General features: G+C 40.2%; 4 protein-coding genes and 1 long non-coding RNA gene across 13 annotated transcripts; 3 read left to right on the top strand and 2 right to left on the bottom strand.

Annotated features, from left to right (window-relative positions):
- Positions 1–92842: 92842 nt before the first annotated feature.
- On the bottom strand, positions 92843–95579 carry foxi1 (forkhead box i1). The gene is made up of 2 exons (XM_048551296.2): positions 94926–95579; positions 92843–93959 (listed from the first exon to the last, which is right to left on the bottom strand). The coding sequence occupies exons 1-2, from the start codon at positions 95539–95541 to the stop codon at positions 93412–93414; spliced, it is 1164 nt and encodes a 387-aa protein (XP_048407253.1). The 5' UTR covers positions 95542–95579; the 3' UTR covers positions 92843–93411.
- Positions 95139–166268, top strand: LOC132210770 (uncharacterized). Its single transcript, XR_009446956.1, has 3 exons — positions 95139–95277; positions 132354–132421; positions 166224–166268. It is a non-coding gene; the product is annotated as an uncharacterized LOC132210770 (long non-coding RNA).
- A 148115-nt stretch (positions 166269–314383) lies between these two features.
- dock1 (dedicator of cytokinesis 1) lies at positions 314384–876866 on the bottom strand. 2 transcript variants are annotated; one of them, XM_048551079.2, is made up of 52 exons: positions 876442–876866; positions 852467–852550; positions 834209–834249; positions 831161–831216; positions 817630–817726; positions 810919–811067; positions 803304–803439; positions 786933–787090; positions 776547–776628; positions 773955–774090; positions 770280–770352; positions 767291–767433; positions 749613–749738; positions 748067–748191; positions 747651–747749; positions 747475–747547; positions 736820–736923; positions 736515–736698; positions 727246–727343; positions 708439–708528; positions 706815–706915; positions 701217–701351; positions 692268–692376; positions 686182–686252; positions 684154–684260; positions 670018–670145; positions 653922–654017; positions 529758–529859; positions 526590–526684; positions 487601–487679; positions 476560–476660; positions 456739–456797; positions 447505–447653; positions 430172–430257; positions 429819–429975; positions 424159–424199; positions 423125–423215; positions 411933–412052; positions 406909–406998; positions 406721–406825; positions 394098–394239; positions 391598–391679; positions 381966–382050; positions 380827–380913; positions 363072–363248; positions 362570–362653; positions 347455–347592; positions 335196–335341; positions 329269–329467; positions 326970–327105; positions 317125–317264; positions 314384–315889 (listed from the first exon to the last, which is right to left on the bottom strand). In XM_048551079.2, the coding sequence occupies exons 1-52, from the start codon at positions 876482–876484 to the stop codon at positions 315794–315796; spliced, it is 5631 nt and encodes a 1876-aa protein (XP_048407036.1). In that variant the 5' UTR covers positions 876485–876866; the 3' UTR covers positions 314384–315793. The 2 variants fall into 2 exon arrangements, with proteins under 2 accessions (XP_048407036.1, XP_048407037.1); XM_048551080.2 differs by having other exon boundaries at positions 767291–767370.
- On the top strand, positions 576209–693794 carry LOC125461825 (inhibitory synaptic factor 2A). Of its 3 annotated transcripts, XM_059653094.1 has the most exons (5): positions 576209–576650; positions 583437–584630; positions 598286–598357; positions 693464–693497; positions 693596–693794. In XM_059653094.1, the coding sequence occupies exons 2-5, from the start codon at positions 583444–583446 to the stop codon at positions 693626–693628; spliced, it is 1326 nt and encodes a 441-aa protein (XP_059509077.1). In that variant the 5' UTR covers positions 576209–576650; positions 583437–583443; the 3' UTR covers positions 693629–693794. The 3 variants fall into 3 exon arrangements, with proteins under 3 accessions (XP_059509077.1, XP_059509076.1, XP_048407045.1); XM_059653093.1 differs by having other exon boundaries at positions 693464–693607; XM_048551088.2 differs by lacking the exons at positions 693464–693497; positions 693596–693794 and adding an exon at positions 626369–627674.
- On the top strand, positions 762350–1140326 carry c20h10orf90 (chromosome 20 C10orf90 homolog). Of its 6 annotated transcripts, XM_059653091.1 has the most exons (11): positions 955916–956136; positions 962333–962435; positions 968993–969777; positions 974612–974705; positions 1067540–1067619; positions 1075831–1076962; positions 1095108–1095316; positions 1118664–1118868; positions 1129610–1129673; positions 1137742–1137841; positions 1137921–1140326. In XM_059653091.1, exons 3-11 carry the CDS (start codon positions 969160–969162, stop codon positions 1137975–1137977), a joined length of 2559 nt encoding a protein of 852 aa, XP_059509074.1. In that variant the 5' UTR covers positions 955916–956136; positions 962333–962435; positions 968993–969159; the 3' UTR covers positions 1137978–1140326. The 6 variants fall into 6 exon arrangements, with proteins under 6 accessions (XP_059509075.1, XP_048407043.1, XP_059509074.1 ...); XM_059653092.1 differs by lacking the exons at positions 955916–956136; positions 962333–962435 and adding an exon at positions 762350–762374; XM_048551086.2 differs by lacking the exons at positions 955916–956136; positions 962333–962435 and adding an exon at positions 848777–848848.
- The last annotated feature ends 13107 nt before the right edge of the window (positions 1140327–1153433 follow it).

Below are 1153433 nucleotides of genomic sequence, written 5' to 3'. Positions count from 1 at the left end.
CTCTATCCTCAACTCCATAAAACAATGATTTCCATGGCTTGCCACTTTTTGCCCTTGTGCCTATTTTCATCCCAAACTGAGATGGAGCTTCCTATTCCATGGGCTTTAATTTTTACTCAGCTGTTCATGTGGAGGACAGCTGCACTCACAGGGAAGGGGTCAAAAGAAAGGCCTCCAGCAATATATCATATCCACTCAGCATCTTCCCTTTACTCAACCTCAGCAAGGGACAATGTTTGCTTTATTACCAGGCCACAAAGAGGGTGCTCACTGAAATCAGCCCACTACAGCAGGCAGATCTCTGCAGCCACAGAATATGAGTGCTGCCTTGCCAGCATCATAGAGTTATAGAGCCATACAGTACGGACACAGACCCTTTGGCCCAACTCATCCTATGCCAACAAAGTTTCCTAAACTAAACTAATCCCATTTGCCTGCATTTGGCCCATGCACCTATCCAAATGTCTTTTAAAAGTTGTAACTGTACTCATCTATACCACTTCCTCTGACAGCTCATTCCTTACATGCACCACCCTCTTTTCCAAAACGTTTCTCCTCAGGTCCCTTTTAGATTTTTCCTCTCTCACCTTAACCCCATGCTGTCTAGTTTTGGACTCCCTTTTGCAGGGGAAAAGGCCTTGGCCATTCACGTAATCAATGCCCCTCATGATTTTATAAACCTTTCTAATATCACCCTTCAGCCTTCTATGGTCCAGGGAAAAATAGTCCCAGCCTATTCAACCTCTCCTTTTAACCCAAATTCTCCAGTCTCAGAAACATCCTTGTCGATCTTTATTCCACCCTTTCCAGTTTAATAGCATCCTTGTTATAGCAGGGCGATCAGAATTGTACACAGTACTCCAAATTAGTTTTTCCATTGTCTTGTACAGCCATTACATGATGTCCTCACTCTCGTACTTAATGCTCTGACCAATGAAGATGTCTTCATGTCTTCTTTGCTACTTTCAAGAAACTATGCACCTGCACCCGTAGATCTCTCTGTTTGACAATAATCCCCAGGGCCCTATCATTAACTGTATAAGACCTGCCCTGGTTTGTCTTACCAAAATGCAACACCTTGCATTTATCTGAATTAAACTCCATCTGCCATGCCTCGGACACTGTCCCAGTTGATAAAGATCCTGTTGTACTCTTAGATAACTTTCTTCATTGTCTACTATACAATCAATTTTGGTGCCATCTGCAAACTTACTAACTATGCCTCCTACATTCTCATCCAAATTGTTTACTTAAATGACAACAATAGAACTAATACTAATTCTTGCAGAATACTGCTAGTTACAAGCCTCCAAGTCTGAACAACAACTCTCTATCATCATCTTCTGTCTCCCATTGTCAAGCCAATTTCACATCCAATTGCATCCACATGGTTGTGATGATGGCTTTGGAGATGAGTATCTTTTCATCAGGCACTTTCCAGATGAGAGTAAGCAACAATCTTACATCTCATTGTCTGGAGTCCACTGTTGAACAAATTGCAACTCACATACAAAATATAAAGATAGGGCAAAACATTGAACACTATTACCTTCAAATCTCCTTTCGATCTTGTATTCTTGGTTGTGTTTATGGCATTTGCCCTATTAAAGCAGTCATGCTTTACATAATTCTTAGTTTCTTCAGGCTGGATATGGTGTTGTGTATGCCAATTGTGTAACTGACATTATTATTTAATCTTAAGTTATGTCATAAAATCTAATACTTATCAATTAGATTCACAGAGTCATGGAGATACATACCATGGGAACAGACCCTTCGGTCCAACTCATCCTTGCTGACTAGATATCCTGTATAAATCTAGTTCCATTTGCCAGTGTTTGGCCCATATCCCTTTAAACCCTTTCTATTCATATACCAATCCAGATGCCTTTTAAATGTTGTAATTGTACCAGCCTCCACCACTTCCTCTGGCAGCTCATTCCATATATGTACACCATCTGCAAGAAAAAGTTGCCCCTTAGGTCTCTTATATATCATTCCCCTCTCACCTAAAACCGATGCTCTCTAGTTTTGACTCCCCCCACCCTGGGGAAAAGACCTTGCCTATTTACCCTATCCACGCCCCTCATGATAATTTAAAGGTCTATAAGGAAAATAGACCCAGTTTATTCAGCCTCTTCTTGTAGCACAAACACACCAACCCTGGCATCATCCTTCTAAATCTTTTCTGAACCCCTTCAAGTTTCACAACATCCTTCTCACAGGATGGAGACCAGAATTTCACTCACTATTTCAAAAGTGGCTGAACCAATGTTCTGTACAGCCTCCACATGACGTCCCAACTTCTATATTCAATGCACTGACAAAAAAAAGGCAAGTGTACCAAGCACGTTCTTCACTATCCTATCTACCTGTGACTCCACTTTCAAGGAACCACAAACCTGCACCCCAAGGTCTCTTTGTTCAATAGTATTATGACAGGAGTTATATGACAGAGACTCTGCTCAATGGTTGAACTGGAACTGCTCCAGCCAGATCGGCTAGATCATCATATTTACAATGTGCACAAATACTTTTTGAAGAAATGCCTTGAGATCTTCCCTGAGTTCACATCAATAGATGAAGCAATGTTAAAACATGCTGGAGACACCGTGCTGGTAATGATGCTTTCCTCAGCAGAACGAAAAGGCAAACGCTCGCAGCAGAAATCCTGAGAAGGCTTTCCAAGTATTTCAAGTTGAAAACTTATCTTAATTGAGGAATGTGACTATATGTATGCCTGCTAAGCAATCTCTACACATGTTCCACAGCCTTTTGATGCCTTCAAAAAACCAACATTGATGGGAATTGCAGGAGATGCATATGCACATGAAGGGTCTAGGCCCGAAACATCAGCTTTTGTGCTCCTAAGATGCTGCTTGGCCTGCTGTGTTCATCCAGCTCCACACTTTGTTATCTTGCACAGGTATAGCGCTGCTCTGACCTCCATGAGAAATAACAATTGCTTCAGACCTGTCCTTCCTTATACACAGTCGGCCCCATTGTGGAAGATGTCCTTATCAGATAGTGTTAAAGAAATCTTATCAGATTTTCAGTCAGTTTTAACAACAGTTACTACTGTTTTAGCCCTAAGACAAACCTCATTATTGAGCATGTTTGCTCTAACCAGTTTTTCCAGGAGCTGAGGGAATTGGAAAACGTTCACCTTAATGACTTATACCGATTGGTTAGTTCACACAATTACAGCACACTAGAGAATAATTTTATTTAAGATGGTCCTTGAGGAAAAACATTCTGAATATTTCTTCTAGTCTGAAGAACACTTAGTTTCAGAGCATATAAGACAAGATGAGCAAAGAATGCAAAGCTGGGATGTGATTCAGTACATCTCTGAGGCTCAGTCCAAGCACATCAGTTGATTAGGTCCAACATTGTCTGCTCCACCCAATAAGAAGCCATCTGACCTCGGGGAAAAGGAAGTAAGTCTCAGTGTTTGAAATACTAATGTTATGGTGTGAGATTGAAATGCAGGTAACAAAACTATCCAGCAGGAGGTGTGCCAACTTTTAAATCCAGATTCTTACGGAATTCAAACTTTAACATCTGCCATGATGGGATCCAAACCCATATGTCCAGAGCTTTAGCCTCATTTTCTGGACCACTAGTCCAGTGATGTTACTACTAGGCCGCAGCCATATTAAGAATGTCTCTACATTCTTATCTTTAAGGTCAGCATTTGTTGCCCATCCCTAATTTCCCTTGAACTGTTTGGTTGTCTAAGCCATTTCACAAGGCAGTTAGGAGTCAACCACATCACCGTGGTTGTGGAATCATGTACAGGCCAAATCTGTTAATAGACTTCCTTCCCTAAAGGCCATTAATGAACGAGATATGTTCTTATGATAACTGACAATAGTTACGTGGTCAATATTTAACTAACTTTTGATTTCAGATTCTGTTGAATTTACCATGTTCGGATTTGATCCCTTGAACCAGAGCATTAGCTTGAGTCTCTGGATTACATTCCAGTGACATTACCACTATGCTGCTGAATATATTTGCAAATGATGAGCACATGACTGTGTGAGTGGGGCACCATGGATACATGGCTTATGCATAATTAGGTAAGAAGGGGAGAATTACATTAAATAGCTAGCTAGGGCTCACAAAGAGAAATCCTGCATGCAACTCCCTGAAATTGACACTTTGACAATTTTTGGTAAAATCCAGCCCTATGTTTATTTAAGCACAAGAAGTCCATGACTGCAAAATCTGGTAAGGTTTAAATGCAGATGAGGGGATACTGTGTGATTAACTTTTACTTGTTCATTTCCAATGTAGGCAACATGCAAATTTCATACCACCTGCTGATTCACATGATTGCATTGTCTGCACGACTAGCACAAGTTCAAAAGTAGCCTGTGTTACTTTAAGTTAGCTGCACCTCTTAAAGCAAAGACACATTTTTACTGGAGCAGTTGCTGGAAGTCATTCCAGATGTAAACCTGACCTGGAAAGACACAGGAAAGACATAGCATAGCAAAGAGCAGGCTTCCAGGTCTTCTACTGAAGGCCTCAGAGCTTCAAGTGTACAGGAATAGAGGGAGTCAGGAGTCCCTTCAGACAGATGCTGCAAAGACATTGGAGATGATAGTTATTGTGATCAAGCCCAGGAGTATAGCCCCAAGAACTCGGATGCAGTTGTAAAGAGTATACCTTTTTAATTTTCCATGTATGTTTGATTGTGGATTGAAATCAGAAAGCAACTGTTTTAAAACCAATGATTTCTCTAGGGTAGCTGCTTGTTTTGAGACTGAGTTACCTGGCGCTCATTGTACGAACCATTTGCACAACTGATTGTATGTCTGAGCAGTGGTTAAAATGTGGTTCCAGAAGAGCTGGAGCCAAGATTGTGTACAGATAGAGCTTTGATTGGCACAAGTAACTGGTCTACAGAATAGTGACTGGTTATCAATGATAAAGGCCATCTGCTTACCAACAGCCAAATATTGGTTCTCAGGTAACTGAATAGTTGGGGCTGTGAACAAATAAAGAGAAATCTTCAGACCACACCAATGAAAAGAATGCCATCTCACCTGTAGCTACCAGCTTAGACAACAATATTGAGCATATTTTAGAGAGTAGCATTGAGGTGAGATCTGCAGTTAGTAAAACATCAAGCTGGTGGCCTGCAGAAAGGACAGTTGGACAAGAGGGTAGTAAAAATATCACAGGAGGTTCAGGCGCTGCACTAAATTTGCTTCAGAGGACTCAGATGTGCACTCGATGGGGGCAGTGTTTAGATGCTGATAGGAACGTACAACGACTTGCTTCTTTATTTGGGAAACCTGGTGAGAAATCTGTAGTTAATGTCAGGAAACTATTTAAGTTTCATGTTTGATTATAAAACTTCTGTTGTGTAATTATTCAGTGTATTCAATTAACAGTGTATTCAATTAACAATGGCAGAATGGCCTATTCCTGCTCCTAACTCATATACTCATATGTGAGAATTAGCCACTATCCAGTGTGCTAAAATTTTGCTACTTTTTGAGGCTAAAGAAGATCATGTGAGGGTAAAGCCCTGTATCATAAACCTTAAATATCTTGTTGAGTAAGTGGAAAAATAATAGATTAAAATGTTGTTCTAAGCCACTATATGGACAGTAATGTATCAGCAGAAATTTTTCACAATGAATTTTTGGGAAAACTGAAGCCACTATTTTCAATGCTTGCTCCAAACTCCATTCCCTCACTGTAGATCCCATCTCTCTCCTTGGCAACATTCTGCAATTACTTCAATCTGTTTGTAAATGTGATGTCACAGTGATCCACGATGAACGGCAAACTATATATTTGTGATTCATTAACACCACCTACTTCCACCTCCGTAAAATTACCTGAACTCACCCTGTTTCTGCTCATCTGCTCTGAAACTCTCATCCATGCCTCTGTTGTCCATAATCTACTATTCCTACATAATCCTGCCAGGTGTCCCATATTCTATTCTCTGTAGATTTGAGGTCATTCAAAATTCTGTCGATGCGTTAACTTGCATCAAGTCCCATTCATACACCACACTTGTGCTAGCTGACCTACTTTGGCTCCTGGTCTAGCAACATTTGGATTTTAAAATGGCTTCAATCCATGGCCTCGATCCTTTTCCTTTTTCTCTCTCTATAAAATCCACCATTGGTTCTATAACTCTGTGAGATATCTGCACCCAGCCAATTTTGGTCCCTGGAGCATCCATAATTCTAATTACTCACTGGTGGCAGTGCTTTCAATTGCCAGAACCCAACCTCTGAAATTCCCTGCCTACATCTCTCCACCTGCCTGCTTCACTTTCCTCTTTTCAGACAATCCTTAAAGCCTAGTTGTTTGACCAACTCTTTGATCATCTGATCTAATATCTCCATATATGGCTCAGCATTATACTTTGATTTATAACATTGCTATAAACCACATTTCCTGCATGAAAGATGCTGGGTGAGTTACTGTAGTGATAGATCTTTACTGCCAGAATCGTCTGAGACTGTTGAAAGCGAGAAATTATTGAGTCTAAACAACTTGATGGAAAATTCCGACATTGCATTGTAAAAGAACAGAAGGTAAGAACACACTAATAAAGAAAATAGCTTCTACCACAATTAATACTTTTGGATCTGAGATATATTGATTTTTACTATTTAACTGATTGAAAGAACACGGTCCAAGGCGGATTAATGGAGTTATGGTCGGCCATGATCACACTGAATGACAGTATACTAAGTTCAAACAGCTGAATAGACTCTTCTCTTTCTATATTGTTATCCCATATACTGACATCCAATGGTACCTGATGGTTGATGATTCTGAATTTGACAGTCTTTGTAAAAAGATAATGAATTAAAATGCAGGCACGCAGCTAACTTGGCCTTAGTGGACTGTAAAGGGAGAAAAGACAGACATAAAAAAATTATAACTAGAAAGGAAAGGGGTGAATACAACATGTCATGAAAAAATGGTGCCAAAAATCTATAAGTATTCATATAGTAATTGTGAGCAAATGGTGCAATATATGACAAAAAGTTAGTTATTTTTAATTAACAAAGCAACCTTATATTTGCATTTCAAGCAGTGCATTTGAAATAAGGAAAAATAAGTCTATTATGCAATGTAATTAAGAACAAAAACATCATTCAGCATATTACCCACAAGAAATCTATGTCCATTCTGGCTTAGAATGTATTATAAGGGTGAAGTAACATGAACATGTTCTATCTGGGAATCTAGTTTCAAAAATGTACAGTACAGCAATAAATGAATAAATGACTGCTAAGGTAATTTGATACATTGAGTAAATTCAAGATTACTTAAAAAACATTTTAACAGCTGCTAAACATTCATAAGAAAATGGTGGTCAGATCCAATGAAAACTAAATTTTTAAAATACAATAAATGTAAGAAGATATCATTTAACTCAGTTTTCCTCTCACATTAAAATTCTTTTCCCAGGTTTATTAACCTCCCAAATCTGCCTTAAACTGTCCTGGCACAGGTTTGTGAGTTATGAGTTATTTGCAACCATATTTAAATTCTATCTTTTACAACACTGACACAAACCTTCATTTTGCATTTAAAACTGGACTTACGGAAATTTATAGTACTTTCCAATAACATATGGGGCTTAATGTTAACTTTACACAAGTGGATAGATTTTGAATAAATCACAATATCAGCCACTGTATTTGCATGAACTTTGGAACTCACTGGTTCCAAAATTAACCACAAGGGTATATTTGGATTAAAGAAATGTTTGATTTGTGGGCATGTCCAATTCTCACGTTGATGTTAAATACCTGAAATCCAGAAAAAAAATACGTATAAAAACATTACAAAATGGTCAAAGTATATAACATACCAGCAGTTAAACTGCATGCATTTTTTCAGATTGAAAAATGATTAAGTACATAGCAATCAGTTACTTCATAGAACTGCTATTTATTTGTTCATAGGTTGTGGGCATCTTTGATTAGGCCAGCATTTGTTGCTCATCTCCATTTGTCTTGGAGAAAATGGTGATGAGCTGCTTCTTGCATCACAGCAGTTGCTGGGTTGTAAGGACACCCACAGTGCTAATGGGAAGGGAGTTCAAGATTTTGACCCAGTGACAGTGAAGGGATGGTGACATTCTATACCAAGTCAAGGTTGTGTGGGACTTCAAGAGAAGTACACATGTGAGCACAAGTTAAAGTAGCCTGTACTATTTAAATTTGGCTTTTGAAGGGATGGTACACAGTGATTGAAGACAGCATTTGAAATCATTTTAAAAGAGATTTTAAAACTGCAATCACCATATTCTACACATGAATGTTCATTAAACAGAGTGTGATTCATCAGTAGAATAGATGGAACTAATAATAACAAGAAAATTAACCCCTTCAGAATGATCATCTCATACAATCTCATATTGGCATGTGGGTTATAAATTTCAGGTGTCTTCTGAAGAAAACATTTAGAAGTAAAGAAAATTTGCAGCAAACAAATATAACAATATTAGTAATGTGGCATCAAGTATTTCGAGCATTATCTCTGGCACACCATCACATCAAATCATCATGTTGAATAATATGGTTATCTGTCAGGATGTCATGGATCTTTAAAAGCTGTATTGAAATCTGAAGGGCTGTGCAAGGGACATTATTGCCTTGTAAATTGTCTTCTAAAGACAATTTTATTTTCAAAGGACTGGACAGTTAATTTGACTGAAGGTTTCAGATCTATTACTGGTTCTGAAGTTCAATCAGGCATTCACATACCTTCAATGATCTTGTCTGAAGTACTTTCTTTCAGTGTAATCCACTGATGTGGATCTTTTGAACAATTGATAAGTCCTTTGCTGAAACAGCATTAAGTACTGAAATAATGAAAATATTGAATTAAGTTACAGAGGCAATAGGTAGTCTGGTCAGAGCTGTTCAAATCCACCAGAGCCAATTTTTAATGGAAATCCAGTCTAAGGGCAGTTAGAATGAATTCAGTTACTCCTTTCTGACACCAACTGGCTGTAGATGGCAAGAACTCCCTGTCCAAATCAATGCAGTCTTATGTTACATCTGTCATCTCAATTTGTTTTACAGAAAGAATGATTTACATTTCTATATTACCTTTCACATTCCAAAGCACTTTACAGCCCACAAGATATTATTGAAGTACCAAGCCTATTTTAAAGTTGGAAATGCAGAAGCAAGAATATATGTACCAATTTCCCATGAACACTAATCTGCTTTAGTGATACTGCCTGTGGGATAAGCATTGTACCAAGATTATACAACTACTTCTCTTTAAAACTAAAAAGTTCTCCTTCTGACCGAGTGGAGCATGTGCCAAGCTAGATTATTACTTGATTTTCCACTGGGTGTTTTCTGACTCTGAAAACCTGCTGAGCTGTTCCAGCAACTTTGTTTTTGTTCCAGGAGAAACTGCCCTGGAAATTGGGATTTCTGTTCAGGATAGCCAGGGAATTGGGCTGAGCATTCCCAGAATGGGTGCCGAGGCAGCTAGCTGAAGGTGGGCTAGGCAAATGGCTCTGGCGATGAGTCAATGCTAAAAGAAATGGTAAAACAGTCCTCCTGTCCTTGCCCCCTCAATCCACCTGTAATGCCCATACTTATACCACCTCTTGGTCCCTATCGCTATGGCTCTTCATACCCTCCCTGCCAACATTTATCTCTCCACCACTACACCACGGCCTGTCATACTTTACATACCAAGGCAAGGCCGCCACCACTGAATGGTCCCTTATAGTTCCTAATCCAATCCATGCCACCACTAACCACCTTTTGCAGTTATACTTACTATGTTAACTTAACCAGTGATCACATGGGCATACCTCTGGACCCATGCTGAGTTGAGATGAAATAATTAAATATTTTTGGAGATTTAATTTAAAAATAGACACTCTTTTTTGTTAATGTTCATTTATGTCCCTTCAATTACATATTTCACATTAAAAAGAAATATTTCATTCCAATGTGAACAGAATGGTGGAAACGGAGTTTAGAGTTGTTGAGCATAGAAGTAGTTAGTGAAGATGAAGGACATGTAAACAGACATATACAACATGCATACCTGAACACTAGTCACCTGAATCAAATAGAAATAAGAACAGAAAAAAAACACTTCATTGAAATCAGGAGAAAAAGAAACACCTCAAATGCTGCCTGATTTATCTTCACTAGTCACTTTCCTTTCCCTGAATTAAATGAGAAGCTATAAGGATACAAAAAAATCATCAGTCATTATCAGTTCCAATCATATATAATAATGTTACTCTATGTACCATTATAGCTTGTTTTATCCAACTGAGGAGCTCTAGGAGCCTCAAAATTGACAATGTAATAGCTAAGTCTCAGGGTCTAATTAGCAGTAATTACAGTGAAGTCAGTTTATCTAATAAGCAACTATGCATTAGCTTTATCTGGCGAAGGTAAATTGAGGAAAATGCCAGTACTTAGCACAAAGAACAGAAAAAAAACTTAATTGAAGTCAGGAGAAAAAGAAACACCTCAAATACTGTCAGATTTAACTTCACTAGTCACCTTCATTTACACAATAAGTTAAACATAACCAATTTTATACAATAAGTTAAACATAACCAATTTACACTTGGGAAGTGTGAAATAGAAGGGGAAGTGAGCAGTTCTCAAGGAAACCTTCTATTATTTGAGAGATAGTAGGAACCGCAATTGCTGGAGAATCTGAGATAACAAGCTGTAGAGCTGGATGAACAAAGCAGGCCAAGCGGCATCAGAGGAGCAGGAAAATTGACGTTTCAGGTTTCTGAAGAAGGATCTAGGCCCGAAATGTCAGCTTCCCTGCTCCTCTGATGCTGCTTGGCCTGCTATGTTCATGAAGCTCTACACTTTCTATTATTTGACTAGCCACTGCATAAGTACTGGGTCAGTTTAACACAATGTTCTCATGTTTAGAGGAAGGACAATAGGAAGATCAAGTATAGCTAAGAAGGATATGGAAATTCACACAAATATGTGTGGATATATCACGTTAGCTAGGTATGATGTGGACATAGGAGGTTCAGTACCAACAAAACAACATCCTTATTGATTGACCCCAGGGAAAAAATCTCAAGTTGAAATAAATCTAACGCGTGCTGGAAAATCACTTGATTGAACCTAAGCAAGGCAGTGGAGATTAACTTGTACTGCTGGTTCCAAAGTTGGATGGATCAATTAGATTCTGCATGTACAGAAAAGTGTAATCAAGGAGCAGATTCATAACCAATCCCTTGATCAGAAGATTGTATCCATTGGGTTGGGAGTGCATCATTCTTTTCTAAGAGTTATCTTTAAAGGGGGACTGAAAAGTGAAAAAAAGGGCTGAAAAAAATCTGCTCTTGTTGCACCAAATGTGTTAAGCCAACATCGCCGTATGGGTGCCAGGTCCTGGGGGAATGGGTTGTTCGGTCTGCCAGTAGGAAATGGTGGGGGTGGTGTCAGATCTTGTTTTGGGTAGGGTGCGTGTTGGGTCTGGTTTCAGGGTGACGTTGTTCATCTGGCAATGGAAAATGTGGTGGTGGGTCTCAGCATGGATATTTGGCTCAGCAGTGGTAGTTGGGGGTATTTGGTTGTCAGATCCTGGGAAAACAAGGTCTGTCCAGTTCTGGGTTGAGAGGGAATTCTTGGGTCCCAAGGGAAGATGGGGATGTAAGGTCCAGGGGCATGGTGGGATGGAGTATCAGATAAAACTCTGGAAGATTTAACTGTCTCGGGGAGGTGTAGCTGGGAGAGGATGTGATAAATTGGGAAGTGGGTCAGTTTAAAAATTACTCAGGATTTAGATTAGGTGTTTAGTTTTCTAACTTTTCCAAACTGGCAGCTTACTCATCTGTGGTGGAAGCCTGAATTCTCCATTTCAAATGGGTACTTTCAGAAAGTTTCAAGCATTGGGAAATCACCCATCAGAATCTTCAGTTTCCTGGCCAATTCCCTCAGAGTCTGCTACATTTGCAATTCCACCCAGTCCTAATGTACAACTTCCAACTGCCCTACACAGGGCAGACTACCTGGCTGTTGGAACATTAGGGCCTTAGTTCATATTCATTGTGTGTGTTCATTTCCAGTACCCTAACGTTGAATGCCAGGGTTAGAGTTTGTGGTAGTATCCTTCTCTCTGTATCCAAGTAATTTCCTAGCTCCACAAATCTTACATAGCAGTGCAGTTTGTAAAAGAAGTTGTGAACATTAAATATCCAAGATTCCCAATTAACAGCTTGGTTACAGAATAATGAATGCTTTTCAGAGCATTATAACAAAACTTCAGACTGTGTCTAATAGGTTTAACAATTTTTAGCACGAGAGGTTGTGTTTCATTTCTAAAATAGGGCAGAAAAGAAGCATCTTTTTAAAGCTTTATGTTAATTAAATACAGGGAACTGTTTGTGTTCAATCTAAACACTGGGTTGGCAGAAATGAATTCTGGTACATGTAACAATCTTATGAAGTAAGGGTTAATACATTGGTGCTTTGAGCAAGCAGGCACACTCAAAGGAAGCATGACTTGGAGGTCAGCCTATCACATCATAGTTCTACCTTCCTACCCCATTCCCTGTTAATGAAACTGGGGAATAAAAGTGTCACGTGCATTGTGTATTCAATGGTTTAACAGAGCCCTAATCAGAGTCTACTGTTGGAAATATAGAGCTCTTTCTTGATGATTGAAGGAATGGAGTAGCAATCTGAGTGTGAGTTACATTTAGGAAAGAGAATTCAATATTATAAACCTTCCCCATAAACATCTTCTGTATTGTTCCTGCCTCAAGCTTTAAACAGCTTAACACACACTAGAGGTATACAATTGGTTTCAGAACATCAAAAAGGTTTTGTTTATGAAATAAAAGAAACAGCATTCCAAAGAGTGCATCAAACCCATTTTGTATTTACAATTATTACTAGCTCTGCCCCTGCTACATAGGTCCTAGGGGTAATTATCGCTGAGTCTGAATTTACCAGTAAATATTGGGCAGCCTGTGGCTGTATTTTACATAACAGTTTTGTGGAAGGGAAAATGGTGCTGAAGGTGGGGCTACTAGCTCCTTCTGGGATGATGCAATTCACCTGTTACAAAGAATCTACATGTTTTTGCTTTCAGCATGTATTTTTCCTTTCGTAATATAATAATTCACTACAGTTGTGCATGAGGTATAGTGTTGACATGTAAATAAAAAGCACCCTTTTAGAGGCTTTTTGCATGGTGCTAGTAAAACAGCAATCTGCTGTAATAGATTACCAGAGTTCACATTCAACTAAGTGGTATATTAATATTTGCCTAACCGACCTGCTGTGATCTTTTCAAAACTGAAGCTGCAGTATATATGTTGGGCAAAATCATGAATGATCAATGGAGACACAAGATCATCGGCAAAAGTGTTTTCTATTAACCAAGCACCTAGTTAACAATCTTTTATTTTGCTTCTCTTACTTTGCTTCTTTCAAACACTTGTATTTTTAATTTTGTTGACTTGCTTTCAGCCATATTGCAAATTGTGTCCTTGTCCTTTAAAAGTACAATTCTTAACATATTGCTTCTAGTTAGAGTTCCACCAAACCTCCCCACAGGCAATAATGGGTTTTTAAGGCCGTAACCCCAAAGACAAAACAATACAACTGAGGCTTGTATGACAAAGCGGTTACTTCTATCTTTATTAGTATTCGAACTGGGTTCAAAGAGGATATCATTCTTCATCTTACAAAAAGGAGTTGAAGGTGAGACTCTTAGCCCAATTTTAACTTGGAGCAAGGGAACCTTTGAAGGCTGTTGCAGGGAGGGACTTAGTGAATGCCAACCACCCTCCCCCATTCAAGTTTGGCAATGCAAGAACTGGGAGATTTTAACTAGGAAGCATTGTATACCAGTACTAGCCAGCTGCACATCAAAAACTGGTAGGACATGGCAGCTGAGCAGCAACTAGGAGGGAATGGTGATCAGTCAGGGAGCAATCAATCAGGACCTGACTGCAAAAATCGTAACCTGCACTTAGGTTTCTCGTGAGCAAGGATTTTCAGAATGGACTTGCTGTCAAGAAAAAGAAGGAGCCTGGTGTAGAGGTGTCTAAATTGTGGGGCCAGGAAAATAAATATGTGGAGATAAACTGACTTTGTTAGGCCTCTTCTGTGTAAAGTTTCTCATTCTGCAAGAGTCAACTTCCACTCCCACTTCCTACAGACAAAGGGGGTGGCCATGGGCACCCGCATGGGCCCCAGCTATGCCTGCCTCTTTGTAGGTTACGTGGAACAGTCCCTCTTCCGCACCTACACAGGCCCTAAACCCAACCTCTTCCTCCGTTACATTGATGACTGTATCGGCGCCGCCTCTTGCTCCCCCGAGGAGCTCGAACAGTTCATCCACTTCACCAACACCTTCCACCCCAACCTTCAGTTCACCTGGGCCATCTCCAGCATATCCCTCACCTTCCTGGACCTCTCAGTCTCCATCTCAGGCAACCAGCTTGTAACTGATGTCCATTTCAAGCCCACCGACTCCCACAGCTACCTAGAATACACCTCCTCCCACCACCCTCCTGCAAAAATTCCATCCCCTATTCCCAATTCCTCCGCCTCTGCTGCATCTGCTCCCATGATGAGGCATTCCACTCCCGCACATCCCAGATGTCCAAGTTCTTCAAGGACTGCAACTTTCCCCCCACAGTGATCGAGAACGCCCTTGACTGCATCTCCCGCATTTCCCGCAACACATCCCTCACACCCCGCCCCCGCCACAACCGCCCAAAGATGATCCCCCTCGTTCTCACACACCACCCCACCAATCCCCGGATACAACGCATCATCCTCCGACACTTCCGTCACCTACAATCCAACCCCACCACCCAAGACATTTTTCCATCCCCACCCCTGTCTGCTTTCCGGAGAGACCACTCTCTCCGTGACTCCCTTGTTCGCTCCACACTGCCCTCCAACCCCACCACACCCGGCACCTTCCCCTGCAACCGCAGGAAATGCTACACTTACCCCCACACCTCCTCCCTCACCCCTATCCCAGGCCCCAAGATGACATTCCACATTAAGCAGAGGTTCACCTGCACACCTGCCAATGTGGTATACTGCATCCACTGTACTCGGTGTGGCTCCCTCTACATTGGGGAAACCAAGCGGAGGCTTGGGGACCGCTTTGCAGAACACCTCCGCTCGGTTCGCAACAAACAACTGCACCTCCCAGTCACAAACCATTTCCACTCCCCCTCCCATTCTTTAGATGACATGTCCATCATGGGCCTCCTGCAGTGCCACAATGATGCCACCCGAAGGTTGCAGGAACAGCAACTCATATTCCGCTTGGGGACCCTGCAGCCTAATGGTATCAATGTGGACTTCACCAGCTTCAAAATCTCCCCTTCCCCCACCGCATCCCTAAGCCAGCCCAGCTCATCCCCTCCCCCCACTGCATCCCAAAACCAGTACAACCTGTCTCTGCCTCCCTAACCTGTTCTTCCTCTCACCCATCCCTTCCTCCCACCCCAAGCCGCACCTCCATCTCCTACCTACTAACCTCATTCCACCTCCTTGACCTGTCTGTCTTCCATGGACTGACCTATCCCCTCCCTACCTCCCCACCTATACTCTCTCCACCCGTCTTCTTTTCTCTCCATCTTCGGTCCGCCTCCCCCTCTCTCCCTATTTATTCCAGAACCCTCACCCCATCCCCCTCTCTGATGAAGGGTCTAGGCCCGAAACGTCAGCTTTTGTGCTCCTGAGATGCTGCTGGGCTTGCTGTGTTCATCCAGCTTCACATTTTATTATCTTGTTTGAAAACCGAAATGGCTTCCCCTTTCAGGCCCCTGGTTAAACTAGCACCTGGTCCTGAAGATATCCATTATAGGCCCAATTTTACAAATGCTAAAACAATTATTTTGCTATGGTGTTAGTAGGTTGAACGATCTGCTCCAAGAAAGTCATTGTTGTGGCTTGGAAGGAAATATAAATGTTGAACATCTGTCTATCACATTTTTTTTTCAGTTTTCTTTATCTGTGTTGTTGTAACGTGAGAGCTCTACTCTTGTGAGTGACCGAGAACAGACTAGATTGAATATAACTTTACACTGAGGAGGGTTGAGCCATGTTCCTCTTACTTGAGCCCACCAACTCCAATTAATGTGTTCTGATATTATGATGACAAACTGCTTTTGCACATAGTCAATAGCTATACCCACAGTAAAGGCGTAACTGCCACTACATAATGGCATAGTTTTCCTGCCTAAAAGTCTTGTGGAAGCAGAATGGTTAACAAACTTCTTAAAAAGATGACACTTTAAAGTGAATAGAACATATTGGGAAAGTACTGCAGATATATTTAATGAAGCATACCCCTAGACCAACAAGCGTCAAGGATATATGCTTTCCGAAAACTGGCATAAATGCAATGAGTCAAAGTGCTTCTGTTCATGCAGTAAAATTTCATGAATCTATGAGATGGACTGGTGAAAACTGTGTCAGAAAATCTTTATTTCCATATTACCAGAAATCTTGGGTAGAATTTAATGATTTGCTGTGAAATGAGTTTGGAGGTGGAAGAGCATTTAATTAAATGGGAGGGCGTCAGACAGGAACCTTACTGCCCTCTTCCCTGGTTAAGCCCAGGTTGGAAAGGCTCATGATTTGTCTTACCCAACTGCTAATTGGATCCATTAAGTGAACAATCAAATGGTGCACTTAAAGACCATTTTGCTCCACTTCTGGCTGAGAGGCACTATTTACCCTTGCTGCTGGCCACTCTGATTCCTGCAAATCCCTTCCCACCCTGGTCTCACCTGTAATGTATCTCCATCAGCAATGTTAGGTCTCTCTCTCTGTCAGCGCACAGTCTGCAACTATCATCACTCCCTAAAAGCCTCTTTTGTGCTGATGGACATCAGTCCTTTCTATATTGGATGCAAAGGTGTCTGATTATTAATGATAAAGGGTGAATCATGGTTGCGTCTTAAGAAGAGAGTGGAATTTATTGTAATCTTTACTCCCCGAAAGTAATTGGTACAAGTAACATTGGGTAGTTAGTCTTAATTATGAAGTATGTCATGAGCAAGGAATTACACATCTGAGCCCTTTGGGGCTAAGCTGGACTCTTTATTCTCTGCCTAACACTACATGAAATCATCAGATTGGGTGGAACATTAAGCACTTTCCAACGTAAGCCCTTGCAGAACCATTCCCTCATATAAGGAACAGCACAGAACAGCACAACTGACAGTAAAACAACCAAGATTCCCTTTTTAACAATATGTGGCACGATGGTCGGAATCAGTTGGGGCCTTTTGCTAGATACATACTTTGTTTCCCTTATTTTGAAATAAGAGGGCAGGGAGTGTGACTGAGGTTGAGGTAGCACTATTTTAAAAAGTGGAATATATTAGCTGCTGATATCTATGTGTAAATCATATAAATATGTAAGTGGCACTTGATTTCAAGAAACAGTTGGAGGCACTGGATATGGCACAAGGCTATAGCCTGTGAAAATATTTTGGCATTAGTATTAATGACTTGTGCTCCAGAACTTGTCACTCCCCTAGCCAAGCTGTTCTCGTATCTACTCGACAATGTAGAAGGTTGCCCTGTTATGTCTTGTGCCCAAAAATCAAGATAAATCCAATGCTGCCAATTACTGCCCTATCAGACTACTCTTGATAATCACTAAGGTGATGGAAGGTGTTATCAACAATAATTCCCAGTTAACAATTTATTAGAACAAATGAACTTGTATGAATAAATTTGGATCAATCATTCAAACACAAAGACTTTGTGATTTACATGAGTTTATTAATTGTGTTTGATTACAGCGTGCTCCAAATTCATTGAGATTGCACTGTGTGATGAAAGCAACTTACTAAATTTATTAACAAACCCACGTGTTTCAGCCTTTCAATCTTACCTGCTTTGAACAATTTATTTTCAAATATAGTTTGCAGCATTTCAATGATGTAACTGGGAATGTAAGGCCTAAGCTGTTAAACTATTTTATCATCATTTTCTAAAGGAGTCGGAGGATAATGATTGGGCCATGAGTTTAGTTATCTCAGTCCAAGCCTTTTCCAATGTTTCTCCTCATCCAGCTGCCTAATGGCATGTGACAAGGAGTGGTAACATCCCTCTCTCTCTCTCTCTCTCTCTCTCACACACACACACACACACACACACACACACACCCACACAGGCAATCATTGCCCACTGTAAAAAAATTTCTGGCATCTGCCCAGCACCTCCCAAAAGTTAACACAGTGAAGATCAGAGCACAATAATGTGGGTGGGATTGAACATATATCTCTCCAGTATTTTGTGCATTGGTGGTCTAACATGCTGCAGCATTAAATATTGTTCTGTCATGTTCAATTTAAATTGCAGCACAAACCTTTTAGAAACAATAGTAATATACCTCCATTTATAGTGGGCAACATTTTTTCAGTGTTGAAATACATTTGTCTGATAGAAAATACATTAATAAATGTTCAATCATGGTGAGATCCAATTGCTAATATTTCTTTGGTACCCGAATAATTTGGATGAAAGAAACAATCAATGGAGATTCGTGATCCCAGTTATTAAGGAGTTAACGGTCCACTTTTTATATGTGTATTTTTACAGTGATAAGTACACAGAGTAGCAAACTGTGCATTTCACAGTTTGTTGATGGACTGATCTCATTTGGTATTTCAAACTTAGCTTTAAATAATTAAAAGCATAACCAACAGATCAAATCTACACCATCCTGCCACATCCAGTCATGAGTAATGGTGGACAATTATAAAAATAACAAGAGGAGGAGGGTCCACAAATATCCTCATATTCAATAATGGAGGAGACCAATACATTAGTGCAAAAGACAAGACAGAAGCATTTTCATCCATGTTCGGTCAAAAGTGCGAGTGAATGGCCCATCTTGTTCTTCTCCTGAGGTCCAAACATCACAGATATCATTCTTCAGCCAATTTGATTTGTTTTATATGCTATCAAGAAATGGTTGAAAGCACTGGATAGTACAAAAGCAATTGGCCCTGACAATTAGAACTGAAGACTGGTGCTCCAGAACCAACTAAGCCCCAAAAGCCAAGCTGTATCAACATAACTAGAACACAGGCAATTACCTGGCATGGAAGATTGCCCAGGTATGGCCTGTGCACAAAAGACATCACCCATCCAACCCAGTGAGTTACCATCCAATCAACCTACTCTCAAACATCAGTAAAATGATGGAAGGCGTCATTATCAATGCTCTCAAGCAGCAATTGAAAAGGAATAACCTGCTTACTGATACTCAGATTGGGTTCTTCCAGGGTCACTTATGTCCATACTTCATTACAATCTTGGTCCAAATATAGACAAAAGACAGATGTGAGGCTAATGTGACTACCATATCAAAGCCACATTAGATCTAGTATGAAATCAAAGAGTCCAAGCAAAACTACAGCCAATGGGAATCAAGTGGAAAACGCTCTGCAGGTTGGAGTCGTATCTAGCACAAAAAGATGGTTATAATTGTTGGAAATCAATCACCTCATTCATAGGATACCATTGCAAGAGTTCATCCATTTCTGTCCTCAGCCCAACCACCTTCAGCTTCTCTAATGATGACGTTCCTCATTCATGAGGATCACAGCAGGGGAGGCTGCTGATGATTACCCAATGTTCAGCACCATTCATGACTTCATAGACATTGAAACAGTCCATGTCCAAATGCAATAATTCCCAGGCACCACTCAAGTGTCAGTCAATGATTATCTCCAACAAGAGAGATTCTAACCATCATCCTTTGGCATTCAATGGTATTCCCAACACTGAATTCTCAACTACTTGAGTGTTTACCATTGGCTAGATATTGAACCGGACTATCCATTTAAATAGTATGGTTAAAAGTGCAGATCAGATGCCAGGAATTCTGTGGTCAGCAACTCGTCTACTATCTCCCCAATGCCTATCATCTACGAGGCACAGGCTTGGTTGAATGTTATTCACTTGCTTGTGTGGATGCACCTGTAGCAACATTCTAGAAGCTTGACACTATCCAGGACAAAGCATCCCACGTAATTGGTGCCCTTCCCACCAAGTTCAACATTCACTTACTTCACTATTGACATACAATGGGAGCAGGGCGAACCATTTACAAGATACACTGCAGTAACTCACCAAGCTTCCTTCGACAGCACCTTTGAATACCATGTGCATGACAATCTAAAAGAACAAAGGGAGCAGATACAAGGGGACACCATCACCTGCAATCTCCCATCAAAGCTACACAGGTTCCTGACTTGGAACTATATTGACATTCCTTCGTGATCGCTGAGTCAAAATCCTGAAACTCCCCTCTTAAAAACGCTTTGACTACCTGGACAGTTAGGAAGACAGATCACTATCACTTTCTCCAAGACAATTGTAACAACAGAAACTGGCTATGCCAGTGATATTTATGTCCCATGAGTAAATTGAAAGAAACACTGTTGTTGCACTATCCCAAACTTTCATATACTCCAATGTCATATCTTATATCATACACAATCAGACTCAAACAGGACGTACATTCAAACTACAATTTAAAAAGGAATACTTTGCTACACGCTTATCTTCAAAGAGGTTTAACACAACAATTTGCAAAGTTTTTGCAAAAGGTAGCAAAAAACTTGCAAGTGTGATATAAGGCTATTTACATACTGGTACATAGAATGTGCTACTGGATCTGATTGTTACCAATGATTCTTCCACTTTGGGAAAATAAAACATTCTGCAGTTATGTCATGAAACTGTTGCTGTATATATGGGACAGTCATTTAACATGTGTATAGTAATACACTGGCCAATACTGCAATAGTTCTTACGCAAGACAGGAAGAAGGACGGAGGTGAGGAAGAGGTGATCGGTAGTGCCATACCAATAGTATTTTTTTTTAATTTCAAAAATATACTTCATTCATAATACTCTTTGGATGTATACATTGACACAAAAGCAATTCGGTTCTGTGCAGTGGCATATCAAGAAAAGAAAACTTTGAACTTTGACTCTATCCTAAATAAACCAAAAACCTTTCTTATACAAAACTAATATTTACATATATTCGCGGCGGTAGGGGGATCCATTTACGGACACCCATTAATTTTCAGCAGAAAGACCTCAGGCGGCGGTCTTTACCCAATGTGTCTTGGCGGCTGCTGCCTCAAGCTTTAGTGCATCCCTCAGCACATAGTCCTGGAACTTGTAATGTGCCAGTCTGCAACACTTGGTTTGGTCAACTCATTGCTCTGGAAGACTAACGAGATTCAGGCAGACCCAAACAGTGTCTTTCACTGAGTTGATGATCTTCCAGGTGCAGTCGATTTTTGTCACCTTGTGCATCCTGGGGAGCAGACCGTACAGCACAGAAACCCACATCATGGAGCTGCTCAGGATGAACCTCAACAAAAACCATTGCATCTTCCTCCAGACTTCCTTAGCAAAGGCAAATTCCCAAAGGAGATGTGTGGCAGTATCATCTCCCCCATAGCCATTTTGAGGGCAGCTTGCATACATAAAGGATCTCACAGGTGGTGCCCTTCTCACCACCAGCCAAATGATGTCACGGTGCTTGTTGAAAAGTTCTGGTGATGAAGCATTCTGCCAAATGACTTTGACAGTCTGCTCATGGAACCATTTCTGAAGAAGGGTCCTGATCCAAAACATCAATTTTCCTGCTCTTCCAATGCTGCCTGGCCTGCTGTGTTCCTCCAGCTCAACAATGTATTGACTTTGACTCCAACATCTGCAATTCATGCTATTTCCAACAGGATCCACCCTCTCCTTTTCCTTCAGTGTCACACCAACGTAATCATTTACAGATGTCCTTTCAGCTGTTGATATAAATCCTCTTGTATCTCTGCTGGCCTCCCAGTTTCTCAGACACACATGGCACTCAGATTTGCTTGTCTCTTGCCAAACAGGGGTCCCTTTCTGCTTCCCATTGACTAAGTTCATTTAAGATGGGAAGAATGGTATATGAGAGTAAACTTAAGTGGAACATAAAACAGACTTCTTTTTCTAAGAGCTTTTATTGGTATGTAAATTAGTGAAGACAAGTGTAGGGCCTTTACATAGAACAGGAGAACTGATTATGCAGAACAAGGAAATGGCAAGTGTCTATTGGGAAGGGGGAACAGAAGGAAATTAGCAGTAATGAGAAAAAGAGATATTAATAGGATTAAAAACTAGTAAATCCATGATGGCCTGATAATCGACATCCAGAGTACTAAAGGAGGTGGCCAATGGGATAGTGGATGCATTAATTGTCATTTTCAAAAATTCTATTCATTTTCAAACAGTCCTGGTCGTCTGAAAGATGGCAAATGTAGCCTCACTAATTTAAAAAAGGAGAGCATGACGCAAAAGATTGGTTACAGACTGGTTATCTGAACATCAGTAGTAAGGAAAATGCTGGCATCTGTTATAAAGCTTGTGATGACAGGACATTTGGAAATTACCAACAGTAATACACAAAGTCAACACTGACTTATTAAAAGTCAACATAGACTTATCATGTCTGACAAATCTACTAGGGTTTTTTTGAGAATGTAGTTTTAGAATGGATGAGAAAGAACAAGAGGATGTGATGTATTTAGATTCCCAGAAAGTTGTTGATAAAATCTCATACACGAAATTATTGTGCAAAATTAAATTATATGCAGTTGAGGTACCAAATCGGTGTGGATTTTGAATAGTTTAGCAAACAGAAAGAAAGTTTGAATGAGTGGGTCATTTCAGAGTTAAAGATGGTGACTAATGAAGTATTGCAGTGCTGGGCCCCTGCTAATTATATCTTATCTCAATGAATTGGATGAGGAAATAAAATGCAACAATCCAAAGTTTGCTGATGCCACAATACTAAATGGGCTTGTGAGTGACAACCGTGTTTTGGATGGCATTGGATGACATTACCAGTGCTACCAATAACATCAGCACTATGAAGTTAAATTGTGCAAACATTATGTGCTATTAAAAGAATTTTTTCGGCAAAATGCCAATTTTTTTTATAATGCCTGGTATTAAAACTTGTGCTAAGCATGAAAACTAATGACATAGCATATGAAGACCATAAAAATGTAATTTTCCTTCAGTGTCTAATATTTTGCAAAGTATTATTCCAACAAGTGGTTTTCTTTTCTGATTTAGTTTTTTCCTTCCATCTGCTTCTGAATTACCTGGCTGGCAGATATAGGTAGTATAAAATCATGATGGTCCAACCCTATTAAGTGCGGGTCAGGCTTGATGAAACAAGCCTTTTGCAACACACTATTTTGTACTCAGAAGGGCAGCAAGCTCAGTTGAAATCTTTTAAGTGGTTGATGCTGCCCTTTTGCAAGTCACTTGGTTCTAGGTAGGGGTCCCATATTGAGGGTTGTGAGCCATGACTAACTGTGGAACCGACAATTTTTAGTGGCAAAGAATTGCAAAAACATCAAAGGACAATGTACCCTTCCAGGTGGAAGATCCTTCAGGAAGAGGATGGCAATGAAAAAACACCTTATATTTTCTTTTCCATGTTCATATTACTCAGTGCTCATTGAAATTGAAAATGAGTGAATTTTACTGTTTTGTCGCAAGGTTAGTGCCCAGTTCCATGAGTTTTGATTCATGACTGAAAAGAAAGCAAGGTGGTTTCAGGCTTGGGCTTCTTTACAACATTGATTATTACAAACTATTCCATGGACTCTACCACCTAATGCTAATCATTCTACTCAACATCATTCTCCGCACATTTATTTCAGATCCATATAGATAACTTCAGCCCTTCACCTAACTCTTCTGTGTGTTTTTCTCTTTTTATTTCTTAACTCCACCCACAGTGTGCTATTTATGTCCAGTGAGGAGCAGCTCCTGGATATCATCAAAGTTGATTCGGGGTCCTAAAGTCCTTATACAATATCCCCCACCAAGTCTTTTCTCCAACCATACACATTAATTAACATTTATAAACATTGCCAAATTATTTCCCTGGATTATTTCTTTTTCGATACTAACTATACCCTTTTTCCTTACATCTCCCACCCTCCCCAAGTGTTTGACTTGATTTACTTGTGTCAGTAAGTGGGTCAGAAATGTCTACGACAAGATAAAGAGACATTTTCTGGCTCTGTTGACCAACACTAGATCAGCAGGTGCTTGTTGAAGGGTCTTGTGCTAATAAAATTGCAGGACTATATGGGAAGTTGTTTCTTTTTCTCTATCATTACCATCTAGATCAGATGATGGTGTTAATTCTTTGAGAAAAGAGTGATGTTGTTTGTCCATAGGAAGTTATCCTCCCTTTGAAGAAAGATGTTACATTGTAGTATTGACCTGGCCTTTAAGGTTTTGGTCCAAGATCTGAATATATGTATTTGGTTTTATGCTTGGTATTTTCTTTAAACTGTAGCAAATCTTTGAAAAGTGACCTCTTTTCCTAAAATTGATTACAATGTTGGTGTAAGACTAGACAGTTTTGCCTTCACTGAAATGGTGTTTTAGAACCACAACTGTGACAAGGTACTTCAGTATTAGATTACCTGGAATCTGTTTTGATCTTTTGAAATACAGTATACTTTCAGATGACGGATCTGTCACCTTTCATTGAATACTTTATTGTGCCTTAAGTAGCCAATACTAAGTGGAATGTTTTGCATTAAGTGGAACTTTTACTACATCAAGTTTCTTGAACAATTTCCACTGCTGTTTGGACTCCTCCGTTTAGATTCAGATCCTCTTTTGATTGGAGAAATTTATCTGGAAGACCGACGGCAATTCTGTTGCAAATGAGGTTCTGTGCATGTATCCGTATTTGCATGGTTCAAATACTATATGCAAGTTGTTAATTAAGCAATCTATAGACTCTTCTGGCAGTTGGTATCGGCTCTTGATGCATAATCTCATTAGTGTCCTATTTGTTCTTGAAGTGAAATATTTATCAAAAGCTGATAGGATAAATTGTCTCTCATCACTCTGTTGTCTATGTAACACATATAGATCTTCCCATATAGTAGTAAAAGATGTTAATCTATTCTGCATTTGATTTGGTGTCTAATCCTAAAGTTGTTGGAAATCCTAGGAATTAGTGCTTTCCTCATTCACCAACTTGTTGGCCTATCATGTGAATCTGATAGCTTAATTTTTTTTGGTGGAACAATCAATACAAGTGAATTTGTTCCATTGTATGATTGCCAAAAAAGCTTGAAGTTATGATTATTTTCATGATTTGAATGATCATTGTGAGGATTATATTATTTGGTTGCCTTGTTATATTCTTAGCTCATTAAAATTGTTGTTGTTACAAATACTGTTGTTATTGTATTAAATGTGAAAGCTGTTACAGTTTCAGCTGTTCAAAATGATATCTGCAGTGGAATGTTTGGGTTTCCTTTACCAATATGGCATCTTCCTCAAGATGAATGAAGATGTTCATTTTCCAATATGGCTGAAAGATTCCTAAAGATCCATGCGAAGAAACTGGCTCAAAAAGGTATTGATCAATAAGATCCAATGATTATTTGACTGGACCACACATGTCTGTCATGACATTGTTTGCACCAAATTTATTTTATTAAAGAATTCAACACCATGTGATTAGATTTGCATTCTCTTGTTTGTTGCTTTAAAGTAATTAAGATTGGTAATATTTAGTTGCTGAATAAAACTTGCATTTCTTGCTCAAAGACCAGTGAAATAATAAAGATATTACTAACTTCGATATTAAGATCACTGCTATGCATGGACATCAGCGGCCCATGCAGAATCAAAAAAATTCAGGGGAATCCTACTTTAAATATATGGTAATCAGCATCTTTATACTCAATCCAGATTTATTCATTCAGCTAATTGTGGGCATTTATTGATTTCACTGTGTTTACTTTTAGCAAAAGTCTTGTTTCTAGCTGTAAAAAGCTTTTATTCAGACTTAATTCTTTTTAGTAGTTTCTCTGAAGGAGTTTTCTGTTCAAATAGTGCTGCCTAGCCTGTTGTGTTTATCCAGTTCTACACCTTATTATCTAACTTTGATGAAGTGTTTTATTTTGAGTTCACTACTCCAAATTATTTCAGACCTATTTCCAGATCTCCATTGCTAACATAATTGGCTGCATTTGCTAAATCATGGAGCATCCATGCGATACCCTACAAATATATACTTTAATGGATATGGCCATGACCAGGAAAGGGGTTGAGCAAGGGATCAGGAAGGAGGGAGAGATTGGGCCATGGGGGTGGTGGGCAGAGATGGGGAGAATTTGGGTGGAGGGTGTGTAATGTGCCAAGGAAAATTGGACTTGTTGAGGAAAGAAATTAGTCAAGGGGATGGACCCTGTCCATTCTCTCTCCTCCCCAGCCAGCTGCATCCATTCTCTCCTCCACTCCTCCAGCCCCATCTTATGTCTCCTCTCTCCAGCCCAGTGTGTTCCCTGTCCCAGTCTTTGCCACTGTCCTGATCTCTTCCCTTGGGCCTCTCTGTAACCCCAGCCCATTCTCTTACCCCAGACCAATCTCTCTCCAGCCCCCCTGACCCCAGCCCCATCCAAATCCACTTTCAATGTCATGCTTCGTCTAAGCACATGCACGGAACAGATTTTGCACATGACAACAACAACAAACAGGGCATGGAGCGACGCACATGCATTTTTCTGAGTGAGCTAAATAGTTTTCTAGGTAGTGGATCAAATCACTGCCATCATCTTTTTTTGCGTGTGTTTTTTTGAAATGTCCCTAATTTTGGATTCAAGATGGCATGCTGCAGGCAAAGGCAAGGTGTCTTCAGCCTGGGCTTCTTTATAACACAGTTTATTGCGCATTGAGACTGAATACTACAATATGTGGTATTCGGAGATAAACCAGGCCTGAAGCTTACTGTTATGCAATTGACAGACTATTCCATGAACTCTGTTGCCCAGTGGTAATTGATTTACTCCACATGGTTCTCTGCACAGGTTTCTAACATTTACATGACTAAACTTCAGGCACCTTTCTACCTCTCCATGTGTTTCTCTATTTTCGCTTGTCTTCACCCATGCTATGTAATTTATAGCCTGTGGGAAGCAGCTCAAGGACAGTCTCCCAAAATTGTACCAGGGATCCAAAAGTTCTCAACCAACACCTATAAGCAACTAAGGGGGATTGTGGACCAGCTCATGATGCATGGAGAAATAAGCAGAGAACTTGTCCCTTGGCTAATTACTACTCTCATTTATTGAGACTTACAAAAAGCTTCATTACAGATAAATGAAGGCATCACCTGTGCCATCCTAACTGGAGAGAAAATTGCTCTGGGTTTCACGTAAATGCAAAGTAACATTTAATTGAAGCTACAAATTATTTTCGGTGAGTCCACTTTAATCCATTTTAATGAAGGATCGGGTTATGTGAATGTGACCCAGATTTTCCGTCCTACTATGTCTATTCTGCCACGTATGGTCCCAAACAGAGCAACCTGAAATACTCTGTGCAATTTTTGAATCTCTTGATTTAAGCTTGTGAAATATTGATTCCACTTCCTGGACTGCAAGTAGTCAGTTTCAGGAACATAAGAGTAAATGTCATTTTGCAACTGGCTTCAATCAGAAACAGCTGGTCACCCAATACAAAAGTCATTGCAGAAAATTATCACTGAAAGGTGGTCTGACATGATAAAAGAGATAATAGACATTCTCAGAGCCTTTTGACTGTATAGAATTGAGCTCACTACCTTGAGAGGAATTGTCTTCAAAGGAAAACAAGTGTTGTGCCTGAAACTACCAGGATGTCTTGTCAAAATTATATCGAGGACATTTAGGAGACAGAATGATGAGCAGGTGATGTGGTCTATTGGCAAGGAATTCACAATGACATTGAGAAGTTAGTGAGGATAAGCATGGCATGCTGAGCCACCAGCCACAGCAACTCAGCTTCCCAATCACAAGAGATTCCATCAGTCCCTTGGTTCAAATTTGCCATTGATAAAATCATGGCGAATGGGGATAACTTCATTCAAGTCACTGGTTGTTTTTCCAAATTACCAATGTTCAGACAGGTAACAAAGACTTCAGCAGAATCTGTGACAGACAAACTTGAGTGCCATATTCAGCCTAGATAATAAAATGTGAGGCTGGATGAACACAGCAGGCCCAGCAGCATCTCAGGAGCACAAAAGCTGACGTTTCGGGCCTAGACCCTTCATCAGAGAGGGGGATGGGGTGAGGGTTCTGGAATAAATAGGGAGAGAGGGGGAGGCGGACCGAAGATGGAGAGAAATGAAGATAGGTGGGGAGGAGAGTAGAGGTGGGGAGGTAGGGAGGGGATAGGTCAGTCCAGGGAAGACGGACAGGTCAAGGAGGTGGGATGAGGTTAGTAGGTAGGAGATGGAGGTGCGGCTTGGGGTGAGGAAGGGATGGGTGAGAGGAAGAACAGGTTAGGGAGGCAGAAACAGGTTGGACTGGTTTTGGGATGCAGTGGGTGAAGGGGAAGAGCTGGGCTGGTTGTGTGGTGCAGTGGGGGGAGAGGACGAACTGGGCTGGTTTTGGGATATTCAGCCTGTTTGCATTTAAAGAAATAACTTCTCACAATGGGCCTGAGTTTGCAGTCAGATCTTTCAGTGATATGTGTGGTAAGTCGAATGTGAACTATATGACATCCTCACCACAATACCCCAGATCAAATGGCCTCACCGCTTGAATGTTGTGCATAATTAAGTTGCTTATTCTACAGTGTAGGACAATGAAAGAATATTTTTTATTTTTCCACATTACACCTCGGAGTTACATGTATGATTATAGGGTTAGCATCATCAGCAGAAATCATATTTGGAAAGCAAGAGTGAATGATCTTGCTCAGATAGCAACTATTCAATAAATCAAAGCAAAATTCTGCAGGTGCTGGAAATCTGAAATAAAAGCAGAAACTTAGCAGGTCTAGTAGCATCTGTGGATAAGAGTTTTGTTTTGAGTCCACTTCCCTTCCAGATACACCCACCTTGAAGTTCTGTTCTTCTCTTGGATGGAATTTATCTTTTAATCTTTTGATTTGTTCACCTTCATTGTTTTCTTTTCCCTGCCTACCATTTGATAAAGTGTTTGTGAAACACACTTTACAGTCATATCTCCTTCCTCATTGATTGTTCTGGCTCCACCTACCCCACACAGATTCCAACTGAAATTCCAGCCTTCATGCTTCGAACCCAGCCAGGATGACAGGTATGTCTGAGACATGCAATGTTCCTCAGACAGCTGCTCCTGCTGCATCTTAGATTCACACGCAGGGCTACATGCTGCCACGTGCACAGCCTCAACCTTTCTCTCCTTCAGCATCACCTCACTCTGTCTTAAAAATATCCCAGTCCCAAGTTCTGACTCATTCTTCATCTCAATCAACACTTTAAGATGAAACTTTCTCTCTTCCTTTCAGGTATTAAGGAATGGAAACAAAAAATCTGAGGTACCGACCCCTGCTGGATGCTTCCTCTCTGACTAAGTCCCTTCTTCTAATCCCAACCTTTGCTACGTATTGACTATACTCTCTAACCTGCCCCTGCCTGATGCTGAACAATCTGTGCTCAGCAGAAGACTTAGCTTTATGCCCTCACCTCAACAAATTTTGGGCACAATATAACATCAAACTCTTCTTCTGTCACCTTCACCTCCGTGCCCAAGGGGTCTAACCCTGACTTTGTTATCAATCTTGGTGGTGAGCGTGGTGCTGTTGTCATGTGGAGTGCCAACCTCCACCTTGCAGAGGCTGAGCATCAACTCCCAGACACTTCCTGCTATCTACACTAGATTATGACCTCACCAATGAACACCAAGCTGTAATTTCCAGAATTGACATTGACCTCATCTCCTCTGGAGGTCTCCCCACCTCAGTGACCCATCTCATCATCATTCAAACCCACAGAGCCCACTTCTACACCCTTCTCAAAATCCACAAACTGTACAGACCTGGCAGACCCACCATTTCAGCCTGTTCCTGAACCTATTTCTTGCTACCTTCACAATACTTTCACCTGTTGCTCAGTATCTTCCCACTTAATTCATGATTCTTCTGACACTTTCCACCGATTCCACAGTTTCCAGTTCCCTGGCCCTAAATGCTTCCTCCTCACCATTGATAATAATTTCCTCTGCACAAAGATCACCATTAGAACAGTCTGAATGACTCCTAATTTCTTCCTTCGAAAATGCCCAAACAGCCTCCAACCACAAATGTCCTTCATCTGGCTGAGCTTATTCTCACTTAGAACAACTTGTCCTTTGATTCATTTCACCTTCTCAAAGACAAAGGTGTGTCTATGGTTTTATACAAGGATCCCAGCTATATCTATCTATTTGTTGAGTAAATAGAATATTCCTTGTTTCAGTCTTATTTGATACCCCATCCATAACTCTTTCACTGATACATCAGTGCTGCAATCAGTTTTAATTCCTGCTCTCATTTGGAATTAGAAAAATTAAACAGCTTTTCTTCACATCCCCATCCTTCTCTCACCTTCATCTGTTCCATCTCTGACTTATCTCCTTTCTTCCTTGGCTTCAGCATTTCCATTTATGAGGATAGGCTGACCACCAGTGTCTACTATAAATCCACCAACTCACACAGTTACCTCAGCTACAAGCTGTGAAGCCATATTCATGCAAGTAATCAATGTGTCCAGGAGAGGAGAGTAAAGAAGTGAAAACTGTTCAGTTGAAAAACCTGTTGTGTTTTATTAAAGTCTTCTTTGTGTTTTCCAGTTTCCATAAGTTGATAGGGTATGTGTAAAATTAGGAAATTGATTTCACTCTAACAACAAACATTAAGGTAGGCTTCTGTCTTTTGCAAATTCCATCATATTTCATAGAAAAAAATTCAGTATTCAAAATACCAAAGGATATCAATCAGTAGAGCACTCTTCTATTATCCTGGCATTGGTTTGTTCCATTGAACAAGCCAATGACTTATGCCACTCTACTTAGAGTTCAATGAGTATTTATGGATTAGTCAAGTCCCGACTTTTCCCTGCGCCACACATTTTGCATCAACATATTGCTATTACTGTTCTGCTGTTTGATCTGAATTGCGATCCTCTTCCTAATCTTTAACTGAAGCATTGGAGTTACAATTAAGAGGCTGTTGCTCATCTAGATACATGTTTAAATGGCATACAAGATTCTCATGAGCATTTTATTAAAGCTACGTTCCAGATTGCAATGAAGATGTATTCAAACAAGCTCTTCTTATGGCTTTAATAAATCCATCTGATTCATCAGATTTAGTACCCTGACCACTAGGACAAATTGTTTCCCTATAAATCACAAACTATTCCAACCAGGAGGAAGCATGATTACAATATTTCGTACTTTGGCTCATCCTGCTCAAATGATAGTGTGTGCCATCCATTGATTTTCCTTCTGTCCTGTCACTGAGCACATGACTTGTGCTCAGCAACACCCACCTCAGCCACAATTGCAAATTTATCATTAAGGAATGTTCGCAAATCTATGTGCACTTACTCTGTGGATTTGTGTGAAAAACTCTATAATTTAAAACATCTATTTTATTCTGTTAGAAATTGATTGCATTCCTTAATTTCTGGATATCAGAAGTGGCATAATTCATACAGTATTTTTAAAATAACTCTACATTACAAACTATGATTCTTGTTAAATGAGTGGTAAGGAAAGATTTTTTTCTTTCCCCCTCTCAGAAGATCATTAGAACTTTCTATTCCTACTGTGCCAATATCAACAATCAACTTGCTACTAACACAAGCTCAGGATTAGGATCTGTCAGACTCCAAACATTGTTGTAAACTCTTAAACAGATGCTAAGCAATTTGGAACTAAGTTACATATCAGATCAAATATATATCTTGCTTCTCATATTATTAAAGTTCCAAGAACCCCACCGCTGCAGAAAAGAAGCAAATGATTACATTTGTTAATAACTGAATTACTAACATAATGATTTTCTGTTTATAATTAAGACTTTAGTTGCCGAAGCAAAGCTCTAACAGTGCATTGGTGAAACACATGATCAGTCTTGATAAATGCATTTGGAATGCATTTCCTTTCTTTGGAAGTTGTTTTAGATCTGCTATTATCTCAGTGGGGACCTACAGTAAGCCATCTTTTGAAATTTCTTGATAATATGCTCGAGTTTGCAGCTGGGATGGCTTAACTGAGAAGGGCAGGTTGCAGCTCATCTCTTAAATGGCTCATTAATTGGTCGACCAACATTTCAACCACAACGCTGCAACAGCTTACCACACTGCCACTGGTCTTGGGTTTCATTGGCATGGAATCCAAGGCATTTTTGTTGTTACTTCATGACATGTTCATGTGTAAGGAGCGTTGAGCTCCATCTAGTTGTAATATCATGTATCATACAATGTTTTGGCCCTTTGTGTTCATCACAAAGCAATGTACCCACTGAGTGTTTTTAACGAGACAATGAAAATGTTCTCAGGCTGTGCATGGAATGGTGGTGAAACTACTAATTTCTAATTATCCAAAGTATTTTGTGTCAGCAAAGTATCGCCATAATGTTGATTTGGGAAAGTGTTGTAACATGATACACATTTCTCAGAAGCATCTAGGATATTAAGGTTGCTTATTATTTAAACAGCTGTGTGCAATATGTATTTTTTCAGAGTTTTTTTTCTGTAGGATTATAAATGGCCTCAGAAATCAATAAATATGATTATAAGGAATACTTTCTAAAACACGTACTTCCCAGTTAATGTATTTTGTGTAGCTATCACAATCCAAGAGACCCTTTGCACCAATTAATTAAAGTTTAGTTTTGTTTGTGAAAGCTGGGGAGGGAGAGCAAGGTTTGAACTTTATAGATTCAGGCTGCCACCCAACACAACTCTGGGGAAAAGCCAAAAATTGTAGGTAACATCATCACTAGACTTGACATCGAAATCCAAGAGAATACCACACACAATTAGACCAATACATGAGTAATTTCTTTTCAAAAATCACAGCCAACACACAAAGTGAAATTCATTAAACACAGTTCAATTATTTTTGTGTCATACTTAACAATTGTGTAATGAATTGACCTGATTTCATTGAATTAAAGTGCTCTTCTGATCCCATTAAAGTGCAATATATCAAGTCAGAAGAAACACAAGTGTTCTAACTCCAGCCTACATTGAAACTGCGTGACAGAAGAGGATACTCAGTAGCTAGTCATGTGTTTTGCACAGAGCATAACTTCATTCTGGTGTGAAATCATGGGCTTGGAAATTCCTCCAAGTTGTTCCCCCTTTATCACCAGTATTTCACTGATTATCCTTGTTTATGCACTTAGCAGAATCATGTTCAACTTTTACAAAATCACCCCTCAGTTTAGTTAAATTTGTCTTACTACAACTTAGAACTCTAACTCCTGTTCATTCTTTATCCTTTTCCATAATTATGTCAAAAATTGTTGAATTATTATCAGAAGCACCACAATGCTCTCCCACTGCCACTTGTTGTACGCACTTCGCTTCACACCCTAAAACTAAGTCCAGAGTGCCCCCTATCTTGATGGACTTGCTGTGAACTTGCTAAAAATGTTCTTCTAAATTCACATAAAAGATGAATGCTCCCTCAGTTGCCTTTGCAATACTGCAGTTTAGGTGGTCTCCCTTAGCACATAGTTTTATATCAGCATGTCGAACTTTCTCCAGTCTCAACCATTGTCCCAGGTGACAATGTCAGTCCAGGTTGGCACAGTGTTATGTCCTCCTCTACCAGTCCTGGAGGAAGAGAACTTCCTTCCTCTGCACTAGCCAATCCATCAGACTTCCACGTCCCTGTCAGCAAAATGTAACCCCAAATTCTCATAGTCTGCTATGAACTGAATTTGGAATCATAGTGTCAGAAAACTCACTCCGCCTTGTGGAAACAAAAATCCAAGAAACATGACATCAATGACATTTAACTGATTTATTTTCCCCTCTCCTCGCTGATTCAGTTTAAACTCTCACTGAGTATCCCAAAAGAAACTCAGTCCCAATCTGAAAGCCTCCAGCCTGTACACAACCTATCACCCCCACAGCTGGTGCCAATGTCCCAAGAATCTCTAACTCCCACTCCTGCATCAAATTTCCAACCACAATTTGATCTGTCTTAATCTCCTGTTCCTGCACTCACTTGTGTGCAGCACTGCAAGTGATCTGGAGATTATTGATTACAGGACCTCATCCCTGTCTATGCCATTGGCGCCCTTGTATACTATGACTGCTGGTTGTTTACCGTCCCTCAAGATACTCTGCAGCTGTTCCACAACATCCTTGACTTGGCACCAGGGAAGCAACACATAAATCCGGAATCATCTGTGCAGTAGCAGAAATACCTGTATGTTACACTACTGAACCAGTGAATCACTTACCACTATGGCCCTTCCAGTCCTGCTATCATGCTCACCACCAAACTCTACACAAGCAACTCAATGCAGCGAGAACACACTAATGGGCCAAGGCAAACTTAAATAATATTCTGACAGATTGTTGGACCTCTGAAAAGCTTTCAAAATTCAATTAATGGTAAATCAGTTCCATGTTATGGGAGAATCAATGTTGCTAGTCATTCTTCAGTAGTAAAAATAGCAATTACCTGAGCAATGTTTTTCCACATGTGTTCAATGCTTAGGTCAGTAACATGCAGCAAGATACAGGTGACAAGAGTAATTCTAGTCAGGTGGTTGTACATAACTATATAAAAATTCCTACCTAGCTGTGACTAGAAACTTCAATTCTCTAAAGAAAGTTTTGCACCCAGTTTACTTAATTGTTATGTGTTGTGTGATGGCTAATATTTGCATAATGTTGCAAATGCAAGTTACTAATAATAATGGTGTGATGTAGTTTATATTCTTATAGTTTGTTGTCATAATTAAATTTACTGCTTTCAGCCTGAGTAACATTTAGGATTAGGGCAAATGCACAAGTAGCATAAAAATGTGAATTACAAGGGTTCACAAATAAAATGACAACAGCAAACTGACAATGCTGTTTAATCAAGGAGGCAGCACTGCAGATAATTCCGCTGGCAAGAAAAAAGTATTCATTACTTATATGGAATCTTTTCTCCTCACATTTTAATTTTTGTGAAGATTTTACAGAGGTCAAATTTAAATTTTGCATTTCTTAAATTTCCTACCTGGTTCATTTTTCTCTCTCCCATTGTTCATTCCCCCTCTTTATTTATTTAACTGTACCAGATTTAACTGACCCTTTTTCTTAATTTATTTGATCATGCTTAAACCTCTTTAACAACAACAAATATAAAAATAGAAATTGCTGGAAAAGCTCAGCAGGTCTGGCAGCATCTATGGAGAGAAATCAGACTTAACATGTTGCCTCCAGTGACCTTTCCTCACTGGATCGGACATGTTAAGTCTGATTTTTCTCCACAGATGCTGCCAGACCTTCTGAGCTTTTCCAGCAATTTCTGTTTTTAAATCTGATTTCCAGCATCCACTATCCTTTTGGTTTTTGCTCAAATCTCTTTAGTTGCCCTGTTTACTTTGGTGTCAGATACCCTGCTTTCCTTTCTGAACCATCGTCAGCATGTACTTTCAGCAATTTGGTGGGCAGGTGTATTTTGAGCTGATAGGTGCAAATTCAATGAGCAGCAGACAGCATTTGTTGCCCTGCTACAGCAAATTGTGGCCCCAAGTATAGTTGGAAATGACCAATTGACAGTTAGCAAGTTGCAAAGATTAATCCAACCACCACAAGATTTTCAATATCCTTTATGAACATTCATTTAAGTACTCAACATATATATATGAATATCGAACCTAACTGTCAACAGATATAAAGTTTTGAAATTGGTGCATGTCTAATATAGCTGTAGGTTTGGTAAACAGTTGAAAACATCTGAAATGTGTGCAATATGTCCATAGGGTGTGATGCACACTGGCTGGTGTAAATGTCACAGTCACTGAAAAGCAGCCAATTTAAAAATAAACTTTAAAACTCACAAACTCAAGCAATGGACCATTATTGCTTCAGTGACACTTCAGTTAACTGTCTCAACTGAGGAGCAGAACTTCTAATAATTCAATTTTATCCTCGTTAATGCCTCTAAATCATGGAATGGTGTTTGAACCTCAATATTCTGATTCAGAGGTAACGGAACCTCCGAGTGACCATTGTTTTAGGGTAGCAGATTAATGAGGATGAGGGGAAATTTCATCTCTCAAAGGGCTGTGAATCTGTGGAATTAGCTGCTCTAGAGTGCTGTGGATGCTACGGCATTGACTTAATTTAAGGAGCAATGAACGGGTTATGGATAACAGGCACGGAAATGGAGTTGAAGTTGAAACCAGCCGTGATTGCATCAAATGGCAAAGCAGGCTTGAGGGGTTGAATTGCGTACTCCTAGCCTTAGTTCTTATGTTCTAACAAACAAGTTAACAAAATCATTATGCATGTCATTTCATGCATTTCTCCCTCACATCTGTGGTTGCAACCGCAGCAACAGAGGCAGAGGCATTTACTTTTTCAATGAATTTGGCAAATGATAAATGGCAATCTACTGCACAAATGCCTGTGTTGTTCAGGTTAATTGAAAAACGACAACTGCATGGATTCAATCCTTGTGCCTGCTCTGATAGTGCAAGGCGAGTTTCTCCCTAATTTACCCTATGCTTGATGTGAAGTGGTGCCCCTGTATTTTTATATCCAATCATTTCTTTCTAATGGGGAGGGCTCTCTATGATCCTTTTGTTGAAAATGGCTAATTACCCTATCTTATCTCGTCTACCATGGGGTAGTGTACAAACTCTGTGCAACAAGCAGAGTGGTTGGTGAGAGTGGGTTTGGTGTGAACCTGCTGGGAAACACAAGATTTTAATCCGTGGCTTTTTCATAAGCGTTGGTATATATTTTGGACTACACTTTTATACTGTTTGATACAGAATGGAATATGTTGTGTAAACATTTAGTAAATTGAGTCCAGTTTGAATTAATGCCATTTAAATTGAATTTGACCTGCCATCTAAGTACAATATGTTGAGGGATGCTGAATTTTAGATTGAAAACTCATAGGTCTCCAAAAACAGAGTTTGACTCTGTATTTATCAATTGATCAATTCATTTTATTACATACTTTGCTTATAGGTCATGTCACCTATTGCCTCACTTCATACAACAATGGAGAGGATTATCATGAGTAGTGAGTTGACCAGAGCCTTGTATCCACTGTTCTGATGCCAAAATGGCACCAGGCCATTTCCTTTGGTCACGACCAATTAGATACTTATACTGGATTTCAAATACTGCGCATGTTTGGGAACCCACTGTTGTGGAGGAGAGGGATGTTGTGCTAACACTTGATTCCGCTGGGTCGACAGAACACTGGCCTATATGAATGCTGGTGGCTTTCTAAGTGAGACCACTTCCCAGATGGGGGTGGAAGACCCTCTTTGAAGCAATGAAGGTTTCCTCCGTTGTAATATTGCTGCTACACGGCCATGTGGTTAGGCTGGTCTGGTGTGTCAGATGCGATGTTACGAATTTGGGACTCAATAAAATCCAGCCCCAGATCTCTGACAAAGAAGCACTATAGCTTAATCTGACACTCAAAGCTATCAGTTTAAATACTGACACTAGAAGATGATAACCAGCAATCTGTCCTGGACCTCCCATGTAGATGCGACAGTCCAAAAAGCACAACAATGCTCTTCTTCCTCAGGTGGCTTAAGAAATTCAGAACATCCTTAAGAATCCTCACTAACTTCTACAGATGCACCATAGAAAGCATTCTATCTGGGTGCACAATGCCTTAGAATGGCAACTGTTCTGCCCAGGACCATAACATACTGCAAAAAGTTGTGTGCACAGCCCAGACGATCATGGAAGCCAACTTCCCATGCATGGATTCTGTTTACACTTCTCATAGCCATGAAAGGCTTCCAACATCATCAAAGACCCCTTTACCCTGTAATGCTCTCTTCCAACCACTTCCATCAGGCAGAAGATACAGAAGTTTGAACATACACACCAACAAGTTCAAGAACAGCTTCCTCCCCATTGTTATTAGACTGATGAATAGACTTCTCCAACCTCAAATAATGTTGATCTTGCTTTGTGTACCTCCTGTGTAGTTGTAACCTTGCATGCCTCGCTCTTCCTCAGCACCCTATGATATGTATAGCCTTGTTTGTTATGATCTGCCTGTACTGCTCCCAAAACAAAGCTTATCACTGTACTTGGGTACATATGACTGCAATAAATAAAGCCAAATAAATCAAACCAAAGTCAGAACTTTGAAACAAAGTATGCACATGGGTCAGCGGGTACCTGTGAACTACAGCCTGGGCACAGGAAGGTGACAGTTTATGTGTTGGCTCCCTGGAGGCCAAGATCACTCCTCTACTGCAGCAGGGGGCTCACATAAGGACTTTGGTGGGGCTGCATAGAGGAGAATGCTAATGGGCATGTGCACTCAGGTGCTAGGTGCATTGACAGGCTTGTCAGAGCTTGGTGCCGGTCATGGCAAACCATGAATAACAATGCTCAAAATAACATGCAGGGTGGGATGAGCAGCCAGAAGAAGCAGAAGTGTAAATACAGTCATAGAGTCATACAGCACATAAACAGACCCTTTGGTCCAACTTGTCCATGCCAACCAGATATCCTAAACTGATCTAGTCCCATTTGCCAGCATTTGGCTCACATCCCTCTAAACCCTTCCTATTCACATACCCATCCAGATGTTTTTTAAATGTTGTAATTGTACACAACTCTGCCATCTCATTTGGCAGCTCATTTCATACATGCAGCACCCTCTGCATGAAAAAATTACCCCTCAGACCTTTTTAAATCTTTCCCCTCTCACCTTAAACTTATGCCCACTTGTTCTGGACTCCCTCACCCTAGGAAAAAGACCATGGCTATTCACTCTATTCATTGCAGTCATGATTTTATAAACATCCAGAAGGCCACCCCTCAGCCTCTGATGCTTCAGGGAAAATTGCCCCAGCCTATTCAGCCTGTGCCCATAACTCAAGCCCTGCAGACACTGCAACATCCTTGTTAGTCTTTTCTAGACGTTCTCAAGTTTAACAACATCCTTCCTCCAGAAAGGCCACCAGAATTGTGAGCAGTATTCTAAAAGTAGCCTCACCAATGTCTTGTACAGCCACAGAATGATGACCCATCTCCGATTTTCAATGTTCTGGCAAACAAAGGCAAGCATGAAAACATCCTTTTCACCACCCTGTCTACTTAAAACTCCACTTCAAGGAACTGTGCGCCTTTATCGATTGGTCTCTTAGTGCAGCGACAATCCCCAGGGCCCTACCATTAACTTTAAAAGTCCTGCCCTGGTTTGCCTTACTAAAATGCAACACCTCACATCTATCTAAATTAAACTCCATCTGCCATTCTTCAGCCCACTTGCCCATCTGATCAAGGTCCCATGGTGCTCTGAGATACCCTTCAATCCAAGCAGTTTATGGGCTTCTCTATAGCTATTCTCCATCTGCCTCCCTTTGTTGTAAACAGATAGTCCCAGCCTGAAAGGTTTTCCTCCTGGTTAGAAGAACAGAAATGGAAAATAATGGAATTCAATGGAACATGAAGGATCCATTCACACATCTTCCTTTGAACACAGTGTGATAGGAAAACCCCAGGTCATGAAATCCACAACAGGACAAGAGATAAATTAATATACCCTTTCGTAGCCACAAGGATTTGTTGGAATTTTGTCCCATGCCTTTCCCCCACCCAGTCTAGGGGCACCTGAAAGCATGCTGGAACCTCAGGAAAATCAATCTTCAAATGGATATGCACTCTAAGAAACCTTTGGTAAACTCCGAATAGATTTAAATTTCGATCTGAAAATTATTTCACAGTTCAGTCTTAATCAACACCAGCAGCCTGAGTTTCTCAGCAGTCATTAGAAAAACCAAAAGTCAGATATTAACGTGAGAGACACCTTTGCACTCCATTTGGATCAGCTTTATTAGTACAATGAGCATGAGCTTCAAACTTTGCAAATGGCCATGATTGGGACGCATCTTTTGCAGAGTAGGAAATATGGTGTTGCTGTAAGATTGAAAGTAATATCTCACATTGACTACATAGGGAATACAGCATAGAAATAAGCTACAGACAGGAAGAGAAATTGCTCGAAAAACTCTGGTCTGGCAGCATCAGAACAATCTGCAGAAGGGTCACTCAGCTCAAAACATTAACTCTGTTTTCTCTGTACAGATGCTGCCAGAGTTGCTGAGATTTTCTAGCAATTTCTCTTTTTGTTTCTGATTGCTGACAGCCTCAGTTTTATTTTGTACAGCAATGAACTGTTTGGTCCAACCACCCTGGAAGGCAGATAGCCAAGGCAGTGAGCTTCCTTGTTCGATGATAGTACCTGGAAAGAGTTTAGAGAATATCCTATTTTAAAGGTAGGTCGTAGACATTCTGCTACGGGTAGTAAGGGTCAGTTGGAGCTGTTCAGCATAAACCTGCAACCATTAGGTCAGCTACAATCTTTTTCTTTGAAAACAGTCAGCAGAATTGTATAGGGTCCTGACTGATGCAGGGTACAGTGGGATTTGTGGCAGAATCGGACAAAATGTCTGACAATGGTCATCTTAATGTTGGGAACATGTTGATCCACATTTTATGCTTTTGACCAGTATATAGCAATTTGCCAAATTCAGGTGAATTACTGCCTGTTAATACCTTGTTAACAGCTCAATTTATTGAACTAATATTCAGTTTCCTACTTTACCAAACTCAGCAAACTAGCTAGACATTAAGAAACAAAAACAGAAATTAGCAGAGAAACTCAGCAGGCCTGGCAGCATCTGTGGAAGGAAAACAGAGTTAATGCTTCAAGTCAGAGATCCTTCTTCAGAACAGAATTAGGTATAAAGAAGATAAAAGTTGGATGCACAGCTGTTACTTTTCAACTAATTGGGAAACTGCCACAAGCGAATGACTGGCAGCGCAAAGGTCATGCAGGATTACTGCTGTCAGCAGTAGGGATTGATTACATTAATGACGGGAAAAAAAAACAGAAGTTGCTGGAAAAGCTCAGCAGGTCTGGCAGCATCTGTGAAGAAAAAGTCAAAGTTAACATTTCAGGTCCAGTCACCCTTCTTCACAATTGATGGTAGCTAGGAAAATGTTAGTTTATAGACAAAAAATATGGAGGCAGGTGGGGTAGGGAGTAAGCAATAGGATAGAGCCCGAAGAGAGAGAAGAACAGTTGGACAGATTCAGGAGTTGATAATGATTAAGCTGGGAGGGGGAATAGTTGTTAATGGGGACTGTTAGTGACTAACAACAGGTGGTGTGTAATGGCAGGCTATATGGTAACAAGGCCTTGTGTGTGGGGTATGGGGCTGGGACATGGAAGGGGTTAAATTCTAAAATTATTGAATTCAATATTGAGTCTGGACGGCTGCAGGATCCCCAAGCAGAAAATGAAGTGTTGTTCTTCCAGCTTGTGTTGAGCTCCACTGGAGCACTGCAGTAAGCCAGAGTAACAAAGTGTGGAGTTGGATGAACACAGCAGGCCAAGCAGCATCTCAGGAGCACAAAAGCTGACGTTTCGGGCCTAGGCCCTTCATCAGAGAGACAGGGATGTTGGCCAGGGAACAAGGTCGTATGTTAAAGTGGCAGGCAACAGGCAGCTCAGGGTCTTCTTTGCGGGCCAAAAGTAGATGTTCTGCAAAGCGGTCACCCAGTCTATGCTTCTTTTTCGCAATGAAGAGGAGACCACATTGTGTGCAGCGAATACAGTAGACTACATTCTTGGAAGTGCACATGAAGTGTTGCTTCAGCTGGAAGGTATGTTTGGGCCCTGGGATACTGGGGGAGGGGTGGGGGGGCTGGGGAGGAGGCAAATGGGCAGGTGTTGCACCTTCACCAGTTACCGAGGAAGGTGTCGTGGGGCTGTGTAGGGGCATCGGGATTGAAGGAAGTGTGGACCAGGGTGCCCTGGCGGGAAAGGAATAAAGGGAAGATGTTGCAGGCATTAGTGAGAGTGATTGAGCATAAGCCTTGGTGGGAGGCTGGTACAGTAGGACAAATAGAGTGAATGTGAAATATCAGAGAGATGATAGTGGCACTTATGCTGGCAGCATTGAAAAGGTCATTGACTGTTCCCTTTGGTGCAATATATTCCTACAGATAGCCGAGCCTGCTTTACACTGGATAGCAATCTTCGTCCAGGCTGTTGTGGCATCATGATCCCAACTGCTGGTCCTGAGGAAGTCCCACATCTGCGCAACTCTGACCAGCAGGACCTCCAGGTTTCTGTCAGCAAATCGGAGTACCAAGTTTTCTCTGTCTCTTATCTGTGGGGTATATGTCTGAAACTGTAAGAGGCAGCTCTAGATTGACTGTGTTTCTCCAGGTGCACACCAGGACTTTAAATCAGGAGCAAAGGCAGCTGGTGAATACCAAGGTATCTGTTGATCGCATGTCAATCTGGGAGCAGCAAGTGGTACGATGGGGCTGCTAACTGATTTGACGGACACTGCGGGGCGAGTTTGGTAAGATATGGCAAAAAAATCTTCATTCAGCTTCACTGCAGAAATCCATCAGAAAAATTTGATGCAACTCCGAAATATAAGACTCAGTCCAGTATGTTTATACAATGTAGAGGAGATGGTGGCCATGTCACCGGACTAGCAATACAGAGTCTCAGGTTATGCTCTGGGGGCATGGTGGAATTGAAATTCAATTAATAAATCCTGATTTATAAAGCTATTTTAATGAATGGTGACCAAGAAACTACCAGTGAATATGTGGCAACCCATTTGGTCACAAATCCTTTTAGGGAAGAAAATCTGGCTACATGAGATTGCAACTGACAGCAATGACTTTTAACTGCCCTCTACAATCACCAAGCAATTTCAAGAGCAATTAGGGATGGACAATAAAGGCTGGCTTGTCATAAATACCTAAATACAAGAAAGGAAAAAGGCTCTCCCTATCCACCCTATCTAACCATCTGAATGTTTCACTATGCATTAAAGATATGTAAGTTGTTGTCATTGTATAACAGATAAAGTAGTTATCAATGTATTTCATAATATAGACTCTCTATGAAAGGTGCATACAGCATTGTATCAAGGTATCTTCAGGTATAGTGAGACACTGTTCCTAGCTGCTGAAAGCTATTCAGTATTTCAAGGAAACAGCATATATGGACTGCTTAGTGTAATTACTGCCACAAACATAAAAAGCTCATTGTAGTAAGACTTTGCATTCTTTGATGTGTTTAATCTACATGGACAGCATGCCATCAAGCAAGTGGTAATTGCTGACACATGCAGAGGAAGGTTATTTAATCGAACCATCAGTTTATCAAAAAAAAATTAGGTCATTCTAAAGGGAAATAATGTTTTCAATTATTCGCAGCTGTCTTGAAGTTGACAATAAAAGGCTACCTTTGAATGGAAATGCTGACAAGAAATGCCTTCAAAAGGAGGGAGGTATGAGGGAAAGGCTAAGCTTTCAAAAGTTTGAAAAGGTATTGTTTAGTTACTATTTTTCTATCTGACCAATCTTCAGCTGTTATACCAGGTGAAGGTTGAGATTGTTATCAGTCAATGATTGTCTATCAACAGCAGTGTTTAAATGGAGAAGCCACAGGTTTTGCAAGCTAAAGTAGGCAGGTAGTTTATCTTTATATAAGCAGCAGGTACAATCCCCTGCTGAGCTCAGACTTCATGGCAGGAAACATGCACCAAAAAGTTATTTCTGTCCAAATATTACAATAGAATGCTTCTTAAAGAACCCATCATTACTAACGCCATTATACGTTGAGGCAGTTCTTGCATGTCTTCAGATGGCAATTTTGGAAGTGTTTGGGGCTGATCCACTTATTATACTGATGGCCAGACTGATTTATCTTATGGCTTGAGGCTCATTACTGAAATCTCCACAACATTTTTTTCTGATAAATTAGGAATGACTTCTGCTGTGGTTCTGCCAGAGGTGCCTCAGGATATTGGTTTAAATGAAATACGTTAAGAAAGGCTTCTTTAATCAGATCAGCAGAGTTATATCTGTTTATAAGTTTATCACTCTAGTTTCTTCTAAAATCTGAATTGCTACTATACAACTAAAGATAAAAGCCATATCTATATAGAATTGTACTCTGAGTTTCAGAGGAAAATAGATTATGTGAAATTTGTGCCTTCTTCACTAGCTTAAACTCTACCTGCCAGACAGAGTCAGACTTACAAGCTGGGATTTTGTCAAAAGCATGTAATTCCCTACGACATAGTTGGAACTATGCACCACTTTTTCTTTCAGCCTTTTTGCTTTTTCTATAAAATTGCAAGTAAAATCCTAAGTGCCAGCATTATGTACGAAAAATGCATAAAATTTAGCTGCTGGAGAAACTTTTCATTTTTAACACTTGCTGACATCTGACAATGCTGAAACCAGCAGCCAACCTATTTAAGAATCTCTCTGTTCATCAGCAATCCTCTGCATCATGGTCACAACCTTTCTGCCCAATTCTACTGTCCTTAAAATTAGACTTGAAAGCAAAAAGGTGGGACTGACGTTTTTCAAAATTAAGTCTCACTTGTAACTATTTAATATTAGAATCCCTACAGTGTGGAAGCAGGCCATTCAGCCCATCAAATCTACACTGACCCTCCGAGGATCTTTCCACACAGACCCACGCCTTTCCCTATCCTTGCATTTCCCACTCTGGACACAATGGGTGATTTAGCATAGTTAATCCACCTAACCTGCTTATCTTTGGACTGACAGAGGAAACCAGAGCACACAAAACAAACCCACACAGACATGGGAAGAATGTGCAAACTCCATACAGACAGTTGCCTGAGGCTGGAATTGAACCCAGATCCCTGGTGCTGTGAGGCAGCAGTGCTAACCACTAAGACACATTAATATCACTTTATTCATTTGTGCATCATCAATATTAGTTGAGACTAAGTTTATCTGAGATCTAAACGTACTGGAACACCTAATGGTTGGCATACATAGGTGTTTAGGTACATAGGTTTTGGGTGTTTCTTTTATTACAGATGGAACAGTGTTGTTTTTTTTTGTTTGCTCTTTATTGAATGTTCATGCTATTGTCCAATGCTGTATATGCCACTCTATGAGACATGATGGAACTCATGGCTTCACATAGTATTCCTCTCTATGCATTGTATTATGATCCCAGCTGATGGTAATACTGGACAAGTTAGATTCCAGAGTGAAACCTGGCTTGACAGACCATAAATTTTTATTTTGTAATTTGGTTACCATGGTGGTTAGACTCTAAACATGTTCACACAAGGCTGTCAAAGCATTTTTCAAAGAACAGAAGTTTATCATAAAAAGAAAAGAAAATTACAAATGTAGAGACAATCTTAAATGATCTTATTTACAGGGAAAAAAATTCAATGTTTTTCTGGCAGTATCCTTCACAAACATTCAACCCCCATGAAATAATACTCCTACCTTCACTGGTGAATTTTTTATTTAACTGGTGAGCGCTCAGGCATTTCCTTTAGGCAATGTTCTGTGCATTCACCTGATATGATTCTAAAATAATCTCTTCCCAAGATACACAAATTAGCTAACTCATTAATTTTTCTCTGACTTTGACTCCTTTGAAGCTGCTAAAACAGCTTAAAACTTCTTTCCAGCTTGATGATCTGATGGCTTCCACAAACTAAATATCCCTTCTGCTGGAATGGATGTTTTCTTCAGAACTCAACCTATGCCTCCTTGACTTCTCTGTGGATCATGAAAACTGAAATCAACAATAAGTAACGTTTATCTTATCAGGTAGCTTGCGGAATTATTTAGCTTAATTTATATGATTTATTGAAAAGGCTGTCACTAACTGACTGTTCCAAATGACTTTCTCACCTTTTAGAGTCATGGAGTCATAGAGATATATACCATGGAAACTGTCCCTACAGTCCAACTCGTCCATGCCAACCAGATATCTTAAATAAATCGAGTACCATTTACCAGCATTTGGGCCCACGTCCCTCTGAGCCTGTCCCATTCATATACACATCCAGATGCCTTTAAATTGTTCTAATTGCACCAGCCTCTGCCACTCCATATGACAGCTCATTCCATACACGCACCATTCTCTGTGGGAAAACAATTGCCCCCTGTGTCCCTTTAAAATCTTTGCACTCTCACCTTCAACCTATGCTCTCTTGTTTTGGGCTCTTCCACCCCAGGGAAAAGACCTTTTCTCTTTACCCAGTCCATGTCCCTCATGATTTTATAAAGCTCTATAAGGTCACCCCTCAGCCTCCGATGCTCCAGGTAAGATAGTCCCAGCCTATTCAGTCTTTCCACATAGCTCAAACCCGCCAACCCTGGCCACATCCTTGCAAATCTTTTCTGAACTCTTTCTAGTTTCGCAACATCCCTCCTACAGCTGGGAGCCCAGAATTGCACGTAGTATCCCAATAGTGGCCTAATCAATGTCCTGTACAACATCACATCCCAACTCCCTTACTCAGTGCACTGACCAGCAAAAGCAAGTACACCAAATACCTTCTTCACTATCCTTTCTATCTGCGACCCCACTTTCAAGGAACTATGAACCTGCATTCTAAAGTTTCTTTGTTCAGCAACATGCCTCAGGACATTATCATTAAGTGGATAAGTCCTGCCCTAATTTACCTTTCCGAAATGCAGAGCCTTGCATTTACCTAAATTAAATTCTATCTGCCACTCCTTGGTTCATTGGCCCATCTGATCAAGATCCTGTTGTACTTTGAGGTAACGTTCTTCACTGTCCACTCCACCTCCAGTTTTGTTGTCATCTGCAATCTTATTGACTATACCTTCTCTGTTCACATCTAAATCATTTATGTAAATAATGAAAAGCAGTGGACACAGTACCGATTCTTGTGGCACACCACTGGTCACAGGTCTCTAGTCTAAAAAGCAACCCTCCACCACCAACCTCTCTGTCTTCTATCTTCAAGCCAATTCTGTATCCAAATAGCTAGTTCTCCCTGTATTATGTGGGATCTAACCCTGCTAACCAGTCTACAATGAGGAACATTGTCAAAACCTTACTGAAGTCCATATAGATCATGTCTACCCCTCTGCCCACGTCAATCCTCTTTATTACCTCTTTAAAACTCTCTTAAGTAAGTGTGACATGATTTCCCACTCACAAAACCATGTTGACTGTCCCTAATCAGCCCTTGCCTTTCCAAATACATGTAAATCCTGTCCCTCAGGATTTCCTCCAAAAACTTGACTCTCACCAATATCAGGCTCACTGGTCTATGGTTCCTCTTTCTTATAAAAGAACAGATCAGTCCATCACAGCACTGACAACTACAAACTCATTTACCTCTACTTTAGAATCCAATTAATAATAATAATAATAATAATAATTAATACAAATTTTCGGCAAAATTGTAAAGGACATTACCTGAAAGCGCTCCGAGCAGGGAATTTTGAAGTACTATCGGTGAACTTAAAGATGTGAACAGGCTCTAGCAGCCAATACCCTGTGATGGACATGTATTTGGACAGCATTAACTCTGCCCTTTCAGCTCCTCATTTTCTTACTTTGACTAACTGTCCCACCAAACCCACTTCACACTTGGGATCACACGCCTTTCCCACTTCACATCTCTATGCCCCAATCTGCTGTCTCCTCCCTAGATCCCATTTACACTCTTCCAACCACCCAACCCTACTCCAAGAAAACCTGCTCACCACTATCTTAAGAGATAATGGGAACTGCAGATGCTGGAGATTCCAAGATAATAAAATGTGAGGCTGGATGAACACAGCAGGCCAAGCAGCATCTCAGGAGCACAAAAGCTGACGTTTCGGGCCTGGACCCTTCATCAGAGAGGGGGATGGGGGGAGGGAACTGGAATAAATAGGGAGAGAGGGGGAGGCGGACCGAAGATGGAGAGTAAAGAAGATAGGTGGAGAGGGTGTAGGTGGGGAGGTAGGGAGGGGATAGGTCAGTCCAGGGAAGACGGACAGGTCAAGGAGGTGGGATGAGGTTAGTAGGTAGCTGGGGGTGCGGCTTGGGGTGGGAGGAAGGGATGGGTGAGAGGAAGAACCGGTTAGGGAGGCAGAGACAGGTTGGACTGGTTTTGGGATGCAGTGGGTGGGGGGGAAGAGCTGGGCTGCTTGTGTGGTGCAGTGGGGGGAGGGGATGAACTGGGCTGGTTTAGGGATGCAGTGGGGGAAGGGGAGATTTTGAAACTGGTGAAGTCCACATTGATACCATATGGCTGCAGGGTTCCCAGGCGGAATATGAGTTGCTGTTCCTGCAACCTTCGGGTGGCATCATTGTGGCAGTGCAGGAGGCCCATGATGGACATGTCATCAAGAGAATGGGAGGGGGAGTGGAAATGGTTTGCGACTGGGAGGTGCAGTTGTTTGTTGCGAACTGAGCGGAGGTGTTCTGCAAAGCGGTCCCAGGCCTCCGCTTGGTTTCCCCAATGTAGAGAAAGCCGCACCGGGTACAGTGGATGCAGTATACCACATTGGCAGATGTGCAGGTGAACCTCTGCGTAATGTGGAATGTCATCTTGGGGCCTGGGATGGGGGTGAGGGAGGAGGTGTGGGGACAAGTGTAGCATTTCCTGCGGTTGCAGGGGAAGGTGCCGGGTTTGTTGAGTGTGAGGACGAGTTCCGCTAGGCGGATGAGAGTGTCGGTGGAGGGGGCCTGGTCGGGCCTGCGGGACAGGAAGAAGCGGAGGGCCTTGAGGCCATCTCCATGCGGAATGCAGGTTGTTGAGTGTTGTCCCCACACCTCCTCCCTCACCCCCATCCCAGGCCCCAAGATGACATTCCACATTAAGCAGAGGTTCACCTGCACATCTGCCAATGTGGTATACTGCATCCACTGTACCCGGTGCGGCTTTCTCTACATTGGGGAAACCAAGCGGAGGCTTGGGGACCGCTTTGCAGAACACCTCCGCTCAGTTCGCAACAAACAACTGCACCTCCCAGTCGCAAACCATTTCCACTCCCCCTCCCATTCTCTTGATGACATGTCCATCATGGGCCTCCTGCACTGCCACAATGATGCCACCCGAAGGTTGCAGGAACAGCAACTCATATTCCGCCTGGGAACCCTGCAGCCATATGGTATCAATGTGGACTTCACCAGTTTCAAAATCTCCCCTTCCCCCACTGCATCCCTAAACCAGCCCAGTTCATCCCCTCCCCCCACTGCACCACACAAGCAGCCCAGCTCTTCCCCCCCCACCCACTGCATCCCAAAACCAGTCCAACCTGTCTCTGCCTCCCTAACCGGTTCTTCCTCTCACCCATCCCTTCCTCCCACCCCAAGCCGCACCCCCAGCTACCTACTAACCTCATCCCACCTCCTTGACCTGTCCGTCTTCCCTGGACTGACCTATCCCCTCCCTACCTCCCCACCTACACCCTCTCCACCTATCTTCTTTACTCTCCATCTTCGGTCCGCCTCCCCCTCTCTCCCTATTTATTCCAGTTCCCTCCCCCCATCCCCCTCTCTGATGAAGGGTCTAGGCCCGAAACGTCAGCTTTTGTGCTCCTGAGATGCTGCTTGGCCTGCTGTGTTCATCCAGCCTCACATTTTATTATCACCACTATCTTAACCCTGCCAGTCCTGAATCTGCATGCAAGTCAATTCTCCCATTCCCCTTCTTTGTGTCGTGGAGTTAAACAAGTAATCTACTAACCTAACACAGATTTGCACAAAGGTGAGAGGTGCATATTACACTTAAATAATTGTGAACTGGTGGCATGAGATTCTTGTGCATCACTGATTTTATTTTGAAGTTAGGGTGCAATTTTAATAGACTTAACATTAATAACAGTCACTGAGTGCAAATGGATTGCAAATAGGGACCCACCACTGCCGTACTGCTCAACATGCCACAAGAAAACTGCCTACTTTACCTCTGCCTCTGCAGCCGGCATGAAGAAATTGACATTTCCCATCCCACTATTATATCACATTTCTCACCCCTCTGGACACCATACAGTCGCTTCTTTAATGTTACATGACAAGCAAAGCTTATGCACAGTCCAGTTTTGTGACAGCATGGGCCAGATTTTTAACAGACATTCAGGAACTCAGTACCCAGTTCAATTTAGGATTCCTGACCCCACACCCAATTTGCATCGCTCTGACAATGCTAGTTTTCAATTCCAGTAGTCCAACAGGCCTGGGGGCAAGCTTTATGCTAACATATTGGTGCTAAGCATCTTCTGGAGGAAGGAGAAGTCTACCTGTTATCAGTAGCAAAGGCAGACAGTTGTTAGGTTACAGCCTGCCTCTGCCTTGCCAAAGAGATTAGATAGCTCCTTTTTAGGGTAGTAGAGTCCAAAGTGATGAAAGAGATCATGTGGATAAGAATGCAGTAAGTCACTGGAACTAGGCCAAGGAGGTCCAGGAATATAAATATAAATTGTGTTACATAAATCGAGATAAAGTCTCTCATGACTATGTCATGAACCAAACAGCTGTGTATTAACATGCCGTAAGTTGATGTGTTAAAATGCACGAGACTGTTTGAGTTTACCAAATTGAAGATTCAAATCAGCAATTATGATTGCATAAGCCCATAACTATATCACTCATGAGAGTAATGGGTTGTTAATTAGCAGCAATACTTTACAACCCTACTTCCATTACCATTACTTCCTCAAAATTTACCTTTGAACATTAAAATCAGTCACAGAGGCATCACGATCCTAAGACATCTTCCAGTACCGAAAGTTTCAAACCTTACCCCACACCAGTCCCAACCCCATAACCTTTTCAATGCACAGTTCCCTATTGTTTGTATTTTGATGATTTTTTAAAAATTAACTTAAGTCTATTAAAATTGCACCCTAACTTCAAAATAAAATCAGTGATGCACAAGAATCTCATGACACCAGTTCACAATTATTTAAGTGTTATTGCTGGATTGTTTTAAAGAAAAAAGAAAGAACATTGTGCCTTGCAATCTCTAAGGACGTCCCAAAACAACTCACAGCAATTGAAATAGTTTTAAAAGTTGAATCATGTTTGTAATTTGCGAGAACACATCGAGCAAAAATCCACAAGTAGTGATAAGACAAAGGTATCAAGTTATCTACGTAATTCTGTTTATAATGTCTAATTGAGGAATAAATGCTGACCAGGGCACCAAAAGAACTCACCTCATCTTCATTGTATAGTTTCAAGGGATCTTCACATTCACATAGTGAGAGGAAACAATGTCTCATTTTAATTTCTGATTGGGATGGTAATATTGTGACAGTCCCTCAATTCTACATTAGGGCTTAGCATTAAAGACTAGAACAACAGAATTCTGAAATTACACAACATGTGGGGACACCACTTGATCTATAGGCCAGTGCTAATTATTATAAAATGAACCAGCCAATCAGTCCCACTGCCCTGGTCATTTCCATGGCACTACAAAATTTTCTTTACAGAAGCACTTTCAATTTGTGTTGTTGCTTCACGTTCTGTTTTACTTTTTAAAAATATAAATTATTGTTGTCATTGGATGCTGGAAGAAAATACGATGAATTTCCTATGTGCGTTGTTTGCATGTCCAATGGTAGAATTGAGTTCAGAAACTTTCTGTTCAGAATTTTTAAGGAACTGGTTAGCAAACAAGACTTTGGGAACAAATTGTAACACACAAATGCAGCTTCTTTTTTATTTCCTTCTGAATTTTTCACCAATATCGTTATTGCATTTGGGAAAGGCAAGTAAAATGTTATCCAAGCCAATACAGCTACGTGGTAAAGCTGCAGACAGTAGAAGGACCTGAAACATTTCTGCTTGAGATTGACAAACCTAGGTGGATGAGAGCAAATCCAAGTGGCAAGGTCTTTTCAGACTGAAATCTACCAAAACGATCAGAATTGTTACGTGAAGGGAGGAAACACTTGTATTAATGGCAAAAATCCCTCATTCCCAGAAATGTGAAACAGTGCTGTAAGAAGTTCAGTAATTAACCTGGACTGTCAAAATAATAAACACACCTGATTGTCTGTGAAGTGATAAAACAATTCTTCGCCCTCCTATGGCAACCTTTACAAAACTAAACTTTACACTGCACTCTGGTTAAGAGGACTTGTAATCTCCCAAAAATAGACTATGCTTACACACCTCCTCTATCATAAAAGGAACTGCTGCATATACCCCATTTTCACCTTTCTCATCTTTATCACTCTCACAACCTCACATTGCTGGGAAATTGGCACACAACAACCAGCAATATAGATTACTAGAAAATACACCTCTATTGCCAAACCTTTAGTGTATAATCATGAAGCTTTTGAGCATGCACATAGCAATCACTACAGCAGATACAACATTTTACCAGTGCCAGGTTAGTAGCTGAGACAATCGAAGCACCATACCTTGTCAAGAGTTCAACCCTTTTCTCACTCTTCACTTCCCAAATGAGTGACGATTGACCCCCAATCCTGACAATGGAATATTTGCAAATTAGCTACAAGTATAGAAATATAAACTTTTAACACAACAATTCTTACAATTAAGATGATTTGCATATTTTATTTCCTGCATTTGGCTCTCATTCCTAAAAACACATAGCATTCTTAAAATGCTGTCTGTTGCAGTTCCGCATTATGTCAAAATTAGTCCTAATGTACCCTTCTAGTCCTGAGGCTTATACCTATATTTTACTCTACCTAGAGTGAAAACCACATCCTTATCACAAACTCTGACTTAACATGAGCAATACCTGGAGACAGGGGGTGTGTGTGTGTGTGTGTGTGTGAGAGTGTGTGTGTGTGCGCGCGCGCGCACGCGTTTGTATACATACATGCATTGCATGAGAGGAGATTTCATTTCAAGCTCAGTTCAGAGGTCCACATACAAGGATCCAAATTTGAAGGCATTACATTCTGTCCTTGTTCTTCTATAATTTAGTTTCAAAGCAAAGTCTACAGTAATTTGTGAGAAGAAAATAACACTGGTTGGAGTACCGGAGTTGGTCAATGAGATGGGCTAAGGAGCTAGAAGTCAGAAAAGTCAGACCTATAGCTTCAGCCAATCATGGAAAGGAATAATGACCTCATGATAAGTTTCCATTGACAAGTGTCAATTATAAAAGTAAACAACAGAATCAAAATGGGAAAACTGTAAGACACAAGGCCATTTGATGTAAGAGTAGAATTAGAGCACTTGGCCAATTGAATCCACTCCACCATTCAATTAAATAATTGTTAAATTAGATCTGATAATCCTCAACTCTATTTCCCTGCCACTTCCCAAACTGATTAAAAATCTGCCTAGACAACAAAGTGTGGAGCTGGATGAACACAGCAGGCCACGCAGCACCTCAGGAGCACAAAAGCTGACGTTTCGGGCCTAGACCCTTCATCAGACAGATGAAGGGTCTAGGCCCGAAATGTCAACTTTTGTGGTCCTGAGGTGCTGCTTGGCCTGCTGTGTTCATCCAGCTCCACACTTTGTTGTCTTGGGTTCTCCAGCATCTGCAGTTCCCATTATCACTAAAAATCTGCCTATCTCAGTTCAGATCATAATGATCAAATCAAACTACAACAAGGTAGAGTAGACAATAAAAAGACAGTAAAGAATAAATAGAAATGTAAGATCCTTAATATATCATCAATCATATTTCATTTTATGCAAACATGTGTCTTATTCAAATCTGTTTAACACAAGTGCTTTATGTATTCAGGAGGGAGGGAACATTTTGAATTGTCCATAAAGAACCCTGGAATGGGGAAGATGACAAGACAGTTGTGCAAAACCAAAAACAAGCAAGTAGTGCTATTGAAGGAAAACCAGAAGCTATGTTGAAAAGGAAGATTGCAAGCACAGTAATCACTGAAATATTACCCAGTTCATATTCGCTCAAGAATATATAGAACAAAATAACAAATGTTTGGCTGAAAGACTGGCCTGAGCAGGAGAGATTCAAGTTGGAATAAAATTAATATGAGGACAGGTATGTAAAGGAGCTATTCCATTATGGTGGTTGCACTTGATTCTGGTGAGAAACAAGGTACTGACTAAAAAGATAAACAAAACCACAAAAAAGCCTGATACTATTAAATTGAGGGAGTTTGGGTAGAATTGATAGTAATCTAAATATATGAGAAATTGGCGATGATAGGAAAGATCAAAATGCAAATAGAGGTAATAAAATGAGTATTCAGGGAATGGAAGAGCTGCATAATAAATCAAAATTATTGAAAAATGTATATTGTATTTGCATGTATCGCAATATACAGAGCATCTGGAACAAAATGAAAGCATAGTTAGACGTATGGGAATCGAGATAACAGGAACATTGCTGGAGCCAAGATAGGATTGACATGATAAATATTTCAGGTTGTAATGTGTCTAAGAATCATAAGGGAAAAAGAGAGTGCTGGGCTAGTTGCATTAATCAGAAATGGTGTAATGGCAGTGGCAGGTTAAAACATAACTATCAAAGAAATATAAACACAATTCATACACATTGAGTTAAAGAAGTCTGTTATTTTACAAATCTCCAAATAATCTAGAGGAAGTGGAAAGCAAAATATGAAGGTAAACCTATAAAATGAGGTCAAAGCACATAATCAATATCTTGGTATTGTTCATTGTCAACTGTAGCTTAATGTTGGGCCCTTTTCACCAGAAATTAAATCAAGGCTTCCAAAGTATTTCAAAGTCAACAAAAAGAGGAGAATTTCATCTAATCAGTCTGGGATGAATTTAAATGAAGGTGTTATCACTCCATCATCCAATCTTCATGGATCTACCTTTTGAGCCCAGTAACACTACTGAACAAAAATGAACTCCAAAAAGAATTTTGCCTCAAAATACCAGAATTGATCATTGACTTCAGTCAGAAAGAAGAAGAACACACCCCCATCTACATCAACAGAGTTGAGGTTGAGAGAGAGAAGAGCATCAAGTTCCTCAGAGTGACGATATCTGGCAACCTGTCCTAGACTTCCCACAACCAAGAAAGCATAACAATGCCTCTTCTTCAGGCAACTCAGGAAATGTCCATAAGGTAATTCGCTAACTTCTTCATATGTACCATTGAAAGCATGCTGTCTGGGTGCATAATGTCCTGGTATGGCAACTGCTCTGCCCAGGACCGTAAGAAATTACAGAAGACAGTGTGTAAGCGTGGACCATCATGGAAGCTAGCCTTCCATCCATGGACTCCATTTACCCAGCTCGCTGCCGTGGAAAGGCTGCCAACATCATCAAAGACCCATTGCACCACGGTAATGATCTCCCACAATCCCTTCGGTCAGGCAGAAGATACAGAAGCCTGAGTATATGCACGAGCAGGTTCAGGAACAGCTTCTTCCTCGATGCTATTAGACTGATGAATAGACTCTCTAGGCTCAAATAACAGTGATCTTGCTAATGTTGATCACGCCTAGCCCACACCCTGGGCAGTGTAACCTCTATGCTTCTGTCTAAGTCTTCTTGATTTGTACATCCTTTGCTTGCTAAGATCTGCCTGTACCGCTCATAAACAAAGCTTTTCACTGTATTTCAGTATACGTGAGAATAAATCAATCAATCGATACTCTTCTACATGTAAATAATATTGCTCTACAAGCTCTATTTTTAGCACCAAGATTTTTACAGGTGACATCCAAGTTGGAAAGTAAACCATCCTTAACTTCAGTCGCATGAAGTCTGGGAAATTTCAATTTCAAGCCTCATCTGCTTAAATTCTGTCAGTCTTCTGCCCAAAAGCAGCAACTGATCTGCAGCCATGAGTGGAATGCATTTTGCAGAAAATCATTATCAAGGACTGAAGGAACTTCAGTTTGTCTTTACCTCATAGGCGAATCATATATCCTTTTGGGCCTCTTCTTCTCACTCAGCCACAAGGGCTACACTATACAGGCCTCTGATTAAAACAGTGGCCAGGCCCTAGTGATCTAAATGAAGTCCATTCTGTCTATTTAATGAAAGAGCACACCAGTTTCAGCAGGTACCTCTGATCTAAAACAAAACTGGAAGTGTTGGGAATGGTAACATCTGTGCAGAGCAAAACAGCATTTATGTCTTTAAGTTGAATATGACTGTAGATTCTTCTTCCTCTGACGCACTCAGAGAAACTACAAAATAGGAATCAACATGAAAACACTATGAATGATTTTTACTCACCCAACTGTGGGGCAGCCAGAGTTTAAATCATCACAACAATATTTGAAACAGGAACATTCAAATTCTTTGCAAATCTTTTAAATATGTAATGAGCATTTAATTTAATACAGTTGAGAACTTTCAGTTCCAAGAAAGGTGGCATAAAACATCTGCTTTTCGTACCATTTGAGTTCGATGTCATCAGCTGAAAACACTTTATTGTCATTTACTCAGTGTTGGACATAGTTCCTACCAACCTCAATCAATTGGTAATAAGAAACAGAACATAACTGAACCCTTTAACAGCAGCAAATTAAGTGATAATGCAGAGAAATTGCTAGCCTGTAGAGCTCCACTAACAGATCTTCTTTTGGGAATATATTTTCTTTTAATTACATGCAGAAGGCTGTGCCAGTGAATTTTCATTTCAGTGCAATGGATGGAAAATTTCTCAAGCAAGTTAGACATTTATTGTAAAATAATACATTTTAATGCACAGCAGTTTTCCCTTTTGAGAGATTCAGCTTTAGAATATTTTTGGTATCTCCTGCAAACACAAGTCCACTAAATGAGTCAACTCCCTTTGCACTGCATGAAAACTATTGAGTTGAATTGCTCACTCATTGATATTTGTATAATCCAAAATATAAACCTAGCAGCTATCAAGTAGGATTTGTAGAATGCATCAGAAAATTGATTATATTAGTGAAACTATTTCATATGTTGCTTGTCCATTTCTATCAACAATGGTAACTTACATTGCATGGTGCATAGCACAAAAAAAATCATGGGACCATTCCATGGTAGAACAATACATGGGTACTTGGATAGTGAGGTATAGTTTGATAGCAGAAGATAACACAATGTTGGAAAAAGAGGAAGATAGGTTTGTGAGTTCTGAGGAAGCACTCTTCTCAGTAATTGTATTTAATTGTTTGCAGATGGTAGCCAGTACCGGAATTTACATGTGACTGATTACATAGCCATACATTAAAATGGTAGCTGTTATGTAAGGAGGTGCATAGCTGTAATTTGTAAGTCAGTAAAATAATGCTTATGAAAGTGTGCAAAGATGGGCTCCAGTTCTATCATTCACCAATGGTCTTTCCCGAATATAACACTGCTGCTCATATCCTGTAAGTGATACCTGTAGACAGCTTTGTTAGGAACAGGTTTTACCTGCCTTCAATTACCAGATTCCTGACGCCCAAGAAACTTGGCTGGCTCAAGCTGCACCTTGTAAATTATTGGATCTGGGAAGGAAACTTCATTATAATATTTAAAAAGTCAACCCACCTTCAAGGAGCAGTCTTTTGCCCACTCCCAAAGTAACTGTATTTATGAGTGCACCTCCAATACTTAAGGAGTTTGAGACCATTCAAGACAAGCAGCCTGCTTGTTTGGGACCATATTCACAAACATCCATTTCCACCACCACCAGTATCCACTACCTGCAAGATGCACTGCAGAAATTCACCAAAGATCCTCAGACAGTACCTTCTAAATCCACAACCACTTCCATCTAGAAGGCCAAGGACAGCAGATGCATGGGAACATTACCGCACGCAAGTTCTACTCCAAGTCACTCACTATCTCGACTTGGTAATGTATCGCCATTTCCTTAATGTCACTGGGTCAAAATGCTAGAATTCCTTCCCTATGGTCATTGTGGGCCAGCCTGAAGCATGTGTACTGCAGCAGTCCACAAGAAGGCAGCTCACCACCACCTTCTCATGAGCAACTAAGAGTGAGCAATAAATGTGGGCCAGTCAATGATGCCCACATCCCCATGAGTGAATAAAACAAAACTGTAAGTAGGTGAGTTGAAGTTGACTAGGGGCCAGCTTTGAAATTGTTACAATTTAACAACACCCCCAACCCCAAACCACCTGTTTTGTGTCATCAAAATTATTCCCTACACTAAAGAAATACTTCATTGACAGTGAGATAATTTGATATATCCCATATGGATGAAATCTACTACATAACTGCAAGATACTCTTTCATCTAGAATCTCCAACCCCCGAAAGTTTATTTATGAACCTTTGTTTAAGATAATTTTTACATGTATGAAATCTAGCTGCTCCAGCAAAGAAGATTCATCAAGTTTGTATCATCCCACTGATCTGTCATCTGTCCTGCTTCACTAGCCTGGCTCGTACCAATTACATTGTTTCAATGATATGCTCCCGATATCAGCTTCCTTGGAGCTTCACTGCACTTTGATCTCCAAGGAATCTCTATCCCCGAGCAAATTAATTGGTTTAATTGTTACTTTCTACAGGCTGGTGTAAAAATGCAATCACTGTGTTAAGCCTGTTTGGAAATGTGAGCCAACATAAACAGCAATTAACGAACCCCTTCTTGACTGTTACATCTTACTTCATCTCCACGCTTCCCTTCTGTTGGCATTGACTTCTTGCTGAGGTATTGTTCAAATTATTAAGGCTTCATTATGTTAACATGGTTAATATGAAGGGGAGGAAACTCATTGCACAGATTTTGTTGCATTAAATGCTATAATGTCATTGTTGGTTCTCTTGTCATATTTGATTTGATGAGGCTTTTAGCATATTACAATGTAGCCATTCTTTTGGTTATTAAGACTACATTGATGTGCAAATCAAAGGATCCCATACAACTTGCACAGATCATTTAGGTGACTCGTGACACTTAACCACACTCCTCTGTTGGGCATCCTTCAGCAGGGCCTCAACATGAGAGCACTAATCTACCATGACTCTATTGCTATCCTCTTTGTGTTTCTGATTGCCTGTAAATTTCTGCCATCAAAATATCCAGCCATCTATATTGCTAACATGGCCCTTTAAATCACTGCAGTTTTATCAGATGTTCTAATTTCTGAAACAAAAGTACCAAATAAGATGTGTTATTCGTGCCATTATCTCATTTTAAATATATAAACAGGTTTGAAAGTAGGCTTGGAAAATTTGGGAAAATCCAACATTCCCCATTCTATTAGATCACACTTTTCTGTTTCTGCTCAACTAGGGAGCATTAGACCAACTTCACCCTAATCTATTGACGATGCATCCAATTAGCAATACCATTCATTCTGCATAAATGTAAAAGATAAAATTGATGAAAAACCTGTGTCAAGAAATAACTGTAAAGATCAATAAAACAAAGTATTATTCACTGTAGCAAAATTTAAAGTAATAAAAAAGTTTGAAAACTGTAATCTATCACCCATGGAGATTTCCTGGGCCCTCCTCAAATGTGGAAAGGGAGAATCTCACAACTTCCTCAGTAGTCAATGGGAGATTTTGATTTTCTTTCAAATGTTTTATTTAAATGCTGAAATTCCTTTAATGTTTTTGCACCATCTGATCTAAAATTCTTACCTGAGAATCACTCTTGGCACTGAGATGGCACAAATCTGCTCATTGGACCTCAGCCAGATTTTTCAGTCTTTCAGTATGTCTTGTACTCCAGCATCAGTGGTGTTAACAACCGGAAAATAGACCCTTTCATCTCTCAGCCAGGTAAATGGTGGTTTGATTAACACAGTGGGAGGCTATGAATACACGGTGGGCTCTTTTTACATTTCAGTAGTTTCCTGAATTCCAGCTATTTATATATGTTGCGTACCCAGAATTTTAAATGGTAATTGGACAATTATCAAAAAAGAATTGTCTGCACACAATATTTATTTCTGAAGTTCTACCAGAACTCCCACTGTGAAATTATCACCTGCTTAAAGGAAGATGGACTGCTTTACATTTCCGGGCTCCCCCAGGCTCAGGCACATCAAATTCATCTCCAGAATTAACAAATTATCCTGTGATGATCATTCATTTTCCATAACCCTTTACAAACCAAAACCCTATTCAGTAATGATTCTATTCATGCCTGTAAGTTAAACGTGTCGTGGAAGAACACGTGGTTTCTGTAGCCTCACAAAAAGTTTCATTTTCATTTTCAGAAAAAAAAGGCACAAGCTGGGATTTCGAATCCTTTTCCTCAGCAAGGATATGGATGGAAGGGTTTGAGATTCAAAAAGTCTACCTTTGAGTGCCAACCATCACATTCCAGGCTATCGTAATTTCTGTGAAGGTGAATCAGGGTTTTGACGTGGCTACCAGAAAAGCACAGCAGGGTCCCGCATTCGGTCCAAAAATCACAGCACAGTAAGGTCATCAGTAGTGCAGCATATTATTAACATTGAGAAGACTGGGTGTTTTCTTTTAATGTGGCCTGTAATAATGGGAAATGAAGAGGGTGTGGAGTTTTAATTCAATAAGAACCTAAATCTCAGTTTTCCAACATCAGGTTGCGATCATGAGATAAAGTGAGCAGCATGTCAGTAATAGAGTGGCCAACACACAGCCCGGAGTTGGGAGCCTATTCAACGTTCGTTTGCAAACCATGGACACTCATTATTTGGAAAGCACACCAAATTCAGTCCTCCTTCGCAATTAAATCATTGCCGCACAGGAAACTCTTTCCTTCTTTTTCTTGCTAACTTAAAGACAGCATACACTAGGTGAAGTTGTTCAGTTATTGAATTTGACATGGGGTTTTAGCTCAGCAGCACAGCATATACAATGAAAGGAAGATAATGGGGAGGATCAGGTAGGAGTGTAAAATGTGGTGTTTGGGTTGTCAAACAACAAAGTAGTTATGTTAGCAGGAGGATGGGACTTGTACTCATGCCCTCAAGTGGCAGTGCAGTAAGGGAATGGCATGTTTAGGGGCATTGAGTGGGTAGAGATGGGAGGAGGTGTCTGAAACATATCAGACTCTGGACTATCTAACAGGTTCATCATTCAGTGATCACATCTTGTAAGTTTACGCAGGCAGTTGCACTACACTTGAGATAACTGCTAAGAAACTGCTCCAATGTTTAATGAAGATCAAGTGCTGCTGGACAACTTTTACCTTGGAGGTAATCAAATTTGTGTGGGATGAGGCCTTTGTGGGATGGAAGTCGCACTGTGTGTAGCTCTTAAGAGAGACATGCATTCACACTGCTCTGGAAATTAAAGCTATGTCAACAGAGAAGCTCATGCCTTTGCCTCTTTTTTACATAGTTCGCATACTGATTCAACAATGGATCTCACATATCTAATGTTTATGCACATTCAGGTAGTGATGAAGAAGATTTGTCTGAGGAGAACTTTGGTCACACTGCAACAAATGCCACAAGGTTGTCATCGCTATTTGCTGAATGGAAAGGAAGCCGGGGAAACAAATCAGGATCATCATTACCATCAAAGAGCATTAATGCATCTGTATGTGTTCAGAACTGACCCCAACCGTTTCTGGATATTTTAATGTTGGAGATGGCTAAGGTTTTCTCAGGAGGTGGCTACTAATTTGTGCATAATCCTATAATCAAGATCTACTTTGTGGGGAATCCCATGCCAACTTCTACACCAACAGTCCTTTTCAGGGCGACATGCAGGGCATAAGCAGTATTTTCCAGCATGTAACATTAGGTGTATTTGGGCGAAAGGTCAATGAATTTAGATAATTCTGAAGAGACTTTGAAAGCCAGGTGGTTCAAGCAGAGTTATCTGTGGGGCTGGTGTGTGGTTCCTTAGGTACTGGGAGTAATTGACTTCACATCTGCCTTTTAGAACTCCCTGGGACGAACCAGCTGCATTAGAAAATCAGAAGAGTTCCAATCTTTAACATTTGAGTTGTCCATGATCATGAGAAAAGATTAATGTCAGGTTGTGCTCGTTTTCCAGGAAGTGACCGTGACAAATATTTCTTAAAGAACTCCCAGCTACCACAGGGGTTTGGCCTGCCTTAGGTGCAGGATTGGATCCTGGAGGACAAAAGCTAACCGCTCAGAATGGGGCTTATGACACCATCATATAATCCCCAAACTCTCATGGTGGGCTGTTATAGTGCTGAATACTGTTCAATAAGGGCAATCACAGAGCACGCCACAGAATTGATTGGCCAGACCAGTGAAGTTCTATAGTATATGCCACAGATGGTATCCAGGAATACATCATCTGCTGTGCCTTGCACGATATGGCATTACAAAGGGCAGAGGAATTAGTATTCAGGGCATGGAGGAACAGACAACCTCATCAGATAAGGATGATAGAAGGAATATGACGATGAAGAGGGGTAAAACCTCCCACCAACTCACCCTGATGACATGGCAATGGAGAGATTTGCAAGGATGTCAAGAACATCCTTATCTTCAATAACTTTGACCACGAGTAAATCTCCTACCTGACCATCATATTCTCAACTACAAATATCTGCTTCTTCTGATTGTATGTTCACCTCTGGCAGCCTCCATTTGGTGCTGCCTCATACCACATATCCTCTACCTTCTAGAAAATGAAGAGAAGTGAAATTCACACACAGAGATGATTCCTCGTACTGTCCTCACATTCAACTCAGTAAAGCTATCATGAGCTATTTCTTTGCTCTGTGCTTAGTTGTCAAGATCATGATTGCATGGGCAACACACTACATCTCAGAGATGGTAGGAACTGCCGATGCTGGAGTCTAAGATAACAAGGTATGCAGCTGGATAAACACAGCAGGCCAGGCAGCATCAGATGAGTAGGAAAGCTGACATTTTGGAAGGTCGAATTTGAAAGCTGAGTACAGGATTAAGGATAGGATTCTTGGCAGTGTGGAGGAACAGAGGGATCTTGGTGTGCAGATACATAGATCCCTTAAAATGGCCACCCAAGTGGACAGGGTTGTTAAGAAAGCATATGGTGTTTTGGCTTTCATTAACAGGAGGATTGAGTTTAAGAGTCGTGAGATCTTGTTGCAGCTCTATAAAACTTTGGTTAGACCGCACTTGGAATACTGCATCCAGTTCTGGTCGCCCTATTATAGGAAAGATGTGGATGCTTTGGAGAAGGTTCAGAGGAGATTTACCAGGATGCTGCCTGGACTGGAGGGCTTATCTTATGAAGAGAGGTTGACTGAGCTCGGACTTTTTTCATTAGAGAAAAGGAGGAGGCGAGGGGACCTAATTGAGGTATACAAGATAATGAGAGGCATAGATAGAGTTGATAGCCAGAGACTATTTCCCAGGGCAGAAAAGGCTAACATGAGGGGTCATAGTTTTAAGCTGGTTGGAGGAAAGTATAGAGGGGATGTCAGAGGCGGATTCTTTACACAGAGAGTTGTGAGAGCATGGAATGCGTTGCCAGCAGCAGTTGTGGAAGCAAGGTCATTGGGGACATTTAAGAGACTGCTGGACATGCATATGGTCACAGAAATTTGAGGGTGCATACATGAGGATCAATGGTCGGCACAACATTGTGGGCTGAAGGGCCTGTTCTGTGCTGTACTGTTCTACGTTCTATGTTCTATTTCGGGTCTGGACTCTTCTTCAGAAATGGGGAAGGGGAAGGGGAAATAAATAGCAAGAAGGGGGAGGTGATAATTGAAGATGGATAGAGGAGCAGATAGGTGGAGAGAAGACAGACAGGACAAGGAGGCGGGGATGAAGCCAGTCAAGGTGAGTATAGGTAGGGAGTTGGATGGGGCTTTGTCACCCTTTACCTGAACATCTGCTAATGAGGTATGTTGTATCCACAATTCCCGATATGGCCTCCTATACATCGTTGAAACCAAGCGGTGGTTTGGAGACTGCTTTGTGGAGCACCTACGCTTGGTTCATGACAAATGACAAAACCTCCCAGTCGTGAACTATTTCAACTCCCCCTCCTATTCCTTGGATGACATGTCTATCCTGAGCCTCCTCCAGTGCCACAATGATGCCACCCAAAGGCTGGAGGAACAGCACCTCATATTCTGCTTGGGAATCCTGCAGCTCAATGGTCTCAGTGTGGACTTTACAAGCTTCAAAATCTCCCCACTCTTGACCTCATTCCAAGACCAGTCCAGCTTGTCCCCGCCTCCATGACCCGTCCGTCTTTTCTTCCACTTACCCGGCCCTCCCTCCTCACTGACCACCCCACATCCTAACTCCCTACCTACGCTCACCTTTACTGGCTTCATCGCCGCCTCCTTGACCCGTCTGTCTTCTCTCCACCTATCTGCTCCTCTATCTACCTTCTATCATCGCCTTCCTCTCTCTCTACTTAGTTCAGAGCCCCCTGCCCCCCTCCATCTCTGAAGAAGGGTCCAGACCCGAAACATCAGCTTTCCTGCTCTTCTGATGCTGCCTGGCCTGCTGTGTTCATCCAGCTCTACACCTTGTTATCTTACACCACATCTCACATTTGTTAGTGGCCTCAGCCACTCTGATTGGCACATCATTTGGGGGAGGCCAACAAATGTCATACATGTGGACGTGTAACGCTGACTTGGGGGGAATAGCTCTCATGCCACCTATATTTAGATAACTTAATCTGGTTTTTCTTTTACTCTTCTTTTGTGTAAAAGAAATTCAGTTTTTAAAAAATCAGCAGACTCATGTGGATATGTTTCAGTGACTAGCCACCAAGTTACTTAGTTAAACAAAAAATAAAACATATGGTCAATCAAGACAGATCTCATTCTGGGATTGCACTTGTCATACAGTACCAAGTTGGAATCATAACAAGCTGCACGCTCTTAAGTGTGTGGGTACATTGTTGTGACAAGATCTAATCTAAACAGCAGTCTCAAAACTCTGGAATTAGAGATTCGTCTTAAGGTGCCCAAAGCGCTTTGGATGTAGAGAATCCTGGAGAAGATCTTAAGAAGAATCCTCAAGGAGGATCCAAAATCAACTCAATAATAACAAGTTCTCAGCTGTTTAACAATTTCCTTTCATCACCCCTATATTTTTTCAACCTTCAAAAAAAAATCACAATTTCTTAAATATAGTACACAGACTGGAATCTCAAAGCATGTCTTTATCCTTGCCTGATCTGTAAATTTCTAGAAATCTATGAGCGTGTTTTCTTGGACATTTTGTTTTATAGCTAGCACTTTGAATGTGATCATTAGTCTTCATACCCAATAACGCTACACATTTCTTTATTGGCTAAATATGTATTTTCAGTATTTCTCCTTGATGATGTGTGGCTTAGTATTGCTTGAAGTAATAGGTTGCTCTTAAAGTGCAAAAGATTAATGGATCTGGCATTGCACTCCTCTAATGATGTTTCAAACCAGGGAGGGGCTCACTCTCTTGACATGTTGCTTTGTAACCTGGTGTAGCCTCCCACATGCTGTGGTGATTGACCAAATGGCTGTAAATTCAGCTTGTGCTTGAGTACTGAGAGAGACTTCCCTTTGCATCATCAAGGCTCTCTGCCAATGATAGAAAGGGCAGAACATGGAATTCCCTTCTTTGATGAAGAGTTACCCAACTGCCTGAATATGCTACAGGTGTCAGTAACATTGGAAATGCACAGCAGACTCCAGATGGAATTCCTAGCACTGAGAGGAAACTATCTAAGTAAAGAATTCAATGGTTTTTAATGCCGGCTTTGAAAAGATCTAAGAGCAATTCTAAAGATACAGAATTCACTTGAGATCAGAATGTATGTCTCAGCCAGGATATGACAAGAGAATCTACGAGGGTATCTCATGAGAACTATTACTTCTTCACAGGACCAAGTACCATCCTCTTCATGTCTCAGGACAGTAGCAGTGACACAGGTACATGGAGAGAAATATTCCAACAAGCCCTTCACAAAGTTCTATTGTAATGCGCATTTGTTCAGTCATGACAGAGAAATGTAAACTGGACAGTGAAGTAATGAGAGGCTTCATTGAACCACTGCCCTTCATTTTCTGCTCACTAAGGTCAGACTGTACGGTTATGTTCCTTCCGTAAGATTTCGCCAAGTCAAGTTGAGCCGGCTTCCAATGGGTTTTCCATTGTTTGTATCTATAGGCACGATTTTACAGATCTCTGCTCATCCTGCAGTCTTACAATGAAACTTTACAAATATTTCTTCTGTTCAAATTCAATGAATAATTTTCCTACATTCATTGAAAGCTGGTTAATTGGCCCTTTAATCTTCCCCTGTAGGATTTGGCATATTCTTTTAGCTATTTTCCCTATTTTCTTTTTTTATTTACTGATCAAAAAATTCTGCAACCGATTTTTTTAATGAGATAAATAAAAGCACTGAGAACGACCAACTGAAAAATCAGGTATTGAATCAATCAGATCGGTTGCCCTTTTTATAGATCAACAGTTTCAGACACTATCTATAAATCATACAGTTTCACATTAGTATTGCGTAACACAATGCCATTTGAAGTATCCACTGGTAAGTCACAAGTAGCTGTAAATGATTATGTCTGAGTGTTTCACTGTCCTCTTATTTATAACTGTTGCAGTTACACAGCTGTCAACTAAAATGTGAGTCAGAATGGCATTAACAGCGTGGGAATTGGACATTTTGCAGGTAATGGCAATCTTATTTATCAAATACAGTGACCATATCAAATTTTAATATTCCTTTTCCTGGATATTTTAGAACTCTTCATTCAAATATGTAAGAGAATTTTAAAATGTCCTGAAATAAAAGCCATCACAGAAAAAGAGCAAATGAACTTAAAGAAAAATAAACCCAAAATTTATGTAGAATAACCCAATCACATTTGGGCATTCCTTTGGATAATTAGGAACTGCCGATGCTGGAGAATCTGAGATCACAAAGTATAGACCTAGATGAACACAGCAGGCCGGGTAGCATCAGAGGAGCAGAAAAGCTGATGTTTCGGATCTGGACGCATCTTCAGAAATCAGCATTGGAAGCCTGGCCTGCTCTGTTCATCCAACTCTACCCCTGGGCATTCTTTTATTGCCTTTATGTTTGGTTTTCTTTGCCTGACCTCATTCTCCTATGAAGCGCTACCCTAATGGCTATAGATTGGTTGGTGAAAAGCTTGGGGAAGATAGCCTTACAAGACACCTCCAAGCAGCTCTGGTTATGCATTGCAGGGGTTCCCATGAGTGACGCCCTGGGTTGGCTTAACATGGCTGGCAAGGACACTGGCAAAGTGGCAGTGATGGGAAGACAAATTCTGCCATTCCAAGAGAAGACATAGTCACTGCCACCCATCTGGTACAGACCCCCAGTGAGTGTTGCAGGCTACTGGAGCATGGGTTTTGGACTGCTCACGCAGCTTTTTGAGGATTGACTCGACAGCCATGAAGGCAGCAGTCTCCCCAATAGCAAAATAATTTCCCCTAAGAAGCAAAAGCCCACCTCTCACTTCAGTAGCACTTAATTACAAATATGACCAAATGGAGTCAAGAACAAAATAGAGAGTTCTTTCCTGGGGCCTTGCCGTCAAACCCATCATGCCTGGGCCAAGGCAGAGGTCAGTGACAATGCCCTTCATAAGAGGACACAGCTGAGGTGCTGCAAAAAGTACTGAATGATCTCCTGGGCTCGACAGGTATAAGTGATATCATATATTCTCTGCTAGCTTGCACTCACAGGAGCATGGCTCAGTCTAATTCTGTCCTCATCTCTCACAAAGCCTTATGGCCTGCAAGCCTCAGTATCATGTGCACGATATGCACTGAAGGCCTCACAGTCATCTCATCCTTTTAACCTACTAACCCTGCAAAGGCTCTCCACTTCCTTATCATGCACACCTCACATGGTAATGTATACTCACAAAGTGCTGCTGCATCTATTGCCATTATACTTTACCTTTCGCTTTATCTCATTGCTGGAAAAGTTAGCCCACAACTTGCAATTAATTCTTCCTCTTCTTCTGAAGGCACTCATGGTACAAGAATCAAGCCTAGCAAAAGAGGCTATAGCCTGAGACTCTGTGCACCAACACCACCTCTATGGAGGAAGCCTGTGGAACCTCAGAAAACCAACCAGCAAGGCATTCACCTGCGCAGAGACGGAGACAGTCACCTCACAGAGTACCTCAGCCTGGGCGATAATCTGATGAGTATACTACTGACACATGTTCTGCTGACAATAGAGGAAGAAACACCCAAGGCCTCTGACACTTAGAGAACTGCTAGAGACCAGGAGCCTGCTGACACCATGCAGAAAAAAATGCCTTTTTATTCAGTCATGAGTGACATGGTCAATCTACAGACAAGACAGAGTAACATCAAGGCAGGTGTTCCAGAGACCATTGCTAGATTGGAATGACAGACTAAAGGATCCATCTGTAAGGATGTCCATGGTGTGGGTTACTGCCTCTGTGAAAAGTTATTTTGAAGACTCAGATCCAGAAGGAAACTCAATGGCTATGTGCTCAAACTTGCACTCCAGTGATCTAGCCATGGGTGTTCAAAATATTTGGTAAGAGGGGCAAAAAGCACCGTAAACTCATTCTAGGTTCCCCTTCTTCTCACCCTTCACAGGGTGGCTCCAGCAAGTATCCACAGACAGGAGGATCAACAGTCAGGTACCCAGAAGCTTCTTCTCAGGACATTCCAGAGGTGCCCTGTGCTTCCATCACATCTCTGCCAGTTACCTCATTTCCTCCAGCAGCTGAGGCCAAGGTGGGTGAGACTGTTCTCAGCAAACAAGGATCCTCTAGGCCTATAGCATCCAGAGGACACCTGCCAGTGTCTTCAGAGTCACTGATGCTTAGCAGTTAGCAGGCTCTCTCCTCCCCAACTGTGGATATTAAGCTTGTTCCTAGACATGCTGGGAAAGAGAAGAAACAAAATCTTCCAACAGCACATTGGTGGAATGGGTATCGTACGTTCCATACAATTTCCAATTCGAGTCTGTCTCACTACTCGATATGATCGTCTATCTCAATACCATATTTCCGCTTTCTCCCTAGACCCCTTGATGCTTTTAAAGTAATAAAAAAACTCAGTACCTATCTACCTCTTTTCCGTTGTAATACTGTGAGGACAGTGAGTGTGTTGGATGCATAGGGAGCAGTCTCAGGATATGAGACAACTCGGCAATATTTAATAGCAAGTGTACTCCCTGATGTGACTTGTATATCTTTAGCCCAACCAGCAATTAATGGTCATTGGAGTGGTCAATATGCCAGCTGCATTAGCACTACTGTGTGCATATGGTTTAGCTTTCATAGAGGTAAGTAATTCAAAACCACAACTGAAACGAAACCTCAAGATTTTAATGCATAGATTAACCAAATCGAAAACCAGCTCATTCCTTGAGGAATGTGAAATACAACAATTAGAGGACTGAATCCAATTTTGCAATGGAAGCAACATAAATGGACAATGTGTCCACACAGCCCATACATCCTATAAAAGAGTTGCTCTCAGGTTCTCTCTGGTCTCTCTGGCAGAATGGACAATTGCTCTGTCTTTCTCATCTCTTTATTGTCGGCCTGGCCCGTCTCAGGATCTTCACCATCAGCTTTATCTTCAGAGGTTTCTTATCACTCCTGCATCTCCTATTCTGCCAACACAGCGCCCTTCTGTCAACAGAGTTTGTGAAGGGCCCAGCAAACTGCTATGATTCAGTCCACCCTGTCTGTGGTACACTGCTTGCTATTGCCTCATCAGTCCAGGCATCAGAACTTCATCTTCAAGAGGTCTATAGTCTGTTTTATGATGACTTTTGTCAAAGTGTGGCAGTACTCTATCCCTTGTCAATATCAATATCAGGATGTCTTCACAGTGTCATCGCCAGGTATGCAGGGGTATCCCTTGTTGTCTAGCATCCTTCCGATTTTATGCAAAGAGCATTTCACACAGGAGACGCCTGTTAGTGCTCCAAGGTGTGTGAGTCATGGCAGGTTCCTTTATATCTAGCACAGGCCTGCAATATCTGGCTGTTGCATTATAAATTGACCACGAAGGGAATGGAATCTCAAAATCCTTTTCTGTTGCTAATGAATACTAGATTTGTGGTTGGCATACTGATTGCTCTTTGGATGCAATCAATCACACTCTGAACCTGTGGGAAACCAGAGATGATTGAATATCCTCATGCCCTAGCTATTTGACTACTGTGAGAACAGTAAGTGAAAATGCGCAGTCCTATAAGTGGGACTCTTTACCCCTGACATCCTTCCCGTAGGTTATACCCTCACAGAGGTTGTTTTATCCTCATAGCCAAGTCCCCAGCCAGCACAACCTCAATGTAATTCTGCATTGTTGTATGACTTGCAAGGTCAGCTCCCTGCTGCCAAGAAGTGTGGAGATATCTACTGTTGCTGCATTATTGTTTAGCCCAACAATAACATTTCCCATGCACAATAGCCACCCTGAGCTCATTTGGCATGGCTGAAGAAAGTTTCAAAGCAGCTTTTGAATGAAGTAGCTCCCAGGATGTTCCTGGCCAACCTCCACTCCTCCAAACTACAGCACACCAGACCTCTCTGAGCACCTTTCATCTGATGTGTGATGGTATGACTTCTACAATAATGCCAACATTGTTAGTGAGTGATTTCCACCACCATTAACTGAAAGTGCTTCGCTCCACTGAAGATTGTAGACCTAGGATATTACAAGATGTCAATGAGGACACAATGCGCTTTCACTCAGTACTTCATGAGATCAAGTTACAATTGCATGGTTAGAGCTACTCTTTTGAAACCAGTAGAAACAAATAAGTCAAACTGACAGCCCTTAAAATGGCACTGCAATCAAAGCAATCAAAGAAAATCCCAAATGAAACTTACAATTTCAAACTAAAATGTGGCTGTGGGGAACAGACAATGCATTCCAATATGGCAGTGTTATCTGTCAGGATACACCCCATGCTCGCCCTCCAAGGACACCTGGGTATGGACAAAACCATGAAAGAGGGCAAACGGTCAGGCTGACTGACTCCCTCCCCTCATTGCCTGATGTGCTGATGGCCACTGTGAACAGGTCCCAAACTACAATACAAATTAAAATATCTTTTTCAAAATTAGTGGCGCACTCCAGGCCAGGGCAGGAGCAGACTCTTGATGAGGTCCTCTGATCTACCTGACTCCCCTTCCCCCAGAGGATCGGCTTGAACAGTTACATTGACATGCTGCTTCAATGGGAATTGAAAACTGAAGGTGAGCATTTCATAATCACCCACCTCATGATTACAGCAGTTGTGTCTCATTTGACAGATATTTTGGCTATCTCCACCACTGGCTTTCAGACAAATCAAATTGCCACTTACATCTCCCATTTAAAATGTTGCTTTTTTAACATTGACTGCTCACTGCACAGTTGATTTTTGGATCAAAATAGAGAGTTTTAGAACTTATATTCATCGCAATGAATTGAAGCCTGCCCCACAACCATGAAGTCCCACCAATTCTTCACCTCCACTATTGGTTCCCAAATGACACTTCACATGCCCCCCTTTCAACTGAGTCCTTGTATGTTACAATCATTGCCCTGTTTTACCCACACACTGCCCGTCAGTATCAAGGTGCAACTGCCCTTGCTGCCCCTCCAATCTCCCCAAATTATGGCTAGAGTGACCATGCGTTGCCAATGACACCTGTCTTTGATACCTCTACCCCCATCCATTATCCTATCTGATCCTACTCTATTATAGTCTATTATCCTATCAGCTAGACAATACAATACAACCAGGCCAATGTGCCAATAACCGTCGTCTTGATTATTCCATAGAAGACCCTTTCAACCCTCCCGTTTACATACAATCTCACTCCTCATTGGTTGACCAAGCTAGCTCAAATGACTGAAAAATAAAGACTGGACTGATTTTGATTGACTTCGGGAGATGACTGTGGCCCCATTCCTGGACTGAAAAGGCAATAATCACTGGAATTGAATTGCATCAACCATCTAACTGATTGTAGCCAACTTGCCAGACTAGAAATGGAAAGACTATGGCAGTACCTTTTGACTGAGGATTTCATCACATCTCTCTTCTCCCATTTGCACATCATCATGCTCTTTAATGGCATAAGGTAAATATATTGGAGGCAGCTCGGAGGAAGATAACTAGATTAACCCAGAGTATGAATGAAACACTTTTTGAGAAAAGGTTGGATAGGCTGGGCTTGTTTCCACTGGTGCCTAGAAGAATGAAGTGTGACTTGATGTGTGTAAGATCCTGAATGATCTTAACAAGGTGGGCATGGAAAAGAGGTTTCTTCTTGCGAGTGAGCACAGAACTAGGGGCTAGTGTTTTAAAATTCGAGATTGCCTTTTTAGGACAATACTTATGAGATAATTTTCTCTCAGAGGATTATACGATTTTGGAACTTTCTGCCTCAGATTGTGACATAGATGATGTTATTGAATATTTTGTAAGACAGAGGTGGATATATGTTGGGCAGGGAATCAAAGGCTGTCAGGAATAAACGGGATTGTTGAATTTGAAACACAAATTGATTAGTCACGATCTTACTGAAAAGCAGAGCAGACTCAATGGGCCAAATGGTCTACTTCTGCTTCAAATATTTATGTTCAAAGGTGCATGCAATGTGTTTGTTGCAGGCAAATGCATCACAACACAGCACAGTGCAATTCAACAGCAGTAGGATGGGCAGCACAGTGGCTCAGTGGTTGGCACTGCTACCTCATGGTGCCAGGCATCCGAGTTTGATTCTACCCACCGTTGGCTGTCTGTGTGGAATTTGCAAGTTCCCTGTGTCTGTATGGGTTTCCTCTGGGTGCTCTGGTTAAGTCCCACAGTCCAAAGGTATGCAGATTAGGTCGACTGGCCGTGCTAAATTGCCCATAATGTCCAGGGATGTGCAGGTGAGGTGGGTTAGTCATGGTAAATGTGAAGTTATAGGGGTGAGTCTGGGTGGGATGCTCTTTGGGAACCTCAGTGTGGACTCAATGGGCCAAATGGCCTGTTTCCACACTGTATGGATTCTGTTCCATTCCATTCCAACGTGTAGCCCCCAACTATCTAGCTGGGACTTCACTGTTCCCTACAGCCATGATCAATTTCTTGCTTTCTTAGCTGAGTTTGCTACCGAGACAAAAGCTACTGATCATTTAAACTAAACTGCCACTGTGAAGTGCGAACAAAAACAAAGTTGCTGGAAAAGCCCAGCAGGTCTGGCAGCATCTAGAAGGAAAAAATAGAGTTAATGTTTCAGATCCAGTGACCTGAAGGGCCAATGGACGCAAAACGTTAACTCTCTTTTTTCCCTCATAGATGTTGCCAGGCCTGCTGACCTTTTCCAGCAACTTTGTTTTTGTTGCTGATTTACAGCATCCACAGTTCTTTCAGTTTTTATACAGTGAAGTGCAAGTTAGTTTGTTGTCAATCTCCAACTGGGACTATGATGATTCAGAGGTATAACCTGCTTGGATGTGCCTACTGCATTTGCAGAACGAACAGCAAAAAAGAAGACAAGCAGCATTGACAAGGCTTTTCTAGAGGTAGCCAAAGCTCTATACTCACCCAGACTGATGTAGAAGATCATGTCAATAGGCCCACACTTGCTGTATGAAGTCCAGTCTATGAACTTTTGAATATATTGTGATGTTTGAAGTCAATTGGGAAGGTGAAGTTAATTCCAGCTGGTGGTGGATGCACATTCAGGAACATATCCTTTTCACCTTCTCCCCTGACTGAGTCATCATGTTTGCCATTATTCCCCCAGTTTCTGGGAATGGAAAATCATGTTGTAGTATCAATTTTATACATTCAATATAAATGGCATTACTATGGAGCCAGGCAGCAAATTATATTGATGTGAAATCAAAAATGCCTTGCAAAGAATCTAGTGTAGTTCAGGTATTATTTAGAAACAGAAACTTTATTATTTGTTGTTTTGAAAAATTCATGATAAAAGAAATATTTAATCTTAGATATGGCTATAATTAGCTCTAAATTATAGCTGCTTTACAAAGTAAAGTGCTTGAATATAATGCAGAGTCACCTACAAAGACTAGAGTGCATGAATATAAAGATGTCGTGACAATTTCCTCGAACTATAAAATTCCTTTATGCTCTTGAAGTGCTTACTTGTGTTTCCCACTTACTTTTGTTCTGCAGAATCACCTCAGGAACAGATAAAGAAAGACTTCACTCTTGACGGTGCTCGCTTTAAAAACCTCTACTCCATTTAAAGTCAAAACAGACTCAGAAGAGCCCTGGAGGAAAGTGATAGGTAATTATAAGTGTATTAACTTGTGGAAGAGTTGCTCCAGCCCTCAAGCTGTAAAATGCGTTAATCCTCCATTTCAAGGGGAAGTAGTGTACGTTATACACCTGCACCTCAGCCACTGAGTGCTTTCTGATTATCTCCTCAGGAAAGTAATACCACATTTTAGAAGTTTCTGTTTACAAGCTTTAACATGGTATGGTTGGAAAATATTGTTACGATTAGGGTACTTTTACTATCTTGTTGTGCATAATCTCTGAAGTAACAAAATTATATATTTTGTAAAAATCATGAACTGCTTAAGTTCACTGCTTATGTAGTGCAAGATAATACTTTCTGCAAAAGGATATTTTACTTAAGCCTGTCTTCCTTTCTTGCAAACCATCCATCAGATAAAGTTATAGTTGACATACTGATGAGGTTTCTTCTTGTCTTCATTTCAAGTTTATTCTGGAATGTTGAGCATTTTATTACTCTTCTGGCTTGCAACATGCAGGTTTCTTTAGTTTCTTGCTGTCATATAACTTCTGACTGGAAAAAACGTCTTCATTTTTTTTCATTCATCTGTCTATTTCTTTAAAAAATGGCTCTGCACCCATGTCCAGATATTGGCTGAGTTTTTGCAGTACAGTGATAGAGTTCCTCTTCTGAGGCGGGGGCCTGGGTTCATGTCCCACCCTCTCTAAAGGGTAAATAATAACATCTCTAAAAAGGTTGGGGGAAAAATTGCTAGAATTAGACTTCATTCCAATCTATATCCATGGTACTGTACAAGTCCCCTTACGGAGGTTTTATACCTCCGCTCTTGAGACCTGGATATGGAACAGATTATTTTCATTTTAATTTGTAGCAGAATCCATGTTGCTTTAACATGAGTGTTGTTATAACTGTTTATAAATCAACATCCACTGCTTTTCTTTCTGGTTCTACCTCTGTCTTGCCACTTGGCCTCTTGTTCTGATGGTCATCTATTTGCCACTTACCTTTACTGTGCTTTTTCATTGCCTCCCTTGAACTCAATACTTGTAATTCTCCATTGCCCATCCACTTTTGCGTCCTATTCTGCTTTCTCTTCGCTTACTCATGTTTTCCATCAGTCATTTTTTCAGGACAAACGGTGAAATGATTTTGCATGTTTACCTCAAGGTCTGACTCCAGACGAGATTGAAGGAATGAAAGGTTTCATTTTCCATTCTTGTGAATGCTATGAATGTCAGCATTCTTGGTCTGCTTCTCAAAGCATATCCATAGTGCCAAATATTGATCATTTGACATTAACTCACATCAAAATGCTACTTCTCAGAGAGATAGTGGAATGGCTGATATGGGAAACGAAGTATAACAATAGGTATTTAGCAGTTGTGAATAAGAAATTAAATTGAGAAAATGCAAAGAAGGGTTTACAGGGCATTTAAAATGTTGGTGATGACACTAGAGAATAGATTTGCAGAGCATGTGCTAACAGCAAGCCACATTCAAATGGTGTACAGACTAGGGTAGAACTGCAAACACTGTAATGCCAAATTCTCTTGCCATGTACGCTTGCTGTACAGGTTCAGTCAATTAACTCTTGAGTGGAAATAATGTTCCATTCCTTCACACTTTCTTTCATTGTTTGCGAAATTTCAGCAGAGGATAGCATGACTTTCCAGTCAACATCAGAATTATTGACCCCAATATATTACTAATATGAACATGTTCTGCTGTCAGAGAAATTGTGTTCTGATTACAGTTAACAAATGGCTACTGTAAGGAAGATAAAGATAGAGGAATGGCAGAGCAGGTATTAGACTGGCAATACAGAAGGAAATATCAAGACATGGAGAGGTCTTGAAGATTTGAAAGCAAAAAGGAGGAATCATTTGCTCATGAGCAGTGTCTAATTGGTGTCATTGCGTTATTTTAAAGATATGAAATTGAGCGAATCATGGGTTTTGAAGATGAAGCAAAGAGTATTTCTTTTAGGATAGAAAACAAGCATAAGTTGCAGTAAACTCAATTTAGTTCTCAGTAAGAATGACATAATAGCAAAAAATGTCTTTGGATGTTATGATATTAAAGAAATAAATAAATCATTAGCAAAATCGGGCTAATCACTTTGTACTTAATGTTGTAGTTTTCATTGTTGGAAAGCTTCTCCAGAGACAAGTAAATCAGAGTACATCCAGATTATTTTCCTGTATCTGTTCAACAACAATATTAATTTTAAATCAACTAAGATGAATGAAATAATACCACGGGAAGGTAGATTTCAAAGTGAGCACATTGTCTACAGCTCCATGAATTCCACACCAAGCCAAATAAAAACTTTCAAACTGACTGTAAACTGATAAGTGAGGGGTCAACACAGATTATGGTGTCATAACCTCGGCATATATTGTTGCCATTCCTCAGACTGGAGAACTGTGGAGGGTTTCTGGAAGTTTAAAAAAAAGCTGCATAGTGATCTGTAGTTCTATTTGACTAACCCTTGACTTCTTATACATTTTTAAAAATTGCTAGCTGTATGTGATAATGAGAAGTGCAGATGGTCATCGTTTGAAGGCTTTGTGTGTTCTATTCAGAGTTTTGGCTGTAGTTCCCCAGAGGGGGGCAGCATGTGGATAGCTCACACAGATACTGTAATTGCCATTTGATGCAGTCATTTTTTATGAGCGCAGTATGTGAAATTATGTAATTGATACAACTCATGCATATTGGAAGTAATTAGACTCAGATATCATATGTGCATTTCATCTTTTTACAGTGCTGTGAAATGAAGCACCTTTCTCTGCTTGTAGCAGTCACTGTCTGCCCTTAGTTGTCATCGGACTGTACAGAACTTAGATATATAACTGCCTCCGGAGATTTTGATGTAATGCGTGATATTACTCAGTAACTCCTGATGACTAGCACAAACAGGTGGTCAATAAAATTTTCAGGTAGAAAATATTCCTATAATCCAGTAGTGTACACAATCGCTTTACAGTCATGTTCACTAAAGTATAGACAATTCTTACAATTTTGTCAAGGTCACTTCATGTTTATTTTCACTATAATTTTAGTGTTTTGATTTTCTTCTTCATGATATAGGATTTGATATACCATCTCACTTCATTCAACAAACACCCCCTCACCCCCCCTCCCACTGTGGCTGCAAACTTGGGTAAAGAATGTGTTCATGATATATCAGAGGAGCCAATTGTAAAGTCAATCAAATAAAGAATGCATCCTCACTAACTAGCCCCTGTAAAATCTCTTTGTACTACAACACACTTAAACCCTATTTTTCTGGTTTCCAAAAGCAATTTACTTCAACTAAAATTATTGCTTCAATGCATTTCAAAGCTGCAGTAATCTGAAACTTTTCTCTCCTATTAGATGATTTGTATCAAAGCATTGTGCCATAAGTATTTTTCCATATCTTTTTGCCAATGGTCATTTGGAGAAGATCACATATTAAGGTGAGTTAAAGGAAATTTGCAAGTGAGTGCTATCTTATGTACCCCATGGTTATGTCGTTCTCAGAATGTTATAAACATTCAGTTAATGCTTTAATATTTTAAAACTGGACAAAAAGACTGAAAAAAGATGGTCATCTGAGTGTCATCTGACTTCTTTCATAATTGAAGCCACTCCTCTATGTGGGACTGTGTGTAAGAGACACTGCATTTATGGAATTAATGAGTAGCTAATAGACAGAACACAGAGAGTAAGAATAAATGGGTCAATCTCACATTGATATGCTGTGACTAGTAGGGTATTGCAAAAATCAGCATGTGGGCCCTATGTATTAACAGCATGTATCAGTGACTTAGGAATGGGGACCAAACGTAAAATTTCAAATATACTGATGATATAAAAACTAAGTGGGATGGATGTTGTGAGTGTTGTGAGGATGTTGTAAATTGGCTTCAAGAGGATTTGGAGATGCTTAGTGAATGGGTAAGAACTTGGCATGATTTGTTCTCGGGATGGCAGGACTGTCCTATAAAAAGAAATTGGGCAAGCTGGGCCTCTATTCTCAAGTCTTTCAAAGAATAAGAGGTGATTTCATTGAAACAGAGGAAGTATTTAAACTTACAGAGAGAATAGATGCAGGTGAGATATTTCCCTAACTGAAGAGTCTAGAACCAGGGGAATACAGTTAAAAAGTAAGGGTTGCAAATTAGGGCTGAGATCAAGAATAATTTCTTCACTTAGGCAGTTGTGAATCTTTGGAAATCTCTACCACACGGTGTGGAGATTCTGTCTTTGACTATGGGGCTGGGATGGACAAAAATCATTGAAGTATTTGATCATTCATGTTTGTATTGAACGGCAAGGCAGGATTAACACAGCTGAACAGAGAATTTCTGTTCTTACTTCTCCATACTCCTATGGTTTTCAGCTTCTTGAGTGGTGTGGAAGCTGCACCCATTCAGGCAGGGGAAGAGTATTTCATGACACTCCTAGCCTGTGTCTTCTGCCTTGTACATGGTGGACAGGGAGACAGGAGAGACAACAGGTGCTATCCACATGAGAATTCTGGGTAGTCAGCAGGGCAGGAAGCTCAGTCAGAGGACCCATAGTGCTCGATAACTGTAAACCTTATCAGGAGAGATAGAAATGAGTTCATTGAAGCAGAGATGCCAGAAAAACATTAGATATAAAGACAATCCTGGTAGGGCCACGAGTTTGGAAGGGAAATCCCTCCACAGGTTTGGTTGGTTCAGAGGTTGGACTTCTCCATATGGTATCATGAAGAAGTTCCACTGACCCTCTGTTCTGTCTTCTAAGGTCAGTTGCAAATGTCTGGAGGTTGAAAGCCAATGGGCAGTGCCACGTTGAAAATGTGTTCTGTAAATAGCCCCTATGTTGGCCCTTAATTCATCCAACTGGCGACTCACATCTGTGAAGCAGGACACCAACTCATATGGCAACCTGTCCTATGGATATTAACCCCATTAATGTCCCGATGTACAATTGTCTGAATTTCTCCAACCATTTTCTGAAAAACCAGCTCCAGCATTTGGAAAGACTTCATCCATTGTTTGCCTCATCTCGACTATCACTGGAACCTTCATTCATGCTTTTATTACCTCTAGATTTTTCTATTCCAAAATGTTCCCACCCAACCTCCCATCTTCTACCTTACCTAAACTTCTGCTGTCCGAACCTTAATTTGCACCCCAAATCTTGCTCACTCAACACAGCAGTGCTGACTGACCCACATTGCATCATTTAACAACTCAATTTTAAAATTGTCATCCTAGCCTTAAAAACCCTGCATTTTCACAATCTCCCTATCTCTTAGTTTCCTCCAGTCTTACAAATCTTTGTACCTCTGTGTTCCTCCAATTCTAGCCCCTCACAAATCTCTCATTTTAGTTGCTTTGCTATTTGTGAATGTACTTTGCTTCTAAACACTGAAATTCTCTACCAAGCCTCTATGCCTCTGTACCTCTCTTTACACATTTTAAATGCTCCACAAAACCTAATATTGTGACTAAGATTTTGGTCACTTGTCCTGGTACTATATTTTATGGCTCATTATCAAAAATGTTTCATTTACAATATGATTTGGAGTGTAATGTTACAATAAGACACTACATGATTGAGACAATCCGCTGAAAGGGCTATCTCCTAAATCCACCTTTTCCATCTGCTTTAAAATATTTGTTTTTTACACATGCTATTTATTTACATTTTAAAACCCTTAATGATTCTGCTTCTATCTCTATTTCAGGTCATTTTATGTCATAGCAATTCTCTGCAGTTTAATAAAGTCTTACAAACCTCTCCTTGCTTTCTTTTGGCAACTATCTTAGATTTATGTGCCCCTTTACTAATTCTTGCACTGTGTAAACATGTCCCCTGTTTGCCTTAAGAATCGCTTTCGTAATTTTGAATACTTTTATCAATTCTCTTAACATCTTCTGTTCAGAAGGAAAAGCTACATTTTCTCTAGTTCTCCAGTTTCTCTGGAGAGATTTAGGGAGGGAATTGCAGAGGTTAAGGCCAAAGTAGCTGGAAACGTCGCTTCAATGGCAGAATGAATAAAATGGAGAATGTACAACATTGGAGGCACATAGAGACATTGAAGGCTTGTTAGACCAGAGGAGACTACAGAGGTGTGATAAAGACAGGACAAGGCCAAGTCTTGGTTCATGGTGATTTGAATGAGGATTTTTTTATTTTAGGTATAAGATTGGAAACCAGTTGTTGGAATAGATAAGTATGAAGATGTGAATGAGTGTTTCAATGGCAGATAAGGTGAAGTAGGGTCAGTGCTGAGCAATGTTATTGAGGTGAAATTAAACAATCTGGCTAATGAAGTAAATGTGTTGTTAAGGGCTCATCCTGGGACAAGTATAACACTAAAATAATGACTAAAATAATGCTTCACTGTTGCTGGGTCAAACTCCTGGAATGTCCTCATCAAAGCATTGTGGATCTACCTTCAACACATGGACTCTAATGGCTCCAGAAGGCAGCTCACCACCACATTCTCAAAGGCAACAAAGGATGTTTTTGTGAAACTCTTTGAGACATTGCCTACATCAGAAGTAGCTTTTGTTTTTGTAGTTCTAAAAGAACTATCACATTGAGTGGAATGGAGTAAGAGAGTTTCTATTTTACGATAAAACATATGGTAAAACCAGGTTTGTGTTAATTACTGCAGAAATATAAATAATCAAGACAATAAAAGCAAAATGAAAGCAAAATAAAATAATTTTAATAGATATGATGTGTTTATACAAAATAAATATGAAATCACTTGTAGCAATTTGAAATTTTATTCCTAGCAGATCTTGAATTGAACAAAATTCAATGAGGAATTTTTAATTTGTAATCAAATCATCAAATCATTTCTATTCTTTGTCTTCAAAAGCATTTATATTCTATGGACTTGTTGCAGCAAAACACTTTAGAAATTATGCTAGGATTTTAATTCCCTTGCAGTGTGAAAATGCTGTGTGGGAGATTTTAATGTTTGAAAATCGACCTGAAGAATGAATACCATCATATACCAAGTGACAAACTATCACGTTCCTGACAAACACAATGAGCGGATTTACTTATTATTCAAAATGACCAAATATTAATTTCACAATAGGGGGAGTCCCACACTGTCCATAGCTCAGCAGCAGAGCCACAGCAGGAACCAAATGACCACAGGAGGCCAAGGTAATATAAAAATAAATTGCTTTTGTTTTGCCACTCCCTGGACTGACTGCAAGAAACTGGTCTCTAGTCCCCAGTTGTGAGTCTTGTCCCAAAATTCCTGCTCCCATCCACCAGCCAAGTGATAATTTAATGAGTTGTCAGACAGGGTTCTGATAGTTGTATTTAAATATGTCCTGCTGTTGGGATTGACAAAGTCTCTTTGTCACAGATTGGCAGCTGCTATTCAGATTGTGTGCACCATATCCATTCTCGGTGAAAATCGGTACCTCTATATTTAAAGTAGCATATTTATATTCTGGAATAGTACAATTTGGCAGACAATATTGAGGATCTTTCTCCAATTGATTAACAAAAAGTAACCTCTCAAAACCTATTTCTTCAAATATAATAATTACAAAGATGGTAATAAATAAGGCAATTAGAAAAATTATATGTTTTAACACTTACTTCACAGTGCAAGAGTGCGATCTCATGCATTGTTGATGCAATCTGTAGTGATTTCAAAGGTAATGTGTTTGTTTAAAGCTTTTTTGCCTTAGGCACAAAGGTGGACAGAGCACGAAAATGGATGATTTCTCAAGAAAATGTATGTGACACTTTGGAGTATCTCCTGAAAATATATGGTCAGATTCTTTATATGTATATTAAACACTGAAAAGTAATTTTTCAAAGCCAACATGCTATTTGTGCACAATGTTATGGGTTAAAAAATGCTTTTGTATGATTATGTTCTTACTATCACTAGTAAGGAGAGGCAGAAATCTGTGTAATTATAACTTAAATACAGTTACACTGACAATAACGAATGAAAAAGCTTCCAATCCTAAAGATTTGCATTTCTATAGCTTAACAATGAAAATGGATGAACATGGCCTCTAGTGTTATGGTGTAGATTCATAATCGATGCACTTCATTTGACCTTTAAAATGGACACAAATTTTCCCTAGGTGTTTTGAAGGAGGCATTACATTCACTATTTGTCAAAGACTTGCACATTCTTGTAAAGGGGCAGGGCCATTGTCCCAACACGGTGTTTACTTAAATAGATGAGAATGTCAAAAATGAGAATTAATACTACAGATAATGTTGAATATGACTAACTTATTCCTGTGTGGATCAAATGGAAAAGTACACAACTAAATTACTTGGGCAAATTTAAATTATTTATACATAGAAACTATGTTGTTTTAAACATACAATATATTGTATGATTTTATTTAATCATCATGAAGTGCCCCAGAGCTGGGTTTATGGTCAGATGTCTGCAGCATCACTGAAATCACTTACTTACTCTTCCATAATATTACCCAATTCCAACACTTCATCAGTTCATCTGCAACTGAAATCCTCACCCATGACTCTATTATCGCTAGACTTGATCATTTTAAAACACCCTGACCAGCCATCCACAATTTACCCTACATAATCTTGGGTTTAACAAAAACTATGTTACAATTCATTCCAAGGTCCATTCATGTGTCAGCGTTGGTACATTGGCACGTGTTAAGGAATCCCTGAACTTCAAAATTCTAATTCTTCCTGTCAAACATCCACATAGGCTCATTTATTCCTATTACTGATATTTCCTCCAGCACCACGTTCCTCCAAGAATTTCCAACCAACCATCCCCACCCTCAATTTGTCCTCTTAAGCATCCCCCAATTTTAATTGCTCCATTGAAAGCTATATCTTTCACTACCAGCCCCTAATATCTAAAACCTCTCTACCTCTCTACTTCCTTTCTCCCTAAAAGTACTATGTACAACTTGCTTGGCCAGCTTGCTAGTCATCTGGCCTAATATCACTTTGGGTGGTTGATATGAATTTTTGCTATATAATGTTCTTGTGAAGTATCTTATAATTACAATATTATATTGCAACAAAGCTGCGTAAATGTATATAAATATTAGTCGCTATTGCTCATTTGACATTTGAATTAATTTTAGTCTTTAAGGGGCTAAGAAGGTGATATTACTTACAGTTATTATTTCTGGTCATTAAGCAGAGGACATCATTGAAGTGCATGTGTGCAGACATCAGTGAAAGATATAACCAACCTCAGATCAGAATGTTCTCACAGTTAACCAGTCTTATGATATTCAATCTAATCTGCTATGCAGAGAATAAATACCTCTAAATTTTATAAGGGGACTGCTGGAACTGAGCAAATTGTTCTCTATGCTCTATTATTTCTTTTCTGGTGTAAATTCCCCGGATTCACACATGGTAACCAGAAAGTTTATGGAAATGTGTTACGTTGTTTTCAGTCTGGATTGAATGGAAAAATAAATATGGTACAACAACAATGTCCAATGCCCATTACAGATTGCCAAACAATGATGAAGAAATATAAAGAGCATGTCAAACAAACACAGAAATTTACAAAGGCAACTGTGCACCTGATAATAGGAATCTATAACCCTCCAGAAAGGGATTTGATTAAAAATAATGGTGTGCCATCAAATAAGTGGGAATTAATGGAATATGTTCTGTGAGTTCACAATGCATTTTGGAAGTCAGTACAGTGCAAGTCCAATAAGAAGAAAGATGGTGAATGAGACCTAGTTCCAAATAATCAAATGAGACAAATGAGCTTCCTAGAAGTGGGAGGACATTCAAAATGAGTGATCATATTGCTGCAGGGTGAAGGTTGTGATAGCATGGATGCAATTGGATGAAATAGTGGCTTTCTGACACATGCTTATATTTTTATTACTTTTTGATAATTCTGCAAATTTTTCATTTTTTTCAAAATAGATACAAAATTAGGAAAATACTTCAATACTTAACTTCTAGAAATACTTTTCATTAAAAACTAACTCTTAATGCTACAAATTTAGTTTGGCAAAATAGGGTTTTAAATTATTATTAAAACAATACATGATTTTCTAGAAAAAAGTAAACATTCATCCTAGACATGAGCCAAAATAATTTTGAAGATAATAGAGAATTAGAAATAATATTTATGTTCAAAACATTTCAGTTAAGTAATAAATCGTTACCAGTCAATTGTAAGTTTTGTAAATTAACAGTGGTTTAAATATAATTAATTTTGAAAATTAATTAATCCTTTCTTAAGTGCAATGATGCTCACAGTCAAATGAGTGAATGACAGAATCTAATACTTTTCTAATTGGCTCTGACATGTGCCACAATTCAGATCCACTACAAGAAGCAATAACCTCTTCTGTTATTATTGGAGTTTACGAGGAAATCAAAGGATTATGTCTAACTTGGCCCCATGACATCTGAGATGAATGGTGACCCTTAGCTGCAGTGATCTCTTGTTCCTAACACTACAATTTCAGGAAGTGTTGCCTTCCATTGTTTTGCTCGTGGTCTGACACCTAACCTTTCTTAGCATTGCTGCCTATGCGAAAATCAGGAGGATATCAAGAGTACAGGAATGTTCCTTTCTGCTTCATAATAAGGACCAGATTAAATTGTTGAATGGGAAGCACACAGAATTCTGACCCTGTAATTAGGAGCTTATCTATTTGGGCTTGATCCCCTGAGCCTGAAACCTTTCATTAAAGTATTATAGATTCACACTCATAGTGTATCATCCCTGTCCAGAGCTATATGGCCAAACCCAGCCCTCAGGCATGTTAAAAAAAAAGGTTTGCAATATACCTAACTAGGGAAAATCAAGCAGACCTGGGTTAGTGCAGTTCCGGTGATGAGGTAAAGTAGCCTTGAGGATGCTGAAGAGCAGTGAAGCATACAAAATAGAAAAGTAAACTCGCAGTTTGATGAATTATCTGAGCTACCAAGGAGACTTGGAGAAAGTACAATTAAGGTCCTGTATATTTTGACAGCTTTAGTAATGGAAGATAGTTTCATGTGTAGTCTCCAAAGAAAATAGTTTTGAATTGGATATTTAAAAAGCAGAATCAACCAGTTATGTGATATATAGGTGTGCATTTTTGAGCACCCCACTCTATTTTATAATACTCATTAAAATGGTATTGTTCACCTTACAATAAACTACATGTTTATTAGATCTACTTAGAAAGTGGATGGTAGAACATTATTGATTGGGATGGTATTTCTGATAATGGATTTATTTCACTTTTTGTTTGTCCGGATTTTGATAAAATGCACAACATTTAAACAGTGAAATCAATAATATTAAAACATATCAACATTTCACAAACTTCACACCAGGAAAGAGTTCTTCACTCTGATAGAAGATTTTCACATGTTATAATCTAGATATAAAATTTGCATTGGTGCAAATATTATCACATCTAAAACTTTTAAAAATTATACTTTCCCCTTAATACACAAAAAATTATAAATAAGTCCTTTATTTTGGAGGTTTTCATAATAGTGACTTCTATTTGAGAGGCACTTTATATGATGTAAAAATAGTTTGCAATATAATAGTCCCCCTAAAGTAGCATAGAAACATACAAAATAGGAACAGGGGTATGCCATTTGACCCACTGACACTGCTCTGCCATTCATTAGGATCACGGTTGATCATTCAAGTCAGCCTTTCCTGCCCGTTTCTCCCCTATCCTTTGATTCCTTTAGCCCCATGTGTTATATCTAACTCCTTCTTGAAACGACATACTGCCTTGGCCATGACTGCTTTGTCAGGTAGTGAATTTCACAGGCTCACCACTCTCTGAGTGAAGAAACTTCCTCATCTCTGTCCTAAATGGTTTACCCCTGGTTCTGGACTTCCCTGTCATCAGGAACAAACTTCCTGAATCTACACTATCTCATTCTGTTACAATATTATAGGTTTCTATGAGATTCATTCTCATTCTTCTGGTTAGGGTGACAATCAAACTGTTTAATTCTGGATGGTGTTGAGCTTATTGAAAGTTGCTGACGTTGTATCCATCCAGGTAAGTGGAGTGTATTTCATCACACTCCCAACTTGTGTTTTGGAGGTGGTGGATAGACATTGGCGTGACAGGAAATAAGTTACTCAGTGCAGACTTCCTGCCTCAGATACACTCTTGGTGTCACAATGATTATATGGCCAGTCTAGTTCAATTTCTGGTCAACAGTAAATCCACAGGATGTTGGTAGTGCTGGGATTCAGTGATAGGAATGCCTTGGAACAGCAAAAGACAATGGTTACATTCTCTGTTGTTGGACTTGGTCATTGCTTGGTGGCTCTGCAGCACATATATTACTTAATATTTTACGATTTAAGCCTGAATATTGTCCAGATCTCATTGCATCTGGGTATGGTCTGCTTCAGTATCTGAGGAGTTATGAGCATTATGCAATCACCTGTGAACATCCCCACTTGCAACTTTATGATGAGGGGAAGGTCATTGATGAAGCAGCTGAGGGTCTTTGAACCTCGGACACTGCCCTGAGAAATTCATGTCATTATTTCTAGTTGTTGAGATGATTGCCCTTTGACAACCACAATCTATCTTCCTTAGTGCTAAGTCTAAATCAAACCATTGGAGAGTTTGCCCCCTGAATCCCATTGACTCCAGTTTTGTGATGCTTTTTTGATTCCACATTCAGTTACATTCTAACTTGATGTTAACAGTAGTCACTCTTAACTCACCTCTGAAGTTCAGTTTTTTTAAATTCATATTTGGATCCAGACTTTAATGAGGCCAGGAGCAGACTGGCCTGGTAAAACCCAAACTGAGCAAATGTGTACAAATTATTCCTTTGCAAGTGGCAATTAATAGCTGTCAACAACCTTCACTATCACTTTGCTGGGATCAGGAGTGGACTGATAAGGCATAATTGGCGGGGTTGGATTTGTTTTTCTTCTTGTGCACAGGATATACCCAAGCAATTTTCACACTGTTGTGTAGGTATCAGCATCTCAACTGTGACTAAGGGCAGCGGCGGTTCTGGAGCACAAGACTCCAGTACTATTGTTGGAGTATAGCCAAGGCTCAGAGTCTTAAATATAAACTTTATTCAGCTGTAAAATTCATAACTTTCTCTAATTTTTTGCAATAATTCTCTGTTGACTTCCATATTTGTCAATTTTAACTAGATTTAATATGTTGCACTGACATCAGCCAAGGCGATATCTTGGTGGAAATTCGATGCTTATTCCTGCAGTCAGTAAAATTGGTCTATCCTGACATCGCTTTAACAGAGTATCTGCCTCGGGTTAACTCATGCTGTACACGCGGGGCGCTGCCGAAAGGATTGTCTCACAGTATTCCAGTAACAGGTCGCTTGAAATCATAAGTAATTTTAAGGAACACATTTGGCCGGTTCTCGTCATCTCATTCCAGAATTCATTGAATTACAAACAGGACACGCGGCACGCCACACACATGTCGATTCAACAGACTTTTAAAAAGTTATAAAAGATTCCAATATGCAAGGCCTTAGCGAAGCCACTCGGTGCTATTTTAACGCCATTGGAAAACAGCGCTAGACAGTACGTGAATCATTCCAGCAGTTTAAACAGTTTCGATGAGTTTTACGGACATTATGCTGCTTACCCTAGATTTTTAAGTAATACAACAGTCTATGTAAACAATAAACACAATTATTGACGAAGTCTATTGACATAAATTCAACAAGCATGTTGTTGAAATGTATGTTTGCTTGCTTAGAAATAGCTGGTTCAGGACAAGCGCTTTGTCTGCTTTCACATTAATTTTAAGAATTAATTCCTTGGAACGCATTTTATTTATAGAATTCTGTCATGTTAGTGGATATGTAGATTTCATATTTTCAGCAAGATTGTGTGTCCATCACGTCCAATTTTCTGCACCATTTGCTGAAGTTTCGAATTGCTCTGAGTATTTAAACTGGAAAGAGTTCAGCGTTTACAACAAAGTTTTTTGACGAGTGTGATGGCTAAACTCCACACGGTGAACCAGTAAGTAAATGGTCAAATCAGTTTATTAGGGGCATTAGCCTGCTTGACTAGTTGATGAATTCGTTTGGATCTGGTACCTTGTTCTTAATCTTTAAATGCGTCTGGACTCTCCGAGTTAGGCCACAGGCACATTTTGAAGTAGATACATAAATATGTTTGGAGGTAATCAAGTGTCCACTGGCAATTTAAAAGCAGCAACGTAATGATTTACATCGTCAATGATTCATTAACCCATTTTATTTCGTCGTCAACTTATCTCAAGAAAGAGGGTGGAAGGCTCCTATTTGTCTCCATTATCTTATCCTTCAGGGTAGGCCCTGTTTCCATATGTGCAAGTGTAATTAAAATAACGCTAATAGATCTCCGATGTCTAGACCCGAAGTTGGAGAGCATAAAACCTAGACTACTTTTCACTTAGGTCGGAGCATAATCCTTTCTTCAAAATATATAGTGGGATGCAAACACTGTTTTATTTTCGTTTGCTCTGTTCTCATTTTGGCAGCCCGTTGCGCCAACTGTGGCAATAGACACTATACCGCGAAGGAGATTTGTAAAGAAACCTGTTAGAGGTGCAAAGTGTTGTTTCAGAACTGCACATGGGATAACTTTCCCGATTTCAAACATAGGAAAGCAGCAGTTGAATGAATTATCCATTGGTTTTTGAGGGATCGTGTAACCTGGGCTTGGTGATTGCACCCAGAAGAAAACGTGCTTTGAGTGATTTAATTCGTTTCCCAGATCCGAGGTCACTGTGTTTATCTCGCTCCTCAGGAAGAGGTCGCCTTCGCCAGCAACATTCCCTCATTCATTAAAGCGAACGTGTTGAGAGAGTTCGAGCCAGGGGAGTGAAACAAACCCTGGTTCTCATCAACTTCACCTTGTGTGCAAAACCTTCTGCTAAAAGTTGCGTGAGCGAATGTCCCTTCGAATTATACTACCCGGTGTGGAATCAACTGTATTTACTTCAAAAAGGACTTTTGATCTTAGTACATTTTTGAAAAAGGGGAAAATTTTTTTTTAAAAACCCTAAGCTCCCCTCGGTGACAGCAAACAGTAAAACAATAGATTATTTCCTGACTCCATAAGACCACGCAAACTTCCTCACTAAACCCCCACCCTTAAAAGATAAAGAGACCATATACATCTTTCTCCAAAATGTGTAGAGAAACCATATAAATCTTAAACATTCATTCGCCCCCCCCCCCGAAACAAAATCTAGAGAGGTCGCGCAAATCCCTCCCCACCTTACGCACAAGGGCATAAGGAGACTCAACCGGGGCAGGGCCACGGGACATCGTCTTAACTTGATCTAGTTGCTCACTGTTTTTCCTCTAATAGGTACCTCAAGTGTCGTAAGCTGACATAGAAAATGTTTTCTTTAATGCCTTACACTTCTACCTTTGTTTAAAATTCGTGGACTCGATACAATTAAATAATTAGATCTATGTATAATTCTCATATTAAGGTCAACCAGTCGCCTGCTTCCAAACATTCATTTCAACTTCAGCACGAGAGTTGAAAGTACTACTCGACAATCATTCCAATAATTTGTGGACACCAATGAACCATATACATACTTATAACACAACTTTCCTGTCTGTTTGGCTGTTGTTTACCTAAGGCATATTCAAATCCTCGTGCCAGGCTGTTTCCAAATCTATGGAGATACTCCTGTTGAATGAGATTTTTTTCAGGATAAAGTGATTGCAAAGCTGCTTGATTTTTAATTACACCGAAACTCGGGCTCTGCCGGCAAACAATAAGGGAGATTAATTGGAAGGCTGGTTCAGAAATACAGCCAAATACTCCAATTTATTTGGAAGGAAACAAACTGTTCAGTGACGAGCGACCAGCAGCCAAGGGTGAAGGTGAACTTTCGAACCGGATTTTTGGAGTTTTCGCTTGGCATCCCTTTTACGCAAAGTGACAGGCGAGAACAGTCGGCTCTCACCTTCTGTTGTGCAGTGACTTGAATCTATTCATTCTCTGAATGGAAGAGGTCGTTACAAATAAAAGATTAAACGCCGCATGAAATCGCAGAGTAGCCGCGGTTATCTATTCTGCTACTTCATGTTGAGATTTACAAAAGTTTATTGCTGCTTTCCTTCCTTGATCGGAAAATCAGAAAAAAGTCTGCAAAAAATGGGCTGAGTTTCACAGCACCTTTCAAGACCTCGCCTTGAGCTTCGTTAAACAGCAGTTGAAAAATAATTCGACACATGTCCCACCGCTTTACAGATGATAGACCTCGCTAAAATCTTCCTGTTAAGTTTTGTTTGTTCAGCAAAGCTGAAAGTGAACTTGAGTCCAATTTTAAAGTTGGTGCGCTCTATAGAATGCATTGAGGGAATGTCAGATTGAGACAGTAACGTACTGGTAAGATTTTGTGTGTCTGAGGACAATCTATTATTTTATATTTCGTGATATTTAAAAATCTGTCCCTGAAAAATACTCTAATTAAAGTACTAATCGGCAGGGGTGGAGGATTAAATTTGACGCACGATTAAGCTTGTTAAGGTCTGCATGTAGAACCTGTCACTAAAGTGCTGCATCAGCAAAACATGTTCATTCAAACAAAACTGAGCGCCTGCCAAATAATGTCTAGCTGGCTATTCCAGAACCGCAGTTTGCAGCTTCCTGATGCTAAACTTTTAAATTCCTTCTCCAAGTATCCCTATCTCACCGTTCTCGTTCCAATCTCTCCATTAAACCATTTTGACCAAGGTTCTGGCTATTTGTCCTAATTTCTCCTTACGTGGATCGGTGTGAAATTGTTTTGGCTGACATTCTGTGAAAAGTCTTGGAACGTGTTTTACAAGTTTAAGGCGCGATATAAATGCAGCTAGTTGTTACTTACGCATCAGCAGATCCGGGAATAAAGCAAAATTGATGTCTCAGAACTCTCAACGGAAGTTAATGATTTCTATAACAAGTATCAGTGTTAAATCGAAAATTGCACAAAAATCAGTAAATATCTAAACTTTCCTTTCACTTGCTGCTAACTGGAGTCCGTACTTTTCAGTTAAACTTTGGAAATTATTCCATTAGAAGGGAGGATGGCGGCAGAGAGGGCGCTTCAGTTCAAGGCTTAAAAATCGCTTTAATAATAAGGTTCCTCTGTTATCGCTAACGTGCACGTACAGATCCCAAATCTTTGAGAAACTATTTTTAGTGGCTCTGAGGACATGAGTGTCACAGTGGGTAGCGTCCCTGCCGCAAAAACACAAGCCCCTGGGCTGGACTACCTGCAAATCTTCCCACTCTTAACACTCAGGTCAGCCACGATGTGTGCGCACTGGCTAAAACTTCAGTCCTAACTTGCACAACTCATGCGAGCCTGGACGTCTTCTAACTCAGAGTAAGCCATGTTAGGTTAAGGGGGTAGAAAGTAAAATGGTCAACAGTGGACGTTGACAGAAAAATGCCCTTGTGAGAGATGAACATGGAAATGAGAGCAATCCGATTGTGGGTTACTTGCGGGAGCACTTTACGCTGCTCAAGATGAAAGAATCTGGGTCTTTGATTAAAAAAAATAAACATTTAGGCTTGAATTCTCATTGTATTTATTTTAAAACGAACTTTCGCAATGGCACTGCGTAAATAGCAGCCAATACATGTGAACAGTGTCTGTTCACACACCCAGCTAAAGAAATCCGACACTTCGCCGTGCGCTGAGCTGAGCCCTCGCATAAAACAAATCGACTTCAGTTCTGTTTATTTGATGCGTCCAAAGTAAACACATACTTTGCGGTAATGTCTCTGGACCGATCCCCTCCATCCCCAGACCCAAATAACCCCATTGGTCCTGCTTGGAATGAATCCGCAGAACCTAACAAAACATCACGCCATGGGTAGCTTGCGACAATAATGGGTAGTTACAATAATGTCCAATATTAATGCGTAAAGTAAACGGATGTTGTAGCAGGGCCTCGTGTTAATCATTCAATGCCCAGCAGGACGTCCCGTTTTCCACTTGCGCCCGGATCCCAACAGGATCAAAGGAGCAACAAATGTAAAACTGTCGTTCCCCGCCTCTGCCATGCTAAAGTCGGTCAGCGTGGACATCAACAGGTCCTATGTGCGTTTCCCCACTTTATCCATTCCTCTTCAGTCCACTTTAAAAAGTGGAAACAAGGCATCCTCTGGATTCCTTCCCGAGTCCGGTTTAACTATCCACACACCAGCAGCGCAGGGTTGACGGAACGGCTGCAATTCCGCATTAAAAAGGTGATTCATCCTTTGTTGTGGAGGAAGAATTGGTTAAAAAAAGGGCAACTCTTCATTCAAAAGGGAAAGAACTTCCCCAAACTGCAAAGCGTCAAAGAACCCATTGAAATATTTCGATCTTGGATGCTGGATGATAATTATTGAAAATAGTGGCAGTACGCATGAGATCTGTTTGACAGAATTCTCAATTCGTAAAGATTCATTACTTGTAGCGTTAATTAGTTCAATTTATCTCAAGATGATAGACACGTGAAGAGGTAGCGTTACAAGAGTTACAAGAGTTGACATCTTAGATTTAAATTTAGAACAGTTCCGGCTACAAAGTATAATTAAAAGTCACAGTCTGAGCGGTGTTCGGGCACATATATCCAAACTCTAAGGCGAACAACGCGCGCATTACACCTACATCAAATGTTGTTTTGCTTAAATTTAACCACACTGCTGAGGAGTAACGCGCTTAAAGGAAGTTCATGTGTTAAAACGTCATGAATGTATAACTGGTTCATTCAAATCTAGAGATCAGAGTCGGAATTTACTGTGCTGTATCTCGGACCTTCAATCACATTCTAGCTATTAACGCGTGCTGCACATGAAAACTTCAAGAGACTATGTTTAAATAGGATGAACTGTTTAATTAAAACAAAAACAAGAAACGCAGGTTTAAGTACAGAAACAGCATGTGATCTGGCTGTTAAGAAAGGGCTAATTGCAAAACAAAAAATAAAGACTGCCCAATGTACACAAGAGGTCCAGTGAATCCCATTGTGACAGCTACACCCTAAAATACAAATGCAGAAACTTTCATATTTCAACTTTACAAAAACTATTTACTTCTCTGTATACAGCAGTGTTCGACAACCTTACAGTCCAAAACTCTGATAAGCGGATATGTACCACACTTGTCTACAACATTAATTTACTTCTTGGTTACTCAGTGCATAAATCCCCACCTACGCATTTCAATCTACGGTGCGTTTGCCTATCCAAACTTTAGTTCCTTTTTTTGCATAATATTCTTTATGTAAACAAATGGTTTGTGTCAAAATGCTAGCTGGAAGTAAACACAATTATATGTGTCCATGTAATTCATAATAAGCGCATTTTGTCACGAGAACAAATCAATTCTATCAAACTGCGCTAGAAATATTACTCACATTGCTATTGTAAAGAAAAAAGGCATGTTCTTTGTTTCTAAATTTTGTACTCATTACACGTACACTCTTCGTGGTTAAACCTCTGTGCCTTCTCTGCCGTAAATCAGATTATTGACACTGAAATGGTTACACAAGGGGCCGCTCAGTCCACTTTGTTGACCGGAAGCAGGAGACTGATAATAGTTCAATCGATTGTGGATGTCGACTGTGTTGTGCATTGAGTTGTGTGATGGTGAGTATGAATTCAGTCCGGGGACGTTTTGTCTAGCTTGTGATAAATCCCCCACCAAGCCCCCAGAGGAAATCTGTCTGTTCACCCCGGTGCTGCCGTTGATCATGGAACTCATGTTAGACGCGAAGTTGCTGAAACAGGGATTGGATTGCATGGTTGGTGAAACCGAGGGTTTGGAATCATTCGCAGTCCCAGGAGAATTCCCAGGAGAGGCCGAACCCAGGACACTGGCTTTATCTGAATGTTTCATACTTGCGTCGTCAGCTTTGTCACCCAGTCCATGGCTACTGGGTCCTGTAGTGTCTGATCGACGCTTTCTTTTCCTTCTGAAATTCCCATTGTCAAACATTTTCTCACAATTGGGATCTAGGGTCCAGTAGTTACCTTTACCTGGAGTAATAAACACGAGAGTTAGTCACTTCAACCTTGCGCATGATCAACTTCACAACTTAGCTGAATGTTTTGAAAAATTGCATTCCTGGCCCGCCCCCCGACCAGTTCTCTGAGTATAGAATTACATAATGCAATTTGGAACAAAGTTTTTTTGGAAAAAAAAGAATGAACAAGTTAATGCCGGCAAAGTTGCAGGTGATCAGATCAACGACTCCCCCATACCCATTAAACCGCGAATATTGCAGACACTGACGCCAAGCGCAGCGTCTGGGTTTTGTTAAGATTGAGCAAGCAACGAGCTTTGCAAATGCGTCTTTGTTGCAATTCCATCGTTTGCCTGCCGTTATACATTTGGGGCGCTATCAATAACGGGAGGCATAAAAGATTCTTAATAATATTAGCGCAGCTCATCAAGAACAGTGATTTATAATTGTTACAGAGAAAAACATCTATGAGTTATTGCCCGTTCCCTCCCTACCTTCTCCTCACTCTTGCTGGTTTGCTTTTCCTGTGCTTTGCTTGTAGATATTTAATTGGTTACACAGGTGATTGCTACTGGCAGCTAAAAGGTGGGAAACGCAAAAACAAATGTCCTGATGATTTTTGGTGCTGGGCAAGTCGCACGGTTGTGCCTGATAGCGCTTCTGATTATATATTAAAGTATTAGCAGACCTTGGTTTTGAAAGTCAGAATTAGACAACGAGTTTACACAAAGCAGCGTGTACAGTGAACTACGGATGCTGGAAATGTGAAATTAATCAGAAATTGCAGTGGTTCTGAAGAAGGGTCACTGGACCCGAAACGTTAACTCTGCATTCTCTCCACAGATGCGGCTAGACCTGCTGAGTTTCTCCATTAGTTTTCGCTTTTATATCAGATTGCCAGCATCCGCAGTGTTTTGCTTCTATTTAAATCCTGTCCCCCACTATTCCAGATATGCAAACTGATTAAGAAGCCTTGTACCTGGGTCGTCCTCGTCTCTGGGAACTTTCTTGAAGCAGTCGTTAAGGGATAGGTTGTGTCGGATGGAGTTCTGCCAGCCCGCTTTACTCTTCTTGTAAAAGGGGAAGTTCTCAGCCACGTACTGGTAGATCTGACTGAGGGTCAGCTTCTTGTCCGAGGCGTTCTGGATCGCCATGGCGATCAGCGCTGAGTAAGAGTAAGGAGGACGAACCATCTTAAAAAGTTCCTGCTGGCTGGGAAGGGACAGCCAGCTGAGCTCGGTGCCTCCAAAACCCGAGGAAGGCGCCAGGAACTGCCGCTGACTCGTCCCGTAGCCCGGCGGGATGTAAGGTGCTCCACTGCTCCCGGCGAGGTAAGGCGCGGAGTTAATCGGCGGTCCATTGAGCCAGAGATAGGGGTTGGTGCTGGGGGAAGTGTAATCGCTCAGGCCGTAGCTCGGGGGGTGGGCAGACGGCCGCTGAGGGTGATGGTGGAGGCGGTGATGATGAAGGTTCTGGGGGTACACGCTGAAGTTGTCGCAGTACACAGCCATGTCGAGGATTTCCTGCGCGCTGGCCTGTTGGAGAGGAGCAGGCTGAGCACTGGCAGCAGGCGCTTGGCCAAAGGCGTTCATCATCCGCTGGGCAAGGGCAAGAGCTGGCGGGGCGTGCTGCTGCTCACTCTCAGTAAAGATGGGGGGGGGGGGGGGCGGGAGAATGCGAGCCAGCGCTAAGCGCGGTATTTAAATAACGGCTAGGTGCATCGCCTACAGTCTCAACCAGAACAGGTAGATCAATCTGGCTGCGCCCTAGTGCACCTCCCACCAACCCTCTCCCACACTGCCAACAGCACTCAACTGCCACTGCCAGGCCGGCTCAGCATCTCTCAATGCAGAGGAGCACAAAGTTTGCACAAGTCCTCTCAACTTATAAATGCTCCTTACTTAATAAATTTTGGAAAAGTCCTACAATTTGAGCTCATCTCTGGATCCTATCTACTGTGTTGCAATTGAATGTTGAATAGTTCTCAGCTAGTTCATTAAAAAATCCGTTTTGTCTTCTAACAATCTAAATAGACTTTTAACATTTTGCATTCTCGCTTCGTTCAGTACAAGTTGATCAGACTTACCTGCAACACTATTTTGTGCGTGCTCCAGACAGATTTCTTGGAGAATACAGTCCTTCCTCCATTCTGTCCTATCTTCATTTTTATTTAGCACAGACTGAGACGCAGCAAAGTAGTCTGCTCTGTTTAAATAAATGCAAGAAATCTTTCTGGAACTACCGCAAACAGGATTGTGTATGTGCAAACTCAGTCCGAGCTGAACTCCCTTGGAAGTAATTTCATGTTGCAGAAATAAACAGTTCGAGATTGATCAGTACACTCAGTAGCTGGAGTGTCGCGATGAAGAAAACTTATTTTGTACTACTGGAGGCAAAACACATATGTTTCCTCTCGCTGTTTACCAGCAAACACTTAAGTTTATGCACTTTCTGTTATGTGGGGTATCATGTGTGTGTTGTGACATGTAATATAAAAGTGGTGCCATCTCCCAAAACATTTCGTTAAACACAAAATGATGTGTATCCGTTGTCTGATTTACTTTTTTAACAAAAAGTGACTCCAGTAGTCGCTGTGGTGTTGAAGTTTGGAGTATCTGAAGTTTGCACTATTTCTGTGCTCCGAGACGTAGGACAAAATCTAGAGGCTGTACGTTACTGCCCCCTATTGGTATGTCAGGGATACCGCATAAGCATCACATATACCGTCCCACGACCATCAAAGATAGGGAGTTCTTGTCACCAATCCCAGGAACAATCGGTTAACTTCTGGAGGGCAATGACTGTTGCCGAGTTGAAAAACAGTTGTTTCACTCCTCGCGAGCTTCCTCAATCATCCAGAAGGTAGGTGACTGGTTAATCTGAATTCTTCAATGTTGGTTGAAGAAGGAATATTCATCAAATTGCACGAGAATGGCCCTCACTTCAAATCGTGCAAAAAAAGCACCTGTAAAGGAGTTTTCACAAACTCAGGATGTCCCAGTCTTTCACAAGATATTAATTAATATTGATACATCGTCAAACACAAAGGATTAGCAAAATGAATGACCAATGGTCAGCTGTTTTTTACTTGTGTAGATTAAAGAAGAAATGAGAATGAGATCATTGAGAAAAATATCCTACTCTTTGAATAACACTAAGGAATTCTTTTTAGCTGAACAAGCAGATAAAGGTGTTTTTTTAACGTGAAAATCAGCATCTCTGTCAACATTTTGGAAGCAGTTCAGAGAAGGTCCACGAGGTCCTCCTATGTTGAAAGAGTTATTTGATACGAAAATGTTAAGCAGTTTTGTCCTAAACTTATTGCCGTTCAGGAAAATTACAGGTAATCTTGTTGAAGTTTCTGAAGGGACCTGACAGGTGGACACTGATTCTGGTGGAAGGATCTGGAAACAGGGAGCATTGTTGGATCATTGAATTTATTCAAGCCTGAGTTAGGCAAATTTTTGATCCACAAGAGAGTCAAGGTTGTGAGAGGATAAGCAGAAAAGTAAAATAGAGACTGTGATCAGACCATCTGTGATGTTATTCAGTGACAGAGCAGATTCAAGATACCAAATGCCCTATCTTGTGTATGATGAGTGTCTCTTCCCATTAAAATTCAACAGTAGGTTAGCCTCTCAGCTGCTAATTAGACAGGCCCTAAAAATGGGCATAAAAATGAGAATAGAGAGTACAGCAGCATTGCACCCCCTTTGTACTACAAGCCAAAAGCTGCTACTGCAACATATGACATGGTGATTAGTGGATCATTGCATAAAAACATCAAGATAACAATGGTGGAAAAAATCCATTCAACACAGAAGGAAACATTCAGAAGACAAAGAGAGATTACCAATTTAAGAATGTTGCTGCTTTAAGAAAACACAGTCCATCAGCAGCTGAAAGTGGGTAAATGAAAAAGCTGTCAGCAGCTCTCATGGAAGCAGTAGCAGGGTTAAAGTGGCAAGCCAGAAGTAAAACTCCAACTCAAAACTGGTAAGAGGCACAGCAAAAATAGTGTGGGCTGGGTAGAGAGTAAAAACTATTAATACTGGGAAGTGATCAACTCCTTAGAGAAAGAGGATCAGTGCGGAAGTTTGGAGTATCATGCTTATAAATCCCTCTGGACAAATGGGTAGAACTTTTAAAATAATGGTACCAAAGACTGGGTTGGGAATGTTACAATTGAAAAGAAGTAGTGAAACTTCAAAATGAGCATCACTGCCATCATGAGATTCTTCATGCGGCATGGTCACAATAGACAAAGCCAAGACTGAAACATTAAATTAAAGTGAAGCTGCAGTAACAGACAAGTTACCAAGTACACTTAAGACAAAAAGGCAATTCAAAAGATTTTGAAGACGTCTAGTGGAAGAAGATAGAAACATTTTGCAAATGTGTTTACACCAGGATAGTCCCAATTTAAATCAAAGTTTCGGCAGAAAAACTGCAGCTACAGAAATGTGAGATAACAAAGTGTAGGGCTGGATGAACACAGTAGGCCAAGCAACATCAGAGGAGCAGGAAAGCTGACGTTTCACGTATGGACCCTTCTTCAGAAAGAGAAATGTGTTGTTTTTTAGTGCAAAAGAATGTTGTAAATCTTCAAAGGGTCTTTGCTGGGATGGGAAGCTGAGCCTGCAGGAGGGAAAGGTGGGACATCACTCTTTTGAATGGAAAAGGTGGTAAAATTCACAAAAAAAGTACAGAGATATTGTATTGTCATAAAATAAAGCAAAATTGGAAGAATTGAGTTAAATGAGTTTTTGAAGAAGTAACAAAGAGAATTGATGAAGACAGAGTGGTCCATATGGGCTTCAGTAAGGCTTCTGACATAGTTCTTCATTGTACACTGGTTAACAAGATTAGATCAAATGGAATACAAGGAAAACTAGCCATTTGGATATAGAACTGGGTCAAAGGTAGGAGACAGGAGGTAATGGTGGATGGTTGCTTTTCAGACAGGAGGCCTATGACCAGTGGTGTGCCAAAGGCTTGGTGCTGGATCCATTGTTTTTTGTCGTTTATATAAATGATTTGGATGTGAACATAGGAAGTATGGTTAATAAGTTTGCAGATGACACCAAAATTGGCAATGTAGTGGTCAGCCAAGAAGGTTACCTCAGAGTAAAACAGGACCTTGATCAGATGGGCTGAGGGGCTGAGGAGTGGCAGATGGAGTTCAATTTAGATAGGTGTGCGGTGCTGCATTTTGGAAAGACAAATTAGAGCAGGATTTATACATTTAATAGTAAGGTTCTGGAGAGTGTTGCTGAACAAAGAGACCTTGGAGTGCTGGTTCATGGCTCCTTGAAACTAGAGTCACAGATAGACAGGATAGTGAAGAAGGTGTTTGGTATGCTTGCCTTCATTGGTCAGTGCATTGGATATAGGAGTTTGGAGATCATGTTGCGGCTGTACAGGATATTGGTTAGGCCACTTTTGGAATGCTGTAGGCCAAGCAGCATCAGAGGAGCAGGATAATTGCTTCAAAATCAAGGGCTAAATCACAAGTAATCAACTAACGACAATGTTGTATTCAGTAGGTCCTACAGCTGATAATATTATAATTCTGGTCTTCTTGCTTTAGGAAGGATTTTGTGAAACTTGGATCTCTTCAAAAAAGATTACAAGGATGTTGCAAAAGTTGAAGCATCTGAATTATAGAAAGACACTGAATAGGCTGGGACTGTTTTTTCCTACAGCATCGGAGGCTAAGGATGACTTTATAGAAGTTTATAAAATCACGAGGAACTTGGATAGGGTGAATAGCCAGTGTCTGTTCCCCAGGGTGTAGGAGTCCAAAACTAGAGGGCATAGGTTTAAGTTGAGAGGGGAAAGACTTAAAAAGAGACCTAAGTGGCAACTTTTTCACACAGCATGTATGGAATGAGCTGCTGGAAGAAGTGATGGAGGCTGGTACAATTACAATATTTAAAAGGTATCTGGATGGAAATATGAATAGGAAGTGGTGGGAGGTATATGGGCTAAATGCTCACAAATGGGACCAGATTAATTTAGGATGTCTGATCAGCATGAATGAGTTGAACCAAAGAGTCTGTATCCATGCTGTACAACACTATGACTCTGATATTGTGCAACATCACTATCATCAAGTTCAAAGGACTTGCTAGCAAAGAAGCTATTATAACATTGCTATGATACAGTGTCTAAAGTTTGAATAGACCTCAATAAAAAAGGATTTAAAACAGCACTGACTTAACACAAGGTTGAAAGCTTCAAAGCCAGTAGCTTTTATCTATTGCAGGATCATTTAATCTTTGAGGTAAACAGAAAAAATAGCATTGTGACCTTAGCAGGTTTAAAGCAACTCTAATAAAATAAAAATAAGTAACCACATTAAGAAGCATTAGAAGGAGAAATAATATTGCTATCAATATTTAATGCCAGAGATGGACCAAACAGAACATAGGATTGGACATTCTGGAAAAAGAGCTTGTAAGACATATTGTTTCAGAGATAGTAGGAACTGCAGATGCTGGAGAATCTGAGAATAACAAGGTGTGGAGCTGGATGAACTCAGTAGGCCAAGCAGCATCAGAGGAGCAGGATAATTGCTTCAAAATCAAGGACTAATTCATGAGTAATCAACTAACGACAATGTTGTATTCAGCAGGTCCTACAGCTGGTAACATTATAAAATATAAAATATATAAAAGTAGGTGCAGATACTTTTGAGTTTCCCAAACACTAGCCATAAATGGTCAGAACCAAAATATACCACATCCTGTTCCCATTTTTCATGTGTTTATATTAATACTGCACTTCTTCACATCTGTACTGGGAAGTTAAATAGCTAATGTATTGGACTGAGGCTTGGCTGGAGTTGAGGTTTTGACTAGTTGATGTATAATTGCTGAAGAGGAAGAAGGTAATCAGCCAAAGCATCTGATCCTGATTACTGCCCAGCAACCCTGTTGAAAGGTGAATGTGATTGAGTAAAGGTAGATCAGGGGTTTGCTTGATGGGTTAAATTTTTCTCCAGCAGTAAAATAACACAATGTCACTCACCAACGATTGGGATTGTCATTTTATAGAGCCTACAAGGGAAGGCAATGTGACAGATGGGATTACGTAATTAATAGGGGCTAAAATTTTGCATTCCTAATGGTGGGTTCAGACTTAGAGATTATCTTCGTGTTGTGTTTGTGGTGATTTCTGCTTCACATCATCCTGTAACAGTTTCCTTCTTGTAAGACCTATGCAGGTCATGAATGCTCATGCAATAAAACATTTTGTAATTATGTCCTGTCTTCATGTTAAAGTCAGCAGCAAATATGAAACAAATGCTTTGATATGCCTATTCGTTTAAAGGTGGCATGCATCAGTTGGCTTCAGCCAATTGTGTCTTAGGTCAACAGTTTTTCTCATTAATGTCTATGGCACAAGGGAGGGAGCAGGTGAATGACAGATTATATGGAGACCCAGAAAGGTTAAGGTTGAGTCAGTGATGGGAAAGCTTGTGGAGTGATATTGGGGGCATGGAGTTCTGGCATCCCGTATGTGGTGGTGGATGATGGGAACAATCTGTCATGCTAAGAACGTCAGAGATTAATTATGCGGGATCCATCTCACGGTTTTGGCTGGCATCGGTGTACATGTTAATAGTGAATAAGTACCACTTGGTAACACTGTAGATGAAATAATAGAGCATGGTACTGATGATTAAGAGAAGGTTTTAGAATGGTTACATTTGGAATAATTCTGTTTTTTTATGGACAGAACATACTTGGGCAAGTTCGTACATTGTTAAGTTGCTCTCAGGTGTTTTGGATATACTTCGACAGCTTGGCCTGACTTTGATTTGATTTATTATTGTTACATGTACTATAGTATAGTGAAAAGTATCATTTCACATGCTCATCAGACATTATGTACATCAGGGTAATAGAACAGAATGCAGAATTTGACATTACAGCAACAGAGAAGATGAAGAGAAAGATCAACTGTGAAAATGAGAGGTCTGTTCATAATTCTGATTAAATTGGGGAAGATGATGTTCTTAAATTTGTTGGTAAGTGTTTTCAAACTTTTATATTTTCTGCCCAATGTAAAAGAGTGGAAGAGAGTATAACCAGGTCGAGGCATCATTGATTACATTGGCTGCTTTCCTGAGGCAGCGGGAAGTGTAGATGGAGTCAATGGAAGGAAGGCTGGTTTTTGTGATGGACTGGGCTGCGTTCACAACTCTCTGTAATTTCTTGCAGTCTTGGCAGAGCAGTTGCCATACCAGTCTATGATGCATCCTATCCAGATGCTTTCTACGGTGCATCTATAGAAATTTGGAAGATTTATTAGGAATAAGTCAAGATGGATCATCTACTTGACACTTCTGGCTGAAGATGGTTGAAAACTAATGCTGAAAGTACATGGGGACAGCAGACAAATCTCTCCCCAGAAGTACTCAAAGTGCCCAGAAAAATCCACTTAATGATGCAAGCTAACAGAGAAAAGTTGCCTCATTACTAGAATGGAAGGAAATGGTGAGGAACCACTTCTTCAATCAAAGACCAATTTTCTCCCATCTTTGCTGCTGGTTGGTTCGCTAGGGACTCTATCAGCAATAAATATAGGAGAGAAGATACCTGTGAATGTAAAAACAATAGGCAGTAAGGATAAATAAGTGACAGCAGTGAGGGAATCTCCAAGGGTAGTGTTTTGCAGAGGCTCAGATTGGCTTTTAGTTGAGATGAGCATCAGGAGCCTTTTGTTGCATCAGAGCATTTCATCTGTTAACTTGGGTTGAGGGGTTTGGGGGAAGAGGCCGCAAGGGGGAAGTGATAGACCACAATGGAGAGAGAACTGTTTTAAACCTGACCACAAAGAATAGTCAGGTAGCTGGCATCCAAAAAACAACTTTGAATCACTAAAGGAAATTAATTCCTTGCAATTGAATGTGAAATCTCTAGTTTTGAGCTATGTAAGTTCAGGAGTCACTGTACTTGGAAAGCATGTATTGCATCCTACTGTAATGAACACTGCACTAGTTATTACATTTAAATGTGAATTAACATCTGAAACACTGTAACTTGTGTAGTACCTGTCAAGTTGAAATGTTCCACCTGTGTTCAGGTGAATGAAAAAAACATTAGCTGATACCTTACCAGTTTGGGACAGATATGTTTAGGCTGATGGCATTTTGTCTGTAGAAGTGATGGGAGGGCTTTAAAAAAAAAGTTGTTAACTTTGCCTCATGTGTTGTACAAACTTAAATACTGCAATATCTTGGAAATTAGTGCTTTCCTTTGGTATTGTGAATTTAAGTTTAAGGAGGTGATTAATTTTGAGGATATTGATGAATTCTTCTAATACTTTATTATATCAATATAAACATAGAAAGTCCTGTAACTTGACTGCATTACCTAACAAATGAGTTAGTGAATATGAAAAGTCTAATCCCGAAATTAAAAAAATCAAGAAAATCTTAGAAGTCCTCAAAGCACATATTTTGAACCTTATTTCTCCCAAAAATCCATATTTACCATTACAGAACTTGAGCATTGCTGTGAAAAATAGACGTGCTTTTGAAAATTTTCATTCTTCACTTAGCAGGGCAGAATCACATGAATACAACAATTTAAATGACATGAAAAAAGGGTGCCAGTTGGTTCCAATTGGGCTCTGATTGGTTTGAGGTATTGGAGAACAGTTAATCCCCATACTTTCTTCAAAAAACAGACTAGGCAAGTTGACTGTGATTGGTCAAGGCATTACCACAGGAAATGCACTCAGGAACAGTTATCCGCTAAGCTTTTGCTAATTTGGAAAAGATGCAAAACATGGACCTGTTCCTTTGTTTGCAAAGGACAGGCATCTGCAAACGAACATACATAGCTTCTAGTAGGTGTAAATTGGGCACATTGCTAGTCCAACTGATAACATTAAATTGGTTGTTCATGCAAGCTTCAGCCCCATCAATTCTCTTTTTCCGTAATATCCGTAATATCCTCTTAGTTCAACTGGTTTGGTAAGTATTTATCTATATTTTTGTTTTCATTTTCTTTTTGCATCAAAATTAATACATTTTTTATCATTCAACACAGATAGCAAAAGAGAAGCTGTTATTAGCAAGCTGAACTCATAATTTTTAACTAACACTTAACCTCGTTTTTATGCTCTAATTCCACAGTTCAAACATTGTATGCTTTGCTATCAAGTCTCAAGCATTCTGCTCTTTGTCCCATCACTGCTCAAACCTCAACCTATGCTGCAATCAGTAAGCTATTTATTGTAATTATTTTTGCTGCATACCTCAAAAAATCAAAAACTTATACATTCAAAAACATATATTTACACACAAAGTGCCAACTGAGAATTGCATTAATCTCTTGTTTTGCTTTTAATGAGGTGTAAAAGGGCCCACTACCTAGTCACATAGAAAAGAAATGTAATAGCACTACATCACATTATTCAGACATTTGTGCAACAAATTAATTACTTTTGACAGAGATAGTAAAAACCACTGATGCTTGAGTCAGAGATAACAGTGTGAAGCTGGAGGAGCACAGCAGGGCAGGCAGCATTAAGGGGCAGGAAAGTTGACGTTTCAGGTTGGGACATTTCTTCGGAACGCATTTTTCGCTGTTTCATAGATATATGCTGCAGGCAATCTATGTACAATAATGTTCCACAAATAATAAATGTAGTAATGAATGATTAGACTCAAAGAGTCAAATAGTCTACATCCACACCCAGTTTCTATGTTTCTGTAATTAGAATGAACGGTAAAGAAGTTGGTTGAGGGAGAAATGTTAACCAGGTCCCTGGGGAGAATTTTCAAATGCTGTTTGAAATCATGCTATAAATTTCTGACGTAGGAATAGTCTGCTGGACCATCGCAGGAATGCGTAAAGTACAAACGAGCCACTGCCCCATAATGTAATCAGAAAAATTAAAAAGAAAGAAAATTCCACAAGCAACACTTGAGAATTTACAAGTTGTCAGCTGTCAAGGGAAATAGCCTGGAGTCCTAAAGTGGTGCTGCAAGTGCCCGTGATTCACTTGTGGAATAAGGATTAACTTCTCATGTTTTGAGCCTAAACCTACCGAGGGGTGTGGTTTAGGACAGGAGCAGGACTTAGGAATTAATATATACTTTGATGCATAATACAATCATACCATCATCAGAGTCATCACCTTGAAGCAGCTGGTTGGAAAATAAATTTATTCATTCATTTTTAGTTTCCATTACTTAAATATGAAAACAATAAACAAAAAAAACAGATTTCTTGAGATGCAGTCCTTACCACATCCTACAGTGTAAGGAATTGTGAGTGCCAGCTTAATGTACAAGATTTTCCTCTAAGTGAAAGCTCAGAAAAGACCCTTTGAAGGTTTTAAAGAAAAGGTAGTATAGGCCAGATCTATTGGTTGTGCTGTGTTGTTAGAAGTGGAAACCAAGGCATACGCACACAATTCATACTTTCGCAGCCCAGCATACCTTTTTTAGATGGATATTGAACTGACAAAACATTGTCTAGCTAGAAACTGAATAGGCAGCAAGCCTATATGAAATGCAAACTGAATCAATCAATGGTGTGCTGTTCATTACTAAATATTGTATGTTGCTAAATAGTGCAGCATTGATTGCTTATATCTAATTGCCCTGGAACAGTTTGTCTTAAGCTGTCTTCCTGAATTGCTGCAGTCCTTAGTGCGTAGGGATATCTGCAGTGCTGTTAGCAAGTGAGTTCCAGGACATTGTTCCAAAGACAATGAAGGAATGGCAACATAGTTCCAAGCCAAGCTGGTGTATATCTTGGAGAGGACCTTGCAGACGGTGTGATTCTGTACATCTACTGCTCTTGATCTTCTAAGTGATTGAAGCCATGAGATTGGAAGGCGTTGTCAAAGGAGTCAGAGTGACTTATTGTAGTAAATTTCTAGATGATATACACTGCTTCTACTCTGCATTGGTGGTGGAAGAATGAATGCTGAAGCTGATGGATGGAGTGTCAGTCAAGCAGGATGTTTTGTCCTGAATAGTGGGTGTCAAATTTCTTATATGTTGTTGAAGCTGAACACATCAGGCAATGGGGAATATTCTGTTATACTCTGGACTTGTACCACAGAGATGGTTGAACATACACTGAGGAGACGGGGGGGTGGGTTGCTCGCTGCAGAATTCCTAGCACCGATCTACATTTTTAGTATAGCTGGACCAGTTCAGTTTTACGTCACTTATAATGTCCACACTGTTGAGAGCAGAGAACTTGTAAAAGTAATGCCATTTAAAATCAAGAATAACGTTTAGGTTCCCTAAGAGATGTTCATTTTTGGTGTTGATGTGGCACAAGTTACTTTCTACTAATCAACCTGAGCCTTGATGTTTTCCATTTCTTGATATCTTTGTAAAGTGAATCAAGTTGTTTGAAGACTGACATCCAAGATGATGGGGGCCTCAGGAGGGATCAAGATGGTGCATGCAGTTGACACTTTTAGTTGATGATGAATTTGTTAGTTGACTCATTGTTCACCACTTTTCATGACTGATGTCAAAAGATTGCAGAGCTCAGATCTGATTTGTTGATCACTTAGCCTTGTCGATCACATACTGCTTCCACTGTTTGATAGGCAAGTAATCCTGTGCTGTACTCTCATCAAGTTGATACCTCATTTTTAGGTACTCGTGGTCCCTCTCACAGTCTTCTTTGAACCAGGATTGATCGCCTTGTTTAATAGTAATATCAGTCTGGTGGTTATGCTGAGTCATGATGTTTCCAATTGTGGTCGATTGCAAATTTTCTGCTGGTTGTCTTCAGAGCCTCATGAATGCCCAGTCTTGAACTGCTAGATCTGTTCAAAATATATTCCATTCGCAAATTTTAGCGCCGTGCAACACGATGGAGAATATTCTCATGTGAAGACAGGAATTCATCTCCACAACAACTTGTACCATGGTCACTCCATAATCTTGTCCTGGACAGATACATCTGCTGCAAATAAACTGGTGAAGATGAGATCAAGTAGATATTTCCTAATTGTTGGTTTTCTTACCATCTACTGCAGACCTGGTCTATCATCTATACACTGTAAAACTTAGCCAGTTCAGTCAATAGTGGTATCACCAAGGCAGACTTGGTTATCAACATTGAAGCCGCAAACCCTAGGTAAATTCTGTGCCTTTTCTAGCCTCAGTGCTTCCTTCAAATAGATTTCAACAAGGAAGAAAACAGATTCATCATTAAAGGAAAAGTGGTAGGTAGTAATCAGCTGGAAGTTTCCTTGCCATATTTGACCTGTTGCCATCAAATTCCATGGGGTTTGGGTTCAACTTTGGGAACTCCCAACTGCCTACTATTGTGCTGCCATCTTTTGTGGATTTGTCCAGTCGGTGGGTCCAGGCAATTCCAGGGCTGATGATGGTGGTGTCTGAGACATTATCTGTGAAGTATGATTCCATGAATATGACCATATCAGGCTGTTGCTTGACTGTTTCTGGGACAGATCTTTTAATTTTGCCCCAAGCCCCCAGATGATGGTATGGAGGACTTTGTTTGGTCACCAGGCCTATGTTTTTCATTGTCATTTCCAATGCTGAGGTTGATGCCATGTGCAGTTTGGTTTCATTCTTTTGTTTAAACTTCAAATCAGTTTGATCCAACTGAATGGCTTACCAGGCTATTTCAGAAGGCAGTTAAGCAGCAAACACATTGCAATGGTCCTGGAATTTCATGTAGGCTAGAACAGGAAAGAATAGCAGATTTCCTTCCCTAAAGAACATCAGTGAATAAGCTGGGTTTTTAAAAGAATCAGCAATGGTTACAATGGTTGCCATTAGCCTAGAGTTTAAAAAAATTCTAAATATTACTGAATTCAAATTTCACCATTTACCACGGTAGGATTCAAATTTTCTTCTCCAGAACATTATCCCGGGAGCCTGGATCACTAGTCCGTTATTTAATTAGTGAGAAATTTAACAGAACCTTATTGTCTGAGATCATTGTTGTTTATTACGAGAAAATGAATACAGTCCCAGATTTTTGCTTTATGTTTAGAAGTTACATTAAGTATTTACAGCGTACATCTAAAATGAAATTGTGTTTTTTTTTAAAAATGCTGAATTCCATCAAACAAAAACATTGGTTTGCTTATATTTAACTGAATGATTCAAACATTGACAGCATTTGAGGTTATTGAGTGGCTCTTCAGTCATCTCAAATCCAGCTCAATAAGAATGGTGTAAACACCAAGAGCAATTTGCAAATGCAAACCTGAAGACAACAAGATGTTATTCTCTTGAGAATGTGTGTAAAAATCCCAAAATGTTGAAACTAACTGATCAGTTTATATATTCCATATTCTGGAAACAAGAAGCAGAATGGATAGTAACAAGAGTCATTTTATTATTTGCAACTGTTACGTATTGCTGGTATATTTACAAAAGAAGTGTGCAATGTTGGAAATTGGGTCCCCTTTAAACCTGTGTGCGTTCAGCATTCCTTATTTGATATTCCCTGTGTAGCACACAACATCATTTAATTGTGTTAGTAGTAACTAGCCTTCCACAAGCATAAACAGAAGATTTATCAGGCATCACAGCATCCTATTCTGAACAATGTTATGAAAATAAGATGGTTTTATTCTTAGAATGAATGAAAACTAACCTGCAAATGGACAACAGTCATCCTGGCATCATGATTAGTGCCTGTGGTCATTGACCAAGAGGGTTTAGATGGGTGATTGACACAGCATAGATGGGCAGCTACCAAAATAAGCTGCATCAACAAGGGTAAGTGGGGAGAGATGCTGATGAATGACAGCATCCAGAGAAAGGAGCTAACATCTTTGGTGGGAGAAGACCAAGAGTTCCCATACATCAGCAATATCAAGAATATCACTTCAAACCCACCAGCTCTGCTCCTCAACTCTACAAGACAGCTTCAGGCTTGGTGATGTCATCTGTCATGATCATATACTTGCTTTGCCTTGGTCTTCTCCCACCAAGATGGTAGCTTCTTTCCCAGGATAAATTATATCTAAAGTGTTGCTTCTTAAAGAACTCAATGAATTATCAGATATTTGCTACAAGTCACATACTGTTTATATTGGTAACTATGATCAGAAATAGAGCCATAGAGTTACAGTGATACAGCATGACAACTCATCCACACTGACAAGGCTTCCCAAACTAAACAGGTCCCATTTGCCTGCATTTGACCAATATTCCTTTAAACTTTTCCTATTCATACACTGTCTAAATGTCTTTTAAATGTTGTAACTGTACCCACCTCAACCACTTCCTCTGGCAGTTTGTTCCATACACATACCAACCTCTATGTGAAGAAGTTGCCTCTCAGATCCCTTTTAAATCTCTCCCCTCACCTTAAACCTATGGTCTCTTGCTTTGCACTCCCCTATCCTGGAGAAAAGACCAAGGTGATTCACCTTATCTCTGCTTCTCGTGATTTTATAAACCTCTGTAAGATCACCCCTCAACCTCCAACAGTCCAGGGAAAAGATTCTCATCCTCCCCTGATAGCTCAAACCCTCCAATCCTGCTGACATCCTGGTAAATGTTTTCTGCACCCTTTCCAATTTAATAATATCCTTCCTTTAGAAAGGTGAATAGTACAGTATGTAGTTCTGCAAAAGTGGCCTCACCAATGTCCTGTACAGCCCAACTCCTTTACTTAATGTTCTGTCCAATGAAGGCAAGCATGCCAAATGCCCTTCTCATGACACTGTCCACTGTGATGCAACTTCCAAGGAACTGTGAATCTGACCCGCTAGGTCCCTCTGTTGCACAACACCCTCCAGTGCCATGCCATCAACTGTGTAAGTCCTGGCCTAGTTTGTCTTACCAAAATGCAACATCTCACATTTAGCTAAATTAAACTCCATCTGCCACTCCTCTGCAAAATCAACAGCAACTGAACAAGTGTATATTCCTTCCCTTTAACAGGTTTGCACGTTTAGTTCCTTTCTCATTATCCTATTACAATAACCTTGTGTCAGGGTCTCAGTGCTTGACACATAGCCGATTCTACAATGCAGCAATATGTTAATAGTTAGATCTCTGTTATAATTCTTACAGTGCAAAAAAAAAGCTCCCATACTGCTGCAATGATTGAATTATTACATGAGAAAAAGCCATTTAAATGATCAAGCTACCACCCTCACTTCTATTTCCACAATTGCGGTACCTTCCTCATCCTCTAATAAAGGAAGTGAGCTAACCAGGGTTGACCTTCCGTGAACAACAATTACACATGTACAATAACTTTAACATAGTGAAATGTCTTGCTGCTGTGCAAGAGAAGGAAATATTCCCTAATGAGGGCCAAGTGGAAGAAAATTTAGCAGAGATTTTAAGATGATTTTGATCAAATGGACTTAGTAGATATTTTTGCAAGTGTGGAGAGATGATGTGAAAAGATGGGCAATTTTGTCTGCACATTTATAGTGTAGATGACTAATGGTGGGGTGAAGAAAGGAAATATATACAGTAGTTCATACTTAGATAAATGGCACAGCATTGTCGAAGCAAATTGCCACAGTAGGTCATAGATAGACATGGAGGCATTTATAAACAAGGAGGAGAAACTTGAAATCAATGCATTTGAGAATATAGAGCTAGTGGAGAATTGCAATAACAGGATGATAGGTGAATGGAGCTTGGTAAAATAAAGGATATGGCCAGTAGAGTTGTGGACAGGTTGATACTTGTACAGAGTGGAACTTGGAAGGAAAGTAATGGAGAACTGGTGCTTGACACATAAGTAGAGTTGAAGCTGGGAGATGTTGCAAAAGTGAAAACCTGACTTGCGATATATATTTTGAAGCTCAGAGTCAAACAATATGCAAAAGTTGCACACTGTCACTTAGAGGCTGAGAAAGAAGGTGGACAAGAATAGGGAGTCAGGGGCTATTGTGGGAAGCTTGGGGAAAGAGCAGAAGTAGATGGCTTCACTGTTACTGATCTTAAAGGAAGGTCTCACTGAATGAGCAGCAGGCATTCAGACTGTACAATAACAGAGTATTGCAAATTTGATTGAAGAAAGGAAAAGCTGACTACCACTACTTATATATGGAAGCTTAACCATTATCTCCAAGTATTGACTATGAAAGGTAATATGTATCTGAGGAGTCGGATTATGTGAGATGTTGGGCCTAACCATTTAGCCACTGGATGTGAAGCTGTTGTTTAGAAATGTACCAGCTACATTGGTACAGCTGCAAATGGAATGATGTTGGTGCATCACAAAAATGAAGTAGAATGGGAAATGGACTGGTTAACCAGACAATAAAGGTACCATTAGTTTCCTGCCTGGCAAAATTAAAATCATAGCGAGACAGTAATAATATGGAACCAGAACACAGTAGGAGAGGACTGAGATAGGAAAGCAGATAAACAAATCAACATGTTATCAATGAGAGCAGTCCAATGTATGTTGATGATGCTGAAGTGAACATTGCTGTGGATTCAGACATTGAGAGGGCATTTTAATCCACAGAGCACTATGGGAGGAACTGAAGACTGAATCAAGTTTTTTTTTAAATGTGCCAGGAAACTGCCAAAGAGCATTCATTGAGTGCAGACAGGACTTCTGCCCCTACTTCTGATTAGCCCATAGCTCTGTTGTTCCAACAGCAGCGGTAGCCAGCACTGGGAGTATAAGTGGTCTCTGAGCCAAGAACAAGTAACTGCAGGCTTGTGGATCTCATAGCACGGTGGAGGGGTGAAGCCTAAGCAAGTTTGAGGGGTGGGCAAATAGAGTCTCAATGCGGAGACCAAGGAGGCAGTACCTGATTTAGCATGGGAAGGCAGGGGGTGTGGGAGCTTTTGAATGTTTGAGGGGGAAAGGGGCTGCTGAGGGAAATGCCCTCCCCCGTACTCTTGAGACATAAGCAGTGTGACCAGCCTCAAAATTAAAGCTGAGTGGAATACGGCCCCTAAATGACCAATAATGAACTGGGGCAAGGATGGACGGGTAAGTCTTGCCTACCCAAAATAAAATTGCAAACTGGTTAGAGTTGTCAGGAGAGTGGCAGGGAGGCAATCCAGTGCCAGGAAGCTAAGAAGCTGGGAGAGTGAAAGTCTACCAACAGAGGGGAGCAGTTCTAGTCAATCTTGTGAGCATTCTGGAATCTTACAATTAAGAATGTGTCTGTTTTATCAAATATTAGCCACAGTTGCACACAAAAATTCTCGCAGCTGAAGCCATGGCCTAAAACATAAGAAATATGAAACAGTGTCTCTAAATTTCAAACTTAGTAAAAAGAAAAAGGCAGTTGTTATTAAACAGTAGACAGAACAATATGTCTAGACTGTGTCCTTTACTTTCTCCCATCTTGCTTAAAATCAGCTCCACTTTCCTCTCTCATATATATATATATAAGCTACCTTTAATACCTTCTCATCCTGACCCTTTGTGGCTGTAAATGATACATTGGCACTAAATGGAGATGGAGAAACTGTCATGGGAAGTACAAAATAATCACATTTTTGTAATAATGAGTGCTTTTCTTAGGCAAAGAATTTGTTGTGGCAGAGAAAACAGTTTTATTCTGTATGTAATTATAACATATTTGTGTATTTTTGATTGTCTTGACAGTCATTTTCTCATTATAAAGTACTACTAATTTTTCCGTATTAAAGGGACAATACAAAGGCAAGTTTCATGCTGTTATCGATGCTCATACTGGGTCCCAAAAAATGAAGAAACCTTTCTATGTCACCGGTATCTGCGCTGAGATGGGCAAAAATGAGAAATTTTGCAAAGCTCCTGAAGATTTTAAGTTACACAATCACAGGGTTAATCAAAGTATGAAGTAATATGGGGTATATCTTTCACCTTAACTGTATTTAGATAATTGGTATTAGTTCCACTGCATGTATAATTACACATCCTGTCCCTGAACTCTGTAAAATGCAACAGAAAGTCTGAAATTGAATGCTGTAAAGCTACCTCAAGCAATAACAACTGTAATAGAAGATACCGTCAGATGAGAAATTGAATTCTTTCAGTTGCAAATTTGATTTTTGAAATAACATTTGTGGTCAAACATAGGAATGTAGGACCATAAAAATATGTAGACCAGAAAATACTATTTGGCTCGTCTCAAGTTCAAGAAACATCACACAGCAGTTCTTAAATTCCTCAAGCACTTCCTTCACAAGAAACAAAATCCAGTTCATCCTTGAGTTAATATCTTAATAAAATCTTGTCTTGCTACATGATCTACCTGGGCAATGTCTTCAGTATATTCCCTGCTAGCTATGTGAAAGTAAATCTAATCTCTCTGCACAAATCCTGTGTATTCAGCATAAAGTAATTTCCCCAACTCCCTCCCCTTGGCTAAAGGTGTGGATATAGCCACTAATTTTTAGCTCTCTCTAGTGTACCTCTTAGAATTCTGAAAACTCTGATTTCATTACCCATCAAGCAGAGGCAGATCTCTGTCTTTATCCAGAGAGTTCCAACACTTGCTTTGTAATTTCTCCCCCCACCCCCCTCAATATTATCCACTCTCCTTTAAATAGCTACTCTATTTCCTTGCCACCATTGTTCCTGCCATTTTTCCTGAGTTTTTGCAGTTCTTCTCCTGAACTGATGATCCGGAGAATCGCAATGGAAATTTACACCCTTCGTGCCCAATAGTCCTTCACGTCTCCAGTGTAATTCCAACCTCTTGTTTTTTTTGGGCCTATCATCAGACACTAGTATCAACGTACTTGCAATCCTCTCTCCGAATGTCTCTGTACAGCTTTGATGCTGTGATGCACAAGAAATACTCAGTAAGTACAAGCAAATACAGCAAATACAAGTATGCTATTACTTCTTCAGACTTTATGTCTCTCCAGTTGCAGCATTTACATATACTTTGTTAAATTTAGGTGATTGTGGAAAGATCCAAGAGCATACTTCAAAGGTCACAAGCAGTTCATCCCATGCCCTTGGTCAACATACATTCCTTATATCAACAATACTAATTCAACTTGAAATTTATTTGATCAATTATTGGCGGGAATTTGCTGAGCACACATCGACTGCAATATGTATCCACCAAATGGACTACATTTCAAAATTTATTCTCGTCAGTGAAGCATAAATAACACATTGATGTGCTATATAGATATATTGCTTTGGTACACAGTTAAAATATTTTAAATTTCTTATGTAAAAGCAATGTTCAAATATGGGTTATTTAGAAGGAAGAACAAGTATTATGAGGATTTGCTATATTCGTTCGGCATTGTCACTAATGCACTTTATAGAGGCTGATTTTGCAACCGTGAGCATAAACTCCTTTTCATGAACAAATTTTAAAAAATGTTAAAATAAACTCCATATTACTCACTGAGAAAGAGAACGCTATTAGTATCATGTGTGCTATGGACCAAGGAGTTATCCTCTCCCTTTATTGGTACACTCCTGTGCTGACAAAATATCATTTTTTAAACTGAGTTATAGCAAGCATAAGTTGTAAAACTTTTCATTAAGTGAGTATGCTGCCATCAAGTGGTTGAAATGTGACATTGTTTCCAGCATGGGAACATCTGATTATAATTATTGCACATGATGTGCTATATGATTTCAAAATTAATGTTTCCCTCAATTTGTAATAAACAGTATGATTCTATAATGTAATTGTATTCACTGGATCAAAGGATTGAATTTATCCAAATTTAGACCATTGACCTCCAGACACTCCTCTCTTTTATCATTCTGATTGCAGAATAGCTAGACTTATATAGAATGGCAAGTGAACTTAGTCAGAACCTTCGTGAAAGAATTTGCACAGAACCCAAATATATTTTTAGAAATATGAAATTCATACTGTACTTTTAAATAATTCATAGTGGAAACCCCAACAAACAAACCAAAAGAGAGAATATTTTATTTATTCTATTTAGATTTTGTTAACAGCTAATGCCTTTGTTTATCTTCAATGTAATAACTTACTGTCATATCTCTGTTGATTTTTGTACTCGAAATGCATTCTCAACTTGATCTCGCGTTTTAATTTTAGAGTGTTATTGTCTTGAAAAACTGAAATGCTTGTGTTCTACGCATTCCCAAAAAGAACACAGCCGGAAGCGGCAGAGGCTGGGAAAACAAACTGGATTGGTTTCATGAAACAGTGAACAGTACAGCACAGGATTGGGCCGTCTGGCCCATGATGTAGTGCTGAACATGATGCCAAATTTAATTAATCCCTTCTGCCTGCCCTTGACCATATCTCTCCATTCCTCGCAAGTTCATGCGCTTATCCAAAAGTCACTTAAACACCCTGATCTTATCTGCCTCCACCGCCACCCCGGGCAGCATGACTCCGCACATCTCCTTTGAACTTTTCCCCTCTCACCTTAAATCATGTCGCCTACTATTAGACATTTCAACTCTGGGAAAAAAACATTCTGACTGTCAATACTATCAATGCATCTTATAATTTTGTAAACTTCTATCAAGTCTCCTGTCAGACTCTGCCACTTCAAAGAAAACAACCTGAATTTTTCGAGCCTATCCCATAGCTCATAGCCTCTAATCCCAGCAGCATCTGAGTAAACCTCTTCTGCACCCTCTTCAAAGCCTCTACATCTTTCCAGTAATGTGGTGACCAGAATTGAACACAATTTCTCTAAGTGTGGCCTAACCAAAGTCTTATAAAGCTGCAATGTCCTTGCATGCCTTCACTAATCTTGGATAAACAGTTTGAGTTGTGAAATACAAAGAGTTCAGTGACAATCTATGAGTTATAAATAGAATTCTGTGAGTTCATTGAAGCATGTTTCCTTGTGTGAATGTTTCAGTGCTAACTTTAAACACTGTCTGGATACTAAACCTTTATATTTAAAGGAAAATGCTTCACTTTTGCAACATTATCATTGAAAGTCATCTGTCAAGTGTTGTTCATGTCAAATTGAGAATTTCAGCTTGTAATATTATCTCTTCACCACCAGAGGTTGCCATCCCTTTCATTCCAAGAGATGCTTCAAAAATAAGTATTAAGGTATAGCGTGACATACCTGCAAAATAGGTTCCAAAACGGATTGCTTTACTGACTGGTATCCGGGGTGATACTGTGCGATTGCAGATTAATCAAAATGCAAAATGCTGTAAAATGACAAACTTGTTTTCTTGTGTAGTTTTGTTATGATAAATATTCCACTTATGAAAATTGGAAATGGTTTTTTCATCATTCCAGCAGCCAAGGCAAAAACAGCTGAATTGGCCCAAGTTGGTAATATGCAAACTCTGCTCACAAATTTTCTCTTCTCTTCCTATTTACTGGCACATATATTTCAATCAAGGTAGGAAATAAAAACATCTTATCTGTAACAATTGCAGTTAACTTGACAGGCTATCCACACAAATGCAATTTTCAACTCAACTGAAATATGATTAACTTTGGATCTGCAGCATTCAGTCTGCTTCCAGAACCCTTCAGGCAGTACATTCCAGATCTTAACAATGAGATGATTTTAAAAATCTCATGTTCTCCCTGAATCTTTTACTGGTTATCTCTAACATAGATTCACTGTTAACTAGCTTCCTGCAACTAGAATCTGACTTCCTCCAAATACTTAATCAAAATTCTGATGAATTTGAACTCCTTTATAACAACTATCCTTTACTTGCTCTGCGTAAAGAACAATGCTAACTTCTTTAATCTTTACTCATAGAAGTCCCTTGCCCCCTACCATTCTAGTAACTCTGCTCTTCACTCTCCCCAAGATCTTGATATCCTTCCTGAGGAATGGTCTCCACAACTGTTCACAATTCTACAGTTGAAGCTTGATCAACAGCTTAAATAGATTTGGCACAACCTCCTTTTCTACTCCACCTTTCTACTTACAAAACTAAGGATTTCAGACGTTGGTTTCACAGAATCACAGAATTGTTAAAACAGAGAAAGAGGCCATTTCGCCCAACATTTCTGCTCTGGTTTATCCAAGAATAGTACAATTATTTTTAAAAGGCTTGAAAAGAAGTTTTGATTTTTTTCACTTCTTATGTTTCAGTTTTATCCTTAAATCCACTCAATTGGAGACCAGACTTCTGCCATTTCTACTCAGCAAGATTCACTGACTCCACTGGTGTCAGGTTATCCAAAACATTGAGCCTGCATTCTCACCATCGGCCAATAAGTCAGCCATTCTTATCCTGTCCAGATCCATTGGTTTCATCTGGCCCTGAGAAATTCCTTAGTGCTCCAGATCTTCATTTTTAAAATTGACTCTACAAATTCTTGCATCCATAAATCCATTTGTGCTTTCTTTTCCCTTCTAACACCAGTGTACTGTTTGCTAATGCTGCCTCATCCATCATTTTCTGAGCATTTTTGGCAAGTACTTGTGTTGTCCTGGAGTTTCTATGAGATTTTGAGCCAAGTGTTCCATTTTGTTTCCTCCAGGACTTTTAGGCACCTACAGATTTCCCAACAAGGTGCTTGTGAGAAGGAGAGAATCTACATAGCAATGTAGACAGGTTAGGCAGACCAAAAGATATCCCAATGCACTGGGGATCCACATCTGTATCTATAGGCAGCCAGTGACAGTGAATATGCATTTCTTTGGCAAGTAATCAATGTGGGCTGAAGCACTCCATCTCCTGTCCAAAAAAAAGTACCTGACAGAGCAATCACAATAGCATCACTAGGAGTCATAAATGCCTTATTAATTCTAATGTTGACTACATCCTTAGAGGCATACTTCACTCACAATGCATCACATTTTCAGTGCTTCTGCATTAAAGCAGGTACGACAGGATGATCAACAGGAAGCATATCTTAATTGACCATACTTGCCATTAATTATTTTTTCAGGTTTTGGCATGCCTACTGAGCAACAACCATAGCAAACATTTTTCACTAAAGTCAAATAGCAGAGCTGTATCATTACCTTCAAGTAGCAAACCAGCATGCAATGTGAAAAGTAATGACTTTAAATCAATTTATTGTATTGAGCTTTTCCTTATGTTGCTTACCTGTTTATAATAATATTAGAAAGAAAAACGTAGCATATAAATCATCTGCAATTTGTAAAACTGAAAGAATTTGCATCTGTGGAGAAAACAAAGAAGATAATATTATAAAAATTTAATCACTATATGTTCACAATAGTTATTCTCTGACCTGTCATATGTTTTCAGCATTTTTGACCTTTCAGCCAGCCAGCTGAGACTGTAAAATGTTAAATACCAGATAAACAATACCAATTCCTGGTGTAATACCATTAGTGTACTGAATTTGATAATACCACTATATATCAATTTGCTAATCCCCATTGAGTTGTAGTTTGCTAACGTCTAAGCATTTTACACATTACCCCTCCTAGGTTTGCTAAATGGATTGATAACTTTTGCAAAACCATCTGGTGAATGATATGAGGTTGTTGGCATTGCATTACGCCTATGCATTCATACCTTCAATATTTCACCTTCAGGTAAAATGTACGAGGTGTAAATTGTGTATAAGGTTTACCCAACTTCAGAATGACTGGAATTAGAAGATGATGTGAATTGTTGTTGCTTGGACTGAGAACACTTTGAATTGGACAAGATATTAGCTTGAAGACAGTGGGCGCATGAGAAGGAAAAGGAAAAATACCAAAGGAGAGCCATCAATGAACGTTGATTATTGCTAATGCATCCAAATCAAGTTGTTAATCATTTCTTGTGACATAAACATGTCACATTTTTTGCAATACAAAACCCGACAATCTTAAAGAATGTGAGCCTTAATCTACAACTTATTGCCATGTGAGTGATGACCGCTTCAAGCACAACATTTGGAAATTTGTGACAAAAGATTACAAAACCTCAAATTGCTCTGGTTGCAATTTGCAACCAAATGATGTAGTCATACAGTTGCACAGCACAGAAATAGACCATTCATTCCAACAAGTCAATGCCAAGGAGATATCCTAAATAAATCTAATCCCCTGTGCCAGCATTTGGCCCATATCCCTCTAAACCCTTCCTGCTGATGTACCTGTCCAGATGATTTTTACGTGTTGTAATTGTACCTTCACCATTACCTGTGGCAGCTCATTCCATACATGCAACATCCTCTGCATAAAAAGTTGCCACTTAGGCCCCTTTTAAATCTTCCTCCCCTCCCACTAAACTATGCCCTCTAGCTTTGGACTCCACCATCCTGGGGGGATAGACCTTGGCTATTCACCCTAAACATGCTGCTCAAGATTTTATAAACCTCTATAACGGTCATCCCTCAGCCTCCAACGCTTGAGTGAAAATAACCCCAGCCTTTTCAGCCTCTCCCTAATATCACAAGCCCTCGAACCCTGGCAACATTCTTGTAAATCTTTGTTGAACCCTTTCAAGTTTCACTTCATCCTTCCCATAGCAGGGAGACCAGAATTGTATGTAACACTCCAAAAGTGGCCTAAACAATATCCTATACAGCTACAACATGACCTTCCAACTCATTCTCTTAAGCACTGACCAAAAAAGGCAAGTATACCAAACACCTTCTTCACTGTCCTATGTATCTGTGACTCCACTTTCAAGCAACAATGGACTTGCATTCCAAGAGTATTCGGCAACACTCTCCAGGATCTTATCATTAAGCGTATAAGTCCTGCCCTGATTTGCCTTTCCAAAATGCAGCACCTCACATTTATCTAACTTAAACTCCATCTGCCACTCCTCAGCACATTGACCCATCTGATCAAGATCCCATTGTACTCTGAGATAACCTTCTTCGCTGTCCACTACACCTCCAATTTTAGTGTCATCTGCAAACTTACTAATCATACCTCCTATGTTCACATCTAAATCATTCATATAAATGACAAAAAGCAGTGGACCTAGCACCAATCCTTGTGGCACACCGCTGGTCACAGGTCTCCAGTCTGAAAAGCAATGCTCCACCACCACCCTCTGCCTTCTACCTTTGAGACAGTTCTGTATCCAACTGGCTAGTTCTCCCTGTATTCCATATAATCTAACCTTGCCAACCAATCCACCATTAGGAACCTTGTCGAATGTCTTACTGAATATATAGATCACGTCCATGTTCTGCCCTATCCATCCTCCTTGTTCAAAAAAGTCAATCAATTTTGTGAGACACAATTTCCTACGCAAAAAAACAAAGTGTTGACTATCCCTAATCAGTCCTTGCGTTTCTAAATACATGTAAATCCTGTCTGTCAGGATTCTCTCCAATAACTTGCCCACCACTAACGTCACACTCACCAGTCTAAAGTTCCCTGGCTTTTCCTTACCTCTTTTCTTAAACAGTGGCTCCACGTTAGCCAACCTCCAGTCTTCTGGCACCTTACCTGTGGCTATCAATGATACAAATATCTCAGCAAGGGGCCCAGCAATCATTTAACAACTTCCCACAGAATTCTAGGGTACACCTGATCAGGTCCCGGGGATTTATCCACCTTAATGCATTTTAAGACATCCAGCACCTCCTCCTCTACAATATGGAAATTTTTCAAGATGTCGCTATTTATTTTCCCACATTCTCTGTCTTCCATATCTCTCTCCACAGTAAATACTAATGATCATTGCACCAAATTTACCTGTATTGGACAAATAACATCAAAAAAACAGCGCAATTGAGGGAAATTCTTTGTTCCCATGTCCTCATTATCATGAACTGTAAGGCAGATGTACAAACAAAGTCAACATCAAAAACTATTGAGGAAATGGATGCTAAACCCATGTATTCTTACAGAGCTCAAAACACCCTACTATGTTCCATGTGAAAATCATAAACTAATGACTGAGAAAACTGTGACTGAAACTGCTTCCAACACAATGATCATTTGTAAAGGGCAGATACCTGCAAAAAACACAGACAGCTGTTGCCATCCCCTACGTGTCCATAATTCACAAACTTCAGTTTCACTTGAAGATTGGACTACAGAAAATTCACCGTTTAAAACATTCTCCACAAATTGCACTCATTTTTGTCTAATACTGGGTATTTCAGCAAGGTTAGAAAGCATCACAGAGTAGAACTGTTCAGAAACTTTAAATTATAACAACACCAGAAGAAAATGAAAAGACAGATAATGAGAAGAGAAGAACAAAATTTGTGATAGGAGTAAGCAGGAAAGAGATTGTGTGAACAGATAACAAGAAAGAAGGAAAGAAGTTTTACAAACAAGTTTAAAACAAGAAAGAATGCAATCGTCCAGGAAAAAGTACACAGCGGACACTAGTCTGGACTTCTAACTTGAATCATGGCAAGTGTGAATGAAAATACTTTCAAATTATAAAATGAATTGTTTGGTAAAAAGGCCATTCAAATAAGTCATGGCTGATCTGAAAATCCTCAGCTCTGCTTTTCTGCCTTTCCGCCATAACCTCTGATACCCTTACTGATTAAAAAAAAAGTCTATCTCAACCTTGAATATGCTTAATAACCCAGACTCTAAAACACTCTTGGTAAAGTATTCCACAGATTCACACTATCCTCTGAGACAAGAAATTTCTCCTCAACCTTTTACTTAAAGGTTGTGCGTTCTGGTCCTATAAAGACATAAGTTCATATCTTTTCTGTTTTTGGTTTTTCATCTTTGTCAAATCAACATGTGATTTTTTTTAAACATTGAGCATAACTGAAATTAATTTTCACCTGCCTAAAAAAAAGCCGATAGAAAAGCTAAAGTATATGTTCGCTGTACTCTACTAAAGCCAAATTATAAAAGGCTATTACTTATAACATATTTCCTTGTCCACATATAAAACTTACTCCCATAAAGTACATTTTGTTTTAATAATCACCCTACCCAGAATACTATGATCCACCTCTGGGAACCAAGCATTCTAGCCCAGAAATTAGGATACAATCACTCAGCCACAAGATCCCTTCAACATATCCTTGTGTGAGGCTTCATTAATTATTTAATCTACTGAATGAGAAACTGTTGCAGGAGGGCTGCCAGATTATCACTAGTAATGAAATAAAATCTGAGAATGTTAATGCACATATATTAGCAGTGACTCTAACTGGCTTGTTTCAGGGAATAGATGAATTGTCTGCCTACACATTACCTTTAACCCACCCACACTCCCCCAGTCCCGCTCCAGCTTCAGTTCAGCATCATTTTCTGTATGGAGGGCACTGAATATAAAACAATAAAGCACTGTTGAAATTGTTCAGAATATCACAGTAGAGTAGTACCTGCAATTTTCTGCACTCCAGTAAAAGGAGCTGTGGAGCAGTTATCGCAAAGATTCGCTGAAATAATATCTGAAATGAAACGTTATGGGTAAGAAGAAATATCAGGGGTAAAAGCAAAAATTCGACTTGGGCAGGGACACAATACAGGCATCACTAAATTTGTTGCATTTTATACAACACACCTGATGTTCTATTCCATCCAAGTCAATGAAACTGAATGTTGGACTGAGTGTACAAGGAATAATTGATGCCTGTTTTCACTCCCTGGGATTATACTTACTTGAATGGTGAACATAAAAAGGGGAATAAAGAAAGGGTTTTCAAAATGATGAAAGCTTTGAGAGGATAACCACTAGAAGGTTACTTCTACTATCTGACAAATTTTGGGACAATTGAGATTCAGGATTATGATTAGAAAAGATAATGTTAAATTCAAAAGAAAAACTCATAAGTTGGTTAGTAGAACTTAGAAACGTTGACTACAAATGGGTGTAGAGGGAAAGACTATAACATCATTCAGTAACATGAAATTCTCATTCTTGTGATCAAATCTTCAATGGCATCACCGTTCCCAATCTCTGTAAACTACTGTAGCTCTCCAACATTCAAGGACTGTATGCTCCTCCAACTACCTTTTGTGTTTGCTCAACTTTCTTTTCTCAATTATTGGCAGGCATGACTTTCAATATTTTGGCCCTATCCTCTCTAATATTCCTTCCTTCAACCTTTGTGTCACTTCTTTGAAATGTTTCTTAAAAACCACCTCTCTGACCAGGCAGTTCGTCTGTACTATTATCTTACGTAGGTCAGTAAAATGTGGCTCAATAACATTCCTGCGATGTAGTCATGGGTCAATTTGCCACAAAGGCAAATTTATTGTTATTAAAAAGTGAATGAGAAAGGGCAGAGAAGTTGGATTAGGATGTATACGTCCTGTTTAAGCACATCTGCAGGGTCACAATGAGGAAAATTACCTCCTTATTGAAAGTGTATCCTGTAACTTTCTGAAAGAAAGTAAAGACAAATAAAAGGAGCAGAGGGAATGATGGAGAGACAGGCAGAAATATAGACAGAAATGCAGCAAGAGAAAGAAAAAGGTTTCATAAAACAAAAAATAAACATGAAAAGAGATTGGAAGAAGAGAAACAGCCAGAAGGGGGCAAAATACAGAAGTGGAGAGAAGTCAGAAGTCATGGGTGGAAAGGGCATTAGACAGAGAATTCCACACTTTAGTGTCTACTTGTGATTCTATCAGAAAATGATTCAACTAGACATAGTCCACTTTATAGTTGTGACACAAAGGGCTGAATCTTCCCGTATTTTGACTGTGTCACTTTTACTAAGGCTAGCAAGTATTTTTGTGGCATGGTCCCAAACTCAGCTCACTAGGTACGCACTAAGGAGCAAGCGAAGAATCCTGACATGTGGCCTGGCCTAAACTGTGGGCAGGGTGCCTGTCTCTGCAAACAAAGTATCCTTCCAATGAAGCAGTGCTGGTGTGATTCAAAGTGCAGTATTGAAGACTGGAAGCCATTTAGGGCCTGAAAAGATTCTGGCCAGAGGTACAGAAATTGGCTAAGTATCATCTTCTTTCAGATTCACGGAGGTTTTCTCTCTGTAAGGCCAAGTCAAGTTTCTCATACTATCATCCCACACTAGCCTTATTGACTAGGTCTCGGGCTCCAGTTACAACCATATCGTCAGCTGCTAGCCCAATCATCTCACTTGCCATAGGCAGAAGTACTCACCATTGCCAGGATGTCCTGGTGTTCCCCATGTTGGCACAGTTTTAAAAGGCCATTGTGCACCTGATCAAGTGCTGTCTGTCTGGTAAGGTCCTGCACTTTTGCCCTGGACATGGTAGAAAAAGGAAAATTAGAACCGCAGTTTATGAACAGGGACCTGGAGGTCCTGTTGGATTAGGTGGGCAGGGAAGGGATCTCCCTTTTCCAGAAGTCCAGCAGAGGAAGCCATGACATCAGACCCTGTCAGCCCAGTCTGAGGTTGCTACCTGGTCAATGCAGTATTCATCATCTGGAGGAACTTGCAGTAATATTGTCAGATGGTTAATGCTCTTCTCCACTCTGGTGAGATTCAAACCCAGATCCCCAGAATATTACCTGAGTGTCTTTTATTGGTTCAAATTCCACCATTTACCATGGTAGAATTTAAACACCAGGTCTCCAAAATATTACCTGGGTGTGTGGATTAGTCATCTGGTGATGTTACCAGTTGGCCTTCACATCCCTTTTTAAGAGGTACTTAATTTTTCTGAACAGAGGTCTCAACCCAAAACACTAACTTTCCTGCTGCTGCATTGCTGCCTGGCCTGCTGTGTTCCTCCAGCTCCACACTGTGTTGTCTCTGACCCCAGCATCTGCAATTTTTGTTATCTCCTACTTCATTTTTTTGTAGTAACTTAGATAAGGTAATTTCTTCCTCTTGATTCTGTCCTGAATCTATGAATATTGGTCTGGCTCCCATGGAATCGCACACAGTTTATTCCCCTTGTGTTGTTGTTCAGGCTGAAGGTCTGCAGTCACCCATTTTGGTTGTCTGACTTGAGAAGCAGACTTCTTCAAAATATCAGTTATATTGTTGAAAAACTGATGTTCATGCAGCATTACCTCTCTCAGGGCATTGACTGTGTTAATTTCTTCTAAGGATACCTAACCTGAAGAGATTACCCTCCTCCCTCCAGACAAACCTTATGGGATCTCTCTCCCACTGCAACTCTCTCGTCTATCCCTGACTCTTTAACTTGTCTGTCTCCTCTCCACCTATCTTCTCCTCTATCCATCTTCAATCCTCCTCCCCCTCGCTCCCTATTTATTTCAGAACCCTCTTTCCCTCCCCCATTTCTGATGAAGGGTCTGGACCCAAAATGTCAGCTTTCCTGCTCTTAAAGATAGTGCTTGGCCTGCTGTGTTCATCCAGCTCCTCACCTTGTTATCAAGTGTTGCGCTGTTCATTTTTGCTCTTAGCAATTGCTTCTTCTTGCCAATTTTTCTGAGTTTTAACTTAAAGCCTGCCTTCAGTGATGACAGAAGTGTATTCCAGACTCGACAATGCTGTACAGTTGCAGCTTTCACAATAGGTTATATGGCCTTCAATCCCTTTTGGAGTGTCTGGTCACCATACTGTTGACTGATTCTTGGTTGTGCACCTGCCAAGCCCTTTTCAATGTATCTCTCTGAAGGGAACCTATGGTAACTGGTCTTCCATTACAAACGAATAAGTTCAAGTACTCATGGCATTTTAAAATAATGGCAAAGCATATGTTCTCAACCAACTAACTATGCCTTTGGTCTGGTTATCCTTGAACGCAAGGATAAAAGACAACACATTTTATTTATAGAATATTTTTATTCATAGAATATTATTCATAGAATCTATACAGTGTGGAAACAGGCTGTTCAGACCAGTAAGTCCACACCGCCCCTCTGAAGAGCGTCCCACCCAGACTCATTCCTCTAATTCTCCGTGTCTAACCCACCTAACCTAAACATTGCTGGGCACTATGGGAAATTTAGCATAGCCAATCCACCAACCCTGCACAGTCCAAAGACTGTGGGAGAAAACCAGAACACCCGGAGGAAACCCACACAGACACCAGAAGAACATGCAAACTCCATGCAGACAGTTGCCCAGGGGTGGATTCAAACTCGGGTCCCTGGCACTGTGAGGCAGCGTTGCTAACCACTGAGCCACTGTGCCACCCTTCTTGCTCACCCATTTGTTCTTGATGAATTTTGTTGAAAGACTTAACTTGCTGACCATTGTTTTTTCTAAGCCTTTTGAAATTTTCATTTTATGCCATCATATACATTCTCAACAGATTCTGCTTGGGTTCCACCGTGAATTTCAGACACAAAATGAAATCATCTGCTGGTTGCCTCTTGACTGGTTGGCCAACAGTAGTTTGTTCCTGGACCTGTCTTTGGACAGCTGGTAGTTTCTGGACCAGTTGTTGTTTGGAGATTATGCATTTCCTTCTACTCTTCTGATGAAGTTCAGGACTAAACATTCTTGCTGTCTTTAAAATCAGGAATGTTGTTTGTGACCTGCACAAACATTTTCAACTCTCTTATGGTCCTTGTGTTCCAATGAAGCATTTGGCAAACCTGTACCGTTAACAATCATTCCACCTGCAATATGTTTTTTTTTAAGAAACGTTATCTGTAACTAGAACAGATGAAATTGTGTGGAGATAACAGAGTGTGGAGCTGGAGGAACATAGCAGGCCAGGCAGCATCAGAGGAACAGGAAAGCTGACGTTTCAGGTCAGACCCATCTTCAGAAATTTTAGACTTCTGTAACTCTGATGCTGCCTGGCATGCTGTGTTCATCCAACTCCACACTCTTATCTCTGACTCCAGTATTGGCATTTCTTACTGTCTCTGAAGTTGTGTCGATTCGGTTTACTGGAAAACTCATAGGGGTTTAGTAAAAGCTAATTTCCATCTTGCAATTAGAACTAACCATGTATGAAACCTATTGTTCATATGCTTCTTGCTGGACTATATGTGGTCGATGGTCATGTGGTCCCTGAGTCTCAGTCCTTTTAAAGTTGATACTTTCCCTAATTTTTCTTCTTAGATTCTTTCACTCACTTATTTTGAATTTGCTCCTTTCAAATTAAATAAATTCTGAGTCTTTCTCTTCCGAGACCCCATTCTACATTCCTTTACTTGTACTTTAACTGTTCTGTGTAGCTCACTCCCACCATTCCTCATTTGTCTTCATTTTGTCTTGAACCTGTCTGGTGTCTAGTCATAGAGGATATAGAGCATCTATAGAAGATCCACTGCCCTGAGATAACAAATATTATACAATTACATTTGGTCAAGCATAATGGCTGGGAACTAATGGGGCTGATACAGATATATCTGCTCCCTTCGAAAATTTAAAATTCTGTAATGACATGTTTTTCAGCAAGAGTAGAGTTGTTCAACTATGAAGCACCCAGTTGTAATTATTCAGAAAGGTGTAACCTTTTCCAGGGGTTTACAGACTAATGGTCTAAGAGGAAAAGTTATCATCAGTTCAGTGATCTCTACTTGATTGTAGTCTGCTGGGACAGATTGTGTGTAACCTCAGTAGTATGGGTGGAGTCAGTATATCATGACCCCTTCAGAGCAATTTCCTTATAGAACAGAATGTCCCTATTAGAGTGATTCTAGCACAAATGTCCTGACTACATCCTGTACATTCCAGGGCTGTTTTCTTGAATTTGCTCAAGGTCTGTGCCACAACAGAATATTTTTGCCTTTTTTTCCCACCAAGTCTGTTGATATTATCCACCATTTTGGTCAATTTTACCAGCTTAATGACACAACATTTCACACATCATATTGGTTTTGGCAAAAATGCTTAGTTTTTACAGACTGAAGAGGCATGGTTTTGCTGTTCCAGGAATACAAACTGCTGATCAATGCTCAGTCATCAGAGTTTCAAAATAACTCACTAAACTTGAATAATTGGCAACACCGGGACATTGGAGTAAACTGCAGTGTTGCAAATTTCTTCCACTTTCTTCACAATTTATGATAATTACTGGAATAGTGTAGGTTAGGTGGGCTTCAGATTATTACACCAACCTGTGAAACTATTGAAGATCGAAAGGCCAGCAGTGCACTATAATGTTCTATGTTCTAATGGTCACCCTAGTTTCCAGGAAATGAAATTTCTCTCATTACTATACTGAGATTCAAAATGACAGTTTCTAATTTAACAATCATGTGCATTCAACCAATATTCGAGATTAGATTGTTATTGAACAAAATATTGCTTGCATCAGTTTATTTCTTTTAAACAAAACTATTAATGGAATACTCAGTGCCCCAATGCTCTTTCGAATAAAATATGAAAGTACATGATAAAGGTGAGCTCCAAGCCATTTAAAATCAATTGCTGAAATTTAAATGGAACAACTCATTAAGGAGATGGCAGTCATTTTGATGAATTACATAGATTTGCTCAATTTATAATTGGACTTTACACAAAAAAAAGCTTTGCATGTTCTTGCCTTGCATTAAAGTTCAAGGACTTTTTGATACGTTGAACAAAATAACACATCTGTGCCACTTATTTATGGCCCTCTAAAAGTATATGGCGCCGGGAACCCAGAAGTAATGGAATCAGTTATGGGTTAGGACCTTTTAGTTGAAATGGCATTGAAACTATAAGCTTTTGCCAATCTTTTTCCACTGATACTAACAGTAATTTCGGGAGTCCAAAAATGTGCATGTTAAGTGCAAAATTCCAGAAGTTGTTGACAATGATTTTACATTTGCCCATTGGTTATGATGCCAAAGTCCCAGCAGACTATAATCAAGTAGAGATCACTGAACTGATGATAACTTTTCCTCTTACACCATTAGTCTGTAAACTGCTGGAATAGGTTACACCTTTCTGAATAATTACAACTGGGTGCTTCATAGTGGAACAACTCTACTCTTTTTGAAAAAAATGTCATTGAGGAATTTCCCCATTATGCCGGAATCACATTTGAAATAATAATTTAAGAAGTTTTTGAATGGTATTTCAGTTCCTACTTTAGAGTATACCCCATTCACCTATTTTAGTACTTGTAAACTTGTAACTTATAAACCAGAAGTTCAGCACATTACTCTTCCTGGTCTGCTTTGAGAATACTTCATTGTGACTGGCTACTTGCCTTTACTTGATGTCATTACCAAAGCTGAAAGTTTGCATATTCCCTTGACTGACATTGAGAAAAGAAAATCCATATCACAGCAATTGCAGCTTTATGGTACTAAGGTCAGCAAAGGGCACTGGATCTTTCACTACTGACAATGAAATCCAAGGCATTTGTTGTCAGAGCCACACCATGTAGGATCGCTCTTCATGTGTATGGTAATATTACTAGGAATAATGTTGGAATATTTTATTCCATTACAAATACACATGCCATTTTAATAATAAATGTTTGGCAGTTGACATAATGCAAACTGTCAATTAATTGAAGGGAATTTGTTTCCTGTGGGTACCATGTACCTTTATTACAACACACTTTGCATAGTGTTGACTTTTCAGAGTCATTAAGTCTCTGCACAAAACAAGAAGTCCCTGTTAATTCTGCACCAGTCAAAAATAAGCACTTAACTTTTCTAATCCCATTTTCCAATGCTTGGCTCATAGCCTTGTATGCCCTGGCATTATAAATGCATATATAAATGCTTCCTAAATGTTATGACTCTTTTTGCCTCCACAACCCTCACAGGCAGTGAATTTCAGATTCCCACCACTGTCTGGGTAAAATAGCTTTTCCTCGCATCCCCTCTACACTTCTTGCCCTCACCTTAAATCTATGGCCCAGATCATTGATTCCTCCACCAAGGGAAAAGTTCCTTCCTACCTACCCTATCTATGCCCTTTACAATTTTATACATCTTAATCATGTCACCTCACCCCCAGAAACCCCTGCCCAACCCCCACCTCTTTGCTCCAGGAAAGCAACTCCTGTCTATCCAATCTTTATAACTACATTTCTCCAGCTCAACCCAGAAAAACCTCCTCTGCAACCTCTCCAGTGGTATCACATCAGTCTCATAATATAGATTCCAGAACTGCTTATAGTAGTTTAACTTTAACATAAACAATGTGTGATTGCTTATCAATGACATAATTTTAAAATATTTGATTGATTTTCACTTCTCAGTATTCAATGCCTCTGATCTTAGGGTAAATCTATATGAAAATTCTACTACAGGGAAATAAATTCATTTTCACCAGCTGTGTAATAAACTGATAGATCAAACTATCTGTATGATATAGAACCAGCCTTAATTCCACTTCTATTGATTGTACCAGCTGACAATCTGCTCCAGCCTGTTAACATCCTAGTCTTGAAGGTGAAAAATCTTTCCATTTTTTGTAAGTAAAGACTGTGTGAGCCTTGGAATGGGTGAATCCGAAACTATCAATTCTCCCTTTATAGTTGAAAGGTGTTTGTGGCTATTTTATGAAAAGGACATTGGCATATTGTTTAAAATATTTGGAAATCTTGTTTTAGTTGATCGAATAAGTTTCTCAAAGGTAAATGTACACTAAAGTGGCAACATAAAATTATTTCAACCTTCTCTGCTGACAGAAAAACTGCATGCATTTTTGGTCTTATAGATCTACTCTCTCAAGTTAACAAGCAGAAATATTGATTTTGGATTTTTATACTGCAGTTACAAAACATTGCTGAAAACATGCATGTTCTCCTTTAACTTTAAGACACATAAAATTTTCACAAAATGTAGTCAAACTGGCAAGAAATCTGCTGAGAGATAGTAAGATGGCCGATGCTGCAGTCCGAGATAATAAGGTGTAGAGCTGGATGAACACAGCAGGCCAGGCAGCAGAGAAGCAGGATAGCAGGAAACCTGAAGAAGAAGGGTCCAGACTCAAAACGTCAGCTTTCCTGCTCTTCTGATGCTGCCTGGCTTGATGTGTTCATCCAGCTCTGCACCAAGAAATCTGCTGGTATTTTTAAAAAAGTAACATCAAGTTTATTACTTATTTGTGTGTGCTAATACAGCAATTTCAATCATTCAGTGTAGGCAACAGCAGAAGTGAAAACTCCTCCTAAGGTCCCACCATTTGTGGATGCCAGTCTTCAGACAATTTGATTCATGTCATTTAAAAAATGGGCGCAGTTACTATATACAACAAAGGCTATGAGCTTTGATAACATCCCAGCAATAGTACTAAAGAGTTGTGCTCCATAACTAGCCATACCCTTGCCCAAGCTGCTCCTTAACAGCTGTAGCAAAGGCATTTACTAGACAATGCAGATGTTTAAAAATTCATTCATGGGGCACAGGTGTCACTGGCTGGGCTGGTATTTATTGCCCATCGCAAGTTGCCCTTGAGAATGTGCTGTAAGCTGCCTTCTGGAACCATTGCAGTCCATGTGCTGTAGGTAGACCCACAATGTCCTTAGGGAGGGAATTCCAGGATTTTGATCCAGTGCCATATTTTCAAGTTAGGCTGGTTAGTGACTTGGTGGGGAACTTGAAACTTAACCAAGTATGCCCTATTCATAAAAACAGGACAAAAATCAATCCAGCCAATAACTGTCCCATCAGTCTACTATTAATCATTTGCAAAAGATCAACAGCCTGGCCTGCTGTGTTCATCCAGCTCTACACCTTATTATCTCGGACTGCAGCATCGGCCATCTTACTATCTCTCAGCAGATTTCTTGCCAGTTTGACTACATTTTGTGAAAATTTTATGTGTCTTAAAGTTAAAGGAGAACATGCATGTTTTCAGCAATGTTTTGTAACTGCAGTATAAAAATCCAAAATCAATATTTCTGCTTGTTAACTTTAGAGAGTAGATCTATAAGACCAAAAATGCAAATATTAGATGATCTAATATTTCCCCTCAGTCTTCAATCATATTACTGTTGCTGAATATCAACCATCAAAATTCTGGGGATTACAATTGACCAGAAACTGAACTGAACCAGTCCTCTTAAAGCAGCGTCGACATAAACAAGTCAGAGACAGGGAATTTTGCAGCCTCCTGAGCTCCAAAAGCTTGCCCAAAATTTGCGAAACACAAGTCAAGAATGAATGTGTTGTGTCCACCTCAATCACACTTGAAAAGCTCAACACTTTCCAAGACTAAGCAGTCAGCTTGATTGGCACCCCAAACACCACTGAAATATTCATTCCCTTCACCACAACATGATACAGCTGTGGACGCCATTTGGATGACTGTAGCAACGTGCCTAGGCTCCTTCACAAGCACTCACCAAATGAATAATCTTTACAACATAGAGGGAAAAGATGAATGGAAATGCGGTCACTTCCAAGCTCTCCTTTCAAGCCAATCGCCATTCTGAGGTGGAACTTTATTGCCTTTCCTTTACTTTCACTCAATCAAAATCCTAGAACTCCGTCCTAAAGTGATGGATGTACAATAGGGCAACAGTAGTTCAATGAGGTGGCTTACCAGCACCTTCAAGGGTTATTAGTGATAGCCAATAAATGCTTGCCTTGGAAATGGTATTCTTATTCCCAGAATACATTTAAAAAATACATCTTCTACTAAATACTAAGTCAAATTCTAATTTAAAAGATTAACGAGTTGATGTGAGATCTCAAAGGGCTAGTAAATGATTGATTTAACTGGCCTATTGTCCAGTTTCAACCAAGCAAATTGAGTTTAAAATTATCCCTGTAGTTCTGTTGTTGCTGTAGCTTTTGTTGTTTCTTCCAATTTCTGAATCTAATGAGTTCTTGTATCGTTATAGAGCATTTGGATGAAGAGGTACAGGGCAGAATCTTCCACTCGCATTGGATGTCTTAAGTTGCTTGCTCAGTAAGTAGTGCATCACTGTTGTAGACTCTTCAGAGGAGAGCCTAATATCATGTCTTTTAACTTGCCAGATTGTAAGACACTAGGTTTGAAAGCAAATTCCTAGAGATAAAACATATAAGGGTTGTGTAGGGACAAAATCACTAGTTGTTATACCACAGGCCCAGGCTAAACTCTGAGACATGAGTTCAAATCCGACTATAGCAATTGATGGAATTTAAATTCAATCAATAAATCTGGAATTGAAAGCGAGGCTCAACAATGAGGCCATAAAACTACAACCATAATTGATTTATGGGAGGGTGGGATTTCTGTGGGAGGATAGGGGAGGTTGAAAGCAATGGCAGGAGCTGACCATTACCAATCACCTACCTGCCCTATGTCCAACTATATCCAAATTAATGCAGCTTGAGGGCTCCCTCTACAACCAAACAGACAGATACCTTACACTGGTTTAACATCCAGATGGGCCTCCTCCTGTTTCTCCCACCTGAAGTTGAGATGATTACAGCCCAACGAGGAATTGAGTCACCAGGGCACTCAGTTGATGGGGAAAGGAGGCAGGAAGCTGAAACAGGGGACATCCTACCCTGAGCTAAATCCCAGTGGAGACAGGAAGATGGCAGAGCTCTGCCATGTCACCATCTGCCCTAATTAAGTTGCACTTTACCTTCAGCTGCACCACCTCTGGGACTGAAAGGTTCAGCCCAAAGAAGCAGCGGCACTTATACCTTCACCTCAACTCCCTTCAGTATCTTTTTCTCTGTCAAATTACGGATAGAAATGTGTGTGATATAAATAATGTCAAATTTCCATTCAGACCAAAGTAAATATATATATATTAGTAAAATCCCTATGCTCAGAAAACATGTATTGGTATTTACAAAGGTACATTTGAGTTAGTTGGGAAGCCATGATATTTCTAATTTTAACTGTTCGTGGAAGGCAGTAACAGAACTGTCTGAGCTGAAATGCACGAGCTACCTCAGTTCTTCTAACACATATTTGGTAACTACGCATTATAAGATTTTCAGTAAATGAAACCTGCGGAATGAATGCTATTGCTATCCCCGTAGCATTTCAAATGCAAGGATGGATTTAATGATCAACTTGACTAATCCTTTAGAGGCTCCCTCTTTATCAGGAGGTAAGTCTTAGGTGAAACAATCTACACACTGCATACATTCTCGTGCCTCACCAAAACAATTGTAATCTCACTACAGAGCCTTTCTTGAGGAAGAAAAGGGACAGATGAATCTAATTTTATATTATTGTGACAAAAGTAAATACTTCTTTAAACAAATAAGACTCTTTAATTTTCAATGTTTGAAAATAAAGAAAACTGCTCTGATTAATTGAACAGTGTTGGATGTTACCAATCAATTCTGCCGTGGGTAGCACTGATGATGAATAATAAGGCACCTAGTCTGTCACGGTAAACTATGTTTTATATTCCATATTTTATTCTTCAGTCTCACAATTCGCAATCCTGTATACCATACATTTTGTTATAGATCTCATTTGGTAACTAGCTAATAAAGAATATTGTAGATTTTTTATTCACATCATGAGGAAGGGACTATTTAATTATTACTTGTTAAAGAATAAAATGAGTGCAGGCTTTATATAGATTTTATTCATACTTCTGAGTTTAAAACCTGCAGTAAAAGTCTATTAGTCTGTTTTAAGATTGTATTTATTATTATTCATATTTGATAATATTTATTTTCTATCCATTACAAAGCATTGAATGACATATTGTATTTAATATGCAAACTATAGAACATCAAGTGAAACCTATTTAAGCAGGTTGTAGTCTTCCAGGTCTGAATAATTCAAAAAGAGTTACTTTTTCTTTTTCTTTTCTATTCACCTTATCAACTGAAAAAATTATAGTTAACTGTTGAACATTTATAACTCATTATTTAAACACTCAAGCATTTATTTTGTGCGTGTGGCATGCCTGTAAATGAAACATAATTATTTTGAAGAAATAGAAAGCATCTTTCTGTTAAGCATTACAATTAAAATTCAGATTGGAAGTAAGCGCTGCACTAAATGTGTTGATATTACTGTGAGTATTGATATTCAACTGTGCTTCCCTGGTAAATATCAATTGGGATGAATCAAAGAAAAATGAAGCAGATGTATTACAATATGGAAAAGCTTTTCTAAATAAACTGCAAAGTGAGTAAGTATTAAAGGAAAGTTGGATAGACAGCAACGATGCTTTCCACAATTGACGTAATTTGAACACATATTGTTTGATTTTGTATCATATTACAGTCAATTAGTCACTTTATTTTTTGAAGCACAGTTTTTAATAGAATTGATTCAGAATAGCGTTCACCCCAGAGAATTCTGGTTGACCAATCCTGAATACAGTTTGGACAATCATTATTCAGTAAAATGTAGCAATTATTAAAATACATGTTGGTAATTTGTAGCCAATCTGAAAAAGAACAATACTATATAGATTTTTACTGTATGTGGTGATGTTTCTACATTTCAAATATTGAAAAATAACCTCCCAATGTCAGATAGTTAATCAAGAATTAGTCTAGAAATTTTAAACAACAAAGCAGATAGTTGGAGGGAAATGCAAAAATTTGGTCACCCAAACATCTGTGATGGACTGACGCACATTTATGTGATACTCAGATACTTAAGTGTCATCAGACACGGAAATGAGAAGAAAAGTAATCTGTCTATTGAGTTGTAGTGGTTTTTATAGATTCACAGCTTCATTGCTGCAGCTCCAGGGCAAGTAGTAAAAGCAAAGGGATTGACAACTCACAACCTCAGGGAAGCAGGTGAAACAACTTACAAAGCACTTTACTGAGTCAGCCCAGCTTCAACATGTGCTAAGAAGAACTTTATGCACAATGGGAGGCGTCCACTCTGGGGCAGGTAGTGCCTCAGACAGAATGTAACTCTATATTCTCTGTGTCACTATTATTGATGAAATGGGAGCTGTGACTGAGGGCTTTTTAACACTTTGCATAGTTCTGAGCACTCAACCATTCCTTGTCCTTGCCATCAGACTTCTCGCCTGTGCTTTTTCTGTCACGTCTTTTACCGTGACGATTTTGTTTTTAGCTATAAATCACCTACAGTTTAGAGAATAACAGCACCCTTTAGGGTTCTGTCCAGACTAATCCATAATTCTTTCAATATTTTTTCTTTTAAACAAAGATCATGATTTTAGGCCTCAATTTGTCAGAGCTTCAGGGCTTCTTTTGTCAAACTGCGCTTTTAGAATGGAGTTAATCAGATTTTTATCTGTAGCCAAATGCCAAAGAACGTGAGCACAAAAGTTAAACAAAGCCTTCAGCTGGAAAAAAATTAATCTGATTTCGCGTTTATGTGGCTTAAGGCCTCAAGCAATCATGCTCAACCTCCCACATCGACTTGCAGCCTAGCATTAATACTTTCATCACCTAGTTTTAAAGTTCTCTAAGAGTCTCAAAGTTTCCATCTACTAGGAAGCAGAAGTCATGTAGCATCACCTATCAAAGTTCTGACAAAGGTCCATTACTGAAAATATATCTGGTACTTACTATCTCCCCCAGGATATCAGCAGAACATAATGATAGTTCTAACATCATGCATTGTTCGTCTCATAAACGCAGAGATCTAACATCTGAGACAGTTGAAGTTCATTTACTGCCCCTTGAGGAGCTGCTACAAATCAGTCTCCATTTGACATACTTCAGGGTCTATCATTTCAAACATTTCTCTCTTCAATATTTTACTAGCCAAGTCTCCTTTGTAATAAATAATTGGTTTAACAGTCGTCAGTAATAATTTATTTGTTAAATATATTTTCTTGATAACTACAGGAAATAGATTGCCACTGCCACTAATTTTATCAAGTTTTACTTGTGATTCACAATCGTAGAATTTGTGGAAAAGAAGTTTTTGGACAACTCATTCACATCCTTTGCTGATTGAATTATTCCTATTTCATCTAAGTTGTTAGAACATTTAGAAAGTCCAATTAAGAAATATTTGCTCAGCTTATAAACTTTATTAAACTAAATCAAAGAACAAATTATAAGCAGCATTTTGGCATAAGTTTGGTCATCTTCATCCAATCCACCAGGCTTTATGAGTTTCAATTGCAATAAGTGCAGAATTTTCCTGATTTTATTCTCCATTAATTGTTAGTCAATACCAGGATATTTAATCATGCATCAAAGGACCTCCCACTCCAAGATTGCCAATATGTCTGTCAATGGTATTAATGCAGGTGACTGGCAAGCATGCAAGAACCTTTGAGGAAGGCCTATCATATTAATTGTCCATTAGGCACTTAAACAGCAAGTAATTGGACATTCCCCAGATCAAGGATTCTGGGGTAAAAAAAATCTGCACCCCCAGAAGCTGGCAGCTGTGAATTACAGGATTTGTCATCAGGAATGCTGACTACACCTGGTAATTTACTCACCAGAGGTTGATTATAAGCAAAGGAGGGAAGGAAACATGGGGTTTATAGGGATGGGACTGTGGGAGAGGTCTGACAGCATAGGTAGGCGTGTGGACACCCCAATAGCCAAATGTTTTCTGAGACAGACTTCCTCAGTGCCTGACAGATGTGATCTCTTTTTGGGACCAAGCAAGTGAGACCACCATTTGCATTTGGGGCTCCACTAGTTGTTTACCAATGGTCGCAGGATAAGATCTTAAAATGGCAATGAATTACCTCAGTGGTGGCTGGATGGGAAGGCTTTCCATGCGGCTCCCCACCTATCTCCCTCTGACCTGATTACATACCCCTCCAACTCCAAGCTTACCTTGGTGGAAGGCATTTAGTTCTATCCCTTTGTTAAATTTTCCAGTGACTTGTTTTCACCCTCTTGATTGCTACTTGATGGTTCAGTCTATGATGGTGTATCACGGAGCCGAAATTTTCGTTATCACTCCTTTTACCTATGACTGACCACGTAAGCTAATTCTTGCCCCCAGTAAACATATTACTTCTGCTGGTTTGCTTGATTCTTAAGTAATATCAATGATACTGAAGGTGCCTGTCAAGGATTTGGACTGACCTGTGCAATTTCAGTCTTAACAAACCTTAGAATTAACCTAATTTGTGAGCAAATATCATGACTGACCTTGGTGTTAGGCTGGCTTTATTCTTCCTGCATGAACCACAATGACCTCCTTCACCTTGTTAATATTACATGTTTTCCTTGCTCCCTTTCACTATTAGCGTCTTCTCCTTGTGCTCACGCATACCCTTTATTTCTTTGATCTCCGTCTCATGATTCCTCCAAAAGCCTTGTGCTAATTTTTACCATTTAGATCTCTCCTATTTTCCACCCAGGCACTTTCCAGATATTTCTATTTTATTTTTGCTCCTTTTTTGTCTTTCCATTCTTTTTCATCCTTAACTGTTGTTTGTCTGCAATATACAAAAATGGGCCTTGGACATTAATTGTCAATACTTTTGTTTCTACCTCCCTATAGACACTGCCTGACTTCCTACAAATCATTCTATTCTAACCCAAAATGTTGTGCAGTTGGGAGTATTTGGAATGCTTGGTTTCAAACCCCACTGAAGGATGGCTTCAAAATTGCAAGTTTGACCACAACACAGCAAGGCACATTTAATTCACTGATTACAGGCTCAGAGCAATGATTAGAAACTATGTTGTGTGGACTATTTAGGAAACTAAACTGTGAAATTTGCTGAGACCTGAAAACAGGGACAGCATTGTATTAACATCTGGCCATTGTTTTCAATGCAAGTAAAGCTCAAGCTCCCTGTTCATTTACCTGATTACTTTATCTTGCCACTGCTGAGCATAGTGAAAAGTGGCTGAAAGCATTAGGTATTTACAAAATCATGGGAGTTACGATAAATTATAGACAGTCTAAATCTGTTAAAGCAAAACTGCATTTTTACTGGAAAAGCAATTGAAAATCGTTGCAGTCACAGGGAAAGCCATAAGAAAAGACAAATATTTATTTTTAAAAATACCTTGCATCTATGTTGTGCCTTTCTTAATCACAGATGCCTTGTAAAACTTCATACTCAATGAAGTGTTTTTGAAGACTAATCACTGTTGTGATGTAGGAAACTGGATTGTCAATTTGTGTACAGCAATCTCCCGCAAAGAACAATGTGCTATTGGTCAGAATGATCTATTTTTGTGACATTGTTTGAGGGATAAAATATTGGTCAGGACAACCTCTCTCGGTCTTCTCCAAAATAGTGCCGTGGGATCTTTGACAACAGTTTGAATGGGAGACAGGACCTCAGCTTATCAACAGGTTAAGGACAACACCTCCAAAAGTGCAGCCCTCTCGCTACTGCACGGCACAGTCAGCTGTGATTGTTACACTGAACCCTGGGGCAAGACTTAGAGGCAAAAATGTGACCAGCTGAGCTTCACATCATGTTTCCAATGTTTTCAAAAACAGCACTGGAAGCCTTTGTGCAAGAGACAGTCAGCAGACTAGCACAGAGACAACATAGCATGGAGCTGAAGGAACACAGCCAGGCAGCATCAGTTGAGCAGGAAATTTGATGTTTTGGATCGGGTCCTGAAGAAAGTCCTAACCCGAAATGTCAACTTTCCTTCTCCTCTGATGCTGCCAGGCCTGCAGCGTTCCTCCAGCTCCATACTGTGTTGTCTCTGACTCCAGCATCTGCATTTCTTGCTATCTCAGACAAGCACAGAACAAAAGGTATGATGGCTGCTACCAGGGTATTGGAAATTTTCTGGTATGATGCTCTGTGTCTGAATACACAGGTGAACATTGAGGGAGAAGAAAACATTGTGGCATGTCCCTAATTTACACATGAAGCTCAAAAAGCAAGATGCGTGTTCAGTCAATGTCCTCCTCTGCTATATGTAAGCCTGCTAACCTGCCAAAGCTGCGTGCTTGCTGTACGCAATTCACTCTGGAAGAAGAGAGGCAGTGTAACCTAACCCTAACCCTTCTCTTTGAATATACAGCATCAGTGACCTTCATTCCAGAGCAGATGGCAAACTGTGAAATATTGGCAATGTTGTAACTCGATACAAAGACTTCAAGGCCATGATAATCTTTGAGGGATAATGGTCTACTGGTATTGGTGCTAAATTAGTAATCCAGAGAATGTTGTGAAGTCCCAAGTTCAAATCTCACTGTGGTATCTTGTGGAATTTGCATTCAATAAATTTTTAATTCCAGACTTTTTAATGAACCCATTGTTGATTGACATTTAAGAAAACTTTGTCTCATGAATGCCGCTTAGGGAAGGAACAGAATTTGTTACATTGTTTACAGTATATATTCCCTACATGTGACTCCATACATACAGAAATGTAGTTGACTGGAAATGGTCTAGCAAGCCACTCAGTTGTAGGGATGGGCAAATTAATGCCTCCCTGGCAATGGCACTGTAAGTGATGTCCACATGCCATGAGTGAATAATAAAATACTCTTAGTAATGCTGTCCTTATTCTGCTTGCATGCTGCAGCCACTATCAGTTCTGAGCAAGGGTCACCAGGCCCAAAACACTAACTCTGTTTTTACCTTCACAGATGCTGCCAGATCATCTGAGCTTTTCCAGCAACTTTGTTTTTGTTCTTGATTTACAGCATCTGCAATTCTCAGTTTTTACGATGGTCTTCCTGCATTAGTTGGAAAATTTGTGAGATTATTTCCTTCATAAAATGGAGGATGTTATATACTGTTCCCGTTAATGTTCAAACAGGAGTTAAAATTGAAGGCATTGTCTGGCCATGACTTCTTGTTGTGAGTTTCTTCAGCTTCAAACAGCTTGCCCTCATTTTGTCATCTTATTGTCCCAATCATGCTGTAGTCATGGAAACCATAGCACCTAATACAGGACTAAGTTCTCTGAGCAGAACAGTGAAGTAAAAACAGAGCCTTCACCACATGCTGTATCATTGCCTGTTGATCTTAGCAACTGTAAATAATATTACCAATCTTCAAACGCATAAGAAAATGTGACAAGAATTAGCAATAACCTGAAAATGATTGATGATCCTTTAAAGAACTCTGCTTGGGCATGTTCAGACATGTGGGATTAAGAGAGGATGTTAGCTATAACATTAAAATTGAAAATGTACCATGAGAGTCAAATTAGCATTGCATGCTGACTAATACCAGGATCTGACTACTCTGTATTCTTCTGTTGTACACCCTGAGCCTGCACTCACAACATTGGCAAAATATTATTCAGTGCAGCCTGCATTAGAAATGTGCTAGAGTCAATTTGGATCTGAAATAGAATCTCATTCTCTATAATTACATGCATTACATAGCCAAATTTTGCAGGCCTGGTGTTATCTACAAGTAACAGTATGAGTACAAACACCACCTTTAAAAGTTACAGTTTGTCCAAAATCAAAACTTAGGAAAGGATTTCCATCATGTTTTTCTGTGAAATAGTAATGAAAAATACATTCCACTCATTGGTAAATCAGATGCCCTCCACAATTAGCTTAGAGGAGTGCATGAACAATCTGTGATTCATTGTATGAACACAATCCCCTGAACACTTTTCTGTGGAATTGCAAACTGAGGCTGAATATTTTCTCTCAATCTAGACTGTTTTTTGTGGACCACTTTAAGTCTGTCGGCTGAGAGAGATTTGGCTCTTATTTCTCCTTTGCAACACAATCCAGCTTTTAGAACAGAGTACAATTTGCTGTACAAAGTAGCTTTATGTTAGATCATGAGAGAAATAGTGTGTTGTTAAAGCATTGAACTCTGACACAGAATGACCTCATTCCAGCATGTGTCAAAATTCTCTGTTAGATGCTCAGAATCTGTTGAAACATGCACAGGACTCTGCCTATCAACAAAGAATGCAGTATTCTGCGAACAAACTTGTGTTTTCCATTGGCGAGGAGGGCGTTTCAGACAAAACAGTGGTAGTAATCTGACATTATCAGGAGGAGTGGGTGTCAGAGAAAGAATACTCTCAGCTTTGCCACATTGGTGACTATGACCCAATACCGATAACACAAGAGAGCTGGTCTGTATAATGCAAGAGGGTGTCACAAAAGATAATGATAATGGAGGACAAAACTCAGATTGAAACAGAAGAGAGATTATTATAGTGTTCATGGGGGCTGCCAACAGCTGTGTTTTTTTTAACATTGTGGTTGGCTTTGGAACAGTGTTCTACTGGGGAGCTAGACTAAGGCAGGATTAAAGTGGGAGGTGGCCAAAATTTAGCATCAAGACAGACATGGAAATATGAGATATCACTTACAAACCTTTCACTGGTAGGTGTTAAAGGTAAGACTTAGAATCCCTACAGTGTGGGGACAGGCTCTTTGGCCCAACAAGTCCACACTGGCCTCAGAGCATCCCTCCTGGACCTATCCCCCGATAACCCACCTAACCTGCGCATCCCTGAACACTATGGGCAATTTAGCATGGCCAATCCACCTAGCCTGCACATCTTTGGACAATGGGAGGAAACTGGAGCACCCAGAGGAAACCCACACAGACATGGGGAGAATGTGCAAACTCCACACAGACCCAAGGGTGGAATTGAACCCAGGCCCCTGGTGCTGTGAGGCAGCAGTGCTAACCACTGACACACCATGCCATCCTTAGGTAAAATCTTTAGGTCAGAGCAATTGCATGTTCTGACTTGCTTTAAGTGGATAGGGTCAAAATAAAGTCAAATAATGCCGATATGTAATACCATATGTAAGTGATGGAAGCTTTCTGCTTTAACTTATATCAGAGATACATTGGGGAAACCAAGCGGAGGCTTGGAGACCGCTTTGCAGAACACCTCCGCTCAGTTCGCAATAAACAACTGCACCTCCCAGTCACAAACCATTTCCACTCCCCCTCCCATTCTTTAGATGACATGTCCATCATGGGCCTCCTGCAGTGCCACAATGATGCTACCCGAAGGTTGCAGGAACAGCAACTCATATTCCGCTTGGGAACCCTGCAGCCCAATGGTATCAATGTGGACTTCACCAGCTTCAAAATCTCTCCTTCCCCCACCGCATCCCACAACCAGCCCAGTTTGTCCCCTCCCCCCACTGCATTACACAACCAGCCCAGCTCATCCCCTCCCCCCACTGCATCCCAAAACCAGCCCAGCCTGTCTCTGCCTCCCTAACCTGTTCTTCCTCTCACCCATCCCTTCCTCCCACCTCAAGCCGCACCTCCATTTCCTACCTACTAACCTCATCCCACCTCCTTGACCTGTCCATCTTCCCTGGACTGACCTATCCCCTCCCTACCTCCCCACCTATACTCTCCTCTCCACCTATCTTCTTTTCTCTCCATCTTCGGTCCGCCTCCCCCTCTCTCCCTATTTATTCCAGAACCCTCTCCCCATCCCCGTCTCTGATGAAGGGTCTAGGCCTGAAACATCAGCTTTTGTGCTCCTGAGATGCTGCTTGGCCTGCTGTGTTCATCCAACTTCGCACTTTATTATCTTGCTTTAGTTCATGTCGCTGTTCAACGAAGTGTAGTTGAATAGAAATTACTGACTCGCCATTAGTGTGGCTTTGACGATACTGTCGCAGCCACACCCCCAAGTGTTAATGGTAGACAGTTTACACACTTACACATGTATACTTACTTTAAAAAAGTTGCCAAAGTGAAACCTGACAATATTTATCTTTCACCAAAGTTTATAATTGTGACACAAATTTATCATACACAGTCTATCATAAAACACTTTCCAGGGATCTGTCCAGCAGTTTCAAGGGGAATTTGATTTTCTTTGAGTGACTACTGTGATGCTAAATCATAAAAGAAGACTAGTCAGGCCTGTCCAAGCTCTCCACATAGAATGTGGTTGGATGCTACTTGCTCTGTGTCCTGTTTGAGCTGCTGGTTCCTGGTTTGGGGTTTCTGGCCATGTGTGCTTATTCTGAATGCTTACCTGATCACCCTGCAGCTCCCTTCTGCAATGCTGAAGTGATTTCACAAGGTGCTGGATTCCGCGGCATTTATAGCTATGTGAAACACAACTTTAGCAGATAATTAGGAACGTTCCAGAAAAAACAAGGAGAATCTTCCAGAACCAAGAGAATTTTCCACAAAAAGAAGAATCCTTTCAGTACAAGGAGAATCCACCGGAAAGAGGAGAACCTTCCAGAACAAGGCGAACAGCTCAAGGATGTGCTGATTAGGTGAACTGGCCATGCTAAATTGCCCAGAGTGTCCAGCAATGAGTAGGTTAGGTGAATCAGCCATGGGAAATGCAGGGTTAAAAGGGATAGGGTGAGTCATGGTGGGGTGCTCTTTGGAGGGTTTGGTGTGCACTCAATGGGCCAAGTGGCCTCCTGCCACACTGTAGGGAATCTATGATTCTATGAATTGTAAAGTAGCAGCCAAGTAAGTAAATTGTATTTAAAGATCAAAAAGTATTCATACATTCTGATTTTCATTTTGCCAAACAAAAACATGCGTTCCCTGTACGACATAAGCAATGAAATTGCATTCTCTTTGACTGTGTCTATTACTTTTTTGACTTATTGATCAAAAATGTATTTATCCACATCTGGATTCCCAGTTAGCTACTTGTGACTAATGGTAAATGGATTGGGTTAAACTAGTTTTATACTCCTGTGCCTTTCTCAGGGAACTCAGCACTATCTGTGGTGTGAAGAGAATGTTAATACTTACAGCACATTGTTCTGACGCATGCTGAAAAGCATATTTTGAACTGATTCTGTGAAATTACAGCTCCCTCTGTTTTTCTGTGAAGGTTTTCCTTTACATGTGGGTTTCAACCAATAAATCTGGAAAAAAATGCAATTTGATATCCATTATAAATCAGGTTTGTTGTGGTTACAGCTGTATTCCTGATTTTATTGTCAGCTGATTTGGAACAGTTTTACAAAAATCTGTCAATAATTTCGTAAATCTTGAATGATTTAATCTATGCACACACTTAATTTCTGGAGTATTTTACATTTCTGATTGCTGGTGGTCTCAGTGGTCAATGTTATTTTGATGAACATTGGGAAGGCATGTGAATAGACCAGTCAAAATGGAATGGGGCATTACCTACTCTCTTCCTGCAACATTATTCAACAACCGGACATTGTTTTCCATTTGAGCAAAGGTAGCATTTATGACTAATTATATTTAATAAAGATCTGAAAAATGGAAACAGCAACTTAGAAAATGAGTTCTGAGTCACATGACTATCTCTGTTGGTTCATTTCAGCTAGAAAGGCAGACCAACTGATATGTTACCTTGACATTAATTACAATGGGAAAGAATTTGATTAAGTCTTGCACAAGACACTGTGTGCTTTTTACATGTGTGAGAATTCAAAGCTCAGTAGATTAAAAAAAAGAGAGACTGGCAGGATCCCCAAAGGTTTGTTTGCTTTGTGAAATAAAACTTCAAAAGTTAGTATTGCAGCCAATGTATGCTTGAACTGGATAAGATTCTGTGACATTCTTTTAAAATAGAACTCTGCAGGGAAGTCTTTGAGATAATATCAGAGATAGAGTAAACAGTTTTCAGCAATCAACTGCAGCTCTGCTGCAAGATTACAGGCAATCTACAGGTGCTGTAACAAATGTGGAACAAAAAACCTCTCTTTCTCTCTCCCCAAAAACTTGCTGTAACTGCTAAGTCCACCTGTATAAGTCATCTCCAGATGTTCAATTACAGAAACCATTCTGACTTCAAAATGTTAACCGTTTCACCGACAAAAAGAGAAACTACAAGCACGTAACGGTTCATCAATGATGCTGGACTGATCTGACTTTCATCTTTATAGTTTCTATTATCCATAGCTACCTTTAGTATTTGTATCTGTGTTTTATCTAATAACGTGTGTCACATGTTGTACTGCATACCTGTCAGTATTAATTCCATATTAATCTACCTTTTGACCTTACTTAAAACTAAAATCTTGCAACTGGTTACCTTTAAATTAAAACACTCAAAAACTATAAAGAGATTCAAAGTAGCAATGTGAATTTACAATGGGCCATGCTGGGGACATGCTTAATGGTTGTGGAGTACCTATATGTGCAGAGCTTTAACATGGCATAAGAATTGGAGTTCGGGCTATGTAGAATAAATGATATGCAGCTTAGCTAAGATCATAATATACCACCATCAGCCTCTTTAACCTGATAATATTTCAACTTATTTGACAGCAACTTGACATTTTACAATGTTAAGCAGATTTTCTCCACCACTAAGGAATTGAATGTTATCAGAATCAACCAGTTAAATTGGTTGTGTGATTGCACTGAGCCATTAGAAACAATAAATCATATGTTACTGTATGTAGAAGCAGAAATATTTTCAGACAGGCTGATTGCTTCTCAGAGTTACAATTACTGATATGCCTGTTTATAATGAACGCCAAAGACATAAAAGTTGCTAAAATGCATCATTTAAAAACATTATTCGTCTTCAAAGGAGCTTTATGAAGCATGCCAAACAGTTGTCTTTAAGGAAGGCTTATTTTCTTCAAGATTTAACAAATGAGAAGTCTGAAAGAAGAGCAGCATGTTGATTAAGATAATGAAATGTGAGGCTGGATGAACACAGCAGGCCCAGCAGCATCCCAGGAGCACAAAAGCTGACGTTTTGGGCCTAGACCCTTCATCAGAGAGGGGGATGGGGTGAGGGTTCTGGAATAAATAGGGACAGAGGGGGAGGCGGACCGAAGATGGAGAGAAAAGAAGATAGGTGGAGAGGAGAGTATAGGTGGGGAGGTAGGGAGGGGATAGGTCAGTCCAGGGAAGACCAACAGGTCAAGGAGGTGGGATGAGGTTAGTAGGTAGGAGATGGAGGTGCGGCTTGGGGTGGGAGGAAGGGATGGGTGAGAGGAAGAACAGGTTAGGGAGGCAGAGACAGGTTGGACTGGTTTTGGGATACAGTGGGTGGAGGGGAAGAGCTGGGCTGGTTGTGTGGTGCAGTGGGGGGGAGGGGATGAACTGGGCTGGTTTTGGGATGCGGTGGGGGAAGGGGAGATTTTGAAGCTGGTGAAGTCCACATTGATACCATTAGGCTGCAGAGTTCCCAAGCGGAATATGAGTTGCTGTTCCTGCAACCTTCGGGTGGCATCATTGTGGCACTGCAGGAGGCCCATGATGGACATGTCATCTGAAGAATGGGAGGGGGAGTGGAAATGGTTTGCGACTGGGAGGTGCAGTTGTTTATTGTGAACCGAGCGGAGGTGTTCTGCAAAGTGGTCCTCGAGCCTCCGCTTGGTTTCCCCAATGTAGAGGGAGCCACACCGGGTACAGTGGATGCAGTATACCACATTGGCAGATGTGCAGGTGAACCTCGCTTAATGTGGAAAGTCATCTTGGGGCCTGGGATAGGGGTGAGGGAGGAGGTGTGGGGGCAAGTGTAGCATTTCCTGCGGTTGCAGGGGAAGGTGCCGGGTGTGGTGGGGTTGGAGGGCAGTGTGGAGCGAACAGGGGAGTCACGGAGAGAGTGGTCTCTCCGGAAAGCAGACAGGGGTGGGGATGTTGATTGTTCGTTCTGTGAGTTAGTCAAGAAAAAAAGCAATCATGAAGAAACATCACAAAACAAAAAGAGGGTAAATACTCTTCAAATATATTTTAAATTAATTAACTCGAGAACAACCAGATCAATTAGTACAAAAATCCAAATCCTGTCTGATAACTTATCATATTTTAATTAGTGTTCAACTAGTTAATCAGATCAATGGATAATGTCAAAATTAAACAAGAGGTAACAGAACTAAATAATTCTGATTTTTTTCAGCAGATTTAAATCTGAGGTAGATGGGTAATAAGAGATAAGTAAAATATTTACATTAACTCAATCTAAATTAACTTGATGTTGCATAAATGAAGCTGCTAATTAGTTAATTTCTAATAAATGCATTATTTTGAAAGTAGCTTTTTTCTGTTGTGTCACTTAGTATTATTGTAGAGATATTTATGATATTTCTGACCCAGTGAGCATACATTGCATTCCATGTGGGAACTCCAGGCTGTTCTTCAGGTCTTGCACTACCATGTGTGCAGAGACTCTCCTCAGCTCGAGCTCTCGGTTTCACATCTGCCATCCATATGCTGCATTCATAAGACAGAGTTTAATAGCTATCGCATTTCTGGATGTAGTCACCTCATGGTTTAAAGCATGCAGGCAGAAAGGGAAAGGATGATTGAAAGACAGTCAAGAACAGCCAGGCAGATAGTGCAGGAGATCCCTTAAAGTATCTCACTGTCCAGCTAGTAGCTGGTTCTGACCACTGCTGAGTGCAGCCAGAGTGGAGTCTAAGCTCAGCCGCACAACGATGCAGGAGGAAGAAAAGGAAAGCAGTGCCGATAGATGATTCTATCGTTAGAATAAGAGAAATATGTTTCTGTGGCTACAGATGTGAATCAGGATGGCATACTGCATCTTTGGTGTCAGAGTAAAGGATGTCATTTGAGTAGATCATTCTGAGGAGGGAAGGTGCACAGCCAGAGATCAACGTCCGTAATGGTACCAACAATATTGATAGAAAGAACAATGCAGATTTAGGGAGTTGACAAAAAAGAATAACAAACATTTTTTCAAAGATAATGATCTCTGCATTATTCATAGCCCGATATGATTTGTGGGAAATTGGGATTAGTTCTGAGGGAAATGGGATTTCTTGTTGTTGGCTGCTATTTGTGGTGGTTTAAACTAATTTGGCAAGGAAGTGGAAATCAGAATGTAACAGTGAAAAGGAAAAACAAAGTATGCAAAGAATTAGAAATGTTTTAAAATACTTTTCCTTCAATTCAAACTGTAATTGATCATGTGTAAAATTAAATGAAGTTAAGCATATATATCTCTTTTGTGTTTACAATATTAAAGATTAGTTTAATTGCAGACTCTTTCAAGTATAAAACTTACTAAAAAAAAGTAATCACTAATGACCAGCCATGAATAGCTGGACACAGTTTGTGCAGTGAGAGAGAAAAAGACAAGAAGCCTCTGAGGGTATGTAAGTTGCATGGGTGACATGCCATTGGTGATAGAATCTCACATTCCTAACTGTATTAGTGCTTTACATCATCATCTAACCCTAAACCACCACCCCTCCCAATGGTGATGTCGGCAGTTGATGGTCTTTCCACTTTAGTAACCGATGTCATTCAACACAATATCATCTTCCAACCATGTATGTTGAGTTGTCGTCACAATTATCGTCCCCTCTGCAACATACCATGCTGCCTGTAAGCCACATAATTAACTTTTCCAACCTCCATACTGCAGAGGTAGCCCCTGATAAACCCTTGACTTTCATGAGTAGATCCCCACCTCCAAGGCTAACCTAGAATGACAGCTCCATCTGATGAGAGATCCAACCCTTGACTAGTCTCTGTGCATCTCCCTGACTGATGTCCCACAAATCTTCAGACTGGCTGCATTGGACTTACAGGGCCTACTGTGGCTCACTCCCAAAACTAATTATACAGAAGACCTGACCCTGACCACTGCAACTGGCCAACTGACTGTGTCCAATGCCCTGGACTGAGTCCGGACACTGCCTTGACTGACTGGGCTGGTACTCGTTGACTGTTAACAGTCCCTTCTGACGTCACCAAGGACTCTAATCTTAGACTCTGAGACATGGACATTTGGCAAGAGTTCATGCAGTGTTTTTGCTGCATAGGCTGCTGGCATGTGCTGTAGTTTAGAAAATGACGTAGCATTGTAGCAAACCTCTTGACTCAACCTGGCAGCAACCATGACAAGCTGCCTGGCTTTGTGTCAGCATTACAAGGCAAGGCAAGACAAACCAGCAGCACTGTGAGCCTATATGTTCTGAATAAGGTGTCAAAGCATAAAGAGGCAAGGTATAGCAAAGCAACACAAGGCAAAGACGCTGTGAACAAGTAGGTCCAACGTGCGTAAACGCTAATAACCCAAACGAAGAGCCCCTGAGGTGCACCCTATTCCAGTCCATGAGATAGGTGTTGGTCCTAGTATTAAATGGCCTGGTAGCAGCATGACAATGAAAGTTTTCAATACACTCCAAAATGCAACATTGAACGTGATAATTCTATTCTAAATGGGCCAGAAATGTGCCTGATGATGTAGTGAGGTTGCTGCATGTCCAGTGCTGACCATGTGCAAGGGTGATGCAGACAATTGCCGCTCATGAAGCATGTTCTGTAACATTGAGGACTGGAGGAGCAATTAGCAAGTTGCAGCTGTCTGGTGACTACTATGGCTGTCACGTGAGGAATTGTCATCATCTATCCAGCATGCAGGAGAATAACAAGCTGCAAATAAATAAGGCAAGAAGTGGTAATAATGAGTTGAAAACACGTGCAAATCAGGCTTGCACTCATTGGCTGTAAAATTGGAATTCTCTTTTCTCAATATCATAAATCTTATTTTTCTGATCTTGCCGCATATTCTCACTGACTTACCATTGTTCATGTCATTAAGGGGCTAGGAATATTCAACCTTGTGAATCAACAAAGGAAAAAAACCAACATAGATTTGTAAAAGCAATTCATATTAAGCTCACCTGGTTGAGTTTTTTGATATGGTAACAAAGAGCGTTGATGAGGATAATACTTGAAATGATGTGCATGGACTTTTAAAATGTATTTGATAAATCTCTGTAATAGACTTGTCTGTAAAGTTGACATCCATAGAATAAAATAGCCACTTGCAGCATGAATACAAATTTGCCCGAAAGAGGAAACAGAAAATGGTGCAGAATAATTGTATTTTGCCCTGGAGGATGATACTTTGGGTTTGCCAGAGGTCATTGTCAAGACCATGCTTTTCTTGATCCGCATTGATGACCTAGACTTGGGTTTGCAGAGTACAAGCTTGGAAATATTGTGAACTGTGATAAACGTCGAGACATGGGGTGGTGAATGCACAGATGCATGTCAGATGAAATGAAGTGTAAAGAATTGTGATGTAATACTTTTTGATAGTAAGATGGTCAAGGCAAAATAAAGTAAATGATATATAATTCCCTTTCTTAGCCTAACTCATGGGACCTGGACATTATTGGCTAGCCAGGTTTTACTTCTCGTCCTGAGTTACCCTTGAAAAAGCGGCAGTGAACTGCCTTTTAGAACTGCTGCAGTCTGCATGCTGTACATTGATCCACAATGCCATTAGGGAGGGAATTCCAGGATTTTGACCCAGTAACAGTGAAGAATAGCCGAGTGTTTCCAATTCAAGATGGCGATTGTCTTGGAAGGGATCTTGCAGGTGGTGTTGTTCCCATGTGTCTGCTGCCCTTGTCCTTCTAGTTGGAAGTGATTTTGGGATGGGAAGATGCTGTCTGAGGTGCTTTGGCAAACTTCTGCAGTGAATTTTGCTGATAATAAACACTGGTGTTACGGAGTGTTGGTTGTGGATGGAGTGGATGTTTGTAAATGTGGTGCCAATCAAACAGATGCTTTGTCTTGGATGGTTTCAATTTTCTTAGGTCAAGCTACAATTATTCAGGCAAGTGGGAAGTGTGGCATCACACTCCTGACTTATGTCTTATGTATATAATTCCTTTAAAAATGTGCAAGAGCAGAGGTACTTTGGTATATATGTGCAAATCAGTGGTAAAATTCAAAAAGTGATTAATTTGGCACACAAAATCCTAGGCTTTAAAAATAAGGACAGCGAACTATGGTGCAATGACGTTATGGTGAACCTTTTATAAAACAGAGATTTAGACTCATTAGAGTATTGAATCATAATTCTGAGCACAACCTATTAAAAGGTTGTGAAGAGATTGAAGAAGGTGTAGCAAAGATTTGCAAGAATATTCGAGGGTTGAGAGACTTCAGTTCTGAGAATGGATTGGAGAAGTTGAGGTTGTTCTCCTTACAGAAGAGAAGGTAGAAAGATAAATTATTTTCATTAGGCTCAAAAACCAGAAGACCTGGATTAAAGGTAATTTGCAAAAGGACCAAGGGTGAAATGAGGTCAAGCATTTTTCCACAGGAATGCGCTGTCTGAGCACGTGATATAGACAGATTCAATCGTAGTTTTTGAAAGGGAATCGGATAAATGTCCGAAGCCAGACTACTAGTAAAGGCAGCAGAGTGAGAATAGCTGAGTTGCCCTCACAGAAGGCAGGTGCAGCCATTCCTTCATTGCTATAATTCTTTCTAGATATTCTTTTGAAGTGTTTCTCCTCTGGCTTTAAAGAATTGCAAAAAGTTTGCAAATAAATTTGAGTTTTCTCACTTCACAATATTTTATGCTAGTTGACAAATGAGGCAGCCCACTTCTTCCATTGCTGTTTGCAAAGAATGAGATACTTGACTTATCTTTCCTTACAGCGAGCTTATCATTCTTCAGATATATGGGATTACACAGGATTAAACATAAGATAATGGATCATCCAGCCTAACCAGTCGATACCAATGTTTATACTCTAATCAAGCCTCTTCCATCTTTCCTCAGCTAAATATACTATCATAATTCCTTATTCTCTTCCCCATCATGTAATTGCCTAGACTCCATTAACAAGGACAAAGAACAAAGAAAATTACAGCACAGGAACAGGCCCTTTGGGCCTCCAAGCCTGTGCCGATCAAGATCCTCTGTCTAACCTGTCATTTATTTTCTAACGGTCTGTGTCCATTTGCTCCCTGCCCATCCATGTACCTGCCCAAATATACCTTAAAAGACGCTAACGTGTCTGCGTCTACCACCTCCGCTGGCAATGCGTTCCAGGCACCCACCACCCTCTGTGTAAAGAACTTTCCACGCATATCTCCCTTAAACTTTCCTCCTCTCACTTTGAACTCATGGCACCTAGTAATTGAGTCCCCCACTCTGGGAAAAAGCTTTTTGCTATCCATGTAGACGTACCTTTCATTGGTAGTAAGCGGTAGTGAGTTTTGCAATTAAGCATCCTTTGAGTAAAGAACTTTTTTCTGAATTTCATATTGGATAGCTTGGTGACCACTTACACTGTAAGCCACTAGTTACTTCTTTCACCCAAGAGGAAACAGTCTCTCTGTGTGTCCACTCTACTAAAAGCTTAGGTCACCTTTTGAGAAGAAGGAGGTCCAGCTTGTCAACCTATTCATGATACATATACCAATGCGACTGATAAAACAATAATAGGCATAATTTATTTTTGGCTTACTTCCATGACACAAAGCCGTTTAATATGCACAAATCAGGAGCTTAATTCTCAAACTGCCAAAGCCCTACCAGGAAGACAGCTGGACTGTGTTTAATCACAATACTGACATATCACCCTGTCTAATTTGGGTAGCCATACCAGGAATTTCACTCCAGCCAGAAAAGCTCTCAGGGTCATCACAATTTAAAAATCTTCTCACCACAACAAGGCATAATCATTACCAAAAATAAAACTTACGTTTAATGATTGAAATATCAAATTAAAGGCTTGCATCAATTCAAGGGAAAATGTGAACTCAAATGCAGAAAGGAAGATTTTTTAAAAATTGCATACATGATAAGTATAAGAGGTACAAAAAGGTGAGGATTTACAATAGAACATAGAACATTACAGCACAGTACAGGCCCTTCGGCCCTCGATGTTGTGCCGACCTGTCATACCGATCTCAAGCCAATCTAACCTACACTATTCCATGTACGTCCATATGCTTATCCAATGATGACTTAAATGTACCTAAAGTTGGCGAAACTACTACCGTTGCAGGCAAAGCGTTCCATTCCCTTACTACTCTCTGAGTAAAGAAACTACCTCTGACATCTGTCCTACATCTTTCACCCCTCAATTTAAAGCTATGCCCCCTCGTGCTCGCCGTCACCATCCTAGGAAAAAGGCTCCCCCTATCCACCCTATCTTACCCTCTGATTATTTTATATGTTTCAATTAAGACACTTCTCAACCTTCTTCTCTCAAATGAAAACAGCCTCAAGTCCCTCAGCCTTTCCTCATAAGACCTTCCCTCCATACCAGGCAACATCCGAGTAAATCTCCTCTGCACCCTTTCCAAAGCTTCCATATCCTTCTTATAATGCGGTGACCAGAACTGTACACAATACTCCAAGTGCGGCCGCACCAGAGTTTTGTACAGCTTCACCATAACCTCTTGGTTCCGGAACTTGATCCCTCTATTAATAAAAGCTAAAACAATGTATGCCTTCTTAACAGCCCTGTCAACCTGGGTGGCAACTTTCAAGGATCTGTGTACATGGACACCGAGATCTCTCTGCTCATCTACACTACTAAGAATCTTACCATTAGCCTTGTACTTTGCCTTCCGGTTACTCCTATGAAAGTGCATCACCTCACACTTGTCTGCATTAAACTCCATTTGCCACCTCTCAGCCCAGCTCTACAGCTTATCTATGTCTCTCTGCAACCTACAGCATCCTTCGTCACTATCCACAACTCCACCGACCTTAGTGTCGTCTGCAAATTTACTAACCCATCCTTCTACGCCCTCATCCAGGTCATTTATAAAAATGACAAATAGCAGTGGGCCAACACCGACGCTTGCGGTACAACACTAGTAACTGGTCTTCAGGATGAACATTTCCCATCAACTACCACCCTCTGTCTTCTTTCAGCAAGCCAATTTCCAATCCAAACTGCTATGTCTCCCACAATTCCATTCCTCCACATTTTGTACAATAACCTATTGTGGGGAACCTTATCGAACGCCTTGCTGAAATCCATATACACCACATCAACCGGTTTACTCTCATCTACCTGTTTGGTCACCTTCTCAAAAGAACTCAATAAGGTTTGTGAGGCACGACCTTCCCTTCACAAAACCGTGCTGACTATCCCTAATCAATTTATTCTTTTCTAGGTGATTATAAATCCTATCCCTTATAACCTTTTCCAACACTTTACCAACAACTGAGGTAAGGCTCACTGGTCTATAATTACCAGGGTTGTCTCTACTCGCCTTCTTGAACAGGGGAACCACATTTGCTATCCTCCAGTCGTCTGGCACTATTCCTATAGACAATGTCGAGTTAAAGATCAATGCCAAAGGCTTGGCAATCTCCTCCCTGGCTTCCCAGAGGATCCTAGGATAATTCCCATCCGGCCCAGGGGACTTATCTATCTTCACCCTCTGTAGGATTTCTAATACCTCTTCCTTGTGAACCTCAATCCCACCTAGTCTAGTAGCCCGTATCTCAGTATTCTCCTCGACAACATTGTCGTTTTCTAGAGTGAATACTGTTGAAAAATATTCATTTAGCGCTTCCCCTATCTCATCTGACTCCACACACAACTTACCACTACTATCCTTGATTGGGCCTAATCTTACTTTTGTCATTCTTTTTTCCTTAAATACCTATAGAAAGCCTTAGGTTTTACCCTGATCCTATCCACCAACATCTTCTCATGTCTTGATCCTATCCGCCAACAACTTCTCGTGATAGTGAAGCTGTTTGGCTTCAATGTCGTTACTCTATTGAATCTGACAGCTGTAAGAGGGTGGTATGGTGGCTCAGTGGTTAGCCTGCTCCCTCAAAGTGCCAGAGACCCAGGTTTGATTCCAACCTCAGGTGACTATCTGTTTGGAGATTGTATGTTCTCACTGTGTATGCTTGGGTTTCTTCCCACATATGCAGGTCAGGTGGTTTGGCCAAGGGAAATTCAGGGTTACAGGGATAGGATGGGGGCAGGGCCTGAGTGGGAAGCTCAATGGAGAGTTGGTGTGGACTCAATGCGCCAAATGGCTGGCTTCCACTGTGCAGGGATTCTATTCTATGACGATTACATGGTGGCTATTCCTAATATATCTGTCATAGACAAATTAATGTTGGATTGTCAAGGAGGAAACCAAGTTAAGTTTTTCCCTTGCATTGTCTCTCCCATCACACGCCAGATGTGCAGTGAAAGCATGCACATGCCATTTTGGATCCTTGGAAACCTGTAAATAAATGTAACCTGATTGAACTTCTAAAGTGTGGTTTTCTTGTCCCTCGAGCTTGGTTCCTTCAGGGGAAATTTCTTCAATGAAATTAACCAAAGAGGAATCCTAATTTTAGGCATTGAGGATTGTACATATACAGTGAATCATATTAGCTTTGAAGGCAAATGGAACTTTACTTATCAGAAAATTAAATAAAAGAACATAGCATGTTTAACTGTGTCCAAATGTATAGATTGCTAGAAATAAGTTTTTACAAATTGTGTACACTTAAACACTTTAATAGAGTAAACACGAGTCACGCTCAGAAGGTTATTTGCAACATTAACAGAAGAATGTCATTTTGAACAAAAGAGCCATTACATTGCTTTGCCGCAAAAGATAATTGGTGTCAGCAATGGATTAGTTCCTGCAAGATTTTGATAAGAGGAAGATTTTTTTTAGAATGACAAATACCCCTATTTATCTAAAGTCAATATGATGCATTCAATTTTATCCTGCAATGTAGCAGTCATCACTTTTACGAAAATCAGGTGATAATTAAGTTTGTCTTGTCTGGATTGGAACATAATACTGAGAAAACTAAAAGGAAATCAAGATGAAAAATTACAGAGTAGTAGAAAAGATGTTGAAATGAAAGTTAATTAAGCATGCAAGAATAATCACAAAAGAGCAAAAAGCAGGATGATTTGGTTATTATTCTTTTAGTTATTGTACAGAAGTAACTGATTTAAGACCCAATTATCACCTTGGTCTCCTTATATTAATTGTCCAAATTCTCAAAGACCTGTCAGAAGACCATTTGGCTAAATTAATAACTGTGCAAGGAAACTATTTTCTTCTCATCACCACCCTGTTTATGTTTAAGAATGGAGGAGTGGAACCAAAATTGGTAGTTACACTAATTTACAGCCATGACAGATTAGATTAGATTAGATTAGATTCCCTACAGTGTGGAAACAGGCCCTTCGGCCCAACAAGTCCACACCACCCCTTCAAGCATCCCACCCAGACCCATCCCTTATAACCCACACACCCCTGAACACTACAGGCAATTTAGCATGGCCAATCCACCTAACCTGCACATCTTTGGACTGTGGGAGGAAACCGGAGCACCCGGAAGAAACCCACGCAGACACGGGGAGAACCTGCAAACTCCACACAGACAGTCACCCGAGGCTAGAATCGAACCTGGGTCCCTGGAGCTGTGAGGCTGCACTGCTAACCACTGAGCCACCGAGCAGAATTGCAACCTGGCATGGAGAACTCCTGTTAGACACAAGAAAGTGATGTGCAACACTTCGCTACTAGCATTTCCTGATGACCTTTTGTTACTGGGTGCACCAGTGCCAAGGAAGAAAATGCAAGACATTATCCTTCAAATTTGTCAGATGCAGTGGAGATGAAAGGAAAATACTTTCCACAAGTAGCACCTTTCACATTCCTGCCCATTTGTCTATCATTTTAGAATTAGACCATAGACCACATAATGTAAGAGCAGAAGTCATCCATTTGGCCCACCCAGTTGGTGCCGTCATTCAATGATATCATGACTGATCTGATAATCCTCAATTCCACTTTCCTCCCTTTGTCCCATAGCCTTTGTTTCCTGTACTGATTAAAAATATTTCAGTCTCAGCCTTGAATGTACTTAATGGCCCAGACTCAACAACCCTCTGTGGTAAAGAATTCCATGGATTGACTACCTTCTGACAGAAAAGGAAACATTGTCTTTGTTCATTTTAAATGGCGATTCCCTATTCTGAGATTATGCCCACTGGTCCTTAACTCTCCCATAAGTGGAAACAACCTCTTGGCATCAAACATATCAAGCCCCTAAGAATCTTATATGTTGCAAGAGGCTCTCTGCTCATTCTTCTAAACTCCAATGAGTACAAGCCCAACCCACACAAACTCCTCTCATGAGAAAATTCCTCCAAACCGAGAATCATGCTAATGAACATTCTCTGGATAGCCTCCAATGTCTGTATATTGTTGTTAATAAAAACAAATAGATGAGAAGGAGATACCACCTTAACAACCTCAAATTTTAATAGTTAGATATTTGGTTATGTCAATTTGATGGATTCCTGATGTTTTGGTAGTTTTATCATTATGTAAAGAAAAATAGACGTTATCAGTGCCGGTAGATGTTGAGTATAGTGTTAACCATACAAATACACTAACAATAGCATCAGATCACATGGGTTGAGACCTAATGTAGTGAGACACCAGTGAAGCCCTGTTTGACCATATTTCTGTATATAGCTCATTGCTAATAAATGCTACTTTTGCACTGGCGCTGTATTCTTAACTGTCCCAGTCATGCAGAATCTGCCAGAGATATTGATACATGGCAGCAAGTAGTAACTGAACTCAGAAAATATGGTGAAAGTGACAAGAAAAAGCCTGAGGGAACATCCAGATACAGAAGCAAAAAAGTATGTGGAGGACTTTGGAGGTCAACTCAGTAATCAGACCAGAGGGAGGATAACTACCAGGTGACTAACACAATGAGAAGCGCAGACAGCACCACAGGATACATGAACCACAATTCAACCACAAGTGAGCAATATACTCCTCCCTATGTCACCCAGAATCCTTCTGGAATGCAGAGGGTCCCTGAGAAATGTAGCAAGGTCAGAACAACAGCGTGTTAATTCAGATGATCCACCTTCAAGGTTGCAGAACAGAAAGGAAGCTTCAGCAATGGCAGGGAATTTGCTTTTCCTGCTTGCTATCGCCAATTTCCAATATCCGTGCTGTGGTAGAAATTTGTTCCATGGGCGTGGAAGGAAGGCTCTGCTATAATTGTAGTAAAGTCAGTTGTAAAGAAAAAGTGAGTCAGTGAAAAATATTTGTGTTTGCAGAGCACAAGACAACATTCTTGAAAAGAAGGCATTCACAAGAGGCACAGACACCGAACTGCCAGTAATCACTTTTCTTGGGGAAATCACAGACAAGAACAATACCAGATTGCAAACATTTAAGCCAATGGATATTACATAAACTTTAATCAGGTCCAGGACTTGGAGCTCTGCCTGATGTACTTAATTTTCTACAAAGATCTACCCTGCAGCCTGCATCTGTCAAACTTCAAAGATCTATGAGCCAACCTTAATGTAAAAGATTAACTTCACGTAACATTAAGGTACAAAGAAAGAGAAATCGCAGAGATACTGTATGTCATCCACAACCATCCATGCTCAGTGCTGAACAGGAAAGCCTGAATATCATTCATAAGGTGTAAGAAAAAAAAATCAAACAGGAACAATAGATTAATTTAGAAGACCATTTCTAAAACTCTTCAGAGACCTGGGAAATCTGTCCAAGGCATACTGCATCACACTAAAGCAAATGTCAAAACTCTGTTCTTTGTTCTTATCTAGGAAGGACTCACTCCCAATTCTAAACAAAAGGATTAAAAAATGAGACTGGGACAATGCTGCAAGAAGGGATTATTTTGGCATTTATGGAACTGACCATGTGATGTTCCCCTATGGCACCAGTTTCAAACTGAATTGATCCATTAGTATTTGTACTGATTTAATGCATTTGAACATGGCAGTACAGTGAGAAGTGTGCTCAGTTGTTTTGTTAGATAAGAACTTAGATAAACCCAAGCAGCACAACTTTTACCAAGCTAGATCCAAGCAGTGGATTCTGACAATACAGAGTTCAAACATCTAATCACAATCATAATGACTTTTGGACACAATAGTTCACTGTCTAACTTTTCAAAAATCATCCACAGTGATGATATCCAAAGGACCACGTCCAATATACTAGAAATTCTGGAAAGCGGCAGATGCCACATGGATGACATTTTAAACCATTAAATCAACAGAACTCAACAAGGAACATAGAATCTCACTTGGGACAACTTACACATGCTCCCATCAGCACTAGCATCTATGCCAGCCACTTTCATCTAACTCACTCAATCAGCCCCCACCTTAATCTCCAAAGTCACATGACACCGGGTTATACTGCAACAGATTTATTCAAAATCACAAGCTTTTGGAGTACCGCTCCTTCGTCAAGCTCCAAAAGCTTGTGATTTCAAATAAACCTGTTGCACTACAACTTGGTGTCACATGACTTCTGACCTTGTACACCCTAGTCCAGCACCAGTACGTCCACATGGTCCCCTAATCTCATTGCAGGAGAAATCAAACTTCATTAGGACAGAAAATGTCAGGATGGGTGTTTCCAGTGTTGAGGCTTGTGATAGATCCTTTCTAACCCATTAGGTCTTAATGAGCTGATAGATGGGAAATTATGTGAATTGCTCTGCCAGAGGAGGTAGTATATTAGTCATGACCTAACATACTTGTCCCAACACTCCAAAAAATTATGGGAAAATAATACCCTCTCAGTTTCAGAAGAGTAAGGACAGTGAATATTGACAGTTTCACGTTTGTTATTACAATATCTGGAAGGCAAATGAACACCAAACGAGGAGCAGCAGTAGACCATTTGGACCTTCAAGCTTGCAAAGACATTCAATAAAGCCATGGCTGGTCTGATTACTTCAGATTCACACCTAACCTGGTAACCTTCCATACCTGGCTTACTAAAAGAAAAACACTATCTCTGCCTTAAAGATATTCAAAGACAATAGTTCCACCAACTTTTGACAAACAGAATTCAAATGACTCGCAATTCTCTGAGAGAAAATCTTTTCACGACTTTGTCTTGAACAGGTGATCCCTTATTTTTAAAACAGTGACCTCTAATTCTAGATTCTTACAAAATCAGAAATGTTCTTTTCATATCCACCCTATCAAGGCCCTTCAGAAACTGTTACATTTCAATCAAATCAATTACTTGCTGTATTTGATTACTAACTTTTTAAGATTCATTCACTAGGATGCCCAGATTGCTCTGCCTCTCAGAACTCTGTAATCTTTTAGATAATGTTCTTTTTTATTCTTCCTGCTGAAATGGGAAATTTCACATTTTCCCATTCTGTTTGCCACTCACTTTATCTAAATTCTTTTATTGTCCCCCAATATCCTCTTTACAATATGGTTCCAACCAAACATATAATCATAATCATAATGACTATGGTGTGTGGGAGGGTAAGTGGAGCTGAGTCTCAGAAAGATCAGCGATGATCTTATTGAACTGCAAGGCAGGATCGAGGGGCCAGATGGCCTACTCCTGCTCCTTGTTCTTATGTTCTTTTCTTTGAGTCCTTAGTAAACTTAATGTTCATAATGTCAATCTTTTCATTAAAGGCATTTTTATAAATGGTAATATATTGAGGCCCCATCACTAATCCCATACTACTGGTTGCATGTTGCCAAGAAGAAAATGACCCATTTCTGCCTTTTCTGATGAAGGGTCTAGAAACCTCAGCTTTTGTGCTCCTAAGATGCTGCTTGACCTGTTGTGTTCATCCAACTCCACACTTTGTTATGTCGGATTCTCCAGCATCTGCAGTTCCCATTATCTCTGATACATTTCTGCCTACTTCCTGCTTCATGTTAGCAAGCCAATCTTCTATCCATGCCAAAATGTTACACCTAAACCATGGGCTTTTATTTTTCTGAATAACCTTGGATGTGGAACCTTGTCAAATGCCTTCTCAATAGCTAAGCCTAGAGCATACATTGCTTCCTCTTTATCAATGGCACATTGTACTTCTCAAAGGACTCTGAATGACTGGCATTTTTCATTCTCATGTTGACTCTGTTTGATTACTTTGAACTTTTCTAAGTGCCCTGCTGTAATATTTTAGATAATAGCTTTTATCATATTACCATGACACATGTTAAACTAACTGGTCTGTAGTTGTACACTTTGTTTCCAACCTTTTGTGAATAATGTAGATACATTTGTCAATTTCAAATCTAATGAAATCATCCTGAATCTCAGAAAGTTTGGGAATTTAGACCATTGCATTAATAAACTCACCAGCCATTTCCTTTAAAACCCCGGGAAGACGTCCATGAAACTTGTCAGCCTCAGTCACACTTCTTTGACTCATTATAAGTCTTTCCTTCCCTTTCTTTTCCTGATCTACAGCCACTTCTGGGATATTACCTGTATTCACCAGAATGAATATGGATGCAAAATACCTTGTTGTTTAATCTTATCTTCTTATTTTTCATTATTAATTTCTCAGACTCATCTTCTAAAGAATCAACACTCACTTTGTTACTCATTTATTTTTCAACATATGTGCATAAATTCTTCCTAATAGTTTTTAAATTTCTAGCAAGCTTTTTCCTATACTCTAACGTTTAGTCATCCTTTGCTTTTTATATTTTGTCCAACTCTCTGATCTGACACAATCTTTTTTGTTTAAATTCAATCATATTTATAACTGTTTTAACCGTGGATGGTGTGTCCTCATGCTTGAAGTTTTTATTTCTCATCAGAATGTATTGGTTCTGTGTAATCTAGATCATGTTAACTGCTCATAAAAATTAAGATGAGCTCCATGGCATGACACTTCACTTAAAAAAATTTGTTTGTTATTAAAAGAAACAAACCGTAAAAGCCTTATGTACTAAGAAACATTAGAAATGCAAATGGCCCTTTTCTTAATGCGCTTGTGAGACATGGGAATCACAGGCTGGCTGGCATTTATTGCCTGTGCCTAGTTGCTCCTGGTGAACTGCCTTCTCGAGTTGTTTCGTCAGGTTGTAGAGAGACCCACAATGCTGTTAGGGAAGATTTCCAGGATTGTGACCCAACAACCACGAAGGAATGTTAATATTTTTCCAGGTCAGAAAGGTGAGTGTTTTGGAGGAGAACTTACAGGTGGTGTTATTCCCATATATCTGCTGCAGCCTATCCCTCTGGATACTAGTCATAGCAGGTTTCAAATATGCTATTTAAAGGATCTTTGGTGATATTCTTTAGTTCTGCATGTTCTACATAGTATACATTACAGCTGCTTAGTCTTGGTGGTATATGGTGTATATGTTTATGAATGTGATGCTTTATCTCGGGTGGTGCCAGGCTTCTTGAGTGTTGTTGGAGTTGCACTCATCCAGGCATGTAGGGAGTTTTCTTTTTATTTATTCACTTATGGGATGTGCGCATCACTGACTGGCCAGTTCTAATTGCCCATTCCTAGATGGGAAAGTGATGATGAGCTGCCTTCATAGACTGCTGCAATCCTTGTCCTGCTGAGTATTCGATCACACTCCTGACTTGTGGCTTGCAGGTGGTAGACAGGCTTTGGTGACTTATGAGGTGAGTTAATCACTGCAGTAACCCTAGTCTCTGACCTGCTGTTGTAGCCACTGCATTTATTGTGGTGAGTCCAGTTCAGTTTCCGATGAATGGAAATGCCCAGGATGTTGAGAGTGGGGGATTCAGAGATGGTAATGCTACTGAATGTTAAGGGATGGTGGTTAGGTAGTCTCTTACTGGAGATGGTCATTATCTGGCATTTGTGGTGGAAATGCTAGTTGCCATTTTCCAGCCCAAGCCTAGATATTGCATAAGTCCTGCTGCAATTGGTCATGCTTCAGTATCAGAGAGTTTGCAAATGGTGCTGAACATCATGCAATCATCATTTAGGCCTTATGATGGAGGGAAGTTCATTGATAAAGCAGCTGAAGATGTTTGGACCTGGGACACTACACTGAGGAATCTTGCAAAGATGTCCAGGAGCTGAGATGACTGACCTCCCACAACCACCTATATGCCAGGTAAGACTCCAACCAGAGGAGATTTTTCCACCTGATTTCCATTGATTACAATTCTTCTGAGGTTCCTTGGTGCTACACTTAGTCAATTGCAGCCTTGATATCAACAGCTGTCATTCCGAATTCACCTCTGAAATTCAGGGCTTTTGTCCGTGACTATAATGTTGAACCAAGACTATAATGAGTTCTGAAACTGAATAGCCTTGGCGTTCTGGGCATCAGTGAGCAGGTTATTGCTGAGTAGGTGCTGCTCAATAGCACTGTTAATGATACCCTCCATCACTTTCCTGATGATTGAGCGTGGACTGGTAGTAATTGGCAGCATTGGATGTGTGCTGCTTTTCGTGCACAGGACCTACTGGGCAATTTTCCATATTGTCTGGTACATGCCATTGTTGCAGATATACTGGAATATCATCTGCAACAGATAAAAGTACAAGGTTTGCAAAATAACAGAAGATCATTTAACTAGTCCTGAAATTATTATGTTTCAATCACTCAACTTCTTAGCGAGCAAAATTCCTCTTAAAATTTGTTTTTTTCTGCATGTACTCCATCTCTTGACAGTTCATTCCATACATTTGCCGCACAGTTTAAATGTAACTACTGTACTGAAAACAGTGAATCTTTCTGCTTCTAGGCTCAAGCCCAATCCTATCATCCTCGTATTTGTGTCTTTCTCAAACTGAGTATCAGGGCACAGTTTGCAAAGTTGCAAATATTTGTAGGATATGGCTATGCTTATTTTCTCCAGGATAAATCTTCAACAATTCTCTTCACTTAGGACCTCTAAACTAATTTTTTGTTGGTTTATGTTTTTCTTGTTTTCTGTGTTGCTTCTAATGTCTGAATATCCTTGCAGTAAGTCTATTTTGCAGAAAGCACACAGTATGCAGGATATGCCAGTAGGAATGCCATGGACAGATTTATTAATATCTCCTGTGATTAATATTATCTTTTGATTGTACTGTATATCATAAGATGACAAGGTCTCCGGCCTCATACCTGCCGCAATAGTGGTGAGCAGTATTTGTTCCTGTGAGTGCACTTTAAAGGACAACACTACCATAGAATGTCAGAAGGATTATATCTCATTACCCTCTGTGGATACTTTAATCAGGACCAACGACAACTTGTCTGACCTTGCAGCAATTGTCAAGTGAAGTCTTGAAGGTAGAATTTTTTAAAAAGTGAGAGACTCGGCATCTTTACACAGAGCTACTCAGTTACTTGGATGGAATTTCAAGATTGTGCAGTATGTGATAGAGCTCATCCAAGACTTCAAATTACCAAAAGTAAAACACCTCACTCAGTCACTCACTAGTTTGGCAGAGCCTGTACTCTCACTATGGTTGAAGGTAAATTGAGATAATTTAATCCTTCTTTAATTTTACCTGACTTGCCTTTAGTCCCTTCTGCTCTCCTTCTCTCATTATTGCACTCCTATCTTGCCAAATGAAACAGCAATGAAAAACTTAACAAAATTGTTTAAAATTATTGTAGTTTAGTGGCTGTTATTTTTTAATTGTGTGAAAGGAAGTATGAGATGTCCAAAAGCCAAATGTTGAAAGAGATTGACTTTTGTGTTATTTAATACCATTGCAGAGCTCTGTGGAATAATATTTTAAGACATTGTTGACCTTCATTGCTACGGATGGGAGATAGCAGATGGTTAACTGTCCTTGTAGGTGTTTATGGCCCATATGGTAGACATGAATCACAGATAACACATAGATTGTTGTTTTGTTATATCTAAACAGACTCTGTTGCAGTATTCCTGCCCTTTTAAACATTCATTTCCTGTATTATCTCATTTCTATTTTCCCCGTCCACCACTAACATAATTTATAAAGTTGGCAACTCTGCTCCTTCATTTTATTTACTTCTCTTATTGCCGTGTTGATAGTTAAAAATCTTCTCCTTCATTAAACTAAATGGCCTAGGTTTTCTGACAAATCCACCACTACCAATTTTTCAGTGGGTCTAGGGAATACATGGCTGGAAAATTGCTTTGTTTATTAAATCGTTAGATGTGAATGTCACTCATAAAGCCAGCATTTCTTTCTCATGAAAATGCAAAGTTAGGTGTTATTGTACTCCTGACGGTATAGATTACAACATCACTACCATCATCCATCTATTTTCCACACCCCCGGTCCGATACTTGGGGGGGTATTGGAATTAACTGCAAATGATTTACTTCCCATAATTTACGTGGTTTGATCTATTGCTTGAGCAGCTTAGCACATATTGATTATACCAAAAGGGCAGTATCAAATCTGATCATAGAAAATCACTTCATTCACAACTGTGAATCATCCATGTGAGTGTTACACACTCTGAATCAACTCATGGTGTGTTAATTGCAAAGTAAAAGTAAAGGAGTGTCACCATTATCTTACCAGATCATATGGTGGCTCGCTCATTAGAGAGAGATGACTAGTGATGGTTTAATCTGAGGGTCGCCGCAGCTCAAGAGAAGGCAGAGGCCCAGGCGTTATTGTAAGGAACAGGCACGTAACATACTTATTTGGAAAAGCTATCAGTCTGATGGCTTATTAATTATGTATGAGGTGTAATTCCTACCATCAGGGATGATGACACCACATTGAACACCACACTCAAAAGTGGAAATGAACTTTAATGAGGCTTATGTCTCCACCAAATTTGGTGCTTCGACAAGCTTGGACAAGTGAGATATGATCCATCATGTCAAAAATGTTTTCTATGTCATCAAGCTACAGTACAAATTCAAAGCATCTCTATGGCCTTTGTGGCTTCAACTATAGAAACAGGGGTCATTGGCTTGTTCTAACTCCTTAATTGAAAATTGCACTGCATCTACGATTATCTTATTTGTCAGTTCTGTCATTCCATATGGCATTGTCTATTGTGACATAAGCTTCCGTAACTGCCTGGAACTCCCTGATTTGGACTAGCATGGGCTAACTCCATGCGGATTGGTTGGTGTGACTATAAGGCTAGTTCACACAGGCTCAATTAATTTGAATTGCCAATCTGAAACTTTGGCTTATTTCGGTCTTTATTCCATTGAATTTACTGTTCTGCCAACAGGAATGGTTGATAACTTCGGTACTACCAAAATTTCAGGTTATCCAAATTTGACTAATTGCAATTTTACTGTAGGTCTACTATAATAGCCTTTTTATTGTACTTCATTATTAATGAGCAAACAATGAACAATTTCTTAGTGTTATCCCGAAAGATTATGTTTGCATTTAATTCTGGTATGTTGCAGTGAGTTTCTAATTTATTTTTCATATCACTGCCAAAATAGTTTTTTTTCTTTACTGTTGTGTTACAGATATTTGAAAACAATTTTCTCTGACACATTGTGACACAAATCTGGAACAGATGACACTTGAACCCAAACTCAAAGGTAGGGACATAACCACCATGCCGCAAGAGCCCATTTGATTGCATTTATATGATGGATAACGTATTCATTATGAGGAATATTACCAGCAAAATGTTTTCCAATGTGATCTGTTTCTATATCTGTGAACTGATAAAACAAAAGTACTTTGTAGAACATAAAACCATTAATGGAAAGGTTTGTAATAATTTTGTACACTATTATGTCTTAGATGTACATCTGAAAGTGGCCCATGCAGTAAGTGATTTTGAAATGCAACAAGTAAGACATAGATTGTAGACCTGAATGGCCTGTTACTATTCTGTACGTTCTACTTCATTGGTTAAATTTAGCAACCATTTTGTGCATAGCAATGTCCTACAGAACAATAACTCGATGAAATACTCCTTGGGCATAACTTAATGTCTCCTCTTCCTCAAACCAGGAAGACATATTTGGAGGAAATGGGAGCCTCTTGATTGACATAAGGGTGTGGTAGGGAGAGGAGCCTGTAGCTATCCACCTGCACTTGATCAAGTTCAGGGTGAAGGGGATCTGAAGACACTCAAGTAGCCTTTAGTGGGGGACTTATCATTAAGGAAAGCTACCCAGCAAACCCTATTAGAATAGGCTACAATATAGAGGGGAGGGTCTTTCATTCTCAGGCACTCTTGTGTCTGACAAAGGAAGCCAGCATTAGACAGGGGTCAAAGGGAGTGAGCATACTGAAAGCCACCTCTACTACTTGCTTCTGACACCTTTTTGTCAGCAACCACATCTCTTTGAGCCCCCACTCTGCACATATCCAGTGCTATCTTGGGATTCAGTGGCAATCCCTAAGGAAAGGCTGAATACAGTACTAGCACTTGTCACCACACCCATTTGCAGATAGTCTCCCAGCTCTGATTGGATGGCAATTCTTTGGTATGAGTTTTCATTCTTACTGGGTGCTTTTTTTATTCTTTATTCATTAATGGGATGAGGGCGTTGCTGGCTGGGCGACATTTATTGCCTATCCCTAATTGCCCAGAGGGCAGTTAAGAGTCAACCACATTGCTGTGGGCCTGGAGCCACATGTAGGCCAGACCAGGTAAGGATGGCAGTTTCCTTCCTAAAGGACATTGGTGAGCCAGATGGGTTTTTCTGACAATTAACAATAGATTTGCAAAAAAAACCCCAAAAGAACTGCAGATGCTGTAAATCAGGAACAAAAACAGAAGTTGCTGGAAAAGCTCAGTTGGTCTGGCACCATCTGTGAAGAAAAAAATCAGAGTTAACATTTCAGGTCCAGTGACCCTTCCTCAGAAGATAGATTTGTGGTCACCAATAGATTAGATTCTTAATTCCAGATGTTTTATTGAATTCAAATTCTACCATCACAGTAGCAGGATTTGAATCCAGGGCCCCAGAACGTTATCTGGGTCTCTGGATTAACAGTCCAGCGATAATACCACTAGGCAATCACCTCCCCCTGATTGCATAAGGGGACTGACACTACCCAGATTGGTGCCCAATTGCCTGGGTGAGTCTCCCAAAGAGATGTTTTGCAGTGTTCTCACCAAATCTGCAACTGGTGAGTGGGACTTCCTCACATGCTTTAAATTCTGCCCCTTCCTTGACCTGGTAAATATCATTATCTGCCAACATTTTTGGGAGAACCCTTCAAAAATTGCTATGGCATTGTTACTGTTCACTTGATCTGCAGATGATGATGATAAACCCCACACAATACTACAATGAACTTAGGGTGGGTGCTCAAAATTTGTAACAATACTTGAACCCACATCCTTTCCATTCACAGGCAGGATGAGCTGACATAACATTCACCCTAAAAGTTCTGGAAGAATTGTATTTCAGATAGTTTAGTGAATGCATATAGCATTGCAATTTTCATTTTTGTGTATAGCAGGAAAGTTTATTAACTACAATTGTGGCTTATAATGATTAGTAGGGGAAAAGTTCATTTCAAGATAATATATTCTGGACACTTAGCAGTTGAACAGCTAATGTGAGAAACAATTAACCTGCATTTACGATCTCTATTTCTCAAAGAACATTCTCCTACTAAGGTCACTGTTCTTTTCCTAAGTCTCAAATTTGTCATTGTCATGCCAGTCATCATGTGTTTCATTCAGTCGGTTTCATTCTAATTGGAAATATGCTGTCTTCATTGGAACAAAATGGTTCAGAACACATTTTTCTCATGACACTGTCTACAAGAAAGCATGTTTGTTTCATCTAAATTTTCACAAAATGAAATAACATGGGAACAATCTAATTTTATTTTTTCTTCAAAATGAGAACAATCACATTTCACCTCTTGTAGAAAATATTACCACTTTATGTGAAAAATATATCAGAATGCAATTTTCTTGTCCTACAACACTAGGAAAATCAGTTTTCTAAGTATGGCAAATTCTGAACATAAAACCAATGACCAATATTGATGACTGAATAATATAATTCATGGCATACTAACCATATCTTAAAGAATGCCAGAATATGGCATTGCACTGAGCTGTTGAAATAATAACAGTAATGAATCAATGCACTTACCATTAGTCATCACAAAGTAGATCTTTAGAAACTGAATTCATTACACTCCTTCTGCATTAAATCCCTTCTACATATAAAATAACAAGGAGTAGCTGGGCAATGACTGAAATGTACCTTAATCCATTAATGTAACAATTTAATACTGTCTTTAGTAGCATATAACAGCACATTGTCTGTAAGTAACCAAATAGAAATGTGGAGAAAAGTCAATATAACGCAGAATTGAGAGAGCAAGAAAATGACTGGGTGATGAAAGTGAACATTACATGAAAAAAATCTGCAATACACTATCGTAAGTTGATAAAGCAATGATGCAGAACCAGTTACTGTGTTAGAAATGAATCCAATTACTGCTTTTTCAACAGCTATATGCTTTAAATAATACGACTCTTAAATTGCTGTATATATGTATTTGAGTAAGTGTTGAATTTTTGAGCCACTTTTAGGCCAAATTTCATGAGCTTAATTTTAAGACAGGCAATGATTTTAAGGGATTTATATCTGCACTTGATTTGGGGCCAAGTAAAATTAAAACAAGATTTTGACAATAGGACAAAATAAATTCCAACACTTAAGACAATTCATCTTAATTATCATTCATAATTGGATTACTTTAACAACATGGATTCCAAAAACAATACGTAAACAGAAATGTTTTAAATGCTTACTCACCAATGTTCATTTTCAACAACACTTATTATATATTTATAATGGTAGTGAATCATCAACATCTCCAGGATTATACTTTGGTTCTGAAATTTTTGAGGCTTTGATGCCTGAAAGTCTAGGCGTGATTTTTATATGAAATACAGGAACAATCATTTTTTAGGCCAAAAATCATGGAGTAAAGTTTTACGAAGGATTGACTTTACTTTATATATAAAAGGAACATTCCACAATTTCCTATGGCAAAAGGTGTCCAATTCCAAGAAAATGCAGGAAGAAATCTTCATTCATGCATATATTTTCATACAATCAAACAGCAAATTCTTGGATGTTAAAATGCAAATTGTCTTAATTTTACCTCACAAAAGGTATTTGGGTACCCTTTCAAATTCTGGGCAACCAACAATTAGATAATATGGACACATAATTTAGAAGTATTAATACATGGCTGATAATAGCTTAAATTAATTCTGACTTTAATTATTAAAAATTTCACAGTGAGCTAATGATTTAGATATACCTCACACCCCTGCGCTGCAGCAACCCCTTGGCTATTTTACAGTTAACAAATAAAAAATAAGCTTTTGGTTGATGTACAATGCACTACAGAGAGATTAGATAAAGTTTTGCACTTATGATTCGTCAATAGCTAGTTCACAATTTCACCCAGATCCACTGGAGTATGCATTGAATTGTGATCAAATACTTCTGCTTGGAGAAGTAGGATAGTGGATGATATATCACCCAGGACATTGTGCACATTTTCTGGTGGCAGACTAAACAGTAACATTATTCAAGGTTCTTCTCAGTAAAGAAACAGCATATGGAGCAAATAAACAAGTAAACAAAAGAAGAACATAAATAAAATAAAAATTAACAAGCAGTGTGGAAAAATAAGATACTATAACTTTACACTGGTAAGTTATATGAGCTCCTACAATACCTGCTATAATTTTGTGTGCACACATATTTCACTTGCAAGATAAAATCAGTGTTTCATTTTTACGGATCTTTTAATTAGTTAATTAATTAAGGGTTCATAGTTTTTGATCTGATGTCAGTTAAAATAAGCAGTGGTATTAGTATCTTTTATCCATGAATTTCCAAAAAAAAATTGAAGCTTAGCTAAATTTCCTACACAGTCATTTATAATCAGTTTGCTTTTTGCTAAAATTGAAGTTCACTGATGTTGAAGATAAATAAACCTTATTCAGTATTCATTGATCCTCTAGCTCTGCTGTGAATCTCTAAACAATGTCTGTAACACTAATTTAAAAGTGATTCATTATCTCAGTTGTCACAATACCCACAATTCCAGATTTTCAAATTGCTGCTAATAGTGATTTTGTACAACATTTATTCATCTAGCGGGACAATTCTGATAATAAGGCCTTTCTAAATAATATATAAGAACAGTTTGAAACATTCTTTTAACAAATATGGGATGGTGGTAATACAGTGGCAATGTCACTGGGTTAGTAATCCAGAGCCCCAAGCCAATGTTCTGGTGATGTGGGTTTGAATCTCACATAATAGATAGTGAAACTTGAATTCAAAAAAATGTGGACTTTCAAAACAGAAACCTGAATATTGATGATCATATAACTTGTGAATTGTTAACCAAACCCACCTGGCTCACTCATGTCCTTTAGGTAAGAAAGTTTACCTCTTCACCTGGTTTGGTCTATATGTGACTCCAGACATAAAAAAATAATATGGTTGACTCCTAACGGCAATCAGAAACGGAAAGGCAAATAGAGAGTTCAAGCGAAAATAGGGGGTGCTGAATAAACGCTGGATTTGACAGTGATGCCCATGATATTCCCTTTCCTAAAGTCAGTTCAAATCTGGCATCATGTCTAGGGAATCACCACTAGTCCAGCAAATGAGATGCCATTGGGCAGAGTAAGGAACCAATCATATTGAGGTACTTAGACTGACAGGAATTTGGAAGATAAATGCACAATTTCTTTCAACTTTAATTAAAATTTTACATGGATTGAGATAAATAAATGAATGACACATGAAGGATTAAGGTAGAAGTTGACATACTACACTTAAAAAAGTAAAAACATGAATGCATTTATCATAAGAGAAAGATGATATGTTATAAATACATCTGCTCCCAAGATGAGGCATTCCATTCCCGCACATCCCAGATGTCCAAGTTCTTCCAGGACCGCAACTTTCCCCCCACAGTGGTCGAGAACGCCCTTGACCGCGTCTCCCGCATTTCCCGCTACACATCCCTCACACCCCGCCCCCGCCACAACCGCCCAAAGAGGATCCCCCTCGTTCTCACACACCACCACACCAACATCCGGATACAACGCATCATCCTCCGACACTCCGCCATCTACAATCTGACCCCACCACCCAAGACATTTTTCCATCCCCACCCTTTCCGGAGAGACCACTCTCTCCGTGACTCCCTTGTTCACTCCACACTGCCCTCCAACCCCACCACACCCGGCACCTTCCCCTGCAACCGCAGGAAGTGCTACACTTGCCCCCACACCTCCTCCCTCACCCCTATCCCAGGCCCCAAGGTGACTTTCCATATTAAGCAGAGGTTCACCTGCACATCTGCCAATGTGGTATACTGTATCCATTGTACCCGGTGTGGCTACCTCTACATTGGGGAAACCAAGCGGAGGCTCGAGGACTGCTTTGCAGAACACCTCTGCTCGGTTCGCAATAAACAACTGCACCTCCCAGTCGCAAACCATTTCAACTCCCCCTCCCATTCTTTGGATGACATGTCCATCATGGGCCTCCTGCAGTGCCACAATGATGCCACCCGAAGGTTGCAGGAACAGCAACTCATATTCCGCTTGGGAACCCTGCCCAATTGTATCAATGTGGACTTCACCAGCTTCAAAATCTCCCCTTCCCCCACCGCATCCCAAAACCAGCCCAGTTCGTTCCCTCCCCCCACTGCATCACACAACCAGCCCAGCTCTTCCCCCCCCCACCCACTGCATCCCAAAACCAGTCCAACCTGTCTCTGCCTCCCTAACCTGTTCTTCCTCTCACCCATCCCTTCCTCCCACCCCCAGCCGCACCTCCATTTCCTACCTACTAACCTCATCCCACCTCCTTGACCTGTCTGTCTTCTCTGGACTGACCTATCCCCTCCCTACCTCCCCACCTATACTTTCCTCTCCACCTATCTTCTTTTCTCTCCATCTTCGGTCCGCCTCCCCCTCTCTCCCTATTTATTCCAGAACCCTCACCCTATCCCCCCTCTCTGATGAAGGGTCTAGGACCGAAACGTCAGCTTTTGTGCTCCTGATATGCTGCTTGGCCTGCTGTGTTCATCCAGCTTCACACTTTATTATCTTGGATTCTCCAGCATCTGCAGTTCCCATTATCTATGTTATAAATATATATTCATTTGTTCTTAGGGGATTTGAATGACACTGATCAGACCAATATTTATTACCCAATCTTACTTGGCTTTGAGAGATGTTAGTAAATTGTTCAATCCACCTGGTATTAGGTACACCCACAATACTGTTAGGGAAGGAGTTCCAGGACTTTAATCCAGCCACAGTGAAAGAAGGACACCACCATTCCAAATAAGAATAATGAGTGAATTGAAAGGCAAACTGCAGGCAATGATATGACCATGCATCTCCTGTCTTTGTTCTTTGAGGTGGTAGAGACCACTAGCTTGGGAGGTAGCATTGAAGGACCTTGTTGAGTTACTGGAGCGTATCTTACAGATGAATCACACAGTTGCTAGTGTGTATCAGTGATGGACAGAGCAAATGTTTAAGGGGGTGAATAGGCTGTCCAGAAGCAAGTTGTTATGTTATGGATGGTGTCAGTCTTCCTGAGTGTTGCTGATGCTATATTTACCAAGCAGCAGAACGAACTCCATCAGTATCCTGAAATTTACTTTATAGATGATTTGGGAGGGTTGGGTGAAACAGGTATCCATCAAATACTTAACTGGACAACAGTGAACCTTCTGGAGAATCAAAGACCCTTGCAAAAATCCCATCTATTCAGAACAACTGGCCAACCAGAGGTTAACAGCCCTTCATTGCTCATCAGCACCAACCAGGTTGGAGGATAGATATGAGGAAAACCACTTTTATGAAGTGAATGTTTGGGATCTCAGATGTACTACCTGATAATGAGATGGAGGCAGGTGTAATCTGGGCTTTAAAAATGCAATTGGAAAAGCATGTGAAAAGAAAACAAACTCAAGACTATGAGAAAAGCAGGTGTGGGATTAGCTGAATTGTTCCAGCAAAGATTCAACATCAACATGGTGATCAATAACCTTCTAATCCATAACCATTTCAGGAGGTTGGTAAGTGGCATATTTTGCTCCCTGGCTCCAAACAAGTATGCACATTGAAGTGGCCCAGTTCAGCAATATGCCTACCTCATGCAAATACCCTGACCTTGGAAACATTGGTAAGTTAAGTTGACAGAGTGTAATTCCCACTTGTCCATTGTTACAAAGCTTATATAGGATCATGAGTATTCAGCCACATAAAGCTTTGATCTCTGTTGACATTAATTTGTACAAATGTCAGTCTGCTGACAAGAATGTCTCTTGATATTCTAAATTATACACCAATGAAGCTGCAACCCTAAGAACAAGACAACTAGTAAATAAGAATTGCAAGTGTGATTAGAAGTGAATCTCTGAACTTTAGTAAGTGAATTGCTGGGGAACAAAACTACTAATTATTGTTAGGCACGTGTAACCCATATTATTTAATTTTGAAGATGGTCCTCTGGCTATATTTACAGCATTCACAGGTCATTTTTTGATGAGATGACACTTTCTTTAAGCTGAGGTATTGAATGTACGATTCAAGTAATAAATTAAATATTTATTTTACTTTCCTACAGGGAAACAAAGATTCAGAATTCAAGCAATTATTCAATTTTTAACAAAATTCTATATTCATTGCAAGGCAATGCTTCCTGGGTTTTGTTTGGAATAATACAGAAGTTCATATCTACATGGATTTGTACAACGTTATAAAGAAAATGGCTTGCCAGTAGATAAGTTGAATTAATTTAATAATTTATCATTTTTTCTGGCACTCACTAATCAGATAAATTATTAAATGGATTACTACCAATGTATCAAGTAGTCCTGTGAAGAGAACAATTTGCTATAAAACCATGTGGTCCAAAGCTTCACAGACAAATCTGTTTTAGTTATGAAACAATGTTCCAAAGGTTTTTTTTAAAAATTTCCTTAGCATCTGTCCTTTATAATTTATTAACCATTTTCCCTAAGGTGTTTTTACAAGAATTTCACAAATATACTAAATAATAAAAGTGACCTTTACAAAATGTAACTTTTAGTGTAATAAATATCCTTGACACACATTGCACAGCATTGGTTTTAGTTGCATTACTTTAGATCATTTCTATCCCATACTAAAAAATTCTACACTAACATGCCCCTGTTCACAATACTCTGAGTAGTTCCAGCTAGCAGCCAAATGGTGGCAGTATTTTCAAGACTAAAATTATTTTTAAAAGGTCAGGTTGAGACTTGTGTCAATTTTTCTTTTGTAAATTGTGTATAAGATTGGTGGAGAGAAGATTTTTCAAAACCTAAGAACATAGCACTTTACCAGATTCAACAATTTCATATGCTCTGCTATTTTTCACATGTGAAAGAAAACCATGTCCAAAAAGATATTATTCAGTCCACTTTCTTTCCTGTAATGTTTGTCTCTTTTAGTGTTTTCCAGTACAATCAGAACCAGGCAGGCTGCATTGCCTCCAAGTGTAAACCTACTGATCAGAAACATTTATCGCAGAGCTAAATACGTGACGTGTATGAAGGATATCGCCTGTACAATGGAAGGTTTTGAAGGAAAGTCTCCATTGCCTAATTGAAATTGAAATCACAAATCTGATACAAACACTTTGTGTCATTATGTAAAACAATTTCCAATCAGTTTCCAAGTATAAAATATTCACACAAAATCAAATAGTAAATAACAGTCTTGCATAATTGACCCCCATCATTCAGACTCTCTCAAGCGAAAGATCTTATTTTGAATTATAAGCAACTACACTATGTGGGTGTCAATGCTAATTTATCTTCCCAAGGACATGATATATTAAATATTAATTGCCTTCAAATGTCTTAAAAAATTGTATCAGAAATTGGGTAATGTACATAGCATAATAAAAATGAGTCTTATGCTTTGCGAGACAACTTTTAATTTTTTCCAATGTTTTAGAAATTTTGTCTGTTTTATCTAATTGCCCTATTACTAGTTGGATCCACTGATCTTGACACATGAAACAGAAGGACAAGGATGATGTGTGGCAATGTTTTCAGATAACAAGGTAAGTGCTACCATCATTCTATGATTCCATTTTATTAAGTTAATAATCAATAACAAATGACTCATTCTTGAATACATTCAAGAGATAAACATATGGAACTAGAAATCCAAACTATAGCATTTCAAGTGCATTATTGAAGATGGTATCCTTGATTAAAACTCATTCAGATGAACCTTTTTTACTTGCAAAACAATCTTGTAACATCCCACTATCAGTGCAGTATCTAATTTAATTTATATTGAATTAAGATTACAGTAATTTGGGGGTTACAAATTAATTTTATGGACGTAGGATTTTGCTGCACTCCCATTTGATCGAATTAAGCCACAAGAGGAAGCTGTGGCTAAATTATACAGGTTAACCTTAAAGTTTTGTTGCTTTCTACATCTATGTATAAATAATGCTCTTAATGGCACCTGTTTTAACATTGTTAAAATTTTATAACATGAAGTGGGATCAGTACACACAACTGTAGCCATTTGTGTCAAATAAATGTTACATTTTAGTTGATGTTTTGTGGTGTAGTTTTTGGATAGCAAGAAGACTATCTACTTAAGTGCTTCACATACTTGGTATTTATTTTCTGATTACTCATCCATCCACACTATAAATTCCCATTCAAATACTGGTAATAAATGCAAAAAAAAGCCCCTCCATATATGCCCAAAGTAACACCTTCAGTAAGATGTTTCTGAAGGATTTCATTTTACGATTTGAAACAAACAAAAATATAGGAATTGCTCTATGATGTATCTGTGTGATTGGAATGTAATTCCTTACCATTGTTGTAGTTATAATGCATCTATGAACAGTAATTATCATGGTTCAATGTCATGAGTCTTCAATTAGATTGTTCTACAGAGTGAGCATAGCAACAGTTACCAGATGGCTAAGAACCACTAATGATTATCAGTTAACACAGAACAACAACAAATGCGATTTTCTACTTTTATTTCTCCACAAACTAATCACCGTATTAAGCAATGGTGCAGTGATTATACTAGGAAGTGACTGGTCCTTTTTGATTAATTAGACTGGTAAAAGGTGTCAAATATGAGACTGATCAGGTGCTTACTATTAGGCAATAAAGTGCTTCAGAAACAGGTAACTTTTGACATATGAATGTGTATATATGTTTTATAACCAGCAGATAAAAAGCGGCTTTCATTCTATTGATTGGTGCTGAATTCAAACTCAGGTCACAGAGATAAAGAGAAAATGCATGCTGCCTTTTGGCCATCGATCAGATCTTCAAATAAGGCCCTGGATGATACAGCTAGCTGTTTGATATTCATTGTCTTTTGCTGTCCTTTCATTCTTATTTGTCAGGACTTTTTTAGCTAGTTGATCTTAAACTTGTGTTTCATAGGGACAAAGTATGCTGGAGCAAAATCATATTATATCCACAGAATCTGTTGTCAGTACGTTTTAAGCCCATCTTTCAATTTACATGTTTTATTTGTTAGAGGTCAAAGGCTTTTGCCAGTTTTGTTTTGATCAGAAGAAAGAGGTAAACCTTAAATGACTTGCTAACTAATATATACATCTCTAAAAATGATGAGTTAAATTTAGATTAGAGAGTATTTGGGAAAATTAAAATATGCAGTACTGAAATAAATTTATGGTACTAAAAATCAGGAAAGGATTCAATCAAAACAGTATGGTTTGCATATTATTTGCAGAAAATGCCAAGAGTTTTATAACTCGATCCAATATATGCAACATTTTAGTTGTTTAGAGTGTTAGGACTTGCATTTGAATGTGACATATTGGTGCTGCACCAGTACCAGCTGTTCCTCAGCTAACCACAGGTGCACTGCACTGATGCAATTTCTTCTTGACATTTTTGTATCTATGTCATTAATCAATAAGCATCTGTTTCCTTTTAATTTTCACAGATAACTACATTCAGAAATTAATTTCTTACAGCAGCTTCGAGATTGATGAAAACTTTTTAAAAATTTTTATGTAACTTCAATATGGATCATTTCAAATTTCAATCTTGTCATTATGAAAGATGCAAATCAGTGAACCTTACATAAACTGAAGATTTAACCCTGATTCAGGACTTACCTGCAACCCCTTTGTTGACCCGGCAAGTGACTGGACATTTGCAGCAACTGAATTGCCAGTGAAGGTGCAATAGCTGCTGGCTGCTAGTGTGCAAATCTTGAGTTGTTGGTGCCATTCTGAACCAATCTGGCCTGTACTCAACTCCAGTTTGACATCAAAGCTGAACTGCTGAGGAACTTGTCTAATCAAATACTCAATTAAGCCAAACTGCTACATTGAATTGTATAAAACTTACAGCACAGAAAAAAGGCAGTAGGCATATCTGGGTCTCAAATGTTTACGTATCGCAGGGGTCTCCAGGCCTGACTTCAGCTCACCATGTCATTACATTTTACTATTCTTTTCTCCTCCTTATTTAGTTTACCTTAAAACACTCCTGTGTTATTTAGCTCAATAATTTTAAGTGGTACAAAATTTCACATAAGAACATGTGTCAATAAGGCCCATCAGTTTCCACAGGGCAATAAAAGCAGTGCCTCCCACCAAGACTGCAATGCTGTCAGGCATCTCTCAGATTTCTCCTTTATTGTTACAATGTTATTATTCAAGGAATATGCATATTATCTTTTTTCTTTCCTGTGTGGAGCAACTTATCTTTTTCCGCATTATATTCTACCTGCTTTTGTTCTGGCCAGTCATACATTTATTATGAGTCATTACTTCTGACCACTGCCGTAGGTGCTGAGTATGTTCCAGACTTTAAACTATTTCATTGGAATGAAATGTCCTCAATACAGTCAATGAATTCTATAGGATGTATGTTTTGCACTACAACAATGGCTTTAGCCAGTGGAAGAGGTTGATGTGCTGGAATGATATAGCTTTTTTAGGTATGTGAAAAGAAAAAAAATGGTTAAGACTAAAATTGGGCCCTTGAAGTCATAAATGGGTGAATTTATTATGGGGAACAAGGAAATGGCAGAAGAGTTGAATAGGTACTTCGGATCTGTCTTCACGAGGGAAGACACAAGCAATCTCCCAGATGCAATAGTGGCTGAAGGACCGAGGGTAATGGACAAACTGAAGGGAAGTTATATTAGGCAGGAAATGGTGTTGGATACACTGTTAGGCCTGAAGGCCGATAAGTCCCCGGGACTTGATGGTCTGCATCCCAGGCTACTTAAAGAAGTGGCTGTAGAAATTGTGGACGCATTGGTAATTATTTTCCAAGGTTCTACAGATTCAGGATCAGTTCCTACAGATTGGAGGGTGGCAAATGTTGTCCCACTTTTCAAGAAAGGGGGGAGAGAGAAAACAGGGAATTATAGACCGGTTAGTGGTGGTGACCTGATGTCAGTGGTGGGAAAGATGCTGGAGTCAATTATAAAAGATGAAATTATGAATCATTTGGATAGCAATAACAGAATAGGTCAGAGTCAGCATGGATTTACAAAGGGGAAATCGTGCTTGACGAATCTTCTAGAATTTTTTGAGGATGTATCTATGAAGATGGATGAGGGAGAACCAGTGGATGTAATGTACCTGGACTTTCAGAAAGCCTTTGATAAAGTCCCGCATCGGAGATTGGTGAACAAAATTAGGGCACATGGTATTGGGGGCAAAATACTGAGTTGGATTGAAAATTGGCTGGTTGACAGGAAGCAAAGAGTAGTGATAAACAGACGCCTTTCGGAATGGCAGGCAGTGACCAGTGGGGTACCACAAGGTTCGGTGCTGGGACCACAGCTGTTTACGATATATATTAATGATATAGACGAAGGCATTAAAAATAATATTAGCAAATTTGCTGATGACACAAAGTTGGGTGGCAGTGTGAAATGTGAGGAGGATGTTATGAGAATACGGGGTGACTTGGACAGGCTAGGTGAGTGGACGGATGCATGGCAGATGCAGTATAATGTGGATAAATGTGCGGTTATACACTTTGGTGGCAAGAACAGGAAGGCAGATTACTATCTAAATGGAGTCAAGTTAGGTAAAGGGGAAGCACAACAAGATCTAGGTGTTCTTGTACATCAGTCAATGAAAGCAAGCATGCAGGAACAGCAGGCAGTGAAGAAAGCTAATAGCATGTTGGCCTTCATAACAAGAGGGATTGAGTATAGGAGCAAAGAGGTCCTTCTGCATCTGTACAGGGCCCTGGTGAGACCACACCTGGAGTGTTGTTTGCAGTTTTGGTCTCCAAATTTGAAGAAGGACATTTTTGCTATTGAGGGAGTGCAACATAGGTTCACGAGGTCAATTCCCGGAATGGCAGGACTATCATATGTTGAAAGATTGGAGCGACTGGGCTTGTATACACTTGACTTTAGGAGGATGAGAGGGGATCTGATTGAGGCGTACAAGATTATTAAGGGATTGGACACTCTGGAGGCAGGAAGCCTGTTTCTGCTGATGGGGGCATCCAGAACCAGAGGACACAGTTTAAAAATAAGGGGTAGGCCATTTAGAACAGTGTTGAGGACAAACTTCTTCACCCAGAGAGTGGTGGATATATGGAATGCTCTGCCCCAGAAGGCAGTGGAGGCAAAGTCTCTGGATAGTTTCAAGAGATAGATAGATAGAGCTCTTAAAGATAGTGGAATCAAGGGTTATGGGGATAAGGCAGGAACAGGATACTGATTGTGGATGATCAGCCATGATCATAATGAATGGTGGTGCTGGCTCGAAGGGTCGAATGGCCTACTTCAGCACCTATTGTCTATTGTCTATAATGAGTTGGAGCAGCCAGAAACATGGCAGAAATGAAACTACCAATTCAGGTGAGCTAAAAATATGCTAGATAACAAAGTATGGTGCTGGATGAACATAGCAGGCCAAGCAGCATCTTAGGAGCACAAAAGCTGACATTTTGGGCCTAGACCCTTCGAAGGGTATAGGCCTGAAATGCCAGCTTTTGTGCTCCTAAGATGCTGCTTGGCCTGCTATGTGCATCCAGCCCCACACTTTGTTATCTTGGATTCTCCAGCATCTGCAGTTCCCGTTATCTCTAAAAATATGCTGGAGTTGGCTTGAGACAAAGATGCTGCTGATGGAGTTCAAAATTTAAATACTTGCATTGCTGAGAGGCTTCCAGAAAGCACTGCACCATAAGCATGGCACCACTATTTAGGTAAATCACGAATCCCAAATTCTTGCAAAGGTCAGACTTCAAAATCATTTGTATCCAGTTACATTAAAAATAATCTGGCTGAAAATCCTCAGATTCAATACACTGCTGACTTCAGCTGTAGCTATTGTAAATATTATCACAGCTTGCCGTCCCAGCGTTGACAAAATATTTGCAATTGGAACTCCACTGATGGTCAACATAGTGTTGAACCACATGAATTTGGAAATTCTTTATTCCCAGTCTGTGCCGAGACGGCTTTGACCAGCTTTGATTGTTAAATCCTGGAAAAGTCAGCACCCCCTGCTGAAATGATTTGAAATTTTTGGATCTGAAAACCATTTCAGGATTGCAATGCCTCTGGGCCATTTGAAATTTCCATGGTGTGAGGGAAGGAATGGAGAGCCTGTTTGCCATGAATTAATTGCCCTCTAACTTCCCTAAGGAGCTTTTTAATGGGCCTGAGCATTTGGGAATACAATATTTAAATCCTATTACAGTGAAGAAAAATAGTCTGGGGCATGGGGATGCACAGCTGTCAGAATTCACTGCAGGGCTAAATTCCTGTTGTGTTTGTGAAAATGAATTACCTTTGGATAAATTGTGCCAGAACATGACTAATTTTTCAATCTGGATTGGTTTCCCCTGCTTCCAACCATTTTGAAAATGGCTTTTTGAAGAGCTGCTTACTCTCTTTGGCAAGGCAGCAACAGATTCCAGCATGGTTACATCTGCATTTTCAAGGCAGGCAGTTCCCATCACACAGAGGCCCTCAGTGCTACAAACTGGATGCACAGTACACCTCATTCTCAATTAGGCACTTGCATTCAAACATTGTGTCCCCCATGGTGTGATGTCAAAATTCGGAATTCTCTATACGTTCCATTCCAGATTTTGCCGTGAAATTCTGGCCTGTTGATTTTGGCTAAGATGGGGAGGTGTAGTTGTTGGCCTGGGGTGGACAAGGTCAGAAATCACACAATTCCAGGTTATAGTCCAACAGGTTTATCTGAAAACACAAGCTTTCGGAGCCTCGCTCCTTTTTCAGGTGCTAATTAGCTGAGGTGGTTTCATGTCACTAAAATCATTCATGAGATAAGGCATTTGGTAAAGAAGCTTAGAAGTAAAATATACCAATTCTGATCTGTAAACCTCAGTCCTCATCAAACACTTAAATGTTGAATGATGAGAATTTTTGCTATGATATCTCTCAATCAACATCTAGGCTCACAGTCAAGAACGCCACCTGTGCAAGATTATCCATCTGTGCCAGTATACTCGTTGTAGTAACTCTACCTTGACATATTTTTGGAGATTTGATCATGAGGCACTTCACCACTTCAAGAAAGACTTAAAGATAATTAAGAATTACTTGTGATTTTCATTCATTGTCAAACAAAATGTAAAACATCAAGTAAATACCACTGATTCAACGTAAACATAATACACAGTAAAGTTTTCATGCAAGTTTATGACTGCTTTCAATATACAGCAAGTTATAAAAATAATGAGCAAAGCCAAATCTAATAATGAATTTATTTATAGAATATGAAAAACAATCAACGAAATCTAATTTCAAGACATTAAGAAACAGGCCTCAGGAAAGAATGCCAAAGCTACCCTGATTCCTTTAACAGATTATGAAATGTTCTCATTTATTCGTCAAGGTTGGTTGCATGTTCTACCTCTCCCTCCGTTTTCTGGTTTTTACAAACGTCATGGATGTGTAATCATAAAATTGTATAGTTTATGAATAAGGTTGATTGGACTTTGTAAATAATAGATACAGTGCTAAAAAAATGGCTGCCAGGTGTCACATGACTGATCCTACTAATTCACTGACAGCTAGCCAAAAGCATTCAGACTGATTATCTCAACATCAATCACTAAGGGAACAACTTGCAAAGTGGTTAACCCCTGGTCAATACAATGGACCCTTTTGATATAAATGTGAGAACTCAAAAACTCTGCAGCAAGAGATCGGAAGAAACTTCTACAGGGAATCCCAGCATAATTCTCTTTGCTTGTGGAACGATAATTCATCAAAAGTTAATACATAAGTTATCTTAAGTTCTATTGATAGAAGGTTACCGGATATCATTTTAAATCCAGAACTTCCCAGGAAGGTTGGAGAGACAACAGCCTCACAGCTCAGGAGCATTCTCAGTTCAAGAGATTGGCTTTTCAGAAATCAACGACAGTTTGCCGTGACGAGTCCAGGCAATCTGCCATTGTTATAATTACAGAAATATTAAACAACATGAAACCTTCTCTCTCTCATTCTCAAAGCCTACTGGGTGTACTCTTGTAAGCAACTTCCAACTCTTCACCTGTTAGCTACTGGAGCTATTGAACTTTGATTTCAATATCAAACCCCTTCAACTCATTAAGTAATATGTCAGCAAGATTAAGGGATTTACTTTCATTTTTATGAGTATTTTTATTCATATTTTTACTGATGAAATTTTATCCAGTAAGTATATCAGGTTTTTACTTAGGATCTTGAAACAACAGTCGTACAATGGACTAACATTTGATCTTGTCTCAAACTAAAGCTTTACAAAGAAATGTGGCAAAATCAAGTGCGAAGTCCAACAAGGCCCACCTTAACCTCAAGAACAACTCATCACATCAGTTAAACTAAGTTCATGGCATCAAGGCAACATTCTTGCTAGAAAATGGTACATTGTTTAATAAGGGAGAGAGGGGTGTAACTGCTTGTTAATACCCTTATTAACTGCATGTCTTGCCTTGTGAATATGCAGCTTCCTATCCTACCACCCGCAGTGAGCAAACTTGATACCAGGAATTCTCAGTGGATGAGCAATAGAGTCCAGTTGCCTTTTTCAGTAAACTCTGGAGGGGGTCGGAAACACTAAATTATACTGAAGTACCATAAGAACGGTACAGAAAACGTTGAGAGAAAACACTTGTAATTATACACTTAAGACAAAAAGTGTCTCAATTATAAGCTTACTTGCATTAGGATTCCCATTGATGTCATCGTTATATTTAAGGGCTATTGCGAAGTTTTTGATAATCTTAAGAAAGACTGACAGAGAATCACATAATAAAGTGAAAACAATATTAAAAAAGTAGTTAGGATTTAATGCAAAAGTGGTTTCAATGATGACTTGCAAATCTGGATCAGACAGCAATCAATTAAGAATGAAATTGCAGGCTAAAAAATATCTAATTATGAATAATTGCTACAATCAAGGTGAAGTGCTAAAGTTCTGTTCATTGACAGAAATTCTCATTAATACTGAACATTTTTAGTATTTTATTCAAAATGTAATCAACTACATCAGGACATCTGTAGAGAAAGAACTGCAATGTGATTGAGATTTTCTACACTGTCTAAATTGATGCCTGTAAGGGGAAGTTAAATGAGGGAATCTATGAGGGAGAAAGGAATAGAAGGTCATGCTGATAGGACAAAACGAAGGAGAGCAGGAGGAGATGACTATAGAGGCTAAGTGCTTGCAGAGTTGAGCCAACTGGCCTGTTTTTAGTGCTGTTAAATTCTACATAATTCTAATGTAAACTTGTTACAATTGTTTAAGAAACTAATTTCTCATCAAGTATTCATGCAGAGACACTGATAGCAAACTTCCTACACAGCATGCAAACTAAGCAAGTTGTGAAGCCTAGATGAATCAAGGGACATGACTCTATTTGTCCTTTCTTGGCTCATTAATTATTTGATATATTCAGATTTAATTAGTTATTATACTACTCATTATTTATCCTTTATGTGAATAAGCCTTCTATAATTGTATTATAACCATCATGTGTTTTAGATAAATTCAAGAAGTGCATAATTCTTATAAAGATCCACAATTGTGTAGCATTAGATTTAAGACATTTGTTTGGGGGAAATGCTTGCTTCCCTTTCTTAACAACAGGGTTAGGAGGCTGTTTTCGTCGATGAGCTTGATCTGGTAAATACATTGTTATTGTTGGCACTGATGGAAACTTGGTTAACAGGCAAGGTCAGTTTTCTATTTCATGAAGTCCCTACAGCTGGCTAGAGCTTCCTTTACTTGCTCCAGTCAGACCACTGTATTGGGTGAAGAAAAAAACAAAAGAACTGCAGATGCTTTAAACCAGAAACAAAATTTGCTGGAAAAGCTCAGCAGGTTTGACAGCATCTGTGGAGAGAAATCAGAGTTAACATTTCAGGTCGAGTGACTCTCCTTCAGTTAACTCTGATTTCTGTCCACAGATGCTACCAGATCTGCAGAGCCGTTGCAGTATCTGGTCTACGCTTTTAATTTTCTCACGCCTTTTCCTCCATTGAGCATCTCACTTTGTTCCACCTTCCTTACTTGTTCTGTAAACTACTTGATCTCCATTGTCCACTCAAGTACCTGCAAAGTTTCTCATGATGTCTTCACTTGAGATATCTTCTTTCAGTTTCTGCACTGAGCACCCTCTCGTCCCTGATTATTTGAATCTCAATTTTAAACCATAAGATACTTTCTTTTCTGAGATTACTGTTTTTCAATGCTACTTAATCTCCCCCTCCATATATATTCCCCTATCTAGTTTCACAACAATCCCCTCAACCTTAGCACATCCTTTTTCTCCATCCTCCAATGCCATTTCCTTCCAAACTGAACCTAACTTTTTTTTGGTTAAGTGTGACTTGAGCCAACTTTTTTCAAGGGTTGCCATTGTGAGGCTTAATGAGTTTTCCCACCATATCTTACCAACATCACCTCATTAACCAGCTATGCCCCCGATGGCATTCCTCATGTCCAATTCCAGCCTTATCTTGCTGTGCATTGTTCTCTGCATTAGCTGCAGCCATGACATCCTAGAAACAATATCATAGTCCATTTAATTACACCCCTGCAAGATTTTCCCATGCCTCTTCTCCCTCAACCTTGTCCCCACATTTCTCCATGATCCTAATTCCATGCTTCACTCCCAAGGACATTAATGCTCAATTGTTGAAGATATTCAAGATGGAATGGGATAGTCCTTTTGGGCACTTGGGGGATTAAGAGATTTGGGGGATTAGCCGGGAAGGTGGAGTTGAGGATAAAGGCCACCTATGATCATAATGAATGCAGAGCAACTTTGCAGGGTGATAGGACATATTCCCTTTGTGCATCTATGTGTCTGTCTCTCTCTTTTCAGGTACCATGCCCTGAAAAGGCATTGGTGACTGTAATATCACTGTGCACCAAAGTTATGCTTGGCAGAATATTGGTATAATTTGACTCTTAGCTCCTAAAAAAAGCTGTTAAAAATTGGGCTGTATTTTGAGGTCAGTGGTTAATTAACATCTTAATCCACACTCACCAGTGAAATATGCACAGCCAATATGCATTTCAAAACAGTCAGCATCACGTAAATAGGAAATATAGCTAAAAATGGCAAGCTAATACCAATCATGTCAAAGCAAAATGACTCCTGCTTTCTATGCAAACTAAGTAAGATTAGACTGACGATCAAGCTGATTTGTGTCCCATATTAACACTGATCAAAATTCACTGCGGCATAAGGTAAATCAGCCTAATTTGTGTCTTGTTCTGTTGGCCCCTACTTAATTAAATAATGAATATTGTATCAGCTTATAAGTGCTGACTACGTTTCCTGACTAAACAAAAACAGCTGTGAACCCTAACTGTTGTGCACCAGACAATTTGGGTTTTTAAAGCATGACTGAACCCCACCCATCTTACAAACGTTGTAGTGAAGTAGCCACAAGCAAAGAATGAGATGAGCAGGCATAGGTGAATGTACAGGGCTCATCCGCTCTTGCCAGTAGGAGGTTCAAACCATTTAAAGGACCAGTCCTCTGCCATTCTGCAAGCAAAGTACAGGTGCCACATAGTTGCTTGCACATTCAGGGAGGTAAAGCTGGCTCCATTTCTAAGTGAACTAACACTTGCATCTCAGTGTGGCCTATGATGTGCCATCATACAGGCTCAGAAGTTATTCATTTTTCAGAACCTTGGTAAGCTCAGTAGTATTATGCATACCAGCTTGTCATGGATCACTAGATTCCTGGCAGTATTTTTTCCAATGATCACAAGCTGTGCTGTGCTGTAGCATTGGAGCAGTTAGAGGAAGCAACATGATGGTATCTCTCATGTAACCACAACAGCAGCCTGCCTTTATTATATCCTTTTAACATAGGGAAACATCCTGAGACTTCTCAGAAAAGTGTATGCCCTCAATCCTTGATATCAAGCTAAGCAATGAGTGATTTGTTAGGATGACAAAAAGCTCACAGCAGAGGCAGATTTCAATTAGAGTCCATAGATAGGAGAGAGAAGTGGAGAAGCAGAAATGCTTGGTGAATTTGAAGCAATTCAATTACAGCTAAGCTAAGTAAAGGATTAGAGGACGTGCAAAGTGCTCAGAGGGATTATCCAGTTGTAGAATGTATTTTTTATTTGTTCATGGAGAGGTGGTGATAGCCTAGCGGTGATATTGCTAGACAATCAAATCAGAGACCCCACGTAATATTTTGTAGTCATTTTGAATCCTGCCACACCAGATGATGGAATCTGGCATTAAAAGTCGAATGACGACTTTAAAACCATTGTCAATTGTCAGGAAAAGCCCATCTGATTCACTAATGCCCTTTAGGGAAGGAGACTGCCACCTTGACTTGGATTGGACTACATGCAACTGTAGATCTGCAGCAATGGGATTGACTCTCAACTGCCATCTCAGCAATTAGGAATGGGTAATGAATGCTGGCCTGGCCAGTGATGCCCAAATCTTGTGAATGAATAATAAAAAAAAGGTGGGTATCATTGTTGCTTCCAGTATTAATTGCCCATCCCTAATTTCCCTTGAGTTTTAAGAATGCATTGTTAAGTTCTTGGGGAACCTGCAGGCGATAGTGTATTAGCTGCCTTTGTCTTTCTAAGTAATAGAGCTTGCAGACTTAGAAGGTGATCTCAAAGGAGACTTGGTGATTTGTTGCAATGTATTTTGTAAATGTGTTAATCATCTGTTACATGAATGTGCTGGGCTCCCCTATTGTTGATGATGGGGATATTTGTACATTCTTCACTCATAATATGTTAATTATCTACCACCATTCATAATTGGATGTGGCAGAACCGTAAAGTTTTGATCTGATCTGTTGGTTGAGGAATCACCTAACTCTGCCTATTGCACGCTACTTATGGTGCTTAGCATGCAAGTAATTCCGTATTTTATGATTACCAGCTTGACACCTCATTTTCCGGCATACCTGGTGATACGCCTGACATGCTATCCTGCATTTTATTGAATGATGGTTTATTTCCTCACATGGTGGTGATAGTGGAATGGGGCATATGCTGGTAATGAGATTATGGACTATGGTCGAATGTAATTCTGCTGCTTCTGATAGTCCACAGGACCTCCTGGAAGACCAGACTTGCAATCCTGGATCTGTTTGAAGTCTATTCCATCTTGTGCTGTGGTAATGCCATATTATTCTTGGAGATTATGCTCAATGTGAAGGTGGGCAATCTTCTCTACAAAGACTACACACTGATCGCTTCTACTGATACTGTCATACGGATACATCAATGACAGGTAGTTTGGTGAGGATGAGGTCAAGTGGCTTTTCCCCTCTTGCTGATTCCTCACTGTCTACTACAGGATACGTCTAGCAGCTACAAACTTTTAGGGATCAGTCACCTTTGTCAGTAGTGGTGCTACTGAGCTACCCTTGATGGTAGACATTGATGGCCCCCACCTCGAGTCTTTGCCACCCTTAGCACATCCTCCATTCAACATAGAGGAGAACTGATCTGTTAACTGTGGAGGAAGATGATTGGTGATGATCAGCAGGAGGTTTCCTTGCTGATGTTGAACCTGATCCCTCATGAAGTCTGAAATCAATGTGGAGGGCTCCAGGAGAAACTCCCTTCTGCAATCTGTAACACCAACTCTAGTGGCTTTGTCCTGTCAATCGGCTGGTGGGGTGGTCCAGGGGTATTGATGGTGGTGTCTGCAATTTATCATGTACAACGTGATTCCATGAGAATGACTATGTCAGGGTATTTTGTGACTAATCTATGCATTACTTCTCTCAATTTTGGCACAACACCCTAGATGGTGATACAGAGGACGTTTCATCATCAGAAGGGCTATGTGTGACATTTCCAGTACCTTGGTTGATGCATGGATCCATTGAGCTTCTTTCTTTTCATCAGACTATAGTAGTTAAGTACAGTTGAGTGGGTTGCTAGGCTATTTCAGACAGTCAACCAAATTGCTATGGATCTAGGGTCACATATAGGCCAGACAAGATGAGGACTTAAATAAAAACTGAAAGAACAGTGGATGCTGTACATCAGGAATAAAAGCAAAGTTGCTGGAAAAGCTCAGCAGGTCTGGCAGCATATGCAAAGGAATAAACAGAGTTAATGTTTCGGGTCCAGTGACCCCTCCTCAGAACTGGGCTCCCTGGTTCTGAGAAATGGTCACCGAACCCAAAACGTTAACTCTGCTTTTTCCTTCACAGATGGCGCCAGACCTGGTGAGGATTTATATATTCATCAAGGGAAAAGGATGTCACTGGCAAGCCAGTATTTATGCCTTTCCTTAGTTCTTCAGAGAATTGTAGGTGTGCTGTTCTAGAACAAAAATATGATTGAGGGAGTAAGGACCTCAGAGAATGTGCCTTTCACTTGTTTGTCTTCTTCCATTTATTTTCTTCCTCCTATCAGTTGGAATTCCTTGGCTCTTTCTTGAAAAAGTCCCTTCATATTTCAGAACATATCAAGACATTACAAGCAGCTGCAGATGCCAAAATGCCACTGAGAAACTACAAATTAAAAGGCTGTTTAAGACATCTGGGGTTCCTTTTAGAGACTATTTCCAATGACCATCTCAAGACTTGCATTACTCATGTTATTAAAATCAATGGCAATTGGGCAAATAAAACAGAAATTTGGGAGCTGAAAGAGGATCGTCCCTAAACACAGTATAGTAACTGTGATGCAAGGCTATCCTGTGCACATTCCTTCTAGCCAGCATTGAACAAACTTCATGCTGCCTGCTCATTCATATGATGGCTGCTTCCAGACCAACATTAAATTGTTGCTAAATGGCTGCATCATTCTTCAAGGTACACAGATTTCTAAAACACAAAAAGGAGTTGTGCTGTATCTGGAAAAGGCAGTAAATAGCTGAGAAAGGCATCCACACACAAGAGGAGGAGTAACCAATGGCACAATAGGAAACAATGCATGCCCTAAAGTTTTTCAGACACTGCACTATAATCTTGGTTGATGGAGGTACACATTAGAAGACGTGTCCTTTGTCTTTGGTGGAGTTGGGCATGGGGCAAATGACCCTCCAGAATGACACTAAAAAGGCAATAGTGCAAAATGGCCACAATCATTGCTAACAGCACAGCCAGAAAGATCTGGATACAGGGCTGCAGGATGATAAATTACCTCTCATAAGCGATCAAGGCCCCTGCAATCTCCATCAAATGCCATATTCATAACTGAATCATTGGCCTTAGATATTGTTCAATTCAACTCCCTCCATCAATCACCGACCAAAAAACCTCTCATACTCACACCTCACATGTATAGTTTCAGAGTCTTCAGAATTTTGTAATGCTGGATAGTTACTTGTATACTGAAATGTTTATAACTGGACAACCCTTCTTTTGTATTGTCATCACAATTCAGCTACCACCCATCCACCCATCATTCCTCACACACCTCATATCGCTTGCAAGCGTCATATCACATTTCACATCTTGCCCATGCAGTCACCTGTTCAACTATTCTGGCACATTAAACACATTGCATCACCTTCATTGGTACAATACCCTTGACCTGTGAGTGAACGTGGCATCTTCTACCCTGCAAGGAAAGGCAGAAATGTATATTCTCAACCCCACAGAAGAGATAACACTGATTGCCAATTGAGTAGCTAAGACTGGGGACGCAATCAGTGCAGGACTGGAAACTTTGACAATGTTTTTATCCATGTACTTAATCCTTCCCCTTGTAATTATCACTCAGCCTGGCAGTGGTGGAAGACAAAGGGGAAAAGCATTTGTTCTCACCTGAGCACCCACCAGCTCAAGTATTGACATGGATTGTACTTTAGATGGCAGTTCAGGGGTGGGATTCTATACATAGTGAGTCAGGGTGCAAATGGCCTTCAGCCGAGATAGGGGGTAAGGGTCATGTCAGTGGCGTACTGAGTGGTGTTGCACAAAAGCACAGTTGCAGAGAAAACAGATGGGATGGATGTACACTCAAAAATACTTAGCGCCATGGGAGACCAGCCAAAAATCCTGTCTGAAAAATGTCAGGGATTATGGAGGAGTCCAGCACAAACTGAACACAGGACTTTGAGCAAAGATTGGAGCCCATCTTTCCCAGCTAAGAAGTCATGATGCCATAGAGTTATACAGCACAGAATTTTACTCTTAGGTCCAACTCATCTATGCTGATCAGTTTTCCCAAACTAAAGTAGGTCCACTTGCCCGCATTTGACCCATATCCTTGTAAATTTTTCCTATTCATGTACCTGCCCAAATGTCTTTTAAATGTGACAACTCTATCACATCTACCAATTCATCTGGCAGTTCATTCCACATATGAACAACCCTGTTTGAAAAAGTTATCTCTCAGGTGCTTTTTAAATCTTTTTCCCCTCAACTTAAAAATATGCCCGCTAGTTTTGAACTCCCCCACCCTAGGAAAAAGACTTATGCTATTCATCTTATCTATGCCCCTCATGATTTTAAAAACCTCCATAAGGTCACCCATACACCTCCTATGTGCCAGTGAAAAAACTCCTGGCCTATATAGCCTCTCCTTATAACTTAAACCTTCCAGTCCTTGCAACATCTTGGTAAACCTTTTCCGAGCCCTATCCAATTTAATAATCTCCTTCCTATAGCGGGGTGACCAAAACTGTAAACAATACTCCAAAAGTGGCTTCATAAACATCCTGCACAATCTCAACATAACATTCCCAACTCCTATACTTGGATTCTGAACAATGAAGGCAAGCATGTTAAACGCTTTCTTTACCACCATCTCTGCCTGTGACACAAATTTCAAAGAACTGTGTATCTGAACTGCCTCAATCTCTTTGTTCAACACCACCATCTAGGGCCCTACCAAGTCCTGCCCTTGTTCATCTTACCAAAATGCAATACCTCACATTTATTCAAATCAAACCCCATCTGCTACTTCTCAGCCCATTGGCCTAATTGGTCAAGATCTTGTAATTTTAAATAACTTTCTTCACTGTTAAGTGTACCACCAATTTTAGTGACATCCACAAATTTGCTAATCACGCCTCCTAAATTCTCATCCAAATTGTTTATATAAATGACAAACAACAGTTGCACCACACTGATTCCTGTGGAACACCACTGGTCACAGGCCTCCAGTCTAAAAAACAATCCTTCAACACCACCCTCTGTATCCTGCAATCAAGCCAATTCTGTATCCATTCGGCAAACACTCCCTGGTTGCTATGTGATCTAACTTTATTAATCAGTTTCCCATGCAGAACTTGATGGTTACTACCACGACAATCAAATTGGATGCAGCAGATGATGGCCAATGTCTTAGTTTCCATTGCAGTGCAGGCAGGGTCTGGCTGCTGCAGTGAAACTCTGACTGAAATCATCTAAGCTTAGACTGATATGATTGCATTAATGTTCAAAGCAGCGGCATGGTCTAAAACCAAATCAGCATTCTGACCTCAACACTTTACCACAATTCATGAGGGGCTGCTCTTGTCAGTGACAGTGACTCCATGAGACTCAAACCTATATCCTCTCTGAAAATAATTACATTTCACCACCAGCTTTTCCATCCCACAAAAGCCATTGCTGTTACTTGGCAGCCAGCCAGTCCAAAACATGTCCCTCCATCCCAAAATGGTACAGTCCCAAGCTGAGCCCAATGTTGAGAGGTCATCCTGGCTATCAATCATCTCCTCTATTTAAATTTCCACTAGCCATGCTGTGGCCATTGACATAACCCTGTGCAGAAGCATTTGGTCAGGCAAATGCACAGAGTAAACAGACAATAATGGAAAGTACAAGGGTGATTAGTTCACTCATGAAAGGTCATTTGGATGGTTTGATTGATAAGTGTTTTGTAATGTTAGTTTCATATTGTCCTTAATTTCAGCAATGTGGCCAGAAGTATGCTGTGATTAATGGTCTGCAAAGGGAAAATAAGTTATTGGAATGTGGTTGAATGAGTATAGTGTTATATTCACTCGTACCACAGTTAGATGTATTGATCACAGACAACCCAGGCAGAAATGAGATATTTCAGTTTCCTTATCTTCTTCCTTGGCTACTGACCATATATCTCATGACAAGAACCAAATGAGATTGTACATGATATAGCAGTCCCTGGCAAATAATAGCACATACTCTGGAGGACACTGTAGAGCTTTTCTTGGGTTCTCCAGGCAGAAGAAACATTGTTTAAGCATCCCAGTGGTCTAAAGGTGACATTTGCTAATTTGGCTTTCATTGTACTCAAACTTTGCACATGAGCATGGGTCATGCACCAAGTGATTCAAATTTGATTGCTCCTAAAAGACCATGCATGGAAATGGCTTTCTGCTGATAGCCCCTATCCCCTTTCTCCTCTTCTATCTCCTAGATGTTTGTGCTCATTTATGCTGCCTCGGCTCAATATCTCTATCAAGCAGCAATGGAATATAAACAATTATAGTACACCAATATCTGAGAGTAAGTGGCCCAATTACAGCCATTGAAAACATAACCAATGGCAGCTTGGATCACGCTGCTACCCATGGGCTTCAGTAACTAAATAACATAGCAAACCAGCAAACACTTCTAAAAAAAAACTTAGTATTAACCAGAAGAAATCAACCAGCAACTAATGTGAAATTGGTTGATGTTCCTTTAATAGTATTTTTGGGATCTTTCCGGTTGCGGATTGTTCAGGTATGTGAGGTTAAAAGAGGCATTGTTGGAGCATTAAGGTCTAAAGCAGACTAACTGGCATCTAATAAATGTTCGAAGACCAGTTCTGATGCAGGGTCCTGACCCAAAACATTGATGTTCCTGCTCCTCTGAAGCTGTCTGACCCGCTGTGTTCCTCCAGCTCCAAACTGTGTTGATTCTGACTCCAGCATTTGCAGTTCTTGCTTCTCTGATCAAATAAACATTGCACACTGACTGAAGATCTGCTTTATCTTAATAACTCTGGCTCCAATACTGGCACCAACACTGAAGTGCTTATTACCAAAGTAACGTATGGCACTGCCAGAGGTCTCTGCTTGTAATGTGGGAACTACTTTGTGCCTGAAATACTGCCCATAGTATTCAGAATATGGAAACTAGACAACCAAGCACTCATCTTTTAAGTTCTACCATTTCCTATATAAACTGTGACTGTAACTAGGCTGTAATGAAACCAAAATTGCATCCAATGTTCAGTTTCTCAAAAAATAAACTTTCCTTTTATTTCCTAAGTCCCCTATTTCCAATAGGTGAAACCTTCTGTTAAATCCAGCTCAAAGACATTTGCGTCATGAAGAAATTAATTCTCCAATAAAAGTCATGCCAAGAAATGTGTGGAAATGTTTGAATATCTTTCTTCATTACAGCAACTACAAATCAAGAGGTGAAAATTAGACCTCCACTTGAGCACTTCTTCTTTGACCTCAGCAAGTACATGTTCCAGATTTATAGAGGACGACTGATTTGTGGATGAAGATTGATTTTCAATTTAAATTTACCTGTTGTCCTTGTACAGGCCATCAATAATTTATAGACCCTTCAAACATAAACAACGTGTAACGGAAAACTATGTTTATTATTATGGGCGTTTGCTCCCAACTTCAATGTGGTTGCCACATTGACCTTGCAACTTTTTAATTTCCTTGTCCCTTTCTCTGCTCCTTAAATATTCCTCCAATCGATAATTATTTTACAAGAAAATAGTATTCTCTATCTGGTTTTACTTACAAAATGTCACACTTAAATTATTTTTGTGTAGATACTCTGAATGTTATGAAAATATTTGAGATGTGCTCTTCGTGCTCCATCGGATAATTAAACTGCACTGACTATAGAATGGATTTTTTGTGTCCAAATGCTGCAGTGTTTGAGAGAAACTTGTTATATGCATGTGGTCTGCTGATCAATTAACAGTCACTGTGAAGTTACTACAAACTCATAACACCCATAGATCAGCTGAGAAAAATTGCGTGAAATAATTGCAAAAATAACTTAAGTTGGAAATTTTAGAGATGTTGCATGACATTTCTTGTGAAAATTCACACAATTATTTAAGTGGTATTGGACTAAAAGCTCAAAAACATTGTTAATGTTACCAACAACTTTAATTGCTAACTTTTACTGAATTCAAACTTCAGGCCGTTAATTGCTGAACTATACTTTCTTTTTGAACAAAGCTATGGGTCAATTATTCATAAATTCTCTTTTTACTTTTTGAAGTCATGAAATTCAAGGATATTGGTGAGCTGAATCCTATCATATACATAGAATTAGTGTCAAATCTACCCCAAGTCACATTGTGTCAGAGTCAGATGTAAGCAAAAACCACAGTATACTGTCACAAATAATGAATTGAACTTTCCCAGAAATGTGGGATTGTTTCCAAGTCCCATCTTGGTGTCTTTCAGGTGCTTGCGCAAAAGTCTTTCCAGGCGGCAGTCAATTAATGTGCTACCGTTGTATTTTTCATCCATTTAGGAACAGTAGATGCATTCCTGGGATAGGAATGCAGGACATTAGCCCACTGTGATACAAATTGGCAGCCATCTCTTTGAGACCAAAAATTCAGTTTTGCTGTATTCTTGAGTGTAAATGTGGAGGAAGGTCTTAGCCCATTACTTTCCAAGATTATAATAATGGCTTCATGTGTTGCAGGATTAATCCTTAAAATTGCTCATGATGGTGCATGAGTTGTCTGGTAGATTTGTTGCTAATACCTGTTTTCTTTGTACGGATTTATAGGACCTACTTGTTCAAGATTGATAGAGGGAAAAAAAAAAGAGTTAACAATAAGAACAGGCTCTCGGCTTAAACAAGATGTCATTTACTGCATGATAGCAACTATGAATTAGTTACACTGATGTGGTAGACATCTTTACAGAAACTATGAAGAATATCCACATGGTAGGTTTTACTCCTAAAGGATCCTGAACCGATGTTCCTCCCATCACCAAGTTTATAAAACAAAATCACAATGAATCATTGTTTAAGGCACCGTTCAGCAATAACCCTTTCAGACTCTTGAACCCTTATGCAACAATGTGGAGCATTGGTAAGTTTCCTGTTGATAGTCCAGTTCAAATAAAGTCTAATTATTAAAGTAAATCTGTGTCTGTAGCTGAGTGGGACAAACACCAATGACTTGCCCACCCTAATTAGTCTCAGTAATGAGCCAGTCTGGTCAAGGATCAACATCAAAGATTAATAGTCATATATTTACCCAGTCTTTTGCTGCTCACATGCTGAATATTGACTGGGATGTTGTGGCTCTACTGAAAGCCAATCTGTGAACATTTGTTATCATAAACAATAAAACTGCCTGCATTACTTAGTATCTGCAGTGATGTAGTTAAACACTGGAATCCACAAGTTGCTGTCAGTGAATCCCTGGTCTCCCTCATGAGAATGTTGTAGTCCTTATAAATTGAAAATTTAGTAATAATTGGATTCAATTTACCCTTTTATGCTACTTGTCTTGTTGTAAAAGCCTTGATGAGATTAGACATATTTGAATGAGGTATTATTGGGTTTTTAATAGTGTACTAAATTTACAATTACTGAACAACCTCTCTGAACCTTGAAAACTAATATTATATTTGTGAAATATCAAATTCCTCCATTATGATCAAAAACCTACTTTTCTTAAATAATATTTTAAAGATTCAGCTTGTGCCTTCATTCCATGATTGTGCCCAAAATTTTATTTTACTGTCTGCAAAATGATTTTAAAGTGTTTTATTCCCTGATTTGCTGTCTGTGAGAGGTCTTCAATGCCATTGGCTGCTTGGCTTGCTCAATGGCAGCGCACATTGCAACATCACAATCAATAAAGAAAGGCAATAGCACTTCCTCCACAATAATCCTCAACACCAGTGCCCCACAAGAATACATACTCAGTCCTTTACTGTACTCACTGTACACATGATTATGTGGCCAAATTTTGTCCAAATTCTATCTACAGGTTTGCTGATGACACCGCTGTTGTACGCCAGACATCAAACAATGGCAAGACAGAATATAGGAAAGTGATGGAATGCTTGGTGACGTGCTGCAAAGATAAAAATTTCTACCTCATTTTCAGCGAAACAAAGGAGATGATTATCAACTTCAGGAAGCAAGGAAAGGGACACACCCCTTTCTACATCAATGGAGCTACGGTGGAGATGGTTGAGAGCACCAAGTTCCTAGGAGTGATGATCATGAACAGTCTGTCCTGGACCACCCGCGTTGATGTGATAGTAAAGAAGACACAACAATGCCTCTTCTTCCTCAGGAAGCTAAATAAATTTGGCATATCCATAAGGATCCTCACCGACGTTTATAGATGCAACATAGAACACATTCTAGCTGGATGCATCAACTGCTCCACCCAGGCCTGTAAGAAACTATAGAACGTTGTGGATGTTTTCCAGACCATCACACAAGCCAACCTTCCACCCATTGACTGCATCCACACTTCCGATTGCCACAGAAAGGCAGCCAACATTGTCAAAGACCCCTCCCACCCTCATTATAGTCTCTTCCAACCTCTTCCATCAGGAAAAACATGCGAAAGCTTCAACACATGCACCAATAGGCTCAAGAACAGCTTCCTTCCCGCTGTTATTAGACATCTGAATGGACCTCTCAAATTTCAAATCTAATGCTGATCTTACTTTTTGTGCACCTTCTCTGCAGCCGTAATTTTGTATTCCTCATTCTGTTCAATTACCCAATAATCTTTTTATGTTATGCTTTCTGTACTGCATGCAAAACAGAAACTTTTCACTGTACTTAGGTACATGTGATGATAATAAATCAAATCAAATCAAGTCAAACACGTTTGTTGGACAACTGAATGAAATTGACTCCAGAATGTGGGAAGCACACACAGAGATCCCTAGATCTTTGTGGGCGCCTTTCTTAAGGTCAGGGACAAGGGCCATCATTTTATCACTGACAACAATATCCTGGCTATTAAACCTAGCAATTAGTCTAACATCTTACATTGCATGATTTGATAAGAAGTGCACACTGATATTTATTTTTCTATTTGCAGCTCCTCGGCTTGTATTCAAATTGAGATATCACAATGCAAATATCTTCCACCTGACTGGCTGATATCCAAACATATAAACTAAGTCAATCATATACAAACTTTTTAGCCAGAAGGAAATGAACCAATTAAATATTACACACAGAACATTTCAAATGCCATTTACTTTCTTATGAATGTAGTAATTTGAATCTCCAAGTAGATTTTCTAACAAATTAACATTAAAGAGCTACCTCTTTCAAAAGACAAGTTACCCATAGAATTGGCCTTTGTATCTTTAAGTATTTTCACCAATACATATATTCAAAACCTTTAGCATCTCTTTAAAGTCCAGGACTGGAGTTGATATTCTTCCTATTCCATCCGGTTGAAGAGAATTAACAATAGATCTGTCTGTAATCCTTAGGAAGCTTCACTCTCAGCAACGGAGACAACCTTCCAAACAATGGATGCATGGTTACCTTTGAGTTCTTGTTCCTTACAGGAGCAATAATTCATGTGTTGGTAAATAAATGTTGGAACATTAATTTGGGATAACATACTGGAAAATATCTGGTGTCTGTCATTTTATTTGGCTGTGAGAAAAAAACAGAGAAATAGAGGTTAGCACACACAGGACAGGGCAAATGAGGGTGCTTAACCGCTATTATTTAAGTAAGTAATATTTTGTTAATTGTAAGAATTTGAAGGAAATAGTTTACTTAAAGACTTTTTTAATGCAGCATGAGTAAAGTAAATGCAGTTGGTTTTCCAAAGCCCAGCCAAAAACACTTGCTTCAGGATATGGAGATCATTTGGAAGGTCTTTACTAACTATTCTCACTGGAATATGTATCTTTATTCTACACAATCAGACCCTCAACCCCAGCACCAAATATCCTCCCTATAACAGTGTATTGTTGTTACTTTACAGTGAAGAATACCATGACAGGTCCATTAATACTATTAAATGCTATATCCTGTTACAAAATTACATATCAGTGCCTCTTCTTCATCTAAATACCAGCCAATCAATGTTGCTATAATTGATTGGTTTATGCGTCATACAGCGTATGCAAATGTATTTTACTGATTGATATCCTATTTTATTAATTGTGATTCGTACATCAGTAAAAGTGTCTTACTAGAAAAAGGTACCTTTTGAAAGATTTCATCTGCTATTTGTTTTCCCTTTAGCTTGCTGAATATGGGCTCAAAACAGGCTTATATCATTGTAAAAGCCAAATGAAGGTCAGATTTCACAGCTATATAATTATCCTTAATTTAAAATACTTTATTGGTCCAGAGGTGAAATATTTCTCCTTGACCCTCCCCATCTTTGACTTAATTGACACAGGTGAGCTTTCTACCCTACGCCTCTCCACCTCTTTTAAGGCATCCCACCTCCCAGGTGGAGGGAACATTAAAATTTCCACCCAATGATTTTTAACTATAAATTAGGAGAGATTCTATGAGAGTAAATTGAGGGAAATGTCAAAAAGGGCCTGTTACAAAATCTGTAATTTGTTAACATTGGTAATTTAATAAAAGAAATACAATTACGTAACAGTGCTAGTTGTACATCCAACTGTCCACAGCAGGTAATGAAAACAGTGAAAAGGAAGATTAATTGTCAATATTCCGTATAAAAATGTTTCAAATGAAAACTATTGCCAAGACTTAAACCTGAAGGTCCTCAAAGCATTTTGATCAATATTATTAAAGAAAAGAAACCCCCTTGCACTCCACAATAAATCATCATTGAAGAATAGGGCTAGAGCAAATAGGCAGTCATTAAGAACAGCAAAATTTGGGAGAATGGCATAAAATTGAATTAACTATTCATTAAACTATTCAAACTAACAAACGGGTTTCAACAATGGGAATTAAACGTTTGGATTTACTGATTTACATCCAAATATATTGACACATATTTAGACTTCCTTGTATCTACATCGTGGTCTATCCCAAACTGTCATACTCAATTCCTCATGCAGTTTCTGTGACAGTTTTACAAAGTTATAAAACTAATGGATATTCCAATAAATTCCAATAAAGCTGCAAACCAATAAATAATATAAAATAAATCTGGCTGACTATCACAATGATTATTGATTGTGTAAATTGTCATAAGATCATCTAAGAACTGTTGCTGGACTTATGACACAATGTGAGCCATGTTACACATTTTAAGGGGCACTTTTTAATAATATATTGCCTGTGAAAATGTAGAGCAATCATAATGTACCACTAGCACCATAGTATTCTCTTTTCCCCGTGTAAAATAAATTGCAATTATAAACTTTAATTCCTGCCAATGAACAATATTCATTTTCAGAAGTTAATTGTGTATAGGGATTTGCAATGCTGAATGTTTACCTAGGATATGCACCATCTCTGGCAGAGAAAGTAGCAAAAAATTAATTAAATTCACAAAAACCTCTATAATGATCAAAGCTATTAACTCAGTGTTCGTCAAACAATAGACAAACTCAGAACTTTAGTGTTCAAAATACTGAGGGTTCTCAGAATATCACAGTATAAAGTTGAAGACCACTTCAGATAATGATTTCTGATCAGATTCAAGGGGTATGGATTCACTGGCATAGCACCACCTCAAAGCAGTACTATGTAAGCTTCTTTGATTTCTGGGTGACAGACTGTACAAACGTTGATTACCTTCTCTGTCCATTCAGATTTTCTTATTGAAGGATGAAATCTGAGAGAGCTGTGCATGTACCCTCCTGAATAACATTATACCCACCAGCACATAACCACCAACTCCCAGTCCCTCTCGAATTCTACGCAGCACCAGATCACCAGTTTGAATTGAAATTGCGGGGCAAAAAAAAATTCTTATTGGGCCTACATTCATCCAGACGGATGCTAATCTTATTCTTCTCATTTTGATCTTGTGCGCACATGAAGGTGAAAATCTGGACCCTTTCCTCTCCTCTGATCATTTATCATATTTTCATCCAGAAACAGTTCCAGCATTTATACAGTGCTAACCATATTTACACTATTGTACACATTATAAATTAGGGGAGCTACGTATCTTTTGAAGGTACCCATTGCATATTAAACAATGAGAATGTGATTATTTTATTCCTGAAATGCCACTTTAGTGTCATCCAAAGTTAAGGTCTCACACACTCACTAATAAACCAAACATAAACTTGTCAGCTTATTAAAGGCAGATGGGAAGATTATTTTTTGATAGGTCTCCTTGCTAACTTTCCTTGTAAGACCGAGGCCATCGCCGAGGCCAGACGCCAACTCTCCGACACCACCTCCTACCGCCTCCTCGATCGTGACCCCACACTCGAGCACCAAACCATCATCTCCAACATCATTCACGAACTCATCACCTCAGGGGACCTCCCACCCACAGCCTCCAACCTCATTGTTCCCCGACCCCGCACGGCCCGTTTCTATCTCCTTCCCAAAATCCACAAACCTGCCTGCCCTGGTCGACCCATCGTCTCAGCCTGCTCCTGCCCCACCGAACTCATCTCCACCTATCTGGACTCCATTTTCTCCCCTTTGGTCCAGGAACTCCCCACCTATGTCCGTGACACCACCCATGCCCTCCGCCTCCTCCAGGACTTCCAATTCCCTGGCCCCCAACACCTCATATTCACCATGTACGTCCAGTCCCTGTACACCTGCATTCTGTATGGAGATGGCCTCAAGGCCCTCTGCTTCTTCCTGTCCCGCAGGCCCGAACAGTCCCCCTCCACCGACACTCTCATCCGCCTAGCTGAACTCGTCCTCACACTCAACAACTTCTCTTTTGACTCCTCCCACTTCCTACAGACTAAGGGGGTGGCCATGGGCACCCGCATGGGCCCCAGCTATGCCTGCCTCTTTGTAGGTTACGTGGAACAGTCCCTCTTCCGCACCTACACAGGCCCCAAACCCCACCTCTTCCTCCGGTACATTGATGACTGTATCGGCGCCGCCTCTTGCTCCCCAGAGGAGCTCGAACAGTTCATCCACTTCACCAACACCTTCCACCCCAACCTTCAGTTCACCTGAGCCATCTCCAGCACATCCCTCACCTTCCTGGACCTCTCAGTCTCCATCTCAGGCAACCAGCTTGTAACTGATGTCCATTTCAAGCCCACCGACTCCCACAGCTACCTAGAATACACCTCCTCCCACCCACCCTCCTGCAAAAATTCCATCCCCTATTCCCAATTCCACCGCCTCCGCCGCATCTGCTCCCACGATGAGACATTCCACTCCCGCACATCCCAGATGTCCAAGTTCTTTAAGGACCGCAACTTTCCCCCCACAGTGATTGAGAACGCCCTTGACCGCGTCTCCCGTATTTCCCGCAACACATCCCTCACACCCCGCCCCCGCCACAACCGCCCTAAGAGGATCCCCCTCGTTCTCACACACCACCCTACCAACCTCCGGATACAACGCATCATCCTCCGACACTTCCGCCATTTACGATCCGACCCCACCACCCAAGACATTTTTCCATCCCCTCCCCTGTCTGCTTTCCGGAGAGACCATTCTCTCCGTGACTCCCTTGTTCGCTCCACACTGCCCTCTAACCCCACCACACCCGGCACCTTCCCCTGCAACCGCAGGAAATGCTACACTTGCCCCCACACCTCCTCCCTCACCCCCATCCCAGGCCCCAAGATGACATTCCACATTAAGCAGAGGTTCACCTGCACATCTGCCAATGTGGTATACTGCATCCACTGTACCCGGTGCGGCTTCCTCTACATTGGGGAAACCAAGCGGTGGCTTGGGGACCGCTTTGCAGAACACCTCCGCTCAGTTCGCAACAAACAACTGCACCTCCCAGTCGCAAACCATTTCCACTCCCCCTCCCATTCTCTAGATGACATGTCCATCATGGGCCTCCTGCACTGCCACAATGATGCCACCCGAAGGTTGCAGGAACAGCAACTCATATTCTGCCTGGGAACCCTGCAGCCTAATGGTATCAATGTGGACTTCACCAGTTTCAAAATCTCCCCTTCCCCTACTGCATCCCTAAACCAGCCCAGTTCGTCCCCTCCCCCCACTGCACCACACAACCAGCCCAGCTCTTCCCCCCCACCCACTGCATCCCAAAACCAGTCCAACCTGTCTCTGCCTCCCTAACCGGTTCTTCCTCTCACCCATCCCTTCCTCCCACCCCAAGCCGCACCCCCAGCTACCTACTAACCTCATCCCACCTCCTTGACCTGTCCGTCTTCCCTGGACTGACCTATCCCCTCCCTACCTCCCCACCTATACTCTCCTCTCCACCTATCTTCTTTTCTCTCCATCTTCGGTCCGCCTCCCCCTCTCTCCCTATTTATTCCAGTTCCCTCTCCCCATCCCCCTCTGTGATGAAGGGTCTAGGCCCGAAACGTCAGTTTTTGTGCTCCTGAGATGCTGCTTGGCCTGCTGTGTTCATCCAGCCTCACATTTTATTAACTTTCCTTGTAAGTTTACTTTGCGGTTATCACCAGCTATATAAAGTTCCATGCCAACCATACAGCACCAGGCCACATAAAAGCTTTTGTTAACAAGATTGAATTTTGTTGCTCATAAGCATTTGTACAGATATGCATTCAGGCCTGCAGTACTCTTGCCAAGATAGGATTGCCTGACTTAATCATGTAAACACCAGAAGCTGATCCACAGATGTGCGGTATTGAGATTCAAGAGCAAACAATCACTAATATGAAATGGCTGTGAACACCTGATCTTTCCACTTTAAATTCTAATTCAACTACCACCTTTCATTAAAGTTCGGAGAAAGCCGACTATGAGAAAGCAAAAACTAATGTTTGATCCCTCCATGTGCAGACAGTTGGAGATTATATTAATGTCTGTAAAATCCAAACCTGAAACTATCACATCCCATGAAGATTTCCGATCAGATGCAAGGGGTTAAAGATCCGCTGATGTAATACACTTCTAAATGGAGCTGCGTAAACTACATTGATTCCCTGTGGGCAGACTGCTCCACCATCCATTACTTGCAGATTTAATTTTAACATCTGAATATCACAATTAATTTGTGATACTTTTAGTGTTATTCAACAAAAAGGTACTCTAGATCCTAAAACTTTATAAACTTATTTTTTTTAAAAAAAGTTCAACGAGAAAGAATTCTGTATTTTGGCTACTTAACTCCTTTTTTATATTTATGTAGATACAACACTTTGTTTCAAATGCTGCTGCTCATTTGTTCTTAACTTGATTACAGAATCAGAATCAAGCTAATGAGAGCAAATGAAAGCTGTAGAAAGAGAACTACAGGCTTAGCTTTGCCTAAAGTCAGCTAAGTGTCAACTTCAGGGAGTTTCAAAGATAGCTTGTTAGAGCTCACGGGGAGAATCCATCTTGTGCAATTTTCCGCTGCCTGACTTCATTATGGATATGCTATGTCTCTACAGTGTCTTGCTCATACATAGGTTGCATTCACCACTGGTGGAAGTACGTACTGCTGCTTAAACTTTCTGGGATTTGGGGTGCTGCTGCCACATTTAAAGTTCATTGTGCAACTCATCCAACATTGACATCTTTGTAATTGCAATAGTCAAGAAAGTACGACAATGCCTCTTCTTCCTGGACGGCTCACAAAATTTGACATATCCATAATCATCCTCACCAACTTCTACAATGCACAATTGAATGCATACACAGTCCAGGTGCATAATGGCTTTGTATGGTAACTGCTCTGCCCAGGACCTAAAGAAGCTACAGAAGGTGGTGTGCACAGCCTAACCATTACAGAAGCCAACTTTCCATCCATGGATTCCATTTATATGGCTTGCTGCTGCGAAAAATCTGCCAACATGAAAGGCCCATCGCACCCCAGTAATGATCTCGTACAATCTCTTCCATCAAGCAGAAGGTATAGAAACTTGAACATACGCACCAGCAGGTTCTACCCGGTGGTTATTATACTGTTGAATGGACTGTCTAGGCTCAAATAATGTGGATCTCACCTGGTGCCCGCCCTGTGCAATGTAGCCTGTATGCCTCTGTCTGAGTCTTTTTTTTCTATTCATTTGTGGATGTGGACATCACTGGCTGGCCAGCATTCCTTGCCCATGCCTAGCTGCCACTTGTCAGCCCAAGCCTGAATATTGTCCAAATCTTGTTGCATTTGAACATGGACAGCTTCAGTATCTGAGGAGTCACGAATTGTGCTGAAAATTGTGCAATCATCAACAAACATCCTCACTTCTGATCTTGTGATGGAGGGAAGGTCATTGATGAAGCAGCTGAATTTTGTTGAGTTGATGACACTATACTGAGGAACACCTGCAGAGATGTTCTGGAGCGGAGATGATTGACCTTCAACAACCACAACCATCTTCCCTATGCGTTAGGTATGACTCTAACCACCAGATAGTTTACCCCCTGATATCCATTGATTCCAGTTTTGCTAGGGCTCATTGATGCCACAGTCACTTGAAATCAAGGGCTGTCACTTTCATCTCACATGTGGAATTCAGTTCTTTTGTCTATGTGTGAACCAAGGCTGTAATGAGGTCAGGAGCTGAGTGGCCCTGACAGAACCCAAACTGGAAGTCACTGAACAGGGTTATTGCTGAGTAGGCGTAGGCAACGGCCTAGTGGTATTATCGCTGGTCTAGTAATCCAGAAATCTAGCTTGTGATCTGGGGACCCAGTTCAAATCCCACCATGGCAGATGGTGACATTTGAATTCAATAATAAAGCAACAACAACAAAAAAGGGAGTCTGGAATTAAGAATCTACTGATTGCCATAAAATCATTGTTTTTTTTCAATGAATGGCAGTCTCATTCACTAATGTCTTTCGGGGAAGGAAATCTGCCACCCTTGCCTGATCTGGCCCACACGTGACTTCAGACCCACAGGAATGTGGATGACTCTCAGTTGCTCTCTGAAATGGCCCAGCAAGCCACTCATAGAACATAGAACAGTACAGGCCCTTTGGCCCACAATGTTGTGCCAAACTTTTACCCTAAACCTAAGGTCTATCCAATCTCCACCCCTACCTTATACTATCATCCATATGCCTATCTAATAGCCACTTAAATGCCCCTAATAGGGCTGACTCCACTACCTTCTCCGGCAATGCATTCCACGCCCCGACCACTCTCTGAGTAAAGAAACTACATCTGACGTCTCCCCTGTATCTATCTCCACCCACTTTAAAACTATGCCCCCTCATAATAGTTACGTCCACCCTAGGAAACAGTCTCTGGCTGTCTACTCTACCTATTAACTCTAATCATTTCGTACATCTCTATCAAGTCACCTCTCATCTTTTGTCATTCTAAAGAGAAAAGCCCTAGCTCTCTCAATCTTTCCTCGTAAGATCTTCCCTCCCTCCCAGGCAACATCCTGGTAAATCTCCTCTGCACCTTTTCCAACACCTCCCCATCTTTCCTGTAATGAGGTGACCAGAACTGGACACAACACTCCAGATATGGCTGAACCAGACTTTTGTATAGCTAGAGCATAACTTCATGGCTTTTGAACTCGATCCCTCCAACAATGAAAGCTAACACACTATATGCCTTAACAACTCTATCCACCTGGGTGGCAGCTTTCAGGGAACTGTGAACATGAACCCCAAGATCCCTCTGCTCTTCCACACTGCCAAGAATCTTTCTGTTAACACTGTATTCTGCTTTCAAGTTTGTCCTTCCAAAATGAATCACCTCACACTTTTCAGGGTTAAACTCCATCTGCCACTTCTCAGCCCAGCTCTGCATTCTATCAAAGTCCCTTTGTAACCTAGAACAGCCCTCTGCACTGCCCACAACGTAACCCAACTCCGTATCATCGGCGAACTTGCTAATCCACTCTTTCACTCCTACTTACAAATCATTTACAAAAATCACAAATAGAAGAGGACTCAGAACAGATCCTTGTGGTACACCACTCGTAACCGAGCACCACATTGATAATTTTCCATCCACTACCACCCTTTGTCTTCTAAGGGTCAGCCAATTCTGAATCCAATCTGCCACATTTCCCCCTATCCCATGCCTCCTTACTTTCTGCATGAACCCACCCTGGGCAACCATATCAAATACCTTGCTTAAATCCATGTATACCCCATGCACTGTTCCACCTTCATCCACGTGTTTGGTGACCTCTTCAAGGAATTTAATAATGTTTGGGAGGCATGACCTACCCCTGAGAAATCCATGCTGACTATCACGAAACAAACTGCCTATCCAAGTGATCATAAATCCTATCTCTCAGAGCCCTTTGCAATAATTTGGCCACCACTGAAGTAAGACTAACTGGCCTGTAATTTCTGGGGTTATCCCTATTCACTTTTTTTGAACAAGGGAATGATGTTTGCATCTCTCCAATCTTTCGGCATTATACGCATGGACAGTGAGGATGAAAAGAACACCAAAGGCCCTGTAATCTCTTCCCTTGCTTCCCATAGAATCCTTGGATAAATCCCATTAGGCCCGGGGGACTTAACTATCATCAACTTCCTCAAAATTCCTAGCACATTTTCCTCACTTGCATCGATCTCCTCTAGCCTACCAGCCTGTTTCACACTGTCCTCCTCTACAACTAGGCCCCTCTCAGTTGTGAATACCAAGGAAAAGTATTCATTAAGGACCTCTTTTATCTCTTTAGGTTCCGTGCACAAATTCCCTTTAAAATCCTTGATCGGCTCTACCCTTTCTCTGGTCATTCTCTTCTTCCTCATGTATGTGTAAAAAGCCTTGGAGTTTTCCTTGATCCTATCTGCCAAGTTTTTCTCATGCCCCCTTAGAGTTCTCCTAAGCTCTTTCTTCCACTCCTTCCTGGATAACTTTTATCCCTCTAGAGCCTTTTCCATTCCTTGTTTCCTAAACCTTACATAAGCATCCTTCTTCCTCTTAACCAGTTATTCGACCTCTCAAGAGCCAAGGCTCCCTCACTCGACTGCATCTTCCCTGCCTGCTAGGGGAAAACATATTGAGCACATGCGGTATGCATTCCTTGAACAATCTCCACATTTCAATAGTGCTCTTCCCTGATAACATCTGTCCCCAATTTATGTTACTCAGTTCTTGCCGAGCAGAATTGTAATTACCCTTCCTCCAATTATAAACCTTACCTTGCTGTATGTACCTATCCTTTTCCATGACAGTTGTAAAAGTAACAGAGTTATGATCGCAAAGTTGTACCAATCGCTACAAAGCCACAAAGAAACAAAACCGGACGGATCACCTGGCATCGAATTAGGCACCTGAAAAGACAATGGCAGAAATTGCCCTGCCAACCCTGCAAAGTCCTCCTTACTAATATCTGGGGGTTAGCGCCAAACTAACTGGGCTCTTCCATCATTGAGGATGAGAATATTTGTGTAGTCTCCTCCACCAGTGTGTTGTTTAATTGTCCACCACCATGCATGGCTGAATGTGGCAGGACTGCAGAGCTTAGAACTGATCCATTGTGTCACTCAGCTCTGTCTATCTGTTGCTTTCGCTGTTTTGCCTGCAAATAGCCCTGTTTGGTGGCTTCACCAGGATGATACCTCATCTTCAGGTATGCCTGGTGCTGCTCCTGCCATAGCCTTCTGCACTCTCCTTTGAGCCAGACTTTGATGGTAATGGTTGAATGGGGTATATGCCAGGCCATGAGGTTGCAGATTGTGCTGGAGTACATTCAACTGCTGTTGATGGCCCACAGCATCTCATGAATGTTCATCTTGAGTTGCTAGATTTGTGCGAAGTCTGTCCCATTTAGTATGATGGTAGTGCCACACTACACGATGCAAGTATTCTCAATGTGAAGGTGGGACTTTGTCCCCTGTGCATTGGCCATTCTTAACAATGACATCATGGACAGATGCAACTGCAGCTGGCAGATTAGTAAGATGAGATCAAGTATGTTTTTCCCTCTTATTGGTTCTCTCACCACCTGACGCAGACCCAGTCTAGCAATTGGGTTCTTTAGGACCCAATCAGCTCAATCAGTAGTACTGCTGCCGAGCACTCTGGGCAGAGGACATTGAAATCCTCCACCCACAGTACATTTTGTGCCATTCTCAGTGCTTCCTCTAATTGTTGTACAACATTGAGGAGTACTGATTCATTAGCTGAGGGAGGATGGTATGTGGTAATCAGCAGGAGGTTTCCTTGCCCGTGTTTAACCTGAAGCCATGAGACTTCATGGGGTCCAGAGTTAATGTTGAGGACTCTGAGAGCAACACCCTCCCAACTGTATACCACTGTGTCGCCACCTCTGCTGGGCCTGCCCTGCCAGTGAGACAGGACATATCCAGGAATTGGGATGATGGTGTATGGGACATTGTCTGCAAGGTATGATTCTGTGAGTATGACTATGTCAGGCAGTTTTGATCTGTAAATCCTTGCTTACCATGATCTGTCCACACTGCTCGTAAAAGAAGCTTTTCACTGTACTTCGGTACATGTGACAATAAAATCAACCAATGGACCAACCAACCAGGAATAGTCAACAGCACAGATGTAGAGGGAGGAAAATAAAAGAGGAATAGCTTATAAGGGCACATAGATGGCATAGGACATTTTATTGGAAGTAGAAAATCACATTCATAAATGTGAAAAGGATTGCCTCTTTATATCATTACCTGTCTGATTGGCTGTCATTGTAACTGCAGCTAGAAGAATCAAGCTGCAGAGGCTACCCATCCTTAATGCCATACCATCTAAAAACCCTGCCTGAAGGAGTGCTACTGTTGGAGTACCACATATTCTTTAGGAGTACTACCTCAATCCCAGAATAGCACAACATGTGGTAAAGCCTTCACACAATTAATAACATTAATTATTTTTATTGAACAACAGGAAAAGTGACAAAAAGAACAAACAAAAAATCTGAAATTGTTCTGAGAATAAACATAGGCTGCTGACCTTTCAAAATACAACAAAAAAGTCAATAAATGATGATCTCACCTCATATCTATCGGAAATGGGTATCATTTAAGTCCTGCCTGCCTTATTGAGTGTATCACCGCACCACTCTATCAGGTGATTTTCCTCATGTACAATTGTTCTGGACCAGACCAGAACGCCTCAAAATATAGTAATAAAGGTAGCCTAGACCCTGATCTTATTTCAAAGGTAAATGTAAGGCACTGTGTTTGAGATGCAATTCGATTGCAATGCTATAATCCCGAGTTGATTATCTTCTCATAGACTGCTCATCACCTGTCTCCCAACTCACTCCAAAAGAAACCAAGACAAAATGCATATCTCAAAGCCACAGCATTGTCACACAATAAACTCAACTTCTGACTTGCAAGACAGATGCAGCTATCTCAGCTCTTCAGAGTTCATCAAATCCCTTTTTTGCTTGTTCCAGCTGTATAGGACTCAGCATGTAAAGATTATGCAACACAATTTGCTTGGGTGAGCTGCAAATTCCCTCCAGACCAATTTAAGTATCAGAAACTCAACTTCGGCTTTGTTATGGCCCTAGTGGAAAAATAGGCTGCACTTTAACTTACCTCTGCCTCAGCTTAATGAAATGGTCAACCTTGGCTGCAGCGAGTAGTTTTAGTTTACCAGCAGTATTCTTATGAGGCATCCAGCCCTTGTAATGAAACTGGAGCCCTAAAGTTATCAAAAAATTAAACATCATGGCAGCTTCCAAGGAACCTGCTTCCAATGTCTATGATGTAGTACTGGTGATCACAGGTGTATTGCACATCTACTGAATGGAAGAATTTTCCATTGAAGAAGTTAGCCACATTATAATGCCTCTGTCAACATAACGAGAGACAGTCTATCATGTTCTGGTGCTGGGGGATGCCAGCTTTGTTGGCAAAAGACACTATCTGGGCTGCAGCACTGATCTCACTGTAGTGAATTGAGTTAGAGCAGTGTTATCTGTTACAAATTATGCCAGAATCAACAGTGATACATCTGTGAGTTGAGAATTGAAGGATCCCACAAAGGTCCACAGTGGATTCTTGGAACCCCCAGTTGCTCAAATTTAGTGCAGTTATCACCTTGGCGGCCATAAGGAAAGGATGATCCCATATCCCTTCAAGTTACAGGTCTTGCTTCAGCAGATGACACAGTTCTATGACTGTGTCTCAGGACATTCTCATATAAAAACAATGCTAGTAAATTAGAGAGAGGATTCAAAGATGATTTACCAGGATGTTGACAGTAATGGAAGGTTGGTGCTATAACGATAGGCTGAATAGGCTGGGGTTAGTTTCACTGGAGCATTGACAGTTGAAGAGTGACCTTGTAAAAGTTTATTAAGCCATGATGGTCATAGATAAGACTAGTAGCAAGGAACTTTTCCCTAGAGCAGGGGAGTTCAAAACAAGGAGGCATATTTTCAAGGTGAGAATAGAAAAATTTAAAAAGGAAATGAGAGGAAATGATTTTATACAGAGAGTGGTTCATGTGTGGAATGAGCTTCCAGAGGAAGTAATGAATTCAGGTACAGTAACAACATTTAAAAGACATGTGGATAAGTACATGAATAGGAATCATAGAAACAGGCCCAACAAGCCCACACTGATCCATCTTCCTTTAATCCACCTAAGCTACATATTCCTGAAGCAAAGTCATTAGTGACATTTAAGCGACTGCTGGACATGCACATGGACAATTGGTGTCAGCATACTAATTGACGCATTGACCTCCAATTCCGGAAGTTGCTGCTGTGCATGGATATCGAAGGATCCATGCTGCTGGAAAGCAAATTAGAGGGAATGTCAGCTGTGACTATCAATGACACGTTCCCACCCTCCACAGTAATTCATGCCCTCCAATGCAGTGTCATCACCTTCCCCTCTTCTACATTGAGTTGTGCCCCGTCATAACTTGTCCCTGAAGAAACCCTGCCAGGTTGCACCATTCTCACAGCTGACATCCCCAATCTGGCCACCACAGAAGTTGCTCTGATAATACCCTGACCTTTAGATTCCCTACAGTGTGGAAACAGGCCCTTTGGCCCCACAAGTCCACACTGCCCCTTGGAGCATCCCACCCAGACCCATCACCCCCCATAACCCACACACCCCTGAACACTATGGGCAATTTAGCATGGCCAATCCACCTAGCCCACACATCTTTGGACTGTGGGAGGAAACCGGAGCACCCGGAGGAAAGCCACGCACACACGGGGAGAATGTGCAAACTCCACACAGACAATTAGCCGAGGCTAGAATCGAACCTGGTTCCCTGGCGCTGTGAGGCTCCAGTGCTAACCACTGAGCCACGGTGCTGCCTTTAGTGAACAGATCATCAAGGCTGATAGGACTCTCCTAATAATTTGGATTGACAACCCTGACTCATCACCAACCAGATCCCTGAATGGTCTCTGTGTAGCTCCCTGATTGACTTACTCTTGATGCCCGGATTAGTAGCATTGGGTTTGCAGAACTGACTGTGGCAACAGCATCACTATGTCAGGGGTTGGTGCATGCCAAAGTGCAGTACTGTGCCATGACAGTGTAATGATGTTGATGCAGGTTCAATGCCAATCTCTGTGGATGAAAGATGCAGCTGTTCAACGCCAATGGATTGTGTCCTGGAATGTTGAGGAATGCTGGCCAACATGGAGGCCCAGAGGAACAAGCAGCAAGCTCGAGCTGCCAGGGCACCCACAGACTGCAACATCAGGAATTGTCATTGTTTAGTTTCTCTCCCCTGCAAGTAGACAAGGTTACCTTAGGCAACAACAACTTGTTAGTACATGCAAATTGACTCCTTTTTGCTGACTAGTTACATCCTTGACTCAGCGTTAAAAATCATGAATGGAAAATTGAACACTTTTACTTGCTGTTGAGAATCTTGTTTATCCAATCACATCATATTTTCTCCAAATGTCTCACTACTGGCCTTGTCACTCGGGCTAGGAAGACTCTGCCTTCCTTTTTAGAATCCCAAGTTTAAGACAATTAGACTCTATGCCTTCAAGCTCTTCATCACTACTGAGTGTGCAGTCAGCATTTTAATGGTGTCCAATGTTCCATATATTCAAAAATCTGCTGAGAAAAGTCAAATAAATTGCAGAGCTGACAAAACTTGGGGAACTATCAAACATGACTATATTATTCTTGAAGTTTGCTTAAATCATAAGGTTCAGAATTTGCATGCTTAAAAAACCTGGATTGATTTGCATTACTAAATGCATGGAAGGAGTGTGCATACAGAAGATGAATCTCATTAATTTCACCCCTTGAGACATGTTCCTACTCGTGTTCTGACAGTTGATTTGTATTTCTCACAGTCTCAGTTTATCTTCTATTGAGAGGCTCATTTAAATAACAATCAGATACTCTGATAATATGAAGTCAATTTTTATTTCCTCCTGTCTGATTGAAACCACGTAGGAGTATTTTGAATGGACATCTACATGTTACTTGGGAGTGCACATAAAAAGAGGCCATATACCCCAAATGGTGCATGTCAGTGTATATGTTTTACTCAAGCATCCTGACCATATCTTCTCACATGAATCTATTAACCAATGATTCCCTTCTCCATCATGTGCATGACTAGTTTTCACACAAATACAGCTATGATATTCAGTTCAACTATTCCTTGTGATAGTGAGCTCCATGTCCCTTTGGGTGAAGAAGATTGTTCTGGCTTCTCTATCGGATTACTTGATTATTGTTTTAGACTGGTGCACTTTACTTATGTTCTTCCCCACAAGGGGAAGCATTTTCTTTGTATCTTCTCTATCAAAAACTTTCATACTTATCAACTCTTCAGTCACTACTCAACCTCCTGTTATCAAGAGAAAAGAGACCCAACCTCCCAACCATTTTCTGATATGCATATTGTTACAATCAGGTTGAGAGGGGCGATTTGGTTTCTCTCAATCACTACCAATATTTTTATTTCTTTTTAGTATACAGTTATGTCACATATTAATTAAAAATGTAATTAACCAGCTAAAAATGAAAGAACCATTACAATGTTTTCTTGAGTGAAAGAAATAAGAATCTAACCATGAGAAAAATAAAGCAGAATAGTAACTGCACAAAAACACAAGTAATAAGCTTAAAAATGAGAGACTGTCTGGTATGGCCAGGAAGAATAAAGTCTACATAGTTTAAAAGTCTTACTGTCCTTGAGGTATTAGATTTTTAACCTAAGAGCTTATTTGCTTAATAATTGACCTGCATTGGCATTGGCGAACTTTTGAGTCCTTAGTTAATGACTGTTTTCTCAATTTGTTTTCTCATAATATATCATCTCTGGTGAAGATGAAAGGAACAGGGAGGGGTGAAGAATTTTTGATCTCATTGTTTCATCATCATTTTTTACTTTTCTCTCTTCTGCTGCTCAAAAACATTTGCTGAATCAGAGACCATTTCTGTTTACTGGAGCCTGTGTTCATTGTTTACTTGGAATTTGGATAATCCACAAGCATTCTTTCATCTTGCAATGTGCGAACTTATACAGATATGAATTAAAACAGAAGATGTAAAGAAGATCAGAATTATTTGACTCGGATGATTGTGTTTTTCCTCACATTATTTGGCAAAACCAATCTGTGCAGTTGTTTGGAGTCCAGTCTCATGAATATCAGTTTATTAGTCTCATGTATTTTAAAAAACATTAAGTTCTATATTGATGACTGATTTTCACTTCTATCATTGCAATATTCATGCATTTATGTCCCCTCCAGTGCTTCTATATAATTCTTATAAATGGTGACCAAATAACAAACAATACCCAAACGCGTAGTCTAATCAAATGTTTGAATGAGAGTTAGTATGTTTTTCCTACTATTGCTCTTGTTTTATTCCTAAAAGATTTGAATGTCATCAGGGTCCTGTCATGTGTTTAAGAAGCAGTCCAGAGATTGGGTTAGATACCCTTGTCATCTGCAATTCAACAATGCAGTCCAATGGCTTTGTTGCCTTCAACCTGGATCAACTAATGCTTCATCTCAATATCGTCTAGAGGTCCCCACTTATGATATAAAGAGATAGCTGAAAGCATTGGATTCTGAAAATGCTCTGTGCCCTGACAACATGCTGGCAGTTTCACTGGAGACATTTGCTCCAGAATTGGCAGTGTCTCTCAGTTGGCTGTTCTAATATAGCTAGACTACTGGCAACTACCTGACAATGCAGAAGATTGCCCAGTTAAGACTTAATCCCAAATTGCAGGAAAATAAAATTCAGCCATTTATCATCCTCCATGTCTACTTTTGATCATCAACAAAATGATAGAAGTGTCATCAATCAATAGGTGTAATCAAGTGGCAGTTGCTCAGAAATAACTGCTTTGTGATACTCACTTTGGGTTTTGCAAGGACCACTAAGCTCCTACCTCATGACAGTCATTGACCAAACATGGACAAAAGAGATGAAAACCAGACATGATATGAGAGTGACTACCCTTGTCATCAAGGCAGGATTTGACCAAGTATGGCATTATAGTGTCCTGGCCAACCTGGATTCAATAGCAATCAGAGGAAAAAGCTCACCTGGTGAGAGTCATATATTGCACAAAGAAGATGGTTGTGATTGTTGGAGGTCAATCATGTTAGTACTAGGACATTGCTAAAGGAGTTTCTCAGAATAGTATCCTAGGCTCAAACATCTACGATTGTTCCTCAATGATCTTCTTTCCATCAAAATGTCAGAAGTGGAAACATTCACTGATGTTTGCCCAATGTTCAACACCATTAATGATTCCTCACTTATCCTTACCGATATGTAGCAACATCCAAGCTCAGGCTAATAATAGCAAGTCATATTTGCACAGAACAAGTAACAAATAGTGGACATTTCCAACAAGAGAGAAGCTAACCACCATGCTTGACTTTCAACGGCATTATTTTTGTTGAATCCTTTATTAGCAACATCCAGGGTATTACCACTGACTAGATGCTGAACCGAACTAACCACATAAACACTGTACCTATCACAGCAGGTCAGAGGTAAGGAATTCTATGATAAATAACTTACCTTCTGTCACCCCATAACCAGTCCATCATCTATTAGACAAAAACAAGGGGCTTTGTAGAATTTTTTGCAACTTTCCTGGATAGGTGCGACCCTAGCAACACTGAAGAATCTCAAAACCATACAAGGTAAAGCATTTCATTTGACTGGCACCCAATTTACCGCATTCGATATTCACTTTCTCCACCACTGACTCGGAGGTGCAGCAACGTACCTACAGGATACACTGCAGTAACTCACCAAAGCTCTTTTGGAAACACTTTCTAAATCCATAACTTCTGCTATCTGGGTGCATAAGGATGGTAGTGGATGGATTTAAAAGCAGGCCTAGCTCGCCATGCCTACATCCCATAAACAACTAAAAGAAAATTATCTTTAAAAAATAAAACAGATTCATTTCTATCATCAGCATGAAGACATTAGTGCCTTAGAACATATTTATTGTGTGCACCCGTGTTATTACTGAACATTCACAAATCCAAATGTAATTTGAGCTAGACAGAGTACTGAATCTTAATACATGGCCTTAGGGAGATTACTTTTATGTACTAGCGTGAAAGTTTTAGTCCTGCATAAATTGTCCTTATGGTCTCAATGAATGAAGTTGCCAAATTAGTACCAATTAGTTCTGAATTATATGCAGTTTTATGTTGCGGATTACTGGCTTTTAAAGAACTAAATTGAAACTGCTCAAATCCAATTAATAAAAAAAGCCTGAAGGCAATAAGAAAAGCCGTTCCATCTATTTATCTAAAATAAATTTTAACTTAGATTCCAAAAATGAAAGTATTATATTGACATATACTGAAGTTTTATGTATCGAATTGTTTTTTTTTTAAGTACCTCACATGCAATGCAAATCCTTGCCTGTACCATCTCTGTGTAACACTATATTGTACGCATCACATGCATTCGGCTCTGCAGATTTCGACTGGCAGGAATTAGAAGACAGGTCCTTTCTTGCATTTATGCTTGATAATCTGTTCATTTGATTGTTGAACTTAGTTGCTCCGGTGGTCGTAAATTGAATATCCATATGAAGAATTCACCCTAATGGTAATTTAAGGAACTGCCTAGCTAAAATATGTATTCCCATGGTGATCCATAACTTCCACAGCCAAACAAAAATATCTCATTGGAAGGAAACTTTGACTTTTCTATGGTGCCTAGTAGGACATCTCCTATAGAGTGAATCAAAGTCTTCACTTACAATATGATACCTATTGACTGAATGTTGGTCTAATAGATGTTGCCTAAATCTTGTACTGAATGGCATCACAATCAATTGTATTGAATTTCCACACAAAAAGTATATATTCCTTTCAAAATGGTCAATAGACTCAACATCTAGGAAAAAGATCTGCTCAGAGCCAACCCCCTATCTTTGTTGCTATTCCCACTCACCAACCTGTAAAATTGGTAGCTGGTGGACATAATATTGACAGCAGCCACTGCCTCATCAGTGGTAATGCTGAGTAATCAAACATTGCTGGCTTCTGATTATCTGGCAGCTCTTAGCAGGCAGGAGCTGTCCTTGAACTTGGAGAAGACCAGCATTATTTGGTTAAGTGACTGATTAGCAATTAATGCAGTGGACCTTCCTGAAAAGAGGTGAGATGGGAATCTCACCAATGGACAAGACCTCCGTCTCCTCCACTTAAGACTACCCATAATTTAAGTCACTTACATTTTTCTTATTTTCATTTGTACTTAATTCATTTAATATAGTCAGTCATCTTTTATTTTAATGAATACATTTTACTATTGCAGCCTGCTAATCAATATGCTTCCAACAGCTGTAAAATTCATTTAGAAACTGCGAATGAAAAAACATTAACAGGCAATGTTTCTAGGCCAAGCAACTGAACTGTGATACTGAAAAATTAGCTGCTCAAAACCAGAGAAGACAGGGTTGAGCAAAGTGTTTATCTTGGAATTAATTTTCTTCAATATTATTGTGCTACCTCAACCATATGCAAAATTATTAAACAGAGGAGCTGGTTAGTGAGATGAACCATGCATCTATTTCACTGACTAATGGGCAGCATTGCCCTGTGGTTTTATTATTAAATTTGCATTATTTATAAAATTCTTCTTTGTTTTATGCAAACTTTTGTGAAATATGTTGATTTCAAACACTGTTGGAAAGTAAACTCTGTGATGTGCTTTCGACAGCAAATGAACCGAGTGAAGGCAGTAGCAGTCAATGTTGTGCAAGGTGAAACATAATTCTTGTTGTTAGAGAGAAACATGGAGCTGAAAGGTCAGTTTCTGTTTAAATGTGAATATCCATTAATGTTCTGGTTCAGCCTCAGGGAGAGGGATGGAATTGATAGCGAGTGAATAGAGTTTGTGGCCAAGGTGCATAAAATGGCTTAAGTTTTCTTGATACTGAATGGGAAGAAATTTCTGCTCATCTAATACTAGATCTCAGAGAGAGAGTGACAAATCAAAGGCTAGAAAAGTGCTCGAGAGTAGTGTTGGTGAGGTAAAACCAAATGTCATCAGAATATATTCAAAGACTGACATTTTTCTTTTGCGTGATGTTGCTGAGACAGAGTTGTTGATGAAGAATAGGAGGTGAGCCAGGATAGATCATTGGAAGGCTCCAGATGTAACAGAGTTCGAGTAGGAAGAGAAATTGTTGCAGGTCATTCTGACTGCATTTGAATGGATTGACCATTGAGGAGAGGAATTTGAGAAAGATGCTGGGGTCTGTTGTATAAAGTAATAGTTATGAAAGGCTCAATGTTGGAAACAGTAGCTCCTTGCAGTCTAATAATGCCAGTCTTGTGTGAGGACAGGAGAAGTCCAGCTCAAGATCCCAAAAGAGCCAGCTGGGTTATCAAGCTTCCTCACAGTCGTAGTTACAGTACGGATGTTGTAACAATCTCCCTCATAGCCTTAGTTATTAGGTCTAATGTTTACCTATTACCATCACGTAACAAACTACATCTTAAGACAAGTGCCTTGTTAAGACTTACCAGTGGTTCATCCTCCATCACTGTTAACTAAACAGACACTTAGATTCAAGAAGGGGTGATCGTATCCCTATCTCTATGCCAGGAAGCTTGGGTTCAAGCCCCACCTGACCAACATATGTATCATAAGATCTCTGAACAGTCTGGTTTAAAATTTGGAAAGTACAGTTAGTTTGTCTAACCTGATTAAAGCTTTGTCTGAAAGAAGTATTAAGATCTCTTGTCGCACAGTGTAAGTTAGTGTCACTACATCTGAGCCAGGAGGCTTGGGTTCGGGTCCTACTGCTCAGAGGCATGTTAAAACATCTCTGAGCAGGTTAATTAAAAATATCTAAACAAACACTTCAACTCAACAGAGAGCGATAGTGTCTCTACCTCTGAGACAAGAAGCCAAGGTTTATGTACCACCTGCTCCACAAGCATATAATGATTTCCCTGCACAGGCTAATTAAAAATATCTGAGATAGTAGCCACTGGATACTTAAAATTTTAAATGGTTTTCATGAATACATGGGAGCTCTTGTGACATAATGGTGGTGTCCCTCCTCCTGCGCCTGGTAGGCCTGTGTTCAAGTACCACCTTGTCCAGAGGTGTATAATTATACCTCTGAACATGTTGAATTGAAACATATAAAATGAGACAGAAAGGAGAATTAAAAGGACATTCAGGGCACTTGTAGCATTGTTGTACTGTCCCTTCCTCTGAGCCAGGAGACCCAGGTTCAAATCCCACATGTCCTAGAGGTGTGTAATAATGCCTCTGAGCATGTTGAATTGAAAATATCTACTGAAAAGAAAATTGTTGTCTGCACTCTATCTCAACCATTTGCTGGTCGTGGTGATTTCCACGGCACACACAGCATGGTAAACTGTATTAACAACCATGAGAAGGATGATGAGGGCTGTGGTCATAATTGCACATTGTATCATTTGAAACTTTGATTGAAAGTAGAGATACATGAAACCTACATAAAACTTTGACAGGGGCTGAAGATCCAAGTTTAGTTTTGGAGGAAGAGTTAATAATGGCAGGTTTGCAGAAGAAAGGATAGAATTTGGGGAACCATTTACAATATTTGCTAACTTGTACAGTAGAGGGATGATGGAAAATTGGCTGGTTAGCATTAGGAAATAGGAATAGGTTGCAGGAGGTGGCTCACATTGACATAAAGAACTTAGGGAAGGTAAGAGGGAAAATGTCAAGAAAATAGAGGAAGATCTGAGTTCAGAACTGGGGCAAGAGGAAGTTTAACTTGTTGAGCTAACAAAAAGTAGTGCAGTAGCAGAACCAGTTGCACAAATGCCCCCAATTTAGTGACATAAATATGTGAGATTGTAGACATTGTGGATGGTAGTGAAGTTAGCTTGATTTAAAGCATAATGTGTCATGTGGTTAAGAGCAGACAATGATGATCCGAATGAGAGATGAGAGTAGTAGGTCAAGATGCATGCTCAAAGGAGTAAAGGATGCCAAAGAAATAGAGGGACATACAAACAACAGAACATAAATATCAAGAGAAGGAACAGGCCACTCAGCCCCATGAAGCTGCTCTGCCATTCAAAAGGATCCACCCAGCCCACCCTTCTCTAGGACTTTTCTGTTGAATCCATTTTTATGTTGTTGATCACCCACTTGCCTGCCCAGGTTTACACTTGCTGGGGTCAGCCAGCATGGTTACTTTGCTTGGATTGGCTAATGACCCATTTACATCTTGCACTGCAAGCATTTAACTACAACAAATGAGGTCCCATATGACCAATTCTCATGCTCTGGTGTGTGTGTGTGTGTGTGTGTGTGTGTGTGTGTGTGTGTGTGTGTGTGTGTGTGTGTGTGTGTGTGTGTGTGTATGTGTGTGTGTTTGTATGTGTTTGTGTGTGTGTGTGTGAGTGTGTGTGTATGTGTGTGCGCGCGCGCAGATGGACCAGAAGCACAGACTAGTTTTCTGTACTCAACAAGAATTCATAAATATTACAAACAAATAGACTGTATCTACAGATTGTAATTACAATTATTAATCTTCAATATGTAATGACTAGTCAGATCTCTAACCCCTTATAAACTCCTTTCTTACATGCATGTGCAAGCAGTCAGACACAGGCAGGGAATGGTCATGGGTATTATAGGTGGAGGCAAAGAATGGGAATGCAGTTCAATGGTGTTGAGGTTGGTTGGCTCGCTGAGCTAGTTTGTTGTTTTGCAGAAGTTTTGTTACCATGCTTGTTAGCATCCTCAGTGCAAGCTCCCATGAAGTGTCTGTATGTTTTCCCACCTGGTTTTTAAACTCTGGAGTCCGTTGAGATGGATTGCCTCACTTCCAGTTTTCCATCATAGTGGAATGTCTATGAGGTCGAGTTAATGTGTGTATTAATAGTATGCTTCATGGAGTGCCATGCTTCCAGGAACTCTCATGCTTGTCTCTGCCTAGCCTGTCCCAGGATCTTGGTGTTGTCCCAGTCGAAGTAGTGGTTCTCCTTGTCCATCTGGATTGAGATGAGTGAGTATTGGTCGTGTCATATTGTAGCCAGTTGGTGATCATGTACTCTTGTTGTGAGTTTCCTTCCTGTTTGTCTGTTGTAGTGTTTCTTGCAGTCTCTGCAGGGGACTTTGTAGATGACATTGGCCCTGTCCAGGGCAGCGAGTGTTTAGTCTGTAGTTCGGTTGAGCAGTTGTCATTGGGTTGACATGGGCTTGTGTGCCACTCTGGTGCCCAGCGGTCGTAGAAGTCTTGTGGTGCGTCCCGACATGTTCCTGATGTAGGGTAGCCTGATGAGTGTGTTGGGGTGTGTAGAATCTTTCTGATGTTACTCATGTAGGCATCTTATGACCCAGTTCTTTGGATATCCATTATCTTTGAACACTTGGAAGAGGTATTCTTCTTCCTCTTGGTGTAGTTCCGTGTTGCTGCAGTGTGTTGTTGCCCTTTTAAATAGTGTTCACGTGCAGCTTTGTTTGTGCGCTGGCATGGTTACAGTTGAAGTTCAGTACCTGGTCTGTGTGTGTGGCTTTTCGGTGCACTTTCGTTTGCAGTTCCCCATTTGTCTTGCACTCTACCATGACGCCCAGGAATGGGAGCTGTTTGTTCTTCTCCTCTCTCTGGTGAATCTTATTCCGGTGAGGGTGTTGTTTAAAAGTTTGTGTGTCGTTTCTAATATGGTCCATTTAATGATGACAAAGGTGTCGTCTACATAGTGTACCCACTGTTTAGATTGGATTTGCGGAAGGGTGGTCCTTTCCAGTCTTTGTATCACAGCTTCTGCTATGAGTCCAGAGTTAGGTGATCCCATGGGTGTCCCATTGATTTGCTCATACGTTTGGCCATTGAAGGTGAAGTGGGTGGTCAGGCACAGGTCCAATAGTTTGAACATGTTGTTCTTGGAGATGGTGTTGTGTTCTTGTTCAAGTAGTGTTATCAATGTTTCCCTTGCTAGTGGTATATCTGTTGATGTGAATAGGGCAGTGACATCAAACGATATCATGGTCTTTTCATCCTCTATCTTTGTGTCTTTGATGGAGTTGAGGAATTCTTGGGCTGAGTGGACAGAGTGGGGTGACTTGTGACTAGGTGCCTGACTCTTCTTTGTAGTTCTTTGGCTAATTTGTGTGATGGAGTGCCTGGTAGGGAGACTATGGATCTGAGGGGGACTTCCGGCTTGTGCACTTTAGGGAGGCCATAGAATCGGGGTGTGTAGGTTCCTACGGGTTTCATTTTTAAGAAGTCTGTTTTGTTGATCTGTCCTGTTGTTTAAGTCTTTGTAGCAATAAGAGGATTTTGTTGCCTAGTTGCAGTGTCGGGTTAGTCTATACTGGCCAGTATGTGTTCTCATCGGCAAGCAGTGTTTGTGCCTTGGCAATGTAGTCCCTTTTTATTCATTATCACTGTCATGCGCCCTTTCTCTGCAGGTAGTACAGTGATGTTCTTGTCCTTCTTTAATCTGTCCAGGGATTGTCTTTCCTGTGTGTTGAGGGTGTTGATATCACTCCTTCTGGTTAGTGTCAGGACTACTGTCTGTCTTATGGTTTGTTGTGTTTCTTTGTTGATATTGTTCGTCTTGATTGCGGCTTCCAGTGTAGCTAGGAATTCTGTTTTGTAGGCATCCCTGCAGTTGTAGTTCAGTCCTTGGGTGAGAACGGCTTTTTCCGCGCCTGTCAGTTTTCTGTCAGAGAGGTTTCTTATCCATGTGTCTGTTCTGTTGTTGTCATTTTTGTGGGTAAGTGTGACTAGCTTGTCTTGCAGGGCCTGTCTTTTCTTGGCTGCTGATGTTTGTTGGCTGGTGTTATGGCTCGTTCTATGTCAGTCGTCCAGTCTTGATTGGTGGCTTCCTGGAATAATGTTTTTTGGCGTGTAATTTCTCTGTTGTATTTGTGGATCCGGTTGTGTGCATTGTTTATCGTTACCCTTACCATCTTGCGGCCATTTTGTTCTGCTGTTTTCCGGGCTTGTGGGTTGTTGATGAGTGGTTTGTTGTAATACCTGGTTCCTGATACTCACAATACTCATTCATCCCAATCCACATGGACAAGCAGAACCTGGCTTTGACTGGGACAGTAACAAGAATGTAGTTTGGAGATGTTTCTTGTGTTAACAGTAACAAGAATGTAGTTTAGAGATGTTTCTTGTCCTATGCTCCTTGTTGCTTGCATGTTCCCTGTTCCTTCTCCCATGCAAGCCTTTGATGAAAAGCTAGCAGCTGTACATGTTTAACATGTGGCAAATGGTTAGTTAGCTGGTGGTGCTTGAGCTGCTCAGTGCTGTAGCTCCTTTTGTGTTTTAAGTGTTAATCCTCGCCAATGTATAAGAGGTAATACCAGTGTAGTTTAAGTGTTGTTATATCGGTAGCTACAATGAAGTGACAGAAATTGGTTGCGCATTAGGCATCAATTGGAGATGCCTAGCATCCAACCTTGTTTGTGACAGACCTGCATAGTGGAACTCTTACAATGCTAATTCACATTCACAGAGGCATAAAGCATTGCATAGACAGTGGTACAGATCATGGCCAAGCATAGCAGGCCATTCATCATTTTGTAGCACTAGTATCAGGTGCTCTTAAGCTTTCTATAGTACTGACCTCTGCAGCCACCTCTTCAGGCTGCCTTCTTCATTTAGAATTATCTCTTGTTGCTATCCTTCAGGAAAATGGAGGCATTGCTAGACCATAGCATTGCTTTTTGCCTCATCTCTGATATCTCCAGGTGTGGGTGGGTGCGATGAGCAGAGTAGTAATGCTTCTGAATTGCAGATTCTGAAGTATTGCCTAGATGCCTCCTAAATATGACAGAGATCCAAGTTAAGGGCAGAACCTTGTGCATTCCTGCTGATAAAATTTGGCACTTTACAGATATGTGAGCATACAAAGAGTTGAGAAGAATGCAGTTGCATGAGAAAACCCAATTCTCTGAGTGAAAATTGTTTCACAGATAGCAGGAACTACAGATACTGGAGAAATTCTGAGATAACAAGGTGCAGAGTTGGATGAACACAGCAGGCCAAGCAGCATCAGAGGAGCAGGAAAGCTGACATTTCAGGCCTAGACCCTTCTTCAGAAATGGGGGAGGGGCAGGAGGTTCTGAAATAAATAGGGAGAGAGGGTGAAGCGGATAGAAGATGGATAGAGGAGAAGATTGGTGGAGAGGAGAAGATAGGTGGAGAGGAGGCAGACAGGCCAGAGAGGCAGGACTGGAGTCAGTAAAGGTGAATGTTAGTGGGGAGGAAGGGAGGAGATAGGTCAGTCCAGGGAGGATGGACAGGTCAAGCGGGCGGGATGAGTTTGGTAGGTAGGAGATGGGGATGGGGCTTGAGGTGGGAGGAGCGGATAGATGGGAGGAAAAACAGGTTAGGATGTGGGGACAAGCTAGGATGGTTTTGGGATGCAGTAGGGGGAAGAGAGATTTTGAATCTTGTGAAATCTACATTGATACCATTGGGCCGCAGGGTTCCCACGTGAAATATGAGGTGCTGTTCCTACAACCTTTGGGTGGCATTGTTGTGGCACTGCAGGAGGCCCAGGATGGACGTGTCATCTGAGGAATGGGAGGGAGAGTTGAAATTGTTGGCGACTGAGAGGTGAAGTTGTTTAGTGCGAACCAAATGTAGGTGTTCCGCAAAGTGGTTCCCAAGCCTCCATTTAGTTTCCCCAATGAAGACGAGGCCACAATGGGAACAGCGGATGCAGTATACCACATTAGCAGATGTGCAGGTGAACTTCTGCTTGATGTGGAACCACCTCCCTAACCTGTCTTTCCTCCCACCCATCCCCTCCTCCCACCTCAAGCCCCACCCCCATTTCCTACCGACCAACCTCATCCTGCCCCCTTGACCTGTCCATCCTCCCTGGAGTGACCTATCTCCTCCCTTCCTCCCCACCTACACTCACCTCTACTGGCTCCATCCCTGCCTCTCTGACCTGTCTGTCTCCTCTTCACTTATCTTCTCCTCTATTCATCTTCTGTCCGCCTCCCCCTCTGTCCTTATTTATTTCAGAACCTCCTTCCACTCCCCATTTCTGTAGAAGGGTCTAGGCCCGAAACATCAGCTTTCCTGCTCCTCCGATGCTGCTTGGCCTTCTACACCTTATTATCTCTGAGTAAAAATACCTCTTACCTTCTTTAATCTCAAAAACAAATTCTACCTATTATATCTGCTATTCTTTTTTCTGATTTTGGAATAACTTTTATCACATTTTTAATGCTAAAATGGTTCTAGTAAATTCAGTTGTTGCATCAAGTACATATGATAGATAACAGTGCAATATTTAATATATAGCTACACCTCTGTGCTTGAATGCCAGTTGCGGCCATATGAAACACTTTTACCTGGACAAAGTAAAACGCACAGTAACATGAATGTGGCACTCCTGTCATGAATGGCTCTAATATTAACTCAGAAATGAACAACTTAATTTCAATAACCAATACCAATGAGGACACAATGCTGTTTAAGATTCAATCATCAATAACAGCAGCAGCAGTGTTCCCGCAATACGAAGGTGACATCAACTCAGCGTTACAAGTTCCTGTCTTTCATGTGATTCAATAGATAAGTTCTCAACCCACAGATCTTTGAGCATGTTGAGCAGCATATCCCACAAGAAAGTGAGATGTGGAGTGCAGAGCTTGCCTCTTTTTCTGCTGTCACTCTGCTTCATTATTAAGATGTTGTGACTCAAAGCATGATCCAGTTTGCTAGAAAGATTGCTACTAATTGGAATGAACAGAAGCAAGCTCTAGTTGGTCATCAATGTCAGTGTTACCACACTTGAAGGAGAGTTTCAGAGTGTATTTAAACATGTTTTTTGTATTCCACTGGCCGTTTCAGAAACAAGGCTGAGCAAACTTTTGCCCTTCTGAGCAGCCAAGGCCTCCAAGCAACATAAAGGCTCTAATGTATGGAGCAGTTGCCATCACCACACTCCTATATTGCATTGAAGCTGAGACCTGGACGATGTATCAACAATGCATAAGAGTTCTGCAGAATTTGCATCAGCAATTTCTTTGTTGTATATTTCACATTCAATGGGAGGGCTATCAAACAGATATTAATGTCCTTTTTAAAATCAGTTCCCCAAGCATTTAGACAAAATTCCTTCTTCCAATAGATGGAGATCAGTAGCACAGGGAAAGAAACTCTCCAGAACAGAAGTCAGAGGTCAGGGTTGCAGTCATGTGCCATTTCTCCCCTTGACTCTTCTGCATAGTCCAAGATGACAAGCGGAGGAAGCCAAAAAGGATTCTCAAAGTGTAAATGTACAATGTCTTCAGGGACTTTGGACAATTGTTATCTAAGCTTCTGACATTGCCATTTTTGACGCGGTACCACTTAAACTTTCTACTAAAACCAACTCCCAACCTTCAGGGCAGACAAGGGAAGATTCAGAAAAATGCATGTCATTAAACTACATCTTTCAAATACATCAAGGAAATAGCAAAACAGCTCAGTGTGAAATCGATTTTTTTTTCATTAATAATCACTAAAAGATAGGCATCTTTAGAAAAGTAGAGCTGTGAGTTTTACTTTCTGTGCTTAGATGCAAGAGAAACCAGGAGATTCATATTTACATCTTAAGAATACAAATTCCCTTATTTGAATGTGTTCCATTTATCTTCACCCCGTTGGTTGCATTTGGAGACAAAGGATAGCAGATTAAAGTTGTCATAGATCAATGCACTCATGCTAAATGCTGCCTTATGTTAACTAATCATGAAGCAACATTAATAACAGCCATGGAAAGGGATGCAGCTCACAGGTGTGTCACAGTGAATCAAAATTATGACTCCATTGGCAAATGGTATGATTATGGAAAGAACAATGAATAAAATGATAAACAATGAAATTAAATAAAATCCAAATAGCACTTTTTCACAAAAAGAGGAAATAACATTTAAAGATTTAAATAAAGGGGCTAATCTGCATTTGAATGGTAAATTGGGCTCTTTAGACCCTGGTCCAAATTGTCCTCTGAAATAATTCCATTTTCAGGTGCAATGGGGAACATAAATTCATGATTTGATTTGTTTTATTGTAGTCACTTGTACCTAACTAAAGTGAAAAGCTTTGTTTGTGAGCAGTACAGGCAAAATATAGCAGATAAGGACATACAGATCATAGGGTGCTTGGAGAGAGTGAGGGATACAAGTTACACCGCACAGGAGGTGCACAAAGCAAGATCAACAGTAACGAGGCCAACATTATTTGAAATGAGAGAGTCCATTCGTCAGTCTAATAATGGCAGGGAGGAAGCTGTTCTTGAACCTGCTGTTGCAAGTGTTCAAGATTCTGTATCTTCTGCCTGAGAGAAGAGATTGTAGCAGAGCATTACCGGCGCGAGAAGAGCCTTTGATGAAGTTGACAGCCTTTCCATGGCCATGAGAAATTTAAATGGAGTCCATGGATGGGAGGTTGGTGTCCATGATGGTCTGGGCTGTGCACACCACCTTCTCTAATTTCTTACGATCCTTGAAGAGCAGTTGCTGTACCAGGCCACATGCAGCTGGAAAGAATGCTTTCTATGGCATATTTGTAAAGATTGGTGAAGGTCCTTATGGACATGCTGAATTTCCTAAGCCGGCTGAGGAAAAAGAAGCGTTGTGCCTTCTCGACTGCCGCACCTACATGGGAAGTCCAGGACAGGTTGTCGCTTATTGTCACTCCTAGGAGCTTGACGCTCTCAATCCTCTCAAATTCAGCTTGACTGATGTAGATGGGGTTGTGTTCTCCTTCTTTCTATCCTGAAGTCAATGACCAGTTCTTTTGTTTTGCCGACATTGAGGGAGAGGTTGTTATCTTTGCATAGAAACTCACAAAGCTTGTTGTCTGCCCTAGTTTATAATGTTTGTGCTTCATGGGAATCTCCATAGAATCTCAGATTCTAATGATTGCACAGTACTGTAATCGCGTTCAGTTTGCTGTTTTTAAATGGGAGTCAAAAGCCTCCGTGTCCAGAGAACATTACCCCTGTCACAGACTGCTTGGTTGTGCAGTACCAGTAGGTGTTACTACCCCTGAATCTGGATCAAGAGCCCAGTTCTGGTCCTACATTGAGTTACATAAATGCTCAGAAGCAAGCTCAGATTATGTCAAGATGCACTGTTCTCATGCTTAACAAGTTGCTAGAGCAAGTAAGAAAGGAATATTAGAGCATCTTTATCAGAACTGTGGATGTGCTAGAAGGAAGAATGTGTGTGCTATTGGTGTTGTGATTTCCCCAAGAAACAGTGTAAAGATCACATCTTCTTTATTTTGCTTTATTTTAAGCTGTGGACCAAACTAGAAAAAGGTTACTACTATAAACTAGGAACTGTTGAAGGAGTTGCTGTGCTTTTTAAAAAATGAGTAAGTGGATCTCATCATGAGTTGTGTTTGCACTGTCGCTTCATTGAAGCAGTAGGGAGACGATGTGTAAAATGCCAATGTGCCATGGAAATGTGAAGAGCAAGCATCACCCAGAGCCAGATTGCTGGATGGTTTGTACAATCAGGACCAGTTGTGGAGGCAGGAATCACCAGCATAACAACAATTCTCTGATTGAATTGTGAATGGGCAAAAAGAGAGAATTTAACAATACAGGAACAGAAGACTCCAGACTGCCATAAAACAAGAGTCTCTGTCTTTCTCTTTCTCTCTCTCTGCCATGAAGTAACCAAAATCTGAAAGATATTCTTTCCCATCATTTCCTGTAAATTGTTCCCCTAGCCAGTGATTAAAGGGCTAAATACTAATGTGCCAATTGTCCTACATATGTGTTTAAAAAAAAACTGAGAAAGAATAGCAATCTTGGACACCAGAAGAACTTGAGATGCAATGGGAATGCTTCATCATATCATGTGTGTGGGTGTGCACAGGGGCGTGTGATTATAGACATTTTAGATTGTAGAATTATATGTGGATAATCCATAGTTTATTTTTGCACATGATTCTAATTCACTTGGTTTTGGTAAATTGTTTCTTGTTAAGTACGGAAAGCTGGTCAGCACTTTCTTTGAACTCGAGTTCATCCAGCAGGAAAATTGCAGAATCTGAGCAATTTGATTAAATCTTGAACTTTTGTGATGAACCCAGAGTAATGGGGCTTGAACAGCAGGCCCTTTCCGAGGTAATCATGACAACAGAAGTAAATAGAAAGGTAAGGTATGGGGAGAATGTGTCTGCTGCTGACAGAAAATAATCTGATACAGAGTCTTGTAGGGTGGAAACAGTGAAGGACCCTGTCAGTTCTAAGAGAAGAACCATAAAATGAAGGCTACTATGCTTAAGAACAATCTTGACCATAGATATTGGAAACAGAGGTCTGAACCTTAGTTTTTTTTTCACAGTTGTCTACAAATCAACAGATTACTACAATTAATTGGATTATATTTTTACCCAGTTTAGAGGAACATGTCTTTTTTTCTCACGTTCTTTGTCTCTGCAGTATCTATTTTAATGACTCCACCCTGTACACCAAACCCGCTGAAGGTTACCTTCATTTATCCACCCCAGCACACTCAGCTGTAGACAAGAAGGATGTTGATAAAGATCATCTATCACTATACAACCTGTCTGTCTCTTACAAAAGTGACACAGTCTCTCTTGTCCTTACTTTATATCCCAAGTTTGCACAACCACCATATCAGCTTCTACCATATTTCATTTCAATAGCCTGAGTGTATTTCTAAAGGGCTTTTTCTCCCACATCATTCTTAGTCATTCTGTCCTCAGTCACACTTAAATCTGTTCTATCACAGCTCCATTAACATATAACGGAAATAGAAAGAATATTCTCTTTAGTTATGCTCACAATTTCTGCTGTTGAGGTGATTTAATTTCATTGTCATTCTGTCTTTATAGATAAAATCTCACTTCTCACTGATTTTGAAAGGGTGACATCACTGGCAAATTTTACCCCTCAGCCCATATTGCCTCTCAACCCATAACATTTCAGCAGCAGGTAGTGTTCGAGGGAGACCCAAAGATCCTAACATCACAGTGAAGTTGAAGGTACATCAGCAACTTCAGAAAAGAAAATCAAATGCTTTTGTGAGGAATATAGAACAGCAAAGACTATTTCTCCCACAAAAAATGAACAAAATCAAATGAAATGGGGCCTTCGTAAGGAGACTTGTGGAATAGGATATACTTTATCAAGAAGGAAAAGTTCTGACTGCAATTAATCTCAGGCCGTGAGGCGTCACTGATCATCCCATGTTGCTTTCTCCGAGTCTGTGGAGGTGACAATCGCTCAAAACATTGAGGGCTCAGGCTCAAACTCATATAGCCATGAGGGAACTTTGAAATGTCAGAAAACTGAAACGAAGGCACATATTCCTTTGATACATTTCAAAGGGAGCTAAAAAATTATTTAACTTTCTCATCATATCAGGTCAGAAGTGAGTTGGGACCATCAAGTTTGACAAGATTGTAGCTTTCCCTAAATTCAGAGAACAATTAATGGAATTCTCTTTTGCTTTTAAGTTCTCATGGAAAACCTTCTTCACTATGTGGAATTATAAGGTTGAGTTTCACCAGTCCTTTAAAAACAGACTGGAAGGCAAGAAAGAAGAAAGGTATTGGGAGGGGATACTTTGAAAGGTGGGGAGATAAAAAGGACACTTAGCTGTCTCAAAATGAGATTCAAAACAGCTCCTGCCCTGTGAGGTAAGTACATCAATTGCAACAGGATGGGACTCCAGAGGCTTTAAAAGAGTGAGTTGTGTTTTGGGGAGCTCTTTCTGGAGACTCCATATCCCAAGCAGGGGCTTTTTAACAGCAATAGGCAACCTGCAGCTTCAATCTGACCACTTAAACCTAGTTTATTAGGTCTTAACCACCTCACCCCAGTACTTCATCAATCATTTGTTATCTTTTGAGTATATCTCAAGGTGAAGCAACGTATTCACTTTGCTGCATGCTCGCAGCAGACCCCTCTCTTGCTGGTGGCCACTGGCCCTCTGATTGTACCAACAATTCAGAGAGCCAAGATAATAAAGTGTGAAGCTGGATGAACACAACAGGCCAAGCAGCATCTCAGGAGCACAAAAACTGACGTTTCGGGCCTTTCCCCCCACAGTGGTCGAGAACGCCCTTGACCGCGTTTCCCGCATTTCCCGCTACACATCCCTCACACCCCGCCCCCGCCACAACCACCCAAAGAGGATCCCCCTCGTTCTCACACACCACCACACCAACATCCGGATACAACGCATCATCCTCCGACACTTCCGCCATCTACAATCTGACCCCACCACCCAAGACATTTTTCCATCCCCACCCTTGTCTGCTTTCCGGAGAGACCACTCTCTCCGTGACTCCCTTGTTCGCTCCACACTGCCCTCCAACCCCACCACACCCGGCACCTTCCCCTGCAACCGCAGGAAGTGCTACACTTGCCCCCACACCTCCTCCCTCACCCCTATCCCAGGCCCCAAGGTGACTTTCCATATTAAGCAGAGGTTCACCTGCACATCTGCCAATGTGGTATACTGTATCCATTGTACACGGTGTGGCTTCCTCTACATTGGGGAAACCAAGCGGAGGCTCGAGGACCAGAGATAATGGGAACTGCAGATGCTGGAGAATTCCAAGATAATAAAATGTGAGGCTGGATGAACACAGCAGGCCAAGCAGCATCCCAGGAGCACAAAAGCTGACGTTTCGGGCCTGGACCCTTCATCTGATGAAGGGTCCAGGCCCGAAACGTCAGCTTTTGTGCTCCTGAGATGCTGCTTGGCCTGCTGTGTTCATCCAGCCTCACATTTTATTATCTTGGGGGCTCGAGGACCGCTTTGCAGAACACCTCTGCTTGGTTCGCAATAAACAACTGGATCTCCCAGTCGCAAACCATTTCAACTCCCCCTCCCATTCTTTAGATGACATGTCCATCATGGGCCTCCTGCAGTGCCACAATGATGCCACCCGAAGGTTGCAGGAACAGCAACTCATATTCCGCTTGGGAACCCTGCAGCCCAATGGTATCAATGTGGACTTCACCAGCTTCAAAATCTCCCCTCCCCCCACTGCATCACAAAACCAGCCCATCCTGTCTCTGCCTCCCTAACCGGTTCTTCCTCTCACCCATCCCTTCCTCCCACCCCAAGCCGCACCCCCAGCTACCTACTAACCTCATCCCACCTCCTTGACCTGTCCGTCTTCCCTGGACCGACCTATCCCCTCCCTACCTCCCCACCTACACTCTCTCCACCTATCTTCTTTACTCTCCATCTTCGGTCCGCCTCCCCCTCGCTCCCTATTTATTCCAGTTCCCTCTCCCCATCCCCCTCTCTGATGATGGGTCTAGGCCCGAAACGTCAGCTTTTGTGCTCCTGACATGCTGCTTGACCTGTTGTGTTCAGCCAACTTCACCTCAAATGGTGCCATTGTCCCTTTTTTCACATATCCACATATACCACATCAACTGCACCAGCCTTATGAAAGCCTTCTGTCACCTCATCAAGTAGCTCAGTCACAATATGCCTTCAATAAGCCTGTGCTGGTTTTCCTTAATTAAGCCACACTTTTCCAGATGCTTTGCAGGCCCATGGCATTTCTTGTAAGTCGGTGTCAACTTTCACTGCTCGCGGACCATCCACTGTCCTTCGATCTCCTTGCGAACTCAGCTATTATCCAATGTCGGCATACTTCAAGAAGCATGCTGACAGAAAACAGAATTATCCCTCTACTAAGATAATAAAATGTGAGGCTGGATGAACACAGCAGGCCAAGCAGCATCTCAGGAGCACAAAAGCTGACGTTTCGGGCCTGGACCCTTCATCAGAGAGGGGGATGGGGAGAGGGAACTGGAATAAATAGGGAGAGAGGGGGAGGCGGACCGAAGATGGAGAGTAAAGAAGATAGGTGGAGAGAGTATAGGTGGGGAGGTAGGGAGGGGATAGGTCAGTCCAGGGAAGACGGACCGGTCAAGGAGGTGGGATGAGGTTAGTAGGTAGATGGGGGTGCGGCTTGGGGTGGGAAGAAGGGATGGGTGAGAGGAAGAACTGGTTAGGAAGGCAGAGACAGGTTGGCCTGGTTTTGGGATCCCTCTACTAGTCATGTCACTGTTAAAGCAATGTACTTTCATTGATACAAAAAAGTACAATACATTGAAATTCTTTCAACAAACTTCTTACAAAAACAAATGTATCACTTAAGTGCACATGATTTATGGAAACACGCATATATAAGTGCTTTACTCCCACCAATCTTATACAGGGACCGGATCTAACAGCATACATTTATCACTCTAAACAGAGAAATATAAAATATAAAATATTTCTCCAGCCTTCAACCTAAAAAGAAAATCCTCATTTCTGCTCACCCTAACCCAATCCCCCACAGAAAAAGGAGTCAAAAAGGTCAGCCTGTTGGAATCAATAGCTGCTAATTGGGACTATTAGTAGCTGACAATGGGATGGTTGTGGCAGCAGCCCATGTGATGTCAAGGTCTGGTATATGGGAATTGGGTTAAAGACATGGAGAAGGTGCTCATGTCTAATTATTGAACTTGATATTGAGTCCTGAAGGCAACAGAACCTGTAAGTGGAAAATGAGATGCTGGCCTTCCAGTTTGTGCTGAGCTTTACCGGACCACTGCAAGAAGCCTAAGACAGAAATATTGGCCAGGGAACATGGTGGTGTGTTGAGGTGACAGGCAACCAGAAAGCTCAGAGTCATTTTTGCTGCTAGAACATAGGTATTCACAAGCAGCCAGACTGTGTTTCATCCATTTTCAATCGATTGTCAGCTAGCAATGGTCTTAATTAGCTGCTATTAATTCCCTTGGTTGAGCTTTACCCATTCTTTTATCTATCCAATTGTTGTTCCCTGTCTCTGGGCTTCAGCATGTACACCAAACCTTTCTTTGGCACACCTAGTTCTGTCGAAGGGTCACTGGTCCTGAAACATTAACACTGCTTTCGCTCCACCGATGCTGCCAGGCCTGTTGAATCTTCCCAGAAATTTCTGTTTTTGTTTTTGATTTCCAGCACTTTTCTTTTTATTTTATTTTAAGTTCTGATTTCAGTGAAGTGATCAGTTTACTTAAATAGCTTTTCTGATTAAGGGTCTAGGCCCGAAACATCAGCTTTTGTGCTCCTAAGATGCTACTTGGCCTGCTGTGTTCATCCAGCTCCACACTTTGTTATCTTGGATTCTCCAGCATCTGCAGTTCCCATTATCTCTGATACTTAAATAGCTAGTTGCCTCTGGCATCTGTGCAATGTGTGAACTATTGTCTGCCTGCAATGCTACCCGAATGAAAATGCGAGCTGCTGGGTTTGAGTTCAGGGTTTGGGATTTCCAACTTCATCGAGCACTTTTGCTACACAGGAGAAGCTCATCATCATGGCTAAAATTGGAGGCATAATATTGTCCCGCACCATTGTTTCTAAATTTGTTCACAGTTAATCTGAGTTTAAACTAATTCCTGGCATGATCATTACAATTTGTTTTGAACAGGAGTGTTATATCTGCAATTGTCCTGTCCTCTGTCAACTTCCCCCTCTCTAAAGAGGATTATAAGATTAAAGAGGATTATGCTCAATGCCTCTTCAATTTCCACCCTTCATTTCCCTCAATTTTCTCAGATATATGTTACCTGGTTCTGGAGTTTATCAACTTTAAGTACAGCCAACTTTTCTAACATCTTGTTGTTATCAATCACAAGCTCATCCAGCGTAGCAAATCCCACCTTTTACACTATGGCTTCAGCAGCATCTTCCTCCTTGGTAAAAACAGCTACAAAGTAACCATCTAGTATCTCTGCCATTTCCTCTGCTTCTATGCTCAGATCCTCTTTTCAATCCCAGGCCTGTGGTCTAGGCCCAAAACATCAACGTCCCTGCTCCTCTGATGCTGCTTGGCCTGCTGTGTTCATCCAGCTCTACACCTTGTTATCTCAGATTCTCCAGCATCTGCAGTTCCTATTATCATATATCACATACACCCTTTTTTCTGTTTCATCTTCCCCCTTATCTCTTTCGTCATCCAGGAATATATGTCTTTGGTTACCTTACCTTTCAACTACATAAGAGTGTACCTTGATCCAAATTTGACCATCACCTCTGTAAGGAGAGGTGATATCCTAGTGGTATTATCACTGGACTGTGAATCCAGAGACCCAGATAACATCCTGGGGACCGAGGTTTGAATACTGCCACAGCAGATGGTAGATTTTTGAATTCAATTAATATCTGGAATTAAGAGTCCAATGATAACCATGAAGCCATTGTTGGTGAAAAACCCATCTGGTTCACTAATGTCCCTACCTGGCCTGACCTACGTGTGACTCCAGACCCAATGCTGTGTGTTAACTCTTAAGAACCCCCTAGGGTAATAAATGCTGCCTAATCCTATCCTGTGAATGAACATAAAAAAAGACAAATTTGTTGCAATTTTATATGCCAATCTTTGATTCTATCAAGGACTTTTACTTACTTAAGTTACAAATGTGAAAAGAAAATGTGCATCTGTGGAAGGAATACAGGAAATTGACAAAATACGTTGCTTGAAATTCTTCTCAATAGAAAAGAAACCACATCAAAGGATGATTTCAGAATCACAAAGATTACCTTCACGCCGATAAATAATGGCATACTAAGAGTGAACAAAACTGCTGAAGAGGATCATTAATATGTGGAACATGCCTTTGAGAGAGCATTAGGTACTAAAGTGACAGGAAAACAAATTGAGAGGGGATCAAAAACCGAAATCCAGCAGGTTTGGCTTCATCTGTGATGCAGAATTAATGTCTTGGATCTGGTGATCCTTCAGAACTGGGTCACCGGATTTGAAATGTTACCTCTGCTTTCTCTCTACAGATGCTGCTGAGTTGCTCCAGCAATTTCTGCTTTTGTTTCAGATCTTCATCATCCACAATTCTTTGTTGTATTTTGGATTGGGAGTGGATCTACAGAATGCTCCAGATGGTGTAATTCACTGGTATAGCTGGTGTACACTACATAAATCCTCCTTTCATACGTAGCTTAACAATGACATTATCGACAAGGTGACCTCAGCTTCATTGGAACCAGAACCAGACAGGAATCACAATGACACAATAGCATTCAGCGTCTGGCACAATAATCACCTAATGTACTCATCCTAAGCTTTATCTCTTTCTCTAGGCTTCACCCCCTGTTTCAAATAAAGGAAAATACTCACGCTGTATCATTTGATCAAACTGTTAGTCATCATTATGAAGTATTGTAATTTTTTTTGTTTGTTATTGCTGAAGCATTTGGACTTTTTTAAAAATGGTAGTGCTCCCATCAGAAAAAAAATGTAGTTATTAAAACTATATTAACAGGACATAAATAATTAAATTGTTTCAGGCTAAAAATACTATCCGTTTTAGCATTAAGATCATTAATTCATAATATTTTAGTTACTCTACACATTTGGAATTCTCAGTTTAACGAATTATGCTGTTAATTTGAAATATAAAATAGTGCAGAAGTTGTAAAAATACTTTGTCATTACATTTGAGCTCAATAGTGAAGATTCATGATCTAGATTTAAAAGGCAATTCATTTTCTTTTTATTCTTGGAAACTTAGTATGGATCTATGATTGAAAGGATTAAGGGAAAAGACCAGATAAATGATGCCATTTAATTTAAATTACATTGAGGTTGGTTTGTCAAAACCTAAAAATTGTGTGAGAAAGAGTAAATTTGATGAGGTGAGGAGTTCCATTGTTTAAGACATGACATGGATGTGGAGTATCTTTTGTGGTGGTGGATAGTGATTGTGTCTCTGAGCTGGAAGCGCCAGATTCAATTCACACTCCAAGACTTGATGGTTAAGGAATCAACATTCGTAACATGGCCAAACAGATTGTCAGCTTGTAAAACCTTACAACAAACCATAAAGGCAAGCAGTAAGAGCAGGAGAGATCCCTGGTCAGCTACACAAGAAATTGGAGCCTCAACCATCATCCTCCATAGCTTCAGGCTGCAACGTGCATATAAAAGCCTATGTTGCCACAGCAGCAGAAACTCTGTTGGTGATCAGAGATAGTAGGAACTGAAGATGCTGGAGAACTGAGATCACAAGATGTCGAGCTGGATGAACACAGCATGCCAAGCAGCATCATAGGAGCAGGAAAGCAGATGTTTCAGGCCTAGACCCTCCTTCTATGATGCTGCTTGGTGTGCTGTGTTCATCCAGCTCTACACCTTGTTATCTCTGTTGGTGATTAGTTGGTTTATTTGGCTGGATTGCCGGAATGAGTTAGGTTGGTACTGACAGCACAGGGTTCAATCTCTATTCTGGTTGTATTTGATCTGGGACATGCCTCTTGGCCTTATCTGCAGTGGCAGTCATGGAGCAGTGAGTTGGACCTGCCTTTGGGTAAAGAACTTAAGAAAGAGACAAATGCCTAACAAGTTACAGCATGTGAACATGTGATGAACATATCAAAGCAAACTATTATGATGCATGTTTATAATTGAATAGTAGTTTTGCAACTAAAATGCAACCAGAAAATCTCCTTTAACATTCTCATGTAATTCTAGGGTCCCCTATGCAATTTGGATCATGCAAATTACTCACTTAACGTAATAATGTTCATTATTTTTCAACTCATTCAAGGTGGTAGGCATCACTGGCCAAGCCAGCATTTATGACCTACCCCTAATTGGGTTAAGTATCCACCACATTGCTGTGGGTCTGGAGTCACACATAGGCCAGATCAGGTAAGGTTGACAGTTTCCTTCCATGATGGACATTAGTGAACCAGATGGATTTTTCAAACAGTCAGCAATGGTTTCATGGTGACTATTAGATTCCTAATATTGAATTCAAATTCCACATGTGCCATGGCAGGGTTCAACTCCAGGTCCACTGAAGGGTTTCTGAATTAATAATCTAGTGATAGTACCACTAAGCCATCACCTCACACTGATTTTGCCTGGTGGCGCACAAGTTCTTATATGAGAAGAAATACAAAAGATGATAAGAGGCTGTGTTAAAGTAGTGAGCTTATGACCAACACAGAGGGAGGGTCAGCGCAAGTATAAATATATAGGAACAGTATCCATATGCATTGCTTTTTTCTGTGTTTAGTATTTTTATCATCTGATCAGAGGTTAAAAAAAAAGCATGTGCATCAGGAAGAGAGACAAAAACAACAGGAAGGATTCTGGATTTTGCAGCCTAATGAGAAGGTAGCATGTCTACTGGGAACTCACTCTTCACTTCCACCAAGTGAAAAAGTTCACTGCATAGAGCACCAATCAGCTTGTTATAAGTTGGCCATTGAGCTTCTCAGTGAATCACAGCCCTCAAAGTTGAAGTTCCACTTCCCAAAAAGCTGCAAGCTACTCAGAGGAGGTTGGGTTTTCAGGGGATCCAAAAACAAGAAGGTTAAGTATTTTTCTTTGGGCTCTCAAAGGCAGGGAGGTCACAGAGACAAGAGGGTCAGCCAGGTCAAAGTCCAGGGTCAGCAGGTGACTTTCAGTAACCACCCCTTGTACCCCATCACTGCCCCTGAATGTATCCAAATTGAGCCAAACAGAGACCCTCCCACCAACACACTATCAGAAGGCTCTGGCTTCCCATCAAGGAACTAGTTACACTTTCTATCTGCTGGGAAGGTATGTAATCAAGCCACAGGTGAGTTGAGACCCTTAAGAGGCTATTAGTTAGTTTTGGAGGTTGAACAGCAGCTGTTGGTACACAATTGGTATATCCACGAGGCTGAAAACTATATGGATAGTACTCTTCTGAATGTGGTCACCCTGCAGGTTAAGGATGTGAAAGCCATTATGGAATGGATGACCACCAGATGATCAGGCAGGATCAGGTTGGGGATGAAAGGTTCCGCAAAAAATATTTTGTTCTTCAACCTGTATTCAATGATAGATGTTGGTAAAGGCAATCTCCCTCTGGGGAGTACAACCAAACCTAAAACTGTGGTGTGGTGGGTCATCTGTATGGAGCATGAGGATCAAGTTCAAGAAAATAAAAATTGCATGCGTGTATTAGTTGAGGCATTTCTGGCAATTCTGTGCCTGTAGACACAATTTCAGGGGGCTACCTTATCTCTTTGATGCAAAGATCCCATTGAGCAGCAGAAAATCATTCCAAGAAAAAGCAGTTAATAGGCAGTAGCCATGGCCAATGTTGGTGCCAATGACACAGATAGAAAAGGGATGTTGCTTTGTAGTCAGATTACAGGGAACATGGAAAGGAACTAGCGAGTATTAGTTCCACGGTTCCAATGTTTAGATTCTCCTCAGTTATAGTCACAGAGTCATACAGCATGGAAACAGACCTTTTGGTCCAACTAGTCCATGCTGACCATGTTCCCAAACCAAATTAGTCCCACTTGCCTGCATGTGGTCCATATCTCTCCTCACCCTTCCTATTAATGTACTTGTTCAAATATCTTATAAATGGTGTAACTGTATCTGCATCCATTACTTTCTCTGGCAGTTCACTCCATATTCAAACCACCCACTGTGTAAAAAAACGTTGCCCCTCATGTCCTTTTTATGTCCTTCATTCTTTGGCATTGGAGGGTGTCCTTGCTGTTCATGTTCCCCATAAGACTCTATTAATGGTTTGTCAGAAATGAGAAATATCCCTTGAACAGATTACTAATGATATCTTCACATCCCCGCAAGGGAGCTACATATGTGCTTAAACTGGAGAAATCTGCTCGCAAGGATTAGCATCAAGCAGACCACTGGATTTTGAAGCTGCATTTCAAGTCCGTGAAAGACGGCTAGAATCTTTCAATGCATTCCCACATAAAGGAATACACATTGTGATAGGCTGCTGCACTCTCCATGACATGATCCTGTTGGAGTTAAGGACTTGCAATACAGTGAAATATTGGAGCCCCACAGTGCATCAGCAGCAGTGGAGGAGGAGGAAAAAGAGAAGTAGTTTGAGCAAGAGGAAGATGAAAAGCAGAACAGAGCCCACACTGTGGTGAGAAGTTCCAAGACTTGCCTCAGAAGTTGAAGGACTCATCATGATGGTATTGATACTTGGGCCCTTGGAATTGGTCTGAATGTGAAAATGCATCCATAATATGCATGATCACAGAATTCACCGAAATGTTATGATGCAGAAGGATGCCATTTGGCACTTTGCCTGCACCAACTCCCTGAATGTTTCACTCAAATGCCAAATGTCTGTCTTTTCCCCATAACCTCAAATGTTGTTTCTATCTAAATGATTATCGAACGCTCTCTGGAATACCTTAACGCAACCTGCCTCCACAACACTTCTAGGCAGTGTATTCCAAACCTGACCATTCATCTTGTCAAAAGGTTTTGTCTCACCTTGCATTTCCTTCCTTCGCAAAACACGTTAAAGCTGAGATCACTGGTGTGTGAACATGAACAGTTTCTCCTTATCTACTATGTCCAGAATCTCATGATTTTGAAATATCCTGTCAATTCCCTCTCCTCAAAGCAAACAGTTCTGGCTTCTCTAACCTTTTCTCATAACTGAAATGTTTTATCTCTGGAAGCACTCTTGTAAATCTCACCTGCACTGTCTCCAATGTGCTAACGTCTTTCTTAAAAATGTATAGCCCAGCATGGTACTCCTGAGGTCTAATCAGTGTCCTATATAGATTCAGCATAACCTCCCTGATATTGTAATTTATGCTCCTATTAATGTAGCTTAAAATACTGTGACCTTTACAAGCAGTTCTCTCTACCTGTCCTGTCACCCTTAATAACTAAGGAACATATACACCCAGGTCTTGCTGCTCCTGCATCTCTTTAAGAATAGTACGCTTTGTTTTAGATTGTCTTTGTATGTTTTATGCACCAAAGTATATAATGACAGACCTTCATTAGCCATTGTTCTCTGTTTGCTATCACTCAGCCAATTTTATATCCATTTTTCTGCTATCCTTTTATTCCACGATCAACTTCCTCACCCTGTTGTGTGACACTGTTGGAAGTCCATGTATACCACATCAACAGTTTTGCCCTCTTCAGCCCTCTGTTGCTTATTTTAAAAATTCCAGCAAGTTCGTCAGACATGAATTTGCCTTTACTCATCCATGTTGATTCATCCAAATGAGCTCACAGATGGAAAGTATCTCTCCAGCTATTGAAATTTACATGTCATCGTGTCATTTACCCACTTCATTCTTCCAGATGTTTTCACTCTGTCCTGCATTAATTCTCAACGCTCCTACCACAACATGCATTGTGCTCTTTACCAAATGAGTGTATGTCAGTACACTGAGCTGGGACACTCCACAGTCTGTCCATACCTGCATCGTAGGCATTAGGTGCCCTTTTTCTCCCACAGAGACCAAAAGAAAAGACTCATAAGAGAATGAGAGATAACAATGTGTAGAGCTGGATGAACACAGCAGGCCAAGCAGCATCAGAGGAGCAGGAAAGCTGAGGTTTCAGCCTAGACGCTTCTTCAGAAATGGAGAAGGGGTAGGGAGTTCTGAAATAAATAGGGAGAGAGGGGGAGGCAGATAGAAGATGGATAGAGGAGAAGACAGATGGAGAGGAGACAGACAGGTCAGAGAGGCGGGGATGGAGGCAGTAAAGGTGAGTGTAGGTGGGGAGTTAGGGAGGGGATAGGTCAATCCATGGAGGGTGGACAGGTCAAGGGGGCAGGATGAGGCTGGGAGGAAGGAGATGGGGGTACGGTTTGGGGTGGGAGGAGGGGTAGTTGGGAGGAAGGACAGGTTAGAAGGTGGGGACAAGCTGGGTTGTGAAGCTTGTGAAGTCAACATTGATACCATTGGGCCGCAGAGTTCCCAAGTGGAATATGAGGTGCTGTTCATGCAACCTTCGGGTAGCATCATTATGGCATTGCAGGAGGCCCAGGATGGACATGTCATCTGAGTAATGGGAGGGGGAGTTGAAATGCATGGTGATTGGGAGGTGCAGTTTTTTCTTAATGCTAACCAAGTGTAGGTGTTCCACAAAGTGGTCCCCAAAACCCCTCATAAGATAATGCTGGCTACCCTTCAACTATTTCAACAGTTGATACACGTGAAATGTTGTATTCTTCAGTGCTGGCTGATCTTCAATTACATCTGGATTTTTGAGCTTTGCTGATGAGTCAGTAACACTCTCAGGCACAAATCTTTCATGTGTACAGAGGTACTGAAGGTGCTTAGACAGTTGAATGTATGTGTCTACTGGTGGCACAGTGCCTCAGTGGTTAGCACTCCTGCCTCACAGCGCCAGCAACACATTTCCATTCCAGCCTTGTATGACTGTCTGCTCAGTGTGATGGTACTATGACTTTAAGAGGTGTGTTTTGTCTTTTTTTATGACAAAAGGTTGAAATAGCAGTTCCAAGCAGTCTGCTTCAAGCCAATAAAGCAAATAGCTTGTGAGGCCTTTTTTTTGTGAATATGGAATAATAGATGTAGCCAGAATGGGTGGAGGCAAAGCTTCCATTAGCTTTCAATAGGTGTTGGGGTTGCGAAAGCTGCTACATCTATCTTCCTCTCTTCGCTGCAGCTAAAATTTAGGTCCTCTTCCTGCTGCTCAAAGCAGGAAGTATTGCATATGAGACAATCTATTTTTTCCTGACTTTGCCTTTGTTGAAGGTGTGCTGATGGAATGTTACTAAATAGGAACAGATAATGAAGATTATTTTGTTATATATTTCGATAAAGTTACAGTCAAGCCATTTTTAAAATATTTTGTCTTGATTTTAACTATAGTGAATGGATAAAGCATTTTTTGCTTCAAGCCTAATCACTTTCCCAATCAAAGTGCATCTGGAGTACAACAATTGGCATTTGCCATTAAAATAAGAAAAAATTAGGGAGTAGGCTATCTCCTTGATGTGTTTTGAGGGGGTTTGGTCTGGTCCACAACAAATGGGCTTCCACTGTGCTCTGGTTTCCTCCCACAGCCCAAAGATGTGCAAGTTAGGTGGATTAGCCATGGCAAATGCAAGGTTATAGGTATAGGGTGGGGCGCTAGGTCAGGGCGGATTGATATTTGGAGGGTCAGTGCAGACTCACTGGGCTGATTGGCCTCCTTCCAGACTGTAGGGATTCTATGACTACAAACCTGAAGCCTTTTCATCTGGGTGCCACACAGCAATTAACTTGCCAAAGTGGAGAAAGTAGTTGCGTTGTTTATAATAGTGAATCCATGTTCTCCTCGCTACACTGAGGTTGTTGACGTAGTTTGCCTCTCAAGCCTTGCCTGTTTGATTTGGCTGAACTCTTCTCCTCCCACTCTCTAGGATCAGCCCATTCTTCTAACCTCCAACTGCTTCCAGAAGCAATTCAAAGGCAGCATCACTAAACCTTGGACTGCTGGAGTAAATGTAGTATTCCTACTCCTCTCCAGAGCCAGCTTGAGCTGGCTGAAATGGCTGCCATCTGTATTTTCAAACAATCTGCAATATTAGAGACCCACCTCCTAACAACAAGCATCTCCTCTAATTAGACAGAGAACACTGCCTTGAGCCAATCAGCAAAAAATTCACAGGAGTTATTTCCTTGGACTCTTTCTGACATGGTGCGAGGTTAGGATCCAGAAATGATACCATGTTGGGTCCCGACCTCAGAAAGAAAGTCCAGCTTTGTGTTTTTATCTAATACCTTCTTCAAATAATCTAGCTGCCATAGTGACTATCTGTGACATACATACATAAATACAAATTTAAAACAAATCAATGTCAGTTTTGTATTGCTAGCTGTAATTTGCTTTTACATTGACTTTTTAACATCTTCCAGTATTTGTTTATGTGTGTTTATACTTCAATAATATGTCATGCTTCCTTTCAAAAATTTATGCTTGGCCTTTTTACATTATTTTGACCTACTTATTTGACTACAGTTGGTTAGACAAATGATCGACACAGGAGTCTCAGAGAAAGGTAATAAATTTGAGAGCGAATCTCCATGGGGAAGGAGGAAATGTATTGGAAAAAAATGTGTCTAAAATTAAACTACACATTTCACATGGACAACGTATAACCATTAGAAAGACTGTTATTGATGCGTGTTTGATTTATATCTGAGCTTGCAGATCAAATTAATTATGATTACGTTACAGGAACGTTCTAGCTGAGCATCTTAAAGCTTAATCAGCCTTTTATCATTGTTTCCTTACTTTTGTATTCTGAGTAAACTGACTTTTACTCAGAGGATAATGGTGAGCAATTTTTCTTCTTTATGAAATTACCCCGAAGGAACAAAGCTCTGAATCGGTTATATGTGCACAATTGCTGCGCCTCCTTTTCTTCCCATTGTGGGCCCAATATGTTACTGGAGTTTGATAAAACATTCCAACTACTTTGCCTAACCCAAATTCCCAAAGCACATTCTTGGATTTCAAACCAGGGCTATGTCCATAGTCTGGTCCAGAATGAAATTTTCTGCGTTCAAGACTATATCTTTAATTTTACCCACACTCTAACTCTTATCAGAATTACTAATCTAATAATCATTGTTCTCATTACAGATGAATACACATTAACAATTGTTGCCTCAGACCCACGCTCATAGGATCCTTCCACAGCGCCATCCCTTTCTTTCACTCTCTCACTCTTTCTCTACCTCTGGCTTACTTACTCTCCAAACTCCATAATGCCTTAAACTTTAATTTACTCTCCATCCCTAATTCTTTTCTTGATCCCCATCTGAAAGCTGAGATGCTTTGAGAGGAGAATCAGGACATACCTGTTCCACTTAGAAGATAATAGAAATGTGGAATTCACTACCTCAAATGACCCTGTTCTCAAAGGACAGTGGATACTAGGGGCATTGGAGATTACAAGACTAATACCAAGCAGTTAAGAGATTTGGAATTTAGACAAGTAAATTGATTTTATATACAGATCAGCCATGATCTAGCTGAATGACAGGGCAGGCTCAAGAGACTTAATGCCCTCTCCTATTCTCGCATTCCTATGTTGACAAAACAAATGTTTAATATTAAACTATTTCTTGCTTGGAAACGCGTGAACTAAAAGAAAACAGTCTAATATTACATGTTAAAATAAGAAACTTGTTAAAAAAAATTAAAACAGATGCTGCCCTTCAAGTAATTTATATTGAATGGGTAAGGCCAGCTCACTATGCTGCCTGACATGCTTCTCATGATGGTTACTCCAACTATCTCCATGAATTGCAGAAAAGCATGGGATTGGCTTCATCTTGTGTACTTGAGTAAACCCATGTCCTGGTCTATCTAGAGCTCTTGTATCGTTAATAAGTTATAATTCATTTCATGTTAGCAACTAATTACAGGCTACATTGATATGGTAGACATTTGTACAGAGACCTCGAGAGGGGCCAGATATTAAGTGTTAATCCTTTACAATCCTAAACTGTTCTGGTCACAATTCCCTGTAACATCATTATAGTGAATGGAACTTACAACACTCCTCAGAGTTACCCTTAACAGACCCATTTTGGAGCATGGCTCCCCAACCTCAAGTTATTTTCTTTACGAATAATATCACACATTTTTGTGTACATGATTACATTTATCTCTACTCATCTCTCCAGCCCAAGGCTCTGACTTCAAAAATTCAGCCAATCTTCATCACAGTTCTCCTGAATGCATCTTCTCTGGACATGGAAGACTAATAGTTTGCTACATGGCAGATTGTCGTCTTGGATTCACCTCTTGGCAGTCTGAGGCCTATTGGTCTATTTAAACTTTAACATTTCGTTTTCAAAAACAGAAACAAAAATTACTGGAAAAGCTCAACAGATCTGGTAGCAGCTGTGGAGAGAAATCAGAGTTGACGTTTTGGTTTGCAGAATGTAGTCCTACTTCAAAACATCTGTAAAAATTACGTTGGGCTTCCAGTTGCATGCCAGTTTCACACACCAATGAATTCCCATGGCAACATTGCTGTCATACTGCTGTTGCAGTGCTCCAGCACAGCTCAGCTTGAAGAATAGCATCTCAGTTTCCATTTGGGAACCCTGCAATCTCTGGGACTCAACGTCAAATTCAATAGCTTTAGAGTCTGATTTATAGAATCATAGAATCTCTACAGTGTGGAAGCTTACCAATCAGTCAAATGAGTCCACACCAACCCTCAAAACAGCATCACTCCCAGACCCATGTCCTTCCCATGGCTGATCTACTGAGCCGCACATCTCTGGACACAACAGGCAATTTAGCATGGCCAATCCACCTAACCTGCACACCTTTGGACCATGGGAGGAAACCGGAGCACCCAGAGGAAACTCTAGCAGAGTTGGGGAGAATGTGCAAACTCTACACAGCCAGTTGCCTGAGGCTGGAATCAAACTTGAGTTCCTGGGTCCGTATTCCGCCCTTTCATGTTTTTTACCCATCCACACCCTGGTCCTGTCATGATGTGGGTTTCTTTCAGCACAGCCAATCCTTTATTAGCCATTCGTCATCCTGTTATCACATTACATTGGTTGCTTTCAACATAGATTGCCCATTCTCTCCTATTCTTAGCTCTCGTTATCATTTATTCAGCTTCTCTTCTGTCCTGGCTTCCTATCAATAATCCCCTTGTCTGCCTACCCCTTTCATATCTGTCTCTCTCTGTCTAGGGTCCGTCTCCACCTATCTGTTCAAGTTGTCTCAGCCCATCCCCTCCCTGTCTTTCCATAAATACCACTTTTTCCAAGTTGCTTTCAGTTCTAATAAGTCACTGGACTCAAAACATTAACTCTGCTTTCTTCCCACAGATGCTGCCAGACTTGCTGAGTTTCTCCAGAAGTTTCTGGTTTTGGGACTCAGGACTGTGCTTGAAGGTCTCACAGCACTACTGACCATGAGTTATTTGAGCATTCAAATTAAATCCACACTGCTGCCTACCATGTTGCATGGCGTAGGTCAGCTCACTATTGTATGAGCTACTGTTCATGATAATGATTGCTACTGCCATTTTATTTAAGTGTGGAAGACTACAGGGCCTTCTCGGTCTGGTGAGATAGGGGAAAAGCACTTCCTGATCTAACTAAAACTGCCTTTTGCAGTTAGCAGGAAATGGCTTGTTGTGCGTTACCACAGGTTATATTGTTAATGATATTTAAAAATCTTTGAGGAGGGTCAAAGGGCTCATTTCTTTGTGACCCTAAACTATCCTACTTAAATATTCATATTGTGTCATCAGAATGGTAGCACTTATAACACTCCTCAGTATTAACCCTTTCAGACCCATGTACAACAAAGTTAGTCACATGAGGAAAAGTTTATTTTTCTTTTGAAATGTCAATAAACTGATATTTAGACTAAAACCCAACTGTCAAAATTTTAATCTAACAGTTGGTACGTATACATTAATCTCATCGTTCACAGATTTGAGATCTGTAATGCCTTTCCTCATTTGTTTCCTTCTGCACTGAGCCTCCAAATTAACTTCCAGGTAAAATAGTTGCAAATGAAAACTAATTGTGTTTTCTTGGTAAAATAATGATTGCTTTCAACACAAAGCAAACATAAGAGAGATTTCTGCTGTCTCACAATCAGGAAACACTACATCGCCATTAACGGTTTATCCACAGTAACAATTTAAAGCCAACTTGAGAAGCGAGGAACATTAAATTCTGGAACAAAGAAAGGTATTCCATTTATGGTGATAATGGGAACTGCAGATGCTGGAGAATCCAAGATAATAAAATGTGAGGCTGGATGAACACAGCAGGCCCAGCAGCATCTCAGGAGCACAAAAGCTGATGTTTTGGGCCTAGACCCTTCATCAGAGAGGGGGATGGGGTGAGGGTTCTGGAATAAATAGGGAGAGAGGGGGAGGCGGACTGAAGATGGAGAGAAAAGAAGATAGGTGGAGAGGAGAGTATAGGTGGGGAGGTAGGGAGGGGATAGGCCAGTCCAGGGAAGATATTCCATTTATGGATTGATTATCCATTCTGCACCTCACGTGATCTTTCCTTCCATTTCTACAAGGTGCATTATATTACATTTTCATCTCTTGCTCAGTGCGAACTTGGAAAGTGAGTACTTATCTATTAAAGAATTGCAAAGCAACATTGACCCCTGTTCTTACTCAATATGCATGAATGTCACGAAGTAGGTGTAATTAAAACACTATGAGGTAGAGGGCCAATGACTAATTTGTGTTATCCTTAGCCCAAGATTCCTATCAGGATCGGTGGCCTTCTCACTCCAGCTTACTTTATTTCTATATATTTTCTAACTTTATATTTCCCTTTTCATGCTTGATAAAATCCCGTGCTTCTTCAATTTAGTGTTACTTTATCTACCAACATGTTCTCAAAATAATTTGCCGCAGGGCAGAATGCTTTCCGAAGACATACATCGGAACAATTTGAACAGTGTATGTCATTTAAACCCTTGTATGGTTGCTGACTGAACTTTGGCTCAGAATTGATGAACTGGAGTCCAAGCTTCAGACACTGCAACACATCCAGGATATGGAAATTTACCTGGACGCTTTGTTTCAGGAGGTGGTCACACCTGGTAGATTAAGTACCTCAAATTTGGTCAGTGGTCAGGGACAGCAGGGTGTGCCTGCAAGTGAGGCAGGTAGAGAGATGCTGTATTCAGGAACTGAGGAACCTCAGCTCTTGTCCTTGTCTATAATTAGGAGAATGGATAGCATCCTTTGTAGGCAGGATCAAGAGTCTCCCTTTGTATGTTGCCTGCCCAGTGCCAGGGTGAGGGGCATCTCTGACCAAATTGAAAGGATATTAGAGACTGAGAGGGAGGATTCAGTTGTTCTGGTCCATGTCGGGACGAACAACATAGGAAGTAGGACCTGTTTAGGGATTATCAGGAACTCAGAACTAATTAAAGAACAGGTCCTCAAATGTTATAATCTCTGGGAAAATTGGCACAGAGACACAAGAATAAGGGATGTAAACACGTGGCTAAGAGTGGTGAGTGGCATTGGCATCTATATTGGAACAAAAGGGATCTGTAACATTGGGAACCAAGCTGGAACTGATTTTCTGGCGAAAAGGGTGAATAGGGTGGTCAACAGGACTTTAAACTAGAAAGTGAGGGGGAAAAGGAATGGTAAAACTCCAAGAAGTATAATGGTCAATGGGAAACAAACATCTGTTGGCGTGAATTCAGCTGCATGGAATAAAAAATGAAAAGAAAGGAGAATTCAGGAGAGGTTATTAAACAAAATAGGACCAAGTATTTGGATAGAGTTAGGAATCAAACATGCAGACGCATTGGAACAACACTAGCTTGCTGGACAAAGGGATGACAATGAGAAGAGTGATAGTAAATACAGGATTGATGGTGTTATATCTGAATGCACGCAGTATATGAAATAAATTATCTTGTGGTCCATAGCAAAATTGGCAGTTATCATGTGGTGGGCATTAAGAAGACGTGGCTGCAAGGTGATCAGAATGGGAGCTAAATAACCAAGGAAATACATCGTATTGAAAAGATAGGCAGGTGGGCATAGGGGGTGGAGTTGCCTGATGAGTAAGAAATGAAATTAAATCAATAGCAAGACATGATGCAGGGTCTGACAGTGTAGACTCTGTGTGGGTATAGTTGAGAAAAAGCAAAGATAAAAAAAACCATATTGGGAGTTATGTACAGGCTTCCAAATAGTTGTCAGGATTTGGACACATGATAAACCAGGAGATAGGAAAGGTGTGTAAGAAAGACAAAGTTATCGTGATAATGGGGCATTTCAATGTACAGGTGGACTGGGAAAGTCAGGTTGGTAGTGGATTGCAAGAAAAGGACTTTGTGGATTGTCTACAAAATGGCTTTTTGGAGCAGCTTGTGGTAGAGTCCACTTGCAAATAGGCAATTCTGGGTTTAGTGTTGTGCAATGAGGCAGACTTGGTAAAGGAGCTTCAGGTAAGGAGACAGTGACCATAATATAATAGAATTTACTCAGCAATTTGAGAGGAAGAAGCTGGAATCAGATGAAATGGTATTACAGTTGAATAAGGGCATCTGCAAAGACACGAGGGAAGAGCTGACCAGAATTGACTGGACAGTAGAACAGCAATGGGGATTTTTTAAATTTTCTTATTCATTTGGGGATGTGGGTGTCGCTGGCTGGCCAATGTTTCTTGCCCATCCCTAGTTGCCCTTGAGAAGGTGGTGGTGAGCTGCCTTCTTGAATCACTGCGGCCTTCCTGCTGTCATTGATCCACAATGCCATTAGGAATGAAATTCCAGGATTTTGACTCAGCAACAGTGAAGGAATAGTGATATATTTCCAAGTCAGAATGGTGAGTGCCTTGTAGGGGAATTTGGAGGTAGTGTTGTTCCCATGTATCTGCTGCCCTTGTCCTTCTAGATGGAAGTGGTCATGGGTTTGGAAGGTGCTGTCTGAGAATCTTTGGTGAATCTCGGCAGTGCATCTTGTAGATAGTACACACTGCTGCTACTGAGCGTCGGTGGTGGAGGGAGTGAATGCTTGTAGATGTAGTGCCAATCAAGCGGGCTACTTTGTCCTAGATGGTGTCAAGCTTTTTGAGCGTTGTTGGGGCTGCATTCGTCCAGGCAAGTGGGGAGTACTCCATCACACTCCTGACTTGTGCCTTGTAGATGGTGGACATGTTTTGAAAAGTCAGGAGGTGAGTAACCCGCTGTAGTACTTCTAGCTTCTGGCCTGCTCTTGTAGCCACTCTGCTAATGTGATGAATCCAGTTGGGTCTCTGGTCAATGATAACCCCCAGAATGTTGATAGTGGAGGATTCAGTGATGGGAACAGCATTGAATTTCAAGGGGTGATGGTTAGGTTGTCTCGTAATGGTGATGGTCACAGCCTGGCATTTGTGTGGTGTGAATGTCACTTGCCACTTGTCAGCCCAAGCCTGGATATTGTGCAGGTTTTGATGCATATGAACTCAGATGGCTTCAGTATCTGAGTAGTCATGAATGGTGCTGAAAATTGTGCAATCATTGGCAAACATCCTCATTTCTGATCTTATGATAGAGGTAAGGTCATTAATGAAGCAGCTGAAGAAGGTTGGGCCCAGGACACTACCCTGAGGAACTCCTGCAGAAATGTGTTGGAGCTGAGATGTTTGACCTCCAGCAACCACGACCACCTTCCTATGTGTCAGGTATGACTCTAACCACCAGAGAGTTTGGCCCCAATACCTATTGATTCCAATTTTGTGAGGGCTCCTTGATGATATATTCCATCAAATGCAGCCCTGATGTCAAGGACTGTCACTCTCACCTCACCTCTGAAGTTCAGCTCTTTTGTCCATATTTGAACCAAGGATGTAATGGGGTCAGGAGCTGATTGGCCCTGTCGGAACCCAAACTGGTAGTCACTGAGCAGGTTATTTCTGAGCAGGTTATTTTGGAGCAGGTACTGGTTGATAGCACTGTTGATGACACCTTCCATCGCTTTACTGATGATTGAGAGTGAACCAATGGAGCAGTAATTGGCTTGCTTGGATTTGTCCTACTTTTATATACAGGAAATACTTGGGCAATTGTCCACATTGTCGGGTAGACACCAGTGTGATAACTGTCCTGGAACAGCTTGGCTAGGGGAGCAGCAAGTTCTGGAGCACGGGTCTTCCATACTATTGTTGGAATGTTGTCAGGGCCCATAGCCTTTGTAGAATCCGGGGACACTAACCATTTTTTGATATCACACGATGTGAATCGAATTGGCTGAAGTCTGGTATCTCTAATGCTGGGGAACGCTGGAGCAGGCCGAGATGAATCATCCACTTGGCACTTCTGGCTGAAGATTGCTGCAAATGCTTCAGTCTTATCTTTTGCATTGCTGTGCCGGGCTCTTCAATCATTGAGAATGGGGATATTTGTGGCGCCTTCTGCTCTAGTGAGTTGTTTAATTGTCTGCCACCTGTCTGCCACCTGTCTGAATGTGGCAGGAGTGCAGAGCTTAGATCTGATCCACTGGTTGTGAGGTCGCTTAGCTCTGTCTAACACTTGCTGTTTTCCCTCTTTGGTGTGTTTGGTGGCTTCTCCAGGTTGTTACCTCATCTTCAGCTTTACTTGGTACTGCTCCTGGCATGCCCTACTGCACTCCCCACTGAACCAGGGTTAATTTCCTGGCTTGATGGTAACAGTTGAGTGGGGGAATATGCTGGGCCGTGAGGATACTGATTGTGCTGGAGTACAATTCTGCTGCTGTTGATGGCCCACTGCACCACATGAATGCCTAGTCTTGAGTTGCTAGATCTGTGTGAAGTCTGTCCCATTTAGCACAGTGATAGTGCCACACAACACAATGGAGGGTTTTCTCAATGTGAAGGTGGGACTGTGTATCCACAAGGACAGTGCAATGGTTATTCTTAGGAATACTGTCATGGACAAATGCAACTGCAGCTGGCAGATTAGTAAAGATAAGTTCAAGTATGTTTTCCCACCACCTACTGCAGACCCAGACTAGCAGTTATGTCCTTTACAACCTGACCAACTCGATCAGTAGTACATCTGCCAAGCACTCTTGGTGGAGGACATTGAAATACCCCACCCAGAGTATATCAATAATTCAGGAGGCACAGCAAAAATTCATCCCTAGGAAAAAGGAGCATACTAAAAGGAGTACAAGGCAACCAGAGCTGACAAAGGAAGTCAATGCGGGAAATGGCAGCAGGAAACCAGAGTATAGGGAAGACTACAAAGACCAACAGAGGACAACTAAAAAAGAAATAAGAAGGGAGAAGCTTAAATATGAGGTTATGCTAGCCAATAATATGAAAGGAGATTGCAAGAGTTTCTTTAGATATATAAAGGGCAAGAAGAGGCAGAAGTGGACATTGGACAATTGGAAGATGACGCTGGAGAAGTAGTAATGAGGAAAAAAAGGAACTGAACAAGTACTTTGCATCAGTCTTCATGGTGAAAAACATGAGTAACATCCCAAAGATTCAAGATGGTCGGGGGACAGGTGAGTATCGTGGCCATCACCAAGGAGAAGTTGCTAGAAAAACTGAAAAGTCTGATGTTGGATAAATCAACTGGGCCAGATTGTCATACACCCCAGAGTTCTGAAGAAGATGGCCAAAGAGACAGTGGAGGCGTTAGTGGTGAACTTTCAGGAATCACTGGAGTGAGGGAGGGTCCCTGAGGGCTGGAAATTCTCTAATGTAACCCCCTGTTTAAAAAGGGAGTAAGGCAAAAGATGGGAAATTACAGGCCAATTAGCCTGACCTCAGCCATTGGTAAGATTTCAGAGTACATTGTGAAGGATGAGATTTTTGGATACTTGGAACAGCATGGTAAAATAGGCCAAAGTCAGCACGGCTTCATCAAGGGTAGGTCATATCCAAGAAATCTGTTAGAATTCTTTGAGGTGGTGACAATCAGGTTAGACTAAGGATAGCCAATGGATGTTATCTACTTGGACTTTCAGAAGGCCTTTGACAAGGTGCTTCACAGGAAGCTGCTGAGTAAGATAAGGGCCCATGATGTTAGAGGCAAGGTACTAGCATGGATAGAAGACTAGCTGTCTGACAGAAGGCTGAGAGTGGGAACAAAAGAATCCTTTTCAGAATGGCAGCCAGTGACTAGTGTTGTTTCGCAAGGGTTAAAATTGTGATCAGAGATAATGGGAACTGCAAATGCTGGAGAATCCGAAATAACAAAGTGTGGAGCTGGATGAACACAGCAGGCCAAACAGCATCTTAGGAGCGCAAAAGCTGATGATTCAGGCCGAGACCCTTCATCAGAAGGGTCAGTATTGTTACCTTAACTTTTGACCTTATACTCTTAATGGTCCAGACGAAGGAACCGAGGGCATTCTGGCTAAGTTTGCAGATAATACAAAGACAAATGGAGGGATGGTAGTACTGAGGAGGGAGGGGAGGGTGCAGAAGGATTTATGTAGTTTACAAGAGTGGGAAAAGACATGGCAAATGGAAAACAATGTGGGGAAAAGTAAGGTTATTTACTTCGGTAGGAAGAGAAGCATAGACTATTTTCTAATTGGGAGAAAATCCAGAAATCTGAAGTGCAAAGGGACTTGGGAGTCCTAATCCAGCGTTCTCTTAAGGTTAACTTGCCTGTTAAGTCAGTAGTAAGGAAGGGAAATACAGTGTTGGCATTTATTTTGTAAGGTCTAAAATATAAAAGGATGTACTTCTAAGGCTTTATAAGGTTCTGGTCAGACCACATTTAGAGTATTGTGAGCAATTTTGGCCCAATACCTCAGGAAGAATATACTAGCTCTAGAATGGGTCCAAAGGAAGTTCACATGAATGATCCCAGGAATGAAAGGCTTAACAATGTGGAATGTTTGGGGACTCTGGGTCAATGGAGTTTGCAATGACGAAGGGAGATCTAACTAAAACTTACAGAACATTGAATGGCCTGGACAGAGTGGGCATTGGGAAGATGTTTCCGTTAGCAGGGGAGATTAGGGTCCAAGGACATAGGTCTAAAGTAAAATGAAGACACTTTAGAATGGAAATGAGAAGGAACTTCTTCAGCCTGAGGTTGGTGAATCAATGGAATTCACTGCCACAGAAGGCTGTGGAGGCCATGTCATTGAGTATATTTAAGGCAGAAATAGATAGTTTCTTGATTGTCAAGGGGATCAAAGGTTATGGAGAGAAAGTGGAAGAATGGGGTTGAAAAACTTATCAGCCATGAATAAATGGCACAACAGACTCAATGGGTCAAAGGGCCTAATTTATGCTCCTATGTCTTATAGTCTTATGGCCTATGCACTGTCACAACCTCCATAACTATGAATAAAGAACTGGAAAATGGGATTAGTGCATTCAGGTCATCGTTGACCAGAATAGACAAATGGCCTTCTTTTGTGTCTATGGTCAATGAGCAAATGAAATTCACTTGTTCTGAATAAAGATAATCATTTTGACCTCGGTCTTAGATAGAATATCATTTCTGTTTCATTTTAGGAGAATGGGCAATTTTTAGGAAGAGAAATCAATTTGGCACAAGATGCTATTTCTTTTTGGTTGGACTCTTCCTAACTCTTTTGATGTCCCACCATAAAATACAAAGACTTCTTTTTCCAGACATACTTTTAACTTCCTCGTGAACCTGTGGTCCTGCTTTATTCATACCTAATGCCAAACCTTTAGATGACTTACAACAATCTGCTGACCAAACTGTCGTTATTGATACAAAAATAGATATCTGCCTCTTATTTTTATATTCTTTCTACAATATAAGGTATAATGTTTATTCCATGCTTTACAAAAACAAAACAATAGTTACATTTACAATATGTTGTGGTGCCAGATCTCTAGAATCAAAACAGTTAACCTAATAAGTTAAACTATCACGTGTATCTGTTTCCATTATCCCACATTATAATTACAATATTAGATATAAGATACTTATAAAACTGCACATAACAATACAAGACTCATTTTCTAGATACCTTCTTGCAATCTTTTTGATGTATTTTTCAGACTGGTTGTCACACTTTTTAAAAAAAAATCCATTCAGAACATGATTTTCATCGAACTGAAAAATAATGCAGTTTAAAAAGTAGAAACAGAATCAATCTTAATGGTTAGAGATCCGTTTATTTGAGTAGCCTAAGGTTAAGGTTCTATCTTGAAAGCAAGCCTTTGCATTATTAGTTCTTAGCAAAGTTTTAACCCTGAATTATGTAACACTGTGAACTGCTCACTCTGCCTTATATAAGTAAGGATAGGATTTAAGTGACAATCTCAGCTGCTACTGAGTTTGATTCATGTTCTTGAAGTGGATCATAAGTCACTGAGGAACAAAAGTGTCTTCAAAGCTCACCAAAATCAACACTAGGAGCTTTTGAAGATTTTATTTTTGAAATTGCCTTTCTCACTCTCTTAGTAGGGTACAAGCATTCTGTATGTATCCAGCATATTAATTGCAAAACCCATAAGATACTAAACATACAACCAAATAGTTCTTGATCAACAAGGGTATTTTCTAATCAATTTCTTAATGCATTATGGAGCTCTGAAACTTTGTCTTGTTTGTGGCTCCATCCACAGAAATAAAATATTCCATAACTGAAGTATGCATCCGTAGCACTCCAAAATCTTTTCAAAGGTGACTTGTTTCTCTGATCCATTTTTCATATGGCTGCTAGCTTAAATCTGTAGGATGCGGTGAAGAGTAATTTTCAATATTTGAGCATTACCTATTGTCATGTCATCAAAACAAAACTGGTAATACATTCAGTCTCCTGGTTATTGCACAAAAGAGAAACAATTTGTTGAAACGTTTCATCTTGCCCTCATCAAGATAGTTGCAAGAATGCCAATGTAAAGGGGAATGTATTATACTGTATGAGAAGAGAATGCTGATTAGTCGGCAAGTATACAGTTCTCATCTAACTGGTGCATTCTCCATGACAACGCCTCTGCCAATCAGAGCCTGCTTACTAATCAATCTGCACTCTCCTCTCATTAGTATCAAACATTATTGCCCTTTACGTTGTTATTCCTGCGAATTGTATTGATGAAAGCAAGATGAAACATTTTGATAAAATGTGCCTTTTCTCTGTAATACTCAGATCCTGTACTATCAAATGATTATTCATTTTTTGGTTAATTAATTGTAATGTATATTTTTCTGTTTAGGTTATGAAAGGGTACTATTTTATTTGACAACACTTCAACATTAATGTACACCTGGTGTCAAATGTGTTTTGAAGGATTTTGGAACAACTACTATTGATTGTTTGGCTAGGAATAGAGCTGGTGATCTCTGGCTAGCCTTTAGAATATAATTTTCTTTAAACTTCAGGTTCAAATGTAGCCTTTAAAATCCAAAATGTAGGCATTCGCAAAGCTAAAGTGAACTTACTTCATTGTGAGTTGAAAAATTTAGACAAATAAAATGCAATATTATAACAAAGCTGCCTAATATCTACTGCTCCATTTATAATACTATAAAAGATTGATGTATATGATTTAACAGCGTTATGTATACTGTCCTACAGTTATGTCCATTGACATATAAGCTTAATATTGGTAGACCTCATCAGGAGATTGGGATTGAAACCCAGTCAGGTCGGGCTAAAATTTAGTCCAAATAGGAAATATCATGTCTCCTTGTTGTGCAAAATGTAATAATAATTCGGTGATACTTAAAGCGTGTGTTTGGTGAACAGAAAATCCAAGATCAAGGTTTTTGTTGTTAGAATGTTGGGTGTTATTTTTGCAGAATGGCAATGGTGAGAAATCCTCTTGGAAAACAGAATGACACACAAACTACAAATGTTTAACCAATCAGAAAAATAACATTTAAAAATCTGCAAAATATTACTATAAAGAAAATACTGCTGTTGTATTCATCTTCCAAGTGACATTGTTTGACTGAACAATGGTTGAATTATCAAATTTGCTTTCAAACAATCTTCAAATCTGTTATTTTGTTAGTTCCAAACAATAATATCATTTGTGTGACCAGTATTGTCATTTAGGGTAGAATGTTACCAGCTCCTGACCAATGTGGAGCATGAGAAATTCAGGAAAATCAGGTGAGATGTCCAGCAAGGCCCTTCTCAATATTGAGGTAAAAAAAGTCCAATGTTCCAAATAATCTTTGGAATTCAAGATGATATTCAAGCCTTTGGACAGCAATAGGACTGACTACATTGATTATCACTCATTAACAGACTTATTATCGCTTACTTCATTCATATATAGCCTCCATTCTATCATCTATCAGTTAGAAACTATATGCCGAGAATATCTAACGAGGGAGTCAGATTGGTACCTGGTACCAACGGGGAAACCAGACTTGAAACTCGAACTGATTTTTTTTCTTCACAGATGCTGAACTTTTCCAGCAACTTCTGTTTTCGTTGTCATTTGCTTCGCTTGGCCTCCAACTTGGATACCTGGCACCGGCATCTCAGTGCAAACTCCATGGGCGGTAAGCACAACTCCACATCCACAGACACTGCCATCTGACAAGTACCAGCTTCACCACATCATCATGGCATAACTTCAATCTATTTCAAGTACATTTTTGCACTGCAATTCTGGACTTTAGAGTGCATCACAATCTAACGTTGCAATCCAGCAACAAAAACATTTTATGCACAGGGAATGACAAACAAATCATGGAATGGACTAGGTTGCATCTTGGGGCTGCTCACTCACTCTCTTCAAGCTCATTTACTTTGTGCTTACTTCGATACTCACAACATCCTTGCATTTGCCCTGCATTTTTGTGTTAGCCCCTCAACCAGAACTAACAAGTTCGCCGTACTTTTGTCTTGCCTTGCTGTTTAGCGCAGAAACAATCCTGGCAGTCTGTCATGGTTGTCAACAGCCATCAGTCAAAGGGGTGGGCATGTTGCTGACTGGCACCATGCAAAATCAGTTTTATACCTGCAACAAGTGCCAGTTATGTACATGCCAAACAGATTGCATGTGCTCCAAGCAAATAGTAGGGCTCATTCAGTCAATGCTCAGGGTGGCTACTGTCAGGAAATCCGTACCTCTACAGTCTGGGAAGTGGAATATGGTCAGTCCTGGGTAGGTTGGTGTTTGTGTTTCAACATTGCAGCATGCTTAGCCTAAATGGTCGCATTGAGCTCATTCGCGTTTGCTTCGAACCAGTCCTGTGTCTTGTTCCACTTCTTCCCAAAGGTCTTCAACACAGTGCTGTGGATAGTGTCCCTTAGAGAGTCCCATCTCTGCTGAGCAGCTCATTCTGGTGGGTCTGCAAGGAGGGCATCCTCCAGTGACTTGATGAATACTGCCGCTTTGTCTGAATGTAGTAGCATTGATACGCTGTTTGCAGCAAACCAGGGAGTGATCCATGCCACAGTCGGCACTCTGAAAGGACCGAGTCATGAGCATGTTTTTCAGGTGCCTGCGTCTTGTGAGGATCAGGTCTGGCTGGTGCCAGTGTTTGGAGCGGGGATGTCGCCATGAGACTTTGTGCTGAGCTTTGGCTGGAAGTAGGTGTTGGTGACACATAGTTCATGAAGTATGCAAAGCTCGAGCAGTCGTTGTTCATTTTCATTCATGTTGCCGATCCCATACTGTCCCAGACAGCCTGGCCAGAAGCCGTGGTCGGCACCCACTCTGGCGTTGAAGTCGCCAAACAGCAGCAACTGTTCCTGATTCGGGATTGCCTGTATTTTCCTTGAAAGCTGGTCGTAAAACTCATCCTTTGCATCTTGTGTGGAATAGAGGGTTGGGGCATAAGCGCTGATAAGGTTGACAGGTCCATCAGTGGTGTACAGTCGAAGTGAGAGGATCCGCTCCAATCCATCCTTGTTGGGTTCCACCAATCTCAACAGCGAGCTCTTCACGACAAAGCCGACACCATGCTCTCTGGTCTTGTCTATGCCTTGCCCCTGCCAGAAGAAGGTCTCGTCTCTCTCACGTAAGGTCCCCAATTCTGGAAGCCTTGTCTCTTGAAGCCGTGCAATGTCCACATGGAGTCGGAGCAGTTCGTTATTAATCAATGCTGTCTTGCGGGTGTCGCTGATCTCTCGAAGGTCGTCTGACAAACCAGTTGTCATGGTCCATACGTTCCAGCACCCAAGTCTGAATGCTGGCTTCTTTCCTTGTTTCCTTGTTGTTTTGCTTGGTGCAGTGTTTACAGTCTGCAATGCAGGATACTTGTACCCCTACGCCTACGCACCCAGTGGAGTGGGCGGACTGTGACGGGACAGCACCTGATTGGCTGGGGGCTGCCCAGCTTGAGGCGGGCAGTAGCTGACCAGTGAGGCGCGATTGTGTCTCCCTCTGTCGAAAGCAACTCCTGGCGCCTTGCTCTATGCCAATCGAGCGAGGCTTATAACCAGTAGACTGCTGCTTTCTGTGTTCTGCCACGCGGTGAGGTGACGCTGGAGTGTCCTCTCCAGGGCGTAGGCCTGGGCAGGGTTTTATGAGAGATTGGCAGTTGCCCATGCAGCACATCTCCACGCCACCAGTGTTGTCCAAGGGAAGGGCAGGACGTGTTCAATCCCTCTGGTAGCCTGTTCTGTTAGTTTGCCCTGTCTGGTGTAATTTCCTTTAGGGTAGCGGTGATTTTAACTTTTAAACTTGGTGTTTGGATTTTAGCCTCAAATTGAAGGCAGATGATGCTTAATGAGGCAAGTCATACTTTGCTGAAGTACATCAGGCTAATAGAACAAATGTAGAATACTGTTAAAGCTACAGGTGTTTAGTTGACTTAACAGTCCAAAGGTGAACTTGAATGAGGTCTGGTCAAAACTGACGGGATGAAGCTGTTCATGAATGTGGTCTGTCTTCAAACTTCAATATCTCCCTGCCTGACAGGGTGGAAGAACGTAACTGAGGTGGGAGGGGTCTTTGAGGTGGACCTCTTTGCTGAGGCACTGGGAACTGTAGACAGTCAGTGGAAGGAAGGCTGGTATTCAGATAATGATACTGTATTTACATTGACTTGTTCTTTTGCTCCTCTTAATTGGCTATTTTCACCTAGAGTAAGAAAAAGAAGGATTGGGTGAAATGAAGTAGATAGCCCAGCTTTTAATGCCGATGGAAGTGAGGGAAAACTGGTGATGGGCCCCAAATGTGAGAGTATGCAGTGCAGTGTACCTGCTTGGTTGGTAAAGTGGGAGTTGGGTTAGGCAAGAGAGAGCAATAGGAGCTGATGATGGCAGAGAGTAATAAAGCATGAGCCCTGGAAGGTCAATTGGAGGAACCTTCAGAAGCAGATACAGATTGAGTGTAAAATAATAGAGAGAGGATGGTGGCAGAATGGAAAAAGTCATTGACCTGCTTATGGCTCTGTTTGATGTATCTTCAGATGGTTGAAACAGTGCTGAAATGGGTGGCAACCTCAGACCAGACTGGCAAGTTCTGGGTATCATGGCATCCACTAACATTTCTGGGGTAACAGGATGATTCTCTTCTACACTACCCTGTCACCAGGAACTCCAAGACCCTGTCCATATCCTGGGGCACGAGTTTCTCCTTATCTGCCATGTTCAAGAAATGTTAATTAAACCATGCAGGGAAGACCTGGCTGACAAAGTTTGGCTAGGTACCCAATGTCTTTATAAATATTGAACCAGGGATCCCAGATTCCCCAGCAGTAGTGACTACTTCTGCAAATGTCAAGTGGGTGAATCAGACAAATATTGGATGAGTAAGGAGCCATACAGCAGTTGTATCTCATTATTGAGGTGAGTTTGTAATGATACCATGAAAAAATTTGTTTGCCCATGGAGAGAACCCTCCATCAAACATGACAAAAAAGGATATTTTTACGCTGGCTTGTAAGATTCAGTCCTTAATATTTTTAGGCATAATGACTGATAGCCAAACAATAATGCTTAAACACTACAGGAAAGCTGCCGGGTACACTTATGATCAAAAAATATGTAACTCATGCAGAGCATTTTTTTTTAAATATAGGGAGTGATGTACACCAGTGAAATTTATCAGGGTCTTATTGTATGATAAATGATGTAGAAATGTCCATTGGGTTTTACACTGCAGTTTTGTTCCAAGGGTAAGATTTCTTTCTTGTATTATTTTCCTTCTAACACCATAAATAATGGGTCCTGCTTATGAGGTAATTAGGTGACTTGCATCCTGGTTTTCACAAGAGTTGCTCTGTAAGCAGTCAGTGGAGGGTATACAAGAGAGATCCAAGGTATTCTTTCTTTCAGTTATCCTTGCCATCCTCTGAAATGCTTTGTTGTTTTCTGACAGATCTGCATGGCAACATGGCTAAGAGATTAGGATTCAGCCGCAGGAAATCTAGAGACCATTTATCTTTCTAATCAATAATAACAATGTAAAATGAATGAAGACTTATAAACCATTTGCAAATGAAACCCTGAGAGAATATGTCAGGTGATGCTTGCTCTCTATCTGTCTATTGTCTATTACACCAAAAAGCATAAAAAAACTATAAGGGATCACAAAATATAATTACATCAACCTAGCAATCATGCTGATGATTCTCTGGTATTTCCTGGGTTAAGTTATAATAAGTTTTATTTACATGACAGATATTAATTTGGGTCTATATCATATTAATGTATTTGTTGTGAATTCATTTATTACTTACAAACTTTGGGACAATATTTAATTTGATGTCTTTTTTTAAAGCAAAATCTCATACTTCTGGCCTGTAGATTTAATTTTGTTTTATGACAAAGTAATGTGATTTGTGTAAACATCCTCAGTTAAATCAGATTTACTTCACCAGAATGGATTACAATACACAGGACTAATTATTGCCTCCTTTGTTAATGAGATAGGCAGCTCTTCATCAGAATTTAAATTGGCATTCTGACTTTAATCTTTAGTGTGGAACTTAAGTGTGATCACGATAATCTCCAGAAGAAATTATTGAGAAACAGCCCTATGTTTGAGGATCAGTAGTGTTCTGAATTCTGTCAAGTTTATGATTTCACACTTGAAAAAACAAAAAGGAAAACCTCAATCTCAGATTCTGGTACACTTTCAGTTTTGGGTTCAATAGATACTTTTATTGCAAAGGTTAGATGAGGATAATTTGGCACTGCTTCTTGGATCATTCATGTTATAACAGTGAATCTCTACTGCTGTTTGCCTTCTTATAACAGCATACTGAGAAACATTAGGTAGATTAATTGCCTTCAATCCTTTTTGGACCCATCAATACATGTTGCTGATACCAAGTGGGGAAGGATGCCCACACAAACTCTTCTACAAATGATGATACGATCTTGAGACCAGTAAATAGGCTTACTACATATTAGCCAGGAGCTAGTTACAATACATTAGTTCCATTGTGTTAGTAAGAGAATCAAGTTTAACTTAAGATGAAGTAAACATCACTACTTTGATTGTATGCTGTCATCTTGTGATGTCAGTTAAACCTTTCAGGCACTAACTGTCCTACACAACAATTTAAATAAATTTTATTGTTCAAAAATAATCACTAACTCAATTTGCTCAATACTGCTTTACAGATTCAAATTAACATCTTTGAGTTTTCTACAGTAACATTTCCAGATGGAGACTCCCTTTATTTTCATTTATTGGGAATCCCCACTCATTTTGCCCTACCATTGGTGGTCATAGTATTAGCTATCTAGGCCCCATACTCTCTAAATCCCATCCAAAGCCCCTCCAATTCTCTACCTCCCAATTCTCTTTAAAAAAAATCCATCTTAAAACCTACTTCATTAACTAAACTTTCAGTCACTGCCCTAATACTGCCTTCCTTGGATCAGCATCAATTCTTGTCCCATTGAACACTTGTGAAGCACCTTAGGAAATACTGTTTTGTTTAAGGTGCCATGCAAATGATGTTGTTGTTATTTCTATGGCCTAAGAGCATGTAACTGTGCAATTCTTCACACAGTTTATTTCGCATTTGTTATTTGAAATTGAATCCTTGATGAGAAATTATAGATGCACATGCTCAGTGAAATCAGAACTTTAGTAGCTGAGGATGAGCTATTACTACTGATCTCATCACACAAACAGGTGCTTTCGTAAACAATAAGCCAGTGATTTGCAGTGATACTTTGTCTATTATCCATTTAAAATTTGACTTACCAATTTTATTCTGGAGTAGAGTTAATGCTAAATACACAGAACTTCACAAAAATGTTGAGGGGATAGGTGCAGTGGCTTGGTGAATATGGTATGATTTAACTTTGAATTAAAAATCTGCATCTGTAAGATTATATGATACCAATATTGTGGTGAGCAACTAACATTCACAGATGGTTCAGTTCTTGAATTGATATCAGTATGATTCTAACATTGATCCAAGTTAACCACATCATCCCACAGAACAATTAGGTCATCAAGGTAAAAAGCCAACCACAATGATTGTTTCCTATTTTGTAATTCCAGTTTTGGGCACCTTACCTATTTTTTTTCTCCTCTGCAAGCTTGAGCGCTATTTCTTTATTTGTTACAATTCTATTCCTACTTGACGTTCCTCTTCAATTTTGTTTTTGGCTCATTTGTACTCCTTTTGTCTCTGAGTCAGGTGGGTGCAATTCCATGACATAATGTAATCCTCGGTGCTAGTTGTAAATCTGCTTTGCAGATGCAATGTTAAACATAGGCTGTGCCTGCCACTTCTGGTAGGTATAACAGCTGAGAAGAGCAGTGATCCTTCCTGGCGGCCAAGGCAATATTTCTCCCTCAACCAACATCCCATCACAAATAAATTGTAATTTATTTAAATTACAGTTTCTGGGGCCTTGCTATGTCAAAATGCCTGAAGCATTTGACTACACAGTAACAGTGATAACACATCAGAGGTAATTTGTTGGTTACAACGTGCTTTGACTTTCAGGGGATACAAAGTACACACCATGAATACATTAGATCCCTTTTCGAAAAAGAAATCTCGCGCTTTTTTGCTAAAGCCACACAAATATCGAGGCAGTAGCATTGCGACAACATTACTTTACCTTCAATCCAGAGGTGTTGCTTAATCTTTGGAGACGTGAGTTCAAATCGCATCACAGAAGTTTGGGGATTTAACTTTAATTAATTAATTGATCAACAATAAAGTGAAAACCTCGACAATAGAGATCAGCTGTTACAAGGAAACAATACCACCAAAGAGAAAACAATCATTAACCTTTCACAAATTGCCATAAAAAATAATTCAGGTGCATTACCTTCCAGGAGAGGAAATCTGCCACCCTGAGCCAGCTGGGCCTACATTTGACTCCAAACACACTGCGTCATTGTTGTTCCAGCCATTTACTAGCATACTATAATTCCCTGTCAACGGTCTAGATGTTTGGGTTGAGGGAGTGATGTAAAGGAAATGAGTCCTCTTTCTGAATGACTGATAGGCCCTGACAGTCTGGTCCAAAATCACCAGCTGCATCAGTGCTATCTCAAAGCACAGGCAAATCATTAGCAAAGCTATATCGTCAGTGACCTTCTCCAGGGTAAAGATCACACTCTTGTCTCTGCTACCTCACATTCACTCTGTTTCTGCTACTGCACCCACGTCCCTCCTAGACTTGTGCCACTCTCACTATTGCCTACAGCGTCTTCCCTTATTTGTTCTTGACCCCTCTAAAACTCCCATATCACTAACTCTGCCTGGCCTCTGTGCTACCTATTCACTCCCTCAAAGTACCTCACCACCTTTTGGCAACTGCATCAATATTAAGAACTGTGCCACCTACTTAAGCCTCACTCGATCTCACACTTTAACTCATTCTGGGAGAAGTCAATTCACAACAGGGTCAAAAAGGCCCAGACAGGTGGAGGGATGCCCAACATCAGGCACCCCACTCCATACCAGGACAGTATCCAGATCCTTGCAGGAGAGGACCAAGAACGCTCTCGCAGGGATGCTCCAACATCCAAATCCTACCAACCAAGTAAGTACCACTCTTCATTTCGCTGCAACTCTTCACAGTAACACAACTGTCCATTGCATCCCTTGAACATCAGTTCTAACCACTGGCCGTGATGCCTTCAGTTTTGTCTTGCACATACTGCCTACATGCCAACAAATCCATGGTGAATTGGCTGGCTCCCCTAGAAGACACACCCTTGACCTCTGAGGAAGAGAATATGGAAGCGTCAACAAGGCTTCCTCTTGCACCTAGCACCAGCTCTAATACTAATGCCTCAGTGGGAACATTAGCATTAGAAATGATGGGAGCACAAGGTGGTCAACACCTCACTGTGAAAGCAACGCTACTATAAAGCAGATGTCAACACCCCTCTGATAACTAAATCCGAAACACCCAGAGAGGAGCACCTCACCTTATAATCTGTTAAAAGAGCCTTTAATCTGTAATAAAGGGGTAGTTAAACAAAATGAATCCCTTACACTCACTTCATAATCAGCAAGTAACAATTTATTTATCTAACTCTAACAGTGAACAAATTAACTGAACTATTAACAAACCAAATAAATCCCTTCTAGCTACTAATTATTCCCAAATAAGATAAGATTCTAACTGTATGCTGTTCCAGTAAATACAAGTCCCACTTATAGAACATAAAATTTTCAAGATTAGAATTTAGTGTCTCAAAATTACAACCAGGTTACTTCTTCTGGAATGTTCTGTCTACTCCAATGAATTCTTCCATCAGGAATCCTTCTCGGTGAATCTGTCTGTCAGGAACGCCTTCTCTATTGAATTTTTTTGTCGGGTACATTAGTTGTGCCTTTGGTACCTTTAATTTCGATGAAGCTTACTCTAAGGCTTAGAGAATTCTGTGAAAGCCAGCGATTCTTTCTTTTCGGGCTGAGCAATGTTTTCCTAGCAGATGACAGTTACCTCTCCCGCAATTTTCCAAATGCCCTCATCTTTTATACCTTTGATGGCATTGCAATTTCTTACAGTAGGATTGGTACTTTTGTTGTTAAAACCATTAGATTTAAATTTAATTGATTTTTGGTATCTAAGGCTCTTACTAAGGGTAAATTAATTTTCCAAATTCAAAAACCTGTTTTCTTGCTAAAAAGTGATAATGGGAACTGCAGATGCTGGAGAATCCAAGATAATAAAATGTGAGGCTGGATGAACACAGCAGGCCCAGCAGCATCTCAGGAACACAAAAGCTGACGTTTCGGGCCTAGACCCTTCATTAGAGAGCCCTCTCTGATGAAGGGTCTAGGCCCGAAACGTCAGCTTTTGTGCTCCTGAGATGCTGCTGGGCCTGCCGTGTTCATCCAGCCTCACATTTTATTTTCTTGGTAAAAATGCTGCTTTGCCTGCTAACAGTGCAACCTTTTGATACAAATGTTTCAATTCAGGTGCTCTGAGCATTTGCAAACCCACAGACATCCTTTTTGAATCATATCATCTTCTAAAGGGATCAAGCGCAGCTTTGCTCATATCATTTTACAAATAACAACATGTTACAAACACCAAATTCTAACAGCCTGTCTTCTAGTCTACTAGTATTATACCCAACTTGGCAACACCACAGCTGCCTGAGGAAAGAAATATTGTAGGCCATTGGCCCTTGAAAGACTGTCTGAGACCAGGCCCCTGCTCACAAGCAGGAGAAGACCTTGAGGTGTTAGCAATTACGGACTTGCACAGGGAGGAACAGAAACAGTAGTCGGGCATAAAGGAGGTGATGGCATGCTTTGCCCAGAAGCTGCAGCAGTGCAGCAAGGCATGTTACCATCTATTTGCCTCCGTGGACAGATTGGTGGCTGCCATGACAAGCCAGGCCCAGCACCCCTAGGGCCTGCTGTAGAGCTGCACACTCCTCGCACTGTCACCGCCACTGGTTCTCAACACCAAAGATATGACAATGCCATGGGATGAGGTAGTGGCAGGGAACCTGGTGCACACCCCCTTCCTCACAAGGATCCTGGGCAGTGCCAGTACAAACCTGGCCAGTGGAGAAAGCTGACACAGATTGCTCAGAAATCTCCTTTCAGAACACTCTAGGATGTCTAGGCCATCTGCCTCCACCATCCAACCTTTATAAGTTCAAGCTGAGGAGGTTCCACTTGCCTCTGGCTTCACATCCAATCAAGCTCCCTCCACCCCAGCTGCAGAACCTGGGGGCACATGAAGACATAGAGGGAGGGAGATGGAGAAAATAACCTGTGCAGTGTGCTTTGGTGTCACATATAATAATGCACAGTACATTATTGGACACATTTCTCTAAATTACATAGGTCTGACCTCACGTTGGTTTGTATGATCCTCTGTGTAGCTGGAATGTCATTATACTAGCATGTCACCTAACTTCATGGCCACACAGGACGCACCATGGATCGACGTGTGTTGAGAGCCTACTGCAGCAATTGGAAACAAGAGAAACAAAAGAGTTCTGCTGAGGCCATTGACCTTTGTCCTACAACATCTCTATGCTTTTCTGGCCTCTGTGTTGGCACAAATGAGTTGGTTGGCAATGTCTTGGGCAGGGGGGTATCTGGCAAGGAGGAAATTGAGGCATTAGGATTCCTGGAGAGTGGAGGCTCTGCATGTCTATGTCCCGTAAAGTGCATAGAAACATAGTAAATAGGAAGAAGAGTAGGCCATTTGACCATTCAGGTTATGTCCATCATTCGTTATTGTCATGGTTGATCATCAAGCCCAATATCCAAATAGTAGTAGAGTCAGCCTCATTAGGGGCATTTAAGCGGCTATTAGATAGGCATATGGATGATAGTTTAAGGTAGGGGTGGAGGTTAGGTAGACCTTAGGTTTAGGGGAAAAGTTCGGCACAATATCGTGGGCCAAAGGGTGTGTACTGAGCTGTACTGTTGTATGTTCTATGTTCTATGGTACTGGTGTGAGAGCCATGTTGCATACTGCCTTGTAGACAAACTGCCTGGTTCTGTGACGACACAAATTGGTGAAGCAAGGCGAGGCATGGATGGTGCAAATCTGTAAATAGGTGCCAAGTGAGTCAACACTAAATGAGCAAGTGAGCAGCCCTAAAATTCAGCCTCTCGTGCATGCCTGTCCCTGCACGCAAAGTGCCCGCTATTGCACCCTGAAATGCAAGTCTCTGCTTAAATACACTACAAGTGGGTTAGAGAGTTGTCATGACAGACCTGTGGGTTGATAAATGCCAGATGCCAATATCTGTGAGCAAGTGATGTGTACAACTGAAGAACGTGGATTGTGCCTTGAGATGGTGTTTTGTTCTGAGCAAGATGAAGGCTCTTTGCAGCCATCACTTGGCAGACATCCACTCTGACTTCTGTGTCAAGAATTCTTGATATCTGGCTTGTTTGGTAAGATCGGAAGTTGAATATTAATGAGGCAAGTTGTGGCATTTAACAGGCAATAATCCCCTTTAATTGGCAACTCAGTGCAGCCTCACAAGAAACTTATCATTGTTTGGCAAAAGCAGAAAAGATGGAGTGAGATACTCCTGACAACAGGATTAGCCTCAATCGACTTCTTGTCAAATTCTGTCACAAATCTTACCATAGCCAATATTGCTCAGACTTACAAAATTTCAGTCATGATGTCAGCTACCCTCTCCAGGTACTAAAAATCTTGTACAACATTATCAAGTAGCCTCTCAGCATCAACCTGATCACTAATGCTGATTTTGGATTCCAAGAGGCCAGCTCTAGACCTTAAAATAACCTTGGTCCAAGTGTAGACAAAGGGGCAGCACATTGGCTCAGTGGTTAGTGCCTGTACCTCACAATGCCAGAGATCTGGGTTTGATCTCAGCCTTATGTGACTGTCAGAATGGAATTTGCAAATTCTCTCCTCCGGGTGCTCCAGTTTTGTCCCACAGCCTAAAGATATGCAGGCTAGGATGATTGGCCATGCAAAATTGCCCACGGTGTCCAGGAATGTACAAGCTCGGTAGATTAGCCATGGGAAATGCAGGCTCATGGGAGATAGGGTGGGGGTTGTTGAATCTGGGTGGATTGTGCTTCGCAAGTTGATGCAGACTTGATGGACTGAAAGGCCTCTGTCTGTTCTGTACAGATTCTACGTGCCAATAATGCTTATGAAAAAGCTGATTTCCAGAGGTAAACTGAGAGTGACTGCCCTCAATATCAAGGCTGCACTTGACTGAGTGTGTCTCAAGGATGCTTACCAAAGCACCAGTCTGAGTCCTAAGGCCACATCAGTTCTAATGAAGCTCGCTCTTAATTATCCATTGATGTGACCTAGCATTCAGTTGTATTAGGGCAACTAGGGAAAGCTAATGTATCTCAATCTTCTGAATTGGGAATATATAAAAAACACACTGCAAGATAAAACAATTGAACATTCTACTTTAAACTTACTCCATCTCTATTTCAAGAATCTCCTGAGTACTATCCCCTCATATATATTGTTCTATATTAACGCTTACACGGGAGCTATGTAAACCCAATCCCAACTAAGCGCACAGTCCTTGCAATGCCTGCGTGATTTTTGTCTTTTGAGAATTTTATTATCCTTTAAGCTTTTGCTTAGTATAGGAATCAATAAGATCATAGCAAGGCAAGAGGTGCAGCTCATACATCATTCATTTATGACTATTTCTCCGTAAAAGTCTGCACTTGCTATTAAATGTTCCTGGAGATCGGTAAGGTCAATTGGATATTAATAAACTGAAGTTTTAATATTTATGTGATCAGATGGAAGGTTAAACTCTTCAACCTTGAAAAATCTAGACTCATGAAGACAATGGAAAACTGAGATTTTACAATTTGCAAATATGGTTAAGCGACAGTGTATTTTCTCAAATTGATCTTATTAAATCGCACTCATTTCAGAAAAATTGCCACAAGCATTAAACTGAGACTGCCCAGATGGTCATAAAAATCTTGTGGCAATATTGCTATGAGTGGTTTGAGAGAATGCTTTTCCCTTTTTCTCAAATCACAACCTGGAGACAGACAGTTTAAAAGAAAGCCTGCTTTAACATCTTCATGTCCTGCAACTCTCAAGAACGGGCAAAAGATGGGTTTTCTTGCAACTATTACAAAAAGTGGATAAATATTTATTTTTTGACACCCAAAATTAATCAAAAAGCACCCTCTTACACCAACAGAGATAACAAGGTGTAGAGCTGGATGAACACGGCAGGCCAAGCAGTATTAGAGGAGCAGGAAAGCTGATGTTTTGGGCCTAGACCCTTCTTCAGCACCAACACATGCATATATACAAAAGAAAATGTGACGACAAAAGAACAAAATACATGAATCTAAATGTCCAAAAATTCATTTTTATAACTTTTTCTCTGTTTGATTCCCTCTTGGTTCACCTAAGAAATAGGGGTTTGAGGTTTGAGGTTTCCTTTGATAAATTTACAGTGATTTCCAGCTTGCAGCAGCATGGTATGTTATTTGGAGGGCTAGTATCGACTTGATAGGCCAAATGGCCTCCTTTCTTCCACACTTTAGGGATTCTACATTGGCAGAACAGAAAACATGTCATATGACCTGTGATCGCCACTTTGATTCAGAGTAGAGTGTTAATTCTCCATTTTGCTCTTGAAGTATGGGGTTCTTTCTCCAAAAACTCTGGTGTTTATAAAACACAATGCTTACGGCACTATTTTAAACAAGAGGATGGATTTTCTTGTGGAGTCTGGCCAATATTTATCCCAGAACTATATAAAAGACATTGGTAAGGCCAGTAGTGTCTTTCTGGGGATGAAGTACTGGAAATAAAATTCTCACAAGAACAATACCAGGAATGAGAAGTGTCAATTACATGGATAGATTGGAGAAATTAGGTCTACTTTACTTGCAAAAGAGAGTGTAGGAGATTTGATAGCTGTATTAAAAATTATGAGGGTGCCTTTCTCATTATTAGAAGGATTGAGAACACCAAGTCATGATTTTTAGATAATTGGCTAAGGAAACAATGAAGACTGTGTTTTCCACATGGCCAATGGTTCAGACAATCTAACATTGTGGTAGAGGTAAGTTAATTTGAGGAATTCACAAGGTAATGTTTTATTATCTGAAAAGAAAGATTGTTTAAATCATAGGGGAAACGAAGCACAGGCTTGGGGACCACTTTGCAGAACACCTACGCTCAGTCCACAGTAAACAACTGCACCTCCCAGTCATGAACCATTTCAACTCCCCCTCCCATACCTTAGACGACATGTCCATCCTGGGCCTCCTGCCACCCATAGGTTGCAGGAACAGCAACTCATATTCCGCTTGGGAACCCTGCAGCCTAATGATATCAATGTGGATTTCACCAGCTTCAAAATCTCCCCTACCCCCACTGCATCCCAAAACCAGCCCAGCTCGTCCCCGCCTGCCTAACCTGTTCTTCCTCTCACCTATCCCCTCCTCCTACCCCAAGCCGCACCTCCATCTCCTACCTACTAACTTCATCTTGCCCCCTTGACCTGCCCGTCCTCCCCGGACTGACCTATCCCCTCCCTACCTCCCCACCTATACTCTCCTCTCCACTTATCTTCTCCTCTATCCATCTTCAGTCCGTCCCCCCCTCCCTATTTAATTCATAATCCTCTCCCCATCCCTCTTTTCTGATGAAAGGTCTAGGCCCAAAATGTCAGCTTTTGTGCTCCTGAGATGCTGCTTGGCCTGCTGTGTTCACCCAGCTCCACACTTTGTTATCTTGGATTCTCCAGCATCTGCAGTTCCCATTATCTCTGATCACAGTTCTGAAGCTGGTCACTGGATTGAAATATTAATTCCGCTTTTTCTCCTAGACACTGCCAGACTTGCTGAGCTTTTGAAGAATTTCTGTTTTTGTATTAGTTATATCTGGCCATTGCATGTTATTACTCTTATTCATATAATGTGTGCCTTTAATCTTTGCCTGTTTTACTACTGAGGTCATTCTATATTAGTTTCCACTTTTGACTTGTTGAAAAAAAATAAACCTCTGGGTACGTGCAGTACAATACAATATCACTACTCCTAAGATTTACTTAACATTAATAATAATTACCTAGAGTGTTATAATGTTATAATGAAATGGTCTCAAATGTTAAGATGCATTATTCAAGTCTAGCACCTTATATTTTATAATGTTACTTTGTTTTGAGTAAATTGCCATACCAACAACATCATAGTTTTTAAAAATCTTCTGGCATTAAATCAATAGCTCTGATAAATCTAGTGAAGGAATCACTGAGTATTTGGTTGAATGTAGCAGCTGGAAATACTGCAGCCTTTGAAGGGCTGTTTAGTTGCCATGGTGCAACTCCCAGCTTTACAATAAAGAAAAATAAAGTCTCACATTTTATTAGGTCTTCTGTTTTGCATAACATTTTCTAATAAGAAAACATTGAAGCAATGCAAACATATTTTGTATTAAATTTAATTTATTCGCAAGGAGGAGAACTATTTGGCACATTTGATTTACCCATTCTGAACTGTCTCTCATTGCAGTGTCTAATTATTTTTTAAATGCATCCAAAGTTTTCACATTCAGTACATTATTGGGAGGTCTGCTCCATGTATTGATTATTCTCTGTATGAAAGGAACATCAGCGTTTTTACAAGTTTAAACCTGTGTCTCCTTAAGACCAAGAGAATATGGAGAACTGGAGCAATTATAAGCATTTTGTCTCCTCGAGCTTGTCCTGGCATTTAATATAATCACAGGTCATCTTTTGCCTGGACTTCATCTTTCCATTCCACAGATCCCTTGATTCTCCAAGTGATCAAAGGTCAGTCTTTTCCAGACTCAAACATTTTTTATTGCTACATGAGAATTGTTGTACTTGCCAGTTTGGCCCTTGAATCCATTTATTTTCTCATAGATTCATATAATCTAATGATGTGGTCAATTGCAGTATATAGGAGAATTAAATGATGGTAATAATCACATTGTCTGTTATCTAGGAGAATCCTGCCTCTTCTTCTAAATGGATAATGAGGATTTGGTGTTTGCTCAATAATTGTGCATCATTCTCATCTGGGTCTACAGCATTCTAAAGATTCACAATTCTGACTGGAGACATTTATCCTCATCTGAGTCCCAAATAACCAGCCCCTTAACCTGAGACTATGCCCCATGTTCTTGATTTCCCATCCAGGAAAAACATTTCAATATTTATCCTGTGTGGTAGAAGCATGTATGTTTCAATGAGATTACCTCCCATTCTTCTGAAATTTCAGAGAATATTGGCCCAATTTACTCAGGCACTCATCATAAGACAAATTTCTCAGGAAAAAATTTAGTAAACTTTCATTGTACTGCATCTAAAGAAAGTATATACTTCCTGGTAGTGTCTCTATCTCTGAGCCAGGAGGCCCAAATTCAAATCCCACTTGCTCCAGAGGTAAGTCATAAAATGCCCAACAAGTTAATTAAATAAATCTCCTTCCTCTTATTGAATCCTAGCATATATCGCATCAGATTCCGGAAACTTTTCAGCTTTGAATCCTTTAACTTTTCTCATCATTATTCTCCATTTATATTAATCACCCTAATTTGTTCATTCTATTACCTTCTTGCTTCTCTTCACAGTAGAAGACACAAGTTACACACCATAAATAATCCATTTGCTCAATATCGCTATCATTTCTCTATTTCACATGGTAATTATTCCTGTCTCTGATTCCAACAAATCAACATTTTCTTGAGCTATTTCCTTTGTCTTTCTGTATTTGTAAAAGTTCTGACAATCAATTTTTATGTTCTTGGATGAAACACTCGTGTATTCAGTTTTTTTATTCAGTTGTTATTAACTCTTTAGTTTCCTTTACTAGTTTCTAAGTTCTCCTAAACCTCAGACTTACATTATTATTTGCAACATTGTAAATGTTTTCTTTTGGTTTGATGTTATATTTGACTTTCTCAGGGTCTTTCATGCTGAGCCTTTTCCTTATATACAAAATATACTTTTGTTGAATATTTGATTCATTATATTAAAATGTTTTCCATTGATATTTATTTCCATACCTTTTATCCTATTCACCATGTCAACCTGAACCTCTTCTCCCTCCATTTCTATGCAACTGATGTGGTTTATGTTTAAAATTGTTGTTTTTCACTCAAGTATATCACTCTCAAATGGAATATGGAGTTCAATTCTACTATAATCACTTTTTTCCAGTGGATATTTTACTATGAGATTGCAAATTAATTTCGCTTCATTACACAATATTACTTCCAAAATAGCTTTATCCCTTTGGTTAACAATGTATCATTCTATAAAGCTGTTGCAAAACTATCCTACAATCAGACCTTCCAGTTATCTTTGCCAATTTTATTTGCCCAGTCTACATGAGGTTTTTATTTCCTTAAGTTTATTACTTTGCGTTTGTTAGAAGTTTCAGCTATTTCTTGCTTATTTATCTGTCCAATAAATTATAACTGTCAGGGAAACTATAAGTGCTGTACCAGCATTTTATTACCCTTGTTATTCTTAATCTCTACTGGTATTGATTGTACTTGTTGATTATCTGACTTAAGACCGTTTCTTCTCACGCTACTAATATCATCCTTTATTATCATAACTAATTCTCTCCTGTTTCCATTCCACCTGCTTTTTAGAAACAGTGTGTACCCTGGAATATTTATTTCCCAATCTTTGTCACCACACAACTCTATCTCTGAAATGTTAATTACATTAAAGCTGTTTATGGTGCAACTAGATCATTTATCTTGTTTTGAATGTTCTGTGCATTCAGACAAAGGGCCTTTGATTTTTTTTCAACCAATATTCTTTGCATGGACCTTATTTATTGATATTCTGTACCATTAAACTCTCTGTCCTTTCCTGTCTTACGCAGTTCACTTTTACACAAATAACTACATTACTCAAGTGCCTAGACTTTTGCCTTTGGATATCCACAGCTTCCTTCACTTAAAATTAACCGCATTCCACCTCCCAAACCTACACACACTACTAAAGTTATGGGATTCACCAAGACACTGATGCTAGACCTGTTTTAAATGGGACTTATCCCAATGGAACAGCTCCCTCTTTTTCCCGTATTGGTTGCAATGCCCAATGAATGAATATCCTTTGGTCCTGCACAACAATCCACACATTTAATTCTTTAAACTGCTTCACCATATTTCAATTGGCAGGTGACTCAAATCACAACCCAGATACAATGGTCTCTGGTTCTGCAGTCTCAGCAGTACGTTATTCCTAATGAGCCTGACATAATTAGTACCCTGATGCAGCACAAGAACTGGATCCTCCACCTCTCACTATCAGTTTGCCTCCAGCTTTGAGGAGATGCATTTACCCAAGCACCAGGCAGGCATTATCTTCTGAGCCTCTATTCATGACTGCAGAGAATAATTTCTCTTCCCTCAACCATACTATATTAGTCCCGTGCCTACCACTAACACATTTACAGTATCTTCCCACACCCGTATAGTTTCTTGGGCTGTGGTCAGCACCATTGTGCTTTGGTCAGTTTGCCCAGCAGCCTTTGCTAGCATCACCCAGTCAGCAAGTTCCTCATTTCTGGTTGGTCAACATCAAGGACCAAGGCTTTTCCGCCACTACTGCCTGGATTTCTATACTTGCCTGATTCACAGTCTTACCCTCCTGCCCATTGACCAACTTTAAAGTTCTAACTAACGTAAGCAGCATGACTGAATTCAGGGACAAAGCATTCATGTAACTGTCCTGTTCCCTGACGCCCGTATCTGCACATCAGAGTTCACTTTCACACACTGAGCTGAAATTCTTCAAGTTACAAATTCTTCTCGGATATGTTTATCTGATATCCTAATGCTCTCCAAAACTCCCAATGTGACCATGCTGGACCAGTGGTAAGTATTTATTAAGAGCATCTAAAGGTCTGTGAGGTATTTGTTTCAGGCAAACAACATCAAAGTGGCTGATACAAATGATATAGGGCACATTAAAAAATGAACATTACAAATTTCTGCACAGGTAGGTCTGTAATGGGAAGGCTTGCAAAGTCCACCTAAGGGCTACATCTTGCTGCTGCTGGTATTTACCCAGCTCTGGGAAAGGGACTCGACAGGTGAGAAGACCAAAAAAGCAGGCCTCTCAGAGTTGCTTGAAGGCATCTGGGGAAGGTGAGGGAAGTGGTTCTCCCAGTCTAAAGGTATTCACTGCCTGGTGTTCTAACAGACAGTCAGCCATGCTACCCATCCTGCCATTGTATTCTCAACCCTGTCTTGCGATTCTGTCTTTCTATCATTTCCCTATGGTTTGGAACTCTGGTGAACTTGTGCCTGAGATGGAAACATTATCAACAGTAGGTATATTCACCTCCCTGTTGATGTTGCTAAGAAATGAGGAGCTGTTGACCTCTGTTTGGCCCGAGCCAACAGCACGTGGGACATCCCCTGAGGTCCTTGGTCCACTGCTGGCCACTTACTTGCCTGATGGAGCACGTGATGCATTGGTCTTTTCAAAAAGAAATAATACAGAGCTCCAACAAGCTCTTCATTCAATGGAAAAGATTTTAGCTGCCTACATTAAGTTTTGCTCAAAATGTCAGTCCAAATACTTTCTATTTATTTTGTTCATAATTTGGACATCAGTTAAAATCCATAAATTTATTTCCTAATTTAATGAACCTGTTTAGATATATTATTATAGATCTCTGGAACTGTTGAAACATGACCTCCGGGCTCAAATGTGGTCCATTTGAATTGCACCAGTACAGTTCTCTTAACTAAAGTAATGAAGGGGATATTTTCCTAAACATCTTGCTTAGTGTTGTTGTTACATATCTCTGGAGCAGGTGACATTTGGACCCAGGTCTCCTGGTTCAGAGATAGTGACATTACCATTGTACCATAAGAGCTATTTCAACTACAGCAACAAATACCTATTTGGGAAAAACCTTCCAGGTGACAAGCAGCTCCTGCGAACTAAGTAATTTAACAAGCTTGAAGTTTCTTTAATGAGAAATTACATTAGCTCTCTTTCTCTCACTACAGATGCTGCCTGATCTACTGAATATTTTCGAGCATTTTATGTCTTTATTACAGTTACTGTTAAAGTTATAACGTTTTATATCAAATTCTAAATATTAAACTGTATTTCATCTTGAGCCATACTCACCAAAGAGATCGCAAATACACCATGTAACTCTAACTGTCCTGGATATAGCTTTTCCATACCATTTGCTGTTTTATATATCTCCACAAATGTCATCAGTTAATCTGAAACATTCAAATCTGACCATGCACAATTATACGCTATTGTGTGTCACAGAATTGTGGTTTTTCACTGCACTGTCCTTGAGACATGATGTTTCTAATGTGTCTTAAGAACTATACTTAGTACTCAGGGTATGATCTATACTATTTTATCATGATTTCTTCTGATTAATATTCAGCTATTATGTCTAATATGTAGTTATGATATTGAAAACCACATAAAGAAAATAAATCTGACTTTAAATTAGACACAAGGGCTGTTACAAGTTAGCTCCCAGAAATCATATGACTATACTTATGGGTTCAAAGACTGTACTTATCTGAAGAAGATGTTAGAAGAAATATTTTGAAAGTCAACTAATCTTATCAAGGGTAAGCATCACTGAAGATGTGAACAGCTCTATCTATTTCACCAAAAATCCGACAGAATGAGGATGCAGCTAAGCTAATCACCGAGACAGTTAAACAATTAATTTATTGACAGAAAAAGCAACAGATGAGTCTGTCCTTCTACCTGGGCTAACTCTATATCTAATATTGAAGCTTGACTCAAGTTTGGAATAGTAACCATTTCAGAGTCTTTGACCATAAAAAAAGTCTTGCTGCAAGCAATCAGTTTTGCAGATTCCTTGGGAGAACCATTTGAACACCAAAGGTGAGATAGAGGCAAGTATTCAGGACTGCTGTACTGAACCAAAATGCCAAGAGCCACAACCTGTAATCCCACAAATGTAGACCAAAGCAGCCTTCACACAATCCCAGGATATGTTCTGCTCAGCCACCAAGTGAGAAAAACTTTCAACCAATTGAGTATAGAAGCTATCACAGCTGTTGTATCTGACTTCAACTCCTTCACTTCAAAAAGGAACTTTCAAACAAAGCCAGGCTTAAAGTGATACTAGAAACTGACCTCATTTTCATCTTCAGAAGGAACTTTTAACCTTCCTTACTTGTAATTTTTTTTAGATTCATAATGTGTCATAGTAACATGAATTTAAAACTTATTGTTGAATATCATTGTGGGCATTTTCAAGGAGAACATTGCTGGTAAGAGTTTCAGTACACTTGAGAGTTTGCTTAATGCTCACAGAATGCTTTACCACATTTCTGCAATTAGAATTAGCAGTTCACCATGTAGAAAATCATCCACATGCTAATTGCAACAAGGAAGGCAATCTAACCTTTCCTAATTTATTTTTTCCAGAATGATTCAACAGTCCCTTGAATGTAGCATGTAATTACTTCTTAAATGTTTCTAGAACTTTTGTTTGCACTCTATCTAGAAGACTATTACACATGTTGATTACCCTTTGAAGGAAGAACTTCCTGATAATCAGCGCGAAATTCATCTTTTGCTATTAATTTAAAATAAATCAAAATGCAAACAAAAATTAGTCTCAATGAATCTTATATGCACTTCTCTAAGGAGTGTGTTTTCCAATTATAGGAAAAAACCTCACATATGTCTTGATCCAAATAATGTGTGAATAAGATTTATACATGGACAGTTTGAGCTGAATGCCCATTTTAATTGTGTGCATATAACCAGGCAGTAATACATAAAGTAGTTCTGCTTTTGTTCGGAAGCCTTTGAGGAGCTTTTTGTTCCATCCTGCAGGGAGATCTACAAAGAACCAAAGCAGAACCTACTGTGCCTTTCAAAGTCACTGTAACTCAATTTCCTAACTGATGTGTCATTCCAATGGGTGAACATCATATATAGAAATAAATAATAAAATATGATATGGCATTTAAATTAATGCATTTACAATGAGAGGTAATACACTTAATCATGTTTACCCAGCAAGCTCTCACACTTTTTTCATTCCCTTAACCAATAAAATTTGAATGTTAACATGTGAGCCAAATTCCCTCACTGCTTCTCCCACATATCTCCTATAACTTAATTGAAAACTATTACCCAAGGAATAAACAGTTCACATCTTGTGTAAACATGTTTCTCATGCTCTTTTCTAAATCCCTAGCATTTAATCTTCGATCTGTGGCCCTTCATTCTTGATCCCTTTGAGCTACTTAATTTGTTGTTCATTCAAGCATGCAGAAAACAATTATTGCTGAGTTTGGCAATGAAGTCAAAGCCAGTTCATTACATTTCATATAAGAAAGAGAGAAATGAATGAATGAACCATTAATTATCTGATCCCAGTATCCACAAGTACATGGAGCTATAGATTGTTCTCATATAGCCATGCAAACTCATGCTGTGAACCCACACTATAATGTGAACTAAAAGGGATTTACTTGCTTACCTTTACTTAGTGTACAATTATAGGCACAGGCTTCTTCATACCAATGTGCATTGTTCAGTGAATTGTCATGAGTCCGTCATCTATTGTAATCTGTTGTTCAGGTACTCTTTCAGAATGGAATATAAATTGTGTGCTGACTTCGTGAATGCAATCCCACAAATCTTTTCTTATTATGAGATCACAAAATAATTACAACAGTAAAAGACAATTAACTCATCTTAGTTCGTCCATTCAGGGAGGTCAGGCAAACTCATTGCAAAATCTAATTGTTTCTTAAATGATTTCAGGGATTCATGCATGTGAAAATAATTCTTGTAGCTTTCAGGCCCAGGATGGTTTATTTGATAACTATTGGAAAACTCATCTCAGTTCTTCCATGGACTCATTGATTCTTCAAAGGGCATGCATGCATTTCAGGACTCTCTAGGGAGAAAAGCTTAAAGATAAGTGCCAGCAAACTATTATTTCATTTTTAAAATAAGCAGCAGCAATTCGCACTATATATTTTCCAATTGTGCCTCACCACACTTCAGTACATTTCACCAACTATTAGTTCTTTCCAAACTGAGTGCCCAGACTGCAAGCTGCTGACTCACAGCATCACTTCCACAGTACATTTTGCCTGATGAGGCATAAGATGCCAAAGACTGCATCATGTTTGCAAAATCGTATAGAAATGAGAGGCTGAACAAACAAATTAGGAACAGGATTAGGTCACTTGGTCTCCTCAAACACATTGCACCATTCAATAAGGTCATGGTTGATTCGGTTACTCCACATTCCTGCCTACCCCCACAACTTTTTAACCCCTTGTGTATCAAGCATCTGTCTACTTCTGCCGTAAAAATATTTAAGGATTTTTCTTCCACCCCCTTTTGAGGAAGAGTTCCAAAGGATCATGACTATCTGTGAGAAAAATAATTCTTCTAATTCTGTCTCTTAAATTGGCAACACTTTGCTTCTAAACAGTAATCTTAGTTCAAGGTGTCAGCATCCTGTCAGCGTCTACCCTGTCAAGACTCATCAAGATCTTACATGTTTCAATCAAACCACTACTTACTCTTCTAAATTCCATTGGATGCAGACCTCGCCTATCCAACTTTCTTCAAATGACAATCTGCCCATTCTAAGAATGCGTCTAGTAAAGCTTTCAGATGCATTCCAGAAGTGGTCTCCCTATTGTCTTAGATAATAAAATGTGAGGCTGGATGAACACAGCAGGCCAAGCAGCATCTCAGGAGCACAAAAGCTGACGTTTCGGGCCTAGACCCTTCATCAGAGTGAAGGGTCTAGGCCCGAAACGTCAGCTTTTGTGCTCCTGAGATGCTGCTTGGCCTGCTGTGTTCATCCAGCCTCACATTTTATTATCTTGGAATCTCCAGCATCTGCAGTTCCCATTATCTCTCTCCCTATTGTCTTGTATGACTAAAACATAATCTTCTTCCTTTTGTATTCAATTCTACTTGCAATAAAGTGCTGACATTCCTAACTACTTGCTGCACCTGCATAATAAACTTTTAGAAATTAGGATAAGGAGTTGACTATTCAGTTTTTTGAACTTTCTCCATCATTCAACAGTATTACGGTTGATACTTCATTTTAATGCCATATTCCCATTTTCTCTTGATGCTTTTAATATCTAAGAAATTATCAATCTTTTTCTTGAATGTACCTAGTGACTCGATATCCTCAGCCTTCTGTGGTAGACAGTTCTACAGGTTGACCACCTTCTTAGTGAAGGAATGTTTCTTTAAGCCCTAAAAGGTCTACCCCCATTTTCAAAGAGTGGGACCCATGGTTCTAGACTCCTCAACCAGAGGAAACATCTTTCCTGCATTTAGTCTGTCTAGCCCTGTTAAAATTTTATGTTTCAGCCAGATCACCTCTCATTTTTCTAAACTCTACTGCATACAGTTCCAGTCAAACCAATATTTTCTCATATGACAATCCCTATTATCAACCTAGTGAACCTTCACTTCACTCCTTCTATGGCAACTGTATCTTTTTAAATTGGGAGACAAAAACTACATGCAAAACTTCAGGTTTGGCTTCACAAAGGTCTGTATAACTACAATAAGACATCCTTCCTTCTGAACTCAAATTCTTTTGCAATGAAGGGCTCCCATACCATTTGTCTCCTAATTCCTTGCTGCAGGAGTCTGTTTGTTTTCATTGACTCGTGTGCAAGGACACCCAGATCCTTCTCTATGTCTACTTTTCCCAATGTATCATCACTTAAACAGTACTCTGCCTGTTTTCTCACACGAGTTCATATTTAGGTTAGATTCCCTACAGTGTGGAAACAGGCCCTTCAGCCCAACAAGTCCACACCGCCCCTTGGAGCATCCCACCTAGACACATCCCCCTATAACCCGCACACCCCTGAACTCTACGGGCAGTTTAGCATGGCCGATCCACCTAGCCTGCACATCTTTGGACTGTTGGAGGAAACCAGAGCATTAGTTCTTCACAATTTTCTTATTGGCAACACAACTCTAAGCCATTGATTAGCCCCAAAGGACAACAAACAAGGTTGCCCCAAATATTTTGTGAGAGGTTTACCTCATAGAGTCATAGAGCTGTCAAGTGTAGAAACAGACCCTTCGGTCCAACTCGTCCATGCTGACCAGATATCTGAAATAAATCTAGCCTCATTTGCCAGTATTTGCCCTCTAAACCCATCCTGTTCATATATCTATCCAGATGCCTTTTAAATGTATAATTATACCGGCCTTCACCATTTCCTCTGGCTGGTTATTCCATATATGCATCTCTCTTTGCATGAAAATTTGTCCCTTAAGTTTGATTTATATCTTTCCCCCTCACTTACAACCTATGCCCTCTAGTTTTGGACTCTGTCACCCTGGGAAAAAGACCATGTCTATTCACCTTATCCATGTCCTTCAGGATTTTATAAACCTCTATATGGCCGCCCCTCAGTCTCTGATGCTCCAGGGAAAAAGCCCCAGACTATTCAGCCGCTCCTTATAGATCAAACTCTCCAACACTGGCAACATCGTTGAAAATCTTTTATGAACCCTTCCAAGTTTCATAGCATCATTCCTATACCAGGAAGACCAAAATTGCACACAGTATTCCAAAAGTGACCTAACCAATGTCCTGTACAGCCACAACATGATCTCTCGACTCCTATACGCAATGCATTGATGAATAAAGGCAAGCATATCAAATGTCTTCTTCACTATTCTGTCTACCTGGGACTTCATTTTGAAGGAACTGTGAATTTGCACTCCAAGGTCTCTGTTCAATAATAATCCCCAGGATATTACCATTAAGTGTATAAGTCCTGTCCAGATGTGCCTCCCCTAATCTTACTAACTTGTCCATTTTGATCAAATCACTAAAAATCTTTCATTGTTGCAGAACTTAGCCTCTTCTCTTTGATACTGAATAGTCTCTCCTCTTGTATTTAATGCTTCTAAAAGTGTCTTCAACTCTGTGTTACAATCCCTGTGGACATCATTATACTTAAAGAGAAACCCAAACATTCTGTAATGAACTCAAAGAATCACACCACATTATTTAACATTTTTAATAACAGATTTTACTTACATTTAGGTAAAAAATGAAATAAAATAAACTCTACTAATTTTACCCTGCAGTTCATGCTGACTAATGCTTTAAAACTGAAAGCACAATAAAATAAAATTACTTATGCTTTAATCTAAGATCCTCAACTCAACCATCCACTAGTTTCTTCAGCTTGCACACTGCTCTTGCTTTTGGGACACTTCAGCTCAAGTCTGAACTCATTTATTATTCCTTCACAGTCAAGTTAACAGAATATTAGGAAAATGCTTGGTTTCTAACAGCTTATTCTCCTAGTTTGTAACTGTTTCACAGTTCGTGGCAAATTCCATTACCTGCCTTCTCCAAGTTGACTGCTCACAGATCTCCAACTGCTACAAGGCTAACTCTCTTTTACTGTGAGAGACGTTGCAGAGTTCTTCCATTATCGAAAAGTCAGGAAATGCCCCTCACAAACTGCAAGTAAACTGCAAACTATACAACTCCCAATCTGCAACGGCTCTGTCTATGATATTCCTAGGTTTATAGGAAAGCCTTTAACTTGATCCTAAAATGATTTCTCTTGTCTCCTTCCCAGGCAAACAATCAAACTTTCTCCAAGCAGAAATGTCAATTAACTATTTCTGACCACAACATTACATCTTAGGACAAAGGTTTCAGTGCCAGTTATAACAGATTTAATACTGATAACATCTTTATAGATTATAACATTTAGGATTCAATCTTTTTTGGCTAAGTATGAGCTGAGTTGAGTTTTTGGAAGGTTTCTTGCCTGATCAGTTTCCCACTGAATCTTACCAACCTCACCTTATTAATTACCTATCATGCCCCAATTGCAACTCTCACATCTGCTTTCCAGTCCATATTAAAATACACTCTCTGAAACAATTCACCCATTCCCTGGAAATCTCTGAATTCATCAGTATCTTTAAAAGCCTATTGTGCATCCAGGCAAACATTATCAGTCTGGAGCTGCCCTCTTTAGTTGCTGACATTTTCCCCAGACACGGCCGACGGGGGAAAATCAGGGTCTCACTTTATGGAGGTCCTGCTAGACGAGGTGATGCAGAGGCAGGGCTTCCCGTTCCCACAGTGGAGCCCATGACACCAGACCATGTCACCTTAGTCCAACGTTGTCCCTGGGTTAAACCAAACTCAGCTATCCAGAGGAATGCACAACAAGGTAGAAAAAAAGATACTGATCATCACCAGCACAATGCCACCATCTTCTCTCTGATATCTCACACTCACTCTGTCTCAGCTACCACAGCCGCATCCCACCAAGATTTATGCTCTACCACATGCACTATCGCCTGTAACATCTGCCTCACCCTACCTCAAACCCCGAAACCACCAGCCCTGTACAAATTCTGCACTGTCTTTCACTTGCTCATTTTCCCACCTGCTTCACCAGTGATGGCTGTGGCACCAACTTTCATCCCTCCTAATTCCTGCCTCCCCTTAGTTTTCCATGTGGAAAACAGTCCACAATAGCACAGAAAGAGTTTAGATGGGCTGCACAGGACCCATAACATTTTATTAGGAGAGAGCCCCAACTCTCCCTGGCTTGAGCAGGTCCTGATCTGGTATCAAATTCTCCCTTTGCATTAATCTGCCCGGACACCCTGAGCGAAGGCGATCCCCCTTGACTTGACTGGTACTTGCTGACAATTGTAGCAAGCTTCTTGACATCGTGCCTGTGCTAAATGATAGGGCAAGACAAGACTGATATGAGCCTGGTATCTTTGATTGAGGGAAAATTGCATATAGGCAATGCAAGGCAATAAAAGGCAGGGATGATGTGAACATCAAAGTAAGCTTAAAGTCAATGATTGCTATGACAGTGCGAGAAGAGCCCGGAGATACAGCCTGGTCTAGCCCATGAGCTGGGAGTATGTCCCCGAGTGCACAGTAACATTAAAGTGCCATTACAATGTTTGTTATCAGTACAGCCCCAGGTGTAGCATTGAAATGCAGAAATGTTCTGTAAATGGTTTGGAGTTAGGTCCTGAGGATCCTTAATGGCTGGCACATGAAGGATGCCAATGTATGTGGACCTGGATGTGTGTAGTCAGTGCCCATGGAGCATGCCTCTAGATATTTGTGCCCAGTTTCCAACATGAAGTTTGTTTGGAGCAAACAGAGAACTGAATTTGCCAGGTACTCACACTTGTTTTAAAGGGTTGTAGAATAAGGAAACAGAGCCTTGGGTTGAATGGGTGCATGGCAACCAAGTTTCCCAAACTAAACTATTCCCACTTGATTGTGTTTGGCACATATCCTTCTAATCCTTTCCTATGCAATTTCCAATCCAAATGTCTTTCAAATGGTGTTACTATATCTGCATCCATTGCTTCCTCTGGAAGTTCATTCCACACACAAACCATGCTGTGTGTGAAAAAGTTGCCACTCAGATCTCTTATAAATCTTTCTTTTCTCACCTGAAAAAATATACCCCTAGTTTTGAACTCACCCACCCTAGGGAAAATACCTTTGCTTCTCTGTGTCTCTATGATTTTATAAATCTCCATGAGTTTACCTCTCAACCTTCTAAGCTCTAGTGAAAGAAGTCTCAGCCTATGCAGCCTATCATTAAAACTCAAGCCCTCTTGTCCTGCAACATCCTGGTAAATCTTTTTCTGACCCTTTCCAATTTAATAATATCCTTCCTATAGCAGGGCTATCAGAACTATACACAGTACTCCAGAAGAGGCATCACCAAACATCAACATGGCATCCCAACTCCGATGCTCGATGGCCTGAACAATGAAGGCAAGCATGCTAAATGCCTTCTTAACTATCCTGTTTACCTGGAAAGTAACTTTCAACGAACTATGTATCTGAACCCCGAGATCTTTCTGTTTGAAACACTACCCAGGGCCCTACCCTACCATTAACTGTATTAGTCCTACCCTTGTTTGTTTTACTAAGATGCAATACCTCACAGTTATCCAAACTAAACTCCATCTGCCACTCCTCAGTCCATTAGCCTAATTGATCAAGATCCCTTTATAATCTTAGATAGCCTTCTTCACTATGGACCATACTACCAATTTTGGTGCCATTGGCAAACTTACTAACTATGCTTTCTAAATTGTCATCCAAATTGTTTATTTAAATTACAAACAAAAGTGGACCCAGCACCAATTCCTGCAGAATACCAACTGGACACAGGCCTCCAGTTCAAAAACAACTGTCCACCGCCATCCTCTGTCTCCTAACATCAATTCAATTTTGTACCCAATTGATAAGCTCTCCCTGAATCCCATGTTATTTGTATTCACTAATTAGTCTACCATACGGAACCCTGTCAAAAGCTTTACTGAAGTCCATGCAGACAACATCTACTGCTCTGCTGACATCAATCTTTTTGAGTTTTTTTGAGGATGTAACTAATCAAGTTTATAAGACATGATTTTCTGAACCAAAACATATTGACTGTCCTAATCAGTCTCTGACTCTCCAAATGCTTGTGATTCATATCTTTCAGTAACTCCTCTAATAACCTACATGCCACTGATGTCAAACTCACAGGTCCATAGTTCCGAGGCTTTTCCTTACAGCCTTTCTTAAATAAAAGTGCAATATCTGCCACCCTTCAATCCTCACGCACATCACCTGTGGCTCTGGATGATTTGAATGTCTCTGCTAGGGGCCCCACAATTCTTTTTGACAACATCCTGAGACAACCTTAGTCAGGCTATGGAGATTTATCCACCTTTATGTTTTTTTAAGACCTCCAATACTTCCCCTTCTGTAATAAGGACTGTTTCAAGATATCAGTATTTATTTCTCCATGTTTCCTAGTCTTCATTTCTTTCACCACAGTAAAAACTGCTGAAAAATATTCATTTAGTATTTCTCCTATCTCCTGTGGTTCCACACGTAGTTGACCTCATTGATTTTTCAGGGGTTCTATTCCCTCCTTAGTTGTTCTTTTGTTCTAGTAGGTCCAAGTTGATTAGGTCGAGTGTAGGTGCACTAATCAACTGCACCTCCCAGGCATTTCAACTCCCCCTCCCATTCCTCAGATGACATGTCCATCCTGGGCCTCCTGCAGTGCCACAATGATGCCACCCAAAGGTTGCATGAACAGCACCTCATATTCTGCTTGGGAACCCTGCAGCCCAGAGGTAGCAATGTGGACTTCACAAGCTTCAAAATCTCCCCTACCCTACCGCATCCCAAAAACAGCCCAGCTTGTCCCTGCCTCCCTCACCTGTCCTTCCTCCCACCTATCCCCTCTTCTCACCCCTATCTCTTAGCTGCTAACCTCATCCCACCCCCTTGACTTGTCAGTCCTCCCTGGACTGGCCTATCATCTCTCTAAGTCCCCAACTACACTCATCTTTACTGGCTCCATCCCCACCTCCTTGACCTGCCTGTCTCTTCTACACCTATCTTCTCCTCTATCCATTTCTATCCACCTCCCCCTCTCTCCCTATTTATTTCAGAATCCCCTTACCCTCCCCCATTTCTGAAGGTGTGTTTCGGCCCGAAACGTCAGCTTTCCTGCTTCTCTGATGCTGCTTGGCCTGTTGTGTTCATTCAGCTCTACACCTTGTCATCTCTGTTGCTTTTCCAGCTTGCATTGAGTTTGCTGGAATGCTGCAGCAAGCCTGAGACAGAAATCTTAACCAGGGAATAGGGTTGTGTGTTAAAGTGGCAGGCAACTGGAAGCTCAAAATCTTTTCTGTAGGCAAAATGTGGATGTTCTGAGAAGTGGTCACCCAGTCTATGCTTCATTTCCAATGTAGAAGAAGCCACCTTGTGAGCAGAGGATGCAGGCATTTGCTATATCCTTTCAGGCATCAAGGCAAGATGCAACAACTCAGAGATGCTCATGGCCCTCTGGAACCTTCCTCCCCTCCCCTTCACTCTGATTCCAACCCCTCCACAACCCCATTCTCAGGTACTCACCATCCCTCCTAACCATCCGTTCTCCGATGCTGAATGTTGTGTACTCAGCAAAGATCTCAGCTTTATCCCTCTATGCCCCCACTTTAAAGAATTTTGGACAAGACATGATGTTGAAGCTTCTTCCATTGTCTTTGCTTCCGTGCCCAATTCTTTGGACAAGACTCCTCTCCCATTCCACAGACCCCTTTACCCACCTCCAACACTCTTCCTCCACCTGGACACCCCCCCCCCCCCCCACCTTTTACCTGCACTGAACCTGTTCATTGAGAACTGTCGATGTGATATTGGTTGCTTCAATTTCTCTGGCTCCCTCACAAAATCCAACCTATCTCCTTCCGGACTGACTGCAATCCGTGCTAAGAGATCCAACCCTGCTTTTATTATTAAGCCTGCCAATAAGGATGGTGCTGTTGTAGACTGGTGTACTGACCTCTACCTTGCAGAGGCTGAGCGCCAGCTCTCAGGTACCTCCTCCTATCTTCTGCAGGCCATGACCCTACCACAGCACATCAGGCCATCATATCAACTACGGTCACTGACCTCATTTCAGCCAGTGATCACCACCCGCCCCACTGCTTCAGAGCTGATAGACACCAGAACGGCACAGCTCACTTCCACCTCCTTCTGAAAATCCACTAACAAGACTATCTGGCAGATGCATTGTTTCAGCCTGCCTTCCCCACAGAGCTCATCCCTTCGTATTCTGACTCAGTCTTTTTTACCCCTGGTCTAATCCATGCCCACATATATCTGAGGTTCCTCCGATGCTTTTCAGCAGTTTCAGAAATTCCAGTTTGCAAGCTCCAGCTGCCTCCATTTTACCATGGATGTGCTATCCCTTTCCAGGTCAATCCCCCACCAGGATGGCCTTGGGCCTCTGCTTCTTCCTGGAGCAAAGGACTGAACTGTTGCCATCTACTACCACCATCCTCTGCTTAGCCGAATTCATCCTCACCTTCAACAAGTTCTCTTTTAACTCCTGTCCTTTTTTTAGGTCGAAGGGGTGGCCATAGGTAACCATATGGGCTCCAGTTATGCTTTTCTTTTCATTCCTTTCTCCAGTCCCATTCTGGCCCCCACCACAACTCTTCCTTCACTATATCAATGACATCACCAGTGCTGCTTCCCTCTCTCATCTGGAATTGAAAATGTTCATTGATTTCACTTCCAATTTCCATCCTATCCTCACTTTCACCTAGTCTATCTTTTCCTCGACATCTCTGTTTCCATTTCTGGCCACTAATATTCACTATAAACCCACTGACTCCCATAACTTACCTCGATTTTACATCCTTGCACCCTGCTTCCTATAAAGACTCCGTCCCATTCTCTCAGTTACTCCGTCTATCGCATATGTTCAGATGAGGCCAACTTCAACATGGGAGCTTCCAAAATGTCCACCTTCTTCCTCAAACAAGGATCCCCAAGCTCCTTTGTCAACAGGACCCTCAAGCGGGTCTGACCTATCCCCTGCGCTTCCGCCCTCACCCCTTTTCCCATCCCTTGTCTTTACCTACCATCTCACCAGAGTGCACATCCAGAAGATCATCAAATGCCATTTCCGCCAGTTCCAGCAAGAAACCACCACCAAACACATATTCTTTCCACCCCCGCCCCCTCCACTTGTCCACCTTCTGCAGGGTTCATTCACTTCAGGACGCTCTGGTTCATTCTTCCTTCACTCCCAATACAGCCCATAGCAGCTTCCCCTGCAATCACCAAAGGTGTAACACTTGCCCATTTACCTTCCCCATCCTCAGTACCTTAGGGCCCAAATATACCTGCCAGGTGAAGCAGCACTTTACCTGCACTTCACACAGTCTAACTGACTGCATTCACTGCTCACAATGTGGTCTCCACTATACTGGGGAAATGAAGTGTAGACTAGGTGACAGCTTCACAGAACATTTATGTTCTGCTTAAAAAAAAGACCCTGAGCTTCCAGTTGCCTGCCACATCAACACATGATCCTGTTCCCTGGCCAATATCTCTGTCTCAGTATTATTGCAGTGTTTATAAGTGAAGCTCAGTGCAAGCTCGAAAAACAACACCTTACTTTCTGCTTAGGGATGCTGCAACACTCCTGAGTTCAATAACTTTAGGGTCTAAACTCTCCCATGTTCCAGCCCCTTATGCCACACACCAGGCCTTGTTATCATATCATCTATTCCACATTATCTATTGTTAGCCACAAATGGTCTCCATTAACAGCAATTCACCCTCCTAGTCAGGTTGGATCCAGTTTTTTGTCTGTCCAAATGTTCTTCTCTCTCTGGGGTCTATCACCACCCATCATTTGCTCCTTACCCCCACCCCCTCCATCCTATCTTCTGAATATAAACCAAAATTTTCATAGCTGCTATCAGTTCTGAGGCAGGGTCACTGCAAAATGTTAACTCTGGTTTCTCTTCACAGATGCTGCCAGACCTGCTGAACGTTTCCAGCAACTTCTGTTTTTATATTTGACACAGTTTCTATCGTCAGGTAGATGTCAGCACAGTTCACATGATCCGTCTCATTCACCCACCTTCAAATATGGAGTCCCAAATATAACATTCTCACAAATCAAACGTTATTGTCCTAAAATTATATAATTGTCCCACTACAAAATTTTGGATTTGAAAATTTGGAGACTTTTCTCCCACAGACCTGCTGGTACTTCCCAATCTTCAATGCTGCTTTGCACTTCATTTACTCACTCATCCTACTCAAACCATGACATGAACTTTAAGTTACATATTAACATTTCACTTTCTGTTATGGGAAAATGCAATCAATCCCGAGCAGACTGCTAGCCAGAGCTCACTGACAATTATGCAATGACCTTATTGTAGGGGATTATTCGGACATAGTGTAATGGCTGTGAGACTGGAACAAATGCATCCCTGATGCACTTCTGCTGATGGTTTATAACAATGGGAAATCCTATCTGTGATTCACTAAACAATTTCGTTAATACAGCTTGTGCAAATAAAATGAAAACAAACAAAATAGTTGTGTGAATAAATGAATCATTTAAACTTCTGGCAAGATTTTTAGACCAATTTGAAACGTAGTTTCGGATTGAGAAAAGGACCCAATGTCTCTATATCTGCTGGAGCCAATCTGCTTTATATAGGAGAGACAATCATACATGATTTCCCTTCTATCAGTCAAGTGGGTTCCTTTATTTAAGAAATAATCATAAAACATTAAATATCTTAATTACTGAAGGATTGACACAGTGTTGGAAGCATCGACTTTTGGGAGGAATGTTAAACTAAAGCTCCACCTCTTTCAGGAGGATGTCAAACGGCCCACACCACCATTTTGTAGAAGAACAGGGATCCTCTGGTCAATACATACTCTTCAACAAGAACATAATATCTGCTCATTACCACTGCCATTTGTATACCTTTTCTGCGTGACAATTGCTTTTCACATTTCCTACATTACAACAGTGATTACAGTTCAAAGATACTCAATTAGATGTGAAGTCCTTTGTGGATCTCGAGGCCTGAAGTACATCACATAGATACAAGTCTTCATTTATCTTATCTGCGGCGGCTAGTTCAATTTTAAAGATATAAGCTCAAGCAGCTGGTTGATGTTCATGCATCTATTAAATTGTGTTTATCTTCTTTCTAATGTTGACACTGATTTTTATTGGTTAAGAAAAGAAATAATTTATGATGATGATCATTGAAGTCGGCAGCAAAATATCCTGTGGTTAATTAACTTTCCTGGAATCCAGTTGTACTGCTTGTCATCATAAAATATATTGTACTCTACCATAGTGCCAAAGTACTATGTACATAAGTTCCACTTGAAAGGCTAAATGACAGTTTCGGTTTAGTTCAGCCAACATGACTGCAAGAATAGCATTCTCAATTAATTGAAAAGAAAAGCTCAAAGATGGCAGTATTGGTATGCTTCCAGAAACAGATTCTAAACAGGCAATAGTTGATCTAAATGTTAGTAACCAAAAATTCTTGAGGCTTTAGGGTCTCTACTTAGTAAAGTAACACCTTCTTTTCAAAAATATCATCATATTGTATTTCACAATAAGATGAAAATATGAAGAAAAATAATTTAATACAGGTACACAATAGCAAAGAGCAGGAATCACAGCAGTTTCACCAACATAGAAAGTAATTCTTCGGAAGAGTTAATGTTACCATTGATTTATCGCCACACAATCTAATGATGACACTTACTTGTACTGAAAGCAAAAACCAGGATCATTCAAAGACAAGGAGAGCAGGACAAACTTACCACAGGAGATTGATAAAACATACCACTTTATGAGGTACAAACACTCTACAGACATATATGGTGAGACAACTTAAAGAGTTGACACCAAACAGTAGATACTCAGGGCCCATGTCAGCACAGTGAAACAACAAAGCCTCACAAGTACTGCAGTGTCCATCTATGATGACAGAGTATAACATCTATAAAACTATAGGTAACTTTCAGAAGATGTGTAGAAATAGGACAGTTTCAGAACAGCAACAAGTCAAATGCTTACTCACACAAAGATGCCAATGTAGTAGAACCCTTTCCTTCGGAAAAAATAGCAGCGTCAGACATTCTATATTCAATAGAAAAGATAAGGGTAAACTAATGATTCAGCCAAACCAAATTTGGCAGAACTTGCATATGACAAGGGACATCCCATTACTTTTAAGCTTGTGCAAGTACAAGTATCACTTTTCTATCAGATCAAATACCATTGCTGAAGAAATAGAAGTCACATTCTACAGAGATGAAACGAGATGGTGCAGGTTTAATAACTCTCAAGATCCATGATATCCTACAAGCAATACTGAAACACAAAGAGAGTTAAAAATGTGTAAGTGATTTGCAATCAATATTTCTCACTTTTGAAGTTACATGTATGTTTTGACAACTGGTCCAGGCCTGAATCCTTGTTGCCCAACTATTCAAGGCACAACTATTTAAAGTTTTCATTAAGCTTTCTATCATCATGGGGATCTCCCTCAGACAAAGTAGATAGAATCTGTAAAAATGACCTGTTCTGGCATAACTGTTTTACACTGTCAACAAATAGTAGATCCCAGAATTTACAAGAGTTGTGAAAAAAAACTCATCATTACTGAAGATAGAAGACAAAAATCAGCAAAGGTTACCGAAAGGAAAGACTGAGGCCAAGAATGAGCAGTCTGATCCACTTTAAATCATTGGTTCTCTATTCAAAGTTGTTCAGGCAGCACAATAAAGTGAACAAACTGACCTGAGTCTGACCTAGATGTTGGATGGTGAGCCAACATATGTTCAAGAGCAAAATTTTAATCCTTTGTTTTTAGATGAATTATCAGGAGTAATGACAGGGATAATGCTAAGTAAGCAGCAAACCTTTGGTACCATCACTGAGGATGTGAAAGTATCCAGGACAGTACATAAATTCATCCAACCTAGTCAACATATTAAAGAGTTTACATAGTTCAATTCAGGTGTATCAACAGATTGAGATTAAAGATGTGCTTGAATAAAGTGGAAATGGGTTGTATGCAACTCTATGGAAACCGGACCAATAAGGGGGCGGCACGGTGGCTCAGTGGTTAGCACTGCAGCTTCACAGCACCAGGGACCCAGGTTCAATTCCAGCCTCAGGCGACTGTCTGTGTGGAGTTTGCACATTCTCCCCATGTCTGCATGGGCTTCCTCCAGGTGCTCTAGTTTCTTCCCACAGTTCAAAGATGTGCAGGCTAGGTGGATTGGCCATGTAAATTGTCCATAGTGTTCAGGGGTGTGTGGGTTATACGGGTATGGGCCTGGGTCTGGGTGGGATGTTTCAAGGGGCGGTGTGGACTTGTTGGGCCGAAGGGCCTGTTTTCACACTGTAGGGAATCTAACCTAATATTTATAGGTTCAGCACTTATTCAGAAAGAAATTACATGATCTAGAAATCCAGAATATTGCAAGGATGAAAATACATATTTCATCCATTTTCCATAATGGACAATCATGAGATTAATGGTACTTTTAAAAAATGTATTCATTTGTGAAATGTGGGCCAGCATTTATTGCCCATCCCTAGTTGCCCTTGAGAAGGTGATGGTGAGCTGCTTTCTTCTCATGCTGCAGTCTATCTGCTGTGGGTTAACCCACAATGCCAGTAGGGAGAGAATTCCCGGTGACAGTGAAGGAATGCCAACATGTTTCCAAGTCAGGATGGTAAGTGACTTGGAGGGGAACTTGAAGGTGGTGGAGTTCCTGTATATCTGCTGTCCTTGTCCTTCTAGATAGAAGTGGTTGTGGGTTTGGAAGCTGCTGTCTGAGGATCTTTGGTGAACCTCTGCAGCGCATTTTGTAGGTAGTACGCACTGCTGCTACTGAGCATCTGTGGTGGAGGGATTTGATGCTTGTGGAGGTATTACCGACCAAGCAGGCTTCTTTGACCTGGATGTTGTCAAGCTTCTTCAGTGTTTTTAAGGCTACACTCATCCAGACAAGTGAAGAGTATTCCATTACGCTCCTGACCTGTGTGTTGTAGATGGTGGACATGCTTTAGGGAGTCAGGAGGTGAGTTACTCGGCACAGTATTCTGAGCCTCTGACCTGCTCTCATTGCCACTGTGTTTATATGGTGAGTCCAGTTGAGTTTTTGGTCAATGATAACTCCCAGAATGTTGTTAGTGGGGAATTCAGTGACAATAACACGATTGAATATCAAAGGCAGTGGTTAGATGCTGTTTTAGAGCAGCTACCTGAGTTAGCAGGTAATGCTTCCCCTGCAATGGGAATCTAGGAAATTATAAGCATTTTCCAGTTAATGTGATGGGCGAACAACCAGGTTTATCAGGAATGACATCCTCCATGAAGGATGTCTTGGAGATAAAATGATCCTCTACGACCATTTCATTATATAGGCTCTTAAACTCAGTGTAGAAGGCTTGAGTACTGGTGGACACAGCAGGGGCTCGATTACATCATCAACCCCAAAATTATACTTTGACTTAAATTTGATGGCTCTTTTATGATTTGAACTACTGTTACAGTGCTATTTTTCTTCGTTTGCCATCTGATTGTTTTAAAACAATAGAAAATATAATTGGTGACAGCACCCTACCAGATGACAATCCACCAATAGAAGACATTTCACAAACAAAGGATTTGAAAGTCACAACTTCTGATCATTACACAAACATTCAATTATAGTCCAAGATAATAAAATGTGAGGTTGGATGAACACAGCAGGCCAAGCAGCATCTCAGGAGCACAAAAGCTGACGTTTCGGGCCTAGACCCTTCATCAGAGAGCGTCAGCTTTTGTGCTCCTGAGATGCTGCTGGGCCTGCTGTGTTCATCCAGCCTCACATTTTATTATCGTGGATTCTCCAGCATCTGCAGTTCCTATTATCTCATTCAATTATAGTCACTGGCTTGAAGAAACAAACAGCAAATGTGTAGCAAAATCTGACTGCAACTGAGGGAAAAAAGACTTGGAAAATCTCTGAAATCAACAGTCAGTGAAACAGTATCTGAAAGTCATCATAACTTGGGTTACAGATAGTTCTATTTTCTGTCCACTCAACCCCTGCCAGCTATGTTGTAGGTGACCTAATTGGGGTCTAGTGCAAAACCAACATTTTCTCCAACCAAGGACTGAGATGTGATTGGTTTGGATACAGCTTGAAACTAACTCTTGCAAACCCATTAGACAAAATGCTATGAGCCCTGACATCAACCCAGCAATAGTATTGAAAAATAGTGCTCCAGAACGTGCCTGGCATTTGCCTGGCAATGTGACAAATTGCCCAGATGTTTTCTATCAAAAAAAAGCTTTGTATCTAACCTGGTCAGTTACATTCCGTGGTGCCCATTTGCAAAGTAATGGTAAGGATCATCGACCGTGTTATTAGGCAGTACTTCTCCATAACGTGCTTATTGGCAATGTTTGGGTTACACCAGTGTCACTCAGGTTCTGACCTCAGTCCAACCTTGGTTTAAATATAAATAAAAAAATCTGAATTCCCAGAGGTTAAGGTTAACTCTTGGTATCAAGACTACATTTGATTGGAATATGGTATCAAGAACTTTCTCAAAACTGGAATCTGGCTGGGGCTGAAGTCTCAAGCGTTTGGAGTCATACCTAGCTTAACAGAGAATGGTGGTTGGTGAAAGTCAGTCACCTCATTCCAAGAATGTCTTGATAAAGAAATGTTGGAGAAGCTGCTGCTATTTCTAAGCTAACAAGGCACGAAAACCAGATGAGATATATCCAAGAATTTTGAAGGAAATGAGAGTGAAAATTGCAGCAGCACAGTGATCTTCCACCTTGGAGGTGGCAGGAGACTCTGAAGTGGCAAACATTTATGGTCTTCAAGACAGGTTGTAAGGATAAGCCAACAATCGCAGACTAGCCAGTTTAACCTCATTCAGGAGGCTCCGAAAGCAATTATTTGGGATACAATTAGTAATCACATGGAAAGAGTATGTTAGGAAGAATCAGAATCTAAGGAGAAAGTTGTATTAAGCTAACTTGCTGGAGTTTTCTTTTTAAAGTGGTAACTAAGCATTGGTAAGAGTAATGCTGTCCATTTGATAATCATGGACGTCCAGAAGGTGTTCAACACAGCTGGCTTGAGGAATGTCATAGGTAAAAGGATAAAAGGGACACTAGAAACTTGGATATAAAATTTGGCTGAGTGATAGGAGACTGGATGATTGCTGAAGAATATTTTTCAGGCTATGGGAAGATTTGCAGTGGAGTTCCCCAGGGCTCTTGGTTTTTCCTGATTCATGTGTGAATAATCGAGATCTTGATGGAAAGGGAACAATTTCAAATCTTGCAAATGTCATGAAACTTAAAATTGTAAACAATGAGGACAGTAACACAAAAGAACTTTGACAAGTTGGTGTGGATGTATTGGTGGCAGGTGAGCCTCAGTGAGTGAAGGAGTGAGAGGTGATGAATATTGGTAGGTAGAAGATTGAAAGATCATATAAAGGAAGGCATATAATTCTTAAGGGGGGGTGTGGGAGCAAAGGGGCTTGTGTGTACATTTAAGTTCATTAGTTGATAATAGCTACTAATTTGACTATCTAGTATAGATTACTTTCAGATTGAAGGTAAGTAGGGAAAAGATGACGGCTTAAAACTAAACGACCAATAGGAATTCTTAAATCAAATGAAAACTGAAATAAGTAAACAAAATAGAGATGCAGGACCAGGCAGTGTATTGTACCAAATAATGTGGGAGCCAATGGGTCTCATTGTGGTTTGTAGTGACACATCTGTAACAAGTGCTTGGTTGTTTAGAGAACACCAGTTCAGAGTTTGAATTGGAGCCAGAGTTTTGAACGCTGTAAGACATCAGGGAGGAGAAGAGTTACCTGGACGCTGTCTTTGAGGAGGCAGTCACACCCCTTAGATTAACTACCTTGAATTCAGGCAGTGGTCAGAGACAGGTGAATGTAATATAAAAGCCAGGCAGCTATCAGGATTCGGAAGGTAATGCTGAAGGGGGCTCAACTTTGAGCTGTATAACAGGTATGAAAGTCTTGCTCCTTGTGTGATTGAAAGCAGGGGCTATAGATTGATGAGCAAACTGACCATTGCACTTTGGTTCAGGAGCAATTCAAGTGGGGGAAGAAAAGAGAAATGTAGTTGTAATCAGGTATAGTATGGCCAAGGGAATGGGCACTTTTTTTTGGTAGCCAGGATCAAGAGTCCTGAGGGCTGTGATGCCTGCCTGGTGCCTAGCTCTAGGATCTCCTATCCGGGCTGTCAAGCCTTCCCTCCCTTTAATGGAAGTAGAGAATTTTCCATGCAACTGAAACCACCTCACAATTTAAAGACCTTTCCAGAACATCTGTGACACAATTTGCCAGGATGTTAGCCCCAGCATGATTCAAGTGGAGCAAGTCCCATTGGAATAGCTCCCTTTCTTTCTCCCACACCTCGAAATCTGGTTGATCCTGTGCCAATTAGTTTGTGGTTCTGGAATGATTGCGAGATGGTTTTTGGGCTTTGTTTTTTTGTTTTGGGAAGTAGTTTATGGTGGGCTCCATTTGGTAATGGGTAATGGATTTGGTGATGTGTCATGAGGCAGATTTAATTAGGGAGCTTGAGATGAAGGAACCCCTTTGGTAGTGACCATAATGTGATAGAATACACCCTGCAGTCTGAGAAGGAAAAGTAGAATCCAGTGAAATGGTATTACAATTGGATAAAAGTAAGTACAAAGACACAAGGAAGTAGCTGGCCAGAGTTGATTGGAAGGGGACCATAACAGGGTAAAAAGTGGAGCTGCAATGTCAGGAGTTCCTGGGGGTAATTCAAGAAGCACTGCAGAAATTCTTCCCCATGGAAGAAGCATACTAAGGCGAAGGTGAGGCCGCTATGGCTAATGAGAGAAGTTAGGGACTGCATAAAAACAAAACAAAAAACATACACTGTTGACATTAGTGGGAAGCCTTTAAAATGTAGTAGATGATGACTTTAAAAAAGGAATAAGGTTGGGAGAAGATGGAATGTGAGTGAAAGCTATCTAGTAATATGAAACAAGATTGCAAGCATTTTCTTTAAACATCTAACTGGTATGAGAGAGGCAAGAATTGACATTAGACTGTGAGAAAATAAGATTGGAAACGTAGTAATGAGAAGCAAAGAAATGGTGGAGGAACTGAATTGGCACTGTAGTGATATAATGAGGTCAGCCAGCTAGACCTCAAAGAAGAGATGGTGGGAACTGCAGATGCTGGAGAATCCAAGATAACAAAATGTAAGCTGGATGAACACAGCAGGCCAAGCAGCCTGCTTTTGTGCTCCTGAGATGCTGCTTGTCCTGCTGTGTTCATCCAGCTTCACACTTTGTTATCTTGGACCTCAAAGAAGATGAGCTCTGTGAATGTGCACTGATAATCTGGTAATGAATTGGGAGACGTGGCTGGGAGGCGATGGCCTAGTGCTTTTTATCGCTGGATTGTTAATCCAAAGACCCAGATAATGTTCTGGGGGACTTGGGTTCGAATCCCACCACGGCAGATGTCGGAATTTGAATTCAGTAAGACATCTGAATTTGATAGTCTAATGATGACCATTGCTGATTGTTGGGAAAACCCATCTGGTTCACTGATGTCCTTTTGCAAAGGAAAATGCCATCCTTACTTGGATAGGGAATCACACAGTTACATGTGTGATTCCAGACCCACAGCAATGCGGTTGACTCTAAACTGCCGTCTGGGCAATAGGTAATAAGTGTTGCTTATCCAGAAATGCCCTCATCCTGTTAATAAATAAAGGGGGAAAAGAAGACACAAAATGAATTTCATGGATATTGAATGCCTGTGAGAGGCAGCAATAATCTCAAAGGCTAACCATTCATTAACAAAAGCTTGATTACTGATGGGATGCCAGCCTCCAAAGAGGTATTTACGGTCCTTCGCATCAGTTTTCATGGTGGAAGACACAAGTAGCATCAAGGGGCAGAGGTAAGCACAGTGGCCACCTAAGGAGAAGGTTCTGGTGAAGGTGAAAGGTCTGAAGATGGATAAATCATCCAGACCAGGCAGACTAGGCCCCAGCGCTCTAAAGAAAGTAGCTGAGGAGATTGTGGACGCATTGCTGGTAATCTTTCAGGAATCACTGGAATCAGGGAGTGTCCCAAAGGATTGGAACATGGTTAATGAAACATCCCTGTCTTTGAAAGAGGGAAGGCAGGCAGAAAATAGGCAGATACAGGCATGTTAGCCTGACTTCAGTTTTTGCTAAGATTTTAGAGTCCATTATTAAGGATGAGATTGCAAAGATTTTGGTAAAATTGGGCTGAGTCGGCATCAAGAGGACGTCGTGCCTGGCAAATCTGTTAAAATTCTTCTGAGGAGGAAACAAACAAATTAGACAAAGGAGAGCCAATGGGCATGATATATTTGGGTTTCCAGAAGGCCTTTGGCAAGTGTCACACAAGAGGCTGGTAATTAAGAACCCTTGGTGTTAGGGGCAAAATACTGGCTTCGATAAAGAATTGGTGCACTGGCAGAGGGCAATATGGGGATAAAGATGTCATTTTTAGGATTAAATTGCCAGCTTGTGGAGGTCTGCAGTGGTCAGTGTTGGGACTGCAGTTATTGAGGTTGTATATTAACAATTTGGACAAAGGAGCAGAGGGCATTTTTGCCAAGTTTTTAGATGACAAAGCTAGATAGAGGGGCTTGTAGTGCTGTGGAAAGCAGGGAGGCTGCAGAGGGACTTGGACAGGATGGGTGAGTTGGCAAAGAAGTATCAGAATATAATGTGGAAATTGAAATTATGCACTTTGGTAGGGAGAATAGAGGTGTTGGCTGTTTTCTAAATGGGGCAAGACTTCTGAAATCTGAAGTACTAAAGAAATTTACTTCTAGTTCAGGATTCATTTAGGTTAATATGCAGATTTGTTTGGCAGTTGGGAAGGCAAATGTAACTTTAGCATTCATTTCAAGAGGACTACAAGAGCGAAGATGTACTGCTGATACATGAGGCTCTGGTCAGACCACTGGATTATTGTAAGCAGTATTTGTATCTGTATCTAAGGAAGGATGTACTGGCCTTCAAAGTGGTACGAAGGATAATGATCCTGGGGATGAAGGACCTGTCCTGTCAGGAGTGATTGAGGAATCTGGGCCTGTACCTGGAGTTTAGAAGGATGGAGAGGGTAATCTCATTGAAACTTAAAGAATACTGAGAGGCCTGGATAGAACAGATATGGAGAAGATGTTTTGCAGGAATTCATCAGTTGTGTCCTTAGCCCAACTGTCTTCAATGCACTTCCCTCCATCATGAATTGAGAAGTGGGGATCTTTGCTGATGATAGTGAAATGTTCACCATTTTCCACTCATGCATACCTAGACAACATTCAGATTTGGCACTGTGCCACATAATTGGCACATAATTGGGATGGCATGGTGGCTCAGTGTTTAGCACTGCTGTCTCACAGCGCCAGGGATCCCGGTTCAATTCCACCCACTGATGACTGTCTGTGTGGAGTTTGCACATTCTGCCCGAGTCTGTGTGGGTTTCCTCCAGGTACTCCAGTTTGCTCTCACAGTCCAAAGATGTGCAGCTTGTGTGGATTGGCCATGCTAAATTGCCCGTAGTTTTCAGGCATGTGTAGGTTAGATGGGCTCTGGGTGGGATACTCTGTGGGTCAGTGTGGACTTGTTGGGCCGAAGGGCCTGTTTCCACACTGTAGGGGTTCTATGAATTGTTGATATTACAACATTCACTACAGCCTCACTGTCATGGATATTCATTCCGATTTTATTCCCCCTTTACTTCAAGTGTAATGAACCAACAATTAAAGTGTTCATCCAGTTCCTATTTAAAGGAACTAGTCAGGGCCCCATTACCTGGGAGTATGTTTCACGTAAATAAAAACAGAAAATGCTGGAAACTCTTAGTCGGTCTGGCAGCATCTGTGGAAACTGATGAAAAGATCATCAACCTGAAATGTTCACTCAGTTTCTCTTTTCACAGATAACCTGCTGAGTAATTTCAGTATTTTCAGATTTTATATCAGACTTCAGCCTTCACAGTACTTTGCTTCTGATGGAAGTTTTATGTATCCACTGTTCTGTAGAAAACAAAAAAGCAACCGCAAATCACACGGCAGCTTTTACTGTGATTTGTTTTGAGGTCAAAATTCTACTGTGTTCTGCCAAGTTTCCCCACAAGTATGTAATGCCTGGTGGGACGGTAAATGGCTCAGAGTGAGACTTCCAACCCTAGCTTGGGAATAGGTCCCATGTTCATGAGTTTCTAACCAATTAGATGACTTTCTTGTCCTGACAGTTCCACAGTTGAAGGAGTGGCTACTGCTGCAACTGCATTCAGCTCTCAACAGAGAACATGCTGCTTGAGGTGCAGGCTGGCAGACATTAGAGAGGATAAGGAAATGGAATCTTAGGGGGAAGAGGATACAAAGGGCAGAAGGCCTTACATTTGGGACATCTGATAGGCTCAAGGGTCCTGTAAAGGAAGTACCTACCTCACTTACCTTCAACAGCCCAAGTCATGAAGATTACCAAGCTTCCCTCTTCTCACTGGCCCAACACCTCCCCCACCATGTAAAATAGCAATGGGAATAGAATAATAGTTTATTGTCACTTTTATTTTTATAAAAAACATAGTGCGAAGTGTTTGTCACTATACTCTGGTGCCTGTATCAATAACAAAAATCATATATAAAAAATGAAGGCAAAGTCCAACTGTGTTCAATTTATGGCTTATGGGTTTCCATGGTCGAGGAAAACCACATCCTCCACTGTTGCAGAAAGCCAACATTGACAATAAGAGAGAATGCTGAACAAGTGTTCCTTGATTGTGTTCAGGTAAACTTCTTACAACAGTATACATCCAGTCCAATGAAAACAGATGCACTGAATGGGAGTGGGCAGGCAGATGCATCCAAGGCGTTATACCCAATTTCACACACTAGTCACTTACACCCCTGTGGGGATGTAAGATTCTGCCTCAAATCTCATTGTGATTTCTACATTTCTATTATTCAGGTGCCAAATAACAACTAAGTTTAAACAACCTGCTTGTTCAACATCTGTCAGCATATTAAGTTGAATCAGAGTCCATAATCTATTTTGAACAAAATGTATCCAGAACTACTTTTTGTTTATTTGCTATCATTTTATTATGCAATGGAAGAAAGAAAATGCTCTCTATATGTTGACAACATTGTACCTTTATAAAACATTACAAGATTACTGAAATAGTTACACATTGGCAGACACAGTATTCAAAATAAACAGCATACAAGCTTTAATGTAATTGTTAGGTTGTAGAATTGATGGAGATTTGCTGATGGTTGCAGTTGGGTAACTCTGGTGGCTGATTTCAAATAATAACAGTAGCATAGTGAGTACTGTCATGCTTGTTCACTCTTTCAGCATCTGATGAGTTTTGATTGTTCCAGGAGAGAGCTGAGAGTTACTCCATTCGGCTGAGGGACAACAGAAACCAGGCTCATTTGCCAACCTAATGGGTCAGGAGGTTAGTGATAGGAGTCAAATTTTGAAGTTGTCTTCAAATAGACTTAGAATTTTCAAAGGTGGTTATGCCAGCAGCAGGTCCATAAATGCAACAAGCTGCTATTCAAGAAAATCGTAAATGTACCACATGCAGTTTTCTGACAATAATGGATGAAAACTTACCAGCAACATACCTGTGATTTTCTGATAGCCCACTTGCTGCTGATAGCCTTGTACCTCAGAAAATGCTATTAAGTGAATATATGGTGTTGTTGGATTTGATGCCACAGATTCATTTCTTGCATCATTGGGCAGAATCACAATCTGCTTTACCTGCTCCTTAAATTGGACATGTTGGTGAGCTGCAGTTAAAGAGTAGCAAGTACTTCCTGAATCCAAAGTTCAATTCAGATGGTCACTTTAGCATAGATGAGGGGGCTGCCATCAGTTGACATATTGTCGTCTGTAACCAGGCCCAACCAGCTGTGAGCTCCTGGAGTTGGCTCACAAGCACCTCAAAAGCCCTCAGCTGAACATCAACCAAATTTCTGAAGCTGCAAGAAGAAACACTGTAGGTCTCTGTTGAATAAGGTCCCATGCTGGATGAAGCCTGCAATATTTGGGACTTGAGGTGCTCTTTCCTTACGATTCCATTTGTTCAAAGAGGAAACTAAGAATTGCCTGGCTTCTGTATGAGGCATTGGTATAATGTTATGTGGTTGTGCTCTCTGGAACCATCTGAGATGCCTTAGATAGAATCATGACTATTAGTCCTTCTTAGTCGTACTCAGTTACTATGATGTAGAGAAGGATGCCTGTCTGAAGTTTTCAGAAGGGATAGGCTAAATTTTGATACACAGCACATATTACCTAATAGCTAGTTACATTCCATCTGAGATACATGTGGCCAATTATGAGACATCAGGCTCAACTTAAGTGTAAGTACACATGACTGTTACTGAAACACACTGAGACACCAGACAACGCCGAACAATGACTAAGTCCTTACAGGAACAGTCCTTTACATCCTGGCAGGTGGAATTTATCTTGGGGTTTAGTTAACCATTTCAGGTACTAACTGCCTCACCCATTAGGTCTCAGTTCTGATATTGACATGGGCTTTGGACTGATTAATATTAATGACACCTGTGCAGGCTGAGAACTTAAGGCAAAAAAGCTGAGGATTGTTGTTATTTCTGATGTCAAAAAATTTCAAGTTATAGCACTGAGTTGTAATTTTTTTGGAAAAGGTTGCAGAAATCCCTGAAAATCTCAATGGCCAGTTCTAGCCTCCTTACAGAACACTAGTAATAGAGTTGGATGAACACAGCAGGCCAAGCAGCATCTTAGATTCGATTTGCTACAATGTGGAAACAGGCCCTTTGGCCCAAGAAGTTCACACTGTCCTTTGCAGCATCTCACCCAGACCCATCCCCCTATAACACTATAACCCACACTCCCCTGAACACTATGGGCAATTTTAGCATGGCCAATTCACCTAGCCTGCACATCTTTGGACTGTGGGAGGAAACTGGAGCACCCGGAGGAAACCCACACAGACACGGGGAGAATGTGCAAACTCCACACAGCCGGTTGCCTGAGGCCGGAATCGGACCCGGGTCCCTGGCGCTGTGAAGCTGCAGTGCTAGCCACTGAGCCACCGTGCTGCCTGATAAAGGGTCTAGGCCTGAAACGTCAGCTTTTGTGCTCCTAAGATGCTGCTTGGCCTGCTGTGTTCATCCAGCCCCACACTTTGTTATCATGGATTCTCCAGCATCTGCAGTTCCCATTATCTCTGATCACTAGTAATAGAGTTCCCTGGGCTTGTAGGGGTCAGAGCAAATGGCCTGTGATTTCACACCTTCTGTACATTTACTACAGTGTTAATTCACATTCTGTCAAGTCCTTTGGGGTTGTTGCTGGCGTTTCTCTTTCTCTAGCTAGACTGGAATGCTTAAGGTAAATTTAATTTTCTGCAGTTAACAGCATCACCCCAAAACAAAAGCAAATTACTGTGGGTGCTGGTGCGCTATTTTCACTCTCATTTCTCTCTACTCTTGGGTGGCTCCAACCATTATTTAATTGTTCACTACTCCTCAGTCCTCAGCCACATATTCTGTTTCTGTTAGTTTGCCAGTGATGGCAGGAAATGCAGCTCCTAATGAACATCACCACACAAGGCTCTGCCACCAAGTATCCCCCCAGTAACTTCACGTCCCCTTTTAACTTGCATTACCTCAACAGTCGATTTACTCATGTGGAGACCCACCACACTGGACTTAATCTCCAACTCCCCTCTTTGCCTATGAGCACAGACATTACACCTTACTGATGTCTACCCTGATCCTCCACATTTCCGTTTTGGAGGCTTTGACGGTAGTTGCTGCCAATAACTTCCTCTCCTGTAGCCTACCATACCCTCTAATACTGTTCCCCTCATCCTACTTTACACCTGGGTTGTTCCCCGGTTATAATCCCTGCGTCCACCTCAAAGTATACCTTTACATTACCCCCAGCCTTGACTGTCTCATCCCTTTTACTCCTTTGTCCCCACAATTGCCCACTGCACCCTCTTCAATGATTAATGGATGAACCCCCAGGCCTGTATTCATCCCTGATCTCTGACCCACTGTCTTTGCAGCTCCCTGATGACTATACACGAATCTCCTAACTGTTGGTGCTGGCCCTACATGACTGACGGTCACACACAAACTAGACTGTAGTCAGAGAGATTCCCTGACCATGGCCAAGCCCAAGAATATGTGCAAACTGTGTGCATTACTGACAGTATTGGGACCCTCTGCCTGATAACAGCTCCCCACCCCCAACCCCACCCCACTGGGCTAGACCCACCAACTTTTTATCATGGCCACTTGGTTGCATAAATGTATAGTCTGTTTGTCCCACAAGCAACTTCTACTATATGTTATAGGTGTTGGAATGATGTTATGGTGTGCTGTGCATCAAGCGGTTCACAGCATCCAACTCAAACAGATCCCTAATGTCAAGTAGGACAAGTGACCTGTCTGTATGTGCCTGCTCAAAAAAGCATGTCAGTATGGCAGGTACTGATAGCTTTTAGGCTCTGGCTGAAGCACCAACACACTGGAAGGCAAGCATGGCACAGCAAGGCAACACATGTGAGCATGCAGGTAGACACTAAGTCAGCTAGCAGTCACAGAGCAAATGAACAACCTTGCACGCAGCCTGCTCCTATCCACAAGCTGGTCACTTGTCCCTGACGGCTAAGTATCCTTGTATCCGCACTTTCAATTTTAGTTCCTGGTATACACTGCAATGTGGATCTGTACTTCCTAAGCATCCTGCAAGTGGGTCAGTGAGGTGCCAAGAGGATCCTAAGGGTTTGGAAAATATCAGTTACAAATGTCTGGACAAGGACTGTGTGAAACATGGAAGCTCTTCATTGCTGGCAGCAAGCTGAACTCTCCAGGTACCTGCTCTGACTTACATGTTGAGAATCAGCAGTGCTTAATTTGCTCACGACAGGTGGTAAGATGGGAAGTTGCATGTTATTGGGCCAGATGTGCCTCTAATAAAGGTCATTCACAAGAAATATGCCCCCTTAATAGCTAACTTGCCACTTGGCAATCAGAATCCCACCTTTGTGCCTGAACCTTAGCTAAAGGTTGCAGCAAGTTGCTTCCAATGTCAAGATGAGCCTTTGCTAGACTTCTGCCACTTTTCTCAAAATAGTAAATGTCATTCATGCCCCTAGAGTATTCTGCCTTTTTTTCTGTTGCCGCAGATACCTCCAGCACTTTCTCTTTATAACTCCCTCCAGTATTCTGAAACTGTTGCAGAAATTGCAAACAAAAGTAACAATTTTTTAACCAAATACAACAGATTCACCAACAACCAAATGCAAATAACATCAGGGTCCAATCACACACCCAATTCTCCAGTTTTAATGAAGTATCCACCTGTTCCCACAGCACACGATGACTGTATTGAAGCCTTCAAGCAGGGAGTCAACAGAAATAGATTGTTTTGAAATTTTGGCTTCATAATTGTTTCATTCCTATCAAAGATAATAGAATGGTATATTTATCACATTCCGAGCAACTCCTAATAACCTTTCAAACTCTTGCTTAACTAGTACCTACCGACTGCGGCTCCTAAAAACATTCAAGAACTTAACTTCTGCCATCTTTTCAGGAAGAGAGTTCCACAAGACTCCTGATCCTCTGAGATTTTTTCCCCACCTACTTTAAGCCATCTGTACATTCTTTTGGTTATTGCTTCTCTTGTTGATGTGCTAACTTCCCTTCATTGCAGTTGTCCATCTTGAAGTAGGGTTCTTGTCAAACAATATTGTGCAGCGTGAACAACCTTTTTACCTTTGCTGGCCTATGTTTCAGGATTGATTGAGGCACTTAAAGTTTGACTTTATATACTCATGGTTTGATTCCGTTTTGATTCCGAATGGATCTAACTATCTAGAATTGTTTAGCTGCTTCTGGGAAAGTTGACATTCAGCCTCAGCTTTGATTGCTAAAATTCATCCAGAGATTGGCCTTTCTGGTGGAAAGAAACGTGGTGATTGTTACAAAAACAAGTATTGTGACACCTCCTAAACAAAAAACTATATAAGTGGAAGCAATGATGGGAAGGAGAGTTGATTTTTCTGCATAAAAACAGCATATCACATTACAGTTGTAACTATGCATTTGGAGTGCTATTTGCTGTGGACACCGAGCCATTTGCAATTTTTAATACTGGGACTGTCAGATTTTTCTTACTGAACAGATCATGGGCCATTGATCAAAGGCAGCTAATTGAACATGAGGTCCAGATAGCCAGGATTTTAATAGAATAGCAGAATAAACTCAATGGGTTCCTCATATTCTTATCAAATGGGAAAAGATAGAGATGTGGTACATCCCTTTGTTACTCTCAGAATTAGCCTCTCACGCTGAAGTGCAAAGCTGAAAGCATTTTATTTATGTTGTAGCTGGTCTTATTTGAAGCTACCAAAATGTGTGATGTCTTAGCGTGACAGACAAAGTGCAATATGATGGGCAGGTAACATGCACTTTTATACTGTTTAATATATTGTTGGTGGATCACTGTGACATTGGTTATGGCAAAAAAACAAAAACTATAAGTGAAAAATGCAAACAAATATAAATGTATGATCTTTATATCACAAATCTTTACATTCCTCATGGGAAGTGGTATATTTCATAATGGAATAAGGGATACTTGTAGTTGAGAATGTGTTATTGTGATATACATTTTTGCTGGAATGAAAGGAAGAATAGTTTAAAATCAAGAAATAATTTCAAAGAAACAAAACGATATAGAAATTGAAATTAATGCTATGTAAAAACCCACTATTGATAAAGTTTATATAAAATGGTTGATTTATTAATTAAATAAACTAGAGTAGAATAAACAAAATGTTCGCGTTGTAAAATGCACATGTATGTGAACTCCACAAGTATTTTTCTACAATACGCACTTTGAATTGAACTGGATGTAATATTTTTGGTGTAGATATTTAAGTATATATAGAGAAAAAGTTTGCATTTGAGTTTGATTTATTGTTATCATGTCTTAAGATAGTGAAAAGTGCAGTTTTACGATACAGGCAGACTATGCCACGCAAAGTGTATCAGCATAGCTGATAATAGTTCAGAATACAGTGTTATAGCCACAGAGGGGGCATGCAAGGAGAGAGATCAAAATTAACATTCAAAAGTCTGATAATGGCAGGAAGAAACTGATCTTGAATCTGTTTGGAAGTGTATTCAAACTTCTTTATCTTCTGCCCGATGGAAGAGAGTAACCAGGGTGGGAGGGGTCTTTGACTATGCTGGATGCTCTCCTGAAACAGTGGAAAGTATAGACAGTCAATGGACGGAAGGCTGTGTTGGGTGATGGCTGTGTTCACAACTCTCTGTAGTTTCTTCAGGTCTTGGGAAGAGCAATGGCTGTACCATACTATGGTGCATCCGGATAGGAAGCTTTTCATAATCCATCTATAAAGAGTGAGGAGTCCCTGCAGACATGCCAAATTTCCTTCACGTCCTGAAGTAGAGGTGACATTGTTTTCTTGACCATTGCATAGATGTGGGTACACCAGGACAGATTGTTGATGATTGTCACTCCTAGGAACTTGATGCTCTCAACCATCTCCACCTCAGCGCCATTGATGCAGACAAGAGCATGCTCTTCCCTCTACTTTGTTTTCCAAACTGATTACCGTTATTCATTGATTTGACTCAGACATTAATATGCATCATGACTGAAATAATGCGGTTTTGTACATTGAGAAATGGAGCACGGATAAATTATTGCAAACCTATATAAAATTAAATAATAAATATCCTAAACTGTTCTTATAAGTGAGTTTTGATATTAACTGCATGGTCTTGTCAGGAACCTTTATTGACAGCAAAGAGCTTATATAAATTTTCATTGCTCATTTTCATGGAATATATGTCTAAATAATGTTACATCTATGGTGTGGGTTATTCCTGCATTAATCCATCAGTCAACTTTACTCGGAAGGTATTTTCTTTCGTGCCCAAGGCAGCGATTGCTACCTTGCATCTTTTAACAGCTATATCTTATATGCTGAAATCCACTGAATGTCATACAAACCACATGCAAGTTGAAGAGAGGTAAAGCTGTTAACTCTCCCTGTTCTGTTGATGTTGTCATAAATTAACAGGGAATAGCACAGGGATATTTTCTATACCTTCTTTAAAGTAACTGCGTTTTTATTGTTTGAGTCAAGAAAACATTAAATTACTTGTTTAAAATTATCATTTGTGAAAAAAATGTGCACTTTGGGGAGGGAGAAATTTCTCAGAAGAGGGTGCCTTGGTGCTACATGAACCCAGTTCTGAAACATTATCTTGAACAGTGAGTCATGACTTTATATCTGGAGAACTAATTTTTCTTTATGTAAGTCTTCTAATGGTTTAGTTGCACTAACATCTATGATATCCAATTTAATTTCTTTACCCAGATGCAAAGAATCTACAGTGCATAACTGAATTGCGAACTGTAGGGAAAGTAGAGAGACTAGAAAATGAACAGTGTGAATGTTAAAGCAGCGTTTAGAACTGAGACAGGACAGCGATATGGACTTGGCAAGGGATGGAACATGGAGTCGGTACAAAACCGTTAGAGAACAAAGATAGAGAACAGGTAGTCAAGGGTTATAGGTTGAAACAGAAATTATTTAAATGAAATTGAGTTCCTGAGAAATTGAAAAATAATGTGTTTGTATAAAATATCCATGCAAATAGCGGCACGGCGGCTCAGTGGTTAGCACTGCAGCTTCACAGCGCCAGGGACCCGGGTTCGATTCCAGCCTCAGGTAACTGTCTGTGCAGAGTTTGCACATTCTCCCCGTGTCTGTGAGAGTTTCCTCCGGGTGCTCCAGTTTCCTCCCACAGTCCAAAGATGTGCAGGCTAGGTGGATTTAGCCATGCTAAATTGCCCATAGTGTTCAGGGTTATAGGGGGATGGGGACGGGTCTGGGTGGGAAATTCCAAGGGGCAGTGTTGATTTGTTGGGCGGAAGGGCCTGTTTCCACACTGTAGGGAATCTAATCTAATCTAAATAAATTCAAAGGTAACAACTTGGCCAACGAAACTAGGCTGAAGAGAAGATAACTGTTACACACAGAGTGATAACTGGCAGAGTGTGTGCACATAGTGTTGGGAGGGTAGAGTGCTCATAGGAAGGAGTGGTAGCAATGATAATGTACTATTTTATCCAAAAGCAACAGCTGTTTGGAGGTGCACAGAGTAGGCAGATGAGCAAGTACTTGCACTTCCATTTTGTCTTTAATCTGCTAAATGGGCTGAGGTGCTCCACAGGAGTGACTCTGCCTTCGGTGCATGACAACATGTAGATTTTCTGACAATGTCAAGGGACATCTAACCTCCTTGTCTGCAAACATACCAGCTATCACACACACTAGTCTGTCAGTGGGATATTGGATCCAAGTGCTCACCCAAGCCAAAGTCTCTCATGCTTTTGCTTCAATCACCATAAGCTACTTGGGCTAACTGCATATTCACACAAGATAACAAAGTGTGGGGCTGGATGAACACAGCAGGCCAAGCAGCATCTTAGGAGCACAAAAGCTGACGTTTCAGGCCTAGACCCTTCATCAGAAAAGGGGGATGGGGAGAGGGTTCTGAAATAAATAGGGAGGGGGGGAGCCGGACTGAAGATGGATAGACGAGAAGATAGGTGGAGGGGGGACAGGTCAAGGGGGCAGGATGAGGTTAGTAGATACGAAATGGAGGTGCGGCTTGAGGTGGGAGGAGGGGATAGGTGAGAAGAAGAACAGATTGGGCAGGCGGGGACGAGCTGGGCTGGTTTTGGTGGCCCAAACCAGCCTAGCTCATCCCCGCCTGCTTAACCTGTTCTTCCTCTCATCTATCCCCTCCTCCCACCTCAAGCCGCACCTCCATTTCCTACCTACTAACCTCATCCCGCCCTCCCTTGACCTGTCCTTCCTCCCCAGACTGACCTATCGCCTCCCAACCTCCCCACCCATACTCTCCTCTCCATCTATCTTCTCCTCTATCCATCTTCAGTCTGCCTCCCCCTCTCTCCCTATTTATTTCAGAACCCTCTCCCCATCCCCCTTTTCTGATGAAGGGTCTAGGCCCGAAACATCAGCTTTTGTGCTCCTGAGATGCTGCTTGGCCTCTGTGTTCATCCAACCATACACTTTGTTATCTTGGATTCTCCAACATCTGCAGTTCCCACTATCTTTGCATATTCACCCACTTGATTCAATTGCCTATTTGCAAATATATATTACTCAGTTAATTCACAAGAGATCCTTTGCTAACATGAGAGGTGCCACTGACCCTGGTAACTTGGAAACTATTGATTCTTTTCTTGCACACTAACCAGGGCTTTTGAGGAAACACACAGTTGTTCACCGCTGAGGACTGTCTTAAGCACTACCCAAAATGATGGTGTCGTATGGACTTAGTGGGAGAACAATTGAGGATCTCAGAGGAGTAAAACCTACTATCTATGTCTTTCTCATAGTCTGTGTAACACTGTCTATTATATTAATTAAACTTGTACCTAGTTGCTATCATGGTATAAACTACACTTGTTTAAGATGTTTGCTTCTTATCATTAGACTACTTAGTGGGTTTTCTCTGCCAAAGCAGATCTTGCAGTTTCCCACCAGGAAAAGTGGCAAATCTTCCTTCTGGCTCCTTTATTATGATGAGCAGTGAATTTATCTTCAAAGTGGCAAACCATGCATACTCTTTCTAGCTTTCTCATACATTTTGGCTATGGTGCAAATCTGAAGGCTTCTTTAGATGCAGTTTTAAACCAGCTGCTCATGCAGATGGTCAGCAGCTGGAAGAGCTGAACATTCAAGGGCCCTGCAGAATAAAACTTAATGGCAAGGTTTAAGAAGGCAGATTCTACAGTGAGTAGTCACAAAAAAACAGTTTTGACCTGGTAAAAGATGTGCAGCAGCAACAGTGAGCTAGGAAGTTCATGGAAAAAAAGCATCAGTCACACCAAGGCAGTTAGGGATTCAACTGGGTGCTGATGGTCTGTCGAAGGGATCCTGTGTTAACGGTCAGCTAGAGAGCAAATGAACAACAGAGGCACCTTGAGTTCAGTTGCAATTCCTTGGGCAAGGGGAAAACTTTAAGTAATGGTACAAAATACTGGCTTGGAAAGCAAATAGTAAAGGCAGGACTTAGCACTCAAATTGGGTATCATAAGGCATAGATACAGTAGAGAAATCAAGGTTCACAGAAGCAATTTAAAAGCCTAAGTAGACAAAGACAAATAGAAGACCAACGTTAGGAGGCAATTGAGGCTGCAGAAAAGATAGGAAATCCATTTCTTAAACTGTGGTAAAGGTGAAAAGCATTTATTTAAGCAAAACACAGCAGGACTCACTAGATTCTTTTTGAAAGCTATTAACAGAACAACAATTGTTATTCACACCACAGATGGTGTGATTTGTTCAGTAAAGCTGCAAAGGCAATGGGAATCATTCATTCATGTGATTAGTAGGTCCCGTCATTAGGGATCCTCCACTTTTCCAGAATAATTCACTGGAACATTTCAATACACAGTACGCTTCTGTGGCATTAGTGTATTGCAAAATTAAACGCCTTCAAAACCAGGAAAATAGTCACATTTGGAAAACACTGCACCAGAAATAATATTGATAGGAAGGTTTAATTACAGAGGCGGGCCAAAGAGAACATGATATTGAGCATCTAAAGGAAAACAATTCTTAAGATACCGCATTGCTTCCAAACTAGATACGAAATCAGAAACTGATACCAACATGGTAAAAATTGGGAGCATTGTTGATGCTTCCCTAGCTCACTAAGATTTAAATTAAAAAATGGATATTTTTGATTTAGTTCTGAATTGACAATTACTTTAACCTCAACACCAAAGAAGTTCACGAAACAGCACTACGTATTAGATGAGTTCAGGATCCACGGCAATCCATAGATAACTTCATTAATGATCTCTACAGATTAGTGGGAAGCTGTAAATACGGAGCTTTGAAATCAGAATCGATAAGAGATGGAATTGTTGTTGGGATTATTGAGTAGTCTTTGTCATATTTATTAGGCCAGAGAAAATCTTCCCTCAATAAAACCAGATAGCGCGTGAAGCTGAAGTCTAAGAATTAATCAGATAATGAAAATTCAAACACTGAAATTTTTAACATTTTTGTTTTTATTTTGGGAGTCAGTAGTGAATTCTGATTATTCTAGTTTTAATCATATCATGATTACAGAAAATGTTAAAAATTAATTTTAGAAATCATAAGCTCATAAGAAAAGAACTGTAGAAAGAGCTAGTTGGCATTTTCCATTTCCCATTTTGACCCTATTAAATACAACTAAAACATGACCATTTAGCAAAATATGACCAATAGTTTACAGTCAACAGGCTTTAAAATTCTAAAAAGCTCTTACAAGGAATAAATCGATTTGCAGAATTATACTAAGCAATTGTAATAAAAGGAGTTTTAAAATTTTCAGCTTCATATATATACAAACCTCTGTACATAATGATTACACTCCATTGACAAAGCAGTAATTGGTTTCAAAGACTATTACTTTACCCGTCTTATTTGAAAAGTAAGCAAAATTTTATATCTGAGAATGGAGTGCTGAGTAGCTACTTAAACTGAAACCAATAAAAGTAATACATGCATGTGCTTTTCTAGTCAGAGTCATTGGTCCGGATGTTGCAGTAGTAATGATGGTGAAACTGATCATGTTTTCAGTCATTACATTTATGAAAATAACAATTTTTGGAATCTACATACGCAAAGTTAAACATGGAAATAGTTGTAAATGGCTCCATGCTTCTCCAAAGGCAGCACTGTTGAAGTCTGTAATCAGTTAGAAATCACTGAACTGATCAGAACTTTATCTTTTACATAGTAATATTTCTGTTGAGCACCCCACATTCCCAAAACATAATGCCTTATTAATGCGCTGCAATTTAATTTCAACAGTGTACCTCTTTCATTCTAGAAAACTAACATTATATTTGTGCAATGTCATATTTTTCCATTGCAAAAAATTCTTAGCTTTTAAATTTCCTTAGATGTTTATGATATTCCAACTTCTAATATTTATGACCAATCATTTACCCCACACACTCTAAAATTTAAAAAGATAATTAAGTGCATTTTCCTTCCTGGCTTGGTGCTGTCAGCATACTCCAATGTAATAGGTTGCTCACTCTATTCAATGTTACTACTGCTGCTGGATCTCTAGAGATTTTAATAACTTGGCGCCAGTTTGAAATTAATGTTAGCAAAGATGAAATTCACACCATAGTGTCTTCAAAGTCAGTGATGGGTAACATCATTTTACCACTGACTGCAAAATCCAGCGCATTGAATTAGTTTCTAAACCAATATTTAAAGCTCAGCAGAATCTGTTGGTTAAAGTACATACTTTATGTCTCATTGTTATAATAGGAATCACTGCAATTGTTGATGGTGTAGATCTAAATGAGATGTATAATTTTGTTTCAGTCCCTCAGTTTGAAAGCCCAAAAAAATAAATTTGCAGACTGCATTTTTCGTCTTTTGAATTGGAATTGTGTAGCTAGAATTGGTAAATAATTCTGTGAAATAAATCACTGTCCAATCCCAGAATCTACAGAAGTTTGCTTCCGAGCAGCTTTTGGAGGAGGAGGAGGAGGTGGTGTCTTGCTTGGTAGAGGTGGTGGGAGCTGTTGGAAAGAAAATCATTTTAGTGAGCCGTTTCTCTTGCTTACAGAAACTCTAATATCAACCTTGGCTTCAATTGAATATAATCTTAAATAGATTTAATGCTGTCAAATTATGACAACAATACAACTATACAAGGATAAAGAACAGTGCTGATATTTGTGAATTATTCACTAAACTGTTAATCATGATCATCTTATATTATGCAGAAGATGATTTATCAGCAATTACGGTGAATGGATTTATGTAAATTATACTGCAACTTCAATTGTGCTGTTAGACATGGAATTCTGAGTTGCATTGGGAGTTCTGAAAATTGCATCTCATTTTTTTGTCTCACCATCGAAAAAACAATAAATGATGCAACGTTTCCGTATTGATATAGTAGATAGGAACTAAATTGATTGCAGGAAGTTAAGCCTTATCTAATTCAGTTTAAGTACCTTCTTGGTAATGTGATAAATCTTAACTACTCTCGTCAACACCTCAGGCTCTGAAGGTGCACTATTGAAAGCATGGATTCAGATATCTTCAGGTTTTAATATCTCCTTTTAAAATAAATCTAAAATTGTTTTACTTCTTCAAAATCATTTTTCTTTCAGCCATTTTTTCTCTCTCCCTGTCTTTTTTTCTCCCCTCAATTTCTTAATTTGGTACCTGATTGGGCATTTAATTTTCCAATACTCATTCATGCTCCTCTTTTTCTGTTTATTTCACAATATTATTTTATAACTTATATCAAGTTTTATTGGTTATTGCTACACTGATGCCGTCCCCATGCTGAGGCACTATCAACTAACACTTTAGCAACTTGCCTTGCAAAAGCATTTAAGAAATTAAACCTGCAATAACTCTGTTAACAAAATACCAATTAGATACCTTGCTACAGCAAATTGTATGTCAACACTTTTATCAAACTAAAATTTATTCAAATTAAATTGGACATTTTTGAAGTTTAATTGTGAAACTTTTAAAGCTGCTAAGATTGTCAGGTTCTAGTGGTTCAACATACAGTTAAATGAATATAAGTAGTTAACTAACCTTAGTACCAATTTATTAAACAAAGCAAACTGCAACTTCACAGAGTTTTGCTCTAATTGTCAAAGCAATCAAACGTACTTAAATAGGCACACTACAAGCATTAATTTCTCAGAATACAGGTAACGGTTTTAAAAATACTGCAATTATGAAAAGAAGGGAGGGAAATTTGGCTAATCGACTTTAGATAGATGATTACCCTTGATTGTACAGGTGTGATAGAAATGGCAGGATCTTGACTATCGGTCAGAGTCCCATAATCACTGGAGTTGCTTTTGAGAGGAAGAGGAGGTGGTAGTCCAGTCTGCTCAGGATTATCTGAGCCATTGAGATCTACATCTAGAAAAAAATGGATTGAAATTATATTTCAATTTTAATCAGATTTCATTTGGTATGCAAAATTTTCTCCTCTATACAAAGGAAATTGTAAAATGCAACTTCTTTGAATACATTCTGAGGAACACAAACTAAGTGAACAAAATAAAGAAAAAACAGGTATATGCATAATTTAAATGACAAACAATATTAAAGAATGTAATATATCTAGAACTAGATATAGTATCCTGTGAAACTGTTAAATATTATAAAAAAGTATTGATTATAAAGAATGGATATTTCTTACAATAAGCATATGTTCCACTGGTCAGTTAATGGGCAATGGTAAAGTAGAAGTTTTATTATAACTTGGCAAGTATTATGAAAATCTGGCAAATGGTTTCATTCTATCAAACAATGCTCCTAGTTACACTGAAAAAATTATTTTTATAGGTCAAGTTGTGCAATTATTTTGAATGTGAAAAATAATTAAATCTCTGGAATATTTGAGTGTTTTAATGTGATTTATTTTGCTTTATTCCTTTAACATTGAGTTCTGAGCGATGCAGAATTTTCTCCTGTTCATGACAGAGATTTTATCCTATGCAGCTGAAATTTCCCTCCTTTTAAATGTGAAGGCATAGATATTTCGATTCCATTTACATCACACACACACACACACACACACACACACACACACACACACACACACACACACACACACACACACACACACACACACACACACAGAGCTCAACTTATGCCTGAATGTGGAAAAGAAAGATGTCTCAGAGATGGTAGGAACTGCAGATGCTGGAGAATCTGAGATTACAAGGTGTAGAGCTGGATGAACATAGTAGGCAAGCAGCATCAGAGGAGCAGGAAAACTGACGTTTCAGGTCTAGACGCATCTTCAGAAATGGGAAAGGGGAAGGGGATTCTGAAATAAATAGGGAGAGAGGGGGAGGTGGATAGAGGATGGATAAAGGAGAAGATAGGTATAGAGGATATAGACAGGTCAAAGAAGCAGGGTTAGAGCCAGGGAAGGTGAGTGTAGGTAGGGAGTTAGGGCGGGGATAAGTGTCCAGGGAGGATGGACAGGTCAAGGGGGCGGGATGAGGCTAGTTGGAGGAAATGGGGACAGGGTTTGAAGTGGGAGGCAGGGATAGGTGGGAGAAAGGACAGGTTAGGGAGGTGGGGACAAGCTGGGCAGGCTTTGGGATGCGGTAGGGGGAGGGGAGATTTTGAAGCTTGTGAAGTCCACATTGATACCATTGGGCTGCAGAGTTCCGAAGCAAAATATGAAGGTGCTGTTCCTGCCACCTTTGGGTGGCATCATTATGGCAGTGCAGGAGGCCCAGGATGGACGTGTCGTCTAAGGAATGGGAGGGGGAGTTGAAATGGATCACGACTGAGAGGTGCAGTTGTTTAGTGCGAACTTAGCATAGCTGTTCCGTGAAGTGGTCCTCAAGCCGCCGCTTGGTTTTACCAATGTAACGGAGGCCACAACAAGAACAGTGGATACAGTATACCACCTCAGCAGATGTGCAGGTGAACATCTGCTTGACGTGGAAGGTCTTCTTGGGGCCTGGAACGGGGGTGAGGGAGGAGGTATGGGGCAGGTGTAGCACTTCCTGTGGTAGCAGGGAAAAGTGCCGGGTGTGGTGGGGTTGGAGGGGAGTGTGGAGCGGAAAAGGAAGTCATGGAGAGAGTGGTCCATCTGGAAAACAGATAAGGGTGGGGAGGGAAAAAATGCCTTTGGTGGTGGGGTCGGATTGCAGGTAGCAGAAGTGTTGGAGGATGATGCGTTGGATCCAGAGGTTAGTGGGGTGGTATGTGAGGATGAGGGGGATTCTGTTTTGGTTGCTATTGTGGGGACGGAGTATGAGGGATGAGTTGCAGGAAATGTGGGAGACACGGTCGAGGGAGTTCTTGACCGCTGAGGGGGGGCGGAAATTGAGGTCCTTGAAAAATGAGGACATCGGAGATGTTCGGGAATGGAATGCCTCATTGTTGGAGCAGATGTGGCAGAGGGGAAGGAATTGGGAACAGGGGATGGCATTTTTGCAGGAAGGTAGGTGGGAGGAGGTGTATTCTAGGTAGCTGTGGGAGTCGGTGGGCTTGAAATGGATATCGGTTTCTCGGTGGTTGCTGGAGATGGAAACAGAGAGGTCCAGGAAGGTGAGAGATGTGTTGGAGATTGTCCAGGTGAACTTAAGGTTGGGGTGGAAGGTGTTGGTGACGTGGATGAACTGTTCGAGCTCCTCGTGGGAGCACATGGCAGTGCTGATACAGTCATCGATGTAATGGATGAAGAGGTGGGGTTTAGGGCCAGCGTAACGACGGAAGAGGGATTGTTCCATGTAACCTACAAAGAGGCAGGCCTAGCTTGGGCCCATGCCGGTACCCATGGCCATCCCCTTTTTCTGTAGGAAGTGGGAGGAATTGAAAGAGAAGTTGTTTAGGGTGAGGACGAGTTCAGCTAAGCAGATGAGGGTGTCAGTGGAGGGGGACTGGTCGGGCCTGTGGGACAGGAAGAAGAGGAGGCCACCTGCATGGGGAATGCAGATATATAGGGATTGGACGTCCATGACAAAGATGAGGTGTTGGGGACCATGGAATCAGAGGTTTTGGAGCAGGTGGAGGGCATGGTTGGTTTCACGGACTTAGGTGGGTAGTTGCTGGACAAAGGGGGAGAAAATGGAGTTGAGATAAGTACAGATAACTGCTAATGTGGCACATTGTATTCGCTGCTCCAGATGTGGCCTCCTCTACATTGGGTAAACCGAGCAGAGGCTTTGGGATCGCTTTGCAGAACATCTACGCTCAGTTCGCAATAAATAACTGCACCTCCCAGTCGTGAAGTATTTCAACTCCCCCTCCCATTCCTTAGTCAACATGTCCATCCTGGGCCTCCTGCAGTGCCACAACGATGCCACCAAAAGGTGGCAGGAATAGCACCTCATATTCCGCTTGGGAACCCTGCAACCATTGTTATCAATGCAGATTTCACAAGCTTCGAAATCTCCCCTCCCACTAGCGCATCCCTAAATCTTCCCAGCTCGTCCCCACCTCCCTGACTTGTCCTTCCTCTCACCTGTCGCCTCCTCCCACCTCAAGCCCCACCTCTCTCTCTTACCTACTAGCTTCATCCCAACCCCTTGACCTGTCCATCCTCCCTGGACTGACCTATCCCCTTCTGTCTCTTCTCCACCTATCTTCTCCTTTATCCATCTTCCATCAGCTTCCCCCCCCCCCACCTATTTATTTCAGAATCCCCTTCCTGTCCCCCATTTCTGAAGGAAGGTCTCAGCCTGAACCAACAGCTTTCCTGATCCTCTGATGCTGCTTGGCCTGCTAAGTTCAAGGATGTTGTCTTTCCCATTTTTCCCACCATTTCCATTTTGCATGCATACAACAATGCCTTTTCATTTCCGTCTCTCATCCCTCTTTCACAAAATATATGACACATTATTTAATCCCAGGCTGTGTTATATATATATTTTTGGTGAGATACTGCGTGGCTTTTCTACTCAGTTAAAAAGATGGCCCTGTCTCCAAATAAAAATAACTACTAACAAGTCTTTTTGTCATTTATTAGAATTTTCAATACGTGTTTAATTCAACAAATGAAAAGAAAACATTTGAATTGAAACCTATTATCACTTGTTTTGATGATTTTCTATTAGGCTTGCAATGGCAAGGTCAGTCATGAAATAACTAAACAACCTAATTAAAGCTGCAACACTGGCTAGTAGTCATAACCTTACGTAATCTATTTTCAATCTCGAGCTTCAATATGCTATATTCTGTCCAGAGACTTTATACATCATGACCTGCATTTTGTGGTAGTGGTGAAGCAAGATTGCTTCATAGAAAGCCTCGTTGATAGAATTAATGAGCTTGGTGGTAAGGATGTGAACTCTTTTTATATGAAATTGATTGTAGTGTTTTCAATGGGGGATCCCAGAGTTGAGGTGCAGTAATGTAATCAAGCTTCTCAAGCACTCAGTTACAAAAAACATTACTCACTGACAACCAACTATGAAAAGTAAAGTATTAACAATCAAATCTTAATCATTTTACACAGCCAACATTACAGACATTCCAAATATTTTTCAGAGTCAGATCAATGGTCCAGCTGTAGGTATTACTCAGATTGCTGTCATAAACACAGTTACACTTCATTGAACAAACCTTAAACTTTTATTAAGTTTCTATCAGTAGCATAAGAATGGAAAAGGGAAAGTTCTTGTCAGATCAGCTTACCAGCCAATTCCATTGAAGGGGTCCACTATGCAATCAATGATCAAGTAATGCAAGATAGACCACATTTTCAGGGCTTTTATATTTTCAATCCTCTGAGTCTGACCAGATAGACTGTCATCAAAATTCTTGTTAAGTTCCAGTTTAATCCTGTTCATAAGTGATGTACTGAGCAATAAACCAAGCAAGATTCAATAAAACAACTTGTCCATTGCCAGCGAAATGTAGATGATAAAGTATTTGGCTTCCATCAATGTTCCAGGTATGGTATTTCAATTTCAAACAGTACTTTAATATAAAAAAGATTTTTACTTCTCCTTGATAACAAAGTGTGAAGCTGGATGAACACAACAGGCCAGGCAGCATTTTAGGGGCACAAAAGCTGACATTTCGGGCCTAGACACTTCATCAGAAAAGGGGGAGGGGGACAGGGTTCTGAAATAAATAGGGAGAGAGGGGAAGGCGGATAGAAGATGTATAGAGAAGATAGATGGAGAGGAAACGGACAAGTTAAAGAAGCAGGGATGGAGCCAGTAGAGTTGACTGTAGGTGGGGAGGTAAGGAGGGGATAGGTCAGTCCAGGGAGGATGGACAGTTCAAGGGGGTGGGATGAGGTTAGTAGGAAGGAAATGGAGGTGAGGTTGAGGTGGGGGGGTGGATGCGTGAGAGGAAGAACAGGTTAGGGAGGCAGGGATGAGTTGGGCTGGTTTTGGGCTGCAGGGTTCCCCAAGCGGAATATGAGTTGCTGTTCCTGCAACCTTCGGGTGGCATCATTGTGGCACTCCAGGAGGCCCAGGATGGACAAGTCGTCTAAGGAATGGGAGGGGGAGTTGAAACGGTTCGTGACTGGGAGGTGCAGTAGTTTATTGCGAACCGAGCGTAGTTGTTCTGCAAAGCGGTCCCCAAGCCTCTGCTTGGTTTCTCCAATGCAGAGGAGGCCACACCAGGTACAGTGGATGCAGTATACCACATTAGCAGATGTGTAGGTGAATATCTGCTTGATATGGAAAGTCTTCTTGGGGCCTGGGATGGGGTGAGGGAGGAGGGATGGGCGCAAGTGTAGCACTTCCTGCGGTTGCAGGGGAAAGTACCAGGTATGGTGGGGTTGGAGGGGAATGTGGAGTGGATAAGGGAGTCACGGAGAGTGGTCCCTCCGGAAAGCAGACAGGGGTGGGGAGAGAAAAATGTCTTTGGTGGTGGGGTCGGATTGCAGATGGCAGAACTGTTGGAGGATGATGTGTTGGACCCAGAGGTTGATGGGGTGGTATGTGAGGACGAGGGGGATTTTCTTTTTGCGGTTATTGTGGGATGCGGTGTGAGGGATGAGTTGCGGGAAATGCGGGAGACAGGGTCGAGAGCATTCTCGACCACTGTTGGTGGGGGGGGGTTGTGGTCCTTGAAGAACAAGGACATCTGAGATGTACAGGAGTGGAATGTCTCATTCTTGGAGCAGATGCGGTGGAGGCAAAGGAATTGGGAATAGGGGGTGGAATTTTTGCAGGAGGGTGGGTAGAAGGAAGTGTATTCTAGGTAGTTGTGGGAGTTGGTGGGCTTGAAATGTATATCGGTTTCGAGGTGGTTGCCTGAGATGGAGACAGAGGTGTCCAGGAAGGTGAGAGATGTGTTGGAGATGGTCCAGGTGAACTTGAGGTTGGGGTGGAAGGTGTTGGTGAAGTGGATGAACTGTTCGAGCTCCTCGTGGGAGCACGAGACAGTGCCGATACAGTCATCAATGTAACAGAGGAAGAGGTGGGTTTTGGGCCAGTGTAGGTGCTGAAGTGCTAGTTGGGCTAATTGCATATTCACCCAAGATAACAAAGTGATGCGCTGTACCCCGTTGTGGCCTCCTCGACATTGGGGAAGCCAAGTGGAGGCTTGGGGACTGCTTGGCAGAACACCTATGTTTCGTTTGCAATAAACAACTGCACCTCCCAGTCACAAACCATTTCAACTCCCCCTCCCATTCTTTCGATGACATGTCCATCCTGGGCCTCCTGCAGTGCCACAATGATGCCACCCAAAGGTTGCAGGAACAGCAACTCATATTCCGCTTGGGAACTGTGGGGCCCATTGGTATCCATGTGGACTTCACCAGTTTCAAAATCTCCCCTTCCCCCACCGCATCCCACAACCAGCCCAGCTCATCCCCACCTCCGTAACCTGTTCTTCCTCTCACCTATACCCTCCTCCCACCTCAAGCTGCACCTCCATTTCTTACCTACTAACCTCATCCCACCCCTTTGACCTGTCTGTCCACCCCGGACTGACCTGTGCCCTCCCTACCTCCCCATCTGCACTCACCCCTACTGGCTCCATCCCCGACCCTTTAACTTGTCTTTCTCCTCTCTATCTATCTTCTCCTCTATCCATCTTCGATCCGCCTCCTCCTCTCTCCCTATTTATTTCAGAACCCTCTCCCCCTCCCCCTTTTCTGATGAAAGGTCTAGGACTGAAATGTCAGCTTTTGTGCCCCTGAGATGCTGCTTGGCCTGCTGTGTTCATCCAGCTTCACACTTTGTTATCTTGGATTCTCCAGCAGCTGCAGTTCCCACTATCTCTTTTACTTCTCCTTTTGTTGTTTTCTCTTTTACCTTACTGACACACCTATTAGAATAAACAACTGTTTCCAACCTGATCAAATCTTCTCAGAAGATTTGCACTGGTATCTTACAATTTCCCTTTCAAACAATCATTTTAATAAAGTGTTTCAGCAATTTCTCTACAGCATAGACTTTTTTCCTGAAATAGGTTGCTTAAGGTGGGACAACGTATCCTAGCTGCATTTTTTTTAGCACTACATCTTTGCTCTCGTACTCTTTGTCCTGCTCCTATAAAACTGCTAATGTCAAACTTAAGTAAAAATAATGCTTTATCATCAACCTCACTACTTCAAAAGATATGTATCCGATCACAAGATAGTTATGGTTCATTTCACCCATCTGAAAAATTCCTGCATTGTTTCTGTGCCAATTGTTTTGAATGAACTCCAGAGATTTTGCCTTCACTGAAAGACTATAATATTGGTCAGAGTAAAGAAAAAGTTCCGTTATCAGTCCTAAATTTATGTTTTGGAAGTGGTTTGAACTTTGTGTTGGCTTCTCCTATTCTTGTAAAATTTAATAATATTTTCTAAAGTTTGCAAAATTTGACATAATGATTAGCCTGGTCTACCCATGGTGTATTTGCTCATTGGATACAGATTTTTTTTGGCAAGGCCAGCATTTATTGCCTATCCCTAATTAAGTTAGAAATCAATCCGTTCTGAAAAGGGTCAACGGACCCGAAACTTTAACTCTTTTTTCCTCACAGATGCTGCCAGATCTGCTGAGCTTTTCCAGCAACTTTGTTTTTATTTTGATTTACAGCATGTGCAGTTCTTTTGGTTTTTAAACGTCAATCATATTGCTGTATGGAATCAGATGTAGGCCATATCCGATAATGACAATAGTTTCCATCCCTCAGGGACATTAGTGAACTTGATGGGCTTTTCCCAAGAATCAATAATGGCTTTACAGTCATTATTAGACTCTTAATTCAAACTTCACCATCTGCCATTTGGGATGCCCAATATTTAGGTCTCTGGATTAACAGGTTAGTGATAATACCAATAGGCCAGCACCTCCCTACTTGAACAGCACTTGAATAAGCCCTTATAAGCATAGTATTCCAGATGCTGTCTACCCTGAGCACTACGCAGTTTATCTTCAAATAACTTGCATTCTGGTGTTTCAGCTTTGTAGTTCCATATCTTGTTTTATGCATCAGATGGACATGCTGGCCTAGAAATTTGATTGCACCTGAAAATGGATGAGCATTGCAGATTCTGGTTCATGTGAGGCATTGGAGACGCTGGTTCACATTGTAATTCTTCACTAAAAAAGATAGCAGAAATCTTGAATTTTTTGGAAGGCTGAAGATTTTAGAACAATTGACGCTTTCAAGTCTGATTGCTAGATTTTTATTAGGTAAAGGTACCAAGGAAGACAGAGGTAAAATGGTTACAAGATCACTGAAGGTGGTGGAACAGGTGACAAGAACAGTTAAGTTAATAAAGCAAACTGCGTTAAGAGCAGCATAGGGTACAAGAGCAAGGAAGTGATGTTGAAGCTGTACATGACAACTTGTTAGGCCTCGGCTGAAGTACTCTTTTCAGTTGTGGATAGTTATATTGTCCCCCATTCTAATGTAGTTTTTAACATGACTTCAGCAGATCTGAATGAACACTGACTTCTTGCATTAAGCAACACTGGCTTTGCAATTGATTCCTTGAACTTGCAATGGGATATAAGACAAAGCTAGGCTGTTGATACATCCAACATGATCTTTCAGCTTGTGAAGTGGTAAGTATTATCATAGGCAAAGTATAACAAGATACAAATCTTAATAGTTGTGGATTTTTATGGTTGAGAATGGTGTGCACTGTCTTTCTCTAGTCTCACTATTCCATGGATCACAACATAGTAGGCAACATGGTCAACTGAATGCTCTCTCTACCTTAAACATAAGATTTCCATTATAAACAAACTATGCAAAGCTGATTAATGCATAGAGTTTGTAATATAAAACTGTAAAGGCTTACTCCACTAAATAACCCCTAAAGTGCATACACAACACACACATCATGTGAAGGGAATAAAGAGAATTCTTTCTGTCTAGATTAAAAAAAACTTTTGTTCCATGTCTTAGTCCTTTAAGTCAAAAAGGATAGGATTTGAGGTGTTCAAATGCACTAAGATGTATGTAACGGAGATGGTCTCTGGGGATCTTGGCAGATGCAGTTCCATAAATAACTGAAAAACTCTGTCAGAGGCTTCTATGCGAGAGAAGCTGGACCACAACAAGGTTTCTTTACCAGAAATAGGAGACTTGAGCTGTCAAGTTTCTTTCCTTTCACAGGCTTCTCCACAACCACTCCAACTGATATCCAAAGAAGAAACTGGTACCTGACATAAACTAAGGCCAGGAGACTCCAGTAAAAAAGCAGTTATCATAAGGCAAGTGACAACCAAGCGATGCCTTCTTAAAGAAGTAGTTCCAATGTCCTTTCATTGGCCTCATTAAAACAAAAATGCTTCCATCTTAAGTCCAAAAAATGATGAAACATGAAGTCTTCAAAAACAGGTCTGGATGTGCTGGCAATGAACGCTAGTTCCCAATTATGGAATCACTAAGATTGTTGTTGCAACAAGAAGCAATGAAAACAGGTGGGATGAGGGTATGTCATTCATAATACTTTAGTTTTAGAACAGACAGCGCTTTCAGTAAACAGCGTAGTTTGGGTTTACAAAAGGTAAATTGCTGAACGTAATTCAAAAAACTTTCTTCCAAGAAAACATTCGCTGAACAGGATGCTGTTTGCTATTCAGTTTCTCTTAAGGATCTGTGCTAATAAATAATTAGCTCTAACAAAAATAAATAAATGCTGTCAATGTAATTCCTTTTCAGAAATATCATAATACTTACTCAGGCCAGGTTGTAAGGAGAAGGATAACTTGGGTTTGGGAGTTACTGGCGATGATATTGGTGGTGCAGTCAACCGTTTATCAGCTGACATATTAAGCACCTGGCTCTTTGGTCTTTGTGGTCGTAATGGACTGATCTGAAAACAAGAGAAAAGTTGCATTATGCAAAGAATCATAGTTTGAACATAATCAATTTGTCTTACAATACAAGAATGGCCTGTCACACAACAGGTTAATTACTAGAATATATAAGTGTTTGCTACTTTTATTCAATACATTTGTTATGCACTGGTAACTTGATAATCTGACACTAATGCCACAGCTATAAAGATGTAGGGCTTTTAGTTCTGTGAGTGAATGCACTATACCAGTGGGCCAGAAGTCCAAAGTTTGATGTTAGTTTGTATTAAGAAATCAGTAAAGGTGGCAGTAGCAATGTTTCAAGTGATCATAACGTGATGTGTCTGGATTTTAATCTGGTATCATTTTGATTATCATGTAATTAATTAACACACGTGGACTTATACACTTGATAAATAGTATATTTGAGGATTGGTAGCTCCTCTAGAACTATAGCCAATTTAAGAATTAATTTTCAGGAAAGGAGAATAAAAAGTTGGAAGGCAAATCTTAAATCTCCATTTTATGTTAACTCATTTGTTGCAGCAGTAGGAATAACCAGAAATATTATATATTGTTTTGGATCACAGTTGAGTTGGCTCTTTATTATGTTATTGCATCAGGATTTTATTCTATACACATCTAGCTTCATGATATCTATTACACTAAAATAATAAATTTCTAAGTAAAATTGCTAAAAGTAGCAATAGCGTAATTGCAAAGCTTCTTTTTAAAAACAGAGACATCACAAACTACCAAAACACAATGGCTAAATATGACTTCTGATTAATAGACAGGATGCTACTTTGGCTTCCTTTTTTTAAGTGAGAAGCTATAATTTTCAGTGTGGGTAAACCTGTTAATGCATGTTATTTTACAAAGTTATTTTTTGTAAAATGGTTTCATGAACTTAGTCACCTAGCAGGAATATTTTCATTCTAGGTACTTGTGTGTCCTCTTTAAGTGCCTCTGGTGTACTTGGAAAACAAATTTTGTTTTGAAATTTGAAGGTAAATTCATTACCCCTTTTAAAAACCTGAAATGACATTATACGTATTCATAAAACAATCCTTACAATGTGAGAAGGTTTAAAATATGGATAATCATCAATAGCAATTTATGTTACATTTCTAATGTCAACAGTACAATTTCTTAATGTTACATTACCTCTTACAGGGTTAGAAAACGCAATGCTAAATGTTTCTAGCATTCATTAAAATGGCTCCTCTTAATTATTTCATGATTCTCAGAACTTGCATTTTAAGTAGTCAGGAGAAACACTGAATATTTAAATGGCAGTTATTTTATCCAGAAGTCGGCAGAAGCTCCTAGCTCATAAATTATCTTGCAATTACTGTTTCAGAGATAATCACTGCCTCTGTAGATTGGCCGGAAATATTAGCCCAGCTGATGTAATTTTAAAGATCTAAACATCTTCCTCCATAATCAGCTTCACGTTCTGTGATTTTGTTTTGAACCTGCTACACTTATTAATGCTGTTTCAACTGTTTCTCAATTGTGAATGCATTTTCCATGAACTTAGTCACCTAGCAGGGATATTTTCATCCTAGGGACTTGCATGCCCTCTAAGTGCCACTGATGCACTTGGAAAACAAACTTTGTTTTGAGATAACACAGTGTGGAGCTGGAGGAACACAGATGGCCAGGCAGCATCAGAGGAGCAGGAAAGCTGACGTTTTGGGTACCGATCCGAAACGTCAGCTTTCCTGCTCCTCTGATGCTGCCTGGCCAGTGTGTTCCTCCAGCTCCACACTGTGTTATCTCAGACTCCAGCATCTGCTGTTCTTACTCTCTCTAAAATTTTGTTTTGAAATTTGAATGAGAATCCATTATCCCTTTTAGAAAATCTGGTCATGACATTATATTTATTTTAAAAATCCTTATAATATGATGTAACGTGAAGGTTTAAAATATGGAGAATCCTTAATAGCAATTTGCATTACATTTTCAATGTCAACTGTGCAATTTCTTACTGTTACATTATCTCTTACAGACATAGAAAATTCAATGCTAAACGATTCTAGCATTCATTAAGATAGTTCCTCTTATTTACTTCATGGTTCTCAGAACCTGTCAGGAGAAACACTGAATTTTACATGGCAGTTACTTTTTCTACAAGTCGACAGAGGCTCCTAGTTCATAAATTATCTTGCAATTACCGTTTCAGAGAGAATCACTGCCTCTGTAGACTGGCCAGAAATATCAGTAGTTTTAAATTCTTTGTCAAACATTTCCTGATGTTTGCTATTCCTTTTTTCCTTTCTTCGTTCCCTCTTGTCTTTGTCTGTTTCATCTTTGTCCAACTTATCCTGAGATCTTGAATGCATTTTCTTTGGAAGAAGTGGCTCAAGAATAAATCTAAAATAAACAATATTGAATAATGAAAAGAAATGGATTTTCTCTTATAAATAATTAAAATCTGAGGTTACAATTTAAAACCTGCTACTCTTAATGAAATTTAAAAAAACAAGATCTTGAAAAATATTTTTCATACAGAAGATTACTGATGGGCATTTCATAAAATTACAATCCAAAGAATGTTTATCAATTTTTATATTTTAAGTTTAAATTTTAAACAATTCTTTATTTTGGTGACAATGCAAAATTCCCCAGAGGTAAGTACTCATACCCTGGGTTTTCTATTCTGTATTATTTTAATATTGACATTACTATTAGTGATAACGTATTTGCTCCTGAACAAGATTTTGAAGGTGGTTTTGGAATTTTCAGTTATGCTGTGTTGTGAAATATGATTAGATATAGTTTGAAGCATTAAGATGATCTAAATTGCAAACAGGAAATAAATTCTGCTGAAATCTGAAATGATTTTATATACTATTAATGGCTTTCATTCACAAAAAGTAATATTCAGTCATACTCATTTGCTGTCTTACTCTGTACGTGGATTTATTTCTATAATAAAGTTAATGATTAAGCCTTAGCTGTATACTTTCTAACATTTTAAAAACCGAACATGTCTTTATTTTAAACAAGAAGAAGCCAATATGTCAGCTTCTGTGCTCCTAAGATGCTGCTTGACCTGCTGTGTGCATCCAGCTCCACACTTTGTTATCTCGGATTCTCCAACATCTGCAGTTCCAATTATCTTTGACACAATTTTAAACCCATTTCTATCCTGGCTTGCAATTAGAAATCATTACATAACCAGTAGCTGGCAAATACACAAATGAGTTCCAGCATATTGAACCATGAGGAAGTATTAGGAAATCATATACTCAAGGTTTTTGAGAAGATTTCTACCCTTGAGTTGTTGATACAGTTGTTGACTTGCTTGCTGAGCTGGAAAGTTTGTTTGCAGACATTTCGTCTCCACACTAAGTAACGTCATTGTGCCTCCGGTGAAGCGTCTGTATTCTGTCTTGCTTGCTATCTGTGTCTTGATTTGCTGGGGTGGGTGACAACACTTCCAGATTTGTTTCTTAGTGGATGGTATATGGGGTGAAGTTCTACATACTTATTAAGACAGTTCTGGTTTGTGTCAGGCCTCCAGGAATTCTCATGCATGTCTTTGTTTGGATTGTCCTAGGATGGCAATGTTGTCCCAGTCAACTGGTGTCCCTTTTTGTCCATGGGTATTGAAATGAGTGATAGTTGGTCATGTCTCTTGGAAGCTAGCTGCTGTTTGTGAACTGCCAAAAACATTACATAAGGCAAACCAGAAGGAAACTCACCATCAGAATTCACAATCATCAACTAGCTACCAAGAGACATGGACAACTCTCACTTATTTCAATACCATGGACAAAGAGGGACACCAGTTCGACTAAGCCAACATAGCCATCCTAGGACAAGCTGACCAAAGACATGCATGAGAATTCCTGGAGGCCTGGTACTTAAACCAGAACTCCATTGACAAATATGTAGAGCTTCACCCCATATACCAACCACTAAGAATCAAATCTGGAAGTGATGCCACTCACCCCAGAAAACCACAACACATAAATAAATAGCAAGCGAGACAGAACACTGACACTTCACTGGTGGCACACTGATGATGCCACCTTATATGGTGACAAAACGTCTGCAAACAAACTGATCAGCTTGGCCAGCAAGTCAACAACCAAAACCACGTATATTTTTAGCTTGTCTTTCAGCAAACATTTGATAGATTAGAATTCATTTCTGAAAGATTGCAGTATTGACTGGTCCCTGTTGTTACTATTCAGGCTTATTTGCAGTCATCATCACCAATTCAGTCTGTAAAAAGTGATGAAAATAATGTATTTAATATATTATCCTACCCTGTTGATTCAAAGGAACTTTTACCCAATCTATCCTTCAATGGCCCGACGTGCCTTTTGAACTTCTTGTAACTATCATAGTTGTATCATTTCTCTGGATTCATCTTAACTGCATGCGATTTATCACTATATTTTTCGACATTACTAATATTTTCTCTTCTATCCTTAGATCCCAGAATAAATTCCAATCTATCTCAAATTTAATATTAAATATTTGTTTGATTTTCTGTTTTTTGAACTTCCTTCTTAAACTTCGGTTGTATAGATTTTGTCTTCCTGCTTTATAAAATACGCTTTCTTTCTTCATGATTCATCCTGTACAATGGCCTAAAACACATTTCATTTTTCTTGTGCTGTATTTCATTTTATGAATTATTATTCTTTTAGATTCTTCTCAAGGACCCAAACTCTGCTTTTCCAAAGTCTAGTGCAGCTATAATTTTTAATTATTTTCACAGCAGTATGATCTTAACTAGACCCAATATTCTGTCCCAGCATTCTTCACTATCTCCAACTGATTAAACAGCTTTGATAAATAACCACCAAACACATCATAGGTCGGTATTTAATGGAAGCAATAAAGGAGTCTGTCAGCTTGAAAGATGGCAGAGCCTGGCATTTCCCTCTTTCAGTTGGTCTGCCAAATTAAATGCCACTAGGGACTGGAAGACCCACTTGCTGATATCTACAAACCAGAGGTCAGCTTCTCCAGTGAAAGGCAATGCCTTGGGAAGGTGGTAGTTGCTGCCAGTTTGACACCTGCCCAAAGCCTGGAATCATCACCGGAATTCAGGTCATAGGTGGAAGATAGAATTCAAAGGGGATGGATGCCAGGGCAGCTAAGTTGACTGCTCTTGGCCTGCAGCTCTTCCTGATCAAGCTCAGAGTGTCTTTGAATGACAGACTACCTCCATTCCTGATAGGAGGAGCTAAGAAACAAATCTAGATGGGCATGCCTGCTGTGGTTCTGGCATGGCAAATCCCCCGCACATTTCTGGACTCACCCTAGTGGTGGTGAGGTAAGGTCTTTCAGTGAGCATTGATGGTGAACTGGTGACATAGGTGGTGATTTAGTATTCCAGAGCACAGGCTAATGCTCTGAGGACATGGATTTAAATCCTATTCACATTCAATTGATAAAATTAGAAAATATGCATTGTTATAGATGCCCATCTACTATATGAATGATCTTTAGGGAAGGAAATTTGCCACCTTACCAGCCACATAAAAAAATTGCCCAAGCACAGTCTGTCCACAAAACACAGGAAAATTCAACATGGCTGAATTTTGCTCCATCAGTTTACTTTCAAATATCAGCAAAGTGATGGGAGGTGTCATCAATAGTGCTAACAGCAGCACTTAACAACTACTTACTCAATATTTCCTTTCTGCAAGGTCCATTAAGTTTCTGACCTCATTACTGCTTTGGTCTAAACATGGATAAATGAGTTGAAGTTGAGGGAAAATTAAGGTGCAGGGCATTAATTTCCACCCATGGTAACTGCTCTAGTACCCTCTCTGATATGTCAGCCTTGTAAATTGCTTGCTCTATGACACATTTGTATTGATTGTCATCAAAAGTCCATTCCATCTCCAGAATGTTTAAACTGCCTTGTGACGCACAACATTTTCTCCACCTCTGCTTACCTGTCTAAGAAATTCCCTAAATGTTACAACTAGTAATCTGCTGCCCTGATCTATCTGTATTCCATCTTATTCTTCCTGGTCCTGCAACAACCCATTTGATAGGAGATATATTATTCATCAATATTATTCTCTTTGTAGATTTATCTTTGGGATATTTTATCCTTCCATAGCTTTAGACCTTGATTTACTCTAGAGTGCCAATATTAGTATTTTTGCTAACTGCATGTATTTCAAACTCCTACGTTCTTTGTATTTGGACTGGAACCCATTCTTCAATATTTGCCCCTCTAACATGATGACTGCTACTGATGTCAGCAATTTATCTTTTTGGTCTGGGTTTAAAACTTTTAGCATTGCCGTATCTGATTGGTTTAAACCCTGTCTGTACCGCACTACTTATCCTCTTGTTTCTGATTTGGGACGTCTGCACTTCACAAAAATTTGTAGATTTATACAACTCTTTTAAAATTGTATGTCACAAACTTGGTTGAGTATTTTGAAGAAGTAACTAAGAATATTGATGAGGCCAGAGGGGTAGACATTTTTTCCTTAAACTTCAGCGAAGACTTTGACAAGGTTCTGCATGGTAGACTAATTAGTAATGTTAGGTCATATGGAATTCAGAGTAAGCTTGCCAATTGGATACAAAATTGGCTTAATGGCAGGAGACAGAGTGTGTTGGTGAAGGGTTGTTTTTGGACTGGTAACCTGTGATTAGTGGTGTTCCACAGGGATTGGTGCTAGGTCCACTTTTGTTTGTGGATGACACCAAGATTGGTGGTAGAGTGGATAATGAAGAAGGTTATCTAAGATTACAAAGTATCTTGAATAGTTGAGTCAACGGGCTGAAGAGTGGCAAACAGAGTTTAATTTGGATAAATGCAAGATATTGTATTTTGATAAAACAAACAAAGGCAACAGTTATACAATTAAGGTAGTGCCTAAGGTGATGTTGCAGAACAAAGAGACCAAAGGGTTCAAATGCATAAATTCCTACAGGTTTACATGACATGTAGATAGGGTGGTTAAGAAGGCATTTAGCATGCTTGCTTTCATTGCTCAGACCTTTGAGTGTAGTAGCTAGGAAATTATGCCGAATTTGAGCAGGACGTTGGTGAAGCCTCTTCTGGAGTACTGTGTCCAGTTCTGGTCTTCCTGTTATAGGAATGGTACTCTTACACTGGAGAGGGCTCAGAAGGGATTTATCAGGATGTTGCTGGGAATGGAGGGTTTGAATTATAAGGAGAGGCTGGATAGGCTGGGACCTTTTCCACTGGAGCATTGGAGGTTGACAGGTGACTTTACAGAGGATCACAAAATAACAAGGGGGATATGTAAGATGAATAGTACACATCTTTTTTCCTCAGCTGGGGTATTTCAAGACGAGGGGTAATATTTTTTAGCGGAGAGGAAAAATATTTTTAAAAAATGAGTGGCAATCTTTTTACACAGAATGTGGTTCACGTGTGGAATCAACTTCCAGAGGAAGTGGTGGATGCAGTTACAACATTTAGAAGACATTTAGATAAGTACATGAATAAGAAATGTTTGGATGGATATGAGCCAAGTGTGGGCAGTTAGGACTAGTTTAGTTTGAAATTATGGTCAGTATGGACTGATTACTGTGAAGAGTCTGTTTCTATGCTGTATGATTCTATGATTGTATGACTCTATACCGATCAGGAGAATGAAGCCAGAAAATCATTTTGCCTAGTGCCTGCACCTTTTATGGTACTTCAACATGTATGGCAGCCAGGCTCTTGCTTGTGACAAGTTGTATCCCAACATTAAGATTTCAGTAGGGCAGAGAGGGAATTGTAACCCTTATCTCCCAAAACTATGACAATGGGGCTTCCAAATATGGTTATTCCTTAAAGAAGTTAGTGAGAAGCTCACCAGGGTGTTTGTTTCCAGACAGATCTTAGGACGTGAAGCAAGCCCCAAGTAAATGTCAAAGTGAGCTGAAAGACTAAATAAAGACATTTTCTGTTTCTCACAAATCAGACTTTATGCCAAATAGCTACATTTCCATCATTACTTTCAGGCATAAGGTCTTGCTTTGGAAGTACTCACAGTCTCACAAATGCACACAAACATCAGTTTATTCAGTAACAGTTATTGTCCTCGTACGTGTCAACATTTCTCAGAAAGTGAATCATATTTACTCTAAAACATACCCATCAGAACCAGGCCTAGATGGGGTACTGTCAGATGACATGGAGGACACTGATGCAACTGATAAAGGTCTTGGAGTTGATGGCATTGTGAAGGATCGTACCATTGAACGAGGCCTGCTTCCTCTGCGCTCATCTGGATTTATAGGCTAGAAGTAAAATGTTCATAATGTAAAAATGCATTTAACATCTAAACATATTTTGTTATCAAGATTAACTACATTTCAAGGTCTTCTCAACCGCTTTGAATGTGAACACAAGTCAGAAACATATGACAACACTTAGAATTCATCTGCCTCGTTTATCCAACAAGAGTGCATAAGAAATAAAAATTGGTGCAATTTGAAATTCTGTCCCTTTATCAGCCTGAATGCTGGTATGCATCGTATTGTGAAGAAAGAAATGCACACCTTGAAATGGTAGCTCCTGAATATCTTGCTGGGTTTGAAAATGTGCTTAGACGTGCACAGTTTTTGCAGTTGAGTTAAGAGCCAAGTAGTTTTGTTAAAACTCCAGAGCAGATGGCATCACTTAGTAGGTAGACTGCATGTCAAGACAACAATGACAATGCACTTACATATTTAATACTGAGCTGTAATATCATGCCATCTGAAAGAAGCTACTGACATTTGCTATCCTACTAGTTGAAAGTATAATTCTCTGTGTGTGCATCTGTTATCTGTCTACATGTTAAATTCTCCCTTAAGATGTGTGTCACTGTCAAGGTGAACATTTACTGTTATTCTCCTTCAATAAGGCACTAGTTAATGATTTTTGAAGTGTGGCAGCTCAGGGTACTATTAAGAAGATATTTCAAGGATTTGATCCAGCAACAGTGAAAGAATAATTCTAAGTCAGTATGGTGCGTGACTTGGAAGGGAACCCACGGATAGTGGTTCTCCCGTGTGTCTGTATCTGTGTCCTCCTGGATGGAAGGTGCTATTAGAAGCTCCTTAGTTAGCTACTGTCATGCATCTTGTGTATGGTGTAGCCTGCTGCCACTATACATCAGTGGTAAGGGAGTAAATATTGAATATTTTGGACAAATGATGTGGGGGTTGCTTTGTTTTGGATGGTGCCAAGCTCCTTGGGCGTTGTTGGAGCTGCTTTCATTTAGGGAAGTATTCCATCATACTTCTTCCTTGCCGATGGTGGACAGTCATTGAGGAGATACAAGCTGCATTACTCAATACAGAATTCCTCATCTGCAACCTGCTCTGCAGCCACAATATTTAAATGGCTGGTTGAGTTCCTTTTCTTGACAATGGTATACCCCATGAGGTTGATAATGGGGTTTCAGTGATGGCAATATTGTTGAATATCAAGGAGTTAGATTCTCTCTTGTTGGAGATTGCCAGGCATTTGTGCATCACAGTCGTTGCTTGCCACTTAGCAGCCCAAACCTGGATGATGTCTAGTTCTTGCTGCATATGGGCACAGACTGTTTCAGTATTTGAGGTATTGTGTGTGAAGCTGAACATTGTGCAATCAACATTGCACATCCCCACTTTTGATCTTCTAATGGATGGCTATATCATATCAATGCTGAGACTGTTCAATATGGCCCCATGCTAACATGAATTCAAACTAAGAAAAGGTACTCTGAAATGGAACTGCTATAGTTTGAAGATACAAGTTTTATTTTAATGTTATGTTTTAATTGGCTTAGTTTGTAACATCAAATGCCTTAAAAAGAAGTCATGTTTCAAAAGAAGTGTTACAGGCCGATATGCATACGTTACTTTCAAATTAAGTAGTAGTTTTATACGTTGTGTTACAGATGCAATGGTTGAACCCTTTGATAATTAAAATCAAGACACCCAGGGAAGCTCACCTTGCCTTGTCATCTGCTAAATGAAATGAGGAAAAAAAACCTCCTTTTCACCTTCTAATCTGTTATAAAGGAGAGGTTAAATGAAAGAAATCTCTGACATTCACATTACAAGTAACAATTTATTTGTCTAACTCTAACAATGAACAAATTAACAGACCTCCTAACAGACCAAACAATTCTCCCTCAACTATTAACTATTCCCGAACAGAATAAAATTCTAATGACATGCTGTTTCATTAATTACAAGTCCCGCGTATATAAACCTAAGTAATAAGAAAAATAAATTAAAACTTAGGCTCTCAAAACTACAGGCAGGATGTGTCTTCTGGAATGTTCTATGCCTTTTCTGCTATTCTTCAGTCAGGAATTCCTTCTTTGTTGAATCCTTCTGTCAGAAATATTAGCTAAGAGTGCCGTGGTACCTTCTAGATGGTGCTTAATCAAAAAGCTGGTAGATTTCTCTGACAGCCAGAGTTTTACTCTTCCAACGGCAGTTTGCTGTCACACTGATTTTCAAAAACCTTCTTCTTATATAAGATAACAAGGTGTAGAGCTGGATGAACACAGCAGGCCAAGCAGCATCAGAGGGGCAGGAAAGCTGACATTTTGGGTCTGGAACCTTCTTCAGAAAGCACGTATCCTAAAACGGCCACACATTCTTGCCCCCTATCACTTTTACAAACCACTTCTAACATGCTGCTTACTAATTCACAAGTACTCAATCCAACTTCATTACAATTCATGAGATTGAATTCTTGGTGAGTGATCCTAAGTATCTGGAAAACAAAAAGTTTTTTTTAAGCTAACTTATTTCAGGCACCAGCAACTATTGTGAAATCACAGATTTATAAATGATTCCTATAACTAAGTATATTGATAGGCTCTGGCACTCGCTGGAACACTTGAGTGAATCAATTTGTCACAAGCAAACATAAATCACCTTGCAATGCTTCATTATCTTAGTAAAGTGCTTCAAACCAAAAGGGAAAATCTATAATGACAAGAACATTTCCACATGCGACTGATCACCAGTCAGGAAACAATAGGAAATGATACCAATAAGATGACCACCACGCTTGAGAAACCAATATAAAATCTAGTCAACCTAAAATGCTGTTCATTCACTGGTAAACTAATCAAGAGTTCCAGGATGCCACTGACCATGTACAGGGGCAGCGGTTGGCAAGAATTAACAAACTCATAGTGGTTAGATATGTACTCACTGTGGTCTCTTAGCTAATTAGGACTGAAAGACCTGTTACAATGCAAGCCCATGGTTATAACCGACTTAATTCTTACAATTAAAGTTAAGTCAAACACTCCAGAACAGCAAAAAAACTGAAAAAAAAACTACTGATGCCAGAAATCAGAAACAAAAACAGCAACAATTAGAAAAATTCAGCAGGAATGCAACATTTGGAGAGAAAGCACAGTCAACATTCTGGGTTCAGAACAACCGTGAATAAGTGTGGCTGTACCTGAAAAATTGACTCTGCTATCTCCCTCCAGATACTGCCAGTTTTGCTGAATTTTTCGAGCAATTTCTGTTTTTGCTTTTACTCCAGAGCTATAGGTGTTGGTAAGTTGGTGGACTCAATCCTAAAAGGTGGTCAAAATTGAGGCAGTCTCCACTTCCCTCATCCCCTCAAGGCTCAAGCAGTATAAATGTAGGGCTTTTCCCTCTAGCCCAAATCCTGAACTCCTCTTACTGACCTCAGAACTGCACTGCAAAGATGGCCCATAAAATTTAGACCTATGTTTACCAGGTCATTTCTAAACTTCAAAATATCATTCTTCTGAAAACAAATCTAATTTGCACTGAATGAGCTAATTCAGGAGCTTCTGCCTTATTTTTAACTTATTCCCCTTCAACTGAGGGCCATGTGCTTCACTTTGATTTCCTGAATAGCATGTCATAGTCTAGACTGTGAGAATCCTAAACATGGAAATCATATCACTGCTAAATCTTCTCTTCTCCAGTGAGATCATTTCATTGTATCAACCTAGAAACCACAATCCTAATGGATAGGATGGACCTCAGTGCACTATAAATACTGCTGGTTTAATCAATTAAATTCCAGCAGACTCAAGGAGTCTGTTCCACCATTCTATTCGATCATTACTGGTGTGTACTTCAACTTTGGTTAGTCACCTTATTCCATATTCTTGGATACCCTTACTCAACTCAAAACTTCAGGACTGAAAATTTTAATTAACATACAGCACAGGAAAACTTTGGGGCTGAGGGTTCTAGATTTCTACTGCCTTTGTGTGAAAATTGGATCCAGATTTCAATCTTAAATGTCCTAGATCCAATTTAATGAATATGTTCTCTACATCAGGATTGATCCCCCAGAGGAAATAGTTTACTTGTGATTATCCTATTGTACCATTTTTGTGATATTAATCCCCTCAATTAGTTCATCCCTAAACACTAAATGTTGGTTCCAGCCAGCCTGTACAACAAATGACCATTACTACAGTAGGCATGTGCTACACACTGTTATCAGTATTTTATATTCAAATGGTTTTACTGAAAATATACCAAATTCAATTTGGATCAGTAGTCCAGAGTGAATCCCCATATGAAATATGGACAGTGCTTGCTGCTATAAAATAGCAAAAACTCACACTGAAAAACAACTCCTCACAAATCTGACACATGTGGCTGGATTTTAAGTTTTAGATTTGGACCTTTACTTGTGGTCGAATGTGGGCACTGGTCCTGCTAGTCACCCAACAATGATTTACTTCAATTAATGACCAGACGATAAGCGCACCATCGATTAAGAATGGGAGACAGACTCTTAAATCTGGAGAGCTTGTAGTTTGGGTAAGCAAGAGAGGGCACTTGCATCTTGATCTGCTTCCTCAACACTTTTATAACATCGTTTAAAATAAGACCACAGTAGCCAGGTCATACCTGTTGTAGAAGGGGAACCAGGTAGTCAGGGAAGTCCTTACAATGTATGCCTGGACAGGGGAGGGCACATTCTAATAGCTAGCCTGTTCTTGATACTCTAGGGTCTCCACTGGTTTACTGGAAAATTCCAGGCAGCCTGTTGATTTATCCTTAATTTGCTATTAATTTATTGGATTGAGAACTCATTGCTTACTAGCCCTTCTGCTATGGGTAAATGGTTGGCAGATAAGATAGCACTGACACACATTATACATCCAGCACCTCCACACTTGCTCTCAAGTTGGTATTTGGTGTTTTTTTTGGTTGCAGTGAGGGACTTTAAAAGGATAAAATAATATTCAGATAAAATTATGTATACAATTTTTTACATTTAAAAGGTTAAATATTTTTCACTTCTGAAAAAAATGGGATGTATATGAAAAACGGGACATAAAGAACATAGGAAGTCTGAGCAGGAGAAGATCTTGTGACCTGTCCAGTCTGGTCTGCCATTTAAAATAGTAATGGGTGACCTCAGGTTTCAAGTCCACTACGCCACCTTTATCCCCATATCCCTTGTGCCTCTGAGAAACAAAAGGTCTGTCTCTCACAACTATGATGATGTATTAATATGATGATGCATTCATAACCTTTTTGGGTTGAAAATTCCAAAGATTTCTAACACTTTGAGTAAAGAAACTGCTAATCTCAAACCTAACTGAGTGGCCCCTTGTTCTAGATTCCCCAGCTAAAGGATAAAATATCTTGATATCTACCCTGTCAATTCCCATCATAATGTTACAATGAGACTGCCTTGCTTTTAAACTCGAGAGAAAAGAAAACAATTTACTTGCCCTGTCATAAAACAATGCTGTTGCACCAGGCACCAATCTAATAAACTTTCACACAATACTTCTTCCAATGCAAGTACATTCTTAAAATATAGAGTCAAAAATTTCACAGAATATTTCAGGCACAGTCTCACCAAAATCCCACAAAACTGCAGCAAGACATCTTTATTATTCAACTCCAATTCCCTTGCAATAAAGGCCAACATGCCATTTGCCTTCCCAAATGCTTGCTGTAACTGCATGTTCACTTTTTATGTTCCATGTACTGACACACCTAAGTTTTTCTAAACATCAACATTTACAAATTCACATATAATCTCATACCTCCCAACATTAAACTTCATGTCACCTTGTTCCCAATCATTTGGGCAGCATGGTGGCTTAGTGGTTAGCACTGCTGCCTCACAGTGCCAGGGACCCAGGTTTGATTCTGCCCTCGGGTGACTATATGGAGTTCACACACTTCAATGTAGATGTTCTGGATATTTAGATAAAGATATTTCAGAGGTATTTTTAACCACAATTCCCTGCATGAACTTTATCCTCTCATACACCATTATATTTAAACACTCTGTTTCTACCTGTCACTCTCAGCTTGCCTTATACACATTTACATACTTTTCTACTGTGTCAACTTTTATTTCCAGATATGTAAAACTCCTTCACTCGAATCCTTCTTCCCCCTTTGTGAGCTTAAAGCCATTTCCCCCAGTCTGCTCAGATTTTCCATGGCAATTTCATGTTTGTATGCTCTGTTTGCTTCCTGTCGCATTTTTGTGACTGCTACCTTTATCATTGTCAATTTCAGTTTTCTCCTTAATACGCCAAATCCCCATCTCATGAATCGTTCCCCAAGCTATTTAGATTAATTCCCACTCTACTGTCCTAAGTCAACTGCATGCCAGTGCACTGGTCCCTGTGTGGTTCCAGTGAAGACTGGGCAAATGGTATTGCTCCCTCTTTCCCAATTCAACTTCTGTTGACTCGTCTAAACAACTTCTTACAAACTGCAAAGTGAACTTTTGTAAAATCTGGAGGAGTTTTATATTAATAAATATTCCTTTCTCTGCACACAAGTGCCTAAGCAATGGATAAAATTTAACGAGATTATTAGTGACAGAATCTCAGCATTAGTAACTCCAATCTGAGAGAAAAGGCAGATGAATGAGATCATAATTATAAAGGTAAAACACGGCATCCCAGATAATGTCAATACATTTAAGAACTTACTACTTTAGAAGGCTCATTGGAGCTTTGTATCTGACAATTTACATTTGCTGAGCAAAACAATGTGCTGTGGTGTGCCTCAACATGTTTGGTTCCTCAAGACTGGCTTCAGTGTGTTAGACCCACAATGTGTCCTGTTTAAGTATTCATGCTGAATCAACTATATTTTCAACTGGAATGATCATTTGATCAGGTGCTCTCATTTTCAACGCTCAGATCTCGATTTTTTTTCATGACCATTGAAATTAGTAGTTAAAATCAGCAATTTGGAAATATAATTTATGGGTGCACTGTGAACACAGCTTGTCACAGACAGCAACTGATCAAAAATTTGATGCTAAGAACTCATCACAATTTTTAAAAACTCATCATGTGTGACTGGTTCAGCATGGAAAATAAAAAATTGAAGATACATAGAAGAAATTAAACATTTGCATTCATGTAGCTGCTTCTTAATGTTATCATGTCTTGGTGATATAATTAGTAAATTATCTTGAGTTAATTAGCTATTGTTAAATAGATATATCCAACAGCAGTATACACACCAATATGAAGAGAAATGAACAATTGTATTGATGTAAAAACCAAAAGAACTGCGAATGCTGTAAATCAGGTACAAAAACAGAAGTTGCTGGAAAAGCTCAGCAGGTCTGGCAGCATCTGTGAAAGGAAAATCAGAGTTAATGTTTTGGGTCTGGTGACCCTTCCTCAGAACTGAGAGTAGCTGGGAAAACCATACTGATGTAATCATTGAAATAGAATATTATCCACTGCATCAGAAATAGCACTGAAAAATTCATTTCACAGACTTGAGAAAGCAAGCTGGACTTTAGTTTACTGGCTTGTCTGAAAAGACAATATGTGTTCTAAGGCAGCTCTTCTGTCCCGCACTGGAAATTTAACCCATATGATTAAGTCAACCAAGTTCTGCCATTTGTCTCAAACGTAAGATATAGATTCAGAGATATTGCTGACAATAGCACAAAGGCAGTAAAACAATGAGATATTTAGATGTTAAAATGAATTGGCAGAACCTGTTCAGTTTATTTGTATCTTTTGTCTTTTTTGCAATGGGCATCCAACTGAGGCAGTGCACGAGGTCATATTTGGCTCCCAAAGGCTGTGAACTCTGAGCAGGCACCCAATACAGCCTGCGAGCTGTCACAAGGTAGATTTGGTGGGGCGAGAATATTGGATTTTAGCAGTTCAGATTATTCTTACAAAACCCTAACCAGCATTCCTAATCCGCAAAAATAACATTGCACTTACCATTTTGGATCCTCTTCAGCTGTATCTGTCGGGAGTATGCAAAGCACACATGCTGTCTAATTATCTCTCAAAATGCCAATCTGGGCTCTATTTATATCACTGAATTCTAATTTGCATAATGAGGGTTATCATCCGAAAGATGCACGCAGTCCAGCTTCCACAGTTTTCACCCATGACTTTCAGGAAGCATCACCCTGTTTTTGCCTGTAAACTGGTGAAACTGTCTGCTATTATCTACAGTTCATGCTGTTCTTAAGTTGGATTTTGTAGCTGGCTTTGGTTAGATATTTTTCCTCATTCTACTGGAGATCATCGCAGATAGAAAGTATTTATAATCAAATTGCAAACTTTAATTCAGTACTAGTGTATCACGGGACTATAAATGCAAGGTTAATTGATTTTATTTCACTGTATGTCATAGGGAAGTAGTACATACTATTCAAATTAAAGTATTACATTAAGTCATTAAGCAGAACTGGGTCAGGCTTTTTGGATATACATGATTGTATTCTGCATTTCTCATCCAATTATTCGTTTTGTGTGGAAGCCATTCACTGAGAAAATAATGGGTTGTATGTGAAATAAATTCAGAATGCTATGCATATTCAAACTTGAGTGGTCTAATATTTTACTCAAGAACACAGGCTAAAATGTCATTATTTGTCATGAAGCTAAAATTCTCTCTTTTTGAATTATTTGGACAGTACAATTGAAGTGTTTTCTATTTCATTACTTAGAAAATAAACATTAAGTAGCTATTAAATAATTCACTCAGTTTTGTTCCAGTGTTGTTCAAAAACTTAGATTGTGACCCCAAACACACAATGAAAAGAAATAGCAAAAACAAGGATACTTTTCATGACTGGTGTAAATAATAGGAAACTGAATTTCAGAATATTGCAAGAAATAGAATGGATATTGAGGATTGGAGTATTGGTTGGGGCTCAAATTTCTTTAGTGGAATACCTGCATTGGAAGGGTGGAGACATTTCATAAAATCTCTCATTGTGATCATATACTTGTGCATGCAAAATCATAGAGGGGAGGCCATTTGGCCCACTGTGCCTTGCGATCTAAAACAATCACTGCTGGTCCCACTTTTTACCCCATTTCTCTGCAAATTTTACTTTCAAATTCATATTCATATCCAATTCCTTTCGATGTGTTACAACCTAATTCACTACCACTATTCTTTCAAGTAAAATTTAACAGCTTGGTTATAAAACTGCTCCATTTTGCCTCTCCTTGTTTGAAATTATTCTGTCTGTCTTCTGGTTACCAAATCCCTGCCAAGTTAATGGAAACAGTGGAGAAAGTATTTTTACAATTATTTAACAATGAAAAGCACTGAACACCAGAAATACTGTCATCCAAAAGGCAGTAAATACCTTAATAGCAACGATTAGATCTCCAATAGTATTGCAGGTGGGCCATTAGGGCCGTTCTGTAGTTTGAGTTTATCATTCTTGTTGCTGTCTAACTATAAAAATTTGTTGTAACACTGCAGATGAACTTAGATCACATACCACATTATTGGTATAATATAAAATGTTAAACACTATGTGAAATTTTAATCGATCACATTCAAGGAACATTGCCAGTTCACTTCCTACAATCTCACAAAGGTTTTATTTGCTTTTTTTCCCCTCCCTCTGAGCTCGCTATTTGCATGTCTCCATTAAAATATTTGACCATCTTTAGCTTTTCAGTGCTGGCGGAGGCTTGGATCAAACCATCGACCTGTTACTTCTCTCTGATTGCTAGGGTTATTTCCTAATGTACATTTTTCAGTTTATGACTTTTTTTTTCTCTTGCCAACTGTGAATTTGCGGTGACTTGGTTTAAGATGCAAGCATTTTATTCCTTACTTTCAACTTTATAACAAAGCTTTTTATATGAATATTACAATTTAATCAATGGCTGAAATCTTGTCAAATTAAACACAGCCTAAGAGCATTTTATGGGAGCAAGCATCAAAAATTCTTGTTTTTTTTTGATATGGCAGAGCTGGAAAGCTGTGAATGGTGCAGGTCAATTTAGAAAAGAACAGATGGTTGCTTGGGAAGAAACATAACTGATGGGTCATAGATGTTAAAATACATTTGGGACAGAATATGGACACACACAAATTGCACAGAGCTATTTTGAACCTGATCACCTTGAAGCTTTGCAGCATTAATGAGATTGCATGCCCAGAACTTAGTCACTATATAACTGCTTTAATAAGTAAAAGCTTTGTATATGTAATTTTATGTCTGGTTGCTGTTTTCTTAAGTTAAAAAGAAGCTTTATATTTTGGAACAAGGCTCCCTCTGGTTTATAAATGTCGCACACTTAATTTAAAGCAGATACCTTATTGATGTTAAAATAATGGCAATTTGTTATTATTGACTGAAACACTGATTGCAGTGTTAATGTTCATGATTAAGGCACATTATTTAATTTTTTTTCTAGCCGTAATGTGAACAATGGTATCCTTCCCTTCAACACAAAACAATTTTGTTCCAAATAACTGTCCTAAATTATACAAGATGCAGTAAGAAAGAAAAATCTTTCAGTTTTTACCTGTTTTCTCTTGTTGCTGGTGCTATTTTTTGTTGTCTGTGCATAGGTGCAGCCAGACCAAGGTGCAGAGCGTTGTCAAAACTATACTTTCTAGCATGCAAAGATGCAGGCATAACAACCAATAGGCTACAAGTTGTGGGTTATTAAAGTCTTTTCAATTACTAAGTACTCAGTTTTGTATGTAGGTTAAATGTCTCTTTCATTCATGATTAGCAGTAACTGCTTTTTGTTTTGCAAAGTATGGTGGATGACTTCCCATGTTCCATCTCGTGTGTCATATAACTTGTAACCAAAGGATTTTGCTTGTTGGTTATACAGCTGGTGAAATCCTCAGCGCCACCTCCACTAGTCCAGAGGCCCAAGGTTCTCTAAGACAGTGGGCCTTCCCAGGCATCAAGGACCATGGTGTGGAAATTGGGAGTTACTGGCAACTGTTCCCCTATAGGCAAGGTATCTGGGAGGAGCTTAGCATCCGCAACAAGGAATGCAGCCACAAATGAGTGATGACATACTTGCAAGTGGTGAGTAGAAGAAGAAGAAGAGTTCAGAAGAATAGGTTTCATTAAAGTCCTGCTGCAGAATTTCTTCACACATGTTTTTGTGGCAGTCTTGCCCACTTTGGCAGGATGAATGGTGGGCTGAAGTTGCTTCAAGTAGGAAGCATGCCAAAGTGCTGAAGCCAATGATAGTAAGTCGTATACAAAGGATAGGCTCATTGGAAGAGGGGAAGATCATTGGGAGGTGCCAGAAGTGGGGAGTGATAGACAGGAGTACAGACAACAAGCCCATGTTGATCAACTCTGGTGCTGAAGAGGGTATTACCAAAAGTCACAATGGTGGGTGAAGATTCAGTGGTAGTCTTTTGACATTGAGGGGAAACAGTAGTCTGGGATATCCTGATTTTATGGGAAGAAGCAGACATGTTGTGGGGCATGTTAACCGTGTAGCTTCCCTTTTTTGGACTGCTTGCACTTGAACCCCTGAAATGATCTTAACCCACTAACTTTAACTTTTGGTTCTAGCCCATCAGGACAGCAACAGTTACTGTGGATCAAACAAAAGCTTGTTAAATGTCCAAGAGGTCTTTGTGTTGATGTAATAGTATGTTATATTGAACAGGTTAATATCAGTTTGAACCTATCAGCCATTACAAAATGATTCTTCAGTTACAATGACTCATTATGAAGATATGTGGAGCAATGAGATGCTTGCTCATAGGGAGTGAATCACTAGGCAAATTACTACTCTACATTGTTCCAAAGTTCAATGAGCTAATCACAAGAGTAACTGAACTAACTGAGTTAGCATGAACTTTGAACAAAACAATTTAGTTTGTCCTAGGGTTTTACAACTTATCTCAATGGACCATGTTTAAGGAACCAAAGAATGGAAAGATACAAAATGCTGTGAATGCTGGAAATCTGAAATAGAAAGAACAAAAGCTAAAGATACTCATCAGGTCTTGCAGCACCTGTGGAAAGAGAAACGATTAACATTTCAGATGAATGAACTTTAATTGACACACTGATGTTTCTGCCTTAGACTGAAAGCGAAGCCAGAAAAGCTACAGTGGAGCATCTTCATCTTTGGTATGTAACAAAAAAATATACGTACACATGATTTGACTCCATATTGTCTCTCCACTTTTTCTTTTAATTCTTTGAAACAGGTTTCCAATCTCTCATGGAAAGGTCTCAATGCTTCAGTTACTTTCTCACCATGGATTCGTACACCTTCATTCAAGAATGGGATCTAAATGATTTCAAAAAATGCACAATGTGAATGTTCCACAATAATATTGTACATCTCCATTCACATAACAAATATCTCAAAACACATTATAGGGCAAAAAGGAATTGTGAGGGAACTTATATAGTGTTGAAAAATGCAAGGAAAGATCCAAGTATAATGCAATAGACACAAAGTACTGGTAAAACTCAATAGGTCTTAGAGTCTATGGAGAGGTAAAAATGATGGCAAGAGTCAGACAGAACAAAAGGAAAGGCCAGAGTTATGTTGGAGGGGAAAAAACATTAAGTAACAAAGATGTCATGGGACAAAAGGCATAGTAACAAAGGATTGATCCAGTGTAATTGTTAACAGTAGAATAAAGAACAACTCTGTCTGAAAGTAAAAACATGAAACAGACTGGCATTTGGCAAAATAAAATCAAATGAAGGACAGCACTTATGGTCTGAAGTTGGGCTTAATTGAAACATTTCAGCAAGTTGAGGACAGCAATCAGTGATAATGGGAACTGCAGATGCTGTAGAATCCAAGATAACAAAGTGTGGAGCTGGATGAACACAGCAGGCCAAGCAGCATCTCAGGAGCACAAAAGCTGACGTTTCGGGCCGAGACCCTTTATCAGAGAGGGGGATGGGGAGAGGGAACTGGAATAAATAGGGAGAGAGGGGGAGGCGGACCGAAGATAGAGAGAAAAGAAGATGGTAGAGTGGAGAGTATAGGTGGGGAGATAGGGAGGAGATAGGTCAGTCCAGGGAAGACGGACAGGTAAAGGAGGCGGGATGAGGTGGTAGGTAGGAAATGGAGGTGGGGCTTGAGGTGGGAGGAAGGGATGGGTGAGAGGAAGAACAGGTTAGGGAAGCGGAGACAGGCTGGGCTGGTTTTGGGATGCAGTGGTGGGAGGGGAGATTTTGAAGCTTGAGAAATCCACATTGATACCATTGGGCTGCAGGGTTCTCAAGCGGAATATGAGTTGCTGTTCTTGCAACCTTTGGGTGGCATCATTGTGGCACTGCAGGAGGCCCATGATGGGCATGTTGTCTGAGGAATGGGAGGGGGAGTTAAAATGGTTCGCGACTGCGAGGTGCAGTTGTTGGTTGTGAACCGAGCGGAGGTGTTCTGCAAAGCGGTCCCCAAGCCTCCACTCGGTTTCCCCAATGTAGAGGTAGCCACACCGGGTACAATGGATACAATATGAGCTAACCTGTTCTTCCTCTCACCCATCCCTTCCTTCCACCGCAAGCCGCACCTCCATTTCCTACCTACCACCTCATCCTGCCTCCTTGACCTGTCCGTCTTCCCTGGACTGACCTATCCCCTCACTACCTCCTCACCTATACTCTCCTCTCCACCTATCTTCTTTTCTCTCCATCTTCGGTCCGCCTCCCCCTCTCTCCCGATTTATTACAGTTCCCTCTCCCCCACCCCTCTCGGATGAAGGGTCTAGGCCCGAAACGTCAGCTTTTGAGCTCCTGAGATGCTGCCTGGCCTGCTGTGTTCATCCAGCTCCACACTTTGTTATTGAGGACAGCAATCATTTTTTTTTGTTGCTTTTTTCAGACATAGCGTAATCTCTTTTTGCAACAATATAAAACCCATCATATTCCTATTTCTCATCAGTTCAAAGGAGCCACGCTGGACTCAAAACAGAAACACTGTTTTTCTCTCTTAACAGATATTTAATACAATTATGTTGTTGCACTGTCCCTAGGCACTGGTTCATGGAAGAAGACTTTACATTTGTGATTACTGAAGAAGCACAAGTCTAACTTCACTTCAGCAAACTAGTGCACTGCTATTGCACGTGGTTTGCAATTGCATTCAGAAGAATAGAATGAATGGGGTAGAGTTCCAGGAGCCAGTAAGGAGAATGTTGAAACAAAATATAGCTTTCACAGGATCATGTGCATAAAGGTTTCAAAAATTGCTAAAGGTGATGTACAAATGTAGACATGCAATACCATGGAGGTGGAAACCAGTGCTTTTGGCAATACAGCAGTTGTGGGATTGGAAGAACAGTTCAAGGTCAAACAGGATACTTCTACAGAGAATACTGGTTCAACCTGTAACAGGATTTATTATAAACCTAATGATATTAGTCAACTCTATCAGCTAATATTATCAGCCAGACATCGTCACCTGTAGGGATAAAACTATAAGTGACTGTAAGTATTCCAACGCATGTCAATTTCAAACCCTTTCTGTTAACTTCTCAATGTGGTTCAGTGTCAATACCAAACAAATAATTACAGTCATCTATTTTCTGCATTTTAATTACCTCACCTTGTCTTTCTAACTATTAAACACCAACTAATTCAAATTAATTTCTTATCACTTGGTTTTTAACCTAACACTCAGTCTTAAGCATGCCAAGCTGCTTAATTATTGATCTCTGTTCATATACATAGTACAGGCAACTAAAATGTTTAGCTTTTATTAATTAAATATGAATGGTCCTCTTTTCACTCTCATTCTTAGCAAAGGGCTATGCCTTACAAGATATATTTCACTGGATTTCTGAGAGTTATTTTATGCCCATTGTTCTGAATTCTTGTCATGGAAGTATTCCTTTCATTCCTGAAAACAAATTTGCATTTAACTGCATTGCTGGCTTGTAATGGAATAAATTCACGTCATGCATTCAGTTGTGTGCAATGTTATGGCTTTATGTCTTTACATTTTTGGGTTGAGTTGTAAGTGAAGAAATGAAACTGCACACTCAAGTAAATGATTATAGTGCTGGCAAATTCTATGCATTTTTCGGTTTACTGCATCCAGTGCTGTCACCAAGTATTCCCTACTGCATAGTTCAACACAATAATGCACTCACATTAAAGTATAATAACTTCAACTTCAGTGAAGTGCTTTTACAACTTTGATGCAGTATTTACATTTTCCATATCAGCTACTGTTATGCAATTGGTGCTAACTTCTTCATCATAGTGTCACAGAGGGACACTCGACTTGGAGAGACTGATAAAAACAATATTTAAAAAAAATGAATTCAAACTTCCAGTGAATGGCTTAAAGTATCACAAGTTTTCAAGTTGTAAGACTTGTACTGTAACTCAAATTAAAAGCAAATTTGCCTAAATACTAAAATAAGACCACAAACTGTGAAACCCAAACCTCCCTTATGATTGCAACATCATATTCTTTTGTGGAATTTTGCGCACAAATCTCATTAGTTCTATGAAAGATCAGTGGTCCACAAATGTTTCTCCCAACAGAAGCTGCCAGACCTGTTGAGTTTCCCCAGCAATTTCTGTTACTGTTACCTGAACACTAATTCAGTAGGTCATTTATTTCCTACACTACAGGAAAGATCACACCCCAACCACATCAACGATGGCGATTAGTAACCTATTCCTTGTAACTTGTACACAAAAACCCAGAGATAAGAGGTTTGCAAACAGAAATGTTGCCTGCTAATTGTGTTCATGGTTTAACTCATACCTTCAACTAGAACAGTTTTTTTTATTTTGGAAGGTTTTATATTCCCCTTTATGTTTGAAGCATCCTCTTCTCATGTTCTCTCTTTTGTTGCTTTAACTTGCCTTTTCACTTTCCTTCCGAACTCCCTATAGTGAGCCTTGTACTCATTTGTATTATCAACCTGGCATCAGCGATACAATTTCTGCTTCAACTTACTCTCCTGTTTCATCAGGCTTTGGTTTCCCTACTTTTGTCTCTCATGGGAATGTCTTTCAATTGCATAGGAACCATCTCCTCCTCTTCAAAGGAAGTCCATTATTCTGTTACAGATTTTGTGGAGCACAAGTTGTCTGGACCTCTGCCCGAATATTGTTAAAGCCTCTAGCCTTTGCAGAACTCAGTGCCATCAATCATTTCTAGATTTTGCGTGGAGTGAACTGAATTGACTGATGCCGAGCACCTCATGAGGAAGCGAACATGATTTATCTACTTGGTACTTCTGGTAGAAAGTGACTGCAAATGCTATAGTGTTGTTATTTTGCACTTACGTCCTTAGCTTCCTCAATACAATGAATGGGGACAGTAGTGGAGTCTCCTCCACTTAGTGTTTAAAAGTCCATCACTAGATTTACAACTGTACATAACATGATCGCAGAGCTTTGATCTGATCTGTTAGTTGTGAGATCTGCTTTTGCTGTTTTACATGTAAGCAGTGTTTTGCTGCAGCTTCACCAGATTGATGCATCATTTTTAAGTATGGCTGGTACTGCTCCTAGCATGTCCCTGCCATGTCTTCTGGTCATGGGCTGCCCCAACACCAATGTTTAATTGGACAATATTTCAATCCAACCACTATTACATTTCAGACAGTTAGTATAACAATTTAGCAACAGCAATGAGGTCATAAACTGGTGGTGAGGTAAAGCTAGATGTTGTCACATGTAAAAACAAATACTTTAATTTTAGCAAGAAGCAATATGTGAATGAGAAATTGAATCGACTACAAATACAGCCATGAACACACTAGAAGTAACACAGAGTCATACGGCACAGAAACAGACGGGTTAGGTCCAATCAGTACATGCCAAGCATAATGGAGTCAGGAAAGTTCTTTAGCTCTGATTAGATAGTTATAAAAACAAGTGGGTGCAGTTCCATTCAGCTGAACAATGGTGCAGAGGTATGTCAAAGGATATAGACAGGCTGAGAAGAATGAATTGGAGAATGAATAGAATGAATTTTTTCAAAGCTTAGGATCTCACTTGAGACTTATTGAGAACCACTTTGCTGCTCTGATAGGACAAAAGCTAATTGGAGAAAATCATACATGGACTTCCAGGAATGATAAATGTGCACATGTATAACATCATATTCAAGACGTCTGCGGAGAAAGGGGAGTTAGAGATGGTGTAATTGTTTGCAAAGACATTGAGTCAAAGGGTTTGTTATTCTCTCATCTAGCCCTTTCTGATGCCTCTTCAGGGCCTAGATCTCCTCCATCCATCAGATCCTCCCTGCCAAACAACCCTGCCTTCTCAACAAAGCCAGGATTAAGAGGTTTGCTAGTGTCATTGGGCTGTGTTAAATAAAATTGCAGGTTTGGGAGCCAGGGTGTGGCATTAGAAAGGATAAACAAAGCGCATAAATGATTTAGCAAGATATTTAGGACTAGTATTAGAAATTAATAGTTACAGTGTTAGATAAAGTCAGGCCAAAAGGACATTCTTTAAGACTTAGACCAGACAAACAGTGCTTGTATGTAAATGCTTGGAGTGTGGTAAATAAAATTTTGAACTGCAGGCACGAATATTTACATGTGAGAATAATGTTGCAATAATAGGGGAGGGTTGGCTGCTGAATATTTCTAGACACAATTAATTCAGGGAAGATAGAGAAGGAAAGGAGAGGGCTGCCAGCATTGTCCTGCTGGGTTAAGGACAGAATCAATCTTATTAAAGTTAAGAAACACTGGAAGTGCCATTACACTAATGGATGGATCCTTTACATCACCAACTGGTGGGATAAATATAGAGCTGCAAATTTTCAGGGAAATTACAGAGAGATGCAAGAACTAGATTATTGTAAACAGGCCTTTAATTATCCTAAATATCAAATGATACCAATGCAATATACAGCATAGATGGAGCAGAAGAAAACTTTTCTGAAATAAGTTCAGGGCAGTTGCATAGTGATGTTGTAGACATGCTCGCCGAGCTGGTGGGTACGGTTGCAAACATTTCATCACCCTGCTAGATAACATCATCAGTGTGCCTCTGGCTTCACTGGAAGTGCACAGACTATGTTACCTAGCAGGATGACGAGATGTTTGCGACCAAACCCAATGGCTTGGTGAGCATGTCTACAACCTCATTCACAACCCAAGCTACAAATCTTCTCAAAAACATTGCATACAATCCCCTTCCAGCAAACCTCATCCCACTAACACTTGCTGTGTCCAGGAAACCAGTGGTGATTCTTGGTGAAAGCCTCAGTGCAATACCACCAACAACTGCCACACTCAGTGGCACTGCCAGAAATAGGGAGCTGTTGGACTCTAATTGCTGCAACTCTCTGGTTGGGATTGCTGCCTAACCAAGGACTTGATCGAGCGGGAGGCCTGACACTACCCACATAGATGCTTGCTGAAACTTAAATTGCGTTGTGAATCCCATGCAAAGCTGACATAGGATTCTGCTGATACTTTTAACTGGTGAACAGAATCCCTGTCACTTCAACTAAGTTCTGCTGCAAATTTGAGTGAGGAGATATTTAGGGAACAGTGATGACAGTGTTATAAGATTTAGATTAGCTATGGAAAAAGGCAAAAAAGAAAATTAAAGTGAAAATATTTAATTTCAGGAGGACCAATTTCAGAGATAGGCTTGGGGTTTGGGTCCTGAATAAATTGGAAGTCAACGAGAGGAAACTCACCACAGGTTTCAGCCATGCTTAGCACAAATAAAGATGGTTATGGTTGGCGGTCAATCATCTTAGGAGACTGCTGCAGGAGTTCCTGATGTTTTCCCGGGCCTGCACATCTTTTACTTTTTCATTAATAACCTTTTCTCCATCACAAAGTCAGAATAGGGATATTCATTGATGATCACACCACATTCCGTACCATTCACATCTCATCACAGCAGGAGACCCTGAAACTGTCTGTGTCCATAAACGTAAGATCTGGACACAATTCTGACTTGAACTGATAAGTGGCAGGTATCATTTACACCACATAAATGCCAGGTAATAACTATCTCCAAAAAGACAGAATCCACCTCTTACTCTTTGATAGTCAATGGATTTATGATCACAGAATCCCACACAATCAACATTTTGATGGTTGCCATTGAGCAGAAACTAAACTAAACAAGCTGAATAAATACTTTTGCTGCAAGAACAAGTCAGAAATCTGGATCTCTGAGGTGACAAACTCGCTTCCTGACTATTAACTACCTGTCCACCACCTATAAAGGCACATGTCAGGAATGAGATGGATTAATTACCACCTGATTGGGTGAGTGCAGCTCGAACAACAATCAGCAATCTAGACACCATTCAGGGCAAAACTGCCCACTTGACTATCCCTTGATCCACAAACTTAAACAATCATTCCTTCCACTGAAGACACAGTAGCGGTAGTGCATACTACCTACAAGACGCAATGCAGTAACTTACCATAATCCCTTCAATAGGATCTATGCACTTAGTGACCTCTAGGCACAAGGTCAGCAGATGCATGGGAATACATCATTCAAACCCCAGGTACACGCAATCCTGACTTGCAACTATATTGCTGGTTCTTAATTATCACATCTGCTAAAATGTATATAATAGTAATTAGCCCTTCAGCCAATCTTTTTTTTATGCTTTTCCATTTTATTTGTTTCTTTTTTTAAAAAAAGTTGTTTGATTAGCACTTAGAAAAAATGTCAACAGTATGATTTTATTTATTTTGTGGGTTATATTTTATTTGATTGATCAAGCTTTTGTATTATAGTCAAGATTTTATTCCCCTTAATTTGCAAGTGCAAGAAATCATGATACATGGGCAAATCTTTAGTTCATATATTTGTTGGAAAATGGTTTTGTCACGAGTGGGAGGTTGTGCCCCGCTCGTACTCACTTGCAAGACTAAAGGCATGGAACGATGCGTGGGTAGATGGCAAGTGAGATTTGTGGAAGGAGCTTTGTGCAGATTTGTCCAGTTGCAGGGATAAACCAAATATGCTTCTAAGCACCATATTAAAGGTCAGAAACTCTCCCACGCACACACAAAAAGATTAAACTGTGTAATGACAAAACTTTATTCATTGTGAAGACATTTTGTAACTGAAACAGATCCTTGATTCAAATCATGGTACATGCAAAACCACTGGATGATCTCAATAACTCTGATAACTGCGTAAACGTTCAGTGCTCACTACTGGGTAGAGGGCGTTTTGCACAATGTAATGCAATTTCCACAAGCATATAATTGTTTGTTTTAGAAGCAAATATAGCTACCTTTTCTTGGGTTGATTTTGACATCCAGTTTTGACTACATTCTCTCATGCAATAACAATGCAATAGAGATGGTGCAAATCATGATCTTGCCGGTCATTACCCTCTTGCATTAAAGCACAGTAGCTTCAGCATTCAGGTTATGCTTGACCCAAAAGTGCTCCGACAGCTTGGGCCTCAACTTTAACATCGCCTAACCATGTGGAAATCAGAAAGGAACAGGAGTTAAACTGTACCCGCAGACTGTACACTAGTTTCTCGCAACAGATTGGATAACTTCAAATGTTAAATGGCAGACAGCAAGGACACGCATCTAAAGTTAATCGGGTCCTTTTCCAAGATGCAGGTTGGCACTTAAGCTGCAAACATAATCCAAAGCCAAAGCACAAGAACAGTGGTAGCAAAGACCACCCTCAAACATCCAGAAGTGGTCAGCACTAAAACGTTCTTTTGCCTGATAACATTTCCACGCTCTATTAGCTTACAAAACCTGTGCACTGCACGCAGTCACATCCATTTGTGTTTTTTGTTGGAATGTTAATCATGTCCCTGACCAGACATTCACCCAGTTCTTCTAGTAAATATTAATTGACATACCATTAGCCTAGTATCTAGGAGAATGAACTATTTTCAATTCCAAACTTTCTTTATAATTTATAATTGTGTTTTCTGCTCATACTTTAGAAAATCCCCAAACAATAATAAATCCAATAAGAACAAAGAAAAATACAGTCTAGGAACAGGCCCTTTGGCCCTCCAAGCCTGCACTGACATGCTGCTCATCATAACTAAAACCTCCTACTCTTCCAGGGATCAAAAACCATAGAATCTGCTTCCAATAACTCCCCCGTCAGTGAGTTCCAGCCGCCCACCACCCTCTGTGTAAAAAACCTGCCTTGTACACCTTCTAACCTTGCCTCTTGCTACTTAAACTCATGGCCCCTGGTAACGGACTCATCCACCCTGGGAAAAAAAAACTTCTAACTGTCCAGTCTGTCCATGCCCTTCATAATACTGTAGACCTCTATCAGGTCGCCCCTCCACCTCCGTCATGCCAGTGAGAACAACACAAGTTTCTCCAAGCTCTCCTCATAGCTAATGCCCTCCATTCTAGGAACCATCCTGGTAAATCCTTTCTGTACCCTCCCCAAAGCCACCACATCCTTCTGGTCGTGTGATGATCAGAATTGAACACAATATTCCAAATGTGGCCTAACTAAGGTTCTATAAAGCTGCAACATTACCTGCCAATTTTTAAGCTCAATGCCCCAGCCGATGAAGGTAAGCATGCCATATGCCTTGTTGACTACCTTTTACATCTGCATTGCCACGTTCAGTGGCCTCTGTGCCTGTACTCCCAGATCCTCTGCCTATCAGGACTCTTAAGGGTGCTGCCATCTACTGCATATTTTACGTCTGGATTAGACCTTCCAGAATGCATTACTTCACATTTTTCTGGATTAAACTCCATCTGCCACCTCGCTGCCCAAGTCACCCACTGATCTCTATCCAGCTGTATTCTTTGACGATCTTCATCACTATCCATAATTCCACCAACCTTTATGTCATTGGCAAACTTACTAATCAGACCAGTTATGTTCTCCTCCCAATCATTTATACACAATACAAACAGCAAACGTCCCAACACTGATCCTTGAGGAACGCCATTAGTCACAGCCCTCCATTCAGAAAAGCACCTTTCCACTGCTACAATCTGTCTTTTATGACCAAGCCAGACTTTTAGCCATCTTGCAACCTCACCTCTGACCCGACTTTACCTTCTGTATCAGCCTGCCACGAGAAACCTTGTCAAAGGCCTTACTGAAGTTCATGTAGACAACAGCCACTAGCCTATCTTCATTGGCCATCTTTGTCACTTCCTCAAAAAACTCAACCAAGTTAGTGAGACATGACCTTCCCTTCACAAAACCATATTGCCTCTCGCTAATGCGGCCACTGATTTCCAGGTGGGAGTAAATCCCGTCCCAAAGAATCCTCTCCAATAATTTCCCCACCACTGACATCAGGCTCAATGGCATGTAATTAACTGGATTAGCCTTGCCACCCTTCTTAAACAAAGGTACAACACAGGCTATTCTCCAATCCTCTGGGACTGCCCCTGTAGCCAATGAGGATGCAAAGGTTTCCCTCAAGACCCCAGTGATTTCTTCCCGTGCCTCTATCAGTATTCTGGAGTATATCCCATCAGGTCCTGGGAACTTGTCTACCTTAATGTTTTTAAAGACCCCCAATACGTCCTCCCTTTTGATCTCAACATGACCCAAACTATGCACGCAACCTTCCCCAGACTCAACCACCACCAAATCCTCCTCTATGGTGAATTCTGATGCAAAGTACTTATTTAATACCTCAACTATTTCATCTGGCTCCACACATAAATTCCCTTCCCTGTTCTTGAGTGGGCCAATCCTCTTGCTCTTTATATATGTATAAAAAGCCTAGGGAATTTCCTTAATCCTGTTGGCCAATGACTTTTTAATGACCCCTTTTAGCCCTCTTGACTCCTTGCTTAAGTTTCTTCTGGCATTCCTTGTATTCCACCCTTGCTTCATGAGTTCCCAGCCTCCTAGCCTTGATAAATGCTTCCTTTTTTGGATTAGGCTTTCAATATCTCTCGTTATCCAAGGTTCCCTAAACTTTCCATACTTATCCTTCATCATTATTGAAATGCGCCAGTCCTGAGTTCCCCAGTAACTTACACTTGAAAGCCTCCCACATACCAGACGTTGATTTGTCCTCAAACATCTGCCTCCAATCTACATTCTTCAGTTCCTGCCTAATATTGTTGTAATTAGCTTTCCACCAATTGAGCACCTTCACCTGACAACTATACCTATCTTTATCCATTGGTACCTTAAAGCTTACTGAATTGTGATCACTGTTCCTGAGTTTCTCCACTACTACATCGACCACCTAGCCAGGCTCATTCCCCAATACTAGGTTCAAAAGAAACTGTGTTTTTCTGAGAATGCAGGAGTTAAGACAAATTGTGTAAGTGTATTTAAGGTGAATCTAAACTGAGGAAAATATTGATAGGGTAAGATAAAGTGAAGCAGGGGCAATACTTGCATGGAGCATAAAGACTTGTATAGATTTGGTGGGCAAAATAAGCCATTGCTATGCTGTAAATTTCATTGTCCAGGTCGGCCAGACAAGGTCTGTTAAGAACACTACTCTCCACAGGCTGTCCAACATTGATACTGTTAATGGTACAATCCCTACCCATGCTTTCAAATACCCTCAAATCTTCTAACACTTAGTGGATCTTCTCTTCCAGACATTAAACATGTATTTTTCTTTTTTGGCACAGTTGATTAATTTGACTGAACTGCTTTATGGGTCTCTGCAATAATTCCAGAAGGCTATTCTAACTTTAAGTCCTTCTATTTCAGTAGTGATACTAGTCAAGGACCTTCTTCAGTCAAAATGGAAACGTGAAAGTTGAAATATTCTGTCAACGAATCTGCAGAAAATGGTGGCACCCAACAGACTGAAAAAAGCAAACGAAGAATTTGTAAGTGAAGAAAACAAAGCAGTAGTTAGAAAAGGATATCATCAGCATGAATGAAGAATAAATAAAGATTAAAGAACATATCAATGAAAGAGGTGAGCATTTCAGAAAAAAAACAAGGAACCATTGGTCAGTACAGCAATATTGCAAAGAACGGAAGGGTAGAGAAAAATGGAAGAATAGTAATACTGGCAAAGGCATATTGAAAAATAAACACTCGACTAATGAGTTAACAAGGGAAAAGGAACGAGAATAATGCCTTTAAAGACCAGCATTTTACACTTGAAGGTTGGATTGGCTAGGAAGAGTAAACATATCCAACAAAGAAAGGAGATTAAGGGAATTCAGTACAAAAAGTAGAAAACAGCAAGAAGTGTGTGTTAGGAAGGTTTTCAATTTACAAACCCTAACAAAAAAGGATAAAAGTGGAAGCAGCATATTGAAAAGCTACATGCATAAAAGTAAAAATATGGGAAGACAGCATTAGAAGAAAGCAATGTTGATGTTGAATTAAAAACCAAAATTGAACTGCGGGTGCTATAAATCAGGAACAAAAACAAAGTTGCTGGAAAAGCTCAGCAGGTCTGGTAGCATCTGTGACGGAGAAAACAAAGTTAACATTTTAGGTCTAGTGACCCTTCCTTAGATCTGAGGGAGGAAATAAATGGACAAGTGCTACATCTGCAATTGCAAGGGAAGGCGCTGTGGAGAAGTGTTGTGAGTGAATGCTCAGGTCTGAGGAAGGGTCATCAGACCTGAAACGTTAACTCTGTTTTCCCCTTCACAGATGCTGCCATACGTTGATATTGAATTCATTGGCCTATACAAAAATATTAGTGACTTAGATAAGAGTAGCAATAAGTGAGATAAAAAAATGGAAAAGCAGCTGGAATAGACCAAATATCTTCAGAGTTGATTATAAACATGGGATAGAACTTAACATGATGGTCTACTGAGCAGTGATAAAATATTTACTCATAAGGAGAATGGCCACGACCATAACCGCACCACGGAACACCAGCCTACGGTGTCCGCAAGGGTCACAAACCTCATTTCGCCTAGTGATCTCATCCCACTGCCTCCAAGCACATAGTCCTCGAACCACGCACAGCCTGCTTCTACCTCCTTTCCAAAATCCACAAACAGAACTGCACAGGCAGACGCATTGTTTCTGCCTGCGCCACAGAACTCACCTCTTCCTACTTCAATTTGATTTTTTCTCCCCTTGTCCAGTCCCTCCCTAATTACATTCCCATGTGATTCCTCTGACATATTATGTCAGTTTTAGAATTTGTAGTTTATAGGCTCCAGCGCCTCCTCTTTACCATGGATGTGAAACCATGAACTCATCCTCACTCTGAGCAACTTCTCCTTTAACTCCTCTCATGTTCTTCCAGTGAAAGGTGTAGCCATGGGTACCCATGCGGGCCCCAGTTACAGCTGTCTCTTTGTGGGGTACGTGGGACATTCCTTGTTCCAGTCCTACACCGGTTCCCACCTGCAACTCTTTCTCTGGTATATCGATGACATCAGATGACATAATCGATTCCCTCTCTGAGAAATTAGAAGAGTTTATCTATCTGGCTTCCAATTTCCACCTTGCTTCCACCTTAACCTGGTCCATCTCTGACCCCTCCCTTCTATTCCTCAATATTTCTGTTCATATTTTTGAAAATAGGCTGGCCTCTAATATCCACTACAAACCCACACTCCCACAGTAAACTTGACTACATATCGTCACACCTGCTTCCTGTAAAGACTCTATTCCATTTTTCCCAGCTTTTCTGTCCCTGTTGCATCTGTTTAGAAGTTGCAAACTTCAACAAGGGGAGCCTCTGAAATGTGCACCTTCTTCTTTAACTGAGGATTCCCCAGCATCGTGGTTGACAGGGCCCTCAGCTGTGTCCAGTCTATCTCACATTTCAATCCTCTCGTCCCTCTCTTTCCTCCCACAACAGCGATAGAGTCCCTCTTGCTCCCCCAAAACCATCCCACCCGCATCCAAATCCATAGCATCATTGGCCACCATTTCTGCCACCTCTGATGAGATGCTACCACCTGACACATATTTCCGTCCCCTCCCTTGTCAGCCTTTCGCCAGGACCCCTTCTTCTGGGACACCTTGGTTCACTCAGCCTTCACTCAAAACACTTCTCCACAGCGCCTTCCCTTACAATTGCAGATGCAGCACTTGTCCATTTACTTCCTCCGTCCTCAGTATCCAAGGCCTCAAGCACACATTCCAGGTGAAGTAGTACTTTAGCTGTACTTCACTCAATCTAGTCTACTGTATTCGCTGCTCACAACATGGTGTCCTCTACACTGGGGAAACCATGTGCAGACTGGGTGACCTCTTTTGACTGCCACTTCAACACATCTGTGTTCCCTGGAAAACATCTGGCTCAAGCTTGCTGCAGTGCTCCAGTGAAGCTCAGTGCAATCTGGAAGAACAACACTTAATTTTCCATTTGGGAACACTGCAGGCTTCTAGGCTCAGTATAGAGTTTAACAATTTTAGGGCTTGAACACTTTCTCCCACGTTCTCATTCTAATCCCCACACACCAGGCCTTGTCAATATATGGGCTGCTACCACACACAACCCATTGTCAGCCGCAAATAGCCCTCATTAGCAGCTATTCACTCTCCCAGGCTAACCATTACCCACTCCTTTGTCTAGCCAACTGTTTTTCTCTCTCTTTGGGACCAATCTCTACCTATCGACTATTCTTTCCCACTCCCCATCTTTTGCCTAAGTACCAACATTTTCCTAGCTGCCATCAGTTCTGAAGAAGGGTCACTGGACCTGAAATGTTAACTGTTTTCTCTCCACAGATGCTGCCAAATCTGTTAAAATTTTCCAGCAATTTATGTTTTTGTTGCCATGTACTCATTCTTCATTTACAGCTACATATTGTTAAATATACACTTATTGCATTGCCATTGGGAAAGTGCAATTATTGATAAGAACTGAAATGTTCCACAGAACCTGAGACATATGATGAAAAATGAGTGAAGAGTATGGAATCACACTAATAATGTTAATGTATAAATAAACATATCTACAAACAAACATGTATTGCATGTATTTGGACAGATGGCAAGATCTCTTTTAATCAACAAATACCAAAATTATTTGACAGTTTTAAGTAACTAGTTTATTTTCCAAAATAGGTTCAGTCTCTAGAAAAAAGGTGTTTAGCTTAAATTCAGCTTATTTTATACCCCTTTTCTTCCATTTCTGTTATTCAAGAATAACAGGCTATGAATGAATTTACAGGTTAAGATGTGGAAAAACAAAATATTGACAGAGAAAAAGTAGTGTCATGTGGAATTATCTACTCATATGTCTATGTCATGATCTGCAACGTATGATCTTCAGATGCTTCCACTGTCTTATAAAATGAAGACAGCCTTTTTAACCAGGAAAATTGCAATGCTCATTTTCTGTCCCAGGTGATGCTGGCTTATTTATTTGAGACAAGCAACATCTCATGTTAAAATCACTGAGATTTTACCTGCCAAGCTATAAGGTCCTTGAGCTTTTCAATCTTCTCAAGATCTTCAGTGTGTTCTTGCATGTATTTTTCCGTGAAGAATGCCTAGCATGAAAAAAAACCATTGGAAACACGTTTTTAAGTTGTTTTTTTTCCATAATGGATCTAGCATGCCTAGGTGTGGTTCTGTAGCAAATGGAAGTATATGATTGATTGATGGTGGTGAGGGTGCAGCTGGTGTTGAGGATGGGGATATCAAACTTCGCGTAAATTTTACTAAACGCTAAATGAAGTATTTCTAAAGAGTACTGAATGTCGAGAAAATTTGTCGACACTGGGATTAATTTATTCATAATTTTGCTAAAAATAACAAAGTACCAGTGAAAAATGATTAATCAATATTAGCTTGGATAATCGTTGAATTAATCTTGTTATTCAAAAGTACAGAAATTTTAAAAATGTTTCATATGTTTGTTTTGGTATTGTTAAACACAAAAGGGGGAAAAAAAATCAATGAACAAACCTTTTCATAATTGGTGAAACCCCCCATCACTGCAGGATCAACGATTCCATTCAGCAGCATGGACAGAGGGTTAATGGGCAGACTTGGGTCATTCATGTGTTGTTGAACCATGTTAGTGATCTTCTCATTTGTTAACTGCATTGTCTCAATAGCATTCTCCAAAGGGCTTATCTCAATCTGCAAGGATACAGGCATAAAATATAGCGTTCAAACTAGCACCTCTCTACACAAAACTAGATATTGAAATGTTTTATTCAAGCTGACAAAATATTTTGCTTTTGTTTTAATCATTTCCACAAATAATAATTCACAGCAATACGTGGTTTATGATCTAAGAATGGCTAGGAAAATTCAGGACTCATGTGGTTCATAATCCTGTGGACTGAAATATTTTAGTAAATAAATAATGCGAATCTTGCTGTTTTATATTACACAAATTCTAGAGGGTTATGTTCCTGCCTGTGATTTTTCTTAGAACTTACCAGTCTAAAACTAGTGGCTACAAGTACATGCAGGCAATGCCCTGGGTTATGACCTGGCTCTGTGCCAGTCTGTTTCAAGTCAATTTGTACGTAGTTTGGAATGGGGGAATAAATAAGTTGCAGAAAATATAAAATAGCGGTTCACAAGTATGAAGAAATATTTGTTTGTTGGATCTTTAAAATTAACAGTAATATATCTCTGTATGAGATATGTCCTTAAATTCTAGCATTCTTAAGTCAGGCATTTGCAAGTTGAGGGTTCCTTACATTGGTAAGCTACATAAAATTGAACAAATTGTTTTATGCATAGCTATAAAATGGGTGAAAAAAGTCTTGCCATCTATAGTCTTGGATGTCAGTCAACTATGACTCAGCTTTACAACCTTCACTAATACAGTAAATATATTTAACATGCATGCTGTCATTATTATAGCCAACACCAACAAATATTGAACACACTGAACAATGGCGTAGATTTTGGAGTCAACTGCAAGTTAATAACCCATCATGTTCTTTATGCTAACAGCTTTTCATAAACTTCTCAGGGGCAATATGATCATTCAGAGACCAATGCAATGCCCTATTATCTACATCAAATTAGGATGTAAGAGAACAGAGTGGCAAATACTATAGTGGCCTGCAGAGTCCAAATCAGGATGTGTGTAATTGAATAATTAATTTATTGTAAAATCATACAAAGAAAGTAAAATAAAAATGCAGGAAAAATGGACTGAGAAACAAAAGCAAAAGAAGATTACAAAAGAAAAAACATAGAATCAAAAAATGAAATTTCACATGCAAACTTATAAACATTATGTTTCAATATCAGTGAAATTGTTTGTTTGGTAGAAGTTAAAACTAGCTCGATGTTACAAATTCACCTGTTCTTGGGCTAACCCCATCCAAATTTTTATTCTACACGTAAATGCGTAACTAGTGGATGACCATTGCTAGTTCACACTATTCATGCTTTTGATTGCTGAATCTTTGGCTAGATAGTTTTGGATTGAAGCTTGAGAAGGCATCAGACAACAGAGCCAGCGCCTTTGCAATTTCTTGATGTAACAGTGTACATGCAGATGTTGGACACTGCAGTCCAATTTAACATTGATGCTATTATTCCTTAAACATACTGTATAAGGATGTAACAAATAAGATAGATTAAGGGAAACAAGTAGATATAGTGAATTCAGATTTACAAAACTCTCATAAGGTGCCACATAAGAAGTTCCTCCACAAGTTGACATGTTAGCAATGTAAGAGAATTGGCTAACTAACAGGAGAGACAGAGTTGGGATAAATGGACCATTTTCTGTTCTTGAGAGTAGTGTATATGTTTTACCATTTAACTGAGGAACAATATATTTGTATTGGAAGCAGTTTAGAAAATACTCACTGGGCTGATTCCTGAATGATGGTGTTGTCTAATGAGGAAATGCAGAACAGATTGACCAATACCAATTGAAATTATGAATCAGAGGTGAGCTATTTAACATAAAACATTCTAAGGATGCATGACAGGGTAGATATTGAAAGGATGTACCCTCTTTTCAGGAATATATATATATAGAGGGACAAAAACAAAGTTGCTGGAAAAGCTCAGCAGGTCTGGCAGCATCTGAGAAGGATAAAACAGAGTTAACGTTTCGGGACTGGTGACCATTACTCAGAACTATATATTGGGAAATATTTCAAAATTAAGGGGTCGCACATTTAAGATGGAGATTAGGAAGCATTTCCTCTCAGAAGGTCATTTATATTTGGATTTTCCTATTCAGAAAGCAGTGGAAAGTTGTGCCATTGAATATAAGCAAGGCCGAGTCAGACAGATTTTTTTATTGACAAGGGAGATAAGAGAGTTGTGGGGGACACAAGGAAAGTGCAATCCAGTCCAAAATCAGACCAAAATCTTATTGAATGAGAGAGCAGATTTGATGGGCTAAAATCTTATGAAATTTTAATTATGATTTATCTGCTCCAAATTCTAGCTAAAATGCAGACAATACCAGCATCACATTTAAGAATTCCTTACGAAACATGTGGGTTTTGAGATTTCTTTGCATACACACTACATACATTCATAACCTGGACAATTATAAACTACCTGGCTTAAAAAATTGTGCAATTTTGGAGTGAGTGAGTTATGCACAACACTACAAAACACCCCAATTTCCTTCACCCCTGAAGTCTTCTGTATTTGAATTTTGACCGGTTGTTTACTCTGCTGATAAGAAAAAAATACTGCAGAATGCCAAGAAATAGAATGCATGCAAAATAAATTAATCAAATTTCCTGTTGAAACAAATCTATGTCTCAAAACTGGCTTCCTTCACTTATCAAATCGGAGTAGGTTAGGGTTAGGATTACCACTTGTCTATTAGTATGTATCTCAAAACACTATTCTCCACTGCGATAAAAATTGCTCAAAGTAATTTTTCTCAATGTAGTGGTAATATTTTTCAGCATTTTAAAAGTTAATTCTCACTTGTGGCCTTCTGTTTTCTATTTTTATTGGCATATTTTTATTGCACAAGCATAAGCTAACATTAATAATTCAACAACTTTGCTGATTGCAGGATTTTAAACATGCTGCACCTAACATGCATGAAGGATGATTAAATTAGTTCAAACTTAAGTTTCAGAATCCCAAGATAAAATGTACTGGTACAGGATTGGTGCCTTTTGGGTCCAACTGTTTGTACTGAGATTTGCTAACCTATGCCCATTTAAGATTCGTACACATTTTATTGAGATGGGGAAGCTCTTGAACATTTCTGGCATTACCAAAATGATAATGACAGTGGGTACTTTTATTAAGTGTCTAACGTTGGGAGTGCACCTATGGAGGAAGTTTCAGGGCATTGGTTACAAAAGCAAAATTAAAATCTACATGAATTGCATTTTTGAATGCCCGCTTTAGTGCGATTGAGATTCTCTTCACAACTGCAGAGAGCTATTAATTAAAATTCAAATAAGAATCACTATGGACAATGAAAATCTAACTTAGTCACTAAATCTGTAGTCGAATTGTAGATATAAACTTTGTAACACGGCATAAAATATCCAGTACAGAAAGAGGTCATTCAGTCTGTTCCAGTATTGATACTCCCTGCACTTCTCTCACTCAATATCTATATTAGTTAATCCTGTCCATGTTTTAGTTTCTATATTATGTGATTTATTAACTGATGTTATACATATTATTCGATATTATTTGATCCTGTACTTGTTTTAGTTTCCTTTTGAAAAATCTAAGCTAGAATACTGCAGACATTTTTCATCTTCTAATTTAAGAAATCATATAAATGTGTCAAAAGCAATTCGGACAAGGTTTACTAGACTGATTTCTAAGGTTGAGGGGATTATCCCAAGACAACATGGGGCGAGTATATGAGTACAATACTCTAAAAACCCAAGTACTCTATGTCTTTACATCCTCTGCATCCACACTGCATGTTACTCCTTCACAGGAGAAAAAGTATTAGATTGGCGCTCGAAGATAAAGTAACGTTGCTATAGTTCTACTAGTCCCCAGGGTTGCTTTCCCATTAGAGAGGTGTGACCGCTTATGAGTTTAACATGAAAGTCACATGCCTCAAGCAAAGGGAGATGCTGAAAAGGCAGCTAATCTAACATCGTGGTAATCTCAGCCAGTGCAGGACTTGAACTCATGTTGGTGTCACTGCATCACAAAACATGTAAAGCTCATTTCACGAGATGGTGCAACATAATGGGCCAAACGCCCTCTGTCTGCACCATAAAACTTTTGTGAAAGAACTCAGTAAATTGGTTAAACATCATAGATTTTTGACAAAAATCAAGCTGACTCCTCTGACCACCCTGAAATTTTCTGAGTATGCTTCTACAATATCATTGTTAAAGTTTGTTGGCTTGCCGAACAAAACAGCTCGGTGAGCCAACTAACCTCAACATCCACAACCCGAGCTACAGATCAACTGCAAAACCTTCTTTAATATCAGTTAATAAATCAGATCCAAGCTCTATAGTCCTGCCACAGCCAGCTGTGAACGGTGGTGGAAACGTAGGCAACTCACCAGAAAATCAGGGTCCACACATATCCCCATCAATGATTGGGGGGGGGGGGTGGTCCTGCACTCAATGGAAAGTTAGGCTCAAGCTTTCAAAATTCGCATTACGGAGACATTGTTACTGGGTCACTACGACTAGGAACTCAATTCAAGAGTACACAACATTCCTGATGAACAGGCAAAAACAGAAAAGTAGGTGGTGTAGCTTATTAATAAAGGAAGGTATCAGTGTGGTGGTGAGTGGTGAAAGTAGTATTCTAGATCATGATATGGAAGTAAAATTCAATTATTATGCTCACTGCTATCTAGGGGTGCCTTTACTCAGAAGCCACGTATAAATTCGGTCATATATTAAACTTTGCAATTGTGTAACATAAGTTGGTCAGTTTCCAGAATGTGCTGCTGTGAGAATCTATGAACTGTCATGTAAGAAACATTCTATGAACTTCGCATGCAGGTGACCATTGCTGATCTGATCTTTCTATTGTATGTGTAGGTTAAGATAACCCATGATTATTGTTATCCCTTTATCACAAATGCCCAATACTACTACTTGTATACTTTGTTCCACATTACAGTTATGTCAGGAAACACAATGCCCACAAACTGAAACTCACTGCTCCCACCTGTCTTTCAGCCGTGTATGCATCTCTCTAGTTTTGTGCACTCTATGCCAATTTGCACATGACTGAAGTAATAGTCTGCTTCTGATTTCTAATTGAGTGCCTAGCTCCTCATACTCTTTATGCAGAGCCTCTTTCTTAGTTCTATCTTTGTTCCTGATACCTATGCGGGCCATAATGACTGGATCTTTCTCTTACCTCTTCAAGTTCCTTTTCTACCCTAAACTGATGTCCCAAACCTTTGTACCGGACAAGCAACACAGCCACCTGGACTCTTGCAATTTGCTGTACAGAATGGTGTCACTCTTACCCTCTTTATACGACCCACTACTACTACATTCCTGCCCTATGGATCCCCTTCTCTGCCTTACTCATGGTCACATCCTCCTATCTCTGACCAAAGAAAAACAAAGTCAAAAGACTCTGCCCTAAATGGTGTGAAAGTCTCCTCATACAAGAATCCAATAACTTTTCTTCTCCCTAATTCATTATAGTGTACTTCAGCCTTCAGCTCAAACTTTGTGCCAAAGCTGCCCAAACATCAAACACTTACTTCAGATAAGGTTGCCTTGAATCACAATGTATCCAGGAACTTACACAAGCTGTAGTTTTGACACATCACCTATACTGCCATCCTTAATGAATTATTCAATATCATTAATTCATTTTTGTTATTTTATTTATGTGTCATTAACTTTACCAACAATTTGTAATCTATATCAAAATATAAGAATAGAAAAGACCTTAACTCCTTACCAGAGACTCACTCAACAGCAAACTGCTGTCTCTGTAGCAAAGCAAGAATCAATTGCCATCAGCTCCAATGAATCTAGCTCTGACTCAGACAGCGTGTATTGGGATCCTTTCTTCACAGGTTCCTCTAGGTGATGTTGACAGGTCTGTCACAGGGTCATCACCTCACTTGCTCCTCTAGGTGATACTAACTATGTGTCTCAGGGTTCTTCTCTCATCCATTTGCCTCCTTTAACACAAATCTTGTTGTTTTTCTCCTCACAGAAGTTGTCTGAAATGCTGAAATTTACTTCTGTATTTCAGACTTGCAGCACTTGAAGTATTTTACTAGGATTTAGCTTTTTATTCAGTCCCCAAATATGCTTTGTGATTATGGTTGGTTGGCTCGCCAAGCTGGTTCGTTGTTCTGTAGACATTTCGTTGCCCTGCTGGGCAACATCATCAGTGCAGCCTCCGATGAAGTGCTGTGGTGTTTTCCTGCCTGTTATTTAAACTCTGGTGTTCGTTGATCTGGGCTACCTCACTTCCGGTTCTCCGTTGCAATGGAGTGTATGTGGGGTCTAGCTCTATGTGTTTATTGATGGCTTTCGTAGTGAAGAACCAGGCTTCTAGGAATTCTTGTGCTTGTCCCAACTGAACTGGTGGTTTTCCTTATCCATGTGGATGGAAATAAGTGAGTGAGTATTGGTCATGTCTTTTTTTTGGCCAGTTGATGTTCGTGTACTCTTGTGGCTAATTTCCTTCCTGCCAGTCCAGTGTAATGTTTATCGCAGTCCTTTCAGGGAATCTTTTATATGACGTTAGTCCTGTCCATAGTGGGTAGCAGGTCTTTGATTCAGGTTAGCAGTTGGTGTAGGGTTGACCCACAATGGACAGGACCAATGTCATATTTAAGATTCCCTGCAAGGGCTGAGACAAGCATTACATTGGACAGACAGGAAGAAAATTAGCCACATGACCATTAACTGGCAACAAAAAGACACGACCAATACTCACTCATCTCCATCCATGTGGATAAGGAAAACCACTAGTTCAGTTGCAACAACACCAGGATCCTGGGTCAAGGCGAAGCAGAGACAAGCACGGAAATTCCTAGAAGTCTGATTCTTCACTAAGAAAGCTATCAATAAACACACAGGGCTAGACTCCATATATATACACCATTGCAAAGGAAAACTGGAAGTGAGGTAACCCAGCTCAATGGACACCAGTGTGGAAAACACCACAACGCTTCATTGGAGGCTGTAGTGATATTGTTACCCAGCAGGGCAATGAAATGTCTGCAGACCAACGAATGAACTCAGCGAGCCAACCAACCACAACATTCACAACCCGAGCTACATTTCTACTCCTAAATCTTAGATGCTTTACCATTGCCTCATCTTTACTTGAAAAATATTCAATTTTTGCAAAACAAACTTTAAACAATGATCTATTCTAATCCCTACTATTGAAATTCTACTTATAGTTCTTACTGTACAGAGGTCATGATTCTCATTCAAACACAAACTAAAATGCTAAAACAAGAAAATAACCGAACCACAAATATAATAGTCTTTGTTTTTGCAAATGTTGTGTGCGATCACTGTTGGAGGACAGTTTATATAAATCATGATGCAAACCATGTTAAAACATGAATATTAATTGGGGTACTTAGAATTTGTTTAGCGTGTTCCTCAACAGAGTTGACAAAAATCCAATCAAAATGACAGCAAAGCTGTGTACCAAGTTGTTTCTTCTGCGTTCATTTCTTAACAGGGAAGTGGAAGATGATGATGACAGAAACATTATTTGTCATGCTGAATGAAATCCTGAAGAGAAAACTTCAAACAACTGAAGGGAGACAGCACAACTTTCTGAAATCTGGAAGTGATATGGATGGTTGCTACCATAATCAATTTTGGATAGTAAGCTAGTGAAAATAATCTAATTGAATCCTTTCAGGATGATTGCCTCAAGTTGATATTTGCAGACAGTGATAGGTGATTCTTTAAAAGAAACTCACTTAAATGAACATGAAAGCCTTGTTAATAAATGCCAAATAGTAAATTGTCACTTATCTGACATAAACATGTTCCACCCCTTTGATTAGGCACTTCTATACTGAACATTCTGTACTCAACAAATTCAGATCATAAACAGAGCTCCCACTTTGTCAGACAGGAGGTAACGGTAATGGTCTTGTTGTTGGCATTCACAGCTCATCTACTCATCTTTTGTACGTACAACTCACCTTGCACCAATATTCCACATGCCCGTTCATAATTCTAGCTTCCTTTTGCTCTCCACCAACCTTCACCATTTTTTTTGCAGCATTTGCGAAAAATAATTCAATCTTGAACTTCTTGCACTTTTACCTACTCATCGAAAGTGGACTTTTGAGACAGGTGGGTGCTAAGGTATGGGAAGTGTTCAACATATTCAAGAGACTTTTATTCAATATATTTGGAAGTGAGATATTTGATTAATGAGGTCTAGGTGATATATAAGTTTTAATCTGACAGCATTCATGAACAGACCAAGTCTACATTGAAACTTGGACTCCAAAGTGGCAAGAAACACTTGCACTCCATACGTATTAGGCAATGACTATCTCCAACAAAAGAAAATTTAAGTATCCCCCAATATGTGATTCAAAAATATTCTACAATTTGAACTTCTGATTATTTTCCCCTACTGTTCTGATTTCATCCTTTATTAGCAGAGCCACCTCCCCATATCTTCCAGTTGAGGGTGTTACCAAAGAGCTACTTAACTGTAATCTAACAGCCACCCATTCCAGGCCTCTGGAGGTAAAAAAGCCAACATTTCATAGTCACTGAGTCATACAGCATGGAAACAGATCCTTTGGTCCAACCAGTCCATGTCAAACTTAATTCCAAACTAAATTAGTCCCACCTGCCTGTTTTTGGCCCATATCCCTCCAAACATTTCCTATTCATGTATTTATTGTTTTAAATATTGCAATCGTACCCAAATCCACCACTTTCTCAGGAAGTTCATTCCATGTGTGAACCATTCTCCTTGAAAATATTTTGCCCCTCATGTCTTTTTTCAATCTCTCTCCTCTCGTCTTAAGAATATGCGCCCCCTACTCTTGAAGTCCCTATCCTACGGAAAAGACATCTATCTAAAAAACGCTATCTATACCCCTCATGATTTCATAATCTTCTATCACATCATTTCTCAACCTCCTATGCTCCAATGAAAAAACTCCCAACCTATCCAGCCTTTATTTAACCCTTTATTTATGACTCAAACCGTCTGAATAATTTGTTTTCTTTTGTAACAGTTCACCAGCTTTCGGTGATTTCTGAATGTGAACTCTCAAATCTCCGCTCAACAAATGCTCCTAAACCTTGTGTGATTTAGAAAATATTCTCATCTACCTGATCTAGCCAAAGTGGATGACTTCACATTTTCTTATGTTCAATATACCAGTTTTGCTCGACATTTAATCTATCAAGACTTTTTTGCAACACCCTGCTCTTACGTTATTTGCTTTGATAACTGACTTACTTTAGTCGACAAATGTATGCATTTAGCTCTCTTTCCGTTCCTTCGTAGAAGTAGATTATAAATATTGAGAAAAGTTGCAGCCTCAGTAGAGTTTTGGCTGACACCTCTAGTCACCTTCTATCAATATAAGTACATAGTTATTATCCCTATTCTTTGTTTCTTACTTCCTAACCAATTCTGAATCTAAGCTGAAAGAACTACGGATGCCGGGAATCAAAAACAATAACAGAAATTACTGGACAAGGTCAGCAGGTCTGCTAGCATCTGTGGAGAGAAATCAGAGTTAACATTTTGGATCCAGCAACCCTGCCTCAGAACTGATGACAGCTAGGAAAAGGTTTTCTTTTATGTAGAAGATAGGGGGCAAGGATTAAAAAATAGGTGAAGATAGAGGCCAGACAGAGAGAAGAAAATTTGGACAAAGGAATGGATAATGGTCAATATAGGGGAATGAATAACTAGCAGTGGGGACTATTAGTGGCTAACAATGGGTAGTGTGTAACAGCAGACCATGTGATAACAAGGCCTGGTGTGTGTGGGTTGTGGTAAGGACATGGGAGAAGGTACCTCAACCAGTAAATTGTTGAACCCGACATTGGGAACTCTGCAGTCTTCTGAATTCAACCAGAAAATGAAGTGCTGTTCTTCCTGCTTGCACCGAGCTTTGCTGTAACACTGCAGCAAGCCTAAGATAGAGATGTTCGCCAGGGCACAAGATGGTGTGTTGAGGTGACAGGCAACTGGAAGTTCAGGTCTTTTCTGTCAACAGAACGTAGGTGTTCTGCAGAGTGGTCACCCAGTCTATGCTTCTTTTCACCAACATAGAGGAGACCACAGTGTGAGCAGCAAATATAGTGGCCTAGATTGAGGGATGTTCAGGTACAGTGCTGCTTCACCAGGAAGGTATTGTTGGGCCCTTGGATACAGAGGACAAAGGCAGATATTACACCTTTTGCAGTAGTAGGGTAAAGTTGTGGGGTAGCTCTTGGGAGGGAGGACGAATGGACCAAGGTGTCCCAGACAGAATGATCCTTGTGGAAGGCTGACAAGGGAGGAGAGGGGAATATGTGCCTGGTGGTGGCATCCTGCAAGAGGTGGCGGAAATGGCAGCTAATGATCCTCTGGATGTGGATGCTGGTGGGATGGTAGGTGAAGATTCTATCAGTCTTGTGGGAAGGAAGGGGAACGGTGGAGAGAAAACTGAAGTGTAGGAGATGACTTGGACTAGCCTGACAGCACTGTCAACTACAGTGCAGGGAAATTCTCAGTTGAAGAAAATGGACATTTTTGAGGCCCCTTTTTCGAAGATGGCATCATTAGAACAGAAGCACAGAGACAGAGGAACTGGGAGAATGGAGCAGTCTTTGTAGGGAGCAAGATGTGAAGATGCATAATCGAGGCATCTACCTGTTGGTTTGTATTGCACACTGATGGCCAACCTATATCCAGAAATGGAAACTGAGATGTTGAGGAAGGGAATGAAGAAATCAAGAGATGGACCAGGTGAAGGTGAGAGCTGTGTGGAAATTGGAAGTGATGTTGATAAACTGCCAATTCCGGATGAGAGGGGGAAGCACCACCAATGATGCCATTGATGTACTGGCGGAACAGTTGTGGCTGGGGTCTGGAATAGAACTGAACAAGGAATGTTCCATGTACTCCACAAAGGGACAGGCATAACTGGGGCCCATGTGGGTACCCATGGCCACACCTTTGACCTTAAGAAAGTGAGAGGAGTTAAATAAGAAGTTGTTCAGAGCTGGACGAGCTTGGCTGGGCGGATAAGGGTGGTGATGGATGCGGACAGATCAGGCATTTTTTTCCCTAGGAAGAAAAGGAGGCCATCCTGATGTGAGATGGATGTGTAAAGGGACTGCGTAAAGATCTGTGGTAAAGAGGAGGTGGCTGGAGCCCGCAAACTTGAAATTCTGACAGTGAGGGCAAAGCATCAGAGGAATTGCTGATGTAAGTGGAAACAGACTGGACAAGGGATGAAAAAAAACTAAGTCAAGGTAGGAAGTGATGAGTTCTGTGGGGCAGGAGCTGGCAGAAACAATGGGTCTTCCCAGGCAGTTCTGTTTGTAAATTTTGGTAAGGAGGTAGTAGTGGACTGTACGTGGTGGGGAGGAGATTTCCAGACAAAATGAGGATTGTGATTGTTATGGATGCAATGGCTTGATGTTCCATAGTAGGGTCACAGTGTAGAGCAAGATAGGAGGAGGTATCTGAGAGCTGGCAGTTCAGTCTGCCAGAAAACAACAGCACCAACAGCATGAGTAATCACAAAGTCAGGATTGGATCTGACAGCATGGAGTGCAGATCATGGGGAGATAGCTTGGAATGGGTGAGGGGGGCAGAGAAATTGAGGTGACCAATGTCATATCAACAATTTTCAACGAACAGGTACAGTGCAGGAAGACAGCCAGAGGGAGAGATCCAGGAGAAGGGCGCGTGTTGTAGATGGACAAAGGGATCTGTGGGATGGAGGGAGGACCCTTGTTCAAAGAAACTGGCATGGAGGTGAATGTAACTGAAGAAGAGTTTAATATTATGTCATGCTTGAAATTCATTAAGGTGGGGACACAGAGGCACAAACCGAGGCCATTGCTGAGTACCGTACATTCAGCAGCGAAGAGCAAAGGTCAAGAGGGGTAGTAAACATATGAGAGGATGTGGTGCTGGGAGAGGGGATGGACTCAGAGGTGATGAAGGTTGTAGAGAGCCATGTGTATCTTTGAGTTGCTGCATCTTGTGTTCCTTCATGATTCAAAGAACAAAAGATTCTTGCTAACACATCATATGAGCTGGGGGGTGAATTGGAACTGGGGAACAATGCAGCTCTGAGCCAGCGTGAAGCAGTACTGTTGGACAGAGAAGTTGGGAATGGGCATACAACGATGCATAGCACTGAGTGCGGATCTCAGGATGTGGCAGGAACACCTAGCTGTTGAATGATGAGCACTACAGACCTGTTGCTAGCCCAAACAATCATATCCCCATAGTAGCTATTAATTCCCTTCGGCTTACCGTTATCCACTCTTGTCTGTCCAACTATTCTTCTCCCTCTCTTTGTTTACTCCTTACTCTCTCTCCCCATCCAATCTTGCACACAAGAACAACCTTTTTCTAGCTAGCACCAGTTCCGAGGAAGGGTCATTGGATGTGAAATGTTAAGTCTAACTTCTCTCTACAGATGCCGCCAGGCCTGCTGAGTTTTTCCAGCAATTTCAGTTTTTGTTCCCAATCCAAGCCAATAGATAGCAAGTCAAAGAATTCTTATTTTTGTTAAAAGGCTGTTATGTGCAACATTGTCAATGCCTTCAGGTAGTCAAATAAATAACATTCATGCAAATAATGCTGATAGACACCCAAGCTGGTTTTGCTTGTTTAAAAATTTCACTTGGTTCAGTAGCAACCATTGACATGCTGGCTTATCTCATCAGTTCATAACTGTCCGATGATTGTTTATTCTGTACCTAATAATAATGTCGAGCAGCTCTTCCATAATTGATGTAAGACCCATTGATCCATAACTTTGCTCTTACTCCTCTTAAATTATGCATTATTTCAACAGAAGTGGCAATTCCAGAATCAAAAGTTCTGAAAAATCACAATGATTGGCACAGCAATTTTCTCATGCACTTTTGTTTTAACACCTTGGGTAAAAATCCTCAACTGCTGGAATTTATAGTATTTTATTCCTTTTAGTTTTATTTTCTCTATCAATCCCTTCTTAAAACTCATTAAATCTAGTTCATTCATTCCCTCAATTTGTTTCTAGTTTTCCATATTCCCCTGGGAATTTATGCTTATCCTTTACTTTGAAGATCAATACAAAGTAGTAGTTACAGAATCAAAGAGTCATTAAGCACTGAAACAGGCCTTTCAGTTCAGCCAGTCCACACTGACCGTAATCCCAAACTAAACTATTAGCAGCATAATGATAACAGACTGGATTTACACTGAGGAGGTGGAAAGGTGGTACTAGGAAACCTTCTGACCTAGCAGACCTGTCACTTATACAGGGTCCTTATCTGTTGGATGTGTTTACAAAGGGAAAACAGAGGCAGCAAATAATAAGGCCAACAGGCTGGATTGCCTGCCTCCATTTATTTGGAACATAGGCATAGCTTTAATGATAAATGCCAAGCAGTAAAAGTTGGAACACTGGGATATCCTCAACAGCAGATACAGATGGGCAATGAATGCTCTTGCCAATAATGCATAATTCCCATTACTGTATTAAAAAAAGGTCTCTGCTTGGCCTGCTGTGTTCATCCAGCTCTACACCATGTTATCTCATTAAAAAAAGTCTGTCATATCTTGCCCTCCATTTACAATATCAAAGAATTGCTGCTAAATTAAATTAATAATCTTATAATTTATAGATATACTTAAAAGCATAATAGTTAAGGGCCTATGAACAAAATAATCTGAGTTATGAATGAGAGAATTTATTTGTTATGGTAGGGCAGATGGTCAGATTCCCATATGCCAAATTTCAAATGTTACTGAGAACCCGATGATAGCAAGTCTTGTATCTGATATGCAAAACTCTGTTGAAGTGTTCACAGATGGCATGTAAGACTGGTAGACAAAACAAAATGATGCTTTCATGCAGATTATGTCAATGTAATACCTAATGCATGAACACCTCCTGCAAAGATAGTGCTGCAGTTGGTTTTTAAATTCAAGAAAATTAGTTTGTTATCTCTTCTTTTAAATGCCATAGATATTGATTAAAGTAATAACAATATTAGAGATTGCTTAGTACCACTCTCTTTAAAATGTGAATGAAGATTTGTGGGATCATCTGGCCATTTAATGGCAGTGTTGTTCCATGAATAACCGTTTTTGCTGGTAAAACTACCTTATAAGATCCACCAAAGGAAATAATGAGTAAAACAGAAAAAACACTGACAACATTAAAAGCCTGTTATAATCATTTCAAACAAAGGAAATTTTAGTACTTAATCATGCACGTATGGCATAAAGTCACACAAATAATTTCCAAGAATAAAAATCAACAAAAGGAAAGAATGGGATGAAGGGTTGAAGTAACCCGAATTGTTCTTCCTTAAGTGCATTTGCACTGATAATACCATTAATAGTTACTGGCATTTTGTCATTAAATGATGCGATTCACTCTTATTTTCACTTCAAACTGTAATCACCATGCAAAATTATCAGATATAGACCTTTAAGACGTAAATAAAAATTATTGCTATATCTAGGATTTAGGTCCACGATATTATTAAACTCAAAAGAAAAAATTCTCTTCATATACACTTCTTTGCCTTTTTAATAATTTTTCATTTCAATTATGCATAATTTTAACATAAATGTTTTTCAACAATTTGTCAGTATAGTTTCCAAAGCTTTCCATCAGTAAATTTAAAGAGGAAAAGCAATATGAGCTGCTTAGCCATAGGAAATAACACATATTAATGTACTGAAAACAAAAATCTCACAGGTACCGGCTCAAAACTAAAGGATATTCACTGTATTACATTTCAACTTCCTGCTGACGTTCAAAGTATTGCTATTTATTTCATTCAGAAAACAGAAGTGAAATTTACCTTGCTTTCATTTTTTAAGCTTAAACCATATATCTCTTGTAAAATGAAAGATCTAAATTACTTTATTGAAACCTGACATGGACATTTCAGCATTGTCTTAAATGCCCATCTTTACCTTGAATGTGGATATATTCTTTGCTGTGAATACTGCAATCTTACATTAACGGTTGTTCCTATTACAGTGGGGCTGTCTTTACAAATCTGAGTCTCCATTCAGTGTGAAATTTCTGTAGTTATCAGTCTGCTCAGTGTCTCTCTCACTCACATATGCATAAACACTCACAACCCCTTTGATACCACTTCTACATTTAAAAACTATCTTTTTAAAAAAATTCCCATCAAATACAAAGTGCTCTGACTTCTTTGTCACTGATTGAGACCATTCTTTCAGTTACCTTTCTACTCCCTTCCCCTAGCCTTCAGACTCAACTTCGCCTTGTCCTAATGCTCCACTAACTTCTCTAGTTTCTCCATGTCCCTCATAGCTTCATTAAGATCATTTTACCCATACGACCAACCTCCTGTGTCCTCAACCATGTGTCACCATTCGCCAAACTTCCCTTTCTAGCCCTTAATTTAGTCGATGATGTTAAGAGTTTCAGCTCCTCAGATACTGTCCTCATGCCTTTAAGTCTGTTAGCACTCTGTCCACACAAAAAACAAACTCTGGGTACCTCTGCCCTGCTAGACTAACACACAATCTCCAACTCCCTTTGCTCTGCCTCAAAAACCCATGCACATCTTTCCCACAATTCTAGGTTCCTGCATCTCCCAGACTTCTGCTATAGTCCTTAGCTAAGTCATAAATGACAACCTATTGTGACTGTGGTATTGGAAAACTATCACGCCCAGGCATACCAACACATTTATAACTTTTGATATAGTTAACTGTGCCACCCATCTTTAGGCTTTGTCCTCCATTGTCCTTCTGGATGGGAGTGCCGTCATTTGTTTCCAACAGTCCATCTATTCAAACATAGATGGATACTCAATCTGCAACATTTCTTTATTCTGTGGTATTATCTCAGCATTTTCCTTAATCCTCTCCTATTTCTAAATCTAATGTCCAGATAACAGTAACCTAATGCTGTCAAAGCTTTACCAGACCTAACCATGCTGATGCATCTTCACGGTTTCAGCAGTGTCACAAGTCTCTGTTAACTGGAATTACCATAACACAGTGAAGATTGATTTTTAGACATTACATGCGGAACATTTGCTTTCTACTAATAATTTCATCAACAATATGTTATGGTGTGGACACCCAAATTTCTTTGGACTTTAAATTCACACTAACATAGTCAGAGTCAAAGAGAATGTGTTCCAGAGGGAACAGGTCAGCAAGGGCACGAGTATTACGGAATCTACCTGTACGCAAACAACAATGCCAGGTTACTCTACATTCAGACTGCCCCACAGAAACATCAGGTTGTGCATAACCAGATAATCAGGCCTCTGCAATGTGAACAGACATAGGCTGCATGCTGTGCTGCACTGCACAAAGTGAAAAACATTCCAGATCCAGGTGTCTCCTTCACTGTCTTGTCAAAATATCACTGAAGAGGTCAGCTCCACAAGGTTTTAGGAAAGCTGACCAGACCTTCAGGAGTCACCTATGGGGCACAGTACTTGGAACAATAGTAGCTATGCAGGCATATAGTGAAGCGATACAACTCTTCTAGCTTGCTATTATCTATCAATAACATCATGCCCGATCTAATTCTTGCTGCAATTTCACCTTCCTCTCTGTTCACATGACTACTGACTCCCTTGTGCATCAAAAAAAACTATCAAACTTAGTCTTTTGGCAATAGCATGACTTCCTGCAAAGAGTTTTTAGTCCACTCTGTAGCTTGCAGCAGGCTGTCTAGAGGGTAAACATTAATCTCCATATAGACTAAACACAACAGGTTGTTTACAGACAGGGATGGTACAGTGGTGGTTACAATGGACAAAAGTGGTGTCCCAGCAGCTGGACCTATTTACCTATCTGAAAGCCTAGGTGTATAGGTTAGCGAGGAAAATGAAGGTATTGACATTTCAGTACCGTCACCTTCCTTTCTTTTCAAGCTCCTCCTGTAAAGGCCTAGTTTGTGGTACACATATCAGTGATAATGCTTGCCACTGCAGAAATGCAGAACCCATGATCTCAGGTCAGATCCTTGAACCAAGCTGGTGATAATGCTTGTTAATGCCACTTAGACAGGGAGGCAAAAAGTCTGCCTCAATTTAACTGAATTAATGCATTATATAACTTACCTTGTGATTAACATATCAGTTAGTCAAAATAATTTGCAAGCAAACATCATTGTGATGTGTTAGATTAAATAATTAAGCAGGTAAAACTGTTAAAACATTTGATAGTGATATTAAAAAAAATTGCAGGAACTGCTTATAGTAAAGTTAAATTCCAGAGTGGTCTTAGGTGGTTCTGGAACATTTCAATTCAACAAATTAGTTTGGGGAATCTGCACAATTGCAGTACCTCTTACTGAATAATCTGCTAAATTCGTTTGGATATCAGCATTTTTTCTAGATCATTTACTAATCATAACTCAGTAAAAATTTGTAAATGGTATAATTTTATGTAAAGTTTTCCAGCATGATTTCAGTTTGCTTTGGATGTCACAAACACATTAGTCGTCATTGACCGGATGACTTCTGAAACCTAAACAGGTAAATGACATTAATTTTATCTGCATGCTGGATTTGGAAAGTAGTTGATTTAGGACACTCTAGATAATGCTTACCGTTGAGACAGATTTCACTTCAAACCATCTCAGGATGCCAGGCAATTTGTATGCAGTCACGTATGTGGTCCTTTCAATCCACATATTCTATGGAAACAGTTTACAGCAATTAGCCCAACTTTGGAAAAATAAAACCACTGAGAATCATTTACTACACCAGCCTTGTACACAAAACTGCAGTAATGAATGTGCAGTTAAAAAAATATATTTGACTTCTATTTGACATTATTCACCTTGCATGGGCACAAGAAAAAATGCATCTACATAATTATGTCAGCTCTGTTAAAATTATAAGTGTATTATAACTTTAAGCTTCAATTATTCTCTAGTCTGTCCATTTGCCTAATATGTTGCTGTTTGAAAGCATGATCAATTTTAAGTAAGCAGAGCATTTGTTGGTCAATCTGATTAAAAATCTGGGCTGGATAATTTTTCGGATTTCCTGAACATTTTAAAAAAAGGAAATAATGGACATGTAAAATTGTACTGCAACATAATTGAGTACTTAAACAATGAAAGATTGAAGAAGCTTGAAGACACAATTGAAAAATTAGCACTGTTGTGGTCAATTAACAGTTCTGAATAATGATTGTTTTCTTTTAATCATGACCGTTCCTTTCCTTTTTAGATCTTCCAAATTTGAAAAGAAAATCCTCCACATTTTACGTACAACTTGAAACATGGCAAAATTCTTGATCAGATATTATCAGAGGAAACAAAAGGTATATGAAGCTGCATTATCATGAAAGGTGTTGATAAGCAGACTGGTGGTTGGCAGGATGCTCAATGCGCAGAGGGTTAAATTCAAGCCTAAATGAGAAAACAGAACTTCAAAAGGTTTTAAATACTTTGAGAAATGGTTGTGAAACAGACTGCTTAAAGATCTCAAGTTGGAGAACAAAACGTTTTTGATCTGTGGGGCCACCTAAATAGATAAAAAAAAATTTATCAGCCACGTCTCATTCCAATATTTTCTTTTTATTAATGTATATATTAATAGGAGTCACTGCTTCAGATTGCTGTTTATTAGAAAATTATTAAAATTAATATTTTTATCAGCTGATTCAATTTATGCCCATCTCTACCGATTAAGGTTTGAACTATGTCAAAAGTTACAGTTAAGAAACATAATATATTACAGCAAATTCATTGTCAGGATCTTTCTCTCCTTTCCTGATGGGTCTTGAATACTGGAACCTCTGTACTTCATTCACTGTGTAAAAACTGTAAAGGAAAAAAGAAATCACTAAAACTGTAAGAGCAAAAACAATTCTAAGTAAGAAGGCAACAGCGACAATGAATTAAAGTTCTTTTTCCATAAGCCTTACAAATTATTCCCATGACAGAAATAAAATCTAAATTATGTTTATAAGAGAAAAAGCTCAGTAAGTACAACAGAGTTTTCCGAACAAGATATAATCTGTTGAGGAATACAATAGATTATTCATAGAAATGACAAGTTGGCTAGTTACAGAAGGTACCACAAACTAAATGTTATCCAAACCTAGATGTGAGGTTAATATCTGATCACTTCCAATAATATGTACACACAAACTGTTAGTACTCATTTTATTTAGTTAGGTTTTAACAGAAATGGCTGCTGATACACTTTACTTTTGGAACAACCTTGACATTTACACTTAACCAGTAAATAATTATCTCTGCAGTGATTTTAACAAGGTCAGCCAGGTGGACCTCTTTGAATGAGTTCCCTGACTGGAGCTGTTAAATTGGTCCAATCAGGAAGCCCTGGCTGGCTGATATAAACAGGAGGCTCAGAGCCTTTGCTCATTCTGAGCAGACTTAATGGTGAGGACATGTAATGTGTAAGTAAAAGGTTGCTTGGTGATGGGCTACTGGCTTCAGTGGAGATGTGAGAGAAAAGCATACTTCTAAAGAAACTCCCTTGCAACAGTTATCTTTGACTTGGGTAAGCATTTAAGGCATCATGCTGTTATTTAGGAAGCTTTGCTTGTTTGATCCTGCTGCTGAAGATTAGGATCAGTTTGTAGAAAGAATACATTCATTTTGCCAGACAAATGACATTGGGGCAGATGAAAAGCAATGAGTAATTCTCCAGACAGCTAATGAACCTGCAATTTTTCTGGGTCTCTTAACCTAATTATCCCTGAGGCCCCAGGAAAGACTCTTTCAAGAGTTGATTGATTTAGATGCCAAACAATCTCTAATTCTGAGATGTTATTGGTTTTTCTCAACAATCTGAGAACCAGGGAAATCCACTTGGGATTTTTAAGGTTAAAACAACAGGCAGAGGCATATGATTTTTAACTTCCCCCTTAATGGGATGCTGAAAGACTGTTTGGTATGATGGATTAATGATGTAACCAGGCAAAAGTGCCTACTAGCTTAAATCCAAATGGAGCTCAAACAGGCACTGCAACTGGCTTTAGCATTGGAAAATGCAGCAAGTACAGCATTACTTGCAGGGTATTCTGATGCAAGTAAATACCCTCACCAGCCCAAGAGACCTTGGGGAAAGAGATAGCAGGAATTGCAGATGCTGGAGAATCTGAGATAACAAGGTGTAGAGCTGGATGAACACAGCAAGCCGAGGAGCAGGAAGGCTGATGTTTTGGGCCTAGACCCTCCTTCATAAATTTTTATGAAGGTGGGTCTAGGCCTGAAACATCCTGCCTTGCTGCGCTCAGCCAGCTCTACAGTTTGTTATCTCAGACTGTGGGGAGATACCATTTGAGCAAAGGCAATTGTATTGTTTCACCTCAGGGCATATCCTGAACAGAGGGACCCCAAAAACTCTAAAACCAAGCTAAGCCTTGACCAAATGGTTCAGATTTTCTTCAGGATCTAGGCTGGCAAGCCATAGCAGTTGCTGTGGGGAGACAACAGCCTAGTGGTATTATTGATAGACTCTTAATCCCGAGACCAAGATCATGTTCTGGGTCTGGACTGTCCCATGGAAGACAGTGGAATTTTCATGTAATAAAGCTCAAATTAAGAATCTAATGACCACTCTGAATTGGTTTCTGGCTGTTAAAAACACATGTTTACTAATTCCTTTAATGGAAGGAAACTGCCATCCTTACCTGATCCAGCCTACATGGGGTTCCAGACGCACAGCCGTGTTGACTCTCTCCTGCCCTCTGAGCAATTAGGGATGGGGAATAGTTGCTGCCTAAAAATTGTCCTCATCCCATGAATGAATAAAGAAAAATATGGGGCCATAAGGCAGCAAGTCCCACTACATCTCATAAGAGAATTCAATGGCTGGTATCCAGGATAGTGCAGAGCCTGGAATGTCTGCCCACATCTGGTTTGGAATCAATCAAAAATGTTGGGCTAAAGGGTCACCCCCCCCATGCAAGTCAACACTGATGCAGCTGTTTCAGTGATTGTTGAACCAGAGTTTAAGGGTTGAAGTCCAGACTGAATTTTCTTTTTCCACAAGACCTCTGCGAGACTGAACTCTTATTGGGGAATTCTTACTGAATAAGAGTCCAACTTCAGTTCTGTTCTCTTGTGTGAAGCAGCTAGCTCAGTTACTATTGATTGTACTAAAAGGCTCAGGCCCAAGCTTGATTGAGCTAATCTAGGTCAATCTTTCTCAGGAAATTTTGCACAATGTTTTCAGTTAGAAAATGGCTGCCTAACTAAATAGCCTGAGACCTTTCAGGAAGGTCTACGGACTATCAAATGAGCAAAGGTTTCCTTGCATGTTGACTAGGAATCAATTCCATGATTCTGCAAGTCTAACCAGTGCATTTGTGTTGGTGGTAAAAGTACCAGCAGAAGTAAGGCTGGAAAGCAAAAGGAATTGTGAAACCAGTCCAGGCTGTGGAATGGGCAGCACCAGGTGTACCAATTTGGAAAGTCTGCTAGGACTGTTTGCCTTTGTGGGGATTTTAAACAAATTATAAATGGCTTTTCACAATTGGATAAATAACCAATCCCTTCCAAAGAAGACTTAAAAGCAAAACTGGAGAGGGACAGTCCCTCATGAAGCTGGACATGAACCCTACTTACTTGCTATTGTCTTTAGATAAGAATTCCCACATTTATGCTTGAATTAAAAAAAGTTTGTACCAATGCTTCTTGGGGTCAGCGTGTGCAATTTTTCAATGGATGACGGAGAACATTTTACATTTATCCCAGTCACCATTAGCTAGAAAATGTGCAAATAAGAGGACCAATAAGAAGCACAGACAATAGTCCTTGGATGTTTCTCACCAATGTGGGTGTACACTCTATAAGAGGGGAAAAAATGTGTTCTAGGCACCCCAAGTAACCTGTTTGGGTAACAGCTGACAAGACTGGGTTACACACATTGGAAGATAGAGGATGCTCAAAGGTGCCCCAGCTCCCACATCTGTACTGCAGCTTAGGTCTTTGCTTGGGCTGGTGAATTATCAAAAAGTTCATCCATAACTTAGCTTCCATTTTGGCACCCTTTATTTCAATTCTTAAAGGGGAAAACTTGGAAATGGTTATGAAGTCAAACCATCACTTTTAGGGAAGTGAAGAAGCCAAGCTGTTGTCACCGTATGATTCCCAAGCAAGATCTGGTATTGACATGTAATGCCTCACCATATGGTATCAGGTAGTATTGGCTTAAAGTCTCCCAAAGGAGAGGAACGCCCAATAGCATATGTAACCAGAACTTTGACTCATGTAGATCATACATATAACCAGATAGGAAAAAAGGTTTGGCAGTCATATTTGGAGTGAAGAAGTTTCAACAATACACTTTGTAAATTTCTAATGACCTACCATAAACCCCTGCTAGGTCTGCCTGGAGGACAAAGTGGTGCTACCCATAGCTTTGGGCCAAATTCAGCTATGGGATCTAATGTGTATAATTACAAAGTGGCACAGTCAGGGAGGCTAAGTGGCAAATGTGGATGCCTTGAGCAGCCTCCCACTAGCAGACACAGCTACCACTCACAGCTAACACTGTCAAATTTTAGATGCAGAATGATCCAGTCACAGCAAAATTGAAATAGCTAGCTATTGGAAAATCAAAGCCATCACAACTAGAAGAGAAACCTTTTTGGACTGAGCAGATCACAGTAGAGGACAGCATATTATGTGACTGAGCAAAATTTGCTGACTGATATTGGCTGCACTCCAGGGGTTGACAAGTGAAGATGTTGATGAGAAGTTGTATCTGGTGGCCGGGATTGGATGCAGACATAGCTGCATTGGTTGGGCAGTTCCTGAGTGCCAACAAGGCCAAATTACCACCAACAGCTCTCCCTCCATTTGTGGGAATGACCAAGTAAATCCACGACTCAGTTACACACTGATTATGTTGGTCCTTTCAAGGACTCAATGTTTGTGGTCATTATGGAAGCTTGCTCAAAATGGCTGAATGTGCATTTTTCATCTTCTATCATCCCCATCTTTTACAAAAGCTCTACCTTTTGTAAAAGGTGGGGATGATAAGATGAAATAATGGCTTATGTGCAACCGACGCTTCTGGGAGTATTACAAAAGCTCCATGTATCTTTTGTAACACAGACCCCTAGAAGTGTGGTTGCACATAACAAGCCACTGCTTACCAGCAGGCCATTTTTGAGAATTCTGTCCTGGAACACAAGGGCAGTTCCATACCATCCATCATCCAACAGTCTGGCACAAAGATCCTGCCAAACTTTGAAGATGGGCTAGAAGAGCAGTTCTCTCGATACTAAAATAAAGAACTGGAGACACTGGAGTCTTGGGTATGTGGAGCTGGAAGAACACAGCAGGTCAGGCATCAGAGGAACAGGAAAGCTGATGTTTTAGTGAACTGTTCTTGTTCCCTTTAAGCATAGGACCCCCTCATGTAACTTCATAAACAGTTTCAGTACCATTGCTAATGGGAACAAGACTGCACTAGGTTAAATCTGATCTTCCTGGCCCTGGGGTGGGGTGAGGGTGAAATGGTATGAGGAATGCCAAAGTTAGACACCACTCTCTAAGTCAGACAGTTTACTTCGGGAGATGAAGCTTCCTGTGGGAACCACAAGAATGACTGCAGGTTAAGAGCAACAGTCAACACAAGGTCAGTTCCAGTGTCACGTGTGGGCAGTTGCAATGGTCCTGAACAAGCATGTGGACCACATGAAAACTGCAAACTCTCAAACTGTGCAGGAGAAAAACATGGTTGGCTCCTTGATTATGGCTGTTTCAGAACCTGTGGGTTCTTCTGCTCCATCAAGCATTTCAGATACCACAATGAGATGGATATGGCGGGCATCGTTACTTTGACACCACCTCTCCCCTGAAGAGAATTAATTTCTTCCAAAAAGCACCAGACACAAGAAGCAAGTTATTGTACATACAATGCCATCTGTATCAGCGGCAGAATTGGAGGAACCTGACCTGATGCTAAAACCTCCCAGGAAGAGCTACAACAAAACAAGTCTGTGTCCTTGGATGAGGTCAGCCAGGTGGACTTCAGAATGCATTCCCTGACTGGGGCTGTTAATTGGCTCCCAACAGGGAGTGCTGGCTGATGGATAAACAGGAGCGGCAAAAGTTCTCTTTCACTGGAGCTGGGTCTGAGGAAGCTGAATCAGTGTTGAGGCCTCCACGTGTAAACAAAAGGGTGGCTTTGTGATGGGATACTGGCCTTAAGTTATTTCAATCCCACCTGTTCACAAAATAATTGAATTTCAAATTTTAATTAACTAAATTTCAGTAAAGCTAATCTTTAAATGCATTTAATGATTGCAATTAAGAGTGGAGAAAAGAAGTTAAGTGTATGTTAGCATCTCATTGTAATTTTTGGCTTTGCAGTATAAACTTAATACTGGAAAATTTCACCAAAACCAGTTGACTTTGAGTTTCTTTGCCAACAAGGTAGTATAATCATCAGTTCTCAGTGGGTGCAAGGAGAAATAAAACTATGAAGTCTGATCGTAACTCAACTTTGTCCTGAGTATCATAATCTAGAATGTGAACCAATCACTGATCAAAGTTCATGATTTACAATTGACTAACTTGATTCACCACCTAACTTCTAAACCAACAATGCAGTTGGTCATCATAAACCAACAAATAACACAGCAAAGCTTCTAATCTGTTGCTAAACTTGTGCGGCCATCCAACTTAGCCCTATTTACCGGTGTTTCATATTACAAAGTTGGATAGAGTATTTCTGATGTAGAAGGCAAGAAGCTAATGTGCAGTTCCTTTAAGAATGTGATTTTTCTGTACTTAGAAATTTCTAAGTGTCTGAGCAGTAGCTGAAGTTGCCAGTACACAGTGCCTCAAAGTGAAACAGGCAAAACAGCAGTCTTGTTTTGATGTTGACAAGTTTGAATTCAGTCACTTAATTTAAAACCAAACTCAGCAATTCCAAGCCAGTTGAATTTAAATCTGATCTTGACAACCTGGAACAAATCATAAGAATTTGATTGTCGTTACAGGTATATAAAGTGAGGGCAATGGAAAATCAGACAACTACCACCTGCCAAAATTAACACAATTCAACTCTCAAAGCCCATCCAAACAAAGGTACCACTGTAGTTTAGCTCAAGTCCTCAATGAAGAAATTAAACATCCTGACAACAGAATAACAAAGGATTTTGTGAAGAGACTGGAAATAACAATAGTCCACAAGACAGTCTGCATGAACTTGGAGATTTAAGTTATAATTTATTGCTGCTTAATTTGGGTTTATTAGTGGCACTTGTCATTACTTAAACAGCATTCCAGTCAAATTTACTCCAGTTAAGAAGTAGCTAGTAGTCTGGGGAATTATCAGTTTGTCAGTAATTTTGTTAATTTGTTCATTAGTTAAATTACTTGTTGTAAAGTGGAGATCAGGATCTTTTCAACCACTTCTGATAGATTACAAGGGGTAAGTGAGCTTCTCTAGGTGTTAAGGGGTAATTTTAGAGGTGAGCCTCTACTCTTGTCATAACATCAGGGCTTGTGTTTTAAGTTTTAGGAGTTCAGTCATTCCATGTGGTAATATTTACCTTCTTTGCCCTAAGAACTAATTTTTTTCAAGCAAAATCATTTCCCCAGAGGGGAAGGTCACTGGGGACAACTGTCACCAGTATCTTCAAATGGAAAGCTTCCTTCAAGTTGGGGAGGGTGGGTTCTTGACCAGGCAACCTGAATTCAAGTTACAGCTACTCCAGAGGCCTGTAATAACATCTCAATGGGCTGATTACAAAATATAAAGGTGGGTCTTAAAATAATCTGGGAGAACCAGTTTGCTGTTCTTAACAAAAGATGGGGGACAGCATAGTGGCTCAGTGGTTAGCACTGCTGCCTCCCAGTGCCAGGAACTCAGGTTCAATTCCACCCTAGGGTGACTGGAGTTTGCATGTTCTCCCAATGTCTGCATGAGTTTCCTCCCACAGTCAAAGGATGTACAAGCTAGGTGAATTGGCTAAGCTAAATTGCCCATAGTTCACCTAATCTGTGAAACACTATGGGAGGAATGGGTCTGCATGAGATGCTGTAAGGGCCGGTGCGGACTTGTTGGGCCAAAGAGCCAGTTTCCACACTGTACGAATTCTAAGATGTCAACTTGGTGAATGTTAAATGTATATATTATGAATTGCTAAATGTGTTAGGGCTGATTGTCAGCTGCTAGTGCTCATTAAAGTAGTAAAATGGACTTTGGAGGCATCTCTTATCCTAGAACTTTCCTCTTACAGGGATCAGTTGACAAGGATTCTGAACATGGCTTAGTGATTGTCACCATTTCTACTTGCTGCTTCAGATATGAAGATAATACATGTTAGATTCTCTCAATAATTAAGTGACACTTGTTTCTTAAAATTCTAAGGATTTCATCTTAAAGTATTGTGAGACATCACATTATTAGAGGATTTGATTTAAGGGTGATGTGGGTGGGCTCCCCAAATAGTGCTGTAAGGGACATCCTTTTATCGTCTGTACCTCAAGAATGTCACATCTGACAACCTGCTTATCCTCTTTCAGTCCCCAAACTACTCTGCAACTCAATGCTAAATAGTGCTGCACACCTTGAGGTGATGTGTAGAGCTTAATGAAATTGCTTCTAATCAGCACTTATGTGCAAAATCTTGACAAGAGATTCTTAAATCAGATATTAAGTTCAAATTATAGTAATCAGCAACTTGGACCAAGAATTGTGTTCTGAATCCAGTCTTTTCAAATAGACATGTCTACTAACTGGCACACATTTCATACCCGTCTTCATGCCTGCTAAAGTAACCCACATAATTATGAAACCTTGCCCCTAGGGAAATGTTTCCAAGGATGAGCTATTAGTTATACCAAAAGAGTAGAGGTTTTGTTTACATCTTTGAGGCTGGAACATGCATAGGAAATTCAACAATGCTGTCTAAAATAATGAAGAGCTCTAATCAAGTAAACAGGAACAGTTCTCCATGGTCAAAGGCTCAATTAGCAGAGGCTGGAAATAAACATTTGAAAGAGTCAAAACTGACACATCCCCCTAACTTGAAAATAATACCAATTGTCTCTACGGTTTTGGAGTAGATCTGTAGCACAGGTTGTGACTGTTGAGCTTAGTTGGTTTGCTGAGCTGGGTGGCTGTTCTGCAGATGTTTCATTACCATGCTTGGTAACATCCTCAGTGTTGCCTCTGATGGGCTTCATCAGTGGCTGCACTGAAGATGTTACCAAGTACGGTAACGAAACATCTGCGGAACAACAAACCAGCTTGGCGAGCCAACCAACCTTAATACCAATCGAGTTGATGTTCCAACAATATCATCTGTGACTCTTAATCAGATATATCTGTCATGTGTCTATCTCTTTGGGAAAGTTTGTACTTCTCTATTTAATTTTAACTGTATCAGGCTTTTAACACAGTTGAAGTTTATGAATTACAGATGATGAGGTAACTTAATTTTCTATGATTCTATTAAAAATGAATGATAGTGGAAATATCACCAGAACTCTTTTCTATAGTTGTTCTTCAGAACGACACTTATTTTATAAATGATTCTCATACTTGGTGTAAAAGTTGATTGTAGGAGTAAGGATCTGCTATAAGCTGAGTAGTACAGTGACCTGACTAAATAATTTTTGAAAAATAAAGCCCAGTAATGAAGAAACTGCTATTTTAAACTCAGATTTAGATGAGATATTCCCTGTGGCAAACAGTCAGATTAAAGGCAACATTCCACTGAATGGAGACAAATGTAATTAAGTGTAAAATATCACAGGTAATGAAGGGAAAATAAGCAATATGCTTTCCAAATGGTTTTGAACTAGACAGTTACACCTTTTAATACAATTGAAACGTAACACAACAGTAACAACAAAGCTAAAATGGTGGAAAAAAAATACACAAACAAGGAATGCCCACACTCAATGTCTATACAAAGAACAAATAAATTAACCTTTTTGGGGTATGGATATCCTCTCTCCTAGCTAACTCCTTTACTGTCTCCACAGCTGAATAACCTGCAGATGGTTTCCAGAATTATCTGCTTTAACAGCAGAATACAAGTCAGGATGCTGTAATCAAAGTGTGCACTGCTCTGGTCACCAAGAAACAAGTGAAGCATCAATTCACAATACTACTTCAAATTTGACAACAGTCAAAATGGCACAGGTTCAGAATAAAGTGTAACCATAGGGCTAACGTTGCAAAGTCCATCATACAGAGATTAAGCACCAAAAGGAAATTCTTGTGAAGACGGTATAGTTAACAGCAGTTTAGGAAGCAAAGGTACAGTAGGTGTTTTTAAAAGGATGAATAAATAATTGGGGCCAAATAACTTGTCTTGATGGATCTTAGCATATGTAAATAATGAAGGCTGGAGTAGATTTTTACCTCAATATTTGTTCAGACGCCATCTTGTTCTTGAATTTTGGTGGCAGTTCACGTATGGTTTGCACTGTGAAACATTGAATATCTACAGCAGTTTGTTAAAGAGTTTACTTGAGCATAATACAAGCACCACTTAGCAATCCAGTATGGCTGAACTACATTTATCCATTATTTCCCAATCTAAAGTAGTCTCATTCGCCTGCGTCTGACATGCGTCCTCTAAACCTTTCTTATTCATACACCTGTCCAAATGTCTTTTTAACTGTACCTGCACCAACCACTTCCTCTGGGACTTCATTCTATATAAGAACAAGTCTGTGAGAAAAAGTTGCCTTTCAGATCCCTTTTAAATTTTTCATCTTAAAATTATGTCTTCTAGCTTTAAACTTCCTGAGCCTAGGGGAAAAGACCTTGGCTATTCACCTTATCTATGCCCTCATTGTTTTATAAACCTCTATAAGGTCATCCTTCAATCTCTTATGTCCCAGGGAAAAAATCCCAGCCTACTTAGCCTCTCCTTAAATAAAAGCCTCCAGTCCTGGTAATGTCCTTGTAAATCTTTTCTGTAACCTCTCCAATTTAATAATATATTTTCTATAGCAGGGTGACCAGAATTGTACGCAGTACACAAAGTAGTCTCACCGTTGTCCTATACAGCTGCAACAATGATGTCCCAACTCCTATACTCAATGCTCTAACCAATGAAGGCAAATTTGCCAAACACAGTTTTCACCAACCAGTCTACCTGTGATGCCACTTTCAAGGAAATATATACATGAACGTCTAGGTCTCTGTTCAACATCACTCTCCGGGATGGTACCATTAACTGTGTGAGTCCTACCCTAGTTCGTCGTAACAAAATGCAACTCTTTGTATTTATGCAAATTAAACTCCATCTGCCATTCTTCAGCCCACTGGCCCAGTTGTGAAGGTCGAATTATACTTTTAGATAAACTTTTTCACTGCCCACTATACCATCAATTTGGTGACTGCAAATGTACTAACTCTATTCTCATTCAAATTGTTCATATAAATGACAAACATCAGTGGACCCAGCACTGATCCCAGCCGAACTGCATTGGTCACAGGCCACCAGTCTAAAAACAAACCCCCAGCATCACCCTGTCTCCTGATATCAAGCCAATTTTGTATCCATTTGGCAAGGTCTCCTTGGATCTCATGTGACATAAATTTAATATCCAGTCTACCATGTCAAACCTTGTCAAAGGCCCTGCTAAAATCCATGTAGACAATGTTTACCACTCTGCCCTCATCTAACGTTTTGATCATGTATTTAAAAAAAAAACACTTAATCAAGCTGGTGAGATGGTATTTCCCTTATTTATGCAGCTTGCACTTTCACCACCTGCAAATGAGTGAGTTAGGACAGATCACAGTGATGGGTAAATGAAATTACCACATTGTCAAAAGTCCTTCAACCTGTTCATGAAGCCAATGATATCTTGAGTATCTGTACCCATCTTCCTTCAAGAGGCAGGCATTAGTCAGCCATCTCACTTTTTGGGAGACAATAACAGAATACCCTTTTCTCTTTAGCTAGAACATAGGTTAAACAATGGGCAAACTAGTATTAATTTCTATGAGTCATGAATAGCAAAATAAATATAGTCAAGCAACAATAGGACCAAAAAGGAAATCAAGGGGTCTTGAAGGCTTTTGGCTAGTTAGCAATGGGTTAAAAGGATTATGGGAAGCAGACATTAAAAATGGAGTTGAGGTTAAGATGAGATCAGCCACAATCACATTAAACAACTGAGCAGGATGAAGGGGCTGAATTGGCTGTTTGTGTCCTTATTTCACAATGACAACAAACTACATCATTGTGTCAGAGCTGCCAGTAGGTTATAAACACTGCAGGTGGAACAACAATGACTTAGAGGCACAATAAGGAAATTCAAAAATATGTCAAGAAAATCTGAAGTAAATACATTTTTCGCGTTTTATTTCAAACAAAGCAACATTTTGGCATTTAGCTTGTCTCAACGTCTTTCCTGACAAATTTGCTTTGAGGAAAATTTAAGGAGGATTTGATGTAAAAGCAATACAAAACATTGAACGTTGTTATATTCTGATGTTGGCGGCAACACCATTTGAACATGAGACATTGTGTTGTCATTAGGGCTTCAGTAAAGCATAAATGGCATAAAACTAATTTTAAAATGCAATAAGCCCCAGATGAATTTGTCCTTATAGATATGAGTGTGGACAGAATATTTTGAATTACAAATAGCTGTTAAGTGGTGTTAGCAACAATTTATTACTGGTGGTGGTACTGGTGAGACCAATTTTAGTTTGTGTTTTTTTTGTAGAACTAATGCTTTGGATTGAATACAGAAAATAAATGCAGGGGAAATGTTACATCAGCACTGCCTTAATATTATATTTTAATTTTAATTTTGTGTTTAAATTGGAAATTTGCTTTGTGCCTGAATACTTCCCTTTCTCACCCAAGGATGCGCATGCCAGCACATTCTAAGGATACATTGTCCACAAGAGTTTTTAATGTCATCACTTGGAGGAGATGTTGTCTTCATTTTTTCTGCATTGGGAAATATAGTGAACAGTCTTGCTTCAAAATCTTCCCGCCGCTCATATTCCTTTCCTCTGTAAATGAACATTTTGTTCTGGAGAAAAAAAACACAAACCATGACATTTTCCAACTAATCAGAACAACTAACTCTTCTGCAGTCTCGCTGTGGAGAGGAGATATTAAAATCTATCACTAATTAACCTTTGTCATGGCATAGCACAGTCTCAGTAATTTTTATTTGAAAATGGTGTATGCCAGTTAAACCAACACAGAATGAATGCTTCATTTACAGGGAACACTGTAGAAAGTGGACAACAAATCAGTGCACAGATTACTGAAGATTCATGATCAATGAAAATAAATTGTTATCGTTAAATAAACATTGGTTTTATTAATACAATTTCTTCAGGATAAAATAACACTATTTTAACACTACTGATTGGTGGTCAGACTACATGTAGAAAGGCATTATGCTCTGTGTTTTTCTTTCCCTCCACAACATGGGATGATAAGTTGCTTTGGAACAGGAGAGACAATAATAATTTTATGAACCTCAGGTCGACACAAAGACATTTGTCTGTTTACTTAAGGCCAGACACAAGCAGAAAATGGTCATTCAATCCATCAAGTTTTGCCTAGCACTCAATGAGATCATGGCTGATCTGATGAGCCTCAATGCCACTTACTTGCTTTTCCCCATAACCAATCATTCCCTTATTGCTTAAAAAACCTGCCTACCTCAGCTTTGAATAACTCAGTGATTCAGCCCCAACATCCTTCTGTGAAAAAGAATTCCACAGACTCTCAAGTGACCCCTACGAGAATAAATTTCTCCTCAGCTCTGGTCTAAATTTGCAACCTATTATACTCGATTATGCCTTCTGGTCAGTGACTCTCCCACAGTGGGGAAACAACCTTTCTGCATCTATCCTGTGAAGTCCTCTAAGAATCCTGTGTGTTTCAATAAGGTTGTCTCTCATTCTTCTATATTCCAATGGGTACAGCACAACCTACTCAATATCTGAGTCAGTCCTTCTATATTGGACTGCCTCCAATGCCAGTGTATCTTTCTTACAGATAAAGGTCCAAAACTGTTCACTGTATTCCAGGTGTAGTTTGACAAGTGCTTTGCATAGTTCTCGCTTTGTCAGAAATACAGACATAATGGTGATGTAATAGAGGTCGATAATTAAAGAACTGTATTGTATCCCATTGAAAGGTCATTACAGTTTAACAGATTGAGAAGGCCTTGGGACATGATGATAGATTGAAGCAGAAGTAGACTGGATATCAGACAAGGTGTAGAGCTGGATGAACACAGCAGGCTAAGCACATCAGAGGAGCAGGAAGGCTGACATTTCGGGCCTAGACCCTTAAATTTAATATGTATTTATTGTCACGTCATTCCCCCAGCATGTGGATTCGTTGTGGGCGATGTGAGTTTGCACGACGCTTTTCACCACTTCAGTTTCATCTTCCTTCCTGCAATTGTAGCAGGAACTTAAATGTAATATTTCCCCTGCATTTATTTTATGTATTCAATCCAAAATACTCCTTCTACAAAAAAACTCAAACTCAATTTGGACTCACCAGTACCACCACCAGTAATAAATTGTTGCTAACACTACTTAACAGCTATTTGTAATTCAAAATATACTGTCCACACTCAAATCTATAAGGACAAACTCATTGTTCATATGGAGTGTATTGCAATTTAAATTAGTTTTATGCCATTTATGCTTTACTGAAGCCCTAATGACAACACAATGTCTTATTTCAGGCTGACCCGAAATGTCAGCCTTCCTGCTCCTCTGATGCTGCTTGGCCTGCTGTGTTCATCCAGCTCTAAACCTTGTTATCTCAGATTCTCCAGCATCTGCAGTTCCTACTATCTTGGACATCAGACAGTTCTTTTCCCAATGTGCTGTATGCAGATGGAGATTCTTTGCCTTCAAAAGGGAGTTCATCCAGTTCCTGACTGGAGCAGAAAACAGACAATGTAGACGATAAGTGTTTTTAATAGGTAAGATTTGGCAATGTGATCAAGGGGAAAGGAGCTGGTGATCAGAGAATAAAGGATGTTTTGAACAACTATGGTTTCGCCATCATGCCGTCATCAGGCTTGATTGACCAACTGATCTGTTCTAGCTGACATTTTTGTATGCTGAAAATAAAACTTTGTATTCATAGTCCTCTAGAAACTACCAGTGATTATCAATAACCCGAAGATAAATGTGGAGAATATATTTTACAGTGTTGCAGAACGATTGGCCATATATAGCTCTTGTTTAAGAAGCAATGATTTAATTTTTATCAACACATTCTTAACTTAGTAATCATCAAGCAGCACAGTTTTATGAGCAATACTTGATTGAAAAGCTTCATCACTTATTCATTACCCGAAAAGTGAGTGGACAGCAATTTAAAAACTTAGTACTCAGTAATGGTCAGAGTCTACTTGAAGCAATTTAGAGACTAGAAATCAGCCAGTAGCCCACCCATTTGAAACAGATGACAGGATGATTATATATGCAAAATTACGTCCTATGACATTGTAGGGCCCCATCTGAAATTTTCCCGCATAACTGGATGTAATCTAGAATAAATCTGAACCATCAATGAGAATTCTTGCTTTGCATAAGACTGTATTGATTTGAATCACTATAGTTCAATAAGAGCTAGCATAAAGGTCAATTCAGTAGATTAGCATTTCAAATGATTGTTAACATGCAGAACACTGAAAACTGCAGAGATAATGGGAACTGCAGATGCTGGAGAATCCAAGATAAGAAAGTGTGGAGCTGGATGAACACAGCAGGCCAAGCAGCATCATAGGAGCACGAAAGCTGATGTTTCAGGCCTAGACCCTTTTCTGATGAAGGGCCGAGGCCTGAAATGTCAGTTTTTGTGCTGCTAAGATGCTGCTTGGCCTGCTGTGTTCATCCAACTCCACACTTTGCTATCATTGAAAACTGCAGAGGCTCCTTACAAATTAGTGCAGGGAGTTCCTCATCTTCGATCCCCAAAAATCTCTGCTGGTATTTTTGGGGTCGCCCTAAGGATCATTGCGCCCAAAAGTGATTTTGTCCACTGGCTCAAGAGTGAAAGCAGGCTAATTTGCATCCGTGTATTACTCACAGTTTGCTACAAGCATGGTGATGAGGCCAATGCTTCAAAGGGGCTTATGTATCCCTTTGGTGGCATGAAAAAACGCAAAGCATCTGCCCAATTGATTTTTCACAACTTTTTAAGACATTATTTTAATTTAGCCCTCGGTTGGTTTTTAACTTTGTGTGCATTGAAACTGCCAGTAAATGTTGCTCTAAGATCAGAGGGCTGACACATGCTGATTGGAGTGCCAACACCATACAGGCCATGGATGTCTGTGCAGCAGCGGGAGAGATTAGAAGGGATGGAAGTGGCAGTTTGAGATTTTTTTTTAAAACAATTGAACAATCCTCCTTTTAAGTATGCAAGATGTGAAAGCAGGAGTTTAACACTTCCAACTAGAAAGAACATGCATTGATCAATGACAAAGAATTCTATTATTTCAGTGAGATGAAAAAAACTTAAGTCTCGGGTGGTAGAGTAAAATAATTTCTTTATTTTTTTCAATTAAAGGTCAAGGAGAAAGCTATTTTTTTAAAGAACTTCTGCACTTGAATTGATCTTCATAACTGAATTTTCTTAATAACCAGTGTAAAAATCAATCCAATGAATTGACAGAGTAAATGCTTGCTAACATAAATAGCAAAGTATTTTAAACTTGGAATTTAAGAAATGGTTGTTTGTTTGTTTTGCTATAAAATATATTTAAGTATTTTGAATAAGTGGCATTGATAATCTGTTAATTTCTACGGAAGGCAATGGCTTTAGACAGATTCCAATAAAATTTTCACAAAATACTCAAAAAAATTATAACTACGCCAGGATATTTTAGATCCATGTGCAATTTTAGTAAATATTTTGTTATGCTATATGATAAGCATTAGTCATTTAGATCACCTTCACTGTAAGTAATTGTTATTTCAATAAAATTACATGTGTCAGCAACTATTTGACTATACAGGGAAGAGAGTTGTTTGGAGGAATATGGGCCAGCAGCAGGCAGGTGGGCTCTATGACTGCATTCTGAGAACATCACAACTAACCTTTCTTTCAAGTACAGCAGTATGAATCACAGAATCATAATACTGTGAATTTTCAGTCTTTGTACCATGCAATGGAATTATCCACATAAACTTGCCTAAAACCAGAAATTGAGCAACGCAAATATTTCTTTAAAAAATTGAGACCCATGGTGCCTAGGGGGACTTGGGTGGTATAAGGATGTTGCAAAGTCATTCCACAGCAAAAACTCAAAACTCTGATGGCATACCAGTCTTTTGTTGGCTATCGTAGTATGGGTCATCCTAAGTGTGTGCACAATATTAATGCTACCCTTAAGAGTAAACAGTGGACAAATTAGCAGAAAGAGACTCCAAGAATGCTTTATTTTCTTAATCAACCTGAGATGCCTCATTTTTATCATTTCCAACCTAAAGAACAGATTGTATTTATACTGTTCTTTTAACATCACAAAATGTCAAAAGATTCTGCATAGCAATGTTATATTGTATAAAATTCAGACAAAATATTCAAGGACATATTCGGGTAGGTGGTCAAAAGTTTGGGGAATTCCATTAACTCATGTCTTAGTGGCTGAAAGCATGCCATCAATGATTGTGTGATTAAATTGGAGGTGTGCAACAGGTTGGAGAGAGATGTGCAGAGGCATCTCACAGGGTTATAAGGCTTGAAGACATTATTGAGGGGGAATTTAAAATTGAGGTGTTGCTTCAAAGGGCGCTGGGTATTTTGAGCTCAGTGATGATAGGTGAACAAAGACCTCTTGCGTATATGGACAGTGGCAGCAGAACATTCAATGACCTTAAGTTTAGGGCAACAATATACTGTAAATTCTGTAATGTTGACAAAAAAATTAGATTTATGTTTACACTAGTTTATTCACCATGCAGCAGACCAACTGATTACATCTATAATAGATTACTATTGCCAACTATTTTTTTGTGGGAAAGGTGAACTATAGGTATGCAAGGTAAGGGAAAACAGGAGAGGTGTGGCAATGTGTCCCTCACACTGTGAATGCAAGGTCATTACCTACATAGAGATTTAGAGCAATTTGCATAACTTTCAAAAATGTGCACAAAGTTGAGACACACTTAATGATTAAGTAGCAAAATACATATATTAACATGAAGGAGAGAAGTTGTCATAGATAGTAAGCCAAATTTTCCTGTAGCACGACAGCTAACAAAATGCACTGTAAATTAGCTTTGACCTTCACATTCAGGTTGTTTTTTTGCATGGCAAGTTTCTGAATGTGCATATTGATGACATTGCAGCAAGGGAAACAAGGCATCTTAGACCTGTGTGGATACAGTTTAAAAACACAGTATTTTCTGAATGAACACAGCAGGCCAAGCAGCATCTTAGGAGCACAAAGATGCTGCTTGGCCTGCTGTGTTTATCCAGCCCCACACTTTGTTATCTAGGATTCTCCAGCATCTGCAGTTCCCATTATCTCTGATCGCAATTTTCTGAATGAAGCAGAATGTAGGATGGTGAAAGAAACAACAAAATAACTTTGAGGGATGTGTAACAATGTGAATTTGCTATCAATTAAGGTTGTCTTTTATTAAAAGAGATAAAAGAGACAGAATGAAACACTGAATGGACAAAGAAAAAATGTCAATAAAAAAGCAAAATGTTCAAAGTTGGACATCAGACTCCTCACTCCTTCCAAGGAAAAAATACTGGATCTAGCTGGAGAAGAGCAGGATCTCACGTGGGAATGGGGAGACACCAATAAGCAACCAACCCAATAAACCTTGTTATATTTCATTGCTAATGAAATGTGAGGCTGGATGAACACTGCAGGCCCAGCAGCTTCTCAGGAGCACAAAAGCTGACGTTTCGGGCCTAGACCCTTCATCATTCATTATCTTGGATTCTCCAGCATCTGCAGTTCCCATTATCACTGATACAATATATTTCATTGCTCTTCCTTTACCACTTCTACATCAGCTTTTATCCATCTGCGACCACAAATTCCCTTTTTTTTATGCGCACACAAGTGGCACCAGGGAACCCGTACCATTAAGTAGTGAGTACTGGAGATCCTCAGATCCATCTCTAGCTTTCAGGAAAAAGCTGGTTAAAACTCAATGGTTACACAAATGAGGTCCCTGCAAACAATCTTTATCAACTCAGTGTCTTTCTAGATTAGATTTGGGTGCATAATCTGATGAGCACATCAGACATGTAACACTTGCCTGTCTCTGCAACTGGTTGCGGAGTGAACATGCCAGGCATTCCAGGTCTCAAAGACCACCACCTGACCTGTCACAGGTTTCCTTTTCTTGGGCATTAATGAGTTGGTTGGTGATCACTGTACAGACGCAGGTCCAGAAGAGTGCTCTGTAGGTGATGGATATGTAAACACGTTAACACTCCCATCACTCTCACCACAGGCATTCAGCATCAATGACACGGTGAAAGGGGAATGAGGCACCTTGACCTGATTTCCCAGGTTACTCCTTCCTCTCAGAGAAACAGGGCAGTGCCAGACCATGCCCACAGGTCAGGGCAGCAACACATTGCCCCCTAGATGCTTCTTAAATAGACATTCCAGATGGGTCTGGTCCCTACATCTCTCTGGCCTGTGATTCCAAGGCATATAGGAGTATGATGGAATATTCCTCACATGCCTAGGTGAATTCAGCTCCAACAACGCTCAAGAAGCTTGACAATGCCATGGCAAAGCAGCCTGCTTGATTAGCATAACATCAACAAACAGTCACTCCCTCTTGCACAAAACCCAGCAGCAAACGAGTGCAACATCTACAAAATGCACTTTCAGAAATTGACCAATTCCTTAGACAGCACCTTCCAAACCAATCGTCACTACCATTGAAAAGGACAAGGGCAGCAGATACATTGGAATATCACCACCATCTCCAAATTCTACTCCAAGCCATTCACAATTTGGACTTGGAAATACGGTCCTATTTCTTTAGAGTCTGTCATTGACATGTCATGATGAGACCCTTGAGATGTGTAACTTTTTTTTGTTATTTGTGTTTGGGAATTGTGCTTCCCTGGCTGGGCCAGCATTTATTACCCATCCATTGGTGGCCTTGAAGATGCGAGTGAGCTTATCTAATTATGTGTTGCACAATCAAAGTTTTCATACTACACTGGATTTAGCTTTTTGATAGTAAGCCAATGTGAAAGAAATTCCCCCAGTCCTCTCAGATAAAAGACTTGTTCTGCATTACAGGCCATGTCTTTGAACATGTACATTTCCATGTCAGATTATGGCAGTTATGAAGCACTGACCTCCAGAACTTGTCAAGGAATGTGGTTGTGAAATGGGAACTTTAGGCTCTGTTTTTTTTTAAGGTTCTGGATCTCAAGACACTTGTTTAGCTTACATGATAAGGAGGCAACTGGTGCACATGATGTAGTGCCCATGATTCCTCGAGGTCAGAATGTTTTATTTTCAATCTTCGACAATGAATGATCTGAAGTGCAAACTGTAGTCAGATGTGTGGTATTACTTAATCAACAGAGATATGATTACCACAATGGCCCTAAAGCAGGGCATTTTGTGAAGTCAGTGCCACAGCTGACTTTTGATTTGTTATGGTGAGGTTCAAACTTCTTGTTAGCATGAGTGATATGCAGGATCCATTTGCGACACACAATTGACCATTCCCTTCCTTTATGTCTCTTTTTCTGATGCTCCTGTGGCCAGACTGACTTTTCAGCCTCTTTCCAATTTCAGTTGATTCCCTTTACATAACTACAAATAAGCCCATTTTACCCTGAAAATCAAAGACTTTGAAAATTCCCCTTCCCTTGCTCATTCTACACCCTCACCAAGTAGAATTCAGAATTACACTGATTTGTTTGAGGCCTTCTGTTCCACCTCCAACTTCTGGAGCTCCCAGGTCACATCTATTGACTATGCGGCCCCATCCTACTATTTGCAATTGCCTCCTGTTACAAGTATCACTCTCTCAGACTCAGTACAATGAAGCCCACCCCTAGTCTTGAGTTGCCCACGTTTCCAAGGACTCCATAAAATTCCCCCAATAACCTCCTTTAGTACTGTTAATCAAACCCCTAATACTCAGTGTGGCCCACCTCAAGATTAACTTGGTAGGATAGCCCTGATTGATCACTGCCCATCTCCTACCCATAATCCGCAGACCGCTTGCAGTTGACCTGAGGACTGACTGTGGACCAGTCATGGACTGCAAGGATATGGATTCCAAGAATCCTAGGATCAGATGTCTCCACGGCGAACTCTCTGTGGTTTAAAAATAATGAGCCCCCTCACTGCTGCAGTATTCTGTGACTGAATTTACTTCCCCTTCACCCTACCAAATATTACTTCCCTTTGATTTTCATATCTTCATTAGCTTAAAGCACATGCAGTGTTTGCAATGTATGTGCTGGCAGATACCACAGGTCTGATAGTGATCTAGCACACTGCTGTCAAGCACCCTGCACAGCCCTGTCTGACAGAATTGACTATGCAGTGCTTCCTCACGATCACGAATTGCTTTCCTTCATCTGCCCTGGAAATCAAACTCAAACTTCATGCACTGACAGCCTCTAACTGAACGCTCAATATCTTGAGTACTGAGAAAGTAATGTGATCACATGGAAACTAGCAACCTGTAACTCACCAGTAAACTGAATGAGTATTATGAAAGGGAAGTGAAGTAGGCAGAGGCTCACAGCCTTTCAGCAAGCTTTAATGTGAGCGAGCACAAAGAAAACAAGCTAAGAGCCATAAGACAAAGTCAAAAGCATCCTGTTCGGATAGATATCTGGCAGCAGCATGCTCATTTTAGCTGTCTGTCAGCTCCAAAGTACCATGCTGAAGCCTGGAGTGTTGGATGAGTTTGTTTCACAGCTGGCATGACGATGTGGTCAGGCCAATGGCTTGCCAATGCTGAGGTGCAAGAATGATGGATCTAGGAGGATGCTAGCCAAGATGTATGCAAAGACGCCGTTCAGATGAAGCAAGGCTTGGTGGCCGGATAGGCATTTGATGAGCTGCAGCTGTGAGATACTCATTTTCTTTTACCTGTCAGGAACTTGCATCAGCTAGCTTCATGGTGGAGGAGGAGAATTGGAGGTGGGATGTAAAAGGATATAATGAGAGTGAAATATATGGAAATAAGATAGTTGCCATTTAAAGACTGGGGAAAAAGGTTTTCTTGACATCAAGAAATTGTGTTTTTTTTTCATTCTCACCATATTTTGTCACCTTTCTCACCATTACTCCCACCATACCAGGGAGAGGGAAAATTCTACCCAATGTCCGTTTCAGTTCTGATTTAAAAATATCCAAATGATACGGTGTATATTATTACAAAATTTATTTCTGTTAGGATTAGCTTCAGAGATGGAGACAAAATGATTGGAGGAAAAATAGATACCTGGCACTTAGGATTCATAATTATTTGAATGGCATGAACAATTGTTATTTCTTTCAAATGAGAAATTACGTGTCAAATTAAAATCAAAGGCATGTATAATTTTCAAATATTTATAACTGAAAACAAACAATTATAAGATTCAATACTCGTTTCTTCCTACTGTCTGCTCTCTATTCCCCAGACACTGACAGAGTATATGAATTTTAATTAAAGATATGTAATCAGATTTCATAACACAGGCTTTGTTGTGTATTCCAGATTGCATCAAATCTTTGTTCACCCATCATCCTGTACTTGCTGACCTATACCACTTCCTGGTAAAGCAAAAATTTAAAAAGCTCATCTGTTTTTAAACTTCTCCCTAACATGGCTCCTCCCAACTCTAACTTCCACTGGGCTGCAAACTCAGATATCAAATCATTAATTCCAATGATTGAGCAGCACCAATTTTAGTTATTCCAGCACTCTGGCTGTGCAATCAACCTCCGAGGCATTATTTGAAAATTTCTCCATTTAACCACTATGCCTCAGTTTCCTATCTACCACCTTTAGTGGCTCAGTGTCATAATTTAGTTTACAACGTCTCTCCAAATTTTCCATGTTAAAGATGCTACATAAATACAAATTGTTGTAGCACATTGTTTTAGGAAGACCAATATGCTTTTCTAGAAATTATAGCAAAATAAGAAGTAAAATATCATAATTTTAAATCCAACTCAGAGACACAATCCCTCCTTTCAAGCAATTCTTACAAACAGATAATAAGCATATTTTGAAAATTGAAAGCGATCAGACACAATCAGCCATACTTCCTCACTTTCAGTCAATTCATGACATGTAGCCAGCTTTCATATTCTTCTCTTGAAAATGTAGATAAAGTTCAAATTGAAAACTGGCTGCTACACTTGGCAATCAGAAAATGTTTCAGAAACTCAATGCACCTACAACTCAGCCATGTCATACGTTCATCCAGTATGACATCATTCTATTATTCATAACAACAGTGATTTTCATGTGATCCTGTAAGCTAACATTTACATGATCTAACATACAGGCAGGTACATTCGAATGCAAATAGTGCATTGCACTTTCCAACTTAAAACTGGGACAGGCAACATTAATCGCGATGCATTGCATTAAAACTGCTTGACCCTGTTCAAATTTGCAATACTCTCAGAATTAAAAATTTAGCAACATGTATGGTCTGATAGCTTTCACTGATATTAGATAATCTAATTCTCATTCATCAAACAGTTTGACCCAACAACTGCTAAATAGATTTTATTATTTAAATTTCTAGACAACAGTATATCTAAAATATCTATGCTTTATACTGCACTAAGTAGTCATTAGAAGTAACCCATGTTTATACAGAGATTCCTGCATTATCTTATTAACGCAAATATTCTGCCGAGTATGAACGCATTAGAAATATTGTAAGTAGGTAATTAGCCGTAGTCCACAAAATCACTGGCATCTGATTCCATTACAAATACAAATGAAGTCGGTCAGAAGAAGGCATGATGGCTGAACAGAGTTGTGGCCACGAGATATCGGCTCTCTTTTACCTGTCGGAGATTTGTGTTGTCTAGTTTCACAATGGAGGAGGAGAACTGGAAGTAGGATGTAAAGGAGCGGGATATAATGAGATGGAAATAAGGTAGTTACTATTTAAAGCTTGTGGAAAAAAAAGTTTCCTTGTCAAGGAGAAATCATTTTTTCATCCTCTTCATATTTGAGAGCCACCATGACATAAGTGCAGGTCAAGGCAAGGGGAAGGTCGCCAGAACTACAACAGAATTCTTAACGTCTAAAAACATGATTGCAGTAGAACAAAGCATATTTATGGGGATACTCATATGTTTTACATGCTTTTTTAGGACATCAATATTATCGAAAAATGATATAAAAGGTTCAAGCTTTCTGCTAAGCATAGGATCAGTTCACTGAAGACCATAAACAATCAAGAGTGATTAAACCTGAAACGTTAGTTCAGTATTTGTTCCATCTGTCTCCTAGATCTGCAAAATATTTTCAGCAATTTTTGTTTTGTTTGATTTCCATTGTCTGAAATAATTTGCTTTTGAAATATTCAAGTTATAATACAATTGGAATACTGAACAGAAGAATATAGATTTGATTCATTTTCCTGAAGAATTCGTTTGGTGTGACCACAAATGTATTTATCAGGTATAGACTGCAGAATTCCTAATCTAAATTCTATAAATAAATGTCCAAATTCAAATATAAAAATCACATCTTTCAGGATAAATACTAACTCCATTTCCTTCAGTAAATGAAAATGAATAAGTCCATCTCCTTTTGCGTATTTAAGTTATGAATGTATAGCAGAGTTTACAACCAGCAGATAACTTAAATGTATTTTGCGTACTTATAGATCTTTTTAATTACTTTCGAAGGAACTCATTACCACAACACTCTGCTGGTGTCGTTCCTCTATTGTGTATATAGATTAACACTGAATGTCACAAAAAAGTCAAAAAAAATTTCTGACAATACAAAATAGAAAATTAAAATTGAAGTTTAATATGTTGGCACTCAAAAGACATTCTAAAAATATTAACATTGAAGAATATGCATTAAATCTGTCAAGGCATTGCCGATGGTGCAAGGTATCACAGAGTTAATGTGCCTATTGAACCAACACAGCAGATTTGACAGTTAATTTTACACGCAGAGAAAATTAAAAATTCATGCTAGGCTATGTAGTTTGATTCTGCATAACCTGTTCACATCCATTGATACTGCAAAATAATTGCAAATCATGGTTGCTAGCAACATTCATTTGTGTATTATATCATAAAGCTGAAGATGATTAATGTTAGAGTCAGTTTTTCATAATACAACACATTTCCTTCCCACCAATTTTCTTTCCCTATCTGGGAATGTTTTTGATTCTGAACAGAAGAACCAGTGAGACAATTAATACCTCTGTACAACGAGTAACAGAGTATTAAGCAAATGAATTGAAGTTTTTCTGTTGATAAAGTTGTCCAAATGCTTTCCACAGCAATGTAAAAAATTAAAAGTGCTCACCCGGATAAATGAAGGAAAGCCTTGACCGTAGTATCCAACAGCAAAATAATCTGGTTTTGCTCGTATCACTTTAACAATGTTCTCATAGAATTGAGCTTGTTTTTGCTGCAAAAGTGATCCACAAAATTCAAATGATTAACAGCTCATGAAGGGAAAAAAGTAAAAATTAAAGTAATTTAATATCTTACCAGCAATTCACTCAGTTGTTCATAATCAAATAGTTCATTTTCATACTGTTCTGCAAGTTCTTTGCCTATAGAAATGGCCTCCTCCCACATCTGAAAAAGATGTCACAGATAAAGCAGAAGTGCTCAATGTTTCAACTTACTCAACACCGCATACTATTCTCCATACATTTAATTATTATGTCAAGTTCAATACATTTCATCTCATTATTCTTTGCGTTAGCAATGTCCTGGTATGTTGTACAAATTGTGCAATTGCTTGTTTACTTTGACTGACAGCAACATGAACATTTTGAAAATCCATTGTCATTTATTTTTACTGTTCTAGAAAAACATTCATTTCTGGAATTACTGCGCACATGGAAGGACTCTGGTGCCTTTCATTATTATGGGAGTTAATTACCTCGATTACATCATGCCATTGATATGCACAGCATGAATGTACGGCACAGTTTACCACCAGCAGATAACTTAAATTTCACAAAAACAGAAGGAGTCTGGGTGGAGTGGAATTGAAAATTTGGATTTAGGAAGTTGTGAGGTGTTGATGTATCAGGAATGTGAGATGGAAGAACAGGGTTATAGAATGAGAAACCAGGAATCAAGAACTGGTCTTCTTGAGGTGGAGTGGTTAGGAATGGTGGCAATCAGAAAGGTGCTTTAATTTCTAATTGAGAGGGGCATCCCTGCTCCTACTGCTACCATAAAAGGTAGGTTACTTACCACCTTTGTTGTAAGCTGCCATTAAGTGAGTTTGGCCATGATGCCATTACTGCCTCAAGAAAATGTTATATCTGAACTGTGACCTCATGCACTACATCTGAGAAGCCATGCGGAGATGAAGAAAATTAACATCTGCAATCTAAAAGAGTTCTTAGACGCAGTAAAAAATACAAAACTCCTGTTCATGAACCACATTCAAAGCTTTTAAATCTCAAGTGGTTAATTTCGCAGAAACAGAAAACTCCTGTTCAAACTCCACAAAATGGCCTCTTTAAGCTGTCAATCAAACCATGAATTCAATCACTTCCTGAGATAGTTGTAGGTATGAAACTCAGCCAAGCATCAAGCATTCATAATGGTTTAATGCTGTCCCTTGGAAAATATCAACAAGGCACGCCATTATAAACTTTCCAACCAGAAGGCAATATATTTACATTTTAAGTAAACTAGAACATAACAGTGCAGCAAAGGTTTCTTTTTAATTCACTGACAGATTCGGCTTATTTTTTGTTCAAATCTAAAGACCTCAGAATTTAAAAACAAACTTTAGACCCTGATGCTAGTATCAAGATGAGTTATCTAAAATAATAATTAATACATAATTCACTGGATGTATTTATTAATTAATTTATGATAAGATTGGTGGACAGGAGTATGGCTGCTTTTTTTTCATTTAAGAGAACACTTTTTAATTAGAGGACATTGGCAACAGTAGCAAAAAATGATACATTCAAAAATGAGGAAAACAAGATGTCAATGTAGATACCAAAAGTCAAAACACTTTTTAGTTTTTGGTTTTAAAGTATTTTTTTTTAAATATAGACAGAAACTGCTCCAGGGAGACAAGTCTTTGCTTTGTCTCTTTTTCTCTGAAATACCTCTCACTAAATGTGAGTGTTTAAATTTTACCAGATGACCTCATTGCCATAAAAGGAGGCATTTTAAAGAGAAAGTGTGAATCTACACACTCTCTCTAGTAAAATATAAGTCAACCGGCCATAACTAATCCAAACAGATCAAGAAATTTCATATCTAACAACCTAAGTGGAAAGTAATTTTGACTTCAGGTCAGCATATGACAACCTGAATAATTTTTCTACCTGGACTGTTACTTTGTCAAAGTTCTTTAAAGTTAATACTTGGCAGAGTTCTATATATTTTTCCAAACATGGAGGGTGTTCAGAAACCAGGTTGACCTTTTACTGATAGTGAGCTAATAACAGTCTAATATATATCACTAACAATAGCACAAAATACAAACTCTGTCGCAACTAATGGATGAGTGTGATAATTGATCAGTCCACCCTCCTCAGTGTAACAACACTTAAACTGACCAACTACGCCTTTCAAGTCCTTTTACATCTACTCCAATCATTTGGGAATTTTAAACTGTGGGTTATACTCCTTCGAAAAGCAGAATGGAGTCTGTTTTAACTCAGCACAAAACATATATGGATTTGCAGTGTTTTAGGTTTCGTGTCTGGAAGATTCATGCTCCGCTCCCTTAACCTGCGGACAAAAATTGGATCCTTCAGAAATCGGGGTTGGAAGTCTGCATCCAGATCTTGCCTACCATTTTTAAAAATCAGCTGAGTAATCTCGACTCTCCAAAAATGCAACCCTTTGTGGGAAGAGAGGCAGCTATATAAGCAGGGTACTAGCATGTATTGATTAGAAGAAGAAATGTGACAGGGTGAACTGATAAACAGGAAACAGGGAAGGAAAAGTATCAATAAGCAACGGAATGAAAAGGTAGGATGAATGTTACGTTAACTGAGAAGGCTGAGGAATTTGAAGGGAATAAAGCAGCAGGATGTGTGTTAACTAAAACAATTAGTAATAAGATTTAGCAAATGAGACAACTTAATATCTGTAATAAGGCTTTATTTCACCACAAAGAAAAGAACAATTTGTAATTTTTGCTATAGTATTCCTGGTTCAGTCGCGCTGCTCATAAGGAACTTCTTACAACAATAAAGCAGTTCAGGGGTTAATCTAATATTTAAAGTATATAAAGTCAATAGATTAAGCAATATACAATTAACAAGCATGCTATTATCTTCACATCCAACAGAAAAATTAGAAAAAAGTAGTAAAGTTCATATAAAAATAGGAAATGTGACCTTTTAAGATATTAAATTGTTAATGTTATTATACAATCAATGAAAAATTGTGTGATTATGATTATGTTGGTGTTGGCAGTTGAACAAATGAGACAGTTAAGGAACTAGTCTGATCCGGTTCAAAATTGCGTGGGAAGAATGTAAGTATTTTAATTAACATAACATTATGTAGCTCCATGGAAGCAGAGCCTGTTAAATGTTCCAAGAACAAGAATCTTTTAAATCCAATTCTGAATCTATTCTGAACATATTGAACTAAAAGTATTAATTTAATAATGTAATTAACAAATTTCTTTAATTATGACAATATATTGCACTTCAGCACTTGTAATAATTCTGTGTAACAGAACATACTGTTGCATTGGCTACAAAGGCACCAAACACTGATGTGTTGCTTATTTGAATCACAGAAACCTACAGTGTAGAAAGAGGCCATTCGGCCCCTCAAGTCCAGCACCAACCCACTGAATAGCATCCCACCCTATGCTTGGAACTCTGTTTACTGTGGCTAATAGTCCATCTGGCCTGTATATCCCTAGGCACAATGGGTCAATTTAGCATGGTCAATCCACCAACCTGAACATCTCTGGACTGTGGGTGGAAACTTGAGCACTTGGTGGAAACCATGCAGACATGAGGAGAATGTGTAAACTCCTCACAGACTGTCACCCAAGGCTAGAATCAAACCTGGGTCCTTGGCACTGTGGTGCAGCAGTGCTAAATACTGAAGGCCACCGTGCCCTGCCCAAGCACCACACACCACCACCACCACCTCCTCCCCCAATCCCATCTCCCTTGGAACATATTAAGAATGATTTTGCTGACAGTTGTTCTGTTTCAGGGAACTGAAGGACAGGATAAAAGGGGAAAGCTGGATAATGAGTCTGTATATTTTAAATCACTGAGTTCTGAAGACTGACTAGGAGAGCAGATCTTGGTGTTTGCCTTTCAATAAGTACAGACCAATTAAGACACAATTAAGATGAATGTGGAAACATCCAGATTTCACCTAACTTAAGTCTCATTATGAAATTAACATCATGACACAGATGCATGCAGGAAGAAAATGGCATTGTCACTGCCCTCCTGCCCTAAAATGTGCAAATTCACAGTATAGCTGGGATACTAGCACTGGGTCAGAATCTGCATTGTGGTTTTTTCTGAGCCAGGTATCCTCCTTCTTGGATGTTACTGGCTAGTCAGAACTTCAAAACACTAACCTCCACTGGCAGACAAATATTTATGACTGCTGGGGCTCACAGGCCTTGTTGAGGGCAGTTTAACATTCAGAAAGTTCCAGATGGGGCACAGGGGAGGAGAATCTGGCTCAGAAAAATAACCTGGAGCAGTGAACGTAGATGTTTTTGTAACTAGACAGGATAAGATTTTTGGTTAAACAGCTTTTCAGCTGTAGTAAATTTGGATTTGAATCAGCTAAGACTTGCTCTCAAGTAATGGAATTCTATTCAAATGGGCATACAGCAGAAGAATATTAGCAATAATTCCTTAGATCTAGGGACATAAATTCTCAAACTTTTTGATTACAACTACTAACATTTTATTACATGAATTCCCTTGTTTTTCAGACTGTGAAAATATTTTTAATACTTGGATGTACACTTCAATACTGGAAATCTTGTGAATCTTGACGAATATAATATTGCCGGTTTCAAAGTATGAAAGTAGCTTAATAGCTGTTTAACTAGGTTACTTTGCAATTTCACATAGTTAAAACAGATGTAAAACGTGTAGCTTTGAGGGCTTATTGTACATATAAAACCATCTCAAACTATGGATGCAGTATTTAAATGGTGACAAGCCCCCTTTGGGTCAGCAGGAATCGATTCTGATAGCAGGTTCTAGAATGCCTGACAGGAAGAAATTGACAGGGTGTACAATGCTGTACTTCGGTCAAGGAGTGAGTTTCAAAAGTTTGGAAGTGCTAAAATATTGCTGCATACAGATAGGAAATTGGTATAGACTTAAATTTACTGATTATTAATGTAGACGATTTATAATAGTATGTTACATTTTTAAAGACAATACATGGTTTTATGTATCTTGTGTAAATTACTTAAAGCCTTTTTAGAGCATTTTTCTAAAAGGTTTTGCCTACAGCAACTGAAAATATTGCCTTTTTATGACATCTTGTACTCATACAGCATTATGAAATCATTTTACCTTTCCCTTGTCAAAGTAGTGGATAATTTCCTGGTAAAGCTGTTCTTTCAGTTGGCCTTGGGTCTGCGCTTGGTATCCATCTCTCTGATTTAGGTGAGCTGCACATGGCTGGTCAGACCACTTAACAAAATTAACAAAGAAGAGTATGTGTTTTAATTTTAAATACCTATATAAATATAACACATATTTCAAAATTTCTCACTGTTACGTAGATCACTGCACATTGATATTTACAGGACAGAAAGGAGCAAATCACTCACTGTCCTTGTACCTTTGCTGGACTGGTTTTGCACTAACCCCGTGTCCCAATTTCCTGTTCTTTTCGCTTGCGTTGCCCTCGAGATGGTTATGGTGAATCGCCTTCTTGCTGCAGTCCATTTGGTGTAGGTACACCCACATTGTTATGGATAGGGTTTACCATTTTGACCTAATGATACGAGTTCATTGAGTGCAGGGAGACATGACAAGTGCAGCATCTAACATACCTACGAATGAGGTGGTGCTACAATACAGGATTACTTGCATATCAAACAGCATAAGCAGCCAGCAACAGACAAGCTAAATGACTGTACAGTTAATAAATTAGATTTATGTTCTCCAGTTCTGCCACATCCAGTCGTGAATTAATTAATTCATAGAATCCACAGAATTGAATCCTTACAGTGTGCAGACAAACCATTCAGTCCAACAAGTCCACACAGACTCTCCTGAGCGCAACCCACCCAGACTCACCCCCTACCTATCCCTACAACCCTACATTTCCCATGACTAATACAACCAATTTACAGGCCCCTGGACACTATGGGCAATTTAGCATGGTCAAGCCACCTAGCCTGCACATCTCTTGATTGTGGGAGGAAACCAATGCAAACACAGGGAGAACATGCAAACTCCAGTCAGACAGTCATCCGACAGTGGAATTGAACCCAGGACCCTGGTGCTGCGAGGCAGCAGTGCTAAACACTGAGCCACTGTGCCATCCCAAGGCTGGAGGTTCCACATTCTCAAATATGGGGCAATCAACACATCAGGGCAAAAGATAATGCTGAAGCATTTGCAACAATTTTCAGCCACAAGTGCTGTACGAAATAATAGCAGTGGTCTCCTCTGGCTGCCCTCAGCATCACAGATGTCAGTTTGATTCGCCTTATGTGATATTAAGAACCAGAAGAAAGCGGTGGATACTGAAATGACAATGGACCTGACAACTTTTTGACAACAGCCCTGAATATGAATGCACCAGATCTTGCTGCACCCCTAGCCAACCTGATCTTGTGCAGTTGCAACACCTGCACTGATCCTACCAAGTGAAAATTGCCAGCTTTGTTATAATGACAGACAGCAGGACAAATCCAACCTGGTCAATAACTGCCCTCCAGCATCAATAAAGTTATTGCTAAGCAAGTGCTGCTTGATAGCAATGATGGTGTCAAGCAGCACTTGCTTAGCAATAACTTGGTCACTGCTGCTCAGTTTGGGTTCTGCAAGAGCCACTCAACTCACAACCTAACTATAACCTTGACTCATGGACAAAAGAGCTGAATTTCAGATTTGAGGTGAGAATGACCACCCTTGAGACCAAAACCTTATTTGACCAAGTATGGCATGAAGGAATCAATGGGAATTGGGGAATAGCTCTCCATTCATTGACATCACATGTAACACAAACGAAAATGGTTATGGTTGTTGGAGGTCAGTTATCTCAGCTCTAGGACATCTATGCAGTTCCTCACGGTAGCGTTCCAGAATCATCCATCTTCAATTGCTTCATCAATGAACACACATCCATTAAGGTCAGAATTGGGTATGTTTGTTGATCATTGTACAATATTCTGCATTATTTATGACTCCCCAGATATCGAAGCAACCAAGTGCAGTAAGACCCAAACAATGTCCACACTTGGGCTGAACAGTGGAAAGAAACATTCAAACCACTCAAATGCCTGGCACTGACCATCTCAAAAAAAATTAAACAATCAGCCATGACGTTCAATGGCAATACCATCACTGAACATCCCCTACGATCAACATCCTTTGGGTTATCAGAGTCCAGAAACTAACATTTGCCTTTAATTATATTTCTTAAACTTATTTTGTAGTTGCATTAGTCTCTTAAAGTTGACAGTTCCTTCTTTCAACTACGAGATAAAGCCAATCATAGCTAGTGGTCAGCTTTGCTGCCTCATAGCACTAAGGACCCGTGTTCGATTTCAGGCTTGGGTAGCTGTGTGGAATTTTCACGTTCTCCGCATGTCTGCATGGGTTTCTGTCAAGTGCTGCAGTTTCCGCCCGTAGTCCAAAGACGTGCAAGTTACAATGTTCTAATCCCAATTTTAGCCATGGTAAGTGTGGGGTTACGGGGACAGGATAGGGAGCTCTTTGGAGAGTCGGAGCAGACTTGATGGGCTGCTTTCTGCACTGTAGAGATTCTAGATCCCACTGTGTGCATTTTCAAGGTAAAATCAAGCAAATGGAATAATTCATTGCCCCTCCCTCACATGCTTCACGAACTGAACTAAGTAATGTATCAACCAGCTCTGGGTGCTTTTCAAGTGCTGACAGACTATTCAAATTACTACTGGTTCCAAGTCGTCTTTTGCACATGATCTGTAACTTTTAACATTCATACGCTACAAAAGAATATTTTAAAATATTCTGCTATGTCTTTGTTTAGATTAAATGTCTACATGAGTGTATGTGTCAGTGTTTAACAACTATGATTTACAAAAATATCTGATGGATAAATAATAAAACTGCTATTCTTGCAACTGCCTGTGTCTGCATGAGTTTCCTCCGGGTGCTCTGGTTTCCTCCCACAGTCCAAGGATGCGAGGGCTGGGTGGATTGGTCATGCTAAATTGCCTGTAGTGTTCAGGGATGTGCAGATTAAGTGGATTGTAGGGGGATAGGTCAGGGTGGGATGGTCTGAGGGTCAGTGTTGACTTGTTGGGCCAAAGGGCCTGTTTCCACACAGTAGGGATTCAATTATATCATTGATATGAGTAAAAGTGGGATTAGAAAATTATAAACTATATGTCTGATGGTTTATGTCTGGTAAACAGAAGATATGGGGCGGCACGGTGGCTCAGTGATTAGCACTGCAGCCTCACAGTGTCCGGGACCCGGGTTCGATTCCCGCCTCGGGTGACTGTGTGTGGAATTTGCACATTCTCCCCATGTCTGCGTGGGTTTCCTCCGGGTGCCCAAGTTTCCTCCCACAGTCCAAAGATGTACAGGTTAGGTGGATTGGCCATGCTAAGTTGCCCATAGTGTTCAGGGGTGTGTGGGTTATAGGGGGATGGGTCTGGGTGGGATGCTTCAAGGGGCAGTGTGGATTGTTGAGCTGAAGGACCTGTTTCCACACTGTAGGGAATCTAATCTAACCTAAAATGAAAATGGTAAAACTGTAGGAAAAAAGGGCAAGATTTTCTAATTAAAGAACTGAAAATGTTTCTGTATAATCTGGAAAATTCAACAAACAAAACACTAACTTCACCACAGCTTTGACTAGTTTTAAACGAAGAGCGAGGGGTATATCCACATATTGTTCTTGTGGACTGTAGCACCCAATATAGCCAATAATATGAATTAAAACAAAAACAAAGTTGCTGGAAAAGCTCAGCAGGTCTGGCAGCATCTGTGAAGGAGAAAACAGAGTTAATGTTTCGGGTCTGGTGACCTTCCCTCAGAACTCTGTTTCAGTAGAGTTGCATTACTAGTATCTAGTTGACAATTTTGCCAATTGCCCAAGTATGTCCTGTAAACAAAAAGCAGGTCAAATCCAACCCGGCCAGTCACCGCCCTATCAGTCTACTCTCGATCATCAGTAAAGTAATGAAAGGCGTCATCAACAGTGCTATCAAGCAGCACCTGCTCAGTGATGCCCAGTTTGGGTTCTGCCAGGGCCACTCAGCTCCTGACCTCATTACAGCCTTGGATCAAACATGGACAAAAGAGCTGAATTCTAGAGGTGAGGTGAGAGCAACACCCTTGATATCAAGGCTGCATTCGACCGGGTGAGGCACCAAGGAGCCCTAGAAAATTGGAATCATGGGTATCAGGGAACAACCTCTCCAGTGGTAGGAGTCATACCTGAAACACAGGGAGATGGTTGTGGTTGTGGGGGGTTGAATCATTTCAGCTCCAGGACATCTCTGTGGGAGTTTCTCAGGGTAGTGTCCTAGGCCCAAACATCTTCAGTTGCTTCATCAAGGACCTTCCCTCCATAATAAGGTCAGCAGTGGGAATGTTCAATGATTGCACAATGTTCAGTACCATTCATGACTCCTCAGATAGTGAAGCAGTCCATGTTCACATGCGACAAGGTCTGGACAACATCCAGGTTTGGGCTGACGAGTGGCAAGTGACATTCATGCCACACAAATGCCAGACTACGACCATCACTGAGAGGCGAGAATCTAATCATTGTCCCTTGATGTTCAATGGTGTTACTATCACTGAATTCTCCACTATCAAAATCTTACAGGTTACCCTTGACCAGAAACTCAGCTGAACTCACCAAATTAATAGATTGGCTACAAGAGCAGGCCAGAAGCTAGGAATATTGCGGTAAGTAACTCGGCTCCTGACTCCTCAAAGCCTGAAGGCACAAGTCAGGAGTCTGATGGAATACTCCCCACTTGCCCCAACAACACTCAAGAAGCTTGACACTATCCATTACAAAGCAGCCTGCTTGATTGGCACTACATCCAAAAGCATTCACTCCCTCCACCACCGATGCTCAGTAGTAGCAGTGTGTACTATCTACAAGATGAACTGCAGAAGTTCACCAAAGATCCTCAAACAGCACCTTCTAAAGCCACAACCACTTCCACCTAGAAGGACAAAGACAGCAGATATATGGGAACACTACTATCTTCAAATTCCCCTCGAAGTCACTCACTGATTTGGAAATGTATCTCCATTCCTTCATTGTCGCTGGGTCAAAATCCTGGAATTCCCTCCCTAAAAGCATTGTGGGTCAACCCGTAGCAGGAGGACTGCAGTCGTTCAAAAAGGCAGCTCATCACCACCTTCTCAAGGGCAAATAGGGATGGGCAAGAAATGCTGGCCAGCCAGCAATGCCCACATCCTACAAATAAATAGAAAACAAAAGTGAAAAGAAAAGCTTCAGAAAATGTTTTTCTCAGCGATTCTCAAATTTGGTTCTATCAAACAACTATATGAAGATTTTCAATTCCTGTATATTAGGAATTCAGTGGTTTCTCAAACGAAAGAGGGAAGGAGGAAGTGAAGTTTCATCTTGGTTCCAATCTCCAGTCGATCAACGGTGTCGACAGAAATGTTTAACAGGAGAGAAATACCCTGACCTTGAACTTAATTTTCTATTTTTATGATGAGAACTTAAACATGGGTTTGAATGACTTTAGCTTTGAAAAATCTATATAAATATCTATCATATAAAAACAACAGCCTGAATCTTACCAGAAAGTGGCTAAGTATAATTTTCATTGAGTTTAATGGAACACTTCTCTCTGCAAGGCTTAGAGTGTCCTTGTGTTGGGGTTCCAAACACGCTCCATTAGCTAGATACCTTGCCCTATGGGTACCACATTCTTCAAATGGAAGCCTGATTCTCCCATTCAACATAGGTGGATGTATTCAGCACGTGCTGGGATATCCCAGGATCACTGGTGCTGGTGCCATCTTTGTAACTCCAGCCACATACTTAATCAAGCATTGGTAATCTAGAGTTACCCTTCACCATGCATTCTTATACCTATTGCTATTTAACCACAAAGCCACTGAACTTACTTGTCCTTAGCCACATCTCATCTTATATCACTTTCTAAATTCCTGCTGGTCTTCCCCAAATGCCCACTGCAATTCAGCATTTCATTATGTGGGACTACCACATACAGGAAAACCATCATACTCTTCAAACCAGCAAAAGTGAACAGAAAACACACTAGCAGAAACTGCATTTGCCTCCTGGAAGAGAAACAAACTGTTTGCCTTTCAAGAATGAATGATCACCGCACCCAGTTCTCATCTACTGGAACTGGGTGTCAACTAAGGACTCCCTAGCTCAATGTGCCCAGTGCTGCTGTGCTCTATTGTGCAGAAGTTGATACTCCTCTTGCTCAATATTCTCATCATCTTCCTGGGATGACTGTTCCCACTCTGTTGCTCCTCAACCTCCATCACATCCCCTCTTTGCTTGGTTCAATTATGCACAGCGTAGCATGTAAAGACAATTTGGCACACAGTGTTTAGATTATACTGCAAACCGACCCAGACCAATCCAAGCATTAGAACCCCATCTTCAGCAGGTGTAAGCACGCCATTCAGCCCATCAAGTCCACACCTATCTTCCAAACAGCATTCAATCCAGACAAACCCCCTACCCTATCCCTATAACCCCATGGCTAATTTACCTAACCCTCACATCCCTGGACACCAGGGACAATTTAGCAATGGCCAATCCACCTAACCTGCACATCTTTGGACTGTGGGAGGAAACCGGAACCCCCTGGAGGAAACCCATGCAGAAATGGGGACAATGTGCAAACTCTACACAGTCACGCGAGGTGTGAAATCAAACCTGGATCCCTGGCACCGTCAGGGATCAGACCTAACCACTGAGTCAACATGCCTTGAATAATGCAGCGCAAGGCAGGAAAGTCCAGGGCATCAAAACAGACACAAAATGAACAAGTGAGAAGAGTGGGAGTCAATAACCCTGAAATGCTCCCTTGTCCCTTTCATAAAATGGGTGTCCATCTCTGTTGTCAAAGCAGTCTTGCAACAGTATTGAAATGAAAGTTGGTCATGCACTCTAAAATGTAGCAATGAACTTCAGAACATAGTCTAAGTGTGTTTAAGACATGTCCTTACGATATAGTGAGGCTGATATGTGTCAAATGCCAATGTCAAGGTCCTTGGAAGTGGTATGTCTGTCACTGCAGCCCATGAAATCTGCCTTGAGATGTTGGCCTAGGTGTCCAAGATCGAAACGTGAAGGAACAAGCGGTCACCACGTAATCACTTTTGGTTTCCACTTTAGATGTCTAGTTTAATCTAGCAGGTGAGAAAATGGGAATTTGCATATTTGTGAGTTGAGATTAGCTAGTATTTCAAGCAAAGATCCATGCAAGTGTCTTGCTGTTCACTAGCAAAAATCTCATCTAGTCATCCAACACCTGTTTGGAAATTGAGAATTTTTTATCTCAATATTTCGATGGTTTCCCCTGGACATCTCTCTCAATTTCCCCAAAATTCTTGCCCATGGCATTCGTGGGCAAGGAAGATTCCACCCACCATCTTGATTGATTAAGATGGTTCCAATCTGGATTTTATAAACGACAGTGTCAATCTACTTGCCAGCAAGTGCAGGCCATGAACTGGACTGAAATGAGTGAACTAATGAGATTGATAGAATCCCTACAGTGAGGAAGAGGCCAAGCTGACCACTGCATCTGCACCAAACCTCTGAACAGCATTCCAGCCAGACCCTGACCCCTAACCTATCCCCTTAACCCTGCATTTACCACGGCGAATCCACCTAGCCTGCATATCCCTGGACACTATGTGGCAATTTAGCATAGCCAATCCAACCAACTGGCACATCTTTGGACTGTGGGAGGCAACCAGAGCACCTGGTGAAAACTCAAAGAAATGAGGAGAATGTGCAAACACCAAACAGTCAATCACCTAAGATAACAAAGTGCGTAGCTGGATGAGCACAGCAGGTGACGCAGCATCTCGGGAGCACAAAAACTGATGTTTTGGGCCTAGACCCTTCATCAGAGAGGGGGATGGGGAGAGGGTTCTGAAATAAATAGGAGAGGGGGAGGTGGACCAAAGATGGATAGAGGAGAAGATAGGTGGAGAGGAGAGTATAGGTGGAGAGGAGAGTATAGGTGGAGAGGTGGGGAGGGGATAGGTCAGTCCGGGGAGGAGGGACAGGTCAAGGAGGCGGGATGAGGCTGGTTGGTGGGAAATGGAGGTGCGGCTTGAGGTGGGAGGAGGTTTTGGGATGCAATGGGGAGAAGGGACGAGCTGGGCTGGTTTTGGGATGCAGTGGGGGAGAGGGAGATTTTGAAGCTTGTGAAGTCCACATTGATACTATTGGGCTGCAGGGTTCCCAAGCGGAATATGAGTTGCTGTTCCTGCAACCTTCGGGTGGCATCATTGTGGCACTGCAGGAGGCCCAGGATGGACATGTCATCTGAGGAATGGGAAGTGGAATTAAAATGGTTTGCGACTGGGAGGTGCAGTTGTTTATAGCGAACCGAGCGGAGGTGTTCTGCAAAGTAGTCCCCAAGCCTCCGCTTGGTTTCCCCAATGTAGAGGAAGCCACATCAGGTATAGTGGATACAGTATACCACATTGGCAGATGTGCAGGTGAACAGCTGCTTAATATGGAAAGTCATCTTGGGGCCTGGGATAGGGGTGAGGGAGGAGGTGTGGGGGGCAAGTGTAGCACTTCCTGCGGTTGCAGGGGAAGGTGCCGGGTGTGGTGGGGTTGGAGGGGAGTGTGGAGTGGACAAGGGAGTCACAGAGAGAGTGGTCTCTCTGGAAGGCAGACAAGGGTGGGGATGGAAAAATATCTTGGGTAGTGGGGTCGGATTGTAGATGGCGGAAGTGTCGGAGAATGCTGCGTTGAATCTGGAGGTTGGTGGGGTGGTATGTCAGGACGAGGGGGATTCTCTTAGGGCGGTTATTGCGGGAGCGGCGTGTGAGGGATGTGTTGCGGGAAATGCAGGAGACACAGTCAAGTCAATCACCTAAGTCTGGAATCAAACCCAGATTCCTGATGTTGTAAGGCAGCAGTGCTAACCAATGTGCCACGGTGCCATTGGTAAAGGTGGTAGAATCGGAGCTGATGCTCAATGTGGATTGATGTTGCCAGGATTAACCCAATGGCAACATTCTACACTGAAATTTCTACGATTCTACACAGATTAGAGATGTAATTCTCTGATGCGAATCAAAATGATATCCAGCTATTCCGGGTGGCAAATGTATGCAGGTAGACTTTAAACATAGCTAGGATTAAGTTCACTTGAAACAAAAGCAATGTGCTAGAGAAGCTCTGTAGGATTGCCAGCATCAGTGAAGTTAGAAACAGCTAATGTTTCAAGTCCAATTATTCTTCTTCAGAGGAGATTGGTTTGGATGTTAAAAGCAAACTGATTCAAGGGTTCAGAAATTGCATAATTAAAGCACTTCAAATTAGAACAAGTTAATGTAGATCAAGAGAACCCGTTTCCAAGCAAACTTACAACTTTTCCATCTGGGTTTGGGTCATTAATTGACCACCACTTAAGGATCTCAAATTCATGGCAGAGCAGGAAAGTTGAATACGGACCTTCATGCCCAGACTTTAACTTCTATGGTGGCAGGAAGGAGGCATGTACTAACCTATCTGATTTGTTCCCCTCCCAAAACCTTCCTCATTGCTCCGCACAAAGGGAAATTTGGCCACAATGGAATTCAAATTAAAATAAAGCACTGCATATATTGCAGATCTGAAATATAAACAAGGTGCTGGAGAAACTCAGCAGGTCTGGCAACATCCTTGTAGACAGAAACACAGTTAACGTTTTGAATCCAATATGACTCTTATTCAGAACTTATATTGGACTCAGATTCTCTGTCCATATGTGCTGTCAGATCTGCTGTGAATCTATCCTAAAGTGTTCAATGAAATCTCTCCGGAGGGTATGAACTCTGCTGTTAACCAAAGTAACTAATCACTGAACAGCTTCATCTGAGCGACTCCCTCTGCAGTTTGAAGAACTTTAATTGAAGAATTTCTGAACTCTTGACTCAGTTTGCGATACAAGATAGTCTGATTCCACTAGCCAGGAAAACATTAAATTTCAGGGTAACAGCTAGGCCTGCTAGACAGTTTGAAACCCATTTTAAGAAAGGTTCTTTTATTTGCCTGTAAAGTAAACTAGTTTCCTGTCTCTTAGCATCATCTCAGACTTCGAGGAAATTGTACAAATCCTGTCTTCAGTCATCCAGAGAATATGACATGAGTGGATGTAGGCTATTCAGCTCATTGAGTCTGCTCCATCTTGCAACAAAATCACATTGAGCAGATAATCCTCAATTCCACTTTTCTGCCTTTTGTCCAGAACCCTCAAGTCCGTTATAGATTAAAAATGTCCATCTCAGCCTTCATGCCATCACTGGACTCAGATATTCACAAAGTATAATAATCACCCTTTTGGTTTGAATATTCAAAGGTGTAAAACTCCTTCGTGTCTTCTACCTTTCTTAAGTGCTTTTAGCTGTGTCAAATCGCAAAGGCTGTCTGGGTTTGAATGTGTGAACAAACCTGATTTAACTTGGAGAGTTTTCAGAGGGTCATTTTTAAACTGACTTTGCCAAAACAAGGGTTTGGGAATCTCACCAATGTTTTCTCACTCTGGATCTACCCACAGCACATGGACTGCAGTGGTTCAAGAAAGCAATTCACCACCACCACCTTCTCAAGGGCAACTATGGATAAGCAACAAATGCTGGGCCAGCCAGCGACACCACGTCACGAGTGAATAATAAAAAGACTCCTGACAAACAGAAAGTAAGGATAATAATGGAGTGCAGACTGTCTCTCACCCTTGTCTGTAACACAAATCTGCTGGAGGTTCACTATGGCTTCCGGGATCCTTTATCGATCCTGGACCTCTCTTGGTTGCACTGTTGATAGCTGTCCGTGCTCCTGTTGGTGCTACCTGTGATGGAAAGCACCTAACCTCTGACTGCTTAGTAGCATTGAGAGGATAGCTTTTCCACTCTTGGAAAGGCCTGGTGGGAGCTATATGGCACTGAATAAGACATGCTTTCCCCAACAGAGGCAACATTGGGCTCTCATCTGATGGGCAAAATGACCTGGATTAAATTCTATCTCATGTTACTAAGTGGAAAATGACATTGCTTCATACAAACCAATCTTTTTATTTAAAACAGCGCCATGTTTACAATATAATGCCTGTGGCAAATTGGCAATCCCAAACCGTTGTGATATATTTGGAATTTGGAATGTGAGACCAATTACTATTTTATGAACTACAATGAGAAAAGCAAAGTAGGCTGTTTACATCCTGGACCCATCACAGAATTTGTTCAGTTTCGTGATTTCAATGGAAGTATTATCATAATGACAACAGCTTGTAGAAGCTTGGAAAATAATTTGGTACCTTGAGTTAAAATATTACCTTAAGAAGCTTTGCATTAAGCAGTAATGTGTAAGCAGCTTCAGTGTAGTTATCACATTCTTTGTGTAGATCGCAAAGTTTATATAAGTACCTAAGGAAACAACATTATCAATTTTGATTGAATATGAAATGCTGTAGAATGTTCTGAAAAAAATCCTTATATCACAGATAATTTAGGCTAATCTTGGAGTGTGAACAAATTTACATTGTTAGAACAACATAATGGCTGGATAATTAGTGTGGAGACCTCTGGGTTTCAGACATTTTATTATCCAGAAACCTCTACTGAAATTTGCATGTGTACATTTCAACTGAGCACAAGTTCAAACAAGGCCTTCTGACAACACTCAGTATTTTCAAGGCACATACATGATTAGGAACCACACTGGATCACGTATGGCAGGATGTTTGGCATTTATGGACTGACATATCATCAAGAAGCCAAAATGTTCAGGATTGGAAGGGGGGAAATGGAAGAGAAGATTGGTTAAAAATAACCCAAGCATTATGATATAGCAGTAGGAGCACATTCGGATATACCTTTCTACCATGTAATGCACAAATACAGCACTGTGCAATTATGATGCTTGGAGCTAGCTACCCATGAAAGATAATGTTATAGCATAGTGTTTCTTTTCTTGCAAAGATAAAACTATCACTTTTTTTGACACATGGCCACTCTGCATTGTCCTGTGATCAGCAGGAGATCACCTCAGAGTGCAACAGAAATTGTTACTGAATTAAAACAAATCACGAGGTGAAAAATTGGACTTTGAAGAAAATGGGTAACTGGTCAAAGCAGCAATTGCTTTGCATGTTGGTCCCCAGGTTTAACTCCCAATTTAAATTTGACCTTGGCCCTTATTTATATTAAATTATGCAAACTGTGGACACTAATTGAGAGATTCAGTTCAGCTCATCAGTTAGGCCCCAACCAAATCCAGGTGCCTCTTATTTATTACTCATATGTTGAAAATGAATGATGTGCAAAAAGTTCGATGTTAACTGTGCTGGGAAGGTTTTGTTTTGCATACCGGATGTACATTTCTTCTCTCTCGATTTCTTTGTAGAAGTTCTGAAATATAAAGCATAAAATATTTTCTTCCAATATTGCAATGCAGATTTTTTTTAATCGTCAATATTTTAAAGAAGACAGAATAATTTTTGCTTAAAAGGCAATAGCTTAAAAATTAAAGAAGCCCTGCTTCACAGGCAGAACGGCAACATGCTAGAACTTCAACCAATTTGATTACCTTGGTACTGGCTTTGATCTAAGTTTAAAAGATGTGGTCAAATGCATCACTGTTGTTCATAGGATCCAACTGAATGCCTGTTCCACAAAAAGACTGGATTTTCAAAGTAGCTTAATGTTAATCCATCAGGGCAGCAGCTCAGCATAACCAAACCACAAACACACAGAAATTTCAAGTTGCAGTTGCTCCCTCAGTATTGTAAGACCCTCCAAATTGCAAGTGAACTCTCAGATTCATTTCCATTGCTATACACTGCTGTGAGCCCATTTATGGTTACTGAATTGAAGCATGTCAATTTCAATTCCTTGTGTAAAATGGCCTAGTTTTCTATACTGAATTTCAAAGAAAATAAGTATTCCACATTATGAGACAATAAGGGCTGTAGATGCTGGAAGCCAGAGTCTAGAAGTGAGAGGCTGGAAAAGCACAGCAGGTCACACAGCATCCAAGAATCAGGGAAGCCAACGTTTTGAGCCAAAACCCTTTGTCAGGACTGGGGAGAGGGAGGGGAACTCAAATAAATAGAAGGAGGGTAAGAGAGATGGTGATAGGTGGTTGCAGGTAGGGGATTATTATGATTGGTCCATGGGAAGGGTGGAGCAGATAGGTGAGTAAGAAAATGGACAGGTTAGGGTTAGGTCAGGTCAGGGGTGGAGGGGCTTTGAATCTGGTGAGGTCAATGTTAAGGCCATTGGGCTGTAAGCTTCCAAGGTGAAATATCAGGTGTTGATCCACCAGATTACGTTTGGCGTCACTCTGACAGTGGAGGACTCCAAAGATGAACATGTCATCAGTGGAGAGGGAGGGGGAATTAAAATGGACAGCAACTGGAAGGTGAGGTTAGTTTTTGCATGCAGAGCGCAGATGCTTCATGAACCGGTCTTTTGTCTGGGATTGGTCGCCCCAATATAGAGGAGGTCTCATCAGGGGCGATGAATTCAATACATAAGGTTGGATGAACTGCAATTGAATCTCTGTTGGATTTGACAGGATTGTTTCGGGCCTTGGATGGAGGTGAGAGGGGAGGTATGGCAGGAGGTGTTGTACCATTTGCAGTTACATGGAAAGGTACTGGGTGGAGGAATTAGGAATAAGGACGTCCTCAACCATTTCTCGCACTTCTGCCCTTGAAGACCCCCTGCCCCCAACAGCAATAAGGATAGAGTCCCTTTAGTCCTCACATATCATCCCATTAACTTCTGCATCCAACACATCATCCTCCTACATTTCAACTATCTACAAAACAGACCCCACCACCAAAAATGTATTTCCCTCTCTGGCTCTGTTCATTTCCACAGGGCCATTCATTTTGTGATGCCCTTCTCAGCTCTACACTCCCCACCAATTCCTCCACCACATCTGGTACCTTTCCCTGCAACCACAAGAGGTGTAGCACCTGCCCCCACACCTCCATCCAAGGCCCACAATAATTCTTCCAAATCCAGCTGAGATTCACCTGCACTTCATCCAAACTTATCTATTGCATTTGTTGCTCCCGATGTGATCTCCTCTATATCGGGGAGACCAAACACACACTCAAGGACCAGATCTCTCACCAACCTGACCTTCCAGTTACCATCCATTTTAATTCCCCCTCTCACTCTCCTGATGACATGTCCATTCTTAGTCTCCTCGACTGTCAAAGTGAGGCCAAATATAAACCGGGGGAATACCACCTGATATTTTGCCTTGGAAGCTTATAGTCCAATGGCCTTGATATTGATTTCATCAGCTTCAAAACCATTCCACTCTCAGCCTTATCCGACATCCAACCCCCTCAAGTCCTGACCTGACATGTCCGTCTTGCAACTCAGCTATCCGCTCCATCCTTCCCACAGACCAGTCACAATTAACTCCTATGTGCATCTACCTATCACCATCTCTCCTACCATTTCCCAGCCCCAGCTCTCTCCTGCAATTTATTTCTGGGCTCTCAGTTTATTAATGAAGTGAACAAGCAGCTGCTTAAACTGCCCACTTGCAGTACTGTTGTGAGAAAGTTGGCAAAATCTTAAAGTATGCATGCTCAGGTCAAAACATGAATTACTGGTTTCCAATTGCCAATTAAATTGACCACACACAAAAGACATGACAGTGAGCATGATCCAATTATTTGAATTTAATTTAATTTGTGAAGGAAGCTTGTGGAATCCGAAAATAAAAATGAATCAAACTATCTGCAGTGATAAGTAATATTAGGAAAGCAAGCTTTTCTCTTGCAGTTGGCTACCAAAACTAAATCTCAAATTTTTGGAAAATCAATTGGCAAAGAAGATTAAAATATCCTCTCAGAGCCAGACCACTGAGAAGAGAAATCAGGAAAACACTTTCACATGATGAGTGGTACAGTGTGAAACTTTCTCCCACAATCAATCATTTTAAATTTGAGACAACAGATTTCTGCTAGCCAGAGTAAATGGTGTATGAAGCGAAGGAGGATAGTCACATTTAGGATATTGATCAGTTATGATGATCTCACTGACGAGGTTTGAATGCCTACTCCTATTCCTAATTGAGAAGTGCAATATATTCAAAATTATCTCTAGTCCTGTCAGAAATCTGGTGTAGGTGCTCAACTGCCACCCAGATCTCAAAATATCTTTTGCTAGAATATATGAATTCAGTGACAACAAATGACATATCTGTGTTGAACTTATTCCTCACCTTAAACTTGTGTCCTCTTGTCTTTGACATGTCTGCCACAGGGAAAAGATTCTCATGAACAATCTTGTCTATGCCTCTCATAATTTTGCACACATTAATCAGGTCCCCTTCAACCTTCTCTGCTCCAAGGAAAACACACCCAGTCTATCTAATTTTTCCTTATAACTGATACCTTTCATCCCAGGTAACATCTTGGTAAATCTCCCCTGCCCTTCTTCAGAGCTATCACGTCCTTCTGATAATGTGGTAAACAGAACTGCACACGTTATTCTATCTGAGGTCCAACCAATGTTTCATAAAATCATAGCAAGATCTTCCTGCTCCTATATTCTATTCTCCTGCTAAGGAAGGCAAGCATCCCATTTGCCTTTTTCGCCATACTTTTTACTTGTGCTGGCACCTTCAAGAATTCTGTATCAGGCTGATGCTTACAACCATCCTCCTCACTATCAACACCATCGCCAATTTTCATATCATTTCCAAACATATTAATTATACATTCTACAGTCATATCCAGGTTGTTTGTGTACGATACAAACAGCAAGGTCCCAGCACTAATCGCAATGGTACAAGACAGATCAGAGGCTTTCAATCACAAAAACAACCCCCCACCATCACCCGGTGCCTTGTATTTGCAAGCCAATTTTGGATCCAGTTTGCCAACTTGCCTTGGGTCCTGAAGGCTCTTACCTTTCAGACCAGCCTTCCACTTAGGATCTTGTCAAAATGTTTTACTGAAATGCATGTCAACCACATTTACTGCTATCCTCATCAATATATTAAGTCACCTTTTCAAAAAACTTAACTAGTCAGGCAGAATGTCCCTCTAACAAATCTGCGCTGACTATCCCTGCATTTCCAGGTATTGATTAATCCTGTCCCTCATTATTTTTCCAATAATTTCCCACCACTGATGTCAGACTACCTGGTCTATAATTACCTAGTTTGGGCCTGCAACACTTCTTGAACACACTAACTACATTAGTTATCCTCCAGTCATCTGGCACTTCATTTGTGGCCGACAAAGCATTAAAAATCTTCATCAGGGCCGCAGTAATCTGCTCTCTTGCCTCTGACAGAAGTCTGGAATACATCTCATTAGGCCTTCAACAACTTTATGCTTGCTAAAACATACAATCCTTATTATTTTTAACATGTTCATCCCAGCTAATTTAAATGTTTGCCCTGCATCTTCCAGAATTTGAACAGGGCTATCCTAACTTGCCTTCCAAATTGCTGAAAATATTATCCATGTCCAGAGGTGTAGCCGTTTTGGTACCAGTTTTACGATATATGCCAAAGTCATATCCCAGTACTGTGATCAGAAGCTATGTAGTTTCGGTGGTACACTTGTTACTTCAGATGGCTTGTGACTGATTTCCACTCTGAACTGTTTACTAAACAGATACATATGGAATCCTGCAATACCAGATGCCAGAGCAAATGCTTCATGCTCCATGTTGGAATAATTGGATTGTGTTTGAGACAGACTTTTGGATGTTGATGCAACTGGTTTGCTAACCTGCAAGTTGTATGTTCCTAGCCTGTTCTGAGATGCATCAACTTCTAGAACTGCCTTCTTTCTTAGATCATAGCTCTGCAGGAAAGAAGTGTTTGCGAACGATGCTTGTTGAGTGATTTGAACACATGCTGACAGTTCTCTCATCTCCAAATTCTGACTGTGTTGATTCTGGATGCTGCTTGAGTTTTTTTTTGGAAACAATCAGGTACTCACTGTAGTAGTGTTTTTTTCTGGGAACCCCACGTGAATGTTCCTGTATGAGGCCTTTTCCTGTCTTCATTTTGAAAAACCTTCACCACTGGTTTAACAATCAACTCTAAAACTGCATTCTTTTTTGTAACAATCTCTCAAATCTTCAAGTGATAAGCAGCCTTGCTTCCTGCTTCATATAATTAATTTTCATTTATTACAACCATACAATTTCCATTTATAAAGTCAACCAGAAACTCTTATTTGTATAATAGCCAGCAAGTATTGACACAGTTGTAGAGGGTATTTATGAGACCACGTCTGGAAAATTGTGCACAATCCATCCCCTTGGTTCAGAGAATGTTCACTCTATCGATTCCAGGGATGAAAGGGTTCTCTTAAGACTGAACACTGGACAGATTGTATCTGTTTCCCCAAACCATTTGAAAGGAGAGGAATGTGTAATGTTTGTACATTTACTTGTGAAGGATACACCTTTAATAATTAACAGTATTGTTCTGATATTAATATATACTGTAAAATACCATAATCAACATATTTTCTCCTCAAAATATTTAAAATGATTACAATTACATTACTTTGTGTTCTTGTTAAAGGCCATTTGAATCAGTTCCACAAGGCTAACTGCAACATGTACACTAAAACAGGATAAATACGATCTCAGATACCATTAATAAATATCAACAGGAATTGATACTCAGATGAACATAATAAATAAATTCAACAGTCCCTACAGAAGCTGTGTTGGAACTGAGTTAGAAATAAGGTTTTAAAATTAGCAATTTTAAGCAGTAAGGCAATGCCTTCACCAAATTTCCCTACAGAATATCGTATGCTGAACATTAGTGCACGCACTTTCTGATACTGCCCCATTTTTGTAGAAGAGATTAAATCTGATCACCGCAGGCATCTGCCATTCAACCTTTATTCTTCCCTCTGACTGACAACACATTTTGGGACAAAAGTAGAAAATACTGATTCAACTGTGTAAACTACACTTTCCTGAACTTGATCGCCATCAGAAAAACATTCAGTTCGCACTTACCAGTACATTAACTGTACAACTCATACGGTTTTCTTTATTTTCATCGTGCATAATTGTTCTGTAATCCAAAAGCCTCTCCATAAGCCTAACAACCAGCATGACAAAATTTTCACCGGTCTTAGCAAGATACTTGTGTTTTCTACAGTGTTCCAGAAGGCTGGATAAAACAGTAAATAGCGAATTAGTTTCATGCACAGTGAAAAATAAAAATAATTGAAGTCAAATTTAAAGTACTTGAATGGCTATATATTCTTCACATTTTTCCTTTATAACAAAGGCAGATATCCTACAGAATAATAATTATGCCATTTATTTCGAATACAGAATAATTATTTTCATTAATTGACACTTACATCTTTTCGAATAGCACTTTGTACTGTTCATCCCCTCTGCCTCCTTCCACCTCATGATCAAGCTTGGTTATGATTTCATTTTCAAACTATAATTAAATAGAGAGTATAAATAGTCAGTAAAACAGCATACAACCAGTTCAGTGGAAATACTCTATTTATTACTAAAGCTTCTATGATTTACGTACTGAGAAAGATACATAAAGTAACTAACTGTTTCTATCTTGCTTCATTGACCTTAAGGACACTGCATTCCAAAATGACTAATTATCAGTTGTAGTGCATTTGCAGACAGTAGCAGAAATAGAGAGCAAAACTTAGTTTGTTTTAGCATTAACCGATGTTGAGTGTTTGAAGAATGGATGACTCATCCTACTTATATAAGGCAATGTTTATCCTGTATGAATACAAACAGACAATATTAACAAAGTTTATCTTGGTTAACAACTTTGAAATAGCTATATGAATGCAGTCTTTCAATTTATTTTTTAATAAGAAAGGCATAAAAATGTACATTTTCTACAAAACACAACTGCAGAGGCAAAGGAAATACAAATAAGAAATATCTTGGAAGGGCCACTATTCACTTACTCCGTTGTCTCACTAAAGAGTTCTAATGGAAAGTTGGCCAACTGTGCTCCTTATTCTCCAGAACATCAGAAAGGATTAATTTCTGATTATCGAAATCAACTTCAGATAATCTGTCTCTAGCATTGTTTTGCTCACATTCCCATTTGTTTGGCAGACAGACAGAAGACAAGAGGCATCCCATAAAAATAACAGGTGCAGAGCATGTACAGCCATTAATGACTGTTATTCTCATGGTGAAAATTACTTTTGAGTTTTTAACAGGATGCTCATCTGCATCATGCATATGCTTGGTGGTCTTTACTATTCTATTCTGTTTCCCAAATAGAGATCTCTCTTTTAGAGATATCTTTGACAATAAGCAATTATTGTTAGACTCATATATCAAATCAGTAGCTAGCAAAAGACATTCTATTTCACATTAATAACTGCATGATAAAGAATGTCAATTTTACAAAAGCCTCTCCATAAGCCTGACAACCAGCATGACATAGTTTTCTCCCTTTTCTGCTGAAATACTGGCTATTAATTAATTATACAATTCGACGTGTTCTTGAAAAAGACTAATTTACGTGATTATAGGGGGAAAGAAATGAGCTATGGAATCAAATTGGATAGTTCCTTCAAAAGCCAGCACTGTGAGATGAATTGCTTCCCACTGTGGTATAACCTATATATTCCTACTAGACTTCACAAGAACTATTTTAGAATGCTCTTTATCTCCTACGTTGATATGTTATAATATTGAAATATTTGTATTCTCATTACACAATTATGACCATAGTGTACACATATTATGAATATTCATAAATGGAGCCACTACGCTTTAATATTCATTCTTAAGAATGCAATTTTCATAATCTCCAGACAAGTAGTAATGTATGTGTCAATTTCATTCAAGCATGAGAAGTCAACAAAGCATTCTAGAATCTATTTACGATTGGACCAAATCTTTCAATGAGTGTCAATCTGCATCTGTTTGCCACTTCATTCCTATTTTCTATGTCACAATTGAGCTCTGAATTTCTCACCGAATCTTTCAATCTGGTTTATATAGAAATGCAGGGTGTACCTTAAATTGCAGTACTTTCAGGTGGCACTGAATTGCCAGGGGAAACCAAGTTCCACCCTTTTTGTATGGATCTAGCTGCTGCATTTTGGTAAGTGTTTACTGACACATCGAAAAGTTTTGGGATATTTAAATGAGTTTTTCAGTGTGTTAGAGAATGAGAGTAGATGTGAATGATTACGTGATCAGGTGAATATATCGGTAATTAAGTGGATAGTGGGGCAGGTCAGTAGGGCGGCAACTGATTGGTCAGGTTAGATGGGCTGTCAGATCAAGCAAGGAGATGAGGGTTGGCAGGCAGCTTGGTCATGATGGCAAATTGCATAGTTGCCCAGATGTTAGACTAGGATTTTTCTAACACTTAATTGGTAAATGTTCAGGTAAGTGAATTTGACTGTTAACCCAGAGTTGGGAGGCTTATTTTGAAGGGCCCTGAAGAGCATTTCAGACCAAGTGAGCATTCCCACAGAGTCAATGAATGAAGATTTCCATGGGATGTGTTTTTTGGGTCATACACCTTATCTACAAATACCCAGGACTGGAAAATCTGGAGCATAATATCATTTTAATGCAATTCCTTATACTTAATGGATAACGGCACACTTAGCTCACGTCACTTTGGCTGTTAAATAAAAAATGGCAGCTGCATTATATCTTTCTCACACGTTGGGCATTTAAGAGAAACCTAAAGTGTCCTTATGCTTACACAAAAGCAGATGCATTGAATTACACATTGGTCTTTATGTATCATTAAAAAAAAGGACCACGGAATATGTTCTGATAAAGGGTCATGAATTGAAATATTAGTTTTTTCTCCAACAGTACACCTAAATCTGCACATTTCCATCATCTTAATTTATTTAAGATTTTCAGCATCCACAGTGTTTTGCCTTTGCACAAATAATATATCCAGTACAACAAAGTACATCAAGAACATTTCATGCAGCTAATCAAGCATAAGATATGCATTGTCTTCGCTTTTGCTCCAGTCTCCGCTCACGAACTGGTTTCTTCTGATTAGTCATTTTTCTTGGTGATGCTCTTTGCATCAATAAAAAGAATAGAACATAGATAATAGTAGTCTGAACTTAATAAATGGCATGTGATACAGCAGGTCAATCACTAAAACTAGGCTCACACTTCTCTGTAAGTTAGTCACCCGTCTTTTGCACTCAGAAATATTTCTACATTTTTCTTCTATTTTTCTGGTACTCAACTGATTTTCTTCCTGCCTCCCTGAAGTCTTTTTTAAAAAAATCTCCCAGCTCATTCAAATTTGTCGCTTTGGTGCTACAATGCACTACATCACACCACAGTGTGACATCTGTTGCATATTAATATTTTAAAAATTCAGTTTCTGTTTTTTTCAATATAGCTGTACATTTTATGGTTACTAAATGTAAATAGTAAGCCATAACAGACCAAATTAAGAATAAGGCAATTGCTGAGAAAGCTTAAGGACAAAATATACTTGTATGATTAATACTGGCATTCAGGCATCAAAACAAGACTGTTTTTTGTTTATAACGGAGAATGAAATGGCTTACTGATTTGCCATGTACCAAATGGTGAAATTCTAGGCTTTCATTCAGAAAAGGTCCATTTATTTTAACAAAATGATCACATAACAGAAACCTGGGGAGGTAGCAAATGATGGTGGTGGAATATGGGAATAAAGATCCCCTTCATCATCCTCCATGAAGTCCTCAGTATCCTACCCTATTATGTTCAACTACCTCACTAACCACCTTTCCACAATGATCAATTTCTTTTATCTTGGTTATGTTGGTAATCGATTTATGATCTCATAGTTAAATTTAACAAATGAGTCTTTAAAGTCAATGAATTTCATTCCCTTTATCTAGACGACTGTATTAATGGAATAACAAATCAGTTCCCATAAATGGAAAATTATAATAAATCATTGGTTGTTCAAACCGTTCTACAGTCCACTTAATAAACTGAAGCCATTATGCTTTGAGAGTATACAATGAGGAATGATTGAATTTGAGCCTTTATTCTCCAGAGTTTAGAAGAATGACAGTCAATACAAAATAAACTTATAAAGTTCTAACAAAGCAAGGAGAAGGAAGTGCTCACTAAGTGGGAGGGAAATGATACAAGAAAACTATGTTGAAGAAGTTGTTCAATAAATTAGACATCAGAAAATGGCAAAGCAAGCAGGGCAACTCACGGCCACATGGATAAAATGCGAAACAAGGAGCAATTGATATGGAGAAAGAAAGATCAAACAGGATCTGGAAAGAGTTAAGCAACTAAGGGAGGCAATTTAGATCAGGTTAAATTTGATCACAAGGATGGGATGTTCAAATCAATTTGTACAAAGTGAGTTAAGCTTAGTATCAATTGGAGAACAGGACTTTGCATGGATGAAAACTGAATATTTAGTATTCTGAATACGCCAAGGTTGTAGTGAGTGGCAATAAGTAATCCAACAAAACGTGTTAAGGAGAAGCTAAAACAATAAAGTCATGGTTTAGAGCATTTTTCAGAGGTATAGTAGACTGGTGCTTCTCAGCTATCAAATGCTAATGGTTGCTTCCAATACTGTATTTGAATTTTATGCAAGACTTATATGAGGTTTGAAACTCAATGACTAAGCTCATATACTGAGATATATTACTTGGAAAAAGTAGCAAGACAGCCCATTCACCATTATCTCAGACAATTTATTCCCTAAAGACAGAAGGGAGTTTAAAAAAAAAGTTGAGATGTTGAAAATCTGAAATTTAATTTGGAAACACTGACTGGAGGTGGTTTATGAAAGAAACAGAGAGAATAAATAAGTATTTTCTACAGTTAATGATTAGGAACGGAATGCACTGCCTAAAATATAGTTGTGACAGTTTCAAAAGGGAGTTGGGTAATTACTGGATAGGAAATAAAATTGCATGGCTTTGGGGAGAAGGTAAGGGAATACAACTAGCTAGGTAGCTCTTACAGCAATCACGTTATAGTTAGAACAGAGAACAATGCAGCGCAGAACAGGCCCTTTGGCCCTCAATGTTGCGCCGACCTGCAAACTAATCTAAGCCCCACCCCTACGCTACCCCATCATCATCCATCTGCTTATCCAAGGACTGTTTAAATGCCCCTAATGTGGCTGAGTTAACTACATTGGCAGGCAGGGCGTTCCATGCCCTTACCACTCTCTGAGTAAAGAACCTGCTTCTGACATCTGTATTAAATCTATCATCCCTCAATTTGTAGCTATGCCCTCTCGTACAAGCTGACATCATCATCCTCGGAAAAAGACTCTCACTGTCCACCCTATCTAATCCTCTGATCATCTTGTATGTCCCTATTAAATTCCCTCTTAGCCTTCTTCTCTCCAATGAGAACAGACCCAAGTCCCTCAGCCTTTCTTCATAAGGCTTTCGCTCCAGACCAGGCAACATCCTGGTAAATCTCCTCTGCACCTTTTCCAATGCTTCTACATCCTCCCTGTAAGGGGGCAACCAGAGCTGTACACAATATTCTAAGTGAGGCCGCACTAGCGTTTTGTACAGTTGCAGCATGACATCGCGGTTCCGAAACGCAATCCCTCTACCAATAAAACCTAACACACCGTAAGCCTTTTTAACAGCACTATCAACCTGGGTGACAACTTGCAGGGATCTATTTACATGGACACCAAGATCCCTCTGCACATCCACACTACCAAGAATCTTTCCATTGACCCGGTATTCTGCCTTCCTATTGTTCTTCCCAAAGTGAATCACCTCACATTTATCTGCATTGAACTCCATTTGCCACCTTTCAGCCCAATTCTGCAATTTATCCAAGTCTCCCTGCAACCTGCAACATTCTTCCACACTGTCCACCACTCCACCAACTTTAGTGTCATCTGCAAACTTACTAACCCATCCACCTATGCCTGCGTCCAAGTCATTTATAAAAATGACAAACAGCAGTGGTCCAAAAACAGATCTGAGGCACACCACTAGTAACCGGACTCCAGGCTGAATATTTTCCATCAACCACCACTCGTAGCCTTCTTACAGAAAGCCAATTTCTAATCCAAACTGCTAAGTCTCTGTCAATCCCATGCCTCTGTATTTTCTCCAATAGCCTACCATGTGGAACCTTATCAAAGGCTTTACTGAAGTCCATGTACACCACGTCAACTGCACTACCCTCATCCACATGCTTGGTCACCTTCTCAAAAAACTCAATGAGGTTTGTGAGACACAATCTGCCCTTGACGAATCCATGTTGACTATCTCCAATCAAATTGTTGCTTGCTAGATGATTATAAATCCTATCTCTTATAATCCTTTCCAAAACTTTTCCTACAACAGACACAAGGCTCACTGGTGTACAGTTACCTGGGTCATCTCTATTGCCCTTCTTGAACAAGGGCACAACATTTGCCATTCTCCAATCCTCTGGTATTAAACCTGTAGACAATGAGGACTCAAAGATCAAGGCCAAAGGCTCCACCACCTCCTCCCTAGCTTCCCAGAGAATCCTCAGAAAAATCCCATCCGGCCCAGGGGATTTATCTACGTTCACACCTTCTAGAATTGATAACACTTCCTCCTTATTAACCTCAATCCTTCCAATTTTAGTAGCTCGTAACTCAGTCTTCTCCTCTACAATATTCTCCTTTTCCTGAGTGAAAACAGATGAGAAATATTCGTTTAGCACCTCTCCGATCTCCACATGGTTCACACACAACTTCCCACTTCTGTCTCCGACTGGCCCTATTCCTAACCTAGTCATCCTCTTTTTCCTCACATACCTATAGAAAGCTTTAGGGTTCTCCTTTATTCTACCTGCTAATGTCTGCTCATGTCCCCTCCTTGCTCTTCTTAACTCTCTCTTTAAATCCTTCCTAGCTAATCTGTAAGTCTCCATCGCCACATCTGAGCCATCTTGTGTCATCGTCACATAAGCCTCCCTCTTCCGCTTAACAAGAGACACAATTTCTTTAGTAAACCACGGTCCCCTTACCTTATCACTTCCTTCCTGCCTGACAGGGACATACCTATCAAGGACACACAATATCTGTTCCTTAAACCAGCTCCACATTTCGATTGTCCTCATCTCCTGCATTTTGTTACCCCATTCTATGCCTCTTAAGTCTTGCCTAATCACATTATAATTGCCCTTCCCCCATCTGTAACTCTTGCTCTGTGGACAGTTCCTATCCCTTTCCATCACTAAACTAAACGCAACCGAATTATGTTCACTCTCTCCAAAGTGCTCACCTACCACTAAATCAAACACCTGGCCGGGTTCATTACCAAATACCAGATGCAGTGTGGCCGCCCCTCTTGTCAGCCCTTCGACATACTGTGTCAGGGAACCCTCCTGCGCACATTGGACAAAAACTGATCCATCCAATGTACCAGAGTTATAGCATTTCCAGTCATTGTTGGGGATGTCAAAGTCTCCCATAATGACCACCCTGTTCCTTTTATTCCTGCCCAGAATCGTTTTGCCAATCCTCTCCTCCATATCCCTGGAGCTTTGCGGAGGCCTATAAAAAACTCCCAGCAGTATGACCTCTCCTCTCCTGTTTCTGACCTCAGCCCATACCACCTTAGTAGACGAGTCCTTGTCAAAAGTTCTTTCAGACACCGTAATACTGTCCTTGACTAGCAAAGCCACACTTCCCCCTCTTTAACCACCTTCCCTGATCTTAATGAAAGATCTAAACCCTGGAACCTGCAACATCCATTCCTGACCCTGCTCTATCCATGTCTCCGAAATGGCCACAACATCGAAGTCCCAGGTATCTATCCATGCTGCAAGCTCACCTACCTTATTCCAGATACTCCTGGCGTTGAAGTAGACACACTTCAAAGCAGCTTGCTGTCTGCCAGCACCTCCTGTGACAGTTACATTCTGTCCATGTCCTCCCTACTCTCTTCCTCCTATGTATTGGAACTACACCGCAGTTTCCCTTCCACCTGCTGAGCTAGTTTAAATCCACCCGAATAGCACTAGCAATTTTCCAACCAAGGATATTAGTACCCCTCTGGTTCTAGTGGAGACCATCCTGTCTGTAGAGGTCCCACCTTCCCCAGAATGAGCCCCAATCGTCCATGTGCCAGAAGCCCTCCCTCCTGCACCATGCCTGCAAACACATGTTTAGCTGAAATATCTCCCTGTTCTTTGCCTCGCTCACATGTGGTACAGGTAAAAAACCAGAGATAACTGCTCTGTTTGTTCTAGCTCTCAGCTTTCACCCTAGCTCCCTGAACCCCTGCCTGACATCCCTATCCCTCTTTCTGCCTATGTCATTGGTACCTATGTGGACCACGGCTTGGGGCTGGTCACTCTCTCCCTTCAGGACCCCAAAGACACGATCCGAGACATTACGGACCCTGGCACCTGGGAGGCAACACACCAACTGTGAATCTCTTTCATTCCCAACAAACCTTCTGTCTGTCCCTCTTGAGTTCCTCAAAATGTTAGACTGAGATGACATTAGCAAACTACCTTCTTTCTTCAGGATACTGAAATCCTTGCGTACATACTGGGAGAAGAAACATGAGCACATCTTGTCCTGCTCTTCTGTAGCCTGGACCAATTTCCTTGTTCTTTCTGCCTTCTGAACACCTTTGAGAATAAAGGATCTCTTGATGTTCCCATTGACAGTTTCCCACTAATCTACTGGAGGCTAAAAGACAAGTTTCACAGTTTTCCAACACGTGTAATTCCTTTTGAATTCCTCAATGTATTCTGGGATCAAAAGTTTCACATTCAGTTTTCACATTCCCTTGCCGGCCTTCTGGTCATCCTGTAGGTGGCAGTTGGCCAACAGAAGGCAATGGTCAGAGACGGACATCAGCTTGATGTCAGCAGATCTGACTGAGGACTCTCATGACACAAGGAAGAAATTTATCTTTGAGCGTATAGACTTGTCTGGCCATGACCAGGTGTAACTACTCTGTGTTCTGTGTGCAGGGGTGCCAATTACATTGTGCAACTTGGTGTATTTAACCATTTCATAGGGAATCTGGATGTGGTGGCCAGTTTGCTGTCAGCCCCTGCGGATCATCCAGCTGCACTGATGATGCAGTCCAAATCAGTGGCCAGTGGACCAGCCTGGAATTTGCCGGCAGCGGCGAGAGCTATTGCAAGATGGCCAGATACTCATGCTTTACAGCCAGAGCATACACATTACTTAGTCTCAGGGAGTGCTTCTGTACATAACGTATGTTATGAACAGCCACCCATCCATCACTTCCTTAACCTTGGAGGTGATGAAGTTGATGCCTCACAGAATACTCAGGCTGGGAGGAACTGCAGCTGTTAACCAAAACCCAACACCACCCCCCAGCACCCCCACCTCAAACAGATAGTCCATGGGCCCAAGAGTTCGACCATTTCCTGTAGCTGCATCCTGTACACCTACAGGAACAAGTGGTCTGCTTTGATGTTGACCAGGTAAATCAACATTGAAAGACATTGCATAGTAGCTTTTACACTATGCATGTTGTTGATGCCGGCAATTTTTAAATCAATTTTAAGATTTTAGGATCACCATACTATCCAACAGTCCTGTAAATATGCCACGGTCTTGTTACTTAGCAAACTCCTGCAGCCCCATGGTGTGGGCTAACTGTTGCACCCTTGCAAGGTTAAGTTAACTGTCTTCTTCCTCCTTAGTGGCACTGTTCCAATCAGGTTTCATCAACGCAAAGATAAAGCCAGGAAGGTCCAGTTCCTTCTGAAGGATTCAGTGTTGTACTCCGTATCGGACAGTGCTGTTATGTTCTGCTCCTAGTTCAAAGTGTTGCTGCTGCTGCTGCCTCCTGATGTCAGGAGCTGCGGTTTCATGAGATTCCTTTGATGTCTGGCATCACAATGTTGTGTCGTACTTTGCTGTTCTTTTACATATTGTCATTCTCCCACATGTCTTTATCACCAGCTGAGTCAATCGTATGTCTTTCATGCAGCTGTCTCTTACACTTATGATACTGGCTGGCCAGGACTCTGTGTGCCTTCCTCTTGAGGTCTCTCCTCACCACTTGCTCCTTACCCAGCTCATCCACGGCCTCTTCCTTCACTGACTTGGTTTACTCAGGTGGAGTTGAGGCATTTGATGCTACTCTGCTGTGTTCTCCATCCTTTTCTTACACGCCTTGCCCTCCCTTTTGCTAACGATCATCTCTGTAGTGTTGTTGGAGACAGAAACCTACTATTATTTGGGGGGTCCACTGGTTGTATTGCCATTTCTGACCTTTTGTGCATGTGTGTGGTGACTAACCCCTCCCAAAAAATAAAAACCTTGGGCAGCCTTTGCAGATGTTAACTGCTTCCCCACACAGATTGCAGCTCTTGGTTACTCTGCAGTCCTTAGTCAGGTGCCTCTCTTGTTTACAGTTCCTGCAGAGGGTAACTTTGCAGTCTGCTGCCATATGTCCTGCCCTCCCACAGGTTTGGCATGCTCTAGACTGCCCCACATCAGGTAACTTTCGCTCCCTCCCATCGTGAAACTGGAGGGTGGGTGGGACAAGTTCTCGGAGTTGTCAACCTTCAGGGTCACCTTGACTTGCTACTTGCTGGTCCAAATTCCAAAGTGGTCCACTACATTGGTGGTACCTCCATCAAGCTATACAGACCTTTCCACAAAGTCAGGACAACTACTGCTTGGATTTGGGGATTGTACATATGATTGTAACAATCTGGTTCCTCAGCACTGGGAGGATGAACATGGTGCCACAGAACAGAAAAGGGAGAATGCCCTCGCCTCATTTCTCCTCAAACACCTTCAGGAGATGTTCAAACTGTTTCACAGAGGTTAGATCAAAGTATCCCCTCCCAGGAGAATTCCGCAGACAATGATATCCAATGACAATTGGAACCTGCAGTAATCCGATAAGATGCTTTTTACACATGTTCTGATTGACCAGGTGCCTTTCTCCACTTCTTTTCACAGTCTCCCTGATTGTGTTTTTGAGACACGAGACTGGGGTTCTGGTGCTGCAGTCATAGCTCTGTTTAGCTGTACACTGAATTAGTGTGAAACCAAAGCTAGCATAAAGATCCACCAATAGCAGTTCAGCTCAACAATGGTCCTCCAAAAACTAATCCAGCAATGATCTTGAAATCCTTTGATGACTCACAACTTGGAACACACATTTTACCTTAGCCACAAGTGAAGTTAAATGCTATGGATGCTGAAAATCTAAACAAAAGTAGAAAATGCTTAAAGTATTCAGCAGGTAAGGGAGCATTTGCAGAGAAACACACTTTTCACATTAATGATCTTTTAACCCAACTACATGCATTCAGGCATTATGCAACTAAGAATCAGGCAAAAACTATGGGGAGGAAGATGGGAGGTGATGCTGCTCATGCTTCCATTTTTTTATTGGAAAAATGGAGAATGCCAAGAAATAGAGATCAGAACAGTAATGGGTACAGAATTAAAGTGACAGGTGAGTGGAATCACATTTGCACATTGAGAGGTGTTTCTCAAGGGAGGTTGCATTTAGTTTCTCCAATGTAGAGAGGCGCATTATGAGTCACAACGTAGCAAAGTTGATAAAAGTACCTGTAAAACATGGTTCTAAAAATTTTTACTACGTTGAAAAGACTAGAGAGTGTTACAATTTATAGCTGAAATCACATGCATTTACAGCATCTGATTGTGCGAATCACAGCTTTGAAAATAACAGCTGCAGAATGACAAACAAAAATTATCAACAAATGTAATCTTAAGGTTGGTTGCAAAAAGTTCAAATTGATTTTGAATGGAAATCTGAATGACAGTTCACCACTTCCAATATAAACTTTTCATTTTAGGCTGTAACACTTAAGTGCGCCATATATCTTGCACACTATCTTGCACATCATCGGCAGCATAACTTACCTAATGAAAGGCATTCAGCAACCCTGCGGATGTTCACTTTTTGAAAGAGTAATTTGGCCTAGTCCCATATCTCCCATTTTGATTTGGAGCTTATATGTGTCCTATTATTTAAGTATCAAGTTAAAAGAGCAGGAGTCTCTTGTGGTTATCCGCCACTCAAAGTAGTATACCATTCTGGATACTGTTGAGGGGGATAGCCTCTCAGGGGTAAATAGCAGCAGCAGCCAGGTCTGGCTCTGCTGTAAAGCAGGATATGGCAAAGTTCAAGCGAGATATTGTGATGGGGGTGCTCTAGTCAGTATGAAGGGCAAGGTTGGCATTAGTAGTGAACACTGGATAGATCAAGATATTGAGGCTCTGGTAGAGAAAAAGGAGGCGACATTGGTCAGGTATAGGCAACTGGGATCAAGATAAACCCTTGAGGAGTCCAGGGGTTGGGGGGAGGGATGGGGATGGTGGTGTAAGAGTATGCTTGAGAGGGAAATCGGGAGGGCAGAAAGGGGATATGAGACAGCTTTGCCAAAGAAGGTGAGGGATAATTCAAAGATATTCTACTAGTATATTAAGAGCAAAGAGTAACTAGGTAGAGAACAGATCCCCTTTAAAGTCGATGGAATCATCTAGGCATAGAGCCACAGGAGATGGTTGAGATCTTAAACAAATATTTCCCATCATTATTTACCATCAAGACAGACAGAGAAGCCAGAGAATTCAGAACGTAAGCAGTGATATCTTTAAAAAAAGAGTCTATATCAGACAAGAGGAAGGGGCTGGAGGTCTTAAAACACATAAATATAGATGATTCCCTGCGGTCTTATCAAGTGTATCTTGTGACGTTATTGTAAGCTATGGAAGATATTGCAGGGCCCCCAGAGGAGATATTTGAATCATTGATAACCACTGGTAAGGAGCCAGAAGACAGGATGATGGCTAAGGTGGTGCCATTATTTAAAGAAAAGTTGCAAGGGCACTACAAACCGATGAGTCTACCGACACTAGTGAGTACGTTTTTGGAGAGGATTCTGAGAAACAGGGTCTGCATGCATTTGGAAAGGCAAGAACTAATTGAGGATAGTAGGCAAGGCTTTATGCATGGGAAATCATTCTCACAAACTTGACTGAGTTTTTTGAAAAGAGGACCAAGAAGATTGATGAGGGCAGTATGCTTGAGGTTGTCTAAATGGCATTTAGCAAGGTCTTCAACAAGGTACTAGATAGTAGACTGGTTCGTAAGGTCAGATCACATGGGATCCAGAGAGACCTAGCCAATTGGATACAAAATTGGCTGGCCGGTAGGAGACAGAGAGTGAGGAAGAGGGTTGTTTTTCAGTCCGAAGGTTTATGGCCAGTGGCATGCCACAATGATCAATGCTGGGTCCACTGCTGTTCGTCACTTTCTATACATGATTTGGATGAGAATACTGGAAGCATGGTTTACAGGTTTGTGGATGAAACTAAAATTGGTGTACAGTGGACAGCGAAGTAAGTTATCTGACAGTACAATGGAACTTGATCAACTATATTATTGGGCTGAGGAACAGCAGATGGAGTTGAATTCAGATAAATGGAAGATGTTGCGTTTTGGTTAGATAAATGAGGGCAGGAATTGCACAGTTATTGGCAAGGCTCTAGGGAGTGTTGTTCAATAGATACCCTAAGGGTGTGGGTATATAGCTCCTTGAAAGTAGCATCACAGATAGACAAGGTAGTGAAGGTGGCATTTGGCATACTTACTTTCATCAGGCAGAAAACATCGAACACAGGAATTGGGACGTCATGTTACAACAGCACAAGACATTGGTAAGGCCATGTTTGGAGCACAATGTACAATTTTGGGCATCCTGCTATAGGAAGGATGATATTAAATTGGAAAGGGTGCAAAAAAGTTTCACAAGGAGTTACTAAGAACGAAAGGTTTGAGTTATAAGGACAGGCTGATGAAATATTCCATCACCAAGTCACTCTTTATTTACTTGTGCATAGTACACTAACTGAGGCCTGCCAGCTCAGAGTCAGACGCCTGAACTGAGGAGATTACGAATCTGCTGGTTATACTGGTCAGCCAGAGCTTTCCTGACCGGCCCAGGTGAAAAAAACAAATCAAGGATCTCGTAGTCAAGAAGATCCAACTGGTTCCAATCACTAGAGCTGGATAGGCTGGAACTTTAGTCCCTAGAGTGTAGGAGGCTGGGTTTGACCTTATAGAGGTTTATAAAATCATGAGGGGTTAGATAAGGTGAACAACCAAGGTTTCTCCCCCAGGGCACTGGAGTCCAAAACTAGAGGGCTTTGGTTTATGCTGAGAAAAGAATGCTTTAGAAGGGACCTGAGGATCACGTTTTCACACAAACGGTGGTATCCATATCGAATGAGCTGCGAGAAGAAGTGGTAGAGGCGAGTACAAATTACAACATTCAAAAAGGTATTTGTACAGCCACATGGATAGGAAAGGTTTAGAGAGAGAGTTATGGGTCAAATGCTAGCAAATGGGACTAGTTCAGTTTAGGAAACCTGGTTGGCGTGGATGGGCTGGGATGAAGGGCCTGTTTCTATGCTGTATACTCTATGACACTAGAAGCATCTTTATGGAATTGGCTTCCACCACATTTCTGGATTATAACACTTCATTTCCTGAGAATCCGTCTGGATCTGTGAACTATGGTTATTGAGCCAGTCACCCTTCCATCCTCCTGGAAACCGCAACTGTGTCAATTTCTGATCATGTGTTCTGAAGGAAACAGTTCCAACTTTTGCACCCTACACTAAGGTCTCATCCCTAGTAAACCTTCTCTATATTCTTCATATCTTCCTTACTATGGTGCCAGACCTGTCTACAATATTCCAGCAGGAGCTTATTTGTAAAAGTTCTGGCTTGATCGCTTGGCATTTATATTCTCTGTTGTGGGGTGTACCAACACTTAAAAAGGATAGCAATTGTTCACGAAAATATGACTTTCTTAGGGATAATTATAGATGTACAATAAATTCTGGCATTGTCAGCGATGACAACACCCATCCTCTTTATAAACCTGGGTAACCCATATGCTTTTCTAATCACCTTATCCATTTACCACACCAGCCTGAAGGATTTGTGCATATGGTCACAATATGACTTATAATCCTGCATATGTTTACATAAACATGCCATTTCTTCATATTTATTGATTCTTCTTCACCTTTAGATAGTAATTTGGCAAATTTTATTCTGTAACCATTTTCATTCCATAATGAAAAGCCAGTGCAACCTTTGTTTTCAAAGTAATTGATATTGTATATTTGACTTCTGGTAGAATTTTAAATTGGCAGTGCTTTTTTAAAATTCCTTCAGGTTGATGCTTTTTTATAATTTTATATTGTCAGAGTGAATGTTCTTTTGGATCAATATATTAATATTTTGCTATATCTGGAAAAGAAATATACAAAAAACCTGAAATTTCTCTTTTTCTAATGATCAGGATACAGTGCAACTTTTGTGGCATTACTTGTGCCTATTGTGCAACCGGAATACCTGTTATTCAATCTTCAAATCTGGTGAAACACTGGCATGAGTGACCAAACTTATTAAGGTGAATTCCTCCAATTATTGCACATTTGCAATTCAACTTAATTAAAAATATAAATATTTGCTTGCAAATACAATCATGCACATTATAAAAGAAACAGGCAATTGGACAAATACATACACACAACCCAACACATTCACAAGCACATACACACCGTAATAAGCATTAACTCAATTCAAACACTCTTAACACAAGTGTAGAAACCTAACACGGGACTCTTATGGTGCAGCACTAGTGTCCCTGCCTCTGAGCCATGAGACTTGGTTTTAAGTCCCATCTGCACAAGTGGTACGTAAGATCATCTCTGAATAGAGTGATTAGAAATGATCTACAAACCTAATACAAATGAATAACTACAAAAGCACAAATTCAGCAATATTCTTGCTTCATAAACAATACAGACATATCTATATAAATATAGACATAATCAGGTGCAAATAAATATCAGCACCTTAAACAACTCAATGTAAACAACACAAGAAATCTGAGTTTTACATATAGCGAAGATCTGTAACAGTTTGTTGACAATACCTCCCTATCTTTATTAAATATATTCCACTACTGACCACAAGGAAGAGAACAGGAGACCTTCTAACTTGTGTTTAAAAAGCACTCCAATTAACAGAGGTATTTTGATAGCATTGCCTCAATAGTTTTTAATTCCACATGTTTTGAATGAAATAAATTTACAAAAATGAAAGACCAAACACCACACTGCTTAGCCTGCATTTTATCTTGATTATACTATTTATGCTTAAAGGCAAATCCATATAGAATAGGAGGAATACTGCGTCATAAGCATACAATGCAATATGAAGATGTAGTCCACTTGACTGCATGTCATTGGAACACAACGAAGGAGCATATTTTGCTACACATACATCATTGTGTCAGAATGAAGTATTGATATGGATAACTCTAAGTAATGAACAGAAGTAAAAAAAAGGTCCACATCTTCCAATTAGGACTGATGTCGTGTGCATTGCTGCTGACTGTGAAGATTTGTGCAACCTGTGTTCTTTATAGAATTCCCTATCCTAGTTGAGATTTCAATGGGTCAATTGTGTATGCTCACAGAGACGACTATTGAACACATTAAAACAAAACAAAGACAGGACATAGATAACACAGTGTGGAGCTGGAGGAACACAGCAGGCCAGGCAGCAGAGGAGCAGAAAAGTTTACGTTTCGGGTCAGGGAGCTCAGAAATAAAGAGACAGAAGAAAGGGTGGGGCTGGGCAATGTAGGTGGAATGATGGTAGCTGATTGCACGTAGGGAGTGGTGGGGATTGGTCAGTGAGGTGGGAGGGGTGGATAGGTGGGAGAGAAGATGGAAAGGTTGCATCAGGTCAAAGAGGTGGGGATGAGAGGGAAGATTGGTCATGGGACGAGGCCAGTGTGAGGAGATTTTGAAACTGGTAAAATGCACGTTTAGGTCATTGGGCTGTAGGGTTCTGAAATGGAATACGAGGTGCTGCTCCTCCAGTTTGCGGGTGGTGTCATTGTGACGCTAGAGGTGGCCCATAATGGACATGCCACCCAAGGAATGGGAGGGGGAGTTTAAATGGTTTGCAATCAGAAGGTGTTGTTGTTTGTCATGAACAGAGCGCAGATGCTCTACAAAATGGTGTCCGAGCCCCTGCTTGGTCTTGCCGATGTAGAGGGGACCACATCGGGAGCAGTGGACACAGTAGACCAAGTTGACAGATATGCAGGTGACCTCCTGTCTAATGTGGAAAACTTGTTCTGACAGGACATGTTCTCTTTTCATGATACTAGCTGCCTTATTCAGTTATGTTTTCCAATGTTCTGGTCTTTCAGTGCACTAATGAGTATGTGAATTGAGTGAGGTGGTCAGCTCAGTTATGCTAATTTCTGAGTTAGACAAGGTTAAGTAGGGTAATATTTCCTGTACGCAAATACAGGTAAATCCTACATATCTGGCCCTGGTCTTTGACAATGAGGTCAATGTCAAACACCAATGTGAAGGGTTCTAGAAAATGGAAAATCAATCAATCAATCAATCAGGAGTTTAAACTTCCCAGGCAATTTGTATGCATGTACATGCTAGGACTTAATGAGGTCCTGATGCACACATCTCCCACCTTATGTCTAATCTCTAACAATTTGGATATTGGAAGACCTGCATCTATATTTATTTGCAGACATAGATATTTCTTCGCACTGCAAATTTTAATTACAGGTATGTAATGTAATTAAGTCATTGTCAAATAGATTTCATTATTACCATGAATTCACTTACCCTCTGGAAACTTCTTGTTGAATGAAATTCACATTGCATCATATCAAAGAATATTGCAATTGTAGCTTTTCGCAGTTCAGTTTCTGGAATAAGAGTCATCTCCAAGATCGGGCCAACCATTTCTGGGATAAACTTGATTTTGTGCTGGCCTTGAAGGAAAGAATACCCCATAAACACATAGAATGTGTCTTTTGTCAACATATAAAGAAAATATTGCTACTGCATAAAATTAACCAAACTTACAAAATGTGCTATGCATTACTATAAAACTAGCATCTAACAAAACAAGGGAATAAAACCAGTAAAATAGTTTTACTTAGCTAATAAGTAGGCATAAATTTAAACATTCTGTAGTTTCTGTTTCCTGATCTTATTGTGGCATTTATTTATTGTCTCATTGACTCAAAAAGGTTGTTCTTTTAACACCATCTATTAGTACATTACCAGATCTAACTGCAATGTAACAGCAATATTTTAGTAATTTTACTGTACTTCAACACTAACTGGAAGGGCACACAAATACTGGCTTGCCCACTATAGACTGATGTTAAGAAAACCTACTCTATTTTCTTTTGGAGCCATCAACTCCCACCTGGATAAGGCACATTTGACAGAGGGGCCACATTTAACACAAATGTTTCATTTGGAGATTATGCACTTAGTAAAATCAAAACAAATGATTTCTAAAAAATGTTTGCCTCTTAAGGCAGGGTCAATTATTTGTTGTTAATGACATTGCATTCTTTACTCTTCAATTCACCCAGTCATACTAGGATCTGTGCATTATGTTTTTGCATTTGGTAGTGTAAGTACAGCACATATCAGATGAGTTCTGATTATGTATGTGCACGTAAAGATCAAGAAATATTCTTGAGTGAGGTTCATTTCGATAACTGGCATACCATGATGGTTGTTGACTTGCTCACCAAGCTGGCTTGTTTTTGTTCAGACATTTTGTCATCACATTAGGTAACATCATCAGTGGAGCCTCCGATGAAGCAATGTTATTCTATTCCGCTTGGAAATTATACTGTCCAGTCCGTTATGGTGAATACTGTCATTTCCAGTTTTGGTCTGTGTGAATTTATGGGTCCAATTCTATGTTTGTTGTTTGAAGTATGGGTGGAGAGCCATGCCTCGAGGAAATCCCGTGAACGTCTATGTTTTGCTTGGGCTACAATGGTTTAAGCTGATGTACATTCAGACAATGAAGACTAAGATATTAAGGAGAGTTCATCGTGCCGTTTTGTTGCTAACTGATGTCCATGTATTCTGATGGCTATTCTGATGTAATGTTCGTGGCAGTCATTGCATTGCATTTTGTAAACCATGTTGAAGGACAAACATGCTTTAATCCTAGCTTTAATGCTCGCAACTAATTGTCCATTTATTCTACATGAAATGTTGTCTTTCTTAGGTGATATGAGAGTTGGGACGGGAAGGAGGCATTCTCGTTCTTGTCACCACACTTATAATATCCTTTTGTATGTGTGCCAAGTGGTTTGAAAAGCATATGTCTGAATCTATTCAACAATATAAAAGGTCCATGTAGAGGCATCTAATTGCCCTCTGTGTCAGAGGCCTCCATGTTCCAGTGTTTTGAAGATGTCATTTGAATGTCATTCAAGCAACTGTTAAATGATCACATTTCGGAGAATCTGCTTTGTTTCTGCTTTTTTTCCCCCATTGACTCATTAGAACTGACCCCAATTGATCCAAGCACAGAATCTGTGGTCATCTCCATACAGGCTACAGTAAGAGTGTCTATGTGAATTGATGAGAAATACATGGGTCTGGAATCTCACCATCAGCTTCAAGCCCCAGTGGATGTGGAGTTTCCAGCTACAGGTACCCTCATGACACAACAAAGATACAGGGAAGCAAGTCGCTCATCTTTTGTGGAATGCCATGCAAGTGAGACAGCAGCAGCATTACTATACTCTGTTTAGAGCAGGCAGTTGTAACATCATGTCATGTTGTCCAGCATATCTGAAATGCAGTGTCTTCTTCACTGAGGCTAAAAGGCATCTTGTCTGCATCAGGTTCCCTGCAGAAAATCTATAGGAGTTCACTGAAGCACACAAAAAGGACTTCGCTTGATCCTTATATGCTTTGCTCCAGACAACCAAAAGACACATCGAGGCTCTGTGATGGCCGATGAGGATCCACGAGAGCCACAGCTTTGTATCAGGTGGGAAAATGAGAACATTCTTCATGGGAAACAGCATCTTCAGCATCCATTGCACAGCAACATTGGCTAAAGCTAAACAGGCAGGGCTTCTTTGTGCACCCCCTTCAATGGAACTGAGTTGTGTGAATTCATCCTGGCATGACTGCAAATGTTTTGATGCTAAGATCAGCATCTTCTATTAAAACCCAACTGCAAAAACAGCTTGCTACTTTGACCTTTTTACACTTTCCAAGTTATTAATTGAAGTTAAGGTTAAAACTGATAGAACCCTTCACAACATCTAATCTTCACTGTTCAATCATGACAAAGTTTCATGCAAGTGTAGACACTATGGATAAATAGCTGTCATTCAGACAGAATTACAACAATATATAGCACTAAGGATAACTAGCCTCCATTCCTTCACTCTTGTAGCTGCAAGGTAAAGTCACAGTTGTACACAGAGCTGATGATGAAAAGATAACATATTTTAGAATATAATGTACTTACAACCATGTGTTGCTTTTGCCACCCATGAGCCACCAGCATGTTTTCTTCTTCCTCTGCCTCTCACTATGTCACGGTGCATTCTCAGGTTGGGGTGGAGGCAGCCTGCCCTACAGTGGAGACTGTTGGCCTTGGAGTTTTGGCTGGGCAACTCCAGAAGCATTCACGCTAGGAAGCTCAGATATGCTGAGCATTCTCTGGACAGATGCAGATACAATCTCCGTGACACCACATTGATCTGGGTGACAACTTCAGACTGGACTGGCAGGTCTGGTGTTGTGGTCTCTTTTGTAGCTCAGAAGGAAGAGGGCAGCCTATTTCTCCTCCACCCTGTCCCCTGAGAGTCAACATGGCCAAGCGAGATGACAACTTCTATTTCTCAGTCACTTCCTTTAGAATTGTGTAGCAAAACATCGAGGGCCGAAGGGCCTGTTCTGCGCTGTATTGTTTTATGTTCTATGCTCTCTGTTCATACTGCTGTTAGTGTGTGCTGGTGGTGAAGTATTATCCTGAAGTATTCGTGTTGAGCATTCATTTGGGATTTAAGGTTCTTGCAAAGATTTGTAACTCGAGTTGTGGGTAACATCAGCACGATGTAGGGGGAGGGGCTTAGATTAGTTCACAGGTCGGCACAACGAGGGCCGAAGGGCCTGTTCTGCGCTGTATTGTTCTACGTTCGAATACCACGAAAGACATTTCTTAGTATTCAGTGTTTGACCTGGTGTAGGGCTCAAATTTAAATATAATACGGGTGGCATGAAACCCAGAAGGTTCCAGCAACTGAGAGTACTTGTGAGAGCAAAATAGCACGTGTGCTGTACCTTAGGGATATGATCCAGCATTGGACATTGTAAGAGATAACTTGTTGAAGTTCAGAGGGAGAAACTCTCAATGAAAATATCTGAAAATGATGCTCAGCTAATTTTTGATGAAATTCAGCTTGAAGTAATTAACTGATTCCAAATATTGCATTTAAAATTTGCAACACTCCCTTGTCTACTAAATATGTCACTCTTCAAAAAAAAACAACAATGAAAAATGTGAAATCTACTGTAGAAGCTCAAATTCAATGAAAGTTGGCAGAGCTGGAAATATGAAAAATCACATTCGGCCAAAATTCTATCTTAGTTTCTCTTTCTGCAGATGATGCCTTGACTTGCTGAGTATTTTCAGAATTTTCTATCTTTCGTTGCAAATCCACCCCGACTGTCTCTGATCAACTGAAATGTTCAAGATGCTCAGTCACCCCATTCTTAATTTCAGACTCTAGGAGTTTTCTCATCAACAGATGCTGGGTTAACTGATTTATAATACTGTGCTTTCCCTTTGCCTTATTTTTAAATAATGGAATGACAAGCATTACTTTCTAAACTACATGAATGGATAGTGAATCAACAAGTTTTTGAAAATCACAGTTGAACCATCTGTAATATTTTCATTTACTTTTAAAATTCTGGGATGGAAAACCATCTTCTCCTGCCAACTTGTCATTCTTTACGGTCACGCATTTTTCCATTACCGTTAACTTGCTCATGTTAATTTTGTTCAGTCCCTGTCCCTTATTCAACAATAGTTTCCCTGGCAAGTCTAGCATGCTGATCTCTTCCTCTACTACAAATAACGATTCAGCATGTCATTGTGTCCTTATTTTTGTTGTTAATATCACTGTCGTATGTTTTGAAGGGTCTTCTCAGTCAAAAGGCTATGGTTCAAGATGGGACAGGTCAGTACAAAAATCTAAGCTGCAGCTTTAATGGTGTTTGTTGGGAGTGTTGCACTATTAATGTGCTATCTTTGGGTTGGAGACCTTATCCAACTTTTGATCGTTTCTCAACGAATACTGGGATCCAGTACATTTGTGTCATTCCACCAAATTTCTTAATTTCCCTACTCCAAAGTACCTTTTCTCCAGCAAATTAGCCACACACGTAAAGAAAGTCTACAGAACAGACAGGACACTGTTCAACCCAAAACCAAAGTCACGTCAACCTGATAACCATAAACTGGGGTTAGACTGCGTGGATGATCTTTTTGTGCTGCTCACTCGGAAACTGATTTCGAGGTCATTACTGATTCCTTCCACAGAACCATGTGAGAAAACAGGTTTTTCACCGAATACTCAGGGTGTCATCTGTATGTCAAAATCTAAACTCCCGAAGCGATGATCCACCCAGAGCTCACTTTTCGGAGTGTGATGGAAGTGCTTTAGGAGTGTTCTCAAAGTAGGCCTGAGGAATCAAACAGTTACACTGATGTATAGGAGCCTATAGCTTGTGAACCACCAAAACAAAGAAGAGTTGTTGAAGAAGGCACTGAACAGATCAAGAGATTTCACTGGGAGCACGCAGAAGGGGTAAAGGAGTCTGAGAAGTTCGCAGAACTCCAAACTCTCTCATGCCTACTCTTCAAGCATCAACTGATAAACCATCAGATTGCCATCAGATTTATCAACCACTTCACAACTCATCAAACCAGAGTGGAAGAAAATCATTCTTGATCTTGTTGGACTGTGCAAGAAAGGCACTTCAGAAAGTAATTTCTTGGTTTTATTGGTTGTAAACTACTTTGGGATGTCCTGAGGATATGAAAGGCTCTATATAAAATGTAATATTTTCTTCCACAGATGCTACCTATTAAGTTGTGCACTAGAAGGAAGGTTGTCAACACCATCCACTGACACTACTATTCCATCATGAAGATGCAAATATAGTGATTAATCACTCAATAGATTCACTTGCCTTGGAAGAATGTAGCCTCATAGAAGTTTCAGATGTTTCTTAATACCTAAACACTGGCTTAAAGCTTAAGAGACCTACCTCAGCTGGCTATACCCAAATAAACACAGCTGTATAAAATGAGCGAGACCCTCAGTGGATAAGCCTTCATTGAGATCATAGCTGAATAATAACGATATCAAAAGGCCACATGAGTCCCTGAAACCATGGTCAGGGATTAAATAGTGCTCTTTGTTTGATGAGAGAGATTACAGGTCCAATTTCTTGACCGCACTCGATTCCAGTATGACCCTGTGAAGCTTTGCCAATCAAAGTTCTAAACTGTATCGATCTTAAAGTTGTAACAGATTTTAAAATCTAACATACACAAATACCTTCAACATTGTGTGATGGCAAAATAACAAGTCTCAGACCAGGGTGGGAGATGGATGGAAAAGGCCTAAATAAAATCATTATTAATTATTAATTTTATAAAAAGGATAAATAAATGATTAAGATGAATCAAAGGCTGTAGTAACAAAGATGTGAAGTTATCTACAACAGAACATCATGAATTTTGTCTTGCTATGTGTGTCTTCTGTGTAATGTGAAATAATCACTGGTAAATGATGGAATTTAGGGTTGGATTGGCATCCTGGAGTTTTACTATATTGCCTTTGAGAACTGGGGAATATCTGTCTCCTTGAAGATTTCAGTTGTCATTCTTTACCATCTTCATGAGATTCAGAGGGCTGTGTAGAGATGCATATGAGCAGAAAGCATGACAAATTTATAAGTATAAGGTAATGGCCCAAATAGCCTTTCCTAGTTCTTTGTTTTAATTTCTGTCAAGATACTAGGAATTTAAATTAATTTGATAACTGGAATTTTTACAAGTTTACTGCAAATAATATTCTCCTTTGTTTTGAAAGTATAATTTCAGGCTATAAAGCACAGCATAGATCCTAAAGTATAGTCCTAGTCATAATGTATTGCTTAAAATTAGATACAAAGCAAGTGTTTCTTTTCCACATTTGTCACTACTTTCAAGGTTGATGGGAATGTGGCATAAAAGATCAGAAGAAAGCCTGCTGGCATTTGCTTCAATCAACTGCTTTTGAAAAATAACTAATGAGCACGGCCTGCCAAATTCAGTTGCATAAGATTTGTTTCAAATGTTGAGGAGCCCTTTAAGAGAGTACTATTAAGAAGCTTTTGTAATTCAAATTTTCAAACCTTACTTGCATTGGATGACAATTTATTGTTGGCAATTCACAATCATTCAAGACTTTAGCATTCACGATCGCCAAAAAACATGTATGTCTACGCTAAATATCCTTTCTTTTAAAAGAATAACATCTCACAAAACATGCCATTCAAGAATACATAGAAAATGAATAACTATCAAAGATATCGTTTACATTTCTGCAATATATATCATAATTTATCTTTGAAATAACCCAGAAATTGACAAATATCTCTTAATAATCCTTGCCATTTTTGTAGCATGGCCAAAAACATTCTATTATTAAGATCATTTCCTCTGAAAAAGGAAACCAGATATAGGTGTATCTTTTGTTTGTGGTATGAAAAATAAAACAATCGTTTTCATCTAGCATCTCTCAGTATTCAGTCATATAATCAAACAACCTGATAAAACTGCTTATTTCTACAATCACACTGCAAACACAGCCTGAATCCTGACCAAAGTAATACAGAAAACTGCAGATGCTGGAAATCAAAAACAAAAACAGGAATTGCTAGAGAAACGCAGCAGGAATGGCAGCAACTGTGGAGAGCATGCAGAGTTAATATTTCAAGTCCAGTGACCATTCTTCAGAATTACTGTGGCAGTAAAGAGAGATTTTTCTCCACTTGTCTCTGAAGTCAGTTTGTGCATGAACTCTGGATTTAGACCTCCCAATTTGATACAAAGTAGAACTAACAACACACTTATTACTTAGCACAAGCAGAGTCTGCGTATTTTGTGTTAGTAATGCTGAGGGGCGCACTGGATTTTAATAGTGCATTCACTCAATTATAAGATGATGACATTCTAGTTCAAAATGCTTCATGTATTTTGGGGTCAAGTTAGTTACCTGGTGCTGCTGCTGCTGAGATACAACTCCAGCAACATGTTGCAACAGATTCATTTCAAGATATATAAGGATACTGAGTGAAGAACTAATGCAGTGAATGGTGCAGATGCTTAAGTAAAGCTACTGTCTTTTTTTCATTGCAACCTGCTTTAAAATGATTCCAAACTGACCTACAGACATATCTCTGTTTGAAGTCTTCTACTGAACTTGGTTATTTAAGTACAATCAGGAAACTATTTTTCACACAAAAGATAGTAGACATTTGGATTCTCTACAATAAAAGGCTATGTGTTCTTACGTAAGGATATCAATGAACATAGATCAAAGTGGGTAAATATTATGGTTTATTTCGATTAATTCAGGGATGTATTGCCCACTCTAACTGTCCTCGAAAAGTGTCCTTGATGATGAAGTTCTTGAACTGTTGTCTGGGTATAGATTTGCCAAGATCTGACTAAATAGCAGAATAGGTTTGGGGAAATGAATGATTTGTACCACTTCCTATGCTCATAAAAAGGCAAATGATTTACATTCCTTTACATATTCTTTTTTTCAACCTCCAGATATAATTGGATAGACATAGGTACTAGGCAGATCTTGTTCAAGTACAACTGCCATGCGCAGTGACAGTAAAATAATAGCACTATGGAAAGAAAAAGAGAGATCAGTGGTTGAAAATACGATCAATTTCCTAGAACCACCTGTCAAATTGCTAGACATGGATTACACAAGAGCTCACTATCAAATATGTTTAATTAGGTCACTGAAAAAATGCAATGTTGTTCAGTTACTGAGGTCGCAGGATGAAATCTATAGTTTATTAACTTATACTGGTCCCTTAATAAAAACAGAACATGCTGGAGAAACTCAGCAGACCTGGTAACATATGCGGGGAGAGAACTACTCTTCTGCTGTCATATTGGACTCAAGTATTAACTCTGTTGTGCGATGTGGCCATTACAATAAGGTTAGCAATTATTGTCCATGCCTAATTGCCCCTGAGAAAGGGTTACAAGTCACTTTCTTGGAATACTACAACTTATTGTCAAAGTTTTAAAATAATTAGTTTGCAAGGGTATTTCAAAAATGGTTAAGAGTCAACCATATTACTGTTGGTGTGGAATCTCATCTGGGCCAAATGAAATAAAGGCATGTTTACTTACCAAAACAACAATAGCTTGCCAGTTGGACTTTCTACATCAATCTAATTGGTTCATGGTCACATGACTAATTGTATCATTTTATTTCAGATTTGCTTTTAATTAAACAAATTTAAATGCCCTCAACTACCATGATGACAACTGAACTCATGCTTTTGAATTATTACTCTCAATTACTGGCAGAATAGTCAAGGCCTAATGGTAATGCTACCATACATAACAGTTGCAGATTTGGACTTTTTCAAAGAATATACGTAGTCCAATAGTTTCCAGGCCAACATTTATCCTTCAACTAAATACCATTTAAGAGACCATGTATATTATTGTTGTCTTCCAGACATTACCTCACACTAATTAGCAGCTTGCTTGTTTGCTTCCAAAATGACTGATTACTCTTCAAAAGGACATGGGAAATACTATGTGAACGCAATTTCTTTTTGGGCACACCAAATCAGTAGAAATTTTGAACAATGATGAATAAAGTGTTATCCTGGAAAAGAGGATGGCCCTAAATGGAAGATTTATTAATTTCCTCGCATAAAAATACATTAATAATACATGGTTTATTCATAGACACAACTTACCAAGGTTATACCACATGTCCCTGATCTCAAATCCAATTTGTCTTCTCATGTCACCATATCTGGAAAAAAAAATCACGTCATCATATCTAACATCTTATTAACTTCAACACAAGCTAAATTCTTTCAAGAAATAAAATGTGGCAGTACAAATTCATATAACAAAGATCCAATATGACAAATTGTTGTTCACATTCATCAGATCAGACAGCATCTGCTCAGTGAACAATTAAAAATAAGAACAATTTAAAAGGAGTGGGAAAAGAAAAACAAGAACACAAAATGAGTGTAACAAACCTTTATTTCCTGTGCTTTCATATGTTGTACATTTTGCAGTTCTGAAAACGTGCTAAAGCAGCCATATATGAAATGTTAGCTTCTCTCCTCTCTAACAGATACTGACTGACTTGCTGAGTGTTTTCAGCAGATTGCCTTTCCCCAAGGCTTTGGCAATAATTTAGGAAGATGTCTTATTTTGAATTTTATAACTTACTATACTGTTAAGATAATTTTGGGCTAACAGATAAATGTAGTTGGAATTTGGGGGAACAGTGGGGTGTTGAGCATTGGGCTAGACATACCCCTTTGAAATTTGAATTCAAATTTACAGCAGACTGATATGAAAAAATTATAAAGTCTGAGAGTAAAATTCATTTATGGAGTTTCCATGCAGTTCCCACTAGAAATAGTGGGTGAGAAACAAATTAAAATATCACACTGATGCACTAGCAGGCGGTTTCTTAAGGTGTAGGCTGCAGGAATAGAGTAGAATGGGTTTCATTTTGTAATCATTTCTGACTTCATATACACATTATCAAGCATCAGATATGTCCCACTGCTCAGTTCTAATATCCATCATTATGATAAGCACTAAATAAGACAGTAACAAAAAAAGCCAGGAATAGATTTTTGGAAGGTAACCCTTTACTTGAATTAAATGATTATACATAATAAGTCTGCAAATAGATTTTGAAGAGATGTTTCACATTTCATTCTGAATTTTAACTAACCACCAGTTAATATTTACCTCTTTTTCTAAAATAAATGACCATTTTCATCCTTGATATATTTGCATGATCTTTAAGTATCTAAATACTCTTGCATTAGGTATTTACTTTTCCAGAATACCATAGTCATGAAAGTATAAAACATTCAATGACTAAAATAATTAAAAGCACTTCTAAGTGATGTGCAAATGTTGATTCAGCTTTCATCTCAGTTCTAATTTAGAGGTGATTTATAGTTTCACAATTAATTAAACAATTACAAAAAAATTGTGTTGTCAACATAAAAGTTGTTCAGTGAAGCAATCTCCAAGGAACTCAAAGCCTTAACAATAAAACCACAGTTTCCAGTGACTTGATTTCACTCAAAGTTCTTTCACATTCCTGGTTAGTTTCTCATTTGTCCAAGTGCAGAACACAATTTTGCTCACATTAATGTAATGCATGCAAGGCAAAGCACATGGAATGTTGCAAGCTCACCAGAGAAAATAAGCTTGTATTGTAAATTGCTTTGTTATCTTTATCCTTGTAAGAAATAGACAGAGCTTAGAACATAGAACAGTACAGCACAGTATAGGCCCTTTGGCCCATGATGTTATGCCGACTGATCATCCTACTAGTATCAAACTATCCTGCATACCCTACATTTTACTATCCTCCATGTGCCTATCCGAGAATCGCTTAGAAGTCTCTAAAGTATCTGGCTCCACTGCCACTGCTGGCAGCACATTCCGCATGCCCACTACTCTCTGTGTAAAAAAACCTACCTCTGACATCTCCCCTAAACCTTCCTCCAATCATCTTAAAATTATGCCCTGTGTAATAATCATTTCTGCCCTGGGAAAATGTCTCTGACTATCCACTCTACTATGCCTCTCATCATCTTGTACACTTCTATCAAGTCACGTCTCATCCTTCTTCGCTCCAATGAAAAATGCCCTAGCTCTCTCAACCTTTCCTCATAAGACCTGCCTTCCAGTCCACGCAGCATCCTGGTAAATCTCCTCTGCAACCTCTCAAAAGCTTCCACGTCTTTGCGAAAATGACGTGACCAGAGCTGAACACAATATTCCAAATAGGGTCTAACCAGAATTTAATAGAGCTGCAGCATAACCTCATGGCTCTTAAATCCATTCCCCTGTCAATGAAAGCCAACACACCATACGCCTTCTTTACAACCCTATCAACTTGGGTAACAACTTTGAGGGATCTGTGTACATGGACCCCAAGATCCCTCTGTTCCTCCACACTGCCGAGAATCCTACCATTAACCTTGTATTCTGCATTCAAATTCAACCTTCCAAAATGAATCACTTCACATTTTTCTAGGTTGAATTCCATCTGCCACTTCTTTCCTCAGTTTCTTGCCCTGTTCTTTATTATTACCACTTCTGCTGCCAATTAGAGGCAAGAAAGTAGTGTTCAATGTACAATTTTGAATTCCAACACAAATCTGTCATTTACTCAACAGAAATCCAAACTTGTATCACTTTTACTCAACTTTGTTAAAATGTTGAATTGCAAGATGCAAATATAACTAGAATAGTACATATTCTGCAAAGTGTTGGATCCATGTTCCTGGTTGCCATCTGCTCAGGGATTGTACAGGAGCAGCATGTTGTGCACAACTAGGCTCAGAACCGTTCCTTGTTTCTGTCAGGGGATACCTACTGCTTGGGTTTATCTTCTAGCTTTGCACTGCACCTGAAAATTTGGTACTGAGTTTGAGTTGGAAATATCTTATCACATCTCTTTATCATATCAGTGGATTGTTCCTCCTGCGTGCATCTCCAGTTCAACCGTCAAATTAGCACGGAAATCTCAAAAAAAAAAGCAAAAGTGGGAAATAACTGAAACAGGTCTTTGTCTCTTCTTCTCATCTTCACATGTGCGAAATGCATGAGCTTTAGGTACAAGCCCTGGAGAAATCATCTCATTTCTACTGTAACTTAAGACCATAAGACATAGGAGTGGAAGTAAGGCCATTCAGCCCATCGAGTCCACTCTGCCATTTAAATCATGGCTGATGGGCATTTCAACTCCACTTCCCTGCACTCTCCCTGTAGCCCTTGATTCCTTCTGAGATCAAGAATTTGTCGATCTCTGCCATGAAGGCATCCAACGTCCCGGCCTCCACTGCACTCCGTGGCAATATGCTGAAAGATTGGAGCGACTGGGCTTGTAGACACTTGAGTTTAGGAGGATGAGAGGGGATCTGATTGAGACGTACAAGATAATTGAAGGATTGGACACTCTGGAGTCAGGAAGCATGTTTCCGCTGATGTGGGAGTCCACAGCCAGAGGACACAGTTTAAAAATAAGGGGTAGGTCATTTAGAACAGAGTTGAGGGGAAACTTCTTCATGCAGAGAGTGATGGATATATGGAACGCTCTGCCCCATAAGGCAGTGGAGGCCATCTCTCCGGATATTTTCAAGAAAGAGATGGATAGAGCTCTTAAAGATAGTGGAATCAAGGTTTATGGGAATAAGGCAGGAACAGGATACTGATTGTGGATGATCAGCCATGATCATAACGAATGGTGGTGCTGGCTCGAAGGGCCGAATGGCCTACTCCTGCACCTATTGTCTATTGATATTTAAAAGTGGTACTTAAAGAACTAGAGAATATATCGAATCTGTTCGGTTTTCTCTCTATGCATTGGAAGGTAGCAAATGTAACATTGCTATTGCAAGAGTAGAAGAGAAAAGTGGGAGAAATATACGTCAGTTGGCCTATCATCATTAGTGCAGAAGGAGCTATAACCTATTTTTAAGAATAGATGGCACGTCGCCATCCTTCCATCAGCATAAGATGCAGACATGCAGAAAACAAAATTTTTTGGGGAAATGGAAACTTTATGTGTTGTATGTCTGCTGACAGTTGAAGAAAATAATCTTTGCAAAGCAAGCTCTGCCACAAGTTATACTTGTGAAGTGATTATCAAGTATCTTTGTCGGTTGCTGTGCCATTTTCCTGACATCAATTGTCTCCCAATTGTGAAAACTGATTTTTAGGATCTTCATGTCAAGCTTGCAAGCATCCTTGAACAGGTGGATCACATATACTATTCATTGTATGGCCTGGCTATCACTTCATACAGGAATTCTCTAGGTATGTAAGCTAAATTGTTGAATGGGTTGATGACTAGTTAATGGTGAGAAAACAAACCAGTCTGTCAGGTTGACAGACTGTTTACAAAGATACATGCTTGGGCCGTAACTGTTTATAATCTATATCAATGACTTGAATTAGAGAACTGCTTGCAAAGATTGCTGAAGATAAATAGGAATAGAAGTTTTGAGGAAGACACAAAGAGACTACAAAGGCAAACAAATGGATTAATTGAGTGAACGAGAACATGCTAAATGGAATTTAATGTGGGGAAAAAAAAGTTATCCACTTTGGAAGCAAAAGCAGAAATACATTTTTTGCATCTTCCTTAAAGTTTCCATTCTCATCTATGAATATTTAGTAGTGAAAGACTAGGAAAATCTGGTGTTCATGAGGATGATCCACAGAAAATTAATATGTAGTCACAGCAAGCAATTAGAAAATAAATGGCGTATGAGGGATTAGTCCCTGTCCTCTAGGTACCAAAAACAGGCAAGTGCATGTGATGGTCTCTTTCTGGATAAAGCATTTTTCCAGGTCATAGTTGTCACAAAGTGTTTGGGAGAAGAGACCTCTCTGAAATAATCCAACCTGTACTAGGAAATTCCCCAGATGGTTGCTGAGAGGTCACTGAGGACTGATAGCAGAGACTTTTCTCCTTGCAACAGATCTAACCTAACTTTAGAGTTATTTATATATAAACAAAGAAATATGAATTCAAAGAACTTAGGAAGGAATGGTTAATTATTTAAATCATACTTGAACTTGGCTACTAGATAGGTTTTCCCACTCACTTTGTGGACATTTCTCCTGTATCTTCAGGGATATGCAATTCACAATTGGGAATCCCAGCCTTGGAGTAACTGCAATAAATATCCACTAGACTAATTTCTGCAATGAGCAGATTGCCTCATAGAACATAGAACAATACAGCGCAGAACAGGCCCTTTGGCCCTCGATGTTGCGCTGACCTATGAACTAAAGATCAGACCTAAATTACCCAGAATACAGAAGAATGGAAGCTAATCTCAGTGGAACATAGAAAATTTTTAAGGGTCTTAACAAGGTAGATGCTGGGAAGACACTTCCTTGGTTGAGGTTTAGAACAAGTGATCGTAATGTTAGAATAGTGTTGACCATTATTACTAAAATGGAGGGAAATTTCTACAGACGGTAACAAACTTTTGGAACTCTTGACTGCATAGATCAATAATTTTTAGAATTAAGGGACAAAGGTATGGTGCAGGAAGGTGGAGTTGAGGCAGATGATCAGTCATGATGCAGAAATTATAGACATGTTAAGTAAGCAGGCAAAATGGGCAGATGGAACAGAATGTAGGGGAATGTGAGGTTCTACTCTTCGGCTGCAAGAGTAGTGGAGCTGAATATTATTTAAATGAAGAAAGATTGCAGAAGGCTATAGAACAGAAGAATTTTGTCTTCATCCATTAGTCATAAAATGCTAGCATCTAAATTCGGTGCATAATACACCAGGCAAATGGATTGGTATTTCTTTCAAACGGAATGACATATAAAAGTAGGGAGGTTTTGCTAAAAATTTACAAGGCACTAGTCAGACTGCAGCTGGAATACTGCAAACAGTTTTGGTCCCCTTAATTAAGCAAAGACATACTGGGTTTGGAGGTACTTCAGAAAAGGTTTGCTATGCTGATCCCATGTATGGAGGGCCATTCTATAAATGTTATTGCCTTGATTTAGAAACCCCACATTCCATGAGAACAAAAGATGAACTGGGGGTGGGGAGAGTGTGTCATTTTTTAAAAAATCATGAATGTCATGTTTAACTGGAGCTACACTGCATGTCTGTCCATCACCAGTTTTAAAGCTCTGTAGGGCCTTGATGCAAAGGATCATTTTGACCCAAACTATATTCTTAGCTAGCTACAACATGGTTATTTCCTGATGTGTACCTCTTCAGGAAATGCCTGGATCAAGGATCAGTCGCTGTAGAAATGGGAGTCACTAAGAGTAGGACGGCTTTTCTAGGCTCCAAAAGGAATTTTTGGCCATCTCTCTCCCATGCTTCCAGTCCCTGCAATAGGACCCTCTCTTCCTCTAACATTCCACAGACCATTCCCTTCGGTCTCAGGATGAGATCTCCTAACATATTTACTGGACTTGGGTCTGCTGGCCTGACTCATTAACTGATGCTTTGTTTAGTTGGAAATTAAATCTAGTCACTTAAAATGAGTCAAGGGAGTTAAAATGGTTTCAGACCAGTAAGGTGTGTTCAATATTTATTCCATTGGCCTCAGAGTTGCTACCTGTCTTGAGCTAAAATTACCACTGGAATATCAGTCAATGCTTGACTGTGAAAACATAGCATCTCTACTCAAATTACTCTCAACTGATCTTCATTTCCAGAAGGTGGTAATCTGTCTGATTTTCACTTCCTTATCCTGATTATCCTATGGGAGCATGAAATTCAACTTTGCTCATTTGAATTTAGCATAGAAATCATTTACTGTTTTCTCTTCAGGAAACAAAAATTAAGATTCTGTGAAAAACAGTTATCTGTCAGTACTTCACATGGGGAAGCATCTGGATTAAAGATGTGTAGTTATCATATTAATACACAATATGTAATATGTTTTGACAGTTATCCGACTGAGCCTTTCCTTTCATTTAGTGGGAAAATAGATTTCAAGATGTAACGCAAATTAATCTAAAGACAAAGTTCAGCAGATTTGACTGGACAGAACACTATGGATGTTGATTTAATAGATTTCATGTCTGCTGACCTAATTTTTTTTTGTATGTATGTTGACAGCTGTCTTATGATGGCATTTTTGTTCTGCATTGAACCATTGTACTCTTCATTTATCTTGGCTCACAGATGATGTCTCATTAAGCTTGAAAGAATATCTGTTTTCCTTGTCTGACAACTTCTAATAGATTAAAGATGAATTTTGTTATGGCACAAACCCATAGGGTATTAACCCTTTCCATCTGCTATCGTGAATGCCTATGATGTGTTGTATCAGCATGGCTGACAGCTATAATCAGTGACTATTTGGTGCTTTACAGTTCAGCACTTTTATAATAAAATACAAGAAATTGCAAAAAAACAACTTAACCATTAAAACAACTAAATTTGAGTCTCAAAGCTTGTCTTCCGGATCAGTTGACAACAGGTATAATACAGAGATTGAAATTCTCGACTTTCCACTACTTTCATTTATAAATGAAATTATTGCAGGAATATTGTTTTCAGTGAAAGCTATGCTTTCCCAGAAGTTCAAACACAATTACATTAATATTCACATGCAACCCTACTGATTTATTTGTGGTCTAATGTTTTCAGTTAGCAGGCCTTATGATATATTGGGTAGCGTACTTGTTTCTGAACCAGAAACTCCACATTGAACTCCTAGTCCAGGATTGATCGCCTTGGTGTGTTTGTCATGTGGATAAGCAGGAAAGTCTCCTGGTCAGTTATGCTTCACGTGAAATGACACATCTTCAACCTATTCCAGGAAAGTCTAGCTTTGTAAACAGATATAATCTCATGCTGGATCTGACTCAAAGAACAAAGAAAATTACAGCACAGGAAAAGGCCCTTCGGCCCTCCAAGCCTGCGCCGATCAAGATCCTTTGTCTAAACCTGTCATCTATTTTCTAACAGTCTGTGTCCATTTGCTCCCTGCCTATCCATGTACCTGTTAAAAGATGCTAAGGTGTCTGCATCTACCACCTCTGCTGGCAATGCGTTCCAGGCACCCACCACCCTCTCTGTAAAGAACTTTCTACGCATTAGCACTCATGGCACTAGACGCAAGAAGAGAAAAGCAGAAGAACATTTTCAATATCAGATGTCTGTTAGGTGTAGTAATTGGAGAGAATTTTCCGTTATCAATAGTATTTTCTTTTCCAGTGGTGAATATGATAAGACTTGCTACATTTGATACAAAACACATATAAAACCTGAATCTTCCATAGTTTAGTAGGTAAAGACACTGTGGTACTCTTTTAACAAAGCCCTAAGCACCATAAGATTCTAGATTTATTTTCTCGTACATTCACTGTTAAACAATTAAAGGGTGCAATTGGAGGACGACAAGAAGAAGTTGGAAAGTATTTGGAGGGACGGGTTTTGAGTGTAGGCCTTGAAAGGAATTCAATAAAAGGTGCATTGATGTCCGAGTTTCTAGTGAAGAGTTAGGATCCAGGCAGTTAGCCAATTGAATACAAAACCGACTTGACAGCAGGATATAGAGGGTGGTGGTAGAAGGTTGTTGATCAGACATGAGGCCGGTGACTAGTGGTGATGGGTCCAGTGTTGTTTGCCTTTTATATAAACAATTTGAATGAGCATGTAGGAGGCATGGTTATTATGTTTGCAGATGACACCAAATTTGGTGGTTCTGGGCAGTGACGAAGTTATCTAAGAGTACAACGAGATCTGATCAGCTGGGCCAACAGGCTGAGGAGTGGCAGATGGAGTTCTGGGAAGACAAACCAGGACAGGACTTACACAGTTAATGGTAGGGCTTTGGGGAGTGTTGTCGAACAGACGGGCCTAGCGGTGCAGGCACATAGTTGCTTGACAGTGGCGTCACTGAAACGTAAAGTGAAGAAGGCATTTGACAAATTTGCCTGCTGGTGAGAAGTGGTATAAAGGGCTATGGGGTGCAGGCAAAAAGTGGAGTTGAGACCTGGATAAGATCAGTCCTGAACACGTTAAACGGTGGAGTAGGCTTGAAGGACTGAATTGCTTACCTATTCCTAATTCCTATGTTCTCTTCACTGGTCACGGTATTGAGTATAGGAGTTGGGATGTCATGTTGTGGCTGTACAAGACATTGGTGAGGACACTTTTTGAGTACCGCGTGCAATTCTGGTCACACTGCTACAGAAACAATGTTATTAAACTGGATAGTGTGCAGAAAAAAATTGACAAAGATGATTCTGGGACTGGAAAGTTTCAGTTTATTAGGAGAGGAAGGATCGGCTGGGAGTATTTTTTTTTCCCCCTGGAGCATAGGAGGCTCAGGGGTGATCTTATCGAGGTTTATGAAATCATCAGAGGCATAGATAAGATGAATTGCCAAGGTCTTTTCCCTGGGGTAGGGGAGTCCAAAACTAGAAGGCATAGGCTTAAGGTGAGGGGGAACGATTTAAAGGGGAAATGAGGGATAACCCTTTCATACAGAGGGTTGTACAGATATAGAACTAACTGCCAGCAGAAGTGGTATAATTACAACATTTACAAGACATTTGGATAGGTACATGAATAGGAAAGGTTTGGAGGGATATGGGCAGGCAAATGGAATTAGTTCAGTTCGGGAAACCTGGTTTGTACGGATGAGTTGGACTGAAGAGTTTGTTTCTGCACTATATGACAATGACTCTATGACTACTTAATGTAGATTAAATATTATTTAGCCTGCTTTATATCATTATCGACATTACAAGTTGTTCCATTTACAAATATCTGAATTTCAGTCATTGTGAAATACTGTTCTTTGAGCGAAGCTTTTTTCTTTATTTGTGGGACGTGGACATTGGCGAAGTCAATAACTGCTGACCATTCAAGAGTGTGGTATTGACAGATTTTGAATTGCTACAGCGCCTGTGGTGTAGGTACACATTCAGTACTGTTAGGCATGGAATTCTAGGATTATGATCCTCCAAAGAACAGCAATATATTTCCAAGTTAGAATGGTGTACGACTTGGATGTGGGATGATCCCATGCATAATAGTGTCCTTGTTGCTAGAGGTGATAGAGATTATTGGGACTTGGATATCCTGTGAATGAACCAAATTTAAGTTGTTGTAGTACATTTTGCAAATGGTACACATTGCAACCATGCTGCATCAGTCAAGTTGAGAACATTCCAACATACACCAGTCCTGTGCTTTGATGGAAAGGCTGATTTATTTCAGAATAACTAGCCTCTGATCTATTCTTGTTGTTATTGGGTTTATGTAGTTGGTTTCTAGGTTTCTGATCAATAGAAGCGCAAGGAAGGATGATGGTTGGGGATTTGGTGATAGCAATGCCATTGAATGTCTTCGCGATGTGATTAGCCTCTCCCTTATTAGATTGATCATTGCCTGGCACTTGTGCATTGTCATTATTTACCAACACAAGCCAGGATGTTGTCCCGGTCTTGCAGCACATGGAAATTACTTGCCTCAGTACTAGGGAGTTGCAAAAGGAACTTAACACTAAAGCAGGCACCAGCAAACAAATTTATAGCCTGGAAGATCATTAAGCTAGAGATGTTCGTGTTCACAACATTGCCTGAAGAATTCCTCCACCATTGTGAAGGCCTTTGAGATGACTAGCCTCAGACATTCACAATCATCATCTTCTGTGCTAGCGGAACTTCAGCCAATACAGCCTTTTCTCCACTGACTTCAATTTTACAAGGGATCCTTGATGTCACATTTGGTGAAATACTGCCTTGTTGTCAGCCACAGTCACTCTCATCTGACATAGAACATAGAACTTTACAGTGCAGTATAGGCCCTTCGGCCCTCGATGTTGCGCCGACCTGTAAAGCCAATCCTCTGGATGAAGTGAGTTCTCCTAATGTTTATTCAAAGGCTGCATTAAATCCTATGTGAATGATTGCGACAGACCCAAACTTAGGATTGGTCAGCAAGCCCGTGTTGAGGTAGTGATTCTCAGAAGATTATTTCCATTATTTGCTAAGGTCAAGAGTAGGCCAAAGAGTAGTAATCGGCTGAATTGGATTTGTTCTGCTTTTTACAAACAGGAATACCTGGGAAATTTTCTATATTTTTTGTCAGATAGATACGTGTCAGTGTTTCAGCTTTTTCAGTTCTTTCAGCTTTTTGATAGTTTGGTTACTTCGCTAGCATTACAGCAGGAATGTTTTGAGGGTCCATAATGTTTGCTGTATCCAGTGCACTCAACCATTTCTTAATATCGCAGGAATTTATCAAATCAACTGAAGACTCTGTCTGTGATGACAGACGCTTCAGGAGACGATTGAGATGGATCATTAAGTTGACACCTCTGACTGAAGATCATTGCAAATACCTTCACCTGTCTTTTACACTAGTGTCATGCTTCACCATTGATATGATTGGAGATGTGCTCAGAGCCTCCTCCCCTGGTTTAATTATCTACTAAAGTTTACAATTAGAAGTGTACATCAACGATCTAATCTATTTGTGTGAATAGCTTAGCTGTCTGTAGCATGCTGCTTCCATTGTTCAACATGCACGTAGTGTTATAGCTGGACACCTCATTTTCAGATATGCTTTGTGCTGATCCTGGTCTTACACTACTTATTAAATTCAAGTCAGTCATTTGACTTAGGTTAATTGAATAGTAAGAGATACAATAGGTCATCAAGTTACAGATTAGGCTGAATTACTATTCCATAAAACCGTAAGACATAGGAGCAGGAAATACGCTATTCAGCCCATTAAGTCTGCTTCACCATTCAATCATGGCTCGTAAGTTTCAAAACTCCATTCTCCCACCTGCTCCCCGTAACCTTTGATCTCCTTAACAATCAAGAACCTAAGTCTTAAATATACTTAATGACATGGCACCACAGCCTTCTGTGGCAATAAGTTCTGTAGATTCACCACTCTCTGGTTGAAGAAGTTTCTCTTCATCGCCGTTTTAAAGGGTCTTTCCTTCACTCTAAGGCTGTACCCTTGGGTCCTAGTCTCTCCTGCTAATGAAAACATCTTCGCAAACTTCACTTTATCTGCACCTTTCAGTATTCTCTTCAATTAGATCCCTCCCACCTCTCCCGATCCCCATCCTTCTAAACTCCATCGAGTACAGATCCAGAGTCCTCAAATGCTTCACATATGTTTAGCCTTTCATTCCAGGGATCATTCTTGTGAACCTACTCCGGAACCGCTCCAGAGCCAGTACATCCTTCCTGAGATATGGGGCCCAAGATTGCTCGCAATATTTTAAATGTGATATGATCAGAGCTTTATAAAGCCACAGAAGTAATCCTCGCTTTTATATTCCAGTCCTCTCAAAATAAATGCCAATGTTGTATTTATCTTCTTAACTAACAACTCAACCCACAAGTTAAAGTTAAGAGAATACTGGACCAGGAATCCCAAGTCCCTTTGCACTTCAGATTTCTGAATTTTCTTGCCATTTAGAATTGTATTGCTGGTAACAGCCCATAATGCCTCATGGATGCCCAGAATCCATCATATTTAACATTGTGAAAGGTGTCCTTAATGTGAAGGTAGGGCTGCATTCAACAATGGTTGTGTGACTGTCGTTCTAATTAATATTGACATGAACAGATGCTACTGTGACAGGTAGACAGGTGGGGATGAGTTCAAGTAGGTTCTGTCCTTTCTGGCAGCGACGTCCTTTGGGACTTGGCAAACTTGATTAGTAATTGTAATCCCCATCTAGGGTATATTCTGCGCCATTGCTAGCCTAAATATTGCTACCACTAGCATCTAACATGGAGGAATACTGATTCAATGAAGGGAAAGCAAGAATGGCGAGGAGCAGGGGTTTTCTTGTCATTAATAAGTTACAGCACTGGCAACTAGCCGACAATGTGGAAAATTTCCCAAATGTGGCCTGTTCACAGTAAGTGGAAGCAATCCAATCCTATTAATTATTACCCTATCAAACTACTTTTAATCATCAACAAGTGATGGTAGGGATGGTTGATAATGTGATCAAGGAACACTTTCAAAGGAACAAACTGACACACAATTTACAATCTGCCTAGGCTACTTTACTCTGACCTCATTATAGCGTAGGTCCTAATGTGGACAAAATAGATAAACTCCAGAACTGAGGTGCAGCTAACTGCACTTGATATCAAGGCAGGATGTGACCATGTATGATATCAACTAGCCCTAACAAAACTCAAGTCAATGGGAGTCAGTGGGAAAACTCTCTGCTGTTTCATAAGTAGCAAAAAGAAAGATGGTTGCAGTTGTTGGAGGTCAAACATTTCAGCCACAGAGTATCACTGGAGGAATCCAACCCAGCAGTATATGAAGCCCAAGCATATCCTGCTGCTTCATCAATGAACCTCCCTCTATCATAAGGTAATGTTGCTGTTATGCCACTGGAGGAGTAGTCCAGAGCATCAGACAACTCTGTTAGGGTCATGATTTTGAATCCTAACATGACAGATGTTGAAATATAATTCAAGAAAACAAGTAAAAAGATAGCCAAATGCTGCTCAAGTAATTGTCAATTTGTGGAAAAATCAGTTATCGAATGACTTTTAAGGAAAGAAATCTGCCTTCCTTAACTGGTGTGGCCGACATGTCACTTCAGATCAACAGTAATGAAGCTGTGTCTTAACTGTCCTCTGGGCAATTAGGAAATAGCAAAAGGTGCTGACGCAGATGCCCACAGCCCATGGACAATTTTATTTTTTAAAAACAGCAGTTCTCTGACGGCTGAACAATGTTCAATGTTATTTGTGACGCCTCAGATATGAAAAGGCTGTGTTCATATGTAACTAAACCCCAACAACATCCAGTCTTGGGCTATTAAGTGGTAACTAACATTTGCATCAGACGGATGTCAAGCATTCATTTCAAACAAGATAGAACCTAATGATTACCCCTTGATATTCAATGGTATTACGACTGCTGAATCCCTATCAATATTGTGGGTTTACCTTGACTGGAAGCTGAACTGACAATTCATAAAAATACTGTAGACATAAGAGTAGATCAGAGGTTTGGAATTCTGTATCGTAACTCACCTCCTGACTCCCAGTGCCTGTCCACAAAGCAATCCCATTTAATTAGCGCTAAATCCACCAGCTTCAACAAGCACTCCCTTCAACACTGATGGATAATTGCAGCAGTTTGTCCCATCTACAGATGAACTGCAGTAATTCACTAAGGCTCTACTGTCAACACATTACAGACCTGTGATTTTGACCAATGTAGAAGCAAAAGGGCAGCATACACATGTGAACACTAGCATCTGCAAATTTCCCTGCAAGTCACACATCATCCTGAATTTGAAATATAACACTGTTCTTGGGTCAGGATTCACACCATCACCATGTTCATCTGGTCAATGTGGGCAATAAATGCTGGCCTAGCTAGTAATTCCCATATCCCAGGAACGAATAAAATAAATTAAATCTAGCATTTTGAAATAAAATCTTGCTGAAAGATTTCACTGCATTTTCAATAGAACACCATGATTCTTCAGTAAGGTGCAAGCTAAGCAACTCCTTCCATCACTTTGCTGATGAGAAAAAACTCAGATGATGGGTATGTAGTTGGACAGTTGGAATTTATCCTGCTTTCCTGCACAGGAAATACCTGTGCAATTTTTCATTTTGTCAAGTAAATATGTTGGTGTTACAGATGCTGTCTTACAGCTTGGCTACAGGCATAGCTAATTCTAGAACACAATTCTTTAACAGGATATTGTCATGGTAATTGCATTTATTGCACCCAGTGTGCTCAGTTGTTTCTGGATATCAGGTGGAATGAATCCAGTTGCTTGGCATCTGTGACAGCAACAATGATGAACAATATATTCTGCCTCTTTTAGCATTTTGCTACTGTTTGCTATCTCTTGCATTATAAAGAAAGCTGCATGTTTTGGATATCAGGTAAAGACAGATTTCCATTATTTTGAAAAATTATACCATGATATGAACTTTCACATAGAGGTGGGTTTGTTGAGGAGTACATTAGAGGTGTGCTCAAGCCTTTAAATTATACCCTACTATGGGTTACCATATTCAGGAAAGGCGAGAATGTAAGAAAGAATTTCAGAAAATACCCAACTGAAATGATTCACCTCCCCCCAACTAAATTATGAAGTTTACCTGCAGGTAGGTAATGTTTATTGGTGTTCGTATTCTTGATATGATATCAAGAATACACAGGTAGTTATCTAAATTGAGTCTAAATTTATCGCTGCACATTAACAGCAGAAACACACTGAGACACAAATAATTACTTTCAGTCCCAAACAATAGATCAAGTTCTTATTTTCACGGATAGTTTTGACGAATTGACAAGAAAATGTCATGAGCTTGATAATAATTTTAAATATACATCACACATTATATGTAGCTATGCCACACTTATGATAGGCTTTCAAGCTGCAGTACAGGAATTCAGTAGCATAATTTATGAGAATAGCTCACAATATATCTGTAACAACAAATATAAATTTGGAGATTCACATTGCGCATTTTTACTTCATTTTTATATTTGCAGAAGAAAAGCATGAAATCAAATTTGCATGTCAGATCGGCAAAACCTTAATAAATTTTACTACATATTATTGTTCTCTTCTTAATTTATCAACATGAAGCTGACATTCCTTATCATCACATACAGTATGTATGCCAATTAAGACTCAGAACATAAACTCTTGGATGTTTCGATCATTTGCATGCAAACACAGGAATTCAAAGCAAATGTAGGAAAATTCAACCCTTAAGCCTGCTCCAGCATTCAAAAGGATCACAGCTGATCTGTTTTTGATTTAAATTTCACATTCCCATCTAATCCCAATAACCTTAGATTCTTGTTAGTCAAGGGACTCAATTTAGCTCAACCCTAAAAATATTCAATAACCTCATCTCCACTGGCTTCTGAAGCAGAACGCTCCAAAATGTCTCAACCTTCTGAGAGAAAAAAATTCTCATCACAAATCTAAAAGGACGATCCTTAATCAGCTTCTCCTAGTTCAGAGCTCACACGCAGAAACATCCATCCAGATCCACATTGTCAAGACAAGTCAGGATCTTAGATACTTCAACCAAGTAAGCCCTACTTTTCTAAACTTTCCTTGTAAGTTAACCCACATATTTCAGATGTCAAGTAAATCTCCACTGAACTACTTCCAGCACATTTTCATCCTTCCTTCGGAAAGGAGACTGCAACTTCACTCAGTATGTGAGATGTGATCCCTTGAATGCCATATATAACTGAAACTTAAGATATTTACTATTATGTTCAATTCCTCTTAAAGAATGGCTGAACGTATGAGGAACGTTTGACAACTCTGGAACTATACTCATTGGAGTTTAGAAGGATGAGGGGGGATCTAATTGAAACTTACGGAATACTGAATAACCTGGAGAGTGGATGTTGGGAAGATGCTACCATTGGTAGGATAGACTAGGGCCTGAGGGCACAGCCTTAGAGTAAAGGGAAGACCTTTTAGAACGGAGGTGTGGAGCAACTTCTTCAGCCAGAGAGTGTGAATCTATGGAATTCACTGCCACAGAAGGCTGTGGAGGCCAGGTCATTGAGTACATTTAAGACTGCGATAGACAGGTTCTCGATCATCAAGGGGATCAAGGATTACAGGGAGAAAGCCGGAAAATTGGGCTGAGGAACTTATCAGCCCTGATTGAATGGCGGAGCAGACTCAATGGGCTGAATGGCCTAATTTCTGCTCTTATGTCTTTTGGTCTTATATTAGCCCTTAATTACTTGCTGCAATTGCATCCCAACTTATTGCGACTCAACTTAATCCCTTCCCATTTCAGGATCTTGGGCCTGTACTTCAAGTAATACTCTACTTTTATTTTATTTTTCCCACCTAAGAAGAGCAACATCACATTTTGTTCTGCATGATATCCCTTGGTGTCCAGTTTTGGTGTACTCACTCACCCTACCTGTATCTATCTTCATGCTTCTTTGCAGAACTTACTTCCTTGTGTTTTTTTGGTGTCATCTGCAAATTTAGTTAACATACGTCTTTGATCCACTCATTTTAATTATTGATATAAATTACAAAAAGCTGGCGTCTCAGCACAGACTCCTCCACTGCTGGACCTCACATATCGTATCCTATCAATCAGAAAAAGGACCTATTTATGCATACTCTGTATTCACTACCAGCAAGTCAAACTTCTGACCACACTTATTTGCCATTCCCTACACCATGAACTTTGTGCAGTAACCTTTCATGCAACACCTTGTCAAATACCTTCTGGAAATCCAAGTATTATACTTCTACGGGCTTACACTTTTTCCACAGCGTCTGATAGTAATTCGAAGAACTTCAATAAATTAATCAAACCTGACTTCGCTTTCACAAAACTCGCTGATTCTTGTTGATTACTTTTGAGTTTTTCCTAGTAGTTATTGATAACCTCTTCACTGACATTCCAACAACTTTCCCACAACAAAGGTCAATCTCACAGACACATCATGACCCGTTCTGTGGCCCTCTTCGTTCCTCAACAGAGCAGTTATTTTTGACAGTTTTCAGTTTAATGGAACACTTCCAGAGTCTATTGAATATTGGTAAATTTATGCCAATGCATCAACCTGCTCATTAGTCACCTCTTTTAAGACCTAGGATAAAGCTTACCATCACGACATTGTGGACTTGTCAGCCCACAAATCCATCAGCTGCCTGGTGTTTGTAATTTCTAATTTCGTCAAGTTCCTATCCCACTACTGTCTTCTGACTTACAGCTCTTATCATATTGTTTATTTTAAATATCACCGACAGTGAAAACAGAAGCAAGATAATTCATCATTATACCTGTCAATTCCTTATTATCTACTACTGACTCCCTTCTTTTCACTCTCTGGAGGCCCAAAACATGTGATTTATTCTCTCCCTTTTTAAGTGCCTGTACAAATTTTGCTATCTGTTTTTACATTTCTGGATACCTTTCTCTCATACTCCAAGTTTCTTTCTCCTGATTAACCTTTTAGTTATTCACTGTTATTCTTTATACTCTTCCCAATCAACTGAACTCCAACTCATCGTTGCATTACGATTCTATTTCCTTAAGTTTGATGCTTTCTGTAGCTACAGATGATTGACTTTTTCTTTACAGCAGGAATATACTTATTCAGAGTATTCTGAAATATCTGCTTAAATGCATGCCACTCTATCTCTATTAATCCATCCTCTACTCTCGTATGCCTGTTCACATCTGAGCTAGCACAGCGGTCTTGTTCACATAGTGCTCTCATTTAAGTTTAAAGTACTAGGTTTAGGCACACTATTCCTTCACTGTGTTTCAAATCAAAAGTAAAATTCAACCATATTGTGATAGGTGCCACTTAGAGGGTGTTTTGCTTTGAGATTATTAATTAATTCTGTCACATTACACAGTATCATGTTCAGTAAAACTTGCTTTCATGTTGGCTCCAGAATGCGTTGCTGTCAGAAATCATCGCTGAAGCATTTATGCACGCTTCACCAAGGCTACCATCGCCAATTTCATTTTTCCAGTTTATATGTCAATTAAAATAATCCATAATTATTACTGTCTCGTTATCACAAGCACCCAATATTTACTTTTGTATACTTGTCCCTACACTGTGATGATCATCAGAGAGCCTGCAGGCTACTTGTACCAGGGACTTCCTGCCCCAATTATTCCACATCTCTCTCAAACCCATTCTGATCTCTTGAACTGGAGGTAATCTCTATTGATTACACTGATGCCATCTTTGATTTAACAGCGCCATCCCTCCACATTTACCTACCATTCTATTCTTCTTGAAGAAGAATATACCCTTCAATATTCAGGGCCAAATCCTTGTCACCCAGCAGCCATGATTGTAATTATTTACAACAATGTATTCTATCATTTTGCATCTTTCATTATGAAGGCCGTGCACATGCAAATACAATACTTTTGGTTTTGTCATCTTTGTAACATTTAGTCTTGATTGTTACCGCATTCATAGGTTTATTTTCTCTGTACCTTCCTGTCATTTTTTCACCTTCATTTTCTTTTGACTATGTTGCTTGCAGCTATCAAAGATTGATTCTTCACCCCCATTATTTAGCTTACAGCCTTTTCAATTTCCGAAGTTATGTGGTTTTTAAAACTATCAGAGGCCCAACGTGGTTCTGGTGTAGACAGTCTCAGTGGTACAGGTCCCACATTTCCCACTAGTGATGCTAGTGCCACATGATCTGGAAAAAAATTCTCCCACGCCAGTCTATGAGCCACATATTCATTTCACTCATCTTATTTACCCTCCATCAACAGCATGCGATTTAGGTAAATAATCCAGAGATTATTACCCTTGAGGTTCTGCTCTTCAGTTTGGTACTTAGCTCCTCATACTATCTAAGCAGAACCTCTTTTCTTGTCCTACCCTAGGTTATTGGGGTCAACATGGATCATGACAACTGGGTCCTCCCTATTCCACTAAAACTTCTTGTGCATCCCTGTGCAGATACACTGAATACTGGTACCAGTAGGCAATATAGTCTTCTGGAGTTAGAGCCCAGATGCATCCTCTGGACAGCAAATCAGGATCTTGCATTGGGGGGCATTGTTGGAAAATAGGCAGAACTGCTCGATATGATGAAATAGCTGCCAAGCTCAGACCCTTCTGAGTACTGTCCCTTAATTAAAGTTAGAAGACCGAACTAAGCTCAACTCCCTCTACTTAGAAAGTTTGAGCAAGGATTCAAGCTTGAAAGCTGGTTGACAGAAGGTTGCAAAATCTAATTAACCTCAGCATTAGAAAGCAAGATACTTATTCTCCAAGGGAAAACCCTCTTTGCAAAATTTCAAACTTTATTATGAAATTGTCAAGGGAAAAATAATGTTCATATTGGTGGTTGGTGTAAGACTACAATTTAAAGATTCTTAAAATAATATACATACAGATATTGATACCAAGTGTGTCAACTGTAGTAATGAAAAGAATATTTCCTTTGCAGAGAACTGGACAACTTCTAAGAAATCTGGTTTTCAAGAGATTACAATGTTTTACTTACTTGCTGATTATCTTGGCTCGTTTTGCACCTGAGAAATTCTCCAACTGAAGCGATTCTTGAGTGAGAAAAGCAACGGCCAGATGGAAGTAGTTGTTCCATAACTGTGAATTAGGCAGTAAAAGAAATAAGCTAAAAACATAAAGCCTTCAGTTAAACCGGACATGGAATAATTACAATTCTTGATACTGTTAAACAACCTTCCAAATACTGATATTGACCTTTTATAAATAAGGAACCTCATTTAGAAGTAAATTATTGCTGAGAATTTTAAAAAAAAACAAACTATCCTAAAAATCAGTTTCAAATCTCTTTCATTTGTTTACTGTGCTTAGTTTGATGTTCAATTAAATATTCAAGTTTAGATTTTCTGTTTCAAACAAGCTTTGCACACCTGAGTAAAGATTCTTCAAGATGATTGCCTACCAGTTGGCAAAGGCCTCAGCTTCACTGTACAGGGTGTCACACTGAAATCGGTTACAAACTGGTACATGTTCCAGCACAAAAGAACCATATCAAAATCTGAGCAACTGAAGTGCCTTCAAAAATGAAAATGACTGCAAAATCCAGCCAAATATTTAAGCATTCTCGTAACATAAGAACATTTAAGTGTAAGAAATACAAGCATGAGAAGGCCATCTGATGATGGGTCACTGGATTCAAAACATTAATTCCTTTTCTCTGTACAGTTGCTACCAGACCTATTATTTCTCTTGGATTTTTTTTTGTTTGAGACTAATGACACAGTTTTGCTGTGTATTCTGATTTAAAATTGGTAAGGGATGGCGATGCATTTAAAAATTGTTGGTGAAGGGACCTTCAGGCAGCTGAACATATGCTCAGTTCTGCATATGGAAAAACACAGCCTTAAGAACCAAAACGGCAAGGCAAGTCTGACAAACATTACAGCTGTTCTGCAAGTTTGGGACACTCATGCTTATGTCCTCACAAGCATTACATGCTCCTTTGGAAATGGTGAACAGCACCCATATGTAGGTCACCCCTTGTGTTTGACACGTTCACTGACATAGACCATGTGCATGATCGAGCAATGTTTTGTAGATATAATATTCAGATCCCAGAATACTTATTAATTCCAAATACAAAATACTTATTAATTAAAAATAGCACGTGGTTCAATTGCGCTAAATGAGTGTTTCTGACGTGATGTACTATTTTTGAAAAGCACTACATTTGTTAACTCATCATGCTATGAATTTGGTTTTCACAGAAGGTATTTGCAGAATAAAGTACTGTTCTGTGATATGTAACAGCACAACCAGATCAAGCTTTCTAATCATCGCAAATATGGCATTTGCTCTTCACGGTCATTCAAGCTTCACAATAAAATTGAAACTGCTATCACACTATTATAATCTCAATCTTATAATCTATTTACTTTTAAAACTGAATTTGAATTTTCACTTAACTAAAATATTGCACAAGAGGTCACATTTTAAACAAAGAAAAAATTACTGCAAAACGATTAAACAAATTATAAACCCCTAGCATTCATGCCCGAAAATCTGAATAAGACACTTCCTCTTTTCATTTTGATTTCTAGCCAAGAATTGCCCTATACATTACAGAAACTTGAGGATTCCTTCACTTCTTCTGGGATCAAAACCAGGTATGTTTCTCCTCATGTTACTGCTGTTTCTTCCACTTCTAGTTGGCCAAACAACCATTGTTTCTGATAGATGTTGACCTCTGGTCTCAGTACCCAATGTGCGTAGTTTTTGCTCACTCTTTTGAGCCTGTGTAAAAACATGAAGACTACACAAAAGACTATCTTATTTGCTTGATAAGCATCCCTATGGCAACATGGGGAAACTGAAATGTCCCAGATAAAGATCCAAACCAATTATCCACAATTTTCAAATTATCTTAAAGTAGATACTTTAAGAACTTGCTGTGTCTACCAGTTTACCTCATGCGCAGATCCTCCTATTCTTATTTACCAAACACATACCATTACCTAATCTATGGGATGCAATTGTTTCTCAGATTAAATGCTCCCAGGGTAACTGTCCCCAATTTGGATACCTCAGAATATACATGGATTCCAGCTAAATAGCTCTGCCCTGAGTTTCTCGAGATGCAATTCTCTAACTCTTCTCAGCCTCTGTATGCTGCAGAGAACAGTTAAATTATGAAGATTGAACAAATGAAAAATGTCTAGCACCTTACCATGTTTTCTCAAATAATTTCAATATGGAGTTGTTAAGATGTGAATTTAATTTAATCTACATCTTTACATAACGTACACCTAAATCATATTCACATAACCAGACACCAACCAAGCTTAGGGAGATCACCCACTGAATGCTAATCTAATTCAGATGCAGTTAAAGAACCTTTCCAAGATGCAATTTGACAACTTTCTTATGAATCATCTAAAATAAGATGACTGGCAATCATATTACTAAGAAATACAAGATTGATGCACTGCATTTTACTCATTCAAGATATGCTAATTCATTTGTAGATTTAACACACCATTATAGTGAAAATGTGGAATAAACCTGTTGGACAAAACCTGGTGTTGAGAGATTTCTGACATTAGAGTGAAAAACCTCTTTCCAGTAAGCATGATCAGACACGTTCATTCAAATGCCTAGCTTTGACATTAACCTCTTGTGTAAAAATATTGGCAGATGTCAGAATTTGATTAATGATAGTATGTTTTTGTAAGCACCAGTGCCTGCAGTACTGAAACAAAATCAGTGTGTTTACAATCGTATGAAATCCTTAGAACTTACTTTTTTATATTCTGAAGAAAGATTATTTTACAATTTTTCAAAAACAATAGAGAAGTGAACCAGCAAACAAAAGGAAAATACTGGACAGAAACTTTTCAAGTCATTTGTATTCTTGTCACACAACTTGCAGGGTCAAATTCTACCTAGGTTTACGTATATTCCAAATGCAGTCGTGTGTTATTAATTTAGAACCAGTATATTTCAAAATTGCCAGTAATTCTGGGTAGAGGTTGCAAGTTATTTATATGCTGCATTAGAAGTTGCTCCTTACTTTTCAGTGGTGTTTGGAAGAAGGAAAATAGTATCTTTACCCTAACACAGCTTTGAGAGTTGGCATACTATGCAGAAAAGACCATTAATTTACACAATTCAAATATGAAAAGAAATGCATCATGTGAAATGTAAAAATAAACTCATGAATTTTTTTTGTAATTTACCACTGGGGTAAAAACCTGCAACACTTAGTTCCAAACAATTCTGCATGACGCAGATAGTAGTGGTTCAAGGATGCACCTCACCACCTCCTCAAGGGCAATGAGGAATGGGCAACAGATGTTGGCCTTACCAGCGACATCCATTCTATTAGTGAATGAAAAAAAAATAAATAACAGATAAAGACAGGAACAGTGGCACTTCCTTTGTTAAATCTGCAACTCAGCATAATTTGTATCAATAAAATGGAGTGGCATCAGTCTTGATTTCTTACAATGGCACGCTATTAAAAGAAATGTTTGCATTCCAAAGGCTAAACTGACGTGGGTCTCAATTTTATCTTACCCAAAACCCATTCACTTACATGGTTTAAATCAAAGCCTATGGAATCAACTTACAGACTTTTGTCAACAGTAGTGAAATCTATCTCCCCATGGCCTCTCTTTGACTTTTCCACTTACTATTATCCAGCAGTCTTAGAACACTTCAATTTCCTCTAATTAAACAAAAGCAGTGGAAGTTGTCTTCTTCAGTTCTTGCCAAATTGCTGTATCTGGACCCCGTCCTTGGATACTGTTGCAGCTTAAACCAGACGTACCAAATTGAAATTTTTCATTCATTTTGTAGCTGTGTTACAAATCCAATATCATCTCAATCAAGGCTACCTTGCTGACCACCATAAAATTGCAAGGATCTGCCTTTCTTCAGCCTATCTAGTGCCACAGTCCTGACCGACATTTAAATTCCCATAAGTTTGACCATTAAAGTGCTCTCCTGTTGGCCTCTGATCTTTCACTCTTCAAAAAAGTTTAGGTTATCTAATACTCTCTCAATAGAATATGCCAAGGCTGTTCACAGAAATTTTAGAAAGCAGCAGTTGACAAAGGACCACATTGAAGATCTTAGGTCAGGTGCCCAAAATCTGGGACACAAGAGGGAAGCTTTAAGGATTACCTTGAATTAGGAAAATGAGGTGGGGGTTTAGGGATGATTCCACAGGTTATAGCCTTGGAAACTGAAAACCAGTGGTGGAGCGATTAAAATCGGGAATGGTCAAGAAGACAGAACAAGAGGAATTGAAACATCCGAGAAGCTGGAGGAGATTATGGATATTGGTGGGAAGAGTGGTGTTGTGAGGCTGAAGGAGGTTACAGAGATGGGGAGGGTTGCAAGGCTGGTGTGAATTACAAAGGTAGACAGGCATTTTGAAACCTGAGTTCAGAATTTTAAAATGTTGGTGGTACTTAATCCAGAATCTTGAAGGCCAGTGTGAACAGGGGAGGTGGGTAAATGCACAGGCCCCGTGATGGCCTCATGATTGCAAGAAGGTTGAATATGGAAGGATAAGTGGGAGCATGTTAGTAAAGTTAAATCTAGAAGTAACAAGTGAAATGGATAATAGTATCAGCACTAGACGAGCTGAGACTAGACAGGAGTCTGGCGGGACATTGGTGAGGCCTCTTCTGAAATACTGTGTCCAGTTCTGGTCGCCCTCTTGTAGGAAGGATATTGTTAAACTGGAGAGGATTCAGAAGAGATTTACCAGAATGTTGCCAGGTAAGGAAGATTTTGGTTTATAAAGAAAAGCTGGATAGGCTGGGACATTCTTCCACTGGAGTGTAGGAAGTTGAGTGGTGACCTGATAGACATTTATAAAATTATGAGGCATATAGATAGGGTTAACGGTAGGTGTCTGTTCCCTCGGATGGGGGAGTTCAAGACTAGGGGGCATATTTTTAAGGTGACTGGACAAAGATTTAAAAAGACCTGCAGGGCAAATGTTTTATACAGAGGGTGATTTGTGTGTGGAATGAACTTCCTGAGGAAGTAATTGTGGGTACAATTAGAACATTTTAAAGACATTTGTACAAGTACATGAATAAGCTGGGCTTGGAGGGATATGGGCCAGGGGTGGGCAGGTGGAGCTAGTTTAGTTTGGGATTAAGTTCAGCATAGGCTGGTCAGACTGAAGGGTCAGTTTCCGTGTTGCATGGCTCTCTGACTACGACTATAACTCTGCTGCGTGTTTCCTATTCTGCACTCAAGCTTGCTCATTCATCACTTTTGTGTTCATTACCCTACAGTCTTCCCATTATCCCAAGATCTCCGATTTAAAATTATCTTCCCAATCCCTTAATCTGTTCAACGCTTCAACCTTCCTTACCTCTATTACATTTTCTGGCCATACAATCCCCTGAAAAGTCTGAATTTCCATTACTTTGACCTCTTGTGTAATCTTATCTCTCCACCCATAATGGACAACCATGCTCCAGATTCTTCATGTCAAAGCTTTGGCCATCCTTCTTCGCAGCCCTCCTTAAAACCTACTTCCTTAGCTTAACTTTAGTCCCTTCTCCTAATATGTCCACCTTTAGTTTGTCTGATAATGCCACTATCTTTGGATGTTCTACGGGAGTTTTTATTACTAATCCTTATTCACTTGGCAGTTATAATCTTTTTGATTAGACTACAATAAACTGGACAAAAGCAGTTGATTCATGTACATAGTTTTGTGATAACAGAAATGTTAAACTGAAGATTCCTTCTTTTTTATTCCAATACTGCACCTACATTGAATATGCCTACTTTAAACAAGAGGCCCTTAAGAACAGCTGAAGGGTTTTTCAACAGACGATAACGAAGATGAATTACTTACTAAAATAGTAAAGGATTTTTTCTACATTAATATAATTAAATGCCTAAAAATAAATTTTGGTGGATCAGATTATAATCTGTTTTAGATCATATCATATAGAAAGCATTCTTCTGTTGCTTGGGAGAAACAGCGCACAAAGTCTAACTATTCAGCAAATAGCATCACAGGCCAGTCAATTTAAGCATAGACAATGTTTATTTAGTTATACAAATGTGGTATATAGCACAGGCTCTTTAGTCCTCCAAAATCTCAACACATATTTTGAAAATGTGACAGACTGCATTAAGAGGTTGCAGCTGCACAACGGAGAAGTAGTTGGCAATTTCCACCCATTGACTCTACTATAAAAAGCATTATTCAAAATATGAATATATTGAGATGGTCACACAAGCAAAACTTCAATCAACAATTGAATTACTGGCCATTTAACTCACCTGTATCTGTGTAACTTTACAGGTTGTCGTAATTGTTTGTTAAGCAATATTGACTAGATTTGAAAGGTAATTTGACAAACATGAAGTACTTTTCATGTCCCGAGAACATGAAACACTCAAAGAAATGGAACCTTTGCCTTTCTTCCTTCTTTCTAAAGTCCAAGAACTACTCCAAGCTCCCTCACGCACACCCATTAGACAGTTCGAGTGGAAGTGGTTGTCTGCAGTAATTTGGTACAATTGAAAACACGCTAGAAGATCCAGCAGTGACCGTGAAGAAAGCCATATGATCACGCTTAACTACTAATTCAAACTGCAATTCACTACTGGATGCATGGCACATCTGCAGCTGAACGCCTTGTGACAGAGGTTGTGTCCACAGAAATGTATTTTTCATTGAAAAACATGTGCGTTTGTTTCTTCCAATCAATTACTTCCTTAGTTTCCTTACAAAAGGTTACTGCTGCGCAAATGTACCCTAGTTCCTCCCAACTAATTCTCACATATGTATGACCAATGTATGGTAAGATTTTAAGCCATGGATCTGAAATGAAACATTCATCATTGCATTTTTAACTGACGTTACATGTCATTAGTTTTCTCGTGATCTCCAAGGATTTAGAAAACGGTAAAATAAACATTTATCAGACTGTGACAAAGTAGTTAATAGAACTGATTCAGAGTAATGAACAAACACATGGATTTATAACAGTGCCTGGGCTGGAAATTATTTTATGTGAGGATTTATTTGACCCACAGGCTTTCATTGTGCTAGAATTAAGATAGTATTTCAAATCTTCTGTGTCTGCGATCAGTAAATGGACAAATTCATATTTATAGCATCTGATAATATAGCTATAGCTACTTTTTCCAAGCTTAATTACAACATTTAAAAGAGATTTGGACAGGTACATGGATAGGAAAGGTTTTAGAGGGACATGGGCCAAACACAGGCAAATGGGACTAATTCAGTTTCGGAAAATTAGTCAGCATGGATGAGTTGGACGAAAGGGCTGGTTTCTGTGCTGTATACCTCTAAGACTCTAGGCTACTAGTGGAAGTGACTGATAAACGAAGGAATTATGGATGCTGAAATTCAGAAACACAGAAATTCGTGGAAAAACTTAGCAAAATTGTTCTGGTAAGTTCTGAAGTTGTAAGTTCTCAAGGAGGATCACTGGAGTTAAAACACTGACTCTACTTTCTCTCCACAGCCACTACCACACCTGCTCAGTTTTACTAGTAATTTCTATTTTGTTTAGTAAAAGTGACTATTGTAATACAATTGGTAATACTATTGTAATTTGTCTGAGCTGCTACCACTTTCACTTTTGCACCAAAAGATTCACTTTGAACGTTGTACCTCAGACGACATCTATTGCAATAGCGAAGAAGTTTTGCAATATTCAAGGGCCACTGCAGTGATTAAATGTTAATCTAAAACTTCACTTTGCCAGTTGTTGTGCTTCAGACAGATTTTTAATATTTCAAGTTTCAAAAGGCACAAACAAACCTTCACCTCTTACAGTGCTGTTACTCAATGCCTCGTATTTAGATTCTGTAAACTTCTCAAGATAGGGTCTTCCAATAGGTTGGTCAACAGTTCATCATATACAGCAGGAGTACAGATCTCAATGCAATTTTCACATTTTACCTGGTGGCTAGTATAACCAAACTAGTTCTAAAACAGACAAAGGTTTTTTTTTTCATTTTTGGTCTCTCTACTTTTATCTTGGTAGCTATATTTGGTGCTGTTGCTGAATACTTCATACAACCACTCCAGTGTCTCAAGAAAGATGTCTCTTTATTCCCTGCTCCTTGGCCTCGTTCAACAGCAAGAAAACTGAATCCATCCTCTTATATTAATTGCTAATTTTAAAATAAAGCTGGAAGGTGTCAAAATCAGAAAGCCAGTAAGAAGCAGCAATGGCAAGCGTTCTCGAGACTATGAACAATTAGATGGTTGTCTGGGACAAGACAGACGACTTTACTATCAAATACAGATTCACAGATAAATTTAACCTCAAATTTATCCACTGGCAGCTAATGATGCAAATAATTGAGTCTGTTTAGTGAGATAATAACAGCCTGCACTTAAAAATTAACAATTGTGAAAGTGCTTTGAAACAGAGTCATAGAGTCATACAGTACGGAAATTGATCCTTTGGTCCAACTTGTCCACACCAACCAGAAATCTCAATCTGACCCAGCCCCATTTGCCAGCGTTTGGCCCATATCCCTCTAAACCCTTCCTAATCAAACATTCTTCCAGAAGCCTTTTAAGTGTTGTGACTGAATCTGCATCTACCACTTTCTCTGGCATCTCGTTCCATACATATGCTACCTTCTGCATGAAAATGGTGTCTTCTCAGGTCCTTCTTAAACTTTTCCCTTCTTACCCTTAAACCTATGCCCTAGTTGTAGGCTCACCTAACCCTAGGAAAAATACTTTGGCTATTCATCCCATTCTTGACTCCCATAATCTTTTAAACTTCTGTACAGTCACCCCTCAGTCTCTAATGTTATAGCGAAAAAAGCCCCATCCCTGTTCAGCTTCTCCCAAAACCTCAAAGCCTCCAGCCCCAGAAACCTCCTTGTAAATGATTTCTGCACCCTCTCAAGTTGACCAATATGCAACCAATAGAAGGGCGACCAGAACTGTATGCTGTATTCTAACAGTGGCTTCACCAATGTCTTGTAACCCACAACATGATGTCTCAAGTCCTATATTCAATGTTCTGGCCACTGAAGTCAAGCATGCCAAACAGCATCTTCACCACCCAGTCTTCTTGTGACTCCACTTTGAAGGAACTGTGCACCTACAACCATAAGTGCCTTTGTTTGGCAATAGTCCCCAAGGCCCTACTAGTAATCGCATAAGTCCTGCCCTGGTTTGCCTCACAAAAATGCAATACTTCACATTTATCTGAATTAAGCTCTATCTGCCACCCCTTGGCCCATCAGGTCAGGGTCCTGTTGTACTCTGAGATAATCAGGTTCACTGCCCACTACAGCACTTATTTTGGTAACTTCTGCAAACTTACTAACCACTCCTCCTACACTCACAGCCAAATCACTGATAAAAATGACGAAAAGCAATGGACCCAGCCATGTGGTCACAGACCTCCAATCCAAAAAGCAACTCTCTATCACCACGTCCTGTCTCCATCTTCAAGCCAATTTTGTTTCCAATTGACTAGTTCCCCTGGATCCCATGTAATCTACCCTTGCTAACCTTTACACCATGCAGAACATTTTGCTACAGTTCATTTGGACAATGTCTACCACTCTGTGTTCATCAAACTTCTTTGTCACCTCTTCAAAAAACTCAATCAAGTTAGTCAGACAAGATTCCCCATGCACAAAGGCATGTCGACTATCCCCACTCAGTTCTTGCTTTTCCAAATGCGTGTAAATTCTGTCCTTTAGAATGCCCTCCAATAAGTTACTTGTCACTGACATAAGACTCACTGGTCTATAGTTCTCTGTCTTTTCCTTACAGCTTTTCTGAAATAATGGCACAACATTAGCCAACCTCCAGTCTTTTGTCACCTTATCCATGATTGTCATTGATACAAATATTGCAGCAAGGTTCCCAGGATTCTCTTCCCTTGCTTTCCACAAAGCTCTGCAAAATACCTGATCACGTCATGTGAATTTATCTACTTTTATGTGTTTTAACACTTCCAGCACCACCTCTTTTGTAATGCGGACTCTTTTCGAGATATCACTATTTATTTCCCTGAGTTCCCTAGCTTCCACGTCCTTTTCCACAGTAAGTACTAATGCAAAATAGTCATTTAATAGCTCACCCATCTCTTATGGTTCCACACATAGATAGCCATCTTGATCTTTAAGGGGTCCTATTCTCTCCCTCGTTACTCTTTTGCCCTTGAAGTACTTACAGAATCCCTTTGCATTCTCCTTAATCCTGTTTGCCAAAGCTACCTTATGCCCCCTTTTTGCCCTCCTAATTTCCTTCTTAAGTATACTCCTATGGACCTTGTATTCCTCTGGGGATTCACTTGATCCCACCAGTCTATGCTTGACGTATGTTTCCTTCTTTTTCTTGATCACAGCCACTATTTCTTGTCATCCAGCCTTCCCTACAAGTGCCAGCCTTACCCTTCACAGAAACATACTATCTCTGAAGTCTCATTACCTTATTTTTAGAAGGCCTCCCACTTTCCAACCACCCCCTTTCTCTCTCAATAGCCTCCCCCATCAACTTTTGAAAGTTCTTGTCTAATACTATCAAAATTGGCCTGACTCCAATTTACAGTTTTAACATTTTTATCAGTTCTATCCTACTGTATAACTATGTTAAAACTGTTAGAATTATGATCACTTGCCCCAAAGTGCTCGTTTACAGACACCTCAGTCACTTGTCCTGCCTTATTTCCTACCAGGTAAAGTATTGTTCCTCCTTTAGTAGGTACACCAATATGCTGAATAAGAAAGTTTCCTTGTAACACCTAACAAATTCCTTCCCATCCAAGCCCTTAACACTATGACAGTCCCAGTCTATGTTTTATTTCACGAGTCTATAATAAATTCACTTAATCTTCCTGCATTGAGAACTCGCTTGTCTTTATATTCTCTCCTCTTTCCCTACAAGCTCCATTTAAAGAGACATTCGTAATGACACACTGCACATATTTTACAATTACATAACAGTTCTCAAACAGAAACATATTTCCAACTAATCAACCATTATTGCTATGACACAAATATCCTAAAGTTGCTTTTACTGCTCTCACCTGTAGCTCGAAATTTGTCTGATCAAGAAATTTCTTGTTCAGTATATCTGCATACTGATTTATTGCTCGGAGGAAGACTCTGAAAGATAAAATCCAAATAAAAATATTCTGAATTGCCAAACCAATTGTAACAACGATAAAGAACTTGACAACAGAAACTAATTGATTAACATTATACTATCAAAATTACGAATTTTATTTAACATGCCGCAATTGAAACTCCTCTGGACAGAAAATATTTCTGTGATAAAAACTTGCTGATCAGTACTGAAAACAAAATTATTGTAATATAAATACATCAGAATTTTTATGAATAGGCAAACTCAAAACAAATAAAATGTTTTTTCTTGCTACAGATGATAATGGTACTTAATGGGAGAGGCTTAAGACCAGTGAAGCTCAGTGCCCTCGAGGACAGACTAAATTGGAGGATGTCTGATTATTTCTCATACCTCTGAGAAACAGCCAGTCCTACAGCATCATGAAATCTAGCATCTGCAATGGTGCAGTCAGTCTGTACCAAGTTACCATTCGTTCCCATTCTCTTCTTCAGATCAAGCAGAGACAAGAACCTCTAGAGAAAGATACCTCACATCAGAACTGTCTTTCTGAGAAGACATGGTCATATCTTGCATTACTCTCGGCATTGATTTTTAGAAAGGACATACAAGGATCTACTTGTGGTGAATCAGCCAGACTGAATGATCAAGAGCAGGGCAAACTTTGCACAGGAAAGCTTGCTGAAAAATGAGGACCCCTCTCCAGTCTGATTGGGAAACTAGGGTTGAGGGTTTCAGGGTCTAAGCTGTGAAAATAACATTGTTCTCCACATACAAATGGTTGTATGAAGATTTGGAAGGCGTTCCAAGTTGTTTCAATACTATGGTGGAAAATAGTGAGTTTAAATCCCTCATATATCTCATTTCATATCACCTGAAATCAGCAATTTGCAATCTCCTTTCTCTGAGTTTAGCAATAATTTCAAATTTACATTTGAAGCAGATCTTAAAACAATTCCTCTTGTTGAGTACATCTAACAATTTGTGCAAATGGAAGACAAGACCAATATACACAAACAGGTGGTTACAGAAGCATTGTGGCTCAATCGTTAATTGTTGGCAGTCTCCAGTATAAACAGTACAGCCTAACATCCTCCCACTATCATCAAAGTGGGAAGGAGAAACTATTTCCATGTGGGGAAACCTGCTAAAGATTTTTTTCCAAGTACTTGTTGCACCACAACAAATGACCAAACTCAAGCCCGTATTGCAACTCTATCTATTCCAGCCATTGCTTGACAGAGTCAGGAATCAGTTGTAAAGGATTGGGAAAACCAGTCTCAGTTTCATTAGACAACATGTCTATTATTACAGACAATAGCATAGTGGGTCAGCTAATGGCTTCTAAATTAGCATAGCCTAAAAGCAGTGTGAGTACATTGAAGTATATGAGGCCCGTCTGGCACCTCAACAAAATAACAGTTTAAAAACTGGGAAAATAATGAGGTTCTCAATCTGGACTGAATCCTTGTATAGAGCTGAACAGGGCATTTCTAAACTGTTGCACTACTGTTGAGCCCAATAGGGCAACAAATAACTGCCAGGCATATTAAATAATGTTATCACCACTCAAAGGATAATATCCCATTGGTGCAACAGAATTTGAAAACAGTGCTTCTTGATGGCGTCTCAATGTCAAATGTCTCCAGGATGAGCTGGAATTTTCCTGTCCTGGAGCGCCCTTTCTTCGTGCCATATTTCATTTTTCCTATCTCTATAGCAGGTCACCTTCCAACACAATGTGTAACTGAAGGGAATGTATAATGGTCACATCTTGATCTATTCATGCTATTTGAATACCAAGTCAAAAAGATAATCATTAGGTCCAAGCATGTGTTCCAAGAGTGGGGGGGAAATAGAGAAGTTTTCAGAACTCTTCTTCTGAGGGTCCTTGCGCAAAAGCTTCCAGTCTTGCCTTGAAGATGATGTCATGATATGTTAACTTGGTTTTCTTCAATTTTGCAGCCAATGTGGAGACAGTGAGCACCTCCAATTGTGGGGATTTTCTGAGATCTGCCACAGCAAAGTCTGATTGCCAATTTATAATTGTCCAGAGGAAGCTAAGGAGTTTGATTCCAATATCCATATCCACTGAGACTTGTCTCTATATACTTGGGCAGTTTTGCTTAGTAGTCAGTGATTCATACCATCGGCTGCTAATTTAAAATCTTCATCTGCACAGAAAGCCTAATTGGCTGTTACATTTACTGTTGAATCTTCATTTGCACCTCAATCTCTGACTGATGCAAACATAGAACATTTGGAGCGATAAAATGAAACGTGGACGATGCAGAAGTAATACATTCTGTTTTAAAACCTAGAAACAAGAGTAATATGCTTTCCAGTTTCTCTATCACAAGTCATGTGTGAGTTCTGACACCAAACCTATGCCCATTAGCTTCCAGGTCCCTTTCTCTTTTCCCTCTTTACTCCTTCATCCTTCCTGTCCTGTTTTTTTCTATTTCATACCACCCAGTCATATGACCCCATTCTTTTGTCTTCTTTCTTCATATTTTACACATTCCCAGAACAAATCCTTCCCCTAGTCCTTAGTTAACTTGTATGCTAAATCTCCTCTAGATTATCAAGAAAGTTAGGTGCCCACCATTAGTAAATGGGCCTTATCTTAAACTATAAGCCCTAATGTCCTCCACAAATGCCTCCAACACTCACTTCTCCTTTAAGATGGTTCATAAAATTGATCTCTCTGACCAAGTTTTAATCACCCGTCCCAATGTTTCCATGCAGTGGTGTCAATCTTTGTCCAGTTACATCTGGAGTATTTTACTAAAGTAAAGCACAATAGAAATGCAAGTTGAGATTGTTGAAAAAAGCCCTAATGCTTTATGTAAATAATGAACGCTGGTCCACAATAGACAGAAGTTGTCCCCTACTCCCAAGAAAACACCAATTAGAACAGTCTTCCATTAATAGTGGCTACATCATTTTATTTGCAGTAAACAATTTATATTTTAACTAGGCACACCTCACTTGAGCAACAGACTTAACAGCTTCAAACTAAAATCAATAGAAATTACATAAAAATGGAGGAGCCAAAATAATGTTACACCAGAATATGGTTTGGCATTTTACATCCTGTAGCAAGATCTGAAAAAAGTGTTGCAATTTTGGTTCAAAATAATTGGTATTACTTGTCTCAGGAAATAATGAAAGTTCCATTTCAGTCAATCCTAACATAAGCATGTTTAGATATGAGTCATTCAGCTGTGTACAATGGATCAGTGAGTGATTTGATCAAGGTCATACCTTTGCCATTTGTTGCATCTCAATGAACATTTGAAAGTAGTCTACAATTTAATAAAAAACTATTACCTTGAGACAAAAAAAACAATTCTTGCAGAAGAATAGCATCGGTATAATTAAGCTGGGTATAAGGGCAACTAAAGGGAATAGATAATTTGGAATCATTAAGGGCAAGGTCTAGCACTGAATATCTAAACAAAACCCTGGGCTCCCATACTCAGCTTAATGAGGTGAGAGACATTTCTCTCCTAGTATCAAAGTAATATAGTTTACTCATCTTAATTGAGGTTATCAGATCATTCAATTTTTAACACTAACTTCCAAAGCACTTTATGTACATTACTTACTGAATTATTCAAATTTCCTAGCACTGAAAACTTCAAATGATGAGTCGATTCCTTTGTAGCAAATCTTCAGCAAAAACAATACGTAATTTGAAATAAAGATATATGCACCAATTGGGAAACGTTGTGGATTTGTTTAAATGTAAAGCTTAATTACACCTTCTGCCTAAGTTCAGAAATGCTAAAGTAACCTGGATAACAGACGATGAGCCTGCATTTCGTGAAATGTAGGTTTTTGGAAATCCTAAAAAGATGCATCCGTTAGAGATTTTGTGATCACTGGGGGAAATCTGCTGAGAAGTCAGGAGCACTTTGAAAATATTCTGATAGCATTAAATATCACTATGCGATGTGGTATTTTAATGCAGATTTGTTTTTAGCGTAGTGTTACCATAATCTGTACTGCAAAGGTAAATTGATCATTAGATTGACTAACATTGCACAACTTAAATGTCACCTTACTTTTGGTTCCTTTCTCTTCACTGTAAACTTTTTACAGACACCTTGCTCATTTGATTTACTGATGTTGAGATTGGCATCAAAGATTGTGACCATAGTCTGGGACTGTAACTAAGAACAGTACAAAACAGGAACAGGCCCTTCGGTCCTTCAAGCCTGCGCGACCACATGTTGCTCTTCCATACCAAAACTGTCTTCACTTTCAATATCTACATTCTGCTATTCTGTTCCTAATCATGTGTTCGTCCAGATGCTTCTTGAATGCTGCTGTTGGGTTTCCTTCTATCATGTCCTCTGGCAATGCATTCCAGGCACTCATCCCACTTTGTATGAAAAAACTGCCTCACATATGTCTTTTAAACTACCCACCACCCCTCCTCCCACTTTACACCTTGAACCTGGTTGTCTAGTAGTAGTTGACCCCTCTAACCTGGGAAAAAGCCTCATTCTTTTCACTCTTTCTGTGAGATTCACAATCTTATAAACTTCTATCAGGTCGCCTCTCAACCTCCTGCATTCCAGTGAAAACAAACTCAGTCTAGACAAGAGATAATGGGAACTGCAGATGCTGGAGAATTCCAAGATAATAAAATGTGAGGCTGGATGAACACAGCAGGCCAAGCAGCATCTCAGGAGCACAAAAGCTGACGTTTCGGGATGAAGGGTCTGGACCCGAAACGTCAGCTTTTGTGCTCCTGAGATGCTGCTTGGCCTGCTGTGTTCATCCAGCCTCACATTTTATTATCTCAGTCTAGACAACCTTTCTTCATAGCTAAAATTCCGCATACCAGGTAACATCCTCACAAACCTTTTCTGTACCCTCTCTAAAGCATCCATATCTTACTGGTAGTGTGGTGACCAGAACTGTATGCAATATTTCAAATGTGGCCAATGTCAGGAAATATCGCTAGGAGGCTGTATAATGGCAACCTCAGACCTTACAAATGCTTGGCTGAGTTTTAAGAGCCACAAAAGGGCTTCAGTCGACCAAGTGGTCTACTGATCTAAGGACTATAGCAGAATATGCTTTAGATTTTCTTTAAACAAACCTAATTGGCATTTAGAGGATTACATTTCTTGTACAATGGAGTTTCTTTTACCTAGTATCAATGATAATGTGTTTGAATTCAGGGCTTTATTAGGCTGTTTGAACTTTAATCTTTTGCTAATGAAACAACTCCAATTGCTATGGTTGTTCCTGACAACCGATGATAATGCATATGAATTAGAAGTGAAGCTAGATAGATGGGAAACATGGTAGTTGCATAGGGATCTGAGGTAGCAAGGTATGGCATGTGGGGATGGGGAGGAAGGAATGGAGTTAAGAAGGCCTTTAAATGTACTTGGGAGATGAGCTGCTTAGAAACTGTCTTGATCTTAACTTGATTAAGCAACTTTAAGGAAGAAAGTTACACCAACGTGAAACACAAATGGTGCCTATATGAGAGAGCAACAGACCAACACTGAAAAATTGCTTGAAGTAGTTCAAAGTACATGTAATGTGGATCAAGTTCATTAATACCCTGATTACTCCAATGCTGAAGAAATTCAGTCTTTCATTTGGATAATTTAGCTAGACTATTGAAATCAACAGCGTGAAGCTCCCAGGTATTAGAAAACTTACTTTTTTATGCTTCAGGAAATTCATAAATCGGTCCAGCTTGAATTCAGCAATAGGATGAGTTGAGTGGGTCAGGTGCCTGCTATTGCTGGGGGGAATTGCCTCCTTTTTTATCTGGGAGGAGGGGGTAAACATTATACTAGAGAGTGAAGGATAAGGATGTCCAAGGAATCTTTTATAATGAACTGGATGTATGGTTGCGAATGTAAATTGGCTTTCTGAATCTTCTGATGCCATTGTGATGTTCGATAGGAGTGAACGACTCAGGGTTAAATGTTATTAGGACTGGAGGAACTGAGCTGATGTTGTCCTTGCCTCCTATTACTACTTGGCTGATTTTCTGATCAGGAGCAGGTATTGATTTGACTTGACATAGTTCTTGTGTTTTGTTGAAGAATAGATATGATCATGATCTGTTCTATAATCAGCACAGCAACTGCCTTTCCTCTAACACTGTCCAAAAGTAATCAGCTCAATTTTAAAAAGTCACCAGTCTTCATAGTGTAGAACACATGACCTACACTTCTGAAGTTTAATTTAGATAAATGTGATGTGTTGCATTTTGGTAGGGCAAACCAGGGCAGGACGTATATAGTTAACGGTAAGACTTTATGGAGTGTTTCCAAACAAAGAGATGCAGGAGTGCAGGTGCATAGTTCCTTGAAAATGGAGTCACAGGTAAACAGGGTGGTGAAGTAAGCATTTAGCACACTTGCCTTCATTGGTCAGGACATTGGATATGCGTGTTGGAGTGTCATGTTGCAGCTGTAGAGGACATTGGCGGAGTCACTTACAGAAAACTGGTTGCAATTCTGGTTGCCCCTCTGTAGGAAGGATGCTGTTAAACTTGAGAGAGTGCAGAAAAGATTTTTAAGGAGGGTTTGAGTTATGGGCAGAGACAAAATAAGTTGGGCTTCCCACACCACCCCCTCCCCGGAGTGTTGAAAACTGAGTGGTGACCTTCTGGAGTCTTATAAAATCATGAGGGGCACGTATAGGATGAATAGCCAATGTATTTTTCCTAGGTTGGGGGAGTCCAAAACTAGAGGGCATAGGTTCAAGATGAAAGAGCTAAGATTTAAAAAGGACCTGAAGGCTAACTTTTTCACCCAGTGGGTGGTAACTATATGGAAGAAGCTGTCAGAGGAAGTGGGTTTAGTAACCCATCCAGAGGCCTTGTATAAGTTGTGTATAAATAGGAGGGATTTAGATGAATGTGGACTAAATGCTGGTAAATGGGACTAGGTGAGATTGGGATGTCTGACCAACATGAATCAGTTGGACAAAGCGGTCTGCTTCCGTGCTCTATGACTACACCTCAACATAACATGGATCAATGCCAGAATAAAACTGGGAGCCTAATTTAGAAGTCTATAAAATAAAACATAGATCACTAGGCACAATGAAGTGATTGCAATGACCAGTTTAAGTATGATTTATGCCAAAAGGAGAAAATCATTCAGGATAACTAAGAAAGGGCATAGAACTTTAAAAATGAGAAATTCTTGGGGAATATAGAACTTGGAACAGTACAACACAGCGACCTATCATCCTACTAAGATTAATCTACCCTGCACACCCTACATTTTACTATCCTCCATGTGCCATTCCAAGAGTCCCTTAAAAGTCTCTCAAGTATCTGACTCAACTGCCACTGCCGGCTGCGTGTTTCACAAGCCCACTACTCTCTGTGTAAAGAACCTACCTCTGGCATCTCCCCTAAACCTTCCTCCAATCACTTTAAAATTATGCCCCCGTGTAATAATCATTTCTGCCCTGGGAAAATGTGTCTGACTATCCACTCTATCTATGCCTCTCATCATCTTGCAAACCTCTATCAAGTCTCCTCTCATCCTTATTCACTCCAATGAAAAAAGCCTTAGCTCCCTCAACCTTTCCTCATAAGACATGCCTCCAGTCCAGGCAGCATTTTGGTAAATCTCCTCTGCACCCTCCCTAAAGCTTCCACATCTTTCTGAAAATGAGGTGACCAGAACTGAACACAATATTCTAAGTGTGGTCTAACCAGAGTTTAATAGAGCAGTAGCATAACCTCACGGCTCTTAAACTCAATTCCCCTGCCAATGAAAGCCAACATACCATACGCCTTCTTTAAAACCCAATCAACGTGGGTAGCAACTTTGAAGGATCTGTGGACATGGACCCCAAGGTCCCTCTGTCGAGAATCCTGCTATTAACCCTGTATTTTGCACTTAAATTCGACATTCCAAAATGAATCACTTCACATTTTTCTGAGTTGAATTCCATCTGCCACGTCTTTGCCCAGCTCTGCATCCTGTCAATGTCCCATTGCAACCTCCAACAGCCCTCCATGCCATCCACAACACCTGCAACCCTTGTATAGTCAGCAAACTTACTAACCCACCCTTCCACTTCCTCATCCAAGTCATTTATAAAGATAGCAAAGAGCAGAGGTCCCAGAGCAGATCCCTGCAGAATATCACTGGTCACCAAGCTCCAGGTTGAATATTTTCCAACTACTACCGCCCTCTGTCTTTTATTGGACAGCCAAATTACCCTGAATGCCATGTCTTCTTACTTTCTGAATGACCCTAACGTGTGGAACCTTATTGCCTGTTTGTCCAGAAAGCTAGCCACCAGGATACATGAACATCAACTAGCCACAAAACGACATGACCCACTATCACTAGTATCCTTACATACAGATGAGGAAGGACACCACTTTGATTGGGACAACACATCCATCCGAGGAGAAGCCAAACAGAGACACACACGAGAATTCCTAGAAGCATGGCATTCCAACCGGAACTCCGTCAACAAACACATTGATTTGGAGCCAATCTACCATCCGCTGAGAAAAAGACCAGGAAACGACATCACCAACCCAAGGAAACCTAAACAGATAAATAGAAAGCGGGACATAACACCAGCGCTTCATCGGAGGCTCACTGATGATGTTACCCAGAATGGTGACGAGACGTCTGAAAACTAACCTTCCAGCTCAGCAAGCAAACTCACATCCAGAATCATAAATACTCAGAATCCTCTCTAATAATTTGACCACCACAGAAGATAGATTGACCGGTCTGTAATTTCCAGGATTATCCCTATTCTCTTTCTTGAACGAGGGAATGAACTTGGGTATATCCTGTCAGGGGACTTATCTATCCTCATGTTTTTAAAATTTCTATCACATCCTCCTTCCTAATATCAACCTGTTTGAGGAAATCTGCCTGTTTCATTTGGACCTCACAAATGTTAAGGTCCCTCTCAGTGTTGAATACTGAAGCCAAGTATTCAATGAGGACCTCCCTTAACTCCGTGCACAAGTTCCCTCCACTATCCCTAGTTAGCCCTACCCTCACTCTGGCCATCCTCTTGTTCCTTGCCTAAGTATAGAAAGCCTTGATCCTACCTGCCAAGGTTATCTCATACCCCCATCTAGCTCTCCTAAGTCCACTCTTCAGTTGCTTCCTGGCTACCTTGTCGACCTCTAGAGCACTCTCTGATCCTTGCTTCCTCAACCTTAAGCTTCCTTCTTCCTCTTGACTAGGTGTTCCACGTGTCTTGTCATCCAAGGTTCCTTCACCTTACCAACCTTTCCTTGCCTCAGTGGGACAAACCTATCCAGTACTTGTTGCAACTGCTCCCTAAACAATCTCCACATTTCTGTTGTGTTAATATATGTCATCTTTACGTGGAAGAAACACAAATCCTAATTTTGTTCTTTTTTAGTCCTAATTAATTGCATTACCTTTCAGAAGAGAACTTACCAGATAAACATTTGTAAACACTAGTTCAATCTTATCAGGACAAAATCGTAAGTAATTGTTTCTTCAAATTTTACAAGACTAAAAAATATTTTGAGTCAAATGAACTGCAAATTGAGCATTGTGTATTACATCAACTGACAGACTACATATGGAAGGGTAGTTGCTGCAGTCAGATGAAATGAAGGAAATTGAACATTTTTAAAGTTATTGCTATACTATTTAATTCCCTCATTTAAAGCTGGCTTAATGTAATCAGTCTAGTTTGTTAATGTTAATGTCAGTCACAAATAGTCTGGTGCTCAGGGGTGGCTTTCTCTCTATGTCATGTATGATATCTATGTGGCAAAGCAGTCCGGAATACTGCTTTTAGTCAAGGATCCCAATTTCTAATCACGAAGTTTGTTAAATTCTGCACACACATAAAAAGTTCCTGCGTGATTTCGTAAAATTTTAGCCTTTTTCTTGCATTGCATCCATTTCTTGAAGGTTAAACATAGTGCTTTTGGATGATGGACAAATTTCATATTTGTTTGACTAGAAATTTCCAGTTTCACATGGTAGTTACCCATGATGAATACCACATTGTTATCGTTAGCTGAACACAGGCTGAAAACATTGTTCAAAAATAAGCTAAAATTGCTCATTTAAATGTTAATTTGTCATATGTCTTTGAAACACCCAGACTTTAAGAGACAAAAATGAAGAGGTAGCTTGTTGGGCCTATATTAACATTCAGCAAGAGATACATAGTCATTGCTTCTTCAGCCACTAAGTGCAGTCAACAAAAGTAGTGAGTCTCCTTGCTACAGTCTCTCAGCAAAGTACTGTTTTGTAAAGTTTGGATCACATCTCAGAACAGGTATTTTAGAATTACTGCAGGCAAACCTATTGAAAGCCATTTCATTAATCATTTCAAAAGACACTTTGGATTTTCTGGCATTTGTTTTTATGAATTATGGCATGAACTATTTCAATTTGCTGACTTAACCCAAGGTCTTTCAAAGAAATAACTATACCTCCAGCCTTAATGTATTATCATGGATAGAAGAGTAGGGTAAGGGGGGAATTTTCAGGATGGCCACCTGTAACAAGTGGAATACCACAGGGATCAACACTGGGGCAATAATTATTTACAATATCTTTTAATGACTTGGATGAGGGGAGTGAATGTACTATAGCCTAGTTTGCAGATGAAAACAAAAACAAGTGGGAAGCTAGCAGTGAGGATGACAGTCTATAGAGGGATATGACAGGTAAAATGTATGGGAAAGGACTTGGCAGATGAAATACGGTGTGAGAAAATGGGAGGTTATATACTCTGGTAGAAAGAATAGAGAAGCTGAATATAATTTAAATGAAGAAAGATTGCAGAAAGCTACAATATACAGGGATTTGGGAGTCCTCATGCATAAATCTCAAAGTTGGCTTCCAAGTTCAGCAGATAATGGGGAAGGAAAATGGAATGTTGGCTTTTATTTCAATAGGAATGGAGAATAAAAATAGGCAAGTCTTGCTAAAACTATCCAAGGTACCAGTCAAACCTAGGTTGGAATATTGTGAACAGCTTTGCCCCCTTGACAAAGGAAAGACATGCTGACATTGAAGGCAGTCCAGAAAAGACTCACTATGCTGATCCCAGGCACGGACAGGCTGTCTTATGAAGAGACGCTAATTAGGTTGACCTGTACTCAGTGAAGTTCAGAATAATGAGAGGCAACATTCTTGAAACATACCATATTCTTAGGGGACTTTTAGATGTGGAAATGTTGTGTCCGCTTATGCAAACACTTAGGGACAAGAGGGCACAATCTCAGAAAAATGGGTTGCTCTTTTAAGACAGAGATGAAGAGGAATTTATTTATTCAGGGAATGATGAATTTGTAGAATTTCTTATCCCAGAGGGCTACAGAAGTTAGGTCACTAAGAATACACAAGGTATAGAAAAAAATTTAATAAGGGAAACAAGGCTTGTGCGGAAAAGACAGAAAAATAGAGTTGAAGAATATCAAATCAGCCATAATTTCATTGAATGGTGAAACAGACTCAATGGACTGTAACAGCCCATTTTTGTCCCACAGTGATGATCTTATGGCCTTAAAAATAAGTCCAAGAATGAGGAACTTCAGTTCCATGGATTGAGTGGAGAAGCTGGAGCTGTTCTCAGAAAAGAAAAGATTAAAATAGATCTAATGAAGGTGTTTAAAATTATGAGGCATCTAGATAAGGTAGGTAGGAAAAAATGTTTCCTGCTGGCGGAAAATGAAGAACCGGATAGTGCTGATTTAAAGTGATTGGCAAAAGAAGTGATAGCAGCTTAAGGAAAAAAAAACAAACAGTCTTATGCAACAAATGATTAGGATTGTTCACATTTGTGATGGAGGTAAATTCAATTGTAGAATTCAAGAGAGTTTGACAATTACTGGAAGAGTTCAGAGTTACAGAACTGTAGAGGAAAAGACAGGACAGTGAAGCTGGGTGAACTGTTCTCATAGACAGCCAGCATGGAAATGACGGATCAAATGGCATTCTTGAGCCGTAAACATTATATGACAGCGTGAAGCTCAAACAGATGGAAAACATACCAAACATAACTGGGATTGACCTCCATTACAACATCATAGTGATTTATAACGAGGAGTAAATTGAACATTATGTGAAAATGAACAGGAGAACAATAAGAAAATTGGCAAAATCATTTGGGTTTCTGACAACAATGAATAAAGAGTTGCTCTGTTTACTGACCAGAGGGTTTTTTAAGATAAAACCAAAAGCAAACTTTCATAGATCTCAGAATTTGAAATCAAAACAGGTAAATGCTGAAAATACTCAGCAAGTTAAGCAGTGCCTGTGGAGAGAAACAGAGTTAACATTTCAGGTCAGTGACCTTTCTCCAGAATTATATGATTGATTTTGATGATTTGCAACAGACCAAAGGAGGGAAAGGGCATTATTTTTAATTACTGACCTTTTACGATTTGAATGCATGGCCTGAAAGGATACAAAAAGCAGATTTAATAGTATTTTCAAACGAGAATTGGACACCTTTGAATATATTGCAAATAAAAAGCAAGGAAGTAGAAGGAATTTTATACTTTTTCAAAGAACTGGTACAGATATGATAGCTCAAACTGCTTCCTTCTGTGTTGGATGACTCTATGGTAAAAGATATTTAGTACATCATTCTTTAGCAGAAACAAAACTATCGATACTGTTTCCTATGTTTTTCTTTATGTCTACACTATCCCTAACAAGTGGACCACAACTAGAAATACTATAATACAGAACTTGCAAATGAAGACCAACGAGGGACCAAAGGTCCGCGTACAGCAGTGTATTTAGTTTGTTCTCATGCTTAAATCTGATAGCTCAAACCGCTTCCTTCTGTGTTGGATGACTCTATGGTAAAAGATATTTAGTACATCATTCTTTAGCAGAAACAAAACTATCGATACTGTTTCCTATGTTTTTCTTTATGTCTACACTATCCCTAACAAGTGGACCACAACTAGAAATACTATAATATAGAACTTGCAAATGAAGACCAAAGAGGGACCAAAGGTCCGCGTACAGCAGTGTATTTAGTTTGTTCTCATGCTTAAATCCTTTCCAATACAATGTTTTGCAAATCTAAATCCCAGTATTGACTATTTTTCTTCAAATTCGGCTCTTCCGTGTACTCCACATTCTTAAGACATGCTCTCCATCAAATTGTTTGCAAACCACTGCTTTATAATTTCAACATTTTGATATTAGGAGAACATGATTTTGAAGTCAGCTACAACAATAATTTGACAGCTGAAGGAACATTTCACTAATTACAATGAAGCTGAGGCTTTTTCTTTCTCAAGGTAAAATGGTAGATTTATTCTTGACATTTATTATGATGCAGACTGACTTGCTACTGATGATTCTGTTTTTCAGCCTGATTTTTCACAGGTCAGATAATTATATCAGAACGTCACATTTGTATCTTACAGCCAAGTCAATACAAGTTCTTAAAAATGTTGATTAGTTTTCTAGAACATTACCTTTGTTAAAGTTTAAATCAATTCTCTATCATAATTTATTTCTGCTGAGTAAGACCTAGCGGATTATAAATCAGTTAACTATCCCTGGGCATTAAAGGAATGAGGTGATATATGCCACTACTGCAATGAAGCTTGACACTTCGTTTCAGGTCAATTGAAGCATTAAATAGCCTAAGAGATCATAATGTTGTCTCTTCCAAACCATGTGGCTCCTCCCTTGGCTTTTTAAATCCAACATGGCACACAAAACAATCAATTCAGCAAGATAGCAGATTATCTTTTGCAAGCAGGGCAGATTTATGATAAATCTGTTTCAACTGGAATTCCTAAACTGTTTTATTCTAACTGCTTATTTTTGTCAATATTTACATGTTTGAACTGCATGATACATCAAATTTATTAAATGACTTGAGATTACCACGTGCAGTTTTTAGGTGAAATATTATTAACTTTCAATCCCTGAAGGCAACCATATGTTCAGTCACCAATAGTTGTGAAACTAGCACTCTTCAACCAGTAATAGAACTGCTACAGCATGTGGATTCCAATAACTAAAACAGAAACTAACAGAAAATAACTGAAAACATCAGGGAGGCCTAACAACCAATGCTAAATATTCATCAAATATTAAATTGCATTTTATAAAAAAAAGCCAGAAGTTTGATTTAGTACAACTACAAAGAAGTAATGCACAACCCACCTAAGAATTCTTCCTAGAATTACTGTTCAGTAGAACTTCTATATGTGCATTATATTATCATCCCACTTATAATTTTACAACGTAAACCTGACTTTCTCAAATAAAAATTCTGGTAAGTGTGTTGCGAACTAATATCTACACAATTTGATGCGAACCAAAATTCTGTCAAGGTAATTTGGAAGATCAATTACTTTTACCAAACTGAAAATGGTTATTAATTCAGTTCATAAACAATATAAATTTTTTGTTCCACTAACTATTACACTCTGTTGTACTGTAAGTGTATTCATATGACCATAAAGAAATATTTAATAATATACTTGGAATTAAATTAGCAATACAGTGAAAAGTATTCTAAATCTTAGAATCTAAAATTCAAATTATAAATGAGAAAATGCTCTAAAACTGCGCAACACGGTCCCTTGCTTTTAAGAAGAAACCTAAGCATTTTACAGTTATGCCACATAACCATTTAAAAGGACAGACTTCCATGGTTTTAAAGACTATAGAGACTATAAACATTAAAAGAAAATCAAAAATACATTCCAAATATGTTTTTATGCCATCACGTTAGCATACAAAGAATTATATTTCTTCGACATAGTGCGTTTTCAAAATTCCAAACATGACTACTGCATACTTTTATTAAATTGCATTTGACAGCTATAACAGAGCTGCACTACAAAGTGGGATAATAATAAGACTTTCATTTTGAACTTCTACTCTATTTTGAGTAATATTTCTAATTCAAACTTTGTGCACATTATGGACCTATTTTCCATAAATTTTTACTTTACAGTCTTCTGTACTTATATCCACACTTGATTCCCGACATCAGGAAAACTGCCCTCGAATAAGTGGGTGGAGAGAAGGGCCCAATGTAGAAGTCTCACCTACTGGTGGTGGGATTTTAATTTAACTCATTAATGAGTCATTTGACACACACTATCCACCAGAAGTCAATGGTGCTTCAGTAACATGATATAATGCACAGCTTCCCACTGACTCCTCCAGTAAATTCAGTCAGGCTAGCATACAGCCTTCCAGGAGGAATCCTCATTAACAGGCATTCAGTGCCTGTTGGAGGCATTCAACATTTAGAAAGAATGGAGGTAGACATAGAAAGCCACCCCTTAGTTCTTGGCTCCAATCCATTACCAAGTCCCTACGATCCCCAAGCTTTCCAAATCCCTAGGAGCCAGTGACAATCTTTGGGCTGGACTTCAAAGCATTACTGTCAGCAGTTTACTCCTAGATCTCAAGTTGATGTAATTTCCACTTTTTAAGGGCAGCATAAAAACTGGAACAACAAGGTGTAGGGCTGGATCAACACAGTAGTCCAAGCAGCATCAGAGGAGCCGGAAGGCTGAGGTTTCGGGCCTGGGCTCCTCTTCAGAAATGGGGGAGGGGAAGCGGAATCCTGCAAAAAAATAGGGAGAGAGGCAGCAGTAGATAGAAGATGGGTAGAGGAGAAGATAGGTGGAGAGGAGACAGACAGGTCAAAGAGGCGGGGATGGAGCCAGTAAAGATGTGTATAGGTGGAGAGTTAGGGGGGAGATAGGTCAGGCCAGGGAGGACAGACAGGTCAAGGGGGTGGGATGAAGCTAGATAAGCGGGGTGGGGCGCGGTGGGAGGAGGGGATAGGTGGGAGGATGGACAGGTACGGGAGGCGGGGACGATCTGGGCTGATTTTGGGATGCGGTCAGGGGAGGGGATATTTTGAGGCTTGTGAAATCCACATTGGTACCATTGGGCTGCAGGGTTCCCAAGCGGAATATGAGGTGCTGTTCCTGGAACCTTTGGGTGGCATCATTGGGGCACTGCAGGAGGCCCAGCATGGACATCGCAGTTCCTACTATCTCTGAAACAATTTTAAGCAGTTCCTACTATCTCAAGAACTGGAATGGATCAATTTAAACCTAAAGAAGGCAGGTATTGAGTCAGGAGCATTGATGAGCCATGTTACATTGATAGATGTTGGACTTCTTGGTGATGGAGCAGATATGAGATTATAAATTCAGCTCAGGGTCAAATACAACATCATGGTAGAGAATGTCTTGTTTAATTCAACAGTTTTGGGACCCTTTTTTAAAGCAAGATATTTTGCATTGGAGGCAGTCCAGAGAAGGTTTACTAGGTTGATACTAGGTACAGAGCAATTGTTTGCGAGGGAAGATTGAGCAGACTTGGCCTGTACACACTGGAACGTAGAAGAATGAGAGGTCACTCTATTGAAGCATGCAAGTCTTTTTTTAAAAAGAGGATTTGACAGGTTAGATGCAGAATGGTTGTTTCCCTTTGTGGGACAGTCTAGGGCCAGACAGCATCATCCCAGTACAATGGGTTGCACATTTAAGACAGATGAGGAGGAATTACTTCTCTCAGAAGGCTATGAATCTGTGGAATTCTTTACAACAGAGGCTGTGTCATTAAGTGTATTCAAGGCTGAGACAGACAGATTTTTAATCTGTAAGGAAATCAAGGATATGGGGAAAAGGCACAAAAACAGAGTTGAGGATTATCAGGTCATTGACGATCTCATTGAATGGCAAGGCAGACTAGACAGGCTTACAACACTTCTTAGTCTTATGGTCTTGCTGTCTTAGCATTAGGCAATATCCGGAAAGAAGAGCTGGCGGCTAGGGGGCAAAGTGCGAAATGGTATGCAAAGACAATATCTTTGACTATTCAAAACTGCAAAACAATTTCTGCTCACCTAGTAACAGATGCCATACAATCAGTCTGACAAATCAGAAGGCACAGGCGGTTAAAGGTGGTGATGATGAGACATTTGCACTGAAGGCTTTTCTCTGAACTTTTGACATATTTTAAAATGACACTGCCAAGGGACAATACATCTAAATGAAAGATAGATGGTATTCTGGCTGCTATTAATAATACAGTATCAGTCAACACGGGACTCAGAAAATAAGTTGAGTGATCAGCAATTTGTTGCAAAAAGAATAAGTTTGGACAGGACATGAACATGATAGGAGAAAAACCAGAGAGAGAGTCTGGTTCATCAAAAGGAAAGAGACACAGACCGGACAGCTTGGTGGCAAGTGAAGGGCACGGAGTCAGCAGATCGAGTCTACTGAACGTACTGAATTTTAGTGACAGTGAAGACCTCATACTTACTGTGTGACAGAATTTTTAAAGACACGTTGTACTGGAAAAGGGGAACCAGAAATTATTCTTCAATAGTCAACAGTTGAGGGAGCCCAATTTTGCTTTACGTAGTCCAGCAGGACCTGGTAATGAATGGTTAAACCAGTTGGTTACCATAAAAGTTCTAGGCTACATATTTGGACTTATGGGAATAGGGATGAGTGAGCCAGGGAAAATCACCAAGGTGAGGAAGGGCTTTTGCATGGTCAAAGGAATCAAAAGTAAAGGTGAGAGTTTGATCAAGCAGATTAGTAGCTACAGAAATGATGTGGAGAGTGCAGAGCCAATGGGTAAACAGTTTGGAATTCTAAAGTCTTCCTATCAGTTCCCTGGACAAATGTTTATGCTAGGGTGGAATCTGAATTGACAACAATAGAAAGAAGTGGTCAGGGATGACCTCATCTGTGAATGACACAATGGGAGTAAAGGAGCCACGTGAAGTTCTAAAAGGTCAAGGAGCTCGTTAAATATTGGTAGGAAGTTAATAAGATTGTGCAGACTAAGATGATAGAAGGACATGATAATAGAAATTGTTGATTTGTTTCTTACAGTAATTTGCATTTCTGTAATTGCCAAAACAGAGAATATCTGTTTTGTTTGTATCTGTATCTCTAAGGTACTCAGCAATGAGATGTCTCAAAGGTATTCTACAAAGAAATCTAATAATAAAATCTGATATTTTCAGGTCTAGATAAATCAATTCATCTAGCTGGATGCAGCGATATGTATGTGAATATGGACACAATCCAGTTCATTCTCTAAAGCCCAATGATAAGTGAAGTCTTCCAACTGACAAGTTGACAGACACGATTGATGTTTGCTCAGTAAGAATAATTAATTTTGAACATCAATTAAAACCACATATCAGAATTGGTGTTTTAAAATAACAGATAATTTTTCTTTATTGAATTAGGAATTCAGAGTGTTGTTGAAATATCATACAAATTGGATCTACTTTACATTTGTGCCTAGATTATCTTATAGAGTAGACACTTTATTGAGTATGCAAGTAAATTAGTTTAAAAAATGGTCCCATATCACCCTTCACACATTTCGGTCAAACCGATGAGAAAATGTTTATTGATGAAATAATCAAGTTGAGTTAAACATGTCTCCCAATGTTCAATACAACTCACTGCATCGTTCAACTTCAAAAGCAAGATTCTCAAGAGGGAATGGCAAGTTGCCTATTGAGGAGGGTTATTGCTTGCTAACAAACCTTATTAACAGCACATCTCACTTCATGAACATGAAGTTTCCCATCCAGTCCCGTCACTGTGATCAAACTAGCTAGAGAATTCTTGATATGGAAGCCAGAGTATGTACTCGCCAACTTTCAAATACCTGATGGCATTGTTGTCTGTTCCCTCACATCGTAGAGGCCACACTGACCTGGCTGGTGACATGGGATCAGTTACAAAGTCTTTTGCCTTGGCCTCCATTGCTGGTCTTGCAGGAAAAGGATGATACTTCTCAGCATCACCTATTCATCAGGACCTCCATGTCCCTGATGGAGAATGGCGACTCTCTTCCCCCTTTTCCGACATGTTCAAAATCAATATGTCACCAAGGAGGGTAACTTTGGGATGCCAGTGCTAGATTGAATGCATAGTGGACTGAATGTGGCCCGGTGCCAAGGATGCTGGTCTTTCAGTTGATATTTGTTGAATGGTAAGTCGTTCCAGGAATGGCGAGTGCCAGGCTGGGGTTAGAATCAGGAAGAGAGGAGCCATAGAGGAAGGGTATGTAGTTACGATGCAATTTTAGTGAGATACATTGAGAGATTTCAATTAGCCTCACAGCTAGAAATCTTCATTAAACTTGACAAAATTAAATTGCCGAAATTTCAGCTCAATGATTCAGGTCTGTGATTTTATCGAAATTCAAAAATATTATAGACATTATGGTAGCCTTTTTTGAACAATAATAGGATGAGAGGGCAAGGATGAAAGAACAAAAGGAAAAGTCTGTGCTGGGAGGGCAGGTAGGAGTCATCTAAATTACAAAGGGATGATGGGGTAAGGTTAAGACTGTATAGTTCATTAAAAAGGTAAAGGGACAGTCAATGGACATTAAAAAGCTTTAAATAGTAAAAGCAGAATCATTATCAGAACTTTAAAAAAGCTGTTAGGGTCTGAAATCATTGAACTAGGTTCTGAGAACTGGAAGAGTGTAACATGGCTAATAGTAAAACAGGTTACAATTCCTCAAATCATTCACTGGTCAGGGTGAAAGTGCAGCAGAGATTTAGAATTGCCAGCAATTGATAGCTCAGGGTTAGCTTTGCAGACTGAATGAAGATATTAAACAAACCAAAGACCCAGTTTCTGTTTTGTCTCCCCATTGCAGATGACTTAAGAACTGTAGCATTATCTCACTGTGCTGCATCACAACTATTCCTGGCAAGAATGCAAATGTTTGAATAATTCCCCTGTTAATTACACCTGCAGAATGCTCTGCTGCAAGTGACTGGAATTTGATTTACATACGTAATTTGTGCTACATACATAATCTGTGTTTGACTTGATAGAAAAATCACCCCTGTTTTAATGTAGAAATGCTGTTGCAAGTTCTCATGTTTGGAATGATCTGTTAGAGAGTCCAGGCATTGTGGGATTAAGCTGTCAGTTATCACTTGTAGTACGTTGCACAAGGTGTTTCTTTAAAGAAGATAGTATGAGCTCTGTTCAATGTATAAAAGGTAATAAACAAATGTTTTAAAAGTTTTGAAACTGATCACACAAAGTGATTATTTCACAGTATTCTACAAAAGCCTGGATGCAACCATCATCATTAGTACATAGGAACATAGTAAACAGTCACAAGGTAGGCCAAACGAACCATCAAATGAGCTCCATCATTCACTAAGATCACAGATGAGCTTTTGTATCAACTCCAATTTGTCACCCTATCCACATATCCTTCAAATGCCTAAGTGAACTGCAGCCCAATTATAAACATAGCATTTAAATGCATCACGCATGCAAAGTACAAGACAGAGCCTAATTCTCAGGACATCTCTAATTGCCAATGACTGCAGATTTGTAATGTTGAACTACTTGTGTCCACAGAGGTCGGTGTCTTGTGTATTCGTTTTAGTTTATTTGAGTGAAAAACATAGTATATTGACAATAAAAGTAAAAGACCAGACCAAATACCTGTGACTATATTCTACATCAATAACATACAGGAAGCAAGTAATTAGCAGGTGCATGCAGTATTGAAGAAAACTACTGAACTTACCATATAGTTCAATCCCTATGACTTGAATTACCATATTTAAAATAGGCAGCGCATGCATTAGTCACAAGGTTTTAACCAGCATTCTAATATTCATATAAATTTCAAATGTCACAGTTATAGTGTCTTAAGTGCTCTGAGTATTTCAGGAAGATAGTGAGTCTATGTTAATTTATCTCATCCTCTGAAAATTGCACCTTACATATTCTCCTTATAGGCCCAGAGTTAAATCAACTTGGAACGTGTTCCTCCATTAATTATTTTAACATAGTCTGTCAGAAAGCTCAGACAGATGATACGGACATCCTTAAGACCCAAAATTCTTCTTTTGTTATTTATGAATTTTGTTTCCACGGAAGTGAATGGTTGACGTTTTTAAATAATATTATAAATATTGTTTTCCTCCTGGTACAATCCCAGCTGGTAGTACGACTGTACAAGTCAGAGCCCAGAATGAAATATGAAAATTTGTTTAAATATTATTTAACATGGTGGTCACTTACTGAAATATAGTCACGCAAGGCTGCAGAATTTCTTTAACAACAGAAGTATATTACACAAAAGACAAAAACAAAAAAAAATTAAGCTATCTAAACATGGAACAGTTTGAAAGATCTTAAATGACATAGCAAAACAATCCCATTTTCTGACATTAAGCATTACAGAGACTGAATCAAGAGAAATTACTTCTCTATATTGAATCCTTAAATTTGACATAACTCTTTCCTGTTCTTTCCTATGAACTGTGAAATCTTTTTTACTTGAATATTTACAAAACTAACAGCTTGGGTTTATTCACCTCTTAATAACATGCTGATTTCTAACCAAGAACTCCTGTTTTAAAGGCTTTAACAATTAAACTTTTATGTAGACGTAGCCATGCTTTCCTTGACCTGTCCTTTACATCTAGAGAAACAATTTGCCTCAAATCCTCAACACAGCTCTTCAAAACTATCCCAAAAGTTTTCAATCTCTAAATATTCTAGGCTAAAATCAATCCTTGATTACTCTGAACCAAAACCAAGACAATGGCCTTCAATGTTTACAATCCCTATCATAAGCATCAAGGTAAAAGAAATTTTCCACACATGTTCCAGGGGGTCAGTATTCTCTGACGCAAACTGGATTTGGTCTCTGTTCCAGAAGGAGTGGCTCACCTAATTATTGGTTAAAATATCTTTTCACGAAAGAAATCCACCCATATGCTCCTATCTTACAATCAAATCTCTAAGTCCATTGGTACATCATGCAACCTTCATATTATTCGTTCTATATAAAATTATAGTTAAAAATTATTTTTTATATTCTTATAAAGAGGCAGTACTCTGGAAGTCTACAATTTTCACTTATAGCTCACGAAGTAGGAGTCCGAAGAAATCACTTCTACACACAAACGGAGGTGGTGGTTTGGAACTCTCTTCCAGAAATGGCAGTGGTTGCTAGAACAGTTGTAAATTGTATATCTGAGACAGATAAATTTTTGTTAAGCAAAGATATTGAGGGATAACAGCAAAGGCAGGTATATGGAGTTCGGCCATAGATCAGCCAGAATGGTTGAAGAGGCTCACGGGGCTGAATGGCCTACTCTGTCCATTTTCTATATTTTTAACTCTGCTTCATTTCATTGTATGTCTTTGAGAGATAAGTTAAAATGGTGCTCATCTCCCATAATGCATGTCAAACATTATTCTGGCCAATATACGCAGCAAGTAAATCATCCCTGCACAAAAGTGCCTGCTACAGGCAGTGTAGTTGAAAATCAAATATCACATAGAATATTCTCACTTATTCACATCTTGACTTTTAAAATGAATATGCTTTGTCTTCCTCTTACTTGGGGTACTTAGGATTACAGACCAATTTGAGGGTTGCTGAATGGAGTATTAACACAAAATTCAGATGACTAGCATTTAATAAAACAGCTTAATATCCTGTGGCAGGGTATAAAATGTCAGAGGGTGAACAATAAATACTGTGTAATACTGTATTCTGATTTCATATCCCACATCCGATCATATTTTTATTAAATGTTTTGATTTGCTGTTATCTGCAGTTAACCAGTTACCCAAAGTGCACTTGGGAAGCAAAGCCAATTGAAGCTGTAGTGTACAGGCTGAGGAACTGAGCATTGTAAAAATGTACAGCGTCATGAGTGGTTGAAGGGTGTAATTATGGGTTGAAAAGTTTATGTAAGTAGAACAGGTTGAGTTATAAATGCAGATATAAGAATTTATAATGAGAACAAATAACCCAAAGTACAAGATGATGTTTAATATATAATTATAGTAGTGTGCTCTACCTACTTATTTTTTGCAAGCATACACTTGTTGGATGGCACTGAAATCACTGACAGAACTATGAGAATAACATCAGAAACATCAAAACAGAAAGTAAGGGATATAGAACTTTGGATTTTAATAAATAATGCCCAATAAATTTATTAAAATAACTTGTTAATGTAATCAATTATTGTATCATATTTAAAATGACCAATTTTAATTTGGAGATTTTTACATTCTGCAGCAACTGTTTTAAAACTTCAATATCAATTCTCAACCTTTCTTCATTAATGCATTTTGTTGAATGCACATAATCGCATAGTGACCTGTAAACAACATGACACTCGATTGGTATCGCTGCTAAATCCCTTTTACAAATTTCTTCTAATATGTTCACTAGAAAAAACACTGTTTCTACTATCTCAACAAGATCAAGAGTTTTGGCCACCAAGGTACATTTTAACTACTCTTCCGATCATCTTAATCATGCTAACTTAAAGGGAATTAAAGGTAGTTCCCTTTACAGTGAATGTCTGGAATTATCTACCCCAGTGAATTGGGAAACCTTGATCACAGCAAGTGTTTGACAGGGAAACAGACAGATTCTTGATATATAAGGGAGTTGAATGCTGTGACGTGCTCATATCAATAAGAAACAGTAGCATGTGGGAAGTCAGCCATGATCTTGTTGAACGGAGGGGCAGGCTTGAGTTAAGTGTGTACAAGAAAATTTTCTGATTCAGTATGTGGATGAATCTAACAGAGAAGGAGCAAAACTTGACCTACTCTTAGGAAATAAGGCAGGGCAAGTGACTGAGGTGTCAGTGGGGGAGCACTTTTGCGATCATAAGTGATCATAATTCTACAGTTTTAAAACAGTTACAGAAAAGGATAGACCTGATATAAAATTCTGAATTGGAACAAGGCCAATTTTGACAGATTTTGGCAAGACCTTTCAAAAGTGGATTGGAGTTGAATATTTGCAGACAAAGGGATGGCTGGAAAGTGGGAAGCCTTCAAAATGGCGATAATGAGAGTCCAGAGACAGTATGCCCCTGTTGGGGTGAAGGGAGACGCTGGTAGATGTAAGGAATGCTGGGTGTCTAGAGAAATTGAGACTCTGGTTTAGAAAAAGAAGGAAACGTATATCAGGTATAGACAGCAAGGATCGAATGAATCCCTAGAAAAGTATGGGGCAGGAGAAATAGACTTAAGAGGGGAATAAAATGAGAAGAGCAAAAAGGGGGCATGAGATAGCTTTGACTAAAGCTGTTACAGAGAATCCAATGATCTGCAAATCCATTAAGGATGAAAGAGTAACAAGGGAGAGAATAGGGCACCTTAAAGCTCAGCAAGGCCTGCGTGTGGAATGGCAGGAGATAGGGGGTGGTATGAAATGAGTATTTTGCATCAGTGCTTACTGTGACAATGATATGGAAGCTGGAGAACATGGGGAAATAAATAGTGATATCTTGAAAAGTCTCCATATTACAGTGGTAGTGGTGTAGGATGACTTAAAACGCAGAGGTGGATAAATCCGCAGGATCGAATCAGGTGTACCCTGGAACTCTGTTTGAAGCTGGGAAGTGATTGTTGGGCCACTTACTGAGATATTTGTATCATCAATAGCCAATGATGAGGCGCCAGAAGACTGGTGGTTGGCTAACATGGTGCCACTGTTTAAGAAAGCCAGTAAGGAAAAGCCAGGGAACTATAGACCAGTGAGCCTGACGTCAGTGGTGGGCAAATTGTTGGAGGGGATTCGGAGGGACAGGATTTACATGCATTTGGAAAGGCAAGGACTAATTAGGGTTAGTCAACATGGCTGTGTGTGGTAAATCAGTGTCTTGCTAACTTGATTGAGTTTTTTTGAATCAAGAGGATTGATGAAGGCAGAGCGGTGGACATTGTCTATATGGACTTCAGCAAGGCGTTCGACAAGGCTCCACGTGGCAGACTGATTAGCAAGACTATATCACATGGAATACAAGGAGAAGTAGCCATTTGGATACAAAGCTGGCTAGACAGAAGGTGGTGGTAGAGGGTTGCTTTTCAGGAAGAAACCCTGTGACCAGTGGTGTGCCACAGGGCTTGGTGCTGGGTCCACTGTTTTTGGTCATTTATTTAAAAGATTTGGATGCGAGTATAGGAGGTATGGTTAATAAGTTTGCAGATGACACCAAATTTGGAGCTGTAGTGGGCAGCCAAGAACGTTACCTCAGAGTACAATGGGGCCTTGATCAGGTGGGCTGAGGTGCCGAGGAGTGGCAGATGGAGTTTAATCTAAATAGATGCGAAGTGCTGCACTTTGGTAGGGCATATCAAGGCAGGACTTATACACTTAATGGTAAGGCCCTGGGAAGTATTGCCGAACAAAGAGACCTTGGAATGCAAGTTCAGAGGTCCCTGAAAGTAGTGATGCAAGCAGACAGGAGACAGTAAGGACTGCAGATGCGGAAAGCCAGAGACAACAGATATGAAGCTGGTAAAGCACAGCCGGTCAGACAGCATCCAAGGAGCAGAAAATTCTATGTTTTGGGATGAAACATTGACTTTCCTGCTACTTGGATGCTGTCTGACCTGCTGGGCGTTGTGAGCTTCACATCTATGGACTCTGACTGTAGGTAGACAGGTAGTGAACGCCAAATTTAGTTCACTTGCCTTTACTGGTCAGTGCATAGCGTGTAGGAGTTCGGAAGTCATGTTGCAGCTATACAGGACATTGATCAGGCATTTCATCGGGCCTCGGGTGTCGACCCGAAACGTCAGCTTCCCTACTCCTCTGATGCTGCTTGGCCTCCTGTGTTCTCAGATTCTCCAACATCGGCAGTTCCTACTATCTCTGAATTTATGTTCTGCCCTGTTATATCCCCAAGATGTCCCAAACCAGCCCAAAGCTAACTGGTTATTTTTGAAGTTCAACCAGTCTTTCTTCCCCACCTGTCTTACATCATTCTTGCCAACAGCTGTACATCAGCAGTCAGTTGACCCTAATGGGTAGATAAATTGACAGTTTTCTATACAATAAATGGTGACAATAATTTAACAATGATATCTTAAAACCAAAAACAGTTTATGAATGGCCTAATTGCCTAAAAAATGATTGTGCGCATACTTCCTCCTCTTCATGTTGGCTCACAGACACTGCTTTTGATCACCAACTAAGCTGTAGAGTACTGAAAGAAAAAGTTATTCATGTTATCATTTTGTAGGGTCTGGCAGGGATGCCTGAGGCCCGATGAAACTGTGGAGCCAATAATGGTGATACGTTAATTCAGGGTAGTTGGATGAGAACCTGACAGGGTGCATCTTTGTGTTTCTTATAGGATCAGATCACCAGAAGAGTTGGAGTTGGTATGTGAGATTTGGAATTAAACTATGACCAGAAAAACATCTGACCAGACTTTATCTAACCATCATTTTATCATTGATGCCAGAGCACAGTTAGCTGTTTGTGAGTCAAATATTGAAAATTAAACATCATTCTAACTGAAACACGAATAGGAGAAAACTTGGAAGACTGTAAAACTTCCATGTGGAACTACTGCAGTTTGTTTTGGCATTAAAATTAGTAAACTGTGCAAAATGTTGAGTTTAGACAGACTTCTAGTTTGATTTGGGTTAATTTAAAACAAAAATTGCTCCAGCAGTGTAAGACACTAAAAAATATTCCTTGGAACTCTTTTTTTTCTGTCAATGTTCATTGTGCAAATGTGCCATTCATTCTTATGACAGAAGATGGAGGATACAACGTTAACAGACTGGCAGGACCGCCTACTTACAGGTCGCAGACAAAGTACAAAGCAAAACTTTAACTAGGAGAAATAAAGACGGAAATACTTTTGACAATTTTGACAAGTGAAAAGAATTTGAGAGTTGAAAGAATGAATCCGAAAAATGCCCAGATATAGTCGGTTGATTCTTCAGGTCTGATTCAAAGTACAATTATGCCAATAAAATATCCAAAACAGTAGTGATAGTGTTCAGGGCTATAACAAAATAGAATATTCAGAAGATGATGGTGAGGATAAAGATCAAAACGAGGTCATTGTATGAGTTATGGAGATGTACGGCATGGGAATGAACCCTTTGGTCCAACTTGTCCATGCTGATCATTATCCTAAATTAATCTAGTCCTGTTTGTCAGCATTTGGCCCATATCCTTCTAAGCCCTTCCTATTCATATACCCATCCAGATGGCTTTTAAATGTTGTAATTGTACCAGCCTCCACCACTTCTTGTGGCAAGTCATAACATGCACACATCGCCTTCTCGTGAAAAAGTTGCACCCTAAGTCCCTTTTGCCCCTCTCACTTTAAACCTATGCCCTCTAATTTAGTACACCCCTGCTCTGGGGAAAAGACCTTGACTGTTCATCCTCTCCATGCCTCTCATGATTTTATAAACCTCTACTAGGTCAGCAGTCAGCTTTGGATACTCCTGAGAAAACTGTTCCAGCCTATTCAGCTTCTCCCCATAGCTCAAACCTTTCATCCCTGGCAACATCATTGTAAATCCTTTCTGAACCCTTTCGAGTTTAACAACATCTTTCCCATAGAAGGGAGGCCAGAATTGAATGCGATATTCCAAAAGTAGCCTGATCAATGTCCTGTATAGCTGCAACATGACTTCTGAATTCATTTCTGAAGAAGGGTCGAGGCCCGAAATGTCAGCTTTCCTGCTCCTCTGATGCTGCTTGGCCAGCTCTGTTCATCCAGCTCTACACCTTGTTATCTCAGAACATAAATTCAAGCTCTTTCATCTATTTTTCAAGGTTTTGATACATAGCTCCACATTTACCACGAGTTGGCAAAGTGCAAATTTTGACTCACCAAGGAGCAAATACTGAATGAAATGAACATTCTCTATGACCAGAAAAATGACATAAAATCTATTCAAATAGAGGGATCATTCACAACGATTGGCAGATCCTAGAAGCATCTAAACAAAGTTTTTATGGAATGGGTTTCGTGCGTGCAAGGCTTACGAACAGAGCAGCTGTTCTGTTAAGAAATAAGTCACAGATGCAGCTCTTGGGAACACCATGACAGATGTGATGTTAGATAGCGAAAGGTTTCTGATACGTAAGATCTAAAACAGAACAGGCTACATTAAACTGCCATGTGCATTAGAAATCTGAGTTAGATGAAATATTTCATATAAAAGGTTATTGATCTTTACCAAAGATCAGTTTCAACTGAAATCCACATCTGCAAGTTTTTTACTCCATCACAATCAGTCACTTTTGGCAAAAGCTGTCAATTACACACACTGAAGAAACTGTTAATTTCTAAATTTGAAGCTGCTATTCATAATTAAAGTAATATTATTTATATGACTGCACAAAACTAAATTTAGCTGACTTATTACTGATGCCCTAGTTGAAGCAACTGCTATAATAAAATTTAGCTTGAAAAGATTGTAATATTGTGCATAATGGGCGAATGGCATGCCCTAATTCATGGACACATCACCACACAATGCTGGACAAAAACAGCTCTGCTTCGATGTGTTACAGGTTTACATTATGAAAAAAAGTTTAAAGTGCCTATTTCTGTGCCATTGTGTATGCAGTATGACAGCTGTCATGGCCATGGTTGGAATTAAATATTCCAAGATATTTGCTTTGTAAAAGAGATAAGCACAATGAAAAAGCTGGGTGGACTGTTTTGATAACAATGGATGGGATGAAGTCAGAGAGAAAGAAACTTATCTTGAAACCCAAGTCATGGAATCCAGATAAATTATGCTACGAAGCTAAAAGGGAGAGAAACACTGGTTGGAGTATCTTATTGACTCCCAACAGTATGTATAGCTCTGAAGAGAGTTTAAATCAGCAACATAGAGATACATGCAATAGGCCTAATCCAGTAATCATGACAGACTTTAATTCTCACGTAGACTGAGTAAGGCAAATTTGAGCAACCATGTGGAGGAGACGTTCATGGAATTAATTCATGATAGTTTTCTAGATTAGAATGTTGAGGAACCGACAAGGAAACAGGCAATTTTAGATGAAGTTTTCTTCAACCAGACATGGTTAATAATAACATTGCAGTAAAGGAGCCTCCAGATCAAGCAATCACACAATTCAAGTCTCTCACTGAATTAAGAGTGCTTTAGTTAAGCCTGAAACTTATGTCTTGAATCTGAACAAAGCAAACAATGTAGATGAGGACTGTGATCAGAGACAATGGGAACTGCAGATGCTGGAGAATCAAAGATAACAAAGTGTGGAGCTGGATGAACACAGCAAGCCAAGCAGCATCTTAGGCGCACAAAGGTTGATGTTTCGGGCCTAGACCTTTCATCAGAAAAGGGGGATGGGGAGAGGATTCTGAAATAAATAGGGAGAGAGGGGGAGGGACACTGACGTTGGATACAGGAGAAGATAGGTGGAGAGGAGAGTATGGGTGGGGAGGTAGGGAGGGGATAGGTCAGTCCGGGGAGGACGGACAGGTCAAGGGGATGGGACGAGGTTAGTAGGTAGGAAGTGGAGGTGCGGCGTGAGGTGGGAGGAGGGGATAGGTGAGAGGAAGAACAGGTTAGGCCTGTTAACCCTGCAGGCCAATGGTATCAACATGGGCTTCACCAGCATCAAAATCTCCCCTCCCCCCACTGCATCCCAAAACCAGCCCAGCTCATCCCCGCCTGCCTAACCTGTCCTTCCTCTCACCAATCCCCTCCTCCCACCTCAAGGTGCACCTCCATTTCTTATCTACTAACCTCATCCCGTCCCCTTGACCTGTCCGTCCTCCCCAGACTGACCTATCCCCTCCCTACCTCCCAACCCATACTTTCCCCACCACCTATCTTCTCCTCTATCCATCTTCAGTCCGCTTCCCCGTCTCTCCCTATTTATTTCAGAATCCTCTCCCCATCCCCCTTTTCTGATGAAGAGTCTAGGCCCGAAATGTCAGCTTTTGTGCTCCTGAGATGCTGCTTGGCCTGCTGTGTTCATCCAGCTCCACACTTTATCTGAGATGAGGACTGTGTTGGGTAAAATTAACTGGAAATCTAATTAAAAAGACATGATGGCAAATAACCAACCGCAAACATTTAAAGAATTAATTCAAAATTTGCAACATACATTCCCTTTATCAATCCCACAGAAAAAGTGGCCCAAACCAGATAAAAAATGGCTTGCATTAGACTAAGGGACATGATTTATAATGTTGTCAAAAACAACAATAAACCTGAGACGTTGAAAGATTTTAAAATGCAAAGAATGACAAAAATAGAGGAACAAAATAAAGAGTTCAGATACGAAGGTAAATTTCCAGGAGATACAAAAAAAAACAGAATTTTAACCATCAAAATACATTCTACATTGCCTGCATCCACTCCATCTCTCATTTTTAAACTGTGGGGCCCAGTTCTGATCCTTCCCCGAAGAGAACATCCTGACATTATGCTACCCTGTCTTGTCCCCTCAGGATCTCAAGCAATTCGGCAGCAGGAGTTCTCATTCTTCTAAATTTCAAGACATAATTTCAATCTGTTCATTTAAGACAATTGATTCACATCAGCAGTCAAATTAGTCTGCTCTCTACTACTTTTATATAAGTATATCATTTCTTAAGTAAAGAGGCCACAACAATATTCAGTGTTCCATATGTGATTTCACTAATGCCCCCTACAAAGTAAGCTACTACATTAATAACATCCCGTTTGTCTTCCCACTCTTTTGCCGTGCATGGTGAGATTCATATACAAGGACAATCAGATCGCTTTTTGAAAGACAAATTCTGCAATTGTTCTTCATTTAACTAATATGCTGCATTTATGTAATTGATGTTTACAGGAACAAATTCATATTTTGCCATATTACACACTCATCTGTCAAACTTGCACCCAATCATAATTAATCTGTATTCAAATAGTTGTTTGGTCATCAAACAGAACTTTAGTACTGCTGAAAAAAAAAACACAGATTTATACCGACTTTCCCAACAGAAATTTAAATCTGCTACCAAATCAAAGGGATTTTTCTTTGTGCAGCACTGATGACAGCAAACAGGGTAAGAACTATGAAAAAACAAAATGCATCTTTTTATTTGTCCTGTATTTTTGATAGCAGATTGAAATGGAAAAAATTCCTCTGTTAATGCAAAGAACTGAAGGAGGAATTGCTATACTTTCAAAACTCAAGTTACTAAAAATCACCGTGCTGCATTATTCAAGCAATAGTGGAGCCTATTTGAAGTCAAGGAGATACATACAAATTGAGATTCAGCTGGAAACAGGTTGCTGTTTGGTTTGTGGAGTTGTGACTAGTTGTGGATGATAATGCCTGACAGCAACTATCCAAATGATCCTGGGTAGTGAATCGATTTTGGGGATTTATGATACTGGTAGGAGTTTTTGGGCTGCTGGAAGAGCAGGTGGGGAGTCTTCCTCTAATGGAAAATGCCTCAAGCCTAAGGAAAGCCAGTTTATTTCCCATCACCAGTTACTAAAAGCTGAGGCCTTTAACAAGTAACTAAGAGACTTTGCGGTTAGAGTACCAATTGCCTGTGTCTTCATGAAGTAATGAAACAAGCCTGGAGAACAGAGACTAACAAACACATAATCTTCAGTAGTAAAAGAGTCATCGCAACAAACCCGGTGAACTACAGCCATTGAACTGTATTACAGGACTTTTTACCTCTCTGCCCATAACTAATGATTTTTGTCTGCGTGTGTGTCTCAGTGTTGGGGGAGGGCATGATGGGACATTTCAAAGGGGATTTGAGATATAAATATATATGTATATGAACAGCTTATTGATTCTAATCACAGATATTTTAAAAAACTATCTGTTTATCACACATAGTTGTTCTTGTTAAGTACAGAAACCTGATCCGTATCTTCTATTAGTCTGGGTTTAATTGGGGACTCGTGCACCACTCCAGCGTGGAGAAACAACCCAGCTAAACTGAAGCACTGTCAAATGACAAACCAGGAAGTTAAATATCTGGGATATTTCACTTCTAATTTGAATTTTCAGATAGCAATATAAATGATGCTGGTTTGATTTTCATAGAAGCTAAAACATCAAAATTAACGAAGTTGATTTTTTTTCTAAGTGCATGTTTTTATAATAATAATGGAGAGATACACATTTCACTCAAACAAAACTAGCATTTCACCCAGTGAAGGGTATTTAGTATGGGCACAGATAAAACTCGTAACCTCAGGTTTGACTCTTTGCCAGATATCTTACTAGTCTTTGGTCTGGATGCTCTGGCCGGTCAGATCAAGGGTTGCTTGGGCCATTTTAAAACAAAAAGACACTCAAAGCTCAGTTATATTGCAAACTACCCCACCACTGTAGTACCAGCCAAACAAACTAGTAAATTATTTTACCCATTCAATAATAATTAACGTTCATGCATAGAAGCTTAAAAATATCTAGTTTCCAGGCAGCCAGATTTGAGATACTGTACTTATAGTAATTATGAAATTAGTATGTCTTTAAAGTCTTGTTCATACTTCATTTCACTGGGTGTAAATTGTCAAGGGTTTTTATAGTGACACTAATAACATAAAAATATAACTTATTAGGGAGTTATTTATTGCTTAGGGATTGCAATCTTGAGGAGACCACATAATTTCCTGCGGACAGCCTGGAATCATTAACAGCAATTTCTTGAAGTCTGCAATATTTCACATGTGCAAATTCATGCAGTTGTTGTCCGTTCCACTGAAATAATGAATGCTGCCTGTTGCAACATCATTGCCACAACAAGATCTGATGTACACAATCCTCTTGAATCCCTACATGGCAAATACAGGCCATTCAGCCCATTGAATCTGCAGTGATTACTTTGAAGAGCATCAGATTCAGCGCCAGCCCATTCCCACAACCATGTATTTATCATGATTAATCCACATAGTCTACCCATCCATGGATACTATGGGACAATTCTGCATGGCCAATCCATCAAACCTGCATGTCTTTGCACTGTGGGAAGAAACTGGAGCACCCAGCAGAAACCCATGCAAGACACGAGGAGAATGTGCAAACTGCACACAGTCAGCCACAGTTGTAATTGAATCTGGGTCCCTGATATTGTGAGACAGCAGTGCTAACCTACAGAATTCCTGTGAGGACGCAGCAGGTGCTCACCAAGTCTAAACCCTTAGACTGGCTTCACCCCATTATATTTTTAAACTGACCATGACAGGTCACTCCCCAAAGGATCAGTTGCCAATTGTTGCTACATTATTTGGCTCCAGGTTGAAACCCGGCTTGCCGAATGGAACATTTGCTCTATTTCAGAACGGGTAAAGTGCCTAGGTACCTGCATTTTGAAATGATAAATATACAATTGGGCGCAGGAATACATTACTCAAGCCTGCTCCTCTATTCAAGACGATCATGGCTGATTTGATTACTCCGTCCTCTTGCTAACCCTTCACTCCTTGGCTTGTCAAGAATCTAATTATCTCTTAAAAATGTTCAAAGATTATGTTTCCACTTTTGAGGGAGAGAGCTTCAATCACTCACAATTTTCCTTGAGAGAAAATAATACTCTTCACCTAACCTAAGTGGGTGATTCTTTATTTTTATTTTATGGGCTCTCCCATAAAAAAAACTCCCTCCACTCTAATCAAGACTCCTCAATGTATTATTCAGTCAGGGCACCTGTAATATAACTAAAATCCAGTGAATACACCTCTAGCCAATCTAATCTTCCCTTTTAAGAAAACCCACTATTCCCAGTTATCAGTCCAATAAATCTTCCCTGAGTTGCTTTCAACACATTCATATCCTTCCTCAAGTAAACGGTCCAATACTGTGCACAGTACACCAGAGGTGGTTTCATCAATGTCCTGTGTAACTGAAGCACAATCTCTTTTTTTTACAGTCAATTCCCTTGAAATCCAACTCGATTCCCCAATTGCTTGCTATACTTGCCAATTAATACTTTACAATGAATTCACTAGGACACCCAGATCACACTGCATCTCAGAGTTCTGTAATCTCTCAGGATTTAGATATTATGCTTCATTTTTATTGCCTGTCAAAATGAACAACTGCACACTTTCCCACATTATATTCCACTTGTCAAATATTTTCACTTGGCTAGTCAATAATCCTTTGTAGCCTTGTTATGTCCTCTTTAAAACTTACTCGTGTTCTCTATGACCTACCACTTGTTACATCTTGCCATTCAGAAAATGTATGCCCACTCTCTGTTTGCTACTATGTAGCAAATCTCCTATCCAAGACAATATGTTATTCACTACACCATGAACTTTAAAATTCTGCAATAACGTTTGATGTGGAACCTTATCGAATGCCATCTGGTAATCTTTCATCTGGGTCAACTCTTCCCTTTCTTCACAGGCGCAGATATTGGAAGTAGCATGAAGAATGCTAAAGGATTGATTTGAAACAAAAGACTGTGGAAGACATTGTTACATTTTTAAAAACAAGTTTCAGTTGTTCAGATAATGCAACCTTCAACACCAGTGCTTCTGACATGTCCTCCTTTCTCCTCAACGGCAACATTCCTTCCAATAGGATTAACAGAGCCTTCAACCTGACCATTCCATTTTCTTCAATTCTGCTCCTATCTCCTCCCATCCTTGTCAATGACGAAGTCCTCCCCTGGTCCTTGCCTCTCAACCTCTACACTGACTAGATCATCTACTGCCATTCCACCACTGCCAACGTAATTCGACCATCAAACACATCTTTAGTTTTTACTCTTTCCCAACTCAGCCTTGCAAATCAATCATTGTCTCTGCAACACACTGGTTCCCTCAGGTTAACTCAACACAAACCACTTCCATTCCCATGAATCTTCCAAATCATGCATTGTAAATGCAGCACCAGCATTTCTAACCTCCTCTCTGCTTAATAACCAGCTGCCCACACAATCCTTCCAGGTGAGACAGGATTTTATTTGTACTTCCTTCAATTTAGAATACAACTTTTACTGTTGATCATGTGGAGTTCTTGACATATGGAGAAATATATGACTGTTGCAGAATATCTCTGTTCAGTAATTGTGCCTCAAAGCATAGAGTAGAGTATAATATAATTATTGTCTCCACTCAGCTCAGGTCTGTGTCGTTAACTTCTGTTACTGGTTCAATGTAAATTCAAGGAGAGGCATCTCATCCTTCAATCAAGCACATTACAGCCTTTTGAACTCAAGTTCAACAATTTTGAAACACAATCTTTCTTCACATTTTTTGGATGTTAACTGTTAATGAAAGCTCTGTGGTTTCCTTTCATACTTCTTCTATCTTTTGATCTACCTTTTGATTCTTACTTGTCCCATTTACTTTTGTTTCTTTAGTGGCCCCATCTTCTGTGTGTACCATCATCCCTTCCATCGGCTAATTTTGCCTGCCTTTTATGCTGCCTCATACCTTTCCTTTATTCTTTCTCTCATCTTCCCCAACTTCTGCACTTTCTTACAACTGGTTATTTATGTAACTTTTACCAGTTCTGATGAAAGATTATTATCTGTAAACCTGATCACAAACGTTGCATGAGCTACTGAGTACTCCTAGCACCTTCAGTTTTTAGTCCTCAGGTCTCAGACTTGGCTCAGTAGCTGTGAACTGAAGTCACACTTCAGAGCCCTGAACACATCATCTAAGTTAGTACTCTAGTAGTTCTGAGGGAGTATGGCATTGTTGGAAGTGCTGGGTTTCAACTGAATGAGATCTTAAATCCACCATTTCAAAAATCAATACTTGAGACAATGAAGCACTAATTGCATAAAATCTTACAGCATACATTCAGCCAGTAGTACTTAAGCAAGATCTTTGAGAAAACAACCATGATTAGTTTCACACTCCATTTTCGACTCTTTTTTCTCAAGTTCACATCTGACTACCAAGTTATGGTTAAAACCCGCTTCCACCATTCTGTGAGAAGAACGGTTTCTATTTGGACAACTTAAAAAATTCTCATCTACCTGTCAGATCCTTTGCAAATGATTTTAACTCTAACCACTTGCTTCAGTCACCAGAGATGGAGAAAACATTTTCTATCTATGCTATCGACAACTATCAACTGGAAATCTCTGAGGACACCTCTTAACCTGTTCCAAGGGGGAAAACAACTAAATTTCCAACCTCTTCTCATAACATACAAAATATTTCTCTGTTAAGGCCTTTAAATTTTCCCTTAAGTGTCTAACATTGCCCACATACTCCACTTGAAGCTAAATGGGCGATTTATAAAGTTCTAGCATTATCTTTTTTTAAAATTCAGTCATGAGATGTGGGCGTCACTGGATGCATTTATTGCCCATCTCAAGTTGCCATTGAGTTTTAGTGGTGAACTACCTTCCTGTCTCGCTGCAGCCCACATACTGCAGGTAGGTTCACAATGCCGTAACAGAGGGAATTCCACGACTTCAACCTAACTACTAAAGGAATGGCAGTATTTTTCCAAGTAAGGATGATGAATGGCTTGGAGGGGAATTTGCTGGTAAGTTCAATGGTTACTTGATAAGTCCAAGAAACCCACATGCTTTTCAAATACCTGAAATGCTTTATTTGTCTTTTCAGATGCCAAGTTGTCTCTATTTTTCTCATTTCGGCTGCACCATTTATACAACATCAGTCCATATTAGTTCTCACATTTCTCTACATTGATCTTCATTTGCTATTCTTATTTGTAAATATGATACTATTTTTCCATTCTGTTTATGTCATTCTGAGGTGAACAGGCAACCCGTCACCATTCACTGTTGCCCATGTTATTATCTGAAAATTTTACAATGCTCCTTCCTATATCCAGGTCCATAGTTTGTTCATAAAATTTATAAGGTGCAACTCAAGCAACAGAAGCAAAGATAATGGGAACTGCAGATGCTGGAGAATCCCAGATAACAAAGTGTGTAGCTGGATGAACACAGCAGGCCAAGGAGCATCTCAGGACCACAAAAGCTGATGTTTCGGGCCTAGATGAAGGGTCTAGGCCCGAAGCGTCAGCTTTTGTGCTGCTGAGATGCTGCTTGGCCTGCTGTGGTCATCCAGCTACACACTTTGTTATCAACAGAAGCAAAACTGGCTTCTTGCGGAACACCACACAGATCATCTCAGTGTATAAATATCTACCAATCAACATTGTTCCCCGTAACTGAAACAAAACCATATTCATATCACCATTTTCCCCTCAATTATTTGATTTTCCTTCTAAAAACTTTTCTTTTGTAGTACATTGTTTAATGTCTTCAGAAAGTACGCATATAGAGATACGGCACTAACCTCAAACAACATTTTTGTTAAGTTAAATAATTCAATCAAATTAGACAAACACAATTTGCCTTTTAACAAATTCACATTTCCTCGCTTTGGCCAAATTTTTTCAAATAATTGTACATTTTTTTCTGATAATGGCTTCCAATAACTATCCTGTACTTTCTCCTTTTATGCCCCTCCTCTTTCTTGAAGAGTGGTATAACATTACCGATTCTCCAGTTTCTGACACCAATCCTGTATCCGATGAACATTGAAACACTGGGACTAATTCCTCTGCTAATTCTACTTTTGTTTCTATGGCAAATATGATGTGTCTTCTCTGCTTTTGGTGGAATAGTGGAAAGTGAATGCTCGAGAAGATCAGCGTTAACGTTTTGGTTCAGAACTCAGGAAGGGTCACCGGACCCGAAACGTTAACTTTGATTTTCTGTTCACATATGTTGCCAGCCCTACTGAGCTTTCCCAGCAACTTCTGCTTTGGTTCATTATTGTGTACTTTTAAACAAACATTTTTTTTTAAATGGAATGACTTATTTAACAGGACATCTTGAGCACATTTACTCAGTGTGGAAAAGTGGGCATGATACCAAGTACCCGTCTCTTTATCCAATGTGAACTATCGAGAGGTATTTCATTCATTATAATCTTAAAAACGTAGTCTTGTTCTGAGGAAGAGTCACTGGACCAGAAATGTTAACTTTGATTTTCTCTTCACAGGTGCTGTCAAACCTGCAGAGCTTTTCCAGCAACTTCTGTTTTTGCTCTTGATTTACAGCATCTGCAGTTCTTTTAATTTTTACAATAATGAACCAATTATATTCTGTAGCTTTAAATATCTCATGACTTGGAATGCTCTCGAGTGAATGTGAACTCCAAGCACAGGAATAGCTAATGCAAACTGTTACAGAGTGGGCAACCCCTATGTAATGATAGAGGGTAGTTATTCACTGGTAACAAATGAAAGCCTAGATCATATTTTGCAATACCTTTATTTAATGCCCCCGTTGATAAAATGAAAATGGCCTGAGCCATGAGTAACTACCCTATTCATAAAATGAGTGCTTCTTAAGTCCACAGGTTTCTGTTAAGTATAACTTTTTAAATTAAAATATTCATGCAGGGTTTGCAGATAGTTATAACTCAGTAGCAACTCCAATTTTTAAATAGGAACACAACACTTCTGAATGATAGATTCTTACATTTGTGTGACCAATTGTCAGAGGGAAAATGCTAACATGCTTCTTAAAACACTAAAAATGCAAATTGTTTTTCACCAACTTCCACCTGCAATCTATTTCAGTCAGATAAACCCAAAATAACTCTAAATTTATGACATTTCTTCTCAATCAACAATGAATACATAATACAAAAGTCTAACCAAATCAACACGAACACCTGAACGATCAAGATTCAATGCAATGGATCAGTTATTTGTCTGCAACGAGAGAGTAAATGACACATTGAATTTTAAATATTATTTGGTATTTAACACTAAAATTGACTTAGGCCGCAGGTTAATGTAAATATAATTCATTTTGCAACAATGTACATTTGACATACCAAATCGAGGAAAAAACAGTGAAGCAAAGCTAATGTTAATTAGATTGAGCTTTGTTAGTTTTTAAATACATCAAATATTTTAAGAACTTTAAACTGTTTTGCACTGGTCATTTGTAAACAGGATTTACAAAATACTACACACGTTTGAAAAAAAATATTAGTATACACCAATGAACTAGTCTTTTGAAATGCTGCTTTTTTCCATTCAGTTGCTTCTGGAGGCAAACACAATGGTGGATCAGGCATGGAGAAAAAATACTGCAGTACCAACTTAAGAGCTTCTCTCAATACTTACTTATTTTGCATCATGTTCATTATAACCCAATCAGCAAGATAGACATTCTTTCCAATGAGATCTTTGAACATAATGAACGTCTCCATCAAAAAATCCTGAAACAAAGTTCAAATTGAAATTGTTTTTACAAAATCATTTGTTTGAGATTCTTGCATTACAAACTAAATATCCAAATATATAAATTACTGAATAACAACTTGAACAATGTATTTAATTTTAAGGCTCTATCTTTTGAGTCAAAAACTTCCATCATCTTGAACATCCTAACAAGTCATCTCTTAGCCTTGCCTATTGCCCAACTTTCCAATGTCTCCTCATTTCTGAAGTCTTTTATTCATTGGTGGTCCCTCACATACGAGGGTAGCTCTCTCTTCCACTTTCAGGGCGAGTCCAGAGGTAGTTGTACAGATCGATGTGGCTATTGCAGACTCTGTTACACTTGGGGCAGAAAGTTGTCATGGGAAGGGGTGGGGAGGGGCATTGTTGTGGCAGTGTGTTCCTTTCGCTGTTTTCATCTGGCTTCAGCTTTTTTATAAAGTATTATAAAGAACCTCATTTCTGGGACCATCCTGATAAATTTTCCCTATACCCTGTGAAGGGCCTTTACATTTTACCTGAAGTACAGTACACTGAATTTTCCGCTCTACTCCACCTGAATCCAAACCACTGATTGATAAAATTCTAGTATGATCTTAGCAGTAAATCCAAATGACTCCAAGTTGAACTAAACAACAGTTTTTTAAACCTTGTTATGTCCCCTGCAACCTTTCAAGAATTATCTTTACAGACATGAAAGGATCTATTCTCTGTTCACCTAGAACACACAATTTCATGTACAGTCTTTCCATAGCAGTTCTCACATTTTTCTCCAATGGACTTCATTTGCCATGTTTCTGCTCATTTCACCATCCTGTTCATGTCATCCCGAATCCTTATCACAATTCACCATGTTGTCAAGTTAATATCATTTGCAAACTTTGGACTGATGTTTACTAGACCCAAGTCTGATGGTGCATTTCAATCAGATATCAGATTTTTGGTTCAATTTAGATGAACCATGGAGTCTTTCCTGTACATAGGTTTTCTTGTTCCAGAGTCTAGCATATCTAACATGAAATGATTCACTTTTCTGTCACAGCTGGTGTTAACCACAGCATAGGAGGCTGTGTGCTCAGATCTGTTCCAGGAGCATAAGCACAAAATTTAGGTTGACACTTCAGATGTAGTATTGAGAAAATGGTACAGCAACAGAGGCACTGTCTTTCAGATGAGACATTAATTCAAGACCCTGCCTGCCCTTTCAGATGGACATGACCAATAATAATCTCTGAAATAACATAACTACAACAAATCATAGACTTATCATCACATTGTGGTTTGTGGACCCTACTTTATATTTTAAAAATTGCTCCTTTTCCTACTCTAGTAATAGTAACTGCACATCAGAAATTCTTCCTTGGCTGAAAAGTTCTCCAGGTCTTTTTCAGTCATGACAGGCACTCTACAATGGAGGAACATTATTAGTTTTTTCTTTCGCTGTTTGCACCTAAAGTTCAAGTTATCCAGCAATAAGTTTTGAACACTTCTTTTGTCCTGTACCTCATTCCATCGGGTTTGCCTGCCATGAGTCCTGAGGAAAGCCCAGAAATTCCAGATCGAAACAAAGACTAATTATAATTTAGACATTGCTTTAAATTCCTAACATGCGCCAGTGGGAATTGACCAATACAGACATGCAATTTTCCAGCTTTAATTTCAGGTTAAAAATCAGTATCTTGCAAAGAGAAAATAAACTTGAAATTGGGATAAATATAGTATACATTCAATTATTGTACGAGGCATTGAAAACTCTGCTACAGTACTGTGTAATTTTTTTTAACATTACAAGGGTTACTTTATAATACAACAGTTCCTTGAGATTACAAAATTTAACACCACTTTTCCAAAATTGTTTTTTTAAGTAATTTTTTTGATAAATAACTATGCTTTCCAATATCCACAGTAAGGATTTGAAGGTAATTTTTTTCCATTCTTCACCAGAAAATTCTTGAATGAATGATTAAAACTTATTTTGTGCTTTCTTTAAAGTTTTCTTGGCTTTCAAAAGGCCAGAGCTTGGATTTCATATCTGTGTCCAGAATTGTGACTGTGTGCAGTTCTGAGCATTTTTAACACATCTAATATCAAGCATTCTTTCCATCCTGCAGATTTGCTTCAAACAATATTGTAAAAGGTAAATCTCACACTGTTATTGAGGAAAATGTCTATTCAGTATGCTTTTATTTTAAAGAGATAGATATACGAGTAAAATAAAATTTGATGCTGCAGCTAGCGTTGATGATGCTTTCTCTGCTATAAACATTGAAACATATGGCAGAAAGATAGGGAAACGAAGAAGGGAGAAAAGAAAAATGCCTTTGTATGGGATCTTCTAATTTTTCATCACTAAATTTTAGTTATGGAGTAAACAATATGAAAGAATGGCTGAAGAATTAGATTAGATTTTATTGTCATGAGTACTCAAGTTGGAGTGTACAGGAGTGTAGTGAAAGAAGTGCACAGTCTCGTCACTATTCGGCACCGTCTTTGAATACAGTAGCTTTATTTAAAAACAAGCTACAATTAAATAAGCAGAAACAAAAGGAAAATGAAATGTCCAGATCACCCTCCCCACTGCCAGGAGCCTTGATCAAGGCTCGCTAATGCCGTGGTACTGCTACCGTTGCAACTGCCACTTCTGATGGTGGATGAGGTGAGTGATGGCACAGCAAATAAGCACAGAAGGTTTGGGGTATGCATGCTAGGATTAAGAACAATAATAGAAAAGGCAACAACTAGCAAAAAGGTCAGGAGGAAGGAAATTGGTTAGAGAAGCACAAGTGACTGAATAATAAAATGCAAAGATCATAGTGAACTGTTAACTTATAAGATCTAAAAAGAGTCTTCAAAGCTTTGAAGAATAATCAAAGAGCATTCAAAGGATACTTCAGAATTTCGACTAAAAAGTTTGGAAAGAATTTTTGAAATACAGAATTAAGTATATTTACAATTCAAAACATATTACTTGCACATGCTTCAAGTGCTATTGTGCATCTGTTCAATTGTTCATACAACTCAGATCTGCAAACCAGCTCCATAAAATTATGCAAAATTTGTTGTTCCACTTACCACGACATCTGATCTCATTATCCCAAAGACCTTGATTAAATGGGCATAATGATAATCTTCCATCTGCCTCAGAATGGCTGTCATGCAAGCAACAAAGTTACCCTGAAGTGCAAAATAATTCGTGTTAATCCTTATGGATCACAAAACCTTTATATTCATGCATCTTACAATAGCACTGACGATATTTTCCTCTGGAAATACCTCGCAATCTGTTCTGAAATGTCTTAAAATGAAACTATGGGTCAATTTAAAAGGCATGATCTGGTTTAAGAGAAAAGGATTTTAATTTTACAGTTGCTAAATTTGCAGCGCAACTCCAATCCTCAGAAAAGCAAGCAGTCAAAAATTCTTGCCATTGACACTTTCAAATTGCTTTGATTTGATGCAAAGTGTGATGTCAAATTTTGTTATCAGACGTTGAGGTGGTCTGTTGGATCCTCTCAAAACTTCAAGTTAATTTTCAATTCACTGCTACAGCATTAGCAAGCATTGTGGATTGGAAGCAAGTTCAGAAACAGATTCGTGAAGGAGTCTTCCAGACATTGAGTTGTTAGTACAGCCTTCAAAACCAACTCCTTTTAGCAGTTGCGAAGAGTGTGAAAGCCGCATTATTGCATTGATTTTGTTTGTTTGAGTCATCAGCATGATGGTAGACAGGGGGAAGATGCCAGTGTTGGGTTGAACAGGCACAGTCAGAGCATTTGGGAGGGTTTGGTACTTCTGTGAACTTTGGAAAATGTAACACATTGAGGAAGCTCTTGAAATTCCAGCACCTAAGCCACATGACTTACCTTTTAGCACAACCACCATTCAGGAGCATGAACAATAACAGGTAAAACTACATTCAATGGTTTTGAACATCCGTTAGAATTTACCCAATTTACGTTTGATTTGAAAAACTCTCTCAATTTTCACACCATCCTTTACTAGGATTGTTTGCTTTTCAATCTAAGCAGCATGTCATGGGAAATATATTTTTAGCACTCCATGGCTCTTGAGGCCTATCTAATGTAGAAACATCCTTGTGTGTTTCATAAAAAGCCAAAGGAAAAACAGCAGAAATCTGACTTTAGCACTAGACTGTCTCTACAGTGGTAATTAAGAGGAAACACCCAACATGATTATTTTCTCAACATTTTTGATATTTTGCCTAGCACTATGATATGTTAAAACACATTATTATAAAAATGGTCAGTCTTTTCAAGATGGGAAAAAAATCAGACATTTGGAAAAATAATTATTAACAAATTAACTCAGTTAGGAATGCCTTAATCTTACACTTATTTTATATTTAAAAGTCCTAACAACAACATGCAGCATAGTTTTAGCTCCGCCACCCAGGACATGCCACATCCACATTGATTCACTCCCTCCACCATTGCTGTTCAGTGGTATCACTCTGTACCATCTATATGATGCACTGCAGAAATTCACCAAGGCTTCTTAGACAGCGCCTTCCAAACCCATGACCATTAATATTTGGAAGTGCAATGGTAGCTGCAATGAGGGAACATTATCTGTAAGTTCCCTCCAATCTGTCTCTCAACTTCGGCAAAACTAAAGAACTGATCATCGACTTCAGAAATATATGACGGTTCCTTCACTGTCGCTCTGTCAAAGTCCTGGAACTCCCTAACAGCATTGTGGGTCTACCTACTCCAAATGGACTGCAGCAGTTCAACAAGGTAGATCGCCATCACCTTTGAAAGATATCAATGAATGGGCAATAAATACAAGCACAGCCAGGAACACGCACATTCCATGAATGAGTAAAAAATAAATTAAGAGTTAAAGAGGCATATAGCATCTTTGCCTTTATCAGTCAGGCAGAGCGTTCAAAAGTTGGCAAGTGATGTTGCAGCTGTATAAGACTTTAGCTAGGCCACATTTGGAGCATTCTAGTCCCGACACTATAGGAAAGATGTGGAGGCATGGAGAATGCAAATGAGGTTTGCCAGGATGTTTCACAGATTGGAGTACATTAGCAATAAAGAGAGGTTGGACAAACCTGGATTGTTCTTGCTAGAGCATCAAAGGCTGAAGGTTAACGTGATAAGAGTATTTAAAATTATGAGAGGCATGGATAGGTTGGAGTGTTTTACCCAGGGTGAAAATATCAAATACTAAGGGCATAGGTTTAAAGTGAGAGGAGAAAAGTTTAAGGGGATGGGCAAGGAAAGCGTTTCTTTTAAACAAATAGCAAGGAGCATGCCACCTGGAGAGTCATAGCAGCAGATACGTTAGCAAAATTTAAGAGGCATTGAGATAGACACCTGGACAGGCAGGAAGAGAGAGATACAGACCATGTGCAGGCAGATAGGATTTGTTTAGAATAGTATTGTGATTAGCATAGCCATGAGATGCCTAAAGACATATTCTGGGGCTGTACTGTTCTATGTTAGAGCACCATGCTTTCAGCTATTAGACCTGATTTTCAAACTTTCAGTTTATCTATTCGGAATTAGTAATGCTACACAGAATAATAGACAACTGAAGTTTTGGACAAACAGAAATAGAAGGCAAAAATAACAAAAGGAGAAAAAGCTTAAGCAAAAATAAGCAGCAGCAAAATGGGAAGAAAGAAACATGAGTGAATAGAATGACAGGGTTGGGGGGGTGCACTCATGGCTGAAGAGGAAAATGAAAACAGTTTAGAGGAAGTCAAAAAAAAGGAAACATCAATCAAATGCAATTTTACAAACATAACCAAACATTAGAACCAAATGTCAGCTTGTTTCCAGACTCTCAAATCAGCACAGGATAAAATCTTAACTCGTCACATAAAAATTCCTGGATTTTTGAACAGCTCCACATATTTGAGCTTCAGGTTTAATTATTCATGTGCCAGAAAAATTGCATAATTCACACACTTGGTTAAGGAAAAGGAGAACTTGCGTTTCAAATGTTGTGATCAGTTAAAAAATAGAGTGCGCAAAATTAATTGTTTAAAATATCCCAACATCCTTTTATATTCTAGCTGAAACAACATGAATGAAGTGATTAATCCTCTGACTGACATTATTGTTTTCTGCATATAGTCAGTTTCTGAGTCCAATACTTAATTATACTTCTAGAAATATCAGAAAATGCACAATTTTAACATGAGAAAAGGCAGGTTTGATTGGGTGACCTATTAAATGCTGAATTCCAAACTTGCCAACATCTAGATGCAATGGTGTTGGGATAGGTGCAGGGAACTAATCTGCTCACAGGACAAGCATCGGAAATTTGAATATAAATTGAGTTCACAGCCTCATATTTAAACATCTTTTCAACTAAAACCAGAACTGGCTGAATGTTAAAAACTTCTGAAAACTAAAAAGCAATAATGGAAAGACTGCTGAAACTTATGTTTTACATCCAGAATAAATGTTACAGTAACCCCCTACAAGTGCCACCCATCACTTCTCCATTCCTTCTGCTCTCCTGCACAATGTTCTCTGAATGACTCGTCAAAGCTCCACAATGAAGCCTTCAAGTCTTCCACTCAATCTGCCTTTCAGTTCTGGTCTTCCTCATTCGTAGTGATCTGATGTTGCCTGACTCCATACTCTGATTACCCCATGCTTCAGCTTTTGCCAAATTGTCCCTGGTTCCGGATATCAATCTTTCCCCACCTCTCTGGTGCTTCTCAGCTCCCCTGCCACAGCTGTATGCTGAAGGCCAGATTTGACAGCCTCTGGATGGCTGTGGTCAGGAATCTAGAGACAGGAAAAAATAATTTGCTGGCCTCCAAATTAACATCCAACTCAATGTGGCATGTTTTAAAAATGTGAGAAAGGCACCACAACACATGCCATCATTTCATTAAAAAAATAGCAAAATCAACAACACAAAGACCAATTTACCAAAGTCAGTCTCATCAATTACTAAACAGCACTGACAGTAAAGGAGATCTACCATTTAAATAGATGACCTTAATACTTCAATTGAATGAGACAATCTAATGATCAGATACTGCTACAAAAATGTATTAAGAAATAAAGCATATTTTATGTTAATGTGTTCAAGGGCTTATTGCAGTAAGGTTAAATATATTTAACTGTATTATGTCACCACTCCAAAGAAAATGCTTGAATGTGAATTTCCAGTCACGTCTGATTGCCACACTCATCCATCAATTGTGCTCTGAAGGCAGCTATTCATATAAAAATATGTATGAAAGGAGCATAAAATCATTTTGTATGTATGCAGTTTGGATAGCTGACTCCCTGGATGCACGAAAACCCATTTTCTACTAACAGGACTTTTACTCTCAGAATGGATAAAGTGTTGAAATATTCCCCATCACTCATAAGATCTCAGTTTTAAAATGAATCTAACATTTTTGTTCAGCAAAATAATTTAAAATTACATCAGATGTTTTAGATGCTGGCATAAATTTCCCATGAAAATGAAAACTACCAGCTGCAATTAGATTTAACAACTTGATTTGTATCTGATATGCAACGTGAAGTTTAACAAACAATTTACTATCTCAACAGTAATTAGTAATTGAGCTCTTGATCTGCTGGTGAAAATCAAAGTACTTATTGGTTTTTGTTGATATGCCTGTGAAAATAGTTGAATGAGACATTGCAAGTTATAGTCTCCAATATTCTAATGCAAAACAAAGAGCTTACATTGCTCACATAAGAATTAAGATTCAACCACTATATTTTCAAAACCAGTTTTTCATATGGCAAGACAGCAAGCAACAAAAATGACAACACGAAACATTAACACATAACATTCATCTTCTATACAATTCAGGTTTGTTCCATTAGACATCAGCAAATCACTTGGGTTCAAGTTTTAATTGGGGATGCTCCCGAGGGTAGTGAACTCTAATCTTTCACGCTGATGACACAGTACCGAAAGCTGTGCTAACAAAAATAATAAAACTTATAATATCCAGCAGATGCTTTCTGCTGCAAAATAAGAGGCAAGATTTAACAATATATGATAGCTGCGTGAAACAGTTCAGGACTGTAATTCATTTTAGAGAAAATGCAGTTTCAAATTTAACCTTCGAAATAAGTGCAGGATAAGATGCAATTCTTGCATATATTATATTCTTAATGTAGACAAAGCCAAACTTATGAGATAGCACTCTAACAATTCTTTGCTTTGTGGTTTAAACTTCAAGAAATTCATAAGTCAGGCTGTATTTAGAGTTAATCATGGTTCTTGACTTTCAACTCTGGGACGCAATGAAATCATCTGTCTTGAGGGGTTACAAAATCTCATCAGCCGCTGCAAAGGAGCAAAAGGAAAATTACGACCTCAATGAACTTACAAATGATAAATGCACTAGTCTCTGCAGATGAACTGTGATTATTTGATTCTTCCATCAGGAAATAACGCTGTTATGGATAATGGCTGTAATACAGAATTTTATAAAGTAGCACTGATTGCCTCATCCCACTAATCCCAGACACTTAACAATTTATGCAAATGAGGAACAAAAAGAAATGATAGAATTCACTCAATCTGAATAGTCACCAAAGAATTTATTGAACAGTGAACATCTGTATGAGCTTCTTCCCTGAACAACTTAATATCTTGTTACTTTTTGCCAACATTTTCATGCCATATTTTCCATTATAATTTTTACTCTCTACTTACATGTTATGCCTCCATGAATACAAAACTGTGCATATACAAGATGGATGCACGGAACATTGTAAAAATGTGAAATTCAGCACCCAATACACTAGTATAAATCAAATAAAACTTTATTTTTTAAAAAAATCCTCATTTAATTGGTTCAAGTCTATGGTTCAGGTGCTGTGCCGACCATATTATATTCACCCCACAGGTACAAATAACTCGTTCTCTTTTTTGAGGGCATTAGAAGCAGCCAATGATCCTTGGCCAAAAACAGAGAAGTGCCAAGACTCTCACTTCTACTGCTACCTCTGAGGAGGAAGCCGCTGAACCCTTGGAGGATGCAGAGGCACAGCTTTCACTAGTTCCCTCCAACAGCTCAGAGACTATCACATGTTGACTACAGTTGTGAGGACAAGTTTGTGAACATCATTCATACATCTCTGAAGCTGGCTGATGAAGAAATGTCCTAGATCTTTGGCACTTGGGAGGATAGAAAGAAATTTGATACCTGCTTAGCCTCATGCAAAGGACAATCCCATGATCTCAGCTATTAATGGGCAGGCTCAGAAACACAGACAGGCTTGTTAGAGGCAGTTGCAGTTGGTCAACTGGATCAGAGGATGGGGACGCCACGATATAAACAATCTCCGGCAACAAACTTTAACTTCACGTTAGGTGCTCATTCCTCTGAGAACGTCACGATGATGCCAGCAGCCACCGCCAGTGTCCAGAAACCCTACAGAAAGGATACCCAGAAGTTTCCTCACACAACGGCTCCTCTACTGTTCTCCACTATGATGCCAAAGACTGTAGAAGTTCTAGCTAAGATGCATAAGCATGAATCTGGTCAGGACAGTCTCGGTAAGGTTGGGCTCCCTAGGCAAAAATCCCGCGGGAATGTACAACCAAATCTTCTCGGCCAATGAAGCTAGGTACAAAGCCAAGTGCTTCCACACCAATTGTGGAAGTCAGGTCTGGTCTTTAAAATAGTGGGAAGGGATGAAAGAAAAAAACCTACTGAAGGCACAAAGGTGACATGGATACTATGTAATTGTTATAAACCTTGCACATTCGTAAATATAGCCTCACTTACAGTCTTAACAGCAGCTTTACTACTGTTTCACAAAGTTAAGTCATATCCACGTTAGCGATGAATGGTGTCTTCAGGCATCCAAAGGATGAAAGTCATGAAGACTAAGAATTGTTCATCTCTCACAAGCTACCAATTCCTTCACAGAAGATAGCTTCAGATGTCAGGGATCTTTGACCAATTACATTGTGTTGTCCACATTGACTGCAGTCATCAGAGGCTAAACACAATTTATAGGGAATGTGCGAAAGCCTGGCCTGCATACACCTTTCACACATTTTGAGAATGAAAACTTGGAATCAGTGATGATTCTACAACATATCCAACAGGTAAGATTTATTCTATCAGGTTTCCGAGGGATTAAACTGCCTTTCAAGGCAGGGAGGTGCACAATCGATAGTTTGTATGCTCACTCTCGCTCATAGTTCATTAGCGTTCTGAAAAAAGCTGTATAAAACACTGTCTCTTGCAAATCCAATGCTTTTCAACAGGAGGCTTAAGCATTTCATGACAATCTAGCAGTCCACAGGCACTCAGACATGTTAAAGATGAAGTGATGACAGATTGGTCAAAAAGGAGATTCCTTGTAACCTCCAGCATATCAAGACAGGCTTCAATGCAGAACAATTGTAGAATCTCCACTGTGGGGAAACAGGCCATTTGGCCCAGCAAATCCACGCCAACACTTCAGACAGCATCCCACCCAGGCCCATTCCCCTGCCCTATCCCTATAACCCTGCGTTTCCTGTGGCTATTGCACCTAACCTACACATCCCTGGACACTATGGGCAATTTAGCACAGCCAATCCACCTAACCTGTATATCTTGGACTGGAAGAGGTAACCAGAGCACCCAGAGGAAACCCAAGCAGACACAGGGAGAATGTGCAAACTCCACACAAACAGTCGCCCGAGGTTGGAATCGAGCCTTGCGTCCCTGTACTGAGAGTTGGCAGTGTTAACACTTATCCACCATGCCACCTCAACAGTCGGCATAAAAATTAAGATTTGCTTGATGATTGGGTAAAACGCTGATGTGATACCAGTCATACATTTATGCAGCTCAATGCTCCAGTTAATGCCCTCTCCTAATCTCAGACTGTTGAACACCTTTCAACAGCTGGAAGGCCCCCATGGTTGCACTGTTCAAGAAGATTACCCCTACTTAAAAAATACCAAATCAATTGTTTTCTCTGCACTTTCACAGTGCTTAGTCCTTCGTACATCTGTACTTATTTTAAGCTGCACATGTCTACAGGGAGTAAGCAAATGCTGAGGGTTTTTTTTCTGATTCTAAGGTTTCAGTACGAAGATGCAGCACACTTTGTAACATATGCAAAAGGTGAACAAGAGGGTACACAAAGCAGGATAAACCTCTGGCAGTGAGAGGAAAGGGACATGGAGTTTCACCAAGTGACCATCCCTGTCAGGGTAATCAGGGAGAAATTCTCCTATTCGAAACTCAGCAAAGAATAGTGGACTTGACATGTATTCGTGTTTCAGTAAGGGCATCATCACTGAAACCTAGCATCCTCTGCATACATAACTGCAACTTCAGAGACAGGCAATAATGTTATTGTCAATGGTTATGAAGGAGATTGTGGTGATGAATTATAGTCTGCTGTTTTCCGAATAAATCTCACGATTTGTAATCCACTGTTGCATATGGGAGGGCACAGATGTTCTCTATTCATTGAAGGCTAACTACATATCAAATCGGACTTGCTAGAAAAATGAAGGTAGGAGAATAGTGTTTAACTAGCATTGCACGTTAAATAGTTCAGGATGCAACTGACTGAACACACATAGCTTTGCAGACACCTCACGTGAACGTAAAACAATGCTAGAAATGAATATATACTTGACTGGTTCAACTTACAGCTGACACAGGAGTTCAGACAACCATCATGGCCAATGCTCTGCATCCTGACAAGCACTGACGATTGCTTCAGTCGGTGATAATCCACTGTGCCAAAAAGCAAGAGGTGTCTGCTGACCACACGGCCGATGTTTTTGCTCTGCAACCCATTCATACATGTGCAGGAAGATTCAATGAATCATTCAAGAGGGCATGCCAGAAGCAGGACCAGACACCAAATATGGTGTCCATCTGGTGAAGCTACCACAAAGGACTACTTGCCGTACCAAACAGTATAAGCAGAAAATGGCAGGCACAGCCAAGTGATTCTCCAACTAATTTAAACTCCACACTCCTTCCACATCCAGCTGGGAATAGCTATGGATCACTAAACAACTCAATGGAGGAAGTAGTATGACTAACACCCCCATCCTAAATGATGGGGTAAACAGCATACTAATGCAAAAGGCAAGGCTGAAGAATTGTAACAAGCTTCAGTCAGAAGTGTCGAATGGATGACCGAAATTGGTGTCCTCCAGAAGTTCCCAGCAAAGCAGGTTCTGCAGCCACTTCACATACAAAGAAATAGTTGGAAGCACTATACACTGCAAAGGTTATGGGCATTGACAACATCTGCAATGGTTTGGAAGGCTTATGGGCCAGAACTTGCCACAATCCTAACCAAGCTCTACACACCTACCTGACAACATGGAAAATTGTACAGGTACATCCCAGACATTACAAAGCATGACAAATCTAACTCAGCCAAATTCCATCCCATCAGTCCATTCTTGACCAATAAGATGATCAAAACTGTCGTCAATAGTGCTATCAAGCAGCATTTACTCAGTAATATTGCCCAACGTTCAGCACGATATACCATTCCTCAGATAGTGAAGCAGTCTGTGTCCATATCCGGCAAGAGCTCAACTTTGGCTGAAAAGTGGCAAGTAACATTCACGTAACACAAACGTCAAGTCATTTCCGGTAAGTGACAAGCTAATTACCTCCTATTTACACTCAATGGCATTACCCTTACTGAGTCCCCCAGAATAAACATTCTAAGATTACCAGTGACCAGAAACTGAAGTGCACTAGCCATATAAACAATGTGGCTGCAACAGCAGGTCAAAAGATAGGAGTACCGCAGCAAGTTATTCACTGCCTGACTCCACAAAGCTCATCTAGCATCTACAAGGCACAAGTCAGGAATGAGATGGAATATTCCCTACTTGCTTAACTGAGTGCAGATCCAACAACACTCAACACACTTGACACCATCCAGGACAAATCAGCCCGCTTCATTGGTATGATATCTAAAAACCACACTCTCCATCACTGACACTCAGTAGCAGCAGGATGTACCATCTACAGGGCGCATTCCAGAAACTTACCACGGTCCTTCAGACAGCACCTTCCAAAGCCACGGCTACTTCCAACTGGAAGTGCAAAAACAGCAAATACATGAGAACAGCACCACCTGCAAGATTTCCCACCCCACCCAAGCCACTCATCATCCTGATTTGGAGACATATTGCTATTTCTTCACTGCTGCTGGATAAAATCCTGGACTTTGTTCTCCAACAATGTTGTGGGTCTGCACATACCGCAGAATTTCAAGAAGGTAGCTCACCACTACCTTGTTAAAGGCAGCTAGCAACAGACAATAAGTGGGGGTGGACTAGCAATGTCCGTGTGCCATCAGTGAATATTGAAAAAGAAAAGTACAATGAAATGCCATGATGACGGTACACAGAATGAGACAGAGCAGACCATACTTGTGCTGAAGCAACTCTTCCGATGTCTGAGTCACTAAAGCACACAGCAGGCCAGGTATTATAGGCTGCACCCTGACCATTTTGAGGGTAATGCCCTTGCCAACAGCAATATGCTGAAGAGTACTAAAACTAAAGTATAAGGCAGAGGAAGGGCAGCAGAATTAGGATAGGAAGAGGGGAGCGAAGGGTGGTAGTCAGGTAGCCCATTCTGCTGGGCTCTCAGTGAAGAACTCATCCATGTGCAAAACCAGTAAGTGTAACCCCAACTGTTCATTAACAAGGTCGACACCATACCTTTCTTCTGTCACTGAATTTGCAATATACGCTTTTCCATAATGCAAGTAAAAAGTCACCAAAAAGAACAGTCAAAACTTCTGTGGATGCAGTTCACGCGGCTCATCGAAGACCGTTGACCTTCAATGAGATTACAGATGGCCTTGGAGAAAGATCTTCAGCAGCTGTGCATCCAGAAACCCTGGTAATGCACTGCATCATTTTGCTATGGGTGGCAACAATATTGGCTGGCAGGGATGGAAAGGACAGTTGCAACATACTTGAAAAGAAAGCATGTTTATGCTCCCTGGAGGCTCTGTCACTCACTTCAGAGTATCAGTGTCCCAGTCCAGTAATCTGTTGGAGAAAAGGGTGCAGCACTGTTAATTAAACTGTGAAAACCTCTTGCCACTAAGGATGTCATGGTAATGATGGCAAAAGTCTGATATTCAAATGCAGTACTCGGACTTCTCGTAGAACCTGTTTGTGTTTCAATGAAGTAGAGAAATTGACTACAAAATGTTGATTTACAGTTGGGTCCACAATATTCTTATATAGATAGTTTCCATTTCCGTAGTGGCAAGAACATGCTCCAAGGGCAACAGCATAGTTGTTTACACAGCTGCCTCACAGCGCCAGGGATCTGGGTTCAATTTCAGCCTCGGGTGACTGTCTGTCTGGAGTTGGCATGCTCTCCCTGTGTCTGCGTGGGTTTCCTCTGGGTGCTCCAGGTTCCTCCCACAGTCAAAAGATGTGCGGGTTAGGTGGATTGGCCATGCTATATTACCCATAGTGTTCAGGAATGTGTAGCTTAGGTGAGTTATAGGGGGATGGGTCTGGGAAGGATGCTGCAAGGGTCAGTGTGGACTTGTTGGGCCAAAAGGTCTGTTTCTGCACTGTAGGGATTCTATGGTCCAAGTTGTGCAAAGTATAATGACATTTGATGTTGGATTCTTCCTTGCTTCTCTTCTAGCAGATTTTTCAACTGGTTTCTCATAACTCCAGGAAGTTTTTTGGTACTTATCCATTAGATAGCTTCTCCAAGCGGTGACACCAAAGTCTTCTGCAGCAGAACCCGTGTGACCCCACCCTCTTGCAAGCTGGAACTTTTGTTGTCTTTCTTATCTCCTGTGGCTCTAAATCACTCATACCCCCTTTCTATCCTCTAAATTTTGCTTGGCCTCAGTATTTGAACTGGTGGCTGCAAATTTCAAATAGTTATCTTGTTTCGCCATTGCCTGGCCAGATAGCATTTTTTTTTCTGAAAGGAAAAAGATGCAAGCGTATAATTGTGATATAGGATGGACAGGAAAGAAAGAGGTGTGTATTTAAACCATTTGAAGTTGGTAAATCAGAAGAGATTACAGAATGAGGATGGATGAGTAGGATGAGATATGAAGATACCAGCATCTTTAGTTGTTTCAGCCCACCACAAATGACAGGCTCAGCAACGGTAGCTCTGATAATGGGACTCCTCCATGAAGTCTGGATGTGGCAACACATTTGATCTACTCCAGTTACAACGGTGCTGCTTCTAGTCACGCACTCTTTTGATAGTAGAACAAGAGAGGTGCAACAGACAATATCAGCAATCCATTTGGGGTACGCGGCTGCCATGTTTAATACCATGGAACTGTGTGCATGCATATGAGGTTTGCAGCAGTGCGAAGTCTTTGAGGGGACAGTACAGCCCAGGAAAAGTCAGCCAAGCCCACAAAACCAGAGACTGCTCATTTGTCAGTGAAAAGTGTGTGGCGGCCTGAGACATTCTCTGACAGTTGGTAGGTTATGGTCATTGAAGTTGAATTCACTGACCTTGACCACTGATAACATCAACAGGCATTTTATATCACTGCATCCCAAGTCCACAGGTTTGATTCCTGACACTGACCTGAAAAGTATTTGGCTACCACTGTACTGATGTTTGCACATGTCAAGACGGTTTCCAGCTTCGTGCTGACACAGGGTGTCTCTCTTCTTTTTCAACTCGTCCAATAATATTTCCATGCCAAACACCCTGAAGCCCACTGCTGCCCTTCAAAGTTTCATAGATCAGACTTAACTTCCCGCACAACCACAGTACCTGTTCCAAATCACAATAGACACTATCTTTTAGAGGTGCAGGATGGCTTGAACTTGCAACAGCTACTCACAATATTGGTTCCTGGTTCATATTATCAAGCAAAATTAATAGCACAGCTAGTGTCGTTTGGATGCCAAAATAGTTTAAAAAGAACAAGCATGTTACCTGTGGCGAATTGAACAGGCTTCAGGTAATTATGCATTTTGTTCCATGTACCCAACTGCAAAAAATTTGCCCGACTCTTTTGTGGGACAAGGAATAAAGGCAGGAAAGCGAACAAAACTTAATTTAGAGATAATAGGAACTGCAGATGCTGGAGAATCCGAAATAACAAAGTATAGAGCTGGATGAACACAGCAGGCCAAGCAGCATCTTAGGAGCTTCATCAGGAATGGGGGTTCGGAAATAAATAGGAAGAGAGGGGGAGGCGAATGGAAGATGGATAGAGGAGAAGATAGGTGGAGAGGAGACAGACAAGTTAAAGCGGTGGAGATGGAGCCAGTAGAGATCAGTGTCAGTGGGGAGGGTATAGGTCAGTCTGGGGAGGACGGACAGGTCAAGGGGGTGGGATGAGGTTAGGAGGTAGGACATGGGGGTGTGGCTTGAGGTGGGAGGAGGGGATAGGTGAGAGGAAGAACAGGTTAGGGAGGCGGGGAAGAGCTGGGCTGGTTTTGGGATGCAGTGGGGGAAGGGGAGAATTTGAAGCTTGTGAAATCCACATTGCAGCCCAATGCTATCAGGATTTCCAAGCAGAATATGAGTTGCTGTTCCTGCAACCTTCAGGTGGCATTGTTGTGGCACTGCAGGAGGCCAAGGGTGGAAATGTCATCTAAGGAATGGGAGGGGGAGTTGAAATGGTTCGCGACTGGGAGGTGCAGTTGTTTAATGCGAACCAAGTGTAGATGTTCTGCAAAGCAGTCCCCAGGACTCCGCTTGGTTTCCCCAACGTAGAGGAGGCCACAACGGGTACAGTGGATGCAGTATGCCACATTGGCAAATGTGCAGGTCAACATCCGCTTGATGTGGAAAGTCTTCTTGGGGCCTGGGATTGGGGTGAGGGAGGCTGTATGGGGGCAGGTGTAGCACTTTCTGCAGTTCCAGGGAAAAGTGCCGGGTGTGTGTGGTGGGGCTGGAGGGGAGTGTGTTGGATCAGACAAGGGAGTCATGGAAAGAGTGGTTTCTCTGGAGAGCAGACAAGGTTGGGGAGGGAAAAATGTCTTTGTGGTGGGGTCGGATTGCAGTCGGTGGAAGTGTCGATGGATGATGTGTTGGGTCCGGAAGTTGGTCGGGTGGTACGTGAGGGTGAGGGGGATTCTCTTTTGGTGGTTATTGCAGTGTTGGAGTGTGAGGGATGCTTTGCAGGAAATGCGGGAGACACGGTCAAGAGCGTTCTGTAGCACTGCAGGGGTAAGTTGCGGTCCTTGAGAAACAAGGACATCTGATGTTTACGGAAGTGGAATGCCTCATCCTGGGAGCAGATGCGGCGGAAGCAAAGGAATTGGGAATAGGGGATAATATTTTTGTAGGAAGGTGGATAGGCGGAGGTGTATTCTAGGTAGCTGTGGGAGTCGGTGGGCTTGAAATGCATATCAGTTTCTAGGTGGTTGCCTGAGATGGAGACAGAGACCTCTGGGAAGGTGAGGGAGATGTTAGAGATGGTCCAGGCGAAGTGGATGAACTGTTTGAGCTCCTTGTGGGAGCACGAGGCGGCACTGATACAGTCATCAATGTAACAGAGGAGGAGGTGGGGTTTAGGACCAGTGTAGGTACAGAAGAGGGATGGTTCCATGTAACCTACAAAGAGGCCCATGTGGGTGTGCATGGTCACCCCCTTTTGTCTGTAGGAACTGGGAGGAATCAAAAGAGAAGTTGTTGAGGGTGAGAACGAGTTCAGCTAGACGGACGAGGGTGGCCGTGGAGGGGGACTGATTGGGCCTGCGGGACAGGAAGAAGCGGAGGGCCTTTCGGCCATCTGCGTGGGGCATGCAGGTGTATAGGGACTGGGCGCTCGAAGTTAAAATGACGTGTTGGGGACAGGGGAATTGGAAACTCTGGAGAAGGTGGAGGGCATGGGTAGTGTCACGGACATAGATGGGGGGTTAATTTATCCAGCAAAAACATTTCTCCTTTTGGTAGTAACATTACTTCTGATAATCAGAAATGAAACCATGATGTGGCATTGCCCCACCAAACCAAGGTCTTACATGATTGTGAATTATACCATTTGGAACAGTGCAAAGATTTGGAGCAAATAATTAATACAGAAAATTGAGTTGTAACTTCAGACATGTTGAATAGTGATTAGGAAAGAATTTTTAGAATTCACGTTATTAGGTGCAAGTACCTTTATTCTTTGTCCAAAAGATCAACACTAGATATAATTATACTGTCATCTTCATGCATCTGCAAAGTGGGTTTGGATACACATAGATTGTGAAGTGCTAACAGCTTACAAGTCTTTTGGTCAATCTGACCCCTCATTGCACTAATACTGGGACTTGAGCTTTTCTTTTTATTTTCTAACCAACTGTTCACAGATGTTATTACAAACGCCTGGAGAAAGTAAGATCTGATACCAGCCTCCTCACTCAAAAGTTGAGATATTACCAATGGGCCACAAGAAATTATATGAGAGCTACGGTTTCTATGAGTCCAATCATGTATGCACAGCTCATTTTCTCAAATGAAAACTAGTAGTCGTAGTGGGACCACAGTCCATGTCACATAGGTTTGCAATCTCCAGTTTATGTTTGTATGGTAGCTGCAGTCCTAATTTTGTGCAGCAGACTTAGTGAACATTCATGGCAGCAAAGCAAATTGATTTAATGCATCCAACAGTGAAATGTGCTCAAATATTGATCGCTACTAAAACAAAATCTGTCTTTTTAAAGTATGCCTAAGTCCTTCACTTTGCCTCCAATTATGAGTATATGGAATGTGGATTTATTAAAACATCTTAAAACAACATTAAGTGGCTATACATTGTACAGCATTTGACTTTTTTCTCTTTACAGTATAGTTAAAATGCCTCAAAGTTCAAATTTCATGATAATTTCTTTCAGTAAAGTGCGAGGGTTTACTTTATGCCATGAGTAACAGAAACCAATATATTGAGCACTCTTGGTAAAATGAAGAGCTTACTGCTGACATAATTCTGGCCGCAAAACAAGATTGATGATCTGGGTAAGCTAGCTACAGTATACCACCAACTCTATGCTCACAACTATATTGTTTAGTGGTCACCTATTTTCAAGAATAACAATTTTGCTGGAGTGTATTTCTGAAATTGGACATTTCACAGTCACACAGCAGCTAATGTTTGAATCATAATTGCTGAAGTTTTGCCAATATGTCTTTTTTCTTTGTATAAGTGCTAATATTTTTATGATCCAAATAATGGGTTTGACTATATTTACAAAGAATATTATTGCAGCATTTTATGAATTATTCAGCAGCATGATATTTTACCGAAAATTTCTCTGGCTATCTGACAATCAAAATTCATACGATTTGGAATATACAATATCACGATACAATAAAAATAATACTATATTAACATTCATAACACTGGCACTAACTCAATTATAAATACAATCTACCATGTATTCATTGAACTCTCTAGTATATTTTTAAAAAATCAATAACAATTTCAGCCTTTAAGTGCAAAATGTAACCACGTACATGGGTGGCGTGGGTGGTGAATGACCATTTTTGGAAATAGAGGATTGGATAGGGTACAGTTTGTCAGTGTGTGCTAGGATAACTGATGATATTGATTTATCATAATGCCAAACATTTCGGTGTTCAGGGTACTATCTGCAGACAATACAAAGCTCAGTGGCATTATGAACAATAAAGCAACTATTGAGGGATCGAAACAACACTGGCAGGCTAAGTAAATAGGCATACTGGATGTATTTTAGGGAGAGCAATGTGACCTTGTACCATGTTCTCCCTCTTAGAATTTAAATCAATTGAAAATGAGAGACTATTTCAAAGTGGATGCAGAAGAAGTGTGACCTGAACGTAAACATAAATTATGCAGCAGCAATGGATAAGCGCAGTCATTTACTGGAAAAATTGACAAAGATCAGCACGGCAGAAGACAGTTTACAACCAATTCTTACAACATCATTAGCCACATTCAGGCAAGTGTTTAAAAATCTCATCTGCTGGATTGATGAGCACATGCATCTGTAGCTGAGTGAGTAAGTAAGTGAGCAAGTAAGTCAAGGTAGGCATTGATTGAATGGGTAATTGAGGGGGAGCCATGGGAATGGGTGAGTAGATGGGAGTATAATGTTGAATTAGGTTGTGGGGGATGTACTTGGATTATGTGGGGGGTTAGATAGCCAGGTCACAGGGTAATGGGGTCAACAGATTTTTGAGTCTGTGAGGTGAGTTTTGTGGGTGGGCAGTCTTGTACAGCTGGTTGAAATTGAGTGTCAGGTTTAAGGTGGTGCCAGGTTGTGTGATGGTGTTAATTACTGAGTCAGAAGAGAGATTACAATTTTATAGTTAGTTTGATTTTAAGTCACTAGTGTCAAAATCAGTATGAGCCATTCAAGTAAGTCTAGGGTAGCATAGATCAGTCCATCACAAGTTTATATTTTTTGGACATCACAGAACTTATGCAAAAGTGGAATATGTTTTAAGTGATTTCAACATTTCCGTGAAAGCATGGCAAAAATATATAGCCAGGTTTAATAAATCACAGCCACATGTTTGGCTCGAACTATTTTCCTCATTAGCACTCCAAGACTCACAATTATGTTTATAATTCCCATTCTGGTACTTATACACTGTGTACTCAAATAAAAGCTTAAGTTCCCATTCAATACTGTATGTTAGAATTTGTAGCATTTTTATTGAACAGTTTTCTCTCTCAATAGTTTCACAGAAGTTTCCCTAAAGCAAACAAGTTTTCTATGATCCAAAAACTGTACTTCATTGATAATCTTCTCTTTGCTAAGCTACATGGCCAGCAGATAATGATTATTATTTGCAGTAATCTAATTATTGGGTTTACCACAGTTTTGCACTATGATACCATCATTTCCAAACTGACTGGATACTAAACACAGAACAGAGGTTTCATAAGTTAAAGTCATTTATTCCCAAAAATGGAATTATGAATCACAAATAAAACCGATAAATGTTGTCAGGAAGCCAAAACTTATGGGTAACATATATATTTCAAATGAAGATTGAAACAACTAACAGTTTATCTCTAGTCTATTTCTAGGACAAGCTTTCTGTCAGTGAAAATTTCATTAATTGACCAACTTTCTGAAATTTTTGATTATTCTTGTGAAATTCTTGGCCTGGAATGACAGTCAGTGGGATCTTGATCTGGGAATAAGTGGTTTGCCAACTCGACCCCATTTTGCGATACAGTTTGTTGCATAAAGTGCGAATTGACCAAAAAATTAATGGCAGCTGAGAGTGATGCTGGTCCACATCAATACAGTAGGCTGGGTTGCTCAAACTGTGGTCTGCAGGAGGAGGAAGGTCTGGGCACAAAGTTGACAGGTTCTATTGGACGTGGCTCATGTCTGTGGCTGCTATGGTAATTTGATAAAGGAAAGAAATTATCCAGCAGGACTGTAAACCCCAATGCCTTCAGAGGATTTGAACGTTTTCCTGTTGATGAGTATTTTATTTTCAAGTGTAGCCTGAAGGCAGTCACTTAAAACCTGTGAGGAAAAGCAGTGCCATTAGAATGACAGCAATGATGAAAACTGGGAAATTAGAATTATTTGTCTCCACTGATGGCCAAAAGGAGGCACTCAACAAGAGGGTGAGAACGGTAACTAAAACATCACAAGGGTTCCTCCAGTTTGTATGAAGCAGATGGGAGATTTTCCTGCCAGCCAATAACAAAACGAAACCTCCTTGCTTGACAGAGCAGTCTAAATGGAGAGCAAATACAGACACAAGCCTTGGGGCTGTCCCCAGAATATGGATACAGTTTTAATTAGTAAATTAGGAAACTTCTATGATTAGCATGAATGAATAAGGTTGCACTGCAGAGATGGGCATATACAGAAGATAATGGTGAGGTACTATCTGGGTATTGCTTTATTTCCAACAAGTACAGGAAGAGACAATACGTACATGGCAATGAACGTGAGCCCGATGCAGATGCATATGTTTGCATATTTGAGACAGGGAACAGCTACGTTTTTTGCTGCTTTTTTTGCTTGGTAAGGAACTGCACAAAACGGAATTCTCATAGGCCATGCTGTAGTGGAATGAGTGTCCCTGACATTCCACATAATAACACAGTAACACTCTGTTGAAGGAAAAGAGGGCCCACGGGCAAAGTAAAAGAAAGGATAAGTTGACCTGACTAGGCTCATATCAAATGAAAAAGTGCTGGAGCTGTGCCAACAAGTGGAGCAGGACTATTGACATAGTTGAGACTGGAGGAAGGCGACCAGATGGGAAGCTCACACAGGGTTGCTTGTGAGGCAGCAAATTTGCCACTGTCAGAGAGCTGCTCTGAGGCTCAGGAGGACAGTGTGTGATGGTTGCTATGCTTGTTTTGACTATTCTTTGTTCAATTGCGATGTTCAGGGCTTGCATTGGAGATCAAAGACTGTGCGCTTGATGTAAATTGGGGAATGCAAATTCTTAGATCTCAGTGTGATTTCAAACATTACCAAGATGTAACGTTCTCTACTTGCAATCACCATGAGTTTGGAATATGGCCTTAACATTCCATTTTTGGCTCCTTCATATGCTCGCCAATGAGAAACTCTGGAGGTGGAAAATGGAAGCCTCAGTAGGTACAGCATTTCTCAGTACCAATCACCAGAGATACAGCAAATTTCGTTTTAACTAGCAGCTTAGGAGCTGGCATTCTTGATTAACCAGCAAAAATTATATACCTCAAATACTTAAAGTTCACTTCAGAATTTTGATCAATTATTCTAAATTTTAAAATTTATTCACCTAAATATAAATACATTTCTTGTTTAATCGAATGGCCACACACAATATCAACTGTTGATTCAATTTTGAGTCAATTTCTTCTCAAATACCAAGACCTACTGCGATGTCCAAGTAGCCAGTTGAGGGTGCAAATGAAAAGGCTCTCTGCCAGTAAGTTTTAAATAATAATGCAGTTTTTCCATAATTAAGTCACTTATGCTGTAAAACTAGTCTAAGTGATGTGTATATCCCCTGCATTACATTTCTACTATTTAGTGTGTGTGGACCTCTTTACTATCCTGAAAAGTTGATCAACCAGCACACTCCTGATCCAATAGGTGCAGCTTAATAAAAATTTGCTGTACTGACACCTCAGCAAGATTTTGCAACTCGGTACAGAGGGATACTGTAGTCGTCTAATAAACTCTCCTTTTACACACATATGAATAAATTAGGGCCTCAGCACATTCTACCCCACCCTTTACTCACCTCTACTAAGAACTTCAAACTGTGCCAGAGTTTGGGCTTCTTTCATCACAGCTAACTCACTTGGCTCACCGCCATTCATTCCTTTGTCTGCCCAACTGTTTCTCTCTGTCTCTCTCTGGGATCCAACTCTACCTATCATTTACTCCTGCCTTCTACCCCTTCTTCAGCATGTAACCCACCTCTTCTTAGCTACAATCAATTCAGGTCACCGAACCTGAAATATTGACTCTGCTTTTTCTCCACAAATGCTGCCAGACCTGTTGAGTTTCTTCAACAATTTCTGGTGCTTTGAGTTTCTATAAAAATAGGCACTAGATTGACAAAGACAATCCTGGGAGGACAGTTAGCTAATGCTTAGAAGAACTTGGAGAACTGATTCAAACCTATTATTGAACGTTTCTTGCCTATAATTGTGCAATAGCACTTTGGATTCGCAACGGTAACATGGCCCTTAAATGATTTACCAGTTCAAAATTATAGCTACAATATTCTCATTAGTTAAGTGTTACAGCATTTCTTCATTGGCTAAGACAGTAGACATAAGGTATTTGATGTCAGTAAAGGAATATGACATAACCAAACCTTTTCCGTCCCATCACATAATTACCAGCAGTACAAGTATGATGCTCCCTTCAACTGATTATCTGTAAGATATCTTTCAATGTGATTCTGAAATATTCTCAGATTTTCTGTGTGGCCAGTACCATCAAATTTCCCTATTATGTTTCTACTTTGTTTTCGCTGTCGTGCAATTTCAAAAGAAAAAGATAATAATTTCATTTTCACTACTATTATTCAGTACGCTTCAGGCAATAAAGAATGTGCTTTGTGTCTCAATTTTTTGAGCATCACTATCACAGCATCCCTGAAACATAATCATTGTCTTCCTCATCTAACAACATGAAAATTCTGTAGGGTACAGGTTAACATGAAATTTCTTCTTTGATCTGAATGTACATCCTGTATTCATAAATGCTAACTTATTTCATGTATGCATAGCTGTATTTCTATTTTCAATCATGGGCTATCATTGAATTTTCTATTCGCCAAATTAGTCATTTTCTTCAGTTAAATTAATGTCAATTCCCCTGCTTTTTTTTACAATAAGCGTCATGACTTTATGTTCACTTATTCACAAGTAAGGGGTGTGGTATTATGCCAAAGATATTTGCTGTATGATTCACAGCTAGTCATTTCCATCCGTAGCATACATACCAAGATAGACAAAAAATCAGTTTGTAATTTCAGCTCAGTGATCTCACTAGAAATCTGCACATGTAAATGTCAAGTAAAGATGAAGCCAGATTCAGTTTGATACCATATAGTACAATTGATTATTTCGGAAATGCTTGTTGTCAAGGTTCACAACTGAACAACAATCACTGGGCTGAGATATTATGAGGGCAGTGATGTCCAAGGACTAGTACCAAGCTGCAGATGTTATTACTGGAGTGCTGTTAGTTATTAATCAGAAACAACAAAACTAAAATTGGTAAATAGCCAGTGAGGTTTTTTTTGCACAGTTTACAGGCAAATTCTTAAGTTAATTTTAGTTAAGTTTACACAGTTGTTTAAGAAATAGAGGTATGCATGACCATCTGAGCCTTCTGTCTTGTTAGAAATTAGTGGCAGAGGAAACAAAGACTAGAAAATAGACAGTAAAGGAATGTGACAGTACTTAATGGTATACTCTTCAATACATGGAGCCCGAGTGAATTAGGCAAGTACGCTGAGGATTTTAAAAGATATCTCTGAAGTGTGATATTGTAACAAATGTCAAAACCTGGGCTGAACAGGATAAGAATAGAAGCTTTACATTTCTGGTTATAGGGTACTCACAAAACAAAAGCAATTACAAAACAAGGGTAACAAGGTATAGAGCCGGATGAACAAGGCAGGGCAAGCAGCATCAGAGGAGCAGGAAGGCTGACGTTTCGGGCCTAGGCCCTTCTTCAGAAACAGATGTGTGACATTAGGAAATAACAGGAGCAATAAAGGAAGGGGTGATTTGCTGGACAGATTGCGTCTAAATGGGTGAAGCTGAAGAACAAAATGAGGGCATAGCACTAAATCTAAAAGGTTGATGATACTGTGATTCAGGGGTAAAGATTTCTCAATTGAGGAAAAGCCAGTCTGACGGAGTTGAGATCACGCAAACAAAAAAAATGAACATGAAACAGCTACTTGAAGTTAAATCAGAGACATAGCAGTGGCAGGCATTCATGAAAGAGACAGTGATAGTGGGAACTGCAGATGCTGGAGAATCCAAGATAACAAAGTGTGGAGCTGGATGAACACAGCAGGCCAAGCAGCATCTCATGAGCACAAAAGCTGACGTTTCCAGCCTCGACTGTTCATTAGAGGCTTCATCTCGGGTCTAGGCCCGAAATGTCAGCTTTTGTGCTCCTGAGACGCTGCTTGGCCTGCTGTGTTCATCCAGCTCCACACTTTGTTATCATGGAAGAGACAGTGTGGGTTTAATGAAATCATTTCCCACAATAAAAATAATGACATGCATAAATCCCTAGCAGTTAAATAAGACAAGGCAAAAAATGGTAGTTCATGCCATGTAATGAGATCTTAATACTACAGAAAGCCCACAGCAGAGTAGAAAACACAAGATCAAACTTATATATAGGAGAGCAAAGCGAGGCAATGAAAAATTTTTGACAAATACAATCAACGAAAACCCAAAAATGTTTTATTATGAGATAAAAAGCAAGAGTACACAAAAGAAGGGTAGGACTTTTTGAAGATTGAGATCACCTAAGATTACTGCAATACTTTTCTTTTGAGGCCCCTTTATTACTTTTTGTACACTTTGTGCTCCAGTAGTTACTTTTTGGAAACATATAATCTACTGCCTCAAGGAACTTATTATCTTTGTTTTTTCTTACCTCTACCCAAACTGTTGTGAAATATTTACCTTCTGATCTAAGATAATCTCTGACAACTGTGCTAATGTCATTCTTAATTAACAGAGTTAACAACATCTTCTCAGGCCTTCCTATCCTTCTGAAATGTCCATCAGCCTTGACTATTTTGGTTGTGTTGCAACCACATATCTGATATGGCTACCAGGCTACAAGTATTTATTTCTACTCATACTATCAATTCATCCATTTTGATACAAATATTGCACGCATTTAAATTGGGCCTATCAATATCTTTTTTTAAAATCATTCTTACAACCAGTGGCTCTATCATTTGATGCAAATTTAAGTATATATGTTTTGCCCCTCTGCCACACTCTGGATATCATTACCCATGGTATTACCCTGCTCTGGATCTCCCACAACAACTATTAAGACAAGATAACAAAGTGTAGAGCTGGATGAACACAACAGGCCAAGCAGCGTCTTAGGAGCACTTGAAGCTGACGTTTCGGGCCTAGACACTTCATCAGAAATGGGGGAGGGGGAGAGGATTCAGAAATAAATAGGGAGAGAGGGGGAGTCGGATCGAAGATGGATAGAGGAGAAGATGGGTTGAGAGGAGGCAGACAAGTTGAAGAGGCGGGGATGGAGCCAGTAGAGATGAGTAGGTGGGGAGGTAGTGAGGGCATAGGTCAGACTGGGGAGGATGGACAGGTCAAGGGGGTGGGATGAGGTTGATAGGAAGGAAATGGAGGTGTGGCTTGAGGTGGGAGGAGGGGATAGGTGAGAGGAAGAACAGGTTAGGGAGGCGGGGAAGAGCTGGGCTGGTTTTGGGACGCAAAAGGGGGAAGGGAGATTTTGAAGCTTGTGAAATCCACATTGATACCATGGGGCTGCAAGGTTCCCAAGCGGAATATGAGTTGCTGTTCCTGCAACCTTCAGGTGGCATCGTTGTGGCACTGCAGGAGGCCCAGGATGGACATGTCATCTAAGGAATGGGAGGGGGAAGTTGAAATGGTTCGCGACTGAGAGGTGCAGTTGTTTATTGCGAACAGAGCGTAGGGTTCTGCAGAGCGGTCCCCAAGCCTCCGCTTGGTTTCCCCAATGTCAAGGAGGCCATAACAGGTACAGCGGATGCAGTATACCACATTGGCAGATGTGCAGGTGAACATCTGCTCGATGTGCAAAGTCTTCTTGGGGCCTTGGATGGGAGTGAGGGAGGAGGTATGGGGGCAGGTGTAGCACTTCCTGTGGTTCCAGGGGAAAGTGCCGGGTATGGTGGGATTGGAGGGGAATGTGCAGCGGACAAGGGAGTCACGGAGAGAGTGGTCCCTCCGGAAAGCAGACAAGGTGGGGAGGGAAAAATGTCTTTGGTGGTGGGGTCAGACTGCAGATGGCAGAAATGTCGGAGGATGTTGGTGGGGTGGTAGGTGAGGACGAGGGGGAGTTTCTTTTGGTGGTTATTGTGGGGATGAGATGAGGGATGAGTTGTGGGACATGTGGGAGACATGGTCGAGGGTGTTCTCGATCACTGCGTGGGGGCAAGTTGAGATCCTTGAAGAACTTGGACATCTGGGATAAGCGGGAGTGGAATGCCTCATCCTGGGAGCAGATGCAGCAGAGGTGAAGGAATTGGGAATAGGGGATGGCATTTTTGCAGGAAGGTGGGTGGGAGGAGGTGCATTTAAGCCACTCATTCAAATCCCTAACCTTTGTTGGACTGTGCCAATTTACTTGCAGTTTAAGAAGTAATCCTGAGTTTGGTACCTTGGTGATTCTTTCTTTAAATTTAGTCTTTATTTGTTTATAGTTCCTCAGCAGACCTTGTTTCTACGTCATTGATATCCACAGAATCCATGACAATGTATTTCCCCTGCCATCACAAGTTCCACTCCAGCCTACTGCAGGTTCTCAAATCCTGGCACTATGGAGGTTCTCAGCTACATTTGTTTATATTCTGTCCCCTACTAACACTAAATTTCTACTTATTCTCCCATGTGAATGGCCAGTTCTCTCATCTACCTTGAAGCCTCCATTACCAGCAATACAAACTACAAGAACCTTAAAATAGTTGGACAACCACAAAAAGGCTGAGGCACCTATCATCTCAATCGCTGTACCTATCTCACTCTCAGTCACAGCTTCCTGTCCCTAATTACAAATCAAATCAGAAGACCCTAGCTTAAGGGAAACAGTGTCCAAGCTACCTATCACCTTCTGTGATGCATTGCAGTATTCAACAAAAATGCTGAGCATTTTTTTCATATTAAATCGACCTGTTGGGATGTTTTATGACACATTTCTAGAGCAACCACAATCCAGAACAGGAGTGGAAACTGGACTTTCTGCTGTTTATAGTAGGGACACTACCTCTGCACCATAAGACTCTCTAAAACCGAACAGGTAACTTGGGTTACAAGTAACAATATCAGAAGGTTCAACTGATATGCAAACCCAGGGCTTCATGCAAACCCTTCTACGAGAAAATGCTAAAATAAGTATCACATCCTAACAAGTCAGAGAGAACAATAACAGGTTCATTGCCATCTAGACTGACAGGATTATTTAATGACAGTGTTTTATTTTAAAGGGAAGATTGATCTGTTTAACTTGATTTTTTTTTGGAAAGGGTAAAAGCAAGATGAAGATGCATGTGGTACAGGCTATATAAATTTAAGCAAGAGGTTTTACATAATGGATTGATCCTGACCATCCCAAATGATCAGAAAACTAAAAGCTATGTGATCGAAGAGAAAGTAGCAAACTGGAAGCATAATTGGCTCAAATGATAAGAAGGTGGTTGAAGCATTTTTTTATAACTGGAAAGTTCCCTCTTTTGACGTTTTACAATGTTCGGTATCTAGATCTTGCTGTTGTGATTAGTGTCAATAATTTCAAGCTTTGAGTAGGGGACATGACTAAGAAGTTTATACATAATACAAAATGTTGTTCATTTCATTGACAGCGAGGAAGAAAGTTGCAAGTCACAAAAAGCTACCAGTGAACAGGAAAGGGACAAACTCAATTCAATCCAGAGACACAGGAAATAACATATTTGGGGAAAGCAAAACACCAAAGAAATTCATAATAATTAGTATGATACAATGAAATTTAGAGAACAAATGTTTGGAGTGAATGTCCATAGATCCCTGAAGAAAGCAGGTCAAGTGAATAAGATATATTTATTAGTTGTAAGGAGAGACTGAATAGCTCATTAGAATGGAGAAAGCTCAGAAGATTTAATTGCGATGTATAAAATTAGAAAAATTGAATGTGGCGGGGTTTGGTCCCCATGATTGTGGTCCTAAGGTAATTATAGAATCACTACAGTGAGGAAAGAGGCTATTTGGCCTATTGAGTCAGCACTCAACCCTCTGAAGAGCATCCCACCCAGACACAGTTCCCTACCCTATCCTTGTAACTCCACATTTACCACGGCTAACCCACCTAATCTGCACATCTTGGGACTGCAAAAAGCAACTCGAACACCCACTGGAAATCCACACAGACATAGGGAGAATGTGCAAACTCCACAAAGACAGTCACTCAAGGCTGGAATCAAATGTGGGTGCCCGAGCCATAAAGCAGCAGTGCTAACCACTAAATTACTGTCAATGGAAGGGTTAGAAAAGAGTGGAGAAGAATTCTTTTCAGTCAGTAGCTTGTGGAAGTTTAGACCCCTAATCTGTGAAGGCTGAAATCGTGATCATATTTTTTAAAAAAATTGTATAAGCTTGATGTGCCACAACCTACAGGCTATGCACTAGCTGCTGCAAAATCGGAGGAGGTTAGACAGCTCTTCCAAGGCAAAGTCCTGATAGGCCAAATGGCCATTTTGTGCTGTAAATGACCACAATTCTAAAACTGATGGGTCAGTTCCTTCAGTATAATGTTATAATTATGGTTTAAGGATGCATGGATACTATTCACTCCTCTAGTTTATTCACAGCCATTCCAAGTGAATGCAGATTATCATCTCACTACAATCTAATAATCACACAACAGCTATTTTCAAAAATATGCAATATAAATTTGATTCTTCTGTGGACAAGTTTCCAATAGAACTAACAATAATAGTTTACTCTTCAGTACACATCCAGAATGATTCTTGACCAAAATGAGTATTATATCTCGGATTAAATTATAACATATAGAAGGGTTACACACAAACATTCCTCTGGGAGTTGCACAGAGGAAATTAATGTTCAAAGAAGACAATAAAAACATCCTGCTTTTAGATTTCTCACAAATTTAATTAGATGCAAGTGTCCATTCAGTGGTTAAATGAAGAAAATTAAAGTGCACAGATTTAGATCAATTTAATGGCCAGTTTGCAATTTAGATTTCATGGGTAAATATCTTTTAAGCAAGGTGCAAGGGTGCAGACCCCTTCACCTCCTAATAATAATGCATGTATCTCAAGCTATTACACTAAAAAAGTATTAAAACAATTGAAGAAAGGCCAATCTTTTAAAATAAATTTTTAAAAAAATCTTCAAAGTTGAAGTTAATCATGAAAATCAAATCTGTTATTACCTTCAGGTCCCTGACACCCATGTTTTTAAGGCACTAATAATGGATTACAACAGTTTCTCCACTCAGGAGTTCTATACATAAATGGATCAATAAACCTAATCAAACACCAGTTCTAGCTTGTAAAAGTCTAATGATGTGAGAAATCATTGCAGAGTGCAAGACTGTCATAAAAATTCTCACAGTAGTTCAGCTGTTTTTAAAATGTGGATGAACTCTCCTTGAAGCTTCACAAATCAGGAAGCAAATTTCTAACAATCAGAAGTGAAAATTTTGCTGACATTGCTCAACAGACACACTGTGTAGGCATCATTACAGCAGATTGTTTAGTTGGAGTAAATTATTTAGTACTTCAAGGTAGAGGCTGTGAATTTTTTAAGGTTTTTTTTAACATTTAGAAAATACATTCACACGGGAAACATTGAACATAGTTTGGCTATTGCAGAAATTATCAAAGGCATGATTCCAATAAAGCACAAATCAATGAAATACAGATCAAGATAAAGTGCAGTAATAGGTACATACAGTCACCAAAAGCTTAAGCAGATTGAGGCAGAATTTGTGTGGAGGTGCATTCAGGATGTGGCATCAAAACTACATCCACCCAGTGGCCAATTTTACTGCTGTCAAATTACATCCAGATTCCTACACTTTTATTAACATATGTAAAAATGCAACAATGAACAAAAGCATCATTTATAATCCCAGCTGGCAATACTAGACAAGTCATATTCCGAAGCGAAACTTGACTCGGTAAGCCTGAAACTTCATTTCTGTGGTTTGGTTATAGCACTGGTCAGCCACAGATCATATTTACAACAGACTAACAATGTACTTTAAATGAGTGGACTAGGCTTATTCAACAACATAAAAGAAAAAAAACAAAAAATTTACAAACAAGAATAAAAATAAATATTGAACATTTTTCCCTAGATATATCTTTTAGAGGCAATCAACCCCAGAGATGTATCATAGAGTAACGGAGCTGTACGCTGTGGGTTCAGACCCTTTGGTCCAATTCACCCATGTCAACCGGATATCCTAAATTAATACAGTCTTTTCTGCCAGGAGCTGGCCCTTATCCCTCTGAAACGTTCCTATTCATATACCCATGCAGATACCTTTTAAAATGCTGTAATTGGACCAGCCTCCATCACATCCTCTGGTAGCTCATTCCATACACACATCACCCTCTGCTTGAAGAAACTGCTCCTTAGGTCAATTTTAATCTTTCCCCTCTCACCTTAAACCTATGCTCTCTAGTATTGGACTCCCCTAACCCAGGAAAAAGTTCTTGGCTCTTCACCCTAACCATGCCTCTCATAATTTTATGAAGTTTATAAACTTCTGTAAGGTCACCCCTCAGCCTCCAATGCTCCAGGGAAAATATCACCAGCCTATTCAGCCTTTTCCTATAACTCAAACCCTCCAACCCTGGCAACATCCTCGTAAATCTTTTCTGAATCCTTTCTAGTTTCGCAACATGCTCCCTATAGCAGAGAGACCAGAATTGAATGCAGTATTCCAAAAGTGGCCCAACCAATGTCCTGTACAGTCACAACGTGATCTCCCAACTCCTATACTCAATGCACTGACCAATAAAGACAAGAATACCAAATTTTTTCTTCACTATCCTATCTACCTGGGTCTCAACTTTTCAGGGAACTATGAATCTGCACTCCAAGTTCTCTTTGCTCAGCAACACTCTCCAATACCTTACCATTAAGTGCACAAGTCCTGCCCTAATGTGCCCTTCCAAAATGCAGCACCTCACATTTATCTAAATGAAACTTCATCTGCCATCACTCGGCCTATCGGCCCATCTTATCATGATCCTGTTGTAATTCGTTGTCCACTACAATTCAATTTTGCTGTCATCTACAAACTTACTAATCATTCCTATGTTCACATCCAAATCATTACAATAAATGACAAAAAGCAATGGATCCAACACCGATCCTTGTGGCACATTGCTGAACACAAGGCTCCAGTCTGAAAAGCAACCGTCCACCACCAGTCTCTGTCTTATACCTTTAAGCCAGTTCTGTATCCAAACAGCTAGTTCTCCCTGTATTCCATGTGAAATCTTGCTAACCAGTCTACCATGCAGAATCTTGTCAAACACCTTACTGAAATCCATTCAGATCACATCACCACTCTGCTTTCATCAATCCTCTTCGTCATTTCTTCAAAAAATTCAGTCAAGATCATGAGACATGATTTCCCACGCACAAAACCACATGGACTATCACTAATCAGTCCTTGCCTTTCCAAATGCATGCGAATCCTGTCCCTCAGGATTCCCTACAACAACTTGCCTATCACTGATGTCACCTTGCTTAAATAGTGGCACCATGTTAGCCAACTTCCAGTCTTCCAGCACCTCACCTATGGCTGCGGATGATACAAATATCTCAGCAAGGGGCCCAACAAGCACCTCCCTAGCTTCCCATAGAGTTCTAGGATACCCCTGATCAGGTCCCGGGGCGTATCCGCCTTTCTAAGACATCCAGCTCCACCTCCTCTGTAATAGAGGCATTTCTCAAGATGTCACCAATTATTTCCCCAAATTCTCTTGCTTCTATTTCCTTTGCCACAGTTAACACTGATGAAAAATACTTGTTTAATATCTCCCCCACCTCCTATGGTTCTACACATTCTCTCTTCTTCCCTCTAAAATTTCTTATTCAACTGATAAATTTGTAAGCAGTGTTCGTTTGGCAAATTTTTGGACATTCCCAGATGTAATCTGACCAAGTAGCTGGTCTAATTATTTATCATAAGTCTTGTGAATTACTGGAAATGCTGTTTTGACATAATGCTATAACGTTGAGGTTTTTGTTTTTAAAGATGTCACCTTCACAGAACTAAAAACAAAAACCCATTTACATCCACCTTAGAAATCATGTTCCCAAATAACAAGAACAGAATTATAAAACTGTATTACAAATGCAGAAATTGTTGGGACCTGAGGGAACTGCACAACTCGCTGAATCATCTTGAAGTAAAATAGTATATTTTACATGGTCTGAGAATGTCCAAATGGACTTTACAATTAAGTATTTTTGAAGTGCAAGCTTTGTGTAGTATGTTATAATTTCTGTTGAGACCTATAACTACTCACGGCAATGGAATCCCAAATATGCCATTCGAAAGTAATCCAGTGGATACAGAGATAATGGAAACTGCAGATGCTGGAGAATCCAAGATAACAAAGTGTGGGGCTGGATGAACACAGCAGGACAAGCAGCATCTCAGGAGCACAAAAGCTGACGTTTCGGGCCTAGACCCTTCATCAGAAAAGGGGGATGGGGAGAGGGTTCTGAAATAAATAGGGAGAGGGGGGAGGCAGATTGAAGATGCATGGTGGAGAGGAGACAGACACGTTAAAGGGCCAGGGATGGAGCCAGTAGAGGCGAGTGTAGTTGGGGAGGTAGGGAGGGGATAGGTCAGTCCGGTGAGGATGGACAGGTCTGTAATAGCAAATATCTTAATTACATAACATTTCCTTTAGAACCAAATACTTTAATTATGTCAGCACTTCAATAAAGTTCAGTATTAGTACATCTTGGAATGATTTGGTTTTAGTTTGTAATAAGACACAGTACAAGTTCATTATTACAGTGAAGAAAAGAAAATGAAGTTAACGCTTCAGGTCCAGTAACCCTTCCTCAGAATTGGTCACTGAATCCGAAATGTTAACTGTTTTATTTTCTTCACAGATGCTGCCAGATCTGCTGAGCTTCTGCAGCAACTTTGTTTTTGTTTCTGACTTATATCATTCACAGTTCTTTTTTTTACTATTACAGTCCCTTTCCATAAATGGTATAGCCTTTACACGGAATTTTTAAAAATCCTCCTAGTAGAAATTGTATGTTAACTGTATAATAAACTGAAGCATATGAGTCCTTTTGGAATCCAACTTTATTTCAGCTCTGTTTGCAGTGATTACACAATCCAATTTGTCATAATCAATAAAACAAATATGCTGATAATAGGCCGCAAGTACAGTACTTTGCCACTTTCATAAATGTAGCAGGTTTAATTTTAAACACATAAAGCAATGATGGCTTTAGAGATTTATAACAGTTCTCATTACTGTAATCATTGAGGTGCAGTGTTCTATTCACCCATCATTGACACAAAGTGTGTGTTTTGGAAATACATGGATTTGCTTTTTATCCAGCCAAGCAATTAAATAAGCTTGCTTCTGTGTTTATTCATAGAACCAAGTACAAAATATGAAAAATCAGTTATTAAAATCAAGTTCCTGAGGCTAGCACATCTGCCTCACAGCACCAGGGACCCAAGTTCAATTCCAGCCTTGGGTGATTGTGTGGAGTATGCATGTTCTCCCCGTGTCTATGTGGGTTTTTGTCACGTGATCTCATTTCCTCCCACCGACCAAAGAGGTACGGGACCAGCCATGCTAAGTTGTTCCATATGTGCAGGCTAGATGGATTAGTCATGGTAAAAGTGGGGTTACAGGGAACTTGGTGGTGTTGTTAGGGTATAGGTGGGGTTTTCCTCAGAACATCAGTGCAGTCTCGGTGTGTTAAATGGCTTCTTTCTGCACTGTAGGGGTTCGATGATTTTATGAAGATGCATTGTATTAGGTGTGTAAATGTCTAAGTCTGAGCAAAAGCTAATGCATATCACGAATAAACAGTGAATGTGTATTAAACAGTGAAGACATAATAGAATGAAAAATGACAGCAAATTGTTTTGTCTAAATGCAATTAGAAAAGGACATGCATGCCAAAGAACACAAGAATTGGAAAATGTGACTTTGCACTCATGAGTTCCAACATGTTAAGTCCCTGGTCTCCTAATTCTTTGAAGATATCAAGTCGTGATCCAGTTTCAAAGGAGGAATTTTGAAAGAGTGGAATACTTTTATTCATGGAATCAATAATATCTTTCTACATATTTTTTTTAAAAATTCATGATTTTGATTTATTATTGTCACATGTACCAGCTGTGGGTCTCATTGCAAGTGTGAAACCTATTTCATGGCATTTAACTTTTAATATCATTATTACGCAAGTAAGTTAAATATATGTATATCGTAAATATAAACTACTTGAACTCTTCATCAAAAATATTTTGCTCTCACTTTTTAAAATCAGTAGCATCTTGATCCTAGGTTTCACCAATGTAGGTTAATTGTCTATGTTTGCAGAATATGACACTTTAGGCGTCGAGACTTATTGCCTCTAATTTCAGCCTCACATCTGTTAATCCAGCAATCCAATAGACAAGTTTAGAATCTACTTTTATCAGCATTCAATTAAATTTTGCATCCACTCTCTAGGAAACTATCTATACTGCAGTGTAATTCAAGATTATTATATGATTTACTTGACATATTTTGGTAGTATATAAAAGTTACTCCTTGAAGATGGTATCTAAGACAACAGTTTAAAAATTCCTATAATTTCTTACCTTTACCATCTCCAACTATTATTTTCGCTGTAGCAACAAGATCTAAAATAATCAATAATCTCAACTTAGTGCTAGACAGCCAAACTCCACTCTCTTTATGTATGATACTAGTTTAAGTGTGCAAAGCCTATAAATCTCGACATTGGATGCTATTGACAGCAATTTTAAAATCTCTCAGAACATGTTCCTACTTTAATGAAATGCCAATGGCAATACTCATTTCCTATTATAAGCTTGGAATGAGATTTTACACATACGCAATCTGAGTACAGTGCACTTCAAAGTGATGCACTTTATTTTTCTGCTAAAACCCTTGGGAAAAGAGATGCATGTTGAGCAAGAAGTGAAGGACTTCAAGGCAGTCCCAAACAGTTGAAGGAACAAGATTTTCAACAGTCCTTCTGACAAAAAGAAGGTGTTTTGGTCATGTTTCTAGGACAGAGATACTGGGCCTAATTTTACATCTGTGCAAGTGGATCTGTTTTGAGGTGAATTAAAATTTAATTCTGATTAACAATGCAATTGAGTCATCATTTAAATCTAATTCATGTAGCTTTAATGTTGACAGAACCCTTTATTTAAAACTGGCAGGTGCACACTCAACAAGTCTAGAGAAAGGTACCGTCACTACTTTTGGTGGGAATGTGATAGTGGGGAGAGGATGGACAGATGCCTCAACAGGTAGGTGTCTTCTTCCCCTGCAGTTGTTACTGGGCTATGAAATTCCATACTTTGGTCAAAGAATTGAATGTTCTTCTGACAAAACATACAACATTTTGACATTATCTTGGATATATTAAAAGTTCTACATTCCAAAAATTGGTAGGATTAACATGCTCAATTAGACATGCCAGAGGACTGCAACAAAGGCAGCATGCCAACATTGTGAGGGTCTCGCACTACTTGAAATTAGTGTTTATTACTAAAATCTAACTTGTACTTCATAAAAGGGAAGGGCATTAGCACAAGAATAGGTGAAGGCAGTCACATAAAGAGTAACACTAACCTGGGAAGCACTGACGAATGGAAAATGATTGGGAGACAACATTGTCTCACATTTTCAGGTGATGCACTGGAGGCCTTGGCGGAAAAGGGAGGGATGGTCTCCACTGCCAGTGAGTTAAAACATTCTCCAGACACATCCATAAAAGACATTGAGAACAGATAATAGCAGAAGTCAATGCTAGGAGTCAAATTACAAGAATTTTCCCTCGAGTACTGTAAGACGTTCAACAGCATGAGTGATCAACATTAGTGAACATTCTGTCATCTGCTCCATTAGCTTCACACACTGTTTAATACACCGCAATTCCATGACTCACTCATCAACAATCAATCAGCACTCACAGCTGACATCCATATGCTTCACTACACCCACTCACATTTAGCACTGCTGCAAGCCTCACACTCACATCCTGAACATACTGTCAGTTCTTTGACCACACCACTAAAACAAATTGTACAACATTGACCACTTTGTTTCCATCTTTCATTCAGGACATTGGCATTGTCAGCAGGACCAACTGGAAGCAGCAGGCAAAGTTACTTGTTTAAACCCACATTTCGGAGACTATAGTGGTTATGACTGGGACATAGTTTACTCAGGCTGCGGTCAGCAGCAGGACTGAAACCATGGAAAATGATCCTCGTATTCACTTTCATGTGAAGTAAAATGCTCATGTTGCCATGACAACATTTTACCTACAAGATTCATAGTCCGTTGTCACACAACAACTATATACTGAAGAAGTGGAATTCCTTTTGATTGTGGTATGGGCCAGAGTTGACATTTGGCACCCCCAAAACTAAATATATGCAGTCAATTATACATTGCTCCGTTAGAAAGCTCTGAATCCTTACAATGCCATTTGTTCACTGTATCTCAATCTTTCTAGCATGGGAAAATGAAATGCAAACGCTTTTCATTAAGCAAAGAGCCTCACTGACATTCCTTACATATCAGTGGACGGCAAGTTGAGAGACATTGCAAACAACTCCAAAATCCAAATAATAAGCATAAAAGTTTATCACCACCACTGATAATATGACCCTTCTCCTATGGTATAGTTGCCGTTGTGGCTGCAGCAGTTCAAAAATTACATTATTGAGGGTATCCTTAACGATTAATAGACATTTTGTACACAATTTCTCACAAGAGTTAAGGTCGGAAACCTGACCACCTTTGGGTGAAATGGCTGAAAGCATTCTGTTCCTCTTTCTTTCCCTTCTTGTAACTTGTCCTGCCTCGTGTTGTTTTAGTTCATTGTCCTATTCATGCTGCAGTCTAAGAGAATTGCCTCCAAGTACACATATTTTTGGAACAGCTTGTTTTAGCAATGTGAGGCTGAGCAAAACCTCTTAACACCTGCTGCACTCTAAAGAAAATGTCAAAAGCCTGAATTAAAGACGCAATCAGAATAAATCAGCAAGCATCTTATGTAAGAATATTCCTTATATTAAGAAGAATGTTGGCGGGGGCATTAGATGGTGCATTAAGCTTCAAATTAGCTTTGGTGGTATTAAATCTGAAGCCGGTTCTGCACACTTCAGACTATCACCCTCAACAATTTGATAGCCAGTGTGATCTGTCCAACTAAAATGGGTGCCTATAATCACAATATCTCACTTGCATGCAAATTTTCAAAGCCTGGTTCAGTTGCAGAAGCCAGCAGCAAAAAAAAGTAGAATATTTCCATTTAGCCTGCAACATTTTATAAACCGACATGCAAATTACTGAAATCTATTTAGATGAATAGATTTTACTGTTCCAAATTATACCCATATCAACTAAACAAATTATTCAGAGCTAAAAGTTATTTGGAGGTGCAAATATAACACAATTGGTCAATAAAGCACTTTAAGGTCCCGTAAATTAAAAAGAAACATACTATGATTCAATGGCTACAGTCAGAAGGTCCATGAAGCTGTTAATGAAACATCTTATACTTTTGTCTTTCAAATATGAGGAGCAACAACACTGAGATGGCTAACCCACAAATATATTTGATAATATGTATCAAACATATCTCTGATTCTGGGGCAAAATATACCAACCAAAGGTCAGATAAGATCCTGAGAAGACTTGACAGGTTGAATGCTGAAAGGATGCTTCCTCATGTAGCAGACAAGAACCAGCGGACTCAGCTTAAATATAAGGAGTCTCCTATTTCCAAATGTATCAGTTAGGAGCAATAAGCACTTTGGCCCCTCAAGCCATCTTCACCAGTAAATAAGATCACGGATAAGCCGGTTACGCCACAATTTCACCTGCCTCTAAACTCATCCCCTTGCTTGTTAAGAATCTATCTACATCTGCCTTAAAAAATCCAAATATCCATTGATTTGTGATGACAAGAGTTCCAAAGACACTCAATACACTGTCACAAAAATGTTTTCCTCATCCATGTCTAAAATGAATGGATCCTTATTCATAAACCATAAAACCTAGATCTAAATACTCACAACAGGAAACACCATTTCCCCATCAACCTTGTAAAATACCTGAGGACCTCATTTGATTCAATCAAATAAACTCTTGAGTAGAAACCAAAAGAACTGAGGATGCTATAAATCAGGAACAAAAACAAAGTTGCTGGAAAAGCTGAGCAGGTCTGGCAGCATCTGTGGACAAGAAAACAGTTAATGTTTCGGGTCTGGTGACCCTTCCTCAGAACTCCTCTGCAGCACTCTTAAGTAGCCTGTCCAAATTTTCTTCGTAAGACAGGCTTCTCTGAAGTACTTCGAACATATCTACATCATTCCTTAAACGAGGAGAAAAATACTGCGCACGGCACTCGCTAATACACTACATAATTGAAAACATTCTGTTGGCATTTTTTAATGGTTTTCAATCTCTCATCATTTATACTTCTTTAAAAAAGTTCTGCTCAATAAAATGGACAATTCCACATTTTCAAACATTATATTGCTAGATCTCTGCCCCTCAATTAACCTATATCCCTTGTAGTCTCTTCGGGCCCTCTTCACAAGTTACCTTTCTACTTATTACAAGATGATCAGAGGATTAGATAGGGTGGACAGTGAGAGTCTTTTTCTGAGGATGATGATGTCAGCTTGTACAAGGGGACATAGCTACAAATTGAGGGATGATAGATTTAATACAGATGTCAGAAGCAGGTTCTTTACTCAGAGTGGTAAGAGCGTGGAACACCCTACCTGCCAATGTAGTGAACTCAGCCACATTAGGGGCATTTAAACAGTCCTTGAATAAGCATATGGATGATGATGGGATAGTGTAGGGGGAGGGGCTTAGATTAGTTCACAGGTCGGTGCAACATCGAGGGCTGAAGGGCCTGTTCTGCGCTGTACAGTGCTATGTTCTATTCTTGTCTTTATCAACAAATTTGGCATTCATATCTTCACAGTCTCTTCCTAACTTTAAATGAATTCTAAGAAGTTGAAGTGCCAGCACAACTCATTGTGACATACCACTTCCATATCTTTCCAAATAGAAAATGACTTCCTTACCTTTACTTTCTGTTTCCTCTTAGCTAACTATTCTGCTATCCATGCCAATATGTTACCCCTACACAATAAGCATTTACTTTCCACAGTAACCTCTGATGTGGCACTTTATTAATTGCCTTCTGGAAATCTATGCGTAGTATGCCCGCAGCACAGGTTACTTCTTCAAAGAATTCAAATGAATTAGCTGAACATTATTATTATTTCACAAAACTATGGTGCTCTGTTTGCTTACATTATCTGTATTCTCTACTTATCTTTAACAATAGCTTCTAATATCTCCCTGTGACAAATGTTAAATTGGCCTACAGCTGTTTGTCTTCTGACTCACTTTTTGAACAAGATTTGCCAAATCCAATCAAATGGAACCTCTCCATATCAAAGGATTTTTGGAAAATTACAACCAGTGCCATAAATTATCCCACTAGCCAGTTCTTTTAAGCTGGGAACAAGTCTATTAAGGCCCAGTGACTTGGCACCCCACAGCTTTGATAATTTGCTCAGTACTAACCCAGGTGATTGTCGTTTGTAACTGGGTATCTCTCTCCCCCCATTTCCTGATGTTAGCTATTTCTTGCATGTTAATAACTGCTCAGCTCCTCTGCCATCTCCTCTGTTTTCATTACTGATTCCTTAACATCTCTTCTTTCTATGGGACCAATGCTCATTTTATTGATATACAAATAGATGTTAGAAATACTTACCATCTGGTCTTATATATCTAGCTGGCTTTCTCTTGGACTGACCTTTCTTTCCTCATTAACACTGTAATCATTCTTTGCTGCTTTTTCTGTTTTGTCCAACCTTTTGACCTGCCACCCTTTGCATAATTGACTTTTTTTTTCCTTTATGTTTTATATTATCTTAAACTTTTTTAGTCAACTACATGTAGTGGATCCTTCTCTTGGATGTTTCTTGACTGTTGTAATGTATCTATTCTGTGTATTCTGAAATTTCCCATTAAACTTCTGACACCGAATCTCTACTGACCCATCCTTAAACCTAATTTTGCAGTTCACTCTGATTGTATGCCTTCGAGATTGTTTTTATTTCAGTTTAAAATTCTAGTTTTGGGGCCCTCTCTTTTCTCTCTCAAACAACATGTAAAATTCAATTACATTATGATTTCTGCTGACTGTGCGATTTTAATGGGCGATTATTAAGCGCATCTCATTGAACCGTATCACATCTAGTAAAGCCTGCTCTCTGGGTGGCTCTGAAATGCACTGTTCTAAGAAAATATCCTGAAAATATTATACAAACCTTTCATCTAGACAACCTATGCTCATCTAACTTCTCCAATATTTATGTAGGCTAAAATCCACCAGGTTTATTACCATGCCATCGTCCCACGCTCACATTTTTTTTCTTTTTTCACTCCATCCTACGGTTATTGTTAGGGGCCAACAATCCACTTCCAAAATTGAAGTGTTGCCTTTATAACTCCTTATCTTCACCCAAATCACTTTCTTATTGTGGTTTCCTGACATTAGATCACTCTTCTTTATTGTGCTAACATCGTCATTTAATTAAAATTGTCACCCTTCCATCTTTTACTAGCTTTCTTTTATTTTCTAAATATCGCTGATTCATCAATATTTAGGTTCCAATTTATGTCTGTCTTACATCTGTGATGGCTAGGAGATCATTTTTATTTATTACTATATGCAACTGCTTTGCTTTCAATGCTAGCTACATTCAGTTTAGTCCTTTTATTATTTTGGTGACTTCTAGCTTTATTTGATTTATTCTTAAATTTCTGTCAGGTTCTGCTCATCATCTTCTATATTAAAATTCGCTCTTTTGCCTGACCACTACTTTTTTTATTTACCATAGCTTACCTGATTTGATCCTTGGTCCCACTATTTAATTAAAACCCTATTTTCCTTATTTCTCTGTCAGTAGGTCAAGAGTCTGAAACTCTCTTTCCCAAAATAGTTGAAGCAAGATTAATGATTTTCTTTTTGAGGCATAGGTACCTAGATTCTTGACCAACATGGAATCAAAGGGTATAGACTGTACACGGAAAAAGTGAAGGTGGGGACACAATCAGATAAGCAGCGATCATATCAAATGGTGGAGCAGGTTTAAATAGCCAAGTGATCTACTCCTGCCCCTAGTTTGTATGTTTGTACATACTTTATTAACTTTGAAGACAAAAAGCCTTAAATTGAATTTTTAGAAAATAAGTCTAACTTGCATTAGGTTTAATCATATTTGTGAATAGCCAATTTACAACAAAACAGATGCAGTAAAATAATGAAAAGTGGAAAAAAACTACTTCTAAGTTTAACATTATTGAGTCTTAGATTAACATTGAGTGGCATTATCATTACAAAATTCACACGATCAATACAGTGCAGTTACCACTGACCAGAAACTGAATTGTAACAGCTATACAAATACAAACTACAAAGGCAAATTAGAGGCTAGAAGTTCATGTTTAAATCCAAATACATTGAACTGTGTGAAGTTTCAATTTCTGTTAGACAATTTCCCTGCTTTCCGGGATGACCCAACTAACATGACCACCCTGACACACCCCTCAACTCAATTAGTTTTTTTAACCTGTGACTAATGACCAACCTGACAACCACTCTGATTCCCCAGCTGTACTCTAAATATCCTTGAACATCCTGTCACCCGACCACCCTCCATGAATCCCCAAAATGCCCCCTTGATTAGATGTGACCAGCCCCTGTCTAAGTAACTTTTCTAATCCAATTTATCAACCACAAATCCATCTACACACTTCCCAACCTACATGTCTGCCACCATAAGCTTCCAGCTCACTCATCTTTCATCCACTGTTACTATTTCACCAACCGACACCAAGTGAGATTCCTGCTTATTTGGTTATCACCTCACCTGTTTGACAGGAAGATTGGTGGCGTGGTAAATCACGAGGAGGAAAACCTTAAATTACAGGATGATTTAGATGGACTGATGAGACGGGCAGAACAATGGCAAATGCAAGCTAATCTTGAAGAATGAGGAGATGCATTCTGGCGGGGGGCGTACAAAGCATGGTAACTCGCTAATGAATGGTGGAGCTGAGGAAATAAAGGATCAGAGGAACCTTAGTGTGCAAATCCACAGATCCTTGAAGGCAACAGGACAGGTGGATGAGATGGTTATGAAGGCATGTATTGAATACAACAGCAGGGAGATGATGATGGAACTGTTTAAAATGTCAGGCTTTATCCAGAGTATTGTTTGCAGTATTTTTGTCACACTGTAAGATGCAACTACAGTAGGAAGAGTGTAGAAGAAATGCACAGGATGTTACACAGTCTGGAGCATTTCAGCTGCAAAGTGAGCAAAAAAACAGCTGAGGTTGTATATCTCAGAACACAGAAGGCTGAAAGGGAATCTGTTTGAAGTGTTTACAATGGTGATGGGCATAGATAGGGTAGATAGGACAAAACTGCATGGTGGACCATCAATAAGATTAGACCATCTGGGATCATCTTGGACAGCTACCCAACTGGATACCAAATTGGCTGGTCAGTAGAAGACAGAGGGTTATAGGCATCTAAAACTCACTTCCCAAAACAGTACAGAGACAGGATCCTTTGTAATATTTAAGAAGCACTTAGACAATCTCTTTTAGGACCATAGCATACTAGGTTACAAGCCAAGTGCTGGAAAATGGGTCGAGAGTAGATAGGTGCGTGACGATTGGCGCACTTATGTTGGGCTGAGGAGCGTCTTTCCATGCTGTAAAACACTACGGCTTTCATTTAAGAACTTGCTGCAATTCCCTGCTGAAGATAAAGCCAATGATAAAGCAATTACAATCTAGAATCCTCAAGAGGCCGTGATGGACAGGTGTTAGTGTCTCAGGAGTCTAGAATTGGAGAAAATCATAGAAAATAGAGATCGATGGCAGGCAAAAATTTGAAAGCAAGAATGAGGCTTTTAAAATCTGGGCACTGCTTAACCAGGAGCTAGTATAGATCAGCGAACAGAATGCTGATGGGTAAAAAGGATTTGAGACTGAGGAGATGATTGCACATTTGGATGACCTCAGATTTATGAAGGGTGCCAAACTATCTAACAGTCACTCATTATGTAATTATTCAATAACATATGCATTTCAATTAATCAAAGCTCATTATAATTAAGTTATTCAATAAAATGCATAGATTCTTCACAAAGTAAATAAAACCGAATTACATAAATTCAAACTACAAAAATATATTTCAGCCTACGAAACTCAGTTTGCATGATAACATGCAGAACTTTAAACGTGCTTTGTGTAGACACCTAAATAAAAACTGCATAAATTTTGACATTTTGAAGATAAAAGACAATAACACAAAAGCTGCATGGTATCAAACTATCTGCAATTTACATTTCAGTATCACAGTTACGTCACACACTGCTTTGCTTTAACATTTAAAAGTGGTATTCTTTGATTGGCATTATTTGCAATAAAACAACTCAGGATGCAAGCATATGTATTTAGTGGCAATTCTTCAACATGAAAAAGTAAGACTTTTTGAATGTTACATGGGATGTCCAAGTCACTGGCAGTGCTGATACTTTGTGCCTATCTCTCTGACTGCCCTTGACTGATTAGCTCCCTAACCTATTTCAAAGGGCAAGTGGGGATCATTTTGCTGAATGGCTGGTTTGCAATGTAGAGTGACACTGAAAGCAGTTTCAATTCTTGCACCAGCTGAGGTTACCATGAAGACTCCTTCTTCTTGACCTCTCCCTTCCCTTCAGGTCAAACCATCACTAATCATCTCTTTATAATGAGAGAGCAGCCACATAGTCCTCTGGGACAATGACGGCATTATTTACTCAGAGGCCAATTAAGAATCAGCCACATTTTTATTGGTCTGGAGTCACAGGTGACTCAGTACGGACAGCAGTTTTATTTCCAAAAAAGATATTAGTGAACCAGATGCGTTTTAACAATTTAAAATGGTCACATGGTAATTCCAAATTTTATCGAGTTTAAATTTCACTATATACCATGGTGGGATGTGAACTCATGTCACTACAGGATTAGACTGAGTGACAATGCCACTGCTACTTTTGAACAATGTACCACTCTGTCAATAATGTAGAATCAACAAACATTTGGTTACATAGGTTGATCAAACTACAGTTGAGAATTGCCATCTAACATGGATTATAGACTATTAATTGTAGCTAATTTTGGGAAGGCAAATTATACATATGCTGGACAACAAAATGTGAGGCTGGATGAACACAGCAGGCCCAGCAGCATCTCAGGAGCACAAAAGCTGACATTTCGGGCCTAGACCCTTCATCAGAGATGGGGATGGGGTGAGGGTTCTGGAATACATAAGGAGAGAGGGGGAGGCGGGCCGAAGATGGAGAGAAAAGAAGATAGGTGGAGAGGAGAGTATAGGTGGGGAGGGGATAGGTCAGTCCAGGGAAGACGGACAGGTCAAGGAGGTGCAATGAGGTTAGTAGGTAGGAGATGGAGGTGCGGCTTGGGGTGGGAGGAAGGGATGGGTGAGAGGAAGAACAGGTTAGGGAAGCAGAGACAGGTTGGACGGGTTTTGGGATGCAGTGGGTGGAGGGTAAGAGCTGGGCTGGTTGTGTGGTGCAGTGGGGGGGAGGGGATGAACTGGGCTGGTTTTGGGATGCGGTGGGGGAAGAGGAGATTTTGAAGCTGGTGAAGTCCACATTGATACCATTGGGCTGCAGGGTTCCCAAGCGGAATATGAGGTGCTGTTCCTGCAACCTTCGGGTGGCATCATTGTGGCACTGCAGGAGGCCCATGATGGACATGTCATCTAAAGAATGGGAGGGGGAGGGGAAATGTTTTGCGACTGGGAGGTGCAGTTGTTTATTGCGAACCGAGCGGAGGTGTTCTGCAATGTAGAGGAGGCCACACCGGGTACAATGGATGCAGTATACCACATTGGCAGATGTGCAGGTAAACCTCTGCTGATATGCAAAGTCATCTTGGGGCCTGGGATAGGGGTGAGGGAGGAGGTGTGGGGTCAAGTGTAGCATTTCCTGCGGTTGCAGGGGAAGGTGCCGGGTGTGGTGGGGTTGGAGGGAAGTGTGGAGCGAACAAGGGAGTCACGGAGAGAGTGGTCTCTCCGGAAAGCAGACAAGGGTGGAGATGGAAAAATGTCTTGGGTGATGGGGTCGGATTGTAGATGGCGGAAGTGTCAGAGGATGATGCATTGTATATCCAACATGGGCCTCCTGCAGTGCCACAATGATGCCACCCGAAGGTTGCAGGAACAGCAACTCATATTCCGCTTGGGAACCCTGCAGCCCAATGGTATCAATGTGGACTTCACCAGCTTCAAAATCTCCCCTTCCCCCACCGCATCCCAAAACCAGCCCAGTTCGTCCCCTCCCCCCACTGCACCACACAACCAGCCCAGCTCTTCCCCTCCACCCACTGCATCCCAAAACCAGTCCAACCTGTCTCTGCCTCCCTTAACTGTTCTTCCTCTCACCCATCCTTTCCTCCCACCCCAAGCCGCACCTCCATCTCCTACCTACTAACCTCATCCCACCTCTTGACCTGTCCGTCTTCCCTGGACTGACCTATCCCCTCCCTACCTCCCCACCTATACCCTCTCCACCTATCTTCTTTTCTCTCCATCTTCGGTCCGCCTCCCCCTCTCTCCCTATTTATTCCAGAACCCTCATTCCATCCCCCTCTCTGATGAAGGGTCTAGGCCCGAAACGTCAGCTTTTGTGCTCCTGAGATGCTGCTGGGCCTGCTGTGTTCATCCAGCCTCACATTTTATTACCCTCACCAGTATGCAGTCCGACCAGGCACACACAAGCAGATGCTGTGCTGCACCCAACATGACATGGCACCAACTGCACAAAAAACATTCACCGTTAAGTCAACGTAGACAGCTACAATTGGCTTTTTTTAATACATTTTGTTTCTGCATTTCTTCAGCAAATGCATGTGCAGTTACACAGACAACAACCACAGAAAGTTAGTATGTTAGTGTTGAAGCAGTCCAGAAGGGGAAATAGTTGTCCTTTCTCTTCTAAATATTCCATGCATCAAAGTCCTTTCCTCCTTGTTCAAAGGTTTAAGTTGCATGGTTCTCAACTCACCTTTCACCCACCACTTTGTTTCTCCCCTACCAATCATCAACACATATGTCAGTAAAATATTGCTACTCCTGCAGAGAGACAACCTCAAGACAATATTTTGTTTGCGAAGGGTAAATTCCTAATACCAGAAACACATTACTGACAATTACATTTGCTTATCAAGATCACCAAAGAAAGTGCCAGTATATTTTTGAAGCATCAAAGCAGTACTTCTTACACATATATTTCTGCTAATATAAAATGATGCACCTAAAATAATTAGTTGCACTATTAAAATTTTTAAATGTTTTTATAAATTTAATGACAATTATTTTATTTTTAAGAAGGCAATAAACTTACATGTGTTGTATTTAGGATCTCAAATTGGCAACAAAAGATTTTATCATAGTGTGAAGCAGAACAAGTAAAATAGAATATTAAAAAAAGGTGCATCTGAAAAAAAACTGTGTTCAAAAGTCTGCAATTACATAGCTAAAGTCAAAGGACAATTTGAACACATTCAACACAGTATTTTGTATAGTCATCCTTAAGTTTTTTAATGGCCCCCACAATTCCTTCTACAATATGGCATAAACTTCTTGAACAAATCATACAAACAAACATTAAGTCCTACAGGAGTGCAAATCAATAAGATCCTGACAGACGCAATCATTAGTAACAATGACAAGCTGAAATAATTCTTAGAAGTAAAAAGTGCCAATTCCAGAATAACCATGCAATTTTGGCTCATCTATCAAATTTAAGTTCAGTGCTCTACAAAAACTAAATACATACTATTGACTCAAATTAAAAGCATTTGTAACCTGTACCAGTCAGCGAAGTTCTGTTGAATACTTACAAACCGTATTTATTGTAAAAGAAAATTGCAACTGAGTTTTAGTTCACTCAAATTGAAACAGTACGTTGCAATGAAATGTATTAATGGATTATTCATGAGCTGATCTACTTTTAAGAGGCAACTACAGAAAAACTCTGAAATCCGACAAAAAATTACAATTGAATGGTCACATACTGAAGGAAGATTTTCTTGGAAAACATGCATAATTTAGCTTCATGTACATCTAAGCAATAGTAGGTACTAACAAGCGACTGTTCAAATGAAATGCATCTGCAGTTTCTGCATGTTACGATTCCCCAATAAGAAAAATCTCCAGAGTCACATTACAAGTCTAAGAGCAGTGACCTACTTAATGTCATTGAAGATGCAGCAATATGAAAAGAATTGCTTTTAGCTCACCAACTAATGATGGTAGTGCTCCCAACTGACTAAACTGATGAACGACTCCCAACTGTTCACTGCTATATGCGTCAACTGATGCAGATAGCAGTCCCTTCGCAATTAAATAAAAGCTGCCAACTTTCATATGCACTGCTCTCACATGACCTCTAGCTTTGAAAATATGGTGTTACTGTTTTATTTTATTTGAATGCAAATGAGGTTTTGGCTAAAACAGATACAATCAAAGTTAGATACTTTTAAGAGTAGGTTTTTGATTTTTGAAAGAAGAAATTTGAGTTTTATAAGAAAATGATGCGGAATGAAAATGTCCTAGAACTAAATGGCAGGGAAAACAATTAACAAAGCTGACATGCAGCTTTTGTTAAACTAATAATTTCACAGTGATCAGCAGTCCAAGTAGAAACTGCATTAACTGATCAGCAACATTCAAGTTGCTTAAAGATCAGTTGTACATATTAGTGCACAGATTGCTTTGGGTATCAGATTCAACAAGTATCAACATTCCATGAAGTGAAGAGGGGTTAAATTAGTAATATTCTAACTCTCCCTAGTGGGAGTCAGCAGCCTAAAATACTACAAGAATTGATTGCTTTATCTCAAATGTCAGCATGGAACATGTGGGCAGAAAACATCCAATTAAAAAAACTGCAGCAAAATATCATTTTTCACTCTCACTTCAAGCAGCCTGGAATTCAGTTTGTGGAATAGCTTGCTGGCATGTATTCACTGTAGAAACATTTCAGCCAAGATGATAAGGAGGCTATGTCTTGCTTTGCATGCATAGCCTGCCACTAGCAGCTGATAGGAATTGGACTTCCCCAGCAGCCTGGAGAGCTTGTACACAGCAATCTCGGTAGCAGGAAATTTCATAAGTGCATGGCTGCCTCTAGTGAAAGCATCGTTGGTCACAGCTGGCTAAATGTCTCACTGCTATAAGGAGAAAGGCGCAGACTAAATACTATGGAGGACATGGAACTTTGAGCAATAGCTTAATGCGCAGCTTGGGAAGTAAGCTAACACTTCATATTCTACAGTGCTGGATCATTACTGAAAATCTACTTCACATCCACATGGATTTTAACGACAGAAGCAGCACTCAGACATTGCACTTTCATTTCTAATTTACTTAAAAGGTAAGTAATAATTTTTGTTTTAGTTTCAGAGCTCTCATTTCTCACAACAAATATTAAAATTAATTTCAGCATTGCCTAATGGAAAAATGTAGTTTATGAACACATGTAGCATAGACTTGAATACAATGTTCTTTACAGATCTTGAAAGGAGATTTATGTCCTACTTGCACCTTATAACTTATTATTTTCAAAGTCTGCTATACTTTTACCATGAATATAATAAGATTTATTTCAAGGAATTTACTATCAGGCTCTTGCTTAAACATCCAAATCAAATGAGTTTTTTTGACCTGCATCCGCTTTGCAGTAGCTTTTCTATCAAATAAGTGACAGCTTGACTGAAATAATTTAGAGAACAGGCATGCATAAAAACCTTCTTAGATACACTGTCCAGTGAAATCTGATGGTCAACAATGACAAGTAGAAACTACAAGGCAATGATCTGAAATAATTAGAGCACTTCAGGATACTCGTAGCACAGCTTGCTTTTATTGTGTTCCTGTTACCTTGGAAATGCTCCATAAAAATACAGCAAAGCACCGTACATCTATGCTGCTGGAAAAATTATAAATAATTTTCATGACTTTTAAATCCTTTGAGAAAATATTCATTTGCTTAGCAGCTTCACAGAAATCACACCTCCAGTATGAATTTTAAGCTTGCTAAGGTGATTTACAAATGGTACAGCATAAGTGAATAGTAGCCCATTTTACCATTTTGCTTCATACCATTGGCTTGCAGCATGGTTCCATTTTAACCCCTTCATTTCCTACCTTAAAGTGTGTTTTATTGTCAACTTTAGTAATATATGACATCAAGTTTACAGATCAGTTGAAGCAACACTATTTCTGGCTCTCCATCTTTGATATTAAACAAAGGTAGTAGAACACACCAAGCATTCCAAGGCCTAACAGTTAAGTTAGAATGCACTACTAGTCTAAAAATATGATTAACCTTTCTCAAATAACACCAAGGTGGATTGGTCACTTATAGCTGTTTACACTACATTTGTTTGATTTAATTGGGTTTGTGTTGGAAATAAACAAAAATAAACAACCCAAGTTAGTTATTATGAAAAACAGATGGCTCAGATATATAACACTGAAGATTTAAAATTAAGAATATTTTTGGTTGGAATTAAGACAAGGTGGCTAAAAGGACACGTGCTGAAGTATAATATCAGCTATCTAAAGGATGTTATGATTAAGTAGTCAAATATATGCTCAGGCAATCTTTTTTTTATAATATTTGAGAAAAACACATTTTACTCATGGTTAAAAATACAGTTAAGATTATTTCAAATATCATATTAATGTTAGGTATTTGAAAGTTTTGACAACTAAAACTTGAAAATACATCAAAACATCACCAAACAGAATTTTATCAATACTTTTGCTTCAATTTTTCGCAAAGATAATTTGGGGAGTTACTACGTTTAAAAATCAGAATAACAGGTAATAATTTATTGTAGAACATTCCTAAATAATAACGAATATTGAATAAAGTTTACATTTCATTTATACTTCCGTGGATGATCTTCAAGAAAATGCTATTTTCTGAAGGATATAAAAGGTAGGACTACATTACCTCAAGCTATAAAATACTAGGGAAGGACACCGATTGACTAAAATGCAAAAGTTATGCATATCGAATAAATTGTAGATTAAATCTAAATAATAACTGAACCTGTCAAAGATACTTTCGGTGAGTTTATCAATGGCAAAGTGCATAAAATATATTAAAATACAAATGGTTTCAAATAGAACATATCAGTATAAACCTATCCTTGGCACAGACAATTTAACTTGGAGAAATTAATGCTTTCTTAATTAAATTGAAGGGGACAAACTGTTATGTAGGTCTAAACAACATACTATATCTGACATACAATCCAACAGTAACAATACAGCTTGAATGCATAATCCCACCCCAAATTTATATCATGAAATTTCTGCTTTTTCTTCAAAAAAATTCTTGTCCCTATACCAAATGCATTCAGGTTATCTTCCTATTTCTAAATTATATATCCTGGGTCCATTTCTGTTTATTTTTAAAAGTGAAACTTCCAATAGTCGATGCTATGAAATACAATCCAACATATATCAGAAGAAATGAACGTCATGGTGTTATTTAACAGCTTTTCAGAAAACTAAATGATTATGTTGTTGCAATAACTGTACAAATTGTCTTTAAATAAGTATGTTCATCAAGCCTGCAATTCAAATGAAACAAATTCCAATTTAAGAAATCAGAGCCATTAATCATTAATATTTTCCATTTTTGACTCTGAAGTTGAAAGTTCTTTATAAATCATTTTTATACTGAACAGGAAGAAACTCTTACAATATTCCATGCTACTTATCTGTTAAGATAATGATAGTAGAGACCAAAAGAGGTTATTTTGAAACATAGCCCTCAAAATGTTTAAATAGGTTGTGTGGTAGCTTTCACCATACATAACGCTCAAATAGATACATTTGTAAAGCATCCATAATAAAATCATTTTAAACAAAATACATAAAATTGTTATAGTATCTGGAAAACTGTTCAAGGTATTCAAGTTGTGCCTTCCAAAACATTCCATGGGATTGTCTTTGGAGCATATGAAAAAGCAGGACTGAAATGAATCAAGATCGATCTTGAGACATATCATGAATTGTGTTACATATACATGCATAATCTTTAGAAAGTATCTTCCACTTTCAATCTATTTCTAATGTGATATGAAGCCTATGATATAACTTACAGGCGTTACATAATATTTAAATAGCTCTCACTCAGAATTTAAAAAGGAAACTGAACCAATTAATTCCAGCACAAGCACACTAAATGTTGCTATCTCACTTCCTATAACTCTTAAATTAACAACTTTTAATAACCTATTATTAATAGGTGCAAAGATGGATAAACTGTTAGTAGCATTTTTACTTCTATGTCAGACGATGATAGGTTGAAGCCCTACTCCACAGACTTGAATATAAATTTAAGCTAATACACCTGTGCAATATTAAGAGTGCATTATTGGAGGTGTTAAACCAAGGCCCTGTCACCTGTCTCAGGTGAAACAGCATATGAGTTATCCTTACTATCCTAGTCAAATTTTCATAACTCTATCAAAAACATTTCTGAAAAGAAAAAGTCAGTACAACGCTGTTACTTGTTGAACTTAGCTGTGTGCAAATTGGCTGAAATTTATGCTTTATGCAATGGGAAGTCTTTTACTTTTCTATAAAAATAAGTATCTTGAAAATAAAGAATTGAGTTAAAGAATAAAGTACATAAATAGTAAAAGGGCTGTACACGTGGGAACAGTACAATGTCTGTTCGGATACATAAAAATAAAAAATATAAAAAGAATAACATTTCATAGTAGAAACTGTAGCATCAATTCAGTTGTTCTATGTATCTTAAAAATTGTTTTGTTTTCAAAGTGTAGCAATAAGACAATTCAATGACAACAGGGTTGTTTAAAGAAAATAATCTCTTTGCCTGGACTGTAAGTCAAATCCTTTAAATATTTTTACTTAAATCTATTTAAATCATATTCAATTTGGACTTAAAAACAGAAATAATTGGAATTTGGAAGCTGTCAGTAATTCTATAGTTGAACAATCTCAAAACATCTAAAAGAGTGTGAACTTGAAACAGCATTTTGAAAATCTCATCATTTGAACTCCAGGATTCATTTTGGCATTTCTGATGTTGTTGCATGACTGCCATATAGCCAGTGGTATTAGTTTTATTACTAACTAAATATTACTATTGGACTGATTGGAATTATTTTCCAAGCTATTAGCATGGAAGGAGGATTTAACATGTGGTGGGTGGAGTATGGGGTGCAGGAAATCATGAGTTTCTGTTGTACAGTAGAGCCAGAAGTTGGGTATAAAGGAGTTGTTGCGGGACCAGATTAGTGCAGGAAGATTTGTACTAAGTCTAGGGAAATAACATTTATTCCATTGATTTTACAAAAAAACAGTACCAGTATTTATCTTTTCAATTTATCGAGCTTCTGAAGCAGTCTCTTATTGGGACCACTGCTTAGGCCATTCAGTTGTATAGCATTCTGGTCTCAGCAGCACTTAAGTATGTCTCCTTGTCAAAGGAATGTTATTCCTATTTTTTATTAATCGCAGCATGTGGACATCTCTGGCTAAGTACAAAACCAAAGGAATAAATAATTACTTATTCCTCATCCCTATTTGCCCAGAGGGTAGTTAATAATTAACCACATTGCTGTGGGTTTGGAGTCACAGGTCTGTAGGCTAGACCAGGTAAGGACATCAGACTTTCCACAGAGGGGTTACAATGAAAGTTCACCAGACCAATCCCTGACAAATGACAGTTTTTTAAATTATGACAGGTTGACAAATCTAACCCTCTATTCCCTAGAGTTTCTAAGCATGAGAAGTGATCTCATTGAAAGATTCAAGATTTTTATAAGATTCAGAACGGTTGTAGATAGGATGTTTCGCGTGGCTGGTGAATCTAAGACCAGGAGGCAAAGTCTCAGAATAAGACAAGAGAGAGATAAGGAGGAATTTCTTTCTTCAGAAAGTGGACATTTAGAATTCTCTAACTTAGAGGGCTGAAAGATTTCGGGACTCTCGCGACATCAAGAGATAAAGAGGCATTGCTAAAAAGTGACTTGAGACAGGTGATCAGTCACGATATAATTGAATGGCGCCACCGTCTTGATGGCTGAATGGTTTATGCTGTTCCACATTCCGATGCCAAGTTCCAATGGGAGGAACATGTATTACTTTCAGTTCATCAAATGGTAGCTGAAAACTGCATTAGAATCCAATGCCTAATGCAAGATCCAAATTTACACATCTGCACAATTCCTGGAAGGTCTCAAGGGAGGGAAGGGGCAGAAAAGGCCTAAATTTTCCATTTATGGCCCAGATTAGTGCTGCCCCTCCACTTGGACCCAATAAAGAACAGTAAAAGACTTCAAATTAGAATTTGCTTTACGGTCACATTTACTCGGATGGGTGCTATGAAAAGTTTACAGGTCGCCACTTAAGGCACCATCTTAGGTACAAAGGTACCTAGGTACAGATGCTCAAGTACAAATTCTGAGAGAAAAATTAGAAAACTAAAGAAATAAATCCAGAACTTCACCCCATATTGTGTACAAAATCAAAGGAATAAATTGTAAAAATAAAGATATAAAACACTCAGAATAACAGTCCTTCCAGCCCAGGCTGCAACTGTACCTAATGTCCAGCCTGTGCCGAACCTCGCCTTCAGACTCTTAAGGCCGGGAGTCCACTCTGGATTCAACTTAAGTTAGTGCCCATCTCGAGGCTAGTAATCCATGACGAGGCTAGGAGACTGCGCTGAGGCCTGGAGTCCTTGTTGGCTTCACCTCGAGGCCGGAATTCTACGCTTAGGATGGGAGTCCATGATGACTTCACTTGAGGTTCAGTAAAAGGCAGTATGCAAGGAGGAAGGGGGTGCAAATGCGAAAAGTGAACCCAAAACAAAAGAAATGGATGAAGTAGATAAACTCCAGCTGAGCAGTCCTTACTCCATCACCATCTTGGATTTGACAGACTTAACAGTTTTTGGCCTCGTCCCAGTCAGTTTGGCAGAAAAGCTGTTGTGGCTTCTATATTTAGATCCAAGTTAAAATTGAAGTCAGATTACAATAGCATTATTGTCATTCAAAAAGAATATGTAAAAACAGCCGCACTGACTCTAAACAGATGCCCTTCCTGCCTGCAAGCTATAACTACAGCCTCTGTTATCTTAGTGATTTCAGGTTGATTAAGTAACTTGGAATACTTTAAATGCCAGATTGCATTTTGTTGTACAAGGTAGCATTAAAGTAATTCCTATTTAAAGCTGTAGACATTAAAGACAAAATAATAGGCTCCAGTATTAAACCAAGTTCATGATTGATAAAATATATTTTTGTTTCAATCGCATCTAAAAGCTTGTGAAACTTCACTCACTGACCCCATGAATTTACTTCAGAAAGCAATGTCTTTTAGTCTTTCTTTTCAAACCACCACTTTTCAATACACTAAACATAGATTTCTGCTGTGACACAAACAGACAATATTCTTCTTGAGAATTAATTTCAGTAAAGGAACACCTTTCGTATTCAAAATCAAGATTTATTCAAACACAGATTAATAAGGCTACACACAAAGTGCTTTTTTAAAAAAATTAAATGCCAACAGCATTGCTGTCAAAATCACTGTACTTGATTTCCAAGGCAGCTGAAGAGGTTTTGCTTGCTGGATCTCTGAATGAATTCACCACTACAAACTTGTACGTAGCTTGTGCATTCACTCAAATCAGAGAATAGATGTATCTATGTAGGATTCTACTGCTTCATTGGCTGTGTAAGTTTCATTGTCATGAAAGTCAATTAAGAACAATTGCACTGATACACTCTGATTCCTCCCCCCGCCAAGATAAATGCTTAGATAGTTTTCTATTTAACTCTCTTCTTGAAATAAATTGTTCTGATTAAAAGCAATCGTAGCCCAATGCAAACAAGCAAAACCATCAAATTTTGAAAACTCTTTTACTTTAGTTTTGCCATAAGGCTTTAACCTGTAATGCATTTTCATGCAGAGAATTTTCCTTGTGAAATAAGACAATGGGGTGGTGTTGGGGTGGGGAATAATTACGCAGTCAAATTCATTTTTATCAAGGTGCATCTCATTGTATAAGTTCAACAGTCATTTCACAACAAAAAAAATTTCATACAATTATTGACACATTACAAGTTGTTTTCAAAAGTGTTTCCATTGTTCTTAACTGTAGGTAAAAGATGGTGAGTAAGGAACCAAGCAAATGTGAATTCACAAGTACAGAGAATGAAGCTGAACAAGCAGCTTCAGAGACATTGGAAATGAAATATGCACTGGATCCAAACAGGCACATTAGAAAAAGAAATAAAGCTCTACAGGTGAGATTTAAAGACATCCGCGAGGCACAGAATGAACAAGAGAAGAGACTTTCTGCAGCTCAGCAACTGGACAAAAAAACAATGAAAGCCATTGCTTATAAGGCAGCTTATCGCAAATACATGACAGTGCCTGCACGAAGGTCAATTCCAAATGTAACCAGAAGCACAGGTGTGCAGACATCACCTGATCTTAAAAAGCGGTATCAGACATTTCCTTTGGAAAGGAAGAAAGTGAACATCATTAAAATTGCTCCAACTGTTGACACATTCAGGAGACACAACAATGATTGGGCAATTGATGTTAAAGATAATATCACCAAAGAGTCAGGAACCAACAGAACTAGCAGTACCACTGGAAACAATCAAACAAACACAGAAATCAACTCGCATAACATCAGCAAACTGAATAAACAAGGTGATAGCTGCAGTTTTGATGATCCTAGCAACAAGAGTCCAGGAACGCACAGTTACAATGAAGAGCTCGCTCACGTTTTAAATTTGACAGAGTCTAAACCAACTGGGCAAGATTATCAACTGTGTCATATGGCAAAATACAGTAATGCATCAGAAAATCAGAACTTTAATCAATCAGTGCAAAGTGAGCTGCAGCTAACAGAATTCACCTCCTTCCACCTAACAGAAACCAAGTGTGAACTTATGCAGCCTGATTTATCAAATTCCTTGACACAAGACTCCTCACAAAATGTGACAGCACATGAAGTACTTGAGAGAACTTTGCAACCAGCCAGTCTGCATTCTTTGCCAGTGAATGGTCAAGTTTGTTCAGTACTATCTCCACAAACTGAAGAGGAGCTGTCTGAATCTACTGTATCAAACATTACAACCAGAGATGAAAGTCAATGTCAGTCTAATCAGACAACAGTATCTGTAGTGGAGTCAAATCAGCAAATCATGCCTCTTACAGAAGTGGTGGACCTGAAAGCGCAGCTACAAATAATGGAAGATCTGATCAGTTCCAGTCAGGAAACCATTAAGGTGTTACTTGGGGTTATTCAAGAATTAGAAAAAGGCGAAGCCCTCAGAGAAGGGTAAGATCACACGGAACCGTTTTATCAAAAGATATAAACACAGTGTAAAAATGAATGTCCAAGTAATAAATTCAGCAAGCAAGCTGTTACATGGTGTCCTAGAAAGCAAATATAAGGACAAATTGCCAAAATTACTAATTAAATAGATACTGTTTAAAAGGGGTGACTCATATGCAACATGTCGATCAACAAAATTTAAACAGATTTCCAAACATTTTCAAAGCTTAAGCTTAAGCTTAATAAAATTGAAGAATAATTTTACTTAAAGACTTATCCTTATCAGATCAATAACTACAGAGTGCAATGCACAACCAGTGACTGACGTTATGCTACCAGCAGCTCTTCACTGTAGATTATACTCAATTCATAGGGTAAATACTTCTCACAACTGCTTCCACATATACCTAGAATCAGGCTCATGTGATAGCCAGTATTAAATTGGAAAACATCTGCTTTCTCAGAATATTAAAATGTTGCAGAACTTGCATTTCAACACGCCCACCAGCCTTGGGCCAGTTAAGAATATATGAGCTGTAGATATGCCTCAGAGTAGAGTTATACTCCAGCCAGTGAGCTGTTAGCAGAATTAGATGATTTCCTAAAGGATCATCAATTCACACAGATCATGACAAAGAATATTATGCATGTTAGTTTTGTTTCACCACACTGCTTTCTTAAATTAAAGAAAATACATTACAGTACATTTTGCAAAGATAATTACAGTTTTTTTTGTTCTGTATAGTTAGTGAAACATTTCAGTCTGGATTTCTCTCCCATTAAAAAAAAATCAACAATATCTGTTCTGCAGTTTCTGAGAGATAAGCAAGGTACTTTCTGTATTTCACGCAGGTAGTAATTCACCTTCTGTCCATTACAACAAGAAGCATCACATTAAGCATATCAAATCACCTTTGTCTTTTGTGCATGGTTGAATAATGTTCCACCAGGAGGAGTTGGTGACAGTCATGCTTTTTAAGCATTATAATTTGTAAACTTATCTTACTTAAAAAATGACTTACTTGAAAAAAGTTTAAAAATTTCGCTGTGGATTAAATATGAAATTCTCAAAATCATGAATAATTTTTGATATTTTTATATGTATATATATATCATATATTTACCTAGTAACAACAGCTAATTCCACTAGATGTGACTTAAGCACATGAAAATTAAAATCTAAAAATTCAAGGTCCTGAACTGAATTAAAACAAAGTGAAGCCATGGTCAATTAAAACTGAAACTAAACAGTAAAAAAACGTTGAAGCTATTTTGAATAAAGTTTAATATTGCAACAGCATCAAAAAAAATTGAAAGTATGCTTTGTTGCCAAAATTCTTTAGAACTGAACTAGCCCAGACAGGGGCACACTTGATCGAGGTGAGCTGTAAAGAAAACTGTTCATGAAACAGAAATTAAAATAGATACATACTGGTGTCAGCTCTCATTAAACACTGGTATCATCTCTCAGAAACTTGTGGGATTTGTGTTTTAATAACAATCAACTATTTTACGTAGATATCTTATTCAAGGGAATCAGATTACGGGTGAGATATTACTGCTACTTTTATTAGCAGACAAAACAAATTAATATGACCATGTAATAATATCGTTTCCAGTATTTAACCCCTACATTTATAATTTCCAGTCTTGTGTGTATCCTACCCACGAAATCACGATTGATTATTCAAATAAGACAGTAATCTTTGTGGTGTGAATAGTGACCTTGACAATTTTTTTTCAAACAAACAAGTTTCCAACTCGGAAGTTTTAAGTTATTAATATTTAACTCAAGAAAATATTTGAATGAAGCATTCAATGGTTCAACAGTCAAACGAAAAGACTGTTCTACAATGCACAAAAAACAGATTTCATTGACATATATCTAATTTATTGTAAAGGATTAAACCTACTGACAAGGGTAGGATTATCATCCATCTAATAAAAACACTGTGGTTTTGTGCGCTTAGCTCTCATGTAAACTATTTTTCTAATAAGGTGATGCAGGTCATTCACTTGAGCCCTGATACCACCATGCATGTACGTTCCATTTAAAAGTTTAAATTGTCATTAAATTACAATCAGCCTTTCTACACAACCTTTTTTTTTCCAAATAAACAATTGGTAGTAATTGTTGTGATATTAGTTCAAAGACAGAGAGGGAGCAAATGGGTTGCTATATTGGAGTCAGGCAACCTGATAAGACAAGTTTCATTCAAGCCTTATCAAGCTTAATAGCATCAGGCCTCAGCTGATAAAACAGAAGACCAGAAGAGTAAGGTGAGATGGGATATGCAGCCAGCGAGCACAGGAGAGAGAAAGAGGGAGGTCTAGAAAATCCTGTGTGGTATAATGGGAAAGATGAAATTGTGACTTGGAGTAAAGGGAAAGTATACATTTTCATGAAGCTGTCCACATGTTGACCATACAGCCAAGAAGATACCAAGCAGTCTTTATGTCATGCCAACAAATGAACATACTAAATAATTTCTGAACAGAATAGGTTGCAAACAAGGAGGAACTCTTACCTGGATCACTCGAGGGAGATGGTGGTAGAAAGCAGAGGAGGCAGCTAAGCTGGATCAACAGACATGTGGAAAGACATTTGATTCAGCATACCCTGCCTCCCTCTAGCTGGTCAGGGTTAACTTTAAAATGGAGATTAAATTTGAGTCACCCAGCTTCATTACGATATTTATAACTGTGTTCTGCCTCTTGGGATCTGGTTGGTTGCTCCTCTTCCTCCCTCCAATAAAACTGGAAGTCGGTTGGTTCAAAGTAGGTTTAACATCCCACTCTGCCTAAATTCACCCATTTTTAAGGGCGTGACATGATTAGTAAGTGTTTGGCATTTTAAATTAGAGACAACTTTTCTTAAAATTCAGAGTCAAGTGGCAAGTCTAGCATTTATTATTCTCAGTTGCACTGAGAAGATAGTGGTGTGCGACTTACAGTGATTTTGTACCACTGAGTAACTTGTTAGCTTATTCCTGCAGGAAATTGAGTGTTGAAATTGTTGGTATGGGCCAGGAATTATATCTGTGGCTAACTGGATATGGTGGTCAGGTGTTTTTCCATAAAGCGAAAAAAGTTGGCTTTTACAGAGAGTCTGACATTTTTACGGTCACTTTTCTGATAAACTAAAGTCTCCAGGAATGATTTGAAACTTCAAAACAGCTAATGAACCTAAGCAAAAGTACTATTTAAGCCAAATTCAAAATGTAACTATTAGCAGGGATTGTATGCTGCACATTGACGTTTAATTCAGAGATGAAAAACCTACTGAATCTGATCTTGCATTGCACAATGAATGAAATTTGGCACAAAAACAAACTTGCTGGAAAAGCTCAGCAGGTCTGGCAACATCTGTGGAGGAGAAAACAGAGTTAACGTTTCGGGTCCGGTGACCCTTCCTCATAAATGAAATTTGGCCTTAATAATAAGTCATATCTTCTTTTTGGATAAGGGAGGCAAGAAAGCAAAATATTCAGTTAGGTCAACAACAATGTGTGCCTGTAGTGTGAAACTAAGTGGAACATCTGTGTTTGTAACTGTTCAGAAACATTATTTGCAATTTAAGACATAAGAATTGTCAATTACACAGCAATTTCAAACAACTCTAAAATCAAGTCCACACAACTTGGGCATGGCAACCTCAACGGGATGCATGTAAAACAAATACTGAAGAAGTGTTGCATTCTCTTGAGCACATACAAATCTCAAACCTATAATCTCAGAGATTTATTTTATAATAGCCACAACTTAGTGCAAAAACTGTCCAGCCTTCGCTCCAAAGGAATGAATTTATGGATGAAAGTTAGCTCGCTGAGCTGGAAGGTTCGTTTTCAGACGTTTTGTCACCATTCTAGGTAACATCATCAGTGAGCCTCTGGTGAAGCGCTGGTGTTATGTCCCGCTTTCTATTTATCCGTTTAGGTTTCCTTGGGTTGGTGACATCATTTACTGTGTTGGTGATGTCATTTCCTGTTCTTTTTCTCAGGGGCTGGTAGATTGGCTCCAAATCAATGTGTTTGTTGATGGAGTTCCGGTTGGAATGCCATACACTTCTAGGAATTCTCATGTCTGTTTCTGTTTGGCTTGTCCTGGGATGGATGTGCTGTCCCAATCAAAGTGGTGTCCTTCCTCATCTGTATGTATCAGACCTCTTGGCATCATGGTAACCCACAAACCCACCAACACACTAAAACTGCAGCTAATGAACTTAAAGACCTTATACAGACAACAAGCAAAACGAACGTCATTTACAAAATACCTTGCAAGAACTGTGACAAACACTACATTGGACAAACAAGCAGAAAGCTAGCCACCAGGATACATGAACATCAACTAGCCACAAAAAGACATGACCCACTATCACTAGTATCCTTACATACAGATGAGGAAGGACAGCACTTTGATTGGGACAACACCTTCATCCTAGGACAAGTCAAACAGAGACACGCACGAGAATTCCAAGAAGTATGGCATTCCAACCGGAATTCCATCAACAAACGCACTGATTTGGAGCCCATTTATCACCCTCTGAGAAAAAGAACAGGAAATGACATCACCAACACAGGAAATGACATCAAGAACCCAAGGAAACCTAAACACATAAATAGAAAGCGGGACAGAACACCAGCGCTTCGTCGGAGGCTCACTGATGATGTTACCTAGAATGGCGACGAAACATCTGGGAACAAACCTTCCAGCTCAGTGAACCAGCTTACATCCGGAACCAAATAAAGACACACTCTTTTGTGGACCAAGAGGAGGAGAGCGTGATTGTATTGGAGGTGGAAGGAAGATGTCGGGTTGGCTGTGCACCCTTGCAACTGGTGGATCTTATTGCTGGCTTCGGCCTAACGCTGGTTCAGGGGAGCAGCCAACCTGCAACGATGGCTGTGGCAAGTGCTCGTGCCCCAGGTCAGGGGGTCCGGGACACCATCCGCGTTTCCGTGAAGAAGGTGGATGAAGGTGCACCTGTGGACCACACCTTCTTGTGAAGAGGGTCCTGTTGGACTGTTGTGGGTTCGCTGCTGTGGACGTTTACTGCCTGCAGGATTTCCCCGGAGGAGGTTTTTACGATGTAACCTTCAGGAGTTCCAAGCTTTGTGAGCGCTTCCTGGAGGTTTTCAAGGAGAAAGGAGGTGAGGGCCCCCTCTCTGTACTGACCGCTGTCCCGCTGTTCATGATGCTGGTGCAGAGGAGCCGTATGGTGACTGTACACATGTACAACCCGCATGTGCCACCAGTTGATGTCCTGACCTTCCTTGGAAGGTACACGAAGGTGGAAGGGGACCTAACCAACATCATGGACCCCTTCGGGATCTGGACCAGAAAGAGGCAAGTCAGGGTAACGCTGAGGACGGTCGCGGACGGGAACATCGTACACCCACCGTCCAGCTTCGTGATCGGGGGGAGCAAGAGCTACCTGACCTATGCAGGGCAACCTAAAGTCTGCCATGCTTGTGGTAGGTCAGGTCACGTGGCGGCCGTCTGCAAAGCCACCATCTGCAAGAACTGCAGGGACACCTTGCAAAGGATTGCCAAAAGAAAAAAGCCGCAAGCGTTGCGGGGAAGCGGGCCACCTCTATAGGGCATGCCTGCGGCAGGGGACCACCTACACCCAGGTCGCCGGCAGGGGCAATGGGGGCCAGCCCCCCCGGAGGAGAGGAAGGCACCAGGGCCCTGCAAGGACACCACTAATGTGCAGGAGGGCCAGGCCGTGCAGGAGGGCCCAGCCCCGCAGGACGGACCCAAGGCCAGTAAAGCGCCCCTGCAGGCTCCACTCCCCGCTGACAACCCGGAGTCAATGGAGGTGGCGACAGATGACCCAGGGGAATGGATGACTGTCCGGAAAGTGAGGAGGAAGGCGTGCCGGCGGGCCCATGCACCACAACCATCAGGCGGGAAGAGGCAGCTACAGGGGGACTATAAGAGCTCCTCTGACGAGGGAGATTTGGAGAGGGCCCGCCCAAAGCAGAAGCTAAAGATCTCAAGGGAGAAGGAAAACAGCACCCCGCTTCCAGGTGACGGGCGGCGTCCTGAGGTTCCCTCTGACACCCAGCCACCACGTGCCGCTGGGGCCCTGGAGGGCCCCCCGGAACTTACAGGCAGGAAGGAGGAAACTGCGCGTCCCCAGCCTGACCCAGAGCCGGACTCTACTGCGTCCGTACCCCCGACGGGGGGATGCCACCCGGAAGTCAGCACGGACGGTTTCCTGAGCCCGGAGAGCAACCAGCAGTTAGCCCGGGCAATGTGCATGAAGGGACAGATTGAGGGGTTGAACCTTGGACTTGGGGAGGGTACTGCGGTCACTGCCCACAATGGGAGTACGAGTTGCAAGCATTATATGTGCGCAGCGTCAAGTCCACTGCAAGATGTGTGTCCACACTGGCCTACTTGACCACCGTCAAGGCGGGCCTCCTGTTTCCGGAGTGCGGGATACCGCACCTCAGCAGGCTAGGTGTTCAGGGGTGTGTGGCTTATAGGGGGATGAGTCTGAATGGGATGCTCCGAGGGGTGGTATGGACCTGTTGGGCTGAAGGGCCTGTTTCCACACTGTAGGGAATCTAAATCTAACCTAATCTAATCTAATCTAAAAATACAACAGGTCAAACATGAAACTGAGTTATAGTCAAAACAAAAAAGATCCCAGTATGTCAAAAAAAACACTTAATTTGAATTTTTTTTTTTCAAATTACATTTTTCCTTACATGTACAGGCAGAGAGTTGGATACTGGTACTGGTACTGGCTGTATTGCCCTACTTGAAGCTGGCATGGGTCTAACAGGCCAAAAACCTGTCTTCTGTGTTAACACTATTCTGGCTCAATTTATCTGATATAAATATTGATTCCTATATCACTGCCCCTGCACAAAGAACCCTGGGATTTATCAGGTGAAGCAAATATGATCTCATCACTATTAATCTCCTCCTCTCCTGTTGATCATAAGTCTTTATTAGACAGTCCTACTGACATAAGGTGATAGACAAAACAAGACCCAGTCTAAAGAAAATCAACGTTTAAGATTAAATAGGAATAGAAAGTTATCACTATTTCATACATAGATTTTATATACGTATATACTTATAGAGTATAATTAAAAACAGTGTTAGAAAAGGCAGATAAGGAATGGAGGTTGAACTCCTGAATTACACTATTATGTAATTTAACATTGACGGTCTCAAGCCAATTCCTACAGTAAAAAGATATTTATATCAGTAATTAATGACTCTACTGATTGAGAGCTGCAATAGATTTGAATTTGTAATAGCATGGTAGCTAAACAAATGGCATCTTTTTACTAGGTGGCTAAAATCTGAGCACCTTGCAATTGCTGGAGGGGAGAGTTGATATCCTTCTGTGTACTTTACCAATCTCAAGGAAAACGGTAAAATACTTGCCCAAAATCTCATAAATTCAGATGACATTCCTAATGGTTGACATGTTAATCACACGTCCTTGTCTCCGATATGATATTATTTTGAAAGAAAACAAAGATCTATGCATGTCATCAATAATTTTGTAGTAAGAAAAAATTGTGGTAGATTGTGTACGATACTGTTTTTTATTCATTAATGCGATATCAGTGCTGCAGGATAGGCAGGCATCTATTGCTCATCTCTAACTGCCTGCACGGCAGTTAACAGTCAACCACATTACTACGGGTCTGGAGTCAAATGTAGGCCAGACCAGGTAAGGCCAGCATGCATGAACCAGATGCATTTTCCAACAATTGACAATTGTTTTGTGGTCATAATTACACTCTTAATTCCAAATGTGGTGTTATTGTTACTTTTTACTGCTATTACTTATTCAGACCACAGGGCAACAAAAGTCTGAATTTAGAAAGACAACTTTTTGTGACCACAGTTAATTTGGTACCATTATTTACATAGCTAAAACATCAGCAATACTTCACTGAAGACAGAATCTGAAAATTCCAAGAGCGTTTGACGATGCATTGGGGTCGGAAGTGCCAACAAAATTCAATTTAAAATAAAAATGGAAGAACCTCTTGTACGTACATCAACATGCAAAAAAAAGGCCAATTATAGGATAAAAACATGCCATTGGCTGCTTCCCTATATTGGTAAAAATCAGTGACTTTAAATGTTAAATAGACACAGGTCATTTGATTGGTTCTCAAAGCAGCCTACATAAAATTTCTTTGAAGTTGGCAGCACATATACACAGCATGATTAAAAGGGCATTTGACATGCTTGCCTTCATTGCTGAGTCCTTTGAGTACAGGAGTCAGGGAGTCATGTTGAGGTTGTACAGGACATTGTGAGGCCACTTCTGAAATAATGTCCCCCGGTCTAGTCAGCTAGTTAGAGGGAGGATCTGGAGAGGGTTCAAAAGAGATTTACCAGGATGTTGCCAGATATGGAAGGTTTGCCTTATAAAGAAAGGCTGCATGGGCTGGAACTATTTTCATTGGGGTGTAGGAGGTTGATGGGCAACCTGATAGAAGTTTATAAAATAAATGAGGGGGATAGTGTGTGTTACTGGCAGTTATCTTTTCCCTAGGATGGGAGATTTCAAGACGGGGGCACATTATTAAGGGGAGAGGAAAGAGATTTAAAAAAGACTAGAGAGGCAATGTTTTGTTTATACACAGGTGGTGGTTCATGTGGAATAACTGAGGAAGTGGAGGGTGCAGGTACAATTCCAATGTTTAAAAGATATTTGGATAAGTAGACAAATAGGAAAGGTCTGCAGTGATATGGATCAGGAGCAGGCACGCGGGACTAATATAGGTTGGAATTATGTTTGGCACGGACTGGTCGAACCAAAGTCTCTTCCGTGGTGAATCAAGAAGAAACTCATTTCTTACCTAACATCGCATTGGGACAGGGATACAAAGTTATAATTTAAAAACAAGAATTTATTCCTCCTTCATCATGTACATCTTTTCAAATACTGAACAAATATCGTACTCAATGGAAGGAAGAAATGAAACACGGCTAGACTCCAAATTCAAGTAGCTTTCAGAGCGCATTTGGCCATTTACCAGTGTGCAAGACAAAAAGGAAGACATGTTCTCCAATGTTCATGCAAACATTTGTACCTTGGATTGTGGATGAGGTCATTGGTTTGCTCGCCGAACTGGCTAGTTATCGTCACAGACGTTTCAACACTATGCTTGGTAACATCATCAATGCAACCTCTGATGAAGCAACGTTGTTCTACTCTGCTTGGTATTTATGATCCGGTCTTTGAAAGTTGGGTTGTGTCATCTCCGATTCTGTTCTGCGTAGGTTTGTACATGGGATCTAATTCCACATGTTTGTTCATTTCATTAGGTTAGCACTGTAGCCTCACAATGCCAGGGACCCGGGTTCAATTCCAGCCTCGGGCAACTGTCTGTGAGGAGTTTGCACGTTCTCCCTGTGTCTGCATGGGTTTCCTCCGGGTGCTCCGCTTTCCTTCCACAGTCCAAAGGTGTGCAGGCTAGGTGGATCGGCAATACTAAATTGCCCTTAGTGTTAAGGGGTGTGTGGGTTATGGGGGATGGGTCTGGGTGGGATGCTCCAAGGGGCGATGTGGACTTGTTGGGCCAAAGGGCCTCTTTCCACACTTTAGGCAATCTAATTAGGGTTGAAAACAAGGCCTCTAGGAATTCCCATGCGTGTCTTTGGTTGGCTTGAGCTACGACGGTCATGTTGTCCCAGTTAAATTGATGGTCTTCATTGAATGAGTGCACTGAGATGAGGTAAAGTTCATCATGTTGTTTTGCTGCTAGCTGGTGTTCATGTATCCTGATGGCTAATTTCCTTCTGGTCTGGTCAATGTAATGTCTACTGAAATCACTGCAAGGTACTTTGTAAACCACGTTTGTCCTGCATGTTGTGGGTGTGGGAGCTTTGGTCAACATAACTGTTTGTCGTGGTATGGCTGCAGGTTTGTGTGTTACCATGATTTGTACTGATCGTAGGAGTCTCATCGTCAGTTCTGATATCTTCTTCATATACGGTCATATGGCCAGTGTATTGGGGAGTACTGTGTCCTCTTGGTGTTGTCTATCTGATAGGCACCTCTGGATGAAGTTGTTGGGATACCTGTTGTTGGCAAAGACCTTTATATAGGTGTGCTTCCTTCTTCTGGAGTAGTTCTGGCAAGTTGCAGTGAGTTGTGGCCTGTTTGAGTACTGTCCTGACACAGCTTCATTTGTAGACATTGGGGTAATTGATGTGGAAATTGAGGATTTGGTTAGAATGGGGTTGCCTTCCTATATACTGTGGTTTGGAACATCCTGTTGGTCATTCATTCTACCGTGATATCTAGAAATGGAAGTTGACTGATGTGTTCCTCTTCACTCGTAAATTTGATCCCGGTCAAATTGTTGTTGACGGTGGGTCTCTTGTAACTTGGTGTTTAATTATCACACGTGTCGTTCATCTTTTGGATTCACAGTTTTGACTGAATGATCGGGAGGGTACAGTGTTCCAGTCTCTGCAAAACTGCCTCTGCAATATGGGTGACCCCATAGGTGTGGCATTGATTGGTTTGTATATTTGACCATTAAATATGAAGTGTACGGTGAGGCAAAGGTCCAGTCGTCTGAGTATGTTATTCTTGCTGATGGAGCAATTTGGAGTCGGCATTCTTGCTGCACCCGGTAATGTGGCTGGTGGTATGTCATTGGATGTGAATAGTGTTGTGACATCAAAGGGTGCTGCAATCTTGTCATGATTGATTTTAATGTTCTTGAGGTTGTTAAGGAATTCCTGGGTTGAGTGGATGGAGTGTGGTAATCCATCGACCAGGTGTTTCAGTCTCTGATGTAGGTCCTTGGCCAGTTCGTGTGTAGGTGTGCCTGGTAGGCAGACAATGTGTCTGAGGGGGATGTCTGGTTTGTGTACTTGTAGTCCGTAGAAGCAGGGGGTGTTCGAGCCTTATGGTTTCATCTTCAAATAGTATGTCTTGGTAATCGGTCCTGCATTTTTTAGTGTCTTCAGCGATTGGGTTATCCTGTTTGCTAGCTGCGGTGTTGGGTCTATCTTGACCCGTTGGTAAGTGTGTGTATCTGCAAGCAGTGCCTGTGCTTTCTCAATGTAGTCCCTACTATAATCACTACACTGAACCAGAGGAAGGAACGGGAGACCCACAACACATCAGAGGGGAAGCACTCAAAAGGACTCAAGAAAGACAGGATCATCATAATCCTCCCAGTGAACAAAGAGCACGTGACCATCATTACGAACAAACTGGACTACATGGAGAAAGCACAGGCAACATAGAAACCTTTTACTGAAGAAGGGTCCCAACCCAAAACATCAACTTTTCTGCTCCTCTCCACTGCTGCCTGGCCTGTTGTGTTTCTCCAGCTCCACACTGTGTTGCCTCTGACTCCAGCACTGGCACTTACTATATCCGACTCAGAAAGCACAGGCACTGCTTGCAGATACACAGACTTACCAACAGGTGGCAATAGACCCAACAACACAGCTAGCAAACAGGATCACCCAAACACTAAAGACACTAAAAAATGTCGGAAAATAACTAAGACAAACTACATGAAACTGAAACCAGAAGGCTTGAACACCCCCTGCTTCTATAGACTACACAAACCAGACACCCCCCTCAGACACAATGTCTCCCTACCAGGCACACCTACACACAAAATGGCCAAGGACCTACAACAGAGACTGAAACACCTGGCCGATGGATCACCCCACTCCAACTACTCAACCCACGAAATACTTATTTTCAGGAACATTAAAATCAACCACAATGAGACAGTGGTATCCTGTGACGTTACAATACCATTCACATCCATTGCCATACTACCAGCCAAAGAAACACTCACCACATTATTGGATGCAGCAGGAACACCGAATCCAAACCGCTTTATTAGCAAGGACATTATACTCGGATTACTGGATCCAACCTAAATATACAAAACAAATCAACAGTACACCTCTGGGGTCACCCCTATTGCAGAGGCAGTCACAAAAAGACTGGAATACACTACTCTTTCCCCCCCCCTATACAGCCAAAACTGTGGATCTGTTATGTGGACAACACGTTTGTCATCTCATCGTCAACATTTCCACCGGGATCAAATTTACAAGAGAAGAGGACAACAACAATCAACTTCCATTTCTAGACGTCAGGGTAGAACAAATGACCAACAGGGAGTTCCAAATCACAGTACACAGGCATAACCCACACTGTCCAAATCGCCAAATTCCACAGCAATCACCTCAACATCCAAGAACAAAGCTGTGTTAGGACACTACGCAAACAGGCCAAAACACAATGCAACACATCAGAACTACGCAAGGAAGAGCAAGAGCACCTATTCAAGGTATTCGCAAACATTGGATATTCAACAACTTTATCCCTAGGTGTCTACTAGATAGACAACGCCAAGGGGACACAGTACACCTTCAGACTTTGAGCCTCATTCCCTTATATCAAGAATGTATCAAAACTGACGAGACTCCTATGGCCACTAGGAATCACAGCAGCAAACAAACCCACAGCCGTATTATAACAAACACTCAAACTGGACTACATGGAGAAAGCACAGGCAACATAGAAACCTTTTACTGAAGAAGGACCAAAGGCCCCATACTCATGACATGCAGAACGAACGTTGTTTACAAAATACTTTGCACTGACTGCTGCAAACATTACATCAGCCAGACTAGAAGGAAACTAGCCATCAGGACACATGAACACCAGCTAGCAGCAAAACGACACAATGAGCTTTCCTTCATCTCAATGTACTCAGACAACGGAGGCCATCAACTTAACTGGGACAACGTGACCATCCTAGCTCAAGCCAACCACAGACACTCACGGGAATACTCAGAGTTTTCAACCCGTAATGCAACAAACAAATACGTGGATTTAGATCCAAATGCAAACCCATGAAGAACAGAACAGGAAAGAACACAACTTAACAGACTGGATAATATAAATACCAAGCGGAGTGAAATTATGTCACTTCATCGGAGGCCACACTGAAAATGTTACCTAGCATGCTGACGAAACGTTTGTACAATAACCAACCGGCTCGGCAAGAAAGCCAACAGCCTCATGTTCTTCAATGCTGCACACATTCTAACATTAACCTTAAAAAAATCCATAATCTTCTGTATGTGATTGCGAATACCATTGCTTTTCTCTATAACTGTGTTTGCAAAGTCCAACAAATATGCAGCAATGCAGTCTCACAGCTGACTGCAGGGCAGAACTGTAGAGGTATGTCAGTAAAGAAATGCTCTTGCCAGAGTTGACACAAATGTTAATACTTTAAAAAGTTACAACAACAATACCGACAAATAATTTGCCAAGTGTCAAAAGGATTTAGCCCACAATTGTCTTAAACTCAATTGTGTTTGCCAGGTTTATCTTATTCAAGGCATGTAAATTAAATCACCTTTTTTAAAGCAAATAAAAGGTTATTTATCAATTCCAAAAATTGAAGGTACAGAATGTTTGATTAGTCAGTTTTAAACCACAAGTTAAAATTAAAACATTGAAAAATAATATTAACGAGTGGTAATTTAACATTTCAACATTCACAGGAAAATCAATAAATAAAATGTTAACAATTTCCCAGTTACATTTCAGTTCTTGCCCCAAAATTAATTAATTTACTTTTAGTATATAACATGCACCCTTCTCTTCACAGACTTTCGTATCGAACAGGACAGGATACAGCAAACTGTGATACTTGTCGAAACAGTGCGTGTATCATTTACAGGTAAGTGACTTGACAAGACAAAACTCAACCTATTTTTGATGGCCTACATCATCCTAAATATTGTAGGTTTCTGGTTATGTCTCATAAAAATGGCATTGTATCTTTAAATATCCTAATCACAACAAACATTGCTTATTTCAATTGCCCTTTTCATGTTCTTCAAATGTATCCAAATCCCTATATACAATGCATAGCTGCCATCTCAGTACAAGAAAGCCAAGATCACTAAACTTTAGGATTCTCGTATCCGGTAACAGTCTCACAAATTTCTTAAACATGGGTGATGTTTATGTTTTCATCCTTTCACAGGATGTGGGCATTGCTGCAAAGGCCAGCCTTTATTGCCAATTTCTTTCTTCAGCAATCATTACATTACTTTAAAAGTGGTGAGCTGTTTCAATGGGAACTCAATGTGGCAGGTAAAAATCATGCAAGACATTCACACCTTGGGAAGTAGTTGACCGTCTTCCATGCTGGAGCACAGATATTCTTTTCCTTGACAGCAATGAGGAGAGGAAAAACAAAAACCAAGAAGAGTATTTAATTTTGCATTATTAGTAAATACAACTCTAAGCTCACATCAGTTCACAGGATGAGGGCGTATCTGGGTAGTAGGTCTACCCATGGAGGATGGACATCTTTCAAGCTATGGAAGTGGTTACGGTCATGAAAAGTAATTTGATTTTTATCTGCACTGATTCAATCGCACATTAAAAATGTAACACTTTTTAAATGAGTAGGGAGATATAAGGGCCATTGTTCTGAACTTTATATTTCTCTATTTTCTAATCCTACAATCTGCAATGCTGGACATTTTATTTCTTTATTTTTCTTTTTTTTACTATAAGAACATGCACTGAAGAATCTGTATCGTGGCAATTTATACCTAAAATGGCGCTTTAAGTGGCAAATTGTAAACTTTCCGCTGTAGTCATTTGAGTACCTGTGACAATGAAGCTAATTTAATTCAATTCAATAATGAAAAACTTATAATATGGTTTTGTGAGTTCACATTTTCAGTTTGGAATATGGCAGTACTGATAATGTCTGGACATTAATTCCTAATCAAGTCAAGTTGGCTGTACCAGCTTGATGCCATGTACAAGCAGAATTTTAGAAGAACAGAGAATTTTGGGCGAAGCATATTGTCTTGGGATAAAGTTGTTGAATATCCAATGTTTGTGAATACCTTGAATAGGTGCTCTTCCTCTGGTAAGAGAAGGCAGAGTTTGTAGTTGTCCATGTCATCCCACTAGAACAGCATTTTACCTTTGGCAATAATAAGTGAGGATGATCCTCACACCTAGAGGCCATATGTACTACTTCAGTGGACAATTAAGAGCTTCCTGCCATTGATGACGTTTTATTAGTGGTGGGTGAGTGCTCTGCAGTGTCAAGACTGCAGCTGATGAGCTTTGGGCCCTCTCTGCAGTGGCCAGTGCATATTAACAGTTGATGGTGGAATGATACATCTTTTAAATGATAGGCCCAATTCATGTGGCTAGGACTTGCCCTGACGAGAAAATCCATAATTTCTGTACTTCAGTGTTGTGCGATGTGTCGGAATGTCTCCTCACCCACAAAGAATCAACACACTGTAAAATCAAAGATGTGGTGCCAAAAGGCTCTCAAAACATCAAATAGTGTAAGAAATATGTTCTGCCAAAATTAATTTTGCGCTTCATGAATTCAATCCATCTCATTATCTGTTTTTTGTACTAGTGTAATGATCTAAATAAAGCTTGTTGTTGCTTAATGTAACAACCTGACAGTGTGGTTTTACTGCATTTCAAATTAATTATAAATATAATCTGGCCACTCTAGTCCGTACTAGGTGCGTTAATAAAGAGGTACTGTTAATCCTTTGCATGTTATTCCATTGGTAGCACATCTAAGAGTGCATACTGTGAGCCATAAGTGACTCAGGGAAGAAATTAGTTCACAAGGCTACTTTAAGTGGCATCATGCAGACTTAATTATGATTCACTCCAGACTTAAAATGATTCACCACACAGGTAGCCTAATGGGCTTTGTCCTCCTGGATTTCTACAGGACATCATTGTAGAATGATGCATAGGTCACCCAGGTAGGGACCCACAATCCCCAGGACTCAGTGAACTTCTAGACAGCCGAAATAAGCAAATATTTACCTCGAGATTGAGCTAAATGATGGACTGATTTCAGTCACAGTGCCAGAGTCCCCAGGAATGAGCTGAAAATTTAGGCAACTATGTACTGCAATTTGACTAAGCACCACCCAATCACATTTTAGACCAAACTAGCATCCAATTAATTGACATCAGCGCTCATGTCCTTTGAAACCCACACAGGTCAACCTTCAAGAGCTTCCAGACAACTGGAACTTTTTATCACCATTCCATTGGAAAAACAGAATCTGGGATCATCAGGCAGGTTTTGGTAAGGGTGTCTGAGGACAAGGAATATAGTAGTGAGGGTATATATTGTTATCTGAAAGCTCCTGCATGGGCCACAGCGCACTTGATTATGAAGAATTCTTGGGTTCACCAAGTGATCTCCCTACATGACAGAGAACACATACACCCCTGATAAAATGGAAACAGCAACAAGGAACCCTCAATTATTCACTTAGTCATTCTTCATCTTCTCCGTCACTGGTCAAATACCATGGAAGTGGGAGGACATAGTCAATTTATGGAATGCCTTTCTCACCATTTTCAGGCAATGTTGTTGAGGTAGCTTTCAAAATCGATATTGAGCAGGGATTATGAGGTAATCTTGTTACTTCATAAATCATTAGCGTGATGCCACCTAAAATACTGCTTAGAGTTAGTTTCAGAGTACCAAAAAAAGTTCTTGACAGGGTACATTTGACAGCAATCTAAATGATCGATGGCTGGAGGGAGTGATTTGATGTTCTCAGAATTATGAAGGAAGGGATTGCACTATACTCTTGAGCTACATAAATAATTTGTTCTTGTTAAGACAAGAGAAACAAAAATGTCCCATTCATTTAAAGCCTAGTAAATTCAAAACTCATTTGCAGACAATATTTTAATTAGCAAGTAGTCAATCCAGAAATTGACAAAATGCTAAAGTAACACTCTTATTCAAAAAGTGAGACAGGCAGTAAGTAGAGATCTAATGACCAATTTGTTTACCATGTCATTGGGAAATTGGTAGAATCCATTCTGAAAGTAGTAGTAACAGGTCATTTAAACTGTAATCCATCACAGTCGGTATGGAATAAGTAAATCATATTTGACTAATTTGAGTTCTTCAAAGATGGAACAAGCAATGTGGGATAATGGGGATCCTTTCAATGTAGTATATCTTGACTTCCAGAAGGCTTTTGATAAGGCGGATACATTGAATAAGATCACATGGGGTTTGGGATAGTTTATTACCGAGGATAGACAACTGGCTAACCAACAGAAACGACAGTCAGGACAGATCGGACTTTGTTTATGGGTGTCAAGATGTAACACTAGTGAAGTCAACATGGCTCTGTGCATGGGAAATAGTGTCTCACCAACTTGATTGAGCTTTTTGAAGATGTGAAGAAGAACACTGATGAAGAAAAGTGGTGCACATTATCTATATGGACTTCACTAAGGCATTTGATAAAGTTCCATATGGTGGACAGGTTAGCAAGGTCAGATCACATGGAATACTGGGAGAACTAACCACTTGGATACAAAGCTGGCTCGAAAATAGAAGGCAGAGAGTGGTGGTGGAGCGTTGCTTCACAGTCTGGAGGCCTGTGACAAATGGTGTGCCATAAAGATTGGTACTGGGTCTGCTGCTTTTTGACATTTGTAGAAATGATTTAGATGTGAACGTGGGAGGTATGGTTAGTAAGTTTGCAGATGACACTAAAATTAGAGGTGATAGTGGATAAGAGAAGGTTACCTCAGATCATATGGGTCAATGGGCCAAGGAGAATCAAAAGGCACCTAAAGGGCATTTTTTTTCATGCAGTGGGGTGGTGCATGTATGGAATGAGCTTCCAGAGAAGTGGAGGAGGCTGGGATAATTACAACATTTAAACAGCATCAGGATGGGTATATGAATAGAAAGGGTTTAGAAGGATACAAGCCAAATGTTGGCAAATGGGACTAGATACATATAGGATATCCAGTCGTTGTGGATGAGTTGAACTGAAGGGTCTGTTTCCATGCTGTCTACCTCAATGACAGTATAACCCTATGGCCTCTAGAGTGGACTCAACTTAGCATGGGGAAAAGACCTTGACTATTCATCCTATCCATGCCCTTCATGATTTTATAAACTTCTGTAAAGTCACCCCTCAGCCTCCAAGGCTCCAGTGTAAATACCCCCAGCCTATTCAGCCTCTCAGTATAGCTCAAACCCTCTAATGCTGGCAACATTGTAAATCTTTCCAGAACCCTTTCAAGTTTCACAACATCATTCCTATAGCAGGGAGACCAGAAGTGCAGGCAGTATTCCAATAGTGGCCTAACTAGTGCCCTCCCAACTCTTGTACTCAATGCAGTGACCAATAAAAGGCAAGTGTACCAAACAGATTCTTTATTATCCTGTCTACCTAGGACTCTGCTTTCAAGAAAGTGAACCAGTATTCCAAGGTCTCTCTGTTCATCAACATTCTCCACGACCCTATTTTTAAGTGTACAAGCCCTGCCCTGATTTGTTGTACCAAAATGCAGCACCTCACATTTATCCAAATTAAATGTCATTGCGACTCATCGACCCATCTTTTCAAAGTCCCATTGTACTCTGAAGTAACGACCTTCGCTGTCCACAACATCACCAATTTCACTGCTAGCTGCAAACTTTCTTACTATACCTCCTTTATTCAAATCTAAATCATTTATACAAATGAGAAAAAGCAGTGAGCCCAGCACCGAGATTTGCAGCACACCATTGGTCACAAACTTCCAATCTGAATTTACAGCTGGTTGCAAATAGATTTAGACTGGGGTAAACAAACAGTGCATTCAGAGTGAAAAAGTCAAACAAATTATTTTATTGAAAAATGTTAACCAAAATGTGCTCAAGTCCATTCATGAAAATGATCAGTACTTTCCCTAGTATAAACATATACAGTGCAGTTCTTTGGCCTGTTATGAATACCTAATCTATGCTAGGATAAGGTGACTGGGGAATTAGAGAAAGCGGGACATTCTTTAAAACGCATTACAAAGTTACTACCTTCCAATTATTTATCTGCTGTGCAATGGAAAAAGAGCTTTGTATGATGGGCTATGAAAAGTCAATCCCGTGCTCTGGTAAGCTGGTGGATTTTGAGGGTTTTTAGTGGTAATCAGTCCGAGGACACACAAGTTCTCTGCTCACTTCTGCAGGCCTCGTAGTTGTGTGCCATGCCTTTTCAGTCACCCATAAGGGCTGCCCACTTTCAATATTGAACAATGATGAGAGGAAAGAACACAAGGTGGCTTCCCACTGCCTTCCTCATACATGCTGCAAGGAAAACACAGGTCCACTTTACAAAGGATTCCCCACTTTTAGAGCTTCTAGCCCTGGATTTTCCAAACTATAGTCTATAACCTTAGCTATGAGCAACAGGGTCCCAACTTCCAAGCAAGCAATGGAAGCTGTGGAGTGAAGACATCCGATTTGATTGGCTGCAAAGTCCCTTTCTAGCCACATTTTTTTTTTGCCAGACCCTGTGAAATAGTGTATGTCATAGTTTTAATTTGAGAGAGCAAATGTGCAGAAATATCAGTCTGATGCAAGACATCAGACACCACAAGACTGTAAACTAAACACTGATGATGCTGCCTTCTGCAGGGTCCTCACAGATGTTCACTTTTGTTTCTCAAACAACAATTATCCACTATCATGGTCAACAGCGCCATAACAACATTTAATACATCTCCTAAAATTGAGTCTCACTCCTTTCCTTCATTCCACAAAAACGGTAGGGTTCCCCAGTCCTTATGTTACCATATTACAAGCCTTTGCAATAAAGGATTGGAAGATGTAATTTCTACCATATCAGATGGGATGCCACAGCCAAATATTTTTCCCTCCCTTCCGCAGGGACCGTTCTCTCTGGGACACTCTGGTCCACTCCTCCTCCATTCCCAATTCCTCCCCACACCACCAGAGGGTCTTTCTCTCCAACTACAGAAGGTACAATGCGTGCCCACTTACCTCCTCACTATCTAAGACGCCTGATATACCTCCCAGGTGAAACAGTGATTTACGTGTACTTCACTCAACCTAGTCTACTGTTTTTACTATTCACAATATGGTCTCCTCTATGCTGGAGAGGAGAAATGCAAATGAGGTATTGCAGAACACCTACGTTCTATCAGCAAAAATTACCCCAAGCTTCAAGGTACCTGCTACTTTAACGAACCAGTGTTTCTGGTTAACATTTCTGTCGCAGACCTACTGCTATGTTCTAGCAAGCTTCAGCGCAAGGTCAAAGTACAGCACCCCATTTTCTGTTTGGGGATGCTTCAGCCTCTAGGACTCTAGTTTGAATTCAATAATGTTAGAGCTTGATTCTGTCCGTCCACGGTTTTTTTAATCCACCCCATACATGGTGCTATTAATGACAAAGGTTGCTTTTAGTGCAATCACCCTTCTCACGTACTCATACGCCAACTGTCGCATTATAAAGGCTGCATTCAATACAGCTTACTCATTTTCTCACTTAGTTCTTATTATCACTTATTGAGCTCTTCTTGCTAGCCATACTGTCCTTGTTTACCTACCCCTTTTTATATCCTCTCTCTCTGGGCTCCATTTCCACTCACCTCTCCCATTCTGAGCTCCTCTGCACCCATGAGATGATTCAACTTCAGCATAAATACCAGCTTTTCCCAGTGCTGACAGTTCTGGAGGAGTGTCCTGGATTCAAAACATTTACATTGCTTTCTTCTAACAGATGTTACCAGACCTGCTAACTTTTCCCAGAAATTTCAGTTTCTGTTTCAGTTCTGCAGGATCCAGTTATTCATTTTATATAAATTTTGATCCATCCCATCCCTCTTTTATCCATTCAGAATGTTTGCTAAAAATATTCATTTCTTCTTTACTTTAATTCTGCCTATGAAACATTTCCCTGTACATTGAATTTGTCTCTCTACTGGTGCATGAATAAGGTGAATTGGAAAATTAAATTACTCTTTGAACTAGTGAGCGGGGGAAAAAAAAAGTACAATTGCTCAAAAAATCTTCCTTTATTCTCTGTAATAGTTGGAATAACTGTATTCATTTTTGTCATGGAAATTGGCACAGTTGTAGAGATGGAACAGTAATGAGATCAGAACCTCAATTTGGCAAGAAGTATAACAAAAATGGAGAACATTCTGATCTGTTTCGAAAGTTGCCAGGGAAGAGGAGGGAGTTAGTGACTAGAAAATGGTGTTTTGTAATGGAATGAAGAGAATACTTTGGTAGTCCTGAATTGTAGATGTTGTAAATTTCTACTCATCCAGTACTAGATCTCAACAAGCAATCAACCAACTTAGAAACAGCTGAGGGGGTGGCTGGTGAGATCAAATGGTTTGTCAGTGTAAATGTAGAAACTGACGCTTTTTCTAAGGAAGATGTCATTGAGAAGAATCATGTAAGTGTGAAAAATGAAGGGAAAGTACTTTGGGGGGGGCACATCAGAGCCAGCAATGTAAGAGTGTGGAGAGGAGTACAGTGCTGGTCTGACGCAGCTGAAGAGCTTCTGCAGGACTCCTTGGAACTGGCAGAATGGTTCATATTCAACAATTCAGCAGCCAACCTACATAAGTATGCCACCACCATCACAGACTTCATTAGCAAGTGTGTAGAGGACTGTGTGCCAAAGAAGTCAATCTATATGTTCCCCAACCAAAAGCCCATGGATAAACCTGGAAATCCACTGCCTACTGAAGACCTGGTGTCCAATGTTCAAGTCAGGCAACCTTGACCTTTACAGGAAATCCACATACGACCTCCGTGGGACTATTAGAGATGCCAAGAAACAATACCAGATTAAGTTGGAGACCCAAACTAACAACACAGACAGCTGTTGTTTGTGGCAAAGCCGACATGGCATAATGGCTATAATGTAATGCATTTTATGTTCAGTTCAAACATACGGTCAGTGAAGCAGTGTTACCTGTCCCAACAGCCCTGGATGCAACTGTTCCCCCAGTCACTGCTGTGAATATCAGATTGATCTTCTTGAGGGTGAACTCACGGTAAGTTACTGATCCAGATGCACTCAGATCCTGTGCAGACCAGCTCACAGAGTATTTGTTGACATCTTTAACCTCTCTTTGCTACAATCTGAAGTCCCCACCTACTTCAGGAATACCACCATCATCCCAGTACCAAAGAAAACACATGCAATGTGCCTCAATGATTACAGCTCAGTGGTAGTAACCTCCTTAATTATGAAATGCTTCGAGTGGTTAGTCATGGCTTGTATCAACTCTAGCCTCACAGTCTGCCTTGATCCCTTGCAATTTGCCAAGGATCTGCCCCGCACCATCCCCATTGATGCAACAGTCAAGGGGCACGACAGAGCCTCTTTTTCCTTAAGTGGCTAAGGAAATTTGGCATGTCCGTAAGAGCTCTCATCGCTTTTACAGATGCATGATAGAAAGCATGCTACATGAATATATCATTGATATGGCAACTGCTCTGCCTAGGACATTAAGAAACTAAATAGAGTGGTAAGCACAGCCCAGTTATGGGTCATACAAGCCAATCTTCCAGCCATTGACGATCTAGACTTCTCGCTGCCTTGGAATGGCAGCCAACATCAAAACCCTTCCCACCCCAGTTATAATCTCTACTAACCTTTTCCTACTGGCAGAAGATACAAAAGCTTAAACACACTTACCAACAGGTTCAAGAACAGCTTCTTCCACACTGTTATTAGAATTCTGAATGGATCTCTCAACTTTCATGACTGATCTTGTTTTTGTGCATCTTCTTTGCAGCCATAACTTTATATTCTTAGCTCTGCACAATCATCCTATGATCTTTGTATGGTATGATCCGCCTTTGCACATCAAACTTTTCACTATATCTAGGTACATGTGACATTAACAAATCAAATCAAAGAATAGCCATTATATCTGTCACAGAAACTTGGCTGAGAGATGAAGAGGACCAAGAGCTCAATGTTCTGGGTTTCAGATGCCACAAGGAGGACAGAAACAGAGGCAAAACAGGAGCAGAGTGAACTTCCTGGTGAAGAAAAATATTACTGCTGTAATTTGAGAAGACATTTCTGAAAAATAGTCCAGTGGAAATATATGGGTTGAAATTATAAATAGAAAAGGAATGATCACCGTGATGGGATTATACTGTACACCCCCAAATAGTTAGACAGAAATTGAGAAACAAATATAGAGAGAGATCTCATATGTAACAAATAGAAGATTGTAATAAGTGATTTTAATTTTCCAAACATTGACTAGGACTATCACAATATTAAAAGTTTGTATAGTGGCAGTCTGACTTCAGTGGTGAGTAAGTTATTCAAAGTGATTCTGAAAGATAAGACTGTTATGCATTTGCAGAGGCAGCATGGTTTTGTGTGAGGGAAATTGTGTCTCTCAAACTTGATTGAGCTTTTTTGAGGAAGTAAATCAGGAAAATTGATGAGGCCAGAGCGGTAGACATTGTTTAGACTTTAGTAAAACCCTTGACAAGGTTCTGCATCGTAGACTAATTAGTGGTTAGTTCACATGGGATTCAGGGTGCGTTTGCCAATTGAATACAAATTTGGTTTAACAGCAGGGGACCTGTGGCCAGAGGTGGTCCACAGCCATTAACACAGTGTCCACTTTTATCAATCATTTATATAAATAGTTTAGATGAGAATAAATAAGGAATGGTAAATAAGTTTGCAAATGTCAACAACATTGGTGGTATAGTAGACAGTGAAGAAAGTTATCTTAGATGAAAAAGGGATCTTGATCAGTTGGGTCAATGGACTAAGGAGTGGCAGGTGGAGTTTGAGTTATTGCATTGTGGTATAACAAACAAGGGCAGGACGTATACAATTAAAAGGAGGGCCTTGGGTAGTCTCGTGGAACAGAGAGACCTATGGGTTTGAGTACATAAATTATTTGACGTTTGCATAACATATAGATCGTGGTGGGGTGAGGGGTTAAGAAGGCATTTTGCAAGCTTGCCTTCATTGCTCAGATCCTTGATTTTCAAAGTTGGGACGTTAGATTGAGGTTGTGTAAGACTTTGGTAAGGCCTCTTCTGTAATTCCGTTCTCCTCACTGTAGGAAGGATACTATTAAGTTGGCAAGGGGTCAGAAGAGATTTATCAAGATGTTGCCAAGAATGGAGCGTTTGAGTTATAAAGAGAGGCAGGATAGTCTGGGAAATTTTTCCACTGGAATGTAGGAAGTTGAAGGGTGACCTTATAGAGGTTTATAAAATTATGAGGGACATAGGTGAGATGATTGGCAGGTGTCTTTTCTCTCAGGCAATGGATTTCAAGACTTGAAGGCATATTATTTTTAAGGTTAGAGGAGAGAGATTTTAAAAACTCAAGTGGCGTATGTGCGGAATGAACTTCCAGAGTAAGTGGTGGATGTAGGTACAGGTGCAGTGCTTGGAAGTCATTTAGATAAGTACATGACTAAGAAACGTTTGGATGCCTCTGGACCAAGCATGGGCAGGTGGGACTATGGCCAGCATAGACTGGCTGAATCGAAGGATCTGTTTCTGTGCTGTATGAGTCTATGATTCTATGACGAGAAGCCACTGCAGATAATTTTCTATTTATGGCTACAGAATAGGCAAGTGAACTGGGAAGCGAGAAAGGAGTGGACCAGTAGCTTTTTTAATTAAAGACAATATTAGCACAATAGAGGGGGGTGACCTTAATTCGGGGAACTAAAATACAGCCCTTTGGATCGAGGTGAGGAAGAATGAAGGCAAGAGGTCATTTACATGAGTAGTGTACAGACCCTTTAACAGTAACCACAAGGTAGGTCAGTGTATGCTTACTAGACTTGCTAATGACACAAAAACAGGAAGGAAAGTAAGATGTGAAGCGGACGTAAGAAGTGTACAAAGGGTTATTAATAAATTAATCGAAAGATAAAAGATCTGGTAAATGGAGCACAAAGCAGAAAATTGTGAAATGTTTCATTTTGGTAGAAAGAATAAAAAAGAAGCACATCATCTAAATATTGAGAGATTACAATAAGTTCTGAGATGCAGAGAAATCTGCTGTCCTAGAGCATGAATCAAAGAAGGTTAATATGCAGGTACTGCATGCAATCAGGAAAGCTAATAGAATGTTGTAGTTTATTGAGAAGAGAATTGAATACAAGAATAAGAAGTTATGCTTCAATTATACAGGGCTTTGGTGAGATCACTTTGACAGTACCATACATAACACCAGTCACTTTATTCATGGACGAATATTAATACGCTGGAAGCTGTTCAGAGAAGTTTTCTTTTAGACTGATGCCTCTAATGAGCGAACCTACTTTATTCAGGAAGTCTAGACAGGCTAGGCCTGTATCATCTGGAGTTTACAAGAGTCAGAGGTGAATTAATTGAAATATACAAGATCCTGAGAGAGCTCAACTAGGTAGATGTGGAAAGCATATGTCCTCTTACAGGAGAACCTAGAACTAGGCGTCATATTTTAAAAATAAGGGGGTGCCATTTAAAACAGAGATGAGAAAATATTTTTTCTCAGAAGGTTGAATGTTTTTAAAGCACCCTTTTTCAATAGGCAGAGGCAGAGGCAGATAAATTCTTGTTTATCAAGGGTATATGCAGAAATGTAGAATTGAGATTAAAATTGTATCAGTCATGACCTTATTGAATGGTGCAGCAGGCTTGAAGGACTGAGTGGCCTACTCTTGTTTTTTGTTCATATGTATTCAGCTGCAGGAGGTATTTGAAGAAGATGACATGATGAACAGACAAAAACTGCAGGCAGATCAAGAAGCACAAGGAAAAATCAGTTTACCACTGTCAAGGTCATTTGTGACTTTGAGGAGTTAGTTTGTAAGGAGAGTGGCACAAAGCTTGGATTGCTTTTTCACAGAGGTGATGGTAAAAAAATTTGAAGGGAGAGACAGTATCTGAGGAAAGAAAACAATTAACAGCATCATTTAAAACTCGTAAACAGGAAAGAAAGTTGGATGGTCGACTGCATACTCAAACTAAGATCAAACGAGCAAGAGATGTGTTTCGTGCACAAGGTGAACTTGGAGATGATGGCTTGAAAACAGATGAAAGAGTGGAAACCGCACAATGATGAAGATGATGATGTTACTCAAGGGAGTAGCAATATGTTTCAATGGGCCCCTTGAAGGATATCAAGAATCACACAACGGGGAGGCTTATGGAGGAAGAAGTCAAGTTTGTCGTAGCAGTTGAAGAGTAGAAAAGTTGAAAAATGCTGAAGTATTTGAATAGAGATTTGGGAACACTAAATACCTGAGAGGAGAGAAATGAAAGGAAGCAGATAGCAGGAGGAAGAGGGTTAGAGGGTAAAAGGAGAAATAATTTTACAAATAGAGCCAGGACTGTGGAAAGAGAAATAAAGGACTTGGGTCACGAGGTGATTCAAGGAAATTAAAACATGGGAAAACTCAAGTTACACATCTGATAATGTCATAAGATTAAATGCTTTCTATCCTGATAGTGAACTATCCCTTTTAATTCCAAAAGAGAACTATGAAGAAACAAAGCACAACAAATTGTTAGAATTAGTAGGCCAGACAGCATCTGCAGAGGGGAAAACCTAAGGTTAATTAACTGCAAATGTAACTGCAGTATATTTTCAAACTTTATACTTGGGGACATATTATAATATTGGCAAACTTTGCTTCAACCAGCATCTTATGAACTGGCACTCTTGATAAACCAGAAAAACACATAGTTCACGTTCTGAAATATCAGTTTTTAAATTTATTTACATCAGTGTAAATATACTTGTTGTTCAATTTAGGGGCCACACAAAGTATCAGTGGTAGATTCAATCCCGCATTAATTTCTCGTCAAATACTGTGACTGCCGCAATTTCCATGTACTCAGTTGAGGGTGCGTGAGAAGACTTTCAGCCGCTAAGTTTTATTTAAGGCAATAGTTGCATTATTATTTGTGATTTATGTTGTAAATATATTATAATGGTGACGTGTATAACCCCATTTCTATTAATTAGTGTTTTTACATTGATTACGTGAATCTCTTGATTATCCAGAATATTTGATCAATCAACACACAATCAAGTCCTGTAGGTGCCGGATAATAAAAACTTTACTTTACTCTCTTCCCTTCTCCCAGCCATCCCAACTCCCTCTAGCTTCTGACATGCAAGGTCAGCTACCCAAAGGAGAAGGACTCTGATTGCAGAAAATGCAAGGTCGTAAATCCTGTGTATCTGTGAAATCACAAGTTACGAATTCGCCTATCTGCACCAAAAATTAACAATATGAATCAACATCAGTGGGCAAAAATTGCATATCCTCAATATTTTTAACCACATTAACCCATTTTTAATGAATCCACACTCACAAATTTCACCATTCACCAGGATTCTCTTGAAAGGAATGTCATGGATATGAAGGAATGACTATACTTACATATAGCAATCAAAAAGGTCGCAGAAAGTCCATAAATGCTGTGCATGTAAAAAGGATGCATCTCTTAATATATTTCACAATCTCTTCATGAACTTTAGCTTGGAGACATTTTATCTCATAGGAACAAACTGTTACATCAGTAGTACACTTCATATATACTTAATCAACATGCTCAATTTCAGCAAACATCTCTGACCTCATTGATCTGTTGGAAGACAAGTGTAATTAGCTGCTTTTATCAATCCCATCTGAACCTGGCACTGTTTCCCTTAGTACTGATAATAATGAAAAATCTTTTCACGCATGTTTATACGTAATATTTCCAAGGCAATATTTACTTCATTTTGGTCGGTGAATTTAATAAAACTGCAATTACATTGTATAACGTACTAAAAAACCTAGGTATATTGTCATGGCTCATCTAAGTATAGTGAAACGCTTGTGCAGTTTTCTTTAAATTCTGCTCTGGCTACAAAACACATTGAAATTCAAGTTAGAGGAGCGCATTCATCAATCTCTCCATTTATACAAAAAGGATCAATTTGTATTGCAACACAGAAATAAACTGAATTCTATAATCTCCACACATTGGATAACGATTTCAATCACTTTCAAAAAAATTCATGAGTTGCACACATCAATCTTCATGTTTTAATAGGATTTCTATTATTTGCATTTATCCAATTATCAACAAAATACCACAACAATGTACCGTGATGTTATATTTATTTAGAATTATCAAAAATATAGCGCAGTAACAGACCATTCAGTTGATGTTGTTCCTCTCAAGCTTTGTCACATATTTCAACATAATCACTGCCATCCTCCAAGCACATCTCCCAACATTTTTCCGAAATACATCCATGCTGTTCTCTTCAACCACTTACTGTAACAGAGTTCCACTTTATTGTACTTTTGATAAAGAATTCCTTCCTGGAATTGTCGCATGTATTTTGTAGTGATCATCTCGAGATCTGTTCATCTCTCAGGAAACATTCTCTCTACATCTGCTCTTAACAAAAGCTTTCACAATTTTCATGACCTCCATAGGACCCTCAGCCATGTTCAATGGACAGAGAAAGGGCTGAGCCTGTCAATCCTTTCACGACATATATATCCACACATTTCTATCTACAACGTCCTTGTAAGGCTTCTCTATACTATTTCTATTTACCCTCTTCCTTATTTACGATTAGGCACCAGAACTGCATGCATTACTCAAAATCTGGTTTAAGAACGATTCAAAACAAGTCTAACTTAACGTTCATACATTTTAATTCTATCCCTTGAGAAATACAATTTTTTTTATGACTTCATTATTCTGTGATGTAATTGTAGCCTAAGATCCTTTGTTTCTCTAGACGCACCTAGACTCCACTCACTTGTCCCCACATAGACTTGCATTTCCAATAACTAATATCCCTATTTTCAAAACTAAAACATCGTACCTCACATTTACCCACATTGAACTTTATTTGGCAATTATTGACTGATTCTGCAAATTGACTAATGATTTCCAGCTGTAGGATTCCTAGCTTCTGACATGCTGTTGTAGCCACCTTATTAAATGGTCAGTTAGGTTTCCGGATAAGGGAACCCCAGGATGTTGACAGAGGGAAATTCAGGGATGGTAATGCCAGTGAATGTCAATGGACAATGGTCAGATTTTCTCTCAGTGGAAATGATCACTGCCTGTCAGTCATGTGGCGTGGATGTTACTTGCCACTTGTCAGCCCAAGCCTGGATAAAGCAGAGGTCTTGCTGCATTTGGACAAGGACTGCTGCAGTTTCTGAGGAGACGTAAATGGTGTTGTACACTAAGCGACCATCAGCAAGCTTGACCATTTCTGACATTATAATCAAAGGAAGGTCATTGATGAAGGAGCTGAAGATGGTTAAGCATGGAACACTAACCCCTGCACAAATGTCCTGGAGCTGAGATGGTTGATCTCCAACAATGACAAGGTGGCTGAAAAGTAGCATTTGTGATACTGGAGCTCTCTGGATAACGCTGAGATGCATCACCCACTTTGCACTTCTGGTTGAACATGGTTGCAAATGCTTCAACCTTATTTTTGCACTGATGTGCTAATTGTTCACTTATGGCTCCCCCATGATCGAGCATGCAGATACTTGCAGAGCCACCTCCTCCAGTGAGATGTTTTCTTAAGGTTTTCAAAACGATTTGTAGCTCGGGTTGTGGATGAGGTTGTAAACATGCTTGCCGAGCCAGTGGGTTTGTTGTAAAACGTTTCATCACCCTGCTAGGTAACATTGTCACCGTGCCTCCAAGGAAGCGTTGGTGTTCTATGTTATTATAAGATGATTACTTGTCCATTACTAATCACAGTGGACATGGCAAGAATGCAGACCTTCAGTACGATCTGTTCATTCTGGAAACAATTATCTTTCAATCAGCTGCAGCTTATGTTGTTTGGCATACGTGTAAGCCCTGTTTTGTAGCTTCACCAGGTTGATACCTCATTTGAGGCATGCCTTCCTGCACTCATCATTGAACCAAGATTGATAAGTAATGGTACACTGGGGAATAAGCCAAATCTTGAGTTTACACATTGCATTTGAGTACAATTCTGCTGCTAATGATGAACCATAGTGCTTCATGGATGTCCATGATAAATACTTCATAATTTTCAACAATTTCTTGACCAAGTTGATGAAGATCTTTGACTACTGTATACAATTTGATGTAAAATTGTGTTTTCCGATTCCCCTGAGACACACCTTGGGATATTTGAATGCGTTAAAGGTCTAAATAAATGCAATTTGTTGTTTCCATTGCCTGCCTGAGATCTTCACCTACATTTTGAATTGCACATAATCAGGGCAATTGACGTTACAGTCTAAGAAAAGGTTTTGCGTGCACCTGACCCCACACACATGGACAGCTAGCTGCGTCTCAGGAATGAAGTTATGACTTAAATATTTAGAGCCATTGGTGAGAGGGTATTGGCATAAGAGGATTGCTTCAAGTAAGTCAGATAAGGATTAGTATAGGTGAGTCAGCATAGAAAAAAGGGAAAAATCTTGTCTTGAACTAACTTGACATTAGCAGCCAGAATATGCCATTGCAGTTGATGTTCTGCATATAAACTTACAAAAACCGTCAGATGAAATATCCAATATTATAGTTTTTAGCCAATTTGATGTATATGGAATGAAGTAGGCAATAGCAGCATGGATACAAAACAGCACGTTGTAATGATTGAGAGATAACAAGGTGTACAGCTGGATGAACACAGCAGGCCAAGCAGCATCAAGGGAACAGGAAGGCTAATGTTTTGGGCCTAGACCCTAAGTTGTAATGATGAGTTGTTTTTTGTTTGGAGGGAGATGTACATTAAGGTGGATAAGTCCCCAAGTCCCGATGGGATCTATCCCAGGGAACTGAGGGAAGCGAGAGAGGAAATAGCGAGGGCCTTAACAGATATCTTTGCAGCATCCTTAGACATGGGTGAGGTCCCGGAGGACTGGAGACTTTCTAATGTTGTCCCCTTGTTTAAGAAGGGCAGCAAGGATAATCCAGGTAATTATCAACCGGTGAGCCTGACGTCAGTGGTTGGGAAGCTACTGGAGAAGATACTGAGGGATAGGATCTATTTCCATTTGGAAGAAAATGGGCTTATCAGTGATAGGGAACATGGTTTTGTGCAGGGAAGGTTATGTCTTACCAACTTAATAGAATTCTTTGAAGATGTGACAAAGTTGATTGATGAGGGAAAGGCTGTAGATGTCATATACATGGACTTCAATAAGGTGTTTGATAAGGGTCCCCATGGCAGGCTGATGGAGAAAGTGAAGTCACATGTCCAGGGTGTGCTAGCTAGATGGATAAAAAACTGGCTAGGCAACAGGAGACACAGAGTACTAGTAGAAGGGAGTTTCTCAAATTGGAGACCTGTGACCAGTGGTGTTCCACAGGGATCTGTGCTGGGACCACAGTTGTTTGTGAAATATGTAAATGATTTGGAGGAAGGTGTAGGCGGTCTGATCAGCAAGTTTGCAGATGACACTAAGATTGGTGGAGTAGCAGATAGTGAAGGGGACTGTCAGAGATTACAGCAGAATATAGATAGACTGGAGAGTTGGGCAGATAAGTGGCAGTTGGAGTTCAATCCGGGCAAATGCAAGGTGATGCATTTTGGAATATCAAATTCAAGGGTGAACTATACAGTAAATGGAAAAGTCTTGGGGAAAATTGATGAACAGAGAGATCTGGGTGTTCACGGCCATTGTTCTCTGAAGGTGACAACGCAGGTTAATAGGGTGGTCAAGGCGGCATATGGCATGCTTTCCTTCTTGGACAGGGTATTAAGTACAAGAGTTGGCAGGTCATGTAGCAGTTGTATAGGACTTTGATTCAGCCACATTTGGAGTACTGTGTACAGTTCTGGTCGCCACATTACCAAAAGGATGTGGATGCTTTGGAGAGGGTGCAGAGGAGGTTCACCAGGATGTTGCCTGGTATGGAGGATGCTAGCTATGAAGAGAGGTTGAGTAGATTAGGATTACTTTCATTAGAAAGACAGAGATTGAGGGGGGACCTGATTGGGGTCTACAAAATCATGAGGGGTACAGACAGGGTGGATAGCAAAAAGCTTTTTCCCCCCAGAGTGGGGGACTCAATTACTAGGGGTCATGAGTTCAAGGTGAGAGGAGGAAAGTTTAAGGGAGATATGTGTGGGAAGTTCTTTAAACAGAGGGTGGTGGGTGCCTGGAACGCATTGCCAGCGGAGGTGGTAGACGCAGACACGTTAGCATCTTTTAAGATATATTTGGACAGGTACATGGATGGGCAGGGAGCAAATGGACAGAGACCGTTAGAAAATAGATGACAGGTTAGACAGAGGATCTTGATCGGCGCAGGCTTGAAGGGCCGAAGGGCCTGTTCCTGTGCTGTAGGTTTCTTTGTTCTTTGTACATGGTTTTGAACTTGGCAATACTGGTTGATATCAATTTCAATATTGTTTACTTTTATATCATTACTTGAAAATAAAGAAACTAGTAATGGACTTCAAGAAAACATGACAGCTGCTGTTCAAAAGGCAGATTATATTTTTAAAAAATGCTATAATTTTAAATTGTGTGTAAGAATAGATAACTGGCAACAATTGTATGTAAATCTTTCGAACTGAAACAACAGGTTAAAGCAGCCATTTTATAAAGCTCATGGATTTGAGAGTTTAATGAACACGACATACAGAATGAAAAAGTCAGAAACTAATTATACATCAACGTAAACAGTGCATCCTGCCCAATTTTAGGTGTAATTTAAGAAGGATAAGATCAAGATCATCTAGCAACCTGGATGAAATAATTATATTGAAATTCATGGTTTCCTTAAGTCGTTTATTTCATTCAAGTAGAAGTTAAAAATTTATCTGAAGCCATAATGTTGACACAATTTTTCCGCAAAGTAAAAGGTTTATTCACTTTTTTTTTATAAATCAGTCATCTATTTTACATTCACGTACAGCTTATTACAATTCTGCAGGAAAATAGTATCATGCCAGACACATTGTTATTTATGATTGTATCAGAGATAATGGGAACTGCAGATGTGTTCATCCAGCTCCACACTTTGTTATTTATGTACTACTTTGCAGCTATGATTTGTTACAGTCACATTCAATAGACTCTGAACTGTAAGTTGCTGCAGCATAGTTACGAGATCATTTCCATTTCAAGGAATTAAGAAAGCCTCCCTAAGTCTCATAGCAAGAAAACTTCCATTTTTAAAATCCTGCATCAAAATTTACAATACGATGCAACTACATTAAGAACCTCTCATGTTGAAATGTGATATTGGCAACTTGCCTGCTAACTTGAATGAAGTAATCAACAGTTTCAAAGAGGTTGACAAGCCAAAAGAAAACCTAGAGAATAGAGTGAATGAAAGCTTGACACTTCATCAAGGTGGCTGAAAAAGTTAATTACATCAGACATTAGCGTTTGTATTAGTGTTTTACAGTCACATTTCACAGTTCAGTCTGTCTCTGTGGGAAAGCTGAAATCCAAGGGCCTTGCACATAATCTGCAAGAGGTACTTAGAATATGAGTGGAGTGAGTCATGAATTTGTCATGGACAAAATTCAGCCAGCTCAACATTCACAGCTCTTTCATAGAGGTAGATTTATTTTTAATAAAAAGGAAAGTGTAAAAAATAAGAATTGACCAACCAATCTAATCCATCATCTATTCACCTGCCATTCTACCACCTCACACATCCACCTGCCTTCCCTATTTCTGCACCTATTTACCTTCTCTCTATAGACTATAAGAGACATCTAAATTCTGAACTGTTAAAAAAAGGGACCCGATTTGACCTCTAACATGAATCCTCTCTTGTTATTTAAGGCATCTACATCAGGTGTACTCCACTTTCTCAAGAAAGTCAAATTAAAAGTTCTAACCGTAACTATAGCATTCTGGGACACGTAAAAGGTCTGTGGTGAAATCACACTGTGAATGCCATTCTTTAAAATTCGGATCAGTATCTCTAACAACAAATTGTGTTTGAGTCAAGGCTAGGCCCAAACCCACAAACATTCCACTCATATCAGAGTGATATCAAAATCATAAGGGTGAATGCAGGAAGCATGTGAGCAATAAAGGAAATCATCCCTCACTTCCCCATTATTATCACGTATCTAGACAATTTACCTATGTACAGCATTTCAAGAGGATTTTAATGCGTCATTCTTAGGTATTTTGCAATAATAAGATAGCATATAAAGGAGTGTATTTCTTTCAATGATTAAACATGAGAGACTTAAATAATAAACCTATTATCGTGTCAGGTGATAACACAGGGACAAACGTTCAGTGACATCCACACCAGATGTTGCTTCCACCAACCTGCTCACTTGATTACAACAAATGGCATCAAGATACCCACAAATTCATGCAAAAGTCTGTTCTATCAGAAGTCACTTCGCTACTTCTCCAAGATGAGATCACAGACACACCAGAGCTTCTATCTCAAAACTATTCAAACTGTATGAATGAACATGCAAATCCTCATGAATTTGTCAAGTGAAAAAGCTTTAGATCTTTATACAAAATTCTATACAGCAAGATCTGAATATTCCAAATTTTTTAAAAAGTCTCATGTTCTGGGCTCGTGCCCAATAGAGAAACGAGCTTCTTTGCATATTTTAAACTTGTTAATTGGATCTCTATTCAGTCTTTAAACCACAAGCAAAATTTAAATTTAGGTATAATTCTAGATTGATGTTGTACCCTCTCCAAGTCAACATATGCTTTGTTAACTGTGCTGCCTAAATTTAAATGCAAAACACCAGGCTGGATCATAACCAATGTTCTGAACCAAACTTAATCCTGGTCTCATTAGATATGCACACTGAAGTTAATCATGATATCCTACTTACAATCAATTCTTAGTGATTCATTTAAATATGATGACATTTTGAAAGTGACTAAATTAGTTTACAATGAAGATTTTTATCAATGTGCATTTTTATGAATTCTCAGAAAATTTAATAAACAAAAGTATCTTCCAGACATAAATATAAACAATTCTTACACTATTATCTAGTGCATGTCAACTACAATCAGGTTTGCTTATATACACAAACTTAATATTAACAGACAGTTGTGATGAAGTACAGGGCTTCCAGAACCACCCAATTTCATTACCTTCAGGGTAATTTTCTTGGCCTAACCATTTTCAGTTGCTTCATGAATGACCCTCCATCCATTACAAAATCAGAAAATGGGGATATTCACTAGAGACTGCACAATGTTTAGCACAATTCACGACTTCTCGAATACAGTACATGCCCAAATGCAGCAAGACCTGGACATTATCCAGGCTTGGACTGACAAGTAACATCCATGCCAGGCAATGAACATCACAAACAAGAGAGAATCCAACTATTGTCCCTTGACATTCCAAGGCATTACCCTCACTGAATCCCCCATTATCAACCTCCAGGGAGTTACCGTTGACAAGAAACTGTACTGTTCCAGCCATATGAATAATGTGTCTACAACAGTATAACAGAGGTTAGGAATCTTACGGCGAATAACTCTGCTCCTGCTTCCCCAAAGCCTGTCCATCATCTACAAAGCACAAGTTTGGATTCTGAATAAATACTGTCCATTTGCTCAGATGAATACAGTTCCAACTACATCAAAAAGTTTGTTAGAATGCAGAACACACAGCCTGCTTGACTGCCACCATATCCATAATCATTTGCTCGTTCCACCACTGTCACTAAGTGGCATTGGTCTGTGTTGTCTATACAATGCACTGCAGAAATTCACCAGGGCTCCTTCGACAGTACATTCCAAACCCATGACCACCAGCATTTAGACGTTTAAGGGCATTTGCTATGTAGTAATATCACATGCCATCTCCCCACAAAGCCACTCACCATCATAATCTGGAAATATAGCACTGTCCCTTCAGTATTGCTTAGTTAAAGTCTTGGAACTCCCTCATTAACAGGATTGTGGGTCTGCCTACACCAAGCAGACTGCAACAGTCCAAGAAGGGAACTCACCATCACTTTCTGAAGGATACCCTACGGATGGGTAATAAATGCAAGTATAGCCAGGATTGATAACATGTTAGAATGTCCAATAAGAAGAACCAAAATTATAACCTGAGCAGTATTCAATTCCAGATAAAAAGGGCACTGAATTATAAATCAAACATTAGATATGTAATGCCGAATGTCTTCCTTCATGTCGCTCAGGTATCATATTGACTGCAGCTTGGGATGAAAAATGATGAAAGGATAATAAAACTCACAGGGGCACTTAAAATGATGTATTACACAGCAGGATTACTAGTTAATAAACTATTAATGTTTACAATCTTTATTATTTTACACTAGATCATTTTTTATGCTACGTTTGCTGCATTATCACCAAGATGCTTATAGAAATTTAGACAAAGCTGTGTCTTCCTAAGCTTCTGTAAAAAGAACAAGCTATTTCCCTATTTAACATTCCTGATTAAAAAAAGATGCACCTAATATCACCTCATACCAAAATTCCACAGCACTTAAAAAAAGTTTGTCTCTATTCTGGAATTCTGCACTCGCCTTGAAACAAAGATCAAGTAACAGAGAAGTCTGAGAAATGATCCCTCTGCAGATACTGAAGTCAATAGGACACCTCCTGTAAATTCTCAATGAAATTTACAGCATGAGCAGGTAATTCTGCCTATTACCCGTGCTGCAGTTCAACTGAAGTTACCTGTTCAATCAGTTTCTTGCTCAAACTATATCCTCTTACATTTTAAACGGTTATCCAATTCCCCTTTCAACATTCTTTCCTTTCCTTGACCTCTGTCTCCATTTCAGGAAATAAACTATCCACTGCCATCCACTACAAAGTCACTGACTCCCATAGCTACTTGCACTACAAATTCTTCCCACCCAATTTCCTGCCAGGATTTCATCCTGTTCTCCCAGTTCCTTCACCTACGTCGTATCTGTTCAGATGATGCCAACTTCTAAAACATCGCTGCTGACATGGCTTCCTTCTTCCAAAACCATGGTTTCCTGTCCACTGTGGTTGATAGGGCCCTCAACTGCATCAGATCTATCACCAATGCTTCTGTCCTTGCCCCTCACCCCATCACTCACAGCGTGATTCGGTCCCCCTTATTTTTATTTTTCACCCCACCAGCCCTCATGTTCAAAAGGGTTATTCTCTACCATTTCAGACAACTCCACCAGAACTCCACCACCATACGCATCTTTCCCTCACTCATTCCATCTGCACTGTGCAGAGATTGTTCCCTCTCACCCTAGTCCATTCTTCGACCACCAAAACCACCCCCTTCAGAAGGTGCAATACCTGTCCCGTCACCACCTCCTTGCTCACCATCCAAGGGCCTAAACAGTCTTTCCAGGTGAGGTAGCATTTCACTTGTATCTCCTCCAATCTTGTGCATTGTATTTGCTGAACCCAATATGGCTTATTCCACATGGGAGAAACCAAATGCAGACTGTGCGACTGCTTTGCAGGACACCTCCAGTCCGTGTGTAAGCATGACCTCAAACTTCCCGTAACCGGTCATTTTAACATAGTATCTTGCTCAAGTGTCCGCTTGTCTGCCTTGGCATGCTACAACACTTCAGCAAATCACAGTGAAAACTGGAGGAGCATTATCCCATCTCCAAACTGGGAACTTTTACAACCTTCTAAACTCAATATTGAGTTCAACACCTTCGACTGTGACCCCATTCCTTCCCTTTCTTTAAGCTTGTTACATTCTCTGTCACCCTCTCCTCCTCTCCCCACCCCAATGGGACTGTCTATTCTTTCCAGTTTAGCAGTAAGACACACCATTATTCTACCATTCTTACATTCCAATTACTTAATCTGAACAATCAATATTCTTTCTCCCCTAACACTCCACGCCCCTTTCTCCTTCTTCTCCAACCCTTCGCCCCATCAATGCTGCCCCCTCCACGCTTCACTTTAGCTGTGAAGGGTCATCTAGACTAGAAATATTAGCTTGCTTTCTCTCAGGATGTTGCTTGGCCCGCTCTAATCTCCAGCATTTTCTTTGTGTTTTCAGTTCAGATTCCAGCATCCACAGTAATTTGCTCCTACAACTATTCATCAAACGCAACTTGCCTGGCCCTCTTTAGAGAATTATGCATATGCACCCTAAGGTCCCTCTACTCCTGTACTTGCCTTAAAGTTATACTATTGAGTCTGTATTGTCTCTCTCTGTTTCTTCCACCAAAATGCATTATCTCACCTTTCTCTGCATTGAAATTCATCTGCCAAGTGTCTATCCATTTTGCAAACTTGTCAATGTCCCTCTAAAGTCACTCAGTGACATCCTCACAATTTACTATCTCCATAGCTTAGCATTATCTGAAAATTTAGAGATCTTGCCCTCAACACCCATCATGAAACCATTTATATCAAAGAAGTATCCCAACACCCATCCCTGGGGAACACCACTTTCAAATCATCTCCATTCTGAAAAATGACCACCTGTATCTACCTACCGTTTTCAATCTTTTAGCCAACTTCTAATCCATGCTGCCAAGGACCTATCAATCGTAAACATTTCTAATTTGCGAACCAACATGCCATGTGTAACCAAATCAAATGCTTTCTGAAAGTCCAACATCCATAGCTCCACCCTCATCCACTGCCTATGTCACTTTGTCATACAGCTCAATCAAATTTGTCAGACATAACATGCATCTGACAAAGCCATATTCACTCTCTAGTATTAACTCACTTCTCTCTCAGCATGTATTTATCTCGTCTCGTATTATGGCTATTATCAGCTTTTTCCACTATTGGCATCAAGCGACTGATATCAAACAATGATGTCACATTTGCAATCTTCCAATCCCGTAGAATTAATTCTAAGTTCAGAGGGGCTGGGAAAATTGCTGCCATTCATTCTGCAATTAGCTCCTCTACCTCTCTCAAATCCAGGATGCATCCCAACTGGGCCTAGTGACTTCTCTACCTGGAATCCTTCCTTAGCACTTCTTTGCAGCACTTTACCTTGATCTACCTCTATACTGACCAGTTGCTCAACACGCGTTTTCAGCTAGGCCATTGTCACAATTTTCTAATTTAGTGAAGATAGAAGGAAAGTACTCATTTAGTACCAAAACAAAATTGCTGGGGAAACTCAGTAGGTACGGCAGCATCTATGGAGGCAAAACAGCAATTTCTGTTTTGTTTCTGATTTACAGCATCTGCAGTTCTTTGGGATAGTAAGAACTGAGATAACAGGGTGTAGAACTGGATGAACCCAACAGGTCAAATGCTGCCTGGCCTGCTATGTTCATCCAGCTCGACACCTTGTTATCTGCAGTTCTTTGTTTTGTTTTAAACTCATTCAGTATATTTGCCATAAGGTGCTCGCTGAAACAAAGGTTATCATCCTTGTTCCTTACGGGCCTCAATATTTGCTTCACTAGTATTTTACAATCAATATGTTTTCCATCTCATGTAAATAGTAACATTTAATAATATTAAAATAAATACACTACAAATATAGCTGTATAAAAGGCAGGTTTTGACAATTAAAAGTACATCCTTTCAACTGACTACAGCCACAGTAAATCTTTGAATCTCCATTCCACTAATTTCATCCAGATTTCATCAAGATATATTTTGGAAACATATGGATAAATAGATTATTTGGAATATATGGGAACAATGTCCCAAACTCCATCACTTTGAACAAAAGAATTTGATGAGAAACTCATGGCAAATACCTGCGAAAAATACAGTGAAATAATAATCTGACAGCTCAAAACTTCAGTAACGTTGGGGGAAAAAAAATTTCAGCTTGTACTCATCAAGGCATAAACCACAAGATACAAAATCTCAAGAGAAGCAATATTTTGTACTGCATAAGAGGGTGCTAATTGGTTGGCAAGTGAACTCTGATTGTTAAAAGCATTGTTGTGGAGAAAACACACAGAAACCTTAAACCATGAAGGAGTTCTATCCGAACAAATGCGAGGTGATGCATTTTGGACGATCAAATTCAAAGGCAAACTATACAGCAAATGGAAAAGTCCTAGGGAAAATTGATGAACAGAGATCTGGGTGTTCGGGTCCATTGTTCCCTGAAGGTGACAATGCAGGTCAATAGGGTGGTCAAGAAGGCATATGGCATGCTTTCCTTAATTGGACGGGGCATTGAGTACAAGAGTTGGCAGTTCATGTTGCAGTTGTATAGGACTTTGGTTCGGCCACATTTGGAATACTGTGTAGAGTTCTGGTCGCCACACTACCAAAAGGATGTGGAAGCTTTGGAGAGGGTGCAGGGGTGGTTCACCAGGATGTCGCCTGGTATGAAGGGTGCTAGCTATGAAGAGAGGTTGAGTAGATTAGGATTACTTTCATTAGAAAGACAGAGATTGAGGGGGGACCTGATTGAGGTCTACAAAATCATGAGGGGTACAGACAGGGCGGATAGCAAAAAGCTTTTTCCCCCAGAGTGGGGGACTCAATTACTAGGGGTCATGAGTTCAAAGTGAGAGAAGGAAAGTTTAAGGGAGATATGTGTGGGAAGTTCTTTAAACAGAGGGTGGTGGGTGCCTGGAACGCATTGCCAGTGGAGGTGGTAGACGCAGACACGTTAGCATCTTTTAAGATATATTTGGACAGGTACATGGATGGGCAGGGAGCAAATGGACACAGACCGTTAGAAACTAGATGACAGGTTAGACAGAGCATCTTGATCGGCACAGGCTTGGAGGGCCGAAGGGCCTGTTCCTGCGCTGTAATTTTCTTTGTAATTTGTTTTGTTTGACTATAAGTCAGGCAAGTTAACACTTATCAGTCAGGGCATTACCATGTGAAATACACCACCAAATGATTATTCCCAAACTTTCTTTCAGATGGAAAAGACACAATGAAGCACGTTCTTTCCGTTTCCCAAGGACAGAGTCAGGCATGTGCACATACATGGCTTCTAATGTATGAGTCATGCTGTTAATTTAACTGATCACCTGACCAGAAACAACTGGAATTCTTGTTTAGAGGTTTGGAATACCCCAGTGAGTAGCTCACCTGCTGACTCTCCAAACTGTGTTCACCATCGGCAAGGCACAAGTCAACAGTATGATTTAATACTTCCCACTTGCCTGGATGAATGTGGCCCAACAACACTCAAGAAACATGAACTATCTAGGATAAAGCAGCCTACTTGATTGGCACCTCATCTACAAGACCCACTCCCTCCACCAATGACACTCGGTAGTAGCATTGGAATATACAGAAGATGCACTTCAAAATTCACCAAATAAGATGCTTAGACAGCATATTCCAAATTCTCAACCACTTCCATCTGGAAGGACAAGGGTTACAGATACAGTGGGAACACTTGTCACTGGGTCAAAATCCTGGAATTCCCTCTGTAATGACTGTGTGTTTACCAATGACACATAGCCTGCAGCAGTTCAGCAGGGCAGCTCACAACCACCTTCTTAAGAGCAACTAGGGACAGGCAATAAAGGCTGGCCAGCCAGTGTGACTCACATCCCATGAATGAATTTTTCAACAAAAGATTGTTAGTCTAATTCTTGCCACAATCAGATTGTTTGGCAAAATTCTTGTGACTCTGTCCTGATGAGTGCAAGGCAAAAGGTTCCTATATTCTATTTTCCAGTAACAATACAGACCTCCAAGTGGTTCACACAAATGTGAAAGCTATGAAAGAGATAGCAGTCCTGGAATAAGTTAGGCCGAAAAGGAAAATATATCACTAATTTGTCTGTTAAGAAGGAACTTAACTGTAAATCTTTGCTGCAACAGTTCAATACTAACGGTCTATGAAAGCATGTTACGTTCAGACTGATCTAACATGCACAATGGATACTGTTTACATTTCAATAGGGTGAATGATTGATGATAGTATAGTCTTCCCTTAATTGATTTAAAAGCTGCATCTATTATTACTTCCTAGTGTTGAACTGGACTTCAAGCAACAAGAGGACAAGTTTCAACCTGTTATGAAAAAACTACACCCTACTGAAGAAACTCAGGTTTCAACCCTGCCTTACTCACAAGAATTCTATTCATCTGCCTGCCAAAAGCAAAAACCTAGCAAGACTGAATCAAAAAAGCATGGAAAATGGAAACTGTGGTTTCTTTAACTAAACACTACTAAAGTTTCTAAATGTCAATTTCATTCACTTTGACAAGTTTTGGAGTTGAGCTGAATACTCAATTACCAAGAATTTTAAATCAGCTGTCAGTCATTATATGCACAGGTAGCATTCATGCAAATAATCCATTTAGTAGATTTTACTTTTCATTCATCACTATCATGCAGGGACATGAGTAACACACTAAGTTAAAGGTCACAGACAGAGAATTAAGTAATAAGTTAAACAAATGTATTCAAACATCGTTTGTACTAATCTGCCAAATATCATGATTGGACCTGTTAATTTCAACTGTTGTTTCATTCATTAGTAATAAGATATATTGATGCCTTCATCCATTAAACAATATCACAACGAAATAGAGCAAGTTGTACTTTTACGGGATTTTTTATTTTTATATGTTTAATTCAAGAACTCTAAATCAAGAGCATGGAATGAGTATTTTGAAGCACAATACAGACTAATGTAGAAAAAGCACAATTATTCAAATTGCCACATCCAATGGTAAATGTCGGTGCTGCCTGTAATAAGGTTTTAATTTGGCAAGTGATAAGCCTGTAAATTTGCTTATAAAAGCATCACATCGAACTTTCATACTATACATTGCTTTCCAAATCAGCATTATATTCTGGATTATACCTAAATGCACAAATAGTGATACACCTTTAATCATTTCCAAATAAAAGCTGTGAGCACAGGGTTTATTTTTCTCCATTAGGGAAGTTTTAATGAACTGGTACTTGAAATTAGGTAAACTGGAAATATTGACCACAAATGTCAATATTTTGGTTTTTCTTCAACAAGGGAGAAATGAACTATTACTGGCTACTACAAAAGTTTTTTTGCTTTAACCTGTGCATAATGTAAAGTACCCGAAAGGACGTTGTATACAAATGCAAAAGTTGATGATTTAATGGCACAGGATTGAGTTTTCTTTCTTTGCATCGGAGAAGTAAATGCTACAAAGAGACCTTTATAAAAAAAAGTGAATTAGCATTTGTAATACAAATGTGTATACAAATTCAATTTCACATCAAAATAGTTCTTCTCCTTGTGAAAGTTTGAATAGTCATGAAGTCAAATATTAAGTTAAAGTAACACAACAGGAGCATATATTAAAAAAGTGAACAGTACATATTAAATTGTTTAACTGTAAACACTGATCAAATAAATCACTATTTCTTATTTGATGAAATCTTGCTGGGAAATTATTTTAACATTTACCTTTGTAAACAATTGCAATAAATGCAAATAATTGTACATAAACTTCAAACCTATAATGCTTTAATTTGCAACTCAACTTTAAATAGTTTTAAAATCAATATATTATAAATCCTAATATTTAAAAATAATCATTTTATGACCAAACATTTATTTTAAATATATTAAATTTTAAATGTTAGGATTTGAAAAATCATAGCTTTTCATTCACCAACTAAAAGTAAGTGTGCAAAAATGGCTACTTAGAAATCAGAAGCATGCTGTACACTAGAACAAACCAAATATGTGAATTATACATGAATTGAACACAAAGGTCTATCTTCAGGTCAATGCCTATTTCCCTTTTAGATCAGTAAGTCTGTTCAATTTTACTTTTAAGCAATTTTCCATAATTTAATCCGAAATCACTTTCACTTTTAAAAGCCAGCCCTATTTACACTATTACATATTCTTTAATCTGCCTAATTACCATATTGAAATATGGCACACATCTTATGCTGATGCAAAACTGAAGGTTATTGCTCTGTACATTCATATGGGGGAGAAGAATTTCTCATTTGCCACTTATAGGAAGAATCAAGGAAAATCTGTCATATTAAGGGAGCTAGCTCTAAAACAGGTAATCAAATACAGTTCCGTTACTCTCTCCAATGCAACAGTCAATGAAGGGCAATCAAACATAATTCGTATGGGCTTTGTTTGTGTATTAACACAAGAATTTGGAAGGTGGTACCAAATTTTCTTCTGCATGACTGAACAACTTGTAAGAGGAAAGGATGCACTCCAAAAGGTCACTTTTAAATGTTCTACTGTGTATATTTTACACCTCTCAATCCCTTCACTTCACTTGTCGATCTATTTTGCTTTGAAATGTTTGCACTTTCTTGTCTTTTGTTAATATATTACAATTTTCCCATATTTCAGAACGCCCCTCTGCTGCCCTTTTCTAATCTTCATGCTGCTACCATGCAAATCCCAAGTTCTTCTTACAGCAGGAATATTTTGAAGGAAAAATGAGATCTCGAATGAAAACATAGTGCTATGGGATAAATAAAAACTGACCAAAAAAGGACACATTACCAGAAAATAAATGCATTGTGGGATGAAGGGCAGGTAGTATTAAGACAGAGGTAAATGCCAAAAAGAGGGAGCATATGGAAAGTAGAGGTGAACAGACCAAAAAAAACAGACATTCTGTAATAGCATCTTCAAGGCAACAGGAAATAGTCTTCTGTATTTCAGTTAATTGTATTTTGAATTTAGAAATTGTCTTTTTCATGGTAATAGCACTGAAGATAAAGACTTAAAATGCCAAAAGAGATACGTTATTTTTCTTTTCGATTGCAAGCAAAACCCTTGATTTACGGCATGATCATTAGACAGTTTGTAATATTACTGTAATCATCATCTAAATTTCTTGCTCATTAATACTTAAATAATAATTAGATAGATTCAACTTTCTGTTAGTAAGCTTTGCACAGTCAGGAAGGAGAAATCACATCTGGAGTGAGCTATAGCCTGCGTGGGTATATAATTTGGGGAATTTGGAGGCAACGTGGGAATAGAACTGATAATTTTTTTAAAATGGAACAAGAAAGGAAAGAGTTAGTTGCTGGGTCCACTGCTTTTTTAATTTTTAATAAAACGATTGTGATGTGAAAATAGGAGGTAAGGTTAGTAAGTCTGCAGATAACACCAGAATTGGAGGTGTAGTGGAAAGCAAGGAGTGGTTAGGTGCTGCATTTTGGAAAGGCAAATCACGGCAGAACTTATATACTTAATGGTAAGGTCCCAGTGAGTGGTGCTGAACAAAGAAGCCTTTGAGTGCAGGTTCATAGTTCCTTGAAAGTGGCATCACGGGTAGACAGAATAGTGAAGCTGGTGTTTGGTATTCTTGTCTTTATTGGTCAGTACTTTGAGTAAAGGGAGGTCATGTTGCATCTGTACAGAATATTGGTTAGGCCACTTTTGGAATACTGGTCTCCCTGCTATGGGAAGGATATTGTGAGACCTGAAAGAGTTCAGAAAAAATTTACAAGGATGGTGCCACGGTGGAGGGCTTTAACTATAGGAAGAGGCTGAATAGGTTGGGGCTATTTTCTTTCGAGCATCGGAGGCTGTGGGACCACCTAATAGAAGAGTTTATAAAATTTTGAGGGGCATGGGTAGGGTGAATAGATGAGATCTTTTCCCCGGGGTGGGGGAGTCCAAAATTGGAGGGCATAGGTTTTAAGGTGAGAGGGAAAAGATTTGAAAGGGACCTAAGGGGCAACATTTTCACACAGATGGTGGTGCGTGTATAGAACAAGCTGCCAGAGAAAGTGGTGGAGGCTGGTACAATTACAACATTTAAAACGCATCTGAATGGGCATATAAATAGGAAAGGTTTGGTGGGATATGGGCCAAATGCTGGCAAACAGGAAGAAGTGATCATATCCAGAGCGCAATGGCTTGGGTGAGTCTAAAAATTTGGGGAATTTGGAGGGAACGGGGGAATTCAGTGCAGCGGGAAGAGGTGCTGTTTGCTTATTTTCTTTTTGGTTCATAGTTTGTAAGTTTTTTTTTAAAACCAGGCTAAATTGAAGACCAGGATCAGGGGTCCAGCACAGAAGAGTGACATCACAAGAAAACAAAGTTAATTGATTGGTGATAGCTACTAATTTGACTACTGTAGGTTACTCTCAGATTGAAGGCAAATAACAAAAATATTTACAGACAATACTAAAAGACAAGTAAGACGTTTTTTTAAAGATCAAATTAAGCATTATGTAATTAAAATAGAGAGGCAGGGCCAGGCAAGGTATTGTTATTGCAAGCCATCGGAGCTGGTGTTGGTTGCCTGAGGAACTCTGGCTCAGAGCTGATGTGCTGCAGTCTTGGACTCGAACACTCCAGGAATAGTACTGAAGGAGCCCCAACCCTTAAACTTGTCTAGTAGATTTGAGATTCTTGCTTCCAGTACGGATGAGAGCAGGGGCTGCAGGGAGGATGAGCAAACTGACCATAGAACAATGGTAAAAGGAGCCATTCAAGAGGGGAGAGAAAAGAGAAATGTAGTCATCTTTGGGATGTTATAGTCAGGGAAACAGGCTCTCTGTTCTGCAGCCAGGATCAAGAATTCCGAAGGCTGTGCCACTTGCGTGGTGATAATAAAATGTGAGGCTGGATGAACAGAGCAGGCCAAGCAGCATCTCAGGAGCACAAAAGCTGACGTTTCGGGCCTGGACCCTTCATCAGAGAGCACCACTTGCCTGGTGCCCAGGTTCAGGATGATGCATCTGAGCTTTAGAGAAGCTTACTGTGGGAGGGGAAAGATCCAGTTGTTGTGGTCCACGTAGGTAGCAACAATATTCGCTAAGCGAATACAAGCAGTTTGGAGCTAAATTACAAGCAAAACTAAAAATGTCATAAGGACCAGACCAAACCCCTCAATATATATCAAAGACACAACATAGAGCATAATTTTATTTTTATTTAAAGATAAGCAAAAGGCACCATATTTCAGATATGATTCAATTGTCTGCCACCAGGTTTAAGCAAAACACTCTATTCTTAAGAATTGGCTTGATTATAACTCTATCAAAATACGAAATAAACAATAGTGTTATTTAACTACTAATTATCCAATAATTCCAATATAGCAGCATCTCAAACACACCTTTGGCAAAAACAAATTCAACAAAATAGATTTTCCTCACTTGGTATCTCACCCAGTCCAGAAGAAAGGAACGCCAAAATAAAATAAAATCTAGCAGCAGAGAGAGAATGCAAGAGTTTTGCTGCAGCAGAGACAGCGTTGTATCTATCACCTTCAAACCCTGACATAAAGTTCAACTAAAAGCAAAACTAAAGCCCTGGATTAGAGAGAGCCTGCTTCTTCTGCCTAATCTAAAAACACTCAAAACTCAAAACTGTTTACCCACTGCTTCTGCAGCAGACATTCTAATACCACTGGCAACATTTCTCTGCAAGAGAAACAGCACAGAACAAAACCCTCTTTGAGGCACGGTGTCATCACAAAAGGTAATGATCTCTGGATTACCATCTGAACCATGAACAACTGGTACAGGTTCAACACGATTAAAGAAATAAACATGTGGTTCAAAGATTGATGTGGGAAAAATGGGTTCAATTTCATGGGAGATCGGCACCAGTATTGGGAAAGGATCGAGCTATTCTGATGAGATGAAGTCCACCTGAATCATGCAAGAACCAGTGGGCTGGCAAATCACAAAACTAGGGAGGTTTTAAACTGAATGTTGGGGGGATGGATTCAGCTGCATGGAAAATTATGGAAAATGTTAAGGTGGGGGCAGGGGTGCTCAGCAGAGGCTATTAAAGTTTACAGAACAAGTAAAGAGGCTGACAGTAAGGAAAAGGTAAGAAACAAGATGGCACAGAGGTTCAAATTGTTAGCACTGCTGACTTACAGCACCAGGATTCTGGGTTCAACTCCAGCCTTGGGTATTGTACTTAATTGCATTCAGTAAACAAGACAAGCTAAATGAGCTTTTAGTCCAGGTTGGAATTGGCTGAGATGTGGCTGCAAAAGAAACAGGGCCAGAGCTAAATATCCAAGAATATATGTCCTATCAAAAAGGGAGACAGATAGGCAGAGGGAGTGGGGTTGCATTGGTAGCAAGAAATTAAAATAAAACAACAGCAAGAAGCAATGTAGGATTAGACAGCACAAAATCTGGGAAGAGTTGAGGAAACACAAAGTGAAAAAAAAAAGACCCTGACAGAACTGATGTACAAGCCTCTTAGCAGTAGTCAGGATGTGGAGAAGAAAATAAATCAGGATACAGAAACGCATGTAAGAAAGGCGCCATTACAGTAATCATGGAGTAGTTCAATGTGCAGGTGGACTGGGAAAATCAGGTTGGTAGCAGATCAAGAAAAGGGCTTTGTGGAATGACTATGAGTTGTTTTTTTTGGGGGGGGGGGGGCAGTTGTGGCAGGGGCCACGAGGGAACAGACAACTGTGAATTTGGTGATGTGCAATGAGGAAGGAGCTGGCCACATTTGATTGGAAGTGGTGTCTAGCAGGGGCCTAAATATAAAGATAAGAGAGAAGCAAGAGTGGAACTTGACCACTGGAAACGGAGGCTGACAAAGGATCTTTGCATCAGTTTTCACTGTGGAAGACAATAGTAGCATAACGAAACTTCAAGAGAGTAGAGTAGCAGAGGAAAGTACAGTGGCCATTACTAAGGATGAGGTGCTGGGCAAGCTGAAAGATCTGAACATGGATAAACAATGGACTACTCCCCAAAGTTCTAAGCAAGATAGCTGAGAAGACTGCAGAGGCATTGGTGATGATCTTCCAGGAATCAAGAGTCAGGGAGGATGCCAGAGGACTGGAAAATAGCCAAAGTAACACATATGTTTCAGAATAGACGGATGTGGAAGACAGGAAACTATAGGTTTATTAACCTTACCTTGGTACTTGGTACGATTTTAGAGTATATTGTTAAGGATAAAATTGCAGAGGACTTGGAAATGGATGGTTAAATAGGCCTGAGTCAACACAACTTTGTGAAGGGAGGTCATGATGGACAAATCTCATCGAATTCTTTGGAGGTAACAAGCAAGGTTGACAAAAGAGAGCCAGTGGACGAGGTCTATTTGGATTTTGAGAAGACCTTAGACAAGCGATCACACAGGAGGTTGCTAACTAAAACAAAAGCCCATGGTATTAGGGTCAAGGTACTGGCCTGGATAGAAGATTGGTTGACTGGCATAAGTTAAAATGTAGGGATAAAAGGGTCTTTATCTGGATGGCAGCTGGTGACTAATGGAGTTCAGCATGAGTCAGTGTTGGGACTACAACTATTCATGTTGCTTGGAATATTGAGAATGGTTTTCGGCTCTGTATCTAAGGATGGACGTGCTGGCATTGGAGGGATTCCAGAAGAGGTTTAGAAGAAAAATTCCAGGGATGAAGGCCTTGTCATATGAGGAATGGTTGAAAACTCTGAATCTGCGCTACATGGAGTTAAGAAATATTTGGGGAGGTAGTGGTGAGAAGAGAATCGGATTGAATATGGACAGGCCTAGATATAGTGTACATGGAAAAGATGTGGTCAGAGTGACTAGGCCCTCGTGGCAAAGCCTCAAGAATGAAGGAAAGATTCTGTAGTACTGAGATGAGAAAGAATTTCTTCAGGATGGTGAATCTGTGTAACTAATTGTCACACGGTACTGTGGAGGCCAGGTCAGTGAGGGCATTTAAGACAGTTACATTGGTACTTGTTTGGTAACAGGATCAGGGGTTACGAGGAGAAGGCAGGAAAATGGGATTGAGAAATGTATCAGCCATGATCAAATGGTGGAGCAGACTTGATGGGCCAAATGGCCTAATTCTGCTTCAATATCTTATGGTTATCTATTAAGAGGGCAGAGAGCTAAAGAGAATGTGCTTTGGGAAGGGCAATTTTTGAAAGTACACTTTCATTCAATATAATGGTCCTCATAACATGAGCATCCAACCGCGCAACTTTTTTGAAAAAAACAAATTAGGCGTCTCCTCAGTGGAACTATATTTTCTGCAGAACACGCAAATAGTTTACCTGACAACAAGAGTTTCCTTGTCAAAGTTCGCACTATTTCGTGTCACAATTATAATTCTGCTCATTAACTAGACAATTGAGATTTCTACATTTCACAATTATAACCAAATTATATTTGTGCACAGAATCATAAACAGGTTCTTGAAATAAGTGTGCCTCCAGTTTAATGTTCATATTCAGAAAATATTAATGGGGTGAATGGAGGTAAAAAAATAAACAGAACAAAACAATTAAGGAGCTCTGTGCGCTCTTGTGTGACCTGCACCAATTGACAGGAAGACTTACTACAACGAAATACAACTTCCAATGGATATCATGAACAGGAGAGGAAAGGAGTTATGAGCATTCCAGATATATCTGCAACTAGCTAAATTATTAATCATGTGCCATTATTAGTGCACTAATTGCATGAACATAGAACATAGAACATAGACAGTTCAGGCCCTTCGGCCCATGATGTTGTGCTGACCTATTATCTACTCTAAGATCAAATTACCCTACATTTTACTATCATCCACATGCCTATCCAAGAATCATTTAAATGTCCCTAATGTACCTGACTCCACTACCACCGCTGGCAGCGCATTCCATACACCCACCACTCTCTGACATCTCCCCTATACTTTCCTCCAATCACCTTAAAATTATGCCCCCTCGCAATAGTCATTTCTGTCCTGGGAAAAAGTCTCTGGCTATCCACTCTATCTATACCTCTCATCTTCTAAACTTAATTTTTTTTTAAATTGAGAAATTTCCAGCAATTTATGGCTAGTGAGGGGTTTGGAGTGTTTTTTTTTAAAACCATTTCTGTATCAATTAGAGTATCGGCATCAACAGGCCAAACTTTATAATTATGATACACCAATGAACAGACCTGGGTTTAACAATTTCTGAGTAGATATGTTACTATCTAATTAGTAATCTGTCCTACACTCCATTTAAAAAAGCCAGGAGTTACAGGTTGGAACCATCTGCAGGTCTAGTCTGAGAATGCTTGACAAGTTTTTAATCCATGTAACAATACTACTTGTAGTTTGAAACTCATTATTGAAGACTGAGAAACAGGAAGATGCACATATACATTAACAAATACACAAGGCATCACATTACCTAGTAGTTCATGAGTCATAGCAAAGATGCATCTCGATGGTGAAGGATTTTAGAAGGGGATACAGCAACCATGGTTGACCAACAAAATTAAGGATAATATTAAATTGAAACAAAAGAAAAGTGACAAAGATTAGTGGTAAACAAAAGGATTGGGAAAGTTCAAGTGCCAACAAAAGATGCTAAAAAAATGATAAAACTGAAATCAATAAACCGCTGAGGGCAAACAAGCAAATCATACAAAAACATACAGTAATAGTTTTTTAAAATATAAAAATGATAGAAGTTAACATGAACTTAGACCCCATAGGGAACCAGGAATGACAAAGGAGTTGAATAAATATTTTGTATCGGTTTTCACGATAAGGGATAAAAATTGCATTCCAAAGATACTAAATCATCATGGGACTAAAGGGGGAAGAGGAAACAAACACAATAATTATCACTAGAGAAAAGGCATCAGTGAAACTGAGAGAGCTGGACCTGATAGGTTGCATCCTAGAATTTTAAAGGAGGTAGCTGCAGAGACTGTAGATACACTGGTAGTAATCTACCAAGAATCCTTAGATTCTGGAAAAATCACACTGGGTAATAGTAAACTGCCAAAGTAACACTATTCAAAAAGGGCAGAAGCAAAAAAAAACAAGAAACTATAAGCCAGCTAGTTTAACATATCACTGAGAAAATAGTACAGCATTTAGAAATACATAATGAGTTATTTGAGGAGGTAACTAGCAAAATAGATAAAGGGGAATTAGTAGGCATTTGGATTACCAAGAGATGTTCAATAAGACATCACAGTGGTTAACACTGCTGCCTCACAGCGCCATTGACCATGGTTCAATTTCACCCTTGGAACACTGTCTTTGTGGAGTTTACAGATTCTCCCCGTGTTTGCATTGGTTTCCTCCCACACTCCAAAGATGCGCAGGCTAGGTGGACTGACTATGCTAAACTGCCTAGTGTTCAGGGATGTGTACATTACATGTGTTAGCCATGGGAAATGCAGGGTTACAAGGAACGCGTAGAGTGACGAGTCTGGGTGAGAAGATTTTTGGAGAGTCTGTGTGGACTTGTTTCTACACTAAGGATTCTGATTGTAGAAAGCTACTAAAAAAGATGCGAGCCCAAGGTGTTGGGGTAGTGTTTTGGCATGGATAGAGGATTGGCAAATGAATAACAGACAAAGACTGGAGATAACAAGGCATGTTCAGGATGTAACTAATGGAGTGCCACAAGTATCAGTGGTGGAGCACAATTATTTACAATACATATTAAATGACTTGCATGGCAAAAGTAAATGTAAAGTTTGTGGATAACAAAAATCGGTAAGAAAGCAAGTGCCGAATATGACAGAGAGAGTATACAGAGGGACATAGACAAGTTAACTGAGTCAGCAAAAACTTGACAGATGGCAAATATTGTGGGAAAATGTGAGGTTATGCACTTTTTGCATGAAGAATAGAGGAGTGAATATTATTTAAATACAGAAAGCAGAAGGGAAAGGGATTTCAGGGTCCTCGTGCATGAATCTGAAAAAGCTAGCATCCAGGTTCAGTGGATAATTGAGAAGGCAAATGGCCTTTATTTCCAAGAGAATGGAGTTTAAGAATAGGGAGGTCTCATGAAAACTACATATGGTACATGTCAAACCAGATGTGGAATACTAGTAATAGTTTTGATCCCTCTATCCAAGGAGAAATATACTGACATTGGATGCAAAGTTCAGAGAAGACGCACTGTATTGCTCTTAGTCATGGAGGAATTTTTTTATGAGGAGAGACTTAATAGATTGGCTTAACATTGATTGGAGTTACAAGGAAAGGCAAGTTGATAGTAATGTGTAAGATTTTAAAGGGGCTGTCACGAAAAGGATAGAAGTTGTTTATTCTTTGGGGCATTCTAAGACCAGAGGCCATAGTCTCAAGAGTTATGGGTTGACTCATTTAAGACAATTGAGAGGGTTTTTTTCCCTTTGAGAAGTAAATCAGTTGAATTTTTTTACTGCAAGGCATTAAGTATAATCACTCCAGAGAGACAGATTTTTTAATCAATAAGAAGGTATCAAGAGTTGGTTATGGGGATAAGACAGGAAAGTAGATTTGAGGATCATCAGATCAGTCATGATCTCATTCAATGGCAGGGCAGATATGATGCAATAAGTGGCCTAATTCTGCTCCTACATCTTATGATCTTGTGTCATTGCATTGCTCATTGCTGATGCAGTCTTAACAGAGCTGCTGCATTCTTTGTTTCTCTTGCTCACAGCAATTCAATGTATCATTCTCTAATAATTTGCACCTCACCATTCACTCTCCTCGCTGCCAAGGTACTCATTCATTTTTTCTGTCTCACATAAATTTGAACTGAAAGAAATTTTGCATTTGACATTCATCGATTCACTTTGTTGTTTACTCATTCTACTTAAATTTCAGTGGTATATTTTCTATTGCTAAAGTTATTTAAATTGTAGTAATGCAGAACCCCTCACAGTGGAACTAGCATTGAGGTCATACCAGGAAGCACAATCTTCAAATCGGCAATTTAGGAGCAAAATTTAGAATGCATCTTTCCTCATATTTAACAGTAGTAGTTTGCAACACTTCCACTTCCCCTTCCAAAATTCCGCCCTGTAATTACAGTCCACAATGGGACATGTGAAGACTGAGCGGAATCTATTTTTTAGGAAGGATACAAGAAATAACAAAATAAAGGCAGAAAAGTGGAGCTCATATATTGATCAGCACAATCCAACTGAGTAGCAGGAAGGCCTAAGAGGACAAACAGCTTATTCCTGTTAAGATCTTGTAAAAATAATCCTTTGTTAAGACAAGGGTATACAAATGTTATTGTCCAAAACTTAAAACCACTCTTTATCAAGCCAACTTCTTCATCGTTAATGAACTGCCTGTAAAAAATGGCCTTTATAATGAACTACAGGAGCAACCATCCCAACACCCACAAACGAAGCTGCATTAGAACATTATTCCAATGAGCCACCACACACTGCAGCACAGAGGAACTATGAAGAACAGAAGAAAATCACCGATACAGCGTATTCAAAAAGAACGGTACCCAATGAACACAGTCTGCCGATTTCTCAGCAACAAACCCAAAACAAACAGATAAAACGGGCCCAGAAACCATAACCATTCTCCCCTACATCAAAGACATTTCCGAAATGACTGCCAGACTACTCGGACCTCTTGGCATCAGGGTAGCCCACAAACCCACAACATAGCAGCTAATGAACTTAAAAGACCCCATACAGACAACAAGCAAAACGAACGTCATCTATAAGATACCTTGCAAGAACTGTGACAAACACTACATTGGACAAACAGGCAGAAATCTAGCAACCAGGATACATGAACATCAACTAGCCACAAAACTACATGGCCCACTATCACTAGTATCCTGACATACAGATGAGAAAGGACACCACTTTGATTGGGGCAACACATCCATCCTAGGACAAGCCAAACAGAGACACGCACGAGAATTCCTAGAAGCATGGCATTCCAACCGGAACTCCATCAACAAACACATTGATTTGGAGCCAATCTACAATACTCTGTGAAAAAGAACAGGACATGACATCACCAACGCAGGAAATGACATCACCAACCCAAGGAAACCTAAACAGTTAAATAGAAAGCGGGACATAACACCAGTGCTTCTTCGGAGGCTCACTGATGATGTTACGAAATGGTGACGAAACGTCTGAAAACTAACCTTCCATGCAGCGAGCAAACTCACATCCAGAAACTCAACCTGAGCTACAAATCTTCTCAAAACTCGCTGGCCTTTATAACTCAAAGATGCAGATTACAAGAAAATGACAATGGATCACAAAAAGACCACATAGAGCGCATTTTTTTCCCATTCACTTAATTGGAAGGCATACTGTTCTTTGCACTTCTAAGTGCATTTCCTATTTCAGAGTTCTGGAACAAGAGAAAGCCATCTAGCCCATTGAGACCCCTCCCCCACTCAATATGGCTACGGCTGATCAAACACTTCAATGCCTTTTACCCATCCCACAACCCTGTATATCACTGGTAATCAGAAATCTCTCACACTATACCTTAAGTATCGAAAAAGGCTGAGCCTTTAAATGCCTCCCTGATATAGAATTTCAAAGGGGCACAATCCATCTGAGAAAAACAATTTCTCCTCATCTGCAAACTGAGGGATATTTCTTATTTTTAAGCTTGGTTTTAGATGGCCCAAGTAGGGGGAACATCTTCTGGTATCTACCTTGGCTATCATTTTATTTTGCAAGTTTCAGTGAGCTCACTTGTCATTCTTCAAAACCCTAGAGATTACAGATACAGGTTGTCCAACCTCTTCACAGCACAACACCACCATTCTGGGAAAAAGTCCAATGAACTTTCTTTGCACTCCCTCCATGATAATAACATATTTTTTGAGACAGGGAGACCAAAACTGCACCTAATACTCTAGGGGTGATTTGATCAAACTCATGTACAATTGAAGTAAGACTTCACCACTCTTGTTTTCAAATCATCTTGCAATAAAGGTGAATGTTCCAGTAGCCTTCCAAATAACTTGCTATATCTGTATATTAGATTTCAATGACTTATTGACAAGGATATCTAGGTTCCTTTGTACATGTAAACTTTCCAACATCTTATCGTTTAATAAATGCTCTGCATGCAGGTTTCTCCTACCAAAGAGACACATATTTCCATATTATATTCCATCTGCCATTAACCAGTCCATTCACTAAGCCTGTCCAAATCCTGAAAGTTGCTTCATACTTTTCTCACAACATGTTCCCGCTTAGATTTGTATCATCTGTATCATCAATATCGATATTGAAATATATAACTGGTAACCACCTCTGAATCATTGATATTTATTGGGAACAGTTACAGCCCAAACATGGATCCTTGCGGTACCCAACTACTCAGAGCCTGTCAACGTGAGAACAACCTCATTTATTCCTACGTTCCGCTTTCAGTCTGTTAACCAATTACTAATCTGTGCTAATACATTACCTCCTATGTGCTTTATACTTTTCTAAACAGCCTCCTGTAGGGATCTTATTATAAACTTTCTGAAAATCTAAGTATACTATACCTATCTGCATTACTTTAGCAATTTTGTTAGTACGTTCAAGAAGCTCCAAGAAGTTTGCCTAACACAATTTCCCATTCAAAAATGCATGCTGACAATGTCCAATAAGACAATTAGCAACAAGGTATCCATTTAACCGATCCTTTGTAATAGATTTTAGCATTTTCCCCCAATACTGACAAAAGACTAACAGGTTTGTAGTTCCCAGTTTTTCACTCACTCTCTTCTTAAAATAGTGGGGTGATACTTGCTCCCATCCAATCCTCAAGATTCAATCCAATATCCACAGAATATCATACGATAATCACCAATGCATCAACCATTTCTACAGCCACCTCCTTTAACACTCTGGGAAGAACAACATCAGGTCACGGGGATTCATCAACTTTCAGCTCCAATAATTACTTCACTACAGTCTTCTTAATAATGCTAATTTCCTTCAATTCCTCATTTTTCCCTAACTAGTTGGATCCTACTTCTGGGAGATTTCTGGCGTCCTCCTCAGAGAGGACTGACAAAATAAGAATGTAGCTTCTTAGGCAACACAACGGCTCAGTGGTCAGCAATGCTGCGTCACAGCACAACGGATCTGGGTTTAATTGCAACCTTAGATGACTGTCTTTGTAGAGTTTGTACATTCTCCTGGTGTCTATACGGGTTTCTGCCAGGTGCTCCGGTGTGCTCCCAAAGTCCAAAGATGTGTAGGTTAGGTGTATTGACTATGCTAAATTATAGTGTCCAGGGTTATGTAAACTAGGTGGATTAGCCATAGTAAACGTGGAACCATGCGACAGGTTTGGGTGGGATGCTCTTCAGAGCTGCACTCATTCAAATAAATGGACAGAACTCCATGAAACTCCAGGCTTGTGCCCTGTAGATGATGAACAGGATTTGGGGAAGCAGTAGCAGAGTTATTTGCTGAAGGGTTCCTAGCCTCTGATCTGCTCTTTGTAGGCATGTTATTTATGTAGTCAGACAAGTGCAATTTCTGGAAAAGGATGTTGATACTACTGAATGTCAAGGGGAGATGGTTAGCTACTCACATGTTAGTGGCGGTCATTGCCTGGCATGGAGGTTACTTGTCATCCAAGCCTGGATATTATTTGGATATTGCAGATTTTGGACATGTATCAGTATCTGCTGTGTTGCAAATGGTGCTGAACACTGTGCAGTCAAGAGGGAACATCCTCATTTCTGAACTTATGATGGAGGGAAGGTCATTTATGAAGCAATTGAAGATGGTTAGGCCAAGGAAACTACCCTGAGGGGAATAAGGTCATCCGTTGCATGTCACTGCTGGAACCCAAACTGATCTTCACTGAGCAGGTTATTGCTGATCAAGTGTTGCTTGACAGCACCGTTGCTGACACCTTCCATCCCTTTACTAATGCTCAAGATTAGACCGATGAGGCAGTGAATGGTTAGATTAGATTAGATTTGTTAGATTGGTTAGATTGGATTTACCCTGTTGTTTGTGTACGGGACATACCTGGTCAATTTTCCACACTGTCCATGTTGTTGCTGTATTGGAACAGCTTGGCTAGGGGCGTAACAAGTTCTGAAGCATAAAGCGTCAGTCCTGTTTGTCAGAATGTTGTCGAGGCCCATAGACATTACTCTAACCATTACTTGATATCACGTGGAGTGTATCGCATTGGCTGATATTAGCATCTGTTATGTTGTGAACCTCTGGAGGAGGCCATAATGGATCAGCCACTTGGCAACAGGAGGAAACTTTGTTGTGAATGTTTCAGCCATATCTTTTGCATTGATGTGCTGGGCTCCACTATTATTCAAGATGGGGACGTTTGTCAAGCTTCTTCCTCATTACATTTAACAGGATGCAGCACGACTGCAGAGCTAATAACTGATCCATTGATTATGGAATCACTTAGATCTGTGATCACTTGCGGCTTATGCTGTTTGGTTTTCAGGCGTCCGGTAATGTAGCTCCAGCAGGTTGACATCTCATTTTCAGGTATGCCTCATGCTGGTCCTGTCATGCCATCCTGCAATCTTCGTTAAGCCTGGGTTGATCACCTGGTTTCTTAGGAACGGCAAAGTTGGGTTATGCCGGGCTATGAGGGTGATAATTTGTATTGGAGTAAAATTCAGCTGCTGATAGTTTGGATGCCCAGTCTGGAACTGGTAGATCCAATTGAAGTATACCAATTTAACAAAATGGTAGTGCTGTGCAACACAACGGAATTCTCAATGTGAAGACAGGGCTTTATCTCTACAAGGACCATATCGCTTATCACAGATCCATTTTAGCAGTTTTGTCCATTAGGACTCAACCAGGTCAGTGAATAGTAGTGCTGCCATTTTGAAGTTCCCTACCCAGAGAATAGAATGGCACTGCTGCCACCCTCAGGTGTTTCCTCCAAGTGTAGTTTAAAATGGAGTACTGATTCATCAGCCAAGGGGGTAGGTATGTAAAAGTCAGGTTCCTTGCCCATGTTTGACCCGATCCAAAGAAATACCATGGGGTCCAGAGTCAACGTTGAAGACTCCTACAGCAGTATCACTGTACCTTCACCTATGCTGGTGGAACAGGGCATACGCAGGAATGGTGATGATCTGGGACAGTGTGTAAGGTATGATTCTGTGTATATGATTACGTCAGGCTGTTGCTTGACAAGTCCGTGAGACAGCTTATGCAACTTTGGCACGATTCTACAGATGTTAGCAAGAAGGGGTTGGTGTGTCATTTCCAACACCTTGGTGGATACCAGCTGGGTCCACCTAGTTTTATTCATTTTTTTTCCTTCCTAGCAGTTGATATTACTGAATGGCTTATTTGGCCATTTGAGACAGCAGCTTAGAATCAATTACATTGGCATTGGTCTGGAGTCACATGTAGATCATTATTAATTCTTTCATTCCTGGATTTTTATCGCAAAGTACATTACTTTGGATCATTACTATAGTGTAAGTTTCACAAGACCATCACTTTTTCTACAGGTGTAGTCAAAACTTAACATCTCACCCTACCAGTGAAGGAGCTCATTTTTACATTTTTATGGAGTGCCATAAGAATGCAAAATATAATTTATTAATTCAGTTTCATATTAACAACAGTTTAACCTTGTTTCTTCTTTTGAAACTAAACAGAGTAGTGACCAATTGAAGCAAAAATCGAAGGATGTAAAATGTGCTGTCAATTCACTATCATCTCTTTTATGCCATCTCAATCAAAATGTTAAACTGTTATGAATAAGCACATGCAAAATTTAATGCAAGATTATTTTCAGTCAGCATTTAACTAAACTTAGGATGTACTTAATCGCCCTTTTCCTTGAACAAAATGCATCATAGTCTGAGAGGAACATAGGGCTGCTTACCCTTTAGAGAAAGAGGGTGGTTGATCCATACTTCCTGGCATTTTATGAGTTTAATTTAGATATTATCTCATTCATCATCTCATAATAGAGTACAGCTTTACACAATTATGGCTCGATGAATAGCATCAACGGCTAAGTTACAAGGTTCTGCATTGAATTCTTATTCCACCACATGTAAACAAAAATCTACGTTGACACTCCAGTGCCGCTCAAGTAAACGATGAGCCCCTGATTGCATTCACTGGTGAATGCAAAGGATCATGTAGCACTAGTGCAAAAAACAGGAGTGTTATCCCTAGAGTAAAGCATTTTAAGACATCTTTTCATCCTGTTGATCAGCACTATATAAATGCAACCCTCACCTCTTGTGCTCAATATCTCAAGCACTTCAAATTCAGTATTACATGAACTTTACACTAACGTTTTATCTACTTGAAATGCTGCAAAATTGAACTCCAAAATCGTCACAGCCACCTAAATTACTCTTCAATTTTTTCTCTTAGTATTAAATGCATAATTCTGGGTAGGGAATAAAAGCAATATTAACTATGTATCACAGCAGTTAAATTACTGTACCATAATTTGGAAGAATAAACATTTAGCTTTCCTCAAATGTGAATTATTATAAACATTTTAAATCCTATTTCAAAATAGTTCATCATTCTCGTGAATTAATAAGGGTGACGGAAGCTCAAGTGAAGCATAAAACCAGCTCAGGCCTATTTCTCTGTTAGCAGTTAGAGTCACAGAGATATACAGCAAGGAAACAGACCCTTCACTCCAAATCGTCCATGCCAACCATGCAAATTAGATAAATGTAGTCCCATTTGCTAGCATTTAGCCCATGCCCCTCAAACCCTTCCTATTCATCTACCCTCCAGATTCCTTTCAAATGTTGTAATTATACCAGTTCCCCTGCCACTTCCTCTGGCAGCTCATTCTATACACGTATCACCTTCAGCGTGAAAAAATTATCCTGCCAGTCCCTTTTAAATCTTTCCGCTCTCACCTTAAACCTATGCCCTCTAGTTTTGGACTCTCCTACCCCAGAGAAAAGACCTTGTCTATTTACCCTATCGATGTTCCTCTTGATTTTATATAAACCTCTACAAGGTCACCCCTCAGCCTCTGGTGCTCCAGGGAAAACAGCCCAAATCTATTCAGGCTCTATTCATAGCTCAAACCCTCCATCCTGGCAACATCCTTATAAAATCTTTTCTGAACCCTTTCAAGTTTCACAACATTCTTCCTACAGCTGGGAGACCAGAATTGCATACAGCATTCCAGTAGTTCTGTGAAGTATAAATATTACTTTATTTTAAAAAATGTTCTTCGTTGAGATTGAAGTTATCATGTTTTTGCCTATTTCATCATCACTTTGCAGTTTCTGTTGATGTTCAAAGTTGGTATTTAATTTTACAGTGCTTTTTACCTTTGGCTAAATTATTGACAATGCAGTGAAGAGTAGTTGCATCAGAAATGAGTTCTGCACAACATTAGCTCATCACTTTCAACCACACTGTAAACTGACCATAACTTCAAGTCTCTGTCCCATTTACTCTAACCAATCTTTAACCTAATTTACTACTTAGTTTCTATCCTTCTAAGCTTCATCAATTGTCTCAATTGTGACACGGTGTCAAATGCTTCCTAAAGTTCCTACACACTATTTCCAATGTACTTCTCCAGAAATACTACAATGCAGAACCTTGTAACATTGACTACGGAGTGCTTGCGTCATCCTGGGGAATGAATGCAATATTTCCTGATATTCCATGACAAACTAAATTTTGTTTTAGCTTCCTCGGGCTCATTCAATATTACTAAATTAGGTTTATTCACATGTCTGCATTTTTTTTTAAACAGGTGTTATGGCAGCAATTTAGAAAATTAATTTGTATATGAAGAATTATCACATACAGTCTGTAACCTTGAGGTGGAGGTCCCAGTATTGGACTGGGATGGACAAGGACAGAAATCACACAACAGCAGGTTATAGTCCAGTGTGAAACTGGATGAACACAGCAGGCAAGCTTGACGTTTTGCGTCGGGAACCCTCTTTCTGAAGAAGGCTCCCGACCTGAAATGCCAAGTTTCCCTGCTCGTCTGATGCTGCATGGCCTGCTGTGCTCATCCAGCTTCACACCGTGTTATCTCAAATTCTCCAGCATCGGCAGTTCCTACTATCTCTGTACCAGGTTATAGTCCAATAGGTTTATTTGAAGACACAAGCTTTCGTAGCTCTGAGAGCTTACGTTTTCAAATAAACCTGTTGGGCTAGAACCTGGTGTTGTCCAAAATCTATTATGTAATTGGTAAAATATAGCTGTCTCTACCATACACGTCTAATTTTCACTTCATTCAATTTAAATGGCAAAGGTTGTTGTAAAACCAAAAGGAAGCCTCATAAACATACATCAACTTTTTTTTGAGTTCAGTGGGTCGAATTCACTGACTCAGATTTAACATGTGAAGTCTATCTCACTTCCAGAGAATGAGCTACTATTAGCTAGCAAAAACAGAACCTTTTCCAGTACTTCAGTAATTTCAGTTTATCTTTGAAAACAAGCTGAAAGGATTCAATCAAAATTTATAAAGTTAGCAAGTTGATTATTATTACATTTCATCACTAAACAAAGGAAAATAGACTTATCACAATAAATACTTACGCAGTTCCTTATTGTATTGATTTTGGTAAAGACAGGAGTTGGTCGGAATTCAACAGCATGAAATTCAATAGTACTTGCATTGCCAAATCAGGCACTGTCAACAGCCCCAAGATTAACAGTGACCAAACCTGAAATGGATTAATCATTTTAATACAGCCCACCATATAAAATGCACAAATTAGAATTGTGATGGAATAATCATATTGTGCTTGGATGGGTGCAGTTCCAACAACAACACAGCTTGAATTGGGGACTAATCAGTCTACCTGATTGGCACCGTGTTCACAAACATTCAATCCCTCCACCGCTGACACACAGTAGCAGCAGCTTGCACTGTTTACAAGATACAGTGCAGAAATTCACCAAGGGTTCTTTGGCAGCCCATTTAAACCCACAACCACTGACAAGGGGAAGTGGTTCATGGAGACACCACCACCTGCAAGTCAGAGATAACAAGGTGTATAGCTGAATGAACACAGCAGGCCAGACAGCACCAGAGAAGCAGGAAAGCTGACATTTCAGGTCTGGACCCTTCTTCAGAAAGTTGGAAGTTGCTGTACAAGCCATTCACCATTCTGACTTGTCACATTCACTTAGTGTCGCTGGGTCAAAATCGTGGAACTCTCTCCCTAATAGTATTGTGTGAGTATCTACACCAAATGGACTGCAGTGGTTCACGAACCCAGGAAAGTACAACTGTTCTGAGGGCAACTCAGGATCAACAATTAATAGTGGCTCAGTGTCCCATGAATGAATTAAGCAACAATTCAACCCTTTTTTCTTAAAATACGGAGGTATTATTATTTCACAAATAACATTAATTTTTTTTCAAGATTGAGAATCAAACTTTTTTTGCACTATTTAGCATTCAATCTATTCCATTGTCAGAATAAAATCAGCAAGAAACAAGTTGTGGAAGTAATCATTTTTAATTGACAAATATTTGCATTCTGCAGCACCTTAAGTGCAGGAAGGCATCCAAAGCATTTTAAAGGAACAATTAATAAGATAAGCTGAACCATGTTAAAATGAAAAAGATGTACTGCGCCATGGCAGGACTATCTAAAGAGGTCATCAAATGTGCGGCAGAAAATCAAGGCAATCAAGTAGCATATTGGAACGTGATTTCAAGGTTTAAAAAAAAAGGTGCAAAAACATTTTCTTGACATATTTCAGTAGCCACTTGGAGCCGTTAAATCAAGGTAAAAGTCCCCACGGGTTGTACCAGACCGTGACGGCACAGTGGCTCAGTGGTTAGAACTGCAGCCTCACAGCACCAGGAACCCAGGTTCGATTCCAGCCTCGGACAACTGTCTGTGCGGAGTTTGCATGTTCTCCCTCTGTCTGCATGGGTTTCCTCTGGGTGCTCCGTTTTCCTCCCACAGTCCAAAGATGTGCAGGCTAGGAGGATCGGCCAAGTTAAATTGCCCATAGTGTTCAGGGGTGTGTAGGTTATAGGGGGATGGGTCTGGATGGGACGCTTCGAGGGGTGGTGTGGGCTTGTTGGGCCGAAGGGCCTGTGTCCACACTGTAGGTAATCTAATCTAATCTAATCTAGAAGGCTGAGCTCTTGTTCAAGGGAGAATATAGGTGATGGTTTAACCTGAAGGTTGCCAGACCTTGGGCAAGGAGAGATTGAGGAGGCATGTCCTTTGTGGTAACTGGGTTGGTTGGGTCAGTTGACTGGATGACTGGTTTGTGATGCAGGATGACACCAACTGCGTGACTTCAATTCTTACACCTTCTCCCTTTATCTGAGGCACGGTGACTCTCAGAGTCATCTTTCTCAAATGAGAGCAGCAATTTGATTAATACAGTTGAAAATGATTTCATCACAAAAAATACGTATTTTACAGACTTTAGTCCAACAACAATGCTCAACAGATAATGGCTTCAAAGAACTACGTACAAGTATTTCTTTTTCTAATTGTTGTGGTGATAGGTAGTCATTTTCTTCACGAAGTAATTATATTTCAAAGCTTTCACAACACTCCTATTAACACCCAGTTACAAACCAATTCCTGTTTCAGAAGACAAGAAGATAGAGGTATCTTGTGCCATCTTAGCTGTTCAATGCCATATGAGGGACAATATGAGAATGGTACAGTGATATTGCTGCATAAGTCATTGGAAATTAAATCTCAGGTGTGCAGGCAATGCCACGCTCATAGTCAGACAAAAAAGAAATAGCTAGCACCGGGCTTCCCTAACTATTGGTCATGACACCCTTGGAAGTCATGCGCTCTGAGGCAGCAATGGGCAACAGAGAGCTTGGACTGAATGCTAACAACTGCAAGACTCCTTTAAATGCCCTTTTTTTTCCTAATGATAGGCATGGCCTAATGACACAGTCCAACGGATAGATCTTTGAGGCCTCCTTATTGTTGCAAAAAGTGCCTTTCAAGAAAGCAGGGTGCCTTCTTCACTTCAAACTAAACAATTCTCACCATACTGACCTTCTATCCCCTCAACCCTAACTGAATAAATCTCAATCAAGGTTGCTAAGTTTAGTTCAATACGAGAAGGTACAACAGTACAAACATTGGTAATAAAGAATGGACACTGGTTATCAGGCAACAACTGAAGGAGAAATTTAGCATAAAAACATTTAATAAGTAAGGAAAATCAGATGGGTGCATGACATGGAAATGTGCACTCAAAGACCTGTAAAAGGCCAGAGAAGGAACAAGACATTGTCAATGGTCTAACCAAAATATGGTGTCAACAAATGGTTAGCAACCAAGAACTAGCTTAATTTTAAGAGCAACTTTAATAATGATAAATTTTATCGAGGGTTGTGGCCAATTCTGTAGGCCAACACAACTTTTTTTGCAGTGTAAAGCTTCCCAAAAGTCCGAGGAAACTCCAAAATGAATTTAATGTACTCCTAATGCTGGAGATCTCAAAGAAATTACCGCAGAAACCTTGGTCTGAAAGCATCTCTGGTGAGAGCCTCAGTCATAGCAGCAGAAGCAAGCAATCAACCCATCAAGTCAGCTCTGCTGTTGAATAAAACCATGTTAATCTCAATGCTCAACTTCACTTTCTTGAGTTTTCCCCACAACCTTTGATGTTCTTACTGATTAATAAATAATCAATAATTCTTAACATAATTTATACAGACTTCTGCAATAAAGACTTCCACAGATTTGTGACCCTTGGAGAAGAAATTCCTCATCTCTTCCTCAAGTAGAAATTTTCCCAAATGCTATTCATCTTCTTAGCAAATTGGCATATTCTTCAACAGATAATAGACAAATAAATAGATAATATTTCTAATAAAAACAGTACATAACGTCAAGGAATGAGTGGAAAGCCAGTTGGAGTGGGCTGAGAAAAGAATTTATTAGCAAATATCATTAAGGGACAATGGCAAACTTGCAAGGCAATAGTTCATGGCTCGCAACTAAGACATATCCCAGTGACAGAAGAGCATTCTAGGAAGGAGATAAGTCAATGATGGTTAACCATGGAGACTAAGGGTACCATCACATTGAAAGAATGAATATATTATGTGGCAAAGTTAGGGATAATACAGAGGATTAGGAAAGTTTTAAAATTAACAAAACATCACCAAAACAAAAAGTAGCCAAACTGAACATAGATCCCTTAGTGAATGAGGCTGGGAAATAACAATGGAGAACAAGGAAACGGTTATTGAATAAATACATTGTATGAGTCTTCACAGTAGAAGGCACAAGTAGCATTCTAAAATACTAAATCATAAACGGTCAAAATGGTGCAAGAAATGAATAAAATAAGTATCACTCGAAATAAATGTACTCAGGAAACTAAAGGGGCTAATGGGTGATAACTTCTCGGATTCTGCAAAAGCTTCAGATGACATGAAAACTTTGAATACAAAGCCCTAATTCAAAAAGGGATGATCACAAAATAAACAGTTAATTTTAGACCAGTTGCTTAATCTCCATGGGAAAATGTTAAGAGTTCAATATTTTGGATAAAGGATGTAATAGCCAAGCATTTAGGAATACCTAATATAATCCAGCAGAGCCAGCACGGCTTTATAAACAAACACAGGGAATGCTAGTAAACCTTCAAGGACTGGCAACATCTATTAATTAATTAATATTAAAACATCAATAGAGTTAATGTTTTGAGTTTTGTCTGATTCTTCACACAAGCTCTGCAGATAATATAGGCATAATAAGTGAGTGGGAAAAACATGGCAAGTAGAACAATATGGGGAAATGGGAGGTTATGCACTTTAGCATGAAGATTGGAAGTGGTGAACATTATTTTCATTAGAGGAGGAATGAAGAAAGCTACAGCACAAAGGGATAAGTTAGTCCACGTGAATAAATCACAAAAAGCTAGCAACTAAGTTCAGCATGAAATAGGGAAGGCAAATAGAATATTGGTCTTTACTTCAAGGAGAATGGCGTATAAATGAACGCTTGTCTTAGTAAAACTGTACAAGGCACTTGTTAGACCACACTTGGATACTTTGAACAGTTTTGGTTTCCTTAATTAAGGAAAGATGTGCTCGTGTTAAGGGAGCCCAAAGAAGGTTCACTAGACTGATGCCAAGTCTGAAGGGATTTTCTCAAAACGATACATAGAGTACACTGGTCTACAGTCACTGGAGTTTACAAGACTGAAATAATGGAAAGAAAAGAATCATTGAACAAATGTGCCACAGCAGGTCATGGGATTTGAAGTGCATGAGCTCATTTGCTGAATTAGAGGCAAAACTCCCGGAAAGATATCATTTCATTACCCATGTGGATGCCAAGGGCAACACTCTAATATTTGGGAACGTGAGACACATTCTGTAGCATTAATTAGTCTATGGTGCAATTAATGCGAAAACACAAAGATTGAATGCACTTTGCATCTCAGCTGATGAATCCCTCACTGGTCACTGTGTCTTGAAAGAGCTTAGACAGTCCTGATAATTAATGAGGGGCCATTCACACTGGGCGCCATTATCATCAATATCATCCATCTCTTTGGCCTTCCTGACACAGGAACCAGAGGCTGTGATACAGAGTTTCAGCTAAGGTGTAATTGCTGATCCCTTAGTTTCAAACTGTAATCTTCAAATACAAAACGGAATTCATTGTGAAGTAAGTATATTTCGGCCATAGGTCTCCAAGGTTTTATAGCAGATTTGTAGCTCAGGTTGTGGATGTCGTGGTTGGTTGTTTTTCTGCATATGTTTCATTATCCTGCTGGGTAACATCATGACTACAGCCATCGATGAAGGGCTGTTGTATTTTCCTGCCTGTTATTTAAACTCTGGAGTCCATTCAGCTGGTTTACCTCACTTCTGGTTTTCCGTGACAGTTGAGTGTATATGGGGTCAAGCTCCACATGTGTGTTGATGGCTTTCTTTGTGGAGTACCAGGCTTCTAGGAGTCTGGTACTCGATGAATAAAGCCATCAACAAACACAGAGTTCAACCCCATACACACTCCACTGCGAAGGAAAACCAAAAGTGAGGGAATCCAGTTTAACGGTCTCCAGTGTTTAAATAACAGACGCAGACGGGAAACTACAACAGCGCTTCATCGGAGGCTGCACTGATGATGTTACCCACCAGGGTAATGAAACATCTGTGGAAAAACAATGAACCAGCTCAGCGAGCCAACCGACCACAACAGAAGTATGCATATATTGCAAATTGTATTAAACCCGCAACTACCAAGGCTATTACAAAACCTTCATAATATTGAACTGGGATAATTCAGGTAACTACTACATATACAAGGACTGAATCGTAAAAGAAAACTAATAGATAAATGCATTAAATTAATATAAGTTATTTCCTTTTTTCTAAAACAAAATGTCTAAACTTGGAAAAGAAAATATCACTGAATTTGGATTGTAATAGAAAGGACTAAATGGCGAAATGAATAAGGTATATAGCCAACTATGCAGCAATAAAATGGTGATAAATAATGACACACATATTAAAATCCTAAAAATTAGTATTTTTTAAAACTTTTTTTTAAGATTAGATTAGGTTACCTACAGTGTGGAAACAGGCCCTTCGGCCCAACAAGTCCACACCACCCCTTGAAGCATCCCACCCAGACCCATCCCCCTATAACCCACAAACCCCTGAACACTAGGGGCAATTTAGCATCGCCAATGCTACCTTCATGCCATAAGTATTACAACTCTCCACCCATAAATCTGGGCATTTCCATGTTACCAAGACATTCTCCAAAGGGCAGCAAACCAGAACAGTCATCCTACAAGAACAGACAGCTCATGGTCACAGTTATACAAATCCTAAGGAACTCTAATACATTTGAACGGCTCTTGGATTGGAGAGGGGTCTAAATGCACAGTGTAAAACTATATAACTATCTATCAATCAATCCCACAGTGTGATGTTTGTTCTTTCTTGATTAAGTTTGCCATTTTCAGACAAAACAGTGTGTCATGATTCTTATTCCATATCCCTCTGTGATAATGTATTGTTTCTGCTTTTGTGTTCTGATTTTAAAATTCCCACAAAAGCCCTAGACTGAGAATAACAAGTTACCATACTGTAAAGTATGCAAACAATACTGAATTGTAGGTGACACTTATCAATTCCATTTCTTAACAATGTAACCTTTTATGAGACCATTAGAAAATATGTTATTCTATCAATTCCAAATCCAATTTAGATAAATACTTCTAAAAAGTGAAAATTTAGCTATTCAGTCAGTCCATGCAATCCCCTTTAAAACCTTAAAACACCCTTACATGAGACTTTCTATAATAAATTGTGCGTTTTTAAACAAAGAAAGCAGCATATTTCGGTTTCTGAGGGAAACGTGCTCACACTTGACAAACGGTTAAGTGTTTTGTGGAAATCCTGGAGAATGTGGTTAAAGTAAAATATACAGAAATAGGGTCAAAAATTATTATAAATCTGACCCGCCCGTGGGTACAACCAACCTGGATATAGAGAATGCAGGGTTTCTTTTACTGTTTAAAATGCCAGACTGGAGACAATACATATGAAGCCTTGAGAAGCCATCTTCTCTCACCCCCTGTTCGCTCGAGCAACCAGAATTAAATTTATATTTCAGTTGTATAAATTGAATTTTATAATAGTGTAGTTTCTCATTAAATCTGAATGACTTCTTCACTGAAATATTAGCCTTTGTTTGTGTCAGTGTGAGAACTCAAAGGCTGCACAAAACACTTGGTATTTCCCTGCCCAAAAACAAGTCTACATAGAAGTATACACCAAATACTGATTCACACTTCCACAAATTTAGATCAATGTCTACCTATTTTACTCTCTTTAAATTAGTCAATTTAACCATCATCTAAAGCCAGATCTAAATGTTAACTTCCACAGAAACTTACAATTAGATCGGAATCACGTCCCATGGAGATGACAGTTCTGTTTACAGTTCTCAATAGCTTCTCCATAATGAGCTGGACATGTCGCTGAGTTGGTCCCTAGGATAGAAATCAATGGAGGCTGTTACTAACAACAATGAATATCATTGAATCCATTTACATTGTGAAAAAACATCGATTATAATTACATTTAAAGGTCAAGATAACAATTAACACAGGAGGTTAAGAGGTGACCTTATAGAGCCTTACAAAATAATGAAAGGTATAATAACATGTCAAAGTTGCTTCTAGGTGTTACAATTACCGAGCATTTGGATGATCTGCATCAATCTATGCATTCATTCACCCTTCCGACGTATCAAAAATTGTACTTTTATAGCCTTAAGGTTACAAGATGCTTCATGAAGGCAAAAATCAAAAAATCCCAACTTTTATTCAATTGAAGAATACATATTATGCCAGTATCGTTCTCGTAACTCAAATAAATGCGCATAAGCAAATTGTGACCTTTGTCTACCCTAGTGAAAATAAAAGCCTTCATGCTGGGTCAGAGAATTAATTGAACAGGAAGTTAAGAGATCTGACTTCATTTAAACATGAAAAAACAAAGAAACTGCGGCTGATGTGGTTTATTTTAACAGTGGGGGAATTATGGCTGGAGCAAAAGACATTGGAATCATCAATTAAACAGCTCTACTCATGATCTTCTAATTCAGTACAGGGAAGATCACTATTCAAACATCTCAAGATGATTGTCAGAGAACACTCCCTCAAGAAACTCCTGCAGCTTGCTCCATTCTCTGTTGAATGAAAAACCACAAGTAGTTCCCTTTACATCAGGTATGGCTGCAACTACGGCAGATACATTACTATTAGCATGCTAATGGGTCATTTTGGAACAAGTGTCACCAGCGTGAAAGATCCAGTGATAGAACAAATCAGATTTAACATGCAAACTGAATTTGTTCCGATTTTTAAAAAAAAAAAATCGATATAATTTTCCCAAAGTATGGAGGATTCAGGCTGCAAAGACTGGCAATCACGTGAAGGCAGCAAGGCACAATATGCCTCATAAAAGGCGTATACAGAATGCCACAGAGGAATTCATCTGGTACTCAGTAAGCTAGCCCAAACAGTAGTACCAAACTAGGAGCAAGTTTGAAAAAAGGCCATTTGACAGACATACCAACAACTTCCCCATTGTGCTTCAATTAATTTGGCTCCATACGGCTGTGTGGACCAAGTAAGACGGTGATACAATGATCATGTGGCTAAAAACAGCAAGGGAGGACGGAGAAAATCTTATTAACCCACAACTGAGACCAGTAAGGTAATATGGAATTGGCTACAAATTAGAGGAGACAAACCCAGCCAAAAGAAAACACCCTGCCTAACACAAAAGGCTGAATCATGGAGTGAGAAAGGACCAAGGTTCATATTTCTTCTCTACAAGTGCTTGGACATAATTTTGTCTAAAAAGCCAGAAATGTCCAACCAATTTATTTCAAAGAAGCAAGAGAATTCTTCAGACCTGCAACACTCGTCAACATCCATCATAAAGGACTGGCTAAAACTAAGTGACATTTTGTTCTTACTCTGAGTGGTCTCAGCAATTGTTCCATCTTTTGAATTCAACTTTTCTTGTGTTGTTTTTAAATGGAGGGCTGTCCGATGCATTAATACCAGGAGTTGCGAAAATAAATGTTTAATCTTTCTTCATTTTAAGAAAGGCTGTGTGTGTCTGTTCTTGAACACCATGACACCATGCAGTCAGCCAAGGGGAGAGAAAGGCAAGTTATCCCACCATCAGTCCCTATCGATGATGACAACTGAAAAGCAGCAAGGCCTCTGGAACAGATGATGAAGACTAATTCTTACAGTTGCTACGTGTTGTTAATCATGCAGATTAACTCAGATAGCTGCTGCAATATGTGTATTACATTACTTTGTGATATTATTTATACAATTTAAAAAAGTGAGACTAATACCAAGCACAACAATGTGCTTCTGGCACAGTTGGACAATTTTATGTCTGGCCCTTATTTGGGAAGAAGAGTACATGCCAGCTGACCTAAGGGATGCTCTGGCTGTGACTATTTTCAAGTCCAGCTGTGGTAACTATAGAGGATCCTTGTGTTTTTTTGTCACAGGGAAGATCATTTCAAGGAACTTTATCGGCTACCTCCTCCCAATAGTACAGGATCACCACCCAGAGTCACAGTGCACTTTTCATATATTGGAAGGTGCCATGAGTATGATCATTACTGCATGGAAAATTCAAGAACACATACACGGAATAGCATCTACCACTGTGCACATTTTGTTTTTAATCACATAAAAGCCTCTGACTGCCAATCATGTTGGCTAACAAAGGACCCCCCTCACATTTGGCTGCCTCAGAAATTTGTCACATTCTACCATTCACTCGACAATACACAGGGAAGCTGTACCTGACCTTTGCCTCTAGTAAAAGGGAGGCAGTGGTATAGTAATAACAGGACTGGGCTAGTGATCTGGCAGCCTAGGTTAATGTCTTGAGGAAATGTGTTCAAACACCACTGCTGCACATGGTGAAGCTTGAATTCAATAAAATCTAATGTAATGCAGAGTTCCCTTCAACATCATCTGGGGACTCATCCAAAAATAAAAAGTTGCACCACAGACTAATCAAGAAACAACTGATATTGTCTGTAAGAAATTACTCCGATAGCATGATTATGCCCAAACACCATCACTAAAGTTCCTGGGTATGTCCTGTCCCAGAGGAAGGGTAAACCCGCGAGGCAGGGCAGAACTTGGTATAGCACAAGACCATATGACACAAGAGCAGAAGTAGACCTATCAAGTCTGCTCTGCAATTCAATGTGATCATGACTGAACCTATAATTCTTAACCATTAATTCATTTACTGATTAAAAATATGTCTACCTCAGCCTCAGAAATACAGAAAAAAAAACAAAGTTCAGTTCTGAGGAAGGGTCACCGGACCTGAAACGTTAACTCTATTTTTTTGCCTTTGCAGATGCTGCCAGAGCAACTTTGCTTTTGTTCCAGATTTACAGCAATGCAGTTCTTTCGGTTTTTACTCAGAAATACTTAATAACCTAGCCTTGACAGTCTGCTGTGGAAAAGAATTCCACAGATTCATTATCCTCAAGAGATGAAATTCCTCCTTGTCTGTCTTAAATGAGCAACTTCTTATTCTGAGATCATGCCCAACTCCTTGACCCTGCCACTAGGAGAAACAACATTTTTGCATTTACCCTGTCAAGCCCCTAAGAATCTTGCATGTTTAAATAAGGTCATCTCTTCTTCTTCTTTAATCTTGCAAATGTAGATCCAATTTATTCAATCTCCCCTCTAAGAATAGCCCCTCCGTATTTAGTCGCAATACCTCCATATCAGCCTAGTGAATTTTCTCTAGAGTTCTTTAGATAAGGAGCCCAAAATTATGACCCTGCAGCATTTTAGCAAAGCTTCATTACTTATACATTCACTTCACTTTGAAATTCTATTTGCCTTCCTTACTACCCATCGAAGTTGGATGCTAGTTTTAGTGATTTATGCACAAAAATTCCCAAATCCTTCTATACTACAGTATTTCTTTCCTGTACTTAAACAATATTCAGCTCCTCTATTCTTCCTGCCAAAAAGCATAACCTCTCATTTTCTAATTCTGCCAGTTTTGCCCAATCACTTAATCAGACTTTATCCCCTCTGCAGACTCTTTGTTCATCCTCACCACTTGCCTTCCCATCTATTTTTGTCATCCATAAATCCATAATAAACATTCACTTTTTTTAATATTGTAAAGAAACGTCATCCCAGCACAGATCCCTATGGAATTCCACCAGTTCAGATTGCCATCCTGAAAATGCCCTCTTATCCCAAATGTGACTGCTATCAGCTAATGAATCCTCTATCCATGCTGATAAACTAACTTTAACAACATTGGATCATATCTTACTAAGTAGCCTCATACGTGGTATCTTATCAAATGCCTTCTGAAAATTCAAATATGTTAAATACACTGTTTCCCCTTTATCTATTCTGCATGTCACTTCCTCAAATAAATCTAGTCAATTTGTCCATCATGATTTCCCCTTCATGAAGCTGAACAGTTGGGACCGAGTTGCCCTGGGAATACTCAGCATTGATTCAAAATCCACTGAACTCTCATTGCATCTGGTCAAAAATTGAAACGTAATCCTTCTACTGACTGTCACCAACTGTTCCTCTAACCTCAGTCTATGATCAGCGCTCCTCTATGTTGAATACCACAGACAGTGCAAAGGTGCAGAATATACACTGATAGGGAACTTCAATAGCAGTCAGCAACAGTGGCTTAATCGCACCAATACTGAATGAACTGGCCAAGTCCTAAAGGACATACTCAATAGATAGGGTCTGCGGCAAGTGATAGTGCAACCAAAAATAAAATAATCATTTACTTAACCTCAAGCTCACCAATCTACCCATTCATGACATCAGTAAGAATGTCCACTGCATAGATCTTACGGAGATGACCCACCTTCACAGTGAGTACACATTTCACTGAATTGTGCAGCACTACCACTATACAACATGGTACCAAATTTGAATGATCTACCAAAACATGAGAGCCTGTGGACCATCATGAATTTAAGTGTATCTGGTTTTAAGGTCATGACACATCTCCAATCTACCACTATCAAGTTTGGAGCAATACTGAAAAACAAAATTAGCGAAGTATGTGCAGACCTCCAAAATCCGTGTGAAGTATCGATTTTCAAATCAGAAATCAATGTACACATACCAGTCACACCAATCGGCATGGAGGGAACCTCAGAGTTACTTCAGATAACCTGCAGGAAGTCAATCTTAATTCAATTCTTAATCCAGGAGGACATAGCAGAAGTAGCCACAGACATGCATGAAAGTGAGATATTAACCTGGTGAAGCTACCAACACAAACGACTTGCATGACAAACTGTGGAAGCAGTTTGCAATAGACAGGATTAAGCAATCACCAAACAAAAAGTTCAGACTTAAGTTCTGCAATCCCACTACATGCCTATCATGAATGATGGCAGACAATTAAATGACCAATTCAAGGTGGAAACACCACAAATATCTCAATCCTTAATGACCGGGGGAGCCAACATATCAGTGCAAAAGACAAAGCTGAATTATCTACATCCATCTTTAATCAGAAGTGCTGAGAGGATGACCTACCTCTGCATCCTCGAGGGGACACAAATGCAAATCTTCAACCTATTTGACACATTCCACATAACATCAAGAAATATTTAAGGGAATGAAAACTGTGAAGGCTATGGCACTGTCAACATTCCAACAACTGTACTGTGGACAAGTGCTCCAGAACTAGCCCTGGCTCTTAACAAGCTGAACTAGTACAATTGCAAAGTGGCACCAAAGCTGATTATGTGGAAAATTGCCCAGAAACATCCTGTGAGCAAAAAGCACAACACATTCAATCCTGTCAATTACTGCTCTGTCAGTTCTCTCTCATTCATCAGCAAAGTGATGGAAGGGTTCAGCAACCATGTTTTCAAATGTCACTTGCAAAGTAACAACCTGTTCACAGATATTTAGTTTGGGTTCTGCCAGGCTTACTTGGTTCATGAACTCATCACAGCCATAGTCCAAACATGGACAAGAGAGCTGAATTCCAAATGAGGAAAACAGTAACTGTCCTTGATACCAAGACAGTATTTGACTGAGTGTGACATTGCAGAGCATCTAGAGTCAATGGGAATCAGAGGAAAACTCTCTACTGGTTGGAGTCGAATCTAACAAAGAAAAACGGTTGTGGTTACTGGTGTCTGGTACTTGTTATTTTAAAAGTCTGGTTTATAATCACTGGAATAATTCTGAGGGTAATAATGTATTTTAATTGTAAAGACAAAGTCACCAAAGTTTTTACCAGACCATAGGGCTGCATGTTCATTGGAGAGACAAAACTGGTGATGGTTCAACCTGAAGGTCACCACAACTCAGGTAAGGGGAGAGGTTGAGAAGGAGAGGCCTTCATGGTAACTTCAGTTGGTGCAGGAATTGAACCTGTTTGTTGGTGTCATTCTGCATCCCAAACCAGCCATCTAACCAACTGAGCTAACCAACACCCATTTGTGAATTCAGGAACAGGGAGGCTGATTTGATTTGGCTGACTATCACTATTTCGTAACACTTCCACCAGAAGGTCAGAAGTTTACAAGTTCAGCACTAGTCACCACTTCAGATGCTGGAGCAAATACAGAAATTGCAGGAGAAATTCAGCAGGTCTGGGCTACATCTTTACAGAGAGAAACAGGGTTTGACATTTCAAATCCAAAGGCTCATCAAATTTTGGTATGACACACCAGCCAGTGCTTTGCACTCTAACTTATAGTTTTGAGACTTTCATATCTAGTCCATCAACTGCTATGAGGTTTTCTGATACTTGGGCTTTATTAGCTTCATTCAGAAGAATGCTGTCTCTCAGAGGTATGTGGAATGCAAACAAGCTTTCACTTTAAAAGCAGAGGACAACAGAAACGGGTATTCTTCTCTGCTTATCAGTCATCAAGAATTGTTATTCTTTGTCTGACTTTCAGGTCAATACTTTGCATAATAATTACGCCTAAATCAACTCCACTGTTTTGTACTCAAACATGACACAATAAATTATCATGCTTGTTTCAAATTCAGATCTTAAAATAGACTTTAGCTACCAAATTCTAACAACATGTTCCATAATGTACACTCATGAACTAGATGGATTTTTCTGACAATCGATAATGATCGTTAGACTCTTAATTCCAGATATTTATTGAATTCAAATTTCATCATCTGAGGTGGTAGGATTCAAACCCCAGTCCACCGAACTTTATCTAGATCTCTGAATTAACAGGACAGCGATAAAAACACCAAGCCATCGCCTCCCTTTGTGGTGCGCAACTTCCAGAAGCAGAAGTCATGATGATTGTTGTACATGCAACAGAGAATGAAGTAAGCAATGAGATTAACTGCCAGATACTACACACTAAAGACCACAGATCTAGAATAGCAGGTGAAAGGAGTACTGGGAGATAGTATTATCTCAAAAAGCAAGAAAGAAACACCTAGAGACTGTTAGCATCACCTTGAAGAACAGGTGATGGAGTACCTAGAGATAGTGGGTGTCATCCAGGAAAGTGGGCAAAAGACAGATGGCATCATCTACAAGTTTGAGTAAAAGAACTCAATGACAATCAACATCATCTTACCTGGGAGTCGGACAGCCATTCAGCCTGCAGGGAGCAGCTCACATTCTGTGTATTTAAACTGTGGGCAAGTCTCAAGGTCTACACAATGTACCCAAGAGTCAAACATAACTTGGACCTGTGAAGGAGTAGCTCAGATTGGGAGACCATAAATTATGGGCAAGTTTGGAAACCCAGACCACTCAGCTGGGAGATGCACACAATTCAGCTGCCTGGAATGAGTCCATGTCATGGTCCAAGTGGGAAAAAAAACACACTGGTAGCAACATAGAAAATCTGGAAGGTCACTGATTGGTAAGAAACTGCTATTAGGGACTATTTGGGGCGGCACAGTGGCTCAGTGGTTGGCACTGCAGTCTCACAGCGCCAGGGACCTGGGTTCGACTCCAGCCTCGGGCGACTGTCTGTGTGGGGTTTGCACATTCTCCCTGTGTCTGCGTGGGTTTCCTCCCACAGTCCAAAGATGTGCAGGTTAGGTGGATTGGCCATGCTAAATTTCCCGTAGTGTTCAGGGATATGTGGGTTATAGGGGCATGGGTCTGGGTGGGATGCTTCAAGAGGCGGTGTGGACTTGTTGGGCCGAAGGGCCTGTTTCCATGCTGTAGGGAATCTAATCTAATCTTCAAGTTGTTTTAAATTAGAAAAATATAGATTTTTTTCTTTTAAAGGAGAACATGTTGTTTGATTTAACTAATAAGCACCAGAAAACACATATCAGTGTGGATATGATAGTGTAATACAAGTAATCTCAAGTAGATCAGTAACACTGCCCCAAAACTAACTGAGCAATAGGAAACAAGGCAGTGTGGTCTGGAGGAGAATCTCTACAGTGTGGAAATTGTCGCAGAGTCCCCCAGGCAGCAGTTTTGGGGCCTTTGCTTTTCCCAATTTTTATACAAAAATGATTCAGATCTTGGTGCACAGCCACATAATTTCAAAGTGTGCGATAATACAAGACTCGAAGGAATTATAAACTGTGAAGAACAACGTAAACCTCCAAAAGAACAGATAATTTTGTGGCACGAGCAGATAGGTGGTAGAAGTTTAATATATTTGGACAGGAAGGACATGGGCAGACAGCATAAAACAGGGGTTACAGTACTTAATGGGTTACAGGAACACGGGGACTAGTATGTAGGCATTTGATGATTGAAGGTGGCAGGACAGGTGGAGAGTACAGTCAATAATGCATACTGTAGTAGCTGTAAGAAGGTCATCCAGGTGGACCTCATAAATGAGATCCCTGATAGGGGCCGTTAACCTGATCCAAATCAGGGAGTACTGGGTGACAGATATAAATAGGAGCGTCAGAGGTTATGTTCGCTCACAGTTGACTCAAAGGAAGCCAGGCCTGTGTCAAGTACTATGTATGTGTAAATAAAGGGTGACTCAGTGACAGACGCACTGGCCTTTGTGGAGTTATTTCAGTGGCAACAAGGTGGGGGGGGGGGGGGGGGGGGAGACAAGAGAAGAAAAATTCATGAAGAAATTTGCTCAAACATTTGCCTTGGAGTTATGGTAACCATTTCTGGCATCATGCCCTTCTTTGTGAAGCTTGACTCATTTGAAACCATCTAGGCTCAGTATTGGGAAAGAATGCATTATTATTTCCAGGCAGCTGACATTTGTCAGGATTTTAAACAAACATTAAAATGCTTCTCACAGCTGAATAAATACACAAACCTTTGCACAGAGGAATTACACACAAAACTGGCGGGAGGGGTTCTGTCCTTCATGAAGCTGGACCACAGCCATGCATACCTGCAACTGCAGATAGATGAGGATTCCCACAAGTATCCTATAATTAATACCCATAAGGGTTTGCTCAATATACAAGATTGCCATTTGAGATATCATAAGCCTGTGTCACTTTTCAGCAGATGATGGAGAACATTTCAGAAAGTCTACTCTATGTCATCATTTAACCGAATAGTGTAATAATACCCGGAAGATCAACAAAGAGACGTTACAGAACTTGAACATAGCCCTTAAGGGTTTCTCCAAGGTGAACAATACACCTTAGAAGGGAAGATGGGGGCTCCAGGCACCACACGTGACATATAAGGGCTAAAGTGTCATCAAAACTGGGTTATGCTCATTGCAAGAAAGAAGTGAGGGCACTCAAAGGAACCCCAGCTCCCCTATCTTTACTGAAACGTAGATATTTTCTTGCACTGGTGAATTATTATGCGAAGTTCACATGCAACCTGACCTCCGTTTTGGCACCATTACATTTGCAAGAGAATAAGGTTCAGCTTTGGAAATGTCTAGCCTTTAAGGAGGTAAAATAGCAGATCCTGTTTTAGCCAAACCAGAACAGCTGTTGTTGATGGGGGAAACAAAAGGGCCATCACAACCAGAATTGAAACATTTCTGGGCCTGGTGAGACCAAATCAATTTAGAGGAAAGCATTTTATTATTGGGAGTAAATGTGATTGTCCCAAGCAAAGGCTACAGCCAGATACTGGTTGAACTTTGCTAGGGTCATCTAAGGATGTCCAAAATGAAGATGTTGGCAAGAACATCTGAACATCTGTATGTCTGATGCCCAGGACTGGATGCAGAAATAGCCATGTTGGTGGGACACTGACAACAAGGACAAAAATTACTGCAGAAGCTCCCTCACATTCATGGGAATGGCCAGGTAAAACCTGGACTCAAGTACATGTCAACTATGGGCCTCAATGTCTCAATGTTCACAGTCATTGTGGACACCCACTCAAAGTGGTTGGAAGTGCATGGAGTTCATTTGTCAAACATGGGAATAAGGTTAGAAAATCTGCAAGCATCTTTAGCAATACAGGGGCTTGGAAGTATTACAGAACATAGAATATTACAGCACAGTACAGGCCCTTCGGCCCTCGATGTTGTGCCGACCTGTCATATTGATCTCAAGCCCATCTAACCTACACTATTCCATGTACGTCCATATGCTTATCCAATGAGGACTTAAATGTACCTAAAGTTGGCGAATCTACTACCGTTGCAGGCAAAGCGTTCCATTCCCTTTCTACTCTCTGAGTAAAGAAACCACCTCTGACATCTGTCCTATATCTTTCACCCCTCAATTTAAAGCTATGCCCCCTCGTGCTTGCCATCACCAATCTAGGAAAAAGGCTCTCCCTATCCACCCTATCTAACCCTCTAATTATTTTATATGTTTCAATTAAGTTATCTCTCAACCTTCTCTCTAATGAAAACAGCCTCAAGTCCCTCAGTCTCTCCTCGTAAGACCTTCCCTCCATACCAGGCAACATCCTAGTTAATCTCCTCTGCACCTTTTCCAAAACTTCCACATCCTTCTTATAATGCGATGACCAGAACTGTACACAATACTCCAAGTGCGGCCACACCAGAGTTTTGTACAGCTTCACCATAACCTCTTGGTTCCGGAACTCGATACCTCTATTAATAAAAGCGAAAACAATGTATGCCTTCTTAACAGCCCTGTCAACCTGGGTGGCAACTTTCAAGGATCTGTGTACATGGACACTGAGATCTCTCTGCTCATCTACACTACTAAGAATCTTACCATTTGCTCTGTACTTTGCCTTCTGGTTACTCCTACCAAAGTTCATCACCTCACACTTGTCTGTATTAACCTCTCAGCCCAGCTCTGCAGCTTATCTGTCTTTCTGCAACCTACAGCATCCTTCGTCACTATCCACAACTCCACCGACCTTAGTGTCGTCTGCAAACTTACTAACCCATCCTTCTATGCCCTCATCCAGGTCATTTATAAAAATGATAAACAGCAGTGGACCCAACACCGACCCTTGCGGTACACCACTAGTAACTGGTCTCCAGGATGAACATTTCCCATCAACTACCACCCTCTGTCTTCTTTCAGCAAGCCAATTTCCGATCCAAACTGCTATGTTTCCCACAATTCCATTCCTCCGCATTTTGTACAATAGCCGATTGTGGGGAACCTTATCGAACGCCTTGCTGAAATCCATATATTGGTCAGAGGCAACAGACCATCATTTACTAGCGGGGAATTTGATTATTTCCTATAGTCAAATGACATTTGGCAAATAGGAGAGCTCTGTACCATATATCATCCAACGGTCTGGTGGAAGGAGCAGTCCAAACTTTGAAGGTAAGCTGAAAGAAACAGCCTACATCTTCACTCAATACCAAACTGTCCTGGTTCCTATTTGATTAACAGACCACCCCTCATGCAATGATTGGAACAACTCCAGCAGAGTTGCTAATGGAATAGAGACTCTGCAACAGGTTAAATCAGTTCTTCCCAGACCTCTGCAGAGAGGGGATTGAAACATCATCAGGAATGCCAATGCCTGACACAAGACTGTTATGAAAGAGAGATAGTTTACTTCAAGGAGGAAAGTTTGATGCCGGAACCATAGCAATGGCCTTGTATGGCTAACAGCCATAGTCAGCATGAGATAAGGTCCCATAAAATACAAAGTTTAGGCTGGTGAACCAGTCCTGATCAAGTATGTGGACCACATGAAAGCTGCAAACTCGCAAGTGGGGCTGGAGCAAACATATCCAACACCATACAGCAACCATAATCGCTGTCAGAACCCAGGGGCTCTCCCCCACCACATAGGATCGAAGAAACCTCAGAGCCTGAGGTACACATGACAGATATCATTGTCTTCTTCAGGCATAAGGGTGTCAAGACTATGTATTACTTCTGAGGCACTGCAGGCATGACAGGCAGGCTACTTCCCAGTACACGCTGCCCATATCCGAGACTGAGTCAGAGAACTCAACCCAGTGCAAAACACCTCAGGACAGGCTATTATAAAAAGAACAGGCCTACGCCCCCAGACTCAGAGGGGGGAAAAGAGATGTAGTGATTATAACACTGTCAGGGGGGCAGGTGGACCTCACAGAATATAAGTTCACTGATTGGGCTGCTAACCTGGCCCAATCAAGGAGCCCTGGCAGACAGATATAAACAAGACAGTGTCAGAGGTTCTGTTCACTAAGAGCTGAGGAAGCCAGACCAATGTCAAGTACTATGCACGTGTAAATAAAGGATGACTTGGTGACGAGATACCAGCCTCTGTGGAGTTATTTCACATGCATTAAACCATGCTGTATAAATAATGGTAGAGAGTACAAATGCATGGTTATGCTGAACATCTGCAAGACATTCGATAGACTTCACTTGGAGTATGTTCATAGTGTCAAAGAGATGTACAGCAGGGAAACAAACAAACTCGTCAGTCCAATTTATTCTGACCAGCTTTCCTAAATTAATCCGATTCCATTTACCAGCATCATGCCCATATCTACCTATTCATACAGCCAAAGAGAGGTCTTAAAAATGTTGTAATTGTACTTGTCTCCACCACTTCCTCTAGCAGTTCATTCCATACACACACCACCCTCTGCTTTACAAATGTGCCCTTTAGGTCAATTTTAAATCTTTCCTCTCTTAAACCTATGCCCTCTAGTTTTGTACTCCTCCACCCTGGGGAAAAGGCCTTATCTAGTCACCCGATCCATGCCCCTCATGAATTTATAAATTTCTATAAAGTCGCTCCTCAGCTTCTGGCACTCAAGCGAAAATAGCACCAGCCTATTCAGCCTCTTGTTATGGCTCAAACCTGGCAACATCCTTGTAAACTTTTCAAGTTTCACAACATCTTTCCTCAGGAAGGATGACCAGAGTTGAACACAATACAGGGGCTCTGCTTTAACGTGTTCCGGCAACACATTGGAAACGAGTTATAGCCATCGAGTTAGCGTCTTCCTGTCAGGAGCCCTTTGCTAATGATACCTAGAGCGTATTCGTACAATGCTGTGATTCTGAGAGTCCCAGAGAAATTCTCCTTGTCAGCTTTCATTAAAACTGAAAAGTAAGAAGCCAGCAAGTCTGTTGTCAGGAAAATACAGGAGAGTGAAAAACGGTATATCTAACTTACCTTTAAAGAAAACCTGGAGAGGCACAGGACCTAGGTACAACAGAAGGTTCCAGCAGCCAATTTAGTTAGACAGATCATGGTTGACTTATGTTTCAACTTAATTTTCCCACCCTTGTGACGTGGTAAAAAGACTGCTGAAGGAGTCTGAGGTTGCTATGGCAACATATACATGTATCAGCCGCAATCTGAACAGTGGCAGTAGAATTTCTCATGTTCTTTCAGTCACACAGCTGACCAACAACCTCTCTCAATCTTACAGTCTGCTATTAGGAGTGTTGTAAGGATGTGCCCATTGATACTCTATTTTTTTAGTCACAATGGCCTTCCCTGGCCATTGAGTTCTAAGGCAGGACTTGAATCTTGCTTATAAAGACTGACAACTTTCACAACCTCAGGATGTTACAAAGAATTTGACTGTCATTGAAGCATTTTTAAAGTGCAATGTAGAAAATACAGCAGCTAATTATCACACAACATTTTCCCACGAGCAACAATGTGATTGTGGGACAATGACAATGTCAGACAATGTCATTGTGTTGCTGACTAAGGGATAAGTCACCTGGGTAACTGTACTGCACTTCTTCGTAATAGTGAGGACAATCGTGTCAATCCAAGGAGCTGCAAAGCCACTGTCACAGTTGGTCCAACTTGGCTGAACAGCTGCTGACAGTGGGACTATCCTCTGTGTTACACTTTTTTGGTGGTCTGCCCCAACCCTGTTTTTCACATAGGCCAAGTTATTTATAGAGCACGATTTTCTGTAACACCATGTTGTGTTGGGACACAAATACTGTGTTATAGCAGAACCCCCATATTCTAGAAGTGGCCTAAGCAATGTCTTGTACAACTGCAACTTAACTTCTCAACTGCTATACTCAATGCAATGACCAATAAAGTCAAGCATACAAATGCCTTCTTCACTATCCTGTTTACCTGCAACTCCACTTTCAAAGAACTATGAACCTGCACTCCAAGGTCTCTTTGTTCGTCAGGGCTTTACTATTGTATATAAGTCCTGCCCTGATTTGCCCTACCAAAATGTAACACTTCACATTTAACTAGATTAAACTCCATCTGCCATCGGTCCATCTGATCAAGGTCCCGTTGAACTCAGAGGTATTTTTTCTTGGGTGTCCACTACATCTCCAATTTTGGTGTCACCTGCAAACTTACTAGCCTCCTATATTCATATCCAAATCATTTATATAAATAACAAACACTGCGGACCCAGCACTGATCCTTATGGCACACGGCTGGTCATAGGCTTCCGAGCTGAAAAACAACCATCCACCATCACCCTCTGTTTCCTACCTTCAAGCAATTTTATACACTGTAAAAACTTGTGGGCATAACACTAATAGGGAGGATATGAACACACCATAGAGGGTGCAGAAGAAACTTACAAAAATAATTCGAAGAATGACAAACATCCGTTATGAGGATAGATAGAATAAGTTCAAACTGTTAGCCTTGGAGAGAAGGTAGCTAACAGGAAATCTGATAGAAATTTTCAAAATCATGAGAAACCCAGATAGAGAAGATTGGGAACAACTGTTCCCACTTCTCACAGAACCATGAATAAGATGACACAGATTTCAATGTAGTGTGATGTGAGAAAAAAACCTTTACATAAAGAGCAGTTCAGGTCTGGATTGCACTGTTCATAAGTATGGCATTTGCAGTTTCAGCTGAAGAAATTATGAGCATGCCAGATGATTATTTGAGTAGAAAAGATGTGTAAAGTTTTGAGAAAACAAGTGAATAGCATTAAGTGATGGTGTTTGTTTACAGCTGTTACAGACATGATCAGCTGAATGATCTCCCTCTACACATTAATAAAAGTGTGATTCCATTTCAAACTCATTCATTTAAAATCTAAATGCCCCACTCTCATCTCAGCCATACAGCTTTGGTTTGCAAGCAATGATTGTATCAGTCCAAATCACTGTCGACTCCTTTGAGGCACATGAGGAAACAGGTCTTTCACAAAGCACCCAGAAAACTAAATAAAAACAAATTGAACTGTGGATGCTGGAAATCAGAAATACAAATAGAACTTGCTGGAAAAGAATTCTGAGGAAGGGTCCCTCAACCTGAAACATTAACACTAATTTCTCTCCACAGATGCTGCCAGACCTGTTGAGCTTTTCCATTAATATGTTTTTGTGACCCAGAAAATTAGAGTCTTCTTCCAACCAGCTCTCTCGGCACAACAATTGTTCAATAGTCAAATATCCATCAATTCATTGGAGATCTTGGACTGTGATAGATCTAAACTACAAAAGCTCATGTGTAAAGGCACTGCACTCTATGGGCAGACTTCATCAGGTATGAGCAGAGTAGAAGTCAAAGACTGGAGGACATGCAAAAGCAACTTATTTACCCCACCTTCAAACACTAACCATCCTGCATGTGATAGTCTGCCAATCACTGCAGTCTACAAGGCACTGGACATCACAGAACTCAATCAAGCTGAGTGGAAGGAGGCCATCCTTGATCCTGAAGAGACTGCCTAAAATGTAGTAGCAAGCAAAGGGGCCAATGACTGCGTGAAGAAGTCCACAGAGAGTACTGAGCATGTTCCTGTGTTACTATTCTCTGATGACTGCTATCTACATGTTGTAACAGCAGCTTTGGGGACTTTTGCTTGATAAAATTAATGCGATAGAACTCTTTTCTGAGGAATGCAATTAATAAAGTTTGGCATGATAGATTCTGCACATAAAAAAATAAGCAATTAAAATGAAGAAATGCATATGTAATGAGAACAAAGAAAACTGATTGCTTCTATCAATAATTACGGCGGTCAGACAATGAGCACAACAGACAAAAAATCTAACAATATGTGGAACAAATAAATTTAAACAATAATACTGTATTTTATCATTTAAAAATCCGTACTGAGACATCTAAGAGTTATAAAGTGACAAAAAGGATAAAACTACAAACCACATCTTTCCTGTAGAGTACTTCCAAAATGTTGCTAAGCAGATGGCAGCATGCCTTCAATTCCTCTTGTTTCTCCAAATGATACTTTAGTTGTTCAGTCATCATTGGTAGAAGGATGTCTCTGCAGTCTAGGTACAGTCAGTGGAACCATTCAAAATAATACAAAAAACTCTTATTAGGAAATAAACAGAGTTTAATTTTTTCACTATGTTGTTTCTTAAACCCAAAAAACACCCACACTGCAGATGAATGTGTCAATGTAAAAATCATCCTTGTGATAAATAAGTATATATCAATCCAATGAAAATTTTAAATTTACATCATTTAGAATTAAGAGAACAAAAAGTGACCAGATAACTCTAAGGCTCTATACAGAAACAGTACTTGTAGTGTTGTCATGTTGACTTCATTTTTTAAAAATTAATCCATTCACAGAGTGTGACGCCAATTTGGTCTTTTAGACCACGGTGAGTCACCACTGCATTCCACGTGGTATAAATGAATTCTCATTACTATTAAGTAGGAAATTACAGGATTTTGACCCATTAATCATTAAGGAAAGATGATACAATTCCAAGTCAAGACGGCATGGGACTTTGTGGCAAACTTTATCTTCTTATATGTTACGTAGCCACTGCTTTTTCTCCTCAATGATAGGGGTGCAGGTTTGAAAGGTTACATCAAAGGAGTCTCAATGTGTGGCTGCTTTGCATGGTGTGGATAGAGCACACTGCTGCCAAAATACACCGGTCATAGATAGGGTGCCATTCTTTTGAGCTGCTTATTCTTTGATTGTGCTACAGTTTTTGCATTCATCCGGAAACTGGGCACACTCCTGATTGTGGAACACATGGGTTTGGAGAGTCAGATACTAGACACAGAATTCCCAGACTCTAATGTGCCCTTGTATTTAAAGTCATATTGGACACAAAACATTAGCTTGGTTCTCTCTCCCCGGATGCTGATAGACCCACTGTGAGTCTGCAGCACCTCATGGTTTTTATATTAAGTGGTTGGTCCATTTGAATTTCTGCTGAAAGATAACCCAAGAAATGGTAAGACCACTGAATATTAAGTTGAGATGGCTGGCTCCTCTCTTGTTAAAAATGGTCATTATCGATTTGTGTGGAGTACATCACTTACTGATTGCAAACCTAAATGCTGTGCAAGTCTTTTCTCTTGCAAGTTGTTCCTGTGTCAATATCTGAGAAGTTGGGAATTGTACTGAATTCTGCAATCATCAGTAAACAGTTCCACTTCCTATGAGAAACACCGGCAGTAATGTCCTGAGGTTCTGAAAACAGACCTTCCAAAAAAAAAACCATAATCATCTTCCTTTAGGGCTTCATGATGGAGACGGAGAGGCTGAATAGGTTGGGGATATTTTCCCTGGAGCATCTGAGGCTGAGGGGAGAACTTATAAAGGTTTATAAAATCAAGAGCGGCATGGCTAGGATAAAGAGACAAGGTCTTTTCCCTGGGATTGGGGTGAGGGGTCCAAAACGAGAAGGTATTGGTTTAAGGTGAGAGGGAAAGCTTTTAACGGGACCTAAGGGGCAACTTTTTCCACGCAGCCGGTGGTGAATGTGTGAAATGAGCTGCCAGAAGTGGAGGAGGAGGCTGGTACAATTACAACATTTAAAAGACATCTATTTGCATATGTGAACGGGAAGGGTTTAGAGGGACATGGACCAAAAGCTGGCAAATGGGACTAGATTTATTCAGAAAACCAGGTTGGCGTGGACAAGTTGGACCGAAGGATCTGTTTCCATGTTGTACATTTCTATGTCTATACGACTCTAAACACTACCTTGATTTCCAGGGCAGTTACTTCCAACTAAACTCTCAAACTCAGCTTTTTAGACTAAATTCAGCCATATCTCTAATGAGTTAGAAGCCTAGTATCCCTAGCAGAATTCAACCTGAACATCAGTAACCAGGTTATTCCTGGTATTAGTATCACTTGATAGCACTGTGAGCAAGAACCTCCTTCATTTTGCTGATAATTGAGAGCAGAATGGTGGTGTTGTAACTGAAAGCAATTAATTTATCTTGTTTTTGGAGGCAGGGCACGTTTGGGCAATTTTCCACATGGTTGGATAGATGCTAGTATTGTGATTCTATTGGAGAAGCCTGGCTGGGAGTTAGACTAGTTCTACAGCACATCTTTATTTCTCAGCAAGAGTCCTGTGAGAGCCAACAGTTTTTTCTTAAATAGTATCTAGCATATTCAGACATTTCTTAAAACAAATTGCAGTGAATCAAATTGGCTGAAGACTGGCAACATTTGATCCTGGAGACCTCATGGGGAAGCCAAGATGGATCAGCAACTTTTAGCTGAAGATACAAAGGATTACAAAGTACAGAACGGAAACATTCACCTAACTCATCCATGCCAATGTTTGTACTCCATGTGAGTCCGTTCCCATCTTTCCAAATTTAAAACTACCATCACAGCTCTCTATTTTCTTACACTTGTCTAGTTTTCCCTTAAATGCATTACCATGGTCAGTTGGTTTTGCATTGGCAAGACAAAGGAGCTGGTCACTGACTTCAGGAAGCGGGAATGACGACACACCTCTGTCTGCATCAGTGGTACTGATGTGGAAATGGTTGAGAGGGCCAAGTTCCTGGGAGTGACAATCAGCAATGATCGGTCCTGGTCCGCCCATGTTGATACTATGGTCAAGAAAGCACACCAACACCTCTACTTCCTCAGGAGACTAAGGAAATTCAGCATGCTCATAAAGACACTTACAAATTTTTATAGCTGCACCGTAGTAAGATTCCTATCTGGATTCATCACAGCCTGATATGTCTCTTCTCAGGGCCACAAGAAACTATAGGAAGTCATGAACATAGCTTCCATCCATCGACTTCAACTCTACTTCCTGCCGCATCGGAAAGGCAACCAAAATCAATGACCCCTTGCGCCCCAGTTAGACTTTCTTCAAAATAAAAGCCAAAAGAACTACGGATGCTGTACATTAGGAACAAAACAAAGTTGATGGAAAAGTTCAGCAGGTCTGGCAGCATCAGTGGAGGAGAAAATAGAGTTAATGTTTTGGGTCCGGTGACCCTTCCTCAGAACTTTCTTCAACCCTCTTGCATTGGACAGAGGCTATAAAACCTGAACCGCACATACAAACAGATTCAAGAAGAGCTTCTTTCCCAGTGTTATCACACCTTTAAATGGTCCTCTTAAATGTTAATACTGATCTCTCTCTGCAACTTTTCTGCAGCTGTAATACTGTATCCTGCACTTCTCTTTTCCTGATTTGCTTGTACAGTATAATCTGCCAATAAAGCATGCAAGAGAACACTTTTCACTTTGCCTTGGTACCCATGATGGTAAAAAAATCAATTTTTCTTAATACCCCCGTTGCTTTGAGATAAGACAAAGTATTCTAAAAAGTCAAGTCACAATAGACACCGGGCTCAACGCCATTATGGGATCAAAATACCAACAAAGATAGAAACTCAAAAGAAACCTATTGGCATCCCAAATATCAGCATTAACACCTTTGCAGCATCTCAGAAAAAGTAGCAGCTGTTTCTTGAAAAACAGAGACAAAGATAATGCTGTTGTAAAGATGCAGAAAAGGATTATTTTACACTAACAACTAAGCAGGATGCTGCCGATTCCAAATAACATACAACATGAAGGGACAAAGATTAATTAGGCAAGGGAGGTAGTCAGCTACAGGATTCCTTGCTTGCACTTGACCTGATGCCAGGTGACTTAGAGTCTGGAGCCAAGGTTGAAAACTCACTGCATCACACTGTCACATCTGTACACCACTGTGCCACCACCACTGCTCAGTCTGTTCTGCTGGTAGAACTGTTGCTGTTCCTTTGTTGTTCTCAGAAAAAGCTCTCCCAATTTCAAAAGAAGTCCGCAGATGTGATAAGGAAGATTTTTATACAGTGTAGCATCGTGTGCCTTTATTGTTTCCAGTGCCATTCTTCAAAATGTGTGAAAGAATGAACTACTGGAAATAAGTAACGATGTTCAGCGTTTATTTGATGGGAAAAGGAATTTAAGAGTCATAAATAGTAAATGTTTTTCACTCCCTCTGGACTCTCACTCTACCTACCTTACTCCCTTACCTACCCCATCCCTGGTCTTCACCTCCTCCAGGCTACATTCAGTTCTCAAGACCAAACATTACCTCTGCTTTCTTTGCACAGATGTTGCCAGACCAGCTGAATTTCTCCATCAATTTATGTTTTTGTTAATAGTTCTGAATTTCACACGTGCATTTGGAAAGCATACTTTATTCAGCTCTGCACATTTCATGTCCTCACTGACAGAAGGTATACTATTCCATTGAGATAGGTGTTGATCAAGTTTTTTGCTTTGTATGATTCCTCTGGATTCTAAGCTTACTCCTTCTCTTGTCCCATTGCCATATGGTCAATCAAAAGAGAGACAAAGAAGAAACACCCAATCACTGAGGAGGTTTTCCTCTGACATCACACCTCAGCCCTGACTGGTAAAACAGGTTGGAAGGGCTCTCTGTCCTTGGGTTTTTTTCCCGCTGCCATTGCATTTCACTGAGGGAGAACCTGCCATCCAGGTCTGCTGTCCCAGTCTGCTTTATCGTGATGCTCTCTTGCTGCATATGCTTCCCTGTTTTTGACAGGCCAACACTATTTAGCATGTCTTGGCAAGTTAGCACGTATTGCTAAGCCAATGCTTATTTATACTTGACAGGTTGTACGTTCAGAGAAGCTTATGCACCTTTTAGGCTCAATTGTTCATAGTCCCAGAGGTGCCTGAAGGATTATCCCTCCCCACCCATCAAAAGATTACCTGATACCTTGCCGAATAAAAGAAACTACGATCGCTGAGGCCTCCTGGAAGCATACCTTCAGGGGTACTACAGTCAAAGGAGGTGCCTGGCTATCCAAGAGAAATGCACTGAGAACAGGCATGCTCTAAGGAGATTTAGTTAAATTCCCTGGTTTTCAGACACCAGGGACTCCAAAATCTGATTCTCTCACTGCCTCTGGGGACTGCGCATTCCGCCAACTAAGGAGCTCCCCACATCCCATACCTGCAAATACTGGCAATGTTGGAATGTGAGACTTCTTTGGACATTTACAACACAGCAGAAACATTCTACCTCATAGCAAAAACCAGGGCCCAAGTGACTAATTCCATTTTAAATTTAATGTAATAGCTTAGGCTGACTGGTTTTACTTGGAATAATTTACATGGTAACAGGAAAATTTTGTTTCAACTGGATGTTAACAATATTATAATGTATAAGGTTAATATTAGTTAGCACCATAGACTTGGGTATAGGGAGTTAAACTAAACTCAGAATCCTCAAACAAACTGATTAGATATGTGAGATAACACGGTGTGAGGCTGGACGAACACAGCAGGCCAAGCAGCATCAACGAAGCAGGAAAGCTTGATGTTTCAGGTCGGGACCCTTCTTCAGAAATGGGGGAGGGGAAGGGGGTTTTGAAATAAATAGGGAAACAGGGGAGGCAGATAGAAGATGGATAAAGGAGAAGATAGGTGGAGAGCAGACAGGTGGGGTTAGAGCCAGTGAATGGAAGTGGGGAGTTGGGGGGGGGGGGGGGGGGGGGGGGAGTTCAGTCCAGGGAGGACAGACAGGTCAGGGGGTGTGGGATGAGGTTAGTGGGTTTGGGATGAGGGTGGGGGTTGAGGTGGGAGGAATGCTCAGGGAGGCGGGGACTAGCTGGGATGGTTTGGGCACGTGGTCGGGGGAGGGGAGATTTTGAAGCTTGTGAAGTCCACATGGGAAGCCTGCAGCCCAAGGGTATCAAAGCGAAATATGAGATGCTGTTCCTGCATCTTTCTGGTGGCGTCATTGTGGTAATGCAGGAGGCCCAGGATGGACAGGTCGTCCGAGGAGTTTGCTTTTTTTTTTGGGGGGGGGGGGGCGTTGAATTGAAATGGTTCGTGACTGGGAGGTGTAGTTGTTTGTTGCAAACAGAGCGCAGGTGTTCCGCAAAGCGGTCCTCAAGCCTTTGGTTTCCCCGATGTAGTGGAGGCCACAACCGGAAAGGCGGATACGGTATATCACATTGACAGATGTGCAGGTGAACATCTGTTTAATGTGAAAAGTCTTCCTGGCGCCTGGGATTGGGGTGAGGGGGGAGGTACAGCATCTTATATTTCGCTTGAGAAGCCTGCAGCCCTAGGGTATCAATGTGGATCTCACAAAGTTTCAAAATCCCCCCTCCCCCTGACCATATGCCCACACCACCCCAGCTAGTCCCTGCCTCCCCACCCCCATCCCCCACCCACTAACCTCATCCTGCTCCACTGGCCTTTCCGTCCTTCCTTGACTGACCTATCCCACCCCAACTCCATTCACTTACACTGGCTCTAACCCCGCCTCTTTGACCTGTCTGTCTCCTCTCACCCGATCTTCTCCTTTATCCATCTTCTAGCCGCCTCCCCCGTCTCCCTATTTATTTCAGAATCCCCTTCCCCTCCCCCATTTCTGAAGAAGGGTCCCGACCCGAAATGTCAAGCTTTCCTGGTTCTCTGATGCCGCTTGGCCTGCTGTGTTCATCCAGCCTCACACCATGTTATCTCAGATTCTCCAGCATCGGCAGTTCCTACTATCTCTGATTAGATATGTGCCTCTCCTCTCTGCCTCAGTGGCACTATTCCCGTATTTATTCTCATGACAGACTTTGCTCTCGTGTCCTGCTGGATGTTCTATGGTAATATTATCAGCTGAACAAGTAACGAAGGGCAACTCTTATTTTTAAATTTAACCTATTTTTTAAATTAACTGTTCAGAGATGTTACTACAAACATCTAGAGCAGGTGCGATTTGAACACAGGCCTCACAGTCTAGGGGTAGGGATACGACCACTGTGCCACAACAGGACCACAAAGGGCAATTTAAATGCTGCTTCGATTAAAATCTTAAGGATCAAATTGTAAAGTGCCATAGACTCTGTCTCTTAAAAATTTCTTGAACAACTTCAACCTACTCTTCCCCAAGTAAGTGGATCCAAAAAAGGCAGTTACAAAATTTACTCTCAGAAGATCTGTCATTCTCTGCCACATGAAACCTCACAGGATTGCACCATCCATAGCACTGATTCAATACACCGACAGGCAATATCATACTAGCTTGTCATCTGCCAATGTTTTCCATATGAGCAACTATTATAATATGGTGGAACACAAGAATAACCAAGCTATTCCAACCTGAACATAGCTTATGATAATGATAACACAGAGTGGAGCTGAAGGAACACAGCAGGCCAGACAGCATCGGAGGAGCAGCAAAGTTAACTTTTTGCGTAAATACGCTTCTTCAGAAATGGGAAATGGAAGGGAGCTGGGAAAGAAAAATAGAGAGCAGGGGCAGGACTGGGGAGGGTAGGTAGGATGGTGATAGATGAGTGCAGCTAGGGAGTGATGGGGTTTGGTCAGTGGATGGGTGGGGCGGATAGCTGGGAGAGAAGATGGGCAGGTTGTGTCAGGTCAAGGAGACAGAGGCGAGAGAGAGAGGATTGGACGTGTGATGAGGCCGGGGTTGGGGAGATTTTAAAACTGGTGAATTCCATGTCCTCGCGCTGTCGGCTCCCTAGGGGCAATATGAGGTGTTGCTCCTCCAGGTTGTGGGTGGTGTTCTTGTGACACTGGAGGCAGCCCAGGTGTATCTGTAGTTCTTGCTATCTCTATAGCTTATGATAATGTTTCACTAGCTAACATAGCATAGATGACAGACAACTGGAGTGTTATCTATTAAACTTCATGAAACGTATATCCAGTAGTTACTCTTCGTCTTGAGACATTACTGATCTCCTCAGCATAAAGAACTTACTTCTTTTTAAAATCTATATCTAGGCTAGATGTATAATCGAGCTGCAACGTGATCAAACTGCCATGATCAATCAAGGGTTTTTTTAAGCCTTTCAGTGGAATTAGAAGCTAGTAAGTATGTATTTTTTCAGCGAATTACAACATTCCTACTTATTAACAGGTTCTGGCTGTTATGCCATAAACTAATGGTTTTATACTTACAAAATAACCGCAGTAGTCTCCCTTTTCATGCCTAAACGAATTACTGATGTGGAAGCTGTTCCCTATGCGTGCTTCCTCCAAAATGTTCAGAAGTTTCAATATTCTTATCTACTAAGTAATTACTTTACTCCATGTTTTGAACAGCCGCACTTCCATCGGTACCATTCTCGTCTCTGAGCCAGGGGGTCTAACTTCCACTCCAGAAATCCAAGAGCAAAAATCAAGGCTGACAACGCCAGGTTTCTTTCACTCTCAGCGGGCAGCTCTAGTTTGCGGAATAGTTCAGATTTGGAAGTTCTCCCTAGTTTTCTGTCTGATGTTAATCTCTTAGTCAACATCACTATGCTAATTTATTGATCTTTATCACATTACTGTGTGTAGGTGTTCACAGTGTGCAGATTAATTGTGACATTTCGTCCATTATATTATTTACCAAACTTCAAGAAATATTCCAATGGCTATAATGTACTTTGGGACATCCCAAATTAACGAGAAGTCACTACAGTAAACTTTTTCATTAACTGGCACTTTGGTTGATCAAATATTTCAATTGTTCAAAAGGTCCACATAATATAAAATTACACAATTAAATAAGAGAAACATAATGCAGGGGTATACATATCACTGTTACTCTTTATTTACAGCATGTCACTTAAATAAGAATGCAACTTCACCTTAAATAAAACTTATTGGCAGACAGCCTTCACACTCACACCCTCAACTGACTACTCCGACATTGAGAGGTCACTATGATATTAAAGCTCCAGTATTTGAGGTACATAACTACTGCTTGTTTATTGACAGCTCCAGTTCATAAGCTGCCAGTTAAAACAAAGTTTACTGTACTTTAAGTGCAAGTCTTTCCTTCTTTTATTTCATCTGATGGAATGCCAATGAGAAGGAAGTTTTCTGAAAAGAACTTTATATGATTTGTTTGATTATTGTAGATTCAAATTTGTAAATGTTCTTGGCTGTCTTTTCCTCGTGAATGACTTTTATTTTTACTGGTAAGTGCATCGTCCAGAGATTCAAGTTATCTTGGCTTTCAGCTACAGACAAATGAATATTGTGACAAAAGTCCCAAAAGGGAGCCCTACCATTTGCATCAGGGTCTGTGAAAGAGCAAACCAGGTCATATAGCTGCAGGGTCTCATGTCGGACATTCAAATAACATGTCCTATCCAGTGTAGTTGGTTTTGAATGATGAGAGAGCGATAGTGGGCTTGTTGCTGCTGGGTTGCCTATCTTGCCACCTGATTTGGAGAACATTGTAAAAGGTACCAGTATTACTTCTCAACAGTTTGTAGGTTCCTGCTGTGCATTGTCCAAATCTCCAAAGCATATAGGAGGATTGACTAAATGACCTTATCAGTTAAACAACTGAAAAGCTAAGATTTTGTTTCAAACCAGCTCCCATGGGATAATAGCCCACCTCATCAATTAAGATGAATGGTGAGATCCTGGAAATAAACATCAATTTACATATCTTGGAAGCTTTACCTTAAGGAAATCAGACATAAATGACAATATGCTAGCTCAGCCTGCAGCCAATTTAGAAAAGAATATGTGAGGATCAGTATGCCAAACCCAAAACTAAGGTTATCATTTACCAGAGTGGAGATACTGTTAAACTATTACTTTAAATATAATGTTGGTGTTACAATACAAAATGGCATGATGTAGATAGATGCTTTGCTAGTTGGTCACTAGAAGCAAGCAAGAAAGATCAGAGTTGCTATTAATTAATCTTATGCCACAGTGGCTGCTGAGTGGAGACATGCCAAACAGAGACAGTCCAATGAACCCGTAAACATAAAAATCAATCATTCACGAGGAAAAGAAAGCCAAGAACTTTTGCAAATTTGAATCTGCAATAATGAAACAAACCACAAAGTTTTTTTCAGAAAACTTCCTTCTCATGGGCACAAATTTATTATTCAATAATAACCTGTGCTAACTCTGGTTCATTTAGTAAAGTTTAGCCTCTGAGTCCTAAGGTTCTGGGTTCAAGTGCCATTCCAGGATTCAAGAATAAAAGTCAAACCTGACATTCCAGTGTTAATAAGGGAGCACTGATGACCCATCTGCTTGTTTGATTGAATGTAAAAGATTCTAAGTCAGCATTTCAAAGAAGAGCAGGAGAGTTATACTAGTAACCTCAGTGTTCCCCTCAATCAAAATTACAAAAAGGTTATTTCATCATGATAATACTGTTTGTACGTTATTATATGCATTCTGGCTGCCAGTTTACACACACACACACACACACACACACACACACACACACACACACACACACACACACAGTTGATGTCTTGAAAAGTACTATATATATGCAAGCTTTCATTCGGAATAGAAAATGGTATGAAAGAACAGAATAATAAACATTAAATACTGCTCTGAGGAATATTATTGGGGAAATGTAAATTATTAGATGAGTACAACACAGTGCCTCACTGTGGAAAAAATGGCTTTCATTTAATGTCCAACAAGTAAGTAAAAATGGGTTGACAAACAGCAGAAGGAAGGGTGCAAAAGTATACCTGGTTTCTCTTAGAAATATAGATAGAAGTAACACACAAGACATCCAAGAGGAAAAGGATTTTCAGAGGATATGGGTGTTGTTGTTGAAGGAGAAGCCCTGATGGTGAAAAAAAAACAATGACACCCCATGTCAAAGAACTGATAGTTTCGAGCAAAAATGCAGAGCTAAATACCATATCTTGTAAAGACTTAATTGAACAAGAACCTTAGCAAATAAGAGACAGAGAGCTCAAGAGTGCAAATGGGAGTGCACGAGAGAGTGAGTGAAAGCCTTGGTCTGGATGAGAATGTAAGATATGATACTTCGGACTTCAAATGCTTAAAAGAACAGTGGTTAAGGAACTAATGTTGCTTTTTGAGATGATTGTTATATCCTGCACCAATATGGAAATCAAACAAACAAACAAGGAAGATTTAATCACACTGAGCACAAGTTCTCTATATCTCAATTTTCATAAACATGCCTGCTACATGCAGAGACCTAGCATTGATCTTACAAAGACCTTGATAAATCAATAATCTAACAATATTTTTGTGTTTCAAAGAAATCTTTCCAGATAAGACTACCAGGTTCATCTATAGTCTTAAAATGATGCATGAGGATGTCAAATAACAATGATTAGCTATCTCTGTTCATTCTGCAGATACAAGACTTAGAGTGCTTAATAGCTTAGCATTATACATCCTCAATGTTTGATAATCTTTAGAATAGAATATGTGCCAAAAATGTTGTATCTGTTGACAACTGTATATGAGTAAGAAAGAATATAATCTAAGTACATCTACATCAGCTCACTTTCTTTGACTTGAAAAAAGCATCAAGAGTCAGGTAGAAAGTCACCTTCACATCCAACAATCCCTTATGGAGAGTGCAATTTTGTTCCTATACAGAGGAGAGAACTTAGCACCCAACAAAGCTGACTAGGAACCTACTCAATCAGCTGCAAAACTGAAGCTTGGCATCTGTAACCCAAAAATTGTAACATTTGCATTCATGATTCCAAAATATTGATACATTAGAGCAGGAGGCATGGAAATTTAACTGTGTGGACTTCCATTACAATGAATGAAACAATATTTATTTTGACGTAAGAGGTCTGACAGGTAAGGCAGATGGATTCAGGGCATTGATGGGAAAGTAAGATTGGGCTATCACAGCTATTACAGAAACATGGTTGAAGGAGGGGCAGGATAGGTAACTCATTGTCCTGCAGTACAGATCCTATAGGAAGGATAAAAGACGAAGCATGGAGAGGAAGGAGACTGGTGTTTTTGATTAGGGAAAACATCACAGCAGTACTGAGACAGGATATTCCTGAGGGACTGCCCAGTGAAGCCTTCTGGGTAGAGCTAAGGAGGCAGTGATCACTTTGTCAGGATTGCACGATCGAACCCTCACAAATGTCAGCAGGAAATTGAGGAACAAATATGTAGGGAGATCACAGATACCTACAAGAATAGTACAGTTGTAATACTAGGTGACTTTACCTTTCTAAATGTAGCCTGGGACTGCCACAGTGTTAAGAGTTTGGATGGGGCGGTATTTGCGCAGCGTGCTCAGGAAAACTCTCTCAATCAATATGTCGATAGCCTGACTAGAGAAAAAGCAAAACTCAAGCTTATCTTGGGGGAAAAAAAGGCATGGCAAGTGACTGAGGTGCTGCGGGGGAGGGGTGGGGGAGAAGCACTTTGGGACCAGTGGCCATAATCCTGTTAGTTTCAAAATAGTTATGGAAAAGGGTAGGTATGATACATCAGTTTTAAATTGGTGCTGAGGGCAAGGAAATCTGGGAATTTGTGGTGAAGCAAAGGAAACAGAGAAAGCCCTTACTGTGGGAAATGACTGTTCCTTTTCTGTCATTCATCTGAGATTTGAAGTCTCAGACAAACTAGAGGTTACAAAATTAATAAAAGACCAAAAGGTCTGGCACTGTATTTGAATGCAAGTAACAGTCTAAACAAGACAGATGAGCTAGTAATACAAATGGAGACAAGTAAGTATAATCTGCAGGCCAGTACCAATGTATGTTTTCAGGATGCCCTAGATTGGGACTGGGATATTGTACAGTATGATATTTTTAGGAAGGACAGGCAGCTTGGAAAATGGGGAGGAATGGCTGTATCCTGACCCCGACGGATGCAAAATACCAAGTGGCTCTCCCTGCTGGAACTGCTTCTTGTACCATGGTCCCATGATCATTTAGTTCATCCATTCCATAGTCAAACAAGCTTAGAGAACCTCGACCTGTTGGACAACTGAAGAGGCTGATAACTCCTGTCCCCTGAGTCCTCGATTAGCTCACATGTAATTACATCCTCCTGCATCTGACCACAAACCCCTATTCTAAGAGGTTTAGTTGCCTTCTGGTACAAAGAATCTCGGTAACTTCTCTCCACGCTGATGCACAACAGCGTCTGTAACTTAGCCTTCAGCTCATAAACCCTGAGCAGAAGCTACTCAAGCTTTAAACACTTACCACAAATATGATGGCCCTTGGTCATAGCGATATATTCTTGAGCTCCAACAGACTGCAGCTATTAAAAGCACCTACAATGCCATTCTTCGTGATTTTTAAGTAATTAGTTATATTATTCAATTATTTGTTGATTTTTGAACTTTGCCAAAAATGTGTGTACTACATTAAAACTTGAGAATAAAGCAGGCCTTAGCAAATTAATAGATAGTCACCAAACAGCTAGTTCCTTTTACTCTAGTGGAGTCAGAAACAAGACCTATCAATCGGCCCTCTGCTTTTTGCTGATGTCATTCTCGTCAACTTTTTCAAATGTCGTTTTCTTTCGGCCAGTGGGGCGCAAAGAGTGACCACTGTGTTGTGCTCTCTCTTTCTGTCACGTTTTATCTGGCGTCCACCTGCTCTCTCGCATGGGGTGTTTTATCTGATACCCATGCATTCCCTCTCTTGCCGTGTTTTACACATTGCCTGCACTGTCCCTTTCTCACTGTTTTATTTACTGCCCATTTTCTCGTTTTCTTGAGTGTCTTATCTGGTGTCCATTCTCTGTCTCTCAGCATTATATCTGGTCACTGTTCTTCTCTTGTTAATCAAAAATTAACCCACCAATGCCTTAAAAGTATTCAATGACCTGGTGTCTACTTCATTCGAGGGAAGCATTTGACCGACTCAGATCACTTGAAGGAAAACGATTTACCCTCACCTCTGACTTAAATTGCATATCCTCCATTTTTAAACTATGCCTCACAAGGGGCAACATCTTTTTATCATCTAGGCTGTCAAGTCCCATCAGGATCTTAGATGCTGCACATGGTTAATGCACGCTTCAGCTTTGGAGTTTCTTGACTTTTTAAAAAGAAAAACAGCAATGGGATTTTAAGCTGTTTACTAGCACGCACATTTCCCTTCAGCTTCCTTATACAAAAGGCAGGAGGAAACTGTGATGCCAAATATTTCTACTCTTAAAGTGAATTGGTTCAAACCTTCATTTGCTTCAAATCAACATAGTACCAATATAGCTCAAAACTTGGAAGGTGCCTTTGCATGATAAAAATGCCATTTTAATTACTGGGAAATCTTACTCACCATGCTGTGTGAAGAGGTCACTGTGCACGATTTCTATCAAACAGTACAGTTTCTGAAGCACAAGTCTGCCTGATGGAACTTTGTGGATAAAGTCTGTAAATAGTTTACTGTACAAAAAGGCAGACAAGTCACAATTAAATTATGATCAAATTAAGGCCTTAAGCATACGATCAGAAAAATCTTTATATATAAGGATTATCTTGAGGTTCACCACAAAAATATCAGAGCAATCATGTAATTTTATTTATAAATTCTACCTCATTGTGCAGTGAAAAGTACGATATTGTTTTGTGATATGGTATTACTAGATTATAGTTCTTATAATTCAATATTTAAAACTAAATATTTGAAACATAATATATAATATATATAATATTTTGATAGTTAAAACATTTAAGAACGCAGTCTTTTTAATCTGGATTTTTGAAGTCAATGCATGGATACCGAAACACAAAGCACACTGTTAAGAGTTTAAACTTTCAAAGAAACGATTTTAAAAATATGCAACTCTTTGTCAAACTTTGAAGAGTTCGTAATCATTTTCTTCTTCATTTTAAACATTTGCAATTACTGTCTCAGCTAACAAGTACCAGAATAACATCTCACAAAAAAGATAAATTCCATTCACACTTATTTGCAAATAGATCATCTTCTGGAGGTGATCATAAAATTTTTGAGGATTAGTAAGAATGGGCAATGTTGAAAATAAACGTTACAAGAGAACTGTAGGTTCAAAATTGATCTACATTATTTTTTACGTAATTTGTTATTTAATGAGCTGCCCATCTTAGTTTGGTTAAAGGCAGGAAACAACAAATTTGGTGCCCTCATTTACATGCCAGTACCTACATAGTGAAGAATCTACCATCCAGCTGGTTGCCCCTGCTTTCGGCAAGGTGCAAAACAATATGGAGCATGGCCAGTTTCTCTTCTTAAGAGCAGACTTCTTAGAAGGTAACTGCACCAAATTATAACTGCTGTAAAACAGTAGGGAAGAGCAGGGATGGGACAGGGTCGGGGGAGGAGAGACAGACAGGAAACGATATGTAGGAGGATCAGTAAGTCCTCAGAAATAAAGGGAAGGGATGACTAGGGAGATGAATTCATAATGTAGATATCCTAACAGAACAGCACAAAAAAAATAACTGGTTGAGATGGCTGATGTCAATGAATGCACTTCCACATGACGTTTGTCACTTATCATTTCATCCATCCCTCACTGTTCAATACATTACGCTCTTATCACATGACTGGTGCTACTATCTGACACACGGGGCTCATAACATACCTTCATACTACATACAGGGCATTTTACAAATTCCTTTCTCAAGATGGTCAGCCATACAAGTCATTGAAAGTCTTTAGCAACACAGTACATGGTCAGGAGACCAACCATCTTCCATAATACACCCTCAGGCAGCATTACAGATCCAACTGTCATGCCACATCAGTCAGACATTTGACCATTGAAAAGACCATTTATCTTGATATTAAAAGAATCAATATCAGAAAAAGACACAACCTCAATTTGCAATACCAGCAAAATGTGCTATTCATCCACCTTAGTCCAAATTTAATAAGACAATGACTCCTTATTACTAATGCCCGTGAGGCGAGGTCAGCAACTTGAAAAGCTTCATGACAGGAAAACAAGTGGGATTAACAACTCTGAAGAGTTTACCAGACTACGAAAGAACTTAATTTTTATGGTAAGGTCAACGGGCAGCAGAAAATATTTATTTTAGGACTGCACCTTGGATGCCCTGCTGCAATAAGTGCAGTAAAGTAGTGTAACATGTTTTCACAAATGTGGCAGACTGGGTAATTCAAAACCTGGACCAGCTAGGTACAGGAATTGCACAGCACAAATGAATCGTAAAATTGCAAACTGGTTCACTAATGGACTCTGAGTGGGTAAACTCAGAAACATAATTTATAATCCCAAACAAACATTCAGGTACTGTTTTTCATTCAATGCAGAAGCATGCTTAAGTAATCAGAAACGCATTAAGGCAACCCAGTTCTTACCTAAGTTCCTTCGGATCAAATACCAATTTCACATCATTGACAATTGTTGGCAGGTACTTCAAAGCTGCTCCCTATAAATATCATAGATAAGATATGCTCAGCTTGGAACAGAAATTGACAGCCCTCAAGCCCATTTTTGGAGATGGCTTTTATTTTGACATGGCAATTTAAACATTCAAGCTTTTTTTTAAGCATTTCTGAAAAATTCCTGAAAAATTCCAGCCAGGTGATCTCGATGTCATTTCGGAGCATACACATTATTGACAGTTTTTTAAAAAAATCACCCCTCAAAACATTAAATCTAAGAAAAAGGATTGCCCACTGATAATAAAATGTTGACACTATATTGAGCCAAACATCTGAAACAGTGAACATAATCTGTACGTTCATCTGTGTGTTGACATGAAAGTCACTGGGTGGACCATCATTTATTACACATAAGTAATTGCTCTCGAGAAGGCAGTGGCAATCTGCATTCTTGAAATGTCTGCCGTCCATTTGGTGTACGTACACTGTGCTATTAGGAAATCTGTTGCAAGATTTTCGCCCCAGCAGTAGAGAAGGATCAGTGACATAGTTCCAGGTCAGGATGGTGCATGGCGTAGAGAGGAATTTGCAGGTGGTGATACACAATGTTGCTGCTGTCTTTGTCTTTCAAGGTGGTAGAGGTCTTAGGAGACTTGCTGAGTTTTTTGTCATGCATCTTGTAGGCAATACCTGCTGCTGTCACTGTGAATGGTGGATGGACTGAAGATTGAATCAGTAAAAGATGGGGTAGAAACCTCATGATATCTGCTTTGTCACGGATGGTGTCGAGCTTCTCAAGTGTTGCTAGAGCAGCACTCAACCAGGAAACTGGAAGGTTTCCAACTGTGACTTGTAAACCCTGGAAAGGCTTTGGGGAGTTACTTATCATAAAATGCTGGGCATCTGCCCTGCAAGTTGAAGCCAAAGTACATATACTTAGCAGGTCTAGTTTTATTTACGGTCAAAGCTAAATCAGCATGGATTTATACTGGAGAATTCAGCAATGCTATTACCATTGATAATCAAAGGGCAATTGGTTGGACTCTCGTGTTGGATATCGTTGTTACCATGTGAGGGGCAAATATTATTTCTTAACTTATAGAGGAGATAAAGATGGGTTTGAACCATTCATAAGCGAACATCCATACTTCAGATCTTACGGGTAAAGGGAAGGCTTTTGATGAAGGCATATAATACAAGCCTGAGGAAATCTTGCAATAATGTCCTGTGGCTGAGATGAAGAACCTCTGACAACCACAACCATCTTCCCTTTCACAGGTAGGACTCTAACCAATGAATAATTACGCCCGTGACTTCTTTGCAATCCTTAATGCCACACTTGGTCAAATGTTGCCTTGACATCAAGAGCAGTCATTCTCACTCACCACCTCTGCCAAGTTTAGCTCTTCTGTCCATGTCTGCAGCAAAACTGTAAGAGGTTAGGTGATAAATTAGTCTATTGGGACCCAAACTGAGCATCAGTGAGCACATTATTATTAAAGAACTGCAATTTGGTAGAACGCTTGATGCTGCCTTTCATGTTGATAATGATCGTGAAGCAAACTAATGGAGTGGAAATTAACCAGGTTAGATTTGCCCTGCCTTTAGGGTACTGCATATACCTGGGCTGTTTTACACAATGCCACTGTGAATCAATGGTGGAGGGGCTGAAGATTGAATCAGTAAAAGATGGGGTAGAAACCTCATGATATCTGCTTCGTCACGGATGGTATCGAGTTTCTCAAGTGTCGCTAGAGCAGCACTCATCCAGGAAACTGGAAGGTAGATCACAATACACAGTTGCTCAGAGGTACAGCAAGTTCTGGAGCAGAAGGCTTCAGTATTACGTTGTCACAGTTCATAACCTTTGCACCACCCAGTACAATCAGTGTTTTCTTGATATCACAGGGAGTAAATCAAATTGGTTGAAGGCTGGCATCTATGCCCAAGAGGCTAAATGGATTGCCACTTGATTCTTCTGGATGAAGATAGTTGCACGTGTCAACCTCCCATTTTGCACTAGTGTTCTGGTCTCTCTCATCATTGAGAATGGGGGTAATTGTGAGGTTTCTTCATTGAGTGAATGAATTAGAGGCTGAACAAATAAGTATTCACTAGAATAGGCAAGATCATAGAAACAGATAAAAAAATAGAAGTTGCTGGGAAAATTCAGCAGGTCTGATAGCATTGATGAAGAAAAAGCAGAGTTAATGTTTCAGGTGGAGAGACCAATATCCAGTACAAATCCAACAAATCAGTTACCGTGACTACACATCCTTACACATTGCTTTCTGTAAAGACCCTACTCCATTCTCAGTTTCTCCTTCTCTGTCACATCTGTGTCAATGATGGCAGCTTCTCCAAACAGTGCTGAAATGTCCACTTTCTTCCTCAAATCGAGGATTCCCATCGTTTGGTCCTCACCACTTCTCCTCCCTCCCATTACAGCAATAAGGTTCCCCTTGCCCTCATCTATCATCCCACCAGCATCCACATCCAAAGGTTCATCAACCACCAATTCCATCTACTCCAGACACATTCTCCTCCCCTTCCTTGTCAGCTTTCCGCAGGGACCTCACATTCCCCACCTTCTTATGGTACCTTTCTATGTAATCACAAATGGGTAACAAAGTGTCCGTTTTCTTCATCCCTTCTCACTACCTAAGGCCCCAAAAGCACCAACCAGGTGAAGCAATGAGTTACCCGTACCTCACTCATTCTAATCTGCTGTATTCGCCGTTCATAACACAGTCTACTCTATATAGGGAGATAAAATGCAGACTAGTGATAGATTTGTAGAATATCTATGTTCTGTCCACAAAAATGGCAAGCATCCTGCTGGCTGAGCTTCAACACACCACTGTGTTTCCTGGCTAATATCTCAGTCTCAGGTTTGTGCAGTGCTCTATTGAGGCTCAGTGCTAGCTGGAAAAACAGTATCCCATTTTCCTCTTAGGGATTCGGCAGCCTTCAGGGTTCGATATCGAATTCAATAAATTTTTGGACGTGCGCAACTTCTCCTATGTCCAGCCAAACAAACAGGAGAAACATCTTACTTTCAAATACATTGACAATCCCTTTTAATATTTTGTAGGATTCAACGACAGCATTTTTCATTCTTCAAAACTCGAGAGAACACAGGGCCAATTTGTCCCATCTCTCTTTATAGGGCAATCCCATTGCCCCAGGAATAAGCTGGCAGAATCTCATTGCTAGTATCAAGCAAACTAGAGCAATTAAAAAGCTACGGAGAAGACAAAAACAGAGGGCCGAGTTCAGAAATTTCTTTAGGACTCAAATGCCTGTGTTCTTTAAGCTTCCTTGCATCTAACATATTGTTTATAGAAGAACATTGTTCCTCAGCGCACATTGTCTAGAAGAATTTAAAAACAGGGAGGTTTTATGGATGTAATGATGGTGAAACTGTTGCTCTTCATTTCCTTCACAGCTGAGAAAGTGACAGTATCTTCTACTGCCCCCACAGATGCAGTTAGACATGGGAAGACAGAGGCTACTGTTGATTATTTCCTCCTTCTTCACAAGATGTTAATTCTCTACATGTGGAAATCTTAGAAATCGCTTGATCTAACATGAACTTCCAATTTTTTGTATCAATGTTGCCGTGTAAACAGTTAAAAGACTACATTTTGTTGAATGAGATTAAGCTTTTTTATCCTAAACAGCTTATAAATTCAATTACTGAACAACCTCCCTGGGAGAGAAAGTAGCATTTTATAAATGCATGATGTCAAATTCTTCCACTGTGATTAAAAAGAATTGATATAAATCACATGCTTTTAAAAGTTTATGGTATTCCAGCTCGTAAAATCCATCTACGTGGTCAAACTTTATTTATCTCTTGGTGACAAAGATTACGGGAAAGATTATCAGTGTTCCTTATTCCCAGTTTGCTGTCTAAAATAATTTTTCGAAGGTTCTGGAGTAGATCTGTAGCTTGGATTGTGGGTGTTGAGGTTGATTGGCTCACCGAGCTGGTTTGTTGTTTTGCAGACGTTTCGTTACCATGCTTGGTAACATCCTCAGTGCAGCGTCCGAGGAAGCATCGGTGTGGTTTCCCACCTGGTTTTTAAACTCTGGGGTTCGTTGCGATAGACTGCCTCACTTCCGGTTTTCCTCCATAGTGGAATGTATATGGGGTCGAGTTCTATGTGTTTATTAATAGCATGCTGTGTGGAGTGCCATGCTTCCAGGAACTCTCGGGCTTGTCTCTGCATAGCATGTCCCAGGGCTTTGGTGTTGTCCCAGTCAAAGTCGTGGTTCTCCTTGTCCATGTGGATTGAGATGAGCGAGTGCTGGTCGTGTCTTTTTGTAGCCAGTTGGTATTCCGTACCCTTGTTAGTTTCCTTCCTATTTGTCCGATGTAGAGTTTCTCGCAGTCTCTGCAGGGGATTTTGTGATGACATTGGTCCTGTCCACGGTGAGGAGCGGGTCTTTAGTTCAGGTGAGCAGTTGTCATAGGGTTAATGTGGGTTTCTGTACCACTCTGATGCCCAGCAGTCATAGGAGTCTTGTGGTGAGTTCCGTCATGTTCCTGATTTAGGGTAGTGTGATGAGTGTGTGTGTTGGGGCATGTAGAATCTTTCAGCTGCTGTTCTTGCAGGCATCTTCTGACCCAGTTCTTTGGATATCCGTTATCCTTGAACACTTGGAAGAGGTATTCTTCTTCCTCTTGGTGTAGTTCCGTGTTGTTGCCTTTTTAAATAGTGTTCGCACGCAGCTTCGTTTGTGTGTGCTGGGATGGTTACTGTTGAAGTTCTGTACCCGGTCTGTGTGTAAAGCCACACAAATAATTTTTCAATCTGTTTAGAATTTAGCCTGTTTGACATCTGTAGCCAGCAATTTTTTTTTGTTTTTTTTTAAGGTCAGCATCATATCACCACTGCTTAAGGAACTAGGACCTTTATCTACTTGGTCACCCTTGCTTTTTGAAATTGATTTTTTGATTTATTTCACATGTAGACCAAGATGACTTGTACTGATGTCTCAAACTATTCTTTTCAATGTCCTACACTACTTTCTCATAATATAAATAATATTCCTAGTGGGTCGATTTAGCATAATTATTGTATTAAATAAATTTAATAATATATACACATAAATATATTTTTGGACATACATTAATAATTTGTAAATTTTAAAGACATGGTTATAATTGTAAGAATTTATAAGAGGGATATGTAAGTCCTCTCCTTCCAATTTCAGGTAAAATATATTGTTTTAAATGATGATGGAGTGATCAGATCAAGTTGTGCAGAGACAGGTTCATGTGAGTTTTAAGTCACAATGGATAGAAAATCAAGTCACAAGCTTTCATGTCTCAATACAAAAATGGAGGAGCTGCTTTTCCTGGATAAAACATACGGATTGAGAGAGCAAGACAAAGAGACAGAAACAGTTACTGCCGGGGCAGCAGACAAAAAGCCATAAGCAGGATGCCATTGGGAACCTTTTTTTAAATTCGAGGAGGCAGGGCTATAGATTGAAATTGTCAGCATGCGCCTTATTGCTGCAAACTGCTTTGCGAAAACTCAGAAGAGCCTTCAAAGAACAGTACAGGACTCACCTGACAGGTCAAGAAGAAAAAGGATTGTCAAAAAAAGGAGTAGTTTGGGACTTAACTTCAGAATTATGTATTTCAACTTATAGCTGGTTATAGGGAAGTACCTTTCGGTTTAGTTTGCTGTATTTATTGCCTGTTAACATTTAGTCTGAGGTTATTTTAGTTCGTTGTCAATGAAAAATTTTTAGAATGTGGAATCTTTTCCTTAAATCTCTGTTGGTCACTGGGAAATTCATACCTCTTTTTAAAGGGAGATTGATTGCTATAGCTATCATAGCAACATACAAATAATATAAATGTGCAACATACATCTAATATAGGAAAATAATAGATGTACATAAACAAGTTAGAGTACTTTACAGCTGTTTACACTACATAAGCTTTTGAAACGATGCTAGGTAAGGCACACCCAAATACAAATCCTGTTTAAACACAGATGGAGAAACTTCATGATTATAGACTGTCAAGCAAGAATTACCTTAACTATTACTGTCTGATCTGAAGTGCTGTTCATCATGTCATTGATTGACCTGAAGAGCTGCCTCAAGGAATCCATGAAGTTAGTTTCTCCATTATCCTCATACAATCTTTAAAAAAAAACATTTTATCTACATCTTAGGACTCAGTTACCAAATGCAAAGAAAAAAGCAAATATACTTGATTAATTAATTTATTTCCTAGTTATTGACAGTGAGTGGTTAATGCAAATATATTTGACATGCACAGATACAAACTATTAAAGCAAACAGAATTATAAAAATGAATTCTAGAACGTCATCTATTTTAACTGCTTTTCTCGTGGCAGTGGTGAAGTCTTATACACATGTGGCCATGTCAGGTGAAGAAACCAAGCTTGTACAACAGAAACCCATATGCATGAATGAGGTGCAGTATTTTTTGTTCACATGAAGTAAATACAATTTCTTCTTACAATTTTTATTTATGTGCAGAAAGTGAAAATTGAAGCATTCCATCAAGTAGTCTTGGCTTATGGAAAGCAAAGATTATTGGTTGAAGATATTAGCACTTATCACAATAAAAGCTGTTCATAATGTATCAAAAAAGGAAAGAATATAATCCGTTTTATTAAAGCCAAAACATGCAAATTATGAATTAATGATGTATTTATAAATTGAAGATTGAATGAAGCATTAAAAAGGGAAGGCTTCACTAATGGTTTAGCCTTGATCCTGTAACTGATTGTTGTATAAAATGTGGGATTCACTGATTGCAGAGTTATATCATAAGACCATAAGACATAGGAGTGGAAGTAAGGCCATTTGGCCCATCAAGTACACTCCACCATTTAAATCATGGCTGATGGGCATTTCAACACCACTTCCCTGCACTCTCCCCATAGCCCTTGATTCCTTCCGAGATCAAGAATTTGTCCATCTCTGCCTTGAAGGCATCCAACGTCCCGGCCTCAACTGCACTCTGCGGCAATGAATTCCACAAGCCCACCACTCTCTGGCTGAAGAAATATCAAATCATTTATCTTCTACCTCCTATTTTATGAATGGTAATTAGTAGTAAAAGAAGACACGGAATATTTTATTTGATGTTTACATTCAATTGGTGTATTTGAAATCAATGTAGTTTTAGCACTTAATAATGAAATTATAACAGATATTGGTATCCTTTATAAACAGTGTTTCTTTTATTTGTCTTTAGATTCAGTGTAAGAAATTTCAGTGCCAGGCATAAGGTACAGTTACTGCCAAATATGAATTTTCTTGTACTATAAATTCTTACTGCCTTGAAAACAGAGGCTGCAGAAACCTATATCTCTTTGTACATTTGCAGTCCTCAGAAGCTAAGGACCACTGTCGCATTTAAAAAAGGAGAAATGCATTCTTGGAGAGAATGAGGGACCTGAAAACTAGGACTTGGAATGAGTGAATGACAGAGTGCATAGGTAATATGATAGCAAGTAGAACTCAGTAACATAGAATACTGACAATTTCATAACTGTAAGGATGTATATGCCATACTAAGGATAATAGTGACCAAATAAAATTCCATCTGAATTAAAAGGTCTTCTGGAAATGTTCTTGAAATTTTAGAGATTGAACTCTGTATCATTTGTGGCAATTCTGCATAAACTGAAAATGAATGGCATATCATTGTCTTTTCCTGTAAGAACAGCACAGCAGTTCAGCGTTCAGCACTGCTAAGTGACAGCACCAGGGACTCAGGTTCAATTCCAGCTTCAGCTAACTGTCTGTATGGAGTCTGCACATTCTCGCTGTGTCTGCCTGGGTTTCCTTCCATAGTTGAAAGATGTGCAGGTTAGGTAGATTGGCCATGCTAAATTGCCCAGACTCTCCAGGGATATGTAGGTTAGGTGGATTAGGCATAGGAAATGCAGGGTTAAAGAGATAGGGTAGTGCATCTGGGTAGGGTGCTCTTCAGAGTCGGTGCGGACTAGTTGGGTCACATGGCCTGTTTCCACACAGTAGGGATTCTATGATCTCATTCTATGATAAAAAAAAACATCATCAATGTTTACACCAATAATTTGCAGAAGAGTTAACTTTACCTCTCTCCCTGCCACTACCTGTTGTCCTCAACTAATTGTGTAAGAAAACAAACATTTAATGCGCCTGACAAAAATGATGAGTTAAAAGTGGCTTGGAATTAAAGTAAAAGTAGTACTTCTTCCCCCTACCCTTCCCCTTTGTCTACAAATGCCACTAGCTAGAACATAATGGTTATTTATCAGTTAAAAGTTAGAGGTGGTTTGCTTCAGTGTTATAATTGCTCATCATTGTTCCAGATTAACACAAAGTAGAGTAAGGAAAGATACACAGATTAGTACAAAACTGCAGAACATAAAACAAGTTCCAACTGACATGGTGCTATTTCTCTCTGCTTAGAAAACAAGTGATATGAAATTGGGATGAATGGTCAATTTCCAGCATTCAGAAAGCTCTGCTTTTGTTATATAAATATTAGCCAAATAAAGTTTTTGAAAAATATGCTCAAATGTTTCTTCACATAATCAAACCATAAACATGATTGGAAACTGCTTAAAGCAACACAGAAAAATGTTAACATTATCTTTACTTTCATACATCACAAATGCTAAAAGACAGTAATTCTAAAAAAACAGCATTGTAATACTAAATTAGAGATAAAAATGAGGTGCATGAGCTAATAATCAAAGAACTGTGTTTAAAGTAAAATAACCTATTTGCATTTATGTTTAATCTATCCCAAAGCATGTCACATGGCCATAGAGACAGTGATTTAGGTTATGTTCTGGTTAGAGGGATCTAGTATTTAATTTACCTGTATGCTTTCTAACAGTTGTGAGCAGCTGAGTTCATAAAGACAGAGACAGCTGCAGTTTTGAGCTAGCTTTAAACTATTTCTCATCAAGTTGAGACAGCAAAAGAAAATATATGTTTTTCAATTATGTGTGTGCCTCACTCAAAAAAAATGTCATCAGTGTGTGGAATGCTGCTGAGGTACTCCTAAATTTGGATCACATTAAGGAAAATCAGTTGGAAGAAATCTACTGCAATCCTCACAGATCTTCGTGACAAAAAGTAGACAGCGAATTAGCTCAAAAAGCAATGCAAAGGCAGTTGAATAACAGCCAGCAATCCAAAAAAGACCCAAGACATTCACAGATATAAGGCCTATAAACAAAACATGGAAAGTTGCATAACAAGAAATCCTAATTGAAGAACTCCCAAAGAATCTTGTTTTGAGGACAGCTAGATTAATTCTTCATTGTTAGCAGAATTAAAATGAATTCAAGAAAACTGTGGCATAACTTTGAATTGGTCAATGAGGAAATGAATGAAACTTCAGGATTTTTGAAATGAATTAAGCACCTTTCAGAAAGAAAATTAAAGAACAAAACTGACCTAAGTGATTTAATATATATTGTGGTAAGGATTGCTTTGTTTCATTTTTATGTAAAATAGAGATCTTTTGTCTAAAAATTGCAGTGTCATATGAAAGTATTCTGTCAATTCATTAGACCTCTGGATTTCTTTTTGAACACTGACAGTCTCTAATAGGATTGCTACAAAATCGTAGCTACAAATTGTACTTCATGAGCATTTCTGTATTATGATTATTATAATTATATATAACTATGTACACAAGCATTATTATTGTATTATAATTATATATAACTATATACACATGCAAGTTAATTGTCTAACCAAAATGGGAAAGAAGTTTGAAAATATATAAAATGTGGGCCGTGCATTTAAAATACAAAGCAAGATGCACTACGTGTCAAACATTCAAGTATTATACCGTACAGAGAAAAACAATAAAATATAATTTTGAATGCACTACGGCGCATTGAAACAAAAGGAGGAGAGGAAAATGAACAGATTCTGAAAGACAACGATCTGTAAGCCTGCCTTAAATGGAAAATGACAGTGCACGCTTGTTATAATTTGTAAAATACAAAACACAGCCACATAAGTTATAAAAGCAGAAATTGCTGGTAAAGCTAGCAAGTCTGTGGAGAGAAATCAGAGTTAATGATTCAGTTGTCATAGGGTTAATGTGGGTTTCCTCAGAGCCACAAAAGACATGTTGGATAGTTTAATCAATGTAAAACTTTCAGCAATCTTCATCTCTGATGAAACAAATAAATTACACATCAACTGTACTTCTGGAGCTAAAAACAGTGAACATTTGGAAATGACGACATTGGGGGCATGCCAGAACACACTATCTATTACAATCAGGATCTATATTTTTTGTTCCCCAAATGCCTCAGCAAACAAATATCGCAGCTGGTCTGACACTAATTTATTTCAAGAAGGTCCAAAAGCTGACATATCTCACCCAAAATAACAGAAATGAAATAATGAACTTAAGCAGTCATGGATTAAGAAGCAAGAGAAACAATATCAAACAAAATAAGAGATAGTGAGAACAGCTGATGATGGAGTCAGACATAACACTGGAGCTGGGAGAACACAGCAGACCAGACAGCACCTGAAGGAGGATCCTGACCTGAAACATCAGCTTTCCTGCTCATCTGGTGCTGCCTGGCTTGCTGTGTTCCTCCAGCTCCACTCTGTGTTACGTCAAACAAAATAAGTTATGTCCCCAATCCTGATCAGTATTTTCATAATGCAACTGGAAATTATCCAAGTATAGCCAGGAGTGGAGAACAGAATGAAGCTCAGCTATGGTGTATGCAATTAGGTGACCTGTAGACTACAATTCCCTGCTTGGACTTTTGTGTGGGGGTGAACTATCAGTTACAGCAATTGATTTATGACTCAATCTATTCAGCAATGTTGCCAGGATTTTTCATAATTTTGACTCTTGAAAATTCAATATTTGAGGAGAAAATTATACTAAACCCATACATGTGGTAATTGCCAGGGTAGTTCAATCAACTAAGTTGTTTGCCTTTACATGAACAAGACACGCTGCTAAGATTCTGGTAGCCATGGAGCTGGACCCAAACAGGAGTAAACATAATAATGAAGATAGATTTTGGTGTGTATAAAAGGTGGAACAGGGAAAAGAAAACAATCCTGTCTGTAAATGAAAGTTATATATAAACCCACAATAAGCACACTAGAACATCCTAAACTGCAAACCTCAAAGTAAATTATGTAAACAATACAGTAAGATCACAGAAATCTAATTTCAAATGTTAGTGCTACCGAAACAAGAAATCTTAAACATTCTAAAATAATCTAATTTGCTGTTTTATACTATGACAAATCATTACAGCATAAAAAGAGATAACAAGATTTAGAGCTGGATGAACACAGCAAGCCATGCAGCACCGGAGGAGCAGGAAGGCTGACGTTTCAAACCTAGATTCTTCAGAAGAAGAAAAAGGCTTCAGACCCTTTTTCCGAAGAAGGGTCTAGGCCCGAAATGTCAGCCTTCCTGCTCCTCCGATGCTACTTCGCCTGCTGTGTTCATCCAGTTCTACACTTTGTTTTCTCAGATTCTCCAGCATCTGCAGTTCCTATCATCTCTGAAACAGCATAACAGGAAGCCATGTGGCCCATATGGACTACATAAGTTCTTCAACAACACCCCACCCTCCCAATCATACAATTCTCTATGTTGCCTCAACCGAATCTGCCTCTACATGATCCGGCAATACTGTGCAAATTAAAAATATTTGTTCCTTAGATCGGTACCCTAAGGTTCTTGATCTGACTGCAAAAAGAAGTGTTTTCTCCTATCAATCCCCAATGTTGATAAACACTGCAAAAAAATTTCTTCTTAATCATCTCCAAGGACAATTCCTACAATGTAGCTGCATAGATTAAGTTACTCAAATCCTCAGAACCATTCTCATAAATTGTATCTGCACCATACATGATACCTTTATATCCAGGGTTTTATACAGGAACATCATAACATCCTTACTATTGTACAATATTTTGTCCTTTTTATAAAACTCAGACTTCACGGTGGCTCAGTGGTCAGCATTGCTGCCTCACAGCACCAGTGACCTGAGTTCGATTGCACCCTCAGGCAACTGACTGTGTGGGAGTTTGCACATTCACCCCATGTCTGCATGGGTTTCGTCTGGGTGCTCCAGTTTCCTCCCACAGGCCAAAGATGTGCAGGGTAGGTGCACTGGCCATGCTAAATTGCCCATAGTGTCCATAAATGTTTCGGGTGATGGGTTCGACATGGGAAATGCACCTGGGTGGGATGCTCTTCAGAGGGGCGGTATGGGCTTCTAAGGCTAAATGACCTGCTTCCAAACTGTAGGGACTCTACAAAGCTAAGTGCTTTATTAACTGCATTCCACTTGCTCTTTCACATCAACAAATTGTGCAAATACACAGTGAATAGAAACAAGCAGCAGGCATATCCCATGAAAACATGTGAAACATCGGAAGGCTAATCCAGGGAGTTCATATTTAAATTGAATTCTGTGTCAGGAGATGAATTATGTAACCAAAGCTTTTATTAATCACATTTTGGATATGCAGTTTAGGAATGCTGTGGCAGCATCAGTTTACACACTTGTGTACAGAAAATAGTACTGTTGCTGTATCTGGAAACCCTCCAATATATTCAAAAGTCAATTAGAATAAACATTCAATTAGAACGTGTATGTTGAAATACTTGTCCTGTGTAATTGCAGAAGCACTTATATATGCTTTATCTATTACAGATGCAGGTGGCGATAGTACAGTAGTGACATGAGGAAAATTGAAAGTAATGGATAATATTATGTTTAAATTAAAACAAAAGCAGTGACAGTTCCAATCTCAGAGGAATCAACACATATTTCAATTGGAATGGGATAAAGAGAATTGGCATCTTGATTCAAACAGTGATACAGAACATTGCTAACCAGATTCATTGGACAGCAATTAATTTATGCTCTATCGAAACAGCAACAAGGGCTTTTGTGGCACAGTGGTAGCATCCCTATCCTTGGGCAAGGCACCCTGGGTTCAAATCCCACATGCTGCAGAGGTGTGTAATAAGACCTCTGAAGGAGGTGATTACAGAAACAGATTAAATTTTTTAATAAGTTAAAAATCAAAACAGCAGCAATCAAAATGCTGTCTTTCCATAGGAAAAAATCATTGTAACTCATCAACATTTGAAAACAAAGAGACTAACAAGTAATTAGCTTCGTGCTTTGATCATAGAGCTGGACAGCATGGAAACACAACCCTCGGTCCAATTCGTCCATGCCAACCAGATATCCTAAAGTAATGTAGACCCATTTGCCAGCATTTGGCCCATATCCTCTAAACCCTTCCTGTTCATGTATGCATCCAAATGCCTTTACGATGTTGTAATTGTACCAGCCTGTCTGTTGGACTTGTTCGATTATCCATGTGTTATCCCTGTCGAATTCTTGTCCCTCTGTCCCAAACAGAGACATGCCAGGGAATTCCTGGAGACCTGGTATTCCAATCATAATTCCATCAACAAACACATTAAATTAGACTCTGCGTACAAACCACCAAGAAACAAAACTGGACGTAATACCAATCACCCCAGGAAAGTGAGGTATATAAATAACAAGCAGCACAGAACACTGACACTTCACCGAATGTGCACTGATGATGTCACCTAGCAGGGAGATGAAACCATTTGCAACCAAACCCACTAGCTCAGTGAGTATGTCTACAACTTCATCGACAACACAAGCCACAACTCTTGAAACCTTTATGTGTGCCCTCATACCCAGAAAAACAAGCTGGTGTATTTAACGTGTGAACATGTTATGCCCACAATTCGTTGATCTTTTATGCCATGTAATAACAGTACAATGTGGAGGCCATTACAAATTTCCTCAGGTAAAATTACATATTTAAGAGACTTTCATAGAACACAATAGTACAGCACAGAACAGGCCCTTCGGCCCACAATGTTGTGCCAAACTTTCACCCTAATCCTAAAGTCTAGCTAACCTACACATCTACCTTTTACTATAATCCATATGCCTATCAAATAGCTGCTTAAATGCCCCTAATGAGGCCAACTCCACTACTCTCTCTGGCAATGCATTCCACGCCCCAACCCCTCTGAGTAAAGAACGTCTCCCCTACATCTACCTCCACTCACTTTAAAACTATGCCTTTTTGTAATAGCTACCTCCACCCTCGAAAAAAGTCTCTGGCTTTCCACTCTATGGCTCTGATCATTTTGTACACCTCTATCAAGTTACCTCTCATCCTTTGTCGTTCTAAAGAGAAAAGCCCTAGCTTTCTCAATCTTTCCTCGTAAGACCTTCCCTCCATTCCAGGCAACATCCTGGTAAATAATCTCTGCAACTTTTCCAACGTTTCCAAATCTTTCCTGTAATGAGGCGACTAGAATTGGACACAATACTCCAGATGTGGCCAAACCAGGGTTTTGTATAGCTGGAGCACAACCTCACAGCTCTTGAACTCAATCCCTCTAAGGAAAGCTAACACACCGTACGCCTTCTTAACAACTCTATCCATCGGGGTGACAGTTTTCAGGGACCTGTGAACATGAACCCCAAGATCCCTCTGTTCCTCCACACTGCCAAGAATCTTTCCGTTAACCCTGTATTCTGCTTTCAAGTTTGTCCTACCAAAATGAATCACCTCACACTTTTCAGGTTAAACTCCATCTGTCACTTCTCATCCCAGCTCTGCATCCTATCAATGTCCCTTTGAAACCTAGAAAAGCCCTCCGCACTATCCACAACTCGATGCACCTTCTTATCATCTGCAAACTTACTAATCCACCCTTCCACTCCTTCATCTAAACCATTTACAAAAACCACAAACAGAAGAGGACCCAGAACAGATCCTTGTTGCCGTTTCGATATAGCATAAATTAATTGCTCTCCAATGATTCTGGTTATCAATTCATAAAATCTATCTATTCAGCACCTTAAAATATGCTGTGATGCATTTCAATGGATTCACATGTGCATTAGGAATAAAATCATTTAACTTATACTTACTGATTGAAGAGTATTCGGGAACGAACAATGAATTTGAAGACATATTCTAAGGATTTCATCGCTTTATAAAGTTGATCTGTCACATTAGGTTTCTCTGAATTGTCCACATAGTTTTTCAGTACTGTGGTAAGTTTCCTGATTAAAAAGAAGACTAGTTCAATGCATCATTTACACATGTCCTGTTTCTTGAGAGAATTAAACCAAAGAATTCATTTTCTTCCAAAAGACTGACGACAAACTGCTCCCACCAAACATTTCTACAAAACCAAATGACTATATTTCAATGTAGCAAATGCACTGTATTTTTTTTAAAAATGGATCATAGATGCCACCAGCGCAATATTTGTTGCACACCAACATTTGCACTTAACCGAATGGCTTCTCAGCCATTCCAGATAGCAATTAAGAGTTAACTACTTTACCGTTAACCTGAGAGTCGCACACAGGCTAGACAAAATAAAGATGGCGGATTTGCTTCCTGAAAGGACGAATGAAACTGATAATTATTTTTAAAAAAAACAATCCATAGCTGTGGTCATTATTACTGAGATCAGCTTTCAATTCTATGTTTATAAATCAAGTTTCATTTCATCAGCTGCATGGGATCATAGATGTACTGCAAAACTGTTGCCTGTTAATTTCTCCAGGCGGCAATTTGTACTCAAGTAAGGCACTCAAAATTAAACAAAAATATGGGAAGATCTGGACTATAGACCTGTCTGTTTTGAAACTTTCTGAATTCATTTCTTTTATTCCTCCTAGATGTTAGGAGACTGAGAGAATTTTAACATTCTATCTACTCCATTCCCCCAAGTATTAGCTGAGAGACTAACAATAAAAGGATTATGGTCATCAGAGGATTTTTTTGTAAATATCTGAATTTCCACAAATACTCCACTGTAGAAGCCCATTACTTTCTGCTTATAACACAACATACTCTCAATAGAATAGTAAGAATGGTGAAGAATAAAATCCCAATTCACACTACATTCCAGTAATCTTTAACATGACATTGTAGACTGCTTTAATTATACCAGATCCTATACCATCCAGAATAGCATTTCCTTTTAGAATCTGTTAGCAAGCTAGGTCGTCCTAACAAGCAATTAGTATTACTGACATAGAAGAAAGGAAGCTGTGCTCTTTGAGGCTATTATTCTTAATAGCAATATCACCAAACAGAAGTTTGAGAACCAATAACAGAAATTGCTGGAAAAGCTCAACAGGTCTGGCAGCATCTGTGGAAAGACCATCACAGTTAACATTTCAAATCGAGTATTCATTCCTCAGAACCGAGCTTTTCCAGCAACTTTTAGTTTTATTTCTGATTTACAGCATCGGCAGTCCTTTCGGTTTTTAGTTAGAAGCGTGAACTACTTGGTTGATCAAAATAAAGTGTCAGACAAATGGATACTCATCTCAAAAGAGTCTCCAGATAAAGGAAGGAGCATAAACATCCAAGCCAAAATTACACATGACATGGAGAAGAATGTGACAGCACTGGCATCACAACACATTGCTTCTCCTATTCTCGTAAGTGGAGAGGTCACATGGTAAAAGGGTGCAAAATGAAAGAGGAAAGATATGCAGCAGGATTTCCAGTGAAAATCTAAAGATCAAAGGAATACATTTAAAAGGGAATTGGTTTAAATAAGTGCAGATTCAGAATCAGCTCAAGAATAAAAGATAGCAAGAAACAAAGAACAACAACTTAAGTTAAAGTCGTGACGCTAGCAAAACTGCTTTACTCCCCGTGCAGCTAAGGGTCAATACAATGCTGTTGGATAAAGAGCACTGAACAAGAGGGAAAAAACAGTAACTGAAGGGGATGAAACAATTTCAGTTAGTTAAGTGTTAAATTTTCAGTTATATTGTAATGAAAATAGAATCACAGAAATGCAAAGGTAGGCTCACAGTGCAAAAGCTACACCATCAGCAAGTTAGAGCTGGGCTTGGGTAAAATACAGACAACACCAGTGAAAAAGCTTCAGGAAAATAATAGATAATGCAATATGTATGTTGGAATGTTCTGTTCAAATCTTGCAGGTGGCAGTAACCCACCAAAGTTAGCTTTACACTTCATGATGATAAAACTGACTTGTTCTACATTCACACAATATAAACTATTGTTAATGGGAACTGCAGATGCTGGAGAATCCAACATAACAAAGTGTGAAGCGAGATGAACATAGCAGGTCAAGCAGCATCTCAGGAGCACAAAAGCCGACGTTTAGGGCCTAGACCCTTCATCAGAGAGGGGGATGGGGTGAGGGTTCTGGAATAAATAGGGAGAGAGGGGGAGGCAGACCGAAGATGAAGAGAAAAGAAGATAGGTGGAGAGGAGAGTACAGGTGGGGAGGTGATAGGTCAGTCCAGGGAAGACGGACAGGTCAAGGAGGTGGGACGACGTTAGTAGGTAGGAGATGGAGGTGCGGCTTGGGGTGGGAGGAAGGGATGGGTGAGAGGAAGAACAGGTTAGGGAGGCAGAGACAGGCTGGGCTGGTTGTGTGGTGCAGTGGGGGGAGGGGACGAACTAGGCTGGTTTTGGGATGTGGTGGGGGAAGGGGAGATTTTGAAGCTGGTGAAGTCCACATTGATGCTGTTGGGCTGCAGGGTTCCCAAGCAGAATATGAGTTGCTGTTCCTGCAACCTTCGGGTGGCATCATTGTGGCACTGCAGGAGGCCCATGATGGACATGTCATCTAAAGAATGGGAGGGGGGGTGGAAATGGTTTGCGACTGGGAGGTGCAGTTGTTTATTGCGAACCGAGCGGAGGTGTTCTGCAAAGCGGTTCCCAAGCCTCCGCTTGGTCTCCCCAATGTAGAGGAAGCCACACCGGGTACAATGGATGCAGTATACCACATTGGCAGATGTGCAGGTGAACCTCTGCTTAATGTGGAAAGTCATCTTGGGGCCTGGGATAGGGGTGAGGGAGGTGGTGTGGAGGCAAGTGTAGCATTTCCTGCGGTTGCAGGGGAAGGTGCCGGGTGTGGTGGCGTTGGAGGGCAGTGTGGAGCGAACAAGGGAGTCACGGAGAGAGTGGTCTCTCCAGAAAGCAGACAAGGGTGGGGATGGAAAAATGTCTTGGGTGGTGGGGTCGGATTGTAGATGGCGGAAGTGTCGGAAGATGATGCGTTGTATCCGGAGGTTGGTGGGTGGTGTGGGAGAATGAGGGGGATCCTCTTTGGGCGGTTGTGGCGGGGGCGGGGTGTGAGGGATGTGTTGCCGGAAATGCAGGAGACGCGGTCAAGGGCGTTCTCGATCACTGTGGGGGGAAAGTTGCGGTCCTTGAAGAACTTGGACATCTGGGATGTGCGGGAGTGGAATGCCTCATCCTGGGGGCAGATGCGGCGGAGGTGGAGGAATTGGGAATAGGGGATGGAATTTTTGCAGGAGGGTGGGTGGGAGGAGGTGTATTCTAGGTAGCTGTGGGAGTCGGTGGGCTTGAAATGGACATCAGTTACAAGCTGGTTGCCTGAGATGGAGACTGCGAGGTCCAGGAAGGTGAGGCATGTGCTGGAGATGGCCCAGGTGAACTGAAGGTTGGGGTGGAAGGTGTTGGTGAAGTGGATGAACTGTTCGAGCTCCTCTGGGGAGCAAGAGGCGGCGCTGATACAGTCATCAATGTAACAGAGGAAGAGGTGGGGTTTGGGGCCTGTGTAGGTGCGGAAGAGGGACTGTTCCACGTAACCTACAAAGAGGCAGGCATAGCTGGGGCCCATGCGGGTGCCCATGGCCATCCACTTTGTCTGTAGGAAGTGGGAGGAATAAAAAGGGAAGTTATTGAGGGTGAGGACGAGTTCGGCTAGGCGGATGAGGGTGTCGGTGGAGGGGGACTGGTCGGGCCTGCGGGACAGGAAGAAGCGGAGGGCCTTGAGGCCATCTGCATGTGGAATACAGGTGTATAGGGACTGGACGTCCAGCTCTTCCCCTCCACCCACTGCACCCCAAAACCAGTCCAGCCTGTCTCTGCCTCCCTAACCTGTTCTTCCTCTCACCCATCCCTTCCTCCTACCCCAAGCCGCACCTCCATCTCCTACCTACTAACCTCATCCCACCTCCTTGACCTGTCCATCTTCCCTGGACTGACCTATCCCCTCCCCACCTATACTCTCCTCTTCACCTATCGTCTTTTCTCTCCATCTTCGGTCCGCCTCCCCCCTCTCCCTATTTATTCCAGAACCCTCACCCCATCCCCCTCTCTGATGAAGGGACCGCAACTTTCCCCCCACAGTGATCGAGAACGCCCTTGACCGCGTCTCCCGTATTTCCCGCAACACATCCCTCACACCCCGCCCCCACCACAACCGCCCCAAGTGGATCCCCCTCGTTCTCACACACCACCCTACCAACCTCCGGATACAACGCATTATCCTCCGACACTTCCGCCATTTACAATCCGACCCCACCACCCAAGACATTTTTCCATCCCCACCCCTGTCTGCTTTCCGGAGAGACCACTCTCTCCGTGACTCCCTTGTTCACTCCACACTGCCCTCCAACCCCACCACACCCGGCACCTTCCCCTGCAACCGCAGGAAATGCTACACTTGTCCCCACACCTCCTCCCTCACCCCCAGCCCAGGCCCCAAGATGACTTTCCACATTAAGCAGAGGTTCACCTGCACATCTGCCAATGTGGTATACTGCATCCACTGTACCCGGTGCGGCTTCCTCTACATTGGGGAAACCAAGCGGAGGCTTGGGGACCGCTTTGCAGAACACCTCCGCTCAGTTCGCAACAAACAACTGCACCTCCCAGTCGCAAACCATTTCCACTCCCCCTCCCATTCTCTAGATGACATGTCCATCATGGGCCTCCTGCACTGCCACAATGATGCCACCCGAAGGTTGCAGGAACAGCAACTCATATTCCGCCTGGGAACCCTGCAGCCATATGGTATCAATGTGGACTTCACCAGTTTCAAAATCTCCCCTTCTGCATCCCTATACCAGCCCAGTTCGTCCCATCCCCCCACTGCACCACACAACCAGCCCAGCTCTTCCCCCCCCACCCACTGCATCCCAAAACCAGTCCAACCTGTCTCTGCCTCCCTAACCGGTTCTTCCTCTCACCCATCCCTTCCTCCCACCCCAAGCCGCGCCCCCAGCTACCTACTAACCTCATCCCACCTCCTTGACCTGTCCGTCTTCCCTGGACTGACCTATCCCCTCCCTACCTCCCCACCTACACTCTCTCCACCTATCTTCTTTACTCTCCATCTTCGGTCCGCCTCCCCCCCTCTCCCCCTATTTATTCCAGTTCCCTCTCCCCATCCCCCTCTCTGATGAAGGGTCTAGGCCCGAAACATCAGCTTTTGTGCTCCTGAGATGCTGCTTGGCCTGCTGTGTTCATCCAGCCTCACATTTTATTATCTATAAATAAGTATGTTGGTTAGTTCTACTTAATATTCATTCCTTTTAAAGAAAAGTAAAACAAAATATGACCTATCAAGCTAGATTTCAGTCTGTGAGCTGACTTGTATAGTAATAACATCGTAACAGTAAAAACACTAGCTATTGTAATAAAAGGCCAACTAATCAGAAGGCATGAATATGCATGCAGATTTTAAAGCAGAGATCACTTGAAACACTTACGTGTAAGCCAAGGTTGCGCTAAAGTGCTTTTTGATATAGGTTTCAAGTACAGGGTTGAAATGCTGAAATTTCCTATCAGCAATAAGTCCAATAATAAATACCTGTATTTTTGAAAGAAACAGCATTCATTGAGACTATAACTTAAGTCTGTATCTTATTACTTAGTATGTTGTAGATGGCAAATTAGATTGTAAAAATAAAATAACTATCTTAAAATAATTTTGATATATTTAACATTATTTTTCTCACAAAGAAGGGCATGATTCTGCTGTTGGTAAAACAAATTAAAAATACTTGTATTAAAGCTCATGTAGCATTTTTAAATAGCAAAATGTCCCAATCAACTTTACATGAGTCTACTAAACAATATTGCGACACTCAGCCACATAAAAGAGATATTAGTTCAAGACACAAAAACTGCAAGGTTTTTTTTTAAACTCCCTAACTGTCTCAGCACACATAACTAGAGCTTCCCTTTTATTTTCTGCTTATACTGAAGTCATTCCTGCTCCCCAAATCCCTAGTTGTAACCTCTTGTCACCTCCCTGTCTTTCCAGTTTCAGTATTTTCTTCATAAAGTAAAATAGTAGGTAACGAAGTGAAGAGTTATGGAAATTTCTCAGATAATTAGAAAGCAACTAATTGTAAATGGTTAACCAGGAATCAACCATAAAAAAAAGGATTGATCATCAAAATTCTAATCATTTTCCCCCCATGGTAAATGTTTTTTTTTCCAGAAGCAGCCTTAACTATGCTGTCTGAAGGAAGATCCTATTGTCTAATGTACAACGTGTTCAATTTCCAAAACTGTATCAGGTAGAAAATGCAAAGCTAATGGGAAAAGTCAGTGGAGTGGCTCTTCGTCTGTAGTGGAACCAGCACAGACATAACAGGTTTAATGGCCTATTTCAGTGCAGTAATTCCATAACATCAGCACAATTGCTTCACAGATTTGTCTTCACCTCTGGCAATATCTATCGTTATTGTTCAAAACTGGATTTAAGGCAAGCTATTAGACAAACCTCAAATATTTCTTTCAACTGAATAATCCAGATCAGTTTAGAACAAGGTTATAACAAAGTTTACTACATAAATAATAAAAATGAAAATGCCACACAGAAATCTCTGATGTAAATCAATTCCGAAAACACCTCAAACAAAAATTTGTAAAGTGGTTCACAAGAGACATGTCATCTTTAAATCTTCTGCGATGTACCCAACATCGCTGCACCACTTACTCATAATAAGTACAAGCAGGAGAATTAAATTTAAACTGTTCACTGTATCATCGAAAGTACTAATGAAGTAGGCACGAAATAGATTCCATTAAAAAAAAATACTTAAAACAGCAGTTTGGGAAATAAAAAACCAAAATCTATTTAGTTGTAAGTCAGAACATTTTCAATAGATCGTCTGTAATACTGGCATTAACTAATCTACAAAGGAAGAAAAAGAATGGCCAACGCAACTGATTTTGTAGCCAAGTGTACCTCTATCATTTCCAAGAATATTTTTCAAACATTCACGTTTAAAACAGGAGTCAATTCATAAATCAGAAATTATGACTTGTTTAACAAGATTTAAATGGAAAGGAAATTATAATCGTTTGAAAAATGAAGCTTACCAAAGAATCAAATACTAAGGTGTCAAAAGTGTCGCTGTCAGAATTCTCCATCATGATGTTAAAAAGTGCATCAAGTGTATCTTGCAAAAACTGAAAGAAAATGGCTTAGATTAGAACAAGCACAAACAAATGAAATATTAAATGTTTATTTCTTTTATGTTCCAAGAATAGCACTATGCCAGTGATAGTTTAACTATATCTCTATTTTACATACAACAGAGGGAAGTGAATTTAATTTTTTAATGTCTTCTATATTCTTCCTTATTTTCTTATATCTTCTAAAAATAGAAGTAACACCTATTTAATTACCCTGTTCTTGTATTCTTGAACATTTTTCTGCAAACTTTAAACCTAGTTCCCTCTCAAGTGTGACAACTGACCTTGGCCTCAACAACTACTTAAAACAATCTTCAAAACGCCAGTTACCATTCTGTAGCTTTTCCGTTTGGTACTATCCTTTAAATCTAGGTCTCAGTACCTCCAGATAACATACAAAGTTGCATCTTATAATACTACTGCACGCTCCATAATATCCCACTAGCAACAATGATGAAATGAATCCACATTTTGACAGACACTGGAAAATGATACAAGAATCAGCACAATATAACATTCTGCTCCTGAAGTCTACAGCATGTGACTCTAGGTCTGCAAAGACCATTTCTTTTTTGCATTCTTAAAATACGTAAACTAATTACAGATCAGGCTATGAAGATTTTAAATTTTAAAACCAAATTATATTTGATCTGCCCCAAACTGATGCCCTCCACTTGGTGCCTGACACTCTCGTCTCAAGATGCTGCCTAAACCAAATGATTTAGGCTGAATACAGATAGAGTATACACTATTCAGGTCAAATACAATCTAATCAATATCAGAATAATTGCCAACCATGATGTTGCCTGCTGTTTCATATGATTAGTATTTTATCTCTGTCCAGTTCCTGTACAAAATTATTCAAATCATCAGTTCCTTGACATCGAAGCATGGCAGAGGGAAGAAATTACTGCCTTCTGGAACACAGAGTCCAAAGTGGAAGACTATGAAATTGGAAAATTTTCAAAAACTGTTAAATAACTGGGAAAGGATGCAAAGGTGAACTTGGGGATCTGCTTCAGAGCGTGGGATGTGGAATCTTCACAGTATAATAATGCAGAATGTAGAGTGCTGAGAAAAAAAAAGTGACAGGGATTGTCTTGGTCATGGCGCAGATAGTATTGAAAGTACAAGAAGCAGTGTGTAGGTATGTAAATGCAGAGAGAAAATTCCACAAGAAGCCACAGTAAATTATTGTCACTTATTGTGTGACAGGTCCAATGAGGGATATCAGAATTTGGAAAATTGCATCACTTAAAGTTGATCCTGCTTCACATGTGTTCCAATTGGCGCAATCCCCAGCATTTTGAACCAGGCCATTGTTTAAAGTTCCTACATTTTTGGGAATTTTTTTATTCATTTAAGGGATGTAGGTAAAGTTGGCTAGGCCAATATTTCTTACACATCCCAATTTTACTCTTGAGATATTGGTGGTTTCGTGAACCGCTGCAGCCCATTTGGCACATATATAGTGAGTATGAATAAATGAAATACGAATAGTCCTTGAATTTTGTGCTCAAGTATAACAGATAACAACATGGGTATGGAACACTTTGCCTGCAACGGTAGTAGATTCGCCAACTTTAAGTACATTTAAGTCGTCATTGGACAAGCATATGGACGTACATGGAATAGTGTAGGTTAGATGGGCTTCAGATCGGTATGACAGGTCAGCACATCGAGGGCCGAAGGGCCTGTACTGTGCTGTAATGTTCTATGTTCTATATTTACAAACTGTTAGGGAAGAAATCTGTGGATTTAGACCTAGCAGAGAAGAACAACTGATATATTTCCAAGTTAGGATGGGCAGGAGCTTGAACAAGAACTTGCAGATGGTGGTGACCCATGTATCTGCTGTCATTGTCATTATGTGGTTGTGAACTTGAAAGGCACCATCTAAGAAGCTAAGTTGCTACTGAACATCAGTGAAGAGAGTGAATGTTTGTGGATGTCGGGTCAACCAAGTGAGCTGGTTTGTCCTGGATGGTTTCAAGTGGAAAGTATTCCAACATACTCCTGACATGAAACTTGTAGACATGGGCAGACTTTGGGGAATCAGGAGCTCAGATCTGCTCTCGTGGCCAAAGTACATACCTAGCTTGTCCAATTGAGTTTCTGTTCAACGGTAAAGCATCTCTCCTGTGCACTCCACTCCTACCCACTTTGCCCATCCCCACTGCCAGTTAGTGATGTTAGTGCAGGGTTCAGAAATGCTAACTCCATTGAATGGCAAGAAGCAATGGACAGAATCAGTCATTGGAAATCATCATTGCCTGGCACTTACTTGGCTCAAATTTTACTTGCTCTAATTACATGGAAAGGCACATCCTCATACCAACATCAAACAGCTTCTAGTTATTTAAACACTTCCTGTAACACTTTAAAAATAGAGGATATATTTAATACACTTAGCCATAGACTGATAAAAAGACCAAAATCAGTGGTATAGTGGACAGTGAAGATGATTATCTAAGATTACTAGGAGATCTTGATCAATTGGGTCAATGGGCTAACAAATAGCAGATGGAGTTTAATTTGGAAAAATGTAAGGTATCGAACTTTCACAGAACTTGTACGATTAAAGGTAGGGTCCAGGGTAGCGCTGTAGAACAGGGAGATGCAAGGGTTCAGGTACATAATTGAAATTTGAGCCACAGGTAGACAGAGTGATTAAGAAGGCTTTTTGCACATGTGCCTTCATTGCTCAGAAGAGTAGGAGTTGTGATGTCATGTTGAAGTTGTACAGGATGTTGTTAAGGATTCTTCCAGAGTACCGTGTATAGTTCTGATCACCCTGCTATAAATATTATTAAATTGGAGAAGGTTCAGAAAAAAATTTTACAGGATGTTGCCAGGTTCGAGTTATAAACAAAATAGACTGATAGACTAGGACCTTTTTTCACTGGATTGGAGGAGGTTGAGGGGTGACATTATTGAAATTTATAAAATCATGAGGAATGTAGATAACAAGGTTTGATTCCCTATGTTGGGGGAGTTCAAAACTAGGGGGCATATTTTTAAGATCAGGAAAAAATTTTAAAAAGGATATGAGGGGGACCATTTCACACAGAGCGGTTAGTGCATGCAATAAACTGCCAGAGGAAGTGGTGGATGCTGGTACAGTTACAAAGACATTTGGGTACATACATGAATAGGAAAGGTTTGGCAGGATAAGGCCAAATGCAAGCAAGTGGGACTAGTTTAGTGTGGAATTATGGTCGACGTGGACTAGTTGGAGTGAAGGGTCTGTTTACACTCATGGCATAGGGTCATACAGCATGAAAAATGTAACATGGTGAATATCTCCTGAATGGGTAGCTGGGAAGAAGTGGCATAACCAATAGGAAATGGTGGTCAACATGAAAGATTAAGCTGTGAAGTCCAAGATGATATTTCCACATATTGGGAATAAAGTTTGAAGGATTAAGGAATTCAAAACTAAATAGCAAGTATAAATGTGGCACAAAAAGTAGGAAGCATTACAGAAATGGCATCATGACAACAGCGTGACAGGAAATTGTTACAGGACGTACAAGTTTAAGTACACATAATATTGCCCAGCCAATTGTTGAATGCACTTTGTTTTTACAATATAGAGGATGACAACGGAATTAGGAGAAATCAGAAATACTCTACTGCATCAACGAATGGCTTCATTCTGCAAACTGAACCAATATAAGCAACTACATCCAAATAAAAAACAAATCCAAACATAACATCTTACGTTCAAAACTACATTTGTAAATGTAACAGCACTGACTTTAAAAAGAATCATGTTGGACAAGAAGTACATACACTCAAAAATGCTCCTCCAGGCTTCCTCTTGACCCACAACATTTCTCCAGAAAAGTGCATTCTAAATGGTGTTTTAATTTCTTATATACAACTTAAGTGTCATTGATTTGCATTCAAAGGTTATTTTCATTAATGCTTGCTGTCAATTAATGTACTTCAAAATAAATAATAAGTTTATTCTGGCTGCATCAGTCTGATGAAATGGTATTCTTCACCTTTTAGGAGAAACAGGAGAACACAATGTGCATTCTACGTCTCCAAGGAACTAAGTCCCAGAATTCAGAAGCTAACTTTTAAATCTGGGCAAATTAACACTCACACACATAATGTTGCAGATTTCATGGGAAAGTGGTCTTCATCACAGTGAATGAAGCTCAAAGTGTTGAAAAAAAGCCTGAAATGTAGCAATCTTCCTGGTCATTTGACTCAATAGAACACACTGATCAACTGATACAAATTGCTGTTTGAAATCTCACCTGAAAGCACTCTCCTGGAACTAAAAAATTCCTTTTTCTCAGACTAGATCTCAAACTTTGTTATGGATGGGTCGCATTCCAATACTTTGTCAGCATAAAATTTTTCAAATGAATTATGATTAACATTCAACTTCTGAAATATGGGATCTAGTTCATTGGAGATGACATACAAGATACCTGTGACGAGTTTGGAGCAGGTATAATGTCTTTCAAAGTTACACATCTGCAGAAATGTAAAGCAGATACCGTGATATCTATAAAAAGGAAATCTACCAAAACTGAAAATATGTAACATGGGGAAGTGTGAAATGACAAACTTTGGAAGGTAGATTGAGTAGAAGCAATCTTTAAAAGGGGAGTCAGGAACAGAAGTTCACAGATACAAACCATTAAAAATAGCAAGACAAGATGATAAGGTTCTTAAAATAATTATATTGGACCCCGAAACAAACAGAGAACAAAGCTGGAAAAACACAGCAGGTCTGACAGCATCTGCTAAGAGAGAAATAGAGTTAATATTTTGGCTCGAGTATGACTCATAACTTGATTGAATTTAATATAAAATTTGACAGTGAGAAACTTGGGCCAGAAACTGTGGTTAATTTAAATAAAGGCAATTACAATGAAATGAAGATACAGTTATCTAAAATGAACAGGGTGAGTACAATAGCAAGAACAGTCAGCAAGCAGCAGCAGACCTTTAAGGAGGCAAGTCATGACTCTCAGCAAAAATATATCCCAGTAAGAAAGAGCAATTCAAAGAGAGATAAAACAACCATGGCTAACCAAGAAAGTTGAAGAGATTATTTAGTTGAAAAAAAGGATATGAAGGAGGCCAAAGTCAATGACAGCTCCAAAAACTGGAATTGATTCAGAATCCTGCAAAGAAGATAATAAGGCAGAAAAAAAACCTACAAAGGGCAAACAAGTGAGGATAACAAACAATGACATCTAGAGCTACTTCTAATGTTTCAAAAGGAAGCGAGAGGTCAAAGTAAACATAGGGACCTTACAAAATGCATCTAGGGATATAGTTTTGGGGAAACAAGGAAATGGCAGCATCAGTCTTTAAGGTAGAAAATACATCAAACATTCCATTAATAGTAAAGAGCACAGGAGCAATTAAGTTCAATCACCATCACTAAAGTAGTTAATTAGACAAACCAATGAGCCGAAAAGCAGATATGTTCCGCCAGGCATAATGATTTTCATACTATGATGTTTAAAAGGAAACTACAGAGATAATAGGTTGCCATTTTCTAAAAATCATTGGATTCCATTGGATGTTGTCCATATGGATTTTAATGAAATATTTGACAAGGTCCCATGTGGCAGACTGGTCAAAAAGGTAAAAGACCATGTAAAAGTAAAGTTGGATCCAAAGCTGGTTCAGCAACAGGAAATAAAGGGTTATAGTCGACGGCATCCCTTGCAAATAGAAAGCTGTTTCAAGTGGTGTTCCGTAGGGCTCGGTATTGGGATCCCTGCTGTTTGTTGTATACATTGAGATTTGGACTTGAATGTGGGGGCACAACTGGGAAAATTTCAAAGAACACAAAAATTGGCCATGTAGTGGATAGTACAGAGGATACCTATAAATGCCAAAAATTATATCGACAGGTTGGTAGATGGACAGCAAAGTAGCAGATTGAATTCAGCTCTGATGAGTATGAGGTAATGCATTTACAGAGGTCAAACAATACAAGAGAATACACAAAAAACACGAATATACAGAGGGGCAGACAAAGTGAGAGATCTTGTCGTGCATGTGCACAGTTTCTTGAAAGTTTAGGTAAGAGTATAAATGTGGCATAGGGAATGCTCTCATTCATTGGCAGAGGCACCGCATATAAGAGATATAATGATGAAACTGTTTACGACACTGGTGAGGCCACAACTCGAGTATGCTGCAGCTGTACAAAGCTCTGGTGCGGCCGCACTTGGAGTATTGCGTACAGTTCTGGTCACCGCATTATAAGAAGGATGTGGAAGCTTTGGAAAGGGTGCAGAGGAGATTTACTAGGATGTTGCCTGGTATGGAGGGAAGGTCTTACAAGGAAAGGCTGAGGGATTTGAGGCTGTTTTCATTAGAGAGAAGAAGGTTGAGAGGTGACTTAATTGAAACATATAAAATAATCAGAGGGTTAAATAGGGTGGATAGGGAGAGCCTTTTTTCCTAGGATGGTGACGGCAAACACGAGGGGGCATAGCTTTAAATTGAGGCGTGAAAGATATAGGACAGATGTCAGAGGTAGTTTCTTTACTCAGGCAGTAGTAAGGGAATGGAACGCTTTGCCTGCAACGGTAGTAGATTCGCCAACTTTAGGTACATTTAAGTCGTCATTGGATGAGCATATGGACGTACATGGAACAGTGTAGGTTAGATGGGCTTTAGATCGGTAAGACAGGTCGGCACAACATCGAGGGCCGAAGGGCCTGTACTGTGCTGTAATGTTCTATGTTATTGTGTACAGATCTGGTCATCACATTACAGAAAAGACATGAGAGTGCAGATGAAATTTACTAGAACGTTGCCAGGCCTGGAGAATTGTAGCTACAAGGAGAGCCTGAGAGGTTGGAGTTGTTTTTGTTGGACTTGAGAAGGCTGAAGGGTGACATGATTGAGGAGTAAGACAGTAGACAGGAGGAAGTTGTTTCACTGGACAGAGAATTCAGAAATCTCAAGGGTCATAGGCTCAAGCCATGTGGTAGAAGGATTAGAGAAGATGTGAGGAAAATATTTTTATGCAGAGGTTGTTGGGTATCTGGATTTTGCTGCCTGGGTTGCTGGATGATGCAAAGGCTTTACACTCTTTTAAAAAATACATAGATCTGCACCTTAAGTGCTCTAAGCTGTAGGGCTAAAGGCCATGTGCAGGAAGATGTGACTAGTAACGGCATCAGAGTATTTTTGTCTTGGGATGGCCCTTCTATGCTGTGTCATTTCTATGGTTCTATGACTCTATGATTCTACCAAACAACTGGAAAACTGCTCATGGGACACTCCTATTCAAAAATGGATAGGAGGCAAAAAACAGGTAAGTATATGTCAATTAGCCTAATATCTATTGTTGGAAAAATTATTATATTCAATTATTAACAAAGTAATATCAGAACGTTTGGAATATAACTTCATCAAGCAGAGTCAGCTTGGCTTCAAGAAAGGGAAATCATGTCTGACTAAGTTACTGGAACTTTCTGAGGAACTCATCAGCCAGAGCGAATAAAGAGGAACCAGATGAGGTGTTGGATTTGGACATCCAGAAGGTGTTCGACGACGAGGTAAATCACAAAAAGTTAAATCATAAGATGTCACTGTTGGAAGTAGTACATTGACAATGATGAGAGAATTGACGCGTAGGCAAAATACAAGTGGAAATCAGGGGTTCTTTTGTAGGTTGATGATCCGCGACCAGTAGGGTTCCGTGGGGATCAGTGTGGGGGCCGCAAGTATTTACAATATATATTAATGACTTAGAGGAAAAAAAATGTAAACAGACTGTACTGTAGGTAAATTTGCCTAAGACCAAAAACGGGTCCAAAGTCAGGTTACGACAGACATACAATTTATAGAGTGTTATTGATCGATTAAACAAGTGGGTAAAGAGTTAGCAAATGTAGTATCATGTGAGGAAAATGCATTTAAATTGCTATAATTTAACTTTCTGGACCTCCCCAGCCTCCTTCACCTATTGGCCTGTCCTAGTATTCCCTTTATATGTGGTTGTACTTTAACTCTACCTTTCAAGTTCCCATACCTACCAGAGATTACAACAACCAGCTTTAGCTGACAGTTAATATTCTTCTGCAGTTTGAATAGAACATGGGATCAGAGGTGGCCATGTGGGTTGATGAAGCTGATAAAACCAATGTGCAGTGGTCTCCTTTTTCATGGCATTCTTCCCACAGCTGCTCAACTGTGAAGATCATGCCAATTGTAACTCTTTCATTGCTGGAAGTACATTAGTGTTTAAGGATAGTCAAGCAATACACTGTTATTAACTGTAAGAGATATCAGGCAAGAAGATTCGATGCACTTAGCTTTACTCAGCATAAATCCCTACAGACTATTAGATAGAGCACCGATAAATAGTGCTCACAGTTTTGCCATAAAATCCAAATATCCCCTGACACAAGGGCTGTTAGGGATTATTACAATGGAATCAAAAAGGAAACAGATTCATCAGCAAAACAAACAGTAAAAATTGAAAACAAAGGCACAGGAGACCCCAATGAACAGATAAATGAGATGAGTGGAACCCGATCTTCTTCACCAGGGAAAATACCAAAAGGGAAATCTAAACACTACAGGAAACATGAAACATCTTAATACTAAACCCTCAACTGGAGAAGCCTGATGAAGCTCCAGGTAAGATGTTATACCATCTGAACTTAGCAGCCAGCAGAATCCAGCACTCTTCGAGCTACCTCTCACTATATTATGAGTAAATTATCTACTAGATCATTTCTAAGTTATTACAAATTATTGATAAAGTATTAGTATCTTTAAATTTAGTGATAACAGTACAAAGTCACCAGCAAGGAGATCTTGTTAAACTTGAATGAAATGTGAATTTGGCGTACAGTCTGGGGAAAAACAAAACCACAGATGAGGAGCTTCAACTGTGTAGCTGTATTGGAGAAGTTGGAAAAATATTCCTTGTAAAAGAGAACATTCAAGGTCACAAGGGGTCTTGATAGAGTAGGTAAGGAAACCAGGTCCCCACTGGTAGTAAGATCAAGAACAAGGAAGCATTGATTTATAGTAATTAGCAAAAGCAGCACCGGAGATATGAAAAACGTTTCTGTAGTAAAGTGCTCGAATATGCAGCCCAAGTGAGTGGAGGAAGCAGATTCAATTGGGGCATTTAAAAGGAAATTGGATTATGATCTCCAAAGTTTGTGCAAAAAGTTTGGTAATTGACTCCAGATGAATTGCTCATTTGAAGAGAAGATACAAACAAAATGCCCTCTTTATGCTACAACAGTTGAGTAGACTCTTAAGTTCTCCAAAGTCCTACAAAAGTGTTGTATGTATCAATTTATGAACAGTTGTTCTGTAAACAGTCCATTTAATTCTAAAGATGAAGGAAGTTGAGATCAAAGATACTAATTAGTTGTTTTAAGTTTCACTTTGCATGGGAAACGGGCAGAGAAAGCCATTTTCTGATGGGAGTCGTTGACTTCCTACAAATTCAAGAATATCAGAGGCCTACGGCAATATACTTGGTGAGTGTGCAGCAAGACAAGCCAACAGCAAGAAATGGAGAAGTTCATCCACCAAAGCAGAGAAAATGCCAATTTTATTGTCCCACCTGCATCCTGAATGGTGAACATTTTGCTTAGATCGCAAATAACAAAGCCTCAGTGGTTAGCATTCCTGCCTCACAGTACCAGGTACCCAGTTTCAATTGCAATCATGGGTGACTGTGCGGTGTTTGCACATTGTCCAGTCTGCGTGGGTTCCTACCAGGTGCTCGGTTTCCTCCAAAAGTGGGAAGTTGTGCAAGTTAGATGGATTAGACATTCTAAATTGTCTGTAGTGTCTGGGGATGTGCAGGGTAGGTGGATTAATCATGGTATATGTGGGATGGCAGGGATAGGGAGAGGTAGCTGGATAAGATGCTCTTTTAGAGAGTCAGCGCAGATCTAATGGGCCAAATGACCTCTTTCCACACTGCAGGGATTGTACCATTCTACAGCAGGTTCGAATATCTGCCTAGCTTCGGATAAACATAAAAAACATCTAGATTGTAGCCCCAAACTGCAAGTCCTTCCCAGAAACAGAGTTATCTGACTAGGAAAGTAAAAAGGATGCAAGCCATTCGGGGCTGCAATAATTTTGGACTGGCTCCCAGAGGATGAAGTGTGCACTTAAGGGACAGTGTAATGTATAACTGTTACAGATTTGTAGTTATGTTAAAAGCTATCTGGGAAATATTTTTATGGTGGATAAAAATGTCACTACAAAAAGAAATTAGTATTTACTCAATAGCCCTTAATTTGTTACAGTAAAATTTTCAATTGTGAAATAGAGACATCATTTTGTCAGCTACTAATTTGGAACTAGGGTTTCTCTTTAAAAATGATCAGCTTCTGGAGAAATCATATCATCAAAACCAGTTATATGAGGGCAATGCTTTGCTATGTTTGCTCAAGCAAACTATTCTTAATTCAAATAAAAACCAAAAGAACTGTGAATGCTGTAAATCTGGAACAAAAACAAAGTTGCTGGAAAAGCGCAGCAGGTCTGGCAGCATCTGTGAAGGAGAAAACAGAGTTAACGTTTCGGGACCGGTTCTGAGGAAGGGTCACCAAACCCGAAATGTTAACTCTGTTTTCTCCTTCACAGATGCTGCCAAATGCGCTGAGTTTTTCCAGCAACTTTATCCTTAATTCAATTTGGGAAGACACAACAATAAAATGATTGTGTGGACGACAGAATGCCCTTTATTGAGGCGTTTAGTAATAAGGCAGCATAAAATGATCAACTTTCAGTTTCCAAGTCACATTAGCTTGTCTCTACAAACCCAAATAGCGCTGAAAAAAAATTGAAAACATTTGTTATGTACAGATTCATGAACCAAAAACTCTGTTCTTTAATATCTCCGTAACAAAGTCTCCCTCACACGAAACAAGATGTTGGCTGTTCCATATGCAATTAGACATCAACCATATATAAACAGCATACAGTTCTAAAGATTTTTAATGTAATAATTATTAAATTAGTTCACAGGAATAATGTTTAGAAAATCCACTGGTCCATCCTAATTGCCATAAAGTCTAGCAACATGTTAATCCTGTCTTAACTGGAAACTTTCAACTCAGTGCACAGAAACTTAATGAAGAAATACAGCATGAGACCATCCACTGTCAATTTTAGAAACTGCAGCAGAAAAAAAAATCAACTGCTCATTTGTCAAATTATACCAACCATTTACTGGACATCGTCCATAGGTGAGGAAATTCCAGTAAAAATTCCAGGAGTAGAATTATGCAGTCAGAAGCAAAGCAGCAGTTCAATCTTCTGAGAGGCTGAAAGCCATTTGTCTGTCTCTACATCTGCCATCCAATTAATAATTGGGAGAAGGGTAGGAAGCCTCCAACTTAATCAGAGATATTTTCTTGATAAATTCTGTCCAAGAGTTCAAGCTACTCAATCCCACAAATGCTTAATCTTGGGTTCAAATGTTTCACATATCCATCCACAGGAGAATAAAGCTGCCTGAGAATTCTATCTTCCTCTAAATAACCTGTCCAATTTTAATAAACTTTAGCTATGTTGTAGATGGCTCAGATATTTTATGGCTCCAGGAATTCTCTCTCCAGAATACACACTTCACCATACATGGACAGTCAGGCTAATTTCAGCTCTCACAGAAAATAAAAACATTTAGTCACATCACAATTTTATTTCCAGAAATTAAGAAGCCGTACCTGATAAATGGTTAGGTGTACTGCTTTGCTAAAATCTATCAAAAGATGTAATACCATATCTATTGGAATCCCATTTGATGCTGTCTAACTATTCAAGAAATATCTAAAAATATCTAAGAATAGCATTAAGAATAGAATATTCAACAACATTTAAAACTCTATCTTAAAGCACTGAGTACAGCATCTTCACTGAGTGGAGGAATTTTTTTTTTGAGAAGTATTATTTGATCGTTCCTAATACTTCTGAAACTTCAGTGAAGGGGTTTTCTTTTTACAATAGTGTGGATCCCTCATGCTTTGCAAATAAGTGCTAACTGTTATGACACAAAGACACACAGCAAATTACAACAGTTTCTGTATCCCTATGATCGCAACACAAAAATTAAAACATTCAAATGATCCTCAAAATTGAGCCCAATGTTTTTTTTTAAACCAGTGTCAGACACCAGTTTTATAATTTATTAATAATACAGTAGCTTTAGCAGAGCATAGTTAATCAACAAGGTAAATCGAATTAATGCCAATAATGTAAATCCATTCTCACAAAGAGCGACTGAGAACCACACACAATTAAAGGATAAGTCAAAGGAAAACAAAGACATAATGGACCAGTTCACGTAAGCAGTCTCGTAGTCTGGGCAGCATGGTGCCTCAGTGGTTAGCACTGCTGGCTCACAGCACCCGGGGCTCAGATTCAAATCCAGCCCATGTGGAGTTAGCACATTTTCCTCGTGCCTGCATGGGTTTTTGCTGGATGCTCCAGTTTCTTCCCACAGTCCCAAGATGTGCATGTTAGGTGGATGTGCCATGCTAAATTGCCCCTTAGTGTCTGGGGATATGCAGGCTAGATAATCGCTGTATTAAATGCAGAGTTACGGGGATTAAGTGGGAGCGAGATCTTGCCAGCATGCTGTTTGGAGGGTCAGTGAGCTTGATGGGCCAAATGGCCTCTTGCCACACTGTAAGGGTTCTATGGCATCAGACACATAAGACTGTATCTTGCTTGGTTTCCTTTATGTGGAGGTACCTGTGCTGGACTGGAGTGACAAGGTCTGAAATTGCACAACACCAGGTTATAGTCCAAAAGGTTTATTTGAAAACACAGGCTTTTGGAGTCTTACTCCTTCTTCAGGTGTTAGACACCAATGCATGCAATCTGCTTCCAGTAGACTCTATCGAATATTTACTTAATGCTTATTATTGAGATTCCATTCTTCAAGCTTTTGTAACTTAATAATAGGATGATAACCAGGCTGCAATCAAAACTCCACGTTGTAGCTTCTGCAGGCAAAATCCTTCTGATTTAAAAACAATTCAAACTTTGTCATTGTTAGACTTGTTACTTCCTATGACGATCCTGTTCACTTTTAGCATCTGCTATCTGTGTGAGTATAATGCCTCTCCAGAGTTGAAGTGCCGATCGAGTACTTTGAAGAAAAATTCACTTGCAATTAACTCTCAGGCCTGGCCTCCAACAAATATTTGTTTCTTCATTTCCTAGCAAAAAGCAAGCTGGTGTTCTCAACTCAAAGTTCACAGCTCCAAATCAAAAATACTTTTCGGAAATGAAGGTCTCAACATAACCTTCTTTAGAGGCTCCTCCCATGTCCTTGTAATGCTGTATCATTTAACATTATTCCTTAATTATTCTGAGGTGATTCAGGTATGAAGTGTGAACTGTTATCAATTTGTGATGTTTTATTCTTTTCACTGTTCCTTTATTCTTGCAATCTTCAGAGGATCCCTCATTAAAGGTTTACCAGTGACAAACGTGTTTCATTTCTCACCCTTATGAGTGTTGTCTTTTGTTACTTTCAAATGGTATTTGTGTGAAAAGAATCTTTGCTGTCTGTTATCAGCTGGATGGTTCCAATATTCTGCTTGTAAATAATGGCTATTTTTGTGCCGAAGTGTCACCATGTGCTTCTTCATAGGCGTTCTCTTTGGTGACTAATTGTTTCTATCTTTCTGTTTGGTGTGTGCGTGTGTGCATACCTTATGCCTTTAACTCCAAACTGCAATAGTCTTTAATAGTTAACTCCTAAATGAATGTTTTGCCTTTAAATGGTTTTAATGTCTATGTGCATCCTGATTAAGGGTATAAAGCCAAAAGTTTGACTTTCCTGCTCCTCTGACGCTGCCTGTCCTGCTTTGTTCCTCCAGCTCCGCACTGTATTGAACCTAGTTATACTTATTCCTCAGTCAAATCTATATTTATAACAATGCATATTTACAGTGGCACACTGGACGACCTTTTGAAAACAATCTCCGAACACCTTCAAGGCAAATCACAATATCACCCCAACCCAAAGTAGCATTAAATATTTAGGTTGGTTACCCACCACTGGAGGTAGGAATGGTTCTCCCTCAATCACCATCTCTAGCAAGATAAGCCAGTGACTTAATGGTGACAGAACTACTGAGTATCTGTAATAAATAAAATCCTGTTTCTATTATTTCCAATGCATCAAGACAATGTAATAATTTAGGAATTCGGGTCTGTGACTAGATAAAACAAATTAATTGAGATGTACTCATCTTTACATTGACCTTTGTGTAACCTCAGAGCATGCAAAAATATTTTAGTGCCAATTAAGTACATTTTGAAATCTGGTCATTGTTGTTACATAGGAAAACACAGCAGCCATATTGCAGTCAAGTATCACAAACACAATCTGATTTAATTATGTGGGTCGACAAAGACAAAAAACAGCCAGCAGAACAGGGAACGTGCTACTCAGCTTTCAGCAGTGCTAAATAAACCTATACATCCACCTAATAAGTCAATAGACCCTTGTTTAATATCACATCTGATGAATAATACTGCAACATTACAAATCATTCTCCTGCTGCACTATACTGAAATGTCAGCACATACTATGACATTTACTTCTCATAGGGTTGTACAGCATAGAAATAGACCCTTTGGTCCAAATCATCCATACAAACCAGACAGCCTATATTAATCTAGCCCCATTTGCCAGCATCTAGTCCGTATCCCTCTAAACTCCTCCTATTCATATACACATCCAGATGCCTTTTTAAATGTTGTAACTGTATTAGCCTCCACCACTTCCTCTGGCAGTTCATTCCATACACACACCACATTCTGAGTGGAAAAACTGCCCCTTAGGTCCCTTTTAAATCTTTCCCCACTCACCGTAAACCTATGCCTTCTAGTTTTGGACTCCCTACCCCGGGGAAAAGGCCTTCGTTCTCACCCTTTTCATGCTCAAGGTTTTATAAACCTCCAGAAGATCACCCCTTAAGTCTCCAACACTCCAGGGAAAACAGCCGCAAACTATTCAGCCTCTTTCTATAGCTCAAAGCCTCCAAACCTGGTAACATACTTGCAAATCTTTTCTGAACTCTTTCAAGTTTCACACCAATCTCCTCATAGCAAGGAGACCAGAATTGAACACAGTATTCCAGAAGTAGCCTAACAAATGTCCTATACAGTTGAAATATGAGCTCCCAACTCCTATACTCAAAGCACTGGCCAATAAATGCAAGCATATCAAATGCCTTCTCACTTTCAGGGAACTGTCAGTTTGCACTCCAGGGTCTTTTTGTTCAGCAACACTCCCCAGGATCTCACCATTAAGTGCATAAGTCCTACCCTAATATGTCTTTCCAAAACACAGCATCTCCGTTTCTCTAAATTAAACTCCATCTGCCACTCCACAGCCCATTGGTCCATCTGATCAAGATCCTGTTGTAACCTGAGGTAACCTACTACCCACTACACCTTCAAACTTAGGGTCATCTGCAAACTTACTAACCATACTTCCAATGTTTACATCAAAATCATTTATATACATGACAAAGTGCAGTGGACTCAGCACCAATCCTTGTGGCACACTGCTGGTCCCAGTCTGAAAAGCAACATTCCACCACCACCCTCTGCGTTCATCTTCAAGCCAGTTCTGTACTCAAACGGCTATCTCTCCCTGTACTCCATGTGATCTAACCTTGCTAGCCACTCTACCATGAGCAACCTTGTTGGAAGCTTTACTGAAGTCTCTATAGTTCATGTCCAACGCTCTGCCCTCATCAATTCTCTATGTTATTTCCTCAAAAATCTCAATAAATTTAGTAAGATGTGATTTCCCTTGCACAAAGCCATGTTGACTAAGCCTAATCAGTCCTGCCTTGCCAATAGACCTAAATCCTGTCCCTTAGGATTCCCTCCAACAAATACCGAATATTGAATATGGAATATATTGAATATAGGTCTTTCTTCCAATTAAGAGTTTAAAAAAGGCCAAGGGGTAATGGGAACTGCAGATGCTGGAGATTCCAAGATAATAAAATGTGAGGCTGGATGAACACAGCAGGCCAAGCAGCATCTCAGGAGCACAAAAGCTGACGTTTCGGGCCTAGACCCTTCATCAGAAAGGGGGATGGGGGGAGGGAACTGGAATAAATAGGGAGAGAGGGGGAGGCGGACCGAAGATGGAGAGTAAAGAAGATAGGTGGAGGGGGTGTAGGTGGGGAGGTAGGGAGGGGATAGGTCAGTCCAGGGAAGACGGACAGGTCAAGGAGGTGGGATGAGGTTAGTAGGTAGCTGGGGGTGCGGCTTGGGGTGGGAGGAAGGCATGGGTGAGAGGAAGAACCGGTTAGGGAGGCAGAGACAGGTTGGACTGGTTTTGGGATGCAGTGGGTGGGGGGGGAAGAGCTGGGCTGGTTGTGTGGTGCGGTCATGACCCCACACCCGAGCACCAAACCATCATCTCCAACACCATTCATGACCTCATCACCTCAGGGGACCTCCCACCCACAGCCTCCAACCTCATTGTTCCCCAACCCCGCACGGCCCGTTTCTATCTCCTTCCCAAAATCCACAAACCTGCCTGCCCTGGTCGACCCATCGTCTCAGCCTGCTCCTGCCCCACCGAACTCATCTCCACCTATCTGGACTCCATTTTCTCCCCTTTGGTCCAGGAACTCCCCACCTATGTCCGTGACACCACCCACGCCCTCCACCTCCTCCAGGACTTCAAATTCCCTGGCCCCCAACACCTCATATTCACCATGGACGTCCAGTCCCTGTACACCTGCATTCCGCATGGAGATGGCCTCAAGGCCCTCCGCTTCTTCCTGTCCCGCAGGCCCGACCAGGCCCCCTCCACCGACACTCTCATCCGCCTAGCTGAACTCGTCCTCACACTCAACAACTTCTCTTTTGACTCCTCCCACTTCCTACAGACTAAGGGGGTGGCCATGGGCACCCGCATGGGCCCCAGCTATGCCTGCCTCTTTGTAGGTTACGTGGAACAGTCCCTCTTCCGCACCTACACAGGCCCCAAACCCCACCTCTTCCTCCGGTACATTGATGACTGTATCGGCGCCGCCTCTTGCTCCCCAGAGGAGCTCGAACAGTTCATCCGCTTCACCAACACCTTCCACCCCAACCTTCAGTTCACCTGGGCCATCTCCAGCACATCCCTCACCTTCCTGGACCTCTCAGTCTCCATCTCAGGCAACCAGCTTGTAACTGATGTCCATTTCAAGCCCACCGACTCCCACAGCTACCTAGAATACACCTCCTCCCACCCACCCTCCTGCAAAAATTCCATCCCCTATTCCCAATTCCTCCGCCTCCGCCGCATCTGCTCCCACGATAAGACATTCCACTCCCGCACATCCCAGATGTCCAAGTTCTTTAAGGACCGCAACTTTCCCCCCACGGTGATTGAGAACGCCCTTGACCGCGTCTCCCGCATTTCCCGCGACACATCCCTCACACCCCGCCCACGCCACAACCGCCCCAAGAGGATCCCCCTCGTTCTCACACACCACCCTACCAACCTCCGGATACAACACATTATCCTCCGACACTTCCGCCATTTACAATCCGACCCCACCACCCAAGACATTTTTCCATCCCCTCCCCTGTCTGCTTTCCGGACAGACCACTCTCTCCGTGACTCCCTTGTTCGCTCCACACTGCCCTCCAACCCCACCACACCCGGCACCTTCCCCTGCAACCGCAGGAAATGCTACACTTGTCCCCACACCTCCTCCCTCACCCCCATCCCAGGCCCCAAGATGACATTCCACATTAAGCAGAGGTTCACCTGCACATCTGCCAATGTGGTATACTGCATCCACTGTACCCGGTGCGGCTTCCTCTACATTGGGGAAACCAAGCGGAGGCTTGGGGACCGCTTTGCAGAACACCTCCGCTCAGTTTGCAACAAACAACTGCACCTCCCAGTCGCAAACCATTTCCACTCCCCCTCCCATTCTCTTGATGACATGTCCATCATGGGCCTCCTGCACTGCCACAATGATGCCACCCGAAGGTTGCAGGAACAGCAACTCATATTCCGCCTGGGAACCCTGCAGCCATATGGTATCAATGTGGACTTCACCAGTTTCAAAATCTCCCCTTCCCCTACTGCATCCCTAAACCAGCCCAGTTCATCCCCTCCCCCCACTGCACCACACAACCAGCCCAGCTCTTCCCCCCCACCCACTGCATCCCAAAACCAGTCCAACCTGTCTCTGCCTCCCTAACCGGTTCTTCCTCTCACCCATCCCTTCCTCCCACCCCAAGCCGCACCCCCAGCTACCTACTAACCTCATCCCACCTCCTTGACCTGTCCGTCTTCCCTGGACTGACCTATCCCCTCCCTACCTCCCCACCTACACCCTCTCCACCTATCTTCTTTACTCTCCATCTTCGGTCCGCCTCCCCCTCTCTCCCTATTTATTCCAGTTCCCTCCCCCCATCCCCCTCTCTGATGAAGGGTCTAGGCCCGAAACATCAGCTTTTGTGCTCCTGAGATGCTGCTTGGCCTGCTGTGTTCATCCAGCCTCACATTTTATTATCTTAAAAAAGGCCAAGTTTGACACATTAATTAAAAAAAACTTCTGCACTGTAATCAATGGCCTTAGTAATTTTAGAAATAGTTTTCTATTACCTTTGTTTTTACAGATCCCTGCACATCTTTTTCAGATTTAAATTTGTACAATAGTATAAAACATAAGCCAATACCTTAACAACTTCTTCTCCATCCACCTTCATCAGTTGTCTCAAGTTCTGCTGCAGTAAATTTGTGTTTGACCGCCATTTCAAAAGTCCCAGGAGGTCGACTGTAAACAGACCAAACACATGAATTTCTTCAATGACCAACATTATAAATAAAAAGTAAATTTGGTTCTATGGAATTAAATGGCATAAAACATGTGCAACTGCATCTTTACTTTACTACTGCATTTCATGTGGCTCTCCCAAGTAACCTGTTTTAGCCACAATTATCTATGGTGCACAATGATCTATACAGTTTAAATTCCAAATTTTCAAAAAAAACCTTAAAGTACAATCAAATTACTTACTTTTGTTGGGCTTTACATAAATACTAAGCATACAGTTGACAAACTGATGGATTGAATTCAATTTACTACTGACAAAAATTGATCTCTCTGTTTTGGAGCTTGCTAAATGTAAGGTTATGCAGAGACAAGAGACAGTTCAGTTTTTTTTCCAGATTTCAAAAGAAAATTTAATTTGAACTATTAGAGGTATACTCTGTATGATATGGAAATCAAAGGGTAAAACAGGATTCTGAAGCACTCTTATTTCATCACATCAAAACAAATTGATCACATAATGGCAGGGGGCGGGGGTGGGGGAAGGAAGAGATTGCAACAAGCATTGAAAGAAATCTATCTGGCTTGTAACTACTGAAGTGTTAGTAGTTGTACTTTAGTGAAACAAAAGAAGCAAAGTTAAAATTTTCCATATTCTTCAGAGATGCACCATGCCAGAGTGAGATCTTCTGAGCAAATATATGTTCGAAGTTGTTTTTTAGATTGCCAGTTTCCATTTCCTGTAAGTTCTGACAGGCATCACCAATTTAAACCTAATTACAATAACTATTTACTCGAATAAGTATTACAACAACTTTAGTGAAATAACTAAATTATTAATCTGGCACCATAAACCCACACATGGGAGATAGCAAATTCATTCAGCAGAAAGTTATTACAGAGGAGATCATAACACATCAGCTTGAACTTTTGTTTGAAACTAATCCCAGAAGTGAAAGAATAATGTCCATCAATGCCAATGTTCAATAAAGTAGTTCTAAGGTGACAAACTCTAATGAGGAAACAGGATATGCAAACCAACTTCTCATATTTATATTTGCTTCTTTCATCCTCGATTAAACCCTTAAAATAGGTTTATTCTCTACAATATAATAGATTACCATGTTGTGCATGTCTGTAATTCGCAAAGCAGTAATTGGTACATTTAAAAATGAAATAATCTGAGCATTGTGTAGTACAACAAAATAAACTCTCCAAAAATGTCATAGCATTTCTTTTAACACAAAGGAAACATCTCTATATTACTTTGAAGTTTTCCAGGAAGAGAAGGGCCACTAAATGATGTGCTATGAAATTTATATCATGACCACACTTCACACCCACATCAAATCAGAAGTTAACAGTGGGAACTTTCATTACTTCTGAACAATAACAATTTGTGGGAAGATAGTTGAAGTGTGAAGAAAACCTCATAATATTTTTAAGGTGTGCTCCACAACTCCATAAATGTGTTTATTTTTCATTTTTAAATACCAAACAGCTGGTATTTTCATTCCTTATCTCCTGAAAATGTTTTTGTTGTTCCACAAGTGCCATCCAAATGGTCACTTTTTCAGTTATTCCAAGTAACAAATCCTGGCAAGCTTGTCGAATATTTGGATTTCAGAGAAGTAAAAGAAATCACAAATAAGGAGAAAGAAATCGGATATAACCTCAACACTATGACAATTATGCTACCAAGTACCCATTCAATGCAAGTTTGCTAACAAGACGAATAAAGCACTGCAATATGACTCAACCACCTTTTAGCAAAAGTTGAAACAGACTATTTTAAACTTATTGAAGACAGGTTCACCAATAATGTGAGCAGTTTCCTCAATAGGAGTACAGTTACAGCGAGGGAATCCTAAAACCACTGGCAATAATTCCAAGGCCAAATTAAAAAGATGACAGCATTTGTATTGAAAAGTGCGTGCTACGATTCATATTATCTTCCAATAAGCCAGAGGAATAGTCACAAATAAACCATATAATTAGTTGTTGGCGGTCTTCTTGAACACAAGGGCCGAGTTAATACCTGGCAAGGAATACAACTGGGGTATATGAATTCTAAGCATCTTTGTTCCCATCAATAAATGGGTAATTAAGATCTCCTAAAATGCAATGTCCATTTTTAAAGTTTGTAGCCAATTTGCTGTTAATGCCAATAAGCCTAAATCTTTCTAAAAATTAACCGTTCCAGTTCTTCCAGTTTAGTTTCTACATCTTATTCATTGGAAATATATCAATTTCAATGGCTTAAAATTTTAAAATATTACTTATTTTTCCATGATTTCAGTTTTTAAGGTAGACTGTATCTTGGATATTCTCACTTAATAATCTATTTGTTTTATTCTTCGATTTCAATATCACTCTTGCTAAGTTATTTACAGAATAATTATCCTCCTATAGTCACAGTTCTGTACCATTTAATCTTTGTTGCTTTACTTTCCCATCCCACCCATATCACGCTGATTCTTTTCTAATTTAGAAAAACATCGGCACCCCCAAGACATTTGATGGTATTACCATAACTGAATCGCACACCAACATTCTGCAGGTTAGCAGTGATCAAAAACCTAACATATGCGGCCATGTAAAATAAAACAGCTGCAACTGCAGGTCAGCAGCTAGAAATTCTGTGGTGAATAACTTATCCCTTGACTCCTAAAAAGTGGTCTATCCCCACAAGGCAAGATGGAACCGTCTCTATTTGCATAGATGACAACATCTTTAAAATATTCAAGCAGCTCAACACCAATTAACACTGGCAATATATAGCGGCACATGCCATGATAATGTACTGAAGCAACTCAACAAGTCTCCTTCAACACCATTTGTACAAGCAGAAGGCAGCCATTTGGGCCACTGAATCTGATCTGTTTTTCAATGAGATCACGGCTTATCTGGTAATTGTTACCTCTACTTTCCTGCCTTTTCCCCATAACCCTTGATTCCCTTTCTAATTAAAAATCTGTCCATCTCAGCCAATAACCCATTCTCTTGTGGCTCACTTCTTCCTTAACTCGGTCTTAAGTGAGTGGCACCTTGCTCTGAGACTATGCCATCTAGTACTATACTCTCTAGGGGGAAAAAAATCCCTCAGACTATACTTTCAAGACTTTGCATGTTTCAATCAGATCTTCTCTTATTCTTCTACACTCCAATGAGTACAGACTCAATCCTCTCCATCTCTCCTCAAGAGATAAACTATCCATAAACAGAATTAACCTAGGTAACCTTCTCCGGACTGCCCTTAATGACAGTACATCTTTCCTTAAATAAGGAGATCAAAACCGTTCAGTGTTCTAGATATGGTGTCAATAGAATTTTGTAGAATTTTAGCAATGATTTCCCTCTTTTTATAGACTATTTTATTTAAGTGCACCTCAACAGTGCTTTCAAGGCCTGCGAACTCTTCCACCCAGACAAACAAAGAACAAAAAAAGCATGCGATCACCAATACTTACAATTCAGCTCCATGCCAGATAACATCCTGACATGGAATTATATTGCCTTTCCTTGACTGGCGCTGGGTTAAGATCATGGGAACCCTTTCTTACAGCACTCTAATTGGCTATAAAACATAGGTGGAGAAGTAAACCATTTGGCTTACCAAGCCTGCTGTATTATTCAAATCAAACTATGGCTGAACTAACAATCCTTAAACCCAATTTCTTGCCTTATGCACATCACCACTGATTCTCGAATTCATTAAAAATCTGCCCATCTCAGCTTTGAATATACTTGATGACACTGCCTCTGCCCTGAAGAAGTCCAAAGATTCAACATTCCTCATCTCAGTTTTAAATGCAAGAACCCTTACTGGGGTTATGTCTTCCAGTCCAAGACATTGAAACAAGGAAAAACAACTTCCCTGCATCCCTGCTGTCAAGGGCCTAAGATCATATATATTTCAATAAGGTCTCCTGTCATTTTCTAAACTCCAGTGATAACAGACCTAACCTGCTGAGCCTCTCCTTATGAAGAAATCCCACCATGCCTGATATCAACCACATGAACATTTCTGGGCTGCTTCCAATTCCAAAGTGCCTTTCCTCATTAACAAATGTATAGTTTTAGCAAGGCTTCCCTACTTTTACACTTCATTCTCTTTGAAATATAGTTCAACATTCCACTTTCCTTCCCTATCACCAGCCAGAACTGTGTACTAGCTTTTTACGATTTACGCATGAGGACCCTCATTTCTCTCTGCACTGTAGCCTCCTGCAGTCTCTTCATTAAGTGATATTCAGCCACTCTATTCTACCTTCCAAAGTGCATACCTCATATTTTCCCCACATTAAATTCCAATGAACTAAGTACTCACTTAACAAGTCTATATTCCTCTGCAGGCTCTCATGCTTCCCACTCATCCTCCTACATATTTTTTTGACAGGTTGTAGTCCAACAGATTTATTTGAAATCACAAGCTTTCGGAGTCCTCTCCTTCGTCACGTAAAGTCTGATGAAGGCACAGTACTCGAAAAGCTTGCAATTTCAAATAAACCTGTTGGACTGTAACCTGGTGACATGTAATGTTTCACCTTGTTTACCCCAGTCCAACAACGGCATCTCCACATCATACATATTTTTTGAGACGTCTGCAAACCGCGTCATAGTAGATTTACATCCCTCATTCAAGTCAATAATATATTTAGTACAGAATTGTAGTCCCAGCACTGATGACTGCAGCAGTCTACTAGTTACAAGTTACCATCCTGAAATTGCACACCCTTATCACAACTCTATCTTCAATTAGAAAAACAGAAATTGTTGCAAAAACTCAACTGGTCTGATATCTGTGGGCAGAAAGCAGAACATTTCAGGTCCGGTGACCCTTCTTCAGAACTGATTAAAGGTTGGAAAAGGTTAGCATATATGCTGAAGCTGAGGTACAGATAGGGTTAGGGGTAAACAATAGAGACAGCGAGATTAATAACTGCTAATTGGCACCATTCATAGCTGAAAATCGTCCCTACTCCTAAAATTATCTTGAGCTACTTCAGGTCTTTCCTTCGAATTTAAAACATGAGGGTATAAGTTGTGTGTTTCTACCAAGACAGCATGGTTCCAGACCTCAGAGTTTTGCTTTGAATGCAGTCAAATTAGTAGAATTCCAGAGGTCTTAGCATTTAAGGACTGCCCATAGAAATGAAGGCAGCATCTGATTATGCGGTATCAAAGAGTACCAGTAAAACTCAAGTTTTGAGTAATCAAAGGAAAATTCTTAAATGGTTGAAAGCTGTACTGTGAAGGTTGTTGAAACTCAATTATCTCATACTCAAGAATTGCTGCAGGAACTACTCAAGGCAGTATCATAAGCATGAGCACTTTCAACTGATGCATCAATCATTTTAACTCCATCATTATGATAAAAATGGGTATGTTTGCTGATTAATGCATAGTAGTTTGTTCCATTCATAACTGTTCGTGGTTTCAGGCTTAACAATAGCAAGACCTATAACAAGCCCAAAGATATGTGGGATGAGAAATAGCTTCCTCAGTCAAATGAAGACCTGAAACATGACTCCTCAGTAGACATCAGCCTTGAATGAAGAGAAAGTCACAATTTTTTCTTCTTCACTCGTGGGATGTCAGCACTTTTGGCTGGGGCAGCATGTATTGCCCATCTTTACTTGGCTTTAAGAAGGATGAGCATGGTAAACTGCCTTCTTGAAGCACTGCAGTCTATGTGCTGTAGGTAGACCCACAATGCTATTAGGCGAGGAATTCTAGAATTTTGATACATCAACGCTGAAGGAATTCTACATTTCCAAGCCAGGAAGGTGAGTGTCCTGGAGGGGAACTTGCAGGTGGTGATCCCATGTACCTGCTGCCCTTGAATTGGTGCCAATCAAGTGGACTACTTAGTCCTGGATGGTGTAAAGTTTCTTGATGTGGAGGTGCTGGTGTTGGACTGGGATGGACAAGGTCTGAAATCACACAACACCAGGTTATAGTCCAGCAGGTTTATTCGAAAACAAGTTTTCAGGACTTCACTCCTTCTTCAGGGAGACTCTGAAAGCTTGTGTTTTCAATTAAATCTGGATTATAGCCTGGTGTTGTGAAATTTCTTGAGTGTTGTTGGAGATGTATTCATTCAAGCATGTGAAGCGCTTTCCCATCACATTCTTGATTTGTGGTTTGTAAAAGGTGCACAGACTGTGGAGAGTCAGGTGATGAGTTATTCACTGCAGGAGTCCTAGCCCATTATTTGTTCTTACGGCCACTGCAATTACATGGCGAGTCCAGCTAAGATTTTCTTTATATCAATGGGTGACTGAGTGACAGTTATGCCACTGAATGACAAGGGTTATACTGCATCTTTACAGGGTGGTCAGTGTCTGGCATTTGTGTGGCACAAATTTTACTTCCACTTTTCAGTCCAAACCTGGATTTTGTCAAGGTCTTACTCATTTGGACATGAACTGCTTCAATATTTGATGAGATGCAAATGATGCTGAACACTGACTGCACAATAAACATCTCCACCTCTAAACTTATGATGGGGGGAGAACTGTTAATAAAAACATTTGATAATGGTTGGGTCTATTACCCTGAGGAACTCTTGCAGAAACGTCCTGGTGTTGAGACGATTGACTTCCAATAATCAGAACCATCTTTGTGTGAGATATGACTCAAAACATAACAGCTTTCCCCCAATTCCGACCAACTCCAGTTTTGCTAGGGCTTTTCCATGCCACACGCAGTCAAACATGGTCTTGATGTGAACAGCTGTCACTCTCACCTCAGCTCTGGAATTCAGCTCTTCTGTCCATGTTTAAAATAAGACTGCAATGAGGTCAAGTGCTGAGTGGCCCTGGCGGAACACAACTCAGGAGTGAGCAGGTGCTGTGTGATAGCACTGTTGGCGCCTTTGTGCACTTTACTAAAGATCAACAGCAGACTGAGGGAGCAATTACTGGCCGGGTTGGTTTGGTCCTTCTGTTTGTGTATGAGACACACCTGGGCAGATTTCTACATTTTCAGGTAGATGTTAGTGTTTTAGTGATACTGGAAGGGGTTGATGAGAAATGTAGTACGTTCTGAAGCAATAGTCTTCAGAATGTTGACAAGATCCATAGCAATATCCAGGACCTCAAGCTATTTCTTTATATTACAGAGCGAGTCAAATTAAGTGAAGACTGGCAAGTGAGATGCCGGGGACCACTGGCGGAGGCAGAGATGGCCATCGACCTTGCATTTCTGGCAGAAGGTTGCAGCAAATGCTTCAGCCTTATCTTTTGCATTTATATGGATTGTGAGGATGAGTTCAAGTATTGTTTTATCTCTAGGTCATTGGTGTGCTCATTGAGTTGGCTGGGTGATCAAATTTATGAGAGAAGAGGAAGACAACAATCAACGTCCATTCCTAGACGTCAGGATAAAATGAATGACCAATAGGGAATTCCAAACCACAGTATATAGGAAGGCAACTCACACTGTCCAAATCCTCAACTTCCACAGCAAATCACCCAAAACATCCACAAAGCTGTGTCAGGACACTATTCAAATGAGCCACAATACACTGCAAAACACCAGAATTATGCAAGGAGGAAGAAAAGCACCTATACAAGGTATTCACAAACAAACATCCGTACAACTTCATCCATAAGTGCCTACAAGATAGACAGCGCCAAGAGGACACAGTACGCCTTAAGACGCTGGCCATATCACCCTACAGCAAGAACATACCAGAACTATTTCTAGAGGCCTGGTTTTCAACCTGTAATGCAATCAACAAGCACGTGGAGTTAGACCCCCCCCATAAAAACCCATGCAAAAAAAAACCAGAAGTGACAAAACCAAAAGTGACTTAATAGACCAGATCATAACAATTCCAAGTGGAGTAGAACAACATTGTTTCAGCAGAGGCCACACTGATGATGTTACCTAGCATGGTGATGAAACATCTGTACGATAACCAGCTAGTTCAGCAAGCAAGACAACAACCTCATCCACAGCCCAAGCTGCAAATCTTCGCAAGAACCTTAAGTATTTTTTCTTCTTGTAGATTCCCTCAGAATCGCAGACCCCATCTAGCAGCAATGTCCAGCTGAACTCAACTCACTCCATCCGTGTTGCTGACACTGGACATTGATATCACTGGCCCAGAGTATATCCTGTGGCCTGATCAACCTCAATACTTCCTCCAAGTGTTGTCCAAAAGGGAACTGTACTGATTCATCAGCCAAAGGAGGACAGTACATGGTTTTCAGCAGGAGGCTTCCTTGTGCCTTGGTGCCATGAGACATCATGGTTTCCAAATTCTAAATTGAGGACTTCCAGGGTAACTCCACCTGACTGTATACCAGGATGCTGCCACCTCTGCTGGTTCTACTCTAACAGTGGATTAAACATATCAATGGATGATGATGGTGGTATGTATCTACCTCAGGGATTTTAGGTGAACCAGATGGGGATCCCCTCGCCGACAATGAAATGTGGTTTTCATGGCCCTCATTAGGCTGTTAATTCCAAGTTTTTGAAAACCATGTACTTTTGCCATGTTATCTTCATCACGGAGGAATATCTGGGACACACTTGTACTCAAGCAATCATATCCTATTGGCAATGTAAGGCTGTTACTTGACTACTCTATGGAACAGTTCTACCAATTTTAGCATGGGTTCCAAGATTTTACTAAGGAGGGCTTTGCAGTGTTGAAAGGGTTGGGTTATCTGTTGTCCTTTCCAGAACCAATGGTTTGCTCAGTTTTATCCTTTTTACATATTTGTAGTCATTTAGTAGGACACTTCAAACAACATTTAAGAGTCAATCACATGATTGTGGGTCAGACTAGGTAAGGATAGCAGATTTCCTTTAGGATATTACTGACTAATTGGGTTTATATGACAACAAATGGTGGTTTTATGGACACCAATAGATAAGTTGCATTCCTAATTTACCAATTAAATTTAAATTCTACCAGCTGTCATGGTGAGATTTGAACTCTCAACCTGGAAGCATTAACCTGAGCTCCTGCAACACTTATCCAGTGACATTATCATAGCACCAGTGTTTGCCAATTTAAATAAAAACTATTTGTGGAAGAAATTCAATATACTGAACACTTACAATCAATATGGTGAGGTTAGAAACCACCATTTTCTAATCTGAACAGTTCAATTAGTATGCAGCAGGCATTTTTTGATCCTTTCAATATCTTACCATTCTGTGTAAGTTTTGTTGAGCAAACCAAAGTGGAAATTTGAAACGAGTCTTTGCTGATGGAAAAGTTTCCAAAACTGTGCATATTCTTCCCAGTCATTGCGAAGCCTTTCTCTTCAAGTGTCGTTTTAGTCGCAGGTAGATTTAAGTACAGTGCTGCATCTTCCAGTTTTTTGGCATCTGACTATTTAGAAAGAAACCTCATCGTCAATTATGTGCTTTATCTGAATACACATTAAAAGCAAAATTACTATTAGATTATCCAGTACTACTAATGTAGGTAATACGTCATTATACCAACATACCTTGTACACAATTAGGTCATGTTCACCATCTCTTAGCGTAGTTCCGTCATATCTCATTAGCTTCACAAATGCCAATGCAAATATCTTCTCAGATTTGTCTTTCGCTGATCAAAGAAGGACAGAGTTTTAGATGATCTTTGATATATGTTAAACACTGAAATACCTTTTTAAACCAAAAGTAAATGGTTAATGCATATGCCTAAATTCACTGAAGAAAATATACGTTTTACAACCAATGGCATAAGCACAGGCCTTGTGTGTGTGTGTATTGGCTTAGCACTACATAATTAAAAACGGTAACCATTTAAAATCAATCCAATGCCAAAAGCAATTCTCTTTTCTTTTGGGATAATAAATGTCAAATCAGTATTTCTAGTTTTATTATCTTACATTTATTTTTTAAATATATTCAGAACATTTAACGAACAGAAGTATTTTCTTTCATTTAATATATAGTATAAAGTGTACAAGACAAACTAAGAAGGGCAATGACGAACATATAGTCATCTCACGGAATTGGAAATGTTTAAGTGAGGTTGTTTGAACTCTAGGTCAGCCAATCTTCATTCTCTTCGCTGTAGAATCACAGAACCAACAAACATTGCATAGTTACAGCACAAAGGTTCACAAACAGGTAATTAACAATGTTGGTGAATCAAGCAGCTGCACACTAATTTTGCAGCTAACATGCTAAGCAAAAGTCTTATTTTTGTGTCTTGGTTTATTTTGAACTTAAATGAAATACTTGTTCTTTGTGGGAACATAGCAGCAGCACAGCAACCCAGGAGGACTGATTTTCATTGAAGAAAAATATATGCCAGTACTCCAGAAGGTGCTGTAGACCACTTTGCAGTCCAGAAGATAACAGGAGTTTTTTAAAAAGTTTTGGAGAGAGGGACCTCAAACAATTCCCATCAGATGCGCGTGTGGTATAGCAGTCTTCTTGGCTGATGCTCCTGCTGTGATTGGCCCTGAATCACTGTCAGTATTCAATTTCTCCTCCTCTTGTAGGAGATTCTTGGTACCACACGATGAAGCACTCAGGAGATGGTGGCAATATTCTGCCCAGTTACAAATGTTTCCCAATACCAATAATGCTTCATAATTATCCTGGGTACTGAATCAGCCTCCTCATATTTTTAATTGGTTTCTGTTCATGGCTGCTAGACTATCTGCTGACTAATTGGTTGTACAATATGATTTACCAGTCCTTGATCAGCAATAAATTCAAGCAGTAACATAATTTCGGTTCAGAGGCTGTAACATCATGCCTGGGGACCTAGTTGATATAAATGATCTTGAACTTTGGTAAATTTAATAGTGCTGAAATTAGGTAGCAATGTCCTGCTGCTGTTTACTATGGAAGCACATTCAACAGACAACCTACTTCGCATGAGAGTTTAAGTACTCTGCTTGCACTGTGAAAAGAGAAAGATGTACAGAATTTCAGCTACTTTTTAAAATCTTTCTAAGGTCCTCATTTCAACTCACTCTTATTCCCTGCTATTTACAAACAGCATTCCTACTGTGGCTGTGCAAACAAAATATGTATTACACTGTTCTCTATTTCATTTTATAAAAGTTATTTCGATTGAGAAAAAACAATGGCAAAGGATTGAAGACCCAGAATAATTTTTTTCCAAACAAATAGAAATTTCTAACCTGCCACTAAGTAACAATTTCAAAATCACCTTCAAAAACAGAAATTGTTGGAGAAACACAGCAGGTGTGGTACTATCTGTGGAGAGAAATCAGATTTAACATTTCAACTACAGTGATCCCTTCTCAGGGCTGATGGTATTTATGCAGAAGATTTTTTTTTGAGAGGGGGCAAGAAAACAGCACCTGGGTTAAACTATGTTAGGGCCTGAGGCACCTTCTTCCATGCCCTTACCCCAAACCTACACACAAGACCTTGTCCTCATATGGGCTGCTACCACACACCACCCACTGTCAGCTTCTAATGGTTCACATTAGCAACTTATATTCCCCCAGGCTGACCATTAACCATTCCTTTGCCCATCCAACTGTTTTTCTCTCAGTCTAGGCTCTATCTGCATCAATCAGATTCTTTGGCACCACCGCACATCTCCCTCCCGCCTCCGAAACCCCACTCCATCTTCTGCATAGGTATCAACCTTTTCCTAGCTGTCCCAGTTCTGAAGAAGTCATTTGACCCAAGACATTAACTCTCATTTCTTTTCTCAGATGCTGCCAGACCTGCTGAGTTATTCCATCAATTTTGTTTTTTGTTTCCAATTTCCACCACCTGCAGTCCTTCCTTTTTTTTTTAAATAGTGCTCCAAAATCACCTTCTCTTGACTACAATGGAAAATGTCACAGTAAATAACCAAGTCAAAACAGTTATTTATCTTAACCAAACATTCATTTCACAGGAAATAATAAATTCAACAAAACCAAACTAGTAAATAGTAATTGTCATTAAGTTCTGGATTACTGGGCTATCAACTGGCTGGCCAATTTCAACAGAGGCAGGGAGAGGGGGCTTTTATCTATTGTGGTAGTGATGCTTTGACTAAAGAAATGAAATTTGAATTAAAAAAATTTTCAATTATTTTGACCAGTAGTCTTTATTTTAAATCTGTATCTTTTTCCTGTTCTCCTAGCCTAGAGCAATGATGTACAAGATAGCAAGATATAAATACTGCACCTTTTCTAGATTTTGTTTTGCATAATTTGTGCATTTTTTGTTGCTTAATAAAAAATTGAATTTTCAGTCTGAATCATGTGATCTGTCTGCATTTGATTTTGGCAATTTTGTAAAGTTCAAGCATTAATGTTGTATGTGCATACCAAAATTAAAACATGCCACATCCTATAAAATGTACAAGGTCCAGTTCTTAATTACAGATATAGGAATAAAAGTTCTGCAATGGGAGCTGCTGAATGAATTCTGGACTTGAAGTCCAGCTTTTCCTCTAATTTTGCAATCAACTAAGTTAAAAGTTAGCTTTTCTTGCAACCTTAAATCATGGGCATACAAACTCAGAAAAGCTGTAGCTAGTTAATTAATGGCCAGTTTAAGCTATTTTTTGAAACTGGAGTCAGTTCATTCCAGAAACTATAAAGAGAGGCCTCCTTCTGTGTGTCTCTGTCTGCACTAAGTGCTGTTTTAGTTGACAGAGTGCAAAGTGAAAGTTTGGCAAGTCTGACAGAGTTTGATCAAAGGGGTGAGGAGCTGCTCCTCTATTTTTTGTTCAGTTTCAGACTCCTAAAGATGGTTCTTATTTAAATACAGGGAAGAGGCCAAGTACTGCTAAGCTTTCTATATTTCTATGTGCAATTTTTAAAAAAATTTACAGGATGGCATGTCAGCTCAGCCAAGTGGAGTATACATCATGCAGTTGTGTACGAAGTCATGGACACACCATGTATCCCAGATGAACATACTGGTAGGAAGTGTCACCAACTCGACAAGCTTGGGCTCCCAGTTTTGGAACGGCCAGTGGCTAGAGTTACTGTTGTGCATCTACAAAGCAGAGGAATACATACATGACACATTCAGGTCATGCCACAGGTTACAAACGTATAGGCAGGCAGGGCAGGCATCTAATCAGTCTATGTTGTTGCTTATTGGTATTCCACTTTGGATACCAGTAAGAGTTGGTTCCTCATAAAAATGCAAGCAGAGCCACAGGTAGTTCAGCTACATTGGGACATGGGGCGGGGGGGGGGGGGGGGAGACGGATGACAAAGCATGCTATGAGTGAGTGAGACACAGAGACAGCGCTAGCAAGACAGGGACAGCAACAGAGAGACAGAGGTAGAGACAATTGAGAGAGGACAAAATGAGAATTAAACAGTAGATTTCAGCAAGTTAGGAAGGAGGTTAAAAAAATAATTGAAGGAGTGGGGGTGGGTGGGATATTGGAATTCAAGTAAAAAAAATTAGTAAGTCACTCTGAACAACAGAAAAACCAATGGTTGTAAAATGTTTACAACAGGAATTGGAAAGTATTAAAACACAAGGAATAACTACAAATAAAGTCAATCAGCTGACGGCACATACAGATGGCATCATGAAATCATTGTTATAATAGAAATATGGCTCAAAGATGGTTAAAAACGGTTATTCAATATCTCTGTACAAGATTTTAGGCAGGGCAGAGAAAGCAACAAGAAAGGTTGAGGTGTAGCACTATTGATTAATGAATCAATTGTGCTTGTAAGAATTAAAACAATGAAAAATCCTGTGTCCATATGGGTTAAGTTCAGAAACAAAAAGGAGCATTCAACTGCTCAGCATGTATTATGGGTGCACAATCAGTAGGAGAGAACTTGTGCAGCAAATATTCAGGCTAATTTCCGACTACAAAATCAACAGGGCAATAATAGTTAAGGATTTGAAGAACTCAAATATCAACTGAAATATAAACAACGTAAAAGGCACAGAAGACATAAAAGTTTTGAACTGCACTGAAGGGAACTTCTTGTTTAGCCAACACATAACAAGCCAAAAGATAGAGGATAATCTAGCAATTCTAAACACAATCTTAAGCTCAGCAAGTAGATGAAGTTGCAGTAAGTAACTACTATGGAGACAGTGCTCAGAATAAGAGAATAATTTAGCATCATTCTAAAATGACAAAGAGAGAATAGGTAAAAGTTCCAAATTCCATGAGGCAAATTTTACAAAGTTAAGAGATGATATGTCAAAAATGGGCTGGTTAAGCTACTTGAATGACTCTCAACAGGAAACAGGTCAACAGGAAACATTAAAAGTCATATTCTACAAACAATCAGATCCCCACAAAGAAAAAGGGTGACACGTCCAAATCTACAGTCCCTGGGTTATCCAGAAGCAGATAGGGTGAGCTAAAGCAGAAATCAGAGCAATTGCAATCACAAATAGCTGATTGTGGTGTAAGGCTCGTGAATTATTAATTTTATATCATTTATTTTGAACTTTAGATTTGAAACACAAGTCTGAAGGAGTTTAATGATCAACTTTTAATCAAATGTAGCCTTATTGATTTTATTTTAAACACAAAGAGATGGCTCTTTGAGGCTAATATAAATTTGATTTTTTATTAGGAGTTTTCACTAGTGAGCAAACTAAACAGTTATGCACTAGGTATTCAATTTAGAAATTTAGATTTTTTTTGATAAGGGAAAACATTTCTAAGTTGAAAAGTGCTTTTAAGTTTCAGTTTGGCAGCTTTTCAGTAATCTTAAATGAAGCTGGATGTGTAAAACAGTTGCTTAGCACAAAAGGAGACGGTTTAAAACTATTAAGAAATGGGTTACATCAACATAAACAGTTTAGTTAAAAAGGTCTTGACCAGAAGTGTTTGGTTACATCCCCAAAGAGGTTACTTGAAGCTGAGAAAGTCTAAGCATAATTGTAAGAAGGCTCCAAGAAGAAACTGTCTGATTTGCAAGACATGGAATTGAAGCTACTGTTATGTTAAACCCTACTGGTAAGAAAGAGAAGGAAGTTATAAATAGATAGGACAGTGAAGGCAGTGTTTGGTATGTTTGCCTTTACTGGTCAATGCACTGAATATAAGAGTTGGGAGGTCATGTTGCAGCTGTACGGGACATTGGTTAGGCAACTTTTGGAATATTGCATGCAATTCTGATCTCCCTACTATTGGAAGGATGTTGTGAAAATCAAAAAGGTTCAGAAAAGGTTTACAAGGATGTTGCCAAGGATGGTTTAAGCTACAGGAGAGGCTGAATAGACTGGGGCAATTTTCCCTGGCATGTCAAAGGATGAGGGATGACCATATAGAGGTTTATAAAATCATGAGGGGCATGGATGGGGTAAATAGACATGGTCTTTTCCCCAGGAGGGGGGTGAGGGGGGGAGGGGGAGTCCAAAACCATAGGGCATATATTTAAGGTGAGATGGGAAAGATTTAAATGAAACCTAAGGAACAACTTTTTCACAGAGGGTGGTGGGTCTATGCAATGAGCTGTCAGATGAAGTGGTGGAGGCAGGTACAATTACAACATTTAAAAGGCATCTATTTGGGTACACGAATAGGAAGAGTTTAGAGGGACATGGGCAAATGCTGTGAAAACAGGGCTAGATTTATTTAGCATATCTGATCAGCAAGGACGAGTTGGGCCAAAGAGTCTGTTTCCATGCTGTATATCTTATAATTAGAAAGGAGTGGGAATATCAGATGTTACAAGCATAACAACGACAGAGATTATGGAGGAACTAATATTATTGAGGGTGATAGATCAAGTATATCCCGGACTATTAGACCTTAGGATATAGGAGCAGAATTAGGCCAGACCATCATGTCTGGTCCACCATACAAACATTTCTTAACCCCCATTCTCTTACTTTCTCCCCATAACCATTGATCCCCTCGTTTGTCAAGAACACATCTATCTCTTAAATTTGCTCATTGTCAGAAATCAAACAACTCCAGCTTACAGTCCAACAGGTTAATCTGAAATCATAAGCTTTAGGAGCACTACTGCATCAGGTGAAGTGGAGGGAAGCACGCAGATCTCTCTGGATATCAATTCTGTGCCTCACTGTTTCTCTCCACTTTACCTTACTAAGTAGCAGCGCTCAGAAAACTTATGATTTCAATAAAACCTGTTGGACTATAAGCTGGTGTTGTTTGTATTCTGACTTTGTCCACACCTGTTTAATACTGGCAACTCGACATCATTAAATTTGCTCAATGACTTGGCCTCCACAGCCCTCAGTGGTAATGAGTTCCACATATTCACCACCCTCTGGCTGAGGGAATTTTTTTTCATTTCAGTTCTCAGGGGTCATCCCTTCACCTTGAGGCTGTGTCCTCAGTCCTGGTCTTTCTAAGTACTGGAAACATCTCATCCACATCCACTTTCAGTAGACTGAGAATTTAAACGAAACTGCTCCTCATCCTTCTGAGCAGTACCGACCCAGGCTTTTCAACCACTCATATAACAAGCTCTTTATCTCCAGCATCTTTCTTGTAAACCTCCTATGGATCCCGTCCAACATCAGCACAACCTTCCTTAGATAGAAGGCCCAAAACTGCTCACAATATTGCTCTTAGTGCTCATTGAAAATATTAGAATAGTGTTACATTTGCCTTTCTGACTGTCAACTGAACCTGCATGTTAACCTTAAAAGAACCCTGACTAGGATGCCAAAGTCTCTTTGTGCTTCAGATTCTGAAACCTTTCCCCATTTAGAAAATAATCTATGCCTCTATTCTTCCTACAAAAGTACATAACCTCACACTTTCCCACACTGCATTCCATCTGCCACTTTGCCAATGCTCCTAGCCTGTCCAATTCCTACTGCAGACATCTGCAAAAGTTGTGACATCTGCAGAAGTTGTGATATCCGCAGAAGTTGTGATATCCGCAGAAGTTGTGACATCTGCAAACTTAGCAACAATGTTCTCAGTTCCTTTTTCCAGATCATTAATATGTAAACGCAAATAGCTGTAGTCCCATCACTGAACTATGGGGAACCCTGCAAGGTACCAACTGCCATCCTGAAAGAGACTGGTTTATCTCCATTCTCTGCCTTCTGCCAGACAGCCAATACTCTGTCAATGCCAGTACCTTGGCCTTCACACCACGGGCTCTTAGTTTATTTTGCAGCCTCCTCTGTAGCACGTGTCAAAGGCTTTCTGAAAATCCAAACAGATCAAATCCACTGGCTCTCCTTTGTTCACCTTGCTCATTACCTCCTCAAAGAATTCTAACAGATTTGTCAGGCATGATCTCATAATGAAGCTGGATTGACTCGGCTTATTATATCACATACTTCCAAGTATTCTGTAATCTTGTCCTTAATAATGGACTCTAAAATCTTAAAAATGACTGAGGTCGGGTAACAGGCCAATGGCTTCCTGTCTTCTGCCTCCCTCCCTCTTTAAACAGCAGTGTTATATTAGACATTTTCAAGTACTTTTGACCCTCTGACTTCAGTGATTCCTGAATGATCACCAGCAATATCTCCTCAAAATCTCCTTAGCTCGTTCCACAGAACCCTGGGATGTGGTCTATCCAGTCTGGGTGATTATACACCTTCAGACCTTTCAGGTTCCCCAGCGCCTCTATTAAAGGAAGCAGGGAAAGAAGCAACAGATTCTGAGTCCACTTTTTAGTCCTCACCAGATAAAGACGAGGTATCAGAGGACTGGAGATCTATGAACATTGTACCCTTGCTAGAAGAGGGCATAAGGGATAGGCCAAATAATTATGGGCCAGTCACTGTAACTTAGAAAAACATGGATTAATCAAAGCTAGCCAGCATGGTTTCGTTAAAGGAAAAATATGCCCTATTAACAATTTTTTGAGGAAGTAACAAGGAGAATTGACTGGGTACTGCAGCAGCTGTCGACTCACAGCGTGTATGTTTACAGGTCCCTGAAGGTGGCAGGACAGGTAAATAGGTGGACACATGGGGTAATCTCTTTCACCATATGATGTAATGTTTCAAAGGGATGTAAAGATGGAAATGTATAACACTCACTAGGCCATCGGTGGAAATTTGTGTTTAGTTGTGCTCACTACATTGCAGGAAGGACATAATTACTTTATAGACAGTACAGAGAATATTTACACGAATGTTGCTAGAGCTGGTAAATTTCAGGTATGAGGTCAGATTGGATTCATGAGGGTCATTTTTCTTGAAACAGCGAGGCTGAAAAGGTTGCTGAAGAATGTGTCCAAAATTGTGAGGATCTTGGAACTGGTCACAGGTGAAGTCCCGGAGGACTGGAGACTTGCTAATGTTGTCCCCTTGTTTAAGAAGGGCAGCAAGGATAACCCAGGTAATTATCGAGGGGTGAGCCTGACATCAGTGGTAGGGAAGCTACTGGAGAAAATACTGAGGGATAGAATCTATTCCCATTTGGAAGAAAATGGGCTTATCAGTGATAGGCAACATGGTTTTGTGCAGGGAGGTCATGTCTTACCACTTAATGGAATTCTTTGAGGATGTGACAAAGTTGATTGATGAGGGAACGGCTGTAGATGTCATATACATGGACTTCAGTAAGGTGTTTGATAAGGTTCCCCATGGCAGGCTGATGGAGGAAGTGAAGTCACATGGAGTCCAGGGTGTGCTAGCTAGATGGATAAAAAACTGGCTAGGCGACAGGAGACAGACAGTACTAGTAGAAGGGAGTTTCACAAATTGGAGACCTGTGACCAGTGGTGTTCCACAGGGATCTGTGCTGGGACCACGGTTGTTTGTGACATATGTAAATGATTTGGAGGATGTTGTAGGTGGTCTGATCAGCAAGTTTGCAGATGACACTAAGATTGGTGGATTAGCAGATAGTGAAGGGGACTGTCAGAGATTACAGCAGAATATAGATAGACTGGAGAGTTGGGCAGATAAGTGGCAGTTGGAGTTCAATGCGGGCAAATGTGAGGTGATGCATTTTGGACGATCAAATTCAAGGATGAACTATACAGTAAATGGAAAAGTCCTGGGGAACATTGATGAACATAGAGATCTGGGTGTTCAGGTCCATTGTTCCCTGAAGGTGACAATGCAGGTCAATAGGGTGGTCAAGAAGGCATATGGCATGCTTTCCTTCATCAGACAGGGTATTGAGTACAAGAGTTGGCAGGTCATGTTGCAGTTGTATAGGACTTTGGTTCGGCCACATTTGGAGTACTGTGTACAGTTCTGGTCGCCACATGACCAAAAGGATGTGGATGCTTTGGAGAGGGTGCAGAGGAGGTTCACCAGGATGTTGCCTGGTATGGAGGGTGCTAGCTATGAAGACAGGTTGAGTAGGTTAGGATTATTTTCATCAGAAAGACGGAGATTGTGGGGGGACCTGATTGAGGTCTACAAAATCATGAGGGGTACAGACAGGGCGGATAGCAAGAAGCTTTTTCCCCCAGAGTGTGGGACTCAATTACTAGGGGTCATGAGTTCAAAGTGAGAGGAAGAAAGTTTAAGGGAGATATGCATGGGAAGTTCTTTACGCAGAGGGTGGTGGGTGCCTGGAACGCATTGCCAGTGGAGGTGGTAGACGCAGACACGTTAGCATCTTTTAAGATATATTTGGACAGGTATGTGGATGGGCAGGGAGCAAATGGACACAGACCCTTAGAAAATAGATGACAGGTTAGACAGAGGATCTCGATCGGCACAGGCTTGGTGGGCGGAAGGGCGTGTTCCTGTGCTGTAATTTTCTTTGTTCTTTGTTGGACAGTGAAAACCTGTTTACCGTTTCGCAGAGGTGAATTACTGGGCAACAAATGTAAGATGCTTGTTGGACAGATCAGAGGGGACATGCGGGCATACTTTTTCACCCAGGTGATGGGTGTCTGGAAGTCACTGCCCAGTTTGGCAGCTGGAAAGCCTCAACTCAGTTAAAAGTAACTTAGAACTGCATCTGTCATGCTGTAATTTGCAGGGCTACAGACTAAGTGCTCATAAATGGGATTGGTACATGGGGCTTATTTATTCAGTTGGCACAATGGGCTCAATGATCTCTTGCTGTGCTGTAAATTTTCTGTATTTCTGTGGTTTTAAGACTTGCCTTCAGAAGCTAAAATGTGCAAACAAAATACAACAAATTCTTAATAATGGCAGAACAATTTAAAACATACATGTCTCGAGCATGTGTTTCATCAGTATGGATATAAGAACTTCACCATTTTTCACATTATATAAAAGAAATATTGGCTCAAGTACTTACAATCTTGAGATGATCGATGGCGAAATGTGAACCTTAAATGGCTTCTATTCACATCCTCAATAGGGATTGCCACCTATGAAAAAATATTAACAGATACTTGAGCTAAAGCTTCCAACACAACTGCTCATGATGTTATTTTAGCTTTTTCAATTCCAGCTAATATGGCAAGGACATACCTTTACTGTCTCAAACCAACGGGGTTGCTTCACTTGATAGTAAATAACTGACTTGTATTCAGAGATACCTTCATCTCCCGCACCAGGAAAAATTACATTCTTTTAAAAACATCAAGAAAATATCAAGGTTAGGGTTTTAGAAATGCAATATTTATTCAAGGATTTGAAAAGTTACTGAAGGAGCATTCAAGAAAACATATTTATAAAGACTTGGGAAAATGTTCATAAAGTTTGTAGTCAGCATCATTAAACGTTCAAAACACAATTTAAGGTAGTCAAAACAATAATAACTGTTAAATAACAGAAAGGCAATGCAAAAGCATAATTTTGAATTCTGAAAAAAAAATTAACTGGTCAATAAGTAACAGTCCAATTCGTTTTCAGGCCCACAGTTGTATCAGCCTTAATAATCGTACCTCCAAACGCTTGCCTTCTTCATCATATACTGTCATTGTGACCTCTACATTCTTGGAAGTTGTTTTATTGCCTTTGTCAAACTCCCCTAGCACTAGTGTAACATATATGTCATTACGAACATCACCTTGATGAGGAAATAAGCATGAAAAACTTTAAATAATTGTGTTATTCAGGTCAGTGAGCTTTAAAACAAAACTATTAACTATAATTATTAGTAACTACAATTATTATTATTTACTAATTACTGTATTAACTATAATTATTGATGAATTGATCAAAAATTTTACATCACTTTGGCATTTCCACAGGATACAACTAGAGGTAAACAAGATTCAACACGTTTTAACCTGACCAGAAATAATATCTAAAATCTCAAACATTCAAAAGTATATCACGCAACATTTGGTTACAAAATAAGTTCAGAAAATCACTAAGTCGCAGCTTTAAGTACAGATGACACTTTTGAAAATACAGGTAAGTTTACACTTTCTATACAAGAATAAGTAGTGGATTGTGACCTTTCTTAGAAAGCCCTAATGCTGGCAGGACATAACTGAGGATACATATATGACTGCAGAATTGTCTGGTCTTTGTCCAATCACAACAGTTATTCATAGGATGGTATAGTTACGTTTTCATGAAATAAGCAATTTTGTTTTCAATCTGAGGTCGCAGGTAAAAAAAACTTAAGGCTCCTGAGGCAACTGCAATTCAAATAATTTTCATGATAAATACAGTCCAAGAAAAGACTAATCAGCATGTCAAACAAAACATCAACACAATATAAAGCACAGATCATATCCAAAATCCTGACAATTACTGATTGAGGTTTCACTTGACTGATACATTCTTCATACACCATTCTCTGTAGATAAAAATCTGAACTGCCGCAATCAACTTATAATGAACAGAAAAACATCTCTTGCCCTCACAACATTCACTGCAACACTAACATTTTGCAATACTGTAAACCAACAGATTGCAATTCACTTCGCTAGGAAGACAGACAGATAATTGTCAACCCGTAAGATGCCTGGGTCGTGCAGCTCAGAACAAGGAATCTGGCACTCCTTGAAACTAATTGATCCTGCCAATACAAGGCTCTGAACATCAATTAATGTCAAGAAGCACAAACTCCATAAACTAAAAACTCCTTTGGCTAATGGCAGTTGAGGGGTTTTTTAGTTCGTTTATTTGATTTAGTCAGAGAGCAAAAGGAATCAAAAGCTAAATACACTCAGATAACCTAATTTTGCAACAACACCTGCTCAACTATTCGTAGACAACAATACTTCGTAGCCTTAAATTCAAAAAAAACCTCTTGCTTCAAATAACTTGATCTCTCTCCATTACAAAATGGCATAAATGTTGATATCTAATTAGAAAAAATAAAATCCAAATATGGTAGAATGGTCACTGCGATGAAATCAAGATCATTGCCACTTCATTCCACATTATTTGCTTTTCATGTGAATACATTTATTGAGCAAAACTACAGCTTGATGAAGTATTTATCATATGTAAATAATTTTCCAACATACTCACCAGGCATTATTATCTCAGGGAAACCCATTTTTCTTGCAACAGCAGTGGTTCTGTCAACTAGATGTGGAAAATCTTTTCGAATCTGATGAACATCACCTAACAGCAACTTCATTGTAACCCACAAACCTAGGTGAATACAGATGCCAAAAGAACAATCAGACCTGGACAAAACAAAACTTCACAATGGGAAAGGACGTAACTTTTAAAATTCAGTGAAAGTACCATTGTGTTCTAAGGGATGAATATAAATTCCCAATGTGTTCTGTTCTATTTATTAAAATAGTGCAGTACAGTTAAGAAATACAATACAAAAGTTTCTACCAAATTCATGAAATATAAAAGGTGTTTACAGGCAAGTTGAGATGAGGATGGGAAATGAGACTGTACCACTGAAATAAAAAAAACACCTAAATGGGCAAAAGGAGTTGCTGTCAATAAACGGTACATCACTCAGGCACGTGATATTAGTGCATAAATCAGAGCTCAGATTTCAACACTGGTAGGAAAATAGCAGTGAGATCTAACAGGAAACCTGGGTTGGAAAATAAAGAGGGTGAAGAAATTGCTGCTTCTTAGGGAGCAGTAAGTGACATCTTCAACAGAAGCAGAGATTGCAAATATCTAGTTGTACTGAAGAAATCAGTGGTACAGACCACTAAGGAAAACTTCAACTTATGCAAAAGCTTGTATTATCCAATAGAGCATTTGGCTCAAGATGTTATAACTCAACTGAGGATTAAGTGATACATTACTGTAGGTTATCTGGAAGGATGACGAGGGGCTTTCAGAATAAAAATAGAAAACAGGAATTAAGAACAGCAAGGTAGTAAATGGCAACTTGGAGAAACGAGATAAGGTAGATAAACTCAAATTGGAGCTATAGCCAATATAACAATACAAACGGATATCTTTACAAACAACGAGATAATTGATATCAGAATACTAGAGACTTTTACAACAGTAATTTCAGACCGACTTGAATGGAATGGTTGAGTTTGGAGAGTTAAGAGAATCTTAATCTCTTTCCTAAAATGTAGATTTGCTTTCATCAACATTTAACTAAATGTTATTGTTGAAATCAAGTCATTAGAGGCCTAAACTAGAGTATACAAACTAGCCACTGTAGAATAGCTGGAGTTAGTTAAGTAAGGATACTAGTTCGAATTATTTTACTATAACTAGGGCTCAGGTAACTGGTCTAGAATACATAAATATAGCATCTCAGTGCGATTCAGTATTGAAGGCTATTTGAATGGAGTTGTGGGAGTTTGGTGAATTGAAGGAGTTGTGAGAGAAGGGAAAGAAGGCTCTTCTTTTTTTTAAGCATTTTTATCCTGCAGAAATTGGTGCTTACACTTATCCATTGCATTCAATACATGCGCTTGTGTGTGTCTGGGGGGGTCGGGCTGAGGGTTCTGTAGGCTTTCAACAGAAAAATCTCGGGGCCCCAAACTTTGCTACAGATGGGTCAGGTGGTGTTTGACGAGACAGCTAGGTGAGGTGCTCTGAATTCTGCATGGTCTTTCTGCTGCTTGCACTTAGCCTCATGCTTCACTGACACTCAAAGCAGTTGGTGCCTTCACAGCTCCTTCTCCAATTCACGCTTTCTAGGGCGTACAATTCCCATGAATCAGTGGGGAAGCTACATTTGTCTGGGGAGGCTTTCAGGGTATCCACTCTCTGAGTGATTGCTTACAATTGAGGAACTCAGAGTAGAACTTTAGTTTAGGGAGTCTTGTGTTGGGCACACAAATAATGTGGTCCACTCACTACAGATGTTCATGCATGACCAATGTCTCGATACTGGGATACTAGCTGGATTGGCCTGGGTGAGAATGGTCACATTGGCACATTACCAGTAGTTTTGCAGAACTTGCAAAATTGTCATCATTACTGCCTTGTAATAATGCGTGATAAAGCTCCAGGGATTTGAGGTTTCCAAAGCATACAGGTTGGTGTATGGCTACACTATAGACAATGAGCCTTCGTACTTGACTTAAGGTCTTGGACATCGAGCACTCTTCAGGCATCCAAAGGCTTGCACCAGCACACTGGAGTCTCTGCTGAATTTCATTGTCAACGTCTGCTCGCACTGAGAAGAGGTTTCTGAGGTATGGAAACTTATTTACATTGGATACAGGCTCACTGTGGATTTTTGCTAATTTTGAGACAGTGTTGTGTACCAGTAGCGGACTAGTAGAGAATCTTTGTCCTCTGGATGTTTAGCCTGAAGCCTAAACTTTCATACGTCTCAACAAGTGCACTGATTGTGGTTTGTATCTCAAACTCTGAATGTGCATATTTGCATGTGTCATCTGCAGTTTGATAAGAGAAGTTGGCATGGTCTTGGCTCCCGCCTGGAGGTGACGGTTGAACGGTTTCCTGTTCATTCTGTAGGGTAGTTCCACGTCAGAGAACTTCATGGAGATGGGATGGTGTTGGCTCAAGAAAGAAAAAGAAAAATATTGGTGCGATGACACAGCCGGGCAGGACGCCAGCTGCACTTGTATTGCATCTGTGGTGGATCCATTGGTAAAGATCACAGCTTGCATGTCAATGCGAAGCAGGCAGAAAATAGTGATAAATTTCTGGATGCAGTCAAATTTAAGAATACTCCATAGTGCCTCACAGAGGACAGTGACAAAGAACTCTGAAATCAAAGACGGTCATGTAGAAAACAATTATACTTTCCTTGGATTTGGTGTGGCACTGAAAATCATGTCACTGTGCCTCTCCTGGGCAGCAGCTGCACTGAGACTTGGGCAGGAACTCTTCACCAATGGGAGAAGATGGTTGAGGAAGAATCTCAATGACTAAGTGAGTGGGCAAAGGTCTGACAGATGGGGTACAATGTTGATAAGAGTGAAGTCATCCATTTTGGTAGAAATAACAGCAACACATGGTAGGGCCTCCTTCCCACTCTCCTCCTCTAACCTAATTAACAGTCCAAACTCACAGCAAAAAACAAGGGTTGAGGGAAGTGCCTGGTGAGTAAAGTGCGAGTCTTTGGCTCAGGAGTTTTCGGCAAAGAGGGTCAGTGAGGAGATTACACCACTGTTGAAGAGGTGAAGACATGACTGCCAAGCTGATTCAGTGTGCTGCGTGCATGATGTGGGAGGTCAGGGACACTGATGTTTCTGGCTCCTATAGCTGTGGTAAGTGTGTACACATTCAGCTTCTGAAGGAGGTTGTTGCAGCACTGAAGAACGAACTAGATGACATCAGGCTCATCCGAGAGAATGAGAATTTTCTGGACATCACCTTTAGCGAGGTCATTACACCGAGGATGCCAGAAGAGAGAAGGGGGATGTCGATGAAGAAGGAAGACATGAATGACGAACAGAGACTCCAGGGGAAGTACTTATTGTAAACAGATTGACTCTCTTGGAAACTGTTGAGAGAGATGACACTGCCAGTCCGAAAGGCGGATAAGTCTGAGAGTCAAAAATTGGTGTACAGGCAGACCCGATGAGTCAGACATCACACAGAGCTGTGGTAATAGGGGACTCCATAGTGAGAGGGACTGAAAGGGGTTTCTGCGGCAACAGGTGGGATTTGAGGATCGTGTGTTGCCTTCCTCGTGCCAGGATCCAGGACGTCACTGATAGAGTGCCGGGAATACTCAAGGACGAAGGTGAAGAGCCAGAAGTGGTGGTGCATGTCGGCACTAATGACATCGGGAAGAAAAGGAGGGGCATTCTACAGCGGGACTTCAGAGAACATGGAAGGCGGCTGAAACTAGGGTGGTTACCTCTGGTTTGCTTCCAGTTCCTCGGGCTGGAGAGGGCAGGAACAGGGAGATAATGGACTTGAACGTGTGGCTGAGGAGCTGGTGCCGGAAGCAAGTATTTAAATTCTTGGATGACTGGGGTATGTTTTGGGGTAAGGATAAATTGTACAAGAGGGACGGGTTGCATCTTAGTAGGTGGGGGGGGGCTAGCATTCTGGCAGGCAGGCTTGCCAGTGCAACACAGGTGTATTTAAACTAAGTAGTGGGGGGGGAGGGGCAAAACTGGAAATTTAAGAATGAAGTTAAAGGCAAAGTGAGAATAAGAGAAGTTAAGAAAGACAACAGAGTCAACGGAGCAGAAAACTCAAGAAGAGATCGTACAGTATGGCCAAGTGAAATAGGGATTGATAGGAAGGGTGAGGGGAGAAACAAATGAAAAATATTATATATGAATGCACAAAGCATAAGAAATAAGGTGGATGAGCTTGAGGCTCAGTTGGAAACTGGCAAGTACGATATTGTGGGGATAACTGAGATGTGGCTTCAAGTGGACAGGGCCTGGGAAATGAATATTCAAGGCTATACGTGCTATCGAAGGGACAGACAGATGGGCAGGGGGGTGGGGTGGCTCTGTTGGTGAGGAATGATATTAAGTCCCTCGTGAGGGGGGACATAGAATCAGGAGATGTAGTCAGTGTGAATAGAGCTGAGAAATTCCAAGGGTAGAAAGACCCTAATGGGGGTTATCTACAGGCCCCCAAACAGTAGTCAGGATGTCGGGTGCAAGTTGAATCAAGAGTTGAAATTGGCCTGTCACAAAGGTATCACTACAGTTGTTATGGGAGATTTCAACATGCGGGTAGACTGGGAGAATCAGGATGGTACTGGACCCTAAGAAAGGGAGTTTGTGGAGTGCCTCCGAGATGGATTCTTAGAACAGCTTGTACTGGAGCCTACCAGGGAGGAGGCAATTCTGGATCTGGTGTTGTGCAACGAACTGGATTTGATCAGGGACCTCAAAGTAAAGGAGCCGTTAGGAGGTAGTGACCATAATATGATAAGTTTCTATCTGCAGTTTGAGAGGGAGAAGGGAGAATTGAAGTGTCAGTATTGCAGTTGAACAAAGGGAACTATGGAGCTATGAGGGAGGAGCTGACCAAAGTTCAATGGTAAAATACCCAAGCAGGGATGGCAGTGGAACAAAAATGGCAGGTATTTCTGGATACATTGCAGAAGGTGCAGGATCAGTTCATTCCAAAGAAGAAAGAAAGATCCTAAGGGGAGGCAGGGGTGGCCATGGCTGACAAGGGAAGTTAAGGACTGTAGAAAGATAAAAGAGAAGTATAACATAGCAAAGACGAGCAGGAAGCCGGAGGACTGGGAAGCTTTTAAACAGCAACAGAAGATAACTAAAAAGGCAATATGCAGAGAAAAAAATTGAGGTACGAAGGAAAACTGGCCAAAAATATAAAAGGAGGATAGTAAAACCTTTTTCTAGGTACGTGAAAAGGACAAAAAAAATGGTTAAGACTAAAATTGGGCCCTTGAAGTCAGAAACAGGTGAATTTATTATGGGGAACAAGGAAATAGCAGAAGAGTTGAAAAGATACTTTGGATCTGTCTTCACTAGGGAAGGCACAAAAAAATCTCCCAAATGTAATAGTGGCTGAAGGACCTAGGGTAATGGATGAACTGAAGGGAATTTATATCAGGCAGGAAACGGTGTTGGATAGACTGTTAGGTCTGAAGGCTGATAAGCCCCCGCGACCTGATGGTCTGCATCCCAAGGTACTTAAGGAGGTGGCTCTAGAAATCGTGAACGCATTGGTAATCATTTTCCATTGTTCTATAGATTCAGGATCAGTTCCTGCGGATTGGAGACTGGCTAATGTTGTCCCACTTTTCAAGAAAGGGGGGAAAAGAGAGAAAACAGGGAATTATAGACCGGTTAGCCTGATGTCAGTGGTGGGAAAGATGCTGGAGTCAATTATAAAAGATGAAATTATGAATCATTTGGATAGCAGTAACAGAATAGGTCAGAGTCAGCATGGATTTACAAAGGGGAAATCGTGCTTGACTAATCTTCTGGAATTTTTTGAGGATGTATCTATGAAGATGGACAAGAGAGAATCAGCGGATCTAGTGTACCTGGACTTTCAGAAAGCCTTTGATAAAGTCCCACATAGGAGATTGGTGAACAAAATTAGGGCACATGGTACTGGGGGCAAAATACTGACTTGGATTGAAAATTGGCTGGTTGACAGGAAGCAAAGAGTAGTGATAAACAGACGCCTTTCGGAATGGCAGGCGGTGACCAGTGGGGTACCACAAGGTTCGATGCTAGGACTGCAGCTGTTTATAATATACATTAATGATACAGATGAAGGCATTAAAAGTAATTTTAGCAAATTTGCTGATGACACAAAGCTGGGTGACAGTGTGAAATGTGCGGAGGATATTAAAAGAATACAGGGTGACTTGGACAGGCTAGGTGAGTGGACGGATGCATGGCAGATGCAGTTTAATGTGGGTAAATGCGTGGTTGTCCACTTTAGTGGCAAGAACAGGAAGGCAGATTACTATCTAAATAGAGTCAAGTTAGATAAAGGGGAAGTACGAGATCTAGGTGTTCTTGTACATCAGTCATTGAAAGCAAGCATGAAGGTACAGCATGTGAAGAAAGCGAATAACATGCTGGCCTTCTTAACAACAGGAATTGAGTATAGGAGCAAAGAGGTCCTTCTGCAGCTGTACAGGGCCCTGGTGAGACCACACCTGGACTACCGTGTGCAGTTTTGGTTTCCAAATTTCAGGAAGGACATTCTTGCTATTGAGGGAGTACAGCATAGGTTCACGAGATCAATTCCCGGAAAGGCGGGACTATCATATGTTGAAAAATTGGAGCGACTGGGCTTGTATTCACTTGAGTTTAGGAGGTTGAGAGGGGATCTGATTAAGATGTATAACATTATTAAGGGATAGCGAGTTTTGAGAGGATTTGTAGCTCAGGTTGAGGTTCTGGATGTGAGTTTGCTCGCTGAGCTGGAAGGTTAGTTTTCAGACGTTTCATCACCATTCTAGGTAACATCATCAGTGAGCCTCCGACGAAGCTTGTCTGAAAACTGACCTTCTAGCTAAGCGGGCAAACTCACATCCATTATTAAGGGATTGGACACTTTGGATGCAGGAAGCGTGTTTCTGCTGATGGGCGAGACCAGAACCAGTTTAAAAATAAGGGGTAGGCCATTTAGAACAGAGTTGAAGAACAACTTCTTCACCCAGCGAGTGGTGGATATATGGAATGCTCTGCCCCAGAAGGCAGTGGAGGCCAACCTTCTGGATACTTTCAAGAAAGAGATGGATAGAGCTCTTAAAGATAGTGGAATCAAGGGTTATGGGGATAAGGCAGGAACAGGATACTGATTGTGGATGATCAGCCATGATCAAAATGAATGGTGATGCTGGCTCGAAGGGCCAAATAGCCTACTCCAGCACCTATTGTCTAATGGACTATGTTTTAAATGGTTAAAAAATTGCAGTACGCTGCTGTGCAGAGGGACTTGGGTGTCCTTGCGCATGAATCACTGAAGGCGGGACTGCAGGAGCAGCAGGTGATTAAAAAGGCAAATGGAATTTTGTCTGCCATTGCTCAAGGGATGGAGTTTAAAAACAGGGAGGCTATGCTGCAGCTGTATTGGATCCTGGTGAGGCCACACTTGGAGTACTGTGTGCAGTTTTGGCCTCCTTACTTGAAGAGATATACTCGCACTGGAGGGGGCACAGAGGAGATTCACTCAGTTGATTCCAAGAGTTGGGAGCGTTGGATTATGAGGAAAGACTGAGTAGACTGGGATTATACCCATTGGAATTCAGAAGAATGAGGGGAGATCTTATGGAAACATATAAAGACTATGAAGGGAATAGATAAGGTGGAGGTAGGGAGGCTGTGTCCACTAGCAGGTGAAACTAGGACTAGAGGGCATCGCCTCAAAATAAAGGGAAGCAGATGTAAGACTGAGGTCAGGAGGAACTTCTTCACCCAAATGATTGCGGATCTGTGGAATTCCCTGCCCGGTGAAGCGGTTGAAGCCACCTCACTGAATGTTTTTAAAGCAAGGCTAGTTAAATTTTTGAACAGTAAAGGAATTAAGGGTTACGGTGAGTGGGCAGGTAAATGGAGCTGAGTCTGAAAAAGATCAGCCATGATCTTATTAAATGGCAGGGCAGGCTGGAGGGGCCTCATGGCCTACTCCTGCTCCTAGTTCTTGTGCTGTTATAACCTTTCCCATGGCAGATAGTAAGGAAATCCCTCTGTAATTTCCACAGTCATCCCTGTCTCCTTTCTTGAAAATGGCCGCAATTCATGTCTCTGAAATCTTCCGGCATGCTCTCTTCCTCCCACACAAGTACAATAAGGTCATGGGTTCATGTCAAGAGTGCCTTTCTTGACTTCTTTGGCTTGTGGCAGATTGGAAGCGTGCTGAGGTAGTGACAGGTAGTGTGTTGTGAGATGGTGATCAGAGCACTTGCAAAGGCTGTATATTGGTTGAGAAGATCTTCCAAGCGCTCACGCAAGCAGGCGCTGACTGCCTCTGTGTTTGACGAGCAGCTGTTGTTTGGTTCTCAGCAGAGTAGGTCCTGGGCATGGACCATAGATAGCTGTGAGCGCGCTGAAGAAACTGCACATGCATGGTTGTCAGCAAGTTGCTGAGTCTCTAGCACTCCTTCCACCACCATCACGTATTCAGGCCGATAGATACAAACTGGGTGACAACCCAATAAACAGCCTGGTACTGAAGGTGCCACTTAAGACAATTTTGCTCACTAAACCAATTTCAGTCTTGGATGCCGATGATTCCTCAGGGGAGTTCAGTAACGGCCAAGCCCATGTCCCATGGATAACTGAGCTGCATAAGTAGGAAGAAATAAATAGCAGAAGAGCAGTAATGATAGAAGATTAATTGGTTAGGGAAATAGGAAGCATCCCTGCAGCCACTGAAAGAAACTACAGCATGAATGTTAGCTCTGGTACTGGGGTCAAGGTTGTCACAATGTGGATGCAAGCTGGATAAGGGTGATCAGGTGGATGTTGTGGTCCACCTTGGGTCCAACAACACAGATATAAAGGGGAACATAATTCTGTGCTGAGAATTGCAGTGATGGAGTAAGAGGAATGTCCCAGCGGATTCAAGGACGGAATGAACTTGGGGAGAGCTAAGGAGGTATTAATGTAATACTTTGCATCTATCTTTACCACATCAGCTAATTCAACCCATGCCACAATGAAAAGGGAGGAAATTTAACCACCGGAAGGGTTCAAAGTTGAAATGGAGGTGATAGTGGATAAGTTATGAATAATTACATTTGATAAAACACCACAACCAGGTAAGATGCATCCAAGAGCAATGAAGAAGTTGCAAGTGGAAATTGCAAGGCACTGAGCATAAATTTTTAGGTTTCCTTTGACTCAAGGGAGATATGAGAAAGCTGAAGAGTTGCAATCATTGCAATCTTCAGTGCTACTGAAATAAAGACACATTTTGTTGATGGTTTTATTCAACAGAAAAATTTGCAAGAATACTAATTTAAAAGGAAAACCAACATTTTTCCTACAAGAGATTACTGATTGAGAAGTGGACTCCAACTGGTACTGGCATTGCCATGAAGAATGCGCTGATGATAAGTGAGAAGTAAAAACCAAGTTTTGCTGAAAATCTGAACCAAGGTAGGTTGACTTTGATTAAGACACTGCCGAGAAATGAACTAGCAAATGGTTGTCACCTATTTTGTTAACTAAGTTGAAAATGGTATTCTTTCAAATTGTGCTAATGAGGGAAAGTTATAAAGCTTTGCAAAAATGTTTTTATGAAGTAACACTCAAATACTAAAGTACCACAGGGCTACTCATTACAACCTCGTTCAAGCAGGAGTATAGTGATAAGTCCAGTAATTATAGAAGTGTCAGTTTTTCACTGCTATTAGGGAACTTCTAGAAACAATAATCTAGGATAGAATTAAACAGTCACATGAACAAATGTGGGTTAATCAAGAGGAACCAACACACATTTCTTAAGAGAAAATCACAATTAGTTTTTCAAAGAGATAGCAGAAAGGGTAATGCTGTTGACCTGGTGTACACAAACGTCCAAAAACAGTTTAATACAGTGCCACTAACAGATCAGGGAGCATAGAGACCATGGAGACCAGCTATGAAGTACATACAAAACTGGCTGAGTGATTAATGAATGTTTCCAGGCTGAGGGCGAGTTAGTAGTTGACATCCCCAGGGGCTGGTATTGATAATTTCGCTTTCCCTGATATTTTTTAATAATCTAGACCTTGATGTCAAGAAAATAATTTCAAAGACAGCAGACGATACAAAACTTGGAAGCATTGTAAACTACTAGGCCAGTACAACTTCAAAAGGGCATTGACAAGTTGGTGGAGTGGGCAAATAAACTGCAAATGAACAGCAATGTGGGTAGTCTAAGATGATACATTTGAAAAATAGAACCTGGAGAGACAGTATAAAATAAATACTACCATTCTAAACAGTGTGCATGAGCAGAGAAGTGTCATAAGAATACAAGAACCAGGAGCATGAGTAGGCCTTCTGACCCTTTGAGTCTCTTCCTCTATTCAATAAGATCATGGCTGGTCTTTTCATGGCCTCAGTTCCACATACCATCTCACCGTAACCCTTAAATTCCTTTACTATTCAAAAATTTATATATCTTAGCTTTAAAAATATTCAATGAGAAAGCCTTAACTACTTCACTGGGCAGGGAATTCCACAGATTCACAAGACTTTGGATGAATAAGTTCCTCCTCAATTCAGTCCTAAATATGGTCCCCCTAATTTTGAGGCTATGCCCTCTTGTTCGAGTTTCACCAGTCAGCGGAAACAACCTCCTTGCTTGTATCTTATCTATTCCCTTCATAATTTTATATGTTTCGATAAGATTCCCCCCCTCATTCTTCTAAATTCCAAGGAATATAATTCCAGTCTAACCAGCCTCTCCTCATAAACCAACCCTCTTAATTCTGGAATTAACCTAGCGAATCTCCTCTGCACTCCCACGAGTGCCACTACATCCTTTCTCAAGTAAGGACACCAAAACCGCACACAGTAGTTCAGGTGTGGCCTCATCAGCATCCTAAACAGCTGCGAAATAATCTCCCTGCTTTTAAACTCAATCCCTCTCGCAATGATAGACAAAATTCCATTTGCCTTCTCAATCACCTGTTGTATCTGCAAACCAACCTTCTACAATTCATGCGCAAGAACACCCTTTGCACAATAACATGCTGCAATTTTTTACCGTTCAAGAAATAGTCACTTTTATGGTATTCCTATCAAAATGGATGACTTCACATTTATCAACATCGGATTCCATCTGGCAGACCTTCACCCATTCACTTAGACTACCTATATTCCTCGGCAAACTTTCAGAGTCCTCTGCACACTTTGCTCCACCACTCATCTGTGTCATCCACAAAACTTTGACACATTACATTGTGGTCCCCAACTCCAAACCATCTATGCAAATCATAAACAATTGCAGTCCCACCACTGACCCCAAGGCTCATGTCTAGTCACTGTTCACCAACAAGAACAATGCTCATTTACCTCCACTCTTTGCTTCCTATTAGTTAACCAAGCCTCGATTCATGTCAATATATTGCCTGTAACAGTGTGCACCTTTATCTCATACAGCAGCCTTTTGTGTGGTACCTTGTCGAAAATCCAGATACACTGCATCTACTGGGACCCCGTGCTCGTAATGACTTCATAGAATTCCAACAAATTAGTCAGTCATGACCTATCTTTCATGAACCCATGCTGGATCCACCCAATAGGGCAGATCTAGGTATCTAGATATCAAGATGTCTTGCTATTATTCTTTGATGACAGGTTCAAGCATTATCCCCCCCCTACAGAGGTTAAGCTAACCAGCCTATAATTCCCCATCTTTTGTCTCCGTCCTTTTTTTGAACAGTGGCATCATATTTGTTGTTTTCCAACCTGCTGGAACTGCCCCAACGTCCAGCTAATTTTCAAAAACTGAGTGCACTTGCTATTATTCCCATAATTTCTTTTAGTACTCTGGGATGCATTCCATCAGGCCAGGAGAATCATCTACCATTAGCTCCAATACCTGGTCCAACAATACCCCTTCCATGATGATGATCGTGTCTGGGTCCTCAGCTACCATAAATTCTTCGTCATCAATTACTGCCACTGTGAAGACCCACACCAAATACCTGTTCAATACCTCAGCTATTTCCACATTTCCCACTATGAAATCATCCTTCTCATCCTCTAAAAGACCAATGTTTACCTTAGCCACTCTTTTTATGTACTTATAGAAACTGGATGTGGGTGTTGCTATACATGTGAATGGCACATGCAAATAAGCACGAATGAACTTGCAGATTAGACAGGTAATTGGTAAATTGAATTCAATACAGATAAATGTGAGGTAATACACTTTGTTGGGAACAAAAGATAGATAACGCATTACTTGGGAGGGGCAAGTTTGTGTAGACTATAGGAAGAAATAGATCTAGTTAAAAGATCCAAATCATTAAACATTACATCACCAGTTAGCAAAGGCCACAATGAAATCAAACTGAGCACTATGTTTTATTTCAAGAGGGACAAAATTGAAAAGTAGGCAAGTTGTGATAAAGCTGGGTTAGACTATGCTTATAGTGCTAGCAGTTCTGGTTGTAATATTATATAAAAAAAGAATAAGAAGATGCCAGAGTACACAGAGAAGGTCCATGCACATCAGGGGAAAAAAAAATCAAAGAAGTAGGCTGTATGTGGGTTAATAGAGGTCTTTAAAATCATTAAATGTTTGATGAATTAAACAGAGGAAACTTTTTTCTCTTCTCAGAAAAATATCACCAAAGGCCATCATTAAGACAGCTATCAAGAAGTTAAACTGGACTAGCCATATCTGGGAGCTGCCCATGGCTGAAGTTAACATAAAATGGTCAACTATGCTTTTCAGCTAATATAAAAGGTAGGTGAAGAGAATTGGCAGTCGAACACAGCAGTTTCTACAGTCAATCAACTTGCAGGTGCTGATGTTCCAACGTACGTGTTTGTGGGTTTTGAAGATGTCGTCTAAGGATGTTGGGTGAACGTCTGCAGTGCATTTTGAAAACCATACACACTGCTGCCACTGAGCATCTGTACAGGAGGGAGTGGATGTTTGTAGCTGTGGTGCCAGTTAAACAAGGTGTTTTATCCTGGATGGTGTCAAGCTTCTTGAGTGTTGTTAGAGCTGCAATCATCCAGGCAAGTGGGGAATATTCCACCATGCTCCTGACTTGCGTTTTCTAGATGGTGGAGGCTTTAGGGAGTCAGATGGTGAGTTACTCGCCACAGTATTCTAGCTTTTTAACCTATTCTTGTAGCCACTGTACACAGTGAGTCCAGTTAAGTTTCTGGTCGATGATAACCCCCAGGATGTTGATAGTGGAGATTTCAAAGATGGTACTGCCATTGAATGTCAGGGGGCAGTGATCTGACTGGCTCTTAATGGAAATGATCATTGCCTGGGATTTGTGTGGCATGAATGTTACTTACCAGTTGTCAGCCCAAGCCAAGCTGAGAAAATGCTGGTTCATAACTCTGACACCTTCCATTATTTTACTGATCAACAGTAGAATGACTGGGTTGGATTTGTCCTGCTTTTCGTGTTCAGGACTTACCTGGGCAACCTTCCACATTTTTGGAGAGATGCCAGTGTTGTAGCTGTAATTGAACATCTTAGCCAGGAGTGTGGCACATTCTGCAGCAAAAATCTTCAGTGCTATTGCCAGAATATTGTCAGGGCCCATAGCCTCCAACCATTTCTTGACATTACGTGGAATGAATTGAATTGCCCAAAAGATGAAGACTGTAATGTTGGGGACCACTGGAGAAAGTCAAGATCGATCATCCACTTGGCATTTTGGGCTGAAAATTGTAGTGAATGCTTCAGCCTTACATTTTGCACTAAGGTGCAGGGCTCTTCCATTATTGAGAATGGGGATATTTACGGAGCCTTCTCCTACAGGGAGTTCTTTAATTGTCCACTACCATTCACAATTGGATATGACAAAACTGCAGAGCTCAGATTGGATCCATTGGTTGTGGGATCACTTAGTTCTGTCATCACTCGCTGCTTATGCTGTTTGGCATGCATGTGGTCTTGTTTGATAGCTGCATCAGGTTGAAGCCTCATTTTTAGGAATGACTGAGGCTGCTCCTGGCTTGTCCTGGATTCTCCACTGAACCAAGGTTGCTCCTTTGATTTGACGGTAAATGGCTGAGTGGGGTTATGCTGAGCCAAGAAGAGTACAATTCTGTTGCTGTTGATGGCCCACAGCAGCTCATTGATGTCCTGTCTTGAATTGGGAGCTCTGTTTGAGGCCTGTCCCATTTAACATATTGATAATGCCACACAACACAAGGTAAGATATTCCCCGTGAAGGTGGGACTTGATCTCCAAAATAACTATGTGGTAGTCAGTCACTCTTACCAATATTTTCATGGGCAGATGCACGTGCATTAAGCAGATTGGTGAGGATTAGTTATGTTTTTAGTCTCCTTTTGGTTTCTTCACCACTTATCACAGACCCAGTCTAGAATTATGTCCTTTAGATTCCATCTCCCAAGTCACTCATGGTGGTAGACATAGAAGTCTCCCACAGAGTGCATTTTACGCCCTTGCCACTCTCAGTGTTTCCACAAAGTATTGTTCAACATGGAGGTGTACTGATTCATCAGCTAAGCAAGTATAGAACATGGTAATCAGGAGGTTGCCTCGCCCACGTATGGCTTACTGTCATGACAGTTTATGATGTCCAAAGTCAATGCTGAGGACTCCCAGGGCAATTGCCAACTGCATACCACTGTGCCTTCACCTATGCTGAGTCTGTCCTACTGGTGGGAGAAGACATATCCAGGGATGCTCATAGTAGTACCTGGGGATTTGCCTGTCAGCTAGGATTCCATGAGTATGACAATGTCAAGCTGTTGCTAGACTAGACTGTTCTCCCAATTTTGGCACTCACCCACGGATGTTAGGTGAAGAGGACTGTGCAGCATCAATAGGGCTGTTGTCATTTCCAGGGCCCAGATTGATGCCAGAGGGTCCTTCCAGTTTTATTTCTTTTTTGAGACTTTGTAACAATTGATTGCTAAGCCATTTCAGAGGGTATCTGAGAGTCAATTACATTGGTGTGTCTCTGGAATCATATGCAAGCAGACCATGTGAGGATGGTAGATTTCCTTCCAGAGAATCATAGAATCCGTACAGAGTGGAAGCAGGTTATTAGGCCCATCAAGTCCACACCACCCCTCTGAAGAGCATCAACCCAAACCCACCCACTCTATCTCCATAACACTGCATTTCCCACAGATAACCTACCTCGCTAACCTACACATCCCTGGACACTATGAGCAATTTGGCATGGCTAATTGACCAACCGACGTATCTTTGAACTGTGGGAGAAAAGCACAGCACCCACAAGAAACCCACACAGATAGGGAGAATGTGCAATCTCCAGATAGTCAGTCAGCAAGAATGGAATCGAACTCAGGTCCCTAAAGCACTATGCCACCCTAGGGCCTTAGTGAACCAAGCTTAAACTGAACATAGATTGCATGTAAGCAAAGTTAATTTCCCAACAATTGTTTTTCCAACAATTAAAAATGGTTTCATTGTCATCAGTAGATTCCGAATTCCAGATTATATTTTACGGAATTCAAATTCTACCATCTTCTGTGACGGGATTCAACCAGAGGTCCAGAGCACTGGCTTAGTTTCTGCACGAACATTCTCATGATAATATAATTATTTGTTGTGAACATTTTAAAAATTTCCAACAATTCTATTTTCAAAAGGAATATATGTATTTTGAGATAAGACAGTGTGGAGCTGGAGGAACACAGCAGGCCAGGTAGCATCAGAGGAGCAGGAAAGCTGATGTTTCAGGTCGGGACCCTTCTTCAGAAAATCTTAATTACGCTGGCCTGCTGTGTTCCCCCAGCTCCACACTGTTATCTCGGACTCCAGCGTCAGCAGCTCTTACTATCTCTGAGTGAGTTATAACCCCACTGTGAAGCCTCTTCTACCAGGAATGACTACCTTGACTATCGTCCTCCATCCGGAAAGGTTTCAGTGGATCTCCCACAGCAGCCCTCTGGTACTCTCTTTGGCCCTGAAATTGCTCAACCACATACTGAAGCAAACCATGTACTACAGCCACATTGCCTTTCTCAGTACTTGTCTGGCCTGCTGTGTTTCTCCAGCTCCACACTGTTATCTCTAACTCCAGCAGCGGCCGTTCCTACTTCCTCTGAATATGCTATCTTGAGGAGTTAAAGACCACATGATCCTCAGTGAAAATATCAGTGCCTTTGGTCAATACCCACAAACACACTTTGCAGGAGACAACTGAGAATAGAAAGGCAGATTGATTCTTTTCTTTCGGGGCTCAGTAGGCCAAGACAAAAAAGTATTATCTGTATGAACATCCTTGCTCAGATGATCACAGGCCAATGACTAAACCTGAAACCTTCCCTATATGTATGAATCTCACCAAATGTATTACTCAATATTAAACTGACCAGTTTAAACTGACTCATGATAGTGACAAATATTAAACTGACCAGTTTAATATTTGTCACTATCATGAGACAAGGTGAAAGAAGTATATTTTTATCTTCTAGCCTTTCCACTGAAAACACGTTTGTCTTCAGTTATTCATCTGAAGAAATGTGTATACGCTGCCTAAATTGCAGAACAATTACTTCTTTTACAGTACAGTAACAGTACTAAAATGGATATACATTTTTATAACTGCTTTACAGATTAGACTTGGACACTCCCACTAACTAAGTAATACAATGAAGCAATTGGGAGTTTGTACAATTGGAAAAGGTACTCAATACAATAAAATTATACTTTAGAGCCTTCTTGCAAAACATTCATAAATAAATTACGTTTCAGAATTGAGGAGCTTTGTGCTCATAACTTAGAAATAAATTGCAGAAAGGAAATTGAACATAGATTGCATGTAAGCAAAGTTAATTTCCCAATACTGTGTATAGAAATTTATCGAATTACATTTTCTTACTTAGTTCATGCAATAACATCTTTGTCCATTAAAAACCAAGTAAATCCAAAAGGGGAGCAACAGAAACCAACTTCTTTACCAGCTAATGCAAGTCAAATTCTGAAGGCAAACAAGACATTAGCAATATAAATCACAATAGATTATACTAGAATATTTAAGGTGAGCAGAATTTGTCACATTGAGGAATATCTACTTGAGCACAGATATCAGTGGTGGGCCAGAAATTTACCTCTTTTATGTGAAAATGATTAGTTCCACAAATAATAATGAGTTACCTAATATCAATCAAATACCGTATACTTCTTCCACATTCTGAATTATCAAATATAATGTGACTATCAACCCTCCATTTCATGTGAAACTCCTGAATGTAAATTATACTTCACCATAAATCTTTCTAACATGTTAGAAGTGCAATTTTGCTTATTCTTCCTCGAACTAAAATTCATAAGATTTGAACTCTAAATCATTTTAGTGAAGCATTAAGATGAAAGTGACCAGGTATGCACTGCAAGAAAATTCAACCCAGAATAAAAGTACACCTTGTTTTGGATATGTCTGATCATTTTCATTTAACGGTGACACTCAGTGGAAAATAAACAGCTGCAACTTAACTTCTGTTAAACAACATCTGGTGCAAAAACTGCATACTGGTATTACTGGAAATGCTCTTTTAAATTGAGTAATTTCATGTGATCTTCCCATTTAGATTTTATTTTGCTAAAAACTAATTAATGCTCAATCAATGTTTCATTCACAAGCTATTTTAATCTCTCTCAATAATTTTTGTTAGAAAAAAAGTACTTACCTTGACCCTTGTGGTTTACTTCCTTGGCAGCAATTACTTTATTTATCACAGTCTGAAGGAAGTCATTCTCCCCTGCCACCCTGGATGAAAAACGGGATGATATGTTCAGCTGCTTGTGTCGAATGGCGTCATCCAATGCTAGCCTGGAGGATGCACATGACGACCAACACCACAGGAAACAGAAGGGCCACACAAACCAGAATTCACAGTACAAGGGGATGCAAAATATCATTGCATAAATGCAACACATGGTTATCATCAGCCAACGTAAGGGACAGGACAGATGGATAACAAGAAAGACATAGGAAGATCATTATTCAAGAAATTGCTGATTGCATGAGAGTAAATGCAAATCTGCAACACTACTGCCAACATTAAAATAGACTACCATAACCCCACCCTCCACAATACGTTGAAAAGAACCACCCAGTATCCACAGAAAATACAAAATCTGAATGCGTACAAGGCAACTTTCCTGTTCAACAGAACAATCAAAATTAAAATTCAAAGTAGCGTCTTTTCAGTAACAACAATAAACAACCCTGGTGCACGCGTATACACACACACACACACACACACACACACACACACACACACACAAAGGATCCATCCACCTGCACGGAATTCATCCCTTTAGGACCAATCTATCTAATCTTATGTTTTATGTATTACATTGAAAAATGTTTTGGATCCTGATTAATCACACCCTTCCCATTTCAATAGTACTGCCAACAAATTATTCAATTCACCTCCCAAACCCATGAACAACCTAAGACAAGGGAAACAGATACATAGGACCACCACCATGACAAGGTTCCCTCAGAGCTACACAGCATCCTGACTTGCAACTACATTATCTAATCTTCACGGTTGTTGAGTCAAAGTCGTGGAACTTGCTTCCTAACACCACTAAAAACTGCAACAATTCAAGAAGGCAGCTCACCATCATCTTCTCTAGGGCAATTAATGAAGAGCAATAAATGCTAACCTAGCCAGGGAACATCCATTTTTCATGAACAATTCCTTTCCAAGTCTTTTTTTTAAAATCTCCTTCACTATATTACTTTCAACGGAAACACTGTAAAGTTGAATCCACCTTCCACAAATAGGATGTGATAGGGACATTACTGAACAGGCAGAGTAGCAGTACACCAAATATTTTGAAAGGTGGCTCGCTACAGAATGGTAAGGGGAAACCAAGAACACTTTATAATATTATCGCTCTGACTTCAGCACATATATTGCTGCCATGGGTAACCAATGGGCCACATTTGGTGACAATTTGAGAGAATTCTCCGTTGACAAGTTAAATCAATACCCTGTTTAGCATAAATTATATTTGTTGGCAGTAATCAACCAAGTTCAACACAAAACCCATGTCTTTCTCAAATCTAGACAAAGCCCAAATACATGCTTCAAATAAACCGTCATTCAGCACTTCAGGGAAATTTATACTTTCAAGTTGGCTGTAACTTTTGCCTTGACATTTATCTACATTTTAAGTTCTACATTCTTCTGGTCATTCTACTGAAATTTTCCAATTTTATTTTCCACAAAAATAGCATTAACATCTCTGAGAACATCAGCCAGAAACATAACTTAAACTAGTGGAATGTTCCACACTCAATATTTCAAACTCCACCACTAATTAACCTAATTCCAACACTAATTTACAGCAGACCTATGTTGTAACCCCAATCATAATTATGCTGAATAGAACACAATGACAGCTGAGCTTAAAAGAGACTCCAATATTTTGGCTGTGATAATGGGAACTGTAGATGCTGGAGAATCCAAGATAACAAAGTGTGAAGCTGGATGAACACAGCAGGCCAAGCAGCATCTCAGGAGCATCAGGAGCACAAAAGCTTTTGTGCTCCTGAGATGCTGCTTGGCCTGCTGCGTTCATCCAGCTTCACACTTTGTTATCCAATATTTTGGCTAGCTGTTTTTAAGCATGAACAAGAACATAAAAAGAATAAGCAAGGACATATAGACAAGAGTATCCTACGTTACTATAAAGCAAAAGTCAAAGAATTGCACAAGCTGATAATAAACAAGAAAATGTAGAAGGACCAAAAATTAGAAATGAAAGCTAGACATAGCATAAATTAAATCAACTGAAATGTAGCCTACCACAAACAGATAAAATGTGTTTTTTAAGAAAAAAGAGCTAATAAGGCAATCAGACCGTCTTAACAATCGGCTTTTAACTATCATAATTTTATGTGTAACATATAATTTAATGTGATAATGGACAGCCATGGTTTTATAGGATACTTAGTAATTTTGAGATTTTAATCATCAGATTTCTAAATTTTCATTGCTTTCATCTGATAAAATGACAATTACTCCAAAAAAAAATGCCACATTAGAAAACAAAGGGCCCCCATCTTGGGAGGATGTTCCACGTCCGAGAACTAAATTATACTAACCAACAGGTGGCCAATTCCAACAACACTACCAGTACTGCTGGAACTAGATCCAGTCCTAGCAAAGAACCAGGATCTGGCTGACACTAAGATTAGGGTAGGCAGCAGGTGGGGGAGCAGGGAGAGAGAGAGGGAGGGGTCCTACTCAGAAAAGGGGATTTATCAATGAGACTTTTTACAGCTACCGCCCACCAAGAGCATTCAAGATAAAGCAGCATTACATTTGTTAGTAGAAAATACTTATCTTCATTCCATGTTTAGATATTATGGTATCATATAAACAAAGCACTACAATATTGTTGTCCAGCTACAAAAATTCTCCCACATGAAAATGCTAATTTCACAATATAGGTCTTTAGGCCATTATAGATTTATACAGGGAACTAATACAATAATAGAATTTTCAATATATTTGTCATGTTACCCCAAAAATCAAACACATTGACATTGCTTTGCAATTTATACATTTTACAGGTATCCTTAAACATAAACATATTGATAATATTAAACAAAGATTTGGTCAAAGATTGAGAGCTAACAAGATTTAAAACACTTACGGTTGGAATGGAATAAAATGTTGTTTGTCCTCGTCATCCACTTTCCCAGTAATAATGTCAGTGACATCCATAACTGAAATAATAATAGAAAAAAGTTCATGCGAGGAGGGACCTTACCTCAGTGATACTGAGACAGAGTAAGTATTGCTAGGGAATTTGGTTCACGGTGGAAATTTAACTGGTGCAACTTTTCCAAATTCGTTTTAGAAATAAAGTCAATTCAGACAGCAGTCTTTAAGTAAGTTTTAAAAAGCCTAAATAAAACGAGGCAATTGCATGACATTGGCAGGTAGCTTTCAAACTGAAATCGTTTGCCTAAATAAAGTACTGACTACTGTAGTTAAGAAACTCTGAACAGATCCATATAAGAAAGGGATTTGTTGCATCACATTGTCAAGCAAGGAGCACAGTCAGTGTGAGCTGTGCCTCCATCTGACTGAGAAAAAAAGCTGAGTAAAGTAGATTCAAAGTGGGATTTGGTGCAATGGTGTACAGAGGTGCTTTTAATTAAAGTTTACTGCAAGATGTAAACTTTCCATACCTATAGGTAGGCATGGTGGAATGTGCAATTGAACAAACATGGTGAATCACTGCACAACATTTTCTTGATTGTAATCTTTTAAATTGAAAAGAAGACCAGTTTCACTCTTACACTTAACAAACTGTTTCGAAGAAACGAGAGAGGAAAAAATACAATACAATATCCTTTTATTGTCACATGTGTGCCATCGGAAGAATATAGTGAAAAACTTCACAAGGTCTGCCTTCTTATGGCAACATCTTAGGTACAAGTACCTAGGCACATTTCTTGGATACAGCAGAGGAATATAAGAGTAGTTGCATTGCTTACAGTTGAAAAATAAGTTTAAAACAGGAAAATATTAAAGGGTTAACATTATAATCAGGTAGGAAATTTCAAACAGACATTACAGTAAAGTAGCTCAGTGCAGAGCCTCCACACGTGGTCTGACCACCCTCCCCAGGCTCTCGACCAAGAGCCATTCCTATTCTGCTCAAAGCTCCATTCTGCTCCACATTGGCACTCAGCTGCTCTAAGGTGATTGGCAGGATTTCCCCCTTACACCATTCTCAGACATGCTGCCTGCTTGCTGGTCCAGGGCTTCTTACCTGCTCTACTCTGGGCTCGTAGCCCACACGCTGCTCTGGGCTTGCTGCTCTTGGTGTTCTGGGGCTCACTGGATGTGCCTGCAGGCTCCAGAGCACAAGGCCACACATACAGACCTAAACACAAACTGGCAGCCTTTTACTTTTATAGACTAGAAATATATATCAGTTCTACCACCAATCATCCACCTTCCCTTTGTATCATTTTTGTGGTATGTGATGTCACTCTGCTGCTGTTAGTGTAGATTGGCCTTTTGATCAGTGCCTTTTTAACTTCTCCTGCCTACCTACAGGTATAGAAAGTTTACTTCTTGCAGTAAACTTTAATTAAAAGCACCTCTGTATACCATTGCACCAAATCCCACTTTGAATCTACTTCAGTCAGCCTTTTTCTCAGTTGGATGGAGTCACTGTTCACGCTGACTATGCTCCTTGCTGACCATGTGATGTAACAAATCCCTTTCTGATATGAACCTACTCAGATGCATTGGTCCACCACCACCACCTGCAGGTTGCTTTCAAGTCACACAACATCCTGATTTGGAATTATATCACCACTTTTTCACCATCACTGGGTCAATAATCTAAAAACCCCTTCTAGTAGCACTGTGGGTATAGCTAGACCTCAACAACTGAAATTGTTGAAGGAGGTACCTCACTACGACCCTCATAACGGCAACTAAAGATGGACAACAAAGGCTGGCCCATCCAACAACACCCATATCCTGTGAATGAAGAATTTTTAAAAATCTGAAGACTCCAATTGATGGCACAGAGCAGCACTGGCATGTTCCTTGTCTACAAGTGGCTGTGTGGAAGACATAGGATATTATTAGAACACACAAGATATTATTAGAACACACACTTAGTTCTTTTCCTTGACTATTATTAAGTAATCACTCCAAAGCCTGTGTTAACAATTTCAACAGCCACGCATTTCAAAGACTGCCGCTCTACAACTACTTCGGTTCCTGTGAAAATGAATGTAAAGTAAAATCTAGAATCTGGTGAAGTTGTTTCTTGACAAAATGAGATCCAATTGCCTTCAAGTCACTTCCCCTGCACATATGTGCTTTCCATTTATAATGCAGCAACGTGTGCAGCAAAAGTCCAATATTTTATTTCAAACGGCTCCTGATAAATTGAATTAGCAAGGTTTAATGCTGCGTTTTGATTTGTGAATTCAAGTAGAAATAATCAGATCTACCCTACGAGCACTGAGTCCGATTGAGCCTGTCACGTCTTCCAAATAAAGAATGCATGTTACTATTTGCTGAGTACAATTAATGGTTCATCAAACTCTTGCATGATATTCTGTTTAATACTTGAAATCCCAATTGAAATATTTAAAAAAAATCAAAACTTTATTACTGCCATCTAATATTCACAAAATAAATCAATTTCTCACAAATGTTAATTCATACTAATCAGATTTTTAAAAGCTAGCAACTTTTGAAACTACTACTGCTCAAAAGTTTGAAAGAGTTCAAAACAAAAATTAATGATGACTTCTGAAAAAATATATAATTTAAGAAGCTTTTTAGATGGCAATTAATTTCTCAGTAGTTCAACTACTGGACCCCTTCCTTAATGAATCATGCAGAAAATTATTTAAGAACCAATTTACATAAAACCATAGCAAGCAGCTTTTACAGAAGACATCATACAGAAAGTACATTTTAACAGGCTACTTGAAAAACGTTACAATTTATAAAGAGAAACCTCATTTCTTTTTTACATAATTATAGGCAAAATATTCCGAGATATGAATGACCAATAGTTATCCATGTATCCATACAAATACCTTTTATGCAATATTCCATTTTTAGTAATTATAATTGCTGCTTGATCCTGACAGCTCCCTACTGAAAACCACAGATCACTTATATTCTGTGAAAAATGTTTAAATCTTATCAAAACATAAAATTTGCATCCATGGATAGAAAGATAATTGAAGAAGTACGATAAATTGATCATTTGTTATTTTTTAAATAATAGGTTTAAGGCAAAATGGTTATAAGTCATAATCAACATGGCAACGGTGTCATTCTGCCACACATTTTAGGTATTCAGTCAACTGTACTCAAGCATTTTGGTATTAGCGAAGGAACAGCAAAAGATTTAAGTGTCGGTTGAGCTTAGATATCTTGAACAGCTCTTCTACCACATTTCTTGTTTACATATTGAAATGCATCGATGTTAAAATACAGAAATAGACCCAGCCAATCCACATCTCACTGATTATCTAACCTGTTCTAATATGCATTCATCACATCTCCTTCCATTTGGCTACTCAATCAGCATATTTGAATTACTTACTCACTTTGTCAAGTGTAGATTAAACACTTAGTTGCCTGCATATTATTGGAAATGGTATTGCTTACATGCAAAACCCTTAAAAGATGCACATTTCACACATACCCCCACTAGTTGTAATGTTTAGTAAATTAATTGAAAATGTGTATGTTGCTCAAAGAAAAATAACATTTATATTACTCAATAGTCCAAATTTAGATATTCACATAGTTAGTGTTTTGACCGAGCCTTTACCTGCCACTCCAAAGGGTCTTCTCAACCCTGTAGTGAATTTCTTGGTATTGTTGTCTTTCAGCTCCATGCGACCCACTCTGATAATTTGACACACAAAGCTAATTTTTTCTCTCTTAAGATCTTTGCTGCCAAGATCCTATGCAAAAATAGGAAAATATGCCAAATAAAATATTCCGGTTCAAATGAGACATACAGACACATTCAAAGTATATAACGTCTCTTTTCCCTTCACAGGTGCTGACTGCTATGGCTAAGGTGACTGCAATCTCACCTCTTAGGTCAGAAGGTTCCAGTTCAAGTCCCATTCCAGGACTTGAGCACAAACAGCAAAGCTGAAAGTCCAGTGCAGTACTGTACCATCATATGTGCTGTTTTTCAGCTGAGATGTTAAACGCTGGCCACATCTGCTCTCTCAAGTGAGCGTTAAAGGTCCTTGTCAATGATTCAAGGAGAAACAGCCCAAAATCCTAGCTAATTTTTATACCTCAAACCAACATCACTAAAACAGATTAGCTAGCTACTTACACAATGTTGTTTGAGGGCTTGCTGCATACAGATTTGGCGCCACCTTTCCTACGATTCTTCAAAGGCTGCACACCATAACAATGAATGGGGTGAAATGTGTTTTTGTGATATATCCAGTAGCTATGTATGGTGCTAAATAAATGCACACTTAGTGCACTTGCAGTGTTTTTTTAAATTTGAGCAAGCAACATACTCACTTTACCCAAGATAGCTTTTCACTTAAAAAAGTCTAAATACATATTCTACTTAAAATATAACATTAAGGTTGATTTTCTTTTCCATTGATGGTCAAAATAACACCTGGCATTGCTTTCAGCTAATTACTTATACATTTTTACGATGGGATTAAAACTTAATCTGCGCAGTCATTTGAATTAAGCACACAAAAGTATTTTGGCAAACAAACTCTTCGTTTACAATAAAGTCTTTTAAGGCCCTTAATATTTCATGCTAAGCAGTAAAGATCACCTTAGCATGAGTAGTTTAAGACTGATGTTAAAGGACAATTACATCTAAGGAAATGATGCATCTTCACGGATACACATTTGGGTCAAGTCTAAGCCAACTTGCTGTACTTAGCACATTAGAGTAAGTTTTATTACAAAAACACAACTTGAAAATCAACAATTTGATGAAAGATGTTTTTCTTCTGCCTATATCACAGCATGGTCAAGGCTGCATCTTGCAGGCATGTAAACCAAGGGACCCTGCTCCCCATAAGAATTGCGTAGTGGTCAATCCTAACAAGGGCAGATGTATCCATGAAAGACAGACTGGTGAGGGTCAGATGAAGTAAGTTTTTGCCTCTCTGGTTTCTTCATCACCTGCCATAGACCTAACCGAGCAGATACATCCTTTAAGATTCAGTCAGGTCAGTCAGTACAAGAGTGCTTGCGTCACTTGAAAATTGGATATTGGAGACTCCATCTCGAGTACACTCAGTCCTTCTTACAAAAGGTGCTCAATATGGAGGAACAATGATCACCACAGTCCCTCAGCTGACGATAAGGTACTAACTAACAAGAGAGTTTCTTGCCCATATTTCACCTGATGTTGTAATTCTCTTGGGGCAGATATTCAAAGTTGAGGATTTCTGGGTTCATTTTCTTTTGACTGTACAGGACTCGGATGCTTTCTCTGATTCCTGCCTGTTGGATTGGACATACCCAGAGATAGTGATAGAGGATTCTGGGACATTGTCTCTACGTTATGATTCAGCATGTATGACCGTTTCAAGGTATTCTTGAATAGTCTTGTGGAACAGGTGCTCCCATTTTAGTCTGGTTCTCCAAAGGTTAGCGAGGATCAATTTATAGGAGTTCACTGGACAAACAAACCTCTAAAGCTTCCAGTTTCTAGGACAATACTGGGTAGTCTGTCCAGTTTTATTCTGATTTGACTTTACATAATATTTAATACAAAAATGGCTAGCTAGGTCTCTGCAAGGGAAATTATGAGTCAGATATGAGTCAGACCAGATAAGGTTGTCAGGTTTCTTTCCAGGAGAGACTTTTGACAAGCAGATGTATTTTTATGATCATTTGGTTGTTTCATGATCACTATTACTTCGACTCGGAATTTGTTCCAGATTTAATTAAGTGAATTTAAATTCTCCTGGCTGCCTGGTCTCACGAGCAACAGGCCAGCATTACCACTTTGCTACAATTCCCCATTCTCCTGAACCAAAGAGCTTTTATTGTCGATGACAACCTCAAGAAGCTGATTAATGAGCATAGTGTATGTAATCTGAATGGCTGGCTGGGTGAAAAATTTGAAATTTTTTAGAAAAATAATTCTCTGGTTGCACAGTTTTTTCAAAACAAATATCAGATTGTAACACTTTTAAAATCTTCGAACCTAAATCTAACCAGATAAAGCTTATGCAAAGCTTCAATCACGTTTCTGTCTTTTAACAAATAGCAAAGGATTAATTATATCATAATCCCTGGAATGTCAAATTAAGTTAAATTTAATGTGATCAGGAAAAAAAAACAAACATACCAGCACTAAAATTTTATCAAACTACTACCAGACTAGAAAAATTTGAGAAAAGTGAAAATAGCTTACAGTAAATACGGCTTTGAGGTTGTTTAGTCGGTCTATGTCTTTTGGAAGGCCCGAGCTTGCCCATCGTACTAGGTAGTTCTCACTGCAGAGGAAAAAATATTTTTTATATTTTGATGCTCCTGACAAATACGTCATCCTCACTACACCTACTATTCATTAGTAAATAACACTACAAATGAAACTATGTATTCCTATCATATTAAAACCATTATGATATTAGACTGACATTCTGCTAAAATGAACTGTGGAATGCAAAACCATATTCAAAATATAATCTCTCAAGTTTATTAACACTACTTCACAGTCGGCATAAATTCAGAAATGCACATTTTAATGTACTTTTAATTGCCATCCCAAAAATGCACTTTATTTTAAAAAACAAAGCTAGGAAACAAAACAAGCAAGAACCATGGGTGAGAACAGTCTTGAATTAATCCTGTAATTACGTTAATGATCGAGTATTTTGGAATTGCCTGTGACATGCAATTACAAAGCCCAGTAACTGGCTATGTGACCCAATAGTTCAATGCCAATATTTGGGCTTTATCAGAGACTCCTTCATCTAATCCCATCAATACATCTTCCTATTCCTTTCTTCATCACTTGCTTATGTCTAGCTTCCCCCTAAATGTATCTTTCCTACTTACCCCAACTACTTCATTTTGGTAATGAATTCCACATTCCAACCACACTGGAGGAAGAAATGTGAGTATTACATGTGAGTCCTTATTAAAGGTCTTTTTTTAAAATCCAAGTGTATTATGTCTTCTAATTCTACCTAGAAGAAGAAGCTGTAATCCAACTGAAATATATAAGGTTCTCATGGGCTTTGACAAGGTAGACACTGAAACATGGATTTCCCTAGCTCTGGCACCTAAAACAGAAGAGTGCAATCTCAAATTAAGCGGTTAATCATTTAGAATTGCAATTAGGTGAAAACTCTTCAAAAAAAGTTCTGCATTTTTAGAATAATCTACTGAGGGTTCTGGATGCACTTATGTATATTTAAAACAGAAGACAGACTTCTGGTCACCTCAGAGAATCAAACAATGAAGGAAATAGCCAAGAGAATGAAGGTGAGGCAGGATTATTCAATGACAGAACATGGTTGGACAGACTGTGTCACTTCAATGCTGCCATTTCTTATGTGTTTATATTGTATTTCCAATTGATTCAATAGAAATTGTTCAAGAATGCCCTTTCCTCTCGAATGCCATTCTGACTACTCTTTATTATGTTTTCAATTTCTAATTTCTTTTCATTACACCTTTAAGTAAGGATTTCATAACCTTTCCCATTATCTGCATGAAGTTAATTGGACAAATAGTTCACTTGACTTGCTCATCATCCCTTTTAAATAAAGGTATTATAAAAGAGCTGTTGGTTACTCATTTAACATTATTCCCATCTCTGATGAATTTGTATGTGTGTGTAATAGCTTCACTGCTACCTCTTCCCTAACGCATTCCCACGCAATCCATCTGGACACTAGGTTATATCTTCTCTAACAATGACTTAAGTTATCAATTATCTTTTCCCCTTTTTAATCTTGTATGTGTCTCCATAGCTTTTTTGATCTCTTTTTAACCTCATGCATTTCTAATCTCACAGGCAAACACTAAGCAACTGTTACACTTTCGTAATTTCACTGACATCACTTGAGTTATTAACTTCAACCGGAAGACTCTTCTGTTATTTGTGTAGATCCAATAATGTTTATTTCTATATTCCTTAATGACTTAATTTCTGTCTTCCTAATTATTTTTTCAGGCTTAGCATTTCATGTAGCTTTTGTTATCCTCTCTTTTGTGGTCTATATTTTTAATTATCTTTCTCTTTCCCCTTCTTCACAGAATCCCTACAGTGTGGAAACAGGCCATTCGGTTCAACCAGTCCACATCGCCCGTCCAGAGTATCCCACCCAGACCCATTTCCCTACCCCTGCATTTCACACGTCTAACCCAAATATCCCTGGGTATTACGGCAATTTAGTATAGCCAATCCACCTACCCTGCACATCTTTGAACTGTGGAAGGAAACCGGAGCATCTGAATGAAACCCACGCAGACACAGTGAGAATGTGCAAACTCCAAACAGCCAGTCACCCAAGGCTGGAACTGAACCCGGGTCCCCGGCAGCAGTGCTAACCAGTGAGCCACCGTGCCACTTGCTTTTGCATTTTACTCAAGATTTCTCCTAGACTCTATTGACCACTGGTTTAAATTTTCCCACTGCTATTCTATTTCTTTGCCTACAACAAAGGCAGGATAGGCTAAGTCTTCTTCCATTGGAATTTAGAAGGTTGAGGCGCGATCTGGTTGAGGTTTATAAAATAATGAAAGGTATGGAGAGAATTAATGGTAGTTATCTTTTCCCTGTGATGGGTAATTTCAAGACTAGAGGTCTTAGTGAGAGGAGAAAAATTTAAAAATGACATGAGGCAAACATTTTACACAGAGGATGGTTCGCCTGTGGAATGAACTTCCTGAGGAAGTGGCGGATGCAGGTACAATTATAATGTTTAAAAGACATTTGGATAGGTACATGAATAGGAAAGGTTTGGAGGGATATAAGCCAGGACCAAGTAAGTAGGGCTAGTTTAGTTTGGGACTGTGTTGGCATGGGCTGGTTGGACCAAACAGCTTGTTTCCACTCTATGACTTTGACAGATTATTTTCAATGAATTATTCACATCTCTTAAAACCAGTTTTGATAAAAACACGTTCTCACTTGGATATCAAAAACTTCTTCTCTCAGCCCAAATTTCACTCAATATCAGCGATTCAATTTAAAAGTCAAGCTTACTACGCACCAAGACTTGGGCTTGGCTCTAGAACGCATCATCTCTATTTGTACATTTAATTTTCATTCATTTTCTTTTAATGAAACCTTCCCATCACACAATTACTCTGCCTAACTGGTGTCTCAGCTCAGGTGCATCGAGCCTTATCTTTATTCTAACCTATCATCGTATCTCAGTTTTCTTTTCATTCTGCTGCCATCCAAGCTTCAAACTCTATTTAACATGTTTAGGGCTATCTTGTTCTTAAGGTAACTAAGCTGCAATTCTCTCTCACTAACCTCAACACCCAGGAAAGTAATCCACAATTTGATGCTTTGTTCCCATCATCCAGTGCCACAATGTGTATCATAAAACCCTGAAGAAGGTTCATTCACTTACAAACAAAGCTGTTTGCCATCCACATCTGCAGTGTGAATGATTGCACTGACCTCTCGTCATTTACAAAAGTCTCAAATAGGTTATGCAATCCGCAACATACCATTCCTAAATATGGTAAGGGACCAAAGGGTGTACCTCCCTGTCTGTGTGCAGCACCAAGCTTACGGGCACAATAAAAAAAATTGTGTAAATAGGACCCAAAAGTTACAAAAGGATATAGACAAATTACACGAGTAGAAAAACTGAAACAGGGAGTAAGTAAGGAAATATATCATCATCTATTTTGATTCCTAGGAAGACAAATTTGAATACTTTTAAGGTGAAAGATTAGGAATAATCGAGGAACAAAGAAATTTTGATGCACAAGTCATTAGAGGTTGGTGCACAGGTACAAAAAGCAGCCAAAGAGACTAAAATAGTAGCTGAAATACTGAGGAGAGAAACGATAGTACTCCATAGGGGATGTAACTGCTGCACTGTCTTCAGATTCTGGCATCCTACCTCAATGAAGGAAAGAAGTTGGAAACTTGAGGATGCTGCTCACAATCTTCCAAGCTTCCTTAACTAGGACATTGAGCTTAAGGACTGAAGGGATGCAAATATTACAAAGCTATTTGGTTCATTTGGCTGGAAAGCTAGTTTGTGATGCACTCAGAAGCCAACAAAACAGGTTCAATTCCTGCAAAGTGAGGTTCAATGAAGGACACTCCTTTGCAACCATTACCCTTGGCTAAAGTATGGTGACCCTCAGGTTAAAATAACACTAGTCATCTCTCTAATGACAGAGCAGCTCTATGGTCTGGTAAGACGATGGCAATTTTACTTTTAGCTTACTCAATTAAAAGGGAAAAAGGATAGACTTAACAATTAAAGATTGGTCAATTTAACATCATATTTGGAAACTTGCATAAACTATAATCCTAGAGAAAATTAACAGCCACAAAGACAAACATGAGCCAAAGGAGTGGATTATTTCAAGGGCAATTTTATTTTATTCATTTGATAACATTTTTGATGAAACGTCAGAGAGAATGGATAAGGGCAGTGCAGTTTCATTTTCTATCTAATTTTAAAATGATGTTTGATAAAATATTACATGTCAGACTTGGTAGTAATACAAACTATGATGCAAAAGAGACAGGGCAGGCTGGAGGCTTGGAGCGCAGCAAGAATGGTTGCTAGACCGGGGACTGGTGCGTGCAGTCAATTGCTTGCAAGGCCAGTCAGATTACGTGTGGTAGCTCCCTACACTGATCTACTGCCATGTAATGGTTATCCTTTTAACTTTATTTCTAATTTCCTTATACTATGAATCACCAAGGTAATGTAACTACTCTTCCCTTTATTTCTCTGTTTAGTATCTCAGTTTTGTATCCCTATAATTTGTACCAGGATAGTGCCATGAGGGGCAACACTGTAAACTTTTCACTGTACTCTTGTACTTCTGCACTTGAGTACACGTGACAATAAACCTAATTCTAATACCACAGATATAAAGTTGATAGGTTATCAAAAGTAAAGTGTTTTGGTGAATGGCTATTTTCTGTACCGATCTAAGGTATGAGTGGGGTTCCTCAAGGATCAGTCATACATCCACTGTTGCTTTCAATATACATCAACAGTTGAAACCTGAGGTGACAGGCTCATTGGTACAAGTCATATTATAAACATATGCAGATGATATAAAACTTGGCAATGTGATAAGTCGTACAGAAGACAACTTGGACTTCAACAGGCCATAAGGCAGCTTAGCGGAATTAAATGCAACACTGAAAAAGGCAGCAATAACTTTTGCAAGCAAAGAGTGTACAATATGATACAATTTTAAAAGGGTTCCACAAGAAAGAAGCTTGGGGGCACTGGTGCACCATGAAGATGGCAGGAGAAGTTAACAAAGCAGTTACTAAAGATCTGATTGGGATCCCGGACTTTGCAAATTGATTAAAAAAAAACTCAACAAACACCAGGAGGTTCCATATCACGTCCAGATCTAACCATGCAATTTCTAAAAGAGTGCTTGGGCTTTAGGAAGTGTAGAAAATATATTCACTAAAATAGTTGCAGCGATGAAAGATTACTGTTATGGGGACAGACCGAAGAAGCAGAGGTTATTCTCCTAACAGCAGGAAAGGCTAAGAGGAGAACAGGTGTTTAAAATCCTAAGGAATTTGTATAGAATAAATAAAGAGACACTGATTGCAGTAAAGAGACAAAATGAGGTGTTTTTTTTTAAAGCAATAAATAGCTAGGATTTGATATGTGCAGTCCTAATTGAGTGATGGATATAAATCAAACAGAACCCTCCACAAGAAATAAATGTTTGAATGTAAAAATAAACTGCAGGAACTAAGGGATGAAACGGAACAGAAATGGAGGTCCAACTGGATTGAAAACAAATTTGCTGATAACACAAAGTTAGATAAGAAAGCAAGTTGTGAAAGGACACAAAAAATCTGCAAAGGAATACAGACTGGTTAAACTGAGGTTGTTATAGACCAACAGCCCTGTTTTTAATGTGGGAAAATGTTGTTATCCAACTGGAAAGAAGTGGAATTGTATTTCCATCGAAACGGACTACAATATATAAGAATCTGAGTGTCCTTGTATAAGAATTGCAAAAAGTTAGCCTCAAGCAAGTAATTAGAGAGGTGTTATGCCCAAAGAGAGAAAGAGGGATCCTGAACTGCTTTATTAAAAGCTTTATAATGTTTAAGTTTATTTTTGAACAAGTGATTCTTGTAGATTTTAAAATGTCTGTGATCAAACTCCATGAAGAAGTTAACTGCATCCGGAAATTTCTAGCTATTACCAGGACAAAACAAAACTCATCAACTCCTGGAAAGTGACAGCACTTGTTTTTTGAACATCTCCGTTCTGCCTACAAAAATGACCCTGAGCTTCCAATTCCTATATTTCAACACACCACCCTGCTCCCTGGCCAAAATCTGCCTCAGGCTTGCTGCAGTGTTCCAGTGAAGCTCAGCCTAAACTAGAAGAACATTACCTCATTTTCCAATTGGGGATCCTGCAGCCTTATGGGCTCAATACCAGGTTCAATAACTTTAGGGTTGAATTTCTCTATGTCCTAGCCCACACCTCCACACACCAGGCCTTGTGATCACATTGTTTGCTATTACACATAAATCTACTGTTAGCCATTAACAGTCTCCATTAACAGCTATTCACCCTCCCAGCCAGATTGTTATCCAATCCTCTGTCTGTCCAACTGTTCATTCTCTTTCTCTCTTTAGGCACTATCCACACCTTTTGTTTTCTCCTTACCCCACCCTATCGTCTACATAAAAACCGACATTTTCCTATCCACCATCAGTTCTGAGGAAGGGTCACCGAAAGGTTAACTCTGATTTCTCTTCACAGCTGCTAAGCATTTCCAGCAATTTCTGTTTTTGTTTGAGAGTTACAGGATCAGTAGTTGTCTCAGTTTTTAACCAAAGCCCACTACTGCTTGACGTCCCTCATAAACTGGTTCAAAACAGAATTGTTGCTAAAAAGGGTAACATCAAAACGATCACATTATCTAAGTGTTTCAATTCAAAACTCCAGTCACATGACAAACTGTTAGGTTATTTGAACAGAAAACAACGAAATGCTGGATTAGCTGGCATCAATGGAAAGAAAACAAGCTAACGTTTTGAGTCTAGATGACTGTTCATCAGATCTGACGTGAAACGTGCAAATTTTATGCCATAGTCGGGGGTGAGGGAAGGAGATGGTGGACGGTGGAGAGGGGAGTCTGCTGGGGGAGAAAGGATGTTGATACTTCAGACTTTCTCCCCCAGCACTCTAACCACTATCCTCCCAAATTATTGCATAAATGTAGCCCCCTCCAGACATCGTGTCAGCTCTGATGAAGAAGTCATCTAGACTGAAAACGTTAGCTTGCTTTCTCTTCACGAATGCTGCCTAACCCACTGCAATCACCAGCACTTTTTTGCTTTTTGTACAGATTTTAGTATCTACAGTAATTTGCTTGTAGGTTGTCCAAACCACCTTTAACTGCACAACTTTAATGTTTGTCTGTAATACAAAAAGTTAGCAGCACCAGGCTTAGTTAAAAGCCTGATCTGATCTCAATATCTCTTAAATGTTTGATTTACAAAAATAAACTTGGTGTTTCACTCGCAAAGTGAACCAATTATAACCTACTACACCATCTCCACAAATTCGATTGTATGTGTCCTCCTGCAGAATAAACATCTGAGCACAGCTCAATGAAAGGACTTCAACTGGGTAATAATTTCCTGAGCACATAAACTTACAAATACAGCTTAAGGAGACAGGTGAGGGCATGAAATTTGATGTAGTCTACTTGGACTGACATTAAAGGGCCCATACGATCTGAGGAAATTTGGCAAATTAGATTTACAATTGGCTAAGCAGCAGGAAGCAGAGGGTGATGGCTGAGGGATGTTTTTCCAACTGAAATCTGTGGTCCCACAAAGGGCCACGCTGAGATCCTTGCTGTTACAGGCTCATCAGATGGGTCGGTGTCAAACTGAATTCAATCCAGAGAAATATGAGGTGATGCTCTTGGGCAGGACAAACAAGGAAACAATACATGATTAATGGTAGGATCCTGGGAAGCACCAAGGAGGATTAAAGGGGCCTTGGCATTCATGTATCCCGATCCCTTAAGGTATCAGACAGATGAAGAAAGTGGTTAAGGCAGCAACCAGTATAACTGCCTTAATTAGTTGAGGCACAGAGTTTAAGAGCAGGGAAATTATGGGAAGAACGGGAGAAGACATGTATAACACATTGGTTAGGCCACAGTTAGAGTACTGTATGCAATTCTGGAAACCAAATTATAGAACATAAGTGATAACATAGGAGCGGCTACAGAGGTGATCTACCAGGAAGCTGCATAAGCTGCAGAGTCTTAGTTATGAAGGGATATTAGACATACTTGAGGTTGTTTTCCTTAAAGCAGAGGAGATTGAATTAGAACATGATTATGTATAAAATCATGAGGGGCACAGACAGGGTAACCAGGACAAACATTTTCCCTTGATGGAAGGATCAATGACCAGGGACATAGATTTAAGGTAAGAGTCTGAAAGTTAAATGCAAATGTGAAGCAAAACCTTTTCAACCAGAGGTTAGTGGGAATCTGAAGCTCATTGCCTGTAAGGGTGGTACAGGCAGAGACCTTCATAACATTTAAAGCAGTATTTAGATGTGTACTTACAAATCAAGACAAACAAGGCTAAAAGCCAAGTGCTGGAATGTACAATTAGAATTGTTAGATGCTTGTTTGTGACCAACATGGACACAATGGGCTGAAGTGCTTCTTTTTTCTATGCTGTAAATCTCAATGACCCACAGCTTACTTTTGTTGAGGAAAAGAAACCTTGAACACCACGTCTCTTATAGGCAGAGGCAATAACAAGAATAATTTCAATTTGTCTCTCTCTCCGATCTATGACAAAGACAAATGGAATATTGGCTTTTACTGCAAAGAGGATGAGTCGAAAAAGGAGGTCATTCCAGAACCGAATTGGGATTTGGTGAAACTGCACCCAAAACACTACATATGGTTTTCAGCTCTATTTCTAGATGGATATACAACACTCAAAACAGTTCAGAGAATGATCGGAAGGTTGGCTGTTGGGATGCAGTGGTTTTCTAATGAACAAAGATTGAGTAAGGTGGGTTTATACTTTGTGTAGTTTAGAAGAATGAGAGGTAATCTCACTGAAACACAAAAGATTCTGAGGTAGTTTGTTTGACAGGGCAAATGAAGGGTGTTCCCCCTCATGGGGAAATCTAAAAAGAGGTCAGTTAGAACATGAGGGTCGCCTATTAAAGATGTTGAAAATAAATTTCTCTCTCAGAAAGCAATTAGTCTTTAAAATTCTCTATCACAGAGAACAGCTGAGCCTCGGTTATTAAACATATTTATAGTTGAGGCGGATTGCATTTTGATCACAGGTGGAGTCAAGGGTTACTGAGGCAGGCACCAAAGTAGAGTTACAACCACAATCAGATCAGCCAGAAACTTATCAAAATGGTAGGGTAGGCTTAATAGGACAATTGGCTGAGTCTTGCTCATTAAGTTTGATAGGCCTCTATCTGTGCTGTAGCATTCCTCAATTCTATGGTGTTGGATTTGGACTGCATATAGCAAAGAATCCAGGAGAATTGTAGCGAAGATTAGAAGGGAGAAATCAGAAGCATAAATTGAAAAACCTTAACATCCATTTCTTCATAGTTAGGTAGTTCAGAACTGATCTAATTCAAGTGTTTAAAAGATAAAGACATTTGATAGGAAATACTTTCTCTGTGTTCACTCTATGATGAATAAATTAGAATGAGAGTGCAAAAGGAGGAACATTACAGCAAAGCCATTCAGGACAGAAATTAGGAAACACTTTTCGTATACAGTTAAAACCCGGAATTTCTACCCCAAAACCGTTAATGTTGGAGAAACTAAAATATTCAAGATCAAGATGGGCACATTTGTGTCAGCTAAGCTTATCAGCTGAAATGGATCAAAGACACATAAGCGGGGACAAGTCTGAATTTTGCATTTGGTCACGGAATGAAACAGTCACCAGCAAACACAGCATTTATTGTCTGTCATTATTTGCACTCAAGAAATTGGTGGGGGTATGCTATGTCGGCGACCCGCTGCAAACCAGGATCAACCATCATACAAGAGAACAATAGGACAGGATTCACAGTCTGAAAAGGTCCGTGTACTTTAAACAGAAGTGCATTCTCTTTAAAATGATTTAAACCAGAAACGGGCAGATGGTATCGCAACTAACATTATAAAGGTGTTGTTATGAAATACCTTTTAATAGTTAATGTAAGAAATCCAAGTGATTATTGTAATTTTTCAGATTGCAGGCAAAAAGGAATTGTATAAAAACTTAACAGCAATTGTAGTATGACAATACAGAACTGAAATATTCCATTAACTACCTTTTAGGTATAATAGAAAGGAGCTATACTTTTTGCAGATGGTTGTTTTTCAAAAAACAAACTGTACATCTTCAGTGACTTTTCTTGAACTTTAAATATGACTATTATTACTAAATTTAACAAATCAGTTCTACACTGATTGATGTGTTATGGAAAGCATTAATTATGCAAATACTCACTGCTGAACAATTTTGATTAAAGGGAAATGGTTAAACAAAATAACGTAGAAACTTTGTAAAATTAGGCTGACTACCAACCTGATAAACTTGGACGTAATAGGATCATATAAAGACATTAAGACTTCGGCATCTTCTCCTATTTTGCAGACAACATTCTTCAAAGTTACAAAGAGACTGAAAGAAGGTGTGACAGCAAACTTTGCTTGCCTGTTTATGTCAATGTTATGCTTCTGAGACTGTAAGTGAGACAGACAAGGACAGGTTATTTTGGATAGCTAGAAAGTTATTATCGATTCAGTATTTTATTTACATATTCCACTTAAACAGAAGCATACATTCTCCAAATATGCAATAAATATCACTTAAAAAGTTGTCCGTGCAGAATTATCACATCAAATCTACTCAGCAATTCTACAGTGTATTTCTTCCCACTATTTAGGGCAGGAAAAAACCCCACAATTACTTCCTGGAGCTAAATTACATGTTTAAATTGGAAGACCACCAATTCATTTGATCATGATCCCTTTGTAAACTTAAGAGACAATAAAGACGTTTTCTATTAGATTTCCATTACCACATTCTCCCTTTTCTCTGTGAATTTAAATAAAAACAAAGCTTCCAACGTCACAAATCATGCCAATTTAAAATAAATCTTAGAAGTTTTAAGCATCCAAATTCATCCAGCTTTTTAAAATTTTCATGAGTATCACTGGAATGACCTCTCCATTAAAGTATCACTTTGCCAAGATCTGACAGTCCCAGTACAATCTACCTATTTGTTTACAACTGCAATTACCATGTGGCTGTATTTAAATTAAGCTAAAGCTCAATTGTGCATATGGATTTAATTGTAAAATAGATACTTAGAAAAGCACTGAATACAGATTTCAATGAAAATTTAAATATTTTTACAGCTTGTCAATTGATACATAATTGGCATAACAGCAGGAGACAGAAAGTAGTGGTAGAAGCTTGCTTTTTGGATTGGAGGCCCGTCACCAGACATGTCCCACAGCAATCAGTTCTGGGTTGTCTTTTGTTTGTCATTTATATAAATGATTTGGACGAGAATATAGAAGGTATGATTACTAAGTTTGCAGATGACACCAAAATTGGAGGCATAGAAAACGTCTTCACTGTCTCTTAAGTTTACAAAGGGAGCATGATCAAATAAATTCGTGGGCTGAAAAGTGGCAGATGGAGTTCAATCTAGATAAAAGCAAGGTATTGCTTTCTGGTCTAACAAACATGGGCAAGGCTTACACAATTCATGATAGGGCCTTGGGTAGTGTTGTAGAAGAGGGAACTAGAGGTTCAGGTACATAATTCCTTGAAGTTTGCATCACATACAGACAGAAAGCTTAAAAAGGCATTTAGCACGCTTGTCTTCATTGCTCAGATCTTTGAGTATGGGAGTTGGGAAGTCATTTGGAGGTTGTACAGTACACTGATGAAGGCACTTCTGGAGTACTGTGTCCAGTTCTGGACACCCAGTTATAGGAAGGATATTATTCAGGTGGAAAGGGTTCAGAAGAGATTTACCAGGGTGTTGTTGGGTATGGAAGGTTTAAGCTATAAGGAAAGGCTGGATAAGCAGAACCCATTTTCCCAATGGAGCGTAGCAGGTTGAGAGGTGATCTCATAGAAGTTTTTAAACTAATGAGGGGTATAGATAGGGTTAGTAGGAGGTTTTTTTTCTCTCCCTAGGATAGCGAATTTCAAGACTAAAGGGCACATTTTTAAAGGAGAGATTTTTAAGAAGATTTTTGAGGTGCAATTTTTTTTGTTACACAGAGGGTGGTTGGAGGCTACAATGGACTTTGAGGAAATAGGCACAGTTACCACATTTAAAAGACACTTGGATAAGTACACAAATAGGAAAGCTTTGGAGAGATATGGCCCTGGAGCAGGCAGGTGGGGCTAGTTTAGTTTGGGATTAGGTTCTGCATGAAAGGTCCAAAAGGTCTGTTTAAGTGCTGTATGACTCTATATCTATTAACCACAATGTAAATTATTTATGGAAACTTACATCAACTTAAATTAACAATTGCAATGTTGGGGTGAATAAAGTTGCATATAACTGAAGATGAGAATAACAGTAACAGCTGTATTAATAGCAAAAGCTTTGGTAGTCTCACAGGAGACAAATTATTTGTCATCAAAATCTGTCTGCCTTCCAGTGCCACAGTAACCTTACTCCTCAGCAAAATTTTAAATCCCACACTGCAGGAAGGCATGATCAGGATAACTGAATACCATGAGAAGGTGGAAGACCTTTTTCAATTTTCAGCAGGAAACAGAGTTTGAGTTCCATGTAATAGATCATGATAGCAGGACTAATATCAATAAACCATCTTGGGAGACTTCCTTAAAATAAAATACATAGTGAAATCATAAACCTCTTTGCAAAGAATAGGTTTATAGTTCTTCCTACACGAACATAATAAAATTCCTCCCCTTGTGAATGAAGTGTAGCTAGATTCTGTGAGATAGCATTTCAAGTTCTAATTTGCGCTTGAAAACATATTTAGTAAATTAAAAGCTAAATTTAAATTCTCTTCCTCCTGTTCAGATCTTCTCACATCAGGCAGGGTATTATATAAGGGCCTCATAAATGGCAACCAAGATACACAAAGTGCTGAGTCAAGTGTAATTTGTTTCTCACCCAAACTAATCTTCTTTGATGCCTCTCTTAGATGGCAAGAATATAACCAGGAACATAATCATGCATTGCATTCTGAGACTGTTGGTATCATCCATAAATTATTCTGAGTTGTTTGCAATTCATTAATTGCATAGTCGGCATACATTAATTATGAATGAACTAAAATGTTGGGGAGGGAAATCGAAACAATGCTTATAAACATTATTTCTAATAAACAATACTGCTTAAGCCAATTACTTTATTGAATGTCCAGTTTTACTGACCAAATTAACTATTACTTAGGCTTGACGTTCACTAAATCTGTCCAGTTGACCACTCTCAAGGTTTTGCAGCTGATTTCAGTATCATTATAAAATAAGTACATTTGATCTTGACAAAAAAACCATCCTTACTAGCTGACTGTTTTGGGAACAATCACCAAAAAGAGTCAAAATATTCAATTAAAAGATTCTGCTTCCAACAAGTTTTAGTTGAAAATGTAAAATGAACAGGGGTTATTTGAATGTTTCAAATATTCTAGCAGAACATTAAAAAGATTCTAACAAGGTAACATTAGATTTTTTGCATACACTAAACCATTTTGTAAATCAACATAATATTGAAAAACTAAATGAATGAATTCACATAACCCTGAAGCCATATTTTAAGAGTAGTTACGACAGTTAAAACCAATTTACTACTTCAGCAATTTTGATATCTGCCAGTAAAATCAGATTTTACAACTCTACAACAGAAGATCTGTAAATTAAGTTTTAGTAATAAGGGTATGGACTATAAACAAACAGGGCATAATTTCTAATGTTTATTTTTAGTCACAAATGGATTTGTTAAATTGCTTCATTTGGCCATAATCTTGCAAAGTATTCCTCCACGATTTCACTATTTATGAAAATGACCTGACTCAGTCCTCACCAAACAGCACTTCGAAAGGAATATTCTCAATTTGGCTGTCTTCTTTGAAAAGAAGTAAAATTGAAAAAGTAAATTTGATTTTAAATATTTCAAATATCTTCTTACACAAACAGCAAATACATAAAAACATTTTAGAGTTTCAAATGTTTCAATTGACTAGGTTTGGATAGGAATGAATAATAAAAAAAATTCAGGTCACAAAGCCTCAGCTATCCAGAATACAATTATTGATTGATTACAGCAACAGCATGCAAGATATTGATTGGCCTAGCCAAGTAACTACAAATTTCAACAGCATTTAAGAAAGACCTAAGATGACACATATGCTTGCAAAATAAAATGGAATCTTCCATCTGAAGGACTAGTTTCTTGAGTTCATAAGATATAGGGGAAGAATAAAGGCAGTTTGGTCATGGCTGATGTATTCCTTACCTTCATTTTCCTGCCTTCTCCCCTTAACTCTTCAACTAACTACCAATTAAAAATGTCTAACTCTTCCTTAAATTTACTTACTGTCTAAGCATCCACTGCACTGTGGGGTAGCAGAGTCCACAGATTCACAACCTTATGCGAGAAGTAGTTTCTCCTGAACTCAGTTTTAAATTTGTTACCCCACGTCCTAAGACTATGACCTCTCATCCTGGAATGCCCCATAAGAGGAAGCATCGCTCCACGTCTATTTTATCTGTATCTTTTGTAATCTTGAGTATGTCAATTTGATCTCCCCTCATTCTTTTAAATTCCATTGCGTATAGGCCTAAAATGTTCAATCTCGCTTCATACAACAAACCTCTTATCTATGGGACCAATCTAGTTAGCCTCCTCTGAACTGCCTCCAATGCCACTATACCTTCCCTCAAATAAGGGGACTAAATCTGTGCACAATACTCCAGATGCAGTCTCACCAAAGCCTTAAATAGCTGCAATACTTCCTTTCCTTTGTATTCTATTCCTTTAGTTTTTAAAGCCAACATTCCATTTGCCTTCTTTATTACCTGCTGTGGCTGCATGCTAGTTTACTGTGATTCACAAACAAGGACAAGATCCCACTGCACCAGAGCACCCTGAAGTCTCTCCCCATTCAGATAATAGGTTGCCTTCCCATTTTTCTGACCAAAGTGCATGACCTCATACTTATCCACATTAAACTCCATCTGCCATACTTTGGCCCATTCTCCTAACCTACCTATAACCCAATTGTAAGATCCTTATTTCTTCATTGCAATTTACCATCCTGTTTATATTTGTGTTGTCGCAAATTTGGCTGTAGACCCTTCTATCGCTGTATTCAAGGCATTAAGGTACACTGCAAACAGTCAGGGTCCGAGGACTGAACCCTGTGGCACCCCACTAATTACTTCCTGCCATCCAGAAAACAAAACCCATTTAAACCGACTCTCTCTTTTGTCCATCAGCCAGTCATCTTTCCAAGATAATAAATTACCCCTAATCTCAAATGATCCAATCTTGTGAATTAACCTTTTGTGTAGTACCTTATCAAATGCCTTCCGAAATTCCAGATATATAATACAAGTACAGGATCCCCATTGAGATTGAACATTTTACCAAAATAAAAATCTAATTAGACACTAGCACCACACAATCATACATTCGTTATGCAGGTCTGAAAGGCAAAGAATTCATTTGTCAAAAGTAGGAGCTCTCTGCCTGCAGCAAATTGGCTTAGTCAACTTTCCACAAAAATTCAAAGCAGATTTAGAACTAGCGGCAGCAGGTTATTCACAAGTACATGGTAAACTTCAGGGCAAGTGCGCTGAATGAGAAATTGTAAGTAACTTGCAATCCATTTTCTATTTTCTGCATGTTCTTGTTACTGCTGTAATGTAAATTAGAAATGGTAGTGATCCCAAAAATAATTATTACGGTACAGTCATCACTTGGCCTCATTTCTTCCCCACACTGATATGTCAAATGTTTACCTTTATAAGTATGAAAACTTTGGACCCAAGTAAAACCCTCAAAATCAGACTTCTTTTTGAATTTTTACAGACCTGATAAACACATGACATTTAATCTTTTTTTTGCTTATGTTACTGTACCCTCAAAAAAGGCAAAGGGAGCTAAGGAAATTTATTATAAATCCAAGTTGATTACTCTAATTTATAAAAGTAATTTGACTACTCTTGTTAATCAATCTGTATTTTGCACTGTATTGAAGAATAAATGGGCAAATGCAATTTTGTCACTGCTTCTTACAAATGAGGAGCACGTTATTCTCTCAAACATATATGTGCCAGCTGAAAGACACTGCACAAAACAAACTGAACAGCTGACAGGGTGAAAAACAAATACTTCGGATTTTGTTACAAAGCGAAAACCAGCAACTCTAAGGAATGTTAAATGATGCATTACAGAGAGGCTGTTTTTTAATATCCTTCACTGAAGAATCAATAGTCGACATTGTATCATCTCATTAAGCTATATAAATTTACTCTAAAAGAAAACAACTAATTAATATATATTTAATGCATATTATGTGGGAAGTACTCAGATTATAAAAACCTATTACAATGCCCAATCAAAATTCATGAACATAATAGATGGGAAGTAATCCTCAACTCCATTTGCTTGCCTTTCCTTTATCATCCCTGATTGCCTTACTGATTAAAAATCTCTCACTTTTGCCATCCTTCAGCAGTGAACAATTCCACAGATTCACCAGGCTCAGACAATTAAAAACTCTCTCTCACCTTGGCCTTAAATAGGCAACTCCTTTGAGACCTAAAGCTGTAACAATGGCTTCAGTTTGCCGAACGGTTATGTCTGTTTATCTAATACAGAATGCAAGATAAGCAATCTGACAATTTAGCAACAACGTAAGAGCCCACAGAAGTGGCAATATGTTAGAGTTCAGTGTCGTCAGCACACATGAAAAAGAACTGTGCGCTTTCAACTGATGTCCCTGTGGGTCAGCCTACTGCTGCAAAATAGGAGGGATGTAGCTCTCTTTTTCTGGTTGATTCCAGAAGTAAGGAAATAAAAAGAAAAGCCATTGCAATGGATTTGTTGGGTATGATTAGATTAGAAAGAATGGAACCAAATATGACTAATCCCAGACTGGGGAGACAATGGAAGAAGTGTCGTCAACCCTGTCAAAAGGGAGGAGCCCAATTAATAGAGACAAAAAGAGACAAAGACAAGACGACAAAGACAAAGACAAAGACGACTGTAGGAGGGTCTAGGCACGAAACGCCAGCCTTCCTGCTCGACCTGCTGTGTTGATCCAGTTCTACACCTGGTTATCTCAGCTTCTCCAGCATCTGCTGTTCCTACTAACTCTCAAAACCAAAGAGTTTACTTCTGTTACAATTACTTCGGATGTTATTTGTGACTTTAATAATAGCTATTTCTGCACTGTGGCAGATGCATAACTTGATTGGAGGAATTCAAACATGAGTGTTTCTGGAAAGATGAGAATGGACTTAGAAAGCAATGACACATTCAAGGACTTTGGAAAGGAAAGAGGCAGGAAATGGCATGAAAGCTTGCAACAGTGTAACTTTGCATGCTTCTCTTCTTCAGGCAAATGTCCAATGCCCTTTTACAATTATTGAAGGAATCAGTTTTCACCATCTTTTTAGTGTAGCATTCAAAACTTCAATAAATAGCAGAGTGAAAAGATTTCTCATCTTTACTCTCCTGTTAATTTCAAATTAAAGATCTCTTGTCACTGAGTCATCACCAGAAGGAACAGTTTTTGCACTATTCCAGCAAAACCTCTCATTACAGTTAAATCAGTGTTATCCAGCAACAATATGAATTGAGTTGGTAAATCAAAACATGTCAGCTGACAAAAGGAATACTGCCAAGGCTATATAATGAGCAGAACAGAGAGTTTTATGGTACCTGAAGGGGTAAAACATTATAAACCCCTCCAATCAGTTTTATACAGTCATGGCCTCAGGAAGCAACCACCCATTTCACTTGTTTGCTAATCAGACTAACAGTACCAACAGATTCCTTTTTACCAAAAGATAATGACCTGTCTGTTAGGATATAGCTGTCAAATGAGGGGAAAAAAATGAATTTGGTAAGATTGCCAAATTATGTTCCTGTTATTAAACTTCAGCTGCCAAATAAAGCTGGTCTTGGATGACACCAGAAATCCAAGTTGATAAAGCATTCCAGTCAGTGCAGTGCCAGGTAACAGAACTTTTATTGCATTTCAAAAACCTTTACTGGGTCGTGTTATTTTTTTTCCAATGGACAGCAGTGCTATCCTTTCCAAGCTCTTTTCGTAATTGAAGTCCCTCATTCTTGATAATATTCTGGTAAATCTCCGAATCCTTTCCAAAGCTCTTACATCATATCTGAAAGCTGGTGCCCAGAATTGTCCAAATAACCCAGTCAAGGCTTAACCTCATTTATAAAGTTCCAGGATGAACTCTTTAGTTTGATATTCTATATTTACACACTTGTAAATCAGTCAAAAACCTTAAGTTGTGCATGTTTGGTCATCAGGCATCTTTACTCAAATACATTTGTTAAAGTCATTCCACTTAGAATATACTGTGTTTCCATATTAGTCCTCCCAAAATACACAATTCCACACTTCTCCAGATACAACAAATGTGACTTCTATTTCTACCCACTTTGCCATCCTGTTTATGTCATTCTAAAAATTACAACTATCCTTAAGATTGCTTTGCCAAATTTGGCATCAGTGAACTTTACAACACTACTCCTGGGTGGCACAGTGGCTCAGTAGTTAGCACTGCAGCCTCACAGCCAGGGACCCAGGTAAACTTCCAGCCTCGGGTAACTGTCTATGTGGAGTCTGCACATTCTCCCAGTGTCTGCGTGGGTTTCCTCTGGGTGCTCCGGTTTCCTCTCGCAGTCCAAAGATGTGTAGGGTAGGTGGATCGGCAATGCTAAATTGCCTGTAGTGTTCAGGCGTGTGAGGGTTATAGGCGGGGGATGGGTCTGGGTGACATGCTCCAAGGAGCAGTGTGGACTTGTGGGGCCGAAGGGTCTGTTTCCACACTGTAGGGAATCTAAACTAATCTAATGTACCAGGGTATCACTGGTTAATGAGAGTTATTAAGTGAGAATAAACCCTCAAATTAAGCCAAGAACACTATGCCATACCTTAAATCATTCATCCAGCAACATCCTTTGCTACATTATAACTTTCCCTTTAATCCTATGGGCTTCCATCTTTTTAATCAAACCACTAAATTAGTATTGTCACTGTCTTACAGACGTCCAGATATATACAAGAGTACGTGACCAACCTTCTACCTGAAAGAATTTAATCAAGTTAAGTATGATTCACCTTTAAAAAAAAAAGCATGCTGTTCCAAGTTTATTTGTCCCCAATAATGATTTGCATTAACTTTTCCAAGAATGATGCAAAGCTGCCTAGCCTACTTCTTAGCAATTCTCCAAACCTCCAGTAATGAATCCAATTAAGATTAATTGAATATAATCATGACTTCTAATATTCTTATCTTTGCTTCTTTCAGTGATCTACAACACATTCTATTTAGGGCAGGTGACTGATCAACTTTCACAAATGCTAATTTTTTCCAGGTATCTCTATCAATTGCCTTGCGTAACTTCCCTTTCCTCTTTTAGTATAACCTTCAGTTGGCTTCCTTTATAAAACCAAAAGAAAGCACTTCCTAATATATTTGTCATGTCCAATACTGGCACTCAATTTTTGTAGCACAAGCTTGAATTCTGCAACAAATTTATTCATCCATTTCTTTTGCATTGTTTGGAGTTCTGTTATTGAAGAAAAAAGAACTAACAATGAAACAACTCTCTTTCTGTTACTTATTTGAAATCAAATAGATAAAAGTACTAGACCTATTTATTCAGAACTGCATCACCATCCTTATGAAGTACCGCTATGCCTCCTCCTCTCTTTCTTTTTGTCCATTCATGAATATTTGGTAGCAAGAAATAAATTTTAAAAAGTGTCCTTGGTGCCAAATGCATATTAATACAACCACTTTACAAACCTACGTAGAAATTTATGCTGATAGCTCATCAATCTTAGTTGTTACATCACAGGTACTAACCAATGCTGATCAAAAACTCTTTCATCACTGAGTCACAGATTCAGATATACAGCACAGAAGAAGCCCTTTGACATTGTGTTCATGCTGGTCATAAATAAGCACCTAACTATTTTCATCCCGTTTTTCAGTTCTTGGCCCATAACCTTGTATGCCTTGGCATCACAAATGCACAGTTAAATTCTTCTTAAATGTTGAGTGTGTCGGCAGAGAGCTCCGGAATCCTAACATCCCCTGGTTGTAAGAATTCTTCCTTACATCTCTTAACCTTCTGCCACTTACCTTAAATCTATGCACTCATCACTGATCCCTCCACCAAAAGGATAAAGTTTCCTCTTGTCCTCCCATTATCTTTTCCCCTCAAAATTTTACATGTCTCAATCAGGACCTCTCAATCTCCTCTATGCAAAGGAAAACTTAGCCTGTCCAATTTCTCAACATAACAGCTAGGGGTGCAACAGTTTGTGCAGTACAGGTCACTGAAGGCTGGCAGCTGTGATACTGCAGGCCTCTGGAAGAGGCTGTGATGGGTAATCCAGTCAGCACATCTGGCTGAAGATTGCTGCAATTGCTTTCGCACTGATATACTGGTCTGTCACGCCCCTGACCATAACAACATTTATGGAACATCCTCATCCACTTAAATTTATTAAGTTTTAATCTGCCATTCATGGCTGGATGTGGCAGCACTGTAGAGCTTAGATGTGATCTGTTGGTTGTGAGGATGCCGAGCTCTGTCTATCACTTGCAAAGTCTGCTTTTCAGCATGCAAATGATCTTGTTTCGTAGCCTCACCATGTTGAAAACTCATTCTTAGGTAAACCTGGTGTGTCTCTTGGCATGACCTCTTGCACTTTTCACTGAAGCAGGGTGGATCCTCTTTCTCCGTGGTAATAGCTGAATGGTGGGATACTACTGCTACTGGGTGTCAGAGGTGGAGGAAGTGGATGCTTGTGCATGTAATGCCAATCAAGTGGGCTGCTTTGTCCTGGAATGTGTCAAGCTTGAGTGTTGTTGGGGGTGAACTCATTCAGGCAAGTGGGGAGTATTCCATCACACTCTGGACTTGTGCTTTGTAGATGGTGAACAGGCTTTGAGGAGTCAGGTGGTGAGTTACTTACTGTAGTATTCATAGCTTCTGGACCGCTCTTATAGCCATTGCGTTTATGTAGTGAGTCCAATTGAGTCTCTGGTCAATGACAACAACCAGTATGTTGACAGTGAGGCATTCAGTGATGGTAACTTCATTGAATGTCGGGTCAGTGGTTAGGTTGTCTCTTATTGGAGATGATCATAGCCTGACGTTTGTGTGGTGTGAATGTCACTTGCCACTTGTCAGCCCAAGCCTGGATATTGTCCAGATCTTGTTGGAGTTGAACATGGACTGCTTCAGTTTCTGAGGAGTCACAAATGGTGCTGAGCGGAAGCACAGTAGGCACATGGATGATAGTAAAACAGAGGGTATGCAGGGTAATTTGATCTAAGAGCAGGATAATAGGTCGGCACAACATCGTGGGCCAAAGGGCCTGCACTGTGCTGTACTATTCCATGTTCTATAACAATATCTCCAGAGTAGGCAACATCCCTGAAAAATTTCATCTGCACCATGTACAATGCTGTCAGATCCCTCCTATAATGTGCGTTCCAGAACTCCAGACAATACTCTGGCTGTGGTTTCACAAACATTTTAGAGTTCTAGCAATAATCTTCTTGCTCTTAAACCCTGTGCCTTGACTGATAAGGGCAATTAGATCATTTACCTTCTTAACCACATTATCCACCTGTCCTTACACCTTAAGGGACCAGTGTACGTGCATACTGAAATACCTCTGATCCTCCATGCTTCCCAGAGTCCTACTATTCATTGTTTTTTTTTCTGCTGACTTCTGCTTTGCTTTTTCTTTTAGACTAAACACTGCATTTTTGGGAAGGTGGGGGTAACTAGATTACTAATAGTTTTACATTTACAACTTGCAGGAAGTCCAAAACCAGAAATCATTAATTCAAGATTGTTATTAATAAATCCACAATGTCTGGAAAAAAATATTTACTAAGAGCGATGAGATATTAGGCTCATTATTCTATGGTGAAGTTAAGGTAATCAGCATGGATGCATTTAAGCGAAAGCTAATTAAGTGCCTGAAGGACAAAGACATTGAAAGTTATGTTGATATGGCAAGATGAATTAAGAGCATAAACATCAATATAGATCAGAAGGGCAGAACAACCTGTTTACGTGCAATGAAATTCTGATTTCTGTATAATCTGAACACTGATAAATGGATGACAGATAAAACTTACATTATATGTTTTTAAAATTCATGAAGGTTCTTTCTTTCTGGGATTTGGAGAGATTCAAAGCATTAAAATCAGACTATCTGCAACCCAAAAAGATTGTTTACCATCAATGTATGCTATTCACAAACCCTGTGTGTGTGGCAATAAGGACTGGGAAAGGAATAAAAAAAAGTGAAAGAAATGAAAGACTGAAAGGAAATAAAAAACACAGAACCCACAGGATCATGTTCATATCCAGATTCCAATCCACCATAAAAAGTAGGAACTGAGGAACAAAATGATATAGTTCCTACAAGGTCTACTCCCATCTAGATCAGAGCTAATTTGGCAACATTTGCAAATATGTTAAAAAAAATTGTGTTTCCCATCTAGCATTGAAGTAAAAGTACTGGATAAGATGCTTACATTCAGCATCTTAAGCTGCATAATAGTCTAATTTATGAAGACGTCTATAAATTATATACTTAAAAAGTAATTTTTTTGACTCCTCCAATATTGACTACTCAGCAGCTTTTATATCCATTCACAAGCAACACACCCCTATTTGTGAATTTCAGAAATCAAATCAGGAAATAGCAATTTCAACATATTAAACCTGTATTTCAAAAGCAGATATTTTGATGAAAAGTGCTTTGGGATATCCTACGGTTGTGAAAGTACACATTTCTTCCTATTTTACAGTAGGTTTAGCACAGAAATTGGGAATTAGTGTTGCCAACAATTTCCTCTTATGTACATGCACATAACCTAAAGCCTGCATCTACACTTTCGTTCAACTGACAGAAGCAGAACAGACACTGCAACTGTACCTTCATTCATCTGCAAATTTCCAACTCTTAAGTTCATGCTGACATAGCTTTATTTTTTACCCCCCTTGGATGTTGAAGAGCTTTCATTTGTCATTTTCTTCTTCAAATTCACCCTAAAACTCCTCTTCATCAGCCTTAAACTGTAACTTGATGTCTCATCTGCTTCAGCTTAAACTGTTCCTTCACAGTTTCTAGTTTACACACTAACTGGTAAGTTCACTGTTGGTCTCCTTCCTGACCTTGTATGCATGCTGTCACCTTTACCTTGCTGCTTTAGTAAAAAAAAAAATCAATCTCACTTCCACTTACATCCCAGATACTATCAAATCAACTGCTGAATTTATCGATCTTTCTGGCTGCTAGCTTCAATGAAGTTCAATAGAAAGAAAGAGTAGGGCCGATCAGGGATAGCATAGGGAACTTGTGTGTGGAGCCTGAGGAGGTAGGGGAAGCCCTAAATGAGTTTTTTGCTTCTGTCTTTACGAAAGAAACGACCTGTGTAGTGAATGAAACCTTTGAAGAGCAGGTGTGCATGCTGGAATGGATAGAGATAGAGGAAGCTGATGTACTGAAAATTTTGTCAAACATTAAGATTGACAAGTCGCCAGGCCCGGATCAGATTTGTCCTCGGCTGCTTTGGGAAGCGAGAAATGCAATTGCTTCGCCACTTGCGAAGATCTTTGCATCCTCGCTCTCCACTGGAGTCGTACCTGAGGACTGGAGAGAGGCAAATGTAATTCCTCTCTTCAAGAAAGGAAATAGGGAAATCCCCGGCAATTATAGACCGGTAAGTCTCACGTCTGTCGTCTGCAAGGTGTTAGAAAGGATTCTGAGGGATAAGATTTATGACCATCTGGAAGAGCATGGCTTGATCAAATACAGTCAACACGGCTTTGTGAGGGGTAGGTCATGCCTTACAAACCTTATCGAGTTTTTTGAGGATGTGACTAGTAAGGTTGATGAGGGTCAAGCTGTGGATGTGGTGTATATGGACTTCAGTAAGGCATTTGATAAGGTTCCCCATGGAAGGCTCATTCAGAAGGTCAGGAGGAATGGGATACAGGGGAACTTAGCTGCTTGGATACAGAATTGGCTGGCCAACAGAAGACAGCGAGTGGTAGTAGAAGGAAAATATTCTGCCTGGAAGTCAGTGGTGAGTGGGGTTCCACAGGGCTCTGTCCTTGGGCCTCTACTGTTTGTAATTTTTATTAATGACTTGGACGAGGGAATTGAAGGATGGGTCAGCAAGTTTGCAGACGACACAAAGGTCGGAGGTGTCGTTGACAGTGTAGAGGGCTGTTGTAGGCTGCAGCGGGACATTGACAGGATGCAGAGATGGGCTGAGAGGTGGCAGATGGAGTTCAACCTGGATAAATGCGAGGTGATGCATTTTGGAAGGTCGAATTTGAAAACTGAGTACAGGATTAAGGATAGGATTCTTGGCAGCGTGGAGGAACAGAGGGATCTTGGTGTGCAGATACATAGATCCCTTAAAATGGCCACCCAAGTGGACAGGGTTGTTAAGAAAGCATATGGTGTTTTGGCTTTCATTAACAGGGGGATTGAGTTTAAGAGTCGTGAGATCTTGTTGCAGCTCTATAAAACTTTGGTTAGACCGCACTTGGAATACTGCGTCCAGTTCTGGGCGCCCTATTATAGGAAAGATGTGGATGCTTTGGAGAGGGTTCAGAGGAGGTTTACCAGGATGCTGCCTGGACTGGAGGGCTTATCTTATGAAGAGAGGTTGACTGAGCTCGGTCTCTTTTCATTGGAGAAAAGGAGGAGGAGAGGGGACCTAATTGAGGTATACAAGATAATGAGAGGCATAGATAGAGTTGATAGCCAGAGACTATTTCCCAGGGCAGAAATGGCTAGCACGAGGGGTCATAGTTTTAAGCTGGTTGGTGGAAAGTATAGAGGGGATGTCAGAGGCAGGTTCTTTACGCAGAGAGTTGTGAGAGCATGGAATGCGTTGCCAGCAGCAGTTGTGGAAGCAAGGTCATTGGGGTCATTTAAGAGACTGCTGGACATGCATATGGTCACAGAAATTTGAGGGTGCATCCATGAGGATCAATGGTCGGCACAACATTGTGGGCTGAAGGGCCTGTTCTGTGCTGTACTGTTCTATGTTCTATGTTCTATGTTCTATGTTCTAATTGCTTACTGAAGATATGCTAATTTCTGAATTTCACGCAGTGTTTTTTAAAAAATATAAAATTCACCAGAACACATTCTTGCATACTAAATAATTGTGAACGTACACAATCCTAGGGGCACTGTTCTTAGTCAATCAGGAGATAGTCTTCCAGAAAGCAACAGGATAAACACCATTAGACTGGAATTGAGATTATAAACTATGGAATAGGTTTATTTAACAAAGCAGATAAGCAACAGCATAATAAAATACAAATTAAACAGGACAGTCCATGAATAGAGAAAGTAATGAACAAACACAGCCATGTACCACCCAACTTTAGCAATATCACATCTGTGATACCCTCTTTGACTAACAATAATTTTATGAGATTTGCACTCAGGACTTCAAACAGCCCCTCACAATTCTCTTGATACCCTCAGAACTGCTACAGACCTATTTAAAAAATATACTTTCCATTGTCTTGAATTCAACTGGAAACCAAGAAAATCAATTCTGAAAACCAAAAGAACTGCAGGAGCTGTACATCAGGAACAAAAACAGAAGTTGCTGGAAAAGCTCAGCAGGTCTGACAGCATCTGTGCAGAAAAAAAAAGCAGTTAATATTTCAGGTCGGGTGACCTTTTGCCAGAAGGATCAGTCATGAATCTTGCCAACTAAAAATGATTAATGCAAATCTATTTGTTACCCAGCGACACTCCTTTATTCACTGAATTAATAGTTCACACAACACAGGCAGTACCCATAAGAAATTACTTTTGTTATTATCAACTGATTTTTTGCCATGAATGAACATTAGCAGGTAAAAGCCAATTGGTCTCTTACCAGCCATTTTCAACATCGAACAGGATATGCTGACAGAACAAAATGTACAGCTCTCAAACTGGAATATTAAGTAACTGCAGTTTAACTCTAAAATTAGGATGAAAGAAAAACACCCAGCATGGGCTGATTGAGAATTTTTAATACTGCATTATAAAGAATTTGTACAAAACAATTTCTATGGCCGCCTATTCAATTTGTGCATCAAGAATAGTTCAATAGCTCAATAATATGCTCTGAATAAAGCCAACTTCAACATTCAAACCAGGACTGCAATTAAATTTAAATGTAGCATAAAATGGTGATATTAATCAAGGTTTTCATCGTGGCTTATGGTAATTGAGTGAAATTAAGACTTGACACTTCATAGGAAATTTTGCAGGCATGGATACGCTGCCTAACAAAAGTCAGATTTTGTCTGAAATTAGACAAATCATATTTACTTCAAGCAATTGTCAATCGTGCAACATTTCCTTCACACAACCTTAAATTGTAAAGAGAATGTCGAAGGTTCAGAGAATACATCACGTGCATCTTCCTCATATTTCAAAATATATTGCAAAATCCAATACTACATTAATGAACAAAAGCAAAACATTTCCTGCAAATTTGACAAAGCATTTCTAAGATCTTTAGCACATAATCATATTTGATCGTCAACATATAAACATTAAAACCAGACAAAAATTCAGAAGTGAACAAATTATGTTGGTTTAAACACAATTCACTATTTATTTTAATCACCTTTTCTTCCTCGATTCTTTCTTCTATCCGTTTCAATGCCATTTCGTGAGCTCTAAACAGACTGATGGTGCTAGTTTGGTCAGGATCTAAAATATTGCCATCTTCATCTCGCACCACCAAATCAAGATCAAGGATTCTAGAAATTAATCAGAGCAGATCTGTAAGAAACTGAAATGTATGATACATTTCAAGAAGATTTTCATAATGCTGGCAAAAGTGATGTCTACAGTAATTTTTTTTTTAAGGTTTTTTTGTTGCATAATAGGCCTGTGCATATGCATTTGCCACGGTCATTCACTGGCTGTGAAAACTTTAATTCAGTGGTGTCGGCTCAAGTATGCTCAAAGAATCTGGATTGTAATTACTAAATGTTGTATTTCTTCATAACTCACCAGCAAATCTGGTGATTTAATAAGCATGACCATAAAATGCACAGCTCCACTCCATTCACCTCTACCAATTTTTAAACACAGTATAATGGGTTTTATCCATTCACACTGTGCTCATTGGTCCAGAGTTGAGTTGTTTTGCACCAGTAAAACAGCACTTTTTTTTATATATCAAATAAGCAATGTATTGTCATCATGTCTGAGTACGGAGTTTTGATCTTATGGGACATATTTGCTTTGCAGTACAAACAATGTTTTCACACATTCAATACATTCTGCAGCTTTTTCAGAATCAGAAGTTTTGATTCTATTGAAGCCTTCCAGAAAGAATAACTACTATAAAAGAAAAATTTTGAAGGGAGGAACCACCACATGATAAATAAGGGAAAACATCTATTTGAGGAAAAGGCATCAACTGTGCAAAGTTGAGTGGCAGGTCAGATGAATTATCCCAGTATTCATATTTTGACTGCACTGAACAGAAGAGGCCCGTTGGCCCACCAAGTCGTAACAACATCAAAAAATACACTAAATCTACTGGTCCCACTTCCCAGCATTCGGCCCATAGCCTTGAATGTTGTGACACCTTCAAGCACTCAGCCTAATGCCTTGCAAAGGCTGTGAGGTTGCCTGCCTCAACTACCCTCCAAGACAGTGCATTCCAGTCATGTAGCACACTCGGAGGAAAAAAAGCTTCCTCAAGTCCTCTTTAAATCTGCCTTTCACCTTAAACGTGTGCCGCCTTGTAACTGATCCTTTAACTAAGGGCAATAGCTGCTTTCTATCCACCCTGTCCATGATTCTCAATCTTATACATCTCTACAGGAACCCCTCAAACTTCTCTGCTGCAAAAACAACCCTACCTTAACCAGTCTTACTTCATGGTTAAGGTGCTCCTTCCCGGGCAACATCCTAGTGAATCATCTCTGCACCCACTCTACTGTGATGACCAGAACTATACAGCACTGCAGCTGTGGCCTAACCATGCTCCTATATGCTCCAACATAACCTCCCTGCTCTTACAATCTATGTCTCAACTGACAAAGGTGTGTCCTATTCTTAATTACTCTATTAACCTTCCCTGCCATGTTTAGGAATCTGCAGCCAAGATTCCTCTGAGCTTTTAAGCGTCCTGCCAATCATTGAGTACTCCTGTGGCTTGTTACTTTTTCCAAGACCATTATCTCACACTTATCAGGGCGAAATTCCATCTACAATCTATCTGCTCAACCAACCAATTTGTCTATATCCTGCTGGAATCAAAGACCATCTTCCTCTAGGCTGGCCACCAGGTCAATCTTCGAGTTATCTTCAAATGTGCTTATCATCTTGCCCTCTCATTTTCAACTACATAACAAAACAAATCAAAGATTAAGCAGGAGGCAGAATTTAGGGTACAAGAGGAAACTTCTTAGGAATGGAAGCATAGCTAGCCAAAGTTTGTACAGATTCTTAAAAAGGAAGAGTTAATTAGAAGTATTTGTTGGTCCTCTAGAAAGGGAGAATGGAAAATTAGTAGATAAGTAAATAGCAGCTGAAATGAACACATTTTTTGTTTCTATCTTCACTGAATGGGCTACCAAGAGGATATCTACCAGGATGCTGCCTGGACTGGAGGGCAGGTCTTATGAGGAAAGGTTGAGGGAGCTACGGCTTTTTTCACTGGAGCAAAGACTGACAAGAGGTGACTTGATAGAGGTGTACAAGATGATGAGAGGCTTAGGTAGAGTGGATAGTCGGAGACTTTCTCCCAGGGCAGAAATGACTATTACACAGGGGCATAATTTTAAGGTGATTGGAGGAAGGTATGGGGAGATGTCAGAGGTAGGTTCTTTACACAGAGAGTGGTGGGCGTGTGAAATGCACTGCCGGCAGCGGTAGTGGAGTCAAGTACTTGAGAGACTTTTAAGCGACTCCTAGATAGGCACATGGTGGGTATTAAAATGTAGGGATGCAGCGTAGTTTGATCTTAGTAGGATAATGGGTCAGCACAACATCGTGGGCCGAAAGAAGGGTGTGTACCGTGCTATGCTGTTCTATGTTCTATTCCTTTTAATGCAGGAAAGGTTTTATCAGACTAGAAAATAGCAAACTCGACTTTCCACAGAAAGCGGAAAGAGGTAGAAAACTGTCAGTTACACATTTAAAAGATATGAATATTATCGGTACAGTCAGTCAGTCTGCTTCCAAAGGGGAAAAGTCTGATCAATTTATCAGTTATGTTGATAGGGGGAGATGAAATAAGGTGCCACATGGAGCATATACACTAACATAGACCACTTGGGTTGAAAACCTGTTTATGTGCTGCAAAATTCTATGGTTTCTGTAATAACCTGAACATCTGATAAATGAATAGCAGATAAAACTTGCACTCCTATAGCTTCTAATCAAAAATGTATTCTCTCCCTCTTTAGGGGTTGGAGAGATTCAAGGCATTAAAATTTAACCAATTTCAGCCAATAAAGATCCTTTACCACCAACGTATGCTGCCCTCAAACTTTTTGTGCACAGCAACAGGGACTGGGAAAGGAATACAAGGCTGAAGAAAACTTCAGATTACAGAACCAAAAGGACCAATGTTCATAAACAAATTCCAACCATCCATAAAAATAAAAACTGAGAAACAAAATGATACATAATATTGATAGGTTGATTGATTGGACAAAAAAATCTGTTCATGAAATATAATATGGGAAAATGTGACAGAATGAAAATGTATGAAGAGAAATATGAAAATATAAAGAGATTTAGGTATTTTAATGCATGAACACCAAAAAATTAGTATGGACGTACAACACATAATCATGCAAGGTAAGAACTGCAGATGCTATAAATCAGGAGCAAAAACAAAGTTGCTGGAAAAGTTCAGCAGGTCTGGGAGCATCTGTGAAGGAAAAACAGAGTTAATGTTTTGGGTCCAGCGACCCTTCCTCAGAACTGCAGATGTTGGAAATCTGAAACAAAAACAAAGTTATTGGAGAAACTCAGCAGTTCTGGCAATATCTGTAGAGAGAAAACTAGAGTTAGCACTTCAATATCCTTCGTGAGGACAAAGGTTGTAGAATCATAGATTTCCCACAGTGGATGGAGACCTTTTGGCCCATCAAGTTCAGACAACCCTCCGAAGAGTGTCCCACCACTAACGTACTCTGTAAACCAGCATTTCCCATGGTTAGTCCACCTAGCCTGCACATCCCTGGACACTGAATTTAGCATGGCCAACCCAACTGACCAGCACATCTTTGGACTGTGGGAGCAAACCCGCAGACACGGAGAGAATATGCAAACGCAACAAGATAGTTGCTCAAGGCAGGGATTCAGTTCGCGTCTCTGGTGTTGTGAGGCAGCAGTGCTAACCACTGAGCCACCATGCCGCCCCAGATCAGTGGACTTGAAACATTAACAAAGGATGGATGATTTGCTTCCGTTATACAGGGCACTGATGGGACAAGATCTTGAATACCGTGTGCAGCTTTGATCACCTTGGTTAAGGATTTAACTGCATTGGAAGCATTCAGAGACGATTTACTTGATTGAGAACAAATTAGCGGGTTGTCTTTGAGGATAGACTGAACATGCTGAGCACATTTCCACTGGAATTGAGGAGAGGTGGCATGATTGGATTGTTTAACATCCTGAATGGCCTTGACAAGGTCATGTGGTGTAAAGATCACTTTTAATTTTTCAGCCTGAGGACTAAAAACAGGAAGATATTTCTTTAAAACCAAGTAAACAGTGTAAAAAGTTGTTTGCAATTTTAATAAGTTATTGAAACACCCTGTGCATTATAAATACAATGTTGCCATATTGGAGCAGTGAGAGAATTGCAGACAAATTGACACCCTTCAGGTTCAGGACAATTCTGTCCAGAGAAGTCTCTTGATTGGCTTTTCAACTGGTACCAGTCATTGTGGGTTCAGACTTTTCAGCATAGCAGCAACCACTTGATTGGTTCCTGACAGATGGATGCAGCGTTATGTGTAGGCAATAAAGCAAAAAACATCAAGCCTGCAAAGAAAAAGTATCAATTTCTCTTTTACTACTTTACACACAGGGAGACAAAAATTATTTGGCTACTCTTCTTCATCTTTCCTCAGAGTTGCCCCATCTGTAAATCCCCTGTCGAAAGGGAAAAAAAGGAAGGGCAACTCCAAAGACAATGAAAGGACAAATTGTCAAGTAGCAAATGAAAGACGGAGAAGCAGTGTATCTACAACCTTGTATCATCAGTAGAGTCAGAAAGAATCAAAACAAACTAAAAAAACACTCAATACTCAAGTTGTATCTCTGGCAACTAAATGCTTGAATGGGAATTTTTGAAAGGAACAGAGTTCAAGTTACATGAATATAGATGACAATCCAACTTGCTTACTTCTTGTCATTCACTAAAAACAGTATGATTACAGCAGCTATTTTCTGGAAATGGAAAAAAATCTTGTCTGCATATTCTTTTAACCTGAATTGGATAGGCTGCACAGAATTGGAGCAATTTGGTGGTTTAGTCAAATTTTCACATTTGTGATGACTCCAGGAATAGTAAAGCTTGATTTCCAGTGCACTATCCATGAGAATCATGACACAGGAAAAGGTGTTTCCACTTATGGATGAGTCTAGAACTAAGCAGCACTATTTCAAAATTTGAAGTCACCCATTTCAAACAGAGATGAGAAGGAAAATTTTTCTCTGATGGTTTTGCAACTTTGGAACTTATTCATGTTTAAATGGTGGGGGCATTATTTCTCAAACACACAGATGGATTCCCTAGTCTAATAAGAATCTAAGGTTTTGGGGATAGATGGGAGTGTGGAATTAAAAAGACAGACAGATTAACCATGATCTTAATGAATGGCGGAGCATGCTAAAGGGAAGAATGGTTCACTTCTGCTCCTATTTCACATGTTTTCATACAGATTTATGTAGCTTTTTCGAGAAGCAGAAATTTCAATTCTGTTGTCATCTTTAGTGAACAAATACTTAGCAATCCTCTATTTTAAAAGGGTACTATTGCAATAAAGATACTAATTTCATCATAAAAGGTTTTGCTTACGTATGCTATACCACACCTACAAACCTGAAGTGCATGGAGGACTGGAGCATGGTCGTAAGTAATTAGTGGTAGCAGTGACAGAAGTGGTGGAAGAAAGAGTCTGATACAAAAACGTCTGTGACCTTTCATCAGAACTGGGACGAAGCGAGAGATGAAATAAGTTTTGATGAAGGGGCAGGGTAGATAAGAACAGCATGTCACAGGGTGAACAATTCTACAGACTGAGATAGCAGCATTAGTAAGGGTTACAGGGAAATGCGAAGAGAACAGCACTGAAATCTTAATGCTTATTCTGAGAGTCGGTGCAGATGGGATGAGCCGAATGGGCAACTCCTGCACCATACCATTTTTGAGTCCGTGAATCCAGGGCCTAAGAGAATGGAGAAAGGATAAGAAGGAATACAAAACAAAAATGTACTTAGATGGAGTGGGCCGCTGACAGAAAGAAAAATTAAACAAGCAAAGAAAAGGGCATAGAAAAATGAAGCAGAGATTATAGATTTAATTTCTTGAACTCAGTAGTAAATCCGTATGTCCCTAAGGTGTACAAAGAAAAATTAGAATCTGTTCAAGCTTAATGAAATTGCACAATTAAACATTGCAGTAGCTACCATAGCTGAAGTAATTTGGGTGGAGGTGGAAGAGACAGCATGAGAGGGATAATTAATTTGAATCTGTCAAAATTTTGTCAGCCTTCTGTACACTTGCCACAAATAGCTGTACATGTTACATATATATATATATATATATATATATATATATATATATATATTGCTTTACAACCAGCAATGTGACAACCTTTTGCTCTGATTATCAATGGGGTCATAAATACAGTCAAATATATTTTTAAAAGTATACAATAACAGTCTTGTCAGCAATGAGTACTTTCTATTCATGTGAAATGAATGTTCCTTTGGAGAGGCTGAACAAAATTAGTATTGTAAAGAACATGGAAAGAACTTCACAAGTGCTTTGCTGCAAATATGATTAACATAAGTAATACAAGAATTTCCTTAATTTAGTTGGCCTTACTACAGCAAATAACATTAATATTTACCCCTCTATGCTAATATTGTGAACTCATTAATTTCACCAATTAACCAATGTGAAAGGTAATTTTTGGTTAGAAATCTATAAATGCTATGGTCGTCCACCTGAGGCCCATAAAAAGGCTCATGCGAACAATTGTGAAATCACATTTGCAGCACTGTCACAGAATCTTCCATGCAAATTTATGCTACAAAGCATTCTATTAAGCAGTTTTGCCTTAGAAGCCACTATTGTCACGAAATTATCCATCTGTTCTTTCCATATTTCTGAAGGTCATCATACTATTGGGACATGAGCACTTTGAAAATAGTTTTAAAGTGAAAAGAAATTTGCATATACATTTTGGAAAAAAAAAGCATGCGAGCTGATCAAGGCTATGAAGGCAAGTAACTAATGCACAGATTTACATACAGTTTGAAACTGAAATATGTTCACTACTAATGCTCTGATTAAGTGAGAGGTAAAGTCTAACATCAATGATTACTAATATAATTTTCAGTCAACATTTTGCCTCATTGCCTAAACAATAAAAGCAACTTGTAATCAAACAAATAGGTCAACATTTCCAAAATGAAAATAGGCAATCTAACTGCTGATATTAGCACTCAGAGCTTTAAAAAGATGAATTAGGTAAAACCAAAAGCATAAAGAACAATAATTACTCTTCTTTGATACAGCAAGCAAAATAAATGTCAAAGGTTTTGTTGACACATGGTTAAAAGGAGCATAGGGTAGCGTCAAGTACAAAAGCACCCAAATTGATAACAATTAACTGATATCCATTTCTCAAAAGTTACATTTGACAGGTTATTCTTAATTATGTATGCAAATTCATAACCTAAATTCCTACATTCAGCCTTTTGTTAATTGAAATGAACAGAATAGTAAACACATCACTCTTTAAACTACCAAAATGTACCTGAACACATATCATTGCTGTTGGATTTTAATGCATTTCAAACCACATCATAAAACACGGTCAGCAAAATAAGTATTCCATTTAAAATAAACAAACTAATGCTTAAATTACTGAATTAACAAATCAGCAACATTAATATTTCATGGGTTTATGAGTTGAAACAGACTGATATGAAGAGTACATTATTGGGACACATCTTATTATGCAGACCTGTTGCCATAATCTATTTTGGCAGTGACTTTTTGCTTCAGTTCCTTCAGTTCATCTTGCGGGAGTGTTCCAGAAAGAATCTGGGAGCGCCATTCAATAAGATCGTACATCATATGTCTAACTCGGCTGAACATCTCTTTGTTGTCATTCTAAAAGAAAAAGAATATTTGAATAGAAAATTAAACACAGAAAACAAGCACTGTTTTTCAAAACCATTCTTTACAAAATTCAATATTATTGATTAACAGCTTAAGCTTAATAACAGAATACTGATCACTTGAAGCTTTGAGGTGTTTAATACAAAACTCCGTTATACAAAAGTGTGTAATTTGTAGATCAAGCAGGAACTTACACAGTAGCTGTCATGTTGAAAGGAAAACTATGTTGGGGGAAAGGTAGAATCAGAAGTTGTAGTCTATTTCAATCCAATGAAATAGAAAGGAAAAGGGTTAAGGTACTTTATTTAGAATTTAGGGAGGAGATCAAAAAGCAGACAAAGGATAGTAATCTCTAGATTAGTTCACAGAAGGAAATGGCAGGTTAAAACATGGCGACAGGAGCATGAAGGAGGGAGGGAGGGAGCTTCAGATTTGCAAACTATTATGTTCAATTTGTGGCAAGAGGACCCAAATCAATTTGTACCAGCTGCACTTGAACAGTTAGGACTAATGTCTTGTAGGCAGCGTTAGGCCCTCATATGGCATAATGCTTGTATCCCTACCCCTGAACCAAGCAGCTAGGTTCAAGTCCCAACTGCTCCAGAGATGTGTAATAACATCTCTGAACAAGCTGATTAGAAAAACAGGTTAATTTTTTTTTAAATGTGGAGGCAGATTTACAGGGTTCTGGTGGCAATGAGGTAGTGTCCCTAGCCCTGAACCAAGAGGCCAGGTTCAAGTCCCACTGCTCCACAGTGTGTAATAACATCTCTGAACGTGAGAACAATATTTACATGTGCTGCAAAGGAAGGATTAAAATAATTCAACAGTATTCATATATAGTATTTAAAAAAGCAAGCAACACAGAAGACTAGGAAAGATAATTAAAATAATGAAGTTAGATGCAAACAAAGAAAATAAATTTAAAATTACATTTGGAATGCATATGCGTATTTGCACAAAGTGTAGGTAATAAATTTGGACAGCAAGTACAACTATGAAGTGGGATTAGGCATTTGTGATCATGGAAACATTAGTGTCAGAGACTTGGGACAGAAATATGGGATTTACCTGAATACTTAAATGGGGTTTAAAAAAAAAGTTGCCCACACGCCAACCTGCCCAACCATCCACTCTGCCATCCACCAACTCACCCAAAAACCTGGAACCTTCTCAGGAGCTACCCAAATAATGGCAACTCATGTTCTAAAAGGAGAGGTGTCACCTCACTTTGACCATTGAGGGATTAGAAGTCCTGGCTGAAAAATCAGAAAAAGGTCTGGTCACAGAAGTCTTTGTGAGCAGCACCAAGGCTCACAGCATCAATGTTGACCAGAAGATCTAGCTATAGTCAGGCTCGTGCAGCGCGCGCACACAGACACACCAGATGAACTCCAATGTGTGAAAGAGTGCGAACCTAATGGACTTTGGCAGGAAGAATGCACAGAGATACGAAGGTGTCTATATACAAATCTTTGAAGGTGATGAGTTATTATAAAGCATATTGCGTCTTTGTTTTTATAAAAACAAGGCAATAGAACACAAAAGCTGGCCAGTTATGCTAAAACCATAGGATGCATTTGTTCAGCACCAGCTGAAGTTGTAAGTTGTAAGCTTTGGAGGGTGCAGAAGGCATTTACCACTTTTGCTGTAGGAATAGACAGACACAAGAGGTTCCAACTACATGGAAAAGCTAGAGTCACTGGGATTGTTCTCCATAAAGCATAAACAGAAACTGGAAATGGTGTTTAAAATCATGGAAGATTTAGATAAAATAAACTCATTTCAAATATCTGAAGTATCACGAATCAGAGGTAAGTAGTTAAGGAAATTTAAAAACAACTAGTGGTGACTTGAGAAAAGGCCTTTTTATGCTCAAGAGGTTAGGACTGCTATTAAGTTGGTGGAAATAAAATCAATAGAAGAGAAACAGTAACAGATTCAAAGGAAAAGTGGATAAATATTGATGAGAAAACAACTGGTTGTGAATTGAAAAGAACAGAGGTGCAGAATGACTAAATTGCATTTTGAGGGAGCTAGCAGGACTGAATGAACCGAAGGGCCTCCTCACGTGCTGTACTATTTTCCGGATTTTCTTCCAACCATGACAGTAAAATGTGATACACGTGCAACCACAGATATTAAGTGAGTATTTGTGTCAGTATTTACTGTGGAGAAGGATGTGGAAGTAGAGAACCTGGAGAAATAAATAGTGATATCTTGAAAAGTGTCCATATTACAGAGGAGATGGTGGATAAATCCTTGGGACCTGATAAGCCATATCCCAGAACTTTGTGGGAAGCTAGGAAGCAATTTCTGGGCGCCAACTGAGATATCTGTACTATCAATTACCATGCGTAAGGTGCAAGACGACTTCAGGTCGGCTAATATGGCTTCATTATTTAAGAAAGGCCATAAGGAAAAGGCAGACAACTATAGACCGATGAGCCTGATGTCAGTGGTGGATAAGGTATTCTGAGGGACAGGATCTGTACATATTTGGAAAGACAAGGAACAATTAGGCACATTTAACATGGCTTTGTGCAGGGGAGATCATGTCTTACTGACTGGATTGAGTTTTGTGAAGAAGTGACAAAGAAGGTTGATGAAGGCAGAGGAGTGACCGTTATCTACATGGACTTTAGGAAGGCATTTGACAAGGTTCCACATGGTAGAATGGGGAGTAAGATTAGATCACACAGGGTCCGGGGGAGCCGGTCAATTGGATACAACATTTGCTTGAAGGTAGGACAAAATCAAAAATCACACAACACCAGGTTACAGACAAATAGATTTGTTTAAAATCACAAGCTTTCAAAGTCTCGCTCCTTCTCAATACCTGAAGGAGAACAGGGCTCCAAAAGCTGTGTTTTAAATTAAACTCATTGGACTATAACCGAGTGTCACGTGATTTTTGAACTTGTCCACCCAAGTCCAACACTGGTATCTCCACATGAAGGAGAAAGAGGGTGGTGGTCGAGAGTTGTTTCTCAGACTGCAGCCTGTGGCCAGCAGTATGTCGCAAAGATCAGGGCTGGATCCACTGCTTTTTGACATTTATATAAATGATTTGGTTGTGAATTTGACAGGAATGGTTAGTAAGTTTGTAGGTGACACCAAAATTGATGTCACAGTGGACAGTAAGAAAGGTTATCTCAGGCTGAATAAGCTGGGGCTATTTTCCCTGGAACACCAGAGTTTGAGGAGTGACATTATGGAGGTTTATAAAATTGTGAGGGTCATGGATGGGGTGAATAGCCAAGGTCTTTGTCCCACAGTAGGGGAGTCCAAGACGAGAAGGCATAGGTTTAAAGTGAGAGGAGAAAGGTTTAAGAGACACCTAAGAGGTAAATTTTTCAGAGGGTGCTGCATGTATGGAAACAGCTGCCAGAGGAAGTAGTGGAGGCTGGTACAATTACATCTAAAAGGCATCTGGATGGGAATATTAATGGGCAGGGTTTAAGAGAGATATGGGTCAAACGCTTGCAAATGGGATTAGATTAATTTACGATTCTGGTCAGCACGCATTGGTTGGACCAAACACACTGTGCTGTATAACTATGACTGTATGCATAGTATTCCATGAAAAAGTTTCAATACAACAAAATGTATGTGACAAGAACCATCCCCTGTCATTTTTTTTCCACGCTAAACAGCTTATTACTAGGATTCACAGGTGCCATTCAATTGACTGCATTTTGATGCACTTCAAAATAGATTGTTCCTGCATTATATATAACTAAGAGGTATTTTGTACCAGTATCTAGTTTCGAAAAATAGATTGTGATAAAGGAAACAATAGTTACATATGTAAGTTATCTAGCAAGCAGCCACACCCAAAGCAAAAGCACTATCATGAATTCAATGCAGAATGTGAAATTAAATCTATCGCGCACTGCAAAATTGCAACTACAAATCATACAGGACCAGAAATGACAATTGCAATCTATCTGACCCACCCCAGTTTCTAGAAATTACTTTAAACCCACACAAAAGTGACATTCTCTTAACAAGGCACTGATCCAAATAACACTAAATCTTCCATTCAATCAAGGATCCAATCTATAGGGAAACAGGATAGAAAGATTTCCCAAGAATGGTTAATTCAGAATAAACTTCCAAGCATTGTGGTCAGACATTCTCTTTACATCCTTGCATAATGGTGTGAAACTTATAGTATGGAGCTGTGTAACACACATTGTTTTGTGTCTTTAAGTCCTTGAGCACAATGGGGGAAAAAAAAATCAAGGAACAAGGAAATAAAACAATACTCGCAATTCAAGAATAAAAAGGACAGGTTAGACACATAAACGTTCAAGAAACACTGAGTTATGCTCAATGCCGGATCAATATTTTTCCATACATTTTCTAAGTCTCATTCATAAGTGCAGACATCACTGGTAAGGCCAGCATTAGTTGTCCATCCTTAACTTTCTTGGGAAGTTTACAGTGAGCTGTCAATTGAATTGTCCAACCGCGATAGGGATATCCAAACTGCTCTTTGGAATGAAGTTCCAGTATTTTGACCCAGAGAAATCCAAGTATGGAAGAACACCGAATGACAATACAATATAGGGAGTAAAATTCTAAATGGAGCCCAGGAGCAGGGGGATCTGGGCATATATGCGCAGTGGTTATAGAGGGGACAGATAATAGTACGGTAAGTAAAGCAAACAGTGTCCTTGGTTTTAACAACCAGGGCATAGAGTACAGAGCAAGGAGGTGATGTGACCTTGTTTAAGACATGTGTAAGACTTCAATGGAATTATTGTTTACAATAGTAGACATCATATTACATAAAGAATTTGAACGTGTTTACATGAACAGTTACACGATGAGGAACTTAATTTGTGAGCAAATATTGAATTTGGGACAGAAGGCAGCTTGGAGAAAATGTGATAGAAGCTTCAAAATCATGAACAGCATGGATAGATTAGATAGGGAGAATTTGAGGGCTATGGGGGGAGAGAGTGCAGGAAGTAGTTAGAGTATGGAATGCACTGCATGGAGGTGGAGGTAGGTTAATTGAGGCATTAGTGTGTGCATTAGATGACTATTTTGGATAAAATAATCTGCATGGGTATAAGGGTTAAAGCATGAAATTAGCAATGGGTAATAATGCTCACTCAAATGAACCACGCAGACTTGCTGGGCCAAATGGCCTCATTCTGTCCCAGAGCACTTGAGATTCTGTGCGGCCTGGAAGGAAAATTGTTAATGGTGGCATTCCACATGCCTGCTGCCTTTACATTTTAGTTGGTAGAGATCAGAGGTTGGAAGTTGATGTCAAAGGACTTACGGTTAGTTGTTTTAGAGCCTCTTCATATAGCATGGACTACTACCACTATACTTCAGCAGTGGTCAGTGATAGGTTAAGGTGATAGATGGGATTGCAATAAAGCAGGTTACTTTGTCCTGATTAGTGTCAAGCTTATTGAACATTTTTGGAGCAACCCTCATCCAGGCAAAAGGAGCACATTTGTTCACACGTTCTGAACTGCAGAGAGTGAACAGGTTTTGGGAAGTCAGGTGGTGAGTTCATTGCCTCAGAATTTACAGCCTCTTGCCGGCTCTTGAGGTCAGAGTATTTCTACAGCTTGTCCTAGTTCAGTTTCTGATCAACGAAGTTAACAGTAGAGGACTAGATGATGTTGAATATCAAAGAAAGTGCTTAGATTCTTACTCATTGTAAGTGGTCATACATGACTTGTATGAGGTAAATGTTACTTGTTGCATATCAAACCAAAGTTGATTGGTTGAATTTCATCCAGATCTTAGCACACATGAACATGGATTGCTTTGGTATCTGAGAAGTTGCAAATGATGTTAAACACTGCTTGCTGAAGATTGCACATTCTCACTCTTGACCTTATGAGGGAGGTGAACGTCCTTGTTGTAGCAGCTGAGACTAGGTCACTAAACTCAAACTCCTGCAACAGTCTACAGAAGCTGAGAGGATTTACTATCTTCGTGTGCTAGATATTCCTGAAACCAGTACTGCTCTCCGCCAACACCACAACTGCCTCCCCCGAATTGTAGCACATTTTGCCTACGTTTGATCTAATTCTGTAATGAGGCTGCATGCCTAAAAGCCCTAACAGAACTCAAACTAAGCATCAGTGAAGGGGATCAGCAAATATTACTCCACAGAACTATTAACAATGTTCTCCATTACTCTGGTGATGAATGAGTAAATTAATGGGGCAGCAACTGGCCAGATTAGATTTGCCCACACCAAGATTAGGAACGGTTGCATTTTGAAAACAATTGGTTCATCATAATACTTCATTCAATTGTGCTCAAACTGAGGGGTGGAGGAAAATATAATTGAAAAACAAAGCCAGCAATTTCAAGAAAAAGTGTTTGATCTTTAGTTCATGTGAATGAAACTTAGGAGCACTAACTAATGTCAAATACAAAGACAGCAGTCCTCATTATGGAGCTTCATGGAGTTACAATATTTCTGCAGGAGACCGAATGACATTAAACATAATATACTGCTTAAAACATAGCAGTGTGGAGAAAACTTCTTCGCATATTATAGTTCACTCACAACATACAACTGGCGCCATATACTCGACCATTCTCGAAGAGTTGTAGTGACTTCCTGAACCAATGGGAGCTCATTTGGTATAACAGTTTCATGTTGCCTTCAATTAAACACAAAACAGAATGGTTATATTCAAATTGCCAACTTACTTTCTTCAGAAACCTTTGTTATAGCAACAACAGCTTTCATAGAATGTCATATCTGCATATTAAAACTTCTTACTGTCTGAAATTGCTTTTCACAGACTCATTCATTGGATCACAATTAATTTTTCTAACATTTAAAACTGAAGATAGCAATATCAACTTATAATTCAATTTCCTTAACTAATCCAATGTCTGAAGCTATTTAAAGTCAAACAAAGCATACAAGTATACATTCAAAATTAGGCATTAAAATCAAATTCAAATTGAAAAATAGACTTCAGTACTGCATTTAATTTGCATATTAAATTAACTCATGCCTTTTCATTTACCTTTCTAGTGTAAGTTCTTAGCCTTATCCAAAAGCCTTGGCTTAACCTGGATATATTCACACTACAATCATTCAGGAAAAGAGTCTTAAACATTTCCACACATTTGAAGTGCATGATTGGCACAAATTTTCAGTAAGCAATATCAACAAAAAGAGGAACCAATGTGAAGAACTTTAGACATTTGAAAACAGCAAAGGCAATTGGAGCAACTGCACAAACGTAACTGTCTGAAGAACTACCGTAACTTTCAAATTCAGTATTGTCACAGAGATAGTCCACATGCTACTACGGCTCCTGTTAAACCTCTGACTCATTTCAACACAAAAAAATTACTGCCAAGAACTTTTTTAAGGTTATCTTCTCAAGGGATAGAGAAGGGATAAAAAAAAGCCATTAGAATTTAACTCAGCTTAGCTTCCTAGAGTATCGAAAAACTTCAATGATAAATTGAAAGGACCTACAAGCAGAATGCATCTTGAGGCAAGCATGTGGTCATAGACACATTTTATCAAGACAATATCCCAAGTTTTGAAAAAAAAAGTTCTGTAAATCCAAAATGAAGTGACATATTTTAAGGGCTAAATAGAAAATAAGAAACATTGGCTGCACTGCGAAATCACAAAAGATAAGGGTTTGAAGCCTCAGCTTTCTCTGAATACAACTTATAAATTATCCAGTGATAATGGGAACTGCAGATGCTGGAGAATCCAAGATAATAAAATATGAGGCTGGATGAACACAGCAGGCCAAGCAGCATCTCAGGAGCACAAAAGCTGACGTTTCGGGCCTAGACCCTTCATCAGAGAGGGGTATGGGGTGAGGACCCTGGAATAAATAGGGAGAGGGGGAAGGCGGACCGAAGATGGAGAGAAAAGAAGATAGGTGGAGAGGAGAGTATAGGTGGGGAGGTGGGGGATAGGTCAGTCCAGGGAAGACATACAGGTCAAGGAGGTGGGATGAGGTTAGTAGGTAGGAGATGGAGGTGTGGCTTGGGGTGGGAGGAAGGGATGGGTGAGAGGAAGAACAGGTTAGGGGGGCAGAGACAGGTTGCCTGGTTTTGGGATGCAGTGGGTGGAGGGGAAGAGCTGGGCTGGTTGTGTGGTGCGTGGGGGGAGGGGATGAACTGGGCTGGTTTTGGGATGCGGTGGAGGAAGGGGAGATTTTGAAGCTGGTGAAGTCCACATTGATGCCATTGGGCTGCAGGGTTCCCAAGCGGAATATGAGTTGCTGTTCCTGCAACCTTCGGGTGGCATCATTGTGGCACTGCAGGAGACCCATGATGGACATGTCATCTAAAGAATGGGAGGGGGAGTGGAAGTGGTTTGCGACTGGGAGGTGCAGTTGCTTATTGCGAACCAAGCGGAGGTGTTCTTCAAAGCGGTTCCCAAGCCTCCGCTTGGTTTCCCCAATGTAGAGGAAGCCACACCGGGTACAATGGATGCAGTATACCACATTGGCAGATGTGCAGGTGAACCTCTGCTTAATATGGAAAGTCATCTTGGGGCCTGGGATAGGGGTGAGGGAGGAGGTGTGGGGGCAAATGTAGCATTTCCTGCGGTTGCAGGGGAAGGTGCCGGGTGTGGTGGGGTTGGAGGGCAGTGTGGAGCGAACAAGGGAGTCACGGAGAGAGGGGATAGAAAAAGGTCTCGGGTGGTGGGGTCGGATTGTAGATGGCGGAAGTGTCGGAAGATGATGCGTTGTGTCCGGAGGTTGGTGGGGTGGTGTGCGAGAACGAGGGGGATCCTCTTTGGGCGGTTGTGGCGGGGGCAGGGTGTGAGGGATGTGTTGCAGGAAATGCGGGAGACGCGGTCACGGCTGTTCCTGACCACTGTGGGGGGAAGTTGCGGGCCTTGAAGAACTTGGACATCTGGGACGTGCAGGAGTGGAATGCCTCATCGTGGGAGCAGATGCGGCGGAGGCGGAGGAATTGGGAATAGGGGATGGAATTTTTGCAGGAGGGTGGGTGGGAAAAGGTCTATTCTAGGTAGCTGTGGGAGTCGGTGGGCTTGAAATGGACGTCAGTTACAAGCTGATTGCCTGAGATGGAGACTGAGAGGTCCAGGAAGGTGAGGGATGTGCTGGAGATGGCCCAGGTGAACTGAAGGTTGGGGTGGAAGGTGTTGGTGAAGTGGATGAACTGTTTGAGCTCCTCTGGGGAGCAAGTGGCGGCGCTGATACAGTCATCAACGTAACGGAGGAAGAGGTGGGGTTTGGGGCCTATGTAGGTGCGGAAGAGGGACTGTTCCACGTAACCTACAAAGAGGCAGGCATAGCTGAGGACCATGCGGGTGCCCGTGGCCACCCCCTTTGTCTATAGGAAGTGGGAGGAATCGAAAGAGAAGTTGTTGATGGTGAGGACAAGTTCGACTAGGCGGATGAGGGTGTCGGTGGAGGGGGACTGGTCGGTCCTGCGGAACAGGAAGAAGCGGAGGGCCTTGAGGCCATCTGCATGTGGAATACAGGTGTATAGGGACTGGACGTCCATGGTGAAAATTAGGTGTTTGGGGGCCAGGGAATCGTAAGTCCTGGAGGAGGTGGAGGGCGTGGGTGGTGTCACAGACATAGGTAGGGAGTTCCTGGACCAAAGGGGAGAAAATGGAGTCCAGATAGTTGGAGATGAGTTTCGTGGGGCAGGAACAGGCTGCAACAATGGGTCGACCAGGGCAGGCAGGTTTGTGGATTTTGGGAAGGAGATAGAAACGGGCCGTGCGGGGTTGGGGAACAATGAGTTTGGAGGCTGTGGGTGGGAGGTCCCCTGAGGTGATGAGGTCATGAATGGTGTTGGAGATGATGGTTTGGTGCTCGGGTGTGGGGTCATGATCGAGGGGGCGGGAGGAGGTGGAGTCGGAGAGTTGGCGTTTGGCCTCGGCGATGTAGAGGTCAGTGCGCCATACTACCACTGCGCCACCCTTGTCTGCGGGTTTGATGGTGAGGTTGGGGTTGGAGCAGAGGGCTGCCCGTTCTGCGGAGGAGAGGTTGGAGTGGGTGAGAGGGGTGGAGAGGTTGAGGCGGTTAATGTCTGGACGGCAGTTGGCGATGAAGAGGTCGTGGGAAGGTAGGAGGCCTGGGGGTGGTGTCCAGGAGGAGGACTTGTGTTGGAAGCGGGAGAAGGGGTCAGTGGAGGGAGAGTTAGGTTCGCGGTTGAAGAAGTAGGCGTGGAGGCGAAGGCGGCGGAAAAACTGTTCTATGTCCAACCGTGACTGGTATTCGTTGAATATGTGGTTGTAGGGGGACAAAGGTGAGCCCCTTACTGAGGACTGACCGTTCGTCCTCAGTCAGTGGGAGGTCTGTGGGGATGGTGAAGATGCGGCAGGGTTCAGTGTGGCTGTCTTCTCTGGGGTTGCTGGCTGTGGAGGTTGTGGGCGGAGTGATGAGCTCGTTGGCCCACAACCTCCACAGCCAGCAACCCCAGAGAAGACAGCCACACTGAATCCTGCCGCATCTTCACCATCCCCACAGACCTCCCACTGACTGAGGACGAACGGTCAGTCCTCAGTAAGGGGCTCACCTTTGTCCCCCTACAACCACACATCAACGAATACTAGTCACGGTTGGACATAGAACAGTTTTTCCGCCGCCTTCGCCTCCACGCCTACTTCTTCAACCGGGAACCTAACCCTCCCTCCACTGACCCCTTCTCCCGCTTCCAACACAAGTCCTCCTCCTGGACACCACCCCCAGGCCTCCTACCTTCCCTCGACCTCTTCATCGCCAACTGCCGACGAGACATCAACCGCCTCAACCTCTCCACCCCTCTCACCCACTCCAGCCTCTCCCCCGCAGAACGGGCAGCCCTCCGCTCCAATCCCAACCTCACCATCAAACCCGCAGACAAGGGTGGCGCAGTGGTAGTATGGCGCACTGACCTCTACATCGCCGAGGTCAAACGCCAACTCTGCGACTCCACCTCCTCCCGCCCCCTCGATCATGACCCCACACCCGAGCACCAAACCATCATCTCCAACACCATTCATGACCTCATCACGTCAGGGGACCTCCCACCCACAGCCTCCAACCTCACTGTTGCCCAACCCCGCACGGCCCGTTTCTATCTCCTTCCCAAAATCCACAAACCTGCCTGCCCTGGTCGACCCATTGTCTCAGCCTGTTCCTGCCCCACCGAGCTCATCTCCAACTATCTGGACTCCATTTTCTCCCCTTTGGTCCAGGAACTCCCTACCTATGTCCGTGACACCACCCACGCCCTCCACCTCCTCCAGGACTTCCAATTCCCTGGCCCCCAACACCTCACTTTCACCATGGACGTCCAGTCCCTATACACCTGCATTCCGCATGCAGATGGCCTCAAGGACCTCCGCTCCTTCCTGTCCCGCAGGCCCGACCAGTCCCCCTCCACCGACACCCTCATCCGCCTAGCCGAACTTGTCCTCACCCTCAACAACTTCTCTTTCGATTCCTCCCACTTCCTACAGACAAAGGGGGGAGCCATGGGCATCCGCATGGGCCTCAGCTATGCCTGCCTCTTTGTAGGTTACGTGGAACAGTCCCTCTTCCGCACCTACATAGGCCCCAAACCCCACCTCTTCCTCTGTTACATTGATGACTGTATCAGCGCCGCCTCTTGCTCCCCAGAGGAGCTCGAACAGTTCATCCACTTCACCAACACCTTCCACCCCAACCTTCAGTTCACCTGGGCCATCTCCAGCACATCCCTCACCTTCCTGGACCTCTCAGTCTCCATCTCAGGCAACCAGCTTGTAACTGATCTCCATTTCAAGCCCACCGACTCCCACAGCTACCTAGAATACACCTCCTCCCACCCACACTCTGCAAAAATTCCATCCCCTATTCCCAATTTCTCCGCCTCCGCCGCATCTGCTCCCACGATGAGGCATTCCACTCCCGCACATCCCAGATGTCCAAGTTCTTCAAGGCCCGCAACTTTCCCCCCACAGTGGTCGAGAATGCCCTTGACCGCGTCTCCCGCATTTCCTGCGACACATCCCTCACACCCCGCCCCCGCCACAACCGCCCAAAGAGGATCCCCCTCGTTCTTACACACCACCCCACCAACCTCCGGATACAACGCATCATCCTCCGACACGTCCGCCATCTACAATCCGACCCCACCACCCGAGACCTTTTTCCATCCCCACTCTTGTCTGCTTTCCGGAGAGACCACTCTCTCCGTGACTCCCTTGTTCGCTCCACACTGCCCTCCAACCCCACCACACCCGGCACCTTCCCCTGCAACCGCAGGAAATGCTACACTTACCCCCACACCTCCTCCCTCACCCCTATCCCAGGCCCCAAGATGACTTTCCATATTAAGCAGAGGTTCACCTGCACATCTGCCAATGTGGTATACTGCATCCATTGTACCCGGTGTGGCTTCCTCTACATTGGGGAAACCAAGCGGAGGCTTGGGAACCGCTTTGAAGAACACCTCCGCTTGGTTCGCAATAAACAACTGCACCTCCCAGTCGCAAACCACTTCCACTCCCCCTCCCATTCTTTAGATGACATGTCCATCATGGGCCTCCTGCAGTGCCACAATGATGCCACCCGAAGGTTGCAGGAACAGCAACTCATATTCCGCTTGGGAACCCTGCAGCCCAATGGCATCAATGTGGACTTCACCAGCTTCAAAATCTCCCCTTCCCCCACCGCATCCCAAAACCAGCCCAGTTCATCCCCTCCCCCCACTGCACCACACAACCAGCCCAGCTCTTCCCCTCCACCCACTGCATCCCAAAACCAGGCAACCTGTCTCTGGCCCCCTAACCTGTTCTTCCTCTCACCCATCCCTTCCTCCCACCCCAAGCCACACCTCCATCTCCTACCTACTAACCTCATCCCACCTCGACCTGTCCGTCTTCCCTGGACTAACCTATCCCCTCCCCACCTCCCCACCTATACTCTCCTCTCCATCTCCCCCTCTCTCTCTATTTATTCCAGAACCCTCACCCCATCCCCCTCTCTGATGAAGGGTCTAGGCCCGAAACGTCAGCTTTTGTGCTCCTGAGATGCTGCTGGGCCTGCTGTGTTCATCCAGCCTCACATTTTATTATCTTATAAATTATCCATTAGTTTGAAGTATTTAACAATTTAAACAAGCCATTACCAGAGGTGTTTATTAGTTAAAATTTGAAATTACCTGAGTCAAATTCACTAGTGTGGACAAAAATTTGTACTCCACCTAGAACTAATAATTTTTTTTGCAGTTTTCCAATGCAGTTTGTGGATCCCATATATATTATTCCCAGTTAAAACCCATACATTGAAATCTGCTAACAATGCAATGAGATCAAAATGCAACCGTCCAGTAATGGCCTAGAAAAGAAATGGGGCTTTCTTAATAGCACACCAATCGTTACAATTGGGAATAAGATGAAGAAAGAGGAGATTACTGGAACCACTTTCAATGTAAAGTTAAGTAGTAATCACAAAATTTGGATGCCAAATCAATTACACTTCCATTGACATTTCGTAAAAAATACAAATTAATATGTTACCTGTTAATTAATTATTAATTTAGGGCAGCATGGTGGCACAGTGGTTAGCACTGCTGCCTCACAGTGCCAGGGACCTGGGTTCAATTCCAGTTATGAGCGACTGTCTGTGTGGAGTTTGCACATTCTCCCCTTATCTGCGTGGGCTTCCTCCGAGTACTCCGGTTTCGTCCCACAGTCCAAAGATGTACAGGTTACATGGATTGGCCATGATAAATTGCCCGTAGTGTTCAGGGATGTGTAGGTGAGGTGGGTTATAGGGAGTTGGTCTGGGTGGGATGCTCTGAGGGGCAGTGTGGACTTGTTGGGCTAAAGGGCCTGTTTCCACACTGTGCGGATTCTATGATTCCAAGAACAGTTTTAAGTGGAGGGAATTTTAGAACAGATATTCTCAAACCTTGAAAATTCTCATCTGCATATGTTTGCTCGGACCATATAATAAGTATGGGTCAAACTGTTATTCAAATCCACAGAGTCATGCAGCATGGAAACGGACCCTCTGGTCCAACCAGTCCATGCCGAATATGATCCCAAACTAAACTAGCCCACCTGCCTGGTCCTGGCCTGTATCCCTCAAAACCTTTTTTAATTCTTGGACTTACCCAAATGGCATTTAAATATTGTAATTGTACCCACATCCACCACTTCCCCAGTAAGTTCATTCCAGATGCAAACCACCCTGTGTGTAAAAAATTTGCCCATGTCTTTTTTTAAAGCACTTTCCTCTTACTTTTTTAAAGTGTCCCCTGGTCTTGAAATCCCCCACCTTGGGGAGAGGACAACTGCCATTAACTCCATCTATTCCTCTCATTATTTTATAAACTTCTATCAGGTCACCTCTTAACCAGTAGTCACAGCAGCTGAATCATGACAATATCTTACTTTATTATTAATTGTTTTATATCTCTTCAGAAAAGGCTGCAGAACATTTTAATTGGGAAAAAATATTATTTAAATTGAAAGCATCAACCTGCAACTTCAGTAGATAGCTTACCATGCATAAATGTCAACATCCTAAAGTTAAATTCACACAACTCACATAGCACTATGCAGGAACCTTTTGCAAGGCCAGAATTTGCTAGCTATCATTAAAAAAAAACAGGTGACACAATCAACAATCAGATCAGGAAGAGGATCAGTGGATCCAAAATGTTGACTCTGCTTTGTCTCCACAGATGCTGCCAGACTTGCTGAGTTTCTCCAGCAATTTGTTTTTGTTTCAGATTTCTGGCATCTGCAATTTTTTGTTCTTTTTTAAATAATAAACTTTGTTTTATTATTCACTGAAGGAACATGTTGGAAATTGAGCCTCACTAATCCTGGCGCCATCACAAAAGTTAAAGATCATATGAAACATGCAAAGTTTCAATGCACTATTTATCTGTACGAATCTTAATTTTTTGCCACAGTAAAATGCTTAAAATGCAAAATCTTGCCCTTTAGTTATTTACACTGGCCATTTGAGAAACTTCTCCTTTCAACTGTTATCAGTCTGGACAGGAATTTTAGCATCATACAGAATTGCTTTTAAGTAAAAAAAAAACCTGATTATCAAATGATAAGGATTAGAAAGATATACGTAACAGGATCATAACATATTCATCTCCCATTCAACACTGCTCACTGTGGTCTAGGTTCTGATTTAAATGAATGAAGTATCATTGCAAATACTTTCTATATAAGAAGTCTATGATTCCTTGACTTCAATTTTTCATAAAACTCAGTACAAAAATTAGAGAGAATGTCTAATTATAAATAAGTGTATTGACTAATGGCTCAATATTAATTGCTGCATTATTTAATTCAACAGGTTTAGTCAAACATCTTTTGTTTCAAGTAGGATCCTTACAGAAAGTAGGAAGTCAAATTCTTCAGTAGAGCCTATAAGAGATCTGCTTTGAAATTTCAATGAGTCAAAACTACCAGTACTTAATAAAGAATTTCCATGAAGAAATGACTGCAATTCTAAAGCACATGTGCAGATTCCGCAACCGAATTGAAGTATATATGCCAGATCAGAGACACTGGAGGTATCAAAATTCTAAACAACAACTAGAAAATTTCTTGTTTTCCTCCTTAAGAGTTTGTCTATTGTGGCACAGAGAGGCAAAGCAAAGTTACAAGTAATTTGTTAGCATTCACATTTTCTCCTCAACCTCGAAAGCATGTAAAAGTTATGAATACATATTTTTAATCTGAATAACTAAAGCTTAATTTTTGAAGCAATAATTTGCATAAAGGGCTTCATACTAACATTTCTCTTAATTGTAGACATAATCCTCAAGTCACATTATACAAGACTGTCGGCAAATACATGATGCAAGAAAATTTCTCATGCCAAGTCAGAACATAACTAATACAATAACATCGCCACGGTTTGGTGAGAAGTTGTGATGAAAATCGTCAAATATATCGTTACAACTAAAAGTGTCACATTTAATTAACTCAACCTGATAATATATGACCTGCGGGCTCAAATGCAAAGCATTGAGCGTAGCAGACCTTTTTTGTAATCTGTAAATTAAAGAGAAATGTGTTTTACAATGCATTGTAATCATACATATGCTGAAATTTTTGTAATAGAGCAATCTTTTTTGTTTGTACTTTATACTAACAATTGCCTATAACAATTATAGATTATGAGTGCTTGTTTATTTGTATTGTGACTGAAGATGTGTGGCTTATATACATTAATATCCTTAATTAGAGAGTTTGGATTTTGAACGAGTGGCTTGAGGGCTTTGGTCTGAATACATGAGGGGCTTTAATAACTAACTACACAATCCTTCCGGAGCCATGACTTAAATGGTTGTGTGTCAGAGAGGAGCGGACTGGGGCTTCCTAGAGTAATAACAAAAGTTTATTTGTATTGTGAGTTTGACAATTGGAGACAACCAACATTGAAAGAAATTAGCTCACTTTCGGTTGATTTTTGCTGAGGAGAAACAAATAGATTGGAAAGCTTCTGAACAGTTAGACGACCTAGCTGGGACCAGATGTAAGGGGACCTGCTCCTCGAGAAAGGTGTTAATTCATGACAGTTAGGAAACAAGCTAGTTCTGAGTTCTAAGGAAGGATCACCAGACCCGAAACGTTAACTCTATCTTTTCCTTCTCAGATGCTGCCAGACCTGCTGAGCTTTAAACAACTGCACCTCCCAGTTGCAAACCATTTCAACTCCCCCTCCCATTCCTTAGACGACATGTCCATCATGGGCCTCCTGCAGTGCCACAATGATGCCACCCGAAGGTTGCAGGAACAGCAACTCATATTCCGCTTGGGAACCCTGCAGCCCAATGGTATCAATGTGGACTTCACCAGCTTCAAAATCTTCCCTTCCCCCACCGCATCCCAAAACCAGCCCAGTTCTTCCCCTCCCCCCATGCACCACACAAACAGCCCAGCTCTTCCCCTCCACCCACTGCATCCCAAAACCAGGCAACCTGTCTCTGCCTCCCTAACCTGTTCTTCCTCTCACCCATCCCTTCCTCCCACCCCAAGCCGCACCTCCATTTCCTACCTACTAACCTCATCCCACCTCTTTGACCTGTCCGTCTTCCCTGGACTGACCTATCCCCTCCCTACCTCCCCACCTATACTCTCCTCTCCACCTATCTTCTTTTCTCTCCATCTTCGGTCCGCCTCCCCCCCTCCCTATTTATTCCAGAACCCTCACCCCATCCCCCTCTCTGATGAAGGGTCTAGGCCCAAAACGTCAACTTTTGTGCTCCTGAGATGCTGCTTGGCCTGCTGTGTTCATCCAGCTTCACACTTTATTATCTTATATGTAAATAACTTGGTTTATGTTATTTTATCATATGTTACACAAAAGAAACCAATTCTATTGTTACACATAAAGTTGCAACATTGCGTGCTTAAAACAGACGATCAAGTTCATAATTTTTTAAAAACATGATAAACTCAGGCAAGATTTCCATCTGGGATCTGACTTCTCCAGTAGTAACAAAAACTGGGATCATAAAATCATTATTACAATTCAGTTGCTGACATGTTGTTTCAATAAAACCAAACGGCAATTTTCCAAAACTTTATAGAGTAAATTTTTGATTTTTGACCATGGGAATTTTTATTTCATGTTGAAGGATACAAAGAATAAAAAAGTCTCTTGTTCAATATGAATAAGCTCAAAACTACATGTTGGCACTGGAAAAAGTAATATTTACCTATTTCAGTCACCTAACCATCAACTTAAATTCTTGAACACCACAAAATACTGGTGCAGTAAAATCATTTCAAATCCATAAAAACCTCAAACGATTATCCGATTTGCAGTGATCTGACATTTTCCATTCTTTATAACAGCAACTGAGATAGCTTAAAGGAGACCGTGACATAAACACCAATTCTGTGGATCTGATGGGCTGAAACTACATAAAATTGTTTAAAATAGTCCTTACAACTAGCAAAAATTTTCAAGCAAGCAAATATGAACTGGATTAATTTCAGGTTCCACAAATGAACTTGTCAGTGGTGGGGAAATTGCTAGAGAAGGAAAAATGTGGACTAATTGGTATTGGCAGCATGGTTTTGTGCTGGGAAGGTCATGTCTCAAACTTGATTTGAGCTTTTTTAGGAAACGACAAAGATGAGTGATGAGGACAGGGCGGTGGATGTTGTCTATATGGACTTTGACAAGGTGCGTATACAGATAAAAGGTGGCCTGATTAGTAATTTTACAAAAGACAAACAAATTGGGGGAGCTATAGATGAGGAAGATTGCCAAAAGATATAGCAGGACATAAACAGGCTTGAAACTTGGGCAAAGAAATGGCAGATGGGCTTTAATGCAGATAAATGCAAAGTGATGCATTTTGGAAGATCAAATGCTGAAAGGAAGTTGGTAGTAAAACAACAGAACTCTTTGTATCATCAACATACAGAGGGATCTAGGTGTACGGGTCAACAGTTCCGTGAAAGTGGCAATGCAAGTGGATATGGTAGTGGAGAAGGCATAAGGTAGGCTTGACTTCTTGACTTCATTGGTTAGGGCACAAAATATAATAATTGGCAGGTCACGTTGCAGCTGTGTAGAATTTTTGTTAAGCCACATTTGGAACTGTGTACAGTTCCTAGTCACCACATTACCAGAAGGATGAGGCAGCTTTGGAAAGGTTACAGGAATAGCTTACCAGCATATTGCCTGGGTTGGATGGTTATTAGCAATGAGAAGAGCAATGATTTGTTTTCACTTCAACATTAAAGGATGTGAGATGACCTAATAGAAGTTCACAAAATCACAAAAGCCACGGAAAGAACGGATAGCCAGGATCTTTTTCCCAGGATAGAAATCTCAATTACTAGGAGACATAAGTTTAAGGTACAAGTGGATAAGTTTAAAGGAAACATGAGGGGCAAGTTCCCCATGACCTCCAGGTGATAAGTGTTGAGGATGCACTTCCAGCAGTGGTGGTGGAGGCAGCTACGATAGCAATGCTTAAGAGGCATCTCGACACATAAAGAAACATGCAGGAAACACAGGGTCACAGACTGCATAGTTGCAAATGGTTCTAGTTTAGAAAGACATCATGTGTCGGCAGAGTCTTGCTGGGCCAAAGGGCCTGTTCCTGCGCTGTACTGTTCTTTCAAATGACAGCATGCTAATGCTGTCACCAAATTTCTCCTATGTTGCTTCCCTTAAATCAGAACCCAACTATCATCTTTTAATTGCTGAACATGAACTATAGAGAAAAGGATCAGTCTGCTTTCAGTATCCTTGATAGTCATCCAATAGATAATAAGGTTTTAGAGCTGTTACTACATAGGTATTAATGGTAAAACAATGTGTCTTCCCTTGCTCCTTACTGTAAATCCAAAATTAATCTCACTATTACGTTTCAAGTAATGTCCTAGCTTCTCCCCATAGCTTGCATCACTGCCACTCTCCGGCTTTCCATGTTCTAGCAGTCTACATAAACACCCAATGTTATTTGTCCGTTCTAGTGTTATCCCAATATTTACCAATTTATTCTATCATATCCTCAATTAAAATCACTTCTTTTTCTCAAGTCTTCTTCGTTCAAAATAACATCTTGTACATGCTATAATTAATTCTGCATATCTAGTATCAACCTGGTGAATATGGGTTGAATGTGCTCATAGTTGCAATGTACTTCCCTCAACAGAATACCCAAAATAATGCAATTAACTGGTCTTCAACTTTCATGCAGCTACTGAATGTGTTCATACAATTGCCAGTACACCTGAAGGGGAGTGTTAAAAATACCACATACCCCTCCAATTACTTTATTGCAAAAGCCGAAATTTACAGCAGTTTTCCAAAAAAAATTAATAAATTTGTAATATATACAAACATTCTTTTAATAAGTATTTTAAATCTCGTTCATTATTGTGGATTGGCTGATACATACAAGTTTCACTCAACTTGTATACCAGTACAATTGTTCATTCACAAAACATACATGTTCAACTACCTCATTTGGTTTTTTTGTAGTTTGGAAGACATTAGTTGATATTGCTATACCTGGAGAAATTAGGTGCAAGTTTCTTATTAAAACACAATACAATTCTAAATTTACAAAAATACAATTTGAATTCCATAGCTCACCCCTTGCCTTCAACTGTTGCTTCCTTCAGCTGAATATACGAAGCAGGGAAAATACCCTATAATAAAACAATATTTAATTGGAAAAGCAGCATTTGGTCATCAGAACTGACAGTTCTAGTATTTTCTAAAATCAGAAAATTATACCAGAATGTTTTTAAGATCAGTACGTAAGAACATACATTATCAATGAAATCACAGAAGAAAACATTATACTGTTCACAAACTGATGTACAAAATTGTCCTATTTCATTCACAAATATATTCACTTCTGCAAAGCTGTTTCAATTTAATCAAATGCCATCAATGTTTCAAAACAGCAATGAGACCATTTCATAATGTCACTGAACTCAACAGGGTAACTGCATTACAAACTACTTTCCCCACGACAATAACATAAATTAGATATTATTCAGATGATAACAAGATGTGGTTTCTTAAAAATGAGTAAAAGTAGTAAGCCGCAACAGCTATAAATTAGCGTAAACTACTAAAAGGGCATTTTCTTGACTGCTCCCATCACAAACCTGGAAATGTACTGTATTTATAAATACAAGAGTGCTTGCTTTTGTAAAATTTCAGTTACCAGAAAAATAAAATTCACTGTGGTTCATGAGTTACTTGCCAAAGTCGAAACTTAATTCAAACACTCCAATTTATTGCAATATTTTGTTCATCGGTATTTTAAATTGTTGGAAGTGTTCTGATATCGGATTTGTTGAAATTCCATGCTGTTGCAGCACCATTGTTATTAACAAATCTATGTTATTTGAATATTGGTGTTCCAAGTAACATATAGAAAAGCCACTCTGAAATTGTGTATCTCATGTAAATCAACCATTCAATTCAGGTAACTCTTGTAGCGATATTTCTTTTACCATGGTCTACCCAAGATTTAAAATAACAAACTGTGATTTAACGATCGCTAAAAAGGAAATTTATGCCAACTAAATAATTTCTTTGTTTTCTCTATTCTGTGCAAAACTAAGCCACATGCTATAGGTAAAAACTAAAGAGATTTCTTAAGTAGTTAGTGATTACCTTTATGAGATTAAGATTTCTGAGTAATGGTGCACTGCATCATTTAATGTACAGCTCTCTTACAGACAACTAGAAGGCTGAGATTCAATCCTTAGCACTGAAGTAATATTTTAAATCCTTGCTAAATTCTGAGTCACAGCTTGCTGCTGGCAAAGTGAAGTTGTTGTTAAGAGGCTTGTACATGCACCAGAAGACTGAAATATATTGTTAAGTATTTGAGGTAGAATCAATGGATTTACTAAGCTTTTCCTTCATCAAAAGCTGGAAAAAAAATTGAGTTCTGAATTTAGTGAAGGATACTTCTGAATATTTTTGGTCAAGAGAAATGCATTACCTTCAGATTTAAAATTAACTTCTATGATTAACTGTTGTTTTTAGGTCATGTTTGGGCTACTTCTGAATTTCATTTCTGAAAGGCCCTGCTCTAATTTTTAGGCAATCCACACTCCCCAGATAGCAGAAATAATTTTTACTCATGGAACCTTTCTGTTTCCCTTTTTTATTCTGGTATCAGTTCAAGGAAGAACATGCTAATCAGCAAGTAACCAAGATGTAGGACATGTGACCAATAATTGACAGTCTAACATGCAGCATATAGATGAAGGTATATCGCTTTGCTTTCCTGTAACAATAGCTGCTGAACCTCAGGAAGAAATTTGTCTGCTCAGCAATTCCGTAACAGATCTTCAAACCCAACAGAACCTTCAACCATTTACTGGTCCTAGTATAACATTGCTAAATTGAAGCAAATTTGAAACCTACGTTCAGAAAACTTTGATCAAATCATCCCTTAACGTTTCAAACTCCAGAGAATATAACAGGGATTCAAGTAACATTTTAGTAACTAACGCTGCACTCCAGTCTTCGAAATGCAAGCTGCCCAGATCAGTTCACTGGTGTGGTGAGAGACTTTTAGCTGTAACAATTCTTCACGGCTACAATTTTTAGTTCATACTTAAACTTTAAAATACAAGAACATTTAGATCCAGGCATTTTTGCATCCCATTCACCGTGATCAGGTCACAAATTTAAACAAGGTAAATAATGTTTTCTTACAAACAAACCCGGATTTTCTCTTGTCATTGTTTTGAAGAGCAATAGACCAATTTCAAATCCTTTAACATGGCGAAAGCAGAGTTGTCAGCCTGCACCTGTCCTTTCAGATGTATTGTGAATTGAGCAATCAAGTCACCCCGAGTTGGGTAGGAGCCTAACTAATTCATGTAAAATTTGGATTCTATGGCCTATATAGGTCCCAGTTCCCCAATACAACTTAACAACCTACTAATGAAGTGTTTGCCATGGACCACTTTGCCAGTGGTCAAAAAGAACCTCAAAAAGTGTCCCACAGGAGATGCACCAACTTCATAACATTGACAGTCATCTAGCCACTTGCTTCATCAGGCCCTACATTTCTACCATAAATGCTGACAGCCCAACGAAGTACCAGCAACTTGCAGTAGAACCCAGATCACCAATACACTATAATTAAATTCAGACCTCAAAACTAACAAATGCAGCCTCCAACCTGAGGGATCAAGCAGGCAGTCCAAAATCAAAACCCATTTTCTGCAATTCAGTCTATCCAGCATTAGAGCCACTGCTTTACTGTAATTACAGAGAATGCTACTAGGGCATAAAATTTGGAAATAGATTGCATTCCACAATATCAACATTTTTCTGAAAAACAATAGCCTTGACCAAGCAGAACTGCCATCGAAATTAAACTGAAATCATTCTTGTTGGTAAGTGATAAATCTAAAAAGGCTCCCTGGGGGGGGATAATGGAAACTGACAATACCCATTCATTTAAATGCAAATTTCACAGATTTTGTTCAGAAAACATTATCTTCAAACACAGTACAAATAGCCGAAGGATGCTTAGCAGTAACACGTGACCAGATAGATAATTTACCTCTGTTCATTGGTATAGCACATTTATTCATCAATTCTCATTATGCCCAAAGAAACAGGTACCTAAATCCTGTAATAAATGTATTTATTACTCACCTTTTTAGCTTTGCGACGATGTGTATACCCTCTATACCAACCTAAAAAGAAATAAAAATTGTTAAATACAATGAACATTTTACATTATTATGCAGGAGATTGGAATTTAGTTTAATGAATACTATTAACAGCATGAATAACAAGGCAGTCAAATTCAAAGTACTTTTGTTACAACATGGAAACAGACAAACAACCCAATCAACCTTTCTACCTCTGTATTCGTAGCACACTAAAATTAAACTTTCCCAGACCCTCAAAATTGACGCCCCTTGTTCCTAATCAGAGTTTTTTTTAATAAACAATGCCAGGCTTTGTGAATAACAATTGTCACTCATCTGTAGCTGAAACAAAAGTCCTTGTAATTTATTAACAATACAATAACTTTAACAGAGTAAATTTAAACAAGAAAGTAATCTACCTGGTCTATACCACAGACTCAAAAACCTTTTTGAGCCCCATTCACACAAAAGATAAATGGGCAAACACAATTGAGCGCTGAATAATGTAATAAAACTGGCCAGGTTACTTTAGTTTTCATGAGGCATTGCTCCACAGGTCATGATGGTTTCTTGGTTGATTTTCTGAAGGTGTCAATAAGGGTCAGCTTTATGGTTCATTCATTCAGATAAAAGCGGAGATACTTATAATTTAGATTTCTATTTTCTGAGCTTCCACGAGCCACTCATGGGAGGTTAGGCAGGGGTCTTTGAAATATTAATGCTGCAGCATCAATAACTAGCTTCCAGAAAACACTGTTCAAACCCCAAATCAAACTCTGACCATTCCGTGTCAGACTGACAATCTCTCGCACAAGGTACCAGTTACTATTCAACATCTGCCATCTGCTTGACTGCAAGTTCTTTTCCAGGTTTAGCTGGAACTAATTCCTTGGTATGGACCTCACTAACAGACAACTTCTGTTACCTGTTTAAACAATGCTCGCCCTGGTAATGAAAATTTGCAGCAGCTCTCAATTAAGATTCAATCTATTAACTTCGTGGCCTGGCCTCTCAAATAAACAAAAGTTTTTTTTTTAACGTAAGTCCAAAAATCATCTTAGGCCCAATTTCCCAAATCACACCTCCAAAATTATCAAAATAAATTTCTAAAAAATGAAACATCATCAAGAGCTTAACACTAGAATCACAAAGAGTCACCCTGGCTGCAAAATAGGAAAGAGGTGCTTATAATAATGTTTAACCTCTTTCAGCAAGGTTACTAATTATTTGCACCCAAGTTGAGGAGCAATCTCTTCAAACGATAATGGAATACTCTATCACCGAAGGTTGTACATCCTCCATCATCGGTGATATTTAGTATTGAAAACAGTCAGACCTTTGGCTCCTTGGAGATAAAAAGAAATACAGATGCTAGAGTCAGAGTCAATACTGCGTGCAGCTGGAGGAACAGAACAGGTCAGGCAGCAGAGGCACAGGAAAGTTGACACTGGGCAGAATTACAGATGGGAATCTGTAAATTTTCACAAGTGAACATCCCACTACCTTCACCCCAAACTGTTCAAAATTTTATGGGTGAATTAGCAATTTGTAGTAATGACTATGACCTGCACTCTGCGAGAGAATACACCCACGCAACTTCCAAACAGAGAGATAGAATGGATGAGAGCTGTTTTGAATTTAGTGACTGAATTCAGTGACTATTCATCTCAAAGAACAACTACCCTGCGCTGTCAGTATTTTGGTCTGCCTTTACATACTGCTAAACTGAAACTCGCATTAACGTTTACTTGGTCAGCAAAATAGTCCACCTCTCAAATATGCTGAAAGAGGTGCTTAGAATACATTGAGTATTTCCATACTTTGTCAACCACCTCCCTCTCAAAAGGCCCTATGGATGAGCAGATCTAATACTGGATTAGTTCAGCCTTTGACAAAGTGTTCTCAAACAAAGGCCTCTGGAAGTTCCACGATGGAGCCGTTACCACCCTCGAGCACTGCAAATTTCCAGAAGCTGAGTAGATGCAATCTGATCAGAGCGGCCATGTCTACAGACATAATTCCTTGCTCATTGTTTCATACAAATATCCATTTGGCAGCAAAGGACTTTTTATTCATCGACCCTTTCCTGTCCAGTCACCAACATCCCTTTGAGGACGATCACAGATTTCAGGGCTTATTTACAAAAAAAAAACACCCAATCAACCAAAGCACTCATTAACCAATCGGAAACACTGTGACATTAACAAGAATCAAAAACTTCAGGAGGAGCTAAGATCTCCCGGTCTACAGGGTGGAACATACTCACTCACCCCAAGAGCTCCTAACAGATCTCAGTTCTTTATTCTTTTGCTCCTACTTTGGTAGGTCCCAGTTTTGGATTAGGAACAGTAAAGGACCAACTATCCAGGCTTTCTGTAGTCTGACTAGGTATTTTCAAATCAGCCATTTCAGAGATGTTACCACTATGTGTGGAGATGCCAGTGTTAGACTGGGGCGGACAATTTTTTTTTAAAAGCAATCACACAATATCAGGTTATAGTCCAACAGGTCTTATTTGAAATCAGCTTTCAGAACAGCGCTCCTTCATCAGGTGGAGTGAGAGAGGGCACATTGACAAATTTATAGGCACTGAATGATCAAAGGAACATACAACTGGTGTGATTGGAGTGAAATCTTCTCAAAACTCGCTGGAGTGAACAAACATAAAATAGCTGGAGAACTCTATCAGAAAGGAGACGCAAGTTTCAATTGATTCAGATACAAATTCCAGAATCCATTTCAAGTCACTGCCCTGAGTAAATTAAAGGTTTTATTAGAACATAGAACATAGAAAAGTACAGCACAGTGCAGTCCCTTTGACCCACGATGCCGTGCCATGGATTAATCCTAATCCAAACATAAAATAACCTAACCTACATCCCCCTCAATTCACTGCTGTCCATGTGCATGTCCAGCAGTCGCTTAAATGTCACTAATGACTCCGCTTCCAAGACTACCACTGGCAAACTATTCCATGTGCTCATAACTCTCTGGGTGAAGAGCCTCCCTCTGACATCTCCTCTATACCTTCCTCCGAACACCTTAAAACTATGATCCCTCATGGCAGTCAATCCTGCCCTGGGGAAAAGTCTCTGGCTATCGACTCTATCCATACCTCTCATTACCTTGTACACTTCAATCAGGTCACCTCTCTTCCTCCTTCTCTTCAGAGAGAAAAGTCCGAGCTCAGTCAACCTCTCCTCGTAAGACACGCTCTCCAGTCCAGGCAGCATCCTGGTAAACCTCCTTTGCACCCTCTCCAAAGCCTCCACATCTTTCCTATAATAGGGCGACCAGAACTGGACACAATATTCCAAGTGTGGTCTCACCAGGGTTTTGTAGAGCTGCAGCAAAACCTCGTGGCTCTTTAACAGGGGGATCGAGTTTATGAAAGCCAAAACACCAAATGCTTTCTTAACAACCTTATCCACTCGGGTGGCAACTTTGAGGGAGCTGTGCACTTGAACACCAAGATCCCACTGTTCCTCCACACTGCTGAGGATCCTGCCTTTAATCCTATATTAAGCATTTAAGTTCAACCTTCCAAAATGCATCACTTCGCATTTATCCAGGTTGAACTCCATCTCCATTTCTCAGCCCAGCTCTGCATACTGTTGATGTCTCGCTGAAGCCTGCAATAGCCCTCGATACTATCAACAGCTCCGCCAACCTTTGTGTCATCAGCAAACATATTAACCCTCCCCTCAACCTCCTCATCCAAGTCATTTATAAAAACTACAAAGAGCAGAGGCCCAAGAACAGAGCCCGGCGGGACACCACTAACGCTGACCTCCAGGCAGAATACTTACCATCTACAACCACTCTCTACTTCCTGTCAACCAACCAATTCTGAATCCAGACAGGCAAATCACCCTGTATCCCATACCTCCTGACTTTATGAATGAGCCTGCCGTGGGGAACCTTATCACATACCTTGCTGAAGTCCATCTACACCACATCCACTGCTCAACCCTCATCAACCTGTCTTGTGACCTCCTCAAAGATTTGTGAGGCATGACCTGCCCCTCACAAAGCCATGCTGACTCCCTTAAATCACGCTATGCTTTTCCAAATAGTCATAAATCCTATCCCTCAGAATTCTTTACAAAGCCTTGCTGACCACAGGCGTAAGGCTGACTAGTCTGTAATTTCCAGGGATTTCCCTATTCCCTTTTTTGAAAAGAGGAACAACATTTGCCTCCGTCCAATCTTCCAGTACGACTCCCGTGGAGAGTGAGGAAGCCAGCGGCTTAGCGACCTCCTTTCTCGCTTCCCAGAGCAACCTAGGATAAATATGGTCTGGCCCTGGGGACTTATCAATCTTAATGTTTGCCAAAATTTCCAGCACATCAACTTCCTCAATCTCAATCTGTTCAAGCCTGTTTCCCTGCTCCTCAAAGTTCTCATTCACAGCAAGGTCCCTTTCCTTAGGTGAAAACCGAAGCAAAAAAAAACTAACTTAGGGCTTCCTCTATCTGCTCAGACTCCACGCACAAGTTCCCTATGCTATCCTTGATCATTCTCTTATTCCTCATGTTTGAGTAAAATGCCTTCAGGTTCTCTCTAATCCTTCCTGCCAAGCCTTTGTCATGCCCCATCCTGGCCCTCCTCAGTCCACTTTTGAGCTCCTTCCGAGCAAGCCTGTAATCATCATCAATGACATGTTGAAGGCCATGAAGTACATGGTGTAGTTTTCCACGCTGGGAAAGTACTGGACAACGAAGGGTACTCTATCAGTAGTTTCCTGTGTGTCTTCGTTGGCACGTCAGAACTGGCGATCGACATATCCAGGTCTTGAGAGAGCATCCATCAACATCTTCAGGCGTCCATCGCATTCCTCCTCATCTGAGCAGATCCTGTGTATGTGCAGGGCTTCTCCATAGGGGATAGCCTTTTTTTAAGAAATGTTTAAGGTGGAAGCTAGAGAAGTACAGCATGATGAGGTTATCCCCAGGCTTGCAGTAGAGTCAAGTACTGAGGTGTCCATCCTTGCTGGAGATGCCCGTGTCCGAGAATGGGACTGATTCTGAAGAGTTACTAGATCTCTGGAGCAGCTGGGACTTGCACTTGAGCATTCTGGCTCAGAGTTAGGGACATTACTATGGTGCTACGAGAGCTCGATCTCTTTTTGTTTTAGAATCAACCTATACACATATGTTTTTACACACCATTGATATAGGCGTGACTTAAACCTAGGACACTACTACTGTGCGTCAAGAGACCTAGTTCTTCATTTTTACTGTTCAGAGATGCTGTGGCACCCTTCAGGACATTGTGCTTACAACTGATTTGATGTAGAGGCGGAAGTCCAATTACCATCATCTCTGGAGCTGATGTGTTCAAGCCTTAAAAAGGACCTACATTTCCACTCAGATAGTCCTTTTAAAAAGAGAAATGGCCTATTTATACAAGGCGAGATGTTAATGGGATAATATCCCTTATCTTCTTACACAGGAGTACGTGGATGCTGTCTTAAACATCCAGCATGAATAGGATTGGGTGAGAAACATTTGTAAAGGTGTGAGGCTTCTCTAATTCTGTGAAGGGGTGAAACTTTTGTAAAGGTATGAAGCATCTGTTTCTATTGAAGTGGCCAGGTCTGCGACCTTTGTTCAAGCCAGACACTTCGGCAGCTTGAAATCACATTCTGTCACTTCAGCGATTTGAAATCGTATCCTGTCGTGATCAGTCACTTTGTGAACGATCAATGATGTATCCTGCTCTCTTTATGTTCCAAATAATTGTTTTATGTATCAGCCAATTCATGGAGTATAAAAAGTGGGGACTGTCCGCTGTTCAGGGAGAATCGCTTATGGAACGCAGCACTCTGTGCAGGGTTGTGTACAGCGATCCTCCACAGCTTGTACTTGCTTAATAATAAAAGATTGTGTTTTTGTAGCCAGGTCAGTGTCTCGCTATTGCATCAAGTCAGTGAGCATCTCTGAAAAACGAACCAAACATTTGGCGCCACGAGAAGGGTTCCAACATTTACAAAGGTCATACATGAAGGACTGAATAAGTGATCATTCCGGTGCTGGTGGCGTGAGACGGACAGGCCCACAAGGTATGATTCACCTTGGACTCTCTCACTAACCTACCACCCGTGCGACCCCACGTCCCTACATGGCTCTGTACTAACGGAACCCCAAGACGACTCTCAATCTTGGACACTGATAAATCCTAATGCCTGGAGGTTAGAGTCCCCAGAGCTATGATAAAACTAATTCCAGGAGATTAGAGTCCCCCCTGGCCAGGGTTCAAATTTCCACCTCAGTATAAATTGACTAAGATAAGATCATAAATTCTCCCGCACTAGATCCATCACAAACATTTACATGCATAGCATCACTACAAATGACTGAGGTCATATTATTGGGATGCCAAACCTGAGATCTTCAGCTAACACATCCATATTCGCGATTTTTTTACAAAAATGTTTTACTCATTCACAAGAAATTTGAATTTTTCATAGCCACACCTAACTCAAGCACATCAAAATTTGGTCAGCTATGTGCCTAACCAGTTGAGCGGTCTGCCAAGACTCTTCAACTGCTCCATCTCTCCTTTTAACAGCTTTATCTTTCTGCTCAGATCTGGAATGACTAACTGCAACAGGATTGACATTTTCCAAGTATGAAAGCTGGTCAACAATTACATTGGACTCACCCTGCTCAATTCCCAACCCACATATCTGAAAGTTCAACAAGCGTAAGTGCAAATTTTGAATTCCTTCCTAATTTGATTGATAACCTTTATTCAATCCCAAAAGTCACTGGTGGTCCCACAAAACAAAACTGTTGACATGCAAAGATATCAGAATGTTTCCCTTCTTAATGCGAATAGAATATTGCTGGCTTCATCTACAATCTTAAATTCATTAACATTAAAAGACCTGCCCTAAAATAAAACTACACCCGAGAAGTATGATATAAATTTATAAGTGCTTTTACGCAATTTCTAGATCTTCCTCTCTTCCTGGTGCTTCCCTTGTTTACCTAGAAAGAACAAAATAAAATCAAAGAACTACAGGTGCTGGAAAACAGACGTTGAAGGAAAAAAGAACTTAGCAACGATGGAGGAAGGAAATTCAACATTTTGAGTCCTGTGACCCTTCTTCAGAACTGACTATAACTAGGAAGAGATAGTATATGTACTAAAGACAAGATGGGGGTGGGGGGGGGTTCGGGGAAGTCGGGGTAGAGATGAGAATGAGAGGGAGTGAGTGAATGATGGAAGGATACATGAAGATGAAGCCCAAAAGAAAAGACAACAGTTGGACAGACAGAAGAATGTGGAAACATCAGCCTGGAAGAATCAATAGCTACTAATGGGGACTATTCGTGCCTGACAATGGGTCTGCTGTGGTAGCAAACTGTATGATGACAAGGCCTGGTGTGTGGAGGTTAAAGTTAGGACATGGGACAAGGTGCTCTGCTCCTAAAATTATTCAACTCGATATCAAGTCCTGAAGGCTGCAGGGTACCCAAGCGGAAAATGAAATGCTGTTCTTCGAAGCTGCGCTGAGCTTCAGCACTGCTTCAAGACTGAGACAGATATCAGCCAGGCAACCTAGTCATTTGTTGCAATGGCAGGCAACTGGAAGTCCAGGGTGTTTTTTGTGGATTGAACACTCGTGTTTTGTAAAGCAGTCATCTAGTCTCTCTAAAGTAGAGTAGGCCACATTATAAACAGCAAACACAGGAGACTGAATGGAAAGAAGTGCAGGTAATTCATTACTTCAACTGGGAGATGTGTCTGGGGCCTTGGATAGTGAGGAGGCAAGAAGTAAACGAGCAGGTTTTACACTTTCTGCAACGCATGGGATGTTGAGAAAGGGAAAGGAGGTTTCAGAGATGGATCTGGAGGAAGCAGGGTGGAAATTGAAAGCAAAACTGATAAACCTTTCCAATTCCAGACAACACAGGGAAGCAGCAATGATGTCATCAACATACCAGAGTAGGTGTGGGTACAGGCCGAATAGGGCTGGAACAAGCAATATTCTGTATACCCCATAAAAGGGGGAGAGTGGACTGTAGCCCATGTGGGTACCCACAGCCACACCTTTGACCTGAAGAAAGTGGGAGTTATTAACAGAGAAGCTGCTCAGTGATGACTAACTTGACCAGTTAGAGGAGGGTGGTGGTGGTGGCTGAGGACAGTTCAAGCTTTTTTCCATGAAGTAGAGAGCCCCGAGACCACCCTGATAGTGGACAGATATGTACAGGGAGTAAATGTACATGGTGAAAAGGCGGTAGCTTGAGCCCACAAACTCAAAATTCTGAAAATGACTTCGAGCCTCAGAGGAATGTTGGATGTAAGTAGGAAGGGACTGGACAAGGGGAGAAAAAAAACAAAAAGAGTCAACATGGGAGTAGTAGGCAGAAAAAAAACAGAACTGCCCAGCAGTCCTTTGTGCATTTTGGAGAATGAGGTAGAAGTAGATTGTGCAGAGTTGGGGGATTATGAGCTTACAGGCAGTGAAGTGGCAGGGTGGGGTTGGGGGTGGGGGAATCACCATATGAAAATGAGATTTAGTGACTGCTGCAGATACAACAGTCTGTTGTTCAAAAGGTGGGGTAACATACCAGGGGTGATAGGTGGTGCCAGGTAACAGCATCACCCGAGTTGACAGGTTTGATGACAAAGTCAGGGCTGGATCTGAGAGTGCAGTCAGTTCAAAGGGAGGTAGGGTGAATGGGTAAGGGGAAGGGGCAGAAAAATTGAGGCAACCAATGTCACGTTGACAGGTTGTCAAACAGGTCAAGTGCAGGTAAAAGGTTAAAAGGGCTGGGTCCAAGCAGAAGGAGTGCATTGCAGCCAGGTGAAGGGTGAAGAAAAAATGCTGCTTTGATATCTACAATTAGAATCTATAATTAGACATCCAAGAAAAGTGGATAACATGGTGAAAATTATTTTCAAAATTACCTAGATAGCTGTAGGAGGGCCTACTGTAAACACTCTTTACTGCAAACATTCTGCAAAGCCTCTAACTACAAACCTAGCCTTGACCTTAGAAGTCTCATCTGGTAGAGTTTTTGTCACACGGTGGGTGTGTATGGAAACCTCTATCTACATCTAAAGCTACACAGCATTCTTTCTAGTTCTGTAATTTTACTTTAGCTCTTTTAGCACCCTAACTCCATAGGATGGGAGTAATGCTGACCAGAATTTGTTGCATTCAGGGGTGCACAATCGAGGTGGCACTGGTGAGCCACTTTCCAGAATTAGTGCAGTCTGCTCTATATTAGAAGAGTTAAATGGTCACATCATAAATGTGAAAAACAAAGAAACTTGATGCAGTGGTGAAACAAACAAACATTACATTTATATATGTACAAGTTATCTTAACAGAAATGTGCTTTGCTCAGTTACACTGCTGCAGACATGGTACAATATTCATGATATTTTAAAAAATGCTGCATCATTGTGCACTTCTCAATTTCATGTGTGATTTGATGCTCAATTTCAAATACAAAGTAATCAGTAAGTTTCAAATCCTGCTCAAAAGATTCATGGCATGATTGTGCAGTTATGATCTGATCTGACTGACTGGACACAAGAAACTAAAATTATTGCATTTGTATAGTCAGTTGACTTAGAGCAGCCAACTCAACATGGATTAAAGAAAAACATGCTCAAACATCTGAAGTCTCTTGAATAATAATGTCGATTACTGATTACAAGTTCTAGGATGTGCTAAAATTGAGAAATAAAATTTGTGATAGGCCCTTTGCTTAACCTCATTTGATAGAATATTTTCCATACACAAAAACAGAAATTGCTAGAAAAAGCTCAGCAGGTCTGGCAGGATCTGTGGAGAAAAATCAGTTAACATTTTGGGCTGCTATTCCCACAGTCACCACAAAAGTTAAAAAAATTTATGAGAATATAAAAAATTCACTTTACTAGTCTTTCAGACCTAGGTTGACAGAAAGCATGGATCAGTTTCTGTACTACAATAACAATGACTATGAGTTACAAATAGGCACAGATACATAATTATGAATCATTGATGTAACACTCTTAAAACTGTGAATTCCCATTCCCCCAACTCCTAATTATAAACATCACTCTACCCACACAGACAGACAAGACCAAAATGAAAGGTTTTACAGTAGAGTAGAGGGAAGGACTGGGAAGGCATTTCAGACAATCCTGCCCACTAGGTTTGTGAAGTTGATCTTTTTGTTCATCATTACACTGCTTCTTGGTCTCTCTTCTGCAGATATGTTGTTTGCAGGAGGCACAAAGCAAAAGGTTCACACATATAAAGGTTTTAATTTCACAATATAAAAAATCTCAGCTTACAGAAACAGTTGCAGAATTTGGGGGATGTTTGGCTGGGTGCACGAGTTGGGGGGGGTTTGGGGGGATGTGGGCCGGGATTGGGCGGATGGGACGAATTTTGTTTGGGATTCCGTTTGGCATGAATTGGTTGGACTGTTTCCATGCTATATGACTATGTAAATGTCCCTACTAGAGAAGGAGCAAGCTTTGAACTTCTTGTGGGTAATAAGTCAGAACGAGTTACTGAAGTGACAATACAGAAGCACTTTGAAGTTGGAATAAACCATAGAGATGAGGCTCAGTATTATCAGGAATTAATAAATAAGGATGGAGTGTAGAAAGCACCTTGCGCAAGAACGTATTAAAAGGGAAAATGTAATCAACAGAACTAATTAAAATAAAACACATTGCAACTGAATACACACAGCATTTGGAATAAATTGATGAGCTGACAGCACAAAGAGATATAAATGGGTATGACTTGTTGGGTATTACTGAAACATGTTGAAAGGAAGATCAAGGTTGTGAAGTTAAATGTACATGGGTACTCAGTATTCCAAAAATATTGACAAAAAGGAGACGGGATGTGGAATTGCTTTGTTGCTGAAGGATGATATCAAGGCTGTATTAGGAAATGATATTGCCATGAGGGATCAGAATGATAAATCAGTCTGGGTGAAACTGAAAGTAAGGGAAGAAATGTCTTGGTAGAACTAATTTTTAGCCCCACCCCAGAGTTTCCAAAGTATAAGGCATAGAATAAACCCAGAAATAATGAGGGCTTGAGGGAAAGACACAATAGTAATTATGGGTGGTTTGTATATGCATATTGACTGGATTAATCAACTTGGCAAGGGTTGCCTCGAAGAACAATTCATACAATATATCAGGGATTGTTTCTCACAGTAAGGTGTCATGGGGCCAAGCAGATGACTGGTTACAAAAACAAAAAGTGCTGGAAAAGCTCAGCAGTTCTGGTAGCAGCTGTGAAGAAAAACAAAACACGAGTGAACAGTTTGGTTCAGGTGAACCCTTCTGAGATATTTCACTCCTCTTCCTCCTCCTTTCTGACACTTCTGCTTCCATTGAAATGCCCCTTCTACTGCTACATACCCTTCCGCTGGCCATCCTCTTCTACCACCTCCACTGTATGTCACACCACTTCCCTAGTTTCCCCCACTTTAACATTCCTACCTTTCCCTTTTGTTCCTCCAACTAGGATGATAGAAACTGCTGATTTCCATGTTGCTATTGGTTATCATTGAATGACAAAGTTGAAATGGTAAATATCCAATAAGCGCAAACTATAGTGTGTGTTTACCACTGTCTGATGCACTGGAAATGCAATTGTTCTGTTCGCCATGGTACAGAGTGAAGCTTCGTTCTGACCCTCTGACAGGACATTTATCTAAATGTCCTCAACACAAATAGAACAAATGTCTTCAGACAGAATCAGGAGTCGATGCCTCAGATTTCTTTGGAATATTGTGGGGACAGTGAGCACATTCTTCAAAAAAAAACTGTTCTGTACTTTCACTCTTTATTGTTTCAGCTGATGTTTCAATGTCACTTGAAGTGAGATCAGAGTAACTTCCCATGCCACCAGACGTACCTGTCTCATTGTGGCATCTGGGACTCTCAACAAAAATGTGATCAATGGGAATTGAAGAGAATCCTGCCCTGGTAATGTCCTCAACTGAGCAATGGGAAACCCAATCTCTGCAAGTTATCGTTCAAGTCACATGTCATCCTGGATCGGGAGCAAATTGCTGTAATTTCACTATAATATGAAAAAAAATTCCTGGAATCCTCTTTGAAACAGCTCAGTGCCTGCATCTGCACCACTTAGGATGGAAGAGTCTCAGGAAGAAAATTTAATGTCACTTTCTGCAGAGCTGTTGGTGATAAATAAATAAATAAATTCAGCCTTTGCTAGTGTTTGCCAGAACCAATGGATGAATGTGTCCTATGAAAAATACCAAGACAATTTATTTTTTAAAAGCTAAGTGTAAAGCCTCAGAAAGGTAAGACTGAGATGTGTGTAACTCCAGTGACATCAGGGGCACGGCATGTCATTGAGGTAACGCTCCCCATCATTTGAAAATCAGTTACTTTCATTGGGCTGATGGTGCAACATCAGTGCCACTCAGTTCAAACTGTTCATGGGAATTTATCTCAATGCAAGACACCATCGATATTAGGGCTCTTTAATACAGAAATTTTTTAATGCCTCATTTAATGACCATGATCAAATACTTGAGAGTCAACTCAAATGGCTTGTTCACTTTTCTTGTTCAGATCACACAAATTACGTACAAAAGTTGGGGGGGGGGGGGGGGGGGGCATGAAAAGAAATGATCAAATACAAGTTATCATGTCTAGCTGCATCTGTACAGAGAGAAACAAAATCAACTTTGAGAGTCCAATATGAATGGTATGTTAATTCTAAATCTGTCTCTAGATGTTGCTTCATCGACTGCGTTTCTCCACCAATTTCTGTTTGTATTTCAGATTTCCATTTTTGACATTTTGCTTTTCTTAGTGGGTCCAGATGATGAAATTAGTTACCTTTGGACCAATATAGTGCATTCCTGTTTCCATTAGAGCTGTTGTGTTGGCTATACCTGTATTACACCAGAATGAGTTTTTCCTTTACAGTCCAAAAAAAACGCTTTGCTAATATCCTCCTAAGTGCATGAATTTCAGGAAATCAGTTTTGATTGAAAAGATATTTTAGAGGCAGCAACACTTCATAAGACAACAGAAATAGATTATTCATGATGGCGCAATCTGTGCCCTTCACTGACAATGCTTGTCCCCTCAGTGTCTGAAAACTTTTCATATATATCTCAGAATAATTACAGCAAAGTTGGCGGTCACTCAGACTACCTTCTCTGAACCTGTTAGGAATGAGCAACATCCCTACCTATCCTTTAATCACCCTACACCCCTAGGATTTTGAAATCTTTGTCTGATTTTAATTCTCAATACCCTGTGCAGATGTGAACAATCTTATCTATCTGCACACCCTGTGATTAAACGGTGTATACATAATATATAATTCCCTTCATCACATTTAATTGATCATGTTCTGCTCACATTGTTGGCTGCCATTCTATCTCCCAAATATAATCTGTTTCTTTGCTCAGCATCACATTCCACTCTGTCCGTTAGAATAAGTATTGATTGAATGCTGGTGACATTGGGATATCACTGTATTTCCCTCCAGTCTCCGCAACCACTGCCCCCTCATTCCACCTTGTCTCAAAGCCAATGTCACATCATATCCCTGACTCATTAATTCAGGTACTTTAAAGAACAACATCATCTTGCATGTCATGATTAGCTTTAAACTAAATCAAGAAATGTAAATGCTACTGCTTTAAAGCACAAAAACTGCAATGAAGAACACTGTGAGTTGAAGATACAAATTTGATTTATCACAGCAATGAGAGGAACATCCAGACAATCCACACTTCCTCTGCATGGTCAGGGAACTATATCAGCGACAATCTTTTGTTTGTGGGGGTCTGATCAGCACAGTCGCAACATTTTGCTTGTATATTTTTTTCAGGAGGTTTGGGTATTGGTACACGTGGTTAGAACACGGTACATGGAGAACACAGCAGATTCATCTAACCGACAACGAGAAAACATCCATCATTTTACTTCAGCAAAGAGTGTCTTAGAGCAATTGGTGATTTCATATAAGACCAATAGTCAAACATGTCTACATTCAATCCAGCCCAGTTGTTATTGTGAACTGAAAGTGCTGAATTGAAAGGGGTTAACTGGACCTGTTTGTTCAGTGACTGTGATTGATGAGAGCCTCTATGGGTTCTAACAGTGTCACAAGAGGCTTTCCTTCTTCTATTAATAAGGCTCCATTCTGTGCGTTATCCCATTGTACAAGCGGGAGCATCAGCTACAGTACGAACAGGTATCATCAGCTGCAGAGAGAGGGGGAGGGGAGATCAGAATCTGAGAACAATAGACTGGAATGTTACAACAATGGATCAGAATCCGAGAACAATAGACTGGAATGTTACAGCAATGGATCAGAATCTGAGATCAATAGACTGGAATGTTACAACAATGGATCAGAATCTGAGAACAATAGTCTGGAATGTTCCAACAATGGATCAGAATCTGAAAACAACAGACTGGAATGTTGCAACAATGGATCAGAATCTGAGAACAATAGGCTGGAATGTTACAACAATGGACAGGAGTTTATCCTGGGGTCTTACTTATCTTACCTGGCGTTGGACAACATTACTATATCGGATAAGAGCTGTACTGATGATTATTCAGGCTGGTTACTATCCTATTCTCGCTATTGTTGGTGTTCCTGGTAAGTCTCTCTATCTCTGCCCATTTATTACTTCCATAAAGTATATTCTGGATACAGAATTGGCCGGCCAACAGAAAGCAGCGATTGGTAGTAGAAGGAAAATATTCTACCTGGAAGTCAGTGGTGAGTGGTGTTCCACAGGGCTGTCCTTGGGACTCCACTGTTTGTAATTTTTATTATTGACTTGGATGAGGGGATTGAAGGATGGGTCAGCAAGTTTGCAGACGACACAAAGGTTGGAGGTGTCGTTGATGACGGTATACAGGGCTGTTGTAGGCTGCAGCGGGAAATTGACAGGATGCAGAGATGGGCTGAGAGGCGGCAGATGGAGTTCAACTTGGATAAATGCGAGGTGATGCATTTTGGAAGGTTGAATTTGAAAGCTGAGTACAGGATTAAGGATAGGATTCTTGGCAGTGTGGTGGAACAAAGGGATCTTGGTGTGCAGATACATAGATCCCTTAAAATGGCCACCCAAGTGGACAGGGTTGTTAAGAAAGCATATGGTGTTTTGGCTTTCATTAACAGGGGGATTGAGTTTAAGCGTCGTGAGATCTTGTTGCAGCTCTATAAAACTTTGGTTAGACCGCACTTGAAATACTGCGTCCAGTTCTGGTCGCCCTATTATAGGAAAGATGTGGATGTTTTGGAGAGGGTTCAGAGGAGGTTTACCAGGATGCTGCCTGGACTGGAGGGCTTATCTTATGAAGAGAGGTTGACTGAGCTCAGACATTTTTCATTGGAGAAAAGGAGGAGGAGAGGGGTCCTAATTGAGGTATACAAGATAATGAGAGGCATCGATAGAGTTGATAGCCAGAGACTACTTCCCAGGGCAGAAATGGCTAACACGAGGGGTCATAGTTTTAAGCTGGTTGGAGCAAAGTATAGAGGGGATGTCAGAGGTGGGTTCTTTACAGTGAGTTGAGAGAGCATGGAATGCGTTGCCAGCAGCAGATGTGGAAGCAAGGTCATTGGGGTCATTTAAGAGACTGCTGGACATGCATATGGTCACAGAAATTTGAGGGTGCATACATGAGGATCAATGGTCGGCACAACATTGTGGGCTGAAGGGCCTGTTCTGTGCTGTACTGTTCTATGTTCTATGTTCTAAACTGGAAATAGAAAACAAACTGGCCCCCTTCAGGGTTGAGATGCTTTTCATTGTGGAAGGAAACAACATTTTGACTTATGAGGACCGCTTTCAGATTGGTTTGTTAGTGAACTCTAACTGCTGGACATGCCACCAATCGAAAATGTGTTTGTTAGATGATGACAGGCAGGTGTAAGTTTTGTTTACATTTAAATCTTGCTGGTTGACTGACTGGTTCATTCCTAAGGACAATACCTTGACCAGAGAATGGCTGTCAACTAACATAAACGCAGTGTGTGCCCTTGTTCTTTTGTCTGTAATGAAAAAGGACTCTGTGTATAGTTATATGTAGTTTCCTGGATGCAGAGAGACCAAACTATGACCTCATCTGAATATTAAATTGGTTATCAGCATAATTTTTTAGCATACTTGGGATAGTGTAACCTGTTATCATCTCACAGAATCACATCTAATATTGGAGACTGTGCTTAGACTTTTGCAAACGTGGGCTAGAAGCTATTAGAAACAAGGCATTGGCTAAGCAGAGTCAAAATTTTAATTTGATTGTTAACGCTCAGTCATCTCCCCAATAAATTGTATTATTGAATTTCAAACTAGATTAGGCTCCTTAAAAAACAAAACTACTTCTTCTTTCAACACCCGATATTGTTGTATGACCCCAGTTCAAAAAGGAGTCCCTGTACAAAGAGAGAAAAAAGGTATACACTGTTGAACATATAAGTAGCACAGTAACTGAGCAGATAATCAAAGTATTGAATTCGAACAAAATTTTTTATATCTTGCTGAAAGTGTTTGCTGGTACATGTAACCATTTGCTTCCACGAATTTGGACTTTTAACAAGCAAGTGTAAATGAATGAAAATCAATCTATTCCCAAGCAACCGGTACATTTAAGATTATAATTTTCTTCTCAGAAATAAAGTTTTTGAAGTTTTCCTCATAAATGAAGAGTGCTAGCATCAAATGACAGAAAGGTCGAAGAAAACAACATTTGCAAAAGCAACATGGCTTCTTTAAATTTCCTTTGACAAGAAGCAGCAGCTTTTCAGTGTTACCAATGTTGTTGCCGACCATAGCAGCAACATGATCCTCATTTTATTTTCTATCAACACACATTTCATCTTTAAATACCAATGAGCAACCTGGTAAAAGAAGGCAAAAAAACTGTCCTATTTTATTCACAATAAAAACATTTTGGTGTTTGCATTCAGCACTTCAGCAAGGCCATTTTGGAGCCACTACCACAGGTACACTCATGATTCTGCATTCCAGCTTGCACTAACTCTGTTCTGATTGTTTGGTATGTTCATATGACAATGGGTACACAAATTTGGTTAATCTGGAATTACCAGCCTAGAATTCTCGCTTATCAGAGGCATTTTTCTATTGTGTTGCCTATCCTGTGGTGATAAAGACTTATAACTTCATAACAACTGACGTTTCGGTATATCAGAACCTGATAGGAAGGATGTCGTTAAACTTGAGGGTACAGAGATATTTGCAAGGATGTTGCCAGGACTGGAGGGTTTCAGTTATAGGAATTGACCCTATAGGCTGGGGTTATTTTCCTTGGAACATTGGAGGTTGAGGGATGACCTTATAGAGGTTTATAAGCTCATGGGATTATGAATAGGGTGAGTAGTCAGGGTCTTTCTTCTAGGATTGGGAAGGTGGAGGAGGAGGCAAGAGTCCAAAACTAGTGGGCACAGATTAAGGTAAGATGGGTAATGTTTGAAGAAAGACATGCGAGGGAACATTTTCATGCAGAGGGTGGTGCATGTATCGAACAAGGGGTTACAGGAAATGATGGAGGTGGGTACAATTACAACATTTAAAAAGGCATCTGGATGGGTATATGAATTGAAACAATTCAGAGGAACATGGGTCAAATGCTGGAAAATGGGACTAGGTCAGATTAGGGTGCCTGGTCAGTGTATATGAGTTGGACTGCAGGGTCGGCTTCCATGACTAATCATAATTTCACTGAGACATTGATCCCATTCCTTTGTTAGCCATATTAACTACTTGACTCTAAATGGAATTTGGAATTCAATGGAATTCAGAAAAAGAATGGGATCAAGTGTTAAAGAGTCTCATCTAGCAACACAATTTCTTTCCTTTAGGAAAAAAGCATGTTATTTCAGTCCTTTCCCCATCATACACATCTTTAACTAAGCAGAATTCTACATAAAGTCAGTACGTTATAAGTAAGACCTAACAAAGTGACTGAGAACAAGCTAGTCTTCCTGTCAATATATCAGATGTAACTTTCAATGACAACTAAAATGAGGGGGTGGTGGCAGCTTGCAGGAACCAAAATCTTAAAACTTCTTGACAAAGTCATCCTCATGCACATAAATTTAAAGCTAACTACAGGAGCAAGCTGAAAAGAACATTTTTAAACCCAGCACTATCAAAACTACAATTTTAATCAAGAAATATGGGAAACATCACAATCTCCTGATTTTTAATGTGGATATTAGAATTCACAAAATATTTGCACTTGCCTTCACAGGTTTCCAAAATGTGCACAGTATCACCAATCTGCAGAGGAAGTTCCACTTCCTCCCTGGAGTCATAATTGTATATTGCTGAAAACAAAAAGAAAATTGAGAAGATGATTCAAATTTAGTTCAATTTACAATACAAATAAACACTGCATGATCATAACAATTATTAACATATCAATATTTTACAGCATTACTTTTATTTAGATAATCAAAGTAAATAGCACAGGTTTTTAAACTGGCCCTGGTCAAGAGAGAGATTCCACAAACTGTAAAACTACAAACGCAAATTTCAAGCGGTGCTCATGGATATAAGCATTTTAATATTGATTGAAGTAGTAAATAAAACACATCCCTGGACAACTACCATTGCTATTCATGCAGTTATTGTCTGAACCAAACTAGTGAGAATAAGTCATTGGAACATACTACTAAAGGCACAACTGGACACTTGGAAATTTGTACTGATGTACATGGATATTGGTTATCTGTTTTTTTAAGCTCATAGTAGACTGACTGTCTGTCTTAAATCTAGGTGTTTCTAGTAGTGAAGATACTACCAGCAAATCTTTGCCTTTTTCAAAAGTCACAGATAATACACACTTAATGTTTAACTAATACATTGGACATTACTCAATCTAATTACTATATCAACACTTAGTTGAAGACAAATGCAAACTAAATTTAATGTCATGAAGCTAAGTTTAAATTCACACTTTTCTCCTGGAAGATCACTAAATTAAATACTTTCCTAAAGTGATGGCAACAGCCAAACAATTGCATGCTTTGTGTACAAAGAATTGCTTGATAATATAGAAAATGATTAATTTCCAGGTGTTTCAATCAGGATGGACTTGCTTACTAACCCTTTTTCATGCAATATCATTTGTTGCTCCCTTAAAATCTGGCATTTATTGCAGCAATCCTCATGAATACATGGCAAAAAGTTAACAGCTTTCTTTCTTCAGCAACTCATGTTTTTAATTAATCAAGAAACATCGCTCATTTTATCACTGATATTTTTCACATCACATGCTGCAGCTGAACTATAATCATGCAAAAGTGGCGATTAAACCAGAAACCCCACTGGCAGAACTAAATCTCGCAGGTAAATCTCTCTCTCTCTCTCTTCAGAAAGGGATATTTACTCACAATTCAGACATCAATTCTAATGCTGATTCATAACATTGGTCCATTGTTAATATTGTTATTAGATAACCAGATGAAAATATCTTCAAACAAGTCAAGTTCACTGATGGAAATAAAAATATTTTTCAAAGACATGTAACTTGTAATGGATTGTTCCATATTTGCTCTGGTTTGATAGATTTTAAGTTATACACCAAAAGACTCCACTGATGATTTCAGCAAAATAAATTGGTTCAATGAGCATGCTATTTAGCAATTGGAAAACAGGGAAAACTGAAGAAATGTCAAAGTCAATGAAGTGCAAGGAATAGCCCAACACTTCTGTTACTTTCACTGCAGAGCTTATTCAGCTTGCACTATTGAACTCTATGGTTTATCCATTAGTTCCCACATTCACTGTGTAAATGCACTTTGACTTCACAGCAGAATGGCAAATTTAAGAAAATATACATAGTATAAACAAACAGCTGAAAAAGCACAGGAAATCTGGCAGCATCTGTAGAGAGAAAAACAATAGTTAATGTTTCAAGTCCAATGTGACTCTTCTTCAGAACTCTTTGAAGGAGTCATAATGGACTCAAAAGAATTAACTATTTCTCTCCACAATACTGTCAGATCTGCTCTTATTGTCGCGTGGTTTTTTTAAGCGTTTTGTTTTTATTTCAGATTTCCAGCTTCTGCAGTATTTTGCTTTTAATTGAGTGCACAATTTTGCTGCTGTAATCAAAGACAAATTTAATGCTTCACACACAATCAATGGGTGTTCACTAATCTGAATTAGATGAACATGAAGGAAGCAATTTATGGAATAAACTCACCGATGTCTTAGCTAAAAATATTACATTCAAACAGGAGATATTCCAAATTCATTTTAGAGAAAAGAATAATGGTACTTGATTAGAAGAGATGAAAGTGAGTATAGGACTTAGATAGCTTCATTCTTACATATTCCTGCATTGTTTAAAGGTTAGAGCTTTAAGTAAAGCTAATTATAGAATTAACATACAATGTGTATTTATTCCTATTTTTTAAAACTTTTGAACTTCAAAGAGAAATAGTACTTCGGAATTAATGGAAATATGCAGTCTCAAATATTACAACGCAAATTTTTGTGACAATATCTTCCAACATCTGACTTCATTTAACAAAGTTCAAATAACCAAATGTGGATAGAAAGAATAGCAACATTGCTACAATCAAATTTCATTTCATCAATTTTGAATGAAAGACCAGAAATCTCTTCCAGTTGACCAGCATGGAAAGCAATTTTTTTTGGTGGGGGGTGGTGGTGAAGGGAAAAATGTCTTTGGTTGTGGGGTCAGATTGCAGATGCATAAGTGTTGGAGGATGATGCGTTGGATCTGGAGGTTCGTGGGGTGGTAGGTGAGGACAAGGGGAACTCTGTTTTGGTTGTTATTGCAGGGAGGGGGTGTGAGGGGGGAAATGCAGGAGACACGGTCAAGGGTGTTCTCGACCACTGAGGGAGGTGAAAGTTGTGGTCCTTGAAAAATGAGGATGGGGTGGGGTCATGATCAAAGCGGGTGGTAGGAGGTAGTGTCAGAGAGCTGGAGACTGGCCTCGGATGTAGAGGTCAGTGCGCCATATTACAACTGCACCTCCCTTGTCCGCAGGTTTTATGGTGAGGTTGGGATTGGAGCGAGGGGTGCACGTTCTGTGGGGGAAGAGGTTGGAGTGGGCAAGATCCGTGGGGAGGTTGAGGCAACTGATGTCTCAACGGTAGTTGGAGATGAAGAGGTCGAGGGAAGGTAGGAGGCCTTGGGGTGGTGCCCAGGAGGAAGGGGTGTGTTGGAGGCAGGAGAAGGAATCACTAGAGGGTGGATTAGGTGCACGATTGAAGTAAGCAAGCATGCAGGCGCTGGAAAAACTGTTCAATGTCCAAGCGTGAGTAGTATTTGTTGATGTTAGGGTGGAGGGGAGCCCTTTGCTGAGGACTGACTGTTCATCCTCAGTAAGGGGGAGGGCTGGGGGGATGGCGAAGACCCGGCAGGGCTGGGTGCTATTTCAGAATCTCCTTCCCTATCCCCATTTCTGAAGGAGGATCTAGGCCCAAAACATCAGCTATCCTGCTCCTCTGATGCTGCTCGGCCTGCTGTGTTCTTCCAGTTCTACACCTTGTTATCTCACATTCTCCAGCATCTGCATTTCCTACTACTATCTCTGAAAGAAAAAGCTGGAGTTGTTGACTAAAGCAGACGTTTCAACCAGATTCCACAAAACCTCAGAAAAGTCAAATAACAAAGGCAGAGTCCTCATCAATTCCTTGCTTGAAACACTATTGACAGAATCAGCAGTGCCAGGTTTTGCCTTTTTAAAAAATCCTCTAAAGGGATATTGGCACTTTCCTTTAACACCTCAAGGGGAGAAGATAACAATGCTTTTGTTTCACCAAACTACCTTCTCCAATGCTAACTGATGCTATTTGGGCTAGAAAATGTCTAACCATTTTACAGAGACACATGAATTAAGTGGCAACAAATGCTTCTAATTGTGTAGATGTACTAGCAAATAGAAACACTTGAAAGAATTTCTTGTCCCAAGTTTTCTATTCAGAAGATTCCGATCAACAGATTAGCAAATAAACCTGGACAAAATTTTGAGTTTGAGAAAGCTCAGATAACTTACCTTTGGCACAGAACAGCAAAAGGACACACATTAGTGAACTTTTCTGACCCTAAAACTAAATACGAGACAAGATTTTCAGGGATATGTGGATCCTTTTAAAGTTTCTGCCAAAGTTCACCACTGTAACTATTCCACAGACAAAACTGAACCAAGTCAAGAGAGTGCAGTCAGGTCAGGCAAGTGGGGTGTCCGGTATCTTTTGAGAAGCTGAAAACAACCTTAAGTCAATTAGCAGTGTCAGCTGCACCTTAGTTTACAAAACTCAAGGTAGCAGCCAATGCTTGGGATTTGGATGTATATACAATTCTGTTACAACATGAGGAGTCATGCATAGGGGGGAAAAAAACTTGAAATCAATATCAAGAGATGCTCTAGTGGAAAGAGAAACTTTAGGATTGTCACTAGCTTTTAAACACGAAGTGTACATACTTCATGGCAGCAGAGAAACATTGATATCTAATCTTTATGGGAAAATTCATACAACATGCAAGGTTATTTCAGTGGGGTTTGCTTATACAGCTTTATTGCTTAAATCATGTCATACTGCAGGTAAAGATAATAAAATTGCCAATATTGGTCAAAAATATAACTGTTTGAATGGTTTAAGGGAAGTATCAGTGATAATTGTATAGATTACTTGTAATGAATGAGCAGATAAATTTTCATTTTTAATATTTACATACACATTTATTCTGGTCATGCTTAAAATGAAATGCAATTGAATACGACATTTTGTCTTAATCAAGGCAATCCTGAAAATGTCCAAGACCACTTCACATTCAATAAAACAATGATAATGCATTTATGATACCTAAATGAACTAAACCTGCTGCTTTGCCTGAAACAAAGTGAGATAGCATCAACCAGTACTGCAGTCACAACGTTTTAGGTCTCTCATAAATTAGTCTTTATATCAGCTTCTGAGAGGCACCAAACCAATAAACTACCATTTCTGCAACTGACTGCTAGTATAAGACCCAGTTGTTATAATCTCAAAGAAAAAAAAGTTAAGTTTTTTAAACTTTTCATTCAAAATCAGAACCATTTAATAACAAGCTATATTGTCCAGTGGTAATGATTGCAACACTGAATTAAACCATTGCAGTTTGTCTGCTGCTGGCAGACCCACAATGCCATTAGCAAAAGAATTTCAAGATTTTGATCTAGCAACAGTGAAGGTACAAAAGGATCACAGCATAGTAACAAGTAAAATTTTACAGCACAAAAAGGAACCATTCGACCAATTATGATACTAGTTTATTGGAAGGACAACTTTCCTATCCCTCTCACCAACTATTTCCCCAAAGCACCGCAAATGTTTCACCAGATATTTATCCAATTTACATAGGTGGAGCTCTCAAATATATCCACTTACACCACAAGCATGTAATTTCTGATCCTGAGCAAGCACAGCATAGAAAAAGTTTTTCCTGAATCACACTGTTGTTTTTGTGACTATATTCTCAAAATGGTGGACTCTGGTGCTCAATCCTTCCATCAAAATTTTTATCTTCTTTGCTTTTTCTCAAAAGCAAACAAACCTAACTCTTTTAACATATCCATGCAACTGAAGTCCCTCTTCCCCAGGAAAATGTTCATAAATCTTGTCCCATACATCTTCAACTGCAGCAATTACCTTCCCCCTATCAGATGGTTAGAAGTGGGGTTGTTCATTGAAGACTGCACAATGTTCAGCACCAGTTGCAACACCCCAAATACTGAGGCAGTCTCTGCTTAATTGCAGCAAAATCTAGAAAACATCAAAGTTTAGTTCGACAGGTGGCAAGCAACACTTATGCCACACATAGAACATTACAGCACAGTACAGGCCCTTCGGCCCTCGATGTTGTGCCGACCTGTCATACCAATCTCAAGCCCATCTAACCTACACTATTCAATGTATGTCCATATGCTTGTCCAATGTCGACTTAAATGTACCTAAAGTTGGCGAATCTACTACCGTTGCAGGCAAAGCGTTCCATTCCCTTCCTACTCTGAGTAAAGAAACTACTTCTGATATCTGTCCTATATCTTTCACCCCTCAATTTAAAGCTATGCCCTCTCGTGCTCGCCGTCACCATCCTAGGAAAAAGGCTCTCCCTATTCACCCTATCTAACCCACTGATTATTTTATATGTTTCAATTAAGTCACCTCTCAACCTTCTTCTCTCCAACAAAAACAGCCTCAAGTCCCTCAGCCTTTCCTCGTAAGGCCTTCCCTCCAAACCAGGCAACATCCTAGTAAATCTCCTCTGCACCCTTTCCAAAGCTTCCACATTCTTCTTGTCATGTGGTGACCAGAACTGTACACAATACTCCAAGTGCGGCCGCACCAGAGTTTTGTACAGCTTCACCATAACCTCTTGGTTCCAGAACTCAATCCCTCTATTAATAAAAGCTAAAACACTGTATGCTTTCTTAACATGCCTCTCAAAATGGGTGGCACCTTTCAAGGATCTGTGTACGTGGACACAGAGATCTCTCTACTCATCTACACTGCTAAGAATCTTACCATTAGCCCTGTACTTTGCCTTCTGGTTACTCCTACCAAAGTGCATCACCTCACACTTGTCTGCATTAAACTCCATTTGCCACCTCTCAGCCCAGCTCTGCAGCTTATCTATGTCTCTCTGCAACCTACAGCATCCTTCGTCACTATCCACAACTCCACCGAACTCAGTGTCATCTGCAAGTTTACTAACCCATCCTTCTATGCCCTCATCCAGGTCATTTATAAAAATGACAAACAGCAGTGGACCCAACACCGACCTTTGCGGTACACCACTAGTAACTGATCTCCAGGATGAACATTTCCCATCAACTACCACCCTCTGTCTTCTTTCAGCAAGCCAATTTCTGATCCAAACTGCTATATCTCCAACAATTCCATCCCTCCGGATTTTGTACAATAGCCTATTGTAGGGAACCTTATCGAATACCTTGCTGAAATCCATATACACCACATCAACGGTTTACTCTCATCTACCTGTTTGGTCACCTTCTCAAAGAACTCAATAAGGTTTGTGAAGCACGACCTTCCGTTCACAAAACGGTGCTGACATAAGAGACCAGGATATAGTATCAATTGCTAGTGAAGTAGCTGCTAATGGCAGGAGGCGATTTCGAGTTGTTGTCTGGGACAGATTCTTATTTCAAGTTGCCAGCGTGTCTGGCTGGAACCAAATCAGTGCCCTGGCCCCTTTGTCAGCGACAGAAGTTACATACTTCAGAGGTTTCACATCTTTACAAAATTTCCCCACCTAACCCTATTTGAAACAGTTTGATTCTAATTTTAATTCAGTCAGGAAGCTTAAGACAGTGTCTGCATAGCGATGTGTGAGAAGAAAAGGATTTACAAAAGCTTTACACTGAATTCCTAGCTGGGCAGGAAGCTTCAGGGCAGTGCATGCATACCTATGTGTAGGTAGATAAGAGTTTACTTCTACAAATTAAAGTCTCTGTATAGGAATCAAATGCAGATAAAAGACTTTAATTTATAGAAGTATAGAAATCAATGAGATGTTATCACATTAACATCTCACAGACAGTTTAACTGCAGGTCCATAACAGCGAAACATCAACAGTTACTTAGGGCTCTGAAACTATCTGTATAACAGTTACGTAAGTATTACTCACCCAGCTGTGAGCTGATGGTGGGGTAGAGAAGCTCTGAAGATAATATGGAAGTGTCAGTCCAAATTGCAACGTGCGCCAGGAAAATCACTATTCCCAACAAGAGGGAATCTTACCTTTGTCCCTCGACATTCAATGGTACCACCACCACAAAAATCCCCACAATCAACATCTTGGGTGTTTATCATTAACCAGAAAATGAACTGGGCTTGTCATACAAATACTGTGGCTATAAGGGAAAGTCAGTGGCCAGAAATCCTGCAGCAAATAACTCCACCAACTCTGTAAAGCCTGTCCACCATCACTGGAAACAACCATCCAGGGTCACTGGACTTGCAACTCCTTTTCTCCATAGATGCTGCCAGACCTACTGAGTTCCACCAGAACCTTGTTTTTCTTCGTGTTCACCACGTACAGGCACAAAGTAACGGAGTATAAAGGCATGCACACTACTTGCCTTAATAAGTGCAGCTTCATCAATATTTGAGAAGCTTGACACTACCCAGGAAAAAGCAGCCTGCTTGATTGGATACACATCCCCAAACATTCACTGCCTCCACCACAAACGCTTAGTAGAAGCATGTACCATTCCTAATTTAAGTGACAGGGCCAACACTTATTTCCCATCCCAATTTAACCTTAACAGGGCTACTTCTTTGAACCATTGCCATACACTTATTGTACACTGACACCACAATGTTGCTAGGAAAGGCACTCCAGAATTTTAGTCCAGTAACAGTGAAGAAGTGGCAATAAATTTCCAAGTAGGAACAGCAAGTGTTTTGAAGGGGAACTTGCTGGTGGTGATATACCATGCATCTTCCTTATTCTAGCAGACGGTAGTGGTTGTGGGTTTGGAAGGTGCTGGCTGAGGAGGCTAGGCAAACATCTGCAGTGCATCTTGTAATGTGCACCAAGGTAAAGTATCATCAATATGGAGGATAGAGCGAGTGCTGAAGGACATGGTACCAAACAGTTGCTTTGCTCTGAATGGCGTCAACTTTTCTGAGTGCTGTTGGACCTTCACTCACCTAGGCAAGAGGGAAATATCCCACACTTCTGACTGCAGATGGTGCAGGCTTTCAGCAAGCTACTTGTGCTCGAATCCCAGCCTCTGATTTACTTGTCACCACAGTACAGTTCAGTTCAGTTTCTGGTCCATGGCAATACCACTGCAAGTCACAAGACGATTATTAGATTCTCTCTTGGGAATGATCATTGGCCGATATTTTGATACTTGTCAGCCCGTATCTGGAAACTGACCACGTCTGGCCCTATTTAGATATGCACTATTTCAGCGCCTGAAGAGTCACAAATAATGCCGAATACTGCACAATATCAGTAAATATTCTCACTTCTTACATTACGATGGAGGTAAAGTCATAGATAAATAAGCTGAAGACAGTTGGTGGCTTGGATTCTACCTTAATGAACTCCCAGAGAGATGTCCTGGAGCCAAGATGACTGACCTACAACATTTTTGTAGTTTAAAAAAAATCATTTTTGTCAAAAGTTTAAAAATAGTTGTTATTATGAAGAAAATGTTGGTAGAAATCTTGAACTATAACTGGAGAATGATATAAAAAAACCCGATGTATTTTAAGACCTTATGAAATCAGCAATTATAATTCTTGAAAGCAGGATTGAGGGGTGCAGTTAAGAATAACTATTTGGTGAAAAACACTACTACTCACACGCCAAACAACAACACAACTGAATTAATGTTGCATTTGCCTTAAACTATGATTACTCAACATGGCATCAAATTTCACCCTTTCAGCAGAAACATGCCTTCTGCACTACATGGAACCCTTCAATGCACAAACCCAAAGTAGGTGTAGAAAAAAAAACTAACAGCAGCACCAATAATTTTACCCTGACTCAACCCACCTGTACGCTATTTTAAGGTCAGCAAAGAAATGCAGCTCACCACCAAGGCAAGATCCCTGACCAGAAAGCAAGTCACAGTCGTAACTAAAAAGAAAAATGTAGCCTTTTACTTATGACCACCAATGCTGTGGATCTCTGATTGCAAACATGAAAAATCCTTCAAAAATGGCAGGTATCAACAGGTTACTCATCAAGTTCAAAAGAAAACATTTTTGTTCATATCTAGATTATTGCAGATGTTAGCATTTCATTGGCTCCACCCTAAAAAAATGGTATGTGTAAACCAATATGCAACCACAGATAGATTATAACTGGACAAGTTTATGTTCCTGAGTGACACAATTCTCAGCATCTACAGAGAAGGTAGAACGTTTCATCATAAAACATGAAAGCAGCTGGAATGGTAGCATTATACAGTATAACAAGAAATAGATCTTAGTGATTATTGAAAGCACAGAACATCAATAAATTATACTCAGGTATGAACGAAAAAGTCAGAGATTTTCTATTGCACAATACATAGCCCAATAATTCTGAAAGTAGAAAGTGAACAACCTCGGCATTTGAAATTCTGTGAAAAGTTAAAGAACACCAAGTGACAGCAAAAAAATTTAAGTTGGAAGATCACTTTTAAAGACTTGATTATTGGATTGATAACTACTTATTGGCTAATGGGGTGCTTTTTTTAGGCTTAAGTACAATCCAACACTATCTGGTTCAATTTACCATTCTAATACAGCAGCATCATAGAGCATGGAAATTAGACCCTTCAATCCAACTAGTCCATGCCGAACATAATCACAAACTAAACTAGACCCACCTGCATGCACTTGGCCTACGTCCCTCCAAACCTTTCCAATTCATATATTTATCCAAGTGATTTTTAAACATTATAATTGTGCCCATGTCCTCAGAAAATTCATTCCACGTGCAAACCAGTGTGTAAAAAATTTGCCCCTCATGTCTTTTTTAAAATCTCTCTCCTCTCATCTTAAAAATGTGCCCCCTAGACTTGAAATCCTCCATGCTCGGGAGACGACAACTACCATTAACCCTATCTATACCCCTCATGATTTTATTAACTTCTCCAAGGTCACCTCCCAACCTCCTAAGCTCCAGTGAAAAAAATCTCGCCTATCCAGCCTTTCTCTACAATATAAACCTTCCACAGCCAGCAACATCCTGGCAGATATCTTCTCAACCCTAAACTTAAAATATCAAACGGAAAGCCACAATTTTTGATGTTCACTGACAACCTCATTATCCAATTCTATTCACTGCTGCATAGATAATGAAGCATGCAATAACATGTCGACAACATTTGGGCTTCGGCTGCTAAGTGGCAAGTAACATTCACGTTACACAACAATTATCTTCAAAACAATAGCTAACTAACCAACTCTGAATTACCATCACTGAATTTCCTACCATCAATACTCTGGGAAGAAAACATTAATGGAATGAGTCGTGTAAATAATTTGTTTGCAACAACAGTTGAAGAATTGGTATTCATGGCAAGTATCAAAGCCTTTCCACATTTTACAAAATACTATTCAGAAGTGTGATGGAACGTGTCTCATTTGCTTGTATCAGCACAGTTCCAGCAATCAAGATCACCACCATGGACAAAGCAAAGCAACTACTTGATCAGCATTCCATTCACCAAATAAATTATTCACTCCCTCCCGCACGGATGCACCAATTGTGCAATGTATGTACTAGCCAAAAAATGCATCACAGCCACCTATCAAGGCTTCTTGGACCTTCCAAATACTTGACGTCCTACACCAAGAAAACAAGGACATTAAATGCATGAATCCAAAGGGCTTCTCTAAGTACATTAAGGGCAAAAGAGAGTAATTAGGGAGAGAATAGGGCCCCTTAACGTTCAACATGGCCATGTAAGTGTGGAACCACAGGGGTCAGCTGAAATATTAAACAAATATTTTACGTTTTTTACTAAGGAGAAGGACATGGAATCTAGGGAACTTGGGAAAACAAATAGCAATGTTTTGAAAAGGGACAGAAGAGGAAATGCTGGAAGTCTTCAAACGCATAAAGGATGATAAATCCCCAGGGCCTGATCAAGTGTATCCCAGAGCTTTGTCAGAAGGGAAGAGATTTCTGGTGCCCCTGGTTGTCATTGACGCAAATATCGCAGCAAAGGTAAAGGTACCAGAAGACTGAAAGTCAGCTAATGTTAGACCATTATTTAAGAACAGGTGTAAGGAAAAGCCAGGGAACAACAGATCATTGAGTCTTCCGTCAGTGATGGCTAAGTTATTGGAGGGGATTCTGAGGGACAGGTTTACATGCATTTTGAAAGGCAAGGGCTGATTAGGGATAATCAACATGGCTTTGTGTGAGGTAATCGTGTTACAGTAGCTTGATTGAGTTTTTCAAAGAGGCAAAAAAGAAAACTGATGACGGCAGAGTGATAGATGTTGTCTAAATGGACTTCAGCAAAGCATTCAACAAGGTTCCACACGGTAGTCTGGTAGGTAAGGTTAAATCACATGAGGTTAAATCAGGGGAACTAGCCAATTGAATACTCAATTGGCTTGAAGGTAGGAGACACAGCAATGTGAAAAGATTGTATTTGGGACTGGAGGCACATAACCAGCAGTGTGCCACAAGGATAGGTGCTGGGTCCACTGTTTTGGTCATTTTGTATAAATGAGTTGAATGTGAATATAGAAGGCATGGCTAGTAGGTTGCAGATGTCACCAAAATAGATGGAAGGTGAAGATTATTCTCAGACTACAACTAGACCTTGGTCAAATGGGTCAATGGGCCAAGGGGGGAAGATGGAATTTAGTTTGGATAAATTTAGAACAATGTGAGCTGTTGCAATTTGTCGAGGCAAACCAGGGCAGGAGTTGTTCAGTTAACGGTAGGGCCCTTGGCAGAGTTTCTGAACGAACAGCTAGGGCTTCAGGTGTTTAATTCCTTTAAAGTGGAGCCAGACAGCCAAGATGGTGAAGGCGGAAATTTATGAGCAATGGAAACACTTCAAGTTAGAAATATGTTGGATGCAAAACAAGCATATTTCAATCATGAAAATCAAGCATACAAATCTAGGAAGACTTTGGGGATTAAAGAAATAGAGGTTAAATAAAAATGGAAAAAAATGAGGCAGGTTTATGGCAAATGTCAGGTGCAGAATACTGAACGTGCAGACAGAAATTATAAAAAAGGATACAAAGACAAAGATTAAGTATGAGAAAAAGCTCAGGAGGTAACAAAGGAACCCAAAACTTATTTAACATAAGTAAAAGGACAGTTAAGGAATGGTCTCAATTATAGGCAAAGATGAAATTTTCCAAGAGGCACAGGACATAACAGAAGCACTGACAGTGCACTCTGCACCTATCTTCACAAAGAGGATGAAGTTGATGTTGCAGTATAGGAGGGAATAAGTGAAAATATCGGATAAGACAAAAATAGATAGAAACAGTAGTACTAGATTGCATCAAGAAATAGGTGGACTGGTGAAATGAGTAAACATATGGCAGCTCCAACATAAAGTGGAAAAATATGAAGTGAGAAGCATTATGGAAAAGTAGTATAAATTTAAATAATATTTTAAGAGGGACACAAGAGGACTAGCATCTGGAGCGCACAGTAATAAATTTTTGAAGGCAGCAGAACAAGTTGAATAAGGAGTTCAGAAAACTATGGAATTTTTGGCTAAAAATAGGTATTGGAAAGACAAAGAAACCACATTAAATATGTACAAAAATCACTGGTTATGCCTAATTTGGAGCACTGTTTACAATTCTAGGCATCACACTTCAAGGCAGGAGATAGAGGAAATTTACAGAATGATACCAAGGATTAGAGATTGCAATTATGTAGAGAGATTGAGAAAAGGGGATTGTTTTTCTTCCACTAGAAGGTCAGGAGACAACCCACTGAATCCCGACTGTCAAATTATACTAAATATTTCAGAGATTTATTTTTTATAACTTGCGTATCACAGAAGTTGGGCAAATTTGGCAATATAAAAACAATGGGCATCTGTAGAATTGATAACCTATATCAATGAATACTGAGGTGCCCTTCTTTTTATCAAAAATGACTGAAGACAAACATTTTTCCTACCCTATTGTGAAGATTTGTTCAATTGTAGCGCTCTCTCTACAACTGATAATGTTACAGCTTCAAACTCAAATCCAGGACCAGAGTATACAATCAAGATGGACATCAGTACTGTACTGAAGATTTGTAGTCGACAGTGTCTTTCAGATTATAAATTTCTTGTTCAGCTGTTTCAAGTTAAATGTCACAATTTGAAGAAAACAGGAATTGTAGCCAATGTCTAACTTTTCACCAACACTAAACTATCATTTGCCATGTACAAATTTGCATTTACAATTTAAAAGCAATACAACACAGGTTAACCATTAAAATGCATATTCTCTGATATGCCCATATAACATGGCACAAACTAAACAAGATGAATGCCTTTTTTTCTCTCCTGTGACAAATAATATTTCTCTCAAGACTGCATCACAGTTAGCCTGCATTATTTGAAGATTACTACTGTTTCTTCTAGATTCTCAGAATCAATTCCAGCACTATGCTAAACAACCTAATATATAAAAAAGTAAGCATGCAAGGGAATTTGTATATGGCATATTTATTTGTAACATTATTTCCAGTGAATAACTAAATAACAATATACAGAAAATGTGTTTTGTTCCATATTTAGTGGATCTGTAATATTTGGCTACCACAGTTAATTTTAAATTTGGGAAGAAATAAAGATATTCTTCAGAAGTGTTTTTTGGGGGGAAAAAAGAGACAGACAGTCTAACTCTAAATCAACTACTCAAAGTTTAATTCATCAAAATCTAAACATCATGTGCAACAAAATGTAAACAAACACCTGATACAACAAGTGTCAACTTCGCTTCAACAGAAAATATTTTGTGCTTCCTGTAACTGCAATTTATCAACAAATATGTAATGCACAATGTCAAAAGTGTAGTTTTAAGTTATTTCAGTATTTATAAATAAAATTAAAAATGTACAGATAGAATGTTGATGCACAAAATAGCCATCAGTAATACCTTGAATAAACGTTTCAGGTGTTGCCAGTTGGTATCTTGAAGTGCATGCAGCTTTTCTACTGCTGAAATATGCCTCTACAAATTATGTATTCAGCACCTATCCATGCAGTTAAACTTCTGTCCAGAGCCAAATATTAAAAATTTATTCTAAAAGTGAAACAAGTTAATTAAATTTTATTGATAACTGAAAAACCAGGAGGTACAGATTAGAGGTAAGAGACAGCTGACAGAGGGCTTTTTGAAAAAGAGATAACAAGATGTAGATAATAAAGTGTGAAGCTGGATGAACACAAGCAGCATCTCAGGAGCACAAAAGCTGACGTTTCGGGCCTAGACCCTTCATCAGACAGGGGGATGGGGAGAGGGTTCTGGAATAAATAGGGAGAGAGGGGGAGGCGGACCGAAGATGGAGAGTAAAGAAGATAGGTGGAGAGGAGAATATAGGTGGGGAGGTGATAGGTCAGTCCAGGGAAGACGGACAGGCCAAGGACGTGGGATGAGGTTAGTAGGTAGGAAATGGAGGTGTGGCTTGGGGTGGGAGGAAGGGATGGGTGAGAGGAAGAACAGGTTAGGGAGGCAGAGACAGGTTGGACTGGTTTTGGGATGCAGTGGGTGGAGGGGAAGAGCTGGGCTGGTTGTGTGGTGCAGTGGGGGGAGGGGATGAACTGGGCTGGTTTTGGGATGCAGTGGGGGAAGGGGAGATTTTGAAGCTGGTGAAGTCCACATTGATACCACTGGGCTGCAGGGTTCCCAAGCGGAATATCAGTTGCTGTTCCTGCAACCTTCGGGTGGCATCATTGTGGCACTGCAGGAGGCCCATGATGGACATGTTATCTAAAGAATGGGAGTGGGAGTGGAAATGGTTTGCGACTGGGAGGTGCAGTTGTTTATTGCGAACCAAGCGGAGGTGTTCTGCAAAGCGGTCCCCAAGCCTCCGCTTGGTTTCCCCAATGTAGAGGTAGCCACACCGTGTACAATGGAGCTGGATGAACACAGCAGGCCAAGCAGCATCAAAGGAGCAGGAAAGCTGACGTTTTGGGAAGGGTCTAGGCCCGAAATGTCAGCTTTCCCGCTCCTATGATACTGCTTGGCCTGCTGTGTTCATCAGCTGTACACCTTGTTATCTCAAATTGTCCAGCATCTGCAGTTCCTACTATCTCTGGGACATTTTGAAAACTTGTTTTTCCACCCAGATGGAATTTGGGACTTACTGCCTGAAAGGGTATTAGAGGCCAAAACCCTCATAACATTCATACATACTTGTGATACAAAGGCACACAATGCCATTGGTTAAGTGTTTACGCAAGGCAGAATGAAAATCAAAAATGCAAAATCATGTTCAAAGATAGGAGCTGAAAACAAGAATCAATCAGATAAGGGATGACTACAATTCAAACTGCAGTTAAGCATTTGAAATATAGGAGGTCCAAAAATGTTCATTTGGTAAACATGCATGAGTAACCAGTCAGAAGCAGTGAACAATTTTAAAATTTATATCTTTGACAAAATGCAATCATGAAGAAAAATCCCCATGTTATATCCAGACTAACCCAACCTTGAGATACATCCAGGTTCTTATAGCAAATCCAGGGAAGTGAATCAGTCCTACGAATTTCCTACAGTTATCAGGCTTGGGCCATCAGAAGACACCATTCCAATCTCTGGGGTGATTTACCATCATACGCCATCTTGAAGTAAGATCTCACGTTAACTTATTGGTAAATGAACAAGATGAAGTCATAGTTACTTACAATGATCCTCCCTCCAACTAAGTAAGTGAACAATGAGGCTATATTTTCCAAATATCATTTTTCTTAAAATATCATGCAGTTTCATGAATGCTTTGACAACCATGGGAACCTAATTAAACGTACATCTTGAAAATTAAAAATGGTTCTACACCCTTATCGTGAGTCTCCAAACGCTACTGATGACTCCACCACTCCTGTCCACTTCTATTCCTTTTGACCTCTCCCACACGCTTCCATCAGACAAAAGATATGATGTGAAAACACAGACTAACAAATTCAAGAACAGCTTCTTTCCAGCTGTTATCAAACTTATGAAGGGACCTCTCATAGTAGACCTGATGTTTTTTGCACTTCCTCTGTAGCTGTAACATAATATTCCGCATTTATATTCTATTACCTTGGTGTAATCATGTAAGGTATGACTTTCCTGGATACCATACAGAACAATACTTTTGACTGTATCTTGGTACACATGACAATAAAAACCCAAAACGGGCTCCAACCCCAGGTCACTTCCAAAATGCCCTTCTTTATTCCCATCCACCCAAGTACCATGAGAAGTTAGAAGTTTCAGATATCTGTCCCTTCCAAGCTCAGCCTCCCCTGCAAACTTCTTATGCTCAGCAATTTTAACCTCCATCATCATGCTCTCTCCCCAAGCAATTCTTTTTAAAGCCACCTAAATCACTGCCACAATGGAAACTCTTCAACCCACACTGTCAAACACTTTCTTGATCTCCAAATAAAGCAGTTTGTCTATTTCCATGAAGACTTTAAGTGACTAAAACAAAGCCATCTCTGATCAACTCAGATCCTTGTATAACTCCACCTGCATTCCCCTTCCAACTCTAAGTTCTTTGGTGTCCACGCCTGCAAAAAGACTTCCCTCCAATTCATTTAGAACTGCACTCTCAAAATTCCATATGTCCAGCCTTTGACCCTTCAATCAACACAACACCACAGAAGTCAATTTCTTTAACCGTACCCACTGAACCCATGATGCCACAAATGCAACTAAAACTATGAAACAGAGATAATGGGAACTGCAGATGCTGGAGATTCCAAGATAATAAAATGTGAGGCTGGATGAACACAGCAGGCCAAGCAGCATCTCAGGAGCACAAAAGCTGACGTTTCGGGCCTAGACCCTTCATCAGAGAGGGGGATGGGGGGAGGGAACTGGAATAAATAGGGAGAGAGGGGGAGGCGGACCAAAGATGGAGAGTAAAGAAGATAGGTGGAGAGGGTGTAGGTGGGGAGGTAGGGAGGGGATAGGTCAGTCCAGGGAAGACGGACAGGTCAAGGAGGTGGGATGAGGTTAGTAGGTAGCTGGGGGTGCGGCTTGGGGTGGGAGGAAGGGATGGGTGAGAGGAAGAACCGGTTAGGGAGGCAGAGACAGGTTGGACTGGTTTTGGGATGCAGTGGGTGGGGGGGGGGGAAGAGCTGGGCTGGTTGTGTGGTGCAGTGGGGGGAGGGGATGAACTGGGCTGGTTTAGGGATGCAGTAGGGGAAGGGGAGATTTTGAAACTGGTGAAGTCCACATTGATACCATATGGCTGCAGGGTTCCCAGGCGGAATATGAGTTGCTGTTCCTGCAACCTTCGGGTGGCATCATTGTGGCAGTGCAGGAGGCCCATGATGGACATGTCATCAAGAGAATGGGAGGGGGAGTGGAAATGGTTTGCGACTGGGAGGTGCAGTTGTTTGTTGCGAACTGAGCAGAGGTGTTCTGCAAAGCGGTCCCCAAGCCTCCGCTTGGTTTCCCCAATGTAGAGGAAGCCGCACCGGGTACAGTGGATGCAGTATACCACATTGGCAGATGTGCAGGTGATAGTTCTTTAAGGACCGCAACTTTCCCCCCACGGTGATCGAGAACGCCCTTGACCGCGTCTCCCGCATTTCCCGCGACACATCCCTCACACCCCGCCCCCGCCACAACCGCCCCAAGAGGATCCCCCTCGTTCTCACACACCACCCTACCAACCTCCGGATACAACGCATTATCCTCCGACACTTCCGCCATTTACAATCCGACCCCACCACCCAAGACATTTTTCCATCCCCTCCCCTGTCTGCTTTCCGGAGAGACCACTCTCTCCGTGACTCCCTTGTTCGCTCCACACTGCCCTCCAACCCCACCACACCCGGCACCTTCCCCTGCAACCGCAGGAAATGCTACACTTGTCCCCACACCTCCTCCCTCACCCCCATCCCAGGCCCCAAGATGACATTCCACATTAAGCTAGGTTCACCTGCACATCTGCCAATGTGGTATACTGCATCCACTGTACCCGGTGCGGCTTCCTCTACATTGGGGAAACCAAGCGGAGGCTTGGGGACCGCTTTGCAGAACACCTCCGCTCGGTTCGCAACAAACAACTGCACCTCCCAGTCGCAAACCATTTCCACTCCCCCTCCCATTCTCTTGATGACATGTCCATCATGGGCCTCCTGCACTGCCACAATGATGCCACCCGAAGGTTGCAGGAACAGCAACTCATATTCCGCCTGGGAACCCTGCAGCCATATGGTATCAATGTGGACTTCACCAGTTTCAAAATCTCCCCTTCCCCTACTGCATCCTTAAACCAGCCCAGTTCATCCCCTCCCCCCACTGCACCACACAACCAGCCCAGCTCTTCCCCCCCACCCACTGCATCCCAAAACCAGTCCAACCTGTCTCTGCCTCCCTAACCGGTTCTTCCTCTCACCCATCCCTTCCTCCCACCCCAAGCCGCACCCCCAGCTACCTACTAACCTCATCCCACCTCCTTGACCTGTCCGTCTTCCCTGGACTGACCTATCCCCTCCCTACCTCCCCACCTACACCCTCTCCACCTATCTTCTTTACTCTCCATCTTCGGTCCGCCTCCCCCTCTCTCCCTATTTATTCCAGTTCCCTCCCCCCATCCCCCTCTCTGATGAAGGGTCTAGGCCCGAAACGTCAGCTTTTGTGCTCCTGAGATGCTGCTTGGCCTGCTGTGTTCATCCAGCCTCACATTTTATTAAAACTATGAAACTCTCACTTTCATCTATTTTTTAGTCTCTTCTAATCAACCTGTTCAGGAATGTTATTACACACCTCTGATGCAAGTGGGCCTTGACCTGGGCCTCCCACTCCAGGGGTAGAGACACTACCATTGCACTACAAGGGATCACTTTGGTTATTGCTCCAATATAGGCCTCAACTCCATTCCCTTAAGTCTAAGGGATGTGAATGTGAACTGACATGGCACAAAACTCGTTTAACAATTCACTGCTAGATTTGGCTGGAACATATGAGTTAGTACTGGGTCCAGCTTCTTCAGCTAAAACTGCTTACTTCCAAAGCATTTTGAATGCAAGTATAACCTCCTGGCTTCAGAATTAATGGTTATAAATCCCTTTAACTTACTTCCAACAAGTAGCAATAAGATTTTCTAAACCTTGAAAGATCATGAAAGATTGAGAACATCCAACCAGCTATCTCTGCGACTTTCCTCCCTTCCATTGCCTTCCTGGGCCTTCAAATTCCATTTATTTTCAAAAATCCTTATACATTTTGCTGCTGCTCAATCTGTGCCCACTATTCACATGGCTCCCTGCTGAAATCCTCAAACCAAGTCTTCACCCCTGCCAAGTGTGCCAAACAAAAAAAAGACCAGTCATAAATGGCATTCAACATGACTGATAAAGTAATCTACCCCTTCACTCAAAACATTAACTATTTCTCTTTCCACAGACGCCGTCAGATCTCTACGTTTCTCTAGCATTGGGTATTTGGTACAGATTTTCCGCATTAGTGGGACTTGTAGCATTTTCCCATTCCCTTTTGTCTGTTGTGAACAACCTTTGACAGTTATCCAGACCATCCTCGTCCAATATCTCTCCATCATCTAACACCATGGCTGACTCCATTCCCAGCTATCAAATTCTAGAATCAAAAGAATCTATCCTTGCACACCTTACTATTTCTCATACATCTGTCCCTTTGAGATGATCAGAAAACACCAGCAATCACTCACCTGTTACAACTCACTGGGGTAGTACTTTGGAAATCAAGCCCTGCCATTCCAAAAGTTGTCACTAGTATTAGAGGGCGTATAACATATGTAAAATTTCCCCCCAGATTACCACAGAGCAGATTTCTGTACTAAACAAGACAACTGACATATTAAAATTAATTTGACTCTAGCCACAAGTAAACAGTTATAAACCATCAGCATAATTCCAATTAAAACTCTAACACACACACACACACAGGATGGGTTCATGGGCAGAGTAAGGAGAAAACAAAGTCATCTTTGTCCCAGGTACTGTTGTTAAGATGATTCCTGATTTTCCTGCTTGCTATCAATACACTCGTCTTCTTTCTCTGATTGCTTCCACTGGTTGCCTTGTGTTCTCAACCACTCAAAGTCTGACTTACCAGTTAAAAATCACATTGTACAACAATTGTTGCAGACATCATAAATTGGTTTTCTTCAAATCTACAGCAAGAGTTTTGACTGTAAAAAAGACTACTCCCAAGTTAGGTACAAGCTGAATATTTCACTCTTGCCCTCTATCTCTCTATAACTTGTTCCTAGCTCCAAGCTGTTCAGTTACCCACAAATCAAGCTCAGTTGTTGGCAGGCCAAAAGTCTCCATCATTAACAATTGCCATTAGTCAGTCAATCAATACTGATAAGTGAGTGTCCCAAAAGTTCACAAAAACAGGAAGTTGCTCCAATTTTGGAATCAAGAACAGAAGAACAGTATGTTATTTTAATGGAGAAAAAGTGCAAAAGCCTGCAAATCAATGTGACTAGAAGGTTTTTTTTTAATGAAAGCATGTACATTGACGCAAAAAGTAGTCAGAAGGCTAATGGAATGTTGACCCTTATTTCAAGGAGTATTGGAGTACAAGAGCAGGGCAGGTTTTTTTTATTATTATCATTTCATTGAAAGCAGTACAAAGAAGGGTCACTAAGATGATCCAAGCATGGAGGGAATGTCTTATGAGCAAAAGTTACCCAAGCTTAGATGAATGAGCAGTGATCTCATTTCAACATATAGAATTCAGCACGACTTGTTTTCAAAATGGTTATTTCCCCTCATGGGAGAGTCTCAGACCAGAAGGCAGAAGGGGCATCAATTTAAGACTGAGGTGACCACAACTTTTTCTCTCAATCTTTGGAACTCCTTAACACATAGCTGTGGGAGCAGACTCCTGACGCACATTTAAGGCTGAGATAGACAGTGGGGAAATCATTGGCACAGGAAAATGTAGGAAAGTTGGATTAGCCATGAAAGGCGAAACAGGGTCGAGGACCCAAACATCCTACTCCTGTTCCAATTTCTTATGGTCTAACCGACTTCTTTTTGCCAGCAAAAGTTGCATTAGTACACTCACTCAGCTCCAAATCATCTGTAACTCTACAGTTACTGCTTGTACAAGAAGTTGTTTGCAATGATACCTGGCATGGGTATCAGGTTATTTGCTTTCCAAAATTACATCCACTCTTTCACCACTTTTAAAACAGTTCTCTCATTTCTGTCCACAGTTTAAATACAAAAAAAGTCACAAAATATAAAGACACAGTCCTTACACTTGCTAACGATACCCAAATCAGTCTCTCAATCTCTCAACTGTCAATAAATCAGAGTGCTTGCTTGTGTAACTTCTAGTAGCAGATAAGCAAAAAGATCCTCTAAGTACAAAGCCATTTTCTTCATTATAAACTTCAGTCTCCAGCTGATAATTACAGTAAAGATAATGAAAGTATGGCAGGGTTAGTGTCTACAAACTTGAGTTGCTAAAGCAGTAAAAGGAAAGCATCAAAATCACTGTATATTAATGCACTTAAGAATCTCAACAAAGCAGTTATGTTGTCAGCTCAAAAAGAAATAGAGATTTTCTTTTGATAGCCATAGGAGATGTTGCTGCATGATGAGAAAGGCTTGAATCTGAATATTGAAAGATACGTTCAAGGGTCAAAAGACAAAGTTAGAAAAAGATGATGGGGTTGCTCTGTAAATTAAGATTACTAGCATCCAGATAAATGGATAAAGCTTTTCCTTATGTTTGCACTCCCCCTTTTGCCAATTATTTAAATACATGTCCTCTACCTCTTTATCCTTTCCCCAAATGAAATTTAGCACACTCAATCTTTTCTGCCACCTTCAGTGATTTACGCATTTTTAGAAGATGCGATCTTCATTTTTTTTTTAATTGTCAAGACTAGTTTTTATTTATTATAATTTTTTTTAAATTGAATTCAAATTTCATAATCTGCCATGATGGGATTCCAGCCTGTGAACCTCAAGGCATCAGCCTAGAGCTCTGGGTTACCGGTCATTATTTCACTAATTCATGATTTAAAAAGTTTGTAACATTGCAGTAACAGAAACTTAGTACAGGATTCTGGGCAGTCATTGTGCTTTAAAGGGTATCCTTAAAATTGTTCCTCCCTTAACTGCAAATTAAAGCTGAACTAGCAACAGTGAGATATGTTATATGTACATATCGTACTTTTCAATATGCATTAGAAGACTGACGCCAAAGTAAGGACAAAAACTATAAAGTAGATTGAAAGAATAAAAAGGCAATCCGAAATACAGTATATTTTAACAAAGGACTAAAATAATGCTTGAAGTGAATGAAACATGGATTGTAGGTATGGCTAATCAATAACCAATTGGTAATAAAAAGGCTGGGATAACAAATTGTGGGGCTGGATGAACACTGCAGGCCAAGCAGCATCTTAGGAGCACAAAAGCTGACGTTTCGGGCCTCGACCCTTTATCCCCAAAACCTCAGCTTTTGTGCTCCTAAGATGCTGCTTGGCCTGCTGTGTTCATAAGATGCTGCTTGTTCATCCAGTCCCAGACTTCGTGATTTTGGCTTCTCCAGCATCTGCACATCCCATTATCTCTGATCACAGAATTAAAAAAGGCTTTTAGTTTTGAGGTAATGAACCACATTTGCAGGAAAGTCTTCATTTACGAACTGACATAAATTGGTAGGGATCTTTTCCAAAAGTTGATGAGGCCATGCTCAATCAAAGCAGTGTGTGCAATATGTCAAGTGATACGATTATAATGTGCCAATTCTCAGTACACAAAACCACTGAGGTTAGGCATGTGCACGGAAAAATGCTTATTTTACAAACATTGCAATATGTTTTTAAAACATTAGTGGTAACCCCCTAGTGATAAGTGGGTGCTGCAGCATGTTATGACACTTATGTTGCAAGTTAATCACACCTCTTCTAAACAATTTGGAAGGCTTACAGTTCAGATTACCAATACTTTATTAGTAAAAGTGAAGATTTAATAAACAGCAATTCCAATAAAAGTCGCAGCTAAGTACAGTGGATGCACTTAGCCATTATACCCGAGGTTCGACGAACTGGGAGTAACTACAGCTAACTTTGCGACATTTTAAGATATTCGCAGATTTACAGTTCAACATTTTTTAAAAAGTATTTCAAATTAGGGAGGCTGCAGTGTAGGAGTGAATTCATGGCCGTCTGTTGAACAACATCCCAAAACTAAACCACTGGGCACGGCCTTAGAACTAGGCGCGCCCCAAACCCAAACTGTTTCATTTGACGAGAGTAGAGAGAGGAAAAAGATTTCCAGGAACTATTCATCCTAATGAGTTACTGTATCGTAAAAGAAATAGTCATTTCAAAGGTTAAAGTATTTCTTGGACTGGGCTGTGGTCAGAAAAGAAGCAGATAAAGAGGCCCGTGTGTTGGGATATGCGGAATGAAAAGGAAAAAGAAACTGCAAAAAAAATTAGCATTAGTTTTAGCTGCAAGATCTTCTATTCAGGACTGGCTGGAAACAGTCACTCACTGTCACTCACCCACTCCATATTTCTCCTTTTTGCTGGGAATCCAGCGCGTCATGGTTGCGTTTAAACTTCCTTGAACTTGCGAGTGTTTTTTTTCCACCAGTTTTTCCTCATTTCTCCTGGAAACTCCAGGCCGCCATTTTCCACAGGAGGAGAGAGAAAGTTCCAGTCATGTGTCTCGAGCGTCACCGATCATCAAACTCCCAACGGTCACAGAGTTTCCCAAAAAAAACTTCCCAGCCAGTCACCGCCTCGATGTCCGAGCTCCTGCCGGTATGTTCCCCTGCCCAAAGCCTTGTTACAGAGTTACTTAGTTAGTTAGCACAGTTTATTTTTCTTCCAAGACAAACCAGCTTCCAGTGGCGCGCTACCCACACACCAGGGATTGTTCGGGAGTGTGAGACGGTTATGCAATCCGTTTTGCCTTTTGTTCGGGAAGTTTGCACTGCGCCTTTGACAATCCCACTTGCCTGTTCTTGTTACTTATCTCGAATCGTCTGCACGGCCGCAGGCCGTTCGGCCCAACCAGTCCATGCTTCACTCCAGTCCATTCCTTCCACCTTTCCTCACTTAATTCTTATACTTAAAACAACATAAGTATTCAGAATCCTGAAATTATAACAGGAAGTCCCCAGCAGTTTGGCAGATCTGTAGAAAGAGATACGTATAAGTAACATTTCAGGTCTCTGCGACCTTTCATTAAACGGAGTTTGAAACGCTGTTTTTCACTGCCGCTTCCAGATCAGCTGAGCATTTTCTGTTTGATTCAATCCAGCGCCCCTTTATTTTCTTTTAATATACTGAACCACTTTCCCTAAAATATGCCTTTAGTGCATATTCTGAAGAAGGGTCCCGACCCGAAACGCCAGCTTTCCTGCTCCACTGGTGCTGCCCGGCCTGCTAGGTTCCTTCAGCTCAACACCTTGTTACCCGACAGTATATTATTTGCTTTACACACTCCATGTGGTAGCAAGTTCCACGTTCTCGCGTCTAGGTAAACAAGTTTCTTTCAAATTGCCTTTCTTTTGGTCACTCACATGCATGACCTCGAACTCTTCCTCAAAGGTTTTGTGTCTACAAACCTTCTGAGAGTTGAGAGTCATAGTAGAGCTGTACAGCATGGAAACAGACTGCCCGGTCCAACTTGTTTTTTGTTTGAAAATAAAATACTTTATTCATAGAATATACAAAAAAAAACACATTTATACTGGGTTAGACTGCCTAGTCCAACTCATCCAGGCTAACCAGATATCCTAAATAAATCTAGACCTGTTTGGGCCATATCCCTCTAAACCCTTCCTATTCAATATGCCTTCTAAATGTTGTAACTGTGCCAGCCCCCACCACTTCCTCTAGCAGCTGATTCAATACACGCACCACTGTGTGAAAAAAAAATGCCCCTTAGATGCCTTTTAAATCTTTCCCCTCTTCATCTTAAACCTATGCCTCCAAGTTTTGGACTCATGCCCCCTGGGGAAAAGGCCTTGTCCATTCACCCTATCCGTGCCCCCGACGATTTTGTAAGGTCACTTCTGAGCCTCCGAGACCTGTTTATTAGGTCATGCTTCAGCCTTTTCCTTTCAAGAGAAAATAAATTTTCTGTTAATCCCATTATCATCAAACAAAATAACTCTTGACAATAGTAGATTTTTTTCCCCCTCAAATGGCCTAAAGCTAACAGAAAACTAAACCAAAAAAGGAAAAATTTATGAACATAAATAATACTATTCACACCCATCCACATTGCCCTCCAATACCTTGGGTGCATGCCAGAGAAAGCCTGTCGACAGATACTCCACAGCCACCTAGGTACAGATAAGCCTGAAAGAAATAGGCAGGCAACAAATGCAACTGCTCCCAAAGGAGTGCCTATTTTGTATAAAACCAAGAACTGCAGATGTTGGAAATCTGAAATCACCAAAAAAAAAAGCAGGAGTGGAGAGAAAGCAGTGTCAATATTTCAGAAGCTCAGTGGGCCATTTAGCCTATTCTTATGCATGTGTTTCTTATGTTCTTAGGAGATGAACTACTTGGATAAATATCCATCAACACAGTCTATTCTATCCATGCTCCCAACGTGGCCTCCTCTGCATCAGTGAGACCAAGTGGACATTTAGGGACCATTTTGTAGAGCATCTGCTCTGTGTACATGACAAACAACAACACCTTCTGATCAACAACAATTTTAGCTCCCACTCCCACCCGATGTCCATCTGGGCCTCCTCCAGTGTCACAGTGACACCACCTGCAAACTGAAGGATCCTATAGCTCAATACCCTAAATGTGGAATTCACCAGTTTTAAAATCTCCTCATCCTATGTCCAACCCTCCCTCTCACCCCCACTTCCTTAACCTGACACCATCCATCCATTTACTCTCCCGGCTATCTGCCCCTCCCACCTCACTGACCAATCCCCACCGCCCCCTACCTGCATTCACCTATCACCAACCTACTTACCTTGCCCAGCCCCACGCCTCCTTATTTATTTCTGAGCTCCCTTCCTCCTCCCTATTTCTGAAGAAGAGTCCTGACCCAAAACATTAACTTTCCTGCTCCTCTGATGCTGTGCTCCTCCAGTTCCACTGTCATATTGTAAAGTAAAGTAACATTTGTGAATTTTGATAATTGTGAGAATTTTAATTGTGCAGAGTGACCGGTGTGAATTTGGCATTGGCAGTTGCAAGTTTGTGTGGATTTATCTGATATATTTTAGTAAGATAGCTATGTAAAATAAATTACTAAAATGTGCTCACAAATGAATTGCTGTTTTTCTTGGTCCTAATGAGTCAGATTTTAAATGTGATTTGTATTAAATGCATTTAAGATAATTGCAAAGAACTTTAAACTTTCTCCAAGTGAGTTTTTAATATCTGGATCATTCTAGCATGGCATTGAATTAGAATCCTAAAAGGCTGAACAAATGGAAGATATCCTAGAGAAGAAGAAATGGGTAATCAACAGCAATGTAATGACAATGAAGATAAGCATCCAAGACATTGACCAAGTGTGTCAGTCAAGAGAGAATAACACACCAAAAGTCATGGAGCATGAATAGCCAGAGTGACTCCCATTGAAACCTTCCATGGTGAATGAGCTGCTTTTAGACTTCTTTTAATTGTTTAACCTATTATTGGTAATATGGCAAGTTGTCCCCACATAATGCAAAGGACAAGTGGATGTTATAGTTTTGCAGTTCTTGACGTTTTCTGCACTGGATAAATATCTAGTTATCCTTCTGAGTGGACGCATGGTAATTTTCAGTGAAACCACTTTAAAGTATCTGCATATTACATGTCAGGGGAAAAAAGCAGCAGTGAAATCATGCACTAACCTTGTATGGTGCTACAATTATGTAGCTGTTAAAGCTGCAAACAGAATGTCAAATCCAAGTCTTAGTTAGTGAAATCTACCATGATAGTCCAGCAGATTGAGAGGAGCCCTGAGGAATCTATTTGAACCTCACATCATTGGTAACCCTTTAATATTGCTGAGTGGGCAGAGACTGAAAAGTCTATGCTTAAGCAGCCTGGCAAATGGCATCTAAACTGTCAAAAAGGCCATTTGAGCAGCTTTTCTTATCATACCACGGTCATCTGAGAGACAGAACATGTGAATTGCACATTGTACATCTCCCAATATGAATGGCAATGTGCTCCCTTGAAAAACCGATGGACATAATTAAGAATTCCCTCCTGAGATGTGTGGGACTGTCACTGATTCCACTGTCACTCAAGGTGGAGTTTGATGTGGAATGATATGTGATGCCAGTCCCTGACTTAAACCTTGCATGCCATATGATGTGTCTGTGCTGTCCACAGTAAGTTGTGAATCCTTGGCTGCAATCCAGAACTTCATGCTTCAAAGATTTGTGATGGCTGAAACAATCTGCAGTTAAGAATTTGGTTGCTCATCAGAGATATGTAGCCTGGTTAGAGATGAAAAAACTGCTTTCATCCTTGATATGTTTGAAGTGGCTAATTATCTCTCACGTAAATGCCATTTGACCACGTCTAACAGTCAAAATGTCAATACCACAGCAGACATTTTAAGAGTGCAAGTGACAAATGTGCAATGTTATCTACAATAATGTGTCACCCGAGCCACCTTTGTGGCCTCAATATTTTTTTTTCCTCTCCATCCCACTTAATCTCAGTGCAGTCCCAGATTTTCTCCACTATAGGAGTAGAAGTCTGATCTTCAGTAACCCCCACTGGTCTTGACCCTTTCAGCTTAATTATGACAAAAATTTCGTACAATAAGACAAAGGAAGGAATTATGAAAATGTATGGATGGAGCAGTGAATGGTGATGCAGGAGAGATGGTGAGGTATCCTAAGTGATAAAATAGGAAGTGCCAAGATTGGAAGTATCAGCAGATTGGGAGGATGAGCCATTGAATAGATAAAATGCATACAATAGTGACAGTTGCAATCTATGTGCTGTGGTGTGATCCATGACAGATTTAGAATGAATGGCGGCCTTGTGAGTGTGAGGTAACAGTGACAAAATGCTGGCACGCACTTTTGTGAAAGACAGAAGATTATGAACATTCATCCTACTATGCAGTGTTCTATTTAACTTGGGAAACAAGTTAACTGGTGTTATTCCCTGCATCCAGGCTAGCTGGATCTGATGTCATGTTCTCCTTTGGATGCCTAACGTAAAGGAAAAGTCCTCTTCTCCCCAGCCCTGCCTATAACCAACTCCAGGTCCTTGTTCACAAAGTGGAAAGCATCAATGATCTAGACACATGCACTTAGGTTCCTTTACTCCTGCAAGTCCCTGATAGAGTTCAGCCAGTATCTGGTGGCAACCTTTGCTTGGGACAATTACTTTTACTCCCCATAATACAGTGCTATCCTCGAGAGTGACCTGGTCTCGCTGGATCAAGAAAGATTTCATTTCTGGTTGTGAGGGCCCTTTTGTTTCCCCATCATTATCAGCTGTTTTAATTTTGCCAGGACCAGATCTTTTTGCATCCACTGTCTAATACTTTCATTCCCAACAATGATGGGAAGGGTGTCCAGAAAATTTATTTTGATTGGTTCTGATTTATGTGTTACCAAGCAATTTAACTGTTCCAAGCCAGATATAGGTGGGTTTTCCAGGGCATGCACTCTCCTGGAAGTCATGTTATGAGCTCTTTTACTAAATTCAGGCCTACTGGGCTCTTTTGCTGCCTCGAGTCTGCATATCAGCAGCAATTACAGTAGCTTCCTGGCAAGGATACTGAAGAAAACATTAACCATTTGGCAAGGCTTGTCTTTGTTTTGGGATTTTGCTATGAGCCAATATAGAGTCCCTCTGTTGAAGATGTGGCCTGAATGAGGCGATGTAATTTATTTTCCTCAAGTGGTGTCCCCCAAGCTCAGTCAGCCTGGCAAGGCTGAATACTTCCACTGGCTTGCCTTGTAGCTCATATGTTCCACTTGCCACATTTTCGAATGACAAAGCTTGTTTGAGTTCCAGTTGGGCTTCAGCTAGTAGTTGCTTCTGTACAGTTACATCATTGATCCCACATACCAAATGATCATCCAGCATCTAATTAATGGTTAAACCAAAGTCACATGCCTCTGCCAGTCATCTTAACCTCGTCAAAAATGTCAAATCGTACTAAACTCAGCTGATGACAACCTCATACATCCTAGTTGCTTTGGAACAGGGCTCCCGGTGAAACCTGAATGAAATTCAAGTGTGAACATCAACAATTAGAGAGAAAGAGTAAGCAATTAAGACTGTTGTGGTGCAGTAGTAGTGTTCCTACCTCTGGACTAGCAGGCCTGGTTTCAAGTCTCACCTGCACCAGGTGTGTAGTAACAACTCTTAAAAAAGTTGAATACAAAATAAAGGATAAAAAGAGTAAGCAACTGTTCTTGCTGCTGTCAGATTTTCAGTAACTAAGGATTTTTGAACAGACAACTGAGAGCAGGTGCTTCTATGCCAACTAGAAGAAAAGGATAACAGAGTGCTAGTGAGAATGAATTCCTTTCTTCAAAGGAATAAAGATTTTTGTGAAGTGTTGGAGTTTATTATCAGAACATGGAGTGGAAGGGATTTTGTTTAGAAGGACGCTGGAAGACTTACTCTAGCAGGGCAGGGAGAAGGAAGTCTATTCATTTGCCAATAGATATGTAAGACCTAAGGCCAGTTATTGGCTGAAAACTTGCCAAAACATATTTATGTGGCAGGGGATTTCAGTTATTTTAAATAACACCTTTTCAGTGTTTAATTTGTTAGTTCCCTCCTGAGTAATATTTATTTGCTTCATAGATAGTAGGAACTGCAGATGCTGGAGAATCTGAGATAACAAGGTGTAGGGCTGGATGAACACAGCAGGCCAAGCAGCATCAGAGGAGCAGGAAGGCTGACATTTTGGTTAGTCCATTTGTTCCAGAAGAGTTTTAAAAATGAAATCTTACATGATTATTTGCCTTAGTCACTGGGAAATTTATTTTTCTTTTAAAAGTTATTGGTTTGTACAGAGGATTGTAATACCTTGATCTGTTTCCTGAGATTTAAAGAGCAGGTATATTTCAAGCTGAAACTATATAAGGTACACCATTGATGCAATCAGTCCTTATTTCTTAATTCTTCCTTCACTTCTCTCATTCAGAACCACACACATTTACTTTATTTTCTCAAGGTTTTATTTAATATGTTTGATACTTCCCTTTTTAATATTTTGAACTAATTTTGATAAACAGTCAAATAAATGTTGCTAATGATTATGATTGATAACATCGTCATTTTACTGACTTAAAGGATCCTGGAAAAATCTGGGCGCTTTGTGTTCCAAGACTGCATAATTACAAACTACTACACTTATACGAGAAGAAAAATCACCATTTTCTGAATAACTAATGATGGATAACATATATGTGGCTGTCATATCCTAACGTCAAAAAGTCCACTTGCATTGTCTACATGCCTCCTGAACACAAACCTCAAAAATATGAGATTGAGAAAGGTTGTCATATGATTCTGAGAAGACCTCACAAACAGTAACACTCCCAAATATCAGTTTGATTTATCATACCTGCCTCATAATATTGTTTGTATACATGTGTGATTAATTGTGAGTCATTTTCTACATGCTAAGAATGTGGACACAACTGGAAGGACCTGTATTTATTGTTTGTCCCTAATAATTAAGTTACCTGATAATCTACTTCAGAGACTACTGCATTTATGTGAGAATGGAATTATAGATAAGCTGTAGTGGGTAATATCAGATCTTCAGGGCATTTGCAAACAGTTTAAATTTTTGCCAATGTAGTTCCTTCCAGTTACAGTGGCCAACTGTAACTAACTGTAATACCAACCGTAAGTGATGGAGAGTAAGAATTAAGAAAAGTAGCCAATATTTTCAAAAAGGGGAATGGTAGAGGCAGGTACAATTACAACATTTAAAATACATTTGTACAGGTACATGGATAGGAACGATTAAGAGGGGTATGGGCCAAATACAGGAAAATTGGACTAGTTCATTTAGGAAACCTGGTTGGCATGGACAAGTTTGGTCGAAGAGTCTGTTTCAGTGCTGCATGACTCTATGACAGGATGTTTCACTAAAAAGCTGCCTCTTTTTATTATTCATTGTCATATTCATAATATAATCACTAAAAAAACTACAATTTAACAAAAGAAAAGGTAACCTCCACCTCCTTATAATAGCTCATAATCGGTAATAGATTTGTTATTCATACCTCTGTAGTCCTAACAATGCACCAGAAGCATCACAGTTCCACCAGTGCCAGATACCACAGCAGTGAATAGATTTAGGTCTCAGGGTGGGAATGGGAATGGAAACCCAGAAATGGTAGAGATAGAATATAGGAAAATGATGGGACAGCCTGATGGAGTTGGGAATGGGAAGTTGGTAGGCAAACTTTGGAATATGCTCTTAATCTAAAAAGGGGGACAATTATGGAACACCCTCACCACTCCACTCTTCATGCCTAAGTTCCAAACAGGGTGTTCTGCCAGGCTTCCTCCACATCCCTGAACTATAACCTAATGGACCATAATGTTGCTGTCTTGTTAGAGAGATAACTCATGATGGTTTCGTCTGAGGATTGCTGCACCTCAAGTAAAGGGATAAGTCGAAAAGGAGAGTCCTTTGTTGTAACCATAACCATTGTGGGAACTGAACCCATGCTGTTGGCAGCACTCTGCGTTCTAAACTAGCCATCCAGCCTACTGAGCCAACCCAGTCCCATTCTATACTCTGTTTGAAGAGGATTTTCGATACAGACCAGGACCTTTCCTAATATACTTTGCCAATACTTCACACTAATTTGGTTCTTCTGTAAAATTTCTAAGGACATCATCTAAAATTTGTCAGTGTAATACTGCTAAATGGAAGACCTCATGGGAGACATCAGCAGAATGTGAGTGACTGACCATGGGAATACTGAGGGAGATTCTTTGATGTAAAGAAAGAATAGGAGAAGGTGATGAGACCAAGCAGAGCAACACCATCTGCTGGAGGAGATGAGGAACAAGAGAATTCTCAAACAGAGGGCCTATCCACCCAGGATCTTCAGAAATCCCATTCAAACAACCTAATGCTACTGCATAAAGAGTCTGCACTTTTACCAAAGAGGACACCACAAAAATGTCGAACCACATTCTTAGAAAACATAGGCCTAATAATACTGTCAAGACTGCACAGCCTGCACTAATCAAAGTTACTGACGCACTTAATGCCACCCAAGTTTGTGCTGAAGAGTTAGCTTAGAACTTTTGTAAAGACTTTGTAATAATTTTGCAAAGGTATAATTTACAGTTGTTGAAGTATTACACTTGATGTTGAAGCAGTAGTAGTGAAAGTACAGAGGTCCTATCCACCCAGGATCTTCAGAAATCCCATTCAAACAACCAAATGCTACTGCATAAAGAGTTTACACTTTTACCAAAGAGGACACCACAAAGATGTGTAACCACATTGTTAGAAAACATAGGCCTAATAATATTGTCAAGACTGTGCAGCCTGCGCTAATCAAAGTTACTGAGGCACTTAATCCGACCCAAGTAGTGTACTGAAGAGTTAGCTTAGAATTTTGCACCCAGATCTTTGGACAGGCACTTGAGCCCACATGCAACTCAGAAAGAGATGTCTATTTAGAAAGATTCCCAAAGCCAACTTTCAGAAACCCAATATTCCCTAGGAGTAGCGTGCAAATTCTGATAACTCTATCTAGCCCTGTTGTGCTTTCTCGCTATTTTGCATAAATCAGTAATAGACCTAATAAGTAGGACCATTATTTACTTAATTTATTAAGTTTTCACCAACTAGCTTGACAGGCTGCATGTACACATATAATTAAGAGCAAACGAACGATGAAATCCAAAGAATTAGCTTTCATAAAACTAGTGGGAAAGCCATTTCACTCTACCTTGCCTGCTTGAAACTGACATCTACTGGAAGTGGTGTGGTAGAAATGTCCTGTACTTTCCTCATAGAATAATTTTGTAAAGATATAATTTACAGTTGTTGAAGTATTACACTCGATGTTGAAGCAGTAGTAGTGAAAGTATAGAAAGATATTGAATAACTGTGGTTCTAGTTTCTCAGGTCTGGAATGAGCCAAGTACAGTTAAGAGTCAAATCTGACTAAATTTTAAGTTTAATGTATAACCTTAGAGAAATCATAATTTTCCCTCCAATTTTCCTGGACTGTGACCAAAACATAAAACTAAAATGTAAAGTAAATGATAGTCTAAAGCAACTTCGAATGAATAAATTTTATATGCAATACCATATTTACCAATGACATTCTGGGAGATTATCCTATTTGATTTAATGGTCAGGCATATAATTGCTTCAGATCAGTAAAGTACAATCTCTATGGTTAATCTTTCACCACATTGGAATCCAGGCTACTCAGCAGACTTTCACCAATATCTTTGACATTTCTCCTCTTTTTAATGGCACATAAAAAATTATATGTGTCAAGATTGATGGTTCAGTTAACCAATTATATGGAATATTAAGTCATCAATCAGGTTTGAAACAGTGCAGAAAAATAGCAACTAATCACTGAAAAATACTTCTGATATGAACAGGAAGTACAATGCTACCAAAGGTGCTATTGTATTAATTCTGAAGACTACCCAATTCACTGCAGGCTAATGTCTTCAAATAGATGTCAGTGGACCAATAAAGTGGAAATTTGAAATATCACTGCTGATACTGTGAAGGTCAATTTGAAACTACAATATGCTATATAGAAACTTGAAGATAGCCTCATTCTAGAGTTATCTTTCATCAAATATTGAGTATTCAATAAATATAAACAGTGAGCACCAAATTGACAGTTGGATATCCATCATAGTTTTATTCTTTTGTTTGTTTCATTTTTAAATTGTTTCAACTGATCTGAAGCCCTCAGCATCTACTTGGTCTTGTATTTATGACAGAATATAGTTAGCATCATGAACAAATAAAATCAGTTTGATATCAAGTCTGTTTCTATTACCAAAGTACAGTGTCTGCAGCTTGAGGAACCCCAAATTGATGACCTGAAATCAAAGCTTCACACACTGTGTCGCATTTGGGAGGGGGAGACTAATGTTGATACTGTGTTCCAGGCAGTCCTGCAGCTTAAATATTTCAGATTTGGCCACTGGTCAGGAACAGGAAGGTGTGACAACAAGTGAAGCAGGTGGAGTGATTCTGAATGTAGCATTGTAGAAATTTAAGTTCTTGACCTTATCCAACAGTTATGCTTCCTGTATAGATGAGGAAAGAATCTGCAGGGTGGATGGTCAAACTGACCACTGCACTGTTGTCCAGGAAGCCATTGAAGTGAGGTAGCGCAGAGGAAAGTGATAGTGGTCAGAGATTCTATAATTAAGGGAACAGGTAGAATCCTATGTAAGCAGGATTGAGAGTCCTGCATAATGTTGCTTGCCTGGTGCCAAGGTGAAGGACATCTCAAGTTGGCTTGAAAGGATACCGAGAGGAAGGAAGAGGAACCAGTTGTTGCTGTCTATCTAGGCACAAACAACATAGGCAAGAATAGGTAAAAAGTCCTGTTTGGGAAAAATCAGGAATTGGTAACAATTTTTTTTAAAAGACCACAGGAGAGGTGTTAAAGTTGCCAGAACAAGTGATATGACAGAGATTGTTGAAAGGGCTGGGAATCTAACTTCAGGCACAGCAGATAAAATGCCAACTGTGAGAAGGGGGTGGGCAACTCAGGTTGGGGTATTGTACTTAAATGTGCGCAGTATACAAAACAAAATAAATAAGCCTGTAGTGCAAATTGAAATTGGTGGGTATAATGTTATGGGTTTCACAAAGATGTGGCTGTAAGGGAATCGGGCCTGGGAACTAAATATCCAAGGATACACAAACTATTGAAAGGACAGACAGATGAGCAGAGGAGACAAAGTTGCCTTGTCAGTAAGAAGTAAAATTAAATCAATAGCAAGAAATGGATACGGTCAAAAGGCATAGAATCTGTGTGAGTAGAGTTGAGGAACCGCAAAGGTACAGGAGCAGAGTTATTGGCAGAATCTGAATAGGCTGGGGCTTTTTTACCCTGAAGCATCAGATGCTGAGGGATAAGCTTATAGAGGTTTATGAAATCATGCCAGGCATGGATACAGTGAATAGGCAAGGTCTTTTTCCTACGGCGGAGGTGTCCGAAACTAGAGAGCATAGGTTTAAGATGAGAAGGGTAAAGACAAAGGACCTGAGGGGTAACTTCTTCACATAGACAATGGTGTGTGTTTGGAGCAAACTGCTAGAGGAAGGTGTAGACGTATGATTGCAACACTTAAGAGGATCTGGATGGATATATGAACAGGAAAGGTTTAGAGAGTTATGGGGTTGAGATATATTGGAATGGCTGGTCGACATGGACAAGTTGGACCAAAGAGTCTGTTTCTCCATTGTATAACTGTAAGTCTTGATGACTATAACACTGCAAATTATGTCTGTTCCCTTTATCGTAATGATTTTGCCAACCTATCAAACACTCGAAAGTTAGAATATCCTACAACTATAACTCCATACATAACTCCCTAATTTGTCTACAAATTTCTTCCTCTCTTCTTTTGACAACCTTTTCTTCAATGACATTGTGCAATTGATCATGTCTACTCCAATGAGTCATTGTCCATACCATAACTATTCATAAATACTGAAAACCTATTGAGGCAATGACATCAAGGGACTCTTGTTTACATCTTAATAAATAGGTACCCACTTCTAGCCCTTATTCCTGTCTGTACGTACAGTGATCACCTTTTAGAACAGATGTTCAGTGTATTGTTCCTAATTCAGTGATTTAGGTTTAAGTCAATCAAATTGAAGGTAATTCTTGCATTGCATTTTCCATGGACACTCAGTCTACCTGAAAATGAATGACATGATTTGTATCTGTCTCACCATTCTATCTCTTCTACACATGACGTTAATTACACTTGTATACATACAAATTTAACTCTATAATAAATTGAATAGGTAATGACACACAATACTCATACCAATGTATATAAGCTTCTTCTACTCTGATGCCTCTACTTTACGAGTCATGTAAATACACTAGGAGGTAAATTCATAAACTCTGCACAATTTTAGTGATGCATTATGCATAAACATAAATCACAGAAAAAGAAACTTGTGTTCAACTGACCTGCCAATGTTCTTCAAGACAAAGTTCATCTGAAAAGGGCCAATATTCTCAAACTTAAATATCTGAAAGTTTTGTCTTTAGCCAAAAATAATAAGACTGTGTAGCTTATCTATATATGTGTGGGAAGGGTGTGGGTAGGAAATAGTTCAGTTCTGAATTTGATTTTGTGACAGCTTTGAGAAAAAGTAGATGCAGATGATTTAAGGTTTCCAAGATAATGTCATTCTGGTGGATGGCCATAACAACCATGGTCTTAACAGAGCTGTGGATACTGAATTTTCTGACACTGGAGGTGTAAGTTATATTATGAAGTTGTGTAGATTGTTCAGGAATTGGAAGGCAGCCAGTAAGAATTTGTTGATAAAACATGGTAGCGGGGAAAAGCACTGTGTCATTCCTTTAAAAGATGGTGCTTTTTCAGCGCTGAGAGTTAAAATGGATGTCAGACCAATGGCTTGAAGTGCAGGTGCACAGCGAGGTGCCCAAATGGAAACATTAGGTATCAAATAGCCAAGCATCATTTTTACTAAGACAACAACTCTTTTCAAATTTAGCCAATCAATTTAAACCAAGCCCATAGATACTAAAAACCTATTAAATTTAAATTCAGTGTTGTTGACAATATCAAACTAATCCTACATAGGAAATATTGTTATGACAACATGGGTATAAAGACAAGGGCATTTGGAAAATCGGGAGAGCCAACTGCCAACTTCCAAGAGATAACACTGTTTAGCTCTTAGAAAAAGCACCTTCTAATTAAAAGGTGTCACAGAAATTCTATCTAAAAGTCCTCACAGAAGCAATTACAGAGGAAAAATATCTCCAACAGCAGAATCAGTGGAAGAAAGACATTTGTGACGTGCGATCGACAGGCGAAAGGGTGGAGAAGGCAAGGTGTTCCAGAAGACTGTACGAACTTAGTGCAATTAAGTTTTATTTTATTGTTGTCTAATTAATTGGATTTATATAAATGGGACTTGTGTTAATTTAAAAAGCATTCCAGGAGAATTTAGACCAGTTGGGAAGTAGTTAGTAGTCTAGGGGGTAATCATTTGCTTTATGAGTAATTCTAATAATTTGTTCATTGTTAGGCTTAAATAAATAAATTGTTTCTTGTTATTTTCAAAGTGGATCAAGGATTTTCTTTCTTTTAACCACTCTTTTAACAGATTACAAGAGGAAAGGCGAGCTTCTCTACGTGTTTCGGGGTTATTATCAGAAGGGAACCTCCACTTCCATCATAACAGATTGGGGCTAGTGTTTCAATTTTAATTATCAGAGGGGTTCGGCCATTCTTCCTCTGTAACAGTTGTCCTAGGCTGATGATAAAATATGCAAAATATTGTTGCTGGCAGTGCAGTATACATATTGGTGTATACTGGCAATTTGGGTATTCCTCGTAAAGCAAATCCAAAGTTTTATGAAAAAACCTCCTTTTTGTATTTTGTATTTATTGTCAAGATCTCACAGTAGTCTTTTACCTCATGGGCTAAACTACAGCTTTTGCTGGTTCTCTTTTGTCAATTATAATGCGAACTGAACTCTCTATCCTGGTTCAGAGGTAGCACTCTCACCACCTAGAAGTTGCACTCCAGGAGATGTGACATAAAATTTAGGTTTGTATGTCTATGTTGTACTGAGAGAGTGATGCATTGTCTGCATGCAGCCTTTTAGTTAAGACAGTAAACGTATACCTTGACCAACAGCTTTCGAACAATTGTACATGCACTGTTGTGAATGAGATCTTCCTACATGCCCAATCAGCTTTCATGGTTTCCTGGTAATTGCCTACAATTCAAAAGTATTTAATTCTCTATGAAACACTTTATGGTGTCCTGAGATCATGAAAGATGATGTAATTGCAAGTTTTCTACTCATAAAATTGATGCCTTATAGCAAGTTGCACATAGCAGATTACCATTGACACAGACAAGCATTTGCAACAGCACACGAAGGGGCGCTTAAGTATTCCAGTGTTGTGCTGATTGATTACTCTGTATAAGATCCAGCTCATTATACCGGTTTTCAGCTGGTGACCTTGGAGCTTGTATATGTGCATGAGTAGATGCAGACGATATCTTTGATTGTAAGTGGTGCAACCTTGACATGCTTTTTGTTCAAAATATATTGACAGTGAACCACCTTAAAGTCAAGACATTGCTTGATTCGTGAATAATCATTTGCATTATTCCATGCTGACAGTGACAAACAAGCCAGACAGTCAGAGTGAATTATTTTTGCAATCCTTGTAGGTAATAGCATTATGCAATTTAAGCACATACAGCCATGGACATAATGTTGACCTTTGGAAAACCTGTCACTGTAAATTTCGACAATTCTCTCATCCTGTTTTCAGTTGGTCATAGGTAGTGAAGGCGATAAAATCACTTGCTCAAATAGATAAGGTATAAGTCTAGACTTGGATTATCTATATAAATAAATCCTTGGTAGTATAGAACTTAAGCATTGCCAAAAGGAGACTAGAAGTTATTGCTTTTCATCTTGCTTTCATCAGCACTAAAATGCAAGAAACAGAGTCCTGAGTATTTCTGTGTGTAGCTTCTAATCTATGCAGGTGCATCACACTAAGCCTGGCTGATGATCCTAAATTGGTTTCAACCTCCAGAAAATTGTAACTCATCTTTGGCCAGTTGTGCCACATGGCAGATTTTTGGCAAACCATTCCTGTCTTCATGTGGATGTCCCAGTAATGCACATTATTGGAATGGATCTCACTCAAAGTAATAACCAATCCTATGTGTCTGGATAGGATCAACAGTTTTCCATGAGACAGGTATAAGTTCTCCCTGCTTTAATTTCAGCCAAATTAATATCTAGTTCATATATTCAATACTAGAGATGAGTTAAAGCAATATGGAATTTATAATGCTGCATTCCAAGTCTGGAATTAGCCAAAAATAGTGTTTGACTGAGATTATATAAACAACTGAGAGATTATTAAAGTATATTCATCTAAACAAAATTGCACAGTCCAGCCTTCTCAATTTTAGGGTGTTGCCACATGCAGGCTGTTGCACAGCTAATACATTAATATTAACAAAACATGTAACTAACTTGGTGATTATCTATTAACAATGTCATGAAATGTGCAGAATTAACAGATTTAGTTGGCTCAGTCTATAACACATTGATGGTGCATTCAAGGCACTTAATTCATTGCCTTAATAGGCCAAATGCTTTCCCAAGAACCTCCCAGCATTTCTACTAGACTAGCATTAGGGCAGTAGTATAGCGTTATCTTAAGTTATGGTTTTCAGCCATATCCCAGCAAAATGCATTTACATCAGTTTTCAAAGATGAGTAACCCAGTTTCAAGGTAAAAATAGGCAGCTGCTGGTTGAAAAACATACTTTGATGTTTTTAATAACCAAAATCATTGCTTTTCATTCATCAATTACACCGACACATTGATGGAACTGGAAGATCTTATTCATTCCATGGATCATCAAAGTAAATGAGAATTCTAATTTATGTTCAAGTCTCCCACAAATGCCAGATGTATGTCATAACATGTCTCAACAGGTTGATTTCAAATATCTGTCCAAAATGTGAGAAGATCTTGTCGCATAGTGGTAGTGTCCCTGCCTCTGGGCAAGAGGCCCGAGTTCAACTCCCACCTGCTCTAATAACATCCATGAACAAGTTGGTTAGAAGGTATCAATCCCAAATATGCATTTCCACCACATGTTGGTTTTCAGTGATTACAAACAGGATCCTGTTTGCTTGGGTGAAGTATTGAGATTTTATGGTTGTTGCTGCCAATAGATTATTTAGCAGAGGTTACAGGCTTGCAAGGCTTAACATTGCTTACAAGAAGTGACAGCTTATCATTTTGTTCCATTTCAAATAACTCAAGCTTCTGGCTCATACTCCATAGAAAATCTTAATTTGTTATCCCTTCAGATGTGCTAATACTGCTCAGGAGTAGAAAAAGCAAGTTACAAACTTTATGAACTCAAGATTAACCACATTCCAAGATGTTTAGGTGAGGGTTGACAGTGAGGCATGATGCAGATATTTTAGTTAAAGAGGAGGAGTGGTAGTGAAAGAGGAAGCATGAAATAACATATAAAGTAAGCATAATAAGAGGGTACTAAAGGGGCTGAGCTCCTTGTAGATGGATTAATTATTAGGGCTAGATGAATTGTACCCTAGGCTGTTAGAGGAAACCAAGAAGCAAATAATGGATGCTCTGAAGATTATTTCCAATCTTCATTAAAAACAATGAGGTACCAGAGCATGGTCTGCAAAAGTTGTACTGTCATCCAAAACATAGTGATTACCCATAATGCCAGAATAGCCCCAGTGCATGCAGAGACCTGGACCATGATGTTATTTAACCACAAAAGACTGTAGCAATCATCTGCATGTGAGCCAACAACTTCACCATGCCAGGATGTGGGAGACAAAGACTGTGATGAGGAAGCCAGGGATGAGGGGCAGTTGGAAATGAAGGCTGGGCCTGTTGATTGACTATTTTGCCATCCAGCCCTCTCCAGCTGCCATGCTGCCTACATAATTGCCTTTCATGGAACTGGCCGGCTGACTCTGCGTTGCTGCTACATGCTTGGGACCTGGATCAGGAAGTGGCAAATGGGTGTAGTAAGTGTGGGGGACTGGGTGAAACAAATGCAGCAATAGCTCTGGCCCTGTGGACACTAGATGTGGGAAAGGCTCCTCCTTGGTCAGTACAGCAACTGCAGAGGATGGCAAAAGAGTGGCAGCTGAGGAGACCTACTCTGTACACACTGCCGGGGAGGGAAAGCACTGAATCATCAGCCCTAGTTTCCACCTCCACCTTCCCAAGACCTGAATCACATGGAGCTTCTGATTGAAACTACTTCCTCAGAACTTCTGGCAGCACTATCTTTCAGACTGCCTGTTACCACTTGTTGTTTCTGAATCATGTTGGGTGCCTCTTTGCAGCATATACAGCCTATGGAAAAGGGTACAAACAGTATTGAGGGTGGTAGGTTTGCTGAGCTGGTTTGTTGTTTTGCAGACATTTTGTTATCGTGTTTGGTAACATTGTCAGCGCTGTCCCCGATGAAGCGTTGGTTGTTTTCACGCCTGTTTTTTAAACTCTGGGATCCGTTGAGATGGATTGCCTCACTTCTGGTTGTCCTTCATAGGGAGTGTATATGGGGTCGAGTTCAATGTGTTTATTAATAGCATGCTTTGTGGAGTGCCATGCTTCCAGAAATTCTTGTGCTTGTCTCTGCCTCGCTTGTCCCAGGATCCTAGTGTTGCCTCAGTCGAAGTGGTGGTTCTCCTTGTCCATGTGGATTGAGATGAGTGAGCATTGGTCGTGTCTTTTTGTAGCCAGTTGGTGTTCAGTACCCTTGTTAGTTTCTGTCCTGTTTGTCCAATGCAGTTCTTCTCGCAGTCTCTGCAGGGAATTTTGTAGATGACATCAACCCTGTCCATCGCAGGGACTGGGTCTTTAGTTCGGGTGAGCAGTGGCCATAGGATTGACGTGGGCTTGTGTGGCACTCTGATGTCTGGCGGTCGTAGGAGTCTTGTGGTGAGTTCCAAACACCAAGTCATGGGACAGGCGAGGCAGAGACAAGCACGAGAATTCCCGGAAGCACGGCACTCCACGAAACATGCTATTAATAAACACATTGAACTCGACCCTATATACATCTCACTATGAAGAAAACCCAGAAGTGAGGCAATCCAAGTCAACAGACTCCAGAGTTTAAAAACCAGGTGGGAAAACACACCAACACTACATCAGATGCTGCACTGCGGATGTTACCAAGAATAGTAACGAAACGTCTGCAAAATAACAAACCAACTCGGCAAGCCAACTAACCTCAACACCCACAACCCAAGCTACAGATCTTCTCCAAAGCTTTAGGTACAAACAATATGTTAGTTTTAGCCTGCTCAGTGTGGCCTCACTGAACAAAAGAACAAAGGAGAAGTACAGCACAGGAACAGGCCCTTTGCCCCTCCAAGGCTGTGCTGGTCATCCTGTTCTAACTAATCTAAAAATCAAACATTGTGCCCTTATTCGATCTGTATCCCTCTATTCCCTTCCTATTCACATAACCGTCTAGGTGGCTCTTAAATGTCGCCAATGTTCCCATTTCCACTATCTGTTCTGGCAGTGTGATCCAGGCTCTCAGCACTTTCTTCACACATCTCTTTTAAACTCTCCCCCTCTCACCTTGAACTTTTGCCCCATTGTAATTGAAACTTCAACCCGGGAAAAAGCCTCCGACTTTCCACTCCACCCAGGCCTCTCATAATTTTGTAGACCTCAATCAGGTTTCCTCTCTGCCACCATCTTTCCAGTGAAAACAATCCTAGTCTTTTTAACCTTTCCTCATAGCCAATGCCCTAGAAACCAGGCAACTTCCTGGTGAATCTTCTCTGTACTCTCTTCAAAGCTTCCATATCCTTCTGGTAGTGTGGTGATGAAAACTGCATACAATACTCCAAATGCGGCCTCACAAGTGTTTTATATAGTTTTATATGCAAAATAGTTTGTCAACTCTTGTACTCAATGTCCCAGCCAATGAAGGCAATATGCCATATGCTTTTTTAATTATCTTGGCCACCTTTGTTGCCACTTTTACAGAGCTATAGACCTGCACGCCCAGATCCATCCATATGTTAATGTTCCTAGGGGTTCCATCATTTACAGTATAATTCACACCTAAATTTGATCCTCCAAAACGCAACCCCTCGCATTTGTCTGGATGAAATTCCATCTGCCATTTCTATGCCCAAGTCACCAATCTATCTATATCCTGTTGTATCCTTTTACAATCATTGGCACTATCAACAACTCATCTGCAAACTTACTAATCAGACAATGCACATCTTCCTCCAGATACTTTATATATGCTACAAACAACAGAGGACCTAAGACTGACTATGATGGAACACCTCTACCAAGCATTTTCCATTCTAAAAAAACACCCTCCCATTACTCTGGCTTCTATGACAAAGCCAGTTTTGAATCCATCTAGCCAGCCCATCCTGAATCCCATGTGATCTTAGTTTTTGAATCAATCTTCCATGTGGAACTTTATCAAATGCCTTTCTACAGTCCATTTGATATACATCCACAGCTACTCCCTCATCAATTATCTTTGTCACCTCTTCAAAATATTCAATCAAGATGTTGAGACATGACCTTCCCCATTCAGAATCATGCTGTCTGTTACTAACTTCCACATCCCACTATTCTCACACATGTGCTTGTATCTTGTCCCTCAGTATCTTTACCAAGAGCTTCCCCACAACAAACATTGGGCTCACCAGCTTAAAATTTTCTGGATTATCTCTGCTTCCTTTCTTATACAAGGGAATAACATTGGCTCATCTCCAGTACCCTGGAACTTCACCTATGTTCAAAGAGGATGTGAAGATATCTGCTAATATCCCAGCTATTTCTTCCCTCGTCTCTCGCAGCAACCTGGAATTGATCCCATCTGACCCTGGGGACTTATCTACCCGAATCCAATTTAAGATACCCAAAACTTTCTCCTTCGGCATATTGACATTCTCTAGAGTATTAACACGTTCATCCCTGACCTCAACATTTGTCATGTCCTTCTCTTGGTGAATAATGATACAAAGTACACATTAAGGATCTCCCCCACTTCATGTGGCTCTACACATAACTTCCCTCCTTTGTCCTTCTGGGCCCACTCTTTCTCTTGCTACCCTCTTTCTTCTGATATATGCATAAAAAGCCTTGGGATTCTCCATGACCCTGTTCACGAAAGACATTTCACAGAATTAATCTTCCTAATTCCACATTTAAGTTCCTTCCTAATTAATCTATACTCCTCAAGGGCATCATCAGTTTGTAGCTGCTTAGATCTATTGCATGCTTCCCCTGTCTTTTAGCTCAGCTTACAATTTCCCTTGTCATCTACGATTCCTGAATCTTGCCAATCCTAACCTTTAGTTTTGCAGGGTCATGTCCTGCACTTTAATCAATTGGTCTTTAAAAGCCTCCCACATGCCAGGCATAGACTTGCCCTCAAATAATTTCTCCCAATCCACATTCCCCAGTTCCTGTCTAATTTGGATGCAATTGACCTCTGCTCAATTAATACCCTTAGCCAAGGGCCACCCTTGTCCTTGTCCCTGACTCTTATGGAGTTATGGTCACTAAGCCCAAAATGCTCTGCTACTGAAACATTGATTACCTGTACTGGTTCACTCCCTAGTACCAAGTCTAGTGTGGCCACCTCTCTGGTTGGATTGTCAACATACTGTCTCAAAATGCCCTCTTTGACATATCTAACAAATTGGTCTCCATCAAAACCCCTGGATCTAACGGAGTCCCAGTCAATAAGAGGAAAGTTGAAGTCACCCACTACTACTACACTGCCTTTTCAACACCTTTCCAGTATCTGTCTACATACCTGCTCCTCTGTCTCCCATGGACTGTTGGGATGTCTATAGAAAACTCCCAAAGTTGTGATTTCACCCTTCCTATTCCTGAGCTCCACCCATAATGCCTCAGTGCATGATCCCTCCGATATGTCCTCCCTCAACACAGTTGTGATGTGATCCCTAACCAGCTATGCAATTCTCCCAACCGTTTTGTTTCTCTTTCTTACCCATCTAAAACAGTGGTAGGCTGGAATGTTAAGTTGCCCGTCCTGTCACTCCTTTCACCATGCTTCCATAAGGGCAATAACATTGTAATTCCAAGTTATGCTTCTTGTGATATGGCAGAAGGAGCATATGACTGCCCTAACTGCCGTCTGTCCTTGTACACTTAAAAAAGAGATAAGAATCTTACCTTGCCTGTTCCCTCACAGTGCATTTATTTTGGTTCAAGGAGGTGGGGGTTGGGGTAGAATGAAACATTGCGCTAATTTACTACAGAGATAGTAGGAACAGCAGATGTTTGAGAATCTGAGATGACAAGGTGTAGAGCTGGATGACCACAGCCGGCCAAGCAATATCAGAGGAGCAGGAAGGCTGACGTTTCAGGCTTAGACCCTTCTTCAGAAATGGGGGAGGGGAAGGGGGATCTGAAATAAATAGGGAGAGAGGGGGAGGTGGATAGAAGATGGATAGAAGAGAAGATAGGTGGAAAGGAGACAGGCTGGCCAAAGAGGCAGGGAGGGAGACAGTGAAGGTGAGTATAGGTGGGGAGGTAGGGAGGAGATAAGTCAGCCCAGGGAGGACAGACAGGTCAAGGGGGCGGGACGAGGTTAGTAGATTGGAGATGGGGTTGGGGCTTGAGGTGGGAGGTGGGAGGTGGGGATAGGTGGGAGGAAAGACAGGTTAGGGGGGTAGGCTACGAGCTGGGCTGGTTTTGGGGTGCAGTGGGGGGCAGGGGATATTTTGAAGTTTGTGAAGTCCACATTGATACCATTGGGCTGCAGGGCTCCCAAGTGGAATTTGAGTTGCTGTTCCTGCAACCTTCGGGTAGCATAGTTGTGGTACTGCAGGAGGCCCAGGATGGACATGTCGTCTGTGGAATGGGAGGGGGAGCTGAAATGGTTTGCGACTAGGTGGTGCAGTTGTTTCGTGCTAACCGAGTGCAGGTGTTCTGCAAAGCGGTCCCCAAGCTCTGCCTGGTTTCCCTCATGCAGAGGAGCCCATAACAGGAACAGCGGATGCAGTATACTACATTAGCAGATGTGCAGGAGAACATCTGCTTGATGTGGAAAGTCTTCTTTGGGCTTGAGATGAGGGTGAGGGGTGAGGTATATGGGCAGTTGTAGCACTTCCTGCGGTTGCAGGGAAAAGTGCCTGGGCTGGAGGGGAGTGTGGAGCGAACAAGGGAGTCACAGAAAGAGTGGTCCTTCCAGAAAGCAGATAAGGGTAGAGAGGGAACCCTACCACCGACCCTACCACCAAAGACATTTTTCCCTGTTTTTGACAAAGTTCCACATGGCAATCTAGTCAGAAAAATTCGGCCCATGAAATACAAAGCGTTAGCTCATGTCTTTTCCAAAATAGCTTTGTAACAAGAAACAAAAGGTAGTAGTCAATGGATGTTTTTGCAAATGGAAATTTGCAATTGTGTTCCACACGACTCAGGATTGGGTCTCTTGTTTTTTGTGGTATATGTTCAGGAATTAGATTTAGATATGGGAGGCATGATTAAGAAATTTTCAGACAGCATATCAATTGGCCACATAGTTGATAGTGAGCAGGATGCCAAATGCAGGATGATATAAGTATAAAGAACAAGAACAAAGAACAATACAGCACAGGAACAGGCTTTTTAGCCCTGCACCGACACATTTCACCCTTCATATTAAAACTGTCTTCACTTACAGGATCCATATCCTCTATTCCCTTTCTCTTCAAGCTTTTGCCAAGGTGCTTCTTGAAAATTGGTTTTCTGTCTGCTTTCACCACATCCTCTGGCAGGGCATTCCAGGCACTCTCCACCCTTTGTGTGAAAAATATCCCTTGCACATCTCTTTTAATCTTTTCCCCTCACACCTTGAACCTTTGTCCCCCAGCAATTGACCTCTCCACCCTGGGAAAAAGCCTCATAGTTTCCATTCTATCCATACCATTAACAATCTTATGAACCTCTATCAGGTTGCTCCTCAGTGTTCTGCGTTGCAGTGAAAGCAGGCCCTATCTCTCCAACCTTTCTTATAGGATTTGCAACATAGAATCCCTGTAGTGTGCCAGCAGGCCATTTGACCCAGTGGGTCCACACTGGCCCTCCAAAGAGCATCCCACGCAGATCCATCCTCCTGCTGTATCACTGTAACCCTGCATTTCCCATGGCTAGCCCACCTAGGCTGCACATCTCTGAACACTGAACAATTTCAGCATGGCCAATCCACCTAACTTGCACATCTTTGGACTGTGAGAGGAAACCAGAGCACCTGATGGAAATCTATGCAGGCACCAAGGGAATGTATAAGCTCCACATAAACAGTCACCTGAAGGTTGAATCGAACCCTGGTGCTGTGAGGCAGCAGTGCTAACCACGGAGCCACCGTGCTGCCCTTCACAGCTAAAATCCCCGATACCAGGCAACATCCTTGCAAACCTTTTCTATACCCTCTCCAAAGCATCCACATCCTTCTAGTAACGTGGTGACCAGAAATGTATGCATTATTCCAGGAATGGCCTAACTGAAGTTCTATAAAACTGCAGCATAACTTGTCTATCTTTATACTCAATGCCCCTTCCAATGAAGGCAAGCATGCCAAAAGCCTTTTTTACAACCTTATCTAACGGCACTGTCACTTTCAGTGATCTGTGACCTGCACACCCAGATCTCCTTGTATATCAATACTCCTAAGGGTTCTGCCGTTCACCGTATAATTTCCACCTGTACTTAACCTCCCAAAATACATCTCTTCACATTTGTCCAGATAAAACTCCATCTGTCTTTTTTCTGCTCATGCATCCAACTGATTTATATCCTGCTGTATCCTCTGACTATCCGCCTCACTATCTGTAACTCCACCAATCTTTGTATAACCTGTAAACTTACTCATTAGATCAGCTATGTTTTCCTCCAAATCATTTATGTAGATCGCAAACAACAGAGGTTCCAGCACTGTTCGCTGTGGAACACCACTAAACACAGCCCTCCATTCTGAAAAGCATCCTTCCAAAGCTACCCTTTGATTCCAATGACGATGCCAGTTCTGTATCCATGTTGCCAGCTCACCATTGACACCATGTGCCACGAGACACCTTGTCAAAGGCTTTACTGAAGTCCATGTAGACAACATCAACTACTTTTCTGTCATCAATCAGCTTCAACATCTTCTCAAAAAACTCAATCAACTTAGCAATCCACAACCCCCCCATACAAAACTATTCTGTTTATAGCTAATCAGTCTGTTTCCCTCCAAATATGTATACATCTTGTTCCTGAGAATCTTTTTCAATAATTTCTCTACCACGGATATGAGGCTCACAGGCCTGTAATTTCCAGGATTATCCCTGTTTAGGGCGGCACCGTGGCCCAGTGGTTAGCACTGCTGCCTCACAGCGCTAGGGACCCAGGTTCGATTCCAGCCTTGGGTGACTGTCCATGTGGAGTTTACACATTCTCCCCGTGTCTGCATGGGTTTCTTCCAGGTGCTCCGGTTTCCTTCCACAGTCCAAAGCCGTGCAGGCTAGGTGGATCAGCCATGCTAAATTGCCAGTAGTGTTTGGGGGTGTGTGGGTTATGGAGATAGGTGTGGGTGGGATGCTTCAAGTAGCGGTGTGGACTTGTTAGGCCAAAGGGCCTGTTTCCACACTGTGGGGAATCTAATCATCAATCATCAAATCTTTTGAACAATGGGACACCAATAGCAATTCTCCAGTCCTGTGGGACCCCACCTATGGCCACACAGGACACAATGATGTCTGTCAATGCTGCAGCAATTTGTTCTGTTGCCTCCCTCAATATTATAGGATGGATCCTATCAGGACCAGGGGACTCGTCTATCTTCATATGTTTTAAGATGCGCAAGACTTGGCTTCGAAATTCGACACTACCTTCCCTAAGGTCATCCGCCACCAATTCCTTCGCTGTGGTGAATACCCATACAAAGCTTTCAATAAAGACTTCACTTACCTCTTCTGGGTCGATACACACATTCCCTCCTTTGTCCTTGGATTGGCTGACCCTTTCCCAGTGACCCTCTTACTTTATACATATGGATGTGAGTTTGCTCGCTGAGCTGGAAGGTTAGTTTTCAGATGTTTCGTCACCATTCTAGGTAACATCATCAGTGAGCCTCCGATGAAGCGCTGGTGTTATATCCCGCTTTCTATTTATCTGGTTAGGTTTCCTAGGGTTGGTGATGTCATTTCCGGTTCTTTTTCTCAGGGGATGGTAGATTGGCTCCAAATCAATGTGTTTGTTGATGGAGTTCTGGTTGGAATTGCCATGCTTCTAGGAATTCTCGTGCATGTCTCTGTTTGGCTTGTTCTAGGACTGATGTGTTGTCCCAATCAAAGTGGTGTCCTTCCTTATCTGTATGTAAGGATACGAGTGATAGTGGGTCATGTCGTTTTGTGGCTAGTTGATGTTCATGTATCCCGGTGGCTAGCTTCCTGCCAGTTTGAGCAATGTAGTGTTTGTCACAGTTCTTGCAAGGTATTTTGTAGATGATGTTCGTTTTATTTGTTGTCTGTATAGGGTCTTTTAAGTTCATTAGCTGTTGTTTTAATGTGTTGGTGGGTTTGTGGGCTACCCTGATGCCAAGATTGTCATCAAATAGAGTAGGTAGGTTTGCTATCTCATCATCGTGTTTGCTTTTGATTATGCTTTCTTTTGATTTTGCTTTCTTAAAGGAACTTTTCCTTACAGGTGTACAAAAAATCACCTATACAGCGTATTCAAAAAGAATGGGTACCCTATGTACACAGTCCGCCGATTTCTCAGCAACAAACCCAAACAAACAGACAAAACGGGCTCAGAAACCATAACCACTCTCCCTTACATCAAAGACATTTCCGAAATGACTGCCAGACTACTCGGACCCCTTGGCATCAGTCCTAGGACAAGCCAAACAGAGACATGCACAAGAATTCCTAGAAGCATGGCATTCCAACCGGAACTCCATCAACAAACACATTGATTTGGAGCCAATCTACCATCCCCTGAGAAAAAGAACCGGAAATGACATCACCAACCCTAGGAAACCTAACCAGATAAATAGAAAGCGGGACATAACACCAGCGCTTCATCGGAGGCTCACTGATGATGTTACCTAGAATGGTGACGAAACATCTGAAAACTAACGTTCCAGCTCAGCGAGCAAACTCACATCCAGAACCTCAACCTGAGCTACAAATCTTCTCAAAACTCGCTTTATACATATGTATAAAAAGTCTTGAGTTTCTCCATAATCCTGTTTGCTAATGACTTTTCATGACCCCTTTTAGCCCTTCTGATTAAGTACTTTCCTACGTTTCTTACATACTTCAAGGGCTTTTTCAATTTCCATCCTCCTAGAACTTACATATGCTTCCTTTTTCTTTTTGACCAAGGTCATAACATCCCTGGTCATCCAATGTTCTCATAACTTGCCATACCTATCCTTCATTCTCACAGGAACGTACTGCTTATGAACTTTTAACAACTTTTGCAATGATCCCACATGTCCAGTGTGGATTTATCCTCGAACAGCTACCTCCACTCAACAGTCTCCATATCCTGCCTAATATTGTTGTAGTTGTCTTCCCCCAATTTAACATCTTCACCTGAGCACTGCTGTTGTTCCTATGCACGAATAACTTAAAACTCAAGGTATTATGTCAAGACTCCCTAAGTGCTGCTCCACTGAAACTTCAGTCATCTGGCCAGGCTCATTTCCCAAAACTAGGTGCAGTATGATCCCTTCCGTGGTTGGACTGATTACATACTGTGTAAAGAAACATTTCTGAATGGTCCTTACAAATTCTGCTCCTTCGAAGCCCCTAGCATGAAGTGAGTCGCAGTCAATATGGGGGAAATTAAAATCACCCACCCCAACAACCCTGCTATTTTTACATCTTTCTAAATTCTGTCAACATATTCTTGGGTTGGTGGAGCAGATGAGAAAGTGACAAATGAAATTCAATCCAGAGATGTGTGCAGCTACTCAGTTAGAGAGAGCAAACAAATCAAGAGAATATAAAACAAATAGAAGGGTATTGAGAGAGTTAAAGAAAATGGGGAGTATTGGAGTGTATATCCAGAGGCCCCTGAAAGCTGGAAAACAGGTAGATAAGAAGCCACATGAGATGCTTTACTTTAATGGGTGAGATATTGAATCAAAAATCTGGGATATAGTGCTCCAAATGTACAAAACACTAGTTCGGCCACAGCTGAAGTTTTGTGCATGGCCTGGTATACATATTAAAGGAAGGGCATAATTAGTCTAAAGAGACTACAGAGGAGATTTACAAGAATTTTGACAGAGCTTGAAAATTTCAGCTGAGAGTAATGATTGGACAGGTTAGCGTTATTTTCCTTAAAATATAAAGAACTAGAGGGTTGACTTAACTCAGGTATACATAATAATGAGGGGTTTCAACGGAGTGGACAAGAATGACCAGCTCTCCTGGTGAAGAGTTCATTTACGAGTGGCACAGACAGAAAGTGGTTGGTGGAAGGATTAGAGGGGACAAGAAGAAAAAAACATTTTTTCAGAATTTGCTACCCTACTTTTGAAGGAAGCCCTCAACTCATTTGTAGCAACCTGCAAAGCTTTAGACTAGATAGTGGAAAGTGGGATTAGAATAGGAGGCCAGTTCCTTCAACAAAAAGAAAATGAATGAGTTCTTTCTGTGCAGTAACTTGTATATGGTACGATAGTGGGGGCTTAAAGATCTAAATATGCATGTGAAGTCCCAACATGCCAAGCCATTTGCCAGCAATCATTTTTAAGGTGGCAAATACTGAGATATTCAAGTGTCCTGTGGCATTTAGTCCTTACTGATTAGAATTATGGAGCTTGGGTGTTTACTCATTAGGATTATGGAGATTGCGTCCTTATTGATCAGGATTATGGAGGTTGGGGATGATGGGCCATAAGTGGGAGGAAATAAAAGGCTCACGATTGAAAGTGGAGATTGTCTGGTAGCCTAGAAAGGAAAAAGGGCTAAGTGTAGAGATGATAAGCAGTTATTTTGCACATCAGCATCAAGAGATTAAACTACTTTCACCATCTTTAAGTACACAATTTCCATTCAGTTTTTCATTTAAGTTTGAAAACTACTGCTAGTCTAATTATTCAACTTTCCCAAGGCTTTTTTTGCTGTACTGAAAGTTTGCATTTTATTAATTAATTTACTGCTTGTGCCTCCTGCTGTACTCCTGCAAATATTTGCCTTTGTACATGATAAGTAGTTGTGGATACAAGGCTGTGCTTCTATTTTTTAATCAGCCTTATCCTTTGAAGAATACCAACTGGAAATCTAACCCATGGAATCTAATATGATTCTTACATCCTGTCTTGATTCTGGTGAGTTGGGGTGGAAAGGAAAGTTCTAAATGAGCATTACATGGAATGAAAAATGCTTCCTATTTATTACTACGGCTATTTTCTGTCTTCCGTTCCATAATTACATTATGGGACACATGAGCACCAACGTTAGGGGCCTTCCACTCCTGAGGAGAAAGAAACTGCAGACAATCACACTTAAGGCTTTTGTTTTAATCATGAGTGTTGAGATTTGACTTGAAAGTTTATCCATTACGATCCTGAAATATTACATTCATCTCTAAATATTTAAGGACTTCTTGATATGTTTGATGCACAAGATGGGTCTCAGGTTGAGTAGCATGGAGATGCAAAATCCCCATAAACACCCAAAATGACTTGGGGTCACAATTTTTTATTAATGTGTGCCCACTATCTTTTATGTAACAGCATGCAAACTTATTGCTGCTTCTTATTTCCATGATAATTAAGTATAATCCGATGCTAAAAATTGTGCTTGATGCCCAAGTTCATGCCAGTCTAGTGCCAGTGAAAGTTAGCCTGTACTAGTTAACACCAAATGACATCTCTCAAAGGTCAAATATTGTCTGGCTGGAAGTTCTTATAAGTTTCTGAAGTTCTTAGAAAGTGAATCCGAGCCACAGGAAGCGTGACTAATGGTGCACAAGACAAGGATTTGCATCAAAGTTCTGACGCACATCACTGAAGGCCTCATATTAGATGACAGACAGGGCAGTAAAAATAATCATTACAAATGGAGCCAAGAAGACCTTCAAACGTATTCTCAAAAGGCAATAGAAGTAGTTGTTTGCCACAGTCAATCAAAAGAGTGTAACTATTGTTATAAGAGAGCCTGTGGCTTAGTGGTATTACTGCTAAACTATTAATCTAGAAAGTCAGGTAACGTTCTAGCAACCAGGTTCAAATCCCACCATAGCAGATGGTAGAATTCAGATTCAATAAATAGCAAATCCCTCAGTTTGTAATGATTGCCCTAATAACATTGTAGGTTGACCAATAGCACATGGAGTTCTGCAGTTCAAAGGGCTGCCCACCACCAGCAACTCAACAGCAACTAAGGAGAAACAGTAAATGGTGGCCTAGCCAGTAACACCAATATCTGACAAGTGAATAAAAACTGTTCATAGGATTTTTATTTTGAGATTATCTTCAACTTGGGATAAAACAGAGCTCTGAGGAATGTCTGACAACAAGCCTGCATAATGAGGTTGTTGAAGGTTAAGAAGGAGGATCAGCTTTTTGCTGGAAAGAACATGCAAGAACATTGAAGATAATGGAGGATCATCTGAATTTACAGTGATTAGATAGTTAGTCTTCAAAGTGCCAGGGAAATTGTTGAGAATGTTGGGTTTTAAATATTTATGACTTAAGCTATCAATTTTCTTCTAAGGTGAAAGAATCTTGGTGTCTGAAGAATAGTTAGTCAATATTTGTGCCTGGCTGCAAGGTCCAAATGATTCACTTTGTCACAAAGATCAGCTTTGAGAGGGAAGGGGTTTTGAAGAAATCCATGTAAACCCATGGACACCAGTAGCATGTCAGTGTCTAGGAGAGGAAAGGGACAGATGCTTAGACTCTTATGGTTCACCAAGCAAAAATGTAGGTGGAAGCTGACACTCAAATTGAAAAGACCAAATTGGTGAGGATTCAAAATGGAGGTGGAAGCTTTACCTTGAGTGCAGCAAAGGGAGAATCATTGTGAAAAGCCTGCTCTATGAAAGATAGTATTTGACTAAACGTTCCCAGGTAAAGGAAAACCATGGAAGTGAATCTTCAGGAGCAATGGATCACTTTGGATTGGTTCCAAGGGAGTCGAACGGAAAGCGCATAGTAAACTTTTGAAGTTGGTGGTTTTGTAGTGCTAAAAGTATAAGGCAGAAGTTCCGTTCCATAATTTAAAGTGCGAGTGGTCTCCAACAATAATGCTTTGTTAGCTGAGACAGTAGGAACTGCCGATGCTGGAGAGTCTGAGATAACAAGGTGTAGAGCTGGATGAACACAGCAGGCCAAGCAGCATTAGAGGAGCAGGAAAGCTGACGTTTTGGGTCGAGACCCTTCTTTGGAAATGGGGGAGGGGAAGGGGATTCTGAAATAATTAGAGAGAGAGAGGGAGACGGATAGAAGATGGATAAAGGAGAAGATAGGTGGAGAGGAGGTAGACAGGTCAAAGAGGCAGAGTTGGAGCAAGTGAAGGTGAATGTAGGTGGGGAGTTAGTGCTTTTCACAGGTCAGTCCAGGGAGGACAGGGAGGTCACAACTAGTCACAACAGTCTCAACCACATGATCTGAACTCAATTCACTACACTTACTTTTCTTTTGAAGGATGATGCAAAGCTTAAGCACAAGCCACAGTACCCAACCAATGAGGTACAGACAAAGATCTGTTTCCCCTACTCCCATCAGGGAAATAGTATTTAATCAGTAGATAAAATAGTGGAGGGATCTTCATTTTGGCTCTCTTAAATCTGCCCTACACTAGATTGGCACCGGAATAAAGAAGGAAAATGGCAGTTAAAAAACTGAGTGAAGAATGAATGGAAGAATGATTTATGCTTTTGAATGGTGTCTTTGAGGGAAAATATGAAAAATGATTGCCCAATTTTCTGCTCATTAGTAGTTTATTATGAATATGTTTTGTTACTTTTAGTTTGTTCACTATCAGTTGATTTGATAATTAATTAGTAAACATAGATAAGCCGTTAGTGAAGAGCGTGTGACATGTTTTTATTTACAAATATCTGATGATTTGGAGCTACAATAGTTCAAGGCTTTACTTTTTTCCAGTAACGAGAACCAGAAGACCTTTTGTAAAACTGATTTCAAGGGTTGCTAGCATGCAGAATCAAATTGCTACTTTGACTCTAGATATGAAGTTGCATATTTAGCAATGGTAACAGCTCTCTAATAGTCACCCTCAATAACTTGTTAAATCATCACTATTGATAAAGCTATCAGCATTAACAGTTCATAGTAATGTTAAGAAATGGAAATTGGCAGAAGGATGTGAATCACATTTTTTTGTACTATTTGAGTTTTAAATAGATTCCTGATGGTGAGCTTTCTTTTTCAAGCATATTTTCAGTATTACTGAATGATCATTCTTAATTTAGCTCTTCAACGTGTGCCATACAAATAAATATATGAAATCAAAAACTGACTGAAATATAGAGAAAGTACAGAATTAATAAACTGTTGTATGCAGCTATTAATGCCCAGCCTATTCTTAAATACCATGGATTCATTACACACAAAACTTCATTGCTATTAATCATAATTTATTTAAAAGCCACTTTGATATACATGCACATAGTCCAGCACATAGCTGGAATTTTAGCTGCCATATATAACTTCCTCAAGCCCATGTAATTATTAAGAAGAAGGGAAATAATCATGTGGGAATAAGAACTTTTCTGAATATTCCTGACGCTGCTAAATGAACAGCCAAGATGATAAAGTGTGAAGCTGGATGAACACAGCAGGCCAAGCAGCATCTCAGGAGCACAAAAGCTGACGTTTCGGGCCTAAACCCTTCATTAGAGAGGGGGATGGGGTGAGGGTTCTGGAATAAATAGGGAGAGAGGGGGAGACGGACCGAAGATGGAGAGAAAAGAAGATAGGTGGAGAGGAGAGTATAGGTGGGGAGGTAGGGAGGGGATGGGTCAGTCCAGGGAAGACGGAAAGGTCAAGGAGGTGGGATGAGGTTAGTAGGTAGGAAATGGCGGTGCAGCTTGGGGTGGGAGGAAGGGATGGGTGAGAGGAAGAACAGGTTAAGGAGGCAGACACAGGCTGGGCTGCTTTTGGGATGCAGTGGGGGGAGGGGATGAGCTGGGCTGGTTGTGTGATGCATGGGGGAGGGGAAAAAATGGGCTGGTTTTGGGATGCGGTGGGGGAAGGAGAGATTTTGAAGCTGGTGAAGTCCACATTGATACCATTGGGCTGCAGGGTTCCCAAGCGGAATATGAGTTGCTGTTCCTGCAACCTTCGGGTGGCATCATTGTGGCACTGCAGGAGGCCCATGATGGATATACAATGCATCATCCTCTGACACTTCCGCCATCTACAATCCGACCCCATCACCCAAGACATTTTTCCATCTCCACCCCTGTCTGCTTTCTGGAGAGACCACTCTCTCCGTGACTCCCTTGTTCGCTCCACACTGCCCTCCAACCCCACCACACCTGGCACCTTCCCCTGCAACCGCAGGAAGGGCTACTCTTGCCCCCACACCTCCTCCCTCACCACCATCACAGGGCCCAAGATGACTTTCCATATTAAGCAGAGGTTCACCTGCACATCTACCAATGTGGTATACTGTATCCATTGTACCCGGTGTGGCTTCCTCTACATTGGGGAAACCAAGTGGAGGCTTGGGGACCGCTTTGCAGAACACCTCCGCTCGGTTCGCAATAAACAACTGCACCTCCCAGTCGCGAACCATTTCAACAACCCCTCCCATTCTTTAGATGACATGTCCATCATGGGTCTCCTGCAGTGCCACAATGATGCCACCCGAAGGTTGCAGGAACAGCAACTCATATTCCGCTTGGGAACCCTGCAGCCCAATGGTATCAACGTGGACTTCACCAGCTTCAAAATCTCCCCTTCCCCCACCGCATCCCAAAACCAGCCCAGTTCGTCCCCTCCCCCCACCGCATCCCAAAACCAGCCCAGTTCGTCCCCTCCCCCCACTGCATCCCAAAAGCAGCCCATCCTGTCTCTGCCTCCTTAACCTGTTCTTCCTCTCACCCATCCCTTCCTCCCACCCCAAGCCGCACCTCCATTTCCTGCCTACTAACCTCATCCCACCTCCTTGACCTGTCCGTCTTCCCTGGACTGACCCATCCCCTCCCTACCTCCCCACCTATACTCTCCTCTCCACTTATCTTCTTTTCTCTCCATCTTCGGTCCACCTCCCCCTCTCTCCCTATTTATTCCAGAACCCTCACCCCATCCCCCTCTCTGATGAAGGGTCTAGGCCCAAAACGTCAGCTTTTGTGCTCCTGACATGCTGCTTGGCCTGTTGTGTTCATCCAGCTTCACACTTTATTATCTAGGATTCTCCAGCATCTGCAGTTCCCATTATCTCTAAATGAACAGCCAAGCCAAGTTTTATAAACATTAAGTTTAGTTCTATTTATTTTAACTTGTTTATCATTAGTGGCAGTCATTTCTGATTACTGATGTCTTCATGTCAAACTGAAGCAGGCAGAACCTTTGACAAATAGGGTCTTAGTACATCAAATACTGTTGGTTGCGCATAAAAGTGTTTTTTTTTGCATAGGTGACTGAAGAACTTGACTCTAGCATAGTAAGATGAAAGTCTGAAACTGGAAAAATCAGTAGTGAGCACAGTATGCCTGAGAGAAAAAAAATTGAACCACAGAAGTGTGAAATACGTGACTTCAATGTTAATTGTATAATTCTTCAGCTCAGTGGTTACCAACAATGTTAAACTGAAAACATACTCTTGGGTTTCTGAGTTAAAGGCAATTATTACTTGTCATAAAAATAGAATTTTGATCCAGCAGGTAGACATAGTTTAAGAGTACATCTGTCTGGTTGATGCTGATTCCCACAAGAGCCCCTGTTAAGATTAGTTAGAGAGATGAATTGGCTCTCTGCTTTCAATCTCCTTGATTGGTTGCAACAGGTGCTTAAAATTCTTTTCTAGCGTGAGGCTATATCTCTCTCTAATAAAAATATGGTTACCCAATCTATTGTATTAGTAATGAGCTATTTACTAGGTTATCTTAAGTGAAAAAAATCTGATCCGCTCACCCTGACATCCACTCTGTCGACACACACACACACAGAGTGCAAGTTTAAAAGGATAGTGTCCAGTATAAAAGGAAACTGAAAGGGACAAGCAATTCCATGCCCTAAGGGTGTCCTTAAAGCATAAGGTTTACCCTGAGGCCACAACTAGATGCCTTCTATCATGTTAATAGCAAATGTTTAATTTGTTCTTTGAAATTTTGGTGTTCTGGTGCTTCTTTTTAATAAGCTCAGTCATTGGGTGCTTTTCCTTCTTAAGAGGCCTAGAGAACACTTCTGTCCAACTGTTATAAATTACAGTAAATCTTCTTCCCCTCTCTGCCAAGAACAGTTCTATGAAATAAATAAGGTTCTGGGGAAGGATCACCAGACCAGAAACATTAATTCTGATCTTTTCTTCACAGATGCTGAGAGATGTGCTGAGTTTTTACAGTAGCTTCTGTTTTTGTTGTTGTCTATGAAATACAAGCTTGTTTTGTTTATTCCATCTATGTTTCTTTAAGTTTGGTCATTGCAGTCAAAGATACATCACTAATATGTGAAATTTGGTTAAAAAAAGTGGAAATCAAAATTGGAGATGAAAATTCTTGACCCAATGATTTCAATTTATTTTGACAAAAGCAAATTTTGGTTCAGACTGTCATTGTTTATCTCACATCCATCTCATGACTTGGTCAATGTCAGTTTGAATCCAAACCAGTCAGTGAGACAAAAACAAGACACTTCTACTCATGGACAGAGTTTATTAACTACTTAGTCTTATAGTTCTGTCTCCTAACCAGTCCCATTTTGTTCCCCATTTGTATTCTTTATTTACAGCCAACCAATCACTGGGGTTACTAATTTAAAAAAAAATGGACAAGCAATACCAACCAGGGCAATGCAACAACAAATATGGTGGAGTGCTCTCCTTCGTAGCTACCCATCCAATCTACTTTTCTAATCAATCTGTTCGGCAATGTTACTACACACCTCTGAACTGGGTGGGACTTGAACCCAGTTCAAATGCCACAATGGGCCTTATCCATCCAATAATTAAACAGTTAATCCCAATCACTTGCTTAACTAGTTGGTCTCTTAACAAATGCCCCTCTTCTCTTTAATGAAACATATGAAGACAAACAATCATTGAGAACATTACAATACCAACTAAAAACTATCTGATTTCATACCAAATTATCAACTTTCCACATTCCCCTTTATTTTTTGAAATCAATCAATATGAATCACAAACCAATTCAAACAAAGTTGGATTTTTTTCATGTTCTAGTAACTCCTGATTACCACCAGGTGTCCTTCTTTGAGGATCTCCAATAATTGCTTGCAGCAAGAACTTTTTTGTGGAATTATCAGACATTAGTGACTTGAGTTAACCCACTTTATTTTGGAATTTTATTTTCTTTCTACAATTTCCATTACGTTACCAAGGCCAGTCCTCAGTCTATAAATTCATATTGCCCAAAAAGAATGGTTAGCTACACAAGATTTTATGGGTGAGTTTTTCTCTCAGTGTGACTTGTTATGGGATTTCCTTTAGAGTATTGAATAAATCCACCTCTGTATCATAACTTCCACAAACACAAATTATTTAACACATTCACTACCTTTTTTGTTCTTGGCTTCTCAAAGTCAAACGTAACATTTGCTGTTCTTTCCCACCAGGAATTTGATAAATCATGCGGTCCTCAACGAGCTATCCATAAAATTGACGTGTGAAACATTGCTAGAAAGGATTAGTTTCTGGATCACCCAAACTGGAATGTTGAGTGTGTATTTTTTAATTTAGTTTTTTTTTTGCTTTCAAGACTTCAACAGTAGCATTTTCATCCTAGCATTCTGTTCCAAAGTTACCTAGCTGACATTAGGTCCAGCTGGAGTACACAACCAGTTCATTCAATCAAACTTCATAACTGCTGTGTTTCTTCCCTCAAATCAAACTCTTCTTTCTGTGAGGACTTGGCCTGATTTATCGGGTGCGACTTTCCGAGTAAGTCAATTGACCCAATGTCATTCTTGATTTATTGTGCTGTATATCTAATCTAACATATTTATAGCTATAATACATATTTCTAGGCCACCGAAGCCTGACTTCCAATCCTACTTTCCCTTTTTGTTTAGCTATAATACATTGTTCAAATTCTGTAGAATATGCCCGAAGAGAAATTGTTAGTGTTTATGATAAATATAGTTTCTCTTTATGATAGCAGTAGAACAATGGCAAGTCTGCTTTCAGTTGAATGCAACTATTCTTAGTGAGTTGGACCTAAACAGGAAACATCATAGCCTTGATGTGCCTTTCAACCTATTGGCATATTTATTTAATCTCTATAGCCTCCCTTCTACTTTCTTTAGGTGGTTTCAAAAATACTTTCTTGTGAACTCTCACCCTGAAAAAATGTGTCTTATGTATCAATTAGGTTATATTCCCAAAACTAAAAAAGAATAAAAAGAGCCTCAAGATGACCTTTCCTAAAGTAAGGAAATCAACTGTAACACCTTGATCATCAAGTTCCCGTTTGAAAGGCTGAGGTATGAATGTGGCTTTATCCTCATATGATCCTCAGTGTGCACTTTTTCTATGAATATCCATCCATATGATAAAGCTGGCTGTCCCTATCTGATACCTCAGTGTTTCTTACCTGCTGTCCAACTCGTGTTGGCATCCTTTACCGACTTACCAAGTTACTTCAGAATTTGTTTGTAGTACAATGAATAACCTTGTTCCATGTCCCTATATCACTTAGTTCATATTCAATCATAATCTTCTCCTCATAATTGCTCAACATATGTGGAAGTGAAGTCCATGGTATGTCATCACTTCCTACAATATGTTCAGATTCTGCTAAGTGTGTAATCAATGCCAGGGGGCTGTTATGGTTCTGTAATAGTGTCCCTATCTGTGAGTCAGAAGACCTGAGTTCAAATCCCACCTGCTCCACGGATGTGTAAGAACATCTCTGAACAGGTTGATTTGCAAGTATCTGTAATCAATGCCAATTAACCTTAAGGAATGCACCTTAACAATGATTGTCATGTCATGAAATTATTATTTTCTATCAGTACCTATAACCTTAACCGGTTCTTTCCTCTCATTCTGCTTTTTTCTTTGTTTTCTACCATGTCCACAGGATTAAAATTTATCTCTGGAATTATATGAAGCCATAAGGCTTATTGAATACTGTCTGAAACCTGATCCTTATTAAATACCCTTCTCCTTGCTTGCAGGCATTCAAGTGCAAAGAAAAAGTTGAGTTAATTGTAATCTGCCCCAAATCAGGAGATGATCACTCATTACCAAAGGAATTTTAGATTTATCCCAACCCTTTGCCCTGAGTTCTTCTCATGGATTGCCCATACCAGAGTGGATGAGACTTTATGACTTGGTTGGCCTGTTAAGATTATTATGAAATATCTCCTCTATTTCTGTTATTTAAAGAAACTCTTTGCTGCTGTGTTCATTTCCGCAATGCTCGTATTTTCACATGTATACTGAGGAACTTAACCAATGAATCCAGTTCAGCCCCTATCTGTCTCTCCATTATCTTGTCCATCATTACTCCTTTCCCTTTGCTGCATATTATTGTAGACTGACTGTGTATCAAATTGTTACGTCCACAAAGTGGAAGATGAAAATGTTTTATTTTCCTTATCCCATATCCTTAAATCTGTTGCCACAACTTTGTTAAAGCCTCTTGCTAATGGGAGATAATGGCCATGATAATGTCTTATCATAGTTTTACGTAAACTACAATTATCTCCGCTCCCTTCTGTAAGTTTAGTATACTTATTCTCCCGTACTCCTGCGTTTGTTAGTAGGATTTTTAGTCTGTGAAAAGATGGATGACCAAACTGCTGGCTTTTCATATTTAAGATAATTAGCCTTTTTCGTATTCTTTTAACTCTTGTCCCCTGATGCAAAGAACACCTGCCTAATATTTATAATTTCATTTTATTCTTAGTCCCAAAACAAAATGCTGTTTGTTTTGTCAGGTAGGGCCAAATCATTTTGGTTCTTAAAAGTTTACTACTTTTTGTTCTTCACTGCAAATGTACTTGTGATCTGACTCTCCTCCCCGTCATAGTCTTACTTTAACCATGACTTCTCCAAAACACTTGCCTTGTCATGTGGCTTGTACAGTTAAACTTGAACTTTCTACATAGATGGCCTTCTGAAGAGTTAGGTTATTTCACTTGACACATCTATGACGATAAAATGGTTAACTCCAGCTATTTTACAGGGAATCACAATTTTTAAAAATGGTTTCAGCATGTCATCATTCCCAAAACTCATTGCTACTTTTGTTTTTATTAAAAAAAACTTTTTAGTCATACAATGTGGGCATGTGTTCACTGTCCAACACAACACAATTGAATGCATTTGCCACAAAAACATTCTGTGTCTTGTTCTAACTAATACAATTTCCTCTGCATAATCAGTATCACCATTTATCTTTCTGAACCGTTAATATTGTGTGTAATTTGTAAAAGTTTGTTATTCCATTCAGGATAGTTCGTTGTGTAATGATACTTTGAGTCACATCTAAAACACTATTGACCATAGCCCAGGCATTCCTGGGATTCCTTCATTTGTCATTGTTCCCACAATCCTGTCATCTGTTATAGTTGCCAGAGGTAACTCTACCTCTCTTCTTTTTGTTGAATTTCTCACTTCTTAACACTTGGTGCGGTTGCAAGCTATATGTGAATGAAATTAGATTAACTAATAATGAGATGGTACTACGTAAAAATAGACCTCTCACTGCACATTAGGGAGTCTCTCACCTAGCAATTGGTTCTCTCTTTCAACATTGAGAATCTCATTTTTTTCTTCTTGCTGTATTCTAACAGTTTCTCACCTCTGCGTAAGTCATTCAGGTGCTGGGAAAATTCTGCCAATGATATTTCAGCTGTGTACTTTCCAACAGAAGTCACCATGCTGCATTGCTTTGTTTCTTTTTAAATATAAACATTATGTAAACATGATTCAATCAATAAAATTACTTGCAAAATTAAATTACTCTCTTGGAAGAATCATCTCACGATAATGTAGGGAAGCTCAGAAACTTTTGGATATTAATACTGCCCATATAGATTTCTTGTACTGGCTTACAGCAGATCTTGTTATTTATGAGGAGCCAACATTTCAATGCTGAGCCCATTCATTGACCTCCCGTGAGATCAATGATCACTGAGTAACTTTACTATGTGGTGATATTTGGAGGAACATATTTGTATATAATGTACCGGTTGACTTACTACAGCCATGTGACCTTTACTTCTGCTATGGCGCCCATTAAACACAACAATTGAAACACAATATCAGAAATGTGAAGCTGAGATTGAATTAATGAATATTCACAGCTCTAAGGAAAGCCATCTACTGTAAAAGTACAGCAAGAAAGATTACGAACTACAGTCTGCAGCTTTGAAGCGCCAGACAATCAGGATGACTGAATTTTCCACTCCTTGCTTTTGTAGAAATGAGAGTAGATGTCAGACAGATTTGGATTCTATTTTTCCACACAGAAATTCAAGTGGCAAAACAATGAAACACCTACAGAATTGAAGAAAAGGTCTGAGTATCAGTGCTGGGAAAAGACTGCTATAAACTGTACAGCACCCTCAATCTCAATAAAAAGCAAATGATACAGATAGGAGAAATTTTGAAGGTTTTCAATACACACTTTGAACTTTCTATTAATGTTGTAAACGAACAGCGTACTTTCAACATCAGAGCCCAGGGATAGAGGGGTCTGCTGATGAGTAAGTAAAAATGCTGACACTGTAGTAGTTGAAATCTGTTAGTTTGGCCATCTGAAAAATTATCTCATTCGAGATAGGATTATTTTAGGCATTAGAGACCCTGCTGTCATTAGCATGTTTCCTGGGAAACAAGGAATATAATCTACAGAAATTTACCAACACTAACAGAAGTCCTGAGGATGCCAATCATCTGCTGGAGCACATTGATTAAGAACAGTCAATGTTTGCTGAGAAACATTCTAGGCCAGCCAAGGGAATCAGGAAAAAAGAGAAGAAATCATTGCAGAAAGACCAGAGAAACATCAAAGCCAGAGTTCAGGATGTAAGTATCACAGAGGACAGCAAACAAAAGAAAAGAAAGCATGTTTAACAAAGGGAAAACAGTGCTCCAGGTGTAAGAAGCTGAATCACTTTGGAGCGTTTAGTTTGGAAAAAGCAAAGTAGGCCTACAAAATAAGATTGCTGGTGAGATGTCATGTGATGAATTTGATGAAGTACTGTACGCCATACAACTGGTTGGCAGCATCAGGTATATTGGCGATAAATGGTTTGTGATCATTAGAATAGTGACTGAAGAAGGACAGCAGAAAGCAAATATGAAAGTATCAGAGAAGCCAGGAGAAAATACGTTAGCCATTGATAGCGAGTTTACAATTTAGGACAGACAGGGACTTAGTAAAGAGGAGGAAAAGACCCCTGGTTTAAAGTGCATTTATTTCAATGCACAAGGCCTGACTGGTAAGGCAGATGAGCTCAGAGCATGGATTACCTCTGGGAACTGGGATATTATAGCCATGACAGAAACATGGCTGAGAGAAGGGCAGGACTGGCAGCTCAATGTTCCAGGATACAGAAGCTACAGGCATGACAGAAATTCAAGAAACTGAGGAGGGGGACTTTTGATAAGAGAGGACATAACAACACTACTAAGAGGATATTCTTATGAGCCATGTGGTTAGCACTTAGAAACATGAAGTGGATGGTCACTCTGTTGAGACTGTATTATAGACCCCCTAAATAGCTAGTGGGTACTGGAGGTGCAGATGTGTAGAGAGATTGCAGATACCTGTAGGAATAACAGAGTAGTATTGGTTGGAGATTTTAATTTCCTGGGCCATCTAAAGTGTAAAAGGCTGGACGAAGTGGAATTTGTCAAATGCGTCCAAGAAAATTCCTAAACCACTATGTAGAGGGCCCAACTCAGGAGGGTGCAACTCCGGACCTCCTCTTAGGAAACGAGGTCAGACAAATGACTGAAGTGTCAGTTGGAGAGCACTTTGGGTCTGTAACTGTAACTGTCAGTAACTGTAACTCTCTTAGTTTTGAAATCCACAAGTTGGGGTGCTAAGCTGGAGCAGAGCCAATTTTGGGGCCATTAGGCAGGATCTAGCAGCGGTCGATTGGGTAAGTCTGTTTGAAGAAAAAGGAACGATTGGCAAATGGGAGGCTTTAAAAAGTGTAATATTAAGAGTACAGGGATAGTATGTTCCTGGTAGGGTGAAGGGAAAAGCTGACAGGTTTAGGGATCCCTGACTGACCAGGGATATTGAGGCTCTGATGAGGAAAAAGAAGAAGGCACACATTCAGTTTAAGTTAACAAAGTGTGAAGCTGGATGAACACAGCAGGCCAAGCAGCATCTCAGGAGGACAAAAACTGACGTTTCGGGCCTAGACCCTTGGGCTCAAGTGAATCCCTATTTGACTATAAAAAGTGTAGGAGCACACTTGTGAGGGAATTCAGAAGAGCAAAAAAGAGGCTATAATGTTAAAGATAATCCCAAGAGACTCTATCGCTATATTAAGTGTAGAAGGGCAGCTAAGGAGGGAATAGGTCCTGGCAAAGATCAACATGGCCGTCCATGTGTGGAGCCATAGGAAATGGGGGAGTCTTTTAATGATTATTTCTCCTCAGTGTTTACTAAGGAAAGAATCATGGATGCTAAGGAAATAAGGGAAGCAAGGTGAGATGTTTTGGACAGCATAAATATTGCCAGAGAGGAAGGTTTTGGAGCCTTAGGCCACATTAAGGTGGATAAATCCCCTGGGCCTGATCAAGTCCATCCTTGGACATTGTGGGAGGCAAGCAAAGAAATTGCAGAGGCTTTTGTTTCATCTTTAGCCACTGGTGAAGTTCTGGAAGATGGGGGTCAGGGGGATGGCTAATATTGTTCTATTGTTTAAGAAAGGTAGCAAAGGCAAACCAGGGAACTACAGGCTAGTGAGCCTGACATCAGTGGTGGGCAAGTTATTGGGGAGATTTCTGAGGGACAGGATCAATCAACATTTAGATAGTCAAGGTCTGATTAGGGATAGTCAGCAATTTCCAATTTCTGTCCCATCTTACCACATGACATTGCCAAGAAAACATGTTGCTCCCTGGAGTTCAGAGGCACGGAGCCCCTTTGCAAAACCACCAAGACCAGATGCCTGACTGTGGCCAAGTTCTGGACTGATAGAGGAGGTTGCCCATTACTAACCATGCCAGGCCTTAAGGACTGTCAGGACTTCAATGAAGACTACTCCCTGAAAATGTTGGTTTATGGCTCACGGCTTTTCGCAAATGCAGTGTGTTGGTATGAACACTGCTGCCATGTGGTACAGATATGACACCAATGTGTGAAAACGTGTGTTCCCTTGCCTGAGCAGCACTGCCACCTGCTTGGTTGTGCGATTGCACCATTGGCACTGCAAAGATGGCAAGGCAAGGCACTTATGCTGCAGGATTCTAGACTTTGCCAGGTGAACGTGTGTTCAGAGCAAGTGAGCAGCCCTGGTAGGTAGCCTGGACCAAACCATGGGCTGGATGCCTGTCCATGTGCAGTAACTCCAGCTGATGCTGCCTGGTACCCCTGGTTACCTGTGTGCCCCGCCACACAAGTTTGAGCTTCCAGGGTGCACTGCCAATGCATTAGAGAGGCACCAGGTTAGCGGTGAGGATTTGCTGAATGTTTAAAGCCAATACCTGTGGAAGAAGGGTTTCTGTGGTTGGTGTTCATAGACCATGCCCTGGGCTGTTGTTTGTTCATGCACAAAAACAAGGCCATTCAGAAGAAGGGGAAAGCTGAAATTACCTGAAAAGTACCTGCTTTAGTTTAGATGTCAGGTTTTCCCAGTGGCTATTTTGTTAGTTGAGTTTGGTGAGATCAGGAGCAGAATATTAATGAGGCAAGTTGAGCCGTCAATGAGGAGATTAACAAGCATAAATCATTGTTAATTTGCAACTTTTGGCTGCCTGGTGATAATTTCACCAAACCACTTGTGAAAAATGTAAAGGATGGAGCAAGATGAGCTCACATCAAGATGCATCTTATTGGACTTTTCCTCCAAGTCTGACGCACATCTTGCTATAATCCATATCATTTGGACCCCTGTAAGAATCCACCTATGGAATTGGAAAGACAATGCCTTTGTCCACCCAACTACTCACCACAGGAACAGCACTTCCCAGGAAAGGAACACCACCTTGGGAACAAGCAGATACCAGACAAACTGACAACAAAAATGCACATCCATTTAATTGAAAAACCTGAAAATTTTAGAGGTAATGAATGAAATATATATGCAGATAATAATGAAAGTGAGACAAATTGGAATTATCAGTTTTGTTCACGAAAGATAGCTTTATTTTGTAAAATTTATTTTGGATAACTTGGATAACTTGTACCTGCAAATGATAATGTTTTCATTTATGAAGTGTGGATATTGCAGAAATGAATTTGCATTTCATGCACTGGCTATTTGGAGAAGTCATGCAACCTAGTTTGGTTTGTGATAACTATTAAACACATGACTTGAAAAAGGTTGGGTAGCATATTGAAGCATTCTTATCAACTTTTTTCTGGAGCCCAGTTTGGGACCCACATCGATTCTTTCAGATCACTGAGGTACCAACCTGATAATTTGCCAATTCTGTGAATTCAGTAGGTTGGTTTTCCCTTTATAAGAGTAAGTAATTGCCCCAATAATTTAAATTATTCGACTCCTAAGATTAGGCATGGGATCAGAGGCAGATCAAAAGAAGGGGTAGAAAGCCTGCCTAACAACCTCGAGTGAATACTTATTCCATCATGTCTTCAAGTGCTTCATTGTCCATGTACAACTAAGTTAGCTAAGTGTGTAATTGTTGATTTCTTTACCTCTTAGCCAGGAACCTGGGCTCAAGTCCCATCTGCTCTAGAAGTGCGTAATCTGAATAGGTTGATTAGAAATTTCTGTAGTTGATGATTTTCTGAGTAAATACCCTGGAGCAGCAGTAATAGTCTGAGGAAGTATTGATAGGGAAATTATGGGTTGCACCCTAGCTTCCAAACTATTTCAATTATTTGATAGAAATAAAATTTTGAAAGTCTTGTTGGCACTGTAAATGGCTAATTAAGAAACCAGTTTTATAAAAATGTAAAATTGATATTTCTGCTTTTTATTCACAATTCATTTATGGGAACATCAGATTTAGTAGTATAGATATTGAACACTACATTGTTCTTTCTTGTATCCACTTGTACAAGTTATATATTTCTTAGTGGACCCATAACAGAATGTTTGTTCACAATAAATCGTATTCACTGCTCTTAGGATTTATCTGCTGGAACCTAATTACTGTACTGTGTATGATTTCTACAATAAAAATCTGTTTTAAAAGAAGAAAGCTATATTAAGAGGACCATCTACATTTAGCATATTTCTGAGTTAAAGGATGAGTACGCCGCCAACACAAATACAGCAAATTTATCTATCGGAGATAATGGGAACTGCAGGTGCTGGAGAATCCAAGATAACAAAGTGTAGGGCTGGATGAACACAGCAGGCCAAGTAGCATCTCAGGAGCACAAAAGCTGACGTTTCGGGCCTAGACCCTTCATCAGAGAGGGGGATGGGGAGAGGGAACTGGAATAAATAGGGAGAGAGGGGGAGGCGGACCAAAGATGGAGAGAGAACAAGATAGGTGGAGAGGAGATTATAGGTGAGGAGGTAGCCTATTCTCTCCTCTCCACCTATCTTCTTTACTCTCCATCTTCAGTCCGCCTCTCCCTCTCCCTATTTATTCCAGAACCCTCTCCCCATCCCCCTCTCTGATGAAGGGTCTAGGCGCGAAACATCAGCTTTTGTGCTCCTGAGATGCTGCTTGGCCTGCTGTGTTCATCCGGCTCCACACAAATTTAACTATTGTTTTCTTTCATAGAAATTTTGACAAGATTGGTAAATGTGAATTTGTAGTTAGCTTCAGATGCCTATTCAAAACCTTCTTTCACTTCTTTGGAGAGGAATACCCAATGCACCTAATGATCTTAATTTATTCTTGGTTAATTATGAGGGATATGAGATGAGGGATATCTTTTGTCAACATGGCTCATGATTCTCCCCTGACATCTGACAATGCAAGGATAAGAGAATAATGTGTTCACAACAAGTGCCAGGCAGCTACAATAAATATTATGAAACAAACCGACATTCATATAAATAAAAACTGAAGGAGCTTTGAATGCTGTAAATCAGAAACAAAAACAGAAGTTGCTTGAAAAGCTCAGCAGGTCTGGCAGCATCTGAGAAGAGAAATCAGAGATAATGCTTCGGGTCCAGTGACCCTTCATCAGAACAGTTCACTGATTCACAGTAGTGTTATGGAAAATTTTCCCTCTTCCCAATATTTGTATGAGAATATAGAAGGCATGGTTAGAAAGTTTGCAGATGACACCAAAATGGCATAGTAGGCAGTGAAGAAGGTTTTCTAAGATTACAAAGAGCTTTTGATCAAATGGGTCAATGGCTGAAAAATGGCAGATGGAGTTCAATCTGGCTAAATGTGAGATGTTTCATTTTGGTACAACAAACAAGGGTTGGGATTAGACAATTAATACATATTTGCCTTCAGAGACCAAAGGGTGCAGGCACATAATTCTTTGAAGTTGGCATCACATATAGACAGGATAGTTAAAAAGGCACAAAAACAAAGTTGCTGGAAAAGCTCAGCAGGAAGGGTCACCGGACCCAAAACATAAGCTCTGTTTTTTCCTTCACAGATGCTGCCAGACCAAATGAGTTTTTCCAGCAACTTTGTTTTTGTTCCTGATTTACAGCATCCGCAGTTCTTTTGGTTTTTATTTCGTAGTTAAAAAGACATTTGGCCCACTTGCCTTCATTGCTCAGTCCTTTGAGTATGGTGGTTGAAAAGCCATGTTGAGGTTGAACAGAACATTGGTGAGGCCTCTTGTGGAATGCCACATCCAGTTTTGAAAAGATATTAAACTGGAGAGGGTTCAGAATAGATTTACCAGAATATTTCCAGGTATGGAAGGTGTGAGTTATAAAGAAAGGTTGGATAGACTGGCAAGTTTATAAAATAATAAGGGCTATACATGGGGTTAACAGTAGGACGGGGGATTTCAAAACAAGGGGGCATGTTTTTAAGGTGAGAGGAGAGAGATATAAAAGACATGGGGGCAAAATTTTTACATAGTGGGTAGTTCATGCATGGAATGAACTGCCAGATGAAATGGTACGTACAACTACTAGTTGAAAAAGAATTTGGATAGGTGCATGAAATGGAAAGGTTTGTAGGGATATGGGCAAGGAGCAGGTAGGTTGATTAGTGTAGTTTGGAATTAGGTTTGGCATAGACTGGTTGGACCAAAGGATCTGTTTCCGTGCTGTATGACTTTATGATTCTATGCTTCTATTATGCTGCTATCTGATTTTTAACATTATTTATTCATCAGATGTAGCATCTCTGGCAAGGCCAGTATTTATTGTCCATTGAGGGATAACAAGGTGTAGAGCTGGGTGAACACAGCAGGCCAAGCGGCATCAGAGGAGCAGGAAGGCTGACGTTTCGAGTTTGTTGATTTTGAGAAGGTGGTGGTGGGCTATCTTCTCGAACTGTTGTAGTCCGTGAAGTATACATATACCCACTGATTTGTTAGCTAAGGAGTTCCAGGTAAAATGATAGCATTGCTTATTCATTCAGCTCAATTATTCTGCATAAGCAAATCTAATTTGGATAACATTTGATTTCTTTTTAAATGATGCACTCCTTTGATTAAATTGTGGGTCAAGTTGGGAAATGGCTGTGATATCTGGATTGCTCTTTTGCAGTGATAAAACCAATGCCATGTAAAGATGTTTGTACCTCTGCTACTAATAATGGAATTGACTAAAGTGCTGAAAAAAACTAAATCAGTCACTGTCCTGATTATTTCTGAACTCAGCTCAGCCAATGTCAGTGGATTTTAAATAAAACTTGCTAACTCTCCTCTTGCACTTGTAACATAGGAAATGATTTTGGATGGCATCCAGATGCCTTTTAAATGTTGTAATCGTACCAACCTCCACGACTTCCTCTGGCAGATCATTCCATACACTCAGCATCCTCTGCATGAAAAAATTGCCCTTTAGGCCCCTTTTAAGTATTTTTAAATCTTTTCCCTCTCACTTTAAACTGATACCCTTTAGTTGGTGGACTCAGCTACCCTCGGGAAAAGACCTTGACTAGTCACCAAATCTATGCCCCTCATGATTTTATAAACTTCTTTAAGGTCAGTCCTCAGCCTCTGACACTCCAGGGAGAACAGCTCCAGCCTACTCAGCCTCTCCCTACCTTGTATGAGCAATATCCTTGTAAATCATTTTTGACCCTGCCCCACCAGAACCAATATCTCCCAAACACCCTGACATGCCTCAGAAACTCCATCTCTTATTTGGTCCCCTTGCCATCTGGTACACTATCTCTGACATACTTGGCACCTTACCCCTCCACTCCATACTTACAAGGCATCTTAAATTCCAAATACCATTTAGCAATTCTCCTCCTGGCACCCTGACCTCAGATTCACCTTATTTATTGACCATTTCACACCCTCTGTCAAAGTGTCTGTCTGAGATGCTGGACATTGAACTCTCCAAACACAGTAACTGATTGCTTTGAGAAAGAGGTCATGGTTTCTGTTTCCGTCAGTGTTCTACACTATGAGGAACTTGTCAGAATGGAAATATGGCTGTGATTTCTGAACAAGACCTGGTCAGACTCTTTTGTTAGAACTGCCCTTCTGTTAAAAACTCTTTCATTGTGTGAAAAAGGAGCAGAGTAACCATGTCGCATAGTTGCAAATCAGGATGAAGTTTGATTTGGAGGAGAACCTGTAGCTGGTATTGTTCCAATGCATCCACTGCCGTTGTCCTTCTACATTGTAGAAAATTTAAGTGTTTTAGAACATAGAACAATATAGAGCAGAACAGGCCCTTCGGCCTTCGATATTGCGCTGAGCTGTGAACTAATCTAAGCTCATCCCCCTACACAACCCCATCATCATCCATATGCTTATCCAAGGACTGTTTAAATGCCCCTAATGTGGCTGAGTTAACAACATTGGCAGGCAGGGCATTCCACGCCCTTACCACTCTCTGAGTGAAGAACCTGCCTCTGACATCTGTCTTAAATCTACCACCTCTCAATTTGCAGCTATGCTCCCTTGTACAAGCCGACATCATCATCCTAGGAAAAAGACTCTCACTGTCCACCCTATCTGACCCTCTGATCATCTTGTATGTCTCTATTAAATCCCCTCTAAGCCTTCTTCTCTCCAGTGAGAACAGACCTAAGTCCCTCAGCGTTTCCTCATAAGGCCTGCTCTCCAGACCAGGCAACATCCTGGTAAATCTCCTCTGCACCTTTTCCAATGCTTCCTGTCATGGGGCAACCAGAACTGTACATAATATTCCAAGTGAGGCCACACTAGCATTTTGTACAGTTGCAGCATGACATCACGACTCCAGAACTCAATCCCTCTACCAATAAAACCTAACACACCAAATGCCTTTTTAACAGCACTATCAACCTGGGTGGCAACTTTCAGGGATCAATGTACATGAACACCAAGATCGCTCTGGACATCCACACGACCAAGAATCTTTCCATTGACCTAGTATTCTGCCTTCCTATTATTCTTCCCAAAGTGAATCACCTCACATTTATCTGCATTGAACTCCATTTGCGACCTGTCAGCCCAAGTCTGCAGTTTATTCAAGGACCTTTTTGAGTTACTGCAGTGAATATTGGAAATGGTGCACAATGCTACCACTGTGTGTTGGTACTGAAAGGAGCGAATGTTGAAGTTGGCAGGTGTGGAGCCAGTCAAATGTAATAGTATATTCTGGATGGTGTCAAGCTTCTTCAGTGCCCTTGGACCTGCATTCACCCAAGCTAAGGGGGAGTATGTCTTCACACTCCTGATTTGTGCCTTGTAGTTGGTAGAAAGGCACTGGAGTGACAGGAGGTGGGTTATGTATTGCAGAATTTCTAACTGTGTTTGTTGCTGCTGAATTTATATGGCCCACCCAGTATAGTTTCTGGTCAATGGTAACACTCTGATGTTGATAGTGGTGGAATTCAGTGATGGGAATGCTATTGAATGGCAAAGGGAAGTGGTTAGATTGTCTCTTGCAGACGAGTTACAGATGTCATTGCTGGCATTTGAATGGCACAAATGTTACTTTTCACTTGTCAGGATATCGTACAGGGCTTTTCATATATGAACACAGGCTGCTTCAGTATTGGAGGAACCACAAATGATGAATCAAGAGCAAACATCCCGATGTCTAATCTTAGGATGAATGGAAGATCTTTGATGAAGAAGATGAAAATAATTGAGTCTAAGACTCTGTCCTGAGAGTCTAGGGCTGTTGTGGTGCCATGGTAGTGTCCCTACACCTGAGTCAGGAGGTCTGAGTTAAAGTCCTACCTGCTCCATAGATATGCAATAACATCTCTGAACAGGTTGATTATAAAATTTCTACCCTGAGAACCACCTACAATAATGTTCTGTGTCGAAATGATTGATCTCCAAAACCACAGCTATCTTCCTTTTTGGTAGAATGATTCCAAACTGTGGAGAATATTCCTAATGACTCTACTTTGCTGGAGCGTCTTAATGTTATACTTGGTCAAGTGCTGTCTTGATGCAAAGACAGTCACTCTCTACTACCTCGAGAGTTTAGTTTTTTGTCCGTGCTTGGACAAAAGTTGCAATGACATCAGGAACTGAGTTGCTCAGGTAGAAACCAACATTAGCATCAGTAAGCATGTTATTGCTGATTAAGTGCCACTTAACAAAACTGTCTATGACCCCTTCCATGACTTTGCTGATGACTGGGATGATGATTAAGGCTACCAAATCTGTTAAGGAACTGTTCAAAAATGATGGTGTTCAAAAAGAAACAATGCCAGATATTTCACTTTCTTTGGTGTTAGCTTTTACAGAATTTGTACTGATGTCTGATTTCCCTATCTGTATTTTCACAATAGGTGCCTATTAAGTGAGCATTTTGATGAGGAGCTCTAACTGCTTGGAGAATTGAAATGTTTGTCAATGCAGGAAATTAAACATTGAAGTAAAATGTAAATTTTCATAGGGATAGACACTCAAGTGGAATGTTTGTTTTCCAAAGATTATTTAAAGGAATTTAATGTGTCTATTTTAGTTTTTGTATCAATAAGAATTCTTTTTTTCAATAGCAACATCAACAATTGACAAATAACTTCAATTTCTGTCAGCATGCCTTCTTAGGTATGCCCATGCTGGATAATAGGTGAATTGGCTTAGAGAGGGAAGGACAAAGAGTGGTGGCTGGAGTGTATGTGTTTCCATAGAAGTGATAAAGACACATGGGAATGTTTGGGAGCAATGGTTATATGAGGGGCTGACGGAATGAGCAAATGGGCATAGGATGCATGGGAAATAATGGTCATGGGCTTAGATAGGTGGGCATTGTTTAGCACAATGTGTAACCTGGGACATATGGGTGATGAGTGCATGGGTATTAGATTGATGTGAGGAGACATGGATAGTGAAAATGGGGGTATTAATTTGGCTCAGGTGTATCAGGGCACATGGAGGGTATGATGGGAATGTATGGAAAGGGACACGGGAATGGACATGGATATTGCATGGAGAGTGAGAGGTGTGACAATGCAAGGAGTCAAGACATGTTTTATATTTTAATTTTTATTTTAAATGTTGAACCTAAAGAGGTCTTTCAGCTCAGCCTGCCTCGGGAACTCACAGCCTCCTCTATCCTTTCCAGGTCACTCGCACTGATTCCCAAACCAGTCCTGACCACTAGATTGAAAATAGAATTTGCAGGTTGGCATCTTGAAGGTTTGTTTTGTGGAGACAGGTTTTCTCTGCCTTTTGACACCTGACCTGTAAATGAATATTCTTGACAAAGTATTTCAATTTTTTTTCTGGTGTGCAACTTCACCTACAGCCATAACAGTGTACAACCAACTGGGTTCCACCAGTAGAGTCTTCAGCAGAAATTGTACATAGCTGCAGAACTCTCTCAACAAGCTCCAGGACAAAGTATTAGGTAAAATAAAGCTCAATGTGAAAGGGTTTTACTAATGACATGGAAAAGAAGCTAGAGGTGTTGAAAGATATTACTGGTTCATTTATTGATACGTTTTGTGTTTTCCTACCCTACGGTTGTTGAATGCTTTTTATATTTCTGATGTGACAAATTTTAGTTTCAGAGTTATAACTTTGAATCTTACATTCCATGAAAAATGAATTGAGCCTTTTAGAGTGATTCTCAACACTAGATTCTGCAATATTTCTCATTACATCATGCCAAATGCATTTCATTAGCTACATACCTACCCCTACGATGACCCACATGTCCAATTTTAGCTCAATTCTACCACACACTTTTCCCAGAACAACTCGTCACTCAGTGTTTGGCATCATTTTTGCCAGTGTCATCTCTAACAGCCTTAATGCAACCAAGCAAGCCCTGTCAATCTGTCCTGCATGATTCCTCACATTTAGTCTTGCTAAGGTAGCTGGGAGAAATTGGTGCCCAACTTTGTGGGCAGCAGCTTGGCAGTACTGCAGAAAATGGTGGTTAAAACACAGGATGTCTTCATTCCCCACATCCCTCAGTGGAGCTCAAAGAAGCCTGGTCTGAGATTGACGCCTGGATTAGACAGCATCAGCTGTCTGGAGGAATGCCCAGCACTCTAAGAAGAAGGCAAATACCATTCTCCACACTAACGGTGTAAGTATCATCATCTTCTCTCCAATACCTCCCACTCACTCAATCTCTGCTACTGAACGCACATCCTACGTAGCCTCATATTTCAATATTCACATTGTTGCCTATGACACCCTTCCTCATTCACCGTCACCCACTATAACCCCTAACTTTACTAAGCTTACACATTCTCATCACTGTCTAATCACTCATTTCGGACACCTCACACAACGATATAATAATTAATGCTGTGCTACCCACTTTTGTCTCCCATAATACTTGCCTGTCTCTTATTCCAGAGCAAAATGGCACAAAAGGACAGAAAGGGTCAAGCCAGGTAATGGCTGTCCAACATTCAGTTTCTCACCCCTAATGTGACTCTGACTGATTGTGTCCAAGCCCTTCGACTGGTTTTGGACACTGCCGTTGACTTACTGTGTTGGGACCCGTTTGGCCTGACTGAGATTTGCTGACAACCATGACAAACATTCTATCTATGTGTCTGCAATAAATGGCAAGGCAAGATGGAAATATTATAAGGCTGGTTTCTCCAGCTGAGTGGCAACCACACAAAGATAAGGAAAGCAATGCAAGGCAGGGAAGCTGTAAGCATCCAAGTAGGCTCAGAATGTGTGAGTGCTATCACATGGAGCAAAGAGCTAGGAGATAGCAAGAATTGCAGATGCTGGGGACAGAGTCAACACAGTTTGGAGCTAGAGGAACACAACAAGTCAGCTGGAGGGTGGAAATCCGAAATGTCGGCTCTCCTGCTCCACTGTTGCTGCCTGGCCTGCTCTGTTCTTCTAGCTCCACTCTGTAAAGAGCTCGGAGATGCAGCTTGGTCCAGTCTTTGATTCACTATATCCTTGCAGCAGCACTACAGTGATAGATGGCAGTGCAGCCTGAGGGGCTGCATTGAAGTACTGAAGTGTTAGTGGATCAGAAATATGTCATGACAGCTCTTGGAAGATGACAAAAGTTGGATGCAAATGTCTGTGGATGTGTGATGCATTTAATCATGTTGGGAATCTCCTCAGTTCAAGCAGTGAATTTAAGTTGCCAGGTACCCATTCTGATTTCCATGTCAAGATTTCTTGACATCTACCTTGTTTACCATATAAAAACCAAAAGAACTGTGGATGCTGTAAATCAGGAAAAAAAAACAAAGTTGCTGGAAAGGTTTAGCAGGTCTAGCATCATCTGTGAAGGAGAAAACAGAGTTAACATTTTGGGTCCAGTGACCCTTCCTCAGAACTATTTACCATGTTTACCATGTTTGGTAAGATGAGAAGATGAGTACTAATGAGGTGAGTTTAGCCATAACCAAGGTGTTTAACAAGCTACTGCCCCCTTTACTTAGCAATTCACCACTTCCAAGTGAAAAACTCTGCTCGATGCTCTTCAGTGCTCTTGATGTTGAGGTAGGCTTCATCAGATTTCTTGTGAATTTCAGGCACAAAGCTTGCCACACTCCTTGTCGCTCAGACCCCCTATAAGATTTTGCCCATACATTTTTCAGTTTAGATTTTTACATCACTGAAATTGATCATCTTGTCTAGGTCTGTGCCAAATTGTTTCTCCATATGCGCCACAGACAATGATAAAAGGTTGAAAAATATTGATAAATATCAAAACTACCAGTGCAGCTGTATACTTTAAAGTCAAACACTTGAACTATGCATTGCCATTTTAAATCAAACATTTTCACCATGTATTCTATGCTATGTGAATCTGAGTAAAAGGCAGAGTAAATAGCCAGGAGCCAGACGTATTGCTCCTCAGTTATAAAGTCCCAGACATGAGAATTTTTTTAGTAGATAAAGCAAATCTATTTGCTACTTTATTAAATGAAGACATTAGGAAAGACTTGGACTTTACAAAAAGCACAATTTAAGTCTAGACACTATTGTGATAAATTGTTCAAATTGCACTAGAAAATAAGTGACTTCTGGCACTGCTCCAAACTGCAGACTAGAGGTACTCTTTAGAAAAATTAAACTATCAATGTATTGCACTGTGTAGTTTCATACTGTGAGAATCCAGTTTTATTAGAGGATTGTTTTGAATTGTCTCAGAAGGGGGACTTTGAAATAGATCAAGTAATGCACAATTTAGAAGGGGTCAGAGATAATGGGAACTGCAGATGCTGGAGAATTCTAAGATAATAAAATGTGAGGCTGGATGAACACAGCAGGCCAAGCAGCATCTCAGGAGCACAAAAGCTGACATTTCGGGCCTAGACCCTTCATCAGAGCTCCTCTGCTTAATGTGGAATGTCATCTTGGGGCCTGGGATAGGGGTGAGGGAGGAGGTGTGGGGGCAAGTGTAGCATTTCCTGCGGTTGCAGGGGAAGGTGCCGGGTGTGGTGGGGTTGGAGGGCAGTGTGGAGCGAACAAGGGAGTCACGGAGAGAGAGGTCTCTCCGGAAAGCAGACAGGGGTGGGGATGGAAAAATGTCTTGGGTGGTGGGGTCGGATTGTAAATGGCGGAAGTGTCGGAGGATGATGCGTTGTATCCGGAGGTTGGTAGGGTGGTGTGTGAGAACGAGGGGGGTCCTCTTAGGGCGGTTGTGGCGGGGGCGGGGTGTGAGGGATGTGTTGCGGGAAATACGGGAGACGCGGTCAAGGGCATTCTCGATCACTGTGGGGGGAAAGTTGCAGTCCTTGAAGAACTTGGACATCTGGGATGTGCGGGAGTGGAATGTCTTATCGTGGGAGCAGATGCGGCGGAGGCGGAGGAATTGGGAATAGGGGATGGAATTTTTGCAGGAGGGTGGGTGGGAGGAGGTGTATTCTAGGTAGCTGTGGTAGTCGGTGGGCTTGAAATGGACATCAGTTACAAGCTGGTTGCCTGAGATGGAGACTGAGAGGTCCTGGAAGGTGAGGGATGTGCTGGAGATGGCCCAGATGAACTGAAGGTTGGGGTGGAAGGTGTTGGTGAAGTGGATGAACTGTTCGAGCTCCTCTGGGGAGCAAGAGGCGGCGCCGATACAGTCATCAATGTACCGGAGGAAGAGGTGGAGTTTGGGGCCTGTGTAGGTGCGGAAGAGGGAATGTTCCACGTAACCTACAAAGAGGCAGGCATAGCTGGGGCCCATGCGGGTGCCCATGGCCACCCACTTTGTCTGTAGGAAGTGGGAGGAGTCAAAAGAGAAGTTGTTGAGGGTGAGGACGAGTTCAGCTAGGCGGATGAGGGTGTCGGTGGAGGGGGACTGGTCGGGCCTGCGGGACAGGAAGAAGCGGAGGGCCTTGAGGCCATCTGCATGCGGAATGCAGGTGTATAGGGACTGGACATCCATGGTGAAGATGAGGTGTTGGGGGCCAGGGAATTGGAAGTCCTGGAGGAGGTGGAGGGCGTGGGTGATGTCACGGACGTAGGTGGGGAGTTCCTGGACCAAAGGGGAGAAAATGGAGTCCAGATAGGTGGAGATGAGTTCGGTGGGGCAGGAGCAGGCTGAGACGATGGGTCGACCAGGGCAGGCAGGTTTGTGGATTTTGGGAAGGAGATAGAAACGGGCAGTGCGGGTTTGGGGAACAATGAGGTTGGAGGCTGTGGGTGGGAGGTCCCCTGACGTGATGAGGTCATGAATGGTGTTGGAGATGATGGTTTGGTGCTCGGGTGTGGGGTCATGATCGAGGGGGCGGTAGGAGGTGGTGTCGGAGAGTTGGCGTTTGGCCTCGGCGATGTAGAGGTCAGTGCGCCATACTACCACTGCGCCACCCTTGTCTTGGGGTTTGACGGTGAGGTTGGGGTTGGAGCGGAGGGAGCGGAGGGCTGTCTGTTCTGCGGGGGAGAGGTTGGAGTGGGTGAGAGGAGTGGAGAGGTTGAGGCGGTTAATGTCTCAACGGCAGTTGGAGATGAAGAGGTCGAGGGAGGGTAGGAGGCCTGGGGGTGGTGTCCAGGAGGAGGACTTGTGTTGGAAGCGGGTGAAGGGGTCAGTGGAGGGAGGGTTAGGTTCCCGGTTGAAGAAGTAGGCATGGAGCCGAAGACGGCGGAAAAACTGCTCTGTGTCCAACCGTGACTGGTATTCGTTGATGTGTGGTTGTAGGGGGACAAAGGTGAGCCCCTTACTAAGGACTGACCATTATTCCTCAGTCAGTGGAAGGTCTCGGGGGATGGTGAAGATGCGGCAGGGTTCAGTATGGCTGTCTCCTCTGGGGTTGCTGGCTGTGGAGGTTGTGGGCGGAGCGATGAGGTCGTCGGCCGTGGGCGGGGTTCCGTCGGCGGTTGGAGGATCGGGGTGGGCGGCAGCAGCTGCAGTGAGGGTGGCGTGTGAGGTGTTGTACCTGAAAGTGGAGGTGGTGACTGCAGCAGCGGTTCCGGAAGTTCTGTGGCCGGCGGAGATGGATGTGACGTCATCGGTGGGGTCTCCGGCCGTGTCCTCATGGTCAATGGCGGCGGGTGCATGGTGGGAGAGGGGCAGGGACAGACTCGGGATTTGGGAGGCGCAGGATGAAGGGTCTAGGCCCGAAACGTCAGCTTTTGTACTCCTGAGATGCTCCCTGGCCTGCTGTGTTCATCCAGCCTCACATTTTATTACCACTATTTAGAAGGGTTTGTTTTTCAGCCAATTCTAAGCTTGTACTATTTTAATATCATACTATCATTAACCAAATTTACCAATGAATGGTTATAAATTGTAATGAGGGAGGTGATGGCCTTGTGGTGTTGTTACTGGACTGTTACTCCAGAGACCTGGGGATCTGGATTCAAATCCTGCAACAGCATTAGTGGAATTTCAATTTGAATTAAATTTAAAAAATCAGGAATTATGAGTCTAATAATGACCATGAATTTATTGTTAAATATCTGGGGAAAATCCCATCTAGCTCACTAATGCCCTTTAGAGAAGGAAATACCTTCTTTGGCCTACATGTACCTCCAGATCCACAGCAATATGGTTGACCCTCAACTGCTTTCTGGGCAATTAGTGACGGCAATAAATGCTGGCCTAGCTAGTAACGTCCTCATCCAATGAATTAAACAAACATTAATGAAGAATTCAAAGTGTGTTTCGAGTTCGTCAAAAGTTCTAAAATCTGTGTTCACTGCCCCTCAGTGAGATTTACGTTGAAATACAGCTTGTAGCACTTTTTCCCCAGGCCTGAATATGGGGTGCTAATCTTAATTGCTCAGTTGAGGGTGGAAAAGTTCCAATTCTGGCCATATCACCTTTCATTTCCAAGCATCAGAGGGTAGAAAATTCGCAGTCATTCTGACTCATTCTATATTTTAAAATTTCAGACTACAGTTTAAATTCCTACATTCTGTTTTTTGTTAACAGCAGCCTGAAAATTCAAACAATTTCAGGTTGCCACTTCATATTTCAAGCCATGAGCTTAATGGCTGCCAAAAACTAAAGTGAAAGCAAGTTACAGCAGAGATGGAGGTCATGTAACCATACCAAGCCAGATATTACACGATGTACAAACACATTTCTCCAAACAGTGACTTATTAAATCAAATGAAAAAGAAGCTGCAGACTTTTGGAACAAATTCTGGCCCAAAGCCAAGTCTCTAAAGTTCCAAAACCCATTTCTGTGATTTAGCTGCACTTCATCCCTGACTATTTTCTGGAAGTGATTGAGAAGATGGAAAGCAAAAAGGCACAACATATACGCCTCCTCATGCTTCACTCCCTATTGTGTCCATTTCTCTCCTGAAACATTGTCAAAAAAAGTAAAAATGTCCAAACAATGATGTGTTCCAGCAATTAGCCATAGCAGCTGTGAGAACCTAATGGCATGTCATTCAAAATAGAAGGGGTAAGTGGGGAAGTAGAATTTAAGGAAGTGAACAATTGTGCCCATCCAGAAAAATAGCTGCTGCCAAGAATGACCTGCTGTGCGCTGGGTGTGTTTGGGGAAACGTTCACAGGCAACGTTCTGCATGCTTAGCACATAAAATGCAGCCTACAGTGTTCATCTGAATGTAAAACATACATCTGCATGAAAGATGAGCTTGATTATTTGCTCTTTTGAGTTCTTTATTGCTCAGTTTAAAACAGCATCACCTTGATGAGTAATTATTTACATTCATGTAGACTGTTGTGCTTGGTTTTTCTACCCAGAAACAGTGATAGCCCTAAAAAATTACCGCAAGGAACAAGATAGATAACAAAGTGTGGAGCTGGATGAACACAGCAGGCCAAGCAGCATCTCAGGAGCACAAAAGCTGACGTTTCGGGCCTAGACCCTTCGTCAGAAAAGGGGGTTGGGGAGAGGATTCTGAAATAAATAGGGAGAGAGGGGGAGGTGGACTGAAGATGGATAGATGAGAAGATAGGTGGAGAGGAGAGTATGGGTGGGGAGGTAGGGAGGGGATAGGCCAGTCCGGGGAGGACCATCAGGTCAAGGGGGTGGGATGAGGTTAGTAGGTAGGAAATGGAGGTGCAGCTTGAGGTGGGAGGAGGGGATAGGTGAGAGGAAGAACATGTTAGGCAGGCTGGGACGAGCTGGGCTGGTCTTGGGATGCAGTGGGGGGGGGGGGAGATTTTGAAGCTGGTGAAATCCACATTGATACCATTGGGCTGCAGGGTTCCCAAGCGGAATATGAGTTGCTGTTCCTGCAACCTGCGGGTGGCATCATAATGGCACTGCAGGAGACCCAGAATGGACATGTTGTCTAAGGAATAGGAGGGGGAGTTGAAATGGTTCGCGACTAGGAGGTGCAGTTGTTTACTGCGAACAGAGCGTAGGTGTTCTGCAAAGCGGTTCCCAAGTCTTTGCTAGGTTTCCCCAACGTAGAGGAAGCCACACCGCGTACAGTGGATGCAGTATACCACATTGGCGGATGTGCAGGTGAACATGTGCTTGATATGGTAAGTCATCTTGGGGCCTGGGATGGGATGAGGGAGTAGGTATGGGGGCAAGTTTAGCACTTCCTGTGGTTGCAGGGGAAAGTGCCGGGTGTGGTGGGGTTGGAGGGCAGTGTGGAGCGGACAAGGGAGTCATGGAGAGAGTGGTCTCTCTAGAAGGCAGACAAGGGTGGGGTGGGAAAAATGTCTTTGGTGGTGGGGTCAGATTGTAGATGACGGAAGTGTCGGAGGACGATGCATTGTAGCCGGAGGTTGGTAGGGTGTTATGTGAGGACTAGGGGGATTGTCTTGGGGTGGTTATTGAGAGGGTAGAGTGTGAGCATTGAGGTGTGGGAAATGCCGGAGACATGGTTGAGGGCATTCTCGACCACTGTGGGGGGGGAAGCATTTAATATGATTGCCTAGCAACAGACTGTAATTTTGAAATTCAATAATTTGGCATTTACAATGCAAAGTATAGCCTTGCATCTATTTTAAGAACAAATCCTTCTTTTCCCTAATTATTTTTCTTTATTGTGAGTGCTAGTTCTAATTTGCATTCTGTCCTACACAATTAATGCTCAGAAATTGAAAATTTGAAACCTAGAAATCAAAGACACTTTGTCTTGCAAAACCTGTTTTACAAAGTCTCTCTCTGATGAAGGGTCTAGGCCCGAAACGTCAGCTTTTGTGCTCCTGAGATGCTGCTTGGCCTGCTGTGTTCATCCAGCCTCACATTTTGTTGTCTTGGATTTTCCAGCATCTGCAGTTCCCATTATCTCTCCCTTACAAAACTTGTTTTGTTTTCAAGGGGAAAAGTGCCAGAAGAGATGATGGGCCACAATGATACCACATATGTGGTATACTGATACATTATGAGCTGATTTGCAGAACTGCCTTATGTACGTGGATACAAATGAAAGGTTTGTTAAACATTTAGCACAAAGACGGTAGTTCTTTCTTATGCAGTTTACGTTGCAGCTGCTTCTGAAGCCAATGACACTTATCTCAGAGGCTGATTTCCCATCTATTTGGCCTGTGAAGGTGAGGGTAATGGATTCATGCAATATTCATGTCTTAAAGTCAATTAAATAGAAGTTTGCAGTGGCTACAAAGAATCATTGGATGAAGTTAAGATCTACAGGAACCTAACAAGTGGGGCTGTGAGGCAATGATGTCATATATAGAAATCTACTGAATTCTCTGACACCTCAGTTGGTCTACTAACCACAGAATGGCACCGTGTGCTACAGACCAAGACAGCACTAGGTTCAACTTCCGATCATTCTGTCCTCTCAAAATAATCTGGGGGGGCATTAACATTGGCAATAAATTGATCTTGTAAGTAATTTAAATTTTAGTCACGATTTTACCATGTCATGTACCTCAATAACGTCTGGTTATTATTGTTACATATTATGTAACTCTTGTAAGGTGGAAAGTTGAAGTTGAAAAATTGATAGAGCTAACATGGTATTCACTTTTTTTTCAATTAAGCTGGCTATATTTGACACAATCCAGGCATAATTCACCTCTTAGATTTTTCTTCCATTAATTGTAAATTTCAAATGAATGCTTCCGGATAGGATAAAGCGCTTTTTTTTTCTATCTCTAAGCCTGAATCATGTTTTGCCAAGAATATGAAAGAATTGCAATTGGGGTTTGCTGTGTGTGTCGAGCTGCAAAAGTCAATTGTTTTTGCCACTGTCAGGTGAGCCACATTGAATTTTCTGATCCAACATACCTTATCCTAGCATCAGCAAAGGTCTCTGCTGGATTGTCTGTAGAAATATGCAAGACCAATGTTCAAATCTTGCTGAAAACTTTTTTTTCCCATTATTACCATGGTACAAGCAGGGCAACTCTAGCCAAATTATACCATGAGTAACTGATTTATGCTGCCTGGACGGAAAATAATTTATACAAAGGGAGCCATTTTCTTCAAAAGCAAGGAATATGTCCAAGCCTTGTAACTGTTTTAAATTACCAGAGGACTTGAGGAGCTTATATATCCCCACTGCCTTCTCCGTGGTAGTGACCCAGTTAATCAGAGTCGGTTTGCCAACCTTTCTTCCCAGAATACAAATTGTTCTGATTATTTGAAATTTTGCAGTCTGAGGATTTCAAGACAAAAATTTTGTTAAAATGTCTTTTTTGCAGAAACAAACAAGTAATTAATCATGTCATCCAATAATAATCAAAAAGTTCCTGGGATCAAAAAGTTGTCTAATGCAGGATGATTGGGTAGTTGGGTCTATATTCACTAAAATTTAGAAGAATGGGAGGTATTCGAACTGTAATATACAAAATCCTTAAACAGCTTGATAAGGTCTACTTAGAGAAAATTTTCACGTTGAAGAGGCTAGGATCAGTTTTAGAGTAAGGGATTAGCCATTTAGAACTGAAATTATGCAGAAATTTGTTCCAGCAACAAATGTAGGAACAGGAGTAGGCCATTCAGCCCCTCAAGCCTATTCTGCCAATCAGTGAGATCATAGCTGAGCTGTGACCAAATTCCATATACCTGCCTTTGACTTTAATACCTTTGCTTAACAAAAATTTATCTATCTCCGATTTAAAATTAACAACTGATCTAGTATCAAATGTCATTTGTAGAAGAGAGTTCTAAAACTCGACTGCCATTTCTACGTAGCAGTGTTTCCTAACATCTGTCCCAAACAGCCTGGCTCTAAGTCTTAGACTATGCACCTTAGTTCTAGAATGCACAACCAGTAGAAATAGCTTATTTACTTTTAGAATTCTCTATTCCAGAGAGTGTTGGATGCTAGCTCATTGGGTATATTCAAAGCAGGGATAAATAGACTTTTGCACATTAAGGGATGTGGGGATAATGATGGAAGGTGAAATTGAAACAGAAACTCTCTCGAAGCAGACTTGAATGGGCTTAAATGGCCTTATTCCTCCAATGGGTTACAGTGTGTTCTTATAAAAAAAAGGCTATTTGAATAAAGCATTGAAATCTATTATGACTAAATATTAACATTTTTGGACAAAGTGCTTGTAGTATATGATGCATTTAAATTGTATGGTTTAATTCAGATTAAAAAACTATACAAAGTAATATAGCACGTTAAGTATCAAATTAGAACATATATCCATGTATTTTATCTCAAAATATTATATATTCATACTCCCAAAAGTAAAACCAAACCATGAAGCAGATGGCAGCTATTAAATTGTTATGGCAGAGCGTTTCTCTCAACTTTTCCTAATTCCACCATCATATTTTATGCATTTAATTTTCCTCACTAAATAAGTTAATTCCTCAAGATACACAACCTTAATTAATAGGACTGTGCACTACTGGGCCATCAAAACCTTGACTTGTGAAGCTTCACTGGCAATGAAGAATTTCCTTTTTAGTTTGAAACTTCAGGTGAGCACTTTTTAAAAGGTTCATTCATGGGATGTGGGCATTGCTGGTTAGTATTGTATTTATTGCCCAATCTTAATTTGCCCAGAGGTCCCTTTGGAGTCAACCACATTGTCATGGGTCTGAAGTAATTTTTTAGGTAAGATGGGATAATGACAGGCAATTTCCTTCTCAAAAAGACATTAGTGAGCCAGATGTTCTTTTCAGACTATCAACATCCTTGCACCTGTTGTTGGAGTTTGGAGAATGCAGAGAAAGAAGGGTTTAAGATGATGAAGTTTAAGAAAGCCCCAGGTTGAGATTGACATTGCCATACAGCAACATGTCCACACACTTGACTACTTACAACTATGACAAGCTGCCTGACTTTGTGCCTGTGTGAAAGAGCAACGAAAGGTAGAAGATCTATGAATATTTAAGGTCTGGCTGAGGGCACAAAGCACAAAAATGCAAGGCAAGTTAGGGATGTTGTAAGTAGTCACAAAGTGAGAGAGAGTTAAGAGAGTAAGCAAGGATCCCTGAGTTACAATTTAGTCCAATCCATGAGATGGATGTATGCCCCTGTTCACCAAGTGTCCTGAAAGCAGAAATCTGATTAAAGGAGCCAGTGTACTCCAATGAGAAGGGCTGATGGGCTGAATCAAATTTTAAGTAGGTCAGAGATGTATCACGAGGGTACAGGGACGATGAGTCATATGCTAGGGTCCGTGCACTGCAGGGGTGTGTATGGCCACTGCCCATGTAGCATATCTGTGATCTTGGCAACCAGTGACCAAGGTGGAAGTCTGTGAGAGCAAATGGTGAGCTACAGTTGCCAGGTAACTGCCCTAATGTTTATATTGGGAATTGTTGCCATCTAGTTTCTATCCAATGGTGAGGGAAGGGAAATTGCATATCAGTTAGGCAAATAGGCTACAAATTAGCAAGAATCTTGTCTCACTATGTAACTTTGGTGAGAAATAGTATTATTGCTCTCTGCAGTAAGAAACTCCTCATAGGCCACCTCACATGGTTTTCCCAACATTTTCACCAATGCTCATGTTGTTCAGTGCTTAGAAAGATTCTGCCCCTTTTATTTAGTCATTTTCAAATTTATACTACTTTATTCGTAGCAACTCTTTTTGTTAAAATAATTGAAATTGGAGGTTGAACCCCTGTTTCAATGAGTATGCAGGATGGAGAAATCATTACACCTGACTGCTGAGTTAATCTCTCAATTTAAAAAAAATCATTTGTAGGACGAGGGTGCCACTGACTAGGCCAGCATTTATTGTCCACCCCAGGGAACTGTTAATAATCAACCACATTTCTATGGGTGTGAGCCACATGTAGGCCAGACCAGGTAATGATGACAGTTTACTTCCTTGAAGGCGATCAGTGAACCACGTGGGGCTTTTTTCCTGACAATTGACATTGGTTTCATGGTCATTATTGGGACTCTTAATTATAGATAATTCAATTAAATCCAAATTTTACCCGGGTGCCTGGATTAACAGTCAAGCAAAAATAGCACTAGGCCATTGCCTTTCTTATGAAAGGTGTGTGTTCTACATCAGAGCTCAATGGGTGAAGAAGACTATTGATCAATATGTGATGATACTATTTTTTAAATTTATTTACAAGATGTGGACATCATTGAAGAGCCCAGTATTTATTATACAACACTAATCATCATGACCAGGTAATTGTGAACTGCGTTATTGAACCACTTCAGTTCATGTAGTGTAGGTACATGCACAGTACTGTAAGAGAGTGTTGACACATTTAGCTGAATCCTGTGAGTTTAATCTTTACCAATGAAGTAGAAAGCCTCTTGAATTTTGTGCCAGTATTCAGCAAAATGTATCATGTGGAATGTTATGTGTATAAAATAAAAAAAATTCAGCTTTTCAACTCCCTGACTACTTTTTTTTTGTTTTCAGTGTCTGAGATCCATAACTCACCATCAGACAAAGTTCACTTATGAACATTAACGACATGTATTTTAATGTGTATCTCTTAATTCCCAACACTGCTCATTAATAAGTAGGGCTATTGGGTGGTTACTTTAATGATCATAGGTAGTGTAAAAACATCCCTTTATCTCATGAACTAAATCGAGCACAATCCCCCATCTAATTCAGTCAGATTCCCAGATGGTATCACAATGTATGACTAACTCTCAGTGCCTTGTAAATTACAAAGATTGATTATGAAATTGTAAGTACCTTACAAAATTGCTGTCAACGAGTAAACTCATTTCATATTTCAGTAGAATGACATGCAATTATCCACTTTAATGGAGTTTGAATATAATGTTACGCACAGTCTGATTAAACAGCGACCTCTAAACGTTACACAGTGCCACATAAAATAATGGACTTCTGTTACGGTGAAGCGAATCACCCTGTAATCCTTGGAGGAGAACTTTCATATATATGCCACCTGGCAAATTAAATATAACTGCCTGTTGGTTAACTGACTAACAGCAGATAGTTTTTATTCTTTCTTCTCTCACACTCTATCATGACCAGTTATATAATCCTTTCTTTGAAAGTAATGTAAAAGTTACTTTAATTGAGAGGTTCCATAAAATGGTATTTGAGTGCTGACAATGTTACACCCTTAGACCTAGAAAGGAACATTACTTTGTCCGCAAGGGATATTTTTTGATGATGTCTTAAAATTGACCAGTCTTTAAATCTTTGGCTTTGAAGCTCATACACCACAGAATAACAAACACTATGAGGTAATTTTCCTTTCCAAAAATGTAACTTCTCGAAAAGGACTGAATTTTCTCCAATGTACGTGAAAGGGGAGGATGCACAACAGATTTGATTTCCATGACATGTGAAACTAATTAAAAACATTACATTAAAATGAAACTACCTGTTTGTAAGCAGAGAAAGCAGACAGATAAGGAATCGGGTTTTTAATTTATTTCTAATCAACTTGTTAAGACAATTTGCACTTGAAATAGGTACTTCTGGCCCAAAAGTTAGGACACCATCACTGAGTCACAAAACCCATTTGTCAGCTATTGTCAACTGCTAGGATATAAATTCATGTAATAAGACACTTGTGGTGCAGGGGCACTGCCCCTACCTCTGAGCCAGGAGGTCCAGGTTCAAGTTCCAGAAGTGTGAAATAATATCTCCAAACAGGGCAAATAGAATATACATATATTCATACATGTATGTGTGTATTATGTTGGTCAGGTTCTCTGAGATTAAAAGTTGTTAGTGCAGTCTTGTTTGACAATTAATTTATTCCAGAGCCAAGTTGAGTTCTCAGGAAAGTCACTGGACCTGAAACGTTAACTGATTTCTGTCACAAATGCTGCCAGACTTACTGAGATTTTCCAGCAATTTCTGTTTTTGTTTCTTGTTTCCAGCATCGACAGTCATTTCAGTTTCAACTTAATTCAGACTTGCTTCAAACTGAAACATTCCTACAGAACAGTACACATTAGCCTCAGGCATAACATCATATAGCGTGTGTGGGGCACATGCTGGGGAGATCGTGATACTTGCTTATGCAAGTCTGTTCACATTCCTTGGGATTGAAGATTAACAATGTTCATAGTGAATGAAACTTCATTTCCCTTAATTCCGTGTTCTTGTCTCCTGGTGTGATTAGTTAAAGAACTCAAGATTTCACAAGCCAGAAAAATCATTTTCTTCTTGATTGCCATTTAGATAGTCAAATAAGCAACAGGTTCCAACTTGGAGGAAATCTGGGTTTATGGGTTTCTTGCTGCTGTAAATGTGTTGTCAGTACCTCTACACAAGTGGGTTTCCTGAAATAATGATTCATCTTGTGCCAAGACCCCATTTTCTCCACATAGCCCGGCAGATTCTTCCCGTCTAGATTGAAATCCAAATCCAATTTCTTCATTTGAACATAGCTTCAACCATATTCTCAGACCATACGTATTTAATTCTAACCATTTGCTGCATGGAAGACTTTCATGTCACCTTTTATTTTGCCAATTACATTAAATCTCTGTCCTTCTATTTCTGATCCTCTCAGCAAAAATAGGTAGCGCTAGGAAATGAGTCCAGTGCCTGTATTTTCAAGAGTCATCTGCCTGCCCTTGGCGTGACCTGAAAACTCAGCCCCTCTTATGAAAATAATTCCCTCCTTAAAACTCTGAGGCTCACTCTTTAAGAAGTATAGTGCCACTCATGACCACTTAGTTGCTATACACTGAGCAAATAGATTTATTATCTTATGTTTGGCTTAATTAATTTCTCTATTTAAGCTTTCTCCACATTAATATTGCACTTCTATTTAAAACAACAAATGTACCATCTTAAACTGACTTTACTGGTATTGTGGGACAGTGACAGCATTGTTTATTTGGTAAATTTAATCAAAGGGTAAATCTGTACTAAAAGCAGCATTTGGCAGATTATTATAATCAATATTGATAGAAAACACTTGAATTGAGTGTATTCCTTTTAGTGGGGTTTGAAAGGAAAGCACTACTGTCCATTGTTCATTTCAGAATCATGGCAAATTCATGGTGTATCAATCTTTAAAAACATTATGGCCATTGTTTTGACAGTTCTAAACTTGTCTCTCATTTCTTTTTAACGTTTTAAATAATTATAGTCTGCTGTGTGAGTTCACAAAAATGGTAGTGATTAGATAAACAGCACACATGCACAATGGTCTAAATAGGACAGAGTTAAGAAAAAAATTCAGAAAAAATCATAGCAATGCAAGATATGCTGCATAGTTGTTCCATTAGTATACAAAAATGATGGAATACAAAACTATGGTGAGACAGAGATTGGCTGCTTGTAAACAAAGTCTGGAGAGAGGTCCTTTAATATATTTTTATTAGTCAGTATTAAAGGTTTTAATATATTTTTGATTTTCTCTGTCATTTTTGTGGAAATCTTCAGCCTATCCACTGAAGGAGAAAATAGATTAAAGTCCACATCTGCTCTACTGTTGCCAATTTTAGATGCTATAAATATCCAAAAAGAAACACACTGAAGCAAGGCAAGCAAGGCTATGGAATATATAACTCACTTATATTGTACGATGAATAAATGCTTCTGCTAACTTTGGATTGATAATAGCTGAAGCCCATTGGCTCTAAAATTATGAATAATAGAGTAGAAACAGGCCATTTGCCACTCAAGTCTGCTCCACCTTTCAGTGAGATCATCACCGAACCAATCTTAACTCTATCTACTGTCATGACCAAGTGAAATGGCATGAATGGTTTCCTGCCTTTCAATTTCCTCATTGCAAGGGCATAACTATTTTTAGCACAAGGTTATAACTCTTCCCAATCAAAATGTCGCTTACAATTTTTACTGTTAACAATGAAGAATCAAAACAAGGTTTTCTCGAGTGGAAGAAAAAGCCAATTTATTATCTGCTAAACCCCTCAAAAAATAACATTAATCCTATAGACTTCATTTAGTCACTTCATCCTGCACAAATACAAGTAAAAGTTAAAAGTATCCAGTATGAAGGTGAAAGAATATACAGTTTGCAGTCTTTTACTTATCTTCAAGGCCTTCAACCTGAGAGCAAGTTTCATTATTTGAATTCTTAAATACAGTCAGCAGAAGTGAATATTACAGTTATATTTAAAATCTTGACTCTCTGTTGCTGTTTGTTTAGGGTTGTTTCCATGGAAATTGATACAATTGCTTCAAGCAAGACAGCAGTGCTGACAGAAGCTTCCCTGACAACAATCTCTCGAAAGCTTTTAAAATCACCCTTGAAATATTAGTTGCAGTGTGTTTTCCACGAGGTGCGTTTGTTCAGGACAGCCATAGTGTCAGTCTGTTGTATTTTGCATCAGTTATGGTTTTCCTTCAACTGCAATAGGTTTTCATGCTTCAGGATTGTTGGGAGTTTCTCGTTTTATACCCCTCTGACCCCAGAAAGTGAATTGTTGGCCCACCTGGATTACATCCACCCACATGTTTCCTGTATTTTAATGCAGTATTCCTTTCCTGTCAAATTTAAAACAGTTCTAACCAATTACAAGATTTAAAATCCATATCTTTAAAAAGAACATCTTGTAACATTATCCAAATTGACCTTTTTTTCTTTTAATGCTTTTAATTACCAAAACCTATCCTCAGATTTAAAATTGAGCTTGACATCCATTAGTTTTTGTTTTTGAAGACAGATGAAAAATTCTACCAGCTTTTGATTGAATTAATTTCTCTAAATTTCTAAACCTCTCTTCAGTGGTTAATACCCTAAATAGTGCACTCTCCACCACAACAGCCCACAGAACAGACTTCTCTTGACCTACCTACTTAATTCTTTTCAAATTCCTAAAAATCACAATCATATCACCATCTAACCATTAGTACCACAAATATACAATTCTAATTTATGTAATCACCCCTTACAATTTAAACTTGCACCTTTGAGCCCTGATAACATTTTGTTGAAAATGCATTGCCCTTCCTCTAACTCCTGTATATAGTTGCTAAGGTGCAGTGCCCAGAATATTACATAGTTCTGTATAACTCTAGGAAAAACAAAACTCCTGTTTCTATTCTAGCTCCTCTAGCTTGCTAGATGTGAAGGCTAACATTTTATCAATTATTTTGATTTTTGTTTGTTCCTGACTACCACAGTTTAGTAATCTGTTTCAATGGACCTACAGATCTCTCATAATCTTTCATCATTTAAAAGATACTCAGGTGTAACCTATTTATCTTAAAATGAATGCCATTAATTTGTGTTAAAATCCATCTGAGGCAGTTTTAGCCATTTACTTAATTTACCAAAATAATTTCAGACTCCAATCTGCACTTTGTGCTATACCATCTATCTTTATGTCATTGGCATCCTTGGGTTTATGGCTTTTTGTAATGTTATGTAAGTTATCAATAAATATACTGAATAAATGCAGCCTAATGTTAATCCTTGTGACAGCACTAGCCACAGTTTTACACTTTGAGCGCATTCCCAGTATTCCTTCAGAGATTTCACTAAGTAAGGAGATGTGGCAGTGAAATTGAGTTTTGGGAAATATCCAAAGTTCCTACTGTTTGACATTGCCAACAATGCCAATAATTAACCTTCAATTCCATAAGCTTTAATTTGAGTGAATAGAACAGATCTAGTAGCACAAACTGGGCATACTGTACATAAGGCAAAAACAGGAAATGCCATTTAGTTAACATTTCTCCCTGCTTTCCCCCCCCGCCCCCGCCAACTCTCCCAATCAACCCCAGTCCCATCCCTCTGATGTTTGTGATACTTCCAAAGTTTTACATTAATTCCATAATTTCCAGTTTCTTTGTCCGAGCCTATTCAATATGGATAAGCATATCCTATCCACAAACATCCCTAAACATGATAGCCTGAAGGTTGTTTATTATTTACTTGATAAGTGGTCTGAACAGTTTCCATTGACCATTATCCAGTTTCATGCTGCTTCTCACTTTGGACAACTTCTCCCCAGCTGGTCTCATTTTTCCAATACAAAAATATGGCTGTGTGTATCTGCATGGGTCCCAGTTATGACGATGTATTTGTGGAGTGTGCAGAACATTTTTCATTCCAGTTCTACTGTTGTACCTTAACATGACTCTTTCTGCAGTACCTCAACGATCTCATGGTGCTGCTTCCTGTTCTCATCTGGAATTGGAAAAAATAATTTTGCTTCCAATTTCCTTCCTTCTGTCATCTTCACCTGGTCCATCTCTGACTCTTCCTTTCTCTTCTGTGACTTCACTGTTTCCATTTTTGGGGATAAGCTGTCCACAAATGTTCATTACAAATACACCAATTCCGGTAAGTAGCTTGGGTACACTTCCTCAAATTCTGCTTCCTGCAAGGATTCCATTCCATTTTCCCAGCTTCTCTATCTTTGTCACATCTGTTCTGATGACATCACCTTCCATAGGGGTGTCTCAGGCATGCGCCTCTTTTTCCTCCACAAAGCATTCCCCCCCTACCCTGATTGACAGGGTCCCAAGCCATGTCTGACCTATTTCCCATACTTCTGTTCTCACTCTTTCCCCTATCTCCCTAAATAAGAATGGGATTCTCCTTGTCTTCACTCTCCATCCACCAGTCTCCATTGTCAAAGGACCATCATCTGATATTTCAGTCACTTCCAACTGGCCATCATCATCAAAAACAACTTCCTTTTCCTTCACTCCACTGTCAGAATTCCCCAGTGACTGTTTAGTCCAAACATAGACTGCGTGACCACTTCGGGAATTCCTTCATGCTGTCCGTAAGAATGAGACCAACCTTCCAGTTCTTTGCTATTTCAATAAACTATCTGCTCTCATGTCAACATTTCTAGCCCACTCGAGCTTTCCAACAAAGGTCATGCAAACTAAATCAACAGCACCTCATTTTTTGCTCAGCCACTTTACAGCTGATAAGACCTAACACTGAATTCAACAAGATATGAAATTGTTGGAGAAACTCAGCAGGTCAGGCATCATCTATGGAGAGAAAGCAGAGTTAACATTTTGGGCCCAGTAACCATTCTCTGGCTCTGAAACAGGATGCACAGATACTACCTGACCAATTAGCAATTTCTAATCAGGAACAAAAACAGAAGTTGCTGGAAGAGCTCAGCGGGTCTGGCAACATCTGTGAAGTAAAAGCAGCGTTAACATTTTGGGTCCATTGACCCTTACTCAGAACTGCATCTGCAGCATGCACAGCATCCACAGTTCTTTCAGTTTTTGTTTAGCAATTTCTAATTTTGTTTCAGAAATTAGCAATTCTGAAATTTCTGATTTCCAGCATCCACAGTTCTTTGTGTTGTTTTTTTGTTGAGTTTAACAACTTCAGAGTATGACATCTGTCCTCCAATTTGATTACCACCCTATTGCCATCCAATGGATGTTTTATTTGTGTGGTTGGCTTTGCTGTCAGCAGAGCAGCCCCACATCCTTCTTTTCACACTTAACATTCACATTTATTTTACAAAGCCTTTACAACCATTAGCACTCCTTTTGCCTTTTGCTCAATGCACCATCACTGTCTGTTCCACTGTTGTCTCCTCACTCTCTGTAGTGCCAGTTTATTAAGGAAGCCGAGAGACTGTGTTCTGCACCAGGACTATGTGTACCTGAAAATGATGTGCACAACTAGTGATGCTAGGTTTCAAAACATTAGAAATAGCACACTTCGGACATAACTCTTTGAATATTCCATTGTCAAGGATTGCACAGTCAAGTGTGCCTAATATATAATTTTGAAGGGTTCACAACAGTCTTTAGCCTGAAATGCTAAGTGAGTGATCTAACATGTCCTCCGAATATGGTCCCCAGCATCAGAGGTGTTAGTCCTCACTCATTTCATTTTACTTCCAGTAATGTCAAGAAATGTCCCAGTGTAATAGTTACAACAGATAATGGACACCAAAATAATTCTGGCTTCAGTGCTAAAGACCTGTGCTCCAGAGTCAGGTGTGTAGCTGAATAATTCTAGTACTGTATATCTACAACTTTTAGCATTTGCCTAATATGTGGAGAATACTCTGTTGACAAAGGATAAGTCCAGTTGAATCAATTAGCCAATCTTCACCACAAGCCAAGTGAAAAAAGAGCAATTGACAGCTCTATTCAGTTGCATTTACTCAGAAATAATCTGCTAATTGATACCCAGTTGCTGTCCAGCCTAAAAAACTTAAGGCCCAGACCTTGATCCAAAAAAGACAAAAGAGCTGAGCTCCAAAGAAGAAATGAGAATAACTGCTCTTGACATCAAAGCAGACTTGTTCGATTGATTGATTGGGACATCAAGGAGATCGTGTAAACAAGAAATCAGTGGGTGTTAAGTACATACGTTAAGTACATCAAAAAAACAGGAATTAAGAATGTACTGATGACCAAAAAAAATCCATTGTTTATCATTGGAGAAACCCTTCTGGTTTGCTAATGTTCTTCAGGAAGGAAATCTGCCATATTTAATTGGTCTGGTCCACGTATGACTCCAGAGATACAACAATGTGACTAAATCTTAGCTGGCCTCTGAAATGGCCTAGCAAGCCATTCAGTTGCATCAATTGCTGCAAAGCCTCAACAAAGAAATGAAACCAGATGGATTATCTGACTTAGGAACTGAAAAAAAACAATAGCAGAAATAGCCCTGTCAACACTGCAAAGTCTTTCTTGCTAACATCTGGAGGCTGGTGCCAAAACTGGGAGAACTGTCTGACAGATTAGTCAAGAAACAGCCTGACATAGCCATACTCACGGAATCACACCTTACAGACAGTGTCCCAGGTGCCATTGTGAGCATCCCTGGAAATGTTCTGGCCAACAGGACAGGTCCAACAGAGATGGTGGCACCATGGTATACATCAGGAGAGAGGTATCCTGGGATTCCACAACTCTGACACCATGAAGTCAGGATAAAAGACGAAGGAAACCTCCTACTGACTATCACACACCATCCTCCCTTGACTGATGAATCAGCATTTTTCTATGTTGAACAATACCTGGAGGAAACACTCAGGGTGACAAGGGTGCAAAATGTACTCTGGGTTGGGGATTTCAATGCCCATCACCAAGTCGGGGTCTGCAGCAGCACTACTGATCAAGCTGGCTGGGTCCTAAATCGCTGCCAAACTGGCTCATTGATATATAATGAGGAAAGCAACAAGAGGGGAAAACATATTTGACTTTGTCCTTACCAGTCTACCAGCTGCAGGTGCATCGGTAAAAGTGAGCATCGCGCAGTCCTTGTATAGATAAAATCTCGCCTTCACACTGACAGCATCTTCTATTGTATTGTCTGACACTATCAATGTGCTAAATAGGACAGACTTTGGGTAGGTCTAGCAACAAAAGACTAGGCATCCATGAGGCACTGTGGGCCATCAACAACCGCAGAATTATAGATCAACACAATCTCCAACTATTGCCATTAAGCCAGGGGGTTCACCTCGATTTAATAGTGACAAAGGACATGCCAGGAACAGAACCAGGCATACCTTAAAATTAGATGTCAACATGATGGACTACTTCCATACTACACAGCATAAGCAGTGAGTGATAAACAAAACTAAGCAATCCCACAAATAGTACATCAGATCTAAACTCTGCAGTCCTAATACATCCAACCAAGAATGGTGGACAATTAAACAACTTGTTAGAGGAGGAGGTTTCACAAATATCCCCATCCTCAATGATGAAACAGCTCAACACATCAGTGGAAAAGAAAAGGCTGAAGCATTCATAACAATCTTCAGCCAGAAGTGCAGAGTGGATGATCCAACTCAGCGTTCTCCAATAGTTCCCCGCATCACAATTGTCAGTCTTCAGAAAATTTAATTTGCTCTATGTGGTAGGAGAAGCAGTCGAAGACATAAATACTGCAAAGGCTATGAACCCTGACTACATTCCAGCAATAATATTGAAGACTTGTACTCCTGAATTTGCTGCACTCCTAGCCAAACTGTTCCAGTACAGTTACAACATTGGCAACTAACCAATAATGTTGAAATTGCCAACAATGTCTATACACAAAAAGCAGCACAATCTAACCTGGCCAATTACCCTCCATCAGTAAAGTAGTAGAAGGTGCGTTTAACAATTATTCAAGCAGCAACTGCTTATAAATAACCTGCTCAGTGATACCTAGTTTGGGTTCCACCAGGGCCACTTAGTTCCTGACCTCATTACAGATATGGTTCAAACATGATAAAACGTGCTGAATTCCAGAGGTGAGCTGAGAGTTCTTAGCCCTTGACATCAAGGCCACATTCAATTGAGTGGAACAGTGAACTAGAGTCAATGGAAAACGGGCAAATCTCTGATGATTGGAGTCATATCTGACAAATAACTAGATGGTTGTGGCAGTTCGAGGCCAGTCATCTCAGAGGCAAAAAATACTGCAACCAGTATTTCACCTTCCGACTCCCAAAGACTCTCCACCATCTACAAGGCACAACTGCCCACTTGTCCAGTAGGGTGCAGCTCCAACAACACTGAAGAAGCTTGACTCTATACAGGACAAAGCAACACATTTGATTGGCACAGCAGCTACAAGCATTCAGTTCTTCCACCAGCGATGCCCAATAACAGCATTGTGTACTATTTACAAGACACACTGAAGAAATTCTCCTAAGATCCTTAGATAGCACTTTACAACCCACAACCACTTCCATCTAAAGAGACAAGGGCAACAGATGCATGGGAACACCATCACCAGCAAATTCCCCTCCACGGCCTTTACGATCCTGATTTGTAAGTATTTTTCCATTCCTTCTCTGTTGCTGGGTCAATTTCCTGGAATTTCCTCCCTAAGGGCATTTTGGGTCTACCTACAACACATGGACTTCAGCAGTTCAAGAAGCAGTGCATGACCACCTACTCAAGGGCAACTTGGGGTTGCACTAAATACTGGCCAGCCAGAGACACCCATGTTCCACAAGTAAATGAAAAAAAACTGTAGCAGTATCTATGTAGGCTTGGGTTGATAAGTAGCCAGACACATTTTGTGTTTTTCGTTGTCAAACTATGTCCATCTTCTGCAAAATGTAAAAGTCTGACCATTTCCCTGTGACATCCAATGGCATGACCATTGTTGAATTCCCAACTATCACCCTCCTATGTTCATCATTGACTAGAAACTTAACTAAACTAGCCTAATAATGAACTGATAAGAATAAATAAACATACCGGTTCAGAATCTATTAGTTCTTGGAAGGAGCCAAAAGCTTATACATTTCTCAAAGTTTCAAAACAGCTCAGTTTCTCTACTTGTTTGTCGCCTCTATCTCTTTCTCTTTGACAGAACAGCCTTATGGTCCTCTGGCACTGTGGTGACCTTATCTTTCTGGGCTAGCCTTTCAAAATTGTACAAAACAGAGCAACACATTAGACAGTAGATAATCTACTCTAATGCATCTGAAGATATTTCCAGTTATCATAAGTAACAACTTAGCAACCACATTATTTAATGCTCACTTATGTTTTTCAATCGCAACACTGTCATCAATCATTTTATTAAACATAGATGTGGCTCAGGCTGGATGCTGAATCGGAAAAGAAGTAAAACTATTTTTGTTCACATTATGTTCTTCCCACTTCCAATCCAGTATTCATTGCTTCATTCTGCAGGTACGATTTAGGAGATTTCTGAAACATAGGTACATTGATGAAAATACCAGATGTTTTGAAATGTCCACTTTTTCACTAGTGCTGACAACTTCTAAATGGCATTGTTTCACTTTTGAAAATGGTTAGAGTGGAAATGGAATTAGGATTTCTGGTTTTGTGTCTTTGAGAAAAAAAAAGTCCCAACTATTTCCTCTATCAACAGCATACCATGATTGTCCTTGTACCATTCACAAGACACATTTTACTAATGTGGCAAGGTTTCTTCATGAGCACCTCACAAACTCATGACCTCTATCATTTAGAAGGACAAGGAATGTAGGTTCATAGGAACACCATCACGTGCAAGTTATATTCCAAGTCCTACATCACCCTAACTTGGACATACGTTTCATTGTAGTCAGATCAAGACATTGGAACTCAACACCCAACAACACTGTGGCAAGACTTTCACGACAAGGACTCCAGAAGTTGATGAAGATGGCTCTGAAGGGCAACTAAGGATGGCCAATAAAAGCTGGTCTTATCAGTGCTCCCAGCACTCTCAGCATTTCTTAGTGTGGGTCGAAGATAAAAGACAAGTGTTTGCGTTGGTGCATCACATTGTACTTGACGCTCAATCACTGAGGCTGTGTATGGTCCTAATATTCCTCGTGACTGTAAGGAGAGACATCATATAAGATATTACAGACCTTGGGAGCCCTTTCTAGGGAGACTGTACTTCATCAGTGATCACAATGACATTGAATGACAGATCATCCTTGAGAAACTGAATAGTCCTTTCCTGCTCCAATGTTCCAATTTTTGGCCATCCCTGTAACGAGGACATTGATCCAGGATATTGCAGCTCTCCATGAGCTCCTGCTCATGTGAGAACCTATGTATGTATCAGCTATGTGTGTGTACAGTTGGCACTTGGCTCTGAGAACTCTCAGCTTCAGTATCTTGCCTCAAAGACACCGCATGACAGATTAATCAAACTGCTTTTCTTGCAAACAACAGGTAAAATGAAACACTTCTCAGTCAATGAGTTACATTGATTAAGATGCTCAGCAGCCTCAGGCCCGTTAATGGTGAAATAAATATGTGCACATAGTTCAGTCCCCCTGGAGGAAAGTGGCTATGAGATTTTCATGTGTTTCGCTGGTTCATTTGATCCTATCATCTTGGCATCTGTGTGGGCTTTCCTGAGCTGTCTCAGCATCTTTGCCTTCAACTTCCTTCTCAGGGAAAACCTCCCAGTTCTCCATCTCTTCCTGTACCCAGTCATTCCTACTTGATTGAGTCAGTTGTGAAACAACTTTGTTGTGGCATGCACTGGACAGTACCTCATTATACACCTGACTCGTCTATGCACCAGAATTGCATCTTCAAGAATGCTATGGTCTGCTTTACAATGGTCCATGTGAAAGTATGTGCTGTGTTGTACCCCTACTCTGTATCAGTCTGTGGATTCTTGACAAATTCCATGAGCTAAATTCTGAGAAGATATCCCTTGTCAATGACCAACTATTTGTATGTGACCAAGGGGCCTCAAAGATATAGGTACCTCTGACTTGGTTCCACAATGTAGGTAATGTGACAGATCCCTAGATAACATGTGCCGGCATGCATTATCCAACTGGTGTGGTCACAGGCAATCAGTACATTCCTGGAATGGAATCTTTTCCCATTCTTGAATGCAGCTGGTTGCTGATATGATGCTGTGATTGCTATGTGAATGCAATCAATTTTACTACGCATTTGCACAAATTCTTAAATTGCAGTGAAGTCAATTGTTCTGGCTGACTAACTCGCTGCATCTAAGGGGACATTGATAAATTGGTCAGCTGTATCAAAGGCAGCATAAGTCACTTCTTGGATACATTTATCAGCGAATGCCTATGGCTCCTGCAGAGAACCACGTTGGTTCCCTGAAATGACCCATTCAACTAGAAATTAAGGGTTGCTGTCATCTGCAGGACAACTGGGATCGGATTCTATCCAAGCCCACGAGGACACCAGTGTTCTTCCAGCAGTTGGTAGGTGCAATATGCAACTTCCCGGGACATCCTGAGATGTTGTCAGCACTGTAGTTTGTCATGTACATATAGTGAGTAGATTTGTAGCTTGAGATGTGGATGTTATGGTTGGTTGGCTCACTGAGCTGGTTCATTGTTCCGCAGATATTTCATTGCCCTGCTGGGTAACATCATCAGTGCAGCTTCCGATGAAGCACTGTTGTGTTTTCCTACCTGTTATTTTAAACTCTAGTGCCCATTGACCTGGGTTACCTCACTTCCAGTTTCTCTTCGCAGTGGAGTATATATAGGGTCTAACTCTATGTGTTTATTGAAAGCTTTCTTAGTGGAGAATCAGACTCCTGGAATTCCCATGCTTGTCTCTGCTTGGCCTGTCCCAGGATCCTGATGTTGTCCCAATCAAACTGGTGGTTTTCCTTATCCATGTGGATGGAGGTGAGTACTGCACGCCCCACACACTCATCATGCTACCTTGCATCAAGAACACATCTGAATTGACCACAAGACTCCTACAAACACTGGGCAGCAGAGTAGCACCACAAATCCACATCAACCCTATGCCAACAGCTAACCCAAACTAAAGATTTGGTACCCACTATGGACATGACCAGTGCGATATACAAGATTCCCTGAAAAGACTGCAACAAACATTACATTGGACAGACAGGAAGAAAATTAGCCGTAGGAGTACACGAACATCAACTAGCAACAAAAAGACACAGCACTCACACATCTCCATCCACATGGATAAGGAAAACCACTGCTTTGGTTGGAACAACACCAGGTTCCTGGGACAGGCCAAACAGAGACAAGCACGGGAATTCCTCAAGCCTGATTCTCCACTAAGAAGGCAATGAATAAACACATAGAGCTAGACTCGCTATATATACTCCACTGCGAAGGAAAACCGGAAGTGAGGTTACCCGGCTCATTGGACAACAGAGTTTAAATAACAGGCAGGAGAACAGAACAGCGCTTCATTGGAGGCTGCACTGATGATGTTACCCAGCAGGGTAATGAAACGTCTGCGGAACAACAAACCAGCTCAGTGACCCAACCATCCACAACATATAGAGATTCCAAGCCTTTAGACATGGTTGTGAATCAAAGCTTGCTGCCTAAGTGGACACTGTTGCACAACCTGTTGTGACTCTGCAGGCTGGTCCATGAACAGTGCTGACTTGTGCAACTGCTGGCTCCTAATGGCATCAGTGTTGGAGCAGACAATGTCTGTAGCTTCATCTGAGAAGAAAGATGACCAGAAGAATGACATTCTGTGCCAACGTGATGTTGTTTTCATGAGATCTGTGGAGACAATAATATAATGCAGAAAGTCATTCAACTCTTTGCCTTAAATTGTGTCAGCCTGCCTCACATGCCTAAAAGAGTGTCACCTCACAATGTGTCAAACCCAGTCTCTTCACCAATCACCTTGAGCTCCATGGGAAGCTACATCCTATGTAGCTTAGAAGAGCAGCTCCCTGTGAGCAACATGACGTATGTGGTGGCAGTGTGCTTTGCCTGTTTTATGAAGTCGCAAGCAACTGTGAGTAATTGTTTGGATTACCAGTCAAAATAAAAACATTGATTGGATTTTTAGAAGAAAGAGATAGATACATTTTTCAATTTCAAAGGTATGGAGGGGTATGGCAAGAATCTGTTATTAATATGACATCAAGTTCGAGAATCTGCCATGATCGTATTGAATGGCAGAGCAGGCACAAAGGGCTGAATGGCCAATTCCTGTTCCTAGTTACTATGTAACCTGAAACATACAAACTGAAACAATACATAAATGTATCTGTTCATCCATTTTATGAATTAGATTATTTTTCATTGCTTTTTGACATACATGATTTCAGGGATATCGTGTGATCCATCACCAAAGATAAAATTTTACACGTCTAGGAGGATCAGGGACAATTTTTTAAAAATGCTTCAATTTGGAAAATTACACTTCTGTGAATTTATCCTTTAAAGTGACCCAACAGAGTTCAAGACAGTTTTCAGTGCAAACAAGCTTTTCAATGTTAATCATTAAGTGACCCTTAAATGTGGTGAACGCATGATTGATTTCACTCAGTCTTCATAACAGATTGAGTCAAGATCAAACCATTTCAGAAAAAGGTTTAATAAGCTTGAATTCTGTTTGGATATTGTTTGAAAAATCAATAGCGCCTTGTGATTAGAAACTTCAGCAAATGTGCTGGTGTGTGCTGCATAAGTGAATAGGAGAAGGATTTCATGTGGATTGTTAAAAATGGACGCAACCACTACGCTGCACTTTGTGTGAGTAAGCTATTCTCTGGAATTAAGATGTCAGGAATGTTTGCAGTTAACCACGAGGCTGTAAGTATATGTGGTCAATATACAGCAAGTCAGCTTTTCGCATTAAAAACATTGGATTTAACAGCTGAGTTCTTCATTTAGAGGATGTATCTGTCCCCATCTTATTTTCAATACTTGTTTAATAGAGTAATCCCACTAAATCTGAATTTTTTTATGATGGATAGTGGATTGAGTGAGCTATGAAACAGCACTATTTGAAGAATAGTAGAGAAACAGTTTGTTGTCTTAGGGATCAGACTATTGTTGGAATGACTGTGACCACAATAATGGCATGACATCTCTCATAAATAGTTCTTCAAAAATCTTTATTGGATAACCTAACCTTCAAAAACTGAGAGCTAAAACTGCTTTGGTTGTCATAATTCATAGAGAAAGTTCTATTCATAGATCTTTGTCAAGTGTGAGGATCAAACTTGTAGCTATATTTTTTTCAACATAGGTAGTAACTTCAAACTTGTTGCAAAAGGCAATAAATTTTATTCTGATTAAAATCAAGGTTCATCAAAATTTTCCTGGCCTTTGTATTACTAATATTAAATCCAAGAGAGCACAGTGAAATGTTTGTAAAGATCCAATTTTAGCACCACTTAAACAAATCTCAAATTTCTAATTTATCACTATGGTGAACTATCATGCAATTTTCTGGTACTTTTGTGTTGGACATAACAAATGGGATGGAAAATTATGATCAACATGCTGATGTGTTCTGTATGTTGCTGTGTCGGTAGCAGAATAGCAACAGCCTTAATAAAAGGCTGACCACCATTTTGAAAGTAGTAAGTGCCAACCAAGGTGTTAGAAAATGAAAGAGGGGGAACAGAAGGATTTTGCACACTTGTCCTAATAAAAAGGAATACTTTGACTGCATAAAACATTTTGCACTTACAAATATTACCCAATTAATTATTTTGAATTATTTACAATTTTATTCTCTTACTTTCCTGCCGTATTCTCTGTACTTGTTATAATTTCCAGGAAATCTTCAACCCTCTCAAATTCTCCCAATTTGCTGTTCTTAATTTGTGAACTTTTGTCAGGATCTGTTAATAAGGTGTTTGACCTGGAGTGTCATCACATTCAAATCCATATCCAAATTTGCATGGGGCATTTTTTCTTATAGTCGAACTATTAACTAACTATTTTTTTTGCCAGTAGAGGGGTACTGATATATTCTAATCAACCTGTGCAGACATGTTAGCAATTAGAAGTTAGAAATCTCTTTGATTTCTGTGCTCAGTCTAATTGTTTTGACTCACACCTTAGCTGAAATTGCCTCATTCAAAACAAATTAAGGATTGAAAATAAGACCCTGATGGTACTTGCTCATTAATTTGTTGTATTTCTATTCAATGTATATATCTTAGATTATGTGGGAAGAATCAACTTCCAAATCTTGAAATGTTTAACAAATACCTCTCAGTCCACAACTTCATTTGTAGTTGTCTCATGTAATAACCAAATTATTTAATCAGCTGGTGTAATCCTTGGCTCAGTCATAAAATTATTGTTTCTGATCTATAAAGGTAGGTTCAAAACCCGACTCTCCGAATGAGCACATGGCATGGGCTACAGTGCTTTAATGATAGAGAATTATCAGAGGTTCCACCATTTTGGGTAAAAGGTGAAACTGGGTGAATGTAAAAGACCCTATGCAAAGAAAGCCAATCAAGCTATCCTGACCAGCATTTATCGTTTAACAGGAGCTCAAAAACATCAGTTGAATTATTTCAATCCCAGTACTGAGGCTTTGCTCGTAATACAGTTTAGTTACTGCAGTTGCCTACATTAAAACTCTTATGTCAGTTTCTGAAAGGGTTAATACTGAGTAATATCTTCAGCACTGCCTGTTATACGACTTGGTGGGAGTAACATCTAGAATCTGGATTTTCATTATGGAGCCTCTAACACAGGGCTGAATTTTTTCATTTTTAGGCAAAATGCTTTTCTGAGTGCGTTAGGAAAAGATGTACCCATACATATCCTACATATTGATATGATTTTTAAAGTTTGAATTTTAAAGTAGGTGAGCATTCACTTCACAGATGCTATCAGTCCTGCAATTTCTGTTCTTGTTTTGTAGAATCCCTACAATGCGAAAGTAGGTAATTCAGACCTTCAAGTACACACCGACCCTCTGAACAACATCCAATCCAGACCTACTCCCCTACCCTATTGCAGTGTCCCTGCACTTCTTCTGGCTAACCCACCTAGCCTGCACATCCCTGGACATAATGGACAATTTAGCATGGCCAATCCACTTAGCATGCACATCTTTGGACTGTGGGAGGAAACCCATGCAGACACAGGGAGAATGTGCAAACTCTACACAGTCACCCGAGGGTGGTATCAAACCTGGGTCTCTGGCCCTGTGAGGCAGCACTGTTAACCATTGAGCCACCATGCCACCCCTTTCAGACCTTCATCATCTGCATTTCTTTGATTTATTTTAATGTCTAGATACATTGTTTCATTTTTGTCTGTCTTTGTTTTTTTGTGTAATAAACTTCTGTAGTTAAGGAAACTCTGCAGCCTTTGTTTTTCATGTTTCAATGAAAGACCACCATGTTAACTAAAAGGAAGATGTGTCAGCTCAGATTTCATTCTAGGATTGGATTGTTAAATATTACAAGCAGCTGGGAGCGTAACAAGTGAGATGGTGCCTGGTCTGTCACAGCTTCGTGGTCACTTTTTTCATGCAATCTTCTACACATCACCTCGTGATTTATACAGCTGGCCTGTACAGTGCCCATCTCATGGATTGCACAACAAGAGTGCCAGAAGTGCTTGCCATTGCTGGGATTTTGTAAGACTCATGTTGCTGGTGCACTATTTAAATCCCAACTCCATAGCACTTCAGACACCGCAAACAAGAAACTGCCCTTTACACTGTGGTCCTGTACTATCTCCATGGAAATAGACCAGAATGGAAGTTAGCTCCTCAGTTTACCACAGAAACCTGGAGCTGCTGGTGGGTTGTGTGGTGGAGAGGTGAGCATTGCTATATTTTGCCCAATCAGCAACTGAGGTCATACCACTAATCCACAGCTAGGAAAGACTGAGATAATAGCCTAGTTCAGTGCAGTGTTCGAGGTGAAATGTAATACAAATCAGTGCAGGAAGGAAGTCAATGGTCTTCTGCATTATGTAATTCTAAGTGCCTCTGTCTTCTCTCTGCTACCTCACATCACAGGGCCAACACCCGCTCTTATTCTGCCACTACATACGTCTCTCAATAATGCCCATGGATGAAAACTATAGCTTGCAATATATAGCTCAATAGCTCTCACCCACCTCATCCTCCTAAACTAATCCTTCCTGGCCTCTGCACTCACAGTGTCAGGAGCCCAGGTTCGATTCCAGCCTTGGACAAATGTCTGAGTGGAGTTTGCATATTCTCCCCATGTCTTCATGGGGTTCCTCTGGAAGGTATGGTTTCCTCCCACAGTCCAGACATGTGTAGGTTGGGTGGATGAGCTATGGGAAATAAAGTGTAATGGGATAGGGTCGGGGACTAGGTCTGGGTGGGATGCTGTTTGGATGTTGGTACAGACTTGTTGGGCCGAATAGCCTCTTTTCTTTGTCAGATGTCAGAGGTAGTCAGATGTCAGAGGTAGTTTCTTTACTCAGAGAGTAGTAAGGGAATGGAACGCTTTGCCTGCAACGGTAGTAGATTCGCCAACTTTAGGTACATTTAAGTCGTCATTGGACAAGCATATGGACGTACATGGAATAGTGTAGGTTAGATGGGCTTGAGATTGGTATGACAGGTCGGCACAACATCGAGGGCCGAAGGGCCTGTACTGTGCTGTAATGTTCTATGTTCTATGTTCTATGTTTCCTCACTGTATAGATTCTATCATTCTCCTCCATCTCCTTGGGAGAACTTCACTTGCTGCTGTTTCTGGAGACAGCAGGCATTGGATATTGCTGTACTTGCTGGGCTTGCTGACACTGTCGAAATTGTTGACTTCTTTAACATTGTTTTCACATTTTTGCACTGTCATATGGACGTTAGCCACAGTGATGTCATATCAGATGCGTGAACAAGTCATCTATGAGCAATATCAGAAATGGAACACCATTTCACCAAAGGTACCCGAGATGTATCATATCAATCATAATGAAATGTGAGGCTTCAAACGAGATTAATGTTATGCCTTGCAATGAAGCTTTGAGGGATGTAACAGTTTCCAAATGTATGTTAAAAAACGAAAGTGTTCATCGTACAGTGCGGGGTGTGGAGTTGAGTTCTGGTAGTTAGCCACTATGATAACACCCAGTTCCCAAAAAGGCACCATTGAATATCACAGATCATATCCTTGTATACTTACAGTTCACTGTATGAATGTGGCAGCTCTGAAGCGTTGCCTTCCAGTGTTAGCAATGAAATGCGACTCAGAAATGCCAAGTCTAGGTGACACTTCTGGTTAGTGTCTGGTTATATTTGCTTAGCTGACATGAGAAGGGTTTTTGATTTGATTTATTGTTGTCACATCTACTGATATACAGCAAAAAATATTGTTTTGCATGCTATCCAGGCAAATTGTAATTAAACAAAATGCAGAATATAGGGTTACAGCTACAGAGAACATGCAGAGAAAGGTACAAAGAAAGTTCAACTTCCGAAGACAAAGTCCTGCCTTCACATTGAGAATAATTTCCATTGTGTTGTGTGGCACTATCAATGTGCTAAATGGGACAGACTTTGAATGGATCTAGCAACTCAAGACCTGGGTATCCATGATATGCCGTGGGCCATCAACAGCAGCAGAATTATACTCCAGCACAATCTGTAACCTCATGGCCTGGCATATTCTGCACTCAACCATTATCATCAAGACAGGGGATCAACCCTGGTTCAATGGAAAGTGCAGGAGGATATGCCAGGAGCAGCACCAGATGCCAAGCTGGTGAAGCCACCAAACAGGATTACTTGTTTACCAAACAACATAAGCAGCAAGTGACAGACAGAGCTAAGTGATCCCACAACCAACGGATCAGATCTAAGCTCTGCACAGTCCTGCGACATCCAGTCGTGAATTAAACAACTCACTGGAAAAGGAGGCTTCACAAATATCCCCATCCTCAATGATTGAAGAGCTCAGCACATCAGTGCTAACAATAAGACTGAAGCATTCACAGCAATCTTCAGCCAGAAGTACCGAAGTGGATGGTCCATCTTGGCCTCCTCCAGTGGTCCCCAGCATTACAGATACTAGTCTTCAGCCAATTCAATTCACATGTTTGGAAATGTTTGGAAGTACTGGACACTGCAAAAGGCTACGGGTCCTGACAACATTCTGGCATTAGTACTGGAGGCTTGTGCTCCATAACTTGCCGCTCCCCTAGCCAAGCTAGGACAGTTATAATACTGGCATTTACTCGACAAGGTGGAAAAGCTTATGTATGTCCTGAGCATAAAAAGAAGGTCAAATGTAACCTAGCCAATTGCCCTCGTCACTCTATTCTTGATCATCAGTAAAGTGATAGAAGGTGTCATTAATATGCTATCAAGCAGCACCTGCTCAGCAATAAATTGCTTGGATGAGCGCAGCCCCAACAACACTCAAGAAGCTTGTTGTCATTCAGGAGAAAGCAGTCCATTTGATTGGCACTATATTCACAAGCATCCATTCCCTCCACCACCGATGCTCAGTAACAGCAGTGTGTACTATCTACAAGATGAGCTGCAGAAATTCACCAAAGATCCTCAACCAGCACCTTCCAAACTCATGACCACTTCCATTTAGACAGACAAAGGCAGCAGATATATGGGAATAACACTACCTTCAAGTTCTTCTCCAAACCATTCACCATCCTGCCTCAGAAATATATCACTATCCCTTCACTGTCGTTGTGTCAAAATCCTGGAATTCCTTCCCTAATGGCAGTGTGGGTCAACCCACAGCGGATGGACTGCATTGGTTCAAGATGGCAGCTCATCACCAGCTTCTCAAAAGCAACTGGGGATGGGTAATCAATGCTGGCCAGCCAGTGACACCGACATTCCACAAAATGAATAAATTTTAAAACGCTCTAACATATGAGAAGTCCATTCATAAATCTGTTAACAGTGGGAAGAAGCTGTTCTTGAATCTGTCATGTATTTTCAAACTTTTGTATCTTCTGCCCAAAGGAACACAATGGGAGAGAGTATAACCAGAATGAGAGATGTCTTTGATTATATTGGTTGCTTTCCCAAGGCAGCAGGAAGTATAGACAGAGTCAGTGGAAGGAAGGTAAGTTTGCATGATAGACCATGCTGTGTTCAATACTCTTTGCAATTTCTTGCAGTCTTGGACAAAGCAACTGCCGTACCAAGTTGTAATATATCCCTATACTATGCTTTCTATGGTGCATCTATAACAAGTGGTAAGAGTCATATGCCGAATTTCTTTAGCCTCCTGAAGAAATTGAGGCATTGGTGTATTTTCTTGACTGTAGTGCAACCTTGATGAGCCAGGACAGATTATTGGTGATATTTACTCCTAGAAACTAAAGGTTTTGACCATATCCACCTCAGCAGCACTGATACGGGTGGAGCATGTCCTCCACTCTGCTTCCTGAATTCAATGATTAGCTCCTTTGTCTTACTGGAATTGAAGCAGCTCTGATGAAGGGTCTGGGCCCGAAACGTCGGCTTTTGTGCTCCTGAGATGCTGCTTGGCCTGCTGTGTTCATCCAGCCTCACATTTTATTATCTTGAAGCAGCTATTGTTGTCTTTATACCATGCCACTAAGCTTTCTATCTCTTTCCTGCATTCTGTCTTGTCATTGTTTGAAATCTGATCACTATAGTGGAGTCATCAGCAAATTTGTAAATGGAGTTAGAGCTGATTTTGACCATGCAGTTGTGAGAGTTTAAGGAACTTAATAAGGGACTGAATATGCACTCTTGCAGGGCAATGGTGTTGATGATTATTGTGGAGGAGGTATTGTTGTTGCATATCCCTACTGATTGCGATCTTTGGGTCAGCAAGTCAAGAATCCAGCTGCAGATTTGGGGAACGGAGTCCTAGGTCTTGGAGTTTTGAGGTGATGGATGCAAACAAAGTAATGGCCATAATTTATGATCTTCTGTCTTGAACAATGAGCCACCAACTAATGAAGTGCAATTTAATGCCAGATGGATGGCATTCAATTAGTGATGCATGACTATTACAACAGCTCCAAACAGACCTTAAATCAAACAATTTCACTCTGCTCCTGGAGAAAAAAAATGTAACTTACTCCATTCACTTTGCATGTTGAGGCAGGCATTTTGTATTGTCATTGTGCAGTTGATTTTAAAACAAAGGTGGAAAAGTTTCAGCTTTGCATCATTGTGAATGATTTACAGGCTCTGTCTGAGAAGCAGGATGATTTCCCCATCTTTCCCGTTCCATTTTGTGTTGCTGTCCCTGCACTTCTAATGACATTTTAGCCTCTCCCTATTTACATTCAGCACATTTATATAATAATTAATTTCCCCAGTTTGCCCCCAGAATCCATGTCTTTATGAGTTGTCATGCCCTCTTTGGACATACATTCTCATCATCAAAAGGCCACAGTGCTTGTGACTTGAGCAAACTCCCCCTCTCTTAATCTCTTTGAGAGAGATATCCTTCCTATCCTGAATTACCTCTCTTCACTCTATTCATTCCCTCAGAGACACAATCTAATGAAGGCCAGCTTGAGATTTGAGTCTTCCACTTAGCCCAGGACTTTGTGGAATGCAATCTGATAAGCCCTTTCAGTGTCCAAAGCTCCAGGACTGACAAGGTCCACCCTTGGATTGACTTATGAGGAGAGCCCCAACTAACCATCCCAGACAGGTATCTCCATAGCATCCTGACTGTCGTACCTGTAATCCCTGCGCTGTTTGACCTGATCTGCAGAACTGACTGAGGCCCAATCTCTGGAATGCAAAGACACGGGTATGCAGACTCTGGTAGGACCAACCATCTGAATTGACCATGACCACCCTTGCACTGTAATCAGAGGAGACCCTTGATTGACCATAGACCTCCTGACTCCAACAGGGAGCAGTCCCCTTTGACTTTCAGTGATGTCCATTTGATTGAAACACATGCAGTGAGTTTGCTATGTAAGCTGTTGGCACATGCTGCAACATGATGTTGCATGGTGCCATCCAACAATATGTCCACCCACTTAACTGTTCAGTGCTTTGGCCTGTTACGCACTGCCTGCATCTCACTTTGTACAAAAATGTAATGCACACTACAGTGCAAAGTAAATGAACATTAAGAATCAAGCTAAAAGCCAAGAGATCCATCCTTTGCCGATGCATGAGATGCATGTGTGCTCTTGTGCACCAAGTGACCTGGCAGAATCATGCATGGGTGTCTCTGAGCTCCAAAGTGAAAACCCGAAGGACTGAAGTGATATTTTAAGTCAGCCCAAGAGCTGTGAGATGGGTGGTTTGCTGATGTCAACTTACATGAACAAAGGATGGAGGGGGATGCTGTTCATAGGGCATGCAGGGATAAAAAACAGAGCTGGGTGAGCCCCTGGATGAGCAAGTGGTGAGCTGCTGCTGCCAGGTAGCTGCTCTGATTTTCATTTCAGGAATTGGCACCATCACAGTTTCTTGAGGAAGGAGAGGAGTGCTGGAAACTTCACAAAAATGGGGCAGGTTTGAACTGTGTTTGAGATGCAAATAGAAGTAAATAAGGTAGTCACCACTCTTTAGTGAGAATGTGAATTCACATTTTAAAACATTAATGTGGAAGCCAGAAAGAGTTATCTCAATGTCTGATTATCTTTAAATCTTTCTGGTTTGGGTGGTCACCATGAAGACCCTGGAAGCATTACATTCAACAGCAAACTACAATCCCAAGGGAAGGTGTGAAGTACTTTGGGGCATCTTTGGATGTGTGAGGTGCTGCATAAATATAATGACGAACTCACTAGTATGTTGATATGAAAGTAAAATACTGTGCCACTTACGTTTTACAGTCAGTTCTAGTCCAAAGTACAAGGATAAGCAAACAACTTTCAGCAGTAGATTTTTAAAGGTTATAGTCTGATAAAATTTCCACTGCAAAATCAATAAAAGCACAAATGCAACAGACAATGAGGTTCTACAAATGTTAAAAGTACTTTCATCTGAAAAACAATAACATTTCACCAAAAATAAACACATGCCATTTAATAGTAATAGTTAAAAACTATCTTTGCTCATCAAGTTTTTCTGTACCCTCAGTTATTTACGATTTAAGTTTGCCTGGCCTATCCGCTTTCATATTTTTCTCAAAAAGTTCAAAACTAGTTTTTGTTTTAAATTTTTGATTTTGCCTATCATTATTTAGAAATATGAACAACTTTTTAAGAAAACACAACTGGACTCAAAAATTGGCAGCTGTGGTTTGCTAGAATGTCCAGGAATTAGCCCAGAGCCTGAATAAATCTGGTTCGGCATTTGCCCTGAAATATTTTCATGGCGATAGAGAGAAGAGTCATTGCTGACCCGTAAAATACATTCATCACTGTAGAGGAGGAAACTGGAGGCTACATTACATTGGTAGAGTTACACCTGTTTGGATCAGCTATATCTCCCTGACAACTGTCATAAAAATGTAAGAAATAGGAGCAGGAGTAGATATATGAGTATGCTTCACTATTCAATAATATATTGAGTTCATGTAAAATCTCCTGTAGCAGCTTAGATCATCAAGGGCAAGCAGAATTTCTTTACAAGTAACGTCTCCTTGGCCCTATGAACTATGAGTGTCAGTGGCAGATCGCCTCAATGTCACATCTTAGATCTTATGCTAGATGTTTAGCATTAGTAAATGCTTGTTTTGTTAAGATACTGGGCTTGCAATGAAAATTAGCTCTTACTTTTCCATTTTTCCTATCCATTCAATACAAAAATACCACAAAAACATGAATTGTTTTGCAATTGCTGGGCTGCATATTTGCTCCAATGTGTTTACTCACCCAAAATACTGTACAGACTAAGACTGAATGATGACAAGGTATGCTGATCTTTCAAAGAATTCCCCATCCATTTACAGAATACTTACCAATTCTGTGATTCTCCAGTTTAGCAAGATATATTTTGCCCAGACAGTATGGGAGGATACTCAAAATGTGCATGTACATATGTACACATAGGCAGTGAGCAAATCTGTCTTCAAAAGTCCCAAATCATCCAGGAAAATCCACCAACGGGATGAGCAGCCAAAGAAAAGTCACCTCTGCAAATTGAATGTAAGGAAATGTTGTAGAACTGCTACTCTAATTGCAGGCTGTTTCTCTCCCAGTTAAAAAAGCAGCTGATAGACCTTAGCAAGTCCTTCTCTGCTTTCTTCAGCCCAGACTGGGATCAGAGGGACGCTTGCAACTAAAGCTTGGATCGGGAGCCACCTTTCACTGGATCTGAGAGTTCCATCCCAGTTGGGAATGTTATCATTGATGTAAGCTGTTGGAAGTGAGTAGAAGGGAGGAAGTGGCTGCAAGATGGGTATGAAAGAAGAAGGGGCTCAAAGAGTGTTGTGGGAGAAATAGGAGGCTGTAATTGGGTGCGCAGAGAGAAATGGACAAAAATGTGGGGTGAGAAGGAGGCTGCAATGAGATGTGCAGGGAAAGGGGACTGCACAATTGATATAGGATAGAAAAGAGGTCTGCAAGATGTGCATGGAGGAGAAAACAGCCTGCAAGATGTGTGTGGGGGAGAATTGGTGTCAGCAAGATGTATCTGCGCAGAGAAAGGGTTTGCAAGATTTGTCTGAAGGGAGATGAGGCTGCAATTTGGGTGTGGGGTGAAGGACACCAAGGTGGGTGTGGGGGTGAAGGATGCTGCAAATTGCATATGGGGGTGAAGGACACTGCAACTTAGGTGTGGGAATGAAGGACATTGCAACTTGGGTCTGGAGGTGAAGGACATTGCAAGTCCAGTGGGGGATGGTGAAGGACTAAAAGGTGGTTGTGGGAGTGAAGCACATTGCAAGATGAATAGGCAGGGAGAAGGGGCATGCAACATTGATGTATGGGAAGAAGGGAGCTGCAAAAGAGTTGTGAGGAGGAAGGAGACTATAACAGTATTGGGGAGAAGGAGGCTGAGAGGTAAGTAAGAGGGGAGAATGGGTCTGCAGGCTGTGTTGGGGAGAGAGAATACCAAGGAGACAAAACTGTTTTAAACGTGTCAATATAGAGAACACAGAGCTGACTAAACTTTAAATCATTAAAGTGATGAATGCCTTGCAAATGAATGTGAAATATCTTGTTTAAGGCTATGTACATTCAGGTTCAACTATACTTGGAAAAAAATATAGTGAATACAACTAAAATTGACACAGTGATAATTATTAAATTTTAAATCTGAAATTGAGATCTTGGTAAGTATAGAAAGGGGGCTGACTACTTCATTGAAATGTTCCAGCTTTGTGCATGTGAGATAGAATCACATTAACTGTGGAACATAGAAGAGTGAGTTAGTTATTTTGGCACATTAACCTTTGTTATTATTTATGCCCGTTATCTTGTAGCAGTTTTAGTATTGTGGTATCTAGATGTTTTGTGGCTTTCAGTTTACAGAAGTTGATTAGTATTGAGGATATTGATGAATTATCCAAATTCTGTTTCAGTATATGTCCAAATACCCTACATGTCATAACAGAAGCAGGAGAGATCTTTATTATGTGATCTGCTAATGAGTTAGTTACTGTGAATGAAAAGGTAGCCACCAAAAACCAAAACATTCCCTTTTTTCTGAGGACTTCACTAGAAATTTTCTCTCGGCCTACCTTTTGATTATTAGACAGTATGTGTTGATTTTGACCTTTGGTAAGAGGTCTCTAATGCAAGGAATATTGGAGGGTGATTGAAGGGTCAGATGAAGGTTTTGGGGAGCAACAAAGTGTGGTATTTGAAGTGGTCTTTCCCCCTCTGTTAGTGTAAATATTTGGCAAGGAGGCAAAGAGGGAGGCAAAATAATTTCCAACTGGAGGTTTTTGATTAAAAATAATACAGTGAATACCTTTTAAAAAATACCTTGTTGAATATAATGTTCTGAAAAATGAATTCCTGCCTGATCTGATGACACAGGAACCTAATTACTGTACTAACTGAGCAACTGCAGATAGCAACTTTATCCATTACTGAAAATGAATTTGAATAACTTTAGTAGCTAATCTTTGCATAATAGTAAATATGTAATTTATTTTTAGCAAAATTCATATGATTTAGCAAAACAACTACAGAATATGTTCTATGCATGGGTTGAAAATGGCATGACACCACAAAATAAAGAGGTAATTCAATCTGAAAAAATAACAGTCCTATTCTTCTGAATTGAGCAGCGTGATCTCTGCCTTGAATTCTAACAGAGCTGTCTATTGTCCATTTTGAAGGGAGACTTTCTCAGTTATTTCATGCATGACTTGAAAATGTTCCAGTAGCTACAAAGTATGAGTAACAAACAAGTTTTACGTGTATTTGAAGCTGGAAAACAATTTTTGAGTTTATTTGGCCAATGTGCCGAATACGTAAAAACGCTTAGCAAAGCTATAAAGCTTAGAAAGTGTAACCTATCCTGAAGTGAACAGGCAGGTTGAGTTACAAAGTTTCTGCACATTATAAAACATTTATTTGGATCATCTCCTTTTCATACATCAGAAAACAAAAATACAAATGGCAAGGGAAATGGAGGTATGTGTTTGTATTAGACAGCTATGTTGTTGATTTATCAGAAAATAAACCTTTGTAATGTCCATCTTTTCTAGATTTGATAATTTTAACATGATGAACATTTATTGATAATGCATTATTGTGTGTTTTTCATGTTTTTCAGGTTCTTCGAATACTGCTGTTCTGTTGCTGATTGAAGTATGTGAGCTGAATTTCCAGCTGGAAAGACTTAACTTCCTGATCAGGTCATCAAAAAGTAGGAAACTGGAATTCTGCAATGGTATTGTGATAGCTGAGAAATACTGACAGTTTGCTGATGAATATAGGACAATGGAGCTATGTTTTCAACAAACACTTACAACTGACTCAAATGAGAAGTATGCAGGCAACTATTGGGAAATTATGATGTCACAGGTAAAGATTTTGCCTTCCACACAATTTATGGGAAACAATAGATTGGAAAACATGGCATACCAGATTCCAAACGCACAGCAAAAATTCATGGGGGACTGTAAGAAAAGAGCAGCTCCACCAGCTTCCCGGACTGCATCAATGCCAGAGTTGTCTCGTGAGCACTTTACACACACACCAAGTTTGAACAGCCAGAATGGAAATGATAGATTTAGCTACAAAAAAGGACTACTCCAGTACTATTCAGGCTCTACAAAGTGCACATCCAATTTGAACTACTCTGATATTCCTTTCACAACATATGGCCGGAGAATACCAGAATCCTCAGCTTACAAAGCAACTAACTCTGAAATTGCTTTTGCTGCAAGCATTGAGAAAGTTCGAATAAAAGACTCCTGTATGCAAAAGAAAGAGTGTATTACCTTGGTAACATCTGATACTGTAAAATATCACCAACTACCCAAACAAAGTACTGTATCAATTTACACTGTCGATGAAAACCATGGCACCAACAAAGAAACAATATCTTATACAAAGGTAAGAGGAATAACTCAAAGTATTGGTATTAATTCAATGTAGTTAAAAAATACTCCTTACTATTTAGAGGATCATTTAAAACTTTGGAAGACGTTCTAGTTTAGTTTTAAAGCCTTCACTTTTGCTAGAATACATGACCGTATATTTATACATTTTGGCTCAGTCATGCTACAGGGTACATGAGCTGGAAGTGCAGGGTGATGAGGATTAAATCTACACTGAAGGTGAATGGATGGTCTAAAAGTTCTTGATGACACAACCAAGCTGGGGATATATTTGTCTGCTACTGTCACACTGGAATATCACAAGAGCAATTTTTCTCAGTACAATACTATAAACAAGTCCATCCAAATCCCTGCTCACTATTTCTAGAAAAACAGTTTAAACCCATCCTGCCAGTTATTCACTGCAATAATTTTCTGGAAAGACCTACCTAAGAGTGTTAATAGATATTGAACTTGATGGGCTGAAATTCTGAAAGGAACACACCGCATGTCTGCTGAAAAGCATTCGATTCAGACGTCCATCAATGTTCCCCTACAGACCTGTGGGGTCAGGGGATGTTGCTTATTATTTGGAAATTATGAACATAAGATCTTGGTTTTAGTCCTGCTGGTAAGCACCTGCACTATGAGGGAGCATCCATGAACTTGTCTAACATGTATCATATCAAAAATATTTGTGATTTTGGAAGGATGTTCCTTCTATTGAAGCAAGTATTCAATGGCCCTAACAATCCATTGATAAGGAAGATTCACATTTATTTGTATGACCAATAGGTATTCTCTTCATCCTTGTGTCAACTTGGCTGTACTTCATGGCTCAAACCACAAGGAACCTCCACTTTAGTCATAAAATAAAAAAAGAAAGTCTGGAGGAAAACAACAGGTCTGCCAGCACCAACGGAGAGAGAAACAGAGTTCATGTTTTAAGTTCGATATGATTCTTTTTCTGAACAGTCACCTGATGGAATGATGCATCTGGTGATATTAGCTGTACCTCCAGTGACCCTATGCAAACTCCATTCTAGGAGTGGCAGCATGGAATCCCCTGACAATGAGTCTCCCCTCAAGGTCCTGCCCCTGCATGGATGTTTTTTTTTGTGGTGGTCAGAGGCTCTGTCAGGAAACCAATACATTAGGCTGAGAATTGAAATATTGCATCTTTCCCTTGCTTCCCGTACTTTCCCGGTGAACTTCTGGGATAGTGTACTGACAGGTCTGCAGATGTTTTGTATTCTATTGGCATTGAGGAATTTGCCATGGTTATTGCCATGGATAATGTGAAACAATATTGTGGCTTCCCAGCAATTTGCATTTTTCAGGAGGAATGAAGGCTGGCACTTAACGTTCTTTATTGCTGGTAATTTGAAATTTAGATTAAAAGTATAAATAGAATTGCTGTTTATTTTTTGAAAAAAAAATCTTTAATACAGGAATCCCACTAAATTATGGTCACGGCTTATAAGACCTTTGCTAGTGTACACGGTACACCAGCTCAACTATTTACATCCTTTATCTAATCAAGATACATTAAAAAATCCAGAACATCTCAAAAAAACAATTTGTCAGAATTGCAGTTGTGGATAAGTCAGTTATGGTTAAATATTGTTTATATCTACTTACACTTCTTGCCTAATTTCAAAACTAAAATTAACTGTTCTAATGTCCCGAAGACCTGTATATTTTAAAAATTCTTTCATAGAATGTACACATGAGTGGCAAGGCCCCCATTTGTAGTTCATCTCTCATTGCCCTTGAACAGAGAGTAATTGAAAGGCAACCACATTGAGATTCTAAAGTGACATGGCAGCCCAGATCCACTGTGGATGACGGATTTACTTCCCTCAAGGACAGTAGTGGACCAGTTGGGTTTTTACAACAATGGCCATTGTGAACCCTGTTGTCTGGTACTATCACTGTGCTACAAGGGGATCAACCTAGAACAGATCTTGCGACTCAGAACTGATATCCATGAGGCATTATGAGTTATCAGCAGCAGCTGAAATCTACTTGTACACAATCTCCAATCTCATGGCCCTGCATATTCCTACCATTACTATCAACCCTGGGGATCAACCCTGTTTAAATAAAGAGTACAGGAGGCCATATCAGGAGGATCACCAAGCATACCTAAAAATGAGGTATCAGCTCAGTGAATCTATAAAACAGGACTATTTACATGTCAAATAGCGTAAGCAATAAGTGATAGATGGAGCTAAGCAATTCCACAACCTACAGATTAGGTCTCAGCCCAGAAGACCTGTCCCTTTCCAATTGTGAATGATAGTGAACAATTAAACAAGTTGCTGGAGGTGAAGGCTCCGCAAACATCCCCATTGTCAATAACGTGGAAACTCAGCACATCAGTGCAAAGATAAAGCTGAAGCATTCAAAACTACCTTCAGCCAGAAGTGCTGAGCAGATGATCCATCCCCATTTTGTCCAGAGGTGCCCAGTATCATAGATGACAGTCTTCAGCCAGCTTGATTCATTTCACATGACAAGAACAAATAGTTTGAGTTACCAGATACCACAAAGTCTATGGGTCTTGGTGAAAATTCTAACAACAGTACAGAAAACTCCCATGTTCCTAGCCAAGCTGTTCCAGACAGTTATAACACTGGCATCAAACCAACAAAGTGGAAAATTGAAGATAACAAAGTGTGGAGCTGGATGGACACAGCAGGCCAAGTAGCATCTTAGTGCTCTTAAGATGCTGCTTGGCCTGCTGTGTTCATCCAGCTCCACACTTTGTTATCTCGGATTCTCCAGCATCTGCAGTTTCCATTGTATCTCTGATACAATGTGGAAAATTGTATAGGTGTCTCCTGTACACAAGAAGCAGGATGAATCCTACCCAACCAATTACTGTCCGATCAACCAAATCTTGATTGTCAGTAAATTGATGAGAAGGTGTCATCAACAGTGCTACCAAGCAGCACTTGCATAGCAACAACCTGCTCACTAATGCTCAGCTCAGGTTGCACCAGGGCCATTCAGTTCCTGACTTGATTACAGTTTGGTTGAAAATGGATAAGAGATCTAATTCCAGATGTAATGTGAGAGTGACAGCCCTTAGCATCAAGGCAGCATTTCACCAAGTGTAACATCAAGGACCCCTAGGAAAAATGGACTCTTTTGGAATCAGAGGGCAAACTCTATAGTGGCTTGAGCCATACCTGAATGAATCATTATGGCTGTTGATCAGTCATCTCAGCTCAAGCATACCTGCACAGGAGTGCCTAAGGTTCAAACATCTTCAGTTACAGCATTAATGAGCTTCCCTCCATCATAAGGTCAGCCATGGGAATATATGCTGATGTTTGTGCAATGTTCAGCACCATTCACATGTGATTAGATACTGAGTGGTCCATGTCCAAATGCAGTAAAATCTGGACAATACTGAGGTATAAGCTGACAAGTGGCAAGTAACATTTGCACCACAGGGAATGGCCATTTCCAACTAGTGGAATTCCGATCACTGAATTCCTGACTATCAACATGCTGGGAGTGACCATTGACCAGAAACTGAATTGGACAAGCCATTTAAGTACTGTGTCTACAAAACTACAAGAACAGGCCAGAAGCTAGGATTCCTGCAGCGAGGAAGTCACATCCTGATTTTCCATTACCTGTCCACTATCTACAAGACATGTGTCATGAGTATGTTGTAAAACTCCTCATTTTCTTGAATGGGTGCAGTTCCAACAAACACTTGAGAAGCTGGACACCATCCAGGACAAAGCAGTCACTCGATTGACACTTCATCAACAAATGTTTGTTTCCTCCACTATTGATACTGAGTCAAAGGTAAAGTCATAATAGTTCTGCCCTCTCATTGGAGAGAGTTGACAGGTGGCGGTTTAACCTGAGGGTCACCATGCCTCAGGTGATGGGATAGATTGAGAAGGACAGTCCTTCATGATAACTTCAGCCAGTACAGAAGTTGAAATCGCATTATTGGCATCACCATGCATTGCAAGCCAGCTGTCCATCCAATTGAGCTAACTGACCAATGGGACCTTTACTGACCAGGCAGATAAAGACTTGGTTTACATCTGATCCAAAATTATCTTCTTTAAATAATGCAGCACTCCACTACTGTAGGAAATGTCAATGTAGAGTATGCATTCATCCTACTGAACACAGCTTTTTGACCTGGAATATGAGTTTGATTACTAAGCATAGCCATTACTTAAAGAAAGCTGACTGCGAAAACTACCGAGGGATTAGTCCTTGTAGACATTAGTGGATGAAAGTTCCACTCTACAGCATTCTACCACTGATATCTTTCAAGAACATAACCCCACAAAAAATCCAGATTCAATTTTCTAATCAAGAATGGATTCTCTGATCACATTGATACTTCGAGATGAGATGACTTCTATATTGCCAAGAGAGTTAATGGTAATTTTTGTACTTTTTATTTGTTGGTTAATTTTCTGCAAACATCTACACTCTCTGCAAATGAGAGGAATGATGGATAGCAGATCATTGCCCTGAAGAGAATAAAATAAATTAAAATACAGTAATATCTGGCTAATGCTACCAAACTTTATTATTTTAATATTATTTTCGATTCTAATGAAGGGTGACTGGACCCAAAACATTGACTCTGCTTTCTTTCCACAAATGCTGCTAGATCTGCTGCATTTTTCCAGCAATTTCTGTTTTAGTTTAATATTTCAATACTTGGAGCTTCTGTGAATATATACATTTTCTGTTTTATTTTAATGCAATGTCCAATAGCTAAAGTCTCAGTTAACGTTTTTGAAAAGCAATTAAATTTTTGCAAGGATATTGCATTGATACTATTGTAATTTGTTTTACAGGTCGAGAAAGTAGACATTCCTTTTTCATCAGTACCTATCAAAAACATTAACAACAATAGATTGAGCACCATGAACGAAAACCTTGTTGTTCAAGGTAATGGCAATTCTGACAAATCCTTTTATTTAAAAAGACTGCTCTCATTGAACCTTACAGTTTTGGTCAACCGCCTTTTCAAAGTCCCTAGATTCGCAGTCAAGTAGAAGCAGCAACAAGAATAATTGCCAGAGCATATTATGGTATCATACTCTGGTTTGCACAACTTGTATTCAGATATCATTGTCCTTTTAAAGGTTGATCCAATACATTTGCAAGCAGTTTTGAATTCTCTGATCTGGTAGTTTCTGAAATGAAATAGTGATTGTAAAGATCTGAATTGTTATTTCCGATTTGTGACAGGACTCGTAAGAAATAAAACAAAACCTGAATTTCCATAGTACCTTTCATGATCTCGAGTTTTGAAGCCTATTCACTGTTGTAACATACAAAAAAAGACTGCAGTCATCTTGCTCATAAGGTCAAAGAATAATGCGATCATTTACTGTTTTATGTGTGGGCGGGTGATAACTGTTGGACAGGGTGCAAGGGGAACTCACTGTTCTTGTTGAATTGTGCCTTGGGATCTTCTATATTCTCTTGAGAAGGCAGTTAGGTTAACAATCCATGCTAAAATTAGCATTTCAAATACTCCACTAGTCTTTCAGAAATATCAGCCTGCTCTATGTACTCAAATATTGCATAAGTATGAACCCATAATCTTCTGGCTCCGAGAGCTAAAATTTAATCAAGGCTGACACCTGATAACATGGGAAGATCTGATATATGACCTGGTAGAAAAACCTACAATTAGGAAGATATTTTCAGTGATCACAATATGCTCTAACTTAAGACGTAGTGAGAGTTCAAAGATGCAAGGGGATTTTTTGAAAATTAAAATTTGAGGCTGGCATATTCTTGTGCCACAGCCTCCATTGCTGATCCTGGGGCAGGACAAAGTCATGCCTCTGTACTGTCCAGTTCAGCAGGACCCCTAAGCCCTTGCTCACTTTGCCAGTTGTAGATTTCCTCCTTTCTGCCATGTCAAGTACAAAGTGTGGATGTTGAGAGTTGCTTTTAGTTTCTTAGAGAAACAAAAGCTGTTGCCAAGAGTTTTCCATTAGTCCATCATTAAATCTGAGTCAATGTGTTTCTCCGACACTTGTCACTAAAAGGCAATTTAAGCATTATAGAATCGTAGAATCCCTGCAGTGTGGAACATTAGCTGTTATGTTTCCTGCATTATGGCAGTGTGTGTATACTTCAGAATGTTGTTCGTTTCTTTTAAAGAATGTTGGAATTCCCTAAAGTTGAGCAAGTTTATAAATTTTTAAAGGAAGTTTTCATTTTCTTTAAGGAGGTATGGAAAGCTCTCAGATATAGACATATATTGGCTAAAGCATCTCTGCTCAACATTGCCACACTGGTGAGATCATTGAATCACTTCTAACACTGGTTGGCAGTTCTTGGTGTTTGAGCTGGAATTAACTGTCTACATAACTTGCCTGCTTTTAATAACTTTAAATCCTTACAGGTTACATCAGATTACTTTACTTTTTTTCCTTTCAAGTGGCTGAGCATTTTAATTGCTCTAGTCCTGAATTCTGAATTATTAGCAAATCTATGCTGGTGGGGAGTTGCTAATAATCCAGTCCACTATATTGAGGAGGTGAAATAAAAGAAAATTACCTGTTCAATGATGTACTATTGCTTACCGAACGTACATAGCATATATACAGGCCATTTGGCCCATGACAGTGTTTAAGTTGCAACATGAGCTTTGAGGAAGATTCAACAGATTTCAAATTTAATCTGCTTGTTTCACAAATCCTATAAAATGTATTAAGATCAATGTAATCTCTTAATGGAACTCCAAGAATTATCTGTGCTTCCTCTCAATTATTTGTACATCATGAGCTTTCCTCATATCTGTCCCTGAATCCATGCACAAACATATTTGTAATAGATGACAGTTCTCTAGCATAGGAGAACAGTTTGTAATAGGCAGTGCATTGCAGTATGTGACAATTGAAATAACTCCACAGAGGCCAAGTCACCATTTATTTACAGGTGCATGTATTTGCTACTGGTCTGGCTTCTTCAGAGCCAGCTGTCAGAGTGAACAGAGCCTCTCAAACGCATGTTTATATCTGTCAGCCAGGCCTCCATGATTGGATCAGGTAACAGTTCAGTCAGAGGACTCATATTCTACACAGTCTACCTGCTGACCTTGTTACAATCACTACACTAGTTAAGACAAATTACCTGAAGAAATAAGACCTACATCACATAAATAAATGGTTGCAGACTTCTGTAGCAAATATATCATCCCCATGCAATACTATTTTATGTAAGTTTTTTTCACATGCAAGAACATTGTCCAAGATATATTCCCTGTCTAGGTCAGCACAGTGTGAAGAATTCACTCTCACATCCATCAATAATAACTTCATCAGCATTCCTCCAGGATAAAACACTTCTTGCCCCTTGTGACTGACAGCACTGATAAAAACTGATTAATTTTATCTCACAAAGATAAAGCAGTGAAAGTGACAGGCAGCTTGGTGACCTTTTGGATGAGAATCAGTTGATTAACTGCTTGAAATCTGAGGCCATTGTGATTGTTATAAATTTTTAAATTGCCACTGCCAAATATGCATTATTCTCAGGAATTTGTCTAATTCTAGTGAAGTTATATTGCAGGAAGTATGTGGCACAAAACTTGTTAAAAATTCTTCAGTGAAGACTTGCAATAAATGCTTAATGTGAAAATGCTTAAAATTCATTTAATACTTTGTTTAATCATTGGTGAATATTGATGAAGCACCATTGATCAGATTTGCTATTTTTTTATAAAGAAGATGAATACAAAGTCAGCAGGGATTGCACACTATGCAATATTTATTGTTATTTAATTGTACAAAAGTCTTTGTTGAAAAGAATAGAGAATTGATTGGCTTTTGATTGTAAAGTTGTGCTGATCATAATTAAGAAGAACTCAAACTGAGTGTTACTATCAAAGTTAATAGTTAATTGTAAACATTTGGAACAGACGCAAGAGTGTCTTTCCTAAACACCATTCATGTGATGATGCCTCTGCAATGGATCAGGGCTGCAAATAAAGCATGTGCAATCTTCAAACTATTGGGGAAAATAATCAGATTTCAGATCACTGGATGTACAACCAAAGATACACATCTGGATCTTCTGGAAGTCCTGATGTGTGGATCTCTGCAGGAATTGCCTGGGGAGTTTCAACTATTGGTGGGCAAGACTCATGCTCCCTGCAACCCTCCATGAACTCTGAGTTCAACCCTCCATCAACTCTGAGTTCAAGTTGGAGACTTCAAACATTTCTGTGGGACTTAGCTATGAAGTTACTCAAGAAGTATGAGACAGATTATAACCTAGACTACAAAACTGACTGTCACAATCATCCTCTTGACCATCTGGCCCTTCAAATCCTCTAGTTCACCCAGGTAATAGCCCTCTCCACTGACTTGACCAGTCACCAGATTCCTTGACTACCTCTCAGAACTGACCACCACCTTGACCCAATCTATGCAACTCACTTACTTACCGACCTATCTAATCCACCTCACCCACCTATATTCGCACCCACTCAGCCACCTACTGACCACTTATCTACTCAAAGCCTTGTAAACATCTTGTTGGAGTACATGGGATTCCCCAATTTGTCTGTCTTTTCAAGGCAGGTTGACAAAAAGCAAGGTCCAGGCTCTATATTTGACAGGAATCACTGTTTAATATATAGTGTTGAACAGTAGACTAATTAGTAAAGTTAGCTCACATGGGATTCAGAGTGAGCTTGTCAATTTAATACATAGTTGACTTAATGACAGGAAACAGAGAGTGATGTTGGAGGGATAGTAGAAACTGCAGATGCTTGAGAATCTGAGATAACAAGTGGGGAGCTGGATGAACACACCAATCCAAGCAGCATCAGAAGAACAGGAAAGCTAACGTTTAGGCTTTCTTGCTCTTTTAATGCTGCTTGGCCTGCTGTGTTCATTGGGCTCTATACCTTGTCGTATCAATGATGTTGGAGGGCTACAATTTGGTCTGGAGGCCCATCAAAAGCAGTGTTCCACAGGGGTCAGTTCTGGGTCCTCTATTGTTTGTCATATATATAAATAATTTGTTGACAATATAGAAGACCTAGATACTTAGCTTGCAGATGACACCAAAATTGGTGGCATAATAGACAATGAAGAAGGTTTTCTAAAATTACAAAGGGATCTTGATTAAATGGTCAAAAGGCTGAGAAATGGCAGATGGAGTTCAATCTGGATAAATGCGAGGTTTTGCATTTTGGTACAACAAACAAAAGTAGGGTTAATACAATTAAAGATAGGGCCTTGGTAGTGGTATACATAATTCCTTAAAGTTTGTGTCACATATGGCCAGGATGGTTAAAAAGGTATTTTGCATGCTTGCCTTCATTGCTCAGTCCTTTGAGTACAGGAGGTGGTAAGTCATGTTGAGATTGGATAGGACATTGGTGAGGCCTCTTCTGGAATGCTGTAGCCAGTTCTAGTCACCTAGTTATAGGAAGGATATTATTAATGTGGAGAGGGTTCAGAAGAGATTTACCAGGACGTTGCCAGATATGGAAGGTCTGAGCTATAAAGAAAGGTTGGATGGGCTAGAACTTTTTCACTGGAGCTTAGGAAGTTGAGAGACAACATGATATAAGTTTATGGAATAATGAAAGGTATAGATAGAGTTAATAGTGGATATCTTTTCTTTAAGATGGGGGATTTCAAGACCAGGAGGCACATTTTTAAGGTGAGAGGAGAGAGGTTTAAAAAATACATGAGGGGCAATTTTTTTCTTTACACAGAAGATGGTTTGCTTGTGGAATGAACTTCCTAAGGATGTGGTGGATGTGGGTATGATTACAACACTTAAAAGACGTTTGGATAAGTACATGAATAGGAAAGGTTTAGAGGGATATGGGCCAGCAGCAGACAAGTGGGGCTAATTTAGTTTTGAATTACGTTCAGCATGGACTAGTTGGACTGAAGTTTCTGTTTCCATGCTGTAGGACTCTATGACTCTATGACTGTATGTTCACTGAGAAGACACAAATAACATCCCAGAAATAGTTGCAGATTTAGAAGGAAGAGAACAATTTATATCAGTTATGATCACCTGGAGACGGTCCTGAGTAAATAATTATAACTAAAAGGTAACGATGCAGCAGGATCTGATGAACTCCATCCTAGGATCCAAACATAAGTGGTGCCAGAGATTGTAGATGTTGATTTTAAATTTGCAAGATTCCATTGAATTTGGATAAGTTCTATCAAACATAAAAATTGAGACAGGTAACAGGTAACTGCAATTCATTTAACCTAGTATCTGCTATAGGAAAAATGTTAGATGCAATATTAAGGAGGACATAGCAGACACTCAGAAAATGTTAGACTTCTTAGGAAGAATCAATAAGGCTCTATGAATGGGTCATAGTTGTCCAATTTAAGGGATTTATTTAAGGAAGTAACAAATATCTTAGATAAAGGGAAGCCTATCAATGTATTATATTTGGATTTCCAAAAGGCATTTGGTGAGGTGCTACCTCAAACATTACGACACAAATTCAAAGTGGAGGAAGCAACATTATTATGACTAGAGGACTGGTTGACGAACAGGATGCAAAAGGTATGCATGTACGGGTCAGTTTCAAATTGGTGAGCTGTACTCAGTGGGGTGCCAAAGGGACCTAGGCTGGACCCTCAATCATTTACAATCTACATAAATAACTAGGGTGAAAGGATTGAATATATGCTTACTAAATTTTCTGATTACATAGGAATAGTTTGGAGAAAAAATTATGATGAGGCCACAAAAATTTTTTTAAAGGAACCTAGACAGCTAGGTTAAGTAAGCAAACCAAAAATATACAGATGTAGTGTAATGTGGAAAATGTGATCTAATCCACAGTGGTAAGAGGAAGGAATTGTATAAGGTAAGTTAAATGGAGAAAGAATGCAAAACTCCAGAGTACAGTGAGATTTGTGTGTTCTGGTATATGAATCACAAGAATTAGTACGTTGTAAATAATTAGGAAGGCAAATGAAATGTTGTTGTTTATTGCAAGGGGAAAGGAATATTTTGCTACAAATCTTTAGGGTGTTAGTGTAACCATATTGAAATTTGTTGTACAATATACAGTTTTGGTTTCCGTACTTAAGAAAGGAAATAATAGCACTAGATGTAATTCAGGGAAGATTGGCTTGAACTGATTTCTGGAATGAAAAGGTTTTCTTATGAAGAAAGGTTGGACAGGTTTGGCCTGTAGCCATCGGCATTTAGAAAAATGAGAGTGATCTTCTTGAAACATATAAAATTCTGAGGTGAGTGCTCAGAGGATATTTCCTTTTGTAGGTGAGATTAAAACCAGTTGGTTAGTTTAAATTAAAATTAAAGTGTCTCCCATTTAAGAGTGAGATGAAGAAAAATTCTTTTATGTGGAGGTTGTTGATCTGTGGAATTCTCTTCCCCATACAGCAGTAGAGGCTAGGTCATTGAATTTTGTTCAAGGCTGAGGTGAATGGATTCTTATTGACAAGAGAATGAAAGGACAAAGAGGGTAAGCAGAAATATGAAATTGAGGCCACAATTTTATCAGCCATGGTCTTATTACAGCATGGAGTGATTGGCAAGAGAAACAGGCAGTAAGTGAGTGCATCAGAGAGAAATCTTTGGATGAAATAAAGCAAATACAGTGAGGACAATCAAAAAACATGAAAGTAATATGATTGCCTGCATGTTTTGCTGTCCTAGTGTGGAATGTCAATTCAAATGTCTGCCATTTCCACAGCTTCCTTTTTTACGGTCAAATGATGTCCTTTAAGTGCTGTTACTTTGACAGGTTTATTGTTTCCCATCCAACAATGCTGCGAGGAAACATTTATGGGCAGTTTTCTGGTGCTTGTAGCCTATCTAAAATGAAGAGCAGGGTGTATATTTATTTTAAAAATTCTGCAAATTCTGGAGATCTCAAATAAAAACAGAAAGTGCTAGAAAAGCACAGCAGGTCTGGTAGCATTTGTGGAGATAGAAAAATAAAGTTAATGCATTGAGCCCAGTATGATTCTCTCTTGGAATGGAAAGAAGGGCTGGAAAAGTGACCTTTTCAATGCTAAATAAAAACTGAAAGAACTGTGGATGCTGTAAATCAGCAGCAAAAACAAGTTGCTGGAAAAGCTCAGCAGGTCTGGCAGCATCTGTGAAGGAAAACCAGGCTCATGTTTCCGGTTCGGTGACGCTTCCTCAGAACTGTTTTGTGGAAGGGTCACTGGGCCTGAAACATTTACACTAATTTTTCTTCACAGATGTTACCAGATCTGTTGACATTTTCTATGCTGTTGAATATGGGTGGAAATGGAGAAAATTGAATAGATAGTAAGAATACCCAGAGCAAAAGGAAACGAGCTCACAGTAGTAGAGAAGCATTATTCATACGTGTCAATGGCAGATCATTTGTCAGCTCTGCTGATTTCAAAGTTATGCAAACAAGAAATGGGGTGGAGTCTGTGATGTAGCAAGGTGTCATGAAAATACTTATTTTAAAGTTTGGTAACCTGCAGTTTATGCCTGCTCATTGCATTAGCAATTTCAACTACTCTTTTCTTGTTTCATTGATCAGGGGCTATAATCCAAATCAAAAGCCTCAATGCAAAAGTCTCATCTGCAAAGGTGGGTTGTTCTAGCACATAGGCTTTTAAATAACAGCAGTCTTAATACATTTGTGCTTGGGTTGTATTAGAAAGTAATAGTATTTGCTTGTTGCACATGTGGCATCAACGGCTCCAATTTGTATGTTGCTTGGAGACCTGATGGAGAATGAGGTTCATCTTCTTATTCTGCTGCTAAAGTATATCAATTTACAATTATATCAGTTTACTCGTGTGTTGGGCTTCCTTTATACTAATGTAGAATGATTCATTAAATGTATATAGTTTATACTAGCAAACAAATGACATGTTATTCTTTATTCTGAAGTGAACTGTTGAAATCAATTTGAAGCAGAAGAATAAGCTAGTACTATTTGAAATGTAATCTTCGATAAGTTTTTCAAGGACTGTAATATTTCAGGCAAAAAGAGAGCTGTATTCATTCCAGCACAGCTGAATTGCTCTATGGATTTATGACTGACAATCTGGAATGATTAAAACATCAATAAGTGAATGAGACTACTTTTCTTGATATTGCAAAACAAATACATCAAGCTGCCGAGTTTATACACAAGTCTCTGTATAGAAATTGAATAACTCTAACAGCATAAGTGTAAAAAAGGACTGTTGATCCCAGGCTCAAATTCCATGTTTTACTACAATTGCAGCGAAAAAGATAATAATATAAAAAATGTGTAAACTTAATGTTTTAGAGTAGATTTGTAGCCTGGGTTGTGGATGTTGTGTTTGGTTGGCTCGCCAAGCTGGCTCGTTCCGCAGATGTTTCATTACCCTGCTGGGTAACATCATCAGTTCAGCCTCCGATGATGTGCTGTTGTGTGTTCCCGCCTGGTATTTAAATTCTGGAGCCCGTTGAGCTGGATTAATCCACAACATCCACAACCCAAGCTACAAATCTACTCTAAAACATTAAAGACCTATGGGTGAAACATGCTCAAATTGGCACAGAAAAGGGAGAACTATGCCAAATGACAGAGCGCAACCCATGAACAATTCTACTTCCTACATGGATGCCTCAGGAACCAGGTATTACCACACAGTGTGCGACACAAACCACCCATCAATAACCCACAAGCCCGCAAAACAGCAGAACAAAATGGCCTCAGGATGGTAAAGTAATGATAAACGATGCACACAACCGGCTCCACAGATACAACAGAGAAATTCGGCACCAAAAAACTTTATTCCAGGAAGCAACCAACCAGGGCTAGACAACGGACCTGAAACAGCCATCAAAAACAGTCAACAGACTAGGAAAAGACCGACCCTTCAGGACAAGCTAGCCACACTTATCCATCAAAACGACAACAACAGAGCAGACACCTGGGTAAGAAACTTCTCAGACAGGAAACTGACTGACACAAAGAAAGCCATTCTCATCCACAGACTTAACTACAAGTACAGAGACACCAACAAAACAGAATTCCTAGTCACACTGGAAACCACACTGAAGACCAACAATATCAATGAAGAAACACAACAAACCATAAGACAGACAGTAATCCTGACCCTGACCAGAAAGAACGAACTCAACACCCTCAAAACATTGGAAAGGCAAGCCCTAGAAGGACTGAAAAAAGACAAGAGCATTACAATATTACCTGCAGACAAAGGGCACATGACAGTAATACTAAATAAAGGGGACTACCTCTCCAAGGCACATGTCCTGCTAGCCAACGAGAACATATACTGCCTAGTACGGACAGACCCGACACCGCAACTAGGCAACAAAATCCTCAACACGCTAAAAAGACTCAAACAGACTGGGCAGATCAACAAAACAGACTTCTTAAGAATGAAACCCAAAGGAGCCAATGCACCCCGATTCTATGGTCTCCCAAAAGTACACAAACCAGGAGCACCCCTCAGATCCATAGTCTCCCTACCAGGCACGCACAGATAAGCCAAGGAATTACAAAGGAGACTAAGGCACCTCGCCAACAAGTCACCCCACTCAATCCACTCAGCCCACGAGTTCCTCAGTTCCATCAAAGACACAAGGATAGATGACGATGAGACCATGGTATTGTTTGACATCACTGCCATGTTCACATCAATAGACATACCACTAGCAAGGAAAACAATGACAGCACTAACAGAACAAGATCAAGATTCCAGTGAAACCATCTCCACAGACAACATACTGAAGCTACTGGACCTATACCTCACCATCCACTTCACTTTCAATGGCCAAATATACGAACAGATCAATGGGACACCCCATGGGATCACCCATCTCCAGACTAATAGCCGAGGCGGTGATGCAAAGACAGGAAAGTACGGCCCTTCTACTAATCCAACCAAAACTATGGATATGCAACGTAGACGACGCCTTTGTCATCATTAAACGGGCAAAACTAGAGGAGACGCACAAACTAATAAACAACACTTTCACAGGAATCAAATTCACCAGAGAGGAGAAGACGAACAAACAGCTCCCATTCCTGGATGTCATGGTAAAGCACAGGGCAAATGGGGAATTCCTAACAAAGGTACACAGGAAAGCCTCACACACTGACCAAGTACTGAACTTCAACAGTAACCATCCTGACACACACAAACAGGCAACAATGCACTGCAGCAGCACAGACCTATGCCGAGAAAAAGAAGAATGCCTCTTCCAGGTGTGCAAGGACAATGGATATCCAAAAAACTGGGTCAGAAGATGCCTACTAAATGAACGACACCAGGAAGCTACTACAAGCCCCAACACGCTCATCATTCTACCTTACATCAGGAGCACATTTGAACTAAGCACAATGCTCCTACCACCACTAGGCATCAGAATAGAGCACAAACCCTCATCAATCCTAGGACAACTACTTACCCAAACCAAAGACCCACTACCCACTATGGACAGGACCAATGTTATACACAAGATTCCCTGCAGAAACTGTGACAAACACTACATCAGACTAACAGGAAGGAAGTTAACAACAAAGGTACATGAACATCAATTGGCGACAAAAAGACACAACCAATACTCATTTAACTCTATCCACATGGATAAGGAGAACCACCAATTTGAATGGAACAACACCAAGATCCTGGGAAAAGCAAAGCAGAGACAAGCACAGGAGTTCCTAGATGCCTGGTACTGAATAAAGAAAGCCACCAACTGACACATAGAACTCAACACCATACACGCTCCAGTGTGAAAGAGAACCAGAAGTGAGGTCATCCAGCTCAACGGACTCCAGAGTTTAAGTACCAGGAGGGAAAACACAATGGCATTTCAACAGAGGCTGCACTGATGGTGTTACTCAGAGGGTAATGAAACATCTGCAGAACAATGAACCAGCTCGGTGAGCCAACCAACCACAAAACTTAATGTTTTGGGAACTGTGACAATTTTATTCAGTCTTTATTCACCTTTCCAATAGATATTTTTAATTGACCTGATCAGACATGTTATGAAACACTTTTGGAGCAGATCGGACTTGAACGGAGTCCTCATGACGAACAAAACAGGACATTACATTGTGCCACAAGAACACCCATAAATTTGTTCATTTTACAGTAAACAAAGATAGACAGTATCATAAGCAATGTATCTGGAAGCATAAAATTATAAATGGATATTAATAGATTAAGTGAAAGAGCAAACTGTGGCAAATTTGTTTCAATATTGGAAAATGTGAGATCACCCACTTTATACTTTAATACCATGCACAATTAGGCTTTGTGAAAATCTGTATTCAGTGGGAGATCCAAAGAAACTTGAGTTTATGATATGGCACAGTATAAAAATTATATCCATTCTTTAACTGCAAAACTACAAAACATTTGTTCACATAACAGCAGAATTCTCCATTATGTAGCTTAGGTCTGGTATGTGACAGAGAGGTAGGTGTAACCTTTGCTAGCAACTAATTCTGCTTTAATCATGTGATCACACAGTTCTCAGCTAGTTAAATATGCAAGTATGACGCGAACAATTAATCATAAGAGATTGGCAGTCAACAGGTTCTCGCCTAACACCCATTCCTACAACCTCGCCCCAGCTATGCCTGCCTCTTTGTAGGTTATGTGGAACAGTCCCTCTTCCGCACCGACACAGGCCCCAAACCCCACCTCTTCCTCCGGTACATTGATGACTGTATCGGCGCTGCCTCTTGCTCCCCAGAGGAGCTCAAACAGTTCATCCACTTCACCAACACCTTCCACCCCAACCTTCAGTTCACCTGGGCCATCTCCAGCACATTCCTCACCTTCCTGGACCTCTCAGTCTCCATCTCAGGCAACCAGCTTGTAACTTATGTCCATTTCAAGCCCACCGACTCCCACAGCTACCTAGAATACACCTCCTCCCACCCACCCTCCTGCAAAAATTCCATCCCCTATTCCCAATTCCTCCGCCTCCGCCGCATCTGCTCCCACGATGAGACATTCCACTCCCGCACATCCCAGATGTCCAAGTTCTTTAAGGACTGCAACTTTCCCCCCACAGTGATCGAGAACGCCCTTGACCGCGTCTCCCGTATTTCCCGCAACACATCCCTCACACCCCGCCCCCGCCACAACCGCCCCAAGAGGATCCCCCTCGTTCTCACACACCACCCTATCAACCTCCGGATACAACGCATTATCCTCCGACACTTCCGCCATTTACAATCCGACCCCACCACCCAAGACATTTTTCCATCCCCTCCCCTGTCTGCTTTCCGGAGAGACCACTCTCTCCGTGACTCCCTTGTTCGCTCCACACTGCCCTCCAACCCCACCACACCCGGCACCTACCCCTGCAACCGCAGGAAATGCTACACTTGTCCCCACACCTCCTCCCTCACCCCTATCCCAGGCCCCAAGATGACATTCCACATTAAGCAGAGGTTCACCTGCACATCTGCCAATGTGGTATACTGCATCCACTGTACCCGGTGCAGCTTCCTCTACATTGGGGAAACCAAGCGGAGGCTTGGGGACCACTTTGCAGAACACCTCCGCTCAGTTCGTAACAAACAACTGCACCTCCCAGTCGCAAACCATTTCCACTCCCCCTCCCATTCTCTAGATGACATGTCCATCATGGGCCTCCTGCACTGCCACAATGATGCCACCCGAAGGTTGCAGGAACAGCAACTCATATTCCGCTTGGGAACCCTGCAGCCCAATGGTATCCATGTGGACTTCACCAGCTTCAAAATCTCCCCTTCCCCTACTGCATCCCTAAACCAGCCCAGTTCGTCCCCTCCCCCCACTGCACCACACAACCAGCCCAGCTCTTCCCCCCCACCCACTGCATCCCAAAACCAGTCCAACCTGTCTCTGCCTCCCTAACTGGTTCTTCCTCTCACCCATCCCTTCCTCCCACCCCAAGCCGCACCCCCAGCTACCTACTAACCTCATCCCACCTCCTTGACCTGTCCGTCTTCCCTGGACTGACCTATCCCCTCCCTACCTCCCCACCTATACTCTCTCCACCTATCTTCTTTACTCTCCATCTTCGGTCCGCCTCCCCCTCTCTCCTTATTTATTCCAGTTCCCTCTCCCCATCCCCCTCTCTGATGAAGGGTCTAGGCCCGAAACGTCAGCTTTTGTGCTCCTGGGGTGCTGCTTCGCCTGCTGTGTTCATCCAGCCTCACATTTTATTGTCTTGGAGTTCTCCAGCATCTGCAGTTCCCATTATCTCTCCCTACAGCCTCTTCTGGTCAAAGATCCTAGTGCTGTATTCAAGGGGCAGTCTGTTACTGCAAGACAGGACCATCAGATCAGCCTGTACTGTCATAATCTTCCTCCACCCCAACCCTCAGAGATGACATACACATGACAGAAACTGATCCCATGGATTCAGCAATGCCTCACTGCACAGCATGACTAATAAATGTGCATCTTTCACTTGTCTCAGCCTTGGACTCACATGATGTGGTGAATAAATAGTAAGGATCAATTGTTCAGGATTTTTTGCAGTTGCCCCTCTGTTCCAGTCTCAGACAATGCCAATACTCCAAACTTCATTGCAGCTTCTGACCTTTCTAGGATATCAATGTCATTGAATACCAGAGACATGAAGCAAATGCATTGTCCAGAGACAGGAGAAAACAGCTGATCTCATTTTGCATGCGGTTTACTCATTATTACGCATACAGGTTAGCTTTCAGTGGGCCCATGACCCATAGCAGTAACTTCTCCTGTCTGAAAAGATCCTTCTCTACGTATTGTTAGTAAGAAACTGCATTCAGAGCAAAAAAAAGGTAAAATGGTGCTCATCACTGTCAGAAGAATATGCTCCACTGTTCAACACTGTGACCTACAAATGTCCCTTCAAATACACTTGATGATCCCCATGTTAGAATCAACCTGCTCTCCATCATGCTGAGCCTCTGCATGTGACAATGTTTCCTAACACAATAGTGATCAATTGGCCAGCACTCCCCTTGAGCCTACACCCATCGTTAAACTCATACTCACCATGATCCTTAACCATTTCGTTATCAATGCTATTTGCTTCTTCCCCTTTCAAGGCCCTTTCGTGAAACTGTCAGCTCCCCAGTGATCCTGAAACTTCAACCCTATGGTGTTTTACTGCCTCCATCACGGTCACAATCACAATTATATCCCTATATCCTCAATTAATCACCAGCATTGACACTGCCAGCTTCGTGTTTTAGACACAATGCTCAGCACCGTCTCTGCTCATATAACCACTTCACATGTTGTTGCAACACTCCCATTCACATACAACTCTTTCAATGTCCCTTCCTGATAACCCTAATGTATTCTGACCAAGATAATAAAATGTGAGGCTGGATGTACAAAAGGATCTAGGCCCGAAACGTCAGCTTTTGTGCTCCTGAGATGCTGCTGGGCCTGCTGTGTTCATCCAGCCTCACATTTTATTGTCTTGGATTCTCCAGCATCTGCAGTTCCCATTATCACTGTATTCTGACGAAAGTGGCTTTTACCTTGGCCAACATCCTTGCCCTGTGCCTATTATGCTGCAGCTTCACATCCTTGGTCATTCTCTGTATCCTGTGCAATTAAGACCATCAAACCTAATCTCCAACACTGCATAGATTAATGATCCCCAAAGTGAATAAAGCAGCAGCCGATCACTTCAACATTCTGGAAGATGGGTACCTTGCCTGCCCAGCTCTGTCATGTAATAATAAACCAAACGCGTGTAGTATTTGTTTGAGTAGAACTTAATTGAAGGACGGAATCTTATTTCTAGCAAGCTGGCCTTCTAAAGAGCATTGATGAAGTGCAGATATGTGCAAGAGGATTTCCCAAACGCTTGGCTGTTGAGAGGTTTGTCCTACCTTTACTTTGCGAAGAACTTGCAACATTTTATACTGCCATTAGAGTTCTAAATGTCGGTCACCCCACTCCAGGCCAATCCCTGGAATTTATTGTTCTGTGCCATATTGAACTTGGTATTGGGAGTGGGAATGGGCCGGAGTGTGAAAGTGGGGAGTCCCTACTGCCTCCAGTCTGTGCCAATTAAGTACATGGCCAAAAAGCTCACGGACAGCCTATGTACCTTGCTATTGGTCTTCACCTACTGGTGCACGGGAGGACTTGTCCTCCTAGAATTCTAAAAGCAAAACCTCTTGGTGTCAGGTATGTGGTGCTTGATCAAGAGACCCTCACATGGAGAAAAGATTGTCCTCCTGAAAGCTGTCCCGTCCCCACCCTTGCTTCCAAATGTCTTCTCCAATTAACATGACCCCACTCCACAATCCCCTCCCATCATTACTCTCTTGTGGTCTTGGTCCCTTGGTGATCTTAAGCCTTGGGTGGTGCACAACCAGCTGCAACCATTTCTTCCCCAGTGAAGCTGCTGGGCAATAACGAGCCAGTGGCCTCTAATGGGTCAGCAACTCTTGATGGTTAGGATTTCTGTCTCAGGGGTTGCTGACTCCAGGGAAGGCCCACTGCAGCCCAGTTAGTGAATCTTCCTAAAAAGAAACAAGGCAGCTCTCAGCAGCACTCATATTGGAGGTTGAGACATCATCACTTGCATTAATTTACAGCTGTTATTATTATCTTACCGGGTATTAATTGTTAAATTGTTCTTTGTACTGTAATAGCTTTATATAGTTACAGTAAAGTAAATACTGGTAATGATGGCCAAGTTTATTAAATTTTCAGGTTATTAGAATCAATGATTTTTGTGTCTGTGATATTTAAACTGCAGAAAATGACAAATAAAGCTTTACTAGAATTGTTCTGACACTTTGAGCATATTACAATAAAGTAATATTGGTCCACAGGTGAATAAATTGTGGGAAAGTCATTTGAAAAATGTGTTCAATTGTCTATTTCCACACAAGAGTAGGAAAGAAACAGAATATATTTGAGGATTTCCATCTGCTTAAGAAGCCTTCAGACCTTGTGCATTAAACGTGATAATTTCAGGAGCATGCATGGCAGCCTTATTTACATTTTTCTTGTCTCCTGTTGAAAAATAATTATGTTTGAAATTAATTTTTTTTGTGTTTTGCTTTGCCTGGTGGTTAGGCATTCATCTTTATTTGTTTTGACATTGATGAAAAAAAACCAAATTATTTGGCTTGATTCCAATTTGGTTGGCAGACCAGTTCACTACAAGGAAGAATTCGCATGAGTCTGATTTTCAGGATCAGCAGCTCAGATTTATAAAGGGGAAAAACTTATTTTAAAAATGAAGTTGTACAGCCTTTTCCAGTTGTTGAGTGAGATGATTTGACCTATAAATGAAAATGAGGCTTCAGAAACAAAGTTCGTTCATATCAAGAAGTATTATAAAAAGAAAAGCTGTGATGCTAAGTTGTAAAGCCATTCAGACTTCTCAGTGCATCCACAAAGTTACTAGATTTAAAAATAATTCATTTTTAAGTAAAGTATTTACATAATTTATTCATTATTTGCTTACATTGAAGTTACATTAAAATGAAATGTGTTGCCTTGTTGGAATAAATACTCATTTCATGAAATTGTGCAGTTATTAATTGCAGAAATTTACTTTTTGATAATTTTGTTTCCTGTCAGAATGGATGAACAATGATCAGTGCCTGACTGACATTTGAACTGAGTGTTACATGTTTGAGATGAGAGAATTTGTAATTATTGTTATTGAATACACTGACCCTAGTCAGAATCTCACACTCCTGTCCCCAGAAAATACACTACTGGAGTGTTTTGGACTAATTTTTTGAAGGAAAATTTTTAAAAAATGTTAAGAAGGTTAAGACTCAGTCATGACATATGGGGCCTGGTTGCATAAGCCTTCAATTATTGCTCATCCCTAAATGCTCTTGAGAAAGTGGTAGTGAACTGTATATTGTGCCACTGCAGTCCTTGGGTAGAGGTACAGCATATGTAATGTTAGGAAGGGAGTTTCAAGATTTTGACAAAGCAGTTATGAAGGAATGACAGTATGGTTTTAAGTTAGGTGGTGGTATGCCCAAGAATATTTTATGGAGCCTTCAGCAGCATGTGGCAATGTTGAGAGAGGCCCAAGCAGGCAGCTTACAGTTGTACAAGGGCCTCCAGCAAAAGCTGCTGATGTTGAGGGAGAAAACTGAGCAGGACAGCTGGAAAAATTGAATAGGCTTTCTTGGGAAGAAACCAGTCTTTGGGGATAGGCAACTTCATAATGGGAAGGATGAGACTGACAAAAAGCTTTTCTCGATTAGCTGTAAACCATAGGTTTAATTTCAAGTAAATGCAGCGTTTTTCTGGTTTTGTCATGACCTGAAGCCAGTGGAGTAAGGAATGCCTACTTCCTGATCTTTGGGCCATCTGTATGTTTAAAAAGGCAGGTGGATTCCACACGCAGGCATCAAATCATGGACGATGAGATCAACTGTCTGGCTGAGATAGAACAGATGGTGGAGCAGTTGAAACTGGCAATGTCTGTGAGGGAGGCTGAGGCTGCTGTGACATCATTTAAGGCTCAGGCATTGACAGAGGAAACCCGAACTTTAGGCCAAACCCGGGCAGAGGATTTCCATGCGCGTTTCTCTTGACACTTCAGAATCTGCAGCCATCTTTGAGATACTGACAAGGCTTTTAGGCACAGCAGTAGCCTGACAGAGGTACTCATGGAGCTTTTATAAGTACCAACAAGCCAAAGCAGACAATCTTGTTTCATTCTCCCTGGAATTGGTGAAGTTGATTGACCACATAGCCCTCCTGATCCCCTCTTCAAATTAACTAAGAATTAGCAATTCAACAACCTCCAAGTAGAAACAGTGAAGGATAGGAACCTCCAATGGAGTTGAAGACACTTAATTATGACAGACTTCAATTGTGCATCTTCGACTGGTGGGATTACTTCTTCTGGATTGCAGAGAAAGATTGGACTCCCAAGACCAGGCAATAGACTACCATCAGGGAGATGTCTGTCAGCATGAATGGGGATGTAGGCTGAAGAGGCAGGTGGAACAGATTGCTCGACAGGATTTGCAGATCCAGCCATTGCTGTTCCATTTCCATGGGATCCATAGTAGCCAATCCCACTGCTCCACAGAGGTGTTAGAATTTGGACAAGGCTGGGCACTGCAAACATCATTGCACTCAGCAATCATGGCCACCAGTGCCATCAAATGCAGAGACCCTATCCATTGCAATGGTCTTCCCTTCTCACAAGACATTAAACTAGTTGAGCTTGCAAAGAGTCAGGTAGGGCCAAGGTTCCTTCAGGACAAAGCTCAGTTTTGTGTAGCGTGACAGGGAATTGCCCTTCAGTGACTGTGAAATTTAGTGAGGTGTAAGAGTCATGCCTAACTGATGCCTTATGGATACCTCAAGTTTTTCCAATGCACCCTCAATCACACTTTTCAAAGTCTGGAATTTTTTTGTATTTGATGACCTCATTGAATCTCCAGTGGAAGTAAGCAAGTAGAGAATACAAATGGTGTTGGGGGTCAAAAGTGTTAAGAGATATCTGAGCATCCATGGAAGGCAAGAATCATGACTGCTTGTAGCAGCACTTTGAGGTCTGCAGATACAGCTCAGGAGTCTTTGACCCTTTTCTGCACATTCATAAGTGATAAGAGCAGGAGTAGGCCATTCACTCCGCAAGCCTGCCCCACCATTCAAAAGGATCTTGGCTGTCCTACCCCTGGCTTTAACTCCTGGTCTGTGCCAACACCTCCTAGCCCTCTGTAAATACTTTCAGTCATCTAGCCTCTGCAACTCTCTGCAGTACAGAATTCCAGACATTCATTACCTATCGGAAGAAGAAATTCCTTTGCACCTCAGTTTTAAATGAGTTCTCTTATTCTATAATTACATCACATAGTCCTTGGGTGGCAAGTCTGAAAGAGGGAAACACATAACAGAACCACTGGAAGCAGGTGATGATGGTGAGGGAGGTCAGCAATCAGGCAGCTGGTGCAGTAAAGTTGACCCTCGTGGGACAGAAAGGTGTCTTTAGGGGAATAGAGGCCACATGGGGAGAAGGACCACAAGGATACAGAGTTTGCTCTACCAGATGAAAACCCTAGCCTTGTAAATATTGTGGTTTTCCTAGTTTAACTTTAATTCCCTTGCATAGTTGTCATGTCCTGATGCCAGAGAAAAAATCAATCACTGCTTCATGAACTTTGGGCTGTCCTTGTGTTCAAATCCCATGTTAAACATTTACCCTTGTCCTTCTAGGTGTCACAGATTTGGAAGGTATTTTCAAAGTAGTCTTGGTGAGTTACTGAGATTGATCTCAGATCCTACATAATGCTGCCACTCTGTGTCAGTGGTAAAGGATGTGGATGCTGAAGGTGGTGGATGTTTGGCATTGATTTAAAATAATTGGCAAAATACATAAAGCAAATAGCTGAAAAAAATCCCTTTGCCAGGATTGCACTTTACTCTCACATACTATCTATAAATATTGGTTTCCCCCTTTTATTGGGACTCTTGTGAATTGTCCCGATGACAGCAAGATGAAAGGCTTCAACAATATGTATCTTTTATAAGCGATATACAGTTTCTGTTCTACCAAATGCCTACACGCAGGGAGAAATAGGAAAAATTGGACTGATTTTTGTGGCTGATGGTAAGCCTCACTACCAGAGGCAAAAGTGTTATGCAACACTGGTTTGGCTGGGAATGGGGCCTAGGACAGCATATCTCCAATAAAAATGCTATTTTACAATTAAGGATGATTGCCCTATCCCAAGATTTGAACCATGGAGGGAACATAAAGGAGCCAGACTGTCCCAAATCTAAAGGGTGTGTGCCAGGTTTTCCCAGCAGTGTCCACCAGCAGTGGCAAGCAAAATGATCCAGAAGTGGGAAATTACCTGTAATGGGCCACTTAAAAGGATGAATTAGCCACTTGGTGAGTGGTTGAGCTGGCAATGTTCCCATCAAGTATCCCTGTGATGTCTCAACTATGTTATCAACTTTCCTTGCTGCCTTTAAGGATTTGTGAATTTAATTCAGACAGAGGATATTCGACAAAAATATTACATCGTTGTAAGCAAACTTTCATTTTACTTTGGAAGAGCGTTGCTGGTTTAAGTTGCTTTAAATTCTGTTTACGCAATATATTGTGCAGCTCTAAAGAAAAATAGTTCTGTCACAGTTTAGGAGATATTTTAGAATGCGAAATGAAACTGCCTCCTTCAAATCCATAGTCAGGCAGTCCATTATAATTTATTTTACTACAGGTCATGATTTGGCCACATTAAACTTCTCAGGCTGACAATAATGCCGACATTGTGTGTGCGTGAATTTTCAACACTAGTACAATTTAAGTAAAATATTTTATATATTTACAAGAATCTATAAGTTTTGTCATTGCACCGTTATGCCCTGTCACAGCTGAAATGTGTTGGAATGTCAGGATAATTTGAGATCTTGTTTTTGTCTCTTAAATTGCATAATTTCTTCTGTTATCCAGCAAAATATCTTGATATGTAGGGAGAAGAATTAGAAGATAAGTTATTCCTGTATTTCTGTCAAATACCTTCCTAGGGCTAGCTTACAACAGCAGCGCAAAGCATCCTCTCACTTAGCAAAACAAAGTGTGGAGCTGGATGAACACAGCAGGCCAAGCAGCATCTCAGGAGCACAAAAGCTGACATTTCGGGCCTAGACCCTTCATCAGAGAGGGGGATGGAGAGAGGGAACTGGAATAAATAGGGAGAGAGGGGGAGGCAGACCGAAGATGGACAGAAAAGAAGATAGGTGGAGAGGAGAGTATAGGTGGGGAGGTAGGGAGGGGATAGGTCAGTCCAGGAAGACGGACAGGTTAAGGAGGTGGGATGAGGTTAGTAGGTGGGAAATGGAGGTATGGCTTGAGGTGGGAGGAAGGGATGGGTGAGAGGAAGAACAGGTTAGGGAAGCAGAGACAGGCTGGGCTGGGTTTGGGATGCAGTGAGCGGAGGGGACGAGCTGAGCTGGTTTTGTGATGCAGTGGTGGGAGGGGAAGAACTGGGCTGGTTTTGGGATGTAGTAGGGGAAGGGGAGATTTTGAAGCTTGTGAAGTCCACGTTGATACCATTGGGCTGCAGGGTTCCCAAGCGGAATATGAGTTGCTTTTCCTGCAACCTTCGGGTGCCATCATTGTGGCACTGCAGGAGGTCCATGATGGACATGTCGTCTGAGGAATGGGAGGGAGATTTGAAATGGTTCGCGATTGGGAGGTGCAGTTGTTTGTTGCGAACCGAGCGGAGGTGTTCTGCAAAGCAGTCCCCAAGCCTCTGCTTGGTTTCCCCAATGTAGAGGAAGCCACACCGGGTGCAATGGATACAATATACCATATTGACAGATGTGCAGGTAAACATCTGTTTGATATGGAAGGTCATCCTGGGGCCTGGGATGGGGGTGAGGGAGCAGGTGTGGGTGCAAGCGTAGCACTTCCTGCGGTTGCAGGGGAAGGTGCTGGGTGTGGTGGGGTTGGAGGGGAGTGTGGAGCGGACAAGGGAGTCGCAGAGAGAGTGGTCTCTCCGGAAGGCAGACAAGGGTGGGGATGGAAAAATGTGTTGGGTGGTGGGGTCGGATTGTAGATGGCGGAAGTGTCGGAGGATGATACGTTTTATCCGGAGGTGGTGGGGTGGTATGTGAGAACGAGGGGGATCCTCTGGGGGTGGTTGTTGCGGCGCGGGGTGTGAGGGATGTGTTGCGGGAAATGCGGGAGACTCGGTCAAGGGCGTTCTCGACCACTGCGGGGGGAAAGTTGCGGTCCTGGAAAAACATAGACATCTGGGATGTGCGGGAGTGAAATGCCTCATCCTGGGAGCAGATGCAGCGGAGGCGGAGGAATTGGGAATAGGGGATGGAATTTTTGCAGGAGGGTGGGTGGGAGGAGGTGTATTCTAGGTAGCTATGGGAGTCAGAGGGCTTGAAATGGACATCAGTTTCTAGCTGGTTACCTGAGATGGAGACTGAGAGGTCCAGGAACATGAGTGATGTGTTGGAGATGGCCCAGGTGAACTTGAGGTTGGGGTGGAAGGTGTTGGTAAAGTGGATGAACAGTTCGAGCTCCTCTGGGGAGCAAGAGGCGGCGCCGATACAGTCATCAATGTAACAGAGGAAGAGGTGGGGTTTGGGGCCTATGTAGGTGCAGAAGAGGGACTGTTCCATGTAACCTACAAAGAGGCACGCATAGCTTGGGCCCATGCGGGTACCCATGGCCATCCCCTTTGTCTGTAGGAAGTGGGAGGAATCGAAAGAGAAGTTGTTGAGGGTGAGGACGAGTTCGGCAAGGCGGATGAGGGTGTTGGTGGAGGGGGATTGGTCGGGCCTGCGGGACAGGAAGAAGCAGAGGGCCTTGAGCCATCTGTACAGGTTATAGGGACTGGACGTCCATGGTGAAAATGAGGTGTTGGGGGCCGGGGAATTGGAAGTCCTGGAGGAGGTAGAGGGCATGGGTGGTGTCACGGACGTAGGTGGGGAGTTCCTGGACCAAAGGGGAGAAAATGGAGTCCAGAAAGGTGGAGATGAGTTCGGTGGGGCAGGAACAGGCTGAGACAATGGGTCGACCAGGGCAGGCAGGTATTACAGTTGCAGAAAGGATGTTTGGGGACTCGTCAACTGAGGTAGTATGGACTGAGGTTAGAAACAGGAAAGGAGAGGTCACCCTGTTGGGAGTTTTCTATAGGTCTCCGAATAGTTCCAGAGATGTAGAGGAAAGGATAGCAAAGATGATTCTCAATAGGAGTGAGAGAGACAGGGTTGTTGTCATGGGGGACTTCAACTTTCCAAATATTGACTGGGAACACTATAGTTCGAGCACTATAGATGGGTCAGTTTTTGTCCAGTGTGTGCAGGAGGGCTTCCTGACACAGTTTGTATATAGGCCAACAAGGGGTGAAGCCACATTAGATTTGATACTGGGTAATGAGCCTGGCCATGTGTTAGATTTGGAAGTAGGTGAGCTCTTCGGTGATAGTGATCACAATTCTGTTATGTTTACTTTAGTGATGGAAAGGGATAGGTGTATACCACTGGGCAAGAGTTATAGCTGGTGGAAAGGCAATTACGATGAGATTAGGCAAGATTTAGGGAGCATAGGATGGGGAAGGAAACTGCAGGGGATGGGCACATTAGAAATGTGGAGCTTATTCAAGGAAAAGCTCCTGTGTGTCCTAGATAAGTATGTACCTGTCAGGCAGGGAGGAAGCTGTAGAGTGTGGGAGCCATGGTTTACGAAGGAGGTGGAATCTCTGGTCAAGAGGAAGAAGAAGGCTTATGTTAGGATGAGAGTTTAAAGCTCAGTTAGGGTGCTTGAGGGCTATGAGGTAGCCAGGAAAGACCTAAAGAGAGAGCTCAGAAGAGCCAGGAGGAGACATGAGAAGTTGTTGACGGATAGGATCAGGGTAAACCCTAAGGCTTTCTATAGGTATTTAAGGAATAAAAGAATGACGAAAGTAAGATGAGGCCCAATCAAGGATCGTAATGGTAAGTTGTGTGTGGAGTCAGATGAGATAGGGGAGGCGCTAAATGAATACTTTTCAACAGTATTCACTCTAGAAAACGACAATGTTGTTGAGGAGAATACTGAGATACAGGCTACTAGACTAGGTGGGATTGAGGTTCACAAGGAAGTGGTATTAGAAATCCTTCAGAGGGTGAAGATAGATAAGTCCCCTGGGCCGAATGGGATTTATCCTCAGATCCTCTGGGAAGCCAGGGAGGAGATTGCCGAGCCTTTGGCATTGATCTTTAACTCGTCATTGTCTACAGGAATAGTGCCAGATGACTGGAGGATAGCAAATGTGGTTCCCCTGTTCAAGAAGGTGAGCAGAGACAACCCTGGTAATTATAGACCAGTGAGCCTTACCTCAGTTGTTGGTAAAGTGTTGGAAAAGGTTATAAGGGATAGGATTTATAATCATCTAGAAAAGAATAAATTGATTAGGGATAGACAGCACGGTTTTGTGAAGGGAAGGTCGAGCCTCTCAAACCTTATTGAGTTCTTTGAGAAGGTGACCAAACAGGTAGATGAGAGTAAACCGGTTGGTGTGGTGTATATGGATTTCAGCAAGGCGTTCGATAAGGTTCCCCACAGTAGGCTATTGTACAAAATGCGGAGGAATGGAATTGTGGGAGATATAGAAGTTTGGATTGGAAATTGGCTTGCTGAAAGAAGACAGAGGGTGGTAATTGATGGGAAATGTTCATCCTGGAGAGCAGTTACTAATGGTGTACCGCAAGGGTCGGTGTTGGGTCCACTGCTGTTTGTCATTTTTATAAATGACCTGGATGAGGGCATAGAAGGATGGGTTATTAAATTTGCAGACGACACTAAGGTCAGTGGAGTTGTGGATAGTGATGAAGGATGCTGTAGGTTGCAGAGAGACATAGATAAGCTGCAGAGCTGGGCTGAGAGGTGGCAATGGAGTTTAATGCAGGCAAGTGTGAGGTGATGCACTTTGGTAGGAGTAACCGGAAGGCAAAGTACAGGGCTAATGGTAAGATTCTTAGTAGTGTAGATGAGCAGAGAGATCTTGGTGTCCATGTACACAGATCCTTGAAAGTTGCCACCCTGGTTGACAGGGCTGTTAAGAAGGCACACAGTGTTTTAGCTTTTATTAATAGAGGGATCGAGTTCCAGAACCAAGAGGTTATGGTGAAGCTGTACAAAACTCTGGTGCGGCCGTACATGGAGTATTGTGTACAGTTCTGGTCACCGCATTATAAGAAGGATGTGGAAGCTTTGGAAAGGGTGCAGAGGAGATTTACTAGGATGTTGCCTGGTATGGAGGGAAGGTCTTACGAGGAAAGGCTGAGGGACTTGAGGCTGTTTTCATTAGAGAGAAGAAGGTTGAGAAATGACTTAATTGAAACATATAAAATAATCAGAGGGTTAGATAGGGTGAATAGGGAGAGCCTTTTTCCTAGGATGGTGACGGCGAGCACGAGGGGGCATACCTTTAAATTGAGGAGTGAAAGATATAGGACAGATGTCAGAGGTAGTTTCTTTACTCAGAGAGTAGTAAGGGAATGGAACGCTTTGCCTGCAACGGTAGTAGATTCGCCAACTTCAGGTACATTTAAGTCGTCATTGGATGAGCATATGGATGTACATGGAATAGTGTAGGTTAGATGGGCTTGAGATTGGTATGACAGATCAGCACAACATCGAGGGCCGAAGGGCCTGTACTGTGCTGTAATGTTCTATGTTCTATGTTTGTGGATTTTGGGAAGGACATAGAAACGGGCCGTGCGGGGTGGAGGAACAATGAGGTTGGAGGCTGTGGGTGGGACTTTCCCCCCGCACTGGTCGAGAATGCCCTTGACCGTGTCTCCCGTATTTCCCGCAACACATCCCTCACACCCGACCCCGCCACAACCACCCCCAGAGGATCCCCCTTGTCCTCACATACCACCCACCAACCTCCGGATACAACATATCATCCTCCGACACTTGCGCCATCTACAATTCGAACCCACCACCCAAGGCATTTTTCCATCCCCACCCTTGTCTGCCTTCCGGAGAGACCACTCTCTCTGTGACTCCCTAGTCCACTCCACAGTCCCCTCCAACCCCACCACACCTGGCACCTTCCCCTGGAACCACAGGAAGTGCTACACTTGCCCCCACACCTCCTCCCTCACCCACATCCCAGGCCCCAGGATGACCTTCCATATCAAACAGATGTTCACCTGCACATCTGCCAATGTGGCATATTGTATCCATTGCACCCGGTGTGGCTTCCTCTACATTGGGGAAACCAAGCAGAGGCTTGGGGACTGCTTTGCAGAACACCGCCGCTCGGTTCGCAACAAACAACTGCACCTCCCAGTCGCGAACCATTTCAACACCCCCTCCCATTCCTCAGACGACATGTCCATCATGGACCTCCTGCAGTGCCACAATGATGGCACCCGAAGGTTGCAGGAACAGCAACTCATATTCTGCTTGGGAACCCTGCAGCCCGATGGTATCAACGTGGACTTCACAAGCTTCAAAATCTCCCCTTCCCCTACTACATCCCAAGACCAGCCCAGATCTTCCCCTCCCACCACTGCATCACAAAACCAGCCCAGCTCATCCCCTCCGCCCACTGCATCCCAAAACCAGCCGAGCCTGTCTCTGCCTCCCTAACCTGTTCTTCCTCTCACCCATCCCTTCCTTCCACCTTAAGCCGCACCTCCATTTCCTACCTACTAACCTCATCCCGCCTCCTTGACCTGTCCGTCTTCCCTGGACTGAACTATCCCCTCCCTACCTCCTCACCTATACTCTCCTCTCCACCTATCTTCTTTTCTCTCCATCTTCGGTCCGCCTCCCCCTCTCTCCCTATTTATTCCAGTGCCCTCTCCCCATCCCCCTCTCTGATGAAGGGTCTAGGCCTGAAATGCCAGCTTTTGTGCTCCTGAGATGCTGCTTGGCCTGCTGTGTTCATCCAGCCTCACACTTTGTTATCTTGGATTCTCCAGCATCTGCAGTTCCCATTATCACTCTCTCTTAGCATTGTTGTTATGTGCAGACAGACAAATAAAGTCAGCCCTTCCACCTCTGTCTTCACAACACAATATATCTAAAACCTTCAAAGTCCCTCAAAATTGACCTCAATGGTTCTGAACCAGACCTTTCAAAGAACGAGTCCCAGACTCCGCAAATAATTGAGTCCACGCATTGGGTTTATGGGTTAAACAATAGACTCAGCAATTTATTAACATTATTGTCACTTTAGCAGAAAAAATTAAACAGAAAGTAATCTAATTAATGCCTTTGATTTAAACTGATAACTTTTGTTTTCAACCCTATTCACAGAAAAGATAAACAGACAAAAAAAAAGTTCAGGGATTTAAAAAAAATAACAAAACTGGCCAAATTAGTTAGAGATAATGGGAACTGCAGATGCTGGAGAATTCCAAGATAATAAAATGTGAGGCTGGATGAACACAGCAGGCCCAGCAGCATCTCAGGAGCACAAAAGCTGATGTTTCGGGCCTAGACCCTTCATCATTAGTTAAGTGATTTTCATGAAGTGTTGTTCCACAGGCTGATATGAATTTTTCTTGGTTAGTTTTCTGAATTTGTCAATCTGTTCTATCTTTACAGTTTACTCTGAGGAAGTTTCAGTAATACTCATAATTCAATTGGCTATTTCCTGAACTTCCAATAGTTAGTAATGGGAGGTCAGACAAGGGAGCATTCAAATCTTCCTACTATGGCGTCAAAAGCCAAAATACTTCTCTCAGAAACTCCAGCTCTGACCAGTTCAAAAACTCCACTCCACCACCCCCCTTTGTTTTGATTATCATGTTCTCTTCTCGACTTGCAGGCACTAATTCCCAGGTACTGACATTGTTAATGGCCAAATATCTGCTATCTGTTTGAGCATAAACTTGCCTGGAGTCATAGCATATAAGGAAGCAATTTCTAATTGACTTTCAGACCTGGCCTTGTGAGCAAATACCAGATTATTTGTTCACTCCTTTTTTAAAACAAGCAGGTGCTCAGAGTTCAAAGATCACCTTTCAACTCTCAGCTTACAGTTTACAGCTCCAAGCCAAAATTGATTTTAAAAAAATGAAAATCAGTGAAGGCTCCAACAGCATGAATGGAAAAGTATCTGAAACCAGACACCATTTTGTTTCAGTTACTTAAAATGAATGAAAGTAGCTTTGGAGAAAGTCATAGGTTAGATTCTCTTTGTGATTTGTTTGTAGGCGGTTGAGTTTGTCAGTTGACGAGATCATCGATTTTTATGTACAAGAACGTTGCTCTCTCTGTAGTACATTCTTCATTGCTGCCTCCAACTCCAAAAGTATTTAAGAAAATATCAGGAAGTGTGTATCTATTGCGCAACATCTTATTAATGTTTTAATTGAATCAATACTCAATGCTAACAGCCATCTGAATTCATTTTTAAAAAGCTATTAGAGGGCTATACTTGTTGTCAGGGCAGCATATTTCTCTGCTACAAGAAATAATTTGGCGTGAGATATCAATGTAGATAGGGTTCATAATCTTTTAAAAAATAAACCAGTCAAGCAAAGCTAAGATCGCATAAATCTTCCTGCAGACTAATGTGAGCCAATATAGTTTCATCTGACATCTGTGCTTAGATTGTGATAGCTTTTGCAAGCCTAGAGAATTTTTTTGGAGTTGCCATTATGCCAAGAAATCTGACATGAGGTGGTTGAACAGCTAAGGAAAACTAAAATGCTTCTCACATGACATACGTCCTAATGCCTAGAACACCTCTCAGCCTGCAAACTGATGAAACAATATCATTTGAATTCACACTTGGGGAGGGAATATGGTTTTCTGTAGAACCAAATTATCAGATAATTCTGTCATCTTGGGAAAATTGTGCAAATACCATTTTTCAACAAAGCACCTGGATGCCAGAAGAACCGGTTAAAACAGAAAAGCCCTGTGTAACTCTGATAGAATTATTGTAGGCATCATTCTGCAGACTACCAGATCCTCAAAGCAATTCAAAACTCACTGGTGCCAAGGATCTCCAAAGAGGAGAGAAGTACTTTAGAAATGTCCTTGAAGCACCCCTGAAGGGATCAAGTATCCATGCTAACCTTGAACGTTTCTGACTTATGACTGATCAAAATGGAAAAGGTTTATTCAAGAAAACACTAAAAATATCAAGGAACTATGTCAGGGTCAATATGTAGTCGAAGTGCCAGAGAGAACACACAAATTTCCAAATACCCCATCTGCCTGATCCTTGCTGCATTACCTATTCCTGCATGTGACAGTCTGCAGATTACACATTGAAATTTTTAGCCGTCTCAGAACAATTTCTTTTGGATCTAAAGCAAGCCAGTTTTGATCCTTTACTGCTGGGGAGAAAAGAATTCAATGGTTCAATTTACATACTCAATTACCAACTCGAAGCAGTAAACCTTTCATATGGTGTTCATTATTTCCTCAAACAAGAATATGTAGTACATTTGTAGTTAGCACAGCTCCACCAGATCTCCTTTACATTAACTTGGTTTATTTCCAAGAACTTTTATCTATGAGCTGCATGCAATCTGTGTTAATGAGGGAAAATCCATTTTTCTGAATGTCTATAATTCTTTCATCTTTTAGTGCCCCAGGATGATCACACCTCCTTTTGCTGCACTTTGTTTCGTCCCTACACAGGCCTAATTACCTTTACACCCTCTCTGTAACTTCTTAATATCTTAATTAGCTTCACTCTTCACAACGTCAAGTGCTGTGAGCAGCACAAGTTTGTTATGTCTCAGTTGGGAAATCTCAAACTGTACCTTCCTGAAGCTGGGATTAGTTCATTGAATTTTTCTAAACAATCACATAGCAATTATCATATTCACTTGCTTTACCATGGGATATTGCTAGTCTAACGTAAGAGCATGAGTGCAAATTAAAATCAACAAAGATTGTTTTCTTCTAAAAAAGTTAAAAATATTTCTGAAATCTTGGGTATTGGGATTATCTGATTAACACCGCCTGATGTCAGGCATTATTATTGAACAGCACTTCTTTAAAAGAATATTAATTTATGATAAATTAGTCTTTAGATACAATTTATCTCCACGATACTGGTCCACTCACAGTCTTCTGGAAGGAGATTGAGTATTGGTAGCAATTCAGAAATGAAAGGTTATTGAGGCAACGTTCTCTTTGGAATAATTGGAGGGCTGGAGGATAGAATGTGTTTGGTAAAGGCATTACGTTAGAAATGGTGGAAATAGAGAAATTATTTTGGATTCTAAGGCTGATAGGATAGAAAGTGAAAACAAGGGAATCCCTGTTGGTCTTTTAAAGGATGAAGAAAGCAGACATGGGACTGTTAAGAGCTAAGTCAACCATAGCAGAAAGAAATACTTGATTGAAAAAAGGGAACACATATCAGAGTTAGGTCTGAAAGGTAGTGTTGTCAGAACAAGTGTGAAACAATTATAATTATGGATAATGAGGTAAGCCAAATTATCAACCTGTGGGTAGAAGAATTCCAGGGAAATATGGACCATAACTACTGAATCTACTGAAAACATATGTGGATAAAAAAAATGCCGTTTGACGATAAATTAGGTAATTTCAGTGAAATATGAATGTCCTGCCAAAGATTGATGGGATAATATTATCTAGCAATATTGGAAAATATTTAACTAGGAGATGAACAAAATACAGGTAAACTACATTCCAATTAGATTTATGAGGTTGTATTAATTTAAAATTACATTTGATCAGAATGGAGTAGGAAGGGAATGGAGGAATCTTATCTGTCAAGTCCCATCGTCCCTTTTGTGAGCTTGATTTCCACTGGGCCGGGGAGTTAAAAATTGACCCCTATGTAGATCTAAAAGTGGGAATGCATGTAGAGTGAATAATCAAAAACAACCAATGAAATGTAGCACAAACATTCAAATTATTTGCTCAACACAATTCACTGTCTCATTCCGAACTTGAGGGTTTTCTTTTGAAGGTAAATGACAATACCTTGTTAAATGCTCTTTTTGCCTCCATTCTTTCATATAAAACTTAACCAGCTACTTGTTCAAAAGGATCATTGTGCCCAAACTTGTCAATTTCCTGGATGGATTAGGTTGAAGTTTCCCTCCATCTATCATCTGTAATTGCTCAAATTTCTGGTAGTAATGATGTGCTTGAGGTATCCATAGTTTGACTCAGGTTGCCAACCAAACAGCCACAATAGTGTATGTGATGCAGACAGTGAGTTTGAGCCTTTAACCCTTCTTTGGTCTTTGGTCAGTCCAGGTACTCGATCTAATTGAGTATGAATTTATAGATGAGTAATTGTTTGACAATTATTTTTAATTAAGACCTGGGTACCAGTGGCTAGTTAATTTTGATGTGAAAGAATCGAGACAAAAAGGGCACTTGACAAGGTATTGTTATTTATCTTCAAAAGAAAGCTCTGAAGCTGCAAATGAGGCAGTGAATTGTGTTGAGCAAATAATTTGAATGTTTGTGCTGCTTTTGTGGTACTAGCTTAGAATGTTGTTCCTCATTATGATTCTCTACATCCCACCCTTATCTTTGTTGAAAAAATGCACCAGCCAAGCAGACAAAGGTAAAATACTAAATTGTATTGAATAGTTCACATTGCATTTCAGAGTTTACCTAGTCAAAGTTTTAAAATAGATACTCCATGTATCGTTCTGACAACTGCTCAGCTATGCAATTGTTCTTTAGATCAATTATGACTTGCTTTCAGAAACTTTGACATTTGAATATTATGTAATAGAAAAATCTCTTATTAATACAGCAATCAAAATGCAAATCATTCACATGCTTTCACTCTTCCTTATTTAAATTTATGTATCCTGGCTGTTTGTTTGTTACTGATGAAAAATAAAATAGCAGAAATTTATGAACAGCAACAGCTGTTCATGTATTACTTGAAATGCTGCACATTAATTTGAGTGAACTCAATCTGAGTACATATAGGATGCATAGGAAGTGGATTAACCGAGATCTATTGAAGGCAAGACAAATTTACAACAAAGGACGTATTTTCAGATGCTGACATTATGGATACTGTGATAAATCAGAAAAACATAACTCTTGGAGTGGGAACTTAAGGCTTGAAAGCTGCATCAGTAATTATGTATTTTCCACTTCATTCAACACAAAGCCAAAGGTGAAGAAATCTGCATCAGTCCAAAATGGGTATCATGATGTTGGATTAATTCATGTTGTTTTCAATGTTGGCAATGTGCTGAATTCGTACTGCCTCAAATTGAATGATTGCTGTATGCAGATTTTACAAAAATGTGCATCTCAGCAGCAGTTCCATCTTTGAACAAAAATCAGTGAACATTTTGGGTCTGTAGATCCTTCCTCAGAAAGGGCCACTAGCAAGGGTCACCAGACCCAAAACATCAACTCTGATTTTTCTTCACAGATGCTGCCAGACCTGCTGAGCTTTTCCAGCAACTTCTGTTTTTGTTTCTGATTTACAGTATCCACAGTTCTTCCAATTTCCATCTTTGAGCCTGGCTAGCATTACAAAATACTAGCTTCCATCATTTGATGGAGAGATGGGAGTGATCTGGAGTTGTTTGTGGAAGTAACTCTGAGCAGAAGGAAATGCAAATTTATTGTATGACAGGTGAAATAGCATGCTCTAAGATTCTTTTATGCTACACTGGGCACCTAATGAAGAAACTAGAAAGGAGAAAAGGAGTCATCTATCCACAGGGAACAGCAGGCAAAATCTCAGAAGGCTGTGTGATCAAATAATCTTCGTATCAAATACTAGAATCAAGCCTCTTCAACCCAGATGCAGTGCCATGGGAAAGTAAATGGCCTCACATGAGATGTTAAGGTCACTCTTCAAATGTCATACCCAACAGATTGGACCATTGAATTTAACACATTTATAATGCAATATATCTACATCACTGACCTACCAGAAATATCTATCAGTCACAACACACATCTGATAAAGCTTCACCTCAATCTCACACATTTAGCACCATTGTAAGTTTAAACATGCATTCTCTTGCATTCACCTACTGCTGTTTGGTCATGACAGTTAAATTTACCGGACTGCTGACATTTACACATTTCCCTCTCTCTTGCAGGAAATATGACACTTAATTAGAGGCAGCAGCACATAACTGGTGGGACAGGCAAAACTGCATGTGTTTACTCTGATGGGGGTAGAAGGGACTCACTATTATTGGAGTATCTATTATTGACGCTGTGACTAGCAACCAGGCTAAGACCGGAACAAATGACAGTATTGTCATATTTAGTCTTTCATCTCACATCTCACTTGCTCCCTCATAACACAATCTCTTCTGAAGTACAAACTGGACCTCATTCTTCCCAATCACTCCACTTCATCACAACTGTACCATTGTACCTTTCTCCTTTCAGAACTGTGGACACTGTTGCTAAGCTTGAAGAAGGAACAAAGTTGGGTGTAGTGACAGGTAGTGTGGAGGAGGTGGGGAGGCTACAGAAGGACTTGGACAGTCTAGGAGAGTGGGCAAAGAAATTGAAGATGGCATCGAATGCAGGAAAGTGTGAGGTTATGCACTTTGCTACGAAGCTTCGAGGTGTAGACAATTTTCTAAAAAGGGAAAGGCTTCAGAAACCTGAAGCACAAAAGCACCTAGTTCAGGATTCTGTTAAGGTTAAGATACAGGTTCAATTGGCAGTTAGGAAGGCAAATGTAATGGTAGCATTCATTTCAAGGGGGCTTGTGTACAAGAGCAGAGATGTGTTGCTCTAGCCGTATAAGGCCCTGGTCAGACTACATTTGGAATATTGTGAGCAGTTTTGGGGCACATACCTAACAAAGGATGTGCTGGCCCTTGGAGGGAATCCAGAAGAGGTTTGTAAGAATGATTCCGAAGATGAGGGGTTTGTCATTTGTGGAGTGTTTGAGGACTCTGAGACTGTATTCAGTGAAGCTTTGAAGGATGAGGGGGGACTTAGAGAATACTGAGAGGCCTGGACAGAGTGAATATGGAGAAGATGTTCCCACTGGTCACAGAGGCTAGGACACCAAGGTACAGCCTCAGAGTGAAAGGACAAACTTCAGAACTGAGATCAGGATGAATTTCTTCACCTGAAGGGTGGTGAATCTGTGGAAGTCATTTCCACAGGAGGCTATGGAGGCCAAGTCATTAAGCATATTTTAGTCAGGTAGAGGTAAGGTCTTGATTAATAAGGGGATCAAAAGTTATGGGGAGAAGGCAGGAGAATGGGGTTGAGAAATGTATTAGCCATGATCACATGGTGGAGCAGACATGATTGGCTGAATTCTGCTCCTATATCTTAGGGGTCTTATGATTATATTCTGGGAGAAACCTCAATATAGAAATGCTTTAAAATGAGGTGCGTCAATCTTATTTCCGCAGTTAAAAGTACCACGTTACATTATCCGGTATCGAGTATCAAGTTGCAAACTGATGCATGACTAGAACTCCATCATCTATAAGTAACACAGGCCTTTCCCTGTGAGACAGAATTAGCTTCTGATAGCCACTAGAGAGCATCGCCTAAAAAGGAAAGAAAAATACAAATAAAGTTGTTCAAGCGAAAAGTGAAGCCGAATGACACTTTGGAAAACTGCAAGAAATAATTCCATTGCAGAATGGAATAATTTTCTTTTGGTCAAGAATTTGAATGATTCTCAATTTCTCGTGAACAAATTAGTGCAAGAGCTAATGATGAAAGTTTTGCTTAGCTTGTGGAAATCTGACCTCAGCTCAACAACCTTGGGATTGAGTAAACTGTTAAAATCACTATTTTCAATCAGGAGAAATCTGGCAATTGGCTTAAACAAGCTCTGAATTCACTGACCATGAGGAAAAGAAAGATTTTCTTGGCCTACATGTATGTTTATACTGCTTCTGTTTACAGTTGTCAGATGGCCTCAGCTGAATGCTGGGCTGAGCCCCAGTAATGACTAAAACATTTAGCTAAGCATGCAACGTTTCTGCAATGTGCAGGAAAATGATTGGCGTATCTGATACTTGACAAAAAATTATTTTTGCTTTGTGGTTCGTGTGTTTATTTACACAAGATTAAGATGTGTGAAGTAGACTTTAGCTTCTGATATTGATACTTTGAATAACTATTATAGATTGATCATTTTAAGAGATTGTATTTTGAGCAGTTTTTCTAAAATGTCTTTGAAGCTTCTATGTATGTTCTCACTTGCAGGACAAATTCAAAGATATGCCCAATTTTTCAACAGCTCATTGCTTCCACATGACGGATTCTGGGTATACAGGATGCATAGGGTTTACAAGGTCATGGGAGACCTGGAGGGTCATGGGAGATATGAGATGATATTGGGGACTTGGAGGACATGAGGGGACACAAAGGAGAGATGTAGACATGAGAAGATTATGGGCAGGATAAGGATTGAGGGATTGAGGACCTGACTGAGTCATGATTGCAACTGGACTGATGTCCAGTAAATGACTCTGCCATTTGCCCACTTCCATTGCCAACTTGGCCATCCTCCTGGCACTTTGGGGACATAGTAAGCCATTCATAACCAGAAGAATGGTGGTCAGATTTATAGGCCATTATGTAAGGTCTTTGCACATTGGAGTCCTGGTATTTTTCCAAGTAAGTAATATGACTAATATCAAACACATCGTACACATCCAAACAGCATATACATTACAGTGCCAACATTTTCATCAGAGATGTAACAGTCATTGTCATTAATTTAGACAAATCTTAAAATGTTCAAGATAAACAAATGATCATTATGTGTGAAGGTGACAATTTGTAAATTTGTAAAGTCTTGGTGAACAGTGTTGAACAGCTGAATGGTGCTGAGAGCAGCAACTTGCATTCACTGTAAATTAACTTTGGAAGCTTTGATTTAATACTAGAATCCAGAAAGGGACAAAACTCATGGTTGTTTCATTGGTTTCTGCCACCACGTCTGTACTTTCACTATTAAGGGCTATTGTCTTTGCTCTCTCTTCTAACAGTAGGAGCAGTTTAAACAATTGCTTGGCTAACTGCCAAATCTCTGATATGTTGTTCAATTTCTTATCCCTTTAGGACACCCACAGTATTGTAAAACTTGAGGATTGCTTAGTAATTCTCTTAGAAGCCAAGAAACAGTTGTTTACAGTGTAGTGAAGAGTTTCATGATGAGGACAAGTGAGATGCCCAAACTGAATACCAATTAGATTCATATCAAAATACAGCATGGAGACAACCCTCAGTCCAACTTGTCCATGCTGACAAGGTATCTTATATAAATCTAGTCCCATTTGCCAGCATTTTGCCTATATCCCTCTTAACCCTTCCTATTCAAATACCTATCAAGATGCCTTTTAAATGTTGTAATTGTTCCAGCCTCCACCACTTCCTCTGACAGCTCATTCCATACATGCACTACGCTCTGCATGAAAACGTTGCTGCTTAGGTCCCTTTTAAATCTTTCCCCTCTCACCCTAAACCTATGCCCTCTGGTTTTGGGCTCCCCCACCTGGGGAAAAGACCTTGTCTATTTACTCTATCCATGCCCCTCATGATTTTATAAACCTCTATAAGATAGCCTCTCAGCCTCTGATACTACAGGGAAAATAGCGCCAGCCTATTTGTCCTCTCCTATTGCTCAAACCCTCCAACCCCAGCAATATCCTTGTAAATCTTTTCTGAATCCTTTAAAGTTTCACAGTTTCCTTCCCATGGCAGGGAGACCAGAATTGCATGCAATATTCCAAAAGTTGCCTAACAAATGTCCTGTACAGCCACAACATGACCTCCTGACTCCTATACTCAATGCACTGACCAGTGAAGTTAAGCATACTAAATGCGTTTTCACTGGTCTACCTGGACACCATTTTCAAGGAACTATGAACCTGTGCTCCAAGGTCTCTTTGCTGAACAACACTCCCCAGGACCTTACCATTAAGTGTATAAGTCCTGCCCTGATTTATGATTCCAAATGCAGCACTTCACATTTATCCAAATTAAACTCAGTCTGCCACTCCTCAGTCCATTGGCGCATCTGATCAAGATCCTATTGTACTCTTTGCTGTCCACTACACGTCCAATTTTGGTGTCATCTGCAAACCTACTGACCATACCTCCTATGTTCACATCCAAACTACTTATATAAGTGACGAAAAGCAGTGGACCCAGCACCAATACTTGTGGCACACTGCTGGTCACAGTCCTCAAGTTGGAAAAGCAACCCTCTCCCACAACCCTCTGTCTTCTTTCTTTGAGCCAGTTCAGTGTCCAAGTAACAAGTGCTACCTCTATTCCATGTGATCTAACCTTGCTAAACAGTCTACCATGAAGAACCTTGTCAAACGCTTTACCAAAGTCCATGTAGATCATATCCACTACTCTGCCCTCATCAATCCTCTTTGTTATTTCTTCAAAAACTCAATCAAGTCCATTACACATGATTTCCCACACAAAAAGCCATGATGACAATCTCAAAACAATCCTTGCCTTTCCAAATACATGTAAATCCTGTGCATCAGGATTCCCTCTAACAACTTTCCCACCACTGACGTCAGGCTCACTGGTCTGTAATTCTCTGGCTTTTTCTTACCACCTTTCTTAAATAGTGACACTATGTTACCCAACCTTCAGTTTTCTGACATTTCTCTGTGGCTATCGATGACACAAATATCTCAGCAAGGTACCTAACAATCACTTCCCTAGCTTCCCAAAAGCTTGAGGGTATACCTGATCAGGTCCTGAGGATTTATCCACTTTTATGCATTTTAAGACATCTACCACCTCCTCCTCTGTAATATGAACATTTTTATTTCCCCACATTCTCTATCTTCCATATCCTTCTCCACAGTAAACACTGATGCAAAATAATCATTTAGTATCTCTCCCATTTCCTGTGGTTCCACACATAGACAGCCTTGGTGATCTTTAAGGGGTCCTATTCTCTCCCTAACTACCCTCCTGTACTTAACGTATTTGTAGAATCCCTTTGGATTCTCCTTTTGACTCTGCCTCCAGGGAGGTAACGCGCCATTCTGCTGTCTCACTGTTGGCCACAGAATCATCTGTCTGCGCCTCTGATGAGAGAGTTCCCTATCACAATCAATCACTTGGAATCTGGTGTACCCCTCATTACGTTAGAGCCAGTCTCAGTATCAGAAACCTAGCTATCTGTGCTACATTCCACTAAGAGCCCATCACCCTCTGCATTTTCCAAAACAGCATACTTATTTGAGATGGGGATAGTGACAGGCAGCTCTCACACCACCTGCCTACCCCTCCCACCTTTCTTGGCAGTCACCCAAATACTGTATCTTCGGTTTATCTCCCTCCCTCCACCTGCCATCCATCACACCCCCTGGCTCCTGTAAATTCCTCATTGCCTCTAACTGCAGCTCCAACTGATCTGTGTGATCCCATAGGATTCACAATCAAACTCGCTTCCTGCAGACATAATCATCAGCAACATGGAAACTCTCCCTAATCTCCCACATCAGACAGGAAGAACACATTACTTCACTAATAAAGGCCATCTTTGCACCTAAACAATCATCAGACCCAGAAAATAGCATAGTCTTACTGATCTAAAAGCCCGTTTTCCAGGCTGAGCAAAATGGGCTTGCTTTATTTATATGACAGGATCTATCTATGCAATTATGTACTTTTCAAATTCAATTTTATTTATCAGATAACACATGCCAGCACATCACATGAATATATATATATATTCTTTGAAAATGTATAGCAGATAGATAAGATAGATTGTTTGAATGAGGGAGTGCTGAGCAATAACTAGCTGGGACAAAAACTATATTTTCCAGCTGACTTATTAGTATGTAACCCATTATTTCTAAATTGATGTTACCATTCCCTGGAGCTGCTTTGATTAACATTTTTCTCAATTCAGAGCAGTAAAAGTAGATTGAATTTCTGATTAGCTTAGTCTCTCTCTGTGAATGAAAATGGAGTTATAAAATCTAGTGGTTAAGAACCACTATCTACTGTGTGGAAGTTACACCTTATTTACTCTCAGCAGTTAGAAAAGGCTATAAGCTGAGTTTTTAACTCTTTCCAGGATTTGGACTGTGGGTGTGTAATTTGACACCATGCCAATTTCTGTCTAATTCCAACCCATTTCCAAAGAGGCCAGTTGGGATTGGATTTGCTAACAGCAAGTGGTGGGCAGCCAATTTAGGCTAATTAGGTTTACTTCAGGACTTATTACAGTCCCATTCCTATGCCAGCTAAGATTTCAGTCAACAATGCAAGCAACTTACATTGTGATAATCTTAGAGACAACAACTACCCTACTCTGTGAACATAGAGTAACTACTGAACCACAGCTGCTGAGAGTTAGACAGTGGCATTATTAACAGAAGATGAATCTTCCAGCTCAGCGAGCAAACTTACATCCAAGAAAAAAATAAATCTAGCTCCCCTAGTCTGTATCCTCACATTGGCAGCTGCCACTTTGACTGGTTTGGCAGCCAATCTCTGTGTGCCAGAGGACCTCCAATCAACACTCCAGTGTTAACAGTCTACCTATTTTTCCTGATTTGATGGGGAGCCTGATCCCTATCCTTTAATGACTTTGAAATAACAGCAGATGTGTCTTAAAGCACACCATAGGGGGCCAAGAGCTACATCTAGCCCCTGTCTAGCTTCTAATGCCTGATTAAAATGTCAGCCTCATATGTCAGCTAAATTTAAAGACTAACTGCAGAAAATTCTGCACTTCAATTGATACCAAAAATACGTTATCACTATTTAATAAGAAGATCAATATCTAGCGGAATAAAGTCAGATTTTTAAGATGATATCTGCATTCTGGATGAGGCAAAGCAATGATGTGACATTCTTATAGAGAAGCTTGGAGAATTTTCCAATCATTGTGCAGAAGGTCCAAGTTCTTTACTTCAAGAGTGTAATGTAAACTCATTAAAACAAGGTCAAGATGGATGTGAGTGTTCCTTAAAATTCTAGCGAGAAACATTGATAGTAATTACTGTAGATTGGGATATTAATTTGTCTATATGGACTTCATTAAGGCATTTGATAAGTTTCCGCATGATAGACTGATTGGCAAGATTAAATCACATGGAATCCAGGGACAACTAGCCATTTGGTCACAAAATGAGCTTGAAAGTAGGAGACAGAGGGTGGTGGTTTCAAGATAAAATGTGAGGCTGGATGAACACAGCAGGCCAAGCAGCATCTCAGGAGCACAAAAGCTGACGTTTCGGGCCTAGACCCTTCATCACAGAGGGGGATGGGGAGAGGGAACTGGAATAAATAGGGAGAGAGTGGGAGGCGGACCGAAGATGGAGAGTAAAGAAGATAGGTAGAGAGAGTATAGGTGGGGAGGTAGGGAGGGGATAGGTCAGTCCAGGGAAGACGGACAGGTCAAGGAGGTGGGATGAGGTTAGTAGGTAGATGGGGGTGCGGCTTGGGGTGGGAGGAAGGGATGGGTGAGAGGAAGAACCGGTTAGGGAGGCAGAGACAGGTTGGACTGGTTTTGGGATGCAGTGGGTGGGGGGGAAGAGCTGGGCTGGTTGTGTGGTGCAGTGGGGGGAGGAGACGAACTGGGCTGGTTTAGGGATGCAGTAGGGGAAGGGGAGATTGGAGGGTTGCTTTTTGAACTGGAGTCCTGTGACCAGAAGTGTGCTGCAAGGATTGGTGCTGGGTCCACTGCTTTTTGCCATTTATGTAAATGAGATGGGTGTGAATATAGGAGGTATGGTTGGTAAATTGGCAGATGACACCAAAATTGGTGGTGTGGTAGCTAGCAAAGAAATACAGTGGGACCTTGATGAGATAGGTGAATGAGCCAATGAGTGGCAAATGGAGTTTAATGTAGATAAATGTGAGCTACTGCATTTTAGTAGGGCAAGTCAGGGCAGGACTTATACACTTAATGATATGGTCCTGGGGAATGTTGCTAAACAAAGAGACCTTGAAATGCAGGTTCATAGTTCCTTGGAAGCAAAGTCACAGATAGACCGGGTAGTGAAGAAGGCTTTTGGTAAGCTTGTTTTTATTGGTCAGTGCATTAAGTATATGATCTGGGAGGTCATGTTGAAGCTGTAGAGGACCTTGGTTAGATCACTTTGGCAACATTGTGTTCAATTCTGAACTCCCTGAAGTAGGAAAATGGTTGTGAAACATGAAAAGGTTCAGAAAAGATTTAAAGGGATGTTGCCAGGTTTGGAGGGTTTGAGCTATGGGTAGAGGCTGAATAGACTGGTGCTATTTTTCCTGGAACATCGGAGGATGAGAGAATGACATTATAGAGATTTATAAAATCGTGAGAGGCATGGATAGGGTGAATAGCCAAAGTCTCCTCCCCAGGGTAGGGGAGTCTGGAATTAAGAGCATATGTTTAAGGTGAGAGGGGAAAGATTTAAAAGAGAGCCAAGAAGCAACTTTTTCACACAGAGGGTGGTGCGTGTATGCAACGAGCTTTCTGAGGAGTTGATGGAGGCTCAGACAATTGCGACATTTAAAAGGCATCTGGATGGGTATGTGAACAAGAAGGAAATGGAGAGATATGGACCAAATGCTGGTAAATGGGACTAGATTTATGTAGGATATCTGGTCCGCGTGGATGAGTTGGGCCGAAGGTCTGTTTCTGTGCTGTATATCTCTATGACTCTACGACTTGCAAGCCAACTTTTGAAGTTGTAGAAAATCCTTCCAAAATCAGGGTTTGGATTATATGTAGAATGTAAGAAGTGAACAACTGGTAAAGGTGGCCACTGTTGAAATGTGAAATAAAAAAGAACACTTGTAGTTCAAATTAAATAAATATTTTACATTTTGATAAATAAAATAATTCTACAAAAATACTTAAACCACAATCATAATGTTTTAAAACAAGTCAAATTCATCATCTGCAGCAAAGGGTTTATCAAATTTACTTGGCTAAGGCATTAATGTAAGGATCCCATTCTGGATAAGATATGGCCGTTTCACTTTCATAGTCAATCCTCCAGAACAAACCATCTGCCTCAACATCCACTAATTAAATATTCTGTATTTTTTAATGATCTGATGACAGTTTGTGGACTAAGAGCAAGTCACAGCTGTCTAATGAAACTTTATAAAATATTGAGTTTTCTCTACATTAGCCATCCACTATTTCATTCAGCGCATTCTTGAGTTTTGAATGGCTTGTTGAGACATACATACAATGAACCTTAGACACGATGGCGTTACCAAAATTCTTCACTGGTGCCTCTTGTTGTCATTACTTTTGCAGGATTTGAACATGTCCTACACTAATAAGCTACATTATTTGAGCAGGCTACTGGAACACCAATCCACACATCATTGAATCATTGCTTCACTCTATCCTCATGCATCAATCTTTGTCATAGAAATGCACAAAAAACAACCCTTCATGAAATTTAATTTTCAGCATTGTTTTACTTCTGAAAATTACTATAAGTGTTTATTTTGTCACATTGGCCAGACAGGTTAGTATCCTCATGAATCTTGTCTTCTCATGTCCTATGCTTTTAGCTCAATCCGTTTTTGAACCTTTTCACAGTTTGTTTCTGGGCATGTCAAAATTTCATGGACATTTCATCCATTTTACCAGTATGACATAGTGGCTCCTAAAGTATCCGCTGTTGTCTGATGATGAAGTGTTGGAAAGTATAACATATGAGCTGGTACAATAATAGCAAAAGTGCATCATCAAAGATGCTAGAGTACATGGAGCTGGAATCTGAAGGAAGTAGGTTCTAATGGAGTCATGCTAAACTACATCTGTGTAAATAGATAATAAATCGGGACGTTAGATGCCTTGAAGGCAGAGATAGACAAATTCTTGATTTCACAAGGAATCAAGGGCTACGGGGAGAGTGCAGGGAAGTGGAGTTGAAATGTCCATCAGGCATGATTTAAATGGCGGAGAGGACTTGATGGGCCAAATAGCCTCACTTCCACTCCTATGTCTTATGGTCTTAAATGTTAATTAGTTTACATTATATATATTTTCCATCCTAATCTCTCAAAAGCAGACAGAATGCGTTTGTGATATTTAGTCAGAAGTTAATCATTTTGACAGCAAGATTTATTGATAGTCTGAATGATCTTGGTTTCCTGTCTCAACAATACTTTTTGTTGCAATAGACATCTATATTGCTTGCTCTTGAATCTTTGCTGGACTCAGAGTTTGATTTGACCCATCTAATTTAGGACATCTCAATGGTTAGCACTGGTGCCTCAAAGCACTAGGGACCCTGGTTCAATTCCACTTCCAGGTGATTGTCTGTTTGGAGTTTGCACTTTCTCCCTGTGTCTACATGGATTTCCTCCAGGTGGTCCAGTTTCATAGAACATAGAACAGTACAGCACAGAACAGGCCCTTCAGCCCACGATGTTGTGCCGACCATTGATCCTCATGTATGCACCCTCAAATTTCTGTGACCATATGCATGTCCAGCAGTCTCTTAAATGTCCCCAATGACCTTGCTTCCACAACTGCTGCTGGCAACGCATTCCATGCTCTCACAACTCTCTGTGTAAAGAACCCACTTCTGACATCCCCTCTATACTTTCCTCCAACCAACTTAAAACTATGACCCCTCATGTTAGCCTTTTCTGCCCTGGGAAATAATCTCTGGCTATCAACTCTATCTATGCCTCTCATTATCTTGTATACCTCAATTAGGTCCCCTCTCCTCCTCCTTTTCTCCAATGAAAAAAGTCCGAGCTCAGTCAACCTCTCTTCATAAGATAAGCCCTCCAGTCCAGGCAGCATCCTGGTAAACCTCCTCTGAACCCTCTCCAAAGCATCCACATCTTTCCTATAATAGGGCGACCAGAACTGGACACAGTATTCCAAGTGCGGTCTAACCAAAGTTTTATAGAGCTGCAACAAGATCTCACGACTCTTAAGCTCAATCCCCTTGTTAATGAAAGCTAAAACACCATATGCTTTCTTAACAACCCTGTCCACTTGGGTGGCCATTTTAAGGGATCTATGTATCTGCACACCAGGATCCCTCTGTTCCTCCACACTGCCAAGAATCCTATCCTTAATCCTGTACTCAGCTTTCAAATTCGACCTTCCAAAATGCATCACCTTGCATTTATCCAGGTTGAACTCCATCTGCTACCTCTCAGCCTATCTCTGCATCCTGTCAATGTCCTGCTGCAGCCTACAACAGCCCTCTATACTGTCAACGACACCTCCAACCTTCATGACATCTGCAAACTTGCTGACCCATCCTTCAATCCCCTCATCCAAGTCATTAATAAAAATTACAAACAGTAGAGGCCCAAGGACAGAGCCCTGTGGAACCCCACTCACCACTGACTTCCAGGCAGAATATTTTCCTTCTACTACCACTCGCTGTCTTCTGTTGGCCAGCCAATTCTGTATCCAGACAGCTAAGTTCCCCTGTATCCCATTCCTCCTGATCTTCTGAATGAGCCTACCATGGGGGACCTTATTATTCCTCCTGCAGTCCAAAGATGTGCAGATTAGATGGAGTGGCCATGCTACATTGTCCCATCATGTCCAAGGATGTGCAGGCTAAGTGGATTAGCCACAGGAACTATAGTGATAGGGTAGAGAGTTGGGTCTGGGTGGGATGCTCTTTGGACGATCAGTGTAGCTTCAATGGGCCAAATGGCCTGCTTCCACACTGCAGAAATTCTATGATTCTGTGAATTATGTGCAAAACCTCTGCTTTTCTGGTGATAATGTAGCCAATTTTTGATGACCTATTCTGATGCAAACTTCTGAATATCAGACCAGTGACTGTCAGGTCTCACATCTCATGACGTGTTTCATCTTGGGAATCTTCTTAAGAGCAGATTTCATCCTCTTTTATTCTTGCACCAGCTTTTCACTAACACTCAATTACCTTGCAACGGCTCAATTATTTGATGAGTTCACAAATGTTATGACTTATAACTTGAAATCTGTTTTTTATTTTATTTGTTTTGATGGAGGACTCTTTTTTGCTTGTCATTTATCATGCATTCTCTCTCTGTGTAGGTATACCTTAACTCCCATGCACCTTTTCCTTTGTACTAAATGATGACTATAACCTTAACATGTATTTCTGAGCTGAAAATTTAAAGCAGACCTTAAATGTCATCATCACAATGAAAATGGATTGTCAACATTCAATTTTCATCATTTGATGTAATACCTGAGATGTTCATGGATTAAAAATAATTTTAGAAAGGACACTGCTAATATAAAATGGCACTGGCGATCACTTGACTGGCCCAAGCAACCCGCATGGGATAAATATATGAATCCAGCTACATCAGAATTTTGTGCAATATACACAAAAACTCCATCAAGTATAAAGAAATGGGTATTTTTCCCCTCACATGCATAATAAATCCACATACTGGAACATAAAGGTTGTCTACAATTATTCAGCTTGGAATGATCAATAACATATGACAATTGAAGTCAATTCAAAGACAATTATTCTAACTGGAGCTCTAGAGCTTTGCTCTAACTCCAACTACAAGTTTACTGGTGTCACTACTGTAGTGGTTCAGATCTTAAACAACCACAAAACAGAGTACAGGAAAGGGATAGAGAGTTGAGTGCATAAAGACAACAATCTCTCCATCAATGTCAACAAAATGAAGGAGTAGAGTTGAGAACATGCCTCTGTCAGTATCAATACTGCTGAGTTGGAGAATAAACATGACCAACAATCTGTTCTGATCCATCCATGTCCACATGATGGTTAAGAAAGCACATTAATGCCTCTGCTTCTGCAGGAAACTGAGGAAATTCAACATGTCCATAATAATTCTGAGCTATTTTTATAGATGCACCGTAAAAAGCATCCCATCCAGATGCATCACAGACTGGTATGGCAACTGCTCTGCCAAAGACTGCAGGAAATTACAGAGAGTTGTGAACACAGCCCAGTGCATCATGAAAACCAGCCACCCATCCATTGACTCTGTTTACACTTCCTGCTGCCTCGAGAAAGCAGCCAACATAATCAAAGATCCCTCCAATCCCAGTTATATTCTATTCCACCATCTTCCATCAGGCAGAAGAAACAAAAGTTTGAAAACATGTATCACCAGATTCAAGAACAACTTCTTCCCTGCTGTTACCAAACTTTTGAATGGACCTCTCATTTATTAAAATTGATCTTTCTCTGCAGATGTAATACTGCATTTTGTGTCCTGTTCTATTTTCTGATGTACTTATGTCAGGTATCATTTGCCTAGATAGCACACAAAACAGTACTTTTCACTGTATCCCAGCACATGAGACAACAAAAAATCAAACCGATTGAACTGTAGGATCATCTACAATGCATTTCCTAGATTTTGACTCAGCAACAGTGAAGGAACACAATGTAGTCCAGTTTGTGGGTTGGAGGGGAATTTGCAGGTGGTGGTGTTCCCGTGCATCTGCTATCCTTGTCCTTCCAGGTGATTGAGTTTGCAGGTTTGATAGATCCTATCTAAGGATCTTTGGCGAATTTTGGCAGTACATTTTGTAGATGGTATAAACAGCTGTCACTATACATTGAAGGTGAAGGGAGTGATCGTTAAAGGTGCTGGTTGGAGTGACAGGAAAGCAGGCTACTTTGTCTTGGATGCTTCTTGATTGTTGTTGGAACTGCATTTATCCAGGCAAGTGGAGAGAATTCCACCATACTATTGACTCATGCTTTGGAGATGATAGACAGGCTTTGGAGAGACAGGAAGTGAGTTTCTTCTTGTAAAATTCTAGCCTCAGACTTATTGTTGAAGCCACAGTATGTATATGTCTTGTCTAGTTCAGTTTCTGGTCAATGATAACTCTCAGGACATTGATAATGGTAATGGTACTAGGACAAATGGTAATGTTATTGAATAACAAAGGATGATGATTAAATCATCTCTTGACGGAAATGGTCATTACCTGGCATTTGTGTTGTCAAAATGCAGCTTGTGACATATCAGCCCAAGTTGGGATATTGTCTAAGTTTTATTGTATTTGGACACAGACTTCTTTAGCACATGGGGATTCATGAATGTTACTAACCATTGTGTAATTATCAGCAAACATCCCATTCAGATCTTGAGATGGAGGGAAGGTCAATGATGAAGCAGCTGATGGTTCGGCCATGAACACTGTTCTTAGGAACTTCTGCAGAGATCTCCTGAGGTGAGATTATTGGCCTCCAGCAACCACAACTATCTTTCTTGGTGCCAGGTATAATTCTAACAAAGGAGCATTTTCCCCTTCATTCATACTGACTTCAATTTTGTTGGGGCGACTTGACCCTACATTCAGTCAAATGTTGCTTTGACGGGCAGTCAGCCTCCCTCTCACCTCTGGAATTCAGCTCTTTTATCCATGTTTGATGTCACCTTTTTATTATTTTGGGGGTTAGTGGGTAATAAAGTTCATCTTTCACTCAAGAAGACCTTGGCATTGTCTCTTTCATTTTGATCCAGTCAACTAAGCTTTAATTTATGTGTGATAAAAAAAAGTTGCAACCAGTGCGGAGAAGGTTAAAAGGAGAGGAGCCAATATCAACCCTCCTCACTTGGTCATGATAAATTTGAGAGCTCGGTCTACGATATGCTAATATACAAATGACAGGATTGGAGTGGGAAGATCAAACTGGTCTCTCAAAATCTGTTTTAAAAACAATTTCAAAGAGATTTTTCTGAGTCTTTAACATTGAAACTACTAAGTTGGCTGCATTTGAGATTGATGTTTTAACAGACTAAGATTAAATAATTTATTAATAAGTAAAAGCCTTATCCCGTGTAAAGACCATATCTTTTTATTTTTGTGTTTTTTAAAATCATGGATTGAGGTGAAAAAGAACTATTTTAAAACTAAGGATTTCTACATGAGTTTTAAAAGCAAGTAACTGGACTCTCATGGCATGCACCATTTGGGCAGCTTTGTAATGTGCAGTAATTAGGATTAGGTTGCAGACCCCTGGAGCTCAGGGTTTTTGTATTCAGATGGAGTTGTGGTTAGCAATAAGAGTTGATTGGTCAATGGATTAATGACCAGTGGTCAATAACAAAGGCTTATTGCCTGCCAAAAATTATGTGATCGGTTCTCAGGCAAGTGAACAACTTAGATTTGGAACAAGATAGAGAGAAATAATAAAAACTCCAACACTGGAGCTGTCTCTCTCTTCTCAGCAGTCAAAACCCATTGTAAACCTGAAGAAAAATATTCTTTCTTATCTTCAGCAGTTATTGTAAGCTATGACTTTTAATTGATAAGTCAGAGACCTGTTATAAGTGAACCAGTTACCTTGTGCCTAATGCAATCTACTGAAAAGAAAGCTGAGAAAAAAGACCTTTGATCAGCATAACCAAGTAAACAAATCTTATGAACAAAAACTGATGAACTGCTTTCCCAGTATCTGTATGTTCATGTGTTTCTTTTTGTTTGTATGCCTGTGCATGTGTATGTGGAAGTGTGTAAGGGGTAATTTATAAAGGGGTTAGAGTTTTGGTGATGCAATTGATATGCGTTGAACTCAAACTACAGGTAAACAGTTATAAACAGTTTATAACTGTTTACCTGTTGTTTGATTTCAATGTGTATCAAGATGCTGTGTAAGCATTTTTGGTGGTAATTAATCACTTAGCTATTTTACAGTCAGTCATTTATAGAAAAAGCTTCAGCTCCCTAACCAGGGTAGCACCTTGCATTTAAGGTATTTCTGATCAACCTGTTCAGACGTGTTATGACACAGCTCTGGAGAAAGTGGGACTTGGCCTTGGATCTCCTGGCTCAAAAGTTGGGGCTCTACCACTGTACCTCCTTCATCCTCTGCCAGTCGCATAGGGGTTGGCTTAAGTTTTGTATTTAACACTAATTAAAATAGTGGTTCAAAGTAAGGCTGCATCTTAGCCAACTGGTGAGGTTTTTAATCCCTGAGTTATTTGACAACTATCAGCACCTCTGTTGCTGAGTTAAGCTTCATTTAAGAACAGTGTAATGGCTTAGAGAACTTAATGTGAAGGTATCATGAAAGCTGTAGAGAAAGAACACTGTCTGTCTTTGCATCGATCATAGTGACACTTGATAGACTATATATTTCCATAGACTTTACTCAACGAGTTTGGCTTGTTCTGCCCAGTCCCTATTCTGAAATAGTCAATTGTAAATCTCCAGGCTTGCACAGTGATAGAGCATGTATCACTTCCTGCAATTTTTTTTAACCATTATTAACATCTTCAGCAACGAAAGAAAGAAAAATAGTCAGAAAAAGAACAAAGAACAAGGAAAATTACAGCACAGGAACAGGCCCTTCGGCCCTCCAAGCCTGGACCAATCCTGATCCTCTATCTAAACCTGTTGCCTATTTTCCAAGAATCTGTATCCCTCTGCTCCCTGCCCATTCATGTATCTGCCTAGATACATCTTAAATGACGCCTCTACCTCCTCCACTGGCAATGCATTCCAGCACCCACCATCCTCTGCGTAAATAACTTTCCACACATATCTCCCTTAAACTTTTCCCCTCTCACCTTGAAATTGTGACCCCTAGTAATTGATTTCCCCACTCTGGGAAAAAGCTTCGTTTCTATAACTGTCACGATATTGTAGACCTCAATCAGGTCCCCCCTCAACCTCCATCTTTCTAATGTAAATAATCCTAATCAACTCAACCTCTCTTCTTGCTCGCACTGTCCATACCAAGCAACATCCTGGTGAACCTCCTCTGCACCCTCTCCAAAGCATCCACATCCTTTTGGTAATGTGGTGACTGTACACAGTATTTCAAATGTGGTCAAACCAAATTCCAATACAACTGCAACATGACCTGCCAACTCTTGTACTCAATACCCCGTCTGATGAATGAAAGTATGCCATATACCTTCTTAACACTCTACCGACACTTTCAGGGTACAATGGACCTGAACGCCCAGATCTCTCTGTGCATCAATTTTCCCCAGGGTTTTTCCATTTACTGTATAGTTTGCTCTTGAATTGGATCTTCCAAAATGCATCACCTCGCATTTGCCTGGATTAAACTCCATCTGTCATTTCTCCACCTGACTCTCCAATCTATCTATATTCTGCTGCTTTCTCCAACAGTCCCCTTTACTATCTGCTACTCCACCAATCTTAGTGTCATCTGCAAACTTGCTGATCAGGCCATCTACACCTTCCTCCAGATCACTTATGTATATCACAAACAACAGTGGTCCCAACACAGATCCCTGTGGAGCACTACTGGTCACAGTTCTCCATTTTGAGAAACTCCCTTCCACTACAACTCTCTGTCTCCTGTTGCCCAGCCAGTCCTCTATCTATCTAGCTAGTACGCCCTGGACCCCATCTTCATCAGCCTACCATGGGGAAACTTATCAAATGCCTTACTGAAGTCCATGTAAATTATATCTACAGCCCTTCCCTCATCTATCAACTCTGTCACTTCCTCGAAGAATTCTATCAAGTTGGTAAGACATGATCTTCCCTGCACAAAACCATGCTGCCTGTCACCAATAAGCCCACTTGCTTCCAAATGTAAATAGATCCTATCCCTCAGTATCTTCTCCAACAGCTTCCCCACCACTGATGTCAGGCTTACCAATCGATAATGACCTGGATCATCCTTTCTACCCTTCATAAACAAGGGGACAACATTAACAATTCTCCACTCCTCCAGGTCCTCACCTGTGTTTAAGGATGCTGCAAAGATATCTGTTAAGGCCCCAGCTATTTCCTCTCTTGTTCCCTCAGTAAACTGGGATAGATCCCATCTGGACCTGACGACTTGTCCACCCTAATGCCCTTTACAATACCCAACACTATCTCCCTCCTTATGCCGACTTCACCTAGAGTAATCAAACATCTAATCCCTAACCTCAACATCCGTCATGTCCCTCTCCTCGGTGAATACAGAAGCAAAGTACTCCTTAAGAATCTCACTCATTTTCTCTGACTCCCTGCATAACTTCCCTCCTTTGCCCTTGAGTGGGCCAACCCTTTCTCTGGTTACCCTCTTGCTCCTTATGTACGAATAAAAGGCTTTGTGATTTTCCTTAACTCTGTTTGCTAAAGGTATTTCATGACCTCTTTTAGCCCTCTTAATTCCTCATTTCAGATTGGTCCTACTTTCCCGATATTCTTCCAAAGCTTCATCTGTTTTCAGTTGCCTAGACCTTATGTATACTTTCCTTTTCCTCTTTGCTAGTCTCACAATATCACCTGTCATCCATGGTTCCCTAATCTTGTCCTTTCTCTATCCCTCATTTTCACAGGGACATGTCTGTCCTGCATTCTAATCAACTTCTCTTTAAAAGCCTCCCATATATCAAATGTGGATTTACCCTCAAACGGCTGTTCCCAATCCACATTCCCCAGCACTTGCCGAATTTTGCTATAGTTGGCCTTCCCCCAATTTAGCACTCTTCCTTTAGGACCACTCTCGTCTTTGTCCATGAGTATTGTAAAACTTACGGAATTGTGATCACTATTCCCAAAGTAATCCCCTACTGAAACTTCAACCACCTTGCCAGACTCATTCCCCAACACCAGGTCCGGTATGGCCCCTTCCCAAGTTGGACTATTTACATCCTGCTCTAGAAAACCCTCTTGGATACTCCTTATAAATTCTGCTCCATCTAAACCCCTAACATTAAATGAATCCCAGTCAATGTTGGGAAAATTAAAATCTCCTATCACTATCACCCTGTTGCTCCTACATCTTTCCATAACTTGTCTACATATTTGGAGCTCTATCTCACGCACGCTGTTGGGAGGCCTGTAGTACAGCCCCAACATTGTTACTGCATCCTTCCCATGAGCTCTGCCCATATTGCCTCACTGCTCGAGTCCTCCATTGTGCCCTCCTTCAGCACAGCTGTGATATCCTCTTTGACCAGTAATGCAACTCCTCCACCCCTTTTACTTCTTTCTCTATCCCACCTGAAGCATCTATATCCTGGGATATTTAGTTGTCAATCTTGCCCTTCCTTCAATCAAATCTCAGTAATAGCAATAACATCATACTCCCAGGTACTAATCCAAGCCCTATGTTCATTTGCCTTACCTACTACACTTCTTGCATTAAAACAAATGCACCTCAGACCACCTGTCCCTTTTCGTTCATCATCTGCTCTCTGCGTACTCTTCCCCTTAGTCACACTGACTTCATTATCTAGTTCCTTACAGGCTTTAGTTACTACCTCCTTACTGTCCACTAACATCCTCATTTGGTTTCCATCCCCCTGCCACATTAGTTTAAGCCCTCCCCCACAGCGTTAGGAAAAGCACACCCTTGGACATTGGTTCCAGTACTGCCCAGGTGTAAACCGTCCAATTTGCAATAGCCCCACCTCCCCCAGAACTGGTACCAATGTCCCAAAAATCTGAATCTCTCCCTCCTGCACCATCTCTCAAGCCACTCATCTATCCTGCCTATTCTTTCATTTCTACTCTGACTAGCACGCGGCACTGGTAGCAATCCTGAGATTACTACCTCTGAGGTCCTACTTTTTAACTTGGCTCCTAACTCCCTAAATACTGCTTGTAGGACATCATCCCATTTATTACCTATATCATTGTGCTTATATGCACCACGACAGCTAGCTGTTCACCCTCCCCCTTCAGAATGTCTTGCAGACGATCTGAGACTTCCCTGACCCGTGCACCTGGGAGGCAACATACTATTCGGGAGTCTAATTTTCGACCACAGAACCACCTATCTACTCCCCTTACAATTGAATCCCCTATGACTGTAGCCCTTCCACCCTTTTTCCCGCCCTTCTGTACAGCAGAGCCAGCCACGGTGCCATGAACCTGGCTATTGCTGCCTTCCCCAGGTGAGCCATCTCACCCAACAGTATCCAAAACGGTGTCACTTTTTTGGAGGGAGATGACCGCAGGCGACACCCTCACTGCCTCCCTGCTTTTTCTCTGCCTCTTGGTCACCCATTCCCTTTCTCCCTCAGCAATCCTAATCTGTGATGTGACCAATTTGCTAAACGTGCTATCCATGACTTCTTCAGCATCGCAGATGTTCCAAAGTGAGTCCATCCGCAGCTCCAGAACCACCATGCAGTCTAATAAGAGTTGCAACCGAACACATTTGCTGCACGTGTAGGAGTCAGGGACATCAGCCATGTCCCTGGGCTCCCACATCCAGCAGGAGGGGTTTGGGATCTTCTGCTATTATTACTCTCAAAAGATTGAATCTGTCTCAAATCAAAGACTTTGAAATGGAAAATTATATGTTACTTTTAAGATTTCAACCTTCAATTGAATAAGTTTGATTGACTTTCAAATTTGACATCTGAAGAGAATAATTACTCAAGACCAAAATTAGACTATCTGAATCTGACAATAAAACTGCATGCAAGATCATTCTGATAGCTCATTATATTCTTGGTTCTTAAATTAAATAACATACATTTGTATTCAAATGTTGGCTGGCAGTTTGACAATGCCTTAGTGTCTGGATTTTAAAGATATATGCAAATGCATGGTATTGTTCTCATCAGATCCATTCAAGCAGAAATTGTTTTTAAAATATTCACGGGTGCCATTTCATTATTGTCTGTGTTACCTTTTCTGAAATTTCACAAAGTCAATTGACTTTTTATTCTCATATTTATTATTTTCAGCAGAAATTAGCATTTTACAGAGAGCCAGAACTGTTCTATAAGTTTCTAAATTACTACAAAATGCAATCTGCACAGAATTTCTGTTAACACATGTTAACCTAATAACTGATCTTTGTGAGTATATTTGTTTGCATTACTTTATGAATATATCATATGGAATGACTGAATTCCTGATTTGGCTCACTCACATCACATCACATTATGAATTGGCTGAATACACTGCATATACTGATATATATAAATTCTGACAAATTCCCACGGATAGTGCTAAAAGACTATATGCTTGAACAAGCTGCCTCCTCTCCATGAGCTGAGCGATTGCTGCTTTACATGACTTTACATTAAAAAAATGTATCTAACAGCAATAACTTGAAAAACACTTTTAACAACTTAAAATATCTCAAGATGCTTCACAGGGGCATTCGAACATGAAATATGACACCAAGCTATATAAGGAAATATCAAGCAAGTCTTTTGGAAATACCGCGGGTCTCGGCCATCAGTTTTGAACCAGCGAAAACCCCCCGTTGCCTATTTTTGAAAAGGCATTCCACATTTTTAGCACTCAGGCACCTGATAGGCCGGCAGCAAGCCTTCCCCTGGTATCAACCCCAGGGGCTAAACTTGCACCCACCAAGAGCTTTTAGCCAAACAGACTCAGCAGCTCTGCAAAGCCTAGTTGGCAGGATGATGTGGGAAATGTTATATCAGTTACTTGTGTTACATTTGTGACTTTAGCAAGAGGCATGGAGCCTGACTGAAGGGATTCAGATGAGAGGTGGGATTTTCCCCTCTCTGATGTGGCATGAGTAACAATGAGAAAAATGGGAAATCACTGTGTGAATTCAAAGTTATGATTTTCAACATCAAGAAGAATTTTCCTGATTTTTTTACCTCAAGTTGTAAGTGATAAATTCAGACTCTCTTTGTGGGGCAGCGAATAAATTATTTACATGTATTAGCATCTCATTAGAATCTCAAATTCTTTTATTCATATGCCAGCTTGAATTCTCCTCTCACATGAAAAATTTAAACAGCACAAATTTCCAACATTTAACCAAAGTGGATACCTGGAATTAACATCTCACTGATTGCTTATCCCAACCATCATCCTATTGTTTCTTCAGAATAACATCCTAAGCCAGTGAGCCATCAGCCTCACCACATCATGCCTGCTCTTAAATCAATTGAAAGGTTCTCTTAGCCCTTCAACACCTTTATTTTGGAGCTCAGTGACACAAGAACGCACACAATTCATGCATTTTATGAATCCTGACTTGTTTTGTTTACATTAACACACTTTAATATATGGAGGTGTCTGGTGTCTGTAAATTTCACATTGCTTCATTAGTGCTCATGGTCGGTGCCCAGGTTCGCTTTGTTTGGTTACATGGTCTTCCAATAGCCTTCCTGTGGCAGTCTGCAGAAAACGGCTGCCCTTTTCTCCACCATATCATCCACCAATAACTTCAGACCCCAGTCCATGAAATGGGGAGTGAGTTTTCATTTCCTCCATGCCATGTGTTTGGTGATAACAGTCAATTGCCAGAGAGTGAGTGCTAGGTTCAGGCTTGTAGCAGTGATGAGCCGTCGGGGCTTAAAAAATGGCAACAGAAACATGAAGGCCAGAAGGTCCCAACAATGATGGGTGCTTCCAACCCTCTGGCTGCAGTAGTCCCTGAGAAGGGTGTCCAAAAGCCTGGTTGTATGAAGAGCAAAAGATTTTGAGCACGGCTTGCTTCAAGCCATGGTGGATTGTGCACCATGAATCTCGCTCCATAAAACTCTTTGATTGCAAGTGGGATAAATTCCATTTGTTCAGTTCTACAGTAAAATAGGAGTGAATTTGAAAGGTGATAACTTGTTCAATGGTTTTGCAGAAGAACTGGAGTTTGGGCACAAGATAGTAGAAGGCAAGAATGGTGGGGCCATGGGTTGGTGTTTTCAGAGAAGTGACAACAGATTTAAAAGAAAGGGAGGCCACTTCTGTAGAGAATTGTCTAACGAAGAGAGCAGTTAGGTGGTCAACAGTTTATTGCAATTAAGATGAAGGGAGAGGAGGTTAGGCTTATGGAGCAAGATGTACTCAGAGAGTGGGCTATCAAAAGGTTGAACATAGCAAAACCAATGGTTTGATTGGATTGTCTCAATCTTCGTGACACAAAGAGTCATGACATCCCCATACTTACTGCTGGAGGTGAGGGTGGAAGGTCTAAGAACAGGACCTTAAGAAGTTTCTTTCTTACAGAACAGAAAATAAGCCAATGGTTATCTCTGCATTCAAAGGCAATCTTAGCACAGTGAACAGTTTAAGCAGACAAGTGTAGGAATTGATACTGTTTTAAATGGTTCAGCCAGACTTGGTGCTGGATAGCTAAACTCATGCCTGCTGTATCTTTTCAAGTTTATTTCCCTGTGACTTGAGGAAACAGAGATGAGGACCATACCTGGAAAAGCCAGAGGAGGGAGAGAATAATGGTTCAGGAAAAAGCAGATAAATCAGTGTGAAGTCAGGTAATCTTATCTCACTGATAAATTCATGTACAATTTTTGTGATATAGAACAATGGTGTGTCTAAAGTAAATCAACAATTTAATTTGGAATTAATTTAGAAAATTGGAGATTTTGAATAGCTGATCTCTGGCCACTTTTTGTGAATTGCATCATTGATTGATGGAGGGAAGAAGAAATCAGAACAAGAACTACCTGCCTGAAAATTTCAGCAATGCACTTGTTTGAAGCAACAAATATATATCACTTTGATGTTCAGGCATGTTAGATGAAAAATTATTTTTATGACCATGAACAATCAGATAAAAGGTGCTGTGACAGAAATTGATTCAGTCTTTTCAAAGTCATCTGCACTGCTTGTTTTTTTCCTTTACATGCGGACATAAATACTACTATCAATAGTTCTAGCTTTTTTGTCTCTTGCAAAATCAATGGTATCAATAGGTTTTCTTTCTACCACTTGCACAAGTGATGGGCCAAAGGAGAGCGAACAGCCAGATCAGATTGTAGGAAAGGTACTTCTATGTCTACCTACTGTTAAACACATTTGTAAAAAGTAGAGAACTTGATGGCATCAGAGATTACATGAATGTCTGATCAACTGTAATGGTGGAGGCTTTTTCAAAAGCACTACAATCACATTATGCTTTCAGCGGCACTGCTTGAAAGAATGATCAAAAGACAGCAAACCTGATTGGGATAGCTCTTTAATTTATCTGCATGTCATGAAATGTCAACCTGTAACTAACTATGGGAAAATTTGTGCAGAATATTACCCTTTTGTGTTCGGAGCTGATATCAGGGTCAAATGGTACTCCATGGGAAACAATCAACCAGCAGTTGGCCAATTATTGACCAGACAGTACGCTGACTGACAGATTAGACTATCAAAGTTCAATGGGCATTAAGATGCATTCCAGCTTCGAGGAAGCTCCAATTTGCTGTTCAGGTGTTCACTCCATTGTGAGGTGTCATCTGTTAACGGAAACCTTCAGTCCAATTAGTCCACACTGACCATATTACCAAAGTAAACTAGTCCCACTTGCCTGTGTTTGGATCATATCCCTCCAAATGTTACCTATTCAAGTACTTATCCAGATATCTTTTTTAATGTTGGAACTGCATCCACCATTTCCTCTAGCAGTTCATACCACATATAAACCACTTTGTGTAAAAAAGTTGCTCCTCGTCCTTTGTAAAGCTTCTTCCTCTCACCTTAAAGATATTCCCCATAGTTTTGAACTCCCCAATCCTCGGGAAAAGATCTTTGCAATTCACCTTATAAACCTCAATAAAGTTACCCCACAACCTCCTACAGTCCAGTGAAAAAAAGCCCAGACTATTTTTACAACTTAAGCCTTCCATTCCTGGCAACATCCTGGTAAATCTTTTATGAACCCTGTCCAATTTAATAACATCCTTCCTGTAACATAGCAAACAGAACTGCATACAGTACTCCCGAAGAGGCCTCGTCAACATCCTGTACAACCTCAACATGGCGTCATAACTCCTGTACTCAAAGGTCTGAGCAATGAAGGCAAGTGTGCTAAATGCCTTCTTAAACACCCTTTCAACCTGTGATGCAAATTTTAATGAATTATGTACCTGATCCCCCTGTTCTACAACACTACACAGGGCCCTATCATTAATTGCATAAGCCTTGCCCTTGTTTGTTTTACTAAAATGTGATACTTCACAGTTATCCAAATTAAACTCAATCTGCCACTCCTCAGCCCATTGACCCAATTGAACAAGATCTCCTTGTAATCTTAGATAACCTTCTTCATTGTTCACAATACCACCAATTTTGGTGTCATCTGCCAACTTACTTACTAACTGTGACTCCTATATTTTTAACTTTAACTGTTAAATTTAAAATATCCTCAGTGGCCAGGCTACCATTGCAGAGATAGGTAATTGTCTGCACAGGTCAGCCTGCAGTCGCAGCTGAAACCATATAAGTGAGAGGTTTGCCACTGATAATCCACCTCCAGCTGACCTGGTCCCCAATGGCTTGGAGAACCTGGAAGTCAAATAGGAAATTTGAGTCAGCCCTCGAAATAGGTCTTCAATCACTTTTAGAGATAATGGGAACTGCAGATGCTGGAGAATCCAAGATAACAAAGTGTGAAGCTGGATGAACACAGCTGTGTTCATCCAGCTTCACACTTTGTTATCTTCAATCACTTTTAATTGGCCAAACACCACTTTTTAGTACCTAGGTCTACCAAGAAAATGGTCCAGGAATGGAATGGTGCCCGAGAGTGGCCAATGGTTCTATGTTTGACCAATTAGAAGCTGGAAATCCTGCTCATGGAATCTGGATTATTCGATAAATTTGTGTTATTTGTGACCAGGTCAGAAGTTAATTCTCTCTGTTTAATCCTTCTGTCAGTCACGACAATGTTTTAAAGTTTGTTTTTAGCAGGCAGCTGTCACACTTCAATTAAAACATAGTTAACTCAATTAAAATCAAATTAAAGTCAAATCCAAGAAGAAAGAGGAATTTTATTAAGTACTATACTCAAAAAGAAAACAAATGAAAAATGACATCAGCACAAACACAGGCAATAAATTTGAAAAGTGCCGGAAGTGTCAAGTACAAATAGGAAGATAAAAGCAGATAAAGTTTTTTTGAGTCCTTGAGTTGTGAGAACAAAACCTGAGTCCACGATTGTCCTTTTCATCTTTCAAAGCAAGATTTCGATCCCCTCAGTTCTTGGTAATTGGTTGTTCTCCAAGTTCTCTTCTCTCCAAATGCTTCTTTCAAAAGATTATAAGAGAACTGTCACAGGGAGTGTAGTGGTTGGAACCAGATGGATCTTGATGAGTACAAGATCATCGATTGGGGTTGTTAACCTGGGCCAATCAGGAAGCCCTGGCTCACCAATATAAACAGGAGACTCTAGCTCTGACTATTGTATGGCAGGTCAGAGTATCTGGTTAAAGTTAATGGGTCTCTGATGGTACCCCTTTGCTTCAGGAACAGAATGCATCAGGGCTGCCCTTGTTTAGCCAGCAGTGCGTGGATCGATTCCTGTGCCTCTTGTAGTGGAGGTTGTTGGGGCTGGTTCTGCACAGGCCGGGCACGGGCATGGTCCTTTTGGCTGACACGGACAACGTGCTCCTGACTTTCCACCAACCTGGCTGACCTGGAGAGAATGCATGAGTGTCTGACATGGGTGATTTTCCTGGTGGTGGTATGTTAATAAAGTCATTTGCACGCCTGATGTTTTTTACTGTGTCTCACATCTGCACACACACACAAGGGATGTGCTGCTGTATGACAGTAGCATAGGGGAAAAAAAAGGGAAATAAATATATAAACAAAAACAAAAGATATAAACAGAAGATTTAGAATCTCCTCACTTCATGGGACTGACTCTGAGCTGGCTGGCCAAGTGTGTCTTGGTGATGGGATACTGGCTTTTGTCAATTATTTCAGTGGTGACAATAGTGAGCTGATGTTTGGGATGCTGCAAGCATTGTAAGCAATACATGGACTCCCAAAAGTATTGGTCATGGACAATGGGTCATCATTTACCCACAGGGAATTCAAGAATTTCCTGAAGCCAAATGGCATTTGGCACATTAGGGCAGTTCCACACCATGCATTGGCCAATGGTCTAGTGGAAAGAACAGTCCAAACTATGAAGGTAGGCTTAAAGGAAATAGCCCAAGTGTCACTTGATACCAAACTGTCCCAGTTCCTGTTTGATTATAGGACACCCCCCCTCATGCATAAGGGATAGGTCCAGCTAAGTTGCTGATGAGGAGAAGATTTTGCACCAGGTTAAACCTGATATTCCTACACCTGGAGGTGAAGGTGAAGGGACAGCAGGAATGCCGATGCCAGCCACTTGCCTCCTGTAAGCACAAGAGACAATTTAATTCAGCGGACCAAGTTTAGTGCTGGAACCATGGAAATGGAAATGTTTGGGTACGTGATACAGTCCTGAACAAGCATGTGGATCACCTGAAAGCTGTTACCTCACAAACGGGACAGGTTCAAGGCATACCTGATCTTTCAGAACAGACAGAACATCTGTCAGGAATGGTCAGTTCTCCCCCTCCGTCTACTGTCGAGGAAACCTCAGAGTCTGAGATGGACATGGCCTCGATACCATTACCATTGGAAGAAGAGGAAGTAGCTCTCCTGAGATGCTCTGGACATAAGAGATGGGCTACTGTCCAATGTGCTCTGCCCATGCCAGAATCGAAGATAGAGGAACTCAACCTGGGGAAAAAATGTCACAGGAAAAGCTGCAAGAGAAATAACAAACTTACATCCCTGAACTTAGTGGGGGAGGGATGTAGTGACTGGAGCCAGGTGGATCTTGTTGACAATGAGATCCTTGATTAGGGTTGTTAACCTGGGCCAGTCAGGAAACTGGGCTGACCAATAAAAACAGGAGACGCCATTGCCCCTGGAGGGGCTGTGCTTGCAGTTTGGTCACATGGGTGTTCTTCCTGTTGGTGGTAAGTTAATAAAATTATTTGCACGCCTAATGGTTTCTACTGTGTCTCACACTTGCACACATACCAAAGAAAAGGAAAAACAAACAGAAGAGTAGAATCTCCTTTTTTTAAAAAAAAGAACAACTTAACGAGGAGATTAGAATAAAAGTTACATAAACAGGAAATTTAGAATCTCCTCAGTCAGGGACTGACTCCGAGCTGCCTGGCCACATTGAGTGCATTTTGTAAAAGTGAATAAAGGGTGATTTGGTGATGGGATACTGGCCTCTGTGCAGTTATTTCAGGGACAATGAGAGAGTCTTCCCTTTCTTGCTTACAAATCCATTTTTACCCTCTGCTATGCTGCTCAAAAGTGGCTGCTGAAATAGTGTATATTTGTGCATTCTAGAGCATCTACTGGCATTTTAACAAAAGCATGACTCATTATATCATTTCAAAAACAGGAGAAGAAAATATATTCCCCCAATTTTTCTGATCAGTGTCAGAAACCTTGGTCTGAATCTTATTGTATTTTAGGGTAAGTATCAGTTTCATCAAGTTTCAAGAACAGGATCTTTGTACAAGGCCTAGCAAGATCTCTCATTATATCTCACCAAAATCTGCTTCATCAACGACTTACCTTGCTCCTATGATGCCCCCTCACCTTATTCTAGCCCCATTCTTCCACCCATCATTCCCTGAAAAACTCACTGCTCGCAGGATATTTTCCAATAGAACTGGCATCCCTGGTGCTCATGCCATCTTTAAAACAGCACAATGCATTCAGGCAGTTGTCATCCATCTAGTGTTACCTTTCACCAATGATATATTGACACTATTATCACAAAACCAGGCTGCATATAGCACATAGCTGACGAGGCTGACACTCCCTTGTGTATATATATCATTCCCTCCCTCTAGTCACTGTTTAACCATCAGGCCATGTAGTCTCTCTGTCCTTAGTTACACCATGTCTGAGTATCCTCTCTGTGTCACACTACCCTGTCCATTGCCCACTTGTAGATCTGAACTTTGTCATTGTCCAGTAGGGGCACATCACTTACAGGCAAGCAATTGGACAAATACAAACATGAGCATTTATTTAGTCAGCAAAAGTGAACACAAACAAAATGAGTAGAGGTTGCACTCGCCGTGCCCCCCCCCCGACCCCGCCATGTAAGTGAAACGCAGGCATGATGACCAATGACTGTTTTGCATTTCACTATTGTCTGCTGCACCCAGCCCTCATCAACTAAAAATGGTTTAATGAAGTCCTGTCCGATGCAGCTGAGATCTGTAATGCTCAATAAAGTCTTCCTCCTCCCTAAGTCTTATTCCTCCTCCTTGGAAGACTGCACCCATTCCCCCAGTTCCTGAATATCTATCATGCCACCTTGTTGCCTGCCCCAGTCATGCAGAACGCAGCACGCCAGGATGTACAATGCACTCTGTCCAGTGTCTACCAGAAGGACTCCTCCCCAAAAACATCGCAATAAGTAGAACCACATCTTCAGCAACCCTATCATCTGCTCCACCATGGCCATTGTCAGCAATTAGGGGATTGCCCAACAGTGTTATCATCTGTACTTAATGGGTAGCCCTTGCCCCCCAATAACCAGCTGTCACATGCACCACGTACATGAGAGTTCTCCATGATGTACCAGTCATGCAGCTGTCAGGACAGTGGGCAGGCACCTCCAGGAAGTGGCAACAGTGATCACAGAGTGTACATTAATTGAGTTGAACCCCTTTCTGTTAACAAATTCTGCAGTGTTGTGATATGGCCCTCTCAGTACATTATACATGCCATTGTTGGCACTCTGTGCCTGGGGAACCCAGCTATGTTTCTGAAACCTCTGCCTGGGCTGCAGCATTGATGTCATTGGAAAATGAAAAGAATCAATGAGACCTTGCACAGATATTTGTAGGTGCATCACTGAGAGATTCCACGTTAGGTTATTTGTCACTCCCTGGAAGGAGCCATTCACAAAGAAGTTCAGCATCACAGTAACCGTCACAGCTACTGGGATAAGTCTTGCTCCAGAATCTGGCACAGTTTTGTCACCGTGTCCTGAGACATCCAAACATCAGCACTGCACCTCACTGATCCCCAGGAAATGGAGTCAGGGCAGAAAATCTGTGGCCTCCTGCAGACCTGATGCATCCTGAGGGGTCTTGAATCTGCAATCTCCCCCTGAGCTGAGTGCTCCTTGCCTTCTGGAGTGGCCTTCTTCTACTGTTAGCCCCTGTCCCCCTGCATCTGCCTTCACTTTCTTAAGAAGTCATAGCAGCCAACATCCCACCAGTGACTGGGAGCGTGACTCTTGGTGGGAATGACCTATGATGGTAACACAAGGAACAAACAGGTTCTTAGCTCTGACAACATTCAGTGTGGTGTGCTTTGCTGCTGAGCAGTGTATAAAGGGGTCAGAGTGCAGCAAGCACTCCATTTTTAATGTAATGTGTTCGTCACTCAGCCAGAGCAGCATCTTCACAAGTTTGCTGCAAATGCTGAAGCTGAGTGAATGATGGATTCATTATTGGGATGCAGCATATCTCATTATACAAGGAGAGTGTTCACCCTCAGCAGCAAAGCACACCACACTGAATGTTGTCAGAGCTAAGAACCTGTTTGTTCCTTGTGTTACCATCATAGGTCATTCCCACCAAGAGTCACGCTCCCAGTCACATCAAGCATGAAACTTGTTGCATTCAGCTGAGTCCGTTGTAATATATACATGACAGATGATGAAGCAATTCTCTCCACCTCTCACAGCACCCTTGGAAGTCTCATGACATTTGGCCCCTTTTTGGCCAGCACTCACCTCTTTTTAAGTTATTGTCTGTAACTTCTGTTTCACTGAGATTCCAGTCTTTGATTTGCAAGGACTAATGACATGATGAAAATTTCCTTGGCCAGAATTTGACTTGTTGCATGGTCACAACTCACTGGGGTAAAGAAATGTCCAAAATCCCCAAAATACCCAATTTTCAGACCAGGCTGATAGAAAGCACAAACCGAGATTCTGTGCTTAGCAAAAAATCACTATGTAAGATAGTTCATTAGATTCTAGTTTATGTAAATAATTAAGCCAAATTAAGTAAACTCTGCAAATTAAAAGTTTCAAACACATACAAATTCCACTTATATAATCACAAACAGCCAAACATGGTTGTTGGCTTTGACAGGCCCGGAGGACAACAGACCATGGTCAAACTTCTGATCTGTGTGCACATACTGCCCATTACCAATGATACCAGGACACCCATATTGACAGCAGTTCCCTTTGACTCAACAAAAGGCTTAGCTCCACCCATGATAACAAAGTGTGAAGCTGGATGAACACAGCAGGTCAAGCAGCATCTCTGGAGCACAAAAGCTGATGTTTCAGGCCTAGACCCTTCATCAGAGAGATGAAGGGTCTAGGCCCGAAATGTCAGCTTTTGTGCTCCTGAGATGCTGCTTGGCCTGCTGTGTTCATCCAGCTCCACACTTTGTTACCTTGGATTCTCCAGCCTCTGCAGTTCCCATTATCACTAAGCCCCACCCATGTTGGGTGGAGTGATCTTAATGTTGGTGGAACCACAATCAGTTACCACCTTTTGCTAACAGAATGTGGGATTCTTGACCTAAATCAGTCAGAACCAAACTAAGGTTACCATAAGGCATGTTGCACATACAACTCTTTGCATTTCTCTAGGTATTTGTCTGCTAGCTAGAGAACTACACTGAAACTTTTCAGAAAGCATTACATTACTCTTTGGAATGCTCTGTACATTTAGCAGCACTGCAAAGTAGAGCTGGCAACTTTCATACAATAGTTTGTTCTGATGTTCACAAAACTCAGCTTTTTTTATATCATGTACATTTTATTCATTCAGTTGAGGACACCTGCCATCTCCTTAATGGGATGTGGCATTAAGTTGACAGCTTCATTCATATTGCCTTCCCCTTAGGAATGCCATATGCTTCCACTTCTAGAAGTTGGATAGCAAAGGTGTCATTTTACATTGAGTACTGCAGTGCAAATTACATTTTCCACACTGTCCTTGGTAGCTTGTGGACCATACCAGCATCCCCTTGGTGGCTTTCTCCTTCATTATGTTATCTTACTCGTCGTATAACACATTGACCTAAAATTAACCTGTGATATCAGACTAATAATTTATCTGAGAGTTTCAAATAAAAAGGCCAGAACAATTTGCATATCTAAGCCCCCACTTCCACTTATGGTTCAGCAACCTCAACTGTACTGTGTGAAAAATTAAAGATATTATAGCACTTCAGAGGTTCCAACCAACACACCTGCTCATTAACTGATTTATATGGGCCACTAGAAGGACTGGCAAAGGAAACAATATTTGCAGCCAACAGGTTCAGGCAGTGGGTAATTACCTTTTACTACTTGCACCATGGTTATCTGTGGCGCGAAGTGCAGCAAACAATGTTCATATGTCTGGGCTATTCCTTATCTGGTTTCTATTAGCATTCCATGTATGTTTTCAATGGAAGATTGGAATGAAAGTCTGGACGTCTAACCTGTTATAAACGACATTTTGCTCTTGTATAAATTACTTTTACAAAGTAATTATAGAAAATGCTAGCACAGTAATTCTCCTACATCACTGATAGTCATTTTAGAAGCAAGAACAATCTTATCAGTGATGCTTGAAATGCTCTGTCATGTACAAACCAACTGGCCTATCCTGTTTTTCTTGTGTGAATTATTAAATCCTAAAACTGCCAGTGACAATTTTTTTTTGCTCAACTGTACATTGTGACATCTTGGTATCAAACAAAACTGGTCAAATTCTGATCAATGTTTCAAGAGTAACTGTAAGCATTTCTTAAATAATATAGACACATTGGGGTGAGTTTCTTCAGCACTTTGGTTATGGCTTTGAAAGAACAGGATCCAGGAAAGTGGGGAAAGGTAGATGCATCAGACTGGCTCTTTGGACTTCTTACCAAAGCCCATTAAAGTTTGGCAGTAGCAAGAAACCAGTTAAGATATTTACGGGGACAATCAATAGGGGTCTTTCATGAATTTGGCAGTCTCACAAAAAAAAACTGAACATCCTAGCTTCTCGACATTTGTACCTAATCTAAACTTTACTTGCTGAAAATGGAAAATAGGTGACCATTGAGTTGTGTCTCATGAAGGCTATCACTGAAAGTGATCAGGTTGTGGAAAAGCCTTCCAGCCCCTTTAACACCATTCCCTATGACACAAATTGGTGTCTTCAGTCCTAGGTCACCATAGCTGTTCTGCCACTATATCCACCGTGAACGCCATCACCTTGATCATAAATCATGTTGGCTCACCTGTGTCCTCAACCCATCTACGCACATCCCTAGTTGGATGGCAATCCTAGGGTCAGGTTCTTAACACACCACCTTCAGGGAGGTTGCACCTCATGTGTGCCCGCAAGCATAGGTTTGAGGTATGAAAATCAGCTTTGATATCAAGATGTATGATTTGAACAGAAAAATTTAGGATACAACTTGTAAGTTGTTATCTTTTAAAAGTCCTTAGAGTATTTTTAAACTTTTTTCTTCAATAAACCATTTGTAGGACATATGGTGTAGCTAGTGTAGAGAAGGACATCTGTTGTCGGGATAGGTACTGGAAAGCAATTAGTCACTTTAATTAAATTCTGCTTCTTACACGTACCTGAAATGATACCAGATGTGTCGGCAAATGACTGTTCCAATCAAAAGTCACAGTGGAGCCCAGTTACTAAAATTGTCAGAACTTTGTTTGTATTTAGTCCAATAATGTATATCTTATGTGGCTGTTGGGAATAGTGAAGTAACAGCGCATCTGTACCTGTGCCTGTGTATTTTTACTTTTGCCATTTGGTCTTACTGCTGGTTGTTTCTGATCTTTGCATCATTTAAAGGCATGCCAAAAGAGTTGCCAAACATGCCAAACAAACTGAGAGTTTGTGAATCAAAAAGTGAGATGATTGAGTCCCCAAGTATGGCAGACAACATTAGCAATTTAAATTTTTTTAAAAAACCTTCTCTCTGATCCTAGTTCAGCAGTAGAGCCAGAAGTACACATTTTCTTAAAAATTAATAAGGTCTTTGGGTAGATATTTGCATGTGAGCAAATTAACAATGATTCCTTCTGCAAGTAATAACTCTGCTATTTGAATTTTATTTATTTGAGCTCTGTAACTAATTTTGCCTCTGAAATTGAGACAAAATCTGTACACAACTATGCATCATATCATCTTGGTTGATATTCTGTTAATGTGTTTTAATTTACTTTTCTCATGGGTTTTGGATGGGAAGGCTGCTTGTTGCCAATTCCTGATTGCTCTTGATTGAGTGGCTTGCTCATCCATTTCAGTGGGTAATTAAGAGTCAAACACATAACCAAGGATCTGGAGTCACATGTAGGCTAGACCCTATAAAGATGTAAGATTTCCTTACCTAAAGTGAAATTAGTGGAATGGACATTAGTTTTTATGACAATCAAAAATAGTTCTGTAGTCACCGTTAATGAGGTTAGGTTTCAATTTGGAATTATTAGTTGAATTTTAATTCCACACTGTTGGAATTTGAACCCATGCCCCAAGAACATTAGTCATGTAATCAAAGACTTATACAGCATAGAAACAGGCCCTTCAGCCCACCATGCCTATTCTGACCGACAAGCACCAAACTAGAGTAATCCCATTTACCTGCTCTTGGTCCATAGCCTACTATGCTTTAGCATTTTAAGTGTTAATCCAGATGGTTTTTAAATGTTGTGGAGCACCTACCTCCAATGTCTGGACCTCTGGGTTGTTAGTGACATTATCATCATAATGCCACAGCCTTTCCCAGTTTCCAGAAGACTTCTGACTCTCACCAAGGCCAGAAGCAGAGGCAGACAGGAGCTAAAATGAGCGCTGTCAGATAGTGTGCCTTTTGATGGCTCCATCCAGCCTCTGGGCATTTTCACAGAGGTACATTGGGTGGTGGGAGAGATGTGCAATAAGACCAAAAATCTGCATTCTGCAAGTATATGAACCATTAGAAGGCAATTGCAGAAGACCTACTGGGATTTTCCAGTGTGAGATTCTTGACAGTGCCAGCTTAGTGTCAGTTTAGCTGCCTGGATGTGACCTTTGGATGACAGACTTGGGGTGAGGGGTGTTTGCTTGGGTGCAGGAGCAGCCAAAATAGACTCTGTAAAAGGTTTCATCTGATAGCACCCTTTATGTTTTACTTACCTGCTATTCCTCTTAAGCTGAAAGCTCTGATTTATGTTTCAGCCTGATGAGCACCAGCACTATTTTCAGTTGGATGACAAGCCCATCTCAAAGCCAATTAAGAGAATCATATGATTGATTAAAAGCAGTCCCAAACTACCCTCGTTGCCCACTTATGAAAGGAAGCTCCTCTCCAGTGTTCTAAATGTAAACTGGCACAGAAAAGAAAGAAGAAATCATCATTCTGCAGTGTACAGAAAAATAAAGTCATGATTGATGTGGCAATTTTTATCAATTTGCCACACTTCACATCATTTAAATAATTCTAAATGATTAACAGAATCATGAAAAATGCAAATTGCACAGGGTAGCATGGATGATAATTAATGGAAACTGTAAATCTACAATATTACTTTAAATTAAATTGCAAGAATAAGGCAAGTCGAAATGTGTCATACAGCTAAAGGTAATTTTTGGATTGAGGCTGGAGGATCTTCCTATAAAAAATGATTAACATTTGTGTAAAAGTATCAATTCTGGATGAAAGGATCATGTCCATCTTATTCACAATCCTCTTGTGAATTGAGTAAATTTTCAACAAAATCTGAATGCAAACATGTGATTTTCGCCAAAGTACAATATTGATGTTTGATTTAGATACTGCAGTGGAGAGATATGGATGACTTAGTTTACTTGTCGCATGTTACATCCTGCATGTTTTTAGTGCCATTTCAACAACTGCTGTATTTAACTGATTAAGAGTTTTGCTGCAAATAAAAGAAAGCAGTTAGTTTTGGCAAACAGGGCCGTGTTTACAAGCCATGTTTGGTCAACTAGTTTTAAGCTTTGCATTGTTTAAAAATTGAGGAATTTTCACATGAAGTTATTTTTATTCCTCACTCTGAACACCAAAACAATGCGTCAGTTTGCATTTTTGTTTACACTCAATAACTCCATGCAGCACCTTCTCTTTTGTACTTTGAATTAGTGCTTCAAATTTAAAATATATAAACTATTGGAACATGTAGCAAGCAATTGGACAATCATGATGGGAAATTCATGAGAGAATCATCATAATTTTTTTTGGATGGGCCATTATTAAGTCAATTAAATTCAAAGGAGGGTCCTTAAAGGTATAAAATTAATTTTATAATATTATTTCTAACAAACAAATGCATCCCAGATTTCCAAATTCTTTATTTGCAAATAAATGTATGGCACAATTGACCAGTGTGGTGACATTCCATGTTTTTAGATGTTAAGTGCACCTGTGATGCATTTCGTTGACCTTGTGAAATAAATTGAGGTAAAATCATTCCCCGTGCATACTGCATTCAAAATCTACAAGGTCAGGGGAAATTATTCACTGATAGGAGATCTTAAAGGCTGACTTAAAAGTTGCCCTTCAGTTAAAAAAAAAGTTGGAGCCAGTGAAAGGGAGGAAACTGTTCAATGGCTGTAGAAAAGTATGGTTCCTTCTTATTGTAAGGATCGATCTGCATCACAGAGCAGTGGCAGGAAATCATGGATGTACATCACGGAATATGTAAATGAACCAATGTCTAAAGCAGTGTACTGATAAGCAAGATATGTCCTGAACTAACCTGATGTGTGCCGCCATCGGAATGCAATATGATTGAATTTAAAGTTAGCACACAATCACAGAAGATTGCACCTGCACCAACTGTTCAACTTCCCAATTGTCCCATTAAATACACGAATAATGTCCAATAAACTACATGTATAAGATACCTGGAGATAATAAGGACTGCAGATGCTGGAAGTTAGAGTCGATAAAATGTGGAGCTGGAGAAGCACAGCGCGTCAAACATCATCAGAGGAGCTCGAGTCTGGGCACTTCAACAGGATGAAGTCTTGATGAAAAGTTCAGACCCAAAATGTCAATTAGCCTGCTCCTCCAATGCTGTCTGACCTGCTGTGCTTCTCCAGCTCCACATTTAATTGACTCGGTATAAGGTACCCAAATGTTTACACAATCTGAAAGGTGGCAGATGACTCAGGCACTTGGGTGACACACACATATTGCCTATTATGTCAGAAAGAGGAATGTGAATTTCACAAATATTCAGCCTCCCATCTTATCAAGCTTGCAAACAAGCTCGACATCTTGAAAAATAGCCGAGGAAACTGTGGTGGGTGGCGACTTAAGCCCTCTGTTTGCGCTAAATAACCTCCATGCTGAGCACTGGACAGCATTGTCTCAGGGCATGATCCACAGGCTCTAACCATACACACCCTGCATCTATAGACATTGGCATCTGGCATCTGCCAACACAACATGACCATCATGGCACATCTCTGACATGCTGGAAGGCTGCTCATGAGACACAGACTTGCAATGCAGGCTGTACTGGCCACTGGCATTGAGAAGGCTGTAGCAGAGACACTTAGTGCCAACGAAGAGGCACCCAGCTCAAAGATTAGACCAGTCTGCATCTCAAGGCTTTTCACTTTGTTCTATTAGCACTTGCTCACTTTGTGCCAACTTGCTTCCATGCCTTGCTTTTCCATGCCATTCTTGTTAGCACACCAGTGCTTCAGCCAGTGAGCTGTTTGTAGTAGTGAGCATGAGAACAGAGACGGGGTAATTAAAGGTGAAAGGGGGAATGTGGAACAGCATCAGATGGCAAGGTACTGGTGGGGGTGGTTATGGCCATCATTATGGCCTCCACAGGGCAGGTGAAAATCAATATTGACTGCAACATCTTCTGTCCCTTGCTCTAATCCACCCACACCTGCTACCATTAATGCTGCGTGGCGTCTGTGCTGCCAACTCACTCATTTGGAGCACCTCGCCTTGTAAAAGCTGTGGCACCCACTTACAGCTCCCTTAATGTCTGCCTATCTCTCATTCCAGGAACAAAGCAGCCTGTAATAGGGCAAAAAGATTCAAAATGGTTGGTCTGATACCCATAATTCGGCTCCTCAGGAGGGAATCCTGAATGTGACATACAGCATGAAAACAGACCCTTCAGTCCATACTGACCAGATATCCTAAATTTGGCCCATATCCCTCTGAACCCTTACTATTCATGTACCTATCCAGATGTCTTTTAAATGTTGTAATTGTACCTGCTTCCATCACTTCCTCTGGCAGATCATTCCATACATGGAACACTGTCTGCATGAAAATGGTACCCGTTAGGCCCCTTTATATCTTTTCCCTACCATCTTAAACCCATGCACTCCAGTTTTGGATTCCCCTGCCCTGGGATAAGTACCTTGGCTATTCACTCTATCCATGCCCCTCATGATTTTGTAAATCTCTATAACGTCACCCATCGGCCTATGATGTTCCAGGAATGTAGCCCCAGCCTATTTAGCCTCTTCCTATAACCCAAACCCTCCAACACCAGCAGCATCTTTGTAAATATTTTCTGCACACTTTCAAGTTTAACAACATCTTTCCTACTTTGCCAGTCTCCCTGAGAAAAAGCTATATTCCTTGACTTAACTGAGGTCTGAATTATAACAAGCTTCCAGGCTTTGTGTCTGCTCTAAAAACGCATGGCAAGACATTAGTAATATTGGTCTGACATTTCTGGCTGTTAGGCAAAGTATGAAATAGGGATGCTGTGAGCATCCAGGTAACATCAAAATGAGTGAGTGCTATAACTGTGAGGGAGAAGTCTGGATATGCCAGCTGGTCTAGTTTAAATGCTGTCTGACCTGTTGTGTTTTTCCAGCCTCACACCTATTAACTATGATCTGGTTTAGATCTGGGCGTATGTCCCTGAATGCACAGTGTCCTTGCTGCAGTATTACAATGATAGTTTCCAGTGCAGTATGAAGTACAGCATTGAAGTGTATAAGTGTTTTGTAAGTAGGTCAGAGATGTGCCATGAAGCTTTTTAGGGGCTGACATCTGATACAAATGACCATGGATGTAGGGTGAATGTGGCTGGTAACATGCAGCACACCCTGAGGTATAGGACCCTGCTTTTCAACATAGATGTCACTTGGAGCAAGCAGAGAGCTGAATCTGCCAGGTGCTTGCTGTAGTTTCCCTGTTCAGATTACCTGATGTCAAGCTTGTTTTGAGAATTTGGTGAAATGGGAGCTGAATGTCAATAAAACAAGTTGGTCTGTTTAATGATTCATTTAACAAGCACTAATGACCATCGAGGGCCGAAGGGCCTGTTCTGCGCTGTATTGTTCTATGTTCTAATTGGCATCACACTCCTGCCTAGCAAGGATCTCACCATGCCACTTGTGAAAAGCATAAGAAATGGTGCACAGTGATCTCAAAGTCAAGATGAAATTTGCCACACTTGACACCCAATTCTGTCACACGTTTTGCCATGGCCCGTGTCACACAACCCTCTGAAAGATTCCGCCTACAGTTTCTGATAATGGAGTGGATGAGCCTTTGGACCTTCTCCTTGAGATGGCCTGTCATTTATCTGGATCTTATCAAGGTTAGGGACATGGTCACTTAACACCAGAGCTCTCCCTCTGGCACAGCTGGTGGCTGCCATAAAGGAGCCACTGGTCAGGAATAAGGTCCTCTGGTTGCTGAGATTTGGGTGCCTGGCAGAGGAGAGAACTCAGGAGCTGTGGTGACCAGATTTAGGGATGCAATGGATGGCAGAAGAGCAGCCTCGAAAATACCAGAGCAATTAGCTGTCATATAATGCCCAGTAGGCAGCAAAAACCTTCCAGAGCCTCATGGCTATGATACTTATCCATGGGGTATCAAGGTGGCAAAGGCTTGATGTGACTTCTTCACAAATAGGGATTAATTCATCCAGAATTTGAAATTGCCATGAAGATACAACCCTGTCTTGGGATCCTGCACCTGACAATTTGAGCAGTTTTAAGGAGATTCTCATCATGTCGTTTAAAATGTCAAAGAATGGATTGATGTATGAGTTGATGCTGTGCATTCCCACTTCTTTACTTTTGTCTGTTGCCTGGACATGCCTTGGCGTAATGTCCTACTTTTTGCAGCAGAGCTCTCCACTGGGAGGCAGTCTATAAGGGAGTTCTCCCTTTTTCTAATGGGGACCTGGGTGGAGAATGTTGTATTCAGCAAACCCATGCAATAGGATTAAGTAGGTTCACTGGGTGGTAGGCCACATGTAGTTTTTCTGAGTTGGAGGAAGCAGTTTTTCAAATTTATTTTAAAAGTTTTCATTTGCAGCCCCTGTTTGGTTATTTAAAGGGGATTATTTGAATTTCTGGTGGCACATCAATCCCACAATCCTGATCAATGAATACCCACTAGGAATGGAGAAAGGCAGATCATAAGACATCTTCATGAATGCACTCCTGGGCCTGGTGGTCAAGAGATCTTACAATGGCATTTATTCTCAACTAATGAAGAGCCAAATTGATATGCAATTGCTTTAACACCAAGGGCGGGGGCTGTTGTTGCAGTATTTGCATCCCTACTTCTAGACTAGAAGGTCAAGTTCTGGAATGGATTCCCCAATTACCATGTAGGTACATCTTAACTGGTGGATTTTAAAAATAAATACTATAGTGCCATATTCTTAAATTAACTCTGTCCCCAAAATATTGTAATGAACTCTCTTCAGGAAATTCCCTGACATTTTTCATATAATCTAATTAATGTATTGCAGTGGTTTCTCCAACAGTAATAAGGAATGTAGCCTTCACCACATTTCAATCTCCTAAGGAATACTCAAAGCTACTAAAGGCTTACAATGGAGCTTGAAGGCAATTAGTAAATTCAACATATTCACATGAATCCCAGTAGAGACAGTTGCAGAATGGGCTAACATTTTAACTTGCCACAAGATTGACGCAATAAGGCTGAGGTGAAGTAAAGGACTTTTTAACAGGCTAACTTTTCACTTGTGCTTTTATATAATCTCTGATGTCTTTGAGAATTTGAACAGAAATCAGCTACTTTCAGACACTGAACAAAATTTAAGTTTAAAGTTGTATCAGAGATAATAGGAACTGCAGATGCTGGAGAATCCGAGATAACAACGTGTAGAGGTGGATGAACACAGCAGGCCAAGCAGCATGTTAGGAGCGTAAAAGCTGACTTTTCGGGCCTGGACCCTTCATCAGAAATGGGGGAGGGGGAGAGGTCTGATTGATCAGCTTTTATTGTTGTGACATTTAGCATTTTGTTATTTGCATGTTTTCACTTTCAGTAACAGTGTTACTGTTGATTTCTTCATTGCTGTTTGTGTTCACTACTACTAGAAATTTTAAGTGACCAAGTAAACAAAGATTCCATTGTTTTTCTACTACAAATATTAAAACAATCTTTTTACTTTAATGAGAGCAGTAAATATTAAAAGGCTTGCAAACCACGACAACATTCCGTTTATTTATTTTGTCAATGTCCAATGAGCCCGGAAAACTGACCAGAACAGCAAATGAACTACCTTTCAAATAATACCAAGTCAATTTTGATGTCCATGTAATTCAATCCAGATAGTTTAAGGTCTGATCTGAGGCTCGGCAGCTTTGAAATTGCAGTGCTATACAAAGGAGTGCTGCAACTCCATATTCACAGGCAGCTGAGAAGCAATTTGCTTCTGCACAGGCCTGTGGAGAAGCATGTTGGAGCTTTCTGCTTGCTATCTGCCTTAGTCTCAGAGCTAAGAATATACTTAAACCTAATCATTTTTGGAGTTCCAATCAATGCACAGTGGATCAGACCATGCTGGGGTTTTTTCTCACATCAGATATGGGGACTGTTGTATGGTTAGGATCTGGGATGCACTGCCTGTATAGGAGGATAAAGGAGGCAGAATCAGTTGGAGCTTCAAATAGAATAGATGAGCTTCTGATGAGACAGCCTTGAGGATTCACTGCAGAATGTCTTGTATATGGTGCACACTGCTGCCACTGCATGTTAATGGTGAAGGGAATGAACGTTTAAGGTAGTGGATGGAACTATTTTATATTTTGGACTTGAGTGGATGTGTATGGGTTAGCATGGAATATATGGGAGCCAAAGGGGTGGGTAAAGAGGTGTGGATTGGCATGAGTTGGCAAGAATAGGCCATGGAGAGTTGATGGGGATGAGGTAATGAGGGCTGGAAGGCTTAATGTATAACAGTACACTGGGACAAAGTCCTAGAGCACTGAGAGTTATTCAACCCACCTCAAAATTCACTGGCATCTGTGGCTAAACCTGGCAAGCTTGACTCTAGCATGTACACATTTTGCACCTTCCTACCAGAAAGAAGATGTGATCATTCAGGAACTCCATCCCAAGGTGGGTGCAGCATACCTGAAATCGCCTGAGTCTATGCACGTTCCTTGGGAGCAAAAATGCAGGACATTATTTCGGGTCGATCAGAACAGATCATCAGGTCAATGTCCAAGCATCCTCCTGTGTAAATAAGGTTTTCCCAATCAAAATTTATCTTAAATACAATCAATCATCTTGAAAGTGCATGTTAAATCAATGGAGTTTGGCTACTTATCCTTTGGCCATTGGAAAAATATTTTTTTCTTCCACGATACACCACACATAAACTATCAAAACAATTCATGAGCTTGCACACATTCATCAAATCTCTTTGACTCTCTCACTGAGGAAATAATATCATCTCCTCCAATTTGTCCACATAAATGAAACTTGCTATCCCTGGCCCCAGTTTAATAAATCTCTTCTGCTCTCCTTCCAAGGCATTGCAATCCTCTCTATTGAACGGTGCCCAGAACTTCCTTGTCATTATCCTCTATTAATAAAATCAAGGATCCATGTTCTTCTTTAACTACATTGTCCTCCCATCTTCAAAATAAGTATGTACATCTACAAGAGCTGTCTGATCCAACAACCTTATAGTAGTACCACTCAGCTCAGATCATCTCTCAGTTACCCTACTAGAATCCACCCAGATGTAGTACTCTACATTAAATTTGATCTGCCATAGGTCTATCCATTTCACCTGTCTGCATGTATTGTTCCGAAATCTGTTTGTATCTATATTATTGATTCCATATTTTTGAGTTCCATATCATCTGAAATTAAATCTTGCATTTCCAGGTTCAGATCATAAACATACATCAACAAGAGCAATTGTCCTATAGCTAACATTTGGGTACTCACTGCATATGTCCCTCTAGACTGAAGAATAACTATTTATTACCTCGTGCTTTTTCTCCACTTAGTAAACTTTGTATCCATGTTGTGACTGTCCCTTTAATTCCTGCGGTATTTTATTAGGGGCATTTTGAAAGTCTATATGTATATCAACTGCATGGTGCTCATCAAGACTTGCCATTATTTTATCAAAATGACTTACTTCTAACAAAGCCATGTTATCTTTCATTTATTTGCCATATTTCTCAAATTGCCAGTTATTTTTTCCCTGGATTATTGGGCTGAATCCTTATGAGGCAGCACATATCCTTATGGCAGGACCAAGAGTGAGTGAGATTACTGTGTGGAGGTGGAATGGCTGGCCATATATGATCATGTAGTGGCCACCAATAAGATATGCACAAGGCAGTAGCAAACCTAGTTGGTGAGGGAGAGCAGGCATGAAGCCACCAGCCCTGCCATGTCTGCACAATGGTCAAACGTCTGAGCACGATATTTAAATGGCTCCCAAAGAGGCGTGTAATCCTTGCCAGCCAGCAGCATTATTTTTCCTGTTTGGGAGGCAGATTGTGAATTTGAACTGCTGCTAACTCTCTCCTCAGCTGCTGCACTTGGATGCCTAGACACCCTCCCTCAGTCACCTTTGACCTTTCCACTATCCCCTGGATGTCTCCTCCTGTGGCTCTCAAGCCACTTACCATTATCCTTTAGCAACCCTCTTTCAACTCCCACTATCACCCTCAACCTGGCAACCAGCATGTGCAACCCTCCATCTATCGCCACTGACTTGCGACCAATCAATTTTCACCTTTCTTGTTTTGTAATTGAGTTGGCTTTGGGAGAGATTGGCCTTCACTCTGTCATCCACCTACCTCGCTTTGTCCTCCAACATCTTTTGTTTGGGTTAACATAATTTAATCTTTATTCTGTGAACTGGCATGCCATGAATTCTCTGAATAGTAGATCTCAATGCAACAGATCAACCTCTTGTCCCTTGGTCACTTGACAAAGTTTCCTTAATGTCAGTGATAGCAAAATGTTTAGAAACAATAAGCAGAATCTACTGAAACAAGAAAAGCAGCAACTACTAACTCCAAATCCACGAGAAAGACAATCTTGCCTGCTGAAGCTGCTTGGAATGACTGCAGAAAAGCCGCACCAAGAACTGAAAGATCATTATTATCTACTTACCATTTGAAAGGTAATAAATATAGGACAGATAAAAGTGGAAGTGCATTCACAACCTTTCACCAAGAAGGATATTATTACCACAGCTACAAAATTATGACTGATATTCGCCTCACCAGGGCTTAGGTCAGTACTTAATGTCGCTTGTTTCATCTGCATCATTTTAAGCTTATGTTCATAACTTCTCTCTTCTCGATGCACTTTAAATTCTAGTTTCATCATTTTGATTTCCTGTCTTTTTAATTCCATCCCCTTCCTTCAGTGACTTCTGCCAGCTGTTGTATTGTTGTTAATTGGAGTTGGTTAGTTCAGTTGGCTGGATGATAAGTTTGTGATACAGAATGATGCCAACAGTGTAAATTGAATTCCTCCACTGGCTGATATTACATGAAGGACTTTCCTTCACAACCTTTCTCCTCATCTGAGGTGTCATGATCTGCAGATTAGGGTGTCACCAGTTGTCACTCCCTAATGAGATAATGTCATGTTCTAAATGCAATATAAATCCTGATGTTTTCCTTCGCATGTTTTATCTACCAATATGACAATTAAATCCTTGTTGTTTCTGTTCCAATTCCAATCCCTGATCCGCAAGCCCCTAAACTTTACCACAGCTCACTGGGGAAGCACACTTGGAAATCAAGCCCTGATACCCCTGGATTTATCACTAAAGTTAAAATTTTCAAAATAAGAAAGCACAGGCCATGTTTTTGAGCTGAACAGTAATTATTATTTATTCCAAGTAATCAGACTCTAGCTGTAGGCAGACAGTTAGAAATCATTGAAACCTAAGACTAATAATTAAAACTCTACTTCCCCTTAAACTCTCCCTTACACACACATGGACAGGCAAACAGATGGTAGGGAAACATGGAAAGATAGCTCAGTAGACTTCATCCACAAATTCTGTTGAGTTGGTTCTTGTTGAGTTGAAAGTTTTTTCCTGGCTGCCCTTTCCAAATTATTCAGCTGGTTTAAAAGAGGCACACAATAGCTGGTTCACTTATAAAATATAACTGAATTATCAGTTAAAACTATAGCTTACAGCAGCTGCTGAAAGAAAAAGTAAATGGTTTTCTTCAAGTTTAAAGTGAATTTTGACTGCAGAGAACAAAGAGACCACTTCTGAGTTCATGGAGATCAAGTTCCTTCTCTGTAAACTGTTCCGAGCTCTGAGCTGTTCAGTTATCTGACAACCAATCACACATCTGTTGGCAGGCAAAGGACTTTTGTCATCAATAACAAATTACTAGTCCATAGACCAAGCAACTTCATGTTGTCACTTTGCTACATGTATATACAACACCTCAGCTCCTGTTCATCTCAATCTCTTCAGCGATTCTTATTCAAACAGCCTTTATAATGTTTTCTTGACAAAACATATTGCTATTCTTTCAAAACATTGATTTTTAAAGCAATTGTTTCTCATTTCGGGTATAAAAAGCACAAAAATAAAATAACACATTCCTTACAACAGTCACATCACAATCACACATTTGTTTGAATCTATTGGAACTAGTGGGAGGGAATTCAATTTGAATGAGTCGATAAGGTGCAAACACCACTTTGCTTGTGCATTAAGTGCCTGTCTATTCTATGCACCTGAAATATCCAGTATCCACTGTCAATTTGATGGTGCCATAGAGGGGTGGGGGCAGAAGGTGACTTATGGAGAGAGCTCGTGATTTGAGTGGTACCTAGGCCATGCATTACAAGTTAGCAAATTGTGGATTTCTCACCTTTATGCATCTACAAAACATCATCTTCTGCCATACTAGTGGCTGGTCACTCCATTAGCCAGCTCCACCAATTCACTTACAAGACTGGTTTTGTGCAAGGAAGCCAGCAGCCTTGAAGAAGATAACTTTTCTTCCCTGCATATCTTGGAGTGAAACCTCCAAGTTGGCATCCTAAAAAACAAAAGTCAGAAATCTTCAATTGCAAACATAAAGTCTTCAAGTATTTCATTGTGCAGTTGTCCATCGATTACACGAAACAGACTTTGAACAGCTGCTGACTGGCTGAATATCTTACCATGTATATGTGTTTCCAGTGCAGCGGCCAATTTACACATGTTCTTCAGTTGCAGTCACCCCAGTGTTCATGTGAGGGAGTGGCACAGATCCTCATGGTTAGAAGAAGATAAAATCATTTTAATGACTGATGAAGCCTTGTCTTTGCAGGCAAAGCAAATTGATCTGTAGATGGATTAATTACATTAATCCAATTAAAATTGGACCCTTTTGAAAAAAAATCACAATGGAACTCCCTCAACTTGATAGATTTAGAGGACATTAATATAAAACAAAGAACTGCGGATACTGGAAATCTGAAATAAAGAGAATAGGCTCGAGAAACTAAGGAAGTCCGGCAACTTTCATCGAGTAAGAAAAACGTAAGTAATGTTTTGAGCCCAGTGGCAGAGTCACTGGTCTCAAAATGCTAACTCTGTTTCTTTCTTTGCAGATGCTGCCAGACCTGCTGACTTTTTCCAGCACTTTTTGTTTTTGCTCTAAAGCTCACGATGGACAATATTTTCTGAAGAAAGCTGGGATTTGCCTTGATACAATCCATGAATTGGTTTAGATAGGAAATCACTATCAATTTATTTCTGCTCTCTCCTGCAATATAAAGTGACACTACAACTGGGTGAGGTGCCGTCCCTCCATGATTCGTCCCTAGTCCAATCTTGGTTAACTGGCTACTCAGTAACATGAAAACACTGAGTGGAAGTAAAGATTGCACATTCACAGGAATACAAAGCTCTTCTTAAAGGCATAATATTAACTATATTTTATAAGTGTTAGAAAAGGTTGCATTTCCAGTCAAAAAGATAAAATATCTTTTGAAAATATCTGCTTTTAAAGACATTTACTCTTGAGTTACTTTGTAGTTTCAATCAGTGGCTCAGTTTTCATTATGCTAATAAACGACATGATGAATCTCAACAATTTTTGTTGCTAAGCGACAGGTTTTATGATGCTTAGGAATGTTTACCGAGGCATCACATGATTGACTAAGTTTCTTAGAATGAAACAAAAAACTCCTTTTAAAACGAAATTATCTGCAAAATTTAAAAAAGATATGTTTTAAACTCTGCATGCATGAATTAACTAGTAAACAATACAAATAAGTGCATATTGAGTTGGAAATGCTTTGTAAAATGATTACAGCATCAATAACGTTATGTTGGAGCCCAGAACTCACAATTAGAATATGAAATTCTTACATCATGCTAGCTCAATTTTAAAAATACATTAAGTGTACAAGATAAAATTAAAATGGTTATTTTGCTTTTTGAAAACATCCATTTCATTATAAACTATTATATTTGTGACCGCTGCATTATAAATTCAATTGCAATTTATGATATTTTTTGAACCCTAAAATTGCATTACCATCACGTTCTTTGCCCTTATGTATCTAATATTCTATGCAGCAAAATCCACCTTTTAACAGAGATGGAGATCTCTCTGACCTTACTTTGCTGCCATGGAAATCAGTTAATGCACCAATCATGATCTCCTCAGCAGACCTTTTATAAGTACCAAATCTTCTGAAAATGTTCATTAGAATTTCCAAAGTGCTGTCTGAAATACGCACTGGATATTTTCTGAAATTCAGGACAGAGATGATGGCTGATTACCAGAGTATAACTCACATTTTATCTGGTAGAAATTGCTGAAAAATCCCTGCACATTCCAAGACTAGCAGGAAAAGATTTTTGTATCAGTGATAATGGGAACTGCAGATGCTGGAGAATCCAAGATAACAAAGTGTGGAGCTGGATGAACACAGCAGGCCAAGCAGCATCTCAGGAGCACAAAAGCTGACGTTTCGGGCCTGGACCCTGATGAAGGCTCTCTGATGAAGGGTCCAGGCCCAAAACGTCAGCTTTTGTGCTCCTGAGATGCTGCTTGACCTGCTGTGTTCATCCAGCTCCACACTTTGTTATCTTGAAAAGATTTTTGTGCAGTTTTGACTACTGAACTGAAACAAGTACAGAGCCTTGTACAAATCTCACAACTCACTTGCCAATTAATCTTACATCTGGGGAAAAACTACACTGACTTCCCATTTATCAAATTATTTTTAGTTGATACATTGTGCTAGAGATTAATATTCTTGAAGTTCATCTGAAATATCCAGAAAATCAATGGTATTATTTGAAGTGTAAGCTTAACCTACTGGGAAATTCTAGACATTACTTTCAGTTGATTGGACTGAACGCGTGACTATTGTAAAAGGCATGAAGCTACTGATTCTTATTTTCTGAACATTTATGACAGCATATACTTTATTCTGCACCAGTTAATTGTTTGCACATAACTCAAAGTACACAAAGGAAAATTAAAGTTGTGTCAAATTCTATTACCAATTTCTGGACTATAGTTATAAGCATCACTGGAGTACATTTGAAGAGGTTTATGAGGAGGAAACAGAATGCACCTCTGCTTCAATCTTCAAGCTATTATTTAATTTTGATTATTTTTAATAACACACATTAAATTGTACATTGATATTGCAGAGACCAGAATTGTTTTAGGGCACTGGGGGATATATTTGCTGTAATATGGTTCAGACTTCCATCTGGGAAATTTGCTTGGTACAATGAGAAAAGCCGTGGGTGGAATTTCTCATATTTGAAAGTATGGGGTAAGTGCCATGTAGTGACTAACATAATACCCCACTACCAAGAAAGCTCACCATATCATCCACCTGTCAGATAATTGAGAGTTGACTCAAACAATAAAGTGTGTTTCTCATAAATCACAGGTCTTGATACTGGTGTCCTGGGTCACCAAATACTGCTGACCATAGCTTCTGGACCCTAAACCCCTCTCTCAAGGCCTACTCTTTGGGGTATCTAGCATTTCAAAGTGAAATTCTTTATATACTCTTCTTAAGGGGAGATGATGGTGGGAGAGGAAGATCTGAGGATCAAGGGTAAGGGCAGGGGTTTGGCTAACTGACATTACTGTCTTGCCCACTCACACCCCCCCATTCAAGCTTCCATTTGTCATCAAATTGGGGCAATAACAAGCAATCACCTCCATCACCTGCAAGGAGACCACCGTGGTTTCCCAGTGAAGGGTAGGCTGAGAAGGTAGATATCAGGGAGGTGGTAAGTCGAGGCCCTTAGTGGCTATAAATTAATCAACCAGTGGTCTTAATCAATGGTGGGTTGAGAAAATTACCCATGGATCTTCTCAACCATAACTTAATTAGTGATGTGGCAAAAAGTGGGTGAGTTCATCTCCAGGGGCAACTCCCCATTCTTTCTCAGTCTTGCCACCTCCAGGGAGGGGAAGGCTGCATTCCTTGTCACTAAGGCACTTACAGGGATACCTTTCTCATGAAAAATATTTCTTAGAAGAATTCAGTAAAGTCCCTGTAGTCACAATATCATAAGTCACACGAGTTTGTGATATTAAAAGGCAATACTTTATTATTTATTTAACACCCTCTCTCTGCTATTTAGATGGAGATATTAACCAGTTTCCTGTAAGCTGTGGTTACACATGGCAACTATGAGAGCTTGTGTGTGTACTGAATGCGAGTTGACCCTAAAGTTTACAAGAAGATTTGTAGCTCAGGTTTTGGATGAGGTTATAGACATGCTCGCCAAGCTGATGGGTTTGGTTGCACACGTTTCATCACCCTGCTACAATTACACTAGCAACCATCCCAAAGCCCACAAACAGAGCTGCAGCTGTTTAAACCAGCCACAACACAAACCAAAAAACCCAGGAGAGGAACACTTGTATGGAGCCTTCAAAAGAAATGGATATCTGAAAAGCACAATCCACTGTCACCTCTGAGACAGACCATAACAGGGAGACACAACACAACCAGAATCACTTATCACCCTACCATGCATCAAGGACATTTCAGCGATGACCACAAGACTACTCAGACAATAGCCCACAAACTGACAAACACCCTGTGACAACTACTGATGAACATAAAGCATCCCATACCTGAAACTGGCAAAACTGGGATAATATACAAAATGACATGCAAGGACTGTGAGAAGCACTACACAGGTCAAACCAGAAGAAAACTGACAATACAGATACAGGAACACTAACTAGCCACAGAGAGACACAACCAATTCTCGCTTTCAATTCCACAATCTCATCACAATCAATTCCAAGGTATCAGAGTAGCCCACAAACCAACAACCACCCTACGACAGTTGCTGACAAATATAGGATCCCATAATCAAAGCCGGTAAACTGGAGTAACGTACAAAATACCATGCGAGGACTGTGAGAAATGCTACACGGGCCAAATCAGAAGAAAACTGACTATACAGATGCGTGAACACCAACTAGCTACCAAGAGACACAACCGATTTTCACTTGTCTCACTACACACAGACAACAAGGGACATGACTTCAACTGGCACAACACATCCATAATTGCAGAAGCCAAACAGAGACATGCCAGGGAATTCCTGGAGGCCTGGTATTCCAACCGGAACTCCATCAACAAACACATTGAATTAGACCCTGTGTACAAACAACTGAGAAACAACACCAGAAGTAATACCAACCACCCCAGCAAACTGAGGCATATAAATAATAAGCAGGACAGAACACCCTACGCTGACCATGTTATCTAGCAGAGTGACAAAATATTTGCAATCAAACCCACCAGCTCAGCTAGCATGTCTACCATTGCAAGTTGACTCTTTTAAGTTACATCCTGCACTTTTACACTTCCGAGTCCACAAAGCATGATTAAACTGTTTTCTGATGTGGAACTGAATGATTCCGTTCCTTTCCACTGCTGGGGTTTACATGCACTGCATACCTATTTTTATTGATGTTTCTTATTACCACACCCTTTGGCTCTACCACCAATAGTTTTGTGATTTTTTCTGTTTTCCACACTATTATAGAGACTCCCTTTCAGTTATTTAAAACTAAATATATATCAACGCAAGTAGGCTCAAGGAGGGCTTATAATGGGGCAGGAAGACTGGGGTAAAGAACCTGTTCGCCTTCCAACTATGGTCTGTCCCCATCTGCCCCACCTCAATTAATTCCCTGCAGCCAACAAAGACTCCTACCAATGGGAAGGAAGAGACTTGCCAGAAGGAGCCCTGTCTTTTTAAAGTAAGTCCCGTAAACGACTGTGCCAGGGATGCCCTGATTTATCCTGGAGATCCCAATCTACTTCTCTGTGTTCTGGGTTCCAGTGATGATCCTTCTGCCATGGCCCCGCTGCCAGCAGTCTGTCAGATTGGGATTTAATCCTGTCAAGGCTGCTGGAAATTTGTTGCGGATGAATCCACTCCCATGACTGTTAAACTCTGCCTATTAACTCTGTTTCTTCCTTGCCTGATCAGATGAACATATCCAGCGTTTTCTGTTTTTATTTTAGTATAAAACATCCCTAAGTTAAATATCACACACCCAAAACAAGATAAAGCCCATAACCAACCCAACAATTACCCTTAAGCACTAATTCCTAGACTTTGTTTTCTCAGTGTGAAGTTTGTTGGTCAAATTATGTATTGAAAATTTAAGTTTGTCTGAAACTGAGACAATGAAATTTCAATTGGGAGTGCAAATTTGGAAAATGACCACTTTAGCCTTTAAAATAAAAGCCCAATTCTAATTCTGTGCTCGTAAAACTGGTTTTGAATGAGCTAAAATCAGATCCTTAATTTCAGAATAGTGTACTGCTGTCCACTTTGACATTCCCATTACTCATTGCAGTCAATTTTGTGACCTCTTTGAATTAAGTTTTAATGACACATCCAAGAAAAGGGATAAATTTATAGTGAAGGAGGCAGTCAAGGATGAAGAAACCAAAACAAGGCTGAAGTACATCGGGAAGGACTGATTGATTGCAAACTTGTATTTAATAACTTAGAAGATGTTAGGAGGAAAAGAAAGCAGGAATTTAAGTTGAGAGGTCCTGGGAAAGAATCAGAGAATAACGATTGGAAATTTTGATCAAGAAGAAAATTTAGATTACAAACCTTATATTTTGTGGTGCTTACATAGTGAAAACCAATTATTTTAATAGACTTCAATTATTTTGTCAATAAAGCACATTCAGAGAGAATTAGGCATAAAATCCAAGATTCAATTGATAGGAAAAGGTTTTCCAGATTTTGCGTATGTTAAATGTGGATTAACCAATATATTTGAATAGTTTGGAGGGGTTGATAAAATGTGTGCCAATCAAATCTTATTGCATGAGGGGAGATGAAGTGCTTATGTTTCAGTGTCCAAAATCTGATTAAAACATTGGCATTTCCCGGACGCAATGCTTACGCTAGAGTTTCTTTTCCTGTATTTCTAGCCATTATTTTTGCTTACAACATTTTTTTGTCTTTTCTTTCATATTTGTCAAATCTATCCATTTGCACGGTCTACTATGTATCTACTCATCCGAAATGTTTCTGTTTCATTCCCTTAAGGGTGATTAATATTGCGTGTCAAAAAGTGTGTTTGTGAATAAGACTGTTAGCAATTCTGTTACTTTGCGTGATATTTCACCCTATTGCCATAAATTTAACAGAAATCCTATTTACAATAATAAAAGTGAATGTAAGTGCTTGGATTTTATCCCTGGGCTACTTACACTCCAGCCCTGACAAAATGTACCAATGCACTGAATGTTAATATCCAATTGGAAAGCACAAGACACGTATTCATTCAACATCATCCAGGACAAAATTGATCAGCAATTAATTCTCCACCATCTCCACCAACGAGGCACTCAGGTTTTAAAGTGTACTATTTATAGCATGCACTGCAGCAACTCTCAAATGCATATTTGACAAGCCAATGAAAGTATGCAACCTCTATCAACTGAAGTTATAAGAGCTATATTATTGCTTCCCTGTACCCCTCCAAGTCACGTGCCATCCTGTCTTGGGCTTCTATTTCTATTCTTATTTCTATTGTAACAGGGTCAAAATCTTGGAATTCCTGAATTAAGAGCATTGTGAGAGTACCTTCATCATGTGGATTGTAGTAATTAAGGATGAAGGCTCAATACCTTCAGGAGTGCAACTTCTAGCTGATAAATGCAGGCCTTGCTACTAATGCCCAGATCATAAGAATAAATGAATTAAAAGGAACATTTCTTGTGATCTCTGTTATTAAGGAGTAGAGACTAGAATTAGAAGCAGAACAAAGCTATTTGGCCCTTCAGCCTGCAGTGTTATTCAATAAGAGCCCAGGTGAGCTGATTGTAGCCTCAACTCCACCTTCCAGTCTATGCCATAACCCTTGACTCCCTTGTTAAATAAAAATCTAACTCCATCATGAATACATTCAATGACCTAGCCTTCACTGCTCTCTGAATTCCTCAGATTAATGTCTCTCAGAGAAAAAAAATCTCCTCATCTCAGTCTTAACTGGGAGACCCATAGTTTTGTGCACTATCTCCTAGTTCTGTATCTCATTTAAGGCCATCTGGTAGGTCATCCAAAACTCTGCTGCCTGTATTTAATTTGCAAGTCCCTTTATCTATCTCACCTGTACACAATAGCTTACATTGGCTCACAGTCAAGCAATGTCTTGATTTTAAAATTTTCACCCTTGTTTGCAAGGCCTAACCCATCTCCATCTCTGCAATATCCTCCAATCATACAACCCTTGGTCTGTGCTCCTCTAATCCTGGTCTCTAGTACACCCAATTATATTTGCTCCTCCATTGCCAGTGGCCCCTTCAGTTACCAATGATGCAAACTCTAAAAAGCCCTCCCTACCCCTCTCTGCTTATCTGCTTACTTTCCTCCTTTAAAGCTGTCCTTAAGCCTACTTCTTTGACCAAGATTTTGTCATCTGATCCCCCTAACATCCCATGTTGTTTGAAATGCTCCTGTGAATACTTCATTGCATTAAAGGTACTACACAAGTGTAAGTTGTTGTTATTATCATACTTTTATGTTCTGCCCAAGTCGAGATTGATATGATTTTCTGCAGGTAGCAACACCAAACATGATGGAGCAATGAATGTTGAGGTTTTCATAATTCTTCAGTGCATTGCGTCAATGTTCCTGGAATCTGTGGCACTCCAAGCCAATGAAATCATATGGGTTAAACATTACTAGGACCCCAAATCTTGTTCAAATTCGAGAAATATTTCATAATGGTTGGTGCACCTGAATAGTGCTTCACACACTCAGTGGCTGTATGTTGTTTTCACATGGTTGGCCCTTAACTTCACTCAAGTGACTAGCTACCAGTACTTTGTTTGCTTGCAACTTTAGATAATTATATTTCATTTAGATAGTTATATTTATTATTCCTATAGATAATTATAACTCATTGTTTTGTAGTAAATATTTTAATATTCTAACGTCCTGCAACAATTCCTTTTCCTAAGGCAATGTAGATATTTTCAAAACAATTTGTTTGGAGATGTTATTACTCACCCCTGAGCAGATGGGGTCTGAATCTAGGCCTTCTGGTTCAGGGATAGAAACACTACCATTGCACCACAAGAGTCTCAGAAGTAAAAATGCCATAAATCTGGAGGACCGTAAGACTCATAAAGAAATGACAGGTGGGCTATTAAAACCTCAGGTGAAGAGCGAAATTGAGAAGACAGGACTTTCATGGTAAGCACAATCAGGCAGGAAATGAACCTACACCATTGGTTTCTTTTGGTAGTACAAGCCAGCTGTTCAGCCAACTGAGCTAACTGATCCCCACTCCCTCTTGTTTTATGTTATGACTAGCAACTCTTGATAAAGTGTTGACAGCCAGTGACACTAAGCTTGACAAGTGAACACCAATGAGTTTTAATCTGTTGATCTTAAATCTTGGAATACAATGAGCTCCTTGCTTTGGGATTGCAAATCTGAAGCATTGTGTCCATAATTTTCTTGCCCTCACAATCACAACTTGCATACCTATGTACATTTGATATTGAAAAAAAGCACAAGCCATACAATACAGCATTGGAATTAGATATTATCTTATATTGCATGATGAAAACATTATGTTATATAACACAGTGTCACATCCTAAGGATATGCCAAATCAATAAGCAACCAATTAAATAGTTTGAGGCACTAGCACAGTTGTTATGTCATAACATGTTAAGTAGAACACATTTAATGATATGTTTACTGTGTTGTATGTCTATAAAAATTATTTGAGAAATATCATAATAATATCTTAGATATTTATATTATTTTGTTATACCATTACCTTTTCTCTTTAAATACATTTACCATGTCTTCTTTCCTTCAGCAGTCAAGTATAATTAATTCAGACATTATCTTAGATCTTCATCACTTGTAGTAAATTTGTTGTACAGCAGATGAAGGACTGAGATAGAAGAGCAAAACATCTTAAATCAATCTCTTTCACTACAGTAAAGACAGATTAAACGTCTTAAGCTTCTTTAACATATAAAGAAGTTGACTATTTAAACCTTTATTTTCATATTGGAATGTAAATGAATGATGCTTCAGATAAATTTATACAGACTCAATATTGCCCTATTGATTTTGCTTTTCAGAAGTTGGAAAGGTTAATTGGAATTCTTGCTGAGTTAAATGCTTTTAGTAATATAGTAATACACTGTAATCAATGTGATATATATTTATGTAACAGACATTAAACCAATTCAATTAATGTGTTTAATTTTAAATAATTAATCCATTGTTCCAAGGTATGGCTGTTTGCTTGTTTCTGCTATTCAAAGATATTTAGACATCTATTTGCAATGGATGAGTCCTTCAAAGCCTCTTTACTGAAGAATTGGCTGAATCCAAGATAAGACAAAGAATCGCAAATGCTGGAAATCTGAAGCAAAAACAGAAATTATTGGAGAAACTCTCAACAGGTGTGGTAGCATTTGTGGTTAGAAAGCAAAAAACAGAATTCTGAAGAAGCACACTGCAGCTGGGATATTAATTTGTCTTTTCCTGACTTGCTGGAAGGGGTAAATTGATTCTCAGGAAAGGGAGTTAGTGAAGAAAGGGAAGGTACAGTTGCAAGGGTAAAGGGGTAACCCAGAAGTAAGTGCAGCCTATCGATTAGTGACTTTACAACCCAACCACTGCATTCCCGTATTATTCCTGGCTTTTCTATTCAATTAGCTTGACTGGATGTGATGACAAGCTGCTAGAGTTGATTTCAACGCCATTATTTAAAGCAACGTTAAAAACATGAAATCTGATAAATTCTGGAGTTGGGATTAGAATTAATTGATGGAATGGATTGCATGTATTCAATTGCATTGGATTGCATTGGATGCCTCCATCAATGTGAAGTCAGGCATTGTAAGGATCCTCAGAGTGATATTGTTTACTATTGGTTGGAGGAGAAACCTGCCAATAAAATCAAAAGTATGGTCAGACATTATTAGTCAGACAGGATTCATGGACTCTGAACAGAAGTGGTGTTTTAATAACGTCAGCAGGATGGAAAAGGTGAGAACAGTGGCACCTTTAACTTTATTCCAATGTGTATATACCTCCTCATTCCACCTTTTCAAACTTCAACACATCAGTCCTCACATCAGTTTAGCTCACTGATTCTCCCAACCCTCTCTATGCATTAATGCCTATAATGCCAACTGTCTATCCACCATCAAAACACTCACGTTTTGTGCAATGTCATGCCTGTCCTTCATGCTAATGTCCATAAATGCTGTTTGTTCATCCATTCAACATTCATTCATTCATTCCCTTGCTACAGAAGAGTACATGGAGGTGAAAGAGAGACAGGGTACCAGACCGGGACCTCTAGCCATCTCATAACCAACAGATACGGAAGAAGTAGTTCTGGACATTAGCAAAGCCTTGGTATGTTTGACTACTGGAAAAGGGATCATCATACAGTGACAGACCTAGTTTTGAGAGAATTCAATGTGTACAACACTGATTAATGTTGACTTGATTAAACAGGCTGTGAAATATGATTAGATGTCTAATAACCACTTAAAGCATTCCCACTTTGGCAGTTCTAATTCATGTCTTTAATCTCTCATAAAGTCATAAGGCATTCTGTAGGAAGTTGTGGGTGAGGACATTGGTGACTTCTCAGAGGAGGTCTAAGATCTGTTGGTACACCATGCAAACCAGACAACAGCTCAGAAAGGATGATAGTTAAGTATTCACCCGGCAACTCGCACATCATAAATGAGCAAGAGAAGATGGTGGAGCCAGGAAGAACACTGGATAATCTGTGTCAGAGGCAACAGGATACTCCAAGCTCTGCATAGCCGAATGCAGATGCTGTTCCTCAGTGGCTAATGCTACAGAAAGCTCATAGTTTGTACACTGAACTGGCATATTGTACATGCTTGCAGAGAATTTGGAAGAATCCACCTTAAACATGAGTGATGTGGTACCACAAGTCTTTATGGCGATGTCTTTATCTGGGAGAAGAATGACCATCTGCATAGAACATCAAACACAGTAATCAGACAACTGCAATTAGGCCACCATCAATGGCTGTCACAGCACAAGTGATATTTAAAGGTGGTACAAATGTTTCACCTGCTAATTAGGCAGTTGGTGGCAGCCTTATGTTTCTTTCTTTGGGGAAGGCCTGCTAGGCAATGACAAGCTGTTACCAGAATCAATAACCCCGGGCTCAAAAATCCTGGCCCCGTAAGAGCTGTTGACTATCAGACAGTAACAACTGTGCATTGCTTGCTACCATCACTGCGGAGCAGCAATGTCCGCACCCACAACTTCCTACAGAACACCTTGTGGCTTTATGAGAGAATACATTGACAAAAGGCCCACAATTGCCAAAGGACCCAGGCCTTAGATGAGTGATGACAGGGTGGGAGTTGCAAGATGAGATGAGTCATGGAATCGATGAAGAGAGTTGGAAGCAAAAGACAGGGCAGCTGCTCAGAGAAGGAATCCCCTTCCTGATGGCAGGTCTTTCACTCAGGCACTAACTGTCCTGAACAAAGGACCCCTGCTAAGAGTTTGCAAACAACAGTATCAGGGTTTTTTTAAAACTGGCATTCTCATATGACTAATCTTTCACCCACCGCTGCTGGTGAATACTAGTGGCGCTGAGATAAGACCCATAAGTAGGCATTATTTGCTGGAACCTCCTTCTCTTCTGACTGATTAAGTGGAACTCTTCCTCTCCTCACCTGCCCACAATCCCAAACCCCATACCAATTTTACTTCAGGATAGGAAATTAAATGTCACCCTATGAATGTTACCATTACTTTAACTAGAAATCTTGGCCTTGGTCACATCATCAGTCCTCAACAACGTGCTGTTTAATTTATTGCCAGCAGGGAAATACAAATGGGCTTTAAGAGAGTTAAGACAGGACATGGAGTGCAGACTAGACTCAATGCCAACTTCTCCAGTGCCAATATGTGCCCCATAAGCAGTAATTTGGCTCAATAACAAAGTTTGTCACATATGCAGCCTTTGTTGAAACTCCCTCAGTCTCCAAAAAGATGTCATTAGCCAAGAGCTTCTTAGCAATCAGAGCAGGGCCTGCATCTCTCTCTGCTAAAGCCAAAGAGCCATTGAGGTTATAATAAATAAAAGTGTCAGGAAGACAGAGAGAGAGAGAGAGAGAGAGAGAGATAGAGAGAGAGAGAAAAAAAATCTGTACTTGCATAAATGTATTTATATGGGTATGTGAATGGTAGAATCTCAAGTTCCCATTTTAGTTTTTTGCCATGTAAATTATATTTGTTTCCACAATTGTTTCTTGTCATCCACTTCTGTTGCTGTCCAGCAAGTGACCTTTTCATTTCTGATGAAAGGTCAGACAAAAGTTGACACTAAGCAATGGTGAATATGATGCTTTGTTATTTGCAGGATTGTTTTGTGTTGGAAGTTGGGAGGAAGAGGACTTTATCTGGTTTACGGATAGCTGGAGCCTAAGTGAACCTTGCACAAATAAAGACATCCTATGAAGTAACGTGCAACCTCATTGGTGCCTTGGCTTCATCACATTTCACCTAAGAATTATTTAAAGAGTTTCCATGCCAATGTTTCTCAAACTGTTCTCTGTTGTGACTCCATTCTAGTGCTTCACACTTTGTGTGACCACAGAGTGAAAATTGTAGGAGTGGGAGAGAGACGCTGAGCTGGTTATGAGTTAACCCAACAGGAACAATGAACAAATGAAACATACTGTTATTGATTTGTCTTGATATCTCAAAATGCACTGTCCATTATGTTCATTTCCAAATATTACTGGATTAATTCCATGATTTATTAGGATAGCATACCATAGCCTTGCAGATTACATAGGTGGTGTAGATTCAAGTTCCCGCTGAATGAATGAGGGTTTCTGCCTTAACCACCAAAGTGGGTAGCAAATTCCAGACAGCCTTGGTGAAACTGTTTCTCCTTGCGTTCTCTCTAATCTTCCTAAATCTATCATCCAAAATGTGTGAGCCCAGGTAAATGACCTCCTTTTGAAAGATGAATTGAGATTCATCTAAATGTCTAGGCACTTGCTAACCTGTGGAGTTGAAGCACATGTTTTAAAATTGAAAATAGAAAAATGTTCTTTTTTTCCGAAATTAACCATGTATTAATGAAATTATATTCTCAGAAATCAGATTTCAATCTCAGCTATCTTTGGGATTTCATTAATTAGTCACTCATCATGGAGACTCCCACATTCTCTGTTTCATTCATTAAAGTAAGACTTTACCTTCAAGCAAACAGACTGGCTAATTCTGTTTCACATATGTTCCTAAGATGTTTTCTAAGAGGTGGGTAAAATAGCTGTCAGTGTATCCTCTGTTTCTGTCCCTCCTGCTTCTTGCAGCTTGACTGTGACCATATGGGAATTCAAATTAGCCTTAAATTGATGCAGACAGTACACTGGTACATCAGCATGTTGCACCATCAGAATACCAAGACATTGCATTACAGTATATTTGGTCACTATTTCAATTTTCAGTTTTCAGTCTTTTATACCAGTTCTTGGTACAGGCCACTGTGCTGTCATTTGTCAAACTCTCTGTTCATTCATGTATACAAACTCAAAATTGGGTCATTTGCGAAAATTCATCTTTATTTGCACTGCATTAGTATAGAGTCAAAAACATTTGAATTGTTTTACAGTTCCCTAAATATAAAACAATTCTTCCCATTGAACAATAGTCCCTTGAAAACCTAGTTCAGCAAGTGTAGACATATTAGGATACAAATGTACAGTCAAAGATTAAAAAAATGGGTTTGACTCAAGGACCTATTCAGCTTTCTTAATCTTTAATAATTTACACATAAACTAAACATATCGTATTTTGCTCTTAATGCTATTTACATGTTCTTTTATGGAACAGTGAATTAAGTTGTTAATCGACTCTAAATAAAGCTTGTAATGCTGTGCCTTCTATATCTTTCAGTTCTATCTGAAGAACCTGGATATAGCACAAAAAATTGTTTTTTTGTTCCAAATTCCCATTTCGGAGCACCACAGCCTGAGGTAAAAGATGAATAAAACATTATCAGCATATAAAATATAACAACATTGTAATTATCATTTGTACAACTTTTTAATTTGTGACTTTGTGATTGACTTGACTATGTTGTCTTATAATGTATAAATATAAGGGAATTAATAGGGCTGTAACAGGCCACTTTGTTTTAAATTGCTAACTTGTTTCTGGTGATCTGTCTGTTCCAATTTTCAGTGGTTTAGGTGGTGATCATTCATGCTGGAAAATGTCAGCTGCCTCAATAATATTTTAAAGAATTAGATCAATTCAAGTGACATGGTTTACCAAGACAGTTTTCTCATCATTCAGTGCTGCTGAAGGGATGGGGTTGGTTAGCTCTGTTGGCAGCTTTGCAGGCTTTCAACACAGAATGAAGCTAACAGTGTGGGTTCAATTCCTGTACTGGCTGAGGTTACCATGAAAGACTCTTCTTAACCTCTCTCTTTGCCTGAGGTGTATTGATCCTAAGATCCAGTTGCCCCTCTTTAATGGGAGAGCAGATTTAGGGTCTGGTAAGACTATGGCAATTTTACCATTGGATTAAAGTGTATTTTGTAGCATCTTGATCTCAGGCTTTGGAGGGGCAGGTGGGAAGGCCGATAAGGATGACAGAGGAATATGCTAGGAGATGAAACCAATTCCCACTTCCACGGCATATTGCTAATGTCGTGGCCACTGAAGAAAATACATGTTTAATGGAATACTACCTCTTTCCCCACTACTGTTTATTGGCACAGAGAGACTGCCAGGTAAACCTTGTGAGGAGCCCTCTTATTGGCCACTCCATATACCACAGATAGCCCTGAGACAAAGGCACCACCACTAAAATAAGCCACCCTCCCCCCAAACGACTCACCACCACACTTGATTGCCCAGGGTCTGCCTGCCCTGTCCTAGCTTGCTGAAGAGAATGAAATTTGTCTTTGAAGGTGCCTCGGCACGTACACTCTTCCCACTCCTGCATCCTTGGAAATGCAGCCACTAATGTTGGTGTAGCAAAGGTGAGGCTGAGCAGCTGGCCCACTGATTCATTGGCAGTTCTGGAAGGCAGCCATTCATCCATTATTGGCATTGGTTCTGCCACAGCAAAGTACTATCCCAGGTCCTGCAGTCTCTTGGTGCAGGGTTGACTCCCTTTTTCTTTTCTGGTGGCAAGTAACAAACAGCTCGAATGGTTCGGTCCAGAGAGCCACAGTATGGCAGGAAAAGGAAACAAGAAAACAGAAAATTCTGGAAATACTCTACATGTTTGGTAGTGTCTGTGGGGAGAGAAACAGATTTCAGACTTAGTGTTTCAGATTGTGACTTTTCATCAGTTCTGAAACCTGAAAGGTTAACTCTGCTTATTTTTCCACAAATGCCATCAGACCTGTTGAGTGTTTCTAGAATTTTCAGTTTTTATTTCAGATTTTCAGGATCCACAGAATTTTGCTTGGAGGAATAAAAGTTGAGAAAACAAAGAGTTGAACCAATGAAAGATGAAACTTGATGAAGTAATTAAGTCATTTTGTGAAATGTGTTTGCTTCGGTAAAACTCACAGTTCTCAAAGAGGAGCTGCAACTATTTTCAAGACTGGTAATACAGACAAAGTGAGAATATGTTTGGGAAGCACTAGACTAACTCCAACCAGAGGTAGTTTTGAATATATATGCAGGTCCTCACAGGAGCTAATGATTACCCCTTCATGGCAACAATAGTCCAGGAATTCCTACGAGAGTTTGTAACAGAAAGAGCCGCTACCAGTCCAATGAGAACGACCTATATATGTTTGACACATATGTTTCTTAGGTAATTTAAAACAGAGGGATTGTTTTAGCTTTAAAAGCAGACATTGAAACCTTTTAGGCACCTTTTCTGCCATTATGTAAATACCAAAATGTTGTTTAGGAGACAATAAAGTGAAGCTGTAGAGATGAGTGCCACTTTCAAATCAGAAATTTGACAATATTCTAATGGAGGAACATTTCAAAATTGCATTCCAATTCAAATTGACTTATTGGTTTAAAAAAAGTGACAGTGTGGATCCATAGAGGGCCATTTTGTGTTTTTTCTCAGTTCTGCCTTTGTGTTTTGTGTGTTGGAATCGAATTACTATCTGCGGGAATTGCTAGCACAGGCATCCCCAGTGACTCAGTAAAACTGTCTTTGTTTGAATTCTCTGGTATTCTACTGAAATAAGGAACAGATATGCAATATTTTCCTGGTGGCCCTGATTGCAGCTTCCCCTACTCAGGGAATTTGTCAATTTTAATAAGGCTCTGGGACATGCTAATTTCAGGGATCAATTTCATGAGAGTGTTCATTCCCAAATAGCTTTAATGCATCATACCTGCTCATTTTGGGAAAGACACCAGAGGAAACCAGCTTTTTAGATCATCATTTCCCCAATCTAGTCTCTGAATAGTCCACTTAAAAAAAAGCTGTTCTCGAGCCCATGGGAACCGATTACTTCTTAACAGTGGATATCAGAGTAGCTTTAGAGTCCGATTCAGCTTAGTCCGAATTCATTTTCCATTTGGATTTGTTCAGATTTCACATGGCATATCAGCACCTTATTGTGTGCAATGGCTTGAAAATAGTTGAACATCAAGGCTGAATTCAACTCAAGCATATTGACAGCTTTTACATTTCAGTAATAAATAAGCAATTCCAGCAATACCGCAGCATTGAGAAGTAAATTCATTTTCTCTGCAGATATCACTTTCTGGAGTTTGGTTTTAAAAATTATGCTTTTGATTTTCTGTACTCAGAGCAAGTAGACCAATTTTGGATGACATATCATACTCAATTTTCTTTGCAGTGCAAGGTTGTGTCATTGCATGACAGTTTAGCACAGTTTTTCAGATGTTAATTTCTGATATACCTTGATTTGTAATTAACTAAGATGTGTCTCGATATTCACAAAATATATTATGTCGTTGTTTATTTAAAATTGTATTGTTTGCTGTTTGTATAGAAGCTTCCCTGTTATCCTGTTGATATTTGCACTAATCTTAATATTGGTAAAATGGCTAATTTTACATTAGTGTAAGAATAGTACCCAAAAAGCAACATAGTAACAACCATGACAGACTTATGAATATGAGATTACCTCTGTCTGTGACTGAAGCCAAATCAACTTTGAGTGTTCAACCTCAATGAGCTTGTAAAACTGAATTTAAGGATCAGTTATAGGAATGTTTCAGCCAGTGATGCATTTCACTATAAGTTTGAACAATACTCAGGTCAGAAACTTCATTCCATACATTAACTTATAGAAAATATTATAAAGTGTATTGATTAATTACCAGTTAAGATGAAGAAACATCTATTTTCTTATTTATTAAGATCTTGTCCTACCTGATTTTTACTTTCAGTCATCATAGTATGCCTACAGTGTAGAAACAGGCCCTTTGGTGCAACAGGTCCACACTGGATCTCAAAACCAACCCATCCCACTATGACCCACCTAACTTACACGTCCCTGAACACTATGGACAATTTAACACGGCCAATTCACCTAGCCTGAACATCTTTGGACCATGGGAGGAAATCGGAACACTCGGAGGAAACCCTCACAGACATGGGGAGAATGTGCAAGCTCCACACAGACAGTCACCCAAAGGTGGAGTTGAACCCAGGTTGCTGGCACTGTGAGGCTGCAGTGCTAACCACTGAGCCACGATGCCACCCTATGCAAGGCTCAGCAAGTTAAAAAAGGGATGAATTATAACATTTAGCATTATCAGAAACTGAAGTAAAATAATGATAAGGGACTTTCCTTTCTGTTCCACCTGGTTAACACTATTTCCCAGAAAAATCAAGAAAGAAAAACGGACAGTAAACTTTTGGGCTGACATGACAGGCATCAGGCCTCCAAACCTGTCTCAGAATTTCCCAGAATTTTTTCCAAGTCCAGGGCTGCAATAGATGTTGTTCCAATTGGAACGTTTAAGTGAGGGAGGGCTGAGAATTCTTAGCTTTTCAAGCTTATTTTCTGCTCCATGCCCTCACAAGCTCTGCGTATTGAGCAACTTGACAAAATGTTGTGCATGGAGCGAGGACCAGTTTCTCTCTGCAGACTTGATCTTTCAAATGGACTGCTGATTCTGTGCCCAGGTTTCCAGCATAAGGTCATGTCAGGAGCACTACTATACTTAGAGAGCGCTGAGGGCTTGCAAATGCCATGCAGGAGATTCTGCTATAATGTGTGATTCGGCAATGTGATTTGGCTATAACACGGCTGACGAATAGGAGAATGCTATTTCAAAAACGCCAACTTACATTGGCTATAAAGTGATTCAGGCGTTGATACTACATGATCATTTCACAGGCTTTGTCCTAAGCATATGTAATGTTAGCTCCAAATGAGTCTGCACACCAGCATCACATGATCATTGCACTTGCTGCGCAAAGTACAGTGCTCAGTTTTTTTTGAAAATTCTGCTGTGTTACCCACAAAAATGCAAGGACAAAATGACAAAAATGTCAGCAAGAAGAGGCCTGATGGTAAAATTGCAGGTGGTCAATGTAAAAGAAGTTATAATACTGAAAGAGAATCAAGACATTATGAAGTGTTTTGAGCGTAATGAGAGAACATGTGACATAGTTCACATAACAGGAGTAAAGGAGTTTACCTTATGCACCATTATAGGCAAGACAGAAAAGATTAAAGTGAGTTCTATTGCTAGAACTATCTGAATGCTAGCAAATCTGTGAGGTCACGGACAAAGAAATTTGAGGAGATGGAGTGGCTTCTAAGTGTGTAGATAGAAGATCAAATGAAAAAGTGATCTGGGACAACTTTTGTCACCAAGAGAAAGCCTTGTCAATTTACAAAGGTCTAACAAATAAAACCGAAAGTCCTGCAGATGTGCCTGCCTTTGGTGTTAGCAGTGACTGGTTTGCTGGTTTTAAGAACAGCTATGCTTTTCACATCGCAAAGCTATGTGGCGAAGCTGCCAGTGCAAATGAGAAGTATGCGATGACGTTTCTTCACATAGTAAAAAGATTCATCGATGAAGAAGGCTACTACTTAGATCAAATTTTCAATTTGGATGCGACAGATTTGTACTGGAAGAGAATACCTTCAAGAACCTGCATTTCTATGAATGAAACACACTCTCCAGGCTTTAAGATGGCAAATGATCGTATGACAGTGCTGCTGGGTGCCAACGCCGGGGAGACTTAAAGCTTAAGCCTGTGGTAATATACCACTCTGCCAACCCGTGAGCCTTGAAAGCTCACCTTAAGTCTACTCTAGGCATCTACTTTAGGTCAAGCAAATGAGGTTGAATGGCAGGGAAAATTTTTTATGATCTTATTGTTGATGCTTTGGAAGATGTTTGTTGAAAGTATTGCAGGGAAGAAAATTTGGATTTCAAGGTTCTCCTCATCCTGGATAATGTGCCAAGCCACCAACAACAAACTGCTATTTCTATTCCCAAACACACTTTCTCCTTCAACCCATGGACCAGGGTGCAATGGCAGCATTAACGCTTATTATTTAAGGCACAAATTCAACAGGCTAATTGTAGCCACTGAGGAGGATAAGGACAGTGTTCTTCAATTTTAGAAGAGCTTTAACATCAAGAATGCAATTGACATTACTGTGGGTGCTTGGGATGATGTCAGTAAGGACTGCTTACATGCAGTTTGCAGAAGCTTCTCCCAGATCTTTTTTTCAAGATTTTAAAGGCTTTGACCTGTCAGAGAAGCTCCTAAGAACCAAAGAACATAGCGTTGATCTTGCAAAGCAAGTTGGATTTGAAGTACTGGAGAGTGAGGATGTTGAAGAGCTGCTTGAGTCCGGGTATGAAGACCTCTTTACAGCTGATCTACAACAACTCCTTGGTAAGGGGGATGCAAAAGCTGGAGATGAATAAGATAAAGTCTAGGACACATGATGACAGGATCTTTCCACTTTTATTTTGTCTCCCGTCCTCAGGGAAATTGAGAAGCAGTTGCAGCTGTTAGAGGACAACAATTACAATGCAGAACGCAGCAGGGTAGCAGTTCGTGGAATAAGATCTTATTTGGCACCCTATGACCAGCTTCTTCATGAAAGAAGAGAAAGGGCAAACCAGCAAAAACTGGAGTTTTTTTAAGCCAACCCCCAAGAGACAGTCAGAAGACAGTGAGCCACAGCCATCCACTTCTGGATTAACTATTTTTTGCCCTAATCCTGCAACCACAACTGTACCTGAAGGTGATGATGATAATGATGATGACGACCCTCAGCCCCCGCATTAACAACAGAGCAACCTTAAAGCCTTCTCCTCCATCAAGTCACCTTGACATTTTTTTTCAAGATAAGACGTTAATTTACTTTTATTTCATTATTAGATATGAATAAAACATTTATTCAAACTGTGATATCCTTTGTGTTAGGTTTTTGAGTGATTTTGAGTGATTGTTTTTAGTGGTCATTCTCTAACCCTGTTGTTCCCATAGGCCACATTAATACTGTAGCACAATTTTCTGTAACATGATATTGCCCAGGAACGCAAATTTTGCTTTATAGCAGAACCCCCTGTGTTTATTTTAGATAAAAATGGGTTTCGATTGTATAACCTAAAAAACAAACTCATAAATAAGTTATTCAACAAGTTAAGAATACTGACAATAAACTTAATTCTTCATCTAAAACTAACTGTTCTCTCATTTTTCACACATTCCAATACAAACAAGGGCAAGTTTTCCCTGTCAGAGCACCGCACCCATATCTATTCAATGTTATTACAGTGCAATATGGTAGGCAATTCTTTTGGGTCAACACTGAATTACTTTTTAAATTGATTTTGGACCTGAGAGGCTGTATATTAATAATAATCACTTTCAGCTTTTTATTTTTCAAATGGAGACAGGTAGGGGGTTGCAGGGAAGGGGTGTGGGGGAAGGTGGGGAATGAATCATTGCCAAAGATGTAGTTCACAAGTAAATATACCTCAATATTGGCTTTCTGTGTTATCTGGGAATATAGTGCGATCCTGCTATAGAAAGTGTAATTTCACAAATTGCACTCAAAAATACTCTGGAGGCATTTAAATTTAAAAGTCATTTATATCCCACTCAAACATTTTGCTTAGATTTGCATGTGTGTTAACTGACTGATGCAAAACGCCACAGCCTCTGGCTGCTATGTGGTTGTGAAGAGCAGTAACGGGACTGCAATGCGGAAACAGTATTGCCAACATTGCAATAAAAGAACCATTAATGCAAGGGAAGCAATGGGTCACGTGACATCTTTCAACTGCACTGGAGATCCTTCCCATTTTTCTATAGTGCTTTTCCATTTCCTAAGAGCCATGCCATGAATTTTATTGTGCCAGTTTGTTCATTGAAAAGCTACAGTGTATTTGACATCAAGGTTCTAATTAATCAAAACTACAATTGCTCAGGCATGACGTAACAGACATTTCAAATGATAGACAATCATCATAGTTCATATTTATTTGAAATGAGAGAATCCTGTAAATGCATAACCCAACTAAAAACTAAAAATTAAAGCAAAACACATCTGATTTTTGAGGCTATCAGATGTTCTTAGCTGGTCCCAAACAAAATAAAATGAGCAAGATTTATGTGTCAACACTGGTATTTACATAGATATCCTCAGTACTAAATTTCAAAAATAAAAACATAGTACGCAAAGTTACTGAATCAGGAGTGATTTAAATTGCATAGTGGACATGTGATGAAAAATTATTTAAGTTGCCATTTGCATTGATTTGTCACCATTGGCTGTTTTCCAGTATCAGTTAGTTTACGTTAATAACTATAAGATATATGTAACAGTATACAATAAACATGCAACTTTAAGTACTACTCCTTTCCAATGAGCAATTACTCATTATATGCATTATCCCTCAGTCATGAAGATTTTACATTGAATTGCACTCACATGGTTTGATAAAGAGGAAAGGAATTTCTTGTAAATGCATGCCACCTAGCTGAATGAAAAAAGACTCGACAGCTTTATATATGAGCATTAATGTAGCTGTCTCAATTCTGCAATTCAAGCCAAGCTTTCAATTTTATATGTGCAATTTTGTCTCATTTAATAGGATTAAAGTGCTAATGTTCATTTTCATTCAGGTAGAAAGAATTAGAATACAAAATATTGAAGCAACTTTAGCATAAAGGATCTTAGCACTTTAATTATACAATTCTTGGCATGTTACTGACGATTAATTTGCAATTTTCTTTTTCTTTTCAGCTGTATGCAACATCCAGCAAAGACACTGCAATGATACCATCTGCTCTTATCTCACTAGCAATCAGAAAGGAAGCAGACAAAGAGCATTCCTGTGCTTCATCTATTTGTTTACAGCATGTCCAGCCTGGACACTCCCATCAATTATTAAGAAATCTAAATGTTAAAACACTACACACGTCACTGTCAAAAATGCCAGTTGAGTATAGAATTTTGGACTCCACTATGCATTGGAGAAAACGTGGAGTCTTAACAAAATCCAGGAAAGGGTTTTCCTCCATTACAATTACAGCCCGAAAACTGATGAGCCCAGTTAACAATACTTCCAAACAAACCGTTAGTGCTTCTACTGATGAGAGAAAAGCAACAGCATGTGACAGATCTGTGAAAGTTCTGAAAAATTTCAAGAGTTCTGAAGGCATTATGCACGTTCATTCCAGCACAGATAATATGAATGAATTTCTTTGTGATGGATATACAGCTACAGTGAAATGTTCTGAGCCTCACTCAGTGTTACATTCAACAGAAGACAGGCCAGGTTCTTTAAAAATTGATAGCAGGCATCCTGAAATCTTGCTGCTAAGCAACAATGGTGACAAAACCCACCATCTTGCACAGCAGTTTCAGTCAGTTGTATCATTTTCACATTTTGAAGTTCAACCACAGTGCTTTAAGAGTGCGTATTATTTAGACAAATCTCTTTTGGTCGATTTTTGCTCTCTTACAAACAATGGATTAAAACAGAAAACAACTTTATCCTTCAAGCTAAATTGCACTTCTTCCATATCATCAGCAGATGGTGGCAATGGCACAGTTAAACTCATTCCAACCATAGAAAACCCAAAACAAGAAGTTGATTTGGATCAAAAAACATTGGATGTATCCCTGATAGACAATTACTGCATTCAGGAACAAATATCAACTGCTCAGAAAGATTGTAAAACTATATACCAATGTAATGGACATGTGCATTCTGCTATAAAAGATGCTCCAAGTCTACCTGAAGGGTCTGCTTATTTCTGTTTATTCCTTCCAAATACGAAAAAAGGAACTAATTATGCGAGACTCGATCAGAACTATAAGTGTCATCACCAAAAATGGCAGCATCCCTTCTCTGAGATTGTAATGGAAACAGGTATGTGCCAACAAATAAATTACTTACTTAAAAATACATTGGAGATTTCACTTGAGAAATTGCACCAAAATGATTACTGAAATTATGCTCATTATGTTACAAAATTTCTGTTAAGAAATAATTCACATTCTCACAGATGAAAAATATTCCTTGGACAAGTGCAATCTGGAAGCATTAATAAAATGTAATTCATAAAATGCCTACAGTGTAGAAACAGGCCATTCAGCCTATTGAGTCCACACCACCCCTCCGAAGAGCACCTCACATAGACCCACCTCCCCACCCAATCCCTGTGATCCTGTATTTCCCCTGGCCAATCCACCTAACCTGCACATCTTTCAACTGTGGGAGGAAACTGGAGCATCGGAGGAAACACACATAGATATCGGGAGAATTTGAAACTCCACACACACAATCGCAGAATCAAACCTGGGTCCCTGGCACGTGAGGCAGCGCTGCTAACCACTGAGCCACAATGCTGCCCAGTAATTCTTTTTTCCATTAAAATGTATGTTTTATGTTTAAGGTTGTTAATTAGGTGCAGCTTTGTCAATGCAAATAAAAGTGGCTTCAGTATGAAAAATAAGCATTTTAATCAAGGATTTGTCCTCCTCCTGTGAATAACATGGCTCAAAATGACTGAAAGTGGCTGTAAAAACATATGCTGAGCCACTTAATAACTTATTACATTGGTTAGTACTTAGTAATTTTTTGAATATTAAAACTTTTAAAGCATGATTACTCATGGCTTGTATGTCTAAGGAAAGAACACGAGTTTTCCCAAACAGTGGAATTCACAATTTTGACATAGTACCTATGACTAGACTTGAGAAAATGGCCTGATTTAGGTGAATTGAATCTGTAACAAATGCAAAAAGATTGCAGAAAACAAAAATTGAAGGCACTTTGGATGTAAGTCACTTATTTTTAAAATTTCCAGTCTTTCTTGGTTCAGCTGATTCTGCAGTAATATAATTTATGAACATTTGACCCACATCAAAGATTCTTCTGAAAACATTAAGGTACAACAGAGTGTAAAAATAGCAGATATAAAAGGAACAAAAACTGGAAATGATGAAAATAATGATAATTCTGGGAAAACACAGCTGGCCCTTCAGAATCTGAAATGAAAAAGAAAAGCGTACATTTGTGTGGAGCCTTTCACAACCTCAATGTTCCAAAGTGCTTTTCAATCAATTAGATACTTTTGACATGTGCTCACTGTTCTCATTATTGTAAAGGCAGACACAATACAGCTAATTTTTGCACAGAAAGCTTCCACTAATAACAATGTGATAATGAGCAGGAATCTTTTTGTGATATCCTTCTAAACAGTGTGAATGAGCGTTTTACATCCACCTGAGATGTGCTTTACATCCATCTTAGGCCTCAGTTTATTGCCTCATCTTAAGATACAGCCTCTCCAACCATGCAGCACTTCCTTAATATTGCATATAGAATGTGAGTTTTTGTGATGAATTCCCAGATGGCACTGGCCCTACAAGTTTCATAATCAAAGCAGAGTTTGTTAACAGATAATCTGTGGCAAACATAAAAGGTAAACTAATGACTCTGGTATTCTACTGATGATTGACATTCAAAATGTTAACTCATTGTCTCTTTCAGAGGCTGGCAAACACAGGGCATGTTTATGATTTTCTTTTATTTGGGGATACGGCTAGATGTTCATTAGCTTGTGGATTGATTACCTCTGATGTGAAAAAACTAAATGCAAGATATTGAAAATGTTTAATCTTAACATAACTAAGTATAATATAAGTATATTTTAATCCTAATTCTGAACTCTGATGAATTTTGGTATTAGAAACTAAAGACAAGGAGAATCACATTTAATCAGAAATGATAAACTAAACTTAAAGTTGAAAGTGAAGGGTATTGGTTTCAGGCATTTGACGAGGAAGACTGTAATATTTTAATATGTCTGCTTATTGGAGTGATTCCATTTGAAATTACATTATCAGATGTTTCATATAAACCATTTTATTATTATCCCTTACATTGCATTTTGATAAACATAATTGAGTTCGATCTACAGCGCTAAAAATATGTTTTTCTTCTCCAGATAAATGTGGCTTAGAATCTCTAGAAAGACATTTGAAATTACATGCCTTCACAGAGAAATATTGCATTGTGGTTTTCACTCATGGGTTTATGTAGTAGATGGACAGTTATCTTTCCCAGAAAGGTGCTGAACAGGTATTTAGTTAGAATCAAGTTGAAGGCAAATGGTATAGGTATTTACTGAGAAGGCCAAATACGCCATTGCATTGTCATGGTTTCATTGGATGGAAAGGAGATAAGGAATGTGTTAGTATGGGTCAAAAGGCTACCATAATCAGGAAAGATATTGAATTTTCAGTAGCTTTATTTAAATACATTTGAGGATCAGGAATCACTGAAGCAGAATTTTATTCCCTTAAGTATGCAGATAGGGTAATGCTTTTATTGTCAAACCAGGCAGCTGATCTTAGGATCATTGCACTTGTAAAATGTATAATCATAGACTAGACAAGGCATCACTTCAAAGTTTGCTGATGACATGAAGCTTGGAAATTTAATGTACAGATAAAAGGGTAAAAATAGATTTCAGGAGGATATAGACAGACTAGTGAAAAGAGCAGGCACAAAGCAAATGGAATTTGGGAAGGTGACGGCCTAGTAATATTATTGCTAGACTATTAAGCCAGAGACCCAGGTAATGGTCTCAGGAAGTGTGTTCAAATCTTGCCATGGTAGACACTGGCATTTGGATTCAATTAAAATATCTAGCATTAAGAGTGTAATAGTGATCATGAAACCCAGGCCAATTGCCAGGAAAAAAAACCTATCTGGCTCATGAATGTCATTTAGGGAAGGAAATTGCCTACATGTGATTCCAGATCCATAGCAATGTGGTTGACTCTTAACTGCCTTCAGGGCAATTAGAAATGGGTGATAAATTCTGGCCTAGCCAGTGACACCCACATCCCACGAAAAATATTTAATTCAAAGAATATGAAGTGATGCAATTGGTAACGTTATGATTTATGAAATCCAGCCCCACTAATCCTAGAGTTGTACCAAACATTAAAGTTTCTTTTCAGGTACACAGAGTAACCCAATCTATCTGACTTTCAGCCTAACTTTTATAGAAAGAATCGACCAGGTTTCTGTACTAAACAACAATTATTATTTATTGTAAGTAATTAGACTGTAGCTGCAAGTAAAAAAAGAGATTGACTTGGAAAGTGTCTCTGATCTATCAATTCAAAAGTCACAGCTCACAGTGATAACTGCAGCAAAGGTAACCAGTATTCTTCAAGTTGAAACTGAGTTTTATCAACTGCAAAAATGGGTAGCTTTTCTTGGGAAGAACAATTGCACACCCCTCTGAATCTTTCTGTCTCCCTCTGTGCCTGTGTCTCTGTAACTTGTTCCCAGTTCCAACCTGCTCAATTAGCTGAGAAACACCAGCTTCACTTCTAAACATCTCCTCAACTCCTAACCTTCTACGCACAGTAGGAACCCACAGCCACAAAAACAGAGTTCACAATAGGTTTCAAATTCCCTGCTGTGAAATTATGCAGCCATCCCAGTAATTCTGGTTTTATTTATAAATCGATTATTCTCCTTGCAGTCTTTAAGGACACAAAAGTAAAAAGTCTTGGCTCTTAAAGTAAGAAGACTGACGAGAGGCAGTACAATCTAATTCGTATAATTTTAAAAGGGTTTCAAGATGAAAGAGACCTGAAAGATGTATGAACCCGATCTTTATTACTGACTGGACAAATTAATGAGGTTGATTTGAGGTTGACCAGATCCATGACTTCATAAACAAAGGAATAGGCGCTGATTTTTGTTCCCAGGTTTGGAGTACAGTCAGTAGAAATCCTGGTTTCACAATTTCAACCTTTCCTATTCTCAGTCCAGGGATGCGGGCTGTACTGTGATCCAGGCCAGCCGACAAGCAAGAATCTAAGAGACTTCCCAGTTCCTAAGGTGAGCTAGACAGAAAGACTGCCTGGTCCTCTGGCAGTGTTTAAACTTTAAACATAAAGATGAAAACAGAAAACATTCCCCCTGCTTTTTCTTCCTACAGCCATTCCAACTTAGATCTCCTCAGCCACTGCCTTTTGCCCTTTCCTGTCAATGCCAGCTCATCTGTTATCCAGAATTGGCATTAATTGGGAGGCATCCTGACAGAAAATAAAGTTATCTATTTGTGATGTCACTAGTGAAAAAAATACACTCCCGTTGTAGAACAAAACCCAATACATTGTAATTGCTTCAACTAACATCTGACATTATGTCAATTATTATATGTCAACAAATGTTTCCATTCAGTAAACAAGGGGGATGTTCATCAATAGGCACCCCAGTGTGAAAATTATTGTTTGGGAAATCAGTCATGTAGCACCAAAACCTATCATGGATTTAAATAACCAGGCACTCTGAATTACCCAATTTTTTTTTTGTTAGCTCCACATATTTTTGGAGGCCAAAATCCAATGGGTATCTTAACTCTTCAAAAGAGGAAAAGTAGAAGACATTCCTATAGTCTTCATCCTTCATAATCCCTCACAGCTCCTCAGCCCTACACTCTCGCCGAGCCCCACCCATGCAAACCAAAGAAACCTATTCCCTCTTCCTATTCCTTCTCATTCCATGTACCCCTGTGCCAATTTAGTGCCTATATTCATCTTTTCACCCTTCATCTACTATGCTAATTCATTGAATATCTTGAATTAGTGCAGATCAAGCTCAAGATGTTCAACAGCATTCAGGACAAAGCTACTCAATTGATCAGCATCCTATCTGTACCTTCAATCTTTCTTCCTTCCACCAGTAAGTACCATTTAGAAGATGCGCTGCACCAACTTTTTCTTTCTAACTAACCCAGGGCCCTTGGATAGGATCTTTCAAACACATGATCTCTTCCACTTAGAAGGACAGGAGCAGCAGATTTGTGGTTACTATGACCTTCAAGCTCCCCTCCAAGCCACACAGTAGCCTTACTGGGAATTTTAAGACTGTGAGATGTAGGAGCAGAAGTAGCCATTCAGTCCATTGAGTCAGCTCTGGCATTAAATGATATCATGTGTAATGGACCAGACTGAACCCCCTTCAAACATATCAAGGAGATAGCCTAGATCTTACATTTTCTTATTTAAAGACAAGCATAAGGTCCTGCATTCTACATGTAATTCAATTGGTCACATGACTCGGCTTTCAGCAAAACATGCTTTATTCTTATCTCTAGTTAAAATACAAACAAAAGAAAGAAGAATTGAAACAACGTTACTCTATTGGAAACTTTACAGAATAATAAGATAATTTAACTTCTAAACATTAAATGTTCCAATATAGTAACATTCCATCAACACACCCTTCACAAAGGCAAATTCAGTAAAATAGATTGTCTCGTATGCAACATTTTGCCAGTCCAGGAAGAAAAAACATCAAGAGAAAATTCTGGCATAGACAGAGAGAACTCAAACATTTAGCTGGCGCTGAGAGAGATATATGGCAACTTCAAAACTCGAACGGTATAGTTAATGACCCATCCTCATCAGCCCTCTCCTGTAAGGAATTCCACAGATACACTATCCTCTAAGTATGTCCATCAGTGGTCTGTGAGGATACACATTATCATATCACCCAGCAGCTCATTGCTCTTATAATATCCAGCTGATATGATGCAACGTATACAGACCATCCAAGCTATAGACAGGTGGATCATGTTAAACAGCATATTCCTCTGGCTGTGCACAACAAATAAGGTGCTGATTAGACCAGCCAGTTCACACTTACATAGCTCACAACACAGCTTCCGACATTAGATGTGATTCTGCAATTCGACAACATTTGCTACATCAGCATTAGTATGCAAAGAATTATACTGACAACCAATTTGGGATTGTCAGTTAAGCTTGCAGTATGATGTACTTATTTGTGCTGGAAGTTATATTCATACACAGAGCCCTGTTCTTTAGAGACAGAAAGAACATGTACACGCGGTGCCTGTTTCATTGCAACAAGAAAAGAGTGACAACAATTTTGTTTAAAGTTTCATGACTTGGCCCACCCTAGTCAACATTTTTTGCTTAAAATTTAAACAAAGCTGGGCAGTTAACTGTCAGTCATCATGAACCGGTATGAACTTACAATGTTCATTTGCCAACTAATCAGCACTGTCCTTTCATATGTTATTTCTTGTGAATTGGCCTCTTAAGTGCAAGACAAAAAACATCAAAAAGGACATTTTAAGGGCTGATCTTTACCAGACTTACGGAGTCAAATATCCGAGGAAAGCAGCAGAGAACCCTACTGAGATGGCTCTCTGGCACTGTCTTACCTCCAGACATCTTTTTTAGGAATGGGTTGCCACAGGAATCAGCAGAACACTTCATGGATGCTGGTAAACAATGAACTTAATGAAGAAGCTTATTAAGAACCATTTTGTCCTGAGTTGTAATTTTTCCAGCCTCATATGGACCCCCCCCCCACCCCGCTCTGTCAAGAGCCAAACAATGGATTGAACTTGGCTTTGCAATGGGGCATCCAAACTGTGATTCAGATTGGTCTTTTGATTCATTCAATGACAGTAATTCTAGAATCTATTACTAAAGATGTTATATCAGGGCACTTTGACACTGCCTAATTGATTTAGGGTTTTCTTCGTGGTTTTTGTGAAAGGAATTCACATTTGACCAATGTTTCAGAAATTTTTGAAGAAATAAAAACACTACGGATCAAGGGGAACCTATGCAATATGTTTGCATTTCTAAAAGGTATTTGACAATGCATCACATTAAATGTTGGTAACAAGAATTAATGGTGAATGGGTTAATATTGTATCACGAATTGAGAATTGGTTGGCGAGGAAGTGGAGAGTAGAAGATAAAGGGTAACTTTTGAATTGGCAAAATAGAATTATTGGAGTGTTGTGCTGACCAGGCAGGCACATTAGCCATTTACGATCTAAAGCATGATTGCTCAGTTTAGTCATGATACAAAGGTAGGTAGGAAGGTGAGTTATCAGGACAAAAAGGGATCTAGATAGCTTTAATGAGGACAAAAAAATGGCTGATGGAGTATAATGCAGGAACATGTGAACTCATCCACTTTGTCAGGAAGAATAGGAGAGCAGAATATTACTTAAATGGAGAGAGACTGAAGTATTCTAAGGTTCAGAGGAACTTGGGTGTCCAGGTATATGAATTACAAATGTTTTTCATGCAAGTTAAGTGACCAGGAAGGCAAATGGAATGTTATCATTCATTGCAAGGAGAAGGGAATAAAGAAGTAGCGAATATTTGCTGCAGTTGATCATGTTCCAAACCTAAATAGTAGCACTTGCCTGCATGTGGCCTATATCCTTCAAAACTTTTCCTGTTCATGTACTTACCCAAATGTCTTTTAAATGTTATACCTGCATCCACCACTTCCTCCAACAGTTCATTCCACTTACGAATCACTCCCTGTGTAAAAATGTTGGCACTAATGTCCCTTTTAAATCTTTCTCCTCTCACCTGAAAAATATGTCCTTTAGTTTTGAACTTGCCCATGCTTTACGACTTTATGACTCTATAATAGTGAGATGGCATCTAGAGTACTGTGTAAAATAATGAGCTTTTTTTTTGGCTAAGTGCCAGTTGCTTTTAGCTTGTTGGAACGTATTGCTTACATTGGCTTAGCAAGATTTCTTGCCATATCTTACCAAATTCACATTGTTAAATACTTACCCTATCCCATAGCATCCAATTTGTCTGATCTTACGATGCACTATTTCCTGAATAATTGGCCACTTACCGATCATAAGCACTCATGCCATTCTTTAAAGCTAACGGTGCATGCAGACAAGTGTTGACAATTCAGCATTCCCAGTCAACAGCAATCTATTGCCACAGCAGCCACAAAGCCACACAGGTCATGAGACATAGTCAGCATGGCTGACACTCCTTTTCACATACAGCCCATTGTCTCACCCTAACTACTGTTTAGCCAGGATGGTTTATCTTAGTTACATGCCACATGGTTTATTTTAGCTACATCTTAGCTAAACGCTCATACGAAGCCACCACTGCTCTGTTCCCAATGCCAACTGGAGACCCACAGCATGTCATTGTCCAGTAGGGCAACATCATATACAGGCAAGCAATTGAACAATTCTAAAGATGAGATTTTACTTTTAGCCAGCAAAATTAAACGGAAATGGAATGGTTAGACGCTGCTGTTTGTCGCCACAATGTAAACCAAATGCCAGCGTCATGACGAATGACTGTTTTACATTCCATGATGGTTTGCTGCAACCAGCTCTCATCTACTGGAATCAATCAAGTCCTGCCTAGCTTGTAGTTACTAATGTAGCTGATTTCTGTTAATTGACAAAGAGAGCTTCCTCCCGAGTGTCCTCATCCTCCTCCTTGGAGGACTGCTTCTACCCCTTACTCCTGAGCATCCAGTGCATCACCTCATTGCCAGCACGAATTGAGCAGAGCCAAGTACACCAGGATCATGAAGTACATTCTGTCCGGACTACACGGGAAACCCTTATGCCCAAACCCAACCTCTAAAGCAGTGCAAACAATGGAATCACATTTTCAGGAGCTCAGTTGTCTCCTGCAACATGGTCATGGCATGTACAGCATTTAGATAAAGGCGTCATGCTGGCTGAATGACCAACACATTGCAGCAGAAAGGGAATACATGCTATATTTTGATCCTCTTCCCATCCCAGAACAATATCAATCATTTGAACTTTCAGTACATTCGGGAGATTCCATTGTTATACTTACTCAACATATGATGAAGTGATGTTCCTGTTCTCCCACAGCACCCTTGGAAGTTTCACAACTGTTGGGTTTCTGTTGACCAGTACTTACCTCTCTTGCAGTCATTGCCACTAGCATCTGCATCATTGAGATGCCAATGTTATTTTTGCAATCATTAATGGCAGCATTCAAAGCTTAAGCATGTTCACTGTGCAAGCATTGTAAATGTGCGAAAATGTGATTGCAAATGAAATGAAGCAGGAGTTGCTGTATGCATTTGCCCCTTCAATCACCTGTCATTCAGCAGAGCGTACACTTTTGTCCATAAACCTGGTGCTAACTCTGTGCACCCAGCACATTCTCCCAGCTATTATCCAATTGCATTTTGCATTTAGAGAACAGCAAGGGATGGCAGGTTTGCAGGTCATGATGGATACTGTCAGCACCAGGCTCCATTACATTGTCAAATGCCCCTCTAGAGCCTAAATATCCCCTTTTTCCTCAATCTACCTCAACAGCCCATCTCCATGTGGAGACCCACTACATTGAGCTTTGCCTCCGAAATGTCCTCCCTGCACTGAACTTTGACCTTACATCTCAATGATGCACATCCTGCTCCTCTATGCTCCCCCTGTAGAGGCCACAGTCATGGTGACTGCTGACAAACTCTCCCACAGCTTACTATGCACTTCAATGCTGTTTCACCTACCTATCCCATAAACCAAGAGTTGAAGTTGTAAATACTCCACATCTGTTCATTCTCTTTTAACAAAAATTAAATCATACCCATTTAACTCTATTTAAACCTTCAAGTCATCTACCAAAAAGCAAATGATGCATACATTCAGATAAAGTGCTCTTAACTTAGTCTTTTTAAACATTATTCTGCATTCTGATCCAATTTGATACTTGCCTTCACTTCAAATGTCTACGTTTGCCTGCTATTTTTCCCTTTCCTGTTACCAGTTTTGTACCCTCCAATCTGAGCTCCATCTCAGGTTCCCATTCATCTTCAAATCTTGTTTAAGCTTCCCTATCAACACAAGCAAACCTCCTGAAAGGATATTTCTCCTGGTTGTTAAGGTGCAACCTTTCCATCTTGCACAGATCCTACCTATCCCAGAACTTGTTGTAAACGTCTCAGAAATCTGACAGCCTCTCTCCTACAGTAATTCCCCAGCCACACGTTTTCAATTGATCATTGACATGTAGTATCGAAGTATTTCTGAGACTGCTCCTTCTGAAATCCTACTTTTTAATCTCTTTCCTTTCTCCTAAAAGTCTGCTTTCAAGACCTCATCTCTCAAGCCAGTAATAGCAATTTATGTCTTAATCTCTGGCTATTCACCTTCCCTCAGGAGAATGTGCTGCAGTCCACGATACAAGAAAGTGGAGCTGAGGCTATAATTGAAACTTCCGTGATTTTATTGAATGTCAGAGCAAGTTTAAGAAGCCTAATAGCCAACTGCTCCTATTTACTGTGTTCACATGTTTTGGAACTGTAATTTCTCCCTCAAGCTACTTACATAAAAATGAAAAAGAAAGTGTTGTGTCTGAATAAACTATAACTGAAAAGCAAAAAATTTATGAGTCTCCAAAACATGACAGAGTGCTTTGTTAGTGTTATGTCTTGTACCGTGTTCTATTTGCAGTAGCATTGTGCAGATTTTCTGGTTGTCATATTGTTCTGATTTGACATTTGTTCTATTGCACTCCCATACTATTTGATGTTTGTACACAATACAGCCTTGGTTCTGGGCATCTTCTGATTATTTCTGCTGTATTCTCTGTGTCATCAGCTGATGTTGTACTTGAACCTTTTGTCTGATGTTCAGGCTGGACAAATCATTACTCTGGTGACAGTCATTGGCATCTTTCATCTTTCTCTGTTTTTTGAGTAATGCATCTTGTATTCCTGGATGTATCAATGTGCAATGAGTGGGGAGGTATTTCTGCATTGTCTGCTGAATAGTAACTCTGCAGGTTGAGAACAGTCACACTGAGCAGTACCACTGTAAGGTGCAGATGGCTATGTTTGGATTATGGTAACAAAGTATGAAGCTGGATGAACACAGCAGGCCAAGCAGCATCTCAGGAGCACAAAAGCTGACGTTTCGGGCCTAGACCCTTCATCAGAGAGGGGGATGGGGTGAGGGAACTGGAATAAATAGGGAGAGAGTGGGAGGCGGACCGAAGATGGAGAGAAAAGAAGATAGGTGGAGAGGAGAGTATAGGTGGGGAAGTAGGGAGGGGATAGGTCAGTCCAGGGAAGACGGACAGGTCAAGGAGGTGGGATGAGGTTAGTAGGTAGGAAATGGAGGTGCGGCTTGAGATGGGAGGAAGGGATGGGTGAGAGGAAGAACAGGTCAGGGAGGCAGAGACAGGCTGGGCTGGTTTTGGGATGCAGTGGGGGGAGGGGATGAGCTGGGCTGGTTGTGTGATGCAGTGGGGGGAGGGGGCGAATGGGCTGGTTGTGGGATGCGGTGGGGGAAGGGGAGATTTTGAAGCTGGTGAAGTCCACATGGATACCATTGGGCTGCAGGGTTCCCAAGCAGAATATGAGTTGCGGTTCCTGCAACCTTCGAGTGGCATCCTTGTGGCACTGCAGGAGGCCCATGATGGACATGTCATCTGAAGAATGGGAGGGGGAGTTAAAATGGTTTGTGACTGGGAGGTGCAGTTGTTTATTGCAAACCGAGTGGAGGTGTTCTGCAAAGCGGTCCCCAAGCCTCCGCTTGGTTTCCCCAATGTAGAGGAAGCCACACCGGGTACAATGGATACAGTATACCACATTGGCGGGTGTGCAGCTGAACCTCTGCTTAATATGGAAAGTCATCTTGGGGCCTGGGATGGGGGTGAGGGAGGAGGTGTGGGGGCAAGTGTAGCACTTCCTGCGGTTGCAGGGGAAAGTGCCGGGTGTGATGGGGTTGGAGGGCAGTGTGGAGCGAACAAGGGAGTCATGGAGAGAGTGGTCTCTTCAGAAGGCAGACAAGGATGGGGATGGAAAAATGTCTTGGGTGGTGGGGTCGGATTGTAGATGGCGGAAGTGTTGAAGGATGATGCATTGTATCTGGAGGTTGGTGGGGTGGTGTGTGAGAACGAGGGGGATCCTCTTTGGGCGGTTGTGGCGGGGGCGGGGTGTGAGGGATGTGTTGTGGGAAATGCAGGAGACGCGGTCAAGGGCATTCTCGACCACTGCGGGGGGAAAGTTGCAGTCCTTGAAGAACTTGGACATCTGGTATGTGCGGGAGTGGAATGCCTCATCTTGGGAGCAGATGCGGCGGAGGCGGAGGAATTGGGAATAGGGGATGGAATTTTTGCAGGAGGATGGGTGGGAGGAGGTGTATTCTAGGTAGGTGTGGGAGTAGGTGGGCTTGAAATGGACATCAGTAACTACCTGGTTGCCTGAGATGGAGACTGAGAGGTCCAGGAAGATGAGGGATGTGTTGGAGATGGCCCAGGTGAACTTGAGGTTGGGGTGGAAGGTGTTGGTGAAGTGGATGAACTGTTCGAGCTCCTCTGGGGACCAAGAGGTGGCGCTGATACAGTCATCAAGTCACGGAGGAAGAGGTGGGGTTTGGGGACCTGTGTAGGTGCGGAAGAGGGACTGTTCCACGTAACCTACAAAGAGGCAGGCATAGCTGGGGCCCATGCGGGTGCCCATGGCCACCCCTTTTGTCTGTAGGTAGTGGGAGGAATCGAAAGAGAAGTTGTTGAGGGTGAGGACGAGTTCGGCTAGGCAGATGAAGGTGTCGGTGGAGGGGGATTGGTCGGGCCTGTGGGACAGGAAGAAGCGGAGGGCCTTGAGCCATCTGCATGTGGAATACAGGTGTATCGGGACTGGATGGCCATGGTGAAAATGAGGTGTTTGGGGCCAGGGAATTGGAAGTTCTGGAGGAGGTGGAGGGCGTGGGTGGTGTCATGGACGTAGGTGGGGAGTTCCTGGACCAAAGGGGAGAAAATGGAGTCCAGATAGGTGGAGATGAATTCGGTGGGGCAGGAGCAGGCTGAGACAATGGGTCGACCAGGGCTTCTGGAGGAGGTGGAGGGTGTGGTTGGTGTGGATTATGTTTTTTTGTTGACACTTCATACTTGAAGAATTTATGGCTTGAAACAAACTTTCCACCTTTCAATTAGATCTGGAGTAATATAGTGATGAAATAGTGGATTGTTGGGCTGAAAGTGCATAATCATTAGCCAAATCAAAACGAATACAAGAAGTCACATGCGCTCGGATATAAAGCAAATGTATTAATTAATTCAGTTCAGATATATGTAAACTAACGAGTGAATCTATTCATTTAAACTATCTTAGAAATATTCAACAAGCGAGTCTTACTGTCTTCTGCCCATCGCAGACTCCTGGGTGACATTTGGTACATGGAGCTCTATCTTAGTTTCCACGGCACTGGTCTGCAAACTCCAGTCCAAACGTGAAATTCCGCAGCTCTATTCTCATGAACACAATCCCTCGGTGAAGTGTCCTTCTGGTGAAAAGTCCGCCAGGTGGGGAAAGGTCCCCAATATTAATACTATTCTGGTTATGTGCTGTATCACCATTTCGTTGCACTTTCAGCACCTTATCAGATATTCCACTGAGCAGAAAACAAGTTTTAGATTGCTCCATGTTAACTCCATAAAAGAATGGTTCCAACAGACAATCAAGGTTATACATTCCAGCCAAAACAGTCTGTTTTTTTTTTGCACTGGGACTGCTCTCCATGTAATTTTCTGCTTATCTGCGATTGTTCATTGTCATATCCAATTAATCATTATTGATTAACCCTTAATGATCTGGTTTGGAAGTATCATTTTTGAGCCAAACACAAGTTGACTCCCAATTCTCACACACCACTTTAAAGGATCACCCATTGTGTTGGAATCAGTTGTCAGAGACTACCCTCTGTGATTGAGCTTAATTAGTCTGTAAAAGATACACTAGATTTGTTGTAATTGACAGATAAATGAAATTTGAAAGGAAGTCATTCATTTCAGCCAAGAAATCATTCTACAGATACTGAAGCAATCAGTTACATGTCCAGTCTACGGATTCATGGGTACTATGAGGGGTAGTAGAGTTTCTGGGCATGAAGATTGACATATTGTGCACCTTCTCACAGCTCGCCATACCTCTTGGTAGATTTTAACTTATGTACCATCACCTTATCCAGTTAATCACTTCCCAGTGTGCCTGGTGCAAGTGTTGGAGGATATCAGGTCACATGGCACTGGGATTACAGCTTGCATTCCATTAAAGATGACTCCTTAAGATATCCCAAGTTCTTAACTGTATAGCAAAATTTTATTAACCTCTGGAATATCCACTAGTCACTTATCTCCATTGTTGTTGAAGCACAAGAAGGCTGAATGTTTCCAACTTCAATGTTTAGCATTTTTATTACCCAATATGCATAAGTTCAATGTTGTTTCAACAAAGATTGGAGGGCTGCATTATAACACTAGTTCCACAACTCTATTGGTCACAACATAAAATAACAATGCTTTTTAAAGTTACCAAGATGACCAACTCAATGCCCTATCTATATTGGGTTTTAAACAATAATATAGATCAACCAGATATTCCAATAAACACAGTTATTGATTTATTACTCAAAACCAAAACTCATTTTAAGAAATGAAATAAACGCTAATATATTCAATCAGTAATATAGAAATACAGGTGCTAATTCCCCTGAATAATCCTGTACCACAGGCACACTTTAGGAATCAGGGATAAAACAAACTTCTCTGAAGAGATTCACTTCCTAGAAAAACCCCACTTTAGTTATTGTTGAAATCAAAACGATAAAGCATAGAATGTTCTGGAGTTTGTTGCTTTGATATGCCAGCTTATGCAATCAGGTCACTAACCATACATGGTTGGCACTGAAGTCTTGCAGACTCAACTTGCTCAAGAAATAACAATTTTAAGATGATTTTCCAATAATTGTTTTAAAAGAACAAATAGTTCTCATCATTAACTCAATAAGTGGATATTCTTAGCAGAAATATGAGCGAGCAGGTGGGCAGCTTGTTTTTACCAAGCTTACTCCAACTCAGTTTGTTCTTGGGAGACTTTCCTCCAATTGAACTCCCAATGGTAATTTGTCATTGTCACTGTACAAAGCAGTCCCAAGAGGGATCTAAAACAAAGTAAGCAATTACCACTAGTCATATGACTTACAGAAAGTCTTATTGGAAAAAAATCTCCAGTGCCCATAACAATGTGCATAATGTCTTCTGTTTCAATGTCCATGTCAACTACTTGTAGATTTAGGAAAAGGTCAATAGTTTTTGATAAGTTAGGCAAATGGCTTAAGATTTAGGAGATGAGTATGGAATTGCTTGGTTTGTGGTATGTCACAACTGTAGATTTGTATTTTGACTTGTAGGCACTACTGTCCTAGTGACACATAATTCAACAGCTTTCACCAGATCATTTCAAGCAGCTCATATTCAGTTTCCATAATGAATTTCTTTTCAAAAATGCAAAGGTGGAACAATTAGGTGCCAAATGCCAGTGCTAAGGTATTCTATATTTGAATAATTAATATGGGCAGTGGACACACTCTTCGAGGTGAAACCAATAGCTTTTACTTCTCCAAGAGGCATAATCCAAGTCTTTTCTGGAGGGCATCAACCTCATGCATCGCCTCCCCAGTTAGGTGAAAAAAAACTGAACATTTGATGTTCTTTCCATTTATGGCTTTTTAAAGTCAATCATAATATATTGGTGATCCTTCTGCGAAAAAAGTGTATTTCTTTATTCAATAGTTCATAAAGGAATTAATCTTTCTGGGTTTAATTAGTTACAGGTACTCATAGGGAAATGAAATTAAACAGATTCAGACAATGTTGTAGATCGAGGGTTGGAGACTTGAAGGGTTGAAATTTTGTAAAGGCATCATTTTAGAACCACATCCAACACCTTGTGCATATAGAGACATCTATCTTGCTGACACTCATGAAGGAACTTTACCAATCTGTGTGATGTTGAACCTTTCAGACTAAGCCATCTCTCTCTATCTTATCCATTCAAATTTCTTCATATTCTGAAAGTGAATGCTGCACTTACCTGAAAAGTTGATGGATGGGGTAGTATCAGCACAGTGACACAATGCTGCAGCATCCTTGAAACTTCCAATCTATCAAATGTCTCCAGGTGTAGGCATGTTAGGTCAGCTACTAAGACTACGAGGGTGTCCTTATGTTGTGTTGCCTTCATTCTCTTGTTGTCAATAATTTAGATGGTATTCAATGAACAAAAAACAGTATAGCGCACGAACAGGCCCTTCGGTCCTCCAAGCCTGCGCCAACACATTTTGCTCTTCCATACTGAAACTATCTTCACTTACAGGCTTCTTCCGTCTGTGCCCTTCCTGTTTATCTATTTGTACAAGGGCTTCTTGAATGCTGCTATTTTGTCTGCTTCCACAACCTCTCCTGGCAATGCACTCCAAGCACTCACCAACCTTTGTGTGAAAAACTTGCCTCACGCATCTCTTTTAAACTTCCCCCCTCGCACCTTGAACTTGTGTCCCCTAGTAATTGATGCACCCTGAAAAAAAAGCCTCATATTTTCCACTCTATTATTGCCATTCATGATCTTATAAACTTCTAATAGGTCACCCCTCAACCTCCTGCGTTCTAGTGAAGACATACCCAGTCTATCCAACACAGTATAGAGCTGGTAGAACACATCAGGCTCGGTAGCATCACAGGAGTAGGAAAGCTAACATTTTGGATGTATAGATTAGGTGGATTGGCCATACTAAATTGACCCATAGAGCCCAAGGATGTGCAGGCTTAGATGGGGTAGCCATGGGAACATGCAGGGTTACAGGGGTTGGATAGGGGAGTGGATCCGGGTGGCATGTTCTTCAGAGGGTTGGTGTGGACTTGATGGGCCGAATGACCTGCTTCCACACTGTAGGGGTTCTATGAAAAAAGGTTGTATTGAAGCTTTTTGTCACAAGGTCATAGTTAACTGGAATTCTGGACCATTCTGGCCCATGGCTGTGACCTCTTGTTGCATTGAGCACTTGTTTTGGTCTTTCCTTTTTCTCTTGGTGCTCCCAATGGCGTCTATTACCTGATGCTTTGCAAATATTTTTCATAAATGGACAGTTTTAAATGCACATATCAATAGCATTACACCACTTTTGTGCCAATGCTGGAAGAATTATGAATAACCTGTAGACTGTACCTACTCAATGATATGTTTTTGTGCTTGTATCTCCTTTACAATTGCACTTCCATATTGTAACCTATTGGTTGGTTTAATAGATCTTATTAGGTTCTTCTCTATATCTTGGAAATATACCAATCAGGTGACAAGGATTGATAAACAATAATATGGGTTCTTAATTTGAATCAGGATCAAGCTAACTGTGAGTCTGTTGCACGCATCTATCTTCTAGTTCTTTTGCTCATAGATAGCGTATAAGTCATGGTATTATGACATCACGTCCTGTTTAGATGATTGTGATAATAGCAATTTAGGATATTTTTATTGAGATTCTTGTGGTGCAATGGTAATCTCCCCACCTCTGAGCCAAGAAGCCCACTTCAAGTCCACCTACTTCAGAGATGTGCAATACTATCTTCGAACATGTTGATTGGAAAATATCAATTCTTGTGAAGGTATAAGAAATTCAAACCCAACATTGTGGAATTGAGTTAAACCTGGAAGTTGATGGATCAGAGTCAACTTCTCAATGCACTTATATGTTTTCCATTTGAACTCTCCAATCCCCGGACATTCTCCTTCATCTTAACACTGCTGTCAGTGTGGCCACCGGCACACTAATTTCACTCCAGAAGCAGTTTTGTAGGGCAGCCTGCACATGGTAAGCTTAGTCACAAACAAAAAACAAAATACTTGTGTTTATCAGAGAAAGATACAGTGCTGCTTAGAATGTTGGGCAAATGACTGAACCAGTGAGACACTGATTAAAATGTACCAACCTTTCCAAACAATAGGGTGAAATTTTTAAAAATGTTTTATATTTTTACTTTTTTCATTACTATATCCTTAAGTAATTAAAAGTAAAATCCTTTAATAATTTTACCACCTCACCATCATAAATGAAATAACAGCACCTAATAAAAACCGAAATAACTGCAGATGCTTGAAATCAGAAATAAACACAGAAAGTGCTGGAAAAGCTCAGCAGGTCTAGCAACATCCGTGTAGAGAAATCAAAGTTATCACTTTGGGTCCAGTGTTCTGACAAAGGTCACAGGACCTGAAATGTTAACTCTGATTTCTCTCCACAGATGCTGCCACACCTGCTGAGGTTTTCTAGTAATTTCTGTTTTGTTTCAAATAATAGCACTTGACTGAATTAATGTGAAATCTTCCTTTACAGATGATATAACATTTCAAAAAAATCATGTTGCTTTAATTGGAAAGAGAAAAGACAGTGTGAAACAAGGAGGACGTAAATCCACCTTCAGAATGATAGCAAAGTTTGCAACAGGATCTCCCACTCTATATCAAGGTGAAAACAATAAAGTTAGCTGGTTACAGCTCAACACTGAGTGTGAGAAAACCACTTTGCAACTACTCACATTGCGGGTAAGAGCCTTCAAAACCTATTACTGTTACTAGATACTGCAATAATAAAAAAGGAGAAATGGTTTGAAATGAAAGCATGTGCCCTGTTGAAGGATGATGCACAGTGCTGGTCTTGCTCAACTTAAAAAAACCACAGTGGAATAGTTTTGTGCTAAAATGTTAAACGGTATTCCTAAATGCAGTTTGTGTAGTTAAAGAAACTAAGCTGGCGGAAATACTTTGGCTATGATTTAGACCCCCTACACTGAAAAAAAATGTTTAGAATCTCTCTCGTCAAAGAAAAATATTTAAAATTAACAGATTGAAAAAGCATACATTAAAAATGTTATCTGTTCTTACCAGGCTTGTTTCCCATGACGAAGTTAGAATTTTCCTAATCTCATGATGATAAATTTTTGTAACCATTTCAACTGAACATCGTTTATCCAGTATATTTTCCCTTTTCAAAATGTATGAGGATGCGTTTATTAAATGAACTGATGAAACTTCCTGATTCTAGGTTTCTCCAATCTGTGTTCAATCCATATTTTACGAAGTGGAAAAATAGGTACACGTGCTTGCTCTAAAACTGGGCTATGTATCCTCAAGTTAAACAGAAAAAAACATGGTTAGGGTTATTGCTCCTGCTCATTATCCAGTAACCAAAGCCAGAATGCATAAATACGGCCAAGATTGGAACAGGGCTGTGACACCCTTAACATAAATAGTCTGCCACCTCATATTGACAAAGGCTATGTAGGAATAATATCCTGTTTATAAAATATTAAGGGTGTTAGATGCCTTGGAACTATTCACACCTACAGAGAAGAGGGAGGGAAGCAATTCGTTCGAGAAATTTGGTGAGAAATGTTTTATTGATTGCTTAGTGAGTGGTGAATATTCATTTCACCTCTAAAAGGTGATGGATTCAATTAAACTCAGATTGACATAATGAATATTTCCTCTCTTTGTTGGTTTTGATATTTTAGCCAGGTGAAGTCACAATTCAGTGTGTACAAGTCCATGAACGACAATTATCAATATTTATTATTTAACAACAGGTTATTGGTGTCCCTTGGAGCAGAACATTGTTTTGGGCCTCAGACTCTCCCATCTTTCCTGAGGCTTGATATTCCTACACTGCAATTTTTTACATGAGTTTGGTCAGTAACTACACGTAACCTTTTGTCAAGCCTTAAAAATATTTTTAATCAACCTATTTAGACATATTATGAGACACCTCCGAGGCTAGTTGGACTTGAGTCAAACTGTCTGGCTCAGGGATTGTGACACTACCACCGTGCATGAGATCCTTGACTTCTTTTTTGAAGAATATGTTCAGAGCCATTATGGTACACTTCTGACACTTGAATCTGGATGATGTGTCCCAGAATTAGGGACAATATAGGCCCCCAAAAGTCAACAGGAATTAGAGGAAAAAATATGCAGGGAGATTTTGCAAGAGAAATAGGGTTGTCATGGTGGAGGATTTCAATTTTTCTAACACAAGCTGCAACTGCCGTAGTGTTAAGGGCCTTAGGTAGGGTGGAATTTGTTAAATGTGTTCAGAAAAATTTCCTCAAGTAGTATATAGAAGGTCCAACTTGGGAATGGGTAAAACTCGATCTAGCCTTAGGAAAAAGCGCAGGACTGGTGAATGAGGTGACAGTGGGGGAGCACTTTGGGACTAGTGACCATAGCTCTATAAATTTTAAAACAGTTATGGAAAAGGATAAAACTTGTCCACAGGTTCAAGTTCTAAATTGGGGCTAAAGTTCCAAACTGATTTTGGTGGAATTAGATACGAGCTTGCAGGGTTGATTGGAGTAGTTTGTTTGCAGGCATCGCTACAATTCCATGTCTATGTTCCTGCGAGAGTGAAGGACAAGGTTGGTAAGAGTAGGAAAACCTGGATGACAAGAGATATTGAGGCTTTGACAAGGGAAAAGAAGGAGGCATTGCTCAGGAACATGCAGTTAGGATCAAGGGAATTGCTGGAGATATTTAAAGGGTACAGGAGTTTACTGAAGAAGAAAATCAAGTGGGTGAAAAGGAAGCACAAGATAGCTTTGGCTGAGAAAATTGGGGTGAATCAAAAGAGATTCTTTATTTTAAAGGAAAAAGAATAACTAGAGAGAGAACAGGATCCCTCAAGGACCAAAGTGGATATCTATATGTGTAACTGCAGAATTTAGATGAAGACTTCAATGTATATTTCTCCTCTGTGTTTATCTTGGAGAAAGACGTGATGACTTGGGAACTTGGTGCAGTCAGTGGCAATATCTTGGAGACAGTTGATATCATAGTAGAGGAGGTGTTGGAAGTATTAGAACGTATGAAGGTGAATAAATCTCCTGGTCCTGATCAGATATATCCAAAAACCCTGAAAGAGGCTAGAAAAGAAATTGTGGGGGCCCTGGCTGATATATTTGCATCATCGTTAGCCACAGGTGAGGCCCCAGAAGACTGGAGGGTTAGCAAATGTTGTGCCCTTTTTCAAAAAGGGCTGCAGAGAAAAACCTGGGAATTACAGACCAGTAAGCTTAACATTTGTGGTAGATAAATTACTTGAGAAGATTCTGAAGGATAAGATATACATGCATTTATCAAGACAAAGTTTTATTAGGGTCATAAGCATGGTTTTGTGCATGGGAGATCATGCCTCACAAATTTGTTGGAGTTCTTTGATGAAGTGACTGGGAAAGTTGATGAGGGCAGGGTGGTAGACATAGTCTATATGGATTTCAGTAAGACCTTTGATAAGGCTCCATGTAGTAGGCTGCTCTGGAAAGTTAGATTGCATGGATTCTAGGGAGAGTAAATTGGATTCACAATTGGCTTGATGGTAAGAAGCAGAAGGTAATAGTGGAAGAAAGCTTATCTGACTGGAGGCCTATGACTAGTGGTGTGCCTCAGGGGTCGGTGCTGACCCTATTGCTCTTTTTTATCTACGTCAATGATTTGCATGAGAATGTACAAGACATAATTAGTAATAGTGATAACGGAAACTGCAGATGCTAGAGAATCCAAGAAAACAAAGTGTGAAGCTGGATAAACACAGCAGGCCAAGCAGCATCTCAGGAGCACAAAAGCTGACATTTCGGGCCTAGACCCTTCATCAGAAAAGGGGGATGAGAGAGGGTTCTGGAATAAAGAGTTCTGCCATCTACAATTTGACCCCACCACCCAAGACATTTTTCCATCCCCACCCTTGTCTGCCTTCCAGAGATACCACTCTCTCGTGACTCCCTTGTCTGCTCCACACTCCCCTCCAACCACACCACACCCGGCACCTTCCCCTGCAACCGCAGGAAGTGCTACACTTGCCTCCACACCTCCTCCCTCACCCCCATCCCAGGCCCCAAGATGACTTTCCACATTAAGCAGAGGTTCACCTACACATCCGCCAATGTGGTGTACTGCATCCACTGTACCCGGTGTGGCTTCCTCTACATTGGGGAAACCAAGCGGAGGCTTGGGGAGTGCTTTGCAGAGCACCTCCACTCGGTTCGCAATAAACAACTGCACCTCCCAGTCGCGAACCATTTTAACTCCCCCTCCCATTCCTCAGATGACATGTCCATCATGGGCCTCCTGCAGTGCCACAATGATGCCACCCGAAGGTTGCAGGAACAGCAACTCATATTCTGCTTGGGAACCCTGCAGCCCAATGGTATCCATGTGGACTTCACCAGCTTCAAAATCTCCCCTTCCCCCACTGCATCCCAAAACCAGCCCAGCTCGTCCCCTCCCCCCACTGCATCCCAAAACCAGCCCAGCCTGTCTCTGCCTCCCTAACCTGTTCTTCCTCTTACCTATCCCTTCCTCCCACCTCAAGCCGCACCTCCATTTCCTACCTACTAACCTCATCCCACCTCCTTGACCTATCCGTCTTCCCTGGACTGACCTATGCCCTCCCTACCTCCCCACCTATACTCTCCTCTCCACCTATCTTCTTTTCTCTCCATCTTCCGTCCACCTCCCCCTCTGTCCCTATCTATTCCAGAACCCTCTCCCCAACCCCCTCTCTAATGAAGGGTCTAGGCCCGAAACGTCAGCTTTTGTGCTCCTGAGAGGCATGATTAGTAAGTTTGCGAATGACACTAAAATCGGTGGTATCATGGACAGTGAGGAAGATTATCAGAAATTGCTGCAGGGTCTTGATCAGCTGGGGAAGTCGGCTGAGAAATGGCAAATGGACAATATAAACAAGTGCGAGGTGTTGCATTTTGGAGAAGCAAATCAAGGTAGGAGTTTCATGGTATCAGAGATAATGGGAACTGCAGATGCTGGAGAATCCAAGATGATAAAATGTGAGGCTGTTTGAACACAACAGGCCAAGCAGCATCTCAGGAGCACAAAAGCTGACAAAAGCTCTGATGAAGGGTCTAGGCCCGAAACGTCAGCTTTTGTGCTCCTGAGATGCTGCTTGGCCTGCTGTGTTCAAACAGCCTCACATTTTATCATCTAGGAGTTTCATGGTGATTGGTAGGGCATTGAGGAGTGTAGTGGAGCAACGGGACCTTGGAGTGCAGGTGCATGGTTCTCTGAAAGTGGAGTCAGAAGTAATCAGGGCAGTGAAGAAGGTGTTTGACACATTGGCCTTGATCAGTTAAGGTGGTGAGTATAGAAGTTGGGAAGCTATGTTGCAGTTGTACAGTACATTGGTGAGGTTACACTTGGAGTATTGTGTTCACTTTTGGTCACCTTGCTGAACGAAGGTTGTTTTTAAACTGGAAAGAGTGCAGAAGAAATTTACAAGGATGTTGCCAGGACTCAAGGGACTGAGTTTTAGGGAGACGTTAGACAAGCTAGGACTTTTTTCTTTCGAGTGTGAAAGACTGAGGGGGAATCGTATATAAGTTTATAAGATCATGAGAAACGTGGATAGGGTGAATGCACTTAACCTAGTTCCCAAGTATGGGGAATTGAGGACTAGAGGGTGTCAGTTTAAGGTAAGAGGGCAAAGAATACATGGGAAGCTGAGGGGCAACTTTTTTACACAGAAGGTGTTATGCATATGGAATGAGCTGCCAGCAGAAGTTGTTGAGGTGGGTACTTTAACACATTTAAAAGGCATTTGGATGAATACGTGGATAGGAAAAGTTTAGAAGGATATGGGCAATGCAAAGAAATGGGGTTTGCATGGATGGACATTTTGGTCAGCATGGACCTGTTTGGGCTGAAGGACCTGTCTCCATGCTGTAGGAGTCTATGACTCTAAGTCAGTGACAGGGATAGAGCACAAAGTTAAACTGAGCCAATAGTTTCTTTACAAATTGTTGGCAACAGTCATCCTCCATGACACTAGTGTACTAAATGCCTCACAGTTTACTTTTCAAATATAAGACATTCCAAATATACTTTTGAGCTTAACTTTCATGTTTCACTCACAAGAGGAGAGCTTAACATTAAAGAGAAACAGGATGAGTTTGGGTCAGATAGAGGATTGAAGTATTAAAAGTCATTTCATGACCTGAGCCCACCACCAACCCATCCATCTGAAATGGATAGTTAGGTGGGAGACCAAACTCCTCCGAAACAGTGGGATGGTACTTTAATTTTGTTCAAGAGGCTGTAAGCTTCGTCATAATTAAGCTCCACTCACTGAAAATCCATCAACTTCTTCCAGGCAAGGGCTTGTCATATCCATAAAGTGCGCACAATTTCTACTTCATGCATCCAGCACTACCTGCCTGAAGGATCTGCATGGTCAGCAACAATCCCCACATCCAACACAATCCCCAACCCCCAATCCACCTCCCAGGCCTTCCCCTTAAAGCTTCTCCTTTCACTCACTCAGACTGACAAATTTCCCTTCCCAGCCTTTTAATTGCCCTCCACTACTCCAGTTTCTGCACCACGTTCAACCAACAGGCATTTATTCCCATCTGCCTGCTTATGTGCCATTGAAAATTACTTCACTTTGGAAGACCTTGAGTTAAAAGCGTTGTTTTCTCCTCCAGTGATATAATTACTAAGTGACAACCCTCTATAAAATTGGGTTTAAATCTGATCAATTATGTTCATCCTATGTCTGCATTCTTATTTCATTTTACCTATGTGAAGACTAAAAATTGGATTGTAATGCTCTAGGTGAGAAACTTGATGTAATTGCAAGATAGCACAATAAATTGCTTTGCTAGGTGGAACGTGTTGCCATATGCTTCAGGACAAGACAGCTGAGAGGAAAGAAAATTATGATTGTCTATAATGATGGAGGAAGTATATTTTAAAACAGTTTTGATTTTCTTTCTGTTGCATAAGTATATGAGAATCTGATGTGTTGAAGCTGAGGGCGCTTTAAACATCACCCACTGTGATGGTATCATTTGGGTTTGGTGGAAAAGCAGCTCATGATTCTGGATCTTCCTTGTATTCTCTGTCACAATGTCAACTGTGTCAGTATAATTTGTATCTGGCTGATGTCATGCAGTAAAATGCATCTTATTTAAGGCAAGAACCTATTCTCATTAGACTACCAAGTGATTTTTCTCTACCACACCTGACTAAACAGGCTCCGTAGCTCCTCAACAGGAAAGAGAATGGTGATCACAAATCTACCAGATAGTGGTAAGAATTTATCTTAGAATACTTTTGCTTCTGCTGTTTAGTATACAATTTTTTATAATTCTTCAGCCTGTTTTTCTCGTTTGTTCAGTCCTTGCGTGCTCAAAAATTACTGGGATAATTGGATCTCAAATTTTATATCTTGGTGTGGGACGAGGTATCACCCCCGCTGAGTACTTCCTTGATGACTCAGCAAAACTGGGAGTTTGCCACAGAAATAATAGCCAATGAAATTGATTCTTTTACCATTACATAATGCAAATGTAAAACAACTTCAAGCTGTGGATCTTGCAACTTTGGTTTGTCTTTAAAATAAAATCTTTTACATCTTTGCAATGAAATTCACGAACAATAATAAAGCCAAATTTCCAATAGTAAAGTTTTAAGAGTAATTAAGTTGAAAAATAATTTGAGGTGTTTGCCTATAATAGTTGAGCAAAATGTACAACAAATGGAAATATTCCCATGAATGAAATAATTTAATTTCTGTTTAATTGTTCATCGTATTGAAAATAAAATTGCTCAAATACATGGAAATGACTCACACTCCATTATCCGTTATTAGTCCTGTGACGCTCGGTAATGGAATTCACATTTCAGTACGGCAAGTAAAATTGCTTTTTAGTTACTTAAGGGAACATTTGATCTCTGTATCACTCTACATTACAGCAGGATTATAGGGAATCAAGATGAAATTGAACTTTATACATCAGCAATTTCTTCAGATCTTTTAACTGGAGGTTGTATAAGGTCTCTCAAACCCTAATTCTGAAACAACATATTATTTTCCAAGAGAATAGAAGATGAGGAAAGAAACTCAATAGCTTAATGAAGTTCTTGTAGTTTATAAATACGTTTAAAACATGTTAAAGTAGTTAGCTGCAATATAAATCATTTTAAACTCAGAGCCACAACTTCCCGTTTTCCTTTTGCCCGAAGTGTTGGAACATCTACATTAGGTGGTAACAGAATTACCATCCGCCACTCAAATAACAAACTAGATTTGTTATGAAGGATGTGTTGTACCTCAGAGAATTTGAATAATTGGTGGCTTCACAATATAGTTCTCACTTTCATTCAGAATATGGTCTCTGCTGGTGAGATATGTATTCAGACGAACAGGTCTGAGGTTTCGCATGGCAACATGAAAATCTTAATTCATTGTTATACATTTCTGGATGAGCGATTAAACAGTACAAACCATTCACGTGGAGAACCTGTTTGATTTTAGGAAAATGTGGTGGGACATTACATATTCAGACCACATCTGGCGCACACATCTCTCATAGGTTTGGCCATATGCTACAGTCCATGTTCATAAATGATTTCTTCACATGGACAAAACAGGCTGAACATGGCACTCAACATGTCTGCCTTGGGTGTATTTGAAGTGAAGTTTACCTGTCTGTTAATTGGAAATTTGGAGAAATAATCAGTCGCTAAGATGAAGTCATCTCCATTCAAGCTATAATGGTCATTATGGACAAAAGAATGAATGGAACTTCCTGCACATATAGAAGTTCTCTACATTGCTGTGGCCAGTGACTGTGGCTTGCCTTGTACATCTTTACTAATCTTTCAACATCACAATGAATTCCTGATGGTTAACACATTTAGTCTTCTTGTCTGCTCTTTGCCCGTACATCCCTGGTGTGGTGGTAAATAGTATGCCCTGGCAGCGAGTTTCTGGCACAAGTATTTATTTTCCTTTGATGATAATTCCTCATGAAATACCAAGCTCATCTCTGTAAAGCCAAAAGCCTCTGAGAGTGTCTGGCACCTCTTTTATTTGTCAGACCACACTTCAAGTTATTTTTCTAATCAGCCTGTCCAGAGGTGTTATGACATACCCCTTGGAGCAGGTGGAACTTGAACCCAGGCCTCCTGTCTCAGAGATGGATATTGCCCCTATATCACAAGAGAACTATTAGGGCTCCTTTCAATAATAATTGAAGGTAATGTGAAAAGTTATTGGTCATTAGTTTTTTTTTCTGTATGCAGACCAAAATGCAGTAGATTGCTTTTGAACATCTTGATGCACATGCTTTCAACTTGTACATTCAATGAAATTTCTGCATTCCTGCTTGAGTTTTGCAAACTAGTAGCATATCTGAAGAGAAAATTTTGGTACCAGGTTTGTAGCTGACGTCAAAGTCACATTTGTATATTTTATGAGAAGTCATTGTAGTCTTTGTGTTGCACTTGTCAGCATTTCCAATGGTTTGTGATCAATTTCCACAATGGTTTGCTTAGCGAACAAGTATGTTTGGAAGCTCATGATACCAAATACTACTGCAGGTGTTTCACACTCTACATTTGAATAAATGAATGGTGCTTGCAGTAAACTTTCGAATTCAGATGCAATTAGTTCATTATCTTGAATGATGCACATTCCCGATTTTTTGCATGAAGCATCAACTTCCTGAAATGTCTTATTCCTTGAGCCACAGTACTGCGGAATGCAGTGTTCTGATAACAATGCTTGTTTGAGAGACTCAAACCTATGTTGTTGATACATACGGTAAATCTTTCTTTAAGGAGCTCTCAATGACGATGCTTTGTCAGATAAGTTCGAAATGTATGACACTAAGATGTTGAACAATCCAAGACATCTTTGTAGGCTTTTGTCTTAAGAAGTATGTATTTGTCTTACATGCATGACTTACCTAGGATGGGACAGTTTCCAAAACCTGAATATGTGGTGCCAATGCCACTTGGTATTTCTTGCCATTAAAAGCAAGGCCTTCATGACAAGCTACTGTTATTAGTGAATGAATGTTTTGGCCATCCTCTTTGATGGTTTTGCCCATTATTACAGTTTCAGCATTGAAGCACACATGTCCAAGCACATGTTCAGTTACTCTGTCCATGTGTTGCTGAAACCAATCTTGACTGAAGAAATAACCAGAACATAGTCTCTGGAAACAATATTTTCCAAATGGCAGTCTGACACTAGTGACTCCCCTAGATTCTATGGCTAAGTGTTCTGACCCAATATTCATGTGTCCAGCTTCGAGAAAAATTTGACTGCTGTGAACTCATCTAGTGTTAGAATCTCTTATTATTATTCCTTTTGGCAGATATTACAATGGCTCTAAATCTTCTGCCACCTGCTCACAGTAAGTCAATGCTGTGACGTTTTATTCTAAGAAATCTTTCGCATCCTTTAATAGGTGTTGCGGCAATCACCAACTCCAATATCACTTCACACTATTCAGCCTCTGAAAAGTTGCATTCATTGCTCTCAGTATGGCATATTTGTCAAGTTGATTTGTTGACCATGTAGCTTTTGTCTGCAGGACATCAATTCTAAGTGATGAATTCTACTGTTGACTCTTACATGCAGCTGATTTTTTAACATGGACTATGTGTTTGCACGATCTTTCTGGTCCTCATCTGAAGAGGTCAGACATAGTGACTCTGTGCAATCCTCAGTTATCAAGCAGTTATCAACTGCTATCAATACCTTCACAACTTATTTAACCACAACTGCTTGGTCTATGCACACTTTGTTCAAAAAGATCGAACACAGATTATAGATCCTCAGCTTTTTAGTTTACGTTGGAAGGCTTACAATGCATCTTTCTTAACTTTCAGCATGGTGCTTAGTGTTCTTTTACTATTTTTCCAGCTTGTTCTATTGACTGTGTGCTGTTCCTAAACATTGCCCACTTTTTTGCTGTTGTTTGATGTTAGGTGCGTTTTCTGTCAGTTCAATGTGGGCTGCCTCCCACACACCCTTCAAATTTGAAATAACCTTTGGATAGGGGGTATGATTCATTTTGCTGTCTGCATGAACGTGGCCAACTCATAGATTCTCACATTTTGGGAATAAGTTTTATATTCTTTGTTTTGCTTTTTGTACTGTGGGAACTTAAGGATTGCTGTTTTATTTTGTTTGCTGCTGATGGCCTTGGTCTTCAAACTTATGATGGAGAGAGAAAAAAAATCCATTGCAATGCAATGACATTCTTGAAGTAAAATAAAAATATTTCAGATGCTGGAAATGTGAAATTAAAAAAAAGTGCTGGAGAAACAACAGGTCCTGCAGCATTGGTGGGGAGAGAAATAGAGTTAATAATTTGAGTCTGATCTGGTTCTTCCTTAGAACTAAATGGAGCTGGTTTTTATGCTGTTGACAGAGCAAGGGGAGGAGTGATTGGTTTAAATGCTGAGCATGCTAAGAGCAAAGCACATAAGGTGTGCTAACTGTGTCAAAGAGAAACAGATGTTATTTAGGTGTAAATGATAGATGTGAGTAAGAGAAAATGAGTACATGCTGCTGAGAACAAAAACAACAAGACACATACAAGACATGGTCAGCTAGTGGGGTGGAGAGGGTGAGGGTTCTTTAATCAAAATGAAGAGCAGTGTTTGTACACTGAAATTGTTGAACTTGAAGTTAAATCCTCAAAACAGTAAAATGACTAAGCAGAAAATGAAGTGTTGTTCCTCTAGCTGGCTTTGAATTTCACTATAGCAGGCCTAGGATAAAATGCTTAGGATGGGAGCAATGTTGTTCATTGAAAAGACTGGCAACTAGAGTCATTCTAAAGGACAGAGCCGAGGATGTTCTGCAAAATGGTCACCCAGTCTGTGTTTGATTTCACCATTAATCTTGTCGCTTATGACTCATTTCATTTCTTGCCTTACAAAGATGCAAACATTCATGAAGATCAAAAATGGACCTGGAAGATTCACCTAACATCAAACAACAACAAAGAAGTGGGCAATGTTTAGGATCAGCACACAGCCAACAGAACAAGATGTTTCACGATGGAAATAACAGTAAAAGAACTTGCACGAGTAGAACAATCAGCAGATGGAGAAAAACTTCCCTGTAAAAGTTAATTCTGAGATTGAACATTCTCAGACTGAGAAAGGAGTGGAACAAAACTACCCCTTCAGGAATTAACAGTCACTTTGGACTGGTTGTGGGAGAATTGAATGACTGCTTAAAGAACAGTGCAAAGTATATCTGGCAACTGTGTTTTTGTTTGTACTAAAAGAAAGGGAACTGTTCAATTTTGAGGTTTAAAGTAAAAGTTGTCAATGAAGACAGCATTCATTCAACAGTAAATTTCAATCTTTTGTTACGTTAAAAAGTTTAAGGTATAATCTTGAAATCATGCTTTCAGCTATTATTTTGAATTTTGGATTTCTTAAAAGTTATTGGTAGCAAAAGATCATAACATTGAATGAATATATCCAAAGTAAGGACTGATTCAGGATTCTTCCTTCACCAACTAGCTATTAGGACTATAACACTGCATATCTATTTCCCTACAAAAATTGCCAAATAATGGGGGTAAGGTTAATTTTCAGGATTGTTTACTTTGTGTTTACCTTGCTTAGAGGGAGCCATTGAGCAAGAGAGAGAATCTATGCACTCATCAGTCTCAGGCATTCTTATGCTGCATCAAATATGTGATTCCAACTCATAATTGGCAGGTATTTAGCGCCAACCTCAATTGTTTCCTCCTTCGGCTGCATGATAGTCCAATGTTCGGCAAAATGTAAAAGTTGGGGAGGAGACAGAATAAATGTAAACTTAAATAAATAAATTACATTCCTATATCATCTTCTACAACGTTCATGAATACAGTGCGGCCAATTAAATACCTTTGATCTTTAGTCATTGTTGTGATGCAGAGAAACACAGAAACCAATTTGTTCACAGCAAGGACTCACAAACAGTAATGATATAATGGCCAGCTGATAAATTAGATGATGTTAATCAAGACAACAGAGGTTTTCCATGGACTTCTTCAAACATTGCCAAGGGATATTTTATATTCCCTGAGATGATGCATATGTTTAATGTGCCATTCGCAGAACAATATTTTTGAAAGTGACACTTTTGGAGTGGGACTTAAAACTATGGCATTCTGACACAGAGCTAAGAGCGCTACCATTGACCCAAGGTTCAATTCATACATCAGAAGTGGAGGCATTCAGCCATCATGTCTCATCAACAGTTATCCAATTAGTCTAACACTCCCTTTCATATTCCACATAGCGCTGCAATTTTCTCTTCTTCAAGTTCAAGTCTGATTTCATTTACTACTTTTCAATCTATTCTATCACTGCTTACTGATTTCTAATTATAATCAGGTGGTTTTTAAAATGTATCACCTCTGCATTTTTTTGCTAATCACATTAATTCTGTGTCTATAAGTTGCTGACCTTTTCTCCCCACTGGAAACAATTTTTCCTTAATTAATCTATCTCTTCATGCTTTTGAATGTCCCTATTACATTTTCCCCTCTGTCTTTTCTACTTTAAGATAATCAATTCCAGCTTTTCCAGCCTTTCCTTATTATTGAAGTTCTTGGTCCCTGGGAGTTTATTAAACTTACACTACACCTAACCACCAAGCAAACCCAAATCAAAGCACACAACCCCAAAGCAAACAAAACCAGAAGAGTTCATTTCGTGCATACGCTAGTCAGTAACATTTAGGGGGGCAAAAGCTGTTTCTTTGCTCTTTCCCATGCTATTCTGCAAATAGTTGCAAGAATTCTTTTTTCTGAATTCATTCTTTCAATTTTCAGAATTAGTTTTCAGCTAATACCAAATCCACACTATTCCCTCACAGTCGACTGTAATTTTCTGAAAGCTCCTCTGTGATTAGACCATTCCTAATGATGCTTCAACACTGGTGCTACACGTGTATGCTTCCAGTCAGGGAAGATCAGATCTTATTGTTTCATAGGTAATTTTGGAAAAGCAGGTGGTTCACATCTGAAACCATAATTTCTCATTTTAAACAACCCAGCTGATGGCTTAAGTACAACATAATCTTGCAGTATAAATATTTCTAATATTCCCTTCATTGAATTATGCTGCTCCAATATGTTCTGTTGCTGCATTATGTAACAGGGTAAGTAGTTCTGTGGGAGTTGACACTTGGACTGCAGAGCACACTGTCATGGATGGATGACTTATCTTTAAGATGTAAATGGAAGAACATCAATAATTCCTTTTTGCAGAATCCATTTCCTTCCAATTATGTCCCTTTGGTTTTGCTTGCACTATTAATCATATATGAAACAAATCACATTACTTATACCATGTTGACCTTGAAAGTAATTAATCCTGCCAAACTGGAAATTCTCAGTAACTTATTTTCTTTAGCACATTACTTCCTTATTTTTAAATTATTTCCTAAGTAAGAGAATTTAGTTTTAATTTCCTAATCTACATTAAATGCTGCTTCGTATTATCGAGTCCAAAATTTCTGTTCAGTATTGAGGGATGCCTGTATTGGTGGTGGTGCAGTCTCTTTTAAACAGTATTAAATTAATATTCTAACTGCCTTTTTAGAACATAGAACATAGAACATAGAACAGTACAGCACAGAACAGGCCCTTCAGCCCACAATGTTGTGCTGACCATTGATCCTCATGTATGCACCCTCAAATTTCTGTGACCATATACATGTCCAGCAGTCTCTTAAATGACCCCAATGACCTTGCTTCCACAACTGCTGCTGGCAACGCATTCCATGCTCTCACAACTCTCTGCGTAAAGAACCTGCCTCTGACATCCCCTCGATACTTTCCACCAACCAGCTTAAAACTATGACCCCTCGTGCTAGCCATTTCTGCCCTGGGAAATAGTCTCTGGCTATCAACTCTATCTATGCCTCTCATTATCTTGTATACCTCAATTAGGTCCCCTCTCCTCCTCCTTTTCTCCAATGAAAAGAGACCAAGCTCAGTCAACCTCTCTTCATAAGATAAGCCCTCCAGTCCAGGCAGCATCCTCGTAAACCTCCTCTGAACCCTCTCCAAAGCATCCACATCTTTCCTATAATACGGCGCCCAGAACTGGACGCAGTATTCCAAGTGCGGTCTAACCAAAGTTTTATAGAGCTGCAACAAGATCTCACGACTCTTAAACTCAATCCCCCTGTTAATGAAAGCCAAAACACCATATGCTTTCTTAACAACCCTGTCCACTTGGGTGGCCATTTTAAGGGATCTATGTATCTGCACACCAAGATCCCTCTGTTCCTCCACGCTGCCAAGAATCCTATCCTTAATCCTGTACTCAGCTTTCAAATTCGACCTTCCAAAATGCATCACCTCGCATTTATCCAGGTTGAACTCCATCTGCCACCTCTCGGCCCATCTCTGCATCCTGTCAATGTCCCGCTACAGCCTACAACAGCCCTCTACACTGTCAACGACACCTGCGACCTTTGTGTCGTCTGCAAACTTGCTGACCCATCCTTCAATTCCCTCGTCCAAGTCATTAATAAAAATTACAAACAGTAGAGGCCCAAGGACAGAGCCCTGTGGAACTCCACTCACCACTGACTTCCAGGCAGAATATTTTCCTTCTACTACCACTCGCTGTCTTCTGTTGGCCAGCCAATTCTGTATCCAAGCAGCTAAGTTCCCCTGTATCCCATTCCTCCTGACCTTCTGAATGAGCCTACCATGGGGAACCTTATCAAATGCCTTACTGAAGTCCATATACACCACATCCACAGCTCGACCCTCATCAACCTTTCTAGTCACATCCTCAAAAAACTCGATAAGGTTTGTAAGGCATGACCTACCCCTCACAAAGCCGTGTTGACTGTATTTGATCAAGCCATGCTCTTCCAGATGGTCATAAATCTTATCCCTCAGAATCCTTTCTAACACCTTGCAGACGACAGACGTGAGACTTACCGGTCTATAATTGCCGGGGATTTCCCTATTTCCTTTCTTGAAGAGAGGAATTACATTTGCCTCTCTCCAGTCCTCAGGTACGACTCCAGTGGAGAGCGAGGATGCAAAGATCTTCGCAAGTGGCGAAGCAATTGCATTTCTCGCTTCCCAAAGCAGCCGAGGACAAATCTGATCCGGGCCTGGCGACTTGTCAATCTTAATGTTTGACAAAATTTTCAGCACATCAGCTTCCTCTATCTCTATCCATTCCAGCATGCACACCTGCTCTTCAAAGGTTTCATTTACTACAAAGTTCGTTTCTTTCGTAAAGACAGAAGCAAAAAACTCATTTAGGGCTTCCCCTACCTCCTCAGGCTCCACACATAAGTTCCCTATGCTATCCCTGATCGGCCCTACTCTTTCTTTGACCATTCTCTTATTCCTCACGTAAGTGTAAAATGCCTTTGTGTTTTCCCGGATTCCTTCTGCCAAGCCTTTCTCGTGCCCCCTCCTGGCTCTCCTCAGACCATTTTTGAGCTCCTTCCTTGCCTGCATGTAATCCTCTCTAGCTGAACTTGACCCTAGCTTCCTCCACCTTATGTAAGCTACCTTCTTCCTTTTGACAAGAAGCTCCACCGCTCTCGTCATCCAAGGTTCCTTAATCTTACCCCTTCTTGCCTGTCTCAGAGGGACATATTTACTCATCACTCCCAACAACTGTTCCTTAAACCGTCTCCACATGTCTATAGTTCCCTTACCATGGAACAACTGCTCCCAGTCCATGCTTCCTAACTCATGTCTAATCGCATCATAGTTTCCTCTTCCCCAATTAAATATCCTCCCATTTTGCCTAATCCTCTCCTTCTCCATAGCTATGTAGAATGTGAGGCAGTTATGGTCACTATCACCAAAATGCTCTCCCACCACAAGATCTGATACCTGCCCCGGCTCGTTTCCGAGCACCAAGTCTAGAATGGCCACTCCCCTCGTCGGCCTGTCAACGTACTGCGTTAGGAAACCCTCCTGAACACACCTTACAAAAACAGCTCCATTCAAATCTTCTGCTCGAAGGAGGTTCCAATCAATATTAGGAAAGTTAAAGTCACCCATTACAACAACCCTACTGCGTGCACACTTTTCCAAAATCTGTCGACCTATGCTTTCTTCAATCTCCCTGCTGCTATTGGGGGGCCTGTAGTAAACCCCTAACGAGGTGACTACTCCCTTGCTGTTCCTAATTTCCACCCATACTAACTCAGTAGGCAGATCTTCCTCGACAAAGGAAGCTTCTGTAGCTGTGATACCCTCTCTGATTAGTAGTGCTACACCCCCTCCTCTTTTTCCCCCCCTCCCTATTCTTTTTAAATGTTCTAAACCCTGGAAGATCCAGCAACCATTCCTGCCCATGAGAAACCCATGTCTCTGTTATGGCCACAACATCATAGCACCAGGTACTGATCCATGCTCTAAGTTCATCACCTTTATTCCTGATACTCCTTGCATTAAAGCAAACACACTTTAACCGATCCCTTGGTTCCTTCCCAGGAAAATCCTTCCCACTAGCTGGTCTACCTCTTGCTACTGCCTCACCTGCATCAACGCTCACCTCTGGTATACAGCTCAGGTTCCCACCCCCCTGCCATACTAGTTTAAACCCTCTCGAACTACTCAAGCAAACCTTCCACCCAGGACATTGGTCCCCTTCCAGTTCAGATGCAACCCGTCCTGCTTGTACAGGTCCCACCTTCCCCAGAAGGCATCCCAATTATCAACATATCTGAAGCCCTCCCTCCTACACCAGCTGCGCAGCCACGTGTTCAGCTGCGCCCGCTCCCTGTTCCTCACCTCGCTATCTTGTGGCACCGGTAGTAAACCAGAGAACACTACTCTGTTCGTCCTGCTCTGCAGCTTCCATCCTAACTCCCTGAAATCACTTTTTATATCCTCAAACCTATTTCTGGCTATATCATTTGTGCCAATATGTAACACGATTTCTGGCTGTTCACCCTCCCCTTTTAGAACTTTATACACCCGATCGGAGACGTCCCGGACCCTGGCACCAGGGAGGCAACATACCTTCCGGGAATCCCGATCTTGCCCACAAAATCTCCTGTCGATTCCCCGAACTATCGAGTCCCCTACCACGAGTACTTTTCTATTCTGCCCCCTTCCCTTCTTTGCCACAGTGTCAGGCTCAGTGCCAGAGAACTGACTACTATGGCTTTCCTCTGGTAGGTCATCCCCCCCAGCAGTATCCAAAACGGTATACTTATTGCTGAGGGGAATGCCCACAGGGGATCTCTGCACTGTCTGTCTGTCCCCTTTCCTCCCCCTAACTGTAACCCATCTATCCTTGTCCTGAGCCTTAGGAGTGACCAACTCCCGGTAACTCCTCTCAATTACCCCCTCTGCCTCCCGAATGATCCGTAGTTCATCCAGCTCCAGCTCCATTTCCCTAACACGGTTTTCAAGGAGCTGTAGCTGGGTGCACTTCCCGCAGATGTAGCCAGCGGAGACATGTGCCACATCTCCCAACTGCTACATTCTGCAGGAGGAGCAAGCAACTGCCCTAGCATCCATACCCCACTTATCTGAACACCCACTCAATACTAAAGCAGAAAGCTTACTTCAAGTAATAATAACAAATTAATAACAAACTTATGTTCAACAGAGTAAGTTTAGAATGAACCTTACCTTATTAACTAGGTTAGAGGAGGAGGGCGGGTGGGAGGCACTACAGTTGTAGAGTCTCGGGTTTAGCCGCCTTGCTGCTATATATGGTCACTGCTTTCCTTCCCGGCTGCCCCTCTGGTCCTCGTCGCTTCCTCTGGTGCTCCCGCTCCTTCTCTGAAAGAGGAAAAAAAAACACCGCTGCCCGCTATCGGTAAGTAATTTTAAAAATAAACTGCTTTACCTTAGCTGAGTGATATATAAAACCTCATACCTGCTGCACCTATCCATATAGCAGTAGCAACTTTAAAAACAATTCATTCACTGTGAAATAACAAGGTGTAGAGCTGGATGAGCACGAAGCAGCACGATAGGAGCAGCAAAGCTGACTGTTTCGGGTGCTGAAGAAGGGTCTAGGCCAAAACGTCAGCTTTCCTGCTCCTATCATGCTGCTTGGCCTACTGTGTTCATCCAGCTCTATATCTTGTTATCACAGATTCTCCAGCATCTGCAGTTCCTACTCTCTCATTCACTATGAAAACGCTTTGGGAAAGCCTTCGCACACAACATGGTATCATACAACTAGAAGTTCTCCCTGGTAACAATGATGTGACAACTGAAATAGTTCAGAAACGCTATAAGATAAAGGAGTAGAATTAGGCCATTCAGTCCATTGTGTCTGCTCCACCTTTTTTTTCATGGTTGATATGTTTCTCAATCCCATTCTCCTGCCTTCTTGATTGATCAAGGATTACTGGAAGAACCTACCTCTATCTTAAATATACTCAATGACTCAGCCTCCTTCTGCAACAACAAGTTCCATAGATTAACCACCCTCTGCTAGAAAAAATCCTCCTCATCAGTCCTTCACTCTGAGGCTGTGCCCTTAGGTCCTAGTGGAAGCATCTTCTCCAGACCTACTCTATCCAGGCCTCTCAGCATTCTGTAAGTTGCAATAAGATCTGCTTTCATCCCTCAAAACTCCATCAAGCATCAACCAAGGGTCCTCAATCTCTCCTCATATGACAAGCCCCTCACCCCTGGGATCATTCTCATGAAGCTCCGCTGGACTCTCTCTAACACCAGTACATTCTCCCCTAGATACGTGGCCTAAAACTGCTCACAATAGTCTAAATGCGGTCTGACGGAGCCTTCAGTAGCCTAAGTACTGTATCCCTGCTCTTGCATTCTAGCCCTCTTGAAACGAATGCTAACATTGCATTTGTTGTCCTAACTGCCAACTGAACCTGCATGCTCCCCTTAAGACAATGCTGAACTGGGCCTCCTAAGTACCTTGTGCTTTGGATTTCCGTAGCCTATGCCTCTATTCTTCCTACCGAAATGTGTACCCTCACAGTTTTCCACATTGTATTCATCTGCCACTTCCTGCCCACTCTCCTCGCCTGTCCAAGTCGTTCTGCAGCCTCCCTGCATCCTCAACACTACCTGCCCCTCTTTCTATCTTTATGTTTTCTGCCCTCAGTTCCTTTGTCTGGATCATTAATGGATAACGTGAATACTTGTGGTTCTAACATAGACCCCTGTCATAGACCATTAGTCACTGACTGCCATCTTGAAAAAGACCTCTTTATCCCCAATGTCTGCCTTTTGCCAGTCAACCAGTCCTCTAGCCATGCCAAAACCATGGGCTCTTCTCTTATTTAGCAACGTCCTGTGTGGCACCTTGTCAAAAGCCTTCTGAAAATTCAAATAGATCACATCCACTGGCTCTCCTTTGTCTAAATTGCCCATTACCTCCTTAAAGAATTCTAAGAGGTTTGTCAGGCAAGACATCCCCTTGATGAGGCTGTGCTGACTCAGCCCTATTTTATCTTGCACTTCCAAGTACTCTTGGTGTGGAACAAAAACTAACAAAGCACATAAAGATAAATAGTCAGTCATTTATCTTTTGCAAATAAAAACACTAACCCGATGAAGACACAGGAATGACAAGAATACATAATAATTACTGTATCTTGGTTTTATATAGGAAGTGAGCACTCAAAGAAATTTGGTAGGCTTCCAGAGCACGAAATTGTAGTATAATGAGATGGACATAATAATAAGGGTGATCGATATCATGTGCAGCTATGTGCAAGAGACTGTCGGGTAGCATGGAATGGTCTATACTAGTGAGTGATATACTAACAGAGAACAGTATTACATAAAATAATGTAAATAAAAGAAGTTGCAGAGACCTACCAGAGTCAGGCAGCAGTCACTCTTGGATAAGGGGAAACCATTTACAGGCCACACATAGAGAGAAGAGACAAGGAATAGTGATCTCACCAAAGTGTTAGAAGGTTAGAAGCCTGAACCACAAGCATCATGGAAATAGAAAGTTATATTGAAGCAACTAGGTAGGAATATTCTGAATTCAGGTAATCAATCTGCAACTCTGTTTCTCCCTTCATAGCTGGTACCACCTGCTGAATATTTCCAGTATTTTCTGGTTTTAATTCTGATATCCAGCATTTGCATTGTTCTGCTTCAGAAAAAGCATCTTGTGCCTGACTTTGCAAAGAACCTATTAAGAATGATACAAAGACAGAAACTGCTGACAAAACTCAGCAGGTCTGGCAGCATCTGTGGGTAGAAAGCAGGGTTAATGTTTTGAGTGTGATGACTTCATCAGAACTGATAGGAGTCTGGAAAATTTGGTATTTATGTTGAAGACAAGGTTGAGGGAGATAGGAAGAGTTGAGTGAATAGTTGGAGATTTATGATGAGTGAAGACAGAGGTGTCCGGTGGCTGAGAAGAAATTGGATTGAAATGGACTGTAGTACTGAATGTTTGTATGCTTATTGTCAATGTAATGGAAATATATTATCGTGTGCTAATAGTGTAAAACTAAAGGTTTTTAAAAATGAACCCATCTTTGTAAACCGATGGTCTGTGTTTAAAAGGGGTGGAGGTAAGATGATACTGTGATTTCAAGAGGGATGTTTTGTCCTGAGTTTTTTTTGTGAAGAGCGGTTGAGATAGTGGTATAGAACAGTCTGCTTCAAGCCAATAAAGTAAACAGCTTGTGAGGCCATTTTTTTTTAAGTTGGAACAATAAAAGCAACGTGAAAGGGTGGAGTCAAGCTTCCAAAAAAACCAGGAGTTTGGTTTAGCTTTCAGTAGCTGTTGAAAGCTACTATAGTTGGAAGCTACTATATATCCATCCCTGTTACAGCAAAACACTTGACTTCTCTCTTAGAATTTTCTCTGATGTTCTTTCCTCCTGAACTGAAGAAATGTTGTGTAGGAGATAATCTGTTTAACTAAATTTGCCTCTGCAAAGGATGTGTTTACGGGGCCTGGGCTATCTTCTTAATATATTTTTAGGGGATTTGTTCTGGTCCATAACAACCAAACCCTATTAGCAAGGTGAGCAAGGTGTAGTATCAACACAGGCTTTGTCAGGGAAGTCCAAGAAGCCACGCGGATTTGCTAAAGTCAAGGCACAAATGTGAGGCTAATAAAATCACCTGAACGACTTCCAGTATTTTTGTGGCATGGATAAGGAAAGAGGACAAGAGATAGCAATGGTAGAAAAGTAAGACTATCATTATTCAGATAATTGCCCTGTGCATCCTGACGTCGCTGGACTCAAGGACATGAAACTGACAATCTTACCTCCAAAGCCAAGGACAAGCTCCAGCCAATGATCAGGGATATTAAAAACCCAAAATACAACTAAACAGAAGTCATCAATAAGAAGCAGGAGTATAACACAACTGTGCTAGAGACCATGTTCATGATGAGGAAAAAATGGTAGATGGTGAAAGAGGTCACAATTGCCAACTGCTTCCATCATGCTGGTTATAAACAGTCTTAATCGTGCAAGGTGCCAAGGATGAAGGGGTTCAGGGTGAGGCTAACCAGCCTGGTGATTAGACACTTCTCCCTTGCCTACAGGAGACCTGAATGGAAACTCCAGCAGACAGAACAATGGAAACTTATACTGAGATGGATAGCACTGTACATTCACAATGGAACTGATGAATCAGGCATTCGTAAATATGGTACAATCTCCAGGGTGATTGGCATCCTGAGGCTGAATATTCAAAGAGTCTGATGAATGCCTACCAACTTACCTGCTTGTTTTATCTGCTGAGTCACAAAAACCATAGAGATACCCTTGATTTTGCAATGCAGCACAGAACCACTGAAAAGCTGTTTTTCCGCATTGACAAAATGGCGAACTGTCTCACACTTGTCAGACGACAAATTGCTAAGCAGACAAAGATGATTGAGCTTCTCTAGCACTAAGTCCCAACTTTTTCCATCACCGTACAAAGTTAGAACATTGTAGGGTGTGAAGAAACTGAAAAATTAAAAACATTTTGCACATTTTACTGTGTCATTTTGTTTTTATTAGTTTTATTTAACATAAACCACATTTGTTGGAGCCATCATAGGAGCTTCATAGGAGCCATCTTCAGTGTCTCAAAGCTCCAGTCAACACAAATTTACCATTAGGTCACCTTCAACTTGTTGCACGTTCCTATAGTTCAACCTGATTAAAATTATATTACAAGTTAAGCCACAATGCAATAGATGTTTGGGTCTTTGTTTTGGAGATTTCTGTGGTTCTTCTGCTGAAGCTACAGCAGACACGTATGAATATCCCTACAGATATTCACCCTGTAAGGCAGTGGTGTAATATTCACTGGGTTTTGTCAGTCATTTTTCACAAAATAGGTCTATGCTATTATCCAGAATAGTGTGACGTAAGGTACAGTGGCTGCAATCCAATGGACATGAATTAATCATCTCACTGTGGTGAGTTTTGACATTTAATGCAATAAATCTGCAGATTTGTATGTAATTGAACTTTCAATATGAACTCCCAATTAGTTCCCTAAGGTACTGCTACATTTATTGTACTTGAGTCTTAATATTTGATTTACTCCCAATGCCCTTGAATGTGATTTGCCCAATTCCCGAGAATAATTTTTAAGAGCAATTTGGGAGAGACCCCAAATGGTTACAGAGAGACATTATAGCAAAATTGAAGCTAAAAGATAAACCTGCAAGATGGGTGTGGAAATGTTGAGGAATGTTGTTAATTGATGTAATGCAAGTAATTTATAGCAAGAAGGCGATGTTCCAACTAACCAGAATGTATTGCCAATAGATATAAGAAACTTTACAAAAATCAATCCGACAGCAGTAGTAACATGGTATTGAATATTCAAATATAATATAAGAACTGTCTTCATCGTTTAATTTTAATTCCTCTGCAATGGAGGTGGTGTCCTGTAATTTTAATTTGAATATAAGTAGTAGTCTGAATGAAAGCATAAAAACTTGTATCCACCCATTATGTGCATGTTGGAAAGCTTCTGAGTGATCCACCCATTTGCCTTTCAATATGTACCAAATGGAATTGTCATGAATACCTTTATTAATTCAGTACTTTATCATACCATACCTGAAATCATAATGTAATTATTCTTACTTCTTTTGTCACCAGGAGGCACTGGAGACATATAAACCAGATTTCATCTCTCGATCACAGAAGCGTATCCAACAGCTTGAGGTTAAGGCAAAGCGGAGGAAAATCCAGTTGGCTGAGCCGATGAAACTGCAAAGGAAAAGAATGGAACTTCCAGTACAAAACATGCCATTCCTTTTGCCAGTTAAGAAACGACAATGTACTGTACCACATCCTTTGAGTGGTAGGTTCTTCCTCATTGCAAAGTTGTCTTATTAATTACATGAAGAAAGTGTGCTCTCGTATTTAGAAAAGTGGATCAACTTTAGATATTTCCTTCATTTGAGTAAAATTCATTTCATCCCAAGATATTTGGTTTGCTTGGTTTTTAAATTGTCTGTCAATCTGATTTGGTTTTCTCTGTGGGAGAATAATTCTCCCTGAAGTTTCCTGTGTAACCAACAATTTAGAGCATTTAAGTTTGACGGAATACTGGAACTAATCTATAGATAGCATTGCACTGCAAACATCCAGTAATACATAAATATGGAAATGATCCACTTGGTGGGTTGTGTAAGTGCCTTCTTGAGGTAGGTCATCAGTAGCGAGGCCAACATATTTTAGAAAAATTTTGGAAATGTTATGTTAGACACACCCAAACCAAAACAGGATTTGCTTTCAGGTTTATTACATTTCTGTAGTGCCATATTGACATATCATAACTGAAAGTATTGTTGACAGATCGTGTACAACAAAATGTAACATCCATTTCTGATTGTGTTGCAGTAAGTTCACTATGATGTATTATAAGAACAGCATGCAAGTGTTTAGTTCCCATATTGTGACTGCAGGATCAATGAATTGTGCGTTTTGTATTTTCACAAGTTAGGAATTGTTAACACCATTAAATCTACAGGGATTGGCCATGTTTTAAATTTGTTGCGCGTTTCCAACCACAACTAAGTCTGCTTCAAGGGGTGGGGGCCAAGAAATCCAGCATAATTGCAGCTCATAAAGAAGCTTAAGCTTCCATTTAAATTATTGGCAGCAGGAGTAGGATAGGCACAAAGAGAATCATGCTTCAAGTGTGCAACTTTGGAAGAAAACTATTTGGTCCTCACAAAGAAGACCAACTTTCAAGATCACAAGTACACAGACGTTCCTTCAAGAAGTAGAACACGAAGATTTTTTCCCTGTATGCCACATAAATGTACACTTTCTGGGTAAAAAGTGGTCCAGAGGGTCAACCTGATAGCTAATCTTCAAACAACTGAGAGAAAATATGGAGTGGGTTAGGCTGCTTAAAATAATTGGCTGAATAAAGCTTATTAGTATTTTGTTGGTGGATGGTTAAAATTTGCATGCTACAGAGAATTCCTGTAATATTATCGTGAAGCTCATTGCAAACTACTAACTCAATGCATTATTGTTCAAAATCATATATATACAACCAGGTGAGGAGGGCGATTTGCAACAAATACTTATTTCCTTTTTAGCACATAGCTATCACTCTTCAACTAAAAATGTAATTAATTAAATCAAAATGAAGGAGACAATTACAATGTTTTCTTGAATACAAGAAAGCAGTCAGTAGTGAAGTCATTACCTATAAACCCAAGATAAGACAAAAAATGTAATATCGAATACACCTACAAACACAAAATAATTTAAGAGGAAAGAACATGTCTGATACAAATAGAAAGAATAAAGGCTGTGCAAAGTCTTTGCATTTTTTTTAAAACCAGAGACTACAGTTGTTTGAAAGTTGACTATTATCCAATGCTTGGTGAATAACTTTATTCCCCAATTTGCTTTTGTCTCGGTGCTATCTTCTGATATGATCAGAGGAACAGGCAGGGAAAGAAAAACAAAGAGAATCTTCCAGTTTCTGATCACAAATCCATTTTTAGTTTCTCCCCTGCTGTTCAAAAGTAGATGTTGAAATAGGGTTAATTTGTGGGTCCCTGGGTCTGCTCCTGTTGTCTCCCCAAGTTGTACATTCGACGAACCTTTATGTCAATTGGTCATACAAACATTGGCATACAAGTAGGAATTAAAACAGGAGATATGAATTTCTTGTTGCTGATTCAGTTGTCTGGTTTTGCTGCCTTTAGATAAAACTGTAATTTCAATGCAGGCAGTAATGTTTATTCCACTTGAGTCTCCAGCACTTGCCTCAATCTGTGTTCTGGTGATCACAGCAGCTATTAAAGGTCAGTATTTCTCTTTTATTAAACCATTTTGGTCCAAAAACAGTCTGAGTTATAGTGGTCAGTTAATTGTAATTTAATACAATTAATATCATAATTGGAGAGGTGGAAGATTAAAAATATTAGCAGAGAAGTTGGATGTCAGACTGGCATTGAGAAGCACAGGAAAAGAATAACATGGAAGAAAATTAGTGGAAATGCAAGAGGGTGTTGGAAACAAATTAGGAGTCAGAAGAGCTGGGAGAGATCAGAGTGGAGAAGCAGTGGGTGTTCAGACTGGTAATTAGCAAGAAGGGAGGAGAGGAATGAAATTAAATCATTGTGGTTTTGGACTGGAAAAATGTAAGGGTGTGGGGCCAAGAAAAGTCTCAAGGCAGAATGCTTGAGATTCTGAGCTTAGAAGTAGGGGATGATGGGTTGATTTAGATATTATAATGAGCTCTCTAAACTCTTGAAATTAGGTTTTGAATGTTTGCTTCTCAGTCTGGTGCACATTCCCCAACTCTGATTTAGGGCAAATTCCACTAATGGGTTGATTTTTATTCTAGGGTACAATGTGAACTGGAATCATATCAATTGACCTGAAAATATCCTCAAGGGCTACCAAGGAAAGCTGTTTAAAAGGCCTGTTTCAGGATTCTGGGACTTTGTCCCTGTTATAATAAAAAGAGTAAGCCTCTCTGCCCCTCATTGCCATTCAATCACTATGTTCCATTCATGCCAAATTATGCCACCATTTAAGATTTATGGCCCCTCATACCCTTCATTGAAAATTATGCCCCTTACCCACACTTGTACCATGTATGCACTCACCTAGCATACAATGGGATCACCTCAGGAGAGGTGTAATTAAATAAAATAGAATTCCAAGTATCTGTTACAGAATTTACTGCATAAAAAAACTTACTATTTAAGAAAATCTCTGCACTTCAGATTTCTGCAGTCTTTCTCCATTTAAATAAATTCAGCTCCTTTATTCTTTCTTCCAAAGTATGTAATGTCACATTTTCCTGCATTAAATTCTATCTGGTAAGTTTTTGCCCATTCAGTTACCGTACCTCAGTCACTCTGAAAATTCTTTCTGTTATCTTCAGCACAACCTTTCCACTCATTTTTGTGTCATCTGCAAATGCTTTTATTTTATATTCACTTCATTCATTCATTTAGGCTATTAGCATATGTTGTAAAGCACTGTAGTCATGGAAAAGATACTTCTGGCTATTACCAGTAATTACCAGTTACCATCCTGAAAAATGGCCCCTTTATCCCAATTCTCTATCTTAATTAGTAAGCCAATTCTCTATCCGTGCTATTATAAACCTCCCAATATCATGGGCTCTTGTTTTAATAAGTAAATTTACATGCAATATTTTATTGGACACCTTTTGAAATTATAAATACATTTGATCTACTGATTGAACTTTCTCTATTCTGCTTGTTACCTCCACAAGGAGCTCTAATAAGTTTGTCAGGCAAGATTTCCCCTTCATGAAGCCATCTTGACTATGCTTGATTATTTTATACATTTAAATACTATCATACCCTTTGTAGTGGACGCTAACATTTTTCCAAAAGCAGATATTAAGCTAACTGGCTTATATTTACCTGTTTTTTTTTTCAGTTCTTCTCCCTTTTTGAAGAAGGGTGTTACACTGGCAGTTTTCCAATCCTGTGGGATCTTTTCCGGGATCTAAGGATTCTGAAGATTACTTATTAGTGCATCCTCTATTTCCTTTAAAATCCTAGGATACGACCCATCAGATCCAGGGGATTATTTGGTCTTCAGTAGCAATAAACTCCCTAATAATAGTTTACTGGTTTTAATTTCCTCCCCTACTTTAGCCTCTTGGCTATTATTTTTGGGAATACTATAAGGATCTTCTATCATAAATACAGTCGCAAAATATTTATTCAACTCCTCTCCCTTTTCCTAATCAAAAACCGTGAATCTACTGTGAGTTTTGCATTAATTTATTCATCTTAAATATACATCTAGAAAACACGCTTATACCAAGATCCCTGTTCTTAAGATGAAATGAATGCTTTACGTAAAATACCTTTCAACAGATTTTCAAGGTTTTGTGTAGTTGTGGGTTATGGTAAATATAAAGTAAATGCTTTTTGAAAAAGTAGCCAAATTATCAGACATTTCAGAATTTTAATCAGGTAATGAGATTCCTTATGGACGTGCTGAATTTCCTTAGCTTCCTGAAGAAGAGGCACTATTGTACCTTTTTGACAAATCACATCAATATGGGTGGCCCAGGACAGGTTGTTGGCGATTGTCACTCCCAGGAATTTGACACCCTTGACCATCTCCACCTCAGCTCCATTGATGTAGATGGGGAATGGTGCCCTCTTCGTTGCTTCCTGAAGTTGATGATCAGCTCTTTAGTTTTACTAATGTTGAGGGAGAGATTGTTATCTTTACACCACACCACCAAAGCATGTTATCTCTTTCCTGTGTTCTGTCTCATCATTGTTTGATATCCAGCCTACAATGGTAGCATTGTCAGCAAATTTGTAGATGGAGTTCATTTGAAATTTAGTCACTCAGTCACGAGTATACACTAGGAGGCTGAGCACGCATCCTTGCAGGGTGCTGGTGTTGAGGATTTGTGGAGGAGGTGCTGTTGTCTATCCTCACTGATTGTAGTCTATGGGACAGGAGATCAAGGATCCAGTTGCAGAGGGTGGAGCGGAGACCTTTCAAGTAGTATGTGATTTTTCTACACTTCCTACCAAAATGGACTACCTCACATTTATTTCTGTTAAAAACAATTTGCCACTTATTTGTCCATTGTACAAGTTTACTGTTGGCCTTCTGTAATTTGTAACCATTCTTTTCAGTAGTGATCACATTTCAATTTGTAATAATCCCCAATTTAGAAATTTTATTTTTGATTCCAAAGTCTACACTAATGATGTAAATTGAGAACAACAGATGTCCCAGCACTGATCCTTGCAAAACATGATTTCCCACTTTCCCTTACTCTGAATTATGACACCTCACATCCACTCTCTGCTTTTAGCCTTGAAGCAAGATAACAATCTATTTTGCTACATGTCCCCTGGTTCCACATTTTCAAACCACATTCATTAGTCTAAGCTAGGTGATCGTAACAAATGCCTTTTGAAAATCTATAGAGCAAATAACCATGCACAGGGCAGACGCATGAAAAAAAAGATGGTGGTAAATGCCATCTGCCATTCACCACACACACTCCACCTTAAAGTTTAAAATGAACAGAGGGCAAGATAACCACGTAAATTAATAGGGAATTCAGACAGTGAGTTATTTCTGGGTTGCCAACCGACCATCTTTTCCCTCCTATACTGCTGATAAGACATGCCAACTAATCTGTCCTTATATGACACATATCAATGGAGGCGAGGTACATGTCCCTGGTAGATTTTCTCTGCCTTCATCCATTATTGCCACATTCCAGGGTCAGTATGAAGGTTGTGTTAGGGCATATAAAGCAGTAATATTGGTCTTGAAACCCACCAATGGAAAGATACAGCCTCTTTCACCATTCTTTTTCCCAAATGCAATGTGTTTTAGGTGCTGGTCTTTTAACTCCCTGGCCACCTATTTTAATGCAGTCCTTTATATTAACACCAACATTTTATGGCTGAGCCACAGCAAGTTCTTTATGAAGACGCTTTCCAGAATTCATCATGAATAACTGCTGAACCATGACCCAGAAAACTGCACTTCTGCAGCAGTGACTGACGAGTGCGTCAACCTCAACCCATTAAAATACCACAGCTGGAAGTAGAATCCCAGTCCATCGTGCCCGAGATCCTCTTGGAATCAGAAAACATTTGTCACAGAAGGAGATCATATGCCCCATGATATCTAAACTGGCAAGATGCATGAGTTGCAGATGTTACCTCCACACCGCTGTTTCCCCAAGATCCAGCCATTTATAACCGCCAGGTGTTTATGAAATGTCCTTTAAAAGCCATGATGGAATGTGACACCGATTTTCTCTCAGGGTAGTGCATTTCAAATCCTAACCACTTGCTAAGTAAAATAGAGATAGCAAGAACTGCAGATGCTGGAGCCAGAGTCAACACAGTATGGAGCTTGAGGAACACAGCAGGCCAGGCAGCATCAGAGGAACAGGAAAATTGGCATTTCAGGTCAGGACCCTTCCTGCCATGTCTAGAGAAAGAAAATATAATACTCATGGATCAGGGAGGTAATGGCCTAGTGGTATTATCTCAAGACTATTAGTCCATAGACTCTAGAAATGTTTTGGGGACCACGTTCAAATCAAGTTGTTGGTGGATTTTGAATTCAATAAGCAAGTGGAATTAGGAGTCTAATCTTGAACATGAACTGATTGTCAGAATCAGATCTGGTTCACTAACAACCTCTAGGGAAGGAAACTGCCCATGTGTCACTCCAGATCTACAGCAACGTGGTTGACATTTAACTGCCCTTTGGGTAATTAAGGATGAGTAATAAATGCTGGCCTGATCAGTGATGCCCATGTCGTGTGAACGAATTGTTTTTTAAATTAACTGTCTACTCAGCTATCAAATGCCTTGTGTCTTGTTGACTCTCACTTCCTCTCTCAGAATATTCCTTGTCATGTAAGAAGCCAGAAGAGTATATCTTCCCTCACTGTGTTGGGTTCCATCAATCACAGACTCCTAAGTGTTCTGTCAAAGTTGCACTTCATCAATCCACCTCTGTGCTACTTACTTCATGCATTAGCAACAGTTTCCTATATTTATATTAAGAGGTCAGCTCCTGCTTACCAGATAACTGGTTCGAAGAAATCACACTAATTAAATGTACATTTGCTGCTAACAAGCAGTTTGTATACCACTGACTTACACTGTGAAAGAAGCTGCAAGTTAAGGTTGAGTAAATGTTAGTTGCAAAACTTGACTATGTTTCAGGAAGTAATCAACCCTCAAAACATTATGAATTCTCTGACTCACCAGTTTCCCAATTAAGGTTCCCTGTAGTAGCTACACTTAGTTGGACTGGACAGCATAGTATTTACTTTCCATAGCTATATCCTGCTGCTCCTTCCCAGATCAAAAATAGGTTGTCAAAGAGCAGAAATTGTGTTCTTTATGTAATCTTGTCTTCATTTAGGTGCCATGAAGAGGATATGTTTGGCTTCTCATGTTTTATGAAAGATCTGGAGGATGAAGATGATGCTTGTCTCAGGATAGCTATCTCCTCACACGAGGCACTTCTGGTTGCATCACAGGAGAATGCTCCTAGGGCATGTGACCTTGGCTACAGCATTTAATTTGTACGATTCAGTGAAAAGGGGTGGTTGGAAGATGACACAAAGGACACCAACATTATGCAGCTAGGATGCTTGTTCTTCAGTATCCTCATCCTTTGGGGTGGCACAGTGGTTCATTGGTTAGCACTGCAGCCTCACAGCGCCAGGGACCCAGGTTCAATTCCAGCCTCAGGCAACTGTCTGTGTGGAGTTTGTACATTCTCCCCATGTATGCATGGGTTTCCACCCACAGTCCAAAGATGTGCAGGCTAGGTGGATCAGCCATGATAAATTGCCTGTAGTGTTCAGGGGTATGTGGGTAATGGGTTATGGGTTACGGCTTATGGGTTATAGGGGATGGGTCTGGGTGGGATGCTCCAAGGGGCAATGTGGACTTGTTGGGCCAAAGAGCCTGTTTCCATACTGTAGGGAATCCAATCTAATCTCATTAACATCAATGTTGTCTTTCTATAGCACCCTCTGCAGTGAGTGGATATGCAAGAAGGAAGGGGAAGGCAAAAATGGAAAACCATCAAATTCTTGGGTCTAAACAGGTGGAAGGGTGTCAATTGGCAGAATGTTTGATTTGATTTGATTAATTGTAGTCACATGTACCTAAGTACAGTGAAAAGATTTGTTTTGCAAGCAGTACAGGCAAATCATAGCAAGGACATATGGATCATAGGCCACTTAGACAGAGCGAGGCAGACAGGTTACAATTGCACAGGAGGTGCACAAAGAAATATGAACATTAACAAGATCAAAATTATTTGAAGCTGAAGAGTCCATTCATCAGTCTAATAAGAGCAGGGAAAAGGCTGTTGTTGATATGTGTGTTTAAGGCTGTCAGTGCACCAGTGCAGCACTCAGTCAGTAACTTGGCATCTGCACGATAGTTCCTTCCATTAATGCATGATTTAAAATCTGCATCTTCATTTACAAACAATTTCATTGCTTCTCCCACCTCTGCAGTTTCCTTCCACCTATAGCCCAGCCTGATATTTTAGTCTCTGGCTTTTCTCTCCTGTATATCATGTTCCTGTTTCCATCACTGAGGACAATAACTTGATACTAATTTGACTGTTCTCCCTAGAGCCCTCATCTTTGTTATTTTGCCCCTTAATCACACTTATGATCATCATACCTTGAAACTTTTGTAGCTTGATATCGGGAAGACTGAAACCATTGTTTTCAATGCCATATCCAACATTCGCTAGTTTACCAATGCTATCCCTCTTCCTGGCAAGCGTCTGAGACTAAACAAATTACTTGCATTCTTAATCGTGTATCTGACACAAGATTAAGCTTTTGACTGTAAATTCATCATATCACTAAGATCACCTATTCCTAACTCCATAACATCACCTGATTTCACTCGTGTCTGATGTTTTAAGGAATAAAAGGAGGAGTAGGATTTTCATTCCTCAAACCTGCCACTGGAACCCTCATTCTTGCCTTTATTACCTCCAGACTTGACTATGTCTAGACTTCCAAAAGGCCTTTGATATAGTGCCTCATGGGAGGCTGCTGAGCAAGGTGAGGGCCCATGGTGTTTGAGGTGAGTTACTGGCTTGGATTGAGGATTGGCTGTCTGACAGAAGGCAGACAGTTGGGATAAAAGGCTCTTTTTCAGAATGGCAACCGGTGATGAGCGGCGTCTCGCAGGGTTCAGTGTTGGGGCCGCAGCTGTTCATTTTATATATTAATGATCTGGATAAAGGGACTGGGGCATTCTGGCGAAGTTTGCCGGTGATACAAAGATAGGTGGACAGGCAGGCAGTACTGAGGAGGTGGGGAAGCTGCAGAAAGATTTAGACAGTTTAGGAGAGTGGTCCAGGAAATAGCTGATGAAATTCAATGTGAGTAAATGTGAGGTTTTGCACTTTGGAAAAAAGAATACAGGCATGGATTATTTTCTAAATGGTGAGAAAATTCATAAAGCAGAAGTACAAAGGGATCTGGGAGTGTTGGTTCAGGATTCTCTAAAAGTTAACTTGCAGGTAGAGTCCGTGATTAAGAAAACGAATATAATGTTGTCGTTTATCTCAAGAGGGTTGGAATATAAAAGCAGTGATGTGCTTCTGAGGCTTTATAAAGCTCTAGTTAGGCCTCATTTAGAATACTGTGTCCAATTTTGGGCCCCACACCTCAGGAAAGACATACTAGCCCTGGAGCATGTCCAGCGGAGATTCACACGGATGATCCCTGAAATGCTAGGTTTAACGTATGATGAACAGCTAAGGATCCTGGGATTGTACTCATTAGAGTTTAGAAGGTTGAGGGGAGATCCAAGAGAAACTTACAAGATAATGTATGGCTTAGAAGGTGTGGACGCTAGGAAGTTGTTTCCGTTAGGCGGGGAGACTAGGACCTGTGGGTACAGCCTTAAAATTAGAGGGGGTCAATTTAGAACAGAAATGAGACAACATTTCTTCAGCCAGAGAGTGGTGGGCTTGTGGAATTCATTGCCACCGAGTGCAGTGGAGGCCAGGACGTTAGATGCCTTCAAGGCAGAGATTGACAAATTGTTGATCTCACAAGGAATCAATGGCTATGGGGAGAGTGCAGGGAAGTGGAGTTGAAATGCCCATCAGACATAATTTAAATGGCGGAGTGGACTTGATGGGCTGAATGGCCTTACTTCCACTCCTATGTCTTGTGGTCTTATGGTCTATATCAATATCTACTATCTCACATTCTGCCTTTCATCCACTCGAGGTCATCCAACACTTTGCCACGTCCTAACTCAGCACTCCTCCCAACCTGTGCTCACTAACCTGCATTGCATCCTGGAGCAACTGGAGAGGAAACAATTTGATTTTAAAATTCTTATCCTTGTTTTCAAATCCCCCTGTCACCCTGCCAATCCCCACACCCATTCCATCTTTATAACTTCCTACTTTTCTAAAACATTTCAAGATGTCTGTACCCATATAATTCCGACCTCTTTACAATTCCCAACTTTAACTACTCCCCCATTGTTGCTTATGCCTTTAGTTACCTAGGCCTGAAACTCTGGGATTCCCTCTGTGCATCTCTTCATCTATATAATTTGCTTTTATTTCCTCTTGAAGCAACATCAAATGTCCCTCTGGTTTTGGTCATCTGATCTAACATTCCATCTTGGACTGTGACATATTTTGTTTCATAATGGGCCTGTGTTGAACTTATGTTAAACGTGCTTAATGAAGATAAGTTGTTGTTATATTAGAGGTGCTATAAAAGTAGAAGTTGTCATTGCATGACACAGATCCTGGTATCTTCAATCACTTATCATTTGCTTATCAAGTTGAATGAACAGCCAGGATCATAATGAGTGGTGGAGGGGGTTCAAAGGGCTGAATAGCCTACACTTGCTCCCATTTTCCAGGTTTTTAAATTTCTGTTTCCTTAGCAGATTGAAATTATACTGCTCGTTTTTTTTCAATTTGAGCTTTCTAATTCGATAACTATAATTTGTATATATTGACATATAAAGTATTTTCTCATGCATATATTTCTGTATTGACCTTTTTAGATAATCTATTTAAACCAAAGGAGAGGATGATTCCAGAGAAAGAAATGCAGATGAGATCCAAAAGGTAATGAGGAGTCATTTTTGAAATTTTTTTAGATATTGCATAGTTACCTTGAACACCGAATCCTACTGAAAGTTAACCCTTCAGCAGAGATTTTGCTGTTGGCAAAGACATTTGCAAACATACGAAAATGTGATATAGGGGCAGAAGGAAACCATTTGACTTCTTGAGTCTGCTCCGTTATTTATTAAGCTCATGACTTATCTGTTTGTTTCAACAGGAGCATGGACTGGTGAAATGAGAACTCAACACAATGTGTTTGCACATTTTTCACTTTGTAGTGTTTAGTTTAGCATTTGAAATGCTTCATTTCCCCAGGATGCTGAGCTGCTGTAAAATAAGAAACACAATGACTCAGATGCTGATTTCTGCTCCTAGTCTCTAATCCACAGAATCTAGAGTAAACTACAAACATTTATCACAAGAGTTCTTTGGCTTGCTAATGAAAATCAATTGTAAGAAATGATCAGTAGATAACAAAGTGTGGAGCTGGATGAACACAGCAGGCCAAGCAGCATCTCAGGAGCAGTGCTCCTGAGATGCTGCTTGGCCTGTTGTGTTCATCCAGCTCCACACTTTGTTATCTTGGATTCTTCAGCATCTGCAGTTCCCATTATCTCTGATAAAATGATCAGTAGGACTGGTTTTACCTCATCACTGAGAGTATTTTCAGTAGGGCTGAGGGGGTCAGCAGCAGCAAGTGCATTATGATGGCTTGATAGTCCACCAAGAGCCAAGAGGGTGGACCTGTGAGGCATCTCCTCCATCTCTGAGAAAGAATCCAAAGAGCCCTCAGAGTATGCACTGGCAAAGCTGCCTCCTGTATCCTCCACCAACTCAGATACAGATACTTTAGCAAGATGACATTTGGGAGCACTTGCTGATGAGGACATCACTGCCACATCTATGTAGCTGTTTGAGGAAGAGATGCCCCAGGCCATTGACACTTGGAAGACAGGAGGAGACCAGGCAAAAGATGACCCCATATTGTATTCGTATATAACTGAGTAGAAATGAACAAGCTGATATAGGAGCAGCAGGCAGGTATGTCAGAGGGAACTGGCACAAAATGAGCAAGGCTGCACCAACACTATTATCACCATACTGCCTCTGGCATTTTTAAATTCATTCATGGGGAAGTGGAGGTCGCTGACTACAGCAGCATTTATGGCCCATCCCTAATCACTCAGATGTCAATTAGGTGTCAGCCATACAGCTGTGGGGCTGAAATCACATGTAGGCCAGATCCACTAAGAATGGTAGAGTTCCTTCCCTAAAGATCATTAGATTTCTCCAACAGTCGACAGTGGTCATTTAGTAATAATTACTATCAGACCAGCTCTTCATTTCAGACTTTTTAACTGAATTCAAGTTTCAATATCAATGTAGGATTGAACCCCTGTTGGCATGTGGTGCAAATATGAGATTGAGGGAATATGGTACTATACCGTAACATGTCCACCCTTTGACTGATCACTGCTGACAGTCATGACAAGTTGCCTGGCTTTGTGTTGATGTTAAACAGCAAGATAATACAGAAGTGTGGTGTATATTTAAGCTCTGGCTGAGAGGGAAAAGCACAAAGAGGCAGGGCAAGGCAGTGGTGACTGTGAATATCCAAGCAGATGCAAACTGAAAGTAAGCTACAAGAAGAAGGGAGGAGCAATGAGATGCTCCCTGGTCCAATCCATTTGATGGTTTCCTGTCCCTGCGCGCAAGGTGTCTTGGCAGCAACGTTACAATAAGGGGTTCTGACACACACCAAACTGCAGCCTTGAAGTGCAGAACCATCTTGTAAGTTGACCAAAGACTTGCCATGATGATGCATTAAGGCCGGCCTCTGGTGGATATCAGTATTTGTGAACAGGTTTGCTTGAGGTCGCTGCTCATTGAATGTCCTTAAGATGCCACTGCCTGTTGCCCAAGATGATGATCAGGAGGAGCAAGTGATGAGCGACAGTAATAGAGCCAAAGTGTCTTACAGCACAGGAACAGGCCATTCAGTCCAACTAGTCCATGCCAAACATCATCCCAAATTAAACTAGTCCCACCTGCCTGCTCCTGCACAAAGCCTTCCTATTCATGTACCTATCCAAATGTCTTTTAAATTTTGTAATCATACCCACATCCATCACTTCCTCAGGAAGTTGATTCCACACATGAACCACCTCCATGTAAAAAAATTTTGTCTCATGTCTAGTTTTAAATCTCTCTTCTCACCTTAAAAATGTGCCCCCTAGTCTTGAAATCCCCATCCTAGGGAAAAGTCAACTAGTCTTGAGGTAATCAACTTCCATGTTGGGAATTGTCACCATCTCGTTTCTATCCAGCAAGTGGCAGACTGGGAAACTGCGGTTGATGTGGTAAGATCAGGTATTGACGAGATGTATGCAAATAAGCCGCTGGCTGCTCACTAGCAAAATATTATCACACCATTTAAAACTGAGTTGGAAAATGGAACTTTATGCTCTTAACATCAAGAAGCTCCTTGCTAGCCGTCTCACACCATTTCCCAGCTTTCCCAACAATAGCCATATAATTTAGTGCCTGGGAAGATTACACCCTTAGAGTACAAATGCAAGAGGTTCTAAGGGTGCTTTTTAAGACATTGATTTCCCCTTGGCTATCATATCCAATTCTGGGCATCACAATTTATGATGTGAAAGCTTTAGGGAAGGTGCAGAAAGAATTATATGAATGGTCCTGTGAATAAGTGATTTCGATTATGTGTATAGGATGGAGGAGCTGGGTTTGTTTTCATTACAGAAGTGAATATCAAGGGTGGATTTGACGGTGGTGTTCAAAATCATGAGAGACTGAGACAGAGTGGATAGACAAAAACTGTTCTCAATGCTAGCAGAGTCAAGAAGCAGATAACATAGACGTGAAGAGATTAGCAACAGAACCAAAGGCAACATGAGGAAAAATATTTTACACAATGTCTAGGATTAATTAAGATTTGGATTGTGCTACCTGAAGGAATGGTGGAGGTGCATTCAATCAGACTTTTCAAAAAGAAATTGGATGAGAATCTAAATGAAAAATAAACATGGAAGACTCAGGAAAAGAACGAGAAATGAGATTGGCTAAATTATTGTTGCAGAGGGCTGGCATAAGATCAACAGACTGAATGGTCTCTTGCGCACTTAACCACTTACCACATGGGTCTTTGTATTGCCTTTTATATTGAAAATGGGAATTATTTTAAGGTGCAAGGCAAAGGAACAGCTTCCTTGCAATGTTGAAAAAGCTTAGCCTTATTTTAGTAACTTCATCCATTTGTAATGCTGCTCTCTGCAGGAGTGGAATTTTGCGATCCTCTTAGCAGACTGAAAAAAAACAAATTAACTACTTCTGCATTTTGTGCAGTTCAATACCACACAGACCAGTGAACTGAATAAGCAAAGGTTATGCTGTGCTGAAGTTCATTCTTGACATTGTCAGTGAAGTATGTCTGGACTGTTTTCTTTTCTGGTCTATTTCTTGTTGACATAAATCTACCAGAGTAGTTTAGTGGTGGTGAAACTGAATATGGTCGGGTAAAATTTAGTACAGCTAAAAAGGGCACAATTGTATTTAACCTAATTGACACTGAAGATGTCATGAAGCATCATTGTATCATTAGTATTTTTCTTGCTAAATATTTTGCACTTTAATGTATAATACCATCATGTAAAGGAGAAAGGTAAATTATACATGAAAATTATACAGTATAGGTAAAGCATTTTGACTTTACAATGTTCCTAAATCTTGAATGTTTTATATTGTATTTTTTGAAAACTGTGTAGTATTACTGGCAAGGTGACTATTATACTCAATATGTAAGGGAGGAACATCACCTGAAGAACAATATATACACATTAAAATGCAACTAAAGTGCTGCAGATGCTGGAAATCTGAAACAAACAAAGAGAATGCTGGGGAAATACTGCAAATCTGGCGGTATCTGGAGAGAGATCATTCTGAGTCCAGTATAACCCAGTTTCAGAAATTAATATTTTACAGACAAGTTGATCTGTCAGCCCATTGGACCGAAGTTGTGGTGTTGATTTTTACATTGAATGAGAGCTGTCAGCACGGTTAGGACTCATGGGGATCAGTTTGTCGTATCACACGTTCCTTTGGCAAGTCCCAGTAAAGCTCTGTACTCCTGTACCAAATTGATTCCTCCAAGGAATTCCTTTTCTATCGTGTAAAATATTACTTGAATATATGCACTGTATAACATATAGGGCACTCAAAAATTTCCCTAAATTCGCAGTGGATTATTTTTTGATTAATCTGTTTTGTCACAATTAAACTATCTAATTCATTGCTATGTTGCATTAATGACATCAATCCCTAATACGTGGCTGCATATTGAAATGTTTCACAAAGATGAAGCAAAAGTTGTGCAAATTTCCCCACGTAGCTGCCAAGTGCTGCATGATCTTGGAGCTTTGATGCAGTCTGGCATTGTATGATGGAACATGCTTCCCCTCAGAAACCTCCATACTGGTTGCTCATTTCTGTTACGTCTTCATCTGGAGCCACTGAATGGAGAACAGATGTTTCCCATTTGGGAAGGAAAAAGTGATCATTCTTAGAAGGGCTCTTGTGGTGCAGTGGTAATTTTCCCACCTCTGAGCCAGAAGGCACAGGGTTCACTTCCCACCTGCTCAAGACATGTGTCATAACATCACTGAACAGGTTGATCAGAAAATATCTACAATATGGATTGGTAAAACAATAGTGTTAGTCATTCTTGCATTCCTCCTAATGGGAAACTTTGCAAGGTCTGAAAGCATACCACTAATGAATCTAAGATGATGACAGAGTAGCAGAGAGGTGTGCTGTTGCCCAAAGCCCAACTGCTCTATCCACTTTCACTGTTTTTTCCTCTTTCATGGCTATTTTTCTTACTTTGATATACTTGTCTCTGTGGAAAGCGAGTTTGTCCAGCACAGAGGAGACTAGTGGGGAGGAGACCAAGCCTAGTGCAATGGAATTGAGCCATCCCAGGACAAATGAGCCAACATATCCAAGAGTGAAGTCCCCTGGCATCTTCAGCAGCGGCGAGAACAGGCAGTCCAAGGCAGTGGCTGCAAGAGCAGGTAGCCCCAGGTTGAGTGGAGGTGAGGTTGAGCATGTTCTGGATGTGAGGCTCAGCATGGCCTGGAGGTGAGGCTGAGCATGTTCTGGAGGTGAGGCTCAGCATGGCCTGGAGGTGAGGCTGAGCATGTTCTGGAGGTGAGGCTCAGCATGGCCTGGAGGTGAGGCTGAGCATGTTCTGGAGGTGAGGCTCAGCATGGCCTGGAGGTGAGGCTGAGCATGGTCTGGAGCTGAGGCTCAGCATGGCCTGGAGGTGAGGCTGAGCATGGTCTGGAGCTGAGGCTCGGCATGGTCCGGAGGTGAGGCCCAGCATGGTCCAGAGGTGAGGCCCAGCATGGTCCAGAGGTGAGGCCCAGCATAGTCTAGAGGTGAGACCCAGCACTGTCTGGAGGTGAGGCCCAGCACTGTCTGGAGGTGAGGCCCAGCACAGTCTGGAGGTGAGTTCCTAGTGCGATCTGCTTGAAGAACTGTCATGCTGAACTTCTTATTTCTTTGTTTTTATCATTTAGTCCTAAGATGCTGTACCTAGATACCTTTGTACTTAAGGTAGTGGCATAAATGGCAACTTTGTAATCTTTTCACAGCACACATGTGAATATATGTGACAATAAACATAATTCCACTTCCAATTCTGAACCACTGCTGATGTTTGATCCAAGAAGCAAGAAAGCAAACAAGAAAATGTTTTCAGGAGAGGAGAGGTTTGCACCGATCACAATATTACTGAAAAAGCATCTAACTGGACTCAAAATGTTAACTCAGTTTCTTTCTCCACAGATGCTGCCAGACCTGTTGAGTTTGTCCAGCACTTTCTGTTTTTATTGCTGAATATTACTAATTTAGCTTAATTTCTACTTCTGTAAAATTATTTCTGTAAACATTTCAATAAACTGAAGGAAATCTGAATATAAATGATTGCTATTCGGATGCTATTATGAACGCCATCATTTTTAAGAGACTTGAGCTTTTTATGTTGTGCTTTATACCGAGCAGCTGCAACATAGAACCAAGCCGGGAGTGGTGGGAGGAGGGGTTTTTTTTGCCTTTATATAGTGCTGTTACTGATTCAGGTGTATGCTTGAATTCTTTGCTTGAAATCTTCTACTCTCTCTTAATGTTGTGTTTGGTGATGGGGACGGCATTAAATGAAGCAGGAGTGTAGCTGGTGAGCATACTCCAAGTTCCTGCCCCCAACACAAAAGTTGGTCTTCTCAACCTGCTGCCAAAGTGGGCAATTAATGACCAATGAAGGGCGTATTCTGCTGCTGCTAATGTCAAGCCTACTATAGGTGGGCCTGTCACACCAATTAAACTAATGCAGGCTGCTTGTTATCTTCCCTGACAGAGGATGGAGTCTCTGATTGAGTGAACCCAGTATAAGCGAGGATAGGAGGGGTGCTGAGGAGCTACCTAGCTGACCGCCTCCTGAACTCTGCAACTCCAATACTGCAAACCACTGAGTTCACTAATCTCTGACCTGGGTTTCTTTCCAATCTAGGCCCTCTGTTGGCTGTCATTCCAGTAGCAGCCCCCACCTCCAGGCTGATAATGCCAAGCAAAAGACCTGCTAGCTGCTGAATTGTCAGCAGTTTTTGGTGGGTGGGACCTCCTGCCACTGGCTCCTGGTTGTGGGAATGACTTCCACTGACCTCTCAAAGACCTGATCGGCGCATGGTTCAATGGACTTTCCCCAAAGAAGGCAACACTAGGTTGGGATTGTTTTCACTGGAGTTCAGATGAATGGGGGGTGGGAGGGGGGATCTCATAGAGACTTACAAAATTCTAACAAAACTGGTCAGGGTAGATGCAGGGAGGATGTTCCTGATGGTGGAGTGAACAGAGCCAAGAGTCACAGTATGAGGATTCGGGGTAGACAATTTAGCATAGAGATGAGGAGACATTTCTTCACTCAAAGAGTGGTGAGCCTGGGGAATTTGTTACAACAGAAAAGAGTTGATGCCAAAACATTGAATGTAATCAAGAGGCAAGTAGATATAGCACTTGGGGTGAATGGGATCAAAAGTTATGGGGAGAAAGCAGGATTAGGTTACTGAGTTGGACAATCAACCATGATCATGAAGAATGGCAGACCAGGCTTGAAGGGCTGAATGGCCTCCTCCCACTTCTATCTTCTATGTTTTTTATGTAACATGCTGCTCTCCAGCTGACAGGTGAGACCCCTGTCATCTCCAGAAGGTTCCATCCATTGATACAATCGATTTTTCTGCACATTGTAGAAAAATATCATGTTCTTATCCAGATAAAGTTCTATGATTTTGCATGAATACCATATGAATGCAGCCAATGAGTACCCAAGGCAACCTAACAATTTCAAGCTAAGAATTATATCTGTTACTTTTTTGACCTGAAAACATGTAGCTAACATTAACAGAGGAAAGCCCAACTTATTGTGCAAGCAAGAAAACATGGTGCTGGGCAGTAGGGTAGGCAGTGCTTGAGGGCAGCATACACTTGAACATTGGGCATCTTTTTTGGTGAAAGGTAGATGCACCAAGGATAGCTTCAGGGCAAGGAACTAAATTATATATACATATATATAAAATGTTAGGTATGAAACAAAAGTTGCTGGCTATGCAGGAGAAGCATTTGAAGAAGTACTCAACTGGGTAAACTCAAATTGAGATGTATCGATGTCGAATTGATTACTTTTGTTTAGTCAGTACTAAATTAGTGTATTAGATCATAACAGTGATAGAGCAGAGAAAATGCCTAATTATAGCAGGGGCTTCAAAAACTTGAGGTTACCTAAGTCAAATGCAGCTGAAAAGATCATGCTAAGCCAGGGAATCTGTCAGTTCACTAGATTCCTTTTCCTAGTGACAGAGTTATATCTGTCCCGTGTAATTCAAAAGATGGTCGTCAAATTCATTTTCTGTGATACACAAATGTATAAGGGCTAATGTATAAGGCACAAATGATAAGGTGTAATTTCTGTTTTCATTTCAAAATTGCACGACAGAATTTATAACATGCTGCCAGAGGTGAAAAGAAAAAAGGAGGAAGAGAAGAAGAAAATTATTTCTCAAACAAATCGATTGCGTGCTGAGGTTTTCAAAAAGGTATGAAGGCCAAAAGACACTTAGTAGTCAGCATCCATCTCACTTTGCTGGTGTTAATTTTTGTTTTAATTTCTTTTAGAAATTGCTTGACCAAATACTGCAGAGAAACAGTGACAATGGGCAAGAATCAGCATGAAGAACTGTTACCTGAGGCTTCCAGAGAAATGTTATCATTGAAGCCACTTCAATTTACTAAAATGCTAATTGCTCATAAACCCACCCTATTAGGTTTGAATCCATTGGTTTTTAAATTGCAATTTTTCTGAATCTGTATGGAAATTCATAACTGGTGAAACCATAGTTCAACATTTTTTCACAGCACTTGCAGGGAGGGTCATTGGTTCATTAGACACAGCTGCAATTACAACAGAAATAATGCATGTTTAATAGTTATACATTTCATTTTATTTTCATCCACTGGAATCAGATCAACCAGGGTTCCTGCCTGGTCTTGATGGCTTTGGTCACAGCTCTGAATGTATTTTATGACAATTTTTTAGTCTCAGTGTCAGATTAAGAAGTCGTGGACCCCTGAACAAAGAACAAAGAACAAAGAAAATTACAGCACAGGAACAGGCCCTTCGGCCCTCCAAGCCCGCGCCGATCGAGATCCTCTGTCTAACCTGTCATCTATTTTCTAAGGGTCGGTATCCCTTTTCTCCCTGCACATTCATATACCTGTCCAGATACACCTTAAAAGACACTATCGTGTCTGCGTCTACCACCTCCGCTGGCAACGCGTTCCAGGCACCCACCACCATCCGTGTAAAGAACTTTCCACACATATCTCCCTTAAACTTTTCTCCTCTCAGTGTGAACTCATGACCCCTAGTAATTCAGTAACCCACTCTGGGAAAAAGCTTCTTGCTATCCGCCCTGTCTATACTCCTCATGATTTTGTAGACCTCCATCAGGTCCCCCCTCAATCTCTGTCTTTCTAATGAAAATAATCCTAATCTACTCAACATCTCTTCACAGCTGGCGCCCTCCATTCCAGGCAACATCCCGGTGAAACTCCCCTGCACCCTCTCCAAAGTATCCACATTCTTTTGGTAATGTGGTGACCAGAACTGTACACAGTATTCCAAATGTGGTCAATCCAAAGTCCTATACAACTGTAACATGACCTGCCAACTCTTGAACTCAATACCCCATCCAATGAAGGAAAGCATGCCTTCTTGACCACTCTATTAACCTGGATTTTGGAGCAAGGCCTCCCTTGGTCTACTGTACCACATTTATGCAATAAAACATATGGTGAAACTGGCCTGTAGCAGTTTGACACACTATATTAGTATAAAAGCAAACAATATTACAAATATAATTAAGTGAATCTGTAACATTACAAACAGACCCCATCTTGGTACTTAACTCTAGCCAATAGATCATATTTGGTTGAGACCCTTATAAGCCTATAGAGGTGCATTAATGTGTCTCTTGTTGGTCGACGGTCTCAATGTCAGACATGACTTGAATTGTAGGACAAACCTCTAGCGATAGTTACAGATTGTTTGGCATTTTTTCATTTGTAGATGAAAGCCAAATGTCAGCCATTCTATTTGGAATCAATCCGTAGAATTTTTGATTATCTTTGTAGATCCTGAAAGACCTTCCAAAGTGTTTGGATGCAGGTTCAGAACCAAAAGGTGTGGGGAAGAATATTCATCTAACCTCACACCCTACAGCAGTGATCAGGAAGGGATAGTGACATTTGTGAAGCTTGGTAATCTTTACAGAGCCTGAACATAAGGATACATAAAGGAGAAAGAATAAAGATGTGGAGAACGACTCAGAAAAATATGCCCTTGAGCACAAGTACTAATTTGAGCATTCATTACTTCAGTTTTTCTATGCTCCACCTTTTTGAAAATTTCAAGCATTTTTGCTAAACTAAATGAAACCACTTTGAAACCATATAGGCATATTATACATCTATAAAACAATACACTTCATATATTGAATTAATCTGCTCCATTTTTTACAGTTCTGTAATGGCCTGGCACAATTATTAATGAATAGTCTTTGCATTGAACTCAGTGTAGCAAATTATAGTTAACAAAGCAAGGTTTGTAATAATTACATATAACTTTGAATTGTGTAAACCAACAGCAATGTGAACAATCTTAACTGATCAGAGTTTAAAATTGCAAAACTAATCAAAAAGAATCAATAATTTAATCCCGTATTTGGATATTTTGAATTTTAAGTTATATCTCACTGCCAGGACAACTGTTAGCATTTATGAACCACACCAAATAGTATTAAAAGATGATTAACTGCTGACCTTTAATTTTCCTTCCTGTTTGGATTAACTACCCAAAAAATATTATGTATCTAGATTTGATTTTTGTTTCATTTAATTAAAGACTATATAATGTTCTTTTTTTATAATGTCACAGTCCCTCTGCCTTTAGTAGTCTTCTTACAAGTAAAAAAAATTGAAATAGTCATACTGCGAAAGAAATAAAGCCAGATTAAACACTAACAGTGGTTGTGTGTTAATACAAGTAATGCTCCTTCCACGTTCTTTCTTTAATTACGCTTATTGTTCAGCCAAACTGTTACATTATTACATAATAATAAACCATTGTTTTGTTCTGCCGTATCTGTAATTTTTAAATTAAAATTATTAGAGTTTATAAATAGCTCTAATTTTGGTACTGCACATTTGAATTTATACAACATTTCTCAGCAAATATAATTGCCTTTCCTCTCAGAAGTAAAGGTACATGATATGTGTAGTGCCTGAAACATTAGTACAAAAAAAGGTTCTGTATTTTCTCCCTTATTATACAACAGTCATACAATGTATATATTGACAAGACTGTTCTTTGTTAAAGAAACTCCGACTGCTGTGTTAGAGGTTCTCAATAGCCATGTGTTTTCTTTCTTTTCCTCTCCTTATTTCTTGACAATGTTGAATCATATGAAGTATAGGTCGAGAAGTGCTGACAGCCCTTTGGTATCTGACCCAAATGATCTTTCTTCTTCTGTGCATTCTGTGTCAGCAAGCTATTCAACAGTCTAATCCTGTCTACATACAATGTCCAGACAAGCATACACATGTTTCCTGTAGATGTGGCTGAATGACATTCAGGAACAGGATCAGCCACAGCATCTATGTTTCTCTCCCTTATCCATGAGTATTATTGCAATACGTAGTCTTCTATCATTGTCTGGCAATCAGCCATCTTAGCAAAAACGGGTTCAACTAGGACCTCTTGATTGTTGCAGCACAGTAATATACCACATATACAGGATTAGAGAAAGTGACAGAATGTTTGGTTTAATAAAAAGGGTTTTACAAATGATTTAAGGGTGGGTGAAAAATAGATAAGCGGCATTTGGTAAGGAAGTTTAAAGCCTGGAATTGAATTGGTGACGCTATCATTAACAGCTGCATGAAGTGAGGAGTTGGGGCAATTGGGAGAAGTTGCTATGACAGGAGCGACCTGTCCCCAGAAGGTAAGATAAGTGTGTTGTCTTTGACAAAATAAATGTGGCATCAAGAAACCAAAGCAAAACTAGTGTCAATGATAATCAGGGGCATACTATCCAATGATTGAAATCATACCTAGGAGGATAGTTATGGTTACTGGAAGTCAATCATCTTATCCAACAGGCATTGCTGTAGGAGTTTCCTATCCAGTGTCCTAGGTCCAAACATCTTCAGGTACTTCAAACTTTCTGCAATTTACAAATAGGTAACAAATCAACTCAGATAAAACCATAGGGTCTGTGTATGAATATGAGAATAACTTCATGATCACACACAGACCATGAGCAATCTAACCACATAATTTGGAGAATGTGTATAACTTAGTCCTGATGCTGGGGGCCATTAAGAGATACAGTCATAGTAGTTTAATCTTGGTAGTTTTCGCTTATGTGGAACTGTTTATTTTCTTCTTATTTAATCCCATAATGCACAAGTATTATACATTTACCACTAGCTGACAGTCCTCTTTCCCCTTCTCCCAGTGGAGTGGAACTATCTGCTCTTTCCAGTTTGGCAGTTAGACATGCCATTGTTCTGCCATTCTCACATTTTGATCAATTAATCCGCACTAACAGCAGTCTTTCTCTCTGAGCACTCCCTCCAAACCCACATTATTGCATAAATGCTGTCCCCTCCACACTTCACATCATCTCTGATGAAGAGTCATCTAGATTTGAAATGTTAGCTTGCTGCCTTTCCATGAATACTTTTTGACCCACTGTGATTTCCAGCACTTTTTGTTTTCAATACAGATTCCAGCTTCTGCAGTATTTTGCACCTTCCTTCCATATCTTTGTAATCTTAGAACTCAAGTAGTAAAACCACAGTCAATATTTAAAAACAAAGGGTCATCTATTTAAGACTGAAATGAAAAAAAATTCTTTCTGTCTGAGAGTCATGAGTCTTTGGCACTCTCTTCCTTTAACAGGAAGTGGAAGTAAAATTTTTGAATATTTTTAAGACAGAGTGGATAGATTCTCAGGAAGCAATGGAGTCAAAGATTATCAGGTTTAGGTGAGAAAGTGGAGTTGAGGTTACAATCATATCAGTCATGATTTTATTAAATGGCAAAGTAGGCTCAAGGGGCCAAGTGCCTAATTCTGCTTCTAACTCATATGTTTGTATTAGAACAGGTGATGCATTTTGAGTTTATCCACAGGAAGATACAGACAAACAAAAGGTTAGGTTAAGGGTTGCTAGTAACTCCCAGATTGGAAATGTACAATCTGTTTTTGCCTAGGAAATGTAACTTAAAGGAATTTTGTTCCTGCAGTGTTTTGTTGCAGATTATCAAACAAAAATCACTCAAGACTGTAAATCAAAGTGTAAAGCAAGCCTTGAATCTGTGATTCAACTGGTGAAACATGGCTGGCTATGGTGGGTAACTAATATACGGGCATAAAGGTGTATATGCAAATATGAGTGTGAAAAGATTGTGCAATGCATAGCCAGGTGATAGTGGGTTATTTGTGATAATTTTGCAATGGGTGAATATTACTGGGTAGAGGGTTCATCATCATATAGGGTGGTGAAGTTGAGCAGATAGATATAGTAAGAGAGAATCAGCAGATAGAACTGAGTAGTGAATCACACAATAGGAGGGCTCTAATTTGATGGTGCCAGCAGTCCAAGAGGATTGCAATGCGCAAGCTTACAAGAGAATAGCTCACACAGGTGATGTAAATAAACTATTGCAAATAATAGAGACAGTGTTGAAAGGACAGAAAGACAGGCAATAAGAATTAAGTAGAAGTGAAAAGAAGGAAACATTACAGCAGAATAATTCAGGAAAGATGGAAACAGCTACATGTTGATGATATATTGGAAACTGCAAGTCTGGATAAAATTGTCCTATTCTGTGCTCAGTAGCTTATGAATTTTCACCCATTAAAATGACTGGGCAGAAAATCATAGATTGACGAGCAGAGTAGTGATAAGCATCAGCCTTCAAATATCTGATTTATTGTATATTGCGCCATGAGAGATTTGCTAGTGAATAAAAGATTACTTTGATGTCTCCCTTCTGCTGAAGCATGAATTGCATCTCCAACATTGCTGAAGTACTAAATATGTGATACTACTCATTTTGTTTCTATTTTTAACAATTTAATTCCCAGTGAACATGGTGAGAGAGATAGTAATCATAATACCTATAACTTTAGAGAAGGTGCTTGTTTCATAAATTTAATGTCATAAAGTCTCCAAGAATCATTACCGGACAAGTTTTCCATTCTTATATATTTTAAAGAGGTCGTGTTTACTGTTGGCATACATTAGCAATTAGGTCATTTAAATAACATCAGTGTATGTTTTGGATAGTCATAGTGATACAAATTACACACAACATGCATGATGTCCTTGTCAGTTATTGATCTAACCTTCAGTCTATCATCCTCAGCAATAGCAGAATGCTATTTTCCTCAAATCATTCTCATATTTGAAGACTCTGCTCCATCTCTGGTTTGTCCAAAGTAGCAGCAACTTAATCAGAGAGCCACACAGTTGAAGTGTAATCAAATCCATCATCTGGGAGTGTAAGAAAATGGCCTTGTATCATGACCAACATGTGTGAAGAAATCTGAAATTCCTTTGAATCCAACCCAACAATTCTGATATAATAAAATAAGTTACCTTATTCTGCAGGGTTACAGCTATGGGCAGAATTCTATGGTACCTTGCAGGCAGCATGGGCCCACAAACTTTTGTGGGTAAAGTTCCCCGTGTGCATCTGCCCAGCTCTTAAAAAATTTTCTAATCAACTTGTTCAGACATGTCATACACAACTCTGAAGCAGGTTGGATTTGAAACCTGGCCTCCTGGCTCAAACGTAGGAAGGTAATCACTGTGCCAGAAGAACCCCTTGCCCACACCAAAGCCTGCTATTTCATATATTTTCCTAAGCAACCAAGAGGTGTTATTACGTACCTCTGGAACAGGTAGAACTTGAACACAGGCTTCCTGGCCCACAGGACACTACTACTGTATCACAAGAGCCCCTGAAATGTTATTACACACCTCTGGAACAGGTAGGACTTGAACCTAGGCCTTTAGGCTCAGAGGCAGTAATGCTAAGCATAATACCACAAGAGCCCCAGCCCATCTTCAAAGATATTTTCTAACCAACCTGTTCAAAAATATGATTACACACCTCTGAACAGATGGAGTTTGAACCCAGGTCTCCTGCTTCAGAGGTAAGGATGCTATCACATGCCACAAGAGCCCTTAGATGCCCATCTCTAAGTTTTTTTCTATATACCCAGAAGTGCTATCACACACAAGTGAGTGGCCTACCCATCACCAAAATCACTGCGACTCTTTTTATTTATTTCCTTTTAATTGCTAACCATCACCAGTTTAAAACACCTGTGCAACCAATTAAATATTTACAAGCAAAGCCCTCGAAGGGCAATGCAGACTATCAAAAATGGGGGTATAGGGAGAGTGGCAAGGGACTAAATCAAAATGGAGTTAGAGAGGAAAATAGAAGCATAGTACCCAGCTCCACAATGCCTGCCTCTAAAAGCATAAACAGACTTGATGGACACTGCGGGCTCCTTCTCCAATGACACCCAACCTCAAACATAACCATAGAAGACGGGCAGACAATCAGCAGTGATCACCAACTTTCCACAGCTTGCTGCCTGGACTTGTTTATAGCACCCCTCACTCCCCCAGTTCAGTCCTCCTACTCCAAATGTGCTGAGAACTCTCCACCCTCAAACTAACCTATTATCTAGCACCTGGTCCTTTACCTTCACAGCTAGATGCAGGCTGACAGCTCTCTGATATGGGGCAACCTCTCCAGGTCATTGCCAGGCCAGGAAGTATAACAATTGTGCGTCTGTGTCTGTGTATATATGCATATATGTATGTAAGTAAGTCCTATCAGAGCAGGGATATATTTTATTTTCAGTAGTGGAACAGGAGTCCTGGCCTTCCATATAATCCTGCCATGTTTGATGATCTAACATTAAATGAAAATCCTATGGCATAGCAATGATAAATCATTCTACTCACAATAGTCCTTATATTCACTTTGCTCCAATTGTTTCTGCTCCCTTTCAAGTAGGAAAATTTCCACACATTGAAGTATTTTACAAAATCTGTCCCATTTCAATAAATTTGGCTACAGTTTATAATTTAGCCCAGCAACAATTTAGAACGTAGGGTCTTGTATGTCTTTTTAAAGATCGGAATATGGTTTTAGTTACGTGATTTAATTGGATTCGCCCTCTAAGAATTGGCTGGTTTGGTGTTTAAGTTCCCGAACAGCAATCATCTACTGCTGTGCTCGACCTAGACAGGAATGTGCTGAGTATGCAAACACTGCTACGATTATCTTTAACACCTAAACTATACAATCTGGCCTGGCAATAAATAGGCAGAAAAATTACGAATGTTTTGAAAATTTGTCCAAAATCTGTGCAGAATTTTTTTTCAGGAATTATTTCGATTTTCACGAAAATAATACAACTAACTTTACAGACATTTCAGCCCTCACATAAACTATAGGCTAATATCAGTTTGACAGAGTAATATTAAATCAAATTGAATTCAAATTTATTATCAAATCTAAACCCTTATTGACCATTAAGTTGCACTATCTCGAGGCTCTATTAATTCTCTGCTACCCTGTCTACTTCTTGCTTACTGTTTTCAATCATCAATGGCTCAAATTCTATACTTTTACTTCTAGCGAGTTTTGAGAAGATTTGTAGCTCAGGTTGAGGTTCTGGATGTGAGTTTGGTTGCTGAGCTGGAAGGTTCATTTTCAGACGTTTCATCACTTTTTTTTATTTGAAAAAATATACTTTATTCATAGAATGTACAAAAAATAAAACATTTATACACCTACCCAGTCATGCAAGCTGCTGCTGGTTACCCAGGGGGTACGTACACCAACTAAAGGCAAAAACAAAACAAAGAAGCAAAAAAAGCAAGGCAAAGAAAACACCCCGGCAGTCGTCTCCCCGCACAGTCCCCATTGACACCCTGACCAGTTGGGGAAGGTGCCAGCTGGGCCCAGTTACCAGATAGGGCCCTTTTTTCTATTCTGGATGAGGGGTTTCATACAGTGGTCTTTCCCCACTGTGCCTTGGCAGTGGCTGCCCCAAGCTTTAGCGCGTCCCTCAGCACGTAGTCCTGGACCTTGGAGTGCGCCAGTCTGCAACACTCGGTCGGGGTCAGTTCTTTCAGCTGGCAGACCAGCAGGTTGCAGGCATACCAAAAAGCGTCTTTCACCGCATTGATGGTCCTCCAGGCGCAGTTGATGTTGGTCTCGGTGTGCGTCCTGGGAAACAGCCCGTAGAGCACGGACTCCTGCGTCACGGAGCTGCTCGGGACAAACCTCGACAAATACCAGTGCATCCACCTCCAGACCTCCTGCGCATAGGCACACTCCAGAAGGAGGTGATCGACAGTCTCGTCCCCCCTGCAGCCGCCTCGAGGGCAGCGTGCGGTGGCGCAGAGATTCCCGGCATGCATAAAGGATCTCACTGGTTGAGCCCCTCTCACCGCCAGCCAAGCAATGTCCTTGTGCTTGATTGAAAGTTCTGGTGATGAGGCATTCTGCCAAACGACTTTGGCAGTCTGTGTGGGGAACCACACGACGGGATCCACCCTCTCATTTTCCTGAAGGGTCTCGAGGATACTACGTGCTGACCACTGCCTGACGGCCTTGTGGTCAAAGGTGTTTTCTTTCAAAAATTTCTCCACGAAGGACAGGTGGTACGGAACGGTCCAACTACTCGGAGTGTTCCGCAGCAACGAGGCCAGGCCCATCCTTCGCAGCACCGGGGACAGGTAGAACACACATGCAGCCGCACACAAAGGTAGCCATCCAGGCGAGGGTGGCATTCGGTACGTCCTTTCCCCCATTTTCCAGGTCTTTGTACATGGTGTCCCTGCGGACCTGGTCCATCCTCGACACCCAAATGAAGTGGAAGCTGGCCCGGGTGACCGCAGCGGTGCAGGTCCAGGGAATAGGCCAGGCCTGCGCCACATACAACAGTACCGAAAGCACCTCACACCTGACAACCAGGTTCTTACCCGCGATGGAGAGGGACCGGAGCATCCACCTGCCCAGCTTCTGCCTCAGTTTGGTGATATGCTCCTCCCAAGTCTTAGTGCACGCCCCAGCACCACCAAACCAAACACACAGCACCTTCAGGTAGTCTGTCCTGACGGTGAAGGGGATGAAGGAGCGGTCGTCCCAGTTCCCGAAGAACATGACCTCGCTCTTACCCCTGTTGACTTTGGCACCCGAGGCCAGTTCAAACTGGCCGCAGATGTCCAACAGCCTACTCACCGACTGACGATCGGTGCAGAAGACGGCGATGTCGTCCATGTACAGGGAGGTCTTGACCTGAAGGCCTCCGCTGCCTGGGATAGTAACGCTGTTCAGGCTCACGTCCTTCCTGATGGATGCAGCGAAGGGCTCCATACAGCACACGAACAAGGCAGGAGAGAGCGGGCAGCCTTGCCCGACTCCAGATCTGACGGGAAAACTGTTCGATTCCCACCCATTGATCGAGACTGCGCTAACGGTGTTGGTGTAGAGCAGCCGGATCCAATTGCGGATGCCCTCCCCGAACCCCAATTTGGAGAGGACGTCCCTCATGTAAGCATGAGACCCTGTCGAAGGCCTTCTCCTGGTCCAGGCTGACGAGGCAGGTGTCCACCCTCCTGTCCTGCACGTAGGCGATCGTATCCCTGATGAGCGCGAGGCTCTCAGTGATCTTCCTGCCCGGCACAGCACAGGTTTGGTCAGGGTGAATCACTGACTCCAGGACAGATCTGACCCGGTTGGCTATGACCTTGGCCAGGATTTTGTAGTCCACATTCAATAATGAAATGGGACGCCAATTCTTAATTTCTTCCCTCTCCCCCTTCCTCTTGTAAATGAGGGTGATGATGCCTTTCCTCATGGACTTGCACATTTCACCTGCCCGAAGCGCACTATCGTACACCTCCAGCAGGTCCTGGCCGACCAGGTCCCACAGAGCGGAATACAGCTCGACCGGTAAGCCGTCGCTCCCGGGAGTCTTATTCCTCTCCAAGGACTTGAGGGCTTTGGTCAGCTCGTCCAGGGATAGCGGCTGGTCCAGCCACTCCCTCGTGCCGTTGTCTAGGATCTCCATGATAGACGACAGGAACGACTCAGGGGCCGTGCTGTCGGTGGGCTTCGTGTCATACAGTCCGGCATAGAAGGATCTGCTGATCCTCAAAATGTCGGGCCGAGACGACGTCACCGAGCCATTGCCCTCCTTCAGCCGGCTAAGCACAGAGCTCTCTTTGTGCACCTTCTGAAAGAAGGAAGGCGAGCACGTCTCGTCCTGCTCCATGGAGTGGACCCTGGACCGGAGGATTATCCTGGCACCTCCGCGGCGAAGAGCGAGGCTTGCTGGCCCCTCACCTCACGGAGGTCCTCCGTGACATCGACCCCCATCAACTGCAGAAGGAGCAGGTTCTGCACCCTTTTCTGGAGTCGCAACAGTTTTCCCCACCTCTCTCTTGCCTTCCGAATACCCTTGAGGACAAAGAACCTCTTGATGTTCTCCTTCACTGTCTCCCACCAGTCACCCGGAGACTCAAAGAGGGGTTTCAGAGCTCTCCAACCGACGTATTCCCTCTTAAGCTCCTCGACATTCTCTGGGGTCAACAGAGTCGTGTTGAGCTTCCACGTCCCCTTGTCGGCCGGCTGGTCGTCCTGTAAGTGATAGTCGGCCAGCAGGAGGCAGTGGTCAGAGAAGAACACTGGCTTGACGCCGGTGGACCTGACCGAGAACGCCCGTGACACAAACAGGAAGTCTATCCTTGAGCGGATAGACCCGTCTGGCCGCGACCAGGTGTATCTCTGCTGCGCTCCGTCTGCAGGGTGCTGAAGACGTCAAGCAGCTTGGCGTCCTTCACCATGCCCATCAGGAATCTGGACGTGACGTCCAGTTGACTCCCCCCACCCACTGTCCGCACGCCGGATCTTCCATCTGCATCGATGATGCAGTTGAAGTCTCCGCCTAGGATGACCGGCCTGGATGTAGCCAGCAGGGGTGGAAGCCACTGTAGGATGGCCAACCGCTCACTCCGTACGGCTGGGGCGTACAGGTTGATCAGCCTCAGGGGAGCATTCCTGTAGGTGACGTCTGCCACTAGGAGGCGCCCCCCCACCACCTCCTGAACTTGAGAGATGGTGAAGTTGCGCCCCCACAGCAGAATAGCCAGGCCCGAGGAGCGACAGTCATTACCCCCCGACCAGATCGAAGGCCCACAGTTCCAGGCGCCGGACCATTTCCCGTACCTGCTGAGGTGCGGTATCCCGCACTCCTGCAGAAACAGGAGGTTTGCCTTGACGGTGGTCAGGTAGGCCAACGTGGACACACATCTTGCGGTGGACTTGACGCTGCGCACATTAACGCTCACAACTCGTACCCCCATTGTGGGCAGTGACCGCAGTACCCTCCCCGAGTCCAAGGTCCAGCCCATCCATCTGTCCCTTCATGCCCATTGCCCGGGCTAACTGCTGGATGCTCTCCGGGCTCAGGAAACCGTCCGTGCTGCCTTCCTGGTGGCATCCCCCCATCGAGGGTATGGAGGCAGGAGAGTCCAGCTCTTGGTCAGGCTGGGAATACGCTGTTTCCTGCTTCCCGCCTGAAGGTTCCGGGGAGCTGAGTGTCGGAGGGAGTCTCAGGATGCCTCCCGTCACCTGGAATCGGGGTGCTGCTTTCCTTCTCCCTTGAGATCTTTAGCTTCTGCTTTGGGCGGGCCTCCTCCAAATCCCCCTCATCAGAGGAGCTCTTATAGCCCCCCTGCAGCTGCCTCTTCCCGCCTGATGGTTGCAGTGCTGTGGCCCGCCGGCACATTAGTGGGGTCCTTGCAGGGGCCTGGTGCCTTCCTCTCCTCTGGGGGAGCTTGCCCCGCATTGCCCCTGCCGGCGACCTGGGCGTAGGTGGTCCTCCATCGCAGGCATGCCCTATAGACGTGGCCCGCTTCCCAGCAAAGGTTGCAGCTTTTTTCTTTTGGGCAATCCTTTGCAAGGTGTCCCTCCTCCCTGCAGTTCCTGCAGATGGTGGCTTTGCAGTCGGCCGCCACGTGACCTGACCTACCACAGGCATGGCAGACTTTAGGTTGCCCTGCATAGGTCAGGTAGTCCTTGCTCCCGCGGATCGCGAAGCTGGACGGTGGGTGTACGATGTTCCCGTCCGCGCCCGTCCTCAGCGTCACCTTGACCTGCTTCTTACTGGTCTCGATCCCGAAGGGGTCCATGATGTCGGTTAGGTCCCCTTCCACCTTCACGTACCTTCCGAGGAAGGTCAGGACATCAACTGCTGGCACATGCGGGTTGTACATGTGTACAGTCACCATACGGCTCCTCTGTGCTGGCATCACGAACAGCGGGACAGCGGTCAGTACAGAGAGGGGGCCCTCACCTCCTTTCTCCTTAAACCTCCAGGAAGCGCTCACAAAGCTTGGCACTCCTGAAGGTTACATCGTAGAAAACTCCTCCGGGGAAATCCTGCAGGCAGTAAATGTCCGCAGCAGCGAACCCGCAACAGTCCAACAGGACCCTCTTCACAAAGAAGGTGCGGTCCACAGGTGCACCTTCTTCACAGAAACGCGGATGGTGTTCCGGACCCCCTGACCCAGGGCAGGAGCACTTGCCGCAGCCATCGTTGCAGGTTGGCTGCTCCCCTGAATCAGTGTTAGGCTGAAGCCAGCATTAAGATCCACCGGTTGCAAGGGTGCACAGCCAACCCAACGTCTTCCTTCCACCTCCAACACATTCGCACTCTCCTCTTCTTGGTCCACAAAAGAGTGGGTCTTTATTTTGTTCCGGATGTAAGCTGGTTCACTGAGCTGGAAGGTTCGTTCCCAGACAATCCATCACCATTCTAGGTAACATCAACAGTAAGCCTCCAGTGAAGCACTGGTGTTATGTCCCGCTTTCTATTTATCTGTTTCAGTTTCCTTGGGTTGGTGATGTCATTTCCTGTGTTGGTGATGTCATTTCCTGTTCTTTTTCTTAGATTGGCTCCAAATCAATGTGTTTGTTGATGGAGTTCCGGTTGGAATGCCATGCTTCTAGGAATTCTCGTGCGTGTCTGTGTTTGGTTTGTCCTAGGATGGATGTGTTGTCCCAATCAAAGTGGTGTCCTTCCTCAACTGTATGTAAGGATACTAGTTGATGTTCGTGTATCCTGGTGGCTAGCTTTCTGCCAGTTTGTCCAATGTAGTGTTTGTCACAGTTCTTGCAAGGTATTTTGTAAATGACATTTGTTTTGCTTGTTGTCTGTATCGGGTCTTTTAAGTTCATTAGCTGCTGTTTTAGTGTGTTGGTGGGTTTATGGGCTACCGTGATGACAACAGTTTTCCCGTCAGATCTGGAGTCAGGCAGGGCTGCCCGCTCTCTCCTGCCTTGTTCGTGTGCTGTGTGGAGCCCTTCGTCACATCCATCAGGAAGGACGTGAGCCTGAAGGGCACGACTATCCCAGGCAGCGGAGGCCTTCAGGTCAAGACCTCCTTGTACATGGACGACATCGCCGTCTTCTGCACCAATCGTCAGTCGGTGAGTAGGCTGTTGGACATCTGCGGCCAGTTTGAACTGGCCTCGGCTGCCAAAGTCAACAGGGGTAAGAGCGAGGCCAGGTTCTTCGGGAACTGGGACGACCGCTCCTTCATCCCCTTCACCGTCAGGACAGACTACCTGAAGGTGCTGGGTGTTTGGTTCGGTGGAGCTGGGGCGTGCACTAAGACTTGGGAGGAGCATATCACCAAACTGAAGCAGAAGCTGGGCAGGTGGATGCTCCGGTCCATCTCCATCGTGGGTAAGAACCTGGTTGTCAGGTGCAAGGGGTGTTTGGTACTGTTGTATGTGGCACAGGCCTGGCCTATTCCCTGGACCTGCACCGCTGCGGTCACCCGGGCCATCTTCCACTTCATTTGGGTGTCGAGGATGGACCGGGTCCGCAGGGACACCATGTACAAAGACCTGGAAAATGGGGGAAAGGACATACCAAATGCCACCCTCGCCCTGACGGCTACCTTTGTGTGCGGCTGCATCAAGCTGTGCATAGATCCTCAGTACGCAAACACCAAGTGTCACTACTTACTGAGGTTCTACCTGTCCCCGGTGTTGCGAAGGATGGGCCTGGCCTTGTTGCCGCGGAACGTTCCGAGTAGTTGGACCGTCCCGTACCACCTGTCCTTCGTGGAGAAATTTTTGAAAGAAAACACCTTTGACCACAAGGCCGTCAGGCAGTGGTCAGCACGTGGTATCCTCGAGACCCTTCAGGAAAAGGAGAGGGTGGATCCCGTCGTGTGGTTCCCCACGCAGACTGCCAAAGTCGTTTGGCAGAATGCCTCATCACCAGAACTTTCAAACAAGCACAAGGACATTGCTTGGCTGGCGGTGAGAGGGGCTCAACCAGTGAGATCCTTTATGCATGCCGGGAATCTCTGCGCCACCGCACGCTGCCCTCGAGACGGCTGCGGGGGGGACGAGACTGGCGATCACCTCCTTCTGGAGTGTGCCTATGCGCAGGTGGTCTGGAGGGGGATGCACTGGTATTTGTCGAGGTTCGTCCCGAGCAGCTCCGTGACGCAGGAGTCCGTGCTCTACGGGCTGTTTCCCAGGACGCACACCGAGACCAACATCAACTGCGCCTGGAGGACCATCAATGCGGTGAAAGACGCTCTTTGGTCCGACTGCAACTTGCTGGTCTGCCAGCTGAAAGAACTGACCCTGACCGAGTGTTGCAGACTGGCGCACTCCAAGGTCCAGGACTACGTGCTGAGGGATGCGCTAAAGCTTGGTGCAGCTGCCGCCAAGGCGCAGTGGGGAAAGACCACCGTATGAAACCCCTCAGCTAGAATTGAAAAAAGGGCCCTATCTGGTAACTGAGCCCAGCTGGCGCCTTCCCCAACTGGTCAGGGGGCCAACGGGGACTGTACGGGGAGACGACTGCCGGGGTATTTTCTTTGCTTTGTTTTTGTCTCTTCTTTGTTTTTTTTTCCTTTAGTTGGTGTACGTACCCCCTGTGTAACCCGGAGCGGCTTGCATGACTGGGTAGGTGTATAAATATGTTTTATTTTTTGTAC

Source organism: Stegostoma tigrinum, chromosome 20, assembly GCF_030684315.1.
Source record: "Stegostoma tigrinum isolate sSteTig4 chromosome 20, sSteTig4.hap1, whole genome shotgun sequence".
NCBI classification, from domain to species: domain Eukaryota; kingdom Metazoa; phylum Chordata; class Chondrichthyes; order Orectolobiformes; family Stegostomatidae; genus Stegostoma; species Stegostoma tigrinum.
This window is presented reverse-complemented; position numbering and strand designations above follow the sequence as displayed.

Bases quoted from the DNA above. Each gene is read 5' to 3' on its own strand.
- c20h10orf90 (XM_059653092.1), top strand. From the start codon at position 969,160: ATGGAGCTATGTTTTCAACAAACACTTACAACTGACTCAAATGAGAAG. The intron at 974,706-1,067,539 runs GTAATGGCAATT...TATATCTTTCAG, and splicing joins CGAAAACCTTGTTGTTCAAG to TTCTATCTGAAGAACCTGGA. The intron at 1,129,674-1,137,741 runs GTAATGAGGAGT...ATTGCACGACAG, and splicing joins ATGCAGATGAGATCCAAAAG to AATTTATAACATGCTGCCAG.
- LOC125461825 (XM_048551088.2), top strand. From the start codon at position 583,444: ATGGTGAGTAAGGAACCAAGCAAATGTGAATTCACAAGTACAGAGAAT. The intron at 584,631-598,285 runs GTAAGATCACAC...TTCTCTTCACAG, and splicing joins GGCGAAGCCCTCAGAGAAGG to ACTTTCGTATCGAACAGGAC. The intron at 598,358-626,368 runs GTAAGTGACTTG...ATTACTTCCTAG, and splicing joins AGTGCGTGTATCATTTACAG to TGTTGAACTGGACTTCAAGC.
- foxi1 (XM_048551296.2), bottom strand. From the start codon at position 95,541: ATGATGAACGCCTTTGGCCAAGCGCCTGCTGCCAGTGCTCAGCCTGCT. The intron at 93,960-94,925 runs GTACAAGGCTTC...TTATTACTCCAG, and splicing joins CAGAGACGAGGACGACCCAG to GTAAAGGTAACTACTGGACC.
- dock1 (XM_048551079.2), bottom strand. From the start codon at position 876,484: ATGACGCGCTGGATTCCCAGCAAAAAGGAGAAATATGGAGTGG. The intron at 706,916-708,438 runs GTAAGCTTCATT...TCAAAAATACAG, and splicing joins CCTTAGTATTTGATTCTTTG to GTATTTATTATTGGACTTAT. The intron at 476,661-487,600 runs GTGAGAGCAGTA...CCTAATTCACAG, and splicing joins AGACAAATTTCGAGCTACAG to TTATGGAACAACTACTTCCA.